The sequence below is a fragment of the Chiloscyllium punctatum genome, chromosome 9, assembly GCF_047496795.1.
Source record: "Chiloscyllium punctatum isolate Juve2018m chromosome 9, sChiPun1.3, whole genome shotgun sequence".
NCBI lineage: Eukaryota > Metazoa > Chordata > Chondrichthyes > Orectolobiformes > Hemiscylliidae > Chiloscyllium > Chiloscyllium punctatum.
This window is the reverse complement of record NC_092747.1, coordinates 120,648,256-121,801,688: the sequence shown is the minus strand read 5'-3', so window position 1 is coordinate 121,801,688 and position 1,153,433 is coordinate 120,648,256. Positions and strand designations below refer to the sequence as shown.

Here is a 1,153,433-nt window from a genome sequence, read left to right as displayed (position 1 = left end):
TCTTATCGGATTTCTTAGCTGGGTTTGGTAGTTGCTAAGTCACAGAGTCAGAGGCCAGATTTAGCAGAAGCTTGGAAATGGCTACAGTTCACAGTATTCTTAAAATTACACTGTACTAAATGTGCAATTTTACTGAATTGTTAACGTTTTATTTAAGTGTTCAATCTACCTTATGATTAATACTTGATAGAGCTGGTAATGGACTATCTCAAAAAAAATTACATACTGCAGGTTTGCACTGCATCTGATGTTGCTGTTATAACAATGTTTATGATACATTACTTTTAATAGTTCTGTAAAAAAATTAATGGCTGACACTTTCGCATGGTCTTTAATTATTAAGAAAAATACTCATCTCAACCTTAGGATATGAAAGTCAAAAGCTGGGTTTAAGAGCTTAGTGTTTAACCTGAGACTTTCTCCTTGATTCTTCCTAATTTTCTGCCTGGACATAAAGCTAAATGTGAAGCATTCAACGTCAAAGAATTTTATTGTTCTAGTCCATGAAATTTTAATTATTTGTTGGTCTTTCTAAGTTTACTAGAGAGATTCATCTTCTGATTTAAGGGAAATTGTAAGTATCTGATATTTTGAAATGACATCCCACTGAATTTTCCTTTTTCACAGATTACTTGAAGGCTAGTTTCTACACTGATGGGAAAAACCATTTTAAGTATAGGGCACCAAAATGTTTATCTTACAGAGCTATTAATTCAGAAACCACAACTGAGCAATTGGTCAAGGCCACTGAGAAGGTCAACGAAATTTAATCTTGTCAGCTTCAGGTTAAAAAGGTACTGATGTAGCCTTACAGAGTTCTGATCCACAAACAGATGAAATATATGTGCACTTCAGTATTTGTAATGTAAAACTTGTGCATTTTAATTTCAATACATACTTAATTCAATTTTACACTCCTATTCTCCTAATCAACATTTCTGTATTACCTTGTCAGATTTGTTTGTCTATTTTTATTATTTCATGACTGTTTCATGTTTTTATTTATATGTTTACTTAACCTTTATATGAACTTTTCAGTGAAGGTTGCACTGCAATTCTGCCTGAAGGCTGGAAGCATGTCTTTTGAGTAAAATGCCCTTATTATTATTTAATTTTCTTAATGATCTGGAGCCACAAGTTCAAATCTGACCTCAGCAGCTGAAGAACCTAAGTTAACTTGATGTAGAATACAAAGCCATTATCAGCAATCCTGATTATGACATTGTTATAGAATCCCTACAGTGTGGACGCAGGACATTTGGCCCATCAAGTCCACACCAACTCTTCAAAGATCATCCCTTCCTTCCCTGTAACTCTGCATTCCCCATGGCTAATTCACCTAGCCTGCATATCCCTGGACACTATGGCCTATTTAGCATGGCCAACCCACCTAACCCTTTCTGGATTAGTGGTGCTGGAAGAGCACAGCAGTTCAGGCAGCATCCAAGTAGCTTCGAAATCGACGTTTTGGGCAAAAGCCCACCAACCTAACCCACACACATTTGGACTTGAGGAGTAAACCCACACAGACACAGGGAGATGAGTAAGCTCCACATGGAGTGGATAGTTAACTGAGGGTGGAATTGAATCCAAGTCCCTGGCGCTGTAAGGCAGCAGTGCTAACCATTGAGCCACCATGTCACCCTGTTGGAATACCATGAACACCCATCTCTTTAAGGAAGCAAGTTTATCATCTCTATTCATTCCAGCTGAGATGTGACCAGAACATACAGTAGTGACTTAACTGCATTCTGGAATGGCCTAGCAAGTCACTCTGTTGAATTAGGAAAGGCAGTTCACCACCACTTCTCACAAGCGATCAGGAATGGATTATAAATGCTCATTGATGCCTGAATCCCATAAATAGATTTTTTTTTTAAAAAGTTCACGCTCAGGTAGTGAGAGCAACAGTACCGTTTCTTTGTGCAAGTGCTGTTAAGTCAGGGTGTACAGGTTTACTGAATTTACTGAGTCCTGTTACTTGTTCAAGAAAGGGAAACCTTCATGGCACTCAGACAACCTGCTATGGGTTAGATAGTTCCATGAGAAGGGAATAGTTCAGTCATCCGTTCTTTACAGGCATCATTTGCTCATCAGACACAGTCCCAAATGTCTGTCCCACCCATGTTCATGTCAAAATGATTCTTCAATTTTAATAGGAGTGAACAAGACACTTCAAAAACATAAAATCTCATTGAACAATTGCTGGTCCCCATTGTTAGCAGTTGCATTCAAAGTTTTAGCACTAAAACAATTACATTTGAACAAAGTGCAAAAAAACTTGAAATCCAACATGACATTTAAACCGATAAAGTTTAAGGCAGATCTATGTTGAACTGCCTGAAATAGTTGGCACCAATTAGCAATATTGTTGCAACCAGCTTCTATGATAATAGTTGGCACCATTTTCCTGAAGTTGGTGGTGGTCTGCAATTAAACTGTAAATGATGAATAATATAGTAACAATATAACATCTGCTGATACTACGCGACACAATCTCCTCAAAACCATAAGTTATCATCCTCATCCGAAATGGTAATGGAGTCTTCATCCTGAGATCCAGTCACTAGCTGAAATATAGCTAAGAAATATGCTGAGAGAACCATTGTGGACTGATGTGTTATTTGAGAAATACATTAACATTTCATCCCTTTTAAAGAAACATTTCAGATCAGATTTTTGGCAATGCTTTAGGTTCTAAAAAGCCTCAGAAATGGGAAAGATAGGATCTTGACCGACACTACCAGTTAAACTTGAGTTCAGTGCAAGACTTACGTCTTTGATTTTATTTATTTATTGTTACAGGCAATTTCTTACAAAATATAGTGTAAAATGTTGCATAATGTTGCTACTCCCCAGCGCCATCTTAAAACACAGAAAAATAAACAAATCTATAGAATATAAAATGGCAGAAAAATAAAGAAATAAAGCTCAACTTAATAGTCAAAGTGAAGTGCATGCTGGGAATGGTTGCCTGGAGACTTGTTAGATGGCTGATGAAAATTCAAAATGCTTCCTCATGTTCATTCAAAATGCTGACACAAAATTGTTGAGAAAAGAACATAACTGCATTTAAGAAATAGACGGATATGTTCATTGAGTTAGCTGAAACAGAGTATGGGATGATGAGTGTGGAGCATAAATGCTGACATACGTCAGTTGGGCAGAATGGTCTCTTGCTGTGCTTTACTTTGAATGGAACTCAGTGGAACCTACGTGATTAAATTACTAGTTTCTCTCAGAATGATAAAAATGAACAGCATGTCCACACCTCTGTCATGCTTCAAGTTCTCTCTATCTCTTATTTCCCCTTTATACCATCTCTCATCCATTCATGGTGCAAAGCACTCACATCCAATATTTGCCTTACTTTTCTGAAACGTACTGTCACTCACGCCTTTCAGCATTACATAATCCTCAGTGCCTCTGGTACTAGCAGTCATTTTGTTTATTTTTGGTCATGCTTGTCTAATCATTTCAATATCCAGAATTTGTTGCTATGTTGTCCTTCTTTATAAACTGACTTAATGTGTACAGGCTTTCTCTGAGTAATATATAATTCTTTCCAGTTACTGAGAGTTTGGATATGACTTTTGCTTAATTGTCTGCCTGCTTTAAGCTAAACGCATTAAAAAGGTCAAATGACTCATTAAGAGCTATTAAAATAGTAAGTTAATACAGCTTCATTTAACTTAATTGGAAGCTTAACTTACCAGCAGTAAATTACCATGCCAGGATATGGACAATGTTGAACTTGTCTGGACCCTTTTGTGGAGTTTCTTCAGACATTTCTTTTTTATTCAATACTTATTTAAAAATCCAATAAACTGACTTCAAATTAAAGACATAGGGCACAAAATACACAGTCTCCCAGTGTTATGAATTGCATTATGATCATAAAATGGCAGCCATGGTGCATGTGCACAGTATGGGAGCTAAATCGATAACACACTCTATTCCTCGTGGTGGAACAGGAAGCGAACATTATTTTCTTCTGCTTCTCACATGACCATAACTAAAATTAAATGTGGTAACCCTATGTGATTGTGCTTTTCATTGGTGAAACTGGCCATCAGCTGATAGTGCAGCAGCTATGAGGAACCAACAACATCTTGGATAAATAGGGACACTCTTTATCATGCTGTTAACGTTCCTGTTCAAATTCATTGCTTTTAACAAAACTTATCGAGAATCCACAGATGACATGGGTGTTTTAAATTTCACTTTAAGTATTTCACATTACTTGGGAGTTCAAGGAAAAGTGTGATACACACTAAAGATACTCTGATTTTACCAATTTTGTATTAACCACCTGCACCAGGACAGGGCTTCAGTCGTGTGAATCTCCTTGGAGCAATTTATATTTGGGGAATAAGCAGACAGAAAGCAGAAGTATCTATCAGAAAAAGGAGTGTCAATATAAGACCATATCCATCCAGAGTGTTCAAGGGACAATTCTGTTTGCTGAACCACAAGGACAGACAATGTATCAGACATTTTCACTCCACAAAGAACATTCTTGATGAAATTTGACACTTACTGCAGCTGTTCCCGACTGTGTATTGAGCAGGTCAGTGTCCACAATCAATGCAGCAGAGTCGGTCCATATTGGTAGACCTCTGTGTCACCTGCACTTGAACCATTAAATAAATTCAAAGGTGGTTCCTGGGTGACAAGCATTAAAGAAAGGAAATAAATGAATGCTTGCATTTCTGTGGCATTTTTTTATGACCATGAGATGTCTCAAAGTGTTTTACAAATAATTAAGAACTTTTTGACATTTTGTCACTCAGTCAATATTGTGATGTAGGAAACATGGCAATTTGTAAGCACTTAACAGGCTTCCACAAACAGAAATGTGATGTCAAATGATATAGGATTGCTACAATGTTGATTCAGAATCATTAAAGTGCAAAAGGAGGCCATTGGGTGGGTGATCTCTGTATCATCTCTGAATGAAACATTCATTTTACGCCATTTCTCTTCCTGTTCCTATATATCTTCACATGTTTCCTTTCAAAACTGTACTTTTCTGAAAGCCTCAATTGAACCTGTCTGCACAGTATTGTCTCATAGTCCAACTCGTCCATACCAAACATAATCCCAAACTAAACTAATCACACCTGCCTGTTCTAGGCCCATATCCCTCCAAACCTTTCCTATTCATGTACTTATCAAAATGTCTTTTAAATGTCGTAATTTAAAACTCATTTAAAACCATAACCACCCACTGTGTGAAAAAGTCCTTTCTCATGTTGCTTTTTAAAAGTTCATTCACAGGATGTGGGCATCGCTGACTAGGCCAACATTTATTGCCCATCCTTAGTTGTTAAGAGTCGACCTTACTATAATTCTGTTCCCCCTTCTTTACAAGTGGGAACAGTTTCTCCATATCTACTCTGGCTAGACCCTTCATGGTTTTAAGCACTTCTGAAGTGGGAGTTGACATGGGGAACACAGACACAAGATGGCCGCTGAGCCATAAGTTGGTCACTTAGCACACAAGATGGCCGCTGAGCCAATACATAGAAAAATACAGCGAAGCATATGCAGATACTGCCTAAGGCCAACAGAAGACATAGAGCATAGACACTTCAGCTGGCAGTAGATATCACTGATGTGTAATCTCTTCCCCATCCTTCTTAAACTAATTATCTGAGTCCTGCCACCTACCTTCAATAGAATTGTTAACTATCTGCGACTTCTATCAGAAAGATGTTGTGAAACTTGAAAGGGTTCAGAAAAGATTCACAAGGATATTGCCAGGGTTGGAGGATTTGAGCTATAGGGAGATGCTGAACAGGCTGGAGGTGTTTTCCCTGGAGCATCGGAGGCTGAGGGGTGACCTTATAGAGGTTTACAAAATTATGAGGGGCATGGATAGGATAAATAGACAAAGTCTTTTCCCGGGGTCAGGGAATCCAGAACTAGAGGGCATAGGTTTAGGGTGAGAGGGGAAAGATATAAAAGAGACCTACGGGGCAATTTTTCACACAGAGGGTGGTACGGGTATGGAATGAGCTGCCAGAGGAAGTGGTGGAGGTTGGTACAATTGCAACATTTAAGAGGTATTTGGATGGGTATATGAATAGGAAGGGTTTGGAGGGATATGGGCTGGGTGCTGGCAGGTGGGACTAGATTGGGTTGGGATATCTGGTCGGCGTGGACAGGTTAGACCGAAGGGTCTGTTTCCATGCTGTACATCACTATGACTCTATAAGTGTTAATACCTTAGATTTGCAGTAATAGAAAACGATCTTCCTTCTCGGGAAGCACCATCACGACCAATTACTGCAGCAATGGACTTCTGTGTAGCTGCTGAAACTGACAATGACTCTGTAATGTTTTCTGTAAACAAACCATGCTGCACAAAGACTCAATATCTGGACAATCATTACATGAAATGTATAAAATATTGTGACATGTGCTCCGAGGGTGAGAGAAGGCTTGCAGCTCACAGCCGTGCTGCCTGGACGTCTCTCTCTTCATACACCCCCACCCCACCCCACCCCCGGGGGCTCCAGTTTCTTTGTACAATAAACTCTGTCGTTGAATCCTGATTCTGACTGGTGAGTTGCCCCACAATAACTTGTAACAAATCTCCTGTCATCCTTCTTTTCTTCAAGTAGAGCAGCCTTAATTTCTCCACTCTATCTTTCTAAGTGAAGTGAAGTTTATCATCCCAAGAATCTTTTCTGCTTTCTGTTGAAAGTCTTTTCACCCTTGCTGAAGTATGACACCCAGAACTGGATGCAATACTCCAGCTGAGAGCAAACTACTCCGTTATACAAGTTAACATGACTTCTATAATTCTGTGCTCTATGTACAATATTAATAAAGCCTAAAATGCTATACACTTTGTTAACAATTTCTCAATGTGTCCTGCCCCTTCAATGACTTAGGCACATATATACTCAGAAATAAATATTGACCTGGGTGCTGGAGATAATTCACCTGCTCTTTCAAATGCTACTGTGGGATCTACCTAATCAGGCAGATAGACCCTTGATCTAAAATTTCATTGAATGACAGCATCTCTATCAGTACAATGCTCCCTTGACAGTGCAGTACTAGCCTTGATTTTTGTGGTTACACCCCGGAGGGAGACTTGAACCCAAATCTTATCATTCAGATGTAAATGTAGTATCAATTGAGAAAAAGCTAACAGTTTGACAGTTTCCTCTTAATGACATGACTCACAATTCCAGTGCACAACCAACAAATGCACAGACCAATTTCATCGCAACAGTCATTACATATATTTATTATCTTCCTTTCTCCACTTGGTGCAGTTTCCAGCTTAAATTCTACACAACGTTGCACTGACTTACTAGTGACTGAGGATTTCACCATGATGAAACCGTCAAATGGTTTCATGCATATATTTACATTTAATTACAAATAGTGAATGGAAATAAAGTTGCGTGGGGAGTGCTCCTTTCATACACACCTGAATCATTACATCATTTGTAGATCTGCACCATACTATTGTGGCTGAACTGAATACTGTGTATTTTTGCTCTTTTTGGTCTGATGCAAATGAATTTTACACTGAAATTGCTACGCTAATGTTTTTAATGCAAAAGTGTACTACGATTAATCGTGATTTCAACAATGCACATTAGAATGAATTTTATCTTGGCAATAATATAAAAGGGCCAAAGATTGTTTTTGTACCTATTTGGAAAATGGAAAAGAAAATTGAGCAGTCTAAATAGGTTGTCATTCATTAATTCATTAATCACTATCATTGAAGACCAAAGTTAAAAATCACACAACACCAGGTTATAGTCCAACAGGTTTAATTGGAAGCACACTAGCTTTCGGAGCGACGGTCCTTCATCAGGTGACAATCACCTGATGAAGGAGTGTCGCTCTGAAAGCTAGTGTGCTTCCAATTAAACCTGTTGGACTACAGCCTGGTGTTGTGTGATTTTAACTTTGTACACCCCAGTCCAACACCGGCATCTCCAAATCATAGAAGACCAACGTCACCTCCATTTTATGGCCTTAAGAACAGCGTATTTACCAAAGATAGGTAGAAGGTGGACACATGAATAGTTAATATAGGTTTTTGAATTCCCTGCTACCAGCATTCTGGATTTACTATTGGCCAGAAACTGAAATGGACTTGTCATATCAATACTGTGGCATCAAGATAAGGCCATAGCATGGGAATTCTGCAGTGAGCAACTAACCTCCTGTCTCTCCAATGGATATCTACAGGGTACAAATCAGTACTGGAAGGAATACTCCCCACTTCCCTGGATAGGTGCAGCTCCAACAGCACTCAAGAATATTGACATCATCCAAGACAAAGCTGTGTGCTTTATTGACACCACATCCACAGCCTTCAACATTCACTCCCTTCAGCATCATTATGCAGTAACTGCTGTGTATATCATGTATGCAGCAACTGCTCTGCAGGGTCTTTTAACAACACCTTCTCAACATGCAAATGTTACTAACCAGAAAGACAATTAAAGTTGCAGATGCAAGGCAATGCGACCACTTGCTCTATTCTCTCCAAGGCACACGCCATCCTGACTTCGAACTATATCAACAATCCCTCGTTGTTCCTGGGTCAACATGCTGGAACAGTTTTTCTAATGTCACCGAGGATGTACCATTACCTACAAAAATTGCAACAGTTGAAGAAGACAGCTCTCCGTCATTTTGTCAATAGTAATTCACGTTTGCCACCGATGTGCATTTCGCATGAATATTTTTTAGTGTTATTTTCCAAAAAGAGACATTTGCCTTAAAGGACTGGCAGGCAGAAATAAACAGTAGGATCTATACTAGTTACCTTTCACTCGGATGCTTCCAAATCCATATCAAGGTCAGCTTGAAGCTCTAACTCTCATTGAAATGAATGGAACTGCTTCAAGATACATGGAGCTGTCCTGTAATATAAATCACTAGAATAAGTCAGAATATAAGCAGAAGCCCAAAGTATGAGATCTCCAGGGGATAGAAAATATGCTAATGAAACTAAGACATTTCCCAACAGATAAGAGATAAATTCATTAAAAAATACAAATAAGGGAACACTTTGTATAGCAAGTTCTGCTGTTATCTTTCTGCTTTCCTTCAGGGAATGCCATTATGGATGTGTGTGCCAATTACTGCAGTTTGAGTAATGACTCATTCACAATGACAGTTTCTGGCCGAGGTAGGTGGTTTCAAGAAATAGAAGTGGTTGGTGTTGGCTGCTAGGTAGATATCTATTCTAGGCTGCCTCTCTAATTCTGTCTATATTCCTTGCAATTAATACTAGTTACTAATATAAAGCCAAGGTTTATAATTTCAGTGCTATGCCCATCAATTTGAGTTGCAAAGGGAGAGAGAGAGAGAGAGAGAGAAAGAGAGAGAGAGAGAAAGAGAGATGAGGGCAAACCAACCTGCTTGAAAAGGAACAGCCTTGCACTTGTGATTCTTTAAGTGTATTTTTGTTTTTAAATTTACAGGGGAAAGATTACAGTGCAACCTTCACAGGATTTGTGGATTTTTACAATTCATCATAACAGCTCTCTGCTTTACTGACATTCTAAACATTCGAAAAAAAATTAGCATTCCTGGCATACCGCTTTCCTGTTGTGTACGGGCAACAGGGAGATCATTGCTCCTTCAACTCTTTCTGCAACTTTCTCATTTTAAGGTGCATTTAAATTCTTGTAATAGTTACAATGCCAAGAGTCACAAAGCTAGAATTTTAAATTATCCCCATGACAAATTATTAAAAGGTACCACTTTTGCAGGACTGACTAAGATAGGTCTAGAAACTGAATAAGGAAGGGCAAGAAATTCAATTACTACAATTTAATAAGTAACAATAGTTCAATAACAACAATAAAAACTTCAAAAATCTTCTCTATCCATTTGTGTCAGGGAAAGCTGCTGTGTTTATATAATGGTGAAAGCATAATGATTCTGTAAAGCTGTCAATATAGAACTATGAATGTTTTGTAATAAAGTGGAATGTGTTATTAATTTGGTGTAAGTGCTCATGATGCATCACATCATACCACATTTAGTGTCTACCATGCATCTAAAAATGCTTTATTTATCCCAAACTCTATAATGCTTGTTCAATGTACCAAGTTTACTGCATCTTTGGACATTAAAATTAAATTCCTTGAATATTAATGTATGTGTACATGACTGAGATGACATTAAATTTGTTTGTGTGAGTGGGTGTGTTAAACTATGCAAAATGAAAAAGGTTAAAAACTCTATAAAAAGTGACAGGAAAGAAATTCCACATTTACATTCAAAGTGGTCCAGTTCAAGACATTGGCATCATTATATTACGTTCTCCAACACTGCATTGACATCAATGACTTGCATTTATTTCACTTCTTGATATCTTGATGGAAAGAACATCCCAGGGTAATCCAGTGACAGGAATGAATAAAAGAAAAGACTTAGCAAGGAAGATGGAGATTGGGAAAACCAGTCAACAGTTTGAAACAATTTTTAAAGGATGAAATTGAGCTGAAAGGATTTTATCGAAAAATGTGGTGCTGGAAAGGCATAGCCAGTCAGGCAGCATCCGAGGAGCAGGAGAGTTGATGTTTCAAGAATAAGCTCTTCGTCAGGAATTAGGGGTGGGCCCAAGGGGGCTGAGAGATAAATGGGAGGAGACTGGGGGCGAGGGCAAGGTAGCTGGGAATGCGATAGGTAGATGGAGGTGAGGGTGATGGTGACAGGTTGGAGAGGAGGGTGGAGCGGATAGGTGGGAATGGAGATGGAGAGGTAGGACAGGTCAAGAGATGCCGAGTTGAAAGGTTGGATCTGGGATAAGGTGAGGGCAGGGGAAATGAGAAAACTGATGAAATCAACATTGATCCATTGTGGTCAGAGGGTCCAAAGGCGGAGGATGAGGTGTTCTTCCTCCAGCATTCGACGACAGCATGGTGGGGTAGGCCCCAAAGGACCCTTCCACATCCGACAGAGATTTACCTCTACTTCCACACACGTCATCTACTGTGCCTGTGGCTCTCGATGTGGTCTCTCTACATGGGGGTAGACAGGGCGCCAACTTGCAGAACTTTTCAGAGAACATCTCTGGGACACACACACCAATCAACCCCATTTCCTGGTGGCTGGACACTTTCATTCCCCCTCCCACTCCACCAAGGACATCCAGATCCTGGGTCACCTCCACCGCCACACCCAAACCACCCTACGCCTGGAGGAAGAATGCCTCATCTTCCTCCTTAGGACCTTCCACCTTGGGACCTTCCAACCACATGGGATCAATGTTGATTTCACCAGTTTCCTCATTTCCCCTCCCTCCACCTTATCCCAGATCCAACCCTCTAAAGAAGAGAAAATGCTGGAAAATCTCAGCAGGTCTGGCAGCATCTGTAAGGAGAGAAAAGAGCTGACATTTCGAGTCTAACTGACCCTTTGTCAAAGTTAAGAAATAGAGAAATAGGGAGGTATTTATACTAGGCTGAGAGAAGGTGAGTCATGGCTCCAGAAGCAAAGGTAGCAATAAAGAGGTGATAATGACAATGCATAGAGAGATTATAGGGAGATTAGGACTGTGAATGACTAAGGCTGAAGCCAGTGCTATGTGACAAAATATGTGGGGGATGGTAGGGGGATGGGTGAAGCAGAGGCAAAATGAAAAACAGGGGAGAAGGGTAGCAAAGAGGGAAGAGGAGAGGAAAAAGGTGATGAGAGAGTGGGGAGCGGAAGAAAGAGAGAAAATCAAGAAATAAGAGGTACAGAACAGTGAAAAAAAAATTAGAAAAGGGATAAATAAAATAAAATTACGGAGCAGAATGAAAACAGACGGGTCGAGATGGGATAATCATCTGAAGTTGTTGATTTCAATGTTGAGACCGGCAGGCTGTAATATGCCTAGTTGGAAGATGAGATGCTGTTCCTCCAGCTTGCGTTGAGCTTCACTGGAACATTGCAGCAGGCCAAGGACAGAATTGTGGGCATGGGAGCAGGATTGTGTGTTGAAGTGGCAAGCCAAGGGAAGGTCCGGGACCTGATTGCGTACAGACCGAAGGTGCTCAGCAAAGCGATCACCCAGTCGGCGTTTTGTCTCTCTAGTATAGAGGAGACCACATTGGGAGCAACGAATGCAATAGACCAAATTGAAAGAGGTACAAGTGAAACGCTGCTTAATCTGAAATGAGTGTTTGGGGCCTTGGATGGTGAGCATGGAAGAGGGAAAAGGGCAGGTGTTGCACCTTCTGTGATTGCATGGGAAGGTGCCGTGTGTGATGGGAGAGGTGTTAGGTGTGATGGAGGAGTGGACTAGGTTGTCCTGGAGGGAACGATCTCTGTGGAATGCAGACAGGGGGAGAGAAGGGAAGATATGTTTCGTGGTGGTGCCGTGTTGGAGTTAGTGAAAATGGCGGAGGATTATTCTTTGCATGTGAAGGCTGGTGGCGTGAAAGGTGAGAACAAGAGGGACCGTATCCTTGTTCTGGGAGGGGAGGGAGGGGGTCAGGGTCGTGGCGCGGGAGATGGACCGCATGCTGTCAAGAGCCCTGTCAACAACTGTAGGTGGGAAGTCACGGTTGGAGAAGAAGGAGCACATATTAAGAGCACCACTTTGGAAAGTGGCCTCATCGGAACAAATGCAGCGGAGGGGAAGGAGCTGAGAGAAAGGGATAGAGTCCTTACAGGACGTAGGGTGGGAAGAGCTGTAGTCCAGATAGCTGTGGGAGTCAGTGGGCTTGTAATGGATATAGTGTGTATAGACTATTGCTGGAAATGGAGACAGAAAGGTCAAGGAAAGGAAGGCAAGTGTCGGAGATGGACCAGGTGAAAGTGATGGAGGGATGGAAACTGGAAGCGAAGTTTATGAAATTTTCCGGGGCAGGACGAGAGCATGAAGATGCACTGAAATAGTCACGGATGTACCGATAAAGCAGTTGTGGGAGGGGACCCGGTAAATATCTCGTCTAACACTGAGAGAGAAAAGGAAAGCAGTGAAGGTGGACAGAGAGAGAGAGAGACAAATGAAAATCCTGTCAGAAAGAAGAGCAGTACTTCTTCAGGGTAGGCATTCCTGGAAGAGACGTGGCAGTGAGTTAAACACTGGATAAAATCATGGATTATCCCATCTCGACCCCGCTGTTTTCATTCTGCTCCGTAATTTTATTTTATTTATCCCTTTGTTTAATATTTTTTACTGTTCTGTACCTCTTATTTCTTGAGTGTCTCTCTTTCTCTCACTCCCCACTCTCTCATCACCTTTTTACTCTCCCCTTCCCTCTTTGCTACCCTTCTCCCCTGTTTTCCATTTTGCCTCTGCTTCACCCATCCCCCTCCCATCCCCCACATATTTTGTCACATAGCACTGGCTTCAGCCTTTGTTATTCACAGTCCTAATCTCCCTATAATCTCTCTATGCACTGTCATTATCACCTCTTTATTGCTACCTTTGCTTCTGAAGCCATGTCTCACCTTCTCTCAGCCGAGTATAAATAGGATGCTGCCTGAACTGCTGTGCTCTTCCAGCACCACTAATTCAGAATCTGGTTTCCAGCATCTGCAGTCATTGTTTTTACCTAGTATAAATACCTCCCTATTTCTCCATTTCTTAACTTTGACAAAGGGTCAGTTAGATTCGAAACGTCAGCTCTTTTTTCTCCTTGTAGATGCTGCCAGACTTGCTGAAATTTTCCAGCATTTTCTCTTTTCTGGTTTCAGATTCCAGCATTCGCAGTAATTTGCTTTTATCCAACCCTCTAACTTGGCACCACCATCTTAACCTATCCTACCTGTCCATCTCCCTTCAAACCTATCTGTTCCACCCTCCTCTCTAACCTCTCACCATCAGCCCCCACCCACATCTACCTATTGCATTCCCAGCTACCTTTTCCCTAGCCCCAACCCCCTCCCCCACCCCGCTAATGAAGAGCTTTTCCTCGAAATGTCAACTCTTCTGATCCTTGGATGCTGCCTGACCTGCTGTGCTTTTCCAACACCACACTTTTCGAATCTGATCTCCACCATCTGCAGTCCTCACTTTCTCCTGGAAGGATTTAGGGAGGGTAAACCAGAGAATTGCACTGAAATAGCGAATAGCTCTGTCATCACTGAGGTGAAGGGAAGAGCTGAAGCAGGATGCACCAGTTTAGACCAGGTGGCACGGTGGCTCAGTGGTTAGCACTGCTGTCTCACAGCACCAGAGACCCAGGTTCGATTCCAGCCTCGGTTGACTGTCTGTGTGGTATCTGTATATTTTCCCTGTGTCTGTGTGGGTTTCCTCCCACAATCCAAAGATGTGCAGGTTAGATAAATTGACCATGCTAACTTGTCCTGTAAGTTCAGGGATATGTAGATTAGGTGCATTAGTCAGGGATAAATATAGGGTGGGGAAATGGGTCTGGGTGGGTTAGTCTTCAGAAGGTCAGTGTGGACTTGTTGGGCTGAAGGGCCTGTTTCCACACTGTAGGGATTCTAATTCTAAAGAAAAAAAGTACTGAGTCTTTATCAGGTGATAGCTGAGTTGAATACCAGAAGAAGCATTTGAGCAGGTAAACCCTCTACCACATGGAAGTGGCAGGAGCAGACATTTCAGGGATACAGAGAAGCTTAAGCCTGAGGAATTTTCCAACACTGTCTGATCCAGGCTAACTGAAAAATTAGCAGGGGCTGTATGGACATCTACTCTCTTCATACAAAGGGAAAACAGTGGCTCAGTGGTTAGCACTGCTGCCTCACAGCAGTAGGGACCCAGGTTTAATTACACTCTCAGGCGAATGTCTGTGTGGAGTTTGTATATTCTTCCCGTGTCCATGTGGGTTTCCTCTGGGTGCTCCAGTTTCCTCCCACAGTGCAAAGATGTGCAGGTTAGGTGGATTGTCCATGCTAAATTGCCCATAGAGTCCATAGATTTGCAGGCTGGGTGAGTTAGCCATGGGATATACAGGGTAGCTGGTGCAATGCTCTTCAGAGGATTGAGTGAGGACTGCAGATACTGGAGATCAGATCTGAAAATGTGTTGCTGGAAAAGCGCAGCAGGTCAGGCAGCATCCAAGGAGCAGGAGAATCGACGATTCGGGCATGAGCCCTTCTTCAGGAATGAGGAAAGTGTGCCCAGCAGGCTAAGATAAAAGGTAGGGAGGACAGACTTGGGGGAGGGGTGCTGGAAATGCGATAGGTGGAAGGAAGTTCAGGTGAGGGTGATAGGCCAGAGTGGGGGTGGGGGGAGTGAGGTCAGGAAGAAGATTGCAGATTAGGAAGGTGGTGCTGAGTTTGAGGGTTGGGACTGAGACAAGGTGGGGGGAAGGGAAATGAGGAAACTGGAGAAATCTGAGTTCATCCCTTGTGGTTGGAGGGTTCTTAGGCGGAAGATGAGGCGCTCTTCCTCCAGCCATCGTGTTGCTATGGTCTGGCGATGGAGGAGTCCAAGGACCTGCATGTCCTTGGTGGAGTGGGAGGGGGAGTTGAAGTGTTGAGCCACGGGATGGTTGGGTTGGTTGTTCCGGGTGTCCCAGAGGTGTTCTCTGAAACGTTCCACAAGTAGGCGGCCTGTCTCCCCAGTATAGAGGAGGCCTCGTCGGGTCCAGCAGATGCAGTAAATGATGTGTGTGGAGGTGCAGGTGAATTTGTGATGGATATGGAAGGATCCCTTGGGGCATTGGATGGAAGTAAGGAGGGGGGGGATGTGGGCGCAAGTTTTGCATTTCTTGCGGTTGCAGGTAAAGGTGCCGGGAGTGGAGGTTGGGTTGGTGGGGGGTGTGGACCTGATGAGGGAGTCACGGAGGGAGTGGTCTTTTTGGAACGCTGATAGGGGAAGGAGGGAAATATATCCCTGGTGGTGGGGTCCGTTTGGAGGTGGCGGAAATGATGACGCATGATACGATGTATATGTAGGATGGTGGGGTGGTAGGTGAGGACCAGTGAGGTTCTGTCCTGGTGGCCATTGGAGGGGCGGGGCTCAAGGGCGGAGGAGCGGGAAGTGGAGGAGATGCAGCGGAGAGCATCGTCGACCACATCTGGGGGGAATTGCGGTCTTTGAAGAAGGAGGCCATCTGGGTTGTTCGGTATTGGAACTAGTCCTCCTGGGAGCAGATGCGGCGGAGACGAAGGAATTGAGAATATGGGATGGCGTTTTTACAGGGGGCAGCATGGAAGCAGGTGTAGTCTAGGTTGCTGTGGAAGTTGGTCGGTTTATAGTAAATGTCCATGTTGATTCGGTCGCCCGAGATAGAAATGGAGAGGTCTAGGAAGGGGAGGGAGGAGTCTGAGATGGTCCACGTAAATTTGAGGGCAGAGTGGAAGGTATTGGTAAAGTGGATGAACCGTTCAACCTCCTTGTGGGAGCACGAGGCAGCACCGATACAGTCATCGATGTAGCAGAAGAAAAGGTGGGGGGTGGTGCCAGTGTAGCTGCGGAAGATGGACTGTTCCACATATCCTACCAAGAAGCAGGCATAGCTGGGGCCCATGCGGGTGCCCATGGTTACTCCTTTGGTTTGGAAGAAGTGAGAGGATTGGAATGAGAAGTTGTTCAGTGTGAGGACCAGTTCAGTCAGTTGAAGAAGGGTGCCAGTGGAAGGGTACTGGTTGGTACAGCGGGAAAGGAAGAAGCAGAGGGATTTGAGTCCTTTGTGATGGGGGAATGGAGGTGTATGGGGACTGGATGTCCATGGTGAAGATAAGGCGTTGGGGACCGGGGAAGCGAAAATCATGGAGGACGTGGAGGGCGTGGGTGGTGTCTCGAACGTAGATGGGGAGTTAACCTCCTTCCACCTATCACCCTCACCTTAACCTCCTTCCACCTATTGCATTTCCAACGCCCCTCCCCCAAGTCCCTCCTCCCTACCGTTTATCTTGGCCTGCTTGGCACACTTTCCTCATTCCTGAAGAAGGGCTCAGGCCCGAAATGTCGATTCTCCTGCTCCTTGGATGCTGCCTGACCTGCTGCGCTTTTCCAGCAACACATTTTCAGCTCTTCAGAGGATTGGTATGGACTCGATGGGCTGAATGACCTGCCTCTACACTGCAGGATTTCTATGATTCCATGATATTCCATTGATGCAAAACTAATTAAAGTATTTTAAAAGAAAGGTAATTAGCATGTAAAGGGTGGGAATTTGAATACAGTGAGGAACTGTTTCATCAAAGCAGTTTGGTCTTCTCATTTTGTCAATAGTAAATGGTGATAGAATATGATAATGCTTTTCCTTAGAAACCTAACGATAGGCAAGGTAGTGAAGAGTGTCTGTATTGTGCAACACAACGCGCAACAGGGTACCACAGTCTGAATGAACGGAAACGTCTTTTCCTGTCTGTCATGTGTTACTGTTTGGAATGAGCAGATAAACACCATTGCACTTCTCTGCCTCAATGATCTAATGCTGTAGCATTTAGTGTAGTGAAAGATGATGTTCCCAATTTTCAGGTTTTCTTTTTGAATCACTTCTACACTGTTGACCTCCATGACCCAATAACTCTATATCAGCTTGTATTTTTACAGACACGGTCTCAAACTTTCACAGCCTTCTTTGTGTTTTTGAAGGTGGCTGCCAGTAAGTTTGGGACTGAAACCAAACTGTCTCTTCCCTTTAAGAAAAATCTGCTCATTATGCACTGGTGAAAGCTTCAACATCCTATTCAGTTGTTAGACAGCTTTGCTTCTTGGGCATTTTACTGTTTGCCAGTCTCTTTCTTCACAAAGTAGCTGAAATACAATGGTGCTTCTCTTAATTCTGAATCAGAAGGTCATGGTTTCAAACTCCACCATAGAGATAGGCCCACATCTTTCCTGAAGAAGGGCTTATGCCCGAAGCATTGATTCTCCTGCTTCTTTGATGCTGCCTGACCTGCTGCGCTTTTCCAGCAACACATTTTTAAGCCCACATCTTCCAGTGGAAAGATAGATGTTGCAATGGTGTAGACAGGGGCTATGGGGAGAGAACATGCAGAAGATAACAATCTCTCGCTCGATGTCAGCAAAATAAAGGAGCTGGTCGCCAGCTTCGGGAAGTGGAGTACAGGACATGCCCCTGTCTGTGTCAGTGGTGCTGAGGTGGAGGTGGTCAAAAGCTTCAAGTTCCTCAAAGTAAGTATCACAACAATCAGTCCTGGCCCATCCACATTGATGCTACAAGTCAAGAAAGCACACTAATGCCTCTACTTCCCCACAAGGCTAAGGAAATTCGGCCTGTCCACAGTGACTCTTAAAAATATTTATAGGTGCACCATAGAAAGCATCCTATCTGGAATAATTGCAGCTTGATTTGGCAACTACTCTGCCCAAGACCATAAGAAATTACAAAGAGTTGTGAATACATTCCAGTCCATCATGAAAACCAGCCTTCCATCTACCCTTCCCGCTGCCTTGGGAAAGCAACCAACATAATGAAAGACCCCCTCCCAGCCTGGTTATACTCTCTCCCACCCTCTTCCATTAGGCAGAAGATAAAAACAAAGTTTGAAAACATGTACCAACAGATTTAAGAACAGCTTTTCATCAGACCTCTCAATATATTAGAATTGATTTTTCTGTCACCCTTTTTGTTGCTGTAACACTATATTCTGCCCTGATTTACTTGTGTAAGGTGTGATTTGTCTGGTTAGCACGCAATACATTGCTTTGCACCTTATCTCTGTTCATTACACAACAATAAATCAACTCACATCAAATCAAAGACACAAAACAGCTGCCTCGGCAGGATAGCCCTGAAAGTCAGACAATTAACTGACATCTGGAACCTTCCAAAAAAAAGATTCCTAATTTGATTTGGAGTTGGAGATTGTAGACAGTTATTTTTAATGGATGCAAATAGTTAGCCAGGAGAACTTAGAGAGATTAAAATCTGTTTTAACTCCTGGATAACTGCATAACTGGTGGCTACTGACTCATCATTGAAACCCTGCTCTCCCTTCACTACTCCACCAGCTGCAAACGGACATCAGAACCCCCTAATGGACTCAAACTCCCCCTTCCCTCCACACGTAACCTCAATGGCCAATCTCTCGGGACCTAACCATCTTTCCAGCCTGACTCCCAACCCTTCACTCTGGCCTGGAACTAACACGCACCAAAGCGTAAACAGCATCTCCACCCAACCCCCATGGACACAATTCTAATTCAACACAATCCCTGAAAATCTTGGACCTAACAATCCCAATCCCTGATACCTTGAATCAGATAACCCCCCTCAACCCTCCAATCCACAACACTTCCTAAAAGAATAAAGGAATCCAGTTTTCAAATTTTCAGTTTGACGGAGATATCAATATTAACAAAATAGCAATGTTCTTGAAATATTTCTTTCTTTTCAGTAAAATTTGAAAATCAAGAGTGGAAAAATGAAAATTTAAATACACAATAAGTTCCTGCATAGTGAGTATATGCTTCTGGCATATACAGTAAACTCCAAATTTAAGGATCATTCCCTTAAAAGACAAGTTAGCAAGATGCCTATAGTTAATAGTTGGTCAAGAGGAATTTCCTCACATTTGTTCTTTTGATTTAAAATACTATCTATTTTGTATAATAGGGTAATTCATTGCAGTTGACTTGGTTTGCAAATTGCAATTTTTATCTTGACTAACTCACAGTGCATCGTGAGACTCATAGTTGCATTTTTAAAAGTGTTAGCACATTAATAGCACATTTCCAGTCATAATAGAATGATGCAGCTGCCTTAATGGTATTACATTGCTTCCTCTTTACAGCTGTACAGTTTTTTTCTGTTATATATGGGTTTGCAGTTCCTGGCAAAAATGTGTGATGATGTCACATGGCTGCACATCTCTGATTGTAAATTCTGATTGTAAAGTGTGGGCAGAGTTACAACTCGAGAAGAATAGACAAGGTTTCTATACTAGATTGGAACTTCAGAAATTCTGAAAACACATGGACATTAACACACAAAAATGATTGATTAGTCCTTACCTAAAGTAACTCTAAAATCAGAGCTGGTATTTTTTACTAGCAATATGTAGCAGTATTTAATTAAAATATAACAAGTAGTGTTATTTTGAAGTCTACACCTACAGAGATGTTATCTTTGTCTTCTTATTGATTAGTTTGTTTTGATCCTAGACAGTAATGGGATACACTGCTTAGAAAATCATGGTAATAAAGATCAAGAAACAGATATAAAGCCAAAAAACAGAAATTACTTGGGAAACTCAACAGTCTTGGCAGCATCTATGGAGAGAAAGCTGCCAGACTTGCTGAGTTTCTCCAGCAATTTCTGTTTTTGTTTCAGATTTCCAGCACTTGCTGGAAGGAAGAACAAAAAGTCATTTTTACCACAAAACTGTTGGTGCAGCTTCAAGACCGACTAACAACCAGAAAAGTTGTAACACTGAAGTGCTGCTGTGAAAAAAAAACATGCCTGAAGGGAAAGCTCCTCCAGAGAAATTACCTGATTTTGCTAAGTCTTGAAAAGTCTTTTGTAACATATAATAGAGAAGACAAGATGCTTTTCTTACAAAAAAAAGTGACAGCAGTTAAGGGGAGAAATCCAAATTGAATTCCCAAGGAAAGAAACCAAATACTAATCACTAAAAGCAGATTCAGTCGCTTCAAGGACATGAACAAAACAGCCTATTTCCTGAGTTAAGGAGCAAAGTTAAAACTTTTAACAGTGAGTTAACAAATTCATGAATTATTTACTTGATAATAAAGTAAACAGCAGCAAGTTAAGATAATTCTTCAGGTACAAACTTAAAAGTATATCGACTAAAAAAGTTAAAAAGAAATTGGGACTAAGAATCATCATTACATTTTGAAGTATCAATCTAACAATGATGCTAATAATTCTTCCAATGGGTTAATAGATAAATGTGAAAGTTTATTTGGCAATGAAGAAGTTTTATTGTTTTTATGTATTAAAGTACATAAAGTAATATAAAGAAAAGGGAACAATAGCTAATGCAATCTTCAAACAGAAACACTCTGATTGAGCCAGAGGGAAGCTCTGGACCCAATTAGTGACATCAGTTGTTACCAGGAGACAGGAGCTTACCTGCAGAATGTGTGCAACAAAGGCTGACATGAAGGGCCTGTCACTGAATTGCAGAGAGGAGCACAAAAGTGCTGCAGTAGCCAAATTTAAGTAATGTGCATAGTCCAGCACTAGAAGCCCAGATCCCAAATGTTTTCAGAATAAATTAAAACATTTGCCTTCTGTTTGCATTAAACCGAATAGCTGTTCATGAGTGTGGACTAGAGTGTTTCGGTTCAGTAATTTACAAACTGAAAATCATCTTTTTTTATCTCTTGTGGCTGATTAATGTGTTTCTCAAGGATTAATTAAAGATGAGTTGGTTCCTGACTCTTCTGCTCTGCCCTCACTTTGGAAACACCAAGCCCCCAAAAGTGTCAGGAGACTAGGTAAAAGCAATGACTGCAGATGCTGGAAACCAGATTCTGGATTAGCAGTGCTGGAAGAGCACAGCAGTTCAGGCAGCATTTGAGGAGCAGTAAAATCGACGTTTCGGGCAAAAGCCCTTCATCAGGAATAAAAGCAGAGAGCCTGAAGTGTGGAGAGATAAGCTGGAGGAGGGTGGGGGTGGGGAGAAAGTAGCATAGAGTACAATGGGTGAGTAGGGCAGGGGATGAAGGTGATAGGTCAAGGAGGAGGGTGGAGTGGATAGGTGGAAAAGAAGATAGGCAGGCAGGACAAGTCACGGGGACAGTGCTGAGCTGGAAGTTTGGAACTAGAGTGAGGTGGGGGAAGGGGAAATGAGGAAACTGTTGAAGTCCACATTGATGCCCTGGGGTTGAAGGGTTCTGAGGGGGAAGATGAGGCGTTTTTCCTCCAGGCGTCTGGTGATGAGGGAGCGGCGGTGAAGGAGGCCCAGGACCTCCATGTCCTCAGCAGAGTGAGAGGGAGAGTTGAAATGAGGGCAATGTGGTTGATTGGTGTGGGTGTCCCGGAGATGTTCCCTAAAGCGCTCTGCCAGGAGGCGTCCAGTCTCCCCAATGTAGAGGAAACCACATCCGGAGCAACGGATACAATAAATGATATTGGTGGATGTGCAGGTAAAACTTTGATGGATGTGGAAGGCTCCTTTAGGGCCTTGGATGGAGGTGAGGGAGGAGATGAGGGTGCAGGTTTTGCAATTCCTGCAGTGGCAGGGGAAGGTGCCAGGATGGGAGGGTGGGTTGAAGGGGGGGGGGCGTGGACCTGACCAGGTAGTCATGGAGGGAACAGTCCTTGCAGAAGGTGAAAAGGAGTGGGGAGGGAAATATATCCCTGTTGGTGGGTTCTGTTTGGAGGTGGCAGAAATGTTGGCGGATGATTTGGTTTATGCGAAGGTTGGTAGGATGGAAGGTGAGCACCAGGGGAGATGTTTTATTTTCAAAGCACATTCATTCCTGTTTCAGTTGCCATGGACAATCTGGCACAGGTCTCAATGTCTCCAGATAAGAGGTCAGACATTAAGGATTGAGCTAAACGCCTTCAATCAGAATTTTGTGAATCATTCAAATCCTTTACCCAAGAGGAAAGTTGAGGCTCATTCAGAACTGCGGTCAATACAATTTTCTTGAGCTAAGGGAAATAAGTGATGTGGAATAGGATGGGAAATTAAGTTGATGTAAAAGTTTAGCCTGGATCCTATTTGAAGAACAGGCTTGATGGATATATGGTTCTTATTCCCACTTCTAATCCTTACGTTCTTGATAGGCTTTTGGACAACTGGAAATGGTGCTATATAATTGTGAATGCATTCTTTTAAGTTAGCAGTTGACAAATCTATTCATTCTGTAGCATAAGTGAACTAGCTTACCAAGAACTTTCCTTCTGCTAGTGTTGCTTAGCAACAGACAACTCCTTCTTTAATAATGTAACATTTACACCTCCATTATCATCTGTAACTTCAAAAATCGCACAAGCCATCTGCTATTTGGGTTGTACAATACCAAAACTTTTTTTTATTGGAAACCAGTAGCATTGGTAATTTACAAATTATTTCAAAGGTGCAACACAGAATATTGTCGCACAATTTGGAGTTGGGAACATTGAATAACAGCAATATTTTCTTTGAAGTACTTCATTATATTTTCAAAGAAGACCTATTTTTCTGTGTTGTTAGCTACAATTTCACAAGCTTTCCTGTATCATTTATATAAAAAAAAATTAAGAAGCATCTGGATGAGGACTTAAAATGCTAGGGCAAAATAGGCTAGGGATCAAGTGCAGGGAAATGTGATTAATGTAGTTTGATGTTTCATGATCGGCATAGACATAGTGGGCTGAAGGGCCTGTTTCTCTGCTGTTTGACTAATTCGTTTCAGAAATTCTGCTGCTACAATGTGGTTAACACTGCTGTCTTATAGTGCCAGCGACCAGGGTTCAATTCCACCCTCAGGCATCTGTTTGTGTGGCGTTTGTACATTCTCCCCGAGTCTGCATGGATTTCCTCTGGATGCTCTGGCCTCCCCCCACAGTCCAAAAATGTGCAGGTGAGGTGGATTGGCCACGCTAAAGTGCCCAGGGATGTGCAGGCTAGATGGATTAACCCTGGGAAGTACAGAGAATGGGTGGGATGCTCTTTGGAGGATTGGTGTGGACTTAATGGGCTGCATGTTTCCACACCATAGAGATTCTACTATGCTGGCTCATCCAGCTAACTGTTGATTACATGTTTTATGTACAGCAATTAGTTTTCTGCTAAATTAGAGCACTCTGCTTGGAATACATCAGGCTGTTTAAGCACTGACAATATTTTGGAGTTTTAAAAGAACTGCATGCCCAATATAATTATCAAATTCTTCTGTGATTACAAGGGAATGCATTAGACAACACAAAAATGGTGCATCAAAGCAGTGATTATTTCATTCATTTATCTGTCACCAATCATCAAAAAATGTTATGTGTCCAGGTGCTAGCTATTATACACCAGCTTTGAGAAGGTATATTTAAAATATGGAAACTAACCATGAGTGATTTGGGAAAATACAAGTATGATGGGGCCCACTTGTGGCACAGTGGTAAAAAAAACAGAATAGCGTGAGAGTGGGCCCTCTTATGGTGCAAACAACTGGCTCCTACATGGCTCTTGTGGCACAATCGTAGTGGTAGTGTCTTTTCCTTTGAACCAGGAGGGGAGTTGAAAAGTGTGGTGCTGGAAAAACACAGCAGGCCAGGCAGCATCCAAGGAGCAGGAGAATCGACATTTCGGGCATAAGCCCTTCTTCAGGAATGAACCAGGAGGCGCAGGTTCAAGTCCCACTTGCTCCAGGGGTGAATCATAAGATCCTTGAACAGCCTGATTTAAAAAAAAACTACACAGCAAAGTGAAAAAAGTTACATTTTTAAGGGTTACTGTGACACAGTGGGTATTGGCCCTACCTCTGAATTAGGAAGCCTGGGTTCAAGTTGGCACGGTGGCTCAGTGGTTAGCACTGCTGCCTCACAGCACTAGGGACCTGAGTTCAATTCCTGCCTCGGGCGACTGACTGTCCGCCTAACTTTGTATCATCAGCAAACTTTGCCAGAATGCCTCCTGTCCCTTCATTCAGATCATTAATATATAAAGTGAACAGCTGCAGCCTCAACACTGAACCGTGCAGGACATCACTTGTCACCGGCTGTCATTCTGAAAAAGAACCTTTTATCCCAACACTCTGCCTTCTGTTAGACAGCCAATCCTCAATCCACGCCAGTATCTCACTTCGAACACCATGGACCCTCACCTTACTTTGCAGCCTCCTGTGAGGCACCTTATCGAAGGCCTTTTGGAAGTCTAGATAGATAACATCCACTGGGTTTCCCTGGTCTAACCTACTTGCTACCTCTTCAAAGAATTCTAACAGGTTTGTCAGGCACGACCTCCCCTTAATAAATCCATGCTGACTTGTTCTAATCTTACCCTGCCATTCCAAGAATATAGAAATCTTGGAATAGCAGCAGAATGCACTGGCATCTGGGTAAGTCCAGTTCCTCAGAGTTCTCAGAGGATGGAGGATGGCCAACAGGAACAAAGTAGGCTATGGCCAACCATGACCCACTTTTGCTTATTGTGCAGTTGTTAAGAGCAGTGCTCTTCCGAGCACCAAACTTTAATAAGAGAAAGCCTTTTGTGCTGTGGCCTCCTATGGTTCTATTAAAATTGGTGTCATTGCTTGGATCTATTTATTTTCTCTCAAATTGACACAGAAATTGCTGGCTGGCACAGTAAGAACACTAAGAAAAGAGGTATGCTTATAACTCCCAGCAAGATGGAGTAAAGCTCCTGAGCTTGGGGCTTGTCCACTGTCTGCTTTTCTTTTTGTCTCTTTTATTTACCGTTTGGGAAGAACTCGGTCGCGGGGACGGCAACCATTGGCAGCAGTGAGTGGACCCAGCAGCAGCTCCAGAGAGACGTTTGGGTTCCTCAGGAGGCAGTCCCAGTGCCGACTCATTGCTGCTGCAGCAGAAGTGGGTTTGGGCTCCCGGCTGTGCCTGTGTCCAGCGCAGATTCGTGGAGGTGAGTTTGGGCCCAGCACGAGACCTAAGAGTATCAGCAGTGGTATCATTGACGCGGTGGGCCTGATATAGACTTATGGTGGCGGAATGGAGTGTGGGTCAGGGCGGTACTCAGAGGCAACGGTGGTGTCTATATTGGCAAGGTCCAGTGAGGTAGTGGCGAGAGGGCATGATGGCAGCGAAGAGTGGCAACTTACGTTCCAACAGTGGCATGTTGAAGAGGACTCATGCCTGATGACCAGGCCCCTGGCCCATGATGGAGCAGTTAACAAGAAGGACACTTTCTTCATTTATCAGCCTTTATATTCTATATTTCAATTTACTTTTATGTATAGATTAGATTAGTTACAGCGTGGAAACAGGCCCTTCGGCCCAACAAGTCCACACCGCCCCGCCGAAGCGTAACCCAACCATACCCCTACATCTACATCTACATCTACATCTACATCTACCCCTTACCTAACACTACGGGTTACATTTTTAACACTATGTGTTTTTAGAAGGGGGCAAAGAGTGGCAATGCTTTACGACACTTATCACTGTTTTTTAACAAAATCCATGTGACAATAAATAAGTCAAGTCAAATAAAATTGGAGTGCCCAATCTTTATCTTCACAAGGCCTTATTTCCACTTTATTCCCACTCTCACGGCTGGTGACACATTGACCAGGAGGATTTCCTAGATGGTGTGATTGGGAGGGGGTCAGCTGGAACAGAGTGGGTGGGGGGGGGGGTGTGGTGCAGATGTAGTCTATTGCTCAACAATGAAGTTGGCGTGCGGAATAATGGAGAAGAGAGAATGTTGGACAGAGGAGAGTTTGTAACTAACCACAAGAGAGTTGTAGGTGAACAGTAGGGGTGGGCAGTGATGTTGGACAATTGTGGGAATAGGTGTTATTATTAAATAAGGTGGAGGAGGTGACAGTTGGAGTCACAGAGTCATACAGCATAGAAACTGGCCCTTTATCCCATCAAGTCACAGCCAACCAACAAACATCAATCTATAGTAATCCCATTAACCTCCACTTTGTCCATAGCCTACTGTGCCCTGGCACTTTCGGTGCTTGTCTACATGCTTCTTAAATACTAAGTGTTGTGTTATGTACCTTGCCTCTAAGAGATTTCACATTTCAGGACTCCATAGACTCTGTGTATACATTGTTGCAACTCTGCCTGTCAACGTGGCTGTTGTGGGTTTGAAAGCTGCACATTTGGAATCCACTTGCTTTGTAATGTCTGCTTTATAATTTATACTCTTTGGCTGTTTTAATTAAACTAACCCTTAGATTTAATCAATCCTTGCCAAATTTTCAGACCTTCAATCCATCCCAGAAAAAGTCCTCCCCAGAACCGACACCACATTGACCTGACCTTATATGACCAGGTGGCTCAGTTGTTAACACTGCTGCCTTACAGCGCCAAGGACACAGATTCGATTCCAGCCTTGGGGGACTGTCTCTGCAGAGTTTTTACATTCCCCCGTGTTAGTGTAAGTTTCCTCTGACATTCCAAAGATGGGCAGTTTAGGTAGATGGGCCACGGAAATTGCAGAGTTACAGGGATTGGGTGGAGGGGGGTTAGGGGTTTGGGTGGGATGCTCTTTGGAGGGTTGAGCTCCCCCATTAATGATCCTGATATTCCCACCTTCTGGTCTGGTAACCCTGATTCAACTCCACTCCTACCCCTACTCGACACCCCCCCACCCACCTACTATCCTAACCATTGATTAAATACTTAACAGCAATCTAGGTTTGTTCAATACATCACATCAGTTGTATGACACCTTGATCTTTTGTTCTAACTTCTGTGTCCTAAGATCCTGCTCCACACCTACCTGATGAAGGAGCAGCACTCCGAAAGCTTGTATTTCCAAATAAACCTGTTGGACTATGACCTGGTGTTGTGTGATTTTTTTAACATCTTACAAACTTATTCTTTCACAGGATCTTTCAAAGTGGTTGGCTATGCTGCTGGACATGACTGTATACAACATTTAAAAGGCATCTGGATGGGTATATGAGTACGAAAGGTTTAGTGGGATATAGGCCAACTGTTGGCAAATGGGACAACATTAATGTAGGATATCTGGTTGCCATGGAAGAGTCAGAACGAAGGGTCCGTTTCTGTGCGATAGAGCTGAATATCTTTATGTAAATCACAGTGTACAGCACACTAACTGCTGTAAAAGGGAACATGGATTTTACAAGGTCATCTCAAGATAAGTGAATGTTTTAAGGTCAGAAATATTATCGATCAGCTTTAACTGTCTTGAAGGCATTGGTTCAGGGTCAAGTGAGACCATGTCAAGGAGAAAGCTCTCCTTCTCAGAAAATGGATCCTTAAAATCCATTGAAACAGAGAGAGAGAGATCATTGTGGTCTGATGCTGGTTATAGGCAAAGTGATCAACTTCCTTTTGTTTTCTCCATTCCAAAAATTCTGAAAAGCAAATTATAACACGTCTGTATCCATATAACTATGAGACAAACAGGAGAGCAGAGTGACTTTGACATGCACTAACTTGCACGCAATGGGAACACATATTTCATTCGCAGGCCAGAATTGACAAGGGAATTTCAGGATCTAATCACCTTAAGTACAACATGAATTTCCTGCTGTCCAGAATTGTTATTTGTTGAAATTAACACATGAAAAATTCACACAGCATTTGCCTGGCAAATCATCCAAGGTATATCCAATAAAAACATCATTGAATCATGGATTTGGTTCCACAACTGAATCCCTGCAGTCAGTTCTTACACGCATGAAGTGCCCACAGTCTCAGGCCAACATCTCAATCAATAACCCGTTAGTATGCTTCTCCTTTGTTTCGCAATTCAATGATCCACTGTAACAATTTTTAAAGGCCCAGAGCCAATTGAAATTCTTTTCCTCATCGTTGTTCAAAATGTTTTAAACCTCCCTGCATTATGCTGCAATGTTTCCTTTTCGATACAGAGTATGGTATAACTCATTGAGTGTTTTGTAGGCATCATAGCAGAAGGTTCAACTTCTCTGCCACTCCAGAGACAATCAGCACTGGGGATGCCCTCGCTAGATTAGATACGGGGGATGAGAGGGCCTTGTCCAGCGTTCACATCATGGACATTGACCCACAGTTGATGGAGGAAATATATCACCCAAGGTCTTAGGCACTCCAAGGACTGCCAGGGACAAGGCTCCTGCGCAGCCTCAGGCAGAGGAAGTATCCTGTCCTGAACCACCTGAGCTGGCCAATCTGCAGAGAGAGGCAGGGGAACATCAGACAGGTCTATCAACCTTCAGCAGGTTGGACTATGGGATGGAGAAATCCATCCACACCCCTGCTACTATGGTGGTTCCAGTGTGAGAGTTCTTGGCTGTCTTTTTGCAAAGATTGGTGGATCCCTTGGAGACACAGGTCTACAGAACACACAGTGGTTCTGAGTACATACTTGAACTTGCACTCCATCGCTCCAGCCATGGGTGCTCAGCACCAATGGTAAGGGGACGCGAGAAGGAGATACCTCAACTACATATCAGGTTGCCCTTCTTCTCAAAGGGACAGACTGCTGCCAACAGAAATTCAGCTTTTATGGTCAGAAAAGCAGATGCGATGGAAAGACACCTAGATTACATCACATAAGAGGTGTCTATTCCCTCCACCTTCTTCCTGCCAGTGACCCCACTGCATCCAGCAACTCAGACCAAGGAAGGAGAGCCTGCACTTGTGAAGGGGAATCTCCGGAGTCAGGATTACCTTTGTCCAGAGCTCTGGGCGATGAGTGCCAATGTCTTCCAAGACTCCAGGGAATTGCTATAAAGCTCGAACACCTAGAAGTGATGGTACAGGAGGGAATAAATAAACCTTCTTGGGTCACATTGATGGAATGGGTGTTCACTCACTGTATATAATTTGTACTTTGATTAATATATATTAAATTTCACCGTCCTAACACTGTTTGTAGGCTTTATTCTGCCATCAGGATATAAGGAAGTTCACCAAAGTGAAAGATGTGGAACAGCTTCAACTAGCATAGCCAGATGCTCAACCAAACCTTGAAATTTATCTTGTAATCTGCAACCTTAAAAAACACTCAGCACCAGGTTACAGTCCAACAAGTTGATTTCCAAATAAATAACCTGGTGTTGTGTGTTTTGTTAACTTTGTCCACCCCAATCCAACACCGGCACCTACACATCACTGCAATCAGCAAAGTGTGAGACTGAAGATCGCCTTATTCTTCAGAGTACCACACACCTACAAGTTGAGGAACACAATCAGGGTGCTGCAGATTTACTCTTAAGGAAATTAAAAATAACAGTAAGATCCGGGGGGAGGCAGGGCCTGGGATGTCCAGTTGATAAACCTCACACATGCTACCTGTGGTAGCAATGGTGGAATCCAGGTCACGTATTTACATTCCTCAAGGGAGAGAGAGGTATGTCCCATGTCTGCAGTTTTCAAAGCCACACTATCACATTTAAGGGTATGAGGTAGGTAATGACCAAACACAATTCGCTATGACTATGGATCTGAATGAAAGGAACAGATCCTAATTTTGTTAGCCATAGTATTAGAGGAATTGTCAGTGAGAATGTTCAAGCATTGCAAGGATTCTGTGAAGTCTCGTTATATTCTGTAGTAACACAGTGATAGTGAGCATGGAAGGTGCATGTGGAGCAATATAAGGATCTGAGACAATTCAGTAGTATCTATCAGGGAGTGGCATTTCTAATATGACAAATGTATTTTGACACAAGTACCATTTTATGATAAGTATCAAGGAGAATAAGGTAATGGGAATACTCAGTATATCACATCGGTTTTAGCACTAACTCTGGCTGAGGACAAGGTCTGTACATGCACATTTTCAGCATTCACAAAGCTAAGGAGATCAAAAGCACAATTGAAAGAAAAAAGTTTGCAGAGATAAATCAAATTGAAAACCAACTCAGTCCTTGAGGAATATGGCAAATAACAAGCAGACAACTCACAGTCAACTGTGCAGGCGAAATACTGATGAGAACAGAAAACATGGTCACTACAAGATTACCTCTGGTCTCTCTGTCTCAATACAACATTGCTCTGTCTTCATTTCTTTGGCAGTTATCCTGGCCCATCTCATAACTGGAACAAAATCTTCCTGCTCAGAAGTTTCCTCTTAATCCTGAATCTTCTTTCTTCAGTAGGCGTGACTAAATATGATTTATTTCCTGCAAACAATCTGCATACATTTGATACTATCATCTTAAGTTCATGTCAGTTCACTAAACCCTTAAACAAAATGCAAATACAACTCACTTACTCTTTAATCTGTGCTCTTTAAACTCATGCATTCAACAGCTTTGTAGAATGTCTTCCTCTCTGACACCTTAAAACCTTCTGTTACTGGAGCGTTTCTCTTACTAACCGTTTTGGAAACCATAGTACTACTGATACAAACGTTCTCTCTCTGACTGACCCGCTTCTCTTTCTGAAAGAAATATGCTCATTTACTAACTTACTATATGGTTTTATTTTTTCTAAATGCACCTTACATGCTGTATCACAGATGACTTTCCCAATTGTATTTTGCTTTTTACTTCTCTTGTTGAAAAGGCACTAAATTAATCATCTCGAGATTTTTATAAGCTTTATTTAGATACATGCAAACACATCTTCACACAACCCAACATGACACAGAGAACATAAAAATTAACTCATAATTAGGTCTTTATCTTCTTAATCTGCAAACTATAGAAACACAAATCAAAGTTAAAGCTATACATGGTTCTGTCCATTTCAGAACTCAAGTTTCCAAAGAGTAATTATCTATCATAATTACGGGTGGCACGGTGGTTCAGTGGTTAGCACTGCTGCCTCACAGCGCCAGGGACCCAGGTTCAATTCCAGCCTTGGGCGACTGTTTGGAGTTTGCACATTCTCCTCATGTCTGCGTGGGTTCCCTCTGGCTGCTCCGGTTTCCTCCCACAGTCCAAATGATGTGCCAATTAGGTGAATCGACCATTCTAAATTGTCCATAGTGTTAGGTGCATTAGTTAGAGGGAAATGGGTCTGGGTGGCTTACTCTTCAGAGGGTCGGTGTGGATTGGTTAGGCTGAAGGGCCTGTTTCCATACTGTAGGGAATCTAATCTAATCTAAAAAAAAACATGAATCTTCATTGCAGCAGGAAAGCCTAACTTGACCTCAATTCTCTTGAAATGGCAGAATAAGGTCATTAGTGCCAAGGAACAATCAAGTAACAATTGGCTGAAGAGCAACTTGATAAAAGCCAATGAATTACAGATTCCATAGGACTCCCTATATTCTTGGCAGAATTTAACCACAAAGAATGAATCTAATGTTGATATAATTAATTTATTTAATACAATCAATAAGAAGGGAACATGTGACTATCTGGATTGACAGAAAAAATTTACAGTATTAACTTCACTGAAGACAACTCAGTTTGCAAAGAGTTAATAGAGTTTCTGAGGCAAACCAAACAAAAGAGTCATCGAATCATCCAGCTGTAACCACAGAAACAGACTCTTCAGTCCATCTCGTCCATGCTGACCAGATATCCTATATAAGTCTAGTCCCATTGGCCAGCACTTGGCCCATATCCCTCCAAACCCTTCATATTCATATACCCATCCAGATGCCTTTAAAATGCTGCAATTGTACCAGCCTCCACCACTGGCAGCTCATTCCATACATGCACCACCCTCTGTGTGAAAAGGTTGCCCCTTAGATCCCTTTTATATCTTTCCACTCTCATATTAAACCTATGCCCTTGAGTTTTGGAAGCTCCCACTCCTATTTATCCTATCCATACTCCTCATGATTTTATAAACCTTATAAGGTCACCCTCCAAGGAAAACAGCCCCAGCCTATTCAGCCACTCTCTATATCTCAAACCCTCCAACCCTGGCAGCATCCTCATAAATCTTTTGATGTTTCACAACATCCTTCCTATAGGAGGGAGACCACAATTACATGCAATGCTCTATAGACGGCCGAACCAAAATCCTGTACAGCTGCAACATGACCTCCCAACTCCTATACTCAAGACACTGACCATAAAAGAAGGCATACTTCTTCACTATCCTTTCTACCTGCGCCTCTACTTTCAAGGAGCTATGAACCCGCACTCCAGGGTGTCTTTGTTCAGCAACACACTCTTGGACCTTACCATTAAGTGTAATATAATCAATTAATATCGTTCCCACTCAAGTGGGAATTTACAAGTTTGTTACCGACTTAACACTGAGATAAATCTAATATCAATAGCTAAGGTGACTTGGAAGAGAAAGTTCAAGTAGGGTAGTTGACTTTCTAACTGGGTGGAGCCAAATGCCCATCTCCAATAGTAACTTTACCAAACTATTATCTTATACAATATTAACCCCAAGCTTTTTCCTGGCTGTTTGTTTTTGTACGTTCTTTTTTTTATGTTTACCACTACCCCATTTCCATGCACGTCTCTGATTTCACAAATTTAAATAATCTGAAGTTCTCACACTATGTCCAAAACATTTTGTGTTCGGACTTGGAGGATTGGTAGGTCTTTATCTTTGCTGTTGATCTTGAAGCTGATCTTCTATGTAAATCATTTCTCAACCAACAGATCTGTGACATTTTGGATATCGTTCACAGAGGATGCTGTTACAGATAAGGTTGGTCCACTACCTTATGTGGAAAGCAGTTAATATCCTGAATTCCATGCATATGTGAATGGTTTGTTGCTAACTCAGTTAGTTGTCCCATAACATCGTAAAAACAATGACTGCAGATGCTGAAAACCAAATACTGGATTAGTGGTGCTGGAAGAGCACAGCAGTTCAGGCAGCATCCAACGAGCAGCGAAATTGACGTTTCGGGCAAAAGCCTGATGAAGGGCTTTTGCCCGAAACGTCGATTTCGCTGCTCGTTGGATGCTGCCTGAACTGCTGTGCTCTTCCAGCACCACTAATCCAGTGTCCCATAACATCACCTGGTGGACTTTTAATCTTGTGAATATCTATTCAAAGATTGCAGCTAACTGACTGACTATCCTTAAAGTGGTAGTGTCTTTAAAGTTATAAACTCACTAGCCTTTTAACAATCTCTCTGTCCTGTGTCGAATTCACTCTTTTAAAACAATGTTATTTCCTTGACCTACTTCTTCGTTACTCATCATATTACACATGTGGCAGAACCAACAGCTGCCAGCAGATAGCTGAGTAAGATCACTGCTAAGATCCTCTTTCTGCTTGATTTAAAATGGACAAGAATGAGCTACCAGTGAGTCTTAACAATAGATATCTTCTTCACAACAAGCTGAAGTTTATTGCATTATAGCAATATACACAAGCTACATTGGCTACTCAGATATAAGTATTTGTCTATCATGAGCCACGTCTGAAATGATCAGGATGTCAAGCTAAACTCAATTCTCCACCCAAAACTGCATGGTCTCATCAGATATCATATTATGTTGCATATCACTGTCCCACTTTTTAACTCCTGACTTCATTTAGCTACTGATTGGCAGTGCAAAGGTAATGACGCATTCCAGTCAATAGACCTATACTTCCAATGCTTCTTCCCTGAACAAGTTCCATAGAACTCTCATCTCTGAATGGACTCTGTTACCACTTCCAATCCTTGTTAAAGAACACTGAAACCAATTCATAAAGTTCATTTATTTGTCCATTTAAGTACTGACAATACAAACTCATGATCTGCTATGAAAATACACTGCAATACAAAACATCAATTGTGAGAAGGCTGCTAAATTTAATGCCAAATGTGATAATTGCCTTGAATGTGTCTCTCATTTAATTGTCAACCCAATCTGTTTTTCTTAAAAGCATTATTAACTCTATTACTCCGATAGTGCACTGAGAGTCCAAAACTGTGCTTATTGATTCCCTTATGACCTTGTGACTTTTGAGCACTGCCAGGGAACAGTCTGCCTCAGCTGGTTTGCTGGCACCATGACAGGTAATGGTTGGGAGGTAGAGGAGAGAGCAGATATGCTGACAGCACACTAGAAGGCAACAAATGCAGCTCCTGTTGCACTACTGATGTTCCCATAGAGCTGCTGCTCTTCAGTCACATTGATCTGCAAGAGAACAGACTGCACAAGCTATTAGAAGGCAGAATTTGGATGCAGCTGTTTGATATTGCCCTAAAGTTACAAAATTCTGTGATCATACACCGTGTTGGCAGAGTCCAATTACAGCAAACTTGAAGCTGGTTCCACCCTTCAGAGTGGATTGAAGAATGCTGTTGACATGGCCCAAGTTAGAAACAGGATCCTACTTCCAGCTTTATGATGACCATAACAATCCCTGTATAACCACTTATGCTGAGTGATCCATTACATGCAGTCCCCCTTACCTCAAAAGTCAATCTCTGTGTTACTGTTTAAAGGAGCTGAGGGTGTGACAGTGCCACCTCAAAAAAATGCCTCCTCAGAATCCTACAACTGTGAAGAGAACAGAGGGATGATTTTTTTAAAAGGGCAAAGAGTTATCTGGGCATTGACAAGCTTCACAGTGCTTGATATTGTTTAGATGGCTGCACATGGATTTTTCTGAGGTTCACAAGTGGATACAGACAGACAGACAGAGACCAGCTGAGGAAAGCCTAAAGATTCAAAGTTGTTGCTTCAATCAACTCCAGAGGAGCTATTGATCTCTGGGACATGACACTTACCTCAGAGAAGGTCTGGCTGTTACTCACTCTGGTATGGGAGTCACATTTATCACCAGGAAGAGTTGGCAAGACTTAGTGAGTGTCAACTGCAAAGAAGAATGCTCGTGTGATGAGCCTCTGGCTGAGGAATATATGCTGAGAATTAGAAAACGTAAAGTCAGAGGTATGCGTGTTTGTTCAAAGCAAAGTAAGCAGCTAAAATCTGACGGAAGGAAGCAGACAATAGAGAAATTCACGATTGTGCAAAGGCTATTGCGTGAGAAGGAAACGTAGCATTTGGCTGCTGTGAAGGGAACAGAAAGAACCAAATGTGTATTTGGTATCAGGTTGGGGCCATGTGATGGATGCTGAAAGGCATGATGTACAGGAGAAATGCCTTCCGTATGCTTGACAAATTATAAAAAGTCAGCCTACGTGAAGGTGCGTCTCTCTTCATTGTATCTCACAAAATCATAGAATCAATTTTTTCCAAAGCTAGCAATGATTTCACCAGAAATAGAACAGAGAGGAAATCTTCCTGCAATGTTTATATTGTCACTAATAACAACAACATTATATCTATATATAACTAATATAATTTGTAAAGTAATATAACATCATAATGTTATATTATTATAATAAAGACACAATAATTAATATTGTTATAAATAATATAATATATCACTATATTACATTGGAGTTAGAGTAGAATTAGCCTTTTTTGTCACATGAGTACAGTGAAATGTCTATAGGTCACCATTTACACCACTGATTCAGGAGCAAGAAACCTAGATACAGCTTCATTAGCTACAAGATCTTAGACAATAGAGAAATAAAATGTCCAGCAATGAAGAAATAAAAGTTCCAAACAACAGAACATGCCGGCATATAATGAGGAGGAACAAATTACTACAGATGCTGGAATCTGTATGAAAACATCAAATGCTGGAGATATATTCATGTGTAGCATTTTTAATGTAATAGAGTATCACAAGATGCTTCTCAGGACTATTATAATAGAATATGTGACACAAAACAACTTAAGATGTTGTCAGGTGACCAAGGTTTTGATCAAAGAGGTAGGTTTTAAGGACTGTCTTAAAAGGTGGATGTGAGGTTGATAGGCAACTTAGTGTCAGGAGAAGAGGGGTGTTACTACAGAGGTTAGGAACCAGGTAACTGAAGGTTGGAATTGCAAGAGGCCAGAAACCGAAGAGTGCAGATATCTCAGAATGTTATAGGAATGGAGGAAGTAGCATAGACAGGGAGTGACAAGATCATTGAAGATTTGAAATCAAGGGTAAGAGTTTTAAAATCAACGGATTCCTTGACTCTGGGACAATAGACATCAGTGAGCGCAGGGATGATAAGTAAATGGGATTTGGTGCGAGGTAAACGAATGGATTGGTTTTGGATAACTTGAAATTGATAGAAGGGTTTTTTTTGGCCAATGCTCTTCATCCTTTTTCCTAGCCTCAAAACTATTTGAAACAATCAGCTTTTGTATAACATCACCCAGTTTTTAGTAGTTATCCATCACTGTTTAGTGACCATTCTTTACATACACAGCAGACAGTATTTTACCTCATTATTATTGAATCATGAAGGACATCATTACCATGCCTAATCTTCACCTCATGCAATGCCATGGGCATGTACATTAAACTGCTATGTGCCTGAGATCAGATAATTGCAACATTTTAAACATTTCTAATTGAACACACATTCCCAATGGTATCTGAAAATAAGATAAAAATTCACCTAAAGCTGCTCAAATTGGCCTGAATTACATTATATGGGTTTCCGATTTTTATTGAATAATAGATGTTATCATTCTCTAAATTTCATCATTTTAAGGTGAACATCACATTTTTTATTTAAAGACTGAATTCCAGAGGTTGGATCGTAATTATGAGATGGATAGGTAGAAATGCTGTTGCAGACATTTCAGGTAATATTTCAGATTGCTTGGTGTAAATATCTTCCTGCTATGGAGAAAAATTCCAAGATGATGACTTAGGATGACAATCTGTGGTTGACTAACAAAGTTGGGACAAAGGTCAGAAGTCACGTGACACAGGTTATAGTGCAACAGGTTTTTTTTGAAATCACAAGCTTTTGGAGTGCTCTCCTTTGTCAGATGTAGGATTCCTGACCTCTGACTTGCTCTATTAGCCGCAATATTTATATGGCTGGTCCAGTTTAGTTTCTAGTCATCACTGATAAACCCCAGGATGTTGATAATTGTGGATTCAGTGATGGTAACACCATTGAATGTCAGGGAGAGATGGCTATTTTCCTTGTTATAAGTGATCATTGCCTGCCAATTAATGATACTTGTCATTTGTTATCCCAAGCTGAAAATGTGTTGCTGGAAAAGCGCAGCAGGTCAGGCAGCATCCAAGGAGCAGGAGAATCGACATTTCGGGCATGAGCCCTTCTTCAGGAATGAGGAGAGTGTGCCAAGCAGGCTAAGCTAAAAGGTAGGGAGGAGGGACTTGGGGGAGGAGCATTGGAACCTATCGCATTTCCAATGCCCCTCCCCCAAGTCCCTCCTCCCTACCATTTATCTTAGCCTGCGTGGCACACTCTCCTCATTCCTGAAGAAGAGCTCATGCCCGAACCGTCGATTCTCCTGCTCCTTGGATGCTGCCTGACCTGCTGCGCTTTTCCAGCAACACATTTTCAGCTCTGATCTCCAGCATCTGCAGTCCTCGCTTTCTCCATTTGTTATCCCAAGGCTAGATACTCTTCAGATCTTGCTGCTTTTGGACATGGACTGCTTCAGTGTCTGAGGAGACACAAATTGTGCTAAACATTGTGCAATCGCTGATGAACATCTCCATTTCTGATCTTATGATGGAGGGAAGGTTATTGATGGAGCTGCTGAAGGGTTAGGCTTAGGACACTACCTCAAGATATTCCTGGATCTGACTGACCTCCAAAATCCCCAGTAATCTTCCTTTCTGCCTGGTATGACTCCAAACAGTGGAGAGTTTTCCCTTGATTCCTGTTTTGCCTGGGCTCTTTGATGCTCAAATATGGTCAAATCTGGCCACGATGTCAAGGGCAGTTACTTTTACCCCACCTCTAGACTTCAAATCTTTTGTACATGATTAAACCAAGGTTGTAATGAGATCAGGAGCTGCATGACCCTGGCAGAAAGTAAACTGAGTATCTGTGAGCAGGTTATTGTTAAGCAGGTTTTGACACTTGATGACACCTTCCATCATTTCCTGATGAGGGGCTCAGTTGTATCTGTCCTAGTCTTTTGCGTACAGGACTTACCTGGACTAATTCTCTTCATTGTCATTTAAATGTCAATGTTGATGGTAATGGTAGAATGTGAGGTATGCCGAGCCATGTTTGTAGAATCCAGTTTTGCTCATGCTAATGCTGCAGTGTGCTTCATGGATGCTCGACTTGTTTGACATCTAACCCAGTTGGCTCCATGACACTGTCACATGACATGATGGGGGGCATTCTCAATGTGAAATTGGGACATCTTCACAAGGACTGTGCAGTGGTCACTTCTATCGAGGCTCTCATGGGTAGATGCACCTGCAGCTGGCAGATTAGTGAGGATGAGGTCAAGCATGTTTTCCGCTCAAGTTGGTTCGCTCACCGCCTGCCGCAGACTCGGTCGGGCTGCAATCTCTTTTAAAAACCAGCCAGGTCACTGCTGCAGATGGTGATGCAAGTTGAAGTCCCCCACCTTGAATAAATTCTGCACCTTTGCCATCCTCAGTCCCATCTCCAAGTGGTAACCAACACAGAGGAGCACAGATTCATCAGCTGATTGTTTGGAAGAGTGGGGTGATGATGGTTATCATTAGGAAGTTTCTCTACCACTGTTTGAACTGATGTCATGGCTCTTACCACTACACCATTGCCTTCCCTTCATTTTAATATTGCAATAATGTTGTGGTTATAAGAGGTTTTTTTGAACTGGTATCTTTTAAGAAAGAGATTGAACAAGAGATGATGAACTTGCTAGTGAAGACAACTTGAGTAAACAATTTGTTTTTTTTTAACAGCTTGAATGGATGTGGCCAGCTCTCGCAGATCAGGATATCTGGGTTTTTGTTTTTCAGTATCATCTGAAGCAGTTGGGATCTCAACAACATTGCAAGCTTGAGCAAATGTCTCCTGGCTGCTGTTCTCTCTGAATTTTCTCATGATGTTTCTTCCTCCTGGATTGAAGAACTGCATGTGAGAATCTGTGTCTAAATTTGCCTTTTGCCAAGGGATGCATTTATGAAATGTTGGCATGACACTTGAGATGCTAACAGCATCTCTATTATATCTTACAATCTCTTTTTTTGCACTTCTCCACCTCATTCATAAACTAAAAATTGACAGTCCTACTACCTCAGAATCCCTACAGTGCAGAAGGAGGCTATTCTGTCCATCCAATGAGCAACCCACCCAGACCATTTACCCAATGCCTATAATCCTGGGTTTCCCATGTCTAATCCACCTAGCCTGCACACTATGAACAATTTCAGTATGAAGGGCTTTTGCCCAAAGGGTCAATTACCCTGCTTCTCAGATGCTGCCTGACCTGCTGTGTTTTTCCAGCACCACACTCTCGACTCTAACCTCCAGCATCTGCAGTCCTCACTTTCACCTAATTTCAGTATGGCCAATCCACCTAGCCCATGCATCTTTGGACTGTCAGAGGAAACAGAGCACTCAGAGGAAGCCCACACAGTCACCTGAGGCAGGAATCAAACCTGGATCCCTGGTGCTGTGAGGTAGCAGTGCTACCAATGAGCCACCACATCTCTCCATTTAGCACAGGCACAAAACCAGGCAGTGCACTGGGATTGTCAGAAGTAATCAGTCAAGGAGGTGGACATGTCATTGTACAGTAGTACATCAGTGTCACACCTAACCATGTGCCAGAAAATTACATGGGAAACACACAGCGTGGGCTTCAACCATATGGCCACCTTTCAAAGTCTGGGGGGAGTGGTCCTCAGTCAAGTCAAGAGAGACTGTTATCCATCCGGGGGAACTATCATAGTCAGTCAAGGGCAGCATCGGTTCTCAGTGCAGGAACTTGGGTCTAGTCAGTCAGCTGCTTGGGGTGGTCAGGGTCAGGGGTTCTGTAATACTACAGTCCAAGGAATGGACCATTGCCAGTCCTGCAGATGCCATGCAACATGTCCAGGGAGTCATGTAAGTCATTCAGGGAGTTACGTAGAGCTCACTCAACAATACAGAAGCACTGAAAGCTAAGTGCCATCCTTCTTATATGTCTTCTGGGTCAAGTAAAGCTGTAGGAGGTGAACTGTTCATCAATTGTATTATAATAAAAGCAACATACTGTGGATGCTGGAAATCTGAAATAAAACCAGAAAGTGTTGAAACTATCCAGCCAGTCAGATAGCATCTGTGGAGAGAAACTGAGTTAATATTTTGAATCAAATGTGACTCTACTCCAGAACTGAAAGAGCGTAGAAATGTGTCTTTTCAAATCTTATTACCCAAAAAGCATTGGATAACATTTAAAAACAGTGTTAATTGCTGCACCAACTGACAAAATATTTTAATAAGATGTTATTTTTCAAGTAGTCATCTGGTTAATCACAAGCAACCTTCTGAAAAGGATTTTTATTTTTGGCTATGCTCCCAATTTTAGTTATTCTGGATAATTATTCATAATATTCAAGCAGCTGTCCTTGATGTGCTTGTCTCCCTCCAACTGTTTCCTATTACCTATTAAGCAGCTTGATCAGTGATCATGAGTAATAAGAATCTTTGAAAAATACCACAAATGGAGCAGCCTGATACAAAATGTCATTTTGTCAAATGGTGAGTTTCTGATGAAGTTCTGAAATCTAAATTCGATCTAAAAAGCAAAAGATTATTCAGAGGCTGAAAATATGCTCCATTGCCAAAATTGGATCAATGCTAAAGTTACCAGGACTGTCCTCATTTCGATAAAGTTCACAAGTTTGGACTGAGAAAGATTAAAAATTTTATACAAATCAAAACAGACTAAGATTAGAAAAATGCGTATGTAAACTATGTCCAATTAACAGGGATGAATGTGTGAACCTTGATAGCATAACAATTATACTCTTCAAGACAGGAATCATACTTTGAATTATGGGAAGTTCTATTTTTAATTAACGTAATGTGCAGACTTAATTTCTACCTTAATCAGTATAATTCATTAATCTGTTTTTCCTAATGGCATAATAATCCTGTTTTGGAAGTGACATAAAGATAGAATTTAGAAGATTTTCAGTTTTAGCACAAACAATTTCCTCATTTATCTAATTTGCATGTGAAAATTGGATTTAATGAACATAATCAATGTGTTAATTATCCCTAATACCATCGCACTTTATCCTTGAAGTTGTGCAATGATCTGAATTGATAGTTACTGGCATAAAAAATATACGATTTTACAAGATTAGATTCGCACCTTACCCAATGTTCATTGGAAGACTTTAACATTTATAAAAATAAACGGCTTTTCTTAAATCTTCCTGTTGTAACTCCAACAACTAATGAGATAGGAATGTTTCTACATTGAAGCAGGAGCCCTCTTCCGTGAGTGGCCCACTATCTCATAAAAAAACGAATTTTTAAAATCCATTACAAGTTGCCAAATTCCCTCCATGAGCATTAGTCGTAAGGGCACAGAATGGAGGCATTCCAAAAAAAGTTTCAAAAGAATCGAATCCCGACAAGTTATATGTTTCAGTGAGAATTCGATGCATGACCTCCTCCGTGTTATTTGTGAACACAAAGAGATACTCGATGAGCCTCAATAGAACTGTGAGATACTTGGGGATTAAGGGAGTCCCTTCAACAACACTGCAAGGCTTACTTGCTCTTCATTTGTGCTTGCTGGTCAGCACTGGAGAAGATGGGTTAAATGCAGGGGTAGTGCCAAAGATTCATATGCTAACAGAGCCTGAACTGGTACTGGAAATGGCCGGAGACCACAGTGCTCAGTAAATTCCAGACTCTGAGTCTGGTCTGGATAAATTGCACTTGCCATTACCTCTGCTGGCAGTGGAAGTCTGCTGTATTCTTGAATGGTAGCAGACACACCATCACTCTAGTAATTGTTTTTATGCTTCATCTGCAGGTTCCATTGCCATAAAATCCATCTTCCTTGTGCTGGGGAGTCCAGCACATCAAACCTACATATCAGGTTGGAGTATTTACAACAATCTGCAGCTGAGTGAATGATCCACATCGGGCTCCTCGAGAGATCCTCAGCAACACAGTTGTCAGTCTTCGGTCAATTCAATTCACTCCACGTGATGTCAAGAAGCAGCTAAATGCAAAAGGTTATGGGCTTTGATAACATTTCAGTAAGGTACTGAAAACATACTGCTCCCATAGCCAAGTTGTTTCAATACAGCCATCCACACTGGGGAAATAAAGTGCAGACTAGGTGACCATTTTATGGATAACCCATATTCTGACCACAAACATGACCCGAACTGCCAGTCATTTGCCACGAGTGCACACCACCATGTTCCCTGGTCAACACCTCTGTCTCTGGCTTACTGCAATGCTCCAGTGGGGCTCGACACAATCTGGGAGAACAGCATCTTATCTTTGGCTTGTAGCCTTCAGGACTCAGTATCAAGTTGAATAATTTTGGAACCTGAACACCTCCTTTCATGTCCTCTAAGCACCGCCACATCGCAGGCCCTGTCATGAACATAGCCAACCCATTTTCACCTACTCATTGTCTCCATTATCAGATTTTCTTCTTCTGTGATCTATCATCACAATCCTTTTGTCTGCCTAACTTTCTTTCTTTTGCTCTGGGCTCCTTCACCACTTATCCGCTCACTTCTTCACCTTCCACTGCCATCAACACAAATGCCACTTTTTCTGAGCCACTGACTGAAGAAGAGTCACTGGACTCAAAACATTGGCTCTGTTTTCTCTCTCCATAGATGCTTCCAGATCCGCTGAAATTCTCCAGCAATTTCTCTTTTTGTTGCAGTCTACTTTTGATCATCAGTGAGGTTTGGAAGGGGATCTTCAATTGTACCAGCAAGCAGTACCTACTCAGCAATAACCTGCAGACTGATCCCAGTTAGGGTTCTGCCCAGGGTCACCAATAACCTCATTACAGCCTTAGTCCAAACATGGACATGATAACTAAACTCCAGAGTTGAGGATTTGACCAAGTGTAGCATTAAGAAACGCTGGAAAAACTTGAGGCAGTGAAAATCATAAAGAAAATTCTCCGCTGGTCGGAGCCATACCTGGCACACAGGAAGGTGGTTGCATTTGTTGGATCAGAATCATCTCAGCTTCAGTACACCTCTACAGGAGTTCCACAGGGCAGTGTCCTCAGCACAACCATCTTCAGTAGCTTCATTAATGACCTTCTGCAACTTAAGATCAGAAGTGGGAATGATCACTGACAATTGTACAGTATTTAGTGCCTTTCCTTTGTCCTCAGATACTGAAGCATTCCATGTCAGAATGAATCAAGATCTGGACAAAATTCAGGCTTGGGTTGACATGGGGCAAGTAATATTCTCACTACACAAAGTAATTAGTAACTCCAGCAAAAGAAAAACTAACTATTCAGTGGCATTACTTTTGTTGAATTCCGCACTATCAATCTCTTGAAGGTTATCGTTGACCAGAAAGTGAAATGAACTAGCCAAATAAATACCAAGACTACAAGAATAGATAAGATGCTAGAAACTCTGCAGTGCATAACTCACATCCTGACTCCCCAAAGCCTGTCCACCTTCTACAAGGCAGGAGTCTGATGGACTACTCCCCATTTGCCTGGATGGGTGCAGCTCCAAAAACAATTAAGAAGCTTGATACCATCCAGGGCATGGAGAAAGTGAGGACTGTAGATGCTGGAGATCAGAGTCAAAAAGTGTGGTGCTAGAAAAGCACAGCTGGTCAGGCAGCATCCGAGGAGCAGGAGAGTTGACATTTCAAGCATAAGCTCTTTATTCCTGATTCCTTAACTCTGACTATCCAGGACAAAGCAGCCTGCTTGATTGGCATTGCATCCACAAACATCTACTCAGTCCACCACTGACGCTCAGTAACAGCAGTGCATACCAACTGTAAATGCATGGCTGAAGATCACCAAAGCTCTTTAGATGATACCTTTCAACTCCACCACTATCTAGAAGCCCAAGAGCAGCAAGTATGTTGGAACTACTATCTACAGCTTTGCCTTCAAGCCACTCACTAGCCTAACTTGGAAACATATTATTTTTAGTTCAGGAGCTCATTCCCTAATGGCATTATTAATGTACCTCCAGCAAATGGACTGCAACGGTTCAAGAAGGCAGCTCACCACCTTATTCTAAAAGGGCAACGATGGATGGGCAAAAAAACCTTGACCCAGCCAACAAAGCCCACATGCCATGAATAAATCCTCTGTGACCTTGTTAGGTTATTGAATCCAATGCAGTGAACGTTCTAGCAGTGATCAATATTATATAGTACCAACTGTTCATATGAAGCACTGGCTAAATCTACCAGAACTAGTTCTAACTCTTGCTTTCACGATCAGTGTTCACCACAGAAATCATGACGTGGAGGTGCTGGTGTTGGACTGGGGTGGACAAAGTCAAAAGCCAGGTAAAGATGAAAGGACAGTGCTTCAAAAGTTTGTGATTTCAAATAAACCTGTTAGACTGTAACCTGGGGTCATTTAACTTCTGACTTTGACCACAGAAACCAGCAGCCTATTCCTGAGGTCCAAGATTTCGTAGAAAAAGTAGAATCTTCTAAAATCTTGCTGAGATCAGGAGATTAGCCCACCTGGTTCACCTTAACAAATTTAGTTAAACCGATTAAATAAATATGTTGAAGGACTAGAACTGAAATAACTCCATAGTAGCTGGTATCCTGTCACCAGGTCAACCTTTATTTACATGTAGTAAATCCTTGACACTGATCCAGCTCCCACAGAGCCAGCTCTCAGAGTGAATAGAGCCTCGGTAAATAAATTCTGTTTATATCTGTCAGCCAGGGCTCCCTGATTGAACCAGGTTAACAGCGCCAATCAGGGAACTCATATTCTGGGAGGACCACCGAGCTAAGCTCATCACAATCACTACAGAATCCATGCCTTTAATTCCTAGGAATTTTCATCCAGTGAAGGCTTAGGAATGTGTAATGCCTGACTTCACTTGTAACTGAACTCCATGTGTATGGACATCCTTAAATAGCTTACAGGATATTTTCCTTGTGAGTCAAGCTGGTTAACATAATTCTGTCTCTATACATCATAATCCTGTTTGATCATTTCTGAGTATGTTTCTAAGGGCACTGTCATTTCAATGTAACATTAAACTGAGACCTGTAAGTTAATTCAGAAAGATTTAGGTATTGCATTTTAGAAAAACAAACAAGAACATGACTTATGCAATTAATGGTAGTGTTGTAGAACAGAGAGACCTAGGAGTTCAGGTTTAAAATTTGCATCATAGGTAGACAGGATAGTTAAGAAGGCATTTAACACACTTGTCTTCATTGCTCAGACCTTTGAGTATTGGAGTTGGGACATCATGCTGAGGTTTTGCAGGGATATTGGTGAGGCCTCTTTTGGAATATAATGTGCAATCCTGCACCCTGTTATAGGAAGGATATAAAATATATATTAAACTAGGGGGGGGGGTTCAGAAAAGATTTACCCAGGATGTTGCTGAGATTGTAGGCTTTGACATATAAAGATAGACCGGAAAGACTGGGACTTTTTCACTGGAGCATGGGAGGTTCAGGGGTGACTTATAGAGATTTATAAAATCATGTGGGGCATGGATAATGTGAATAGCAAGGGTTATTTTTCCCTCAGGTGCAGGCATATTTTTAAAGTGAGAGGAGAAAGATTTCAAAAGAACTTTAAATGAGGGGCAACCTTTTTTACACAGAGAGTAGTTCTTATGTGAAATGAATGCCTGGAGGAAGTGGTGGATTCAGGTACAGTTACAAATTTTTAAGAGTTTTTGGATAAATACATGAAAGGGAAAGGTTTGGAGGGATATGGGCCAAGCACAGGCAGATGGAACTAGTTTACTTTGGGAACATGGTCAGTGAGAGCTGGTTTCACCAAAGGGTCTGTTTCCATGCTGTATGATTCTATATCCAGTCCATTCTATCCTTACTAACTACAAAAAAAGTCTGCCAGATGCTATAAAATCCATATAGCTACTGAATACTCTGCATTGTACTGAAAATGATCTCATGAACAATCTGAAGTGCCAGATGCAGTACTACATGGTTGATCCCAATATGTCTATATTTATACAGTCGTTACGCGCACACAAAAGGTAATTTTGACTCTGGGTAATATAAAAGGAGGGAGAGTGAATCAGTATGTCACATTACATCTCTTTCAATTTTCAATTCAAATGACTTCTATTCTCCAGAACTCCTGTTACATTATCAGACAAAGTAAAATGTACCCCCATGAAGTATTGTTTTAATTAGGTTTGATCCTCACCACTGGCATTCATTTTTCGATTATTCATGGATTTCTTCCCCTTATGCATATGAAAAGCCATGTTCTTTATTTCAAATGTAATTTGTAATTGTGTGAGCAGACCTCCTGTATTGTGTGCTGTATTCATAACAGATCCAACAGATTCATTCAGTCAAACAATACCAATTATTTTATATACACTGCATTGTTCTGCTGTCATTATAGAAGTCCCTCAAAAGCTGCAAAGTCCAAGTGTTACTAAGTCAAATTTTGGATTGATCAGAATTTCATTGCAGTTTAGTGAAGGAATTATACAAATAAGAATATTTTTCTATTGCTTCAGATAAAAAAAACAGTGATAGTTCTGGTTCTCATTTTTAAAATATTGGCTACAGTCCATCATCGCAATTTAATTCTTTCAAATAGTGACAGAAAATGACAATGTGGAGAAGTGAGATGCCCAACTGTGACAAACAACAGAAGCGATAAATAATGGATGGAATAAATAAATTAGAATTCTCAACAAAATAATGTGAGCATATATCTAGAGTTCTGTTAAAGATGTTAATGCCCTTTGTGTAATTTCCCATTCATAAATGAATGGATGAATTCTCTACCTCAGACATGAGGGTCTGCAATGGAAGCTGTAATTGGTTGAATTTGCCTCAGAATAAATAGTTAATTTGCCTTTCTGTGCATTAATCAAACTATTTGTAAGAAACGAGAGTGGACATAAATGAACTTTGAGTCTCTGCCCAAGGTGTAATTGACCACCTAATGGTTTGAGGTATTAACAGCATCTCAATTATTTTATATCAGAAAAGATTAAACCTCTCAGCTGTGGAGTGAATTGCATATAGGTTTTCTGAATTTGGTTTGAATTCTGATTTCCTTTAATTGTATTCCAAGTGGTTTTGAGACTTAGCTGTTGTGATAATAGGTGGTGCAGTAGACAGCGAAGAAGCTTACCTCAGAGTACATCAGAGGACCTTGATCAGATGGGCCAATGGACCAAGGAGTGACAGATGGAGTTTAATTTAGATAAATGTGAGGTGCTGCATTTTGGAAAGGCAAACCAGGGCAGGACTTATACACTTAATGGTAGAGCCCTGGAAGTGGTGCCGAACAAAGAGAGCGAGGTGTGCAGGTGCATAATTCCTTGAAAGTGGAATCACAGATAGTGAACAAGGCATTTGGCACAGTTGCCTTTATTGGTCAGAACATTGAGTATAGGAGTTGGGATGTCATGTTGTGGTTGCACGGGACATTGGGTGAGGCCACTTTTGGAATATTGTGCACAATTCTGGTCACCCTTTTATGGAAAGGATGTTGCTAAACTTGAGAGGGCACAGAAATGATTTACAAGCATATTGCTGGGACTGGAGGGTTTGAGCTACAAGGAGGCGAAATAGGTTGTGACTATTTTCCCTGGAGCATCAGGGATTGAGGGCTGACCTGATAGGAGTATATAAAATCTTTGAAGGGCACAGATAGGGTGAATAGCCAAGATCATTTTCCAAAGGCAAGGGTTGTCCTAAATGAGAGAACATAGGTTTAAGGTGAGAAAGGAAAGATTTAAAAAGGACCTGAGGGGTAACTTTTTCACACACAGGGTAGTGCATGTATAGAATGGGCTGTCAGAGGAAGTGGTGATAGCTGGCACGATTAAAAGGCATCTGGATGGGTATATGATTGGACAGCTTTCAAGGGATATGGGCCAAATGCTGGCAAATGGGACTAAGTCAGATTGGAACGTCTGGTCAGCATAGATGAATTGGACCAAAGGGCCTGTTTCTGTGCTGTACAACCCCATGACTTTATGATTATAACAGCAAGAGCCCTGAGTGCTCATGTACACACTCATCAACAAATTTAAGAATCAGAGCTTTCTTCTTAGGTTCTCAACATGCACAGGGTTCATGTTGAGAAACTTGGATTTGTGAAAAAAGAGCAATTGAACCTATTGGAGGGATTTGAGGCTGTTGGCATCAATGGCAGATGAGAAGTTGACAGAAGAAAACCTGACAAATGAAATGATACCAGTTGAGGGAGTCGAGATGGGATTAGGCTTCCCTTGTCATTTGACCAAGTGACAAGGAGGAGCATCAGTAAATATATATTTCCGAGTCATAGGAGGCCAGAGGAACACAGAGAGGAACTGCAAATGGATAAAAAGCAAGACATCAGTTATATTGTACCAGAATTTCTAAAGCAAAGACTGACAGGATACTGGACCTATACAGGGGGTATTTGGTTTTTGAAACTCATATCCTGTTCATACTGACTGAGGTCTCGGACCCCTATAGTAATTCCCTGTCTGCAGCCATCAAGGTCATTGCGGTACTGAAGATTTATGCAACTGTGTCTTTCCAAGGATCATTTGCAAATTTGTGTGGTTTATCATAGTTGGCAGCTCACCACACTATTGTGCAGGTCAGGTATGCTATTGAGTCAGATAGGACAGCGTAAAACTATTAGAAGTAGGAACAGGAGTAAGCCATTCAGCCCCTTGAGTCAGTTCCACCATTTAATCGGATCGCAGCTGATGTGACATCCCTCACATCCACTTTCCTGCCTTTTCTCCTAACCTTTGATTACCTTATGGATCAAGAATTTATCTGCCTCAGTCTTAAGTATACATGAGGACTCTGCTACCACAGCTCTTTGTTGCAAAGGGTTCCAAAGATTCTCAACCCTCTGAGAGAGAGAAAATAATTCCTCATCATCTCAGTTCTAAATTAGTGCCTCTCTATTCTGAGACAATGCCTGCTGGTCCTAGACTCTCAAGGTCAAAAATGCTCATAGCATTTACCCAATCAAACGCCTTAAGAATTCTGCATGTTTTCATGAAATCACCTCTCATTCTTCAAAGCACCAATGGGTAGAGTCCCACCTCCTTTAGCTTCTACTCACAAGTCAATCCCTCCACACTAGGAATCATCCGAGTGAACATTGTCTGAAGTGCCTCGAATGAAATAACATCTTTCCTTAAATAATGGGTCCAAAACTCCTCACAGTATTACAGATATGGTCGCTCCAGCAACTTGCACAGTTGCAGTAAGCCATCCCCACTCTTATACTACAACCCACTTGAAATCAGGGCTGATACTCCATTAACCTTTCCAATTACCTGCTGCCCCTGTGTGCTAGCTTTCTGTGTTTTGTGCACAAGTCCCTCCAATTCCCTTTGTGCTGCAGCCTTCTGCAGTTTCTCTCCATGTAAATAATATGCTGCTTTTTTGTTCTCCATTCTCATATGAGCAATTACACATTTTTCCATTATGTACCACTTATTTAACCTATCATTATCTCTGTAAGCTGTTTGTATCTCTCTCCCAACTTGCTTTACAACCGTTTTCATGTTGACTGTAAATTTGGCTACAGTACATTCACTTGCCTCCTCCAAGTTATGAATATATATTGTAAATAGTTGTGGCTTCAGCAATGATTTCTATAGAACCCAACAGGTTCCAGGTGGTCAACCTGAGAAAGAACTCCTTATCCCCACTCACTGTTTCCTGCCCATGATCCAGTTCTCCAGCCACACCAATATATTACCTCCAACGGGCTCTTATCTTGTGACCTAAACTTTAATGAAGGACCTTGTTGGATGACTTCTGGAAGTCCAAACACAACACATGAATGGTTCCTCCCAGCATTCCAAGGTAGCGGCAGTAGCAAAGCTCTTCCCAGCAATTGGTGGCATTGTCAGTGGCAACATGGACACAGCCATTCCGGTGATCAATGTGAGACTGGCAGGCTGACCTAGACTCCTCATTCCTTATGAAGGGCTTTTGCCGGAAACGTCGATTTTCCTACTCGAATAATGCCTGACCTGCTGTGCTTTTCCAGTACTATTCTAATCTTGACTCTAGACACAGGTCTTGTGTTAATGGTTCCAAACACCTTTTTGGAAGATATTGTGAAACTTGAAAGGGTTCAGAAATGCTTTATAAGGATGTTGCTAGGGTTGGAGGATTTGAGCTATCGGGAGAGGCTAAACAGGCTGGGGCTGTTTTCCCTGGAGCTTTGGAGGCTGAGGGGTGACCTTATAGAGGTTTATAAAATTATGAGGGGCATGGATAGGATAAATAGGCAACGTCTTTTCCCTGGGTAGTGGAGTCCAGAAATTATGGACACAGGTTTAGGGTGAAAGGGGAAAGATATAAAAGACATCTAAGGGGCAACTTTTTCACACAGAGAGTAGTACGTGTATGGAATGAGCTGCCAGAGGAAGTGGTAGAGGCTGGTACAATTGCAACATTAAAGAGGCATTTGGATGGGCATATGAATAGGAAGGGTTTAGAGGGATATGGGCCCGGTGCTGGCCAGTGGGACTGGATTGGGTTGGGATATCTAGTTGGATCGAAGGGTCTGTTTCCATGCTGTACATCTCTATGACTCTATGTTTCTTTTCTTAAATTCTGGTTTTGTAACCAAGGTGATGCCAGAGAGTAGTGACTTTGTCCACTTTGCACTCTACTCATATGTTTGAGTACACATGATAATAGAATTTAATTCCAATTCTAGTTCCTATTTCTTATGGTCTCCTGCATCTCTTTCCCGTTTGTTTTGATTTCATTATCTGTGTTTTACAAATGTAGGGTATTCATCAAATGGCTGTGGGACTAAAGATATTTCAGTGGGCGAAGTTCAAATTCTGGTGTATCTTGCATTTTTAAAAACTGAGACAAAATATTCTCTGGAAGCTAAATGAATCTTGACAATGCTGTGTACAATGGCCTGCAAGTGATCATGATGGCAGTCAGAGTGAAGTTTCATATTTAGTTATTGTTGGCTAGCTGAGGCTTTGTTGTAAAAAAACCTGAGACTTTGTCATCTGACAGAACATATGAGTGTCATGTTTGGAGACATCAAGTACTGAGTCTCATTCCTTGTCATTTTAAGAAGGCATTATCTAGTTTATTTATTTGTTCGCTGCTAGTTGTTTGCAACAAACAATTATGCATGAGAGCCTGAGGTATTTCATTCTCCAAGTTTGCTGATTTGTTCAATTTTCAGGCAGTTTTATTTCTTTTGTGCAGATTCATGAAGGACTGAGCCTCATTCATCCTTGAAATTCAGTGAAGTATCACTGGGAAATCATAAAACATGATTGTTTATTCTATTCTTTAAAAACGGGATCCACATTCACCTTAATACCTTTATTTATTGCATGAAGAGGATAGAATCATGGAATGATAAGACAGAAAGAGATCATGTGATCCTTTGTGCCTCTTTGAAAGATTATCCAGTTAGTCCCCCTCCCTGAATTTCACATAGCCCTAAAATGTACCCCCCCCCCCTTTTAGTAGCAATCCAATTCCCTTTTGAAAGTTATTGTTGTCTCTGCTTCACTAGCCTTGCCAGCAATACACTTCATGACAACGTGATCCACTAAACTAAGTTCTCTTCCTGTGACCTAGTTAGTAATTTTGTAGGATAAATTTTACTACATTATTTTGCATTATAAGTGTTAGTGGATGATTTTTTTTTCAGTACAGCTCATCATGAGGTCAGTTCCATCTGGTAGATTTGTTGCCATCATCTTTTTTCTTGGTAGGGATCCACAGAGTATGAGCTGTTTAGCATGGTAGAGCAAAAGGACTTCATCGCCTAATGAGAGAAGGCACCTATCTTAAACAAGATGTAGATTAGTTTCCCTACAGTATGGAAACAGGCCCTTCGGCCCAACAAGTCCACACCAACCTTCTAAGGAGTATCCCACCCAGACCCATTCCCCTACATTTACCCCTGACTAATGCACCTAACCTTTACATCCCTGAGCACTATAGGCATGGCCAATTCACCTTACCTGCACAACTTTGGATTGTCGGAAGAAACTGGAGTACCTGAAGGAAACCCATGCAGAAACAGGGAGAATGTGCAAACTCCACAACAGACAGTCACCCAAGGTGGGATTCAAGCCTGGCTCCCTGGCGCTGTGTGGCAGCAGTGCTAACCACTGAGCGACCGTGCTGCCGTGCTGCAGTTTATTGAACAATAGTAAACAGTTTCAAATTACATTGAGATGACTAATATTGACATTCTACTAATCAACCAGAGATCTGAGACCTCTTAGATTTCATCTGTGCTGCTTTTAGACTTTTACTTCACTCGCCACTTGAATGGCATTTTCTAAAATCAAATCTTCTTTAAATTGTAATATATCTGACAAACATTCATCAGCAATTCCAACAACAAATCTGTTTCTCTTGAATTATGACTTTAAATTCCATTGTCAAATATTTCCAATAATCTGTGGAGATCATTAGTGAAAATGTATAAGGAGTCCCCCCCACATGCTGGCCTTTTCTGTTAGATATTGCTCTTTCAAGAATTCTCTTTGTTTTGCAATTAACATAATTTTCAACAGCATGTAGAATTTCATCAAAAATGGCTGTAGCTTCATTCACACTGTGGTAAGCTAAACCAATATCAGCTACAAACCCAATTGAATACAAAAGTGTGTTTTCTTGTTCAGCTTCTGGTTTAGTATTTTGTTTACAATCAATTGCATATCTTAAAATTATTTCCTCCTTCAAGTCCAATTCTGTACTTTATTCGGCCCATCTTCAAATTTAAATCTCCTAGTAATATTATTTCCTCTACCAAGTTTGCCTGGTATAATTTATTTCCACCACTGAAAGACTTTTAATTCTGAAGTATTTCAATGCTGCTGGACTGGATTCTTTTTATTTGCTTTTGCAGTCAAAATGGAGAATGCTCAGCTTCTGTAAATAAAATGGAGGACACTCACCTTCTGATCCTTTATTTTACTAGAAATCTTCCTGTTATAGCTTTGTTAGAAATATCAGTTTTATCTTGTAACAGGCACCAAAAAGTCTTTCCTTCATATACTTGGTAAAGTTTAAAATCACACAACACTAAGTTATAGTCCAACAGGTATATTTGGAAGTTCAAGCTTTCAGTGCACTGCTTCTTCATCAGGTGAAGTGGCAGCAGTTGGAAAGCTTGTTTTTCCAATTAAACCTGTTGGACTACAACCTGGTGTTGTGTGATTTTTAACTTTGTACACCTCAGTCCAACACCCATACCTCCACATCATGTATTTGATAGCCATTTATGTCACTGCATGAGGTATTTGCTTCGTAAAATACTACCAGTAGTCATTAATTGAATCATTAAAGACTGACTGTAAATTAAATTGAATTGAAAGATTTATTGTCACTTGTATTTTGGGGAAAACACAAACATTAGATTATGTGTATTCTACGGAACAAATCTAACTCTTGTTGTCTTGTTTCTTTCTTGGTGTCAAACATTTTGCTTTTACCTAGGTTGGTGTAAAATTTTAAACTGAGTCTTATGTATTTATTTTTGCAACAACTGCAATTTGTTTTTATATAATTAACAATGCATTTATCAAAACTGCGGTGAAGATGGTTTCTGAAGTGTGCAGTTTCTGATGTGGAGACCATTTCATTCTAATAAAAGACAGGAATCCTTTGGTTATTTGTCAAAAGAACAATGTCTGGTTTATCTACATAAATACATTGGACCACCTTTGGTCTCTTACATTGTACAGAGTTTCATATTCAGTGTTTGTCGTATTTCTTTTTTCTCAATTCTGACCTCCAACCTTCACCTCAGCATCTCATTCCATGTACCTCAATCACTCTCGCAATCATGCAACAAATTATTGCAGATCCTGCAATCTGTATTGAAAACACGAAATGCTGGAGAATCACAGCAAGTCAGGCAGCATCCATGGAGAGAAAGAGCGAGCTAACATTTTGAGTCCAGATGGCTTTTCATCAGAAGATTCATCTAGACTCGAAACATTAGCTTGCTCTCTCGCTCTCTCTCTCTCTCTCTGTGTGGATGCTGCTTGACCCCTTGTGATCTCCAGCATTTTTTGTTTTCAGTACAGATTGCAGGCATAGTCTATCAGATTATCTCGCATTTGTCCATGTTGTGTCTGTTGAATAGTTTCATGTCAACAAATGTAATATGCTTTGGAAGCTTCATCCAAGATTCACTTTAATGTAAAAATGTTATCCCAGGTTGACAGCTTAGCTCGCTCTTTAGATCTCTTTGTTAGCGCGGATGAAATGATATCATCATTTGGCACGGTGGCACAGTGGTTAGCACTGCTGCCTCACAGCGCCAGAGACCCAGGTTCAATTCCCGCCTCAGGCGACTAACTGTGTGGAGTTTGCCCATTCTCCCCGTGTCTGCGTGGGTTTCCTCCAGGTGCTCCGGTTTCCTCCCACAGTCCAAAGATGTGCAGGTCAGGTGAATTGGCCATGCTAAATTGCCCATAGTGTTAGGTAAGGGGTAAATGGGTGGGTTGCGCTTCGGCGGGGCGGTGTGGACTTGTTGGGCTGAAGGGCCTGTTTCCACACTGTAACTAATCTAATCTAATCTAATCAGTCCGAGCCGAGTGCGGTTCAACAATCGGTAACGTTTATTGATACAGTAACACCGGCGGAGACCAACCGAGGTCCGAATCTCGGCTGTTCTGCTGTTCCCACGCGCTGCTACACAATATGGGTGTGTTTCAGTCAGTCTCTTGATTTGATTAGGAGATGGGTCTCCATATTAATTAGCTCCGGAGTTTCGGTCTATGAGTCATGGTTAGTGTCTGGCCTAGTGTGGATTTGATCTGTCCTCTGGCTCCCATCTCCCGGTCACATGGGGGTGGACCGGCAGCTGCTGAGTTCTGTGGGTTTAAACTGCGGCTGCCGTTTAAAACACAAAATGAATTCCTATAGATTTACCGATGTAGGCATAGTCCCGTGGCAAATGCGGGGTGGCTCTGATGCCCGCTTGAATCTTCAAATCTCACATTCTTCACAAAGCTATCTCAACTGAACATCCATCTCTTTTTGTATTATTCTTCCATTCCTCTTGGCATTATTCTGTTGACTCATTCTTCTCTCTGGAGTTGAATTATGTTCTTAATTTGTGCACCAGTTTGTGTTCTAATGCAGTAAGACATATGTTCCTTCAAGGCACTGTTTAACCCATTTTTATCAAATATTGATTCATCTAATTAACTGGATTTATTTTGCTGTAGTTCTGTATCAAGTCGTTAGACAGTCATATAATCATGCGGGTGGAACTGTTTGAAATGAAGCAATTTTGAAGTTTGCTTCCATTTGGAATGGGACTCCTCCATCGCCAGACCATAGCAACATGACGGTTGGAGGAAGAGCGCCTCATCTTCCGCCTAGGAACCCTCCAACCACAAGGGATGAACTCAGATTTCTCCAGTTTCCTCATTTCCCCTCCCCCCACCTTGTCTCAGTCAACTCCCTCAAACTCAGCACCGCCTTCCTAACCTGCAATCTTCTTCCTGACCTCTCCGCCCCCACCCCACTCCGGCCTATCACCCTCATCTTGACCTCCTTCCACCTATCGCATTTCCAACACCCCTCCCCCAAGTCCCTCCTCCCTACCTTTTATCTTAGCCTGCTGGACACACTTTCCTCATTCCTGAAGAAGGGCTTATGCCCGAAATGTCGATTCTCCTGTTCCTTGGATGCTGCCTGACCTGCTGCGCTTTTCCAGCAACACATTTTCAGCTTCCATTTGGAATGAAAAATTAAAGGAAACACTTCATAAGCCAGTAAGGCCTCTTGAATCCCATGTCAAAGTGATGGAAAAAGTGTTCTTGTCCAGTGTTAATTTTTCTCATATTTTCTTGAAGATGAAGGATGCTGGAATCTTCAAAGCTGCCCCTTTTTCTCCCCACCATTATACCACCTCTTCCACCTAACTCCCATTAATTATAAACCTTCCTACAACTGGGAGCCCAGCGGGAAGCAATTCAGGGAAGGTTCACTAGATTAATTCCAGACATGAAAGACTTGCCTGATGAGGTGAAATTAATCAGTTTAAACCTACTGGAGTTTTTAAGGATACAATGAAATCTAACTGAGTTGTTTAGGATACTCAAGGGCATTTGGAAAGCCAATGTAGAAAGGATATTTCCTCTAGTGAGGTAATCTAGAATAAGAAGTCAGTTTTTAGACAAAGGGTGACAGATTTAAAACAAATAAGGAGAAATCACTTCCCTCAAAGGGTCACGAATCTGTGGAATTCATTATCCCGGAGTGTGGTGGATACTGGAACAGTGAATAAATTTGAATAGATGGACAGATATTTAATTGATAATTGGTTGCAGGACAGTGGAGATGGGGCCAAGATGAGGTCAGCCATGATTGCAGATTTAAGGGGGTGAATTGCCTCCTCCTGCTCCTGCGATCCTTATAAAGGTACTCACAAAACACAGAAGCCCACAGACATCATCTAATAATATGGCACCATTTTCAGTCTTCACTTTGATTCTAAAGGAACCTCAATACCACTGAATATTTTCGGTAAACTCTTTCACTGTAGCCTGGATGCTGCTACTTGCTGTGGCATGTTGAATACTGTCCCCCCCCAATGCCACCTCCCCCCCCCCCCCCTCCGTCTCTGAGGGGGAACAACACGTAGTTATTAATGAGACCTTTAAAAATGTAGCATTTCAGATTTGTAATGGCAGCTCTAGCATTCCCAATTGTCTACATGACAACACCAAAACAGAAGCAGGCTATTTCAGGAAACAAGTGAGTCTGAGAAAACTCTTTAGCGCAGAGGCTGCTCTCTCTCTTGACATAAGCCAAAAAAAAATGAGTAAATGGGGGAGGGACAAAATAGGAGCTCAGAACTGCACTGCACCAAAATGTATTTGTGATTGTGAAATAGAGGACAAATTAAATTTTGCTTTGACACAGATTGAATTTTTTTCCTTTTCCTCATCTATCTCAGAGCATAGAAAAGTCATTATCATCCCCGCTCCACAAATCTGGTGTGAAATGAATTTGAATTGAGGCCATACATTTATAAAAAAACATAATTCCAAGGATGCTTTATTTTGAGCTATCATTTCTTTTTGTTTGTTGAGTCTGTTCCATTGATTTTTAAAAAAAAATTCTATTTCTTTGCTGGTGAAATTCCCTTTGCCCCTTACTCTTTGCTGTCCCGAGTGACTACCTATTGATCCATCTTCTCACGCTTTATTCAAGAAAAGCAACTTTGAAAATATTAGAAAATTAACAACCACATTCCACACCAGTTAAATATAGCAATTGAAAACAGAGTAGGCTGCAGTCTTAAGTATGCATAAAGCATCTACTTTCTTACTAACACGTTTTGATTAAACATTTATTTTACTCTGCAATAAACAGCAGTTTGCCCAATAAATAATACAATTTATTTAGCCTCATTTAAACAGGAGTAACACATTTGATTCTGTTAAAAAAAGGCAATTGCACATGCTAAGCTGAGAAGTATTTCCGATATTCAATCTATTTTTCCAGAAAACAAATGATGCTAGATTAAATAGTTTCTGTAGGCTATTTGGTTTGTTAGAAAATATCTTACTGGTGTTCGTGTAATTTAACAATTTCATTGCAATAGATGCTAACTTTGTGTGAAACTGTAAAACAGTTGAAAGTGAATCTGTAGTTCATTTCACACCATTGCATATAGCTAAAGCCAATCCCTGTTGAATTTCAAGATGCATATGTTGCTCATGTATGTTTACTTTACGACAAATTCTAGAACATCATGAACTCTATTGAATTCATTCAAACGACCAAAAAATTTTGATTGTGCTTCAAATGGTCGTATGGCCAAGAAAATTCATCACCATCCAACAACTGTTTCATGGTAACATGACTACAAACTTCATGTGTGAGAGATTTTGAAAGAGTCACCTTCAAAATCCAGACTGGGCTGTGTGATAGCATCAAAACTATTCACCGACATTCACTCTTCACCTTTTCGATGTTCAACTGCCCTCTGGTGGCAGGATTAAGTACCATCTAGATGAAAAGCAATTTAATCTCAGAAGCTTCTGTACCAGAACTAAGCTGTATTCCATCGATAGAGGTGATGTGCAGTTTGCACATGACTGCAATGGCATTGCCTAGGGTATACCAAATTTGCAAACCAGTCCTGCAGTGAGAGACTTGGTCTATTCTTCAAAGTTGTCAAAATGAAACTGACACATCAACCCACACTGGGTCTGCCAAAAGGTTCTCCCCCTTGATGAAGGAAAGAGTCTGGAATATGTTGAGGACTTCCGCTATCATGATTGCCAACTCTCTCAAAGGGTCACTATTAACAAGGAGTTCTAACAGCAGATTAATTGTTCCAGCCCAGCTATCTATACAGCAATGAGTACTTAGCAATCCTATCATAAGATCAGATCTACACTCGGCATCATTGAATATGACCATAGGCAAGCGATAGTAAGAGAGGACATACCTGTACTGCACAAACTCAGATCCTGGTTGCATTTTGACCCAACATCATGATATAGCTCCTCACACAAATGTCCAGTAGCTATTCTTAGAATGAGTAAACAATTAACTATTCAATTCACATCCTCTACCAAGTTTGCACTTGTCAGTTCTGTTAACGTCATAAACAATTTGCAGTTTTCATTCAACTCTTTCTTCCCCCTTTGTCCATCTCCCTCATCTCTTTCACTTGAGTATATCAGCTCCAACAGTGTTTTCTCATTGGAAAGCATCTCACCAGTATCCATGGTTGAATTGGAGAGTAGCTTCTCACAGCATCTTGCTTCTGGATTTTTGACACTAATAATTCCTCAATGTAGCAGCATTGAAGGTTGATCAATGAAAAATAGGTTCAAGAGAAATCTCTGCAGGAAATGAATAATGAAAATGTGAGAGAACCATGGAAGACTTACTGCGTGGAAACAGGCCAAGTGGTCCATCAAGTCCACACCAACCCTCCAAAGAGCATCCAACCAAACTCTACATTTCCCACTGACATTCAACCCAACCTACACATCTTTGGACCGTGGGAGGAAACCCAGAAGAGCATGCATATTCCACACAGACAGTCACTCGTGGATGGAATTGAACGTGGGTCACTGCCACTGTGAGGTAGCAGTGCTAACCACTGAACCACCCAGCTGCCAATGAAAACAACAAACTGAAATTCTACTTCTCAATTCCTTCAAGTTTTCATCTTCATTGCCAGGGATGCAACTGTGTGACTTCCAATGTGTTCTCGGTCTTGTAGCCTCAAGTACTAACTGGCTTGCTACTGGTTTGTATTCAACCTATTACCTGTAGAATTGCAACAGATTCAATACTATATCAAATCCGCTTCAATTTTCTGCAAACAAATAGTAAATGTAACATTTAAAACAGAAGCTATTGTAAAATATGAAGGGCATAAATATACTGCTTTACTTTTTTTCCTTGTCGTATTCTAATCTGACTGGGAATATTCACAAACTAACTCTGGCACAAACACAGCAAAGGCATAGTACGATTCAGATCTTGAAAATCTTGGTTTTGTGACCGGAGTGTAGTGTATCACATCAATGTACACGTCTGGTGGAGTAAATATCATTCATTAATCTGTGACCATTTGGTGAGCAAGTATAAGGATGTTAAAAAAAAACATGTTCATTACAAGCTATTTCTGGAAAGGAAAGGGAATGAAGAAAAATCTAAAGGACTAACTATGACCTTCACACAATTGATTTGAAAATGAAGTTTAGAAAAAAGCATCCTCTCATTTGATTTCCCAGATAATATTGTGCAACACAAGGGTAAAATAACCACAAAATATGACACAACATTGGCAACAAAATGCGAAATGCAGGTGTGCATACAATACGTTCAAAGCCTCCCTCGTTCCTTGTTATACTTATTCAGACAATGTAATGAAAGCAAAATAGCTTTTGCTTTATCTTTTCCCTTTATGGTAAATAGAACATTGATTTATATGATTTGACGTATAATTTTTCCATTTTTTTGTCTTGTTCTCTGCTGAGTTTTCAAGGTAAATGCATATGCGATATAATGATCTGTATTCACCAGTGAAAGTCTGCCATCTACAGACCAAAATGGATGGAACGTGTACCACATACTTTCAGATTAATGCAGTTTATGTATTTTTTTAGCAATGGAGAATATTCAAAGAAGCAGTAAAATGTGTAGATGCACTATAGGAACTTCCAGAAAGGTAATCACATCATGCAGATCTTAACATCAATTGGAAAGTAGCATAAATCTGGCCAATATTACTTTTCCAAGATTAGAATCACAGAAAGGAAATTGGATAGTGCCTGAGTATTACAATGTGTAATTAAACTGCAGCCATTGCTTTGGATTTTATTTCGAGTGACCTCTTTAATGCAACACAGCCGCCTCTTAAAGCTAGCCTACATTACCCAAAGCCAGCCTGCACCTTATAAAGGGGAGGGGCATACTGATAGGAGCAGATGTTGAAACCGGTTTTAGAAGAGAGAATGAACAAGAAAAGCATTAAATGATGGTGCAACAGTGCAGAGACTACGGTCTGTTCGCCAGGTCACACACCGAGACAAACATCGCCCACACCTGGGGGACCATCAACTCGGTGAAAGATGCCCTTTGCTCTGCCCGAAACTTGTTGGTCTTCCAGAATGAGGAGTTGACTTCGACTGAGTATCACAGACTGGAACATTCCAAGGCCCAGGGCTACGAGCTGCAGGACGCACTAAAGCTTGGGGCAGCTGCTGCCTAGGCGCAGTGAGGAAAGACCACCATCTTTCTGCCAAAGTTAAATGTGGGTCTATTCAGTTATCTGACCCTCCTAATGCATATAAATATAGCCTTGTTCACATAAGAGATGCTTTTGATTTCTTTGGATAGAGTCAAACTCCAATTTTTGTTTGGTTCCTTGATATGCTACTGCACTAAATCAAACTGGGTTTGTGACTATGTATGTATAAAGATTTTTTTAATGAATAAAGTATATTTTGAAATTTTAATAAAAGTGGCAAGACTGTATTGCAGGATTCTTAGACACTGCGATTGGTGCTTCAGGGTAGAGGTGGACAGCAGAGGGGTATGCATCCTCTTCATACATACCTGACCAGGAGATGCTTCAGGCAATGCCAGTAAGGAGGAGCTCTCACCCATTGGTTGGTCCATCTCTGACACCTCCCTCCCCTTCCTGGACATCTCCATTTCCATTAATGACGACCGACTTGACACTGACATTTTTTATAAACCCACCGACTCCCACAGCTACCTGGATTACACCTCTTCCCACCCTACCTCCTGCAAAAATGCCATCCCGTATTCCCAATTTCTCCGCCTCCGCCGTATCTGCTCCCAGGAGGACCAGTTCCACCACAGAACACACCAGATGGCCTCCTTCTTTAGAGACCGCAATTTCCCTTCCCACGTGGTTAAAGATGCCCTCCAAAGTATCTTGTCCACATCCCACACCTCCGCCCTCAGACCCCACCCCTCCAACCGTAACAAGGACAGAACGCCCCTGGTGCTCACCTTCCACCCTACCAACCTTCGCATAAACCAAATCATCCGCCAACATTTCCACCACCTCCAAAAAGACCCCACCACCAGGGATATATTTCCCTCCCCACCCCTTTCTACCTTCCACAAAGATTGTTCCCTCCGTGACTACCTGGTCAGGTCCACGCCCCCCCTACAACCCACCCTCCCATCCTGGCACCTTCCCCTGCCACCGCAGGAATTGCAAAACCTGCGCCCACACCTCCTCCCTCACCTCCATCCAAGGCCCTAAAGGAGCCTTCCACATCCATCAAAGTTTTACCTGCACATCCACCAATATCATTTTTTGTATCCGTTGCTCCTGATGTGGTCTCCTCTACATTGGGGAGACTGGACGCCTCCTAGCAGAGCGCTTTAGGGAACATCTCTGGGACATCCACACCAATCAACCACACCGCCCCATGGCCCAACATTTCAACTCCCCCTCCCACTCTGCCGAGGACATGGAGGTCCTGGGCCTCCTTCACCACCGCTCCCTCACCACCAGACACCTGGAGGAAGAACACCTCATCTTCTGCCTCGGAACACTTCAACCCCAGGGCATCAATGTGGACTTCAACAGTTTCCTCATTTCCCCTTCCCCCACCTCACCCTAGTTCCAAACTTCCAGCTCAGCACTGTCCCCATGACTTGTCCTACCTGCCTATCTTCCTTTCCACCTATCCACTCTACCCTCCTCCTTGACCTATCACCTTCATCCCCTCCCCTACTCACCTATTTTACTCTATGCTACTTTCTCCCCACCCCCACCCTCCTCTAGCTTATTTCTCCACCCTTCAGGCTCTCTGCTTTTATCCTGATGAAGGGCTTTTGCCCGAAACGTTGATTTCGCTGCTCGTTGGATGCTGCCTGAACTGCTGTGCTCTTCCAGCACCACTAATCCAGAATCTGGTTTCCAGCATCTGCAGTCATTGTTTTTACCGAGGTGACAAAGCCCCAGGCCATCTCCTTTCAGTGAGGATTGCCAAATTAGTTGTCAGCCCAAACAATTTATCTGGGTCCCCCAGGATCAAAGATGTCAGGACACAGCATCCTGCCTGTGGAGAACTGCTGAGCCAATCAGAGGTCAATGGTCTTCATTGTTCAACAGCACTGGATGGGAGAAGGTGGTCGCTGCTGGTAATGCCCAACTTCAAGATCTAGGATCACCATAGCCACAGGCCACAGGTGAGCGCTGGTGGAAAGGTGATCACAGCAAGAGCTTCATTTGGCTGCAAGGGCCAGGAAGTGGCTTTCAGTGCGATCCTCTTCCAAAAGTCTGGTGTCTTATAAGACACAGGACACAAGAGCAAAAGTAGGCCATTCAGACCATCGAGCCTGCTCTGTCCATTCAATAAAACGAAAGCTGATCTGATAATCCTCAACTTCACTTTCTTGCCTATCCCCATAATCCCTGATTCCCTTACTGATTAACAACCTAGAAAATTCAGCAGGTCTGGCATCATCTGTGGAGAAAAAGCAGAGTTAAATTTTCTGTTCCAGTACTTCAGAACAGTGGACCTGAAATGTTCACTCTCTTTCGCTCTCCACGGATGCTGCGAGACCTGGTGAGCTTTGGCAACAAATCCTGTTTTTGTTTCACAGATTCATTACCCACTGAGAGAGGAACTTCTTCCTCATCTCTGTCCGAAGTGACAACCCCTTATTCTGAGACTATGTTTTCAGGTCTGAGACTGTCCCACACGGGGAAACATCCTCTCAGTCTTGAGAGTGTGGTGCACAGCAGGTCAGGCAGCATCCGAGGAGCTGGAGAGTTGATGTTTCAGGCTAAAACCCTCTCAGGCTGTCCAAGAAGCTTGTGTGTTTCAAGACGTTGCCTCTGATTCATCTAAACTCTAATGAGTGCCAACCTAACCTACCCAACCTCTCCTCATTAGAAAATCCCTCCATACCTGGAATCAACCCAGTGAACTTTCCCTGAACTGTCTCTAAAGAGGGCATATCTTTCCTAACATAATGAGAGAGAAACCATTAATAGTATTCCAGCATAGTCCAGCTGGGTCAGTTCCAGTTGCATGTCTTCACCTCACATTGGTGTGTTTTTTTAGTTTATTCATGGAACATGGACAGCACCTGCTGAGTCAACATTTAATGACTGTCCCTAATTGCTCAGGGGGTATTTGGTAGTCAACCACATTGCTGTAGGTCAAGAGTCACGTGGATTAGTGAGCTAATTCCTTCCCTAAAGGACAATAGTGATCGAGTTGGGTTTTTATGGCAATTGATAGTGGTTACATGGCCAGCAGTGTTTTAGTGAATTCGTTTCACAGTCTGGCATGGTACAATTTGAACTTATGTCTGCAGAACGTTAGCCTCAGGTTCTTAATTTCTAGTCTAGTGACATTACCAGGAGGCCATCACCTTCCCATCACTGACATCATTAGAGTGGTCATGGCTAAGTTGTGGCCAGAGGCCAGGCTTAAACGATTTAAAGCTAACAGTATGATCATATTTGAACCTCCCTCTCACACGACCCTCTCCTGTAATTCCACAACCCCTTCTAATTCTCAAACTGCAAGTGGGCTAAGCATGGACCTCTTGCTTTCCTCACCAGCCTCTGCCCCTCACGGTAACTCCATCCTTGCTAAGGTCTAAAGACTGCAACCTACACATGTGGTAATGGAAGAGAGAGGAATCAACGGGGAGGCAGTGGTGAAAAAGAAACACCATTCCCTACTGAGAAACCTAACACAGTGCATATTTCATTGGAAAGCTTACAAAGGCAGAGTCTGCATGTGGTGATACAATGGGTCTGATAAGTGACCTGCAATGAGGGCACAGATCAAGTGAAGCTCAGCAGTCCCTTTTCCAAAGTCATACATGATTTCTGCAGGAGGGGACCCGGATGTGGACTTTAGAGTCAAAGAGTTGTACAGCACTGAAACAGATCCTTCAGTCCAACTCGTCCATGCTGACCAGATATCCTAAATTAATCTAGCACCATTTGCCAGCATTTGGCCCATATCCCTCTAAACCCTTCCTATTCATGTGCCCATCCAGATGTCTTTTAAATATTGCAATTCTACCAGCCTCCACCACTTCCTCTGGCAGCTCATTCCATACACGTCCCACCCTCTATGTGAAAATAATGTCCCTTTTAAATCTTTCCCCTCTCACCCTAAATCTATTCCCTCGAGTCCTAGACTCCCCCACCCCAGGAAAAAGACTTATCTATTTACCCTAACTATGCCCCTCTTGATTTTATAAACCTATATAAGGTCACCCCTCAAGCCTCAGACGCTCCAGGGAAGACAGCCCTAGCCTATTCAGCCTCTCCCTATAGTTTAAACCCTCCAACCCTGGCAACATCCTTGAAAATCTTTTTCAAGTTTCACAACATCCTTCCAATAGCAAGACCAGAATTGCACACAATATTTCCCCACTTTGAAGATATTGTCTTTAGAAATTGAATGATAGGTATGTGCATAAAAATACTTGTTGTGTTGGAAGGTTTATCAATGTCATACAGGATAAGGCATGGTCTGACATATGATGTTTGGGAGTTAGATTTGTGTTTGTTCATCAAATGTGATATGCATGATCTTGATGCAGATGCCAATCATCATATAGTTATACATTTCCAATACAGTGTTAAAACTGAAAGAACTGCAGATGCTGGAAATAAAAAAAAATCAGAAATTGCTGGAAAAACTCATTTCAGGTCCAGTGACCCTTCCTCAAAACTATGATCCAAGGAACCTAACATGGTATTCCTTGGATCTTATACGTTCCAACCAAGGGATTAGATCCCAGGGATGAGGGGTTTGTCATTTGAGGAGTGGTTGACGAATTTGTGTCTGTATTCGAAGAAGTACAGAAAGGTGAGGGGGTATCTGATCGAGACTCACAGAACGCTGGAGGCCTGGATAGATTGGACATGGAGAAAATGTTTCCACAAGTAGGAAAGATTAAGACCCAAGGGCACAGCCTCAGAATGAAGAGACAGCCCTTTCGAACTGAGATGAGGAGGAATTCTTCAGCCAGAGGGTGGTTAATCTGTGGAACTCATTTCCAAAAGGGGTTGTGGAGGTCAGGTTATTGACTGTTTTTAAGTGAGAGATAGATAGGTTCTTGATTGGTACGGGGATCAAAGATTGCAGGGAGAAAGGGGTTGAAAAACATATCAGATGTGATTAAATGGCAGAGGAGGCCTAATTGTACTCTTTTATCTTATTGTCTTATGGTTCTCCTAATAAGGGAGTAACACTCACAAAAAACACAAATTGCAGAAATTCTGTGATGTTAGTTGTCCTTAAAATGAATGGCAGTAAAATCTATTGGCTGTATTACTCTGCTGGTAGAACTCTCAACCCAGTCAAGTTCTATAGTTCTATTGTGTGCTATCCCTAACACGAAGAAGAGAGGCTTTACATGTGTTTGAAAGAAACATCTTCTATCCTTCTGTGGATAAGGTTCATAAGGACATTGGAAGAGTCATGAACTGTACAGAAGATATTAATAGCATCTCTGTTGCTGTTACAAGATGCTGAAAAATTGTCATAATGAGGTACCCTACAGATCGAGAGTAGCAAGTTGAGAAATTTCCTCTGAGATTGTTGACTGATTCCCACAGGCTTGCCAGCAGGTGCTACTGACATCAAAGCTGAGCTCTTCCTGAGCGCCAGTCAGGATTTATCAGAGACACACACACACACACAGTCTCCTTAATACTCTTAAAAGGGTTGTGCTCAGAAATTCTTCTGGAATTAGCATTATTGATCTACATTTTACAGTCCAGTAACAGGCAAGTGAACCCATAAAATAGGGCATTGTGTCACTATCATGAAAGCCTACCCAAATCCTATCGCAGGCCGTGCAGTCTACAGCTAATTTATGACCAGCATGAGAGGTATCTCTTAGAATAAAGAGAAGACCTTTTAGAATAGAGACTTTTTCCCAGGACAGAAATGGCTGTCATTAGAGGGCATAATTTTAAGGTGGTTGAAGGAAGGTATTGGGGAGATGTCAGAGGTAGGTTCTTTATGCAGACAATGGCCGGTGAGTGAAATGGACTGCCAGTGGTGGTAGTAGAGTCAGAGACATTAGGGACACTTAAGTGACTGCTAGACAAGCACATATACAGCAGTAAATTGAGTGGTGTGTAGGTTAGGTTGATCTTAGATTAAGATAAATGCTCAGCACAACATTGTGGGCCGAAGGGCCTGTACTATGCTGTACTGTTCTATGTTCTTCAGTCAGAGATTGGTGAATCTATGGAAATCACTGCCACAGAAGGCTGAGGAGTATATTTAAGACAGAGATAAATAGGTTCTTGATTGTCAAGGGGATCATGGGTTATGGGAGAAAGCTGGAGAATTGGGTTGAGAAACTTACCCAGCGCGATTGAATGGCGGGACAGACCTGATGGAGTGAATGGCCTAAATTCTGCTCCTATGTCTCATGGTCTTATGTATCACAGAGTCTGCAGGCCTGTGGATAAATTGAAGTCCCTAGGTTCCAAGGAAGGGTCTCTCGACCCAAAACGTTAACTCTGACTTCTCTCCACAGATGCTGCCAGACCTGCTGAGCTTTTCCAGCAATTTCTGTTTTTGCATCCACTTAATGGTTTCAGCCAACCACCACTTTAATAAGCAGAAGGAGAGGACCTTGCTGAACTGGGAGCCTGACAGACTTGACCCTCTGGGCTGCAGGCCACTGCAAAGGGGCAGCAGCTGGTGGAATGTCTTCTTTCTGAGTCCCCATTGTCAATTGTAAGCCTCACACAGATTTTCCTCTTGTTCACCACCTTACACCTCTGTCTCCCATCCCCTACTCCCACCACTTCAATCCTGCACCTCTTTCTGCCTAATAGGTGTCTTTCAGCACAGTCTCAATAAGATCCTGGACTGACCCTTACTGAGAAGTGCTACAATGTCCTTAGTGCAGAGGCCACCAGTCAGGTGGGCACTACTGGTACAATACATCTGTCAGTCTCTGATTGGCCAACAGCTCTGTAGACTTTCTTCTATGATAGTTGTGGAAACCTTGCTGCAAAATAATTAAAGGTATATTAGCTGAGAAATTAAATATTAAGGAGCAGAAACATGGTGGCATGCTTACTCCGTATCTTGCTCCGAGTCTGACCTGAGTGCTGTCCAATTCAGTTATTTTCCCTATATATGTCAGTGGCTTGATGAAAGTTCCTGTGGAATCTGATTCTAACCCCCCTGTCTGGTGGTGAATTCCAGATTCTAACAACCCACTGCGTGAAAACATTCTTTGGTAATTCTTTTGACAATTAGTTTAGAATCTATGATTTCTAGTTACTGACCCTTTTCTCAAAGAAGATAGTTTCTCCATCCTTTCTCTTTCAAGACCTGAGTTTTAAACCCTTCCATTCAGGCTGCCCTTAGTCTTCGCTGCTGAGAAACAAACAATGCCACTTTTGCAAACTCACTATGTAACTCCCTCCTACCTGGTTTCACCCTGTAAACCTCTCTGAGACCTTGGCTTTCAACCTAAAATACTGTGTCGAGTAACGTTGTTAGGGCATCCAATAGTAGAGCTGCAGCCACACTGGTGATTTGTAAAGATTTAGTATGATTTTCTTTTTGTTTTCAATCTTCTGCATGTGATAGAATTTCATAACTACCTTATCAGCTTGCATTACCACTTCCAAGGATTTGTTTGAATATGCACTCCAGGGTGTCTTTGCTTCTGCATACCCCATTAAAATAATGCCATTAAGCTTATGCTGCCTTGTTATGCTATTTCGCTCAAAGTGCATGGTTTTACATGTATCCATATTAAATTGCATTTTTTGTCTGTCTGCCCGTGGCAAAATTGCTGTAAATGTTGCTGTTGTGTTTAATTCTATTTCCTTGCTGATGAAATTATCTTTGCTTTTTCAGTGTAATGATAACACATTCACTTTTTGCGTTTGTGTGGTTTTCTCAGACTTCAATGATTATTTTAAGAGTTAGAGAAAGCTTAGAGAAATAACCTGAGTGGGGGCTAGGCAAAAGCTACAGAGGCTTGATATGTACATATACATCAAAGGCAGGGATTTCCAAGCAGCTTGTTTTTCTAAGCTGTTGTGTGTATTACATACAGCTTCCTCAATCTTAAAAGATTGAATCATTTTCTCACTAAAATACCTATATTCCAACTTATTGACACCAACAGATCTTAATGCTTGATTGCAAAATCATTACATAATTAACAAGTTTAGATAATTAGGAGAAAGGAAGGACTGCAGATGCTGGAGACCAGAGTTGAAAGGTGCGGTGCTGGAAAGGTGCAGCAGGCCAGGCAGCATCTGAGGAGCTGGAGAATCGACGTTTCGGGCATAAGCCCTTCTTCAGGAATGAGGCTGGATAACCACTGGAACATCCGCACCAACCAACCCAACCGCCCCGTGGCTGAACACTGTAACTCCCCCTCCCACTCTGCCAAGGACATGTAGGTCCTTGGACTCCTCTGTTCCCAGACTCTGGCCACACAATGCCTGGAGGAAGAGCACCTCATCTTCCGCCTGGGAACCCTCCAACCACACGGGACGAATGTAGATTTCTCCAGCTTCCTCATTTCCCCTCCACCCACTTTATCTCGTCCCAACCCCCGGATTTAGCACCACCCTCTTGACCTGCAATCCTCTTCCCAACTTCTCCGCCCCCACTCCCTCTCGGGCCTATCATCCTCACCCTCACCTCCTTCCACCTAGCGTATTCCCAGCGCCCCTCCCCCAAATTTCCCCCCCCCCCCACCTTTTATCCTCCTTCGACTGACTGAACTGGTCCTCACTCTTAACAACTTCTCCTTCCAATCCTCCCACTTCCTCCAAACCAAAGGAGTAGCCATGGGCACCCGCATGGGCCCCAGCTATGCCGACCTCTTCGTCGGATATGTGGAACAGCCCATCTTCCGCAGCTACACTGGCACCAACCCCCATCTTTTGCTCCGCTACATCGATGATTGTATTGGCACTACCTTGTGCTCCCATGAGGAGGTTGAACAGTTCATCCACTTTATGAACACCTTCTACCCTGACCTCAAATTTACCTGGACCGTCTCAGACTCCTCCCTCCCCTTCCTAGACCTCTCCATTTCTATCTTGGACGGCCGACTCAACACAGACATTTACTACAAACCGACCGACTCCCACAGCTACCTAGCTTACACCTCCTCCCACCCTGCCCCCTGTAAAAACACCATCCCCTATTCCCAATTCCTTCGTCTCCGCCGCATCTGCTCCCAGGAGGATCAATTCCACTACCGAACAGCCCAGGTGGCCTCCTTCTTCAAAGACCGCAATTTCCCCTCCAACGTGGTTGACAATGCTCTCCACTGCATCTCCTCCGCTTCCTGCACCTCCACCCTTGAACCCCACCCCTCCAATCGCCACCAGGACAGAACCCCACTGGTCCTTACCTTCCACCCCACTAACCTCCGGATACATCGTATCAACCTCTGTCATTTCTGCCACCTCCAAACGGACCCCACCACCAGGGATATATTTCCCTCCCCTCCCCTATCAGCGTTCCGGAGAGATTACTCCCTCCGCGACTCCCTTGTCTGGTCCACACCCCCCACCAACCCAACCTCCACTCCCAGCAGCTTCCCCTGCAACCACAAGAAATGCAAAACTTACGCTCACACCTCCCCCCTCACCTCCCTCCAAGGCCCCAATGGATCCTTCCATATCCGTCGCAAATTCACCTGCACCTCCACACACATCATTTACTGTATCCGCTGCACCCGATTTGGTCTCCTCTGCATTGGGGAGACAGGCCGCCTACTTGCGGAACGTTTCAGGGAACACTTCTGCGACATCCGCACCAACCAACCCAACCGCCCTGTGGTTGAACACTTTAACTCCCCCTCCCACTCCGCCAAGGACATGCAGGTCCTTGGCCTCCTCCATCGCCAGGCCCTGACCACACGACACCTGGAGGAAGAGCGCCTCATCTTCCGCCTAGGAACCCTCCAACCACACGAGATGAATGTAGATTTCTCCAGCTTCCTCATTTCCCCTCCCCCCACCTTATCTCAATCCCAACCCCCCGGATTCCGCACCGCCCTCTTGACCTGCAATGTCCACCGCCCTCACCGGCCTATCACCCTCACCTCCTTCCACCAATCGTATTCCCAGCACCCCTCCCCCAAACTCCCCCCCCCCCCCCCGACCTTTTATCTCAGCCTGCTTGGCACACCAGCCCATTCCTGAAGAAGGGCTTATGTCCGAAATGTCGATTCTCCTGCTCCTCGGATGCTGCCTGGCCTGCTGCACCTTTCCAGCACCACACTTTTCAAGTCTAGATAACTAACCATAAAATGAATATTCACCAGTTTTCCCTTCCCCAATTTTCATAAGGACAACTGCAAAACAGTTCCTATTGATTAGACCATGTTGGAGGATTATTTTCAGTTCTTCACTTTATTCCAGGTAAAATCTCAAGTGAAAGATGTTGTGAACCTTGAATCCTGCTTTTAGTGTGGATCTTGGTCATCAGCAGTAACACATTACAGCTTGTCGGAGTTAGGACTTTGATGTTTAGTGTTTTAATCTCCCACCTAAATTGTTCTTGCCTGTCATGAGGTGGGGAATAGTGTTAAGGGAGGTTGAAGCATTAAGACCAAAACCCTGTGTGTGTAAACCATAGAGGTGCTAGACCCATGACACTGTCGATTAACTATTAATACAGGTAAGCACACCATTTTCTGGGACACCTGGTTGAAATCCTGCCATGTCAAATGGTGAAATTTGCATTCAATAAAAAAAATCTCAAATGAAGTGTCTAACCAAGATGACCATAAAACTGTTGTTGTGAAAACCCACCAAAAGGTGACATGCTGAGGTTGTGGCTCATTCTTGACAAAAAAGATGTCACCCATCTTTGTCTACACCGTGACCCAAGTACTTTAGAGTTTCAAATCATCATATTTGTGTGCCTTCACATAAACGTCTTGTTTTACTAAACATTGGGGAAGCACCTCTCTCAACTATCATTCAAAAGGTTAATAAGTATTTCATCCAAATAATACACTAATCCATCATTTCCTTGCAGAGCTTGGTTTGGTTCAAATAAACACTAAATGGTACTTGTGAACTATTGCTGCTGCTACTGCCTGGGCCTCCCCAGACCCGCTTGTACGGACTGGGCCTCCCCAGACCCGCTGCTACGGACTGGGCCTCCCCAGACCCGCTGCTACGGACTGGGCCTCCCCAGACCCGCTGCTACGGACTGGGCCTCCCCAGACCCGCTGCTACGGACTGGGCCTCCCCAGACCCGCTGCTATGGACTGGGCCTCCCCAGACCCGCTGCTACGGACTGGGCCTCCCCAGACCCGCTGCTACTGCCTGGGCCTCCCCAGACCCGCTGCTACTGCCTGGGCCTCCCCAGACCTGCTGCTATGGACTGGGCCTCCCCAGACCTGCTGCTATGGACTGGGCCTCCCCAGACCCGCTGCTACTGCCTGGGCCTCCCCAGACCTGCTGCTATGGACTGGGCCTCCCCAGACCTGCTGCTATGGACTGGGCCTCCCCAGACCCGCTGCTACTGCCTGGGCCTCCCCAGACCCGCTGCTATGGACTGGGCCTCCCCAGACCCGCTGCTACTGCCTGGGCCTCCCCAGACCTGCTGCTATGGACTGGGCCTCCCCAGACCCGCTGCTACGGACTGGGCCTCCCCAGACCCGCTGCTACTGCCTGGGCCTCCCCAGACCTGCTGCTATGGACTGGGCCTCCCCAGACCCGCTGCTATGGACTGGGCCTCCCCAGACCCGCTGCTACTGCCTGGGCCTCCCCAGACCTGCTGCTATGGACTGGGCCTCCCCAGACCCGCTGCTATGGACTGGGCCTCCCCAGACCCGCTGCTACTGCCTGGGCCTCCCCAGACCTGCTGCTATGGACTGGGCCTCCCCAGACCCGCTGCTATGGACTGGGCCTACTTCCACTACTGAAAAAAATACACAAAATGGCAGGTTATGAAGTTGTAATAGGAACTTATGTCTAATTACAGTGAGGTACAGCTTACATTTAATCATCTGACTCAATTTGCAGATTGATATTTCTTTGATCTAAATTTGAAAAAAAAATTAATCTGACCTCCTGACAATATTGTGAGAGAATCATATTTAGCAAATAGTGGCAGATTAAACTCCTGTGTCTGATCTATAGTTACCTCATAAATCAGGAGATAATCACTATATTTGAGGGCTGTTGAGGCACGGTGCCAACTGCCAGAAGACCCAGGTTCAAGTCTCACCTATGCCAGGAGGTGAGTCAGAACATTTCCAGAATAGGTTTGCTAGAAATCATTATGATCACCACATACCCTTTCACTGCCAGCTAACTTTGCATATATTGTAAACCAGAATAATAGGCCTCTTCCATAGCAGTAGTATCAATTTAAGATACACAAGCTACAAAAGAGAAAATTATTATGCTAAACCAACAAAATAGTTCAATATCTATCTCTCCTCAGTTCCATTGCTTGCTGAGCTATTTGTCTGCAGCATGCTGCCTCCCAACCTGTTATTAATCATATTTCTAATGTTATCACGGGATCTGGATTTGCAAATTGATAAGAGCCAATTGGCTGAAAGTAAGAACTTTGAACATCCATCTGTTCCCCTCTTCCGGGGTTACGTTAGAGCCCGGGTGTCCTTGGAGAAGGAGCACGCGGTGTCCACCAACACCCTGGAGTCGTTCAGGGAGAGGTGGGCACTGCAGGGAGTGGAGTGTATTATTTCCCCCTCCAACTCTATTTTGATTTAGTCCCTACCCTCCCCTTCACTGTTTTGATCACACAGCATTGCCCTTTGATGTGAAGGGCAGTGCTTGTCACTGGCCACTCGGGTGTTTTTCATATCTTCCTGGTGGTGGAAATTGAATAAAGATTGGTACACTTTGTGTCTTTCACTGTGTCTCACACCTGCGCACACACACACACACACCATGGGTGCTGGGGAAAAAATAAGCACTACCGCACTTAGGCGGTAGTGTGGGAGTTGGAAAAAAAAAGTAAAAAAAGGGAAAAAAATAAACAAAAAAAAAACTGGAGTGTTCCAAAAAAAATTGAGAATGTTTTCCCCCTCCAACTCTATTTTGATTTAGTCCCTACCCTCCCCTTGTAAAAAAAAGAACAGGAGTGTTTTGCCCTTTGATGTGAAGGGCAGTGCTTGTAACTGGCCACTCGGGTGTTTAAAAAAAAGAAAAACATCCATCTGTAGTCTACTTTCAAATTGGAGTTGACCACATAACAACATTAACAGGATGGTATGAAGCTGTTGCCATTCTGTCATCTCCAGATGAAGGCAATTAAAAATTGACTCCACTTGTTAACAATGTTAACAGGTTGGTGTCATAACCAATCCAGTTTTGAGGCTGTTGCTGTTCTGATGAAGGCATTAAAAGTCAAAGGCATTTGTTGAGGACATGATTGATTTTGATGGCCCTATAGTAGAACAGTTTGACTACATTGTATAGCTTTACTCATTTGTGATTAATAGCCACAGGTGTGGGGTAGTAGGGAAGTATTTAAAGGCAACTACCACCTGTGTAATTGTATCTCATCAAGGAGTTAAGCAAAACAGGCAGAAGATCAAGCCCTATTTGCTTTTAAATTATTGTGTTTTTGGATTATTTGTGCAATTTGCCTCCCACTATGTTTTCCTTTATTTGTCCACTTTACCTATATTATTGAAAATCATCAATTTCATTATATTCTTTGCATTTTTCTCTGCTTGGTTGGGCATTTTGTTATATATCTTCTTGCCTAGTGTTGACTGCTGATAGCAGTGACCAATTATTACATGTCATTACTTACTTCAATACAAATGTTTTTAATAATCTTCCCACTGTTGATATTTCCAGTCTTTTGATAGCTGTTCTATGGGCACATATCAATTATGCCACTCCTTTCTCACTTAATAGCTCTACCTTTGATTGTATTGTGTAGCCTCATAGCTGCAGGTCTATTTTTAGGTTGCAGCCATTGTTCTGATGTGACTAATGTCAATAATTTAATGAGCTGTGTAAACTTTAACTGCAGATAAATTATTTCAAATGTCTTGCATTAATATAAAAGTGCATTCATCTTTTCCCTTTGAATCTTTTGTTACATTTGCATACTTTTCTGTGCCTTCAAATTTGGTATTGTGACCTCTTCATTATCAGTAACTAATGAGTTCATCAAAGCTGAATTACCTTTCTGCAAAATTTAGTTGAGGTGAGCATTGATTCTCATTTATACCTTTTATTTGAACAACTTATCTTCCAACAGGCTCCATAAAAGCTTTTGTTCCTGAAAAAGACAACATTTCCTCGACTATTCCCAGATTCCTTAACCTGGACATTTCACTCCCTGATTGGAAGGAATTGAGGAATAGCATTTGGCCTTGGAATACCTGGGCTAAGAAAGGAGGACACTTTGACCAGGGTGTTTCTTTTTCTCAGTCTGAACTTACTTATGGCAGAGGTAACATGATTACAACAGGTCATAGTGCACGCGTACTTATAATTGTATTTCTCCAAACATCTTACTTTTTGACAAAAAGCACCAGCAAAACGTATGCATTATTATTTGCAGCTACAGTTCACCAACTGTCCATGGTCCTGAAAGAAAATGATCATTCCTGATTAAAAATTATTTATTCATTCTGGTACATTTCACCTTCAGCATATGTTTTTCTTACATAATCTTTGAAGCTTTCAGGTCTTTTAATGGCAAACAAGAGTTGTTGTTAACAGAAATTGCTGGAAACTCTCAGCAGGTCAGGCAGCCTCTGTGGAGAGAAATCAGAGTTACCAGTGATCCAGTAACCCAGACCTCAGCAACAGTTCCTCATCTAACATCTATTTATTGCTAGGATATTGTTCCTCCTCCAGGGAATGTCAGTCATGTCATGTACTTTGAGAAGATTTGTAGCTCAATTTGAGGATTTGGATGTAGGTTTTCTCTCTGAGCTGTAAGGTTCATTTCCAGATGTTTCGTCACCCTACTAGGTAACATCTTCAGTGAGCCTCAGGTGAAGCACTGCTGAAAATTCCTGCTTTCTATTTATATGTTTGGGTTTCTTTGGGTTAGTGATGTAATTTCCTGTGGTGATGTTATTTCCTGTGGTGAAGTCACTTCCTGTTCCTTTTCTCAGGGGATGGTAGATGGAGTCTAAGTCGATGTGTTTGTTGATAGAGTTCTGGCTGGAATGCCATGCTTCTAGAAAGTCTCATGCATGTCTTTGTTTGGCTTGTCCTAGGATGGATGTATTGTCCCAGTCGAAGTGGTGTCCTTCCTCATCCAGATATGCGGATACTAGTGAGAGAGGGTCATGTCTTTTTGTGGCTAGTTGGTGTTCATGTATCATGGTCGCTAGTTTTCTGCCTGTTTGTCCAATGTAGTGTTTGTTACAGTCCTTGTAAGGTATTTTGTAAATGATACTAGTTTTGCTAATGTTTGTATAGGGTCTTTCAAATTCATCAAATGCTGTTTTAGTGTGTTGGTGGGTTTGTGGGCTAACATTGTTGCCAAGGGATCTGACAGTCATTTCTGAGATATCTTTGATGTAGGGGAGAGTGGCTGGGTTTCTGGACATGTTTTGTTGTCTTGTTTTGGGTTTGCTGCTGAGATATCGGCGGACTATGTTCATTCGTACCAATTCTTTTTGAATACACAGTGTGGGTGATCTTCCTCCGTTCTGCGTAAAACAACAGCTAATGAACTTGAAAGACCCTTTTCAGATAACAAGCAAAACAAATGTCATTTACAAAATACTGTGCAAGGACTGTAACAAAACCTACTTGGACAAACAGGCAGAAAACTAGCCACCACGATACATGAGCACCAACTAACCAAAAAAACACATGGCCCTCTCTCACTAATATCCTCACAGAGAGATGAGGAAGGACAGTACTTCAATTGGGACAACACATCCATCCTAGGACAAGTCAAACAAAGACATGCACGAGAATTCCTAGAAGCATGGCATTCCAACTGGAACCCTATCAACAAACACATTGAATTAGAACGTAGAACATAGAACAATACAGCACAGAACAGGCCCTTCGGCCCACGATGTTGTGCCAAACTTCTAACCTAGATTAAGCACCCATCCATGTATCTATCCAAATGCCGCTTATAGGTCGCCAATGATTCTGACTCTACCACTCCCACGGGCAGCGCATTCCATGCCCCCACAACTCTCTGGGTAAAGAACCCACCCCTGACATCTCCCCTATACCTTCCACCCTTCACCTTAAATTTATGTCCCGAATTAGACCTCCTCTACCACCCTCTGAGAAAAGGAACAGGAAGTGACTTCACCAAAGGAAATAACATCACCACAGAAAATGACATCACCAACCCAAAGAAACCCAAACATATAAATAAAAAGCAGGAATTTTTAGCAGTGTTTCACCTGAGGCCCACTGAAGATGTTACCTAGTAGGGTGACGAAACGTCTGGAAATGAACCTTCCAGCTCAGTGAGCAAACCTACCTCCAAAATCATGTCATGAGTGTATGAACTGAGTGAGGCACTTAATCTTTCAGTTTCAATGGCCTAGGCATTACATTGCCTCAGCTGGATGTGTTTTTTTTTAGCAGAGAAGCATGTAATAATGCTTGAGTAGTTAGCTCACCATCTTCCCACCACTCATAAGTTCACCTCTATAATGCAGAGAGTGTGTGCACCACATGTAAATAAATCAGTTAGGCTTTTTGGAACAGCTTGTCATGGAGCCCACAAGAGAGCAGGCTATTCTGGACCTAGTGCTTTGCAATGAACCAGACTCTATAAAAGATCTTAAAGTAAGGGAACCCTTAGGAAGTAGCGACCATAATATGGTAGAGTTCAATCTGGAGTTTGAAAGGGAGAAGGCAAAATCTGATGTAATGGTGTTACAGTTGAATAAAGGTAATTATGAAGGCATGAGAGAGGAACTGACTAAAATAGACTGGAAGCAGAGGCTAACCGGGAAGACACTAGAGCAAAAATGGCAGGAGTTTGTAGGTATAATTGAGGACACTGTACAGAGGTTCATTCCCAAGAAAAGAAAGATTAACCGGGGAGGGATTAGACAACCTTGGCTGACAAAGGAAGTCAGGAAATGTATTAAAGAAAAAGAGAGATCCTATAAAGTGGCTAAGAACAGTGGGAAATCAGAAGATTGGGAAGGATACAAAAGCAAACAGAGGATAACAAAGAGTGTAATAAGAAATGAGAGGATCAAATATGAAGGTAGGCTAGCCAGTAATATTAGAAATAATAGTAAAAGTTTCTTTCAGTACATAAGAAACAAACGACAGGCAAAAGTAGACATTGGGCCACTTCAAACTGATGCAGGGAGCCTAGTGATGGGAGATAAGGAAATAGCAGGAGAACTTAACAAGTACTTTGCGTCAGTTTTCACAGTGGAAGACATGAGTAATATCCCAAAAATTAAAGGGTGTCACAGGGCTGAGTTGAGTATGTTTGCCATTATGAAAGAGATAGTGCTAGAAAAGTTAAAAAGTCTTAAAATTGATAAATCTCCTGGCCCCGATGGGATACACCCTAGAGTTCTGAGAGAGGTTGCTGAGGAAATAGCAGAGGCATTGGTTGAGATCTTTCAAGAGTCACTGGAGTCAGGAAAGGTCCCGGATGATTGGAAGATGGCTGTAGTAACCCCCTTGTTCAAGAAAGGATCAAGGCAAAAGATGGAAAATTATAGGCCAATCAGCTTAACCTCGGTTGTTGGTAAAATTCTAGAATCCATCATTAAGGATGAGGTTTCTAAATTCTTGGAAGAGCAGAGTCTGATTAGAACAAGTCAACATGGATTTAGTAAAGGGAGGTCATGCCTGACAAACCTGTTGGAATTTTTTGAAGAGGTAACAAGTAGGTTAGACCAGGGAAACCCAGTGGATGTGGTCTATCTAGACTTTCAAAAGGCCTTTGATAAGGTGCCACACGGGAGGCTGCTGAGCAAGGTGAGGGCCCACGGTGTTCGAGGTGAGCTGCTGGGATGGATTGAGGATTGGCTGTCTAACAGAAGGCAGAGAGTTGGGATAAAAGGTTCTTTTTCAGAATGGCAGCCGGTGACGAGCGGTGTCCCGCAGGGTTCGGTGCTGGGGCCACAGCTGTTCGCATTATATATTAATGATTTGGATGAGGGAACCGGGGGCATTCTAGCGAAGTTTGCCGATGATACGAAGTTAGGTGGACAGGCAGGTAGTACTGAGGAAGTGGGGAGGCTACAGAAGGATCTAGACAGGTTGGGAGAGTGGTCCAGGAAATGGCTGATGGAATTTAACGTGTGCAAGTGCGAGGTCTTGCACTTTGGCAAAAAGAATAAAAGCATGGACTACTTTCTAAATGGTGAGAAAATTAATAAAGCCAAAGCACAAAGGGATCTGGGAGTGCTAGTCGAGGATTCTCTCAAGGTAAACATGCAGGTTGAGTCTGTGATTAAGAAAGCGAATGCAATGTTGTCTCTTATCTCAAGAGGGTTGGAATATAAAAGCAGAGATGTACTACTAAGACTTTATAAAGCTCTGGTTAGGCCCCATTTGGAGTACTGTGTCCAGTTTTGGTCCCCACACCTCAGGAAGGACATACTGGCACTGGAACGTGTCCAGCGGAGATTCACACGGATGATCCCTGGAATGACAGGTCTAGCATATGAGGAACGGCTGAGGATACTGGGATTGTATTCGTTGGAGTTTAGAAGATTAAGGGGAGATCTAATAGAGACGTACAAAATAATACATGGCTTGGAAAAGGTGGATGCTAGGAAATTGTTTCTGTTAGGCGAGGAGACTAGGACCCGTGGACACAGCCTTAGAATTAGAAGGGGTCATTTCAGAACAGAAATGCGGCGACATTTCTTCAGCCAGAGAGTGGTGGGCCTGTGCAATTCATTGCCACGGAGTGCAGTGGAAGCCGGGACGCTAAATGTCTTCAAGGCCGAGATTGATAGGTTCTTGTTGTCTAGAGGAATTAAGGGCTACGGGGAGAACGCTGGTAAGTGGAGCTGAAATGCGCATCAGCCATGATTGAATGGCGGAGTGGACTCGATGGGCCGAATGGCCTTACTTCCACTCCTATGTCTTATGGTCTTATGGTCTTATGAAGAGAGCATGTCAAGTTATTGTTTCTTCAGAATTGAGAAGATTTCATGTCACGTATTTGTCTCCATAATTTTCTCCATTCGGTGTACTGCTTTTGACAGCAGCAGCGCATTGAATTGTATAGTTGCTGCTCTTGCTTGTGCATCACTTCCAAATAACTTTGCAAATGAAGCAACACCCTTTACAGATGCTTTGGAACAGATAAAAGCAGTTTGAGAAAGAGGCTTTAGAGCGATTTATGGTCAGACTTTATTTTCACTTTGACCCACCCACACATCGTTGGATGAACAAGGAAATGGCAGACCAGTGAGTTAAACTAAAAGAACCTTTTTCAGGATGGCAGCCTGTGACTAGTGGGGTTCCACAGGGGTCCATGTTGGGACTACAAATATGTACATTATATATTAACAATCTGGATGAAAAAACTGAAGGCATTGTGAGCTAAGTTTGCAGACGACACCAAGATAGATTGAGGGACAGGTTGTGTTGAGGAAGCAAGGAGGCTGCAGAAGGACTTGGACAGGCTAGGAAAGTGGATAAAGAAGTGGCAGATGGAATACGATGTGGGAAAGCTTGAAGTTATACACTTGGGTAAGAAGAATTGAGGTATAGGCTATTTTCTAAATGGAGAAAGACTTCAGAAATCTGAGGCACAAAAGGACTTGGGAGTCCTAGTTCAGGATTCCCTTAAGGTTAACGTGCAGGTTCAATTGGCAGTTAGGAAGGCAAATGTAATTATTAGCATTAATTTGAAAAGGGCAAGAATATAAGAACAGAGATGTACCACTGAGACTGTATAAGACTCTAGTCAGACTACATTTGGATTATTGTGAGCTGTTTTAGGCTCTGTATCTAAGGAAGGATGTACTGACCGTGGAGGGTGTCAAGAGGAGAGTTACAAGAGTGATCCTGGGGATGAAGGATTTGTCATATGCAGAGTATTTGATAACTCCGGGTCTGTAATCAATAAAGATTAGAAGGATGTGGGTTGGAATATGATTAAAATTTACAGAATACTGAGTAGCTTGGATAAAGTGGATGTGAAGAAGATGTTTCCATTTATAGGAGAGACTCTGACCCACAGGTACAGCGTCAGAGTAAAGTGCAGTCATAAAACTGCTCCTTCCATGGGGCGACTTTGACCAGAAACCATTCCTTTGCACATCAGGTAATAAAGAACTTGCCTTGACAAATTGCAGCAAAATGTCTTCATTGTTGGCAGAATAGTGGGATTGCTTCAAAGCTTAATTGAGATCCTTTGAATCTATGCATAATGTCTACTTTCCACACTTGTTTTCACTTCTACCATGTTACTAAATCAGTTGCAATTTTTATTCTTTCGAACTGAAACAAGGCAGAATTTCTTCAGCAAGAGGTTGATGAATCAGGGGAGCTTATGTTGCAGAAGGCTGTGGAGGCCAAGTCATTGAGCATATTTAAGACAGACATAGATAGATTCTTGATTACAGGGAATAGGTAGGAGAATAAGGTTGAGAAACATTTCAGCCATGATCAAATAGTGGGCTAAATCAATGGGTTGAATGGCCTAATTCTGCTCCTAATGACTTATTTTATTATAGATGTGAATTTTGAATGTATGATAAATATGTTCATGGATGACATGCAAGTTGTTGATGAGGTGAGCAGTGAGGATGAAAACCTTATACACAGGCTGGTCTGGTGGGCAAACAGTGGCAAATGGAATTTAATTCTGAGAAGTGTGAGGTGATGCATTTTGGAGGACTACCAGGCAAGGGAATATGTGTTAAAAGCAAATTACTGCGGATGCTGGAATCTGAAACCAAAAGAGAAAATGCTGGAAAATCTCAGCAGGTCTGGCAGCATCTGTAAGGAGAGAAAAAAGAGAATATGTGTTGAATGATCCAAGGAGGGTCAGAAGGTCATTAGGGCACATTGCATAGATTGTTGAAGCCAGCAAGGCAGGTAATGTGGTTAAGTCAACAAATGAGATACTTGCCTTTATTACTCCAGGTATTGAACACACAAGCAAGAAGATAGAGCTATTTATAATGTTAGTTAGGCCACAGTTAGAATACTGTGTGCAGTTCTGGTTGCCACCCTGTAGGAAAGAATAGATTGCAATAGAGAGAATGCAGAGAAGAGTCATCAAGATGTTACCGGGGGTGATTATGCAATGATTCTATGAACCCCATAGACTAGGTAGGCTGGGGTTATTTTCCTTAGAGCAGAGAATGCTATGGGGAGATCAAATTGAGGTGTTCAAAGTTAGGTCAGGCATAGAGTAGATAGGGAGAAACCTTTCATCTTAGTCCAGGAGTTAATATCCAGGAGACACAGTTTTAGTGTAAGAAGCAGGAGGGAATTCAAAGAAAGCTTTCTTTCACACAGAGGATTGTGGAACTCACTGCATAAGTGGATGATAGAGGTATGAACCCTCAAGATATTTAAATAATATCTAGCTGACCACCTGAAATGCCACATCATACTTGACTACAAGCCAAATGCAGAAAAGGAGTGATTAAAATAGATGGATGTTTGATGGCCAGTACAGGTATGATAGTTCCAGTGATTCTCTATATCCATTATCGATAAACCATAGTAGATCCATGAATGATCACTTGCACATTGGAAAAATCAAAATCTATCTCACAATTATTTCATTGGTGCAGTAGAAATGCCAAACAAGATACACAACAATCTATACCCCCAAACATGTATATACAGAGTGTAGTCATAAAGCTGCTCCTTCCATGGGACTTCTTTGGCCAGAAGCCATTCCTTTGCACATCAGGTAATAAAGAACTTGCCTTGACAAATTGCAGCAACATTTCTTCATTGTTGGCAGTATAGTGGGATCACTTCAAAGCTTAATTGAGATCTTTTGAATCTATGCATTATCTCTATTTTCCACATTTGTGTTCATTTCTACCATGCTACTAAATCAGTTGCAATTTGATCCTTTCCTCCATTCCTTCCATTCTACTATTTTATCTTTCAGGCTGGACTCAAGGGCAGCTGGAACTCTCCTTGATAGACAGTGTGTTGATTTCACACTCAAAACTATTTCAAGATGATAGTAACAGAAAAAACCTTGAAGACCAGTGAAAACAGTTTTGATTTTCTATAGCGGTCCAATGCCTTAATGCCCTATGAAATCCTGAAAATCTCTTCTGCACCATCGACGATTACCAGTTGAAGCTTCAGACTTGCTTCAACTCAGATGTATGGATTTTATCAGGAGATGCAGGAATTCCTTCTTCCTGTTGCAACGTGCTGTCTGTTTTATTTATCATGTTGGGGTGAGCACAGTTCCATTGAGTAACCTTCAGCTTTACCTTCGTTAGCTTCATTTTGGGGTCACCACCTTGAATCACTTCACACAGTTTATGCTGTTACACAAAGCACTATCTGTCACTTCATTTACATGTTCTCTCCTTCGGCAGTTATCGTTCTGACAGTGACAAATTTGGTGAAGGTTTATAATTATTATTGTGATTCAGGCACTTGGGTTAGAAGTGAGAAGAACCATGGATTTTAATTTTCAGCTCTATGAAGGTCTGGCTTCTCAATAACAAGGGTCAGAAAGTAACCTTGACAACGAGTTGAGGGAAGGCACTGGTGAGCGTCATTGTGATTTTATTCCTAGCATGTTCCCCATCTCCATAGTCACACAGAGATTGTGGGTATTTGGAACTCACTGCCTAAGTGGACAGTAGAGGCAGAAGCCCATAAGACATTTAAGTAATATTTAGCTGAGTACTTGAAATGCCACAGCATACTTGACTACATGCAACAGGGCAACAAAGATTCGATGCCATCAATATGGACCTGTGACCACTCTCCCTTGATTCCTCACTCATTTTTACATATGCTGATAGATTTTCGCCAGTGCATGTCACACATGTAGTGAAGATATACATATGGAGGCTACATTTAACATTTCATAAAATTGTTTCTTCAGCACTTGAATGGTAAATGTTTGATTATTGCATAATTAGCTCCTCTATGAAGGTGTAATAGCTAATTGGCCCTAAAATTGCAGACTGAAGTCAGAGATTTTACCAGGTATTAATAGCGCAGCACTCACCTGTTTTATCCATTCCCCCAAAACCTGGTGATTAGCCTTATTTCTTTTCTGGGACCTTGCAACGTGAAAATCAAATGCCACTTTATCCTACATTTCAAGAATAAGTACTCTGTAAAATCAGCTTGTTGGTTCTGAAAACTGTGGAATGTTTTGAATTTATGGAAGACTGATATCAATTCAAACTGGTTCATTTTGTTTTCAGTTTCATCTTGCATTCAATTCATGAATCCAAGTTATTTATATAAAGGTTTTTTTTATTTTAGCTACAATATGTATTGATTTATGTTTTCATTGTCATGCAACACCATTTTCCCTCAGTTCAATCTGCACCATTTCTGCATCCACTTGCCCTTAACTTTATCAAGGAAAATAAAAGCCTTAACATTAACCTCTTGCACTGCTCAATATCCACATATTATTTTTGAATTTCCTATAATTATGTTCTATCTATGTCCTGCCTTCCATCATCAGTTATTGAAAGTTAGGTTTTGTCAGGTCTCCCGCTTCATAATGTAACACACTTGGGTCCTCATTCAATCTTATTGCACTTTATCTTGGCCAACTTGTCTTTCTAGAGCATTACAAAATATATTAGTTCTATTATTTCACTGGAATTTTACCTTCTGAAACTATATTCAAAGACTATGCAAGTTTGGGTGAGCAAGGACTTTCAGCCAATGTCATGTTTCTGCCCTGAATCTTAAAATGTTCCAGTTATGATTTTTACCAGTTTCTTAAATGGATTCAGAATCCCTACCTTCTAACTGCCCCTCCTGACAACCCCGAACACTTGTATAAAGAAATTTAGGCCTGGATATTCATCATTGGAGTGGTACAGACTAAGTACGCAACATAACTACACAGAACCATCACTATTACAGCTGAGTTTGTGTGAAGGCTTATTAAATTAGAGGTGACACAAGAGGTGACTCACAGGAACCCAGAACCTTCCAAAAAGGTCCCTTAAAAGGCAGATAATTTGGAGAGTTCCAACTCACTTAAGTTCAATATCTATCCAGGAAATGTTAGTGGATTAAAAGTTCCTCTCACTCCCAGGTAACTGTGAACCCTCTACTCACCACTGACCCTCCAAACATCACCCTTCACCCTGATGTGCCTCATTTCCTGACCTGACTACCCTGGGCATGACAGCAGTCTACTCCAACCCTTCCTGACCACACCTCAGCAATGCTCCCCTCGCTAGACTCAGGACCCTTCCACCAACCTAACTCTGGCTCTATGAGCATACCTGAAAATGCCCAACTTTCCACTTGAACACTCATCCACTTTCCTGATACCCTGGCATCTGACTCACCTCACTAGCATCCACCCTCCCTACCTGTCACCTGAGTGCTCTCACTTACCTTATCTTTTAAGAATAGATCTCAAAGTGTCTGCTGGGCGTTTAAACTACAGGATCCAGCATTCAGTGCAGTAAAAGGGGGTCTGGTTTATGAGAGGATGTGCTTTACTACTGGAAGAGTAGCTTTCCGGTCAGGTCATTTACAGTCAGCTCCTGACCAGAAGGAGCAGTGAATTTGTCTGATGGTTGGTGGATAATTTTCAGTCTGATCAGAGTCAGAAATACATTCCAATCTTGATTTGAATTTGCATGAGTCATTAATTCCTGGTCGTGATCAGGCACAGTCTGCCTTATGTCTGTAACTCCAGACCATTGGGTGGAATGTAATGGAGCTCCCTGGATGGATAGACTTGTGATAGGGATCTGGGAGAATGTAGCAGATATATCCACACTGGAAAATCCTCTGCAGTTGAATTCAGGGTTGAATAAGGCCCAATGCAAAAACATCAATTGATGCTAACAGAATTAGGCTTACTACTTGATGCCAATTATCTCTGACCCCACCAAATGGCTCAAGAATTTAATTAAACTTCCTCATCTCCCAAAGGCCACTCAGTAAACCCTGTTGGATATTGTAGTGGGCTTGTAGGGATAATCACCCACCATTGGGCACTCAGGGTGCATAAAGGAACCCCCAGCATCTGGAAGCTGGGTGCTGCTGAAAAGCAGATAGCTATCTTTGTCTCCAAGTCCCATAACTTCCTAACAGTGATCCCCTCTCCGAAAACCTACATTCTGCTCATTCTCTTGCTTCCTGGGATGCAGCAGCGTGTTATCAGTCATAGGCACTGCACCCAGAGGCGTGGCCAGTAATGGAGATTCCATGATGGTGATGGCTGGCCACTCTCTCAGGATGTGAATTTTGCTTCTGGGATCCTAAATCCTTTGCATAGGCCAGTTAAATATCAAAGGCCAGTGTAGTGATTGGAAGGATGGTCAGGTGGATCTTATTGAAGTGAGAGCCTTGATTGGTGCTGTTAACGTGGGACAATTAGGAAGTCATGGCTGACAGATACAAACAAAGATACAGAGAATCTCTTCACTCTAGTGACTGGCTCGGAGTTGGCTGGTCAGAGCCCATATACTGTGTATATGCAAATGAAGAGTGATTTGGTGATGGGATAGCAACCCCTGTGCAGTTACTTCAGTCACTTAAATTACTATGGGCTGACCCTACAAAAGGAACATAGGACTCCCTCCTGTTCTCCAACAGGTCTGTCGCAAGAACAAAATCCCATCATTATCTTTCCTTGTCTCCTTGATCTTTTCAGTTAGACTTGTTAATGGGCAATTTGATACAAATTATTCTGGAGCCTCCTGGAATTCAGTATTGGCTCCAGGAGTTTATGGGACTTGTACAATTCTCCAAATCAGTAAACTAATTTATTCCCCATCACTACCTGCGTTCCAAAATATCCTACAATTCTATCACATGCCCACTTCAGTGTGCCATCTAACACTGTCTGTAAGTATGTGCTGCATATCCAGCAGGCCACACCTCACTTTATTAATATCCAATAATTGCTCCTGTGGAAGATTATTTTTAAATATGGAACAATGACATAATTTGGAAAACTTGCAAAATAATCCCTGATGCATGCATAGTTTAGTGCATAATATTGTGTGTAGGCTCAATCACAGATGCAAAAATCAGAATTATGCTAAGTACAAGACCTGTTAGCAAGTTCAGAGGGAAGGAAAAGAAGATTTTTTAAAAACTGACATTGATACAGCATCTTTCTTAATCTCTAAATGTTATACATCTGTGTACAGAAAAGTGAGATTTTTTTGGACATGTAGTCATTATCGTAATGTAAAAAAACCCAAAACAATTTCCCAGGAATTTCCAGGTGATCTGCTTTTTTAATGATGCTTACGAAAAGATACAGTTGACTCTACTGATAACAAAACCTAGGGTCAAATTAATTTCTTACCTACGTAGATTTCATTCAAGATCTCAGTTAAGCTTATTGTAAATTTAATCCAAGCAGGTATTTATCCATTTTCCTGTTAATTCAAGCAAATTGATTGATTTATTGCTGTGACATGTACTGAGATACAGTGAAAAGCGTTTTTTGCCTGTAATATGGGCAGATTGTACCATACAAAGTGCATCAGGATAGCAGAACAGAGTACAGTGTTAGAGCCATAGAAAAGGCACAGAGAGAGAGATAAACATTAACATTTGAGGTCCTTTCAAAAGTCTGATAACAGCGGGAAAGAAGCTGTTCTTGAATCTGTTTGTGTGTGTATTTAAACTTTTATACTTTCTGCCTGACAGAAGAGGATGGAAGAGAGTATAACCAAGGTGAGGTGGGTCTTTGATTATGTTGGTTGCTTTCCTGAGGCAATGGACAGTATAGACGGAGTCAATGAATGGGAGGCTGATTTGTGTAATGGAGTGGGCTATGTTCACAACTCTCTGTAGTTTCTCACAGTCTTGGGAAGAGCAATGCTGTGATGCACCCAGAGGATACTCTCTATGGTGTATTAATAAAAATTGGTAAGTGTTCCTCTCGGCATGCTGAATTTCCTTAGCCTCTTGAGGAAGTACTGTGTGTTTTCTTTGGCCATAGCATTGACGTGGATGGACCAGGACAGATTATTGGTGATTGTTGCTCCCAGAAACTTGATGCTATCGACCAGCTCCACCTCAGCACCATTGATACAGACAGGGACAGGCCCTGCACTCCACTTCCTGAAGTCAATGACCATCTCCTCAACAACCATTAAAATGCTCATTGTCGGTATTTAACCCAAACAGGATCATTTGAATTGCCAACAGAATGAAATTTCCATGTCCATCTGGTAGGAATTTTAATCAACCTGTTCAAAACTTAATTGCAGGAGGAGCAGGAGGGACTTGAACACACACCTCCTGTGATTGTCTTGCCACAAAAACACTCAAAAATCCATCTGGTATATTTCTACTATCGTCATAGTTGTAATGATAGTTGACTTCTTACCGCATTAAATCTCTATCAATTTGTCTACAACAGATGCAGATGAGGTGAGATAAATAAAAACCGGTTGAAATCTTTGGGAATGAAGTCTTAGTGAGTTCATCTGGGTCTGATGTCACTAGTTCTTCATGCTAAACTTATCAGTTGACAATTTGCAAATGATTCAGAAATTCTGAAAATATTATTAGATAAAAATACTCTGCAAGAGAAAGTATGAATGAATCAGCACTAATGACCTCCACCATGTGAGTTTGTCCCATAGCTAGACCTCATACATTGGATATTGGCCTTAATAAGAGCTGTATTTGGAGCAAAAAGAGTTGGGATGGAAAGAAATTGTCGGAAAATCCAAAAGTCATTTTTCTGCATATATCAGGAGTATTTCAATTCTTACACTGTTGCTAGTGATTGAAATATATCTCCTATTTGGGGCAGCACAGTGGCTCAGTGGAAGTACTGCTGCCTCATAGTGCCAGTCACTGGTTTGATTCCAGTCATGGGTGACTATCTGTGTGGAGTTAGCATGTTCTCCCCGTGTCTGCGTGGGTTTTCTCCACTTGGTCCGGTTTCCTCCCACAGTCTAAGGATGTGCAGGTTAGGTGGATTCACCATGCTAAAAAGAATGCCCCTTAGTGTCTACAGATCCACAGGTTAGGTGTAGTATCCATGGTAAAAACTGCATGCAAGATTAAAGAGAAGGTGTGGAGTGGTGGATCTGAGTGGCATGCCCTTCAGAGGGTCAGTGCAGACCCAACAGGCTGAATGGTCTCTTTCTGCACTGTATGGTTTCTATAATTCTATGATTAATCCAAGTTCCAATTTAAGGCAGGCACTCTGCCAGTCATGTTTAGGTGATGGTCTGATTTCCATCAGTTCTATCAGCTTCCTCAATTTCCATTTTATTTTCATCAAAATGTCAAATTTTCAGAAAGCCAGCAAGTTAAAATAATTGAACTATCATAAATTTGCCTTTTCTGAGGAGGTTCTGCATAACCAACATCACACATTTCAGCTAAATCTGGATTTTTAAATCCAGCCAAACCTGTGCATTTTCCAGATTTAAAAAAAAATATTTCTGCACTTTGACACATAGGCAGCCAATATTTGCAGTCTGATAATTTCAGTAGGAACACATTAATCTATTTTTGTCAGGTACTGCAGATTGATTTAGGAGGAGGATTCTTTAGTTATAATCATCCTGCCAGTTACCATGACAGTGACAGCAGCAATCATCACCAATAACATCTTCTCATTCCTAATTTCAGGAGGAGACATCATAGGTATCGACCAGTCAGCAATGTCAAATTGTATGAAGACAATCATATCAATTGTCCAAGTGAAAAGTTGTTGTCTTACATATAAATCAGGAACACTCAGGAGCATCAAGCATAATTTAATGCTCTTTATTTTTGTTCTTGTGGAGAAATTCGTTGTCTCTCTTTTGATAGCATGTGCATGGATTAAGAGGGTCAAGGATCATTAAGAATTGATCCTTGAACCTTAACTACATATTTGAGGTACATTGCCATCAGCAGCAGTTCTAAGCTAGGTTCCCGGAGGAGAGGGATCAATCATTTCACGGTTCAATTTGGACTGTGCACCTGCTCTTCCCAGTCCACTTCCAAGTATAGGCCATGAGCCCAGATTCCACTGATTCTTGATGAGATAAAATAGCGTTCACTTTACACTGAGGAACTTAATGCACAAGACAGTCATCCTTGCATGTAGATGCCTTTCTTTTCTTTTTATTTTGTAGTCTTTATTTCTTGGCATTACAACTACTGGATTAAATATTTGACAGGTTCCAATTCAGTGGATTTTGAGTTAAGAATTATTAGTTACACTTAAACGAGTTAAACTATGTAGGATTTATATTACCTTTCACTAAACCATGTGGGCTCTGCCTAATTACCTTGAGTTTTTTTTTAAGTGCTCCACTCTTGTATCTTTAATATGCCTGTGACAGACATTACGCCAACTTTCTGTCTCCCTAATAGAGGAGTTACATTTGCTATTTCCAACCCTAATGGAACCTTCCTGTCAGAGAAATTTGCCCAATAGGTTAGAGATCACAAAACACAGCTCGAAGTGAAATTGACAAACAGTTTATTGCAAGCAATATCGCTGGGAGAGAAATTGACTAGGCTGACATAGAACTGGCAGTCTGCACAGGTAGATCAGATTTCTCTTCCCAGAGCTGAGGAGGGGACCAGTTTTATGTAATACTGCACAATGACACTGATTAAGAAATGGGAAACTACAGTGTATCTGGAAATGGAGTGATCTAGTTACAAGGATGCTAATTGGAAAACAGTTATCGGATGAATGTCCTGTTCCTTCACACAATGCAACATCCTGACAGTATCGATGGTTCTATTCACCTTCACAGGTAGGTGTTAATGTGTCTTCTGAAGTGGTGAGGTGCTTCCATTGTCCTGTCCCTGGAGCATGTCCTTGCTGGTGCCTGTCTGTCCTGTCTTTGTGTGGATTTGGTATTGCGGGGTTGTGAAACTGTCCTTAGGGCTTTGAGATATCTGTGCTGCTCTGTCATGTCCATGGGAGCTTAAAGTATGTTGTGGTTCTGTTCGCCGAGCTGAGAATTTGTGTTGCAGACGTTTCGTCCCCTGTCTAGGTGACATCCTCAGTGCTTGGGAGCCTCCTGTGAAGCGCTTCTGTGATCTTTCCTCCGGCATTTATAGTGGTTTGAATCTGCCGCTTCCAGTTGTCAGTTCCAGCTGTCCATTGCAGTGGTCAGTATATTGGGTCCAGGTCGATGTGCTTATTGATTGAATCTGTGGATGAGTGCCATGCCTCTTGGAATTCCCTGGCTGTTCTCTGTTTGGCTTGTCCTATAATAGCAGTGTTGTCCCAGTCGAATTCATGTTGATTGTCATCTGCGTGTGTGGCTACTAAGGATAGCTGGTCGTGTCGTTTCGTAGCTAGTTGGTGATCATGGATGCTGATCGTTAGCTGTCTTCCTGTTTGTCCTATGTAGTGTTTTGTACAGTCCTTGCATGGGATTTTGTACACTACATTGGTTTTGTTCATGCTCATATCGGGCCCTTCGTTCTGGTGAGTTGTTGTCTGAGAGTGGCTGTTGGGTTGTGTGCTGTTATGAGTCCTAGTAGTCGCAGTAGTCTGGCTGCCAGTTCAGAAATGCTCTTGATGTATGGTAGTGTGGCTAGTCCTTTGGGTTGCGGCATGTCCTTGTTCCGTTGTCTTTCTCTTAGGCATCTGTTGATGAAATTGCGAGGGTATCTGTTTTTGGCGAATACATTGTTCTTCTTCCTCTTTTTGCAGTTCTGGTGTACTGCAGTGTGTTGTGGCCCTTTTGAATAGTATCTTGATGCAACTTCTTTTGTGTATGTTGGGGTGGTTGTTTTCATAGTTCAGGACTTGGTCTGTGTGTGTGGCTTTCCTGTAAACCTTTTGTGGTGAATTCTCCGTTAGGTGTTCTCTGTACCATCACGTCTAGGAATGGGAGTTGGTTGTCCTTTTCTTCCTCTGTAGTGAATCGGATTCCTGTGAGTGTGGCGTTGATGATCTGGTGTGTGTTCTCTATTTTTGTGTTTTTAATGATTACAAAGGTGTCATCCATATATCTGACCCAGAGTTTGGATTGAATTTGCGGTAAGATTGTTTGTTCTAATCTTTGCATTATCGCTTCTGCTATGAGTTCAGAGATGGGTGAGCCCATGGGTGTGCTGTTGATTTGTTCATATAATTGGTTGTTGAATGTGAAGTGTGTTGTGAGGCACAGGTCCAGTAGTTTGAGAATGCCGTCTTTGTTGATAGGTTCAACATCCTGTTGTCTGTTCTGTATGTCCAGCAGGTTGGCTATTGTTTCTCTGGCTAGGGTTTTGTTGATAGAGGTGAACAGTGCCGTTATATCGAAAGAGGCCATGGTTCTTCCTTGTCTTTGTGTATATTTCTGATGATGTCCAAGAATTTCTGTGTTGACTGTATAGAGTGTCTGGATCCGCTGATCAGGTGTTTCAGTTTCTGCTGTAGTTCTTTAGCCAGTTTGTGTGATGGTGTCCCTGGTAGTGATACTATGGGTCTGAGTGGGATGTCTGGTTTGTGCACTTTAGGTAGTCCATAGAATCTGGGGGTGTTGTTGCTTTCAGGTTTCATTCTTTGTAGGTCAAACCTAGTTATCTGTCCATTTTTTTGTAGGTTACTCGCTGTGTTGTTTATCCTATTGGTGAGCTGTGGGGTGGGGTCAAACTCCCTTTGTTGGTAGGCGCAACTTCATCAACAGATGCCTAAGGGAAAGACAATGGAACGAGGACATGCCGCAACCCAAAGGACTAGCCACACTACCATACATCAAGAGCATTTCCAAACTGACAGCCAGACTACTGCGTCCACTAGGACTCATAACAGCACACAACCCAACAGCCACTCTCAGACAACAACTCACCAGAACGAAGGACCCGATACCCAGCATGAGCAAAACCAATGTAGTGTACAAAATCCCATGCAAGGACTGCACAAAACACTACATAGGACAAACAAGAAGACAGCTAACGATCCGCATCCACGAACACCAACTCGCCACGAAACGACACGACCAGCTATCCTTAGTAGCCACACACGCAGATGACAAGCAACATGAATTCGACTGGGACAACACTACTATTATAGGACAAGCCAAACAGAGAACAGCCAGGGAATTCCTTGAGGCATGGCACTCATCTACAGATTCAATCAATAAGCACATCGACCTGGACCCAATATACCGGCCACTGCAACGGACAGCTGGAACTGACAACCGGAAGCGGCAGATTCAAACCACTACAAATGCCGGAGGAAAGATCACAGAAGCGCTTCACAGGAGGCTCCCAAGCACTGAGGATGTCACCTAGACAGGGGACGAAACGTCTGCAACACAAATTCCCAGCTCGGCGAACAGAATCACAACAACGAGCACCCGAGCTACAAATCTTCGCACAAACTTTGAGCTTAAAGTATATTCCTTTGTCTGTGTGCTGTCTGATTCAGCTTGTGAGCTGCTTCAGAATTCTGGGTGTTCTAGTATAGTTTGGCCAATTTTGCCTTTGTGGGCCTAGCGTGGGTTAGCAAATCTTTTTCCACACTTCCCAAAGCCAGGAATGTTTGAGAAATTAAAATCAACACATGAACGAGCCGATTCATCACTTTTTTTAAGATCCTAGGATAAAGGCCATTTGGACATAAGAATTAATTAGCCTGCAAATTCAACCATTTGTTCAGAACGAATTCTCTGGTATTTGTAATTTTCTTGAGTTGTTCTATCCCTTCCATTTTCTAAGTGACTGCTACTTCTGGGATGTTTTTTTAATCTTGTATAGTGAAGACCAATGCAAAATGCTATATGAGATTGTTGTGCCCATTGGAACTATCTGAGGGTTGGTTAACTGTCAATAATCTTTCTTATTGGTATTACTTTAAGTTACCAATACCAATTAGGAAAGGATACCTCCACGCAGTCTTCAGCAAAAGGATGTAAGGTCAGGTTGAACAGAATTGTTTTGTTAGAAAGTACTTAATAATTATTTTTAATTCATATATGGATTGTGGCATTGCTCGCCAGCATTTATTGTCTGTCCCTACTTGCCCTTTAAGAGACTTTGTAGAGGTTGGTAACTGAGAGGCTTGTTAAGCCACTTCAAAGGGCAATTGAGAGTCAACCACATTGCTGTGGGTCTGAAGTCACATGTGGGCCAGACCAGGGGACGATGGCAGATTTCCTTCCCGGAAGGACATAGTGAACCAGATGGGTTTTTCCCAACAGTTGTTTCATGGTATGAGTAGACTTTTAATTCCAGATTTTCTTTATTATTAAATTCACATTCCACCATCTTCCGTGACAGGACTCAAACCCATGTCCCCAAAACATTTGCTGAGTTTTTGGAGTAATAGTCCAGCAATAATACAATCGCTGAACTATCGCCTCCCCTAAATTGTTACATTACATCTAAGTTACATGATAGTGTCTTCTGTGACCTCAAGTTAGAGTCAGTTCACATGGTCACTGATGCCACTCGAAAAAGGCCTGTTCTTTGTCTCCTATCTGTGAACCAATTTTCTATCTGCATCAGTACACTGCCCCAATTGCTTGTACTTAAGTTTTACATGCCAATCTCTAACATGAGACTTTTTTGAAAGCTATAGGGAGACACTGAATAGGCTGGCGCTGTTTTCTCTGGAGCTTTGGAGATTGAGGGGTAGCGTTATAGAGGTTTACAAAATCATGAGGGGCATGGGTAGGATAAACAGAAAAGGTCTTTTCCCTGAGGTGGAAGAGAAAGATTTGAAAGTTTTGAGTTATGAAGAAAGAGCAGAAAAAATGTGATGCTGGAAAAGCGCAGCAGGTCAGGCAGCATCCAAGGAGCAGGAGAATCGACGTTTCGGGCATAAGCCCTTCTTCAGGAAGAAAGTTATGAAGGAAGTCTGGATAGGCTGGGACTTCTTAACTAGAGAGTAGAAAGGTGAGAGGAAATCTGATAGAAGTTTACAAAATAGTGATGTGTATAGATAGAGTTAATGGTGGTTGTCTTTTCCCTAGGATGGAGGATTTCAAGACTAGGGGCACATTTTAAGATGAGAGGAGAGAGATTTAAAAAAGACATAAAAGGTTTTTTTTTACAGAGAGGGTCGTTCATGTGTGGAATGAATTTCCTGAGAAAGTGGTAGATGTGGGTTCAATTACAACAATTTGGATAAGTACAAGAATAGGAAATGTTTGAATGGATATGGGCCAGGAGCAAGCAGGTGGGACTAGTTTAGTTTGGGATTATGTTCGGCGTGGACTAGTTGGACCGAAGGGTCTGTTTTCATGCTGCATGATTCGATGACTTTATTCTGACATCACTTTATTTTCCCTTACTAATTTCTCAGAATTATTTTCGAGAAGATTAACAATCACTTTGTTGACGCTTTTCATTGTAAAATATCTATAAGAACACTTCTGTGTCTACCTAACATTTTCTTATTCTGTACTTTTTCTCTCTTTTTAATGTTCTAGTCAAGCTTCACCATGTTTTTTTAAATATCCTGTCCAAACTTCTGAACTTCTGTCCAACTGTGCATGATTGTGTTTTTTTCTTTAAGTTTGGTACTACCTTTAGAAATAGAATAAAGTTAAAAATCACACAACACCAACTTATAGTCCAACAGGTTTATTTGGAAGCACAAGCTTTCAAAGTACTGTTTCTTCATCAGGTGGTCATGGAGCAGAATCATAAGACACAGAATTTATAGCAACAGGATTGCAGTGTCATGGAATGTAATATTAAACAAACTTAGCTTCAGTCTTTCATCTTTTAGAATGATCATGTTACTTTTCGTTCCTTCATATGTCAATCCCAGAACTTTTTAATGTTATATTCTCAAGATAGCTTTTAACAATAGGTGCCATCTCAGCTCAGATAATGCATTGAAGATATAAACGTAAAGTCTGTCTGTGTCCCAATGTTAGGTCAGACTGATTCTATTTCTAAAGTGGGACTTAAAGAAGCTTACATGGAGTTATGTAGTTTTTGAGCAAATTAAAATGTAATTCTGCAAGTACAAGTTCACTCCGCAAACCTATATGTGTGTGCAGGGGAGACAAGTGAGTGTGTGCATGTGGGTCTGTGTATAGGGGTGTGAGTGTCTGTGAAAGATTGTGTGTTTGTGTGTATGTGTGTGAGAGGGTGCTTGTGTGAGTGTGAATGTTGGGGGTGTATGTGTGAGCGTGTGAGAGAGCTTGTGCATGAGAGAGGGTCTGTGTGGGTGTGTGTGGTCCTGAACATTCGGCCTCGCACCTTTGGGTGACCATTCTCTAAGGTGGACTTTGGAACAGGTGACAAAACAAAGTGGCTGAGCAGAGGCTGATAGCCAAGTTCAGTACCCATATGGATGGCCTCAACCGGGACTTTGGATTCATGTCACATTACAGGTGACCACTATTGCACTATACCCACACACACTCATGCAGACCCTCTATCATGCACAAGTTCTGAGTAGATTAGTGGAGACCAAAGTCTTGGATATAAAGCACGGATAAAGCTACAATGAGGAGTTTTAGGGATATTCTGGTTTGGTGAGCTATGATAGATCAAATGACCTTCCTTATCGATATGATTATGGGATCTTGTAAATTGTAAATGATCTACTATCATATTCAAATCATGCTGACAGAGTTGATAACAAAATTTAACACCTAAGAGCATGATAAATCCCTTAACAACCACATTGAAATTAATGTTATAGAAAGTTAGATTCAATATGCCAAAGTACAAGTCTATAAAGATTTTGTATTTTGTCTGAAGAGTTGCTGCAAATACCAATTAATTGGAATCACTAGGTTTACTTGGAAGGATCAAGCAGACTGAGCTGAAGTCTTTCATTATGTTTTGTAGAATTTTGAAAATGTTCTTAGGGTGAATTTGGATTGGCAAATCAATGTGACAAGTGATGTTATTACATTTCTCTGCTGATGGACATTAGGAAAATTAAAATCAATGAAGGGAATAATTGAATGCAATCCAATGATGATGACTCCAAAATCTTATGAAGCACATGGACAGATAAAAATTTACAATATCATCTGCTCTACCAAGATTTGCAATTTTCACTTTTCCACTCTTTCCTTACAACAACCCAAAACCCATGTCCTCCACCATCTTTAAATGTCAAGGGCAATAGGTTCTTTGAAACACTCATGATCTCATCTCAAATATCCAATGCACCATCCTGAGTTAGACTTGCATTGCTGTATTGAGCATCTGAAAACCTAAACTTCATACTACTGTTGGACTATCTTTACCACATCAACTAAGGAGTTTATAAAAATATCCCTGAGCCACCAGCTTCTCAAGAGCAGTTCAAACTGGAGAAATACACTAACTTTCCCAGAAATGTCTACATTCACAAAATTAATCAAGTTAAAATGATAGAGACAAAATTCTCAATTAATGTGTTAAGCTTATTTCAATCAGAATTCCGTGGAATAAAGAAGGTTCTTTAAAACAGTTACCAATTATTATATTATTTCTCAACATACCATAAGTCAATTGAATAATCCAACTGTTAATCAATACCAGCAAGAATACGAGTGAACCCGTGTCTGAATGCAGGAATGTGTGACTATGATTACTATTTAAAAATTGATACTCTTGGAACTAGTCCTTAGCTAATCAAATAATGATTTTTTTCCCCCAAAATTTCTCTCAGAACCTCTAAAAGAATGCTGGGAACATAATGTAGAAGAAAACAAATTGCCAATTTTCACTGTTAACATCTCCACAATGTTGCTGATTGGCTTTTTTAGAAGGGAACTAAAAACACTAAAAGGCTGCAGTTCCAGGACTTAAGAGGCAATTTTTGAAAAGAATGTATGTATTCATTTTGTGGGGTGTAGATATTGCTGACTGGTCCAGCATTTATTGCCCATCCCTAGTTGCTCCCCGAGAAGGTGGTGGTGAGCTGCCCTCTTGAACCGCTGCAGTCTATGTGCTGTGAGTTGACCCACAATGCCCTCAAGGAGGGCATTCCAGGATTTTGACCCAGCGACACTGAAGGAACGGCAATATATTTCCAAGTCAGGATAGTGATTGGCCTGGAGGGGTGGTCTTCCCATATATCTGCTGCCCTTGTCCTTCCAAATGGAAGTGGTCATTGATTTGGAAGGTGCTGTCTGAGAATCTTTGGTGAATTTCTGTAGTGCATCTTGTAGATAAGTACACACTGCTTCTACTGAGCGTCAGCAGTAGAGGGAGTGGATGCTTGTGGATGTTGTGCCAATCAATTAGCAATTCTTATCAATGACCAGGATAGGAAAACTGGCAGCTACAGTTAACATAGCTTCAGGAGTATCCCTCCTCATGTGGAGCACCACGTAGGAGCACTTATAAAATAATTTCAATGATAACCAAATGTCCCATGTGGGTAAAGTGAACACATCACTGTCCATGTCAGATTATATCTTTAATAAAAGGTGTTATCTGTTTACTTTACATTTCTCTATGTTTGATAGCATTCTGTTAGTGCAGAAGTGGCACAGCTCAACCGAAGACCATGGTTTGTGCAGTCAGTGTTTGGACCAATCAAAAACGCCAGATGATGGTCGGAGAAGAAGCCTGGGTTTATACCAGAGCAAATAGCAATAGTGGATGTTGAATATTGAATTTTATTTGCTTGGTTGGTTGCATTGGGAATGTTCATATGAACGAATGCTTCCTGTGTCTGCCTTGCACCTACATCTTGGAGTCTGCCATTTGGTTCTATTTAAATCAGGACATAGTGGTAGGTCATCAGCTCCCTCCTCTCCTGGGGATGTCATGCACTTCATTAATTCCTCAGTGGCCATGGTCTCTCCCCTCTGCAGTGATAGGTTGTTTTATGCACAGTAAATCAGCATCATCCAGGGGACCATCACTCGACTATATTGAATTGACCAATTGGTGTGATCCAAATACTACACCGCAGTAAAGATATTAGAGTATTGGAGGAGGAGTTGAGAACCCAGGGAGGGATGCAGCCACTCCCCTGCAGTAAAGACATGAGTAGTATTCTGCACAATCTGCCATCAAACTAAAAGACATTCAGCGTCATGCAGTACATGAGTTTAAGTGTCAGTATGATGCCACTTAAGTAGGATTTATGTCTTAAAAACAAGTAAACCATACCAAATAACAATCCCTCTGACTACAGTGGACAGCATATCAACTCTTGAAATTTATTTTTTTTTAACATTGCCCATCCCACTCTTCTCTCAGGCCCCTTTCAACAGATCTCTGTGCCACAAGATGGGAGGTCCCTGCGTTCTCAACCCCTCCTTCTCTACCCTAACCGCTCTGGCCATGTTACACCAGTTTCTGAGGGTGTAAGTTGTCTGGTCTCACAGCTGCCAAATGCAGTGGTGACCTCAGGTGCTGTCCCCTCCTGATATACCTACAACACGAACATATTTCACATCACTCACTCTCCTCAACAAAATTTGAATGGACCTCTAAGATGCTGTTTAATTAGTCTTTTGATTGGTAGTTTTGAAATAACATACTATGGTCTCACTAGACTTGCTATTCCACCATTGGTAAGATGTAGAGCCAATGCAGCGAAGTTAGAGGTCCATCCTGACATTAAATCATGATGCTCACATGGAGACATTTACAGACACAACGGGCCAAATTGCCTCCTTCTGTGTCAGAATATATCAGTGATTCTGTGACACAACCTTCTTGTATAAAGATATTTAAGGGACTGGGAAGAATAAGAATGAGGAATGAATTAAGTACCAAATGGCATCATGTAGACTTCTGAGATCTCAGAAGAGTGAGAGTTAAGATCCAGGTCCTGCTCATAAAGTCTGTAACAATGTCTATCAAACCAGTGTAACTTCGACTGAATTGCTATCATGAAATAACTTTCATTTTGTTTAAGATAAGATGCTCTTCTCATTGGATTGTGAAGTATCTTCCCTCTGTCACATTGAGGAAAGTCAGCATGGCTTTGTGAAGGGGAAATCATACCTGATAAATTTATTTCAGTTCATGAGGAGGTAACTAGCAAGACAGATAAAGTGGAACCACATCGAACATATTTGGATTTCCAAAATGTAAATCATAAAATACAGCCCAAAAATCAACTTAACAGGGTAAGAGTCCATGGTGTTGAGGGTAGTATATCAGTATGGGTAGAGGATTGGCTAAATAATAGAAAACAGACAGTTTGAGAAAAAGGGGGCATTTTCAGGAAGGATAGAGTGACACATGATCAGCTCTGAGACCATAATTATTTATAATAACTATTAATAACTTGGACGAGGGAAGGGAAGGTACAACTGCCAAGTTTACCAATGACACAAAAATAGGTGGGAAGGTAGTTTATGAGGAGGATACAAAGAATCTACAGTGGGAAGATACAGACTAAGCGCAAAGAATATAACATGGGAAAATGTGGTTACGTGCTTTGGCAGCAAGATTAGAAGAGCCAAATATTACTTAAACAGGAAAAGACTGCAGCAAAGAAGCCTTCATGTAGCTAAATCACAACAAGTTATCATCCAAGCTCATTGGGTAATAGAAGGCAAATGGACTGTTAGGCTTTATTTCATAGGGAATGGAATATAATCATAGGGAGATCTTGATAAAATTGTGCAAGACACCAGCCAGACCACACCAGGAATAATGTGAACAGTTTGTGACTCCTTCTCTAAGGAAAGGTATATTGGCATTGGAGGCAGTTCAGAGAAGGGTCACTAGATTGATTCTGGGTCCAGAGAGATTGTCTTGAGGAGGGGTCAAGTAGACTAGGCCCGTACTCATTAGAGTTTAGAAAAATGACAGGCAGCCTTATGGAAACATACAACTTTCTTAGGGAGCTCGACAGAGTAGATACTGAGAGATTGTTTCCCAGGTGAGGGAATCTAGGACCAGAGCACATAAACCTAGAATGAAAGATTGCCAATTTAAGACAGAGGAGACCTGGAATTATTTTCTGTCACAGGGTAGTTAATCAGTGGAATTGTTTACTACAGAAGGGAATTGAGGCTGGGTCATTGAGTATGTTTAAGACTGATAGATTTTTAACCAGCAAAAAGTTTGAGGTTATGGTTGTAATTCAGGAACGTGGATTTGAGAATCATTTGACCAGGTTCAATGTCATGGAATGGCGGAGTAGACTCGATGGGTCGAATGTCCTGTTTCTGCTCCTAGATCTCAAGATCAGTACAACAATCGAACGGACACCAACACAGAAAGCTCACAGGGACCTGCATTCTTCAGTCACCGAAAAATAATGTGTTTTCTGTAAAACAGTTAATCATTTTCAGAAACCGTGCTGCATTGGGACATGGTCAAAGAGTAGCAAAATGTCAAGCAACAGCTCGCACAAAGAATTCCACAAAGTAGCACAGTCTACCAATGGAAGAAAATCCAATTGGATTCTTAGGCGAAATAGATGATCCAGACCTAACTTTCTGGCAATAATATGTTTTTGTTGATGGACATCTTACCAGTTTTAAGTATGGTACAGGATGAGGGTCACATTGTTATCTGAAAGTGGGCCATGGTGAAGTAAAACAACATACAGTTGACAGCATTGCAACTATTTTGCCCACAGGCTTAGCTATTAAATTGAAGGTAGGCTACAAACAATTGTCCACCACAAGGGTGTCAGATAGTTGAGAAGTTACACTTAGGTCACAATCAAGTGTTCTTCCTCATGTGTGCATGATATCTTGGCCTAATGTTTTTCAAATGGCTGAAGGAGTCAAATGAGTTAAGTTACCCTCAGTATCAGGGCCAGGGATTATGCCAAGCAGGAAGTAGTGTTCAAATTGTGTGACTGATTCAGTGAACATGTTGGTTTAACCAATAAGGCAATCACTGAGGACAAATGAAAGTATCCAAGATGAAGTAAAACGTTTACACAGACCACCACAGGTTTAGCAGCAGATGAAGAATAAAAATCTGTTGATACAGGTTAGCAGATATAACACGTCCAACTCCATGAAAGCTATCACTGAGAGTGAATGATCAGTTCTCAAAGATTCAGAACACAGCCAAGAAGGAATTGGGAGATCTGATGATCCAGAATATATCAACAAAGTAAGAGTGCAACTGTGCTCCACAAAAAGATTTCATGAAATTAAATTACCTCCAGATTCTGTACCAGAGTGTATTTCATGATGTCCTCCAAGAAGGAAATCCACGAGATGAAATATTTTAACACATTTCCAGCCCTCACACATTTAGGAACTGAATCAAGTCAAAGATCTGCCAACCTTCCAAGTTCAATGAGAGAGTGTTTTGGGAGTACAATGAACACTTGAATGTGTGAAGTCAAAGACTTGATGGGTTGCCAACTGGTGAATGTAATAACATAAGCAATGTGTAAATATGAACTAGAAGCAGAAATATCGGGGTGGGGGAGGAAGAGATGTTGCAGTGTTAAGGTCTCAAAGAGTCAAAACTAAATATACCACCATGAGATGAGCATATGAGCTTGTTGGGAGCAGAGCTCAGTAGGTGAAAGAAGTAAGACCTCCCAACAGGTTGTCACTTATAGTTTAAATGTAACAATGTCTGCCAGATTAGTGTAACTGTTTATGGTTGTTATCATGCAACAAATTATGTCTTGTTTAAGACAGAACTTCTTCTCATTAGAGTACAAAAACAGATAGGCCCTGTGTATGACCAAGCTGGAAAGGGATGGTAGCAGAAAATCAAACATCCAGTGAGCAATAGTATGGAGAACTCATCTATGATGAGCAATGGTATGCTCATGCAACACATCCACACTGTTTTGCGTCTTTCTTCAGAGCTTCAAACTCCCTGTCAGTCTCCTGCCTCATTTATAGCAAATGAAGCAAGAGTAACTCAGGAAATTCCCATTATGGTGAGCAAGTCAAAAACAGGCAAAATTTATCAATCTAGAGAGACCAAAGTTTCCTTGGATTAGTAAATGGAACATTTTCTGACTGGAACCAAGTCTCACTATTTTCCTTAGTCATTTGGTATCATCACTTGCCCTAGCAGCTCATGTTGTATTACAAAACCTTCTCTCATTAACGAGAATCTCCATAAACCCAGGTTTTTTGGCCAAGCCTTTGGCTGCTCCCAAGTACCATCCTTCTTTTGTTCGTGGTTGTATTTCTGTGAAAAGACTGGGTTTTGGCCTGTTGCATATTAATTCAGGCTAAGTATATCTCAGACCGCCTGATGAAAATGGAATGATAGCAAGTTAAGACTCTGTCCATTCTATGTTGCTATAATTATCAATACTTTCTTTTAACATATGTCTTGATCTATTTACTAGAAACTTTCTTCCTCAGTAATTCCTCTCATAAGTTCAGTACATCGAATTTCCTTTGGATAAATGTGAGGTGTTAGATTTTGGTAAGGCAAACCAGGGCAGGACATGAACAGTTAATTGGCAGGGCCCTCAGGAGTGTTGATGAACAAAGGGACATGAGGATACAGGTGCATAATTCCTTGAAAGTGGAGTCACAGGTAGACAAGGTGATGAAGATGGTGTTTTGCATACTTGTCTTCATTGGTCAGAACATTGAGTATAAGAGTTGGGTTATCATGTTACGGCTGTACAGGACATTGATGAGGTCACTTTTAGAATGCTGCCTACAATTCTGGCCACACTTTTAAAGAAAGAAAGTTGTTAAATTTAAGAGGGTTCAGAAAAGATTTACAAGGATGTTGCTGGGACTGGAGGGTGAGGCTGAATAGCTTGGGGCTATTTTCCCTGGAGCGTCGGAGGCTGAGGGGTGATCTTATAGAGGTTTATAAAATCATGAGGAGCATGGATAGGGTAAATAGACAAAGTCTTTTCCCTGGGGTGTGGGAGTCCAGAACTAGAGGGCATAGGTTTAGCGTGACAGGAGAAAGATATAAAAGAGACCTAAGGGGTAACTTTTTCATGCAGAGGGTGGTAGGTGTATGGAATGAGCTGCCGGAGGAAGTGGTGGAGGCTGGTACAATTATAACATTTAAAAGGCATCTGGATGGGTGTACAAATAGGAAGGATTTGGAGGGATATGTGCCAAGTGCTGGCAAATGGTGCTACATTAGGTTAGGGTATCTGGTCGGCCTGGACGAGTTGGACCGAAGGGTCTGTTTCCATGTTGTACATATCTTTGACTCTATGACTCTATAATGCATTCAAGTTCACTTAACTATTTTTATCTTAAGTGCTTTTCCAATGACTCAGGCACATAATCCAGACTGGCACTTCAGTGTAATAGTAAGGTAGGGCTGCACTTTTGGAAATATTGTCTTTCAGACAAAGGAAGGCTAAGTGGCCTGCAGATCTATCCTCCTAATCACCTGCTCCACAACCACATGATAAAGAAGTAGCACTTCAAAAGCTAGTGCTTCCAAATAAACCTGTTGGACTACAGGCTGGTGTTGTGTGATTTATAATGTTGTCCATCCCAGTCCAACATTGGCATCTCCACATTATATCTTCTTAACAGTGGTGTTTTAACTTATGCTTTAAATCAATACTGCTACCTGCACATGACTATACTGTCTGGAGTATCTCAGGCTATGGGTGTCAACACATACATTGTCCCTGAGGCTGTTTAGTCCTTATCTCTAAGACTGATTCTTCAACTCCTTACGTACAGTAAATAAAGGAGTTTGACATCAATACATGATAGGCTATCACATACACTTCTCTAGTGCAATGTTTGAGGATGTCTCTCTTCACTAGCTCTTACTAGGCTGGTTCTTCCCTCTTACTGTTGTCAAAGTCATGTGCTGAGTTCCATCATTATGATTTTCATGAATCATAATGAACCCACCTTGCCTCTGCTTTCCCATGGCACATATAAGTTAGTGAAAGGAAGGAATGAAGCCTTATGGCTATGTAAGGGTTACAAATAGGCCTTAGGGTGGGTGACTTCTTTTTATTTTAAAAATAGATTTTATTCATTAAAAAAAAGTCTTTATAAATATAGTCACTGAAGCAGTTTGGTTCTGTGCAGTAGCATATGAGGAAACATGCAAACATTGGAGTTTGACTCTATCCAATGAACAAAGCAAAGGCATCTATTACCATACAAGATTATGTTTACATGTATTTGAGGCACTGGGAGGGCCTAATAACTGAATGGATTCCATTTAACTTCCTGGGAGAACCTCTTTTTTTATTTCAAAAATATACTTAATTCATAATAAATGTAACAAAGTAACTAAAACAGTTCAATTTTGGACAGTAATGCCTTCCTGGTCAACTGTAACAAGGGAGACAGATTTGGGGTGAGGTGTAGATTGGCAAGTGGTGGCAAGGCTGCCCACTTTGCCTTATGAGCCCCTGCACCTTCAAATAGAGCATAAAATCCTGTCCCATTCCGAATGTGCAAGTGCCTACTATGAGTACTCAAGAGCTACTTAAGCATTGTGCAACCAAATTATTATGTATGCACATCACAACAAACAGGCAAATTAAATACCAGTCAAACTGCCTGAAACAAGTACCAGTTAATCTGTTTTGTGACTCCTGTTTCACCTTTATCAATGGCAGACATCTCTGGTCTTTTTCACAAATTGCTTTATTTATTCTGACACCATAGCAATATTAAAAAGGCCAATTAATTTGCGGTTGTAAGCAAGGACTGTAATAACATTCAACCCCAAATAAATCTGTTTACTTGTATTGATGATGAATTCATTGTCTGATGGTTTGGGTGTCAGAAGTCTTACTCACCTCTTTGTGATGCTTATTTCAGCATATTAAAGAGCAGCTCCTCTGTAAATAAATTAAGTTGGCTCTGTTTCTGCCCTGCAAGATTTTCAGTGAATAAAACTAATTATCCAATTTTCCCATGCTCATTGCTGAGATAAACAATTCACCTGCAAATTTTATAATACCAGTTAACATTCTGCAATCCCTTCACTTCATTTCACTTGAGCTAAAGAATTCCTGATTGATGTAAGAAACAACCTATTTTTCTTCTCTGTTAAGCCAATATTGTCTAGGTTAAAGATTAATAATGGTCACTTGGATATTTTAACATTAAAAAGAATTAGTTTTGGATGTGTGTTGGAACATGCAGTCACTTTAGAATTCTCTGTCTCTCCAGCAACGTGTTTAATACACAATATGTAATTTGTGATTATACTTCAGCTATAAGGATCGATAGAGGAATTTGGGACTGTTCTTCTTGGAGAGAACGTTGTTGAGAGGAGATTTGTTGAGGCTTTAAAAATCATGAGTGTGCTGGATTGGGAGAAGCTGTTCCCACTCGTAAAAGAAAAAAAAGCATGAGGGTTTGGATTTACAGTGATGTCAGAAAAAGAAAGTTTCACGTAGGGAGTAGTTAAAGTATGGAATATATTGCCTGAATGTGTGGTGGAGGCAGGTTCTACTGAGGCATTCAAGAGGACATTGGACAGAATAATGGGTAAGGATATGGGGAAAAGACAAGAGACTACGACTAGGTAATAGAACTGACACAGACACAATAGGTATAATGGATTCCTTTTGCATCACAACAATTCTATGATTCTGCTTAACTGTTGCAAATGGTGGAAAACAAGTGTAATCAAATTGCTTGCCCATTATACACTGTCCCAAATTGGAAAAGGTATATTTCAGGTAACTAATCAAATATAGCCTGCTTCATTGGAAGACATCAGTTGTCTTTTCTTTTGACTTAGCTTATGAGTCAGGCTGAACTATGTAACTAAGATACCTTTGCTTACAAGGCCATCATTGGGCCAGCATTGATTGCTTGCCCAAGTCAGCTCCGACCACAGAAGTCCACTCAAGCATTTTCTTGTTCCTCAAAACAAGGTAGACATCAGGAAGTGGCATCTAGAGGATCCTTTAAAAGGCTCAGGTATCCATCTTGCAGGGAAGGGGACTTGGACAAAATTATGCTATTGCTGTTTTTGCAAGTATTGTGTTGAGTTTTGCATTTGGCAGGGAGTATTGCTGCATCCAGACAAGGAGTGTAGACGTGTAGATGACTGGTCCACTCAAAGTCTACCGTGGGGTTGGAGGCTGCAGTTGCAGTATCTCCAGATCTATAACACAACAGGGAAATGGAGCAGAGATAGCAGACAGGGGAATTTCCGTGTCATGCCTTGAGGACAAGATAGTTTTCGTTTAAAACAAATGATATTATCTTTGTTTTCAAATGCACACATTGCAGGACTAATAGAACAGCTACCACTGATTACATGATACTGATTAAACACAATTTTTGGAAAATTTTGATAAATAATATATGAATACATAGATTTGTAGATTTACATAAATACATACTTATACCAACATATATATATAGTTTATGAAATAATGAGGGGTTTTGATAAGGTGAATGCAGGTGTCTCCTCCCTGGATTTCAAGAGCTGGGGACATATTTTTAAGAGGAGAGCAGAACTTCCAGAGAAAATGGTGGATGCAGATACAGTTACATTTAAATGACATTTAGGTAAGTACATGAGTAGGAAATGTTTGGAGAGATATGGGCCAAGCACAGGCAGGTGGGAATAGTTTAGTTTGGGATTATGGTTGGCCTGGACTGGTTGAACTGAAGGATCTGTTTCCGTGCTGTCTGACTCCATGACTCTAGTAACTAGAGGAAAAAATTCACATCATCTTGGTGAAATGTCACAGTCCTTGCTTTGCAAATACATTTCAGCCAGGGCAGCATAAAGCAATCACAAACAACATTTCTACACCAGCCAGTCAGAACAAAGGGAAATATTGAAACATGTTAGAGATGGCAATAGTGTATCCACAATTCTCTGTTATGATACACAATGCATTTTGATGAAGAGCATCAAATTCACTTTTGGCAGCATTTGGGTTTCTCCAGAATTACTCTCTCTTTGAGATTTTGCTTTTATCAAATTCACTTCATTAGCTCAGTGTGCCTCAACCCAAAACCCCAGCTAGGTATCTCAAATTGTTGGGTTTTGAACAGCTTTCATAATACAGCTTTGACTGTGTTTTTGTCACTCTGCTTGTACCACTCAGGGAAAAAAAACACATCATCAAGCACTTCCAGGATTAGTTAATACCTGTGTCTGGTCTGAATCTCTCACAGAAGAAGAATGCTATATTTCATCTTATTTTATAAATTCCTACTTTAGAAATAGAACCAGTCTGGCTCAAGATTGGGATATAGACAGACTCTTACCTCACACCTTTAATATGTTGTCTGAGATGAGATGTCACTCTTTAAAATAAAACCTTAAGTTATCTCAAAAATGTAACTTAAAAGAAGTTCTAGGATTTACATATTAATGAACTGAAACTTGCAAACTACTCTAAAAGATGAAACACTTAACAGCAATCTAGGTTTGTTCAATATATCGTTTCAGTTGCATGACACTGTGATCTTTTGCTATACATTTTGTGTCCTATGATCCTGCTCCGCAGCTACCTGATGAAGGAACAGTGCTCCGAAAGCTTGTGCTTCTGAATAAACCCATTGGACGATAATTTAGTGTCGTGTGATTTTTAACTTTGTCCACCCAGTCCAACACCAGCACCTCCACAACATATTTCGTCTGCAAAGTGAAACCAATCCTAGTTTACAATTACTTACCTTCACCTTAAATTTGACTGCATCTGAGCTTCTGTGAAAGGAACTTATATACACAAACAACAAAAACAACATGAACCAGATATCAATACTCTTGGTACCCAAATTTGCTTGAACTAGTACCAATATCTTCAATTTTAAGGAATTTATTTTTTTTTCTTTTTGGTCTCTTTGCTTTCTTTCTTGGATGCATTTGTGCATGAATGAAGCAGTATAACAGTGCCTCTTCTTCCTCAGGAAGCTACGGAAATTCAGTATGTCCATAAGGACGATCACCAAAATTTCCAGAAGCACCATGGAAAGCTTTCTGTTTGGGTACATCATGGATTGGTACAGCAACTGCTTTGCTAGGACTGTAAGAAATTACAGAAGGTTGTGAGCACAGCTCAGACCATCACACAAGCCAACCTTCCATCCAGTGACTCCACCTACACTTCTTGCTGCCTTGGAAAGACAGCCAATATCATGAAAGACCCCTCCCATCCAACCTCATCAATCATGCAGAAGATACAAAAACTGAAACACATGGACCAATAGGTTCAAGAATGACTTCTTCCCTGCTATTATTAGACTTCTGAGTGGACCTCTCTAATTTCAAATCTAATGTTGATCTTGTTTTTTGTGCACCTTCTTCCCAGATATAACTTTGTATTCCTTCCTCTGTTCAATCACCTTATCATCTTTGTGTTTTTGTATGTTATAACCTGCCTGTACTGCATGCAAAAAAAAACTTTTCACTGTGCTTAGGTACATGTGACAACAAAAAAAATCAAGTATTTCAAACCATTTCTCTGTATTGATTGAATTAATAAACTCTACTTCATTTTAACCCTACAGAATTTGTTATGAAGAATTTTAAAACCAATCTTAAAAATGTTGTGCCTACCTCAGGTTATCCTTGAAGGGCAAGTTACCTCTACTACTCTCCTGCTCCCTGACAATTTTTTTGTATCTGTCAGCTGATCTTAGTCTGGAAGGGACAGCTGGAAGAGACACCAAGCGCCATATATCCATATCCCCTCCCTACCTTGTTCTCTCAAGGTCAGGGCCCAGGTAAAGCTATTCTGTGGTGGAAGCATGAGTGGTGCTTTCCACTAACTAGATGCTGTTAATGGGCAAAACATTCTGCATATCACACAAATCAGTAATGTGGTTCAAAACCAATGCAGGTAGTTCTTCTACAATGTAATGGTTACATTCTTGTGCAACCCCAGATTAGAGAAAAATCAGGCTTTAGAGACAGCGCTTAAAGTGTTGGTGATGTAATCGCGTTACAGCCAACACATGTTTTAAAAGTTTGCGCTTTAGAAACAGCGTCCCCAATTCATCAGTCACATTATAGCGAATTCACATTAACAAAGTGCCTGTCATGGCAGAATGACTTTGTACACACAAGCTCTGTAAGCCAATGTATTATGTACTCCTGTATCATATTAATCACTTTGAATTATTCTTATTCACTCATGGGATGTTACACCAGCATTTATGGGCCTTCCCTAAATTCCCAGAGGGCAGGTAAGAATCAACTACATTTGGGACTGGAGTCACATGTAAGTCAGACATGATAAGGATGGCAGATTTCCTTTCCTAAAAGGATATTGTAGTTATTTTTCCAATAATGATTTCATGATCATCTATAGACCCTTACTTCCAGATTCTTTGTTGCGCTGAAAATCTGCCATCTGCCTTGGACATGAGCTGAATTTCTGAATTAACAACATAGCAATGATACAACTGGGCCACTGAATCATATAATTGTGCTTTTATTTCTTTCCCATTAATGAATGTAATCTGGTTGTGGTGAAGTTTCATATGCTGGCTTTATCTCATAATGCTGGAATGGAACACAGAATAAATGGAACCCTGAATATTGTGGATGTGAAAACAGAAAGGCAGGAGGAGGGGATTTTTGTCAAGACTCAGACAATTGCTCAAAGTCTGAAACTGTATTTGAGTTGTGCTCTGTTCTTTCTGTGACTATAACGATAAGGGAGTTGAAGATAATATCCCAGACAACCACTTGCATTTCTCCAAACATTACCCTGAAGGAAGACCACAGAAAATACGTCTAGTGATGGCTTCAGACAGGACAGTGATGTAATTAAAAACCACTTAAATGGGCCAAAGTCAAAGTTGGCTTTATATGGCACACAGTCATAGCAAGGAAAAAGGTAGAAACTAGGATTTGGACACCAACTCCTGAGGATCTGCTGACAGATCGAGACAGATCTTGTTTTGCATGATTTCAATCAACCAGCATCACTGAGTGTGTGCTAGTGCTTCACAATGTAATAAAGATGCACCAGATTACCTGGAATAGAATCCAAGTTGTTGTGTGCTATTGATACCTGGGCCAGACACTTTAGATCCAGTCAGCGGATTTTAAATTAGTAATATAGTGGATGAATTCTCATGCTGGTGTAACACGAAGTATTTAGACAACACACCACAACAATTTGTGGATTGTATCATACAGCAAAATAGCTGTTCACAAAATGCAGCTGCTGAATGTATGTAATCAGCGTGCCCTTGAAAAGCTCAAGTGCAGGTCCAATATAAGATCAGATTCTGCATTTGTTAAATAATCCTCAACCACATGAAGAATTGTGCTGACAATGAATTTAGAGTCTTGGTGTAGTGCACTGGAGTGTACTAGAAGTTATTTGAATGAATACCAAGGCCCCTGCTCTTTACAGACAGAAAAGCCCATGTATGTACATTATGCCTATGTCAACTCAACAAATAGGTGATAACCTGATTCATTTTACAAGGCAATCCCTTGACCAAGGTGAATCTGCTTTGTTTAAACTTTCAACACAATTTTGCAGTTAACTGTCAGTCATCATTAACTAGTACAATCTACATAACTTCACTTCTACTCAAGTCCATTTCCCAACCAATCAACACTCTCCTCTTATATAGGGTATAAATATTGTCACCCCCTTTCCTTTGGTATTTCATGAGAATTCTCTCGATGGGTGCAAATGTTTTGCCAAAAAAAATGTCTTTTTTTGGCAGTAATCAGTCAGCTATTCAGCCACCAAAGTCTGTTGTGTCATCCAAACAGATCATGGATGGCCTGTACCATTTACTTATCTTTGCACCATATCCATTGACGCCCTTACCTAACATCACATTCAAAAATGTACTAATTAAATCCAACTTCCTTTAACAGCTCTAAAGTAGACAAAAAGTATCTCCATGAAGAACATATTTGCTCGAAATTGAATAAGAATGAGTAAGAGCATGCAAACTAATTTGCAGCAGGCAAATAATAAATTGTGACAGCTTCACAAAATCATCCATGAAGCGCATTAGAAATGTTATTATTTTAATTTTAAAACCACAGACAAAATGCATCAGAGAGGAACTGGGAATGAGACCGAATCAACATGCCTGATGGATCATTCACATTTGGTAAGCCAGGGGCGATGCACTGATAATAAGATCCAGAAATCTGTAATTGTATTTTCTGTTTGGCAATGAAGGAGAGATGTTGTGTTAACGAGGTGGTGAAAGTTAAAAACAAAACCCAATGGGAGGAAAGCAAACTAGTAGCTTTACAGAAGTTCACAGGTGGGGCAAACTTACATACGATTTGTCGATATACTACTGGGATTCACTCGCATCTGTATTTGCATGAGTGATTATGCATAAGCAAAACCAGTCTGCTCGGATTTGCCTATCTCTAATTGACATAGACAATAAGATCTCTTCCCCTCCTCCCTTGGTCGACATGAATTTATTATATTTTCACAATTAAATATTCCAAATCTAAAATCATACTGTTACCATCTCTGTTGCTTCTGCAATGCTCAATTGATGAGCATGCAAGCCATGGTCTACAGATTCCAACCTTGCACTGAATGGACACTAATTGAGTCTGTGATGTTCGTAAATATGAATTTAACACTCATCAAAATAATAGTTCCAACTTAGTTGAGAATCTTCACTGTTGTAAACACTCATGAAACCCACATCCATCTTAAATTCCTCACAAGTCATCACAAGTGGTGTCCACCTTCCCCTGCTAGCTGTGGTGGAGAAAGGCTGTGATCTTGATGTCCTTATAGCCTGAGAGATTTTTATGATCCTCCTTCCACTCCCCAAAGTCCAGTGAGGACCAACATATTGAGAGGAGTCCTGCACTGGAACTGGAGCCTTCCCTTAGTACCTTAAGTAGTGGTGATGAGGAGGCACTATCCATATCAAAACATTCTCCCAGATGCAAAAAGGTTCACCTCTCCTGCTCCCTCACAATGCTTTTTTGTATCTGCCAGCTGATCTCAGGTCCAACAGCTGGAGGAGACACCAAGCACCAGATATCTGCATCCTCTCCCTACCTTGCTGTCTTGAGGTCAGGGCCAAGCTTGCATACAGCTCTGATCTGCTGGATCCAATGACAGTCCACAATCTCTCCAATGAGTATGCCAGGCATGCAGACCAGAATAACTCAAAGCCTTCCTTGTTGTCCAAGTCAGGATGAAGATATGTTCAGAATGCTCTGCCAGAACTGGACCAGAACTCAGCAGATCAGAAGAGTGATATTGGACTCAAGATGATAACATTGTTTTCCTCTCTCCACAAATGCTTCCAGACCTGTTGAGTTTGTCCAGCAATTTCTTTTTTTATTTTTGATTTTCAGTATTTCCAGTTTTTAAAAAAATCTTTGACTCGAAGACTAAGGTTTCTTTCCTCTTCTAGGAGGAGATAGAAAACTTAAAGTCCTTACAGTGTGGAAGCAGGCCATTAAGCCCATCAAGTCTACACCAACCTTCCAAAGAGCATCATTCCTAGACCTACTACCCCCAGGCTGCAACTCTGCATTTCCCATGGCCAATCCACCTTTGGGTTGGGAGGAAACCAAAGCACTTGATGGGAATCCATGCAGAATGTGCAAACTCCACCCAGACAGTTGCACCAGGGTAGAATCGATCCAGGATTCCTGGTACTGTGAGGCAGCAGTGCTAACCACTGAGTTACCATGCCACTCAACTTTTGTTTCAACTTTTCTCCACAGGACACCTGGACTTACACAGCAGCAATTGCTTTTAGCTTTTTAAGATTTAAATTACATTTAAAAGATTTTTTACTGAATATCCAACCTAATTGTGCGTTTCCAAAGGAAACTGATCATTATTATTTCAGAAGCTGAAATTACTCTATTCATTTTGAGGCCTGTTCCGTCAGGATTAATTGTACTGACGTATATTTAGTCACTATGGTGCTAAACATGAAGCTTTTCAGAGTTCTGTGCATTTTTTTAAGTACCTTTGAGGATTCATTAAATTCAGGAAAATCTGGGCTCACTGCATCAGCTATTTATTTTTCATGTTTTCACCTTTAACATTTTAAAGCTAAAACCAGCCTGAATATTATTGTTACGTCAAATATGCAATGACTGAGCTACATCATTAAAGCTACATTTGCAATAATAGGGCTACGTGAGATATTATCACCTGACGATTGAGAGTTCAGGCTTCATATCAGAGGATGGGGTGGGATTTTTACCATCAAGACAGGCAGCTCAAGTCATAAATTTCCCAAATTGGCAGACCCACCTCAGCTTAAAGAGGACTAAATTGTAAGATTTTCCTTCTGGTAAGTTGGGTAGCAGATAGAATCAGGTCTACTGACACTGGAAGCAGATTCTAAGTGACCATGGAGGTGCATGGGAGCCGGGTTGGGTGCAATAAGGCCCTTTATCCCTCACTTTGGCTCACCACCCCCCTACTCCCTCTGACCCCTCATAGCCTTCCATGTTCATACACCAACTATTCGTTATGTATGAAGTCATAGAGTCATAGAGATGTACAGCATGGAAAAAGACCCTTCGGTCCAACCCATCCATGCCGACCAGATATCCCAACTGAATCTAGTCCCACCTGCCAGCACCCTGCCCAGATCCCTTCAAACCCTTTCTATTCATATACCTAGCTGAAAAATGTGTTGCTGGAAAAGCGCAGCAGGTCAGGCAGCATCCAAGGAGCAGGAGAATCGATGTTTCGGGCATAAGCCCTTCTTCAGGACCTATTCATATACCGATCCAAATGCCTTTTAAATGTTGCAGTTTCTTTCTCTCTCTCTCTCCTGCACTGACTTCACCATGTGCTTCTTTTGTCTGTTCTTCTCCCTTTTAAAACTACTGCTGTTTTGACTTTTTTTTCCCCAAAGTTCCAAAACAATGCAACAGCATATAAAACAGTAATTGCTGTTCCTGGAATTCAAGGAAATCACCTCCAACACCTAAAATACTTCAAAAAAGGAGCAGGTGATACAGCCAGAAATTTTTGCCATTCTCCATCGTGAATTACCCAGAATGTATGTACCAATGACAGTTGTGAAACTGCTGAGAAATAAAATATATAGTCAGAAATATTCTTTGAGAAACAAAGCTACTATTTCTACAACCTTTTGAAAGTGAGATAGACAGTTAAAGTTATCAATAACAGTGCTTCAAATACTTCTTAATTGTGTCCAAATAAACATTGCGACTTTGAAGAAAGGGAAAGGACAACATATCATCACCAATTAACTATCTAAAGTTGTCAATCAAGCAAAGTCAACAACTTACTTTTCTTGTCAAAACAGAATGCTTACAGAGCTCTTGCTTGTACTGGGTCTGGGCTTTGAGCCAAGCCACACAAAAAAAGGTAAGGAGAATAAACAGATGGCCTTGTCCTCAATTGGTTATATACCTGTTGGATACTCAGTGAATGGACGTGGAATGGGTATGAATTGCGATTGGGTTGATGTGGAAAGGTGTGTGAAGTAGCTACGGCACTTAATTTGTCACTTAGTTGGCATTAAAGTTTAAAAGACCAAAGGGAATGACTGATGAACATGGGTTGGCAAACGGAGTAGGAGGATTCATGGGAAATGCCTGGAGATGTGAGTCAGTATGCAATACATAAGGAAGAGATTAGGAGACATGGCTAAGAACTTTTGAAATTTACCTTTCAATAGATTACCAAATTCAGAGTCTGACTTATGATTACTATTGTACAATCAATGATCATGCACACAAGTGCCAGGCAATGACTAAAGAAAGACAGAGAGAAACACACACACAGATAAACAAAAAGACTGACTGCTAACTTAAACCAAAACAATTATTTTCTATTTTCAAAGGATGCTAATGCTGTTGCTATCATTTCTTCGAGTATTTAGGCATTCAAGTATTTATTTTCGAATAACTTGATGGGATTTTCTTATAGATGTTGGCAGATGAAAGCAAGTGACATAAAATAATCCCACTGTCTTCCTCTCAGCTAAAATATATTATTGTTGTTGAACACATAAGCAAGCACTTTGGCCTTTTTCAAAGTTCAGAGATCTGGTTTGTCATTTTGGATAATCAAATATATTTAAAACAAGACATGTGAAAATGTTTCCCAATAACCTGGAGAATTCAATCATATATGCTTTATATTCTCAGGCCAATTGTGTAAACTGTGGTTCCATGTAATGACATCCCATTTCAATGGCTGAATGTAATGACCACAGCAGCAATCCTGGGCACTGGCTGGACATCATGGCGGGGAGGCATATACTCTACATTTCATCAGGGTATCTGAAAATGGACAAGGTCAATCGAGCTTGTAAACTACCTGCCATTAACACTTGTGCACCTTGTGAAAGGAAGGTCCTGCCTCTAAGAGCTGCTGACACACCACTAACCTGCCTCATTACCCCTTAAAATTCTATGCCCTACAGCTATACACACTGCTCCACATCTGCTTCTTTGGGAGGCAGGAACTAATTTCTACTCCGAGAGTACAGAATTTACCTTTAAGCCTCCATGTCTATGCTGCATCAATCAGAACAATGCGATGGCCTCATGTCATTTAGGTATAGAATGTGCTCTGCTAACTTTCTTTGCTGTATCCTGGTTCAGGGCATAATCTTGTTAGTTTGTCTTCAGTACCATTACTACCAAAAGCTGGGTGTTGGTAGGTCGGGTTTTCTCTCCTGTCCTTTTCCACAGATCTACTTTGATCTTTTCTACTTCTCCCTTGATGATACAAATTACCTGACACAGGTTTGCTGTTATTCAGAGACTTGTAGTCACTGTAACTGCTTGATGTTGGTTATTCTTTGACCCTCAGTGTATTTTTAGGGATGTTGCAAGTAAAATTTTAACAATATGAATTGCTTTATCCCTTTGCAGCTACATACTATTATCATGTGTGGACACACTGGTCAAAAGCAATTTGTTTTAATCTTTCAAACTCCAAATATGTCTCTACGGATTTTCTTTTAAAATAGGAATTTGGGAATTGCAGATAACCCTTCTCGGACTCTGTAATTGTGTTTGTGACAGATTTGGTCTGTTTGCCCTTGACCATTATTCACAGGTTACACTTGAGAATAGAGTCCCTGGACCTTTCTGGTCAATTGACCCGGTATCATCAGCATCTGCAATTCTGAAGCAAATATAATGTTTTTGAACCTTCTCAAAAGAGACAAAGACAGACTCCACTCTTCAAACCTGGCCACAAATTGATCATTTTAAGAGCTTTGAAACCCACTACTGGTTTCCCACTAGGCAACGTAATTCTTGTGGCTGAAACTCCATCTGCAGCTTTTGTCACTGCACTAAACATTCTTCTCCAACATTTTGGGTTTCCGTCTTTTTCCGGAAACAATAGTTCCATTCGCTTTTGAAGCCCTATTTTGTCTCAAGGTAACCTGGTCTAGATTCAATTCAGCTTTTCAAACTGTTCCAAATCTAGGTCATTTCAAGCACTCAGCCAGCATTTTGAGAAACTCTTATCTCTTTGTCTTACTCTGTATTTTAAGTGACAACTGCTTTATGATTTTATGATTTCTTTTTGCCAAGCTCTCCAGTTCAATATAAACTTCTGCACATCAAAACATAGCTATAATAACTTCTATCCTTGGTACTTACAAAAGATTGCTGATGAAGCATTTCAATGGGTTTCAACCATTTTGGTTCGATTTTATTTTCCCTTTCACTTCCAATTTATTTAAAAATTAAGCCTGGCATGGATTTATTGCCATATGCAGCCCGTAACTGTCTGGCATGAACAATTTCAAGGTGTTTTCTCAAAGTCAGACATGATCAATGCATTTGTATGCAGATGCGTATATTTCGTACTATTGGAATAAGTGAAACAATAGAGTCATACAGTCCAACCTTCAGTCCAACTCTTCCGGACTGACTAGGCATCCCAATCTGACCGTGTGCCACTTGCTAGCATTTGGCCCATATCCCTCTAAACCCTTCCTATTCATATACCCATCCAAATGCCTTTGAACTGTTGTAATTGTACCCATCCCAACCACCTCTTCTGATAGCTCATTCTATACACGCACCATCCTTTGTGTGATAAGGTTACCCCTCAGGTGCTTTTTAAATCTTTCCCCTCTCAATGTTAAACAGCTCAGCAGCAAAGCTTTTTATATTTAAAATATAGTTTTCTTAAAAAATTCTTCCTTTGGAGGTTACTAAAGAAACTAAACTACTCACACACTAAAGATGATAAAAGCAATACTTTGGATTAAAATTAAGTTCAGACTCTTGTTCTGTGCAGACCTAATAGTTCAAATTCACATGGTTATCTGAAGTGAAAGTTTGGAACTGGCTGGTATGCTTCAAACATCTGTGATAATTTCAAATTCAATTTCCAGAGATTTATTTCACACCAACTTTGTAAGTGGAACAAGATAAGGGAGAGAGAGTGCTATTTGTTCTCTGGTTCTAAGCAAGCCACTTTCAGCTGCCCAGCTGATTATAGCAGACAATGAGTTGTTCCTGAATGTCTGTGCGTTTATCTCTCAGCTCATTCCTTTCACTGAAGATGCCTCACTTGTGATGTCCCTGCGTTTTTGGCAGCTTTCCCTATTTTTTCTACATTCTTGACAGGGAGGCAAAAAAAAAAGGCCACTGTTATGAACTAGACTAACTACTAAATCATAGAGAAAGTGAAGACTGCAGACCCTGGAGATCAGAATCTGACAGAGTGGCGCTGGAAAAGCACAGCAGGTCAGGCAGCATCTGAGGAGCAGGAGAGTCGAGTTTTCCTGCACATCCACCCACCTCATCTACTGCATCTGTTGCTCTCAATGTGGTTCCTCTGCACTGGGGAGACAGGACACCAACTCGTGGAGCATTTTGGGGAACATCTCTGGGACACATGCACCAAATAACCTCACCGCCCATGGCCTACAACCTCAAGTCCCCCTCCCACTCCACCAAGAACATATAAGTCCTGGGCCTCTTCCACTGCCAAATCCAAGCCATCTGACAAATGGAGGAAAAAAATGCCTCATCTTCTGCCTTGGGACCCTTGGGCATTAGCATAGACTTCACTAGTTTCCAACTTTTCCCTTTCCCCACGTCAGCCAAAATCCAACCCTCCAACTCAACTTTGCCCTCTTGACCTGTCCTACCTGTCCATCTCCCTTCCCACCAATCGTTCACCCTCCCTGATGACCTATCACAATAACCCCCCCACCTGCATGCACCTATCACCTTCCCACCTACCTTTCCCCTAGCCATAACAACCCACCCTCTATATATCTCTCAGGGCCCTTCCCCTGCATATTCCCGAGGAAGGGCTTATGCCTGAATTATTGACTCTCCTGCTGCTCAGATGCTGCCTGTCCTGCTGCGTTTTTCCAGCACCCCACATTTTGACTCTAACTACTAAATCACTTCTCTACCCACCAGTGCCCCCTGCAGGCATTAAATACTGATGGATATTTCCATCAATTATGTTCAGCTTTTGAGGAACTCAAAGTAAATTGATTCCTTCGAATGAAAAGTTTTTTTAAGAAAAACCTATGAATGCAATTTGCTTTAATTTTTAAAGAATCTTAATACTACTATAAATTGTTCTATGTGTTTTCTAAAGAGATTTACAACTTAAACATGGGTTAATCAGAAACAAATTGAGATCTAATATTTAAGCAATTCACTTTATAAAAATGTAATTCAAACTTCAAGTTACCATAAATAATTTCCTTTATATTTAGGAAAACAGCTTCTCATAAAAATGCAGTTTAAATTCAGAGCAGGTATGTGTTCAAACCAGGGTGGAACGCTGTGAGGTTGTTTCCGTCAGGCAGGGAGACTTGGATCCATGGGCACAGCTTTTAAAATTAGAGGGGGTCAATTTACAATGGAAATGAGGAAACATTTCTTCAGCCAGAGAGTGGTGGGACTGTGGAATTTATTGCCACGGGGCGCAGTGGAGCCAGGATGTTGGGTGTCTTCAAGTCAGAGATTGATAAATTCTTGATCTTGCAAGAAATTAAGGGATACAGGGAGAGTGCGGGTAAGTGGAGTGGAATGCCCATCAGCCATGATTAAGTGGCGACGTTGACTCGATGTGCTGAATGGCCTTGCTTCCACTCCTATGTCTTGTGGTGTTATGGTCTTATCATGATCATCTGAGGAAGGCAGACAGATACTTTTCAAAACTGGATCAGCTTTGAAGATGTTCCGATGTAGAGTCACCTGACCTGGAAAGGCTAACTCTGATTTCTTCCCACAGATACTTGTGGACCTGCTGGGTTTCGCCATCAATTTGTTTTTGTTTCAGATCTCCAGCCTCAGCAGTTCTCTGTTTTATTAAGATAAAATATAAACATTTAGTTTTTAAAATTCCAACTGTTTTTAGATTAGATTACTTACAGTGTGGAAACAGGCCCTTCGGCCCAACAAGTCCACACCGCCCCGCCGAAGCGTAACCCACCCATACCCCTACATCTACATTTACCCCTTACCTAACACTATGGGCAATTTAGCATGGCCAATTCACCTGACCTGCACATCTTTGTGACTGTGGGAGGAAACCGGAGCACCCGGAGGAAACCCACGCAGACACGGGGAGAACGTGCAAACTCCACACAGTCAGTCGCCTGAGGCGGGAATTGAACCCGGGTCTCAGGCGCTGTGAGGCAGCAGTGCTAACCACTGTGCCACCATGCCGCCCACAAATGAAACAAATATTAGATCTCAATTTGTTCATTGTCTGAAAGCTTGAGGTTCCACATTTTAATAGTTCACTTTAGGAGTCAGAAGTGTTGATTGGCAATTATTAACAAAATTATTCATGTCATCAAGAGTCCGTTTGTGAATCAAAAATACATGTCAAAACAGCGAGACTGTCGGGACATACTGTTATTGATACACGAGACCTGGAGTAACTTCAGGCCAAGGGAGAAGCCAGATCAAGTGTGGGAATCAAGCGAGGTCAGAGCTGTGTCACTCTACTGTTAACTGCAATTCCAATTGCATCTGACTAATCATTCAAATTCATTGAGTGCCATGGAATTTCTGTATTTGCACTGTAGGTATGAAAATTCACCAGGTATTAAAGACTATTTGGCCTTTTAACAAGTGTTAATGATTACCAGAGGTCAGTTGGCCACAAAACAAAATGTTGTCTTATTCCTTCAAGTTTAAATTGTTGTGAGAGGTTTCTCTTTTCTCCCTCTCTTCATCAAAACTTTAATTTTCTTCTTATTTCTCAATATTGTATGAGATTGAATCCATTGTGCCAACTTACATTTCCTTCTTCAGAATCTGAGCAGTTCATTTCACAATTCTGTAATTTCATTAAGGAAGGAGTTCCACAAATTAACTTTGATCCAAGGTGCCCTGTTATACATTATTTCCACATCCCATTCACATCGACGTAGAAGATTACCTACCTTTAAACAAGGGGATGTCTTATTAACACAGAGTTGTCCTGTTGCGGCACAGTTTTGGATCATTGGTAAGTATGTGGTAAGTTTAAAGGACAATTATTTTGTGAATGCAGAAGTCTCATGAAAATTAAAGGGACCATAATTGTGTGATGCTGTTGGAAGCTAATGGGAAAACAGCCAAAAATGAGCTGTAGCATATGCCCATTAATCGCATACTTTCTTTTCACATTTCATTTGTTTTATAAACAAATTCCAGCTCAAAATATTTTAGCCTCTACTGCTCTTTAATTGCAGACTAAGCCCTTAACAGGTACAGAGTAACTGTGGTGGACAGTTGCCAACAGTGCTCACACATTTCTACAGTGAAGATTAAGACAAATAGACTAAAAACCAAACAATATGTTGTGGATATTCCAGGCACAGGTTGAAAAGATCAAACATCTTTAGTGTCTGGTTAGCTCAGACTAGTTACTTTCTGATCAACTTGTTCAGATGTGTTATGACACGCCTTGAGTGGATGGAACTTGAAACTGGGCCTCCTGGACCAAAGGTAGAGACATTACCACTGTGCCACAAGAGTCCTACAACTTGACTCTGCTCAAGAAATGCAGACAGATTATAAACAACGTTCAACATGGTCCTTATGATGGATTGTGAACACAGCAAGATAACTGCTTCAACAGCAATCACTCTATTGTTTGTTTTAATCAATCTGATGGAGGTTTTCCTCCACAACTCTAGATCAGATGAAAATTGAAACTAGGATACTACCGCTATCTCACAAAAATGCTTGGTTTCATTTTATTTTACACCATTTTTGGATGTTGTTTGAGATGCAATCACTCAGCAGGACTGGGTGGGAAGGTATTTTACCTTCCACAAGTAGTGTTATGAGTTCTTTTATAATGACCTAAGAAAAGATAATTCCTCAGTCTAATGTCTCCTCTGAAAGACAGTGTCTCTGACTCTCCTGCATTTCCACAGTACTGTACTCCGTTGAACCGTCATTTGCGATGATATGCTCAAAGATCTGAAATCGATCTTGAACTTACAACTTCCTGGTTTGGGGTGAATGTATCACAAATAAGTTCCAGTTAACAAGGTGTTTTTAACTCCTGTGCACCAAATGGATTTTGCTTTTAATCTGTTTATACTTTCAAATCTCAACAAATACACAGATAAAGGAAGATATACAATTAAATCATCATCAAGGTCAAATCTCTACAGCTGAAAATTGGTAAAATATTGGTTAACCAGATCAATGTTCAGTTTTCATTGACAGTTGTGTCACAGACCAATAATCTGTCTAGTTTAAATATAGCTAGAAACAAAAGTAATTTGATAAAAAACAAAATGTTGTTACAGAGAATTCTTCTAGTGAATGAATGGGTATATGAACCAACGGTTGTGACTGTAACCAAGATGGCCCAGGAGAATGATGACTTTGTACACTTTTCACTGTACTCATGTATTCCTATACTTGACTACATGTGACAATAAAATCTAACTGTAATTAAGAAACTATACAGACTGGGAAGCTTTGCAAACCAAGGAGTAGAGTAGAATTATTTCATCGAGGTAAAAACAATGACTGCAGATGCTGGAAACCAGATTCTGGATTAGTGGTGCTGGAAGAGCACAGCAGTTAATGTCGATTTCGAAGCTACTTGGATGCTGCCTGAACTGCTGTGCTCTTCCAGCACCACTAATCCAGAATAGAATTATTTCATGTTGTTTGGTTTCAAACTGTTGTTACCCGAAGGAAGGAAACTTTCAATTGCTTTGACGCTCCTGATGCCTCTGCTGGAGAATGCACATGTGTAGACTTTGGGTGAAAGAAATACTAGAATGAGCTGTGCTACTTCTTCTGCTTACACCCAATGGCAGGCTGGCACAAGTGGCTGATTTGATACGAAGAATTGGATGCCACAGCAGCACGAAAAGAAATTTTGATGTGCAGGTGCCAGAGTTGGACTGGGCTGGACAGGGTCAGAAATCACATAATGCCAGGTTATAGTCCAATCGGTATATTTGAAACCACAAGCTTTCAGAGCATTGGTCCTTGGTCAGGTGAAGCCACCTCATCTGAGGAAGAAATAGCACTTTGAAAGCTTGTGATTTCAAATAAACCGGTTGGACTCTAACCTGGTATCAGCTGACATCTAACCTAAAGAAAGAGAGATTGGAAATAGGAGTGTTCTCACAAATAAATGTCAAGTTGAACTAAATTGCCACCTCCTGTAAAGTAATGGGTGGAATGAATACTCAAAATCACTTCATTCAATGTAACTGCTGTTCACTTTCTTTCCTGGAACTAATGAGATACTGTGATTCTGTTGGTGCAAAATAACTTTTATTTTAAATATTGAGGTATGGGGTCTTTTTTAACTGAAGTGTATTAAGCCTTGCACTTGCAGGAGTAACAGAGTTACTCTTCAAATTCTTAAATAAGTGAATTGTTCTTGAAGGAAATGACGCGAGGTGGTGAGTGAGGTGTGTGTGTTCTATGTGGGAGCAGTGGGGGAACGGCTGGGATTATAAGTATTCAGAGCACGTTGTTGCCTAGTGTAAGGAGACTGAACTTTTACACAGAGGGTCAGTGCGGAGCTGACACCATGGTAGAAACATCAGAAAAAGTGCCCATAGCTCTGGCAGGGCCAGCCGACCTGGAGCAGTGCCTCCCGCCTGTAAGTCTTTTCATGCTCAATTTACTGGCACTTTAAACTAACCTCGATGCACACTTAGTCCAAACTTTCTAAAAACCTTTTAGAAATGTCCATACATTATCACGAGAAAATGGATTGATTAGCAATTGAAAAGCATCGGTTTTGGTCGTTTTTTTTTAATTGCAGAAAAAAAGTGCTTATTTTCAAAAGGCCAGGGATTTTAAAATTCTGGGATCAGTACAAGCAGTAATGAAATAATAACCAGTTATAAAAATCTATTTTCTAATCAACTTCTGGAAGGAATGGGACGTGAACCCGGGTCTCTAGGCTCGGAAGCCGTTTTATCCGGCAGTCTTTGTTCAGTTGCATCGGATTGGGTCCAATAAAATTTGTCTGGAGGAATTTTTTAAATAAAATGAACTTTTTTCTAATGATCAATTTATAATGCAATCTGCTTTCCAAAGGTCATGGTCTCAGGAAGGGGCTGTGGCGTTTCTTTGCTAGTTGTATAGTGTGTCTATTGTAATTGTTTTGAGGTGCCCGCTTTGTAAAGTGTTGCTGTGTGTGTGTGTTGAAGGCGTACGCGGTGGCTGTGACACCCCCCGGGAGCAGCAGCAGGAGTGGGCGCCTGCTCAAGGTCGGAGCCGTGATCCTCATCACCGGAGCTGCCTTGCTAGTCCTCGGAGCGATTGGAGCTTTCTACTTTTGGAAGGTCAATGACAAAAACGTAAGCAACTCGCGCCCCGAATGCATTATCTGATTTGTGCCTGCGAATGGAAAACGTGAAAGCGGTCAGAGGCTCTTGGTTGGGTTTTGAGGCAACAAGCTGTCTGTCTGGAAGACTGTTGTGGTCTCTTGGCTGCATAGGACCGGCTGGTGTGCATCACCTTTTTTGTTTATTTCTATTCACAGAATCTCCTCCCAGTGCATCCCCACTAGCACCAGTTAACTGTGCAGTCTCCTGCCCAAATCCCCATACCAGCTGCTTCATTGATTTTGCAAATTTAGAAACTTTTGGGTGGATCCACATTGCTGCAGTGACCCGAGATGTGGTCCTTTTTAAATTTGATTTGATTTATTGTAGTCACATGTACCCCGGGGAAAGTGAGGACTGGAGATCAGCGTCAGAAACTGTGGTGTTGGAAAGCAGAGCCGGTCAGGTAGCATCCTAATGAAGGGCTTATGTTCCAGAGATCGACACTCTCCTGCTCCTCGGATGCTGCCTGACTGGCTGTGCTTTTCCAGCATCACATTTCCTGACTCACATGCACCTAGGGACAGTAAAAAGTTCTGTTTTGCCACCAGTACAGGCAAGATCATAGCAGACAAGGACACACCGATCACAGGGTGCTCAGAGCAAGGCATGCAGTTTACAAAACAAGATCAACACTTTTTGAAGTTAGAGAACTCCAATAAGCAGGAAAGAAACTGTTTTTGAACCCGTTGGTGTGTATATAAAGAATGTCAGTCCAGGTTTTGTTCAGTGGGGTTCGAAGTGAGAAGGGGATGAGAGGTTTTAGAAAATGCTGGTGACCAAGCTGTTCAGAATTTCAGGAAAGTATCATCGAACAGTACAAGCCCTTCAGTCCTCTATGCTGTGCCAACCTTTAATCCTACCCTAAGATTAACCCTAAGTATGCACTGCTACTTGTTCCGTAACATTTTGTAGCATTTCCCACTTCCAAAACACAGCCACATATGATGGTCATTTTGCAATAAAAGTAATACTGAGCTAGGAAGACTCCCAATGTTTGTATTTGGTTTATTCAAGGTAAATGTGGATTTTCAGAAGCTAGTAAAATAAACTGTTTTGAGCCAAGGCTCCTGCAGAAGAATTTAGGAATCCAGGCTAAGACAAGGCTGTTCTTTTATAGTGCGAAATTCCATCAATATAAGAGTTTGCTCTGTGGGCCGTCTGTGCAGAATGTGAACACAAGATTTTCTGCTGGGCCAGAAATGAATACTTATATTTTCTCGAGGACAGACACTTTCTGCTCTTGACAAAGGCATATTAATTGAGGAGGCTGGCAGCTTGTGGCAATGTCACTAGTAATTTAAAAGCCCCAAGCTAAAGTTCTGGCCTAATGTCAATTGTAATTTCAAATAAATATTGTTCACTGCTGTTCTTAAGCCAGGAAAGCCCGCCAGCCTTACCTCCTCTGATTCTGGAGGTTGGCAGAGCTGGCGTGTGAAGGGATTCTACAATTATATTCACTGGAGTTTAGAAACAAAAAGTGAGAATCCTGTAAAAGACCTAACAGGACTAGACAGAGTAAATGCAGGAAGGATGTTCCCAGTGAGCGAGGAGGCCAGAACCAGGGATCGCAATCTAAGGATATGGGATAGGCCATTTCAGATTTGATATAAGGAAAATTTTCTTCCCCAGGAACTGGTGCGCCTGGGGAATTCTCCAGCAGAGAAAGTGGTTAAGGCCAAAACATTGAATGTTTTCAAGAAACTGAGTTGGACCATGATCATATTGAATGGCAGAGTGGCTGAATGGTCTACTCTGGCTCCAGTTTTCTATGGTCTTGCTCAGTTCAGTGATGGCTGACGCAGTTCAGCAATGTAGGCGAATGTGAGGACTGCAGACGCTGGAGATCAGAATCTAGATCAGAGTGGTGCTGGAAAAGCACAGAAGGTCAGGCAGCATCCGAGGAGCAGGAAAATCAACGTTTTGGGCAGGGCTTTTGCCCGAAATGTCTATTTTACTGCTCCTTGGATGTTGTCTGGCCTGCTGTGCTTTTCCAGCATCGCTCTAATCTAGACTCAGTTCAGCAATGTGGTTAGCTCTTAACTGTCATCTGGACAATAAATGCTAACCGTAATCTTGTCCTGTGTGTGAACTTTTATCAAAATCAACATGTTTCCTCCTGGTTTTGGGGTAGCACTGTCTGAAACCACAAGGAAGTGGACATTGGTTGTCGTCACAAACAGGAGGAGGGTTTTCAGTTGCTCCTAGGAGGCAATGAAATCAGCAACAGTAAACCTGAACACACCCCTTTTGGACTTTTATTCACACAAAGCTTGTGCACTCACCAAAAACAGGTAACCTTATGAGCATGGTTAAAGCAGAATCCTATCCACAGCAATAGAATCAATAAGATTTGCAAAAGGAAATTGGGCTCAAGAAAAATAAGTGTGTAGGCTTTCAGGATAGCTTGGAGGAATGGTTCTGACATTGGTGCAAAGGCCAAGGATTCTATAATTACCCTAAATGTGAGAATGGGTGTCTTCTGTGGCACTTATCTCTGAAAGTTGCCACCCAGGTAAATAGTGCTGTGAAGAAGGCATATGGCGTACTGGCTTTTATTGATAGGGGAATTGAGTTCCGAAGTCCTGAGGTCATGTTGCAGTTGTATAAGACTCTGGTGCAGCTGCATCTGGAGTATTGTGTGCAGTTTTGGTCGCCATACCATAGGAAGGATGTGGAGGCACTGGAACGGGTACAGAGGAGGTTTACCAGGATGTTGCCTGGTATGGTAGGAAGATCGTATGAGGAAAGGCTGAGACACTTGGAGCTGTTTTCATTGGAGAAAAGAAGGTTTAGGGGTGACTTGATAGAGATGTACAAGATGATTAGGGGTTTAGATAGGGTTGACCATGAGAATTATTTTCCACGTATGGAGTCAGCTATTATGAGGGAGCATAGCTTTAAACTAAGGGGTGGTAGGTATAGGACAGATGATAGGGGTAGATTCTTTACTCAGTGAGTTGAGAGTTCATGGAATGCCCTGCCAGTAGCAGTGGTGGACTCTCCCTCTTTATGGGCATTTAAACGGGCATTGGATAGGCATATGCAGGATAGTGGGCTAGCGTAGGTTAGGTGGGCTTGGATCGGCGCAACATCGAGGGCCAAAGGGCCTATACTGCGCTGTATTTTTCTATGTTCTATGTAACTCCATTGCTGGAGTGCGATTTGACGAGCTCTCTCCATCAGTTTAAGAGCTAACTGGTGAGCCTCAGAGTATCACAGGTCTTGCTGCTGAAGTCCCACCTTCCCAGAAGCTGCTAACCAATTAGACTTCCTGTGTTGTTGGAAGCTTGGTCTGCAGGAAATCAGCAGCAAGAAGCTGAATCATTTCTTTGCCTTTATGTGCTGCAGGGTGAGAGTTGTGGGAAGAGGGAAGCTCAGTGGCAAGAGCAGAGAGGTATGACTCTCAGTCATCACCTCCCATTCCTGCCATGTGACTGATTGGCCTCAGATTGGAGCAAATGGAAGCCCCTGACCCAAACAGTAGGCCTGGTATTCCAGTTGGTATACCAACCACATGCCTCACCTCCTGGGAAGGTGAATAATTAGGTCAGTGAGGTGAGACACTTCGGTAGCCCTCAATTAATCATCTAATGGCCTGTAGTTGTGAGCAACTTGAGGAAATTGCCTATGGCTGTTCTTGCCCAGTGCTTTATTGCGAAGGTGGCAAGGAGAAGATGACTCACTCTGCAGGGTCAACTCGCTCGATTATTTGCCCATCTTGCCATCTTCCTCATCTTCAGGAAGGGGGAAAATTACACTGAGTCAATAACTCTGAACCTCTAAAATGTTATAGTGTGAGCTGAAGTCAGTTGTTCTGTACCAATTGGTAGCAAGGGTTGAGTAGCCTGACGTGATGCTTGATGGGAGTTTCAGGGGCCAAGTTACAGCCTGTCACTGAAAACCATCAGGACCACGACAAGGAAGGGACTGGCATAGTGTCTGTCTTGTCCATTGCCCACTCAGTGTGAATCCCAGTTACAAACCATCCTCAAAACATTTGTCCTTGGCATGGTTTGAGTTTCTTTATTTCTAGATTGATTGAACTAATAATTATCCATTCATCTTCTCTAACTTCAATAAATGTAATAATGCAATTCTTGTGGCAGGATTTCACCCTCATCCAAGACTAGGAATGCCAAGAAATCTATTGGGCAGGTTCGAGCAGGGCTGTAAAATCGGGCACCCTGATATGGCGCTCTTCCTCTTGCTTAGCTCCCTCTCCCCATCTTCATTGCAATTTTATCAGCAGTGTGGCAGGGGTTCTGGGTTCAAGTGAGAAATCATTTTAATCTCTAATGGGAGGAGCAATCAGCCTTATGACTCACTTCTGTGTCTTGTCCACCCTGAAGACTGAAGCTTCTGATCATGGCATGTGCCAAATTAAACTCTTAAAGGTCGAGCTGCAATGGTCCCTTCTCTGGGTGGATCTGCTGGAACCAGAGAATTGCTCGTTACAAGATTGGCTGACAGCTCATACAGCCATTTAACAACTGCTGGAAATCAAAGTATGCAATGTCCACAGGTTCCCTCTTACCCAAATTTCTTGTTAATTCCACAAGGAGTCCTAATGAATTAATCAAACAGTCCCACTTTAACTTCACTTAAGCATATTGAGATTTTTCAATGCCTCACAATATCCTCCTCAATAATAGACCCCAGCATTTTCCTTATGGCAGATGTTAAACTATCTGGTCTGTAGTTTCCTACTTTCTGTATTTCTCCTTTTCCTGACTGGAGGAGTTAAATTTACTATTTTACAATCCGATGGAACCTTTCCAGAATCTGCAAATTCTGGAAATTTTGAATCTAATGAATCTATTACATTAAAAGCCATTTCTTTTAGCACTACAAGGTGAAGACTTGGAGGCTTATCAGTGTTTTGTTCTAATAACTTGCTGACTATCCTTTCACTGACGATTGTCATTATTTAAAGTTCCTCCCTCAATTCTTTTCTTGCTACACAACAACTTGTGTTATTTGTATTCTCCACAGATACAAAATGTCTGTTCACTTTATCCCCTGTTTCCCTAATTTTTTTTCATCAGTAATTCATCAGATGGTTCTCTGGAGAATAAATGTTTGCTTCTCATTTTCCTTTCCAGCTGGCTTTTCTTCCTGCTTGAATGGCTCTTTTCATTAATATGGTCGTCCTTTACTGTTTCCAATCTCATGACCTGCTCATATCTTCATGAAATTGTTTTATTCTTTCAATGGCAATTTGAAAGTTTAAATTCCTTTCCAAAAAATCTAGAATTAAAACGTGGAATTGATAAACTGACCATGATACAATTGTAAAAACACAACTGCTTCACTAATATCCTTTTAAAAACAAAACCTACCATCTTACTGTGGCCTATATATGCCTGAGTACCCATCCTAACATAACTAATCATTTGTGCCCTGCCTTCCAAAAGAAGGCCACTGAAATCTAGTGACAAATAAGGAAGGCAATAATTGCAGACTTTGATGCAAATCTTAATTCTTAAGACCAGCTTACTTTACATTATTCTTCATACAGATGGTAATAAGGAATTTTGGAATATCAAAAATTATCGGAGCAATTTTTTTTTGGATCTAACAATTCAGTGTCCTTTGTAGAGATTTGTTCCCAGTTCTTTATGTCTATACAAACACATGCAGTGTTCACTTGTAACCTCTTTATATAGTCATACAGCGTGGAAACAGACCCTTTGGTCCAACCAGTCCATGCTGAACATAATTCCAAATTCATCTAGTTTTTTTTAAATCTTAAAATCTACCTCTTTTGGTCATCTGCCTAACGTGGTTCAGTGTCAAATCTTTTCTGTACTCATAAGCACAATTACGATGTTTTCTCACAAATAAGAATTATCACAATAATCTATTGCTGTTAACCGGAACTAGAATTTTAATTTGGTAACAATGCCTTCAGCAAGAGTACTACTGAACAAAATTTTTGAATTATTTCTAATAACTATACTTTCTGACTATGATAACTTGATCTAGGTTGCTCATGCTTAAATTGCATTTTGCATCTTAGTGCAAATTACCTCATGAAATAATTCAGTTCACATCTTGAACCCTTGCAAATTCACTTTATTAAATTAGGGTTCTAGCCTCCGATTTACCTCTTGTTTGAATAATTATGCTCCAATTAAATAAAAGCTAAACACAAGTATAATGTGATTGGAACCAGTTGGATCTTATTGACAATGAGATCTTGTATTAAGGTTGTTAACCTGGGCCGATTGGGACATCCTGGGTGATTTAGATATAACCAGGAGATTCATAGCCTTCTCAATGTAGGGGACTGACTCTGTGCTGGCTGGGCCACAGTCAGGGTGTTGGTTTCTGCTTTTTTCTGTGGGGGTGGGGGGGAGAAATAAACCTGATCCCTGATCCTGCTGAATTATTTAGCCAGTTTGTTAACTGGTATCCTTTTAGTGAGGACTGATTTCTAAACTCCTGATGTGCACAATGTGTTTCAGTGTAACTCAGTTCTCATTAGGGGATTGTTGTTTCACTGATTGGTGTGTTACTCTTTTCTCTTTCACTTTTGAGAAAAGGACAATGTTGATTTTTGTGGCAGGACTTACCCCTCGGACTCTAGTTTTCTTTGTTTCTTTTTGTATGTGTCTTCACTGTTTTTTGGTGTTTGGGCTGAGCCCTTGTGAAGAAATACATATAAATAGGAGATTCAGAATCTCTTCCTTATGGGGACTGATTGGCCAAGCTGGTTGGCCATAGCTAATGTACAGTGTACAAAGGGTTTTGTGGTGACTGGTTACTGGTCTCTGTGCAGTTATTTCAGTTCTGTGTGTGTGTGTATACTAAAGATTATTTATTTATCACTATTACAATGACTATGTATCACCCTTTTTAATCTCTGTCCAAACTAAACAAAAAGGAAAGGAGATATGTTATTTCCATAATAGATCTGCCACCCTCAGCTGCACCAGTTTCAGCTGTTTATTACTGAAATTCACAAGTTGTTTTGATTCTTTTGCTCTAGTTTGTTGTTAGAGTTGACCTCAGAGGTTTTTTGGGGGGGGGAGAGAAGAGAAGAGAAACATTCATTGAATAAAATGAGACAACAAAGCAAATAGTTGGAGGGAATTTATTTCAATGTCAACATAATTGGCTATGCAGGATAAATACATCCCCAACTGAAATAACCACATATGTCCCTCTCATTATCAGCAACAAGTTAAAAATGAGTAAGAGGGAAATTGATAAGTACAACTGCCAAAGGGAGAAAGAAGGGTTTCCTGAGGATGGTTACACAAATTGCAGTGAAGGTGATTAGAAAAAAACAAGTGTTTGGGCTGGAGAATGATGATGGGTGTCATAGCTGAAGCTAAGCAGAAGAATTTTCAAATGTATATTTCTGCATCATGACAGGAGGGTGTGAAAATCACAAAAGATGCAGTGTGCCTCAAACTCCTCCTGAGTATGAAGTACTAAATGTTCCAAATGGCTACTTTCTCTAAATATGCACAAAGTGAATCATGAAGAACATGTGCTCCCCCAAACCAATATATCTGAAGTAAAATCAGACTGTGTTACAAATAAAAATGGGAATCCAGTTAATTGGGTTTAAAGCAAATTCCTACGGCTGAATCTGACCTCTTTTTTTTGTCTTAATCAGAGTTGTCAAGTCTTTTGGAAAATGTCACTACAAGACCCAGTGAGCTCTCTTGCCCGATCATACCCAACCTGTCTTGTTAATTACCTATCACATCCCCCTTTGATGTGTCTCAGCCGATTTTCACTCCATCTTGCTGCCTGCTGTTCCTGGAAGAACTCCCCATTCTATGTATATCCTGGAATTGGCTCACATCTCTTGAGTTCATGCCACCTTTTTTTGTTAAAGTCCTCCTTCTCACCCAAATAAGCACTTAGTCTGGAGCTACCCCACAGAGTTGCTGACATTTGTTTGAGATATGGCAAATACGGGGTAGGGATGGTTAGGGGTACATGGATTTTGGCAACCTGCTGTTTGGCACAGACCTGCTGGACACAGGCCAATGAAGGACTTCCTTCTCCAGGACCAGCAGTGGAAGCCACAACACCAAACCATGCCAGCTTGGTCTGAGGTTGCCATCCAGTCAGTGCGCCCTCTGCTGTCTGGAAGAATGTGCAACACTCTATGGTGAAGGTCAATGGTCTCCACTCCACCATCCGCCACATTAAGTTCCAGCACATTCTTTACGGTGCCTCAGGCTCACTCTATCTCTGCTACAGTACCCACCTCCTATCAAAGTTCGCACTCACTTCCATCACTTCCATCTGCAACATCTCCCCCCACTCACTGCCACCTCCCCCAGTTTCCAACTAACCTTGCGCGCATGTCCTCTCTGACTTCTCTCTCTGTCTGTCTCTCTCTCTCTCTCTCTCTCTCTCTGTCTCTCTCTCTCTCTCGCCACCATCCCACCAGCATTAAAAGTAACAGTTGTGTCACCCACTTTCATCTCGCTTGAACACTCGTCTCTCTCATATTCCAGAAGGTAAACTGCACACTGTAGGGCAGAAAGGGTCCAGACCGATGGTTGGCTGCCCACCATTTGGTTCCACATCCCTTATGAGAAGAGGATCCTGACTCTGTCCAGCCCGAGCAGGGCCTGCACTAGGATCAGATTACCGAACCCCTGAGCAAAGGCTATCCTCCTTGACTTGGCTGAGTCCTGCCAATAGTAATGACAAGCTTCCTGACTTTGTGTCTGCACTTACTACTGTCTTGCCATGTTGTTAATATCAGCCTAATATCTATAGCTGAAGAAGCAAAGCACAAAAAGGGATCTGCAGGGAGGGATACATTCTAGGTGTTATGGACTAGGCCAGACCCTCTCAAAACCTTTCAGGAAGGTAGCCCAGACCCTAACTTTGCTGGTTGTTTTAAGCAGGTGTGCAGTGGATATTCCAGGAGAGATGCAGCAAGTCCAACCACTTAGTTTTAAACAAAACACATTATTTACAAATGAAACACAAACAAAAGAGAAAGGTTAAGTTATTCTGTCTTCCAATCTGAAAACCCAGCAGGTCATACCAACCAAATGATGTTGTTGCTAATACTTGCAACAATCCCCATAAACACCCCTTGGCACAAAAGGTAAAATCAAACACAGAGTCTTACAGGAGAGAAACCAGAGAGAGAGAGGGTCAGCATGGACTTGCTTCTCTTGGGTCCAGCAGCTTCACAACAGACTGCCAAAGCCAAATCAAACCAAATTAGGGTAAAGCTAAGCTGGCAGGACTAGCCACCCCCCCTTTCACTGCACAAGAGTTTTTTTTAAAATCCTTAAAAGCCTTTTTCCTGAGGGCAGTATCTGTTAGCTATAATCAAACTGGCCCTAAAACCCTTCAAATGTAGACTTTTTGGAGTCTGTGTCTTTTACAACCTCTTGGAAGAAAAAGCCAAGGACAATTTAACCTTGTTAAAGGAGCAGCATCATCACAAAGGTCAGCAGTATGAAAACAAGTGGACAGCATGAAGATGCAGCCTGGTCCCAGTCCTGTGTACATTGTAACTAATTCCACAGTTTCCCTGCTGCAATACAGTAATCACCATTGCCCATGCAGCATTGAAGCGCAGAGGCATCCAGTAATTAGATCAAAGATATACCATGAGGGTTATTAGAAGCTTGTACATATTGGATGCCAATGTCCATGGCTATGGGGTGCATATGTCCAGTGTCCATGGAGCATCCCTGAGATGTTGGTGTCTGGTTCCCAACACTAAGGTAATTCACACAAGCTTCGAGATGAATCTCTTGGGTATCCGCTCTGACTTCCAATTGGGGTTTCCCCCATATCTAGCTCATTTGGTTAGCTTGATAAGATGGGAGGATATATATTAATGAAGCGAGTGGTCATTAACAAGGTACTTAACAAGTATTAGTTTGCGATTTTTGAGAAGATTTGTAGCCCAAGTTGAGGTTCAGGTTGTAAGTTTGCTTGCTGAGCTGGAAGGTTTGTTCTCAAATGTTTTGTTGCGATGTTAGGTAACATCATCAGTGAGCGCCCAGTGAAGCACTGGTGTTCAGTCCTGCTTTCTATTTGTGTGTCTTGGTCTGCTAAGGTGGATGGTATCATTTCCGGTTCTTTTTCTCAGAGGTTGGTAAATGGGGTCCAAATCGATATGTTTATTGATGGAGTTCCAGTTTGAATGCCAGGCTTCTAGGAATTCCTACTTGTGTCTCTGTTCAGCCTGTCCTAGGATGGGTGTATTGTCCCAGTCATAGTGCTGTCCTTCTTTGTCTGTATGTAAGGATACTAATGATAGTGGGTCATGTCTTTTGTGGCTATTTGGTGTTCGTGTATCCCAGTGGCCAGTTTCCTGTCTGACAGTCCGATATAGTGTTTGTTACAGTCCCCACATGATATTTTGTAAATGACATTTGTTTTGCTGGTTGTTGCTATCGGATCCTTTAGGTTCATCAGTAGCTCTTTCATAGGTTAACATGATGCCAAGGGGTCGGAGTCGTCCGGTAGTCATCTCCGAGATATATGATAGTGTGGTTAGGCTTTCTGGGTGTGTTGTATCTACTTGTTTCAGTTTGTTGTTTAACAGTCGATGGGCTATGTTTATTGGGGACCGTTGTTCTTGAATACGCTGTATATATTTTTCTGCTGCCGCTTATAGTTCCTGGGTGTTGCAGTGTGTTGTGACCCATTTAAATAATGTTCTGATGCAGCTCTGTTTGTGGGTGCTTGCATGATTGCTTCTCTAGTTAAGTATCTGATCTATGTGTGTTGTATTCCTGTAGGTGCTGGTCTGCAGTTCTCCATTAATTGTTCATTCCAGGAAGGGGTGTCTGTTGTCATTCTCCTCCTCTTGTGAAATTTATACCAACAGCCAGCTAATTGAATGTCATTTACTAAATACCCTTCAAGGACTATAATAAACATTACATTGGACAGACAGGCAGAAAACTAGCCACCAGGATACACTAATACCAACTAGCCACCAAAAGACATGATCCACTATTACTAGTATCCTTACGTACTTTGACTGGAACAACACATCCATTCCTAGGACAGGCTGAACAGAGACACAAACAGGAATTCCTAGAAGCCTGGCATTCAAACTGGAATTCCATCAATAAACACATAGATTTGGACCCCATTTACCAACCTCTGAGAAAAAGAACTGGAAATGATATCATCTACCTTAGCAGACCAAGACACGCAATAGAAAGCAGGACTGAACACCAGTGCTTCACCTGAGGCTCATTGATGATGTTACCTAGTATGGTGATGATATGTCTGAAAACAAACCTTCCAGCTCGGCGAGCAAACTTACAACTTGAACAAGTATTAGTCCTTGTCAGTTGACATCTTGCTACTTACTAGGAAGAATCTGGTTGCTTGGAGTAACCATAAAAGATGGAACAAGACATTCTTGACATTGAAATAGGCCTTGCCTCATTCGTCACCCAGTTCTGCCATGCATATCTCCATAACCCCTGCTGTTCAGGCCCCTATAAGATTCAATTCATAACTTGAGTAGATTGTATTTCGCACAGAATAGATAAAGAAGCTAGCGAAGAGATTTTGAAGATTAATAATCACGGAGAGAGTGACTGGACGGTGAATGCATAAGAAAATTGGAAGTAAGTTATGTTACCATGTTCAAAATGGGCATCAAATATTTACAGGCAGTCACACATTTGTCTTCAATTTTTTGTTACATAGTGGAGCTGTTTACCTTGTTCCTTGAGTATCATCTGTACACAATTAGTTATGTAATTGTAGCCAGTGTGAATTCAGAAGTGAAGATTCAGTCTGATGGATCTCTCTAACTTCTTTGAGAATGTCTACTTGAATAGATATGAAGTAGGTTCAATGAATGGTGCACTGTGACCTTCAAAATGTGATTTTAATAATTGAATTCAAAGGTATGCACAATTTTAGAGTATGGATATGGAACAGGTTAAATTAATGAATACAGTAGTTATGTTGAACTGAATTGGCATGGGGAGTGGGCTGATGGTATTCAAAGTTGGTGAAGAGAATTGTCATTTTTGTATCGAGTACCTGAGTCAGAAACTTATGCAAAGTCAGCAGATGTTTAAAACGGTACAGGTGGGGAGAGGCATTCAGAAGTTGAGATAAATTAGTCAATGTACTGTTAATAGACAGCTCAAATAAGACAAAATTTGATGCAAGCAAAGTAAGTGTCTGTACAGGAAGGAAAATATAGCTAAACTTACTCACAAGTGGTGATAAAATGGTTAAGAATTAAGTTGAAAAAGATTTGGGTACTCTTAGTTAATTCAGTACAGTAATCAAAAGCTAATAAGATATTGAACTATATAGCTAAATGGTCATCAATTGGGTAGAATAATGGTCAAGTTTTAATACTGCTTTTGTCAGGATGCATGTTGATTACAGTGTTTAGTTCTTATCACCAAGAAAGGAAAATATGTTCGGGTGCTGGAGGTAATACAGCATAAGGCTGATTCCCAGAGTAAGGGGCTAGGCTCTGAGCAATAATTGAAGAATGTTGAACTTATCATTCGAAAAGAAATATTATCTGAGAGGTGATGTTACTGAGGGAAAGAAGATTGTTAACTGTATTGGAAAAAGTGAAGTCAAAACATTAATTCAAGGAGAAAATTATAGAAAATATTTCATATGAATGCTAAGTTTTAAGACAGAAATCAAAAAGTTTTTTCAGGATACAAAAAGGTTTGCTTCCACTTTGTGATGAGGAATCGGCAAATATTAATGCATGGAAATACAAGTTGAAACAGATGTAGAAGGAGTTGCAAGTTTGCACGTATTATTTTACATTATTGGACAAAGTCAAAATCTGTCTCAATAAATGATTAACATGGTATAAACTTCCAGATAAGAGTCAAGGCTTACTGCTTGCACCATTCAAAGAACAATCGGATGGTCCGGTGACATTAGGATCAATCTGAATGTATGAAATGAGCTGAAGGTGAACGGCCTTGCTCTCACGATGAATTGGATGAATGCCACACTAAATGTTCTCGATTCCTTTCAAAGGAATTTTACGACTACAGTGGTAAAACTAACATCTTTAATTTAATGTTGTGAAATATAAATGGAGCCCGGTGCTGATTACTTAATCTGGATAATGGTGTTGAGAACAGTGGTGAATCTGAAACCTTGTTCAGCATTAACCTTTTTGATGTGAGAAATGATTGATTTCTGTTAACTGATGTAATTCACTTCAATTTCTGAATGCGCAACAATCTGTTCTGGTTTATGTGACTCTTTCTTCTATGAAGACGTCATGTTAGTGCTCTGAAGTAAAAGAAATGCTTTTCCAAGGACATTGCATTATCCCTGCCTCCCCCCCCCCCCCCCCCCCCCACCCCCTTTCATTTCAGTGTGAATAGACCTTCCTGGTTGGCTGTGTTTAGATAAATGGAAGTGGGCAGCCTTGCCAACATCTACAATTTATCTGAGAAACTGCTCAATTCTCAAAAAGCCATTTGGACATATGATGGCTTCAGATGAACTGCGAAGAATCAAAACCATTGTACAGTATACCGCACAGAAAAATGAATTAATTGCTTTTAATATTTGTTCCATCAACATTGCTGTTATGTTAACCTGAGGTTATTTAGTCAACAGCTTAACAAGTGGTAAAAACAATTCAAGTATGCTAACCTAGCAATCTAATGAATGATACCTTCATATAATGCATTGACCACAAAGTATACCTTTCTCTTTATTAAGGTAACAATTCAGTGGTTCACCTTTACCCACATTGCATTGAAAGATACTTCATAATTTTTAATCCTCCCTAATTAGTTTAGCAAGTTCCAATTTCTATTTATTTACTAAAGAAAACCAACTGACGTGGGTTTGTGTATACCATTTGCCCACACTGATGATGTTTGATTTTTGACTGCAACCAAACAGGAGCTGTGCAATGGATTGTAGCTTTCTTATGGCATTAATGACAGAGACTATAAAGGAGCTGTCTGTATGAGTATCTGCTGTATGTTGCATAGGAGCTGGTTTAAAAGCCTTTTGGGAGAAGTCTGAGAGCAAGTTTCACTCAGTAAATTATGGAGATTTTCTTCTTTAGCACTTGGATTTGGCTTAATGCCTAACTGAAATATATACAGCGAAATCAGACAGCACACTGCAGCGGTGACTGGAACCAAATTGGCCAAATGGGAAATTAGGCAATTTCCTGAAAGCCCCAATGAATGGTTTCAAAGTGCTTTATTATCTGCATCCTCCTTGATCCATGAGAGTGCCAGGGAATTCCAATGCTTTTTGGGGGCAGCAGAAGTCCATCTCTATTAGGCCAAAGTCAGTCCCATCTGACATCCGTTTGTGCTTTCTCAACTAAAAACAAATATCCCTCTTTCTCTCTTCTTTTCAAATGTAGCAGCATTGTACAGAATGTTCTGCACTTTGTATTTAACCATTTCCTCATAGTAATAATGTTGGTTTACAGATATACAATATGCATTATAGCATGAGCGTCAATGGAAAGATAAAAGATGGATCTCTGGAAATTGACACTGAGAACAACCTTGAAACATTCAGGACTGGAAGTGGCAGTGAAGAGGCAGTGGAGATTCATGATTTTCAGACTGTAAGTCAAATACTGTGTCTTCAATCTTGAGAACCCATTTTTTTTTGGCTTATCCATAAGTATACTGTCGTAATAATCTGGTACATTAAGCATCATGAATTACATTTTATTTGCTTTTGATTGAAACCATTTGTAACAATAGGCCTCATTAGATATTATTCGCTATAAGATCAGTGCCCAAGACAATTCACTGATCAGGTGTTTGGACTTGTAACCTTCCAACTGAGGGGTCATTGAGCTCTGGTTACTTAGCTAATGATGACTTGAGAACAAAATTAACAATGTGTGAATGTAATTTTTGATTTGTACCATGTTTCAGTGGAACTTGATAGAAAGTGTGGATGTGCTTGCGAGCTGTTTAATTGTAACTCATTGCTGTGTTACAGGGAATTACAGGAATTCACTTTGCTGGAGGAGGGAAGTGTTACATCAAAGCCCAAGCTAAAGCACACCTGCCTGATATTGAGAACATGAAAACTGAAGCAATTGCACTTGAACTTGTAGGTGTTATGTGATTTTAATGTTTATGGTTTTAGAAGACTAACACCCAGGTAACATAATCTTTAAATGGAGAAAGCAAGCATTTTGATGCCATTTTGAGTTAGCGCTTGTAGAAACTTTCATTCGAATTGATGCATAATTTGCAGGTTCTCGTTCAAGACCTCATTGCCACGTCAATCAAGTGGAAACGCAGTTTGCTGCAGGGCAGATTTTTTTTTCCCCTTGAGTATGACATTCTGATTCAGAAGAGAATCTGGCCTAGTTGCCCAGATACTGTGAAATTCATACAGTTGGACAGCTGAGAAAAACCATCTGAAGTCTACTCACCTACCGTCCCAGTGGGAAAGCAGGGGAATGAAAAAACAAGATCTGTGTGCAGGTATAAAATGTAGAAGATGCATTGCACAAATTAAACAAATGAATAGCTTAATCAGCCAGATAAAATAGCACATAAAGTAATTACTGAAAGCAGGGAGCAAATTCAACTTGGAAGTCTTTAATATTTGTCTCACCCATTATTATATTATATTATTTGCATATGCCAGCCCTGAGCTAAGTCTATTTTACCTGAATAGCTATGATATATTATACTTTTGTTCCTGTTTATTATCAGTGGGCCTGGTCCACTTGGGGTAATTAGTGGAATTACTGATGTGCAAATTAGGTTCAGATGAGGCAAACAGTCCCTTTTAAATAATATGTATCAAGATAAATTGAGAACTGCAGACATGTTTTAATCTCGTATGTAGTGTTTAATTAGACTTTATTTTTTGACCATACATGTAATATTTGACAGTTAAGTTCTTTGGACAAAAATGGAATTTGAGGGACTATGTTCAATTACAATTTTTAATGGAAAATTTAACGTGCTTTTTAAAAACCTGACAAGGTTTAAAGAGTTCCTGATTGTGGTTGCAAATGCTGTTTAGAAGCTGATCCAAGTCCACATGCAGCATTATAACTTAACACAGGTAGTATTCTAGTTTGCTCGATTAATGTACGACAAGAATAATCAGCTTTAGTACCTTTGTACAGCATAAAACTGGTGTCTAACCCCTTTTTAATTCACCAGAGAGAAGTTGCTTCAAACTGTTACCACTATCACAGAAAGGGTCAAAGCTCTAATTGTGATGGTGCCAGTGGCCAAGAGGATGTCCCTATTGGTCTGTGACCCCACACACACACAGCCCATGTATCAAAGGCATCAGAAAGAATTTATGTTGATCTTCGAGAAATAGGATGAATGTGGCTGCAAGTGAAGAAGTGACTTTCACAACAAAGGACATAAAGTAAATTGAATTGCATTTAGCCCACCAGACAAGAACAGCAACAGAAGGGACTCCTGGCAGTTTAAAAATGCCATTAGAAATAGAGATGAATGTGTCAAATGTCTCCTGCCTTGAATTAATAGAAGTATAAAAGGCTGAGGATGTGGGCTTCTGCAACATGCACGGTAAGGGTCTTTTTTTCTTACCCTCCAATAATGCACCTCATTTTCTGATTTTAATGATTAGCCAATGATATCAATGCTGAGTTCATATTAAAAGCAGTTCAGCATTTGTTCACCTCCTATATTAGCTGTCCTGCAATGATACTGAAAAGGTAGTTAATATGGATCATTGTTAATATGGATCTTCTCTCTCTGTGCAGATTAACCTGGGTTGTCTGAAGTCCAAGGACATGCACCACATGCACTGTCACAGCAAATGCAAGTGCTATTTTATACAGCCTCAAATGAAATTGAGGCACTCAAACTAATAATGATGACTGTATGATACATCTTCAGTGATCAGTGTACTAATGTAATACAGCCACTAGTCAAGGGCAAATTGAAATGACTGTTTCAAAGTCACAGGTAGTGCAAGATGGAGATGCTGACGTAAAAGTAGCTGAGTATGGAGCTGAGAAGGTTGGTTTTCATAACATTTGAGCAAACACATCCCTCGTTAGTTTTGTTGCACAAACAGGGAGTTAAAGATAAGTCTTCCTACCTAACGGATAGTTTTTGATTTGCCAATTCCTATGTTGGTAGTGTTTTGAAAAATTCTCTGATTCTCATTGTATTTGACCTGGAATCAAATCTTAATGTTCCACTAAGACTGATAAGTTTACTTATAAGATATCCAGTAGTATAGCTTTTGTGGAAAATTAAGTAAGCCTAGAACACATGCAGAACTTTTGGAAATATGGCCCTGTGCATAAAGCCCCCTTTTGGTCAGAATTCCGTGGGCCATATCCGAGAAAAGCTGGAGAAACCTTTTTGAGGGGATGTGCAAAAGACACTATCCAGTTCAAGAGCTTGATATTACTATATCCTTGTATTATGATTCAGTAGAGTTATATATTGGATAATACTGACACATCTCTAACTGCAAGACTTCTTATTAGAAGGAGCAATGCAGCAAAATTAGCGAAATGGATATTTGGGTATAATTGGGAATTCCCGTAAATTTCAAGAACAAAAATTAATTCAGTGATGGACGAGGAGCTATCTTTTGTCAGGAGCTATCTGTAAATCAGTCAAGGAGATATACTTAATTGAAGTGAGTGCTCAGAAGACATTTGTAAAAGTTCTAGCAGGATACAGTTTCACCCTCTAGTATAATGTTTGAGCACTGAGGAAACAATTCACCAATATTGAGTTTGATGCCACTCTTTCTACTGATATTAACTGATGTTAAAACAGGACCATGATTTCTGTTGTCTGGAAAGCTTTCTCAGCTATTAGATTATGTTATGTATTAGTCCACATGTGATTTACACCTGGAGTAAAGTACACCAAACAACCAGGTGGAATTACATGGTAAAATAATTTAAAATGTTACTCTCCTCCCCCCGACTTAGAACAAAGACAATTTACAGCCCAGGAACAGGCCCTTCGGCCCTCCAAGCCTGAGCCGATCCAAATCTACTGTTTAAACCTGTCGGTCAATCCCTAAGCATCTGTATCCCTCTGCTCCCCACCTACTCACGCATCCGTCCAGACACATCTTAAACTAATCTTAAATGCCTGCCTCTACCACCTCTACTGGAAACTCATTCCAAACGCCCACCACCCTCTGTGTGAAGTATTTGCCTCGTGTATCCCCGTTAAACTTTCCACCTCTCACCTTGAAAGCGTGAGATCTCGTTATTGAATCCTTCACCCTGGGAAAAAGCTTGTCTCTATCCACCCTGTCTATACCCTTCATAATTTTGTAAACCTCAATCAGGTCCCCCCTCAATCTCCTTTTTCTAATGAAAATAAACCTAACCTAGTCAACTTATCTTCATAGCTAGCACCTTCCATACCAGGCAACATCCTCGTAAACCTTCTCTGCACCCTCTCCAAAGCATCCACATCCTTTTGGTAATGCGGCTACCAGAACTGTACACAGTATTCTTAATGTGGCCGAACCAATGTCTTGTACAATTTTAACATGACTTGCCAGCTGTTATACTCAATACCCCATCCAATGAAGGCAAGCATACTATATGCCTTCTTGACCACTCTATCCACCTGTGCAGCAACCTTCAATGTACAATGGACCTGCACTCCCAGATCTCTCTGCCCATCAACTTTTCCCAAGGCTCTTCATTGTATAATTCACTCTAGAATTAGACTTGCCTAAATGCATCACCTCACATTTGGCTGGATTGAAAGCCATCTGCCACTTTTCTGCCCAACTCTCTAGTCTATCTATATCCTCCTGTATTCTCTGACAGTCCCTTATGCTTTCTGCTACTCCTCCACTCCATTTTGTAATAGTCCCACCTTCCCCAGAACCGGTCCCAATGTCCAACAAATCTGAACCCCTCCCTCCTACACCATCTCTCAAGCCACATGTTCATCCTGCCTATTTTTTTTATTTCTACGCTGGTTAGCATGTGATACTGGTAGTAATCCCGAGATCATTACCTTTGAGGTCCTCCTCTTTAACATCTCTCCTAGCTCCCTGAATTCTTCTTTCAGGACTTCATCTCGTTTTCTATTTATATCGTTGGTGCCTATATGCACCAAGACAACGACTGTTCACCCTTCCCTTTTAGAATGCTCTGCAGCCGATCTGTGACATCCCTAACTCGAGCACTTGGGAGGCAACATATCATCCGGGAGTCCCATTTTTGGCCACAGACCCGCCTATCTACTCCCCTCACAATAAAATCCCTTATGACTATGGCCCTACGAGTCTTTTTTCTGCTCTTCTAAACAGCAGTGCCCACCACAGTGTCATGAACCTGGCAACTGCAGCCCTCCCTGGTGAGCCATCTCCCCCAACACTATCCAAAATAGTATACCTGTTTTGGAGAGAGATGACACCTGCACTGCCTTCCTACTCTTTTTTTTCTGTCTTTTGGTCACCCATTCACTGTCTCCCTCAACAATTCTAACCTGTGGTGCTATCCACGACCTCCTCAGCATTGCGGATGCTCCACAGTGAATCCATCCGCAGCTCTAGAGCCGTCATGTAGTCAAACAAGTCAGACACGTTCCTGAGTTCCCACATCAAGCAAGAGGCACATGCCACGGGTCTGAGGTCCCCTGCCATTGTAAGCTTAGCTTTATATGAACTAACTAAAACCAAACTATGCACTTAAATCTATGAAAATGAAAGATAAAGAAAAAATAAAAGCCTTAGTTTACAGAATCTGTCTCTTCCAGTTAGAGGAGGGGGGTGGGAGGGAGATACTACACGTGTAGTATCTCAGGTTCAGCCACTGCCCAAATATAAATTAAGCCCTTACCTTCCCGGCAGCCCTCGCTTCATTCCACCTTCTCTCCTCACCGCTCTGTCAAAATGGAGGCCCAACTCCCAAAGTAAATGTCTTTTTAAATGGGAAAACATACCCTTTGCGGCAGCCCTCGCTTCACTCCACCTTCTCTCCTCGCCACTCTGTCAAAATGGAGCTTGGTGATTATCAGAATTTCAGGAAACATTATTGGATTTGAAATATAATAAGTGTTTGTTGACAGTGTTCGCATCTACATTCACTGCTTCCTGGGATGTAATTTCACAGCAAGCTCCCTTAAATAGTTCACCAAAGAAGACATGATCCATCTTTGCAGTGTCCACAACACATGCCACAGGGAATGTTCAAAATGATTTTCAATGTTACAGACCTGAGGAAAAAATATTTGCAATGAACTAAACCTGCAAAAAAAAGAGGATCATGCAGCTCAACTTAAAGTTATGAAGGATTAAAAGGAATCAGGTCTTGTTGGTTGAGTGTAAAATGAAGTCTACTGTTCATAAGGATAAGATTAAGTATACATAAAAAAATTTAAGCAGGAAACATTTAAGATCCAGAAGCCATGAAAAACCTATCAACAAACTGGAACTGAAAAAAATACATGTATGGTTCAGATTAACAAAACTAATTTAAAATTTCAGTAATACAGACAAAATTCAATTTAGACAAATGTAACATGCATTCCAAATCAAACATGTGTAATTTATTTGTGACTTCAGTGTTAAACAAATCCATGTATGAAATTCATTTAGAGTCACATGGAATCAGAGATGTTCTTTTCAAGTGATTTTTCTTCCTAAAACAACAAATTGCAGCTTTTTAAAACATATGGATAAATTGTATGATTTATGGGTTTGTTATCCACTTTGAATAGCAAGTGTAAATGTGTTATCATTCAAGGTCTTCCTTTCTAATGTTGAGAGGCAGAACCTAACTTGTAGAGAATCCAGACATGAACTTGGAGGTTAATACAATACTGAGAAAAGCAAGAAACTTTTTCTAATTGATATGGAGTTTTCATAACCCTCAAATTTAACAGTCTAAAATGAGGCCTCCACTCTCCCTTCAATGGATCGAGAAGCGAAGACAAAACAATAATATTGTGCACAACAAGCATGTGCTGCAGAAAGTCTTCGCAGATAAATATTTCATTTAGTCATTCTCTAAGTTACTGTGTTATATTGGCGCAGCTAGCCTGAGTCATGAGGACAGCCTTCTGACTCCATTAACCCCTTCCACCTCCCCAGAACTCTGCTCAATTTCACTTCCTGCACCACCAGAAACCAACAGCCACTCCCTGCCTACAGTTTGAACCTTAGGATCTAACCTACCCACCTCCACTACTGGACATGACAAACCCCAAATGACATCTTCCCCTCCCTCTCTTGGCACCCAACCTGACGATTCACCTTCACAATGCCTAAGACTAACTTACACAAGACCAGAATCCTTAACCACTCCATTCATCTGGCACTCTATCCACCTGGCACCATAATTCCTTAAGCAAATGACCCCATAACCCCACACTTACCTTTTGTCAGCTCCTGTGGATAGGTTAGTATCCTAAACATCTAGCAGTGCTGCTGGACATTGAGATTTAAGCATGGCTTTCTGGCTGCTAGCTAAAGGAGTGTAATTGTCCTGTGCTTTCAGGGAGCTGTTTGATTTCAGTGCATTCCTTATTTCTGAAGGAGATGGGATTTGAACTCCAGGCAGGAAATGCAGACCTCTGCCCTAATAGGGAAAGAAAATGGAAGCAGAGTGGCAATTGGATTGCCAATCCTTGGAATATCCAGATCAATCACAATCAGTCATTCAGATTCGCACAGAACCAACTCAGGGAAGACTTTGTGCAGGCAGACAGACTTTGTTATGTTGTGCTTCAAATTGCTGAATACTCTGGGGAAGCAATGCATTCAGCAGTAGTTCATAAAGGGGTTCCAGGGCAGGAGTGTTCAACATAAGGTTCGAGCATAGTTTGCACCTGAGAATAAGCAGTTGTTTGATGCTATTATAACTCAATTTCTCTTATACTGTTATACTGGCCTCGTGGACAAAATGGTACAAGATCATAAAGAGCAGAATTTCACATACAATATCACAAATACCTTGAGCCCGTCACATTAAGGTTAAGCTTAAAAAGAGTAAATGTGTAAGGCACAGTGATACTGAGCCCCTCACAGACTCCTATCAAGTACTGTATTATAATGTTCACATTCTGCAGTGCTGTACTGTGAGAATGTCATTAAGGCACATTCTGACTTCAATAACTAGACAGAAAACATTAGGTCAATTGAAGAATTGCTTGAAAATGTTCTTTGCAAAATAAATTTTGAGCTTTTAGAAAGGAAGAATAGACTTCTTTCACGTACAGTTTCCTTAAGCATGTTAGTACCTCACAGTAATCTTACCACACAATCACACCTTTGCTAAAGCAAAGGAGTAAATGAACTTGTATTTATAATATGCCTATTATATCCTCACAACATGTTAGAACATGATAAATTATTTTTGAAATGCAGACACAGTTATACAGGCAAACACAGCAACTAATTTGTAAGGTTCCACTAACAAGGAAAGAGTGAATGACAATATAATCTATTTTTCATGGTTTTACTTAAAGCAGAATTATCTCTATGAATCACTTATTTCCTGACACAATACTTTGCAAAGCAGGATTAGTATGAAGGTGTGCAATAACAGATATGAGGACAAACAATTGTTACTCTGAAATCTGTCATGGTACACAGTTCCTTTGTCACAGCTCATAATAACAATGAGAGTGTCTTATGTCATAAAGCATACTGCTGCTGCAAGAGTCAGGTGTGTAAATCAAAGATGGTCTGTAAGCAGAACCAACATGCTAGTTAAATGACAACTGATGTCCTTGCAGTAGAGATTCACAGATCTCAGTGTCCAAAGTTCAGTTCTGACACAGAAGTCAAGAAGAGGTGGTGCTCAGCAAAGTAGGAAAGGATTGTGTTTCTATCCCTCAAGACAACAAAGTTTCCAATCCATCTCAACTCACATGTCAGTAGGTATGGCAGAGAGAGAGAGCAGGACCTAAAAGTGACAACAAGTTTTTGAATGAGCAATAGATAAGTGTGAGTCTTGCATTTTGGAAAGTCAAATCAATGTAGGAGTTTCAGGGTGAATGGTAGTGCCATGTAGTGGAACAGAGGGATCTTGGAGATCAGGTTCACATTTCTCTGAAAATGAAGAAAGATTTTGGCACACCGGCCTTCATTAGTCAGAACACTGAGTATAGAAGTTGGGAAGTTATGTTGCAGTTATGCAGAGTGTTGGTGAGGCCGGACTTGGAGTATTTTGTTCAGTTTTGGTCCACTTGTTATAGGATGGATTTTATTAAACTAGAAAGGGTGTCCAAGAAATTTATAAGGATGTTGCCTGGACTCGATGGTCTGAGTTATAGGGAGGGATTGGACAAGCTAGAACTTTTTCTTTAGAATGTAGGAGACTGAGGGGGGACTTTATCGAGGTGTATTAGATCATGAGTGTCATGCATAGGGTGAATACACTCATCCTTGATTCCCCAACCCTGGGGAAAAAGGACTAAGAGGGCATCATTTTAAGGTGAGAGGGGAAAGAATAAAAGGGAAATGAGGGACATGGTTTTTACACAGAGGGTGATAGGCAGAAGTGGTTGAGGCAGGTACATTAGCAACACTTAAAAGACATTTGGGCAAATACATGGATAGGAAAGGATCAGAGCCAAGTTTAGGGAATTGAGGTTAGTGTGGATGGACATTTTGGTTGGCATGGACCAGTTTGGGCCAAAGGGCCTGTCTCCGTAATGTATAACTCTATGAGCAGGATCAAACAACTGGTAGACCACCAGAAATTGTGGAGGATGCATAGAGTACAAGGGGGTACAGTGGAGCAAGTGCTACTGAAGTCAATATAGTCACTGGGTGGCTTTCCTGCATGATTCCTGTCTCTGTTACAGAAACTAAGGATTCAGCACTCAGTGACTAACTGACATTCCTTTAAAATCCCCTGTACATGGTAGTCTATGATTATCAGTATCTAAGAGAGACACCAGTGAAACCTTCCAGCTGGCCAGCAATTTTACTCTCTTCATAATATAATCAGTTTGGTGAAGTAAAGTATTTAGTATTTAGTAAAGGGAGGTCATGCCTGACAAACCTGTTGGAATTTTTTGAAGAGGTAACAAGTAGGTTAGACCAGGGAAACCCAGTGGATGTGGTCTATCTAGACTTTCAAAAGGCCTTTGATAAGGTGCCACACGGCAGGCTGCTGAGCAAGGTGAGGGCCCATGGTGTTCGCGGTGAGCTGCTGGGATGAGTTGAGGATTGGCTGTCTAACAGAAGGCAGAGAGTTGGGATAAAAGGTTCTTTTTCAGAATGGCAGCCGGTGACGAGCGGTGTCCCGCAGGGTTCGGTGCTGGGGCCACAGCTGTTCGCATTATATATTAATGATTTGGATGAGGGAACCAGGGGCATTCTAGCGAAGTTTGCCGATGATACGAAGTTAGGTGGACAGGCAGGTAGTACTGAGGAAGTGGGGAGGCTACAGAAGGATCTAGACAGGTTGGGAGAGTGGTCCAGGAAATGGCTGATGGAATTTAACGTGTGCAAGTGCGAGGTCTTGCACTTTGGCAAAAAGAATAAAAGCATGGACTACTTTCTAAATGGTGAGAAAATTAATAAAGCCAAAGCACAAAGGGATCTGGGAGTGCTAGTCGAGGATTCTCTCAAGGTAAACATGCAGGTTGAGTCTGTGATTAAGAAAGCGAATGCAATGTTGTCTCTTATCTCAAGAGGGTTGGAATATAAAAGCAGAGATGTACTACTAAAACTTTATAAAGCTCTGGTTAGGCCCCATTTGGAGTACTGTGTCCAGTTTTGGTCCCCACACCTCAGGAAGGACATACTGGCACTGGAACGTGTCCAGCGGAGATTCACACGATGATCCCTGGAATGACAGGTCTAGCATATGAGGAACGGCTGAGGATACTGGGATTGTATTCGTTGGAGTTTAGAAGATTAAGGGGAGATCTAATAGAGACGTACAAAATAATACATGGCTTGGAAAAGGTGGATGCTAGGAAATTGTTTCTGTTAGGCGAGGAGACTAGGACCCGTGGACACAGCCTTAGAATTAGAGGGGGTCATTTCATAACAGAAATGCGGAGACATTTCTTCAGCCAGAGAGTGGTGGGCCTGTGGAATTCATTGCCACGGAGTGCAGTGGAAGCCGGGACGCTAAATGTCTTCAAGGCCGAGATTGATAGGTTCTTGTTGTCTAGAGGAATTAAGGGCTACGGGGAGAACGCTGGTAAGTGGAGCTGAAATGCGCATCAGCCATGATTAAATGGCGGAGTGGACTCGATGGGCCGAATGGCCTTACTTCCACTCCTATGTCTTATGGTCTTATGGTCTTAAGTAGTTGAATGTTGTATATTATCCACAATGTAGCAACACAAAGGAGAGAGGTATTTGCAGAGCCTACAACGATTTGATGAAATGTCTTATATTTAATTAATCTGTTGCTGGGAGGATTCATCTGTAATTATTTCAAGAGCTGTGAGAGCACCATGGATTTCTGCTGATGGTTATAGAGGAAGTGTGAAGAGAAGAAAATGATTTAAGCAATTTTTTTTTGTCCAAGTAGTTTAAGAATAAGTGCCTAAGCTTCCCAATTTAAGTATCTGATGACGTGATATTTGAAATGTTATGTCAATGTTTCACCTATTCCTCCTTCATGGAATGCTGCTTTTACCTTCCTATTCTGGCACGATACTGCTTTGGTTGCTACTCGGGACAGTGAGATTTTGCAGAGCAAGTTTATACAGTGACTGACAGTGGCTTTGGTCTGTATTGTCATGTGCTTTCTGAAACATTAAGAAACATGCATCAGAAACCATCCCATCACTACTAAAACAGGGGTGTAACAGATAAAAGTATCATTAGAATTCACAGAAGAGGAATTAATGCACGATTGAGAGGGACCTTGACATTTGTGAGAACAGCATGAAACAGACATGCTCAAACAGGTTGATGTTAAGAAGGAGGATGTGCTGAAAATCTTGAAAAACATAAGGATAGATCAGTCTCCTGGGTCAGTCAGGATATACCGAATGATACTATAGGAAGCGAGGGAAGACATTGCTGCGCCTTTGGCAATGATCTTTGTGTCCTCACTGTCCACTGGAGTAGTGCCAGATGATTTGAGGGTGGCAAATGTTATTCCCTTGTTCAAGAAAGGGAATAGGAAAGATCCTGGGAAATACAGACCAGTCAGTCTCACGTCTGTGGTGGGCAAATTATTGGAGAGGATTCTGAGAGACAGGATTTATGATTACTTGGAAAACTGTAGTTTGGTTAGAGATAGTCAGCATGGCTTTGTGAGGGGCAGGTCATGCCTCACAAACCTTACTGAATTCTTTGAGGATGTGACAAAACACATTGATGAAGGTAGAGCAGTGGATGTGGTGTATATGGATTTTAGCAAGGTGTTTGATAAAGTTCCCCATGGTGGGCTTATTCAGAAGGTAAGAGGCATGGGATATAGGGAAATCTAGCTGTCTGGATACAGAATTGGCTGGCCTATAGAAGACAGAGGGTGGTGGTAGATGGAAATTATTCAGCCTGGAGCTCGGTGACCATTGGTGTTCCACAGGGATCAGTCTAGGACCTCTGCTGTCTGTGATTTTTATTAATTTCTTGCTTGAGGAAGTGGAAGGGTGAGTTTGTAAATTTGCTGATGACATGAAGGTTGATGGAGTTGTGGATTGTGTGGAGGGCTGTTTTACGTTGCAATGGGACATTGACAGGATGCAGAGCTGGGCTGATAAGTGGCGGGTGGAGTCCAACCTGAAAAGGTGTGAAGTGATTCATTTTGGAAAGTTGAATTTGAATACAGAATACAACTTTAAAGGCAGGATTCTTGGCAGTGTTGAGAAACACAGGGATCTTGGGAACCATGTTCATAGCTCCCTCACAGTTGTCACCCAAGTTGATAGGATTGTTAAGAAGGCGTTTGGTGTGTTGTTGGCTTTCATTAGCAGGGAAGTTGAGTTTAAGTGCCGCAAGGTTATGTTGCAGCTCAATACAGCCCGAGTTAAACCTCACTTGGAATATTGTATTCAGTTCTGGTCGCCTCATTATAGGAAGGATGTGGGAGCTTTAGATAGGGTGCAGAGGAGATTTACCATGATGCTGCCTGGATTGAAGGGCGTGCCTAATGACAAGAAGTTGAGGGAGCTAATGCTTTTCTTATTGGAGCAAAGTAGGATGAGAGGTGACTGGATAGAGGTGTATAAGGTGAGAGGTGTAGGCAGAGAATTTTTCCCAGGATGGAAATGGCAATCACTAGGGGGCATAATTTTAAGGTGATTGGAGGAAGGTTTAGGGGCGATGTCAGAGGTAAGTTCTTTACTCAGAGTGGTGGGTGCATGGAATGCACTGCCAGTGGTGGCAGTAGAGTCAGAGACATTAGGGACATTTAAGCGGCTCTTGGATAGGCGCAAGGAAGTTAGTACAATGAAAGGTATGTAGGTTTGTCTTAGAGTAGGATAAAAGATTGGCACAACATCGAGGGCCTAAGGACCTGTACTGTGCGCTATGTTCTATGATTCTAGGATAAGTGCCTCACACCAGTTGCACAGAGTTTAAAAAGAAAAACTCAATTTCATTGCGCAAGATCCAAATGGCTGCAATTAACAACCCTCCATGACCAAGACCACAGCATTCTGATGGAATTGACCATCCTCTTAGTTCAGTGAGAAAGATAGCTGTACTGACTCTGACAGCCCTGAACCCCCAGATCACTTTGTCATATGTTGCACTGAGAGCCTGTGGTTGTGGGCAGTGCTGCCTCAGTTTAAGGGGCTGTCCAATTAGCACTTGTGGAGGAAAAACCGATATTGAGCTTTAACGAGGTGTCACTTATTGCATTGATCGCAAACCAGTACCAGTTACATTGACTTGGTTGGCATGATTATAAGGCTGGCAATGACACACCTGCCTTCATTGGCACCTTGTGCTGAATTAACTTTACTCAAACATTGTATGACATCATTAGGTTGGATGGACCTTTAATGCAGCTTCAACATCAACTCTGTCAGAACCATTATCTTAAACAATACCCATACTGAGAAAAATGGTTTATGTTAGTATTCGTTTGGAATGAGTTAGTTGCTTAAAGGTTGAAGCTGTGGAAATTTTGACACTGGCAGCTGGCACTCTTCCCTGTTAAATCTTCCCCTCCTGAGGCACAGCCCTTGAGTCAATGCTCCTGTGATAGTATAGTTGCTGTGGAGAATAGCAATAAGATAGTACTGTACAAATTATATACCACCAGACATCTTTGGAAGCTGCTTTGCTGTCATTTTTACTGGTATTCCTTAACTAAGTTCCATTCTGTGGAGGCATGAAATATATGCGTTTTAAGCAAAGATCAGTATCATGAAACTCTACTATTTATTCCAGTTGTCATGACAAACCGGCAGAGTGCTGCTTATGCAATGTCTATATCTTGAAAATATTTCTGTTCATTTAGAAAAACAATAATAACAGCTTACTGTCCAGAATGACGTTAGAATCCCCAACTCTCAACTATTTGAACACTCTGGTCTGGAGTAATGCTTCCTTGAGTAAAGTATATACAGGTAGTTCGTCGATAACGTGATGTGTTGCGTTCTTGTGCAAGCCCGCATTATAGAAAAATTGCGCTTTAGAAACAGCACTTAAAGTATTGACGATGTAATCGGATCACAGCCAACATGTTTTAAAAGTTCATGCGGTAGAAACACTGACCCTAGTTCGTCAATCACCTTACAGCAAATTTGCATTAACGAAACATGCGTTATCACAGAAAGACTTGTTTATGTGCGAATATTTTAATGCAACAGGCCAGAGAAAATCACTTGGAATCCTGGAATACATATAATAATCTAAGAAAGAGGGAGGTAAAATTATTCATAATGCTGTCTCTACAAATCCATGTAGGATGTCATCAAACAATTGTGCTCTGCAGTAACCTGACAGGAAGCAAGGATTTAATGGGTGATGACGGGAACTTTTCTCCGAGGCAGTGGCCCTATCCCCCAAATTAACAAGTCAGTGAGGCCCCAGCTCCACTGGTTCAGGAAACCAACATCTAATTTTACAGTCATCAAGCTGTATAGTCGTTCAAGCTGTGTCTTCCAGCTCATCTAAGTGAATGCCCTGCCTCGAACAGTTGCTAATCAATCAGATGTTTAGCTGCTATTCAGAGCCAGCGGTGTCCTCGAGCATAGTAACCAGGACTGATAGTGGTACGTTTCACCTGTGTCACTGAGTGAAGCTTTGGAGGCAGCAGTTTGGGGGACGGGGAGGAGAATGGGGATGAAATGGGGCAGTGATTGGCAGTGGCAAGATACCCATTGGGCACAGAGTATCTGAACACATGCCGCCTGAATTGCTGAGTATTTCTCTTTTAATTTTCAGCCTTTATTTCAGATTTTCAGCATCTGTGGTTTTTTGTTTTGCTTTTGTCCCGTTGGAGGTTTCATGACAGGAGATAGAATTTTATATTCGTGACAATTACAACACAATGAATAAGCTATAAAAAATGAGCTCATGAGCATCACCGACCAGAGGTGCAATGGTCAGCTATCAAGCAGAGGTACCCCTGAATAAATCTGGGAAATCAAACCTAACATTCAGCCAAGTGCTACTGCGAAACACTGTATTTAATTAAAGTACTTGGAGATGCAATATATATGCTAACACCTCTCTCGAAGGAAAGAGAGAGTGGATTGTATGTGTGTATTCTAAAGTGTACTATTAAAATCAATTGATGCGAAATTAAGATCGTTTTATGAACTGTCCTCTCAAACTTCAAGAGCTTGCAGTTTTTTTTTAGTGTAGGCTGCTGTAAGAGATTTTACAATATGGTTAATGACCATTCATTAATAAAGTATCAGCAAAATAAAAGCTGATTCCTTTGTGGCAGCATTAACCTTTTTCAGTAGTCCCAGAAACATTCATTTCAATATGCTGTTTTTCATATGATTAATTATCTAGATTCTTTTGTCATTTTAATTGAATTATTTCAGTTTATAATCATTCAAGTATGTTAAAACTTGAAACCTATCACTGAATCATAATAATTGACATAGGTTACATTTGTACATAAATATATAGAGAGCTTCCATACTAAAACACCTAACATTTATTGTGTGTGAAATATATTTGAGAAATCTTGTGAAAAATATATTCGGATAGTTGCTACCTTAACTTGAATTTTGTTTACATGAGATTGCCAAATAAATTGCCAACAGCTGACAATTGTACTTTTGGATATATGAGTGCAAGACCTTTAAGCAATAGCAAAGCATGCTTGTATGCCTGTCTGAGCAATACAAGGTGCCCTTTTCACAAGATGTTCTACCAAATCCCTTTTCAGAGATGCCTAAAGGGAAACACTTGGAAACCTCTCATCAATCAATTAGATTAGAGAATTTTCCTTGAAGAAGTGGCTTAGCGAGAGGTGGAAGTTTGCTCTTTCTGCACAATAGATGTACATTTGTGTAACCGTGAAGGAATGATATCCGCGATAACTTCAGCATGAGCTTGTCTCTGAAGTACAGCAGGGAGTTTGTCAGAGTTTGATGATGATTCCACCATGTTCACATCGACGAGTGAATCCATGCAGAAGCACTTTTGTGCCAACAGTGCCATCATGTGGTAATGTTCATATAAATGCCAGTAATTCTCAGAGCCATTTTAAGAGGGGGAAAAGCACATTAAGCTGCCCACCTGCTTTTGGATTGTCTGACGGGGTTGGGGGGGGGGTACAGTTGCTTTGTCTCTGGCATTTATGAAATGTAAGTCTTGATTGGAATATTGTAAAAAAAACTGGAGTCTCTATCTGAAGCAATGAACTCCCTGCCATTACTAGCTGTAATAGTCCAGTGATGTAATATCACTAAATACAAGCATAGCACAATACAACTGGTTTTATTAAAACTCAGTAAATGTTCCTGTTTGGTGATTTTGAGTTACATTTAAAGGAATAGGATTTCAAGAACAATTGCATTAGTCTTTGGAAATTAATATAATCAATAAAAGACATAAAAGGCTCAGAACATTGTTCCAACGAGCCATCACACACTGCAGCACAGACGAACTTCAGAAAACAGAGGAGAACCAACTATACAACGTATTCAAGAAGAATGGATACTCAAAAAATACAGTCCACAGATTCCTCAGAAACAAACCACGACAAGCAGACCAAACACAGCCAGAAACCCTAACCACCTTACCATACATCAAAAAAGTTTCAGAAATGACAGCCAGACTACTAAGACCCCTCAGAATCCTGGTAGCACACAAACCCACCAACACTCTCAAGCAAAACCTAACAAACTTAAAAGACCCAGTACAACCCATGGACAAAACCAACGTCATGTACAAAATTCCATGCAAGGACTGCCACAAACACTATGTAGGACAAACAGGAAGAAAGTTAGCCACCAGGATACATGAACACCAGCTAGTCACAAAAAGACACGACCCTCTCTCCTTTGTAGCCCTACACACAGATGAAAAAAAACACCAATTCGACTGGGACAACACATCTATCCTGGGACAGGATAAGCAAAGACATGCCAGAGAATTCCTAGAGGCCTGGCACTCCAACCACAACGTCATAAACAAACACATAGATCTAGATATCATCTATCAACCCCTCCGAAAACGAACAGGAAATGACATCACCACAAACCCCAGGAACCCCATCCAGGACAAACATATAAATAGAAAGCAGGAGACAACAGCTTTGCTTCACTTGGAGGTCGCCACTGATGATGTTACCTAACCAGGTAATGAAACATCTGGATATCAAACCTACAGCTCAGCGAGCAAACCTACACCCTAAACCTCGACCTGAGCTACGAACCTTCACAACCCTTGCAGGTTCCACATATTTAAGTGATTACTTAAGTATTTGCAGTGAATAAAATTTGAATAAATATAGTTACTTTTCTGGGAAGACTGAACCTTCCATCCATAAGGAAGGATTAAAAAAAACAGGTCTCTGCTTTCAACAAATGTTTGAATTATTTTGGACAGTAATAGCAAAACTCCCTCTAGGCTTTCTGTTGTATAACAGATGGTTGATGGCTGCACAATTGTTTGAATAATTGATGAGCAATCTGTGATGCATTATCTACTATTCTCTTCTTTAAGGAAGATGAAATCATGCCTGCGAAGTTTGAAGAAGAATCTCTCATCTGGGTTGCTGCAAAACAGCCAGTCAAAGATCATGGCTTCTTGAGTCCTAAGATTTTGGAATTGTGTGGTGCTCTGCCTATATACTGGCTGCGTCCAATGTATACAAAAGGTAACCAGTGATGTTGATGTTTATTTGCAAAGTCTAGATAGCAAGATGTTTAGATGAAACAAAGCCCCGAATTTCCATTCTGAAGTTGGGAGGTCAGAGTCCAGGACAATTATCAACTTTGCAAATCCAACCCAGGAGAAAGTGCTGTGGAGGTTCAGGTTTTTATTCTGGAAGGGAGTATTTATTAGCAGAAGTTGAGCACGATTTCTGCAGAATGTAAGTTCAGAGGCAACAACAAGGGCTACACACACTCCTTACACCTCATCCTGGCAAACCCATGGCACATCATGTTCCACACCCACTTGCCATGGCCCCTTTTACATCCGATGATAACCTATGTCCCTGTGTGTATTGAGGATCTAATAACACAACCAAACTTGGCAGTGTTTGGGAAACCATTACAAAATCTGATTCATCCACATGTTTATGTTTATCTATTATGTCCCCATGCCACTTTATAGCACCTGTGTCAATTAATGTCAACCCATGCCCACTACCTTCCAGCCATCGTCCTCCCATATTCCATGACAGCAATGTTTCCTGCTACTTGGCCAATCTTGTATCCATCCTGCTCCTAACCCTTTTATTCCTTGAGCTCTAACACAGCTGGCAGGCCTGGTATGCAGCAGTTTATGAAATGACTTTTGGAAGCCTACATGCATTACTTCAACCACATTATCTTCATCCACCCTCGCTGTGACATCATCAAAAAGCTGAAGAAAGTTAATTAAGCATGAACAGCCTTATTTTTATTTCGGTATAAGGCCGGTGAGTGCAGAACGCATTTGTCCCATTAATTTGAGCTGGATTCAACCCAAGTGCGATAAATGGGTAACATTGTTTTAGCATTTAAAAATAAAATTTGCTTGAGGGTAGTCAAATTGCCCTGTAATCGCTGCTTTGTTTACAGAAGGTCAAAGGAAGAGACGATCGGTGGATGATGAGAGACCTCGAATATTTGAACCTTACTACAATGAGTATGACTATGGCATTGGTGCTGTAGACGAATATGGCCAAGTTGTGGGTGCAGCTGCTGAAGTTGACGTTGACACAGCTGATGTCCAAGCTCAGGATGCAAGAGCAGAACAAAGAGTAAATGACACAGCTCCAGAAGAAGGGGTTCCATCTACTTTCAATGCAGAAAACCCCTATCATGTAAGTATTGATTACCCTTGAGGCATTCAGGATTATTTTACAAGGCTTGTATGTGGCAGTGAATGAAATAGCAGAGCCTTGATAAGCATGGGTTACTGTGCCAGAAACTAATTTAACATTTTAAATAATGCATAAAAGAACTACAAGCATCCAGGAGATTTTCAGTTTCACACTAAAATATAGGTACTTTACTATCAGGTTCAGATATTATGATCAGAGTCGAGAATGTAGTACTGGAAAAGCACAGCCAGGTAAAAACAATGACTGCAGATGCTAGAAACCAGATTTTGGATTAGTGATGCTGGAAGAGCACAGCCGGTCAGGCAGCATCCGAGGAGCAGAAGAATCAACGTTTCCAGCATAAGCTCTTCATTAGGAATCACCTTCTCCTCAGATGTCTGGAGGGGCTGTTGATTGCCTGCAGTCGTTGGTGGAATTCTTTCTGTTCTGTCTGTTCTTTCTGTGTATATTAAGGATCTTGTATCACAACCGAACTGGGCGATGGTTGGGAAACTGTTACAAAACCTGATTCATCCACAGTAGCATGACAAATCTATTATACACCTAAGCTGGGATTTGTGCTGTGAGAAAGATGGACAGTGTTTTCAAAAGGATTTATACAGGCTTAGTGATTGTGAAAGAGTATGTCGGATGGAATGTAATGTGAGAAGATGTGAGGCTATCTGCTTTGTTTGGAAGAACACGTGCAGGTTATTACTTAAATGATGAGAGGTTGGAAAGTATAGATATGCATACGGACTTGTGTGTTTTTGTCAATAAGTCACTGAAGGCTAACACACAAGTGCGGAAAACTATTAGAATGGCTAATGAAATGTTAGCTGTTAACAAAAGAGAATGTTAGTACAGGAGTAGTGAAGTTTTGCTCTAAATCTGTAATAGCTTTGTTAGGACACACCTGGAGCACTGGGCATCTCAGTAAAGATATAATCGTTGAGGGAGTGCAAAAATGGTTCACCAGACTTGTTCCTGGGATGGGAGGATTGCACTATAAGGAGGCATGAGTCAAACTGGACCTGATCAGCCATGATCATAATGAATGGTGGTGCTGGCTCTAAGGGCTGAATGGCCTACTCCTGCACTTATTGTCTATTGTATTCTTTTGAGTTTGGAAGATGAGACATGATTCCATTGAAACCTTCAAACTACTAAAAGGTAGATGCAGGTGAGATGTTTCCCTGTTGGAGAATCCCGAACCAGGGACACTATTTAAAAATAATGGGATGCCATTTAGGACCAAGGTAAAGGGATTTTTTTTTCCACTCATAGAGTGGTGAATCTTTGGAATTCTCTACCTTATAAAGCTGTGAAAGCTTAATCTCTAAGTATACTTAATGTAGAGATTAATACATATTTAATTATCAATGGCAGAAAGGGTTATGGTAATGTGGGCAAAAGGCATTGAAATGTTTGATCAGCTGTGATCGTACAGTGCAGGCTCGATGGGTTGATTGTTTTCTTTGCTCCTATGTTTAGTCTCACTATTGTGCCACCACATGGATGGATCTCACTGGATCTCTGTTCTGAGCACATTCTTGCCGCTTCTCCCAATAGCCATGTAACTTCTATGGGGTCCTGAATGCCCCATTTGTAATTTTGACAGTTCTGTATCTTTTTGTTGCGCATTGTGGTCACTTTCTCTTGCAGGTTTACAAGCTACTCTCAAATTCTAAAAGGAGTGCTTTGGTTTGGAATTGTTAAATTAATGTGCAATGATCTACCAAACAAGAGTTCCGTTGAATTGGAATGATAACACGCAGGGGTGTTTCTCTCAATGCAGTGTGCAAATGTGTCAATCTTGCTTAGATTGCCAACCTCTGAGCATTAGATTTTTGAATCTGTGCATCATGAGTTCAGTTAGATTTTTGGACCCAGGACAACATAGAGAAAACATAATGTGATTGATCCGCTCTTTCTCCCATATGTCCTGTCCTTAATTATCTCTTTAGCAATGCTGAATGAATTAAAAATGAGTTCAGAGTATCTGCAACAGTTGTGTTTGTAATATAATGAAATTGATGAATGAGGAAGGACATGGTAAGGTAGTTAATGATGAGGATATAGTCACTTCCATGGACCTGATAAAGGCCAAGTATGATTTTAGACAAAGATTGGGCATGGACTTTGCAGTATGCATGGTACTTTGGTGCTGTCGTATACAATCTTCACATACAACATGGCTTATAACAAGGATTTCGATGTCACTGGCTAATACATGATTTTCTAGTGAGTTCCTTCTTACAGTCACTGACATTTACATGGTCTGAAATATAACAGTGCAAGTTGGAAAACATCTTCAAGTTCAGTGTCAATGAAGTCGTCTTGAAGATGTAAGTGTGTGTCTTTTATTTTCACTGGGTTGAGTCACCTGCAAAGTGACCTGTTTTTGTACCTAATTGCATTGTTATTGGATCTCTATGAGGAGATGCTGCAAGCTTGGAGCTGCATTTATCAATGATTTTTCACCAAATCTTCTGCAATGATTTGTGGTCAACCTCTGCTACAAACCATTTTCCTGAATGGGTTTTTCTGAAAACACATGACTCCAAAAACTAAAGCTAATGTCTCCCATTCAGCACTTGAGTAGTTGAACTATGGTCACATCAGTTTGCCTTTTTGTAGGATGCATACTCCCGATCCTTTCTGTGAGGCATCAATTTCCAAGGTATTGATTTCCTAAGTTAATGTCATTGTAAGTTTGATGTTTCCAATAATGACTGATTCAGTGCTTCAAAGAGGCACTGGTGATTCTCATTCCACAGGAAAGGCACATTCATGCTTCATCATTCCCTTGGTGTTAATGACTTTTGAGTAATAATTGGGAACGTATGGTAGCAAGAATTAAAGAGAACCAGGCATCTACAAAGACTGTACTTGTGTTAATGAGTTGCCTTGGTTTTGAGTCCTCTAGTTTAATTGGATCGAGACATATGGCCATCCTGGAATAAATGCGAGTATAAGCATTGATCCGAAATGCTGATGTGAAATTTTTGACTGGTGAAAACAATCTTCCATGTGCAGCAATAAGTGCAGATTATGGTTCTGCTCTTGCTTTGTTTTTCCTATTTCAACAATGCCATCAGCGATACAGATGCTTCATGGTTCATTGGATGTGACCAGGTTGATGTGAGCTTGAAAATCCCAGTGCAGCACAAAGCCCGAAGGGGAGTAATTGAAAATGGTATTGTTTCAATGGGGAGTGCACTATAGTGAGCTGTTAGGACTCCACTGGAAATGTACTGACCAGTAACCATGCTTAAGCATCAAGCTTCAAAAAGAATTTCATACCTGAAAAGCTTGGATCTAGCTTTTCTAATGACAGTATATTTAAAGGGCATTGTTTCAGAGAGGCATTTAGGTGTTGTGGATTGAGGTCCAATCTCAATAATCCGTCCTTCTGATTGAGCTACATTAGTCTACATGCATCTGTACTCTTTTGATGACTATCTCGTCTAACAATCTTCAATTTGTCTTCTAAATGGACATCACACTTAGCAGAGGAGGTTTGCCTCCTTCTTCAAGTTCAATGCTGCAGTTCCCTTGAAACTGCCAATTTTATCTAAACATTCTGGATATTTCGATGTTAGATCTTGAATTGTTGTATGATGTCTGATAGATTCCTTGGATTATGCCTGGTTTTCGGTCACAGGATGCTGGTGGACCACTGGCTCTGCAGTGTCTACAATCTAGAGTAATTGCAGTGTCTAAGCAGAGTACACTTGAGTTGCAGCATGACTGATCCTGCACACTGAGGTTGATGATATGTTGCATGCTGAAGGTTTTACATTTGTAGATTTTATCGTGGCTTCCCCTCTCTGTGGGGTTGAGTTTTTAAATTAAATTCCCAGAAGCTGTATATTGATACCTGCGTTAATCTTAGCCAACTACAAAGTTTTCTGAGGACAGATCGTTTGAATTTTTGCAAACATTTCACATGGTGTGAAGACATTGACATTTTCAACAAGGTTAAAGGGGTGAAATGAGTTCACTGCTTTGTGTCTCGTCATGTATGTCGTCAGATTCTGGCTTTTCAATCAGTTCATGTCTACGGGTGTTGGCAGGATAAGAGGTTTCCTTTATTGGAGTTGGAACAGATGCTTTCTGTGCGGTATGTTTGGGTCACAGATCTTTGTAGCTGCATCAGCCTTTGCTTTGGTACACTGCTCCTGCCAAATGGCCTTTTTTAGCAAATGGCTTTTTTTCTGCCACATGCCACACGAAATTAATTGAAAGCTGTACATTTTCTTGGTGAATGCAGAAGGCTGTTCTAATTATTGTGTTAGCTATTGAATTTGTACTTTGTACCTGTAAGCTCCATCACCCCGCAAAAACCATTTCATTTTTAGGTACATAGAAGCTCTTTGCTGCTGTAATTCTTGGATTGTCGAACAAATCTCTCTTGAAAGTTTCCATACACAGATGCAAACACCAATTCAAGAATTCTGTTTGCTAACTTCTCACAGGAAAATCACATAATGCCCCCATTTCTTTTCTGAATCTGCTCACAAAGTAGTCTATGGCTCCTATCTAAATTATATCAGTTCTAGTCGATTAAAATGGAAATTTAATCTGACTCTAAATTGATCTCCTAAAGTGCTTTGTATCTTTTCAGGGATCTTTTAGCTGTTCAGCTGTTAATCCTGATGTATTGTGTCTGTGTAGACATAGTTGATCACTTGTCTTTTTCAAATGAATTAAATTAGCCTCTTGATAGGGATTTGTCTGCTTACCAGGAAACTGTTTTCAACACTCTCCAACATCGTGAAGAACAATGGTATTGAAGCTTGTCTCATGCACTTGAGCATTTTATTAATGTCAACCATGTTTTTCACCTGAACATTTCCTTGCTTGCTGACTGTTCAAGTGCAACATTTTCCACAGCTGTTAATCATGTCCTTTCAATGATAATGATAAATAGTCAATTGTTTATCAGGTTTTGATTAACTCTGTGGGTTAGTTTATTTTAACAGTGAAACACCATTATAGCTTTAGCAGGCATTTCATAACATGATCTGATTTCTGGTTGTGCAGCTTGCAAGCCCCAAAGCAGACTAACCCACCAGCCAGAGTCATCAAAGCAGAACTGTATAAACACACCCAAAGGAACCCTTTGATGTGAACTACCTTAAAGGAAAGCCACATAACAGAACATAGAGCATTGCAGGATCATTGGCCCTCGATGTTGTGCTGACCTTTTATCCTATTCTAAGATCAAACAAACCTACATACCCATTCGTTTTACTATCATCCATGTCCAAGAGTCATATAAATGTCCCTAATGTCTCTGACTCTACTACCACCATGGCATTGCATCCCATGCACCCACCACTCTCTGGATAAAGAACTGACCTCTGACATCCCCCCTAAACCTTCCTCCAATCACCTTAAAATTATGCCCCCTTGTGAAGTCATTTCCACTCTGAGAAAACATACTCTGGCTATCCACTCTGTCTACACCTCTCATCATCTTGTACACCTCTATCAAGTCAACTGTCATCCTTCTTCACTCCAGTGAGAAAGCTCTAGCTCCCTCCACTTTTCTTCATAAGACATGCCCTCCAGCACAGGCAGCATCCTGGTAACTCTCCTCTATACTCTCTCGAAAGCTTCCACATCCTTCCTATAATGAGGTGACCAGAAATGAACACAATATTCTCAGTGTGGTCTAACCAGGGCTCTACAGAGCTGCAGCATAACCTCACAGCTCTTAAACTCAGTCCCCCTGTTAATGAAAGCCAACACACCATATGCCTTCTTAACAACCCTATCAACTTGGATGGCAACTTGGGATTTATGAACATGGACGCCAAGATCCCTCTATATATCAGTTAGCAGAAAAACTAGAGCCTATATGAATAAAGAAAAGTACCAAAATTGAAGACTTGGATTGAACTGCATGCACGATTAGTGAAAGAAAAGTCAATAATGACTTTCAAAGTGAAACTGGATAAATATTTGGACAGGAAAAGTTTGCAGTTTGTGATGATGAAAGAATGTGATTATTTGGATGACTCATGCAAAATGCCAGCAAATGGTCAAATGCCCTTCTTCTGTGCTGAATCATTTAATGATTCTTTCCTTCTAAACATGGAATTCTTTGTGCTGGTTGAGTTTATATATCCCATAATCCAGTTTCTGCACTTTCTCCACAAACTTCATTGTTACAGTAAATATTCATAAGTCACTACATTGCTTGAAATTATAAAGTGCTAAGTTACATTCTTGTGCAAACTGCGTGGAATTCAGATATTAGCTATAGATTCTGGGGAACAATAATATGTGCATTTGACAATCAGCCACCTCAACCTGAATTCCAAGCAAAATTAGAGCAAATCGTGAGGGCCTTCCCCCAGAAGGTGGCTACAAAGATAATAATAGAGCTACAACCAAATTAATAGCTGTCAGGGTCAGCACCTGTAATGTTTATAAAAGGGTGGCATGGTGGCTCAGTGGTTCGCACTGCTGCCTCTCTGTGCTTGGGACCATGGTTCGATTCCAGCCTCGGGCAACCATCTGTGTGAAGCTTGCACATTCACCCCATGTCTGCGTGGGTTTCCTCCTGTTACCTCCCACAGTCCAAAGATGTTCAGGTCAGGTGAATTGGCCATGCTGAATTCCCCGTAGCATTAGGTACATTAGCCAGGGGTAAATGTAGGGACGTGGGTCAGGGTGGGTTACTCTTCAAAAGGGTTGGTGTGGACTTGTTGGGCCAAATGGCCTGTCTCCACACTGTAGGGAATCGAATCTAATTTAAAGAATGTTGCATCTCCAATAAAACATGTAGTAGCCAACATCAAATGGGTAGAAATTAAGTAAACATTGTTCTGATGAACAATAGCAAATCATTAGAATGTTTGGTTTCAGTATAAAAATGGAAGATTCGAGTCAGTAATAATGGGCCATTCTTTCAGTGTTAAAGGTGGCAAAACTAGGGTGTGTATTCATTTTTCACAACCCCTTTTTTCATGGAGTCAGAGTTTCTCAAATGAATAGGACTTAAAAACAATCAAAAGCAGCAGAATTGTGAGTCAAAAGAAGCATTATATAGGATCTGGCTGACAAATAGTGCAAAAATTCAAATTGGTAACATTTGTTAGAGATCAATTTCTAATCTTCCATCATGGATTCCTGACTCCATAGTGAGATGCTCACAGATAAGCTCGAAAGTTGGAAAACACGGAACTGAAAACAAATTGAAGCTAATACATGCTTCTTCTCCAACTCCCACACCCTCATAATGCTAAGCTTTTGGAAAAGAGCGTGTTTTTTGATATACAATAACTGACATACCCGCTGTTATCATATTTCAAGTTGACTTTTATCAATGGTGACAGTCCAAGAGTTTGTTCATCCTGGAGATTACCGTCAGTAATTCACAGCAGTCAGGTGAACTTCTCTGATATAGGAAATAGTTAAAATAACAATGGATAAAACGATTGCAAAAAGTAAAAAGAGATCTACGAGGAGGAAATGTGTCAAAAAAGCAGGGATTGATTTTAACATTACACTCAATCAAATGATACAAATCGTTCTTACAAATCACTTTACACAACAAACAACAAACAATATCTGAAATGCTCAAAATTTTACTTACAAAAATATTTGAACTGTTTATCTGGAAGCTAAATGCACACAATATCAGTAAGTCTACAATGCAAATCATTCTTAGTAACATTTCCAGAGGCAATATCAACACTCATAAACATCAAACCCTTACCGTGGCTCAGAATCAAAATATAGGAGAAGCAATATTGTAATTGAACCAGCCTCCAATGCTCAGTCAAACGCACTGAGAATGTTATTAGCATCTTGTGCAAAAGTTTACAAACAACTACTTTATCATAATTCCTAATGTGAGAGTATCACTGATGTTACATTGATGTACAAAGGCATGATGGACAGAGGAGAATGGCACTAAGTCATGATTCTCATTCAGAGAGTCAGTGCGGATGCGATGGACTGAATGGCCACCATAACATATATGTGATTCTGTGATCAGAAAATGTTTAACTATAAACAAAGCAATTGGTGTCTTTGGGTCAGCGTGGACAAGCTGAGCCAAATAGCCCCCTTCACCCTGTATCATTTCTGTGCTTCTGTGGGTGCATTAATACAACTCATTATTTTTTCACTTTTGAGAACTTGCTGTGATCTTCCATTAATCCCACAACCAATGGATCAGATCTAAGCTTGGCAGTCCTTCCATGTTTAGTCTTGAATAGTGGTGGACAATTCAACAGCTCACTGGAGGAGGAAGCCCCACAAATATCCCCATCCTCAATAATGAAAGAGCCCAATGGAAAAGCATTTTGCACATACCTGAAGCATTTATGGGTGTCTTCAGCCAGACATGCCGAGTGGATGATCTATCATGGATGCCCACATCAAAAATAGACATTACTGGAGAAACTCAGCAAGTCTGGCGCCATCCATGGAGAGAAAGCAAAGTTAACATCACTGGACCTGAAGTATTAACTCTACTTCCTCTCCACAGATGCTGCCAGGTCTGCTGTGCTTCTCCAGCAATTTCTGTTTTGGTTTTAGATTTCAAGCATCCGCAGTCCTTTGTTTTTATATTATCATCGTGGATACCTCCTGAGGTGCCTGGTACCACAGATGTGAGCATTCAGCCAATATGATTCACTCCATGTGATATCAAGAAATAACTGAAGGCATTTAATACTGCAAAGGCTATGAGCCTTGACAATATCCCAGCAAAGTTAAAAGTCACATAACACTAAGTTATAGTCCCCAGTCTGGCACCTCCACATCAATATTCCAGCAATAATACTGAGAACTGGTGCTCCAGGACTGGCTGCTCCCCTAGCGAAGTGTGCCAGTATGGTTAGACCACTTGCATCTGTCTGGCCATATGGAAAATGACTGAGGTACGTCTTGTCCATAAAAGATAGGACTAATTAACACTCCGTCAGTCTACTCTGAATTGTCCATAAAGTGATGAAACTTGTCATTGATAGTGATGTCAATTGTTACTTGTTCAGCAATAATTTGGTTACTGATGTACAGTTTGAGTTCTGACAGGTCCATAAGCTCCTAACCTCACGCCAAACATGGACAAAAGAACTGAACTTAAGAAGGTAAGTGAGGGTGACTGCCTTCGCCATGAAGGCAGCATTTGATTGAGTGTAGCATGAAAGAGCCTTAGCAAAGCTGGATGGGAATCAAGGGAAAACCCTCCACTGTGTGGAAGTTAGTCATCTCAGCCACAGGACATCTCCTCAGGAGTTCATTAGGGTACTGCCAAAGGCCCAATCGTCTTTGGCTGCTTCATCCATGACCTTCGCCCCCATCATTAGGTCAGAAGTGGGAATGTTCATTGCGATTGCAAACTGTGCAGCCCCTTTTGTAACTCCTCAGATACTGTGGACTGGACCAGTTAGAATTCTGTGGCAAGTAACTCATCTCCCTTCTCCTCAAAGTTTATCCCCTATTTATAATGTGGATGTGCCAGTGTCGGACTGGGGTGGACAAAGTCAGAAGTCATGCAACATCAGATTGTAGTCCAGCAGGTTTATTTGAAATCACAAGCTTTTTCAGCACTGCCCATTCGTCAGGTGACATCAGTTCAACTGATGAAGGTGCAGTGCTATGAAAGCTTGTGATTTCAAGTAAACTTGTTGGACTATAATCTGTTCTTGTGTGATTTCTGATTTTGTCCACTATCTCCAAAGCAGTGTTGGAATGTGACAGAAATTTCCCCAGTTGCCTGAATGAGTGCAGCTCCAACAACACTCATTTTGTTTGATGAACTTTACAACTTCATGGAGATGCACAGACAGTAGAATCTACCTGGTAGGATCATGAACAGCTGGTTATCCTTACTTTGTTGGAGGAGATGGTGCTGACTATTATTGGAGCAGCTGTAACTGAGACCATGGACAACAGCAGGGGTGAAATCTAAAGGTGACGTAAACCATCTCCTGTTCCAACTTCCCATTCTTTGCACAAGTTACTCTAATTTACAAATGGCAAATGCTTGCAGCTCCTCTTCCCCCATCGCCGACTCTACAGCCACAACCAAACCCTTGCGTCATTCATCTCAGGTAACCAGTAACTGCAATGTTACCATACAGGTGGAAGAGCAGAAAGCATGACAATGAAGGAATTCTCTTGTTTATGGTCACCAACTGTGTATGAGGTAAGGATAGTTTAGAGGCAGTGTCAGCATATGGTGAAACACTTAGCATGAGTGTCCAAGGCAGGAGAAAACATAACGCATGTGCCAACCTCCATCAGAGAGCACAGTTGAGCTGCAGATGAAGACTTGCTTGAGACAGCCTGCTCCTGATGCGGTTCTCCTCTACATTGGGGAGACTGGACGCCTCCTAGCAGACCGCTTTCGGGAACATCGCCGGGATACCTGCACCAATCAACCACACTGCCCTGTGGCCCAATATTTCAACTCCCCCCCCCCCCCCCCCCCCCCCACTCTGCCGAGGAACATGGAGGTCCTGGGCCTCCTTTGCCGCTCCCTCATCACTAGACGCCTGGAGGAAGAATGCCTCATCTTCCGCCTTGGAACATTTCAACCCCAGGGCATCAATGCGGACTTCAACAGTTTCCTCATTTCATCTTCCCCCACCTCACCCTAGTTCCAAACTTCCAGCTCAGCACTGTCCCCATGACTTGCCCGAACTTGTCCTACCTGCCTATCTTCTTTTCCACCTATCTACTCCACCCTCCCCTCCCTGACCTCGCACCTTCATCCCCTCCCCCACTCACCTATTGTACTCTATGCTACTTTCTCCCCACCCCCACCCTCCTCTATATTATCTCTCCACCCTTCAGGCTCTCTGCCTTTATGAAGGGCTTTTGCCCGAAACGTCGATTTTACTGCTCCTCAGATGCTGCCTGAACTGCTGTGCTCTTCCAGCACCACTAATCCAGAATGCAGAAAATGGCAGGCAGATATGGACACAGGAATGCTCTCTGCATTGGCAGGCCTGTCAGAGTTAAGATCAAGGATTATCGAGGAGTCTGACAATAGCATATTTAACGTAGAGCTTCCAGTACATCCTTTTTGCATGGGCTTGACAGATTTCAGCAAACCTTTGTTCGCAGCTCACTAAGATTACTGGGGCACTGGCCCAAGAGAATGATGTGAATTTGTGGAGAACAAACCTGTTGTGCTTTCTTATGTTGACAGTGTTCACCCAACAATCACTGCAGTTCTGCCAGTGCCCTGGATTTGTGATTATCACCTTTACCATGGTGATGTAATCCAAACCCAGAAGCTGTAGTGCCAGAGCTGTTTGAAGTTGTGCTTGTGTAAGGTCAGCTGTGATCTCACTTCCTGAGAATCACCCCCCACCCCCCTTCCCCAGCTAGCTCACAAAGGTATCCCTGCAGGACAGCTGTAGCCAGGCAAAGGAACCAGGAAGGCTGGTATTAAAGAATTGCAGAAAATGATTAATTGACTTGTTGGAGGGAATCCTGAGGGACAGGATGTACATGTATTTGGAAAGGCAAGGACTGAATAGGGATAGTCAACATGGCTTTGTTTAGATTAGATTAGATTCCCTACAGTGTGGAAACAGGCCCTCCAGCCCAACCAGTCCACACTGACCCTCTGAAGAGTTACCTACCCAGACCCATTTCACTCTAACCAATGCACCTAACACTATGGGCAATTTAGCATAGCCAATTCACCTGGCCTGTGGGAGGATACCGGAGCACCTGGAGGAAACCCACGCAAACACGGGGAGAATGTGCAAACTCCACACAGACAGTCACCCGAGGCCAGAATCGAACCTGGGACCCTGCTGCTGTGAGGCTACAGTGCTAACCACTGAGCCACCGTGCTGCCCCTTTGTGCATGGGAAATCATGTCTCACAAACTTGATTGAGTTTTTTGAAGAAGTAACAAAGAAGATTGATGAGGGCAGAGCAGTAGATGTGATCTAAATGGACTTCAGTCAGGCGTTTGATAAGGTTCCCCATGGGAAACTGATTAGCAAGGTTAGATCTCATGGAGATACAGGGAGAACTAGCTATTTGGATACAGAACTGGCTCAAAGATAGAACCAGAGTGTGGTGGTGGAGGGTTGTTTTTCAGACTGGAGGCCTGTGACCAGTGGAGTGCCACAAGGATCAGTGCTGGGTCCTCTACTTTTTGTCATTTACTTAAATGATTTGGATGCGAGCATAAGAGGTACAGTTAGTAAGTTTGCAGATGACACCAAAATTGGAGGGGTAGTGGACAGCAAAGAGGGTTACCTCAGATTACAACAGGATCTGGACCAGATGGGCCAATGAGCTGAGAAGTGGCAGATGGAGTTTAATTCAGATAAATGCGAGGTGCTGCATTTTGGGAAAGTAAATCTTAGCAGGACTTATACACTTAATGGTAAGGACCTATGGAGTGTTGCTGAACAAAGAGACCTTGGAGTGCAGGTTCATAGCTCCTTGAAAGTGGTGTCGCAGGTAGATAGGATAGTGAAGAAGGTGTTTGGTATGCTTTCCTTTATTGGTCAGAGTATTGAGTACAGGAGTTGGGAGGTCATGTTGCAGCTGTACAGGACATTGGTTAGGCCACTGTTGGAATATTGCGTGCAATTCTGGTCTCCTTCCTATCGGAAAGATGTTGTGAAACTTGAAAGGGTTCAGAAAAGATATACAAGGATGTTGCCAGGCTTGGAGGATCTGAGCTACAGGGAGAGGCTGAATTGAGTGGGGCTGTTTTCCCTGAGTGTCGGAGGCTGAGGGGTGACCTTATAGAGGTTTACAAAATTATGAGGGGCATGGATAGGGTAAATAGACAAAGTCTTTTCCCTGGGGTCGGGGAGTCCAGAACTAGAGGGCATAGGTTTAGGGTGAGAGGGGAAAGATATAAAAGAGACCTAAGAGGCAACTTTTTCACACACAGGGTGGTATGTGTATGGAATGAGCTGCCAGATGATGTGGTGGAGGCTGGTACAATTGCAACATTTAAGGCATTTGAATGGGTATATGAATAGGAAGGGTTTGGAGGGATATGGGCCGGGTGCTGACAAGTGGGACTAGATTGGGTTGGGATATCTGGTCGGCGTGGACAGGTTGGACCGAAGGGTCTGTTACCATGCTGTACATCTCTATGACTCTATGACTTCATTATGGAATATTTAGATGTTTGATTTATAAAGTCAGTTTGGAATGTTCTGTAGTGACTTTTTTTGTATGATCACGGTCCAGCTGTGATGGTGACAAGAGAAAGGGTACAGAATGGGACTATTGGTGAATGGTAAAAACAAGGACTGCAGATGCTGAAAACCAGAGTCTAGATTAGAGTGGTGCTGGAAAAGCACAGCAGGTCAGGCAGCATCCAAGGAGCAGGAAAATCAACGTTTCGGCCAAAGCCCTTCATCAGGAATAGAGGCAAGGTGTCTCCAGAGTGGAGAGATAAATGAGAGGGGGTTGGGGCTGGGGAGAAAGTAGCATAGAGTACAATAGGTGAATGGGGGAGGGGATGGAGGTGATAGGTCAGAGAGGAGGGTGGGGGAAGGTAGCAAAGAGTACAATGGATGAATGCGGGTGGGGATGAAGGTGATAGGTCAGAGAGGTGGGTGGAAAAGAAGATAGGTAGGTAGGACAGGTCATGAGGGCGGTGCTGAGCTAGAAGGTTGGAGCTGGGGTAAGGTGGTGGAAGGGGAAATGAGGAAGCTGGTGAAATCCAAATTGATGCCTTGGGGTTGAAGTGTTCTGAGGCGGAAGATGAGGAATTCATCCTCCAGGCGTCTGGTGGTGAGGGAGCAGCGGTGGAGGAGGCCCAGCACCTGCATGTCCTTGGCAGATTGGGAGGAGGAATTGAAATGTTAGGCCACAGGGCAATGTGGTTGATTGGTGCGGGTGTCCCGGAGATGTTCCCTAAAGTGCTCTGTTAGGGCACGTCCAGTCTCCCCAATGGAGAGGAGACCGCATCGGGAACAACGGATACAATAAATGATATTGATGGATGTGCAGGTAAAACTTTGATGGATGTGGAAGGTTTCTTTGGGGCCTTGGATGGAGGGAGGGAGGAAGTGTGGGCGCAGGTTTTACAATTCCTGCGGTGGCAGGGGAGGGTGCCAGGAAGGGAGGGTGGGTTCTTGGGGAGGCATGGACCTGACGAGGTAGTCACTGAGGGAATGGTCTTTGTGGAAAGTGGAAATGGGTGGGGAGGGAAATATATCCCTGATGATGGGGTCCCTTTGGAGATGGCGGAAATGTCGGTGGATGATTTGGTTTATGCGAAGGTTGGTAGGATGGAAGGTGAGCACCAGGGGGTTCTGTCCTTGTTACGGTTGGAGGGGTGGGGTCTGAGGGCGGAGGTGCGGGATGTGGACAAGATGCGTTGGAGGGCATCTTTAACCACGTGGGAAGGGAAATTGCAGTCTCTAAAGAAGGAGGCCATCTGGTGTGTTCTGTGATGGAACTGGTCCTCCTGGGAGCAGATACAGTGGAGGCAGAGGAATTGGGAATGCGGGATGGCATTTTTGCAGGAGGTAGGGTGGGAAGAGGTGTAATCAGATAGCTGTGGGAGTCGGTGAGTTTGTAAAAAAAATGTCAGTGTCAAGTCGGTCATTATTAATAGAGATGGAGAGGTCCAGGAAGGGGAGGGAGGTGTTGGAGATGGTCCAGGTGAATTTAAAGTCAGGGTGGAATGTGTTGGTGAAGTTGATGGATTGCTCAACCTCCTCGCGGGAGCACGAGGTGGCGCCAATGCAGTCATCAATGTAGCGGAGGAAGAGGTGGGAAGTGGTGCCACAGATGATGGACTGTTCTACATAGCCAACAAAGAGACCGGCTTTGCTGGGGTCCATATGGGTGTCCATGGCTACCCCTTTGGTCTGGAAGAAGTGGGAGGATTCAAAGGAAAAATCATTAAGGGTGAGGACCATTTCAGCCAAACAAATGAGAGTGTCAGTGGAAGGGTACTGTTGGGGACATCGGGAGAGGAAGAAACGGAGGACTTGGAGTCCCTGGTCATGGCAGATGGAGGTGAAGAGGGATTGGATATTCATGGTGAAGATGAGGCGTTGGGGGCCGGGGAAAGGGAAGTCTTGGAGGAGGTGGAGGGCGTGGGTGGTGTCTTGAACGTATGTGGGGAGTTCCTGGACTAGGGGGGATAGGATAGTGTCGCTGTAGGTGGAGATGAGTTTGATGGGGCAGGAGCATGCTGAGACAATGGGTCGGCCAGGGTGGTCAGGCTTGTGGAACTTGGGAAGGTGGTAGAACCGGGCAGTGCAAGGTATCCAGACTATGAGGTTGGAAGCTGTGGATGGGAGATCTCTTGAGGTGATGAGGTTCTGTATGGTCTGGGAGATAATGGTTTGGTGATAGGGGATGGGGCCATGGTCGAGGGGGCGGTAGAAGGAGGTGACTTTGAGTTAGCATCTGGCTTCAGCGGTGTAGAGGTCAGTGTGCCAAACTACCACTGCACCCCCTATGATGGTGAGGTTGGGATTGGAGCAGAGGGAATGGAGGGCTGCACGTTGTGAGGGTGAGAGGTTGGAGTGGGGGAGAGGGGTAGACAGGTTGAGGCGGTTAATGTCCCGGCGGCAGTTGGAAATGAAGAGATTGAGGGTGGGTAATAGGCCAGCATGGGGTGTCCAGGTGGATGGGGTGTGTTAGAGGCAGATGGAGGGGTCTTAGGAAGTTGGGCGGGAGTCCTGACTGTAAGAGTAAGCACTGAGGCAGCGGAAGAAGTGTTCGACATCACAGCGTGTATTAAATTCATCGATGCATGGGCGGAGGGGGATAAAGGTAAGGCCTTTGCTGAGGACTGATTGTTCGTCCTCAGTGAGGGGGAGGTCAGGGGGAATGGTGATGGGCCAGTGGGGTTGTATTCACTAGTATCATTGTTGGATGATGCCATGTCTAAGAATGGGTGGCATGGTGGCTCAGTGGTTAGCACTGCTGCCTCACAGCACCAAGGACCCAGCTTCAATTCCCACCTCGGGCGACTGCGTGGAGTTTGCACATTCTCTCTGTGTCTGCGTGGGTTTCCTCCGGGTGCTGCGGTTTCCTCCCACAATCCAAAGATGTACAGGTCAGGTGAATTGGCCAGCGTAAATTGCCTATAGTTTTAGCTGCATTAGTCAGGAGTAAATATATGGTAGGGGAATAGGATCTGAGTGGGTTACCCTTCAGAGGGTTGGTGTGGACTTGTTGGGCCGAAGTGCCTGTTTCCACACTGTAGGGAATCTAATCTAAAAACAAAGAACAAGAATTGATCATTTCGCTGCTTGAGCTTGTACCACTGCTCAATAAGATCACAGCTGATTTATAACTTAACTCCACATATTTGGTGTTTTCTTCCTATATTTCGTCATAGTGCTGGAGAAGAAAGATCTATCAGTCGCAAATTTCAAATTGATGTATCCATTCTAGAATCAATTGTCATTGCAGAAGGATGCCCTAAGTTCCTTCTACACTTGGTGTATAGAAATATTCCCCAATTTTACTCCTGAAGTGCCTGACTCTAATTTTAATGTGTTCCTTATTCCCAGACTCTCTAGGAATGGAAACAATACCATTCTATATAACTCATTTATTCCCTTCTATCTTTTGGAAGTGTGTTCAGATTACCCATTAATTTTCTAAATTAGAGATCACAACCCTAGTTTATGTAATTCCTCCTTGAAATGGAAATGTTACAGTTCAGATGTCATTCTGCTGGATATATCTTACACTTCCTTTAAGTTCAAAATATCTTTTCTCAGACATTATGCCCAGAATAATTGTACTCTTTGTACTTCTAATGAAGACTCATTATGAGCTTTGGAGAAGTTAAGCATGACCTAAGGGCCGACCCTTTCACACAGAAAGTGGTGCCAGTATGGAATGAGCTGCCAGAGAAAGTGATGGAGGCTGGTACTATTGCAACATTAAAAGGGAATTTGGATGGATATGTGAATAAGGAGGGTTTAGATGGGTAAGGGCAAATGCTGGCAAATGGGACGAGATTTGTCTGGGATATCTAGCATAGACAACTTGGACTGAAGGATCTGTTTCTGAGCTGTACAGCTTTGTGACCCCATGATTTCTACTACCTTGAATTTTGTTTCTCTCGGTATAAAGTGAATATTCAATTAGCCTTTATATTAGTTTCTAATATGTTTTTGAGTTGTGAAAAATCACAGCTCCATGATTACTACTGTCTGGGTTGGGTGGGGTTGGAAGGAGGCTGCCAATTCTCTCGGTGGCCTGCCCTGGGGCTGTTGTACCTTGTTCTAAGTTTAAACATAGGAATTAAAACAGAAAACACACTTTCTGCTGTAATCTCCTAACCCCACTCACTCTCCATACCTCAGTCACCCTATTTCCTCTATCTATTCCCATGATCCATCATGCTCCCATGTCAATCTCTGCTCCTGTAGCTATCTCCCATGGCCCTTCACATCCCCAAGTAAATCCACTACTTGATCTCCTGTATCTCGTATGTCCCATATCATTCTCATAGACGTTTAGAACCCAATTCTAACTTAGTGCCAACTCATACTCTATCAACAACATTCCTTGTCTCTTTCCTCTTCCTGCCAATTCACCCTTATCCAACATGGTCAGTGATCAAGGAATCCTGACAAAAAAAAGTCACCGGTTAATTGATTATGACACTAATGAAAAAAATACTGTCATTGACACAAAGAAGCATCTAATATTGAAATCACTTTAACAAATCCCTTTTGTAAACATATCTGCCAGTCAAGTGCTTTATCTCTCATATCACCAAGCATTTTGATTCAACAAGCTGTTGGATCTATCTAACTGGGACCATACCTGAAGTACCTCAGCTCTCCAAAAGGGTACCTTGTCTATCCAAAAGATATGCATTGAGAATAGACCTGCTCTTACCTGGTCTAACCTCCACACTCCATATTCCAGGCTTCACAGAGTATCAAACCTGATTGCAGTTGGGGAAAGAATGGCAGCCCCATAAATTCTGGGTTTGAGATGGGACTTATGATCCATAATAACTTTTCCAGCAACAGAGACACCTTCTGCAACAGTGAAAATCAGAGCCTAACTTTTCATATCAGCTTTTTGTTTAAACAAGTGGGGAGTATTCCATCACACTCCTGCCTTGTCCTTGGCAGATGATGGATAAGCTTTAAAGAGTAGGAGGTGAGTTCCTTGCTGTGAAATTCCTAGCCTCTAACCTACTCCTGTAAGCACAATCTGTATATGGCTAGTCCAGTTCAGTTTCTGGTCAATGGTAACCCCAAGGAATTGATAGTGGGGAATTCATTATGATAATGCCATTGAAAATCAAGGAGCAGTGGTTAGATTCTCTCAGTTGGTGATAACCAATTGTGTGTCGTGAATGTTACTTGTGACTTATCAGCCTAAACCTGAATGTTGTCGAGGTTTTGCTGCATTTGGATCTAGACTGCACCAGTATCTGAGGAGCTGTGAATGGCATTGAATATTTTGCAGTTATCAGTGAACATCCCACTTCTGACCTTACGGTGGATGGAAGGTCATTTCTGAAGCCGTTGAAGATGGTTGAAACTTGGATACTGCCTGAGACCTCATGCAGAAATATTGTGTGGTTGAGGTGATTGATATTCAATAAGCATAACCATCTTCTTTTGTGCTGGGTGTGACTGAAAACAGTAGACAGTTTTTCCTGAGTCTCATTTACTGGATTTGAGAGTGTGGTGCTGGAAAAGCATAGCAGGTCAGGCAATATCTGAGGTGCAGGAGAATCGACTTTCTGGGCTTTTGCCCGATTCTCCTGCTCCTCAGATGCTGCCTGACCTGTGCTTTTCCAGTACCACACACACACTCGCCTCTAATTTCCAGCATCTGCAGTCTTCACTTTCTCATTTACTGGAGTTTGGCTGGTGCTGCTTGATACTACAATCAGTCAAATGTTGCCTTCCTGTCGAGGGAGTCATTCTCACTTCACTCTGGGATTTAGCTCTTTTGTTCCTATTGAGCTAATTCCATAATGAGTTCACAAGCCGAGTGGTCTTGTTGAAACCCAAACTGAACGTCAGTGATCAGATTATTCCTTTGCAAGTGCCTCTTGCCTGAACAATCAACAATACCTTCCATCACTCTTCAATCGAACTGCATCAGCCAAGACAAAGACTAAATAGTCTGAGCAGAATCTTCAAAGTCAGTATCTTATCATTTACTTCACAACTTATATTGCTCCCTTAGGAAGTTTAGATAGTTGCACAATCTTCCACACTTATGAGCTCAGCAGGCTCCATGAATACATGTTTATATATGTGATGAAAATAAAACATTAGTTGAAATGTTGAATCTAAAATTGTCTGCATGAAATCCTTGTGCATGCTGACAGACACCACAATCTGCCACGTCATACCTCTGCTGCTCCCAGCTCCCACAGTAGTGACCTGTCTCAAATGGAATTTGATAGGGGTCTCATTAACAGTAAGTACAGACAGTGAGGATCCTATTTCAACACCACGAGACCATCCATAGCCCTGAAAATGTGGGTGCAATGTAACTATAAATATTTTTGATAGTGATCAAAAAAATATTTTTTACAAGTATTGGCATGGCCCTGGAGTCATACAGCATAGAAACAGACCCTATGACCCAAATTGTCCATGCCGGCCACGGTTTCTAAACTGGACTAGTCCCATTTGCCTGTGTTTGGCCCATTTCTCTCTTAAATCTTTGCTATCCAAGTACCTGTCCAAATGCCTTTTCAATTGTAATTGTACTCACCTCTACCACTTCCTCTGCCAGCTTGTTCCGTATACATACCACCCTCTGCCTGAAAAAGCTGCTCCTCAAGTCCCTTTGTAAATCTTTCCTCTCTCACCTTAAACCTATGCCCTCTAGTTTTGCAATCCCCTACCCTGAGGAAAGGACGTTGGCTGTTTACTTTATCTCTGCTTCTCATGATTTTATAAACTTCTACAAGGTCACCCCTCAACCCCCTATGCTTCAGGAAAACAGTCCCAGCTATCCAAACTCTCCTCATTACTCGAACCCTCCAGTCTTGGTAACATCTCTGGAAATCTTTTTTGCACCCTCCCTGGTTTATTCCAACAAGCAGGCTGACCAGAATTGTATGCGGTATTCCAAATGTGGACCAACCAATGTCTTGTACAGCCATAACATGATGTCCCAACTCCTGTAGTCAATGCTCTGACCAATAGGAACTTAGGAATTAGGAGCGGGATTTGGCAATTCAACCCTTTGAACCATCTCCACCATTTAACATGATCATGACTGATCTTATTCTAGTCTCAACAGCTCTTACCTCCCTGCTTCCTATAGCTCTTTATCCATTTTACATTGGAAACATATCTATTTCTTTCTTGAATCTATTATATGATTCTACCTCCACGACATTCCAAGGTAGTGCGTTCCACAGATTCATAGCCCTCTGAGAGAAGTCATTTCTCCTCCTCCCAGTTTTGAACCTACCTTCTCTCACTCTATACCTATGCTCTCTTATTCAAGATTGTTCCATGTCTACCTTATCCATCCCTTTAGCACTTCATGTACCTCAATCAGATCCCTCCAACATTCTTCTGAACTCCAGTGAGTATAAGCCCAAGCTATTCAACCGCTCCTCATACAACAGCTCTTTATCCCTGCGAGCAGCCTTGTGAACTTCCTCTGAACTGCTTACAGTGCCACTGCATACTTTATCAAGTAAGGAGACCAGAACTGGACACAGTATTCCACATGGGGTCTTCCATTTGCCTGCCTTATTGTATGTTAAACTTGCTTACCTATTTTCTGCATTTCATGTAAAAGATTCCCAAATCCCTCTGCACTGAGATACTTTGAATCTGCTTCCCATTTAAATAATAACTTGTCTTGTTGTTTTTCCAGCCAAAATGGACAACCTCACACTTACTCACATTAACTCCACTTGCCAGATTCTGCATCCCCCTAGCTTATCAATATCCATTTGTAAACTCTTCATCTCCTCATCACTGCCTGCTTTCCCATCTATTTTAATATCACCAGTGAATTTTGCTGTGTTACACTCTGTCCCTCTTTGCAGATCATTTATATACATATTGTAATTAGTTAGTTTCCAAGAATTGAACCTTGCGACACCCCACTAGTTATAGTTTGCCACATTTATTCCGACCCTCTGCTTGCTATCAGTCAACCCATCCTCTAACCAAGCCAATGCTCTACCTTAATCCCCTGGGATCTAACCTTCTGGATCAATCTTTTGTGTAGCACCTTATCAAATGTCTTCTGGAAGTCTAGATGTACCACATCCATTGGATCCCCATTATCAACCTTGCTGATTACATCTTTAAAGAACTCCAGTAAGTTTGAAACTGTGCTGACAGTGGGGAATTGAGCTTTGTTTTTCCAAATGTTCAGTTATCTCCTCTGTTATGATTGACTCCAGCAATGCCCCCCTCTGTAGAGATCAAGATAATTGGTCTATAGATTTCCACTTTTTTCCTGTCTCCTTTTTTGAATATGGGTGCCACATTAGCATGTTTCCAATCCACTGGTACCTTTCCAGAATCCATGGAATTTTGGAAAATCAACAACTGATGAAAGCAAATGTTCCAAACGCCGCTTTCACCACCACTTTCAAGGTACAATATATCTGCACCCAAAGCCTTTGTTAGGGTTTCTGTCAGTCGTGAATTTGTTTTAGATGTTGGTGCAGGTGTGTGGGAGATCATGTGGCCCAGTGAGTAGCATCCCTGCCTTTGCAGTAGTAATTCCAGAAGTGTAAATGCTGTTAACACGCATTAACAATTGTAGCAAAAATGAGAGGAAATAATAATGGTAAGACAATAGACAATAGGTGCAGGAGTAGGCCATTCTGCCCTTTGAGCCTGCACCACCATTCAATATGATCATGGCTGATCATCCTTAATCAGTATCTGGATTAATGGTGCTGGAAGAGCACAGCAGTTCAGGCAGCATCCAAGGAGCAGCGAAATCAACATTTCGGGCAAAATGAAGGGCTTTTGCCCGAAATGTCGATTTCGCTGCTCCTTGGATGCTGCCTGAACTGCTGTGCTCTTCCACACCACTAATCCAGAATCTGGTGTCCAGCATCTACAGTCATTGTTTTTACCTCATCCTTAATCAGTATCCTGTTCTTGCCTTATCTCCATAACCCTTGATTCCACTATCCTTGAGAGCTCTATTCAACTCTTTCTTAAATGAATCCAGAGACTGGGCCTACACTGCCCTCTGGGGCAGAGCATTCCACACAGCCACCACTCTCTGGGTGAAGACGTTTCTCCTCATCTCTGTCCTAAATGGTCTACCCCATATTTTTAAGCTGTGTCCTCTGGTTCGGCACTCACCCATCATGTTTCTTGCCTGCGGAAACATGTTTCTTGCCTCCAAAGTGTCCAATCATTTAGTAATCTTATATGTCTCAATTAGATCCCCTCTCAGTCTTCTAAACTCAAGGGTATACAAGCCCAGTCACTCCAGTCTTTCAGCATAAGGTAGTCCCGCCATTCCAGGAATTGACCTCGTGAACCTACGCTGCACTCCCTCAATAGCCAGAATATCTTTCCTCAAATTTGGAGACCAGAACTGCACACATACTCCAGGTGTGGTCTCACCAGGGCCCTGTACAGCTGCAGAAGAACCTCTTTGCTTCTATACTCAATCCCTCTTGTTATGAAGGCCAGCATGCTATTAGCCTTCTTCACTACCTGCTGTACCTACATGCTTACCTTCATTGACTGGTGTACAAGAACACCCAGATCTCTTTGTACTGCCCATTTACCTAAATTGATTCCATTTAGGTAGTAATCTGCCTTCCTGTCCTTGCCACCAAAGTGGATAACCATACATTTATCCACATTAAACTGCATCTGCCATGCATCTGACCACTCACCTAACCTGTCCAAGTCACCCTGTAATCTCCTAACACCCGCATCACATTTCACCCTGCCACCCAGCTTAGTATCATCAGCAAATTTGTTAATGTTATTACTAATACCATCTTCTATATCATTAATATATACTGTAAAAAGCTGTGGTCCCAGCACTGATCCCTGCGGTACCCCACTGGTCACTGCCTGCCATTCCGAAATGGAGCTGTTTATCACTACTCTTTGTTCCCTGTCAGCCAACCAAATTTCAATCCAAGTTAGTACTTTGCCCCCAATACCATGTGCCCTAATTTTGCTCACTAACCTCCTATGTGGGACTTTATCAAAATCTTTCTGAAAGTCCAGGTACACTACATCTACTGGATCTCCCTCGTCCATCTTCAGAGTTACATTCTCAAAAAATTCCAGAAGATTAGTCAAGCATGATTTCCCCTTCATAAATCCATGCTAACTTTGACCTAACACTTTACTACTACCCAGATGTGTCGTAATTTCATCCTTTATAATATACTCCAGCATCTTTCCCACCACTGAGGTCAGACTAACTGGTCTATAATTTCTGCTTTCTCTCTCTCACCTTTCTTAAAAAGTGGTACAACATTAGCCTCCCTTCAATCCACAGGAACTGATCCCGAATCTATCGAACTCTGGAAAATAATCACCAATGCATCCATGATTTCTCGAGCCACCTCCTTCAGTACCCTGGGATGTAAACCATCAGGCCTCGGGGACTTGTCAACCTTCAGACCTAACATTCTCTCCAACACCAATTCCTGGCAAATATAAATTCCCTTCAGTTCAGGTCCTTCAGCCACTGTTACCTCAGGGAGATTGCTTGAGTCTTCCCCAGTGAACACAGATCTGAAGTACCAATTCAATTCTTCTGCCATTTCTTTGTTCCCCATAATATATTCCCCTGTTTCTGTCTTCAAGGGCCCAATTTTAATCTTAACCATTTTTTTGCCTTTCACATGCCTAAAAAAGCTTTTACTATCCTCCTTTATATTTTTGGCCAGTTTACCTTCGTACCTCATTTTTTTCTCTGCGTATTTCCTTCTTAGTAATCCTCTGTTGTTCTTTAAAAGCTTCCCAGTCCTCCGTTTTCCCACTTATCTTTGCTATGTTATAATTTTTCTCTATTGGCGTTATCTGTTTCTTAACTTACCTCGTCAGCCACGGCCACCCATGCCTCCTCCTGGGATCTTTCTTCCTTTTTGGAATGAACTGATCCTGCATCTTCTGCATTATACACAGAAATATCTGCCATTGTTCCTCCACTATCATCCCTGCTAAGGTATTGCACCATTGAACTTTGGCCAGCTCCTCCCTCATAGCTCCATAGTTCCCTTTATTCAACTGAAATATTGTCACTTCCGATTATACCCTCTCGCTCTCAAATTGCAGATTGAAGCTTATTGTATTATGGTCACTACTTCCTAATGGCTCCTTCACTTCGAGGTCCCTGATCAATTCTGATTCGTTGCACATGACCAGATCCAGAATTGCCTTCTCCCTGGTAGGCTCCAGCACCAGCTGTTCTAAGAATCCATCTCGGAGGCACTCCACAAAATCTCTTTCTTGAGGTCCAATACCATCCTGATTCTCACAGTCCATCTGCATATTGAAATCCCCCATAACAACTGTAGTAACATCTTTGCAACAGGCCAATTTCAGTTCCTGAGTCAACTTCCATCCGACATCCAGACTACTGTTTGGGGGCCTGTAGATAACTCCCAAGAGGGTCTTTTTACTCTTAGAATTTCTCAGCTGTATCCATACTGACTCTACATCTCCTGATTCTAGGTTCCCCGCGCAAGGGACTGACTATCATCCCTTACCAACAAGGCCACCCCACCCCCTCTGCCCGTCAGTCTGTCCTTATGATAGCACGTGTAGCCTTGAATATTCATTTCCCAGGCCCTGTCCACTTGAAGCCACGTCTCAGTTATCCCCCAATATCGTATCTGCCAATTTCCAAAAGAGCCTCAAGCTCATCCATCTTATTTCTAATACTTTGTGCATTCATGTATAGTGTTTTTAATTTGTCACTGCCCTCACCCTTCCCATCAATTCCTATTTCACTCAACCTTACAGCATGGTCCCTTTTTGAGTTTTCTGCTTTGTTGATACAGTTGTCTTTCTTCCCTTGTTCTAATTTTCCCTTCAATTTCCTTCTTAAACTTCCAGTTTGTCCCCTCTCCCCCGCCACTTAGTTTAAACGCAGCTGTGTTGCAGTAGCAAACCTGCCTACCAGAATGCTGGTCCCCAACCTATTAAGGTGCAAACCGTCTGTCTTGTATAATTTATGCTTACCACAAAACATACCCCAGTGATCCAAGAATTTAAATCCTTGCTTCCTGCACCAGTTCCCCAGTCACACATACAAGTCCATTATCTCCCTGTTTCTGGCCTCTCCAGCCCGAGGAACTGGAAGCAAACCGGAGATAACCACCTTGGACGTCCTGCTTTTCAGCGTTCTTCCTAGTTCTCCGAAGTCCCGCTGTGGTATGTTCCTCCTCTTCTTCCCGACATCATTTGTGCCGTCATGTACCACCACCTCTGGCTCTTCACCTTCACCCTTGAGGATTTCCTGCACTCTGTCTGTGATGTCTTTAACCCTGGCACCAGGAAGGCAACACACCATCCTTAAGTCCTGTCTGCTGCCACAAAAACCCCGGTCAGTTCCTCTCACTATGGACTCCCCTATTACCACGGCTCTGTGCGATGTCCGACTCTTCCGCTCTGTCTCCACATCAACTCTTGATTGACAGACCTGGCCGTCTCACGGACTGGCAGTGTCATCTGTCTCTACTGTTTCCAAAAGATTCAACTTGTTCCTGACAGGTACTTCCCCTGGGGTCTCTTGCACCTGTCTCCTCTCTACCTTCCTCATCGTCTGCTCTCTTCTGCTCTCTTCTGGTATGGTCGGTGTAATAACCTCGCTGAAGGTCCTGTCCAGAAAGATCTCGTTCTCTCGGATGAGCCTAAGGTCCTCGAGTTCTTTCATCAGCGCTGCAATATGATCTGTCAGTAGCTGAACGTGCACACACTTTCCACACTTATATGAGCCAGACACACCAGAAGAATGGAACCTCTCACATCATTATCATTTCCCCTGATTTGTTAGGTGAATTTGACTGCACAGATGAATTGCTCTGTGATAATGAGGAACAATGTGGGTGAAATATCATTTATGATATGCTAATACTGCAGTGCTCGGCTTCCACACTAATTCAGGGTCATATCTCTAATTAATCTTGACTATTCTTTCTAAATACTAGATATTACTTTTTAGTTTACATGTATTACTCTATTTCCTGACTAAAGTCCCACTGCAAAATTCTCATAAAGGATGACTTTTACTTCTGTCTGTCTGGATGCCTGAGGAATGAAAGGAAAATTGACAGAAGACTGGGCCTTCCTACAAAGTTTAAAGATACCTGTGGAGGAAGATTTTTGACTTATGCTCTGCATCATAAAATTATACATCTGTTCACAAAAAGCCAACAACAGATCCACTCACAACAGATGTTTTGAGAAAGCGGTCACTAGACCCGAAACGTTAACTCTGATATCTCTCTACAAGATGGTGCCAGATCTGCTGAGCTTTTCCAGCAATTTCTGTTTTTGTTTCTGATTCCTAGCATCCACAGTTCTATCATTACTTATCTACTTCTAAAGGTTTGATGAACGCATTATTACCCACAGTATGTTGAAGAAAACCTCCTGGGTCAATTAATTAAGGAGTGGAATGATGACACTCATTGGCATTGGTGCCACTGACCACATCCCATTCTTTTAAAAAAAAAGACCTGAAGAAGGATGCAGCAGGAAAAGGACAAAAAATTCAAGCATTTTTAAAACACTGTATTATGCTACTCTCAATGCATTCCTGATGATGAAGGGCATATGCTCAAAACATTGACTCTCCTGCTCCTCGGAGGCTGCCTGACTGGCTTTACTTTTTCAGCACCACACTCTTCGACCACACTCAGTACTGTCCATCTTAAATGTGTCATGCATTAGAATTGATTGATTCAATTGAAAATACTTTAATCTGGCAAATCTAGAGTCAGATAGTTATTATCAGGAGTTAATACAGATGACAGAAAAATTACTTTTTGGTGGAATAGAGCACATTTAGTATGATAACTTAAAATAAAGTTTCAGATAAAACGATGAATATTCATGTCGACGTAGCATGCATTCCTTATGTCAGTTAAAGTTTCTCTCTATATTTTATCTATTATTTAAATTAACTGAGGATGTTTTTATTACCTTGGACTGTTTATCTATGCTTGGAACTGAATATCCTAATTATAATAATCATAACTAAACTAGTAAAAAGGCTTGACTGGTCAAGCAATATCATAATTCTATTCATTGCTAATCTGGTAGCAATATTTGTTTAAATTGAAATATATATTAATACACAGGGCCTTCTTTGCAAAGGGAAAGAACACATACAAATCCTGCTCTTATTTTAATGCAAGAAATGAGGTAACAGTTATTCTTTGAATCATTTCTCAGAGCAATGGCTTGACCAAACAAAGTCTTGGTTAAAATTTAAATAAATTCTGGCAGTTAATTATCAGTGATTGTTACTCAGTGCATTCTCCAAGGTAATGCCTCTATCAATCGGAGCACATTTGCTAGTCAATCATCGGTTTCCTCTAGTACAGTATAAATGAAATTATTTTGATGAGTAAAAGATCAAAAGATGTGCCTTTTGCAGCAATACTGGCATTGACACTTGTTGGGCTTTTGAATATACTTTGTTGAAGTAAACCATTAGCCATTAAGAAGAATTAATGAACCCATTCATAGTACTCCAGTTCAGGCAGACTTCGAGCTGGAAGCAAATCTCAGATAATCTAACACTTTACGTCCAAAACTGATTTTCTTTTATAAGTGTTTGTACATAGACCATTTATGGGACAATTTATTGGTATGAAGTATAGTTATTCGTCAATCAATTTCAGGTTGTGAACAATCTGCAATATATTATCCGTTTCTGCTTACTCAGAGAAGATGGTTGTGGAGTGCAGCCTGTATTCTTTGTAATAGTTTTATACAAATTTGTGGGCCACCTCAGAGTCAGCCTTATTTGTCCCACAGGCCAGATCTATCTGACAATCTCTTCATCACTTATGCTGACCCTAGCGTTCATTCCAGAGCATCATGGTGGAGTTTGAACTAATGATCCACTAAATTAATTGCCAAGCACCATAATTCATTATTCACCATACTAAAGTAGTGACACTGGATAGCAATTATAAATCACCATGTTTTAGAGGGCAGAAATGTTTAAATATCTCACAATGGTCATATATATTTTAGCACTTTTAATGCAATGAACTACTTCAAGGTGCCCCACAGGATTGTTATAAATCAAATTATGATACTAAGGCATGTAAGGAGATACAAAGTCAGCTTAATCAAAGAGATACATTTAAAGAATGGTCATAAAGGTGGAAAGCAACGTAGTGGAGAACCAGAGAGGTGTAGGAAGGTTAGCCTGATCAGCTGGATGCAAAACCACTCCCAGTTGAGTAATTAATATTGGAGTTGCATAAGATGCTAGAATTAATGGTGTGCACATATTTCAGGAAGATTACAGAGATGGGGTTTGGGCATGGTCATGGAGGAGTTTAGACCAGGACCCATTGCAAGTCTGTGAACTCAGGGGCAGTCGTGAAATCGGGGGAATTAATGTCTGTTGAGATAACAGAATGATCCCAATTTTAAGAATTAATAATACAAATTTTCTGGTCATTTCAAAAGGCTTATTATTTAGTAGATCTCTTCATGTTCAAGTATTCATTTGACATGTGATTTTAATGTAAAATATGAATTTGGAATTTTTTGGAATATTGCATGCAATTCTGGTCTCCTTCCTATCGAAAGGATGTTGTGAAACTTGAGAAGGTTCAGAAAAAAATTACAAGGATGTTGCCAAGGTTGGAGGATTTGAGCTATAGAGAGAGGAAGACTGGCCTGGGGTTGTTTTCCCTTGAGCGTTAGAGGCTGAGAGGTGACCTTATAGAGGTTTATAAAATCATGAGGGGCATGGATAGGGTAAATAAGCAAAGTCTTTTCCCTGGGGTGGGGGAGTCCAGAACTAGAGGTCATCAATTTAGGGTGAGAGGGGAAAAATATAAAAGAGACCTAAGGGGCAACTTTTTCACACAGGGTGGTATGTGTGTGGAATGAACTGCCAGATGATGTGGTGGAGGCTGGTATAATTACAACATTTAAAAGGCATCTGGATGGGTACATGAATAGGAAGGGTTTGGAGGGATATGGGCCAGATGCTGGCAAGTGGGACTACATTGGGTTGGGATATCTGGTTGGCTATGACAATTTGGACCAAAGGGTCTGTTTCTGTGCTGTACATCTCTATGACTCGATCAATGCAGAGAAATGTGAGGTAATGCACTTTGGTAGATGAAACACGGGGAAACGATACAGGTTCAATGATACAACTGTGAAGAGAGTACAGAAGCAGAGGGACTTCAAAAGTTCAAGTGCACAATTCTCTGAAGGTGGCCAAGAAAATTGAAACATGCTAAGCAGACTTTTAGGATCCTTTATAACTAGAGGCATAAGAGTATAAAAACGAGGAAGTGATGCTACACCTCTACAAATCTTTGGTGAGAATACAGTTGCATGTCAATTATCCAAATGAGATGGGCGGGGAGTTTTTTTTTCAGATAATTGATTGAACAGGTAACCGATCTGATCGTAAACAAGCGGTAATTTAATGAGTGTCAGTGAGCCGAACATTTCTTGGTTATCCGGCAGTGCACGCCAAATGCCTTTTAACTGATAAGTGAATGCTGAGTTACCTAATGCCGTTTTTATAGGACCTTGAGATCTTTTTCAGATCATCCAAAATTCGGATAATTGATGTTAGGACAACCGAGGTTGTACTGTATTGTGTTCAGTTCTTTATTTATTTAATTGAAGGAAGGATGTTTAAAATCCTGGAGAGAGTGCAAAGGAGATTTACTAGAATGATATCTGAAGTGAGTGATCTTAGACATAAGAAAAGGTTCAAGGAATTAGGCTTACTTTTGGTCGAGCAGAGAAGATTACAAGGTGACCTTAGATTGGTTTTGACAGGATAAAGCCAAATAATTTGTTTGCAGTAGTTCGTATGACAGTAACTGGAGTTCATAATTTCAATATTATCAACAAGACAGCTCGGAGTGTGATGAGGGGAAACTTCTTTACTCAGTGTTGTTAGGGTTTGAAATGTCGTGCCTGGGAAAGTGGTGGAGCTGCATTCCATGAGAGGTTTCGGGAGAGAGATGGATATGCGTTTGAAAGTGATGAGTTTAGATGACTACAGAGATAGGGCTGGAGAATGGGACTAGCTGGATAGCTCTTTCAGGAGCTAGTACTGACATGATCAGTAAAATAACCTCCTTCTGTTCTATGAAATTTTATAATTATAAAATATAAGCCATGCTAGTATATTAGGAAATCAGATATTCTGCCTCTTTGAAAGGCTACATTAATAAACCTGTTTCTCTGCTTGACGATGTTAGCTCATTGAAGCAGTGTGAACCACACTGTAGACAGCACTACTGTCCACTGAGGCAAAGTATATGTTCACAGATTGACGCTCTGCTCAGTACCATCCATACATGTGTGGTATCACGTGACATGTTGGCTACAGAATAAGAATTAAGCACTTGAGGAAATGTTTCTGAACCTATAAATCACCAGATCAGATTATTATTATTATTGTCTTGTACTTGGTATGAAATCCCAGTAGCAGGAGTTGCAAGATAGCCACATGTTGTTCCCTCAAGTTTTATTGTCACTGCATGCTGGTCACAAATTCAAGATCAAAGAATATTATAACATCGATAAAGGAGTCATTAACTCAGCTCTTTGAAAGAGTTATTTGCTAAGTCTCTCTTTTCTACTCGATAGTGCTGCAAGTTATTTTTTTCTTTTCAAATATTTAGCAATATTTGTTTGGAAATTTACCAATGAATTTGCTTCCACCACCCTGTTAGACAATGTCTCACGTCCAATTTGCCATTTGTCTTAAACCTGTATGACTTGCCTACTGACCCTCATAATCACTAGAAGCTTTTTTCTGCCTATCTACTCCATCAAAGCTCTTTGTAATTTTAAAAGATTTCATTCTTTTGCCCATAAAAGTTTATATCTCAGAATATTGTAACAATTCTGAACATGCCCTTCAACTTTGTTGATCTTGACATTTTGCGAACCTTTTATGAGGAGTTAATGGGGTGCATGTTAGCATGCTGGTGCAGTGATTGATTTAAGTTTTCAGCTGAATGAACTGTAATCTCAATCTCAGGAGACATACCACGAAGACTTGCCAACGATTACATTTTTCATAACCCTTTCAATAAAATCTTTTGGGACCACCACTATGAAAGCAGCTTCTGTGGAGAGAACTGTAAATGTTCACCTTCTAATGCTAACAGTATTGGAATTACAACTGTCATGCAATGCTGGGAAAGTAACAAAGAAGACACTGTTCATAAGTAGAGCACAGTCGAGCCACAGAGGTGAATGTAGTAGATATTCTCCCCAAGACATTTTTTCTCTGAAAGCTAATTAGTAGCTTTCTAAAAACAATTATGTAAATCTTACACCCTAGCTGCCAATCAAACAAATGCCTTTTCTTCCATTAAATACAATTAATACACGAGGGTAGAAATTACTCATGGGAATGTTAATATATGGAGATTTAATCATCTGCTACCTCTGTCTAAGTAGCAGCATAAGGAATTTAATACCAATGCTTTAAAAATTGACATAACACCATCATCATAAATTTCCTCATGGTGTTAAGTGAATTTTCTTAGACAGTCTCTGATTCATTCATCAGAATTGGCAAATAAGTAGTCAGAAATTATGAGACAAATACCCCAAAACTGTGAAGGATGAATGGGAGAAACTCCCACGCAAGTTTGCTTCATCAGAATTTTACAAGTACACTAATCAAAGTGTAACACAAGCTTCACATGAAAGCTATTAATTGTAATAATTACTGAAATTCCACTCAGTTATTATTTTGATTTGATTTTGTACTCCACTTTGGAACAGATGAAGTATTTTTCCGAAACTGGGTGGGTTTTGGTCAGGTTGGGGGTTGAAGTGTTAGAAATCTGAAATACAGGTCCATAATATCCAAACCAGATTTCATTGGAAGATGGGTTAGGGGCTAAGAGCAACCAACCTGCTTGAGACAAACAAGTTGCTAATTTCGACATTAGAATGAGACTGGGAGACTCACACTTATCCATCATTTCAATGTTAGCTTTTCCCAATCAGTTTTCTCAGTTTTCGGAAAACCATAGGCTCCAGAATGCCCAGGAATGCTGGTTCCAAGAGATTTTTAAAAATAACTGAACCTATTTGCTGCATTCAGCATTCCTCCCTTGATAGTTTCCCACAAGTGACACTCAGCTGGCTGTTCCAAGCAGCCTACCCTCTCACCCTTAAGGCACCTACTCTCTTCCACGTGGTTCAGAGATTCCTCAGGCCTTCAATCCACAATCCTTTCCCCACATCTCCCAGCCTCCAGTTCTCCACTCAACCACAGTCTGTGATCCTTCAGAATCTGAGCCCCACACTATTATCTCTAATCCTTGACTACCTGCCTGGCCTCTGATTTATAACCATGATCCCTTGCCTCCACTCTTACAGGCCTCTGATCCCCATCCACCCTCTGCCAAGGTAAGATTGCTATTGGAATCAGATTAGGGCTCTGATCTACGTGAAGCAACATTTCACTACCTACCAGAGGCCAAGCCTGTTAATCAGGCAGCTTCAATGCAGGCAACTTGTCAGTGATATCATTTGCAAATACATTTTCAGAATGCTGTAGGTCATGTTCTGCCCTGGCAGGTTGCAAAGGTAAAACTCCCTGATCATCTTCATGTCCCAGTTTGGATCACAATCTGTTCTGTCACACAGTTTATTTGGTATAGTTTGGCAGTCACTATATTTTGTTTCAATTCTATCATTTAGAAAGTGGAGTTGTGTTGTAACAAGATGAAACTTATGAGAAATGAAGTCAAAGGGTTAATTGCACAGTTTGCTGAATTCCCAACCTCAGTGTATCGCTGCTGAATGCCCAAAACCAAGGGAAGGCCTTGTTTCATGATGGGGAATATTGCAGAGGTTGGCACATATTACAGATGTTGGGGGAGATTGCAGCGGTTGGCACATATTGCAGATGTTGGGGGTTATTGCAGATGTTGCCACATATTGCAGATGGGGGATATTACAGATGTTGGCACATATTGCAGATGTTGGGGCATATTGCAGATGTTGGCACATATTGCAGATGTTGGGGGCTTTTGCAGATGTAGAGGGATATTGCAAATGTTGGCACATATTGCAGATGTTTGAGGTTATTGCAGATGTTGGGGAGATTGCAGATGTTTGGATTAGAATTGGGTGGTGGTGGTCAGAATCAGGAAAGAATGAATTAACCTACTCTCAAATCACTTTCCCCATAAAGAAGACTTGGAGGCCAATCAGCTTTATCCCCTCCTATTGCAATTTGACAGGAGGCTTGGTGAGGACACTGGGATTAAATCAAGGATTTCCAAACTTTTTGTTTGAGGGCCAATTGTGTTTTAATCAGTTGAGGTAGGTGACGTTTTGACCAGGGGTCAGGAGAGAGTTGCTGAGACTGTAGATCTAAGGGAAGAGGGACAAGAGTCTGTTGATGAGTCAAGATGAGTGAAAAGTCACATGGATGAGAGTGACATTCATTCTCTTCTCTTTGACGATGTCTCTTCTCTCATCCCTCCCTAACTCTCTACCCCACACAGCTCTTTCTTTCTCAGCCCAACCCTCTCTTCCCTCTCTTTCCCATCTATCTCTTCATAGCTCTCTCAATTCCTGCACATGCTCTCTCCCCAGCCTGCATCTCTCACCCTTCCATACCTCCTTTTCCTCACTTCTCCTTCTCACTCTGTCCCTGTCTCCTTGTCTCTCTCTCTCTCACGCTTCATCTCCCCACCCATATCCCCCCTCCCTCGGTCTCTCCATAATCTCCCTTTCTCTCTACTGATTGTACCCTTCTCTCTACCCCTCCCCTTCCTTGGTTTCCTCCCTCCCACTCTCTAACACTCACTGCTTTCTTCATGGTGACAGCCACATTCTGGACATTTCCACTCCCCAGTTCCTGTTGGGGTTACAGACTGTGCTAGGCCATGAGACAATTCTCAGATGCTCACAGAAATTCACATTTGACAATATGGTACTTCTCATTTTCAAAGGGCTCACCAGGCAACTGATGGGCTGATACAAACCTTTGGCAGGTCAGACTGTACCCGACAGAACATATGTTGGACAATCCAGATTTCAAAAGTTGTAGAACAAAGGATCAGGCTGATTAAAGATCCTACACATGAAGCTCAGAAGAAAACATTTTTAAATGAGCATAGGCTAAACAGGTTATGACTTAACTCACTGGAGTTCAGAAGAATGAGAGGTGATCTCATTGAAACATATGTGAATCTTAAAGGGTTCAACTGGGTACATGCTAAGATGATGTTTTTCTTCATGGGAAAGTCTAGAACCAGAAAGCATAATCTCAGATTAAAGGAGCACCAATTTAAGACTGAAGTGAGGAGGCATTACTTCTCTCAGAGGATTGAGTGTCTTTGGAACATGTGGGCAGAATTCTTGTGTATACTTAAGGCTGAAATAGATAGATCCTTGATCAGTTGGGGAATCATGGCTTATGGGAAAGTTCAGAAAGTGAACGTGAAGAATTTCGGCTCAGCCAGTCCTATGGAATGGCAGAGCAGGCTTGAGGGACCGAATGGCCTGCACTTGTTCCTATTTCTTATGGTCTTATTTTGTTATGGTGTTAAGCTGCATTGGCGAAGCTTTGCACCCAATGACTTTCCTGACCATACTCAACAGACTTTGTAATTTTTTAAGTGCAGTCAACTTATGAGACATGGGCTAACAGACCAACAAATTTGGTGCCTGTTTGTGTACATTGATTTTGTTTTATAATGATACAATTCTGAAATCAGATGCAATGGGCAGAATCTTCCATTATTTGTTGTAAGTGTGGTGATCCATGTGAAAATGAGTGAGATGTCTTTCACCAGAATCCACCGGACCATGTGTCTGTCAGGCATGTACATGGTCACCCAATGGTCTTTCTGTGAGATATACTTCATGGGACATTGATGTACTCTCCCTCCTGAGCCAATCACAGACTTGCTGCCAGCGTGAGAGATGGAGCACTGAATAAGAAGTCATGGCTGCTCATGGTACAGTGACCCGGACGTTCAGGGGCAACAGGCAGAGCTAGATTCAGGGGATGGGGATGGGAGATTGGATGAAGCTCACATGGAGAGGGTGGGGAGTCAGAAAGATTAGCTTTTAACTGCTAGCTTCCTGCTCCTGCATTTGCCTCTTATCATCCCAAAATTAGAATAGATCAAGGTTCTCCCTCACCAAACCTGAAGGACAGGTCTCTTAATTGTACCAACCAAGAAGGCTGCCAGTGTTCTTGCATGTTGGGAATAAAGTTAATCAGAGTGGTGGCACGAAGAGATCTTTAATTGGTTATAGTCCACTTAAGAGTCTCAATTGATAGCAAGGCATTAAAACCTTTGCACTTTGAACATAAATGTTTGTGATACACAGGGGTGCCATGGATTTCCCCAGCACTAATCACTGTATGACCTTCCTCTTCTGGCACTTTCTCCATTGTTTTTAGGAAGGGGAGGTTTCTGCACAGTATCTTTCCTCATGTTTACCCTTTTGAAAATGTTAATATGTGGTTGTTGCTGTGATGTCTTGCTTTACCAAAAGCTCTAGTTTAGAAGGAAAAAGGATTCTGAACACAAGCAATACTAAAATGTCTTTCTTGCTTTTTCAGCGAATCTTAGAGGGTGAGAGTGGCACCATGACCTTTGACCCTATGCTGGATCACAACGGAATCTGTTGCGCTGAGTGCAGACGCAGTTATTCACATTGCCAGCGTATATGTGAACCCTTGCGTGGCTACATCCCCTGGCCTTATAATTATCGAGGGTGTCGTGTTGTTTGTAGATTAATCATGCCATGCTCCTGGTGGGTAGGACGCATACTTGGTTTGGTATAAGCTGCTGAAGGAGCCCCATTTTTGAAAGTGGAACCCAATGGATAATAATTATTGGCTATGAATTTTCATACATGATTATTGTTGGAAGGAATTTCCAAGAAGAGTTGCAATTTAAAGTGCCTTTGTTAAAAACTATCCATTAATGCACCTCAGTGTCTGACCACATATTTTCTGCAGATGTAATGTTTATAGAGTTTGGTTTAAAAATTGAAATACTCCAAACCAATCTAAATTGTGTAAAGCTACATGTGGTTAGACCAAAAGTAGAATTACTTAAAATGATCCTGTTTATTTAGAACATTGTACAGACATTAGAAATTGTGCAATAAAGCATGCAGCAACATGTATGTGTGCTTAGATTCTTATTTGTACAGATAATATGATCCATTGGTGGTGTATATGTAACTCTAAGATTAAAAAGGCCAATGAATACAATAGAACTAGCTGACTAGGACTGTTAAATGCTTTTTGTTATTAAGTTTCTAAAATTTTCAATTCCAATTATTAAAGAATGTCATGCATTGTCGTGTGTTGGTTTTCAGTTAAATTCAACTTTCTCCACTATGTGCAGCGTAAATATTCAAAAGAAAAAAGAATCAACACTTGGTTGTTTTTGGGAAATAAATCAAAATGTAAAGTTTTTCACTTTGACTGTTGGTAACAAAAAGAAAGTGTTTATTGAAGTGTGCAGTGATGGTGAGCTTTGTTTTCTCTGGGGTGCTCAGCTCTTGATATCAGCTGCCTTGCTTTATATTAATAAAAGAAAATGGTTGAGTCCAGAAAGGAAAATGAACCTTTGGAGACACAAAAGGTTGCCCTTTGAAATAACTTCACAGAGGCTGATATGGATCACCAAGTCCCCCTTTATTTACACGTGGAGAGTCCTTAACACTGATCCAACTCCCTCAGAATCAGCTCTCGGAGTAAACAGAACCCAGGACACTCCTGTTCTCTTTATCCTTTTCTCTTCCCACCCCTCCCCCCCGCACTACCACTGTGCAACAATAGTGCTTATATTTCCACACAACACCCATGTTTGAGTGTGCATGGTGACCCAGTATGCAAGAACTTTATTCAATATTTCCACCACCAGGAAAAACACCCGTTTGGATAGTGAACCATTAATAAGCAAGACCTGATAAAATTAAAATACACTTTATTATGTTTGTGATTGGAAGTCTGCAGACTTGGTTAGTATGGTGATTGAACCCATGACCTTGGTATTATTAATGCCACACTCTAACCATCTGAACTAATAGACCAATATGCAGGCACTCTTGTTTTTATCTGTAATCCAGATTAACAGTTCCAATCAGGGAACTCTGTGAGGTCCACATGGCTGACCTCACTACAATTACTACACCCTTAAGCTCCTTTCAGCATCAAGCTTTACTGACTGTGGTTGACTGTGAGTATATGTTATCAGCCAATTTCCTACTCAGCCACATGAATGGATGGTTCTCACTGTGGAGGGAAGTATCTGAGTTATAACTGTCAAGTAGTCCCAAAGCTAAAAATGAAATCAAAACATGTTGTGATGGATTATAACATCTCAGGGTCTACTTCATTCTATTGAAAAGGCAGAAGAAAAGCACAGATTTTGTCAGGGACAAAAGAGAAAAAAGATGAACAAATAATTGATAAAAGAAATAACACAAATAGGCGTTATAAAAAAAATTCTTAGGTCGGAACGTTAGCCCCTGCTAGCCACTGGAATGGAAGTAAGTGGCACAGAAGTTTGCAGTACCAGCCTGCATGCCAGTTCCTCAGCCCCATCATACCCTGGGTCATTATCCAAAAGATGAGATGGTTGGAGCAGCAGGAATACCCGCAGCAAATGCCAGGTCGCCAATTGATCCCTTAAATAATTTTAAGGTTTCAAATTCGGTGGTTATTTCAGAGAAGGCTGACGGTGATTCAAGTGATTGGATAACTCCATAAAACACCTACATGCAATACATAGCCTGCTCCTATTTCTTCTCCTGAAAAAATTGGTAATGCATTTTTGGGCAACACATACATTTTTGGCTACTATTGCTATTTTTGGCCTGACAGTGCAGCTGTTATCCTGGTGAAACTCTGTGCTTAGGATTTTCCAGTTGAGCTTCCCAGGTCCCTGAGCACAGTGGAAAATAGTTCAGCTTCCCCAGTGCATCCAATCAGCAGCAGGCAAAGGGATAGGGGGCTAGTTCCAGGGTGCCAGTTGGCAGAGGTTCAACACACTGGGCATTGATTATACAGCACCCAGCTCACCATCCAACGTGAATGTGCACTCATAATAATCACTATGAGCTAAAGCCTGCCAATATAATTAATCAGAGTGAGCACAAAGCAACGCTGTTGCAACTGCATGAGCCATTTTCATAGAATCTCTACAATGTGGAAGCAGGCCATTCAGTCCATTGGGCCCACACCAGCTCTCTGAAGATCATCCCACCCAGACACTCCATCCTGGAGCTAATCATCCACATGCTATTTCCTGTAACTAATCCATTTATCCTGCACATCCCTGGGCACTATGGGGCAATTTAGCAAGGCCAATCCACCTAACCTGCACATCTTTGGACTGTCAGAGGAAACCAGAGCACCTGAAGGAAACCTATGCAGACACAGGGAGAATGTGCAAACTCCACACAGACAGTCACCCAAGGGTGGAATCGAACCCAGGTCCCTGACGCTGTGAGGCTGCAGCACTAACAACTGAGCCACCTGCTGCCCATTTTTTTTTTGGCAGCTGCTCTGCTACTAATGAAACCCGAGGCCAAAATTTTCTTGATGATGTTTAAGTAATGATTACAAATAATAACTGTACTAACTAACATATAAGATATAACTAATATATACTATAACAATGTCAACAACTGAAGCTAAAGTACTGACCATTGCATGGGATGACTAGTGGTTATACTTTTGTCTATCCTGAGTGGCAGTCAGAAGTTTTCTGTTCCATGACAACACATTGTACATAACCTTTAGTTCTTCTGATTATATTGGTGTGGGTCTGAGCTCTGGTTTCACATTGCCTGTTTCGCTCATTTCTCTAACTGGCAATCACTTGAAGAAAATGCATTCTGTACAAGCATTGCAGCAAGGGATGGAGACTAGCGAAGGGCTGGTTTTCTTTGCACTTGTAATTTTTATTTTCATGAGCTTTGCGGAAGGTTTTCAGGCACCTCTCCTCACTGGTCTAACAGTGATTCATCTCAGGGGAGGATATAACACTTTACACAATGTCAGTTTCTTCACACAACCCATCCATGTCAAACTCTTTAAAATTCCACACTTGAATACCACTGCAAAACTTTTCAAAGGGCACAGTATTTGCAAGGCTAATTTGGACCTTCAGCTGTGAAAACTGTTTTCAGGCAGTTCATATCTGTCACTCAAATACTTCATGAGTTTTGTGACAAGTCGAAAAGTCTCACTCACATCTTCCTGACATAGCTGGTATTAATTTTTAGTCTGTCGGTTATTATGAATCAAAGTAGCATAGTCTATATCAAATCCCTAATCATGATGCTTACAAAACAGCCACAGTGTATAGAGTATCCTTAAATAATTATATGTCACAAGGTGTTTCCTAGGATTGTTATTGGGTATGACACAAAAGAAGACATTAGGGTTGATGGGAAAAACTTAATTGAAGAGGTAGATTTTAAGGACTGTCTAAATGAAAAGGTGAGCAAGGTAGAGAGGCAGGAAAATGATTAGAAACTTCAGAACTTGGAGTGTATGCTAAGAATACTGAGTGACTTTGCCTCCAAAGCTTAAGTATAGTCCAAGAGTGTTGTTGCAAAAAATAAAGCTCAGGCGCTAGATTGGCAACCCTATCCTCCCTCCCCACCCCCCGCCCCACCTTTCTCCAAAATGCTTCTCTGGTGTATTGGTGCACTGTTCTCACTTACAGAAGAAAGTGAGGACTGCAGTTGCTGGAAAAGCAGAGCAGATCAGGCAGCATCCAACGAGCAGGAGAATCGATGCTTCGGGCGTAATCCCTTCATCAGGAATGAGGCTTTTGGGCCAAGGGACTGAGAGATAAATGGGAGGGAGTGGGGCTGAGAGAAGGTAGGCTGGGAATGCAATAGGTAGGTGGAGGTGGGGGGTAAGGTGAAAGGACGGAGCTAAGGAGCGGATAGATGGGAAATCCACATTAATCCCGTGTGGTTTCAGGGTCCCAAGGTGGAAGATGATGCGTTCTTCCTCCAGGCTTTGGGTGGTTAGGGTTTTGAAATACAGAAGGCCCAGGACCTGTATGTCCTTGTTGGAGTGGGAGGGAGAGTTGAAGTGTTCAGCCATGGAGCAGTGGGGTTGGTTGGTGCGGGTGTCCCAGAGATGACTTGAAGGTCATTTCAGAGAACATCTATGGGAAACCTGCACCAATCAACCCCACCGCCCCGTAGCTGAACACTTCAACTCTCCCTCCCACTTCACCAAGGACATGCAGGTCCTGGGCCTCCTCCATCACCAAACCGACACCTGGAGGAAGAATGCCTCATCTTCCATATTGGGACCCTGCAACCACACAGGATTAATGTGGATTTCACCACTTTCCCTTTCCCCCACATTATCCCAGTCCCAAACCTCCAACTCAGCACCGCCCTCTTGATCTGTCCACCGTCTTTCCCACCTATCCGCTCCACCCACCTGTCCAACCTATCACCTTCACCCCCACCTTCATCGACCTATCACTTTCCCAGCTACCTTTTCCCCAGCCCCACCCCCCCTCCCATTTATCTCTCAGTCTCCTGGCACACAAGCCTCATTCCTGACGAAGGGTTTATGCCCAAATCATCGATTCTCCTGCTCCTCAAATGCTGCCTACCCTGTCATACTTTTCCATTCTGTTCTCACTTACATTGCTTGTCATGGGTTTTCAGCTTTTCATCAATCTGACAATAGCTGACATGGAGAAAGTCACCTGATCATATTGTGTCTTAATACAATATATTCCTTCCTTTCAATTAAGTCAGAGAATTCCTTCAATTACTGTGGCTTGAATTTTCTACATCTATAAAATTATCTTGTTGCATTTGCAAAATATGAGACAAACAGTTGCCTGCAGCCTGTGATATGTTTGGCAAACTCTTGTATTTTCCATAATTAACACTTTTGATGTTATCTGAATATTTAGAATGTTTCTCTGTATAGAGTTCAAAGGCACAGAGTTTGGGTAATATTTTTATTCTAATTACTTCTGAGGTTGCCTAGCTATGACTGTGGAAATCCAACAGCAAATGCTGGAAGACTTCCTCACGTATTAGTAGCCAAAGAAAAATAACAATTTGTTTTAATGTAATTTGAGCATTCCTGTGCAAAATATAAACATATGTCTGGAAAATGTAGGAGCAGAAAAGGGCCAATCAGCCAAATGAGTCTTCTCTACCATTCAATAGGATTATGGCTGATCTGAAAATCCTTCAGTCTACTTTCTTGCCATTTCCTCATACTGTTGATTCCTTTATTGATTACATTTCTATGTAACTCAACCTCAACAGTTCTCTCTGGGACATAATTCCGCAGATTCACTACCCTCTGAAAGAGGAAATATCTCCTCATCCCTGTCCTAACTGGGTGACCTCTTACTCTGAGATTATAGCCTTCTGGTCTTATGTTCTCTCACAAGGTGAAATACTGTCTATGCATCTCCTCTCCCCCTATCAATCTTACATCCTTCAATAACGTTTCATTTCACTCTTCTAATCGCAATGACAACATGCTCAACTTACTCAAGCTCTCATAAAACAATCCCTCCATACCTGCAGTCAGTGTTTTGAACCTTCTCTGGACTGCTTCCAATGCTAGTCTATGTATCCTGAGAAAAAAACCGTGCACAGTATGCCAGCTGTGGTGTGACTAGTGCCTGGTATAGTTTTAGCAAGTCCTCCCTATTTTTATACTCCATTCCCTTTGAAATAAAGGCCGACATTCCTGACTATTTTTGTGTTACCTACAACCTTATTGATAATACATTTGCTTCTGTTATCCATGGCATTAACATATATTGGAAATAATTGTGTTTCTTTTTCTTATTTGCTATTCCTAGATAATTTCCCTAGTCCACAGTTTTTGAACAATGCATGTTGTCTTGCAAATTTAGTAAAGATTTGGGTTTGCTTTAACAGGTTCGCTGGATTGATCACAGCTTTGCAGTCTTAATAAGTTTTTCCCACCTTAACTCCCAGCTCAGAGCTGTTGCAGCACCAATAGTCTGCCTGCTTTCTACTTCCCTTGACTTATCAGGCATCAACTTAGGTACTAGAAGTGATAACATTGAACCTAGTTGGTCAATCACGCAGAGTCCTCCTTACTAACATCTGGGCTCTTGTGCCAGAATTGGGAAAGCTGTCCCATAAATTAGAATAGAATCCGCATAGATAATGTGAAAACAGGCCATTTGGCCCATCAAGTCCACACTGACTCTCCAAAGAACATCCTAGACTTAACTCCCTACTCTATGGCTCATCCACCCAACCCACACATCCACGTAAACTGTAGTATAGCCAGTCCACCTAACCTGCACATGTTTGGATTGTGGGAGGAAACCAACACAGACACAGGGAAAATGTTCAAACTTCACTTCAAGAATGGAATCGAACCTGGGTACCTGGGTCTGTGAGGCAGCAGCGTTAACCTTTGAGCCACCATGCTCTCCCCTTTTTATTTTTAAACATTCACTATCCTCTGGCTGAGTAAATTCCTCATAGAATTAATCAACCACAGCCTGACATACTCATGGAATCATGCCTTAGAGACAATGTCGCATACAACAACATCACCATCTCTGGTTGGGCCCTGTTACACCAGCAGGACAGATCCACCAGAAATGGAAGCACAGTCATACACAGTCAGGAGGGAGATATAGGAGTCTTCATCATCATTTCCAATTCTATGAGGTCCCATGGTATAAGGTCTAGCATGAAATTTCCTGATGCCTATCGCCAGCCACATCCCCCAGCAGTTAATGAAACAGTACTCCTCCATGTTGAACACGCCTTGATGGATGCACTGAGGATGGAAAGGGCACAGAATGTATTCCAAGTTGAAGATTTCAATCCATCCTCAAAACTGGCTTGGCATCACTACTACCGAAAAAAAAGTCAAATGTGAAAGGTCATGAATGTTAGACTGAGTCTGCAGCAGATGGCGAGGGAATGAGTAGAGAAAACGTCCTTTACTTTGCTCTCAAAAATCTATTTGTCACAGACATGTATGTCCATGATGGTACAGTCATTGTGGGGATGAATTCTTATCTTCACATTGATGATATCTTTTATTGTACTGTGTATTACGAGCACTGTACTAAAATGGACAGACTTTGAACAAATCTAGGAAGTCAAACCTATGTCCTTATAAAGTGCAGAAACAGCAGAATTATGTTCAACCATAATCTATATAATTATGGCCTGTCATATCCTCCACTCTGGTATTTTCATCAAGCCAAGAGATCAACATTGGTTCAATGAAAAGTGCAGGAGGGTGGGCCAGGCACAACGAAGGTGTTGATCAGGCGAAGAAGCTCCAAAATAGGATTACTATATTCCAAACAGTGAAAACAACATCAGAGCTAAAAGAACCCACAAGAAATGGATCACATCTAGATTCTGTTGTTTTGCCACATTCTGTCAAACAATTAAACAATTAACAGAAGGAGCAAACTCCATAATTATCCCTATCCTCATCTAAGTTTCAACCAAAACATTGAAAATATCATAGCATCTTTTAAAACATTTATTAGATCAGATTCCCTCCTGTGTGGAAACAGGCCCTTCGGCCCAACAAGTCCACACCGACCCTTCGAAGAGTGACCCATCCAGACTCATTTCCCTCTGACTATTGCACCTAACACTATGTACAATTTAGCATGGCCAATTCACCTGACCTGCATGTCTTTGGACTGTGGGAGGAAACCGGAGCACCCGGAGGAAACCCACGCAGACAAGAGGAGAATGTGCAAACTCCACACAAACTGTCGCCCAAGGCTGGAATCGAAGGCAGCAGTGAGGCAGCAATAGACAATAGATGCAGGAGTAGGCCATTCAGCCCTTCGAGCCTGCACCGCCATTCAATATGATCATGGCTGATCATTCCCAATCAGTATCCTGTTCCAGCCTTATCTCCATAACCCTTGACTCCACTATCTTTAAGAGCTCTATCCAATTCTTTCTTAAATGAATCCAGAGACTGGGCCTCCACTGCCCTCTGGGGCAGAGCATTCCACACAGTGCTAACCACTGAGCCAAAGTGCTGCCCCAAAATATATGGGATTTATAATTGGGATATAACTGCCATTGGTTGAGCCAGCACTCATGTCCACACCTACTTAGAACATAGAACATAGAAGAATACAGTGCAGATCAGGCCCTTCGACCCTCGATGTTGCGCCAACCTGTGAACTATTCTCAGCTCGACCCCTACACTATCCCAAAATCATCCAGGATTGTTTAAATCTCCCTAATGTGGCTGAGTTGACTACATTAGCAGGTAGATTAGATTCCCTACAGTGTGGAAACAGGCCCTTTGGCCCAATCAGTCCAACTGACCCTCCAAAGAGTAACCCACCCAGACCCATTTCTGTTTGACTGATGCTCCTAACACTATGGACAATTTAGCATGGCCAATTCACCTGACCTGCACATCTTTGGACTGTGGGAGGAAACCAGGGCACCCGGAGGAAACCCACGCAGACAAGGGGAGAATGTGCAAGCTCCACACAGACAGTCACCCGAGATTCAGGTCGAACCTGGGACCCTGTTGCTGTGAGGCAGCAGTGCTAACCACTGAGCCACCGTGCCACCCATTAAATGCAAAGAGATAGGGCATTCCACGCCCTTACCACTCTCTGTGTAAAGAACCTATCACTCCTCAATTTGTAGTTATGCCCCCTTGTACACGTTGACGTCATCATCCTGGAAAAAGACTTTCACTGTTTACCCTACCTAATCCTCTGATGATTTGGAGATGCCGGTGTTGGACTGGGATGTACAACGTTAAAAATCACACAACACCTGGTTATAGTCCAACAGGTTTAATTGGAAGCACACTAGCTTTCGGAGCGATACTCCTTCATCAGGTTTATCTTCCTTATCTGCTTAGCTTCCCAGAGAATCCTTGGATAAATCCCATCCGGCCCAGAGGACTTGTCTACTTTCACTCCTTCCAGAATTGATAACACCTGTTCATAACTAACCTCATTCCTTACTAGTCTAATATCTCATACCTCATTCATCTCCTCTACAATATTGTCCTTTTCCAGAGTTAAAACCAATGAGAAATGTTCATTTAGCGCCTCTCCGATCTCCACAGGGTCCATACTCAACTTCTCACTTCTGTCTTTGACTGCCCCTATTCCTACCCTAGTTATCCTTTTATTCCTTACATACCTATAGAAAGCTTTAGGGTTTTCCTTCATTCTATTTGCTAAAGACTGCTCATGTCCTCTCTCTGCTCTTCTTAACTCTGTCGTTAAATCCTTCCTAGCTGATCTGTAACTCTCCATCGCCTCATCTGAACCATCTTGCTTCATCAACATATAAGCCTCCTTCTTCTTCTTAACGAGAGATGCAATTTCTGTGGTAAACCATGGTTCCCTTACCTTATCACTTCCTCCCTGCCTGACAGGGACATACCTATCAAGGACACGCAATATCTGTTCCTTAAACCAGCTCCACATTTCCATTGTCGGCATCCCCTGCATTTTGCTCCCCCATTCTATGCATCCTAATTCCTGCTTAATCGCATTATAATTGCCCTTGCCTCATCGATAACTCTTGACGTGTGGCATGTACCTATCCCTTTCCATTGCTCAACTAAACATAACTGAATTATGGTCACTCTCTCCAAAGTGCTCACCTACAACTAAATCAAACACCTGGCCTGGTTCATTACCCCAAGCACCAGATCCAATGTGGCCTCCCCTCTTGTCGGCCCTTCAACATACTGTGTCAGGAAACCCTCCTGTACACATTGGACAAAGATTGATCCATCTGACGTACTAGAACTATACTTGTTTTTGTAAAACTTGTGGTGAGTTGTCTTGTTGAATCACTGCTCTCCATTGGGTGTCCATTGACCCACTTGCTATTAGGGAAAGTGATCCATGATGTTAACCCAGTGTCACTGAAGAACCTGTGATATTTTTCCAAGACTGGATGCGAGGTGGCTTGGAGCGAACTTGTAGGTGGTGTTGTTCCTAAGTACCTATTGCCCTTGGCCTTCTGGATGTAAATGGAACTGGATTTGGAAGGTGGGAGAAAGTGAGGACTACAGATGCTGGAGATCAGAGTCAAAAAGTGTGGCGCTGGAAAAGCGCAGCAGGTCAGGCAGCATCCGAGGAGCAGGAGAATTGACATTTCAGGCAAAAGCCTTTAATCAGGAATGGAAGGTGCTGTACAAGATGCCTTAGTGAATTTCTGCAGAGCTTCTTGTAGATGGAGCACAAATAATGCTGTTAAACATTGAAGACAGAGAGAGTGAATGTTTGTGGATCTGGACAATATCCAGACCTGGCTTGATAAGGTGCAAATAACATTCATACCACACAAATGCTAAGCAATGCCCATCCCCAACAAAAGGGACTATAACCATTGCTCATTGATGTTCAGTGGTGTTGTCATCAATGAATTCCCCCATTGTCATTATCCTGACCATTTACCAGGAATTGAACTGGACCAGTGCTATAAATACAGTCTATAAGAGCAAGTCAGAGCTAGGAATTTCCAATACCTGTCTATCATCCACAAGATGAAAGTCAGAAAATGTGAAGGGATACCCTTTAATTGCCAAGGTGACTTATGCTCCAACAGCACACAAGAAGCTTGAATCCATCCAAAACAAAGCATCCCTTCGAATTGGAAACACTCCACCCACCAACACATTAAACATTCACTCTCTCCATCACTGATGCACATTGACAGCAATGTATGTTATCTGTGAGAAACACTGCTGTAACTCACCTTCCAAGCCTCTGACATCTACCATCCAGAAGAACAAGGGACCAGGGTTTGGAGGCTAATGCTCTGTGATCATGGACAAAAGCAGCTGGCCAAACTTAGCATAATTAACCAATCCACAAATGTGGAATTGAAAACTAATCTCACTAATGGTGACCATGATGCTACTGTTGATTATTGTAAATTTCATCAATGTCCTTCAGCAAAGGAAATATGCTGCCCTAATGACCTACATGACCCATATGTCCTCCAGACCCAAAACAATGGCTCTGAACTGCACTCTGAAATGGTCAGTCAGTCCAGGAACAATTAGAGATTGTCAACAAATGTTGCCCTTATCAATGAGGCTTTGATCCCAAGACAATAATAATGGAAGGAAGAAATTCACAGTGTGACTGCTCCCTAGCCTTTTCATTGAACAAATCACAAATGCTTGACTATTTCCACACAATAGGGTTCTCCAACTTGGACTAAACCCTGATGGCAGCCTGTAGAAAATTTCTGCCTCCTGCTGTAGCTATTTTAATCAACCCGTTCTGACATGTTATCAAATATGTTCTGAAAGATTCTCCTGCAAGATTTGAGCACAGACCTTCTGGACTCAAGGTAGACACTCCGCAAGGCTGTCTGTATTACTATAAAGAACTGCAAGTGAAGGGTTCCACTTCATTGAACTCACAAGGTTTGGTAAGAGGCAGTTTAGTGATTCCTAGAATGTATACTATTAAATTAACAAGTCGGTATCTGCAGACAGCTTGCAGCGATTCTTTTTGAAGTGACTCCAAAGTCTAACAAGAGTAAATAAGCGATGCCTGGTGAAAAATCTAATCAAGCATTTGTTACTGATTTCAGTGACAGGAATGTTCATGGATGCATGGGCAGATGGGAAGTGTTGAATTGCAAATCACACTATTTCTCATGAAATGTTCAGAACATCAGACATGATTAACTGTGAATTTAAGATTAACAAGGTGCAGAGTTTGGATTTTCTGCATTTGAATGTTAAGATTCAATAGGGTGATCCCATGGTTGGTTAGATAAAATGTTTATTTTCTCTTACATATTAACATACATAATAGGCCCATAAAATTCTACAAGGGGTTAGTGTATGCCTGCCAGGCATCAGTGTAGGATGAAAACAAAATTTACTGGAAAAACTCAGCAGGTTCTGGCAGTATCTGTAGTGAGAAAGCAGAGATAAGGTCTTGGGTCCTATGACCCTTCTTCAGAGCTCTGCTTTCTCTCCACAGATGCTGCCAGACCTGCTGAGTTTTTCCAGCAATTTTTGTTGCTGTTTCTGCTTTCCATCGTCCACAGTTCTTTAGATTTTTGTTCACTGCAGGAGAATTGCTGTATGATCAGAAACTAGATTTCTTTTCTCAGTTGTACCTCTAAAATGAACAACAAGATAGAGAATAGTAATATAAGGAAAATGGAATTTTGCAACTGATGTTTGAGTGCTTCTTTCATTTCAATTGTTCAAGATCAGTGAATGTTCCGTTTGCCTATCCTAATCTTAATAAAAGTAATATTAACTCCAGGGGTTATGTTGTTCATGTAGTTTATGTGTGGCCACATAGAATGAAGAAAAGATGTTCTTTTGTTTATCATTGACTGTGCAAACAGAATCCCCTGAGGTAAAATGAGATCAATGGCAGGAAAATGTTTTTGCTGACCTTAAAGTAATTCAATGTTTGGATTTTTTCATGGTAAATATTTTCAACATGATATTAACCTGAGTGAAGATATTTAAGTTGAAGTTAGAGACATTTGGTTGAAGTCATACCTGTCACATAGGACAATGGTTGTGGTTTTTAGAGGTCAGTCATCTCAGCTCAAGGATATCTCTGTAGGAAATTGTCAGGCTAGTGTCCTAGGCCCCAAGCATCTTCAGTTGCCTCAGCAATTACTTTCCCTCCAACATAAGATCAAAAGTGGGGATGTTTGCTGATATTTTTACAATGTTCAACATCATTCACAACTCCATACTGCTCCATACTGAAGCAGTCCATGTCCAATTGCAGCGCCACCTGGACAATATTCAGGCTTCAAAGTGTCAAGTAACAATCATGCCACACAAGTGTCAGGCAATGGCCAGCTACAATAACAGACATCTAACCAATACTCCTTGACAATCAATGGTATTACCATCTCCGAATCCCCCAACAACATCAACATCCTGGGGTGACCATTGAACAAAAAGTGAACTGGTCTCACCGTATTAATAAAGTGGCTACATGAGCAGGTCAGAGGCTAGGAATATTGCAGTGAGTAATCACCTCCTGGCTCCCAAAAGCATGTCTACCATCTACAAGGCACAAATCAGGATTGTGATAGAACAATCTCTGCTCGTGTGAATGGGTGCAGCTCTAACAATGAGCTAAGCTCAAAAGCTTAGCACCATCCCAGAGTAACTTGCCTGATTGGCACCAGACCCACAAACATTCACTCTCACCACTGCTGGACACACAGTAGCAGCAACGTGTCCCACCTAAAGATTCACTGCAGAAATTCACCAAGGCTTCTTAGTCAGCACCCTTCAAACGCAAAACAACTCCCATCTAGAAGGGCAAGGACCTCACCATCAGAATGTTACCCTCCAAACACACCATCCTGACATGGGAATATGTTATTGTTCCCTCATTGTCACTGGACCAGCTCAGCACCACCTTCTCAAGGACAAGATCCTGTTTCAATCTGAGGTAACCCTCTTCACTGTCCACTACACCTCCAATTTTGGTATCATCAGCAAACTTACTAACTGTACCTCTTATGCTCACATTCAAATCATTTGTGTAAATGACAAAAAGTAGAAGACCCAGCACTGATCCTTGTGGCACAGAGCCTGGGTTTAGGGTGAGAGGGGAAAGATATAAATGAGACCTACGGGGCAATTTTTTCACACAGAGGATGGTACGTGTAAGGAATGAGTTGCCAGAGGATGTGGTGAGGCTGGTACAAATGCAACATTTAAGAGGCATTTGGATGGGTATATGAATAGGAAGGGTTTGGAGGGATATGGGCTGGATGCTGGCAGATTGGTTGAGATATCTGGTCAGCATGGACAGGTTGGACCGAAGGGTCTGTTTCCGTGCTGTACATCTCTATGACTCTATGACAGATAGTAATGGGCAATAAATGCTGCTCCAGTCAGCAAGGTCCAACGTGAATATAAGAAATGTACTTCAGCAAACAATGAGCTCTGCTCGACATAGAGCTGAACAAATTTCATTGTAATTCAGACTCTATGAGTGATTCATTCTCTGAACACAAGCTAACAACCAGAGGGTTGTTAATCTATGGAATTCCTTGCCCAGGGAACTCATTGACGCTACTTAAGTAATCGCTTTTAAAGCTAAGGTAGATACTTTTTCAAAAAGTAAAGGAATTAAGGGATACGTTGAGAGCACAGGTAAGTGGATCTGAGTCCATGAAAAGATCAGCCATGATCGTATTGAATGGCGGAGGAGGCTTAAAGGACCTACTCCTGCTCCCAGTTCTTATGGTCTTATGTTAGACAATAGATAATAGGTGCAGGAGTAGGCCATTCTGCCCTTCAAGCCAGCACCACCATTCATTATGATCATGGCTGATCATCGTCAATCAGTATCCTGTTCCTGCCTTATCCCCACTATCCTTAAGAGCTCTATCCAACTCTCTCTTGAAAGTATCCAGAGAACTTGGCCTCCACAGCCATCTGGGCAGAGCATTCCACACACTCACCACTCTCTGGGTGAAGAAGTTTCTCCTCAACTCTGTTCTAAATGGCCTACCCCGTATTTTTAAACTGTGTCCTCTGGTTCGGGATCCACCCATCAACGGAAACTTGCTTCCTGCCTCCAGAGTGTCCAATCCTTTAATAATCTCATACACCTCAATCAGATCCCCTCTCAGCCTTCTAAACTCAAGGATATACAAGCCCAGTCACTCCAATCTTTCAACGTAAGATAGTCCCGCCATTCTATGTAAATGGAACTCTACTCGCACAGAACCTCATAGCACCTCTTAGTCTTTAATGTTGCCCTCATAACGGATATCCAATCGTAATTTCCAAAGACAAATAAAGCTATCATTGTAGAAAAGTTTGTAATGATAAATCAGCATCAGTGAGGCTGGATTAATGAAGGTGTAGTCACAGAGTAAGACCCTTACAAACTGTGAGAACCTTTCATTGCATCAAGTAAGAAATGCTTGATAGATGTGGTCAGCAGGCCCTGGATTTTCAGAAACCTAATTCTAGCTTCTCTATTGCTACATGAAATACATAATGCTAGAATGTTTTACTCTAACTGGCCTCATGAAACAAATTAGGACTTTGCATCTATCAACGTTGGCCTACCATCTTCTGCCTAGCAGTAAAGACAAGCGAATTGCCCCTGTGCTTGTCAATTTTCCTGACTTGCCTTGCTTGCTGCATATTTCTTATGGGATCTGACCTTCATAGCAATATGCAATGGAACATAAGAGCAGGAATAGGCCATTCAGCCTTCGCGCCTGCTGCACCATTCAGTATGACCATGGCTGATTGAACACTTCAATGGGTTTTCATCACCCAATCCTCATATCCTTGTATGGCACCAGTAATCAAAAATATCTCAATATCTACCTTAAGTATCCTCTCTAAGTTTTCACAGCCCTTTGGGATAGAGAATTCCAAACGTCCACAGCTCGCTGAGTTTACTTAGTCTCCTTACTTTGGACCCCAGCAGAATCCCCTTTAATTTGAAATTAATTTCCCAAACAGAGAAAACATTTTACCTGCATACATCCTATGTATTTCCCTTTAAGTATTTTGTAAGTTTTAGTGACATCCCAATGCAGGCACAACATGACTAATTCCTTTTTATCTGACAATCCTGCTGAGCTTGCGTTGCATTTCCTCTCTAGCATCTTATCACGTCTAAAACAGAGACCAAAAGTGCATACAGTATTCCAGATACAGTCTAACCAAGCTCCTATACAATTGTGGCAAGACCACCCTTTTGCATTAAAGACTAATATTCCTTTAGCCATTCTAATAACTTGTTGCACCTGCATGTTAGCCCTTGGTGACTTATTGACAAGGACCTAGATCCCTTGAGACAATTACACTTTCCAACATCTTACCATTTACAAAGTACTCTCCTACTAAAGTAGTAATCTTACTTTTTGCTACATTATATTCCATTTGCCTTTGTTTTGCCCATTCACCTTGCAGCGTCTATTTGGGAATGCCATTACAGTAGTGTTGTGTTTGAGGGGAGATTAGACATGCATTCTTTTTACAGCAGCAACTTCCAAATGGTAAGTTCAAAGGTCCAGTTTTTCATGAATGGATGAATGAATGGGGTGAGAGAGTGAATGGATAGGTGTGAGGGTAGGGATGTGCATGAGATCAGGAGTGGGATTGTGGGTAGGGTGGAGTTTCATAAATGAGTGGGTGAGATGGGTAATGCGTTGGGTAGAAGCAGTAGTTAAGGTAGGTGAGATCAGTAGGACAGTATTTAGTAAGACAGGTTTAGAGGACTAATCAGGTCAGGCCAGTGATTAGACAGATTGTGTTGGGGAGGATAGTCAGGTCAGATGTGGAGGGTAGTCAGGTTGGGGGAGATTTGGGAGTCAGTTAGGTTAGGGAGTATTCAGTGCATCAGAGGTTAGTGGGAGGGTCAGAGTAAGTACGAGGAGAAAGTGAGGACTGCAGATGCTGGAGATCAGAGTCAAGAGTGTGGTGCTGGAAAAGCGCAGCAGGTCAGGCAGCATCCAAGGTACAGGAGAATCAACGTTTCGGGCATAAGCCCTTCGTCAGGAATGAGTAAGTACAGCTGATCTGTCCAAACTCTCCAAAACTAACTCAGAGTCGGGGACATGCACCGAGTGTCCCAAGGAATAAGGGGTTGCACATCAAAATTTAAAATTTGCCAGATTTCCTCCATGTAATACTGTCAAAACTGCTATAGCATTGTGACACCAATTTTCCTCTGATCCAGAGATTGGACGATTTGAGTCAATTATGTTTGAAAGTTCAAATTCTTTTTTCATTTTAGCAGAGCTGCATCTTCGTTATCTTTGTTGCATTACTTCCCACTATTGAACACAGCTGTGTTTTGTCAATGCAAGTACTTGATCTTCTACTCATATAGGTAACATCAATCTCACATGTTTCGAGTACCTGTAACTTTAACTTTTGATCAAAAGACATTTGACATAGTGCTGCACAACAAACATCTGAGCAAAGTGAATAGATAATAGACAAAAGACAATAGACAATAGGTGCAAGAATAGGCCATTCTGCCCTTCGAGCCTGCACCACCATTCAATATGATCATGGCTGACCATCCTTAATCAGTATCCTGTTCCTGCCTTATCTCCATAACCCTTGATTCCACTATCCTTGAGAGCTCTATTTAACTCTTTCTTAAATGAATCCAGAGACTGGGCCTCCACTGCCCTCTGGGGCAGAGCATTCCACACAGCCACCACTCCCTGGGTGAAGAAGTTTCTCCTCATCTCAGTCCTAAATGGCCTATCCCTTATTTTTAAGCTGTGTCCTCTGGTTCGGCACTCACCCATCAGCGGAAACATGTGTCCTGCCTCCAGAGTGTCCAATCCTTTAATAAACTTATATGTCTCAATCAGATCCCCTCTCAGTCTTCTAAACTCAAGGGTATACAAGCCCAGTCGCTCCAGTCTTTCAGATTAAGGTAGTCTCGCCATTCCAGGAATTGACCTCGTAAACCTACGCTGCACTCCCTCAATAGCCAGAATGGCTTTCCTCAAATTTGGAGACCAGAACTGCACACAATACTCCAGGTGTGGTCTCACCAGGGCCCTGTACAGCTGCAGAAGAACCTCTTTGCTTCTATACTCAATCCTTCTTGTTATGAAGGCCAGCATGCTATTAGCCTTCTTCACGACCTGCTGAACCTGCATGCTTACCTTCATTGACTGGTGTACAAGAACACCCAGATCTCTTTGTACTGCCCATTTACCTAAATTGATTCCATTTAGGTAATCTGCTTTCCTTTTCTTGCCACCAAAGTGGATAACCATACATTTATCCACATTAAACTGCATCTGCCATGCATCTGACCACTCATCTAACCTGTCCAGGTCACCCTGTAATCTCCTAACATCCTCATCACATTTCACCCTGCCACCCAGCTTAGTATCATCAGCAAATTTGTTAATGTTATTACTAATACCATCTTCTATATCATTAATATATATTGTAAAAAGCTGCGGTCCCAGCACTGATCCCTGCGGTACCCCACTGGTCACTGCCTGCCATTCCGAAATGGAGCCATTTATCACTACTCTTTGTTTCCTGTCAGCCAACCAACTTTCAATCCAAGTTAGTACTTTGCCCCCAATACCATGCACCCTAATTTTGCTCACTAACCACCTATGTGGGACTTTATCAAAAGCTTTCTGAAAGTCCAGGTACACTACATCTACTGGATCTCCCTTGTTCATCTTCAGAGTTACATCGTCAAAAATGTCGATAAGATTAGTCAAGCATGATTTCCCCTTCATAAATCCATGCTGACTCTGACCTATCCTGTTACTACTATCCAGATGTATCTTAATTTCATCCTTTATAATATACTCCAGCATCTTTCCCACCACGGAGGTCAGACTAACTGGTCTATAATTTCCTGCTTTCTCTCCCACCTTTCTTAAAAAGTGGTACAACATTAGCCACCCTCCAATCCACAGGAACTGATCCCAAATCTATCGAACTCTGGAAAATAATCACCAACGCATCCATGATTTCTCGAGCCACCTCCTTCAGTACCCTGGGATGTAGACCATCAGGCTCCGGGGACTTATCAACCTTCAGACCTAACATTCTCTCCAGCACCAATTCCTGGCAAATATAAATTCCCTTCAGTTCAGGTCCTTCAGCCACTGTTACCTCAGGGAGATTGCTTGTGTCTTCCTCAGTGAACACAGATCTGAAGTACCAATTCAATTCTTCTGCCATTTCTTTGTTCCCCATAATATATTCCCCTATTTCTGTCTTCAAGGGCCCAATTTTAGTCTTAACCATTTTTTTGCCTTTCACATACCTAAAAAAACTTTTACTATCCTCCTTTATATTTTTGGCCAGTTTACCTTTGTACGTCATTTTTTCTCTGCGTATTTTCTTCTTAGTAATCCTCTGTTGTTCTTTAAAAGCTTCCCAGTCCTCCATTTTCCCACTTATCTTTGCTATGTTATACATTTTCTCTTTTAACTTTATATGTTTCTTAACTTCCCTCGTCAGTCACAGCCACCCATGCCTCCTCCTAGGATCTTTCTTCCTTTTTGGAATGAACTGATCCTGCATCTTCTTCATTATACACAGAAATATCTGCCATTGTTCCTCCACTGTCATCCCTGCTAAGGTATTGCACCATTGAACTTTGGCCAGCTGCTCCCTCATAGCTCCATAGTTCCCTTTAGATACTTTTTCAAGTTGGCAACAGGTTTGTAGTGGAGTTCCCAGGCGTCAGTTGTAGGATGTTTGCTTTTCCTCATTGTCTTGGGGTACAGGATACAATTTCAAAATTTGCAGACATACAAAATTTGGAAATATCGTATGAAGCATAGTTGTAGAGTCATAGAGTCATACAGCACTGAAACACATCTTTTGGTGCAACCAGTCCATGCTGTTCATAATCCCAAACTAAACTATTCCCACTTGCCTCCATCTGGCCCAGAACTCCCCAAACATTTCTTATTCATGTACTTACTCAAATGTCTTTTGAATATTTTGAATGTACCCACATCCATCGCTTCCCCTGAAAGTTCATTCCATACACTAACCACTGTCTGTAAAAGAAGTTACTCCTCATGTATTTTTTAAACCTTTCTCCTCTTATCTTAAAATTATGCCCCCTACTCTTGAAATCCCTATAGGGAAAAGACACCTGTCATTAATCTTATCCAAACCCCTCACAATTTTATAAACCTCTGTGAGGACACCTCTCAACATCCTACACTCCAATGAGAAAAGTCCCAGCCTCCCCTTTTAACTTAAACCGGGAACATCCTGGTAAATCTTTTCTGAACCCTCTCAAACTTGATTAGATCCCTCCTATAACAGAATAAAATACCCTTAATATGGCGACCAGAACTGTGCACTGTAGAACTTCAGAAGAATATAAGCAAGTGGGTGGAGAGGTGTCAGATCAAGTTCAATGGAGAGGTGTGTGGGATAGGACATGTATGACCTGTAGAATTCAAAGCAAACCAATGAACTGAGCGTGCACAGAGGTATGGCTGCTGGATTTGAACATGAATCTTAAAGGGTACAGGACATTTAGTTATGGAAGGAAACTAAGAAATGTAGACGGGCGGTTCTCCTCGTTCCTGATGGTGTTATCGTAACAGAGAAGGTGAAGTTCAGGAAACCAAGATGTGGAAACAAGTTGAGTAGAAATGATAAAGGTACAACACTTTGTGGGAGTGGTGTACAGGTTCCTAACCCAAACCAGATGAGAGGGTGGAGTATAATAAATAATGACAGCTTGCCAGAAAAGCACAGAGATAATTGTAAAAGGTTTTAATCTTGTCGTGACCCACTGGAGTCACGTACTGGAACAAGCCTCACTATTCCCAGTCACAACAAAAGTTAAAATTTAATGAAACTGAAATGAATCCCAAATTCATGCTGCACTGTGATCAAGGATTAAAAAGGAAACCACATCAGGGTTCTTTAGGAACAAATAAATATAACCAGTTGTTGAAATGGTCTTAACTATTAATGCTTCTTAATAAGAACAGTAAAAGAACAGGATTTCTACTTTATGTATCTGAATTTGACTCCCTTTCATACTCCCATATATTCATCCAGACACACCAAAGAGAAAGATAAAGACACAAAACATAAATATTGTAAGTGGAAGGGAAAAAAAAGGTGTCAGAGGAACAACAGTGTTGAATCACTCAACCAAGATCACAAAACTAGATGGATTCATTCCACAATCCTTTTCCTTTCTTCACTGATACCTTGAAGTTATTTGCAGTGATGATCAGTGTTTAGTTCACTGCTTGCTTGCTTGGTCATCTGGTCTTTCTTTGTTCTGTGTGCTTGAATATTATTCCTTTCAGCAATACTGAATGTGGTTTTTTTAGATTAGATTCCCTACAGTGTGGAAACAGGCCCTTTGGCCCAACAAGTCCACACCGACCCTCCGAAGAGTAACCCACCCCCCTCTGACTAATGCACCTCATACTACGGGCAATTTAGCATGGCCAATTCACCTAACTTGCACATTTTTGGACTGTGGGAGGAAACCGGAGCAAACCCACGCAGACACAGGGAGAATGTGTAAACTCCACACAGACAGTCGCCCGAGGCTGGAATCGAACCTAGGACCCTAGTGCTGTGAGGCATCAGTGCTAACCACTGAGCCACCGTGCCATTTCTTTATTTCTACTTTGATGGAAAGCTGGAGAAGGCAATTTTCCAGAGAAAGGGAACAGGCTTGATTTGATTAAAACATACGATTCTGAGAAGTCTTGACAGGGCTGATTTGGGGAGGATCGTTCCTCGTGGGAGATTTTAGTATTAGGTATCATTGTTTAAAAATCGGGAGTTGCCGATTTTTTCTCAGAGGGTCATGAATTTTTGGAATTCTCTCTCTCTGAAAAGGTGATGGAAGCAGAGCCCTCGAATATTTTAAAGGCACAGGTAGTTGAATTCTCATCATGCACGGGGTGTAAGGTTATCAGGATAGATGGGAATGCAGTTTTGAGGTTACATTCAAATCAGCCATGACTTTATTCATAGAATCATAGAGTCATAGAGTCATAGAGATGTACAGAATGAAAACAGACCTTTCAGTCCAACCAATCCATGCTGACCAGATATCCCAACCCAATCTAGTCCCACCTGCCAGCACCCGGCCCATATCCTTCCAAATCCTTCCGATTCACATACCCATCCAGATGCCTTTTAAATGTTGCAATTGTACCAGCCTCCACCATCTGGCATCTCATTCCATACCCATAACACCCTCTGCATGAAAAAGTTGCCCTGTAGGTCTCTTTTATATCTTTCCTCTCTCACTCTAAACCTATGCCCTCTAGTTCTGGACTCCCCCACCCCAGGGGAAAGACTTTGTCTATTTATCCTCTCCATGCCCCTCATGATTTTACAAATCTCTATAAGGTCACCCCTCAATAAGGTCAGCCTCCAATGCTCCAGGGAAAACAGCCCTAGACTATTCAATCTCTCCCTATCACTCAAATTCTTCAACCCTGGCAACACCCTTGTAAATCTTATTTGAACACTTTCAAGTTTCACAACATCTTTCTGATAGAAAGGAGACCAGAATTCCACACAATATTCCAACCAATGTCCTGTACAGCCGCAACATGACCTCCTAACTCCTGTACTCAATACTCTGACCAATAAAAGAAAGCATACAAATGCCTTCTTCACTATCTGATCTACCTGCGACTCCACTTACAAGGAGCTATGAACCTGCACTCCAAGGTCTCTTTGTTCAGCAACACTCCCTAGGACCTTACCATTAAGTGTATAAGTCCTGCTAAGATTTGCTTTCCCAAAATGCAGCGTCTCAAATTTATCTGAATTAAACTCCATCTGCCACTTTCAACCCATTGGCCCATCTGATCAAGATCTCATTGTAATCTGTCCACTACACCTCCAATTTTGGTGTCATCTGCAAACTTATTAACTGTACCTCTTATGCTCGCATCCAAATCATTTAAGTAAATGACAAAAAGTAGAGGACCCAGCACTAATCCTTGTGGCACTCCACTGGTCATAAGCCTCCAGTCTGAAAAAGAACCCTCCACCACCACCCTCTGCCTTCTACCTTTGAACCAGGTCTGTGTCCAAATGGCTAGTTCTTCATGTATTCCATGAGATCTAACCTTGGTAATCAGTCTCCCATGGGGAACCTTGTCAAACGCCTTACTGAAGTCCATATAGATCATGTTTACTGCTCTGCCCTAATAAATCCTCTTTATTACTTCTTCAAAAAACTCAATCAAGCTTGTGAAACATGATTTCCCACACACAGAGCCATGTTGATTATCCCTAATCAGTCCTTGCCTTTCCAAATACATATACATCTTGTCTCTCAGGATTCCCTCCAACAACTTGCCCACAATCCACGTCAGGTTCCCTGGCTTGTCCTTACCACCTTTCTTAAACAGTGGCACCACGTCAGCCAACCTCCAGTCTTCTGGTACTTCACCTGTGACTATCGATGATACAAATATCAGCAAGAGGCCCAGCAATCACTTCTCTAGCTTCCCACAGAGTGATGAGGTCCTGCGGATTTATCCATTTTAATGCATTTCAAGACATCCAGCACTTCCTCTTCTGTAATATGGACATTTTTCAAGATGTCACCATCTACTTCCCTACAGTCTATATCTTATATATCCTTTTCCACAGTAAATACTGATGCAAAATACTCATTTAGTATCTCACCCATCTCCTGCGGCTCCACACAAAGGCCGCCTTGCTGATCTTTTAGGGTCCCTATTCTCTCCCTAGTTACCCTTTGTCCTTAATGTATTTGTAAAAACCCTTTGGATTCTCCTTAACTCTATTTGCCTATTCTATCACATGTCCCCTTTTTGTCCTCCTGATTTCTCTCTTAAGTATATTTCTATTTTATACCTTTATACTCTTCTAAGGATTCACTCGATCTATCCTGTCTATACCTGACATATGCTTCCTTCTTTTCCTTAACGTAACCCTCAATTTCTCTAGTCATCTAGCATTCCCTGTAACTACCAGCCTTTCCTTTCACCCTGACAGGAATATACTATGCCTGACGCTCATTTCTGAAGGCTTCCCATTTTCCAGCCGTCCCTTTACCTGCAAAATATAGAAATATACCTGCAAACATCAGTCCCCAATCAGCTTTTGAAAGTTCTTGCTAAATACTGTCAAAATTGGCCTTTCTCCATTTAGAAGCTCAACTTTTAGATCTGGTCTATTCTTTTCCATCACTATAGTAGAACAGCTTGAGGGGGTGAATTGCCTAATTCTGCCTCTAATTCATTTATTTGTACATACGCATCCAAAATCTTAAATTAAATGTAATCATCACAGCCTATCCTTTTCACCAAATTGCATTTCCTGCTTCTTCCCTGCTTTTATCAGACTTATATACAGACCTCTCATGCATTAACGTTGATCTTTCTCTCCATCTTCGCTGTAGCTGTAATACTATATTCTGCATTCTGTTCTATTACTCTGATGTACTTAAGTAATCATGATTTGGAGATGCCGGTGTTGGACTGGGGTGCACAAAGTAAAATATCACACAACACCAGGTTATAGTCCAACAGGTTTAATTGGAAGCACACTAGCTTTCGGAGCGACGCTCCTTCATCAGGTGGTAGTGGAGGCCCTCCACTATCACCTGATGAAGGAGAGTCGCTCTGAAAGCTAGAGCGCTTCCAATTAAACCTGTTGGATTATAACCTGGTGTTGTGTGATTTTTAACTTTGTACTTAATTAAGGTATGTTTTGTCTGGATAGTACGCAAAATAATTTCACTGTATCTCATTATATGTAACAGTAATTAACCAAATCAAATCAAATCTATTACCGATTATCAAAGGATCAGTGTAATACTCTCCACTGTGCTGAGTGCATGCTTTACAGCATTGACTTAATTTGAGGTAGAAAACCACTAATGACTGATAGCATCAAATTGCACAGCCACCTCTGGAATGGTACATGAAGAGTTAACTCCTATGTTTAATCTCTGTAGCCTTCTCTCAGCAGAGCTTTCAAACTGCAGAGCACAAGTTGAATACTTCATTGTCATGTGCCCTTGATGGTTTTATACTGCTGCTGTTCAATGCAATCAAAGCCATCAGCTAAAATAAAATAAACTATCAGCCACTTATGAAATACTTCACTCGACCATTCTTCTCCCTTCTAACCACAGTGTGCCTGAATTCATAGCAAATGTTCAGGAAACACATTGAAAATGTTACAACCAGCAACTTCACTAAATGAGAATAGATGCTTCTTTTTTTCTCACATGCTGAATTAGGAATTGAAGATTGAAAGATTATGAGATAATGAGCTTGATTTTAATCCGCCCCCTCCCCATGCAGAATTGCTTAATTATATTGAATCAACACTTGCTTTGAGAAGATTGTAACACAAAGTCGAGTACATATCACAGCAAGATTTGCCTGCTCAGAGGCAATCAGCTTAGTCAGCCCTGACCTTCCTCTTTTCAGGCTTTTTCTCTCCCTCAATAAACTGTGCAGCACTCTGATGTTCGCTGTGGCCCAGTCTTCAAAGGAGCTTTATGTCTGAGCGAAACGAAAAGCTGAAAGAACTGTGGATGCTGAAAATCAGAAACGAAAACAGAAATTGCTGGAAAAGCTCAGCACATCTGTCTGACCAGTGACCCTGTGTCCAGGTCCACTGACCCTTCTTCAGAAATGAATCTTCTGTTATGAAGAAGGATTTCCAGTTCCCTGGTAAGCCCACCATGAAGACATTGTGCTCCTCTCTCCAACAGGATTTTAGTTCTAATCCTTTCTCTTGCTTACCATCATTAATTTTGCTGTCGCTCCTGGTGTTTTACATGGCATTTTCAAAACACATTTCCACAGCCACGTCACCAGTTCTGAAGAAGGGTCACTGGACTGAAACATTAACTCTGAATTCCCTTCACAGGTGCTGTCCAAACTGCTGGTTTTTTCCAGCAATTTCTGTTTTTGTTTTTTATCTGTGCGCTATCTGTTACTCTTAGCAGTAGATGTACTCAATGTAGAGTCCTCAAGACCAAGAATGAGGGTGTTGCTTTGGTCGGCACCTTTTCTGTGCCCTCCCCCTGTTCTTGAGGCAGCGCATATTCAGTTCTGCACTCTCTAAGAAAAATGCTTTGAAAGGATTTGCACCTGCTCCTCCCTCACCAGGTTTTCTGGGTTCCCATAGCCTGTGTCTCCTGTGCTGATGAAGGGCTTTTGCCTGAAACATCGATTTTCCTGCACCTCGGATGCTGCCTGACCTGCTGTGCTTTTCCAGCAACGCACTTTCTCTCCTCAGACGCTGCCAGACCGACTGAGCTATTCCAACAATTTCCACTTTAATGTTGCCATGTTAATGGAATCTGTAATCTCATTCAACATTAGGATATTTGGTTTAGCAGCATTTCTGGTGTGACCTGTGGTGCCTCCCTCGATTTCCAGACTCTCTATTTGTGGACTTCCCTCTTTTCCAATCTCTGATTCGCAGTCTCTCCCCATTCCAAACTTCTGGCTGCTGACTACTTTCCGCCCTGTCTGTGACTTACCCACATGCCTTTTCCTCTCCTGAATTTGTGCTTCCATTCAAAATCCAGATTTAATCTGAAGCTGGAGCTCTGATGTGGAGTCTCAATGCTACTGAAGGCTTTCACAATCCCTGTTTTTTTAAAATGATGTTCAAAGCTGCTCCTGCCTCACTCTCCTTCTCTGAAGCCCTTAGTACAATGAGGGTTCTGAAGAGGGAAGCAGCAAGTCATAGAATCATGGCATCATAGAATCCTTATAATATAGAAGCAGGCCATTTGGTCGTTCGAGCCCACACAGACCCTCCAAAGGGCATCCCACCCAGACTCAACCCTCTGCCCTATCCCAGTGACCCCACCTTCACCATTGCTAATGCACCTAGCCCGCACAATGGAAACATTTTAAAAATATGTACTGTAATAGTCCCAGTCCTTCCAAACCTCCAGGATTGATGCCTTCACAACATTGGAGCTGCGGCTTTGGCCTAGATCTGGATCTTGAATGAAAACACAAGTTCAGAAAAAGGATACAGCAAGAGGGTGGGCCCTGCAAAAGGAGGAAGCCACAACTTGGAGGTGACAGATGGAAAAAGGAGACATCTCAGAGGAGCGGGGAATAATGCAAGTTCACAACCCTGCGGATCAAGGAACTTGGAAGATCCACAGCAACCAGAAGGATCGGGAAGCAGGACGTTCAGGAAGCAAGATTGCCAGCCAAAAAGGGGATATTTTATACAGCTAGCTACGTTCTCCTTTCATACTTTAAACTTATTTTATTCTAGAGGGTATTACATTTCCAAAGTAAAGACTCAGCAAAGTTGTCACATTTTCTCAAGCAAAGATTGAGCAATATAAAATATTTCAACTTAGAGAGTATAACTTTATGTTATTTGTCATTTTTTCTCATAATGAAGATCCTACAGAAGCAAAATACAGTTTTAATATTGGTTTATTTGGGAACTAATGCTTCACCTAAAGTCATTCAATTTTAAAGTGGTAATTTTCAGGAATGCAAACAACTTTAATTGAGAACTGTGGATATTTCTCTTCTAGTGATACAGAGGTCAATTTTACAGCCATACCACAATCCATTGAACACAGCAGTTAACTTAAGATTACTTTTAGATATTAACTTTTCCTGACTGTTATCTGAATTATCAATGTATTTCCCTTATATATGTAAACAGATAAAAGGATTCAAACCAGTTGTGCAAAAGGGAAGAACACCAAAGTAAAAGTTCTAATCTTTGCAATTTTTCAATCGTGTATGCTTTATTTATCCAGTGGGGTCAATTTTAAACCCTCCCAGAATGGAACGGGGCTAAATGTAGTGAAGGGTTAAAATTTCAGAGGTCAGTAACCAGACCACTAACCCCCTTTTTTGAATTTTGATGAAGACTGTTAGAGAATGGTGTTCCCTGCTAGATTTCCAGGATCTGGAAGGAGACAGAAGTAGTTGGATTCAGCCGTAAAAGGCCTGTGAGCCAAAAGGAAACAGAAATATTTCCCGTGGCCTGCCAAACTACTCTGCATCTCACCATGTAATTGAATTGCTCTTGTCTTGATCAGTCTGCAGCATCGCACCCCCCACAACCTTTGCTGATATGCTATGACCTTTAAACATTAAAACCTTAAATTATACCTTAAAAATGGCACCTTTGACTGTGCAGTACTCCCTCATCACTGTGTTGTTAAGACATAAGTAGAGAGCTAATATTAAAGTGTATAAGACCTTAAAATTTTGAAGCACTGTACATTATTTTTGGTCATACATCACATAAAGGATTTAAAAGCAATGAGATAGATGGAATATAGACTCACAGGGGTATTTCAGGAATTCAATACTAGCGTTATGAAAAGATATTATCTTTCACTGATGCTGAGCAGGTTAAGAGATCACCTGATAAACACTTCTAAATTATGGCAGATTATGCAAGTATAAGTGGTGACAGATTTTTTTTTCCATTGGTCAGTAAGACAGTAAGAAAAGTATGCAAATTTAAGATAAAATGAGATGAAGTGCAGATAAGAAAAATTCTTTACACGGGATAATTACAATACACAATTCACTGCTACAGACAATTGCTAAAGCAGAGTGAATAAATCTCCTTAATGGGAATTAGAAAGGGAAAATGAAATATTTAAGGGCATGGGGCAAATAACAGAATAAAACTGAACTGGATAACACAGAAAGGAGTAACCACTGATACAGGCTAAATGATCTTAAACTCTGGGGTAATTTTGCCCCAGTCAATAAATCTTCGAGTCAATTCTTAAGATTTCCACATTTTCTAAATCCTCAAAATCCTCTGAAAATTGAGTCATAGAATCATACAACATGGAAAATGACCACATCCATTATGTTCCCAAACTATAATCATCCCACCCGCTTGTGCTTGGCCCATCTCCCTTTTCTATTCATATCCTTATCTAAATGTCTTTTAAACATTGTAGCTGTACCTGCATTCATGATTTCCTCTGGTGGTTCATTCCCCACTTTAACTACTCTCTGTGTAAAAACGTTGTCCCTCGTCCTTTTTAAGTCCTTCTCCTCTCACCTAAAAAAATGCCCCCTCGTTTTGAACTTTCACATAGGTTCATTCAATATTTTTGAAGGTTGAATGCCTTATCCAAACAACCAGAAAATTTTTTAAATTGCTAAAGAGAAACTTATATAGTGCCTTTCAGCAACACGGGATGCTTTAATGCACTTTCCAGCCAAATAATTACTTTTAAAGTTATGCAGTGTGGGAATTGTGGCAGTCAATTGCAGCAAACTCTCTCAAATAGAAATGTAATAATGACCAGAGAATCTATTTTTATGACGCTGACTCAGGGTAAATGTTGTCTCAGACAGCAGGTGTAACTCATTGAAATAGTGCAATAAGTCCATCTTAAAGGGCAGATGTAGCCTTCATTAAACATTTCAGCTAAAAGACAGTACCTTCAACAATACGGCACACCCTCAATACCACAGTGGAGTGTCAGTTTTGCTTTCTCGAGTCTTGATGCAGATACTTGAGGCCACACAGTTCTGAGACAGAGGTAAGAGTACGCTAGAGGCTGGCATGTACACACACAGGGTTATTGCTCAACTAATTTCTGTCAACTTAATTTTCAGAAATGAATTAGTAAGGGTACAGTATTGTTCGAATTATGTACACCGTGGAAATATTACTGTGAATGAACACAAAGAAATATAGTATAAATCATAAAAAGGTAAAGTTCATACAGTTGATATGCTGCCTAAAGGCAAGAAAATATAAATGTGTGAATAAATGAATTACAGATCATAAAGCTTTGGTATATGACATTAAACTTGCAATGAAACACTGATGATACTGTGCAAGTGTACTGGCTAGGGCTGCATAAACAAAACAAGTGAAGTGGGAAAGGGGCTTAACGTTTTGAGTTTAGAGTAGTTTTGGCTGTATTGTGGCTGTCTGAACAGCATTCCAATCAATTTTCTGAAACATAGCCAATTAAGTCAGTCGCCTCTTGATTTGTTGCCCACTTAGGGACGCTTTGAAGTTGAAAAAGAAGAGGCTCAATCAATTCACCAGCATCCTTCATAGCACTTTAGCATGAGCATGCAGCTGAGTCAAATACTTCAAAAGAGGAAAAGGTGAAATAGCTGCTGGAAAAGTCTGAGTAAACAGTAACCATCACTACCTCCTGAGCACCATCTGTGAGAATAGTCTCCAGAAGCTGCTTTTGCAATAGCTAGCCTCTGCCTGTGGATACCTCAGGTTCGGATTATTAAACAGGAAGATTACATTTTATGTGCACACTGCTTCAAATTCCCACTGGTGCAATCACCTTTTCTGAACTTCAATTAGAACATTCTGATGGTATCAAAATTACATCATATATTTGTTGATAGTTGCCCAGTTAACAAATGCTTTCCCTTGTGGCATAGAGGCACTGTATAGCACTGATACATAGAAATAGGAGCAGGCCATTCAGCCCCTCAAGTGGAACCACCATTCAAGAGAACATGGTTGATCATTGACCTTACTTTCCTGTGCTAACCTCTGATCCCTTGATGTCAGTAGCAATTAGAAATGTATCCATCTCTATCACTGGCGTAGAGAATTCCAAAAATTCACTACCCTCTGAGTGAAGAAACTCTTGCTCACCTCAGTTCTAAATAGTTTTTCATTTAATCTTTGACTGTGTTCCCTCATTCCAAACTCCCTAACCTGGGTCAATACCCTTTCTGCATTCACCTTGTCTAGCCCTTTAAGAATTGCATAAGTTTCAACGAGATGGTCTCTGTAGTGATTGTAACAAAGTCTGCCAAGTGGATCTCATAATGTATGAGTTCCCTGATTGGGGCTGTTAATCTGGTCCAAGCAGAGACCCCTGGCTGATTGGTTAGAACTAGGATGTCTTTGCCACCGGGCGGTGGAGATCCCAGTGGAGGGCTCTCTACGCGGGAGTCCTCCCCCTTTCTCTCGGGGATCTGGGGTGGAGGGTGCTGCACGCAGCAGTCCCCTGCAACCGCAGATTGCGGTGGTTCACAGACTCCCAGCCCAACTGCTTGTTCTGTGGCGCTGTGGAGTCCGTGGACCAAGTATATATTGGGTGTGGGCGTTTGCACTCCCTTTTGGATTTTCTTAAAAACCTTCTCCTCTGCTTTTGGCTGCACTTCAGTCCCACGCTCCTGATCTTCGGGCACCCGGTACAGAGGAGGGAGGGCAGATCCGAAGACCTCCTCGTGGTTCTGCTCCTGGGCCTGGCCAAACTGGCCATCAACAGGTCCAGGCAGCGGGCCGTGGAGGGGGTCGTTAGGACCGACTGCCTGCCCCTCTTCCGCGGTTACGTTAGAGCCCGGGTGTCCTTGGAGAAGGAGCACGCGGTGTCCACCAACACCCTGGAGTTGTTCAGGGAGAGGTGGGCGCCGCAGGGAGTGGAGTGTATTATTTCTCCCTCCAACTCTATTTTGATTTAGTCCCTACCCTCCCCTTCACTGTTTTGATAACACAGCATTGCCCTTTGATGTGAAGGGCAGTGCTTGTCACTTGCCACTGGGGCGTTTTTCATATCTTCCTGGTGGTGGAAATTGAATAAAGATTCGTGCACTTTGTGTCTTTTCACTGTGTCTCACACCTGCACACACACACCATGGGTGCTGGGGAAAAATAAGCATTACCGCAGTTAGGCGGTAGTGTGGGGGTTAAAAAAAAAGGAGGAAAAAAAAAGAAAAAGAAAAAGAAGAGAAAAAAAATAGAACTAGGATGTCAGATACCCTGACAGCTGGCTCTGAGGGAGTTGGATCAGTGTCATGGACTGTCCACATGTAAATAAAAGGTGACTTGGCGAACAGATACCAGCCTCTGTGGAGCTACTTCAGTCTCATTCTCCTCAACTCCAGACAATAGAGGCCCCCATGTTTCAAATTGTCTTCATTGGGCAGAGCAGCATTCTGGGAATTGGTTTAGTGAACCTCCACTACAGCGAATATGGAAAGTCCATTCTTCCTGAGATGGATTAAAGTTACTCCAGGAAGCCACCTCTGGAAAAAGCATTAGAAGGACAACAAAATGTTCAGACATTGACATAACGTATTTTTTGCCAATGTTACAATCCCCCACGTTCCAATAGGTCTCGTCTATTTCAATTATCAGGAGAATAAGAACAATTGTTTTGTATCAGTTAGAAGCACCATGGAATAAAGTCCATTTATAACCAATCACATTGAAACAGATAATATTAAGCTATGTTTTAATATAGTGGAAGTGTTGGTAATAAACTGAATTTTATCCTCAATATTTGAAGTAGCAGTAGTAATGACATTATGTGACAATTTAAAATTGATGACAGCAACTTAGCAGATATTTCACACTCGCCCACTGGATTTAAAATGGACTTCTGATTCACTATTTTGAACTATCACTTAAAACCAAAACATACATCTTCCCAACATGGATCACTGCCTGACTTATTTAATGAAATAAACAAAAATTTAACATTTTTATTATTTAACTATTATTGCAATGGTGAAACAGTATTCAACACAAATAAACAGCAACTCCAACAGAAAATTATGAGGCTAATTTAGTTTACAGGTTTTGAGAATGAACAAGGGAAAGGAGGGTCAGTGGTGTAATAATAAATTGCAGTTGCTTTTGGAAGATAGGTGCATTACTTGGTTGGTGAGACTATATTGAATTCTCCGTCAAGGATCACACACTAAACCTCTATGCATCATAAGGAAATAGATAATTACATGAACAAATTTGGACAATCCATTTTAGATCCTAAACCTTCTGAAAATAGCTGTCCCATTTCTTGCTCCCTTACTTGTAGTGACTCATACACAACATGATAGAGTCATAGAGATGTACAGCATGGAAACAGACCCTTCGGTCCAACCCATCCATGCTGATCAGATATCCCAACCCAATCTAGTCGCAACTGCCAGCACTCGGCCCATATCCCTCCAAACCCTTCCTATTCATATACCTATCCAAATGCCTCTTAAATGTTGTAATTGTACCAGCCTCCACCACTTCCTCTGGCAGCTCATTCTATACCCGTACCACCCTCTGTGTGAAAAGTTTCCCCTTAGGTTTCTTTTATATCTTTCCCCTCTCACCCTAAACCTATGACCTCTAGTTCTGGACTACCTGACCCCAGGAAAAAGATTTTGCTAATTTACCCTATCCATGCCCCTCATAATTTTGTAAACTTCTATAAGGTCACCCCTCAGCCTCCGACGCTCCAGGAAAAACAGCCCCAGGCTATTCAGCCTCCCCCTATAGCTCTACAAAACAAAAACTTGCTAACTCCACTATAAAAAGGTTGTTATAAAACAGAAATAGGTATTTGTTGCAAAGATGCTGCCAGGGTTGGAGGGTTTGTGATAGAGGGAGAGGCTGACTAGACTGGAGCTGCTTTCCCTGGAGTAACAGAGGCTGAAAGGTGACCTTATAGAGGTATATAGGATAGGATAAATCGGCAAGTTCTTTTCCCTGGTGTGGAGGACTCTAGAACTAGAGGGCATAGGTTTAGGGTGAGAGGAGAAAAATTTAAAGGGACATAAGGGGCAACCTTTTCATGCAGAAGATGGTGCATGTATGGTTTGAGCTGCCAGAGGAAGTGGTGGAAGTTGGTATACAACTACAACATGTAAGATGCATCTGGATAGGTATATGAATAGGAAGGGTTTAGAGGGATATGGATCAAGTTCTTCCAAATGGGATTAGGCTAATTTAGGATATCTGGTCAGCATGGACAAATTGGACTGAAGGGTCTGTTTCCATGTTGCACATCTCCATGACTCTATCTAGGATGAAATTCCAGTGCAGAATTAAGCAGGTGCTGTACTGTCCCAGGTGTCATTTGTTGAACACTATGTTGAACAAAAGCCCTATCTGACACCTTGGGCAAATGGAAAAGATTCCATGGCACTATTCAAAGAGGAGCCAGGGAGTTTTCCCAGTTTCTTGGTGTATATTTTATCCTTCAATTCCCACTAAAGCTGGCCATTGCTCCACGTGGGACAATGGTGTGGAAATTGACGACCATGTTTTCTACAATGCACAGTTGACTGCAGTTCAAAACTACTTCAATAACTGGATAGTTATTTTAGAGTATCTCTAAGTTGTAGAAGATGGCATAAATCCAAATTTGCACCGATTCCCTATTCAGTGGTTTGCACACAACTCATGGGGAGCAGAAGTAGAACCCAGGATTTTCAGGAGCTTTGTCATTTAGGAAACCCATCTCTACAATATTCCCTTCCTCATTTATTGTTTAAATTGTGGATTCCACAACTTGATGTAGCTATTGCCTGGAGTAACATGTGTTTCCTTCTATCCCTCAGACAAATATATCAAGCATTCAGGTAGAGCAGGTAGCTATGCAGTAAGCTTTCCTATTTGAAGATTACAGTAGGTTACACAGGTTCTGGAGATCTCTTGCATGACTTTCTGAAATTTGCTTAGAACTCATATCTTTAATGCCACTGATCAGCATACAGGTCTTTACTCCAATCACACCCACAGTGTTGTTGTTTCTTCATTGTCTTGGTTTCCACAACTGAATAGAATAAACAAGGCTAGGTCTGACAAAAGCAACCGCTTCTGCAAAATTTAGTTCTAGAGTCCCCCACACCAGGGTAAGTTTTCTAAAATTGAGAAGATAAGTTACCAGCAGGAATTTATTTTGGAATATCTCTTACATATTTTCAGTAGTATAAAAATCCAAATTGTTTTTTTAATAAGATGTGTTGAAAATAAGGTCAGTATGTGTTGACATGTATGTTCTAAATAAAAATTCTGTCCCATTCATTAAATATCACTCTTAATTAGTGTCCAACCTGTTGGTGTATTTCAAAGAATTATTGATAAGATTGACTGGAAAAGTGAGTGTTATATTTTGATAAGATTTCAAACCTGTGACTGATACAACAGGTGAGAAATAAAGGAACGGGAGATAATGTATAGCACTGGATGCACAGTTCTCTACAAACAAAACACAACATATGTAGTCATAAGTTAAAAGCTCCAATCTCATTCACAACAGTGGTTGTGAATGAGATAACCCAGTTAAAGCATGAAGCAACTTTCAGGGAAAGCAGGCAAATCATTTCATGGTTACAAAACAAAAACTAAGTTTGAGAAAAAAGTTGCAGTACAAAAACATAAACAAAAAGAAAATTGAGCTGAGAATATGAAACTTGTGAAGAATGTGAATTGAATTAACTTTCTTAAATAACATTATGAAAGGTAAGATAAAATTTTTACAATCTATATCGCCAATAAAAACTGAACATTATTTATTCCTTCAGGAGACAGGCTGAGAAGAGAGAGAGAAAATGAAGTTAATGATTCTTTTCAAAATATCATTTCTAACTTGTAATGTAGCAAATGTTCATCTTAGTTGGTATTTAAGATATTTAAATCTGTGCAATTATCCACAATGCATGCAATTTATGTGAGAATTACAGTCATGAAAATTGTAACTGCTGCGCACAGTGTGTGGTTACGATACTGTCTGAAATAAATGGATTTTCAAGAGCTTTGTCATTTGAAAAAGAGTTCATGTCTGGAATTTTCCTTTCCTCGTATAAAAGGGCAATTAAATTTAAGCCTGTGGGTTCCACAGTATAATGCAACTACCTTCGCAGCCGCACATGCAGAGCTGCAGTTCTGCAGTTGGTAACTAAAATGTCAATCCAGAGAGCTGATAGACTGAACTGATAGCACCAGGGATCAGGCACATAGATGACAGTTTTGAGTAAAGGATTACTGCCTGTCGAAGATCTTGTCAGTTAGAGTATAAAATGGAACACTGAGCAAAATCTTATTGTGTATGTAGAAGCCTGGGAAAGTAAAGGGAAAAGAAACAAAAAGCAAAAAGTTCTGTTCAACAGTCAAAGTTTTGTGGTGGGACTGGACATAAGAGCCACTTTTACTTGTAGGCAGGTCACAATTATGGAGATGAGCGAATTCGATCTACACATGTGCTGAGCATGATGAATCTAGCTGCAGAGCCAGAAGTCAAAGTCTCCACTGATATCTGACAGGGTCGAAAATCTGGGAGCCACATGTAAAGATAACCTGGATGGGTGTTCGTTCCTGGAAAGTCAAGACCTTCAATGAACATCTGGCATGTTTGATTCCATTGTGACTGATGCATGCTCTTCACCTGCTCATCTTTTGGATTTCCGCATCTATTGTCAGCTCCCCTCTCCAGCAGATCGTCACACACTGCAGTAGGAGTGTGACCCCATAATTAACAATGTTTGACCCTGATGAAGGGCTTATGCCTGAAATGTCGATTCTCCCACTCTGCGGATGCTGCCTGACCTACTGTGCTTTTCCAGCACCACATGGTTCAACTCTGATCTCCAGCATCTGCAGTCCTCAATTTTCCCTAAAGTTTGACCACAGTTGTTCTGAAGAGGCAGCAGGTCCTGATTACCAGAGAAGGCATCTGAGACCCTCCCCATCTGATTAAGGTAGCACCATATATTTGAATAAAGGCTGGAGGGGTATGTCCACATGATGAATACCAACATGGTTCCCACATGCACAAACTTGCCTCCCTTCATGTCCCTGAACGTGGTGGGCTTTTCCGGCACCACACTCTCGACTCTCTTCATGGAAAGTGTGGTAACTGTCTTGGAGGACATAGTCAGCTCAAACTTCAGAGATCTGACCCAAACTAATGTTTTCCAGCACTTTAGGCACGATGAGAGGGAGATGAGGTACATCAGTCTCCCTGATGCCCTTTCTCCTCAAAGAATCATCACATGTGGAGGAGGAAAGAAGGATTAGAAAGGCAGTCAGAGGATTTCACCCCAGAACTTCCCCAAGGGTACTCTGCTTCTCCAGCTCTCCTCTGTTAATACCTCTATCACTTCTAGCATGGGAGAACTATAATGAAGGCTTCTAGACCTCAGACCACCAGGTCCTCTCAGGTAGTTGGAAGTATCAGTCAGCAAATAGCCTTTATATCAGCTGTGAGCATTAGGGCTGCAGGTTGTCTTATGGGAATGCCATTTCATATGTCAATTCATGATCATCAATTGCATTAATCTCTGTGCACTCTGACATGTGGAGGGTTGAAGGGTTAGACATCATTTGTACATTTCCAACATCAGGCAACCCATGAGGTCACACCAGTTGGTTATCATCCCCCTGAGGCTGCGATCGGAGCAGTTTCTACAACCAGGGCATTGCTGGTCATTGCCCCATTTGGAGAATTTGTCAGTAACATATAATTGGATCGCTGCTAAACGCAGAGTATGTGTAACTTTCAATCTTGCATATAGGTCAGCTGTATGTGCTGAGACTAAAGATGTGCAAGTTAGGTGGATTGGCAATGCTAAATTACGCATAGTGTTCAGGGATATGTAGATACGCTGTGTTAGTCACGGGAAATGCAGGGATAGGGTCGGGGATGGATCTGAGTGAGATGCTTTTCAATGGGATAATGTGGACGTGCTGGGCTGAATGGTCTGTTTCTATGCTGTGGGAATTCTATGAAATCAGTCTAATTACCCTGCAACATTGTTCCTTTCCAATGCTAGAGATAGGATATCTGTGGTCTTGCGATTTATTTTTCAGAGTCACTTTTCTGATGTTCCCTGTTTTTTGCAAATGTTATCAATGTTTAAGGAATTTACAGTCATTAGTGTATAAGGCTACACCATGTGGAAATTCAGCAGTGCAGCTGCCGTACTATATTAGCTGCTTTTTAAATTTGTCCCTCTGCTGCTCTGGCTGTGACTGAAGCCTTTTATTCAGCATACTTTTTTTTATGTACAGAGTTGGAGCTCAAAGTTGTCTCAATGGCTCTGCAGTTTCTACAGCCCAAATTGGAACTGAGTCATCATCCACATGGACCACTAATCTGGCCAGCTGACAAATCAAGTACTCACCATTTAACCAGCAGAGCTTGTACAGTAGCTTTCTCTCCCTCTGGGGTATTGACAGAATGTAACTCCTGCACTGCTTCAGAACTTATCTGAGACCTTTGCCTCTGGTTGTAAAGTTCAGATTACTGCCTTTATTTATTTTTAAGCAAAATCACCACTGACCGCTGTGTTATATCTTGTGCTGTGTTACATAAAACCATACGAACTTCAAGCAGGAGTAAAAACAATGACTGCAGATGCTGAAAACCAAATACTGGATTAGTGGTGCTGGAAGAGCACAGCAGTTCAGGCAGCATCGTGGATGCTGCCTGAACTGCTGTGCTCTTCCAGCACCACTAATCCAGTATTCAAGCAGGAGTAGGCCGTCCAGCCCTTCGAGCCTGCTCCGCCATTCAATAAGATCATGGCTGATCTTTTCATGGACTCAGCTTCTCTCAATCGCCCACTCACCTTAACCATTAAACACCTTATTGTTCAAAAATCTCTCTCTCTTTGCCTTAAAAACATTCAACAAGTTAGCCTCAACTGCTTTGCTGGGCACTATCCCTAAACACAACACTGGGTTAATCGCATACTAAATTAGGAAATGGATTACTCAACAGACTAACTGATAACTTGCAGTTGCAGAACAATTTAGGGACACATCCCTAGTCTAGCTTGATCCCCTCGTGGCTGCTGGTTATGTGTCATCAGCCTGGGTCCTCCCTCAGTCACATTCTCACATCTTGAAGCAGTAACATGCCTCCCACCGTCTGGAAATCTTCTTTCGACCCATATACAGGACCCGAAACCACAGACACAAGGTACTACCCTTTCTTCCACATCACTGGAACTGGCCTTCCTTCCTGTCCAAGACTCCCTGCTTCCTGAACACCATGAGCAAATCTCCTCAGGTTCTATTTACTATTGGAGCAGCTTCCTACAGGACAGCTTTAAAATATGCTGAAATGAAATAGAGGCTGTGAAATTGAGATTATGATTGATAGCATCATTAACTGTGCCAGTATATCATGATTAAGCTGTGAGTTTCCTTGTGACAGACTCTGAAGAAGGGTCACTGGATCTGAAATATTAATTCTACTTTCCCTTCACAGTTCTGCTGAGTTTCTCCAGCAATTTTTGCTTTTGCTTATCATAGTCTGGTTGGTAATTTAAGACATGTGCAAACATTTCCCAGATGACTGATTCTGCTTATGAACGTGAAGTAGAGTGATTTGGAGATGCCGGTGTTGGATTGGGGTGTACAGAGTTAAAAATCACACAACACCAGGATATAGTCCAACCGGTTTAATTGGAAGCACTAGCTTTGAGAGCGCTGCACAGATGAAGGAGCAGAGCTCCAAAAGTTAGTGCTTCCAATTAAACTGGTTGCTCTAGGACCTGGGGTTGTGTGATTTTTAATTTAATGAAGTAGGGCGTACACTATCTGCCTCTGGCACAGTCATGATCTGGTGAGCATCTATCTATTATTGCTCCTCATTGCCTTACTTCACATGTGTCAGTAGATTCTAAGACAGCAGGGTCTTCTAATCTTGTGGATAGCCCAAATAATAACCGCTCTTTTCAAACTCACGGCACGGCATCTCCTTAATAATGAAGATCCAACAGGGAGAAGAGGAAATTTAAATCAAAAAAGTCTATAGGAAAATAAACTATAGTAAAATGCAGGTATAAGTCTTTTCTGGATGCTTTTATTCCAGTCTAACAATAACGAATGTTTATTTTATATTGATGACTGGATTCATTTGTCAGCTGCAAATTGCCTGGAACTTAGAGTACATAACTAGTCTTTACTCATGTTTTCAAACTATCCTGACCCATTCTAGCTAAACCAATTTTAAAGAATAAGTTAATTGTTCTGTTCTCATACTGTTCCAACCACTATTGTTTCTCAATCATCAAAACTCCAAAATCTTAAATGTTCAGATTTCATTGTGTTGACCCAAACTCATGCAATGGGTCTTAAACAAATTTTTGGGTTTTGTTTTCTGCAAATGTAAATTCCTGAAAACATAATGATGACATTTTAGAGCTTTGTTCTTCAGCTGTAGGCATCTCTAACTGTGGTGATTGGAACCAGGTGGGTCTTATTGACTATGAGATCACTGATTGGGGTTGTTAATCTGGTACAATCAGGGAGCCCTGGCTGACAGTTATAAACAGGAGAGTCAGAATCTCACTGCAGGGATTGACTCCAAGCTGGCCACAGCCAGCGTACTGTGCACATGTAAACAAAGGGTGACTTGCTGACAGGATATGGGCCTCTGTGCAGGTATTTCATTGGCATAATCAGCATTTATTACAGACGGCAATTTGACTGTATGTGTGAAGGCTAAATCAGACTCCTACTGCCCAAGATGATAGAGTTCCTTCCTTAAAACAAAAACAAAATTTTTGAGCTTTTATGTTAATCTGACAACACTGTGCTCTTTTTAATGATGCTAGCTTTTTTTTAAATGTTCAATTTTGTCTCTAATTCAGAAATTCATCTTCCTAAACTGCTATATTAGCATTTGGATTCCGTGGATTGTTAATTCAAGCCTCTTGATTATAATGCACACAACATTAATCTGGTTGTTAGTCTAGAAATGTAACATCATTTGTTTGTTTATATGCATTTAGTTTTGATAATTATAAAATATACCACTGACCTTAATGCAACCGTTTCATGCAATCATTCTCTTTGCTAGCTCTTCCAAGTTTTCTCCTCCTGTGTTTTCCATCTACTCCTTTTATTTCTCTGTACTATTCATCTATCCACATCTTCCACGCTTCAATACACTTAATGGAACAAAGCAGACATCAAAGTTAAGTAGGCAGAATACAGAGAATGCTTAATACAATTTCCAAGCAAAAGATAAATATTCCAGATGAGGTAACAAGATCAGAAAATCACTACATCAGAAGTTAATCATTAGAATGTACATGCTGCAAGGAAATACTGTAGAGACTGTGTCATGAGAGAGATGCTTCAGAATAATGAGATACTGATGTATAGAAAGCGACCCTCACTCTGTAGGATCGATCGATACCTCAGGAATCCTATCCACTGATGCTGGAAGATCTGATTTCACAACAAAAAAAGAGTCAAAGAGCACAGATTGGGGAGAGCTGTGAATTATTGGTCTCTTGAGCCATGTGTAAAGAATCAAAGAATGTCTTGTAAAGAATCAAATAATTTAAAAAGTTGCTGGAATGGGAACTGGGCATGGTCCTTGAAATGAAGAGAGCATGCAAAGGAATACTTAATTTGAGAAACTTCCAGTAGGTAATAAAATAGAAAGAGAAGTGGACTGTTCTTTATTACAAGATGCTTGCACATTGAAATATGGAAAGATAAATAAGTGTTCTGGGTGAGTTTGAATTGATGGGATATTAAAAATACTTACCACAAACAAGGTTAATATATAAACTGTTAACATTACCAATCCATGAGGTTTTTACTGTATAAATCAATTGGTGATACAATAACTTCTATCCTCTGGGGTGATCCAACTTATCTCTTTTCAGTGTAAACAATAGTGCAAAATTACTTCTCCCTTTACCTGGGACATTGAGAACTGAAGCAACGGGTCGATTAATCAAATCTTCCAGCCTGAATCTCCCACCATCAACACCTTTATAGATCATCATTGATCAAAAAACATAAATATTGTGTTTGTAAGAGCAGAGCAGAGACTGGGGACTCTGGAAGTAACCTATTCTTACTTCCCAAAGTTTACACACCGTCAACAAAGCAAAAGTCAGGACAGTGTTAGAATGTTCCTCTCTTGTTTGGATGAACACAGCTTCAAAACTCTTGGGGCCGCCCAGGAAAAGATTTCTCAACCTACAGCTTCAAGTAAATTCAAAGCAAAAGCAGAAATTGCTGGAGAAATTCAGCAGGTCTGGCAGCACCTGTGTAGAAGAAGCAGGGTTGAAGTTTAAGTCCAGGGACCTTTCTTCAGAACTGATTGGAGCTTGGAAAAGGTTGGTACATGTTCTGAAGATGGGGTGGGAGGAGGGGAGGAGGATTAAAAGATAGATAGTGATGGAGCCCAGCGAGAGAAAAAAGCAGCTGTGTGACAAAGAAATGGGTAATGGTCAGCCTGGGAGAATGAATAGCTGCTGATGGGGATTGACAGTGGATTGTTTGTGATGGAAATGAATATTGTCAAAGTTGGAAATATGAACGAGAAAGGGAATTACACAGCAAATGAAGCAGCATGCATAAGATGAAATAAGGCATTATAATTTCAGATTGCAGATCCTTTGTGTGATGTATGTATTAAAGCTCATGAATAGTTAATGCAGTCAGCTCTCATAAAAGACCATCAACATTAACAATTAAATGGGTTGGATTTGACTGACCATCTGCAGGTAAACAAGCAGGCAAGTGGACCTGTATAATCGTTCACTGTGCCATTGGCACCATGCCTGCTATTGATTTTACAAGTAGTGGGGGAAGTATCCAGTAGACTGCTTGCCCATAACCCATTTGAGACTTGTATGTGGGCAATGAAAACCATTGCTGCTCTGATAACCAATGAAAGTGGATGGAGGTGTAATTCCTCTCTGGGTCCCCAGGACTAATCAGAGGTCCTCTTCCACACCTCCCCAACCCCATGTCCACCCTAAACCTGCCCTGTCCAACATGTCCCTTTTGAACCCTGACTGTGCTGGACCCTGTCAGGTAGTGTCAGTGAGATCCCAGACTTACTGGAGAGTCATTCCGTTGCTGAATGCTTCCTCAATGCTCTTGGTGCTGTGTTGGCAGTACCCTGTTTCTTGTGGTGCTGCAGGTTCTGTACTTCTGCACCTCTGTGGGGCAAAACCTTCTCTCAGATGGTGTTGTAAGTCTTGCTTCATAATAATTAAGACCTATGGCTTGCAAAATAAAAGCAGGACATGCGAACTATGCAGAGGTGGGCTTTGACTCAACACTTACTCAATGAACTCTGTTTCTCTTGCCACAGACGCTGTTGGATCTTCTGAGTATTTTCAGCATTTTCTGCTGATTTAACTGTTAGATATATAAATAATGCAGCATAAGGCAGTTGATTTAGCTCAGTTGGCTAGAGAGCTGGTTTGCAATGTAACAGCCTGGATTCAATTCCCACGCTAAATGAGGTTGCCATAAAGAATTCGCCTTCATAACCTCTCTCCTCACCTGAGGCATAGTAACCCTTAGGTTAAACCACCACCTGCCGTTTCTCTCTAACAAGCGAGCAGCGTCCGTTCCAGTAAGACCCATGTTAACTTTACCTTGCTACTGAGGGAGAGAACTGAAAGAAATTTAGGTTATTAGCACCTCTGCAGACGAGGCAAGATGGCTGACTCACCCCACTGGAACTCTGGAGTTTATCATTGTGAAGCTGAAGCAACAGACAGAAAGCCAATTGTAAAGGGTCACAGGCGGCTCTGTGCTTTCAGGCATTATGCTTGTCACAACCTGTTTACAAACTCAGAACTAAAATCATCAAGGACATCATTTGCATCCCTGAGAAGGTTATGGGACTTAAATCCAGACATAAACCAAGAAAATTAAAATATTAATGTCTGATGATTCCTGCAGTTGCACATCTTGGTTTGAGGAATGTTTTGTCTCTGATACTGGAATCTAGATTAGAGTGGGACTGGAAAAGTCCTGATGAAGGGCTTTTGCCCGAAGCGTCGATTTTCCTGCTCCTCGGATGCTGCCTGACCAGCTGTGTTTTTCCAGCACCACTCTAATCTAGACTCTGATTTCCAGCATCTGCAGTCCTCACTTTTGCCTTGTCTCTGATATTGTCAGGCTAACGGCTTTAAGGTTAGAACATAGAACTTTACATCACATCAAAGGCCCTTTGGCCCTTGATGTTGCACCGACCTGTGAAACCTATCTGAAGGCCATCTATCCTACACTACACCTTATCATCCATATGCTTATCCAATGACTGTTTAAATGCCCTTAAAGTTGGCGAGTCCACTATTGTTGCAGGCAGTGCGTTCTACGCCACTACTACTCTCGGAGTAAAGAAATTACCTCTGATATCTGTCCTATATCTATCACCCCTCAATTTCAAGCTATGTCCCTTGCACTAGCCATCACCATCTGATGAAAAAGGCGCTCACTGTCCAACCTACCTAACCCTCTGATTATCTTATATGTCTCAATTAAGTCACCTCTCAACCTTCTTCTCTCTAACGAAAACAGCTTCAAGTCCCACAGCCTTTCCTTGTAAGATCTTCCCTCCATACCAGGCAATATCTTAATACATCTCCTCTGAACTCTTTCCAAAGCTTCCACATCCTTCCTATAATGTTCTGACCAGAACTGTATGTAATACTCCAAATGTGGCCACACCAGAGTTTTGTACAGCTGCAGCATGATCTCATGGTTCCAAAATACAATCCCTCTACCAATAAAAGCTCACACATCGTATGCCTTCTTAAAACCCTATCAACCTGGGTGGCAACTTTCAAGGATCTATGTACCTCGACATGAAGATCACTCTGCTCATCTACGTTACCAAGGATCTTACTATTAGCCCAGTACTCTGTATTTCTGTTACTCCTTCCAAAGTGAATCACATCACACTTTTCTACATTAAGCTCCATTTCCACCTCTCAAGCAAGCTCTGCAGCTTATCTATGTCCCTCTGTAACCTACAACAGTCTTTGTTGCTATCCACAACTCTACCGACCTTAGTGTCATTCACAAATTTACTAACCCCCTCATCCAGGTCATTTATATAAATGACAAACAACAGTGGACCCAAAACAGATCCTTGCACTACCCCACTAGTAGAACTCCAGGATGAATATTTCCCATCAACCACCACCCTCTGTCTTCTTTCAGCTAGCCAATTTCTGATCCAAACCACTAAATGGGCGGCACGGTGGCACAGTGGTTAGCACTGCTGCCTCGCAGCGCCGGAGACCCGGGTTCAATTCCTGCCTCAGGCGACTGACTGTGTGGAGTTTGCACGTTCTCCCCGTGTCTGCGTGGGTTTCCTCCGGGTGCTCCGGTTTCCTCCCACAGTCCAAAGATGTGCAGGTCAGGTGAATTGGCCATGCTAAATTGCCCGTAGTGTTAGGTAAGGGGTAGATGTAGATGTAGATGTAGGGGTATGGGTGGGTTACGCTTCGGCGGGGCGGTGTGGACTTGTTGGGCCGAAGGGCCTGTTTCCACATTGTAAGTAATCTAATCTAATCTAATCTAATCTAATCTAAATCACACTCAATCCCATGCCTCCATATTTTGCACAATAGCCTACTGTGGGTAACCTTATCAAATGCCTGACTGAAATCCATATATACTACATCAACCACTTTGCCGTCATCTACCTATTTGGTCACCTTCTCAAAGAACTCAGTAAGGCTTGTGAGGCATGACCTACCCTTCACAAACCATGTTGACTATCCCTAATCAACTTATTCATCTCTAGATGATTATAACTCCTATCTTTTATAACATTGTCCAACACTTTACCCACAACTGAAGTAAGGCTCTCTGCTCTATAATTCCCAGGGTTGTCTTTAGTCCCCTTCCTGAAAAAGGGAACATTTACTATCCTCCAGTCTTCTGGCACTATTCCTGTAGACAATGAAAACATAAAGATCAAAGCCAAAGGCTCAGCAATCTCCTCCTTGGCTTCCCCAAGAATCCGAGGATAAATCCAATCCGGCCCAGGGGACTTATCCATTTTTACACTCTTCAGAATTGCTACCACCACCTCCTTGTGAATCTCAATCCCATCTAGTCTGGTAGCCTGTATCCCAGTATTCTCCTCGACAACATTGTATTTTTCTAGTGTGAATACTGACGAAAAGTATTCATTTAGTGCTTCCCCTATCTCCTCTGCCTCCATGCAAAACTTCCCACTATTATGCTTCCCACTACTATACCTAATCATACTCTAGTCATTCTTTTATTCCTGATATACCTATAGAAAACCTTAGGGTTTTCCTTAATCCTATCCACCAATGACATCTCATGTTCCCTCCTCACTCCTCCTAGCTCTCTCATTAGGTCTTTCCTGGCTAACTTTTAACTCTCAAGCACCATAACTGAGCCACCACATCTCATCCTAACATAAGCCTTCTTCTTTCTCTTGACAAAACATTCAACTTCCTTAGTAAACCACAGCTCCCACGCTTGGCAACTTCCTCCCAGCCTGACAGGTACATACTTGTCAAGGACCCGCAGTAGCTGTTCCTTGAATAAGCTCCACATTTCAATTGTGCCCGTCCCCTGCAGTTTCCTTCCCTATCCTATGCATCCTAAATCTTGCCTCATCGCATTGTAATTGCCTTTCCCCCAGCTATAACTCTTACCCTGTGGTATATACCTATCCCTTTCCATCACTAACGTAACCATAACCGAATTGTGGTCACTATCACCAAAGTGCTGACCTACCTCCAGATCTAACATCTGGCCGGGTTCATTACCCAGTACCAAATCTAACGTTCCCACTCCCCTTGTTAGCCTGTCTACATGCTGTGTCAAGAAACCCTTCTGCACACACTGGACAAAAACTGACCCATCTAAAGCACTTGAATTATAAGTCAATGTTTGGAAAGTTAGAAAACTCCCAACAGTGTAACCTCTCTTTCCTGTTTCTAATCTCAGTCCATACTACCTCAATACGGCAGTCCTTTCTGCAACTGTAATTTTAAAGTTTAGCTGTAAAGTTAATTTTTATGTTTACTTACAGTCCTGGAAAAGACAGTATACTGCACTATTCTACCATTTTGCATGACATTGTGGGCCGGAAGGCCTGTTCCCATGCTGTACTGTTCTATGTTCTATCCTGAAATGAAGCAAATGTCATTTGCAGTGAGGCCAGGAGCAGAATGGTAATGTGTCAATCTTTGATTCCAAGTCAGCAACATTTTTACTTCATTGGACCCTATGACCTGCTTGAACCTTTCCAATGATGACAGATTTTTATGTACTTATTGTTTGGCGTGCTGCCACTATATAACATTCTTCATCTGATTGTACTCCCAAAAATTACTTACTGAATCTGCTGAGGTAAAGAAACTATTAACTTTATTCAAGAAACCTCTTTCCTAATGTCCTTCATGGAAGGAAATCTGCCAACTGGTGCTCAGTGGTTAGCCCTGCTGCCTCACAGCACCAGGGACCCGGGTTCAACTCCAGCCTCGAGCGACTGTGTGGAGTTTGCACATTCTCCCCTTGTCTGCTTGGGTTTCCTCCAGGTGCTCCGGTTTCCTCTCACAGTCCAAAGATGTGCAAGTTAGGTGGATTGGCCATGCTAATTTCCTATAGTGTCCAGGGATGTGCATTGATGGTGGGTCTGGGGGGGGGGGATGCTCTTTGGAGGGTCAGTGTGGACTCAATGGGCTGAATGGCCTGCTTCTACACTGTAGGGATTCTATGATCTTCAAGTGATCTGGCTTATATATGACTCCAGACTCACAGCAATGTGTATGACTCTTAATTGCCTGTGAAATAGCCCAGCAAACCACTCAGTTTAGGAATGGGAAATAACTGCTGGCCAACTAGCAATACCCATGTCCCCACAAGTAAATAAATTACTGTGGCTTCATGTTGCCACAATACTGTGCAAGAGAGGACATGATCGTCAATTTCCTACACTGCATACTCTCTCTCCTTATATATCACACAACCAGACTTTTCTAAGCTCCCAAACCATCAAGCAACAGTATTGTCAAAGTAAACATGGCAACATTGACATGCCAACTCAAAATTCTGCTGTCTTCTACTCCAGATGCCAAGGCCACAGTCCTGACAGCTGTTTCATCAGGATTGATGAATTTGCCAGTGATGAATCTGAAGCAATTTTCCTCATAAGTCAATCTCAATATCTTAATTTGTTTGTTCATTAAATAGATGATCAATTAAAGCTGTATTCATTTCAAAACAAGCCAGAGAGGAAGAGGAATCCATTTCGTGAACTTGTTTAGGAATTGAATTCCAAAGATGGCTTGTCTGTGAGTGGCTGCAATGAGACAAAGTCTTGTCATATCTTTACGTATACATTAATGTCAAAGACACTTGCAGTGATCCTTTTGGTGGGTTCCAGATCCCAACAGATATTCTCTAGAGTGTAATAGGGGATTTAAGTACAAGAATCATCGACAAACTATGAGCAGGCATCAAGTCTTTACAAAGGTCAAGGGAAATTAAGGCTACAAGTAGGAATAAAGAGTATGAATGTTGCACTAAGCCTGTGGTTACAGCCTGTGGCTGATCTGAGGGATGCTGTGTACCTGGCTGGCAGACTCTCTCCAAGTCAATAAAGTGTGGCACTGGAAAAAGTGCAGCAGGTCGGGCAGCATCTGAGGAGCAAGGGAGTCAGTGTTTTGGGCATAACCCATCTTCAGGACTGGGGAGGGGGAGGGGGGCTGAGTAATAAATTGGGAGGTAGTTGAGGCTAGAGGAAAGGTAGGTGGGATGGCCTCTCCAGCATCTGCAGTCCTCACTATCTCTTTTCCCAAAGCCTTCTGCTCTAAGTCTGACAAAGGCACCCTTTCCTTGATGGAGGTTCCACAGAGACATTCTAGATTCCTTCCTTTCTCGATCCTGTCCTTTCTAGATCCCTTCCTTTCTAGATCCCCTCCTTTCTGGATCCCTTCCAAGATGCCCTCCTTCAATTTCACCTCCTGCCCCAGCTGAAAGAAGTTTCAAGGTCCTGGACAATTTCAGTGAAGTCAATCTTATCGAGATTTCCTCGTGGTCCTCTATGCAATTTCAGTTTTCACTTCAATAACGATGATTATCCAATAATAAAATCTGAGCCATTACAGTATGAGCATTGGCAAGGCAAGGTTAATTCATTAAAAGCCGTTGGCTCTGGGTAGATGTAGATCCTAGGCCCACAAGCATCTGGTTCTCAAAATAGTGTGAGTGTTTCACAGTGTCATGTTAGAGATTTTTAATTTGATTCTTCATTTAAACAATACTGGCTGTGTATCTCAGGAAGCTTGTACTAGTTTGTCTAAGGCCAAGAAAACATAGGTTTCAGGGAAATGTAGCAATGGATTTCATGTCAATAACTTGCTAGAGGATACTCACTTTTCTGAGATTATTGGCACAAGATTATATCTGTGCATTAAAATCTATACTCATGAAGCATTAGATATATTCTGTGTATTACTGTAAATCTGATTTTGTCTTTATCAAAATCAGCTGGAAAAACTCAGCAGGTCTGGCAGAATTTGTAGAGGAAAAGCAGAGTTAACATTTTTGGTCCAGTGACCATTCTACAGATTTTAATTTTTCACTAAGCATACAACTTCAACACTGAAAAGCAAATAAGTTGAGCTTCATAATAAAGAACAGTTGGTGCGATTGAAGTTGACATTTTAGGGTAGAATTTCTTTCTCATTGTGGAGGCAGGAATATGGTGAGGAATGATAAAAACGCTCCCTTGCCTGCTCTGATTTGGAATTTCCTGAGTCTTCCTGATGTTCATTTTGCAGATCAGCTCCAGCTAAGGCTGTGGCTTTGCAGATGTACCTGCAGAACAGGGGGCTGCCGTTGTATGAGGCAGAGTAAATATGTATTACCTCCTCTCCCTGTCCATGTTATTTTCCTCTGTTTATGTGCATTTTGGAAGTTTCTAAAACCATATACCTTCCATTGTGTTGGGAATACCTCTGGCAGGCTAGCAAGGAAATTCATTGTTAGGGAGGGAAAAGGAGAGGTGTCTGTAGAGGCTACACTCAGTCTACCTCCTCATCTGTCAGCAACAAGGCTTCACTGCTCAAGGCCTGTAGCAATTAACTACTCCCTTTAAAATGACCCCATTATCCATAATACTTCACCAAGGCACCTACAAGCACCATCATTGATGCTCTGATTCACCATCTGCAACGTGCAGGGGAACATAGGCAGCAGGGATCTCAATGCCAGAGAGTGAGCACGAATCATCCGGCAATGTTTATGACAACAGGGTCACTTACTTGCCATGTGCAAGAAACAATGCAGCAAGAGACTGCAGTTCTCCAGAGAAATCTCAACGAATTGTGAGCTCTAGTCATAGAGTCATAGAGATGTACAGCATGGAAACAGACCCTTCTGTCCAATCTGTCCACGCCAACCAGATATCCCAACCCAATCTGGTCCCACCTGCCAGCACCAGGCCCATATCCCTCCAAACCCTTCCTATTCATATATCCATCCAAATGCCTCTTAAATGTTGCAATTGTACCAGCCTCCACCATATACTCTGGCAGTTCATTCCATTCACGTACTACCCTCTGCGTGAAAAAGTTGTCCCTCAGGTCTCTTTTATATTTTTCCCCTCTCACCCTAAACCTATGCCCTCTAGTTCTGGACTCCCCAACCCCAAGGAAAAGACTTTGTCTACTTATCCTATCCATGCCCCTCATAATTTTGTATACCTCTATAAGGTCACCCCTCAGCCTCCGACACTCCAGGGAAAACAGCCCCAGCCTGTTCAGCCTCTCCCTATAGTTCAAATCCTCCAAGCCTGGCAATACCCTTGTAAATCTTTTCTGAACCCTTTCATGAACCCTTTCAAGTTTCACAACATCTTTCCAATAGGAAGGAAACCAGAATTGCACGCAATATTCCAACAGTGGCCTAATCAATGTCCTGTACAGCCGCAACATGACCTCCCAACTCCTGTACTCAATACTCTGACCAATAAAGGAAAGCATACCAAACGCCTTCTTCCTATCTACCTGCGATTCCACTTTCAAGGAGCTATAAACCTGCACTCCAAGGTCTCTTTGTTCAGCAACACTCCCTAGGACCTTACCATTAAGTTTATAAGCCCTGCTAAGATTTGCTTTCCCAAAATGCAGCACCTCGCATTTATCTGAATTAAACTCCATCTGCCACTTCTCAGCTCATTGGCCCATCTGGTCCAGATCCTGTTGTAATCTGAGGTAACCCTCTTCGCTGTCCACTACACCTCCAACAAGCTGCAGGGAAGAGAGCATCTAAGACACACTGTGCCAGGTGCCCTGAGGATTGCCACAGCCGTGAACCATTCCAAGGTTCTGCAGGCTGACTTGTATAGCATCTCACAAGCAGCTGCACAGAGGTGAATACACGCAGTGACCAGGGTGGCCAACTTCACCTCTCTCATCACCAACACATGATCGATAGGCTTTGCATCATAGTCAGCTTTCTATAAGTGCAAGGTGTGTTTGAGTATGGGTATATTCTCCTACACAGAATGCAAATCAGTACATAAGCAGGAAAAACTTCCTGCCTTTGAATGTATACGCCATTATGTCCTTATTTTATAGAAGTCTGCCTCGATTGTTTCATCCATCTGCACATGAATTGATACTTGGGGATAAGGGTATCCCTTGAGGAGGTGCCTGTTCATAGTCCATGACAACAGCCCATCGAAGAAATAAGAAGCTAGCAACACACATGGAGTCTGACTGAGCTGGTCATCTGACTAGTCAGATGCTACATCATTCAGGGTGAGGCGTTATAGTACGCACCTGTCCTATGTAATTTTAGCTTGGCCCATGCACTGAGAAGGGGTCTGGCACTGGAACCTGAAGACAGCGAGGAAGACTGGAGAAGGAATTAAGTGAGGAAGAAGACCCACATTAGGTACCCTGGAGAAAAGATGCACAACTGGTTAGTGAGGGATTGAGGAGGCTGACATTGTGGTCTGAGTAATTGCTCATCCAACGTTGCATTACATGATGCAAAGGAAACTTGCAAGAAAGCAAACCAAGTCTGGCAAAGCAGACCAGGGAGTTGGCGATAGAAAATAACAGAAAATATTGTACTTCCCATTCAGCATGTAAGGTTTGAGAGGTGACAAATGGAGGCTGTACACAGATCATCACTGAGAAGATATGTGACCGTACACTGAAATGAACATTTTGTACAGGGATACATTTGTAAATGGTTAGAGGAGCTCACACTGAGCAGCTTCAGCAGGCAGCCAATCTTCTCCAGAGCTGAAATAGATTTCCTATTTTATAAGGTCGGATGCTGTAGAGACAACACTGAATGCAGGGATATGGAGGTCTTCTTTGTTCACAGCACCTTGAAGCTGTCAAACTGAAAAGGTCGTGTCAATTGTAGGTTTGAAACTGCATTGGGAAAACAGTAATAACAAGTTACTAAGCCACTATCACAAACGCTCCTTTAGCTAAACCCTGCCTACTTTAGATTTGTTGGAAGCCTTAACATTATGAACAGAATGGAGCGTCCCCAATATTCTAAATACCATCTCCATACGAAAAGCAATCTTCAACTTTAAGATTTTGTATGTTCAGTAACTTTGATTAGATTTTTTTGTCACATTCCATACACAAATTTGTCTCATAATGCATGTTGCAGGAATACACCAAAGTTGTAATGCAATGATAAGTTCTTCATTGCACAGTACACACAGAAACCATTTTGCTGGGTTCTTGTTCCAAATTTGTAGCTTTCTACCATCTCTAGTGGTTTAGGGCTGAAATGTTCCTCCAACTTGGTAATGGTTATTTTGAATGACGCACATATTGGGGGTGAGATGATTTGGTAGCATGCCATACACTTCCAACCATTCGCCAATAGCATTATTACTCTTTTATGGAAAAAAACAAAAGAATAAAGAACATTACAGCACAGGAACAGGCCCTATGGCCCTTCACCCTGTACTGATCCAGATCCTCTGTCTAAACCTGCCACATATTTTCTAAGGATCTGTATCCCTTTGCTCCCTGCCCATTCATGTATCTGCCTAGATACATCTTAAATGACGCTATCATTCCTGCCCCTACTACCTCTGCTGGCAACACATTCCAAGCACCCACCACCCTCTGCGTGATGAACTTTCCAGGTATATCTCCCTTAAATCTTTCCCATTTCACTTTGAACTCATGACCCAACTTTGAACTCAATTACTAAATTGAGTCCTCCGCTCTGGTAAAGAGTTTCTAGCTATCCACCCTGTATATACCTCTCATGATTTTGTAGGCCTCAATCATGTGCCCCCTCAACCTCCTTAACCTCCAAATAAGAGTTACCTTATTTTGAGTCTGTACCTTCTCATTGTCACCTTTGACTTCTACCAAATGATTAGCTTTGAAAAACATGTTCCTTCCTTCAACTTAGAAATTATACAGTTCTTGAGCACTCTTTAAGCCATGAGAGATGGTAGAAAGCTACAGATTTGGAACCAGAACCCAGCAAAATGGTGGAACAGTTGGTGAGCACACTGTGGCCAGCAGCCATTCAGGTCTCCTATCTCCCACAGCTGAGCCACATTACACTTTTTCCAAATTCCACACTGAGACAGTAAACACTTCACTGAGTTCTGAAGAAGAGCCATTGGACTCGAATCATTAATGCTGTTTCTCTCTCCACAGATAACAACAGGCCTGCTGGGTTCCTGCAGCACTTTGTTTCTAGTTTAGATTTCCAGCATCCACAATGCTTTGCATTTATTTAACATTTAACTGTAGCTGTCCATAACAGTGATACAGAGTCTACATCAGCCTAGGCCAGACCAACCAACCCAAAACCAGTCTATTCAGTGGTGGAATCATATACTTGTACCCTGCGACAACTCACTCAGCTCAATATAGCTACATGCTGAGGGGAATAGAAAGGCTCAGCACAGTCCAGTCTGCTATCATCACAAATGATGGCAATCCAAAGATGTACAGGTCAGGTGAATTGGCCATGCTAGGTGCATTAGTGTTAGGTGCGTTAGTCAGTGGTAGGATCGGGGAATGAGTCTGCGTAGGTTACTCTTCGGATGGTCAGTGTGGACTTGTTGGGCTGAAGGGCCTGTTTCCACACTGTAGGGAATCTAATCTAATCAAATCACCAGGAGCCCACTGACCTTATTCATCATAATCCCTGGCGTTATTTGCTGCCAATATGCTGTTTTCATTTTGATTCCACTTTGCCCAGTCTGTTACATATTGAGGAGCACTTGCAAAGAAAGGCAGATACCAAGATAAACAGTTCATGTGTTTAATGGTATATGGTTACAACAGATTGCAATATGTATTAATTTTGAGTGACATTTCATGCATGTGTTTGCAAAACAACTTTATAATCTGTCTAGAAGCAGCAACCATGAAGACAGATTAATGCATCTTCCATGATTGATATTATACTGTAACTGAAGCAAATCAATTTAAAGTTGATTAAGATGCTATCAAGTACATACTTACAATACACACACATACCGTTGTGTATCTATGAACAAACTATTAACAAACTGAATAATGACAGTTGAAGACAATATCATTTGACAAATGTATGCCAACCCAAATTTTAAAAATCTACGCCAAGTTCAAATGGAAATATCCAGGAGCAGTATCTGCTGAACAATATGTGCCAAGCTTGGTTGCTATACCTTTGTGACAAATATAGTATGTTTTTTCATTAAATATATTCCTTATTGCTTGTAATAACCTGAGGAAAATTCTCAAGTGAAGAGCCATAAATTGGTACCTTGCTCAGAATATGTTAAGTGTTAAGGAAAACACATTAAGAAATTGAAAAGGCTAATTGTGTTAAACAGCTCAGACTACATGTTGCATAACAAGCATCGTATATTGCTTTTAAAAAATCAAAAACGAAAGCATAGGCTCCTCTGGAATTAAGTTATTATTTGAATCGTTGCTCTGAGTGAAGTCTGTGTTTCACAAACATGAGGGAACTTGCTGCCTACTGGTCAGATCATTGATTTGTTCAAGGGGTACTGAACATTTGCTTAGCTTCAAGAAACAGCAAGAATCCAAAGTACAACAGAAAGACAGTCGATGTTTCAATCCGAAAGCAGTCTGACTAAACAGAAGGATTCAAATACAGCACACAGTTAATCCAGAAGATTTTCACATTTCCAACTCATTTTCAGAATAGTGTAATTAATTAAATGTCCAAACTTCTGGTTTAAATAACATCACCACCAGGACTGCATCAACAAAAATGTTGCAGAGAGATGTGGCCTCCTGGAACAAAAACAATTGTCTGACAGAAAAGCTCAAGGTTGCAAATCAAGAAGACAATATTCCAACAACTCAAGACTGACATCCAAAGACAAACCAGGAAAAATAAAACACAAGTGGTGGGAAGGAAAAAAATAGATTCAATAATATACTGACCATCATTACCAGGGATTTTTTTTTGATGCTGTCTTAAAACCAAAGTCAAACAGATAAACTCAACTTCATTCACAGGATGGTGTTTCCCATTGTTAGACTAATCAAAGAAAAATATTAAGAACAACTGTTCATTGAATTCATCGACCCGATCAAACATTTGATTCAGTAAATCATGAGGCTCTGCGGATTGTGGTTTGGGGATTTGCATGACCAAAAAACTTCATCATAATTATGCAAATGATTCACGATGATATGATTGTAACTGTCTTTGAGTAGGAGATCGGAAAAAGTTGCTTTCATAATCTGAACTTGTGTCAAGCAAAGCTGTGTGATAGTCCCTGTACTATTTACAATCTGACAGTAGCTATTTACCTCATAAAACATCAATTCACCTACAGTGTAAGTATTAAAAACTGCTTAGACAGAAACCTTTTTAATCTCAGTCAGCTGTATTCCAAAACTGACTACAATGAATATACAGGATTAACAGGTACTGCTCCTTGTTGGAATTACTCTGTTGGAATCCTTCCATCCACTGTCTGCACCTTCAAGAGTCACAACATGTGTTTGGCATAGCCTCAAAATAAGGGGGAGCAGATTTAGGACTGAGTTGAGGAGGAACTTCTTCAGCCAAGGGGTTGTGAATCTGTGGAAGCAGTTGAGGCTATCTTGTTGAATGTTTTTAAGGCAAAACTCGATAGATTTTTGAGCAATAAAGGAACCAAGGGTAATGGTGAGCGGGCAGATCAGTGGAGCTGAGTCCTTAAAAAGATCAGCCATGATCATGTTGAATGGCAGAGCAGACTTGAAGGGCCAGATGGCCTACTATTGGTCACATTCGTTATGTTCCTATTAAGGATGAAACAGATTGTGACCATTCAATAGAACCTGGCAGGTGGTTATCAGAAAGGTACCACCCAAGTAGTTTAGACAGCAAAAGCACATCTATAGGAGGGCTGAGGGTACTAATCATCAAGCCTTCTCAGATAGCAGCTTCCAAACTAATGACCATCACCACCTGGAAGCACAGGGAAGAAAGAATCATAGGAACACCCCTCACCTGCAAATTCCCCTCCGAACCACTCACCATTCTGACTTGAAATACTATCGTCATTCCTCCACAGTCTCTAAGTCAAAATCTTGGGATTCCCTCACCACGGGCATTGTGGGTTTCTCAACAGGACAGAGTCAGCAGCAGTTCAAGAAGGTAGCTTATCACCACCTTCTCAAGGACAGCCCTGCCAGCAACACCCACAGCGCATGAATAAATAAAAACAAAACCTCTGAGGTTTTGTTTGTCTTGCTGTTGGAAGTAACCTGCTCCAACGGTAAAATTAGAGATTGTGGAGGAACTCTGCAAACTGAGTAGCAACTGGAGAAAGAGGAACAGATGTTATCATTTTGCATCAATGACTCTTCTTCAGAAAATATTTCTTCCAAATTCGTTTATTGGATTTCTAGGTTTACCATCTTGTATTGAAGATTCCTAGCTATGTATTTTCTCACAAGTTGAATTTTTTTTTACATTTGATCAGTTTATTCAATATAACTCTATCTCTTTGCTTGCATCATTACTCAATGTCACATCTTTGTGTTCTATTTTTCTGACAAACACCAAAACAAATAATTGTTTATTATTTCTGCTTGTGGTATTGTTACCTGTAATATTATGTCAATCCTGTCAATTGTGTAATGGTTCTATTCCCATCATGATAAGTTTGTTTTATTGATTACCCTGTGGAATATTTCTTTATTTTCTTTAACATTCCTTAATAATTTAACTTCGTCATTCCTCTTTGTCTTCGTTATTGTTTTCTAGTTTCTCACCTAATTTTATCTTATCCTTTTTCATTTTATGCTGTCTATTTACTTTATGTCTGCCTCTTTCCTAATCATCATCATTCATCCATGGAGTTCCAGTTATGATAAGTTTCCTCTTCCTTTCTAATCTAATAGTTCCAACCATCCTATAGCTGATTCCATGGAAATTGTCTGGGAAGTTTAAATTTTCTTAGGGCGATTGGCCACCATTTGGAATACTCTGACAACGTTCTTAACTCTAAGCTAGAGTCAGGGGCTTTGGAGGGGTCCCAGCTGACTTTGCTTAATAGTTACTCCGTAACTAAAGGTTATGGAGTAACGTAAGGTTAGATTAATTAAAAGTTGTTCTACTCCAGGATGGCTTTTAAATTGACTTCCAAATGCACCACTGATAACTGCTACTGATAATCCTGGTTCTAACACCTTACCCAACTGCCCCTCTATGTCATCAGACTCTTTATTGATTCTGTCCCCACCCCTTCCAAATCCCCCAAAAGCAAATGGCCAGCTAACACACCTCCCCAACATTGGACTTAACACTCCAATACCCTCAAAGACCCATGACACCCCCACCACTATCTCCAACCCAATGCCATCTCTCCTTTGATACTGCTCCCCAGATCTAACCACGTCCTTCTTCCTTGCAGAAGTTCTGTTCCAAGATAGTTTTCCTGAACTCAGCTGAATATCATTTTAAATGTTTTCTCTGACCCTTATATTGAGGCTTCATTCAGGTATTGGACAACAGTAATTGATAATGTAATTATCAACCTGGGCTTAGTGACAAGGTCAAACTGTAATCCATAGATGGCAACTGGGAAGCCTCAGTAAAATACCTCACTGACAGGGCAGTGAGGGTAACTGTTTGTGTGCAGGCACCCAGATGACAGTGACCTCCCACATCAGGAATCTCAGTTGCCTGTACACTACTGTTCATGTGCAATCAGTTCACATTATATAACTGAGCAGAGCAGTTGTTTTGTGTAACTCACAGGTCTGTTTGTGTCCTTGGCCACTTTCCCATGCATCATTGATGAATGTATCCCATGGGATAGAGTACATGATGAGACCAAACACAACTGACATTGAGTTGTGTGAATAATAATACATTCTAGAATCTGACATTTAATTACCTGGTAAAGGAACATTTTCAAATGAACCCTCTGCATATTAATTATCCCCGAGATGTGGTTCAGACATTTTCTGCCTTGCCTTTGAAAGATGGTTATATGAGTAAAAGCAGCTGCACAGGAACTACTGGGGTGTTGTTGTTACTTAGAGCATGGAGGGAATTAGTCGTTGTCATGTATTTGGATTTTCACAAAGCATTAAACAGAAGTTATCACACAGAATTAGGGCCCATAAAATTAAGGGCAATGCATTACGATGAACTGAGGACTGATTATCGGAGATGGGAACAGGAATAGATTAGCTATTTTTAATTTAGCAGCTGTACTTTGCAGTGTTGCAAAGATCAGTGTTTACGTCTCAGTTATTTGAGACTTTGTCCAACACCTTTCCAAGAAATATGTTCCAACCATAACAATGTGCTGTGTATGAAAACCTCTCTGCATTTCATAGTGATCTTAAAGTGTGTGTTCCCTGTATACGTCATTGTTAAAGATGCTCACTGACACCTATCAAGAATCAAGAATCTCAGTTGCTGTTATGCCCCTGTGCAAGTGCAATGACATCATGGACAATCAAGAATGAGCTGAGATTCTAAATTAATGTTCACTGGCTCAGTATGGCCCATACACATTTCTAACTCCAAGGCATCTGACTAGTATACTAAAACATGGTATAGTTAACTATCAGAAACTTAAAATAACAAAGTTCTTGGGCAGCTAGGGGTATATCTTGCATGGGTGATTTATTTGAGGGAGATGTAATGATGTCCTTCGATCAGTTAGTACAGAAGTACGAGTACCTAATAGAGACCTCTTTTGTTTTTTTCAAGTTAGGGATTTTATTCAAAAAAGGACCACACTTTTGACTGATCCCTACAAATCGGACATAGAAAGAGGGGTACTAAGGGCTAAGAGTACACTCTCTGTCAGTACTCGATATCACCAATTGGGGGGTGCGACCTCAGATGAGTCTGATCGACTCTGCAAGATGTGGGAAAGAGAGCTGGGTGTTGAAGTTTCTTCAGAGGCATGGGAGGATATTTGGGAGAATGCAAGGAAGATATCAATTTGCAATAGGACCCATGCTTTACAGTTGAAGATTCTCCACAGGGTCCATTTAGCCCCAGACCATTTGTCAAAATTTAAACCAGGGGTATCTTCAGCATGCCCCAAGTGCAAGGTCTGTACGGGTACTCTTACCCATTGTCTTTGGTCTTGTGCCAGGCTTCAAACATATTGGAGCGTTGTGGTGGGTGCAATGGAAAGGATTTTAGGTGTAGGGGTGGAGAAGGACCCTATTTCGCTCCTTTTGGGCCTACCCATTGTATTTCCTGCAGACTCACATAAGGCAAAACTTTTCAATATTCTTACATTCTGTGCAAGGAAGAATATCTTGCTAGGTTGGATATCAGAAAACCTCCCAGGCCCATTGGGTTGGCGGAAGATTGTTATGGAGCATATTCCCCTGGATTTTCTCACAAATATGGTACACCACAAAACTGAGAATTTTTACAAGACATGGCAACCCTTTTTGAAATATCTGGACACAGATTTATCTGCCACACTAACAAGGGCTTTTATATAGCCGTAATGATTGTGTTTCACGAGTCCAATATCCAGGGAGGAGGAACTGTGAATGTATGAGTGTTTTATTTGGCTGGGCTGAGTTATTACTATTTATTTGTTTGTTGTTAGGTATTTATTTAGTTAGTTAAATAGCTAGTTTAGTTTTTTAAAAATTTTATACTTTGTATATGTTTATACATTCGTATAGGAGGGTGGGTTGGGGAATGTTTTTTATTATTTGGGTTTAGTTTTGTACTATTTTGAATTGCATTGTTTTGTATTTGTTGAAATATTTAAAAATCTTTTTTCTTAATAAAAATATATTATTAAAAAAAAACAAATTTCTTTAGACTGGCATTAATACTCCGTCATGGTACAAAACCATTTCTGGCTTAGTTCAATCTGACACCATATCTTGATCAGATGGGCCAATGGGCTGAGAAGTGGCAGATAGAGTATAATTTAGATAAATGCGAGGTGCTGCATTTTAGGAAAGCAAATCTTACCAGGACTTATACACTTAATGGTAATGTCCTAGGGAATGTTGTTGAATAAAGAGACCTTGGAGTGCAGGTTCCTGGCTCCTTGAAAGTGGAGTCACAGGTAGACAGGATAGTGAAGAAGGTGTTTGGTACGTTTTCCTTTATTGGTCAAAGTATTAAGGACAGGAGTTGGGAGATCATGTTGCGGCTGTACAGGACATTGGCTAGGCCACTATTGGAATATTGTGTGTAATTCTGGTCTCCTTCCTATCGGAAAGATGTTGTGAAACTTGAAAGGGTTCAAAAAAGATTTACAAGGATGTTGCCAGGGTTGGAGGATTTGAGCTATAGGGAGTGGTTGAATAGGCTGGAGCCATTTTCCCTGGACCGTCGGAGGCTGAGGGGTAACCTTATAAAGGTTTATAAAATCATGAGGGGCATGGATAGGATAAAAAGACAAAGTGTCTTCCCTGGGATGAGGGAGTCCAGAACTAGAGGACATAGGTTTAGGGTGAGAGGGGAAAGATACAAAAGAGACCGAAGGGGCAACTTTTTCCACACAGAGGATGGCATGTGTACAGAATGAGCTGCCAGAGGAAGAGGTGGAGGCACAATTGCAACATTTAAGAGGCATTTGGATGGGTACATGAATAGGAAGGGTTTGGAGGGATATGGGCCAGGTGCTGGCAGGTGGGACTAGATTGGGTTGGGATATCTGGTCGGCATGGACGGGTTGGACCGAAGGGTCTGTTACCGTGCTGTACATCTCTATGACTTTATGACTAAACTTTATTTATTGATCTTCCTACCAGCCTGGTAGTGGCAGTTGAGTGAAACTTTAATATTTGTGTTCGCATGATACAATATTCACTACCATGATAGCTGATGGACTCCATACTCACTTTCCAGAGGATTAACTTTTTAAATCAGGATCTTTAAAATTGCCAAAGGCACTCTGGACCTTTTGCCCTGTAAACATATGGGCAGCACCATCTTTATTTACACTGTAGCACGGTAGTGGTATAACTCTGCAATGTTCTAATTCTGTACAGGCACAGACAATGCTCCACTTGGTGGCAACTTTGTTTGCCAACACAACTGGCAAATGGAAATAGATCAGTTTCGGATACCCTTTTGGCATGGAGCAAAGGGTCTGTTTTCTGTGCTGTATAACTCTATGACTCTCTGACACTAAAACCTACAACTTCAAGTCGCTGGCCTCACAAATGCAGGTAAGTCTGTATGTTTCAGTTATCTCAGAATATTCTTTCTTTGGACATGGATGAATAATTGGTCAACTGATTAAGAACTGTTGACCTTAGTTCTAATCTGTGGATGACCTCTTCATTGGAGAATCTTTTTTGTTTCGCATACCTTTTGTGGAGGATGTTGTTCCTTGAATATGTTGTTGTAGACTCATACAGCATGGAAACTGACCCTTTGGTCCAACAAGACATCCCAATCTAACCTAATCCCATTTGCCAGCATTTGGTCCACATCCATCTAACCCTTCTTACTTGTATATTGATTCAGATGCCTTTTAAATGCTGTAATTGTACTAGCCTTCACAAATTCCTCTTGCAGCTGATTCCACACACGCACCGCCCTCTGTGTGAAAAAGCTACTCCTGGAGTCCTTTTTAAATCTTTCCGCTCTCACTTTAAACCTACGCCCTCTAGTTTTGTACTCCCCTACCCTGGGAAAAAGACCTTGGCTATTCATCCTGTCCATGCCTGTCATGATTTTATAAATCTCTATAAGGTCACCCCTCAGCCTCAGAGTTCTTAGGAAAAAGCCCCAGCTGTACAGCTTCTCCTATAGCTCAAATCCTCCAATCCCAGCAACACCCTTGTAAATCTTTTCTGAAGTCTTATGAGTTTAACAACATCCTTCAGATAGGAGGGAGACCAAAATTGAAAGCAGTATTCCAAAAGTGGCCTCATCAATGTGCTATGCAGATGCAGTATGATAACCCAACTCCAATATTCAATGCAGCGCCCAATGAAGTCAAGTGAACCAAATGCTTTCATTACGACCCTGCCTACCTGTGACTCCATTTCAAGGAACCATGCACCTACAACACTCCCCAGGACCTACCATTAAGTGTATAATTCCTGCCCTGATTTACCTTTCCAAAATGCAGCACCTCACATTTATCTAAATTAAACTCCATCCACCACTCCTCAGCCCATTGGCCCATCTGTTCAAGGCCTTGTTGTACTCAGGGATCAACTTCTTCACTGTCCACAACACCACTCATTTTAGTGTCATCTATAAACTTACTAACCATACCTCCTAAATTTACAACCAAATCATTTCTATAAATAATGAAAAGCAGTTGTGTCAGCATCAATCCATGTGGCACATTGTTGGACACAAGCCTCAAGTCCCAAAAGCAACTTTCTACCATCACCCTCGGTCTCCAACCTTCAAGCCAATTTTGTATTCAGTTAGCTAGTTTCCCATGAATCCCATGTGATCTAATCTTACCACTAGGTCTACCATGTGGAACCTTGTTGAACACTTTGCTGAAGTCCATATAGACAACACCTACTGCTCTGCATTCATCCATCTTCTTTGTCACCTCTTCAAAAAACTTAATGAAGTTAATGAGATACAATCCCCCATGCACAAAGCCATGTTAACTGTCCCTAATCAATCCTTGACTTTCCAAATGCATGTAAATGTTATCCCTCAGAAGTCCTTCTCACAGCTTACCCACCACTGATGTAAGACTAACTGGTCTATAGATCTCAATGCTTCCTTACCACCCTTCTTAAATAAAGGCACCATGTCAGCCAACCTCTAGTCTTTCTGCACCTCACCCACGACTATCAATGATACAATTATCTCAGCAGGGACCCAGCAATCTCTTCCCGAGCATCCAACAGAATTCTGGAATACACCTGACCAGGTCCTAGGGATTTAATTACCTTTACCTGTTTTAAGACCTCCAGCACCTCTTCCTCTATATCATGTACTGTTTTTAAAACATTATTTACTTCCTCAAATTCCCTAGCTTCCATGTCTTTCTCCTCAGTAGATCAGAATTGCATGCAGTGTTCCAAAGTAGCCTAACCAATGTCTTGTACGTTACTATAGGAAGGACGTTTTTAAACTTGAAAGGGTTCAGAAAAGTCAAAGTGTTATACAGCACGGAAACAGACCCTTTGGTTCAACTCCTCCATGCCATTCACCCTCCTCTCTTCCCTCCCTTTCTATCCTTCCTATAGCATCTATACACTGGAACATTAAGCTGCCAGTCCTGTCTATCCCCTAAGCCATGTTTCTGTAATAGCTATGACATTCCAGTCCCACACTCTTTTAAGTTCATCTTCCTTACCTGTCAGGCCTCATGTATTGAAGTAAATGCAGTTTATCAGTCTCACCTTGTCCTCTACCAAATTTTTAATCTGTTTTGACTATTTGACTTGCTGCCCTTCTCTACTGTGCCAGCCTCAGCCTTTTCTGTTTTCTCACTATTGCTTTGGTCCCCACCTTAACATTGATCCATCACCTTATTTGGAGGCTATTAAGTCTCAATTTGCTCCCTGGAAATTAGGTCATGTTTTGCAGTAACGATGGTCTTCCATGTAGTGTCCTGGATTTCTAAATCAAGGAATTACTTTTAATTGGAAGTGGTTTATCTTTATGACAATAATCTAGGCTCTTCGACTATTTTGTGGATTTGTGGACATTGGTCTGGTTTCCATATGCAGTTCATTTCCCTTCAGTTGTCAATAAGACTGGAGGCCTTTGGTTGCTCATTGTGGTCCATTGACTGGTGAAGTAATCTTTTTCAGACTCTCAGTCCCAGTTTTTAAATGGTGACACACAGCTTTTCTGTTGCATCAGAAATATCAGATGAAGGTAGGAAACCAAAGTCCCACCTCCAACCTGGGATCTCACGTTTTTGCAGGAGCAAAATTGGGGGCAAGCCATTTTCCTTGAATGCAGCAGTCAGTTAAATCATTAGTTGCCTCCAGTGAAGTGGGATTTCTGCACCATGGAATGTGGAATATGTACATTAGACCAGGAATAGGGTGGAACAGTGGCTCAGTGATTAGCACTGCTGCTTCACAACACCAGGGACCTGGATTTGACTTCAGCCTCAGGTGACTGTGTAGTTTGCACATTCTCCCTGTATCTGCGTTGGTTTCTTCTGGGTGCTCTGGATTCCCCCCACAGTCTAAAGATATACAGATTAAATGAATTGACTATGCTAAATCATCCATAGCATTCAGGGATTAGGTGTATTAGTCATGGGAAATGTAGACGGATAGGGGAATGGGTCTGGGTGGGAGGCTCTTCAGAGGGTTGGTGTGGACTTGTTGGGTCAAATGGCCTGTTTCCACACTGTAGGGATTCATCTTCTAATCTGTTCTCACTGCATTTTTGTTTTGAATAATCAAGTACTTCTTTGAAGAAGGTAAAGTATCCTTTAGTTCTATTTCTGCAACATCTTTGTCCTTTGAAGTAAATAGATTATGAAGGTAGGCACTCTTGTACACAGAATATGGATGATTTTTTCAAAATCCTTACTGCATTGGAGGCAGTAACTCACCAAAGTCCCTTTCAAAACACTTTCTAAATCTGTGACCACATTTATTGTCCATCTCTAATTAACTTGGAGAAAGTGGCAATAAGCGGTTTACTTGAACAACTGTAATCATCAGTGCATCGAACACCTGGGAGCAGTTAGGAAGGGCATGCAGGGTTTTGATCCAATGACAGTGAAGAAACAGCAAAGTGCTTCCAATTCAAGATGGTGTATAATTTGGACGGCAACTTGCAGGTGCTGGTGGTGTCATACATCCTTGATTTTTATCCTCTTAAATGGTAGCAGTCAGATTTAGGTGGTGCTTGGAAAGAAGCCTTGGTGAGTTACTGCAGTGCACTTTGCAGATGGTACACACTGGTACCACTATGCATAAAAAAATGAAGAAACTGAATTCCAACCTGTGACCAGCTGTTATGTCTACTGTATATATTTGGCTAACCTAGGCAACTCCTGATCAAGCATAAGCCTTAGATTATTAACAGTAAAGGGCTCAGCAAAAATAATGTCATTAAAATTCAAGAGGAAGTGGTTAGATTCTCTCTTATTGGAAATAGTCACTGCCTGGCACCTCTGTTGTGATAAGTGTTACTTGCCAAAAATTAGTCCAAGCCACTATGTTATTTAGATTTCTTTGCATATGGATATGGATTTCTTCAGTATTTGAGATGACATTGAATATTTTATCATCAGCAGCAAACATATCTACTTCCGACCGTATGGATGGAGGGAGGGCTATTGATAAAACAATAAAAGATGCTTGGACCAGACCTAGGCACTATCCTAAGGAACTTCTGCAGTGATATACCAAGACTGAGATGATTGATATCCAATTACCACAACCATCTGTGTTTATGCGATATATAACACCAAACAGAAGGTTTTCCACTTGATTCCCACTGACTTCAGTTTTGGTCAGGGCTCCTTGAATGCTGCATGCTGCCTTGATGTTAAGGGCAGTTATTCTCAACTCAGGAGTTCAGTTCTTAAGACTTTTATAAAGGGTAGGAGTTGAAAGTGACTTGCAGAATCCAGTCTGGAAAGGAAAAATTCATAGGTGGTAACTGGGATTAGTATGAGTTATCATGAGTTGGCATAAGGCCATAAAAAGACAGAGGGAAGATTGGTGATTAGATGTGTGAAGGGCCATAGGAGAGTGAGAGTGTGTATTAGTGCCATAGGTTGAATGAGGAGACATGCAGAAAAGGTTGTTAATGGGGGCAGAAGGGCCAGGAAGGACAGTACAGTGTATTGATTATCATGGACTGACATGGATGGGGCATCAAGAATTACAGATTGAGAGCAGGAGGAATGTTTTAATGTTCAATTTTTATTTTCAATCTTTCAGCACGGTGCTGGATTTCCTATGAAGGCTTCCACGTAGGCTGCCTCAGGAACCAGAAGACTCCTCTGCTCTCAAACAAAAAACAGAAATTGCTGTCAAAACTTAGCAGGTCTGGCAGTATCTTTAGGAAGAAAATAGAGTTACTGTTTTGAGCCAGGTGACTCTCCATCAGAACATTTACACATTCAATGTTTAACTTCACAGTCAGAGAGGTTAGAAGAAACTGCTTAGAGCAACCAGTGAAAGAGAATACCTGACTATCTCCAGGCTTCAGTATTTTGCTACAGATGTAGAGACAGAACCTGCTTCTTCTGCTTTAGAGATGTTCTACACACACACACACACACACACACACACACACAGAGTGCTGTGGCATCTTAACAAGAAGTGAAGGAATGGAGGTAAGTTTAAACAACTTTAATGAGTTCTAATTAATGGTCTCTTTTTTAAAAAAGTCCAGTAATTTCTTCCAAATCCCTTGGTTTTCGAAACTTTTTTTTCTCATTTTAGTCCAGAATCAAAAATAAAAAAGGTAAAAAAAATATGATCGACCCACATTACCTTCAGTGTAGAACTGCAAAATCATAATTGCATGTAACTAATTTATCTCTTAACAACTAGCAACTGCAAATCAAAGTCACTTTAGCACAATGGTGAACTGCATTTTTTTTTTAAGATGTACTCATGCACATTTTGAAAACTTGACAGATAATTTTGTGTAGTAAAAATGAGCACTGGTAACACAACTTAAAATATAGTACTTGATAGAAGATGTAAAGACCATGTAGAGAAAGACAATTACTGTATTATTATTTTCTGTATCAAGAATGCCCAACACATTACCCAAGAGTTGTTTGTGTATTGGAGCTGCTTGAAGAGATAGGAATGGATAATGTCATCAGCAAATCCTAAAGCTTGCATGTGATCACAATTTCTTGACTGCAATTTGTGCCCTATTTTTGCTGACTAGGACATTGGGTAGAAAGAGCTACACTCAGATCATAGATGTGAGGGGTCCCATCGCAGGAGCGTATGGCTGTACAGAACCTAAGAAAATACCTTGGGTAAAAATCTAAAAGGATTACAACCCTTTTTGAAATAAATCAGAAGTGATACAAATCAAAACTCCTACCTTCACACATTTTCTAGCCTGAAGGGAAAGATGCATCTTTGCTTTGTGAAGCATGCTCAAGCTGGAGGGTAACGAAGCAGAACAACACAGCACATTCAAAATGTTGTCCAAAATAGTATTAATAATTGTCTCATGTAACAGAATATCCTCAGACATCTGAGGCCACTGGAATACTCTAATGAGATCTGCAAAACATTTGTGTTGATCACAAAGAATCTCCTTCCTTACTGATCAGTTTTTCAGCAAAACTAACCGAAATATATAGGTTAACAGTTGTAGATACCCTCTTGTGTTTTGTAGCTGTCAATATGTCTGCCTTGTAAATGAAGCACAAATGTTGTCAGATTTCTACTTTAAGCGGCAACATTGTTGAAATTGTTGTTTAATCCATAATTAAAAAGTTCTTTAAAACCAGATAGGAGCAAAGGATGACTTCCCATTAAGACATTTTACAATAGAAGAATACAGCACAGTACAGGCCCTTTGGCCCTCGATGTTGCGCCGACCTGTCATACCAACCTGAAGCCCATCCAACCTACACTATTCCATGTACGTCCATATGCTTGTCCAGTGATGACTTAAATGTACAATTTTACAATGTTTGAGATATATTAAGATATTAAAGATTTACGCAAGACAATATGAAAGTTGCAGATCTCTTCATGCTTTTAATACTAACTCCCTAGTTTAGAATTCCTTCCAAGTATAGAAGCAGAAAAGTGATAATAGTACTAGCAGGACTAGCTGGATTTAATGTCCCCCATTCCTTCTTTGTTCTGGGTGCACATTAAACAAAGTGATCAGATCCCTCTTAACCATGTTTCTGACCACTTCTGAACATTCTCCTGTATGGTAGTGGGCAGGAAAGGTGTCTGAAAACCCACCTGTCCTGTTGCATTTTGAGTCCCTTGTTTGTCCCATTAACAGCCAGTTAACACCTCAACCCACGACTGCCACTATTTTAAGTGTGACAGGTGAAGACTGCAATAAATGTAGCTAGCTTTAGCAGCCTTAACCAAAAACTGCTGTTGGACAGGAAAGGGAGGACCATTAGTATCCTCTAAGCCTATGTGAGGCACCCCACCATGATCAAAGCTCCATAACACACATCCGTTCTGGTTGTATCAGCAAGGTTTATCCAAAATCCAGGCCTTTCATGGTGGTCTGAGCTTTATTCAGGACTGACTATACGCCCAGAAATGGTCATTGTTCAATTCTGGCACAGCTGCAAGTGCAGGGCTTTCAGCTACTCATTTAGTGTACACACTTTTTGAAGAACAGAATCCTGCATTACTGCATGTAACTTCAAGTACACACAACTGCATGATATTGCAAACCTGACTGGCGATCTTAAGCTAGTTGCCAGTTTAATCCCTTTTCAAAATTATCCATCAAGTTTCATCCATTTCTAGAATCATTATGTATTCAGCATTAGATAGGTTTTGCAAGTGGGAGCTGGTTGGGTGGCTGCTTGTTGCAAACAGCCATGTGGATATACTATTTGATAACTATCTATGGTATGGTGTGGATATGTGGAATTAGACTAGTGCTGAAATTCAAATGTTACATTATTTAGTAAACACAATAGTCAGAACACTTTTTGGTTTCAAGGCAGCATCCTGTTTATAGTAAACACCTTTTGTGGGAGTATACAACAGCATTGCTTAAAACTTTTAGATGCCTTACTCTCCCAAGGTAATTTGGACTCTTCAAGACCAGCAGTGATTGCAAACTCATAATTGACCCCCAAGGCAATGACATTACAGGCCTTGAGCCCTGCTTCAATACTCCATTTGTACAGGTAATATTTGAGGCCTTCTTAGAAGGTTGCCAATGAGGCCCACCTTATCATATGTGCAACTGTAGGAGCTCCAAAAGGTAGTACTGCTGCCTCACAACACCAAGGACATGGGTTCAATTCCAGCCTTTGATGACTGTGGAATTTGACATCCTGTGGCTTATGCGGGTTTCCTCTGGGTGCTCCAGTTTCATCCTGCAGTCATGCTAAAATACCCAGTGTTAGGTGCATTTGTCAGGGGTAAATGTAGGGATATGGGTGTGGGTGGATTACTCTCTGAAGGGTTGGTGTGGACTTGTTGGGCCAAATGGCCTGCTCCCACACTGTAGGGAATCAAATTTAAATCAGTGAAGGTCAACTTGTAGCAGACCACAGTGGAGAATCTGAGGTAATTTCTCAACAAGGGCATCAAGTAATTTCTGATGAAGGGTTTATGTCCCCAAAGCGACGATTCTCCTGCCCCTTGAATACTACCTGATCTGTGCTGTTCCAGCACCCCACTCTCAACTGATCTCCAGCCTTCACTTTCTTCCATCAATTAAAGTGCACTCGTTTATCTGTTCAATCTTAAACACAAAACTAAAAACATTAAACATGAAAAATGCTTGCTGGACTTTTAACAGCAGCAAAATGTTGGATAATAAACAAGATTTCATCCTATGCTCAAGACACAGAAAATGATGCCCCTCCACAAAAACTTATTTATAACCTGTTCTACACACAGGAATTAGTCCAAAGCTAGGTGAATTGTTATGACTGCTTTTGGACACATTTTCCCACTTGCACAGTGAATAATACAATCACATTTGCAAAGACCATACAGAGCCTGTGGGTTGAAAGCAATGCATTGCCCTGTACTCATTGAGAATGCTTGCCTATTCAGCACTGTACTACTGAAGGAAACAGATCACTCAATTGCAGCAGTTCATACATCACAGTCTAGGTGCATGTGTGTACATATATGTACAGACCCAACACCAGTACATGAATCAGTATTTAGTGACCTTAATAATTAGAACATTTATGTTCTTTTACTGGCACTACATATGCCCTGGAATGCCTGCTACACCCAACTCTTGGAAACATTTTCATTGAATCTATGAGAAATCAATTTTTGATAGAAGACCAACCTAAGTATTGTGAAATCATGTTATTTGACTCCATGAGAGAAAGCACCATCTTGCCAGGATGGAAAAAACATTTCTTGCCTAGTAGCGGTGTTTGAACTTTAAATTTCCTTTTAAATAATCTCTACAGAATTTTATAGAAGGCATAAAAGGTTTGCTTAAAAATTCAGGAACTGGCCTGGGATTTTGCCACAGCTTTCAGTTTACCTAGTTTCAACTTTAAAATGTTCCAAATACTTGGGTGAGGATTTAATCATGCTGAGGTAGACATGCCTCTCTAACAGGTGTGCAGTAAAACTTAAATCTCATGTGGGTTTTGAGACTTACGTTTTTGTTCTAAGAATAGGCTTTTTATGGTCTTACAGCAAGATTCTATTGAGTTATCATAGCCAAGATGGGATGTTGTTAGAACTCTTGCTGATTTTTCAATATTTTTATTGTTTTATCAATTTTGGTTGTGACTTAAAGATGACTTCGTAGTTTTTGAAACAGCTTGTAGTAAAAGGAGAACAGACCAAACAAGCAATTTTTGTTAGTGGGTCAGGCTGGCAGGCTACTTCCAAACTGGGTCTTCCTGCAGACCCAGTGACCCTGGGAAGAGCATTGTTTAAACAGATACCAAAAGAGGACTTATTAAAGCCAGTAACCTGAGAATTCGTTCTGAGAGTCTGAAAGGAACCCGTTCTGAGAGTCTGAAAGGAACCATATGTAGTGGCTGTGAAACAACACCATGAAACCATTTCAGTGTGTTTCATTATTTTCTTTTATTGATCCTTAACTGTACTTGTCTGTCTTTCATGTGAATCAGGGCTAAAAACAGATGCTTTAGGTTTAAAGTATAGGCAAATTTAATACATCATTAACTCTTTTGTTTAAGATACAAAACCAGCACGAGAACTATTCAGTCTGGGGCTGGTCAACGTCTGGTTAGGAACAATTGGAGTAATTATGAGGGACCTTCAGTTTAATTTTACAGGGGTAGAAAGACTCATTTGGTTCAACTGTCTTTGTGCTAACAATATAAAGGGACTTGGGTTCAACAATTTGTTGATAGAGCCCTGTTGTCTGGTGCCCCCACAAACCTTGATTTCTCAAACAGAGTTAAGATGATCCTTCACATTTCAAGTCCTATTTTTTAACAAATCTCAAAGGCAAGCAGCTTATATCTCCTTGCCTAATAAAAATGCATACTTGATGACTATTAAATTGACCCTTGCTCGCAGTTAACTTCATAGCATCCAAGGAATTTTGCTAAACACCCTCTCCCTCACAAGCCATTGAATAGACAGTTAGACCTGAATAAATAGCTAAGTAATTTGCAGTATTTTAAAATCAGACAGAATGCAGTATTTCTTAACATTTTCTTATTTCAGAAGATTCCTTTTCTTCAAATTCCCATGCTCTTCTTCTGACTGACATCACAATCTATGGCAAACAGTAATATTAAATGACTATTTTATTACATGAATAAAACCCAAGGGTTGCTGGGTGCAGTGTTCTGGGTCCTTAAGCCAGAAGGACTGGGTTCAAATCCCACTTGCTCCCACCTACATTTTGCAGAGGATGTTGTGTAGCTGACCTGAGGGGCTGTTAAGGCATAGTCATAATGTCCTACTACTGGGCCACAGACCTGAGTACAGAGGTACATCACAAGATCTGAACAGATTGATTAAGAGATATCTATATCTTGAACCTACTGTAAAGATCTCAAACTTTGTCACAAGTACATACTTGAAAAATAGTCCAAAACAATGTTGAATAAATAAAGATTGCACTTACAACTGTTCGAAGTTCAAACATGAAACCGAAGGAACATGAGCAGCTAAAACAAAAAACGTTTAATGTAACAAAACTCAATAGGAAAACAAATATTTACTTGCAGGGAGAAAAAAAAAATCTTGTTCCGACATTTTATGCTGTTTAATTGCCCTTCATTAGTTCAGAAAGCATTCCTCAAAAAAATGGTACCAAATATTTCATGCTAATGTCATTTCAATATATGATATAGTGTGCTTCATGACTAGAAATAAAAGCACATTAGATGTTGCATGTTTGTATGATACTTTTTAAAAATCAACATAACAGCAAATAATTAAGAGGGCTGAATCAATGGAAAGGCAAACAAGGATTGATATCAAACTACTCACACATGAAACACCACCATAAAAGGTATGGATACCCAATTTATTTCATGGGTGGAAACTGCTGACACTTGAAAATTAAGATATGTTAAATTGGGGAAAAAAATCTGAATATTAATGCCAGACAAAAGAATGCATCAAATCCATGCAAAAGGTTATCCAAGACTAAGGCATAGTCTAGTACATAATCAGTTGGAACAGAAGAAAAAAGTTCATAAGCTGCTTGTACAGTTGAATGTGATGAAAACAGTACTAAAATGATATATCAAAGTTTCTTCCATTCCATGTCATCTGGAGGATTCACAGCCACTGTTTTTTTGCCCACCTCAGACCAATTTGTGCTCAGAACCGTGCCTCCAGATTCAGTCTGCAAAAAAAAAATTAAACGCATGAATCTTAATTGCTAGCCCAAAATAATAATCACTTGTCATGATCCAAATTTTTGTTGATAATTTGGATGTATATGGTATAATCAGAGTATATTTTGTATAGTTGAAGAGTGTGGTGCTGGAAAAGCACAGCCAATCAGGCAGCATCCAAGGAGCAGCGGAATCAACATTGAGCATAAGCCCTTCATCAAGAATGCTTATGCTCGAAATGTCGATTCTCCTGCTCCTCTGATGCTGCTTGACTGGCTGTGCTTTGGCAGCACCATACTCTACTTTGATCTCTAGCACCTGCAGTTCTTATTCTCGACTTTGTATAGTAAAAGTTAACAGAAATGCAAAACAGTTACAATGTGTATTGTCCAGATGTTGCTGCATGGCAGGGTTCCTGGATTGTAAGAGTTCCCAAATCAAAGAAAAACCGAGCAAATACTCTGGCTACTTTCAGTCACAACTCAAATTTGCTGAATTGAATAACATTAGTTGATATGCCTCCATTTCTTGGGATCTCCCATTTATCAACTTCTGACTTACAAATGTGAACTCAGACAGAGATCAATTTTACAAACTTGACATATGAACACTCCCTGTCTTACGAAAGGCTCTTCGACAGTGACATGCAAGGTGTTCCAACTTGCGTTCAAATCAACTCATGAATGGATTCCAGAACGAAACCCATGCACAATGCAGGAATTGCTTGTACATGGTCAAGAAACAATTTTGGAAAATGGAAGGTAAACATTATAAATTGATTAATGCCATGTTGATGGCAGGAAGAAAAGGAAATTAAGATGCTGAGGCTATTACTGCTACAAACATTTACTCCAAAGTACACCAAAATAACTTTAAGGAGCTCTCTGTTAGTGGAGTGTGAAGACAGAGTAAAAAAAAATTCAGTGATGGTGGCAAAATAAATAATTGAAAAAAGTAATTGATTGTTTCTGAATGCAAATATCAGTGCTCATAACACATGGGATCGACAGGTGACTGGCCTTCAGAATTCCCAAAAAGCCTACTTAACACCAGAGAAACAATCTTTGAGCAGTTGCTTTTCCAATCTCAGGCTGTTTCCAGCAATGCTTTCTGACAGGCTCAACTGCATATTACTAACGAGCCAATCTGCAGAAACCATGCAGCATTCGGTTTGGACTTTCTATGCCATTATGCCAAGGTCGTCCATTCAGCTCAAGCACGTTCCACGACTCAACGAGATGCGGCTGATTTGTGGCCTTAACTCCATAAAGCTGCCTTTGGTCCAAATCCCTTCATGCCAAATTTAAAAAACTTCATGCCAAATTTAAAAATAGTCCAGCATCCTCTACCATTTGTGGAAGAGTGTTCCAAACATCTATCACTTTGTGGGTAGAAGTGTTTCTTAGCATTTCTCTAACAGTCTGGTCCCAATTCTCAGATAATATCCTCTAGTTCTAGTGGGTATTAGACAGTGGACAGTTATCTTTATTTAGTAAGATTTTTTTCCTGTTAATATTGAGAAGGCTTCCATCAGCTCATCATTCAACATTCTAAATTCCAGAGAAAACTGGCTTAACTGGTGAATTATTTTCTCATGACTTAACACCCAACATCCAGGTATTATTCTTGTTACAAAGCCAAAAGATCCTTCCTAAAATGTGGTACCTTGATCTGCTCTGAGTACTCCAAGTGGTGACTAACTAGGGTTTTGTCAGCATACTGTTTGCATCCTTGCACTCCAGTCCTTTAGATATTAAGGACAACATTCCATTAGCTTTCCTGATTTTTTTCAAGCACCTATTTGTGATATTTTGAAGAACTAGCCACCTCAATCCCCACTTAGCTAATGCACGGAATTTAACTTCATATCCCAATCTATCCTTTCTGGGTCCAAAATGGATAACCTCACTCTTGTTTACATTAAATTCCATCTACCAGTTTTGCCCATTCACTTAGTCTGCCAGAGTCAGAGACGTACAGCATGGAAACAGACCCTTCGGTCCAACCAGCCCATGCCAACCAGATATCCCAACCCTCTAAACCTTTCCGATTCATATACCCATCCAAATGCCTCTTAAATGTCGCAATTGTACCAGCCTCCATCACATCCTCTGGCAGCTCATTCCATACACGTGCCACCCTGTGCATGAAAAAGTTGCCCCTTAGGTCTGTTTTATGTCTTTCCCTTCTCACCCTAAACCTATGCCCTCTAGCTCTAGACTCCAACGCCAGGGAAAAGACTTTGTCTATTTTTCCTATCCATGCCCCTCCATTTTGTAAACCTCTAAAGGTCACCCCTCAGCCTCAGACGCTCCAGGGAAAACAGCCCCAGCTTGTTCAGCCTCTCCCTGTAGCTAAAATCCTCCAACCCTGGCAACATCCTTGTAAATCTTTTCTGAATCCTTTCAAGTTTCACAACATCTTTCCGATAGGAAGGAGACCGGAACTGTGCACAATATTCCAACAGTGGCCTAACCAATGTCCTGTACAGCCGCAACTGACTTCCCAACTCCTGTACTCAATACTCTGACCAATAAAGGAAAGCATACCAAACACCACCTTCACTATCCTGTCTACCTGCAACTCCACTTTCAAGGAGCTATGAACCTGCACTCCAAGGTCTCTTTGTTCAGCAACACTCCCTAGGACCTTACCATTAAGTGTATAAGTCCTGCTAAGATTTGCTTTCCCAAAATGCAGCACCTCACATTTATCTGAATTAAATTCCATCTGCCACTTCTCAGCTCATTGGCCCATCTGGTCCAGATCCTGTTGTAATTTTATACTGTCTGCAATGCCTCCTACCTAGGTGTCAGTGAATTTGGATATTTGACTTTATGCCATTATCCAAGTTTTTAATAAATAATGTGAATAATTAAGGGTCTAAAACAGATCCTTGTGGCACACCATTAGTCATATTCTGCCAATGAACATCCATTATCCATATTTTGTCACCTGCCACTCAACCCACTTCCCAGGATGCAGACAGTAGTTCAAATCATGACCATGGGGACCAGCTAGCAAAACACAATCTCACCCTCAGGGAACCCATTCTGAACCAGAGGCAGAATGACTGGACTGAGGGGAACGGTTACATTGTGTACTTTCAGTTTTAGAACGGTTTAGGCACAAAGGAACAGTGCTCAAGTTCAGAGAACCTTTAGCAAGCATTACAGATTTACAGCTTATTTATTGCCCCATGAGGTTTAAGCTTAGCTCTGGGCTTAATCATGTAATTCTAACATCATTTATGCTTCTGTCAATCCCATTGCTCTCTAGGAATGGCAGCTAGACTCCCCCATATCTCTTCATTGATTTCTGATCCTCTGTTGTCCAGACCTAGCCATAAGTTTCCATTGGGGCTGGGAGTCAGCCATGAAGTGGATTGAGAGAGAATTTGAAGCCTAAGGTAAAAGGCATGCAAATGGTTGGGAAGAGGAGTTTCTGAGAGTGGGTGGGGGGGGGGGGGGTGGGAGTGCGCAGGTGGGGAATTAGCAGTATCTGCCTTCCACTGTTATAGATTAAATAAAACCTAGGCCTATGTCATTTTTCAAAGTTTATATAAAATTCAACTGGCTCTGAATTGACACTCCCTTTAAAATTTTCAAAACCTTTCTCAGTCAATTTACATTTATTGGGTCATTATTTGTAATGCAATTTACATTATTTGGGTCAGGTGGAGGAACAGAGGGATCTTGGGGTCTATGTACATAGATCTTTGAAGGTTGCCACTCAGGTGGATAGAGTTTGTAAGAAGGCCTATGGAGTATTATCGTTCATTAGCAGAGGGATTGAATTCAAGAGTCGTGAGGTGATGTTGCAGCTGTACAGGACTTTGGTTAGGCCACAGTTGGAGTACTGTGTGCAGTTCTGGTCGCCTCACTTTAGGAAAGATGTGGAAGCTTTGGAGAGGGTGCAGAGAAGATTTACCAGGATGTTGCCTGGAATGGAGAGTAGGTCGTACGAGGATAGGTTGAGAGTTCTCGGCCTTTTCTCGTTGGAACGGCGAAGGATGAGGGGTGACTTGATAGAGGTTTATAAGATGATCAGAGGAATAGATAGAGTAGACAGTCAGAAACTTTTTCCCCGGGTACAACAGAGTGTTACAAGGGGACATAAATTTAAGGTGAAGGGTGGAAGGTATAGGGGAGATGTCAGGGGTGGGTTCTTTACCCAGAGAGTGGTGGGGGCATGGAATGCGCTGCCCGAGGGAGTGGTAGAGTCAGATTCATTGGCGACCTTTAAGTGGCATTTGGATAGGTACATGGATGGGTGCTTAATCTAGGATAGAAGTGCGGCACAACATCGTGGGCCGAAGGGCCTGTTCTGTGCTGTATTGTTCTATGTTCTATGTTCTATGTTGCAATAGAGTGGTCTCTGTGAAGCTACTTTATAATGGTGAGTTCATTAGCTCTTTCAAAAAGTTAGACTTGATATATCTGGGACCTTGTGTATTGTCAGCGTCCTAATACACTAAGGATAGTAACAACTTTGTGCATGAGATGAAACAAATTAAATGTCATAGAGTCTGTGGGGGAAAAAAAAACAAAAAGAGGAACCCTGAACCTAACAATAGAGCCTTCAAGATAAATTGCAAGTACCCCTGAAAAGAATATTTTTACCCTTAGCTACACATTAAGCAAGGGTATGTAGCATCATGGGTGTCAAGAATGATCATAAACTTGTAGGTGCATAAGCACTTGGCAAGTAAGATCAAATCAACCAAATATGCATGGTTATCAGAAGCAATCATGCAGGAAACAGCATGATCTGTATCCTAAAAAACACAATTACAGATGCTGTTAATCAAGCAAACATAGAAATTGCTGGAAAAGCTAGAAGTCTGGCAGCATCTGTGGAGAGAAATCAGAGTCGACATTTCAAGTTGATTGGCCTTTCTTCAAAGCCAATCTATATCCTGTCAGTATCTGCACTGTCAGATGGATGAAAATGTGGTTCAAAACATCATCCATGATACAGTACTCAAAGGCTGAGGGTCTAAAAGGAGCAGCAAGCTATAAACAAAATGAGACAAAATCAACATACGTGCAAAGTAGGCAAGCTTGAAGGGCAAGTAACCTTTGGTAGTTATGCAGAATAAAAGAGGTTAAGCAGCAAATGATAGCAAAACACATTAGAATGGAGTATGATAAAAATGTGGACATTCAAACTGAAAAATATAGATATTAATGTATTAGATGCATGAAATAAAACAAAGAAACCAGACACATTAACTGAACACAATGATAACGGCAACCAAGAGATGGCTGCAGCCAGTTTAAGACTTGCAAATGCATCTTCCTAGGTATGAATACTTCAGGAAGGGAGAGAGTGGGAGAAATAGCAAGTTGAAGAGAGCAGATGCACTAAATTAGAAAAAAGTGACCTAATTTGAAAACCCATTGGATTGGGCTGATGAATTGAAAGTACAGGACAACCTCGATTATCTCAACATGTGTGGGGTGTATTTTGATCGGATAAAATCGGTTTATAATGTACTTCCAGTAATATAAGCAAACAATATAATCAGATACTGGACGAGGAATGTAGTAAAACATCTAAAACAGGCAAGCATTAAAATATCAGATAATTTAATTCAGAAGTTAAATGCTGTATGGAAAATGTTTCTTGTGTCAAGACAGTATATTCAGAATTGTTATGCATCCCAAGTAAATAGCCAGAATTTGACCTAATTCTGGGTAACAAAATAAACAAAAGGAATAGAAGCAAAAAGGACAATTTGCCTTTGGGAAATAATTATAAAACAAATTTTAGCACAAGAATTACAAAGAGCTTTAAAATGCAGCATCTGTGGGGTGAGAAAGAATGTATACTTTGAGTCTGGCATGTAGACCTATCATTACTTGTGATAAGGCAGTATCACCAAGCCAAACTTACACATACACAATTATTTTTGCAGGGTCCAATGACTCTAAAGAAGGATAAAGCAAAGTAGAAAATCTTTTATTTTGCTTGACAAGGTTTACTTTATTTACTGACATATACTGTCACACAAATACATTAGAAATAAACACCCAAGAAAAATAATACTTACAAATGACTTGTTCATAGCACGCTTCACTTCATCAGACCCATCAGCATAGATTTTCTGAAAGAGTTGGTTTAGAGCAGCATCTCCCTCAGGTTTTTCATCATTTTCCTCTTGTTTAATTTCCATTACTAGTTTATCCCAATTCTTCGTGCAGTGAGATGAGGATGGATACCGCTGCGGCTGTACTAAAATTATACAAAATAAAGGGACATTAGCAAGAACATCCAGCCATCTGAATAATCAAAACACTACCACCTTCAATAAATGCATTCAAAAGAAAAAGTACATTAAGGATCAATATTACAGAAATCTCCAGAAGCAGCTTCAGTTAAATATACCAACACTAACTGAAAATTGCCAGTAACTTCAACAAGCTGTACTGCCGATTTCATCACTTGTTTCCAAATAGTGCACAGGAACACAAAATCCAAATTATTTTAATGAAGCTACATAAATTCATTACTGCTCCAAAATCCTAAACAAGTTCATGTAAAAATGCTATCCAAAAATCAGTCATTTCCTAATCTGTTTAAACTCAAAACTTCAAAGCTAACTTTCTTCAGTTATTGTACACAAGAATTCAAACATTTCTCTCAAATCTATATTTTGGAATTTGACCATCCTTTCATTATATTCCCTTTTTCTGCTTCCTGTGTTAACGTAGGATGGCAAAAGGTTAGTTTGGAATTGTCATGTTTGGTTGAAAAGAACAACTAGAGCTTCTGTTAATCATATACTAAAGATCAGATGATTGATAGTGAAAAATTTGCAATACTTATGCATTATTAAACAAAGCACAACATCGAGCCACAGGGGAAGTAACCAGTTTTTTAAAAAAAACTCTTTCACCAAGTAAGATTATTATTGTAAAGTCTAGTATTTGTTGTTTGTCCTTAACTGCATTTGAGATGATGGCGTGGCCATCTACTTTAACTGCTGCAATCCTGGGAGTTTATCCCACCTAAAATGAAGGAACAGCAATATAGTCTCAAGCCTGCATTGTTGGTGGTTATTTAGAGAAAAAAAAATCATTTGTGGGACATAGGAGACACTGGCTGGATACAGTGTCTTTGAGAAGGTGTGAACTGCCTTCTTGAACTGATGCAGTCCACATCCTGTAGATAGATCCACAATTCTGTGTAAGAAGGGATTCCAGCATGTCGATCCAGTCAGAATAGAACACTATCAATATATTTGCAAGTTTGAAAGCGGAGTGGCTTGCAGGGAAACTTGGAGGTGGTGATGTTGTAACGTATCTGCTGCCCTTCTTCTGGATGGAAGTGGTTAGGTATGTGGTAGGTACTCTCAAAAGGTTTTCTGGTGAGTATCTGCAATGCAATGTAGAAAGTACAAGATAGTAGTTAGTCTTGGAGAAGAATTTACAGGAAGAGGTGTTCCCATAACTGGCTGCAATCATCCTCCTCTGTGGTAGAGTCCATGGTTGAGAGGGTACTTTCACAGAAGGCAAGATGCTATAGTACATCTTGCTGATGGCACAATGTTGCCACTTAAGGGGTGCACAGGATGCTAATTAAGCTTTGTCCTGGATGGCACTGAGCTTCTGGAGTGCTGTTGGAGTTACATTCATCCAAGCAAGTTGACAGCATTTCAACACACTCCTGCCACATCGCGCTCATGATATGGACAATTTTTGGGCAGTTGTGTTCAGTTAATTTGTACAGAATTCCTTGTTCCTGACGTGTTCTTGTATTCACAGTATTTGTGTGGTTGATCAAGTTCAGCTTCTGGATTAGAGTGGTGTTGGAAAAGCACAGCAGTTCAGGTATTCCTGATGAAGGGCTTTTGCCCGAAACGTCCATTCTCCTGCTCCTCGGATGCTGCGCTTTTCCAGCACTATTAGTCCAGAATCTGGTTTCCAGCATCTGCAGTCATTGTTTTAACCTAGTTGATTTTAATCCTACTGCATATGGATTTGATATGCTCATTATCTGAAGAGTTGCAAATGGCACTGTATGCGACAAAATCATGAACTAACATTCTACTTTTGACCAAATAACAAAGGGAAAGGAAATGGCAAAGCAAGATAAGATGGTTGAGCCTGGAGGCCCATGAGGTACATATGCAGTGATGCTCTGGGCCCAAGATGATTGGCCTACAAAAAGCTTAATGATATTACATGCTAGGTATGACTTTAAGCCAGTGGAGTTTCCCAATTCTCACCAATTCCAGTTTCGCTTGGGCTCCTTAATGCTAAATTCAATCAAATGCTGCTGTGATATCAAACATACTCTCACCTCACCTCTTGGGTTGAGCTTTTTGGTCCATGTTTGCACCACGGCTGTAATTAAGTCAGAAGCCGAATGGCACTGGCAAAACCAAAACTGAGCATCAGCGAGAAGATTCTGACAGATAGTATTGTTGTGACACTATATAACTTCCATCTAAAATTACATCTGCCAACTGTTGACAATTGTAATAGCCTTAGGGTTGTAGGGGATTTTAATTATCCCAATAATAAACAGGACATTTTAGATCTAAGTAGTCAGAGGGAACAGAATTCTTGAGATGCACCAAGAACTTAATTTGGCTTTTACATAGCAAGTCCAACAAAGGGATATGGTTCTGGTCTTGTGTTTAGGAAATAACGCTGGACAGGTAGATGGTGGGGCACTGGCATTTTGATGCTATTGATTACAATTCAATTAGTGTTAATTGAATTATGGAAAAGACCAAGAGTGAGCAGAGTTAAGACTTTTAAACTGAGCAAAGGTTAGTTTTGTTAAGTGGATTTAAGAAAAGGTGCATTGGGAAAAGCTACTTGAAGATAAATCTCATGTTGGAGCAGTAGGAAGCATTCATAGGAGAAGCTTCGGGGAGTTGAGTAAATATGTACCTAAAAACAAAAAAGGTTGGTATATATTAGGAGCAGCCTGCAAGCTTCTTGACATTAAGGAGAGATGTGGCAACAGAAAAAAAGAGCTTTTATCCGACATCACAAATGCAAAACTACAGAAAGCGAAGAGAATTATAACAAGGGCAGTGTGATACAAACAAAAATTAGGAAAACAAAGAGGTCAACAAATTGATTCACAGTAGTACAGTATGGAAAACAGATCCTTTGGTCCAACTCGTCTGCGTTGACCAGATATCCCAAATTGATCTAGCCCCATTTACCAGTATGTGATCCATATCCCTCTAAACCCTTCCTACTCACAAACCCATCCAGATGCCTTTTAAATGTCACAATTGTACCTGCCTCCACCACCTCCTCTGGCAGTTTTTTTCCAAACATCACTCTGAAAACGCCCCCCTCAGGTCTCTTAAATCCTTTCCCTCACCTTAACCCTATACCTTCTAATTTTGGATTAGATATAGTGCTGGAGGACTGCAGGATGGCTAACATTGAACTTTGTTTTAAAAAGGTAGTGAGGGATAACCTGAATAACTACGGATCAGTCAATCTAACCTTGATGAACATGAGTTGGAGGTGCCGATGTTGGACTGGGATGGACAAAGTTAAAAATCACAACACCAGATTATAGTCCAACAGGTTTACTTGCAAGCACTTGCTTTCAGAGCACCACTCCTTCACCAGGTGATTGTGAAGATCATTATCGCAATTTATCGCCAACTGAGTCCAGTGTCACAGAGATATCATACATCAAAAAGATTTAAGTCTTGCTAGTCTGGTTTCTGTTCTTTGATACATAAATCCCAGAACAACTTTTAAATTACATCCTCAAGATAGGTCTACTTTTCTAACAATAGGTGTGCAGACTGTGTCCCAATGTTTAGCCAAACCGACAAGTCCTCTGCTTAAGTCCACAGAGTTTTACATGGATTCATGCAGTTTGAGCAAAATAAAATGCAATTCTGCAAAAACAAATTCACCCCATAAACTTATAGGAGCAACACAGTGCGAGAGAGTGAGATGAGGTATACGTCTGTGAGAGGGTTCATGTGTGGGTGTGTCTATGCGTGCATATAAGAGAAACAACCTGCATGGGTGTGTGTATGCATGCATGCAGGACTGTGCATGACAGAGTGAGAGAATCATGCAGAAGGGTCACCTGTAGTGTGACATGAACCCAAGGTCCCAATGGAGGCCATTCCCATGGGTACCAAACTTTGTTATCAGCTTCTGCTCAACCACACTGCATTGTTGCTCATCCCAAAGTCTGTCTTGGAGGGTGGTCACCCAAAGGTTTTGGTACCACCAAACCTTAAACAGATCATTATGCACAGAGAACTGCCCAGCCTTCAGGACAACAACACAGTACAACCCTGTTGTGACAGCCGCTGCAAGGCATGTCAAAGTATCGACAACACGGATAACACCATTTCATGTGTGGGCACCTCCCACTACGTAGACGGTGAGTACTCATATGACTTGGCCAATGAGGTCTCTCAAACGCTGCAGGCAAAGATGCCCTAATGCATGGTACATTGTCGTAATGTCTGCTTGGTCTTGCCAAAGGATGAATGGACACCACACAACAGTCACCAGGCAGGACCGTTTCCTCCCAGTCGGGGTACACTTCAGTGGTCTGGGACATTCGACCTTGGACCTTTGGGTGACCATCCTCCAAGGCAGACTTTGGGACAAGCAACAGAGTGGCTGAGCAGAAGCGAATAGCAAAGTTCGGTACCAATGGGAATGGGCTCAACCAGGACCTTGGGTTCTTGTCACACTACAGGTGTCCTCACTGCACGAGACACTTCTACATACACATCCTCGCAGACAAACATTCTCTCATACACAAGCCCTCGCTCACTCATATGCACAGGCAAACTTCACACCTGTTGTTAGAAAAGCTATTTTGAGAATGTAATTTAAAAGTAGTTCTGGGATTTACATGTCAAAGAACCCAGAAACCAGTATAATCAATTTTAAAAGATAGATAGATTTAATCTAAAATTGTTTCATGTGTCACACCTCCAGGACACTGGACTCCTTTGTCTAGAAATTCTGTGATCATGATCTTATTCGCCACAACCACCTGATGAAGGAATAGCATTCCGAAAGCTAGTGCTTCCAAATAAATCTTTGGACTATAACCTGGGGTTGAGAGGTTTTTTAATTTAACCTTGATAATGGCATTGGAATCAATTCTTAAAGACAGGGTAATCTGCTGCTTCTGTACTCAAGGACAGTCAGCTTGAATGCAGTAATGTTTGACTAACCATGGTTTTGACCTTTTGAGCTTGTAACAAGATGAATTGAGGAGGATACTGCAGTTGATGTGATATACTTGGGTTTTTGCAAAGCTTTCGATAAGGTCATATGGAATTAAAAAAGGACTGAACAATCCTGAAAAATGTCACATTTTGGATAAAAAAATTGTCAGTATCAGGGAACAAAAGGTAATGCTGATAACTTTTTTTTTTACAATTGGAAAGGTGTTTCTTGTGAAGGTCTGTAGTGGACAGTACCTGGTCCCCTAAATTCACTGCTAGATATTTAAGTCCAAATCATTAATATTAAAGAGCATACTCAAGAAGCTTCAAGGTGAGAAATATTTCTTACATGCTTGATAGTGAGGCTAGAAGCTGTCAGATACAGGGAGATATTAACAGACTTGTCAGCATTACAGACAAATGTCAAATAGAATTCAACCTAGAGAGGTGGTGCATTTGGGAAGGTGAAATGAGTAAAGGTATATCCAACAAATGAGAAGATACACAGACACTTAGAAAAGGTTGCGTGCTCACAGATCATTGAAGGTAGTAAAACAGTTCATAGATTGCATTAATCATCCTATTTTCTTTTATTAGCCAAGGCGCATAATGCAAAGGTAGAGGGGAAATACTGGAGTTAAATGAATCAGAACTACTATTATAGGACAAGCCAAACAGCAAAACAGCCAGGGAATTCCTAGAGGCATGGCACTCATCCACAGATTCAATCAACAAGCACATCGACCTGGACCCAATATACCGGCCACTGCAGCGGACAGCTGGAACTGACAACCGGAAGCGGCAGATTCAAACCACTATAAATGCCGGAGAAAAGATCACAGAAGCGCTTCACAGGAGGCTCCCAAGCACTAAGGACGTCACCTAGACAGGGGACAAAACGTCTGCAACACAAATTCCCAGCTCGGTGAACACAACCATAACAACGAGCACCCGAGCTACAAACCTTCGCACAAACTTTGAGTATTAGTGTGCAGTTCTGGTCAACGTTTTACTGAAAGGATGCAAATGGATTAGGGAATATACAGAGAAGATTACTTAACAACACCCTCAGACTACAAATTAAAACTACAAAAGGAAAGACTGAATATGCTGAGCTCATTTCTTTGGAACAGAGGCAGCGGAGGGAAGATTTGATTGAAGTGTAGATGGTTGAAAAGGAGCCTGGACAGAAAGGATAGGGGAACTTATTTTCAGTAGCAGAGAGATCAGTGACTAGACCGATTTAAATTGACCAACAGAAGAATTAGAGGGAAGGTAAAGATCATATCATAATCTATTTACATTTGGCACATTTTGAGCTCAGGACCTAGCTGCTGATTTGGCAATATTAATGTTATACTAAGTTAAAAATCACAACACCAGGTTATAGTCCAACAGGTTTAATTGGAAGCACACTAGCTTTCGGAGCGATACTCCATCAGGTGATTGTGGAGGGCTCAATCGTAACAGAATTTATAGCAAAAATTTGCAGTGTGATGTAACTGAAATTATACATTGAAAAATTGATTGCCTGTTAAGCCTTTCATCTGTTAGAATACAGTGATACTTTCACTTCTTTCATGGGTAAATCACAAAACCCTTTTTTTAAACCCATGGGGTGACATGGTGGCTCAGTGGTTAGCACTGCTACCTCTCAGCGTCAGGTACCCAGGTTCGATTCCAGCCTCTGGCAATTGTGTGAAGTCTGCACATTCTCCCCGTGTTGACATGGGTGCTCCAGTTTCCTCCCACAATCCAAAGATGTGCAGGTTAGGAGAACTAACCATGCTAAATTCCCCAGAGTATTCAGGAATGTGTAGGTTACCTGCATTAGTCAGAGGTAAAGGTAGAGTAATGTGTTTGGGTGGAATATTCTTTTAGAGGGCCAGTGTGGACTTGTTGGGCCAAAGGGCTTGATCCCACACTGTAGAGATTCTATGGATTCCATGGAAATAAACCTGTGCTTATCTTGCAATGTTGGAGGTAAATGTGTAAAAATTTAATACTGGATGACCACTCCCAGCTTGTTAAAAGCCAGGTGGTCTCAATTTCAATAAAATATGTAAATTGTATGAGTAGTTCTTAGGTAATAAAGAAAGATAGCTGATCAACAAGAGAGTAAAAAGAGTGTTCCTTGCTGTGTGCCTGGAGTAAGAGTAACATTCTATTAGGGATATAAATTCTTCACAAGGGTTACAGAATCAAAGTTGTCTTGAAGACAAAATAATTATCTTCTGCTTTTGAGAACCGCCTGATGTTGTCATGGCTCACGCATTTGAGAAACCAAAGGAAATAAGTATTAGTCACACCTGCACTTAAACAGGCGTGACTAATTGGAGGAGTTCAAGCTCAGTTTGAATTCAGTGAGGAGGAAAGAATCTGGAAGATTTGTTTATCTTATAATTATTAGATCGACATCATCAGTGAGCCTCCAGTGAAGCAGTGGTGTTAGTGGTCCACTTTCTATTTATGCATTTATAAACACAAATAGAAAGCGGGCCACTAACACCAGTGCTTCACTGGAGACTCACTAATGTTATCTAGTATGGTGACGCAATGTCTGAAAATGAACCTCCCAGCTGAGCGAGCAAACTTACATCTAGAAATTCAACCTAAGCTACAAATCTTCTCAAAACTCACTATTAGATCAAATCTACAGTACTCAAAGATTGTTATGATAAAATGTGTCAGACTTCACTGAATCGTCTAAACTACATTGATTGAAGTAGTCTTCAGGTTTGAGAAGAACTTATTTACGTCTTGAGGATTATCAAGGGCTAATGGAAAGAAACACATGAAATTTCAAACCTCTGCGAGTAGCTGGAAAACTGAGAAGTTGAAGTGAACTCTGGAGGCCGATAGCATCACTATGGTTTGGTCTCAAGAAGATGAACGAACTTTCAAATTTTTGATTAAAAACATAAGGGAACAACTGGGGGAAGGTATATTTGTTTTTATAAAAATGGTAGTGTGTTAAGTAGTTGTGTTTACTTTATTTAACTTTTTATATACCAAAATTCTGTTTTAGCTCAAAACTGTAAAATATTGGAATAATTTATTTCAGGTCATTAGTGGTTGCCTCAATCTTTCTATAAATGAGAACATTTCTACTGGGACCATAACAATAAAGAAAAACTGGAGTGCACAGTATAAACAGAATTGCAAAAATGGAGAGCATTTTGCTACATATGGTATGTGTGCGTAAAACAAGAGACAGTACCCTCAGGCAATTTTCTTCAACAATGACTTAATTATACAGGGCAAACAAAAAACAAACCATTGGTCTTCTGACTAGTAAATCTCTCAATTTAAGAATAGAAAGCAGCACTCACTATGATCTGAAATGATTTCTATTCTAACTGAGTGTAAATTGAAAAGATTGACTGCAGACAAAAGGTCAAGTTGCGATTTCCCAGTAGTTTTTTTTATTATTCCATGGAATCAAAGTAACTGTTAAATAGTTTGCAAATTAGGTAGAAATGAAATAGGTTATTGGAAGAACATGACCGATATTTTCTTATTCTTAGAAGGACACTTTAAATATATTAACCTGACGTGCTTCCTCAGTGGAACAACTGATCATATTTATGTTTAAAAAGAACACCATAAAACTACTTCAGTCAATTCTCACCTGGCACAAAGTGCTTGACATCTGGTAGAGAGCCTTCCAGCTTTTCCCAACGAATGGCTTCAGTTTTCTTCAGCTTTATTTCAATCTACAAAAACAAACAATTGATTTTGTTTTCTTAATACAAGTAATACTTCGGCTCAATGATTTGAAGTTTGGATTGACACTGAATTCATAACTGAAGCTCAATTCAGAACTGAGCAACGTGTTATCTGCACTGGGAAAAAATCAGTCACTGCCATGTCCCTGCAAGAAATTGTCTTTGAAGTGCAGTGCTACAATGATCCCTGAATCCCTGGAGTGCAGAGAGGCCATTCATCCCATCAAATCACAACAACCCTCCAAGTAGCACCCAACTCAGACACACTCCCAACCTACCCCCATATTTACCATAGCTAATCCACATAACCTACACAACTCTCAACATTGAGGCAGTTTAGCATGGCCAATCTACTTAACGTGCACATCGCTCATCTGATATTTTTATACATTCAGTTCTTTTGCTGGAAACAGTAGTCTGAGACCAAAGAAGAAGCAACCTTAACTTATTAATACAAGGTTTTAAAAACGGTCACTTCTGGAAGAAAATCAGTAACTACAAAATGATCAACCAAAAAGAACATGGATAAAAGTAATCATTTCTTGACATTCAAATAGCAGACAAACCGGAACAATTTGACAATGGATTGGACGGTCCCAGTCTTCTCCGGTCAGACTGGACACTGGTGTCACAGCCCACACACTGACAATTAAAGATCAGAATCTATAGTATGATCTACCATTTCGTTTACAAGAAAATCTTTCCTTAAGAAAAGGCTACAACTTCTCTCTGCTGGGTTTAATAATAGCAAGAATTAAATCAGTCATAAATCACTACACTGTCTGGTTCAGATTTTATTCCTAAAAAACAAATGCCTGGATTAATCAACATGTCCAACTAAGGAAATTGTTTCAGTGAAATACAAGTTGCCAGTTGAAATTTTGGTATCTCAATTTTCTGAGAAAATGTGTTCACATTTACTTTAGAAAAAGCAGTGTTCAACATATATGATTTTCTGACATGAAAAAGAAACAAAGAACTGTGGAAATCAGAAGCTGACAAGAGCAGTTGGAAATACTCTACAGTTTTGGCAGCATCTATGGAGAGAAAACAGGGTTAATGTTTCAGGCTTTCAGAACTACTTTTCTTCCATAAATGCTGACAGATCTTTGAGTTTCTTCTTAAGCAATTTGATTTGTTTTCAAACTTTTGATATCACTGACAGAAAATGTTCCAAATAAGGAGCATGAATTAGCAAAATTTGTTCCATTTTTCATCTGACAAGAAGCTGCCCATTAACAATTTGCAGTTTCCATAATTCCATATTTAAAATCAGTAACAAAATTTACATAACTCTTAGCTAGCAATATCTTGGACCTTTGTGGAGTTAGCTTTTTTTGGCTATCCCTGCCACAAACTTCATCTAGTACTCCTGCTGGGTAATAATTTTGCCCAGCGAGTCTGTTAGCAATCAAATTGAATGTTAAAATTATCTTATGAAAAGTATTGCTCTTCTCAGCATAACTTTGTTTACAGCAGCATTTTTGACATGGAGAGGGCTCAAGTGATTAAACTTAACAGTAAAGCAGAAATGACCAATAAATCTGGTTGGAAAGCAGAAAGTGCTGGAGAAACTCAGTTGGTTTGGTAGCATCTGCAGAGAGAAAGCGTTAACATTTCATCTTCAATGACTCAGCATTTGTTTTTAATTCAGATCTCCAGCATGAACAGTATAGAGGAACCTCAATTATCCCAATATCAATTATCTGAAAATTGGATTATCAGAAGGTTTGAGGTCCCAATGGAAACATTACAAAGAAGTGTTTCTAACAGTGATCGTGCCTTTTTTTTTAAAAGAGTGATTAAACAGGCACCATCTCAAAAATGACTGTCTGCCTGCCTTCTCTCTCTCTCTCCACATTTTCCCTGGAGTTCGACACAGGGGCAATACCCTAAACCCTCCTTCCCCAGATAATCGCTACAACGTGTCCTGTACAGGGCAAAAAGTTGCAGTAAAAAGTTGTGTGCCTGCGGCTGTGCGCCCGCGTGTGCACATTATTTGGAGATTTACTGCACAAATGTAGCTGCAGCAGTCTTGCTGTTGGTGTCAGTCCAGTTGCCCTGGAGGGGGGAGGGGTGTGTACACAAGGTTGGGGGGGTGGCAGGGCGGTGCTCGATGGGGCTGGGGGCAGGATGTTGGCCAGGGGCGGGGTGGGGGCGCAGTATTGGCCGGGGTTGGGGATATGGGTGGTGGTGTGGTGTTGGACACATGTTCTCACGTGCTGTGCTGCTGCCATCTCCTCAACAGGGAGCAGACTTTAAAAACCCCGAGCCCCAGAGGAAAGGCATTTAAATTGATTAACCGAATAAATGATTATCCAAAATGAAATAGTGCCCGTCCATTACGTTCGGATAATTTAAGTTACCCTGTACCTAGCTTTGAGGGAATAATTTTTGCCTTTTCAGCTAGCAAGATTTAACTTCCCAATTCCATAAAGCTGTGTTGCTAAGCAACTGTTCTCAACATCTGCACCTTTTGAAGTTATGATTGGAGATCTTTAGATGATTATCTGAGAAATATTTAATTTAGATAAGATGCATCCAGAACTCAAATTTTCTGTCTGTCTGAAACCACAGTATAGAACAAAACAGAACATAAGAATAGGAGAAGTAGCCCATCCTTCGAGCCTGCTCTACCATTCAAGATCATAGCTGATCTGTTCATGGACTCCGCTCCACTTAACTGCCCTTTCACCATAATCTTTAATCCCTTTACTGTTCAAAAAATCTTAGCTTTAAAATAGTTTACTGAAGTTGCGTCAACCAATGCTCTGGGTGAAGACGTTCCTTCTCAATTCCAGTTTTAAATCTGCTCTCCCTAATTTTGAAGCGATGTCCTCTTGTCCTAGTTTCACCTGCCAGTGGAAACATCCTCTCCGTCTATCTTATCTATTCCCTTTATGTATTTCTATTAAATCCCCCCATTCTAAAGCCCAATGAATATAATTCCAATCTACTTTGTCAGCCCTCGTAAGCTAACTCCTTCAACTCCAGAATCAACCTAGTGAACTTCCTCTGCATCCACTCTGATGCCAGTACACCCTCTAAGTAAGGAGACCAAAACTGCATGCATTACTCCAAGTGTGGCCTCACCGGCACCCTATATAGCTGCAACATAACCTCCCTGCTTTTAGTAATGATGAAGGACAAAACGCCATTTGCCTTCCTAATTACTTGCACCGGCAGACCAACCTTCTGTGATTCATGCACAAGGACACCCAGGCCCCTCTGCATTGCAGCATGCTGCAATTTTTAAATCATTCAAGTAATAATCTTTTTCACTGTTACTCTGACCAAAATTAATATTGTATTCCAACTGCCAGACCTTTGCCCAAAGTATCTATGTTTCTCTGCAAAGTTTCACAGTCCTCTGCACACTTTGCTCTGCCACTCTCATCTGCTAACTAACCAACCACACATGGTCCACAATTCCAAGCCATCTATATAAATTGTGAATAATTGTGGTCCCAACACTAATCCCTGAGACACACCACTAATTAGTGATTGCCAAGCAGAACACTCCTTTATCCCCAATCTTTCCTGTTAGTCAACCAATCTTCTATCCATGCTAATATTTTACCCGTAACATCATAGATAAGCGTAAGGTGCTATGTTCTAGTGTTACTCGATTGGTCACAGTACTCTGCTTTAGGCAAAGCACACCATTTTAAATGGGGGTTAAAATATAAAGAAAGAAAGAAAACATAGTATAACTTTAACTCTATTGGAAAACTTAAATTAATAGCTACTAAATAGCAACTGTTCCAACAACAAAAATCACAAATATATCCTTGGCAAAGTCAGTAAAACAGGTGGTCGCACATGTGACTCTGGCAGCAGAAAGAGAACCCATATCCTAAATTCTCAGTCGTGTCCATTGCATCTGCCCATGCTGACTCCCAAATTAGACATTCTACTTTCTGCACTTCTTTCTTACCCATTTCCCTCAAATCACAGGAGGATGTTCCCACATCCTTACCTTTCACTCAGTCTCCACATTACCTTTTGCAATTTTCACAGCACCATTCAGCATTCTGATGGTTGCCATTGTGCTTTAGCACTCTGATTCACTCCTCTGTCACTTCAAATCTTCCCAATTTTCACTGTGACTTCCTATGCAAGTGCAGGAAGTGCAACAACTGCCCCACAATTCCTCTCCATTCTTAACATCCAGTAGCCAAACATTCTCTCCTTGTGAATTATTTACTATATTGTACATATTGCCAATAAGGCTATTACCTTTATACTTTGGGGGAAACTAAATAATGGCAGAGTGCAGATCCACTGAGATTCAGGGCCAATGTCACCTGCGATGCTAGTGCTTGCTAACTGTCGTTTAAATTCACATTAACAGTAACCACTTTGAAATAATAATGCTCAGCTCTGGGAAACTGAGGAATAAGGAATGATGCTTCAATAAAAAAAAAAGTATGTTCCTTCCAGAACACAGGTATTTTCAGGACCTGTGATAACATGAACTAGCAAATGACAATCTCAAAAGTGAGCAATCAAATCCCATTGTGCTGTAATTTAATTTCAGCTGAAATTACTGTAGAATGTAACAATAATGCCAGGTTCAAGGCAGAACTGAAAATAGTCAGATTTGTAGGTTTGCAGATTCTGTGAAGGAACACTTAAGTATCCCATGAAGCTCTGCACACACCAAGTAACAGTCAAAATTCAGTCTCTGTTTGTGAAGAAACACTGTGACTAATGTATTGTAGAGCTATTGGCTTATATTAAAAAAACTTAATGAATCATTCCTTCAGGCAAGGAGGGAGCCCCCCCCCGCCTCAAGAAAAAGATAATGAATAAAATGTGGTTTTGTACCTGTAAAGTAGACCTATACTGGAGAATGAAATCAAAAGGGTGGGGAGGAAAATCAAACAAAGTAGGGACAGAACAGTGCATTCCATTATTCAACTTAAATTTGCAACCCAACATTACCCCAAAAGGAAAAATGCATTTAAACAAAAACATGGATAGATTTTCAATTTAAGGAAGATTTATGGTGACCTTGGTATACATTAATCTATATTGTATGCATAAATACTTCACGTTATGACATGTCACCAGTACTTTCCAGCCTAACCTAGGGAACCATTTAGACCTTTGAACAGATAAACCTTTGTGTAAGCTGCCTTTAGACAGGCAACCAGCAGGAAAAGCTGCAGCATTACACAAAATCTCAATCTGACACTGAATGTGAACAACCTTGCACTCGAGCTATGCGGTCTAATCTAATTATTCACAGAACGGTATAAATGTCAATAATAATTCTTCCTAATTGGCTATCATCCAATGTGTTCCTTTATAAGAGCTTCTGCAAATTTGATTTAAACACAGTATGTGGAACAGGGAGACACTTCTAAATCATGGGAGTAGTTTTTTTTGAAAAAAGGTAACTAAACAAATTTCAGCCAGCAAAACTTTAATCTTGAAAATGCATTTCATCTTGATTCTACTTTAGAACAAACGACAAATTTGCAAAAAATCACAGAAAAATTACAAAGAGTGAAAACGTTTAGAAAGGATTTTTGTGCTAAAATTGTTAAGTATTTTGCCAACCTGCCATTATTTTGACCCCTCATTCTTGGTGAAGATTTCCCACCAGCTGAAAGAGCAATCTCTAGACAAGAAATGTTCTCTTTACTTGTACGTGCAACACAGATGCTGGCAATCTTGAACAAGAACAGCAAATGGTGGAATTACTCTACTAGTCATGCAACATCTGTGAAACAAAGTTAATGACCGTTCATCAGGGATGGAAATACTGTAAATGTAATCTGTTTTAAGTAAGGAAGAGGAAGAGTGAAGACCAAGTCCTAAAAAAAAGGGTAAAATGTAGACACACTTATGACCCAAACTAATGGTAATACCAGACAGGTTAGAATCAACTTCGAAGTCAGTCAGAACTTCTTTCTAGCCCTAGCTACATTGAGACTGCTAACAACAGTACCAATGATACTGAAGACTATTTCGTTTGGAATGAACTTGACTCTGCTCATCCACTCACCCCTGCACGTGGACAGCACGGTGGTTAGCACTACTGCCTCAGTCCCAGGGACCTAGGTTCGATCCCAACCTCAGGTGTCTGGCTGTGTAGAGTTTGCACATTCCCCCCTGCCTGCATGGGTTTCTGCCAGGTACTCCGGTTTCCTCCCAGATTCTAAAGATGTACAAGTAGTTTGGCATGCTGAATTACCCACCGTGTTCAGGGACATGTCAGTTAAGTACATAAGCCACAGAAGATGCAGAGTTTAGGGATAGGATAGGGTAGGGTAGGGGGATAGGTCTAGGTGGGTGGCTCTTTGGAGGGTCAGTGTGGACTTGTTGGGCCAAATGGCCTGCTTCCAGACTGTAGGGATTCTATGATTTCAAAAGATCACCACCTCTCTAGAGGTTATAAATGTTAGTCTATAAACACCTTAACCATCTCACCAAGGTTCATTTTGCTGAAATCACACTACTTTTGTTTTGAACTCAATATTCAAAATGACTTTGATCTTAAATATGCTAAGCTAGTTACAATTAATTATAAATTAAACTTTGCATCCACCTTAGAACAAAAGGTTCCCAAACACAAATTAGAACAAATCATGAATCTTCATAAGACACCACTGTTTTGCGACCCCATCCCACACACCCCTGCAACATCAGTGGGTGGCACGGTGGCACAGTGGTTAGCACTGCTGCCTCACAGCGCCAGAGACCCGGGTTCAATTCCCGCCTTAGGCGACTGACTGTGTGGAGTTTGCATATTCTCCCCGTGTCTGCGTGGGTTTCCTCCGGGTGCTCCGGTTTCCTCCCACAGTCCAAAGATGTGCGGGTCAGGTGAATTGGCCATGCTAAATTGCCCGTAGTGTTAGGTAAGGGGTAGATGTAGATGTAGGGGTATGGGTGGGTTGCGCTTCGGCGGGGCGGTGTGGACTTGTTGGGCCGAAGGGCCTGTTTCCACACTAAGTAATCTAATCTAATCTAATCCTTTTCCTATCACTGCCTTTTTCATTCAGGGGAGGTTGGCTTTGTTTGCAACCTCAACATTTTACTCATTACTAAATGCTCTCAAAGTAGTGATGCAGCTGCCTTTTGAACCACTTGTTTTATTCATTTGGGCACAATGCTGTTAAGCAAATTTGACTCAGCAACAGCAATGGAATGGCAATATATTTCCAAGTCTGTGGCTTCGAGAGGAAGTTGCAGGTTGTGGCGCTTCCAAGTATCTGCTGCTCTTGCCCTTCCAGACTTTAGTATCTGTATGACTTGAAGGTGCTGCCTAAGGAGCCTCAAATGAATTTCTCACAGCACTACATTCAGATGAACAGCACCAATCAATTGGGTTACTTTGTTCTGAATGGCTTCAGGCTTCGATTTTTGTTGTTGGAAATGCACTCATCAGGTAAGTGGGAAGGTTTCCATCATATTTCAAATTGCTGTTTGTAGATGGTAGACAGGCAGTGAGTCAGAGTTCCCAGCCTCTGACCTGTTTTTGTAATCTCAATACTTAAATAACTAGTCCAGTTCAGTTTCTGATCAATGATAAGCCCCAGGTAGTTGATCATGGGCAATTCGGTCACAGTGATGTCAAAGGATATCAATGGATATGGTTAAATCACTTAGTGAATGAGTCACTGCCTGGCACAAAATCTTGTTATCTGCCTAGATGTTGTCCACGTCTTGCCGCATTTGAATTCAGGCTGATTCAGTATCTGAGTCATGAGTAGTGCTAAGTATTGCATAATTACCAGAGAACATCTTCCATTTCTGACTTCCTTATCGTGGGAAGGTGTCTGATGAAGTAGTTGATGACAGCTGCACTTAGAACACCATCCACTGGAGCTCCTCTTTAAACGTGAGTAGCTACAGCATTTCCTATTTTGTCATTTTACATTTATACTGTGCCGGGAACTTTGTGTGGCGTTTACTAATCCGTTTAAAACAGTCAGGACGAGATCATATCTGGAGTGAGAAACAGCCCAAGTGAGTATAAAGTTCAGGGAATATGGAGGCAACGCAGCAATTCAGTGCACAAGGGGAAAAGTGTTTTTTGCTTTGTTTTATGGACTATCCTTTGAAAGGTTTGTTTTAAACAGGATAAATCAAAGCCCAGAATCAGGGCCCAACAACAAAAAAGTGTCATCACAGCTAAACCAAATGTTCACTGCTTAGTGACAGCTACTAAGTTAACTACTTAATACGGGTTACTTTCAGATTGAAGTTAATACAGAAATATTTATAGGCTACAAACTAAAAATCCAGTCATAAGTTTTTAAAAATCAAATTAAAAACTAAGCAACAGAGATGATGGGCCAGGCGATTTGTGGTTACTGCAAGGTGTGGGAGCTGGTGAACATCATTTATGATTCAGAATGACAATATCTGCAGCAAGTGCTGAGTTACTTGAGGAACTATGGCTCAGAATTGATGAACTAGAGTCTGAACTTTGAACAATATGATACATTGTGGATAGGGAGAATTAACTGGATGCCACTTCAGGAAGCACTCAGATTAATGACCTCAAACTCTGAGAGACAAGTGAGGGAAGATGGTTTAATCCAGGAGGTAGCACTGAAGGAGCCTCAGCCCTCTAGTTTGTTTAATAGGTTGAGATTTTTGCTTTATATATGGTTGAAAGTGGGGGTTGTAGAGAGTATGAGAAAACTGACCATAGTATAGAACATTACAGCGCAGTACAGGCCCTTCAGCCCTCTATGTTGCACTGATCTGTGAAACCAATCTGAAGCCCATCTAACCTACACTATTTCACTCTCACCCATATGCCTGTCCAATGACCGCTTAAATGCCCTTAAAGTTGGCAAGTCTACTGCTGTTGCAGGCAGTGCATTCCATGCCCCTACTACTGAGTAAAGAAACGATCACTGACATCTGTCCTATATCTATCACCCCTCCACTTAAAGCTACGGCCCCTATTGCTAGCCATCGCCAGAGGAAAAAGGTTCTCACTGTCCACCCGATTAACGCTCTGATTATCTTATGTCTCAATTATGTCACCTCTCAATCATCATCTCTCTAACGAAAAGAGCCTCAAGTCCGTCAACCATTTTCTTGTAAGACCTTCCCTGCAAGCCAAGCAACATCCTAGTAAATCTCTTCTGAACCCTTTCCAAAGCTTCCACATCCTTCCTATAATGAGAACAGAACTGTACACAATACTGCAAGTGCTGCCGTACCAGAGTTTTGTGCAGCTACAGCAGGACCTCATGGTTCTGAAATTCGATCCCTCTATTAAAAGCTAACACACTGTATATGCCTTCTTAACAACCCTATCAACCTGCGTCAAAACTTTCAAGGATCTACGTACTTGGACTCATATCCCTCTGCCTATTTACACTACCAAGAATCTTACCATTAGCCCAGTACTCTGCATTCTTGTTACTCCTTCCGAAGTGAATCCCCTCACACCTCTCATTAAGCTCCATTTCCACCTCTGCAGCTTATCTATGTCCCTCCTTCGTCACAACCCACAACTCTACTGACCTTCGTGTCATCCGCAAATTTACTAGCCCACCCTTCTATGTCCTCATCCAGGAGGAGAAAGGGAGGACTGCGGATGCTGGAGATCAGAGCTGAAAATGTGTTGCTGGAAAAGCACAGCAGGTCAGGCAGCATCCAAGGAACAGGAGAATCAATGTTTCGGGCATGAGCCCTTCTTCCTGAAGAAGGGCTCATGCCCGAAACGTCGATTCTCCTGTTCCTTGGATGCTGCCGGACCTGCTGTGCTTTTCCAGCAACACATTTTCAGCTATGTCCTCATCCAGGTCATTTATAAAAATGCCAAACAGTGGACCCAAAACAGATCCTTGTAGTACCCCACCAGTAACTGAACTCCAGGATGAATATTTCCCATCAACCGCCACCCTCTGTCTTCATTCTGCTAGCCAATTTCTGATCCAAACCACTAAAATCACCCTCAATCCCACAACTCCATATTTTATGCAACAGTCTACTGTGGTGACCCTTATCAAAGGCCTTACTGAAATCCATATACACCACAACCACCTGTTTGGTCATCCTTTCAAAGAACTCTAAGGTTTGAGAGGTACAACCTACCTTTGACAAAACCATGCTGACTATCCCTAATCAACGCATTCTTTTCTAAGTGACTGTAAATCCTCTCGTCAACCTTTCCAACACTTTACCCACAACTGAAGGAAAGCTCACTGGTCTATAATTACCAGGGTTGTCTATTCCTCTTCTTGAAGAAGGGAACATTTGCTATCCTCCAGTCTTCTGGCACTATTCCTGTAGACAATGACAGCAAAGGTCAAAGCAAGAGGCTCAGCAATCTCCTCCCTGACTTCCCAGAAAATCCAAGGATAAATCCCAACTGGTTTCGGGGACTTAGATATTTACACTTTCCAGAATTGCTAACACCTCCTCGTGAGCCTCAATGCCACCTGGTCGAGTAGCCGGTATCTCAGTATTCTCCTCTGCAATAGTGTCTTTTTCTAGTGTAAATACTGACGGAAAATATTCATTAAGCGCTTCCCCCATCTCCTATCTCCACGCACAATTTCCTACGACTATCCTTGGTTGGTCCCAATCTTACTCTACTCATTCTTTTATTCTTGATATACCGAAAGAAAGCCTTAGGGTTTTACTTGATCCTACCTGCCAATGACTTCTCATGTCCCCCACCTGACTCTTCTTAGCTCTATCCAAGTCTTTCTTGGCTAACTTTAACTCTTAAGTGCCCTAACTAAGCAATCACATCTCACCCTAACAAGCTGCCTTCTTCCTCATCAAGAGATTCAACCTCTTCAGTAAACCACAGCTCCCGCACTCGACAACTTCCTCCCTGCCCAACAGGTACATACTTGTCAAGGATCCACAATAGCTGTTCCTGGAATAAGCTCTACATTTCAATTGTACCTATCCCCTACAGTTTCCTTCCCCACCCTATGTATCCCAAATCTTGCCTAATCACACTGCAATTGCCTTTCTCCCAGTTATAACTCTTGCCCTGCAGTATACACCTATCACTTTCCATCACTAAAGTAAACATAACCAAACTGTGGTCACTATCCCTAACTTGCTCATCTACCTCCAAATCTAACACCTGGCTGGGTTCATTACCCAGTACCAACTCTAATGGGCCTCGTCCCTTGTTGGCCTGTCTACATATGTCAGGAAGCACCTCGTGTACACATTGGACAAAAACTGACCCACCTAAAATACTTGAACTATAGTATTCCCAGTCAACATTTGGAAAGATAAAACTTCCATAACAAGTATCCTGTCACTTACGATCACACTAAGGATCATCTTTGATATCCTATGCTCCACATCTCTGGAACTATTTGCAGGCCTATAGAAAACTCCCAACAGGGTGACCTCTCTTTTTCTATTTCTAACCTCAGTCCATACTATCTCAGTAGACAAGTCCTCAAACATCCTTTCTGCAACTATAATACTGCCCTTGACTAACAGTGGCATCCCACCTTCTCTTTTACCAGTTTCTCTGTTCTTACTGAAACATCTAAATCCCAGAACCTACAGTTCACAGGTTCAAAAGACTGAAGTAAACAAATGGCTCAAAAGATTGGTGTGGGGCAAACAGGTTCTAAATCATGGGACACTGGCACCAGTACTGGGGAAGGAGAGAGCTGTTCCAATAGGATAGGGTCCTCCTGAATCATGGTACAACCAGAGTCCTGTGGAATTACAGAAATGATACTTGATTTCTGGAGAAAAAAAAACAACTAAGGGGAGAGAGAAGACTAAGCAGAGGTTACTAAAGTTTCCAGAACAAATAGTAGGACAGAGAATGGTAAGAGTCAAGAATCTAACCTCAGGCAGAGAAGGGACAATGAGAAGAGGTCACTCAACATAGGACTGAGAACATTGTACTTAAATGCACTCAGTATACAAAAACAAGGTAAATAAACTTGTAGCTAAGACTGAAATTGACAGGTATGATGCTGTGGGTATCACAAATATGGCTGCAAGAGGATCAGGGCTGGGAACTAAATATCCAAGAAAACACACCCTACCAAAAGGGCAAGATTGGTGTGGGCATTTGACAAAGTGCTGCAGAGAAGGCTGCTTATGAAGAAAGAGTTCATGGTTTTAGGGGCAAGGTATTGGAATGGAAAGATGATTGGATGACTGGCAAAAGGGAAAGAGTCGGGGCAAAAGGGTCTTTTTTAGGATTGCAGTCAATGACAAGAGGGAGCCACAGGGGATGGTGATGGGACTACAGCTATTCACATTATCCATTAATTACCTGGATGAAGGAACTGACAGCATTGTTGCTATGTTTGTAGGTGACACAAAGGGACAGGTAGTGTTCAGGAAATAGGGGTGGTGCAGAAGAACTTGAACAAAGAATGGGCAAAAAGCAGACGCCTGAAATACAATGTGAGAAAGCGGGGTTATGCACTTTGGTATGGAGAGGGGCTATTTTCTAAATGGGGTGAGGATTCAGAAATCTGAAGCACAAAGAGACTTCGTAGTCCTAGTTCAGGATTATCTTCAGGTTAACAGGCTCAGTTGACAGTTAGGAAGACAAATATAATGTCAACTTCATTTCAACAGGGCGAGAATACAGAAGCGGAGATGTACTGTTCAGGCTATGTATGATTCTGGCTTGGAATAATTCAAGCAGATTCGGGCCCAGTAACAATGAAGAATGTCCTGGCGTAAGATAAGGTCTAGAGAAGGTTTACAAGAACAATCTTGGGGTGAAGGGTTTTTCAAAAGAGTAGTTGAGGATCTTCGTCTACTCCAGGAGCTGAGAAGGATGATGGGCAGTCACTTTGAAACTTACAGGATACAGAGAGGCCTATCCATATTGGATGTGGAAAACATGTTTCCATTAGGACAGACTCAAGGACACAGCCTCAGAATAAAGGGTCGACCCTTTAGAACCGACATGAGGAGGAAGCTCTTCAGCCAAATCGTGGTTGATCTCTGGAACATACTGTCACAGAGGGCTGTGAATGCCTGGTCATTGAGTGTATTTAAGACTGACAGAGGTTCTTGAAATGGGGGTTGAGAACAAATGACCAAATTATGGAGCAGACTGGGCTTTTCTACTCCAATATGGTCTTGAGCAAAAGCTAGTGGTTGGGACTCTACTCACTGGAGTTTAGGAAAATGAGAGGCCTTGCCTGCAACAATAGTAGACTCGCCAATTTTAAGGGCATTTAAAATGGTCACTGGATAAACATTTGGATAATAATGGAATAGTGTAGGTTAGAAGCGCTTCAGGTTGGTTTCACAGGTCAGTGCAACATCGAGGACTGAAGGGCCTGTACTGCGCTGTAATGTTCAACGTTCTATCTCACTGAAACATATAGGATTCTTAAGGGGCTTGACCAGGTAAATGCTGAGAGGATGTTTACCCTAAGTGAGGAATATAGGACCAGAGGGCACAGTCTCAGAATAAAGGAGTGCCAAATTTAAGACCAAGGTGAGGAGGAATTTCTTCTCTCAAGACAATTGACTGTCTTTGAGCTGGAAGGCAGAGTCCTTGTGCATATTTAAAGCGAAGATAGATTCTTGATGAGGAAGGAAATCAAATGTTACAGGGAATCGCAGGAAAATGGACACAAGGAATGTTGAATTAAGCTGTAATCGTTCATTTACTCAAGAATCAAATTTTATTCATTTCAGAATATTAAAAGCTACTATGGCTGTAAAAAATGGTTTTTATTTAAAATGCTGTTGAAACTCAAAGAAAGCAGCATCTGTTGAGGAGGAATACAAATATCATTTCAAGTCCAGTGTGACAGTGTGACACTGTCCCATAACGTTATACTGGATTTGAAATATTAACTCAGCTTCTTTCTCTTTTGATAATACCAGACCCTAGCTTCTCCAGTGCTTTGTTTTGATTGTTGACTTCCAGTGTCTGCAGTAGAAGTCAGCAATCATTGAAGAATATGAACTAAGCTAATGAGACCACTTTTAAATGATTATCATCAAGTAGCATACTTAATTAGGAGCTTCATAATAAGTTTCATAACTGACCTGTTTCTTTAACCCGAATATCTCTGACATTCACTGCTTGGAATACAGCCCTTATTAATTGAAAGAGAATTTAATACTGAAATGTCACATGTATGTTGAAACTAAACATATAAAAACTAAGTACTTAATATTTAGAACAAAGCACATTAGTCATTCATTTGACTTTTAAAACTTTCTAAAATTACATAAGCTGCTTATTTTTAAAGACTTTGGCATTAAAACTTTACAGCATTTGGCTAAGTTATAGGGGCACTGAAAAACAGCAAATCCATTCATAACATACCAATAGACAAAATGTATACATGATTCAATTTTGAACAATTACAAAAGCTATTGAGAAGATGGTTCTTCTGATTGCTTGCTGAATGGAGCAGCAACTGCAGCCACACACGAATAGCATTTCAGTGACCAAAAGAATATCCAAGAAATGTATAGTTTCATATCAGTTTACATAATAAAGGAAACTATTTCAACTAAAGATAGAAATTCCCATCACCATATTCTCAAAGGATGTTACATTTATCACGCACTGAACTATGGAGATCAAGTTGACATGTGTTGGCACTGAGTTCACAAAAAGCAAACCCCATGTTTAAGAGAACTATGATAAGTGCGAAAGACTCTTCATGCGTCACCATGAACTAAAAGGGTCCGAAGGCAGACAAGTTACCAGGACCAGATGGTGTATATACAGAGGTTTTAATGGAAGTGATGTGATTTCAGGATTGCTGCAGTAGATTGGAAAACCACAAATGTGGTACATCTGTTCAAGTACAAGGAGATGAAAAGTATCTTGTTGTAGATAGACCCCAACATTGGTAGTAATGTTAAGGAAGTCATTAAACAGAAAATCCGATGCAAACAAAAAGGATATAGGTGTAATAATGCACTGTCTGCATACAGATTGGACATATCAAATCTATAACAACGGTGCATGAGGAGAGAATTCTGAGAATGTACACAAGATGGTTTTCTGGATCAACATCTTGAGGAACCAACTAGAGAACAGGCCGATTATTATGTAATGAGAAATGAACAATTGACAATCCAGCTGTGCAAGGCTCATCGGGGTAGAGTCACCATAATAAAGTAGAATTTTTCATTAATAAGAATGATATGGATGCAAGTTTGTTCACTGAGCTGGAAAGTTTGTTTTCCAGAATCATCAGTATGTCTCTGGTGAAACGCTGGTTGTATGTCACACCTGTATTTATAGGTCTTGGTTTTTTTTTACAAAAAGGTGGGTGATGTCATTTTCAGTACTTTCTTTCAAGGCTGTTTTACAGATGGCCCATTAACTGATATAGAAAAAGGCAGTCCTAGTCAGAAGATTAAACTACAATGACAAAGATGTGAACAAAAAAAAAAGGATCTCCTCGCAGCATTTGAAATCAACATTAAAAAAAGGAAGTGCCTCAGGAAGAAACACAGCAGACCATCAGACAAACAGTTCCAAGATCATGCACAGAAAAAAAAGAAAGAAACAATACACCAGAAAGTCTTAAAAAGACTTGAAAGACAAAACCATTGTAATCCTACCTACAGACAAAAGGACTCATGACTTATTCTAAATAAGTCAGGCTATATTAAAAAAAGGTAAATACTCTGCTTGCAGACACCTTACTTACCAGCAGGTGGCAATAGATCAGATACCACAACTGGAATATCTAATTTCATCCTTGCTAATAAGATTTCAAATATTAGGAGAATTAAATAGGGCAGACTTCCAAAACATGAAACCAGATGGATCCAACACACCACGCTTCTACGGAATACCAAAAATACAAAACCTGGAGCTGCCCTCAGACTCAGTCTCTCTACCTGATACAATCCATTCACTCCACCCAAGAATTCCTGAACACCAAAGATACCAAGGTAAAATAGGATGAAATAATGGTCTCCTTTGACGTTACAGCCCTTTCCACATCGATTAACATCGACCTGGCCAAAGAAACAGACGTCACACCGAGGAAAACCAAGACCACACATATCAGACAGCACCAACTCCATCTGCAAAGAAAACACCCTCAAGCTGGTGGGCCTGTGCCTCACCACCCACTTTACATTCAATAATGGGATCATGAATATCAGAGCTCATAATGGAAGCAGAATACAGACTAGAACAAGCAGCCCTCCCATCTATCCAACCCAAACTTTGGGTCCGCTAGGTGGATGACAAAAAACAGAACAAATGAGGGGAAACCTACAACACCATCAACAATATCCTGACAGGCATAAAATTCACAAGAGGAGGAGAACGACAACAGACTACTATTTGTAGATGTTATAGCTAAACGTACAGTAAACAGAGCACTTCAAATCAGCGTCTAGAGAAAAACAAAAACACAGACCAAATACCGACATAACATTTTCAATTAATGGCTACCCAACAAACACAATCCACCGATTCCTCAGAAGCAAACCCAAACAGGTAGACACAACCCAACAACAAAAAAAACATTATAGTCACATTACCTTACAAAGGCATTATCAGGAATGACTTCCAGACTACTCAGACCCTTTGGAGTCACAGTAGCACAAAAATCTACCCACACACTTAAACAGTGGCTAATGAACCTGAAGGATCCATTAGATACTACCAGGAAAACTATTTACAAACTACCATGCAAGAACTGTTAAAAACAAACACTACATCCAACAAACAAGCAGGAAACTTGCCACCAGGACATGAACACGAAATAGCCACCAAAAGACAACCCACTACCATTAGTTTGCATACATACAAAGGACACCACTTTGACTGGAACAACACACATATCCTTGGACAAGCAAAACAAAGACACGCATGCGAATTCGTAGAGGCCTAGTATTCTAACCAGAATGCCATCAGTAAACATATCAATTGAGATCTCATCTACCTGCCTTGAAAAAAAACCAGAAATGACACCCCCCCACCGTAAAAAGCCAAAACCAATACAGAGGCGGGACGTGGCACCGGAGGCTCTCACTTAGGTTACCTAGCCATGGTGACGAAACATCTGAAAACAAGCCTTTCAGCTCAGTGAGCAAACTTACATCCATACTCTCAACCTGAGCTACAAAATGTTCTCAAAGATCACTAAGATGAAGAGTGACTTAGCTGATTCTGATACTACGGTTCTGACTCTAACTCGTTAGAGAGAAGAAGGTTGAGAGGCACGAGAAGAAGATTGAGATTGAGACATAAGATAATCAGAGGGTTAGATAGATTGGACAGAGAGCCTTTTTCCTCAGATGGCGATGGCTATCACGAGGGGACATAGAATCAAAGATGTACAGCATGGAAACAGACCCTTCGGTCCAACTTGTCCATGTAGACAATCGATCCCACCTGCCAGCACCCAGCCAATATCCCTCCAAACCCTTCTTACTCATATACCCATCAAAATGCCTCTTAAATGTTGCAATTGTACACAGCTTTAAATCGAGGGGTGATTGATATCAGAGAAATGTCAGAGATAGTTTCTTTACTCAGTATGTGGGGCATGGAACACATTGCCTGGAACAGTAGTAGACTCGTCAACTTTAAGGGAATTTAAATGGTCATTGGATAGGCACATGGATGAGAATAGAATAGTGTAGGTTATATGGGCTTCAGATTGGTTCCACAGGTCGGCGCAACATCAAGGGCTGAAGGGCCTGTACTGTGCTGAAATGTTCTATGTTCTAAATAAAGGAAACCATGATAGTATGAGGTATGGGCTGGATGTGATGAATTGGAAAATGCTATTTCACATACAGAAAAATGTTTAAAAAATCACAACACCAGGTTATGGTCCAACACGTTTATTTGGAAGCACTTGCTTTCTTGAAAGCTAGTGCTTCCAAATAAACTTGGACTATAACCTGGTGTTGTGCGATTTTTAAACTTTGTACACCCCAGTCCAACACCAGCTTCTCCAATTCATAGAAAACAAAGCCCGGATTAATACCTCCTTTTTTCAGGTGGAAAGGCATAACTAAGTCCTGTATCTCAAATATTTACTCTATATAGGAGTGATATTGAGGAAGGGACAAAGAGTAATGCATTCATATTTTATGATACAAAAATAAGTTAGATGGCACATAGTGTTAAGGACACTAGTGTCAAGGGATAAATATAGGTTAACAGTGGACAAAAACTTGGCAGATCGAATTTAGTAAGGAAATTAATAGAGGTCATGCATCTCAATAAGAATTAAAAGCACAGGTAAATATTTAAGTGGAGAAAGACTCCAAAACTATGTAGCACAGAAGGATTACACTCAAAAACAGTTACAATACAGGTGCAGCAAGCAATTAAGGTGACAAATGGAATTTTGGACTTTTATTGTTCAAGGACTGAAATTTAAAACTAGCAAAAATATTTATAACTGTACAAGCTGTTTGAGAGCTCACACCTAGAGTAGTATGTGGAATTTTGATACCTGTGTTTAAGAAAGGATATGCTGACATTGCAGCCAGTTCAAAAAAAATTATTCACTGATCCAATTCCTAGGATGGAGGGGCTAACTTATGCAGAATGGCAAAACAGCTCCTTCCGCTATAACGTGCGTTTCGTTAACATGAATTAGGAACATGTTTCTAAAGCATGAACTTTTAAAATGAGAGTCAGCTATAACACTATTGCGTTGCTAACACTAAGCACTGCTGCTAAAGCACCATCGTTCTCAAATGTGGGGTTGCACAAGAACCTGTGCAGTTGGGCCTTAATTCATTCAAGTTCAGAAGAGAGAGGAATGGTCTTATTGAAAAATAAGAGATTCTGAGGTGGCTTGACAGGGTAGATGTGGAGATGATTCCACTAGCGGGAGACTCTCAAAGTGGGGAACAGTTAGCCTGAATTCCTGGAATTCTCACCCTCATGAGATGTGGAGGGTCGATCACAAAGTATTTAAAGAAGAGACAGACATTTTTGAATTACTGAAGAAGAGTTGACTTTAAAGTGGTCTAAAAGCAATAAGCTTTCAGTGGGTTGAGGCAGAAACTTGCAACATCCACGCTTTGCACATGTGGAAAACAAAATAAGATCGCAACTACGCCCAGAGTCAAGAGTAGCCAAAGATGAGAAGGTCTGACATTTTTTGGTGACAAGAAAACATAATTACAGCTCTTTGTTATGAGCTGTTTCTGGGCCATTTAAAATGGTTCAAATTAATAGACTTCAAAAGGATAACAATTTTTTAAAAAAACCTTATTTTACTATCAGGACTACGGATCAACGCAACTGTGTAAAATCACCAACATGGATCTTCAATGCAGTGAGTGTACATACAGAATGAATTCCATACTAACAACAAAACATAATCGAACTGCACACAAAGCGAAGCAAAGGACATCAATGCCATTATTTCCAACAAAGCCCCATTTTAACACTTTCTCAAGGGGAATTAGGGATGAGCAAAGACTGGCCTTGCAAGTAGTACCTACATCCCATGAACAATTTTGCTCAGAACATTTAAAAAGCCAACTTGAATGTTAGTATGACCCAAGACAACAGCAAAAGCAATCAGTAATACAATAGCATATGAATTTTTTTTTTGAAGCTACAAGTGCCAGCTTTTGTCAATCTTGCTGACCACACATCCACAAAGTTGCCCGAAGGTAAGAACCAGTTTACTTCATGTAACTGACTGGTGATACAAATTTGTGTTCAAAAGCTTGTCCAGATGGCGAATTCCTCGATCATAATGGAAATCCTTCACAAACATTTTATCTATTTTTGTGGCGAACTGGGTCTACCTGGCCAGCACCTTCAAAATGAAACCAAGTGCCAAAGATAAAGCAGCAAACCCTATAAAATCTCTCAGTGAATCCCACAGAGTAGATGGTGATTCCCTGAAGAGCTTTGACAACTCCTGAAAATTATCAAGTCCCAGGCACATTAGCACCTTTCCTGCGATCGCAGGTTGAGAGGAGGTATGGCATTATAGCTTCTATCCAAATGAGCTAAATTACAGACGAAAGCAACTGCCCTTGATATAAAAGGAGAATTAACAATGTGGCATGAAATAGCCTGAGCAAAATTAAGTAACATGAACTGGGGGAGGGATTAACTTTCCAATGGCTAGGAGTTATATGGGGGGTTATGAACACAATCTTATACAGGGGTGGGTGCAATTTTAAAGACCAGATATACAAACATTTCCTATACTTACGAACGTCTCCTCAATACTGACCTGCACTGTGTGCTGACTTGCGTACAAATCGACTTGCGAATGGACTCCAGAATGGAACCCGTTCGCAACCAGGGTCTTCCTGTAACTGGAATAAAGCAAGATAGTTGTTTTTGTTGGAGGCCAATCATCTCAGCCCCAGACAGACACTGCTGCAGTCTCAGATTAGTGACATAGGCTCAATCATTTTTAGTTGCTTCAGTGGCCTTCCTTCTATCACAAGGTCTACCATATTTAGTTTTCCTCCATGTCACATACCAGTTTGTATCTCAAATTCTTCAATGTTGCTGGTTCAAAAACCTGAAATTTCCTTCCTGAGAGTATGGTGGATGCGACAGCACCATCAAGGCATAAATGATACAAGACAACATATCATCACATGGAGTGATGTGAGCAATGATTTAAAATTCAACTGACCAATTATCAGTCCAAATCAGAGTAATGGATTGAGTTAGCAGAAGTGAATATCACATGGTACTTACTCACAGACTAAAAGTCAGTTTGAATTTCACCAGAACCACTCAGCTCAGGACAACATTAAAGCCTTGAACTGAACAAGCACAAAATGGCTGAATTCCTGGCAAACTACAAAGTGTCAGCCATAACATGACAGCAGAATTCAAAACTGCAATGCCAAAGGGCCCAAATAAAACTGAAGTATGTGGTGATCAGGGGAAAAGTCTTCTGTGGCTGGAGTCATATTTTGCATAAAAAGATAGTTATGATTACTAAATGCCAATCATCTCATCCCTCATATCACTGCCAGGACACTTTGCATGCATCAAAATCTTATCGCATTGGCTGTTGACAAGTAACATTTGCACCATGTAAGTGCCAAGCAATGAACACCTCCAATAAGACAGTTTAAAAATCAGACCCCCTCCCACGTGGAACCAGGCACTTGGGCCCATCAGGTCCACCTTCAAAGAGTATCTCACCCAGAAATACCCCATTCACTAGCCATAGGAAATGCAGGGTTACAGGGATAATCTGCCTAGCCTACACATCCTTGGACATTACGGGCAACTAAGCATGGCCATTCCACCCAACAGGCACATCTTTGGATTGTGGGAAGAAACCGGAGCACCTGGAGGAAAACCAGGCAAACATGGGGAGTACGCCCAAACTCCACACAGACTGGGTTCCTGGTGCTGAGAGGCAGCAGTGCTAACCTCTGAGCCACCATGCTATTGTTTTCTGTTTGGTACCATCAGCAAACCTCCAATCAATACTTCAAGTCATATCACTGACTGTAATCCTACGGGGCTAATTACAAAAACACCAAGTCTGTTACAGAATAGGTCACAAGTTTGGTGAACAGCTCATGTCCAGATTTTTGAACCAAATCAGGGAGTGCAAGGAAACGTTCTACTTGCATGGATAGGTACAATTACAGCAATATACAAAGCTCTCGAGTTGTCAAGACAAAGTACTGACCACTGCTTCATTCAACACCACAGCTAAGCCATTCCCTACTCCAAAAGGCACACCGGATGCTCACCAACACTTAACGGTCGGTCTCAAACTCTTGACCTCTTTAGCAGCAATAGATCCATGTAAATACCACTGGTTCTTAACTCTCTCTCATGACAGTGTTACTATGCTGACATGGACATAGTAATTTCTTAATTTTTGCTGGGATATAATCCTATAACTCCCTACCTAACAGTACTGTGGGAACATGTTCACAACATGGATATAGCAGTTAAGAAGAAATGATTTCCTCAAGGGCAACAAGAGATCATCAATAAACAGTTTTGTTAGTGACAGTCAGAATTTTTTTTTTTAAAAATAGCTCTTTTCGTGCTGTACATCTACCATTAGGTAGAGGTACAAGTTCCTTCATCTGAACATCCAAAAACCGAAAAGCTCCAAAATCTGAAGGTTTTTTCTCATTAACAAGGTTGTTTGGTGAACAGTTAACCCAAGTCACACCCCTCTATGTCTGTCATTCAGGTGTGCATGTGCGAGAGAGAGAGAAGCCCATTCTTAGTTAGAATTTTACCAGAGACGCAGTCCTCTAACAAATTTCACCATTAAGCGGTCACATTCTGAAAACTTAAAATTTCCAAATCCTGTAAAACAGCTGGTCCTGAGCATTTTGGATAAACGATCATGTGCCTGTACTTTATTTACCATGAACCATTTCAGATATTCAGTGGTTGTGGAAGACACTAATTTTAAGTCTGACTTCCTTTTTATAGCTGAACTAAGATACATCCACAGAAAACTGAAATCATAAATATTTGCCTATGCATTAGCAATCTAAAGTTTAAATTATTTACTTAAAGTAATCTGGATTCTTCCATTTATCAGCAATGCTTAGAATAGGCATTAAAGTTCTGAACGTATCCAAACTATACTATTTGCTTTTAAAATGAAATTTAAAGACACTTAGGAGGGAGCCTTCCAAAAGCTTCAAGTACAAACTTCTCATACGTGAGATGATAAAATAGATCAAACATAAACTACTCAACACTCCTTGGCATCTATCGTAATGAAGAAACTAAATCAAGAATGACGCCTGGAGCTACAGGTATCTGCAATAAATGTGATTTGAGAATACTTTGAGAAATGTTTTCTTTAGTGACCACAATTTGACTTAGTAAAGCTTAATCTATCACTGCACTAAACAAAGATTTCCTGGGAAACCACAAGCCAACTAAGTCTAGTTTCATAACAGTCAAAGTTATCATGCAGGGACCAAAGAGATGGTGCTAGATTTGAAATGCAAACACAGTTTAACTACCAAGATAGATAAACTTCAGTAACAGAAACGTGAAAGGTATAATTGGTACTTGCAGTTGTAACAATGAGAATTAAACATCATGAAGGTTCTGCATACAGCTGAGTGATTTACTTCCACAAATGCGGTCTAATACAGCCCAGTGTGCTGAGTCAATTTAGACAGCGCGGGGAGGGGGAGGGGGAGGGGGAGGGGGAGGGGGAGGGGGAGGGGGAGGGGGAGGGGGAGGGGGAGGGGGAGGGGGAGGGGGAGGGGGAGGGGGAGGGGGAGGGGGAGGGGGAGGGGGAGGGGGAGGGGGAGGGGGAGGGGGAGGGGGAGGGGGAGGGGGAGGGGGAGGGGGAGGGGGAGGGGGAGGGGGAGGGGGAGGGGGAGGGGGAGGGGGAGGGGGAGGGGGAGGGCAGAATGATTGAGAGAAAACAGAATGGGGGAATAAAAAAGAAAGAGGGGGAGACTTCTGAAAATTTGATTCATGCAAAAGCACATTTAAAACAATTCACGTTTACAATTGGCAGGATTTCCATATCGATTGCCATAGTAATTGTAGAAATCATCTGTTAGTCACCTGCTTAGGATTTTTCAAAGTCATACCAAGAAAGGCATTAAGTGACTAATAAATTGAGACAAGCAAAGACACATTGAATGAAAGAAAACCCATTTTCAAAGTCTCGATTAATTTCCTGATCCTATGTCTGTCTTGCTCTCCTACTTTGTTACAAAAAAATTCACAGGTGGCAATCAGACCAGAAATTTGCTGGATGGCAACTAGAAGATTGTATTTCCATAAAACAAGGTAAAAATCTTAGCAAGACAACTCACACCCAGAATCTACATCAGATTTCAGCGAAGGACTTTCTGACAGCTGGAAAAACATGTCCACAAAATGAACAGAAACACAAAGAGCTTGCTGCAAAGTCCTTGAAAGTGCATGATAAAATTGGGCTGAGTCAGCACAGCTTCAATCAAGAGGCAGCCATGCCTCTCAAACCTGTTAGAATTTTTTGAAGAGGTAATGAACAAGCTAAATAAAGGAGAGCCATTGGACATGACCTATTCGAATTTCCAGAAGGCATTGGACTACGTGCCTCACAGGAGGCTGTTAAGTAAAAGGTTTGAGCCCATGGTGTTAGGGGCAAGGCGCCTGCATGGACATAGAACTGGATGGGTGGTAGAAGGGAGTGAGCAGGGATAAAGGGCCTTTCTTCAGGCCAGCAGTCAGTGACCAGTGGAGTTCCTCAGAGGTCAGTGTTGGGACCACTAGTATTCAGGTTATACTGTAATAACCTGGACATAGGAACTGATGGCATTCTTGTTAAGCTTGAAAATAATACAAGAGATAGGTGGAAGACAGGAAGTGTTCAGGAGGCAGGGAGGCTGTAGAGGACTTGAACAGACTAGGAGGGGGGACAAAGGAGCAGGAGATGAAATACATGTGGGGCAAGTGAGAGATTACACACTTGGGTGCAAAGAATAAAGGTTTAGATTATTTTCTAAATTAAGAAAGGCATCCGAAATCTGAAGCACAAAGGGATATGCAAGTCCTGGGTCAGAATTCTCAAGGTTAACATGCAGGTTCATGTGACAATTAGGAAAGCAAATGCAACGTAGCATTAATTTCATGAGGGTTAGAATACAAAAACAGAGACGAACTACTGAGGCTTTATAAGAACCTGATCAGACCACATTTGGAACATTGAGAGCAATTTTGGGCCCCGTATTTAATAAAGACTACTTAGAAGAATGAGGGAGCACCTGTTTGAAACTTAAGAGTATTGAGACACCTGGATTGAGTGGACATGGAGAAGATGCTTCCACTAGTAGGGCCCAAGGGTACAGTCTCAATGAAGGGATGACTCTTTAGAATGGAGATGAGGTGGTAGTTCTTCAGCCTAAGGGTGGCAAATCTCATGGCTTCCACAGCCTTCTGCGGCAAAGTCATGAAGTGCATTTAAAACAGAAATAGACAGGTTATTAATTAATTAATAAGGGGATCAAGTGTAATGGAGTGGAACCAAGATTAGAGCGGTGCTTGAAAAGCACAGCAGGTCAGGCAGCATCCTGAAGAGCTTTTGCCCAAACTATTGATTTCCCTGCTCCTCGGATGCTGCATGACCTGCTGTGCTTTTGCAGTACCAGTCTAATCTTGACTCTCATCTCCAGCATCTGCAGTAGTCACTTCTGCCCTATAATGGAGAAAAGGCAAGTGAATGAGGATGAAAAGCATATCAACCATGATGGAATGTAGAGTTGACCCAATAGTCCAAAAGACTCATTCTGCTCCAAATCTTGTGCTGATTCTCAAAAGTGCGTCGTCTCCAAACTTGCTGGCCTTAAATGAACTGTACTTGGAAATAGTCTCTTATAAAAGGCAGCACAACAGTTCAGTTTTATATATATTGATCCTAAACAGTATAAAATTTTTAGAATTACCCACTGGCGCCCTTGGTTTTTAACCTAATGATTGTGAAATCAAAGCAAAGTTGAACCATCACATTGACTGTTGACAGTTTTAATTGAAGAATAACATTGAAATAGCAGTAGCTTCCATATTAAAATCAATACCAAGTGAGGAAGAATGTCATTCACCTGTTTACCACCTGGAGATACATATAATGGAAGAGGCAACTTGGTACAATGAGTCTGCACCAATCCGGTGAAGAGCACCCCATAAAGCCTCAACTTCTGTAACCCTGCATGGTTTTTAACTACTGTTTAACCCATCTAACCCACACATCTATGAACACTACGTGCAATTTAGCATCGCCAATCCACCTAACCTGCACATCTTTGGATTGTGGGAGGAAACTCACAAGAAATGCGTAAACTGCACAGTCACTAGAGGTAGGAGTCGAACCCTCTCTGGCACTGTGCTAACCATCTTACCACTGTTGCCCATGAGGAAACAAGCTCTTTCCATTTAATTACTGATCCAATGTTCAATGTTGCTCTTAATACACTTATTTGAAAGTGATAAAGGATCATCTACTTCAAGCTCCTGCATTATTCATACTGATACACAAGCATGGCAAAAGTATAATTACATACTAGTTAAGAAGCAAAAATCCTCCAGAAAATTTAACAGAACATTATAAATTATTAAAGAGCCATTCTACTGGTTTAACACAATTTCAAACAGTTTTCAAAATATATCCACCAATTCAATTTCTGTTGGATCATACCTTTGTTCCAAGTACTTTGACTCCACAATGCTGAGGTACTACAGGATGCAGAAGACAGAGTTTCAAACTATAATCATTTTCTGGTGAAAGCTTCACTGTTGCACTCACCTACAAAAATAAGTGACAAATCACTCACTCAAATTAATCCTATTTGTTTTTGCTTTGGAAGCAATTTAGGAAGCATGCATTTTGTGCATTATTTCTATAATTACCAGACTTTAGACCTTTATTGTTTTGCAATGCACAAGTTTTAAAGTGGTTTGCAAGTAAGCTTATCTCATGACACCACCAGTTCAGCTCCCCTTTCAATTTGTTAAAAATTAATTACAATGAGTCAGACTGGGACAGCAGAGAAATGGTTTTATGCAAAGGAATAATACTGCTCAGCGGGTTATGAATCGATCTAAACACCATTTATTGAAGCTTCAACTGGCTTTCACAATTTGTGGCATTTAGAAAGTCCTGGGTTATGAAAGTCAAAAGAATACTTTGGAAGGCTTGCAAATTGATGTCTCTTTCATGCTCCAGGAAGAGTTCTAAGATTTGCCTTTTAGTGATTTTATTTCCAGTGTTAGGTTTCATTAAATGAAGTGCTTGCCTTGCTCAGGTGGAAGTTAATATTCCAGCGGAGTCCTAAAGAAACTCAATCCTTAATTTCAACAAATTGATGAGACTGCTGGGTGATTCAAAAAGGCACCCTGGTAGCTTTAAATTCAGGGAACTGAAGCAGGAGCGGGTGAAAATGCAACGTGAATAGGGCAATGTGCTTTAGCAACTATTTCAACTGTGAAACCAGCTAGCTTCTCTTGAATCGAGAGAATGTAGAGTTTAAAAGAAACAGTACAAGGCCTGGTGAAATTTATAACTTTTCAAACAATTTTTAGACAGAGCACAGCAAATCTTACTGTATTTTTAAGAGTGAAATAAGCAATTCGCTGATGAAAATGGAGCAATTTGATGCAACCAGCATAACTGGAGAGGCCCAAGGCTGAAGGTAACATTAAATGGCCAACTGTGGATTTTAGCAAACACAAGGCGGCTGAACAGTCAAACATAGCAGTTTCCAGTCAGAATAATGGTCTTCATGCTCATGGCAACCGGATAAGTCAGTCAGACAGCCAGCTTTGGATGCAGAGACTGGCTCTGCGAAGAATCCAAAGAATAAATCATGAGTACAAATTTCTCCTAATATTTAAGCAGCTATAGATACTGCTACTAACAGAAAAATAAATCTAACTGCACTGATTTTTCTCAAATACAGAACACTTCTACCTACTTTGAGCAGGGAGAACACAATGTTGGGAGATAATTAAGAGTTCAGTTTATTCTGTTTCATTTACCTTCCAGATCATTGTAATAAATGCAAATTAGCTTTATGTTCCATTTGTATTAACAGATTTAATCAAAACAGATCAAAAGCATCTGTCAAAAGCACATCCACAAGCAATTTAGAAAGCTCTTCTGTTGTTTCAAGATTGATTGCAATGTGTTAATGGCTCTAGATGTAAAAGCCACAAAATTTTAAATACTGAAAGAATTCTTGCACAATACTGTACTTGTTAGAAATTATAAATACAAAAAAGATTTAAGTATAATATTCTGTGTCGTGACAAAGCAAAAACAATTTGTCATACCATTATTTAAAATGTCTAAGTTGGAATATATCCCTGAGTTCACACGATAACATTTGTTGATTCAGAGTGCAACATTTGCCAATAAGACACTTACATTTCTTTCTGCAAACTCAACATTCACAGTATCCTTGCTTGCATTCTTGATCATTATTGTGACGATAACATGAGAATCTGTCTGATACCAATCATGTCTAAAATAAAAATATGTTTTAATCAACTTCAAAATAAATTAACAATTTATATTTAACAATTAAAAGAGATTAAGTAGCCTCTTTGTTTCTATTTAAATTCTCTGCCAATGACAGTTACCCTATTGACAATCAAGATATGACAGCTTTGTTACACATCACCATTTAACTGGCAGGGTTGATCAAGTAAAAGATGAGTTTTGATTAACTATATAACAGTTAACAACAAATTCACCCAGCATTTCACAAAAAAAAAAGCAGCTTTGAATTGCAATAATCAAATGTCTCCAGGCTTCAACCTGGGAATGTCCAGGTTTTTTGCTGAGCAGAATACCCAGAAAAGTTGTAATAAACAGTTAAAGATAAACTCTCATTTTTGAAAACTATTCCATTTACAGAGATTTAATTAAAAAAACTTTAAACGGCAACTGCTGAAAAAGAATAAATGTTGCTATGTACCAGATCCTCAATATTGACAATGAAGTTTCATTCTCCTTGTGCAATCAGTGTAAATATTCAGATGTGAATGTGTAAATAGATGCCAACATTCAGGACACAATTATTTATATTCAAATTGAAGCACCAGAAATATTTCACACAATAGAATATAAACCACTTTGGAATCTATGCTAATCTGACATTCATGAAAAACAGCTCTTCAGTTTGCCATTACTAACATAAACAGCAATAGTTTATAAATGGGTTGCATTGTTTCTTGAAATACCAAGAAACCTGATCAAACTTTTAGCTTTTTGTATAGGGTTAATTGCAAAAAGGTTTGCAATGAATGCTGTTAAAAGTTTTTGAACTGCTCCACACATTTAATGGGAGACTTGACAGGATGGATGCTGAAGGGATGTTTTCTTTTGTGGAAGAAATAACTAGGGACTGCAGCTTAAAAATCAATGTCTTACATTAAAAACTGAGTCCCCCCTCAGTGAGTGACTGCCTTTGGAATTCTTTTCCATCAAGAGCAATGGAGGCATGGGTGTCTGAATTTTTTTAATAAGGCAGAGGTAGACAGATTCTTGACTAACAATGGAGTCAATGGTTATTGGGAATAGGTGTAAAATGTAGAGTTGAAGCCATAATAAAATTTGCCATGATCCTGTTGAATGGAACAGCAGGCTGGAGACACTAAAACCGCACCTCTGCTCCTGATTCATGCAAATATGTGCATTTCAAAATAAAATGGTTACTTGTAGGAACATATAGAAGTGACAATACTAGCAACAGAGAAAAGCTCGTATTGACTGAAGACAGACATGCAAATTACAGCACATAACTATTATTTGGTATGAAAATCATTAAAGATTATGGTTGCAGTTGCTTACAATTGTTCAAATATATATTGATTCAAAAACCAGTGAAATTGCACAACCACATCCATCTTGTTTTCTCTTTATTCAATCACTAGCCTTGAATATCACTCTTACTAGGAGACAGTGATCTCCAGCATCTGCAGTCCTCAGAGTCAAAAAAGTGCGGCGCTGGAAAAGCACAGGAAGTTAGGCAACATTCAAGCAGCAGGAGAATCAGCGTTTTGGGCATAAACCCTTCACCATTGTCACAAAAATAATCTAGCTCACTAATTCCCCTTAATGACAAACTATAATCCTTACTCTGGTCAGGCCCAAGTGTAACCCCACACTTTTTAAAAAAAAAAACTGTTCCCAGGACAATTAGAGATGGATAAAAAATGCTGACCGAGCCTGTGATGCCCACATCCTGTGAAAAAGTAAACAAAATTCTGATGACCAGGCCAAAGGAAGGATGGAACTGCACTGGAGGTAGAGGGGGAAGATGCAAAGGAGATTCACCAGGATGGTGCCTGGGATGAACATTGTCAGCAATGAAGACAGGCTGGATAAGCTTGTGTCGTCTTTGGGGCAGAGGAAGTTAAGTGGGGATGTGACGGAGGCATATAAAATTATGAAGGGCATGGTCAGGACAAATAGAAAACAGGTGCTCTCCTCTGGGCTGAAGGGTCAATAACAATTGGGCATAATTTTAAAATGAAAGGCAGGCGTTTTGGAGATTAGAGGAAAACTATTTTTCACTGAGACAGTGATAGGGGCCTGGAAGGCAATTGCAGCAGAAACCTTTGAAGGGCCTAGAATAGAAAAGTAGCATGAGTGCTGGCAGTAGTGTACTTTGAGCAATACAGACTCAATGAGCCAAAAGGCATCTTCTGTACTGTACAATTCTACGATCATATGAACATGGTCCAAGAAAAAGTGAAAGCTGCACTGCAACACCAATCCAAACGGCACCTTCCAAATTGATGACCTCTACATTCTAGAAGAGCAAGGAAAACAGATGGATGGGAAGACAACTTCCAGGTTCCAATCAAAGCCACGTATCATCCTAAAGTCAAAACTACAGAGGAACCTCGATTACCCGAAAATCGGATTATCCGAAGGAGATTTTGAGGTACAGATGGAAACATTACATCAAGGAAGTGTTTCCAACAGTGATCACACCTTTTACTCACTGATTAAACAGGCATGATCTCCAAATTACTGACTGCCTGTCCTCTCTCTCTCCCCCCCACACTTTCTATGGAGTTCTACAAGGGGTGCATCCTAAACCCTCCTTTCCCCACATAATCTCTCCAACATTATCCTGCACAGGGCAAAGGTGGAACCAGTCAAAAAGTTGTGTGGGGCCACGTGTGTGCACACTATTAAACACTTACCCCACAAAAGCAACTGCAGCAGTCTTGCTGTGGGATGTCCAGTCCGGCTACCCTGGAAGGGGAGGGTGGGGGGTGGGGGCAGTGTTGCACAGGATTGAGGATGGGGAGGGGTATATTAGGGGCAGGGGTCGGTGTTGAGTGCGGGGATGGTTTTGGGGGGAGGTGTGGCATGGGGTTAGGTGCAAAGGGGGGGTGCAGTGTTGGGGGTGGGGCAAGGTGTTGCATGGGGTTGGGGGACGGGACAGTTTTGCAGGTTGGGGGAGGTGTGGCACGAGGTAGGGGACGAGGGAATGGTTTTAGGGGTGGGGGAGGTGTGGTACAGCGTTGGGGCGGGGCGAAGTGCTGCGTAGGGTTGGGAATGGTTTTGGGGGCAAGGGAGGTGCAGCACGGGGTGGGGCGAGGTGTTGCATGGAGTTGGGGTGGGGAGGTGTTGCACAGGGTTGGGGACGGGGGAGGTGTTGCACAGGGTTGGGGACGGGGGTAGGAGTTGGGGGAACAAAAAAGGAGAGGTGTTGCTCAGGGTTGTTGGGGGGGGGGGAAAGCAGTGTCAGGCAGCATCCGGGGCAGTGTTGGGGGCTGGTCCCTGTGCGCTGCTTTCAGTGTCCTGAACGGGGAGCAGATTTTAAAAACTCAGATGCAGAGGAAAGGCATTTTAAATCGATTATCTGAACGAAACAGTGCCCACCCATCACATTTGGATAATCGAGGTTCCCTTGATTAAAGCTATTCCTCCACTGTTACCAAGTCCAAATACGTATCTTAAAAGCACTATGCATGTACCAAGTGAACTTCATTGTTTCAACAAGGAATTTCACCAACACATGCTGAAGGCAATTATGGATATCAGGATACTGGATTAGTGGTGCTGGAAGAGCACAGCAGTTCAGGCAGCATCCAACGAGCAGCGAAATCGACATTTCGGGCAAAAGCCCTTCATCAGGAATAAAGGCAGTGAGCCTGAAGCATGGAGAGATAAGCTAGAGGAGGGTGGGGATGGGGAGAAAGTAGCATAGAGTACAATGGGTGAGTGGGGGAGGAGATGAAGGCGATAGGTCAAGGAGGAAAGGGTGGAGTGGATAGGTGAAAAAGAAGATAGGCAGGTCGGACAAGTCAAAGAGATAGTAACTGAGCTGAAAGTTTGAAACGAGGATGTGGGGGGGGGGGGGAGAGAAGGGGAAATGAGGAAGCTTGATGCCCTGGGGTTGAAGTGTTCCGAGGCGGAAGATGAGGCGTTCTTCCTCCAGGCGTCTGATAGTGAGGGAGCGGCGGTGAAGGAGGCCCAGGACCTCCATGTCCTCGGCAGAGTGGGAGGGGGAGTTGAAATGTTGGGCCACGGGGTGGTTTGGTTGATTGGTGCGGGTGTCTTGGAGATGTTCCCAAAGCGCTCTGCTAGGAGGCGCCCAGTCTCCCCAATGTAGAGGAGACCACATCGGGAGCAACGGATACAATAAATGATATTGGTGGATATCACCCAAGTTTAGTGAGTAATTTTATTCATTCATAGGATGAGGGTGCCGTTGGCTAGGCCATCCCTAATTACCCAGAAAGCAGTTAAGAGTCAAGCACACTGCAAGGATCTGGAGTCACACATTGGTCAGACCAGGTAAGGATGGCAGTTTCCTTCCCTAAAGGACATTAGTCAATTTCTGCTGGTCCGTCTGCTGAGGCCTACATTCTGTGGATGAATAAATGAAAAATAAGTACCTTTCTATAGGCTTTTCATTGTCCACTCTCCATAAACATGCTCATCTATAGGTCTCCAATTCATATTCCACACTGCCCCAATATTCTTCTGACACATCAGCTGTCAGTAACTTATAATGGCAACTGTTCACCAATTTCTCAAATTTACAAGTCTGACTTTTGTGTTCAAATCCCTCAATTTTCAACCCTACTTTTCAACTTCTTGTACAACTTCAAGAACTTGATTCTTGGTTAGGGCCTCCTATAAAAGGTGTCACCAAGTTAGGGCAGCATGGTGGCTCAGTGGTTAGCACTGCTGCCTCACAGCACCAGGGTTCTGGGTTCGATTCCTGCCGGTCTGTGTGGAGTTTGCATATTCTACCTGTGTCTGTGTGGGTTTCCTCCGGGTGCTCCGGTTTCCTCCCACAATCCAAAGATGTGCAGGTCAGGTGAATTGACCATGCTAAATTGCCCACAGGTGTTAGGTGTATTAGTCAGGGGTAAGTGTAGGGAAATGGGTCTGGGTGGGTTTCTCTTCGGAGGGGCAGTGGAAACTTGTTGGGCCGAAGGGCCTGTTTCCACACTGTAGAGAATCTAATCTAATCTAAATCTAAAAAAAAAGCTCTATTTTCTAATGCAGTCTTACTTCTTGGCAATGTACGCCAGAAGATGGAAGTCGGTGACTTAAATTTCACACAGCTTCTCCTTCATTGACTCCCCTTGTCCTATCATCCCATTCAACCACCATTAAAGGTTGTCATCACCTCTCGCAATTGCCCTTCTAGCTCATTGCCTGATATTTTGCAGCAAAACGGCACAATACAAATGTCAGATGCTGCTGCACCAGAAATATCTTCAATGGATCAGCAAAGTATCCATGTCTTAAACAAAAATCATTTAAAATAAAACAACTGTGTAGTCAACAGGGCCCATCAGCCTATGGTCATCAACTGTAGAATTAAGTCTGTGTACAAGTATAATCTGTATTCCATACAAACCCCAAGAAAACATTATCGATTTAATCTGTCACTTTTGACAGCTGAAATGGGATCTTCAAAAAAGTATAATCACCCAAGGGGTTAGCTGGTATACACTCACTCTTTCAAAATCAAGTTGAATAGATCAGATAACAAAGATTAACTGCATTAGCACAACTTCAAGCAGCATCGGATATGAAATTTCAATTTTGTGCACAACAAAAAAAAACTTGAGAATACTGCACACTTCTTCTGAAAACACAATAAATCCATCAACTACTACAGACTAATCAAACACAAATGTAAGCTATTCAGCAATAATTCAGGTAACTTGTTGAAACTAATATTTGGTTTATATTGTGCTTAATATAACAAATCAATATTTTTCAACCAAATTTAAATGCATTGCTACTACACTGAACTGTAAATAAACTCTATTATCCCTGTTAAGGGAACAAAGAGTACCTTCAACATTTCCCACAAAATATCTAAACAATCGTTTCACAACAATTGGCTGTGAGAAAGCAGTGTACAAATATTAACAGTTTAGTTTACCAGAGTGCTGCAAATGAATTGAAGAGAAACAGCTCCATCAACAGGCAATAGAGAACAACCTAAACATTGCAGAATGGCAAGAATTCCTTCAATATTTTGTCAGTGAAGTCAGTTTGCAAATACGATTTCTGTGCATTTACCTATGAACTCTCTGCTGCCCACAAAGAATACATATTTAGAACAAATTACATATTTCTTTCTCCAAATTAAATAGAGGAGTCGCCATTATCTGAAGGACACAGGCGGGGAATATTTTGTTTGGTTAATCAAATACTGGATAATCAAGGTTCCTCTGTAAACCGGTAATTTATCTTAGATTAGAAACTACAAAAGGTAGACATTTGAACACAAGTGCATCTTGGTGCTCAATCACTAACTTTTTTTTGTCATTAATCACTTGTTATTGCCAGCTACTGAGCAGTTAGCCATTTCTTCAATCAGCTGTAACAGTCAAAATGTAAATTTAATGCAATGTCATTTTGCATTTCTGAGGAGGATAATTTATTTGTTGCTTGCGTTGAAGTTGTAAATATATTTTGTGTACGTACATACAGCAGAATCTCGATTATCCAAATGAGATGAGCGGGGAGTATTTTGTTTGGATAACTGAATGCCTGATAATCAAGGTTCCTCTGTAAATAGCATGATGCTTTTGCTCAAAATAGCATATACCAGTTAAGAATTTTACAGATCTACAAATGGTCCTGCAACTGCAAATGTAACAGCATGAAAACACATATGTAGCATACTTACCAAGAGTTCACCATTAAATCTAAAATGCAGCTCAACATTTTTTAAAACAGAAAAATCAATTTCCAAGTTTACAGTAATTTTCAAAATTAAGAAAAACTCCAAAATACCTCGTAGATATATTTTAGGAAATTGATTAGATTAGATTACTTAGTGTGGAAACAAGCCCTTCGGCCCAACAAGTCCACACCGACCCACTGAAATGCAACCCACCCAGACCCATTCCCCTACATTTACCCCTTTACCGAACACTACGGGCAATTTAGCATGGCCAGTTCACCTAACCTGCACATTTTTGAACTGTGGGAGGAAACCGGAGCACCCGGAGGAAACCCACACAGACACGGGGAGAAGGTGCAAACTCCACACAGACAGTCGAGCCACTGTGCCAAAATCAGAAGTAGAATGAAAACCTGGTGTGACAACGATGCATATCAACTATAAAATCCCTCATCAAAAGGGAAAAATGTTGTAGGAGTATAAAACTGCATTGTATGCTTCAGTTCAAGCATCATGAAAATTGAATTAGAAGACAATTAGGAAGACAACTTTGTGGACAACTGCATTCAGTATTCCTTTGCTAATGTATGTTTCAAGAGTTGAAAAGAGTTAAAAGAGCGGCACATTAATGTGGCAAAATAAATTCATTTGAAAAATAAAAGCTGTATATGCACAATAGTATACATTTAATTTGTAATAATACTGGATTTCAATATGTACAGTCCTTTAATAAATAGGGACTCAACTCATGATGCAGAATCAATTATTTGATTCAGACTGTAACAGCTACTCAACACAAGCAGCTAATGGTTGGATGCTGCCTGAACTGCTGTGCTCTTCCAGCACCACTAATCCAGTATTTGATTTTCAGCATCTGCAGTCATTGTTTTTACCTTAATGGTTCACTGTCAACTCAATTATAAATACTGAATATCCATGTGAAATAACCCATACCAAGTAGCTATTTTAGAACAAAATACTATGTACCTCTATAAACTTTGCTGGGGCTCAGACATAATTAAACAATACTTGTTTTTGTTACATTTCTGGCAGGCTCACCTGACTTAACAGGTTGACCTTTCAGTTTTGTGGAAGTGGTACACTTGTAGGTTTCTGACTCGACACGAAGAGCATTCCAGTGGAGGTCATGACAATCTACCCAAGAACCTCTCAAGCAGTTCAATCTTACTTTTGCCTCCCAGATAATACACTGGGATCGTCAGAGATCTACAGAGACCAGTCAACCAGAAATAATCTGAATGTCCCCCTCTATTGTTGCAAGGTTAAGTAGAAATTGCTGAAAAAACAGGATATTCGGCCGCTGTAAAGAGGAAAAGTAAACTTGTGACATAAATTCGCTTCTTTCAACAAGTACTGTGTACAGTGTGGTCGTCCTGCTATAGGAAGGATATTATTAAATTGGGGAGGGTACAGAAAGGTTTTACGAGGATGTTACCAGAACTGGACAGTTTGAGTTATAAGGACAGGTTAAATAGGCTGCATTGAAAAGTCCAGCCTAAGAGACTGAGGGATGACCTTCAGAAGTTCAAGGAATCAAGGTGGGGGGGGGGGTCAATAAGGCAAAGAGCTGAAGTCCTTTCCTTAGGGTGGGGGAGTTCAAAGAGAGTATATTTTTAAGGATTTGGGGGGGGGGGGGGGGGGGGGGGGGAGGAGAGAAGAGAGAAAAAAAAGGAAGAGATTAAAAAAGGGACCCAAGGGCAACTTTTTCCACACAGAGGGTAGCTTGTGTGTGGAATAAAATGCCAGTAGAAGTGGCTGATGCAGGTAGAATTACCATAGTTAAAAGATGTTTGGACAAGTACATAAATAGGAAAGGTTTAGAGGAATATGGGTCATATGCAAGGAAATGGGACTAGTTTGGCTTAAGGGGTCTGTTTCTGATGTGTTCCTTATAGAATCATACACAAGTCCTAAACATTAAACTGACTTCTCTTCACATTAGAATTACTTACAGCATTTAGACCAGTTTTACTTTTGTTCCATGCTGCAAGTTTATTTTTACAGTTAAAATTGGGATGAATTTCTACAGTGACACTTCAGCTCAAAACATTTGATTAGAATCATACGAGATGACTACCAAATGGAGTAACAAATGCATCCTACCTAAATTATGAAAGTTCTTGTAAATGTGGTAGCTTCCTACAGATATACCCCATTTCCCAAAGTTCTCCGACACCAAACTAGACACTTGGGAGCTCAGGGCCAATTGACAAATCAAGGTTTAAAATTGAGCTGAGGCTGGGGTTGCAGCACGGAGATAAAAATTGACTACAGTGAATTGCAGCAAAGCTACCATTGAACTGTAAAGTGGTTTAGTGAAATATTTAGTAACAAACCCGCACATAACCACAAAAGAGTAAGAACTTGTGGCAGCGTCCAGCTTTGGTCAAATGAGATATGCTATAAAACCAAATTAAATAAAACACAAAAACGTGAAGTTGAGAGGCAGCAACATGAACTAGGACGGAAATAAGATGAAGTAGCAAGGATGACAAGAAAAAAAAACGAGCGCAAGAAATTGCAAAGAACATCAAGGATTGCATTAAAGGTTTTTACAAATATATCAAAAGAAAAAGCTGAAGCAGCATGAAGGCTCAACTTCAATCTGCTGAACAACAGATTCAGGTCACTGATACAATTTCAACACATCATGTATCAGAACTTACATTAAGCACATTAACATTTTCAAAATTAACTGTTTATTCAATGGATGTTCCTATTTCCAAAAACCATTAGAAAAGCTTGTTGTAGTGACATATACTGGCATACTTACTTTACTTTTGGTACTGCCTTCTGTTGTGTACATATCTGCTTGCAGGCCCCCAGAAATGTTGCAATGGAGAGAAAAATCAAAACAGCACATTATTTCAAGTAATTAAGTCCTAAATTATAATTTAGCAACATCAGTTCTCCTAATTGAGGCCCATCACAAGAAATAACAGCATACCAAAGACAGCACAGAAATCTAATCTGGCTCATTAATGCAGACTGCACTCACATATGATGTCTGTATCAGAAAAAACAGAAGACTTGGAAAAAAAAAACAAAATTCTGAAATGTAAACCTTGAACCAAGAAAGCTAACTTTTGCGGAAAGGGTATCTTTAATTCTTTGCTACCAAAACACGCTAAAGGGCAAACTATATGGATCTTAGGCTTATCAAAATTGAACTACTGCACAAATCACACGAGCAGGGTGCAGGAGCACTAATAGGTAATGCCAAATTTGAAAATAATTCTGGGATTTAGAGAATTGCAGAGTTTGTTTGGAACATTAACACTTGCTTGAATGTGAAATTAAGTATTACACAGAACACAGAATCTCAGCGCTGCTTTGAAATTTTAAGAAACATTCTGCATCAGGAGGGAGTATGCAACTCTGTGCCATATTCGTTGTCACATTAATAAAAGGTTTTTTTGCACTTTGACACAATGGAGACAACTGCAACCAAGAGAAGATGAACATCAGGAAAACAACTTATTAGAAAAAGAACCATATAATAGTTTGATGACATTAGATTCCCTAAAGTGTGGAATCAGGCCCTTCGGCCCAACCAGTCCACACCGACCCTCAAGAGTAACCTACTCAGACCCATCTCCCTCTGACTAATGCACCTAACACTATAGACAATTCATCATGGCCAATTCACCTGACCTGCACATCTTTGGACTGTGGGATGAAACTGGAGCACCCGGAGGAATAAACTGTCTATTTTAATCTTGTTTCCCAACACCAGACCCCTCAGCTTAAAATATTACAGCACTTCAGGTGCAGATCCATATCCTTGAGAGTGTTCAGGGTTTCTGTCTCAATTACCAAACGGGGCAACAAATTAAAGACACTCATCACCAAGTGTTAAATTTTATTTCTCTTTCGAACCTTCAACTAATTACCTCAACTGTGCCACCTGGTAAATGACATCCACACTGAAATAAACAGGTATTCCCTGCACACCTCTATCCACGTCCCTCAGTATTTAATGCACTTGTATGGTCACCCCATAGCTACCTCTGTTCAGAGAAGAAAACCTCAGCTTGAGTCATACTTGCAACTTATAAGCCGCCACGTTTTTTTTTAAAATCTCTTCTGTGCTCTTTCAAGAGCAATTTTGCCTTTCCAGTAATGTGGCCACCAGAAAGGTATACAAGCATTACATTTCTGCTTTTATATTCAGTGTCCAACCTATATGAAGGAAAGCATCCCATTTGCCTTCTATGCCACTTTATCTACCTGATCCTTATGGTTATTTTTCTGCTTCATCTTTCCCAGGATAAAGAGGGGGCACTAGATTTGGCAATACACAGGGATCCATGACATTTTTTGAAAGTCAGAAATTCGCCGACTGGTGTAAAATTCTCAAAGCTGTAATGTTTATCTCTTTCGGGTTGCTGTCTGACATACGCATTTCTAGCGTTGCTGTTTTTACTGCAGATTTTTGGCAGCCATAGTATTTTGTCTTTGTAAATTAATCAGGATTCAAGCAAACAAGAGAAGCCAGCATTCACAGAAAAACATTGCAACACGTCGAAATGAAGGGAGTCCAGCAAACAATGTATGGATGATTCCACTTCCAGGGGCAAAGAGCTGGGAATTTAAAGAATGTAAAAGACAAAAATTAATATTAATCTTTTGTAGTTTAATTTTGAGAAACTTATAGCTGCCAAATGTTTGGAACGCATGTCTCAGTTAAACTATTTTGGGTATACCTCTTCAGCTTTTCCATCCTGCTGGCTCGCTGCTGAAATAAAAATTAAGATATTTGTTAGACAGCGACACCAAATAATCAACTCCACTGCGTATCAATTTTGCAATCATGTATTGTTTACTGTGCCCAAATTAGAAAAAAATACAATGAAAGGCCGATCAGCATACTAATTTCCAGCAGTTTACATGTTTTAACTGCTATCTTCAACTTTGATCTCTTTGGTCAATTTAAATGTATTTAGTCACCAAAACACTATCCAAATACTTTATTTATTCCAGACCTCCTTTAAACATCATTGGGGATATCTGCACTAGGCAAAGAACAGCTATGATATTTGCAGCAAAATGACCTTTAACAGGAAAAAAAAGTGAGGAGACAGCATTAAGAAAAAGTAAACTGTTACCATTTTAATAGATTATTTTCACTTTAAATTATGAAGACAATCTGGGACTGAACTCCAAATCACATGAATTACATTTTTCCAAAGGTTATAGGTCCTGTCTCTTAAAAAAACTCAAGCAGCATTGAAGCAAAGTATCTGTGGAACAGTGACTGAATAACTGATCTAATACAACACTGGACCACACAAGTAATGTTAGCTCAAAATACCAAAGTTTATCGCTACGGTAACTTGGGTTTTCAGAGGATAGGTGCAATAACAAAACAATTATTTTGAACAAAAAGGATATTTAAAGCAGACAAGTAAATTATACTAAAACAAATAAAACTTGAACTGTGCATGCTAGAGATCAAAACCCAAAACAGAAATTGCTAAGAAAACAATCTATCTGCCAACATCTGTGGAGAGGAAGCAGAGTTTATGTTTCAAGTCTGGTGACACCATCAAAAGTCAAAGCAGCTAAGAAAAAAAGTATATATGCCTAGTACCTTAACAATTTTTTCTCTCGCTGCTAACATCTCTCATAAAAGGTGTCACCAGACTCTAAACAAACTCTGCTTTCTCCCCACAGATGCTGCCAGACTTGTTGAATTTCTATTTTTGAAGTAAATTAAACTTACATTTCAGACTTTCTTCACAAGTTTTGATCCAAGTGCTAAAACTGGGATTGTCACCTACAAAATAGAAGATAGGCTATGAAGAATTACAAAGAAATGAAAACTTCACAGCATGTCACATTGAAATGGACTTCACACAAATGATTTACTTAGGAGATTGGAATTCAAACCCAAAAAGTGAACAGAAGCATTTTATTCCAATATCTGAGCTTATGAAATGAATTTTGGCACTCTTTAGTTATCCCAATTTGCAAAGTTCACAGAACTAAAATTAACAGCACTACGTGCTAAAAGCTGTACTATGAAAGATAAAATATTTTTTGAGTGGACTAAGCACGTGAGGGGTAGTGTGGGATAGTGTGTTATAGGCTATTAACTCATTCACTCACTATATTCATTAATACCAGGTTCTCATTCATTCATAAACTTTAACAAATCAGTTATTTACTATAACACTTTCTTTCATTCACAAAACCGCAGTTCTGAGGCATCCAAATTTAAAAACCCTTTCAAGTCATTCACTACATTCCCAAACTTTATCAGATCCTGCTACAAGCAATACTTACATCAGCATACGGAACAAAACCATTGCCACCAAGTCTCCACAAAACATTTTAATATTAAATCAGCCCAAGAAAGCTTGTAGCCTTACATGCAACACATCTGCTAAGGAAATGCAGCAAAGCGCCAGGGAATGTTAAGAATTTATTTTGCATTCTGGGAATCTAAGATGATTTTAAAAGAAAAAGCCAATTTTGTAGGATGATGATACTGGACATGTTAGCTGAGCAAGGTTACCTCATGACTTTTTCTACAGTTTAGAAAAGTCCCTCATTATGATGTACTGTTAAAACGGAAGGTTATTAGATTAGATTAGATTACTTACAGTGTGGAAACAGGCCCTTCGGCCCAACAAGTCCACACCGCCCCGCCGAAGCGTAACCCACCCATACCCCTACATCTACATCTACCCCTTACCTAACACTACGGGCAATTTAGCATGGCCAATTCACCTAACCTGCACATCTTTGGACTGTGGGAGGAAACCGGAGCACCCGGAGGAAACCCACGCAGACACGGGGAGAACGTGCAAACTCCACACAGTCAGTCGCCTGAGGCGGGAACCAAAGCCATTTGGGGCCTGGCTTGATCAAGGTTTCCCACTTTGATGTGCATGTCGCTTAATTAGTCAAGCATACTCAAATCTGCCAATGAGTTTCTCTTCCTCTGCAAACTTTTGCCACTTTATTGCTGTTTATTTGATTAAGGACATATGGTGTTTTTGTAATTTAATACCAAATTTTGTGTAAAGACAGCTGGTTTGCAGCAATAAGGGAAGTAGCCCAAGAGCATTATTAGGGGTAAGAGCTGGCGCTGCTACTCTAATGGTTTTAGAACCTTTGCTCAAGCCTGGCTTGTAGGTCTCTATGTTATAGTGTAACATTAATGCCACTGGTAAATAAAGGTAATAATTTAAACTAAACTATCTGGAAGAATTTTATATTCTAGACTACCAGAGTACCATCTCCAGGGCTAACCAAGAGAGGCTTACAGGTAGAGTCGATCAGGGATTCCCTGAGCTTCTTGAATAGGTAACTTAAACCATCTCCTGGACCTGAACAGATTCAGTACCTGTTAAATACCTTTTAACTGAGCCATTATCCCTTAAAGAAACGTACAAAACAGTACTTGCATGAAATTGTATGCATGAAAGAAACTCATACTGACAAATAGAAGATAAACAAGTCTTTTGCATCAGTATTTACTGTGGAAAGGACATGGAAGATACAGAATGTAGGGAAATAGATGGTGACACCTTGCAAAACGTCCAGGTTACAGAGGAGGAAGTGCTGGATATCTTGAAATGCATAAAAGTGGATAAATCCCCAGGACCTGATCAGGTGTACCGGAGGCCTCCTGCTGAAGGGCTTTTGCCCGAAACATCGATTTTACTGCTCCTCGGATGCTGCCTGAACTGCTGTGCTTTTCTAGCACCACTCTAATCTAGGCCCATAGAACTCTGCGGGAAGCTAGGGAAGCAATTGCTGGGCCTCTTACTGAGATATTTGTCTCAATAGTCACAGGTGAGGTGCTGGAAGTTGGCTAACGTGGTGCCACGGTTTAAGAAGGGTGGTAAGGACAAGCCAGAGAACTACAGACCAGTGAGCCTGACGTCGGTGGTGGGCAAGTTGTTGGAGGGAATCCTGAGGGACAGGATGTACATGTATTTGGAAAAGCAAGAATTGATTAGGGATATTCAACATGGCTTAGTGTGGGGGAATCATGTCTCACAAACCTGATTGAGTTGTTTGAAGTAGTAACAAAGAGGATTTATTAGGGCAGAATGGCAGATGTGGTCTATATGGACTTCAGTGAGGCATTCAACAAGGTTCCCTATGAGAGACTGGTTAGCAAGGTTAGATCTCTCAGAATAAAGGGAGAACTAGCCATTTGGATACAGAACTCGCTCAAAAGGTAGAAGGCAGTGTGGTAGTGGAAGGGTTGTTTTCCAGACTGGAGGCCTGTGGCCAGTGGAGTGCCACAAGGATCGGTACTGGTTCCACCACTTTTCATCTTTTGTATATATGATTTGGATGTGAGCATAAGAGGTATAGTTAGTAAGTTTGCAGATGACACCAAAATTGGAGGTGTCAGCGACAGCGAAGAAGGCTGTCTCAGAATACAACAGGATCTTGATCAGATGGGTCAATGGGCTGAGAAGTGGCAGATGGAGTTTAATTCAGATAAATGTGAGGTGCTGCATTTTGGGAAAGCAAATCTTACCAGGACTTATACACTTAATCATAAGGTCCGAGGGGGTGTTGCTGAACAAAGAGACCTTGGAGTGCAGGTTCATAGCTCCTTGAAAGTGGAGTCGCAGGTAGATAGGATAGTGAAGGCAGCGTTTGGTACGCTTTCCTTTATCGGTCAGAGTATGGAGTACAGGTGTTGGGAGGTCATGTTGCGGCTGTACAGGACATTAGTTAGGCCCCTGTTCGAATATTGCATGCAATTCTGGTCTCCTTCCTATCAGAAAGATGTTGTGAAACTTGAAAGTGTTCAAAAAATATTTACAAGGATGTTGCCAGGGTTGGAAGATTTGAGCTACAGAGAGGTTAAATGGCTGGGGCTGTTTTCCCTGGAGCGTCAGAGGCGAAGGGGTGAACTGATAGAGGTTTATAAAATAATGAGGGGCATGGATAGGATAAGTAGACAAAAGTCTTTTCCCTGGGGTGGGAGAGTCCAGAACTAGAGGGCATAGGTTTAGGGTGAGGGGGGGAAAGATGCAAGAGACCTAGATGGCAAAATTTTCACGCACAGGGTGGTATGTATATGGAATGAGCTGCTAGAGGAAGTGGTGGAGGATGGTATAATTGCAACATTTAAAAGGCATCTGGATGGATATATGAATAAGAGGGGTTTAGAGGGATATGTGCAGGGTGCTGGCAGGTGGGACTAGATTGGGTTGGGATATCTGGTCAGCATGGACAAGTTGATTCCGTGCTGTATATCTCTGACTTTATGACTCTAAATCTCACAATCTAGCCACAGTAAGTCAGTTTAATATCCTTTATCCTTTTATTACAAGTTTTAGCTTGAGCATATAGGCCCAGCATTTTTACTAATTTAAAAGACAAAAGTGCCAACACATCCCAATTATGCGAGCAAACCAGACAGACATTCCATCAGAAGCAGCCGCCAGCATTTAGCATGTTTTAACCCATTCCTTGTCTCCTACGACAGGAGCCCTTTAAACGGAATTTTAATATGAAAACTGTGCATAAAGGGGCTCTTGTAAGAACTGCATGTCGGGATTCTATTGCTGCCTCAAACTTGTGCTGTGACTTCTAAATAAACAGGCTAACTTTGCCCCGCACTGATTTTGGTTATTATTTGAACACGATCCTACATATGGTAAATGGAGCAAACATTAGCAGCGCAAAAAGCAAGATAGCAAGCAATATCACACAAAGACAGAATTAACCTGCAAGCCTTGAAGTAATAACCCTGATAGCAATATCTCAACCAAGGCTAACAAAGGAGTCAACCAAAGCTAACATTAAGTTTCAATCATTCAAAACTCCTTATGGAATTTTGATTCACATACAATGAGGAAGGCCATTTTCCCCATTTTAGTTCATGCACATCTGCTGCCCCCTTCATTACTGAACCACAGATGTGCTACTGTTATGAGGGGGGTAGAGGGCATTCAACTTGTCATGCCTGTACCAACTTGTTAAACAAGCATCATTACCTAGTAACAAACTAATTTTCTTTCTCTATTCTCTTGCACATTGTATTTGATTATTTTCATTCAAACAGTTTGTTTTGCTATAATGCGCATTCACTATAACAAGATTGACAAATTGGGGACACTGTCAGCACAAAAGATATGGCTGAGGCTTTCGCAGCAATCTTTAGTCAAAGGTGCCGAGTGGATGATCCATTTCAGCCTCCTGTAGTGGTCTACTTCTGGGTATTTAAAAAAAGCTGACCCAGCATTAATGCTCGATGTGAAAAGAGATGGGCATTGCAAAATCACCATGACCTTTTTTTTGAGAAACCATTAACCACCAACAAAACACTAGTGTACTCAATTAACAGGGGCATCCAGTTGGCTCAGTGAAGGTGGCTACTGGTTGGAAATCGGTGGAGACCAGTCAGATCACATGGAAGCCCTTATCAAAAGGCCAAAATGTAAATCTTTCTAAGCTTTATTTCTTGTTTTCTTAACTTAAACATACTATATTCGTAATGTGGTGTAACTTTATTTTCTCTATCTTTTGTGCCTAGGTACTCTGAGCCTCAAGTGACACCATGTGTTGGTGATTTTACACTTTTCACTGTATTCCTGTTCTGTTGTAACTGAATACACATGACAAACCAAATTCCAAATTCAAGGTGTTCACAAGCAAAGTTCATTACGGGAAATGCTGGATCCGCTTTTTATCTTTTCTATCCAGAAGAGTGTCACACAACTGAGCAACATTGGTGATTTTAGTAGCGGCACTTTTTTTTTTGCCTTTTCTTAAACCATGACTACCTACCACCAGTCGAGCCAATTCAATATTTATAAGCAAAGCCCATTAAGGGTAATGCTAACCTTCAAACATATGAGAGGGGGAGGGGAAGGGATGAAATCAAAACTGAGTTGGCAGGGTAAATAAAACACTGCATCCCCTGCAGTGCCCACCTCTTTCGCAAGGCACCGAGAGCTACATGTGCCTTAAAAAGGGCTTGGGTGAGGAGTTCCAACTCATCCTTGGTCACTGCTTTTTACCAGTGGAATTTAGTCCAAGTTCCAAAAGGAGATTAATTTGAGATTCCCCATCCCCGCTTCAAAAAGTGGTTATCACAGATGCTATCTTTAACAGAGTTGGCCACTTAGCATCCCTCAAATGGAATGCATCCCCAAAAGCAAGCTATGAACTGTCTCAAACGTTTGCCACTATTGAAGTGGATTGGGAAACTGGGCAAACAACAATATCTTCATACACTACTGCAAATGCCTTTATTTAAGGCACTAGATTTAGGTCTACATTTCTCACCTAACACCATCACTTCAGGATGGGAGGGAATTTACCTTGCTTTCTATTAGCTTGCATCCACCTACAATACTGCATTCCAGAAGCCAGTCATTTGCAGGTCACCAATTGTCCTTCCTCAATTGTCAAATTATTTGAACACCATCCTACCAAAGCTAAAGTGAATTCAATTCTCACTATTCATCCCTCAATAGAAACACAATATTAGGAGACATCACAATGTTATGAAAAGTAGGAACCATAGCCAAGTTTCAAACTACAGTGGTAGTTGTAATGGGGATACATAAATGGATAAAACTAAATGTTCAAAAATTTTCTGGCATTAAAGCTTGTAATGAGAATCGATCAACAATCACTGGCTCGTGACAAAAAAAAACTGTACAAAGCCAGGTATTATGATGCAAAGATGCAATTACTTGCAAACAAATATAGGATGACCTCAAAGTTGTGATTGGAAATCATGATTTTTTTTTGATGAATTATAGCTTAGCACTGGAGGCAAGATTAAACTTTGACATTTTCTGCCCAGAAAAATTCAAATTTAAATACAGGAATAGTCAAATGCAAAAAACTGTACCTTTCTAGCTAAAATAGTAGGCAAAATAAAAATGTATCACTAAACAAAAGAAATACAATTGGCAAGGTTGATGGGCAAGTTTTGCAGCAGCATAAACAGCAAACAGAAGTGCCATAGAAATGTACAGCATGGAAACATACTCTTTGGTCCAACCAGACATCCCAAACCAATCTAGTCCCATTTGCCAGTATTTGGCCCATATCTCTCTAAACTCTTCTTTTCCACAAACCCATCCAAATGCCTCTTAAATGTTGCAATTGTACCAGCCTCCGCCACTTCCTCTGGCAGCTCATTCCATACACATACCATCCTCTGCATGAAAAGTTGCCCCTCAGGTTCATTTTATATCTTTTGCCTCTCACCCTCAACCTATGCCTTCTAGTTCTGGACTCCCTGGCGCCAGGGAAAATGACTGTCTAATTATCCTATCCATGCCCTTCATGATTTTATAAACTTTTATAAGGTTGGCCCTCAGCCTTCAACACTCCCGGGAAAACTGCCCCAGGCTATTCAGGCTCTCCCTATAGCTCAAATCCTCCAACCCTGGCAACATCCTCATAAATCTTTTCTGAACTCTTTCAAGTTTCATAACATCTTTCAGATAGGAAGGAGACCAAAATGGCATGCAATACTCTAAAAGTGGCCTAACCAATGTCCTGTACAGCCACATGATGATCCCTGAACTCCTATACTCAATACTCTGACCAAGGAAAACATACCAAATGTCTTCTTCACTATCCTATCTTCCTGTGACTTTACTTTCAAGGAGCTGTGAACCTGCACTCCAAGGTCTCAGCAACACTCCCTCGGACTTTACCATTAAGTGTATAAACCTTTGCTTTCCCAAAATACATTTGTCCAACAAACTCCACGTGCCACTCCCTCAGCCCATTGGCCCATCTGATCAAGACCCCATTGTAATCGGAGGTAACCTTCTTTGCTGTCCATTACATTCCAATTTGCAGCATCAGCAAATTTACTAACTATACTTATGTTCATATCCATAAATGACAAAAAGTAGTGGACCCAGTAACAATCCTCTGGCACACCAGTGGTCATAGGCCTCCAGGCTGAAAAACAACCCTCCACCCTCTGCAGGAAGGTTCTGTGCGCAGGAGAGGCCATAGAAGTGGTGGTTTGTGGTCAACGATGTTAAAGTAAAACTGGCAATCGTAAATGGATACATTGATAGGAGTTCATTAGCATTGACTCATTAATGATGTTTTATTTTAAGCAGGGATTTACTGAACAATTAGATATTTCCATAACCAGTTTAAGTTAAAATTCAGTTTCCAGTTTAAAAAAGAAATTAAGAACACTTACTATCTAACTCCTGCCCTCTTGTAAAGGATTCCATTGATGACTGATACATTTTTAAGTGATACTCTGCAATTCTAAAAGAAGTAATACATTAAAACAACTTTTAATGAAAATGAATTAGCTCCATATAATTACTGAACTTTTTACTGTTTTTAGTAATCATTTTGAAACAAAAGTTTAGAAATACTAAAAGCTCCTGTAAAGATTTCACTTCCTGTCCAATTATATACTTTTTCTGTTGTAAAAGAAGTTAAGTGAAGTTGAATGCCCATTGCCCACCAGAAACTTAAAATAATTGCAAAATATAGAGGTTTGACATTATTAACAATAACTATGCTGGGAAAAATGCTCTCAAATAATCAAAACATTTTCAAAGGATATCTTCCTTTTCACATGCACATTTATTATCTACTCTCAGCCTGTTAACTATCAAACAAGGCAGAAGCCAGAATTGAGAGTGAATGCTTCCCACTTGTCTGGATAAGAGCAGCTCTAACAATATTCTACAAGTTGACACAAAGGATAAGAAGCTCACTTGATCAGTAACACTGACAAATATTCAATCCCACCACTAGTGACATGTTAGCAGTAGTGCATATCTACACAGTGTACTGGAGAAATCCATCAAAATACTTAAATGGCAATGACCAAATCCATAAGTACCATGATGGAGAAGGACCAGGACCGCAAATATATGGGCACACCTCCATCTGCAAGCTGACCTCAAAGACACGCTCCATCTGACTATGAAATATGTAGCCGTACCTTTAGTGCCACTGGGTCAAAAAACCTGAAATTTCCTCCCTAGCAGCATCCATAGCAGCTCACCATCAACTTCTCAAAGGCAATTAGGATGGGCAATAATTCCTAATTCAGCCAGCAATCATAGAATCCCTAGCGTGGGAAGAGACCCTTGGGTCCATCGAGTCCACATGGACCCTCCAAAGAGCATCCTGCCCAAATCCACCCCATCCCTGTAACCCTACATTTCCCTTGAATAATCCACCTGGTTGGCACATCCCTAAACACCATGGGTAATTTAGCATGACCAATCCACCTCACTTGCATATCTTTGGACCATGGGAGGAAACTAGAGGACTCAAGAAACCCATGCAGACACGGCAAGAATGTCTGTGTGAAGTTTGCACAAACCCAGGGAACCCAGATCCCTGGCGCTGTGAGGGAGAAGTGTAACCACTGAGCCATTGTGCCACCCAAGAAGAAAAATTGAGTTGTTGGCCATACACCTTTGAGTTCAAGAAAAAGGTCATTCACTGTTCAAATATTTTGCATCTCAACCTTTAATCTTGCTAGATAAACACTGGTTACCTCTTCACTCTTAAGTAATTCAAAAACTTTAGAATTTGTGTTTCGGTTTCTCAATTGGATGCATCCAATCATCTCATTCAACAATTTAATTCTTGCAACTAGAAGTTATAATTTAAAACATGAGTTATGAAACTAGGTTTGGAACAACTGCCATAATCTTTTAGGCAGAGCATTGGTGAGACCACAATTCAAATACTATACATAGATTTGATTTCCTTATTTAAGGAAGATTGTAAATGCATTTTAAGTGATTCAGAGGTGGTTTATTATATTGATACCTGTGGTGATTGGGATAACGAGGATGGGTTGTCAAGATGGGCTTGTTTCTACTCTAGTTTAGAAAAAGGGGTGCCTTCATTGACCTGTTTAAACAATCTTGATAAAGTGAACGTGGAAGTTTCCTCCTGGGTCTGCTCAGGATTAGGAATTGTTTTTTCTGATAAGATGAAATGAAGTTTCTTTAGGATGTTTGTGCAACTTTGAAACACAGCATAGGAGGGGTCATTTACCTCTCCTGAACCATCACTAAATAGACTATGACCCAACTGTCTCTACCCTATCCATTCATACAATGTTTCCAAATCTGCAAACTCATGTTAGGAATACATGGAACAAAAGACATTAGATCGATAGTGTGGAAGCCACTTTATCATACCTGGTCTTATGCTTTTAAATGTTTTATTAACAGTAATTGGAAAGAGAAGATCACATTGACTTAATCAAGTATTAATGAATGCCTCAAAAGTCCACCGCCTACTCTTCAGATTTGTCTCTAAAATCCTCTTAACAGAACCAAATGCTTAAAAATGCAAGAAAGGAAAATTAATTTTAGTTCATGAAAATTTTAAAGCAAAAATCATGAAGTAGATTATGTAATAATTAAAAGGAAAGATGTGCTTTCACCACTGTTCCCAGGGTTTGGTGTTTTCTAACCAACTTTAGTTTTTTTTTGCTCAGCTCATTACAGGTTGGACATCCAAAATCTGGTGGTTTGGAAACTGGAATTGACCAACACAAGACATTTTTGATAATGGTACAACCAGACTGTACCATATTCAGGCATTAAACAGAATGCAGATCCAAAATCCAAAGTCTCACACTCCCAAAGGTCAGGATTCTGGATGACTTCAGATTTATTGTGCAAGTTTAAATGGCAACATCAATTTCTTTCTCAAACAAACAGTAACAATTCTGATTCTTGGATCAAATTTTCTGATTTCTACATCTCATGTGTACTTAGAGAAGTTAATCCTGAGCATGAAATCACCGCTATTATTATTTCTTGAAAAAAAAAGACATGTTTCCAGCTCATTGCATGTAAACAGAGGACAAATAGGCACTAATCAATCACAAATAAGCAAACAATAAATATACTCACCCTTTTCTGAGATAAGCTAAAGCACAGTGGGGTTTCAACTTGAGGGCTTTGTTGGCATCTTCTACAACCTCTATAAGCAAGAGAGCAATATTTAATCAAATTAAAAACATGTTTTTCATTTTATAATTGACTTCATCGGCTAAATCTATGATTTAATAATGAGCAACTTCACTATTATCCATGGTCATTAAGGTACATAAGAGATGGTCCTGATTTAGAAATGAACTTATGCTTCATATTCATTTTCTTCTTGCAACAGCCCTTTCAAGATTCCTACACTTTGTCTTAAGTTTGTAAAGGAAATAAGCTGATGGTTTAAAATGACACAGTATGGCACATTATGATATCAAAAGCAACAACACTGCTTGATGTGCAACTAATATCAGACCAGGATCTTCAAGAGGATTAGCAGGAACATTTCTCGATGAACATTCCAGATAACCAAACAAACCAAGCACATAATGCCTCACAAATAGCAAAGAATGAATTCATCTTACCCTTTAATGATTTCATGGGATGTGGGTGCCACCAGGAAGACATGCACTTGTTGCCCATCCCTAATGCTCTTGAAGTAGCTTGCTAGGCCATTTCAGAGGGCAGTTAAAGGATAAACTATACTGTAGTAGATTTGAAGTAACATATAAACCATGCAAAGCCTTTCAAAAAGGATAGGAGTGAACCAGATAGTTTTTTCCTCCAATGGTCAATGCTGAATTATCAAGCTCACTTTTACCAAGTCTAGGTTTATAATCATGATTTATTAAATTAATTTAAATCCCTCCAACTGCCTTCATGATGAATGATAGATATCTAAAAAAGTTCTTCATCCTGGATTTCCCCCCATCAAATTTGACATTACTGGATAGGATTTGTGGACTGCTGACATTTTCCCCGAAGCAAATTAGGACAAGATCAACAAACAAAACATGTCGACCTTCATACCAAGAAGAATATCAGAAATTATAGCTTAAGCAACTAAATGGCAATTTTAAACCAGTTTAAAGACTGGTAAAGTTGAAGCTGTGGGGATTCAAATAGAGTCCAGTAGCATCAATTACTGGGCAAATGTAAAAGCCAAATGAACATTCATCACCATGGTTCAAGATGTCCTAAAGAGAAAACCTGGTTAGGGTACAAGATACAGCTGCTGCGAGAAAACTTGCCATCAAAACAAAACTGTCAGGCTGTGAAAGAAACCGAAACAGTTAGAGGAATTCTGAAAAGACAAACATGTATCTGGAGGAGTGACAGATTAGAAGCAAGGGAACAAGTGATTGGAGATGCTGCTGCAGACAGTATGGGAGAGATAGAAACAAGGTATGAGATGTGACTGCCACTGGTGAGGCCAACATTTAGAGACCAATCTTAGAGATTAGATTAGATTACTTACAGTGTGGAAACAGGCCCTTCGGCCCAACAAGTCCACACCGCCCCGCCGAAGCGTAACCCACCCATACCCCTACATCTACATTTACCCCTTACCTAACACTATGGGCAATTTAGCATGGCCAATTCACCTGGCCTGCACATCTTTGGACTGTGGGAGGAAACCAACTGACAAAAGGTGGTGGTGCAGGGCCTTCCTGAAGCATTGCAGCATTACCCACAGTTGTCACGAAGGCAGTTCCAGAATTTTTACTCAGCAACAGTAAAGGCACAAAATCGTTTCAACCCACACATTTCCCAGCCTTGCTCCTCTAGGAGTTGAAGGTTGTAGATTTGGAAGATGCTGTCGCAGGAGCTTTGCTAAGTTCTTGCAGTGCATCTTTTAGATGGTACACAATGCCATCACTTTGCATTGTGAAGAAAAAAAAAGAGTAAATGGTGAACGCTGGGCAAATCAAGCTGGTTGCTTTATACTTGAGGGTGTCAAGTTTAAAGGGCTGTGTGAGCTGCAATCACCCAGGAATGTGCTGAGTATTCCATCACACTCTTGTCTTGTGCCCCATTTTGTGGCAGCCAATAGAGAATCAAGAGGTCAGTTAAACACTACAACATCTATATTCCTGGTCTTTGACCTGCTGTTATGGTAAGATTTTATATGACTGCTCTGATTCAATTTCAGGTCTGTGTTGACACGAAGGATTCAGTGACAGTAATGCCAATGAATGTCAAGGATCAATAGTTAGATTCTCTCGTCTGAGATGGTCATTGCCTGGCATTTCTGCAGAAATGTTATTTGCCACTCATCAACCCAGGTCTGGACGTTGCCCACAAATTCCTACGCATTCCCGGTATCTCTAGTGTCACAATTGCTAACACCATGCAATCATTAGTGACTATCCTCATGACTGACATGATGGAGGGAAGATCAATGAACCACCTAAAGAAAATTGGGCCTAGGGCATTACTCGGAGGAAGCCTTGCAGAGATGTTCTGATATTGCTAATAGTTAACCTGTGACAGCCACAACCATCTTGTTATGTGTTAAGATAGGTCTCCAACCAGGGAGGACTGGTCCACCCAGATCCATTCCTCACTCTATCCCTTTAACCCTGTATGGGGTTTTACCCCATGGCTAAACCACGTAACTTGCCCATCTTTGGACTTTGGGAGGAAACCAGAGCATCCAGTGGAAACCCACACAAGGGAAGAACATGCAAGCTCCACAGTCACCCAAGCTCAGAATCGAACCCAGGTCCCTGGTGCTGTAAGGCAGCAGTGCTAACCACTGTGCCACCATAAAAGCTGTTCAAGTTGAGATGATCCTCCATTCGTTATGTCTCAGTTTTAAATTTTCAACTAAACCAGCATCAATTGTCTCTTGCAGAAGAGAATTCCAAACTTCTACCTAATGTTTGTGTGCAGTATTTCCTCATTTCACTCTTAAAATGCCTAGAACTGACTTTCAGATTACGGCCTCAATGCTAGAATACAGCTTTCGTAGAAAGAAAAAAAGTTTCTTTCTTTCTGCCCTGCCCATTCCCTCAATATTTTGATAGCTTTCATCAAATCATGCTTTGGTTGTCAAAACTCCATGGAGTATGATACTAGTTTGTCCAACTTCCATTTAATTTGACCCTTGAATTCAGATATAATTCTAGTAAACCTGGATTACACATCCTCTAAGACCAATGGATCTATCTTAAGCTTTGGGACAGAACTGCTCGCATCACGCTCCTCTTTCCTGTCTCTAAACATTTGGCTCAACAAATATTTTTGCCACCCCATCAAATCTCTTTTGCAAGTCCATAAAAGTACCAGTTGCATTACCTTTTTCAAATCTCACCATGATTACATTAAAGAACTCAACTTTACATACAAAGTATGATTTTAAACCCACAAGCAATGTTACAATTTTTCCAGGTTTGCAGCCCTCAGAACTTCATCACTGACATGACACTGACTGGCTATTTCTATTGCACGAAAGAAATCTAAGGAAATAATATTCCTATTTGCACAGAGAAACAGGAAACAGGGAAAGAAGCAGAATGCCAAAACGTCTAGTGTCCATCCACTTGACACTGCTCCAAATCTTTGCTTTCCCAGGAAAAAAAAAGGGTGGAATGTCTGGTCATAAATTAGGCCAAAGATATTCAAGACAACAAAGCAGGATTTAATAAGACAGTATCTTAATGTGATCACTGGGAACAAACAGCCATAAAATCTCACTAAAATTACTAACTGAAAAGGCAAAGGCAGTCAGGATGCAAAATACAGACCCTAAAACGAATACATATCAGTGTCTTTTATTAATTAAAGAAAAATCTGCCAAAACCCTGGCAAAAGGAGTACAATCAAAATCTTACAGTGCCGTTGAACTTACCTTCGTAATTCTTAAGTAATATGTGTGCATAGGCTCTTTGGCAGTAATATTCTGCTTTGTCCAAATCCTGTTCTACTATAGCAGTGAGCTCCTGGAAGAATAAAAAGAATGGTCATAAACAGTGTAACTTAGCAACCCTACTGAAACAATACTGCAAAGGATTTAATTCTAAAATGGCATATTCCAAGTTTGATGAACAAAAAAAAAAATTCACAAAACTGTAAAGTTTAGAAAAATGATTACTGGCAATGTTATTCCTATTAACATTAATAGGCAAAATTAATTTTCCTTTTTCCAAGTTAGCATTTAACACCAACTCATTTGTTATAGCTGTGGGCCTTGCAGATATACATATTACAGCAGCAGCTGCTCAGTAAAAATGTTCCTGGAAAGTTGTTATGTTTAAAAGCATGGAACAAACATAAGCAACCCATTGGTCGGGTTAAAATATAAAGCATGCAGCACTTTTTGAAATAAAGACTAATTTATATATCCTTAATATTTAATAGTAATATGACTACATTCTATTGAAGAATAAATGCAAAATTTTCTTAAAATGTGTTTTAAAACACATTGTCCTTATTTTTCAATAATGCTGTTAAATGAATGATTAATAGTGGTCTTTTGATTCCACAACAAAAGTAAAATCTAGCCAATTACAAATCATACGTAATAATGATTTGCATTTTTTGCCATGACATACAAACTCAGCAAGACAGATTGCAAATAGTTTGCTTCAATCAAAGCTGTATATGAATTTCATTACCAGATTCTGGATATGGGGAATTTGCTGTAGTACAGTACCTAGTAAATAACTTTAGATGAACTGAGGAAGAACTTGTTTTGAAATTTATTTGGGGGTGGAGGCATGAATGTTTAACAAGGGAGTGTGCAAAATATTACATGGAGAAGTGAACACCTTCAGAAGTTGAGCATACACAATCAAATATTCAGGTTGTGTGTGTTATTGTGTGTTCAGGATGGGCATTACAAGTCGAATTGAAGCCAAAATTTCCTCAAATGTTAAAGTCTATTCTTCTTAATAGTGCTAGCATTCTACAAATTTTCTAAACTTCATGCACCTTTGACCTTAAATTGCATCTTACTGCTGCAGTTATCACTTCAGCAACAAGTGAAAAAGCATAATTTCCCAAAATCCTAAAATCTATATTGTACTATCTAACCACTTACCACTATTTCTACTGCTTCTTCAAAAACCTGGTATCGCCCTCCACCTAAACACCAAAAAACCATGCTCAATAATCTAAATATCCAACTCATTCCCTTTATATGAACTCTAACTAATTCTTCCACTTCTTTAGTCTGAATGAGAAATATAACTCAAGGCTGCATTTCCAGAACACTGTCTATCAATTATATCCCACCATGGAACATTTGTCCTTCTAAAAGAGTCCACTATTGTGACCATCTGTCTCATCTTGCCATACCCTTTTCATGGGATAGATCGTTACTCCAGAAACTATTGCATTGACTTGGAAAATAAAATTACAATAACAATACTTATTAGTTAGGAGAAAGTGAGGTCTGCAGATGCTGGAGATCAGTCATTCCTGATGAAGGGCTTATGACCGAAATGTCGATTCGCCTGCTCCTTAGATGCTGCCTGATCTGTTGTGCTTTTCTTGTGCCAAACTTTTCGAATTTATCAGTTATCCAGCACTAGAAGAGACAACTTCATTTGCATGGAATTTTCAGCTAAATCTTCCTTTCCTCACTCTTGCCAATTCTTTTACCCTAATTCACTATTCTTTCCTGTTGTAGAGGCTTTGGTCAGCCTGAGAACCCTTTTTCAGTGTATATATTGCAATGTGGCCACAGTTAAGAAACTAAAATGAAATTAATCCATATGAAGAAATTCCTGGACTCTTCACTGAACCAGTGTGTACACTTGGCTTGATGATGAAGCAGAATCAAAAATTGTGGCGCTGGAAAAGAACAGCTGGTCAGGTAGCATCCGAAGAGCAGGAGAATCGACATTTCGAGTTTAAGGTCTTCATCAGAAATATGGTGGGCCCCAAGAAGGAACATAGCTTGGAATACGATAGGCGGATGAAGATTGGGGGGAGGTGATGGTGATAGGTCGGAGTGGAGGGTGCAGTGGATAGGTGGGAAGGAAGATGGACAGGTTAGACAGTTCAAGAGGGTGGTGCAGAGTTGGAGGATTGGATATGGGATAAGGTGGGGGAGGGGAGATGAGAAAACTGATGAAATCAACATTGACCCAGTGTGGTTGGAGGGTCCCACAGCAGAAGATGATATGTTCTTCTCCCAGTCATCGGGTGGTTAGGATTTGGCAGCAGAGGTGCCCCAGGATTTGCACATCGTCAGAGTGGGAGGGGGAATTGGAGTAATCAGCCACAGGGCAGTGGGTTGTTTCATCTGTGTCCTAGAGATGTTCTCTGAAATGTTCCTCAATTTGGCATCCTGCAAACTCTAGCCCTGGGGCAGGTATTTGACATTGGAGAAGTCTACCGCGACTCCTCCGGGCTGTAGGCTGCCCAGGTGGAAGATGAGGCATTGTTCCTCCAATTTGGAGTTTGGTTCATTGTTGGCAATGGAGGTGGCCAAGGATGGTCATGTCGGAAAGAGAGGGAAGGGAAATTAAAATGGGCGATGACTGGGAGGTGTGGTCGACCCCTGCAGGCCAGGTTGAGATGCACAGCGAAACATTCCCTTGGTGTATGGTTGGTCTTGCCAATGTAGAGAAGACCACATCGGGAGCACTCGATACAGTAAACTAGGTTGAAGAACTGGGGAAAGATATTCCAAAACTGCAGACATTAATTTTCAAATGCTCTCTGGCCACAGAAGTAGCAAAGAGCTGGAAGACAGGTGGCTTACTACCATTATTCAAGAGGATTCTCAAGTATAAACAGGGAACTACAGACCAGCAAATCTATAGTGGAATAAAAACATTTCACAGAATCATACAAATGAAAGCAGGGCATTCGGCCCATTGAGTCCACACTAACTCTCTAAAGAGCATCCCACCCAGACTCACCCTCCTGCCCCAATCCCTCTAAGCTAGGGTTTTCCATGGTTAATCAACAGAGCCTGCACATCTTTAGAAAAGATTAAAGAACAGAATTAACCTCAACATGTAAGCACCAGAATTAATCAAGTCAGATAGGCAGGGTGACTTTGTCAGAGGGGGAACCATGCCAAACAAACTGGATTGAATTAACATTGTTTAGGTGTGCAGGTGAGGGTACAGTCGCAATTCAAGAAAACAGCCACCTTCTCCAAGGTAATTCAGAACAGGCAAGACTGTAAGAGCTAGCATAGCCAGAGATGCCTTCAAGTCCACGAACGAAGAAAGAAAATGCTCCTAAAACTTGGAAGCTTTACGAATGGCAACATAAACAGAAATGCTAATTCATCCGGAGCCCCAGCCCAGTGTGATATGAGTACAGACAGCCCAGAAACTTGGTCCGGGGATCACCCATTTAAAATTACTACTGAGGAAGAGCACCGTGGGTGTACCTAAACCACATGGGACTGCCGCAGTTCCTGGGAGGCAGCAGCTCACCATCAGCTTCCACAAAGGGACACAGGTCCTGCAGACTAACCCCCGTGAGCAGGACTACTACCTGCATTGCAAGGACAGCACGGGCGCGACGGGCCGAACGGCTGCAAGTTTCCACAGGTCTCACATTCGTGCATTTCGGTCCAGTCTAAACCCCCCACCCCACCCCGTAACCGTGCTGCAGCCGAGCCTCCCGTATGCTCAAGGACCGGGAGGCCCACACGAGGAAACTTCACGGGGCCGCAAGCATCTGGGAACCGCTTTACCCCCCGCCCGCCCCCCGACCACAGCAAGTACCCACCTCCAGTGCTTTTTCCGGGCACTCCTCTATGAACTGGTCTGTAAAGACGCTGTCAAAAATAAAACAAAAATATATATTTTTTAAAATTAAATACGGGAACTACGTCTGCGAGCGGACTTTAAACGGCGGGCACACGACTCACCCGTCGGCCGCCATGTCTCCGTCGCCGCTGCTGCTTCGGAAACTTCTGGAAGAAGAAGCCGAGAGGGTGCGCCACCGCTAAAGAGCCGGCGCCAGGGCGCAAGAGGGAACCGCCGCGCTTGCGCACACGTCGGGACGGCGCCATATTTGTAAAGGACAGTCTTGACCACTGAAGGATTGCCAACCCCTGCCTGACAGTGGCTGTAAGGGGCCTTTTAATCATTTGTCTCAGGGCTGCTGAATCAGGTGGCGAAAGGAGAAGCAAATGAAAAGCAAAGGGAAGTGGTTAGTAAATAAAAATGGAAAGATGCTGTGAATCAGTTCTGAGGAGGGGAATGTTAACTCAGATTTCTGTCCACAGATCCTGCCAGACCTGCTGAGCCTTTCCAGCAATTTCTGTTTTTGTTTTTGAAAATGGCCAGTAAGTTTGTACAGGACACCAGAATTGGAGGTGTAGCGGACAGCGAAGAAATTTACCTCGGAACTTTAGAATTTATTTCATATGTACTTTTACAAGACAAATGCAATGAAAAGTATTAGCAGTGGTAGACTCTCCCTCTTTATGAGCATTTAAACGGGCATTGGATAGGCATATGGAGGATAGTGGGCTAGTGTAGGCTAGGTGGGCTTGGATCGGCACAACATCAAGGGCCAAAGGGCCTGTACTGCGCTGTATTCTTCTATGTTCTATGTATTATAGGTCACCCTTGATCAGATGGGCCAATGAGCCCATCTGACCAATGAGGAGTGGCATATGGAGTTTAATTTAGATAAATATGAGGTGCAGCCTTTTGGAAAGGCAAATCAGACCAGGACTTATATACTTCATGATAAGGTCCTGGGAAGTGTTGCTGAACAAAGAGAACTTGGATTGCTGGTTCATAGTTCCTTGAAAGTGGAGTCCCAGGTAGATAGGATAGTGAAAAAGGTGTATGTTTGCCTTTATTGGTCAGTGCACTGAGTATAGGGATTATTGCATTCAATACTGGTATCCTTGCTATAGGAAAGAGTTTAGAAAATACTTACATGGATGTTACCAGGGTTGGAGGGTTTAAGCTTTAGGGAGAGTCTGAATAGGCTGGGGCTATTTTCCTTGGAATGTACGAGGCGGAGGGATGACCTTATAGAGATTTATATCATGAAGGCATGAATAGCATAAGTAGCTAAGGTCTTTTTTTCTAGGTTAGGTGAGTCCAAAACTAGAGGGCATAGTTTAAGGCAAGAGGGGAAATTTTAAAAAGGACTTGAGGGGCAACCTTTTCAGAGGGTTGTGCATGTATGGAATGAGCTAGTAGCTGGTACAATTATAATATTTAAAAGGTATCTCGATGGATACATACATAGATTTAGATCAAAATTTTATTGTCATGTTTGCTCAAGTATAGGAGTACAGAGAAAAGTATATAATGTCGCAGCACAATACCCATTTTGATATCCAGGTACAAAAAGCTAAGGTACAAAATAGTAAGGAAAACAGAGTTAAAAAGTTAAGCATTTAAGAATAAGTCAAAAAATAAAGAAATAAGGTAATAGTTAATATTAAAGTATTTCTTAACTTATTCCATTATTTTCTTTGTTTAAATTATCAGTCCATAGGATGAGTTTAGAGGGATATGGGAAATAGGACTAAATCAGCTTAGGATATCTGGTTGGTGAGGTGGACCAAAGCATCTGTTTCCGTGCTGTATAACTCTATGACTCTATCAGGATTAACATTTTTTCTTCTGAAAGAAGGGTCACTGGATGTACTATATAGTTTGTGTCGAGGGATATGGGCTAAGTGCAGGCAGATGTGATTAGATTAGAAAGCAGAGTTAACTTTCCTTCTTCTTTAAGAGGGCTCTTGGATCTGAAATGTTAATTCTGCTTTCTCTCCACAGATGCAACCAGACCTATTGAGTTTCTCCAGCAATTTATATTTTTGGCACAAGTAAACTGTTGTGGTGTCAACAATTGACATGGAATTTCATGGTTCACAGCATGGGAGCATCTTAAATGTCTAATCTGATCAAGTTTAATTGTGTTCTTTTCTTTTGAGCAGGTGTTGGTCAGCTGTCTTCTTAAATGTTTTAGTGCAGCATCTGGAAAGCGTCACACATATTCTATATTTTGAAAGAGGTATGAACTGACAATCCCTGCACCAATGATTTAACATGGTTTCAAATAAAGAAAATGCAACAAAAGAGAATACACTGCAAATAATTCTTGTCAAACTTACAAACTACTGATAGGTAATGTGAATGAAGTTTTGTCATTGGCTACTAGTCTACTCAGTTTTATACCATGATGTGGAAGTGATGGTGTTGAACTGGGGTGAACAAGGTCAGAAGTCACACAACACCAGGTTATAGTCCAAATCAGTTGTCATGTGACTTCTGATCGGTTTTGTTCTGCAAATGGATCCGATTTCAAAATAAGAAAGTGGAGCTTATGAAAGCCAGTCATTGAAGCATTATTTCAAAGCCAATGTTAACCACCAACGTTTTTGATTCTCTTTAAAGCATTGGCAGTTAGAAACAAATGAGGAAAATGTTTAGATATTGGAGGACTGTGCAGGTATATTTTCAGCTGCAGGAAGAGTGCACAATTTCCATCTGATCATGAAGACAAAACAAAATTCAGGACTCAGGGGAGAAAAGGGATATAGGATGAGCTGGCCATCTTTTATAGAAAGCCAGCACAGACACAATAGCTGAATGGCCTCCTGCATAGTAAAATGTACACAATCTGACATGAGATCAGGATCCAGAGAGAGAGGAATGGGAGGTCAGTACTGGAATACCTAGATATGCCAGAGTGATATTAGATCCGGAGGCAGTTAATGCTTTAAATAAGCCATAAAAGATCTATTGCAAGTTGGACTACAGAACATTGAGTTTGAATTCTCTTCCTCGAGTATAACTGTGACACAAGTTGATCACTTTTGTTGAGGTGGTATCAACTTGCTCCTGTGAAATGTCTTACAATGCTTTCCTCTGTTCAAAAGTGCTATAGAAGTGCCAGTTCTTCACTAGGTAATGACTAAGAGTTTTAATTGTGATAGTTCAGCATTATTTAATACAAATTGACCACAATTACCTTTCTGAAATCTGCAAAGAGTCAAGTAGTTTTCCAACATGTACTTAATCTCTGTTTCTACTGATAGGGATGCTCTTTTACCAGTAGACTCTTCTATGTCTACATTATGTTTCACTAATTATATTCAGGTATATCTCTACAGATTACCTTATACTTTCTCAGTAGTTTTCCAAGATACTTTCATTGTCCTTTCTCTGGCTAGACAGAACCAAAAGAGGCTCACTTCAAGAGTTGTCCACCTCTCCTTATTTTCTCCATCATTTTCCATTACTCATACCACCTGATGCATATGTTCTTCCTTATCCTCTTTCCTGTAATGATACTTCTTCGACTTATTTATGTTTCTGTAAATGATTCTTCTTCCTATTATAAGGATATTTATCAGATAAGTTGCTTTAATAACCCTCTTACTTTAAATGAATCACTGAATGTCACTTGGGCAAATTCTGCTCCTGGATCTTATGAAATTTTAAAAAAAATTAGTTTTTTTTAAAAATCTCTAAATTTTTCCAATACTGTCTGAGCTCAAATTGTCCTTAAAGGAATAGCTCTGGGAATCAGCTGATCATGTCTCTAATGGTAAGGATGTACTAATGACCAGCTTTCTTTTCTAGTAATAGTTCTACACAATCTACTAACCAGGATTTTGTAGCAAAAACATAAATTGCTGGACAAGCTCAGCAAGTCTGGCAGCATCTGTGGAGAGAAATTAGAATTAATGTTTTGAGTCAAGTGACCGTTCATTGTAGGATATTGTAGTGCAGGGCTTAAAAATGATTTCTTCAAACCAGACCATTAGGATTATTTGTTAAGAGCTAATTGGACATGACAATGAGCAATTGAAGTAAAATAGAAAAGTATTTGAGAATCAGGTCTAATGCAAAAACAGCCTGTTTTGACTTGGGGGGCCTGCCTAACCTTGCTGGTCAGTGGGAACTTTCACTAGCTGGACTTATTTTTCACCTATTTGAGAGCTGGAAAAGTACTGAAGTTACAACAAGATGGGGATTCAGATTGTAACCTTAGATTCAGAGTAGTCTTAATATCACGGACTTCGCCCCACTCATTCAACTTTTCACTATAGGGCTGGGGTTGATGAGACCAATGCCATGGAATCTAAGATAAACTTCCGAGTCTGCCATCACCCAAGTCCCCAACAGATAGAAGGCAGTGTGTACAGGCACTCTTTAAGGCTCCCACCTCTTCAGAGATGGTCATCTAACACTTGATCTCTCAAACTAAACAGGGAACTATTTCTGCAGTCAAGGACCATCTGGGATTTTCTGTCTTGGTTGCTGCATATAGAGGGGAACGTAGGCCAGTCAGGTAGAACTCCTTCAAACAGGTTCTCTTCTCAACCAGTCAGCTGTGAGTGCTGCGCTGACAGACCTTTTACCACAGGCACTTTGTTTCACATCTGCACTCATTATTTGATTTGGTTTAATTACTCTTACATTAGATTACTTAGTGTGGAAACAGGCCCTTTGGCCCAACAAGTCCACACCGACCTGCCAAAGTGCAAACCACCCAGACCCATTCCCCTACATTTACCCCTGCACCTAACACTACGGGCAATTTAGCATAGCCAATTCACCTTACCTGCACATTTTGGATTAGATTACTTACAGTGTGGAAACAGGCCCTTTGGCCCAACAAGTCCACACCACCCCGCCAAAGCGCAACCCACCCATACCCCTACATTTACCCCTTACCTAACACTACAGGCAATTTAGCATAGCCAATTCACCTGACCTGCACATCTTTGGACTGTGGGAGGAAACCGGAGCACCCGGAGGAAACCCACGCAGACACGGGGAGAATGTGCAAACTCCACACAGTCAGTCGCCTGAGGCAGGTATTGAACCCGGGTCTCTGGCACTGTGAGGCAGCAGTGCTAACCACTGTGCTACCGTGCCGCCCACTAATGCATCGAGATACAGTGAAAAGTGTTATTCTGTGTGCTACCAGACAAAACGCACCTTACATAAGTACATCAGGGTAATAGAACAGAATGCAGAATATAATGTTACAGTGACAGAATGGTGCAGGGAAAGATCAACTCTAATATACTGAGAGGTCCATTCAAAAGCCTGAGAAGAAGCTGTTCTTGAATCCGTTGCTATGTGTTTTCAACTTTTGTGGCTTCTGCCGAATGGAAGAGAGTATAACAGCAGTGGGAGAGGTTTTTGATTATATTGGTTGTTTTTCCGAGGCAGCTGTAAATGTAGAGCTTTCATGGCTGGTTTTCATGATGACTAGGCTGCATTCACAACTCTCTATAATTTCTTATGGTTTTCATGTGATCATGTTCAGCTGACTTATCAGTACCATTCCAGCCTAATCATGAAATTCAGTCCATTGTGGAACTCAATCTTCTATTCTATCATTCTGAAGCAACAGCAATAAAATAGCTGACACAACAATGACCGCTGTGGTAAGTCTAAATTGCAGAGTTTAAACTGCACTTGAGCTGGCTTGTCCCAGTTTATACCACATGACCAGAATGGTGAGTCACTGATTTAAAACCTCATGCAGCGGCAGCACCTCGGAGAGCAGAGGTTTCTGGGCAAGGAGGGACTTTTTATTCCCCCCTCATCTGTATAAGTGAGTGTTTCCAAATCCAAGACCCTAACCTTGAAGGGCCTCCCATTCATTCACCTCCTCTAACCCTATATATCAAGGACGCATCAGGTAATCTCTTCTTTTCGTACATTCTGATAAAATGACTGGTAAGGATGGCAGTGAAGGGAGAGGAATGTTCCTCCTGCATGATGTTTGAAGTGAGGGACACTATTAGTGTCCCATCCAAGTACATCTGCAGGAAGTGCACCCAACTCTTGCTCCTCCAAGACAGTGTTAGGGAACTGGAGCAGGAGCTGGATGAACTTCGGATCATTCGGGAGGCAGAGGCTGTGACAGATGAGAGTTACAGGTAAGTAGTTACTCTGAGGCATGAAGAAAGCTGGGTAACTGTTAGAAGGGGGAGAGACAGTCAGTGCAGGGATCCCCTGTGGTACTTCCCTGAAAAACAAGTATACCATTTTGGATACTGTTGGGGGCGGGGGGGAGGGGTTGACTTACCAGGGGCATGCACTGGGGTGCAGGTCTCTGGCACTGAGTCTGTCACTGTTGCACAGAAGGGAAGGGGGAAAAAGAGGAGAGTATTAGTCATTGGAAACTCAATAATGAGAGGGTCAGATAGAGGTTTATTGGGAACGAAAGAGACTCCCCATTGGTGTGTTGCCTCCCAGGTGCCAGGGTCTGTGATGTCTCGGATCATTCTTTGGGGCCCTGAAGGGAGGGGGTGACCAGCCCCAGTTTTGGTTACATAGATACCAAAGACATTGGTAGAAAGAGGGCTAGGGATATAAGGCAGGATTTCAGGGAGCTAGGGTGGAAGCTGAGTGCAAGAACAAACAGTTGTTATCTCTGGATTGTTACCCGTGCCACATGATAGTGAGGCAAAGAACAGGGAGAGATATCAGCTGAACACGTGGCTGCAGGGATGGTGCAGGAGGGAGGGTTTCAGGTTTATGGATAATTTGGGCTCATTCTGGAGAAGGTGGGACCTATACAAACAGGATGGTTTTCACTTGAAACCAGAGGGGTACTAATATCCTGGGTGGGAAATTTGCTAGTGCTATTCGGGTGGGTTTAAATGAGCTCAGCAGGGGGATGGGAACCTGACGTGTAGTTCCTACACACAGGTGGATGAGAGTAGGGAGGACATGGACAGGATTTCATGGTCACAAGAGTGCTGGCAGACAGCAAGCTGGTTTGAAGTGTGTCTACTTCAACGCCAGAAGTATCTGGAATAAGGTAGGTGAGCTTGCAGCATGGATAGGAATCTGGGACTTTGATGTTGTGGCCATTACTGAGACATGGTTGGAGCAAGGTCAGAAATGGATGTTGCAGGTTACAGGGTTTAGATCTTTCATTAAGATCAGGGAAGGTGGTAAAAGGGAGGAGGTGTGGCTTTGTTCATCAAGGACGGTATAACAGTGGCTGAAAGAACATTTGAGGAGGATTCGTCTACTGAGCTGGTATGGGCTGAGTTTAGAAACAGGAGAGGAGAGGTCATACTGCTGGGAGCTTTTTTATAGGCTTCTGCAAACTTCCAGGGATGTGGAAGGGAGGATTATCAAAACGATTCTGGGTAGGAGTGAAAAGGAACAAGGTGGTCATTATGGGGGACTTTAACGTCTCCAACATTTACTGGGAATGCTATAACTCTAGTACATTGGATGGATTAGTTTTTGTCCAATGTGCACAGGAGGGTTTCCTGACACAGTATGTCGAAGGGCCGACAAGAGGAAAGGTCACACTGGATCTGGTGGTAATGAACCAGACCAGGTGTTTGATTTAGTTGGAGGTGAGCACTTTGGAGAGAGTGACCATAATTCAGTTACATTTAGTTTACCAATAGAAATGGATAGGTACATGCCACAGGGCAAGAGTTATAGATAGGGAAGGGCAATTATAATGCGATTAAGCAAGACATACGTATAGAATGAGGCAGCAAAATGCAAGGGATGGGAACAATTGAAAAGTGGAGCTGGTTTAAAGAACAGGTATTGCATTTCTTTTATAGGTATGTCCCTGTCAGGCAAGGAGGAAGTGATAAGGTAAGGGAACCATGATTTACAAAATAAATTGTATCTCTTGCTAAGCGGAAGAGGGAGGCTAATGTGACAGTGAGGCATGATTATGCAGATGAGGTGATGGAGAGTTAGAGGTCAGCTAGTAGGATTTATAGAGAGAGTTAAAAAGAGCAAGGATGGGACATGAGCAGTCTTTAGCAGGTAGAATAAAGAAGAACCCTAAAGCTTTCTATAGGTGTGTGAGGAATAAAAAGATGACGAGGGTAGGAATAGGACCAGTCAAAGACAGAAGTCGGAAGTTGTGTGTGAACCCTGTGGCAATCGGAGAGGTGCTAAATGAATATTTCTCATCTGTTTTCACTCAGGACCAGGAGAATATTGCAGAGGAGAGGACTGAGATATGGGCTATTAGATATGAAAGGTTTGAGGTCAGTAAGGAGGAGGTGTTATTAATTCTAGAAGGTGTGAAAGTAGATAAGTGCTCTGGGCCTGACAGGATTTTTCCAAGAATTTTCTGGGAAGCCAGGGAGGAGATGACCGAGCCTTTGGCCTTGATCTTTGAGTCATCATTGTCTACAAGTTTAGTACCACAGGACTGGAGGATTGCAAATGTTGTGACCTTATTCAAGAAGGGCAGTAGAGATAACCTAGATAATTATAGACCTGTGAGGCTTAGTTCTGTCAAAGGGAAAGTTTTGGAAAGGATTATAAGAGATAGGATTTATAATCATCTAGCAATCAACAATTTAATTGGAAATAGTCAACATGGATTCGTCAAGGGCAGGTCGTGTCTCACAAACCTTATTGAGTTTTTTGAGAAGGTGACCAAGCATGTAGATGAGGGTAGGGTAGTTGACGTGGTATACATGGACTTCAGCAAAGCCTTTTATAAGGTTCCACACGGCAGGCTACTGGAGAAAATGCGGAGGCATAGGATTGAAGGTGATTTAGCAGTTTGGATTAGAAACTGGCTTTCTGTAAGAAGGCAACAAGTGATGGTTGATGGAAAATATTCAGCCTGGAGTCCGGTTACTAGTGGTGTACCACAAAGATCTGTTTTGGAACCATTGCTGTTTGTCATTTTTATAAACAACTTGGACACAGGCATAATTGGATGTTAGTAAGTTCGCAGATGATACTAAAGTGATGGACAGTGTGGAAGAATGTTGCAGGTTGCAGGAAGACTTAGATAAACTGCAGGACTGGGCTGAGAGGTGACAAATGGAGTTCAATACAGATAAATGTGAGGTGATTCATTTGAGAAGAATAACAGGAAGGCAGAATACTAGGTCAATGGAAAGATTCTTGGTAGTGTGGATGTGCAGAAGGATCTTGGTGACCATGTAATAGATCCTTGAAAGTTGCCACTCAGATTCATAGTGCTGTTAAGAAAGCATACAGTATGTTAGGTTTTATTGGTAGAGGGATTGAGTTCCGGAGCCGTAATGTTATGCTGCAACTGTACAAAATGTTAGTGTGGCCTCACTTGGAGTATTTTGTTCAGTTCTGGTCGGCCTATTACAGGAAGGATGTGGAAGCATTGGAAAAGGTGCAGAGGAGATTTAGTAAATAACACAAAAAATACCAGGTTCTACTGCATTTAAAACAAGCAAATAATTTTCTGCAGGTGACAGAGTCATCCCTTAAGGGAACGTGTAAATTTTTTAAAAAAGCTTTATTTGACCTTTTCTTTGAATCAACGATTCCAGCCTTGGATGACTGTCTGTGTGGATTCTCCCCGTGTCTGCATGGGTTCCTCTGGGTGCTCCAGTTTCCTCCCATAATCCAAAGATGTGCAAGTCAAGTGAATTGGCCATGCTAAATTGCCCATAGTGTTAGGTGCATTAGTCAGAGGGAAGTGGGTCTGCGTGGGTTACTCTTTGGAGGGTCAGTGTGGACTTGTTGGGCTGAAGGGCTTGTTTCCACACAGTAGGGAATCTAATCTATTTAATCTAACAGAATGTTGCCTAGTCTGGAGGGAAGGTTTTATGAGGAAAGGCTGAGGGACTTGGGTCTGTTCTCATTGGAGAGAAGAAGGCTAAGTGGCAATTTAATAGAGACATACAAGATGATCAGAGAATTAGATAGAGTGGACACTGAGAATTTTTTTCCAAGGATGATGACACCTCCTAGTTTAAGGGGCCATAGCTGCAAATTGAGGGGTGATTGATTTAAGACAGATGTTCGAGGCAGGTTCTTCACTCAGAGTGGTAAGGGCATGGAATGCCCTACCAGTCAATGTAGTTAACTCAGCCACATTAGGGAGACTTAAACAGTCCTCAGATAAGCATATGGATAATGATGAGATAGTGTAGGGTGATGGACTTAGATTAGTTCACAGGTCAGCATAACATCAAGGGCCAAAGGACCTGTTCTGAGCTGTATTGTTCTATGCTCTATAACCTGGTCTCATTTATTTCCAGTCGATGCAAGTGCCATACTTGTGCCAAAATTATCCCTCCAACCTAACTGTTTTACACAATACTGCCTCCAGTTTACCCATCAAATCAATCAACAAGATCTTTATAAGTTCTCTTAGGGGGTTGTCTTGTGGCACAGTGATAGTGTCACTGGACCAAGAGATCAGGGTTCAAGTTCAACCCCTGCTCTAGAGGTGTCTAATGACATCTCTGAACAGGTTGATTCAAAGAACAGATCAAATAAAGAATTTTTAAAAAAATTACAAGTTCCCTTAAGGCATAGGGATGACTCTGTCACCTGCAGGAAATTATTTGCTTGTTTTAAATGCAGTAGAAACTGGTATTTACTAATATCAACCTCAAATCCTCATTGCCTGAGTCTACCAAATCAATGTCCATTGTACTTATGGGTTTGCTGCTTTGAAGCTCATAGGTTCTTTTATAGCTTTTTTTCCCTCCTCCACTTTCACTGGGGTGGGTTCAGGACTCCTCATGAGCCTAATTTCTCATGCTATGTAACTCCAGCTTATAACATTTACTACTAGGCTGTTAACTAAACCTGACTTTTTATTCCACACTGAAAACTAATATGCAAGTGAATTTTTATTTTGATGAGATGATGATAAGTTTAAATATCCTTGAATGCTTCTCAAACTCATGCACTTCCATAGTCAGATTTCTAAACCTCAGGATTCTGTGTTACACAAGTTAAATTTGGAATTGGGTTATAAACTGTTTGTAAATACCTCATTAAAGTCTCTGAGGGATGTTAATTGCACCAATGATTACTCACCCTCTTACAATAATTAAAATGCTGTAGCTTCCTCACTCGCATTCAAATGTGTTTCCTCTTAAAGATGGAAAACTGTACTTTGCAGCTGGGTTTTCATTCATTCATGGGATGTGGGCATCACTGGCTGGGCCAGCATTTATTGCCCTTCCCTAATTGCCCAATCACAGGATTCCAGATTAATAATCTAACAATAATAAAAACACTCAGGCATTACGTCCCCACTTGGAAAGTTAAAACATTCAACTCACCTTGGGTTGCATGCCTAGTTGAAAAATTATTCAACTCATCTCCTCTGTCCTTGACTTATGCATTAAATATCCAATTACATTATGAAACAATTAGGCTACTTTATTGTCTGTTCACGATAGAGTGCTGATGTGAACCTGCTAAAAGATTAAATCTACTCAACAGTTTGAGGATTTCACCCAGATTAGACAGCAAAGAATTAAACAATGATGAGAAACTGGTGCTCAATACAAACGCTCCCTCAGAAACCATAAACTTCCCATACTCATGTATAAGTCGCCCCCATTATTCTTAACTATTAAGAAAAAAGACTTAATTACCCATACCTTTAATAAACATCGGCAAAACACTACAAAAAAGTTTAAAGAGAGCTCTTTACAAAACAATAAATAACATAAAATGTTGTAGACAAACATTATAAATTTTGATAATGAAACAAAGGGTGTAACTTCAAACTAGCAAACTATAATTAGGAATGATGTCAGATGGACGTTATCTACATTGATAAACATTAGGATAGGAGGCAAAAGTTCCATCTTTCACAAGTTTGTAAAGTGCTATGAATGCTTCATGTTTTCCCCTGTGTAATTTGTTTTTCTGTATAATAGTCAGTTCTGCTGTAACGCGTTAGTACCGTTCTTGTGCAATCCCATGTTACGAAAATCACTAAGAAGCAGTACCATGTAAACTAATCGGGTTGGAATTGCATTATGACCAATACGTGCTTTAAAACTTTACACTTTAGAAACAGTGTCCCCAATTCGGCAATTGTGTTATAGCAAATTTGTGTTCATGAAATGTGCATTATAGCAGAACGACCTGTATAAATAATAACAGCAAAGTATTTCACTTTTCATACTTTAAGGTGAAAGAACTGGAAACAAATAGAAGATTGGTGTGAAAGAAAGAGTTCCCCATTACATTTTAGTTTGGTTGTCATGGCATTGTACATGTAAAATGTTGCTGTATTTTAGTGCAATAGAAAAATAAAATCCCTACAGTGGGGAAGAAGGCCACTAAGTCCACACCAAAATTCCAAAGAGTATCCCACCCAGGTCCAACCCACCTATCCTAACACCCTGCATTTCCCATGTCTCATCCACCTAGCCTGCACATCTCTGAACACTAAGGGCATTATATTTCATAGAATCTCTACAGTGTGGAAGTGGCCATTGCATCCAACAAATCTATACTGACCCTCCAAAGAGTAACCCACCCAGACCCATTCCCCACCCTACATTTCCCCTGACTAATGCCCCCAACCAACACACCCCTGGACACTGTGGGCAATTTAGCATGGCCAATTCACCTAATCTGCACAACTTTGGACTGTGGGTGGAAACCGACGCAGACACTGGAAGAACAGGCAAACTCCACACAGACAGTCACCCAAGGCTTGAGTTGAACCTGGGACCCTAACCACTGAGCCACCATCGCACCCATTTAATCCACCTAACCTGCACAGCGAGTCGTACAGCATGGAAGCAGACCCTTTGGTCCAACCACTCCAAGCAGAACATAATCCCAAACTAAACGAGTCCCACCTACCTGTTCCTGGCCCATATTCCTCCAAACCGTTCCTATTCATGTACTTATCCAAATGTCTTTTAATTGTTGTAATTGTACCCACATCCACCTCTTCTTCAAGAAGTTCATTCCACACACAAACAACCCTCAATGTAAAATAAAAATGCCTCTCGTGTCTTTTTAAATCTCTTTTTTTTTCACCTTAAAAATGTGTCCCTAGTCTTGAAATCCACAATCCTAAGGAAAAGACAACCACTATTAACTCTATTAATACCCCTCATTATTTTTTAAACTTCTATAAGGTCACCTCTCAACCTCCTATGCACCAATGAAAAAAGTCCCAGCCTTTATAACTCAAACCTCCCAAATCCAGCCACATCCAGGTAAATCACTTCTAAACCCTCTCCAGCCTAATAATGCCTTTCCTATAGCTGGGCAAGCCCAACTGGACACAGTACTCCAGAAGCGGCCTCACCAATGTCCTGTACAATTTCAACACGACTTCTGTACTCAAAAGGACTGAGCAATGAAGGCACATGTGCTAAACACCTTTTTCACCACCCTGTTTAAATGTGACACAAACTTCAAAGAATTGTGCACTTGAACCCCTCGGCCCCCTTTTTTTACAACACTATCCAAATCCCTACCATTTATTCTGTAAGACCTTCCCTTGTTTGTCCTACCAAAATGCAATGCCTTACATGTATCCAGATTGAACTCCATCTGCCATTTTTCAGCCCATTGACCCATTTGATCAAGATCCCTTTGTAATTTTAGAAATCCTTCTTCACTGTCTACTATACTGTCAATTTTGGTGTTGTCTATAAACTTACTGATGATGCTCTCTATATTCTCAACCAAATAATTTATATAAATGACAAACAAAAGAGGACCCAGAACTGATGCCTGTGCAGTACTGCTGGTGACAGGTGGAAAAGCAACTCACCATCACCGTTACTCTGTCTCCTGCCATTGCATATTCAATTGGCAAGCTCACCTTGACTCCCATGTGACCTAACTTTACTAATTAGTGTACTATCTGGAATCTTGCAAAACGCTTTACTAAAGTCCAAGTAAACGATATCCACTGCTCTGCCCTCAATCCTTCTGGTAACTTCCTCAAGCAACTCAAATCAAATTTGAGAAACATGATTTTCCTCGCACAAACCCATGCTGACAATCCTTAATCAATTTTTGCCTCTTCAAATATATATAAATCCTATCTTTTATAATCGCCTCCAACAATTTACCCACAACTGAAGTCCATAATTCCCTGGTTTCTCCTCACAATTAGCCACCCTCCAATCATCAGGCACCTCACCCATCATTATAGATGATACAAGAAAAAAGAAAAAAAAAGAAGAAAAAAAAAATATAGATGATACAAATACCTCAGCAAGGGCTCTTACAATTTCCTCCCTTACTTCCCACAACATATTAGATCAGGTTCCAGAGATTTATCCACCTTTATATTCTCTAAGACCTCTCAAACTCACTCTTCTGTTATGTGAACTCTTTTTTTTAAAACATCAAAATTTATTTCACTGTGTTCTCGAGCCTCCATTTCTGTCTCCACAGTCAAAACTGATGCAAAATATTCTTTTAGTAAATCTCCCTCTCCTGGGGTTCAACACAATGACAACCTCCTTATCTTTACCTTCTCCCTAATTACCCTCTTGCTCTTCAATGTACTTGTCAAATTTCTTTTGATTATTCTTAACTGCTCTCTCATATCCCCTTTTTGCCTCCGTGATTTCTTTCTGAAGATTGCCCCTACACTCTTCATATTGGGAGATTCAATTGAAGCGGGTGGAAACCAGAGCACCTGTAAGAAACCCACACAAACATGGCGATAATGGGTAAACTCCACACAGACAGTTCAGGATAGAATTGAACCCAGGTCCCTGGCACAGTGAGGCAGCACTGCTAACTACTGAGTCACCATGCTGCCTTAGCAGCACAGTAAAATATCACACCAGTTATGCTGACTGTCACCACCAAATTGAACATTGGTAAACCTTCCTGATGTGCAAATTCATAATTCAACTAAACTTAAGAATTTTGAAATTTAAATGTTCAGTCTCCTTGCAAAAAACAATTCTCTCATGTCACATTTCAGGATCTTTTGGTGATTGCTTTGCAGAATAAATTGGACAAAGAATTACCACTAAGTTAAGTATGTAAAGGCATTGCTTGTTCTCCCAAGTTTAAAAGAAGGGCTTTGATAGAATGTGAGTCAGCGTAGTTGCTTTTGCCCATTAACTCTAGAACGTTATGATGAAAATATTTTGACATCTATTCTTTCTGAAGAAGGAGACGTAATACATAAACAATGTCAGAGATCTTAAAGCTGAAGCTTGCAAGGCAGATCAATCATCAAAGACTGCAAAATGTTTGGTTGGAATTCAAGGAAGGAAGAACTTGCATTCCTTCTTCACAACCTCGACACTCTGCAGAGCTTCACCATGAAGTCCCATTTCAAATCGCTTGTCTTTTTCCCCAACTATTAACCATTACCAGTAAATCACCCATACTTACTATTGAATAATTAATGTGCAAAGCCTGTTAAGTGAACCCTGCTCTCAAATACAAACTCCACTAAGCATCATCTCTTCATCTGCTCTGGAGCTGTTGTGTTTGACCCTAAAGTGATCTGTATTTCTAACTGACATTCAGAATACATTTGTTTACACAGAATTAAAGTCGGCTTAAGTGCCCATTGATAGTGGGCACCTTTGATAGTGTTGCATTGTGTTGACATATCACATGGATTATGTAGGTTGTCTATTGGAATAGCAAGTGAACACACTTGGCATGCTACCAACAAAGCCAAGTCTGACATCTTGTAAGGAGCAGAAGATAATATCTCAAATCATGCTAAGTCAAGTAAGATGACTTGCTGTGGAGAAGAATAGCATATTCTTTATCACATTACCTGAAGATATTGATTAAATTCTCCAAGTCTGATCACAATTGTTTTTCATGTTCTTGTAATGCAAAGTAGCTAATTGATTTTTAACATGCCCTGTTTCCTGAATGTTTGCTCAGTTCACCTACAGACAGATGAATGAAGTACACTTTCAAAAGCTGTGCATATCTCATCAGGTCATAAGACAGTGGTATTGTTAGGCCATTGGATCACATCATCACACTAATAGATATAGACTGGTGTGGGCAATTTTCATAAAGATAACATTACTTACATGTGAGGTGTGTTTTACTAATGTAGGTTTGATACGGAGGTGCCAGTGTTGCACCAGGGTGAACCGAGTTAAAAATCACACGACACCAGGTTATAGTCCAAAAGGTTCACTATAACCTGGTGTCTTGTAATGTAGGTTTGCCATTGTGACAAACTTTTACAAAATCTTGTTTAAGCAGATCCACATATTTGCAATATTTACCGATATCTGTAAATGGAGTAGTATTGTGAAAGGATTAACATCTTTAATTTTGAAATAGCATGGAACAGACCTTATAGTTAAAATACCAAATTGCTGTTACATGAAATGTGCAGGGTTTTTATACTCATGTAAATTCTTTGAAGACGTACAAATTATTAACACACAGCACATCAATTATGCCATACCTGTGGTCTGTTGACATCTGAATCAAATAAAGCAGTTTTCATGACCCTTTGTCAAAGGGTCAGTTAGACTCGAAACATCAGCTCTTTTCTCTCCTTACAGATGCTGCCAGACCTGCTGAGATTTTCCAGCATTTTTTCTTTTGGTTTCAGATTCCAGCATCCGCAGTAATTTGCTTTTATTAAAGCAGTCTTCATAATCGTCTTCGATGTATGTTTCTAACGCTATGCTCACTTTAAACAGCTTTGCAGTCAAAATATTTTGCGATTAAGATGTTTACTTTCAATCAACATTTCTTCAGACATCTCTCTTAAACCTGTACATGACTTTTATATGAATATGATTTCTATTTTAACAAAAGCTTCCATGCTAATTTGTAATTTTCAAAAAGCATAAAAAAGTCTTATTTTTAAATCCCAAATAGCTTTGGCTCAAAAGGGTTTTTAAAACTAATTTAATTCAAAAATGTCAGCAAAATATTACTGAGGCGGACATGAATTCCAGTTTTTCAATTTGTTATTTGATTAGTGTCCCTATGTTAAGAGTATGTTGTAAGCTACTTCCAATAAATTGTATAATGAACATTGCAATAATAAGTAGGTTTGCTTTTTGCCCAAAATTTCATAGTTTAAGTATTTTTGTTTCATTTAAATTGTCTATCACAGATGCTAGCTGCAGTTCTTAGATGATGGGACCCTTAGAACATAGAAGATAGAACATAGAAAAGTACACCACAGAAGAGGCCCTTCAGCCTACAATGTTGTGCCGAGGATTATTCCTAATCTAAAGTAAAATAAACTAATCTATGCTCCCCTCAATTCACTGCTGTCCATGTGCATGTCCCTAATGACTCTGCTCCCTAATGACCACCACCACTGGCAATGCATTCCATGCATTCACAACTCTGTGTAAAGAACTTACTCTGACGTCCCCTCTATACCTTACTCCTAACACATTAAAACTCTGAGCCCTCGTGCCAGTCACTCCTGCCCTGGGCAAAAGTCTCTGGTTATCAACTCTATCCACACCTCTCATTACCTTGTATACCTTGATCAGGTCACTTCTCTTCCTCCTCTCCAGAGAGAAAGGTCCAAGCTTACTCAACCTCTCTTCGTAAGACAAACCTTCCAGTCCAGGCAGCATCTTGGTAAACCTTCTTTGCACCCTCTCCAAAGCCTCTGTATCTTTCCTATAGTAGGGCAACCAGAACTGGACACAATATTCCAAGTGTGGTCTCACCAGGGTTTTGTAGAGCTGCAGCAAAACCTCGTGGCTCTCAAACTTTATCCCCCCGTTAAAGAAAGCCAAAACACCATATGCTTTCTTAACAACCCAATCCAGTTGGGTGGCAGCTTTGAGGGATCTATGTATTTGAATACCAAGATCGCACTGTTCCTCCACAGTGCCAAGAACCTTGTCTTTAATCCTATATTCAACATTCAAGTTCGAACTTTCAAAATGCCTCACTTTGCATTTATCCAGGTTGACCTCCATCTGCCATTTCTCAGCCTGCAAATAGCCCTTGATACTATCAATGGTAACTCCAACCTTTGTGTCATCAGCAAATTTACTAACCCACCCCTCAACCTCCTCATCCAAGTCATTTACAGAAACTACAAAGAACAGAGGCCCAAGAACAGAGTCCTGCGGGACACCACTGACCTCTAGGCAGAATATTTTCCATCTACAACCACGCTCTGCCTTCTGTCAGCCAACCAATTCTGAACCCAGACAGCCAACTCCCCCTGTATCCCATACCTCCTGACTGTATGAATGAGCCTACCATGGACAACCTTATCAAATGCCTTGCTGAAGTCCATATATGCCACATCCCCTGCTTGACCTTCATTGACCTATCCCGTCACCTCCTCAAAGAACTCAATAAGATTGGTGAGGCGTGACCTGCCCCTCACAAAGCCATGCTCACTGCCTTAATCACTCTATGCTTTTCTAAATAGTCATAAATCCTATCCCACAGAACTCTATCCAAAACCTTGCTGACCTCAGATGTAAGACTCACTGGTATGTAATTGCAAGGGATTTCCCTATTCCCCTTCTTGAATAAAGGAACAACATCCACATCCCTCCAATCCTCCAGTACAACTCCCATGGAGAGTAGGAAGCAAAGATCTTCGCCAGCAGCTTAGCAACCTCCTTTCTCACTTCCCAGAGCAACCTAGGATAAATCTGGTCTGACCCTGGGGACTTATCAACCTTAATGTTTGCCAAAATTTCCAGCACATCAACTTCATCAACCTTGATCTGTTCAAGCCTGTTTTCCAGCTCCTCAAAGTTTTCATTCACAACAAGGTCCCTTTCCTTAGTGAAAACCGAACCAAAAAACTCATTTAGGGCTCCCCCTATTTGCTCAGACTCCACGCATAAGTTTCCTATGCTATCCCTGACCGGCCCTACCTTCTCCCTGATCATTCTCTTATTCCTTACGTATGAGTAAAATGTCTTTGGGTTCTCCCTAATCCTTCTTTCCAAGCCCTTATCATGCCCTTTCCTATCTTTCCTCAGTCCATTTCTGAGCTCCTTTCTAGCAAGTCTGTAATCCGCTAAAGCTGTGCTAGATCCATGCTTCCTCCACCTTACGTAAGCTGCCTTTTTCCTTTTGTTGAGAAGTTCCTCTTTCTTGTCATCCAAGGCTCCTTAGTTTTACCTCTTCTTACCTGTCACAGAGGAACAAAATTATGCATCACTCGCAACAACTGCTCTTTAAACAGTCTCCACATGTCTGTTGTGCCCTTTCTGTGGAACAATTGCTCCCAATCTGTACTTCACAACTCCTGTCTGATAGTGTCATAATTTCCTTTTCCCCACTTAAATATTTTCCTATGGTAACTGCTCCTTTCCCTCTCCATTGCTATGGCAAATGTGAGGCAGTTATGGTCACTGTCACCAAAGTGCTCTCCCACCGCGAGATCTGAAACCTGTTTGGGCTCATTGTCAAGCATGAAATCCAAAATGGGCTCTCCCCTCATCGGCCTATCTACATACTGAGTAAGGAAACCCTTCTGAACACACTGGACAAAAATGGCTTCATACACCAAACCATCTGCACTAAGGAGTCAATATTGGGAAAATTGAAGTCACCCATAACAACCCTGCTACATCTGCATTTTTTTCGAAGTCTGCCAGCCTACAAGTTCTTCAATCTCCTTATTGCTATTAGAGGGTCTGTAGAAAACCCCCAATGAGGTGGCTGTTGCCTTGCTGTTCCTAACTTAATAGACAAACCTTCCTGGACAACCTTCATTTGTGTAGCTGTTATGCACTCTCTAATTAGCAATGCTACACCCCGTCCTCTTTTTCTACCTATACTGTTCTTTTTAAACGTTCTAAATCCTGAAACCTCTGGCAACCATTCCCACTCCTGTGAAACCCACGTCTCCCTTATGGCCACAACATCATAGTCCCAAGTACTGATCCATGCTCTAAGTTCATCACTCTTATTTCTGAAAGCAGACACACTTTGTTTTATCACATGAATAACCTTCCCGATAGATTCACTACATCCTGTCACTGCCCCATCTACAACTACCCTCCTCACAGATGTGTAGCTCCCACTCCCTTGCCAAACTAGTTTAAACTCTCCTGAACCACATGAGCAAATCTCCCACTCAGGACATTTGTGCACTTCCAGTACAGGTGCAACCCATCCTTCATGTACAGGTCCCACCTTCCCCAGAAGGCATCCCAATGGTCTAGGTATCTGAAGCCCTCCCTTCTGCACCAGCTGTGCAGCCATGTATTAAGCTGCATTCGCTGACTGTTCCTCACTTTACTATCTCATGGCACCGGTAGCAAACCTGAGAACACTACTCTACTCGTCCTGCTCTTCAGCTTCCAACCTAGCACTCTGTAGTCACTCTTCAGATCCGCAATCCCTTTCCTGACTATACCATTGGTGCCAATATGTACCACAATTTCTGGCTGCTCACCCTCCCCTTTCAGAATCCTGTAAACCCAATCGGTGACATCCTGGATCCTGGCACCAGGGAGGCAACATACCTTCCGGGAGTCCTGTTCCCAACCACAAAATCTCCTGTCAATCCATCTAACTATTGAGTCCCTACCATTAGTGCTTTTCTATTCTCCCCCCTTCGCTTCTGAACCTCAGTGCCAGAGATCTGACAACTATGGCTTTCCCCTGGTAGGCTGTCCCCACCAACAGTATCCAAAACAGTATACTTATTGCTGAGGGGAAGGGCCACAGGGGATTCTTGCTCTGTTTGTCAGTTCCCTTTCTTCCCCTGACAATCACTTACCCTTCCCAACAGCCCTCACTTCTCTCTGTCCTCTCTCCTCACTGCTCTTTTCAAAATGGAGGCCCGACTCCCGAGAAGTCCCATTTTAAGTGGGAAAAACTTACCCTTCCCGGTAGCCTTCGCTTCTCTCCACCCTCTCTCCTTGCTGCTCTGTTCAAAATGGAACAGTTCTGTTCAAACAGCTCTGTTCAAATTGTCAGTTAAGATTGTGGATTTCATGCTCTACCACATAAATTGGAGTACATAATTTCATTTCACACTCCCACTGCAGTATGAATTCAAGGGCTGAACTATCTTTTGGTTACATTAAATTTTTAAACTGCGGTGTGACTGCATTTCTTGAGAGATCCCATGGTGCTATTCAAAGAGGAGTAGCTCAACATCTCTTGATGCTTTGGATAATGTTTATGCTATAACCAAAACCTCCAATTAATTGATCACTTATCTCATTACTATCTGTGTAATCTAGTGCAGAAATTGATTGACATGTTTTCCAATCTTAAAACAGTGATTCTATTTCAAAAATAATTCATTGTCTGAGAACCTGTTTGGGTGTCTTGAGATCATGAAAGACACCATTTAAATCCATGTTTTTCTTCTTTTGTACCTTGCATTATTTTATAAAGTTTAAATTCGAATTCCTTTACATGTGAATTTTGAAACCATCTTGAGTTTCACTTATTTGCACCTAATAAGTATAAATTTTATATTCAGAATAGTTGACATATATGTTAATGAGATTATTTTAACACAAGCTGAGGGGCAGAAGAGAAGCTTGAAGCAAGAATGCACGCAAATGAGCTGAAATCAAGAAAAGAAAAATCAGAGTGGGCAGTGATCCCACAATAGTCAGTAACATTGAAGGTGCTGCAAATATGACCAGGTGCTCTTTATTATTTTGCCATCACCACAGTCACAGACAGAATATAATAGATTTAACTCGATATACCAGGGGTTGCAGTGTCCAATTTGTTCTCTTGTGTCACCATAGTCTTACCAGACTGTGGAGCTGCTCTCTTATTAGAAAGAAGTGACTGATGGTGATTTAACCTGAGGGCCACCAGACCACAGACAGCCCAATGTAGATTAAATAATGGAAATCAGTACAAAATGTTTTGGAAAATCTTACAAATGATTACTGTGTTATCTTAATTAATTCAATGCATGCAAAACAACTTACCATGTTAGGATATAATGCGCAGAACTAGATTTAATGAAAAAAAATTATGTCCTATCAGCTTCTGGCAACATGCCCATGACTTATGAAGGTTCTCTCACATCAGGATTACATCCAAAAGATGTCCAAATATTGATGCATAGATTTTGCAGGAGAACAGATTGAAAATGAGTTAATTAAAAAATAAATTATTTTTGGTACATAACTCTGCTGAAGAAGATTTGCATTTATATGTCCATATGTATATAAACTTTTACAACCTCTGGACATCCCAAAGCCCTTTACAAACACTTTTGAAGTATAAACATTATTGTGATTTAAGACAATCAATAATGTATACAGTAGTAACCTCTCAGAAACAGCAGTAAGATACTGGCTAGATGTAAAATTCTTAGACTTAACAACAGCTTTTGGTTGCAAATTATCTTTATTTAGTTCAACTGTATTTTGGTATTCTTAAACATTTATCATGCATAGAAATTCACAATATTGCCCTGTTTAGAAAGAGGGAAAATGATTGGGGTAGGAAGAAGAGGGAGGGGAAAAAAGGAACCTTTCAGCAAATCTTTCATTTGACAAAACAGAGGAAGGACATTGGAGATTTCCATATAGCCTTAGCCATGTACCGGTCTTGCAGCCACGATGATTCATAATATATTTGTGTAAATTTATATTCATTTCAAAAATTGTTTTCATTTATCCTAAGCCACCTGTTGATCATTATCTTGTTTGTGATGTAGTCTGTCTTCCGAGAGTCTTGTGGCACAGTGATGGCATCCCTACTCTGAGCTACTGGGTTCAAGTCCCTACCTGCTCCCGAAGTGTGTATTGATATCTCCAAACAGGCTCAGTAGAAAATATTGCTAGGCTGTCTCGCCAGAGACTCTTGTGGCACAGTAATAATGGCCCTATCTCTGAGCTAGGAGTCCCAGGTTCCATCTGCCCCAGAGGTATGTTACAGCACATCTGGTCAGGTTGATTAAAATAATTCTAGGCTTCTTGCTTGACTCGAAGACCATCAATGTAGTACAAAAGCAAAATGTTGCAGATGCTGAGAGTCTGAAACAAAAGCAGAAAATATTGGAAATATTCAACGAGTGAGATAGCATGCGAGAAGAGAAATGACGTTAATGTTTCAAGGCTATGATAAGGGGTTTAAGATTTATATTTTATGTGTATAATCTGTTTTCCTGGTGTGGGTTGAAGGATAATATTGACCTGGTTACAGGGGAGGATGTGTTTACTCTTTTCCGTATTGTGACATTGGTGCCTCAAAGCTAGTTGTGTAACCAGTATTTCAAGCAGTGTGGATTTAATTGTGGATCCATAGTGGCCAATTGCAGTGCCCTGGATATCATTTTAATAAAATGTGCATATGTTGCAGGGAATGTGTGCCAGAGTAGGCAGATCAGTATGTACTATTACTTTCACAGAAACTGTATCATTTTCAACCTGTGCAAAGAGTGCAGAATATTTTTCAATCTCTTTGGAGAGAGAATCAACTAAGAATGCATATAAGTTCACTAGGATCACAATCTTTCCCATGATGCTAGCTACCATTGATGGCTGACACATCACTTTGCTTGTGCTGCACGTATATTCTGAGATACAGTGCAACCAGCCGGAATGTTATTGCCTCAGCGACTGGTTAGTATGTGACCATATTCCATGCATCATATGGGCAGGTACCCAGTATTATGGCAATAGTTATCAACTCTTCATTCTTAACAGTCACTGCACCATTTACATCAGAACCAACCAGTGTGGCTAGTGAATGACAAGTCTGCTGACTATCTGATTCATAACTCCAATGTGCAAACTCCAGATGTGAATTCAAAAGCTAAATCTATCCTGCCAGATGAAGTGTGATCAGATTATATGGATGCTTAAACAACATTTCCTTTGCTTGAACTGCTCTGGAATAGCCCTGCGGTACGTGCCATCATCACGATTCATCAGCTTTTACACGCTGCACAATTTTGGTAACAAGCTGCTGCAGCCAGGTATTTGGCTGTTCTGTTTGCAATCGAGTCATCGGACTGTGATATCAGAGATTGCAACTTCAATTTCTCATTCACCACAAGCAACACATCTTACTTTTCCACTGCTACTGACCAGCATAGTATTGCCTTGGCCACAAAGCTGAATAAAAGCCACAATAAAACAAACATTTAGAATGAACAGGATTTACATTGGTCATTTTGCAGTCCTCTGGCACACTCCCTGACTTACCATCTTATTTCATCTTCAAGATCTTCCTTGGAAATTAAAATGTAGAAGTACTCATGACTGAGAAAAGGAAGGTCTGATCACCTAATTACCCTTCAAGTCTCCCTGTTTGACCAAACTCCAGTTACGCTCTAATACAACAAAGCAACACTCTAGAGCAGACTATAGATCAGGTCACTTTATTGTCAGTAAAATTCTGGGGGCAGATAATGATAGACAATTTCCCCACATCTAATTTCACCAGCAGGACACAATAACATGTAGGAGAGCCATCATCACCTGGTCCTCCAGTAGTTTACCTGCAACCCCCTGATGTAAACCCATACCCTTCGGACTCAGAGGTACTGGTGCTGTCCTTGAGCCAAGGCACCTAATAAGTATAAATTTTATATTCAGAATAGTTGACATATATGCTAATGAGATTAGGGCCTTGAAATATTTTACTGAATGCAAATTCATAGGCGTTGAATTGTAAGCTTTCTTCACATTTAACATTCAAAAGCTGTCTTTTTTTTTATTTTAGTTGGAAGATGTTTCCGTCATCCAAAGAAAAGGTTTGTGCCACTGTGCAGCTTGCATATTCATTCAAAAGGTTAAAGTATAATGATAGTGAAGACTGCAGATGCTGGAGAAGTCAAAGTTGATAATGTGTGGCACTGAAAAAAGCACAGAAAGCTCAGGCAGCATCTGAGAAGCAAGAGTCAGCATTTCGGGCTTAACCCTTCATCAGGGCCTGATGTCCTGATGAAAGTTTAAGCCCAACATGTCCACTCTCTTGCTTCAGAAATGCTACCTGACCCGCTGTGCTTTTTGCAGTGCCACACTTTATCAACTCTAAAATATAATGATCTCGATCTATAAATTAAGATTTAGGTTGTGTGTATTGAATTTATGCACAAATGTAGAGGGTGGTAGGGAGATGCAGTGTGTTCAGTTTTGGTAATCTTACCTGAGCAAGGATGTATTAACCTTGGAGAAAATCCAATTGTGATTCATTAGGGTTGTATGTGGTGTAACTGAAGGGAGATGTGATTGTGGTATTTAAAGCATTGAAGTACTGTGTCTTTGTGTTTTGGGTTAGATAATTTATCTGGGGACATGAATTTAAATGACACAAGCTTACAATTAGATTAGTTGACAAAAAAATTTTTGTGTTTTTATTGGAATCGGTTGCCAGCTTTCTCAGTGAATATATCAATGCTGCAAACCCTCTGAGAGGTGTTGATGTAAAGGGGAACGGGATGTTTGACGTGCCTCACGGACTGGAATTTAATGTTCTCCCTCAAAATGAGAAAACAACCTTTGATTGAAGGAAAGATTTTCAATGGTAATTTAGGGAAACATTTCTAAAAGGAAAGTTTTCTTCTGACCCCTGAATGAATGTGTACCCAGGGCTCCAGAAATTGATTCCGATACTGAATCGGAATTAAATAAATCTCAACCCACATTTTGATCATCAAATTTAACACAGGTTCATAAACTGAGGAACGTTAAATGCTACTGCACTTTTAATAACATTGCAAAATTTACAAATAACTTCCAACAGAAGTCCATAAATCTTGACACTATACGTTCCAAACCATTGACCCACAAAGTTAAAAATCACACAACACCAGGTTATAGTCCAACAGGTTTAATTGGAAGCACACCAGCTTTCGGAGCGCCATTCCTTCATCAGGTGATAGTGGAGGACACAATTCTAAGGCACAGAATTTATAGCAAAGATTTACAGTGTGATGTAATTGAAATTATACATTGAAAAATACCTTGATTGTCTGTTGAGTCTTTCATCTGTTCAAATACCATGATAGTTTCACTTCTTTCATGTGTAAATCACAAAACCTTTTTTTAAAAGTTGCATTCTCGGGTTAGCTGTAACAATGGGCGTTAGCTATAGTTCTCTATCTATGCCATAATGTTTAGATTGATTCTAATCTAAAAAGTGAGAAAACAAGGTTTTACATGAATTCGTGCAGTTTTTGAGCAAAGTAAAATGTAACTCTGCAAGTACAAATTCACCCCACAAAATATATGTGTGCAAGTGGGTCTTTGTCTATCTGTATGTGCGTGTCTGGGGTGGGGTATTGTGAGTGTCTGTGAGAGAAAGTGTATATGTGTGTGCATGAGTGTAGAGTGGTCTAAGTCTCTGAGAGGATGCCTGTGTGAGTGTGGGAATGTGTGTGTCTGTAAGGGTGTGTGTGAGTGTCTGTGTATATGTGTGTCCGTGTGTATAGGTGTGTGTGTGTGTGTAGGAGTGTCTATGTGTGTATAGTGCAATGGTGGTTACTGGATTAGTAGTGCTGGAAGAGCACAGCAGTTCAGGCAGCATCCAATGAGTAGCGAAATCAATGGTGATCCCCTGTAGTGTGACATGAACCCAAGGTCCCGGTTGAGGCCCTCCCTATGGGTACCGAACTTAGCTATCAGCCTCTGCTCAGCCACCTTTCGCTGCTGCCTGTCCCGAAGTCCACCTTGGAGGATGGTGACCCGAAGGTCAGAGGTCGAATGTCCTGGACCACTGAAGTGTTCCCCAACTGGGAGGGAACACTCCTGTCTGTTGATTGTTGTGTGGTGCCTATTCATCCGTTATCATAGCCTTTGCTTGATTTCCCCAATATGCCTCAGGGCATCCTTGCCTGCAACGTATAAGATAGACAACATTGGCTGAGTCACACGAGTACCTGCCACGTACAAGGTGGGAGGTGTCCCCACATGTAATGGTGGTATCCATGTCCACACTCTGACACGTCTTGCAACGCCTATCATGACCCCACTGGAGGGCCGCTGCGCTGGGCTTGACAAGTATGCTCAAACTGTCAGGAAATATATAAATGCCAGATTCATCAGCTGTACCCACAAGGTAGAGCAAAACATCACCCGTTCACAGTGCAATGCCATCTAGGCTCTTAAAACCAATCACAACATTGTCATCAAACCAGCAGATAAAGGAGGAGCCATCATCATTCAGAATAGAACAGATTACTGCAAGGAAGTGTACCAACAACTGAACAACCAGGAACACTACAGGCAACTACCAGCTGATCCGACCAAAGAACACACTCGTGAATTAAACACATTGATCAGGACTTTGGATCCAGTCCTTCAGATTTCCCCACGTGCCCTCATCCCACGTGCTTCTCGTGTAGGTGACTTCTACTGCCTTCCGAAGGTACACAAAGCCAACACACCAGGACATCCCATCGTATTGGGCAATGGGACCCTGTGTGAGAATCTCTCCGGCTACGTTGAAGGCATCTTGAAACCTATTGTACAAGGGATCCCCAGCTTCTGTCACAACACTAGGGATTTCTTACAGAAACTCAGCACCCACAGACCAGTCGAATCGGGAACATTTCCTCGTCACAATTGATGTTTCAGCACTCTACAACAGCATCCCCCACAATGATGGCATCACGGCAACAGCCTCAGTACTCAACACCAACAACTGCCAATCTCCAAGCACTGTCCTACAACACATCTGCTTTAGCCTTGATCACATTGTCTTCACCTTTGACAACCAATTCTTCATCCAGACACATGGAACAGTCATGGGGACCAAATTTTCACCCAAATATGCCAACATTTTTATGCACAGGTTCGAACAAGACTTCTTCTCTATGCAGGATTTTCCTCTGGACCCACGGCGAGGAGTCACTGCTAAAACTACACAGTGACATCAACAAGTTTCATCCCACCATCAAACTCACCATGGACTACTCTCGACTATCTGTCTAATTCTTGGACACATGCATCTCCATCAAGGATGGACACCTCAGCACTACACTCTACTGCAAACCCACAGACAACCTCACAATGCTACACTTCTCCAGCTTCCACCCAAAGCATATTAAAACAGCTATCCCCTATGGACAAGCCCTACGCGTACAGCAGATCTGCTCAGATGAGGAGGAACGTGACGGACATCTGGAAATACTCAATGATACCCTCACAAGAACAAGGTATGATGCTCAACTCATCGACCACCAGTTCTGACGTGCCACAGCAAGGAACCTCCTCAGGAGACAGACACCTGCTGCAACCGACAGGGTACCCTTCGTTGTTCAGTATTTCCCAGGAATTGAAAAACTACACCATGTTCTTTGTGACCTGCAATACATTATCAATAAGGATGAGCACCTCGCTAAGACCTTCCCCCTCCTCCACTGCTTGCCTTTAAAAACCACCAAACCTCAAACAAGTCATTGTTCGGAGCAAGCTCTCAGGACAACTCCATACAACACTGTCACGGTAGGCACTGCAAGATGTGTCAGAGTGTGAACATGGATACCACCATTACTTGTGGGGACACCTCCCACCTTGTACGTGGCAGGTACTCATGTGACTCAGCCAATGTTGTCTATCTTATACGTTGCAAGCAAAGATGCCCTGAGGCATGATACATTGGGGAAACCGAGCAAAGGCTATGATAACGGATGAATGGGCACCGCACAACAATCAACAGACAGGAGGGTTCCCTCCCAGTTAGGGAACACTTCAGTGGTCCAGGACATTCGACTTTGGACCTTCGAGTGACCATCCTGCAAGGCGGACTTCGGGACAGGCAGCAGCGAAAAGTGGCCGAGCAGAGGCTGATAGCTAAATTCGGTCCCCATAGGGAGGGCCTCAACAGGGACCTTGGGTTCATGTCACATTACAGGTGACCACCATTGCACTATTCACACACACAGACACTCCTACACACACACACACACACACACACACACACACACACACAGGCACTCCTAAACACACATACACATGGACACACATATACACAGACACGCACACAGACACTCACACACACCCTTACAGACACACACACTCCCAAGCCCACACAGGCCGCCTCTCAGAGACTTAGTCCACTCTATACTCATGCACACACATACACACACTCTCTTACAGACACTCACAACCCCCCACCCCAGACACGCACACACAGACAGACAAAGAACCACATGCACACACATAGTTTGTGGGCTGAATTTGTACTTGCAGAGTTACATTGTACTTTGCTCAAAAACTGCATGAATTCATGTAAAACCCTGCATTCTCACTTTATAGATTAGAATCAATCTAAACATCATGGCATAGACAGAGAACACAGGGGGCTAACACCTTCAACATATTGTCTAGCTATCACCATTGTTAACAGCTAACCTGAGAATGCAACTTTTAAAAACAGGTTTTGTGATTTACACATGAAAGAAGTAAAACTATATGGTTTTTGAACAGATGAAAGACTCAACAGACAATCAAGGTATTTTTCAATGTATAATTTCAGTTACATCACACTGTAAATTTTTGCCATAAATTCTGTGTGTTAGGATTGAGTCTTCCACTACCACCTGATGAAGGAGCATCGCTCCGAAAGCTAGTGTGTTTCCGATTAAACCTGTTGGACTATAACCTGGTGTTGTGTGATTTTTAACTTTGTACACCCCAGTCCAACACCGGCATCTACAAATCATTGACCAACAAGACGCTATTAGTTGTGCTGATTACAACACAGTGGTAATAACAATCAACCAATTCAGTTTCCAGTAAGTTTTTAAAATTAATTTGTGGGCCTTGGGCTTTGCTTCCTGGCCAGCATTGATAGACAGTAAGTCAGTCTGGGTTCCATTATAAACTAAATGATCTGTGATGAATGTTAAAAGTTATGATTACAGGAAATTCAAGGCCAAAGTGGGAGAACATGCTGTATTTATGAAAGTAGAATATTCGTCTACCCCACATCCTGTTAGGCCCAATTAGAAGTAACATATTATCCATTCCAAAGTGATAATATATAGATTGGGGATCAATTTAGTTCAGTTAGACAGCTGGTCCCTGATGCAGAGCAATGCCAATAGTGTGGGTTAAATTCCCTCATTGGCTGAGGTTACCATTGAAGGACTCTCCTTCTCTACCTCTCCAGTCACCTGAGGCATGGTGATCCTCAGGTAAATAGCCATTAGTCACCTCTCTGTAATGAGAGAGCAACCCTATGGTCTGGAAAGACTATGGTGACTTTACCTTTTTTATATGCAGGTTTAAATACTTGTGATGCATTGCCTGGTAATTATTGAGAATCTCTTCACTGTCCTAATTTGACAACAACCATACAAATTAAATAACACCACTATACAACTCAGCATTTGGGTTACAATCGGGTTATTTTGTTTCTTTAGTCTTTAACTTATCTGAAATGATGATCAGATCCTACCAAATGCTGAAAGCTTTCACTAACACTTTTAGTATCCTGATGTGGAAATAGAATCATAATGTTTAATGGAAAACTCCTAACTGCCCCCCACCCTCCAGTGACCCTGGAGAGAATCAAGAGTAAGAAATCTACACGTACTGATTTTAAGGTGAAGAACTGGTGTCTATTGTAATTGTGCCACCCAACAACATTCCTGTCTAGGTACAGATATAAATAATTAACATTTTCTTGAGGTTTCGGAGAACTATTTATTTTTTTTAGATTAGATTACTTACAGTGTGGAAACAGGCCCTTTGGCCCAACAAGTCCACACTGCCCCGCCGAAGCGCAACCCACCCATACCCCTACATTTACCCCTTACCTAACACTACGGGCAATTTAGCATGGCCAATTCACCTGACCTGCACATCTTTGGACTGTGGGAGGAAACTGGAGCACCCGGAGGAAACCCACGCAGACACGGGGAGAACGTGCAAACTCCACACAGTCAGTCGCCTGAGGCGGGATTAAATTAAATGGATCCCAAACAAATAGGTTCATGAGATGATGAGACAAAATTGGGCAGTGGAAAAGTTAGTTAATGCCTGAAAGCGAACACAAGTAGAATTTCCTCTGTAATTCATTTTCATTGATATTTCATAGTAAGTAACTTGTGTCACAAAGCTAGTCCCTTTTTTTACTAAAATCTGTTCCTTGGCTCAAGGAGACACTGTCCTTGATTTTTTTCAGTGGGATAATAAACCGAGCCGGGCTCCGATCAGTCTGGTTTGGTACAGAGATGAAAAGGATTGTGAGAGGCCTTTTGTTCATATGTAAACAGATGAGACCTCAGGCCAAAATGGTCAAGTTTGAGAAAGGTACTGTATAATGAAAGGGGAGTGGTCAGCTCTCTAGTTAGCTGAGCTGAGCAGTTTAGTTCAGTCTTGAACTGGGAAGTTCAACAGGGAGCTGTGTGAAAATTCTTTCTTTCTTTTCTGCCCTTCAACTTCAACCTGTAAGCACGTGTTCCATTTATACTGGTTTTTAAAGGGAATTTGCTTATTGGGACTGTTGTGTGTATTCGGAACAGCATAATTAAGTCTAGTTTGGATAGACTGGGTTCTGTAGGGGCTCTTTATTCTGTTCTTTGTGTTTCATTGTGTAATCTTGTGAATAATTTTTGTCTGTTTTAAAATTTAGTAGTCAACTTAGCTATCTTACTCCGGGTAATTTTCACTATACACTTACCGAAACAAATTGCTAAGTTATGGTCTGGAGCTGCCTCCTTAAGAATGTTTTGAGCGGTCTGGCCTAGTCCATAACATTTGACCAATAGAGAGGGGCTGAATAGGCTGGGGCTATTTTCCCTGGGGCTTTGGAGGCTGGGGAGTAATCTTATAGAGCTTGATAAAATCATGAGGGGCATGGATAGGGTAAATAGACAAGGCCTTTTTCTTAGGGTGGGGGATTTCAAAACTAAGGGGCATAGGTTTTAAGGAAGAGGGGCAAGATTTAAAAGGACCTGAGGGGTAACCTTTTCATGCAGCATGTTTATGGAATGAGCTGCCAGAGGAGATGTTGAGGCTGGTACAATTACAACATTTAAAAGACATTTGGATGGGTTTATAAATAGGAAGGGGTTAGAGGGATATGGGCCAAATGCGAACAAATGGGACTACATTAGGTTAGGATATCTGATCAGCATAGGTGAGCTGTGACACCTCTCTGACATTGTATAACCCATGGTTTCTTATTTCACAGACTTGAGAAATTAGTACTGATTCCAAGATCCCTTGAAGTCCACCTGTTCCAAATTACATTATTTATTTAGTGCAAATAATATTATGCTCTATCTATTCTATAATACATGCTTCTTTTTAAATGAATTGTCAAAAAGTAGTAATTTGTGTAAGCTTATAGCAAATATTTGCTTTAAAAGACTCTGAAATGGTAGAAATATTTAGAAATCTAGAACATATATTGGAGTAAGGTTGGATGAGGCATGCAACACACCCATTTGTTGTGACACATGCAGCATTACCATTTCATGTTGCTTGCAAATTTGAGTGACTGTAACACACAATCCAGTGCTATTACACTTGAGTGGCTACGCACTTCCACAAGGGGTCCCAATTGTCAGTTAAAGCTAGCCTGTATATGATATAACAAAAGCTAGCCTGTACCTCAGGAAGAGAAGGTGCATTCTGGCTACAATATGTACTGAAAGTGGTTGAGGAAGAATGTACAACCTGCAGGAAGAGTCAATACAACGCAACAAGGAGAAGGATTTGCTCCAATATTCCTCTGATGCAGCACTGGAAATCTTGGTGTTGTCAGTGAACAGGAGAGTTATCCTCTGTCCACGATTAATTGGTTGGCCTTCAGACAGAACTAGACAGCAGTGGGAGGAGTAACCTTGAAGGTCAATACTTGACATTGAGTAATCGAATATTAGAAAGGACCTGAATGTAATACTACAAGATTAGAAACAGGCCCTTTGGCCCAACTAGTCCACACCGACCCTGCGAAGAGTAACCCACCCAGACCCATTTCCCTCTGACGAATATACCTAACACTATGAGCAACTTAGCATGGCCAATTCACCTGACCTACAAATCTTTGGATTTGTTTAACTATTTTTTGTGATTAGTCAAAGTCGGTGCATGTATCTTCAAATGCTACATTCTAGCAAATGAACCACTAACCTCTGACATTCCATTATCTACCATCAGCTGCCCTCACTCATCTGTCAACATTATCAGTCATTACTCCAAATTCACATTAATAGCTTCAACTGATCCCCATACTAAATAGCATTAATAGCTTCAAGTGATCCCCATACTAAGCAAGCCACACACCTACATTGTTGAATTTGTATATCTTTTCAGCTACTAAACCATGACATGCACATAATACAAGTACAATGCAGAATACTCAGTGAGCAGTTGCAGCATAAGGAGGTGCACAAATGCCACAATAGCACCTACCCATGAAATGATACGTAGCTTACTTACAGCCAATTCAGATCGGGATCATTTTCCAAATAACTTCTGTCCTCTAAATTCAACCCAGTCAATTCCACAGATGCTTGGTCTTCAGTCCATAGAGTTCATAAATCCATCCCACAGGCGAAGAAGCTGACCAAGAATCTTATCTCCCTTCAAGTAGCCTGCTTCATCCCAGATATTTTAAAGGCCTGGGATTTCTCTCTTCAGAATATTTATTTCCCCAATTAAGGAGTAAATAGGGAGTAGGACATGTCTTCTGTCAGACAGAAGATACAGAAGCTTGAACACAAGCACTAACAAATTCAAGAATGGTTTCTTCCCTGTTGTTATTAGGCTACTGAATGAACCTCTCCAGTTTCAAATCCAGTATTGACCTTGCTTTTGTGTACCTCCTGTGCAGTTGTAACCTTGAATGTCTGGCTCTGTCTGAACACCCTATGATTTGTGTGTCCTTTTATGTTATAATTTGCATGTACTGCTCACAAAACAAAACTTTTCACTGTACTTAGATACATGTGACAACAATGAATCAAATCAAATCAATAAATGAAATCAAACAGAAAAAACTGAAATAAATAAACAATGCACTTCATGTAGCTAAGTACTGTATACTGATATTCACAAACTATCAAAAGAGGTAATAAATAATCTAAGGGAAACTGGTGTGATGTTATTTATTTCAAGAATAGGAATATTTATTTCAAGAATAGGAATAGCTAACAATAGAATGTCAAAGAATTGAATATCCATCAACATTTACAGTAATGTTTTACATTCAATTCCTGAGCAAGTAAAATCTATTCTAGAAATTTGAATAGCTGTCAGCATAACCCCATTAATACGTAACTACTTTCCACAAATCATTTTCACACTGGGCAGTTGAAAGATCACAGTTTAATTGACAGTTTGAAGAGGTTATTTAAGGATTAGCTGTCTTTGATATGGGATTATAAATACATATGTTTGTTTTTCTTTAATTGGAATAAGCACTTGATGGAATTTAAATATGTTGGATAGGGTTTCAAATGGTATTGCTTAAATTGAAATCTGTAATTGCTGTTTAGAAATTTATTTCAGAATTGATACTTCAAAGGTATAAATGGAATACACAAAATAGTACAAAGGGCGAAGCATGAAGAATCATAGGATCCCTTCAGAAAGACGCCATTTAGCCTCTCAAGTCTGCATCAACCCTCCAAAGAACTTCCAACACAGAACCACCAACCTATCCCATGCCCTGAATGAGGTTTTTTACCATGGCTAACCCACCTAAACTGCATTTCTCTGGACTCTACAGGGCATTCTTTTTTTGAAGCATAGCCAATCTACCAACTGTGAAACCTGCCTACTGTGAGAGGAAACCAGAGCACCTGGAAGAAATTCATGCGGACATGGAGAACATGCAAACTCCACACAACAGTCACCCGAGGCTGGAATTGAACCCGAGTCCCTGGCGCTAAAAAACTGAAAATGTTTGCAGTGATCCGGGAACACAGCTGTTGACTGAAATAACAAGAAAAAGTGCTGGAGAAACTCGGAAGATCTGAGAACATCTGTGGAGGGAGAAATACAGAGTTAACGTGACTCTTCTTTGGATATTGGACTCGAAATGTTAACTCTCTGTCTCTCACTGCAGATCCTTCCAGACCTGATGAGTTTCTTCAGTATTTTGTGCTTTATTTCAGGTTTTCAGTATCTGGAATATTTTGTTTTCATTTGATTGATATTGACTGACTCGCTGAGTGCTCCAGGATTTTCTGCTTTGATTTCAGATTTCCAGTATTCACAGTAACTCATTTGAGGAATAAAAAAACCATGTTTATACATGAATCAGTTGGCTGGCACACCAAATTGTAAAAATGGGCAGGATGAAAGAGTTGTACTTCATAAAGAAATTAATTCTCAAGATCTTAAACACCGGGAATAACGGAATAATGTTTGTTGGTTTTCAGCATATATATCATTTCATTAAGAATCATATCTATGGGAGAAGAAAAAGAGTGAGATAATTTTTCAGAGATTTTTAAGCACTGTTGGCCAGTAATCCATCATATTAATACATGTGCTCAAGGAATGTGTTTGGGCCATCAATAATTCACTGCCATGAAATTATATTTCTGTCAAATATTAAGAAGAGTGGAATTCTTTGTGTATGCTATAAGGAAGGAGTCAGAAAAGTGCAGATTGTTTGAAGGAGACAGTTTTAATAATGAATTCCTGTTTGGATGTCTAAGCAGAATACAACTATTAAAATTCCATTAATGTCTGAGAAGAAAGATAAGTGTTAGTGCCTGGGTCAAGGTGGAAGTAGCATCTCTGAAAGGAAAACAAAAGATTTCTGTGTTGGTAATGCCACGTTGAATACTGACAGATGAAAATACTGATTTAAAGTTGGCAGTAATGATGGACTGTCAGCAACTGAGGCTTTTCAATTTTGTGAGGAGAACAGTTCTAGTTCAGGGATTTCAGTGTTTGTCTTGTGTGATCCTAACCAATGGATAGGTTAAGGAAATGTAATGTCTTTCATGATACTCACAGACATCTCAAAGTGTTTCATCACATTTGCAGGACTATGGGGGAAAAAAAAACAGTGCACTGGGACTAATTGGAAAGCTTTCTCAAAGACCTGTCATGATGAGCTGAAAGAATCATAAAGGAGGTGATAGAATGATGAGCATTTCTATGTTTACCTTTAATATTTGGAATTTGAACTATGTTTAACAAAAACAGATGATTTCAACATGGATTTAGTAAAGGGAGGTCATGCCTGACAAACCTGTTGGAATTTTTTGAAGAGGTAACAAGTAGGTTAGACCAGGGGAACCCAGTGGATGTGGTCTATCTGGACTTTCAAAAGGCCTTTGATAAGGTGCCACACGGGAGACTGCTGAGCAAGGTGAGGGCCCATGGTGTTCGAGGTGAGCTGCTGGGTTGGATTGAGGATTGGCTATCTAACAGAAGGCAGAGAGTTGGGATAAAAGGTTCTTTTTCAGAATGGCAGCCGGTGACGAGCGGTGTCCCGCAGGGTTCGGTGCTGGGGCCACAGCTGTTCGCATTATATATTAATGATTTGGATGAGGGAACCGGGGGCATTCTAGCGAAGTTTGCCGATGATACAAAGTTAGGTAGACAGGCAGGTAGTACTGAGGAAGTGGGGAGGCTACAGAAGGATCTAGACAGGTTGGGAGAGTGGTCCAGGAAATGGCTGATGGAATTTAACGTGAGCAAGTGCGAGGTCTTGCACTTTGGCAAAAAGAATATAGGAATGGACTACTTTCTAAATGGTGAGAAACTTAATAAAGCCAAAGCACAAAGGGATCTGGGAGTGCGAGTCGAGGATTCTCTAAAGGTAAACATGCAGGTTGAGTCTGTGATTAAGAAAGCGAATGCAATGTTGTCTCTTATCTCAAGAGGGTTGGAATATAAAAGCAGAGATGTACTACTAAGACTTTATAAAGCTCTGGTTAGGCCCCATTTGGAGTACTGTGTCCAGTTTTGGTCCCCACACCTCAGGAAGGACATACTGGCACTGGAACGTGTCCAGCGGAGATTCACACGGATGATCCCTGGAATGACAGGTCTAGCATATGAGGAACGGCTGAGGATACTGGGATTGTATTCGTTGGAGTTTAGAAGATTAAGGGGAGATCTAATAGAGACGTACAAAATAATACATGGCTTTGAAAAGGTGGATGCTAGAAAATTGTTTCTGTTAGGCGAGGAGACTAGGACCCGTGGACACAGCCTTAGAATTAGAGGGGGTCATTTCAGAACGGAAATGCGGAGACATTTCTTCAGCCAGAGAGTGGTGGGCCTGTGGAATTCATTGCCACGGAGTGCAGTGGAAGCCGGGACGCTAAATGTCTTCAAGGCCGAGATTGATAGGTTCTTGTTGTCTAGAGGAATTAAGGGCTACGGGGAGAACGCTGGCAAGTGGAGCTGAAATGCGCATCAGCCATGATTGAATGGCGGAGTGGACTCGATGGGCCGAATGGCCTTACTTCCACTCCTATGTCTTATGGTCTTATGAGATGGAAGAAATTGCGGATTGCACACTAATTGGCAGGAAATCTTCTACAAATTTTGTGATAATTGGTAAATTTTGTGAGATTGGTACTGCTCATATGACATAACCACTTTCCATAATAGTGATTGAATGAATTATCTACTCCAAATAAGCTCTCACCTTTGCAAATGTTGGCCAGAGAGAATTCCCATATACAGTATTCAATAAAGTTAACAGGAATTTGAAGGGGTTCAAGTGTAATTCAAAGCACTGCATTTATACCTAAAAAGGTAAAGGAGGGACAAGTCAGGCTGCTAAATCCCCGGAGGATTCTTATAGATACATACCCAGAATCTGACATGCTGTTTTCCAAGTTATGGTCCCTTTCATTGCAGAAGATAGGGCAGGATGGTGGCTCAGTGGTTAGCACTGCTGCCTCACAGCACCAGGGTCCCAGTTCGATTCCACCCTCAGGCGACTGTCTGTGTGGAGTTTGTACATTCTCCCTATGTCTGCATGGGTTTCCTCCCACATTCCAAAGATGTGCAGGTTAGGTGAATTGGCCATGCTAAATTGTCCATAGTGTTAGGTGCATTAGACAAGACAAAAGGGGTTTGGGTGGGTTACTCTTCACAGGGTTGGTGTGGACTTGTTGGGCCGAAGGGCCTGGTTCCACACTGTAGGGAATCTAATCTAAAAAAGATTGTCATCCAGGAAACTTAGAGATAATTGAAGGGATGAATACTGTTCACGAGATCACAGGATGAAAATACACATATAAAAGAAAACAACAGAACACTGCCTAGCTAAGGATATTGAGGAGTTTCTTGCTTCAGAAATTGCTGTTTCAATTATATTTGCCACAAAGTACTTCCTCAATCATATGGATGTTTTATCTTATCCAAAACACTCAGCTCATTGTGTTAAGCTTCGTTTGAACCAGACTGTGATCAATAACCTGGTGAACCATGCAACCAAGGGCTGCAGATAGGGCTTTAACCTGAAAAGGCAGGAAGACCAATCACACAAAGGGAGATTCTGAAACCTAAAGAGAAATGTGGAGAAAGAGAAAGCAGAAGAGTACTGTTGCAATTTATGCAAGGATAGACTAACTAGGACAGAAATGGACAACTAATGTCGCTATTACAGTGCATCAATAAAAAAAGCCTTCATGCAAAAAATAGTAGTTAAAAAATAAAAGCTTCACTATAAATTCTTTGTGTATTCAGATAATAAGAATCGATGAATTAGCAGCACAAATAGAGCTAAATACTTTAGACCTAATTGTCGTTACAGTAACATTGTTACAAGGTCACCAAGATGGGAATAAATATTCTCAGGTACTTAACATTTGGAAAAGACAGACAGAAATTAAAAGGAATCGTAGCCTGGATAGTAAAACATAACATAAGGAATTTATGGGATTTTCCTGGTTATCTACCTGAATGTTTACAGACAGGGAGTCCATGGATGCATCAAATGAACAGAACTAATAACCATTTTCTGCTGAAACCTTTTTGGAATTTTAAGGAAAGTTCCTAGGAAAGATGATCAATATTGTTGGTAGTTTACAGACTTTTCATTGTCACTGGGAACTTGTCAAACAATGTTCCATAGTTCTTAAAAAGGTGAACAATTCAGTGTCACTTATCCCTGTTTACAACCACTGTATAGTAATACGTGAGTATATATCAAGCATTGTGTATTGCATGTGGTTGATAGATTGCACTTTTGTTTCTAAAATTATTGTTCATGGGATGTGGACTTCATGTTTTTTGTCTCACCAGCCCTTCAGACAGCGAGTCCTGATCCCTATCACCCTCTGGATGCAAAATATTCTCAACTCTTCTGAATCCTTCTGTCAATTACTCTTAACCTACAATCCATGGTTATTAACTTTTCTTTAAAGGAAAATATGTCCTTCCAATTCCTGTTAGACCCTTTCTATTTTGATGCACCTCAACTATCTCTCCCTTTAGTCTTGTCATGGAGATAGAAAGATGATTGAGACTGGCAGTGTATTTTTATCTCGGATGTACTCCATGAGTGTAGCATTTGCATGGACACCCCGCCCCACAAATGCTGGGTGAATCTGCCAAAAGCAGTTCACTCACACTTTACCAGTCTTCCTCCCTGTTGCCCCACCCTCAGTCCTACCACCAAAATCTTATCCCAAATCTTGTATACTATTGCATTAGATCTTACAGTCAGCAAATGAGACAATATTCCTATATTTCTTTAAGAGTCATGTTCATGATATAGTCACTATTATAATGCACTACCTGCATCACTTGAAGTTTGACATGTTAGTAGAAGCCTCTCTTTGGCTCTCATTATAAAGGAAAGCATTAACTTGGCTAGATAAAGGTACCAGGTAGAAGCAAAACCCACATCATGGTAAGCAGAAGTGGCTATCCCCTGTAAAGTACTCCAAGATCTCAATGGTAGATATCTGGACACCTACTGAAGATAACAGCTCTGGGCAGCAGGCAATTCAGACAATCAGCAGTATTAATTTCTGAGAGTAGAAACAGTCTTGTAAATCGAGCATTAGCTTTCAATGAAAAGCTAAAGCTGGAAGAAGTTTCTCATGGTGCCTTTTTAAAAATAAAGTCGAGACATTACAATGCAATCAAAATCAAACACTACAAACCTTTCCCTATGAATACTCTGTTGCTTCTTTTTAAAAGTAAACTTCAAAAGCCCGCAGTTCCTAATTTAAGAAAAGATGTTTAGTAGTCCTGTCAGCACACTTATGAGGTCTCCTAAAACAGAATATAATGTTCAAAACACACAAACCTGGTATTCTTCATTAAGGCTGTTTACCTCTGTTCATGTCTTTTGTTTTAATTAGTTTCTTTCTTCAAACCAGCAGCAAAATATAAAAAGCCTGTAATGCTCTAACTCATTATTAGTGCTAACATTACCTAAAGGCTGACACTGCAACAACAAACCTATAGTTTTAAATGTCAAGTCTCCACTTCTTACAGGATGTTGTGAAAAAGCGAGAGCCAGTAAAAGAACAGTAGCTGGCAGAAATAAAGAGAAACAGTAGAAATAAAAGGAATAATACAAAGGAAAGAGTAGAAAACTCAATTAAAAAAGGAAAAAAAATGCAAAGAGAAATGGAAGGCAAGATCTCTACAGATTGGGCAGCCAATGATATCTTTACTGAATTACAATTTTGCAAACAAAAGGTGCAGCTTATTTAACTGGTCAAGTAATAGATGATCTTGAGAAGTCAGCTTTGAAAATCTAGTTTGCCATCAGTAAGGAGGAACTTTACAGAAGTATGATATCTGGACTTCCCAATCACAATTTAAAAGATCCAAAGAAAACTGGAAAGTTCTCAAAGACCAGCTAAAACTAAATTGATTTCAAGATTAACAGACTCTAACTCATGTCACACAGACAGCAATTATAGTGCATCAATAAAAATACCGCTCTTATAGTGCATCAATAAAAAAACCTTCATGCAAAAAAAGTGTATTGGGCGGCACGGTGGCTCAGTGGTTAGCACTGCTGCTTCATAGCACCAGGGTCCCAGGTTCGATTTCAGCCTTGGTTGACTGTCTGTGTGGAGTTTGCACATTCTCCCTGTGCCTGCATGGGTTTCCTCCAGATGTTCCTGTTTCCTCCCACAATCCAAAGATGTGCAGGCCAGGTGAATTAGCCACGCTAAATTGCCCATAGTGTTAGGTGCATTAGTCAGAGGAAAATGGGTCTGGGTGGGTTACTCTTCGGAGGATCAGTGTGGACTGGTTGGGCTGAAGGGCCTGTTTCCACACTGTAGACAATCTAATCTAATCTAATCAAGTTGTCAGAAGAAAAGCACGAGTGTTATCTCTCTAAAGAGGAGAAAGTGAAGATAGCGGATGCTGGAGATCAGAGTCAAAACGTCTGGTGATTGAAAAGCACAGCTGGTCAGGCAGCATCCAAGAAGCAGGAGAGTCAACGTTTCTAGCATAAGCCCTTCATCAAGAATGTGTGATGAAAAGCTTATGCTCAAAATGTCGACTCTCCTAATCCTTGGATGTTGCCTGACTAGCTGTGCTTATCCAGCGCCACACTTTTCTCTCTGAAGATGAACTGGCCAAGGGGTTAATTTAATTAGTCATCATCTTTACACCAACAAAAGCCTTCAAGAAAGATTGTCTGGGCATGGAAAAAAGGTCATATAATTGATGCATTACTTAAGGATAAGTGCAAGAATGAAGCCATAGTGACAGTTCAACACTACTGCTATGTTACCAAAGCACATAACATTAGTAAAAAATGTGGTTTATTGCACTTATCCAAAAGCAGTCCAGTCTTTCATTACATCTGTGAATCATGTGATACCAAGGGACACTGGACATAGACGTGCAGGAAATCTCGATCCAAAGGCCATGCCAGACCCCAGAACAAAATACAAGTGACAAAGAAGATGGTACAACATCACAATACTGGCAGAAACAAAAGTATTAAGAAGATTTATAAATGTAAATATGTCAATGAAGCTTAGAAAGTTTAGAAGATGAGCAAGCTTTTCATATTTAAACCTCAAGCACCATGTTGACTGTATATGAGCTATCACTTTTACGACCATTCATATTATATGTCCTGAAAAGGCAGGTGGACAAACATCAAATGCTAAAATTGACACAGACTTAGTGCCAACATATTACTACAATACATCCTGAAATAAATATATCTCAGCCAGAGGCACTCCATGGCAAAACCTCAAAAAGATTGTTACACAGTATCTAACATGTCACCATCCTTTACATTGGCACAGCAATGTCAATACACAAGCTCATCCTGATTTCTCCAAATCTTCAACCAGGTAGAAATTAATGCTCCAACAGTGGTAGGCCTAACAGTATACACAGATCTCAGTACGCCACAATTCACCAGATTTAAACTATGGTGAAATAGACTACACCTAACAAAACATTGTTAAAACATGCCCCTGGAGTGATTTGACTTGATGAGCAACTTTAAAGGTGATGCAATATTGCAATATTGAACAGAGAGGACAGCTAACATGTGAATCTATGAAGTGACTAGAGATGTCTGAGACTATTTTCAACATAACTTGCTACTTTCCTTGGATTCCATGAGTTTTAAATTTTCTGACCAATTTACTTAATGGGACCTTATAAAAAGCTTTGCTGCAATCTGTGTAGAATATATTAAGTACATGATCCTTGTCAGTCATAAAAAACAAAAAGAAAAAGCTGGAAATACTCAGGCAGGAGAAGTTGGAATTGGAACTCCTGCTTCTGTGAGGGAAGTAGAGATAATTACAGCAGTAGCTCAGCATTTAAATTTGCTGGACAAACCATCATAATCTATAGAGATGGCAAGGATTCAATTGCAAATGAAGCAGCTTAAATTAGGGGTGAGTGATAAGGAAAGGGCAGCAGAAATGAAACAATTTGAGTTATGATTAAAAGCAAAAGAGAGGGAAAAAGACAGAGCAGTAGAAGAGAGGGGGAAAGAGAGAGCAAAGAAAGAAAAAGAGTGTTTGAACTTCAAAAACTGACACTTAAACTCAGCTTAAAAGGCTGGAGATAAAGGCTGAGGGTGGGCTTTAGTGAGGAAGAGAGTGAGGAGGAGCAGGCCCCGGTGGTCAGAAGCCTAGTCAGAAACTGTTTAAGTATGTTCAAGCATTGCCTAAGTTTGATGAGAAGGATGTTGAAGCCTTTTTCATCTCATTTGAAAAGATGCAGTGGCTAGAGGCAATGTGGGTTTTGTTGATCTAAACAAAACTTGTATGTAGGGCTAGTGAGGCATCACTATCAGAGGAGGCATCTGGGGGGTATGAGAAGGTGAAAAAAGCCATTTTAAGTGCATATGAGCCTGTACCAGAAGCCCATAGACAACGTTTCAGGAATCTAAGGAGGGACCCAGCTCAAACCTATCTTGAATTTGAAAGGATCAAACAGTGTAATTTCGATAGATAGGTAAGAACTCTAAAAATTGAGCAAACCTATGATGCCCTTCGAGAGATCATTATTTTGGAGGAACTCAAAAATTCACTGCCTGAAGTAGTGTGAACTCATGTGGAAGAGCAGAGAGTTAGAACAGCAAGGTTAGCAGCTGAAGGGGCTGATAATTATGAGCTGGTCCATTAAACTCAGTTTGGCTTCCAGAATCAATTTCAGTCCATGAGGGATAGAAACTGGGGCAAAGAGAAATCCGCACGTGGAAAGGGAAAGGTAGAGCTCAGTGAAGATCATAAGGAGAACTTACCACAGGGTAAAAAAGAACCCCTTGAGGGGGACAAAGAAGTTAAAAAGCTTCAGTGTTTTCATTGCAATAAAGTGGGCCACACGAAATCATAGTGTTGGTGGGCTAGGATAAAGCCAGATGTAGGAAAACCAGACAAGCCTGGGAGTTTTGTTGGACTAGTAACAAAAAGCACAAGGGAAGTTAGACAACTGCCTCAGAGGTGTACAAGATGTTCAGAGGCTAGTTAAGGAGGTAGTATTAAAAAATCTGCTTAAAAAATATACATGCAAGGGTAAAGTTTATTCATGTAGGCCAGGAGTAGCAGGCAAGGAGGTTTTCATCTTAAGGGACACAGGATCCTCTCAGTCTGTGATGCTGAAGGATGAGGAGATATGCACTCCTGAGAGACTATTGCCAGAAAAGGTATGGTAACAGGAATTCATGGTGAGACAAAAAGTGCTCCATTATGTAAAGTGAGGCTAGAGAGTCCAGAGAAGAGTGGAGAATTTGTGGTAGGAGTACTGGACAAACTTTCAGCTCCAGGAATACAATTTGTCAGTGTACATGATATCGCTCACTCACTGGTAGGCGTGCTGCCTACTCTAGTTGAGAAGCTAGTGATGACTCAGGCAACTGAAGCTCTGGAGAATGTTTATCCAGGAATTTTCCCTGATTGTGTGATTATAAGATCACAGAGGCACAAGCTGAAGCAGGAGAGATCAAAAGGCACAGATAAGGAAGCTGACATAGCTTTATTCGAAACGTCCTTTGATCAGATAAGTGGGACAGAGAAGGAGCAAATAGGTACACATACAAGTATCTTTAGCTCTGCTAAACTGATTGATTTACAGCAGAATGATGGGTTAGAACAGTTACATCAAAAAGTATTCACTGAGAAAGAAAGTGAATGCATTCCTGTGTGTGATTACTTAACAAATGATGTCTTAATGAGGAAATGGAGACCATCACACATTCAAGCAGATGAGAAATGGGCAGAGATTCATCAAATTGTTTTGCCTATGGGATATAGAAAGGAGGTGCTGGGAGTGGCACATGAGCTACCACTTGGAGGTCATTTCGGGGTGAGAAAAACACAGGCTAAAATACAAAGACATTTTTACTGGCCTGGACTGTACAAAGATGTGGTTGAATTTTGTCAGACATGTCCTACATGTCAGCTAATTGGAAAACCACAGGCAGTAATAAAACCTGCACCTTTAATACCTATTCCAGCATTTGAGGAACCTTTCACAAGAGTCTTGATTGATTGCGTAGGTCCCCTATCTCAAACAAGAAGTGGGAATAAGTGTTCATTAATAATAACAGATGTGTCGACTAGATTTCCAGAGGCAATCCCATTACACAACATCACAGCTAAAAGGGTTGTAGAAAAATTACTTAATTTTTTACTAGATATAGACTGTCAATAGAGATCTAGTCAGATCAAGAATAAAACTTCACATCCGAACTATTTAAGGAGGTTATGGATAACTTGGGAATAATGTAATTCAAATTTACTGCATACCACCCAGAATCACAGGGAGCGCTAGAGAGATGGCATCAAACACGGAAAACCATGTGAAGGGTTTATAGTCAGGATTATCCAGATGATTGGGATAAGGGAATTCCATTTGTATTTTTTTGTGATCAGAGATGCACCAAATGAATCGACCAAATTCAGTCCATTTGAATTAATGTTTGGGCATGAATTAAGAGGACTGCTAAAATTGATTAAGGAGAAATTAATAAGTCAGAACTCTGAGACCACTCATTTGGACGATGTGTCAAATTTTAGAGAATATTTAAATAGAGCTGGAGAGTTGGCTAGGCAGCATTTGAAAGTATCACAGTATACAATGAAACAAGAAGAAGGTAAGAAATCACAAATTCACAATTCTGCAATTGTGGATAAGGTATTGGTGTTACTTCCAGTCACAGGTCAGCCTTTAAATCAAGGTTTAGTGGACCTTATCATATTGTGAAGAAATTGAGTGAACTACTTGACCAGGACTCCAGAAAGTAAGAAATCTCACAGAGTGTGTCATGCTCAAAAGGTATTTTGATATGGAAGGAAAGCAAGAGGAGAAGGTGTTAATGATTACAGCAAGGAAGGAAGAAACAAGTTCCGACATGATATTCCAAGTGTGGTCTCACCAGGGACTTGTAGAGCTGTAGCAAAACCTCGCAGCTCTTAACCTCGATCCCCCTGTTAATAAAAGTCAAAACACCATATGCTTTCTCAACAACCCAATCCACTTGGGTGGCAACTTTGAGGGATCTATGCACTTGAACACCAAGATCTCTATGTTCCTCCACACTGCCAAGAATCCTGTCTTTCCTCCTATATTCAGCATTCAAGTTCAACCTTCCATAATGCATAACTTCGCATTTATGCAGGTTGAATTCCATCTCAGCTCAGCTCTGCATCCTATCAATGTTGCGCTACAGCCTGCAATAGCCCTCGATACTATCAAAGGCACCTCCAACTTTTGTGTCATCGGCAAATTTACTAACCTGCCCCTCAACCTCCTCATCCAAGCCATTTATAAAAACTACAAAGAGCAGAGGCCCAAAAACAGAGCCCTGCGGGACGCCACTCACCACTGACCTCCAGGCAGAATACTTTCCACGTACTACAACTTTCTACCTTCTGTCAGCCAACCAATTCTGAATCCAGACAGCCAAACCTCCCTGTATCCCATACCTCCTGACTGTATGAATGAGCCTACCATGGGGAACCTTATCAAATGCCTTCCTGAAGTCCATATACACCACATCCACTGCTCGACCTTTGTCGACCTGTCTCGTCACCTCCTCAAAGAATTCAATAAGATTTGTGAGGCACGACTTGCCCCTCACAAGGCAGTCAGATGGTTTTTAATCACTGTATGCTTTTCCAAATAGTCATAAATCCTATCCCTCAGAATTCTTTCCAAAACCTTGCTGACCACAGACGTAAGACTGACTGGTCTGTAATTGCCAAGTATTTCCTTATTCCTCTTCTTGAAAAGAGGAACAACTTCCTCCAATCCTCCGGTATGACTCCTGTGGAGAGTGAGGAAGCAAAGATCTTCGCCAGGGGCTTAGCAACCTCCTTTCTCACTTCCCGGAGCAGCCTGGGATAAATCTGGCCTGGCCCTGAGGACTTATCAATCTTAATGTTTGCCAGACTTTCCAGCACATCAACTTCATCAACCTTGATCTGTTCAAGCCTGTTTCCCAGCTCCTCGAAGTTCTCATTTCCTTAGTGAAAACCGAAGGAAAAAACTCATTTAGGGCTTCCCTTATCTGCTCAGTCTCCACACACAAGTTCCCTCCGCTATCTCTGATTGGTCTGACCTTGCCCCTGATCATTTTCTTATTCCTCACGTATGAGTAAAATGCTTTTGGTTCTCCCTAATGCTTCCTGTCAAGCCTTTTTCACACCCCCTCCTGGCTATCCTCAGTCCATTTCTGAGCTCCTTTCCAGTAAGCCTGTAACCCTCTAAAGCTGTGCTTGATCCTTGCTTCCTCCACCTTACGTAAGCTGCCTTCTTCCTTTTGATGAGAAGCTCCTCTGTTCTTGTCATCCAAAGCTCCTTAACCTTATCCCTTATTGCCAATTAGCACTGACGAAACACACACATTATAGCAGAACGACCTCTACTGGGAGAGAAAACCTACTCTTTGTGAAGTAGTAAAACTGACTGGCACCCAGCAAGCTTGACGAGAAAATCATGGTTAAACACAACGTGTGCAGGGCCACCTTACTGGCAGGACATGAGCAAGTGTCTGAATGATGGACAGAAAGAAAGCTGAAGAGAACATCTGATGAATGTGTCAGGTTAACAGAGAATCTGGAGGAAGACCTTGTAATCTCAATTGCCTGATCCTTATTTCGAAGTGCTCAGCCGAACCATTTCTTTGTAACTGGTGCTAGCAGAGAGCACTGCAAGTGCTGGTGTCATTCATTTATAGTTGTAGCATAAAACAGCTGGTTGCAAAATAGTCGACAACACATATTCACCAGCTCTATACGTGCATGGAATCAAATGTCTTGCATCACATCGTGCCAGAAATGGTACTCTCTGGAGTTATACAATATTTCCATGGTTCAAATGATTGGCAGACAACAAGATGGATGGAATATGTTATCTAGTTAGATGGCTGACTGTTTTCCTATTGTGATAACATCATTAACAGAGACTGCTGCTCTCAATCCTGAATGTAAAGGACAATGAGCTCACTGGAAAGAAATTGTCCTAAATGTGGCTATTCAACTGTAATAACGCCCCAACAGAACTCATTACATTTGGAGCAGGGAGTTCTCCTCCAGACAGTGGAGTCTTCATGTTCTATTCTGTAGACTGGAACAAGAGATGACTACGATTCTGGATTAGTGGTGCTGGAAAAGCACAGCAGTTCAGGGAGCATTCGAGGAGTATTGCGCCTTGGATGTTGCCTGAACTGCTGTGCTTTTCCAGTGCCACTAATTCAGAATCTGATTTCCAGCATCTGTAGTCATTGTTTTTACCTAAGAGATGACTATGAGCCAATCCACAGGATGGGCCCAGGTAATGGATGAATTAATAATGCAACATAACTGACTAGTTGAATTCCAGTGCATGGTAAGAAAGGACATTAGGAAGGCTTACAACTGGTTAAGGCAGCAGGACCCAGAGAGACAGAGAGAGAGTGAGAGTGTGGGAGAGAGTGGGAGAGAGAGTGTGTGGGACAGAGAGAGGGGAAGAGAGAGAGGGGAAGAGAGAGAGAGAGAGGGAGAGAGAGTGGGAGAGAGCAGGGGAGAGAGAGAGGGTGAGTGGGAGTGAGGGAGGGATAGCGAGATAGAAAGAAGGATACTCTCAAGACCCCAGTCTTTCAGAAGGAGAACATCATGGAAAGACCGGGACTCATTCTGGAGAAGACAACTCAAAACTGGGAGTTGGAAAGCAGTCCCCCTGCACCAAGTCTGATCAGCCTGGGAACAGACGAGTAATCTCACACACAGTTTTTGTTTAGTTTGTGTCGCTATGGTATTTCACAAGTACATTGCTGTCAGTGTATAAAGTATTATGATTGTTCAAACTGTAATTTGTATCTCAGAGTTGTGACTCAATATAACTGGCAAACACCTCAGACAGAAACCAGAGAGAAAGGTCAACACTATTTCAATGATGTGACCTGCGGATACGACAAGTAATGTGATATCTGAGAGTGCTTCACTTGCTCTGATCAGTTGAAAATGAAAGTTTTGTTCTTCCTATTGTTGATCTCAAGACTAAAAACTGGACAAGCAGCCTGACATTCAACTGGATTAAGAGAAAATGGTAGAGACGTTAATCTGGGTATTGTTCAGTGTCCGTGTAGAAACTAACCCCACCATCTGGAAATTATCCTACCAAGGGTAGTTTATGGACAAAATGAAGCAAGTGTAAGGTTTTTGGGTGCTGCAATAATGGGATGCTGAAGACCTGAAGCTTGAGTGAGAGGGTCGAATGAAGGAATGTCATTGTTCTCACCCTGAATATGTAAGAAGAAAAAACAAAAATAATGAAATGTTTATGCGTCGACTTGTGTAAATGAATATGTTAATGTCACAGTTTGTTTAATATCTATATAAATCATCATGGAGTGTACGCGAAGGACAATTTTATTATTTGGTAAAGAGCACCATCTACTGGATTGTAATGTATTCTCTATTGAACTTCCTGATCTGTTTCAGGAAATGTGAGGCCATTTGTAGCATAAAATAAAATTCAGAAATTACCAATGGTTTGATCTATAATATTAAAATTCTTACCGTAAATTCTTATGTAAACATTTCCAATTGAAATTGCATTGTTAAAATGTCAGCACGTACCTCTTTCCTGTAATGCCATTTAAATTGCACTCCAAATTGAATTCCAAAGTTAATGTGCTGAGGGTTTAAAAGTTATTTTGTAGTGCACTATCTTCTCCAAAGCAATTGATTTTCATCAGTTCCACTCAGCCTCATTGCAACATCTGTCCCTTTGAGATTTCCACCTGTAGTTTTGTACTTCAAGGTTTGTGCTAATGAATATTGATGATTCCTTGTTCAAACTGACTTATTCCCTCTGCTCCATACATGCTTTTGCCAAAGGCACAGGTCGAAGACAACCACAGCCTGGAGATTTCCCATGGTATTGCTACAATTTGCCATCTATTAGTGACTAGCAAAATCTAAGCTGTCAGTGTAAGTGATTTAGAAGGAAGAGTTTGCATTTAAAAACCTTGAACATGTACAGCACAGAAGGAAATTTTCAGCCCAGAAAATAAGCTATCCAGCTTAATCCCACTTGTTAGTTCTTGATTCTTCATCCTACAGGTTATGGCACATACACTGCACATCCAACTACCTGTTTTAAAAGGCCAGAAAGGTTAATCCCCTAGCACTCTTTTGGGCAATCGGTATTTGGATGAAAAGTCTCAATTTCCCTTTAACCTTTATGTTAATTTCCTTATATCTATTCTCCTGATTACTGTCGTCTATGCTTTTGGAAAATACATTCTTCCCATCCACCCTCTCATCAATGAGAAGTATAAAAATACATCTCTCCTCAGCCTCTTTTCCTCCAAAAAAAACAACCTTAAATGTTTCAAACTTGTCTCATAAATAAGATTCTCCATTCCTAGTAACACATACATAAATATTCTCTACAATATTCATCCTATTATCTATCCTATTATCCTTCTCACTGTGTTCTTACCAATGTTTAATACAGTTTTACCTTGTCTCCTCATATACTCTATGCCTCAATCAATAAAGAGAAGCATTCCAGCTGCCTTCATAAATGTATGTGGATTCTAGTGTTCCCTTTGTTAGTTCACTTATCTCATCATCCTACCATTTCTTGAGAACAGCTAACTAGGAAAGAACAGAGTGTTTTAAACTAAAACCTTCTAACCCTTATACTGAAAAGAAACTGTTACCTTAAGGGGGAATGGGAGAAAGAGATCGGGACAAAGAATATGAATGAGAGCAAGAAAATAAATGATTATGAATATAAATGCAGTGAAAACTCAGCTTAAGGTAAGTCATCCATAGAATTTGAGAAAAGTTGAAGGACTGCTTCATCAAAAGCTATTCAAAAGATCGTCATGAAATCTCATGCCTTGGAGAACAGCTGGAACATGGAGATGAACCTAAAGTGAATCACAGGGAGCTATGGCATATTTAGATTGAACTCCAAACTGCGAAGTGAATGATCTCTATGGATCTCAATTAATACTTCTGGTAGAATTAGGAAATAAAACAAAGCACAAAGCTTTTACATGCCAAATCTTGACAAACTATACTGTTAAATTAGTTTATTTAATTTGTTTTATGCACCCACAGTATGTGGTATCTCTGGCCAGGTCAGCATCTATTGCCCATCCATAATAGTCCAAAGAACAGTTAAAAAGTATATGGAATTCACTATAACAGGATTTAATTGAAATAAATGCAATAGATGTACTTAAAGATAGATTGGATATGTGTATGATGGATAAATTAGAAAGGATTATTTTAATACTGTTAGATGTTAAAGGACAGCAGGAAGCTCAACTGGACCATAAAGACTAGATGTGGATAGGTTGCACAGAATGTCTGATCATGTATATTTCTTTGCAATAAGAGAACATGCTTTCAAATAGCCTCATGCCTAAGTGACATAGTGAACTTTATGAAAGGTATTCCTTAGATTAAAAATATTTCCTGGTATTGCATTGTGCAAATGCTGTAAAGTTTCTTTAAAATTTCCAATGAATCCTTGGGGTGTAAGTGTTGATTGTACCAGTCTGATGGATATTGAATATAATGGCATGTTGTATGTGTCTATGAATAAAGGTTATTAATCAGGTGACTCTCTAAATCTTGGGTCCTCATGTGTCTCTATGGCAGCAAATGAACAGGAGCAGACAATTTAGCTGGTCATGCACACCCCACCATTCAATGGTCTAATTGAACATGGCCTTTTACCCAACCCATTCCCATAACCCTGAATGCATTGGGAATCAGAAATCAGAAATCAGAAATCAATGTCTATCTTAAACATACTCAAAGACTGAGCTTCCATAGCCCTTTGTGATGCAGAATTCTAAAGGATTACAACCAGAGTATAGCAACAGCTAATAGCACGTGTGGCTTGTAAAGAGGAGAACACTTGTTTGATGTTGTTAATGTGCACGGACAGTTGGCTCACCCACAATCGTCATCATCAAATGAATACTCTGGCATCGGATTATCAGAACTGAAACATCCTTCTCACAACAGGAGCTGTGTGATAGGATTCCATCAGCTCATCAGCAGCTGCTACTGTCAGGTGTCCAAACACATCAAGCTTCCTCTCCGACTCACTGGTGAACCACATATCTTGATTACCCAAGTGGCATATTGGAATAAGTGCATTGCACTATTGTGGTGAGTAATTAATCAGTGGTGGTTGGGTCAGAGCTACTGTATTTCAATGGTATGTGATTAACTTCCTCAGTCTTCTTAGAAATGAATTATTTTTGAGTTGTTACCTTCATCTGATTTGATTATAATTTCAGAATCAATATACAGTGCTCACTTCCAACTAGCCTTCATTGACTCCCCATAAAACTGTAGGAGGATAAAACAATACTCTGTTCAAAGTTCAAAAGTTTATTTCTGGCGAGTTTGGCTGTAGGTCAGGGGAAGTATTGGTATAGTTGTAAGATCACTGGGAATCTTGAACCCCAGGCTTATGTTGTGGGGACATGGATTCAAATCCTGCTATGGCTGTAAAAAAATGGCAGATGGTGACATTTAAATTCAGTGAAAACCTCGAATAAAAGAAAGCCAGTCTATCGGTGGCCATGTAGCCATAGTCAATTGTTGTAAAAGCTCATCTAGTTCATTAATATCCTTCAGGGAAGGAGGTCTGCCATCCTTACCTGGTCTGGCCTCCACATGACTTGACATCCACAGCAATGAGGTTGATTGTTATCTCCCTCTGGGCCATTAGGGATGGACCACCATTGCCCACAACATGAACAAATTAGAAAAAGGTGACTGTGTCCAAACACATCAAGCTTCCTCTGCGACTCACTGGTGAACCACATATCTTGATTACCCAAGTGGCATATTGGAATAAGTGCATTGTACCATTGTTGTGAGTAATTAATTAGTGGCTGATGGGACAGAGCTACTGCAATACCATTATTGTTGCTCATCACCCTCTGTTCTTTGAATCTGCAGATGGCAACAGCCAAGAGGAAAGTCAGCCATGACTAGTTGTAAATGGTCATGAACGTGAGGAGGATGATTCACAGACATCAGGGACATGGATGGCCTAAGGTAATGGATGGACACACAGAAGATGAGGATAGTAAACACTGTCAATCCCACAATACAAACCTGCCACACCGACTTGAATACATCACTGCTCCTTCACATTAATAAGCTGTCAGGCTAGAAATGGAAGTTGAACTCAATATGTTCAGCATTGAAATGAAATGCTGAACATATTCTTGCTCTACATGATAGCTCAGAGACACAGCTGATATCCCTGGCTCCTTCACATGCAGGAAGTGTGTCTAGTTGCAGCTCTTGTTAGACCACATGATGGCTCTGGAGCTGCAGATGGACTCACTTTGGAGCATACGCGATGCTGAGGGGGCAGTGGCTAGCACATTTAGTGAATCACAGATTATGATTGCAGAGAGAGAAAGGGAGTGGGTGGCTGAAAGGCAGAGAAAGAGCAGGAAGGCAGTGCAGGTGTCACCTGCGGTCATCTCCCTCCAAAACAGGTACACCATTTTGGATACTGTTGGGGGAAGGCAGCAGTAGCCAGATTGCACCATGCCTGGCTCTGCTGTTCAAAAGGGCGGGAAAAATAGAGTGAAAAGGCTATAGTCATAGGGGATTCAATTGTAATGGGAGTAGCCAGGCGGTTCTGTGGTTGAAAATGGTATGTTGCCTCCAGGTGTATGGGTCAGGGAGGTCTCAGTTCGGCTGCAGAACATTCTCAAGGGAGAGGGTGAACAGCTAGTTGTCATGGTGCACATAGGCACAAACAATATAGGTAAAAATCGGGATGAGGTCCTACAAGCAGAATTTAGGGAGTTAGGAGCCAGGTTAAAAAGTAGGACCTCAGAGGTAGTAGTCTCAGGATTGCTACCAGTGCCACGTGCTAGTCAGAGTAGGAATGATAGAATAGGGAGGATGAATGCATGGCTTGGGAGATGGTGCAGGAGGGAGGGGTTCAGATTTTGGTACATCGGGACTGGTTCTGGGGGAGGTGGGATGATTACAAATTGGATGATCTCCATCTGGGCTGAACTGGAACCAATGGGGACACTTTTGCTAATGCTGTTGGGAACAGTTTAAACTAATGTGGCAGGGGGTTGGGAACCAAATGGTGTTAGAGGACAGTAAAGAAGCAGTAACTAAAGCTTGCAAGGAAGGCTTTAGTTACTGAATAATGACTTCATACTAAATAATGATGTCAGCATGCCTATGGGGAAGAGGGGGCAGGGAGCAGATGATGAATGCAAAGGGACTGGTGGTCTGAGGTATTTGCTTTAATACAAGAAGTATAGTAGGTAAGGCAGATGAACTTAGGACATGGATTAGTACCTGGGAGTCTGTGTTATTGCTATTACTGAGACTTGGTTGAGGGAAGGGTGCAGTTGGCAGCTAAACATCCCAGGATATCGATGCTTCAGGCAGGATAGAGAGGGAGGTAAAAGGGGTGGAGGAGTTGCATTACTGGTCAAAGAAAATATCACAGGTGTGCTGAAGGAGGGCACTCGGGAGGACTCGAGCATTATGGGGAGAGCTCAGAAACAGGAAGGGTGCGGTAACAATGTTGGGGCTGTACTACAGGCCTCCCAAGAGCAAGCATGACATAGAGGTACAAATATGTAAACAGATCATGGAAAGATGTAGGAGCAACAGAGTAGTAGTGATAGGAGATATTAATTTTCCCAACATTGACTGGGATTCACTTAGTCTTAGATGGAGCAGAATTTGTAAGGAGCATCCAGGAGGGTTTTCTAGAGCAGTTTGTAAATAGTCCAACTCGGGAAGGGGGCCATACTGAACCTGGTGTTGGGGGATGAGCCCGGCCAGGTGGTTGATGTTTCTATGGGGGATTACTTTATGAATAGTGATCATAATTCTGTATGTTTTAGAATACTCCTGAACAAAAACGAGAGTGGTCCTAAAGGAAGAACGCTAAATTGGGGGAAGTCCAACTATACCAAAATTCAGCAGTTTCTGGGGAATATAGATTGGAAGCAGCTGTTTGAAGGTAAATCCACATTTGATATGTGGGAGGCTTTTAAAGAGAAATTGATTAGAGTTCAGAAGAGGTATGTTCCTGTGAAAATGAGGGATCAAAATGACAAGGTTAGGGAACCATGGATGACAGGTGAAATTGTGAGACAAGCTAAGAGGAAAAAGGATGCATACATAAGGTCTAGGCTACTAAAGACAGACAAAACTTTGGAAGAATGTCCGGAATGTAGGACCAATCTGAAATGAGGAATTAAGAGGGCTAAAAGTGGTCATGAAATATCTTGAGCAAACAGGGTTAAGGAAAATCCCAAAGCCTTTTCTTTCATATATAAGGGGCAAGAGGGTGACTGGACAAAGGAGGAAAGTTATGTGTGGAGTTAGAGAACATGAGTGAGATTCTTAATGAGTACTCTGCATTGATATTCACAGTGGAGAAGACATGACGGATGTTGAGGTTAGGGAAAGATCTTTGAGTACTCTAGATCAAGTTGGCATTAGGAAGGAGGAGGGTTTGGGTATTTTAAAAGGCATTAAGGTAGTCAAGTCCCCAGGTTACTAAGGGAAGCGAGAGAGGAAATAGTTAGAGCTTGAACAGATATCTTTGCAGCATCCTTGAACACAGGTGAGGTCCTGGAGGTCTGGAGAATTGCTAATGTTGTCCCCTTGTTTAAGAAGGGTAGCAGGAATAATCTAGGTAATTATAGACCGGTGAGCCTGACATCAGCGGTAGGAAAGCTGCTGGAGAAGATACTGAAAGACAGGATCTATTCCCATTTGGAAGAAAATGGGCTTATCACTGATGGGCAGCATGGTTTTGTGCGGGGAAGGTCATGTCTTACAAACCTAATAGAATTCTTTGAGGAGGTGACAAAGTTGATTGATGAGGGAAGGGATGTAGATGTCATACACATGTATTTGATAAGGTTGTCCATGGTAGGCTGATGGAGAAGGTGAAGTTACATGGGGTCCAGGGTGTTCTAGCTAAATGGATAGAGATCTGGCTGAGCAACAGGAGACAGAGAGTAGTAGTGGAAGGGAGTTTCTCAAAATGGAGACCTGTGACCAGTGGTGTTCCACAGGGATCTGTTGTCTGTTGTTTGTGATATATATAAATGATTTGGAGGAAGGTGTAGGTTGCCTCATTAGCAAGTTTGCAGATGATACTAAGATTGGTGGAGTAGCAGAAAGTGAAGGGGACTACCAGAGGATACAGCAGAATATAGATAGATTGGAGGGATGGGTTGAGAAATAGCAGATGGAGTTCAATACGCGCAAATGCAAGGTGGTGCATTTTGGAAGATCCAATTCAAGAGCGAACTATACAGTTAATTGAAAAGTCCTGGGGAAAATTGACATACGGGGGATCTGGGTGTTCAGGTCCATTGTTCCCTGAAGGTGGAAATGCAGATCAGTAGAGTGGTCTAGAAGGCATACGCCATGCTTTTCTTCATCAGTGTTGAGTACAAGAATTAGCAGGTCATGTTACAGTTGTATAGGACTTTGTTTCGGTCGCATTTGGAATCCTGCCACTTTACCAAAAGGACGTGGATGCTTGGGAGAAGGTGTAGAGGAGGTTCACCAGGATATTGCCTGGTATGGAGGGCAAAGCTATGAAGAGAGGTTCAGTAGCTTAAGATTATTTTCATTAGAAAGATGGAGGTTGGGGGACCTGATTGAGGTCTACAAAATCATGAGAGGTATAGACAGGGTGGATAGCTAGAAACTTATTCCCAGAGTGGGGGTCTCAATTACTAGGGGTCACGAGTTCAAAGTGAGAGGGAAAAGATTTGGAGAGACATTTGTGGGAAGTTGTTTATGCAGAGGGTGATGGATGCCTGCAATGTGTTGCTAGTGGAGGTGGTAGGGGTGGGAACGATAGTGTCATTTAAGATATATCTAGATAGATACCTGAATGGGCAGGGAGCAGAGGGATGCAGATCCTTAGAAAATAGGTGGCAGGTTTAGATAGAGGATCTGGATCAGCGCAGGCTTGGAGGGCCGAAGGGCCTGTTCCTGTGCAGAAATTTTCTTTGTTCTTTGAAATACAAGAAAGTACAAGTATGTTCATTATACTTAAGTACAGGAATAATCAGTTTATTCAGTTTATATTCAATTCCCATGAACAGACTTTTCTCGAAGTTTTTAACACAGTCATCAATATGAGTGGATTGAAGACTTGCATGTGATGATGCCTATTAAGTACAGCTGTTCAGAATTATAAAGCTTTACTAGACCAAAACAAATCATAATCAAATATTTTGCAACAGACTTCCTTTCAGCACCTGTGCATATATTGAGAGCTAATTATGAGAATTGCCTCACAAAGTCCTACGCTAGCCACTTCCAAGAGAACATAGCATTACCTAATTTAACCCTTAATATATATACAAGTGTATTTAATATTGTTATTGAATGATGACTAGATACTTGAGAATTCTTCCTGGATCCTAAAACTTATGAATTTATAATGTAGAGCACAGCTGGCCAAGTTGTATGAGTGTTTATGTACTGAATGCTTTAGCAACAAAAACAAATGTGGAGAAAGAACCAGCTCCCAATTTGAATCAAATGTGACATTTCTTTGGAACTCATCAGATTTGACTTGAAACATGAACTCACTTTATCCCTCTGCCTTTGCTGTCAGTACTGAAGAGTTTTTCCAGAACATTGTTTATAATGTCAATAACATAAACCTTTCCTACAATACATGGTCAAACTGTTGTACGTAAGAGTCCAGATATCTTGATTAGCCACTATAAGGAAAAAGCTTCAGGAGAAATAGCTTCAGCACATCTAAAGGGATAAAATAGCCATGTATAAATTGAAGCAAAGACAGCAAACATGTCAAAATGGTGATAGGCCACTTGAGAAAGTCTCAGAGTTATCAGAACCAAGTTACACTAACCACCGTCGAACAAAAGTCAATACTCAGTGAGGCAGGATTCCAGGCTTATCTCCTGAGGTAATGCTGGAATAATTAATTATAGTCCATGCCATATGCTGGAATGCATAATGAAGATAAGAGCAGAGCACTCAAAATTTCAACGCAATCAGGCAGAGTTCACTAGATTTTGTGAAAGGAAAATTATGCTTTCAAAATCTGTAATTGCTGATGATGGCAGCTCATCGTGAAGGGAATGTTTGTAGTTCTATTTATCTGGTTTGTGGGATCTAGCCCAGCTTTGGCAAAGTCAGAGATGTACAACACGCCCACTCCTTAAACCAGAGACAACCTTTAGACTTTTTTTTGAAAGTTCATTAACAACATACATATAAAATTATTTTAATAAAGCTTCATCATTCAGTCTTAAAGTGTTTGAGTCAAACAATTATAGCAGAAATTTGTATCCTACTGGGGTGTAACCTAAGGAAGAGGACAATTCAAGAAGCCAATGCATCATGAAAGCTAACAAACTAATTTTAATTGGATCCAAAATTCTATCACAATCCAAATGTTCCAAGTTTGAGCATGAAACACTGGCTGTGGTAAACAGTATCAGAGGAGTTAATGTATACACAGAATTGTTCTGCAAAACAGAACATAAATCACTTCAAATGATTAACAATTCCTGGATGGCAATTGCTTCTGGGATGTTTCTTCTAGGTGCTCCAGTTTCCTCCCACTGTCCAAAGTTGTGCAGGTTAGGTGAACTGACCATGCTAAATTGCTCATAGTGCTCAGGGATGAGTCGGTTAGGTGCATTAGTCAGGGGAAACAAAGTAAGAGGGTAAGGAAATGGGTCAATGTGGACTGGTTGGGCCAAATGGCCTGTTTGCACACTGTCGGTTTTCTATTATTCTATGATTCTAGACAGTACAGACATTAAGGTGAGAATTGTGGGGACAGTTGATTTGATGAATCTTGATCAACACAAACGTGACCAAGTTCACAAAGAATCAATTATCCATGACAAAAGGCATTTGAGAACGTCATTTTAAGAATAGTCTGACACAACATCAGAGGGGGCAAACATTCTGATGCTTTTGGGCATATAAAGATTAACACAACATCTCTTTTAAACCGGTGTGCTCTCAGGCTGACAGCGTCATTCTGACTACATACATTTTGTCTTTTATCTTTTCTTATCACCTTCAGAGCAGGTGTATTGACGGGACTGTGGCTACAGCATTGGCGGTGTGGATCGGGACACCTGGCGGTGGTGGCAGTGCCCAGAGTAGAGCATTCTGACAGCAGTAGGCCTGAAGCCTGGACTCTTGACAGCGTCTGCGAGGCAGCAGCAGCACAGCTGGGGTCTCTTGGGACATCGGTATCATCCTTACTGCTCCCCGAGCAGGACGCCTCGAGGACCAAGACACTTTGCAGAAGCTCCAAAGCCGTGCTTGAGACCTAATTTGAATGGAAGATGTACTTTTATTTGAGTAATTTCTTCTTCTCCTCATTGTAATTCAAAATGGCACCAGGTGACAAAACACTTTTCACTGTATCCTGAAGATATGTGCGACAATAAATTGTCTGTAAATCACTGTGCCACCGTGGGCGGCACAGTGGTTAGCACTGCTGCCTCACAGCGCCGGAGACCCGGGTTCAATTCCCGCCTCAGGCGACTGACTGTGGAGTTTGCACGTTCTCCCCGTGTCTGCGTGGGTTTCCTCCGGGTGCTCCGGTTTCCTCCCACAGGTCAGGTGAATTGGCCATGCTAAATTGCCCGTAGTGTTAGGTAAGGGGTAGATGTAGGGGTATGGGTGGGTTTCGCTTCGGCGGGGTGGTGTGGACTTGTTGGGCCGAAGGGCCTGTTTCCACACAGTAAGTAATCTAATCTAATCTAAAGTAATCTAATCTATCCATACATCCATCGGGAACTGAGTGCTTATGTGGAAAGATTTCTATTTGGACATGTCATCACAGCCACGTCAGGAACATATTGGGATAGAGTGAATACCACACCTAGTACAGGATACTGTACATTGACCAGGGATCAATGGCACTGAGAAGTCAGCATGATGAGAATCCTGGGCAAGAATTGTCAATTTGTTATGCTTCTTGATGGAATACCCCCAAATGGTTAAACTGCTAGGTGAAGACGGACGCACTATTTCCCTTCTTTATTCAATCTCTCCCTCATTGTTTGCAGCAAAGCTAAATTTAAAAAGGGTCCCTTCCCTTGGCGATACCATTTCCAATTCAAATATATTTATAGTTTACAAAAAGCCAAGTCAAAGGACAAGTCAGCTGATTAGCTTCCAAAACACAACTAAAGATAATAAAACATATATATTCAGGTTAGGAAGAAAATGTGACAGCCCAATAAGTAATAATAGAAGCTAATTTGCAAATTAGAGTTTGCTTTGCCTGTGATGGATAAATTATGAAATGTTGTAACTGTTAATATGGTCACATCCGGTAGTGCTACCTTTGAGTAGTTGTTTGGGTGTTCTTGGTTCTTCAGTTATCTAGTTTCATTCAGCAGTAGCTTTGTTGACTTGCTTTCAGCAGAGAGAAACTTTATTTTGTTTTATCTGCACACCCAGATGTGTCTTGTAGATATTCTCTTCACAGCACACTTTAGCCCAATGGAATGCTCACCTGAGCTAGTACCTTGTCACAAGTCACAGGACACCAGGTTATAATCCAACAGGTTTATTTGAAATCACAAGCTTTTGGAGCACTGATCCTTCATCCTGGACTATAACCTGGAGTAATGTGATTTCTGACTTTGTCCACCCCAGTCAAACATTGGCACCTCCACATTAAAGCTAATACATTGGTATGCCAGCACTTTAGCACACAGAAACCAGGTGTTGTAATTCAGCTTTTAAACCCTGGGTTTGCTGTATTCCTGAATGGGTAAACATTTATGTCTTTGACCTAGAATCACATTTCTTTTAACTCATATAATCTTATTGCACAGCCCAGCAGATGGATTTCTGTTGACAGCAGGCAATCAGCTTTGCATTTTCTGTGGCCACAGGAGATAACAGTGGTTTTTTGATGGTATCTCTCCCACTGAAGTGTTGCTATCTGACATTTCCTTGGCACTCTTCAGATGCAACATCAAGTATAAACCACATGGTGGTCTTCCAGACAGCCACTGAAGTTATATACCTAAATATGGTAAGGAATACGAGTCCTTCTTTCTTTGGGGTGTCATGGTGGCTCAGTGGTAAGCAATGCTTCCTCACAATGCCAGGGACCTGGGTTCGATTCCAGCCTCGGGTGAGTGTCTGTGTGGAGTATGCATATTCTCCCTGTGTCTCTGTGTGTTTCCTCCAGGTGCTCTGGTTTCCTCCCACAATCCAAAGATGTGCAAGTTTGGTGAATTGGCTGTGCCAAATTGAACTTTAGGTGTTCAGGGATTGTAGGTTAGGTGCATTAATCAGGGGAAATTTAAAGTAATAGGGTAGGGGAATGGGTCTGGGTGGGTTACTCTCCGCAGGGTTGGTGTGGACTTGTTGGGCTTATTTCCACACTGTAGGGATTCTATTCTATTCTAAAACACATGTCCTATTATAATGTTTAACATATTGGAGTGTTATTTGGGGTTTTAATCTATTGCCATGATACACTGAGGATGTGCAGTGTCCTCACATGAGGCTACAGCCTCAGTTTAATCAGTCCCTTCATCCAAAATTCAAACAGTTTTATTCCCTTATGCTCTCCTAGTCACTTCCAAATTTTCAGTTGTCACAGTGAAAAAACACTTCAAATGTGTTTCTGGCAAACATAGGAAAACAGTAGTGGTTGATGGAGCTCAGTCAGCTTCAGGATATCTCTGCAGGAATTCCTCAGGGTAGTGTCCTAGGCCCAACCATCTTCAGATGCTTCATCAATAACCTTCCCTCCATCATAAGGGGATGTTTGCCAATAATTGTACAACATTCAGCACCATTTGTGACTCCCCAGATACATTTAAACATGAACTGCTTCAGTAACAAGATTTGGACAATATCCAGGCTTGGATTGAAAAGTGGCAAATAGCACTTGTATTTTGCAAATGCCAAGCAATGACTACCTCCCATAATCAAACCATAATCCCTTAACATTCAGTGGCATAACCATCACTGAATCTCCAACTATCAACATCCTGGGGTTTTTACCAGAACCATTTAGCAGAAACTGATCTCACCATATAAATACAGTGGCTACAACAGCTGACTCAAAAAGTGTGGTGCTGGAAAAGCATAGCAGGTTAGGCAGCATCTGAGGAGGAAGAGATTGATGTTTCGGGTATAAGCCCTTCATCAAGTTGTGATGGAATATTTCCTGCTTGCCTGGATGGGTGAAGCTCCAACAACACTCAGGAGGATTCCTGATGAAGGGGGTTTGGCCAGAATAGAACATAGAACATAGAACATAGAACAATACAGCACAGAACAGGCCCTTCGGCCCACGATGTTGTGCCGAACTTCTATCCTAGATTAAGCACCCATCCATGTACCTATCCAAATGCCGCTTAAAGGTCGCCAATGAATCTGACCCTACCACTCCCACGGGCAGCGCATTCCATGCCCCCACCACTCTCTGGGTGAAGAACCCACCCCTGACATCTCCCCTATACCTTCCACCCTTCACCTTAAATTTATGTCCCCTTGTAACACTCTGTTGTACCCGGGGAAAAAGTTTCTGACTGTCTACTCTATCTATTCCTCTGATCATCTTATAAACCTCTATCAAGTCACCCCTCATCCTTCGCCGTTCCAACGAGAAAAGGCCGAGAACTCTCAACCTATCCTCGTATGACCTACTCTCCATTCCAGGCAACATCCTGGTAAATCTTCTCTGCACCCTCTCCAAAGCTTCCACATCTTTCCTAAAGTGAGGCGACCAGAACTGCACACAGTACTCCAAATGTGGCCTAACCAAAGTCCTGTACAGTTGCAACATCACCTCACGACTCTTGAATTCAATCCCTCTGCTAATGAACGATAATACTCCATAGGCCTTCTTACAAACTCTATCCACCTGAGTGGCAACCTTCAAAGATCTATGTACATAGACCCCAAGATCCCTCTGTTCCTCCACCTGACCAAGAACCCTACCATTAACCCTGTATTCCGCATTCTTATTTGTTCTTCCAAAATGGACAACTTCACACTTGGCAGGGTTGAACTCCATCTGCCACTCCTCAGCCCAGCTCTGCATCATATCTAAGTCCCTCTGCAGCCGACAACAGCCCTCCTCACTGTCCACAACTCCACCTATCTTTGTATCATCTGCAAATTTACTGACCCACCCTTCGACTCCCTCATCTAAGTCATTAATAAAAATTACAAACAGCAGAGGACCCAGAACTGATCCCTGCGGAACTCCACTTGTAACTGGACTCCATGCTGAATATTTACCATCTACTACCACTCTCTGACTTCGACCGGTTAGCCAGTTTTCTATCCAATTGGCCAAATTTCCCTCTATCCCATGCCTCCTGACTTTCCGCATAAGCCTACCATGGGGAACCTTATCAAATGCCTTACTAAAATCCATGTACACTACATCCACTGCTCTACCCTCATCCACATGCTTGGTCACCTCCTCGAAGAATTCAATAAGACTCTCTTGCTCCTCGGGTGTTGCCTGACCTGCTGTGCTTTTCAATGCCATATTTTTTGACTCTGACTCTCCAGCATCTGCAGTCCTCACTTTGTACAAGAGCAGGTCAGAGGCTAGGAATATGACAGTGAGTAACTCACTTTCTGACTCCCCAAAGCCTGTCCACTATTGACAAGAGACAAGGAGTGTGATGGAATACTCCCCACATGCCTGGAAGATCTATCTCCAGCAACACTTAAGAAGCCTGAGATAATTACTGAAAACCTGCCCTGCCTTCTGTTAGTCAGCCAATCCTCTATCCATGCCAGCACCTTGTCCCTAACACCAGATTATCTTACTTAGCAGCCTCCTGTGCAGCAACTTGTCAAAGGCCTTCTGGAAATCCAAGTATCCTTTGTCAAATTTGCTTGTTACCTCCTGAAAGAATTCCAACAGATTTGTCAAGCATGAGCGCCCATAGATGAAGCTGACGTCTCCATTAGAATAAGCATTAATTGTTATCAAAAAAGTCTAATATATTGAAATTGCTTCAACTAATCCCTGATGTAAACAAATGCGTCCATTCTAACTGCAGTTGGAGCTATCCATCAAAATGCTCACTTGACAACCACGCCATTGAGAATCTGATAGCTTGCAAAATCAGCACAAAGGCTAAAATGGCTTCCAACAACTGGAATGCTGAAATACTGAGCACTGGTTTTTCTAATTTCACATAAATCTTGGACAGTTCCTCAGTAGTTTTGTCCATCCAATCGTCAGTGCCAGCATCAGCATGGTGAGGGAAGGGGTTATCGAAAAGTCGCTTCAGGAGGCATTGCTGAGCAACTAGTGCTGAGTTTGGGTTTGCTCCACAGCCATATGGCTCCTGATCTCATTGTAACCACGATTCAAAAGTGGACTGAAGAGCTGAACTCCAAAAATAAGGTGAGATCGATTCCCCTTGACATTTGACAGAGTACGACATCAAGAAGCCTGAGCAAAAATGGTGTCAATGGGTATTGGAGAAAACTCTCAAGTGGTTTCAATCGGATTTGATACAAAGGAACCTAGTGTGGGTTGTTGGAAACTAAGCATCTCAGCTCAGGACATCTCTGCAGGACTGACTCAGAGTAGTGTCCTAGGCTCAGTGCATCACCAATAACTTTCCCCCTATCATAAGGTCAGAAGTGGGGATGTTTGCTGATAATTGCACAATGTTCAGCACCATTCGCAATGCCTCAGATAGTGAAGTAGCCTGCATTCATACAGAGCAAGACCTGGACACATGTTGGCTTCAACTGACAAGTGGCAAATAATATTTGAACTACACAGGATCCAGGTAATGATCATCTCCAACAAGAGAGAAGCTAATCATCACCTCTTGATATTCAATGGCATTACAATTTCTAAATTCCCCATAATCAATATCCTGGGAGTTAACATTGACCAGAAACTGATTAGAAACAGTTATATAAATACTGTGGCTACAAGAGCAGATCAGAAGTTAGAAATTCTGTGCCATGTCACTTTTCTCTCATTTCCCTAAAGTGTGTCCATCATCTATAGAACACTCCAGGAGTGGTGGAGCACTGGGCAAGTGCAGCTACAACAACTCAAGATGCTGGACGAAGCATTCCAATTGATTGGCACTCCAACTCCCATCTTCTGTACCCATTCCTTTCACCATAGTGACTCCCTGGCAGCACTGTGTGTGCACCTACACCCAATGTACTGCAGGAGTTCAGGTATACAACCAAATTCCGCAACACACTTAGAGATCAGCAGGAAATGTTGAACCACCTGGTAACACCCAGGTCCATGAAAGAATAAGAGATTTCTGCACATCATACCATCTTGCCTAATTTTTAAAATCCCCAAGTGTCTTATCTCCAAAGATGTCCTGGGATCAAAGTCTACCTTGCCTCTTCGCAAGTGTCCTCTGGCAATTGAAAAGAAATGCTCTGCGAATGGATCTAGTATTGTATGGTCTAATCGCCACACTCTATGGACTCTCAAAATCTGATTTCAGTGGAGGAAGCTGATCAGTTAAATGGCCAGCTTCCACCAATAACTGCGCGCACACAAATTATGGACCACTCCCTATCCTGCTTCTGCTAAATGTGGGCAATGCTAGATTCAGGAGCAAGGCTTGGGTTTCCTGGCTTCTGGCAGCATTCTCACCATGGCATGGAGGCTCTCCATTCCAGTGAATACCTGGATCTTGACAACAAGCACAAATCCCAGGGAATTACAATCTGCTAACATGACATATTGTTGTAGTAACCTCCAACATGCCCTTGCTAAAATAACATTTGGTACAATTAACTGGAACACCTCTGTAACAGGCCTGGTTGGCATTTTAGAGAAACCAAGTGTTAAGAAGTTGGAATTTGTGGCAAAGATTTCCTACAATCAACCAACAGCTGCACTTCAAAGAGTGTTTTATTGCCTGAGGTCATAAAAATGTTACGCCAATGCAAGTTTTTTTTCTCATGCATAGCCCCAGATTTGGGTACATAGCCTTTAATATTTATCAAAATAATTGTAAGGAATCAAGAGGTATGTCTCAAGATTGTAAATAATTCATGAAAGTGGAAGCTGACAATCCATTTGCTCAATTGTCCTCATTCTTGAAATTAGGACTTAGCCAAATAACAACAAAATAAAGTAATACATTGTCAGCACAATGAATGATAATAATGTCTGCATTGCTCTCCCCCAAGTTATTGAAAGTTGGAGTAAGTATGAGTGGGTAAATAGCCTCCTCCTTGTTCTGTTTTAAGATGTTTGGTTATAGCAAAGCATGGTATGAAAGGAAAATATGATTTAAGCTTTAAAGTTAAAATATTGAACAGAGGCTTTTCTCTCAAGTATTTCTCTCAACCTTACCTGATGATAGGTGCCACTGAGTTTGAAATATGACTTTTGGATTTCTAAACTATTTCGAGCTCACTCCTCACCCCTTATCTGCTTATTTTTGACAATAGGTTTTTGAATAGACTGAACATTGTTGGCAGAGGTCCAATGTACTATTCGCATTGACAGCTTTTGTCTGATTAACTTCATATCTGGAAGGCTACAACTCTCAATGTCCAGAACAAATTTCATTGATCACAAAGACAATTGAGTGACACCAAGATAGCAAGACAATGTGTGCCTCAGGTAAAGTACTCACCATCAGTAAAGTTGCTAAGGCAGCTTTTACAGTAATTTCCAACAGAAAAGACTTCTAATATTTACCAGAAACAATGGAGCTTAATAACACTTCTTTCCATGGAAATGAAATAAAAAAGATCAACTTGATCTTTACTAAAAGCATTATTGAAAATGGATAACAGAATATTTGGAAAGTGATCGTTCCGTATGTTAGTTAAAAATCGCACAACACCAGGTTATAGTCCAACAAGTTTAATTGGAAGCACTAGCTTTTGGAGTGCTGCGTCTTCATCAGGAGCGGCGCTCCAAAAGCTAGTGCTTCCAATTAAACCTCTTGGACTATAACCTGGTGTTGTGTAATTTTTAACTTTGTCCAGCCCAGTCCAACAGCGGCATCTCTAAATCATTCCATATGTTAGTGAGAGTTTCTTGACTTTGGTTCCAACTTTTCCTTTCATTAGTTTGAAACTGTTCAATATTCAAGTTAATTCACAGATTGCCTGGATTTCCCTTTTGTGTTTCTTTAACAACCGTGTACACTTATATATAAATCCTCTCCCAGGTTTCCTTTCCAAAGTAAGAACAACCATCTCAGTTTTTTCACTAACTCAGGTTACTGGCATGACGAATCAGGCTCAAGATGTCTCCCTGTACATTTTGTTTTGCTTATACGTTAATAATTTTAATTGGGCACAGCATTCAAGACTTTGCTTTATTTGAACACTGCACAATCCAAAGATGTGCAATATAGGTGAATTGGCCATGCTAAGTTGCCCATTGCGTTCAGGGATGTGTCGGTTAGGTGCATTAGTCAGAAGTAAATATAAGGTAGGGGAAAGGATCTGGTTGGGTTACTCTTCATGGGTTGGTGTGGACTTGTTGGGCCAAAGGGCCTGTTTCCACACTGAAGGGATTCTGTAGGGATACTAAGATTAAACGGTAACACAACTTCCTCACATTCTATTCGCTTCTACGGTTATTAGGTCTATTAGTGGTTAATCTACCAAGACTGATTTTTGCCTGATGATCCATCTGTAGTTATTTTAATAGCATACACAGGAGGATATGTCACTTCCCTTTCGTGAAACCCATTGCCTGTAAATATACTTGGATACTGACCTGGTGACACAGTTACATCTGGTACAACATGATGAGCCAAAGAGCTTCCTGCTGTGTGATAAATCTTTGTCTTTGACTTGAGCAGGGATGTTCTGGTCAATATTTCTCTCTCAAAAAAACAAATCAGGTCATTATCACATTGGATGCCAACAGCATGGGTTTAATTTCCGCACTGGTTGAGGTTATCATGATGTTCCTACCTCCTCAACCTCGTCTCTGGTCTGGTTAAACCATCACCAGTTCATTTCTGACTCTAATGAGAGAGCAACCCGATGGTCCTCTGGGACTATGGTGACTTCAACTTTATCAAAGCACGTGGTGGATGGCATAGTGGCTCAGTGGTATGCACTACTGCCTCCAAGCAGATTCGATTCCACCCTCGTGTCTGCATAGGTTTCTGCTGGGTGCTCCCGTTTCCTCCCACAGTCCAAAGGGTTGTAGGTTAGGCAGCTTAGCTGTGCTAAATTGCCTCAGTATCCATGGATGAGTAGGCTAGGTGGATTATATCAGGATAAATGCAGAGTTACAAGGATAGAATGGGGCGGAGCTGTGTCTGGGTGGATGCTCTTCAGAAGGTCAGTGCAGATTTGATGGGCTGCATGACCTCTTTCTCCACTGTAAGGATTCTATGAATACTCAAGCACACACTCCTGTTGGGAGAGTTCACCAGGCCAGGACAGTCTGTTTGAGATCGATACTGTTATCCATTGGTGTGAGGTATTCAAACATATGTACTAGAAAGGACTTGAGTCCTTTCTCAAACACAAAACAAATATTAGACCCAAGTTAATCATTTTTATGTAACTAACTAGCCCATTCAAATCATGAGAATTACACGAAGTGCAAAAATATGTACTTATTTTTCCAAAATATTGAAGACAGTTTTTATTAAAAAATATCATTTGTTGTCCATTTATCTCAGCAGAGTCATTAGGGACATTTAAACAACTGCTGGACATGCACATGGATAGCAGTGAGTTGAAGGGTGCTTAGGATAAAGTTATTATATTTTACAGTAGGATTAAACCTCGACACAACACCGTGGGGCAAAGGGCCTGTTCTGTGCTGTACTTTTCTATGTTCTAATGTTTTTGTTAATTCATACTAAAAAAGATTTACATAACTATGATCTTCGCACTCATGTGAAATTAAGTAGTTCAAGATAGATAGCTACTTGAAGAGCTAACATCGCCAAAACAGATCCGGTCCTCCACCACATTCATATATAAATGGTGTTTCTAATAAGAATCTAGCTATTTATTGGATAAGTTCATTATATCATCAGTTGAAGCAATGGGATTTCTTGATGAAGCTTTAAGCAGAAGCCTGTTCGACAGGCATCAACACAAATAAGTAACATTAATGCACAATGACCAAAGAGAGCCAGGGAATTAAATGAACAAGTGAATCATTCATTGAAGGCCTTTCTGAACAATACATACATCACTTTCCATTTGTTTTTTCCACTAACATCCTCTTTTCAAACAGCGTCCATTCAGACTTGGCTACATCCTTTCAGGTATCAGCTGCTTGATCCCCAAAATGGCCATCGAAACGAGAGGCTAATCACAGATCATCAACAAACTATACATTTCAAGAAAGCATTGTGGCAGAGTCAATTCTGTTGGTATTAAATAACCACACACTAATTTCTAGCTGGGGGTCACTGGACAGGAAACATCAGTAGTTCACCCACCTTCTTTGACCTTATTAGCGATTAATTATTTGGTAGGGACAAACATTGATAATTTGTCCTTCTTTTACAGTATTAATTAGTAAATAGGGGCATAGACCCATTGAAATAATTATTTATGCCAAATGCGCCATATTGGTAGCACTCCCCTCCTTGAGACGTTAGCATCATGGCTGGCCCAGCATTTGTTGCTCATCCCTCATTATCCATAAGGTGGTGATAAGCTGTTCTTTTGAATCACGCTAGTCTGCCTGGTATACCCAGTGCTCTTAGGGAGTGAGCTCCAGGATTGTTTGAGTGATAGGGAAGGAACAGCAATATTACTTCACGTCAGATGTGGAAAAGTCTTGGAGGGAAACTCGCAGAAGCTGCTGTTCCCTTTCGACTGCTGACCCTGTTCTTCAGGGGGTACCTATGGGTGTGGAAGGCAGCTTTACATGATCCTGCAATACACCTTGTACATGGGACCCATTACTACAGCTTTGTCTTGGTGGTGGAACCAGTGAATCTTTAAGATACGAGGCAGTGTCCCAATCAAAGACCCTGCATTTAACCTGGATGGTGTAGAGTTTGTTGGAACCATACCCTTCAGGGAGCTCTTCCTTTACAATTCTGACTTGTGCCCTGGGGCTGGTGAGCAGAATTGATGGATACAGGTGGTGAGTTACCCACTACAATATTTCCAGTCTCTGGCTTACTCTTGTAGAGACAATATTTATAAAGGCTGATCCGATTCAGTCTCTGGTCAATGGTAATCCCCACAATGTTAACAGTGGGCGTTTCAGTGATGGGCAATAGCTAGATTCCTACCTTATGAAGGATCATTATTCGTGGGGGGTCAAATGTTATTTGCCATTGGTCAGGCCAAGCCTGAATGCTGTCCAGCACTCGCTGCAAATGGACATGGCTGCTTCAGTATGTCAGGAGTTGCAAATGGTACTGAATAATGTGTAACCATCAGCGAACATCCCCACTTATGAGTTTATGATAGCGAGAAGCTCACTGCTGATCAGTTGAAGATGGTTGAGCGAAGAACACTACTCAGAAGTACTCATGCACAGATGTCTGGGGACTGAGATAACTAACTTCCAACAACTACAACCATCTTTTTTTATGCCAGAAATGATCCAATCAATAGTGAACTACCCTCCCTGTCCCCCACCTGATTCTCGTTGACTTTGGTTTTGTTAAGGCTCTTTGATGTCACAAGTAGTCACTCTCACCTTACCTCTTCAGGTATTCATATCCTCCATCCATGTTTGAACCAAATCTGCAGTGAGTTTCAGGGGCTATGACCCTGGCAGAACCCAAACTGAATGTCAGTGAACAAGCTATTGGTCAGCAAGTGTTTGCTTGACAGCTCCTTCTATGACGCCTTTCAACATTTTTCCGATGATTGAGAGGACACTGATATGGTCCAGCTTCAATTTATCCTGCTTCTTCGACACAGGACATATCCAGACCATTACTGGATAGCTGCCAATATTGTAGCTGTACTGGAACCAGGTTGGCTAGAGGTATGGCTAGTTCAGGAGCATTGCTAGGAGCCATAGCTTTGCAGTATCCAATGCCTTCAGCCATTTCTTATTATAATGACATGTACCTGAGTGGAGTGAAAAGTTCTGTTTTGCATGAAGGCAGATCGTAACATACAAAGGTCGAAGGGTGATTGAACACCTGCAAGGAAGGTGTACAAAAAGCAAGATCAACATTAGATTTGAAATGAGAGGTCCATTCAGAAACCTAATAACAGCGGGGAAGAAGCTATTCTTGAACCTTATGGTATGTGTATTTAGAGCTGAAAATGTGTTGCTGGAAAAGCGCAGCCGGTCAGGCAGCATCCAAGGAGCAGGAGAATCAACGTTTCGGGCATAAGCCCTTCTTCAGTATGTGTATTTATGCTTCTGTACCCTCTACTGGATGGAAGAGGTCAGAAGAGGTTGTAATGAGAGTGGGTGGGGGGTTCTCTAACAATGTTGGCTGCCTTTCCAAAGCAGCGAGAAGTGCGATGGAGTCAATAGGTAGAAGGCCGGTTTTGCATGATGGACTGGAATGTGTTCACAACTCTCTAATTTCTTATTGTCCTGTGCAGAGCAGTTGCCATACCAAGCTGTGATGCATCCGTATAGAATGCTGACTATGATGCATCTGTAAAATTTGAAGAGAGTTGCTATCACATGGAGTGAACAAAATTTACTGAAGACTGGCACTTGAAATGCTGGGCACCTCAACAGGAAGACAGGATGGGTCATCTGCACAGCATTCTGGCTGAAGTTGGATGCAAATACTTTGGCCTTATCTGAAGTAACTCATAGCTGGTTCAGTGCTGTCTCTGGTCAATGGCAAATCCACTGAATATTGGTAGTGGGGGAATTCAATGTTAACAGTGTCTAATGTCAAGGAGAGGTAGTTAGATTTTCATATTGGAAATGGCCATTGACTGACACTCATGTGGTTTGTATGCATGGTTGTGCAGTCAGGAGGTTGTGGAGCTTGATTCCCATGTCAGAGGTTTAAACTCTTCTCTGTAAATCTGAGGGGGAAGCTGCTTGTCATTGGAGCTGTCATTCAAATGGTACATGATAGTGCTCTAGGCTGCCTTCTTGATGAAATTCAGGAGACCCTACGACACAGTGTTCTAATCAATACTTAGCCCTTAAGTATCCACAAAACAAATTACTTGTCATTATCAGTTTGCTGTTTTGTATGCTGTTGCTGTGTTTATACGTGAAAGACACTTGGCTGTGAATTAGCTTATCTTAAGGTCACAAACCTGTACATACCTGACTTCCTGTTCTGAAATGCAGTGTTGATCCAGCAGTCATCAAGCAACAAAAAGGGATTAAACTTTGGACTTTGCTAATCAATCTAGTTCGGCAATACACAAGCTGCATCTTTCTAGAAGAACCTACACTGGATTTTATCATGGTTTGACAGAATTGTGCAACAAAAATAATTTAGACAGCGAAGGATTTCATTTGGAGCAGAAGCAAAGTATTGGCAATTGTGTTCCATTATTAAAGTTAAAAATCACACAACACCAGGTTATAGTCCAACAGGTTTATTTGGAAGCTCTAGCTTTCAGAGCATTCCTCCTTCATCAAGTGGTTGTGGAGTGTAAGATTGTAGGACACAGAATTTACAGCAAACATTTACAGTGTGATATAACTGAAATGATATATTGAAACAGACCTGGATTGTTTGGTAAGTCTCTCATTTTTAGAATGGGCATGTTGGTTTCCGTTCTTTCATATGCAAATGCCAGAACTTTCTTAAAGTTACATTCTCAAGTGAACTTTAACAATCGGTGCCATGTTGGCCCAGATAATGCATTGAAGGTGTGAGGCCGTATGTGCGCCAATGTCCAGACTGATTCTAATCTAAAAACGTGTTTTACAGAATTTTACGTGGATTCCTGCAGTTTTTGAGCAAAATAAAATGTAATTCAGCAAGTTCAAATTCACTCCACAAACTTGAGTGGCTGTGTGCGCGTATGCACGCTGTGTTGGGGGTGGTGGGGGGGGCAGGGTTATGAGTGTCTATGAGAGAGGGTGTGCCTGTGAGTGTGTGTGAAGAGGTATAAGTCTGTGAGAGGATGCATGTGAGAGTGTGGGAGTGTATGTGTGAGCCTATGAGAGACAGTATCCATGAGTTTATGGGTCTGTAGAAGTGTGCGCATGTGTGCGCGCACGTGTGTGTGTGTCTTTGTAGGAGTGTCTGTCGGTGTGTGTGTGTGCGTGTGTGTGTGGTGCAGTGGGGTCACCTGTAGTGTGACATGAATCCAAGGGCCTGGTTGAGGCCCTCCCCATGGTACCAGACTTGGCCATCAGCCTCTGCTCAGCCACTTTGCGTTGTTGCCTGTCCCGAAGTCTGCTTGGAGATGGTCACCTGAAGGTCCGAAGTCAAATGTCCCTGACTGCTGAAGTGTTTTTTTCCGGGTAGATTAGATTAGATTACTTACAGTGTGGAAACAGGCCCTTTGGCCCAACAAGTCCACACCGACCCTCCGAACAGCAACCCACCCAGACCCATTCCCCTACATTTACCCCTTCACCTAACAACACTGTGGACAATTTAGCATGGCCAATTCACCTAACCTGCACATTTTTGGATTGTGGGAGGAAACCGGAGCACCCGAAGGAAACCCATGCAGACACTGGGAGAATGTGCAAGACTCCACACAGACAATTGCCTAAAGTGGGAATTGAACCCGGGTCTCTGGCGCTGTGAGGCAGCAGTGCTGCCCACCGTGTTCTCCATTTGGGAGGGAACTCTCCTGTCTGTTGATTTTTGTGCAATGCTCATTCATCCGTTGCCGTAGCCTCTGCTCAGTCTCACCAATGTACTATGCCTAAAGGTATCCTTGCCTGCAGTGTATAAGATAGACACCATTGGCTGAGTCACATGATTACCTGCCACGTACATGGTGGGAGATGTCCCCACGCGTAATGGTGGTATCTGTGTCAACACTGAGAGACATCTTGCAGCATCTACCGTGACAAGGTTGTATGGTGTAGAACTGAAACCAACATGCCCATTCTACAAGATGAGACACTTAAACAATTCAGAACTTTTTCAATATATAATTTCAGTTACATCATACTGTAAACTTTTGCTATAAATTCTGTGCCCTACGATCTTATGTTCCACAACCACCTCATGAAGGAGCAACACTCCGAAAGCTAGTGCTTCCAAATAAACCTGTTAGACTATAACCTGGTGTTGTGAGATTTTTAACTTTGTACACCCCAGTCCAACACTGGCTCCTCCAAATCATGTGTTCCATTGTAACAACCAAGCTTGGAATAGCAAATAATTAGTTAGTTAGTACACCTTTGAATAGGATTTAGAATTCAATGAAAAAGGCCCTTGATTTGGCATAAGTCAATCACACACAAACTGAAATTATAAACACACTAATATGTAGCAACTAAAATGGTTTATTTTTTTACTTTTGAACTTGGAGCTAGTGGAAATGTCAGTGGTTTTCTTTAATCAAATCAAAAACAATATAAAATGTACCTCAATTTGTTTTTTAAAAAGCTGGCAGAGTTTTCAAATATTGTTTCAACCTCAAAAATAGAACACGATATACATTATTTACAAAAGCAAAGAAATAAAATGTTTCCTAATATTTACACAATTGAGCTGAAGGTTTCTGCTACAAAAAGAAAACAAAAGCCCTTTAAGAATGAAGTAGGAATAAATGCTTCTCTAAGTAAATACTATCTCCTTCAATTACCCATTAGACTCCCAGTGAAGACTGTAAAACAAACAATGAAGAATGAAGATCACAACAAAACAACTTCAGTCTTCTAGTACTTCAGTTTCATTTTAAATTCATCAGGTTAACAAAACGTTATTTTGACTTTGTTTAAAATTGAGCAAAAACGAAGCTTATTCATCAGTATCAAGGTACGTAACAGTGATAACTTTTAAGTTTCATTGAAGCTCTCTTGAGCCTTACCGACAGACCCCATATTTACAATGCAATAAAATTTAACACAAACAATTCCAGTGCGAACAAAGTGGAACTTCCCAAACAAAGGCCATGCTGTGGCAATGCAGAATGGCTACAGACATACAGTTAAAGTTTGGCAGGATCAAATTATAGCCTAGATGCAGGGTAGTGTGCTTGATAAGTGTAAGAAATTCAGTTTTTACCACTCCAAACTTCCCTAATTAGAAATTCATACAAAACAGGTAACCAAAACATTGAACGGTTGTCCTAAGATAATGTTTCTCACGTCATCCACTGCCACCTCCTCCAGTTTAGTAGCACCTTTTACCTGCAAACCCTTTATTTACAACGTTAAACTACACACGTTGAGTTGAATCTAGTCAACCAACCTGAAATTACATTTTTCTAGATCTAGCTTTACTTTAAAGAAAAAAGGTGGGAATGGGGCACGAGAAAGGGAAGCCTAACAAAGTCACTGGGTGTCCACCACTCTGTTCTCACCTGCCCTAAACACCATGTGGCTGGGAAGCATACCCGCATTTGTGAGCACTATGACATGGGACTGCTGGGTTCCATGCTCGACTTGCTGGCTGGTTGCTTCCTGGCTCTCCTGCCTGGTCGAAACTTGTTTCGTCTCTGGTGCTTTGATGACAGATGCAAAGACAGTGCCTTGTGGTTGGCTCACCACGTGTTGACTGGTAGCTGCAAAGGTCACGACTGGAGTGGCAGTGCTCAGTGCACCAGGTGATGGCAGAGCTTGTGTCCCATTATTTGATACCTGTGAACTGGTTGGAAGAACTTGCTGATCACTGGTACTACCCAGAGCGAGAGATGTCGGAGTAACTATCTTGGCAGAGACCGAACTCCCTTGCAAAGCAATGTTTTCTTTCAGCACAGTGACCGGATGAGACGATGGAACTGTTTGGAAAACAAATTTGGGTGAGGACATGGCTAAATCAGTGCTCGTGATCACAGTTGTTAGGGGGACAGTTTGTAATGTGACTGTACCAACTCGCTGAGTTCCTGGTGACACAACCACGGGAACCTGTGATGACAGCTTTATTGTTCTGGGGAAAGAAGAAAGTTAACAGATCAGGATGATATTCAGTATCTTGTGCAACTATACTTTTATCTTAAAGGAATACTTTTGGCATTTTGGACCATTTAAAGCAGCCTGTCAAAAAGACATTATCCTCCTTCTCATTTATTTGTTACGATTTGTGGTAATCTGTGCACATGTGTGCGCGCAACAAATGGATCTAATCTGCTGTCATTTCCCCCCCCCAAAAAAAAACTACTGCTACAAGTCATCTTGTAGCATCAGATGCTCAGTGGCCAAAGTCATCACTTCATGTGTGACTTTATCTAATAAAATAAACTTCTTTTAAAATACACTGTATCTGGAAATTTTTCTCTTGCTTCTCCCTGGTTTCCAAATGGCTATTTTTCAAATACTTCTAGTTTGAACCTTTGTAGACTTGCTAACCTCAGACCAGGAACTCTAGCACCTTCTGACAGTGTTTAAGTGTTAGAAATTCAGCACTAAAGGGGCAGTGGAACTTAGTACCATTTCGGTGTCTACATTGTTTTTAAAAAATCATAAAACAAGATCATTATATTGTGTCAAACAACTTTTTTGCATAGTTCCATTTCCCTTGAATATGTGGTCCAGAGCATGAAACAACTTGCATACTCTCCTTCGATATCCTGATCACTTCATTTGCAGAATGAATTGTTTCTCTATGAGAAAAATCAAAAAATCCAAAATAGACCTTAATTTCTGGTGGCCCAATCCCAGCTAATGCGCAGTTAGGACACAACATTCAGCCTTTGTTATATCTGGACGTTTGCAGCCTGATTGTTCAGAACCAACAGAGGCTAATTTGTGGATTCTCCTGCCCTGCTTCCAGAAAGCTCAATGTAACGAAGTATCATATGGAAGGCTAGTGAAAATACTCTCTCTCTTAACTGCTTCAGAACAAATCAATCTCATGGAGGTATTTTATTCTCATGATTAACTCATGTCTGCACACGTCAATACCATCCACATTTCTAAAAAGACTCTGCAACTAACAAGTGAGAAACTCAGGGCGAGCTTTATCTCATTGCAATACACAGTCAAATCACAATAACGCTGCCCACAAAGTTGGAGATAGTGAGGGCTGCAGATGCTGGAGAGTCAGCTTTGATAAAGTGCGGAGCTGGAAAAAGCCCAGCAGGTTAAGCTGCTCCTGGGGAAGGGTCCAGATCCGAAACCCCGACTCCCCTGCTCGACCTGCTGTGCTTCTCCAGCTCTGCACTTTTTATTGACCCTGCCCATTAACTTAAAAAAAATGCTGGCAATAAATACTCAAGAGATTTCAATCATGTAGGGACACTGCTAACTTTAGAAAAAAATCGTGGAATCAAATTGATATGCATTTTGACCACATTAACTACCAATACACTGGCATATTGGGATATATATAAAAGTGAGAGAAGCACCAGTCACTAGTGAAGATCTACATTTCTGGATCCACTAATGGGTAAGGTTGGTTGGTTAACTGTCACTATTCTGAAGTAGAATATAGGAGCTAATTACTGCAGTGCTGGAGATCTCAACGGGCTGGACAACGTTTAAGGAGAGAAAGCAAGTTAATGTTTCAAATCTAGCTGACTTTGTATAAGAACTCTAATAAATCAATCACAGGGGAAGAATTATATTTTGATCGCATTCGAAGAATTCAGTAAAACCTACACAACCAATTCTCCTTTTTAAGTACAATTAGTTGCGATGCAATTTAGCATGGCCAATTCACCTAACCGATACATCTTTTGACTGTGGGAGGAAACCGGAGCACCTGGAGGAACTCCATGCAGACATGGGGAGAATGTGCAAACTCCACACAGACAGTCACCCAAGGCTGGAATTCAGGTTTCACGAGTTCAATTTAGTCCAGAAATCGTTTTAAAGAATCAAAGAATCACATAATTTCTATGATGTGGAAACAATCCATTTGGCTCATCAGGTCCACAGCGACACTCCAAAGCGCATCCCACCCAGACCCATCCCCATACACTATCACTGAATTTTGTGGATAATCCACATAGTGTTGAGGAATGTGCAGACTACGGGCAATTTAGCATAACCAATCCACCTAACCTACACATCTATGGACTATGGGAGGAAACCAGAGCACCCAGAGGAAACCCATGCAGATACAGGAGAATGTGCGAACTCCATACAGACAGACAGTTATCCGAGGCTGGAATCGAACTCAGGTCCCTGGCACTGTGCGGCAGCATTGCTAAACACTGAGCCACCTGACATTCCTATTAGCCTTTGCAAGTTTGAAGTGATGGATAGCAACACTAATATACGGACAGCAGGCCATTCATCTCCTCGAGCCTGATCCATCATTCTGTTCGATCTTTATGTATTCAGCTTTGCCCATATCCGGCAATAACTTTATCAATCTCAACCTCGAACTAATTGGCTGAGCACCCAGAGACGTTTGGGAGAGGTGTTCAAAATTTCATCAAACATTGTGTGAAACATGAGCTTCATAACTTTTCTAAGTGAAAAGCATTTAGATGTTGAAAAACTGAAAGAAAAGCAGGGGAACCTTAGAAGTGGTCAGGTCAGGCAGCGTGTGTGGACAGAGTTTGGAGTTTCAATTCACTGACCTGCCTTTCAGAATGGGGAAATGTGAGGTGTAACGTGGGACGGGACTAAGGGAAGCTCTGCAGAAGACAGGACAAACTAAGTGACATCTCTCCACCCTGCAGGCACCCTGCCTCTGTTCCTGATGAAGGGCTTTTGCCCGAAACATCAATTTTCCTGTCTCCTCGGATGCAGCCTGAGCTGCTGTGCTTTTCCAGCACCACTCTAATCTAGACTCTGGTTTCCAGCATCTGCAGTCCTTGTTTTTACCTAGTTGAAACTAAATGACAGAAGAGTCACGTCTTACAGGGCAACGAGGTGATAAGGAAAGAAAAGAAACAAAAGATATATTTCGAGCAGCAATGCTGCTGTCTGAAAAATTAAAGTAAGGGAAAAATTATAACGTGCAAAGAAAAAGAAACAAAATGTGAGGAATGAATTTATGATCTGAAAAAGAACTCAGTATTATGTTTTCATTCTCATTTTCTCCAGGATACTCTGTTTCTAATTTTAAGCTTCTGCCTCTTGGTTTGGAATATGCCCCGCCAGATGACCTTACGATTTCTTTGTTATTTCATCTAATCAAGAAATGGTGTTCGACCTTTTGTTCTCTTTAGGAACTCAGTTTTAGAGCAATGACTTGGCTTTACCTCACTGACTGAGGAGCTGACACATTCATTGGTGCGGAGACGGGTACATTTCTGGTGATGACCTTTTGGCCTTCGTGGCGAGGCGATGCTGACTGTACAACCGGTACGGTCTTGAGGACGCTGGTTGGCTGCAGCTTCTGAGTGGGTTGTACACCCTTCACCATTTCCGGCGGCAGGTGGTGTGCTGGCCTCTCCTCAACTACTGCCTTCACAGGCGTGACCACGGGAGTGGGCTGCGGAAAAGCTTTCTTAACACCTGACATCACACACGAAGTAGCCCTGGGTTGCTGGGTTTGGACACTACTCATGACGACGGAGGACAGGACAGTTGGAGATGAACAGGATGCTGAAGCTGATGGAAGCACATAGGCTGCAAGATTAGGAGGATTCTCTTGGGTTTCCGAAGTGAAGCTGGGGTCATCATCATCAATGTTTACCAGATTCTTGGGCATCTCCTTGAACTGGTAGACCAACCGCTGTCCCTCCACCTTGGCAAGGATTCCTCGTTGATAATAATACCTGCAAAGAAAGCACAGAAGTATTCACATTTGGAAATATATGCAAATACATCATACTTAAAATGATTCTAAACTAAGACAGGATTTCTAGAGCTTCTGAACTAAACAGTAAAGGTGACGAAGATACTTAGAGCCATACAGCTTGGAAACAGATCCTTTCGTCCAACATGATCATGCCAACCAAGTTTCCCAAATGAACCTAGCCCCACTTGGTGTTTGGCCCATTTCCCTCTAACCCTTTTCTCTTCATGTATTTGTTGAAATGTCTTTTAAATGTACCTGCACCCATCACTTCTTCTGGCAGTTCATTCCACATACGAACACCCCTCTGTGTGAAAGCGTTGGCTCTATCGCAGGTCCCTTTTATATCTCTCTCCTCTCACCTTAAAACTATGCACCCTAGTTATAAACTCCCCTCCCGAATGAAACGATCTTTGCTCTCTATGACTATTCATCCTATCGATGCCCCTCATGATTATATAGAGTCATAGAGAGGTACAGCATGGAAACAGACCCTTCGGACCAACCCGTCCATGGTGTCCCAGATATTCCAACCCAATCTAGTCTCACCTTCCAGCACCCGGCCCATATCCCTCCAAACCCTTCCTATTCATATACCCATCCAAATGCCTCTTAAATGTTGCAATTGTACCAGCCTCCACCACTTCCTCTGGCAGCTCATTCCATACACGTACCACTCTCTGCGTGAAACTGTTGCCCCGCAGGTCTCTTTTGTATCTTTCCCCTCTCACCCTAAACCTCTGCCCTCTCATTCTGGACTCCCAACCCCAGGGAAAAGACTTTGTCTACTTACCCTCTCCATGCCCCTCATAATTTTGTAAACTATATAAACCTCTAAGGTCACCCCTCAACCTCCTACGCTCTAGTGAACAAACTCCCAGCCCTATCCAGTTTATCCTATTAACTCAAACTTCTAACTTTTTCCACCATAATCATTCTGTCAATCATTCAAAAATGTAACGCAAATAAAATCCATAAGATACAGAACACAAATTACACCGCAGTGAGAAAAATCCTCAAACTCCAAAACTTATTCACAGAGCAGATCCTGCCCTCTAATCTACACATTATGCTACAGCACAGACGACCATTTAGCGTGTCACATCCTTGCTAGCTCCAGGCAAGCGCAACTTAGCTAGCCCCATGACTGTCTCCTTCCTCACAGATACGCAATGTTATCCAATGGTACTTGGATAAACATCCAGTTCTTGTTTGAAAGTCAGATTGAATCGGCCTCTGTTACACTCAAGCAGAGCATCTCAGATCCTAACCCTTTATCGTTAAACATTTCCTCTTGCTGCCTCTGCTTTTTTTGCCCATCACCTCTTTTACCATGAACAGTTACTCCTGATCTACTCTATCCAGTCCTATCATGATTTTAACACCTCCATAGAAATTTTCTCTATGGAGACCAACACCAACTTTCCCAAGCTATCCACAACGACAAAAATACATGAACAGAAATTAAAGAATGGATTAATTCTGGTTTAGAAGAAATGCAGATGAGTATGGTGTAGTAAGAAAAGTACCGTTGAAGCTGACAAGAAATGGACAAGAAAATGGTGAGAGCAGCCTTGTAATACAGTGTAGGGACTTACAACATCGAGAAGAGAGGGGAACAGCGACTGGCGAATGCTCATTGACGAAGATTCTGAGATGGATGTGTGGAGTAATAAGAAAGCTCAAAGTCAGGATCTGGTACATACCTATGAAGACTACGGAAGTAATCAACCAAGTAACCAAGAAGGGAGAAGGGACTAAAATGGTATAAGCATCTGGTGCAAACAGAGGCCAAGTGATGAGATGAGTACTGGAGATGGGACAGCCAGCCGAAAAGAAAAAGGCTTTAACTCCAGATAGATAGATACTGCCATGACAGTAAAACACAGATGGGTTGGAAGAAGGTGTAATCGGCAGGAAGAGATAAAGGAGGAGAATTAACCAAAAGAATTTACTGTACCTGGAATGAGAAACTAGTCTTAGTAACTAACCATAAACTGCCAGATTATCATAAAAGCCTGCCAGCTTTACCATGTCCTTCAGGGAAGTAGGTCTACCATCCCTATCCTGTCTGAGGCTTAATGAGACCCATATCACCCACTGAAATGGCTGAGCAAACCACTCAAGTTGGATTAAACTGCTCTAAAAATGTCAAAATGTAAAGCTAGGTGGAACATCCAGCATTGAAAACCCAGCTTACACTTGAGGACTTGTGCAGAAACTGGGAGAGCCATCACATCAACAAGACAAGCAACAGCCTGAAGGTTACCCCATACTCAGAATCATATCATTCATCCAACATCCTAGACTCCGCTTCCATCAACATCTCTGAGGCGATGACACATCAGCAGCCCTGACAGTACTATATACAATAGAGTCCAGTGAAGTCTCACAGCATCAGATTAAGAAATATGTTGGTTACCACCTTTATAACGATCAGCTACCCACGACGATGCATACCAATGGAATAAACCATTAAATGTGCAATGAGCACAGAAAACACTCGGAATGGAGGACTTAACTGTTCATCACCGAAAGTAGTTTGTAACATAATTGACTGACCGAGCCGACAGAGTAATAGCCTGGGCCTACATCCAGCTGGTTCCATTGAGGAAATGTGCTGCTAGAGGCTTGGAGAGGCAGGTTCTCCAGGCTCAGAACAGGAAGCCCTCAGGAGCAACAGGGCATTTGGTCCATCGTCTAAAAAGCTAGGTCTTGCACTTCCTCCTGAGTTTTGGGAGAACCAAGTACATTTTGTTTCATGAAAACCTTTTTCTTAAATGCTTCATGATTTCTCAAATTTTCTCTTCCAGCCTTAATTTTCAAAACCAGCACAGCAGTTGGTTTTCGGAATACATATGGCTGCATTGCCCGCTTTGGGTGTAAAGACAACTTCTCAAAATTTCAGAATGATGCCCCTTCTGAACTTTGCAGGTCAAATTCAGGAGAAGTAAAAATCTAAAATGGTTGCTGGCTACATTCCTCCTGTATACCTACCAGTAACAGACTTGACCCTTCCCTGATATGTGCTGGATTATCACACTCTATCAATACAACAGAGTAACTTACCGGAGAGCTCGACCCATCGTCTCGTAGTTCATGTCTGGCTTATTTTTGTGTTTTCCCCAAAGTCTGGACACAGCTTTTGAGTCAACCAGCTTGAAGATGCCCTTTTCTCTCTGAGTCCATTTGATGTATCGCGGACATGTACTCTTGTCCTGAAGCAATGCCAGCAAGAATTCCCAGAGGTAGATTGTGTTTCCTGCAATTTTATAATAATGCTGTTAGAGGTTGAGATTGAAGGTGAATGTACATTTGATGAAGGACAGCCAAGAGTAGCAAATGTGGCAATTATTATATACAAAAGACCAAACCGTAAAGCAAAGACAGAGCTGCTTTTTGATGAAAAGGTTAATAAAAGGCTTGACCTGTTCACAATCTCACGATTGCCCTAAAATGCTTTACAACCAATGAAATAGAGCAACCATGGTAGCCAATTTGTGCACGGCAGACACCCAACCAAGCAATAATATAACAACTTGATTACCAAAACAGATTATGTTGATCGGGAACAAAATACCAGTCAACACATTGAGGAGAGCTGTTTTCTTCTTTGAATAGCATCTTTGACATCCATTTCAGAGGAAGTCAGGGTATCAGATTAACATCTCATCTGAAAAGAAGCATCATTGACACTGAGGCATACCCTGAGTAATGCACAGGAGGGTCAGTCTGCTCCAGAGTAGGACTTGCCTCTATGTCTTCCTGACTCAGAGAGAACAGTGCTATCACTGGGCCAAGACTGATGATATTGACAGAGGGATAAATGCTGGTAGATGAGAAGAACTGTAGATAGTTCGACATGATGTTGCCCAAAGGTAGGCCATCGGTTTCAAAGAGGATGCCTGTGGCTATGCAACGTTCCTCCCGCCCCAATGCACGTGTGCAAAGTATAGGACTGAACATACAATCCTTCAGTTTCCTATGAAACATTAGTTTTTTAGGACCAAAAACATTTTTGGAATACATAAGAAGAACTGAAGCCACAACCACACTATTGGCCTTTGCAAAAGGCTGGACATCTTACAATTTTCACTGATGGAGAGTTAAAGGGAATGAGAGCAACGGGGCATGTACATTATCCAAGGGCAGTACTACCGCCTCCAGCAAATCCTCAAAACCTTCTGCAGTAACCTAATGACCCTCCATACTGTTATGGCCAGGGAAGGAAGGTCAATTAACTCTCCTCTTTAAAATCCTTGGTTGCAATAAATATTTCTATTTTTTAACATGCAGTATAATACTCAAATGACAAACCCTGCCAACTAGGTCACATGAAAACCAATTACAAGGTTTTGAGTAAAGCAAAGAAGAATTTTATTACCTGCTCACTCAGAGGAAAAACAAATAATAAAAACACATCAAACACAGACACAAACAAATACAGGTAATATGTTTATCTGCTTGGAGTGTGTATGGTACAGACAGGAAGGATGGAGGCTGCCCAGGTTAAAAGGCTTTGAATACCTTGGAGAGGTTAGTTTTCTTTTAACACTCCAGTCAGATATTTAATTATTGGCTGCGATCCTCAGTAGTGGCAAAGTTTGAGCGACTGGGTGAACAGTTGTTTATTTTAATTTACATTTCCACTGGCTGCTGTGGGGGGTTGAAATAGGGAGAATGAATGACTTCACATCCTTGCTGTTATCAATCCATGTTTTCCCAGCGTGTGCTGCTGCTCAAAAAGCAGTTGCTGAAAGATAGTGGTGTCCGTATTGCCGTGTCTGATACTAGTGTCCTTCCAAGCTCGCTAGCTCACAAGGCATGCCTTTCATTTCCCCTTATGTGAAAATCACACATATGTGACTCAACACAAATGCTGAGGAATTCTTGACACTGACTCAGTTGTGCAGTTTAACTGTCTTCAGATAAAAATGGTAATTTACGTGCGGACAGTTTCCTTCGTTGCATAGTAATCTCCAGGAGCTTGTCCCAATCTGTGGTCAAATGATCACTGGAGCCATCCTAAGCTCATGTATCATCCTTTTTAAAAAAAAGTTTCATCAATGAAAGCTATTGGGTGAAACAGTGATATAATTAAAGTTAAATTTGACCATCTATATTTACCACGTTAAAAATCACAACACCAGGTTATAGTCCAACAGGTTTAATTGGAAGCACACTAGCTCTCGGAGCACTGCTCCTTCATCAGGTGAAGGAGCGTCGCTCCGAAAACTAGTGTGCTTCCAATTAAACCTGTTGGACTATAACCTGGTGTTGTGTGATTTTTTAACTTTGTACATCCCAGTCCAACACCGGCATCTCCAAATCATGTATTTACCACCACTGTAACAATATTAATAACACTTTGATCTTCTTTTAGTACTAGGGTGTACTTGAGGGCACTTACAGATTGAGTTCTATAACAGAGGAAGCTGTCACCTCCAATCCGGAGGAAAATAAAGAAAAAAAAGGCCATGAAAAATGAGAAAGATGTACATTCTGAGTTGCATCTGTATGGGAAGAAACTTAATTCAGTATCAATCTTCCCAAGACTCACGTTTAATTCTTTCTTGCAGGCCAGTTGAGCCACCAATTTTGAACAATCAGACATTCCCCACCAACCCTGGTGGGGACAACTTCAGAACCAAATATGTTCCAAATACTTTGGTCAACACTGAAAACAAGCATTTCAAACACCTCGCTCGATGTGTGGCTCCCTGTTATTGGATTCCAGTAAAGCATATCCATTTGTGCAAGCCATTAATGAGAAGTGCATTGGTTGAACTAAGCATTAAAAAGGTTATGAAACACAGCCCAATCTTCATCATAAGAATTTCCCCTCGAGTCAGCTTTCATATTTGGTATTGCAGCCAGGTGTTTGAGGAGCAGGGAGCATGCTAACCTTCCCAGGAATTGGTCGAAAACAAAAACGAGGTCCGACTAATTTGCAAGAAGCACAGGGTGTGTCAACCATAAGAGTCACCTTTCTTCTCATTTCAATGCTTAAGCCAAAAAAAAGCCTGAAACTGTGAAAATAAATCACGAGTTCTACTCAGGTACTACAAAATAAAGCAATGTCAGTGATTCTACGGATGAAGAATACATGAGTTATTATTGTTTCAGATTGACATCTATGCTATAAGTTCGGTGTCTTCGATCATTATTACCATTGTCATGTACATGTAAAAACATCATTGCAATGCTCTCCTCAATGTTTAAAGTTTATGATCCATGCTGATGGCCTTTAAAAACCATGAATTAAAACAATTTCTGGGCACCAAGAACTCGCATAGAACATAGAATATTACAGCGCAGTACAGGCCCTGCAGCCCTCGATGTTGGGCCACCCAGTGGAACCAATCTGAAGCCCATCTAACCTACACTATTCCATTCTCATCCATATGTCTATCCAATGACCGTTTAAATGCCCTTAATGTTGGCAAGTCGACAACTATTGTAGGCAGGCCCTTCCACACCCCTACCACTCTCTAAGTAAAGAAACTACTTCTGTCATCTGCCCTATATCTATCATCCCTCAGTTTAAGGGAATGCCTCCTCGTGCTAGACATCGCCATCTGAGGGAAAAGGTTCTCACTGTCCACCCTATCTAACCCTCTGATTATCTTATATGTCTCAATTAAGTCACCTCTCAACCTTCTTCTCCCTAATGAAAACAGCTTCAAGTCCCTCAGCCTTTCCTTGGAAGACCTTGCTTCCATATCGGACAACATCCCAGTAAATCTCCTCTGAACGCTTTGCAAAGTTTCCACATCCTTCCTATAATGCAATGGTCAGAAGTGTACGCAATACTCAAGTGTGGCTGCACCAGAGTTTTGTACAGCTGCAGCATGACCTCATGGTTCTGAAACTCAATCCCTCTACTAATAAAAGCTAACACACCGTATGCCTTCTTAACAGCTCTATCAACCTGGTGTCAACTTTGAGGGATGTATGTACATGTACACCAAGATGTCTCTATTCATCTACACTACCAAGAATCTTACCATTCACCCAGTACTCTGCTTTCCTGTTACTCCTTCCAAAGTGAATCACCTCACACTTTTCTGCATTAAATGTCATTTGCCCCCTCTCAGCTCAGCTCTGAGCTTATTTATGTCCCTCTGTCACCGACAAAATCCTTCGTCACTTTCCACAACTCTAACGACCTTAATGTTGTTCACAACTTTACTAACCCATCCTTCTCTGCCCTCATCTAGGTCATTTATAAAGATGACAAACAGCAGTGGACCCAAAACAGATCCTGGTGCTACACTACTAGTAACTTCACTCCAGGAAGAACATTTCTCTTCAGGTAGCCAATTTTTGATCCAAACCTTTAAATCACCCTCAATCCCATGCCTCCATATTTTGTGTAGTAGCCCACGATTGGGAACCTAACCAAACACCTCACTGAAATCCATATACACCACATCAACTGCTTTACCCTCATCCACCTATTTGGTCACCTTCTCAAAGAACTCAACAAGGTTTGTGAGGCACAATCTACACTTTACAAAACCATGTTGACAATCCCTAATCAAGTTATTCCTTTCAAGATGATTATACATCTTATCTCTTATAACCTTTCCAATGCTTTACCCACAACTGAATTAAGGCTCACTGGTCTATAATTACCAGGGTTGTCTCTACTCTCCTTCTTGAACAAAGGAACATTTGCTATCCTCTAGTCTTCTGGCTATTCCTGTAGACAATGACGACATGAAGATCAAAGTCAAAGGCTCGGCAATCTCCTCCCTGGCTTCCCAGAGAATTAGAGGATAAATCCCATCTGGCCCAGGGGACTTATCTATTTGCACACTTTCCAGAATTGCTAACACCTCCTCCTTGTGAACTTCAATCCCATCTTGTCGAGTAGTCTGTTTCTCACTATTCTCCTCGACAATATTGTCTTTCCATCTGGACCCTCAACTTTGCTCAAGTGCTTACGTAAGGATCACAAGAATATTGACACTCATTCCTGATGAAGGGCTTTTGCCCGAAACGTCAATTTTCCTGCTCCTCGGATGCTACCTGACCTGCTCTGCTTTTCCAGCACCACACTAATCTTGACCCTTTTCTCCAGCAAATGCAGTCCTCACTTTCACCTTGCAAGTATATCTACGCAACGTCAATAAAACTGGGTTCCAGGTTCAATGATGTGCCATCCAGAGGCTGCTTCACAGATTCATTATCTTCAGTTGGAATCCTTGCAAACATTGACTCTATGTTTCTGAAGACTATAATGGATTACCTTTGCCATCTTTGTTTTTTCTTTTCGCAGGCAGGTCTGGATTTGTCACCGGTGAGGCTGGACGCAAAGTTTTGGGTTTCCGTCCTGGAAGCCAAGTATTGGAAGTTTCAATTAATTTTACACGCGAACAGAAATGAATTAGGAGCAGGAGCAAGAGCAATGCTACTGCAGCAAGTAAAATTTTAAGGGTTGAACAAAATTACTCCAAAAACACTTTACACATGCACAAAAGTAAAACCATATGTCACTCCGATAACCTAATGTAACCCCTTGAAATAGCCCTGGATTTGTACAGTACTAAACATGACACAATAAAAACTGAAAGACCTGTGGATGCTGTAACCAGAAACAGAAATTGCTGGAAAAGCTCAGCAGGTCTGGCAGTATCTATGGAGAGAAATCAGGGTTATATTTCAGGTCGAGTAACACTTCCCCACAAAGCAGCACCATCCTGATTTCCACTGAACAACTTGCCATACCTCATTTAAAAATAAACATATCCCACATGTTCAAATTGGCTTGCTTACTGCAATTATCTGTTACTGATACGTTCCACTCTAAACATTCCCCTAGGGTTGGAGCGATTACAACAAAGCTATCAATTCACGACCAGGCAAATGAAACAATTGTTGATTAAATTCCAACTTCAAAATGGATCAATATTTTATACTTCCATGATGATTTCAGAGAATCCTCTAATGCACCAACTCAAAAGCAAGACAATTCCATCGCGACAATTTATCGCTGGGGATTGAAGTTTGAATCCCACCATGGCAGATGGTGGAACTTGAATTCAATACAAAGAAAATCCGGAATTAGGAGTCTAATCAAATTTTTGCCAATTGTCAGAAAATTACATTTGGCTCATGAATGAAACTGAAGTCCTTACCTCGTCTGGCCTCCAGGCCGACAGCAATGTGGCTGACACACAATTACCCTCCGGGCAATTGTGGTTTGGTAATAAATGCTAGCCTAGCCAATAATACCCGCACCCCGTGAACAAATTTTAAAAATTCTCATTTTACACTTATGCTAGGAGGCAGTGTCATCATCGGCTCAGTGTATGCCCACCAACTGACCAATCCAACTCATTTGAAAATGCACGTGGAAGGTGACCTCCTCCTTGGTCTGTGCCAATGACTGACCTTTCCTTTTTTTGGTTTGCTCCAATGATTCGCTGACCACTTCCTGATGGGCAGCTTCCTGCATCAGGATAATCTCTTGTGTGTTCTCCACCACTTCAGGAACTCCATCGTCCCGCACAGAGATGTGTGTGATGGGAGCCGGGTCCACCCCACTTGTTGAAGGCATGAACACATGAGCTGAGAAAGGAGACACGGAGGGGGGGAAAAAATCAGTGGGTCTAGTTACCACAGCAAAGCCTGAGCAACAAGCAGAATTTGTTACGGTCGTGACTGGTCAGTAATTATTGGGTTATTATTTGTCAATTGCTTCAAATACTTATGAGGAAGTCAACAACTAATCTGTGGCTCAAAATGCAACTGGCATATGACTAGAAGATGCCAATAATTTGTTCCATTTTAACTCAGATGCATAGGGCACATTGTATCTGTATTTAGTTGCCCTCTCTGACAATAGGTGCCCTCCAATGTCTAAGGTTACAAAGGTTAACTTTAGTCACTGAACAGCCATAATTCCCTGCACTTTGCTTACCAAATAAACCAGACTCTCAGAATATAGACACTCAATTGTTACAAGGATCTCAACTACTTCTTTGGAATCAGGTATTTAGTTGTTTTAAGGTAATTCTGTGATGTGAATGGGAAAGAGGAGGCAAGCTTAGTGAGGATAAAACGCGACATATCGAGAATTGCAAGAGTGTTGTAACTAATAACAAAAAAATGCAAACAATTAAGAGTCGAAAGCATGACAATGAAGATTTCAAATTTCATACTTAAAAAGTTATGAAAGACCCTATTAAGTAATAGAGAGACAACTTTATTTTAAAACACAGAACTCAAAAGCCCTATTTTTGTTTTGGCACAACTGAGATAATGCACTTCAGTGTTTTTTATGTGGACATTCAACTCTCCCGACTTCCTAGCCCAATGAAACACCTGGATAAAGTAGCATTAGGGGAACATCCAGGAGAAAATGATCATAGTATTGTTTCTTTTAGATTAGTTGTGGAAAAGATCGAAGAGTGATCCAGAGTAAGAATAATTCATGAGGGGGACACCCAATTTCAACTGGGTGAGAACTCTGGCTCAGTAAAACTGCAATTAACATTTGGCAGGGAAAACTGGAACAGAGCAATGGTTGTCTTTAAAGAGGTACAGGGACAGTCAAAGTACAATCCTAAGAGAGGCACTTAACACATGTGACAAATTGGTAATGCATCTGAACACAAGCAAGAAACTTTAGAGGGGAACTGGAAAAAAGAAATATAAGTAGCAAAGACAGAAAGAATAGAACAGGAAATGGATAGCACAACAGAAAAGGGAATCCCTCATTCTTCCACAGGGACATAAACAATAAAAATATAATTAAAAAGAAGAGGAGGATCAAGCAAGGGATTTACTTTTGGAGGTACAGGTAGTTCTTCTATAACGGACAGTTCACCAGCGTAAATTGGCTATAATGCAATTGATAAATTGTGGTTGCTGTTTGCATAACACAAACCTTCTGCTAAATGAGTACATCAGGTTTTCCACAGTGCGATTTTCTAAAGCAGGAGGTAATAGGTAACTACTTTGTATTTCTGAAAACAAGAAATGCTGGAAATAACAGTGGGACAGGCAGTATCCGTGGAAAGACAGCAAGCTAATGCTTCAATGAGGAGCCATCTAGACTTGAAACAATAGCTTGTTCTCTGTTCACAGATGCTGCTGGACCCACTGTGATTTCCAGCATTTTCTTGTTTTCAGTACAGATACCAGCATCTACAGTTTCTTGCTCCTACTTCATATTTCTCACTGGCTTCAATAACACTTCACCTGAAGAAGGAGCAGCGCTTTGTCAGCTTGTGATTTCAAATAAACCTGTTGGACTATAACCTGGTGTCCTGTGACTTATGATCTTCCACCCAGTCTCCACATCATCACTTGGTTTGACGAAGGAAAAACTCAGATTTGGGATGGGTTAAAACTTGAAGAAGGAAAGGTATCAGAAAGATTAGATCCTTGAGATGAAACTTGGCATGGCCTGGAGTGCAGATTGAAGGCCAGGTGCCAGAGTGGCCTGGGTTGGAAGGATTGCTGCTCTGAACATTTTATTTCACTACTTCCTAATTTATTCCTACAATCTGTAATGCTGGACTTCTTATTTCTTTATTTCTCTAATTATTTTTCTTAACAACTTACACTGAAGAATCTGTACCTCGGTATCTTGTACCTAAGATGGCACCGTAAATGGAAACTTGTAAACTTTTCACTATATCCATTTGAATACATGTGACAAAAAAGCTATTTCGATTCAATTCAATGTAAAAGTTGACAGGTCACCAAACAGAATCAGATCAGATTCAGACAATAATGTAAGGATAAGCTCAGCATCGATAAACCAGTCAGTTTAAACTCAGTGGTGGGAATGGTCTAGGAACAACAGAATGGAACAAAACTTTACAACCACTTGGACACAGGTAGATTAATTATGGAAAACATCACTGGATTGTTAAAATCGAATGGTGTTTAAATAATTTGTGTTTTTTGACAATGTTGCAGATAGGGTTATTGAGGATAAAGTTGGACAGCAAAAGGTGCCACATGGACAACCAAAAAGTGCTTCATAGAATGCTACAAAGCAGTAAAATTAAACCCAGTGGAATAACAGCAAGCAGAGTGCTGTAAACTGGATTTGTTCCACACTAAACCGAATGTTGTACCTTTGTAATCCACAGCCTCAGAATTGGGCCATTGCCGGACAAGATAATCCGTTGAACCAAGAGAGGTCACCTGTCTAATAAACAGCGCAAGCTCACTGCCTGTGCCATACCATCACAAAATCAGACACACGGCCTGTCTGTCGACATTCCTAAAGAGAGGGAGGTCTCGTTGCTAACAACAGAAAACATTGAGGACTATTTCAGAATATTAACATCTCTTGTTCGGGGTGTGATCACGAGTGGAGGCAGGGGAATTTAACCAGGACACTAAACTAAGTAACCATGGTCCATAACTTGCAGGAAACTCTGGTAACAACACCTAATCTCTTAGGAACAAGGAGTTACTGAGTGCTGACTTTTAAAAATGGTAGTCACACCTCAGGTAAAAGAAGAAGGTAGATGGGTTACTGTGAGGGGACAGAAAGGCAGGCAATACAGGGATCCCCTGTGGCCATTCCCTTCAACAATAAGTATACTGGTTTGAATACTGTTGGGAGGGGAATGCCAGGGGTAAGCAATGGGGCACAGGTCTCTGGTAAAGAGTCTGTCCCTGTTACTCAGAAGGGAAGGGAGAAGAGGAGCAGAGCATTAGTCATTGGGGACTCCATAGTTAGGGGGACAGATAAGAGGCTGTGTGGGAATGAGAGAGACTCACAGTTGGTGTGTTATCTCCCAGGTTCTAGGGTTCGTGATGTCTCTGATTGTGTTTTTGGGACCCTTGAAGGGGAGGACACCAACACATTGGTAGGAAAAGGAAGGGAGATTTAAAGCAGAAATTCAGGGAGCCAGGGCGGAAGCTTAGAGCTAGAACAAATAGAGTTGTTATCTCTGGTTTGTTATCCATACCAGGAGTTGAACATGTGGCTACACGGATGGTGCAGGAGGGAGGGTTTTGGATTCCTTGATAATTGGGGCTCTTTCTGGGGTAGATGGGACCTCTACAAACAGGATGGTCTTCACTTGAACAGAGGGGTACCAATATCCTGGGGAGGAGGTTTGCTAATGCTCTTCAGGTGGGTTTAAACTAATTCAGCAGGGGAATGGGAACCAAAATTGTTGTTCAAGTATATGGGAGGTTGAGAGTAGTGAAGTCAGAACTAAGATTTCAAGATTGCAAGAAAGCAAGAAAGCACTGGCAAGCAAGAAGTGGTTTGAAGTGTGTCTACTTCAACACCAAGAGCATCCGGAATAAGGTGGGTGAACTTGCACCATGGGTTGGTACCCGGGATTTCAATGTTGTGGCCATTTCAGAGACAAGGGTAGAGCAGCGACGGGAATGGTTATTGCAGGTTCCGAGATTCGGATGTTTCAGTAAGAACAGGGAAGATGGTAACATAGGGGGTGCTGTGGCATTGTTTGTCAAGGTCAGTATTATAGTTGCAGAAAGGACGCTTGAGGACTTGTCTACTGAGTATGGGCTGAGATTAGAAACAGGAAAGGAGAGGTCACCCTGTAGGCCTCCAAATAGTTCCAGAGATGTAGAGGAAAGGATAGCAAAGATGATCCTTGATGCGAGCGGGAATGACAGGATAATTGTTATGGGAGACTTTACCTTTCCAAATATTGTCTGGGAATACTATAGTTCAAGTACTTCAGATGGGTCAGTTTTTGTCCAATGTGTGCAGGAGAATTTTCTGACACAGTATGTAGACAGGTCAACAAGGGGAGAGGCCATATTAGATTTGGTTCTGGGTAATTAACCCAGCCAGGTGTTAGATTTGGAGGTAAGCGAGCACTTTGCTCGTAGTGACCAGAACTTGATTATGTTTACTTTAGTGATGGAAAGTGATAGATTAAAAACCGCAGGGCAAGAGTTATAGCTGGGGAAAAGGCAATTATGATGCAATTAGGCAAGATTAAGGATGCATAGGATGGGGAAGGAAACTGCAGGGGATGGGCACAATTGAAATATGAAGCTTATTCAAGGAACAACCACTGCGTGTCCGTGATAAGTAAGTACCTGTCAGGCAGGGAGGAAGTTGTTGAGTGCGGTAGGCACGATTTTATAAGGAAGTTGAATCTCTGGTCAAGAGGAAGGCAGTGGCTTATGTTAGGATGAGATGCGATGGCTCAGATAGGGCACTTGAGAGTTACAGGTTAGCCAGGAAAGACCGAAAGAGAGAGAGAGCTAAGAAGAGCCAGGAGGGGACGTGAGAAGTTGTTGGCAGGTAGGATCAAGGAAAACCCTAAGGCTTTCTACAGGTATGTCAGGAATAAAAGAATGACGAGAGTAAGATTACAGCCAATCAAGCACATTAGTGGGAAGTTGTGCGTGGAGTCAGAGGAGATAGGGAAAGGGTGAAATGAATACTTTTCGTCAGTATTCACACTAGAAAATGACAATGTGGTCGAGGAGAATACTGAGATACAGGCTACCAGACTTGATGGGATTGCGGTTCACAAAGAGGTGGTGTTAGCAATTCTGGGAAGTGTAAAAACGGATAGGTCCCCTGGGCCAGATGGGATTTATCCTAGGATTCTCTGGGAAGCCAGGGAGAAGATTGTTGAGTCTTTGGCTTTGATCTTTATGTCGTCATTGTCTACAGGACTAGTGCCAGAAGACTGGAGGTTAGCCATTTGGATACAGAACTGGCTCAAAGGTGGAAGACAGAGGGTGGTGGCAGAGGGTTGTTGTTCAGACTGGTGGCCTGTGACCAGTGCAGTGCCACAAGGATCAGTGCTGGATCCTCTACTTTTCATCATTTATAGAAATGATTTGGATGTGGGCATAAGAAGTATAGTTAATAAGTTTGCACATGACACCAAAATTGGAGGTGTAGTGGACAGCGAAGAGGGTTACCTCAGATTACAACAGGATCTTGATCAGATGGACCAATGAGCTGATAAATGGCAGCTAGAGTTTAATTTAGATAAATGCGAGGTGCTGTATTTTGGGAAAGCAAATCTTAGCAGGACTTATACACTTAATGGTAAGGTCCGAGGGAGTGTTGCTGAACAAACAGACCTTGGAGTGCAGGTTCATACCTCCTTGAAAGTGGAGTCACAGGTAGATAGGATAGTGAAGATGGCTTTTGGTATGCTTTCCTTTACTGGTCAGAGTATTGAGTACAGGTGTTGGGAGGTCATGTTGCAGCTGTACAGGACATTGGTTAGGCCACTGTTGGAATATTATGTGCAATTCTGGTCTCCTTTGCATCAGAAGCATGTTGTAAAACTTGAAAGGGCTCAGAAAAGACTTACAAGGACGTTGCCAGGATTGGAGGATTTGAGCAATAGAGGGAGGTTGACTAGGCTGAGGCTGTTTTCCTTGGAGCGTCAGAGGCTGAGGGGTGGCCTTACAGAGGTTTATATAATCATGAGATGTATAGATAGGGTAAAGCGACAAGGTATCTTCCCTCGGATGGGGGAGTCCAGAACTAGAGGACATAGGCTTAGGGTGAGAGGGGAAAGATAATAAAAGAGAATTAAGGGGCAACTTCTTCAAATAGAGGGTGGAGCATGTGTGAAAGGGCTACCAGAGGAAGTGATGCAGGCTGGTACAATTGCAACATTTAAAAGGCACCTGGATGGGTATACGAATAGGAAGGGTTTGGAGGGATATGGGCCAAGTGCTAACAGGTGGGACTAGTTTGGGTTGGGATATCTGGTCAGCAAGGATGTGTTGGACTGAAGGGTCAGTTTCCGTGCTGTACATCTCAATGACTCTATGGCTTTAATTGTTGTTCCCTTGTTCAAGAAGGGGAGTAGAGACACCCCTAGAAATTATAAACCCGTGAGCCTTACTTCGATTGTGGGTAAAGTGTTGGAAAGGGTTATAAGAGATAGGATTTATAATAATCTAGAAAGGAATAAGCTGATTAGGGATAGTCACACGGTTTTCTGAAGGGTAGGCCATGCCTCAGAAACCTTGAGTTCTTTGAGAAGGTGACCAAACAGATGGATGAGGGAAAAGCAGTTGATGTGGTGTATGTGGGTTTCAGTAAAGTGTTTGATAAGGTTCCCCACAGTAGGATATTGCACAAAATACAGTGACATGGGATTGAGGGTGGTATAGCGGTTTGGATCAGAAAGTGGCTAGCTGAAAGACAGAGGGTGGTGATTGATGGGAAATGGGAAACAGCAAGGATTTATTTTGGGTCCACTGTTGTTTGTCATTTTTATAAATGACCTGGATAAGGACACAGAAGGATGGGTTAGTAAATTTGAGGATGACACGAAGGTCGGTAGAGTTGTGGATTATGACAAAGGATGTTGTAGGTTACAGAGAGACATGGATAAGAGACAGAGTGTGGCAAATCGGAGTTTAATGAAGAAAAGTGTGAGGTGATTCACTTTTGAAGGAGTAACAGGAATGTAAAGTACTGGGCTAATGGTAAGATTCTTGGTAGCGTGGATGAGCAGAGAGATCTTGGCGTCCAGGTACATAGATCCTTAAAAGTTGCTGCCCAGGTTGATAGGATTGTTAAGGCGGCATACAATGTGTTAGCTTTTATTAGTAGAGGCACTGAGTTTCGGAACCATGAGATCATGCAGCAGCTGCATAAAATGCCGGTGCGGCAGCATTTGGAGTATTGCATACAGATCTGGTCACCGCATCACAGGAAGGATGTGGAAGCTTTGGAAAGGGTTCAGAGGAGATTTACTGGGATGTTGTATGATATGGAGAGAAAGTCTTCCAAGGAAAGGCTGAGGGACTTGAGGTTCTTTTTGTTAGAGAGAAGAAGGTTGAGGTGTGACATAATTGAGGCATACAAGGTAATCAGAGGGTTAGATAGTGTGGACAGTGAGAGCCTTTTTCCTCAGACGGTGATGGCTAGCATGAGGGGACACAGCTTTAAATCGAGGGGTGATAGATGTCGGACAGATGTCAGAAGTTGTTTCTTTACTCTGAGAGTAATGGGGCCTGGAACACACTGCCTGCAACAATAGTAGACTCACCAATTTTAAGGGCATTTAAATGGTTCATTGGATAGGCATATGGATGAGAACGGAATAGTGAGTTAGATGGGACTCAGATTGGTACCACAGGTCAGCGCAACATCGAGGACTGAAGGGCCTGTACTGCGCTGTCATGTTCTAATGTTCTATAACCTCAAAACCACATGGCTGGGAGTGAGACAGGACAGTAGGATTCCTTAAAGTGAGAAGACTTGCCGTTTTTGGACGACCGGCAGAGATTGCTGGAATACCAAGTGTGCTGGACAGCGGGTTTGCCTAGGGCTTGGTTTTAGGACATCTGCTTCCGTCAATCTAAGTTATTCACTAGACTTGGGTGTATACAGTACAATTTTAAACCTTACCTATGACAAAAAAAAAACCCAAAAGTATTGTGAACTGCGGAGACGAATCGTGATAAGAGCTCACGAGGACACAAGCCAGCTGATGGAATGTGTGGATTCATTTCAGATCAAGTTTAATTCAGAGAATCATGAAGTGATGCATCTTGTTAGGAAAAACAGGAAAGGAAAATCATGAGGGGCATGGAGAGGGTAAATAGACATGGTCTTATCCCTGGGTTGGGGAAGTCCAGAACTCGAGGGCATAGGTTTAGGGTGAGAGTGTAAAAGATATAAAAAAGAGACCTAAGGGGCAACCTTTTCACACAGAGGGTGGTACTTGTATGGAATGAGCTGCCAGAAGAAATGGTGGAGGCTGGTACAATTACAACATGTAAAAGACATGTGGATGGTATATGAATAGGAAGGGTTTGGAGGGATATAGGACAAGTGCTGGCAAATTGGATTGGGTTAGGATATCTAATGGACCAGTTGAACTGAAGGGTCTGTTTCCATGTTGCACATCTCTCTGACAGTATCAAATAAATGGGTGTAATTCTAAAAGAAACACAAGGATCTGTTCACAAATCACTGAAGATGGGATGGCAGGTTGAACGTGTTGTTAGTGCCTTCCAGATTAGACAATAGGTGCAGGAGTAGGCCATTCAGCCCTTCGAGCCTGCACCACTATTCAATATGATCATGGCTGTTCATTCCTAATCAGTATCCTCTTCCTGCCTTATCTCCATACCCCTTGATTCCACCATCTTTGAGAGCTCTATCCAACTCTTTCTTAAATGTATCCAGAGACTGGGCCTCCACTGCCCTCTGGGGCAGAGCATTCCATACAGCCACCACTCTCTGGGTGAAGAAGTTTCTCCTCATCTCTGTCCTAAATGGTCTACCCCGTATTTTTAAGCTCTGTCCTCTGGTTCGGCACTCACCCATTAGCGGAAACATGTTTCTTGCCTCCAGAGTGTCCAATCCTTTCATAATCTTATATGTCTCAATCAGATCCCCTCTCAGTCTTCTAAACTCAAGGGTATACAAGCCCAGTCGCTTCAGTCTTTCAGTGTAAGATAGTCCCGCCATTCCAGGAATTGACCTCGTGAACCTACGCTACACTACCTCAATAGCCAGAATGTCTTTCCTCACATTTGGAGACCAGAACTGCACACAGTACTCCAGGTATGGTCTCACCAGGGCCCTGTACAGCTGCAGAAGCACCTCTTTGCTTCTATACTCAATTCCTCTTGTTATGAAGGCCAGCATGCTATTAGCCTTCTTCACTACCTGCTGTACCTGCATGCTTGCCTTCATTGACTGGTGGACAAGAACACCCAGATCTCTCTGTACGGCCCCTTTACCTAAATTGATTCCATTGAGGTAGTAATCTGCCTTCCTGTTCTTGCCACCAAAGTGGATAACCATACATTTATCCACATTAAACTGCATCTGCCATGCATCTGACCACTCACCTAACCTGTCCAGGTCACCCTGTAATCTCCTAACATCCTCCTCACAGTTCACCCTGCCATCCAACTTCGTATCATCAGCAAATTTGCTAATGTTATTGCTGATACCATCTTCTATATCATTAACATATATTGTAAAAAGCTGCGGTCCCAGCTCGGATCCCTGCGGTACCCCACTGGTCACTGCCTGCATTCCGAAATGGAGCTGTTTATCACTACCCTTTGTTTCCTATCAGCCAACCAATTTTCAATCCAAGTTAGTACTTTGCCCCCAATACCATGCGCCCTAATTTTACTCATTAACCTCCTGTGTGGGACTTTATCAAAAGCTTTCTGAAAGTCCAGGTACACTACTTCTACTGGATCTTCCTCATCCATCTTCAGAGATATATCCTCAAACAATTCCAGAAGATTAGTCAAGCATGATTTCCCCTTCAAAAATCCATGCTGACTCTATCCTATCCTGTTACTACTATCCAGATGTGCCGTAATTTCATCCTTTAAAATAGACTCCAGCATCTTTCCCACCACGGAGGTCAGACTAACTGGTCTATAATTTCCTGCTTTATCTCTCCCACCTTTCTTAAAAAGTGGTACAACATTAGCCACCCTCCAATCCTCAGGAACCGACCCCGAATCGATCAAACTCTGGAAAATAATCACCAACGCATCCACGATTTCCCGAGCCACCTCCTTCAGTACCCTGGGATGTAGATCATCAAGCCCTGGGGACTGATCAACCTTCAGACCTAACAGTCTCTCCAACACCAATTCCTGGCAAATATAAATTCCCTTCAGTTCAGGTCCTTCAGCCACTGTTACCTCTGGGAGATTGCTTGTGTCTTCCCCAGTGAACACAGATCTGAAGTACCCATTTAATTCTTCTGCCATTTCTTTGTTCCCCATAATATATTCCCCTGTTTCTGTCTTCAAGGGCCCAATTTTAGTCTTAACCATTTTTTTGCCTTGCACATACCTAAAAAAGCTTTTACTATCCTCCTTTATATTATTGGCCAGTTTATCTTCGTACCTCATTTTTCCTCTGCGTATTTCCTTCTTAGTAATCCTCTGTTGTTCTTTAAAAGCTTCCCAGTCCTCAGTTTTCCCACTTATCTTTGCTATGTTAAATTTTTTCTCTTTTAACTTTATATGTTTCTTAACTTCCCTAGTCAGCCACGGCCACCCATGCCTCCACCTAGGATCTTTCTTCCTTTTTGGAATGAACTGATCCTGCATCTTCGGCATTATATACAGAAATATCTGCCATTGTTCCTCCACGGTCATCCCTGCTAAAGTATTGCACCATTGAACTTTATCCAGCTCCTCCCTCATAGCTCCATAGTTCCCTTTATCCAACAGAAGTACTGTCACTTCCGACTGTACCCTCTCCCTCTCAAATTGCAGATTGAAGCTTAATGTATTATGGTCACTACTTCCCAATGGCTCCTTCACTTCGAGGTCTCTGACCAATTCTGGTTCGTTACACAATACCAGATCCAGAATTGCCTTCTCCCTGGTCGGCTCCAGCACCAGCTGCTCTAAGAATCCATCTCTGAGGCACTCCACAAAGTCTCTTTCTTGAGGTCCAATACCATCCTGATCCTCCCAGTCTACCTGCATATTGAAATCCCCCATAACAGCTGTAGTAACATCTTTGCAACAGGCCAATTGCAGCTCCTGATTCAACTTACATCCGACATCCAGACGACTGTTTGGGGGCCTGTAGATGACTCCCAAGAGGGTCTTTTTACCTTTAGTATTTCGCAGCTCTATCCACACTGACTCTACATCCCTTGACTCTAGGTCCCCCCCCGCGCAAGGGACTGAATATCCTCCCTTACCAACAAGACCACCCCACCCCCTCTGCCCATCAGCCTGTCCTTACGGTAGCACGTGTAGCCTTGAATATTCATTTCCCAGGCCCTGTCCCCATGAAGCCACGTCTCAGTTATCCCCACAATATCGTATCTGCCAATTTCTAAAAGAGCCTCAAGCTCATCCATCTTATTTCTAATGCTTTGTGCATTCATGTATAGTATTTTTAATTTGTTACTGCCCTCACCCTTCCCATCAACCCCTATTTCACTCAACCTTACAGCATGATCCCTTTCCGAGTTTTCTGCCTCATTGATATAGTTGTCTTTCTTGACTTCTCTTGTTCTAACTTTCCCTTCAATTTCCTTTTTAAACATCCAGTTTGTCCCCTGCCCCCCCGCTACTTAGTTTAAACGTAGTTGTGTTGCAGTAGAAAACCTGCCTGCCAGAATGCTGGTCCCTAACCTATTAAGGTGCAAATCGTCTCTCTTGTAGAATTTATGCTTACCACAAAATATACCCCAGTGATCCAAGAATTTAAATCCTTGCTTCCTGCACCAGTTCCCCAGCCACACGTTCAAGTCCATTATCTCCTTGTTCCTGGCCTCACCAGCCCGAGGAACTGGAAGCGAACCGGAGATAACCACCCTGGACGTCCTGCTTTTCAGCCTTCTTCCTAGTTCTCCGAAGTCCCACTGTAGTATGTTCCTCCTCTTCTTCCCGACATCATTTGTGCCGATATGTACCACCACCTCTGGCTCTTCACCTTCATCCTGGAGGATTTCCTGCACTCTGTCTGTGATGTCTTTAACCCTGGCACCAGGAAGGCAACACACCATCCTTAAGTCCCGCCTGCTGCCACAAAAACCCCGGTCAGTCCCTCTCACTATGGAGTCCCCTATTACCACGATTCTGTGCGATGTTCGACTCTTCTGCTCTGCCTCTGTGCCAACTTTTGATTGACAGACCTGGCCGCCTTGTGAACTGGCAGTGTCATCTGTCTCTACTGTTTCCAAAAGCTTCAACTTGTTCCTGACAGGTACTTCTCCCGGGGTCTCTTGCACCTCTCTCCTCTCTGCCTTCCTCATCGTCTGCTCTCTTCTGGCATGATTGGTGTAATAACCTCGCTGAAGGTCTTATCCAGAAAGATCTTGTTCTCTCGGATGAGCCTAAGGTCCTCGAGTTCTTTCATCAGCGCTGCAATATGCTCGGTCAGTAGCTGAATGTGCACACACTTTCCACACATATACGAGCCAGACACACCAGAGTCGTTGACCTCCCACATCAAGCACGTAGCGCACTGAACCAGCTGGGCAGTCATGTCTTCACCCTCTTCAACTGTGGCGATTATGGGCTTTATAAATAGAGGGGCAGAATGAGCACAAAAGCAGGTCTGTCATGGTCAGCCTTTCTAACATGCTTCAAGTGGATTATCATGTCCACTTCTGGGCACCACACTCTATGAAGAATTTGAAGGCTTTAAGGTAAGTTTGTAAAAGATTTAGGAGAATGATTCGAAGGATAAAACTTCAGTCACACAGATATTTTGGAGATAATGAAGTTGTTGCTTTTGGGAAGAAGGAGAAAGTTGAAAGGAGATATTCAAATTCATGTGGAGTCTAGAAAGAGTGGGAAGAAAATATTCCCATTGGCAGAAGAGACAAGAACCAGAAGGCAGCGATTTCAAGGGACTGGTTAAAAAATTCAGATGTGACAGGAGGAAACATCTTTTTAACCAGCAAATGTTTTAACTGCCTTCTTTGCCTGATCATGTGGGGTTAGACACTAATGACTTGAATACTGATGAATGCAACAAGTTCATAACATTGAGATGTTGTCTCTGCAGGTCTGGATGTTGCCTGAGTTCTATCTATACCTGCTTGGTCTTTGGGACAACCTACATATGGAAGCAGTGCACCAATGTTCTCATTCTGCCACCCAGAAAACAATCCAGATGTGTGCCTTGGTGAACCAAGCATCAGCCATGGTACAATGATGCAATGTAATGTCCCCTCTGATAGCAGGAAGGAGTTTCAGGATGGGAACAACTCAAGTCAGTGGGGAACCAGAGGGCAGATTGCAGGAAATGCCACCAACTCTGTTCCTGTTAAAACTCTGGCCTGAAAAGGCACATATCTGAAGCCATTTGAGGATGGACATAACTGTAACAGAACTGAGAAAATAATCACAGATGCAGTATATAGGAGCTCTATAAAGGGACCTCATTTGTTGCATCTCTTAAAGTAACCAGGCTCCTAGATGAATGAACAATGATTATTCTTTTTAACAGGCTGATTTTGGGGGGGGTGCGGCGTGCGGCGGAGGTGGGGGGGGGGGTGGCGGGGGGTGGAGATGAGGGCAGCAGGATGCTGCAATGGCAGAAGGGTAAGTGCAATAGGAACTATCCAGATTTAGCCATCATACACTGAGAGGACTGTTGCATTTACAAACTTCCTAGGCTGCTAATTGGAAAAGGAACACAACTAAAACACAGCTGAGGTCACCAAGCCAAGAGAGGTGGAAGATCAATAAATTCTTGAATAGGCAGGGAATTGAGGATCATTGGGAAAGGGCAGGAATGTGGATGCAAGGAATGCCAGATCAGCCACGATCTTAGTGAATGGCAGAGCAGGCTCGAGGGCCTGAATGGCCTACTCCTGGTCCTATCTCTTATGGAACACAGTAAACTATTGTCATAACACCAAGCATTGGTAATGCACGTGTTACTGATTCCAACTTGTAATATATTCCGTAATTAAACTGTTGTTAATTTTATTTTAAACATGTATAAAGAGCTTTGATGTAGTACTCACTTATCCTTTTCTCTTCAAAGGCAGGGCCAGGTGAGTCCATATTGAGCAGTGCCTCAGCAGCTTCAATTGTTTCCATCGTCTCATCCCCATTTTGACAGGAAGCCTCCACTGCAACACCAGAAACACAGAATTAATGGAGACACATCATAGCATGACGGAACGATGATACCATAATTACACAGTGGCTGAGAAAGGGAAATGAAACCCCTGCCCTCAACTCACCCCAGCTCCTTCAAGTCACACATTCCTGCACCTTCCTGACTCTAGCCTCTTATACATTTTGCTTGGCTCTGGATCAGTGTCATCTTAAGCTGCTCTGTCTGCCTACACAAAAGACACTTCGAAACCACATTTATTGACCCAGCCTTCTATCCAATTACTGCTTAACAGGTATGTACTGCAGCAAACTGAAACTGAACATCCAAAGGACACCACAGTAGCTGATATGCTTGCAGAAGTACATACGCTAAAACTAAAGAGTTAAATTGCAAGTACACCTTGGAAAAATGAACAATTTAACCACAGAATCCCTCACATTTTTCACTTAAGTATTAGAAAATATTTTCTCTCTTCAAGGGGCTGTACTAACATTCGTTGCTCTTGTGGGTTAACTGTCTTAGTTATGACCTGCCAGTGCTGCTAATTGGTGTCAGAATGACTAACATGGATTGAACAGGTCCCAACATATGGACACACAAGAGGAAGGCAAAATAGAAAAGTCCTAATGATAGTATGACAAGTAAATCAATAAGCATTAATGGGGAAATGTAGGCATGTCTGGGGAAATCTGGGGAGATGTGGGAATGCAGGAATGACAGGGGGATGCGGAAATGACAGGAGGATGCAGGAATAACAGGGGGGACATGGGAGATGGGGGATGTGGGAATGACTGGGAATGTTTGGGGAGACGTGCGAATGACCAGAGAGATGTGAGACCAGAGCCAGCAGCAAACAGAAGAGAAACCAAGTGCTTGGAAAGTGACTGATTAGACGAGATATTGACCATGAGTCTTCACAGCTCTCATCTCTCTTTGGAAATCTCTGAGGTAGTATTATCACTTGGAACACTGCACCTCAATAAATACCAATTTTCTATTACCTGAACAGTTGATGATTAAGAAAAGCTTAGATTAGATTCCCTACAGTGTGGAAACAGGCCTTTTGGCCCAACAAGTCCACACTGACCCTCCAAACAGCAACCAACTCAGACCCATTCCTCTACCCTATATTTACTCCTGTCTAATGAAGCTAACACTATGGGCAGTTTAGCATGGCCAATTCACCTGACCTGCACATCTTTGGACTGTGGGAGGACACCGGAGCACCCAGAGGAAACCCACGCAGACACGGGGAGAATGTGCAAACTCCACACAGACAATCGCCCAAGGTGGGAATTGAACCCGGGTCCCTGGTGCTGTGAGGCAGCAGTGCTAACCACTGAGCCACTGTGCCACCTCAAAATTACATATTTACTGCCCACATCAGACCTAACAACTGTTCAAGAAACCACTGCTCACAGTTTTTATTGGGGATTGGTGCTGACTGGGGAGCAGAGCTGGATTAGAGCCAGCAAGGAGATGGTGGTGGAGTTGTATCGGATTCCCAACTCTTATGGAAAGCTCTCTGTGACCTGCAATATTAAGATGAAAATAAAAAGCAAGCTTGCATTTATGGGATACTTCTGGGGTTTCCAAAATGCTTTCCAGCCAGTTCATTATTTCAAGGTAAGGTTAATGTCGTAAGAAAGAGAGAGAGAAGTCCAACAAACTGCAGTGACATCATAACCAAATATTATTTATGAAATTATTTAGTGGGCTCTTGAAGAATAACTGTTGTCTAGGGCTTAAAAGAAAACCTCTCAGTGACTCTTCAAAAAATTTACCATGAGTTCTTTTAAACAGACCAAAGTGAATTGGTTTACCAGCTCGTCTGAAAGATAAACCTCCAAAACCTCAGCATTCCCCTTCAGTACTTCACCAGAGGGTCAGAGTTGGAGGTACGTTCTTTCCATTCAGACACAACTCATACATTCAATAGTAAAGGGATCAATTTGCACTTAATCCATTTTAAAAACCAGAGGACTACAACATCTCATACCCTTTTGCTTCTTTAAAGAAGTCAAATGTTTTGCAACATCTGAACAACTATTGAAAGTTGCATGTAAACCTTTTGCAAAGCTGCAGCCAGTAGAGTAAATTACTGTAGACCACTGCAACATGTATTGAAAACAAATGCATAAATGCTGCTCCCCTCACACTTCGCATCAGCTCTGAAGTAGAGTCATCTAGACTTGAAAAATTAGCTTGATCTCTCTCCGTGGATGCTGCCTGACCCGCTGTGATCTCCAGCATTTGTTGTTTTCACTGCAGTCAATAGAGTTTTGTTGGGTAAAGACAAGGGAGCTAAGGTGAGTAAAGGGAATAGTGCACAGAACAGCCATGATTTACCCAACTGGTGTACCAACGACGGATAAAATGGATGACTGATCAGCTTTTCAATACAGCGGGTTAAATACTTAGGGCTGTTCTGAAGTCATCAGTAATTTTTAGAATGGAGTCAGTTCTGTTTTGAAGCTACTGGTTAGAATTCAATAACTCTCTGTTAGGGGTGTGCACCTCCACTATTGTTCTCCTCAGGAAGTGACACAGATACATGAAATACGTTAAACAGTTCACGTCTGTTAACCCAGTTATTTTACTGTGTTTTTTAAAAATGAGTTAGACATTTTGAATTAATAGAACTTAAGTACATTTGGTGTTCAAATACAGCAGTTAATAGTAGTTGCTTTTATTAGAATATGCAAAACCCATGAGTTGTTACCAAAAATCCATCACCAGCTGGTCAGTTTTTAAAATCCTCCCAGCAATCACCATCTGGGTAAACTTTGTGCAACATCTGTTGTTACAGATGCTCCTTACTGATTTGATATTTAATAATAAACGTCAAAGAGTGGAACTGCCAGATTCATAAGTACACAGAGCAATGTAATGATATGCCAAAGTTTTCCCCACTGCTAGGCAGACAGGAGAGAGAGAGAGAGAGAGAGAGAGAGAGAGAGAGAGAGAGAGAGAGAGAGAGAGAGAGAGAGAGAGAAAAAGAGAAAAAGAAACAGAGGAAGTGGGGGAGTGGGGGCAGTACACTTTGATACATTCCAGACGTGGATCCTGGCACAGAATAACACATGGTAGATCACAGCAACGATTCTCCTGATTTCCCAGTCAGTCATGTCATCGAACTGGAACATCAAAAGCACTGAGCGTCTCTAATCAGTCTCTCCATTCCACACTCCTGCCAAGTGTCACCCAAGACTCTGAACATTTACCTTCCATGAATACCTGTTTAACACCGCAGTCAAGTAATAATGATGAAAGAAATCAGGAGATAAAAGGACAAAATCATAGAGTCCCTACAGTGTGGAAGCAGGCCATTCGGCCCATCAAGTCACACTGACCCTCCAAAGACATTCCACCCTTACCCACCCCCTTCCCCATCCCTGTAATCCTACATTTCCCATGGCTAATCCACCTAGCCTACACATCCCTGGGCACTACGGACAATTTAGCTTTGTCAATCCACCTAACCTGCACATCTTTGAACTGTGGGAGGAAACTGGAGCACCCAGAGGAAGCCCAGGCAGACACGGGGTGAATGTGCAAACTCCACACGGACAGTCACCCGAGGGTGGAACTGAACCCAGGTCCCTGACGCTGTCAGGCAGCAGTGCTGACCACTGACCCAACATGCCACCCCACTGCTAGCAGTGCACAGCAAAACCTGAAAGCATATTCCTCAAGTGTAAATACATCTCACTCAGATAGTACTGCCTTTACTCTGAACAGAGTAGACAAGCAGGAGACTGGGAGAACACAGCAAACCAGGCACCATCAAGAGGTGGAAAAGTCGATTTTTCGGGATTCCTGAAGAAGGGTTACACCCAAAATGTCGACTTCTCCACCACTGGATGCTGCCTGTCTTGCTGTGCTCTTCCAGCTTCCTGCTTGTCTACTTTGGATTCCAGCATCTGTAATTGTTTTGTCTTTATTCTGAACAGACCTGAGAGAGCAGAATACCTCTTCACTTCTAAAGTGTAGTTACCGGTTGTAGATTTTGCTCAGCAACTGCATCTTTCAACTCCACATAGTAAACTGAATCCTCCAAAGGCTAAACTTGGTCCACACCAGGGTAGTTCAGTGACATTTGACAATACGTACATTAACACGGTGTGTGATAATACCAGATTTAGCTTTGTGGGAGAGATGGGGCTGAGTTGTGCCAAAAGGAACTGGTGAGCAGAAATAAAATGTAGAGATGCTGGAAATCAGAAGCTGCTGGGGAAACATAGCAGGTCAGACAGTATCTGTGGAGAGAAAGCAGAGTTAATATTTGGGTCTAGTGCCCTTTAATCAATACTGATTTTAGTTTGGAACATGCACACATGCCAACCTTTTCTTAGCTAAAACCAGTTATGAAAGAGGAGCCAATGAACCTGAAACATAAACTCGGCTTTCTCTCCACAGATGCTGCCAGACCTATTGAGCGTTTCCAGCGATTGGTTTTCTTTTTGATCTGTTGAGCAAATTCCTTTTTTTCCAACACTTACTCCTGCAGCTATGATCTAAAATGATTTTGACAACTGCTTGTATTTTTGGTGAGTCAGAAAGTTACGAATCTAAGCCAGCCCCATTAAGAATTTAGCATGACATTTGAGCAGTAAATGTTGGCAAACTCCCCAAGCAAGGACTACATTTGCTGTTTCTACTCGTACATGCGAGAGAAAAAAAAGTCTTGGGGAAATAAAGGGGTCATATTCTCGCCTGAAACAATCCACATGACCAGTGTTTCAAAAATGTTCCAGTTGAAGCTTTTTTCTTCTCCAGCTCTCAGAATTCCTTTTCTGTGAATGTGCTGAATTGAACTCAAAGTGGAACTAGTGGCAGAGCTTTGTTAAATCAGAGGAAAACGTGTGGGAGCACTGATGTCCTTTGTGAAGCTTAAGAACAACCATTTAATAAGAAACCTTATAAAATCCTGAGGGGCATAGATAAGGTGCATAGAAAGGGTCTTTTCTTAGAGTGGGGGAGTACAAAACTAGGGGGCATATTTTTAAAGGCAGGAGGAGAAAGATTTTAAAAGGACACGGGAGCTACCTTTTGTTTCAAACACAGAGATACTTAGTGTGTGGAATGAACTGCCAGAGGAAGTGGTGGTTGCAGATACAGTTACAACACTGAATAGACATTTGGACAGGTACATGACCATGGAAAAGGTTTGGAGGGAAAGAGGCCAAATGCAGGAAACCAGGACTAGTTTGGTTTGGGAACATGGTCAGTGTGGCTTTAATTGAACCAGGGTCTGTTTCTGTGCTTTAGGACTCTGATTCACCCTAGTGTAGAAGCAACATGTGAATACAGGTCACTTATTGCAAATAATCCAAATGTGAATTTTATTCTGCAGCTGTTCAATCCTATGGTATTGCAGGGTTCTGAAGTAGGAAACAAAAGACAATGCTTTGAATCCATTACATTCAACAAGGAAATAAATGAAAGAGATGGTGGAAGAAACATCCAAATCTATTCCACAAGCTGACAAGCTGTTTCATTTCTCTACGCCTCGAATCAGTTAACAGGAGATTGAAAATTTCCATCATTACTTCTTTAGAATAAACTAGAAGCCATCTCAATTTTGCAGCAGCATTGTTTGACACAACTGGTCACTTCAGATTCTGGCATCAACAGCATGTAATTGTTTTCCATGAGATGAGGTGGTAAGGTATGTCCACCTCAGTACAAAGATAAGATTCAACTCTTACCAGTTTATAATGACAGTTAAAAAGGTTCCAAACTACTTTGCATGCAGCTAGAAAATGCTTTTCTGAATAAATGAATAATTCATTATCGAGCCAAAGCCAGACTGACTATTTAGAGGGCAGTAGTTCCGTTCCACAGATTCAGGATTTGCGCTACCTCCCAGTTTCACAACAAGGAGCCAAACGTTTTCATTTTGAGGTGCCTGCTTAATGATCAGATGGCAGGAAAACATGCTGTGCCAAACACCGGAGCTGGCATCAATGCCATATTGAGACTGTCACATCACCTGAATGTCAGACACTCAACATGGCAAAGTGAAGCTTCTGTGGAGAGCATGGGTCTGGCATGCACTCCCATGGTGGTCAGAGGGAGCATGACACACACACCCTGAAGGCAAAACTTAGGACGAGTTCTGATAGTGACTCAAATCTATAGAGCAACCTAATTTACAAAAAATGTGATATCCTTCGAAGGCAACCACATGTGACAGCAAGGAGTGGGGACCTTACTCAGAAACCCCACTGCAAAATCTTGTCTTCTTTGCAGCAAAATCTTCCAGGTGCAGTCATCTGTGTCTCAAAAGGATGAGCAAGAAAATGCTAAACCGGGCAGCAAGTTCAATATCACAAAGATTTTCAGTAGAAATAGTGCGTACGTGTGCGCGCATACACACACAGTCAACTAGAAGTAGCAAGGACAGAACAAAGCCATTCACTGTTATGAACCAGACCAAGCCCCCTTCAAGTATATCCAGGAGATAACCTGCACCCTAACTTTTCCTATTTAAAGGCAAGTGTTCCAGATGTAATTTGATTGGTTACACTACTTGGATTTAAGCAAAACTTTATTCTTACTCTTTAAAGTTCAAAGAAAAGATTAATATAACTTTAACTCAAATGGAAAACTTGGCAGAATCATAGATTATTAAACAACAACTGCTCCAATATAGTAACATCCCATAAACACACTCTTAGCAAGGGCAAATTCAGTAAAATAGATGGTCTTGCATAGGCCGTTTCTCCAGTCCAGGAGGAAAAGAACACCAAGATAAAACACCAGTAGAGGGGGAGGTATGGTAGCTTCCATAATCAACTTCAAAATCCCAACAACTGTGAAAACTAAACTAAAACCCTAGTTCTGTGGGAGCCTGACACCACCCATTCATGCTGCTTCTATTGTTCCAACTTAAAAACACCCCAAAGGCCTCACAGGCTGGTTACTTTATTGGCCTGGAGCAGACCGCTCAGCATCTCTTTCTCAACCTCTCATCAACAAAAAACAGGCAAAATAAAGCCATTGTCGAGTCACATCACACCATTGTGACTGTATTGGTGCTCAAATGTTACCAATTGAATGTACTCCCTTGTTTTGTCACCATGGCCATACAGAAGTGTTTTTATAAACAATCGAACTTCCTTTTAAAAAGTTACTACCGAATCTGCTTCCACCACCATTACAGGCAGTTTGCTGAATTTAAAGTTCATCTTATTTAATGCCAATTATTTAACGTCCACATTCTCTGGTTATCAAGCTACCAGCTAGTGGAGAGTACTCTGCCCCCTGCCTATCTGCTCCACTTACTTTTACACAATGAATACAAATCCCCCGAGTAAAGCAATTGTCTGCTCATTTCAGTGTTTAAAGTGATTGCTGTGCTATTTAGTCTGTAGAGGTGCACTCCTCAGTAATGTGTAGGTAGGTGTGTGTGTGTGTGTGAGATCATGGCTTTGCATTGTGACTCCAGTGAGGGATGTTGGCTGTACAGGGTTCCTGGTTTGTCCTAAGACTACTTAGCAAGGACTACTTTCATCATGGTCAAAGCCTGCCAATCAGTGAATGCTTCGGGTTTCTCCCTTAATTGACCTAGAGAATATTTGCAGTGGACTTTGCTCCATACAGGGTGTACAGAGATGGAAGACAGGCAGTAGACAAATTGAACATATCATTATACGACTATCAGAAATAGGAATAGTAAGTCATTCGGCCCCTCAAACCTGCTCTGGTTCATGGCTGATCTGACATTCATGTTCACTTTACTGCCCTATCCCCATAACCCTCGATCAAGAATCTATCGCAGCCTTAAATATACACAAAGATTCTGCCCCCACAACTCTCTGTGGCAATGCGTTCCAAAGACTCTCAACCCTCTGACTCAGCGTCCAGGAAACCAGTTCAAGGAAAGAACAATGTATGATGGGTAATCACTTGGCTTCCCTCTCTCTGCCTTTGTGAACAAGGGTATAACCTTTGCAACTCTCTGTTCCTTGCACTATTCACATATCAAAGCATGCTTGAATGATTTGGACCAAAGTCCACATTAGGTCCAAACTTATCCCCTTCAGAAACCTACGATCCATTTAATCTGGACTGGATGACTTTCATATTTCAAATGCTGCTACAACTACAAATTTTACAAAACAAAAATATCACGTCCAATTGTTTGGCTTCGTTCTACATGACTGAAGAAGCATTCACGGACAAAGCACAAACAACTTCACCTTAACCTCAATAAGATTTACTTTTAGTATCTTAATCAGTCCAGTCAGTTCTTTTGACTATCCTTTTAACCTTTATTATATCAAGATTTTTCTAATTAGTGATTCTAATTTTCTTCTCATACTTTCTCTTTGCTCATTTCCTTTCTGAGTTCTCCTTTGCACTGTGAAGTTAGTTTTATTTCGTAGCTTCTTATTAACCTGATGTCGATCACGAGCTTTCTGTTCCTGTTTCGTTTAAATATCTACTTCTTCAGCTCTGCAATTGGGTGCTTGGTTTGGAGACCTTTCCTTTCTCTCCAGGAACTGAGATTTATGGGAAGGTGGAGGACAAGAAGCCGGTTAGCTGAGCATGAAACTAGTCACATCTGCAAGTGACAAAGACATGGATGAAGTGCAAACAGCAGATGGGCTCGGGAAGGTGAGGGGGTTACAGGGCGAGGTTATAGACTATCGACACATCTTCATGATGGAGAAGTACGAGGGGTAAGAAACTTAGCTCAAGGTGAAATTCTTGGCAACTCAGGTAACTTAATCCAAGCTAGGCAGCGGCTCGGAAGGGGATGGAATCAGGAGGGAGGGAGTGTGGGGTTAAGTGAGCAGTTCAATGGGAAGTGAAGGTAACATTGGTCTTCTTCTCCATGTTTAAGTGCAGGTAACAGCCATTGGATGCCAGGCAGACAGCAGGGTCAACAGCATAGAGGAAGAATAGCTGGAAGATGCCAAGGTTATTAGGGATGTTGGCACCATGTCTTCATCTGCCACAGATGAGGAATGAAGCGAATTAACAATTGACCCAGGAGGCATTCCAGGCAGGGGTTCTCGTCCCCTCGGTCTGAAAGGGTCTGCCAGAAATAACCAATTAAATGTCAGAAAAAAAGTTTGAATTCATAACAACTTTCTACCTAGAAGATAAGCATAAGTGTCGCAGGGTTAATTTGTCTACTTAGGTGTAGTTGCTGTCTAGCTTTACTCACCTTTCTCTCCAACTTTCTCTATTCCCAAGAACCTTAACATATCAGTTTTTCCTCCAAAACCAACCTATTACATTTTAATCACTCTACCATAATTAGCCAGCTGCCTAGATCCTAAGCTTGAGAGTTTCCTCTCAACATCTCTAACTTTCCTTTCTGCCTTCTTCTATAGACACTCTCTTCGAAATCATAACTTTGACCAAACATGGATGTACCTGCATTAATGTCTGAAGTGATACAATCAAGCTTTGTTTGACAATATTCCTATAAAAGCACTTTAAGATGTTCTTCTACATTTATGTTGCTATGTAAGTGCATGCTATTGTTACTGTATTTTAGAATATGACATCCAATGACTTTTACCATCAGCAGAGACCTTACTGGGATTGTCCCCTTTTCACCAATAATTCCAGTTTGTAAACTATAGTTAAATATATGCTATTGACTATCCAACTAGGAGAAAACAATTCATATACAGGGACAATACAGTCTCAGCTGGACCAGAAACAAATAATGAGAAACAATGAAGTGACATATATTAAGGCACAGAACTTTCCAGGATTTCTGGTATAATCGAAGTAAAAGTAAATAAATGCCTACGTGACATTTCTTGTGAAATCAAGTTAGCTTTGTCAAACAATCATACTACCAAAGCAATGAAGACAAAAGTAATCCACGACTGTCTGGAGTAATCAATCCTCACTTATTTACTTTGTTTAAAAAAAATGTGTTTGATTGAGGTAGTTAACAGAAACCCCACTTACAGCTGGTACTTCCTACAAATCTACAAGATAACTCACAGATGTTTGAACCATAAGTTGCTTACAGTCAAAACAACAACAGCAAATTAGAAACCCACATTAGGCTTATCAACAAGGTGCAAACATGTACTTCTTCCTGCCCCCCCAACCCCAACTGAATGATCATAGGAGAACTGAGTTGCTTTCATGGCAAACTTTAGTGCAGCTACCATTTTGCTGCAGCTCGATTCAAAGCTCAACCCTCAAAATAATTTTATTGTGAATTTCTTGCTTGTACTGAGCTTAAGAATCAAGAGACGCTTCTTACTCTGCTGGGTTCTAAGAATACAAGGTGACAGAAAGTTCCATTTCAAAGCAACAAGTGAGAGTTTTGGGTCATTGATCAGTGTTCAAAACCTCTTTGTTGAAGAGTATTATGATGAGGTGAGATGGGGTCCATTAGCTATCGTCAGTTCAACCTCCTACATTTATTAGAACAAAGGTTCAAGTTATTTTTGCATGAGGAAAAACCTCTCTCCAAATTAAATAGTTTAAATAAAAAGTTAACTATTTCCACTATGAGCAATAAGGAGTCAATTATCAATAATTCCTGAGTCAAAAAATGACAATTTATTGCTATACATTTGAGAAAAAATAAACAGAAAGTGTCTAGCATGTAACTTTCAAACAGTAACTTGAACCTTACACCACATACACAAAGTTCACAGTTAAAGGGGAGTGGGTGACCAAAATAATTTAGATATTTTTTGATGTGGACTTTTTTTTTTGAGACACAAGGTTTTAACTTGAGCCTGAAGTTGTTCATCACCGGTTTCTTGGATGGTCTCAGTTGTAGAAACGTTGCAGTTATTGAAATTTTCAGTCCCTTGATAACTTTTCTCTCTAGCTGTTTCCACAGGAACCAGGTGTTAACTTTTTTTAAAAAACAGAGTAACAATTGGAGACAGCAGTTTCTCTTCAAATATCTGCCTGAAATCCTCATGGAAGGTCCACTGAAATGCACCTCCCAGGGTACTTTTCCATGAGGATTTTTAGTTGGTGGTAGCAATCTTGTTACTAATACTCTGCATTTGTTAATATCCTTTTGAGATCACGATAGGTTTCAACGGGTGGAATCCTGGTTGTTGAACCACAAGGGTGACAATCCAGTTTTACAGAGTTTTGACAGTCAGAGTTTCAATGTTAACTGAAAATAACAAACGCTGGAGATCACAGTGGGTCAGGCAGCATCCACAGAGAGACAGCAAGCTAATGTTTTGAGTCTAGATGACTCTCCATTAGAGCCGAGGTAAGTCGGCGTTGTGGCCGGTTGCTGAGAAAGGAAACATGAGTGTGGAAGCCAGTTTTGGCAAACACCTTGTTGTACACCAGCAGTGAAATGGAAAGCAACAAAGACGCACACAGTGAAAGAGACAACCAGAATTGCTGTCAGAGGTAAGAGCAAAATATCTTCAGGATAGGCATTCCTCCAAGAGACATGGCAGTCGATTAAATCCAAAGTAGGAAAAGATTACTGCAGATGCTGGAATTTGTATTGAAAACAACAAATGCTGGAGATGACAACAGGTCAGACAGAACCCACAGAGAGAGAGCAAGCTAATGTTTCAACACGAGAGGTGAAAACAATGACTGCAGATGCTGGAAACCAGATTCTGGATTAGTGGTGCTGGAAGAGCACAGCAGTTCAGGCAGCATCCAAGGAGCTTCGAAATCGACGTTTCGGGCAAAAGCCCTTCATCAGGAATAAAGGCAGTGAGCCTGAAGCGTGGAGAGATAAGCTAGAGGAGGGTGGGGGTGGGGAGAAAGTAGCATAGAGTACAATGAGTGAGTGGGGGAGGGGATGAAGGTGATAGGTCAGGGAGGAGAGGGTGGAGTGGATAGGTGGAAAAGGAGGTAGGCAGGTAGGACAAGTCCGGACAAGTCATGAGGACAGTGCTGAGCTGGAATTTTAGAACTAGGGTGAGGTGGGGGAAGGGGAAATGAGGAAACTGTTGAAGTCCACATTGATGCCCTGGGGTTGAAGTGTTCCAAGGCGGAAGATGAGGCGTTCTTCCTCCAGGCGCCAGAAAATGTTTCAACACTAGATGACTCTTCAAAGCTGAGTTGCAATGTTAACCTCTGATTTGGACAGGATGGTAGTGGCAGGGTTGAAATCGCCTCATTATACAACAAATTTAAGGTTTAAGTCTATATTGCAGCAATCCCTATAGTTAAGAGGTCTTGTCCTATGTAGAACAGTTGAAGGTCTCATGAGCTATATATTCCAGATGATGAACGTTAATGTCCAGATAATTAGACGGGCTTTTCTGGATGTGGTAGTTGGACCCTGCTATCAGACATAGATTTCTACATTCCTGAGAGTTTGGCTACTTTCAGGTCCAATGAGTTCAATTACTGTCTTAATGTTTTCTAGCTCATTTTTACCAGTTTTTCTCTCAACCCCAAAGTCCCAGAGAAAGGATTTACAGATTCCGATCACAGCCGAATGGAATGGTGCAAGAGACTGAAATGGACAAATGGCTCCTACTCCTAAACTCAATGTTCCAATGTAACTTAGAATAAGGACTTGGATGGGATGGGTTCAATAACTGAACTAGGGAACAGAATGAATCACTACTTTAATTTGATTAATCTGATGAACACGCCACTGGATGACAGAAATGATGTGCACTTATATAACACCTTTAATATCGAAACAGAAATGTGACAAGATAGTACAGGGAGATGCAACAGTTGCGGCGGGGGGTGGGGGGTGCAGAAAGTGAGATTGAGCCAAACTTTGACGGATACAGCAAATTTTGTTTTAAATGGCACTTTATCAACCTGCACTCTTAATAAACTGGCAAAAATTCTATACTGCTGATACCATGCTGTCTGAGTATTTATGCTCAAAATAAAGTGTATACCCCCTGCATTAGATTTCTGCTACTGACTGTGTGTTTTTACATTGTGATGTGATGTTGTTGCACTGACATTTTGAGGGATGTTGACATCTCAAAGCTTCGCTTGGTCAGGGTTTCCCTGTAGTAATGCGTACCTCCTGCTTATCAAGTACGTTTGATGAAGTAGTGCTGTCCTGGCTGTATAAGGTGCTGATTAATATAAAGCTTGCTGCATTAGCAAGGGTCAATATGGCAGATTTTGAAAGAAGTCAGTGGAGACGTTCCACCTGGGAAATAAAAACACTCATCGAGCGTCGTTCATCCCGATCTTAAAGAGGATTTTCAGATCTACAAAACTTAGAGAAAATATTGAAGGTCACTGATCCATCTACAGGTCATTAAATCCAGAGAAATAGACAAAAGCAAATAAACTCCAGTGTAAATTTTCTTGAACAGCTGCAATTGGATCATTAAGTATACCAAATGCGGAGCATCACTCCCCACATTGACCACAGGCATAGTTTACTGCTTTAGCAATCAATTATGAGTTGATAAAGCCAAATGTTGGCACAAGTTAAAAATTCTTTCACTACTTAATTGATTTATCTTCATTCACTTGAATGGACTGTACGACAATAAGAATCTCGACACCTCCTACTTTTACAAGTGGTTTCAAACTTCTTCCTTTATTATTCATGATACACTCACATCTCTCTCTAAACAAATCAGCGAGAGGATTTATTGCAATGCTGGTTTATGCAATGTTGTACTGTCCCTCACAACCGGGGTAAGCACGTTGCAATCTTCCCAAACAAGGATAATCGGCCATTGCTGACCCAGTGACAATGTGCATTTAAAAAACAGACAAGAACAGGAATAGTTCCATTTGGCCCCTCGAACTGCCTGATCTTTCAAAATGATCGTGGCTGATCATCAAGCTCAAAACCTTAATCTTGCCCTCCCCCAAACCAATATGCCTTGATCTCCTTGGCCACAAGAACTATATTTACCCCATTCTTAAAAACACATTTATATTTTAGCCTCAACCACTCTGAAGCAGTGAATTCCACAGGCTCACTACTCTCTGGGTGAAGTCATTTCTCCTCATTTCAGTCCTAAAAGGTGTACCTCTTAAACTAAAACCAGAGTTCTCGACTGCCCTGCCATCAAGAACATCCTTGCTGCATCTACTTCGTTCAGTCCTTTCAGAATTTTATAGGTTTCTAAGAGAAACCCAACACCCCCCTTCATTATTCTAAACTCCAGCAAACACAACTGACTCAATCTCTTATCCCAGAAAGCAATTTGGTAAAACTTCTTGCACTCCCTGTACAGAAAGAACATCCTTCCTCAGATAAGGAGACCAAAACTGCCCTCCATATTCCAGGTGCAGCCTTACCAGTGTCCAGTATAATTGGAGCAAGACATCTTTACTAGCTTTTTATCACAAGGCATAGGTATGTAGAGAGTTAAATGGATATTAAGTTATGAGGCAAAGATGGGTTGAAGGAAACCTTAGTTAGAAATAATGCTAAATAATTAACCGTACAGCAACACATTAAAGTCTTCAGTTGCCAAAGTTTTTGAAATTGGTTTATAAAGTTAAGGGGAGTCAGTCAAAACCCAAAAGTATTTTTTCTCCCACAATCTATCACAGTTCTTTTTGGATAATGTTAGAAAATGCTAGAAATACATAGATTAGGCATCCATTTATACAGAGAGAAATAGAGAGTTAACGTTTCAACTCTTCATGCTCTTAGTTAAAATAGCTTTTAAGGCAGACAGAGCAAAGGGGACAGGGAATAAAAATAATAAAGGTACAGGAATAATAGTGTGTAGGATAAAGTTTAACAATGTTATATATAACATTGTTAATGTTATAAAAAGGTGTCCCAAAAACATCAAATGACAAAATGACCCAAAGAGCATTATGAAACAAAATATCAGACCAAGCCATGTTAGCAGATATTAGGGATTATCAGAAGCTTGGTCAATGAGGGACATTTTAAACAGCATTCTAAAGGAGAGTAATGGAGAGGTTATAGAGAAAGAATTCCAGAAATTGTGAATGCACAAGACCCCAGAATTTGAAGAGCACAGGTCTCTCAGAGAGTTGTGGTGCTGGAAGGAAACGGTGAAGCCATACAGGGATTTGAAAAAGAGGATGAGGATTCTAAAACCAAGCCCTTGCTTGACTCGGGGGTCCATGAACGTCAGTGAACATATAGTGACGAATGAAACTTGTTGAAAGATAGAGACAGAAGTTTGGATGACCTCCTCAGGTTTATGGAGGGTGAAATGCAGGAGATAAGCCAGGAGTGCATTGGTTGTAGAGGCAGCCAAGGCATGGATGAGGGATACAGAACAAAATATAGCAATGTCACAGAGGTGGAAATTGTAATGGCATGAATGTGTGGTCAGAAGCCGAGGTCAGTGTCAAATATCACACCCAAGACTGGAAACAGTCTGTTTAGGCTCAGATTGTTGTCAGGTAAGGAATATAATCAGAAGCTTGAAAATGGAGGGATAAAAACAATGGCTTTGGACTTCCCAAAAGTTAATTAAGAAAGTTTCTGCTCACTGTCAGTCCTCAACAGTCGAGGAGTCGAGAGGTGGTGGTAAGGTCGAGCTAGGAGTTGTCAGCATATCTATGAAAACTGAGCCTCTTTTTGGATAATGTCACCATGGGGTAAAATGTAGGTGAGAAATAGGAGGGGCTAAGACCAGACCATTGGGTAACGCTCAGGGGTAATGGTGCAGCAGCAAGAGGAGATGACAATGCAAGTGATACACTATCTAGGATTACGTAAAAACGGAACCAGCTAGACAGCTGGAATGTCAGCAGAAAAGCAGAGGTCCTGTGGTCAACAGGCATAGACAAGTCAAGAAATGTCAGGTATGACAGTATGCCTTTGTCACAGTCACCTTACATCTTATTTGTTATTATGATTACAGCTATTTTCATTTTTGGTCATTTTGAAAATGGGACTGAAAAGGTGATTTTTTTTTTGTTCCCCAGCTCACCCAAATGACTTCAAGTCTTTAACGGATGGCAGCAGGGACCACAGTCACATACTGGCCTCTCAAACACAGAACGAGCAGTAGATTTGTTAGACAACTGGACAGATTTCATACCCATACCGACTTGAATCAGGTCCTTACAGACTAAAACCTGTTTCTTAAAACAATGAAGAGGGACAGGTCTGAATCCAGTGTTCTACTGGGAGGGGAGTAGTCTTTAGACATCGCTGTAGTCTTGTAACTCTGTTACCATGGTACACTGTCAATGGTCCAAGAGTAGGCAGAAGAGTGGAAATAGTTTAGAAGTATACTAGATGGCTATACAGGTAGTTCTCCTATAATGTGGTAACTGTGTTCCTGACCAACACCATGTTATAGAAAATCACAATATAAATAACGTGGCCCAAGGGAAAAACAGGGTTAAGGCAAACCACCAAATACATCAGTAAACATCAAAACAACTATAGCAATTAGCCTAACACAAACGATAGCACAGACTATTATCAGCATATATATCAGTAAACATCAAAACAACTACAGTAATTAGCCTATACAAATGATAACACCGACTAAGTAAATCTTTAAATCATAGTGTAATAACACAGTAAATTTAACGATGTAACAATACAATCACTGACCACAGCACTGAACCTTTCACCAAGCTCTTCACCAGAAAGCGTGTGAACTGATTGACCATGTGATCCCAACACAGAATTCCAGCCCTCCCCAAGATTCTTCCCCCAGTTTGAAGTAAAGTTCCTTCTAAATGTAAACACCAATCCCCTGTTTCAGGCTCAGATCCAAGACTTGCTGAGCTGATTGCATTCCTGCTTTAGTTGAACACACTGAATTTGCATTTTACAGACAGAGGATCCTGAGGCTGGGTTTTGTTGTTCAGGTAAGTGCTGGAGATGGAATCGCGTAACAGCAAACAGGAGTTCACTTATATATGTCTGCAATTCACTAATTGCGTTACAGCCAAATCACATTTAATAAATGTGCTTTATAGGAAAACGATCTGTAATTTGAGGACTGTTTGCATCCAGTTGGCTTATTTGGGTAAATCTAAGAATAAATGATTTCAATGATAAATCTATGAATAAAATCAACTTTATGATGGGCAGGAAGGGTTCATTTTAATAATGAATAACAATAAATGGTTTCCCCAATACATTCTACACACTGTCACCTACCCTACCCCACTTTGATGGTTTGCCTGGATAAAGTTTCTTTCTAAACAAACAAACAAACAAACAAACAAAGATCACAGTGAAGAGTCAATAAAAATGATTGGAGATCTTATCCTTTAGAAAACAGCACCACAGCTGTTGTTGTATTTTTGAGACTCCGAATTGTAGAGAGGCTGCCCGAGTCATTTGGGTATTCAAGCTCATTAATGGCTAAAACCTTGAGCACAGTGGCAAAAATCAATGCTGTTCGTTATCTCAAGACAGCAGAAATATAAAAGAGGAGGAAGTCTTGGTCAGGCCTCATCTGGACTGTTGCATTTAGCTCTAAGCATGGCACCTCAAGATGTCTCTCTCATCTTTGAAGCCTATTAGCTAGAATTATACCAGGACTTAATTAATAAATGGGAACAATACATAAAATTGCTTTGCTTTCCCTTGAGTTTAGAAGTTGATGGGTGACCAAATGTGTTATTATGATTCGATACAGTAGACACAATAGACACTCTGTCTCTTCTTGGTCTTGAATTTACCGTCAATGTCAAAATTAGCCTTAAGGCCATTCCAAAAAAATGGCAATACATTTTGACATTGAGGGAGAGAATTTTGACAACCCTCTAACTGCTGTTGAAGCTCATACACTGGAGTTATTACAAGAATGAGGTTGCAACATTTGTGTTAAGTAGAGTTTCACGTCTCAACGTTGGGGAAAGGGTTAAATGGAGATGATACAAGAAAGAAAGAAACAGCAGAGGAAGGCCATATGCGCTCCTTGAAACTACTCCACCACTCAACAAGATCATGGCTGAACCTTTACGTCAACTCCACTTTTCTACCAGATCACCATTTCCCCCGGTTCCTTCCAATCCTTTAACCTCTTGCACATGCTCAACTATTGAGGATCCACAGCTCTTGGTGATCAAAAATTCCTAAGATTCTTTCTCTCCAACTGTGCCCTAATGACCGACTCCTTATTTTCAGACTAAGACCCTAGTTCTAGTTTCGCCAGTCAAGCAAAACCAGGTCTCTGCTCTGTTAAATCCCCTCAACTGTTTTTATTTTAATGGGAGCACCTCTCATCATTCTCAACTTCATAATAAAGACCCAATTTACTCAACATCTCATCCAGAAACCATTCCAGAAACCTTCAATCCACTGCCTCCACTGCCTCAAGTGAAGCCCAAGACACAATCGACACAGCTCACTGACCTTTGTTGTCGAAAGTTAATACATTTCTTCAAAACCAATAATAACATTTTCCTCAACGAATATTAGACTAGCTGGCTTGGTGTTTTCTTACCTTCTCCTTTTAAGTGTTACATTCAGTACCTGCTCATTCATGAAGTATACTTCAGTATCTAGCAATTTTTGAAGAGCACAATCAGTGTGTGCATTATCTCTGCAGCATATTCTCTGATGTGGATCTTCAATACCAAGAGAATTTCTTTTTAGACTTTTTCACTTCATCGATTGCTCCAGTTTTTTTAATTGAAAGGGTTCAGAAAAGATTTACAAGGATGTTGCCAGCATTGGAGGATTTGAGCTACAGGGAGAGGCTGTTTTCCCTGGAGCGTCAGAGGCCGAGGCGTGACCTTATAGAGGTTTACAAAATTATGAGGGGCATGGATAGGATAAATAGACAACATCTTTTCCCTTGGGTGGGGGTCCAGAACTAGAGGGCATAGGTTTAGGGTGAGAGGAGAAAGATATAAAAGGGACCTAAGGGGCAACTTTTCCACACAGACAGTTGTATGTGTATGGAATGAGCTGCCAGAGGAAGTGGTGGGAGGCTGGTACAATGGCAACATTTAAAAGGCATTTGGATGGATAGATGAATAGGAAAGGTTTGGAGGGATATGGGCCGGGTGCTGGCAGATGGGACTAGATTGGGTTGGGATATCTGGTTGGCATGGAAGGTTTGGACCGAAGGGTCTGTTTCCATGCTGTACATCTCGATGAATATATTAAGTACAGCACATTTCTCTCATTAGACCCATGGCTCTTCTCTATTGTTGGGTTATTTTTTTCCCTCTGATCTATCGTTGAAAGACAGATTCAACATTTCACACTTGTGCCATACACTTACTGCCTATCAGAATTTGCCTCAACATTTGGGATAATATTTACTTTCACTGCTTTTAGATTCACAGCACAGAAACAGACCCTTCAGTCCAAACAGTCCAATAACCATAATCCCAAACTAAAGTAGTCCCACCTGGCTGCACATGCCCATATCCCTCCAAACATTTCTTATTCAAGTACTTGCCGAAATGTCTTTTAAACGTTGCAACTGTACCTGCACGCACCACTTCCTCTGGAAGTTGGATAAGGATTCTGGGTAATCTAAGATGGAGGACAGGAAAAAATTCTGGCTGTAACAGCTACTCCTTTGAGGTGTTGGAAGTGATTTCCTCGAATTCCAGGAGCAGCAATTATTGTTTTAAATGCTGTTGCATTGTTTTGAAACTTTGGAAAAAAAAAGTCAAAACAACAGCAGTTTTAAAAGGGAGAAGAACAGACAAAGGAAACACATGGTGAGGTCAGTGCAGGAGAGAGAGAGAAAGAAAGAAAGAAACTGACACAGCAGGGAACCTGCACAGTTACTGCCTTTGCTGTTTGAATTCATGTATCGCTGGACATTGTTAATTTTCCCGGACGCATTCCAAACAGTGAAATTCACACTGATCTTGGAGGAACTGTTTGGACGTAGTTCACAGCACAGAAGCAGATAAGTGTATTGTTTTTAAGTGAGACCTATAGAACGTCTGCAGTAGTGAGTAGAGTGGGTTCTTTTTTGATTATATGCTTTTTGAAATATGTCTCTTGATTAAACTTAAAATATAAGCCATAACAATTAATTTAACCTGGGGCAGTGTTCTGTAGTGGAATAAGATGGTGTTATTTTCTGGGTCTGTAGATTGTGAAGGAGCAAAAATGATCTTTAGTAGAGTGATATGAGCTTCTTGTCAGATGTGGGAGTTTAAAAAGAGTTGAAGGGTTACTGCGGATTATAGCTGCAATAAATACTGTTGGTTGCGAATCTTATCACATCGAATGGATCGGTTGGAGAGACAGAAGCAATGAGGAATTTGCAACAGCAACTGTATGTGATGTGTGGCAGTTATAGGAAGGGGGGAAAAGTCTCAGATACAGTCACATAGATGGGTTAACTCCAGAAAAGGTAAGAAAGGTAGGCAGCTAGTGCAGGAGCCTTCTGTGGCTATCCCCATTTCAAGCAAGTATGCTGTTTTGGAAAATGTAGGGGGTGATGGATTCTCAGAGAAACGTAGCACAAACAACCAAGTTTCTGGTATTGAGACTGGCTCTAATGCAATGAGGGGTATGTCGGATTCCAAGAAATCAATTGCGTTAGGGGATTCTGTAGTCGGAGGTACAGACAGACGTTTCTGTGGCCAGCAGTGAAAAAGCAGAATGGTGTGTTGCTTCCCTGGTGCCAGGATCAAGGATGCCTCAGAAAGGGTGCAGAATGTTCTCACGGGGGAGAGGGGCCAGCAAGAGGTCATTGTCCACATTGGAACTAGCAACACAGGAAGTGAAAAAGTTGAGATTTTGAAGGGTGATTACAGAGAGTTAGGCAGGAATTTAAAAAGGAGGTCCTCGAGAGTAGTAATATCTGGATTACTCCTGGTGCTACAAGCTAGTGAGGGCAGGACTAGGAGGATAGAGCAGATGAATGCATGGCTGAGGAGCTGGTGTATGGGAGAAGGATTCATATTTTTGGACCATTGGAAACTCTTTTGGGATAGAAGTGACCTGTACAAGAAGGACGGATTGCATTTAAATTGGAAAGGGACTAATATAATGGCAGGAAAATTTGCAAGAGCTGCTCGGGAGGATTTAAACTAGTAAGGTGGGGGGGGGGCGGCGCAGAGAGGAATCTGAGACTGGTACATTTGAGAACAGAAACAAGTCAAACAGTCAGGGCAGGCAGGGACAAGGTAGGACAGATAAATTAAACTGCATTTATTTCAATGCAAGGGGCCTAACAGGGAAGGCAGATGAACTCAGGGCATAGTTAGGAACATGGGACTGGGATATCATAGCAGAAACATGGCTCAAGGATGGACAGGACTGGCAGCTTAATGTTCCAGGATACAAATGCTATAGGAAGGATAGAAAGGGAGGCAAGAGAGGAGGGGGAGTGGAGTTTTTGATAAGGGATAGCATCACAGCTGTGCTGAGGGAGGATATTCCTGGATATACATCCAGGGAAATTATTTGGGTGGAATAGAGAAATAAGAAAAGGGATGATCACCTTATTGGGATTGTATTATAACCCCCCCCTAATAGTCAGAGGGAAATTGAGAAACAATCTTGTAAGGAGAGCTCAGCTATCTGTAAGAATAATAGGGTAGTTATGGTCGGCGATTTTAACTTTCTGAACATAGACTGGGACTGCCATAGTGTTAAGGGCTTAGATGGAGAAAAATTTGTTAAGTGCGTACAATAAAATTTTCTGATTCAGTATGTGGATGTACCTACTAGAGAGGGCGCAAAACTTGGCCTGCTCTTGGGACCAAAGGCAGGGCAGGTGACTGAGGTGTCAGTGGGGCAGCACTTTTGGGCCAGCGACCATAATTCTATTAGATTTAAAATAATGATGGAAAAGGATAGACCAGATCTTAAAGTTGAAGTTCTAAATTGGAAAAAGGCTAATTTTGACTGTATTAGGCAAGAACTTTCGAAAGCTGATTGGAGACAGGTGTTCGCATGTAGGCTGGAAAATTGGAAGTCTTCAGAAATAAGATTATGAGAATCCAGAGAAAGTATATTCCTGTTAGGATGAAAGGAAAGGCTGGTAGGTGTAGGGAATGCTGAATGACTAAAGAAATTGAGGGTTTGGTTAAGAAAAAGAAGGAAGCATATGTAAGGTACAGACAGGATAGACCGAGTGAATCCTTAAAAGAGTATAAAGGCAGTAGGAGTATACTTAAGAGGAAAATCAGGAGGGCAAAAAGGGGACATGAAATAGCTTTGGCAAATAGAGTTAATGAGAATCCAAAGAGTTTTTTACAAATATATTAAGGACAAAAGGGTAAGTAGGGAGAGAATAGGGCCCCTCAGAGATCAGCAAGGCGGCTTTTGTGTGGAGCCACAGAAAATGGGGGAGATACTAAACAAGTACTTTGCATCAGTATTTACTGTGGAAAAGGATATGGAAGATATAGAAAGTAGAGAAATAGATGGTGACACCTTGCCAAATGTCCATATTACAGGGGAGGAAGTGCTGGATGTCTTGAAACGCATAAGGGTGGATAAATCCCCAGGACCTGATCAGGCATAACCTAGAACTCTCTTGGAAGCTGGAGAAGTGATTGCTGGGCCTCTTGCTGAGATATTTATATCATTGATAGTCACAGGTGAGGTGCCGGAAGACTGGAGGTTGGTAAACGTGGTGCCACTGTTAAAGAAGGGCAGTAAGGACAAGCCAGAGAACTATAGACCGGTGAGCCTGATGAAGGTGGTGGGCAAGTTGTTGGAGGGAATCCTGAGGGACAGGATGTGCATGTATTTGGAAAGGCAAGGACTGATTAGAGATAGTCAACATGGCTTTGTGTGTGGGAAATCATGTCTCACAAACTGGTTGAGTTTTTTTGCAGAAGTAACAAAGGATTGATGAGGGCAGAACAGAAGATGTGATCTATATGGACTTCAGTAAGGTGTCTGACAAGGTTCCCCATGGGAGACTGATTAGTAAGGTTATATCTCATGGAATACAGGGAAAACTAGCCATTTGGATACTGAACTGGCTCAAAAGGTAGAAGACAGAGGGTAGTGGTGGAGGGTTGTTTCTCCAACTGGAGGCCTGTGATCAGTGGAGTGCCACAAGGATCGGTGCTGGGTCCTCTACTTTTTGTCATTTACATAAATGATTTGGATGCGAGCATAAGAGGTACAGTTAGTAAGTTTGCAGATGACACCAAAATTGGAGGTGTACTGGACAGCGAAGAGGGTTACCTCAGATTACAACAGGACCTTGACCAGATGGGCCAATGGGCTGAGAAGTGGCAGATGGAGTTCAATTCAGATAAATGCGAGGTGCAGCATTTTGGGAAAGCAAATCTTAGCAGGACTTATATATTTAATTGTAAGGTCCTAGAGAGTGTTGCTGAACGAAGAGACCTTGGAGTGCAGGTTCATAGCTCCTTGAAAGTGGAGTCGTGGGTAGATAGGATAGTGAAGAAGGCGTTTGGTATGCTTTCCTTTATTGGTCAGAGTATTGAGTACAGGAGTTGGGAGGTCATGTTGCGGCTGTACAGGACATTGGTTAGGCCACTGTTGGAACATTGCATGCAATTCTGATCTCCCTCCTATCAGAAAGATGTTGTGAAACTTGAACGGGTTCAGAAAAGATTTACAAGGATGTTGCCAGGGTTGGAGGATTTGAGCTACAGGGGAGGCTGAACAGGCTGGGGCTGTTTTCCCTGGAGCGTCGGAGGCTGAGGGGTGACCTTATAGAAGTTTACAAAATTATGAGGGGCATGGATAGGATAAATACACAAAGTATCTTCCCTGATGTGGGGGAGTCCAGAACTAGATCGCATAGGTTTAGGGTGAGAGGGGAAAGATATAAAAAGGACCTAAGGAGCAACCTTTTTACGCAGAGGGTGGTACATGTATGGAATGAGTTGCCAGAGGAAGTGGTGGAGGCTGGTACAATTGCAACATTTAAGAGGCATTTGGATGGGTATATGAATAGGAAGGTTTTGGAGGGATATGGGCCAGGTGTTGGCAGGTGGTACTAGATTGGGTTGGGATATCTGATCGGTGTGGACAGGTTGGACTGCAGCATCTGTTTCCATGCTGTACATCTCTATGACTCTAAGTTCATTCCACACTCTCTGTAAAGTAATTGCCCCCATGTCCTTTTTAAATCTTTCCCCTCTCAACTTAAAAATACGGCCCCAGTCTCGAGATCCTTCATCCTCGGGGGAAAAAAAACATCTGCCGTTCACTTTATCTAAACCCCTTTGATTTATAAACCTCTGTTAGGTCACCTCTCAAACTCCGATGCTCCAATCATAAAAGTCCCAGCCTATCCAGCCTCTCCCTATAACTGAAAACCTCAATTTCCTGCAACATCCTGGTAAATCTCTTTTGAACCCTTTCTGACTTAATAATACCCTTTCTAATAACACAACTGAAGAAGCTTCCCACTTTAAAATCTTCTTGCTAATTCGATGTCATACTTTATTAGACCGATTTTCTATCTGGTTTTCCGTCTCCTTTGACTGTTTAGCTCAGTCAGCTGGATCCAGGACACTGCAGAATGTGAGGTGTGCAGATGCTGGAGAAATCAGAGTCGATACAGTATCGTGCTGGAAAATGCACAGCTGGTCAGGCAGCATCTGAGGAGGGGGAGAGTCGACGTTTCGGGCTTAACCCTCCATCAGCACTATTTTCTATCAATTTTTTGGCAAACCTTTAAAAACCTCAATCTTCAGGCTCACTACCCATCATGACAACATTATAATCCTTTTTTTAAAACCTCACATTAACATTGAGTTAATCACTGATGGATGGATGGATCACTTTTCCTGTTGATTTTTTCTTTCATGCCGGAACATAGTCTATATTTGTTGTGAATAATGAAATGTTTCTTTAATTTGTTCTTAAAACCAAGATCAGCAATGATTTGATTGAATGGCAGAACAATTTTTTAGGTATGAATGGCTTTTTCCTGTTTCTGCACCAAAATTTTGTTTACTTCTTTAAAAGACAAGACAAATTGGAAAGAAATATTGTTTTCTAAATGCTTGTTCACACTTTACCAACCAAAGCTACTCTGATCTTGGTAACAGAACATTCCACCCCACCCTGTCAGATGATTTCTGAGGAATTTACTTAATAAACCAATAATGCGACATGTATCGAAGAATGAATATTTGCTCACTGAGTCATGAATGTCCTGGAAACATGAAGCCATTTCTCAACAATTCTGTTGCAAGTCTTTCAATTTTGTTCAGAATAGATGAGCTGTGTTTACACAGTCCCCATAATTCCAGAGGAATTATTTAAAACTGACTGATTCTCAGGTCTCGATTATAACAGACCATTATTAGAGTTTAGGGCTTTATGAGTCTGCCAGTAATGAGCAAATATCAGAGTTGTTCTTTGGAACTAATGCCAAATGCACAGCTGAGCAAAAGAAGCATAAAAAATTTTGAGCTAAAATTAGCTGCAAATAAGCAAGTTGGATTAACTATACTTTCTCTGAATAGTTATCTGCATGGTTCTAATAAATTGAGCTGCCAAACATTCACTAGGTGCTAAAGAGCTGAAAGGCATTTATTTTCTCTCTTTCTCACCAACCTCTGCCCCTCCCCAGCTCTCATTAATCCTTTAGACGTTACAGTTGGTCAAACACAACACTGATTTCGTTGGTTGTACCAAACAGTACGCAGATCATTGGGTCATAGTCCAGTATTGCGCCAACTGCATGTGAAAAACACAATGCTCTTGCCATGAGTTAAGTTTAACCTAAGATCCAGTATGATTGTATTAGTAGGATCAAAGTATGAAGGAAAAATAAGCTTCCAATCTCACTCACACATTTGCATTCCCTTTCCTGCCCCAGAAGCCATGGTTTCACTGGCCATAAGTTCTGCATCACCAATAATTAAAATCACACCCTCCAGCTGTTCTGACAATCTGACAGTTTCCAATTTTGCATAATCTTTAACCTCCAGTTGAGCTACCAACTGCTTATCTGTGCCAAGTTACTCACCGCAAATACCCAAACCTCCTCTTGTCTGATGCTGAAACCGCCAGCATTAACTTTATTATTAATGCTCTCGAGATAGCTTTCCATCCTGAAATTTAGCTCATCCAAAGCTCTACTGCCCAGGTCTTATCCCGACACCAAGTTTCACTCACCTACCACACTTCTGTCCTTATTAATACCAACTCAATGTCCAACAATCAGACCAATTTCAACCTGTGTTTAAATCCTCTCAAGGCTTTGCCTCATCATATTTCAGCAGCTTCCTGCTATTGATCGGAAACTAAACTGAACCAGTTATATGAACAGTTATGCTACAAGAGCAGGTCAGAGGCTATGATTTATAGGTGGTGAGTAACTCACCTCAACTCCTCACTGCCTGCACCCCATAAATATGGGGCACAAGTCAGGAGTTTATAAAACATTCTCCACTTGCCTGGATGTGCATCTCCAACAACACTCAAGAAGCTTGACACCATCCAGCACAAAGCAGGGCATTTGATTAAAAACCAAAAGAATTGCAGATGCTGTAAAATCAGAGACAAAAGCAGAAATTGCTGGAAAAGCTCAGCAGGTCTAGCAGCATCTGTGAAGAGAAGTCAGAGTTAATGTTTTGGGTCGAGTGACCCCTCCTCAGAGCCCATTTGACTGGTATCCCAGCCACTCCCTGCATCTGTCAATACACAGTAACAACAGTGTCCCAGCTAAAAAGATGCATTGCACCATCATCCTCTACAGGCGTGTGATGAAACAATCTCCCCATTTGCCAGAACACTCAAGAAACTCAATACAATCCATGAAAATTTCATTGGTAGCCCATCCAGCACCATAAATTTTCCCTCCTTCTATCCCTGATGTACAGAGGCAGCAGGGAGTAGCAACTGTAAGATGCACAGCAGCAGTTTTCCAAAAATCCTTCAACAGCACTTTTCAAACTCATGATCACTACCTGGAAGAACAAAGGGAGCAGGTGCATAGGAACACCTCCAGCTACATGGTCCGCTCCAAGCAACCCAAATCCTAACTTGGAAATACATCACTGTCCATCCTAACAACACTGTGGGTGTACCTACCTACACTGTATGGACAGCTGTTGTTATGAAACACATGTCACCAGCATGTACCATTCAAGGAACTCTCTTCTTAATAGCATTATAGGTGCCCCTCCAACACAGACTACAGCATTTCACCGCTATCTTCTCCAGGACAATTAAGGATCGACAATAAAAGGTAGCCCAGCTCGCAATGTCTATGTCATGAGTGAATAAAATAAAACCCTGTACCACCCCCTACCCCACCATTCCCAAATGACCTCTCCTCTAAACTGACTGTGTGTCATTATTGTTCAACCAACACGCCCCATCCATCCTCTGGAATTCTTTGAACTGCTCCCCCTCCTCTAACATCCTACTTAAATGCTACATCTTTGACCAAGCCTTTTGTCACATGCCATAATAACATCTCCTTCAACTCTGCTAGTCTTAAAAGAAGTACACCCTATGAAAGCAGCCTGGGACATAACGTTATCTAAACACAGGTTTCTGTTCAATAATCAAAAACATTTATGGACAAAAATAAATGCTAAGTTCTCATTTCCTGTAAGCAATATTTTCATGCTGCGTTACTTCAATATTAATGATGACTTATTTAAATTTGAAATGGAGATCAGTAGCTGAGGCGACCAGTAGTGGAAATATTGCTGAATTAACACGGAGTATATCATGACCCTTTAAAATTACAAATTTCACAATTCCTCCAAGTTGGTTACCTTTAGTATCAACACCGCTGATTAGGTTTTGATAAGTTATAAGTCACAATGTAAATTTAAAAACAATGTTAATGACTGGGTTGTCTCTCTAAAAATTGCAGTGCATTGAAATTCTGTCAATATCTGAGGTACCAGCAACGAAAGGTGCTTACTTCAAAACATCCATTCTGCATATTTACAAGGGGTTGAGAAAACAAGGCTTGCTTTTGCTGAATTCAATCTGCTTTCCCAACTCAAAACAAGTCTGCATGTAAACGGTAGCACTCTCTGCTTTGATCAACTGCCCGTTATTTTGGCAGACTGCAGCCACTCTGCTGCCTGTGCTAAGTTTGGAAACTGTCATGTTGACATTAGTTCAGTGTACATAAATGGATATGGGCTACCGGAGGAACTTAGCAGAAATGCCAGCACATCATTATCGTTCTCCTCCATAGGGAAGTCAAAAAAAATTCCCTGACCCCTCAACTCAGGTCAACATTTAGAAAAGCACAGTATATTAATGGGAGCAGCTCTTATATATTGGTTGTTGAAGGGATAAGAATTCAGCTCTCACCTGCAATGGGTGGGAATTTTATTTTCCCTTTAAAAGTGCACATTTTTTTGCAGTGAACTTGAGCTCCAATCCAGATTTATAAAAACTTGAATTGATATTGCACCTTCCAGGATTCCCCAAACTGATTTACAACCAACGGAGTCATTCTGAAGCATTGCTGTAATGTAGGAAATGTGTCAGCCACCTTGTACAGAGCAAACGCCCACAAATAGTGTGATGATGACCAGATACCCTGCTTGTGCAAGTGCCACAGCAAACGCTCCTCTTTTTCTCTGAAATAACTGGAAATCTTTTTCACCCACCCAACAAGGTCCATCGGCCTCAGTTTAACAGTTCATTCAAACACCTTCACAACTGCAGTTCTTGCTCAGTGCTGCACTGTCAGCTTATATTTTGTGTCCAAGTCTATGCAGTGGGAACTAACTATACAGCCTTCTGACTTGAAAGGAAAAATACAATCACTGAGCCACAGCTGGGAAAAAAAATTACTTAATTTAAAATCTCACTCTCCATACTGTGAGAGAGAGAGAGAGAGAGAGAGAGAGAGAGTGCATGTCTGGGCTGGTAAGATCTATTATTAGAAGCTTGAGAGAAACTTGGGTAACTTGAACATAGGATATATATGTAACAAGCATAGAACATGTAAATCCACACCCCTTCTAATAAAAGTCCAACCATTAAACAAAGATTTAATATACATAGGTTGATGAAATAATTCAAGAATAAAACAGGAATAATTAAATAATATTCAGCACACACTGCAGATGATCGTTTGACAAACCATTTGCAAAAATAATTATTAACCACTGAAAGGCATGAAGCCTACAAATCTGGCCTTGGATTTTGCAATAGTGCTGTCCACATCAACAGGTCACAGACTGAATAATGATATCTAGTGCATCAAACTCAAGCTAAAATTTACTAGAAAATTTAATTTTGGCTATCATAAATTCTACTGGACTGTTCAGTTTCTACAGTTAAAATAGCTTCCACCAGCATCCCATACACTCACTCGTTTCAAAAACAGAAGTAATCTGTTATTTTTTTTCCACCTGTTACAATGTGTCTTCAATATAAAACTTATTGCGAGACATCATTTTGTTTTAAAAAAGTAAAACCAATAACTTGCATTTATATAGCGCCCTTAACTTTATAATATTTCCCAAGGTACCTCACACTAAATGTAATCTGATCAAGTTGGGCACCATTCCACATAAACAGAATTCAGGAGAGTACCATAAGGAATTTGAGGAGGAAGATTACAAAGTGCAGGAGATTTCGAGAAAGAATTCACGAGTTTAGGCTAAATAGGACATAAAAGCAGTATGCCAATAATATTTGATTAAATTAAATATTGATTTTTCTAGATGTGGAACTGAAAGCAAATTAAGTACAACAAAATCCAATAAAAAAATCAGAAAGCAATGGCATAGAGTAACTGTCCAACACACTAGACAGAATGCGTCCTCGTAATGAACTACATATGCAACACTTGAAAATAGCACTGAATGGGGGAATTCACAAGTCAAAACTCTTGCTAACTGAGAGAAGGACTAAATCTGCAAATGTACTGCACTGAATTTAGTCTTACCCATCACACACCAAGTCATGCAGATACAGAAATCAATTTATACTCTCATGTCTTCCTGTCTGAATCCTGCAGTGACATTACATGTTCACGCAAACGTGTCTCAAATCCCATTTCCCTTTAACTTCCTGATCTCAAAATTCCCAGCTGGCCTCCCCAAACCCTTACCCCCCCCCCCGCCAAATCCTCCCAACCTTGTGCACAGTTTCAAACTGCATTTCAGCCCCATCCCCACACTTTAAGTTCTTACCTGCTTTTATTAACAGATCCAGCTGGTTCCGTCCCTCATAAAGGGCTGTGGCCATTTTATTGCCAGCTCTCCCACCTCACCCCCCCCCCCCCCCCCAGCCTCCAAAACAAAACCTAACAGGAACGTAGAGAATTTTTTTTATTGCCAGGCTCCAGATATTTTGTTTTTGCAGTCTTCCTCGGTCGAAGTAAGAATTAGAAGAGGGCGGAGTTTGGGGGGGGGGGGGGGTGAAAGAGAAGAGAAGAGAAACAATCCGGAAATTAACTGCACTCCGAAGCTTTGGAACAAGGAGGAAGGGGTAGGGGAAGAGAGGAATAGGCTTTAACTCGCCCTGAAAGAGCGTGTGTAGCCTCAGGAGGAGCAGATACCCCTATTCTGCTGGGATCCGATTGCAGCTTCATAGCTGCATTGATAAGCCGGACCGTCCGCTTGCAGCAGCTCAAGTACAGGCTCAAAGTGGAGAACACCTCCAGCGCTTGGTGCAATGGTTGAAGCCAATGTTTTGCTAGACTTCCTGGATAAAAGGTCGATCCATGTGCAGAAACAGTCGGTACATCGGCACTTCCTGGAGAGGCGGGGTCTGGCAACACTTCCATAGGCTGCCACAACACCCCCCGACTTCAAATAAAAACTTGCCTCTCTGAGCTGCTGTATATTCCACCTTGATGATCCCTGCAGCGACAAGAATGAATTAAAACGAGACGCCCCAAATGAGTGAGAGCTAAGCCGGCGCTTGCAATCTCACCAATGTACAGGAGAAAGCAGCACTTTCCCCCACCCCTCCCCCGTTTGCAGTGTTCCATCATCCCACAAATGGTGTGTGGCTGGAGGAGAGCCTCCTCACATGACTGTAGCACTGTGCCTGGTTAATCTGAGAATTATTTCAAGACGCCGCGACCACATTTTTCATCATTTGAGCCATTTTCTCCCCCCTACAAAAAGGGATGCTTACTGGGAAAAAAAATCTCGCCCATAAATAGTTGTAACACGCTACACTGACCAAGCGGGAGATTTATTTTGCTCCGTGCGTTATTTAAACAACACCTATCCTGACCTTCAGATGCTCCAGATTTGTCTTTTGGGTTACTTTTGGAGACCTGTTTTTATAATGCAGGCAAATACCAAATTCAACATAGCACATTCCTGATGAAAGAGACTCTCCTGCTCCTCGGATGCTGCCTGACCTGCTGTGCTTTTCCAGGACCACATTTCCCGACTCAACATAGCAAAAACCTCACCCAAAGATGTGGCAAAGACCAGGCAGTTTATTTTATTGATGCAGATAGACGTTCTGATCACCACGGAAACCTCTCCTGAGTTTCTTTTTAGGTATTTTTATATCTATCTAATGTGAAAACGTAGTCAATGTTTCCTTTAAGTTCTCCTCTGAAAGAATTCTCCTTCAGAGTTACACTGAAGTGTTAGCTTAGATTATGTGCTCAAATTAGATTTGTCTTCCTTCAAGCAAGATGTTAAACTGTGGTCTCCGCTTCCTAAATTCGATGCAAAGTATAGACTCATGGAGTTGTACAGCACAGAAACAAACTCTTTGGTCCATACTGACCAGTTATCCTGAATTAATCTAACCCCATTTGTTAGCATTTGGCTCGTATCCCTCCAAACTATTCCTATAGTCTAAGTTTTGGACTTACACCAAAGAATTAGAAGGCTGACTGCCTATACACAAGGAGCATGGATGGACAGTTGTCAAAGACATTCATCCTTTGGAGTGCAAAGGTAGGGTTCCCAGATCGAATGCGATGTTGAATCTCCACATCAATGTCAGCCTTAGATGAAGGGTAGCTCTCCAGATAGGGGAAACGTAGAGAAAGCAGAGTTAATATTTTATGTCCAGTGAGGCTTCTTCAGAACTGATGAAGAGTCTCAGGACTGGAAATGTTAATTCTGTTTTCTCCCCACATATGCTGACAGATCTGCTGAAATTCTTCAGCAATTCTTAGTTTTGTTTCAGATCTTCAGCATCCACAGTCCATTGTTTCATTTTATCACAATATATCCTGTGGTTGCATGGAAACATGAAAAGCAGGAGATTTCACTTCAGTCTTTGGTCAATTTAATCCTCAGCCTACATCATCAAAAAAAAGAGTATTTAGCCACTAACGTTGCTGTTTGCTTTATGAAATTTCATCACCATGGACTCTGCAGTACAGCAATGACTTCACTCAAACTGTATTGCTGGTGGCAAGGGGTTTTTGGAATCCTACAGTTGTGAAAGGCATGAGATAAATGCATGTTTTTTACCTTTCTTAGTTATTTTTTCTCACCAGATTGCTTTTTCCCCATTTTCACTATTAAATTGTTTCATACTTAACACCAATTTAAACTTAAGATTTTAAATAGACAAAAAAATATTAATCTTCCTTACAGTGACTCCACAAATCTGACTAGTTTACCTCAGCTGGTCCATACTTTTTAAAAAAGATAGTATCTGCTCCAAAGTCCCTTATTTCTAGCCAATTAAATGCCATAGCACGAACAATAGCCTTCTCATCAAACTGAAGCCAAGCTTATGAGAAAATATTTTTAACATGCTTATATCATATATTCCAATTCCCAATGAGCCGTCTCACTGAAATTCGGGGGAGCAAGGACTTTGTATTATTTACACCTTAGCTATATATCATCTATCCATTTGTAACACCAGAAGGCAGCACTGTTAAATTGTACCAAGTATTGTCATACCCTGATACAAATATAATTTATTTAGTCAGAGGTGGTGAATATTTGGAATGCTGCAAATAGTCAGTGCTCGAGTATATTCAACACTAGTATCAACAGATTCCCCCATAAAAGCATCAATCAACGGACTTACAAATAGGGCAAAAAAAAGCAGAGTTGATACAGATAATCATTTTGCTTGAGCTTTATTTGAGTTTTGAGTGACAGAGTAGACTCAAAGAGTTAAATGGCCCATTCCTGTTTTATTTCTCATCTCCCTATGATCTGTTTCCAATTGCAGCTTCAACTATTAGAACCTAGAACAGTACAGCACAGGAACAGGCCCTTCAGCTCATGACGTTGTGCCGAACATGACACCAAATTAAACTAATCCCTTCTGCCTGCCCTTGGTCCATATCCCTCAATGAGAAAGTGAGGATTGCAGATGCTGGAGACCAGAGCTGAAAATGTGTTGCTGGAAAAGTGCAGCAGGTCAGGCAGCATCCAAGGAGCAGGAGAATCGACGTTTCGGGCACGAGCCCATCTTCAGGAGTGAGGAAAGACTCATTCCTGAAGAAGGCCTCGTGCCCGAAACGTCGATTCTCCTGCTCCTTGGATGCTGCCTGACCTGCTGTGCTTTTCCAGCAACACATTTTCAGTCATATCCCTCTATCCCTTGCATATTCACGTGCTTATCTAAAAGACTCTTAAACACCCCTATCATATCTGCCTTCACCACCCTTAGGAGCTCATCCCACACTCCTACCATTCTCTGTGTAAAACAAAAGGTCCCTGACATCTCCTTTGAAATTTCTCCCTCTCATCTGAAATGCATGTCTCCTAGTTTTAGACATTTCAGCTATGGGAAGAATGCGACCATCAACCCAATCTATGCATCTCAATTTTATAAACTTATAGCAGGTCTCCCCTCAGCGTCTGTCGCTTCAGAGAAAATAACCCAAGTTTTTTCTAGCCTCTCTTTATAGTTCATACTCTTTAATTCAGGGCAGCATCCTACTTAATCTCTTCTGCACCCTCTCCACAGCTTCCACATCCTTCCTGTAATGTGGTGATCAGAATTGAACGCAATACGCTAAGTGTGGTCTCACCAAAGTCTTATAAAGCTGTTAAAAAACTGTCTCATTTGCAAGTGTTGCTTTACCTCTGCTCTATGTACCTACAACTGTGGTGACACAGAGGTTTAAATGTGAAATGCTTAATAAATGATTCGAATCGATGTCAAATTTAAGCCCGTGTGCCTAATGCTTTCTAGGAAAAGCTTTTGGGATTGTTATCACGTCAATATGTTGCCAGAGAAGAAGATTCAGACCATGTAGGTTTTCCACATTTTTCAATGTTTCAATGTTAGGAATTTCCTAAACCAGTGATCCAAAACGCACTTATTAAAAATAAGAGGAGATAAATGTTGAAGTGCTCTTGTAACTCAGTGGTATTGTCTCTATCTCTGGACCAGTAGGCCTAAGTGCAAGCCCCATCTGTTTCAGAATATGTCACAACATAAAACAAAAAAAAACCTGAAAAAACTGCAGATTTTGGAAATCAGGAACAAATTCAGAAATTGCTGATAAAACACAGCAGGTCTGGCAGCATATGTGGACAGAAATCAGAGTTAACATTTCGAATCCAGTGACCTTTCTTCAGAACTGATGGTGGCTAGGAATACGTTGGTATTTGTGCATAGGTTTGGGGAGGGAGTGGGGGTGCAGTGAGAATAAACAATGAGGAGATGAAGCCTAAAGAGAGAGTCAACAAAAAAAATTTGGGCAATCAAAGGAATAGGGAAAGGTCAACCTGGGACAATCAATAGCTGTTAATGGAGGCTGTTACTGGCTAACACTGAGTTGTGTGTGGCAGCAGCCCATATGATGCCAAGGCCTGGCATGTGGGGTTGGGGTAAGGACATGGGAGAACATGCTTTGGCCCTAAAATTGTTGAACTCGTAACTGGATTCAGAAGGTTGCAGGGTGCCCAAATAGATGTCGAGGTGCTATTCTTCCAGCTTGCACTAAGCTTCATGGTGTTCCCTGAGACATAGATGTTGGAGCTGAAAATGTGTTGCTAGAAAAGCGCAGCAGGTCAGGCAGCATCCAAGGAGCAGGAGAATCGACGTTTTGGGCATAAGCCCTTCTTCAGGAATGAGGAAAGTGTGTCTAACAGGCTAAGATAAAAGGTAGGGAGGAGGGACTTGGGGGAGGGGCGTTGGAAATGCGATAGGTGAAAGGAGGTCAAGGTGAGGGTGATAGGCCGGAGTGGGGGTGGAGGCGGAGAGGTTAGGAAGGTGGTTCTGAGTTCAAGGGATTTGATGTTGGAAACTGGTAACTTAGGCATTCTGTAAAGCCTTCACCCAAGTCTGTGCTTCATTTTCCCAATGTCAAAAAGGCCACATTGTGAGAAATAGGAATGAAGTTCTATAAATGACTAACTTATGAGAAAATTAAATTTCAGCTCTGAGTAACCAACATCATAGAACCAAGGAAGGACACCATTTGGCTACTCTAACTATGCTGGTTCTTCGAAAGATTTCTCCAATTTAGAATCCAATTATCCTACTCCCCTGTTCTTTCCCTATCTCTCTGAAATCTAAACTACGTTATGACATTCGAAGGACAGTTAATTTGAGGAACAAAAATGTTTGCACCTCTCGCTTCTTTTAGCTCACATTCCTTCCTCCATAAATTTGAGTCTTCCAAAACTACATCCAAACTTGCACCTGAACCTCTCCCTTGTCCTGCTTGGTGTACACTGGCCGGTGGTCAAGCAAGACCTTCATTTTTAAATTCTCATCCTGGTGTTTAAATCACTCCCTATTCTGTTGCCGCCTATAGTCTAACAATCTCTGAGCTCACGGCATTTCTCTGACTTTCACCTCTTATGAAAGTCTTGCTTCTCTTAGACCACTATTGACTGCCTTCAGTTCACAAGCCCTCAAGCAGGGAAACGCGCTGCTACAATCTTGTGGTTTCTGAATCCATTTCTCCTCCTGTAAGACACTCATTAATACCGACCTCTTTGATCAAAATATTTAATCATTTGTCTTAATATCACCTCCTTTGCTTCAATGAGAAACTTTGCTTTTCTTATTATCCCATAAAATACCTTGAAATATTTTACTACATCTAAAGCTCTGTATATAAATACAAGTTGCTATTGTTTTTAAAAATAGGTCATTTCTAAACAACACAAAATTGTGTGCTCCGTGATAATTGGGTAGTTGCATTAATAAAAAATGATGCTGGGCTCTTCATTCTTCACAATCAAATAATTCTTTGGGGATGTGTAACTTTCCCTTAATGCAGTATGTTCAAAATTACTCAAAGCATCTTTTAACTTCTCTGGGTTATCACCCAGATTGCATTACAATCCAATTCTCCCACTTTTAGTGATGCATAGCAAATGAGAAACAGAGGTTCAAATTCAGAACCATTCTTGAAATTCCTCACAATTACACATCTGAAAGATACACATGAGCCTTCAATGTGCACCTCTGATTACCTTTCTTTCAATACCATTTTACTGTCCAGCTGCAGGCTACTAAAAGTTCAATACATAGATCATGTTACCTGCAACAAAAGATTCTGAGTCAGTCTAATAGCTACAAATGTCTGCAATCCTTTGATGCACAATGGGAAAATAGCTAACTAATGCACTCACCTGACAGGCATTGTAGTGCACCAGCTATAAATCCTACCTATTACCAAGATGCTCGATTAATTGGAAATGCTTAGGGATGGAGCACAGCATTAAGGAAACTAGACTATTATATCATCTGATACTCTCTGGCTTTCACTGATACCCCACAGTCTCAAATTGCAGCACCAACTGACTAACATCAGGCAAATCTCTCATAAGGTAGAACAGAAAGAGAGCACAATGGATCACTAACAATTCAATTCAAGAGCACCATCAAGGTTCAAGAAGAATGGTTCACAGGTGGAGAGTGCAAAGCTTAGGAAGCTGACACCACCAACTCGCGACCGGTTATTGTTATGGATTAAAGTGTGTTGCTGGAAAAGCGCAGCAGGTCAGGTAGCATCCAAGGAGCAGGAGAATCGATGTTTCGGGCATGAGCCCTTCTTCAGGATTCCTGAAGGGCTCATGCCCGAAACGTCAATTCTCCTGCCCCTTGGATGCTGCCTGACCTGCTGTGTTTTTCCAGCAACACATTTTCAGCTCTGATCTCCAGCATCTGCAGTCCTCACTTTCTCCCAGAAGGTTATTTTATTACTACCTTATTAAAAGCGAGCTTAGGAGGTTGCCTGGGATCTTGCTGTTTCTGAATGTACAGGGGACCAGACAAAGTGGCTGCAGACAGACACCTAGCAGCAGGGCAGGATGGCAGCATACCTGCCAGGCCTACTATAACAGGCTACCCTGTACATGGACTCCTACCACCTCCCTCCAAGTTATTGGTCTAGCTGCACAAAGTCACCAAGTCCCCCTTTATTTACACATGAAGAGTCCTTAACACTGATCCAGCTCCCTCAGAGCCAGCTCTCAGAATGAACAGAAACTCTGACACTCCTGTTTATATCTGTCAGACACGACTCCCTGATTGGGGCTGTTAACCTGATTCAACCAGGGAACTCTTTCTGAGAAATCCTCCCGGCTGACCTCATTACAATCACTATGCCCCAATGCTCAAGTCTGAGGACATAGGCTGGTTCTTTCTTTTGTAGCTCCTCTTGGAGGTATTTTAGCAACGGGTTGCATTGGCGATTATTTTCCAGAGTTCGATAGAGTCGGGATCAGTTCCTGCAGATTGGAGGGTGGCTAATGTTGTATCACTTTTTAAGAAAGGTGGGAGAGAGAAAGCAGGAAATTATAGACCAGTTAGTCTGACCTCAGTGGTGGGAAAGATGCTGGAGTCTATTATAAAGGATGAAATTATGACACATCTGGATAGTAGTAACAGGATAGGTCAGAGTCAGCATGGATTTATGAAGGAGAAATCATGCTTGACTAATCTTCTGGAATTTTTTGAGGATGTAACTCTGAAGATGGACACGGGAGATCCAGTAGATGTGGTGTACCTGGACTTTCAGAAAGCTTTTGATAAAGTCCCACATAGGAGGTTAGTGAGCACAATTAGGGCGCATGATATTGGGGGCAAAGTACTAACTTGGATTGAAAGTTGGTTGGCTGACAGGGAACAAAGTAGTGATAAACGGCTCCATTTCAGAATGGCAGACAGTGACCAGTGGGGTACTGCAGGGATCAGTGCTGGGACCGCAGCTTTTTACAATATATATTAATGATATAGAAGATGGTATTTGTAATAACATTAGCAAATTTGCTGATGATACTAAGCTGGGTGGCAGGGTGAAATGTGATGAGGATGTTAGGAGATTACAGAGTGACCTGGACAAGTTAGGTGAGTGGTCAGATACATGGCAGATGCAGTTTAATGTGGATAACTGTATGGTTATCCACTTTTGTGGCAAGAAAAGGAAAGCAGATTACTACCTAAATTGATTCCATTTAGGTAAAGGGGCCGTACAGAGAGATCTGGGTGTTCTTGTACACCAGTCAATGAAGGCAAGCATGCAGGTACAGCAGGTAGTGAAGAAGGCTAATAGCATGCTAGCCTTCATAACAAGAGGGATTGAGTATAGAAGCAAAGAGGTTCTTCTGCAATTTCAAAGTCTGTGAGAAGATTTGTAGCTCGGGTGCTCGTTGTTGTGGTTCTGTTCGCCGAGCTGGGAATTTGTGTTGCAGATGTTTCATCCCCTGTCTAGGTGACATCCTCAGTGCTTGGGAGCCTCCTGTGAAGAGGCGCCTTCACAGGAGGCTCCCAAGCACTGAGGATGTCACCTAGACAGGGGACGAAACGTCTGCAACACAAATTCCCAGCCCGGCGAACAGAACCACAACAGGTTCTTCTACAGCTGTACAGGGCCCTGGTGAGACCACACCTGGAGTACTGTGTGCAGTTCTGGTCTCCAAATTTGAGGAAAGACATTCTGGCTATTGAGGGAGTGCAGCGTAGGTTCACGAGGTCAATTCCTGGAATGGCGGGACTATCTTATGTTGAAAGATTGAAGTGACTGGGCTTGTATATCCTTGAGTTTAGAAGACTGAGAGGGGATCTGATTGAGACATAAGATTATTAAAGGATTGGACACTCTGGAGGCAGGAAATATGTTTCTGCTGATGGGCGAGTGCCAAACCAGAGGACACAGCTTAAAAATACGGGGTAGACCATTTAGGACAGAGATGAGGAGAAACTTCTTCACCCAGAGAGTGGTGGCTGTGTGGAATGCTCTGCCCCAGAGGGCAGTGGAGGCCCAATCTCTGGATTCATTTAAGAAAGAGTTAGATAGAGCTCTCAAGGAATCAAGGGTTATGGAGATAAGGCAGGAACAGGATACTGATTAAGGATGATCAGCCATGATCATAATGAATGGTGGTGCAGGCTCGAAGGGCAGAATGGACTACTCCTGCGTCTATTGTCTATTGTTAGGTTCATCCAGCTCTGCCTCTAATACAGGCATAGTGTGTAATATTTGGTAGCTCACCTCGTGCCTGGAGGGTCTCGGAAGAAATTCATTCTCCTCTTCAAGTGACAAAGGCATCAACATCTGCCTTGCCCATCTCAGATTCCGAGGCATTTTCAATACTTGACAGTTAGGGAGAACCTATGGGTTCTGGAAGAGTCGGAAAGGCTGTTGAGGATCTGGGCATGATTTGCTCCCGCACCATTTGTGAGCTTGTAGCTTTCATATGGTCCACGTGCCTGGTCAGGTCATCGCACCGACCCGAACTTCATACATCACTGGGCATGACCTCACACTAACCATTCTCTTATCCATGGTTGCTACACCAAACATCATCCCCTGAAGTAAATTGTCTGAGTTAGAGGAGTCTTGTGTCCAACATTGGTGTTCCAGATGCCATTTCACCTCCCCCCGCCAGGTCTGGGAAGATCAGATCTAGCCTGGTGTGGAGTCTTCTCCCCATTAGCGTGAGCTATTCCTGTCGTTGCAGGAGGGATAGTCCTATAATCAAACAGGAACTAGTACAGTTTGGTGTCCAGTGAAGCTGTTGGCTGTTTAAGCCTGCCTTTAAGTTTGGACTGCTCTTTCTGCCACACCATTCTTTGATGGATACTACAGGGCTCTTCTTGGAGCTCTGACGAAAGGTCATTAGACTCAAAATGTTAGCGTGTGCTCTCTGACCTGCTGTGATCGCCAGCATTTGTTGTTTTCAGTAGATTCTAGCCTCTGCAATAATTTGCTCATATACAGTATGGAGCTGTTCTTCTATATGGAATGCCATTTAACTTTGGGAAAGACTAATTCCCTGCTGATAAATGATGGCCCGTTTCCTGTGACTAAAATGTCTGGAGCCTGTGTATTGCAAAACACGCTCACAGCTTTTCCATCATCATCCCCATGTTTGACAAATGAACTCTATGCATGTCCAGCCACTTTGAGCGAATGTTCACATCATTAAGAATATATAGCCCATGAAATGACCTGCACAGTCGACGTTTAACCGAGTCCAAGGTTCACCTGGCCATTCCCACAAACACGAGGAAGCTGCTGAAGGTAATGTCTGTCCATATTGGCACTCTGGGTACTGCTCCACCTACGCGGCTATGTCTGTTTCCAATCCTGGCCACCAGTCATAACTTCTCACCAACATCTCCATTTTGGAGACTCTTGGATGTTGCTGGTGCAGTTCAACCAGTATCTGGGTGGCAACATTTGCTCAGGCCAATCACTCTTGCTCCCCAAAATAATACGCCATCCTCTACTGTGATCTGGTTTCTCCGGGTCCAAAAAGCTTTCAATTCTGGTTATGACGGCCCTTTGGGTTCCCCCATTACCACCAGCTGTCTCAGTTTTATCAGGGTTGGATCGTTTTGTGTGCAAAGTCTGATATTGTCAGCTTTGATTGGACGGATGTCCGGGAAATTTAAAACCATTATGGACTCTTCCAGTTGTGGTACCACCAGTGGTGTATCTGCCAGGGGGAGGCGGCTCAATGCATCTACATTAGCTGGTTGGCCTCTTGGATGGTGTTCCAATGTGTAGTCAAACACCATTAGTAAGAGACCACTGCTGAATTCAGTATTCCAATGTGTAGTCAAACACAGTTAGTATTAGAGCCCACTGCTGAATTCGGCCTGAAACTATGGGCAGCACTGCCTTGTCCGCTTGAAGTAGATCCAATAGGGGTTTATGGTCCGTTATTACTACAAATTTGCCCTTAAAGGCTGTGGTGGAACTTCCTGACTTCAGCCAAGCCTTCCTTCTCTATTTGGGTATATTACGCTCTGCATTAGCCAAACTCCTGGATGCATATGCTACTGACTGTCCCTCTCCGTTGGGCCACCTACCCTGATGCTGTACAGGGAGGCATTGCCCTGCCAATGCCAAGTCTCGCTTGGGATTATTGTGTGTCAACACCTCACTATTTGATTTGATTCATTGTTGTCACATGTAAGTACAGGAAGGGTTTTGTTTTGTGAGCAGTGCAAGTAGACCATAACAAACAAGGACATGCAGATCATAGGGTGCTTGGACAGAGCGAGGCATACAAGGTTATGGCTGCACAGGAGGTGCACACAAGGTTAGCATCACATTTGAAATTAGAGAGTCCGTTCAACAGGGAAGAAGCTGTTCTTGAACCCGTTGGAACAGGTGTGCAGGATTCTGTATCTTCTGCCTGATGGAAGAGTTGGAAGAGTGTATAACCAGAGTGGGAGGGGTTTCTGATGATGTTGGCAGCCATTCCATGGCAACAAGTAGTATAGATGGAGTCCATGTCTGGAAGGTTGGCTTCTGTGATGGTCTGGGCTGTAGTTTCTTAGGGTCCTGGGCAGAACAGTTGCCATATCAGGGCATGATGCACCCAGATAGAATGCTGTCTGTGGTGTACCTTAAAAATTGGCAAGGGTCCTCATGGACATGCCGAATTTCCTTAGCCTCCTGAGGAAGAGGAGGCATTGTTGTGGCTTCTTGACTGTCGCTGTATGCAGGAAGTCTAGGATATATTGTTGGTGATCGTCACTCTCAGAAACTTGACGCTCTCAACCCTCACCACCCCAGCTACATTGAGTGGGGCATCTTCTCCTCCTCCTTTCTTCCTGAAGCCAAATGATTAATTTTTTCTTTCGCTGAAATTGAGAGAGAGATCATCATTGCACTATGACACCAAGCCCTCTGTCCCCTTCCTGTGTTCTGACTCATCTTGGTTTGATATCCAGCCTACAACATATTGTCATAGCGATCATATGAAATTTGGCCACACAGTCACGGGTGAAAGTGAGGACTGCAGATGCTGGAGATCAGAGTAGAGTGTGTGGAGCTGGAAAAGCACAGGTCAGGCAGCATCCGAGGAGCAGGCGAATTGACATTTCAGGTATAAGCCCTTCATCAGGAATGATGTCATGGGTGTACAAGAGGAAGCTGAGTATGCATCCTTGAGGGGCACCAGTGTTGAGGATTACCTTAGAGGATAAGAGCTGTTTCTTCTCTTCCCTGAAAGCTACGGCTTGGTTATGTGACCATTTCCAAATCTGACCCCTCCTTTTTTTAAAAAAAAGTTGATGAACAGGTGTCAGGACGGAGGCCAGGTTATGTATGAACTTTCTGTAATAATTGACCAGCCCAAGCAAAGACCTACGCTCAGACTGTGCACCTTTGATTGCCCTCACTTTATCTTCCAATGGTTGTAATGCAGACTTGTCAACTCTTTAGCCAAGTAGGTCACTTGAAACACAAATTTTCCCCTCCAAAGCATATACCCTGCCTGGGAGATTTGTCTAAGGACTATGTCCAAGATCTCCAAGTGCTCATCATTGGTCTCCTTTGATAGTCCCTAGACCTTCCTGAAAAACGTCTGAGTGTTAAATGAGGACTTCGCTCAGGCAGCCATTTTCTTATCGAAAAATGTTGAGCCAATCAAGGTGAATCTTTCTCAATCAATTTCGGTCCCATCAAGTTTGGGCTCGAGCCTTTTACAACAAATCGGTGGAACTGAGCCAACTGTTTCTCATAAGCGACCAGAACTGAAATTGTATCCTTAATTCAAAAAGGTTCCTTGATATAGGTGCTCAGTCTAGCTGAGGTCTTGTGCAAACTTAAGGGTTGAAATTCAGAGTGAAGTATGTTAAAAACTGGTCGTATGATCACTGAAATAGCCGCACCAATATCAACCTCCATTAGAACGAGGTGATCATTTAACCAGACATTTATTTTGATTGGTTCGGATTTGAATGTTGCTAAGCTATTGGACGTTCCAATCCAGACATAAGTGGACTTTCCAGGGTGTGCCCTCTTCCGGATACTGGCCTCTGGGTTCTCTTAATGAAAATGTGTTGCTGGAAAAGCACAGCAGGTCAGGCAGCATCCAAGGAGCAGGAGAATCGACGTTTCGGGCATAAGCCATAAAGAATCTGAGTTCTCTTACTCAATTAAGGTCCAGTGGGACTCTTTTCAGACTCGAGTCCAATACCAGCAGCAGCTACAATAGCTTACCAGCTCAAAACCTAAGAAAATGTTAATCATTTGACCGAACCTTGGCTTTGTTTTGGGGTTTTACTGCAGGCTGACTGAGCGTCCCTCCGTTCAGGATGTGACTGAGTGAGACTATGCAATTGCCTTCACTCCAGTGGTTTCCCCAAAGCTCAGTCGATCTGGTGAGGGGGTCCAGTTCCATCAGAATACCCTGCAACTCACATGCTCCACTTGCTGCACTTTCCAATGATAAAGCCAGTTGAAACGTCTGAGTGAAGTCCAGTTGGGCTTCAGCTAGTAGGTACTTTTCCAAGATTACACCATTAATTCCACATACCAAATAGTCCCTCAGCATCTCATTAAGGATTAAACCAAAGTCACATGCCTTTGCCAATCGTCTTAACCTGGTCAAAAGTCCCAATATGGATTCCCCTGGTTATTGAATTGCAGAGTAAAACCTGATGGAATCTCAGAATTAGAGGCAGCTTGGGGGTCACAATATTCCTTTGTAAAATCCCTCAACTCTTGAAAGGTTTTAGTGTCTGGTGCTGTGGGTCCACAAGCTGTCGGAAGAATTACTCATTGCTTTTCATCTGCTCTGGTGTCATTTTCCCAGAAAAAGTTAAAAATCACACAACACCAGGTTATAGAGTCATAGAGATGTACAGCACAGAAACAGACCCTTCGGTCCAACCCGTCCATGCCGCCCAGATATCCCAACCCAATCTAGTCCCACCTGCCAGCACCCAGCCCATATCCCTTCAAACCCTTCCTATTCATATACCCATCCAGGTACCTTTTAAATGTTGCAATTGTACCAGCCCCCACCACTTCCTCTGACAGCTCATTCCATACTCGTACCACCCTCTGAGTGGAGAAGTTGCCCCTTAATTCTCTTTTATATCTTTCCCCTCTCACCCTAAACCTATGCCGTCTAGTTCTGGACTCCCCCACCCCAGGGAAAAGACTTTGCCTATTTATCCTATCCATGCTCCTCATGATTTTATAAACCTAGATAAGGTCATCCCTTAGCCTCCGACACTCCAGGGAAAACAGCCCCAGCCTGTTCAGCCTCTCCCTATAGCTCAAATCCTCCAAACCTGGCTACACCCGTGTAAATCTTTTCTGAACCCGTTCAAGTTTCACAACATGTTTTCCGACAGGAAGGAGACAAGAATTGCATTCAGTATTCCAACAGTGGCCTAACCAATGTCCTGTACAGCCACAACATGACCTCCCAATTCTTGTACTCAATACTCTGACCAATAAAAGAAAGTATACCAAACACCTTCTTCAATATCCTATCTACCTGCGACTCCACTTTCAAGGAGCTATGAACCTGCACTCCAAGGTCTCTTTGATCAGCAACACTCCCTCGGATTTAACCATTAAGTGTATAAGTCCTGCTAAGATTTGATTTCCCAAAATGCAGAACCTCGCATTTATCTTAATTGAACTCCACCTGCCACTTCTCAGCCCATTGGCCCATCTGGTCCAGATCCTGTTGTAACCTCTTTGCTGTCCACTACCCCTCCAATTTTGGTGTCATCTGCAAATTTACTAATTATACCTCTTATGCTCACATCCAAATCATTTATGTAAATGACAAAAAGTAGAGGACCCAGCACTGATCCTTGTGGCACTCCACTGGTCACAGGCCTCCAGTCTGAAAAACAACCCTCCACCACCACCCTTTGTAAACAAATGGCTGGTTCTCCCTTTCTTCCGTGAGATCTAACCTTGCTAATCAGTCTCCCATGGGGAACCTTACTGAAGTCCATATAGATCACATCTACCGTTCTGCCCTCATCAATCTTCTTTGTTACTTCTTCAAAAAACTCAATCAAGTTTGTGAGACATAATTCCCCACGCACAAAGCCATGTTGACTATCCCGAATCAGTCCTTGCCTTTCCAAATACATGTACATCTTGTCCCTCAGGATTCCCTCCAACAACTTGCCCACCACCGACGTCAGGCTCACTGGTCTATAGTTCCCTGGCTTGTCCTTAACACCTTGCTTAGACAGTGGCACCATGTTAGCCAACCTCCAGTCTTTCGGCACCTCACCTGTGACTATCGATGTTACAAATATCTCAGCAAGAGGCCCAGCAATCATTTCTCTAGCCTCCCACAGAGTTCTAGGGTACACCTGATCAGGTCCTGGGGATTTATCCACCTTTAACCATTTCAAGACATTCAGCACTTCCTACTCTGTAATATGGACATTTTGCAAGGTATCACCATCTATTTCCTAACAGGATATGTCTTCCATATCCTTTTCCACAGTAAATACTGATGAAAAATGCACGTTTAGTGTCTGCCCCACCTCCTGCGGCTCCACACAAGTGCCACTTTGCTGATGTTTGAGGAGCCCTATTCTCTCCCTAGTTACTCTTTTGTCCTTAATGTGTTTGTAAAAACCCTTTGGATTTTCCTTAATTCTATTTGCCAAAGCTATCTCATGTCCCCTTTTTGCCCTCATGATTTCCATCTTAAGTATATTCCTACTGCCTTTATACCCTAGGAATTCACTTGATCTAGCTTGTCTGTTCCTTACATACGTTTCCTTCTTTTTCTTAACCAAACCCTCAATCTATTTAGTCATCCAGCATTCCCTACACCTACCAGCCTTTCCTTTCACCCTGACAGGAATATACTTTCTCTGGATTCTCATTATCTCATTATCCAATTTCCAGCTGTCCTTTTACCTGCGCACATCTGCCCCCAGTCAGATTTTGAAAGTTCTTGCCTAACACCATCAAAATTGGCCTTTCTCCAATTTAGAACTTCAACCTTTAGATCTGGTCTATTCTTTTCCATCACTATTTTAAGTATTTATAGTCCAACAGGTTTGATTGAAAACACTAGCTTTGGGAGCACTGCTCCTTCATCAACCACCTGATGAAGAGCGACACTCCAAAATCTAGACACTCAAAATCTGGTGGTGTGTGATCTTTAACTTTGTACACCCCAGTCCAACACTGGCAACTCCATATCATGACCAGAAAAATAACACATTCTTTCCACATACCGGGCCCAGTTTTCAATGGCAGGATCGAATGAGTCAAGCATGATGCCAGAAATGCTGACCCCAACGCAACGACTGTTGACAGTGAATTTCTTCAGGAGTGTGCTTTTTTCTCATCGCCACCGAAATATTTGCACAGAGGCTGACATCCCATCACCGAGTCACCCTGTATTTACCGATGGAGAGTTATTAACACTGATCCAGCTCCCTCAGAGCTAGTTCTCAGAGTGAACAGAACCCCTGACACTCCTGTTTATATTTTTCAGCCAGGGCTCCCTAATTGCCCCAGTCCAAATCAGGGAACTCATTTTCTGAGGTCCATCTGGCTGACATCATGACAATCACGACACTATGATTTTTCTTAAAATATTTAAGAAAACACATATTTAAGTTGTGTCTGAAAAATGTTGACACATTCAACCTTGTACTGTCCTTGGGTGCTCTTCTGAAACTGGGCAATCTCTGATCCTCCAGCTTTCACTGGAAGCTACTGACTGGCCTTAATTAGAGACACAAACTGTCTCAATGCTAATTAAGGGGTCACCTCACTTGAAAATTATAACTTTAATTAATTTCCCAGGGAGTATGTTTCTGACAACTCATATTCCTGTTGCTGTCGAGAAAATTCAGCATCTCTCTCCTCCGTTTGGCATGCCGCACTTCCCCCCCCCCAACCCTATCACATTTGAAAGAGCTGCCAAGAAGAAGAAAACTACAATGCCTTCACAGTAAATCTGGCAAACAAAGTGGTCACTGTCTCTGGCAGCACTCTTCATATGGCTGTCTGTGATGATCCTGTTAATGTTCCTGCCTTGTATAAAGAAATAACTTTTGGCACTTTTTTTGTCAGTCCAGACAGCTGGCCAGCCTATTAATAAAGTATGTTGTGAAGTGTAGACAGTACAGCATTGAAAACATGGTAGCCAATTCTCAGAGCTAGATTTTATAAACTGCAATGTTATGATCCATGTAGAGACCTACAAAAAGGAAAGGTACCCTCACTGTACCAATGGAAGTAATGCCGCTGGACAAGATTTCACTTATGAAAACTTTCACTGCAATAAACAAACTAAAATCAATATTTTTCAATTACTAATGAACAGATGAAGTGTACTTTAAAAAAGGATACATATAATTCTAAATAGTTTATATAACAAGGTACACTTGACATAGTTACAAGCATTCACTGTTTTCTGTATGAATTTAACATCATCGGTATTCTCTATATTTTTCCAAACTGGTTTTAATTTTGTTGAATTTTTCATTTTCCATGGAACCATTCCAGCTTAAGTTGCATTAATCAACAAAATGTTCCATCTAAACTCCCATGTAATGGCTACCAACAAGATGCACATCTAATGAACAGTCTCTCATTGGATCATGACAGTCCTTATGGAACAGAATCTCAAGAGACTCACTTCTATGAGCCCTTTGATTGGTTTGGTGTGCTTAGGCACTCCTTCAACATTTATAATAATCTTTATAAAGACTGAAACTTGAAAAAAATTATTTCAAAATTCCATGTAATAGGTGAATGCATGTCAAAAGGGATCATGCCTTAAGGCCTTTAATGTCACAAAGATGAAAAACATCAGTTTTAAATCAGGTAACAAACACAATCCTCCTTTTCTTTTGCACAATTAAAACAAAACTTCACCAGATAAACTCTACATTGTCCACTAAAGAAATATGAAAATGTTTCCAGAGTCTATCCAAGGTAGACTTACTGTTTTCTTCTTTTGTATTTCCTTTTCAGCCTGGAAACTCAATGTCAGAACTGTCACAGAGCATAGAAACAGGCCCTTCAGCCTACCATGTCTATGCTGACCAACAAACTCCAACTACATCAATTGCATTTTACCTACCCTTAGCCCACAGCCTACTATGCCCTAGCATTTTAAGCATTCATCCACATATTTTAAGACGTTGTAAGCGAACTACCACAACCACCTTCTCAGGCAGCACATTCCATATTTCTACAATCGTCTAGATGAAAATATTCCCTCATTTCCACTCTAAACCACCTCCTCCGCATATCAAAATTAAGCTGTCTGGTCTTAGACATGCCTGCTATGGGGAAGACATTCTCCCGATCTACTTTGTCGAGACCTCTCATAATTTTAAATACCTCAATCAGATGCCTCCTCAGCTTCCTAGGTTCCACAGCAAACAAACCCAAACTCTCTTCATATTTGAGGCTTTTCATTCGTGGCACCATCCTGGTAAATCTCCTCTGCACCGTCTCCAGTTCAATCACATCCTCCCAACAGTAAGGCAACCAGTTCTTGATTCTAGTCAATAGGCTTCTACCCTGTTTAAGATCTTGACATCATTTCTCATGTAAGATGCCAGAAATTATCACAATTTTTCAGCTTGGCCTCAGCAATTGATTCATAAAACTTTAGTTTAATCTTTTTTATACTACGTGCCTTTATTGATAAAGCTCTGACTTCTATATTTTTCTTCAACAGGTTTATGAACTTGACAGAACTGTTTTATTCCTGAAAGCCAATTAGTGAAGGATATAACTGGAATCAATATTTTCACAGTTATGTTTATTTACAGAAGTACATCTTACAAGCATAGGATTCCAGTCCAAGATGGCAGTAGGGTAGAATGCTCCAGCTGGAACCGTTCTTTTGTTGCTTTCTTTCCATCTTCCAACTGTCTACTTACTCGGAGAGGAATGGAGGAAGTGATTCCTGGATCAGAGGTTGGTACAGGAGGCAAGGCCCAGAGCAGAGTCACGGACCGGAGGGAGTAGCGGGGAGGGGAGTCCCTGCCCAGACGGCGTAGTGGGGAGGGCGTCCCAGCCGGAGGGCGTGGCGGGGAAGGCGTCGGGGGGAAGGGGAGCCCCTTACAGACTGGAGGTGAGGCCTCGAGTTTTGAAGCCCAGTGCGGTCTGGAGGCTCAGTCCTGGCATGGACGAGGGCGAAAGGACTGTCAATAGAGTACTTTCTTTTCCCCTCTATGTTGTACTTTTATTTATTACTCTTTCAATTCTGTACCAATTACTTAACTACCTGTACCTAGGTATCTTGTACCTCAGATGACACAATAAGCGGTGATATTGCAAACTTTTCACTGCACACATTCAAGTCTGTGACAACGAAGCTAACTCTAACCTCTGTACCTAATGACCAAAGTTCAGTATTTACCTACCTATCAGCAGGGACTCAAGTCAATCACCAGTTAATGCCCACCATCTGCATATTGTTAAATATAATTAATATGCAACTGACAATGGCATATTCAAAGTTCTGTGCATGCACCCCATAAGCCTCTTTAATTCCAAACTCTTTAACATTGTACTGTTTATTTGATATCATCTCTGCTCATTCTTGCTCAGACGAAGGGGACTATTTATTTTGTCTTGTCACGTTTTTCATTGAAGTAACTTCATTCATTTTCCTTGTATTCCAAGGTTGCCTTTTCAACTTCTTATTTTTGTTACCTTTCTTACTATTGGTGCAGGACGTCTTGCTGTTGATTGCAATGGTATGAAAGAGAATGAGTACAAAAAGAGAACAAACCAACCTGAAAGTGTGATGTCCGTTCCAATAACTTGCTCTTCAGCAACATCCAGTGAGCTGTCATTAATCATTCCATTAGTTTCCTCATCACAAGCAAGACCAGAATAGTCTTGCAGCAGGTTTGCATTGGGTACTTGCTCCACAATGACAGCAGGGAAAATACAAGAACCACCAAGCTGCAGGGAAGAAAATTACAAATGAGTTGTATGGTTAGAAGTTTAAATCCATCCTTATAATTATGGAAAAGACTGTAGGAATGCACAGGCTGCCTAAAAATAGTTCCAATAAAAATTGCTCATAGTGGGTTGGCAGGGTCAGCCAGTGTAACACAATCCTACCAATACTATAGCTCCAGTAAGAGGTCATTTGTCCTCGGATTTATGGTTCTGCTGTCTCCACAATAGAAAATCCAGGCACCAAAGATCCCTTCTACTAAAAAGTTAAACAGTTACAGTCTGAAATATAGTGCACACTCGAAACACTGTGCTGTAATACGAGTCACTGTTACCACGTGAACATCAATGTCAAATGACTATATCTATGAAGCCAACTGTTAAGATAAGAAACGTTCCTACTTTAGAGCCAATGGGGACTCAACCACCCATTCAGTCTTAGTTAAGAGGTCAGAAATATATTCCTGTTTCAGAACCATTCCTTCTCCTTATGTATCATATTAGGTCTTAAAACAAATTGCTTTCTAACTTGTAAGGCTGAACTGAAGAGTCATTTTTTAAACCTTTTGCAGTGGAAATAAATAATTATGCTCCTCTGTAAAAATGTTTTAGTCTATTGCACTCACACTCTAAATTTGATAACTAACTAACATCTCATCTCTGTAATGAAATCAACATCTATTTAAGAATATGTGTACACAGTAATAAAATGTCAAAGAGGAGACATATCCTGAAGTCAGAGATAAAATTCAGACTAAAGTTCCATTTAATGAATGGTCAGAAAAATAGACAACAATACTTTGGGAGAAATAAGATTTCAGGAGAGGGGGCAGGTGCACTTCAGCTTCTCTTGTTTATGGTTTGAAACAAGAGAGCTTAATGAAGTTGTTTCAACTGTGGCACATGTCAGAAGGGAGAGCATTTATTTCCCACTCCAGAGATTTGAGTGCCAAGTCTAGGCTTACATTCCTTGATACTAGACTGGAGTGTCAGCCCAGATTACATCTTCAACTTGCTGCATCAAAAGGTTGTTATAACATTGGAATTGCTGTGTTTTGGATGAGGTCTAAACCAGGATTCCATCTCAACGGGATACAACAGATCCTATGAACACTCCAGCTGACATCACTGAACAGATATTCGGGTCATTATCTGACTCTTGTTTCTGGGAGTTTCCTGTCCACGAATTGGTGAATGTTACACAGACAATTAAAGCTTAAAAGTAATTCTGTGGCTGTAAAACATTTGAGGCATCTTGGAGATTATGAAAGGGCCAATATAAATGCAATAAAAATGAAAAAAGGCTGGAAAAACTCAACATTTGCAGCGAGAAACAGAGGAAGTGTTTCAGGTCAATAACCTTTCATCAGGACTGCAAGTCTTTGATTTAGAAAATTGTCCCAACAACATTGTCATGTCAACTGTTTGTGTTCAGTAAAAGAAATACTGCTGACTTGGCATTCTGTTTGTGGCCATTGCTTTCACATTGCTTACTACCAACTTGGTACTAAAATTGCCAGAAATCATGGCATACAAAGTTTTTTTTTCTAAACAATGCACAAACTATAATACTTCCACAAGAACACCAATACAACCTGAATGCACACTCACTTGAACAAAGGCTTCTGCAATACATCAACAAAGGATATTTGTATTCATTAAAAACTCTTTAAAATTGAAGTTCAAGAACATTCCCAGTTCCGTCATTCCAATAGTGACATCAAAAATGGGTATATTCGCAGGAAGAATGTGATTCTTCATCAAATTTTGTTTGGATGACAAAAATATCATCTCCCAAATCGTACTTTACTTTCTAAAATCTATATTTTACTCTGTGTTTGGAAGAGTTTTCCAAAAAGCTGCTGTTTAAAAAATATATTGTAGTTACCTGTGACTATACAAATACAAACATTATGTGGACTTACCGGTGTTGAATTGGGATGGACAAGGTCAGAAGTCACACAACACCAGGTTATAATCCAATGGGTTTATTTGAAATCACAAGATTTCGGAGTGCTATTCCTTAATCAGATGGAGTGCTGACTTGTGATTTCAAATAAGCCCGTTGGACTATAACTAGTGTCATATGACTTTTGACCAAATGCAAAAATGATGACTACAAAAACAAAGACAAATTTAAAAACAAATTTAAGGAAAAATAATACCGGTTGAAGAGATTTGACGTTAACATTGCTAAACATACTCTTCATAGCTTACTGAAGATGAATAAAGAATAATTTAGAACACCAAACTATTACAATACTACAAGTGTCAGCAAATGAAGTCGCCTTTGAAACACTGAAAATCTCCCCCCCCCCCCCCACCCCAAGAACAGCGGTCAACTTATATACATGGTATAAAATGAAACGTCAGAATGACGGTGGGTGAAAAGTCACCTACATCTAATGTTAAAAAAATGGGCATAGCTTAATCCATGTAATATTACCTCTAATACCTGGATTGATTCTTAACATTCAGTTATAATGTAGCGCAAAAGCTGCATTAGTGAGGCTGCCTTCTCCTGTATGTTTAGCATATCAAGGCTGACAAAGGGTCCAGTTGTAAGCTTGGTATATCCAAAAACATGACTTTGGGGCCAGAGAAATCTTAGATGTGGCAATTTAAAATCAATACCCATAAGAAATGTATAATACAGTGCCTTTATAACAGTTAATTTCTCCATTAGCTTACAAATAAAGCTGTCAAGATTCATTTCAATTCTTTGAAAGTTCAGTTGTGCCCAAAAACTACTGCAGGGATTGCAATGTACAATTATTGTCCATCTGTTCAAAGCATTCCAAGCAGAACACAAATTTTGTACTGCCTGCTCATTTATATTATATCTCTATGTAGCACAGTGTTAAGCACAACACTGAGTGACTGCATACCTGCCACCACTTACAGCTAGTGTGCACCACTTAAATCAGCTTGTACCTGGTCAAGTTTGCATGGAGCAACCACTGGAAGTAGCTGGGGATGATTCACTTACAAAAGAGTACAAACAGCACCTCAAAGCAAATTCTGATACAGCACAGAAGGGGGAAAAACAGGATGTGTTAGGTCATCTTATCAGAAGGCTCTCCAGCAATAAGTACAAGAGAACAGAAAGCCATGGAGATTAACACTAACCGTATCACCTGAAGGACCTTTTTGAATGCATTATCAACAGAAGGTCAATAACTTAATCAGTCATCACGTTCAGCGAATAAGTCTTCAAATGGCATTATCTTACAATTAAGCCATTGGTTTCACACACTGTTTGACGATCTTGACCAATCATAACCCCTTATTTAACACTCATTGCTTTTGTGGGAAATGAGAGATGGGCAGTTAGTCACATTGGTAATGCTCACTTCCCACGAAAACAAATCTTATCCAGTTGGCACTGTTTCTAGCCTCATGCATGAACACAGTCAGTTATTTGACCATCACAGCGAGACCACCCAAACAAGTTGCACACCACTCAATGACACATTCCAGCTCTTTCACAGGACCATGGGGCACATAACCAGAGGTAGTATGAGTGGCTTACTGGTGGGAAATGAGCTTGCCAGCATGCCTTCACTCTCCAATAGAAGACAGCGTAGTCACCACAATTAGTGAAGCCATTGCTGATGTTAGCATTGGAAGTTTGATGTGTTACGTCCCTGCCCAACCCAACTTCCTACATTCCACTTTCCTCTCATCCCAAAGTTGTTGATGATGTAACAATGCAAATTATGTCAGCACGCAACTCTTATTTGCACCAGCCTGTCACACTTTGTTCACCATCAGCCTCCCCTTGGCATTTCTCCTTTCAGTTATCAAAAATCTCCCATCGGGTCAGGTGGTGATGCAGCAGAGTGAACACCAAGAGGACACTGTCACTCCATTTCACACTTTGCAGTAATCAGCTCACCTACAGACATTCCACATACTTCACAATTTGGTGCAGAAACAGAATCCAAATGTGCAGATATCAGTACCCCCCGAACAAAGCAGGAGGAAAGGATGGGTTTCCTCCCATAATCCAAAGATGTGCAGGTTATGTGAATTGGCCATGCTAAATTGCCCATAGTGTTTAGGGATGTGTAGATTAGGTGCATTATGCAGGGGTACATGTAGAGTAACAGGGTAGGGGAATGGGTTTGGGTGGGATACTCTTGTTGGGCTGAAGGGCATGTTTCCACACTGTAGGGATTCTATGGATTCCGGTGAATATGTCAGCTCCCTAGAGAGTGAGGCTATCTGTGATGTTAGATGCAGAGGACTGAGATGGGGATGTAGTGGTATGGTGTTCAGAAGAATGTTGATGAGCACGCACACACAGAAATATTTGACGTGTTGAACAAACAAAGCCCAAAAAATCGCAGATGCTGGAAATCAGAAATAAAGACAGAAGCAATTGCTGGGAAAACTCAGCAGATTTGGCAGTACCTGTGTAGAGAAAGCAAAGTTAACATTTCAGTTCCAGTGATCCTTCTTCAGAAACATTCAGAGTCAGATGTGAGACTTTTCTTTAAGAGGGGTCTAGAGTGGGGTACATAGAAATTGGAGTCTAATGAGATGCTTACAAACTGTCTGGCTGGATCCTTACTGTACCATGCTGCCACAATTGTTGAGATTTTCCAGTAATTGCTGTTTTTGTTTCAGATTTAGGGCAGCCCAGTGGCTCAGGTGGTGAGCACTGCTGCCTCACAGCACTAAGGACCTGGGTTCAATTCCAGCCTCGGGCAACTGTCTGTGTGGATTTTGCATATTCTCCCAGTGTCTGCGTGGGTTTCCTCCCACAGTCCAGAGATGTGCAGGTTAGGTGAACTGGCCATGCGAAATTGGCTGCAGTGCTCACGGATGTGTCGGTTTGGGGCATTAGTCAAGGATAAATACACGTGATAGGGTAGGGAATTGGGACTGGGTGGGTTATTCTCCAGAGGATCGATATGGACTTATTGGTCCGAAGGACCTGTGTCCACACTGTAGGGATACTAATTCTAATTTCCAGTAACTACAGTTCTCTCAGATGCTTTTCCTTACTTCCCATCCCTTCTTCATAATCCATTCCACCCCTTCTCCTTTTCCTAAGGTTATAACCAAATTTATCATGAAACTGCATGATGGCCAGGTTGTGGAGGATGTGACAGGTCAGCGTGAAGAGAGGCACATACTCCAGCGACTATAGGAGAATTCATTCAGAAAGACTGTAGCTTCAGCATTCTAGTCACATTCTAAACAACATTTCTCAGAACAACATGGCTCTCATTGTCTCAAAGCTAGAAGCAGAAGTAGACCAATTGGCTTTTTGAGTCGATCCTGCCATTCAATATGATCACGATTGAGGCTGTGTGTCAACACCATATTCTCGCTTTCTCTCCATATCCCTTGGTGCCTTTTATATCTAAAAATTTCTTAATTTCTTGAATGTATTCAGTGACTTGGCCTTCACAGCCTTCTGTGATGGAAAATTCCACAGGTTCATCATCTTCTGAGTGAATAAAGGATTCCTCTTCTCAGTCCTAAATGGCCTACCTCATATCCTGAGACTGTGACAGTTGGCTCTAGATTCCCTCTTTTTGGGAAAAAAATCCTTCCTGCATCTCGTCTGTCTAATCCTGTTTGAAACATAGAATATTCTATCAGCTCTCCTCTCGTTCTTCTAAACCTAAGACTCAGTCAAACTAAATCTCTTCTCAAAGCTGGGTTAGAAGGACTGGAGTAACCAGCCTTTTGAACCACTGCTGCACTCCTTCGATGGCAAGCAGAATCTTTCTTGCATCGGGAAGCCAAAACTGCACACAATACTCCAGATGTGTTCTGACCAAGGCTCTGTATAATTCCAGCAAGGAATCCCTACTGTAAACTCAAGTCCTCCTGCAATGAAGGTCAGTATACCATGTGCTTTCCTAATTACTTGCTGCACCTGTTTACATTCACTGACTGGGATACAAGGACATTCCTGATGAAGGGCTTATGCCCAAAACGTCGACTCTCCTATTCCTCGGATGCTGCCTGACTTGCTGTGCTTTTCCAGCGCCACTTGCTTCGACTCTGATCTCCAGCATCTGCAGTCCTCACTTTCTCCTGGTACACAATGACATCCGGGTCACATTGTAATCACCAGTTCAGTAATACTGTCTTGTTGTTTTCCCAGACCCTTAGTGTATAACTTCATATTTATCCACATTATACTTTATCTGTAAAAAAAGTCACACAACACCAGGTTACAGTCCAACAGGTTTATTTGGAAGCACTAACTTTCAAAGCATGCAAGCTGCTGCCTCCAAAAAACCTATTGGACTATAACCTGGTGATGTGTGATTTTTAACTTTGTCCACCCAAGTCCAACACTGGCTCCTCCAAATCATACTTCATCCACCATGTGGTTGCCCACCCTGAAACTGCCTCACAACCTCATTTAATTTTGTGTTGTCAGAAAATTTGGAAATGTTACCTTTGGTGCATCATGAACAGCTAGGGCCCAACAAGCAATCTCTGCAGTATATTATTAATTGCAAAAGCAGAAATTGCCGGAGAAATTCAGCAGGTTTGGCAGCATTTTTGGAGAGAAAGCAGAGTTAATGTTTCAGGTCCGGTGACCTTTTGTTCAGAACAATTTGTAGTGAGGAGAAGGTTGGTACTTATGCAGAAGATAGGGAGGGGCAGATAGGAGGAGATGAAGCTGAGAGAGTGAGAAACAGCCGGGCAAACAAAGGAATGGGTGAAGGTCAGCCAGGGAGAATCAGTGGCGGCTAATGGCGACCATTATTAGCTGAGAATGGGTTGTGTGTGGTAGCTGCCCATGTCAAGGCCTGGTGTGTGGGGTTGGGTTAAGGACATGGGAGAAGGTGCTCAGATCCTGAAGTTATTGAACTCGATATTGAGTCCAGAAGGTTGCAGGGTCCCCAAGTGGCAAATGAGGAAGCTGTTCTTCTTGCAGAAAGCTTTGCTGCAGCACTGTAACGTGCCTGAGACAGGAGATGTTGGCCAGGAAACAGGGTGAGGTGTTAAAGTGGCAGGCAACTGGAAGCTCAGGGTTATTTTTGCGGGCATTGCGGAGATGTTCTGAAGTGGTCACCCAGTCTACGCTTCATTTCCCCAGTGCAGAGGAGACCACATTGTGAGCAGCGAATGCAATAGCCTAGATTGTATGAAGTGCAGTAAAGTGCTGCTTCACCTGGAAGGTATGTTTGAGCCCTTTGGATTCTGAGGAGGGAGGAGGGAAATGGGCAAGTGTTGCACCTTTGGCAGTTGTAGGGGATGGTGGCATGGGGCTATTGAGGGGGTGTTGGGATGAAGGAGGAGTGGACCAGAGTGTCCCAAAAGGAATAAACACTACAGATATACAGGTATTTGTGGCTGGTGTTGGCATCCTTCTGGAGATGGCAGTAACAGTGGTTAATGCTCCATTAGATATGGATGTTTGTGGGGTGGAAAGTGAAAACTAGGGGGTCCCTATTGCTGTTATGGAAGGGAAAGAGGGGTGAGGGCTGAAGTGTGGGCCATGGAGAGGACATGAGGGCTCTGTCAACCATTGTGGGGAATCCTCAGTTGAGGAAGAAGGTGGACATTTCAGAGAGGGCATCACCAGAATACAGATGTGATAGATATGGAGGAACTGAGAGGATGGAACAGAGTCTTTACAGGAAGCAGAGTGAGGATGTATAGTCAAGGTAACTGTAGGAGTCAGGTTTGTAGTGGATAGTGGTGGCCAGCCTATCCCTAGAAATAGAAACGGAGATGTTGAGGAAGGGAAGGGAGGAGTCAAAAGACGGACCAGACAAAAGGTGAGAGCAGGGTGGAAATTGGAAGTGAAAATCAATAAACCTTTCCAATTACAGATGAGAGAGGGAAGCACCACTGATCACACCATCAATATACCAGACACAGAATTATGGGTGGGGGCCAGAAGAGCACTGGAACAAGGAATGTTGCATGTACTCCACAAAGAGACAAGCACAATGGGGACCGATGTTGGTACCCATGGCCAACCCTTTGACCTGAAGAAAGTGAGAGAAGTTAAAAGAGAAGTTGTTCAGAGGGAGGACAACTTGGACCAGGCGGAGGAGGGTAATGGTGGGTGGGGACTGCGTGACCCTGAACTGAGTTCTGAGGAAGGGTCACCCGAAATGTTAAGTCTGATTTCTCTTCACAGATGCTGCCAGACCTGCTGAGCTTTTCCAGCAATTTCTGTTTTTGGATTATGATTTACAGCATCCACAGTTCTTTCAGTTTACACTTATTCTCACATTCTGCTGCCTATCTGCCAACCAATTCTCATTCCATGTATGTATTACCCCCTATAGTGTGTGCTTTAATTGCACCCACTAGTTTCTTCTGGCACCAAGAAACACGGTCACCCCTTTGAGGTAGAAATCAACTGGGCTAAGTTACATACAGCACCTGCTCCAGCTGGGAAAGGTCCTAACACACAGAATTTCAAGGTCTTTCACCTGCACTGACGCTGTGCATCTGTATTTGAGGTGACAGAGTGCTTCCTTCCGAAAATGCAGGTCATGATGTATACAGTGCTCAGGTCTTAGAAGGAACTAACAGCAGTGTTCCCAAAAAACACACCTTCAGGCAAAGTCTTGTTCAGAGTTTTTTTTCTCTCTTCTCCTCCTCCTCCTCCTCCCTCTGCAAGCAACTTGGTCGCTTCTCTGCAGCCCACGTTCCATCTGCCTCTCAATCCAATTGCAACTGCGAATGTGCTGACAGAAAACAAGTACAACGCAAACAACCAGTCACAACTGGGACATGGTTCAGGTTCAGCATGACTCCCTCACCTTCACGATCTTTAAAGCAGTCAGCGCTACCACAAGCTCAAAACACAGCCAGTGGAGAATAATTCCTCACTAACCTGGGAGTTGTTCATGGGGAGTCCTCCCTGCTTTTTTTTTCAGAGCAGAAAAGTAGCTCTGTTGATATCTTTACACTCATGAACAGTAAGCCTGTCCAGTCAAGGTTGTCAGCTGAAAGCCTCAACTAAGGGTCTCCTGTGGGACAGTAGTAATGTCCCTATCCCTGGGATAGGAGGCCTTGGTTCAAGTCCCACCTGCTCCAGAAGTGAGTCATAACATGCCTGAACAGGTTGATTATAAATAGGTAAAGCCTCCACCAAGGGAACATTTAGGAAGATTAATTAAAGTATTTAGTCAGCTACTTTGGAATGGGTTTTGTAATGAAATGTCCTTTCCCCCCAGTATGTTTTAAACCAGCAAAAGTCTTCTCAGCAGATAGCATCTATGATAGCAGATCCAACTTTGTTTTAAAGAAAAGTTTACCAATATCAGCACTCCAAATATTAACTTAAAAATTTTACAATATAGTTAACTTGGTGCAGTCTATTGAGGACAAAGTTAGAAGATTATACCTTTTTAAAATTGTTCCTGAATATTTTATTGAAATAAACAATTCATAATTACGTATAGATCATGCTGTTATAGAACAAGAACAGTTATTACATGAATAGCCACTTTAAGTATATACGCAATGTTTAAAATCCACCTTAAAACAATAGTTATTTAATAAAACAGGTTCAAAGAAAGCTATATTCACAACCAAGTATAAATTTGTGTGTGTGTGAGTGAGTGAGTGAGTGAGTGAGTGAGTGAGTGAGTGAGTGAGTGAGTGAGTGAGTGAGAGAGAGATGTCCATTAAACCTTCTGATTTTTCCTTAGTCTTGCCCTTTTTTACAAACTTAATTTTATTAGTTTCTTAACAGGTATGCACAATTTGAATAAACGTGCCTTCATTGTCATTAAAAGGTGTTAATTAAGTTAATATGAATGAATCTTTTCACGAAATTGATCTCTTCCTATGCAGCTGCAGCATCAAGGTTCAAACAAAATGAATGAATCTCAGTGTTACACATGAACGTTATAATCTATCCACGCTGCATACTTTCAGCATGTGATCCTCAAGTAAATATGAACACCACCTCCCCCCCCCACCCCCCCCAAGATGACATTTGGTGCAAGCCACGATGGGAGGAAATGTCGAGCAAAGGACACTTACAGCACCAAAACAGTGAGTACTGCGGAGATCAATTTTACAATTATACTTTATGACATTTGTTGAATGGCTGGCTTTGGTATTCTTCCATTAACTTTAGGCAGCATGGTGGCTCAGTGATCAGCACTGCTACCTCATAATGCCAGGGACCCGGGTTCAATTCCAGCCTCGGGCGACTATCTGTGTGGAGTTTGCACATACTCCCCATGTCTGCATGGGTTTCCTCCGGGTATTCTGCTTTCCTCCCACAATCCAAAGATGTGCAGGTTAGATGAATTGGCCATGCTAAAATGCCTACAGTGTTCAGAGGTGAGTAGGTTAGGTGCATTAGTCAGGGGTAAATATAGGATAATAGGGTAATGGAATGGGTCTGCGCGAGTTATTCTTTGGAGGGTCGGTGTGGACTTGTTGAGCCGAAGGGCCTGTTTCCACACTGTAGGGATTCTATGATTCTAAATGGAACTCTCTCTCCCAGCAGCACTACTTAATGAAATCAACCCTTAGAAAAAGTGAACTGAAATAATCTTAAGATATTATAATAGAGCTATGAAATCTAAAATTTGCTTAACATTATTTTCCCTTCTCCAAATTGCAAGTTTCAAAGTACCCAGGAGGAAGTGAGGACTGCAGATACTGGAAATCAGAGCTGAAAAATGTGTTGCTGGAAAAGCGCAGCAGGTAAGGCAGCATCAAAGGAACAGGAGAATCGACATTTCGGGCATAAGCCCTCCTTCAGGATTCCTGAAGGGCTTATGTCCAAAACGTTGATTCTCGTGCTCCTTTGATGCTGCCTGACCTGTTGCTCTTTTCCAGCAACACATTTTTCAGCTCAAAAGTACCCAGCACCATATTAACCTTCATATCAAGATAAAACAAAAAAGTTCACATATTACAAGTAATGAATCCAATTAATTTTGATGTATCAAAGTTCATTCTATCTTTTGAGAATTTTTTCCACCAAGTGCATATACAACATCTTAGAGTAGCGATTTGACTAATATTATTTAACACCACAAACATATCCTTGTTGATCTCACTCACAGGGGTAGAAGGGCACCGCAACTTGACTTCGGAAAACCCCTTAGGCAGAGAAATTCCCCAGAACCATTTGAAAGATAACGGCCAGTTATGTGCAGAATATCTGTAATTACTTTCCTTACAGAAAAGAAGCTTCAAGGGCAATTAACTGAGGTGTTCAAACTTCTGAAGAGGTTTGGTGGAAAAGTGAAGGTTTGGGAGGGGATGTTGGTAATACTAACAGAGTCATAGAAATGTACAGCACGGAAACCGATCCTTTGATCCTACTCGACTATGCCGATCAGATATCCCAAACCAATCTAGTCCCATCTGCCAGCACCCAGCCCCTATCCCTCCAAACCCTTCCTATTCATATACCCATCCAAATGCCTCTTAAATGTTGCAATTGTACCAGTCTCCACCACATCCTCTGGCAGCTCATTCCATACAGTTACCACTCTGTGTGAAAAAGTTGCCCCGTAGGTCCCTTTAAATCTTTCCCACTCATCCTAAACCTATGCCCTCTAGCTCTGGACTCCCCGAACCCAGGGAAAAGATTTTGCCGATTTACCCTATCCATGCCCCTCATAATTTTGTAAGCCTCTATAAGGTCACCCCTCAGCCTCTGAAGCTCCAGGGAAGACAGCCCCAGCCTGTTCAGCCACTCCCTATAGCTCAAATCCTCCAACCCTGGCAACATCCTTGTAAGTCTTTTCTGAACCCTTTCAAGTTTCACAACATCTTTCCGATAGGAAGACGACCAGAATTGCACGCAATATTCCAACAGTGGCCTAACCGATGTCCTGTACAGCTGCAACATGACCTCCCAACTCCTGTACTCAATACTCTGACCGATAAAGGAAAGCATACCAAACGTCTTCTTCACTATCCTATCTACCTGTGACTCCACTTTCAAGGATCTATGAACCTGCACTCCAAGGTCTCTCTGTTCAGCAACACTCCCTAGGACCTTACCATTAAGTGTATAAAAGTCCTGCTCAGATTTGCTTTCCCAAAATGCAGCACCTCGCATTTCATCATTGGCAGAGAAGCAGACAGTTGGTGATACAGAAAACTTGGCTATGGGGAGAGAATGAAGGAAAGGAATATCTTGTTAGCAGTTTGAAGGGCTGGCATGTGCATGATTGGCTGAATGGTCTCCTGCTAGACTGCACGATTCCACTCCTAATGTGTCAGTTAAATCTTGCTTAATGCCTCCTCCACTGCTTCACAATTAAAAAGAAAAGGATAGTTATTAGCTGGTGAAAGATCAGCTAGCAACTTCTGTGTAAGTTATTTCAAGCCAGCTGTTCTGGAATGATATGTCATATCTCTTGGGAGATGGACTATGGCCCAGAGTTAGGAACACTACCACTGCACCACAAAAGCCCTCAGCAGCTCGCTGTCATGCTGTATACGTTTCTGCTTTCGAATCACAGAATCCCCACAGTGTAGAAGCAGGCCATTCAGCCAATCAGTCCACAACAAGCCTCCAAACAGCATCTTAAACAGAGCAATCATATTTTTCATGTCAAATAATGTCAAAATTACTTCTTGCCTACAGTCTCTCAGATAATGAGCTAAATGCTCACAACTGTTATACTGCAAGAAAACAAGCAAAAATAAAATAAAGGAAAAACATAAGGTGATATTGGATCTGCATATGATGATATACACCCACACATCACACAGAATAATATTGTCTAGGATAAGGTCCAAAAACAATGAAACATCTATGGTTATGATGACACTGACAGATCAGCTAAACCTCCACTAACAGTTTGCGAGGTCAGCACAGTTTATCAATATATTCCAGACTAATGTTAAAAAAGTCCAAGACAATATCAAACACAAAAGTACCATTTATTACCACAAGATTATTTCTTGAACAATGGCATACAATCCAGTCTATCACAGGAATGCTTGGAAATTTAAACTCCAAGCTGAAATTTTTGCATTAATTAGCCTTGTCCCCAATTAAAAGCAGGATTAACAATTCTGAATCAGCACTATTAATCCCTAGCTGGGTGTCCTCTGCATTTTACAAAATTCTCTTTTTATGGTAGGCTAGTTGAGCATCATTTTATTATTGTTAACCAGTTCACACACATTAGGACACACCTCTGGGGCAGGTGAGACTTAAACATGGATCATCTGGTAAGAACGTATAAAGGGTATGAGCAGGTAGGGAAAGAGTTAAATTTTGAATTTTGTGAAACAAGAGGTTCAGCTGAGCATGACTCAGATCAGATAAGAACTTAGTTAACAGTGGGGTGCTGGAGGCAAGGGTAATGGGTTAACAAGGGTGGAAAAGCATTCATTATGTAGAGCCATTTAACAATATTAGAAGTGATCAGTATATAAGGTCAGTTTAACAAGGTGAAAGTATTCATTATGTGAAGCCAGTTAAGGTTAAGAACATTCATAGTATAACAGCAGATGGCTTAATCTTTGCTATTGACACACTCTGATTGTAACGGTCAATCAATCAATATGTATATTGCCTTCTATGTTCCTCCCTGTAAAATGACTAAAACAAATCATTAAGTAACTGCTATTCCAGAGAAGACAGAGAACTCATGTCTCGGAGCATATGGCCGATCATTCTCTCTCCCTCCAGGGCCCGGAATAAAGATGAAGGAGGTAAAACTAGAATGTGTTTCTGAGCATTTTGTTTCAACTGAGGGGGGAAATGGGATGACACTGGTTCAGAGATAGGGACATGGCCAGTATGTCAAAAGCCCCTGTTTGAGTGCTGTTTGTACATAATATGGTCTAGTCAATTGCTAGGAAAAGATTAATTATTTAACAGTAGCTATTGATTTAAATTAACACAACACTTACATTTATTTAGTGTTACATCATCAGGTATTGAACATTAATAGGAAACAATAGATGGATATTGCATTGGCTGTATCTACATATTAATCCTAGATTACAGAGATTAGTTAATAACTTCTACTTAACCATGTATGGCTTTATCAGTATTACACAAGACTTAGTATTCATTTTTTGGTACATGAAAGTTGAACCCTATGGATTAAGTTTACAAAACATTAGCATGCTTGAGCAAAAAAAAAATAACATATGACTGCCAGGAACTAATTTATACCTAATATGTTGTACAGTCTGTTACTCTCACTAAATTATACACCTGATTAATTTCAACAGCTTGTTAATCAGGAGTTATGAGCTGCTGAAATTAATGTGCTACTGACACTGGTGTTGTGCAAGAGCTTTCAAGTGAAAAATTCAAATCTTGTCAAGTCTTCTAGACTGAACAGTTTTATGGGCATAACGGATAGGAGGTACTTTGTACACCAGCAGTTTGTCAGGATGTAGAATGCAGAGTTTATTACAGTAGTCACAGCTTGACCACTACTCTGTTGATGATGGGGTTTTCTGCTCTGCCAGCCAGAGAATCCTCATGGAACTCAACCTCCTATTTTTCCCTCAACCACCTAACACACTGAGGAGCACTGGCAAGACAGCAATAAGAAATTTCACCAGTCACTGGTGAGGAACTTCCACTTCAGAGCCTGCCAGACATATGGAATGGCAGCTCTCAGAGTCCCAATGGTGCTCCTGAGGGTGGTAACTATACAAGGCCTACACACAGTCCTCTGGCTTGGAGTTACGATGGAACTAAGCATGGGCTCACGTGGGAGAGGCCAAAACGGAGACCGAGAAGTGGTATGGAATGGTGGATGGGAGTCATAAATGTAAGGCCAGGCCGATGCGTGCAGACCTTGGGGACACGGAGATTTGGGTGGGCACTGGAAACAAGGCGGCACGGTGGCACAGTGGTTAGCACTGCTGCCTCACAGCGCCAGAGACCCGGGTTCAATTCCCGCCTCAGATGACTGACTGTGTGGAGTATGCACATTCTCCCCGTGTCTGCGTGGGTTTCCTCCGGGTGCTCCAGTTTCCTCCCACAGTCCAAAGATGTGCAATTCAGGTGAATTGGCCATGCTAAATTGCCCGTAGTGTTAGGTAAGGGGTAGATGTAGGGGTATGGGTGGGTTGCGCTTCGGCGGGGCGGTGTGGACTTGTTGGGCCGAAGGGCCTGTTTCCACACTGTAAGTAATCTAACCTAATCTAAGGAAAATAATTTAGATGTGGCCAATCTGGGATAGGAAGCTAGGAATGAAGGTGCCTCCCACTTCTGATCAGATACCTGAACAATTTGATCAGCTGGGCATCTCCCCCATCCGCACTCTGGCTCCAAAATTACATCTGGATAGAAAGTTGCCTTTAAGTGCCAATAACAGACTATTTAAGGGCCTCAAGTGGAATGTGAAGGTTTCCAGGTGGTCTTTGGCATCACCTGCTGCCATAAAATTGAGAACCGGGGAGGTCAACTCCCACCCCCTCCTCCACAAACTTGCAAATGGAGGCGGGGGAAGGGGGAAGAGACAGTAAATCTCTATCCCAAGAATCAGTGGTTGCTTACACCTGGCTAATATGATTTGTGTTTCTAAAGGAACACAGGAGCAAATGATCTGACTTCGTATGCCAAGTCCATCTCTGTTTAGCAAAAAGTGAACAAAGTATTCAAGCAGTACCTAGGTTATCAGGCCATTCCTAGATAATGATCTTATGCAATTGCAATTGGTAACTGCCGAAGACGATCAACAATTCACACTGGCTCAGGCCAAAGTGTCATACAGTAACCTGGAGAATTGTAGTAGAGAGCATCAATGTGCAGATCAAGTGAAACATCCTGATTTTTGTTTGGGTTGGTCAATCTACTGAGCATCTCAGACAATCATCCTAGGAGGAGAAAGTGAGGACTACAGAAACTGGAGATCAGAGTTGAAGAGTGTGGTGCTGGAAAAGCACAGCTGGTCAGGCAGCATCTGAGGAGCAGTAGAATCGACATTTTAGGCAAGTGCCCTTCATCAGGAATGAAGCTTGTGGGACAAGGGGGCTGAGAGATAAATAGGTGTGGTGGGGCTGGGTGGAGGGGGAGTGGGGGGGGGAAAGAGGAGGAGATTAGGCTGAGAATGCAATGTGAACATGTGGTGAAAGTGGTGGTAGGTCGGAGATTTGGAGAGGAGGGTGGAGCAGATAGTTTGCCTTTCCTTTTGTTTACTCTGACCTTCATTAATGCGTTCAAGTTTGTGCATCCTCTTAAGACTTTGCTTGTTTCCTGTGTTGTGGTGATGTATAGCTTTGTTGGTCATTTATGTTTTGTTTTGTGTTCGCTGTTGACCTTTGGAACCGGGACTACCTGCACATGCAAATCCAATGTCTCCCGGTACCACATGCTTTATCATGAAAAGATGGGCATCAATTGGGTAGGTATGACCAATCTTGTTAAAGATTTTGTTGATTTGGTGTACTATGCTGTCCGTAACTTTCGTGTTGGCACTACCCAAGGCATCCAATTGTTGGTCAAGCTGTCACTATGGCTTTATACGTATGCCTTTCCTCAAGTAATGCCCTCTCTCTTGCCCAAAAGATTCTTCCAAAAGGCTTTAATTGCAACAACTAACTTAATGACCCTCTCTTACAGTTCCTCTTCAGAAAAGTTGCACTCTTGACCTTTTGCTGCATCATCTTTTAATAATTTAGTCAAACATTCTTAGAATTACAAGTTAGAGTCTGGTGATCCTGAGTTAGTTGTAACTTTGGGTTGGTTTTTGAACACCTTCCAAATCTTTTCTGGATTTCTCTCATCCATAGAAAAACCGGATGCATTATGTTTCTAAAAACCCTCCTTACTAATGGCAAGTAAGATTTTTTTAGATTAGATTCGATTCCCTACAGCATGGAAACAGGCCCTGTGGCCCAACAAGTCCACACTGACCCTCTGAAGAGTAACCCACTCAGACCTCATTTCCCTTATTTACCCCTGACTAATGCACCTAACACTATGGGCAATTTAGCGTGGCCAATTCACCAACCTGCACATCTTTTGGAATGTGGGAAGCACCCAGAGGAAACCCACACAGCCATGGGGAGAATATGCAAACTATATTGAGGTTTCTGCTGTGCTTGAATCTACCATAAAGATTCTGCATTGTACCACTATAAGCCACGTGTAAACTAAAACTGCTATTCCACTTGGCCCCTTTAAAAGACTCCTTTTTTTTAAACTATTGTAGGCTTGTCATTTATGAATTGCCTCTGGCAGTAACAGGTTTCTGCCTGTAGTTGGTATTCACACTAAAGATGAAATGATGACATCATATAGGTCTGGACACAATTTTTTTTAAATGTACAAAACCAATTTTTTTGTGTATATAAGCTGTATTATCTTTTTGAAAGATTTTGGAGCTGTGTTTACAGAATCATATAGCTGCTGTTTTTATTTTAACTTCGATTAGCAGACGCTCAGGTGAATTTTTTCAAAGAGAGAGAGCAAGGTAGAGTATTTACTGTGCTTCAGTGCAGATCTGAAACCTTTAGGTTTGATTGCATTTGTGACTTCAGGCTTTTTATTTTAAAGTAAAGCATTCTTAATAATTTCTGTTATCTTTAAATAAACTGATACTGTAACAAAAATAAAATTAAGTTCTGTTTTCTTGGTGTTTAATGGTCTATCTGCACATTTGTACAGTCATCTGTATTCAGAGAAACTGCCACTGCTGATTGTTCAAATTCTCTGATCCTAAGGCTACTGTTTCATTGGCCTTTGATTAGTTTTCCAACTATCAACCATCCAGTTTTGAAGGTCAAATAAATATGGCTGTTACTAATCATCATGTAAGTTTACCACCATTGGGGGGTCTTATTAATTAAGGCTTAGAAAACTTTGACTAATGAAACGGGGCATGTATATCATGATATTGAAAAATCCAGATGTTTGTTTCAGCTAGATATTCTATACAAAAATTACAACCACAGGTACATAGGTCTCTGAGCTAATATTAAGGCATTAGATTATAACTGAGCAGAATACTTCAAGTAGCATGTAATGCATCTCCGAACCAATGCCATCTACAAGTTTGCTGATGACACCACCATGAGAGGACTGATGTCAAACAAAGATGAGTCAGAATACAGGAAGGAGATCAAGGGCTTAGTGTCATGGTACAGTGATAATAATCCCTCTCAATGTCAGCAAAACAAAAGAAATGGTCACTGAGTTCAGGAAGGAGGAGGGCATGCCCCTACTTACATCAATAGAGCTGAGGTAGGGAGGTTCCAAAGGGTCAAATTCCCAGAAGTGGCAATAACTGACAATCTGCCCTGGGCTTCCCAAGTAGATGTAATCGTCAGGAAGGCACAACAACGCTTCTTCTTCCTCAGGCAGCTCAGCAAATTTGGCATGTCTATAAGGACCCTCACCACCCTTTACAGGTGCACCACTGAAAACATACTGTCCGGGTGCATAACGGCCTGGTATGGCAACTGCTCTACCCAGGACCATAGGAAACTACAGAAAGTTGTGCACAGCCCAAACCATCGTGAAAGCCAACTTTCCATCCATGGACTCCATTTACACTTCCCATTGCCATGGAAAGGCTGCCATCAAAGACCTTTTCCACCCTGGGAATACTCTCTTACAACCTCTTCCATCAGACACAAGACACAGAAGACTGAACGTGCACACCAATGGTTCAAGAACAGCTTCTTTCCTGCTGTTATTAGACTACTGAATGGACAGGGAGGAAGTAAGGGCTGCAGATGCTGGAGATCACTATTCACTTCACCTCCTCTCCAACCTATCACCTTCACCACTCACTTTCATCTATCTAACGCATTCCCAGCTACGTTCCCCCCATCCTCACACCCCCCACCACCCAAAGGGCTAATGCTTGAAACATCAATTCTCCTGTTCCTTGGATGCTGCCTGACCAGCTGTGCTTTTCCAGCTCTGAACGAACCTCTCTAACTTCAAAGATTGTTGATCTTGCTTTGTGCACATCCTGTACAGCTGTAGCCTGCATGCTTTGCTCTGTCTAAGCACCCTATATCTGTATGCCCTTATTTGTTATGGTCTGCTTGTACTGCTCACAGAGGAAACAAAACTTTTCACTGTACTTCATACATGTGACCACAATAAATCAAATTAAATTGATCCAGATGCAAAATGGAGTATGATCCATTTATCCCCTCAGGTCAGATATTCTGATACACAGTGATGACTTCAGACAATGTCCCTTAAAGATACACTAGTACGCTCATAATGAGGCAGAATTTAACAGACTCAACAGTCTTGAAATAATTTAATCTAGAGGTCATAAATACATCTATGATGATTTCAGCAGCAGTTGAACTAAGGCAAGGTCGGATTCTCAGCACCACCAGTGGGCGGCACGGTGGCACAGTGGTTAGCACTGCTGCCTCACAGCGCCAGAGACCCGGGTTCAATTCCCGCCTCAGGCGACTGTGTGGAGTTTGCACGTTCTCCCCATGTCCGCGTGGGTTTCCTCCCACATCCCAAAGATGTGCAGGTCAGGTTAATTGGCCATGCTAATTGCCCATGCTAATTGCCCGTAGTGTTAGGTAAGGGGTAAATGTAGGGGTCTGGGTGGGTTGCACTTCGGCGGGGCAGTGTGGACTTGTTGGGTCGAAGGGCCTGTTTCCACACTGTAATGTAATCTAATCTAAAAATCTAATCTAATCTCAATATGGATCAAATATATATTGTAGCTTTAGCCATTCAGAAGCTGTAGCAACCTGGTCAGTTTCAAAACATAATTCAATCCAGAAACTTGATCTAATCTAAGCTGACACTCCTCGTACAGTACCATGGCAATGTTGATCACAGGGTTTGACCACGATAACAATGTAAGTCATGTTCAATTTGCATCTTAAACTAGTTCAGCATCAAAAGACATTTTTTTTTTTAAGTTCAGGCACTAAAGGAATTTACTATGAGCCAGGGAGGAAACATTATGATAGTGAGCAAAAATTTATTCAAAGAGGGAAGCTTTAAGGGGCACCTTGAAAAGGAATAGTAAGAGATGGGGAGGTTAAGTGAATTCCAGAGCCTTGGCTCGAGTCTTGAAAGTAGATGTTCTAGCAGAAACATAATGCAAAAAGATTAACCAAACATATTTCAATTATTGACAACTTCTTGTACACCAAACACAAGACCTTTAAGTAGCTCTGGACTCAATTAAGGCTCACTCAGTCTGGTGCAGCCAAAGTAAATGCTGTGCACACTTTCACAGCTCTGACCCGCATGTGACTTTACAGGGATTTCTGCTTTTTCACGTGGTCTCATGTTCACAGTGCAATGTGCAAACTGCAATTGAGTCAGAGAGGAGTGAAGTCAGGCCAGTTAAGGGAGTGTTGTTGCTCTGACATACCCCCAGCTCCCAACAGTGTCTAAAGGTCCCATAAACTTCACTCAACTCACTCCTTCACACCCCACCACACCCCTCCCCACCCCACCATTATTTCACATCCTCAACAAGTCCACTTCTGTGAGCCCCATATATCCTCTATGACCACTCACCCAGTAGGTACAATCTCCAGAGCCATGAAACATAATGGTAATTACTGCAAAGTAGTGGGAATAGGATTCGTGCACTGAAACACACCTCTGCATGGAGATAAGGGAAAAAACAAAATGCAGTAGCTCTCAGAAGCCTGGATAGGCTGGGACGTTTTCACTGGAGTGTAGGAGGTTGAGGGGCGACCTGGTAGCAGTTTATAAAATAATGAGGGGAATAGATATGGTTGCTGTTTTTTTTCCCTTGGATGGGGATTTCAAGACTAGGGGTCACATTTTTAAAGATGAGAGGAGAGAAATTTTAAAAAGATGTAAGAGGTTTTTTTTATTTTTACAGAGGGGGTGGTTCGTGTGTGAAATAAACTTCCTGAAAAAGTAGTGAATGTGAGTACAATTACGTTTAAAAGATATTTGAACAGCTACTTTAGGAAATATTTGGAGGAATAGGGGCCAGGAACAGGCAGGTGGGACTAGTTTAGTTTTGGATTATGTTCGGCATAGATTGGATGGACTGAAGGGTCTATTTCCATGATGTATCACTCTATGATTCTATAAACCATAAAACCTTAGACATGACATATCACAGAAGAGGGCCATTTAGCCCATCTTGTCCATGCTGACCAAAGACATCTGGATGTCCTTTCTAATCCCATTTTCCTGTCCTTAGCTTTGCAGCTTAAAGCATTTAAGGTGCAGATCCAGGTCCTTTGTGAAAAAAAGAGTTTAGAGTCTCTCCCTCCACAGGCAGCAAATTCCAGACATCTGCCAGCTTCTGCATCGAAAGAGTCTTTCCTCATGACCCCTCTAATCCTTCTGCCAATTAGGTTGAATGTATACACCTAGTTTTTGAAGTCCTTACCGAGGAAAACTCCTGTCTACTCTATCTCTGCCCCACAGTTTTGTAACTTCAATCACGTTACCTTTCAGCCTTCTCTGTTCCAAGGAAAACAACTCCAACTTCTGCATCTCTCCTCGAAGTTACAATTCTCCAGCCCTCGCCACATTCTAGTAACTCTGCTCTGCACTCTCTCCAGAGTGATTACCTTCTTCCTTTAATAGGGTGACCAGAACTGCCCACAATATTTCAGTTGTAGCCTTACCGTTGTCTTACAAATTTAATATATAAATAATACATAGCACATGTTAGTAAATTTAAGACCAGGATTTTTTTCTATGCTGAATAGATATAGCTCTGGCTGTGCTCTATGGTGCCCTGCCCCCTGAGGAAACTGGCAAACCAACACTGAAGTCAGCACGTTAGACTGTTCTGGTTGAGAAGTACAAGCATACAGCCACACAAAAACTGACAGAGCAAGAAACTGCTCAGGGAACTACAAGCAGCCAACGTTATTTTCAGGTACTTCAGATTTCAGAATTCACTGAAATAAAATGAGATTCAATGCAAGGGTTGGGAACCATTGAAAATCGTTGGTATTTCAAGACTCAGTAGAACATTGACACAAACTGACTCATTAAAATGAAGTTTGCTTCACATCGGCTTTCTACCAGGATTCCGGCCCTCAGGTGCTGCTTCATCCTTCCTTGTAAATTTCGGACATAGAGCACAAATAAAATTTTACACAGCTGCGCTCACTCTCCTTTATGAATAACCAACAATTTTAATGTCGCTCAAAGAGTCGCTGAGAAAATCTTTGCTACGAGTGTGAAATGATCATCTTACCTCGTGTGTGTCTCCCATGCCATTATTTGTAAATTCAAATACAACTTCATTTTGCCCAACTGCAGTCGCCATGGCAGTGCATTCCTTGTGCTTTAGCAAGTGAGGTGGTCCACTTAATACTGGACGAAATGCAAGGGAGGTCTTTCTCCTCAAAAGGTGTCAGCTTCCATCATAATTAAAACATTTCAGTTCATTGCTACTTTGGAAGAGGTGGCGGACAAATGGAAGCCTTTGGGTTCAATACAAGATCCAAAGAAATGGGGGATTCCCACAATGGCAAACGGACCGTCAAACTTCAGGATGAGGGAGCAGCAAATCCTTACCCTGGATCGAATTTCCGCATTTAACCTTTGTTCTGAAGGCCAAGTTGTCCTGAAAATAAAATGTATCACTTAAAACAAAATTTCAAACGGAGGAAAGCTTAATAAGAGTCAAATGAATCATGTCGATCTGGTAGTTTCCTTCGTTTCTTGTAAATCAGCAGTGACATGTCGCATGGCTAGAGTTTGAAGACCACTACTTGTTCCAAGTTGAACTAACACAACCAAAACAAAGACAATAATCACATTGTTTTTACACTAAGCAGTGAGAGTTGCCTTGCTCATCAAATGCTGTCAGGGTAACTTTATAAACGTTGTTTTACTAACCTTCTCAGAAGAGTCTTGGTGAGTTTTGTTTGTGCAAAGCAAGCTTGAGCTGTTGTTTCCTTATCTCTGTTCCAACCTTGCAAGAAGCAGGAAGGAAGCAGCACTAACTACGTCATGGCAAAGCCGAAACTGCAAACAAATTCTCTCTGTGGGCCCATGTGAGAAATATAAAGCTGCACTTCAGGCAGAGTGGAAAATAAGTCATTGGCTAGTTTAACGTTCAACATTTCATAATTTTCCTCTGGGCAGAAGCATGTGGTTAGGTTTGACCAGAATTATTCTCTGCAAAGAGAGGTCCAACTGTTAACCTCTCTGGTATCAGCAGTTATTTTTGTAAATTGGCCATGATGTACCACACAGTATGATAAATCCGTAACTAAAATAATTTATTTAAAAATTTATTCAATCGTGGGATGTTGGCATCACTGGGGTGGCCAGCATTTATTCCCTATCCCCCAGCTGCTCGAGAAAATGTGATAGATTGTCCTAAACCAACTCAGTTCATTTGTATAGATACTCCCAAAATGTTGTTATTATGGAGGGAGTCCACAATTTTGAACCTGCAGGAACAGCGATATATTTCCAAATCAGGATGGTATACAAGGTTTGGAGAGGCGGGGTGAATGAGGAGATGAGTTACTCACTGCCGTATTCTGAGCCTCTGATCTTGCAGCCACGGTATTGTTATAACTAGTCCAGTTCAGTTTATAGTTACTGGTAACCTGCAGCATATTATCAGTGGGGGAATTTAGCATTTATGTTACCATTGAATATCAAGAGAAAATGGTTATATTCTTTGTTGGAAATGGTCATTGCCTCACACTTGTAGAACACAGAAAAGTACAGCACAGAACAGGGCCTTCAGCCCACAATGCTGTGCCGAGATTACTCCTAATCTAAGGTAAAATAACCTAACCTACGCACCCCTCAATTCACTGTTGTCCACATGCATGTCCAGCAGTATCTTAAATATCCATGATGACTCTGCTTCCACCACCACATTCTATGCATTCACAACTCCCTGCATAAAGAACCTACCTCTGATGTCTTCTCTATACATTCCTCCTAACTCCTTAAAACTATGACCCCTTGTCGCAGTCAATCCTGTCCTGGGGAAAAATCTCTGGCTATTGACTCAATTCATGCCTCTCATTACCTTGTACACCTCGATCAGGTCACCTCTCTTCCTCCTCCTCTCCAGAGAGAAAAGTCTTAGTCAACCTCTTTTCATAAGACAAATCCTCCAGTCCAAGCAGCATCCTGGTGAACCTTCTTTGCACCCTCTCTAAAGCCTCCACATCTTTCTTATAATAGGGTGACTAGAACTGGACTAATATTCCAAGTATGGTCTCACCAGGGACTTGCAGAGTTGTAGCAAAACCTCGTGGCTCTTAAACCCGATCCCCCTGTTAATGAAAGCCAAAAAACACCATATGCTTTCTTGATAACCCTATCCACTTGGGTGGCAACTTTGAGGGATCTATGCACTTGAACATCAAGATCCTGCTGTTCCTCCACACTGCCAAGAATCCTGTCTTTAATCCTATATTCAGCATTCAAGTTCTACCTTCCAGAATGCATCACTTTGTATTTATCTAGGTTGAACTCCATCTGCTATTTCTCAGCCCAGGTCTGCATTCTATGTTGCGCTGCAGCCTGCAGTAGCCCTCTATACTATCGACAACACCACCAACCTTTGTGTCATCTGCAATTTTACTAACCCACCCCTCAACCTCCTCATCCAAGTCACCTGTAAAAAACTACAAAGAGCAGAGGCCAAAGGACAGAGCCCTGCAGGACCCCATTCACCACTGACCTCCAGGCAGAATACTTCCCATCTCCAACCACTCTCTGACTTCTGTCAGCCAAACAATTCTGAATCCAGATAGCCAAATCTCTCTGTATCTCAATCCTCCTGAATTTATGAATGAGCCTACCATGGGAACCTTATCAAATGCCATGCTGAAGTCCATGTACACCACATTTACTGTCCAACCTTTGTTAACCTGTCTCTTCACCTCCTCAAACAAATCAATAAGATTTGTGAGGCATGACCTCCCCCTCACAAAGCCATGCTGACTGCCTTTAATCATGCTATGCTTTTCCAAACAGTCATAAATCCTTTCCCTCAGAATTCTTTCCAAAACCTTGTGTGCTGTATGTGTTGCTTGCCACTTGTCAGCTAAACATGGATATTGTCCAGATCTTGCTGCATTTGGACATGAATGGCCTTGATAGCTGACAAGTTGTAAATTGCTCATTGGATGCTGCCTGAACTGCTGTGCTCTTCCAGCACCACTAATCCAGTATTTGGTTTTCAGCATCTGCAGTCATTGTTTTTACCAAGTTGTAAATGGTGCTGAACATTGACTGTACAATGAATTTTGCCACTTCTGACCTGATGATAGAAGGTCATTAATGAAGCAGCTGAAAATAGTTGGGACACTACCCTCAGGCACTCCTATAGAGATGTCCTGGAGCTGAGATGACTGACTTCCAACAATCATCTTCACATGTGCCTGGTATGAATCCAAACAGTGGAGAGTTTTACCTCACTGATTCACACTGAGTCCAGTTTTGCTCGAACTTCATTATGCCACACTCAACAAAACACTGACAAGGGCATTGATGTCAAGAGCTGTCACTCTCCTCTCCCCTCCCCTATGAGATTCAGCTCTTTGGTCTATGTTTGAACTAAGGCTGTAATGAGGTCTGGAACTAAGTGACTTTGGTGGAACCCAAACTGGGTATCACTGAGCAGGCTATTGCTGAACAGGTGCTGCTTGATAGTACTGTTACTGACACCTTCCATTACCTTACTGATGGAGAGGTAACTGGCCGGATTGGATTTGGTCTGCTTTGTGTGTACCAGACATAACTGGACAATTTTACATATTGCTGGGTAGTTAGAACTATGCTGTTAGTGTTAGAACTATGAGAACAGCTTGGCTAGACCGTTCAATACTATTGCCGAAATGTTGACAGTATTCCCTTGAAGTTGCATAAATAGTTAATAAACGTTCATTAGTATTCACTACTATGGTTTTTGTAGTAGTAATGATTATACACCAATTCCTGATCAACCCATTGCATCAGTCTCTCCCTGCTCAGTCTGGCAAGTCCCACCATATTAAAAAAAACCCACCATAGCTCTCTGCCAGTTGGCAATTAGCACACAGTTTGAATGCAGTGCCCCTCATCAGAACTCAAAACCCTCCACCCTTTACCAGCAACCGAGATTTGAATGCAATCTGCCTCAAGGAGACAGCATACTGAACACTCCTGTACTTACACTGAACTGCACCTCCTCACAGCCCTCTGGCTCCACCAACATTGCCAATGTGGGACATTGCTAGCCACCCTGCCACATGGCATGTAATCCTCAGGTCACCAATCCAGGTCCAAAGCAAACCCTCACCATTTAACACACCATCCCCTTGATAACATTCCACCCAACAAAAGCTAATGAGACAAGGGACAGCAATTGCTCAGATATGAAACTGACTAAGAGAGAGCAGAAAGTAGTTGTCTTTTCCAGACAGGATAAAATTGTAACAGTGTCAGACCACACCTCTGAGATAAATGAATAGGACTGGGATACAGAATGCTCATATTCAGAGGTCACAATGACTTATGCATAGAAACAGTGAGAAGGATAATACTGGACAGCACCTGGTGAAATTAGCAGACACATGGGCAGATGAAAAATGATGTAATGAAGTGATGTACTTTGGAAGAGAAAATAAGGAATAGTAATATTAATGAAATGGTGAAAACAAAATGCAGGGACTCAGACACTCAAGGGCTCACATTGACAATGTTTGAGGTGGAAGAGGAAGTGAATAATGATGTTATATATAAGGATCCTTGTTTTATTTTTCAAAGTAGAGATATCAATTGGAAATGCTTCAAAGTTACAGCAAGCTCTTACAAATCACCATCCAGACCTCAGCCAAAGGACTGCAGCCAACTTTTGAGCACTGCATTTTGGGAAGAACATCCTGAACTGGAAAATGTGCAGCATTGTATGAGGCACAAATTTACATAGGTGAAAGTGAGGACTGCAATGCTGGAGATCAGAGTTGAGAGTGTGGTGCTGGAAAAGCACAGCAGGTCAGGCAGCATTTGAAGAGCAGGAGAATCGACGTTTTGGGCAAAAGCACTTCATCAGGGAATGTCGATTCTCCTGTTCCTCGGATGCTGCCTGACCTGCTGGGCTTTTCCAGCACAAATTTACATGGCCAGCTCTACTGAGAGTTCAAATGTTTAGAGAAAATTTAACACAGATGCTGAGAATGATCAGGTTTTTCACAGGTAGCAGGATGGTCAATAAACAGAGGACACAGGTTTATGATTATTAGCCAACGTACTCGGGGTTCAGGAGTAGATTCTTTTTCATAAGAGATGTATTATATTGTTAAATGCAATGCCTGGAAGCAGATTAAATAGTGAATACATCTTTGAAAAAGAAAAAATAGGCAATAGCTCCAGGGAAAAAAGGATAGGGGAATGGAATTAGGTTGATATATTTTTCAAAGGTACAGCAGAGGGATAATGGATCAAAAGGCCTCGTCAGTGCCATATGACTCCACAATTCTCTAAATGTGCAAAGATATTGTCCAATAAAACTGCTTCTGCAAAAGAGTAGTCTGTTTCTTGGCGTATCTTAGAGAATGAACCAATGCCTCATAAGCATGTTAATTTCTAGATTCTGCAACACTGTTCTCTGCATGTAATAGATTAAGCAATTAGGTCAGCGACAATAGGTTGTATGTAATGAAAGCAAATAATCATTATTAGAGAAGCTCACTGGTGTGTTGTCAATGGATTAATGGGTGTAACATCCCCTGAGGTGATCTGTGACAGATTCACATCTACTTTTAATACTAGTAAATCCACTTGACTTCAAAACTAAACATTTAACCCTTAATGGGGGAAGTGCAAAATTAAATATGGTTATTCTGTAAACTCTTATATAAAAGAGAGAATAAGTTTACACTGTGGCTCAAGTCTGGGCATTGGGCAAGGGGGTGGAAGGGTTCCCGGTTGATATCAGAATTAAGACTGTTCATTCTCTACTTTCAGATACAATTCAGAGCTTATTTTCATTCGGTCAAGTCATCCTAAAACAGAATGACGATGACAATACCATGGGATCAACAGATTTTCCAAAATTTCATGCTGGCATAGACTGCTGCCATTTTAAAATTTTGCATGGTATACTGCCTGACCTTTTAGGTAGTAGGCTTCTACACATGTAAATCACGGTTTTAATAGGACATTCAAAAGCTTCAATTTCAAGGACACATGCGTGGATCTCAGGTCTTGTTAAAAGAGGCTGCTGTTGGCCACAAGAAAAATGATCTCAAAATTTCTCTGGAATACATTCTTGTGAAGCGAAGAGCGGCAATGAGTCCGGGTTTCACCTTCTCGGAATTTGCATCATCTCATTTTGCTAAGGTTTTAGTGTCCACTGTGACGATGCTATGGCTTTAAAAGGTGTGTTTTGTCTTGGTTTATTTTAGTGAGGTTGGGGAACAGGTGCTCAGCAGTCTGTGAGAAGACAAGCAACTAGGGTGTGATCAGGCTCTCACTCTCAGAACCAGGGATTTAGAGTTTTTAGCTTTCAGCACCAATTGCTGTTGGGGTCGTGAAGTGAAAGCTATTTTTCCCCCTCTCTCAATTAGAGCCAAAAGTTGGTAGTCTCTTCCTCGGCTGTTGGATTGCATGCCTGACAAATCTGTTTTCTGAATTTGCATTTTGCTCAGGGTATTTATGTGAAGTTACTATAATGGAACAGTTAATTAGTTAATAGTTACTGTATTCTGTTACGTTTTCCAATAGATTAAGTTCCTCTTTCTTTTGTTGTACTTTAACTCTAGTGTTTGAACAAAACATGTAGTGCTTATCGTCAAGTAAGTTAACAAATTGCATTGCATTTGGAACACAGCACCTAAAATGTGTCTTTAAAATATGAAAAAGTTAGGGTCTAGACTACCTTAATAATATTTTGAAGGGGTCTGGTCTGGCCTATAATAATACTCTTTAACAAATCCACCAGTGAACAGATCATTGTTGACTATTAATTGAACACCAATGGAGAAATTGTTTATTGATAACTCAGATGAGCACAAATACTTCTGAAAGTTTTGACAGCAGCAAACCAATCAATAGAATTGGATGTTATACTTTTCCCGAACAAGAGAGAGTCACATGAGAAATTTCTAAAATCAGAATAATTAATTGTTAAATGATTGACAAACCAATATAAATATAATGGTGAATAATATACTCTTACTACCTGTGAAATTTAAATATAGGCTTAAACATAGCAAGGCAAAAAATTTGACATTTCTCATTTTTAAATTACAATTGAAGTCCATGAACCCACCATACACCATTGCACAATATTAAGGTATGATCCCAAAGATTGGAAAGCCTGATATTAGACCATAAGACAATAAGATATAGAGCAGGAGTAGGCCAATCAGCCCAATGGGTCTGCTCTATCATTGACTGAAATCATGACTGATCTGATAATCCTCAGATCCACGTTCCTACCCTTACCTCCTCACTATTGATCACCTTACCGATCCGAAATCAACCTCTCTGCCATGACTATAGTTAATATGATTAAAATCTGTCGCAACTTTTAATATGATGACCCATCCGTGACAGCACCCCTGATAGAGAATGCCACAGATCGACCATACTCAGAAAAGAGAAATTTCTCCTCGTAGCACGGTGGCAGAGTGGTTAGCACTGCTGCCTCGCAGCGCCAGAGATCTGGGTTCAATTCCCGCCTCAAGCAACTGTCTGTGTGGAGTTTGCACATTCTCCCGGTGTCTGTGGGTTTCCTCTGGGTGCTCTGGTTTCCTCCCACAGTACAAAAATGTGCATATTAGGTGAATTGGCCATTTTAAATTGTCCATAGCATTAGGTGTAGGGAAATGAGTCTGGGTGGGTTGCTCTTTGGAGGGTCGGTGTGGACTTGTTGGGCCAAAGGGCCTGGTTCCACACTGTAGGGAATCTAATCTAATCTAAATTCATAATCTGTACTGACTGGAAGGTCCCTAACTCTGAGAATAAGCCATCTGGTCCTAGTCTCTGCCCACAAGGGAAACAATCCTTACACATCCTTTCAAGTCTCCTAAGCAGCTGATAGCCTAGGAAAGTCTCCAATCAGTACAGACCCATTCTACTCAACCTCTCATTGGAGGGCCTCCATTTAGATTGGCAGTAAAGGGAGGCTGCTGAGCCTGGGCACGACCACATTTCTGTTTGTTTTTTTCTTTTTGTTTTTTTCTTTTTCTACCCCGCCCTCTCTCTTTTCTCACTTCTTTTTCCCTCTTCCATTTTATTTTACTGATGTGCTGGGGAAGAGCTTGGTCAGGGTGGCAACGAGAGGGCTCCAGGGTGATCCAGCTGGACGGGAGGTGGGGTCTCCCGAGCGGCCCAGTGGGGGTGGGGAGTGGCTCGGCGGTTGTGGAGGAGATGGGTTTAGCTTCCCCAGAGTCTGCACCCAGTGCAGATTCACAAAGATGACATGAGTACCTGGCAGAAATCAGCAGCTGCTGCATCAGTGAGGTTGGCATGGAATGGACTCATGGCGGGTTCGGTGTGGTACCCAGTGGTGTCTGCATTGATGAGGTCTAACGATGTTTCACTGGAGATGGCACTGATGGAGGCAAGATGGCACAGAAGTGTGGGCAACTTCTATTCCAGTGTTGGCAACACAATGAGGGGGAGTCGTGCCTGCCCACCAAGCCCATGACAGAGCACTTCACAAGATGGACTATAATGATGGAGAATTACTTCACTTTTCTCCCTTTACATTCTGTGCTTTGGTTTATTTTTCTGTGCTTTAAGATGGCACCAGAGAGGGGCGACATTACACAACACTTCACTGTATTTTGTAATAAAATACACGTGACAATAAATAAATCAAATAAATCATAAGACCATCCCTCCATATCTGGTATCAGCCCAATGAATATTTTCTAGACTGTCTCCAATACCAGTCTAGATTTCCTTTGGTAAGGTATCTGAAACTGTTCACAGTATTCCAGCTGTGGTCTGACCAGTGCTTGGTATAGTTTTAGCAAAACCTCACTCCTTTTATTCTCCATTCCCTTTGAAATAAAGGCCAAGATCCCATTTCCCTATTACCTGCTGAACCTGGATGATATCTTTGCTAGAGTTGATCAGTTTGGTAACTTTGAAGCAAGTGCAACAAGGCAGCGAGATATGAATTACTCGAAGCTACAGCCTGGAACAAAAATGGTGCATGTGTGTGAAAGGGCATAGATCATCACCAGTACAATTAGAGTAAACAGTTAACTAGTGATTATCGAAATGTTGTGGTCTAACATAATAATGGCATTGAATCATTTTGCCAGCAGGTAACAAAGGCAGTAATTATAACATTTTATTGCTTCAGCTGCCATCAACAATAGATCAGGTTGGCAGACAATAAGCGATGGTTAATTCTGCAAACTAAAAGTCTGAAAATGAATAGAGCTCCAGACAACAGCCCAAATGGAAGGAAGGAAGGAAGTTTAAGAGGAAGAAGACCTTTGCAGACAATAACCTGGTCAGTCTGACAATGAAGAATTGGATTTACAATAATTTAAGGCCATTTGGCATCTTGTGCTGTGAAAACTGGGCGTGGACCAGAGGCCTACATTCTGCTAGCAATGAACAGTGGCACCCCTCACCTGTGCACAGACTCTACTCTCGGTATATTCACGTTTTGACTTGAATGCAAGGAAGATGGCTACAGTCAAATTACAACGATGCCAATATTTTCAAAGCCCACTATTTTCTGTTAAATACTTTGGGACATGCTGAACTTGTAAAAAGAGGTGCTACCTAAGTGCGAACTACTACTATGTACTTTTCTTTTTGGATTTAAAAATAAAAACATAGCCTACAGTTTACTGATTGGCTGTCCAAATTTAATTCCAATGATTCAGTTCCGGTTCTTGTTGAGTCTCGGTTACGCTCTGAGTGAACCCTTCAGCTGGAAGGTTGGGAACTGGGACACAGTCTCCAAGAATAGTAAACAGGAACTCCTGACGGCAGTGTGATTTTAAACTTGAGATCACTCACTGGAAAATATCTCAAACCGGAAATGAATAAAGTACGCACCATTTCTTTGCAGTTCCTCTGTTGAATTCCAGAGCAAAGACAACATTCCCTTAGCAGTTTCTTCCATTCCACTTAACTATTTCATCTCAATTAATGTTGCTTTGTTTTGAGCATTAACTGAAATTTCAAAAAAACCACTTCCCATTGCAGGCAGTGCCCATATGATGTAATTTTGTAGTAGCTGAAACACATCAATAGGAGAAATTCTTCCTCATCTATGATGCATAGACAGAAAGGCTTGCATTTTCACACACACCTTTCCTGACCTCTGGTTATCATGAATTATGGGGTGCACAATGAAATTATTTCAAAGTGTAGTCAATGTAGGAATTGCAATATTCCATAAACAGCATTGAGATAAATGACCAGATCATCTACATTCCTGATGTTGGTCAAAGAGTAACTATTGGTCAAGACCCTTGCTGATGTTTTTGTAGAGTGCTGTGGGACAGTTTGTGTTGAAATGTGAGAGAACAGAGAGATCAATCACCTTCATGATGTTCCCATTCGTAAATCAGATGGCTTATTCAAATCAAACTATAGAATACTAGAATACTAACAGCACAAGGGGCTCTCTTTCGGCCTATTATATCCAGAATAACTCTTTGCAAGAGCAACTCAACTGACCCCACTTCCTAGATCTTTCCCCTTAGCCCTGAAATCAGTTTCTCTTCAGATAATTATCCAATGCTGTATTGAATTCACTGCCACAGATGGCTGTGGAGGCCAGGTCATTGAGTATATTTAAGACGGAGATAGATAGGTTCTTGATTGTCAATGGGGTCAAGGGTTATGTGGAGAAAGCAGGAGAATGGAATTGAGAAACTTATCAGTCATGATTGAATGGCAGGGCAGACTGGATGGGCCGAATGGCCTAATTTCTGATATGTCTTATGAAAGTCACGTGGCATGAAACTGTCCCCAACCTGCTCCCAGGTGGTGCATTCAAGACCAAACTTCTCTCAGAGTCAAAAGATTTTCTCCCAAGTCAGTATTTGTCCAATTGTCACCATCTGAGTCCTCCGGTTCTTGACTCTTTCCCTCACGCTAAAAAAGTACTCTGTTCACATCACTATTTAGACCCCTTATGATCTTGAACATTTCTAGGAATTCCCAGAGTTATACAACTTTCCTCTCACCCTTCCTCCTGAGGAAAATCATGATTGTTTCTCCTTTCTATCCACATAATAGTCCCTTGTCCCTGAAAATTATTTTTCTCAAGTCTCCTCTGGAACCTCTAAAAATGTCACATCCTGCCACAACAGAAGTAGTGCCCAGAGTTCGACACAATACTTCAAGTTGAGGCCTAACCAGTGTTTTTTTTTTAAAAAAGATTCACCACAGCTTCCTAGCATTTATATTCCATGCACTGAATAGTAGGTTTTTTTGGTGACTTATGGATTGCACTGAGTTTTTTTGGAGGGATTGCTGCTACGAGGCCTTAAGTTTTCTTGCCATGCCTTAAAACGTGACTCATTAACAACCTCTCTCATCCCATGGTATCCCTCATGTCCCATTCTATTCCCATTTTGTCTTCACCATTCCTGGAACAACTCATCACATAGGAGATATCTTCTAAAAGACCAGCATCTTCAAACTGCTATTCTGCATCCAGACTAGCTCCATCAGCGTGCATCGGATCTGCACGGCTCCTCGGATTTACACTGGACATGGGAAAAACTGATACCCTGCTCTGCAGGCAAGGTCCTAGTAGATTGGGTGGGGCAGGCACAGAACATCTACTTCACCTCCACTATACCAGCCTTGCCCCCATACCAGTGCAGTCTCAGCTATCTGGGGATTGACCTTCCTCCATACTGCTGGATAACGATCTTCACTACACCAGCACTCACTTCGCTCAGGAATCTTATACTTTAACATTAACCACTGCACCCAGGTTTATGCTCTACCACTCTTGCTGTTACATACATTATCTCTCCAACTTCTCCTCGCCTCAACACCATTTGCTCGCACGCCTTCTGCTGACTCACTTGGAACTCCTTTTGCACCTCCACTATAAGTAACAATGGAACCAACATTCTTTTCCTGTAATACCTTCCTCGCTCTCATTCCAGGTGAGAACCAATCCCTAATAGGGCGGGAAGAGTTTTAAAAGATGGAGGGGCTACCTGACATTCAGCACCAAACTCCATACATGGACAAGATCCCAACCCAGATGGTCCTGAGTTCCTGACTGACTATGTCCAAGTCTCTGGACTGATATCAAAGGCTGTTATTGATTTACTGTGATTTACTCCCTGACTGAAGGCTATATCCCTTGACTTGAAAGAGGGTTGCTGACAACCACGTCCAGTTTTGTACCTGCCCTAAACAGCAAGGCGTCTCTGTCAGAGGAGTCAAGATCCAAAAAGATATGCAAAGTAATGCAAGATGGGGATACTGTGAACTTTCAGGTATGCTCAGAATGAGCGAGTGTGCACTATGATAGTGAGTGCAGAGGGGATGCAGCCTGATCTAGTCCCTTAGCTGGCTGTATGACCGTCCCCCATCCCTCAGTGTGAAAGGTGTCCTTGCAGCAGCATGACAATGATGGTACAGCCAGAAGTGCAGCATTCAAGTGCAGAAGCAAATTGTAAATGAATCAAAGATGCAAGGAGACACTTCAGCCAGGCAGCGGAGAATCAATGGAATTCACTGTCACAGAAGATGGTCATGGAGGCCAGGTCGTTGAGTATAATTAAAACAGAGATAGATATGTTCTTGATTGTCAAAGGGACAAGAGTTACGGGAAGAAAGCAGGAGAATGGGGTTGAGAAATTTATCCACCATAGTGAGCTGAAGTCACCAGGTACCTGCTCCAACTTCCACATCGAGAATTATTGACATTGCAAACACACCACAGAAGTTCAAAGAGTGGACAGTGAATATTAATGAGGCAGGGTATGGCATTAATAAAGTGTTAACAAGCAATACTGCCCTTGACTGTGTACTCACCACTGCTAAGTAGGAAACTCTCCTCGCTGCTTAGCACGTGCAGGAAGATGCTCCTGACATCAAGAGAAGACTTGCTGGATGTCCTGCCCCATTCTGCCACAAATCCCACTATAGACCACATCGTAACACCTTGGCATTTGAAGCTGAGAATCCCATCAGCCTTTGTACCGCATTCAGCAGTTTTGGATATATTCCCTCAAGTTGCTTGTCTAGTGCCTGGCTGACAGCTATCACGTTCTGTCTACCCCACATCCCTCAGACACCTGCTTGCGATATCTGTGCTCAGACTCAGATGGTGTTGGTATAAGATGCTACTTTGTGCCTAACCCAGTCTCCTTTGAGCTGGACCTAACAGTGCTACAGAGCCACATTTTGAACTCATGCTTATATTTTACACCTTCACGTTTGTGATTTTTAACTAGCCCCTGGTCTGGGTTCAGTGCAATCGTGATGGTATAAATGATAACCTTTTCTTTCAAGTTGTCTTAGATCCTTACCTACACATAACAGTGCCCTTGACAGACAAACAGGGATGTTTGTAGTGTCCTCCAAAGTGTATGGCGGCTGTTTGCAATTAATGCTTTAGGCGTAAAACTTATTTTGAATGAGGCATCTATCAATTAACCTGAATGAAATAATGCTCCTTTCTTTTGCCAGTAATTTTTAAAAATTCATTGACAAGATCAGGGCATCACTGGTGAGGCCAGCATTTATCGTCCATCCCACAGGGCAGATAAGAGTCAACCAAGTTATTTTGGGTATGCAGTCAAGTGTTGCCCTGGCCAGGTAAGGATGGCAGGTTCCTTCCCCAAAAGAACAATTTTGTTTTGAACAAAAGTCAAGATTGCATGAACGTGACCATTGCCTGAGAGTAGAATCTTGTTTGTACATCTGAGGCAGCAATGTTTGTATCAGAAGCAGGCAAATCTCATTGACTGAAATAGGGGAAAAAAAGCGGGCCAAAAGTTTCCACTCAGCATTGCTGCTTTGTGCATTGCCATTCCCGGTGAAGATTTCAGCAGCTAACCTGTTTGCAATTTTTCAGCCAAGAGTCCAATGGCAGTAACCATCTCAGTCAGTGCAGCCATTTCCTTTGTTGGGGGGAGGCGGGGAGAAAGACACACCTGTTTTTTCAATCATCAACCTCTATATTCAAGTATGATTTTAAAAGACAAATCTTTTCATCTTGCACTTATTGGGACAATTAGCAAGAAAGGAAAAGGCCATTTTGTACTGTTTGGTATAGGAACAGGCCATTTAGCCCCATGAGCCTGTTCCACCATTCAATGAGATCCTGGTTGATCCATGGTCTACCTTCATAGCTCTGCCTTTGGCCCATACCCTTGAGTGCCTCTCATTGGTACAGATGCTGTCATGGAGAATGCACCAGCCAGAGGAGAGGTGCCAAACAAAACCCTTCAAGAAACTCTGCCTTTTATCAGCAAGTTATCCTCATGTGATGGCACAAACCTTACATTTAATGGGCTTCGGGTCCTTCGGTGCATTGGAGTGGATGAGTGGGTGAGGACGTAGAGCAGTGCGTGAGGGAACAGTGGTTAAATAGTTGGAGACTATTGGATGGTTCAAGGTGGGTATGATGCATGAGTAAGAGAGAGACAGACAGACAGAGGCAGGCAGAGGGGGGTATCAGGAAAGTGGATGGCTTGGGGATGTCACTCAGGTTGGGATGGAGTTAATATCAAAACCAGTCACATTGCAAACTCATTAAAAAAAAAAGTGATGAAACTTTTAATTGGTGAGACTTGACATGTCATGCCTAGATTGAATACCACACATAAATCTGGGACGACCCAGGTGTCATTATTGTGGTTAAAACAATATTACAACATGATAGCAATGTGTCTGCAGATCTCCACCGAATAAAGACACTCCCTGAAGGACGAGGCAAGGGAAGGAGCGAGGTGGTTTAACTCTGCAATCTCGTGGATAAAAAGAATGGTGAGGTCATGCAGGTGAGAATTCAAAAGTGGGAGAGTTGGACAAGGGATGCAAATTAAGTACAGGAAGAAGAAATAAAGAAATTGTGATGATAATAAGAAGAAAAATATATAGTTGCAAGCTCTGCTCAGTGCTTTAAATGACTTGTCTTCCTGCTCAGAGGGTGAATGCACAGAATTTACTGAGTTTGGTCACTGCTCAATTCAAAAGCTGAGCTGTCTTGTGGATCAAAGAGAAAAGAAAAATGCAAACAACAGCATCAGGAAAGAATAAATAAAGCAAGGTTCAGGATCACATATCAAATCAAACTAAAGCTTGATTAAAATTGCTCTTTGACACTGTAACCTTAACAGTATAGTTTGCAACGTGCAAGGTTGTGAAATTTTCTGCTTCTTTATTTCCAAATGCTGCTGTTACCCTCTTGTCGATCCCAGTCATTCGCTGCCAATACAATATGACATATGGCAAACATTAATCCAAAAACTACTCCACAAGATAATTTAGAACATGAAGTTGTTGTTATCTTGACTCCATTCCTATTACACTATTTAAATATGTATTTGATTTGTACTGACATGCTACTACCTGACACAGCCCTAGGCTACAGACTAACATTGGTATCAAACACCTAACTCTCAACAGAAACAAAATGCTTGCTCCCAAGTGAACAGGAAAATTCTCTAGTGGCGCCAGTATATCTTACCTTCGCAGTGCTAATATACTTCCCAGCAAGTATTCAAGAAGTTGTTACGGGATTTAGCACATCTTGCTTATGTTGCCATCTTGTACTTGCAGGTGACGGTTTGAACCTAAGGAACAACAAGCAGTTGTTTGACAGGACTGGAAAATCCAGTTCTCTCACATTGCTTTCTTACCTCCCCCTCATTAGCTTACCATTCTGTAGGGGATCCAATTACAGTGCAAGCACAATGCCAGTTTGCCAAACATATCACATACCAACAGCACCTATATCTGTTTGTGCCTGTCTGCTGGACGACTCAGCCCTCATAGCCTGATCTCCTTTACAACTGCATCTTAAATATGACGATTCACTCAGCTAGCTCTTCAAATACTGCATGATAAAAGTATGATATCTAAAAGTATCAAATACAAAGGCTTTAGACTTATACTCCAGGTTTCTTACAGATTTGGGTGCCACATTTTTAGAAATGCTCGTTTTACTTTCTCAGTTTAATTGTTCAGATGGGGGGGGGGGGAGATTATGGAAAGGAAAAAGTGAGGACTGCAGATGCTGGAAATCAGAGTTGAGAGTGTGGTGCTGGAAAAGCACAGCAGGTCAGGCAGCACCTGAGGAGCAGGAGAATCAGCATTTCGGGCAAAAGCCCTTCATCAGGAAATTATTGAATATTGTGCAAGCACAACACCAGTTTGCCAACATATCCCATGTCAGCAGCATTTATATTGGTTTGTGCCTGTCTGTTGGACAGCTCAGCCTTCATAACAAGATCTCCATTACCACTGCACCTTAATGTGAATTATTGAATTGCTCCTCAATATTATTGAAAGGGCCCAGCAATGAGGTGGTGGTTTCATCAAGGGAAACTAGGGATGAGATTGTGTTTTGCTAATTGTAGGAACAAATTACTGCAGATGCGGAAATCTGTACTGCAAACAACAAATGCTGGAGATCACAGCAGGTTATGCAGTATCCATGGAGAGAGTGCACACTAATGTTTCGAGTCTAGATTTCATCACAACCTGTTTTCAGGACGGGCCAGACTGACCCCAGTTGGAAAGGCGTGTCATATCAAAACCAGCCTTTTCCAGTCAGCTACAACCGTGAAATAAATTTATTCCTCAGTCACCTGTTCACACAAGGATTTTGCTGACTTGCTCTTCACTGTTCGTGCCTTTAGTAAACGATTAAATGTTAGTCAGCACTTGTGCTTAATCTTCTCAAATGTTTCAAGAACATCAATAACATTCCAATTTGTTCTGTAGCTGTGTATTCATTGCTGTGTCAGTCAAGGCTTCATTTATTTGCTTTTAGAAAATTCACTCCATTTTCCTTAGGCATTAACACAACTCAATTTTCCCAAATTTGAAAAAAAAACAAAAAGTGAACAATATTGGAGGTTCATTCACACTTGCTGCTATGTCTTCCCGTACACAGGCGTTTGAAATCATCACTTTTTAAAACATTTATTCATTTGTGGGATCTGCGTGTCACTGGCTGGCCAGCGTTTTATGGCCCGTCCCTAGTTGCCCCTTGAGAAGGTGGGGGTGAGCTACCTTCTTGAACCTCTGTAATCCACCTGCTGTGGGTTGACCCACAATGCCCTGAGGGAGGGAGCGCCAGGATTTTGACACAGTGACGGTGAAGGAACGGCGATATAATTCCAAGTCAGGATGATAAGAGGCTGGGAGGGGAACTTGCAGTTGGCGGTGTTTCTACATCTGCTGCCCTTGTGCTTCTAGATGGAAGTGGTTGTGGGTTTGGAAGATGCTGTCTGAGGATCTTTGGTGAATTTCTGCGGTGCATCTTGTAGATAGTAAACGCTGCTGCTACTGTGCGTCAGTGGTAGAGGGAGTGGATGTTTGTGGATGTAGTGCCAATCAAGTAGGCTGCTTTGTCCTGGATAGTGTCAAGCTTCTTGAGTTTTTGAGGCTGCAACCATCCAGGCAAGTGGGGAGCATCTCATCACTACCACCATGACAGAAAGTGAGGACTGCAGATGCTGGAGAGTCAGAGTCGAGAGTGTGGTGTTGCAAAAGCACAATAGGTCAGGCAGCTCAAGGGCAACTAGGGATGCACAATAAATGCTGGCCAACCAGCGACACCCACATCTCAGGAGTTAAAGCAAAAAGACTGATGATTTCAATGGAGCCTCAAATGTGGCTCATTAGAAATCTTCCAGGTAACAATCAGTTCCAAGCTCTTTAGACATAATACAACAATATATAACACTTACCAATATAATTTGAGGACAAACAGCACTACACAAGTATCACGGAGCTATCCAAGGTCTTGTTATTGAAATCAATAACTTGATTCTTGCCAGAAGATGAAACCTCTCTGGTGTTCTTGACACTTCCACCTCCTACAGCACAGATTGCGATCCTGACCACTTTGCTCTCAGCAGCAGAATAAAGGGGCAAACATTACAGCTCCAAACATAATGTCCAATCATACATCAAGATCCCTGGTATAAACAACTATGTCTAATAGTAGCATTCCTGCCTGGTCCATCCACGTGAATGTAAGAGTCAGGAAAGCACAACACCTCTACTTTCTCAGGCAGCTAAGAAAATTTGGAATGTCCATAAAGACTGTTATCAATTTCTTTAGATGCATCATAGAAAGAATTCTATCTGGATGCATCGCGGCTTGGTATGGCAACTGCTCTGCCTACGACTGTAAGGAACCACATGCAACTTCCGTTCACTGACTCCATTTACCTTTCTCACTGCCTCGTAAAAGGCAGCCAAAATCACCAAAGACCCTCCCACCCCGGTTAGAATCTATTCTAACCTCTTCCATCGGGTAGGAGATACATAAACTTAAACACGCATACCAACAGGTTGAAGAACAGCTTTTTAACCACTGTCATTAGGCTCCTGAATGGCCCTCTCAAATTTAATGTTGATCTCGCTCTCTGTGCACCTTCTCTGTAGCTGTATTCATCATTCTGTTCTATTATCCTAATGCACTGTGCGTGGTATGATCTACCTGTACTGTGTACAAAATAAAAAACGTTTCACTGTACCTAATCACTTCATATTAGTCTGAACCAATTGTTTCAGCAAACACTTACTAAGAAATGACAGAAAGTGAGGACAGCAGATGCTGGACAGTCAGAGTCAAAAAGTGTGGCATTGGAAAGGCACGGCAGGTCAGGCAGCATTCTTAATGAAAGGCTTATGCCTGAAACGTTGACTCTCCTGTTCTTCGGATGCTACCTGACCTTTTCCAGTACCACATTTTTCAACGCTTACCAAGGAATACCAATATTATTATTGATGATAGGAAGATGCTGTTTCACAATCAATCAATAGCATTATGACATGACAAACTTGACATCTTTTCATCAGTGACGACATCTGTTTCTGAAGCAAAACACAAAGCCTCCCTGCTGCATAATATGTCCAACCACTAGAACACTATGATCTGAAAATAGCCAAGACAATTGTGAAAATAGAAAAAGAGGTATTGCACAAAATCAATCTTGGACTGACCTGACACCATGAAATTGAAACTGCCCGTGACAATGGAAATCTACTTGCTATTGATCATGGGATCAAGTATGGGTTCTACCATCAGAAAAGGTTGTTCTCCGCCAGGAGGTTAACAGATGACACAGCACTTACTGACAGAAGTAAACAGAGGGCACATAAGGTTAAATACCAACTTGTAAAGAGTTAATTGTAGCAATTCTTTCACAATTGCTACTGAGCATATGTATAAGGAGCTGTCATGACCACCTCCAGTCATAATACTCTGTGATCTAATGGAAGAGGCACGAGCAAAGACCTGGTCTCTCATACCTCTATCATTTTTATTTATTTTTGAATATCCTAGTCCAGAGGTAGGAACATTACCACCATCCAATAACAGCCCATCTGTACAGTTGTTGCAGCCAGGAAGTGTCAGTGGTTCTCATCTGGCTTTGCCTCCATGAAGCTCTACTCCAACACAGTGACAAGCAATGACAAGAGAGAGTGTCGGAAAAACAGCAATGGGCAACAAGGAAAGGTCTGAAGAGGACTTCAGCAACAGCACCAGCAGACAATAGTGGTTGAATGAGTCTCTGTCTGACCCAGCGTGTGAATTGTTGAGGAAAACCACAAGCACTACAATAACCAGCAACAGGCACAGACAGCACCACAGGAGATATGAACTTCAACTTGGGCAATGAACTCCAGGCTCCCACAGCCTGGACTATTAAAGATACTGACCGTCAATGTCTTCATGGCGCCATGGAGAAGATCCACAGGCCAGAAGGCAGCCCTGCCCAAAGTGCCAACAGCTACGGCTGCAGCAATGTTATAAACCAGTGGCTTGCTAACAAACGTGGGTGTGTTTATGAAGCACAGAACAAGAGCATTCAAAAGGAAGCCCTACACAGGAAATCACTTTTCTTGAAGAAATCGCAGACATGATTCACCAACATGTGTTAGCTAACATTGCAGTTGTTGGATGTCACACAGACTTCAAATTAAACACCAGATCTCGAGCCAATGCTCTGTCTCCTGCACTTAAAGATTACTCTGTAGCTCTCATTTGATAGACTGTATCTTCTTATTTTATTTTTTAATTGAACTGAACTGTAAAAGGACTCCAAAAAGGACTAGGAAAAGGAACTGCTATACTTCTACGAAGCAAGTTACTGAAATTGCATGTGCTGTTTATACCACTGCTTTCTTGAAGTTGTTGGGGAAGATTGGTTTCGACAGGCGGCTCCAGGGCTTTGTCTAACAAGGTGAGATTTGGCTGGCAACAGGTTGCTGATTGGTTTGTGGATTAGTGTCCAGTTCTGGATGCCAAACACCATCAACCTGACAACGACTCTGTGATTGACTCCTGGGTAATTGAAGAACTTGTTGGTGTGAACAATACTGGCAGATACCATCGGCCTTTTCAAATGCCCCAAAAGGTATCTCTGTCTCGCTCTTTCTCCAGGAGATTACCTAAAGCCTGAAAAGAACCAGTTTATTTTGTTCCCTCCTTCCCATTAGTTGCTCCTAGCTGGTGCTTTTAGTCACTAAGCCAGAGATTGTACCATTTGTGAATCAGTCACTCTGCACCTCCAGTGAAGAAGTGAGAGAACCTGATGGAGAACATTAGAAAACTGAAGGACTTGTGAAACCAAAAAGAACACTCCACTGAATCCTGAGATACTACAGAACTGTTTACCCAGATCTCGTTCTTCCCCTCCATGCACAAGATCATTTTCTTATGTCCGTCTCTCTCTGGATGTATGCAGAGGAGTTTTTGAAGGGGGTGAGAGTTTTAACTAGTAGAATTACTTGTCAACAGTTCAAGTTGTTTACCTATGATTAAAATTATGTAAAATAAATAACAGCTTTGTTAAGTAGAGAGATCTGGTCCATGTTTCCATTTAACCTAGGCCCCTTTAATAGGAAAATAGGGATTAGGTGTACTTCCAATATAAACAATTTTTAAATTCTCTGATGACTCAATTTCAAGTGAGGATTGAGCACCAGCTTGCTAACCCCAGTGAGGCGTGACCAAACACATGGGACATTTTGAAAAAGTGGGAGATTTGGGTGTGGTAGAACACAAGTGAAGAAAACCACCAGGTTCTGTACCACAGTTAGGAAACGGCACTGGAAATGCAAAGGATTTCCTGCAGATGGCAGAGTTGTGGCAGATAGTCTGAAGTGAGCTTTCAAAACCCAAGCTGATTAAATTGGCAGGTAAACTTGAGGTAATGTTGCCTGACAGAGCTTGGAAGAATGAACCAACTAAACTTAACTGGTACTTGGGTTTAGTACAAACATAAGAAGTAGTAACGTAATGAAATTAAGTAGGACTGGGTTACAGTTTACACAACTTGAGCATGAAGAAAAGATAAAACTGATAAAATGGTCGAGTATCGAGACACAGGAAAAAAAAGAGAAGGAAGGAATTCCAAGCAACCAAAAGAGACAAAAGAAAAGGAAAGAGCATTGAGGAAATGAGAATCAGAATCGCAAAGGGAAGAAAGAGTGAGGAAACATGAATGTAGGCTTAAAATAATACAGTTTGAAAAAAATCTTGATACAGGTTCCGCTGGGGAGAATTTGAAACTTAAAGTCCAATAACGAAATGTTTACATTTATACAGGCACAAAATTTGAGGAAAAGATCCCAGAGGCATTCTGCAGATTCTTTGTGAAAACAATGAGACAAAAGAAACACAAACAGAAATCACTGGAGAAACTCAGCAGATCTGGCAGTAGCTGTGGTAAGAAAGCAGAGTTAGTGGTTTGAATTGGTGACTCTTCCTCAGATGCCGAGTTTCTCCTGCGATTTCTGGTTTGTTTCAGATCTCCAGCATCTGCAGTGCTTTGCTTTACTGAGACAAGTGAATGAGGTAAAAGGCAGTGGCTAGACAAACACATCCAGAGTAACTTGGGTAAAGCACAGTAAATTTACATTTCATTGTCAACAGACTTGCCTCGGGAGAATGGCTTAAAAATAAACTACACTAGCTGCATAGAAGTGAGTGCCAAGGCATATTGGCAAAGGTTCAGAAACATAAGGAAACAGGCTGGGCAAACCTATGTAGAATTTGAAGAGGTAATTTCGACAGAGTGGATGATTTTCAGAAGCTGAAAATACACATGAAGCTCTTAAAAGGGATTATTCTTCGGTGACTCCACGTTGAAGTCCAAAGGCACGCAGGGTTGATGGTTTTGAACTGATCCATAAAACTAAACCCTTTTTTTATATCACCATCACAAAGTTAATGAAAAATGGGAGTGTGAAAGGAAATCAAGAAACCAGGGTAAGAAGTGTATAGTTGGGAATTCCCCAAGATCCCCTCCTTAGAACAGGGAAGGAAACAAGGAGGGGAAATAAAAAAAAAATCAGAATGTAACAAGGCGAGATGGATTCATTCAGAACGACGGAAGATTTGAAGGAAACCGATGGGACTTAGTGGAGCTTTTAAGGAGGAGTCTGAAAAGGGAACTCAACAAAGAACATGCCAAGGACCACATTGTCATCAAGCACCTTGAATCATCCTCAACAAAAAGAGAAGCTCTTTCTCCCTGCATTCCAAATCAACTTTCATCCCTCCATCAATACCATCAAAAAATAATTAGCTAACAATTTTCATCATTTGGAAGAATTTAGCATTGCCAAGTTGCTGTGTTTGCCTAGCATCTGCTTTTCTTTTCCCCTTTTTTCTCTCTCTCTTTTTCATCCTGTACTTACCTCCTGTGAACAGCTCAATTGCAGCAATGGCACCCAGCACTGACTCGTGATGGCAGATTTCAGTAAGGTGGCAGAAGGGTGAGCACAGGACCTGGCATTGGCAGTGGCACTGTCGCTGAGGTAGGCCCAGTGGTGAAAGATGGGGCATGAGGATTGGTGACTTAAACATTGGTTGGGTCCAGCGTCGGTGGCTGTGAAGTAGTGGTAGAATGGGCATCTCAGTGAGGTGGGCAGAGAAGGCAGCATCTACAGTCGGGATTGGAAATATTGGGCTTCAGCTGTGGCGATGTATTGGTGTACCAATGCGGAATTGGTATTCGTGGAACGGACTGTGGAGGCACTGGTGAGTCTGGGCCCACTGGGCAGACCCCTCTGTTTTTGCTTACATTTAAGTCTTATATCTTAATTAAAATCTCATACCTTAATATCTTCTATAAATAAAATTGTGCACGAGCATGATGATATATGACACTTTTCACTGCAATTATTTGTTAATTGCAAGTGACAATAAAACCATTCAATTCAATATACAGTTGCAGGGGTTACAGTTTAAAACCACCCAGTGGCCGTGAATGGCTTTGGAATTTCATAAGAACAAGACAAATGACAATAAAAGTTAGTCCTTTCTGCTGGAATTTAATGAGAACATTTCCAATACAGATTTTTTTTAAAAAGGGCAACATTGCCATGATAAAGAATGTTACTGCATATAACAGTACCACATTGCTGAAATTTCCCCAACATGCATTAGAAGAAAATATTGAATTGTATGGCTACTTACACATAGTAATTTATACAGAGTACTTGTGTACAAACTTGATATAGTTGCCATTACGATGGACCGTACCACGTTGTCAGGTAGCAACAGGGCCAACGCTGTTCTCGGATTAGTAAAAGCTATAGCTTACAATATGATCTTCAGCTGCTATCAACAGTAGGAGTTTAACAGCGCCTAAATATAGCAAGTTGCATTTCCAAAAGTGTAAATGCTGGGAGTACATGTTTGTCACTCATATTACCTCTCTGCTTTCACTTCCTGTCAGTTAGACCACCAACAGTATCTGTGCTGCTTTTGGTGAAGAACAGTTTTCACAGCTTCTGTATTCACCACAAGAAACAATTTGACATTTTCAGGCTCTGTACATGCTCAAGTAAATAAACCTCTAATCAGGAAATCTTGCCAGATACTAATTACCCTCCACACTGTTTTGCAAAAAGCCTAGAAATCAAAGTAAATCTTCACGTACTTCCGGCGTAGTTTTCAAACAGTAATTTATTGACAGTTACATGTGTACCCCTTTCAGCAGCTGCAGATGTAATCGGGTGTGAAAAAACAATTTTAAATATTCAGTCTTAAGCACCTCTTAAAAACTTATATATTATTCCCCTCTTAAATTCCCTTGCGAGAAGTAACCTGGGCAACTGGAAACAAGAAGGATAGCTAATAAGTCACAGAGGTTGCTCTTGTTTACTCATTAAACATATTTGAATGATTAATGAGTTGTACACAATAAGTTAAAAGGACTTCCTCGAATGCTGTACAGAAGTATAGCACCTTCAGCTTTAGATTTCTTCCTCGGAATTTATATGCCGTGCAAAAAGCAAGGGAGGCTAAAAAAAACTCTGCTGTGGTAACACAACCAAAATTATAACCGGGAAACTCCCAGGGGAGATGGGGTAGACGGGCATCCCTTCTTTGTTCACCCACCCCCTTGGGTAGTCACAGTAAAGTTCATGTGGAACAGGATTCCTTCCCCTCAGGCCAGATTCAATTATATTTTAAAAGAAATCAATTAAATCAGGATTTCTTGAGCCAAGAGAGTTCATTTAATATTGAACACAAAATTAATAATGAACGCAACACACATACACACAGGATAGGACTAAGAAATGCTAAACATTAATAGATATATAGACCAGTCTCTGTGACTAGTGTGAAGAGTAGGTGGTGGAACATTGATCATTGCTGTTGGGATTCTTGGCTTGAGTTAATCAAAATCATTCTGCCCTCTTTATGGTGGATGGCTCAAAGCATTTGGAGTGAGACAGTTTTTCTGTTGTCCTGTTTGCTGTTAGTTATTGTCCTGTTAGTTTGCTGGCTCCGAGCACTCAATGAGAATCCTTTTATTGATAGCAAAATGGATGACTCATCTTCGATTGTGACCTTCCCTGCTCCAGGGAGCATTTGTTAAATTTGAAAGGGTGCAGAAAAGATTTGCAAGGATGTTGCCAAGACTGGAGAGGTTGAGCTATAGAGAAAGGTTGAACAGGCTGAGACTTTTATCCCTGGACCGTCAGAGGCTGAAGGGTGACCTTATAGAGCTTTATAAAATCATGAGGTGCATACACAGAATGAATAGCCAAGGTCTTTTCCCCAGGGTGGGGCTGTCCAAAACTAGACAGCATAGGTTTGAAGAGAGAGTGAGAAGATTTAAAAGGGACCAGAGAGGCAATTTTTCCACGCAGAAGGTGGTGCTTGTATGGAATGAGCCGCCAGAGGAAGTGGTGGAGGCTGGTACAATTATAATGTTTAAAAGGCAGCTGAATGAGTACTTGAATAGCAAGAATTTAGAGGGGTATGGGCCAAATGCAGGCAAATGGAACTAGTTCAGTTAAGGATACCTGGTCAGCACAGACAGCTCTGTGTCCATGCCATATAACTCCATAATACATTTACACCTTATTCTCTTAGCAAGATTTGAGAGGATTTGTGGCTCAGGTTGAGGTTCTGGATATAGGTTTGCTCACTGAGCAGGAAGGTTCATGAAATGAACAAATCTACATCCAGACCCTTATTCTCTTCACTATGATGACATGGTTTTATGATGCTCATGACAGAAGCAATTCTTTTTCCGGTGATCAGAGAAGTCACTTTACAGTCCAACAATGTGCCACTGAATCTCACTTCCAAGTCATCAGCCTGCAAAGCCAATATTTCCTCAGCCACTTAAAACATTCTTGCTACGTTCCTTGCTCCCAAGAGTCTTCTTAGAAAGATGGATATGTCCTCCAGCATGGAGGATTCACATATTTTTGTGTTCAGAAGGTTTTCCTCAGTTGATTTGAATGGATCTCTTATCTCAAGACTGCAAGTTAATTTAACTGGAGTATACCCAGGCAGCAAGTACTCAGAAATCTAATCTTTGGTCCCAATGATACAAAGTTAGGTGGACAGGCAGGTAGTACTGAGGAAGTGGGGAGGCTGCAGAAGGATCTAGACTGTTTGGGAGAGTGGTCCAGGAAATGGCTGATGAAATTCAACGTGAGCAAATGTGAGGTCATGCATTTTAGAAAAAAGAATACAAGCATGGATTACTTTCTAAACGGTGAGAAAATTCATAAAGCCAAAGTACAAAGGGATCTGGGAGTGCTAGTCGAGGATTCTCTAAAGGTAAACATGCAGATTGAATCCGTGATTAAGAATGCGAATGCAATGTTGTCATTTATCTTAAGAGGATTGGAATATAAAAGCAGTGATGTGCTACTGGAGACTTTATAAAGCTCTGGTTAGGCCCCATTTGGAGTACTGTGTCCAGTTTTGGGCCCCACACCTCAGGAGGGACATACTGGCACTGGAGCGTGTCCAGCGGAGATTCACACGGATGATCCCTGGAATGGTAGGTCTAACATATGAGGAACAGCTGAGGATCCTGGGATTGTATTCATTGGAGTTTAGAAGGTTAAGGGGAGATCTGATAGAAACTTACAAGATAATACATGGCTTGGAAAGGATGGATGATAATGTCTTGAAAAACATGAAGTTAGAATCTGGTCAAGATTCTATTTCAATTGGTAGGCCATAAATGGGCAATAAAAACAACTAGTTATTGTTACTGCTGCTACCTTAGCTAAAATAGTCATTAAAAAAGGTATAGTTTCTGAAAATCATATGGTTATATCCACAATTGTAAGGATTTGCTGATGTCCTGCTTTCCCTCTCAGTAATAATCTGACAAAATCTACTAATGCTGAGCTGAATAATTCTTCCAAATGTGATATGGGTGTCAAAGGTGTCAGTTTAATTAAGTCAATACTTTCTTACTACCTAACATGCTTTACAGAATTGCACTTCACAAAATTTTAGTTCCGTAAAATACCTATTTATCAATGCCTGTGTTTTCCATATTCCTACAATGTCCCACTGTAGGAATTGACATGCCAAACACAAATGTCTCCTTACAATACCTGGGTGGTGCCATTATTCAGTGAACAATCATCCATTCTTCATCTGCTGATCCTTGGGAATCTCCAATTCCTTATTAGTTTTTAAATGTAATGACATTCTGGGCTCACTGAGCCTGAACTTCAGAGTGAGCAGTCTGTGCTAACATACATAAATCTGGTTCTGCTTCTTCAGCCTCAATTAAGAAAACCATTCCAAATATTTCTTTTGCATTATTCTCATTCATAAAGAGGGCTTTGGCCACGCTAACATCTACTTGTGATATTATTGTAATGTCCCTCTGGTGGTAGACAGCTTGTTCCTGTCACCACACAATGGAAAAATAACTGCTACCCAAGTTTACAAATGGTTTGGTATCTTTACCCAGAGTTGGACTTTGTTGTTGTGGTTCTGTTCGCCGAGCTGGGAATTTGTGTTGGACTTTGTAATTACAGATTAAGCTATAAACTTTCAATCCAGTCAGAACATTCTCCTGAAATAAAATCAACTCTGTCCACAGCTAAGTTCTTAACTACTCTGGCTACCGCTAGTCCAGACAAGATGTACCTCTTCAGTTTGACTTTAATCCAACAGAACTGCAATATACTCCCCATTTATCAACACCTTGGTTTTCAATGTGGAGGGAAAGTTAAATTCTTCTTCAGCAAAGTAGCTTTGGAGTAGCCTCTGAGTATTTTTGTATAGTTATGGGTTTGGTTGCACCAGTGGAAACAAAGGTTATCATTAATTTAGACAAAAACCTTAATCCCTCTCACCTAACCGACTGCACCTACACTTACAGCAGCGTTCACCTTCAGTTTCTCTTACAGACAAAGCTACCATTTCATCCATGGTATTTCATTTTCATGTTCCCTTTTCAGATTCATTCTTCCAAATCCCAATACATTCCATGGGCTTACTTCACAACTTGCAGCATGTGTTTCACTTAGGTTTCCATGAAAACATTTAGGTCTTCGATTCTCACCTCCACCTTCAGGACTTTTCCTTCCAAACAGAGGGGCATTCTCAGCTGCACGAGTCACTTACTTTCACTTTCGAATTATCACGGTGAGAGAAGAATGGTTCAATTTTCTGAATCAGTTCACAATCACCAGCCATTACTTCTGCACATCTAGTAGTTGCAACACTTTGCTATTCAACCTTGGCTCTCATTGCAGAAATGCTTCCAAGGTAGTCAGTGTTCGTTATCTCAGCAAAGCTGGAGTAATCACAGGCAGATAATCTTGAATTATGTCACCCGTGGGCCACAATTCCCAAAGACAATCCAAGACTCCGAGGCTAAACAAGGGGGTGGAGCGGATTTCCAATCACCTTGAGCTGTAAATATTTTCAAACACACAAAGTGATGCTACCTGTGTTTGATGATATGGTAGGGGGAGGCATGCTTTTAGTAATCCTGTATCACTTACAATCTCCACTATATTTGAGCAGCATGATTGATGCAAATTCCCTTGAACAACATCAACAATGGCAAAGGTCCATGTAAAAGGCATTCCAAGTCCTTCCTGCTCAGACTACATATTCCACCATATTAAGAACCACACTAAACTCTTAGTGGTGTGCCTTGCAGATTCTGAAAGGTCACATTACTGAAGGGATCATTTTGTTTTCTGATGATATTTCCCACACAGGTTCATTGAAAACCGTAACTAATGGCTCAAGCCACAGCAGGGGTTATTGTCACTGTGGCCAGGATGCAAGGAAGGCCTAAAGAAATCGTTGAAGATCAAGTACAATCAGCAACCCCAGGAGCAGCATGAACAGCCTCAACATGAAGAAATCTGATGATCCGTTCATGAAGTGGTGGCAGAGGAGGCCTAGTATAGATGAGTGAAGTGCATTGTGACCACAGCCTGAAGAATTCCTGGGACATTGTTACAAAGCTGTCATCTGCTGCAGCAAGGCATGCTGGGTTACCACACGTTCCCATTGCTATCAAAGGTGAGAGCTGTGCTGTAACTATAACTATAGGTAATGGCTGCTTCCAAGGACACACTGGGCACGTGTATCAGCTCTCTCAAACATCAAGTCCCAGACATGTCAGATCACATTGTTGTATCTTGTTTCCCCAGGACAACTGCAGTACTGTAGCCCAGGAGCAAGCTGGCTTCTCCCAGAGCAAAGCTTAGAAAGTACTATTTTATAACCTGCCTGAAGAGAGGTTCAGTCGATCACTTTACATCACTACCACGTCATAGGTCTGCAGCATACAGCTTGGAACCCACCCTGATGCCAATATCCTTAAGTGTCATGAACACAGCTCAGTCCATCACACAAACCAGCCTCCCATCCACTGATTCCATCTACACTTCCCACTGCCTCAGGAAAGCAGCCAATATCATCAAAGACCCCTCCCAGCTTATACTCTCTTTCACCCTCTTCCGTCAGGCTGAAGATACAAAACTTTGTACACACATATGAATAAATTCAAGAACAGCTTCCTTCCTGCTGTTATCAGACTTTTGAAGAGACCTCTCAAATTTTAATGTTGATCTCTCTCTCTCTCTCTATATATATGCACCATTTCTGCAGGTGAAAGACTATATTCTGCACTCTGTTCTGCTACGCTGATGTACTTTTTATCATTTGATCTGCCTGTATAGCACACATACAACACTTTTCATTGTATTTCAGTACATGTGACAATGATGAATCAAATCATTTTAAGGGCGGGATGTCTTACAAGGTCAGTTGCTGGGACACCAGGGCTACTCTCTGCAACCATGGTCGATGACTCCAATACACAACCACCCCCCCCCCCCCCAACAATGGATTGAGGCCAAGTGTAGGTACAACACAGCCTAGTCTTCCACCAGGCCCACTATGGAGAAGTTGATATGCTACACGTTGAGAATATGCTGATGTTTGGATCAGCCTCAGTGGGTGGAAGGGAAACTCGCATTAAAGTCCAGGAGAGTGCGTGTCACATAATCCTTTTATTTGTGCACAACTGGAGTAAGCAAAGGAGAGGGTGTGATGGATGCTGAAGTGCTGGGAGAACAGCTTCCAAGGAGGAAGATGAGGACATTGATCAGGAAGAACATCACCTTCACCATGACAGTGTGGTGCAGAGCAATGCATCAAAACCAGGTAGGACTTCACTGATGCCTGGTTCCTATTGATCAGAATTAAATGATCAGTTATTGACTGTAAGTTATGGCATCAAAAAGCAAGTAGCCCCTGTTCATTCCAACAAACAAATGAAGGTTTTTTTTTCCCTGTTGTTAATAGAAGTTAACACTTTCAGCTTTTGAAGGCTTTGAAAGACAATGCTCTCACATTGAACAACTAGGCCTTACATAATAGTCATGATGTGAAGGAGCTGGTGTTGGACTGGAGTGGACAAAAGCTAAAAATCACAACACCAGGTTATAGTCCAACAGGTTTAATTGGGAGTACTAGCTTTCAGAGCGCTGTTTCTTCATCAGGTAACTAGGGGGCAGCATCATAAGTCACAGAATTTATAGTAAAAGATTTATAGTGTTTTGGATGTACTAGCTTTCGGAGTGCTATGATCTTTTGCTATAAATTCTGTGTCTTATGATCCTGCCCCACTAGTTACCTGATAAAGGAGCAGCGCTCCAAAGGCTAGTACTCCCAAATAAACCTGTTGGACAATAACCTGGTGTTGTGTGATTTTTAACTTACATTATCGTGGGTGTGAAGGAAAGAGTAGCATTCTCTTAGACAAGGTTCGAATATAGTTTGGCAAGGAGGACAGCGTAGCTGGATCTTGTAGCTGTAATTATGACAGTCAGAAAACCAGGTGATAAATGTAAGGTAATAAAAATACATTTACAAGTGTGAACTTCTGTTTGTAATAAAGTGCCACTTGGGCCGTCAGTAGGTTTTCTTATCTGTTACACTCCGACCATTTGCACTGGGAAAGGCTGCTTGTGGTTGTCAGCTTGTGCTGGTGCATAGCTGGGGTTTAAATCAGTGACGGAAGCCCAGGAAGTCCCTGCAGTGGTGAGTAATACTGGCTAGCACAAGATAGAGCAAATGCAGCACTATAGACATGCAGTGAATACATAATGAGGTGAGCAGCAGAGAACTAAGATAACATGCTGCAGCTCATGGAGAAAAACCCTCCACGAAACTCCCACAGATGGATACCTGTTGATTTTTGGTAAAATTCAGCTCATTATGCTTAATCCTTCTTCATAAACAATCAGTATTGATGAGATGATAATGCACCCATAAATTAATGAAAGCATTATTAATGGAGATGCTTAAGAATTTCCCGTTACATTTATAAAAGAATAACTGGAATGGGATATGGTGCATAAATTAATTTACTCAACCACTGCTCCATCCTGACAGCGAATCATTAATCTTATCCCTTACTAATCAATGAATCTAATTTAAGACTTTACCAGATGATACCATAAAGCATTGCTCAGGGAACTTGCTGATTCACTTGTACTTTAGGTTAAAGCCCAACTCTAAACAAATTACATAATCCTGAAAGGAAGACAAATAGAGCAGTATTCCAGCTCAAACAAGAACATTAATCAAGAGCAGTAGCCCATTCAGTCATTCAAGTTTGTTCTACCATTTAAACAGCTCATATCTTACCTGCACTCAAGTCATTCTTCCTTGTTATAGTTTTGAAATTGCTTCAGAATTCACATTTCACAGAATCTACAATGTGGAAGCAAAGCGCATCCCACCTCCCCCACCCTATCCCTGCATTTCCCATGGCTAATCCACCTAGCCTACACATCCCTGAACACTACAGGCAATTTAGCATGGCCAATTTGCCTAACCTGCATGTCTTTAGACTGCGGGAGGAAACCGGAGCACCTGGAGGAAACCCATGCAGCCAAAGAGGAAAATGTTTTTGTTCAGTTTGCACAGTCACGCAAGGGTAGGATTGAACTCTAGTCCCTGGTGCTGTGAGGCAGCAGAGCTGCTATTTGGGGGAAAAGAGAATTCTTAATTTCTGATAGACTCTTTGCTATTAAAAAAAATTCCTGATTTTGTTTACTTGATAAGTTTACACCCAAGCTCTGCCACCAAGGGAAATAATTTCTGCCTACTTTAACATTCTAAACCGAGCAATGTGCCCTGAAGAGGTTACCCCTGACATCAGTGGGATCCAAAAAAAAAATCAGGTCATATCCCTGCAGCTAAAAGCACTAATGGCAAATGACTCTGGGTTACAGAGACCAAGGTGGCCACTGGCCCCTGCAAATTGTGAAATTCTGTAGCAAGCTAAAATTTACCCCAAAACCTTGGAATTGTTGTCAATACAAGTGGAAGGATCACAGGGCTTGTGAAGCACCAACTAGTAGTGGAGGCATGCAATAATAGGTTTCTCTCATAATAGGGAGAAAGTGAGGACTGCAGATGCTGGAAATTAGAGTCAAATAGTGTGGTGCTGGAAAAGCACAGCCAGTCAGGCAGCATCCAAGCAGCGGGAGAATCAATGTTTCAGTCATGAGCTCTTTGTCAGGAAGATGAAGAGCTTATGCTTGAAACGTCAACTCTCCTGCTCCTCGGATGCTGCCTGACCGGCTGTGCTTTTACCACACTCTTCCACTCTGTCCCACAACAGCATGGTTCAAATAAGAGAAAGGATAACATTGATCTTGTGCATCGCCATCACAATAACAAAATCTAGCAAGTGCAAAGAAACACTCTGCCTACTCATACAACATTCCCTTGTCTGTTACTTTAGACAAGTTATTAAACCATTTAAAAATCAGTGGATGTGGATACCTACAATAAAATTGCAGATTGACATTGGTCTCAGAAATTGGACCTGAAAAATTGCAGAAGCATAGTAATTTGGCAATGGAATAGCTGATTTGTGCAGGCACTGGTTGCGCTGCTAAATTAGTGGGGTTCTTTATTGTTGTGTCTGGGTCAGGTGGAGGGTAGAACATAGAACATAGAACATAGAACAATACAGCACAGAACAGGCCCTTCGGCCCACGATGTTGTGCCGAACTTCTATCCTAGATTAAGCACCCATCCATGTACCTATCCAAATGCCGCTTAAAGGTCGCCAATGAATCTGACTCTACCACTCCCTCGGGCAGCGCATTCCATGCCCCCACCACTCTCTGGGTAAAGAACCCACCCCTGACATCTCCCCTATACCTTCCACCCTTCACCTTAAATTTATGTCCCCTTGTAACACTCTGTTGTACCCGGGGAAAAAGTTTCTGACTGTCTACTCTATCTATTCCTCTGATCATCTTATAAACCTCGATCAATTCACCCCTCATCCTTCGCCGTTCCAACGAGAAAAGGCCGAGAACTCTCAACCTATCCTCGTACGACCTACTCTCCATTCCAGGCAACATCCTGGTAAATCTTCTCTGCACCCTCTCCAAAGCTTCCACATCTTTCCTAAAGTGAGGCGACCAGAACTGCACACAGTACTCCAAATGTGGCCTAACCAAAGTCCTGTACAGCTGCAACATCACCTCACGACTCTTGAATTCAATCCCTCTGCTAATGAATGATAATACTCCATAGGCCTTCTTACAAACTCTATCCACCTGAGTGGCAACCTTCAAAGATCTATGTACATAGACCCCAAGATCCCTCTGTTCCTCCACCTGACCAAGAACCCTACCATTAACCCTGTATTCCGCATTCTGATTTGTTCTTCCAAAATGGACAACCTCACACTTGGCAGGGTTGAACTCCATCTGCCACTCCTCAGCCCAGCTCTGCATTCTATCTAAGTCCCTCTGCAGCCGACAACAGCCCTCCTCACTGTCCACAACTCCACCTATCTTTGTATCATCTGCAAATTTACTGACCCACCCTTCGACTCCCTCCTCTAAGTCATTAATAAAAATTACAAACAGCAGAGGACCCAGAACTGATCCCTGCGGAACTCCACTTGTAACTGGACTCCATGCTGAATATTTACCATCTACCACCACTCTCTGACTTCTACCGGTTAGCCAGTTTTCTATCCAATTGGCCAAATTTCCCTCTATCCCATGCCTCCTGACTTTCCGCATAACCCTACCATGGGGAACCTTATCAAATGCCTTACTAAAATCCATGTACACTACATCCACTGCTCTACCCTCATCCACATGCTTGGTCACCTCCTCGAAGAATTCAATAAGACTTGTAAGGCAAGACCTACCCTTCACAAATCCGTGCTGGCTGTCCCTAATCAAGCAGTGTCTTTCCAGATACTCGTAAATCCTATCCCTCAGTACCCTTTCCATTACTTTGCCTGCCACAGAAGTAAGACTAACTGGCCTGTAATTCCCGGGGTTATCCCTATTCCCTTTTTTGAACAGGGGCACAACATTCGCTACTCTCCAGTCCCCTGGTACCACCCCAGTTGCCAGTGAAGACGAGGTAGGTCCCTTCAGTATGAAAATGAGATGCCTATTCGAAGGAGTGTATCTAGATATTATGTGGGTGTTGATTCTTTGGCAGCAGCTGCCCATTAGGGAAAAAGAAAGTCCCTGCTGTGGAGCAGGAGTTCTGTGACTTCACAATTATATACTTTTGGTTAAGCATGCCCCAACCTCCCCAAATTAATCCACATTTGTCCCTGGAGGTGTGCCCAGTTCCCCAGCACTGTGCTGACATATTACTCAAGGTGCAATGTCCAGAAGTGTGCATGTGTCTGTGTGTAGTGAGAGTGTAATGGGGGTATGAGGTGGGGTTGGGGGCGGGGGCGGGGGCAAGCTCGTCATGTTGATATCATTGGAGAAGCCATCCAGAATCCAGGCTAATGTTGTGGGTGCATGGATGCAAGTCTCGGCACGGGAGATGAATACACTTAAATTGAATAAAAAAACTGGAATAATAGCCTGATCTAATGGTGACTGTATAAGTACTTAACAAGTTTTGAGAAGATTTGTAGCTCAGGTTGATTCGAAGCCTGTAAGTTAGCTCGCTGAGCTGCAAGGTTTGTTTTCAGACATTTTGTCACAATGACGAGGTAACATCATCAGTGAGAGTCTCCGGTGAAGGTCTGGTGGTATGTCCCACCTTATAACTCTTGGTTTCTTTAGGTGGGTGATGTCATTTCCGTTTTTTCCCCCCCAAGGGAAGGTAGATGAGATCCAAGTTGATGTGTTTTTTGGAGTTTTGATTAGAATGCCATGCCTCTAAGAATTCTCGTGCATGTCTCTGTTTTGCCTGTCCTAGGTTGTGTGTGTTGTCCCAATCAAAGCGGTGTCCTTCTTTGTCTGTATGTGTGGAAACTAGTATTAGTGTGTAACCACTATAGATTTAGCAGATATGTTTTTAACAGCAATGTCTTTTAGGGAAAGAAATCAGTAGCCTGTAACTAGAAATGGGCAATAAAATGGACTCAACCAGCAATGTACATATCCCATGAGTGAATAAAAAATATGATTGAGCCAGCATTTGTCAAGCTGAAACCAGATATCATCTCTTTTATGTTAGTCCTATAGATAATAAAGCCTAGTGCCTCCTCATAACATTTGAATGATCTTAGTTGTCATCATTTAGAAAGTTTTATCATTTTCTGTCCAAAGTGGTGATCTTACATTTGATATATTGATTTCAATTTGCCATCATTTTACCCATTCATTTAATCCACAATAATCAGTTTGTAACCTTGTGTTCCCAAGAATCCCGCTTATAATACCACCTTTGTGTCATCAGCAAATGTGCATTTTACAGCTTTATATTGCATCTTTTAATTCATTAATGAATAACTAATATTGGAGAACAAAATCAGGTATTTTGAGGGACACCACGTGAAATTTTATCAATTGGAGTCGCTGCCCATTATTCAGTTCTACTTCCTATTGTTAAACCAGTTTTCTAAACAGTTCAATTATCTATCTTCAATTCCAGGAGCTTCAATCTTATCCAACAGTCTCTGATCAAATTTCTCCCAGAGGTCCATGTAAATAGCATCCATTGACATTCCCTATCTGCTACTTCAGTCAGCTTTTCAAAACCTTCACAACACATGACGTGCCCGTTACAAATCCACACTGGCTCTTTTGGATTACTGTTCTTTTCATGGATTCCTAGAATGTGGGGGTCACTAACAAGTTCTCTGACATTATTCACCCAGGCTGTGGTGAGCCACGTTCTTGAACTGCTGCTGTGCATGCAGCCCATTTGGTACCCAGGCTGCTGTTAGGAACAAGGCCCAGGACTTTGAGCCAGCAACAATGAAGTAGCAATGAGATATTTCCAAATTAGATAGTTTATGATAGGGAGGGAAATATTCAGGACAGCAGAGTTCCTCAGTACCTGCCACTCTGTTCTTAAATGTGTTCAATCACCCCACCCTTCATTACAAACTTCAGCAATTCTGCAAATAATACATTTTAAGTTAACCAATCTATAATTCCTTAGTTACTCACTGTCACCTTTGTAAAATTCCACATATCACTGTGCTACTAAAGAAAGCTTCTAAATTAAGAGAATTTTGGAAGATTATAGTCAGGGCACTACAATGTTCTCATCTACCGCCATTAAAACTACAAAGCCATCCTGCCCTCTGTATTTTGACACTCTTAAGGATTATTACTTTTATTCATTAGGATAATTTTGCTTACAATCAGTTTGGAACATTTCTGTTCTGATGTAATATTATTTTTCTTATGATATTGAACATACTAAATGCTTCCTCCCCTCTAAATATTAACACTAAGTAATTATTCAGCAGGCGGAATCTTATAGTGAGGCCCACCTTGACAGTTGAAGCATCTTTCTAACAAGTGGTATGGTGAGTTTCTCCCACAGCAGTGAGCTGCCATTTAAGGGGGATTGTTGCGTGTTAAATATCTCGTTAGCGACCCATCTTGCTTCATCAATGTTCAGCCTTCTGTCTTACTTTCCAAACAAGCTAAAGGCCAAGACAAGTCACTATAGAACCCAGAGTGCGTACCTGGTGAATTCAGCTCACTGTTCGCTCCAAGGGACTTCCATTTTGGATACCAGACACCAACAGCTCAGGACACATTCCATGGGCACTAGCCGCACAAACCCACAGCAACAGACAATGGCATTCGACACGTGGCAACCTCTAAGAACCTTCATGACAGATCTCTTTCCCACTTTCAGGGTACTTTGAATCATACTGCACAGAAACAGACCACTTGGTCTAACTCATCTGCACTAATCATACAGCCCAATCTGATATAGCCCCATTTGCCAGCACTTGTTCCAAATTCCTCTCAACCCTTCCTAATCATGTACCCACCCAGGTGCCTTTTAAACGTTGTATTTGTACCAGCCCCTTCCTCTGCCAGCTCGTACACGCACCGCCCTCTGCGAAGTCGCTGCCTCTCAGGTCCCTTTTTAAATCTTTCCCCTCTCACCTGAAACCTACGCCCTCTCGGTTTGGACTCCCCCACCCTAGGAAAAAGATCTTGGCTATTCATCCATCCGGTCCACTCATGATTTTATAAACCTGTACAAAGGTCACACTGCAGCCTCCAATGTTCCAGGGAAAATAGCCCCACCCTATTCAGCCTCATTCTATAGCTCAAACCCTCCAATCCCTGTAAACGTTTTCTGCCCTCTTCAGCAAATATTTTTGTAATCTCTACAGCAAGGATCCAGTTCGGTCAGACAGATATGTCCAGTTTACGGATTGGACTAGCCTGCATTTCCAGGCTCTTCATCTCTCACTCTCACACACACTCACACACACACACACACACACTCAGGGGTTCGGGATTAGGATAGCCATGATCATACTAAATGATGGAGCAGGCCTGAGGTGGTTGAATGGCCTGCTCCTGAAGTCTACATTGCTATAAGTGCCCTTGATGGTCCCAAACCTTCATGTAAGCTGCCATTCTCTTGCTCAATTACTTTGACAACTGCTACACGCCACCTTTAAATCAATCTGAATTCTTTGCCACTGCTGACTTTAACCTTAAAGATACAATACAATGAAACAAAAAGTATTGTGTTACTGAGTGTTCATGGTGTGTAAAGAACTGTGATCCTACACAGGACCATTGAGAGACAGGAAACAGTAAGGACAAGCTGCTGATCTAACCTCGATGTCTCGATTGCAGGAAACTGAAACTTGGACTTCTGCCCGATTCGGGTATAATTTTGCATGTTGCTCTTGCAGGCTCCATAAGATTTATCCCAGAATTACCATTTCAAGTCAACGTCCCATCATCCAGAACTGGAAATGATGGAAATGTAACAATATGAAGGCAGCCAGCAGGAGAGAAATTAGGAACAGTCCACGATAGGATGGAAGATGGGAGCAGTTAAATCACAAAAGGGTTGATGGTGTAATGTAAAAAGGGAATGGTAATAGAACAGGTAAAGAAACAAAAGATGGGTCTAAGTGGGTGGAAATTGTGGTAACAGAATCATTATCAAACAGGAACAAAAAATGGACTAATAAGTTATTGCATTCAGTAATGAGTCTAGAAAGCAGTAAAGCTTCTAAATGAAATATCAGGTATGATTCCATGAGCTTTTCAGTTCCATTCAAATGAGTGTAGGATGCTGTGGATACACATCTCAGAATGGATAGGGAATTAGAAATACAGCTGATTGGAAGCTCAGGGTCTTGTTAGTAGTATGAATGTAAATGCTTCACTAAGCAATCATCCTACTCGCCTTTGGCCTCTCTGGTATAGTTCAGAGTAAATCATGAACAAACAATACAATCTCACTGAAAGAAGAGCAAATAAATTGCTGTTTCACCTGGAGGGACTGTCTGGACCCGTGGGAGATGGGAAGGGTGGAGGCTTAAAGGTTTGTGTAGAGAAGGTGTTCCCACAAGAAAGGAAGGTGAAGGCAGAATTGCAGAAATATGATTCACAATATTGCTGACAGTGTGGGTGAATCTTCACAGGAGAATAATGGAAGCACATCAGAAACAATACAACAGAAACATGGGAACAGATTAGACCAATCAGCCTTTTGAGGCTGCCCTGCCAACAATAAGATTGTCGGATAAATTAATCAGATTGTAGTCTCAACTCCATTTTTATGTCCACCCACCCATAATCCATCAGTCTCTTATTTATCAAAAAATTAAACTAATTCAGCCTTGAACAAATTCATTCACCTAGCATTCACTACTTTCGATGGAAATGAATTCTGCAGAGCCATGGTCCTTGGGGAAAAAAAAATCTCCTTAATCTCGAAGTTGGAAAAAGAGGGACCGCATTCTTAAACTAGCTCATCTTCACCACAAGAGGAAACTTTGTATTCTCCCCTTCAAGTTCCCTCACAATCTTACATGTTTCAAATAAGATTATGTCTCATTGTTATAAACTTGAATAGTGGGGGTTTAATCAGACAAATGTTAGATTACTTCCAGTGTGGAAACAGGCCCTTCAGCCCAACAGGTCCACACCAACCCTCTGAAGAGCAACCCACCCAGACTAACACTACGGGCAATTTAGCACGGCCAATTCACCTAACCTGCACATTTTTGGACTGTGGGAGGAAACCCACACAGACACGGGGAGAATGTGCAAACTCCACACAGACCGTTGCCTGAGGCGGGAATTGAACCCAGGTCTCTGGCACTGTGAGGCAGCAGTGTTAACTGCTGTGCAACCGTGCCGCCCATGTTCTTCACAAGATCAGCCCTTCATCCCAGTAATGAGCCGAATAAACTTTCTCTGAACTGCTTCTAACACAATTAAATAAGGAGATTGATGCGTTCATATAATAGTAGCAATATTTCTCTACTTTTATATGCCATTCCCTAGCAAGAAAGTCAACATCCCATTCATCTTCGCATCACTTGCTGTGTCTGCACACTGACCTATTCTGATTCATGAGGGTTTGAAATATGAAAGAGTGTGTGTGTGTGTGCGCGTGCACACACACGTGTGCGTGTGTATTGAGTGGAGAGGGAAAAAAAAAAAGAGTGCTTTTCAGAAAGATGTGGAGGTGCCGGTGTCAGACTAGGGTGGGAAAAGTTAACAATCACACAACACCAGGATGATAACCTGCTGTTGTGTGATTTTCTAAAATATTTTCAGGAAGAGACATAGATGTAGGTAGGCAGGTAGATAGAAAATTAGACAAATGAGAGCAAAAATAAAGCCATAAGATTGAAGGGCGAGTTGCATGAGACAAGAAAAGACTGAAACATGTTTGTGGATATTTGGAAGGAAGCAGAAATGGACTGAGATTTTCGGGAACTACGAGTAGGAGACCATGGTTGGAAGATCTCCAGAGAAGATGACATTATTGACAGTCTATGTCCATGGGCAGCAGAAGGTGTTGTCTGAGCACTGACATTCAGTATCTGCATCACAAGAGGTCCATTCATTCAGTAAAAACAAGTCCAATGATAATACTTACATTGGACTCAAAAGAATGGAGTGTGGCAGGTTAGGCTTGGCTCAGTATCAAGATTTTCTGACAGTATGGGACTGTTTTTAAACAGAAAGACTCCAGCACCAATCTCTAATTTACCTTGAATACATTTTTAAGCTCAAAGTGAAACTCTGTGACAACTAGTCAATTAATTCAATTTCCCAGCTCTTCCATCACAGCCCTGTAAATTTTTCCTTTAAGTACAGATCGAATTTCTTTCTGAAAATTGCTGTCAAATCCGTTTCCATCATTCTTTCAGGCAGTGCCCACCCAGCTCATCACAACTCACTATGTAACAAAACGAAATCCACATTTCCCCTACAGTTCTTCGCTAATTATCTTAATTCTTTGCCCTCTGTTACTGACTACCCATCATTGTGTTTTGGGTCTTTGTGAGATCTATTCTAATGCTTACAGCTTCTTGCTTCAATATAATATCTTGTTCTCTCTGCAAATCCATTCAGGCTTGACTAATAGCACAAAATAATTAAATAACTGTAGAACAACTGAAAACTCCACATTGCAAACTGATTGTCCTTACTTATACCATTAGAAGGGCTCATGAGATTTTGTTCATCTCAGCTAGGGTAGTAACAAAGGCATCACAATTTGCCTCAGCAAATAGCTAAGAGGGAGAATTCTTACATACCTCTGATTACTGTCCTCTGTGGAATGAAAAAACAAATATATCACAGATTCCGAAGAACATTGGAAATACGCAGGAGACTGGTCATATTGTGGCAAAGACAAGGTACAAAGTAAGCTGAAAGCATGAAATATGCAAATATAGAGAAGCAACTAAAGATCATACCACGAATGCAGAAAGAAAAATCTCAAGGATCCTTCACAAGAGTAAACTCAGGCCAACTAGGACAGACACACAGATATCCTGCTGATGAAGACCTTGGGTATCTGTGGTATGGAGTCCAGCACCTTAAAAGAAATGCTTTATCTAGAATATAGCTGCATTTTCTGAAAATGACCCAAGTAGAACACAGTTACAGAAAAAGCAAGAGCGCAACAAACAGCTACTCACACAAGAGGCTACAAGGTAAAACAGTCTTTAATTTAATAAGTTAAAAATCCCACAACACCAGGTTATAGTCCAACAGGTGTATTTGGAAGCACTAGCTTTCTTAGCACTGCCCCTTAATCAGGTGGTTGTGCAATTTTGTTTTTAAATTTTAAATAAAGTGGAAGGTGTTCCCAGGGGGAAAACCAAGCGTTTCTGAAGTAGCCTTTTGGTGACAGAATACAGAAACGATCATTTTAAAATTGCAGCCAGCTTTTCCGGACCTAGACATTGCTTTATGGGAGAGGTCTTTTCTACATCTACATGATGGTGGTCCAGCCTGTCTTATCTCTGCACAATTAGTACCAGGAGTTGTCTTGTTAAATCTGCTTGCTGCTTTGCACAGACGTAACTTCCTATCCTGGACTTTCTCCTCTTCCTCTTGCTGCTCTTTGCTGGCACTCACTTCACTGCTTTCTTAGTGCCCTTCTCAGGAACTTGTCCTTTCTTTTCCTCAACTGTGGTGACAGTCCACTTCAGGCTATCTTTGTTGTCAAAAGAAGTCACAGGCTGGTCTGTTTTGACTTACCTCATCCTGCGTTAAGGGTTTTTCCTTGTAGCTCTCTTCCTATTTCTCGATGTAGCATTCTATGGGTCTGTCTCCCTCTCCAAACAGCCACTTAATTTACATTTGCAACCATTTTATGGGCGGCAGTGGCGCAGTGGTTAGCACTGCTGCCTCACAGCGCCAGAGACCCGGGTTCAATTCCCACCTCAGGCAACTGTATGTGTGGAGTTTACACATTCTCCCCGTGTCTGCGTGGGTTTCCTCCCACAGTCCAAAAATGTGCAGGTTAGGTGAATTGACCATACTAAATTGCCCGTAGTTTTAGATGTATGGGGAAATGGGTCTGGGTGGGTTGCTCTTCAGAGGGTCGGTGTTGACTTGTTGGGCCGAAGGGCCTGGTTCCACACTGTAGGGAATCTAATCTAATCATTTTTGATTGTATCAGCCCTCTTTTGAAAACAGATTTTTGAGTTATACTTTGGGGTTCTCACCCCTGGTCAGAGCACTAGACTATTCAACACACTGTCTATAGTCAACAGTACAAATACATGGTCCAGGACTTAAGATAAAAGATATGCTGCAAGTAACTCTCCAACTCAAGGAGAGTCAGAACCTATATTTGTACTCCTAAATCATAAAATTCCCACTTTGAGTATGAATGACGTCCTTAATCCCAATCTTAATTTTGAAGGACTCAAATTAATTAAATTCAACAAAAAAAGCAGCCCTGGAACAATTACTTATGGATCAGCAAACCAAAGGAACATTCCGTTAAGGAACAGCCAGTTGTGAAATGTCCCAAAGACAGGCATGCTGGCACAATGGTTAGCACTGTTGGTTCACAGTGCCAGGGACCTGTTCGATTTCAGCCTCAGCTGGCTGACTGTGTGGAGCTTGCATATTCTCCCCGTGTCTGCATATATCTCCATGGAAACCACAGGTGAGAAGGGATGGTCAATATCCAAAGAGCCAGGATACATCTAAACAAATTTACCTGATTCTGACATAGAGGAAAAAAAAAACAGGACAGCGGTTGTCTACAAACAGAAGTTCAAAAGCCTTCCAGGTGGAGCAACTGCCACCATCTTCTAACGTTAATAATTCTAATGGGATGGGAAAAGAAGCTTGAGGAAGATGTCGTATAAGAGTGTAATGCTTTGGGAAGGTCGATATTGTGGAATACCTCAAATATCACCAATAATGTAGTCACACACATTTATTAGAGAACAGATTAGGATCTCAAGACAATACGGACCACCATCGAGTCCCCCTCTGCAACAGCGTCTATCATTTCAGTGTAATTTGTACTTAGTTTCTAACATGTAATTAATTACAGTTTCTTGAAGACCGTCAAATGGATGACCTCTACCACCTCGGACGACCTGGCTCTTGTAGATCTCTGCTGAAAAAGAAGATGGTGACAACAAAACTAACCACATGGCCAGCAATAATGTAGCCAGCCTTAGATAACAACATGCGGATCGCTTAGAAATAAACTGGAGAATTCAAAAGATGAACCTCCAAATTAAAGCTTCAGAATGATGTTAGGAAGCACTTTTAGGAAGGCCAGGATAAAGCTAGAGCGCTGTCTGCTTATACCAGCTGAAAGAATGGAAAACAAAGACAGACTGATGGATTTCTGAAAGCAAGAGTGTGAAGGGTCACAGAGTTAATAATGGAAAATGAAGGTAAGACACCGATCAGCTATGATCAAATGAAATGCTACAGTAGGCAAAAGGGGCTGGTTAGTGTGTTCCTGTGGTTATGCTCCTAAATTCTTGCAATTTTTTTTAACTCATTCACAGGATGTGGGCGTCACTAGCTAGGTCAGCATTTATTGCCCATCCCTAATCGCCCAGAAGGCAATTAAGAGTCAAACACATTACTGTGGTTCTGTAGTCACATGGAGGCCAGACCAGGTAAGGATGGCAGATTTCCTTTACTGAAGGACATTAGTGGACAAGATTTATTTTTCCAAACAATCAAGAAAGGTTTTATGGTCATCATTAGACTCTTCATCCAGATTTATAATCAAATTCAAATCCAACCATCTGTCAAGGTGGAATGTGAAGGGGTGAATCTAGCATTTGCCCACGAGGGACACAGACTCTCCAAATAAAAAATAACTCAGTGACTCTTTGCAGGTGGTACAATTGAACAGGATGAAATCCATTCACAAATGGCAGAGGTAAATACAGACAGAGAAGTAGCTGCCTTTCTGTGCAGTATGTTGGTTCATCGACAGTGAAATTCTAGTAGGACAATAATGTGGAATGTTGTGTTGATGAAATATCAGAGCAATCACATCTACTTGACTATGCCACTGGGCTACATCCACCATCTAGGAGATACTTTAACTAAAAAAGCAAAAACCCAAGACACAACAAAACAAAAATAAAGTTCTGTGAGAGCAATCCTTCTCAAGCCAGAAACATTCAACAATGATTCGAGTGCCAAGATTAACTTTTGGTCCCAGTTAGTGATTAAAGCAAACATTAAATTATTCAGGCAATGTTTTACTGCCACACCCTTCATTTTCAAGTCCAACCTCTCTCACAATTATTTGAAATAGAAAGATTCACTGCCAACATTTCCACACAGAACCAGCAGCACACAGTATTGAAAACTTTGATTTCTGCAACAGTACTTAATTCCCAAATACATTCATAGATTGCACAAATGAATGCCCAATGATGTCAGTTACCTGAGAGGTTACTCCTTCTTGTCATGTTTTAGTATCGTTTCTCTTTTCACTTTGTACTGCCTCCCATAACTGCATATGATTTCGATAAGCAACAACAAATCTGAAACTTGATACCATATACTTTTCTCTGACAACTGATAATCACAGACTAACATGGAACAACGATGTTCATTAGAGAGCAAGGTGTGTTAAACTCACCCAGTTCATATTGCCATTTGCACAATAGGTATAGAGCAGCCCCCTCAATATTTCCACCTCTGAATCAGCTAATTTAATGCAATGTTACTTACTTTAATCTCTACATATATCAACTTGTAAAAATCCAAACAAAAATATGAATTTTCTTGCTGTAAAATATGGCCACTGGAGATTAGGGAAGTACTGATTATGAGTCACAATCTGTACCAAAGTGTTTCTGGGAGTGTCACACCCTTGTTGCTGCAGGCCAATGATTGCACCCAATTGCACACATGCAAATTTTGTAGGTGAGCAATTGGTTTCATGAAACTGCAAATAGGTAAGAGAACAGCAGAGAGCATATCCTCAAAGCAAGGAGCAAAAGGCTGGAGCAAGCCAGACAATTCCAGTTACTGACAGCCTGCTGCGACAGATGTTCCTGTCTGGACATGCAGAAGGTCTGAAAGCTGCCTGATCAGGACACTTTTCAACACTATAAAAAAGCAAAGGAGCATGGAACAGACTGGACTCAGAGGTCTCAATGCCTTCTTGAGTTATGAAGTAATAAGTGCCCCAAAACATTTTTCACTTTCAGTTTCCTTCGGTCGCAATAACTGTCATGTGAAAGCCTTTTTTTTAAGTAAATGTAGTAAATCATAAATTAGAAAAAAAAAACATGGTTTCCTGTTATTAAAATATATAATTATGATTAGGTAGCACCTTTCATAATTTTAGAACCACCCAAACTGCTTCACAGCTGATAAATAGCTTTTGAAGGGTACTGTGTTGCAATTTCAGAAACATTACAAACAGTAAGATCCCACAAATGCCAACTGAATAATGTCTGGGCACTTTTCAGTGTCTAGGTGCATCTTGATTCCAAACTCCTGTTGACTTCAAGATGAAGGTGTTGTTTTGAGCCACTGTTGACATTGATTTATAGATAAATGGTTAGAAAGTGTAATTTTAGAATTGATATTTATAATCCATTTGCTCAGTGACAGACATCACAAAGTCTGTGTTATATAAGGACACAGCTCTGTGATCTGTGGGGAACTAGGCCTTGGATCATTGCCATGTGATTAGATCTGGGCCAGTGGAGCAGAAACCTGAACTCACTGGATTAGAATAATGTATTTGTGCTCTACGCTGTAATATTTGAGAAAACTGTCTTCCATCATGGAGTAATCAATAACGTCCTGAACGCCTTCAGAACCTGACTGGAGACAGAGAGCTAAAGCACTGATGCAGTAAAAGCAGAAACCTGGGTGAAAAAAACCACAGGCCTGAGGGAGAAACAGAGTTCATGCTGAATTTTCATCTGGGAGGTGGGAATCCAGAGTTGGGGAATCTCCACTCTGGCAGTGCTGGGCAAGAGTGGTGACATGGACAAGACCAAACTCTCTCAAAATATTCTAAGAAGGTAGCCTAGATCCTAACTTATTCTTATTTTGAAGGCAAATGTAAAATGCCATGTTCCAGATGCAGCACAACTGGTCAAACTACTCGACGTTAAGCAAAACACAATTTATATTAACACTGTCATTAAAAAATACAAGCAAAGAAAGAGGAATTTAGAATAACCTAACTGTTGGAAAACTTAACAGATTATTAGATACATTATCTATTACTATTTAACTGTCCCATTTTAGTAACATCTCAAAAACCCACCCCTTGGCAAAAAGGAAATTTCAGACACAGATTCTCACATGCAGTTCTCCAATCCAGGAGGAATAAAATCAAGAGAAAATTCAGCGAGAGTAGCAGCCTGGAGACATTCACTGAAGCTTCCAACTCTGTTGAGACTCCAACAGCTTCTGAAGCTCCTGAGAAAAAGCCAAAACCCAGAAATCATGATCTGTGGGAGCTAGCCACACCCACTAATAAACAAAAACCCAAGCTGTTTACTCAAGTGGTCTTCTGTAGACAGCTCAGTACCTCTACCTTACAACCTCTCATCAAACTAAAACCAGGACAAAATACACCTCTTAAAATGGTAACATCATCACAATAGACTGCAATGGAATTGGTGCCTCCCATGCTAAAACAGAGATAAAAATTATTGCATTACCAAAGGTGGATCAAACCATCTTTGGGAGTCATGACAGATAAAATATCCACTTCTGCTACCATCTTTGTGTCTCAAGAAATACAAGGTTTCCAGTGAAGGAAAGACAACTCTGTACAATGTAGAAGCAGGCCATTCAGCCCATTGAGTCTACACTGCCCCTCTGAAGAGCATCCCACCCAGATCCCTATAACTCTGCATTTCCCATGGCTAATCCATCTAACTTATGTATCCATGGACACTATGCACCTATGGACACAGCATGGCCAACACACCTAACCTGCACATCTTTGGACCACAGGAGAAAACTGGAACACCTGGGGAAAACCCACGCAGACACGGGGAGTACATGTAAACTCCATACAGAGAGTTGGCTGAGGGTTGGACCGAACCTGGGTCCCTGGCGCTGTGAGGTTGGAAGTGTTGGCTGAACATCAAACCTGAAGTGGTTCGTGAAATAACTCCACGAAGTCCTGTATCTCATGGGCTTTATTCACACATGCAGAGCCAGCTTTTGGGGGGGGGGGGGGGGTGAACAGGACATCTGACACACCTATCTAAATCTGTCAGCCAGGACTCCCTGATTGGACAATATTCTTTGAGGTCCACTTGGCTGACTGTGTTAAAATCAGTATAGTTAGTCTATCATTTTTGTCATCAGCTTAATGTTGCTGCGTAAGTCGGCACAGTGTGACCTCACACTCCATTGCATGTCACTTGACTATATGTTCTGATGCCTGAGGAAACACAATTCTGAGTGACTGAACTTGCTTCTGCACTCCCTTGCAAGGGGCTGAACACTCCCATCTGAACTTGTAGCAGTTCACAGCACCTCCAAATGTGCATGATAATTCAGGCAGCTGCCCACTTTTTGCCCTCAACTGAACTGCCCTTCCCACCCGCCCTACAGAGGTGGCCAGTCACTGAGCGCTTCCATCACCAGCACCAATTCATCCCAGGATATGTGTGTCCCCTCAAGGAGTTCTGCCCCCTTAGAACATTAAGATACAATATCGAAATATGCCACCTTACACAGTGGCTCATTACAGTGACTCAGTGGTTAGCACCTCTGCCTCACAGTGCCAGGGACCCAGGTTCGATTTCAGCCTCGGGTGACTGTCTGTGTGGAGATTGCACATTCTCCCCACGTCTACGTGGATTTCCTCCCTCAGTCCAAAGGTGTGCAGGTTAGGTGATTTGGCCATGCTAAATTGCCTATAGTGTTCAGGGGTGTGTAAATTAGGTGGATTAGTCAGGGGGTAAACGTAGAGGAATGGGTTTGGTTGGGATATTCTTCGGTGGGTCAGTGTGGACTTGTTAGGCTGAAAGGCCTGTTTCCACACTGTACAAATGTTAGTTAAGCTGAGGCCACCATGCTCGGAAGTTGTGAACACTTGTAACTGGATGGTAAGTTGCTACCCTCTCTCTATCATATAAGGATGTCAAACAAATGGTGCAACATTAAAGATTCATTGAGTAACTTTGAATGTCTCCAGGGCAATCTCTTAAGGTCTTCTCTGGTGTCTCAGTTAAGTCCTTGTAAGATACGTCTATCATTAGGAGCTAAGGAATCACTCATTTATCAGGAGGAGGAGGGCAAAAACTACATGGAGTTCAGAGACAGTGGGCGGTAGTCATTAAGGCACAGTGCATGTGCTTTCTTAGGTACAGGGATGATGGTGGTCATCTTGAAGCAGGTGAAGACTTTGGATTGTAGGGGTTTATAAAATTCCTTAGGATGGGGGATTTCAAGACTGGGGGCACATTTTTTAAGGTGGGAGGAGAGAGATGTGGGCAAATCTTTTACACAGAGGTCTGGTTGCGTATAGAATGAACTTCCTGAGAAAGCGGATGATATGGGTACAATTACAGCATTTAAAATACATTTGGATAAATACATGCATAGGAAAGAAATATGGGCCAGGAGCAGGCAGGTGGAACTAATTTAGTTTGGGATTATGTTCGGCCTGGACTGATTGGACTGAAGGATCTGTTTCCGTGCTGTATAACACTATGACTGATGACTTTCTGTGGGAGAGAAAACAAAATCTCCTTTTGTCTGTCTTAAATGGATGACCACTGAATTTTGGATAATGGTGCCTGGTTCTAGAAGAATGGACCTCCTTCCCACATCCACTCTGCCAATGGCCCCCAGAACCTTATATGTTTCAATCAGGTCACCCAAGACTCTTCTAAACTCCAAAGGTCTGAGCCATTTTGGGGACACAGTGTTTCAGGTTTAAATAGAACTGGAAAAGGTGAGAGGTTTTACAGATTTTAGTCAAGATTAGAGAGAGGGAAATGTGACAGAGAAAAAAATGAACTTGGAATGGATAGATTAGGTTAGGGAGAACAAAATACAAATCTGGCTCCTAATGGAGAACAAAACTGGATGAAATATTTACTTCAGGAATTCATAGATTTAATCTCAGAGGATACAAAGACATAAAAAGTGTTCAGTCCTGGTGATGATATGGATAAGTGGCTGAACTTACTGATGGCAAACACAGAGCCAAAGTTGTGACCATTCGTTTGAATCTCAAATGGTGGCAAGAGAGAGTACTAGGTTTAGTAACTGGAAATTGGAGTTCTGGGAGAGGTCTAAAGAAAATGGCTTTGCTCTTCTGAGCAGTTAGTTGAAGGAAATTGTTGCTCAATTGTTTTTGAATCAATAGTCTACCCTGGCTCTTGGCCATGCAGGCTAGACGACACTTGGTCTACTCTTGGTTTGTGCCCCAATTTAAAAGTCCGAAGAATTTAATAAATTCTTGTCAATTTCTTCATCAATCCTCAGGCTAGTCCGAACTGGTTGGGTACAGGATACACTCACTTGATTCCTTGTTTGACTTCTGAGCAAGTCTGAAGTGGACTGGAACCTGTCGTCATGGTGACACCAGTTCATCTGGTGTATGCGGTGTGGTTGAGGTTCTTTGTGTGGTCCAAAGGGTCAGGAAGTGGGTAAGGTTTTTTTATCACTTTGCTTATGTCTTGGGACTCCAGTCATGATTAGTTGCTTCAGTTATTTGCTGCGGCATTTTCGCGTGTGTACTCTGCTGTAGAATCAGCTTTTCACACACCCAACTTTGTTCAGGCTCAGGTAGGATCCTTGGGGTAAATGCTGATAATCTGCTGTTGCCAAGAATTAAGATTACATCCAAGTCTTGGATGATTTTGACAGATGAGGACTGAAACCCATTCTAGTGCAAACTAATGACGATTTATTAACTATTTACTTAATGATAGCAATATGGTTTTGCAAGTCTCCATCAGAAGCATCTTCACTCAGTTCCATGTGATGTAACACAATCTGACACCACGAACAAGGCACTCTAGATATTAATGTAACAGTTATTACAATTCACAAGCAGGCGATTGCTGAATTGGACTATCTCCTTCAAAAGAACCAACTGTCTCACAGCACAATGGGGATGTTGCCACCAGTGAATGTCAAAGCGACTGTCATTCTCAGCTTTGATTATGGTTCGAGCCTTCAGACTAGCAGAAGCTAACATTGCTGACAAATCCCCCAACCTGCTGTGGACACTATCGCATCAGGGAGGTGATGCAGGGCCTGTGTGTGAGGAGAGGAGAGCTCTAACCTGATACTAGCTATTATTCATTTCAGATGTATTTACTAAGTTAACATAGATTCTATAGCATTTGAACTAATGTCTCCTATCATTATTCCAATTATGCAATTCCTTGGCATCTGGAACCTTCTGATAGAATCCATAAAATGCCCAGTCCAAAGATATGGATTGACCATGCTAAATTGCCCATCGTGTGCGAGTTAGGTGGATTGTGCAGAAGTGCAGAGTTATTGAGAGCGCTCTTTGGAGGGTTGGTGTGAACTTGATGGGCCGAATGACCTGCTTCCACATTCAAGGGGTTCTATGATTCTATGAAATGTAGATAATTCAATCAGTTCTGCTGCTGAAATAGTTGCCCAGAAAATTCAGATGATAAAACAAAACTTTGTCTAACTCCAAGATAAATGTTAAGTTGACCCCATAATTCACTACACATCTCCCCTGCCCTCTAACTACACGTCTCCCTCATCTACACCATGCCCCCATCTACACCTCCTCCCCCAACTACATTCACCCCCAATGATGTCCCCCCAACGACATCTGTTCCCCAACTACAATTCCCCCAAACCCTTACATGCCCCAGAACCTGAAAACTATTCCATGCTCCCCTCCACCATCTCCTCACCTCCCCCTACTCCCCCAGTTTACAGCAGGCACCAACTCCCGCACACAACTCAACATGATTCCAAAATGAATGGGATCCGATATCTATCCCTTGCTACTGGCCAAACATTTCCCCAATGCCCACCAGCTTTAACCCGCCATCAGTGGTCCTGATGCCATCAGCACCCATTAACCGGACACACTAACTCCTTCCCCACACTATGTCTGGCACCTGGCAGACCAAGCACGCTATTTATTACTCTTTACCTTGTATTATCCCCAACTGGCATCCTACTTCCTGAAGCAACTGCCATGCTTACCTCATGACTACCTTCAGCAGCTGTCAAAATGTCTGGATGTGTTGCTGAACATTTAAATCTCAGAACACACAAACTGGCTGCTGCCAGAGGGGTTGTGGTTTGACTTCCCCTGACTATCCTGTACCATCATGTTGGTTTCAGCTCTGCTCCCTATTTCAGAAGCAGTCAGCATCAGAATTCCTGGCTCAAAAGGCAGAACTCAGCTACAGAAAGGAAAGGAAAGTGAATGAAAAGAAAGAAAGGACTAACAGGGAAATGCAAGAAAGACATTTAAAAAAAAATTAAAAAGTTTTAAAACTTTGAGGAACAATTTATTATTGTTTTGATTTGATTTGATTTGTTGTTGTCACATGTCCCAAGATACAGTGAAAAGTGTTGTTTCATTGAATCTATTTATAAATGTATTCAAGCTTTTATATCTTTTACCTGATGGAAAAGGGTGGAAGAGAGTATAACCAGTATGGGAGGGGAATTTGAATATGTTAGTTGCTTTCCCAAGGTAGTTGGACATATAAATGAAGTTAATAGATGGAAGGCTGGTTTGCATGATGGACTGAGCTGTGTTCATGACTCTAAATAGTTTCTTGTGGTTTTGGGAAAATCAGTTGAGATACCATGCTGTGATGCATCCAGATAGGATGCTTTCTATGGTGAATTTGTAAAACCTGGTGCAAGTCTTTGAGGACATGCCGAATTTCCTTAGCCTGCTGAGGAGGTAGAGGTGTGCTTTCTTGACCATTGCTTTGATGTGGATGGACCAGTAGAGATTGTTGGTGATCATCTGTCCCAAGAAATTGATGCTGTCAACCATCTCCACCCCGGCACCATTGATGCAGTCAGGGATGGGCTATTCACTTTACTTCCTGAAGTTGATGATCAGCTTCTTCATTTTGCTGCTGTTAATGGAGAGATTGTTGTCTTCACACCACGCCGCGAAGCACTTAATCTCTTACCTGTACTCTGTTTCATCATTGTTTGTGATCCGACTTAGAACAATGGTGTCATCAGCAAACTTGTAAATGGAGTTGGGACAGAATTCGGCCACACAGTCATGAGTGAGTAAGGAGTATAGTGGGGGCTGAGTACACAGCCTTGCTGGACACCAGCATTAATGATTATTGTGGAGGAGGTGTTGTCGCCTACTTTTACTGATAGCAGCATGTGGATCAGGAAGTTGCGAATCCAGTTACCGAATGGGAAGCAGAATTGGAATTTAGAGATGAGTTTGTTTGGAAAGATGGTGTTGAAGGCTGAGCTGTACTCAATAGGTATGAACCTGATGTAGGCATCCTTGTCGTCTAGATGATCGAGGGATGAATGTAGTGCCAGGAAGATGGCATCTACTGGTTGGTCAATTGCAAGGGAACATGGCAGGCTGTGGGACTGGAGCTGATGTGAGCCATTATTAACCTCTCGAAGCACTTCATAATTATGGGGATCAGAGCCATCAGGTAGTAGTCATTGAGGCATGCTGCATGATTTTTCTTTGGCACTGGGATGATAATGGTCTTCTTGAAGCAGGTGGGGACTTCAGATCAAAATAAGGAGAGGTTAATGATGTCAGTGAATACTCTCACCCGCTGCTCCACACAGGGTCTGAACTCCCACCTGCTGCTCCACACAGGGTCTGAACTCCCACCCGCTGCTCCACACAGGGTCTGAACTCCCACCTGCTGCTCCACACAGGGTCTGAACTCCCACCCGCTGCTCCACACAGGGTCTGAACTCCCACCCGCTGCTCCACACAGGGTCTGAACTCCCACCCGCTGCTCCACACAGGGTCTGAACTCCCACCCGCTGCTCCACACAGGGTCTGAACTCCCACCTGCTGCTCCACACAGGGTCTGAACTCCCACCCGCTGCTCCACACAGGGTCTGAACTCCCACCCGCTGCTCCACACAGGGTCTGAACTCCCACCCGCTGCTCCACACAGGGTCTGAACTCCCACCCGCTGCTCCACACAGGGTCTGAACTCCCACCCGCTGCTCCACACAGGGTCTGAACTCCCACCCTCTGCTCCACACAGGGTCTGAACTCCCACCCGCTGCTCCACACAGGGTCTGAATGCTTTGCCATCTGGGCCAGTCACTTTCTGTTGGTTCACTCTCAAGAGGGACGATCTGATGTCTGCGATGGTAACCATGTGCACAGGCACATCCAAGGCTGTTGGGATAGGTGACATGGTATCACTGACCTCCTGTTCAAAGTGACTATAGAATATTTTCAGCTTGATGGGGAAGGATGTACTTTTGCCTGCGATTCTGTTTTGTAGTCCATTATGTGATGTCACTGTGCCACAAACAATGGGCATCCATGTGGTTAGTCTGGGTCTCTAACATAGCTTGGTATTGCCTCTTGACATCTTGAATGGCTTTGTGAAGGTTGTACTTGGATTTCCTGTAGAGGTCAGTGTTACCTGACTTGAACACCTCAGACCAGGACTTCAGTAGGAAGTGGATCTCCCAGTTCATCCATGGTTTCCAGTTGGGGAATATTCGGATTAAATTATTTGACCTGCAGTCTTCTACATACTTAATAATGAAATCTGTAACAGTATTGGAATACTCATTTAGATTGGTCGCTGATTTCTTGAATATGTACCAGTCCATTGACGTGAAGCAGTGCCATAGAATCCCTTCCATTGCCTCAGACCAACACTGAAATTCTTTCTGAACTGGGTCCTCATGCTTCAATCTCTGCTCGTAAACTAGGAGGAGGAACACACAGATCTGATTTTTCAAAATTGTGAGATTACATAGTTTAATTGTTCTCCTGTTTAATTCCAAAGTGGACTGTCACATCCACAGAATAGATTCTGTCATTAACCAGTTGGCGAAAAATAATTTGTACTCATAGTGTAAAATCTCATAACTTGTGAGATGTCATTTTGAAAATAATTTGTGATGTTAACAGTAGCCTGGGAGCAAAGTGTTCAGTGATTTGTGGTGAACCTGAATTCGTAGCTTCCTTTTCCTTTGCTGGAACCTGCCTTTTTTTTTAGCACATTAGTAATATTGTGCACTGTTACAATGTGACTCACAACATTCCCAGAAGTTTCTGGGAGATAATACTGTATAATAATGTTGCCTTTGCCAGTTATGTACACTTTATTTTCTCAAGTAATCCCCTCCTTTTAACATGTTTATGAATTAATAATAGCCGAGGACTTTTCCCCCGGATAGGGGAGTCCAAAAGTAGAGGGCATAAGTTTAAGGTGAGGGGGGAAAGATTCAAAAGGGACTTAAAGGGCAAAATTTTCATGCAGAGAGTATGCATGTATGGAACAAGCTACCAGGGGATGTGCTGGAGGCCAATACAATTACAATATTTAAAAGACATCTGCATGGGTACATGAATGGGAAGGGTTTAGAGCAATTTGGCTGACTGCTGGCAAATGGGACTAGATTAATTTGGGACATCTGGTTGGCATGGATGAGTTGGACTGAAGGGTCTGTTTCTGTGCTGAACATCTCCATGACTCTATGACTCTAAAACATATTAAGGAATTGACGGACTGTTTAAAGGATTTATTTTGGACATAAAAATATAAGTGGTTATGATTGCAGGAGATATATTTAAATTATGATACACAGGAACAAAAAAGGTGGTAGTTCATCTGAAATCACTCTCAGAGGACAGTTTTGATTTGGCTTGATTTTTCTGAAATGCAGAAAATGACATCTTAGTGGTTGTCAGTTAATTAACTAAATCTCAACATTCCAAAATTATTTGATTTTCTGAAAAAAATAGGCATGTACTCCATAACATACTACAGATATTTTAAGAAAAAAAATGGAGAAACAAAATTGAGTAGAAAAGGAAGGAAAAGTGAGAGGCAGAGACAGACAGTGTTATTAACACAGAATTATTCATTTCTCAAATATCTGAAAATGCTTCACATTTCAAATTATTTTGAAATCTCATCATAAACACATTTGACAAAATGTGTACAACACGCTTCTATGAGAAGTACTGAGTTTCATGTTTGGTTAAATTTGTTTGTTGCTAATGGATAAATGTCAGTTACAACATTTGAAGACCTCACTTCCCTGCCAATAGCACCACCTAAAGAGTCAGAAAAGGCCTTTGTTTAGTCTCTCATCCAATAGGCAGTAGCTCTGACAATCCAGTGTTCTTACAACAGTGCATTAATGTTAAGGTTTGTTGATTCTGTGACTTGAACAAAGTCTGGAATGGCCCAAATTTGAACTTGTATTTGTGATACAGGGGCAAAAAGAAGGTTTTCATTGCAATGTCAGCAATTTCAACCCCTTTCAGATTTCAACCCTCATTTACAAATTCAAAGGTTGAATTTCCTGGAAGCTCGTTAGGGTGAGGATATGTCTAGTGATGGGGAAGGGGACTTTGGGAAGCATAAGGATGATATGGGAAATACAAATGAATGGACCTTGACGCTAAGGCAAGACCCAAAACAGCGGACTAACCCAGGTCAGAGGAGAGATGATAGAGAGCTTCTCCAGAGGGTGTGGGATTATTGGTGAGTGACACTATTTGTGTTTTGCTTTCGTAACACATTTCCTCACCACAAGCTGTTTGTTATTTACACATTAAAAACAATGTGTTCTGCAGATTTGCAAATCCTACATCAACCTTATACTGCAGCCTGTACCATTATAATAACAGGTCATATTACAATTCGGGATTGGTACAACTCAAACTACAGCCCTTAGCAGTTACCTTTTAATGATGAGTGATCATGGGTTCTATCAACATTTAACATTAGAATAAAGTCACATTCAAACATTACTAAAGAATACATGATTTTGTGAAAACTGTTTATTACTGTATTAGTCAGAACAAAATGCAAAACCTTTGCTGCATTGTTATGGGGCAGGAAGGCAATTCCTTTTAAAATATACAAAATCTTATTTCATCTTTATCGAATAGCTTAAAAAAAACAATATTGTGTTTTCCTGCCCCCTTGTCATATTTTCTTATCTAATAGTTTTCATTCATAACCTCTTGAAATTTCAACTTAATTTTGGTACACACAAAACACCAGCTTTCGACAAGTTTACAGAATGTTCCCCAAACCCAGAAAAACAAATTACCAGGACAGTGATCATTCTGCTTTGCGTCCAACAAGGTCCAGTAATGACATTTACAAAAATAACAACAGAGACTGCATTTGGTAATCTCTTGATTTGATCAGAGGTTCATTCAGTCTGATATAAAACCCTAAAAAAAGGACTCTCTATCTCTGAGCTCTTACCACAACATGCCTTGATGATGTCTCATTATTTATTTTCAGTGTTAGCTGAGGAGTACATTCCTTGCTTTATAAAGGATGTCACCATTTTGTTTACACCATACAGAATAAACTTGATTTTTTTATTGATAGTTGTCACAGACTCTGTAAAAGATTTTGTTCTAGCTTACATCATTCTTAGGACAAGAAATCGAATAGAACACTATTCTAATAAATTCTAAGGACAAGTGACCTGTCTGCATATTTAGGGTACAAATTTTCAATGCAACATTTATGTTATTGTTTATGTGTTTTGTTCTAACTTGAAATAAATATATATCTACATTTGTTTTTTGCAAACATTGTACTTATCTGCAACATTTCTAGTGGATTTAACATTTTCACATGTAGATAATTTAACTTCATGCAAAGAAAAATAGGTTTCAAGGAAATCAAATGAACCATGACCATGAATGACAATCCTGCCCTGGTCTGATCAAATGCTGGGCAACTTTAAAGGAGTAGGTTATATGATACAATTGTATAGCACAGAAAGAGTCCTTTCAGTACTGTGTGTTTGTGCCATCTATTGGAAAAACCTCTCCAGTAAGACACACCCCTGCCCTTTCCCTTTATTTTGCCAGTATATAACCAATTCCTTTTACAAAGTTGTTGTTGAATTTGCATGTACTTTTTCAGTCAGTGCATTGCAGATCATACTACTGGCTACTTAAAAAATGCCTGCTCTTCTCCCCTTTGGTTATTTTTCCAATTATTTTAAATCTCTGCCTTCTTTTTATCGAGAATTGGAAACAGTTTCTGGTGGAACTGAATCATCCTTAATTGATTGAGTGTAAACAAGATGTCTAATTTGTCCCTCATGTGACATGGCAAGAGAGGCAATATTCATGAAATGTGGTTGTTCATATTTTGGAAAATAGCCCTTGATTGTGTTCTTTGTCAAAGTACATTATCACAAATAGATCAAGTGATTGACACAAAAGGGAGAATAAAAGACAAACAGCCCCAATATATTTAGCACAGTGCAATAGCTGATGAAAACAAGGTAACAAACTGGTTAAAGGCTTTCTTTATAGCAAAAATTTGCAAACACTACAGAATAAATCAATGTCCATTGCTGCAAACAGATGGGATCATCTCTGAGAGGAAATGACAAGGAATTGAAAACTCCATCATAGACTGTGAATATCACAGACCATGTAAAAAATACATATTTGTTGCACAGATTGAGTAGTTGTCAATCTATCTTTTGAAGTTTCTTTTTATTTGATTACCAAGCGTGCTTCGTTACTTTTCAATCAGCTTCTTCTTCCTTTTAAATAACAAATAAATTTGTAATTGCAAGTTTTGCAAAGTCCTTTCCATTCATTAAAAAAGATTGGGAATAGGAACAGACCATGTCTATTGTTTAGTTTTGGTCCTTCACCCACTATAATTTAGTGCTTTTTATTGATAGTTCTCATGGATGTTCACAGTCATTTAATAAAAATAATTGAGTGAAATTGTGTACAATGTTTCCATATTGTTGCAGATCATATAGTGCCATTGTGTTAGTTTACTTCATTTTAAATTGACATTATCTTTCTTGTGTACTTATACGAATTGACTTCGGAAGGTGTCACATCACAACAATAACTCACACCCTTGCCTGGTAATGTCATATATAGATTACAAGTAGTTGTGAACTGTCTTACAAGCCTATTTAAGAAGATGGTATGATGTTACAAACAAGGAAGCTTTGTTTATTAGTAACAACTTGCATCTCAGGTTGTATTGGGTTGGTTTGCATCTTTACCCATTCAGCATTAAACATGAACTGCTTGGGGCCCAAAGGGACCTTATGTCTGAAGGATTGTATACTGTTCATTGATAGTGCCTTATTTTCTCTCTGTTGAAATTGAACAGGTTCTGTTATCACTGGAATTCTCTGAGCATATTCTTTTTTACTGATCTGTTATTGACTGATTAAACCAAAGTTGTGGAAAGACCAACAAATGGATTTATTTCCATTTACTCCACATTCTTGATTATATTTCCCATCTGGGGCCAAGCACAGCCTCACAAGGCAATGAAGAAATTCCAAGAAGGAAAGATCTGTCATTATCTTTGGTGGGTGAGTGGCTCAGGGAAAGAAAATTGCGCTGGTGCTGAACATTGTTCTGTTCTGAGACATACGCAATCCCGACTGATTTTGATCTTCATGACTAATCTAAGGCATTGGAGGGAAGCGATGTTTGTTGCCAATTTACAATTCAATTTATACTTGCTAATGAAAAAGAAATGTCACTTCCTTAACTATCTTGGACTTCATTGACTAACCAACATCAGTTAATATTCCTGAAATTCTGACGGAGCCAGTGCTGCTGGATACAAGACAAATTACTTTATAAAAAAAAAGGGCATCCTCAATAGGAATGATATTTAGTGACTTTCTCTGTTAAAATCATTAATGATTTCACCGTTATTGCACATTCTACAAATTCATTTCCAATAAAGCAATCTACGAGAAAAATCAATAAAAAATTCCTATTGGGGTAATTTGCAGTTGTTTAAAATTAGTTGACATGAAAAGAATCTCTCAGTATTATGATTAATGTATCTGAACTTCTGTTTAGTCACATCAAATGTCCAGTATCCACTTGGATTGAGTGGGTCAATGATACTTAGTCCTGAGATTTAGTTTAGTTTAGGAGATAGCTCTGGAATAATATTTTATCATTGGATGTATTTGCTTTCCTTGTTCTGCTCATGTGCACTGGGTGCTTAACGTCAATTGCAAATGGCTGTGCACTGTTTTCCATGTGCAATGTTTAATGCCACTGTTCAGTGCCAACTCTGGGGGAACATTATGTGTAAGCAACGTTGTTTTAGAGAAAAAGCATGGATAGGAAACAAAGAGATCAAGACATCCATCATCACTGGTATCTATAGTAAGAAATCAGAACACATGGAAAATTAGCATTTTAGTTAACCATCAAGAACCGGAAGAGTACTGACTTAACAATAGTTTCATTTCATCTGTTTGTATTGCAAGTGTTTATGTAACTTAACACTCATTTATCTATGACTTTTCATCCATTTGAAATCGTGAATGGGAAGATCGGAAAAACATCCCTGCCTTGAGTCACCATGTCTACATAACAGCAAGGAACGAAGATAAAGGGATAATAAAGCTACTGTCTTTTATTGTGCCCTAAAGATGTTCAGTCTCGACATTAATCAGTGATAATTTAAGTTATTTCTAATGAATCAGAATTAGGATCTAAAAATTGAATTAAATGATAATTGGACTGAAACCTGTAAGTCAATTTTCTTGATCAGGATAACACAAAATTGTAACATTTATTTGTGAAAAGAGTCAAATTACAGACAACTCAAGTAAGACATGGACACCCCCACCCTAACCAGAGAAAAGAAACTGGCTAGTATTTGAATACAAAATTTAAAGTTGCTCAATTTAAATATTCAAGCCTAAAATCTGTGTGCTTGAGGCAAGCGAGATACATTTTGAATTTGGTGTCAGCACAAGAAGTTTAATCACTCCAGAAATACTGAAATCTACTTCCATTCCACAGTGTATGCACAGTGTCAATCTCAATCCATAATGACTTGTGTTGTATCACTCCTCTTCTTTACACAGCAGTTACCTAGTGGACTGGAAAACAACTGAACATCTTTGTAACCAAGGTCAACCATTACTTTATAAGTGGTGCCTCAACGGAAGTGAGGTTAAAGAACTGCATGGAAAATTCTCGAGCTTTTGAACATAAACACCTGTTTAGCTGGTCATAAGATTATAGAAAACATAAATATTAGTTAATTAACTTTTATTTTAATTGATAATTGAATTTCTAAAGAATGATACAAAATAATACTTTGTATTCTTCATTTGATATTTTGCAAAGTGAAACAAGTTTGTCAAAATGAGACTGATGTATGCATAGGATAACTTTTTGGCTTCTGAGGTTAACTGCCTATAGTGACTAAATTTGTGTACTCAACTCAGAATGAAAAGGTACTGGCTTTTTAAAAAAGTTTAATTGTTCAAAATGTCATTTAACCTTCTTGTCTTGATTAGGATGTCTATTGAGGTCCTCAGCATTCCATCTTCAGTTGTAACAAAATGATTCCCAGAAGGTCTAGAATGGTCAATTTGCCTTCGATTGAGAGAATTGTCTATCATATAAACGTAAACAAAATCCAATTAAATTAAGTTTGATTTGTGCAGTAAGGTCAAAATTCTCAACTGGTCAAGGAAAGTAAATTGGATATATCTGGATTGGGGATTTGGGTTAAAGATTTAAATATTCTCTGAAAATTCAAGAAGCTGTTAAATGTCCAAAATCATCTTCTCACGGCAGCTGTGTCCTTCTGCCTGATGGATTTAGGAGGAGGCCAAATGTCCCTCGGCTTACCTTTGTTCATTCAGTTTGTTTGTGCAACAGTTGTGCGTAGCATGGGGCCTCAGTACATGCTTGTATGCTTTTTGTTCTTAATATTGGCTGCAGCCAACCACGTCCCTTCCTCATATAAAATGGTAACAATAAACTGGGAACAATAAACTTTTCCATGGAGAGAAAGGACAGTTAACATTCAGCTCTACCATGATGCAGTTTTTTTTGCCTTACTGCAAACCCACAGGATGTAACAGCTGAAAAGAAAAAGGAATGGGTGGGGGTACACTCTGACTAAAAATACAGAAAGTACAGACAATGTAACAACTTATTTAGTGTTGAGAAACTGTTCCAGGAAACAAAAGTTCTGCAGCAACTAGTGCAAAAAGCAAAAGTCTAAACATTAAAACACAGTGTATAAAATAGCATGAGAAATCAGTCTTGTCTTGCAAAGTCTTTCAATCAGTAAAAGTTGTATCTTTGTTGATTTGAGGCTGGCTCCCAACTTATGTTGTTTCATAACCTAGATGACCTGGTAAGCTGTGATTTGGAAGCTAGTACAACCAGTTCTGATCAGATGTGACCGTCATCCTTGAATAGTAAGCCTGTAGTGTGCAAATCAAACAACGGCATAAGTCTTACTCATCACTGGTTGAGTTATCTTCCCAAGTTGCAAGCCCTCCAAAGTCCAATCCAGTACTAGTCTGTGTTGCAGAGACTGTCACTACAGTATGCAACAGGATGAGTACCAGGACACATAACTTGAGTCTACTATTACACAGTCTTGACGCCACAGATGAGGCAAGTGAGGACCTGTGACACAGCGGTGGATTGGTTGTTTCTCTTGTCCCTTTGGATTGTTTATTTGAAACTGAACTATGCAACTCCCACCTGACATCACAACACTCTTGTTCAGGAGTGGTTGGGTGACTGTTGGGCAGCTCTGTGTGATAAAGAAATCAAACAATTAAACATGCAAATATTCATACACTTTCTTGTAATAACACATAAGACTATTTCACACATTTTTAGATTAACCTTTTGTATTCACACAGTTTAGATGTACAAATATCACATGAACTTAGTATTTTTTCGAAGTTCTCAACATACGCATTTCAAAGGTAATGCCAGGCAGAAGAGAAAAGGCAAATAAATAATTACATGTTTGTTACGTAGTACTGTTTGCACTGGCAGTCAAAGACAGTTTAACTGGTGCATGGAGAGATATTCTTAAATTATGTCCCATGTTCCCACTAAGATGATCTGTGATGCTGATCAGATTGAGGATGTATTGATATCCACTTCTAGAAGTTGCTGCTGTACATGGACCTCCGAGGTTCCCTGTAACAGCAGGAAAGATTAGACGGAACAAGGAGAGGAACATATGAGTTAGGAGGAGGCCACTCAGCCCCTTGAGCCTTCTCCACCATTCTGAACAATAATAGTGGATCTAGTTGTGCTTTCTACTACAAGGACAGTGTCCTTTTCATTTTTGTGTTTTCATAAAGTGTGCGCCATGATAAGAAAAAATTGTTTCTACATATGGTGATTTACCAGGATGTCTGCATAATTACCCAACAAGGAATTTGATCCCTATTCTGAACTCTGTTGGTGTGGGGTTCCCACAGAATGCAGATGATCAGGAGCCAAGAAGGATTTTACAAGAGAAGCTGACTGGTTCTCAGCTAACTAACTGAGGAAATTGGAACTGGAAACAAATCACAGAAAGAGTCAAAAAGAGGCACATAGGTGTTTGCAGTTGTTCTGCCCAGCAGAAGCTGCCAGTTCTCTGCAGTAAAAAAAATTCAGTTTGAGCCATTACCTTTCCTGCAGAAGTTGTTATGAGACGTAACTTTTGAATTGATAAATCAGAGATATTTTACAAGTGAACCCTTCACTCTGTTTCTCTTGTAATCCAGTGGAAGTATTTAGAATCAGGCAACTGAACACCAGGGGTCTGGGTAACCAAATAAGTGTCATCTCAACATCAGAACCAGGAAGCACAGAGCACAGAGCTCACTTTCCACTTTTTCTGCCTCCACCAATAATTTATATTCCCTATTTGTTTTTCTGTGCATGTAAAGGGAATTATATAAGAGGATTAAAACTTCAATTAGTAGTCTTACATGCCAGTGGTTTATATCTATGTAGTGGCACAGTGGCTCAGTGGTTAGCACTGTTGCCTCACAGCACCAGAGTCCTGGGTTCGATTCCAATCTTGGGTGATTGTCTGTGTGGAGTTTGCACATTCTCCCTGTGTCTGCATGGGTTGCTCCGGTTTCCTCCCATAGTCCAAAGATGTGCAGGTCAGGTAAATTGTCAATTAGGTGCATTAGGCAGAGGGAAAGTGGGTTAGTCTTCAGAGGGTCGGTGTGGACCTGCTGGGCCAAAGGGCCTATTTCCACACTGTAGGGAATCTAATTTACTTATAATAAATAATTATTATTATTCACTCCAGAACCCTATTCCCACTTTCTGTCAACCTTGGTCTGAAAGTCTGATAAATTGGGTATATTGTATACTGTAAACATGACTCTGGAAATATTGGCTTGAATTATAGAAGCCCTACAATGTGGAAGCAGGCCATTCAGTCCACTTGATCCTCTGAGGAATATGCCACCCAGGCCTAAATACCCTTCCTTATCCCTACAATTCTTCATTTCCCGTGGCTAATCCAGCTAACTTACACATCCCTGGACGGTATGAGCAATTCACCTAGCCTGCACACATTTGGATTGTGGGAGGAAACTGGATCACCCAGAGGAAACTCACACAGACACGGGGAGAATATGCAAACTCCACACAGGCAGTCACCCGATGGTAGAATCAAACCCGGGTCCCTGGCGCTGTGATGCGGCAGTGCTAACCACTGAGTCACTATGCCGCCCACTTATGGCAAACTGCCTCAGTAAGGGTGACACAACTCTGTTTGATGTTGTCCTTTAAGCCAATACTGCTTTCTGCACATTGAGATACCGGTCCAGAGTGACCATGAATACACCGTTCTGGGGGCTGCTTGCTCCTTCTCACTCATGGTCTTCAATTTCTCATGTACTGTCACATTTCTTTATTTAACATCTGTACACAGTAAGTTCTTAAATGTTGTTCTGTAGTTTTATGTTGAAGACCGCTCACCACATGCTCATTATTGATGGGTATTTTCTCTCTTATTGATGTCAGAGTCCATCTGATCAGTTTCATCAGCATAATTTACATGAAATCTATTTCACCACAAATTCCATTTTCCCAAGCCCACCCTGCCCATAACTCTTGACCCCCTTGTTTGTCCAGGAATTCAATCTAACCCAACTTTGAATCAATAACCCAGTCATCTTTGCCTCCTGGAGAAGAGAATTTGAACCAAGGTCAGCCCTATCCTCATGTTCTTGATTGGCAATTGTGTTAACATCTACCATTTGTGGAACTATCCATCTTCCAGAAAACAATTGACTTAATTCCAACTGTTTCACAACTCAATCAGTAAGCTGTTTGCAAACAAGCCATTTTTTTATACAGCTAAATCCTTAATTACCACATTTAATTTCACTAACTCAAGACTTAACAGATTGCATGATGTGTGTGATACATTATCTGTCTTCTCCGCTCTGATAAATAGCCATCAACAACTGTCTTTGAATGAGGCACAAGTGAGGAATTTGGTTTTGGTTATCTGGTAAAAGCATTTATCTGATGTTTAGGGGCAAGTGCAGATAGCGTGGAGCTAGGGTAAGGAATGGCTGCAAGTTAGCAGTTGGGAAACCTGGAAATATGAATTTAAAATCAGGATGTGATCACCATATTTGGAATCCCACTGATAGGCTGGTAGCCTTTTGGGAAGACAGACCCAGTGCCATAACCAGGAGGTGGAGGGAAATCTTTAGAAAGGTCAGTGAGGTTGAAATAACTCCAGAGAGCCTGGCATCTCATCACCAAGTCCCCTTTTATTTACATGTGGAGTGTCTTTGAAACCGATCCAGCTCCCTTAGAGCCTGCTGTCAGAGTGAACAGAACCACTGACACTCCTGTTTATATCTGTCAGCCAGGGCTCCCTGATTGGACCAGATTAACAGCCCCAATCAGAGAACTCATATCCTGTGAGGTCCAACTGGGTGACTTTGTCACAAGCACAACAGAGGCCAGAGACGAAGAGTAATCATAGTCATATTTATGTTGCTGAGAGCAGACTTGGCAACAGCCTGAAAGGATTTGAGCAAGGAGTTGTAAGAATGCTAAACCTATACCTTGGAGGAAATGTCAGATACAGGAACTGAAACAATAAAGGGAGAATAGAGACACAGAGAAGGAAAACATTGAGCAAATCCTTGTGAAAATTAAACATTGCATCAATCAGTTAGATTCGTTGATTTAAACAGCAGCCAGGATAATGATACATCATGAGATTTATAGCTTGCTTTGTGTCAAATTCAGTTTTCTTGACTCCTGGCTTCACACTGTGCTGTTGTTTTTGAATCAGCCAACAAAAATCAACAAATTTGTTTTTGACTCATTGCCAATTAATGGTGAAGAGGATAGAATAATGATTTATTCCATTCGTTGTCGCAATTCAATTCAATCAGTCAAAATACTGATACTTCATTAAATTAAGCAGTGGACATCACCATTATATGTTTATATCCCTTGATATACCAATCTTTTTCCCCTTTAACTTTATCTTCTGAGCCTAAGCAGACACAAACCCAAAGTGGCCTTACACTCCAAGAGGTGCTTATTTGTGAGAGGCCTTGTCAGCTTGTAGAGCAAGACAGTTGAGGTCAGAAGTAATAGAATATTTGCCAAATGTATCCAACCCTCTTTAACAGTCAACTAAAAAAAACAAGTTGAAGGACAAGTCATACACTTAACACCATTCTCCTCATTTCATTCAATTGTCCTACCACAGTTTGGCACAGCATCTAAAACCTGAGCAACTAATGGTGTTCCTCTGCCAATGACATAATTATTGGACTGTTTAGAATTCATTTCAGCAAACTATTGATAAAAAGGTATGAATTTGATCAGACATTTTGCACAGCCAATATTAAACAGTCATAGAGAAATAGAGATGTATAGCATGGAAACAAACCCTTTGGTCCCAACTCGTCCATGCCAATCAGATATCCATAAGACCATAAGACATAGGAGTGGAAGTAAGGCCATTCGGCCCATCGAGTCCACTCCGCCATTCAATCATGGCTGATGCGCATTTCAGCTCCACTTGCCAGCATTCTCCCCGTAGCCCTTAATTCCTCTCGACAACAAGAACCTATCAATCTCGGCCTTGAAGACATTTAGCGTCCCGGCTTCCACTGCACTCCGTGGCAATGAATTCCACAGGCCCACCACTCTCTGGCTGAAGAAATGTCTCCGCATTTCCGTTCTGAAATGACCCCCTCTAATTCTAAGGCTGTGTCCACGGGTCCTAGTCTCCTCGCCTAACAGAAACAATTTTCTAGCATCCACCTTTTCAAAGCCATGTATTATTTTGTACGTCTCTATTAGATCTCCCCTTAATCTTCTAAACTCCAACGAATACAATCCCAGTATCCTCAGCCGTTCCTCATATGCTAGACCTGTCATTCCAGGGATCATCCGTGTGAATCTCCGCTGGACACGTTCCAGTGCCAGTATGTCCTTCCTGAGGTGTGGGGACCAAAACTGGACACAGTACTCCAAATGGGGCCTAACCAGAGCTTTATAAAGTCTTAGTAGTATCCTAACCTCATTTCGTCTCATTTGCCAGCACTTGGCCCATATCTCTCTAAATGATTTCTAATCATCTACCCATCCAGATGCCTTTTAAATACTGTAATTGTACCAGCCTCCACCACTTCCTCTGGCAGCTCATTCCATACACGCACCATCCTCTGTGTGAAAAAGTTACCCCTTAGGTCTCTTTTATATCTTTCCCTGCTCACCCTAAACCTATACCCTCTAGTTCTGGACTCCCCACCCCAGGGGAAAGATCTTACCTGTTTACCCTATCCATGCCCCTCATGATTTTATAAACCTCTATAAGGTCACCTGTCAGCCTCCAATGCTCCAGTGAAAACAGCCTCAGCCTATTCAGCATCTCCCTGTAGCTCAAATCCTCCAACCCTTGCAACATCCTTGTAAATCTTTTCTGAACCCTTTCAAACTTCACTACATCCTTCTGATGGGAAGGAGACCACAATTGCATGCAATATTCCAAAAGTGGCCTAATCAATGCCTTGTACAGTCGCGTCATGACCTCCCAATTCCTGTACTCAATACTCTGACCAATAAAGGAAAACATATCAAACACCTTCTTCACTATCCCTTTCTACCTCAACTCTTGTTTTAAGGAACTATAAACCTGACTCCAAGGTCTCTTTGTTCAGCAACACTCGCCAGGACCTTTCCACTAAATGTATAAGTCCTGCTCTGATTTGCTTTTCCAAAATACAGCACCTCACGTTTCTCTAAATTAAACTTCATCTGCCACTCCTCAGCCCATTGGCCCATCTGATCAAGATCCCGAGGTAACCTTCTTCGCTGTCCACTGTATCTCCAATTTTGGCGTCAACTGCAAACTTACTAACTATACCTCCTATGTTCACATCCAATTCATTTATATAAATGACAAATAAATGGAGAATATTCTTTTCTAGTTGTAATAGGGTGACAAGCATCAAAGAAAAACTCACTGAAATATTTCACCATTAGATGTAATGTTTCACGTACAAAAGCTCACCTGTACAAAGGAAACTTGGCAGTCCACCATAGACAAGATCCTCATTGTCTGGTAAAACAAATGGACATCTGGTCTGGACCTCCAAACAGTATTGCTTGCAAGGAATTCTGGAACTACAGTGAAACTGTGTGGCCTCGAAATACTGGGAACAGAGCCAGGCTTTGTAGACAGCCTATAAAGAAAATACATGGAGTGAGTATGTGTGGGATTTGAGTTCAATAATTGAAGTAAATTTGAAGGGGTAAAACAGGTTACATATGACAGTAAAGTGGCTTTAAATGCTAAATAAATCAGGTTAAAGTTTCCATGTATGTCAAGATTTGCTGATACTGACATTGCAACCGCAGCACTTGTGTGATTGAGCTTACTTTGCACAGGTATTGCTGTTAAACTGTCAGTGCAAGCCTTAAAATAATGAGCTGAACCCAGTCTGGTATGAGAGAAAAGCAGATTGAGACTTCTGGGAGGACAGAGTTTTACATCGTTTAATTCTGACCTGTTTAATATCCAAATTACACTGTGAGGTAAGTGTTGGCAGGATAATAACTGTGTTTTGAGAGTATTTTCAGGTCTGTCTCACACTATAAGTGTAGCACTGCTGGGGTTCTCATTATCGATAGGAGCTGTTTGTGAATAATCTTTGAATGACTTTTCAAACAATTTCCCTGCATTTGTTATAAAATGAAATGAATTTCAAATTCATCTTATGTCCCAATAGCAAATTAAGTTGAAGAAAGAGAACAATGAGCGCACGTGTTTAAACAGTACAGAAATGTTACAATTTACCTCTGTCCACTCCACTTCACTGTAAAGCACCCCATTTCATCAACATAGCTTATTATTTGTGTTAAGTTAAAAATCGCACAACACCAGGTTTTTTAACTTTGTACACCCCAGTCCAACACCAGCATCTCCAAATCATTATTACTTGTGTGAAGCTCAATGTCTTCTCATTATTTGTTCATTATTGTATCATCCATTTTCTCAGTTACCATTCACTCTGTTTGACCTCTGAAGGTGTTGATCCCTTATTAGAGTATAGTTGCCCTAAATCTGATAGAACCTTGAGTATGTCATCCATGTGAGCCATTATTGGTTTATGAACCATAACAGTGAGTGTTGTTAGTAAACTATTCCATCACAGGCAACATCATATCAGAGCCTGATGTGATCTTTAAGTGATATCCTGTACATGTTTATGATCAACAGAAGACACTTGATTGTGACTTCGAGAATGTCGCTGAATTGCCCCCTTCTCGCTACTGGCTGCTGAAGGAACTTTTGCTGCTCCAGTTCATTGATGGAGCATAACCTAGGACCTTCTTTCTATAGACCTCAAATATTCTTTTGATGAATTAACCAAGGCACCATTCAGGTATTATTCTTTTTCATATTTTAAACAGACATTTGCCCCAATCTTAACTGGAGTGGGTTTATCCTGCATGGGAAGGAGAGTCTAAAACGCCAGCAAGACTGAATTAGCTTCCTCACTGCAGAGTGTTCACTTCACCACATGTGTGATTACAAGGAAGCCTACTTGATAGAGTGGAATAGCTCTGGATTGGGTGGGGAATGCTGTCGGAGGCTTCCATTCAACAACAGATTAGGAGTTTACTGTTGGGGTAGTTATAACCATGGCTGTGTTTTGCGACATCCCTGGCAGCGGCTGGTGAGGGCAGAAATCCTAGTCTTCAGGAGTCTACAATCCTGAAGTATTGCCTGCAATTGATCCAGCATGAGAAGTAAGTAGGGGGAAAAGATCCTGCAAGCACTCTTACAAAATCACCTCACTTTCCCATGCTGACACCTATCAAAACATATTATTTGTCAAATTTCCAAAATCCAGAGAATTCAGCCCCCCAGGTAAAACATGGAAGTAGATATGTGGGAGATAGATCTCACTTGAAGGTTTTACAATTTTTGCATCCCATCTAATCCAAACTCACTTGTTTTTCTGAGATTAAAAGTCCCCCAAACACTTTTGGTGAAACCCTGAAGCAAATGGCTGAGGAAAAGTCATCTCAACTCGAACTGTGAGCGTGGTCTCTCTCCATGGATGCTGTCTGACCTGTTGTGATAACCAGCATTTGCTGTTTTCAGAAACTTGCTCCTACACTTTCATCTCACCTCTGAAATTCAGCTCTTTGCTCGATTTTTGAATGTTTTGATCAATTTAGTAATGAGAATTGGAGTCAAAGGTCCATGGCAGAGTTCAGACTAATCATTGATGAATAGACTGTAACTCTGTAAGGTTTGCTTCATAGTACTGTTGCAAGACCAACTATTACCTTGTGGATGATTGAGAGCAGAAGAAAAGGGGGAACACTGGATTTTTCTAAATTTTGTACAAACTTGGGTATTGGCAGGTGGATGAAAGTGATGACTAAGTGATATTATCGCTAGACTGGCCTACATGTGACTCCAGACCCACAACAATGTGGGGCAACCACCTGACGAAGGAGCAATGATTTGAAAGCCAGTACTTCCAAATAAACCTGTTGGACTATAACCTGGTGTTGTGTGATTTTTAACTTAACACAGCAATGTGGTTAGCCGGTGAGGGCAGAATCCAGTAGGTTATTCTCTTTGTCATTTCTCTCACCAGCAACTGTAAGCCCAGTCAAGTAAATCTGACTCAATTAGCAGTGGCATCATTGTGACAGTGACAGACATTGAAGCCACCTGCCCACCCCAGTTGTACACTTTGTGCTGCTCTTACTCTCGATGCTTCTTCCAAGTTGTGTTGCGGACTGGTTTATCAGCTGAGTGGGGACAGACAACAGTAATGAGTTTACTTGGAAGGTTTGCTTCTCCATTTTTGAACTGATGCATGAAACATCAGCTGGTCATGACGATGGATGGGTTTGTGACAAGGACTGTAAGGTGTATTTTGGTGCACACGACTTTGTCAAGTTTGTCTAATCTGTAGATGGACTTTTCCAGAGAAGGGCTTTTGCCTGAAACGTCGAATTTCCTGCTCTTCGGATGCTGCCTGACCTGCTCTGCTTTTCCAGCAACACTAATCTAAACTCTGATTTCCAGCATCTGCAGTCCTCACTTTTGCCAGACTTTTCCAGATGTTAGTGACGAGGATATTGTGGGGTTGTCTCGGCAGAACGTGCATTTGTCATTTCCAATGCCTTTATGACGCTGGCTGCTCCATCTGGCTTTATCCTTATTCAACTCTTTTGTAGCATTTTGACTCAATAACTTCAGTAACCTGTTAGACTATTTCAGGGACCATTTAAGGGACCAACATTATTGTTTCAGGGATGAACATTAGTGTTGATCTGGAGTTATTCTTAGGCTGGACTGAGTTAAAACAGTAGATTTGCTCTCATAAAAGATATCTGTGAACCAGAGGGATTTTTACAACAATTCTATGAACAATTGCTGATAGCTAGCTTTTTCGGTTCCATTTCCTCATAAATTAAATTTAAATTCAAGCTGCTGTGTTAACCTCTCTGGAACCATTCACGCTGGGTATTGGATTTCTAGCCCAGTAACATCACCACTGTGCTAACAATCCCCACAAAAGCTACATAATGCACTGTAACACCCAGCAAAGGTCAGTCGACAACAACTTCCAATTCCCAAATCTCTAGCTTCTTGAACATCAATGCAACATACATCATTAAAATCTCCTTCTGAGGATGTACCTAAGCACATGGACTGCATGATAATGAAGCCAGCTCGCCACTATATCTTCAAAGGTAATTAAGAAGAGTAACAAATGTTAGCTTTATCAGTGTTGCTTACACCCATTGAACAAGGGTGTGATGATGTGATGGGGTTGTTAGCCCAATAGACGGTCAACTAGAATGCCAAAGTCAGAACAGCCTGCTCTAACCTGAAAGAATGACCAGTGAGGGCAACAGAAAAGCCTACAATTTATGAATCTAGGGCTGTGTCCAGCAAATGTGAAATGAGTTCCATTTCACTTTTCCTTTGTCTGCATCAAATATTAATAATAGTTCAGGCAATCATCTGAGATGCAGTGTTTTTCATGTAATATGGTGAATATAAGGTCAGGCTGAAGACCATTTCCTGTTAGATTTTGTAGGAATGTCTTTGAGCCCAAAATTAAGTCATCTTTCTGTGCTAAAATAAGATGCAATACATTTATTCACCATTAGATGGTGGCATATATCCTCCATATGCCCCATCACACTCCAAAATAAAGCTAAATGTAACAAGACAGATACTGAACTCTCTGCCTAACAATACAACTGCTGAGAAATCAGTTCAAATTAAGCTGCTATTAAAGACATTAAGATGCTAAGTTAATGGAGCAATATGGACTGTCATGTCAAGACTATTCATTTGGAAACTTAACAATGACATGTATACTGTTGGTTATGAATACGCAAAAACAAAACAGCAATGTGATTGTCCAATTTGGAGAAAACACTGCATCTTACTTTCAAACTTAGAGTTCCACAAAACTACCATCTACCCACACCATTTCTAACACTGTGAATATGAAATAAATGTGGGTGCGTGTTAATTGTGGCTCAGCCTTGTAGTAATTTTACTTCAGAGTTGCAAAAAGTTGCTAATGGCAAAGATCAAGATTTACATTCCAGCAGTGTATTGAGAAATTGATGCGCTTTTGGTCGTGACATCTTTCAGATGAGATTTTAAACTAAGACTCCATCTCCTCTCTGATGGATGCCAAATATTGCACAGTGCCTTCTTGAAGAAGGGAGGTTATTCCCAGAGCACTGGCCCTGCATGAGAGTCAATTATTTTTTCCTTAAACTGAAACTAATTTAAGGACCACGACTTTAGAATGCTGGAGTTTCACTTCCCATTCACTCAAAGGATTGCTGGCAAATGCATCACCACCAAAAGGAATTTTCCTGCAGCTGTTTGCATGCCAACATAACAATGATTGGCTGGAGGTGACATGTCACTAGCCCTCACTCAGCAAGATAGCCTCCTTCAGAGAACCACCAGCCAACCTGATTGGTAGTTGGCACGTTGTAGCATTGCCAGAAGGTGCGGTGTACAGGAATGGCCTTTCAACCCACTGTGTCTGCACCAGCTGTTTGAAAGAGCACCATTCTCCTGCCATTTCCCATAATCCTCAACACTGTCACTCTTTAAATAATCATTGAAAGCCCTTTTGAATGTCTCAGATGAGTAGCCTCCTACATACATTCAGGCAGTGCATTCCAGACCCTGACCACCTGCTGAGAAAATGTTTTTTTTCTCACATCACATTCTTTTGCAAATGACCTATCCCTGTGCCCTCTCATTCTTGATCGTTTTATGAGTTGGAATAGTTTCTACCTATCTACTTTGTTCAATCCCCTTATGATATTGAAAACTTCTATCAAAGCTACTCTTCACCTTCTTCTCTTTAGGAACACATTCCTAACTTCTCCAATTTGTCTTCATACTGAAGTTTATTATCTCTGAAAACATTCTCATAGACTTGCAATCTCTCCAAGGTGCTTAGATTGTTCCTAAAGTGTGGTGTACACAGCAGGCCAGCTGAGATCTAACTCATACTTTTTACAAGTTTAACTTAAATTCCTTGCTCTATGGCCCTATGAAGAAAGCCTATAGTTCTGTATATTTTAATAACTGCTTGATCTACCTGTCCTGCCACCTTTAGTATTTATGCACGTGTTCATCCAGGTCTCTTTGCTCCTGTACACACTCCTACATCTCCATTGTTTTCTAACCAAATTCTGTCATGTCACCATTCTCTGCATTAACTTCATCTGCCCACGTCACCAACTTGTCAAAGCCCCTTTATGGTTTTCCACTGTTTCACGGTTTACAATGTTTCCAAGTTTTTTTACCATCTGCAAACTTGGACATTGTCTCGACACACTAAGATTGAAATTAATGCATATCAGGAAAAGTAGGGGTCCCATTACAAACCTTCCTCCAGCTTAAAATATCCATTGTCTTTTACTCTTTATTTCCAATCCCTCAGCCAACTATGTAGCCATATTGTACTGTCCTGTAAATTCTATGAGCTATAACTGTTCTTACCAGTCTGTTTGGTGTCACTGCATCAATTTGCTTTTGTAAGTCCATGAAGACAGTACATGAACAGCATTCTAATGATCATTTCCCTGTTACCTCTTCAAAAATCAAGTACGTTAGTTAAACATGATTGCCTTTGAGAAATCTGTATTGGGGATCTGAATTAACCCACATTTTTCATATGACTATCCTGGATTATTATTTCAAAGAGGTTCAGGCCAATTGATTGGGCAAAAATTGCTGAGTTTTTCTTCACGAGTTTTTTTTCAAACAATGGTGTTATTTTTGTAGTTCTCATCTGGCACCAGTCCTGAATCGAGAGAACAGTGGAAGGATATTGCCAGTGGCTCTACAATTTCCGTCTCATATCCTCCAATATTCTTGGATTTATCTCATCCAGTCCTGGCACTTTATCAGTTTTAAGTATTGACAACCTTCCAGTGCCTCTTCTTTATTAATTTTTAACTCTTCTGGTGACAAAGTTTCCTCCTCTGTATCCTCCGATGTATCCTCTCTCACTAGCTGCCTGCCTTCCAAAAGCTTATGGTTTCAAATAAACCTGTTGGACTATAACTTGGTGTCGTGTGATTTTTGACTTTGTCCACCCCAGTCCAGCACCAGCATCTCCACATCCTCTTTGCTAAAGAGGGAGATGCTGCCCAGGCAAAGACATTTAATACCTGAGCCATGCTCTCTGTCTCCACCTGTAAACCTCTTGTTTGTTCTATAATCAACTCTACCCTTTCCCTTACCATTATATTACGGTTTAAATGCCTATCGAAGACTTTGAATTCCCTTTTAAGTTTGCTGCTGGACTTTTTTCCTACTCCTTCTTTGCTTTTCTTATTGGCTTTCTTGCCTTCCTTCTGAACTTCCTGTGTTCAGCCTCAAATGTAGTTTCCACCTGAAACTTGTCATAAACACACTTTATTTTTCTGTAATTTGAATTCTGTCTGCTTTTGCCTGGAGAGTTCATTGCCCCACCTTCCCTTCCCTCAACTGTGCTTGGACTATCTCTTCTTTGAAGGTAGACCATTGTCCAGTGACAGCTTTTCCTAGCGAGCCTTGGTCCAACTCTATGGAGCCCAGCTCTGAGCTTTTCTGAATGAAGTCAGCTCTCCCCAGTTACATATTCCTATTTGCGTTGTTCTTTGTCCTTTTTCAACAGTATCCTAAATCTTAGTATATAATTATTGCCATGTCTTAAATGCTCCCCGATTGACATGTCCTGTACTCGACCTGCCTAGTTCACAAGACCCAGGTCTAGTTTGGACTCCTTTCTTATTGGACTGGACATGGCTTGCTTTAAAAAAATTCTTCTGAACACAATCAAGGAAGCATTTCCTCTTTCTGTCCCTTACACTACAACTATCACAGGTTATATTTGGATAATTAATGATCCCCCATTATAGCCACTGTATGTCTCTGGAACTATATGTAATTTCCTTGCAGATTTCCCTTGCAGGCCTGGGATTACAAGCTATTCCCAGAACCGAAGTCAGGGGAGTCCTGGTCAAGGGAAGTGTTGGGGTCTCAGCCTGGGAGAGGAGATGAGGCCAAGAGGATGGAGGCAAAATGGCTTGAAGTGGGAGAGATGGGGATGAGGATATTTGTGGAAAGGCCAGGGACAAAGGCAAATCTTTTAGGACCATGTAAAGGCAAATAAGAAAGGAGTCCAAACTAGACCTGGGTCTTGTGAACTAGGCAGGTCGAGTACAGGACATGTCAATTGGGGAGCATTTAAGACATGGCAATAATTATATACTAAGATTTAGGATACTGTTGAAAAAGGACAAAGAACAACGCAAATAGGAATATGTAACTGGGGAGAGCTGACTTCATTCAGAAAAGGCAAATCTTTTAGGTCGGCTGCTCAATGTTGAAGGAAGCTCATTGATGGAAGTACTCACTCCTTTACTTACCGGCCAAGGTCTGAGTAAGGTTGTATTTCTGGCTCCCATCCCAGAGTAAGATGTACTCCACACTCGGGGGAATAAGCATTCACAGGCTATATTGAATGTATGCATTATAACAAAGGACACTCAAAAGACTCAAGTCCTCATGTGATCTGATGTACATGCTCAGTCGCTATTATTAAAAATAAAGTTAACTCTTTATTCTATGCCACTGTTCTTGAACTCCTCGTGCCAGACTGAAGATTAGGGGAATTAGTGGGAAGGGAGCCAGCGATTAATGGTCATTAATTGACCTCAACTGGTGCAAATGCAGGCTGCTGTAGGCCTTGTGGGTCCCATATAATTAACTGGGCATTTCAGGGGCAAGTTGGGAGTTAACTGTATTGGCATGGCTTGTATTTCCCTGTTTGGTTGGATCTTGAGGAGGCAACCTTTGCCTTGTCTTAGTTGGAGACTCCTCATCACCTCTTTATTGCAAAGGCCCACTTCACCTTGTGCCTTTCCAGTATACTATAATATTGTTATTATTTATTACTATATTTTGAAAAATGAAAGGTGACCTCATTGAAATGCACAAAATAATTAGGTTTCCCAGTTGCAGAGTCCAGAATCAAGGTTCTAATTTAAAAAAAACGTGGATGCCAAGATGAGGAGCAATTCTTTTATTCTCAGGATTGTGACCATGTAAAGCTTTGAATGTCTCTGCCACTGACAGCTGTAGATTAATGGATCTCAGTTTACCAATGGCTTATAGGGTTTTGGTGATGGGATCGATAAAGGGCAATAAAGTGTTCGATCAGCCACGATAGTATTGATTGATGGAGTAGGCTCAGTGGGCTGAATGGCCTGTTCTTGTTCCTATTCAACAATGTCACTGGTGGACCATTAGATTACGAGAAACAGGAACAGAATTTGGCCATTCTGCCCATTGAATCTGCTCCAACATTCGATTGTTACTGAGCCCCATTCTTCTGTCTTCTCCTTGCTCTCCTTGATCTGATGCATTAGCCAGACTGCTGTCAGTCTGATGTCTCCCTGATGCCTAGGATCAAGGAGGGAGGCAGGGGCTGGAGGGGCTTGGTGGGAAACGGTTGAACAGCAAGGACAGGGTGGGGGCTCTGAGCAGCTCCCTCTGGGAGACTAGGCAATGAGGACCTTTGAACGAGGGACATCTCCCACCCACTTTGCCCACACAGGGTCCCATAAGTAAATACACTAGAATTTGATGGTTATGTTTCCTCATGACAAAAGCCTATCTGCCACTCAAGTAATAACAGCGAGAATAAGATGAAACCCTTAGGTGGACATCAAGGAGCTTAGTTTCTGGCAAAGTGAAAAAAGCATCCACTTCTTTTCACCTGAACCTTGTTGGGGTATAGGTAGGAAGATGGCAAAGCCTTTTCCAACTCGCCTCCCACCTGATTGAATGTGCCCGGCTTCCAAACCCTCCTGAGGCAAGCTTCTACCCAGTGTTAGCACAAAAATAATGTGTGTGCTTGTATCGGGAAAAACCAAATGTCAGCCAGGATTTTCAAATTCTTATACTGAACCTAGGCCCAGAATCTTGTATTTATACTATGGAAGATACAACACAATTTATAACCACTCTATTGGTTGACAATCCCTGCTATTTGTCTGAAGAGGTTGAGGGTGAACTGGGTGAACTTATAGAGGTTTATATAATCATGAGGGGTAAAGATTAAGTGAATGGCAGGCATCTTGTCCAGCGGGGGTGGGGTGGGGCGTGGGGGTGGCGGGGTGTGGATTTCAATACTAGGGGACATTTTTTAAGGTGAGAAGAGAAAGATTTTAATAAAGACGAGGGCCAAGTTTTTCACACAGCGTGGTTCGTCTGTGGAATGAACTTCCAGAGGAAGTAATGGATGTGGGCACAGTCACAACGTTCAAAAGACATTGGGATAAGTGCATGAATAGGAAATGTTTGGAAGGATATAGGCCAGGCGCAGGATGGTGGGACTAGTTTAGTTTGGGACTAAGGTCGGCATGGACTAATTGGACCAAAATGCCTGTTTCTGTGCTGTATGACTCTATGACTCAAAGGACATCATGTTTTCTCACTCCAAGGCTTGAGAGCAACACATAAACACCAGAATCACCAGTGGGAGTGAAAGAGTTAAATTAAGAAGGCAGATTGTAGAGAACTGGCTTGTAGGAGCTCTTGTGGTACTAAGGTAGTGCCCTGACTTTTGAACCAGAACGCCCAGTTTCAAGTCCTATCTGTTCCAGCGAAGTAAAATAATATTTCTGAACAGGTTGATTGGAAATATAGAACTAGCCCCTGTATTGAAAATTAAACCATGATTGAATCCATGTGCTTAGGATAATTAAGAGAGTGAATAGAATAGACAGAGAAATAGATTCTCTCTGCTGGGTGTAAAAGGTTCAGAGAGGAGTAAGGGTATGGAATGCTTTGCCTGCAATGGTAGTAGTTTAAGTGCATTTAAGTCGTCATTGGACAGGCATATGGACGTACATGGAATAGTGTAGGTGGGATGGGCTTCAGATTAGTATGACAGGGCGGTGCAACATTGAGGGCCGAAGTGCCTGTACTGGGCTGTAATGTTCTATGTTCTGTGTTCACTTGTTTGCACAAAGTGTGGTGGAAATCTGGAACTGTCTTCCACAGAAAGCTGGTGACATTCAGCAAATTGAAAACTGAGGCTGACAAGATTTTTATTAGGCAAGAATAGTAAGGTTTATGAAACCAAGGTGGGTACAAGCACATGGAGCTGTGGTAGAGATCAATGTTGATTTAATTAAGTGATAACATGGAAAACTTCTTCCTGTTATGTTCCAGAGGGTTGTATCACATTGTTAATTAATTTGAAGACATCATGTGGCAAGGGCAGACCAACACTAGAAGAGAATTTCATGAATAATCAGTAACAAGGTCTCCAAAAAAAAAATACTAAATGCTGGAAAAATTGACTATTTATCAATTTGGCACTGACATGTCCAATTTGCAACCAACACAAGTCTGCTATCATTTAGTCTGGAGCATAAAATCCAACAGCAAAGATGATATGAGAAGTAAAACAACACTGAATAGAACAATTACAGGGTCATTACAGGTTTGACAGGAAGGATACAAACATAATATAAACTCAATAATAGTAAAATGGAGAAAAGTTCACTTTCATTGTAAGGGATCAAAGATAAGGGTGCAAGTTTCTTCACTAAAGGGATAAAACAAGGACACATTTCTCTTCAAAAGGGAATTAGATATCGACTTTAAAAGGGTGAAAAAAAAATGGAGGGTTACAGGAATAGATCTAAGCCGGGAAACTAATTAGGTAGCAGTTTTGAAAGTGCTGGAACAGGCATGATGAGTCAAATAGTCTCTTTCTGTGATTTAAGATTTAATGATCACCACATAGCATAGAGCAGGCATTAAAGTCCCAAGTTACAAATTATTTCATGCATAATTTGTGCTGCTGTTGTCATTATAGCATAGAGTTTTGAGAAAAAGCATGAATATTCCATGGATTTACTTTGAATCTCAAATCAGGAAAGGGCACAGAATATGAGTAATGCCAATTGGGATGTGTTGGCTTTGGGTAAATCATTTGGTGGTTGGAACTGAATCTTATATTCATTTGGTTAGGTGGGAGTTGCATTGATTTTTCGGAGGGATTCTCAACATGAGGCCTCGCAAGATTTCTTGCTATACCATTCCAAATGCACTTCATTGTGCCGCCGTATGAGATTCTTCACACCTATCTCCATCTTACCATATGCTGTTCCTGAAACAACTGAACTTTAATGCGCCAAAAGGCCAGCATCCCTGAACTACAGCATTATATTTAAAAGGTCACTGTGCACATGGCCAGGAACTGGCATTCCAAAGCTGCCTGGTTAGTGACAGAATCTGAGCAGTTGGGGAAGGGGAAGATGATGCTATGTTTCTCCAACAGGGTCCTGGAGATCCTAGTGAGGGGGTGGTACAAAAATGAGCTGTTCTTTTCTTGGAGGACTGTCAGTGGAGGCCTGGACACTTGAACTGGCAGCCTGGTCTGAGGTAGCCACCTGAGTCAATGCCCTTTCAGTGGTGTAGAGGAATGGCCAGCAGTGTCACAATAAGGTCAATGATCTTCCCTGCTTTGCCAGGAAAGATCCCACTTGTCTCTCTCTGCAATTCTCACACTCACTTGTATCTCCGCTACTGCACCCATCTCCTACCAAGGTTCAGGATTTACAACTCTCATTATTGCCTGTTACATCTTCTCTCACTCACTGTCATTACCATCCTCAACCCTCTCACAAACTGCATGCCAGCTAACTCAAATACCCAGGGAACCTCACTGCTTCCTGACCAGCCGTACCAGCACTAACCACCATTCTCACTTCATTCAATATCTCTCTTTCTCTCATCCTACAGTTGTACAGAGAGGAGCTGGACTGGTAGAGGTGTGCTTTGCCATATGACATGCCTGTAAATACTGCTGCCCCCTGTCCTTCACAATTGCAATCCACCCATCTCCCCAGCCTGCCAGCTCCCAGTCCCAAAGAATAAGCAAGTAAGTCAGCACAAAGTGTGCAAGCAGTCAGAAAGCAGTGAGTTGCCTTGAAATACAGCTTGGTGCAATTCATGAGCTGAATGCCTGTCCCTGTACACAATGTCCTTGCAGCAGCCTGATAGTGCTCATGGCTGATGTGCCCTGCAATGTGAATCAGTGCTTCCTTAAGTAGAATAGAAACAGTTTCCATTCTTATTTCAACCCCATATAAGGAGCTGCTGCCTTAAGCAAAGTTATTGGAGATTGAAGCTTCAGATACCTTCAACAGTGAACGTTTTGTGATTTTGCTTTATTTTGAGATATAATTAATCCTAAACTGTGGTTGCTAGGCAACAAGATGAAAACAGTGTCATCTTCACAAAAAGTCTGCTCATTGTTCCTGAAGATAAACTTAAGCTATTGTCCTATTTTCATTCATAATGTCAGTCATCAAATTGCTATCAAAGAAAACTGATCTGTGAGATTGATAATGCAGAAAAGGGATAAGAAGGATCCTTGTGTGGTATTATTCTCTGGACTTGAATATTTATACAGGTAGGAAATAATTTCTTATCAGTTTACTTTCAAAGTCTATTCACAACTGACGAGTCAATCACAATTGAAACCTACAACTATTTGCAATTACATACCACTTATAATGTAAAAAATATCCCCACGCAATGAATAGAGATGAACTCAGATGAAAAATGTACACTGAGTCAAAGACGGAGGTGTGACCTTCAGTCACAGATGGATTTTGAAACAGAGGAGAGGGAAGGTGAGGCTTCGAGAGACTATTGGAGATGGTCAGAGTTAAAGTATACCTCAAGTTTTTTCATCAGTCTGATATAGCAGCCAGAGAAAGTTCAGAAACCATTGTTAAGTTGTGGCAGGGATGAAAGACGTTAGCATCAAGGTTCACCTGTAAACATTTCTCATTTGTGACGAACTACCAGACACAATTTGACAGCACCGGGTCAGTGGAGAGATTGAGAAGGCTTTTACCTGTAGAAGCTGATGTCATCTTGTAAGGAAGATAAGGTGACCAAGGATAAATCCATGAGGAATTTCAGGAGTAAACTGAGATGGAAAGATAGGCTACTGCTGGAGATGCTTTGGTTCTGATTTAGAGAGGCACAATATGAAAATATCCAAACTGAGTTGGACTATGAGCAGCATTGAAATGGTTAGTAGACATGGAGTTGTTTAGGAATGAGCTGATGTTGGTTTTGCAAGGAAAAGATCAATAATTGAGGTGAGGGAGCAATTTACAATGTCAGTTGCAGAGGAGATAAGGAAGGGAAACTGAATGGTCCATGCTTCAGAATGGGATTTTGTTTCAAATTACTCGTGGGATGTGAGAATCACTGGCTGGGCCAACATTTATTGCCTGTCCCTAGTTGCCCTTGAGAAGGTGGTGGTGAGCTACCTTCATGAACCGCTGCTGAGGCTGAAGGAGTTAGGACATAAGAACTGGGTCACCAGAAAGGATGAGCTCAATGGGGTTAACAGAAAAGACACTACAGGAAAATGCCTGAGCAGTAAAGACCAGACCTGAGAAAAGGTTGGCCTGATGGACTTGGAGTAGCAGAGCCTCCTGACAAATTAGCAAAACTGTAATGAGTAGTTAAATAGCAGCAACTGTTAAATACTTGGAGTTATAAAAGATAGGACCTGGATCTATTACAAATCAAAAAGAAAATCTGCTTCTAAAGGAGAGGGCATGGCTGAAGTACTAGATATATCTGTCATTACTGGAAGAGAGTCGAGACTGTGATGCTGGAAAAGCACAGCAGGTCAGGTATCATCTGAGGAGCAGGAGAATTGACGTTTCAAGCAAAAGCCCTTCATCAGGAATAAGCAGTGCCCCACCCCCTCCCATTTATCTCTCCAACCCCACGATCTCAGCCTCATTTTTGATGAAGGGCTTTTTCCCGAAACGTCGACTCTCCTGCTCCTTGGATGCTGCCTGACCTGCTGTGCTTTTCCAGCACCATCCTCTCGACTCTCATCTCCCCAGCATCTGCAGTCCTCACTTGTGCTGAGTTCCTGGAATCTGACCCAGTGATGATGAAAGAATGATATGAAAAACATGTTTCCAAATCAGGGTGGTGTGAGATTTGGAGGGGAAATCGGAGATGAAGTGCCTGCTTCCTGCATTCTTCCCGGCTGCTGACCTTGTAGATTTAGGACAAACCTGAGACAGTTGCTTCATGCGCTTTGTAGATGGTACATATGGCTGCCAAATTGCACAATGAAGTGAGTGACTGTTTAAAGATAACGGTTGGTGCCAGTCAAGCAGACTGCTTTAATGAGATGAGTGCTGAGCTTATCTGAATGTTGTCAGAGTTGCACTCTCCAAGGCAGATGCACGATCATCACCTATTGACCAATGCTGGCATTTTACCAAGGGCAAAGGAGATGTTGGGTAGCTCATCCACCCATGTACCAATTCAGCCTCTTAAATATCCATTTATTGGAGGCCACCCCAGCCAGAGTACTACCTGATCTCACATGTTGGCCCTCCTGATCCTGACCATTTACAATGCTCACTGGGGCCTGCCAAACCGCACATTGTCAAAGTACCCTACCTCCATGGACCCTCTAATCCGGCTTCAGTGTACATCATCACTGGGGAATAGGACAGTCCCAGCATTTGGCAGCATTCACCATTTGATTGGCCATCAATCTTGCAGGCAGCACCTCCTCCAGATGAGGAAGAGGTTTCACCCTGACCTGATCAGTATCTCAATGGCCGTGGAATGGGGTCTGGTCTTCCCAGCCAGACGGGGGTTGGACTGCAGCTGACTTTGAAGAAAGGTCATTGCATCCGTGCAAAGGCTCCACCCACAGCTTTCCCCGATGACTGACATCCTGCAGTATGTTGATGGATATAACTTCTTAACTTAATTCTGGTCGTCCTTCTCCATTATCACAGAAAATGTAGGTTGTGATGCAACAAGGAAGTGAAAAGCAGCATGAACAGTCCTTATGTATTTTGCATGATCTTTCTGAATCCATTATTGTGACAGCTACAACTGTGAGAAGTAACACAAAACAGCCTCCCACATTCCAGATGGGATGACAGGGTTGTTCCTATCTTCTGAATAATACTCTAATCTGATTTACATTAGAGGAGAGGTAAGGTTTGAGCTGAGTCATATCAAGACCTTGCAGACAGTATTTTCAAATTTCCGAGATAATATGGGTGGGAGGCTTTTATCACAGAAACTATTCTCGCAAGCAGCTTCATTTGCTGGGGTTTGATATTTGATGTGTGAAACACACTGTCATCAGTGACTGGAAAGTGAATGTTATTACCCAGAAAATCTTATGTGCAGGAAAATTCTGTTTCTACTTTATGAAGGCAATAAAAAATACATTTTTTTTAAAATGGAGGAAGTCTGTTAAAAATAATGGGCGGTACAGTGTGTCAGGGATCCAGGTTCAATTCCACCCTTGAGTCAATGTCTGTGTGGAGTCTGCACATTCTGCCCACATGTGTTTCCTCAGGGTGCTCCAGTTTCCTCCCACAGTACAAAGATGTGCAGACTAGGTGAATTAGCCATGCTAAGTTGGCTTGTAGTGTCCAAGGATATGCAGGTGAAGTGAATTGTCTATGCTCAATTGCCCCATAGTATTCAGGGATATGCAGGGTAGATGGGTTAGCCATAGGAAATGCAGGGCTACAGGGTTGCAGTAAGGACGTGGGTCTGGGTGGCATGCTGTATGAAGAGGTTGGTATGGACTCGATGGGCCAAATGGCCTGTTCCCCCACTGTAGGGATTCCATTATTCTATGAAAATGAATGAAGCCAGATTTGCGTTAATGGATGATCACTTCTATCAATACTCTCATGCTACATGTCGGAGGAAGATATAAATGGATGTGTTTTGGATGATCCGTGCACTTGACTATCTTCCAATCATTCATTTTCTGGACCCACGTACATCAAAATACAATGACTACTACTCCTACTTCTAACTTTCACCAAATTTTGATATAAGTCAATGAGACAGTTAAGTTATGATCTAATTGAAGAGTTGAAGATGATTGAAACAGTGAGTTTAAAATGGTTGCCTTTGATATCACAAAAAAAATCACTGAGTTTGACACCAAAGAAATGTAGAATAATTGAAGAGGTCAGGAATCAAGAGGTTAACTCTCCAGAAGGTGCAGTTTTTTAGCACAAAGGAAAATAGTTGGGCTGTTGAAGACCTTTCCATTATAAGGGATTGTTTGCTGATAATTGCTCCAAGTTCAACTCCACTTACGAATCCTTAAATACACAACCTGCATCCATATGCAGCAAGACCAGGTCAAAATTCAGGCTTGTGCTGGTAAATCATAGTATTGTTATCATACAAATGCACAAATGCCACAAAAAGTTCTCCCTAACCAGAGTGAATCTAATTATCTCCACTTGACATTCATGGTGTACTATTGCTGAATCCCCCACTTTTAACATTCTGAATGTTCCAATAACATGGGAGTTTAACTGGCCCAGCCATATAACTACCTTCCCTAGATGCATTCAATTGGCCTGCTGTCTCCCTAACACTGTCCTCAATCTGCCGTGCACAAGTCAGCAGTGAGATAGAATTCACTCTATTTGACTGGATAGCAGCACGTCAACAACTTTTGTGTAAGCTGACATCATTCTGAGTGGCAGCCCATCTATCACCTCAAATATTCAGTCTCTCCACGAATGATGTACAGTGGTAACAGTGCATACTACATACAAGATGCAGTACAGCAACTCAACCTTCCTCCCAGGATGGCATGCAGGGTGAGCAGGAAGTAGTGAGTGGCATGGCAAACACCCAGAAATGTGATGATAGACATCTTATGAATAAGATGGGATTTGACAATAGACAATAGACAATAGACAATAGGTACAGGAGTAGGCCATTCTGCCCTTCGAGCCTGCACCATCATTCAATATGATCATGGCTGATCATCCTTAATCAGTATTCTGTTCCTGCCTTATCTCCATTTGTGTCCATGTCCCAGAGAATTATCCTGGATTACCAATCCAATGACAACATCAATGTGCCAGCACCTCTCCATAAAATAAGAGGAAACTAATCCTGCTTTTTATTCAGGCATGAATTAATACAACATTTATTCAATAAAGTATAATTATGAAAGAATTATGAACATGGATTGTAATAGAAAATCTTAAAATTGGCACCAATTTAATTATTTCAGAATTGAATTTGTTCATTTAGAACAAATCCTAAATGTTTTGTTCAGCAAGAAAACTAAAAATGAGCAATTGAGAGAGGATTATCAAACATAATAGGACAATCCATTTCTTTTACCTGGATGGAAAATGATCCTCAAAGCCACAGTAAGTAAAGTCAACCATAGATGGTCAAAGATCGAAATGAAATGTTGTCAATTTTGAGATGAAACTGACAATGAAAACACCTTGAGAAACTATTGTCTAAAAGCTGGTCTGTGTTTTCTAAAAGCTGTTCCTTTTCTCAAAGATACTGTGTCCTTGATTTTTTTCAGGGGAGTCATAAAACTCTCCTGGTTCCAATTAGACTGGTTTGGTTACAGAGATTAAAGGGTATTGAGAGTCCTTTTTGTTTATATGTAAACAGGTGAGACTTCGGGCCAAAGTGGTCATGTTTTAGAAGTGACCTGTACAACAAAAGGGGAGTGGTCAGCTCTTTAACTGAGCAATTCAGTCCAGAACTAGTCAGAAGTTCAGCAATGGACTGTGTGAACAGGCTGCAAAAACTCTCTCTCCTTCTGCCCTTCCAACTTCAATCTGTAAGCATCTGTTCCATTTTCTTTTACTGTTTTTTAAGGGAGTTTGCTTATTGGGACTTTTGGGTATATTTGGAACAGCATAATTAATTCTAGTTTGGTTCTTTATTCTGCTCTTTCTGTTTCATTGTGTAATTTTGTGAATAATTTTTGTCTGTTTTAAAACCTAGTAGTCAACCTAGCTAACTTACTCCGGGTAATTCTCACGGTACACTTACCAAAACAAATTGCAAAGTTATAGTCTGGGCTGCCTGCTTAAGAATGTTCTGGGTGGTCCGGCCTAGTTCATAACATTATCCCATCTCATCTTTCTGGATTTTGTACATCTGAAGAGGTGTTAATAATGCTGGCAGCACTCCGGGTGGAGAAGTCCATAGAAATTCGACAATGGACCAGATGGGATGCATCCCACATTGCTGAGAGAGTCAAGGGAACAAATCACTGAGCCACACACAGAAATTTTCCAAGTCCCTCCAAACATAATCCAATCATCTCTGAGGGAATTAGTGTGGGAGGACTGGAGGATTGCAAATATAACATTGTTGTTTAAGATAGGAGCAAAGGATAACCCAGGAAACTACTCACTTGTCAGCTTGACATCAGTAGTGGGAAAACTGATGGAGGCCATAATGCATGACAAGGTAAACATGCACTTCAAGAAAAATAAATTAGATAGTCAACATGGCTTTGTCAATGTCAGGCCAGGTCTGACAAATTCATTTGAGTGCTTTGACCAGGTGACACAGGCAGTGAATGAAGGCTGTGCTGTGGATGTTGTATATTTGGACTTTCAGAAAGCATTTGATAGGGTGCCACATGGCAGGTTGGTTAACAAATGAGAAAGGCTTGGGATTGATTGGTCGCTGGCAGCATGGATTAGAAGTTGGCTAAAGGATTAGAAACAGAGGGTAGGTATAGATGAGCATTTCTTACATTAGTGATGAGCTGAAAGTGGTGTTCTCCAGTGTTGGGACCCTTGCTTTTTATGACTTATGTAAATGATTTGGAGATGGGTGTTGGAGATAAAATCTCCAAATTTGCAGATGACACTAAGCTAGGGAGAATAGTGAATTGTGACCAAAAAGATTGATGAGGGCAGAACAGTAAATGTTGTCGACATGGAGTTCAGTAAAGCCTTTGACAAGATTGTGCATAGAGGCTAATTAATAAACTTAGATCACATGGGATTCAGGGACAGCTTGACAACTGGAAACAAAATTGGCCTGACGTTAGGAGACAGAGAGTACTAATACATAAACGCTGCCCCTCTATATTTCACTTCAACTCTGATGAAGAGTCATCTAAACTCGAAATGTTAAAGTGCTCTCTCTCCATGGATGCTGTCTGACCTGCTGTGAATTCCAGTATTTTTCGTTTTCAGTGCATCAATATAAGTTGTATTGTAGATAAAGTCAAGATTTCAAGAAGTTCAAAATACATTCAAATAGCAATAGAGGTTGGTGCAAACAAAGGAGATTGTGGATGTTCAAGTTACAGGAAAAATAGTTCCAACAATGCTCTGCATTCAATAATATTGTCAAAAGTAAAGTTCTCCAAGCTACCTGATGATACAAAGTAAATGGCTACATTTCTATGTTACAATTGGTTTGGAACGCCACATGTTAAAAGAGTTGAGGCATGCAGACCACTGGAAAACGTGAATGTGCTGCCAAAATCGAGCAAGCAACCTAGGTATCCAATGGGGGGAGCAGCGTGCCAGATGGACTGAATTGTGGACCTGACTAACTCCAAGGGTTGGCTGCTCTAGCGTTCAGCGCCAAATTTGTATTATTCAAATTGATACAAAACAAGACACAAAAGGTGATAACAAATGTTTCTTTTCAAAAAGCTGACACACTTCTATACATAAAAAGACAACATCTTAGGCATATTTTCTGCGAACTGTCGTTTTTATTATTAAATGGTTGAGTGTTATTTCTAACACAATCACTGTAAGATGTTTTGAGCTGTGATAATATATAAATACAAATCTAAACAAAATAAAATTGTTCAGTCGTAAAAAAATGCAACTGATACAAGAGCATCCATTACATTTTCTTTCCGTATTGTAGTTCTTTATATTTACCATCACTTCAATAACTTCAAATTTTCCTAGTTCACACTTAGATGATATTCCATTGCTCAAAGTGTTAAAACTGCTTTCTCTGCCCCCTTTATGGACTCACTCCTCCCTTTGCAACCCCTGTTCCTTCTTTGCAGCTCCTCACTTTTCCTTCCTGCCACTGTCCCACTCTGCGACACCTTTGCAGCTACTTTTCTCCCATCACCATCCTCTTCTGTCCATACTGCAGCTCCAATTTCCTGTTGCAGATCCTCTTCTCTGTTTTGCAGCCTCACCTCTTCATTTCAATGTCCATTCACGGCAAGTTGCAAATTCTCAGCTTTCTTCGGGTTAAAGACATTTCTTTTAGATTCCGACAGAGATATTTGGTGACCAACATGCACCTATGTCCTCTTGTGCTCTTTTCCTCCACAAGAGGGAACATTCCTTCTGTTCCATTTTGCCAAGGCCTTTCATAAGTCTTGAATACTTTTTTTTAGTTCACCTTTTACCCTTCCCTTTCCACGAGAAAAGAGATCCTGAATTGCAAAACCTTTCTGATTTATATTTATGGGATTATCCTTGTAAATCTTCCCGACACCCTTTCCAGATATAGAGTCATAAAGTCATAGAGATGTACAGCATGGAAACAGACCCTTTGGTCCAACCCATCCATGCCGACCAGATATCCCAACCCAATCAAGTCCCACCTGCCAGCACTCAGCCCATATCCCTCCAAACCCTTCCTATTCATATACCCATCCAAATGCCTCTTAAATGTTGCAATTGTACCAGCCTCCACCACATCCTTTGGCAGCTCATTCCATACACGTACCACCCTCTGTGTGAAAAAGTTGACCCTTAGGACTCTTTTGTATCTTTCCCCCCCTCACCCGAAACCTATACCCTCTAGTTCTGGACTCCCCCACCCCAGGGAAAAGACTTTGTCTATTTATCCTATCCATGTCCCTCATAATTTTGTAAATCTCTATAAGGTCACCCCTCAGCCTCCAACACTCCAGGGAAAACAGCCCCAGCTTGTTCAGTCTCTCCCTGTAGCTCAAATCCTCCAAGCCTGGCAACATCCTTGTAAATCTTTTCTGAACCCCTTCAAGTTTCACAACATCTTTCCGATAGAAAGGAGACCAGAATTGCATGCAATATTCCAACAGTGGCCTAACCAATGTCCTGTACAGCCGCAACATGACCTCCCAACTCCTGTACTCAACACTCTGACCAATAAAGGAAAGCATACCAACGCCTTCTTCACAATCCTATCTACCTGCAACTCCACTTTCAAGGAGCTATGAACCTGCACTCCAAGGTCACTTTGTTCAGCAACACTCCCTAGGACCTAACCATTAAGCGTATAAGTCCTGCTAAGATTTGCTTTCCCAAAATGCAGCACCTCGCATTTATCTGAATTAAACTCCATCTGCCACTTTCGACCCATTGGTCCATCTGGTCCAGATCCTATTGTAATCTGAGGTAACCCTCTTTGCTGTCCACTACCCCTCCAATTTTGGTGTCATCTGCAAACTTACTAACTGTACCTCTTATGCTCACATCCAAATCATTTATGTAAAAGACAAAAAGTAGAGGACTCAGCACCAACCCTTGTGGCACTCCACTGGTCACAGGCCTCCAGTCTGAAAAAAACCCTCCACCACCACCCTCTGTCTTCTACCTTTGAGCCAGTTCTGTATCCAAATGGCTAATTCTCCCTGTATTCCATGAGATCTAACCTTGCTAATCAGTCTCCCATAGGGAACCTTGTCGAATGCCTTACTGAAGTCCATATAGATCACATCTATTGCTCTGCCCTCATCAATCCTCTTTGTTACTTCTTCAAAAAACTCAATCAAGTTTGTGAGACATGATTTCCCACGCACAAAGCGATGTTGACTATCCCTAATCAGTCCTTGCCTTTCCAAATACATGTACATCCTGTCCCTCAGGATTCCCTCCAACAACTTTCCCACCACTGAGCTCAGGCTCACTGGTCTACAGTTCCCTGGTTTGTCTTTACCACCCTTTTTAAACAGTGGCACCATGTTTGCCAACCTCCAGTCTTCTTGCACCTCCCCTGTGACTACCGATGATACAAATATCTCAGCAAGAGGCCCAGCAATCATTTCTCTAGCTTCCCACAGAGTTCTCAGGTACACCTGATCAGGTCTTGGGGATTTATCCAGCTTTAACTGTTTCAAGACATCCAGCACTTCCTCCTCTGTAATCTGGACATTTTGCAAGATGTCACCATCTATTTCCCTACAGTCTATATCTTCCATATCCTTTTCCACAGTAAATACTGATGCAAAATATTCATTTAGTATCACCCCATATTCTGTGGCTCCACACAAAGGCCGCCTTGCTGATCTTTGAGGGGCCCTATTCTCTCCCTAGTTACCCTTTTGTCCTTAATATATTTGTAAAGACCCTTTAGATTCCCATTAATTCTATTTGCCAAAATTATCTCATGTCCCCGTTTTGCCCTACTGATTTCCCTCTTAAGTATACTCCTACTTCCTTTATACTCTTCTAAGGATTCACTCGAGCTATCCTGTCTATACCTGACATATGCTTCCTTCTTTTTCTTAACCAAACCCTCAATTTCTTTAGTTATCCAGCATTCCCTATACCTACCAGCCTTCCCTTTCACCCTGACAGGAATATATTTTCTCTGGATTCTTGTTATCTCATTTCTGAAGGCTTCCCATTTTCCAGCCGTCCCTTTACCTGTGAACATCTGCCTCCAATCAGCTTTCGAAAGTTCTTGCCTAATACCATTAAAATTGGCCTTTCTCCAATTTAGAACTTCAACTTTTAGATTTGGTCTATCCTTTTCCATCACTATTTTAAAACAAATAGAATTATGGTCACGGTGGCACAGTGGTTAGCACTGCTGCCTCACAGCGCCAGAGACCCGGGTTCAATTCCCACCTCAGGCGACTGACTGTGTGGAGTTTGCACGTTCTCCCCGTGTCTGCGTGGGTTTCCTCCGGGTGCTCCGGTTTCCTCCCACAGTCCAAAGATGTGCAGGTCAGGTGAATTGGCCATGCTAAATTGCCCATAGTGTTAGGTAAGGGGTAGATGTAGGGGTATGGGTGGGTTGCGCTTCGGCGGGGCGGTGTGGACTTGTTGGGCCGAAGGGCCTGTTTCCACACTGTAAGTAATCTAATCTAATCTAATCTAATGGTCGCTGGCCCCAAAGTGCTCCCCCACTTACACCTCAGTCACCTGCCCTGCCTTATTTCCCAAGAGTAGGTCACGTTTTGCACCTTCTCTAGTAGGTACATTCACATACTGAATCAGAAAATTGTCTTGTACGCACTTAAGAAATTCCTCTCCATCTAAACTTTTAACACTATGGCAGTCCCAGTTGATGTTTGGAAAGTTAAAATCCCCTACCATAACTATCCTATTATTCTTACAGATAGCTGAGATTTCCTGATAAGTTTGTTTCTCAATTTCTCTCTGACTATTGGGGGGTCTATCATGCAATCCCAATAAGGTGATCATCCCTTTGTTATTTCTCAGTTCCACCCAAATAACCTGCCAGGATATATCCTCCCTCGGCACAGCTGTACCACTATCCCTTATCAAAAACTCCAATCCCCCTCTTCTCTTGCCTCCCTTTCTATCCTTCCTATAGCATTTGTATCCTGCTGCTCCTTGGATGCTGCCTGAACTGCTGTGCTCTTCCACCACCACTAATCCTGGAACATTAAGCTGCCAGTCCTGCCCATCCCTGAGACATGTTTCTGTAATTGCTAAGATATCCCAGTCCCATGTTCCTAACCATGCCCTGAGTTCATCTGCCTTCCTTGTTAGGCCCCCTGCATTGCAATAAATGCAGTTTAATTTATTAGTCCCACCTTGTCCCTGCCTGCCCTGACTGTTTGACTCACTTGTGCTCTCAGCTGTACCCGTCTTAGATTGATCTCTTTCCTCACTATCTCCCTGGCTCCCAACTCCCCCCCCCCACCCCCACCCTTTACTAGTTTAAATCCTCCCAAGCAGTTCTAGCAAATCTCCCTACCAGTCTATTAGTCCCCTTCCAATTTAGGTGCAATCTGTCCTTCTTGTACAGGTCACTTCTGTCCCAAAAGAGATTTCAATGATTCAAAAATGTGAATCCTTCTCCCATATACCAGCTCCTCAGCCATGCATTCATCTGTTCTATCCTCCTATTCCTGCCCTCACTAGCTCGTAGCACTGGGAGTAATCCAGATATTACTACCCTTGAGGACCTCCTTTTTAAATTTCTGCCTAACTTTCTGTAATCTCCCTTCAGAATCTCAACCTTTTCCTTTCCAATGTCGCTTCTACTTTTTTGGATAATAAAATGCCTGTGAACTGCATGGTCTATTCAATACAGATTCCTGAAGAAGGGCTCATTCCCGAAACGTTGATTCTCCTGCTCCTTATACTGCCTGACCTGCTGCGCTTTTCCAGCAACATATTTTCACTTCTCAATACAAATTAAGCAGAAGTTCCCTACTTATCAACAATATCCCTCCAGAAACAGTGTTTGGTTGGTTTTCTCTTTGCCCTTGCGAAACTCTGTTGCAGCGCTCAGTGATTGTTGTATTTGTACTGTCGATCTCTTTGCTCTTCTACCCCATCTGGACTTTCACCTTCCAAATAATAAGTGACGTCCCTATTTTTACAATCAAAATGTAATACATTGCATTTATCTGTTGAACTTAATTAGCTAAATATTTGCCCATTCTAGTAAGTTTATTAATGTTTATCAGCAATATATTAATTTAAGCAAAGCACAATTAGCATAATTATGGAAGCTTCTCCTTCCAATGTAGCAAATTCTGATACTATAAAAATATTCAACAACATAAAAAGTGCATCACCTACATTGAGAAGAATATATATTTTTTTAAATCGCTATGTTTGGGATCATGTTTGGCATGGTCTGGTTGGGCTGAAGGGTTTATTTCCATGCTGTATGACTGTATGACTCTATCACTATGAAATAGCAGAAGTATTGATTTTGACTCCTGCTATACTAAAATGTAAATTTACACCAGTTCAGAAGTGTCTATACAAGAAACTTGTATTATTTAATGCTTTACATGAGGAACAAAGCTATTTCAATGAGATAGGTAAGTGTTCAGCAGACTTGGCATGAAATTGACACAAAGTTAGCATGAAGTAACATTCTGGTGTGAAAACAGTGCAGTCTGGTAAAGTGGAAATTTAAGTGGAAAGAGCAAAACAATAATCTTACAATGTAGCAAACAGAAAATTTTCACAAAATCCCTGTTATGTTCTGACTGGAGTTGATGCTTTAGTCATGTGTAACAAGGAACTAAGTTACCTCACCTTGCACAAACTCAAAGAATTATAAATTTACAGCATTTTACAATTATGGGTCATGTTGAGAATTAGTAGATCATTGGAATAGAAGAATTTTGTGGTAATGTGCTGAAATCCTTTGGTCAAATTGCAACCTGGTCTGTGATATGTGCAGTCTGCAGTCTATAAAATGTGCCTGAATTTCACACATGAGAAGTATCTAGTTGAATACGTTATAGTGTAAGGTATTTTATCAAAATTTAGTGATGAAGGTGAAAGAAATGTAGTGCAAGAAGAACCATCATCAGGGTGTCTCAGAGCTTTACAAATGGTGAATTAGTTTTGAAATATAATTATTGTTGACATAAAGGAGAATACAGCAAATAATTTCAATAAAGCAAGAAAAGAGCCCTATTTTTTCAGTTCCATTGTTTAAGGGGTGAGTGTTGGCCAGGAAAATAGGGAGAAATCTCCTGATCTTCTATGAATGATAGGAAGGGATCTTTTGTGTCCACCCGAGAGGTCAGACAGAATTTTAGTTTAAGGTCTGTTCTGAAATATAATATCGATAGAGGTGCAGCACACTGTATTAAAGTGCTGGTTTTGATTATGTGCTTCAACTCTTTACATCATGACTCAGTGGTGAAAATGTTGTTACCATTAAGCCTTTTCTCATGGCTCCTCTTTAAACTAATCTGACCATAGCTACATCCATCTCAATTCAATTTAAGATTACCACCAAAGTACAGCTTTGATGTGGTCATGAAAAAAATCAAAGTACTTTCAGAGGAATTCTTATTGCATTTAGAATTTCCTGAAATGTAGCAAAAAATACATGAGAGCTGCAGCACCTGTTGGAAATGGTTTACAAAGCGATCTGGCTTGTATTTCTTGAAACAATAAGCCTCATATAAACAAAAGAGAAGTTAGCAAATTATTGACTGAAATATCTCCATTAAGGAAAGTAAACAATGTGTTATCTGCAAATCAGTCTGTGATACATACATTGTTAAGGATTAGGAAGAGTTAAGAAGTCAGTTTCCAGGCAAAAAAATATTTTTTGTCAAGTTTAATTTTCTATTCTATGGTTAAGTAACCACAGTAAATGCTACTTAACATGTCAGGAGCGCAAGTTGTTTCAGTATTTTAAAATGTACACAGTACACATCACATTAAATGCCTGAAGAAGTATCTGTTAAAATCATAGAACTCCTATAGTGCAGAAAGAGGCCATTCGGCCCATCAAGAGTGCAGCAACCCTCTGAAGAGTATTCCACTCAGACCCAGCCCCCTATCCCCATAACCGCACATTTCCCAATGGCTAACCCACATAGCCTACACACTACAGTTCAACTTAGCATGGACAACCCACCTGACTTGCATTTCTTTGGACTGTGGGAGGAAACCAGAGCACATGGTGGAAACCCAAACAGACAATTGCCCAAGGCTGGAATCGAACTCAGCTCCCTAACATTGTGAGGCAGCAATGCTTAGATTAGATTAGATTACAGTGTGGAAACAGGCCCTTCGGCCCAACAAGCCCACACCGACCCGACAAAGTGCAACCCACCCACACCCCTACATTTACCCCTTACCTAACACTACGGGCAATTTAGCATGGCCAATTCACCTGGCCTGCACATCTTTGTGACTGTGGGAGGAAACCGGAGCACCCGGAGGAAACCCACGCAGACACGGGGAGAACGTGCAAACTCCACACAGACAGTCGCCTGAGGCAGGAATTGAACCCGGGTCTCTGGCGCTGTGAGGCTGCAGTGCTAACCACTGTGCCACCGTGCTTCCCTCAACCATTGATCCACTGTACCACCCTTGGAATAAAGGCCAAGTACCGGAAAACGGGACTAAAATCCTACAACAAGCTGAAAAGGTTGCTGTTCAATTTTAACTAGTACACATCCACAACTAATAAAATTGGAAGAAGAAATCAAACCATCATCTCCTGCCTACTCAGAGCAGAGAGAGACCCCCATCACCTCCCCATCAAAAATATATACTTTATTTATAAAAGAAAATATTTATTTCTCTCTCTCTATCTGTTTATAATGTATATATATGTCTGGTCACAATTGCTGGTTCTGTACAATCGCATGTGAAGAAAACAAGCAAACATTGGAGTTTGACTCTATCCAATCAAACCAAAGGCATCTCTTACTTGAACCAGACTATATTTATATGCATTTGAGGCACTAGGAGGGTCTGTTAACTGAACTTACCTCCATTTAACTTCCACAGGCAGACCACAGACAGTGGTCTTTGCCCACTGCATCTTGGCAGCAGCTGCCTCACTTTTCTTTATTTCAAAAATATCCTTTATTCATAATGGATTAAGTAGCAGGAGTTATCTTTGCCATGGATTAGGATTTTAAATGGCCAAAGTCCATATCATTTAATATCAATGTCATAGTTCGACATGACTTGAACTGGATGTCATACAGACCCAGCAACTAGCAAAATTCATCTCACCTTGACGTGTATATGGGGGAATAGGGTACAGTCATTCATGATGATAAAGTTAGATGAAGAAAGATGGGAAAAATCTTGAACAAAGTATAATCACTGGCATGTACAGATTGGTCTGTTTCTGTGCATATACCCTTTCCAATCCTATATAATTCTCAGAATTAAATGCTACAATGAATAGCACAATATGTGTACAAAAAACATTCTTGGGGGCAAATTGCAGATGTTTACATTTAGATTCATTGTCTCATTTCTAAACTGGTGACTAATAATGATTGTTTTAATGGGTGAGTCCTTTGTTGGCCTGACTTTATAAAACAATACTTTTGTTCAATTCAACACTATAAGACACTAAAATAGAGATTGTGTAAAGTATAAAGTCATGAAATTCAGGTATATATATAGAACATGTTGAGCAAATGGATTATAATTGTGACCATAGGCTGTGAGGTAAAAAAGTGGGATATCTGAAGTGTTGAGTAATAACATGTCTATCTTCTAGTGAAATATCCTGGTAACAGAGATGTTGGTTCTCAACATGTGCAATATTAACTATTGAAGAATCTAACAGTGTAGCACACTGGGATGCAAACATGACACCAGTTGAAGCCATAATCCTGCACTCTGTAGGAAAATCTTTTACCAGTCTACAATCACTTGATGAAGGAGCTGCACTCCGAAAGTTAGGGCTTCCAAATAAACCTGTTGGACTATAATCTGGTGTTGTGTGATTTTTAACTTACTCATGATTGTCCTTGAATTGGCCAATGGCCAAAGGGTTGGCTCACTATCCAATTCAGGATGGTATGGGGGTTCTATCTGGAGTCCTTCAGCCTAGAAGTTGCAGCCTGTAGTTCAGGTAAGAAAGAATGTGCCTCCATCTCAAGGTCCCAAATTTTTAACCTGATAAACCTTTAGGGGTTCAGCAGCCAGCAGACAGGAAGGGGCTTGAAACCTATTATTTCTGCTGGCCCGAGTTTGCTCCTTCTAGGAGGCTACAACTGGCCAGCTGGCCAATCCTATTCAGCCCCTGACAATAGGCCTCTGATTCCCTTCAATAGGCTACTTTCATCTTGCAGGCTGCTTTATTTTCTGATCTCCTATTCTGCCTCTGGGAAAATGGCTTGGGACTGGGTGGTGTCAGCAAATTAGCAAATACTAGTGTCCACCTTCCCACTTTGCTCATCTAAGGGTGACATTTCAGTTTCCAATGTTTGAATGCATATTGAATTTATCCTTGGTATACCATAATCATATGGACAATTCTCCATCATCTCTGCATATATAATTTTCCGTCAACAAAGACTTATCAGAGGTGGTGGAAGAGTGGTATGCTGTGAGATGGAGTTGCCCTGGGAGTCCTGAACTTTGACTCTGAACCCTATAAAGTCTCACAGCATCAAGTCAAACATGGGTAAGGAAACCTCTTACTGATTGTTACCAAGCTCTATCCTCCTCTACTGATGATTAAGTTCTCTTGTATAATGAGATTGGAAAGGGCACAGATGCATTCTGGGTGACGGAACTACAGTATCCATGAGTGGTCTTGACTGAGGGACTGAGTCCAAAATGGAATGAACAAGAGGGAAAAAATGTACAAGACCATAACCTCACCAAAACACCTGTAACATGTGCATTACCCAAAATAGTATCAGTAGGAATGACCACCACTTTGTTCTTGCAAAGATAAAACTCTGCCTTCCCATTAAAGATACATTTCACTGTGTTGTACAACACCATCTGCTGAATAGGATAGATTTCAAATAGATTGAGCAACTCAAGAAGGACATCTAGCAGTGTCAGCAATAGACATTGCATTCAATTGCAGCTTGCAAACACATAGTCCAGCATGCACATTATTTTATCAGTAGCAGCAAACTAGTGGATCAGACCTGGGTCAATGGAAACCTTGGGAGGGTATATCAGGATCAGAACCAGACAGAACCAGCCTCATCCAGTGGAGCGCCAACACAGGACAGCAGTGTGCAGCAGAGTAAGCAGCATGTGATAGACAAAGGGAAGCTATCCCACAGCCAACACTGATCACATCTAACTTCCAGTGCCCTTTCACACCTAGTTGCAAATGGTGGGAGACAATTAAAATACTTATTGGAAGAGGAGTCTCAAGAAAATGACACTGGGCCTCATAATGTGTTCCTTTTAGCCCTGGTGAACCAATATGGGTGTATCTGCTTTGTATCCCATTAAAGCCAATAAATTAATCCTGAGGTGTTATGCCCAGAACTCAGCCTGATATGATCTGTCCCAGGCACTATGCAACTGCAGTATAATTTCCTTCCATATACATCCCAAACAATTTAATAGCCTGACATTTGTGATGCAACATCTTTTGTACCCTTACTTTGCATTATTTCACTCAAGGTATAATCTAAAATAATATCAATCACATTGAATGACCAGATACAACCCTAATAAGATTCTGACCTTCACTTTTGACAACTCAGATATTTTCCCTGAAATCCTCATTTTAGATTTTGGCACTTTCTGCATATAATTAAGAAGGATGACGTCCGAATTTTCATCAGAGTCTGAGTACATAGGAAGCACTTTCAAGTTACAGGTCATAGAGTCATAGAGTCATAGTGGTGTACAGCATGGAAACAGACCCTTCGGTCCAACCTGTCCATGCCTACCAGCTATCCCAACCCAATCTAATCCCACCTGCCAGCACTTGGCCCATATTCCTCCAAATCCTTCCTATTCACATACCCATCCAAATGCCTCTTAAATGTTGCAATTGTCCCAGCCTCCACCACATCCTCTGGCAGCTCATTCCATACACGTACCACCCTTTGTGTGAAAAAGTTGCCCCTTAGGTCTCTTTTATATCTTTCCCCTCTCACCCTAAATCTATGCCCTCTAGTTCTGGATTCCCCGACCCCAGGGAAAAGACTTTGTCTATTTATCCAATCCATGCCCCTCATAATTTTGTAAACCTCTATAAGGTCACCCCTCAAGGTTGATGCTCCATTTCTGGAGTCTGGAGAACTGGGGGAGGCATGTTACTGTGCCTATGTTACAGTACTCCAGATGCTCTAGTCATGCCTCTCTGGAATATATTCTGTATTTCCTATGTCTCTCATAAACAAATCGATTAACCTTGAAATGTTTTGTGCTTTGCCTTCCAACACAATCAATGGAAATAATTTACTCCTTTCTAGAAATGTTGAAAGAGTTGGTGAAAAGGGGAAATAATGGGTTGTGTTGACCCTGGATAGAAACTCACTATGAGATGATTGCTGGATAGAAGATCTATTGATAACCATCTTGACACAGCAGAAATTCAAGTCCTGAAGAGGCTAATTAACAATCAATCCACCACCTATCCTATCACCTCATCCTTGGCAGGCAAGAAAACATTGTTCGTTTCCTGACTGGGAAATTGCAGTGAGCTGCTTCTTGGGTGAGGGTAGAAAGCCTCCAATGAAGGGCCATTAGAGATGTAGATTAGATTCCCTACAGTGTGGAAACAGGTCTTCAGCCCAACCAGTCCACACTGACCCTCCGAAGAGCAACAACCCAGACCCATTTCCCTCTGACTAATGCACCTGACACTATGGGCAATTTATCATGGCCAATTCACCTGGCCTGTACATCTTTGGATTGTGGGAGGAAACCCACACAGACACGAGGAGAATGTTCAAACTCCACACAGACAGTCGCCCAAAGCCAGAATCAAACCTGGGACCCTGGTGCTGTGAGGCAACGGTGCTAACCACTGAGCCACCGTGCTGCCCAGATGATCAAATTTTCTCAAAGCATATTCAGGTTATTTTTCAAACATCACTGAATTATGTCAATGTATTGCCAAACATGCATGTTGTCTTTTCTTGTAGTACTGGGTGAACAATGCACAGTTCACAAAAACATTTGCAAACTCTGCACTTATTGTATTTCTTGTGTAGGCAAAAGTCTGGACAAGATCCAACCTGTGGATGAATGCGTTAGCTTTCCCAAAAGATTTCCCCTGTTTGCCTGAAACAATAAATATTCTCATTAAAAAATGACAAGTTGTTATAAATCTGATTTAGAAGTAATACTAATAACTGTTGTCAACTGAATATTGATGCAAATATTATTTTATGTTTTACTGAATGATCTGTCTAGTTCCCAACACATCTACATTTGCTGATTTTTTTTCATTAATATTGCTGATATCTCAAAAATGTTGCCATGATTAGCTATTAAATATCTATTTTATAATCTGTGTCACAGTGTTCATCTATCAATCAGGTCACTAATTGCTCAGTCTCACTGCTGCAGCCTCCATACATTCCCCAGTCAGGTCGCTTTAGTTTGATAATATCCTGTGACCATCTGCCCCACATAAGGTGAAACCACTGTCTCAGCACTTCAGGAGGTTTATTTTCAATTCATCTCTATCTGGATGATGTCCTGTGCTGTGCTTTGAATCTGACAGATATTTTACATGAAGAAAGGAGAGTCCTGTGTGAGCTCTGAGGAGAGTGCTTGGGCCCGTACGACAGATTCTGTCAGGGCTAAGTCACCTGTGATTTTAATTCAATGGAGCACTTTGTAACTTGTGTGTTGTACAGAATGTCATTCTGTATTTTTGCAATGGAACATGCATCTCAGGATGACTTCAGGGTCGTGAGCCATTACAATTGGCAACCTAATCTTTGACTGAGAATTAACTGCAGTTGCATTCTTGCTGCATTCACATCTGTGCATGATGATGCTTCCTGGACACTGTTAACAGAAGTGAATGAAAATGTGAATATGAACAGTTAAGGTTTTTTTTCTACTGGGTAATGTGACCTCTTTTTCTTCATTCACTCATGGAATGTGGGCATTGCTGGCTGGCCAGCATTTATTGCCTGTCCCTAGCTGCCCTTGGGAAGGTGGTGGTGAGCTGTCTTTCTGAACCACTCCACTCCATGTGCTGCAAGTAGACTTAAGGATGGAATCCCAGGATTTTGAGTCTAGATTAGAGTGGTGCTGGAAAAGCACAGCAGGTCAGGCAGCATCTGAGGAGCAGGAAAATCGACATTTCAGGCAAAAGCCCTTCATCAGGGATAGAGGCAGGAAGCCTCCAAGGTGGAGAGATAAATGAGAGGGGGGTTAGGGTTGAGGAGAAGGTAGCATAGAGTACAATAGGTGAATTGGGGTGGGGATGGAGGTGATAGGTCAGACAGGAGGGTGGGGGAAAGTAGCAAAGAGTATAATAGGTGAATGGGGTGGGGATGGAGGTGATAGGATTTGGACTTTGATTTATGAGGAGGCAATGGCTTAGTGGTGTGTGTCTAGACTATTAATCTAGAAACTCAGTCCTATGTTCAAATCCCATCATAGCAGATGGTAGAATTTAAATTCAATTTAAAAAATTTGGAATTAAGAATCCACAGATGACCATGAAACCATTGTCAGTTGTTGGAAAACCCCATCTGGTTCATGAATGATCTTCAGTGAAGAAAATCTGCCACTCTCACCTGGTCTGACCTATATGTGACTCCACACCCATAGAATCGAATTTATACAATCCATTATAACATTTTTGAGTTTATAAAATCCATTAAGATGTTGGATTGCTGGCCCATTGTATCCATACCGTCCCTCCAAAGAACATCTCACCATCCCCACCCTATCCGGTCCCAGAGTAACATAATTTAGGGAATGAATGATCAATATATTCAGATACACAGAACAGCTGATTGGATCGATCATGTCCCACCAAGCCTGAGCTAACAAGAAGGAAGGAACTTAGGGAACTTATCAGCCCTGTATGATAAATACTGGAAATATGACTAATTAAGGCCAGTAACATTCATACTCTTCCATGTTGTCGTTGAGTTTGTGCTGTACATTGATATTTTATACTGGTGTTCATAAAAAAACATGGCTTTCCCGTAACAAGCTGCTCCCACTGAATCTTCTACTGCTGTGTTACAGTGGTCATAAATGAAATAAAAAAGAAAATCAAGTATTTAAGTATTTAAAAATGCATTTGTCCCTTGACAATTGCAGATATTGATGCCCAAAGCACAAATAATGTAGTATATTAATTTATAGAGAAAGTGCACGCGAGCCATGAAGTCTCCCTTACAAGTGAAATAAATTCAATAAACCAGCCTAATGTTGCAACATGTTATATATTTTCAATTACTGAGTGTTGGGCCGAGTATCCCAGCTGATTTCTCAATGTGAATCATAGAAACATTGGTAAATTTTTCAGCATGATAGCACCACAACAAAAGAAGGGAAAGAAATGATTATTCCTCACTAGTACAATTTTTTACACCAAATTTACAGTTATTTGAAACTTACTTTCACAGAACATAAAGGCATCGTCTTGTACTTCTTATCTGGCATTAGCTTTAAGCTCTTGAAAATTATGATTTGGTAATGCTGGAAGTATGAATTGCAACAGAGTGTGTGAAATTGAGTGTGAGAATATAATAAAAAAAGAGTCCACTTCATCTGACAAAGGGGCAATGCTCCAAAAGCTTTTGATTTCAAATCAACCTGTTAAAACCTAAATTTTAATCATAGAAAAAGCTTGGCTGCAAGATTTATATCTAAATTATGTTTTACAATGCTTTCAGATTTCCTTTGGATCTGTGATATTTATTCAGAAAATACAATAATTTAAAATCTTGTGAGAGTAAAGAATGAGACCAGTGAACAATCTTTAAGCAGTTCTTCTGCCCAACCATTCACACCATTACCTCACTCACCTCAACTGACCCTTTTCTCTCTTGGTCTACCTTCCTAATTCATCAGAACACTTTGTCTGGGAAGCCCTGGCTCATCTAACCACAAAGAGATAAACACAGTGGTAGTTTAAGTGGTTATGAACAATGACTCATTGAAAAATAATGAATTCTTACCCACATACACGAGAAGCCAGGAGGGAGGATAAAGTTGGGGCATGATTTGGGGGCGTGTGTGCCTACAATTGGTTCAGACTTGTACCTAAAGTTCCTAGACATCCCAACTGCCATGACTACTCTCCCTCTGTTTGAACAGTACCTGAAGCATCAGGATGCAGCATTTTTATGGTGCTCAGGGATTAACCTGTTGGCTTCTATATGCCTCCCCATCCCCTATTAATTGCAATGGGAACAGGGGTGCATTGCTAAGTGGCAAGCATTGTGCTCACTGAATTGAACACGCCTCCACCTTCAAATCCATCAATGGGGAGCGTATAATCCAACCTGATGAACTTCATATTCTTCTTCTCCAGGAAGTGTTGACTTGCACTGGAGTACAGTTCCATAGGCATTGGAATGGTATTGACAATTTTATTGTCTATTTGATTGCTTTCAGAAGATCCATCTTCAATCCCATGTTATTACTCGTGTGATTAGTGATTAATAAACCCAGTCAGGATTTCAGAAGAAATTTGGATATTCAGAGAGTGGTAAGGTTATGGAGCATGCTCCCTGAAATAACTCCATGAAGGCTGGCATCCCATCACCAAGTTACCCTTTATTTACATGTACACAGTACAAGTCAGTGCCAGCTCCGAGAGTGAGCGGAACTCCTGATATTCTTGTTTATATCTGTCATCCAGGGCTCCCTTATTGGATCAGGTTAACAGCCCCCAGTAGACATCCGCCTGGCTGACCTCATTCCAATCACTACATCCCTTCCCCTCTTGGTTCTAGGACCTAGGCCCGTTTCTTTTCCCATAGCTTCACCAGATCAAGTTCCTCTGACTCTGCCTCAGATTTGGCGCCGTGTACTCTGCCTCTTGTGCCCAGACCATCTTGGCCAAAACTCATCCTCTTTTTCAGGTGCTAATAACGTTGAGGTGGTGACATCTGCTGTGTCTGTCTCATCCTCAGAGGTTTCTTCAATGCTAGGCAGAGGGGGAGAAGCCCTAGGTTCTGACAGTCTTGTCAGATGTTCTGAAGGGCTGGATATATTTTGCTGTTGTCCCGTTTGTAAGGTTGATGTTTTCATGTGGTCCGCATGTTTGTTCAAGACTGTCTCACCTACCTGATCTTTGTAGGCCAAAGGACCTGACCTCACCTTGTACTCATGCAGGGCCATTTCCGTGGTTTTGAGACTAAACCTCATCCGTTGAAGTGAACTGTCTCTCTTGCTTAGAGGAGTCTTGTGTCTGGCATTTAGCAACAGTGATGTCATTTCACACCCCCCACCCCTGACCCAGGTCTGGGAAGATCAGATTGAACCTGGTGTGGAGTCTTCTTCCCACTGGCAACTCTGCTGGAGCTGTCTCAGTGATTATGTGAGGGATGATCCTCAGTTTGGTATCAAGTGAAGCTGTAGGCTGTTTCTTTAAGCCTGCCTTCAAGTTTGGACTGTTCTTTTCACCCGATCATTGGACAATGGATGATATGGAATTGTACTTCCATGCCATTCAATTTGAGGAAATAGTCAAATTCTCTACCAGTAAATGATGGCTCATTGTCTGTGACCAATACCTCTGGGAGTCCAAAAGATGTTCACAACTTTTCAATCGTTGTGCCCATATTTGATGAATGGACTCTATGCACATCCAACCACTTTGAATGGGGGTCTACAATGACTAATAACATACAGTCCATGAAAGGTCTGGCATAGTCAATGTCTAATTGAGTCCAGGGTTTATCCAGCCATTCCCACGCATGTGGGGAGCTGCTGGTGGTAACTTTTGTCCTTGTTGACACATTGGGCACTGGCCCACCAATGTGGTTCTGTCAGCATCCAATCCTGGCCACCAGACATGACTTCTCGCCAACCACCTTCACTCTACAACACCATCTGGGAGGTCAAGTAACAAATGCAGATGCCTTGCGTTACCTCCCGCTGGCAGATTCTCCACCGGTGGTGCCACCACTGGGAAGGCCTGTTCTGATTTTAAACTGTCTGAACACTCTTCCAGTTACCGCTGACAATATCCGGCTGTGGACTCAAAAAGATTCCGTCCTGGCAAAACTGAAAGAGCTGATGGTGCTGGGGGAAACCGAAGAGCCATCACAACCAGAATTGAAACCTTTTTGGATGTGGTGAGGCTAGATCATCATAGACGACAGCGTTTTATTACAGGGAGCAAGAGTGATTGCTCCTAAGTCAAAGTTGCCACCAGATACTGGCTGAACTCCATGAAGGCTCGTATCCCATCATAAAGTCAGCCTTTATTACATTCTGCATTGCACATGACACTACTAATGAAAAAAAGAATTATTTTCAGTCATTGCTATTACCTAGAAATAAAAATCATAAACTACTGGATTTAACTATTCGTAAATGTAAAGTCCTTTGTTACCAGGATATATTTATTTTTGAAGCAATACTATTAGGTTAATACTGTATTATATGGTATAGTTTCAGTTGTTAGAACTGCTGCCTCAGTGCCAGAGACCCAGGTGACTGTCCGTGTGGTGTTTGCATGTTCTCCTCATGTCTGTGTGGGTTTCCTCCAGGTGCTCCAGTTTCCTCCCACAATCCAAAGATGTGCAGGTTAGGGGGATTGGTCATGCTAAATTACCCATGGTGTCCAGGGATGTATAGGTTAGGTGTGTTACCCATGGGAGATACAGGGTTACTGGGATAGGGTGGGGGGATGAGTGGGATGCTCTTCAGAGGGTCAGTGTGAACTCGTTGGGTTGAATGGACTGTTTCCGCACTGTAGGGATCTATTCTGTTCTATTATAATGAAAGCAACTCAATTATGTTGCATTAAATGTGGCCACTAATATATGCCAAAACATTAGATTTTCAATGGCAAATCATCATATCCTAGGTATAAAACATGATTATAAGTTGTGTACTGTGTGTGTTTCAGGGGCTGTAGAGGGATAGTTAATTTGGATATTAAGCTGAATTTGATGTCACTGATGTTTTGCTTGGAATTGACTTTTAGTAGCGTTGTGCACTTTTAAGCAGATGTCACTGAGCAGTCATTCATTCATGTCGAAACCAACCTAACTGGATTGTAGGAAAGCCAAGGGCATATAGTCCTCATGTACATCTCTATTAAAAGCACAATAAGTAGCTGCTGGTGCATGCAAAAATTCAAATATTACATTTTCTTTTTTTCTCTTGATCTTCCTCTTCTATTTGTCCAGCACTATTCAAATGGCCACAAAGATTACACTTTTATAAACATCTCTTTAAAATTTCCGCTTCCATTAAAATTGGAAGTGAGTAGCCTTGGGCATATTGGTTTCCTGTGTCAGATACATAGTCTCCCATGTAATGTAATACTATCAGTTTCTGCTGGATAAAATTACCCCAACACAGGACAGCAACAATCGTGAATGAGAAAATAAACAAAAAGTGCAGAAGAAAGGAAATCACAGAAATAACTTTCTAGTTTTCAGTTGACCAGCTGATGTTATCTGTCAACAGATCATATCTTCAGTTTGGAAAAATGAACCACATATGGTGCCCAAATGTGAGACATCTTGCAAACTAAGAGCTTCACGTGTTTAATGGAGTCAAGACATGGCAAATATTTAAGATTTGACACTTTTGTCTTTATGCCCATCCTAAGACCTGTGAACACATTTGGAAAACTTGACTGAGAAATAAACAGCAAGAGGGTGATGAATCTAAAAAGTGATTCTTTTTAGATTAGAATCAAGCTAAACATCATGGCATAATCAGAGAACACAGGGGACTAACACCTTCAACATATTGTCTAGCTATCACCATGTTAACAGCTAACCCGAGAATGCAACTTTTAAAAAAAGGGTTTTCTGATTTACACATGAAAGAAGTGAAACTATCACTGTATTCTAACAGATGAAAGGCTTAACAGACAATCAATTTTTCAATGTATAATTTCAGTTACATCACACTGTAAATTTTGCTATAAATTCTGTGTTACGATCGAGCCCTCCACTATCCACTATCACCTGATGAAGGAGCGTCGCTCCGAAAGCTAGTGTGCTTCCAATTAAACCTGTTGGACTATAACCTGGTGTTGTGTAATTTTTAACTTTGTACACCCTAGTCCATCACCAGCATCTCCAAATAAAGAAAAGCACGGCTGGGAAAACAGAAATGTCTGCATTGATGTTCTTGATGTTGGAAAAGAGAATTGAGATATTGATTAAATGCAGGCAAGGGGGACTACTTTAGTTTGGGAATGTGGTGAGCCGACCAGTTGGGCTATTTCCGTGTTGAATGATTCTCTGTCTCTAATAATGGCTGTGCCCATTAGGTCCTGTCCTGCCCAGGTTGGGCAGGTCTCAGTGTGTTGGGGGTGGGGGGGAGGGTTTCTGCCTTAGCCAACTGTAGACACGTGCCAGTGACCTTCTCACCAGAATGGGCTCATGAACGTAATCTGATAAAAATACCCACCAAAGGCGTCAGCCTTTGAGCTGGTCAGAGACAGTCTTCTAAGTGCTGCCTCTGAGGGAACTGGGAATATTCCCTTTCAGGTAGAGGAGGAGTTGATGTTTGGAGGGGTTAACCTTTGTGGGAAGAAGCTGTGTGCAGCTGCAGATGACAGGAAATGGTGGAAACATTACAAGCTGGAAGCTTAGGTATTGTGGGTAGAATGTGGTGGCAGTGAGGGATCAGTGCAACAGCACATTGAATCGCACTTAGAAGTTACAGGCCCACAGCAGGCCTCTCCGTGAGCAAGGTCTTTCTCCTAGCTCCTGATAAGCCAACAAATGTTGGCCAGCTGGTGGCCCTTAAGCTCTATTGCAGACTTTTTTTTCTGGTGGGAGATAAAGAGAGGAACTGAATGCAAGAGAAGTGCCTGAAAGAGTTGTCAGTGTTGTTGACACATTGCAGAAAAGGTGTTGAGGTGTTCCGGACATAGAAGTACAAGTCACAAAAGGCATGAAGAGTTCATTGTTTGAGGGTTAGGGTGAATGAGAACCATTGAAGGAGAGTGCTGCATGCAACATGAAAGTGATAGACCACAGGCCTTTGTGGGACATGGATGAATTTTGAGCAGAGTGAGATAGCAGAGAGACGATGGTGGCACTAATCCTTGTGGGCCTGAGAAGATCATTACCTTCTTGCAGCATTGCAGCATGTTTTGCCATGCCATGGACAGTGCATTGACCTGAGAAGTTACGTTGTACCAAGGTACCAAGCTGTGGCCTCTTCTCCTAAGCCTGGGGGAAGAAGATGTCTTCCCTCTCCATCACCATGCCCACCAAGACCTCTAGGTTCTTGTCAATGAAGTGGGGTCTCAGCTTGCCTCTGACAACCGTGTCATTTGTAGTTGAGCATGGACACATCAGGTCATTTCCTGGCCTGGAATTGAATCCATTGCCAATAGTAGAATTCCTTGAGAAAGAAAACAGGAAAAGGAATTACAAATGTCACGAATGAAGGTGGTAATCTCTCCATGTCTGTGTGGGTTTCCTCTGGGTGGTGCAGTTTCCTCCCACAGTCCAAAAGATGTGCAGGTCAGGTGAATTGGCCATGCTAAATTGCCCATTGTGTTTGGTGCATTAGTCAGAGGGAAATGGGTCTGGGTGGGTTTCTCTTTAGAGGGTCGGTATGGACTTGTTGGGCTGAAGGGTCTGTTTCCACACTGTCGGGAATCTAATCTAATCTAAAAAAAAAGCGACTTAAATGAAGGCATTCCAAAAAATGTGGTCTTTATATTCCTCATTGCTGCAAGACACTGAGGTTCAGAAGAAACATTCTTCAGTGACAGATTTGAGGCCCAATCTAAAGTTTATTTTTCTACACTTTTTAATTCATTAATTTCCCATTGTGTGTAAAATATAGTTGGGAGACTTTATGGTCAATACTTGCTCTGTCTTATGTTTTCCTGGAAGTAATGTGTCCCAAGGGAGAATTGCCCCCAACTCCCTGATAAAATAACCATGAATAGGTCAAATTGTCCACCTATCTCCAGTTGACCATCAGCTGAGACCTGCCTTTGGAAATAACCCAGGGAGAGGAGATGTTGCGCTGCTACATTTTACCACCATCACTGACCAATGGGCTGGTAAAATCCATCCCACAGAGACAGAACCTCCGTATAGCATTTAACACTCCATTAAGAAATGTATCATTTGCACCATATGTCATCATGATGATTTCAGAATATGACGTAGAATTGCCTTGATAAAGAATGTCATGTTGATTTGTGTGCAGCCAGAATAATGAGCTGAATAGAAAATTCAAAACAAAAGTCTGCTTTCTTAACGTACCATCAATGTAAAGAAAATTGTTATTAGCAACTTCACAAAAATAAATTGGCATGAAAAATGATGCAGGCTGGGTCAGACCAACCCTCTTCAAATATGTCCAGGAGATAGCTTCTACCTGAACTTTTCTTATTTAAAAGCAAATGGAAAGTGCTGTGGTCCAGATGTAATTCGATTGGTTACACTACTCAGCCTTCAGCAAGATATACTTTATTCTTAACCTATATTTAAAAACATACAAAAGAAATAAGAATTTATGTAAGTTTAACTCTCTTCGATAACTTTACAAAATATTACATTATTTAATGACTAAACTGCAACATCCCCAAAACACATCCTTGGCAAAGGTAAATTCAGTAAAATAGATTGTCTCACATATAATACTAACAGTAGGAAGAGAATCCCAGCTTTTAGCTGTAACAGAGAGAGGAATAAGAGCTTCCACATAGAGCTTCAAGATCCCAGCAACTACTGAAAGCTAAACTAAAACCCTGCTTCTATGGGAGCCTGACCCCCACCTATTCAGGCTGCTTCTGTTGTTCCAATGTTTCGAAAAAAAACTTTATTAGACAATAGACAATAGACAATAGATGCAGGAGTAGGCCATTCTGCCCTTCGAGCCTGCACCGCCATTCAATATGATCATGGCTGATCATTCCTAATCAGTATCCTGTTCCAGCCTTATCTCCATACCCCTTGACTCCACTATCTTTAAGAGCTCTATCCAATTCTTTCTTAAATGAATCCAGAGACTGGGCCTCCACTGCCCTCTGGGGCAGAGCATTCCACACAGCCACCACTCTCTGGGTGAAGTAGTTTCTCCTCATCTCTGTCCTAAATGGTCTACCCCGTATTTTTAAGTTGTGTCCTCTGGTTCGGCACTCCCCCATCAACGGAAATATGTTCCCTCCTGCCAGAGTGTCCAGTCCTTTCATAATCCTATACGTTTCAATCAGATCCCCTCTCAGTCTTCTAAACTCAAGGGTATACAAGCCCAATCGCTTCAGTCTTTCCGTGTAAGGCAATCCTGCCATTCCAGGAATTGACCTCGTGAACCTACGCTGCACTCCCTCAATAGCCAGAATGTCTTTCCTCAAATTTGGAGACCAGAACTGTACACAGTACTCCAGGTGTGGTCTCACCAGGGCCCTGTACAGCTGCAGAAGCACCTCTTTGCTTCTATACTCAATCCCTCTTGTTATGAAGGCCAGCATGCTATTAGCCTTCTTCACGACCTGCTGTACCTGCATGCTTGCCTTCATTGACTGGTGGACAAGAACACCCAGATCTCTCTGAACAGCCCCTTTACCTAATTTGATACCATTGAGGTAGTAATCTGCCTTCCTGTTCTTGCCACCAAAGTGGATAACCAGACATTTATCCACATTAAACTGCATCTGCCATGCATCTGCCCACTCACCTAACTTGTCCAGGTCACCCTGTAATCCCCTAACATCCTCATCACATTTCACCCTACCACCTAGCTTTGTGACATCAGCAAATTTGCTAATGTTATTGCTGATACCATCTTCTATATCATTTACATATATTGTAAAAAGCTGTGGTCCCAGCACGGATCCCTGCGGTACCCCACTGGTCACTGCCTGCCATTTCGAAATGGAGCCGTTAATCACTACCCTTTGTTTCCTATTAGCCAACCAATTCTCTATCCAATCTAGTACTTTGCCCCCAATCCCGTGCGCCCTAATTTTACTCACTAACCTCTTGTGTGGGACTTTATCAAAAGCTTTCTGAAAGTCCAGGTACACTACATCCACTGGATCTCCCTCGTCCATCTTCCGAGTTACATCCTCAAAAAATTCAAGAAGATTAGTCAAGCATGATTTCCCCTTCATAAATCCATGCTGACTCTGACCTATCCTGTTACTACTATCCAGATGTGCCGTAATTTCATCCTTTATAATAGACTCCAGCATCTTTCCCACCTCGGAGGTCAGACTAACTGGTCTATAATTTCCTGCTTTCTCCCGCCCACCCTTCTTAAAAAGTGGCACAACATTAGCCGCCCTCCAATCCTCAGGAACCGACCCCGATTCTATTGAACTCTGGAAAATAATCACCAGCGCATCCACGATTTCCCGAGCCACCTCCTTCAGTACCCTGGGATGCAGGCCATCACGTCCCGGAGACTTATCAACCTTCAGACCTAACAGTCTCTCCAACACCAAATCCTGGCAAATAGAAATTCCCTTAAGTTCAGATCCTTCAGCCATTGTTACCTCAGGGAGATTGCTTGTGTCTTCCCCAGTGAACACAGATCTGAAGTACCCATTTAATTCCTCTGCAATTTCTTCGTTCCCAGTAATATATTCCCCCGCTTCTGTCTTCAAGGGCCCAATTTTTGTCCTAACCATTTTTTTGCCTTGGACATACCTAAAAAAGCTTTTACTATCCTCCTTTATATTCTTGGCCAGTTTACCTTCGTACCTCATTTTTTCTCTGCGTATTTCCTTCTTACTAATCCTCTGTTGTTCTTTAAAAGCTTCCCAGTCCTCCGTTTTCCCGCTTATCTTCGCTAAGTTATACTTTTTCTCTTTTAACCTTATATGTTTCTTTACTTCCCTCGTCAGCCACAGCCGCCCATGTCTCCTCCTGGGATCTTTCTTCCTTTTAGGAATGAACTGATCCAGCATCTTCTGCATTATACACAGAAATATCCGCCATTGTTCCTCCACGGTCTTCCCTGTTAAGGTATTGAACCATTGAACTTTGGCCAGTTGCTCCCTCATAGCTCCATATTTCCCTTTATTCAACTGAAATATTGTCACTTCAGATTGTACCCACTCCCTCTCAAATTGCAGATTGAAGCTTATTGTATTAGCTTGGAGCAGACTGCTTGCTACCTCTAACTCAATGTTTCTTCATTAAAAAAAAGGACAAAATACACCTCTTAAACTCATAGTTTCGTCACAAGAGAACGATTAGTCATTTTTCGCCAAATTGTAATAAATAAAACTGTTGTATTCAGCGGATTGCACATTCTTTGCAGCCATAGACTCTTTCTGGTTCATACCCTGTCTGACTTACTTGCATGTAATTTATCGTAAGAGAAAGGTTACTGTCATTCAGCCATAAAAACCTTACAGTGTGCCACTGGTGCATTACGTAAACCTGTTTTGCAATTTAATTAGAATATACCTAACCTGTACAGAATCATAGACGTATTGAAATTACAGTACAGAAGGCAATTCAGCCAATCAGGTTAATACAATTAGTCTAATTATACTTACTAGCTGTTGGTACTTGGCCTTGTAGGTTATGACTTTATAAATTGGTTCATAGGATTTGGACAATCATGAACAAAGCCAGCATTTTTATTTTTGTAAACGGTGGCATGGTGGTTCAGTGGTTAGCAATGCTGCCTCACAGCACCGGGGATCCGGGTTCGATTCCATCCTCGGGCAATTGTCTGTGTAGAGTTTGCACATTCTCCCCATGTCTGCGCACATTTCCTCTGGGTGCTCTGATTTCCTCCCACTGTCCAAAGATGTGCAGGTTAGGTGGATTAGCTATGGGAATTGTGGAGTTATAGGGAGGGGGGAGGTGGGTCTAGATGTGATGGGATGCTCTGCAGAGAGTCAACGTGGACTCAATGGGCTGAATGGCCTGTTTCCAAAATGTAGGGAGTCTATGAATGTGGTGGTAAGCTTCCTCCTTGAATGTGTGGTGTAACTTAGTGAGTTGCATGACTTTGACACATCAGTGACGGAAAAGTGATCTACAGGCTAGGGTTGTGTGTGGCTTGGAGACAAATTTGCAAGTACATTCCTTGTTTTTCCAGATGATACCTGTCATGGATTTGGAAGGTGCTGTCAAAGGACCATTGGTGTATTACTCTAGTGAATATAATGTATGATACATACTACTGAAACTGTGCATCAATGCTGGAGGGAATTAATGTTTAAAGTGTGGATAAACTATTAACAAAATACATGCTTGTAACTGGGTGGTGTGAAGCTTCTTAAGCAAGTGGAGGGATTTCACCACTGGCTTTTGCCTTGCAGGTGGGAGACAGGCTTTCAGGTTCACGAGGTGAGTTATTCACCCAGAATTATTCACCTCTGACCAGATCTTGTAACCACAGTATTTACATGGCAGGTTAGTTCAGATTCTGGTTAATGGTAATGTCTGAAATGTTGATAGTGGGGGAATCAATGACAGTAATTCCATTGAATGTCAAGGGGCGATGGTTAACCTTTCTCTTGTTGGAGATAATCATTGCCTTCCACTTGTGTGGCATGAAGGCTACTTGACACTTACTGACATGTGTCTGAATGTTGTCTAGATCTTGCTGTGTATGGACATGGACTGGCTCAGCATCTGAGGATTTGTAAATATCAACTTCGTCCAATTGTTTAACCGACAAACTGGACCTGAATCTGTTTTCATCACTGTGTTGACTTATTCCTTAATCTATGAAGAATATTGCTAGCCAATTAAATTTAAGAACAAATACCACTGGAGAACTCCAAGTGCTTTGATAAGGTTGAGTCAAGTGATTTTCTAACATGCATTGAACCTCTATCTTTATCTGTTTCTCCAGATGTAAGCAATACAGAGATGGTTTTATTGGTGCAGGCTACCCTATATCTGCATCATGCCTGGGTAAAGTCATACACCCTGCTTTATCTCTACAGATATCCTTGAGTACAAGAAAATAAAAAATGTTGGAGTTCACAGAGGGTCAGGCAGTAACCATGGCGAGACACAGCAAGCTAATGTTTTCAGTGCAGATGACTCTTCATCAGAACTCTGACTGATCAGAGTCATCTCGACTTGAAACGTTAGTTTGCTTTCTCTCCATGGGTGCTGCCTGACCCACTATGATCTCCAGCATTTTTTGTTCTCAATACAGATTCCAACATCTGCAGTAATTTGTTCCTTCCTCGAGTATAAGTAACCATTATATTTCTTCCGATTATCTTTGCTTAGACTAAAATATGGTGACTAACTGTAGACAGTATTGGCTAAATGAATGGTCTCCCTCATTTTCACTGTCTCTGTTGCCCTCCACTATTCTTACCACCTGGTATATTTACTCCTTCTTAATTTTCTTTCTATGATGATATTACTTCCACAAGTAAATATGATAACCAATTTTTCTTCCCGCAATCTGGAGTGTCTACCAGTTAATTCATTTCATTTATCTTTCTAATTACCTTGTACAGAACACAAAACCTTGCTTTTCAAGGTTCTATCAGGAGAGATAACAATATTAACACATTATCTCCTGTTTGAAATGTCCTGCTTATAGTATGCATATTTGCTCATTCGTTCTTTTCCTATGTAGTTTTTAAATATTCCTGCGCTACTTTGCATGCTCCGGTGAGTCTCTCTAGGAACAAGGTCTTACAACGTAACATATCTTTATGTCTTGAAGAGTTTTGTCTGATCAAGTTTAAAAGATCTCATTCAAGACCATTGCTTGCTCAAATGCCTAAACCCAATAGATTCATATGACGCAGCCTCCATGCTACAGAATAGAAAATCCAAATCTTTGTCCCAACCTTGTAATGTTATTCTTAGCAAGTTGCTTTATTTGTTATCTTAAGTGTGTGATAGTATTCCTCCAAATTTCTCAATGGTGTAGACTTCAACTGTCTTTGGTCCAACTTACAATTGATGGTATTTCAGTTGGTAGTCCAGAACAAATAAAAAGAATTGAGTTATTTTTTTCCTACTTTACTTCCTACTTTAGCTATGGTTGTTCTAAAAGAAATGACCTCTTCAAACCAAGTTGCCCTACATTTAATAGAGTCATGTTTATGCTGGAGGTAAATTTGGGGGAGAGGACCATTTATCTACCTTGTCTTCAGCATAAATACCATTTTTCTTTGGCACTGCTATCACGTCTGGTAAGCGGACTCGAAACATTAACTCTGTTTTTCCCTCCCAGATGCTGCCAGACCTGCTGTGTTCTGCCAGCAATTCCTGTTCGTAATCACTCTCTTGAGGAAAATTGCTCTCTCTGATCCATTCTATCTAGGCTTCAGTATCCTCTCTTCAAACAAAAATGACCCCAATCTATCAAATCATTCTCCATTGCTAAAATTCTCTGGTCATTGCAACACCAGCACAAATCTCTGTAATTTCTCTCCTGAAATAACCTGCTTTGTGCACTATGGTGACAAGGTTAACAAACACACAGCACCAGGTTATAATCCAACAGGTTTAATTGGAAGCGCTAGCTTTTGGAGCGCCACTCCTTCATCAGGTTGTTGTGTCAAGGAATGTATGAAGCACTTTAGCTGTGACTTAACTCAAGTTTTATACAGCTTTTTTATAACTTTGTTGCTGTTGTATTCTAAGTTTCTGCTATTAAAGCATTGTGGTTGTTCAGTGATTTTAAAAAAAAGGTCCTTGACAATGTTTGTAAATAAACAAAATCCAAAATTTAAAACTAGTGAATGCATCTGGGTGTTAGACCCCAACTAAGCAGGCTGGTGATCTTAAACCATGTTTCAAAATGTCTTTTTTTAAAGAAAAGCTTTCAGCTATCGTTTCATCGCTTCTGATCCCATCTCTCTCCATCTTTGTCGCTTTCTTTACAGAAGCTGTACAGTTACCAAAAGCTGCCTTCGACAAAATTTGGGAGTTTGTCCATTTCCTAACCCTGATTCCATCACATCACTAACCTTTGTCATGCCTACAATTGACTTGTACCTCGGCTTTGTAATTCTCTTCCATAACTCTTGAATCTTTCTCCTTTTTAAGACATTCCTTAAAGTACACATATTTGATCATGCTTTTAGCCACTTGTCACAATATGGTATTCTGAGGTTTGTTGTTCATTTTGGGTTGATTACATGCCTTGATCTATCTTACTGTCTTAAAAGGTATTAAATAAATTCAGATCCAAAATTTCTTTTACCTTAGAAATATTCACAAGCAACAGCAGGAAACTGCAAAATTCTCCAGATAGTGCCATATCCTGCAATGTTATAGAAGCTTGCTGTTCTCCTGCTGGGTGCAACACATTGCTAGCTACTTTCTGCATGACCCATTTTACCCCTTTCTGGGTTAGTGGTGCTGGAAGAGCACAGCAGTTCAGGCAGCATCCAAGGAGCTTCGAAATCGACGTTTCGGGCAAAAGCCCTTCATCAGGAATAAAGGCAGTGAGCCTGAAGCGTGGAGAGATAAGCTAGAGGAGGGTGGGGGTGGGGAGAAAGTAGCATAGAGTACAATAGGTGAGTGGGGGAGGGGATGAAGGTGATAGGTCAGGGAGGAGATGGGGGGGGGGGGGTGGATAGGTGGAAAAGGAAATAGGCAGGTAGGACAAGTCCGGACAAGTCAAGGAGACAGTGCTGAGCTGGAAGTTTAGATCTAGGGTGAAGTGGGGAAAGGGGAAATGGGGAAACTGTTGAAGTCCACATTGATGCCCTGGGGTTGAAGTGTTCCGAGGCGGAAGATGAGGCGTTCTTCCTCCAGGCGTCTGGTGGTGAGGGAGCGGCGGTGAAGGAGACCCAGGACCTCCATGTCCTCGGCAGAGTGGGAGGGGGAGTTGAAATGTTGGGCCACAGGGCGATGTGGTTGATTGGTGCGGGTGTTCCGGAGATGTTCCCTAAAGCGCTCTGCTAGGAGGCGCCCTGTCTCCCCAATGTAGAGGAGACCAAATTGGGAGCAATGGATACAATAAATAATATTAGTGGATGTGCAGGTAAAACTTTGATGGATGTGGAAGGCTCCTTTAGGGCTTTGGATAGATGTGAGGGAGGTGGTGTGGGCGCAGGTTTTACAGTTTCTGCGGTGGCAGGGGAAGGTGCCAGGATGATAGGGTGGGTTGTAGGGGGGCGTGGACCTGACCAGGTAGTCACGGAGGGAACGGTCTTTGCAGAAAGTGGAAAGGGGTGGGGAGGGGAATATATCCCTGGTGGTGGGGTCTTTTTGGAGGTGGCGGAAATGTCGGTGGATGATTTGGTTGATGCGAAGGTTTGTAGGGTGGAAGGTGAGCACCAGGGGCGTTCTGTCCTTGTTACGGTTGGAGGGGTGGGGTCTGAGGGCGGAGGTATGGGATGTGGATGAGATGCGTTGGAGGGCATCTTTAACCATGTGGGAAGGGAAATAGCGGTCTCTAAAGAAGGAGGCCATCTGGTGTGTTCTGTGGTGGAACTGGTCCTCCTGGGAGCAGATACGGTGGAGGCGGAGGAATTGGGAATACGGGATGGCATTTTTGCAAGAGGTAGGGTGGGAAGAGGTGTAATCCAGGTAGCTGTGGGAGTCGGTGGGTTGGAAAAAATGTCAGTGTCAAGTCGGTCGTCATTAATGGAGATGGAGAGGTCCAGGAAGGGGAGGGAGGTGTCAGGGATGGTCCAGGTAAATTTAAGGTCAGGGTGGAATGTGTTGGTGAAGTTGATGAATTGCTCAACCTCCTCACGGGAGCACGGGGTGGCACCAATGCAGTCATCAATGTAGCGGAGGAAGAGGTGGGGACTGGTGCTGGTATAATTATGGAAGATCAACTGTTCTACATGGCCAACAAAGAGACAGGCATAGCTGGGGCCCATATGTGTGCCCATGGCTACACCTTTGGTCTGGAGGAAGTGGGAGGATTCGAAGGAGAAATTGTAAAGGGTGAGGACCAGTTCGGCCAAATGAATGAGAGTGTTGGTGGAAGGGTACTGTTGGGGACGTCTGGAGAGGAAAAAAACGGAGGGCTTGGAGGCCCTGGTCATGGCGAATGGAGGTGTAGAGGGATTGGATATCCATGGTGAAGATGAGGCGTTGGGGGCCAGGGAAACGGAAGTCTTGGAGGAGGTGGAGGGTGGTGTCTCGAACGTATATGTGGAGTTCCTGCACTGGGGGGGATAGGACAGTGTCGAGGTAGGTAGAGATGAGTTCAGTGGGGCAGGAGCATGCTGAAACAGTGGGTCGGCCAGGGTGGTCAGGCTTGTGGATCTTGGGAAGGAGGTAGAACCGGGCAGTGCGGGGTTCCTGGACTATGAGGTTGGTAGCTGTGGGTGGGAGATCTCCTGAGGTGTTGAGGTTCTGTATGGTCTGGGAGATGATGGTTTGGTGATGGGGGATGGGGTCATGGTCGAGGGGGCAGTAGGAAGAGGTGTCCTCAAGTTGGCGTTTGTCTTCAGCGGTGTAGAGGTCAGTGTGCCAGACTACCACTGCGCCCCCTTTATCCGCTGGCTTGATGGTAAGGTTGGGATTGGAGCAGAGGGATTGGAGGGCTGCGCGTTGTGAGGGTGAGAGGTTGGAGTGGGGGACGAGGGTAGACAGGTTGAGGCAGTTAATGTCCCAGCGGCAGTTGGAAATGAAGAGGTCGAGGGCAGGTAATAGGCCAGCGCGGGGTGTCCAGGTGGATGCAGTGTGTTGGAGGTGGGCGAAGGGGTCCTCGGAAGGTGGGCGGGAGTCCTGATTGTGAAAGTATGCTCGGAGGCAGAGGCGACGGAAGAATTGTTCGACGTCACAGCGTGTATTAAATTCATTGATGCGTGGAAGGGGGGGATGAAGGTGAGTCCTTTGCTGAGGATTGATCATTCGTCCTCAGTGAGGGGAAGGTCTGGAGGGATGGTGAAAACTCGGCAGGGCCGGGAGCTGGGATCTGGTGTCAGTGTGGAGCTGGGAGTGGGGGCGGAACCTGTAACTGGAGTGGGTGTGGTGATGGGGGAATGGGGGTGGAGTCATGAGCAGGGGTGGTGTTCCATTCAGGGTTCTGGGGGGGGGGGGGGGGGGGGATGGTGACACTGGGTTCTCTGGGAGGCGTGTCAGCAGAATGCAGGTGAGTGGCGCTGGTGGGGGTGGAAGTGGTGGTGACCACGGCAGTAGGGGTGGCGGAAGTCACTGAGCGTGTGGCATCAGCGATGATGCAAGGGGCGGAAGTGATGTCACATGTGATGCATGAGGAATTGTGAGGGGTGGAAGTGGTTGTGGGAGTGGCCATGATGGGGGCGGAAGTGACATCATCAATCAGCGTGGGGGTGGCAGCTGCACCAGCTGCGTGGCTAATAGCGTCTGAGTAGTTTCCGAGGCCAGGGGAATCTTCTGGAAAGTTTGAGGAGCGCTGGTTATGGAGGTGGGTAGATAAAGTTTGTTGTACTTACTATTTTTGATGTTTGAGATGGAATTGAAATACTGTTTGTTGAGAGTCTGAATTCTCCTCAGGATGTAGTACAGCGCGTTATTGTCACATGCACTCACATCAGTCCAATAAAAAGTTTACAAGTTGTTACTAATGGCACCATCTTAGGTACCAAGGTATAGATACAGGATTACAAATTCCTAAGCGGAAAAGTAAACCGAAAAATATAAAAAGCCCACCATTACAGATCTTCAAAATAACAAAATCAGAGCAATAAATTAGAAAAATAAAGAAATAAAAAGTTCAGAGCAACAGTTCTTCTACAATAATACAATAAGGAAAGAAAATAAATTAAAAAGAAAGAAAATTTAAGACAAAGTTTCCTTAGTCCGTTTCATGGCTCTGGGCTTGAGGATTTGGAATCCATTTGGAATCCCGGGCTGGGCTTCCCAAGGCGTCAGATGGAGTCACAGACTGACTGAAGCTGCTCCGAGGAGACCCAGACCGATACCACAAAGCTGCCAGTAGGAGTCCCAGGTGGGGCCATGTTAACCATGCTGCTGGAAAGATACTGCAGAAGCCTGAAGGAAAACACAGACCATTGGAGTCTCAGGCCTGGATCCACCTCATCTTCAGCCACCCCTGAAACAGCCTAGCCGAAGGACGCACCAGGACATAGCCATGAGGAATGGCCAGATCCACACAGAATCTTTGCTGCAGCAGCTTCTCTGAACCTCCTCCCCACCCTGAATTTCTCCTTTGCCATCATTGATACTCCTTTGGTCTTTTGTTCTGGGCAACCTCCCCATCTGCTCCATTTTCTCTTCCTCCCCCTCTATCCGCAGTGTTAAAACCATTACCTTCCAACCTCATTCAGTTCTGAAGAACTCCTGCCAGAATCAAAACTGCAGACATACTGCCAGACCTGCTGAGTTTCTCCAGCACTTTCACTTTCTAATTTAGAAACCGCAGGAAATCGGGAGAGATGGTGCAATACCATACTGTTAATAGAACAATATTTTAATCTAGTTTTACTAAATTAAGTCAGGAATATCTGTAAGACACCTGTGCCATTCGCTTGTGCAGATGATGTGAATTATACCATGTTCTCGTGAACACAGCATGCTCCTGTTGGAAATGTTAGCAAGTAGAACATGTGACTTTAACACCAGCCAGAATCCCATACAAGTGAGAGGAGACAGACAGTGACACTTCACACATACTTTGCTTAAAATGGGTAGCATGACTGAAGCAGTAATGTCATCTAAGTTTAGTGATAGACAGGGATACTTAGATCGTAATGAACAATATTATCAAATGTCATCTTCAAACTGTTTACGTTTTCAGACTAGTAATCCCCATTTCTGGACAGAAAGTCTAGAAAGAGAGTTCAAATCCTGTCATGTAATTTGAGAATCTGAATTCAGTTGAATTGGGACAGACAAATGTTTCAAAAGCAGCCACCCCGAAAAAGTATAGGCATTACTGAATACAAGAGCATTTAATATTGCAAAGGCCTCTCAGTTTGTACCTTAACTTTTCTCAAATAATGGGAGTGAAGGAAGAACAATGCTGTAATCCCAATGCAGCTGAAACAGGGAATGGTTACATCTCTATGGTGATGGTGTCCCAAGACATCCGTATTCGGTGACCCACTATCCTTCACTCACCTGGAGGAGGTCCCATTGAATACAAATGACTGTGCGCCTCTTGCACTTTCTCTGCATGATGAGGGCAAATAGCTTTTCTTTTCCAATTTGTTCATACGATTTGGGCATTGCTGGTAAGGCCAGGATGTGATGCCCATCCTTAACTGGCCAATCAGCTGCAGGAAAAGCAGGCAGGTTTGTCGGGCAAAGTTGATACAAAGACAGCAAGGTTACAATCATGTGGTTGGGATCCTGCTGGTTCCAGCATGTGCGTTTCTGGTTGGTTTCTATCTTGGAGACTGAAGTCCAGCAGATTTAGTGTCTGCTGTATATATGCACAACCTGTAGTCCATCACTTCCCCCACTGGTGCAAGGGGACAGGAGAACATGGGATCATAATCTCACCGCAGGTGCCCTTCTTCACAAGGTCAGAGGGTGGTGCTAGTGAGCACCCAGCCAGAGAAGGGACCACAGACTGGGCTACTGTGATAGGATTAAGGTTAACTCTAACCTCTCTTCGGACATTTCAGAGGTACCTGGCACCTATACCTCCACCCCGCCCGCAGTCCCCATCCCTGTTGGAGTTCAACCTAAAGCAAGTCATCCTGCATCCAGGCAGGATGGAGACAGCATGTCTGTACCTTCTCGACACAAACATCCCCTGGGTCATATGCCCTAAAACCCCATTGTCATCAGGCCCCATTATAGGATAAAATTCTAGTGAATCATTGAATCACTACAGTGTGGAAGCAGGCCATTCAGCCCAAAAATCCACACCGGCCCTCCCTTCTGTACCCCCACATTTCTCATGGCTAATCCATCAAACCTGTGTGTCTTTGGACACTATGAGCAATTTAGCATGGTTGATCCACCCTAACCTGTACATCTTTGGACCGTGGGAGGAAATTGGAGCACCTGGAGGAAGCCCACACAGACACAGGGAGAATGTGCAAAGTTCACAGAGATAGGTGCCCGAGGCTGGAATCAAACCCAGGTACCTGGCACTGTGAAGCAGCAGTACTGACCAATGAGCCATTGTGATGCCCAAGGGGCAGTGTCAGGATGATAGACAGTAGGAAGACCATTCACTGGATGTAATGCGCTTCCAGACTTCAGCTTGCAGGCATCAAATTAAGACCAAAATCAACTTTTCAAGTCAATAATCTTTCAAAGATTGATATGCTGCCTGTTTCTCTGAGCATTTGCATTACTTTTGCTTTTATTTCAAAAGCTAAATTTGTCTTTTTGTGCTTTTGGTGCTTGAGTTAGAATTGCTGACCCCACTGCCTCCATTTTTCCCTTACCTTTCAGGAATTGGCCTCACATTTTGTAGTGGTCTCCTTTGATACCTCAACTTTAAACTGAGGAATAAAGTCAGGGAGAATCGAAATGATCTGATTTCAAAGTCGTGAAGAACCGAGAGACAGAGGAAAAAATTAAATGATGGCCAGGCTACTGACTCTGTAGCATTAAAAGAACAGAATAAACAAAATAATTTTAAAAGAGATCATGTTGAAGTTAGAAGACATATTAAGGGGTGAACTGGACAGTCTGAAATAAAAAAAATAATGGAAACAGAACTCGCAAACTCAAAGCAGGAAAGTATTGGAAGGATTGAGGAACTACTCTATCATCCAATTAAAATTGAAAAAGGATAAGATTAATCAAAGGCTTTATGGACTCTTTAAATTTACTTACTTGGAAAATGAGTTGAAGCTGAAATATTTCCATTGAACTTATCACAATTAATTAAGTTCTGCAAGGATTGATGTTCTTTATGGAAGCTATGGTTTATCATAGCCTCAATTGTACTTAAATTTGATTTTCTCATTGTGTTCAGCAATTAGTGTAATCTTAGGAGAGAAGTTAATAGTGTTAATTTATTAGAAAATTAACACTGGGAAATAAATGAATGAGTTTGATGGTAAACAATTGAGTGTCGACTAAATGCATTTTATTAATGCATTTCAATTCACTTGGATAGATTTCTCAATATGATGTTTTAGTGCTGCTCATTTTAGTTAATTTTCTTTTAGCATTTACAGTCTAAAAAGAAAAATTACAATTTTATTTTATAAATCCCATAAGAAAAATTCACTTTAAGATATAGGCCAACAATACTCAGTAAGCTCACAAGGAGAAGAGGTTAGAAGAATAGACTAATTGAATTTTAACAAAATTTGTGAAGTGGGAATTGGAAATACAATTGAATTGAATTGTATTTATTATCACATGCACCGAGGCACAGTGAAAAGCTTTGTCTTGCGAGTGCATCTTCAGATCTGAAGGCCTCACACCTGGTTTTTAGCAAGTTCTATATGTCCTGCTGCATCCAGGGTTTCCTGTTGGGGAACATCCAGATTGACTTCCTCGGTATGCAGTCCTCCACACACTTACTGATAAAGTTTGTGACGGTGGTGGCATACTCATCCAAAATACCTACAACAATGACATCTATAATAACATTCATTGTCCTGAAATGGGAGGGTGGCACAATGGCTCAGTAATTAGCACTGCTCCCTCACAATGCCAGGGCCCTGAGGTCAATTCCAACCTCGCACAACTATCTGTGTGGAGTTTGCACATTCCCCCTGTGTCTGGGCAGGTTTCCTTTGGGCACTTTCTCTGGTTTCCTTATACAATCCAAAGATGTTCAGGGAGCTGAATTGGCCATGCTAAATTGCCCATAATGTTTAGGGATGTGTAGGTTATATGCATTAGCCAGGGGTAAATATAAGATATAAGTGTAGGGGAATGTGCCTGGGTGGGTTACTCTTCGGAGGATCGGTGTGAACTTTTGGGCTGAAAGGCCTATTTCCACACTGAAGGGATGCAATGTAAAATATCTTTACCATGAGTCAGTCATGCGATACATTGCCCCACCAGTAACACATATTACACATTGATCCTATACATACCTATTTATATTAGATAAATCTTACTAACCATCTGCATTAATAAATGAATCAATTTCAAAGGGTGCTGCTTATAACTAGTCATAATTTCAGGTATTTCAGTAGAATTTCTGCATCTTGTTTTTATGGTTGTCTTGAAATTGCTTCAGTTGCAGTTTATTTATTTGGGAACTTGTAATATTGGAAAATCTTTGACTTAAATTCAAGAACAAACCGTCTGTCCAAATTTTTACAAAAATCTGTAACCACGGGTACATAACTGGAATACTGTCAAACGTTTGTTTCCTTCCCTGTCCCTGCTCTGACTTGGTTTCTTGGTTTGTACTCAGAAACTCAGCTGACTGCAATCTGGAATTAACCTGCTGTGGGCTGGAAAAACTCAATAAATAGTTGTTGCAAACTGTGGCAAGTTTATTTGTCAATTGTAGCTGCTGCACAATAGCTAGGTGTTAAAAGTTGAGGTACAGTGGACACACACAGCATGTAGTTCTACAATTTAATAAGTGCCACATATTTATGTTTCATTTTTCTGATGGGGGTCTATGCATGGACAAACTTAATATACCTACACAGGCTTTCTTTATGGTGAACTTTGCCATAGAAGTGGAGGCAGGAGAAAACAACATAGTCAAATATTGTGTGGCTCCCTGATGCTAACCAAGGACTGGGAAGTTTCCCCATTCGAAGACTTCCACAAATTGTACAACTAAGGTCTCACTTAGATCTCCAGAATCTGTCAATATTGTGCTTTATATAGAGATTGCTCTCTCACCAAGTTCTTTGTGATCAAGGCTACATTACAAATGTCTTTTCAAAATTGTGTCTTGTCACAAGTTTCCTGTCAACTTCTCTTCTTGTCATCATACTCACAGGTTTGATTAATAGCACAGAAAACTGTTAACAGACATGCATAATCACACAATTCAACACAACCTCTTCTTGTTTTTGAAAATAGCAAAAATGCTTTGGGTTGAGTTTTTAATTGATCTCTTCTCTGGAGTGATCTATTGACAACCACCAGACTGGACCACAACACTGTTATTTTATCTCAACACCACTTGGATGTGTAGATGGGTAAGATATCATTTTCTAAAGTGCCTTTGGGGTAATCGCTTGAGTTCTATTTACATATTCTGTAAAACAGAACCATTCTTCCATAGTTTTCATAAGGCCACTCAGATTTTAAATATTGGCTTACTATCTGCTGTGCACCATCTCCAATTCAGTTTTCAATTCCGCTACATAACAGGATTTGCAGATGTGGATGAAATTACCATAATCATGTAGCCTTCAATGTCACAAGCAGCTTTGCTGTCATTAATGTTGTCTCCAGTACTAATGCAGCTAAACGCATCATTTAGTTTGTTGCCTGAACGAGTGAGATAAATGATGTTGAAGCTGTACTGACAAGTACATTCTAACCATTTGTAGAATTGCAGAGGTAAAGGGGCAGAACTTGACAAGGCTGAACAGCATTTGCTGATCAGTGTGGAGAAAAACCTTTTGACCCAAAAATACATATGCCAATGTTCACAAGTGAGGATACAGATTCGTGATTCCTGCTGTCCAGTGAAGTATATGTCTTCAATTTCTAGTAATGGATATGACATGTAAATAATTGCTCATTTATTTTTTTCATTGTGTAGAGAGTGCAACTCCAATCACATTTCCTGAAGAATGGATATTTATCACAACTTTTTTTAATTGACTGATTAAAGGTAGATGCATGGTTTCAGTTCATTATTACTTTGATATGTCATATGGTCAGTATACCTTTAAGAGACGTGGTCACAGAGTCATAGCTGTACAGTCACAGAGTCATACAACACAGAAACAGACTCTTCACGTACAATCAGTCCATGCCAAATATAATACCAGACTAAATTAATTCTACTTGCTTGTTCTAGGCCCATATCCCTCTGAACCTTTCCTATTCATGTATCTATCCTAATGTCTTTTAAATGTTAACTCCTCAGGAAGTTCATTCCAGTTTACCCAATCCACACAAAGCCCAAGATATTAGAACAAAGAAGAACAAAGAACAATACTGCACAAGGACAGGCCTTTCGGCCCTCTAACCCTGCGGCAACACATTTTGCCATTCCATACTAAAACTGTCTTCACTTATAGGATCCTCATGCCTCATTAATGATCATTAACTGCCGATCAACAAAGTGAGATCTTTGCATTGTACTTCTGCATTCTTCTGCAACAGCAGCAGAGAAGGGCTTACCATCCCCTGAACAAATTTTACTCAGAGGTAAGTGCAAATTACCTTTACCAGCAACTGACTTTCCAACCATCGTGAAACACAGAATATTCTCCTTCAAAAACAGAGTGAAAGAGATGAACAAGGAGTGAGCAGGTAGAGAATTATTGAAACTGGATTGTGGACACATTGTGAGAGTTAGAAATACAAACACAAAACTTGGATACCAACAAAGGTTCTGAAAATTTGCCAGGAGTCCAGATCATATGAAGACCTAACAGACCATGGTTTCATCTGCAAAGGAGCAGAACCAGCTAACTCCAACATAAGACACACCAATCATGCACAAAAACACTCAGGAAGAATATTATAAGGATGTTGAAATGTTAATCTTGTAAACTCTGTTTTAACTGTTTGTATAATTATCAGATTGACAAGAAGTGCAGATGTACAACCATGTATCTCCATTTGAGTTTTTAAAAATCTTTTGATAAAGAGTTGTTATCTAATACCCACGGTCTGTATACCTTTCATTGTATGAGAAGATACCTTTAAAAGACTCACTCAGCATATCACTGTATTAAAGCATATCACTGTATAAAAGCATGTGACTTAAATACATAAAGGTTTCCAACATTTTACTGGGGATCACTTGAAGCATGACACATTATTGGAAGCAAATTAGGCTTTGTAACTAAATACTGGATTAGTGGTGCTGGAAGAGCACAGTAGTTCAGCCAGCATCCAACGAGCAGCGAAATCGACGTTTCGGGCAAAAGCCCTTCATCAGGAAAAAGGTTTCCTGATGAAGGGCTTTTGCCCGAAACGTCGATTTCGCTGCTCGTTGGATGCTGCCTGAACTGCTGTGCTCTTCCAGCACCACTAACCCAGTATTTGCTTTCCAGCATCTGCAGTCATTGTTTTTACCTGTTTGTAACTAAATAGTTTAGTGTGAGTCCAGATATCGATGAGGATGTGAATGTAATATTTATTACAACTAATTAATATATGTCTGTTGGATCCTGCATTTCCATATTATCAATAGCTAGTTTCTTATGCTACAAAGAATAAAATTAAAAATCACACAACATCAGGTTATAGTCCAATGGGTTTATTTGGAAGCACTAGCTTTCGGAGCACTGCTCCTTCATCAGGTTGTTGTCCATACAGCCAGACTCTAACCTCACATCTTTAATACAATGTCTGAGCTGATATGTCACCTTTTTATTATAAAACCTTAAGTTATCTGGAGAAAGTGACTTAAAAGAAGTTCTGGGATTTACATATTAATGAGCCAAAACATTCTAAAACATGAAAGACTTAACAACAATCCAAGTTTGTTCAATGCATCATTTCAGTTGTATGACACTCTAATCTTTTGCTATAAATTCTGTGTCTTATGGTCTTATTCTCCATAACCACCTGGTGAAGGAGCAGTGCTCTGAAAGTTGTTGGACTATAACCTGGTGTTGTGTGATTTTTAATATTGTCCATCCCTACACGGGCTCCTACACAACAGAGAATAAAATAAGTATTGCTGCATCAGGTAAAATACCCTGCTGCAGACAAATCAGCCATTTTTGAGTCTCACATTGGGTAGACTTGACATACTAGAGGATGGAAAGATTTACTGAATGATACAGCGTGCTTTATAACATTTTAGTTCCTCTGACACTCTTGTTTACAAACTACAACCAAAACTGATGACTTTGACACGTTGATATGCGGAGCACAACAATATCAATTAATCTTCCCAAATCTAGTAAATAATGAAGGGTACCATTGTGCAGTCTGTGCCATCAATCTCAGTAATATCAGTGCCAGAGGTCTTCATGTTTGAAGACAAGTTTCTTGAACATGTTTACCTGCATATGATTTCTGCCTTTGGCTCTGTGTAGCATGATCCTTTCTTGGTTGACATTTTTTATTAGGTACTGAAATGGTGATCATTACCGAACACCAGAAGCATAGAGTAATCAAAAGCTTGAAGGTTGTTGCAGGAGAGGGAGAAATTTGCAAAAAGTTACATTTGTCTCTCAATATACCTTTGCACCAACATCAATGAGGAGTTACATTGAGATGCCTGCAATAAAAATGGAACAATCCTAAAAATGATTCAGTGCTTTTCTGTTGTGATGATATACACAGGTTGCATTTCACTTTTGGGAATACCATGTGTTGAACTAGGGTAATCTCTGATGACCTGAATACCTTTGTACAGCAATTTTCAAGGGCACTAACCATGATGGGGCAAGTGTTGATGACACTGCTAAGATGTCTTTTTGTGAAATAGTTTGTACTTGAGCTATTTTGCAAGCTATGTCTGCTACTCTGAGTTTGTATATAACCTCAATGAAGCTGAAAAATGTGTTGCTGGAAAAGGGCAGCAGGTCTGGCAGCATCCAAGGAGCAGGAGAATCGACACTTCAAAGAAGGGCTTATGCCCGAAACGTCGATTCTCCTGTTCCTTGGATGCTGCCTGACCTGTTGCGCTTTTCCAACAACACATTTTTCACCTCTGATCTCCAGCATCTGCAGTCCTCACTTTCTCCTATAACCTGGTGCATTTGATTCTGACTGTCGAACTCACAGCTTTCTTCAATGTTAAATCAACTTCCTTTATAACTTGGTGTTCCCTAATTTCATTGTATTAAGGTTTTTGTGATCAGCTAGTTACTAAATAAAGTGGTTTGTTCATTTGGGTACCAAACTTACATATAGAAGCCAATTGGAGGGCTTTCATGATACACTGGTAGTGTCCCTACCTCTGAGCCAAGTGGTCTGGGTTCAAGTTTCACCTGCTCCAGAGGTGTGTCATTACATCTCTGAATAGACTGATTGAAAGATATTTACACATTGAAGCCAAATGTTGCAAAGTTGTCTTGTGGTATTCGATTAGATTCACTACAGTGTGCAAGCAGGCCCTTCAGCCCAACAAGTCCATATTGACCCACCGAAGAGCAACCCACCCAGACCCATTCCCCTACATTCACCCCTGACTAATACACCTAACACTATGGGCAATTTAGCACGGCCAATTCACCTAACCTGCACATCTTTGGATTGTGGGAGGAAACTGGAGCACCCGGAGGAAACCCACGCAGAAGCGGGGAGAATGTGCAAACTCCACACAGACAGTTGCTTGAAGTGGGAATTGAACCTGAGTCCCAGGCGCCATGAGGCAGCAGTGCTAACCACCGAGCCACCGTGCCAATCCAATCTTATAGGGCTTACCATTTCACTCGAAACTCAGTTGTATGTATACCATTCAATTAAAAGGCTTACCTTTGGGTCAATCAAAAGGCTTACCTTTTGAAAAGCACTCTCCATTCTGCCAAATATAGCTGTGGCTTCTGTGATTTGCTTACATACTTGTCTTCCCCAAGGCAGTGCAAAAGTATTCCCTCTCATGAAGATTTCAGCTACTTCAGGGCTAGCTGTACCCATGGAGAACAAACAGATCAAAATCCATTAATCCCACGATAGGTTCCATCTCCCGTGAAGAAAGAAAATGTGTTGAAGTGGTCAGTGTGCAGGAGACTTTAGCAGATTGAGACTCAGGCTGAGTGAGTATACTGTCGGAAATTTGTTCAAGGAAGAAATTCAGTTCAAAGAGGGAAAGTAGTACTTTAACTAGCGTTAAGTCCAAGAACTGAACTGTCTGGAGAGAAAGGTCAGTGAATGAGGATAAAAGGTGTGGATCAAAAGGCCGACAAGCAGTAAGACCAATTGCTGAGTGATATCTCAAACCACAGTATAACATGAGTGTAAGGATAGAAGCTGATTTGTGAATAGGATTAGTGAATATTTGTAGTCTTTAAAGTAGAAGTCAGGTCTTCAGTTGTGGTTGTTTAGATCAGTGTGGTGTTGGAAAAGCACAGCAGCTCAGGCAGGAGCAGGAAAATCAATGTTTCGGGCAAAAACCCTTCATCAGGAATTCCTGATGAAGGGCTTTTGCCCAAAACATCAATTTTACTGCTCCTTGGATGCTGCCTGACCTGCTGTGCTTTTCCAACACCACACTGATCTAAACTCTGGTTTCCAGCATCTGCAGTCCTCACTTTTGCCTACTTTAGTTGTGATTGTGTCTCCGGTGTTTATCTTCTCCCTTTTCTTAAAAATAGTTGGTTAAGTACATGATTGATGCTGCAGATTTTGTTTTAATAAAAAAGAAATATCATTCCAATAAAGTGTAACAAGCAGGAAATCTAAAACAAAACTAATTGATAAATTAAAATCAATGTGATAGTGATGGCAGGATGGGCATTGTGCTGCTACTACAACATATGGAAGCTGCTGGACACCAATGTTATCCAGAGAGAACAGATCTACAGTGAATGCTTGCAGCTTGAGGAACTTTGGATCAGAGTTGAAAAGCCGAAATCTAAGCCGCAGACCGTGGGCTACATCAGGGAAGGGCTAAGTTATCTAGACACTTTGGTTCAGAGGTGGTCATTCCAAATTTGTCAGTGATCATGGACAGGAGGGTGTAGTTGCAGACGAGACAAGCATGAGGGTTCTGGGGAAGGGGGCTTGCAATTGAGGACTGTTGGCCACAGTAACTTCCAAAACTTTATAAAGCTCTTGTCAGCTCTGTGGCAGAGAGTAGGGGCTGTAGGGAAGATGAATGAACTGGCGCCATGTCCACTTAGTTCATGGAGCCATTTGAGTGGAGGGAGGAAAGAGGAATATAACTGTGGTAGGGAACAGGTGATAAATATATTCTCTGCAGCTATGGGGGAGACTCCTGACAGTTCTGTTTCCTGCTAGGTCTCAGGGTTAAGGACATCTCTTTGGAGCGGGATGAGAATTATGGAGTGGGAGGGGAGGAATCCAGTTGTCATCCTCCATGTTGGCACCAATGATATTGATTGGTCAAGAAAGGAGATTTTACTGAAAGATTTTGAACAGTTAAGGTAAAAAAGCAGAATCTCCAAGATAATACTCACACCCTCAGTCATTGAAAAACTGGCAAATGATAAATAAAGTAAATGTGTGGGTAGATTGGGTTTCAGCTCATTGGGTACTGAGACTAGTACTGGGGTAATAGGGAATATTTCAGTAGGACAGCCTTCACTTTACCCATGCTGGGTCTAGTGTCCGAGTAAATCAACTAACTGCAGCTATAGAGAGAGCTTTAAATTATGGGTGAGGGGACAGAGAAGGAAGGGTTTGGGAGAGTCTGTTGGTAATAGGCCAGAGGTCATGGAGAGAATAAAGCAATGAGTTACAAAGGTTTCCTACTGTGTTAACAAAAATTATAACTGCTGGACAGTTTGATGTCAGTTTGGCAAAGTCATCTTTATTCACTTGTGTTCATCAACCCGAATGCAATTTTTAACATTTAGAAATTTAGTCGATCAACTGGATGGATATGGGTTTACCAGTGGTGCAAATAACTATCCTGTTCTTTCTGAAGCATTCTCATTTTCATTGGCGGTCTGATCTTGCATAATTCGAACAATTGCTCCTCCCACTGAATTGAAAACCATTACAGAGAGAAAGTTTGATTATCCAAATATTGGATTATCCAAAAGCGATCTCGAGGTCCCGATTGAAACATTACGTCAAAGAGCTGTTTCATCCTTGATCATGCCTTTTGATTACAAGTACAATGATTAAAAACAAACTCGGCTGACTGAAATGTTGCCGAGAACAGTCCTGGACAGTCCAGGCACCATCTCTAAATGACTGATAACACACCCTCTCTCTTAACCCCCAGCCCCAACCCTCCACATTCCCTGGGGTTCTACACATGGGTGAACTTTAAATCGCCCTTCCCCAGATAATCTCTCCAACATTGTCATGTACAGGATTAGTGGTGCTGGAAGAGCACAGCAGTTCAGGCAGCATCCAACGAGCAGCGAAATCGACGTTTCGGGCAAAAGCCCTTCATGAGGAATAATTGTCATGTAAAGGGCAAACGTGGAATCTGTCAAAACGTTGCAGCGTAAAGTTGTGTGTGTGAGCAGCCGCAGTTTTACTGTTGGTGTACAGTCCGGCTGCCTCCTGGGGAGGCGGGGGGTGTGGGGTCAGCCAGGGGTACTGACAGTGTTTGGATGGAGGGTGGGGGTGGACGGTAGGGTGGTGTTGGGGGCAGACAAGGGGGGGGCAGGGTTGGATGGTATTGGGGGCAGGTGGAAGTAGGTGTGGTTGGGGGGTCGTGTGGGATTGAATGGAATTGGGGGGCGGGTTGGTGGCAGTTGTGGTTTGGGGTGGGGTGTGGGCAGACAGGGTTTGTGGGGTGGGCGGGGTGCAGGGTGAGTACGGCGGGTTGGGATTGGATGGTGTTTGGGGACGGGGTGTGAGCGGACGAGGTTGGGGACCGGAGTGGGGGGAGGATGAGGTCTGGGGGGGGCAGGCAGGAGGTGGGGATGGACAGGGTTGGGGCGGGTGGGGTTGGGGGTAGATGCAGTTGGAGGAGGTGGGAGCGGATGGAATTGGGGGCGGGTTAGGGGCAGACATGGTTGGAGGTGGGGTGATGGCAGATGGGGTTGGGGTTGGGCGGGGTTTGGGGAGGGGGTGGGGGCGGATGAGGTTGGGGACCGGAGTGGGGGGTGAATGAGGTTTGGGGGGGTCAGGGAGGGGGTGGGGTCTCACACGCAGTGTGCTGCTGCCTCGTCTCCTGAACAGGGAGCAGACTTCACAGTAAACTCTGAGCCCCAGAGCAAATCAATTAACAGAATAATCAAGTATCTGAACGAAATAGTGTCCGCCCATCTCATTCGGATAATTGAGGTTCCTCTGTAATCAACTTAGAAAACTGCGGATGCTGGAAATCAGAAACCAAAACAGAAATTGTTGGAAAAGCTCAGCAGGTCTGGCAGCATTCGTGGAGAGAAATCAGTGTTAATGTTTTAGGTCCAGAGGCCCTTCTGCAGAAGCATAACTTTTGCATCCTTGCTTTCTAGTATTCTAGATATAAAGGCCAACACTCCATTAGCTTTCTGATTATTTGCTACATGTATTTGTGACATTTTCCAGCAATTTCTGGTTTTGCAATCAAGTTAGTAATGTGCCTCATCCCTATCACATGACAATATGTGACAAGAATGACACCTGGACTCCAGGGGTTAAGTTATGAGGTGAGATCATCCAAATTAGGCCCATTTTCTCTCTAACTTAGAAGGTAAGGGTTGACCTGATCAATGTCTTTAAGGTATTAACAGGAAAAGACAGGATTGATAAAAATATACATGACAATAAAATCCAATGCTAATTCTAAATTCTAATTCCATTTTTTTTGGTGTGATAGTATATGACTTATACAGCAAAATGTATTAAACAATTAATAAATATGATGATGAACCTTTATAAAGACCCCTCCTTAATTTTCCTTGGGCCCTTCATATACTTACATCACTTAATAGAATGGAAATTCTGCTCTTGAGACCAGTTATTTGAAAATATCTACCATAAATGAGGATAGTGTAACTTTGTAGAAATGTGCTTTCTGTGGCTTGTACAATTTATTATTATATTCTTAAACCATCTGGGAAGAGGAATTGACCTTTCAGTCCCTCAAGCCTGTCCCACCATTCAATGAGTTCATGGCTGACCTATGGTCTAACTCTATCCACTTGCCTTTGACCCATATCCCTTAATAACTTTTCTTAACATTTATATCTAAGGTTTAAAATGAACAACTGATCCAGCATCCACTTCCTTTGTGATGAGAGTTCCACACCTCTACCATGTTTTGTGTGGAGTTGTTTCCTAACATCCCTCCGGAAAGGTCTGGCCCTAATTCGCAGGCTGTACCCCCAGTTCTAGCATCCACAAATAGTGGAAATAGTTTGTTTTTATCTATTCTGTCTTTTCCTATGAATATCCTGAAGACTTTGATCAGGTCACCTCTTAACCTTCTAAATTCTGGTGTTATCAGACTTAATTTGTATAATCTCTCTTCATAACCCAATCCCTGAATTCCAGTTTTATTCTTGTATACCCACATTTAACAAGTCTAAGGCAATTTTAAAAAATTTACTCATGGGATGTGCACATCACCAGTTCGGCCAGCATTTATTGCCCATCCAGAGGGCAGTTAAGAGTCAACCACATTGGTGTGTGTCTGGAGTCACATGTGGGCCAGATCAGGTAAGGATGGCAGAAACTCTTAATTCCAGACTTTTATTGAATTCAAATTCCACCAGGTCCCCAGAATATTCATGGCTTTCTGGATTAATAGCCTAACGAAAAGATCACGAGGCCTTGGCCTGCCCCCCTACAGATCTTTCCTAAAGTGTGGTGCCCCGATCTGTTCACATTGGGATCTAACCAGGGTTTTGTATAACTGTAGCATAACTTCTGCATCTTGTACTCCAGTCCTTAGATATAAAGGCCAGCATTCTATTAGCTTTCTTGATTATTTCTGCACCCAGGTGTGATTTTTTAAAAGATCTATACACCTGGATCTCCCAAGTCTCTTTGGATATCCACTGTATTTAACTTCATACCATCTAGTGAGTACTCTGTTTTGGTCCAAAATGGATAAGCTCACACTTGCTTACATTGAATTCTGTCTGCCACAGTTTTTCCCACTCACTTTGTCTGTCAATATCCCTTTGTAATTTTAGGCTATCATCCACACTGTCGACAATGCCGCCTAACATTGTGACATCAGTAAATTTGGACCTTTGACTTTCTATGCCATTGTCCAAGTCTTTAATCGAGGCCATCACGCACAACTTCGTGGGACCCAACTGGTCAGATCCGGTCAGTTTGAGTACCAATTCAATATCCCCATTTTCCATCACCTGTCACTTAAACAGTTTTCCAGCCATGTCCTGGGGATTGGTCACCCTTTAATTCCATTAATTTCCTCATTACCAATGTTTTATTTACATTAATTTTGAGAAAGAATGAATGAAAGAACAAACAAAAGAAATAAAGTTGAAGTATTGAACTATTGTCATTGTTACAATGTATGAAATGAGACAGCTAATTTACCTGTTGCAACCTCCCACAGTTCAATATGATAATGATCTGATGGCATTTTCAATGACCCTGCTTGAGGAATGAACATTGACCAGCCAAGCTGGTGGTCTGCTTTGAATTGTGCAATGAGATGTTTTTCATCCATCTGAGACCAGATTAGGGTCTCTGCTTATTTTAGATTAGATTAGATTAGATTACTTACAGTGTGAAACAGGCCCTTTGGCCCAACAAGTCCACACCGACCCGCTGAAGCGTAACCCACCTAGACCTATTCTCCTACATTTACCCCTTCACCTAACACTACAGGCAATTTAGCATGGCCAATTCACCTAACCTGCATATTTTTGGATTGTGGGAGGAAACCGGAGCACCCAGAGGAAACCCACGCAGACACGGGGAGAATGTGCAAACTCCACACAGAGAGTCGCCTGAGGCAGGAATTGAACCCGGTCTCGTTGAAAGGCTGGTAACTCCAACAACATAGCCCTTCCTCAACATTGCACTGAACTGCTTGCTTAGAATTGGTGCTCGATTAAAGTCTATTGAGTTATACTTAAAACCACAATCTTCAAAATAATCTGTTTGATGATGTAATTGCAAAAAAAAGAGGATTGTCAAAATCAGTTTGTCACGGTAGTCACACTGACAGGTTTTAGGTCAATATATGCAACTCTGTTCTCATCTGCAAAATGTAGTATTCTGACATTTACGACGCAGCAGTTTGACAACTGCCATTTTGTCTGTTGCTGCTTTGATTTTCCCAGCAAGTGCAACATTTGAGAATTCCAGTTAAGACTAGTACCACTTAAAAGGGAAACCTTGTTTTTTTGACTCACAAGTTTACCCAAAAAGGTCTTGATGTAATGAGAAATCCCAAGAGACTACATAGAATGACAAGAAGCTCAATGCCTTTTTCACAAAAGAGAAAATTCTTGCCTCTGTCCTATTAAACAAGGGTGACAGAAATTAGTAGCAATTTGTTGAATATATTCAGATTTACAGGTTTATGGTTTATTAAATGATTTGGACTTGATAGGTCACCATGGTGCTCAGGAATCTATCGTTGTAATGAGTAGGCCACAGAATGAGTCCCTCCGTTCTGTTTTATATGCTGATAAATGCTCTGCCACTTATTAAAAATTCTAGAATAAGTTCCCACAATCATTTTATCATTGCATTTAATTTGCCTTACCCTTGCTTTTTTTGTGATAATTTATGACCTATTCAGAAAGCATCTTGTGAAATGCCATCTTTTCATTGCCAGATTCCTGACTGAAATTCTTCATTTCCTATGGTATATAAACTGGATGGTCACAGTAGTTGTGTTCTCAACAAACAGGCTTGTTAACTAGATGAGAGTGGTGCTGGAAAAGCACAGCAGGTCAGGCAGCATCCGAGCAGCAGGAAAATCAACGTTTTGGACCATTCCTGATGAAGGGCTTTTGCCCGAAATGTCGATTTTCCTGCTCCTCGGATGCTGTCTGACCTGCTGTGCTTTTCCAGCGTCACTCTAATGTAGACTCTGGTTTCCAGCATCTGCAGTCCTCACTTTTGCCTAGGTTTGTTAACTACCTGAGAATCCTTCCAATGTATTTATGGCACATGCTTAGTGCAGAAAAGTCTCCTGGTCATCTAGAACTAGGTGTAGTGTAATGGCTTCTTTGCAATAAAAGACACATCTCACCGAGCTTCTAACTATGGGCTGTTCTCCTCATCTCAGGCCTAATTGCAATCGCTAAATTGAATCTATGATTCATAATTCCAGATTTATGTCAGAAGAAAAACAGGTCAGCATTAGCTGCATGTCAAAGAATTAAAACATTTTGATAGCATTATTCATTTAAACTCCAGAATACATTGATCTGTTTTTCTCCTCATTGATTCCTGCATTGAAAGCCTGCCAATCAAGTAAACTTGCTTGTACACTCCTTTAATCTATTTCCTTATGGAAATAGACCAATGTGTACATGGTGCTCTGGGTGTGAAGCCTTTATAATTGTCGTAAGTCTTCCATAGCCTAATACTCCAAACACCTTGAATTAAGCTAATATATTAACCTCCAGAGAGTGGAAAATCCCACTTCTAGTCCGACCTATATTGCTAATTCCAGACGATGGGATCCTCAGCTTTTCTGTCCAGCTGGGAACTTTGATGTCCTTAAACCTAGCACTGGCAAGGCAGCTGAGAATGTGGGACTCCATGAGTTTTATTTCATGGGGTTTGACCTGGCATTTGTTGCCTCTTTCTCATTTCTTTTGAAATGAGTTGTTTGTTCAGCCATTTCAGGGTGCAGTTAAGAGTCAACCAGTTTTTGCCAGTTCAGTTGTAATTTCTATCTGCATTACTCATTACATCATCAATCTTTATAACATTAGAAAATTATGGCTCTCTATTTCTTTATCTAAGTCAATACTTTTTAAAAAAGGTACCTTAAATCTCAGCGCGGAACATCTCAACTCATTTCCCTTTCAATTTGTGAGCATATCCATTTACCTCAACTCTGCAATTCACCGCCTAACCAGATTAATAAGTTACGTTCAGTTCCATGGTGATTGAATTAACATAAAACTCAAAATACAACTTTGACCAAAGGTTAAGGGGGTGGGAAAGTTTAGACATGAAATTCCGGGAGATGAGATCTAAGTGATTGAAAATACAGCCATTAATATTGGGAAAAAATTGTGGAATTGCATTGTTGACTGGAGTGAGAGGTACAAAGAATTTGGTGTTGGGTAGTTGATAAGGAATTTAACATAAAAGTCCACCACAGGTCAAATTTTGTCCTGAAGCCATATGATCCTTGGAGGTTTTACCCTCGATACAACAGCTTTCGAGCCATACTATCAGATGTGTGGCACTTGATGCAAGACTTTTAATTATATAAATCAACAAAAAGCACACATAATCAGCATCAATTAACAATAATTGAGCTAATAAGAATAAGTGTTTTGCTAATAAGTATATTTAGTAGAATTGGGTTTAATTATAACAATTATTAGAGGAAGGAATCCTGCTCTCTGTCATAGTTAAACTGGATTGAGAATCAAGTTTTATTTTCAAACATGCAGTGTTGGAAGTTTTATTCAACTGTCTTTTAGTGCCATGTGTTTCTTTAGTCTTTGTCATCTGGATTGCAATGATATATTACGTTGTCTTTCAGTATTACTTCTTTTCAGGTCTATTTGAGATTAGAAAGAAACGGTGAAAGGAACTGCTGCCATAAACTTGCATTCTACCACTCCATAATGCATTGTGTTAATTCAACACACATCTTCCATGGCTCATGGTTATGTATGATGAAGCATAAAATTAGAAAGAGAAAAAAACATTTCAATGTATCAAATTTATTCTTTCAGTATGGAAACTCTACACGATAGATCCTGAACTAGAAATCTAAAGGGAAGCTTGACAAAACTTCTCAACCTCCTGTTTACGGAAGGATTTTATTAAACTGGAGAGGTTCAGAAGAGATTGACCAGGATGTTGCCAGGAATGGAGGATTTGAGTTATAACGAGAAGCTGGATAGGCTGGGACTCTTTTCACTGGAACATAGCAGGTTCAAAGGTGACCTTATAGAAGTTTATAATATAATGAGGGGTATGGATAAGGTAAATAGCAAGTTCTTTTCCCTAGGATGGCTAGGGGACACATTTTTAGGGTAAGAGGAGAAAGATTAAAAAAAAAGATATGAGAGGAAATCGTTTTGCACAGAGTTGTTCATGTGTGGAATGAACTTCTTGAAGAATTAGTGAATGTGACTGCATTTACATTTAAAGGACATTTGGATAAGTATATGAATAAGAAAAGTTTGGAGGGATGTGGGTCAAGCACAGGCAAGTGGGACTTGTTTAGTTTGGGATTATGGTCAGCATGGATTAGTTGGACTGAAGGGTCTGCTTCTGTGCTGTATGATTCTATCCTCTAATGATATTGAGTAAAGTTCATTTATCCTTACATTTTTACTGGTTGAGCATAGTGTTATGAGCATAGTGTCTTGAGGCCAGACCCCCTCAAGACAGTTCAAGAAGGAAGCCAGGACCCTAAGATTGCTAGTTGTTTTAAGCAGGTGTAAAGTGGATATTCCAGGAGAGAATGTAGCTGGTCAAACTAGTTGGTTTTAAACAAAACAGAATTTATTTACAAGATTACTGAATGAACCACAAAGAACAGGAAACAGAATACCAAATAACTTATCCTTTCTGAACACTCTACAGCCTAACCCAACTTAAAGATGCTGTTCCACAAATACTTGCAACAATCCCCATTAACATCCCTTGGCACATAAGGAAAAATTAAACAAGTTCTTACAGGAGAGAAGTGAGAGCGACAGCCTTTCTTTACACATGCCCTGCTGCATAAAAACCCAAACCAAAGACAAAACTGAACTGGGAGAACCGGTCACTCCCCTTTCCTTATAAAAGTGTTTTTTTTTAAGCTTGAAAGTCTTCTGCCTGAGGCAGTATCTGTTAGCTGTAAATAAATTCCTCAAAAGCCATCCAAGCTCAGACTTTATGGAACCTGTGTCATTTACAAACTCTTTGAAAAAAAAACCAAGGACTGCATAACCTTGTTAGAGGAACTGCTTTGTCACACCTCCCCCCTTGAAAAAAAACAATCAATATCCAAAATAGCTTCATTTTAAACCCCTTAAAAATTGGTTAGTACTCTGTAACACACATACACATTACATTGACTATAAACACGCAAACATGTGCAACCACATTCTGTCTCAGTCTGTTGTATTCCCTTCATCAAACGCCTCTGTTTCTCATTCAAGTATCAACAATGCATCGGCAATCACATTTTCTTACCCTGCCACATGCACAATTTTTAAATTGAATGGCTGCAACAACAAGCTCCACCTAAACAGTTTTGCAATTTTGTCCTTAAATTTCTCCACAAGCTTCAATGGGTTATGATCAGTGTATACAATTGTCTCAGATGCGTTACTGGTTACATAAACATTGAAATGTTGTAATGCCAACACCAAGCTCAAAGTCTCCTTATCAACCATTGAATACTTCTGCTGATAAATGTTCAAATTCCAGGAGAAATACCCAATAGGTCTTTCTATCTTTTTGCCATCTTCTTGCAAGAGCACAGCACCGACACCTACATCACTTGTGTCGATACCCACCTTGAATGGCTTTGAGTAATTAGGTGTGGCTAATACTGGGACAGGAGTTAACACCGTTTTCAGGCTGTCAAATGCCTTCTGACAGTCCGCTGCTCATTGAAACTTCTTGCCTTTCTCAGTGAGTAGAGCAGCCACGCTGCTAAAGTTTGGTATAAATTTTCGATAAAATCCGCTCAATCCTAGGAACTGTAATACTGCTCTTTTTGTCAATGGTATGGGAAACTCCCTAATTACCTTTGTTTTTGCATCCTGTGGGGCCATTTGTCAGTGTCCAATAACATGACCCAGGAAGGTGACTTGGGCTTTGGCAAATTCACTTTTAAGCCTGCCTTCTGAAGTCAATCAAAACATACCTGATAAATGTTGTGAACGTTCCATGTGTGATTAAAATTCACCAGGTCATCTATAGAAACGAGAGTTGGGTAATCCAGCAATGACTTTATTGGTTAGTCTCTGAAATGTGGCTGAAGCCTATTTCATGCCAAATGGCATGACTTTAAACAGATACAGTCCATTTGGCATTATCACGCCCGAAATTACCTTTGCTCTTTCTGACATAGGTTTCTGACATAGGTACTTGCCGGTATCCTGTGAGCAAGTCCAACTCAGAAATATAAGTTGCTTGTCCCACCTTTTCAACAGTCTTCCAAATATGGAATTGGATATGCATCATCTTTGTAATGACATTTACTTTACGATAGTCCACACATAACCGTTGGGTGCCATCTGGCTTTGGCACCATGACTATGGGTGAGCTCCAGTCACTGTAACTCACTTCGATTATGCCATCTTTGAGCATGCGCTCTATCTCCTTTTGAACCTGTGCCAAATTTAGAGGTTTACGCCAATAAGGGTGTTGCTTATTCGGAACAGCATCTCCGAAATCTACATCATGCACAATTAGGTTAGTACTCCCCAGGTTATTTCTACATAACTCCCCATGTGATAACAATATCTCTTTCAGGTCATTTTGATTTTCTTCGGGAAGGTAACTCAATAATTTATCCCAATTTTTGACAACTTCCTCATTGTCCAATTTGATTTGAGGAATATCCAATTCAGAATCCTCTGATCTTGGTTCTTCCTTCTCTGCTGTAATCATTCACACCTTCTCCTCTTGCTTTCCTTCCCAATCAAAATACCTTTTGAGTATATTCACATGACACACTCTGTGAGATGTCTTGCTGTCTTGAGTCCCTATCAAATAATTCACATCACTCAATTTCCTTTCAAAAGATAAGGTCCACTAAACCTTGCTTTTGAAGGTTCACTTGCTACTGGAAGTAATACTAATGCCTTATCCCCAAAAGCAAAATTGTGAATTTGTGATTTCTTGTCTGCTTCCTGTTTCATTGTTTGCTGCAATACTTTTAAATGCAGTCTCGCCAACTCCCCAGTTCCATTTAATCATTCCTTAAAATTTGACACATTGTCCAAATATGTGATCTCTGACTAATTTCTCCTTAATCAATTTTAATGGTCGTCTCACTCCATGCCCAAACACTAATTCAAATGGGCTGAATTTGGTTGATTCATTTGGTGCATCTCTGATTATAAAAATCACAAACAGAATTCCCTTATCCCAATCATCTGGACAGTCTTGACTATAAGCCCTCAACATGGTCATTAATGTCTGATGCCACCTTTCTAGCATTCCCTGCGATTCTGGATGGTTAACAGTAGATTCGAATTGTTTTATTCCTAAGCTGTCCATAACTAACTTGAGTAATTTTGATGTGAAGTTTGACCCTTGATCTGATTGTATCTCTGTGGGTAGTCTGTATCTATTGAAAAATTTGAATAATTCCTTGCTAACCCTTTTATCTGTGATATTGCGTAAATGGACGTCCTCTGGAAATCTAGTTGATACATCCATTATTGTTAACAAATACCGATTCCCATTTTTTGTTTGAGGTAGCTGACCTACGCAATCAATTAAGACTCTTGTAAAAGGTTTCTCAAATGGAGAGATAGGTATTAATGATGTGGGTTTTATTACCACTTGTGGTTTTCCAATTATCTGACATGCATGACATATCTAGAAAAATTCAACTACATCCTTGTGCAGTCCAGGTCAGTAAAAAAGTCTTTGTATTTTAGCCTGTGTTTTACTCGCTCCTAAATGACCTCCAAGTGGTAGCTTATGTGCCACTTGCAACACCTCCTTTCTATACTCCACAGGCAAGACAATTTGATGAATTTCTGCCCATTTCTCATCTGCCTGAATATTTGAGGATCTCCATTTCCTCATTAAGACTTCAATTTTAAGGTAATAACATTCAGGGATATATTCGGATCTTTTACTGTGTATGCCTTTTAAATTTTCATTTTTCTGCTGTAACTCAGTTAATTTATCTGAGCTAAGGATGTCTGCACTGCCAGCTATTTGCTCCTGGCAAATAGGGTCTCTGCTAATTTCACTTCAACTTTCTTATCTGTACTTTTCAATCTCTCCTGTTTCAACTGGTGACTTTGTGACCTCATTAGCGCACAGTCAGGAAAAGTCCCAGGATGTGTGTGTTACAATTATTCAGTTGCCTGATTTTCCATTGGCTTTTCATCCACAGTAGGCAGCACTCCTAATGGTGAATCAGCTATATCATTAGCGAGGACAAATTGTATTTCTGGAGCTGAGAGTTTGTCCAGTATTCCTACCACAAATTCTCCACTCTTTTCTGGACAGTCTAATCTCATTTTACATAATTGAGCATGTTTGTCTCGCTGTAAATTCTCATTCCGAGTACCTTCTCTGGCAATAGTCCTTCAGAAGTACATATCTCCTCATCCTTCAGCATCACAGACTGACAGGATCCTGTGTCTCTCAAAATTGTAACCTCTCTACCTGCTGCTCCCGGCCTATTTGAATAAACTTTACTTGTGCAGATATATGGTTTAAGAAGATCTGGCACTTCCTCTTTACCAATTTCTGACCAGCTCATACATTCTGGTGCAGCTTTCTAGCCTCCACTGTGCTTTCTGTTATTACTCCAACAAAATTCACTGGCTCACCCTGTTTTCCTACATCTGGCTTCCCAGTGCTTCTCCTAAACCACCAATACTGATATCATGTGGCTTATTTTATTGCAATGAAAACACTAGAGCTTTTTATCTGTTCTGTACCCTTCAAGGGTTTCCGTTTTACCCTGTGGTATGTTATCCTTATGATCTTCACCGAGGTCTACCTTTCCCTTTCCACGCGAGCATTTCTCTTTTCCCATTTTCTATCTCTCATGGATTGAAATTGAGGTTGGAAGCCAAACTTTGCTTTCTGGACCAACTCACTTCAGCCATTTCAGCAGCTAATCATGCTGTTTTAACTCGCTGCTCTTCCACATGCGTTCTCATTACTTCAGGGGGTAAATTTTTGAACTCCTCCAAAATAATTGTCTAAGAGTGTTATAGGTAAAAACAATGACTGCAGATGCTGGAAACCAGATTCTGGATTAGTGGTGCTGGAAGAGCACAGCAGTTCAGGCAGCATCCGAAGAGCAGTAAATCGATGTTTCGGACAAAAGCCCTTCATCAGGAATAAAGGTAGAGAGCCTGAAGCGTGCTGAGATAAACTAGGGTGGGGGTGGGGAGAAAGTAGCATAGAGTACAATAGGTGAGTGGGGGAGGGGATGAAGGTGATAGGTCGGGGGCGGGGGGATGGTGGAGTGGATAGGTGGAAAAGAAGATAGGCAGATACGACAAGTCATGGGGACAGTGCTGAGCTGGAAGTTTGTAACTAGGGTGAGGTGGGGGAAGAGGAAATGAGGAAACTGTTGAAGTCCACATTGATGCCCTGGGGTTGAAGTGTTCTGAGGCGGAAGATGAGGCGTTCTTCCTCCAGGCGTCTGGTGGTGAGGGAGCAACGGTGAAGGAGGCCCAGGACTTCCATGTCCTTGGCAGAGTGGGAGGGGGAATTGAAATTTTGGGCCACAGGACGGTGTGATTGATTGGTGCAGATGTCCAGGAGATGTTCCCTAAAGCGCTCTGCTAGGAGGTGCCCAGTCTCCCCAGTGTAGAGGAGACCGCATCGGGAGCATTGGATATAAAAAGTGATTTTAGTGGACGTGCAGGTAAAACTTTGGATGTGGAAGGCTCCTTTAGGGCCTTGGATGGAGGTGAGGGCGCAGGCTTTGCTGTTCCTGCAGTGGCAGGGGAAGGTGCCAGGATGGGAGGGGAAGGTGCCAGGACGCCAGGACGGAGGGAACGGTCTTTGCGGAAGGCTGAAAGGGGTGGGGAGGGAAATATATCCCTGGTGGTGCGGTCTTTTTGGAGATGGCGGAAATGTCGGCAGATGATGTGGTTTATGCGAAGGTTGGTAGGGTGGAAGGTGAGCACCAGGGGGGTTCTGTCTTTGTTATGGTTGGAGGGGTGGGGTCTGAGGGCGGAGGTGCGGGATGTGGATGAGATGTGTTGGAGGGCATCTTTAACCACGTGGGAATGGAAATTGCGGTCTCTGAAGAAGGAGGCCATCTGGTGTGTTCTGTGGTGGAACTGGTCCTCCTGGGAGCAGATACAGCGGAAGCGGAGGAATTGGGAATACGGGATGGCATTTATGCAAGAGGTAGGGTAGGAAGAGGTGTAATCCAGGTAGCTGTGGGAGTCGGTGGGTTTGTAAAAAATGTCAGTGTTATAGGTGTTGTAGTGTTATAGTGTTAGAGTGTTATAGGTTTGCTCTATTCTTAACGCTCTTATCCACCTATCAAAATTACTCTGATTCTTTCAAACTCAGTGTAGATTTGACCAGGGTACCTCTTTAGATTCATTGACTGTAGACTCTGGCACAAGCTCATATGCACTTAAGATGGCTTTCTTCACCTCCTCATATGCCCCACATACCTTCTCTCATAGTGATGCAAAGACATCACCAGCTCTACCTATAAGTTTTTTGTTTGGATCAACAAAACCCACATGGTCACTGGTCACAGCATTTGTTTCGCCACTTTTTCAAATGAGATGGAAAAAGGCTTCCACATCCATCTCATCAAATTTAGGCAGTGCTTGAATATATTTAAACAGATCTCCACCAGGCCTTCGGCTACCGCGGGTTTGCTCAGCCTCACTCTTCTCCTTACTCAGCTTACCTTCAGTCTTCATCTCCAACCTCTTAAGTTGACTTTCCTTTCTAAGTGCCAATTTCTGAAGTCCAAACACTCTTTTTCTCTTTCCTCTGCTTTTAATTGTAATTCAAACTGTTTCATTTCTGTTGCCCCCTCCTTGTCTTTTGCCTCTAACCCAAACTGCTTCATTTTCAATTCACCTTCATCCATCTCTAAAGATTCTGATGGTGTTTCCAGCAAATGTAAATGCTGAGCTGCTGCTGTAATTATCTCTCCTTTCCACACGGAAGGAGGCAGCTTCAGCTCCAGCTTGTCTGCTAATTCCCACAGCCTGGCCTTAATCACCTTTTGCAAAACCCCCAAAGTCACTTCATCCACCCTCAGAAAACTACTGGTGACTGAAAGAGCCATTGCTATCCCAAGCACTGTTTAAACCAACCAAATCAACACCCAGAACAAAAGACACTAACACTTACCACCCACTGCCTTTGATTCCACTTTGGAACTACAAAACAAATCCTGCAAAGAGCCCCTGATCTGTTACGGACCAGACCAGACCCCTCAAAACATTTCAAGAAGGTAGCCCAGACTCTAACATCCGAACCAGAGGACACGGCTTAAAAATACAGGGTAGACCATTTAGAACAGAGATGAGGAGAAACTCCTTCACCCAGAGTGTGGTGGCTGTGTGGAATGCTCTGCCCCAGAGGGCAGTGGAGGCCCAGTCTCTGGATTCATTTAAGAAAGAGTTGGATAGAACTCTCAAGGATTGTGGAATCAAGGGTTATGGAGATAAGGCAGGAACAGGATACTGATTAAGGATGATCAGCCATGATCATATTGAATGGTGGTGCAGGGTTGAAGGACAGAATGGCCTACTCCTGCACCTATTGTCTATTGTCTATTGCTAGTCGTTTTAAGCAGGTGTAAAGTAGATAGTCCAGAAGAGAATCAACTGGTCAAACGACTTAGTTTTAAACAAAACAGAATTTATTTACAAGACTACTGAATGAAACACAAAGAATAGAAAACAGAATACCAAATAACTTATCCTTTCTGAAAACCCTACAGACTATCCCAACTTAATGATGCTGTTCCAAAAATACTTGCAACAATCCCTATAAACATCCCTTGGCACATATTGAAAAATTAAACAAGTTCTTATTGAGCGAAGTCAGAGAGTGAGGGTACAGCAGCCTTTCTTCACACACACACACACACACCCTGCTGCAATAAAACCCAAGCCAAAGAAAAAAAACTAAGCTGGGAGAACCAGCCACTCCCCTTTCGTTATTCAAGAGTTTTATTTTAAAGCTTGAAAATCTTCTGCCTGAGGCAGTACCTGTTAGCTGTAAACAAGATGGCTCTAAACTCCATCCAAACTCAGACTTTACAGGACCTGTGTTGTTTACAATATCTCCAAAAAAGCCAAGGACAGCAGAACTTTGTGAAAGGAGCAGCTTTGTTGAAATAACCTTTCAAGGATAAATGAAGGAGATACGCTAAATTCAGGAGGTGATCTCAACTGGAGTGTAATCCTCTATGAGTACCACATTTAGGGGAAGGATATCAAAGCCTTGGAGAGGGTACAGAAGAAATTTATCAGAACGGTATCTGTCGTGATTGGAACCAGGGCCAGGTGGATCTCATTGACCATGAGGTCCTTGATTAGGGTCATTAACCTGGGCCACTCAGGGAACCCTGACTGATAGATATAAACAGAAGATTCAGATAGGTAAAAACAATGACTGCAGATGCTGAAAATCAAATACTGGATTAGTGGTGCTGGAAGAGCACAGCAGTTCAGGCAGCATCCAACGAGCAGCGAAATCAATGTTTCGGGCAAAAGCCCTTCATCAGGAATAAAGGCAGTGAGCCTGAAGCATGGAGAGATAAGCTAGAGGAGGGTGGGGGTGGGGAGAGAGTAGCATAGAGTACAATGGGTGAGTGGGGGAGGAGATGAAGGTGATAGTTGCAGTGGGAGAGGGACTCCCTGAGATTCTTGTAGAGAGAGGAGGAAAACTTCTTCAAGGCAGGCATCCTTGCAAGAGGATTCGCAGTAGGGTTAAAATCAACAAGGTAAAAACAATGACTGCAGATGCTGAAAATCAAATACTGGATTAGTGGTGCTGGAAGAGCACAGCAGTTCAGGCAGCATCCAACGAGCGATGCTGCCTGAACTGCTGTGCTCTTCCAGCACCACTAATCCAGTAGAAGATTCAGATAGTCTCCTCAGTCTAGGGACTGGCTCTGAGCTGGTTGGTCAAAGCCCATGTACTATGCATATATAAATAAATGTCATGATTTGGAGATGCGGTGTTGGACTGGGGTGTACAAAGTTAAACATCACACAACACCAGGTTATAGTCCAACAGGTTTAATTGGAAGCACACTAGATTTCGGAATGATCGCTCCAAAAGCTAGTATGCTTCCAATTAAACCTGTTGGACTATAACCTGGTGTTGTGTGATTTTTAACTGTATAAATAAAGGGTGACTTGGTGATAGGATACCAGTCTCTCTGCAGTTATTACAGTATCCAAGTGAAGGAATGCAATTGTCCGGACACACACGAAACATCAGATTACTTTCCTTAATACTCTACTAAACATCACCTGTTTCAACATTGTTAAAGTAATATTTTAATAGAATGGTAAAGAAATATATTATTCCACTGTCAGGAAGAATAATATATCCTGAGGATACAGATTTATGATAAACAGTAAAAGAACCAGAGTGGGGAGATGAGAAATAAATTAGTCCGTGAATTGTTATGATCTGCAAAGCAGTGTCTGAAAGCTTAGTGGAAGCTACTCTAAAAGTAACTTGCAAAAAGCATTCAGATAGATAATTGAAAAGGAAGGAGAAATGGAAAGACTATGGTGCAGGAGGTTTGATGGCCTGAAGAGCCTGTTGTTTCCATAACGATTACATATTTCTGACAGCATGGGAATTCATGGAATCCCCTCTACCACATGATTCCTAATCCGATGGTTAACCATTTTTTAATGTGGTTATCAGATATAATTAACACAGCACTTCCTACTCTCTAGCTTTGCTAAAGGCTGATTAATTTTATAATTAATTTATCTAGTTCAGCAACATTTTCACGCAGAGGGTGGTACGTGTATGGAATGAGCTGCCGGAAGAAGTGGCGGAGGCTGGTACAATTGCAACATTTAAAAGGCATTTGGATGCGTATGTGAATAAGAAGGGTTTGGAAGGATTTGGGCTGGGTGCTGAGAGGTGGGACTAGATTGGGTTGGGATATCTGGTCAGCATGGACTGGTTGGACTGAAGGGTCTGTTTCCATGCTGTACATCTCTATGACTCTATGACTCTATTTCCAATACTTCAGAAACCTGAATGAACTCTGCTTTCAATTTATTCCTCACCTATCAGTCAAAGCAGCTCAGATCCCTGGTTGATTGAGAACAATATATGGGTGGAAAATACTGAGAGTGAAGCAATACAGAGAGAGAAAAATCATGACAATAACATTTCTACTTTTAAAGCTTCTTGTTATTAAAAACATATTTATGATGTACTTGTGGGCACTGCATCATATTCTGATCAATACACCACAATCCCATTCCTCAACTGAGAACAATCTCTTCTACTACGATTGAGACCTGACTCCAGCATGTTCAACACTATGGCAAGACTCAAACCCATATATTTTCAACCCTAAGTTACATTACCCAAACACATTGCACCACACTCACAGATACACATTATCGTCTCTTGCTAGACAAGGCGGCATACAAGTAGCGTTAGTCGGAGCAAACTGTAAGGACACAGACATATACTGGAATACTGTGTCCAGTTCTGGTTGGCCTGTTGTAGGAAAGATATTATTAAGATAGAGAGGGTTTAGAAAAGATTTACCGGAATGTTGCTGAGTACTGAAGATTTGAGAAAACTTCGATAGGCTGAATTTTTATCACTGGAGTGTAGGAGTTTGAGAGGCAATTTTATACAAATTTATAAGATAATGAGGGGCATAAATAGAGTTACTGATAGTTGTCTTTTCCCTGGGATGGGGAGTTTCAAGACAAAAGGCACCTTTTTAAGATGAGAGGAGAGAAATTTAAAAAAGACGGGGGGGCAAATATTTACATGGTTGTTCGCTGGTGGAGTGAACTTTCTGAGGAAGTGGTGGATGTGGGTACAATTACAACATTTAAAGTACACTTGGATAAATACATGAATAGGATGGGTTTGGGAGGATATGGGCCAGGAGTGGGCAGATGCGACTAGTTTAGTTTGGGATTATGGTCAGCATGGACTGGTTGGACCGAAGGGTCCACTTCCGTGCTGTATAACTCCATTACTCCATATGTGCGTGTCCTCACCCTGATGAAGTAATTAATGATTGCCATCTTTGGTTGACTTTATGACTAATAGGCAAGCAGAGTCCATTGAATCTATGTGGCTTCCTCACAGTCTTCCTTAACTTTAGATGTTTGTTGGGAGTTCTTGCTTTCCCCTAGCATGTTACTCACTCCCCACCCACAAATTATTCACTGCATTCCTGCTGTTGTGCTTTTTTTCTATCTTTCAGATATCTACTCACCATGCAGTAGGAAGGGAACAATGAAGGAGAAACACTGTTAATCACTCTCACTGTGCATACTTGAGAGAGAATTTGAAAGGCAGAATTTGCTTGTGTTGAAACACTAGGCACGAATCATCTGCAACAAGGCTAAGCAACAAGGGTAGTGCAGCTTATTACGGGATGAGCACACAGAAGTCCTTTTCCAGAGGATTCAGATGGCGACTTCAAAAGAACTCCGATACAGAAGAAAACTCATGAGTATGTCCAAGAAACGCTTGAGGCACTGCAGGATGTCTGCCCTTCAACACTTTACCAGGATGGGAGAGGAATGTCAGTGGCTCCCATGGGGCCTTCAAATGTCACAGGACATCTACAATCACCCCAACCTTCCATCAGTCATGCCACAACCACAGGGTAACTCTTTGCAAGAACACTAGGAAAGGAAAAAAGCACAAAAAAAGCAGGTGCATAGGGAATGCAGAAAGCAGATCAGTTGCTATTTCGTTTCATTGAGACATGGATGATTTATAACTTGAATCTGGAATGGCTATTTTGTGTTTTTTTAGATACTTTGACCAAGTTGACAATGTGATAATCAATAGCAGACCAAAAGTGAAGCGGGAGACAATTGGGTGAGTATGGAGTTGGCTTGTGTTTCCTGGTACCTTACTGACTGAATCAGAAATGGACAGCCTGATCTAAAAGGGGCTGCACTAAGTGCTTTCTCTTTCTTTCTACTCCTCTTCCTCAGTTGATAGCTGTGGTAAGAGCTGTTGAGTCTTGTTGGCAATTTTTTATGGCAGTCAACAGATCACAATAATTGCTTTTCCTTAATATATTTTATCATAGGATATGGGCAGTGCTAGTTAGGCCAGTATTTAATACAACTCCTTAATTGCTCTGGAGATGTGATGGTGAGCTGCCTTTTTGAACAACTATAATCGTTTGGTGATGGTATATCCACAGTGTTGTTAAAGAGGCAGCTGTGGAGTTTTGATCCAGCAATAGTGAAGGAACAGAGATATAGTTCCAGATTAGGATGGCATGTGTGGCTTATCAGGAACTGAAGTAAACCAACCCCTGTAAGTGGTCAGTCAAAGAGAACAGGCTGCAGATGGGGCATTCTGTGGTGAGTAATTCACCTCCTGACTCCACAGAACCTGTCCACGGCCCACACGGTGCAAAGTTAAAAATCACACAACACCAGGTTATAGTCCAACAGGTTTCTTTGGAAGCACTAGCTTTCAGAGCACTGCGACAACTACCTAATGAAGGGGCGGGGTTGGTTTACTTCAGTTCCTGATAATCTCCAGGATATTGATCATTGGAGCTCAGTGATGGTAAAACCAATATATGTCAAGAGGAAATGGCTGCATTCATGCCTGTAGGAGATGTCATTGTCTGTTTCTTGTGTGAGGGTAATGTTACTTGCCACTTGTCAGCCAAAATCTGGATGTTATCCAGGTTTTGCTGCATAGGGACATGGACCATATCAGTATCGAGAGAGACGACTGAACTTTGTGCAATCATCGGCACCCATCCCTATTTCCAACCTTATTTTGGATACAAGATCATTGTTGAAGCAGCTGAAAATGATTTGGTCTCAAACATGATGCTGATGGATTCCTCTGAGCCAGGAGGTCAGGGTTTACTCCCACCCTGCTCCAAAGATATATCATAACAATCCTGAACAAGTTGATTAGAAAATGCTTCTGTTGATGAACTTCTACAGTGATGTCCTGGGGCTGAACTGCTGACCTCCAACAATCACAACCTTTTTCTTCTAGGCTGGGTGTGAACAGTGGAAAATTTTCTTCCAGATTTTCTTTGACTCCAGTTTTACAGGATACCTTTATGCCATGCTGAGCCAAATGTTGCCTTGGTATCAAGGACAATAATTCTCATCTCACTTTATACGTTCATCTCTTTCATCCATATTTAAATCAAATCTGTAATGAGATCAGGAGCCAAGTGGTCCTGGCAGAATAACAATTGAGCATCGGTAATTAGGTTATTGCAAAGTAAGTGCCATTTGATCGTATTGCTGACAGAACCCTAACCACTTTGCTGTTTATCACACATAGATTGATGGGGCAACAGTTGGCTGGGTTGGATTTGCCCTGCTTTTGTGGACAGGACATACCTTGGCATTTTTAACGTTATCAGGTAAATACTAGTGTTCTAACTGCACTGGAACAGTTTGCTTAAAAGTACTTTTGGCTAGTTCTGGAGAACAAATCTGCAGTCATATTGCCAGAATGTTGACATCCTTTGCAATATCCATTGCCTTTAGCTGAATTTTGATATCACAGTGATAAGTTGAATTGGCTGAAGACTGGTAGCTGCGATGCTGGAGATCTCTGGAAGAAGCTGAGATGGATTTTTTTCCCCCATATGTCTAGCTGAAGGTGTTTATGAATGTTTCAGCCCTGCCTTTTGCACTGATGTGCTGGAATCCACGATCATTGGTGACTGTGGAGCCTCCTCCTCCAGTTAATGTTTTAATTATTCCTCACTATTATAAGTGGATGTTGCATGTCTGAGGAGCTTAAGTCTCATCTAATGATAGTGCTACTGATTTTCACCATCTATTACATGCTGCTTCCATCATTTGGCTTTATTAGATTGATACCGAATATTTAGATATGCTCAGTGCTGTGCCTGACACACCCACCTACATTTTTCATTGACCAAGGGTTGATAAGGTTGCAAATTGCGTACAATTCAGCTGCTGTCAATTGCCCACAACACCTCATGGTTGCCCAGTTTGGAAGGTTAGATCTGTCCCTCAGCATCTTGGGATGGACATGTCCTACCGCTAACTGCTCTCCCCCCCACCTTTTTTCTCCTCATCCTTTGAGCAGTAACTTGTTGGCTCTGGTCATTCTCTCTGCCAGGTTGTACTGCATGGTGTGAGGGCTAGGGTGTGGTCACAGAAATTCAAATTATTGCACCAATGCGCGGTAGCAAATTGAATAGAATCCATAGATTCAGGACAAGGGCCTTCAACATCAGCCACATCAAAACTTATAATAACCCACGAATCACGAAATGATTCTTTAATTGTAATAAGTGCTGGAGAAGGTAATGAACAACTGCTCTGACAGTAAATGATGATTCTTTATAAATAATGCTGATGATGCAGCCCTTCCTTCTGCTAAACACATGTTCAGCCCGGTGGGATTAAGAATCGTTGATAGCATTGCGTTCCAAAATGGCAGTGCTTGTGGAAAACTGCATTATTTTCGATGTGTCCCGCATTTGTGCAAATGTAGTGACTATAACAAGACTGGCCAGTGGATCTCATTGAGTATGAAATGCCTGATTGGGACTGTTAACCTGTGGCCATCAGGGACCCCTAGCTGACAGGACAGTCAGAGTCTTATGACAGTCAGGACTGGCTGGTCAAAGTCCATGCCCTGTGCTCATGTAACTAAAGGGTGACTTGTTGACAGGATATCAGCCTCTGTGCAGTTGTTTCAGTTCTCACAAAACAACATCTATGTGTATGCTACCAATGCTATTTTAGATGCAAACACTTGCAGCACTGAGAAACCAGCAGATAAGGAGCTGAATCTGATGGCCTGCCTTCATTTGTATCTCATCTTTTTTTTCTGGCAAAACCGGTTTGAGTCACACCTTATGACGTTGATTCACTATCCAATATTAAGGAGCAAACAAGCCGGTCAATTACTGGACTTTTTTTTATCAAGGGTATTAAAATGAACAGCTGTCCCAGTATTAAACTGGCAGAGGTAATACCTTGGAGCAAATGAATAAATATTTACAGGTGTTACACTAAGTTTTCATTTACGAATCAATTGCACAAAAATGGGTTTCCCATCACCAAGTTACCCTTTATTTATAGTGCACAGGACATGGGCTCTGTCCAGCCAGCTCAGAGCTAGTCCCTAGACTGAGGAGACCTTTTGACTCTCCTATTTATATCCGTCAGCCAGGGCTCCCTAATTGGCCCAGGTTAACAACCCCATCAAGGAATTCAAAGTTAATGAGACCTACATTCTGATCACTACTATGTACCACACAAAAAGAGCTTTGTTCTATAAAATAACAAGCGTTTGAGGACCGACGAACAATAAGCTATTCATCCAATCAGGTCAAGGTCAATATGTACTGCTACATCAATAACTTGCTTTTGATCATTTAGGTCCTTGCCAAAAGGGCGGCACGGTGGCTCAGTGGTAAGCACTTAAGCCTCTCGGTCCCAGGTTCGATTCCAGCCTTGGGTAATGGTCTGTGTGGAGTTTGCACATTCTCCCCATGTCTGCGTCGGTTTCCTCCAGGTGTTCCGGTTTCATCCCACAGTCCAAGCTGTGCAGGTCAGGTTAATTTGTCCATGTTAAATTGCCCATAGTGTTAGGTGCATTAGTCAGAGGGAAATGGTTCTGGGTGGGGTACTCTTCAGAGGGTCAGGGTGGACTTGTTGGGCCGTTGGGCCTGTTTCCACACTGTAGGGAATCTAATCCAAAAACAACAAGTCTAATTTCAGACTTGATAGTTCCAATTGTCCCAGTATCCATTACCTTTTGGAGAGATGGGGATAGGCAAGTTCCAAGCTTTAATGTTCTTTGCCTGGTAAGGTACTTTCAAATTTTGTACCTGAATTGGCTGGCTCTGACATTAATATTACATATTCTTCAGTGACATATCTACAGAGTCTTGGGTTTGTATTTTTATTGTGCGATGGAATTAGTTACTTTTTATTGGACGTGATTTGTGCTGAAAGGCAACACCCTGGGGCCATTTTAACATCAGGGCACATTCGGTTTCAAGGGTTAGCATGTTTAGTCCAATCTAGCAATAGGGCTGGTGTATGTTGCAATGTTTTCAATAGGTCACTTAAAAACAGTTCAATGGTCACTTAGAGCAGTTCAATGCTTGCAGGCAGTTAGAGTAGGAACAGATAGAGGCAACAGCAAGATCCATGTTAGAAACTAAGCATTTGGCTGAACTCCTGAAAATGCAACTGAACTACACTGAAGTCAAAAGCAGTTGGAAATCTTTGTTTTATTAGAACACGTGTTCTAGGCCTTAGTAGGCAGCTAAGAATTGGAATCAAGGCTTTAAAGAGGCCTATGACAAATGGCAGCTCAGAAGACACAGTTTGAGTACATCAGAAAGGAAGCTGAAAAACAGTATTTGTTTTATATAATTGAAAAAGATCAGAGCTTAGAGAAATGTTGGAGCAGTACCTGCTTAATGAATCTAAATGCTAGACATCAAAAATTTTTTTTCTATGTTATACAAAATATTTAAGTATGTGTACCTCAGATGATGCTGTAAGTGGTGACTCGTCACTTTTCACTATACTCATTCGAGTACATGTGATAATAAAGCTAATTCTAATTCTAAACTGAAATTATGTCTAAATAGGTTCTGCAGTGCAATTTCCAGCATCCAGGGAGTTGGAGTCTATCATTGAGGTAGCCCATGACAGAGCAGTTTTTGAATGGGTTGTAAAAGATAGGAAATTGGAATCCCTTGTTAAGTTTAATGAGATATGATGATTCCAAGTGTCTCTAATGTATGGGGTATTGCTGAGAAATTCACGGGAGCTGTCTTGACGGTGTTTGTTGCTTGATGTTCTCCACAGGACAGTGTGTCTGTTAGCATATTACTTCAAATTAATTCTGGATGTTAGAACACAAGTTGTGTATTTTAAATTGTCTTACTGCTCTAACCTTGGAGAGTAATGCTCAAAGTTATTTGTTCAAAACCATCAAATCTTGTGGATTTATGCTGAGTGCAGAGGGCTCCAATCTTTCAAATGCTAGATCATGGTTTGAACTGAAGTGCATCCCATAATCTACCCAGAAGAAAATGTAAAATGGACAGTTTAGTTTCAGTGCTATATAAATCTAAAATCAAGTATACATAATTATTACTTATTTTAACCTCTCCTCACCAAGTCTCAGTATGACACTTTTGACTGCACATTATCTGCACAATGAAGTTTGGAACTGCCAGTTATATACAGTCCATCAAATGGCTGTGTATGAGATGGGTGTGCTACATGGATTTGCTTATCTTCATTTTGGCAAAAAGCTCACACACTGAGGTATGAGCAGTCTAAATAGGATTTCATTTTGAATTCACAAAATTAAAGAAGTGATTTTTTTTTCTGTTTATAAGACCCCTGCGATATAAAATCACTGTCCCTTGATCTGACTTCCAGCTCCATGCCATTTTTCACAGTAATTATCTCCAAATCAACTCCACCGCTTTGTAAATCAAATGGCTAACGGAATTTCATAGCCAATACACCAATATCTACCTGAAGAAATGGATTTGAGACAAGCATGTTCAGAATGGGTTTCTGAATAGGCAGGGTTTAGAGGGATGTTGGCCAAGTGATGGCAAATGGGACTAGATTAATTTAGGATATTTGGTTGGCATGGATGAGTTGGATGGAAAGGTCTTTTTCCGTGCTGTACATCTCTATGACTCTATGACTCTATAATTCCTGTAACTGCCTATTGAATTGCTTTGCTAACACCCCCGGGATATTTATTTTCTGGGTTAAACCACTTTTCTTTGTCTTTTATTTCTTTTTTCTCACACTTTCTCCAGACTCAGGAAATGTTGTAGTATTTTACTTTTTAATTGGAAGGGCCACAGACCAGGTTTCAACTTGAATGCATTCACAGCATGGATTGCATGCACTAAGTCTCTGTCTTTTCCTTGCAGTTCACAAATCAGCCTTTCAGTTTTGATGTTATGTCTGGAAGGATCCCAAAGTTGAGCAACTATGCACGGTCTGACAGTTCAATGCACACTTCATTTTTTGATTTATGGAAAGTGACAATTTTAGACACTAGAGAAAATAACTTTTGCAAGACCTTCCCCAGGATCTTCCCTCAACTTAACCACCTGACATCTGCATGAAGGATTAGCTCATTGTAGGCAACAACAAGTTTGTTGTGTTAGGATTTAAACAAACAATGCTGAAGATCTCTTGTTTGAATCAGGGTTACAATCTTAAACAACTTTACATGAGAAAAGTCCATAACTTTACTTATTAATGCTTTCTCATGGAATATACAGAAAGGATTGACAAAGAGAGGGGAATTCAGGATCATTACTGCAGAATGTAACCAGGCTAGTATTTGCACCATCAGTGTGATGGAAACCAGTTTCTTAATTGAAATATTTTTCTCAAGCATGTGCCTTTTGAATTTGTTGTCACTCCTTGTTCTCTCTTGAAGGGGCAAAGAGTTGAGAAGATCCTCTTTAGTTCTTATGTCCTTAAGAACCATGCATACAAAACCTAATCAGCTGGGTCGCGTTGGTCTTGTTGATGGAGTTATTGAACTGCAGTGAAAAGGATTCACAATCCTCCTTCAACTCCTGCCATCGTTGTTGTAGGATGTCTTCAGTCAAAGATTCCTCTTGTTTTGTTAATGTCGAAGCTGCAAGTGACACGCTCAGGCATGCTGTTTGTCCTGTTTTCTGAAAATCTTTGAATAATTAGTGAATGGCCACAGTCATTGCTCCTTGAATTATTTCACCATCTTGTGCTTTGCCGGGAAATAGCAACTGTGAGCTAGTGCTCTAGTGCAGGCCTTAGTTTTTACTGCTGGTTGAGAGGTAAAAATACTTTCAAATTGACCTTCAACTCACCAAGTTTCTTTATCTAGAGCGTGCTGTTTTTGGGAAAATTATGCTTGAATTTGCCCTGCATCATTGTGTGGTGCTTTTCCTAATTCTCCTTTCTAGTTATCAATTGACTTTGGTAACATATAAGGGGGAAGCTCTTATCTTATACAGCTGTGAACAGAATTTTATTTTTCCATTTCACATAGAAGTTGTACATTTTGTTTTTTCTTTAAGATGGTCAAGGCTTTATCACTCATTATGCTTGCCTTCGCTTGGAGTTCAGGATATCACTCTGCCACTGGTCACACTGCTGTTTGGCCTCAGGATCAGTGCCTCTGGAACATCTAGAATGTTGCTGGCTGCTTTTGAGTGTCAGGCATTGGCAAGAAGGGGGTCACCGCTGAGGCAGTAATTTGATCTGCAGAGACTCTGGTCAGTTTGTGTTGCTCGGATATTGGATGTGGGTGTGGCAGAGTTCTCTGTCATTTTTCTTCATCTTACATGGACCTATTGGACAAGCAACTGAAGAAGAAGAAAACCTCCTGCTCTACAGAGGAGTGGGACAGGCTGAGCTGCTCTTGCAAGGAGTCCACAGGGTCATGATGAGTTGAATAGCCTGCTATATTTCTTATACTGAAATATCCTGGCTTCACACTCCAGTTCCTGGTATATTCCTCATTCATTTGTTGGCATTGCCAACACAAAACTCTGCCATGATTGTCCATCTTGACCAACGCGAAACACCATGTAACAAGCTGGTAAAGCCTGTTGAGAACATTGAGCACTTTTCACTAGTCAGATGACTTCCAGAAGGAGATGGCATGCAGCTTCACATGGTGATAGAATGACGGCAGGCAGTCAGATCAACGTTCAGAGACTCTGTGATCGACCGTCAATCTGATCTACATGTTCGAGATCGCGGTGTTAATCAGAACATGGATGTCAAACCTTTATCTGTCTTTTAAAAAAAATAGTGGCCCCTAGCCAGATTGTAATATAAATTTAATGGTCCAATCTGGGACCAGAACAGTAAATAGGTATAATTGTAGACAAGCTAATTGCTTATATTGGTCTATGCAAGCAGACTTAGACTTGAGTACAATGACTTTGTGAGTGCAGAGACAGAGAATGAAGTGCTGGAGCATCACCACTCGTGGGAGTACGTAATTCTAACATAATAAATTCAGTTATGCAGTTTTGATTAAATGTAAAGGATGGAAGAATTCTTAATGCCAAAAAAACCTTTCTATAAATGGAAGACAAAAATGTGAGGCTGCAAGTGTGTATGAAAAGATGTATAATATTTCAATAATCAGGAGATGGTATAGATGTCAACCAAAATACATTTTTACCCATTGGATCCAAACTTCAGTAATACAAGTACAGAAGGAACTTAAAAAATCAACACTTGTTAAGAAGTAAAATCACTTTCTTTAGGGCAAGAAAAATATATGTATTCTAAATTGACAGGCTGAAGCAAGTTAGAATGTTTTTCTTTCAAACATACTTTGAAATTCTGTCCTCTGGCATTATTTAAAAAATTATTAGGTTATTTCTTACAAGAAATGTATTTTCATTTATAAGAAAAGTGATCTTTTTCACCTCCATTTGCAATCCTAATTTGATTGTCACTGATGGTAAATGAGTATAATTGCTGTCATCATAGAAACACCAGTGACATCTTGTGGTCATCTTTTGTACAGACCAGGAAATGACTGAAGTGGCCATATTTTCATGGTTCCAACGAGGGTGTCCATTACGTGTCAGAGCCCCAAAGTGGGATAAATAGAGGATGGAGTTCTTTCATTTTCCTGGGTCAAAATCCCGGAATTTCATCCTTAAAGTCATAATCAGGATGCCTACACCAAATGGACTGTAGCATTTCAAGAAGGCAGCTCATCACCACCTTCAAGAGGGATTAGGGATGGTGGTGTTTGTTGTAGTACTAATTAGTTATTGTCGACTACTTTAGATAGGAATGGCTACCTCTCCTCTCTGGAGAGGACTAGTAAACCTATTAGACTTTTACATCAATCAGCCATCTTTTATAACAGTAATCTTTAGGATACCAGCTCACCAATTACTAACTTTATGCAGTTAAAAATGACACAACACCAGATTCCAGTGCAACAGATTTATTAGGAAGTACAAGCTTTCAAAGCGCTGCTCCTTTGTTAGATAGCTATTTATGTGACAAAGGAGCAGTGCTCCGAAAGATTGTACTTTCAAGTAAACCTGTTGGATTATAACCTGGTATTGTGTGATTTTTAACTTTGACCACCCTAATCTAACACTGTCACCTCCACATCATAACTTTATGTAATTTAACTTCATAACTTTGAGTTGTAACACATAAAGCAGGGTTTTTGAAGATGATGGGATTTCCTCTCCATCACAGCCACCCCATAGCCAGTCAGTGCTCTGAGAAATATTAATTGGTTGGAACCTGGATTTCCATCCCTCACTCATGAAGAATACTGGCCTCAGAGAGCTGTTGGACATCCTGAATAGCTGGCTGTTCAGTACGTTCTATTAACACAATCAACGACCAGATTAGATTAGATTAGATTACTTACAGTGTGGAAACAGGCCCTTCTGCCCAACAAGTCCATACCGACCTTCCGAAGCACAACCCACCCATACCCATTCCCCTACATTTACCCTTTCACGGGCAATTTACCATGGCCAATTCATCTAACCTGCACATTTTTTGATTGTGGGAGGAAACCGGAGCACCCGGAGGAAACCCACGCAGACACTGGGAGAATGTGCAAACTCCACACAGACAGTTGCCCGAGGCTGGAATCGAACCTGTGAACCCTGGTGCTGTGAGGCAGCAGTGCTAACCACTGAGCCACCGTGCCGCCCCAAACATTGTTCTAGTGTTAAGCTGCTGTAAGTCAACTGTAATTGTGGTGGGCTCCCGCTCACCAGTTTAACTGGGATTGGCAGCAGAAACAGCAGCAGACAGCTTGGACACAGATTTCTGACATAGTTCAAAGGAAGTCTTTCTGTTGGAGCCTTTGAGTCCTGATTCAAAGGAAACTGTTCAGACAAACAATACACATCGCATAAATTTAACCTGAATTGTAAATTTGCTGGAAGAAAAATGAAAAAGGCAAGGATACGTTAGATGTGTCTGAAAAACTGTCTTCATATTACTTTATGTTTCAGTAAGAATCCTCCAGTAAACATCAGCAGATCAGCCTGCGACTCCCTGTCTTTTGTAATTAGAATATGACACAGCACCATGAGACATCCACCATTATGTGCCATTGTTCAACGTGATACACAGAACCTACTGGATTCCCACTAAAAATTGTTAAAAGCACAAAATCATCAAAAAAGAGTTTTTTTTTGCCATTTTCAGAACAAATATTTCGAGGTAAATTAGTAGATTGATCTGTCCATTACAATATCAGTAGGAATGGCCACTGTCCACTTTGTGGAGACAAAGTTCCACCTTCAGATTTAAAATACCTTCCATTATGCTCTGTGGCATTTCCACCATGTTGAATGTGAAAGATTCAATCAAGATTGGGCATCCAAGAGACATTGTGGGCCATTAGTAACATTAACTACACAGTATTACAGACCAGCATAATAACCATTCTACCATTACCACTGAGCCAGAGGATTAATCACTGGTTCAGTGAAGAGTGCAGGATACATGCTAGGTGCAGCACTAGGAATATTAAAGAAAAATGAGGTGTTGACCTGATGAAGCTACAACTGGGGAGTACTTGCATGCTTAGCAGTGGGAGCAGCTTGCAGTCTACAGAGCTATGTAATCCAGCAACCAGCAAATAAGATTGAAGTGCTGCAGTCATTCCGCATCCAGTCACGAATGGAGGTGGATGAGTAATAATTAACACAATGAAAAGGCTTCACAAATATCCCCATCTTCAAGAACAGGGAAGCTGAGCAAAAGACCAAGGCTGAAGTGCTGAATGGAAGATCCATCTCATCCTGCTAGTCTTCAGCTCAAATTTAAGTTGCATGGTATCAAAACATGACTGAAGGCACTGAATGCTGCAAAAGCCATGGGTCCTGACACTATTCTGGAAATAGTACTGAAGTCTTGTGCTCTAGCCAAGCTGTTCCAATACAGCTACAACACAAACATCAAGTCAGCAATGTAGAAAATTGCCTGAGAATGTCCTGTCCACAAAAAGTGGTCCTATCCAACCTGGCTAATTATTGCCCATCAGTCACCCCTCAAATAACATGTAAAGAGTATTACAGTGATACCAATTGGCACTTCATGATATCCTGCTCACTGAGACTCAGTTTGGGTTCCTCCAATTAGCATTTGGCCTGAGTCCAGCCTTGGTCCAAACATGGAGAGAAGAGTTGAACTCAGGATGTGAAGTGAGCATAGCTGCCTTTGACATAAAAGTAGCTTTCGGTACGATTTGAGTACATTACAACAACACTCAAGAATCTCAACACCATTCAAGATTAAGCATTGGCTTGATTGGCACTTCATTAGACACCTTAAATATTCACTTTCTCTATGACTGATGTACAGTGGCAGCAGTATATACCATTTACAAGTTGCACTGCCAACAGTTCCAACAGTTCCTGATAAACCCTGAATTATATCATCTAGAAGGACAAGGGTGGATGATTCATGGAAACATTATCACTTGCAGGTTCCTCTCCAAGCCACATTCCCTCCTGATTTGGACCTATTGTTGGATAAAATAAATTGGAGTTCCCTCCTTAATAGCTGTGGGTCAGTTTACACTCCAAGGATTGCAGTAGAATCATAGAATTTTACAGTGCAGAAAGAGGCCATTCGACCCATCATGTCTGTACTGTTTAGTCTGCTTGTCGTGGTTTGTTTTTGAGGAATCTGCACACTGTTTTTTGTGGGGGTTTTTTTGACAGCCTGACTACTAAGACCCTGTCCCAGGATACACGAACACCAGCTAGCCACAAAAAGACACGACCCTCTCTCCCTCGTAGCCCTACACATGGATGAAAAAAAACACCATTTCAACTGGGACAACACATCTATCCTGGGACAGGCTAAACCAAGACATGCCAGTGAATTCCTAGAGGCCTGGCACTCCAACCACAACGCCATAAACAAACACATAGATCTAGATGCCATCTATCAACCCCTCAGAAAATGAACAGGAAATGACATCACCGCAAACCCCAGGAACCCCATCCAGGAGAAAGATATAAATAGAAAGCAGGAGACAACAGCTTTGCTTCACTTGGAGGTCGCCACCGATGATGTTACCTAACCAGGTAATGAAACGTCTGGATATCAATCCTACAGCTCAGCGAGCAAACCTACACCCTAAACCTCAACCTGAGCTACAAACCTTCACAACCCTTGCAATGGAATATCCTTCTTTACCCTATCAAAATTATTCATAATTTTGAATACCTCAACAAGGTCGTCTCTTAATCATCTCTGTTCGAAGGAGAGTAAGCCCAACTTCTCTTATTGTTCCTTGCATCTAAAATCCCACATTCCTGATATCATTCTTATTAAACTTGCAGATAGCTTTTTCTTTCACACTCTGCACAGTGCCTCAAGCCATCCTTAAGTCAGACTGTGACCCCCTAGAGGTGAGATCAGCTGATCTCATGAAATGGAGGAACAGGATGGAGGGGTAATTTGGTCAAACCAGGACCTCTGGATTGCCTCATAAGGTCTGTATTTTGTTCACTCTAAACAAGGTTTCATTGCCATAATGATAACATTTTTTAAAAATTCACTCACAGGATGAGGAAGTCACTGGCTAGGAAAGCATTTATTGCCCGTCTCTAAATGCCCAGAAGGTAGTTAAGAGTCAACCACATTGCTGTGGGTCTGGAGTCAAATGTAGTCCAGACCAGGTAAGGACGGCAGTTTCCTCCCCTAAAGGACATTAGTGAACTAGATGGGCTTTTCCAACAATTGACAATGGGTTCATGGTCATCTGTAGAGTCTTAATTCTAGATTTTTCTGAATTCACATTCCACCACCTGCCATGGTGAAATTCAAACCGAGGTCCCCAGAAACTACGTGAACCTCTGGATTAACAGTCCAGCCAATCTGAAATAAAACAAAAAAGAGTGCTTTGGTAACAACCCTGAGGATGAGACCTTTTTTTCTATTTGTCTGACCATGACTTATGCTGTTACTAACAGGAAAAACTCTGAATTAAGCATTCAAAGGCATTTCTTCAGATCATTATCAAACATAAGCAGATATTAAAACCGACCGCTAAGTAGTGCTCCTGACCTTTTTTATCTCCAGCCCCTACCCCCACGTTTCACTGAAGAATGATAGCCATTTCCCATTGTCATGTCTTGAGAATAATGGAAAATAATGGATTTTAAAGAGATTTTTAAAATTTACTCTCAGGATGTGCAAGACCATTAGAATACCAGCATTTAATATCTGCTCTGAACTACCTAGAACAGGTGGTTGTGAGTCACAGTTTTGAACTGTGGAGTCCAGTTCTTATTTATTAGAACAGTATATGTGATACTTCAGAGGACAGTTAAGAGTCAACTGCATTGAGTCAGGACTGGTGTCACTGAAAGTAGAGACTTTAACTGCATTTAATTACAATTTGGAATGTATTGCTTGAAGTAGTGGTGATTTTCAAAGGGAATTGGATATATACTTGCAAAGGGATACAATTGTGCATCTGTAAAAACTGAAGAATGGGTCCAATTGTATCACACATGCCAGTACATTGTCAAGGTGCCTTCCATACTGCAAGATATATAAGATGCTATAATAAACCTTCAATATAATCTGTCTTTCACTTTTTCCCCTAGTTGTCTATGTTACATAGTGCAATGCAACAGTGGTCCGTATTCTGTGTTTTTATTTTAATCCCATGACATAGGTAAAGAAAGTGGGATTACTGTCAAGTTAGAAGGAAAGAGGCTTTCATTTTGAAATTACTGTCTCCCTCGAGGTTAGTCAGATTTTAACTCACTGACAAGGAAGTAGTCATACCTGTCACTGTACTTCTGAATGTATGAAAAAAGCAGTGGAAACATTTCAAATGAGGCCAACACAGCCTGGATTTAGGTCATTTAGTGAAGTTCTGAAGGTTAAACCATTGCTGCTTTTAAGTGAGAATCTAACCTTGGTGGGTTGAGTTGCTCTGTCAGTCAAACGGGAAATTACAATATTCATGCAATTAAATCAAACATCCTGATTAAGTGAATAAATGTTGATAACCAATGTTAGCACACTGGTAGTTTAGAGGCATGCAAAATGCTTCACTGTAAAGATTTCTATCATTCTATTGGTGACAGCAGCATTGTATACTTTTAAAACAGAGGCTTTTCATCATCACAAGATACACCAGTGTTTTTTGCAAACTAATTAGTTGAAGGATTCTACCGAACAATTTTCAATACAACACATAACCATTGGAAGCCAGACAGTTATAATATAAAAGCAGCTTGTTCTGGTTTCCAGCAACACATTGGGAAAAGGAGGTACATAGGAATTACCAGGTGAGAAAAGACCAAGGGTCATCTGGTTGAAAAAGCAGCATCACCTTTCATTATTCTGAAAATGAGCACAGAAATTGTGTGAATAATCATATTCAAACTAGCTTTAGTACTGAGTCAAACACTGATCAGAAATAACACTTTATTATAAAGTATATTTCCCCAATGATGACAGACTTTTAAAAATACTGTCATGAGATTGGCATTATTAATTGAAATATTATTCTAATTATGACCTAATTTGCAAAGACACCTTTTCATAGTGAAAAATATTTGGTCAACTCATTTTGGAAACTGGTTTATTGAAATGTATGCGCAAGATTTATCTGTTCTCGTTTTCACTTGCTTGTCCGAGAGCAAAAACATGAAGAGACTGAATTTGTACCAGTCTACAATATTTGTTTGTCACGGTATCAGTATAGTCAGTAAAAGTAACATCAGTAACACATTTATACGTCACTTTATATTAATTAAGCATTCAAAGACATTTCTTCAGATCATTATCAAACATAAGCAGATATTAAATCAAAGAAGCAAACATTTAGTGAAAGGCGGATATTTTAAAAACAGTCTTAAAAGGATATTGCAGGATAGAGAAGTGCAGAAGTGTAGGTCGGGATTGTTTTAAGCTGGGGTCCACAGTTGAAGGCACATTATCAATGTTGGAATGATTATGATGGGGAATGGACATTAGAGAGTGCTGATATCATGGAGCGTTCTAAGGTTGGAAGAGATTACAATGATACGTAATCATAGCTGCTTACATATATGTGTGTTCTGTGAGCTATCATTCTCTTTAAATTTTCCAAATAACAGAACAAAAATATTAGCACTGTCATTCTGCCTTCTTTATACTATGAGGAAAGAAACAAAGAAAATGTTCCTGTTATTCACCTGTTTTAAAGTTCATGCTGCCATTCATTTTGAAATTGAGAGACTCTCAATATAAGTAAAAGCATGCTATAAAACACTATTTTAGAAATCTTTCAAAACTACATTAAATATTTAGACCTGGTTTATTTCCCTGATATGGGGGATCCAGAACTAGAGGGCATAGGTTTAAGGTGAGAGTGGAACGATATAAAAGGGACCTAAGGGGCACCTTTTTCATGCAGAGGGTGGTGAGCTGGAATGAGCTGCCAGAGGAAGTGGTGGAGGCTGATACAATTACAACATTTAAAAGGCATCTGGATGGGTATATGAATAGGAAGTACTAGAGGGATTTGGGCCAAATTCTGATAAATGGGACTAGATACAACATGGACATGTTGTTCGAAAGTTTTATTTCCATGATACACATCTCTATGACTCTATTTCACTAAAACATTGCACTAGATGTTTATTACTGCCAAGTTTCCTGACCTTTCCCATCCTTGTAGCACCTTTGTTCTCATGTGCACACAATGCCAGGCTGACACTCACACCTCAGTTACTCAAACATGGCACTAGCTATCCCATTTCCCCCTTCCTTGCAGGTAATAAGTAAGAAACCTAGAGAACAAGAGATGAATCCACTACCCACTCACCTTATGAATCTCCAAAGCCAGTCCAACATCTACAAGACACAAATCAGGAGTGTGATGGAATGTCCCCCCAACTTACCTGGATAAGAGGTAAGAATAATGAAATACCACAACACATGACTTTGGTCAAGCTAACACACCTCTTTATTCAGGTAAGTTTGGGGGTCATCACCCTGGACAAAATAGCCCACTTCACTGTTACTACATGCACAACCTTCATTCTGTCTACCACCAACACACAGCTGCATCGTGTACCATCTACAAGATGCACCGCAGAATTTCATCAAGGTTCCTTAGACAGCATCTTCCAATCATAATGACTGTCATCCAAAAGGACAAAGGCAGCAGACACATCAGAACACCATCATCTGCAAGTTCCCATCAAGCCATTCACCATCCTGACTTGGAAATATATTGCCGTTCCTTCACTGTTGCTAGGAAAATGTCCTGGAGTTCCCCTCAAACAGCATTGTGTGTATACCTACACCAACCAGACTACAGTGGTTCAAAATGGCAGCTCATCACTGCTTTTAAGGACAATTAGGGATAAGTAATAAATGCCAGCTGAGCCAGGGAAGCCCACAGCCCCTGAAAGAGCAAAAAAAAACATGGACTCCAGTGGAGGCTACAGCCATTGGTTCTACTGGCAAAGGAATGACACAGTGTTGGTGATGAGGAGCTAGGTGGCCATGCAAAGCAAGGTCATTGGGAATCTTCCATTGCTCTTGCTTTCTTCTCACTAACCTATTTACGCATATAAAAAGCATGAACATGAAAACTGCATTCAACCACAAGGTGGAACCTCATGGCCCAGTATATATCATACTTTACCAAGCTTCATTTAGCTTTCACCAGGGCAATGAAGTTCCTGAACTCATTGCCAACTGGTGCAAACACAGGCAAAGGAGCTGAACTCCAAATGTGAGGTGAGAGTGACTGCCTTTGACGTCAAGGCAGCATTTGACCAAGTGTGGTATCAAGGAGGCCCAGCAAAACTGGAGTCAATGGGATTCAGGAGATAGCTCTCCACTAGCTGGAGTCACACCTGGTACAAAAGAAGTTTATTGTAGATTTTGGACGTCAATCATTTCATCTCCAAGACATAGCTGCAGGAGTTCCTCAAGATAGTGTGCTAGGCCAAAGCATCTTCAACTGCTTCATCAATGGTCTTCCTTCCATCTTGAGATCAGAATCATGATGTTCGCTGAATATTATACAATGACTAGCATCATTTGCAACTCCTCAAATACTGAAGCAGTCAATGTCCATATGTAGTAAAATCTGGACAATGTCCAAACTTGGGCTGATAGGTGACAAGTAATATTTTTGCCATAAAAGTGCCAAGTAAGGACCTTTTCAGACAAGAGAGAATCCAATGTCTACTTGTATATTCAATGGCATTACCTGTGCTGAATTCACACTACCAACATCTTGGATATTGCCATTGACCATAAACTAATTTTGTCCATCCATTTCACCACGATGACAAAAAGATAGGTGCGAGTAGAGACTGGGAATTCAGTGGCAAGTATATCAGCTCGCAACTACACAAAATCTGTGTCAAAATGTGTGGCACTGGAAAAGCACTGTTGGTCAGACAGCATCCAAGGAGTAGGAGAGTCGACGGTTCGAGCATAAGCTCTTCATCAGGAATGTGTACTCAAATCTGTTGACTGCCTTCCAGGCACAAATTAGAAGTATTATGGAATAGTGTACAGGAAGACCAATTTTGGGGCTCAAAAGGGGCTCAAAAAGGGGTCCAAAATTTTGTTGTGGATGCAATACTTGTCTTAGGCACATTCCTGTTCTGTCTTAACTAATACACAGCCTGTTATATTTTTTCCAGTAGATTGTGAGTGCTTGTGCCCATGTCTATTCTTTTGGAAATTTTGATGCATATTTAATACCTAAAAAGTGACATGACTTCAACTTCTAGGTCCACATTTTTGTTAAGTTAGAAATTTCTCCAAGTCAACATTGCATTCTTTTGTGGTAGAAATGACACATTTAATGACACAATGGTATATTTCATGCAATTTATAGCTTGTTATTAAATTATATGTTTCTTTCGCATCAAAGATCTTTCAAGCCACTACAGGTACACCGGAAAGATTAGCCTAAAGGTAACTTCCTTCTGATCATTAACAATTTGTTGTGTAAAACTGCTTAAGAAACAAATGAGAACCCCACCTCTTGAAAACTGTTGGAATATTATTGTTGGTGATCTTTTTTCGTGTCCTCCTAGAAGACTGAATATGGTGAATTCGCAAATATTTGCTAATTTGGATTATCAAGTGTTGCAAAATCAAACAATACAAATGAATATTTGCCTTCTTTTGCACAAATCAACAAATCCCTTTTGCACATCACTTATTTATTCAATCTTCAGGAGATTATTCAGTACATTCTGCAGACACTGTTATCCATCAGACATATTCCAATTTGCATATGCTTAATAATTCTGCTTGACATGTTATATTAGTATCGAAATAAAAAGAGTAACTATCACAATTTTATTAATAAACAGCAAAAGCTTTGGGTGGGAGAGTAGGGGTGGTAAGGAAATAAAAACAAACCATAAGTTTCCACTGTTAAAAGATTAGTTTGTTACTATGAACCAGATAGCTACTTATGTGATTTGGAAGACGTGTGGGTCCTTCCAAATATTCAGGGGTTCATATGTATGATACTCACTTGTCATGTCCAATGCAGATAGAGCGGTATTTTAAAAAGTGAACACAAAAGCTGTTAAAACAAAGTGTCACTGAAGAAGTGTCACGAGACCCAAAACATCAACTCTGCTTTCTCTCCACAGGTACTGCTAGATCTGCTGAGCTTCCCCAGCAATTTCTGTTTTAGTTACAAAAGTTAAGTATGCTGCAAAATACTATGTGACCTTTTGCTCCTGAAGTGAGTTTGGAAATATACCTGATTGAATAGGGATCTGAGTGAAGGAACTGAATTGTCTATTTTTTTTGTCCAGAAAGACAAGCTCAACGATGTGTTAGACAAGTATGGAATGAATCCTATTGATCATTCATTGCATTGTGTTGGATCCCTCATCTAAATGCAAAGACATTGGTTGTCTCAAACTCACAATAATGAAATATCACAACACATGACATTGGTCAAGCTAACACACCTCTTTATTTGGAAAATGAAATTGGACTTGCAACAGGTCACATGGATAAAACATAAGCAGCTTTAGAGAGAGACCACAAAAACACCAGTAAACCAATTGCATTCACTTAAGCAGCCAAGGCAATAAACAGCAATGTCTAGAAAGTGGGAGAAGGATTCTATTCAATCTGTTCCCACTACAGGTTCACTTGAGAAGCAACCTCATGACCATTCAACAAAACAAAGCATCACAGCTCACTAACAATCCTTTGCGTTTCAAGACCTTTACTTTAGCCAAAGTATCAACTCATCCAAGAAAGTACAGTATTGCTATGACAGAGAACGAAATAACCACAAGTCAAATTTACTTCTTGTTTGCTTTTTCTACATCTAAGAATTTAAATCTTTTTTGCTGATTCTTTATCATGGGGAGGTGATGGTCTCATGGTATTTTCACTCCACTATTAATCCAAAGATCCAGGTAATATTCTATGGACCTCGGTGGGATTTGAATTTTCTTAAATTCTGGAATTAAGAAGCTAATAATGAACATGAAACCACTGCTGATTGCAGAAAAACCATTTGGTTCATTAATGTCCTTTAGGGAAGGAATTTGCCCTCCTTACATGGTCTAAACTAAATGTGACTCCAGACTAACAGTAATTTCATAAATCTTCACTTCCCTTTGACCATGAACATTTATGGAGAATAAATAATAGCCAGTGCATGCCCATATCCCATGAAGGAATTAAAAACAAACTGCGGGAAAAAAAACTCCACGCCAACTGTGGGATAATAAGTATACTTCATTTTAAAAAAAATCATAAGACAGCTTCCTGAAGAAATCATTTAAATTTGGGAACAATGACTCTAAGAGTAAGAAAACACTTACAAAATACATGGTTAATTTCTGTCTCTGACAAATTGGTTGCTATATTGAGGGGTGTAGGGTCTGGAGGAAGTTACAGAGCAGAAGAGCCAAATCTGATTGTAAAGTAAATGGAAGTAGAGGAAATAGCAACAAGTGCAAAACTGTTGTAATAGAAGCAAAGGGCTCACATAGTGAGCTTCTGAACACTGATAGTAGAAAATGAAATGGTTACTTATGACTTTGCAAAACAAAATAGCATCTCAAGATGTAGAGCAGCTGAAAACTGTAGCTAACCAGTGTGAAACGAAGAATGGACACTTGCGGTACTAAAGATGTTGACTAAGCATTTGGGTTTCACTCCAATTTTGGAACAAGGAATCCGAGACAGAAATTCTCACAAACTTAGAAATTTCCTCCTGGAAATGTGGAGGCCACATTTATAATGTTAGGCATGAGAGATTTCTGTTTCATGTTTATGAATCATGATGTTTGTCTGAAAACTCTGTTGCCCCTGTTCTCTTGTTTAATCGGATGGCCTCCTTTAGTAGGGCATCTTGGTAGGCCAGGTGTCATCAACATCGTTAGAGAATAGCCCTTGTCGATGATGACTGATCTGTTGTTTCAGTTTGAATAAAAAGGCAAAATAGATTCCATTGTAACAGAAATGATGTGCAAGCTAGTACAATGTACCTCAAAATCAGTGACAACACGAGAATGCTCCAGACTAAAGGTTGAAGTCAGCAGGCTCCAGTCAGACATGCTGGGAGTTTCTGATCTTGTTATCTGCCTTTTGCATGGAAACACTGCACTGAGTTAAAGCTGCCTCCGCCACCCACCACAGCCCCTTGCTATAGAATGAATCGTAGTCATATTACTCATTCCAGACCAGGCATATTATCAGAAGGCATTTGATCAGGCTTTTCATGACTGGCTTGTCAGAAGTATGAAGTGTGTGGGAGGAAATGTGGTTTCCTGGTTGGAAAGCTGGCTGCAGACCATGAAACCAAGATTTAAGAGAATTGGGTAATTGGGTATGTACAAAAATAGTTATTTGTAACTTGAAAGTTGCAACTTCAAAGAATAGAAAAGTTCTGATAAGCAATAGTTTCTAAAAGTACAGATTGTCTTTGACCCCCATCCAATTACAACTTGCCAAAAGCTCCTGTTGAAAATATGCTTCTGTCTCATCAGTGTCACAGCAAGCAGAAGACAGTGTTTTGTTCTTGCAATGGGTCACCATGACATAATTAATTGAGGGATTAGGGCAAAGCTCTATTAATCTATGGTTCATTCATGACATTGAATGTTCATTGATATACCAGGGCTAGCACATTTATCAGCTACAATGTGCAGTGCTGTGCTCACTAAAGCTTCTTCAACACCATTACAAAAAATAGTGATTATCATAGAGAAAGACCAGGGTGACAGATTTATGAGAGTGTGGCACCTATAAGATCCTGCTTCAAGTAACATAAGACACCAGCATGTACTTATATCACCATTCCTCTATCTTTCAAACTGTAGAGCTTCCTCCTTGACAGCATAGTCAAAGGGAATAATTTGAGGACTCAACTGAAGTGTACAATAACAAGCCTCACCAGTCCTATAGTCAACCATCTTCAATGGTTGGAAGATCCCTGCTGATCTTAACAGTAACATGAAAAATGAACAATCAGGAAACCAGACAATGGCCAGGGATTTTTATTTTGGCAGGGGACGAAGCGGGGGGGAGGGATTGGATTGGGTGATGTTAGGTGACAGCGGCATTGGAATTGTTTAGTGTGCTGGCAGAATTTAGGTGGAGTACGTCACCAGTGTGCTACAGTGACCTCTGGTCAGCAGAAGTGTGATACTACTACACAAACCTGTGAACCGTGTGAAAAGTCAGATAGCCAGATGACTGCAAATCCAACTTGTTAATTCGAGTCCAGTTTAGAAAGAGAAGGGAGAAGCAGAATAGATGGTCCATGGTCAGGTAGACGGGTACAACAAAGAGCGATTGTCAGGATGCTCAGTTGGAACAACTTTCAAACCTCCCTAAGAGAAGTTCCTTTTAGCCCCAGATCACTTGATGCCCTACATTTTCACAACTGGTTCTATACATATGCATCCAATACTTAATTTCAGAAGTACCTTAATGCAAACAAAATCACATTCAAACATTCCAGAGACATACAACCAAGTTGTTTTCCTTCTGCATATATACTGCTACATTAATGTCTGCTTTCCATCTGTTTCTCTGGGTAAGCAGTGCAAAATATTTGCCATATACACTGTAATCTCATGCCAACTTTCCAGGACCACTGAGATGTGCAAGAATAATTTCACACCATTGCTTCTCAATGGGTTACCTATGACTTGCCTCTGTGACTGTAAGTTTCTGCTGTGAAGTAACATTACCCTACCGCCACCCTCGATAATTTACGTCTGTACTTTTTGACTTTTTAAAAGCAAAGTCATGTTCATGTGACATGGGCATCACTAGCTAGGCCAGCATTTATCGCCCATCCCTGATAGCCCTGGAGAAGGTGGCAGTGACCTCGCTTTTTGAATTGCTGCTGTCCTTGGGATACAGAGTTTGCTCAGGGTGCTAAGGGAAAGGGAGTTCCAGAATTTTGACCCAGCTACAGTGAATAAATGGTAATATAGTTGCAAGTCAGAATGCTGCATAACTTGGAGAGAAATTTGCAGTTGGTGGCATTCCCTGAATCTGCTGTATTGTCTTTCTAGATGGAGGTCTTGTTTGGAAAGCCCTGCTGGAGGAGACTAGACATATTACTACTGTGTATTTTGCAGATGATACACACTGCTGCAACTGGGCATCAGTAGTGAAGGGAGTGAATGTTGATGGCTCTGGATGGGGTGCAAATTAAAAAGGCTGGCACCGTCCAGGACAAAAATGCCTTCTGCTGTAATTTTGGAGCTGCACTCATCTGGTCAAAAGGTTAATCCATCATACTCATAACTTATGCTCTGCAGAAGAGGCAGCATCAGGTGTATCAGGTCCTCAGGAGTCCTAACTTCAGACCTGGTTTTGTAGCCACAGTATTTGTAAGGCTGGTCCATTTCAGTTTCTCATCCCCAATAACCCCAAAGATAGGTGAAGAATTCAGTGATGATAATGCCATTGAAAGTCAAGGGTAATGGATGGGTTCTCTCTTGATGGAGTTGGTCATTGCCTGGTATTAGTGATGAAAATGTCACTCGCCACTTGTCAGTCCAAGCCTGGACGTGGTTCAGGTCTTGTTGCATATGGTCAGTGAGTACTTTAGTATCTGAGGACTCAGAAATGGTGCTGAAGATTGTACAATCCTCACTAATGATGCAGGAAAGGTCATTGATAAAACAGTTAAAGAGAACTGAGCCAAGGACACTACCCTGGGCAACTCCTGTAGAGATATACCAAGAGTGAGATGATTCACATCAAATCACCACAACTCTCATTTTTGTGTTACTTATGATTTGAAGCAAAGTAGAATTTTCCACCTGAGCCCCATTGGTTCCAGCTTTGGTAGGGATTCCTTGATGCCATATTCTGTCAAACGCTACCTTGATGTCAAGGCTAGCCGCTCTCGCTCACCTCTGGAATACAGCTGTTCATCCATGTTGGGAGCAAGGCTGTCATGAAGTCAGGAGATGAGTGGTCCTGGCAATGCCAAAAATGAGCACCAATGAGCTGACTATTCCTTTCTATAGCACTTCAGATGACCTTTCCATCACTTCACTTAACCAGTGCCTTGTCTAAATCTGAGTCGCCCTATTTGATTTCCCTTGAGTTGATGTGTCTGGTGCTGGTGTTTGTAAGATCTGCAGTGCATGATGGGTATTTGTGCCATAGGCCTGCTTCTTGCTCCTCTCTGTGGCCAGATTCCTCATCTTGGGTGGGCCCTACACGAAGAGAAAGGGAACACAGGTGAATAGATCGTATGCAGTCCATAGCTCTGCAGACATAAACAAGGTCAAGATGAAGCTGTGAAACAGGTCGGCAAATATGTCTGCTGGTTAGTTACTAACTAAGTGTTAAGTGTTACCAGAAAGACAGAATTGAGATAACACCTACCTTACAGGGTTGGCATGAAGTCACTTGGTTTTCCCTCACCCACTCTTACAGCTTTCTCCTACAAAAATAGAGCAAATAGATACTTTCAGCATTAGAATTGAGGAAGGGGTGTTAGTCTCTACTAAGTCAAAAAATTAACCTAGAGTAAAAGAAATGGAAAACATGCAAGATGTTTCAGGAACAGTCATCAATCATACAATAATTATGCAAAGGAAAGGATACCTAAATTCTCACCTGATGTCAATCTGGAGCTGCAACTTTTCTCAGAATAGTGTTATAGTGATACGATGTCAGGGGCAGTGCTAGGGTCAGTGCTGGTGCTATGTATTATTGTCCTAGTATCATGCTAAGGTTAGATTGTATGACATTTTCATACTACATTTCTTCCCATTCAGTGTTTGCACCTTATTAATCCCACCAGAGGTTTTCTCCTCGTGCTTGAGAAAGTTTGTACTTGAATACACACAATGCTTCATTCTCCCTGTTACTCTGTATGACTGCTGAGGATCTCCCAAAAAAATGGCAGTGTCCAAGTAAAATCTCTTAGAACACAATCTCTAGGCTTTCCTTGGTGAAAACGATATTAATTCTTCCACTTCCTCAAAATGTCCAACACATAACTGCTGGACTACATCAGAAACAAAGTAATGCTTCATACTTTTAGCGTGGTTGCACTTCCTTCTCCCTTCCAGGGTGAGACAGGGAGTTTGTCAAGGAGATTATATTAAACGCTTCTCAAGAATTTGGAAATCCATCAACTAGCATTGGTAGAGCTGAGAATATTACATGCAAAGTTTTGTCTCATTTGCTCAACTATCCCAACAGAACCAAACTGACTTTAAAAATAACAGCATTCACACGTCCGAACAAAATAATGGCAACTCCAAAATATTAATAGAAATATTAGAATAGAGCAACAACAGCTGCTGTAAATGAGCATTAATGTCTGGACAGTTCAGCATTACCTCCAAAATAACTGCATTGACAAGCAAAGAGAGAAAAATCAATGTAAGAATAGAGACCTTCACATGCCAACAAAATATAGCCTGTGGAGTTAACAGAATTCTCGCATCATTGGAGCAAAACCAACTCTTGGACTAAGAGTACTCATGGAGAAACAGAGCAATGGCAGCTGTGGAATATTTCACAGAGCAGTATCTATTCCAAAATATGATGTGGAGATGCCGGTGTTGGACTGGAATGGACAAAGTTAAAAATCACACAACACTAGGTTATAGTCCAACTGGTTTATTTGAAAGTACTGGCTTTTGGAGTGCTGCTCCAAAAGCTACCTGATTAAGAAGCAACGCTCAAAAAGCTAGTGCTTCCAAATAAACATGTTGGACTATAACCTGGTGTTGTGTAATTTTTAACCTTATTCCAAAATATTACAAAAATTATATTGAGGGATACTTCCTTCACACACACAATTGTACAGAGGAACGCCAACTCAAAATTAATAGCACACCCAAATAAAGAGTTACAACTTCAGAATAACAGCCCTGAAAGGCAAACAGAATAATACCAACTCCAAAGTAATGTACACAACTGACCACAGCAATATGAATTAGCTCCAGAATACTGTATATAGTCATATAAAAGTTAAATTTTTAGAGCAAAACTTTGGACCAAAGTTGAGAGTTTGATTTTCTCATGGGTAATGTTTTTGAGGAGTTGATGTGCATACTCGATTTGAGCTCAAACAGACAATAATACAGTGGAAGAAAGTTGAAAGCAATGACAAGAAAAGAACTCATATTACTTTTCCAACATACATTTACCTAATGACATTACAAGCTCTGTACTTTTATCGAACACAAATAAATATATAACATGTTGACCACAACACTTCATGTTGAAATCTTTCAAAATCATTCTGATCACCTTTTGTAGCATTTCATTCCAATAGGTTGGTTGTATAACATCAAGTCAATTTTAAATTGTATTTATGTATCACATCATCATCAGAAGAAACATAATGTAGTCATGATAATTTCAACCTTTGTAATACCGGCTGCACTTAAAATGCCACAGTTTTGGATTGCAGGTATATACCAGTATTTTTGATTGACTGAAATATTAATGTATAAATTGATGGAGAGAAAATCTAAAGATTCATGCATGAACCTTCAGAGTAATGCAGTAATTAAAAGACAGTGTATGATTCCTGCCCATTTTTACATAAAATAAAGGAGAATTTCTATTTTATAAGTCAGTCATGAAGTCAACTTTTACACAAGCATATAAAATAGCTGCATACACAGAACAAAGCAAAACAAATTCCAGAATCACATTGTTCACAACTCAACCTGATAATCTAGATTCAATAACAACCTGCTAAACCAGGTTCAATAACAACCTGATAACCTAGATTCAATAACAACCCGATAACTCAGATTCAATAACAACTGAAAATCTAGATTCAATAACAAGCTGATAACCCAGATTCAATAATAACTGATGAGCCAGATTCAGCAAAAGCTTGATGACCCAGATTCAATAACCGCCTGATGACCCAGATTCAATAACAACTGATGATCCACATTCAGTAACAACTGATAACCCAGACTCAATAACAACCTGTTGACCCAGATTCAATAACAACCTGATTACTCAGATTTGATAACAAACTGTTAAACCAGGTTCAATAACAACCTGATAACCCAGATTCAATAATAACTGATGAGCCAGATTCAACAACAGCTGATGTAGTCGTGGCCAAGTGATTAAGGCGATGGGTTAGAAATCCATTGGGGTTACCCAGTGTAGGGTCGAATCTTGCTGACTACCTTGTGTGCTGCTTTTCATGGGCAGCACGGTGGCTCAATGGGTGGCACGGTGGCTCAGTGGTTAGCACTGCAGCCTCATAGCACTGGGGTTCACAGGTTCAATTCCAGCCTCGGGCGACTGTCTATGTGGAGCTTGCACATCCTCCCCGTGTCTGCGTGGGTTTCCTCCGGGTGCTCCGGTTTCCTCCCACAGTCCAAAGATGTGCAGTTCAGGTGAATTGGCCATGCTAAATTGCCCGTAGTGTAGGTGCATTAGTCAGAGGGGGCTGGGTCTGGGTGGCTTACTCTTCAGTGGGTCGGTATGAACTTGTTGGGCCGAAGGGCCTGTTTCCACACTGTAGGAAATCTAATCTAATCTAATCTAATCTAATTGATAACCCAGATTCAATAATAACTGATGACCCAGATTCAGCAAAAGCTTGATGACCCAGATTCAATAACAACTGATAACCTAGATTCAATAACAACCTGCTAAACCAGGTTCAATAACAAACTGATAACTCAGATTTAATAACAACTGATGACCCAGATTCAATAACAACTGATAACCTGGATTGAATAACAACGGATAACTCAGATTCAATAACAACCTGCTAAACCAGGTTTAATAACAACCTGATGACCCAGATTCAATATTAACTGATGACCTGGATTGAATAACAACTGATAACCCAGACTCAATAACAACTGATGATCCTGATTCAATAATAACCTGATAACCCAGATTCTGTAACAACCTGATAATCCAGATTCTGTAACAACCTGATATCTCAGATTCAATAACAACTGCTGACCCAGATTCAATAACAACTGATGACCCAGATTCAGCAACAACTGATGTAGTCGTGGCCGAGTGGTTAAGGGGATGGGTTAGAAATCCATTGGGGTTACCCAGTGCAGGGTCGAATCCTGCTGACTACCTTGTGTGCTGCTTTTCATGGGCAGCACGGTGGCTCAATGGGTGGCACGGTGGCTCAGTGGTTAGCACTGCAGCCTCATAGCACCGGGGTTCACAGGTTCAATTCCAGCCTCGGGCGACTGGCTATGTGGAGCTTGCACATCCTCCCCGTGTCTGCGTGGGTTTCCTCCGGGTGCTCCGGTTTCCTTCCAAAGATGTGCAGGTCAGGTGAATTGGCCATGCTAAATTGCCCGTAGTGTTAGGTGTATTAGTCAGAGGGGGCTGGGTCTGGGTGGGTTACACTTCAGAGAGTCGGTGTGGACTTGTTGGGCCAAAGAGCCTGTTTTCACACTGAAGGAAATCTAATCTAATCTAATTTAATCTAATTGATGATCCAGATTCAATAACAACCTGATAACCCAGATTCAACAACAGCTTGATGACCCGGACTCAATAACAACTGATAACCCAGACTCAATAACAACCTGGTAACCCAAATTCAATAACAACTGATGATTCAGATTCAATAACAACTGGTGATCCAGATTCAATAACAACCTGTTGACCCAGATTCTGTAACAACCTGATAACCTAGACTCAAGAACAACCTGATAACCCAGACTCAATAACAACTGATGATCCAGATTCAATAATAACCTGATAACCCAGGTTCTGTAACAACCTGATAACCCAGACTCGCTAACAACCTGATAACCCAGACTCAAAAACAACCTGATATCTCAGACTCAATAACAACTGATGTCCCAGATTCAAGAACAAATGATAACCCAGATTCTGTAACAACCTGATATCGCAGACTCAGTAACAACCTGATGACCCAGATTTACTAACGACTGATGACCAAGACTCAATAACAACCTGATATCTCAGACTCAATAACAACTGATGATCCACATTCAATAACAACCTGATAATCCAGATTCAATAACAACAAACAGAGGAATCAAACAAAACCAAAAGCAATACAACCGTTTTCACAACCAAGCAGCAACTCCAACTCCAACAGAACCATGTTCTCTCTCCAGCGAAACAACACATACTCCTGATTAAATTCATTTCAAACCAATAGCAGAATGATGGTATTCGCTCCTTCATGGAAAGGAATCAAATCCTTAACTTTCAACAAAACAAATCTCTACAAACTCACGGATATCAACACACAACCCTTATGTGCAAATCATACATGATGCATGGAAACAAAGCAAGTTCAGCACATGAGGGAGAAGTAAGTAAGGAAAGATGAGGATACTTGAGCAGAACATAAATTCCAGAATGTTCTGCTGCAGTCCGATTCTGCTCTGTTTATTTTATGCAATCAAATACAACCCCAGAAAAACTCCACCCCAGAAAAACTCCAGAATAACACAAATGGTTCAACAGAGTAATAGGTCCTGCTGCAAAATAATATTCATGTTGAAATAGCAGTATCAATTCCATAATAACATACACAACTGAACATAGAATCACCTACTCCAGAACATGAAGATTCACACTTAGACAGAGCTTAATCTAGTGTTGAATCACACATACACCCCCAAACAGACCAGCAACTCCAAAATAACAGGACACCTGACTATCACAACATCACATTCAAAATGGAAGTGTTCAGTTAAAAGGTGTAAAGCAAAAGTCAACATAATATCACTCAGAAACAAAGCAACATCTACTTTGGTGTAATCTACATAACCAAAGAATGCACAATGAACTCCAGCATAACACTCTGATGAAACCAAACCAACTTCAGAATTCTGAACATCACAAAAGCAACTAAACAAAAAATATAGAATCCTTTCAGTGTGGAAGCAGGCCACTCAGCCCATCAAGACCACACTGACCCTCCTAACAGCATCCTACGCAGACCCACATCGCCTACCATATCCCAGACTAATCCACCTAGTCTGCATATCACTCGACTCTATGGGGCAATTTACCATGGCCAATTTACCTAACCTACACACATTTGGACTGTGGGAGGAGGCCACAGCACTAGAAAGGAACCCATGCGGACCAGAGGAGAATGTACAAAATCCACGCAGGCCAGTGCCTTGGCTGGAATTGAACACGGCTCCCTTGCACTGTAAGGCAGCAGTGCTAACCACTGAGCCACTTTGCTGCACATTCAATTGTACAATGTGCACACACATCCCTGAAAAAACACACCCACAATACACTCCAGAACAAAAGCACTTTGCAAGAAAAGGCTGATCGTGACTCCAGAATAATAATATCAAACTTAATTTGAACTCCAAATCAAAAACAATCATAGTTCATATAAAATCCAGGAAAAGACCACGTGAACCTGAGTGGAGAGCCAGCAACCTCCAGAAATGCTCATTCACACCTATTAACACAGCATAAACTCCAGAACAAAAAATATCAACAATGAAATAATGCAGACAATCAAACTGGGGCACACCTCTCCTGGAATAATTAACATTCTCAAACAGAACACATACTTCAGAATAATTCACACAGTCAAACAAACCTACACCTGTCTATTGCAGTATAATCAACATAATCACAGGGAGCAACACTTCAGACTAATTGTGTTGCCACCCTGGCAGAGCAATTTCTACTCAACATAACGCCAGTCACTGAAGCAGAGGTACACTGACCACTAAACATAGGATGATTCTACCAGATCAATCATAACTGCCAAAATAAAAACCTAAAGAATTGTGAATGTTGGAAATGGAACAGCACTAAGTCCACAACAACATGGAATTCAATGTTGTAAAATGCACATCAAAATAGTACCAAACAGAACAGTGTTTTTAAATAATACAGATAAGTGAACAAAGCATTTTTAGTGTAGAATAATAAATAACACCAAAGAGAACATCACCACCTTTACGATAACAGCAATCCCAATCTAAAGAGAACAAGTGCAACTTTGGAATAAAACTCTCTTTCTCTCTTACACACTGCACAACAATGGTTTCAAAATATTAGAGCCACACTGACAGCACATACAGCCAAGCCCAGGAAAGTTTTCTGAAGAAGAACAGAATTAGGTCCAACAGCAACCCCACAAAAAATGCTCACACTCTGAGGAACAAAACATCTCAGAATGAAAGGACAGACATGCAACCAGAGTAGCAGGATGTACAAGAATACAGAGTAACACTCGCTCCAGAATAAAAGCATTCAGAGCTGGAACAGTGAATCAACAACTCCAGAATAATGCTCACATTCAAATAAATCAGCAATGTCTCCTCCAGATTAAGTGCCCCTATATATCCAAGAGCTGATTCATCAATGACCTCCCCTCTTTCATAAGGTGAGATTCAGGAATGTTCGCTGAAGACTGGCACAATCTTCAGCACTGTTTGTGACTCCTCAGATGCTGAAGCAATCCATGTTCAAATACAGCAAGACAATATTCAGACTTGGGCAGAAAAGAGACAAGGAACATTCACACCATGTGAATCCCAGGTAATGACAATCTCTAATAAGGATTAATCATTCCCTGGACACTCAATGGTGTTACCATCACTGAATTCTCCACTATTAGCATTCCAGGGGTTGCCATTGACCAAAACCCCAACTGGACCCACTGAGTAAACACAATGACTGCAACAGGGTTGAGCAATATTGCGTGAATATTCTACCTTCTGATTTCCCAAAGCCTGTCCACCATCTACAAGGCACAAGTGAGGATTGTGATGGAACACTCCCCAGTTGCCTGGATCAGTGCAGTCCCAACAACTTTGAAGAAGCTCGACACATCCAGGACAAAGCAGCTTACTTTATTGGCACCACATCCAGGAACATCCACTCCCTTTACCACTGATGCACAGTAGCAGCAGAGTGCATCACCTTTAACATGCACAGAAACTGACCAAAGATCATTAGACATCACCTTCCAAGCCTTCAATCCCTTTCACTTAGAAGGATAAAGAGGACACCCAACCCCTGCAAATTCTCCTCCAAGCCACTCACCTTCCTGAATTGTAAATATATCACTGTTCCTTCACTGTCACTGGGTTTAAATCCTGGAATTCCCAAAGGACATTGTGAGTCTATCATGTTTCAAGAAGGCAGCTCACTGCCACCTTCTCAAGGGTAACCAGGAAAAGGTAATACATGCTGGCCCAGTCAGCAATGCCCACATCCCACAGGAAGATAAAAAAAACTTACTTCATGCACATAACAAGGCAATGAAATTACAGATTAGCTCACAGCCAAACACAGCAACATCTATTCCAGATCAGTATCATTCATGTTTGAACACAGAAACTCCACAAAAAAAGAACACACATTGACAAGGCAAATAGAATAAAAAGACTTGAGAATAGCACACACATGCAGGCAGGAATGATAGCATGTGCACCCCGCAGAGAGCAGTATTAATTCACTCAATCAACTGATAATACTGAGAGGAATTCAGAAATAACACCGTGCATCAAACATAACAGCACTAACTTCCCAATTACAGATTTCATACAAACTAAATGAAAAACACCAACTCTAGGAAAATAGCCTGCACATCAAAAGCTCAACAAATTCCAGGGTAACAATACATCTAAATGGAGCAAAGACTTCAGAATTACACCATGCCCATTCAGACAAAACAACACCCATACCCAGGTAATAATAATGAGAACTGTCTTTTGTCTCATACATTTAAAGGAGGAATATGCTCCAGGAGTGGAGTAATAAGAGTGAAATAAATACAAACATTTGATATTTTTGCAATAGAAGTAGAAATTAGGACAAAAGTTAAATAATCTGAACAAAGAGTCAGGTTTTAAGGTACACCTTAAAAGAGGAGATCAAGGTAGAAAGGTTTAGTGAAGGAATTGCAGAATCCAGGCAAAGGCAGCTGAAAGCATGCCTGTCAGTAATGAAGTGACTAAAATCAAGAATGTACCAAACGTTAGAGTTGGGAGAGGGAATACACATTGAAGGCTTATGTGGCTGAAAGAGGTTGCAGATATAAACAGGAGCAAAAAAACTTAGAAGTTTTGACATGCTCATGTTTTACGAATATGTTGCTAAATGGGAACTATATAAATACATTATTAACAGTAATCGATATATTAATATAAATATAAACTAGAAATGAACACATTTCTGTAAATTATGATGTTGTTTGGAGGTTTATCTTTCCTGCCAATGGACACTGAATCATTTCTACAACTGGAAAAGTCTTGACAAAGTCATTAAAAATGCAAACCAACTTTCTGGATGTTTATTGGCAAGTTATCAAATGCACATGACACTTTCTGTGGTTAATGGCTGCACTTTGCCAACTGACTAAAAGACTGATTTCAGGATGCTATTTACAGACCTTTACTAACAGCAAAATTGAAATCTTCAAAACAGATGTGAAAAGATCTGACTAGGATGGTATGTTGATGAGTTATCCCCAAATTAATAGATTATAATTCAGAATCTGTTTATGCAGACAATGGAAAGAGATGCTCTGGTTACACAACAGAAGCACAAAAATGAAAATTTGGAATAAGTCAAGATAGTGGCAGCACAGTATTTTGTACAAACAGTGGAAGATGGGATTCCAGCTGGGAAAGCACTGGAATAATCAAGCCTTGAGCTGACAAAGGCATGGATGGGTCTTTCAGTGACAGGTAAATTGGGATAGAGTGAAAGCTGAATGGTATTATGTTGGTAAAGTAGGCAATCTTGACAGTTCAGGTATGTGGTTGGAAATTTAGTTTATGGTCAACACCACACAAACGTTTGGGAAATGTTTTGCTCATATTATGACAAAGATTGAAAAAGACATCAAACAATTAGAGATTTTGGTGGAAATCAAAGACATGGGCTGCAGTCTTCCAAATATTTTGCTGTAAGATACTTCAGTTCATCAACTACTGAATGTTAAACAAGAAGTGTTGGAAATCAGAGGCCATGGAGTGAACCAAAAACTGGTGGTGAAATACCGAGTGTCATTGGCCTATATGTGGAACCTCAGGTTGTAGTTATGGATTATGTCATTGAGAGACAATGTGGGGATAGGAAATGGTTGGTTGAGAGAAAGCAAAGATAGATCACTGGGATATTCCATTTATACAGAAAAAGAGAAGTCATTGCAGCTGATTCCCAAACTATGACTAAAGAAAAAGATTCATATACACGAACACAGCTCCACCTAACTGCCTTTGTATGTTTGGTTGGGCTGGAAATCAGATTGGAAAGATCTAAGCATAGAATTGTCAAAAACATGAGTGTGGACATCAAACAAATAGCATGTTCAAGAAATGGAATGGACAAGAAATGAAAGTTGAAAATGTGGTAGTATTTCACAGATGCAGAGAGGTCAAAATCAGATTTTCTGATCAGGCACTATGATGATAGGAAAAGAATGTGCACCTGTAGAGCAGGAACCAGTCAACAAGAGTGAGCTGACATGGAACCCATGCAGTCAACTGTTTTGCTTGGAATATGGTTGAGGGAGCAAGAGGTGAACATAATGGACAAGTTAAAGTTGGAGAGAGCATTACAGAAGATGGGATAACATTTAGAGGAAAATGCAAGATCAGAACAGTTGCAGTGGGAACATCTTTGAGATATTTATTCTGGTGGACTAAGGAAAGGGAGAAAGCAGACGTAACCAATGAAATAGATGAATTTATCCTTGTGACAAAAAAGTTCATGAGCTCCTAACGTTTATAATTTGAGTTGAGGGTGATAGAAGCAGGGGAGAGTGATCCAAGAAGATGGTTTGTGGTGGAAATAAGGAGGTAAGGGTTATCTTTGCATTCTTGATAAACTTTGAATAGAGGGCAATTTTCGTGATGAAGAGTAAATTCTGATAATGCTTTAATTAGTTTAAGCAGATCTGGAAATGGATCATTAAATCAGATGTTCACCAAAGATGTGCGAACCTATTTCCATTGGACTTAAGAGAGCAGAACTGGGGATACATCACAGGTTAATTGGGAGGCGAGAGAGGAATAGTTCCAATGGAGTCTAGCTTATTCAAACAGTGTGATTTGAAAAAAAATTAGTAGCTGTAAAATTATCATGTTGGATTGCAGTCCAAATATTGAATATTTGGAAATTTGAAAATGCAATGTAGAGTGACTTGAGGAAGAGGTTTTCATGGGATGCTAAGAAATAAGGACAAGAGGAGGAGTGCAGTGAAAGAAAATGATCAGGGATTGTCAGCTAATGAAAATATATTTCAGTGAAAACAAGGGGACTGGGTAGATCATTTGGTTGGATGGCTGGTTTGTGATGCAGACTGACACCAACAGCATTGGTTCTACTCTTGTACCAGCTGAGGTTAGCAATTCGGATTGTTCTTCTTAACCTCTCTTCTCGCCTGAGGTGTGGTGACCCTCAGGGTTAAACTACTTCCTGTTATCCCTGCCTCTCATGAGAGAGCAGCCTTATGGTCTGGTCAGACTGTGGTGAATTTACTTTTACTTCAGTGAAAACCTCATGTTACATTTAAATGAACAGTTCAGTGCAAAGACATTAAATAAGAAGCATGACTAGTATTTCAAGGCAATAAACTCAAGGAAGGAAATGTTACTGGAGGGGTTGGGAAATAGATGATGTTGTGGTTTAGATAAGAGAGCAAGATGACACGATGACCACTTTGAGGAGGGGAAGTTGTAGAAGGTACTGGCAATGAGACTTCATTGAAAGAGATGTGCCCCTCGCCCCTTAGCCATATTGTTATGATTGGAATAGCAATATAATCATTTCTACTGAATTCCTGCATTATGTGAGTTTTATCCATTAGTAAATGTACATAGTTCAGGGAGAAGAAAGGACCAGTGTAGCCAATCTACTGGCAGGGTTCACAGGATCAGAACTGACAGTAGTGAGAGGATTATGAAGGAGGTTGCCAAGATTTGCTCACAACAGGAGAGAATGGCATAAAAAAGATCGGGCAATTGGGCTGGTTCTCTTGGTGATCCTTTCAGAGGATGTCCAGAGGTGCATAGATGGAAGTTGCAGGATTATTAAAGTTTGAATTAATCTTGTGTCAATCATATGAGAATAGAGGAGGCGATAACTGTGGAAGAACTTTATGATGGTAGGCTACCCAAGGAGAGTGAAAAGAAGGGAATTGTAATGATGGAGCAGGGAATCAAAATGGGCAGATGTTGTAGGGTCAGGTTTGGATCAGTTCCAAAATGCACACATAAATTAAATCATTTGAAGCCAGGATATATGCTAGATCAAGATAACATGACATTTGAAATATGTTTCCAAAGCGAGGTGAAAACACATGAATTAAAACAAGAGTTAAAATCAGAAGTTTTCAGAAAACATTTCCAAAATAAAATAAATACTTTCTGCATTAAAGATGGCTGTTGTTGAAGCCAAAAATTCCACTGATATGCACAAACGAATTCCTCAGGGATCAGGGCGGTTAGGTCTAACAGCTGAAATAACAGTCTGCTACTTCTGCAACTGTTCAATCAGAAGATTAAAATTTTGTTCAAATCACAGGTTGAATTGTGAAAATGTATCTCCTTGAGATTTGAGCAATTTTTTCAAAGTTAATTTCTTCTGCTTAACCAACACAAGACCATAAGACCATAAGAAAAAGGAAGTAAGGCTATTCAGCCCATCGAGTCCACTCCACCATTCAATCATGGCTGATGGGCATTTCAACTCCACTTACCCGCCCTCTCCCTATATTCCTTAATTCTTTGCGAGGTTAAGAATTTATCAATCTCTGCCTTGAAGACATTTAATGTCCCGGCCTCCACTGCGCCCCGTGGCAATGAATTCCACAGGCCCACCACTCTCTGGCTAAAGAAATGTCTCCTCATTTCCATTCTAAATTGACCCCCTCTAATTCTGAGGCAGTGCCCACGAGTCCGAGTATCCCTGCCTGTTGGAAACAGTTCCCAATGTCCACCCTTTCTAAGCTATGCATTATCTTGGAAGTTTCTATTACATCTCCTCTCAACCTTCTAAACTCTAATGAATACAATCTCAGCCATTCATCGTGTTAGGCCTACCATTCCAGGGATCATCCATGTGAATCGCTGCTGGACACACTCCAGTGCCAATACGTCCTTCCTGAGGTGTGGAGCCCAAAACTGGACACAGTATTCTAAATGGGGCCTAATCAGAACTTTATAAAGTCTCAGTAGCATATCACTGCTTTTATATTCCAACCCTCTTGAGAATAATGACAACATTACATTTGCTTCCTTAACCACAGACTCAAACTGCAAGTTAACCTTTACACAATCCTGTACTAGCATGCCCAGATCCCTTTGTACTTTGGCTTCATGAATTTTCTCACCATTTATAAAATGGTCCATATCAGTGTTCTTTTTTCCAAAGATGAACGATGGCAAATTCTTTGAAATTGACCGAAGCTCCAAGATATCTTTTTCAATATCATTATTTTTAAGTTCAGTTACTGTTCTGGTTGAAGTGATTAAATTATGACTGTGTTACATCTAAAGGGTAGATCTGGTCTAAAACGTTTTTGCTGGCCATGATCATTACCCTGGACAGCACCACCTCCACAATGGTGTGAGATGTGAGATTCCTGGTCTCTCTTTAACCCAGTACCCAGGATACAATTTTAATGCAAAGTTGCTGAGGAGCATCATAGTAGATCACTGCTATGGTAGCCACGTTCAAGTTGCTTTGAATCAATCCGAAAGTTCAGACTAAGAACAAACAAACCCATTGGATCAAGACCACATTCAGACAAATATCATTCCCAACAAAAGGTCCACCTGAAAAATAAGCTTTAGGAAAAAAAAGCACAGAGCACCAAACAGAACAACATCAATTATTGTTCAATAGCGTCTACATACAAAAAAGTAGAGTGAGACAAACTACTAACAAGGCTAACGTTGAAATATTAAATTTCACGTGCAACGACACCAACCTCAGAATAACAGCATTCCGACCTGAATAGAGCAATAGTTACATGAACAGATAACTTAGAAAGAGTCACATATACACTAAAACACACACACTATTGAACAGAGCAGTACCTATCCAGAAAATGATGCTATCTCCAGAGTAACAGCATGCATGTTGGACACAAAATAACATTAATTCCAGAACATTCATCCCCCAACTTCGAAACAACTGCATACATACCAAAAATAACAGTCATGGATTCCAGAAAGAGCGTTCACACACCAAAGCAGAGCAGTGCCAAATCTAAAATGACAGCAACACACATCCAATGAACAATGCCAACTCCAGACTAACATACACAGGGACTCCCACAAAAATGGAACAGAGCAACACCACCTTCAGAATAACAACACTCATTAATAAAAAACAGAAAGACAAATTCAAGGCTACACACACTCCCAAAGAACAGAGAAAGCAACCCATAATGTTGTGTAACACAGTCACACAGGACAGAACTGGACAACACACACACAAATTTCCAACTCCATAATAACTCTTACATAGAGCAGTGCAGCACCACTATGTTACTCAAAAACACATGGTCAAATGAAACAACACAGACTTCATGTTAGTCAACACATATGCTTATGAAGTTCATGAGAATAAATCATTCACAATTGATCAGAGCTAGAGAGAATTCAGATTAGCAACATTCACACCCCAGATGAAAGGAAGAAACTCCAAAGTAACAGCTTTTACATATACTAAGCAAAAACTCAACAAAAGCAGCATTCGGTCCAACTTCAACAAATTTTGACTGAACATGAACAACACCTTCAGAGTAACATCCTAATCTTGAACAGACCCATACCAATGGCAGATAATAAACATGTACCAACATGGCAAAGCTACTCCAAAGTAACATTGTTCACATCTGAACAAGACTACAACCCCCAAATAACAACATTCATGCATCATCAATCAGACAATAACATCACAATAACAGCATTAACATGAACTGAATGATAACAGCTTCAAAGTAACAATTCCTGCACCCAAACAGAGCAACACACCCACTGGACCAACTGTACTCACACCAAACAAATGAACATGCACTCCAAATTGATGCCATACACAAACCGAGAGTGACAATAACATCAGGATGAGGGTATAGAATGACTCTAGATTCACACCAGGGAAGTAAAATCAACTCCAGAAAAACAGCATTCACACCCAATGAGGCAAAACCAATTTGCTAGAGCACACCTATCCAAAAACCTGTATTCAACATCTGAACTCCAGATTTACAGCACTCTCAACCAAACAATAAAATTACCATCAAAACAGTAATCTCTGCACAACTAAATTGACCAAAACTAACTATAAGATAGCAGGAGTTATGCTGTAAATAGTGTCAAACTGCCTGTGATATAAATGACTTTAATACAGCTGTAAAACGTCAAAACATTCTCTCAAATAACAGCATTCACACCATGAAGAGTAATATAGACTTCACAATATCAGCATTCATACAATCAAATGGAGCAAAGCACACTCTAATATGACAGCACACACACACACACACACACAGACACACACACACACGAACAGAACAATCAAAAGGCCAAGTCATATACTCAGATGTACACTTGTTCCAAATTCACATCACTCACACCAAAGTGGAGCGAAACAGAATCTAAATATTGACACTCAGACTTTAATACAGCAACACCAACCCAAAATCATGTCACTCACACACCCAAGCACAACAAAATGGAAATAAAATCATAAAAAAGATAGTCAAAAATGGATTCATGAAGGGAAAGTCTTTGCAATCTAACTTACTGGTTTTCTTTGAGGATGTGACAAAAGAGCTTGATCGGGGTAAGACTGTGGTTGAAGTATACTTGGAATTCAGTAAGGCCTTGGATACTGGTCTTCTGGCCAGGCTGGTACTGAAAATAAAGAAAGCGGGTATCAGTGGAAATATTTTACAATGGATACGTAATTGGTTGACCGATAGAACCCAGAATGAACTGGTACATGGATTATAAGCAGTTTAGGAGAATTATATCAGTGCGTTCCCACAATGGTCTGTTTTGGAAACTCTTTTTAAAATATCTTCATTAAAATCTGGAGCTAGGAGCCTCAAGCACACTGGTTAAATTTGCAAATGATACAAATCTAATGGAGGTGGTAGACTCAAAAACTAAACAGGATAAACTACAGGTGGATGAAATATAGTTTGAAATTGGGCAGAAAATGTCAGATGGAATTGAACGATGAGAGATGCAAATTGTTTCATGTGGGGGTAAAATACGTAGCTGCATTACTTAAATGGGAATAAAAATTCGGGATGGAAAATGAGAAAAAGAAAACGTCTGGAAATTACTGATTCAGAACAAAGTCAAGGGATCACAACAATGCTCTGAGATAATGTATAAAATAGATGATGAAAATATTAAAAATTTAAATATGGAGCCAAAGAAGTGTCATAATTCTGCCCCTTTATAAATCATTGATGTGACTGTGCTTAGGTTACCGTGCACAGTTGATCATAGTTGAAAAAAAAATCCATACTATAGCAATTGAAAAGGACACAACCAAAATGCTGATTCAGAGGAAACAAAGTGTGCTCATATAAACTGAATGTTTTCTGATAGATAAGGAGGATTATGATAGGTGACATGCTTGCTGGTTTTTAAAAATAATTCTGAATGGTCTAGATAAGGTACATCATTGCGATAGTCCAAAACAGAAAACAAAATTGAGAAAATGGCACTTGAAGTTGTTCAAAGTTATCTGTGAAAACCTGGAGAATGAAAACCTGGAGAAACCTGTAGAGGGATGGTGGGGGCAGTTGGTAGTAATTAATTCAAAGTGAAATTAAATAGACTTCTTTCAAAAACAATTCTGTGGTACAGTGTATGAGCAAGTTGAGCCTCAACAAATGGTGAGGAAGAACAAATAGACATAGTTTCTGCTGTCTTTGTCTGCTTGGATTGTCCTGAACTCCTGTTTGGCTCTGCTGTGTATTAATGAGGGGATGGATTGTTAGAAATCATCAACAAGCCCATTATCATTGTATCATGCAACTACCAGGGTGCTGGAAGATGAGCTAGATGTTTGGTGGTCTTTCTTTCACCCATCAATCCTTGTGTACCTAACAGTAACACTGGAATAACAGAACTCCTACACCCAAACAATTCTAAAATGATTAGAAAACCTAAATAGTGCAACAGAAACTGAAAGTAGAACTTATAAATGTAAACTGAGCAATACTGACTAGAAAGAAACTTATGTGCTAAGCTAGAGTTAATGTTGACTCAAAAATACCATTACTCACTAACACTGACTCTAAACATCACACACATTGAATAAAACTGACTCTAAATTGAAACTTACACACCTTTAAGAGTAATCAGTGCCAATTCCAAAATAGTATCATTCACTGTAAAGCCACTGAACATACTCCACAACCACCTAATGAAGGAGCAGCGCTCCAAAAGCTAGTGCATCTAATTAAGCTTGTTGGATTATAACCTGGTGCTGTCTGATTTTTAACTTTGACCTATACACAGTAACATTAAAAGCACAATAGCAGAACATATTCACCAAGCAGACCAGGAATGAGTGTCAAATGATGCTCATCCAGATCAACACCAACTCTAAAGGATCATCTCTTGCACTCTAAGAAGGCAACACAGACTCTAGCAAGATTTACACATTCAAACCAAGCAAAACAATATAAAAGTAATTCATGATGTGGAAAAAGTTTACACCAACTAGTAATCACAATCCTGAATAAAACAGCAACTCTACAGTAACATCACTGACAAACACTGACACCAACTCTACAATAACAGGAATCAAACACCCAAATTCAGTGAACAATGCAAGACATCTTCTCAAACAGTAGTTCTCATGCACCTGAAGAGTGCAACATGATCCTAAAATGACACCATCCATTGGCCCAAACCATTTTTGTAACAATAGCACTCACACATCTGAAGTTACCAATACCCCCAAGTGTTAAAGTGCATCACTCACATCAAAAATAGAGGAAAATGAACTGTGAAATGTTAGTGCTGACAAACCCTAACAAAGTAACTGTGACAGCATTGAATAAACAAACCAGCAGGACAGGCTTTAATGTACCACCACAAACAACTGAACGAACAATTTCAATTCTAAAGAAAACATGCACATACCCGAACAGAGAAACACCAGTTTTATTTTATTCCTTAGTGGAGTGTGGGCTTTGCTGGCTGTTATTTATTGCCCATTCCTACTTGCCCTCAGGAAGGTGGTGGTAGCTACTCTTTTGAATTGCTGTAGTATGTGAAGGTGAACCCACAATGCTGTTAGAGCGATACAGTAGTTCCAAAACGTTGACCCAGCAAAAGAATAGTGGTATATTTTTGAGCCAGTCAAGAGCAGATTGGAGGGGATCTTGCCCTAGGTTATGGCATTCCCATGCATCTACTGCCCTTCTATTTCTAGATGGTAGTGGTTGTTGTGTTGGAATTTGCTGTTTAAAGGATCATTGGTGAATTCCTGCAGTGCATCTCGTAGATGTTAATATTGTTGCTACTGAGCATCGTAGTGAATATTTGTGGATGTGGTGCCAATCAAGTGTTCTGTTTTATCCTGGATGTTGCTGAGCTTCACTCATTCAGTCAAGTTTGGGAATTGCATCACATTCCTGACGTGAGCCTTGCAGATGATGGACAGGATTGGAGGTGTCAGGAGGCAAATTACTCATTGCAGGATTCCTAGCCTTTGACCTGCTCAAAATTTATATGTTCACTTTCCAATTAATGATAACCCTCAGCTTGCTGATAATGGAGGTTTCAGTGATGGTGACACCATTGACTGTGAAGTGGTGATGGCTAAATTCTCTTGTTAGATATGGTCATTTCCTGGTACTCATGTGGCATGAATGTTACTTGTCACTTGTCAGCCCAAGCCTGGATAATATCTAGGTCTTGCTTTATTTGGACTTGGACTGCTTCAGTACCTGAGGCGTCATGAATGGTGCTGAACATTGTGCATTCATCGGCAAATGTCCCCACTTCTGACCCTGTGTTGGAAGGAAGGTCATTGATAGAGTTGTTGATGGTTGGGCCTTGGTCACTATGCTGAGGAACTGAGCTGAGATGACTGGCCTTCAATAACGTCAACCATCTTCCTGTCAGCTTGACATGACTCCAACCAGCAGAGCTTTTTCCCCTTGTTTCCATTGACTCTAGTTTTGTTAGATCTCCTCAGTGTCACAGTTGGTCAAATGTGGCATTAATGTCAAGGGAAGTCACTCTCACTTCATCGCTGGAATTCAGCTCTTTTGTCCATGTTTGGATCAAGGCTGGAATGAGGCCAAGAGCTGAGTGGCCCTGGCAGAACCCAAACTGAGCACTAGCATGCAAGTTATTGCTAAGCAAATGTTGCTTAATGGCACTGTTGCTGATTTTTTCCATAATTTTATTGATGATCAAAGGTAGACTGATCGGACAGTAATTAGATCAGTTAAACTTATCCTGATTTTATGTATAGGACATACAAGGCAATTCTCTGCATTGTTGGGTGGATATCGGTTTTATAGCTCTACTGGAATGGATTGTCAAAAAGATTTGAGAGTGTATGTTGGTGGGGATACATTCTAATGGGAAGAATGAGGAGATTGGAAAAATATGACTAAGTTGGTAGAGAAGTACATGTTGTTTTGCTATACCACATGTTTCGATAATGCAAATTCTCTACAACATGATTGATGAATTGGAGACACTGTTTCTAAAGTGCAAACTTTAAAAGTGTGTATTGGTTATACCATGATTCCAGCCCCATTAGTTTAAATGGTGCTGCTATTATGCGATTTTCTTATAATACGGGGTTGTGCGAGAACGGAACTAATGCGTCATAGCAAAACTGACTGTAGAAGGATCTTGAGGAATTTATTCATAAATTACTGAATGTAGTCATGTAGGAAATGAGACCTTATAAAAGCAGTTTACAAAAGCACCTTTACTCATTTTATGAGGAATAGGACTGAAAGACAGTGAAATACGGTAAACATGAGATAAACTTTGGTTACATCCAATGTGCAGCACTGTGAATTTTTCAAGTCTCCTTAATATTAAAAGGGTATGGTGTCATTAGAGCAGGTGCTTAAAGTTTGATAAGAATGATCCAAAACTGAGAGATTACACATTTGAGGAAAAGCTATGGCTCGTTTCCATAGAAAAGACAAGATTACAGGAAGACTTAGAGAACAGATTCCTAATTGTGGGAGAGAACAAAATTAGGGGTCATAAATATAAGATAGCTGCCAATAAGTTGAGTAGGAAATTCCAGAGAAACTTCTTTCCTCACAGTTAACTTTTGTGTAGAACACAGCACCATAATGAAGATTTGTTAAAGGGAGATTACAAGAGATAGGAAGGAACAGAATGTGTTAGATGGATGAGGTTTGGAGGAGTGCTGTATGGAGAATAAATGCCAGCATGTTCATTTTAGAATGGATGATCAAACACACTCTCTACTCACACACCCAAACAGAGCAACACCAGCCCTAAAATAACAGCACTCACACCACTAACAAAATAAGACTCTATCTAAAATAGCAGCTCTGACATTGCCAATACATCAAGACTGAATCCAAAATAACAGAACTCCAATTCTCAAACAGCAAGACTGAATCCCAAATAATAGCATTCGCACCCAAACAGCGGAACACCAATCCTAAAGTAAAACCACTCACACAACTGAATCAAGCATACCGTTAAATAACAGCAAACAAACATCCAAATAGAGCAAACTTAGCAGTAAAATAACAGCATTAACACAATAGACTAAAGCAAAACAAACTATAAAATAGCAGCAGACACATTCCTATACAGAACCAGTGACCCGAAAAAGCAGGGGAATTATCCCCTGTGTTCTGGTAATCTGGTCATTTATCCTTCAATCAATATCACAAGGAAACAGAATAGTTGGGTAGATTTTTAATCTGATTTGAGCTGGAAGTAGCATTTCTGACCCTGGCTGGAATATTGCGGAGCCATTATCCTGCTGCTATTTGTTGAAATTTGCTGCACCCAAAGCATTTCTTATATTCCACCAGGGTCTACACTTCATACTTCATTGGTTACAAAGTGCTTTGAGAAGAGCCACTGTTGTGAATAGTTCCATATAAATGCAAGTTTCCTTTCTGAAATAATAGCACACTAGTAAGTAATCAAACAAATCCAAGGGAATTGGAAATAAAACCACTCAGGAACCTGAGCACCACCAATGCCAAAGTTAAATTATATGTTTCACGATCTCAAACAGAACATTAGCCACTTCAATGTAAGCAATGGGGAGGCTGTATAATTTGATATAAAGGATGAGGAGAAGACATTACTTTGAGGAATATTGTCTTGAATTGGGATCAGTCGGGTTGGAAGTGCCTGAAATTCAGATTCAAGCTTATGTCATAGAATTTGAACTCCACAGCACAGTGTTGCTAAAGGTCTAGGTCAAAGCATCAGGAGTAACCGGCATCAATGGACTCACTGAAGAAAACCTGCAACCAGATGGACCTGGTTGATATGTACTTCTGGGGGCTTTAAAATTGACTACCACAGTCAGATTCAACCCATGTAGGGATCTGTCAGGGTCAATGCTAGCGGTATCCAGTTCATGGTACACAAAAGTATTGGCACTGAAGACTTACTAGCTTGGTCAGGAAACTTACCTGTAAAATCACGTATCAGAATGACTTACTTCCCTTAATTGCACACTACTAGTTGCCAGATACATGTGGGAAACAAGGTATCTCCAAAATTATCCAGGAGTAATTTTTTTATTTGTTGATGGGATGTGGACGTTGGTGGCCAAGCCAGTATTTATTTCCCAACTCTGATTGCGCAGAGCACGGCTTTGGTGTCACACAAAGATCAGACCATTTACAATCAATAGATCACCTTCGCTGAAAAAGGATAATAGTGAATCAGATGGGCTTTTTCATTTGATTCCATGAAGCTTGAATTGTAATTCCAGATTTGTAAGAAAAATTATGGAATCCAAATTTCACCCCATGTGCAATGGTGGGATTCAAACCCATGCCTCCAACAAGTTGGCTGGGAGTTCTGGATGACTGGCCCATTATCATTTTGCCACATGATGTGTAAACTGCAAAGGTTTTCACTCACACAATAAGCAGCAGGTGTTTAACATTCTGCAAGCTGCAGCTGCTTTGGTCCTGCCTTAATCCAAACTCATGAAGGTCTTAAGATTAGCAAGTCAGCTTCCAGTGTGCCTGCTAAGAGTCAAAGGCATAACCATTTCAAATTTCGCTGTAACCTGCCTGATTCCTGACCATTGAAGCTGAGCAGTGCCACAGTTATAGCAACATGACCACCAGATACATGACTGAACAAACTATCAACATGCTGAAGACACGGATTGGGTGCTAGGATAACCAGAATGACCATGGTGCATTGCATTCTGCCCAACATCACACCTACTACAGCAGGAACAAGGTGCTGAGTACACATCTGAGGAAGAAGGTGTGGAGGATGATGGGGAAGAGGATGACAAAGTCAATGAAGTTCTTGTTGCTCACATTTAGCCTGGATCCTGCTTCACCTTCATTAATACATGGTTCACTTGGTAACGACACTGGGTCAGAATGACAGTCACTCCCAATGTCACTGACATAAAGCAATCCTGCAATCACCCAACCAGAAAATGCACATCTTCCATTGGTTATGTAATGTTTTCCTGTTCATCATCAGGCAAGTGAAAAGGTGAGTTATCACCCAGCAACCATGAGTGGGAAAGTGTTAATAAATGTCAAAACATTATATGCAGTTCTACTGAAGAACATCAACAACTTCACAACATAACATTTTCTCAGTGACTACGAGACAGTGAGGACTGCAGATACTGAAAGCCAGAGTCAATAGATGCGAAGCTGGAAAAGCACAGCAGGTCAGACAGTATCCGAGGAGCAGGAAAGTAAATGTTTTGGGCTGAAGAGTCCTGAAGAAGGGTTTCAGCCCGAAATTTGACTTTCGTGCTTCTCGGATGCTTTTCCAGCTTCTCATCTGATGGAATTTTCTCATGTAGCTTTCCACACCCTTCTTGCAGAAGAGGGGGAGCAGCTAATCATTGAGATGCTCTGGGAAAACAATAATTATGCCTAGGCATAAACATCCTCTGATGATCCTGCTGAGTGGTGTTAGAACTCTGACAGATTTATCTTTATTTTTATTCTTTTATCAAACTAATATACAAGGCTGGTGTCTGGAAATTAATTATTCATAAAGACTGGGATTTCTTATTCAAAGTCTGGTTAGAAACCATTGGAGTGGCCCTTTGGGGGTCTTTGATTGTTTATTTTGCCTGTGCTTCGATGACAGATGTAGAAAGACTGATTTGATTCAGTTGCCTGTTGTAACAGCTGTGACAGAATTGACCACACCCTGCTGGAAACAGATGGGGACAACCTGCGAAATGTTGAAGCACTTTGAGGGGAATCCATACTTTCACATTCCTTTTGTTATCATCTTCGTGTGCATCAACTGTGTTTCATTGGTTGGTTGTCCGTTGCACGGAGCTTTGGTGCAAAGTGATCAGAGCTGTTTATCGAGCGGAAACAGAAGGATCAGGTCTGTGATTGAGGAGCTAAAGATTCATGCTTTGATTGAGAGAGCAAAGCTGGTGAGGCTTGGGGATGGCTAAAGTTTTCCACATTCATCCAGTGATGAAAATTCCTGCTCCTTCTGGTCCTTTTGTACTAAACATGCCCAACTTCAGATTTTCTGTCAGTCACACATCCATATCTCTGTGCAACTTTGTAATGTGGTTCAAAATCAGTCAGCTCCCAAATACATAACACACATTCTCAAGTGATACTGTTAATAAAGCTTCAGATATATGTCAACATTGCACAATAAGCCATTGCCTGATTGCTATCCTAACTAAATGCACTAAATCTGTCAGTTACTCACACACTTTATAGACACTCAGAGTATTCCTGTGTCAGTTTCGATGGAGAACTCAGCACAGGGTACAAAGGACAGTTTGAACACCAGTGACTGAACTGTGTGGAATTTGCACATTTTCCCTGTCTCTGTGTGGGCTTTCTCTGAGTCCTCTTGCAGTCCAAAGATGTGCTGATTAGGTGGATTGGCCATGCTAAATTGCCCCATAGTGTCCAAGGATGTTCAGGCTAGGTGGATTAACCATGAGAGATGCAGGGTTACAGGGACAGGGTAGATAGGGTCTAGTGGGATGCACTCCAGAGGGTCGGTGTGGACTCAATGGGCTAAATGTCCTGCTTCCACACTGTAGGGATTTTATGATTCTATGACCTCCACAGATTTGTAGTTGTTCCAGCCTGACAGGAGACATTGCTAACATCTCTGCTTCCTCAAACCTTCGAGGTGACAAGATTGAGTAAGGTGTTCTTGGGTGACAGGATCTACATTTCAGACCCACTAGAAGTCAGTGTCACCATGAGTTAATGTCAGCATTTACTGAAACATCATCTTAATCATACAGCCTGTAGCATTTCTCTGCTTTATGATATTCAAAGAAGAGGTACAGCATTTGCCTCCAGGTGATGAGCATTCTACAGAGGAACTCATGACTGCTAAAGATGGCCTGTCATAGGTAACCTTGGACAGTTCACTGGATGTCACCAGGTAAACCAGACTCACAAGTGACTACAGTAGAGAGTTGTGGCAGCGACAGTGGTGTCAGAGGGCACAGTTCTCCCTAAACTCTACTCTGTTGATGTGGAACCTGGGAGAGATCATTCAAAGACAGCTGCATGATCTCATTCCTTGCCCCAGGCTGACTTTTCTTCCACTCACACGTGTGTCCCTCTTCATAGCTTCAGATGGAGCCATCCATGTTGGGCTGTCAAGTGAGAATCTCAAGTGAGAGTAAGGAATAGAGAGGGAGTTACATGGCTTACAGTGAAAGGGAAAAGAACAGGTCTTCAAAACTCACCAAGCATATGGCTGTTATTGAATATTTGTTAACTTAATTTCTTGAATCACACTACATGTACTACAACTAAATTCCACTTTCCTGCTTCTCTCACTGTTAAATGTTGAGTACCAACTCTGTTTTTCACTCATTATGTACTGAATGGGAAGAACTGAGACAAAAAGTAATTGATGGATTTGCTACAGGTGTCTGGTAATGACCAGATGACATGTCCATGTGGGTATGCAATGGCAAGGAATTTGAGACCTGCTTCAGTCTGGTTTAAACGATGAACTGAATTTTCCATCAAGCATTCCTGACCATCCTAAGCAGCTATATGACCAACTAGCCTGGAATGGGGGGGCACCAACTTCCTCATTTTCATCATTGTAATCCTGATCAGGTGAAGTGTGTTCATCCTGTACCTCTCGTCCTCACTGTACTCTATAGAGTGCAGCACATCACAATTATTCTGGAAATGTTCTCCTGTTGATGAATGAATGATCCCTCCAGAATGCAACTTGAAGAGAAAAATTATTTATTAGATTACACATTTGGTTCGCATGTGGGTTCTGATGGCCCTTCACTCCTGTTTGAAATGGGAATCTTTTTATTTCTGTTTATGTTTGGTTCTAAGGTCTGCCCACCTTGTGGATGATGAACAGATGTATTATTATGAGTGTTCCCGGGCATGTGCCGCATGAATCATTTCTTATGGTTGTCCACCAACTAAACACAGATGGAATAAATCCTCTGCAGTTAATGAACACTCCTGCTTGGTCATGTAACAATCAGATGAAATTACGGCACATCTGGATAATGGTAACAGGATAGGACAGAGTCAGCATGGATTTATGAAGGGGAAATCATGCTTGACTAATCTTCTTGAATTTTTTGAGGATGTAACTCGGAAGATGGACGAGGGAGATCCAGTGGATGTAGTGTACCTGGACTTTCAGAAAGCTTTTGATAAAGTCCCACACAAGAGGTTAGTGAGTAAAATTAGGGCGCACGGGATTGGGGGCAAAGTACTAGATTGGATAGAGAATTGGTTGGCTAATAGGAAACAAAGGGTAGTGATTAACGGCTCCATTTCGAAATGGCAGGCAGTGACCAGTGGGGTACCGCAGGGATCCGTGCTGGGACCGCAGCTTTTTACAATATATGTAAATGATATAAAAGAAGGTATCAGCAATAACATTAGCAAATTTGCTGATGACACAAAGCTAGGTGGTAGGGTGAAATGTGATGAGGATGTTAGGGGATTACAGGGTGACCTGGACAAGTTAGGTGAGTGGTCAGATGCATGGCAGATGCAGTTTAATGTGGATAAATGTCTGGTTATCCACTTTGGTGGCAAGAACAGGAAGGCAGATTACTACCTCAATGGTATCAAATTAGGTAAAGGGGCTGTTCAGAGAGATCTGGGTGTTCTTGTCCACCAGTCAATGAAGGCAAGCATGCAGGTACAGCAGGTCGTGAAGAAGGCTAATAGCATGCTGGCCTTCATAACAAGAGGGATTGAGTATAGAAGCAAAGAGGTGCTTCTGCAGCTGTACAGGGCCCTGGTGAGACCACACCTGGAGTACTGTGTACAGTTCTGGTCTCCAAATTTGAGGAAAGACATTCTGGCTATTGAGGGAGTGCAGCGTAGGTTCACGAGGTCAATTCCTGGAATGGCAGGATTGCCTTACACGGAAAGACTGAAGCGATTGGGCTTGTATACCCTTGAGTTTAGAAGACTGAGAGGGGATCTGATTGAAACGTATAGGCTTATGAAAGGACTGGACACTCTGGCAGGAGGGAACATATTTCCGTTGATGGGGGAGTGCCGAACCAGAGGACACAACTTAAAAATACGGGGTAGACCATTTAGGACAGAGATGAGGAGAAACTACTTCACCCAGAGAGTGGTGGCTGTGTGGAATGCTCTGCCCCAGAGGGCAGTGGAGGCCCAGTCTCTGGATTCATTTAAGAAAGAATTGGATAGAGCTCTTAAAGATAGTGGAGTCAAGGGGTATGGAGATAAGGCTGGAACAGGATACTGATTAGGAATGATCAGCCATGATCATATTGAATGGCGGTGCAGGCTCGAAGGGCAGAATGGCCTACTCCTGCATCTATTGTCTATTGTCTATTGTCTTATCTGTTTCCAGCCAATGGCACCCTGAATGGATGGGAAGCCATCCAGAAACAAAAGCCAAATCATTCCATCTAATATCTTCACAGGGAAATTTTATAACTTCCAGCCCTGGCAAATCTTTGGCATCATTCATTTCTATACTAACTCTGGCATCCTTGTTAGATTTCTGGTAATGGCCTGGAAGCTCAATAAAATGTATATTAATCTCACGTCAGTTACACTGCCAGTATCCCCAGCCACAGAAAACAGCAAACATTCATTGCACAAAATGGATTCTAAACAACATTACTAAACAAGCACATTAATAAGACTATAAGACCATAATACATAACAGCAGAAATTAGGCCATTCAGCCCATCGAGTCTGCTCCAACCTCTCCGCCACCTGATACTGCCTGGCTTGCTGTGTTCTTCTAGCCTCCTGCTTATCCACCTTGGACTCCAGCATCTGCAGTCTTTTTGTCTCCTGCCATTCAATCATGGTTGATAAGTTTCTCGACCCCATTCTGCTGTTGTCCCGCCATGACCATTGATTCCCTTCCTACTCAAGAACCTATCTATCTCAGTATTAAATATGTTCAATGACCTGGCCTCCACAGCCTTCTGTGGCAATGAATTCCATAGATTCACCACTCTCTGGCTGAAGAAATTTCTCCTTATCACTGTTCTAAAAGGTTTTCCCTTTAATCTAAGGCTGTGCCCTCAGGTCCCAGCCTCTCCTACCAATGGAAACATCTTCCCTACACCTACTCTGTCCAGGCTAATGAATATTCTGTATGTTTCAATTAGATATCCTCCCCCATCTTTCTAAACTCCATCGCGTATAAACCCAGAGTTCTCAAACGTTCGTCATGCATTAAGCTTTTCATTCCTGGGACCATTTTCATGAACCCCTTCTGAACACACTTTAAGACCAGTACATCCTTCCTGAGGAAAGGGGTTCAAAACTGCGCACAATACTCCAAATATGGTCTAACCAGAGCCTTATGGAGCCTCAGAAGTTATGTCCCTGCTTTTATGTTCAAGTCCTCTGAAGATAAATGCCATCATTGCATTTGCCTTCTTAACTTCTGACTCAACCTGCAAGTTTCCCTTGAGAGAATCTTGGATTAGAACTCCTAAGTCTCTTTGCACTTCAGATTTCTGAATTTTCTCTCCATTTAGAAAATAGTCTATGTCTCTATTCTTCCTATGAAAGTGCATAACCTCAGACTTTCCCACATTGTACTCCATCTGCCAACTCTTTGCCCACTCTCCAAACCTGTCTGAATCCTTCTGCAGCCTCCCTGACTCCTCAGTGCTACCTGTCCCTCTACCTCTCTTTGTATCATCTACAAGCTTAGCCAGAATGCCCTCAGTTCCTTCATCTAGAACGTTAATAAAGTCGTAGAGTCATAGAGATGTACAGCATGGAAACAGACCCTTCAGTCCATCCCATCCATGCCGACCAGATATCTCAACCCAATCTAGTCCCACCTGCCAGCACCCAGCCCATATCCCTCCCTATTCATCTACCCATCCAAATGCCTCTTAAAAGTTGCAATTGTACCAGCCTCCACCACATCCTCTGGCAGCTCATACAATACACGTACCACCCTCTGTGTGAAAACATTGCCCTTTAAGTCTCTTTTATATCTGTCCCCTCTCACCCTAAACCTATGCCCTCTAGTTCTGGACTCCCTGACCCCAGGGAAAAGACTTTGCCTATTTATCCTATCCACGCCCCTCTTAATTTTGTAAACCTCTTAAGGGTCACCCCTCAGCCTCCAACGCTCCAGGGAAAACAGCCCCAGCCTGTTCAGCCTCTCCCAATACTGACCCTTGTGGAACATCACTTACATTGGCTGCCATCCTGAGAAGGACCCTTTTATCACCACTCTTTGCTTTCTGCCAGACAGCCAAGCCTCTATCCATGCTAGCACATTGCCTGTAACATAATGGATCCTTATTTTCACTCAGAAGCTTCCTGTGCGGCACCTTGTCAAAAGGATGAGTGTCTCAGCTCCACAAGTAGATTATTTGGACAATCTAATAACCTAGACTATAAATTAGGTGGTATTCATGATAACATATGATTAAGGAATTAAATGTTTAATTAACCTTGCTTACTTCTGGACAGTTGGCAGTTGGGGAGTTGTCATAAGCCTAATATTCGTGGTTCTAACACAACAATGTCCACACACCCAAAAGAAATACAGAATGTAAATAAAATCATGCATGTTCACAAGTTAACACAAAGCTGTCAGTGAAATAAAATCACTGACACCTGCACAGCAAGACCAACTCTTTAGTAAAATCTAACATCCGCAAACCGATCAAACCTGCCAACAAGATGAAATCATTCACAGCCCTGAGCAATGCAGCTGCAAAATAACTATTTGTTTCTATTTATATTTCAGATTCCCAGCAGGGAAATATTTTGTATCTGTTTACTATTTAATACACTGCAATTTAACATCCAGGAATGTCCATCGTTAGGACATGCTGTTCTTCTTTCTGATGGTATTACTGTTTAACAACTTTCACCTTATTCACCTTTATTGATGTCTTTTACCCTTCTTTTAGTTGACTCTGTGTCCATGAAAGATTGCTTTCACAGTGATATCTCATTCCTCAGCCACTGCCTTGTACTTATCTCTGTGAGACTCAGTGTTCCTTGAATCACTGCACTCACTACATCCTGAGCTACATTCATGCTGTCAATTTCTCTCTATGGCAGTCTGATAACCCGACCAAGCTCCACGAGGAAACACAAATTAATCTCTTCATGGAATCACTGAGCTGACTTCCCTTGGTAACAGGCAATGGCTTGCCTTGCTGGAACTCATCACCTGAGCCCTTTATAAAGCAGCCCTAAGGTGTCATTGGAGAGGGAACACATGTTGTCCACCAATGTTCTTGATGTTTTTTGGGACACAGGCACCATGGGGGTGGTGAGGGGGATGCATGGATACAGTGCTTTATTTCCTGCTAGAACTCCATTTTGATTTTGTACACTCCTTCTCTCCCTACCCCCACCCCTCACTTGTTTTGTTGATGTCACCATTGCCCTCAACAGGTTTTGCTCGTGAATATACAATTGGCCAAATGGTGTTTTTCTCCCCACATGGATGATTTTGAGGGAAAAAGAAACATACAATACAAGACTGAAGGCCTCTTTTGGAGCAGCGCAAATTAAAAAATATATATCTATTGTGGGGAAAACATATAAAGCAGACCTTCTGTAGCTGAGTGGCAGTGTCCATATCTCTGAACCAGAAGACAGAGTTTTGAGAGTTACCTCCTGCAGAATTGTGATCTTACATCCCTATGTAGGTTGTTTATATATATAAAGCAGACTCACCTTTTGGCTCTCCCTACCTTGCCCTCTTCTTTCATGAATTACATTGTCCTTAACTGACATGTAATTTATTCAATTGGAAACGTAGGTGATTTACTCTTCAATAGGAAGAAAAGTGCTACTATAATTTAGTAACGGGGGGGGGGGTGGTGGGGTGGGGTGGGGGTAAGCATATCAATTGTGTCTGACAACATTTCTGGATGCAAAATATAAAGCCGACACTGGGACTGGTCTGCAGATCTGTCCGCCCCAGGTCAAGACTAGCCTTTGCGTGCCACCAGTGGTGGCTCTGTTTCTTGTTGAACAACAAAAAGCGTTTCTTTCCAACTGAGCTTCCTGAGTTATTACAGGCAACATCATGCTAATTAATAACAAAGCTATTCCGACATTAAGTTACGTTTCATTCTTCACGTCATCTGCTGCTTTAAGAAAAAAATTGTTTTCTTCCTCTCAGATGTCACAGATTCCAACTTCTCTTACTAAGATAAACAGAACATTTTGATCCTTCTTTCAATTCTCTTTCTTTGGCCCATGTCTCCTTCCAATCTGTTCCTTTGGACATTTTCACCCTACTGTTAGTCCTTGGCTTCTCAGTACCTCCCTCAGCAAAGGCTTTATTCCAGCCCAATGAACATCAAGTTCAAATATTGCCGAGCTCATCTGTCTGCCCATTTCTTTGGTCATTCAGGTTAAGTTTAGCAAATCTTGACTTTCACCATTGCTTTGAAAACATCAAAATAGATCAACATATTAAAGGTGGATTGGAGAATGGCAAATGATGAAGTCGACAAATCTGGAGAGGATAAAATGTTTGGTTTGAATGAATTGAAACTACTATGATGTTACCATGTCTTTAGGAGAGATGTGCTCTGTGTTGTTTCTCTTGCAGAATGGTTTGCAACAGTGGTGCTCGATTGCCTGCTCCAGATAGGCAGTTGGTAAACTGCTTCTTAATTCTCCCTGTGTTTTTTTTCCCAAGTATATAAAAGATACATGAGTATGTGGGATAAGGGTTCACACGGACTGTAGTGATTGGAACCAGTGCCAAATCGATCTCATTGACTATGAGATCCTTGCTTGGGGTTGTTAACTTGGGCCACTCAAGGAGTCCTGGCCGACAGATGTAAACAGGACTCTCAGAGAGTCTCCTTAGTCTAAGGACTGGCTCTGAGGTGGGTGGGCAAAACCTATGTACTATACACTTGTAAATAAAGGGTGACTTGGTAACGGTGTGCAGTTATTTCACAGACCCAGGAAGGTTTTTAGTTTTGATTTCAGTTAATGAGCATGTCTGTTGGCTGCTGAGCTAAAAGCTTGAATTCTTTTCTGGAGTGAAGTCTTTGCTAGCGAGGCTTCCTCTTGAAAACCAAAAGTTCCAGATTGTTTCTTTCTTTTGGGACTGGAGACAGTCAGCCGGGGAGAATCACAGCTGTTTTGCTGAATTGCATTTTGGCCAAAGGGTGTTTTTATGGGATACTGCCTATATTGGAAAGGTTGACAATTAGTGGTTAAATAATACATTATCTTGTTAAGCATTTCAATGGAGTTAAAATTATGTCTTTTCTTTCTATTTTATTTGTGTTGTATGAATAAAGTGTGTTTTGACGCCACAATGGTTCAGTGGTTAGCAGTTCTGTCTCAAAATGCCAGGGACCTGGGTTCGATTCCACCTTCAGGCAACTGTCTGTGTGGAGCTTGCTCATTCTCCCCGTGTCTGTGTGGGCTTCTGTTGGCTATATGGTTTCCTCCCATAGTCCAAAGATGTGTAGGTTAAGTGGATTGGCCATGCTAAATTACCCATTGTGTCCAGGGATCTGTAGGCTAGGTACATTGGCCGTGAGAAATGCAGGATTACAGGGATAGAGTAGGGGATAGGTCTGGGTGAGATGATGTTCAGAGGTTTGGTATGGACTTGTTGAGCTGAATGGCCTGTTTCCACACTGTGGGGATTCTATTCTATAAAGCTTAGTGGAGGAACAATCAAATCATATTTAGAACACAACTATCCTTGTTTTTAATACACATTAAAGTTAGGGTCTAGGCTATCTCCTTACAATATTTTGGTTAGGACTCATCTGGTTTGATCCATAACACTACAGACTTCAATAGAAAAAGGAATAGTGCCAGATAATTAATATTATTGATATATTCAAAACCAGATGTAGAATATTTATAAACCAGTAGCTTAATCTCAGTGGGAAGAATTACATGGAATACTTAATAAAGGAGGTAATAGTAAAAAATCTAAAATGTGGGAATATAATAAAGATTCCTCAGTTAAGATTTCAAAAGGGAGGCTTTGATACTTGATCAACCTTATTGAACCTCTGAAGAAATAACAGACAAAAGCTTAGAGAACATAGAACAGGACAACCCAGGAACCGGCCCTCCAGCCCACGATTTTGTGCCGAGCATGACACCAAGTTAAACTAATCCCTTCTGCTTGCCCATGTTCCATATTCCTCCCTTTCTTGCTCATTCATGTGCTTATCTGTAAGCCCCTACCTTAAATCTGCCTCCACCACTACCCCTGGAAATGCATTCCAGGCACACACTGTGTAAAAAGCTTGCCCCTCTCATTGTAAATGAATACCCCCTAGTATTAAATATTTCAACTCTGGGAAAAAGATTCTGATTATCTATCCTATCTATGCCTCTCATAATTTTATATTTTCCTATCAGGGCTCCCCTCAACCTCCAGAAAAAACAACTTTAGTTTGTGCAGCCTCTCTTTGTAGCTCATACTCTCTAATCCAGGTGGCATCCTGGTAAACATCTTCTGCACCCTGTCCAAAGCTTCCACATACTTCCCGTGGTGTGCTGACCAGAATTGAATGCAGTACTCTAAGTGTTGTGGAAACAAACTTTTATAAAGCTGTAACATCACTTCCTGACTATCAAAGAGGTAACTCTGAGAGACCAAAACAATGGCAAGACATCTATAATGTTGGTTTAGGAAAATTTGCTATCTTTACCGGTTGTCCCTTACCTCTTTTGACTTGGGAGAGCTCTTGGTGCTTAGAATCATCTGTTGGTTTTGTATCATTTTACTTTAGAATACTTCCTGCAAATCTTCTGCCATTTTACCCACTCACAGATTTCCCAATTTACTGCAGTTTTTCTCTCATCACGTTGAATTCAGCCTCACCTGTAACAAACTTTTAGCAGCTGTTTTCACAGGCCCACAGACATGTCACAGTTCAGAAGGAGGCCGATCAATTCACTGTGTCTGCACCAATTTTCTGAAAGAGCAGTTCATTTAGTGCCATTCTCAAGCATTGTTTCTGTAACTCGCTTTTGCACTTTTCTCTTACAAAGATTATATTGAATTTAACTGCACTCTGTTTACTATTGAACAAATGTCCACTGTTAACTAACTCTAATTCAATGCTTATTGCTAAATTTAATGTGGCTTGTCCTATTGTTGGAGCTTGAAAATACTACAGGAAAAATTGTAAGCATGAAGGGTGAGGAGAGGATGTTTGTATTAACGATTTATTTTAAATATGTCAGACGAATTTAGGGGTTTTAAACTTGTAAAAGTAGAAGAAATTAATGAGTTTTGAGAAGATTTGTAGCTCAGGTTGAGGATCTGGATGTAAATTTGCTCGCTGAACTGGAAGATCTGTTTTCAGATGTTTTGTCACCAAATTAGGTATCATCTTCAGCGAGCCTTCAGTGTAGGCTTCACTGGATGCTCACTGATGAGGTTACCTAACATGGTGATGAAACATCTGAAAATGGACCTTCCAGCTCAGCAAGCAAACTCACATCCAATAGGTGGAATCATGGACAAATCTCTAAACAATAAAACTGACGAACCTGAGGCAATGTTTAACAAGTCTACGTGTAATGCCATACCGATGAGAAAGTGAGGACTTCAGATACTGGAGAGTCAGAGTTGCAAAGTGTGGTGCTGGAAAAGCACAGCAAGTCAGGCAGCATCCAAGGAGCAGGAGAATTGATGGTTCAGGCATAAGCCCTTCATCGGGAATGTCAATGGGGGAAGGGGGCTGAGAGATAAATAGGAGGGTGGGGGTGGGGCTGGTGGGAATGTAGCTGGGAAAGCAATAGGTAGATACAGGTGGGGGTGATAAGTCAGAGGGGAGGGTGGAACAGATAGGTGGGAAGGAAGATGGACAGGTAGGACAGTTCAAGAGGGCAGTGCCAACTGGAGGGTTGGATCTGGGATAAGGTGTGAGGAGGGGAGATGAGGAAGCTGGCAAAATTGATGTTGATACCGTGTGGTTGGAGGGTCCCAAGGTGGTATAAGAGGCATTCTTCCTCCAGGCATTGGATGGGATATATTTGGCAGTGGAAAGTCAAACCTATGCTAATTTTAGATATAACTTGCAATCCTTTTTAAATATGAGAGAAATGGCAAGAAAACTTTTGCCAACCTACTCCTTATCAATGACAACAACAGAAATTTCTGGGGAAGCTCAGCAGGTCTGTAAGTACCTGTGGATAAAAAAACAGAGTTAACTTTTCAGGTGCAATGACCCTTCTTCAGAAGGTCTGCTTCCAGACTTCATAGTGTCATAGAGATATATAGCACAGAAGCAGACCCTTCAGTCCAACTTGTCCATGTCAACCAAATATCCCAAAGAAATCGAGTCCCATTTGTGAGCATTTGCTCCATTTTCCTCTGAACCTTTCTGATTCATGCACTCATCCAGATACCTCTGAATTTCTCCAACAACTTCTGTTTTTTTTTAGATTACTTACAGTGTGGAAACAGGCCCTTCGGCCCAACAAGTCCACACCGACCCGCCAAAGCGTAGCCCACCCAGACCCATTCTCCTACATTTACCCCTTCACCTAACACTACGGGCAATTTAGCACGGCCAATTCACCTAACCTGCACGTTTTTGGACTGTGGGAGGAAACCGGAGCACCCGGAGGAAACCCACGCAGACACGGGGAGAATGTACAAACTCCACACAGAGAGTCGCCTGAGGTGGGAATTGAACCCGGGTCTCTGGCGCTATGAGGCAGAAGTGCTAACCACTGATTTCCAGCATCCACTGTTCTTTATTAGGTTATACTCCTTACCAATATCTGGGTTTCCACTGTTTTTGGATATGGCTTTAAAATGGGTCAGCAAAAAACCTTTCTGAGACATGAAGAAACTCATTGGATGCTAAAAATTGGAACCCATGACATATATGGATTCTGATACAGTTTTGAAATACCATTATGCACTTACCATCAAAAAGTGTTTGATCATGATTGGCCAAACCAACTGCCCACAAACTTATTAGATTCCCTACAGTGTGGAAACAGGCCCTTCAGCCCAATAAGTCAACACCGACCCTCTGAAGAGTAACCCACCCAAACCCATTTCCCTCTGACTAATGCACCGAACACTACGGGCAATTTAGCATGGCCAATTCACCTGACCTGCACATCTTTGGACTGTGGGAGGAAACCGGAGCACCCGGAGGAAACCCAGGCAGACACGGGGAGAACGTGCAAACTCCACACAGACAGTCACCTGAGGCTCGAATCGAACCTGGGACCCTGGTGCTATGAGGCAGCAGTGCTAACCACTGAGCCACTGTGCCACCCCAGACTGTTCCAAAAGTATTAACAAACATATTTGCACAAGGCTCAGGATGAATTTAATAACATTGGGCTTCAGATCACTTCTATCAGACAAGTAGTGGCCTCACTTATAGCAACCCAATGGACATGGTTACCTGAAGATCCAACTCATTGTCATGTGAAAGAAGTTCATTGGAGGGAAGGAATCATGGACACTAAAAGTCTCCCAGGATACTTTGTAGCAAATTAATACTTTATCAAATGAGCATAGTGTTACAATATAGGAAAGACAGTAGTGAACTTATGCACTGTAAGATTTCATAAACAGCAAATAAATAAATGACTAGATCACTTATTTTAGTAATGTTCAATGAGAGGATTTGTATTATGCGGGCTTTGGGAAGATAAGACCATAAGATCCAAAGAAACAGAAGTGGCCTTAGGCTATTTGGCCCATCGAATCTGCTCCACTATCCTATCATAGCTGATATGTTTCTCAATCTCATTCTCCTGCCTTCTCTCCATGACCTGTGATCCCTTTATCAATCAAGCGATACCCTTTCACCTTCTTAAAGCAAGATGGGATCTTTGTCTTAAGAACTCAATAGAAAGATGGCAGCTCTAATACTACAGGACTTCCCCAAGCACTGGAACCAAAATTTCAACCTAGGTTGTGTGTTCTTGTGTTTGGAGTGTGGCTTGAAGAAGTAATCTCTTATTCAGAGATACCGCCAGGCCAAACCTGATACTCTCACTGTTCACTATGCAAGGGGACCAATCAATTAGGTCTCATTTCTGCACCCCACTATGGGTTTCTGGCATAGCAGCCAGAATCATATTCCTAGTTGGCACAAAGCCTTTGAGCACAGGCCTTGCATTTACAGTTTCAGCATCTGCAGTCCTCACTTTTGCCTAGCATTTACAGTTTGTTGGATGCACATAAGTGGATTTACAGCTCTTGAATCGATTGGGTCTGAGAGTAATAACAACAAGAAAGCGACCAGTACATCTCTCCCACTGATAACAGCTATGCACATCACATAGAAGTACTGCCCCACTCCGCCTCATATAACCAGAGAACGCAACTCCAGCTCTACAATAAGCTCACTCCAAAACAAATATTGCACATTTACCTGAACAAGTAAAACTGAGTGTAAAAGCAAAGCATTCACCATATCAAAACAGGTCAAAGTCTGAGTCTTAAAATAACATAGCAGAGAGCAATACTGGCTCTTAAACAACACTGGGAAACAAGAAGTGTAAAATAATATAGTGACACTGAATCTAAAAGTTTATAAGATAACACTCAAGCTACATAAGATATAGAAACATTGGATCAAAAGTAATACAGATGAATATGGGTCTAAAAAAATAGAGTAACACTATATATAAAATAATAGAGGATTAATGAGGTTAAAAAGTTAAAGTATTCCAGATGTAAAATAATAAGAGAAAATGCTGGAAAATCTCAGCAGGTCTGGCAGCATCTGTAAGGAGAGAAAAGAGCAGAAAAGAGTCAAAACGTCAGCTCTTTTCTCTCCTTAAAGATGCTGCCAGACCTGCTGATATTTTCCAGCATTTTCTCTTTTGGTTTCAGATTCCAGCATCTGCAGTAATTTGCTTTTATCTAAAATAATAAGACTCTGCTCTTTGGTCTGAGTTTGTTCGTGTCCTGATCCAGGTATATATTAGAATATATCACAATCCAATCCGATGCTCCAACACAATTCACCCAGGAGTCTTTACCAGTTTACCTAACTCCAAAATTCAAAGTAGCTCTGGAAGCGAGAGAATTGTTTGAGATGATGAGGCTAGAATGGATTGAGATCCTGATTTCTCCCTCGAAAAGAAGCATCCTTTGTTCTTCAAAGGGTCTTTCTGTGAACAGCCTTTGCTCGCCTTTTTGAGGATCACTAGCTAGAATGTTCAAGACTTAGAAATGCCAGTAAGTAGCCTGAAGCCTCTTAGGTGTGAAGGAAGCTTAAGAATCCCATTTGAACACGCTGTGTTAAACATTCCGTTTTGAGAAGGCTGTGTTTATTTGTGTCACCACACTAGGGGGAGCACTTTCTGCATATGCACAGATGTAGTGTGAGGAAAGTGAGAGAATCTTATAAACAGAGCTCTGCTTCCGTCATTGAACTACACATTTTTTTTTGCAAGCTGGTATCTAATAGCTGTCTCCTTTCCAACACAAAGTTAAACAAAATGTAACTAAGAGAAAATAACCATTCTGATAGTCATGTTCTTGTACTGGCAAAAATAAGTTTGTTTCAGCATCGCTTTACCTTGATATTTTGTTATTGTGATACTTTGAACAGTTGTGAGTTCCCATCCCTAGCCAAAACTGAGGCAATATATGCAGTGAACTGCTGGAAATGATAATTTACTTTTGGTGCAAGAATGTCTGTTTCCTTAGTTACTGTAAATTCTACGAATATATCTTTCTTCAATATTAAAAGTTTGACTGATGATGAGTGGAATTCTATCTGCACTGGAGAGTTTTATCTAAGGTAAAGACTTGCAAATTATTAAGTAATGCAATGTTGATTAACAAATAATTCATGTTGTGAAAACAAGCTGCCTGACAGTGACGGGTAGATATTTAACCTCTCAGATACCAACTAGTCTGGGAAAAGCCAGTCTTGGATAGCAAAACTATGTTCTTAATTGTGGCTTCTAACATTGGTTTAAAAAAATCAATTAAAAACTATTTTAAATAAAATTTTAAAGAAAAATATCACTCAGTTTAGGACTTAAAATGGCAACTGCTCTGCCCAGGACCATAATGTTGTGAGCACAGCCCAGACCATCATGCAAGCCAACCTTCTGTCCATTTACTCTACCAACACTTCTCACTTCCTCAGGAAGGCAGTCAACATAATCAAAAACCTATCCCACCCCAGCTGTAATCTCTTCCAACCTCTTCCATCAAGCAGAAGATACAAAAGCTTAAACACACATCCCAACAGTTTCAAGAACAGCTTCTTCCCGGCTGTTACTAGATTCTGAATGGTTCCCTCAAATTTCAAATCTAGTGCTGATCTTGCTTTTTAGGTACCTTCTCTGGAGCTGTAACTTTGTATTCCTTGCTGTGTTCAACCATCCTATGATCTTTGTATGGTTTGATCTGCCTGTACTGCACGCAAAACAAAACATTTCACTGTACTTAGGTACATGTGACAATAATAAATCAAATCATAACCATACTCTGGGATTACCAATTGTACTAGCCAGACTGAGCAGACATTCCCTGCACAAAAACTTTCCACCCTCTTCACTTATAAAACATACACCACTGAATCCAAAGAGAAATATTGTGAAATGGTTCAAGTATAAAATCATGAGGGGTGTGCACAGGGTAAATACTCATGGTCTTTTCCCTGGAATGGGGGAGTCCAGAACTAGAGGGCATAGGATTAGGGTGAGAGGGGAAAGATTTAAAAGAGAGCTAAGAGGCAACATTTTCACGCAGAGGGTAGTGCATATATGGAACGAGTTGCCAGAGAAAGTGCTGAAGGCTGGTACAATGCAACATTTAAAAGGTATCCGGATGGGTATATGAATAGCAAGGGTTTAGCGGGATATGGGCCAAGTACTGGCAAATGGGACAAGATTAATTTAGGATAACTGGTTGGCATGGACAAGTTGGATCAAAGGGTCTGTTTCTGTTCTGTACATCTCTCTGACTCGAACAGTCTTAAACCATCCATCTTTTGTGTTGGTAAATGGGCCAGGAGCAAAACAGCACACATCTATCATTTCGATTGGAAAATCTGTGCATGAGCTGATGGTCACAGTATGGCTGAGTGGATAGAGTGATGGTTTCTGATGCCTTTTTGTGCAACTGCAGAGTATTTTAATGGTGAACTGAGTCCTGCACTAAGTTTGTGTACAATCTGGGGAACCATGCGATAAAAGAGGCACCAGTCAATTTCAAATGGGTGCAAAGCATATGAGGATTGGATGTTAGCCTCTACACTATTGAAATCAAAATGGTTATCATTGTTTTTGGTCTTGCCAATAAAATGAATGTGACAATGTTAAATTTAGATCTCATTAACTTTCAAATAAGGGTATTTATAGAGTTTTTTTTCATTTTCACAGGTATCAACTCTTCCTAACGAGATTGTGTTTTATTACCTGGATTCAGATTCTCAAATTGCTATGATGGGTTTCAGGTTTATCAGTCCAATTTTCACAAATCCAATGGCATGACTAATGTATCATCTTTTGGAAGACTGCAGTAAGGTGGTAAGGAGAAACACAACAAATTGGCTATTGTAAGCAATTGCCAAACAGGGTTTGCTGTTGATTTTTACAGGAAATTTATCAAAGACTTTATCCTACCTTGCGACAAGATAGACAATAGCAAAGTTGGGTCCTGCCTGTGTAATGTCAGAAAGTGGGTGCTAATGGATGTAAATATGGTTAGGTTAGGGGCTCCTTCAGGATTGTTAGGGGCATAGTTGAATGGTTAGGGGGGTAATTGGGTCAGTTTGGCAGGATAGAGTTGAAAGGTGCGGTGCTGGTAAAGCACAGCCAGTCAGGCAGCATTGGAGGAGCAAGAGAGTCGACATTTCAAACATAATCTCTTCATCTTCCTGACAAAGAGTTCATGATCAAAACCTCGATTCTCCTGCTCCTCGATGCTGCAGGACTGGCTGTGCTTTTCCAGAACCACACTTTTCGACTCTCATCTCCAGCAACTGCAGTACTCACTTTCTACTAGTTTGACAGGATCGGCAAGTTGCTGGGGATTGAGCTGGTTCAGGTTGGGGGTTAGTCAGATTGGTCAAACAATAATCACCAACTCAGAGGGTGTAGTCAACATTGTTGATGGATGGTTGGGGGATGGTTCAGTGATTGTGGGGCTGGTCAGGTCAGATTGGGAGAACACTCAGTTTTGTTCAGATCTGTTTCAGGGTGAGGAATCCAGTTATTTTTTTCTTTATTCTCTCACAGGATGAGGGCATCGCTGGCTAGGCAGTATTTATTGCCCATTCTTAAATGCCAATGGGGCAGTTAAGAGTGAACCACATTTTTTTGGGGGTCTGGAGTCACATGTAGGCTGGAACAGGTAAGGATGGCAGTCTCCTTCCCAAAAGGACATTAGTCAACCAGATGGGTTTTTTTTCTGACAACCGACAATGGATTTATGGTCATCATTAGATTCTTAATTCCAGATATTTATTGAATTCAAATTCCATCTTCTGCCTTGGTGGGATTTGCATCCAGGTCCCTGTAATGCTATCTGGGTCAGTTCCCAGCGATAATACCATTCGGCCATCACCTCCCGGTGTTGGGAGAGATAGTTGGGTAGTCAGAGGACATATAGCAATTGGAGGAGTTGGTGGTGGAGTTATTTATTTCTTAGACCAGGTTTTGGACTATATACCCAGGAAAAAGTGCACAGGCGTATGTACAAATTTGGCTCATGTCCCATCCGGCGCACAGTTGGAGTCATAGGTAGAGGATCCTCCTTTCAGCAAGGAATCAGCCTATCAGAAGTTACCTTTCCCAAGCAAGTCTGAATTATGTCCATGCCTCAGGATTTCCACAGGGTCTGAATGCACATCTTCCAATGTACTCCCCCAGAGTTGACAATTCAGAAACAGGAAGGTCTGGACTCTTGTATAAACAAATTGATAACATTAATTCTGAACTGAAAGCACATGATCCAAGTCAATGAAGAATATAGCATTTGTTATTCATTTCAACACAAGTTATTCACAGGCTGCAGCTGTGCCTGTACATGTACCAACACTCTGAAGAGATATACAATAATGAAGAACTCTTCAGTCTAATTAACAGCTACTTTCTAATCATGACTCAAGCAGAGTGACATGTTTGATCATGAATCCAAAACAATCATCAACACTACTGGACTAAACCAATTACTGAGAAGGACTGGAATGAAAATTCAAAAATACAACCCGAAACTCTGGAAAAACACAAGGGATCTGGCAGCACACATGGAGAGAGGAACAGAGTTAACATTTTGAGTAAAATGTAAGTTCTTTTGAGAATGATGGACCTGAAAACTTGCCTTCCATATTTTATTCTGCAAAATGTAATTAGACAATGTTCTTCCTTTAAAAAAAATTGCAGGGCAGGACTATTTTAATCTCCCAGGTAGAAGTGGGTCCTGCAGATGCTGGGGATTAAAGTCAAGATGAGAGTGGTGCTGGAAAAGCACAGCAGGTCAGGCAACATCTGAGGAGCAGGAAAATCAATGGTTTGGGCAAAAGCCCTTCATCAGGAATCCTGATGAAGGACTTTTGCCCAAAATGTTGATTTTCCTGCTCCTTGGCTGTTACCTGACCTGCTGTGTTTTTCCAGCACACTCTAATCTTGACCCTCTTTTTTAATCTTGCAGTCACACACACTGGCTGTTGCGTGGTCCCCTGCTGAGTGGATCTTCAGAGAGGTGTGCCTCCTTTGGCTTCACTGAATTAGATACAAAACAAAACTGCAGATGCTGGAATCCAAAGTAGGCAAACAGTCCTGAAGAAGGGTTACACCCGAAAAGTTGATTTCTCCACCTCCTAATGCTGCCTGGTTTGCTGTGTTCTTCCAGCCTCCTGCTTGTCTACCTTCAGATTTACTGTCCAGTCCAAGGAAGTTTCGAGGATAGCAGTAACAGCACAAGGGATGAGCATAGTTAGAGCAGATTATGAACCACAAGAGGTGTCTCCATCTCTGGAGGTCTCTTGAAAGGTATCCACTTCAATAAGCTAAGTGGTGGATGAAGTTTCAGAGTAATCTACTCTGGAATTAAAACCCTACACTGGATGTCCAGTGATCACAGATGTGGTCAATTGCTGACTCTACAGGAGCTTTGGGAGTAAGTTAGAGCCATGGGCTCCCCAGCCAGCCATTGGCAAGGCTATTCTTTGTTTTCATTCATTCACAGGATGAGGGTATCACTGACTAGGCCAGTATCCATTATCTATCCTCCATCTAACTTGTCCACTCGCATCAGAATTTTATATGTTTCTATGAAATTACCTCTCATTTTTCTAAATTCCAGTGAGTATAGCCCAGTCGATCCAGTCTTTCCTCATATGTCAGTCCTGCCATCCCGGGAATCAGTGGTGAACCTTCGCTGGACTCCCTCAATAGCAAGAGTGTTTTTCCTCAGACTAGGAGACCAAAGCTACACAAAATACTCAAGGTGTGTCCTCACTGAGGCCCTGTATAACTGCAGCAAGATATTCCTATTCCTATACTCCAATCCTCTCATTATGAAGGCCAGCATACCATTAGCTTTCCTCACCGCCTGCTGTATCTGCATACCAACCTTCAGTGACTGTTCCACAATAGCACCCATGTCTCATTGCACCTCACCTTTTCATAAACTGCCACTATTCAGATAATAATCTGCCTTCCTGATTTTGCTACCATAGTGGATAATCTCACATTTATCCACATTATGTTGCATTTGCCAAGTATTTGTCCACTGAACCAGTCTGACCAGGTTAGGATGGCAGTTTCCTTCCCTAATTAGTGATGCAGTTGGGTTTTTTTCCAACAATCAACAAGTGTTTCATCGTCATCTTTATTCCAGACTCTTTATTCCAGATCTCTATTGAGTTCAAATTCCACTATCTGCTGTGGCGAGATTTGAACACAAGTCCCTAGAACGTTACCGGGGTGTCTGAATGAACAGTCCAGTGATAATACCACAAGATCCGCAACTCCCCATGGCAGGTGCTTACCAGGAATGTTCTTCAGTGGAAGTGGAGGGGGGAGGAGAGGCAGTTTGTCACAGAAAATATACCAGCCATGCCCTGAATGCCCATAAATGAAAAGTTAATTATGAGAAAGATCACCCATTGATTGGAGCACTGAGCTGACACTATGTTTTCTGAATTTTGTTGCTGTTCTGCCTTCAAGCTCACCTTGAAGAAGCAAGAGGCTACAACATATTGTAGGTGTATTTATCGTGTTAATGTTTCATTTTCAGCATATCAGTATCGCAGGATATTTATTACCCTTTCCCAGTCGCCTTTCAAAAGGTGGTGGTGCATCCTAAGAGTGGCTTTCTGGGCAATGTCATTAAAAGCCATTTAGAGTCAGGGGGCAAATTGGGACTGGAGTTACATATAGACCAAACAGGGAAAGAACAGCAGGATATTTTCCTTAACGGATACTCATGAACGATTTGGTATCTCATGAGAGCTTCATATTCACTTTTATTGACAGAAATTTCCGTTTCTACACTTTATAATGTCCATTGGCATGCTGGAATTTTAATTCACCATGTCAGGTCTCTAGATTAGAAACATTGGTTGATCAAATTAGTGCATTTTCATGGGAGTCCGACTGGACTGTTATAAAATTTACAACGCGTTATATGATGGAAATGAAACTTGTCAATCTTGAAAGGAGACACACAACAGGCAAGATAATTAAGTCAATAAAAATATAAATCTAGGCAATTCATCTAAAAAGAGTTGGAATGGGGCCACATTAGGTTGAAATTAGTAACGAGAAAATTCAAGACTGATATCGTGAAATTGGTGTTAATATTTATCTTTTGTTGGTTTTAATGCTTGTAATTGCAGAAAAACTGTGAATTTGACCTTCACCATGTCACAATAATGTAAGTGATTTACATGACTTAACAACTGAATGAGAAAGTGGGGTGGATTTGCTTAGATCTGTACAATATTCTTCAGGATGTCACCATAAAAAGTCTTCACTTCTTGCTCACTCTAAGATTACACATTTATATGACAACTAGATCAAAAGAAATAAAAATGGAAAGTGTTGGAGAAACTCAGCAGGTCTGGCAGTAACTGTGAGAAAGAAATGGAATTAATTTTTCAAGTCTAATGTGGCTCATTTTTGGAATTTTTCTAGAATATTAGGCACGATCACTCCTTTTATCACTGGCCAATAACTTTGTATCTTACATTTTCTAAGATTCCTACTCCATCCCTATGTTTCTCATCACCCGAGAAAGAAAGTATATAATTCCTCTTTTCTATCTAATCGGATTCTAGACATTATGTCTTTCAGTCTGATTGCATTAATACAACATGTACCCATAACCTGGATGCACTTATCAAGCTTTCTTGCCTGATATAAAATCTTCACATTATTCCACATTTTTTAGAAGCTTCCTGTTTTATTGTCTGTAATGGTCTCGGAAGCTGAGCTCAGTTATGTGTTTAGCTTAACTTTATCATTCATTTAGTGAAGAAATAAATGTAATGCACTGGGTTAATGATCCAGAATACAACATTCTGCAAAAAGAATATTACCAAAACAGAAAAGAAAGTGAGACAAGGTGTGGATAACAGATGACATACCAATAAGCATGCAATTACAAACAATGTATTAAATATCTCTATAGCTGTCCCTTCTAGGTTGTGAGACATCAGGGACAGGGGACCTCTTTGCCTGACAGCTCCATTAGTTTGTCTAATATTACTGCTGTAGTGATGGCATTTAATTCCTCCCCATACGCTTTAGTGTGAATGGGATTTTTGAAATATCTCCCATTGTAAAGACTGATGCAAAATTTCTGTTTGACTTCTGTCATTCCCTTGTTGCCCATAACTATTTCCACAGATTCATTTTCTAAGGGGTCTACGTTCACTTTGACCTCTCGCTTCCTTTTTACATATTTAAAGATGTTCTTATTGTTAGTTTTTATAATCCTTATCACTTGTCATCTGAGCTTTCTCCTTGTTACAAACTTGGACTTTCCAGTTGTTAATGTATCTTTCATCTTCACAGAATTACATTTGACTATCTTTATTCTTTTAACTTCTGCCTTATGTCTGCCATCTTTTGTTAACATTTGTCCTAAATGGACATACATCCAAACTTGTCCTGGATTGGACAATCCACTTCAATCTTCAACCTACTTAATCCTAATGTATTCCTTCTAACTCACACTGGGTTTTACTTATTTGGTGTTCACACTCAATCCAGATTTTACTTGGTCTATGATATTGAACCTGCAAATAATTCTGTGTCATCTCTTTTAGCCTGATTCTCTCATACAGGAGGTTCTGAATAAATCTCATATTTTTAATTCCCACATCACATTTTGGCGACATGTCTGTTCAACTTTGATAATAAACATGTTGTCTTTTTCATCATTTTTGAAGCTAAGCAATTTTTCTTGTTTATTTCTAAGTATTTAGCACAGTCTGTTCTTATGTTAAATTCCCACTTTTCTTCCTAATCCAGGTCTAAGTGCAGATTGTGTTTCACCAATTTATGATACAAGAGTGCTATAATTTATTTCCATTATAATTTTCAAAATCACTTTAATGAGGTAACTCACACACATTATTCTAAAATGATTGCACTTGATGGCTTTAGCTTTCTGAGGTAACTTAACCAGCTACGAATGTCTTAACCCACTTGGAATGAATCCTTTGGTATATTTGATTGCAATTTCTGTCAGCAATTCAGACTTGTATCACACTGGACTTTTAGCTGTTCTATTTGTTACTTTGTCTAAGGTTCTTTTCCAGATTAGCAACCTGTAACCAAGTTTGTGACGAGTGGGCCTCTCAAATTTTACATTTAATGTTGATCTCGCTGTTTGTGTACCTTTTCTGAAGCCTTAACATTGTATTCTTTGCTGTGTTCTATTACCCCAATGCACTTTGTATGGTATGATCTGCCTGTACTGTATGCAAAACAAAACTTTTCACTGTACCTAGGTCCATGTGACAATAATAATAAACCAACTCAAATCTATTACCAGTGTGGTTCTATAGGGATCAGTGCTGGGATTGCAAATATCTTGGAGGAATAACTTGGAGGAAGAAAGCAAATGTTCTGTAAACAAATTTGCAGATGACACAAAAGTAGGTGGAATGTCAGGTTGTGAGGGAGATACAAACATTTTACAAAGGCATATTGATCAGTTTCCCAGGTTCAATTCCCGCCTCAGGCAACTGACTGTGCGAAGTTTGCACATTCTCCACGTGACTACGTGGGTTTCCTCCGGGTGCTCTGGTTTCCTCCCACAGTGCAAAAATGTGCAGGTTAGGTGAATTGGCCATGCTAAATTGCCCGTAGTGTTAGGTGAAGGGGTAAACGTAGGGGCATGGGTCTGGGTGGGTTGCGCTGCGGCGGGTCGGTGTGGACTTATTGGACTGAAGGGCCTGTTTCCACACTGTAAGTAATCTAAAAAAAGTTACATATGTGGGCAAAAAGGTCTCAATTAGAATATAATGTGGGAAGGGACAACAAAAGAACCAAGTATTACTTATATGGAGAAAAACTGAGAAAGGTGCAACACAAAGGGACCTGTGAATGAAATACAGAAATCTAGTGCACAAGCTGAGCAGGTAATCGGAAAGACTAATGGAATATTGGTCCATATTCCATGGAGGTTGGAGTTATAGAGTACAAGATGCTGTTGAGATCACATCTGGAGAACTGTGAGCAGTTTTTTTCCCCTCATTTTAGGAAAAATATCACTTAATTGGATATTGTTTAGAAAAGGTTCACTCGGATGAACCCCAGTATGAAAGGCTTGTCTCATGAGCAAAGTCTGAGCAACATGGGAACTCTATTCACTGGAGATTAGGAGAATGTCAGATGATCTCATTGAAACACACAGTATTCTAAAGGGACTTGACAGAGTAAATGCTGAGAGGATGTTTCCCCTTATGGAAGACTCTAGGACCAGCAGGCATAGTCTCAGGATAAAGGAGCAGCAATTTATGACTGAGATGAGGTGGAATTTCTTCTCTCAGAGAGTTGACAGCCTTTGGAACTCCTTGCCATAGACAGCGGTGGGGGCAGACTCCTTGTGTATATTTATGGCTGAGATAGATAGATACTTGATCAATCGGGGAATCAAGGGTTATGGGGAAAGGGTAGGAAAGTGGATGAGATGAATGTCAGATCAGCCATGATCCTATTGAATGGGAAAGCAGGTTCAAGGAGCCGAATGGTTTACTCCTACTTCTTATGGTCTTGTTTTATCCATGTTTCAGAATGCCCCAGTAACCTATACAACAAAACGTGTGGAAAAGGAAGAAGTGGCTTTTGAAATGTGGATGATAAGGGAAATGTTGTATAGACCATAAGATAAAAAAGGGATACGTGAAATTCAAGGACATCCAGAAAAGAAGATTTCAGTATTTCACCCATTTGATGAAGAGCTGAAAGACTGGAGACATCTCTCCCAGGGGATGATGTGGAGTGTAGCAGAAAGAGGGATTGATCTAGGCGTGGTTAGATGACAGCTGCCACCAAGTGGTTGCAGATGAACTACAGTCCATGACGCAAGATGGAGAAGTGTATCTGACATACATAACAGCAGCTCTCCCAGCACAAGTTGCTCCAAACAGCAGCTGTTCAAAGCTGACAAGAATGCAATAATCAAGTAAATATGCCACTTCAGAAAAGGAGAGAAGGAATTACATATAAATAGTGATCAGCAGAATGTAAATGTTTAAATAATGTGGCATTGCTGTCAATCCTGATTTGGCCAACAACTATTTGGTTTGGATATGTTCAGTGAACTGATTGTTTATTAATGTTACACATACACAATCTTGAACTACATCAAATGCAGGTCAACGGGTTCTAGCTTGTATTAGCATTTACCTTTCATCTCTAATTTGCCTCATTACGATCTACCTCAGTGAGATAGTCCACAAATAGTTGCTGGAAGTAATTATTTGGAATTACTTATAAATGTTATCAAAAAACATTCTTCACATACAGCACTTACTAATAAGGAAAATTAAATTTTTATAACTTAGTCAGTGTCTCTAATGACTTCCCTATTTGAAAAAGACATCTACAAACAAATAGTTCGTGAACCATTGAAAGATTTGGCACAAAGAATACTGAATCAGACAGAACAGCTTAGAATTTCCTCAAAAGAATGGCAAAATTTGTTTAGATAAGCAAACATGGTTGCATGAAATAATTCTAACACCTTGAGGAGTATCACAAATGAAATTGTAATGTAAGGAGAGAGAAGATAAAGGAAGAGACCTGTGAGATCGAGCTCAATTGACTAAGTGTGTTCTTTTCTGTGGCTGCATCCTCTGTCATATCAGTGCCATGAGGATCTGTTCATTTATTTAATTCTTTAATAAGCAACAAGTGTTAGGTATGTTAGGCATATTAATGCAATTTTTTGTCTACTTTATTACACAGATTCTAACAATGTTTGGGAAAGATCTACTAAGGTGTTATGAATTCAGGCCTGCCTTCAATATCTCCTTGTATTCTATCAGATTTTATTGAATCAGCTGTTCTAAAAATTGGTATAAATACATAGCATTAACAGGAGTTGATTTTCAATGCTCCAGGTTCAACTGCAGGGTACCATGACAGAAGAATGCAAGAAAAGCATTATTTTATGGTTTGAACCAAATTTTTTTTTCTTCCACTTGCACGTTCCTTCAATCTTTCTGAAAGTGGATCAGGAAAAGGTGAGATAAACGGAAGCTGGGTATCAACAAACTGCTTTCTTTCTCATTTTGGACCATTGCCAGATTTTCCAAATCTGATCGTTACAACTTCTCTCCACATAATAACACAAAACAGGAAGAGTGACAACAGTTTGTATTAATATACAGCACCTTTAGTGTGGCAAAATGTTCCAATGTGCTTCCCAGGAGCAATATGAAACAAAATTGAACCGAGAGCCACATACAGTCTGTTAGAGAAGGGGGTCCTGACTTACAGCCTGACGTTTAACATGGCCACATTCTGTTCAGCCAGGTTCAGTGTGAGCTTTCTTAAAAGAACTGACTTGGTCTGCTTCCCGAAAACAAAACAGCTGACTGTATCTGACTCAGTTAAAACTGGAAGGAAGAGGATTGCACTGAGGTTTCAGAATTTTTTAATTTGCAAAATAGCCATCTTTTGGGTTAAAATATTCCCCAAGAGCACTGTCTCAATTACCTGATAGAATGATTAAAACTGTAGTAGCCACAATAACATGAAAAATTATGTTGTTGAATTTCTGTTAGTTTTCTCCTTATTTCCCCTAAGATTTCAAAAGATCTATCATTGACGTGATACACATACATACGAACATCCAAATTAGGATCAGGAATAGATTATATGGCTCCTGGAACTTCCTTCACTGTTCAATAAAGTCACGACTGTCAGCTCAACTTCACATTCCTGATAACTTAGCTCATCTTTGTGACTCCTTTGGTAATCAACATTCCATCTATTTCTCTCTTGAAAAGGTTCAACGACTCTTACTGTTTTGCTTTCGAGTGAAGAGAGTTCAAATCGACTCCAAAGACTCATGATAAGATGCGATTCTAAACTTTGTCTTCAGATTGTGACCAGCGGTGTGCCACAAGGATCGGTGCTGGGTCCACTGCTTTTCATCATTTATATAAATGATTTGGATGTGAACACAGGAGGTATAGTTAGTAAGTTTGCAGGTGACACCAAAATCGGAGGTGTAGTGGACAGCGAAGAAGGTTACCTTACAGTACTACGGGATCTTGATCAGATGGGCCAATGGGCTGACAAGTGGCAGATGGAGGTTAATTTAGATAAATGCAAGGTGTTGCATTTTGGGAAAGGCAGTGCAGGTTCATAGCTCCTTGAAAGTAGAGTCACAGGTAGATAGGATAGTGAAGGTATGCTTTCCTTTACTGGTCAGAGCATTGAGTATAGGAGTTGGGAGGTCATGTTGCAGCTGTACAGGACATTGGTTAGGCGATATTTGGAATATTCTGTGCAATTAGATTACATTACATTACAGTGTGGAAACAGGCCCTTCGGCCCAACAAGTCCACACCGACCCGCCGAAATGCAACCCACCCATACCCCTACATTTACCCCTCACCTAACACTACGGGCAATTTAGCATGGCCAATTCACCTTACCTACACATCTTTGGACTGTGGGAGGAAACCGGAGCACCCGGAGGAAACCCACACAGACACGGGGAGAACGTGCAAACTCTACACAGTCAGTTGCCTGAGGCGGGAATTGAACCCGGGTCTCTGGCTCTGTGAGGCAGCAGTGCTAACCACTGTGCCACCGTGCCGCCCATTCTGGTCTCCCTCCTATGGAAGGATGTTGTGAGGTTTGAAAGGGTTCAGAAAAGATTTACAAGGATTGGAGGATTTGAGCTGTAGGGAGAGGCTGAATAGGCTGGGGCTGTTTTCCCTGGAGTGTCAGAGGCTGAGGGGTGACCTTATAGAGGTTTAAAATCATGAGGGGTATGGATAGGGGAAATAGACAAGGTCTTTTCCCTGGGTTGGGGGAGTCCAGAACTAGAGGGTATAGGTTTAGGGTGAGAGGGGAAACATTTAAAAGGGACCTAAAGGGCAACGTTTTCACGCAGAGGGTGGTACATGTATGGAATGAGCTGCCAGAAGAAGTGATGGAGGCTGGTATAACTGCAACATTTAAAAGTTTTCTGGATGGGTATATGAATCGGAAGGGTTTGGAGTGATATGGGCCAAGTGCTGGCAATTGGCTCTAGATTAGGTTCGGGTATCTGATCAGCATGGACCAGGGACATGTTTCTATGCTGAACGCAATCTCTATGACTCTAACCCCACATCCTGGATGGACAACTAACAGAATCTTACATAGAGAACATTTATTACTGAAAGTTTTTATAACTTTTTAAAAGCACCAAGCAATGGGTGACAAGAACTTTGTGCTCTTAATTGAAGCATTAAATATGAAAATGTTATCCTCCCATTTGCTTTGAAAAATAATTTTTCAAATGTTCATTGCTTTCCTTGTTTTGACAGATCCTGCATTGTTCCATTTATTATTTGCTCCATATGTGGTCTCCTGTTCTAGCTTGGGCTACATAGAATTTGTAAGGAAATTTCTCTGCTAAATTGACCTTGCACATTTTAATCTGTCTATTGTTTTATCTTCCAGGAAATTGGGATAGTTCAGAGTCATGATGCAAACAGCATTACAGCAGTGTAGAATAGGCTTGATGAATCAAGTGCTTTTTTGCCTGTTCAGCATCCTCCGAGATTCATGTGTTAATTCAATATAACAAAACCTGAAAAAGTGATGCCACTTCAACTTAAATCAATATCAGTTGAACTTTACTTGGCTAATACTCAATACAAACCCATTTGCAAGTCTGTGTTAAGTGGTTTGCATTTGTCTTTCCAATTAAAGTTATTTGTATTTGAATAATGCCGAGACTGCCAAGTGGGTATAAAAATCAATAAATGACAACGTGTTGTTGACATATATCAACTGAGCAATCTGTTGCAATGAGCAAAATTTATAGTGGGTTTCACAAATACATTAGAAATGGGGATATCTTTAATCTGTAATGCTATAGATCTTCCTATCCATGACCAAATGCATTCAATTCACCTCAACTTTCTAAGCACAAATTAGCTCATGTTAAAAGGAGGAATGTTCAATTCTTCTGTCGCTACATTGCAAGGGTGGACAAATATGGTGTTTTATGACCCACTGATGACAAAAGATTAGACGCTGGAGAACCAGAAGCCTTATTACTTCTAGACACAGGGACTCAGTCACAAGTTGACTCACACATATACTTGCACAAATGCCTGTGCACGAAGTTCCCCATGCAGAGCAATCCAGAAGTATGTACAGATATACCTTGCCTGAAGAGAGTTCACTTCTAAGACTTCATGTGCTATGTTTATACAATGTTACAACTGAGACTGGCTTTGATCTTGCAAGCTGTACGTGTGTGTACACGTGTGTGTGTATACATATATATATATATATATACACACACACAGACAATTTATGATGAGTTTAATGTTTTCAATAAAATAACCAACAGAATTAATCAGTTGCTGATTATTATTGATTGTTAGATCATTGGTATGGACAGCAATGAGAAACATTATGCTGGTGAGGTCTATCATGCTTGAAATGGCAAGCAATTTAATGTCCAGGTGAAACAAAAAGGTAGTACTGAATCATGCTAAATTGACTGAAATAAACCTCAATATCTCTTTTCAATATAGAGGGTACTGAACTCATTGTTTGCCAATGAGCAAATATCTGTTTGGAAAGACCAGCATAAGTCACTTGAGAAAGGTAAATTATCAGGTACCAGATTATCATAGAATCCTTACAGTGCGAAAACAGGCCATTTGGTCCCACTCTGAAGAGTATCCCCCCAGACCCATTGCCCTACCCTATTACTCTATATTTTCCCTGACTAATGGACCTAACCTACACATCCTTGAGCACTTTCAGCAATCTAGCTTGCTCAGTTCAACTAATCCACACAGACACGGGGAGAATGTGCAAACTCCACACAGACAGTTGCCAGACACTGGAGTTAAACCTGGATCCCTGGTGCTGTGAGGCCATGAACCAGCCTGCCACCCAGCATGGGAAAGTCAAAGGTATATCAACAATGAAGGAACAGTGGTAAAGTTTCAACTCAGAAGGTTATATGACTCAGAAGAGAATTTGCAGGTGGTAGTGTTCCCATGCATTTGCTGGCCTTGTCTTTCTAGGTAGTCAAAACAATTAGATTAGATTACTTACAGTGTGGAAACAGGCCCTTCGGCTCAACAAGTCCACACCGCCCCGCCGAAGCACAACCCACCCATACCCCTACGTCTACCCCTTACCTACACTACGGACAATTTAGGATGGCTGATTCACCTGACCTGCACATCTTTGGACTGTGGGAGGAAACCCACACAGACACAGGGAGAACGTGCAAACTCCACACAGACTCAGTCAGGAATTGAACCCAGGTCTCTGGCGCTGTGAGGCAGCAGTGCTAACCACTATGCCACCGTGCTGCCCACAAAGGTCACAGCTTTGGAAGTTGCTGTTAAAAGGAGCATTAGTAACTTACTGCAGTGCAACTTGTAGACAGTAAACATTGCTGTCACTATCAAAACGTGGTGAAGGGAGTGAATGTTGAAGGTGCTGGACGGGGTGCTGATCAGCCCATGCTCATGAAAATTCATCAATGGCAAATTCTGCATTGCCTGTGACTGTCAAAGTGGCTGTGCTTATCCATGCACCTGCTTCTTTTTAATCTGCTGTTGGAGATGTCAGCGATATCCGACAGTTATGCATCACGTGGATTGATGCCTGACATTCTGGTGGTGGTGGTTAGAAGTCCTTCATTCTGTGGCAAACTATTGCACCAGCTTGACTTGACCCACCATAGCAATCTTGGGTGACAAGGGTATTCACAGATGACATGGTTCATGGTTCTGAGTCTGAAACTCTTGCGCACATGCACGGTAGGGCTACAATAAGATCTGAGCTGCCAAAAAGCACAATCTAGAACCCAGTATTGATGGTCTTCATGCATGCAATATGCATGATTGTGGAGGAGCTCTTTGTAATGCAGCTGAGTGGATCTCAAGTACACTGCAGTCCACACAACCTCACCACTCATGAGTTTAGAAGCTGAGGAGCAAGTGCATGAGGAAGTAGAACAAGAATGGAGGAACAGGAAGTGGAGAAAGGATGCAACACCATCAGTCCCTTTCTGTCCAGGTTACATGTAATGCAATATTTAAGTAGAAACATCAAGAACATTAGCTGCATCTCCACATTTATCCAAGCTCCTTATCTTTCTTCCATCACTGACTATCACATCATTCACTTTTAATCAACATAAAAATAAAAGAAATTAGAATCTGCACATTCCAATCCAATTTTAGATATTCAATTAAATGATGTTATAAAAACAAACCAATTAACCTTGCATATTCTCGTTTGAGTCTTTTATTTTCTCGAGCTCCTACAAAGTGTTGCTCTGGTCTAGGCTGCAAAATGGAGAAATGTGTTTCAGCATTACATCTTCTTGTTCCTGATCTATTCACAATAATCACTATTAGTCTCAAATGCTAGAGCTCTACTAAATATATTTCTTGCATTTTTCCATGTGACTGGTGGATTGATGCATCAGTAATGCAACAGTGATCTTGGCACTTTCTGGATTAGTGGTGCTGGAAGAGCACAGCAGTTCAGGCAGCATCCAAATAGCTTCGGAATTGAAGTTTCAGGCAAAAGCCCTTCATCAGGAATTTGCCCGAAAGGTCGTTTTCGAAGCTCCTTGGATGTTGCCTGAACTGCTGTGCTCTTCCAGCACCACTAATCCAGAATCTGGTTTCCAGCATCTGCAGTCATTGTTTTTACCTAGTGAACTTGGCACCCAGAGACATAAAATTACATAAGAATTAATTCCTAACCCTTTACAAATAATAAATGAAAATAACATTTGAATTGTAACATTTCAGCCTGGGCTGCAGGAGTGTGGAATGATGACTGACAAACAAAAGTGATGACATTTGGTCGCGTGGTATTAGTGATAGCAGGAATGGTCTCACTGCATCTTTTCTATTGCAGTGCCTCAGCAATCAACAGCAACAAAATCTCATCATCTTGCCCTTCCTTCGCTGACCTCGAAGCTTCCTTTCTCACGTTCCTGAATTAAGAAAAGACGAGGGTTCTAATTGAAGACAGCAGAGTGAAAGGAAACAAAGGATGTGTTTCCACCATTGGCACTACTAAATCATAAATGATGAGAGTAAGGGATAGGTGAGATGTGATAAAGTATGATACACTTAGATACTTTCTTGAATTTCTTCACTGCCTCTGGTAATCATGGCCTCAGCAGTGGTCTTTCCCGTCATGGTCAACTCTGCCTCCTCAATGGCAATAAAAATATTCAGTTGCATGACACTGTAATCTTTTGCTATAAATTCTGTGTCTTATGGTCCTGCACCACAACTACCTGATGAAGGAGCAGTGCTTCCGAATAAACCTGTTGTGTGGTGTGATTTTTAACTTTGTCGACCCCAGTCCAACACTGGCTCCTCCACATCAGTAAAAACATGCAAACACGCCTCTCTTCCTGCTGCTTTCTACTGTGCTTAATTTTACTCTGCAAGAGAGAGGGATACGCAATATGTTTGGGTGATGGGGCCTGTTATGGTGAACAGCTGTCATTGAGTATCAGATTTCAGATGTTGATGTAGCATATGATCGTGAGATAAGGCACATGAATGTTAGATACAAGACTGGATGCAGGGAGATTGTTGATAGGTGAGTGACCAGACTTTCATGAATTGAGCAAGGGATGACTCAAGTACTGGTGTTGCTAGAATGGGCTATTGGAGGCAATTGCAGCTACTCATGAGAGATCATTTTTAAATAAGAACACAGGATCATAGAAACAGGAGTAGGCCATTCAAAACCCCCTGTCCTGTTCCACCATTCAGTGAGCTCATTGCTGATCTGTGGCCTAACTCCATAAAACTGCCTTTGGCCCATATCCCTTAAGGTCTGTGCTTAACAAAAAAATCATCCATTTTAGATTTAAAATTAACAACTGATCGAGAATTCACTGCCATTTGTGGAAGAGAGTTCCAGATGTCTACCACCCTTTGTGTGTCGAAGTCCTTCCAAATATCTATCCTGAACAGTTGGCCTTAATTCTCAGACCATGTCCGCTAGTTCTAGAATCCCTAACCAGAGGAAACTGTTTATCTTTATCTAACATGACTTTTCCTGTTAGTAACATAAAGACTACAATCAGATCACCCCTTAACTTTCAAAGTCTAAAGAAAACAGGCCTAATTTGTATAATCTCTCCTCACAACTTAACTGTTGAAGTCTAGGGTTCATTCTTGTAAGCCTCCGTTATAGCCCTTCCAAGACATTCCTGAAGTCTGGTGTCCAGATCTGCTCAATGAACTAATCCATCTATGTTATTGGAGCAACACCCCTATCATTAATTGTTGACACAACCTCAATGTTCTGTCTGGAAGGGCAGCAATCCCTTTCTGGATACCAGTCACCCCTCCTCCTTGTTGCCGTTAAGACATTAGAGAGTCTGAAAACCTTTATACCCATGCTCTCCCATGTCACGCTATTGTCGAAAGTATCAAAGCACATGTTCAGAATTCAAATGACTCTGACTACTTCTTACAGGGAAGTAACTATCCTGACCATCTAAGCAGCATTTGACTGAAGGTGTCATCAAGGAACCACAGCAAAACTGGAATCAGTGGGAATCAGAGCTATGTCTCTGCTAGCTGAAGTCATGTTGAGCAGAAAGAATGGTTGTGCTTGTTAGAGATCAAGCATCTCAGTCATGGGATATCATTGCACGAGTTGGTTCATTTCTCTTCTGGAATTAACTAAAAAAAAGTTTACATCTGAAGTTTTGGCTAATGTTTTCCTCTTAAAGATTGAGAAATGCTGTTGACCTCATTTTCTGTATTTTAGAAACATAAAAGATAAGAACAAAATACTTTCATTCAGTATGTTATTCATGCATTGTAAAAAGAACATAAAGCTCATATCAAAAATCCTCAATCAATTTCTCAGCAAGTTCTTTTTCATACCCTTGTTAAAATTAATTAGCATTGTTTGAACTGAATTATAAATCATCACAGTCCATGCTGAGTTAACTGAGTTGAGCAGCAGAGGAAATAGGAACAGTACAATTCATAACAGAATACTTGAGTATTGTGGCAGAAAATCGACCAGCGTTAGCATGCCTGAGCATTAATGGGAATGCAGTTCAGAGTGCACAGGGTTTGTCACAATCAGATTTAGATATAAAGACCACACAGTTGAATAGATTCCCAATGCCAACTGTCAATCTCACTTAAGGCTAATTGACAGTAACAAAAGCTTCAGGTTTCATAAGAGAAAATGGAGAAATGTAATTAAGTTATCATTGCAATGTTCTTAAAGAAGGCTCTGCTGACATTAAGTGTGATCAACTACTCTATATTAATTCTTTTTAAAAACATTCTTCATAGACCCATTAAAGTCCATCATTTATGCATGAGCCCATCATAAATCAAATATCTTCATACTAGTGAACCTCTTTGCCAGAATATTTCCACCTTAATTCATCATAAAGACTGAAATGTCTCAATTGCATTAATAAGAAAGATAAAGAAATGCAGATGTGAATTCAAATACCCAAATTAGACCTCAGAAAATATTGAAATGAGCATTCTCACTTCTGATCTGTCTTAAAAGAATTTGTATAAGTGCTGCCTTGTATGAGCCTGTGCTTTCAAAGTTACTCTCATCAGGATAATGGTTATCATCTTGAGGCACTAATAAAATTCAGCATCTCATTGTCCTTCACAATGCAAAGGACAGTGAATACTCTGACTCCCTCAAGGACACATTTGAAAATGCTAACAGACATTGCAGTAACAACATTGCAGTCACAGCAGGAAACTTGCTGGTTCAAAGCTTGTTTTTAAAGCATGGATAATCAGTTGGAGCGATCCTAAGTATTTATTGACAGGCTCAGAGAGAGAGAAAAAAATAAAAGAATGGAGTATGTCAAAAAGATTAAGGATTTGACGGATGGGGTTGAGTTCTGAAATATCTTGAAAGTGCTGGTAATTTACAAAGCAAGAGAAAAAAAGCAAGGCAACTTTTTAAAATGTTGGTCTAACATTTGAGCTCCTAATTACACTTCATCTTCATTACCTCTCAGTGCCAATTGGTGCAGGTGCTTCATTTTAACAGAGGCATCACTCACAACTCATGACTTATTCAAATGAGCTGAGATTAACATTATCAAAAGATTGCAAAAGGAATTTTCGCTGATGTGGATTTTGGTGACAAGTAAGGTTCTCAATGTTGCATTTATCACACTTGGGGAGGAAATTATCTTCTTAACCCTTTTTTGACACACCTTTTCTATTTACCTCTTGAATTTGAGGAGACATAATAGTAAAGCCCTCTGCTCCATTATAAACTTTGATCATGTTCCACATTAATCAAGGTTGAGGCCATCATATATAATAGTTTACATTTCTCACACTTGTTTGTGAAAAAAAAAGCTCCTTTTAAGTCATGCAATAGCATAGCATTTCAGCATTGAAACAAGAAATCGATCAGCTTCAGAACCCATTTGGACATCAGCAGTTCAAGAAGGCACCTCACTACCATTTTCTCAAGAGAAGCTAAGGATGGGCAATAAATACTGACATAGCCATTGCAATGCATGGATTACTACAATTTATTTTGTTGCTTATTCATTCTTGAAATGTAGGCTTTGCTGGCTGGGTCAGCATTTACTGATGAAGGGCTTTTGCCTGAAATCGATTCTCCTGCTCCTTGGATGCTGCCTGACCTGCTGTGCTTTTTCAGCACCACACTCTCACCTCAGATTTACTGCCAATCTCTAATTTCCCGAGAAGATGGTGCTGAAGTCGCTTTGGTGTCGGTATATCCAGAATGCTGTGAGGGAAAGAGTTCTGGGATTTCGACCAAGTGACACTGGAAGACTGGCAATATATTTCCAAGTTAAGATGGTGAGTGGCTTGGAGAGGAACTTTTGGGTGGTGACATTCCCATGTATCTGCTGCCCTTGTCTATCTCAATGGTAGTGGTCATGCGTTGGGAAAGTGATGTCTAAGGAGCCTTGGTGAATTTCTGCCTCTTGTAGATGGTGCAGAATGTCAGTGGCGGAGAGACTGAATGCTTTTGAAGGTGGTGCCAAACAGAGTTTAATTCAGATAAATGCGAGGTGCTGCATTTTGGGAAAGCAAATCTTAGCAGAACTTATACACTTAATGGCAATGTCCTAGGGAGTGTTGCTGAATAAAGAGACCTTGGAGTGCAGGTTCATAGCTCCTTGAAAGTGGAGTGCAGGTAAATAGGATAGTGAAGGAGGCGTTTGGTATACTTTCCTTTATTGGTCAGAGTATTGAGTACAGGAGTTGGGAGGTCATGTTGCGGCTGTACAGGACATTGGTTAGCCCACTGTTGGAATATTGCGTGCAATTCTGATCTCAGTCCTATCGGAAAGATGTTGTGAAACTTGAAAGAGTTCAGAAAAGATTTACAAGGATGTTGCCAGGGTTGGAGGATTTGAGCTACAGGGAGAGGCTGAACAGGCTGGGGCTGTTTTCCCTGGAGCATCAGAGGCTGAGGGGTTACCTTAGAGAGGTTTACAAAATTATGACAGGCATGGATAGGGTAAATAGGCAAAGTCTTTTCCCTGGGGTTGGGGAGTCAGAACTAGAGGGCATAGGTTTAGAGTGAGAGGGGAAAGATGTAAAAGGGACCTAAGGGGCAACTTTTTCATGCAGAGGGTGGTACGTGTATGGAATGAGCTGCCAGAGGAAGTGGTGGAGGCTGGTACAATTGCAACATTTAAGAAGCAGTTGGATGGGTATATGAATAGGAAGGGTTTGGAGGGATATGGGTTGGGTGCTGGCAGGTGGGACTAGATTGGGTTCGGATATCTGGGCGGCACGGACAGATTGGACCGAAGGGTCTGTTTCCATGCTGTACATCTCTATGACTCTAAGTGGGCCGTTCTGTTGTGGATGGTATCAAGCTTCTTGAATGTTGTTGGAGCCGAAATCATCCAGGCAATCAGGGAATATTTCCTCACATTCCCCACTTGTGCCTTATAGATGATAGGCAGGTTTAAGGGGAGGGGAGGAGATAAGTTTCTTTCTGCAAGATTCCAAGCCTCTGACCTACTTTTGCAGCCAATGTAAATATCTGGTAATCTTGTTACCCTAAGATGTTGATAGTGCTGGATTCAGCAGCAATGATAATGCCCTTGAATGTCAAAGAGTGATGATTAGATTCTCTCTTATTGGAGATGGTCCTTGCCTGGCATTTGTGCAGCAGAAGTGCCATTTGCCACTGCTAAGCCCAAGCCTAGATACTTTTCAGGTCTTGCAGCTTTTAGACAAGGACTGCTTCAGTGTCTGAGGAGTTGCAAATGGTTCGACTCATTGCGCAAAGTACTTGCGCACTTGTGACCTTATGAAAGAAAGAAGTTCATTTATGAAGTTGTTGAAAATGTCATTTGTGCCTACAGTACTCCCCTGACTTAATATTCAGTTCCAATTGGATGCAAGGACTGCAATAGGACTCATGTCATAAGAAGTCATGAAAGATGGTGTACAATTAAAATTCCAAGAGAAGAAGGGTGCTCCACAAATATTTTCAAACTCATATCGGGGAGCCCAGCAAAAGGTTCTACAGAAAGGATACTGCAATGCACTTGGGATGTGTGACTTAATTTCTGTGGTTTCATGAGCAGCCAGAGCCTCCTGAAATTTGCTTAATGGAGACAACGAGCCCAAAATATAATAGTCCAAATTTCATATTCAGAGACAGCTGAATATTATGTGTCACTGACCACAACGAAAAATGCCCACAAGCACCCAATGATCTCTGTGGTATGGATTCCCCCTTTGCAATGTTGTTATGAATCCAGCATCAACTCAAGGGCCCTCTAGTGACCAGAGACAGTACTGCTGCCAAGTAGGTCAGCATCACATTGAATTGAATTGAATTAGCTTTATTGTCACATATGTTCAAAAGAGTGCAGTGAAAAGTTTACAATCACCACATTACAGTGCTATCTTTGGTACAAGGTTACCGAGGTACAGATACCTAACATCAAATTGTTAGGAAACAAAATAAATTAGAAGACTAAATAAATGAATAGTCCAGCATTATAGATCACAGGAATAAAATAAGAAAAGTAAAGAAGTGAGAAGTTCAGAACATCAGTCTTGCCAGCCCAGTCCCTGGCAACCCCGAGATTCAAGGGAGACCTCCACAATCTCACCATTGCCTGTGCCAGACCCACTAATTGTAGGAGTCGTCCCACTATAGGTACCATCTCTTCACCGCTAGGCCCTCTTTGCTGATGCCACTGAGCCCACACTCACACTGTAACCAAGACTTCCTGGCTCTGGGGCCTGGCCAGGCCAGCACAGAGCCATGGGTCCAACTTCAGCTGCAGATGCTGCTGTGCCAACGCCATCATCTTGAAAAGTATGTTGTCACCGATCCTTCAGCCAAGCCCCGAACACCAGGGGAACACACTCCCTGCCATTGCCCCAAGCCCCGAACACTCAGGAGAACTCACACCCCTATGACTGACTATAAGTATTGGCATGAGATACATGCTTACTTAAGAAAAATAATTTGTTTTAATCTGTGAATATTATGCAAGGTAGGTAGAAAGCAATATATATTGTGAAATTTCCACTTGTAATTACTTTCAGTTGTTATATGACTAAAAGCACAATTCAGATGCAGGGATTCTCAAGGAGGTATATGACATGTTACACTAGTACAAATTTCTTGATAGCATGAAACATGGCTGTTACCAATACATTATTCATCAAATGATCTCCTCATCCATCCAGATTTTTAGCTTGTTCAAAGTGCATTGTACTGTCCCTATTAATTATTGATAAAAAATGTATTTGTGTTATCAGATATCATGGCTTATTTTGTTTTCAAAGTGAAAATGCATGATCAGATTGTACCGGGTGCCTCTTAGATTTTCAATCCTTCAAAATTCATTTATTTTTAAAAGACTGCACTGCTGATTGGCACAAAAGGCTCAGCTAAAGCATCACTTCATTGAAAGTATATTTCAAATTTCTACAGGGCTGGCTGAAATCAAAAATATACTTTGATTTACCTTTGCAGTTTGTTTTTACTGAGTTATAATGTTTGTTTTGCTATTCTCCTGTACAATACAATGAAAATAATTGCATATATTCACCATATAAATTACAAGTCACAATAGCACCTCAGGTCCCATTATGCAACTAAACCAGACTGCTGTCACGTATTACTCATTCTGACAACTATTCCTAAATACAAAGCATTGTTCAATAAAGACTAAAACCACTCAATAAGCTACTATTGATTAAATCAAATTCATCGAGACATAACGAAGATATGCCGGTTCCTTTTTCAAAGAGGATCCATGGAATTCACCAGTAAGGAATCTTTAATACAGTATAGGTTGGCATTTAATTATAACAGGGAGAAAGTGACGACTGCGGATGCTGGGGATCAGAGTCAAGAGTGTGCTACTGGAAAAGTACAGCCAGTCAGGCAGCATCCGAGGAGCAAGAGAATCGAATGAAGAGCTTATTCCTGATGAAGAGCTTATGCTCGAAACGTTGATTCTCCTGCTTCTCAGATGCTGCCTGGCCAGCTGTGCTTTTCTAGCATCACACTCTCGACATGTAATTTTAACACTATAATATGAAAAGATTGTGCAGTGGGGAATGGGGATGAAAGGACAAAATAAATTTAAAAGATTCAGAAGCTAAGGGCCATAATGCAAACATTCAGTTCAGGATTTATTGAACCTATGAATGGATTGGCACAGAACAATCTAACTGAGACCAGTTCCTGAAACAGTTATCAGTGGCAGAGGATGGAGATTAAACACTGACACTCACTGTGCAGTCAAGGATTTTTTTGCATTTGATGCATCAACAAAGAAGATGTGTTGAAAATAATGGAAGCATAAATCAGACAAAGCAAAAAGAAATTCTACTGCTCTTCTCTACCTTTCCTGAAGAATAGTCTACCCAATAAAACTGCTGATTAATCACAATTATGACCACAAAGACACCATAAATAACATATCCAAGTCTTAATAGACTGTTTTATGTGCACCCAAGTAGGAAAATAATTACTCTTTATGCATATAGTTACTTAGCATTAGCAGTTGGTGAGCAACTAATAAAGCACTGAAATGTACATTCTGCTCTTTCTAGTACCAATATTAATGGCCAACAGCTTGATGTAGGACTGATGGCAAATTTTCCAGTCATCAACCTTCCATCACCTTTCCCTGTTTGTTGTCTCATTATTTTTAAATTTCAGCCTTTATATGCATTGTACATTTTGTATTTTAAAAAAATGATTTGTATCTATTCTTAAACAATGGCACAATTCTGTGCAACACACTTTTTTCTCACATTATTCATTTTGCATTTCCTTGTCATGGCCTCAAATCAAGAAGCAAAATATTATCTTCACCTTCATTTCTGTATAAGTCACTGTTCAATGCAAGTCAGTCAGGGAATACATTGCAAAATGATCCACTTGCACACAGCAGTTCCAATGAAAGGTTATTGACCTGGAACATTTCCCTTTTCCACTAATGCTGCCTGACCTTTTGACTGTTTCTGAATTTTTTTGAATTTATTTTAGGCTGGCAGTATTTTGCTCTGTCAGTACTGAAGGAGCACTATACTATCAGAGGTGTCAACGTTCAGATGAAATGTCAAACCAGGATCTATCTGCCTTTTTTGTTACATAAAAGCACTGTTCCAAATAAGATTGGGATAACTCTGTTGGATACCCTATTATCTTTTGGTCAACATTACTGAAACAATTTTATTGTCATTACCACATTGCTGTTATCAGATATTGTCTATGCAAATTGGCTATCCATTTCATACATTAAAACAGTCACTAATCGGGTCATTTTTCTTTCCTGTCACTGAGCTTTGATTCGACTGATAAATATTACACCACTGTGAAGAATTTTAAATGAATCGAACCTCCAAATCTTTGTATTTGTAGTGAATTCCAATAGCCATACACTGAGTAATTCATTCCTGTTTCTATTTTTCTTCTGTATATAAGTGAAAGGCAAAATTTACTCTAAACATTTGATTGTAAGAATTCATTCCATTTCCATTATTAAACCTTTAATGAGTTGTACTGAATTGTAAGATTTTTGATATTTCAAAATTTCAATAACTTCTCGAAGATCAAAATCTGCATCATAAAGTATTAATCTGAGAATGCAGCATTGGAACTTATATTGATGACTTTCTTTTTCCCAGTCCAGCTTGTTGGATAAACAATTATTTTTGAATGCTTAGCAAAATCTGAATATTCTGATTGCATAGTACTGCTAATGCTGGAAATCAGAAATAAGAACAGGACATGTTGGTTCTTACCCACAATGTTTATAGATACACCATAGAAAGCATCCTATCTGGATGCATCACAGCATGGTATGGCAACTGCTCTGCCCAAGATCGCCAAAAAGTACAGAGAGTTGTGAACACATCCCAGACCATCATGCAAATCAGCCTCCCATTCATTGACTCCATCTATAATTGCCAATGCTTTAGGAAAGCAGCCAACAAAATAAAATACCCCTCCCACTCCAGTTATACTCTCTTCCACCCTCTTCTATTGAGCAGAAGATATAAAAGTGTGCAAACACATACAAAAACAGCTGCTTCCCTGCTGTTATCAGACTTTTGAGTGGACTCCAAATATTAATGTTGGTCTCTCTCTCTCTCTCTCTCTGCACCTTTTCTGCAGCTGTAACACTGTATTATGCACTCTGTTCTGCTACCCTGATGTACTTTGTATGGCATAATCTGTCTGTGTAGTACACAAAACAACACTTTTCTCTGTATCTCAGTACACATGACAGCAATAAATCAATCAAAACCCTTTATCCACTGCGATAGAGGAAAACTTCTTATTGGCTTAACGTGAAGAGGTTTGTGTGTCAAACAAGAAGTAATTTATTGCATGAGAGGAACTAGTAACTGGTGACATTGACATGATGGCCATTGTTATCGAGTTTGTGAAAAAGATCTGAATGCTAGGTCTTATTCCTTTGAGATCCAAAGTTATTTTGTTCGCAAATCCACATGGCATCATCATAGTGGATGATAATTAAGACACTCCTCACTATTAACCCTTTCAGATGCTTATGCAATAGACTATGCCAAAACATTTAATTAAGAGAGGTCAAGCCTCCCAATCACATGGAACTGGCATTCTCATAACTGTTTCACAATAAAGAGGAAAGATTGACTAACATTGGAAGCTACCGTCTCTATATTGTGAAATGAAGGATAACAGGTTGATTGAGTTCTCAGTGACAACATATCTGTCAACCCAAGCCACCTGATGGTATGGGTGGTGAACAGCAATGGATACTTAGTGCAATGCAATATAGTGTTATCAGAGTTGGATTAAACTCTGTAATGAGAAGATGCCAGTTTCTATGAATTTGGTGGATGTATTTACTGAGGAACTGCTAGATGACAGCAGCAAAGAAGTTCCCCAATCAATATTTGGATTGAAATTTGAGCTGGTCAGTGACAGCAAATTGTTTCTACCCTCCTGCTGAAATTTACTTCTTGTCTCAGCAAAGTATTCATTGCAGAGAGTCAATTTGTGAATGTCTTCATTGATTCAGCCAAAGATGTTATGAAGTGTGAGTGAAAACGTATTGAGTATGACAAGCCTAACCACTAACTTAATGCTCAAAAGTGCCTGTAGATGTCATTACTTGTATAAGGACTACCAGAAGTATCCACCTCAGATTCTGAATGCAATCTCCTCAATTCACCTTTGAGGAGAAAGCCAGAACTCTAGGTTAAATATATTCATGTAACCATAGATGATGCAGTACAGAAGGAAAACTTCCCACTCACTTTTGATGAAAGAATCCAATTAATCCCATTTCTCTTTCCATATAGCCTGCAAGCTTTTGTTTTTCAAGTATTTCTGGCTGCATTTCACTTTGTGAAGGATGTAATTGGGCTGATTTCAAACATTAATAGCGAAGCTAAATTTCAGAAGTTCAAGCTTTTACAGAAATCTCTGGACCTACGATAATAAATAAAATTTAAAACAAGGAATTTAAGATCTGTGTTAGTCGATTCATGGAATGGGGTGGATACCTTTGACTTTTCAGAAGCTAGAATGGAGTGAGGAAACTTAAAATCGTGGAGTCTTTCACAGCAGAAGCAAGTTGCCTCTCCCTTCCCAACTCTACTCCAATTTTTTTGTGGATTTTTGATGGGTTATAAAGGATTTAGGTTGGAAACCTTTGTGCACATCTTGGGTTTCCTCCCCCAAAACTCCAAAACCACTACTTTCCTCTGGTATTACCGATTCTGGAAGACGTAAACAACCCACCTCACCAGAGAGCTTGTGATCACTGTGAAAGTCCTATTGAGGAATCAAGAATTTTGATTAGATTAGCTTCCCTACAGTATGGTAACAGGCCCTTTGGCCCAACCAGTCCACACCAACCCTCCGAAGAGTAACCCACCCAGACCCATTTCCCCCTGACTCATGCACCTAACACTATGAGCAATTTAGCATGGCCAATTCACCTGACCGGCACATCTTTGGACTGTGGGAGGAAACCGGAGCACCAGGAGGAAACCCCCATAGACACAGGGAGAATGTGCAAACTCCACATAGACAGTCACCCGAGGCTAGAATTGAACCTGGGACCATGGTGCTGTGAAGCAGCAGTGCTAACCACTGAACCACTGTGCCACCTGTTTAGGCAGACAAGTTTTGAATGTTTTGACAATTGCAAATGTAATTATTAGCTACTGATCTGTCATATAGAGGTACATTAAATGCAATAATTCATCACAGAGATCTGTCAAGAAAGGATACGTTGCTTATTACATCAACTATCTTTTTGTAACTGTTGAGATTCATTAGCGTACTTTACCCATTGAGAGAAGTCTAAATGAGTATTCACTGAGGAATGCATCACAAGATCTCTGGAAAAATAATGAGTACCTTAAATTCTCCCAAGAGTTCATTCAATTTATGAAGGGGAAATCATGCTTGACTAATCTTCTTGAATTTTTTGAGGATGTAACTCGGAAGATGGATGAGGGAGATCCAGTGGATGTAGTGTACCTGGACTTTCAGAAAGCTTTTGATAAAGTCCCACACAAGAGGTTAGTGAGTAAAATTAGGGCGCACGGGATTGGGGGCAAAGTACTAGATTGGATAGAGAATTGGTTGGCTAATAGGAAACAAAGGGTAGTGATTAACGGCTCCATTTCGGAATGGCAGGCAGTGACCAGTGGGATACCGCAGGGATCCGTGCTGGGACCGCAGCTTTTTACAATATATGTAAATGATATAGAAGATGGTATCAGCAATAACATTAGCAAATTTGCTGATGACACAAAGCTAGATGGTAGGGTGAAATGTGATGAGGATGTTAGGGGATTACAGGGTGACCTGGACAAGTTAGGTGAGTGGTCAGATGCATGGCAGATGCAGTTTAATGTGGATAAATGTCTGGTTATCCACTTTGGTGGCAAGAACAGGAAGGCAGATTACTACCTCAATGGTATCAAATTAGGTAAAGGGGCTGTTCAGAGAGATCTGGGTGTTCTTGTCCACCAGTCAATGAAGGTAAGCATGCAGGTACAGCAGGTCGTGAAGAAGGCTAATAGCATGCTGGCCTTCATAACAAGAGGGATTGGGTATAGAAGCAAAGAGGTGCTTCTGCAGCTGAACAGGACCCTGGTGAGACCACACCTGGAGTACTGTGTACAGTTCTCGTCTCCAAATTTGAGGAAAGACATTCTGGCTATTGAGGGAGTGCAGCGTAGGTTCACGAGGTCAATTCCTGGAATGGCAGGATTGCCTTACACAGAAAGACTGAAGCGACTGGGCTTGTATACCCTTGCGTTTAGAAGACTGAGAGGGGATCTGATTGAAACGTATAGGATTATGAAAGGACTGGACACTCTGGCAGGAGGGAACATATTTCCATTGATGGGGGAATGCCGAACCAGAGGACACAACTTAAAAATACGGGGTAGACCATTTAGGACAGAGATGAGGAGAAACTACTTCACCCAGAGAGTGGTGGCTGTGTGGAATGTTCTGCCCCAGAGGGCAGTGGAGGCCCAGTCTCTGGATTCATTTAAGAAAGAGTTGGATAGAGCTCTTAAAGATAGTGGAGTCAAGGGGTATGGAGATAAGGCTGGAACAGGATACTGATTAGGAATGATCAGCCATGATCATATTGAATGGCGGTGCAGGCTCGAAGGGCAGAATGGCCTACTCCTGCATCTATTGTCTATTGTCTATTGTCTAATTGAAAACAAAACCTTCAATAGTTATATTTAAGAGACAGAAAAAGTCACCACCTGCTCCTCAACTGTTTTGATTAACAGGGTATTGGCTGTAGCTGAGAAAAAAAGGACTATCTGTTTTTTTCACTTTCAATACATTCCATTATTTAATTTTCCCAGGGTCTGATTTGGCAACTGGACCTATTTTGAATGTATGGCTGACTTTCAAAAGCTATTGAATCACTGACTTCAGTTTGTTTTTATACTTTGACAACTTTAAGAGGTTATTAAAGAATTTTTTTTGTTCATATGTAAAGTAAATAGATGTTATTTTGTACGTATAACAGATTGGCCACTTTTGAAAGGTTTCAATCTTTTAATAATACCTTTGATAAATAAGAGACTTGCTTTCAGTATGAATGAGTTTGAATGACAGCTTTATTACATTAGTGGATTTAAAAAAAAATGTTCACTTCAAAGACCTTCTGAGATCTGTCCACACTGAGTGAGTGGATGTGAAGGATACATGGGAGACATACAGGTGGTATGTGAATGTATCAGGGTGTCGGACATTTAAAGGATTATGGTACATGAAGGTGAATGGGTGAAATAATGTTGAGTCATGAGGTTTAGGATGTGAAAGAACAATGCTATGAGTTGAATTACTAATGAAAAGAACTGAAGTGAGCCTGTTAATCAGTCTGCATGTGAAACCACATTCCTCATGCATTGTACCATTACCTACAAAATCTGACCCTACTCTCTTAGGAACAAAATTATGGGATGAATGATATTCAGGAGCAGGATTAGAGTTCAGAAGCTGCAAACGAGACTGAATCGTGTTTCTTTCCCAATGCTACACAATAATGCAGGCCATCCTATCCATAACTCCTATGGTATCTTATTTACCATCAGCACTATTTTAAACTTAAAACAAAAGGAATAATATTGGTTTGCTGAAACTCCTAATCAATTTCTCTCTGCTATGTATAACAAGATTACTACAAAGTTAAAAATCACACAACACTAGGTTATAGTCAACAGGTTGTTTTGGAAGTATTTCTGGCTGCATTTCACTTTGTGAAGGATGTAATTGGGCTTCATCAGATAAATTGTGGAGCAGGATCTGAAGACACAGAATTATTAGCAAAAGATCATAGTGTCATGCAACTGACATGATAAATTAAACACATCTAGATTGCTGTTAAGTCTTCCATCTTTTAGAATGGATTGCAGGTTTCACTTCATTAATATGTAAATCCCAGAATTTCATTTAAGTCACATTCCCAAGATAACATAAGGTTTTATCAACAAAGGTGATCTCAGGAATGTGACTTGAAAGAAGGCCCCAAAATTTGCTAATGCAATTGCCAGAGGGGAACTGAGCACTGGGAAAAAAAGTGGTACAGTTGGGAATTGGATTAGCTAAAGCAGAATTTGAAACAAAAAGTGCACACAGATCCATTCTTTGTTTATGAAAGTACACCAAAGTTAGAATGTAATAATGTTTCCTGAAACCCCAGAGGATCGTGAAATGAGGGTGAAACTTTGAGAGTGCAAGAAGTACAACCTCAATATGGTGAAAGTTCTCATTGATAATGTAGTTGCGGTAAAGGTAAATATATCCATGCTTTCTGTACAAGATATTCATGATCACACAATGAAATATACAGCACTTACTGCGTGCAGATGCAGCAAAACTTCATAATTGAATTTGTGGAGTGCCTTAACTTTGACATACAGAGAGAGTTCCTGAATTAAATGCACAAATCGTGCTTTTTTAAGGTTTTGATCGTTTATGAAACTGTTGTAATTTCCGTACATCAATTGATTTTGTAGATCAAGTTTTGATCAGATGCTGAATGTGTTTACTAAACATGTATTTGCAAGAATTTCAAAAATTATTGCTTGTGACAGCATCTCCATTGTGACAGTAATCAAGCAACTTCATGTTAACAGTGACCTTGACTTACAGAGGATGGTGATGTTTACAGAGCTTCTGTCACACACAGAGAGCAAAATGGAATAGCGGCAGTGTTGTGATGTGAAATCAAACTTTTGTCCAAACAGCATTATGTTGTTCACAGAAAATATCTTGGAATAGATGATGCTTGGAAGCAGGTCTCAATCATGCTAAATGATATTTAAATGCTTCAGCAGGTAAACTGTGAAGAAAGGACAATACAAAGAACTTGCCAAACTCAAAGGGTGTGACGTAGTGAAATAAAGTGAGGTGACCATCAGGACATTTTGTAGTAAATGCATTAATGTGAAACTTTGGGAAGAATTTGCACAATGATGCCAGCTCATCCAGAACACTGTTCTGAGGTATCAATGTAGCATTACATTGTAACTTAGTGGGTATTTTGAGGGAACATTTATTTATAGAATCATTGCACTTATTTATTTGCTGTGTGTTGTGGTTGATTAAGACATTGATGCTGAAAATGTTGCTGACTCTGAGCATGTATTTGGTCTAATGAACTTCACAAAATCTAAATCCCAAAATAGATTAGAAATAGATCATTTGGGCAACTTGATGTGAATTAAGTCACATATTTCATCTGGACAAGAAAACATCAATTTGGATGCAATATGCAATCATTAGGCTGCATATAAAGAAAGACATGAAAAACTGCCAAAGGACTGAAGAAATCAATCGTGTCATATGTTATACTTGGGTTATACAGTGCTACCACTAACTAGGTACCCAGCTTTGCAACCAAACAGTTTTGTTTATTTTCAAAGGTAAAATATCTGTAACTCTCAAACATAAGGGTACATTTTAGTAGTTATCAAGCCTGCTGCTGCTACAAAACAAAATGCTGGATGATTTCCACTCAATAAATGCTCTCATAGCAGGGCGGCAGGGCCCCACAAGCTGAGCTGCCTCCAAAATTTTAGTTTTGTCCCCTTCAGGGATGTATCACGGCAGGCCCTGTATCTACTGCGGCTGCACAGCATCCACCTCTTCTCCCTCATCCACCATCCGGACACGCCTCGGCCTGTTCATTCGCTACCAGGCAGTGGGGAACCTCAGTGGAGGGCTCTCTGTGCAGGAGTCTTCCCCTTTCTTCTCAGGATCTGGGGTGGAGCGGCAATCCTCTGCAACTGCAGATTGTGGTGGATCATGGACTCCCAACCCAGCTGCTTGTTCTGTGGTGCTGTGGAGTCCATGAACCATGTATATATTAGGTGTGGGTGTTTGCACTCCCTTTTTAATTTCCTTAAAGACTTTCTTTTATGTTTTTGGTTACACTTCAGCGCCATGCTCCTGATCTTTGGGCACCCTATGCAGAGGAGGGGGGAGGACGGACCAGAGGATCTCCTTATGGGCCTAGTGAGGCTGGCTATAACCAGGTCTGGGCAGAGGGCCATGGAGGGGGTCATTATAGCCGATTGCCTGCCCCTCTCCGTGGTTACATCCAGGCCCGGGTGTCCTTGGAAAAGGAGCACGTGATGTTCACTAACACCCTTGAGGTTTTCAGGGAGAGGTGGGCACTGCAGGGTGTCAAATGCTTTATTTCCCGCTCCATCTCTATTTTGAGATAATCCCTCCCCTCCCCTTTCACTGTTTGATCACGCAGCATTGGCCTTTGTTGAGAAGGGCACGCTGGTCACTGGTCACTTGTGTGATTCCTTTCTTCCTGGTAGTGGAACATGAATAAAGATTTATGCATTTGTTGTTCTTCACTGTGTCCTACACCTGCACACACACACACACACACACACACACACAACGTGGGTGCTGGGGAATAAATAAGCACTGTTTGGTGGTAGTGTAGGGACTAGAAAAGGAAGAAAAGAAAAAAAAAGCTCTCATTTAGACACCCCACCCCTGTCTACTCAGAGGTCAGTACAACATCGCAGAAATTAGATGGAACACTATAACCGCATCATAAACCTTTTGGGGAATTCACATTTACAGATTTAGGGCTCATGTGAACTCAAATAGCTCATTCTGCCTGGAAGGGAAAGCAGCATCATACATAAGGCCATAAGACAGGAAGCAGAATTAGGCCATTCGGTCCATCGAGTCTGCTCTGCTGTATGATCATGGTTGATGTGTTTCTCCACTCCATTATCCCTATAACCCTTGATTTCCTTACCAATCAAGAACCTATCTATCTCTGTCTTAAATGCTCAGCCTTCTGTAGCAATGGGTTCCATAGATTCACCACGCTCTGTATGAAGAACTTCCTCATCTTAGTTCTAAAGGGTCAGCTCTTCACTCTCAGGTTGTGCCCTGTATATTAATTATCACAGGGCAAACAGGAATGGTGTAGCAATGTCTACTCCACTGATCTTTTGTTTTAATTCTTTCAGGACACATGAACGTTCCAAATAAAACCAGCATTTATTCCAACCCTTTTAGCTCAAGAAACTGATGGTGAGCTGCCTTATTGAACTGTTGACAGTCCACTGAGTAGGTACACCCACAGGACTGTTTGTGAGGCAGTCTCAGGCTTTTCTCCCAATGACAGTGAAGAAATTACAATATAGTTCCAAGTCAGAAGGGTGCAGGAGTTCGAGTGACAACTACAAGTCGTGGTTATCCCACAGATCTACTGCTTTTCTCCTTCTAGGTGAAGGTCAAGGAGTTGGAGGAGTTGGTTGTGGTGTAGATAGTACACACACTTGCCACTATGTATTGGTGTTGGAGGGAGGTGAATGATTAAGCTGGTAATGGATTGTAGATCAGGTGGTCTGCTTTACTTGAATGATGTGAGTTTTTTGAGAGTTGTTGCAGAATGTCCCATCACAATTGTATAATTTGTAGATGGTGGAGAGGTTATAGGGAAAAAGGAGATAAGTTATTCATCAAAAGGAGTCAGCCTCTGACCAGCTCTTGAAGCCAAGTTATTTGTATGGCTACTTCACTTCACTTTCTCATCAATGGTAAATCCTAGGATCTTGATAATGGGAGATTCAGATGTTTGACATCTGGTTGGAATTCATAAATTGAAGTGTAAGATGTAATGTTCTCATCGGACAATCAGCCTTTTGTTCCAGTTCCTCGTTGACCAACACTTTAGAATTTTTGATACCTTTCCTGTACATGTCAACAAGTGCACCAAGGAATGTAAAAAAAACAAGGAATGATGAGATTGTGATGACAATTCGCCAGATCATAGATAAACAACCCATTGGTAAGTTCTAGTTATTTATTGAATGAGATCAGGTTATCACACTGCTTAATGGGTGTAAATTGGAATGCTTCCTGACATCTCAGAAACAGTAAGAAGCTATTTTATAAACTTTATTTTGAAAACAAACACTATTTATTTATTTAGTTATTTTACGATTTTATCGCTGTATAAAACTTTGCAGGTTCATTAGAGATCCAAGAATACTGTATTTTCTCATGACCAATCTATTAACAAATACAGATTCTGCTCAGTAAGTAAAGAGCAGCACGGTGGCTCAGTGGGTTAGCATTGCTGCCTCACAGTGCCATGGACTGGGGTTCAATTTCAGTGACTGTGTGGAGTTCGCACATTGCCCCCATGTCTGCGTGGGATCCTCTGGGTAGTCCTCCCACAGTCCAAAGATGTGCAGGTTAGGTGGATTACCCATGGTGAGGGGCTACGTGGGTTAGCCATGGGAAAGGTGAGGTGCAGAACCTGGGGAAGGGTCTGGGTGGAATGCTCTTCAGAGGGTCGGTGTGGACTTGATGGTTTGCGTGGCTTGCTTCCACACTGGAGGGATTCTATGACAGTTGTACATTAAATGCGTTGACCTGCACAAGCTTTGATCTTTGATCCACTTGCCTGTTCATCAAGATTACTCACTGAAAGCAGGCTCACAAAATGTACCCTCTTGTGGTAAAACTTCACTAACACATTGGCCTGTTTTACCAACTATTCTTACAGATTAAAAACAAATCTCATTTTATTTGAGGTTTGAACTTCAATTAAAGTTGAAAGCTCAAAGCACAATGTCCAGCGTGGACAACTTCTTATACCCTCCAGCCACCCACATACCCTGCATTCACCCACCCTTCCCTGCATACCCATCCCACCCCCAACATTTGATCTGGATTTAGGAGGCAGAAAGCAGCAGGTCTCACTGCAGGAAACTCTCTCAAAAACAAATATTAAGCTTATTAATCTTCACAAAACACAGCAACATGGAACATACATGAAACTAACATGATGCTGCAGTGAGTTATATGTTGATGTTAGGATGGGTATTATCCTTTATTGGCAAGGAAGGACAATATGCATTTTTTCATGCTGGTCCAGTCCTGTTACGATCACTGCTATTTCAGCAAAAGCCAAGTATCAATAGAGACAAAATTATTTGGCCCAACACCTCCAATACCAACACCACCTGAAATACAAACAGTATCAATAACAATACAAATACCTCTAACAGGAAAATTACATCTCACAGTACTAGCATTCTCTAACAATATTAGTATTTCCAACATCAATCAACTGTACCAGTATTTACAACTGCATGAAACCTTTAACAACGCCACCAATTTCAACAGTACCAGTATCATAAACAGTACCAGTTTCTCCTGTAACACCTCACTGCCAACATTGCAGATTTTCATCTGTGGAGGTATATTTTCCCTGTTACATTATTAGACTTAAATGACCACTCATGACAAACGAAGTGCCCCACACCACATTGCTTTGTGAGCATGGTTTAATTGTATGATGTTTGCCTGTGCAGATCTTCCATGATCAAGACATGAACTGCGTAGGACAATTGTGCACATTTTCTCAACTCATTGTGGTCAAAAGTCTAACTTACATTGTCAGTGAAGTGGATTCCAAAGTGGCAGGAGTCAAACTGTTTTCGTTTGAAGCAATCTGTAAAAGAATCCTCAGACCCGCAGAAGATTATTCCTGAATGCAACAGTTCATTTCTTTGGCCACTTACCTTGTGAATTTTGTTTCATTCTTGTATCATCTTTCGCTGCTGTATGGAGAAATAAAAAAAACCAAAAAACTGGCAGCTAAGGGAAATATGATTTGTAAAAACACAGAATTTCACAGCCATGTTCATATGAAGTAATGTGAGCTCTTTGGCAAATGTCTTTTACTGTGTGCAAGTCTGCACTTTGGGTTCTATTGGTGAAATCCAGTTTGGGCTTTGCTTCCAGGGACTAAGGGATGTTACTGCAAAGAGCTTCACATGTGGATTGCATTGAGACCAGGACATACCACTTCGTGATTCAGAGTCGCAACTCAACCGTCAATACTTACCTATTGTCACTTCAAATCTTAACAAGGCTCTTGAAGACCATACTTAAATGGAAGAAGTGTTAACAGTCATTCCACAATATACATTAATAAACAGTCTACTACTTAACACTCATTGACACTGAGCTAAATTTCTTTATATTGTCCAAAATTGATTTACCTGTAGAGATTCAACTTTTGCAATATTTGTAGGTATTCTTCTTTTGTGTGCTTACTGATAGTGAGAAGCATTGAGATGAGAAAAATGTACAAATTTGCAGCTTATTTTTCTTGCAAGAACCAAACTTTTTCGATAATTTATTGATGTGAAACAGGATGGCTGGTCTCCAAAGTGATTTACTATCCATAAGCTTGAAGCTCAATGGTTTACTGAGAATGAGTCATGAAGGGTCATCTTCTACCTTATTGTTGCCTTCAGTGTTATGAAGCAATTTCCACATTCCTCTGAAGAATAACGTCCATTTATTTAAAAAGGCACGACAAAGGTTGCCATCTACTTGTAAAGTAAATATTCAGGTTTTGTCATTAAAATTCAGCTTTCAGCAATAAATGAATTGCATTGAACTTTTAGTTACAATATGCTAAATATAAAATAGATCTTTTGGTATGATTTCAAACTGCAACAGGAAAATTTTCATATAGGTGTTATGGTTCAGAAAGTACATGAGACACCTCATTCCCATGGAAGTTTGTCAACATTGTAAAGTTAGAAAGTGCTTAATAGAATTGTTACCATATAGAAGGCCATTTGGCCCATCCTACCTGTGCCAGCTCTTCAGCCAAGCATCATTACTCACTGCCAACCTCCTGTTTTCTCCCCATACTCTCACACACTATTTCTATTGAATAATCATCCAGTGCTCTTCCGTATGTTTCAACTGAATCTGCCTCTATAACTTTTCTAGGCGGTGTATTCCAAACCCAAGTTATTTACTAAGTGAAAAATCTCACATCACTCTTGCTACTTTTGCAGCTCACTGTAAATCTATGTCCTTTCTATTTTGCTCATTTCATGACTGGGAACAGCTTCTCCCTATTTACTTTGTTCAGCCCACTTATGACTTTGAAAACCTCAATTGGATCTCCTCCCAGCTGCCTTCTCTCCAATGAGAACAATCCCAACTTCTTCAGTCTATCCTCATAATGGGGCTTCTCATTCCTAGATCAATTCTAGTAAATCACGTTTATACTCTCTCTCTGACCCATACACATTTTTATTTTCATATGGCTGTACTCAATACTCCAGTTGAGGTCTAAGAAGAGTCTTATACAAATGTAACACCTTCTTGCGGTATGCTCCGGACCCCTATTAACAAACCAAGGATGCTCTATGCTTTATTAATTACTCTGTTCACTTGTTCTGCCACCTTCAATTATCTGTGCGCACATCCTGGTCACTCTGCTCCTACTCCCCCTTTAGAACTGTACCTCCTTGTTTATATTGCCTTTTGTTGTTCTTCCTAACAAAATGTACCACCTCACAGTTCTCGGTATTGAATTTCATCGCCACCTATCCCCCCACTTCACCAACTTCTCAATGTCCTTTCTGAGTTTCACACTGTCCACCTCACAGTTTATATTCTTGCAAGTTTTTGTGTTAAATACAAGCTTTGACATTATCCCCTGCACACCAACATCCAGATAATTATTGTATGTCAGCAAAAGTAAGAACCCCAATACTAATCCCTGGGGAACTCCACAACAAACCTCCCCCTGGCCCAGTAAATACCAATTTATCACTGCTCTGTATTCCTTAGCTCAGACAATTTTGTATCCACATGGACTGGCCCTTTTCCAGCATAACTTATAACTTTCTTCACAGTTTGTTGTGTGGCACTATATTAAATGTCTTTGGTAATCCATGTTTACCACATCAACAGCATTTCCCTCATCGAGTCTTTCTATTACCACTTCAAACTTCAACTCCAGTAAGTTAGTTAAACACCATTTCCCCTTGAGAAACCCATCCTGACTCTTTCTAATCAACCTGTCTTTTTCAATATGACTTGGATGCTGCCTGAACTGCTATGCTCTTCCAGCACCACTAATCCAGAATCTGGTTTCCAGCATCTGCAGTCATTGTTTTTACCTTTTTCAATATGGCTACTAATTCTATCACTTGTAATTGTTTCTAGAAGCTTCCCCACCACTGAAGTTAAAGTGACTGGCCTATAATTGTTAGGATTATCCTTACAACTTTCCCTGAACAAGGCTGTCATATGTTTGCAAATCTCCAGGCTTTTGGCACCTCTCCCAACTCCAGGGAAGATTGAAAGGTAGTGCCTCTGCAATTTTTATTCTCACTTCATTCCAAATCCTTAGATGCATCTCATCTGATGCTGGAGGCTTATCAACTTTAAGTACCAACAGTCTATCTAACCCTTGTTACTTATTAATTTTGAACCTTTCTGGTGACAGAATTTCCTCCTCTGCCACTATGGCCAGAGCAGCATCCTCTTCGTTTGTAAAGACAGATGAAAAATGTTCATTTAACACCTCAGTCATGCCCCCACATTCATATAGAAATCCCCATTTTGGTACTTAATAGTCCTACTCCTTCTGTAACCACACTTCTACTATTTATTTGCCTATTGGAGATGTTAGAAATTCCCTTAATATTGGCTGAGGTTGTTGAGATATGGAGTTATACAACATTGAAACAGGCCCTTCAGCCCACCATGATGTGCTGACTAAAACACTAAACTATATTAATCCCATTTACCTGCACTTGGGCCATAGTGTACTATGATGAAGGGCTTTTGCCCGAAACGTTGATTTCGCTGCTCGTTGGATGCTGCCTGAACTGCTGTGCTCTTCCAGCACCACTAATCCAGTATTTGGTTTTCAGCATCTGCAGTCATTGTTTTTACCATAGTGTACTATGTCCTGGCAATATAAAGTCCTCATTCGAGTGCTTCTCAAATGTTGTGAGAGTATCTGCTTCCAACAATCTGACAGGCAGCAAGTTCTATGTATCTATCATCCTGTAGGTGAAAAAAATCATTCTCAGATCTCCTCTAAGCCACCTGCTCCTCACCTTAAACTTATGCCCTCTGGTCTTAGACATGTCTGCCATGGGGAAGACATTCTCATGATCTACTGTCTATATCATTAATAATTTTGTATCTCAGTCAGATTCCTCCTCAGTTTCCTCTGTTCCAAGGAAAACAAACCCAGTCTATCCAGTTTCTCCTCATAACAGCGACTTTTTACCCCAGGCAACATCCTGGTGACTCTGCACCTTCTCCAGTGCATTCCAACAGTATCATGGCCAGAACTGCACACAGTATTCCACCTGTGGCCTAACCAATATTTGATCAAGTTGTAACAAGACTTCCTAGATTGTATATTTTCCACTCTGACAAATGAAGGCAGCATCCAGTGTGCCTTTTCCACTACCCTGTCTACCTGCGCTGATACATTCAGTGATCTATGGAATTGTATACTATGGTCCCTTTGTTCCTCAGTATTCCATAGGGACCATCCATTGTTTATATCCTTCCCTTGTTAGACACCTTGTACTTATAGGGATTAAACTACATCTGCAATTGCTCTGACCAATTTGCCATGTGATCAATAGCAGACTGTAGCCTGAGACCATCCTCTTCACTATCAACAATACCACCAATTGTGGTATCATCTGCAAACTTACTTATGAAATCTTCTCTATTCATATCCAAGCCATTAAACATGCATAACAAAAAGCAAGTTTACCAGCATCAATCTCTGTGATATTTCGCTAGTTACAGGTATCTAATTACAAAAATAACTCTCCACCATCACTCTTTGCCTCCTATCTATCAGCCAATTTTGGACCAATATTGCCAACTTGCTTTGGATTCCATTGGCTCTGATCTTTTGGACCAGCTTTTCGTAAGGGACCTTGTCAAAAGCCTGACTGAAGCCTGGGTTAACCATATCACCTGCACTACCCTCAACAATATCTTGATAACTATTTCAAACACCTCCGTTAAATTGATCAGACTGGATCTCCCTCTAATAAATCCATGCTGAGTATCCTTGATCAATCCCTACTTTTCCAAGTATTGAATAATCTTGGTCTTCAGAAGTTTTTCCAATAATTTCCCTCCCACTGATGTCAGACAAACTGGTCTGTAATTACCTGACCTATCCCTACTGCCCTTCTTGAACAGAGTTTTCCTATTCTTTGATTTTCTTAATTGCTTTTTCACTTCTGTTCTGAACCTTCAGCATTCCCTTTGGTTCACAGTGGTATTTTCTGTCTTACCTTTTATTTGTAATATCAACTCCTACCTCTTTTGTCATTCAGGAACCTCTGGACTTGTTTGTTCTAACTTTCACACTTGCGGAATACACTGTGACTGTTCCTGAATCATCCTCATTCACTCTGGATTAGATTAGGTTCCCTAAAGTATGGAAACAGGCCCTTTGGCCCAACAAGTCCATACCGACACACCAAAGAGTAACTCCACCCAGAGCCATTCTCCTACCCTATATTTCCTCCTGAGGAATGCATCTAACACTATGGGCGATTTTGGCTGGCCAATTCACCTGACCTGCACATCTTTTGATTGTGAAGGAAACTGGAGCACCCAGAGGAAACCCACGCAGACATGGGGAGAACGTCAAACTCCACAGAGATGGTCACCCAAGGCGGGAATCGAACCCAGATCCCTGGCACTGTGAGGCAGCAGTGCTAATCACTGAGCCAGCATCCCTCAACTATTGCTGCACTTTATTTTCCATTACCACCCTGAAGCTTACACTATGCTGATCACTATTGCTTATATGTTCCCCATCGACTCTTTAATCAGCTGTGAAGTATTCTGGAAGATCTCAAGACATGGAAGTTATTTGATGAAGTCAATGAAATGAGTTAACATTGCATTCTTGGTCTAACAAAAACTCGGTGGATATTATACCACATAAGAGTCACGCTAACAAAAGTGAAATCCATGGAACAAAACTGGCTAAGAGATGAAAAACAGGGTAATTAGTTGCTGTTTCATTGTTTCAGAGGTCTGCAGTCATGCGTCCCATGGATTAGGCTAAGGACCACTGCTCTTTTAGGTATGTGTGAATGATCTGAAGTGGGGTTTAAAGGTAAAATTTCACCATTTGCAGCCAGCACAAAATTTAGCCAGGTAGCAAAAATGAGAAGGATAGTAACAGACTTCAGAATACATAGCCTATTAAAAGTGGCAAACACATGATGTGAAATTTCACTCAGAAAACTTGAAGTGAAGTGTATTAGATGTAAGAATGAGGAGAGGTAATATGAAGATTTTTTTTGAAAGATAATGCAGGAATTGAATATTTACCTGCTGCTTCAATGCTGGTAAGGCTCTGTACAACTCTTAACTGTGCAGGTAAAATGGGCTCTTGCCTGAAATGTCGGCTCTCCTGTTCCTCGGATGCTGCCTGACCTACTGTGCTTTTCCTGCACCACACTCTTAACTCTTAACTGTGCGTTCACCGGAGTTGAAATGCTGACCTTTCACAATTCCAACCAAAGGTTGCTCTCTTACTCAGTATTAGTACATCCAGAAGACATTTTTCCTCTGACCTCAAGTGGATTTCCAACAACTCTTCCATTGTTAAAGTTGTGCCTACTAACCTTGATCTCCTTTGCTTTTGCTGAACTCTTATTTTCCCATTCATTACCTTCAAACACATATACATCTGTTCAAACTTGCAATCTACTTGCATCTTTGGAAAAATAGGGGTTCATTCTGGTCTTGGTGCAATACAGTGATGAAACGGAATTATTGATTAGGGGCACAATCAGGCTTTATTTAATAGCAGCTTCTGCCACCTCTATACACAACCTCACTCTTTATATTGCAATAGCTTTGTATCTCCATTTTATTTACCTTACTGTAAATGCTTCCTATTTCAGACTGCAAATCCGCCATCTGCCATGTTCTTCCTTCTTTGCTGATGTTTCCATTTGTTTAGAGTGCTTTTGCTTTTATGTAAGATGTTAATCAACTGTGATATTCTGTCTTACCTCCATTTTGCTTGAACCCTTCACCACATTGACGATTTCCCATACTACAGCCCTAGCTTCTTCACCTTGATTTCTCAATTTGAAACAAGAGTACGATGTTAAATTTGTGATTAAAAATAACCTTCCAAAGTGCATGCAACTACTAGCAAGAGTAATATTTGAAATGCCACATTAAAACGTTGGTTGCATGAGATATTGTGTCATAGGTTATCTTTATTGACTCACTCACTAGCTCGCTATATTCATCAATACCGGGTTCCAGTTCATTCATTCATCACCCTTTACTAACCCGTTATTTACTATAAGATCATTTCATCCATTTATTTATAAAACTGTGGTTCTGTAGTATATTTTATTAGTACAAGATAAACTAAATTAAAACAACCCTTTCAACCATAGTTACTTTTTCACACCTTCAATGCTTATCAGCTTTTACTACAAGCAGTGTTCAGGCCTATTTACCTCTGAATAAATATAGCATAGTCAAATCAAAACCACCCCGGCCATCATGTCTCCACAAAAGATGATTAATATTAATCAGCCCTTACCAACAGTCTCTCAGCTCTGAATAGATTATAAAACACCAAACGTTTTTGCCAACTAGTACATACTTGTAAAATACCTTTTAACTGGGCTGTTATCCCTTTAAGAAACTAACTGTCCAACTAGCGCTTATGTGAAATTGCTTAAATGAATGAAACTCGCATCAGTCATTAGTAAACAAATCTCACAATCCAGCTGCAGTAATCAGTTTAACATCCTTTATTCTTTTATTAAGTACAGGTATAATTTCTAGCTTATTTAGAGCATATAGGCCTAGTAGTTTTTTTGACTAATATTTACTAACTTAAAAGCCAAAAGGACTGAGACCTCTTAATTACACAAGCAAACAGGACAGATACTCTTAATCCAATCGGGAATAGCAGCCATTACTTAGCAGACATTTTAACTCATCTCCTGTCTCCCAGGACAGAAGCCCCTCAAAACTTTGTGTACTTTCGATGAAGTTAAAAATCACACAGCACCAAGTTATAGTCCAACAGGTTTATTTGGAAGTTCTAACTCTCAGAGCATTGCTCCTTCATCAGGTAGCTGTGGAGCTAGATCATAAGACACAGAATTTATAGCAAAAGATTACACTGCAAATTGACTGCCACTTTTGCATATGTAACAGCTGTGAAACAGCAGGAAGATATTGTAGAGCTATAGTTGAAAGGCCACATGCCTTTCATTCATGTCCCATTGCATTGTGAAATGAATGCATTTGCAGTGATTCAAATTACTCAATCAATGAGGAATTACACTGAAATCATTGACACAGGAATCCTGCTGTACTTGCAGCAAAACAATGTTGGTAAAGTGGGAATTGCTCCTTTGAGCTGTATTTATAAAAGCAGGACTTGCATATATTGAGCTGGGAAAATGTGTGAAATGTATCCTAAAACACATTATTGACAGTTACTGCTGAACTGTAGTCCTTTCTGTATTTAAGGAAATATAGCGCAATTTGCACATCGCCATCTCCCATAAATAGCAAAGTGACAATCAAACTAGTTAATTTATTTAAATTGGCAGATGAACAAATATCAATAAGTACACTGCGAGGAAATCTTCTACTCTTCTGCAAAATTCTGTTATGAGATCTTGGATATCCCCATGGGAGCACAGACATGCCTTGGTTAATGAAGGAACTTTCCCTGAGGTCTATATTGCACTATCGTTTCTCTTCTATTCACTCATGGGATGTGGATTTCTCTGGCTAGACCAGTGTTTATTGCCCATCCGCAGTTGCCTAGAGGAGGGTTAGGAGTCAACCACATTGTTGCAGGTGTGGAGTCACATGTAGGCCAACCCAGGTGAGGATGGAAGGTATCCAGCACCACAGTCAAACAGTAATGGGATGCAGCAAAATCAATCATCAGCTTCTTAATATTTTAATCATCATTACTTTACACTCACGCTATCTTTTACTCTTTGTTGTAATTTCCTGTAATAATAACATCGCAATACTTATGTGACAATGCAGCTGTGATGAGTCATAACAGAGTGTATATAATCCAATGTTACATTTGATGTAACTACTGTCATGTTGTGGGAATACAGCATTTGTTTAAAGGAAACTTTAGCTTTCAAGGCAACCAGATCTCAATTACTATTCCAGTCCACCATTACTATGAAATATTACAAGGCTATATTAAAGGCACAAGACATGAAAATGGTTTGGAAATTTTTTATTATGTTGTTGCATGTACACTGGAATGACCTGTCACCACAAAATGAATAGTTAATCAACTGACTGTGATGCCAATGATATGCTGCTGTTCTCTCACAAAATAAACGTCTTGCTAAAAGAAAAATTTACAAACCTGGATTGATACAATTTAAAATATACAACAATCTAAAGAATTTCTCAGAATGGTGACTGACAACACTAAATGAGCTCTCCTTATCTTTTTTGGCCGGACTACAGTTTTTGAAACAATAGACAATAGACAATAGGTGCAGGAATAGGCCATTCTGCCCTTCGAGCCTGCACCACCATTCATTTTGATCATGGCTGATCATCCTCAATCAGTATCCTGTTCCTGTCTTATCTCCATAACCCTTGATTCCACTATCCTTGAGAGCTCTATCCAACTCTTTCTTAAACGACTCCAGAGATTGGGCCTCCACTGCCCTCTGGGGCAGAGCATTCCACACAGCCACCACTCTCTGGGTGAAGAAGTTTCTCCTCATCTCTGTCTTAAATGGCCTACCCCTTATTTTTATTCCAGGTTCGGGACTCACCATCAGCGGAAGCATGTTTCCTGCCTCCAGAGTGTCCAACCCTTTAATAATCTTATACGTCTCAATCAGATCCCCTCTCAGTCTTCTAAACTCAAGGGTATACAAGCCCAGTCACTTCAATCTTTCAACATAAGATAGTCCCACTATTCCAGGAATTGACCTCGTGAACCTACACTGCACTCCCTCAATAGCCAGAATGTCTTTCCTCAAATTTGGAGACCAGAATTGCACACAGTACTCCAGGTACGGTCTCACCAGGGCCCTGTACAGCTGCAGAAGAACTTCTTTGCTTCTATACTCAATCCCTCTTGTTATGAAGGCCAGCATACTATTAGCCTTCTTCACTACCTGCTGTACCTGCATGCTTGCTTTCATTGACTGGTCTACAAGAACACCCAGATGTCTTTGTACTGCCCCTTCACCTAAATTGATTCCATTGAGGTAGTAATCTGCCTTCCTGTTCTTGCCACCAAAGTGGATAACCATACATTTATTCACATTAAACTGCATCTGCCATGCATCTGTCCACTCACCTAACTTGTCCAGGTCACCTTGTAATCTCCTAACATCCTCCTCACAGTTCACCCTGCCACCCAGCTTTGTATCATCAGTAAATTTGCTAATGTTACTATTAATACCATCTTCTATATCAATAACATATATTGTAAATAGCTGTTGTCCCAGCACTGATCCTTGCAGTACCCCACTGGTTACTGCCTGCCATTCTGAAAGGGAGCCGTGTATCACTACGCTTTGTTTCCTGTCAGCCAACCAATTTTCAATCCAAGTCAGTACTTTGCCTCCAATACCATGCGCCCTAATTGTGCTCACTAACCACCTATGTGGGACTTTATCAAAGGCTTTCTGAAAGTCCAGGTACACTACATCCACTGGATCTCCCTTGTCCATCTTCAGCGTTACATCCTCAAAAAATTCCAGAAGATTAGTCAAGCATGATTTCCCCTTCATAAATCCATGCTGACTCTGACCTATCCTGTTACTACTGTCCAGATGTATCGTAATTTCATCCTTTATAATTGACTCCAGCATCTTTCCCACCACTGAGGTCAGACTAACTGATCTATAATTTCCTGCTTTCTCTCTCGCTCCTTTCTTAAGTAGTGGTACAACATTAGCCACCCTCCAATCCACAGGAACTGAGCCTGAATCTATCGAACTCTGGAAAATAATCACCAACGCATCCATGATTTCTCGAGCCACCTCCTTCAATACCCTGGGATGTAGACCATTAGGCCCCGCGGACTTATCAGACTTCAGACCTAACAGTCTCTCCAACACCAATTCCTTGCAAATATAAATTCCCTCCAGTTCAGGTCCTTCAGCCACTGTTACCTCTGGGAGATTGCTTGTGTCTTCCCCAGTGAACACAGATCTGAAGTACCAATTCAACTCTTCTGCCATGTCTTTGTTCCCCGTAATATATTCCCCTCTTTCTGTCTTCAAGGGCCCAATTTTAGTCTTAACCATTTTTTTGCTTTTCACATACCTAAAAAAGCTTTTACTATCCTCCTTTATGTTTTTGGCCAGTTTACCTTCGTACCTCATCTTTTCTCTGCGTATTTCCTTCATAGTAATCCCCTGTTGCTCTTTAAAAGCTTCCCAGTCCTCTGTTTTCCCACTCATCTTTGCTTTGTTATACTTTTTCTCTTTTTACTTTATACGTTTCTTAACTTCCCTCGTCAGCCATGGCCACCCCTGCCTCCTCATAGGATCTTTCTTCCTTTTTGGAATGAACTGATCCTGCATCTTCTGCATTATACCCAGAAATATCTGCCATTGTTCCTCCACTGTTATCCCTGCTAAGGTATTGCACCATTGAACTTTGGCCAGCTCCTCCCTCATAGCTCCATAGTTCCCTTTATTCAACAGAAATATTGTCACTTTCGATTGTACCCTCTCCCTTTCAAATTGCAGATTGAAGTGTATTGTACTATGATCACTACCTCCTAATGGCTCCTTCACTTTGAGGTCCCTGATCAATTCTGGTTCCTTGCACAATATCAGATCCAGAATTGCCTTCTCCCTGGTAGGCTCCAGCACCAGTTGTTCTAAGAATCCATCTCTGAGGCACTCCACAAAGTCTCTTTCTTGAGGTCCAATACCATCCTGATTCTCCCAGTCTACCTGCATGTTGAAATCCTCCATAACAACTGTAGTACCATCTTTGCGACAGGCTAATTTCAACTCCTTATTTAACTTATACCCTACATCCATACTACTGTTTGGGGGCCTGTAGCTAACTCCCAAGAGAGTCTTTTTACCCTTAGAATTTCTCAGCTCTATCCATACTGACTCTACATCCCCTGATTCTAGGTCCCCCTGTGCAAGGGACTGAATATCATCCCTTACCAACAGAGCCACCCCACCCCCTTTGCCTGTCAGCCTGTCCTTACGGTAGCACGTATAGCCTTGAATATTCATTTCCCAGGCCCTGTCCACTTGAAGCCATGTCTCTGTTATCCCCACAATATCGTAGCTGCCAATTTCCAAAAGAGCCTCAAGCTCATCCATCTTATTTCTAATACTTCGTGCATTCATATGTAGTATTTTTAATTTATTACTGCCCTCACCCTTCCTATCAACTCCTATTTCACTCAACCTTATGGCATAATCCCTTTTTGAGTTTTCTGCTTCATTGATACCGTTGTCTTTCTTGACTTCCCTTGTTCTAACTTTCTCTTCAATTTCCTCCTTAAACTTCCAGTTTGTTCCCCCCCCCCCCCCCCCCCCCAGCTACTTAGTTTAAATGCAGCTGTGTTGCAGTAGCAAACCTGCCTACCAGAATGCTGGTCCCCAACCTATTAAGGTGCAAACCGTCTCTCTTTTGTATAATTTATGCTTACCACAAAACATACCCCAGTGATCCAAGAATTTAAATCCTTCCTTCCTGCACCAGTTCCCCAGCCACACATTCAAGTCCATTATCTCCCTGTTCCTGGTCTCTCTAGCCCGAGGAACTGGAAGCGAACTGGAGATAACCACCCTGGATGTCCTGCTTTTCAGCCTTCTTCCTAGTTCTCTGAAGTCCCGACACAATTAATGAAAATGTATTCTGATGCCTGTCCTATGTTCCTCTGAGTGGGTCTGCACCTTTTTCCATTCTTACAGTTGTAAATCTGCAAAGGGTCTGTACTCAACTCCCATACAAACCTCACTGGGATTCCCCACGGTCCTCTACATGTATTAGTATGTTGATGACATAATTTAAAATTGTAATGTTGGATATTAAATTTTATTGTACATCCAAGATGAGCAGAGATTTCTACCAACTATGCATTCAGAGAATCAAAACCATTGGGCAAATATCTTACAGGGGCCTGAGAAATGTGGCTTATGGTGAGAAATGTGTCAGGAGTCCAATGAGGTCTAACTCATTGTCCAGAGTCGAGAGTATGGTGCTGGAAAAGCACAGCAGGTCAAGCAGCATCCGAGGAGCAGGAGAATCAACATTTCTGGTACAAGCCCCTCATCAGGAATGAGACTGTCCAGAACATCTCACTATATCTTTTAATTGAATTCTGGGCATCAAGGCAAATTTTAATTGGGGCAACAGTGTGTTGCTAATTAAATGGATTATTCCTTGTTAACAATCTTATTAACTGTAAATCTCACCTTATTAATATGCGGCTTCCTATTATACCACCTGCCATAAGCGAACTGGATGCTGAGAGTTCTCAACGTGGAAGTCAAAATGGGTACCCAACAGTCTCAGCTCACCGATTGCTCCAAAGGATCTCCATCATGGACATCTCAGGGAATGGTCCATAGACACTAGCCACAGGCACCCCATGGTCAAAGGCATTGGCATAGCACATGTGCCATTCAAAAAACTCTGGACAATCGCCTCTCGCTGTTTTGCAAATTGGATATTTCTAATCCCCCTTGGGATTTAAAAGTTGACAGTCTGTGCACCATCAGTAAAACTGCTTTGTTATTGCCAATAGCGGTGAACTTCTTACACTTGGTTCCTTGTCAACAGAAATAAAAATTGGTCACATGACCCTCTTCACTCAAGTTACCTTAAACAGAGACAGTCTGGAACATCAACAATCTTAGAAAACACATAATTGTAACAGTTCAAATATGAGAAAGATTTACGATACTTAGAAATTAGAATACGCGAACAGTTGTGAAATCAGACAGAAAAGCAAAACTTTACATGAAAGAAGCACCATGTCAGTGAGAAAATGGTGAATATATTTCTATTCATAAACTCGCAAAGAATTTAAATGCATTCTGTCAAAATCTAATTTTATGCTAGCAATGCACATTGACACTTAAGTGTAATGCTGAGGAGCATTCCATGGAGGGTAATGCTCTCTTAAACAAGACAGGTTAAAACTTCCCCTCTTAGCTGGGCACACTCTTGTTCTTCTACACCCAACAAGGTTAAATGCAGAACAGTTTCAGAAATTAAAAGAGGCAGCCCTGCCTCATTTCCTTTCAAATCTGTTCAGTCAGTGAGCATCTGGCTAGTACGACAGTGACAAAATGAAATAATAAACAGAGAGGTCAGAAGAAGAGCGTTCTTGTGGGAACCACAGCCTGACAGCATATTCCCAAAGCACAGCATTATATTGCATCCCTTGAATGGGAAGTGACTTGAGGAAGTACAAAGCCAAGGCTGAGTACATCACGTGTTGCTCAAACAGCAAGAAGATTCCTTGCCACTTCTGTGCACAGCTGTTCAGAACTAAACCTTGCTCCAAAAATGAAAGTTCATCTGATATGAACCAGAACCTCCTGTCTCTGGAGAGAGAGAGAGATCTTTCTGATGCACAGCTATTGTAATAGGTTTGCTTGAAGAGTAATTATTCACTGATTACGCAGATGCCTCTCCTTGTTATTTCCTTGAAAAGAAACAGTGCAGTTTTATTAGACTTTTAACGAGAGGGCATTGATCTGAAACATTAATTTTCTCTCTCTCTACATCTGTAGCAAGACCTGTTCATTATTTCCAATTGTTTCATTATTTCATTTTAGATTTCTGATAGATGTAATGTTTTGTAAGTTTACAATTGCCTTGCAAATTTCCAGAATCTCTTCTTTAGACCCAGTATCGAAATTAGAAGTTGAAATTTTTTGAGAGCATGGAAAGATAGCAATTTGCAGAATATCACTGTGAGGAGTATGTGTGACAATAAGATGATAAATGCTCTGGGATCCTGAGGTTCCTTGAGAGAGAGAAGAAGGAGGTCTGTTTTCAAAACTTGAACTAAAGGAGAAGATTGAGAAAGTTAGTGTGAGGGCTTTGCACTTAAAGGTTACTTGCCACTCATCTTTCCAGTCATACGGAGATGATTCAACTCCTCCTCCTTCTATTTCTTATGGAGGCTAACAGGATTTAAAAAAATATATAATTATTACAAAGTAAAATCTGATATCCCGACAATGTCCAAGTTATCAAAGTGATACTTATTGGTCTTCACCATTATTAGTACATCATCCAGATAAATGGCAACCTGGGGTTGACCTTGTCAAATGTTCTCAGTCTTCTGCTAAAAGTTTACACAGGCTGATGATACGCCAACTGGCATCTCATATTGGTACAAACCCTTAAGGGTATTAACTGCAGCATACCTCTGGGAATCCTCACCCAACCATAATTGCAGGTACGCATGGCTACGTTTCCCAAAGAAGCAAACCCACAAAAAAATGGCAGCTGCCAGTCAATCAACCACTGTGGCTGTCGTTGTTGCTCAACTTTTATTGTTCTCCCAGTGCTGCTTAGGGTGGCTCAGCTTCTCACTTTGTTATTGTCCTTGAATCGCGATAACCATCAGTAAAAACAAGGCTGCGTATGCAGTCTGAATTTGGAATGCTCCAACTTCGTGAAAGACAACCCCCTCAGTCAGATTGGGTATTTATCCAGCTGGGAGAAGAAGTGGTTTACTGTTTGTTTAAAATTCCCACAAAGGCAAACTGACCCGTCAAGCTTCACAATCAGTCCAACCAGTGTTGTCATTCTGCAAACTGGACTGTTTTGGTGATTCCTTCCTTTTCCAGCTTCCTAACGTCTGCCACTACTTGTGTCCATAATGCGAATGGCACTGGGCAAGCCTTGCAGAATCATGGGATTGTTTTTTGGTCAACAAGTAAGGTGGCCTTGGCTTTTATGATAGTCCCTAAATCTTCCTACAACATCCAGGTGTTTAATTATGACTTCACTCAGGCTGCCATTTTCTAAAATCGAAAAATGTTGAGTCAATCTAGGTGAATCATTCTCAACCAATTTCAGCCTCTTCAAGGTTGGGCCCGAGCCTTTTACTACAATCAGTGGGAACTGAACCACCTGCTTCTCATGCGAGATGCAACTGAAGTCGTGCCCTTAACTTGTATAGGTTTTCAGACTGGCTGACACTTTAGGCAAACCTAAAGGTCTCAGAATCCAGAGCGAAATGTATTAAAGACTGCTTCTGCGATCACTAATATGGCTGCACCAATACAACCTCCATTGGAACTGATTGACTATTTAACCAGACATTTATTTTGATTGGTTCTGATTTGGATGTTGCTAAGCAATTTAACTGTTCCAAACAAGACATAACTGGACTTTCCAGGGTGTGCATTCTCCTGGATACTGGCCCAAGAGTTTTTTAACTCAATTCAGGCCTAGTGGGACTTTTGTTGTCTCAAGCCCTCATACCGGCTTACCATCCCGGATCCTGAAGAAAATGCTAACCGGTTGGCCGAGGCTTGGCTTTGTTTTGGGGTTTTACTGTGGGCTGACCTAGAGTCCCTCGGTTCAGGGTATGTCCTGAGTGAGGCTAGGAGGGTCACTACAGGTCCTCTTTGTTCTCACTTTCTACCCCACCATTATCCATAATCAAAGGACCATCCTCCATCCTCCATCCTTTCTAACCCTTCCACGGAGAGACCACCACCAAATACATAGAGGCATAAAGATGTGCAGCACGGAAACAGATTCTGTTCCAACTCTTACATGCTGACTAGATATCCTAAACTAATCTAGTCCCATTTGCCTGCACTTGGCCTATATTCCTTTAAACCCTTCCTATTCATATACCCATTCGGATGCCCTTTAAATGTTGTAATTGTACCAGCCTCCACCACTTCTTCTGGCAGCTCATTCCATATACACACCACCCTCCACACCCTTTTTCTCCACTGTCAGCATTTCACAAGGACTATTCCCTCTGCAATTCCTGGTCTATTCTGCCATCACTCCTAACACTTTCACATCTTCTCTATGGCACTTTCGCTTACAATTGGAGAAGTTTCAGCTTTTCCCCCCTCACTGTCCAAGGGTCCATTTACCCCTTCTTGGTAAAGCAACATTTTACTTGTACTTCTTTCAATTGAATTGAATGCATTCACTTCTCATAATCCCAGCTCCTTTACATTGGAGACACCAAATACAAACTGTGCGAGTGGTTTGTAGGAAACCTTTGCTCTGATAACAAGGATGGCTCCAATATTCCAATTTCTTGCCATTTCAATGAACCATCTTGCTTCTATATTGAGATTTTTGTTCTTTGCTTCTGTGTTCCAACAAGGTTCAACACATGCTTGCAGAATACCACCTCAGTATATGCTTAGGCCTTTTACAGCCTTTTGGACTCAACATTGAGTTTGATAACTTCAGAGCATTAACTCAGTCCTCCAAATTGTTTACAAAAACAGACAAAGTAACAGAACAGATCAAAAAATGTCAAGTGCAAATTGCATTCAGTTTGAATTAGTTTTCTGCAAACGTTTGCACAGTGTTTGATGAAAATGTAATGGAAAAGGTTCTGTACCACGAATAAGTCACAGTTTCAGATTAACTAGTATTGCCACTATCTAATAAATGAGGAACTTTATAATATATTTTAAATAACACTTCATTACAACTATACCATATAAGACACAAGGAAACTTGTAAAAGAAACCATTTTCACAGAGTAATTAGGATATGCAATGTGTGGTGGAATAGGTTCAATTGAGACATTCAAGAAAGCATTGCATTACTATTTAAATAGAGACTGAACTCAGGACAATGAGAAAAAGGCAGCAGAATGGTATAAGTTTATAATAACCATTCAGAGGGATATAATGGGCTTAATGGCCTCCTTCTACACCATAACAGTTCTGTGACTCTCTAATGAACCTAATATATGCCATTTTAATTAAATATACCTTATAGTTCTCTCAAAGACAGTTTTTTTTAAGAAATTGGATTATCTGAAGACTATTGACTATGACGATTTAAATATGCTTATATATAATAAATCCATTTTCAGAAATTGCACTAGTTTTTAAGTTTGAATGTATTAAAAAATATTTTTTTTAAATTCATCGTATTGGTTGTCTTCCAAAATACTGTGCAAGTCCATTGATAATTCTACTTTGTGGCTTTGTTAAGGAGTTTGAATAGAACTTGAACATCAAATCAATTCAGGAAGGATGTACGCTTTGCTCCCAGATTGGCAGTTGGTCTAAACTGTAAACTCTACCTACCTTGCTACCTCTGACCACAGAGCACTGCACAGAAGGGTCATCCTAGATTTGGGCTTAAAACTCTGGATTCAGATTTGAATTTCCAACCATCCGAGTCAGAGATGGGGTTACTTCCACTGAGCTACAACTGATATTATGGATGTTATAAACACTTCAGCAAGACTCTGTTCTTTCTTTCAACTTCCAGAATGTAATTGAACAAAACTTTAAAAAAATTATATCATTTCAAGCTTACATTTGCTCAAATTGGAAGAATAGTAGTACAGAACAACCTCGCTTATCCGAAAGAGATAGGTAGGGAATTTTATGCTTAGATAACTGATCGTTCGGACAACTGATTGTTTGGATAACTGATAACATTTCTACGGGACCTTGAAATCTTGTTCAGATAATCAGAAGTTCAGATAACTGATGTTTCAGACAATTGAGGTTGTTCGGTGGTCGAATTGACAGTACCATTGTTTCAACAGCTTAGGGACCATCACGTTCTGCATAGTATTCGATTATCTCTGTTGTTATAACTTTCATTACCTTCAATATCATCCATGACCACATACAGATCATGTTCTCGAGGCATTAACATAACTTAATTGCTTTAGCTGAGAGCCTGGTCCTTTTCTGAGTGAATAAAAAATGGGAGAATTCTAATATTTATGTTCAATTTTTTTTTAATGCCCTTTAATTTTGTCCTTATATGTCAAGTTAAGTAAGATCTTGGGCAGTGAGAGACAGAGAAAGTTATGGTAATTGTTGTACTTTTTGTGCTGGTGCTAAAATATAGTGCTTCAGAGCCATTTGTGTCATGTGAAATAAGGAAGAAAATTTATATTCTGGCAGAGAGAGGCATGGATGATAACAAAGATTATTTGTAATGGAAATTGTTCCATAACATTTTACGCTAAAGAATTTGCTTATTATTTTGTCACTGTTTCTGTGCAGACTACCGTTTATAATAGTCAGTAAGGAATGGTTGTAAAGCCCTTTAATACTTATCTCTAATGTCCACATCAAACTAAAAACATGCCTTATGTCCTTCTCAATGGAGACTTATCCACAGAGTAAATCTTGGGACAGAAATGAATTAGAGACATACTAACAACAGCCTGGGAAGAATGACAAATCCACTGGAGACAATGTAAGTTCAGAATTCAAAATAACTTCAGAATTAACTTTCCCAGCAATTGCCTATTTACTGCAGGGTTGAGTGTACATGAAAGAGGAAATTAAAGTATAAGCTGTTGCATCTGCAACCATCAAACATGGAGATCAACATCAGAAAGGCTTAAATGTCATTAAGTGTTCTGGAGGCAAGGTGTTAAAATTAAAGTCATTTGCTAATCTTTCTGTTTTTGGCTGACCCTGAATCACTGCTGCTAAATGAGTCATGGAAGATAAGATTAAGTGCCATCACTTAGTTTCCTACCCTGCTTCGGGTCCCAATTGGAAACTGATGTAGGATACAGACACTGCTCTCATTTGGAATCATTTGGAAACCTGCATCTACTGAAGATGTAGATCTTGTTACCTTGCCTTTGGGAAAACTCCAGAACTTTTGAGGCATTATAAATACGTGGAAATTTGACCAAACATGGTTCTGATCCATTTACCTACCCTCGATATCAAGAGAAATGGAGATTCCTGTTCACAAAGATCAAAAACATTATGTCTCCATTTTTTAAAATCAAATCAAGCTGCGAAAAAGAAAAGCATTTTGGGAAAGGAGGTGTAGGAAAGTAACAATTCAAAGTACATATTTGTCAAACTATATTGCAGTGCACCATAGGCAGTGGAAATAAAAAAAAATTACTTAATTATTTAACAGAAGAGGACATTGTAGAGAACAAAATTGCTTGAGTCATAATCAAATTTTATAAATTGGTCAGTTCAACGGTTCTAAATCCATTTGTGAAATCTATATTTTTTAAAATTAATGATGTTGTTCATATATTTCTCCAGTCAATATGCTCAATTATTAAGTTGGGCAAATAATTGTCATACTTGGAGATTCGAAAGGACAGTGGCAAACTGGATAAAAAGGTAAAAACAAGGACTGCAGATGCTGAAAACCAGAGTCTAGATTAGATTGGTGCTGGAAAAGCACAGCACGCCAGGCAGCATCCGAGGAGCAGGAAAAATGGCATTTCGGGCAAAAGCCCTTCTTCAGGAATAGAGGCAGGGTGCCTGAAGGGTGGAGAGATAAGTGAGAGGGGGATGGGAGTGGGGAGAAAGTAGCATAGAGTACAATAGGTGAATGGGGGTGGGGATGGAGGGGATAGGTCAGAGAAGAGGGTGGAGTGGATAGGTAGAAAGGAAGATAGGCAGATATGACAGGTCATGAGTGCGGTACTGGGCTAGAAGGCTGGAGCTGGGGTGAGGTGGGGCAAGGGGAAAGGAGGAAACTGTTGAAATCCACATTGATGCCCTGGGGTTGAAGTGTTCCGAGGCAGAAGATGAGGCATTCTTCCTCCAGGCGTCTGGTGGTGAGGGAGCGGCGGTTAAGGAGGCCCAGGACCTCCATGTCCTCGGCAGAGTGGGAGGGGGAGTTGAAATGTTGGGCCACAGAGCGGTAGGGTTGATTGGTGTGGGTGTCCCGGTGATATTCCCTAAACCGCTCTGCTAGGAGGCGTCCAGTGTCCCCAATGTAGAGGAGACCGCATCGGAAGCAACGGATACAATAAATGATATTAGTGGATGTGCAGGTAAAACTTGGATGGATGTGGAAGGCTCCTTTGGGCCTTGGATAGAGGTGAGGGAGGAGGTGTGGGCGCAGGTTTTGCAATTTCTGCGGTGGCAGGGGAGGGTGCCAGGGCCCTACTTATTGGATAATCAGTGGAAAGCTACCAATTATCATTTAATAGTAGTCTGATGAGCTACTTGGAGAGAATTTCAATCAGAATATTTGAAGAAAAGGAGCAAAAGGCACATCTAACTTATATTTAAACACAGGCACAAGAATTGACAGCTAACTCAGTCCACATACTGCTGTAATTAGCAACCATCTCTTCCAGTACCATATTGTATTGTATTGTTGTCTTATCTTAGCTTGTATTACAGTAAACCAGCTCAGTCATATATGAAATCTGTTGTAAGACATGCCAAATAAATAAGGCACTTGAAATTTATGTAGGAATATATATCATGCCTCTCCGATCTACCTTTCGTGTGAGGTTACAAATGGAAATTGATTAGTTAAAAGTGAAACCTCCATCCCCTTTTTGCAGCATTAGACACTCCCCCTCCTCTCTTGTCTCCCTTTCTATCCTTCCTGTAGCATTTGTATCCTGGAACATTAAGCTGCCAGTCTTGCTCATCCCTGACCCATGTTTCCATAATTGCTATGATATCCCAGTCCCATGTTCCTAGCCATGCCCTGAGTTCATCTGCCTTCCCTGTTAGGCCCCTTGCATTGAAATAAATGCGGTTTAATTTATTATTCCTACCTTGTCCCTGCCTGCCCTGACTGTTTGACTCACTTCTGTTCTCAGCTGTACCCGTCTCAGATCGATCTCTTTCCTCACTATCTCCCTGGGTCCCCCCCCCCCCACCTTACTAGTTTAAATCCTCCCAAGCAGTTCCAGCAAATTTCCCTGCCAGTATATTAGTCCCCTTCCAATTTAGGTGCAATCCGTCCTTCTTGTACAGGTCACTTCTACCTCAAAAGAGATTCCAATGATCCAAAAATGTGAATCCTTCTCCCATACACCAGCTCCTCAGCCATGCATTCATCTGCTCTATCCTCCTATTCCTGCCCTCACTAGCTCATAGCACTGGGAGTAATCCAGATGTTACTACCCTTGAGGACGTCCTTTTCAAATTTCTGCCTAACTCTCTGTAATCTCCCTTCAGAGTCTCAACCTTTTCCCTCCCAATGTCGTTGGTTCGAATGTGGACAATGACCTCCTGCTGGCCCCTCTCCCCTGTGACAGCATTCTGCACCCACTCAGAGACATCTTTGATCCTAGCACCAGGGAAACAACACACCATTCTGCTTTTTCTCTGCTGGCCACACAAACGTCTGTCTGTACCTCTGACTAAAGAATCCCCTAACACAATTGATCTCTCAGAAGCCGATGTACCCCTCATTGCATTAGAGCCAGTCTCAATACCAGAAACATGGCTGTTCGTGTAATGTTCCCCTGAGAATCCATCACCTCCTACATTTTCAAAAACAGCACACCTGTTTGAAATGGGTATATCCACAAAAGACTCCTGCCCGAGGTGCCGACCTCTCTCACTTTTCCTGGAGTTAACCCATCTATGTGACTGTATCTGAGACTTTCCCCCCTTTCTATAACTGCCACACATCACATACTATTGCTGGTACAAATTGATTATCGCTTCTATCTGCCTCTCCAACCTATCCACTCAATCTGATAAGATTTGCATCCAACAGCATTTATGACAGATATAATCTGCTGTAACCCTTAAACTCTCTTTAAACTCCCACATTTGACAAGAAGTACATATCACTGCAAAGGCCATTTTTGCTCCTTCACAATCTACAGACCCAGAAAATAACACCATCTTATTCCTCTGCAAACACTGCCCCAGGTTAAGTTAATAGCTATGGCGTATATTTTAAGTTTAATCAAGAGACTTATCTCCAAAAACATAATCAAGAAAGAATCCACTATACTCACTACTGCAGCCTTTCTCTTGGACAGACTTAAAACTACAAATAACTTATCTGACTCTGTGCTGTGAACTTCGCCCAGCAGTTCCTCCAAGATTAGTTGTGAATTTCACTGTTTGTTAATTTTCCCGGATGCACTCCGATGTCCAGCGATACACGAATTCAAACAGCAAAGGCAGTAACTGTGTAGGTTCTCTCTCTCTCTCTCTCTCCCCTGCACTGTCCTCACCATGTGCTTCCATTGTCTGCTCTTCTCCCTTTTAAACTGCTGTTGTTTTGACTTTTTTTTTCCCAAAGTTCCAAAACAATGCAACAGCTTATAAAACAGTAATTGCTGAAGGGCGGTAAAGACAAGCCAGGGAACTATAGAGCGGTGAGCCTGACCTCAGTGGTTGGCAAGTTGTTGGAGGGAATCCTGAGGGATAGGATGTACATGTATTTGGAAAGGCAAGGACTGATTAGGGATAGTCAATATGGCTTTGCGCGTGGGAAATCATGTCTCACAAACTTGATTGAGTTTTTTGAAGAAGTAACAAAGAAGATTGATGAGGGCAGAGCAGTAGATGTGATCTATATGGACTTCAGTAAAGCGTTCGACAAGATCCCCATGGGTGACTGATTAGCAAGGTTAGATCTCATGGAATACAGGGAGAACTAGCCATTTGGATACAGAACTGGTTCAAAGGTAGAAGACAGAGGGTGGTGGTGGAGGGTTGTTTTTCAGATTGGAGGCCTGTGACCAGTGGAGTGCCACAAGGATTTGTGCTGGGTCCTCTACTTTTTGTCATTTACATAAATGATTTGAATGCAAGGATAAGAGGTACAGTTAGTAAGTTGCAGATGACACCAAAATTGGAGGTGTTGTGGACAGCGAAGAGGGTTACCTCAGATTACAACAGGATCTGGACCAGATGGGCCAATGGGCTGAGAAGTGGCAGGTGGAGTTTAATTCAGATAAATGTGAAGTGCTGCATTTTGGGAAAGCAAATCTTAGCAGAACTTATACACTTAATGGTAAGGACCTAGGGAGTGTTGCTGAACAAAGAGACCTTAGAGTGCAGGTTCATAGCTCCTTGAAAGTGGAATCGCAGGTAGTTAGGATAGTGAAGAAGGTGTTTGGTATGCTTTCCTTTATTGGTCAGAGTATTGAGTATAGGAGTTGGGAGGTCATGTTGCAGCTGTCCAGGACATTGGTTAGGTCACTGTTGGAATATTGCATGCAATTCTGGTCTCCTTCCTATCAGAAAGATGTTGTGAATCTTGAAAGGGTTCAAAAAGGATTTACAAGGATGTTGCCAGGGTTGGAGGATCTGAGCTACAGGGAGAGGCTGAATAGGCTGGGGCTGTTTTCCCTGGAGCGCCGGAGGCTGAGGGGTGACCTTATAGAGGTTTACAAAATTATGAGGGGCATGGATAGGATAAATAGACAAAGTCTTTTCCCTGGGGTTGGGGAGTCCAGAACTAGAGGGCATAGGTTTAGGGTGAGAGGGGAAAGATATAAAAGAGACCTAAGGGGCAACTTTTTCATGCAGAGGGTGGTACGTGTATGGAATGAGCTGCCAGAGGATGTGGTGGAGGCTGGTACAATTGCAACATTTAAGAAGCCTTTGGATGGGTATATGAATAGGAAGGGTTTGGAGGGATATGGGCTGGGTGCTGGCAGGTGGGACTAGATTGGGTTGGGATATCTGGTCGGCATGGACGGTTTGGACCGAAGGGCCTGTTTCCATGCTGTACATCTCTATGACTCTATGACTCTATAATTTTCTAGACCCCTTCAGTTTGAGGAAGAATCATATTGGACTTGATCATTAACTATTTCTATTTCCATAAATGTCACCAAGCCTTTTGAAGTATAGCTGCTCTTGTAATGGAGGAAATGTAGCGGTTAATCACTCCCAGCAAACTCCTAAAAACAGCAATGATCACAACCAGATAATCTGTTTTTGTTGTTTATTAAGTGATAGATATTGGCCAGGACCTGGGCACAAAGCCTGAGGCTAAAACTGTTATTTAATTTCAGAGAGATGCTTGCTCTGTTGGATATTGCATCTCTCAGATGAATTGTTAAATGGATGTCCCAACTTCCTTTGTGGAGGTTTTTAAACATCTCCTCGTTCCCATTCAAAAAAAGAGCAAAGGATTTTTCCCTGGATTCCTGGTCAATACAGATCAATGAATACAGACCCAATTACTCAGCCTCTTACTGTAATTAGTTCTTTCATAACTGGCATCAGCCAAGTGTATCTTCTCTGGATTATCCCCATTACCAGTGTATGTTTTATTAAGTAAGGGGTCCAAAACTGTTCACAGTATTTCAGGTGAGGTCTGATGAGTTTCTTTACAATTTTACCAAACCCTTCCTTCCTTTTATACTATTTTCCTGTTGAAATAAAGGCCGACATTTCATTTGCCTTCCTTACTATCTGCTGATCTTGGATGCTAACTTTTTGTGATTCATGGATGAGGACTCCCAAATCCCTTTGTTCTGCAGTCTTTCACCATTTAAATAATATTCAACCCGTCTACTCTTCCTGCCTAAAATGCATTATCTCACACTATATTCCATCCCTCAAGCTTTTATTCATTCACTCATGTGAGAGGCTGCATGGTGGCTCAGTGGTTAGCATGCTGTTTAGGGTGTAGGTTTGCTTGCTGAGTTATTGGTTTGATATCCAGGTTTCATTACCTGGCTAGGTAACATCATCAGTGGTGACCTCCAAGTGAAGCTGGATATCAAACCTACAGCTCAGCGAGCAAGCCTACACTCTAAACCTCAACCTGAGCTACAAACCTTCACAAACATTGCAAAAATTAGCATGCTGTCTCACAGCACCAGGGTCCCAGGTTCGTTTCCAGCATCAGTCAAGTGTTTGTGTGGAGTTTGTACATTCTCCCAGTGTCTGCGTGGGTTTCCTCCAGGTGCTCCGGTTTCCTCCTACAGTCCAAAGATGTGCAGGTCAGGTGAATTGGCCATGCTAAACTGCCCATAGTGCTAGGCGCATCAGTCAGAGGGAAATGGGTCTGGGTGGGTTACTCTTCAGAGGGCTGGTGTGGACTTGCTGGTCTGAAGGGCCTGTTTCCAAACTCTAGGGAATCTAATCTAATTTTAAAGTGCTTATAGCCTAGTGTAAACTCTTATGTTATCTCCATCACTTCCCTTCCCTGTTATTGTTATGTCATCTTCAGACATGGCTTAGCTACATTGACTTTCCTCATCCAAGTCATTAATGTATACTATAAATAATCATGGCCCCAGCACTGAGCTTGGAGGCATACCATAAGTTACAGGCTGACATCCTGAAAATGCTACCTTTATCTCCACTCTTTGCCTTCTAGTTATTAGCTAACCCTCCATCCATGCTAATATATTCCCTTCAGCATGAAGTCTTATCTTATTAAATAGCCTAACATGTGGCAACTTATAAAACATCTTCTGAAAATCCAAACATCCACTGCATCCCTTTTATCTTCTGGCCTCCTCAAAGAATTCTAATGATTTTGTCAGGTTTGATTTCCTCTTCATGAAGCCAGGCTGACTCTGTTTGTTCTTATTATGCATTTTGAAATGTTCTGTTATTACATCCTTTATAATAGACAAATATTTCCCAATGAAATACATGAGCTTCAGTAATAGAGACTGTGAATTTATTTTTTCTTGATTCAGTTTCGAAAGCAAGTAACTAACTGCTTGTCTTGCAAACTGCTTTGCAAACATCTGTCTTTTTTAATAAACATGAAGCAATTTTCTGTTGTTGGCAATTCACAATTGCTCAAACACTAGAAAAGAATGAATTCTCTCCACTAATATATGTATCGGAGGATAATATACCAAACAGGCAAAAATCAATTCAACAATATTTCTTTGTAAAATCTAAAACATATTGATGTGCAATTGTCAGTGATTGCTGATGGTGAGGATTATATGACAAATTTGGAACTCAAGTGAAGAATTCCTGGTACAGAATATTGACTTGGAGCAAATGCTTCCAATTCTATAATCCGGCTTCAAGATGTAAAAAAAATCATAACACAGATGTAGAAAATTGATTTGGTTCACAAATATATCTGAACTAACTGTCCAAGATCTAGTATCCATAAAGAACGTGTTCTTTCAGATAGATTTTAATGCTACATAATGTTTCACTTCTAAGACCAAAGTTTGTTGTTTAACGAACATTAGGTCATGCCTTTTCCAATGAAACTTTGAAATATATTGGCATTATCTGGTGTGGTTAACTTGAATAGACCTATTGTCCAATCTTTACTATGCCTACTCAACTAATTTAGTGTGAGTGATTGTTCTGCAGCTAGAATCCTTCCAAGAAATGTTGAAGGAAAGGAAGTTGTGAGGTAAACATCATTCTGAAACATCTCAACATTCAAAGGAAGTTTGCTAGCAACAATAGGAATACTAATTCCAAGTTAGCCTGGGACCATTAACTTCCAGTTAACTTAATAAACTGAACTTCTAACTTAATAACATGAAGGACATTCAATATTCCAATCTTTCATTTTGAATTAATGTAGCAGAAAGGAAGAAATCAAAACCAGGACTCCAAGTTAACGCAGGAAACATGATAAACTTCATTAAGGCCAGCTATTGTTCTGAGAGGATTTACCATATATACTCATGTATAGGTTGAATTTTGAAGACTTTTTTAAAAAGCTGAAATTAGGGTGGTGGGGCAACTTATACACGAGGTATTCTTTCGAGGGGCTGAAATTCATGCTGCAGTTCAAATACCATATTATTAGCAGAAGTTGATTTGATCGCACAACAAATCCTGGGCAAAGAAGAATCCTAAATACTTAATGAAGTCGAAACTTCTCCCGTCCATCTTCCTGCCAGGTCTAGGTCAGGAACACACTTTCCTCAGTTTATTACTTTCTCTGATACAGAATATGGAGTTCCAATCTCTGTGACATTTGGGTCAGTGAGTTAGTTCCTTACCCAAAGGCCACAGCTCTGATAAGCTTGTGACCTGCCCATCAACCAGGCAGGTGTTCTGATTGGCGGGCAGTGATGTCATTGGAGACAGGTGACTGGCGACTGGCACCCCCTCCCCACTGTACACCTACGTGTGGCCATGCTGATGGAAGGTGCTGGAGGTTCTTAGCCTAGGCACGGGGGGGAGAAGAAGAGGGGAGGGGGTAGCTACAAGGGGAGTGGGGGTGGGTGGGAAGGCTCTGTTACATAGCGGTCCGCTCAGCTGATTAATGCGTGACAGTCATCAACACTTCAGATCCTCCAGCAGGTAACATTTCAACCTGCAGAAAGGCAATGAGGTGTCTCAATCTGCCTCTCACTCTTGTTCCCCAACTCCCCCACCCCATGTGGCCGTGGGTGGGGGAGAACTGTCATTTTTCCCCCAATAATGTTCCTTTCAAATAGTTTGACATGTTTTATTCCATGAAAAGGTGGAATATAAAGTCGAATCACCATGGTTAGAGACAATCATGCACAGTTTTTCCCTTCCAGGCTCTAAACCACAATAATTATTTCCTTCTAATTTCATATGATAATGTAGTAACTTGTCATTTTTAAAGTTGATAAATACTGATAGACTTAGTTACGGTCGGAATTAATGAATCAAAATGTTCTGTAGTAAACCAAGTGCGGTAATTAGAGTTATGAATGAATGAATAGAGATGTGATATGGTAAACAAAGAGCGATAATAGAGTTACTGGTCTGAATGAATGAATGAATGAATCAAAACATGCTGTAGTAAACTAAGTGCAGTAAGTAATGTTATGAATCAATGGAGATGCGATTTCATAAAACAAAGAGCAATGAGTAGAGTTACCCGTATGGATGAATGAATGCAATTTCACTTATGTGGGTTAATGGGAACATTGACTTATTTTCTTCATTAAGCAGATATTTTCTGAAATATCTATGAAATTTTAGCAATATAAGTTAATGGGAACATTCAGTTTCCTTTGTAAGAGGTTTATAATGCGACATAGTAGGGTTGACTTATACACAAGATACATGGAAAATACAAGATGTTTTGGCCTAAAATAAGGGATCATCATTGACATGAGATCGACTTATACATGAGTATATATGGTAAATCACTAACTCGAACATTTTCTTGAAGATTTAAGAGGTTAGCTATATAATTTTGCTTTGCCTCCTGTAGCCCAGAGCGTAACATTTAAGTCATATTTCATTCACATAATTAGGTTTTGAATAAAAAACAATTTCACAATTGATAATCTCAGATGCTGTCAAGAGACAGCATAGTGATTTATTCATTTCTTAAATATGACTGCAGCAAGAGCCTTTTAAGATGTCTTGCTGGAGTGGCACAGTAGTTAACACTGCTGCCTCACAGCGACAGGGACCTGGGTTAGATTCCAGCCTTGAAGGACTGTCTGTATGGAGCTTGCACATTCTTCCTGATTCTGTGCAGGTTTCCTCCCACAGTTCAAAGATGTGCAGGTTAGGTGGATTGGTTATACTAAATTTCCCATAGTGTCCAAGGATGTGCAGACTAGGTGGCCCTGGGAAATGCAGGGTTCAAGGATTGGGTGGGTACGTGTGGGTTGATCTTTAGAGGTTTAGTGTGGACTCAATGGGCCAAATGACCTGTTTCCACACTGTAGATATTCTATGATTTGGCAATCCAATTACTCTGTTCACAAGAAATAAGAGAGTAAATGCTGTGATCTAGATAAACATTTTATAGTATCTAGATTTTCTGCCAACTAAGGAGCAACAAGTCTTTCAAGAGGCAGCTCTAAGTCAAATATTTACCTGAAGTTGTGTTTTTAATTTTCCTCTGTGGTCAGTTATTTTCCATTATTCTATGATATGTTTCTGTGCATCTTACAAACATACTCACTCTTGGGTTAGTCTTTGTTATCTCAGAGAAACAAGACATTTACTTTTAGCAAAAGAAATTTGGAATCATGAAGAACTATATTTGGGAACTGATTCAGGTGGTATTTCTAATTATACAAACTGAAATCTTAACACAATAGAATAAATTAATATCTTAGATTGTACTGAAGTCATTTCACAAAGATGTTCATGAGAAACTATGAGATAAGCTCAACAGTATTGGGATTCAGGATAAACCTAAGAAGTCATTAGCTTAAATTTACAAGAGCACAATTCCTGTCTATCCCTTCTTAGCTATTATAAGAAACAATAGAACCCACATGAATTGCAACAAATATATGATACGGTGTCATTCATTATCCAAATAGCTTTTGATACATTCCACACAAAAGGCCATTGACTAATTCAATTCAATTGAGATTTTGAATAAATCCTGGCATGTGAATACTCAATGCATATTTAAAGTATAATCAACCTCAGAGCTGTGGTGAGAGCAGAGGTAGTCCTTTGTGTTGTATATTACTCCGTAAAGATTCTAGAACAGACACAGAGGGCTGTAATGTACATGGATATGAATTACTGGAAAGAAGACGACAAGCAAGAATGTATGAACATGAGCAGGCCACACATCATTATTCCTGTTGCACTCTGGGAGAAGTTTAAAAGAAATGTCCGAGGCATGTTTTTCACACAAAGGGTGGTGAGTGACTGGAACTCGTGGTAGAAGTGGACACAATAACAATATTCAAGAAGCACCTGGATGAATACATGACTAGGGAGGGAATAGAAGGATACAGATCTTGTAAATGAAATCAGTTTTAGGGTAGAAGGACCAAATGTGGCTTCAAGGGCCATACAACCTGTTTGGTCATGTTCTATGCAACCCAAGGACTAATCCAAGATTCCCTCTTATTTCATATCTCCACTCAGCCTTTACCAAATAGAGTTAGATTTCACATGTGATGACACTCAGCACTACGTTACCACGACTTCTCTTGACATCTCCACTGCTACTACATTAGGCTGCTTATCTGACCTCCAGTGCTGAATGAACAGAAACTTTCACCATAAAATATTGGCCATTGTTTTCGATCCCCATTCCAAACTACATTCTCTAACTACACGTTCCATTCTGTTCCTGAGCAACAGTCTGTTTGAAATAACATTTGATTCCAAGATGAACTTCTGATCTAATCATTACATAGTTTTTAAACTTTCCTATTTCCATAATATCACTCAAATGTTACCCATACCTCTGCATATGTGCTGCTGAAACCCTCATCATGTCTAAATGATCTCTGTATTTAATTATTCCAACTAGTTCCTGGCTAGTCCCCGATATTCTACACTCTGTAAATGTAGAGTCATGTGACATCTGCTACCTATATCTTGTTGATAGTAAACCTTAGTTCCCTTTGTGCTTCCTGACCAATATTATCGCCTGGTCAATCAGTGTCTCATCAGAGTTGTCAAATCCCTCCCAATGCTTTTTACCCCTGACTTAATCATTACAGATTTATTTTAACCTCATCCACAGACATTTCAATATTATGGTAGAATGCTGGTGTTCCCTCCTGCTGTGCAACTGCATGTTGACATTGAATGATGACAGTTTCCCAGCATTAGGAAGTGTCATTGCATAGCCTCACCTTGTGCTCACACAACTTACACCAATACTAGGGAATAGTACTCCAGAGTGGAATATTTTGGTGGATGCTCTCATCTCTCATTCAAGGGAAACAGTGGCTAATTGCAGCAATACTGTCACAACTCTCGACAAGATCAGTGAACACAGCCCTGATCCTGACAAATGCTGCCTGTAGTGGAATAGAGCAAGGTCACTTTAGGCAATCAATGTAGTTTGTGTAGAATCCTTATGGCTCTGTATGAGTGAAGATCTCTCCCAGGATGTTTTAGGGCAATGGGCAATGCAGTCAGGTTTTATTAGCAAGAAGAAAAAGGAAAAATACATGAGGTTGGAAAGAAAAAAAAAGTGATTTCAATATTCTGAAAAAGCAGTGCCAGATTGGTGAGCAGCTGAAATGTAAAAAAAAACAAGTTTTTGGTTACTTAGAGGGATAAGCATTTACATTTTCATGTTACCAATGGTGTGTGTTCGCTAATTCTGCATCATTTGAAATAAGTTCTGTTTTACAATAAAGTCAATAATATTATATTCATTAAAGAAGCAAGTTACTCTGTTAATAATGATCATGAAGGAGTGCTAAAAGCTCTAATTCACCCTTGACTTCAACAAGGAGCAGAATAGCAGAATGTATGATAATTTGGAGGCCTTGAATACTCACTTTGAATCTTTTACTCATGCAATTTATGATGGCATGTATTTAATGGATCAATTAATTAATCAACATGTGACCATACTGAGATACTAAATTGAATCATTTGAGTTTAGACATTTGAAAACTAATTTCATGAGCAACTGGTTTGCTGAGGTACAAGAAATTCTATTGTAAGAGGTCATCTACTGAGAGAAAATATATAGACTTTCAAGAAAGCCATTGACATGTACAGAATCTCTAAGTGGCCAATCAAGTGAAGAGTATTGAAAGGAGAATCAATGAGGTTTTTCAATATGTGGAATACTGTGGAAGATACCACAAGATTGAAAGCCTATCCAGAGTGGTTGTAATAAGATATTCTAGCCCCTCAGTTGTAAGGATCAATGGCTTCTCGCTAAGATTTGACCATGTTGACCTTGAGGATTTCCCTAAAGATTGGGAAACTGACTGTTAAAGCCAGAATTCTGAGTTGAAAGACCAAATTAATTGAAAAATTGAATATTTAGGTGACGTATCCAGCATCTCCAGGTATGTTACCCATTCATCTCAAAATGCACCCTGCCAAAGCTTGGATTTGAGTGGGTTTCTGAACCACTAGCATTTATTTTGGGAAATGAACACACCTCTGACCCTTCCCAAACACATGCACCATTGCTTCCCCCCAACTTGACAAGTAAAATTCTGCACAAGCAGTGCTTATAGAGCCAACATTTGGTAAATCAACTCATAATTTGTCAATCGTTGCTTGCTATAAGGAGAGGCTGAATAGGCAAGGGCTGTTTTCCCTGGAGGATCAGAGGCGGAGGGGTAACCTTATAGAGGTTTATAAAATCATGAGGGGAATGGATAGAGTAAATAGACAAGGTTTTTTTCCCTTATCTTTCTCCCTGGTGTGTCCAAAACTAGAGGCCATAGGTTGAGGGTGAGAGGAGAAGTGACCCAAGGGGCAACTTTTTCCTCGGAGAGGTTGGTACATGTATGGAATGAGCTACCACAGGAAGTGGTGGAGGCTGGTACAATTACAGCATTTAAAAGGCATCTGGATGGGATTAAGAATAGGAAGTATTAAGAGGGATCTGGGCAAAGTGCTGACAAATGGGATTAGATTAGTTAAGGTTATCTGGTCGGCATGGACAGTTGGACCGATAGGTCTGTTTCCATGCTCTACATCTCCATAACTATGTATAAGGTCCACTAATAATACACTTGTGTTTAAAACATGCACGACACACCACATAAAACCTTAACATTTCCTATGGGTATTAGTTGTGACTGTTTTACCCATTTCAGATAAATGATATTAAAAAACCTGGTTTTGTTTTTGTTATCACCTTTAGTGGTCACACTTCCTATGAAACATGCTGAATGGGAGTTAGAGCCAAATTGTGTCTGTACTGTTCATGACTTTTCTGATTTTATCCAACCAGTAAGATATGCCTTACTATTATAGTTGTACAAACTTACTCTAACCTCAGCCCCTTCACTTGCTGATTATCTTCATCCTTACTTTCATTGACAAGGACAATAATATTCCTTGGGTAATTTTGTGGTCCTTGGGAAATTTTGTGGTCCTTTGGAAACATTTTGAAAAATTACCACCTTCTTTTGAGCCAGTAAAAAATAATTCATTCTGACATAATGCATTATTTAATGCTGTGCTGGATACAAATGAGGATAACAACATGGTTTATGAATAATTCTCAGTGGAAATAGAACTCCTAAGTGTATAGTGAATGCAATTTATAAAGAATTATCCTTTCGTTATGATTTCTAAGATTATGTCACTCAAGAATACGGAAGGACAAGTTATGTTGTGCCCTACCATCTAGAAGATTGTATTCTCCTTGTATGAATTCCAATAGTTTATTCCAACTTTATTAAAGACAAAATTTCAAAAGGAGCACTTGTACAGTCAGCTACGCAAGACGAGACCATTGTTAACCTTCACTTTGTTAAGGACAAAAGGGAGAGGCAAACTGAATTATTTTAATATCCTCCTCTTATGTTTGTAACAGAGGTGGGTTTTCCAAAAAAAAAATCTATTCCTTTTCCTTTTGAAAAATGCTGTGATATGTAATCCGAAAACTTGTGGTTTATTTTATAATGAACAGAAACAAATTCTCTACAGAATGAAAATGAAAGAAGGGTTTCTTCTTGCATTCAAAATTTGGAGAATATCATTGCCACTCCCTTGATAGGGGTGAGGCAAATCACTAACCTGATTGCAAAACCAGAAATTGCTGGAAAATGTCACAAATACATGTAGCAAATAATCAGAAAGCTAATGGAGTGTTGGCCTTTATATCTAGAATACTAGAAAGCAAGGATGCAAAAGTTATGCTTCTGAAGAAGGGCCTCTGGATCTAAAACATTAAAACGGATTTCTCTCCACGGATGCTGCCAGACCTGCTGGAGCTTTTCCAACAATTTCTGTTTTGGTTTCTGATTTCCAGCATCCGCAGTTTTCTATGTTGCTTACAGAGGAACCTCGATTATACGAATGAGATGGGCGGACACTATTTCGTTCAGGTACTTGATTATTCTGTTAATTGATTTGCTCTGGGGCTCAGAGTTTACTATGAAGTCTGCTCCCTGTTCAGTAGACGAGGCAGCAGCAAATCTCATCCACCCCCCCACTCCAGCCCCCAACCTTGTCCGCCCCCATCCCCTCTACAAACCCCGCCCAACCCTGTCCACCATCATCCCACCCCAACCACGTCTGCCCCCAACCTGCCCCCATTCAATCTGCTCTCACCTCCTCCAACCTCATCTGCCTCCACCCGCCCCCAACCCTGTCCATCCCCACCCCCGCCTGCCCCCCTAGACCTCATTCAGCCCTACTCCGGCCTCCAACCTCGTCCGCCCACACCCCGTCCCCAAACCCCATCCAACCCCAACCCTGTCCGTACCCACCCCACAAAGCCTGTCTGCCCACACCTTGCCCCCAACCACATCTGCCCCCAACCCGCTCCCCCAAATCCATCTGCTCCCATCCCGCCCCCCAACCACACCTCCCCCCAACCTTGTCTATCGCTGCCCCCAAAGCCATCCAACCCTGCTCCCCCTTGTCTGCCCCCAACACCACCCTACTGTCCACCCCCACCCTCCGTCCAAACACTGTCAGTGCCCCTGGCTGACCCCACACCCCCCGCCTCCCCCAGAGGCAGTCGGACTGTACACCAACAGTAAAACTGCGGCTGCTCACACACACAACTTTACGCTGCAACCTTTTGACAGATTCCACGTTTGCCCTGTACATGACAATGTTGGAGAGATTATCCGGGGAAGGGCGATTTAAAGTTCACCCATGTGTAGAACCCCAGGGAAAGTGGAGGGTTGGGGCTGGGGGTTAAGAGAGAGGGTGTGTGATCAGTCATTTAGAGATGGTGCCTGGACTGTCCAGGACTGTTCTTGGCAACATTTCAGTCAGCCGAGTTTGTTTTTAATCATTGTACTTGTAATCAAAAGGCATGGTCAAGGATGAAACAGCTCTTTGACGTAATGTTTCAATCGGGACCTCGAGATCGCTTTTGGATAATCCAATATTCGGATAATCAAACTTCCTCTCTATAATGGTTTTCAATTCAGTGGGAGGAGTAATTGTTCTAATTATGCAAGATCAGACTGCCAGTGAAAATTATAATGCTTCAGAAAGAACAGGATAGTTATTTGCACCACTGGTAAACCCATATCCATCCAGTTGATTGACTAAATTTCTAAATGTTAAAAATTGCATTCGGGTTGATGAACACAAGTGAATAAAGATTACTTTGCCAAACTGACATCAAACTGTCCAGCAGTTATAATTTTTGTTAACACAGTAGGAAACCTTTGTATCTCATTGCTTTATTCTCTCCATGACCTCTGGCCTATTACCAACAGACTCTCCCAAACCCTTCCTTCTCTGTCCCCTCACCCATAATTTAAAGCTCTCTCTATAGCTGCAGTTAGTTGATTTACTCGGACACTAGACCCCGCATGGGTAAAGTGAAGGCTGTCCTACTGAAATATTCCCTATTACCCCAGTACTAGTCTCAGTACCCAATGAGCTGAAACACAATCTACCCACACATTTACTTTATTTATCATTTGCCAGTTTTTCAATGACTGAGGGTGTGAGTATTATCTTGGAGATTCTGCTTTTTTACTTTAACTGTTCAAAATCTTTAAGTAAAATCTCCTTTCTTGACGAATCAATATCATTGGTGCCAACATGGAGGACGACAACTGGATTCCTCCCCTCCAACTCCATAATTCTCATCCCACTCTAAAGAGATGTCCTTAACCCTGAGACCTAGCAGGAAACAGAACTTTCAGGAGTCTCCCCCATAGCTGCAGAGAATATATTTATCACCTGTTCCCTACCACAGTTATATTCCTCTTTCCTCCCTCCACTCAAATGGCTCCATGAACTAAGTGGACATGGCGTCAGTTCACTCATCTTCCCTACAGCCCCTACTCTCCGCCACAGAGCTGACAAGAGCTTTATAAAGTGTTGGAAGTTACTGTGGCCAACACTCCTCAATTGCAAGCGCCCTTCCTGTCCATGATCACTGACCAATTTGGAATGACCACCTCTGAAACAAAGTGTCTAGATAACTTAGCCCTTCCCTGATGTAGCCCACGGTCTGCAGCTTAGATTTCGGCTTTTCAACTCTGATCCAAAGTTCCTCAAGCTGCAAGCATTCACTGTAGATCTGTTCTCTCTGGATAATATTGGTGTCCAGCAGGTTCCATATGTTGTAGTAGCAGCACAATGTCCATCCTGCCATCACTATCACATTGATTTTAATTTATCAATTAGTTTTGTTTTAGATTTCCTGCTCATTACACTTTATTGGAATGATATTTCTTTTTTATTAAAACAAAATCTGCAGCATCAATCATGTACTTAATCCACTATTTTTAAGAAAAAGGGAGAAGATAAACACAGCAGACACAATCACAATTAAAGTAGGCAAAAGTGAGGGCTGCAGATGCTGGAAACCAGAGTTTAGATCAGTGTGGTGCTGGAAAAGCACAGCAGGTCAGGCAGCATCCAAGGAGCAGGAAAATTGATGTTTCGGGCAAAAGCCCTTCATCAGAAATTCCTGATTCCTAATGAAGGGCTTTTGCCCGAAACATTGATCTAAACAATCACAACTGAAGATCTGACTTCTACTTTAAAGACTAGAAATATTCACTAATCCTATTCACAAATCAGCTTCTATCCTTACACTCGTGTCATACTGTGGTTTGAGATGTCACTCAGCAATTGGTCTTACTGCTTGTCGGCCTTTTGATCCACACCTTTTATCCTCTTTCACTGACCTTTCTCTCCAGACAGTTCAGGTCTTGGACTTAACGCTAGTTAAAGTATTACTTTCCTCTTTGAACTGAATTTCTACCTTGAATAAATTTCCAACAGTATACTCGCTCAGCTTGAGTCTCAATCTGCTAAAGTCTCCTGCACACTGACCACTTCAACACATTTTCTTTCTTCACGGGAGATGGAACCTATCGTGGGATTAATGGATTTTGATCTGTTTGTTCTCCATGGGTACAGCTAGCCCTGAAGTAGCTGAAATCTTCATGAGGGGGAATACTTTTGCACTGCCTTGGGGAAGATGGTCTGCAAGTATGTAAGCAAATCACAGAAGCCGCAGCTACATTTGACAGAATGGACAGTGCTTTTCAAAAAGTTCTTTGGCCCAAAAGGTAAGTCTTTTGATTGAATGGTATACATACACCTGAGTTTCGAGTGAAATGGTGAGCCCCGTAAGATTGGGGCAGCATGGTGGCACAGTGGTTAGCACTGCTGCCTCACAGCGCCAGAGACCTGGGCTCAATTTCCACCTCAGGCGACTGACTATGTGGAATTTGCACGTTCTGCCCGTGTCTGCGTGGGTTTCCTCCGGGTGCTCCGGTTTCCTCCCACAGTCCAAAAATGTGCAGCTTAGGTGAATTGGCCATGCTACATTGCTCGTAGTGTTAAGTACAGGGGTGAATGTAGGGGAATGGGTCTGGGTGGGTGCGCTTTGATGGGTCGGTGTGGACTTACACACACACACACACACACACACACACACATCCATGGCAGAAAGAAGAAAAAAAGGAAGTAAAGAAAACAGGTTAAAATTAGGAATACTTTAAAACTCAAAAGTATGAGCATAATTCCAATTATTTCAGGGTCCAGTGTGTCAATGTCCAGTGAAGGTCCTTCCTGTTGGATGCTCCAGCAGGTTTCCTTTGCATAGCAGATCGATGCAATTGAAGGTTTAACAAGGTAATTCTTGTAGACTGGGAATTAGTTCACTTTTCAGATGAATGGAAGATATCTTACTGGAAATCAGATTTCAACCCTCCCTCTGCTATCAGTTCAGGTTCAGATACAGAAAGTCTGTAATTAATGTTTATTATTGTGTTTGCAGTGCCCTTGCAATTATAGGCTTGAAATCCTACAAGAGTGATGAGTTAGCTCGGTTGACTGGAAGGTTCTAGAAATTTATAGACCTTGGTCAATTTGCATATTCCATCATCAGTAACAGCCATTCTCAGTCTAGCAAGATTGAATTTTCAACATGAAAAGGAAAGTTTACATTGCTGAAAGAAAAACAAATTTAGGATCTCCTTTCATGCTTTGTGGGCATGACAAAATCTTCAAGTACACAAAAAATGGACTAAACCTTGTTGGGATCATTATGACACATTTACGCTGACAACCAATATTAATTCATTATTACTTAACAAATTGCTTTTATTAAAGATATGCCATGATTCAGAACTTCTGATCAGTGCTTGACGATTGTACCATTTGTTATGCTAAAGCAGATAGAAGACCACTCTGCCAAAGGCTCCCCACAAAATTGAAAGACCTATGACATTTTGATGAATTATTCCTGCCAGAACCATACAGTTGGTCAAAAGAATGCCCTCATGGGCTCTGTTACTGATGGGACTTGTAATCCTTAGATAATAGCGAAACTTAGAGGAACAGAAGTTCTGCAGATTTCATTGTAATAAGTCATGAGCTCTTCCTAGAGACTCTACATTTTATTATTTACTGGTACAAAAAAGATTGGTGGCAATCTTGTAGTCCACTTTCATACCAGAGTCAAATGTAACAATTTCCAAGACGCAAAACTGTTTCAATAACAATTGTTATGTTTCTACGAAAACAATACAATGGTATGCCATCCATTGGGTACTTTGCTGTATTGATGGACAGATTAGCTGGTTTATACTTAAATGAATCAAGAATCTTCAGACATGTTTTACACCTACTCTTTTGTTCATATATTAATATCACAAAGGATCACAAACACAACTGGGGATACAATGTTCCTTTCTTCTGTGCATTCCTTTTAATTTGTTTTGTATATCTCCTTGCTATCATCTTTTACTCTCTCTCAATTTGCTTTCTTCCTATCTGTTCATTTATCTAAGTTTTGTTCAATTCCTTTCTCCATTCTTTAATCTTTCTCTAGGCCTTTCCTTCATATGGATAAACCATTGGAGCAGAATGTTTGCAAAGTTGTTGATGTGACTACAATGATTTGTTAATGATTCGGTATTGCAGCAATTTGTAGCACAAACATAATGTATTGTCAATGATAAGCATTACAGTCCAACCATCCAACAACAAGGCGGCTATTTCTAAAGTACAGTTGGTATTCTTCTTGCAATAATGTCCCAATTTTCCGAATACAGAAACTAGTTTATATTTTTTTCCTCGACAGACAATTGTAAAAATGTGTAAGAAACACAAATTACCTTAAGTCGACTTTACTTTGGTTTCAATCCTTTTGTAGAATGCACAAGGCGAATATTGTAAATTGTGGAACTGGACTAGTTAACATCTTGGATATTGTTTGCTTTCCTTAATTATCGGAAAATACTCGAGTGTTATATCTTAAAATTAACGGGGTTGTTGGTGACTTATAAAACTTCAACTTTGCACAGTTTGTCAGAAGGAACCAGTTCAATGAGCCACGTGATGATTTTTATTAATTGTTTCGTGTCTTTCTGGGGCACATTTTTCAGAGTTATAATTAAATCATTTCAGCACTTTATCATTTTTCTACCTTCTCCAACTCTAACATTAGTCCCCATTTAAAACTATAAGCAGCTAACTGACTCCAGGGCATCAACAACATTAGTTGGGAATAGTTTGATCAGATTCCACTGGAAACTTTTACTCCACCTTCAAATTTTTATATTTTCTTCTCTTCCTACACTTCATACCTGACAGATGAGACTAAATATCAGTGGTTCCACTTTAATGATGTCACTTGCATCTTTATCTTCAACATTAATTTGTACCTTCTACCAGCAAATACCTACAGTCTGTTTGCTACAAAACTAATTTTGTAAGGATTCCTTCTGATTGTTTTTAATGGTTGTTCTTCCAGCCTTAATTTCAGTGCTGCTTAGTTCTGTATGATCAAAAGTGCCCTGTGTCATATAAGGTCTGAAAATTAAGATGATGGGCTCAGACCCCAGTTTTTCATTTCCATGCAGAGATATTAAAATTTAATGATTTTAGTATGAGATTTCAGAAAGAATTCAATATCATATCTGAAGGTGTGTATCTGAAATACATAAAAACAATGGCAATGTCCTCTGTTTGGTCCAGAAAGGATGTGTTTTAATTGCAACCTGCCACCTTGTTATCACTAATTTTCTTCAGTTCATAGCAGAATGACTGAAGAAATGACATTGAGACTTCAATGGATAACAGTCGGCTAACGTATTTCAGTGTGCAAAACTCTACCTTCCTTAGCATTGCCATGATGTAAGTAAACTGTGAAGATAATTTGTATTACAATGAAATTTGGTCTAACACTATATCTTTTGGCTGGTTGCAAATATAATTCTCTTGTTTTCTTGTTACTTTTTTGGGGGCAATTTTTTTCTCATGCTTTGAATGATATGGTAACAAAAAAGTGGGAGAATGCAGCAAAAATGGGAAAATCTGATTCTTAATGTCAAGAAAATATGCTATATTTCCCCTCTCAAGTTTTCAACTGCAAGATTAGAGGCTATGATTTGTCCATTCTTATACAGACGGTTGCACTTTTTATTAACACATTGGGCCCCCAGAAATGGTGAGGAAGGAGGAGTACAGTCACTTTGCCAAGAGTATTCCTGTCCATGTGCACCTAAGACCTGCCACATTGGGGATGAGGAGAGCAGGCAGGGTGGTGTGGCCTGAAGGCTTAATACCTTTATGTCTTATTGATCAACTTTCCAGAGAACAAAACAAGAACACAATTCAATCATCCACTTCAGATGTTACAGATAAACAGAGTAATAATGTCATGCAGGATAATCTATATTTTAGACAAATTGTTCTAAAAATGCTGTTGCCTGATTTCATACTGACTGTTCTATCAGGCCTTTCATTACAATTCTGGGTTGCAGTTGCCACAACATTGGCCCCCAGCTTTGGAGAAGTTAGATTAATGATTCCGGTTGGGAATAGAATGGAGAAGTTGGAGATAATATGGGAGGTCTGGCATAGGAACAGGGTAAATTTGTGAAACCCTGCAGGAGCAATCCTGCTCTTCTCTACGCTGTGAAAACACAAAAGAGGCAGGTTTTCAGTCAGGCTTTCAGATGATTCTTAGCCTCCATAGGGAATATTGGTGCAGCCAAAACTAATGTAGAGATTTTCTTTCTGTTAAAAACAATTGTTTCTCTAGTTAATAACACATTCTTTAAATTTAGAAAAGAAGTAATGGCTTGCTTTACTCTGAACAAGGCAGGAACAATCTGAAACACCCATTCATTGATTTTTATTCTTGCTATGGACTAGACTAAACCCCCTCAAGATATTCAGAAGGTAGTTTCAGCCCTAACGTTTTCTTCTTTTCAAGGTAAGTGTAAGGTATGGCAGTCCAAATGCAATTCAATTGGTTATACTACTGGATTTAAAGCAAAATACACTTGATTAATCCACCATCGTTAAAAAACAAAAGAAAGGAATCGGAATAAATTTACTCTATTGGAAAGCTTAACAGAACAATAGCTACAGTACCTGTCACTAATTAACTCTTCTGATGTAGTAAAATCTCATTAACATGTCCTTGGCAAAAGGTAAATTCTGAAAATAGATTGTCTTACAACAGCTCCCATAGCAAGAAGAGAGCCCTCAGCTTTTGGCTGTTACCGACAGAGGTAATAATAGCTCCCACTTCTTCAAGTAGCAACTGCGGAAAGCCAAAACTAACAATCCCTGGTTCTATGGGTGGGAGCTTGACTACACCCATTCAAACTGTTTCTATCATGTTAGCTTTGAAAAAACAAACACCAAAGGCTTCACAAGTTGTTTATGTTCTCACAGACTACTCAGTACCTGTCTCCCAATCTCCCTTTAAAAGAAAGTAGAACAAGATGGAGGTGTCGGTGTTGTACTGGAGTGGACAAAGTTAAAAATCACACACCAGATTATAGGCCAACAGGTCTATTTGGAAGTACAAGCTTTCAACTACCTTTGTCAGGTAGTTATTGGGACAGGATCATAGGACACAGAGTTTATAGTAAAAGATCAAAGTGTCATACATTGCATCAGTTTTATGACTATGATCTTTTGCTATAAATTCTGTGTGCTATGATCCTACTCCACTAGCTACCTGATGAAGGAGCAGCACTTCTAAATCTAGTGTTTCCAAGAAAACCTGTTGGACTATAACCTGCATTGTGATTTTTAACTTAAACCATGCCAAAACACATCTCGTAAAGTCAAAGCATCATCATGATACTCAAGACCGTACAATGGAAATAAGAGGCTCTGTTACAAATTGTAGTATTTTTTGGGAATGTTTGTCTTTTCACTGTGCAATGAGTTGACCCAAGACACCCTCAAGTTGCATTTCTTTCAGAGTCAGTTCCCACAGTCACACACTCCAGAGGATTGTCAGTGACCCTATTCATTCAAAATCTGTCTGTTGTATTTGAAATTAAAGAAAACAATTACCATCCTATTTAACTAAAGTTCAAACACTCACCTGACTCTACAAAACCAAAGATTATTAAAAGGTAATAGAGTCCCCAACACTTGCAATGTGTGCATAAGTGTCACCACTGACACCATAACCAAGACATCCGAAAATTAATGAGTAGATATATTAAGTCAACTCTTGATTCATAGAGGATAATGAAGAAGATTAAATTTAACATTGCAAGTTAAACCAGTTCGATTAGTCAAATATTGAAGTCCTAGAGAAAACATTAGGGCAGGAGTCAAGGTTCTTTGAAAGACAAAAGGAGTTCAACAAACTACAATGATGAGCTTGCTGCATATTTTAGTAGTATGAGTAGTTCAGGGTGAGCTAAATGGGCTTTTCCTATCTTTGAGTGGTGAAGAGTCACCATTTTGGATTCAATACATTAATAATGGCTTTGTGCATGGGAAATCATGTCTCATGAACTTGATCGAGATTTTTGAAGAAGTAAAGAAGAGTATTGATGAAGGCAGAGCAGTGGATGTGATCTGTACAGACTTCAGTAAGGCATTCGACAAAGTTCCTCATGGGAGACAGGTTAGCAAGGTTGGATCTCATGGAATACAGGAGAACTAGCCATTTAGATACAGAACTAGCTCAAAGGCAGAAGAGAGAGGGTGGTGGTGGTGGAGGGTTGCTTTTCAGACTGGAGGCCTGTGACCAGTGGAGTATCATAACGATTGGTGTTGGGTCCACTGCTTTTTGTTACTTATATATGTGATTTGGATGTGACAAAATCTAAAGTCAGTTGGCAGATGACACCAAAATTGGAGGACGTGTAGTGGACAGCAAAGAAGGTTACCTCAGAGTACAACAGGATCTTGACCAGATGGGCCAATGGGCTGAGGAGTGGCAGATGGTGTTTAATTTAGATAAATCTGAGGTGCTGAGTTTTGGAAAAGCAAATATTAGCAGGACTTAGACACTTAATGGTAAGGTCCTGGGGAGTGTTGCTGAACAAGGAGACCTTGGAGTGCAGATTCATAGCTCCTTGAAAGTGGGGTCGCAGGTAGATAGGATAGTGAAGAAGGCATTTCGTATGCTTTCCTTTGTTGATCAGAGTATTAAGTATAGGAGTTGGGAGGTCATGTTCTGGCTGAACAGGACATGGATTAGGCGACTTTTGTAATACAGTGTGCAATTCTGGTATCCTTATCGGAAGGATGACGCCAAAATTGGAGGTGTAGTGGACAGCAAAGAAAGTTACCTCAAGAGTACAAAGGGATCTTGATCAGATGGGCCAAAGGGTGATGTTGTGAAACTGAGGAGTGACCTTATAGAAGTTCATAAAATCATGAGGGGCACAGATAGGATAAATAGACAAGGTCTTTTCTCTGGGGTATGGGTGTCCACGACTAGTGGGGGCATAGCTTTAGGGTCAGAGGGAAAACATTTAAAAAGGGACCTTAGGGGCAACCTTTTCACACAGAGCGTGGTGCATGTCATAAATGAGCTGCCAGAGGAAGTGGTGGAGGCTGGTACAATTACAACATTTAAAAGACATCTGGATAGGTATATGAATAAGAAGGGTTTAGCGGGATATGGGCCAAGGGCTAGCAAATGGGATGAGATTAGGTTAGGAGTTGGACCAAGGGTCTGTTTCCATGCTGTACACCTCGATGACTCTATAATTCTGTTTGTCCTTCCACAGACGCTGCCAAACTGCTGAGCTTTTCCAGCACTGTTTTTATTTTGAGCTCATTTTTTTCATATTTTCCTCTTAAAACGTGTGTAATATATTAATTCCTCAGAGATTCTGTGACTGCTGTCTGAAATCACTGGGGACCCAACATGGTTTCAACAACACCTTCGAAATTGAAGCCTTTGGTAAAGGCAAATGGTTATTGATAGGTGCTATCTTGTATAAGGGGGCAGATGGTATAAATGATAAGGTTAGTAAAATTACATAAATCATATCTGCAACAAGCAATGTCTTATTAATTATCGTTTTCAGTAACTTCCTCTACAGTTATTAATAAATTGCACAAATTGTTCATAAATCATTTCAAGTTCAGCCTATTTAATTGGTAAGTGGAAAGTTACTTAATCATCCATCAGCTTTCGGAAGTTTCAAACACTTCCTGGACTAAAAAAATGTGCATCATCCATTAAGACTCCTTTGAGGTATGAAGCCAACTTAATCATTTTAAGATTTATTATACAATTCAAACCAGCCATCACTGTCTCTGCAGACCAACTCACATCACAAGTTTTTCAAGTATTTATAATGGACAACCAATGAGCATGTTCAGAATGAGTACAGCTCCTAAATATAACACCATAATCATTAGCAGTTCTACATTTAATCAGCCAACTTGCTCTGATAAAGCTGGATTCACACAATGACTATGTTATTGGAACATGAGATTTTCCTCACAAAAATGTAGCCACACTGTAAATACTACCACAATCCCTTGTCAAGACTCGATCAAGATTTGGAATTTGGTGCTTTGAGGATCCCTGGCCTCTTCAAGTTAGTTCAGGCCTTCACTCCAATTTACACTGCATGCTAAGTACCACTATAATGAACGTGCTAACTTCGCATTCAAAGCTGAACATGAGCAACGGGAATGCACTATTACATTATTTTGGCCCACTGCATTAATGGGTCATTGTAGGGTGATGCCATGTTTAAAAAGGGCAGTTACTAAGTGATTGTTGTATCCATAAGTTAGCTCAGTCAAAACATTGCTGCATCAGTACCAAGTGGTTTCTGACCTCATTGAGTCCTGATACCTAACAACTACTAGTTTAAAGTTTCAGCCCTTCAACTTAAAATCCATGACTCTTCTCAGTCTCTGTAACGCCCATCACCTGATATTCGCACTCATATTCTCCACTGCTTTGACACCAGCCTGTGATCTATCTCACCTTTCCCATCCTCATGTCCATCAATATTATGTAAAGGAAGAGTCCGAAACTTAAGTAATAAAGCCAGGAGATAAAGAATATTCAAAAGGAAAGAAGAGGCTGACAACATGGAGGATATGGGAAATTAGAAAAGGTAGAGTTTTAATAAAAAGTATTATTTCAGTGGGGTAATTTTTGTGGTTCAGCAATCTTCATGTAATAGGAGCCCACACTTGTGCATTTACGATTTACATGACTTTCCGTTCATTAGTTGATAGATTTGTTGTGCTAATCTCAGTGTTTAAATTACTGATTGCTTACTCTTGCCATTCAAACTTGCTATAGTGTTACTGCTGAGTGCTACAATATAAATTTACTTTAATCCAATTATAATACAAAAGGAGTAAAGTTGCATGATGTAATTGCAGCAATGCAACAAATATTTATGTTTACGTTATAAAGGAGGAAGTAAGTAGACAATGTTTTCTTTAAAACTGCTGATTGCAATGGTACAATTCATTCCAGCGCTGATGGGTGCAGTTTTAATTCTTAGTCTACCTGAACAACCACTGGTAGTGTATACCTACCATGTTCAATAGGAAGAATGTCATGTTCCAGGGAGCTGCGGGAGGGTATCAGCAACACTCTTCCACAAAAACCTAATCTGACACACTGATCCTTCATTGGATATTTCACCTCCTTGGATCGGAGTGTTCATTCCTTCTACCTGCAGAGGGGCATCCACCTGAGGAGTTGGTGTCATCGGTCTGCTTAATGCTGGAGGTTTTGTTGATGTTGCTGCTACATTTGCTGTTCCCCCATGCTGTAGTGCCTTCTCCCCCTCCTGCTGCTGTCTGTCATGATGTTCTTCCAGCCTACTGCCTGTCCACTCTAGTGAAAGCTGACAGCAGGGAATTGCAACCTATGGTGAGTGAAGTCAACTTAACTCTGGGGAACTGACTTCAAAAGAAGCTAGGAATTGTCTGTCATGCAGTGCAAGCACCATTTCAGGAGTAGTGCCGTGAACACCTAATACCCAAGCTTTTCAGTTTCACTGTTTAAAACTTTCACAACCTGTCGATTCACTGAGAAAAACATGAGTGACAGCTGACAGCTTGGGAAATGCTGCTTTGACTTTAATAACCAAAATGGTTGGCCCAAATCATAGTTAATTGTAATCTCATTGTCATATACCAAATCATCATCATGTACCCTTCCTCAGGCTTATGCCCGAAACGTCGATTCTCCTGCTCCTCGGATGCTGCCTGGCATGCTGTGTTTTTCCAGCACCACATATTTCAACTCTGGTACTCCAGCATCTGCAGTCTTCACTTTCTCCAATGACACCAGAGACCACCATTTGGGTTCCCTACCAACCTGAAACCTTCCTGGGTGTAACTCTGAACTGGGCAGGGATCCTGAACTAATCTCACTATTAGGGGGTCTGAATGCCCCTCACACATTTAAGCCCACCTCTCCATGTTTGATAAAAGTGTCAAGTTTCTCCATTATTTTAGCCTTTCTGCTGATTTATTTTGACCAAACATTTTTAAAATTTCTAATAAAGTTTAATTGTTGAGGTGTAAATTGTTCATAACATGTAAACTTTTCATGGTTTGCACAATCCAGTAACAATAATCATATTAGATCAGGTCTTAGTGGTTTAAAGAAAGTGCAGATTAAGGCACACCACAGCAAGCTGTATGACAGAAATGATTTATAAAATACAGGACAAACATGAAAGCTGCTCAATTCCCATAAACCCCCCACTAAACTTCTTCAGGAAGCTTCTCCACTCAGTTTATTTAAACATGACTCCAATTGCACACAACGTACCTAACTCATTTAACATCTATTGATGTGAAAAGGTAATAAATATTGACTTTTTAAAATGCTGAGCACTGCCATCTGTGACAAGTTGTATTGTTGAAACATTTTTTAAAATTACATTGTTTTTTGTGAAATACCAAAATTGAGAAAATTTTCCTTCCAATACTGTGATGCAATAATATTAAAATTACAAAAAATGTAAAAAGAACCCCCAGAATAAATTTTGGTTGAGCAGATTTCCAATGAATTATTTCAACCATTGTAGCTTTCAACATGTTTTGTGGCTGCCAATTCATTAACTCAAATAATCTTTTATGCAGATTTGCTGAACACAGGACCCAGTGTCGTAAGATTGCACTTCAGTTACATATATTTCTTTCCACACTAGTGAGAAGAATGCTTTAGGCAGATGGCTAGGAATTTTTAAATTAGTGCAAGGTTTTGATTGGAGTTAGGGAGGTGTGCAGTTTGCCAACATTCATAGCCACTGCTTCTCAGTCAGTTTTAATGAAACATGGATCAACTGACTGCCACTTTGCGGTGTTCAGTCAAGTTGAGACCACTGACTGAAATTTATGGAGTCCATTGACAGGCCATTCCCATAAGTACTCAGATGTTCAGTCAATAATATGAGGAGCGCATGTTGACCTGGACCAAGTACCAACAGATCCCTTTGGCTCATAACAGCTGCATTGTCACTGATACAATCAATGGCCATCCCAGAGAGGAGCAGTCCTTTTAATATCATGGCCAAGCACTTCTGACTTTTCTAAACAGTTCAACATATTTGTGCAGCTCCCACTTCAGATGATGGAACTTCTTATTTTAAAGTGTTTTATCTCCTACCTGAAGCCCCCCAGCATTCACACCCTGCTCAACATCCCTGACTTCACCTCCTGATGCTGCCTGGCTTGTTGTGTTCTTTCAGCCTCCCGCTTGTCTACTTTGGATTCCAGCATCTGCAGTTTTTTTCCTCTAACTTGGTGCAGCTGGCCTTTAACACGTTGAAAATGTCTATGGCCTGCGAGAGGTAGTGGGAGCGGAGTGGACTCGATGGGCCGAATGGCCTTACTTCCACTCCTATGTCTTAAATCTCAGAGTGAAGGGTTGGGAGTATGTAGCAAATAGATGGAGTTGAAGATGAAAGGAAATCAGCTCCACACTCTTGTGCAGCACGTGAGACCTGAGATTGTCTTTGTGAACGGTGGTCTGCAGGTGAGACATTTATAGTTGCCTATCATTAATCTGTTTCACAGAGGTGAATGTGTATGATTTGTAAAGACCTGTGAATGGCTGGTCAATATGACTGTGTGGGATACAAATCTTAGTCAGAAGAAATCTCGGATTCATGGTCATCGTTAGGGTCTTCAATTGCACGTTTATTAAATCCAAATTTCACCAGCTGCCGTGGCAGGGTTCAAATCCAAGTCCCCAGGACAATACGGAGGAGTCGGGATTAATAGCTTGATGATAATAGCACAAGGCCAGTGCCTCCTCGATAGACACAATGGTACAATTCCTAAGATGACCAGCATGTACTATTCTTCTTTGCAGAGGGATATAAGGTTGTCCAGGTGAGTCCCTCTGTCAAATTATCAGAAGTAACGAATTCTTAACATAACAGTTATTCCCCAGCACTATTTTCCAGCTATTTATTGAAGTGGATAATTTCTTACTAATTTACTGGTTGCAAGACAAGCTGATACTTAGATAAGTCTAAAGAAGCAAGTGTCACTTATAACTGTAAATTAATCTTTGCCAGAGAAGTACAGTTAGTTATTCATTGAGAGAAAGAACAAACAGTTCTTCCGTTGTTTCATTTCATTCCGTAGAAGCTTTCAATGTTCTCTCAAGCCCACGTGGCCAAGACCCCCATCAGAAAAGGACTGAAATCCATCTTCTTGATCCAGATTTCATAATTGCTTTGTCCCTTATCAATTCATTCTGGGCATGGGCTGCTATTAAACAAGAAGTGAAGGCAAAATTGACGTCTGCTATCCTGTTACATAGTGAACAAGAACTCTCTCACTGGAACCAAATAATTACCATGATGTTTTCAAATTTGTCGTTAATTAGATGTAGAAATCGCTGAGTGCAGAATCTTAGATCTTTTATATCACGATTTGTTATAATACCCCAGCGATGGAAAAGTATGTTATAAACAGTATGAGTTGAAATTTAATTTTTGAAAGCTCAACTTCAGCATTTGAATCATTCATTTTTATGGTATACACCAATAAATATATTTTTGTCAATTATAGATACACAAGTTTTAGAATTATGAATGCATTGAAATCAAACATTGAGGTGAAACAGGAGTGGTCGATGTGGTGAAGATGACATTGGTATGGTTAAAGGGCAGAGAAAAAAAATTAGAAAATGTCAAAATAAAAGGAGGACAGGAGAAAAAGAAGCATCTTACTCCTCTATTTCTTCATCTTTGTTTCTATCCCCAGCATTAATTCCCTATTCTTGATCTGTCATTATAATCTCCATCTAACTTCTAAGTAGTTCATCATTGCTTGTAAAATCTGCAGAACTGTTTCATTAAAAGCTGCTTTTTTTGTGGTCCAGCAGCATGAGACCCTGAATATCAAAACTGGTACCAGTAATCTTGAAACCCATAAACTAATGTTTACTTGGTTGATGCATTAAAGGGAAACAATGACAGTGAAAGGCCATAATTAGTAATGAATTAGTAGGAGGCAAAATAAACTGTGACAGTCCACCAATACCCTGGAGTTGTTCAGGGAGAGGTGGGCACCGCAGGGAGTGGAGTGTATTATTTCCCCGTCCAACTCTATTTTGATTTAATCCCTACCCTCCCCTTCACCTTTTTGATCACACAGCATTGCCATTCGGTTTGAAGGGCAGTGCTTGTCACTGGCCACTGGGGTGTTTTTCCTATCTTCCTGGTGGTGGAAATTGAATAAAGATTCGTGCACTTTGTGTCTTTCACTGTGTCTCACACCTGCACATACACACCATGGGTGCTGGGGAAAAAATAAGCACTACTGCAGTTAGGCGGTACTGTGGGGGGTTAAAAAAAAACTGTGACAGATGTTTGGGATGGAATGTTAAATTACAAGGGCAAGTTGTGTGTGTTCTTTTCAGTATGGAAGATTTGGAGGTAAGCTGATTGAAATGTATCAATGTTAAAGCGGCTGTATAAGTTAGAAAAGAGCAAGGCATGAAGGAACAAAAGCAGAATGTTTTGTTTTATTCTTCCATGGGATGTGGGCATTAGTAATGCCATCATTTATTGCCTATCCTAACATCCCTTCCTGGAGGCACTTTCCAAGCCATTGCAAAGGGCAGGATGGAGTCATAGCTCCTCCCAAAACAAATGGTAACAGAAATTTAGGAACTTCTCCTCCAAAAATGGTGATGCATGCTGAGACAAATGAAACTTTCAAGACTGAAATAGATTTAAGTTGAGGAAATTCAGTTAGCTGTGTTGTCTAACCAGTGTATGGGTACAAAGTATTACAAAAAAAAAGCATGATATTCAATCGCTGATCTGGCTGTAGTAAACTTGGTGACCTGTCTTCTCTCTCTTATAGTAAAAGTTCTCGCATAAGTGTGAGCCATGCAATCCTGGAACAATTGAAAATGTTACCTGAAGAAGGGACTTGAACCATATAGAAAAACAGTCAAAGAATGGAGTTGGAGTAAAGTTCAGCTAAAGTTGAAAAGAATGGTATTGCAGACTCAAGGGACTAAATGGCTGATTCTTGTTCTCAATTTGTCATTTTTTCTCTTCCTCAGTTAAGGTACAAACTATAATCCCAGTTGAAGTGTCTAAAGAACAGCCAAAAGCAGTTCAATTTCATGACTGTAAGTCAGCTCAAACCACTCCAGTTCAGCTTAGTAAAGCACTGTAGTGAGCTGGGACCTGGTTCATACATGCTGACAATCCATTTTTTAATGTCAGAGGATTTTTGAGAATAAGTCATCGAATGAACTTTGTTGAATTTGTAAATTTTTGAACAAATTTATCTGAATTGCATCAAAGTGATGGGAGAAACATTTCACTTTGACATTCTAAGAATGGATCGTACATATAATTCAGCAAATTATGCATGAAGGCATTAGGAGTAGAAATTAAAATCAAAAGCTGAGAATTCCAGAATCTCAACTGATGTCAGTGCTGAAGGAGAAAATCTCTCCTATTAATGGAGAGCCACTGTTTGTAGTTCAGCATTTTCTTTTTGGTTAGGCAAAGATATTAAATAGTATGCAGTCAACTTAAGTGTTAAGAACTGGTTAGAATGCACCTCTTGTTCTACGATGAATTAATTGAATGGCTGAAGAGGCCAGAGGTATTGAATGATCTACTGTTGTTCCAACATTCCCATTAGCTGTTAAAGGAACAAGATGCTTGTGCATACTATGTCACAAGCTCTTTGAAAGGGGAATGGTAATTTTCCCTTGCTTCTACTGAAAGAGACAAAATATTCTCATACAATAATTGATTATACAATATCATTATATGCATAAAACAATAAAATACAGTAAAAAAAAGCTTTTGTCAGCACAAAACAGCACTGTTTTGAATAATTTAAAAGGAAAAGATAGAGCTTGAAGAGAATCTCAGTCCTGAGCCAGTTCGTCACCAATGACTCCCACACTGTCATCCCTCCTCTACTGCTTCACCACCATCTACACTGGACCTAACCAACATCAGAGTCGTGTTTCTCATTCCTGGGCCCAACTAATCAATATTGCCATGATGCCCTTCCGCAAGCACTGGACCCAAGTAACGAAGTCTCTGATCCTCGGGCACCATCATTTGCTGCTAGGCCTCCCTCACCGATGCCACCTTGGTCGATGTAGCAGCAATCAATTCTAGGTCCTGTACTTGCTCCAAAAAAAAAGTAACTGGGGCTCACTCACCTCCATGCTGAGCCTACTCTACTTCCGTGGTAGGCCTGCCCTAGGTCTGCATTCTGGATCTGGCTTGAGACTGCTTGAGGTCATCGTGCTAGGCTCTCTCTACTGATGATGGCATCCAAGCGCAGGATAAAAAAAATTTAAAAAAGAAAGGGAGGAAAAATGGCAGTCAGAACAGGAGACCTACTCCACTGCCATCTTATATCCACTTTCACAATGTTACTTACAAAATCGAGAAATAGTGCATAATAGAGAAACAGGTTGGAGTATACTTGCTGCTTGATTGCCTGTCATACATTCAAAAAGGTCTACAATGACAACTTTGAGCACTTAGAATGTGAATAGTGAGGGGGTATGAAATCTGGTTCAGGTAATAAGACTCAACTCATGTGACTGTGCCCAAGCATGGCAACCAATATTGGATCAAGTGATCATGTGACAGATGAACACAACATTTTCCATCTAATACAGATAGAAATAAATGTACATAATTTTGATTGGTTGAAAGAAAAAGTACCAAGAAAAGTAATGTGCTTGCTGCAATATGCTTTCTCTGTCATGTATAGATACCCAAAAAGAGGTTGCAACCATCAGATTAGTTTGCAAATAATTTCACAAAGGAACATTTTTAATGCAAAATGCGTCCACCACATGCTGGATGGGGGTGTTGGAGGCAATGAAGATAACACTGAAATATTGGAATGCACTCTTACAACAAAAGAAATGAAACTGTAGGCAAGAAATATTGATTATTTAAGCACGTGAAAGAAAATACAAAATAGATCGGTTGTCACTCAATCAAGGATCAACAACTACAGCCTATGTGTATGCAATACATTTTGCATAATCAACTAACAGAAGGCACCTTTTTAAAAAAAAGCAAATTTGACAGCAAGCCATATTAGGAAGTATCAGAGTAGCTGAACCATTGACTCAGATGATTAGGCTTTAAGAAACATCTTAAAAAGGGAAGGATAGAGAGGTTCAAGTGTTTAGGTCAAGGTATTGTACTATAAGCCAGTTACAATGTGAAAGGATACCTGACATTGAGAGAGAGGTTTGGCCTAACAGGATGTAAAGGACTATTACTGGGAGGAGTGCTGTTATTGGAGTTCTAAGCTTGCTATCAATACAAATGTAAAATATTTTAGTAGCTATAACGTGACTGATATCTCAATAACGAATCATGCATCTTAAATGCAATGTATCTAATGATTATGTAATATATTATTAATCTATTTGTTGTTCTGGATTGAGATCACATTCTGCCTGAGACATTGCATGGGCAATGATAGCACAGGATATCAGGAGCCAAGACTAGTACAAACCAGAAGGATTGGTGGTACCAATCCACTCATGAAATCCTATGCTTCAGAAGACAGTCTGTAACATGAGACAATGCTCAAAGACAGGTTTCGGATTCATCATATACAAGACCCAAAGGATGCCAAAGGTAAATAGGAATCAGTATGAAAAAAAAATGTTGCCATAATGAGGAGTTTCAAGAGAAAAATACTTATTTTCCTATAAATAAGAACTTAAAAGAATTAAAAGATCTTAAAAAAAGACTGTGTAGTTAGGCACTGAGAAAAAAAACAAGATCTGATGTACAGATTGGAGTATTTTACAGTGGTAAAAGACACATGGCCAAACTCTGCACACCAACATATTCGGTTGGGTACTTTCAGGATAACAACATCAGACTTAAAATTAGTTGATACTGATAATCCTAGACCACAACTGTAAACATTTTCTAACCTTAAAACTAATGACTTTTGTTGAATGTAAATGAGCCATTATGAGAATTTGCAAGTTTAGGTTTTCTTAGAGAGAAAGAAAGAGATCTGGATCTTACATAGAATTCAGGATCTTACATAGAATTTGACAGCTGAGTGAATGTCTTTATAGTCAAAATGAGCTGTCTCTAAGCAAAACTCCATATTGATCAAAACCAAAGTTGAAACAAAAATAAACAGGATTCTAACTAAAACCCTGTATAGAAGAAATTAGTTATGCAACCTCAAAGAGATATCATAAACATTGAAGAGCAAGTAGGAGGACAGAAACAAAAACAGAACTGGTTGGAAAAGCAGAACAGACCTGGCAGCATCCGTGGAGAGAAATCAAAGTTAACATTTTGGATCCAGTGACCCTTCCTCAGAGCACCTTCAGGAGGTGAGATTTGTTTCACTGGTTTAGGCACAACTAATGAGAGATACAAGGAAAATAATGGCTCAGACATTCCAAAAGTAGGTTATCATAATCAGATTGCTAATCCACTCCTATCTTTTTCCATGTGGGCTGAGCTCTGCAATTCTAACCAGGAATTCTGATCCTGACTCTTTAAGTGATGGCCCACATTTCTGAAGTCAAATAGTTCCCTTGTAATACAGGATACTTGAGGAATGTCAAACCTAGACTCCTTTGCAGCAGAGTGTCACATTCTGAGACTTAAATAACCAGCAACATGGTCAGTTACTTTGACAGTTCTTGTGAAAGGGTAAGAACATAAGGTAAGTGTAGCATTCCGGTTGCAGTTGGTTCAGGGGCTAAATGGGTGTCAGGTGGTTAGGATTCTAGGTATGCAGAGGGCCAGATAGATACCATCTCAGGGTTTCAGGTAATTGATGGTGTGTACGTCAGTGTTGGGAAGGATTGGATATTTCTGCTCTGGCTGTGGAAAGAGTTAAGGGAGGTGGGGGGGGGGGGGAGGAATAGAGAGAGAGGGGGCAGGGTCACTGCAACATCCAGCAGCAAGTGATAGAAGGATGTTGAGTCCAATGGCTAGGAAAGCCAGGAATTGGGTCCAGATGCAAGTATGCTTGGGTCCAATGGCTGGGGGTGGGTTGTGTTGTTCAGTGTGGTGTCAGTCTGGCAGGGAGGATTCTATTGGGTCCAGTGACAGGGGAAGGGTGGGGGTATCAAGTCTGGTGGCTTTGATCCATCTCACTAAGTTCTAAATGAGATGTGACCGGTTTGTGTCAAAAAATAAATTTTGAACATTACCATGTCGAAAAGACATGGATCAACACTAGAATTCTCCTGTCCCTTCAATGCAGTTGAGTTAAAATCCTGGAATTTCCTCTCCAACGGCATTGTGGTTTACGTACAGCACATGATGTACTCCAAAATAGCAGTGCATCATCACCTTCTCAAGGCCAACTTGGGATGGGCAATAAATGCTGGTCCAGGGATGTGCTGAGCTTCAGATGACCAACCTCCAATAACTACAACCATATTCTTTTGTTGTAGGTTTGATTGCAACTAGTAGAGAGCGTTTCCCCCTAAATTTTCATTGACTCCTGCTTTGTAAGTGTCACAAAGCTAGTCCTCTTTTTTTTCCTAAAAGCTGTTCCTTGGCTCAAGGAGACTCTGTCCTTGATTTTCTTTTTCAGAGGGGTAATAAACCAGGCCTATCTCTGATCTCCTATATTCTTGACGAAGGGCTTTTGCCTGAAATGTTGATTTTACTGCTCCTCGAATGCTGCCTGAACTGCTGTGCTTTTCCAGCACCACTAATCCGTCCTCCGATCAGTCTGGTTTGGTAGGGAGATGAAAAGGATTTTGAGAGGCCTTTTGTTTATAAGTAAACAGATGAGACTTCAGGCCAAAGTGGTCATGCTTTAGAAGTGACCTGTATAATGAGGGGGGGAATGGTTAGCTCTCTAGCTGAGCTGGACAGTGTTAGTTCAGTCTTGAATTGGAAAGTTCAACAGGGATCTGTGTGGAAACATTCTTTTCTGCCCTGCAGCTTCAACCTGTAAGCATGTGTTCCATTTATACTGGTTTAAAGGGAGTTTACTTATTGGGACTGTTGTGTGAATTCAGAACAGAACAATTACGTCTAGTTGGATAGGTCGAGTTCTGGAGGGATTCTTTATTCTATTCTTTGCGTTTCATTGTGTAATTTTGTGAATAAATATTTTGTCTGTTTTAAAACTAGTAGTCTACCAATTTATCTTACTCCAGTTAACAATCACACAACATCAGGTTATAGTCCAACTAAACCTGTTGGACTATAACTTGGTGTTGAGAGATTTTTAATTTTGTACACCCCATTCCAACACCTCCATCTCCAAGTCATATCTTACTCTGGGTAATTTTTACTATACACTTACCGAAACAAATTGCAAAGTTATGGTCTGGGGCTGCCTGCTTAAGAATGTTGAGTGGTCTGGCATAATCCACTACAGCAAGGGCCTTTTGAAATCATTTTTGGTAAAATGCTGCTTCAATATCAAGTATAGTCACTCTCACCTCACCTCCAGACTTCAGCTCTTTTGTCTGTGTTTTGCCCAAAATATAGTGAGATCAAGAGGTGAATGGCCCTGACCAAACTGAAACAGAGCATCAGTGGGTAGGTTATTGTTCAGCAAGTGCTCCTTCATAGCACTGTTGTTGACCCCTTCATCGCTTTCCTGATGCTTGAGAGCGGACTGACGAGTCAAAGACCAAGTTGAATTTATATTTGCTCATCTCTTTAGCTTGTGCTGGGCTTTATCACCTTCATTATAATTTGAAGGTACTCAAAAGTTGTCTGCATCCTATTGGAAATTACAAGCTTGAAATCTAAAGTTGCTTAATTCTCCTTTATTACATACAGGTACTGTAAGCTTTTAGTTGTCATCTTCACTGTGACTTTCAGTGATGAGATTATAGCAATAAAAAAAGTGCAAAAACTGAGGTCCCTATTACATTTACCTTTTCCTGCTGTATGCCATGGTTCAAGAATAGGAATGTAAACTTTGGCTCTGGGTGGTAACGTAAAACAGTCAATATCGATTTAGCCACCCATTATATACTAGAGTGAGAGTCAAAGTCAATCTTTTGTAAAAGTTGTCCTTAGATATTCATAGATAACAGATCCACATTGACTGTCAAGATATTATCATGTCCATAAAAGTTACATTGAACAGTACAGCACAGTACAGGCCCTTCAGGCCTCAATATTGTGCCGACCTGAGGAACCAATCTGAAACCCATCTAGCCTACACTATTCCATTCTCATCCAAATGTTTATCCAATGACCGTTTGAATGCCCTTAACGTTGGCGAGACTACTACTGTTGCAGGTAATGCGTTCCACGCCCCCACCACACTCTGAATAAAGAAACAACTCTGACATCTGTCACCCCTCAATTTAAAGCTATGTCCCCCCATGCTAGCCATTGCCATCCGAGGAAAAAGGCTCTCCCTGTCCAACCTATCTAACCCTCTGATTATCTTGTATGCCTCAAGTTACAATGAGGAAATAAAATGTTTTTTTCATGCTATTATTCATTTGAAGTACAATTCACACCAATTTGGTGCAAAAGTTTAAGATTCAACAGGTCAGAGTCAGGTGACAACCTTCCTCAGCCCCCCTGTAGCACTCGTGTCATATTATCATAATTCATTGTTGTTTTTGCTTTTTTCATTTAGAGATCAATTGGGCTTCTGTTAATGATATGGCATTTTAAACTGTAGCATGAATTTCGGTCCCTCAGAAGTAGTATTCATGTAATTAAAAACCCCATAAATCTTAACCTTAAAATCTTTTAAAAAAAAATCACTTTTTACATGAGTATATATAGAATCTCAATTTTCATTCAAAATCTGGAAATGACCAGAGAGTTCTATAAGGAACAGTTGAATTGATATCTCCCATTTTACCAAAGTTACGATTACTCTAACTGTAACCACAAGATCCTAAATTATCTCAATCTGTAGGAAACATATTTGCCACAAATTCCAGGTTTTGTTTTAATTGGACAGGTAATCTGTCCTAATGCCAATTAAGGCAGCAGCTCTGAAAAGTCAAGGTCAGTAGCTGTTTCTACTCAGATGGGTTTGGGATTTGGGAATAGTCCTGGTTCCTGTTTCCCGGCTCTAAATTCAACCCTCAATACACAGAAGACTGGAAATGTAGGTTTCAAATGAAAAATACAATGTACCACACATCAAGCAATTGTGTGACTATCTTAAATGGGTTATTGCTTTCAGAACTGTCTGACCACCTCTAAATTTATTTAGCTGATTATCTGATAACACTAAGTTTAAGTTTTCTTGGAGCAACGTTCCCGATCTAACAGCTATCCCTATTTTGAAAGTTATCAATTGGGTCCCTCAAAAATCCTGAGACAATGATTAATTGTCTGCACTGTTTAATTTCCAGTGGCATGATATCTGGCACCTGAAACCCTCTGAAAATGTCCCCAGTTCTAGTTTAGTCAAGGACTGGAGATTTCTGACTTACATGGTTTAACAGTTAGCCAGGAAATATTAAAGTAAGTAGAACCTGTAGTGATTCCTGATTAACTTGATTAACCTGATTCCTGATCCCAATCACTTCGACTGACCCTCCCTGAACACCTGAATCCTTGTTACACAGCACACACTTACCTGATGCCTAGCTGCCACAGTATCCTCACACCTATCCAGCTGCCACCCATCCCCTTTAATCCACAACCTTACCCCTTAACCCAGTTGCCAAACACCTTTCTCCCTTATCTAACTACCTGCCATCTTTCGTCCTCATGCACTTACCTGCCATTTTACCATCTCTCAGTCATTTATCAAAAAAAAATTGCTTTGGGACCTTTAAACATTTTACTGATTGGAATACAGCAGCTAATGCTGTAAAAAGGAGACGTGGCTTCTGCAAAAGGTTCATTTAAAAGCCATCTGCAACGTTTGCTAGTACATATTTGGATGGATTCCACTTTAAATGTCAGACTGGAAAAGACCTGGGAATGCAAGTTAACTTTTGCCTGATCGGTCTTGGAAATAGGGACTTCAATACAGATTAATTTATTTGGCACATTGTTGCATTTTGGCCAATTTTATAAAAAGTATTTGAAGCTGAAACAATTTTCTGTAGTTGCACTGTTAAACAACAGTGAGAGATGGATGGAAATAATTATGATAAACAAATTCAATTAATTAGAGCTTAACAAAAGAGCATGTCAGGAGTAATCAGCTGAAGTTTAGCAACATTTACTAAAGTCATGCAGACTCAATCAGGTACTAATTTACTATGTAGAAACATCATAAAAAATTGATTTTACATTTTAAATACTAACAATCACCTCCCTCCTCTTTCCCTAAAAGAAAGCTATTTTGGGCTTTTGCTGGTGCTGCTACAAGGACATAGGAAGGCTGGTGTTGAAAGGACATAAGACAATGCCAACTGAGGCAAGCTCTCCAAAGCAGGAAGGAAGGCTGTTCAAGGAATTCTGGGAGTCAGTCTTACAGTTGCACAGCATGGAAACAGACCTTTTGGTTCAATCAGTCCACACCAACCATGCTGTCTAACTAAACTAGTCCCACCTTCCTGCATTTGGCCCATATTCCTCCAAAGCTTTCCTACTCATGTCCCTGTCCAGGTGTCTTTTAAATATTGTAACTGTACCTGCATACACTTCATCTGGCAGTTCATTCCATACATGAAACACACACAAAAAAGTTGTTTCTTGTAACATTTTAAAATTTTTCTCCTCACCTTAAAAATATACTGTCTAGTTTTGATTTCCTCCACCCTAAGGGGAGGACCCTTATCCATGCCCCTCATGCTTATAAGCCTCAATAAGACCATAAGACATAGGAGTAGAAGTAAGGCCATTCGGCCCATCGAGTCCACTCCACCATTCAATCATGGCTGATGCAACCTCCTATGCTTCAGTGAGAACATTCCAACCAATAGAAGCTGAGGCAGGAAGGAAAGAGTGAAGAGAAGAGCATAGCTATGAGGTGAAGGGGCCTCTGGGCAGTGTTAGTCAGACAGATACAATCCAAAAGAGTGGAGACAGTTCTGCCAGTGGTAAGTTCAAGCCAGTTGAATTGAGGGTACTTGGCAGTGGAAGGAACAATCATGGGCAGAGGGAGGCCTTGCAGATGTTATAGGATGAACATCCCAGGGTCACAGAGATAGTCACAAGGTGAGGGGAAGAGTCTCAGAATCCGAACAAACGGGTGATGCAGATGATGGGAAGGGTCAGAATCAGGGTGGGCATGAAGACAGTGAAGGGTTGGCTCAGAGAGGAGAGAAGGCATTTTGAGAGTGATGGCTGTAAGCTCATAGGTATATAATGGACTAGACCAAACACCCTCCAAATATTTTAAGAAACCATTAGGGCCTAGGCTATCATATTTTAAAGAGTAAGTGCCTAGTGTTGCATTCTAAATGCAGTTTGATAGATCAAACTACCAATCGTGAAGCAAAAGACTTTATTCATACACTGTAGATAAAATACAATAAAAGAAAGAGAAAATTGGACTAAGTTAACTCTATAGAGAGAACAAAAGAAAGATGTGCTGTAACTTTCAAGCCCAGAAACTGCTACTGAAAATTAAGACCAAGAAAATGATTCTGTGGGAGCTTGACCCCACCCATTCAGGCTGTTTATATTGCTTTGAATTTAGGAAAAGAAAATCCCAAAAGTCACAAGCTGTTTAATTTATGGGCTCTGAAGCAAAACACCCATCACCTCTATCTCAACTTTGTTATTTAAAAAAATCCAGGAAAACAATACACCTCTTAATGCCATACTATGATAGAAGTTCAAGGGTAACAGGGGAGAGAAGAATGGCATCAAGTGATTTCTTGTTTTGCTACATTCTTTGCTCAACTATGCAAAACTAATTGGCTGGCTCCCATATGCTTACAAGTGATCAACTGTCCTTCCCACAAGTGGCTGTGTCACTCACTTCCTATCTTACTGCTACCAGAATATTCCACTACACATTCCAGTCTTTTCTAGCAATGCTGTCAAGAGTGATTAAGAAACCACCCTATTAAGAGACAATCTAAGATGGTTGGCTGATTGTCCGCTCTTCCTTGAGAGATGACAGAGAAAATAAAAAGGCAAAAAAAAAGGAGAAAGAAAGTAACTCAGAAAGACATACACAAGCAGCAGGACTAGCGCAGGCCATATCTCTGATATGATATAGATGTTTAATCCCATTCCTTAGTATCTTTAACTGACAAAATTTAATAATTATAATGTTGAAAATTTCAGTTAACTAAATATCCACAGCATTTTGTCATAGATATAACAAATTTCTCCTTATCTTCTGAAGAAATATATTCTTATTTTATTTTGGACAGCTCAGCTTTAAAATGAAAACTTCCCTTATTCTGTTTCCTTTACAAGAGAAACTAATTCTTCTGTATCTACCCTTTTGAATGTTTTTTTACAGTATTAAAACATCTGGATTTGATCAGCTCCTATCCCTTCTGTACTTGGAGTGTTGTAATATTCATGACACAGGAGTGGTCTCTGGTCTCAGAGCCAGGGGGCCAGGGTTCAAGTCCCAGCTGCTCCAAAGAGGTGGAATAAAATGTATGAACAGGCTGATTAGAAAATATCACTGTCCTTGAAAGAATAAGCACTGAGCTATACAAAGAAAACAAACTCCAATTCTGCTCATATAGAATATGATCTGAACTCTCCCTTATATACTAGCCTTCAAATCTGTCAGTCAGATTAATGGTAATAAAATACACAGGAAGCCACCTGTAATCCCTGACATGGTTGAATAGGCAGACCCATAGTTTATCAATGGCTTAACAGGATGAATAAACTTGAGTAATTAATAGAACTCAGAGGGTAAAGTTTGCTTTAAATTAGTACTTTTGAATCAGTCGTATAGCAGTGAGGTCACCTGTCTTCAATAAGTGACAATGATAATCAGTTTAAACATGCGCACCATTTACAAGCACTGCAAATCAAACTTTCCAATGAATGAATGATTTAACACTTGCAATTACAATGAGTTTGCCACTGTTAAATAATTGGTACAGCTTTCTTTGCAGAAAGAAAAAGGAAAGTCTAACAAAAAAAAACTCAACAATACCCTCAGCACAGTAAGGGTTGCACAAACTTTAATAATTGAATAGTTTTCTAACCTTGTTAGAATATGTGCAAATGAGTAGTCAGTCACGTACTAAGATTTAGATTTTGAAGCTTTCACAGCATAGGATAATTTTCAGACATGCTGAAATTTATTTCAAGTCTATGTGTATTATTTCTGACTGCTATGAATAAATTGATTGCACTGGAATTATACTAACATCAAAGGACCTTACCAGGATCTTGACAAGGTGACAGCGATACAGGAGAAAACAAAATGCGAAAGCTGTGCAAGGATTATGTGAACTTTTTAGCAAAATTTCTGTCCAATTCCTCTCATTGGGGTTTGACCTTCTGCCCACAGCTTCACTGGAAAGGATGAGACCTAGATCTTAGCTCTACCCTCTCAACCGGATCCTCAGCTTCCTGACCCAGAGACAGGCAACCAATGAAGATAGACAACTGCACCTTCTCCACGATCATCTTCAACACTGGCACCGTGCAAGGATGAGTACTCAGCCTTTTACTGTATTCTATGTGCACCCACAACAATGTGGCCAAATTGTGTATAAAACGCCATCCACAGGGTTCGCCAATATGGAGTTCATTATGGGTAAGTGTGAGGTGATTCACTTTGGTATGAGTAACAAAAAGATGGGGTACGGGGCTAATAGTCGGATACTTGGTAGTGTGGATGAGCAGAGGGATCTTGGTGTCCATGTACATAGATCTCTGAAAGTTGCCACCCAGGTAAATAGTGCGGTGAAGAAGGCATATAGCGTACTGGCTTTTATTGGTAGAGGAATTGAGTTCCGGAGTCCTGAGGTCATGTTGCAGTTGTATAAGACTCTGGTGCGGTCGCATCTGGAGTATTGTGTCAGTTTTGGTCGCCATACTATAGGAAGGATGTGGAGGCACTGGAACGGGTGCAGAGGAGGTTTACCAGGATGTTGCCTGGTATGGTAGGAAGATCGTATGAGGAAAGGCTGAGGCACTTGGGGCTGTTTTCATTGGGGAAAAGAAGGTTTAGGGGAGATTTGATAGAGGTGTACAAGATGATTAGGGGTTTAGATAGGGTTGACCATGAGAACCTTTTTCCGCGTATGGAGTCAGCTATTACGAGGGGGCATAGCTTTAAATTAAGGGGTGGTAGGTATAGGACAGATGTTAGGGGTAGATTCTTTACTCAGCGAGTCGTGAGTTCATGGTATGCCCTGCCAGTAGCAGTGGTGGACTCTCCCTCTTTATGGGCATCTAAATGGGCATTGGATAGGCATATGGAGGATAGTGGGCTAGTGTAGGTTAGGTGGGCTTGGATCGGCGCAACATCAAGGGCCAAAGGGCCTGTACTGCGCTGTATTGTTCTATGTTCTACCATTGTAGGCTGGATCTCAAACAATGATGAGTCAGAATAGAGAAAGAAGATAGAGACCTTGGTGCCATGGTACAGTGATAATAATCTCTCTCTTATTGTCAGCAAAAGAAAAGAACTGATCATTGACTTCAGGAAGAAAGGAGAATGACACACCCCTATCAACATTGATGGAGCTGAGGTGGAGACTTAGGGTGTAGGTTTGCTCACTGAGCTGTAGGTTTGATATCCAGACGTTTCATTACCTGGCTAGGTAACATCATCAGTGGCGACCTCCAAGTGAAGCAAAGCTGTTGTCTCCTGCTTTCTATTTATATCTTTTTCCTGGATGGGGTTCCTGGGGTTTGTGGTGATGTCATTTCCTGTTTGTTTTCTGAAGGGTTGATAGATGGCATCTAGATCTATGTGTTTGTTTATGGCGTTGTGGTTGGAGTGCTAGCCCTCTAGGAATTCTCTGGCATGTCTTGGTTTAGCCTGTCCCAGGATAGATGTGTTGTCCCAGTCGAAGTGGTTTTTTTTTCATCCGTGTATAGGGCTACGAGGGAGACAGGGTCGTGTCTTTTTGTGGCTAGCTGGTGTTCATGTATCCTGATGGCTAACTTTCTTCCTGTTTGTCCTACGCAATGTTTGTGGCAGTCAATTGCATGGAACTTTGTAGATGACATTGGTTTTGTCCATGGGTTGTACTGGATCTCTTAAGTTTGTTAGTTTTTGGTGTGTTTGCGTGCTACTAGGATTCTGAGGGGTCTTAGTAGTCTGGCTATCACTTCTGAAACTTCTTTGAAGTATGGTAAGGTGGTTAGGGTTTCTGGCTGTGTTTGGTCTGCTTGTTCTTAAGGAATCTGCGCAGTGTTTTTTTTTTGACAGCCAGACTACTAAGACCATCAAGTTTCTAGGATTGACGATAACCAACAATCTGCCCTGGACTTCCCACATACAGCAACAGTCAAGAAGGCACAACAACATCTCTTCTTCCTCAGGTGGCTCAGGAAATTCGGCATGGCCATAAGGCCCTCACCAACTTTGACAGATGCACCACAGAAAGCATTCTATCTGGGTGCATAATGGTCTGGTATGGCAATTGCTCTGTCCAGGACCCTAAGAAATGACAGAAAGTTGTGGGCACAGCCCAGACCATCACAAAAGCTACCCTCTCATCCATACATTCAAATTTGACTTCTCATTGCTGCAGCAAGGCTGCCAACATCATCAAAGATGCCTCCCTCTCCAATAATACTCTCTTCCACCTTCTTCTATCAGGCAGGAGATACAGAAGCTTGAACACCTGTACCCCATGGTTCAAGAACAGCTTCTTCCTCGCTGTTATCCGACTGCTGAACAGACCTCTCTAATTACAAATGTAATGTTGACCTTGCTTTTGTTCACCTCCTGTCTAGCTGTAACCTTGCATGCCTTGCTCTGACGAAACACACTATCTGTATGCCTTTGTTTGTTGTGATCTGCCTGTACTGCTTGCAAAACAAAATTTTTCACTGTACTCAGGTACACGTGATAACAACAAATCAAAATAAAATCAAATGTACAGTGGAATTGGGAGATAAGACAAAAAGCTGTTTTCACTAGAATCAAACAACTTGGTATGATAATACTATGGTGAGCACTTTGATGTTACTGCTGATCTTATCTTGCAGTAAAGAACCAGTGGGATAACACATTGACAGGGCTTTTACACATCAAGGTCAAGCAGTTATAGTTGCATTCAGGGTATTAACGCAAATCGAATGAGGTTACATACAGATAGAGAGAATTCCTGTAATTGTTCTTTTAATCAATTCTTGTTTGGGAGAGACAAAATGATGGTGTAGTCTAACTACAAGTCACTTCAAAGTATTACCTTCCAGCCATGTCTACCTGCTCTGAAGATTGTGTCTGCAAAGAGTTATCATCTTGATGTCAGATATAAAAAATGAAAATAGATGTAGCCTCTGACATGCTGTCAAGAGCAGCACTCTTCCTGAAGAAAGTTAAGGATAGCAAGATAGTGTGCGAGATCTTCCAGGTTCAATGAAAAAGCAAATTTTTTTTGAGCAAATTATTCAATGAACGGAAGAGCCTTGGGAAAAGTTGATGGGCAAAGAGATCTGGGAGTGCAGGTCCATTGTACCCTGAAGGTTGCTGCACAGGTGGATAGAGTGGTCAAGAAGGCATATAATATGCTTGCCTTCATTGGACTGGGTATTGAGTGTAAGAGCTGGCAGGTCATGTTAACATTGTACAAGGCATTGGTTTGGCCCCATATAGAATACTGTGTACAGTTCTGGTCGCCACATTACCAAAAGGATGTGGATGCTTTGGAGAGAGGGCAGAGATGGTTTACAAGGATCTTGCCTGGTATGGAAGGTGCTAGTTATGAAGAAAGGTTGAGTAGGTTAGGTTATTTTCATTAGAAAAAAGGAGATTGAAGGGGCACCTCATTGAGGTTTATAAAATCATGAAGGGTATAGACAAGGTGGATCAAGTCAAGCTATTTCCCAGGGTGAAGGATTCAATACCAAGAGGTCACACTTTCAAGTTGAGAGGTGGAAAGTTTAAGGGGGATACACACGGCAAGTACTTCACACAGAGGGTAGTGGGCATTTGGAATGCGTTGCCAGCAGAGGTGGTAGAGGCAGGCACGGAGGATTCATTTAAGATGCATCTGGATAAATGCATGAGTAGGGGGGGAGCAGAGGGATACAGATGCTTAGAAATTGACCGACAGGTTTAGACAGTACATTTGGATTGGCTCAGGCTTGGAGGGCCGGAGGGCCTCTTCCTGGGCTATAAATTTTCTTTGTTCTTTGTTCTAAAAACAATAGCTTGACATACTCTGGAAGTCATCAGTCCTGTGATAGTATTGAAATCGAAAGAAGTGCCTTGTTCAAATCCAGGAAATTATGCAATACAAGACCATAAGGTGTAGAAGTAGTAATAGGCCTGTTGGCCCATTAGGAAAAAGTGAGGACTGCAAATGTTGGAGAACAGAGCTGAAAATGTGTTGCTGGAAAAGTGCAGCAGGTCAGGCAGCATCAAAGAAACAGGAGAATCGACGTTTCGGGCATAAACCCTTCTTCAGTTTCCTGAAGAAGGGCTTATGCCCAAAACGTCGATTCTCCTGCTCCTTTGATGCTGCCTGACCTGCTGCACTTTTCCAGCAACACATTTTTCAGCTCTGTTGTTCCATTAGGTCTGCTCTGCCATTTGATTATGCATCATTTGTCAACCACATTCTCCCCATAATCCTTGATCCCCTTATTAATTAAGAACCTAACTCTGTCTGAAAAGCACTCAATGATTTGGCCAGAGAAGGCTGGTGGAAGCCATGAGTAACAATCAACATCCCTGGAGAAATTGGCAACTGACTGGACAGCTGGTATAGGTGTCAGCTCTCTCAGCCCATTGTTAATACTCTGCAGTAAAATTCAAACTAAAATTGATATTGTAGTTCTCTGTGAGCCATCCTGTAATCTAATGCAAGCACTGGTTTTCAACATAAAAGCCTGACTTAGAGTCATAGAGATGTACAGAATGGAAACAGACCCTTCGGTCCAACCCATCCAAGCCGACCAGATATCCCAACCCAATCTAGTCCCAACTGCCGGCACCCAGCCCATATCCCTCCAAACCCTTCCTATTCATATACCCATCCAAATGCCTTTTAAATATTGCAATTGTACCAGCCTCCACCACTTCCTCTGGCAGCTCATTTGCCTGGAAAGAAAACCTAGCCACTTTTCAATAGGTTAACACATAAGGACAGAAAGAATGTGAACAACATATTCTCATTAACATTACAATATTTTTCAACTTGGTTTCCATCCCCACCTTGCACCACTCAACCTGTACTGCCACAGACTAAAGGAAGTGAAAATTGAATTTGAAGTTAAGTAGCTGACCCAATTCAATCAACTGCAAAGCAAGTTCCTGCAGCTAGATAGATTTTCATGGTCACATGGAGCATCTGCACTTGAATTGTTAATCCATTTAGGTTTGGCCTTCTGCCTTAACTAAATGTCAGAAATAAGCCAGATTAAATGCAATTTTGATAGCCTTTAAAGTAAGGATTAAAAAATGTTCCATTTGCAGCCATTATCTTGCTTGGGTTACATTAGCACATTGGATGAGCAATTGCGGGTAATGAATGTGCAATTTTAGACACAGTCATGGAATACCACCATTAAATATTGATACAGAAAAGACAGGGAAAATTTCCTCACATACTGGCTATATTGAAACACAGTTTGAAAAAAACAATGTTCATCTCTAATATTTGTTGACTCTGGTGAAAGATCATTTGTCTTGCAGCATTTTCTATTTTTGTCCCTGCACATGTTGCCTTTTGCTATTCTACTGTGCATTTGGCTTTCTATTAAATTTCATATCACAGAAACCCTACCATGTGGAAGCAGCCCATTGAGTCTGGACCGACCCTCCGAAGACCATCCCACCCAGACCCACCCCACTATCTTCTCCCTGTAACTCTGCATTTCCCATACACCTAGCCTTCACATCCCTGCACAGTGGAAGGTAAACAACACAGACGTCAGGAGAATCTGTCAGTCAGAACAAAGCAAAAAGTCACCCGAGGCTGCAATTGAACCCAGATCCCTGGTGCTGTGAGGCAGCAGTGCTAACCACTGAGCCACTTTAACTGGTTGATAATTTATTATAAAACATATGTGCAGGGACAATTAGTGAAAGACTTTGAAGGACCAATCATGAATCACAGTGCCGGAAAAGATTAAGAAATCAGCTGAACGAAGAGAAATGTTTCCCCAAGAACCATGTGTAATGACACTGCAGAACTGATAGAAGTATTTAAAGACATCCTTTTACAATTCTAACCAGAGAAAATAAAATGAAAAAAAAACCCTACATATCTAAAAGCCTGATATCTGTGCTACAAATTGAACCAGAATTTTTTGATTCAATTTTAACATTTTATCATTAAGGAAAGATGATGGCCTGATGATATTGTCAGTTACCTGTACTGTAGATCCAGGTAACGTTCTGGGGGACCCGGGTTCAAATCCCACCATGGCAGATGGCGGAATTTGAATTCAATAAAAATCTGGAATTAAGAATCTAAGGATGATCATGTGTCAATTATCAGGGAAAAGAAAACTCATCTGGTTCATTAATGTCTTTTAGGGAAGGAAAGTGCCATCCTTACCTGGTTTGGTGCATATTTGACTGCAGACCCATGTCAATGTGATTGACTCAAATGCCCTCTGGGCAATTAGGGATGGGTAATGAAAGCTGTCCCAGCCAGTGACACCTTCATCCCATTAATAAACTTTGAAAAAGCAGAAAAAAGTGTTGAGTAACTTTCTGGCTGGTTGATGATTATTACCACTGTTTTAGAAACATTAGGGGCTCGATTTGTCCCTTTGAGATGGGATAGAAAAATAATGGTATTCAGAAACAAGCTTTCTGATGGGAACTGGACTGAAGTTCAGATTTTCATAGGTTTGAGTGCTTAATTAAATGGAGCTGAGCTTCTTGCAACTAAACTGATGGTTCAGGAGAAGAAGTGGTCAGCTGAAGTATTCAGCCACCATGGCAACCATTACGAAGGCTGCAGATTGTGGCTCAGGGAGAACCTTCATGCCGAAGACCTTCACTGCACCATGCAGAGTTAAGATATCACAAGTCTGGTATCCATTGGCAAAGGATGCCAAGATGAGGCTGTCTTATTATGCAGCAGGGCACTATTCTGTTCAAAATCATCACTGTCTTACTCTGTTAACTCCTCCACGCTTAGCTTCTGCTGCTTCTATCCGCCAATTTTATAGCAACTTGAACTAAGCTTTCTACTTTAGTACTGAGTGGGTGTTCAGATAAGTTGGGTATGGATGCTAGGGCAGTTGCTTGCTCCTCCTGCAGATTGTGGCAGGTGGGAGACATGGCACACGTCTCCGCTGACTACATCTGTAGGAAGTGCACCCAACTCCAGCTCCTTGAAAACCGTGTTAGGGAATTGGAGCTGGAGCTGGATGAACTACGGATCATTTGGGAGGCTGAGGGGGAAATTGAGAGGAGTTACCGGGAGTTGGTCACTCCTAAGGCTCAGGACAAGGATAGATGGGTTACAGTTAGGGGGAGGAAAGGGGACAGTCAGACAGTGCAGAGATCCCTGTGGACATTCCCCTCAGCAATAAGTACACTGTTTTGGATACTGCTGGGGGGATGACCTACCAGAGGAAAGCTATAGTAGTCAGTTCTCTGGCACTGAGCCTGACACTGTGGCAAAGAAGGGAAGGGGGCAGAATAGAAAAGTACTCGTGGTAGGGGACTTGATAGTTAGGGGAATCGACAGGAGATTTTGTGGTCAGGATCGGGATTCCCGGAAGGTATGTTGCCTCCCTGGTGCCAGGGTCAGGGACATCTCCGGGACATATAAGATTCTAAAAGGGGAGGGCGAACAGCCAGAAATCGTGTTACATATTGGCACTAATGATATAGCCAGGAAAAGGATCGAGGATATAAAAAGTGATTTCAGGGAGTTAGGATGGAAGCTGCAAAGCAGGACGAACAGATAATGTTCTCTAGTTTACTACCGGTACCACGAGATAGTGAGGCGAGGAACAGGGAGCGGGCGCAGTTTAACACGTGGCTGCGCAGTTGGTGTAGGAGGGAGGGCTTCAGATATGTAGATAATTGGGATGCCTTCTGGGGAAGGTGAGACCTGTACAAGAAGGATGGATTGCATCTGAACTGGAAGGGGACCAATGTCCTGGGTGGAAGGTTTGCTCGAGTAGTTTGAGAGGGTTTAAACTAGTATGGCAGGGGGGTGGGAACCTGAGCTGTATACCGGAGGTGAGAGTTGATACAGATGAGGCAATAGCAAGAGGTAGACCAGCTAGTGGGAAGGATTTTCCTGGCAAGGAACCAAGGTATCAGTTAAAGTGTGTTTGCTTTAACGCGAGGAGTATCAGGAATAAAAGTGATGAACTTAGAGCATGGATCAGTACCTGGTGCTATGATGTTGTGGCCATAACAGAGACATGGGTTTCTCAGTGGCAGGAATGGTTGCTGGATGTTCCAGGGTTTAGAGCATTTAAAAAGAATAAGGAAGAGGTAAAAAGAGGAGGGGGTGTAGCACTACTAATCAGAGACGGTATCCCAGCTCCAGAAGCTTCCATTGTCGAGGAAGATCTGCCTACCGAGTCAGTTTGGGTGAAAATTAGGAACAGCAAGGGAGCAGTCACCTCGTTAGGGGTTTACTACAGGCCCCCCGATAGCAGCAGGGAGATTGAAAAAAGCATAGGTCGACAGATTTTGGAAAAGTGTGGATGTAGTAGGGTTGTTGTAATGGGTGACTTTAACTTTCCCAATATTGATTGGAACCTCCTTCGAGCAGAAGATTTGAATGGAGCTGTTTTTGTAAGGTGTGTTCAGGAGGGTTTCCTCACTCAGTACGTTGACAGGTCGATGAGTGGAGAGGCCATTCCAGACCAGCCAGGGGCAGGTATCAGATCTCATGGTGGGAGAGCATTTTGGTGATAGTGACCACAACTGTCTCACATTCTACATAGCTATGGAGAAGGAGAGGATTAAGCAAAATGGGAGGATATTTAATTGGGGAAGAGGAAACTATGATGCGATGAGACATGAGTTAGAAAGCATGGACTGGGAGCAATTGTTCCATGGTAAAGGCACTATAGACATGTGGAGACTGTCTAAGGAACAGTGTTGTGAGTGATGAATAAATATGTTCCTCTGAGACAGGGAAGAAGGGGTAAGATAAAGAAACCTTGGATGACGAGAGCGGTGGAGCTTCTCGTCAAAAGGAAGAAGGTAGCTTACATAAGGTGGAGGAAGCTAGGGTCAAGCTCAGCTCTAGAGGATTACAGGCAGGCGAGGAAGGAGCTCAAAAATGGTCTGAGGAGAGCCAGGAGGGGGCATGAGAAAGGCTTGGCAGAACGGATTAGGGAGAATACAAAGGCATTTTACACTTATGTGAGGAATAAGAGAATGGTCAAAGAAAGAGTAGGGCCGATCAGGGATAGCAAAGGGAACTTGTGTGTGGAGTCTGGGGAGGTAGGGGAAGCCCTAAATGAGTTTTTTGCTTCTGTCTTTACGAAAGAAACAAACTTTGTAGTGAATGAAACCTTTGAAGAGCAGTTGTGCATGCTGGAATGGATAGAGATAGAGGAAGATGATGTGCTGAAAATTTTGTCAAACAGGAAGATTGACAAGTCACCAGGCCTGGACCAGATTTGTCCTCGGCTACTTTGGGAAACGAGAAATGCAATTGCTTCGCCACTTGCAAAGATCTTTGCATCCTCGGTCTCCACTGGAGTCGCACCTGAGGACTGGAAAGAGGCAAATGTAATTCCTCTTTTCAAGAAAGGGAATAGGGAAATCCCCAGCAATTAGAGACCAGTAAGTCTCACATCTGTCATCTGCAAGGTGTTAGAAAGGATTCTGAGGGATGGGATTTATGACCATCTGGAAGAGCATGGCTTGATTAAATGCAGTCAACACGGTTTGTGAGGGGCAGGTCATGCCTCACAAACCTTATTGAGTTCTTTGAGGATGTGACTAGAAACGTTGATGAGGGTCAAGCTGTGGATGTGGTGTATATGGACTTCAGCAAGGCATTTGATAAGGTTCCCCATGGTAGGCTCATTCAGAAGGTTAGAAGGAATGGGATACAGGAGAACATAGCTGTCTGGATACAGAATTGGCTGGCCAACAGAAGACAGCGAGTGGTAGTAGAAGGAAAATATTCTGCCTGGAAGTCAGTGGTAAGTGGTGTTCCACAGGGCTCTGTCCTTGGGCCTCTACTGTTTGTAATTTTTATTAATGACTTGGATGAGGGTTTGAAGGATGGGTCAGCAAGTTTGCAGATGACACAAAGGTTGGAAGTATCATTGACAGTATAGAGGGCTGTTGTAGGCTGCAGCGGGACATTGACAGGATGCAGAGATGGGCTGAGAGGTGGCAGATGGAGTTCAACCTGGATAAATGCAAGGTGATGCATTTTGGAAGGTCGAATTTGAAAGCTGAGTACAGGATTAAGGAGAGGATTCTTGGCAGTGTGGAGGAACAGAGGGATCTTGGTGTGCAGGTACATAGATCCGTTAAAATGGCCACCCAAGTGGACAGGGTTGTTAAGAAAGCATATGGTGTTTTGGCTTTCATTGACAGGGGGATTGAGTTTAAGAGCCATGAGATCTTGTTGCAGTTCTATAAAACTTTGGTTAGACCACACTTGGAAAACTGCATCCAGTTCTGGTTGCCTTATTATAGGAAAGATGTGGATCCTTTGGAGAGGGTTCAGAGGAGGTTTACCTGGACTGGAGGGCTTATCTTATGAAAAGAGGTTGACTGAGCTCAGTCTTTTTTCATTGGAGAAAGAGGAGGAGGAGAGGGGACATAATTGAGGTACACAAGATAATGAGAGGCATAGATAGAATCGATAGCCAGAGATTATTTCCCAGGGCAGAAATGGCTAACACGAGGGGTTATAGTTTTAAGCTGGTTAGAGGAAAGTATAGAGGGGGTGTCAGAGGCGGGTTCTTTACACAGAGAGTTGTAAGATCATGGAATGCGTTGCCAGCAGCAGTTGTGGAAGCAAGGTCATTGGGGACATTTAAGAGACTCCTGGACATGCATATGGTCACAGAAATTTGAGGGTGCATACATGAGGATCAATGGTCGGCACAACATCGGGGGCTGTAGGGCCTGTTCTGTGCTGTACTGTTCTATGTTCTATGTTCTGTAATGAGCTGTTCTCTTTCAGGCTCTCACTGTCCACTCCATCCACGTGGAAGGCCATGTTATGAAGAGTGGAGTATATCACTATAATAACTAAGGCCTATGTAATAGGACATTTCAGGGCACTATTTTACTTTTCCTACCATTGGATCCAGTGCCCTTTGAACTTGCAATGTCCCAAAAGGTATGTTGTCTAGGTTTGGCCAAGAGATCATCATCACGTACATCAACACTATGGTCAAGAAAGCTCAACAATGCCTCTAATTTCCTCAGAGTGCTCAGGAAATTTGGTCTGTCCATAAAGACTCTTACCAATTTTTTTATAAATGCACCATAGAAGGCACTATAGGTTTGTATGGCAACTGCTCTGCCCAAGACTGCAAGAAATAATAGAAAATCATGAACACAGCTCAGTCTATCAAGCAACTCAGCCTTCTATCCATTGACTCCATCTATATATCCCACTGCCTTAGGAAAGCAACCAAAATAATCAAAGACAACTCTCATCTCAGTTATACTCTCTTCCACCCTCTTCCATTGGTTAGAATATAAAGAAGTTTGAATACACAGACTAACAGATTCAAGAACAGCTTCTTCCCTGCTATATCAGACATTTGAACAAACCTCTTAGAAGTTGATTGTTTCTGAATACCATTATGTTTTGTATCCCATCTCAAAGGGACAAATCCAGCGCCTAACATTTCTGATCAATGGGTCTGGTGAAGCACTGCTGAAAATTCCTGCTTTCTATTTATATGTTTGGGTTTCTTTGGGTTAGTGATGTCATTTCCTGTGGTGATGTTATTTTCTGTGGTGAAGTCACAAATCTTCTCAAAACCCGCAGTATGTAAGGATATTAGTGAGAGAGGGTCATGTCATTTTGTGGCTAGTTGATGTTCATGTATCCTGGTGACTAGTTTTCTGCCTGTCTGTCCAATGTCGTGTTTGTTACAGTCCTCGCACGGTATTTTGTAAATGACGTTAATTTTGCTTGTTGTCTGTATAGGGTCTTTCAAGTTCATTAGCTGCTGTTTTAGTGTGTTGGTGGGTTTGTGGGCTACCATGATGCCAAGGAGTCTGAATAGTCTGGCAGTCATTTCTAAGATGTCTTTGATGCAGGGGAGAGTGGCTAGGGTTTCTGGACGTGTTCCTAGAAGTATGGCATTCTGACCGGAACTCTATCAACAAACACATTGACTTGGGCCCAATTTATCACCCTCCTGAGAAAAGGCACAGGAAATGACATCACCAACCCAAAGAAACCCAAACATATAAATAGAAAGCAGGAATCATCAGCAATGCTTCGTCCGGAAGCTCACTGAAGATGCTACCTAGTAGGGTGACAAAACGTCTGAACATGATCCTTCCAGCTCAGCGAGCAAACCTACATTCAGAATGAAAAAGGATTTTGAGAGGCCTTTTGTTTATATGTAAACAGATGAGACTTCAGGCCAAAGTGGTCACGTTTTAGAAGTGCCCTGTATAATGAAAGGGCAGTGATCACCTCTCTAACTGAGCAGTTCAGTCCAGAACTAGTTAGGATTTCAGCTGCATGGAAACAGGCTCTCTCTTTCCTTCTGCCCTTCAAACTTCAACCTGTAAGCATTTGTTCCATTTTTATTTTTCTTAAGGGGGTTTGCCTATTGGGACTGTGGTTTATAATCGGAACAGCATATTTAAGTCTAGTTTGGGTAGGCTGAGTTCTGTAGGGGTTCTTTATTCTGTTCTTTGTGTTTCATTGTGTAATTTTGTGAATTATTTTTGTCTGCTTTAAAATCTGGTAGTCAACCTAGTTAATTTATTCTGGGTAATTTCACTGTACACTTACCGAAACAAATTGCAAAGTTATGATTTGGTTTGCCTGCTTGAGAATGTTTTGAGCAGTTTGGTCTAGTCCATAACAGGTGCAATAAAAATACAAACGCTTTATTTTCATTTAATACATTTCTTCTTGCAGTCTGTTGCCGATGTAAACACTGAGAAAGTAAAGAAACCATTGTTATTAGAAAAATGGAGGACGGGGTGGGGGGGGGATGGTGGGGGTAGGTGGGGAGCGATAAAATGTGGATCTGGAAAAAGCAAAAGAGGTCAAGCAGTATCAGAGGAACAGGAGAGTCGATGGGTAAGACCATCTTAAATTAGAAAAATGGTCATTTTTGTTTCCTCCCAATTGCCTAAAGTTTTACTGAAATCTTGACCCACAAGTCTCACATTTCTCTAAACGCTTTTTCATGAACAATCAACAAAAAGGAGCAGATTAAGCATGGGATACAGGAATGCCACAGTTCATTTCAATCCAGCAAGAGCCATTGGTTTGTGACCAAGTGTAGGATTTGAGGCTGAGTTTTGCAATTCCAAAAAACATGAGCTACTAAAAATCGTATTGAGAATCCCTGGGCAAATTTAAGAGAGCTCTGTGGTCTTTCTCGATTTGTAATTCTCAGAGTGAGCTGATATTTTTTGAGAGAACAATAGAAGTGAAACCAAACAATTCCTGTTTGGCTTTTGTCTCCATGATGCGGAATCTAGAAAGTAACAAAAATTAGTAAAATATTGCAATGATAAATGCATCAATAATGTTATAAGCTAACTCATTATGACCATTTAGCTTGCATAGAATTGTCTGAGGATCAAACAAGCTAACAAGACTTACAATATACCTACAATAAACGACAATCTCCAAGTCATTATGTTATAAAGTTAATAAAATGTGCATTTACCATGACTACCTAATTAATTAGCGTAATTCAATTCAAATAATGCTGACAACTGAATGGTTAACAATTTAGGAATTTATTAATTTCATCTCCAATAACTCACTAGGTTGTGTATTTATTAAGAAGGCCTGCAATGAAAAGGGATCTCAATATTTCGTGTTGAAGAGGCCACATCATCCTGTCAAAAATAAGCATCTTCAGTGATACTGGAAGACTGTCAGTCCCCGCAGAATCAAACTTCCATTTACAGATTCAATTTAGCACAATTTCATCACATCCAAATCATTTATACAAATGACGAAAAGCAGTGGACTCAGCACCGACCCTTGTGGCACTCCACTAGTCACAGGCCTCCAGTCTGAAATGCAACCCTCCACCACCATCCTCTGTCTTCTACCTTTGAGCCAGTTCTGTATCCAAATCTCTAGCTCTCCCTGTATGCCAGGTGAATTAACTTTGATAACCAGTCTCTTGTGAGAAACCTTGTCGAACACCTTCCTAAAGTCCATGTAGATCACGTCTACTACTCTGCCCTTATCAATCCTCTTTGTTACTTCTTCAAAAAACTCAATTAAGTTTGTTAGCCATGATTTTCCATGCACAGAGCCATGTTGGTTATTCCTAATCAGTCCTAGCCTTTCCACGTAAATCCTGTCCCTCAGGATTCCCTCCAACAACTTGCCCACCACCGACATCAGGCTCACTGGTCTATAGTTCCCTGGCTTGACCTTAACACCTTTCTTAAATAGTGGCACCACGTTAGCCAGCCTCCAGTCTTCCAATACCTCACCTGTGTATATTGATTTTACAAATATCTCAGCAAGGGGCCAAACAATCACTTCCCTAGCTTCCCACAGAGTTCTAGGGTACATCTGATCATTCCTGGGGATTTATCCACTTTTATGTGTTTCATAAATCCAACACTTACTCCTCTGTAATATGAATACTTTTCAAGATGCCACCATCTATTTCCCCACATTCTATTTCTTCTATGTCCTTTCCCACAGTAAACACTGATGCAAAATATTCATTTAGTATCTACCCCATCTCCTGCAGCTCCACACATAGGCTGCCTTGCTGATCTTTGAGGGTCCCTATTCTCTCCCAAGTTACCCTTCTGTCCTTATTGTATTTGTAAAAACCCTTTAGATTCTCCTTAATCCCAATTGCCAAAGTTCAAAATTACATATTACCAGGCTTTAATTCAACAGATTTATTTGGAAACACTAGCTTTCGAAGCACTGCTCCTTCATCAGGTGTCCAAAGCTATCTCATGTCCTTCTGATTTTTGCGCTCCTGATTTCCCTCTTAAGTATACTCCTACAGCCTTTATACTCTTTTAAGGACTCATTCGATCTCTCCTGGCTACACTTGACATATGTTACGTTCTTTTTCTTAACCAATATCTCAATTCTTGAGTCATCCAGCTTTCCCTAAACCTAACAGCCTTTTCTTTCACCCTATCAGGTATATACTGTCTCTGGACTCCTGTTATCTCATTTTTGAAGGCTTCCCATTTTCCAGCCATCCAAATATCTGCCACAATCAGCTTTTGAAAGTTCTTGCCCAATACTGTCAAAATTAGCCTTCCTCCAATTTAGAACTTCAACTTTTGGATCCAGTCACTGGCCCCAAAGTGCTCCCGCACTGACACCTCAGTCACCTGCCCTGCCTTATTTCCCAAGAGTAGGTCAAGCTTTGCTGATTCACATACTGAATCAGAAAATTTTCTTATACACACTTAACAAATTCCTCTTCGTCTAAACCCTTAACACTATGGTAGTGTCAGTCTATGTTTGGAAAGTTAAAACCCCTTACCATAACCACCCTATTATTCTTAGAGATAACTGAGATTTCCTCACAAATTTGTTTCTCATTTTCCCGCTGACCATCAGGGGATCTGTAATTCAATCTCAAAAAGGTGATCAATCCTTTCTTATTTCTCAGTTTCGCCCAAATAATTTCCCTGGATGTATTCCCAGGAATATCCTCCTTCAGTACAGCAGTAATGCTATCCCTTATCAAAAACACAACTCCCCCTCCTCTCTTATCCCTCTTTCTATCCTTCCTGTAGCATTTGTGTCTCGGAACATTAAGCCAGTTTTGTCCATCTCTGAGCCACATTTCTGTAATTGCTATGATATCCTAGTTCCATGTTTCCAACCATGGCCTGAATTCATCTGCCTTCCCTGTTAGGGCTCGTGCATTGAAGTAAATGCAGATTAGTTTATCAGTCCTATCTTGTTCTCTGCTTTATTCCTGCCTGCCCTGAATGTTTGACTCGCTCCTTTTCCCAACTTTAGTCTCAGTTTAATCTATTTCCCTGGTCTCACTCCACCACTTTACTAGTTTTTACCCTCTCCAGCATGGCTAGCAAATCTCCCTGCAAGTATTTTAGTCCCCTTGCAATTCAGGTGCAATCTGTCCTTCTTGTACAGGTCACTTCTACCTCAGAAGAGATTATAATGATTCAAAAATGTGAACCCTTCTCCCCTTCCTATGTCATTAGTTCCAATGTGTACAATGACCTCTGGCTGGGCCTTCTCCCCCTTGAGAACATTCTGCACCCTCTCCAAGATGAACTTGATCCTGACACCAGGGAAGCAGTATACCATTCTGATTTTTTGCTACTTGCTGCAGAAATGTCTGTTGTGCCTCTGACTAGAGAGTCCCCAATCACAATCGATCGTTTGTGGAACCTGACGTACTCTTCATTGCATTAGAGTCAGTCTCGATACCAGAAACTTGGCTGTTTGTGCTACTTTCCCCTAAGAGTCCATCACCCCTACATTTTCCAAAACAGCCTAGTTGTTTGAAATGGGGATAGCCACAGAAGTCTCCTGCACTAACTGCCTACCTCTCTTACTTTTCTTGGAGCTAACCCATCTACCTGACTGTATCTGCAGCTTTTCTCCCTTCCTATAACTGCTATCCATCACACCTCGTAGCTCTTGTAACTTCCTTATTGCCTCTACCTGTCGCTCCAACTGATCTATGTCATATGATAGGATTCACAACCAAAGACACTTAATGCAGACATAATCATGTTAACTCTATTACTTCATACAAATGAAGCCTAATCTGCTGAGTCAAACATTTTTTTTGTTCTATTTCAGATTGCCAATAATTAATCTTATTATTTTCCAGTCTTCTCTCAGAAAAGTGTGATAAATTTTGGCAAAACTATTTTATTTGAATGTTAATGAATTAACCTGATTACACACAGAACACGGCTCACTTATAATGAATGATCAGAGCGACTGTTTGTGACAGGCTACAGAAACCTATCTGGAAAATAGAATTATGTGCTTTGTTTTATCGTAATTTCCTTTAGAATGGATTAATAATCGCTTTTGGAAAAATGTCAAGATGAGAAAATAAAAGCTTTTGTAATGTAAGTTATTTGTATACTTTAAACATTTTTCTAAAACTAAAAGCCCCCTCCAATTGTTACCCCTCATTTTAACCCTAAAAGATATTTTAAATGCCTCTTGATAAATTTGATATGTGACCATACAAAAACTACAGGTAGGAAATAACCAGTGGGCTTGTCAAACCTGCCCCACAATATGCAGGCTGGACCATCATTGTTAAAAATTTTGGTAAAAACAATGACTGCAGATGCTGAAAATCAAATACTGGATTAGTGGTGCTGGAAGAGCACAGCAGTTCAGGCAGCATCCAACGAGCAGCGAAATCAATGTTTCGGGCAAAAGCCCTTCATCAGGAATAAAGGCAGTGAGCCTGAAGCATGGAGAGATAAGCTAGAGGAGGGTGGGGGTGGGGAGAGAGTAGCATAGAGTACAATGGGTGAGTGGGGGAGGAGATGAAGGTGATAGGTCAAGGAGGAGAGGGTGGAGTGGATAGGTGGAAAAGAAGATAGGCAGGTCGGACAAGTCAAGGAGACAGTAACTGAGCTGGAAGTTTGAAACTAGGATGAGGTGGGGGAAGGGGAAATGAGGAAGCTGTTGAAGTCCACATTGATGCCCTGGGGTTGAAGTGTTCCGAGGCAGAAGATGAGGCGTTCTTCCTCAAGGCGTCTGGTGGTGAGGGAACGGCGGTGAAGGAGGCCCAGGACCTCCATGTCCTCGGCAGAGTGGGAGGGGGAGTTGAAATGTTGGGCCACGGGGCGGTTTGGTTGATTGGTGCGGGTGTCTCGGAGATGTTCCCTAAAGCGCTCTGCTAGGAGGCGCCCAGTCTCCCCAATGTAGAGGAGACCACATCGGGAGCAACGGATACAATAAATGATATTGGTGGATGTGCAGGTGAAACTTTGATGGATGTGGAAGGCTCCTTTAGGGCCTTGGATAGAGGTGAGGGAGGAGGTGTGGGCACAGGTTTTACAGTTCCTGCGGTGGCAGGGGAAAGTGCCAGAATGGGAGGGTGGGTCGTAGGGGGGTGTGGACCTGACCAGGTAGTCACGGAGGGAACGGTCTTTGCGGAAGGCGGAAAGGGGTGGGGAGGGAAATATATCCCTGGTGGTGGGGTCTTTTTGGAGGTGGCGGAAATGTCGGTGGATGATTTGGTTGATGCAAAGGTTTGTAGGGTGGAAGGTGAGCACCAGGGGCGTTCTGTCCTTGTTACGGTTGGAGGGGTGGGGTCTGAGGGCGGAGGTGCGGGATGTGGACGAGATGCGTTGGAGGGCATCTTTAACCACGTGGGAAGGGAAATTGCAATCTCTAAAGAAGGAGGCCATCTGGTGTGTCCTATGGTGGAACTGGTCCTCCTGGGAGCAGATACGGTGGAGGCGGAGAAATTGGGAATACGGGATGGCATTTTTGCAAGAGATAGGGTGGGAAGAGGTGTAATCCTGGTAGCTATGGGAGTCAGTGGGTTTGTAAAAAATGTCAGTGTCAAGTCGGTTGTCACTAATGGAGATGGAGAGGTCCAGGAAGGGGAGCGAGGTGTCAGAGATAGTCCAGGTAAATTTAAGGTCAGGGTGGAATGTGTTGGTGAAGATGATGAATTGCTCAACCTCCTCGCGGGAGCACGAGGTGGTGCCAATGCAGTCATCAATGTAGCGGAGGAAGAGGTGGGGAGTGGTGCCGGTGTAATTACGGAAGATCAACTGTTCTACATACCCAACAAAGAGACAGGCATAGCTGGGGCCCATACGTGTGCCCATGGCTACGCCTTTGGTCTGGAGGAAGTGGGAGGATTCGAAGGAGAAATTGTTAAGGGTGAGGACCAGTTCGGCCAAACGAATGAGAGTGTCAGTGGAAGGGTACTGTTGGGGACGTCTGGAGAGGAAAAAACTGAGGGCTTGGAGGCCCTGGTCATGGCAAATGGAGGTGTAGAGGGATTGGATATCCATGGTGAAGATAAAGCGTTGGGGGCCAGGGAAACGGAAGTCTTGGAGGAGGTGGAGGGCGTGGGTGGTGTCTCGAACGTATGTGGGGAGTTCCTGGACTAGGGGGGATAGGACAGTGTCAAGGGAGGTAGAGATGAGTTCAGTGGGGCAGGAGCATGCTGAGACAATGGGTCAGCCAGGGTGGTCAGGCTTGTGGATCTTGGTCAGTTGTTAAACATTTTGCCCATCCTGTTTCTTGGCCCTTTTCTATCCAACCTTCAGCCACCCCACCCGCAGATAATTTTCTGGAAAAGGTCAAAAAGAAATAAGTAATAACAAGGATCAACACAAAAAAAGATAAACAGTAAAACTCCTTACTAACCAAAGGTGATTGTTATCAGTCCAGGAGATCACACAGATCGTTTGTTTTCTAAAAAGACACCAAAGGAAAATTTTTTGTTGTGGAGGAGAAAATCTCCTCACTCAGCAGACTTTTCACCATGGAAATGACCACCTTATGCAAATTCTTTGAGGGTGTGGGGTTGTGATCAGGTTAGGTCTCTCTAGAGGTAACTATGGAGGTAACTATGGAGATAGGTGAATCCTGTGGCTGGCAGGTTAGAAGGCCCACCTCAGGTCTCTTAAACTTTGCCCCAGTTTTACTCCCCATGCCCCCTCATATCCTCACCTTCACATGCTACTGGAAGTTTGAAGAAGAATTTTGAACTCACTGGGAAGCCTTCTGAGACATTATCAAGACTTCACCAAGAATGTATCAATATTTATTCTGTAAATTCACTGATGACTTCACCAAAAAAGAGTAAGTGCTATAAATTATTGCATACAGGACTTACTGAAGACATTTACATAAGACATTTACAAAGAAGGAAGCATATGTGAGGTATAGACAGGACAAATCGAGTGAATCCTTAGAAGAGTATAAAGGAAGTGGGAGTATACTTAAGAGAGAAATCAGGAGGGCAAAAAGGGGACATGAGGTAGCTTTGGCAAATAGAGTTAAGGAGAATCCAAAGGGTTTTTACAAATACATTAAGGACAAAAGGGTAACTAGGGAGAGAATAGGACCCAATAGGATTCCTGAAGAAGGGCTTATGCCCGAAACGTCGATTCTCCTGCTCCTTGGATGCTGTCTGACCTGCTGCACTTTTCCAGCAACACATTTTTCAGAGAATAGGATCCATCAAAGATCAACAAGGCGGCCTTTGTGTGGACCCGCAGGAGATGGAGTAGATACTAAACGAGAATTTTTCATCAGTATTTACTGTGGTAAAGGACATGGAAGATATAGAATGTAGGGAAATAGATGGTGACACCTTGAAAAATGTTAATATCACAAAGGAGGAAGTGTTGGATGTTTTGAAATGTATAAAAGTGGATAAATTCCCTGGACCAGATCAGGTGTACCCTAAAACTCTGTGGGAGGCTAGAGAAGTGATTGCTGGCCTCTTACTAAGATATTTGTATCATCAATAGTCACAGGTGAGGTGCCAGAAGATTGGAGGTTGACTAACATGGTGCCATTGTTTAAGAAAGGTGGTAAGGACAAGCCAGAGAACTATAGACTAGTGAGCCTGATGTCGGTGGTGGGCAAGTTGTTGGAGGGAATCCTGAGGAACAGCATGTACATGTATTTGGAAAGGCAAGGACTGACTAGGGATAGTCAACATGGCTTCATGCATGGGAAATCATGTCTCATGAACTTGATTGAGTTTTTTGAAGAAGTAACAAAGAGGATTGATGAGGGCAGAGTGGTAGTTGTGATCTATATGGACTTCAGTAAGGCATTCAACAAGGTTCCCCATGGGAGACTGGTGAGCAAGGTTAGATCTCATGGAATACAGGGAGAACTCATCATTTGGATACAGAACTGGCTCAAAGGTGGAAGACTGAGGGTAGTGGTGGAGGGTTGTTTTTCAGACTGGAGGCCTGTGACCAGTGGAGTACCAGAAGGATCGATGCTGGGTCCACTACTTTTCATTATTTATATAAATGATTTGGATGTGAGCATAAGAGAAATAGTTAGTAAGTTTGCTGATGACGTCAAAATTGGAGATATAGTGGACAGTGAAGAAGGTTACCTCAGATTACAATGGGTTCTTGATTGGATGGGTCAATGGCTGAGAAGTGGCAGATGAAGTCTAATTTAGATAAATGTGAAGTGCTGCATTTTGGGAAAGCAAACCTTAGCAGGACTTAAACACTTAATGGTAAGGTCTGAGGGTTGTTGCTGAACAAAGAGACCTTGGAATGCAGGTTCATAGCTCCTTGAAAGTGGAATCGCAAGTAGATAGGATAGTGAAGGAGGCACTTGGCATGTTTTCCTTTATTGGTCAGAGTATTGAGTACAGGAGTTCGGAGGTCATGTTGCGGCTGTACAGGACATTAGTTAGCCCACTGTTGGAATATAGCGTGCAATTCTGGTCTCCTTCCTATCGGAAAGATGTTGTGAAACTTGAAAGAGTTCAGAAAGATTTGCAAGTATGTTGCCAGGGTTGGAAGGTTTGAGCTATAGGGAGAGGCTGAACAGGCTGGGGCTGTTTTCCCTGGAGCGTCAGAAGCTGAGGGGTGACATTATAGAGGTTGATAAGATCACAAGGGACATGGATAGGATAAATAGACAAAGTCTTTCCCCTGGGGTGGGGGAGGCCAGAACTAGAAGGCATAGGTTAAGGATGAGAGGGAAAAGATATAAAAGAGACCTAAGGGGCAACATTTTCACTCAGCGGGATGTATGTGCATAGAATGAGTTGCCAGAGGATGCGGTGGAGGCTGGTACAATTACAACATTTAAAAGGTATCTGGATGGGTATATGAATGGGAAGGGTTTGGAGGGGTATGGGTCAGGTGTTGGCAGGTGGCTCTAGATTGGGTTGGGATATCTGGTCGGCATGGACAAGTTGGACTAAGGGGTCTGTTTCTCTGCTGTACATCTCTATGACTCTATAAGTCTTTCCATGCTTTTGTGTGTTAAGATACACAAATTATATTGATATCTAGTAACTTCCAATTTATTTTTATGCTTTTCAGTGGTTTCTCAGATAAGAGACCAGAAAGATAAATTTGACACTTTACAGTTTAAGTCAAATTTTCCAGTTCAGGCTAAGTGAAGTCAGAGTAGCTACCACTTGTGAAATCATAGCCAAAAGATAGCAAGGTCTTAACTAACCTTTGATTCCTTCTTTTCTATTTTGTTCATAGATATGCTTCTGTAGGGATGACAATAATTGGATATAGTATTATAGAATCATACAGAAAGCAGAGGGCATCTTATTTAACCCAGCAGGCCTGGATGGAAGTGGTCAAGGAAATCAACATCAATGTGGCTCATAGCCTGGAGACCATGCACCAAGGAATACAGGATCTCCGGAAGCCAAGACAGGTGAGTAGTGCCAAGTCCCACCCTTTAGCCTGTACAATGTTCTTCTACACAGAACCTCTCTGGTCAAGACTTTTTGCAGCTCCACTCATTTCTCTCTCCATAGACACTTCCTATTCCCACCTGATGAAGGAGCATTGCTCCGAAAGCTAGTGCTTCCAAATAAACCTGTTTGCCAATATCCTGGTGTTGTGAGATTTTTAACACTGTATTCCCATCTGAGCAGCCAACATTCACAATGACCATAGCTTGGCGCCCTATTACACACAGACCTCACAGTAACCAAAATTGTCCTCAATATCTTACAAACCAGTTCTAACATGCTGACCTCCTCACTTTCTTGGTTTGTCTCCTTGCAGGAGAAAAGATAACGTAAGTTGTCAAGAGTCAGAATTGTATTGTTGTGGGATGCATGGTGCTCATGGAACATTAGTGCTGTACAAGTTGCGATACCTGGTCCTCCCCACCATGGACCCTATCTTTCCACTTGCTTCCTGTCTGCCCTGTTGTGAGACATATGGCTGCAAAGGTAATTGAGCCTTAACAAGATGGGATGACAGAGTTAGTAACTCTCAGACTGACCATTTCTGTCATGCTACAGTGTAATTAATCAATACCTTCACATCTAGTCAATTTCACTGGTCTAGTCACACCTGCTTCTTCAACTTGCTGGTTTGAAGACAACATGAAGCTCCTTACTATTGAGAGAGTGTAGTTTGATCGTAAAATCCATTTTAACTATGTCCTTAAATGGCATTAATTACCTTTCTACATCATCCACAGAGATGTCTGACTTTTCCACCACCCAGAAAAGAGGCTGGAGTTGGAAATAGGAGAAAGTGAGGACTGCAGATGCTGGAGATCAGAGTCGAGAGAGTGGCGCTGGAAAAGCATAGCAGATCAGGCAGGTACTGATAAAGGGCTTATGCTCAAAGCTTTGATTCCCCTGCTCCTCGGTTCCTGATGAAGGGCTTATGCCTGAAATGTAGATTCTCCTCCTCCTTGGATGCTGTCTGACCTGCAGTGCTTTTCCAGCACTACACACTGGAGTTGGACATTTGCTGGCAGATCAACACAAAAGTCTTTTCTTTCTAATTTCCTCAAGATAGTCCAGAGACCATGAGATTTGGCAATATAACTGAGTGAAATATGTAGAAATTACTAAATAGTTCATTATTTATTTTGTCTAAGACTAAAACAGATGGCATGAAAAGATCTCCTTATGAGTTTACAGGCTATAATTGAATGCTGATTTTAAGAAAGAGCTTAACAATTGCAGGAAATACAGTTATGAGGATTCATTAACCAGATCCATAAATGTACAAGTCATGTTTGACAGCTGAATCAAGGGACAATTACCTAATTGGAGCGCAAATACTGGATATTGGTATATGAATAAAACAGTGGAATATAAGCCTGATGCAGAGTTTGATGGGGACAGCAATAAAAATCACTCATTTCGCGCACTTGGCTTATTGTCCTTTTCATAAATGACCAATCATTATTGTGCTGCTTCTATGAGTCTATTGCAAGATGATTTATCAGTGGTGATCGAATAAATAGTGTTGCACAACTACATCTGCTCATTATATGTACAATATTGGATAAAAATCAGCAAGATGCATCTTCAAGAAAACAAAATATGCAGAACAATACTGCATTGTTTCTTAAGCTTTGCTAGCTCTTCAGTAAGTAATCATCAAATAATATACCATTGACTGAGTACAACAAGAATGAAGTTCAAATAATCACATTTCTGGACCAACAGTTCTTGCAACAAGGTCAGATTGCTCCAGTAAATGAAGAAACTACACTTCTATCTGATATGATTCTGTGCTATGACTCCATCTTCTTGGTTTTTTAAAATCTAACTGAAGTCCTTAGATGCTTTAACTCATTACTGAAAATAATACTGAAAATACTGTTTCAGAAACAGAAAATACTTCTTTATTATTTAAATCTGAAGATTGTAAATAGAGTAGTGGTTACTCCTTCACAAATACCACAAGTATAGTTGTTAATTGATTTGTAAATTGGATGAATCTTTACTCTGCCATCTGATTTTGATGCCATTCTTGATAATGGTGGGTTGAACTAGACTGTGTCATCCAGTGGATCACCCCTGATTCACAAAGTTTGTGGTTTCAATCCTTCCTCCTGAGATTTGATCAGCTAAATCTCAGCTGGCTCGTTGGTGCACTAGTGAGGGAGTGTTGCATTGTCCAAATGTGATCATTCAAGTTAAATACTCAACTGAGGGATTGATATGAAAAGATCACATGAAACCTCAAGTACAGTGGTAGAGCTCTCCCCAGTGTCCTGGCCAATATTTGTCCTTCAACCAACATCATTCTTTAAAAAATGCTGTTGAGGTCCCCTCTTTGCTATTTTGCACAATTAGGTTGTTATTTGTCCTACATTGTAGGAATACAGAATACTTGAATGCTGCCTCACTAGCTGTAAGCACTATCATGAAAGGCAGTCTGCAAACGTGCATGCTATTGGAACTTTGCCTCATTATTGTGCACCAGCAGAATTCAAAGGGCAAAAAATACCAACTCAACTCAATGGTGGCCAACTGCAGACGGTCTTTCTTTGGTTGAACCACAGTTTCTCAAAGTGGGCTCTCCAAGATAATCTAAAATTTTGGAAGTGAGGCTTCTTGCAGTTGACAGGCTGCATCCAAAACATAATTACTCTTTACTGAAAGGTTTAACTCTTCGCCAGTATTATATGCTCCTTTGTCAAATTAGTTGCCATGGCAGGTTTTACATGGGGGTAAGTACATCACAAGGTCACATGCATTGAAGACCAGTATGAGAGAGGTGCAATTTTTAAGGAATCAAATATTGCCACACCCTTTCCATTTAAGTTTGTTTTATTTACCCCGGTCAACTTCTTCCATGCATTTAGCTCACAACACCAGTACCTGTTCTATCACAAATAGTAGGCATTATCAAAATAAAAATTACTTTTCTCCTGCTTCCACTACTTTTTATTTCAAACAGTGAGCATCAAATTTCATGGCAATTGAAATAAAAACCGCTTACATTTTCGAAAAAGTTCCAGTTAATGAAAGGTTAGACATCACACTTAAGAACGGAAGAAATTTTAAAATAGCTTGACAATAATATGAAAACAGGATTGAAAAATGTCACTGTACCTGCACCATATGTGCATGAAATAAAACAGACAAGTTAATTTTGCTTAGAATATTTTGAGGTATCAACTTGGTAACTTAAGGATTTAGACGGGAGAACTGTGAACAAAGTAATTTCAATTTGCATAGCGTGCTTGATATCCTTTGGATATACAAAGTATTTCATGCCTATTCTATGTCTTTTCTATTGCACTAACTTGCATTTTGCACACAAATACAGCAACCAATTTGCACAGAGTAAGTGTCATACACAAATAAGATTATTGACCAGCTAGTCTAGTTTTGAGCATGTCACTTGTCATGGAGACCAGAGCTATATGACATAAATGTACAAGAATCATTCATAAACTCAATAAAACATTTAGGAGAAATCTCTTTATCTTGGGAATGGATAGAATGTAGAATTCATTACCAGAAGGGGTATTTGAGATGAATAGACTTGAAGCATTTAAAGGGATAAGCTGGAAAAAGAAATAGAATGATATATCAATGAGGTAAGGATGAATGAAGAATCATGTGTAGTAAAAATGTGGCATGGACCTGCTGAGTTATACCACCTATTACTATACCCCAGATACTTCCTGAATTTTTGAGGGAAAGAAGAGGTCCAAGACTCAACTGAAATGGTGCTGGTGTTCTGACACCATAAGTTCCACATCAAATCTGGCACCCAACATTTTCTCTAGGTCTTGGGGGGAGGACGATGGGAAAAATCAAAGGCAGTTTGTAGTTGCATAACCTTGGTTTAAGTAGACAGGTTGAAGGCAGTTAGGAAGGTAGTAGAAAGGCCTACTGGGGATTTTTATGAGCCACCAGCTGGACTGTAAAATTCTGTCCGTGTTCCATAACATGCAATGCAGTTTGAATTTCCTCAGCACAAATATGAGCATACAGGTTGATAAAAGCCTGGTGGTTCATTTATTCAGCTAGTTAATGGAAAGTAGCAACAAGCAATCTTAAAACTGGACAGCTGACCTGACTGTATTCATTTCCCACCAATGCTTTAGGACAACGTTATACCTCTAGTGTATGAGTTAATTTATTTCATATCTGCATTGAACCTTTTTTGAATTATTACTTTTTCAGATGTATAATATAAAAATTAACTTGATAGCCTTGAATTTCTAACTTTGTTTCAACAAAACAAGTTAAAGCAGTATGGGAACTTATATGGGGCTTATGTCAATGAGGATGCAGTAAGTGGTCAGATTACACAACTGTCGATAATTACTAGTCACTTATCATCATGCAATTCTTGTATCTAGGTCCAGAATAATCTTGTTAAGGTCTTACCATCTGTTCATCTCATTTAGTCAAACAGAATAAAACTCCACTCAACACCTCTCCCACTGTCTTCTGTGAACCTTGTCTGCTTTTTATTAGCAAATGTTTCACCAATCAATTATTTGGACATCAACTCTTCAACAATGCTTTCTCCCCTCATAAAAGTCCCATTACATGATACACGTCTGTCTGCAGATTGTCAGGAGAATGGGTTTCTTTGCCTTCTCCCTCCGTATTCACAAAGCCACATTGCTCACTTGTTGCCATTTAAATTACACTGTTCTAGGCTGGTGGGAAAGAAACAAATCTCTGTGAGCTATAGCTACTTACTATTACAACATTTACCAGCTTACAGGCTATAGGACTCAAAATTTATTTTCTTATTCAGGGCATCTCTGTCCCACATTTCTAATTTATATGAGAGATGAGGGCAATTTGCTTCAAAAAGTATGCTACTCTCCAGCACACTAGTGCTACAGTTTTGATACTTACAGGAGAAGGAAGTTATTGATTTAGAGTGCTGTAAAATAGGATAAGGCAGCAGCTATTGATTGGATAAGTTATGATATAATTTGAGATAATGATCCTGTGACATGCAGTGTATTGAAGGGCTTAGTCGTTAGGACAGCTGTTCTGAACTTATTATTTTTCTATTTTCCAATTTATTCCGACAACCTGCAAATCTGGACTTTTTATTTCTTTATTTTCTAATCTTTTTCCTAAGAACCTCTACTGAAGCATCTGTAACTAGGTACCGTTGTACCTAAGATGGTGCCATAATTAGCTATTTGTAAACTTCTCACGTACTCATGTGGGTACATGTGACAATAAAGATAATTCAATTCAATTCAATTACTGGGTAGTCATGAAGGTATTTCTCCCTGTGGCAGCATTGGACTGGCCTGGAAGCAGAGCCAGGGACTGCTGATTGTAGTAGGCCCAGGGAGTGGAATCCTGGTGTCATCGAGGTGACAAATGAGCCAGTGACTCCTGGTGGTGGCAGTGTGGTAGGCCCGGAGCAAGGACTCTAGGTTATCGAGGACACAGGTCCTGGTTTTGATAGGCCCACAGCCAGGGACTCCTGGTTATCAGTGGGATGTTGGTGCCAGTGGAGCCGGGGACTCCTTGTTGTAGGGCAGCAGGGGACTGAGCATTGGTATCAGATGTGGCATCAGCAAGGTGGGCCCAGCAGTGGAGAGATGGTGTCTGAAAAGTGGTAGCTGCTATATTGAAGGGTCTGGCACAGGTGGAGAAGAGATGGCAGTGTACGTATTGTTGGTGAGCCAGCACAGGGATCAGAACGGATGTGGCAAAATGAAGATTGACTCTGTTTCAGTTATATCTTTTAATTCTTAAAATATTCAAAATGGTGCTGGATTGTGGTGACAGTTGAAGCTTTTCACTGTATTCCACTGCGTTATTCATTGTAAAATACCTGAGTGACAATAAACCATTCAAATCAAACCATTCTTGACACAATGGCACAGATTGTCTACTAGTTAGATAATCATTTCTGAATCATAGAGGTCTCCAAAATGAAGATGATGGTAAGAAGCTATGTCTGGTGACCAGGATGGGACCTAGACATAGACAGTGCCCAGCGCGCTAACAAGGACAAAGATGACCACAAGCAGCTCCTCTATATTCATGGGACTGGCTGGGTAAACCCTGGACTCAGTTAAACATGGACTTTGCTGGCCCTTTCATGGGCTCAATGTTCTTAGACATTATGGACGCCCACTCAAAATGGTTAGATGTGCACAGAGCTCATTCGTCAAACACAGCAACAATGATAGAAAAATTGAGGCACCTTTTGCAATACACTGACTCCTGAAAGTGCTGTTCACAGATAATGGGCTACCATTTACCAGGAGGGAATTCAAGTACTTCCTAAATGGGAATCGACATATAAGGATAGCTCCATAACACCCATAATCCAATGGTCAGGCAGAAGGAGCTGTCCAAACTTTGAAGGCAGTCTTGAAGAAACAGCTTACAGTCTTGCTAGCCACCAAACTGTCCCAGTTCCTATTCGATTAGAGAACCATCCCTCATGCAATTACAGGGATAGCTCCAGTGGAGTGGCTAATGGAGAGGAGACTCTGCACCAAGTTAAATTTGACCTTTCCTGACCTGGGGGGTGTGAGTAGTGAAACAGCATCAGGAACGGCGATGCTGGACACAAGACTCCACTGAGTGAGAGAGATCATTTACTTCAAAGGACAAAGTCTGGTGCAGCAATTGCAGGAATGGCCCTGCATGGATAAGAGGTTGGTTGAAGCCAGGTCAGTATCAGTGACGTATGAAGTTCAGGTTGGTGTGATGGTCCTGAACAAGCACATGGACCGTATGAAAGCCACAAACCCATAAACGCTGTGAGAGAAAAACACACCCTGTCCCTCGGAACAGTCAAAAAGTCTGTCGGAACACATAGTTTGTTCCTCTTCATCAAACATTGACAAGACTTCTGAATCTGAGATGGACATAGCTAATCTCGCTGCAATGATACCTTTGTGCTAGAAAAAATTTCTCCCAAGACTCTCTGGGTGCAAGAGGTGCACTCCTCAGGTAATATGGCCCAGGAGCTATTACAAGAAAAAGAACTGGCCTGTGTCCTCAGTCTCAGAGCGGGTGGGATGTAGTGATTGTAACAAGGTCAGCCAGGGTGGATCTCATAGAATATGAATTCTTTGATTGGGGCAGTTAATCTGGTCCAATCATGGAGTCCTGGATAACAGATATAAACAGAAGTTCTAGGGCAGGTCCGAAGACCTCCGCGTGGGTCTACTCCTGGGCCTGGCCAAACTGGCCATCAACAGGTCGAGGCAGCGGGCCGTGGAGGGAGTGGTTAGGGCCGACTGCTGGCCCCTCTTCCGCGGTTACATTAGAGCCCGGGTGTCCTTGGAGAAGGAGCACGTGGTGCCCACCAACACCCTGGAATCGTTCAGGGAGAGGTGGGCGCCGCAGGGAGTGGAGTGCATTATTTCCTCCTCCAACTCTATTTTGATTTAGTCCCTACCCTCCCCTTCACTGTTTTGATCACACAGCACTGCCCTTTGGTGTGAAGGGCAGTGCTTGTCACTGGCCACTTGGGTGTTTTCCTATCTTCCTGGTGGTAGAAATTGAATAAAGATTCATGCACCTTGTGTTTCTCACTGTGTCTCACACCTACACAAACACACACACCATGGGTAGAGAAAAAAAAGAGAAAAAAAAAGAAACAGGAATGTTTTCACAAAAAAAAACAGGACTGTTGGGGTTAAAAAAAAATAAACAGGAGAAAAGGGCACTGCTTGTCACTGGCCACTTGGGTGTTTGCTTATCTTGAGAGTTGAAAGAAAAAAGAAAAGTAAAAAAAAAGAAAAAAGAAAAGAAAAAAATAAACAGAAGTTCTGGAGTGGAGTGCATTATTTCCCCCTCCAACTCTATTTTGATTTAGTCCCTGCCCTCCCCTTTACTGTTTGATCATGCAGCATTGCCCTTTGATGTGAAGGGCACTGCTTGTCACTGGCCACTCGGGTGTTTCCTTTCTTCCTGGTGGTGGAAATCGAATAAAGATTTGTGCACCTTGTGTCTCTCACTGTGTCCCACACCTGCACACACACAACATGGGTGCTGGGGAAAGAAATAAGCACTACCACAGTTAGGCGGTAGTGTGGGGGTTAAAAATAAAAGAAAAAAAAATAAACAGGAGGGTCAGGGATTCTGAAATAAAAAAAACAGAAGTTCTGTTCACTCTGAGAGCTGGCTCTGAGGAAGCTGGGTCAGTGTTAAAGACTCTCCACATGTAAATAAAGGGTGACTTGGTGACAGGATACCGACCTCTGTGTAGTTATTTCAGGTTAGACAAAGAAATCCATCTCAATTGAACGCAGAACACTGTACGAGGGATAATCACATACACTGCCTAATATAAACAAAATATCCAGTAGTCTGTGCTACTAAGGGTCGGACAGACATTCTTGCCATTAAAATATGTGGGAAAATAATTTTTAAAAAACAATTAAAATGGCACTAATTTTGATGAGTCACAACTGAGTCAGTGTACGCTGAAATCAATCTCAGACAAACAATCCCTGCACTTTTACTGATATGACTTGATAAGAAAGATTTTGTAATACATTTCAACAAGAAACACAGACTATTCACATTTTGAAGATATAGGCAAATAACAGCTTGGATACTACAATAATCATTGAGATGATGGTGCTGTCCATGTAACTATCACATCAGACAAGGCTGCACAGTCTAGACATCAGGACCACAGGACATTTAAATGTCAGGAAATCAAAAATGATATACATTATCTAATGCGAGGTACAATCAAAGGTAGCCTTGAGTGACCTTTAAAGCCAGGTGAAAGTGAGGACTGCAGATGCTGGAGATCTGAGCTGAAAATGAGCAGGAAGAAGGGCTCATGCCCGAAATGTCGATTCTCCTGCTGCCTGGATGCTGCCTGACCTGCTGTGCTTTTCCAGCAACACATTTTGACCTTGAAAGCCAAACAACAATCTTTCTGCAGTGATCTGATCATTATTCAGAACATGACATAAAGGAGGGTATCATTTTAATAGCAAATTCAAAGTGATGACCTACTCAAATGGGTACTCCATAAGTTACTTTCATCTCCCTTATGCTTCCAAACACTGACCCACATATTCTATTTTAAATGCATTTCTCTTTGCTATGGTTTACCCCCCAACCCCTTTACCCAATTGTGGATCATTTCTAGCTGATACTGAATCAATGCTAAATATTAAAACTACTCTCCAGTGTACCTATGAACAAAAGCAAATAAATCTGTGAGACCTTCATTTCCACAGTAGAATCTATCACCTTAAGTCCATCCTGTAAATTATTTTCAGCATTGTCTGATTAAATTATAGATTCTCAGTTTTCACTATATCTTTATACCTAAACTTATACCTCTGGTTAACAATTTGATTAAAAAAATCAAATCCATAATATCGGATGTTGATTTATTGGATCCAGCAGATTAATTTCCCACAAAAATGGAACCATTATGTTATATCTTCTTTATTATAAATGGGACTATTTCACGAAAAAGGTACAATCAGATATTCACCCATTTAAATTGAGGATTATTGTAATAATTAACATCGCATAAGACTGTCAAGTAATCTGACAGGAATAAAAGGCTTTCTGAATCTACTTTAATCTTCCAGTTTTGTTCTGGTGCCATTTTCTGATCCAGCTGTAATTTAATTTAAAAGTTGGGTGATAAGCACATTATCCACATCTTTCAGCCTTACAAGATGTGAATCATGCGATTAGCTGCGTCACTGTTTTATGACAGACCTTAACCTTTTCACTTTAAAGCAATTATTCATTGAAGTACTAGACTCTTATTCAAAAATACTATTTGCAATCCTTTCAAAATAATTCTTTTGAAGCAAATCTGTATTTAAGTTATTCTGAGCCACATGATTAATACTTATCAGTTTAATTTGCAAAATAATTGAAAATGAATGTTTGTGCTTTCCCTACCAATTCCTGCCCCCATAAATGTAGGCCATCAATGTAATTTCATTGCTCAAGGATAATCTTGATAACAAGGTAACTCTAAGTTATGATCAGAAGTATTATTCAGCCATTTTGCAATAGTCTGCAGTGTCAAAACACTTGTGACTTTTCCCTTTGAACAGCAATAATAACTGTTACTCTGGCATACAGCTCAGTTCTTTCAGTCATAAGGTGTGTATCACCATTAATCAGACAGACTGTCCCCTCTAATTTATGATCTTTGCTGGAAAGACATCCAAATATGCTCTCAATTATATCAGAAATGACTTACCTATCCAATGATATTTTGTTTTAGTTTGTTTGTTCTCACCTTTTCAGATAACACTGACAGAGCAGAATGTGATGCACGAACAGCATGGTGTATCATTGATTAGCACTGCTGCCTCACAGCACCAGGGACCCAGGTTCGATTCCAGCCTTGGACGATTGTCTGTGTGGAGTTTACACGTTCTCCCCATGTCTACGTGGGTTTCCTCTGAGTGCTCCGGTTTCCTCCCACATTCCAAAAGGTGTGAAGGTCAGGTGAATTGGCCATGTTAAATTACTCATAATGTTAAGTGCATTAGTCATAGGGAAATGAATTTGGGTGGGTTACTCTTCGGAGGGTTGCTGTGGACCTGTTGGGCCGAAGGACCTGTTTCCATGCTGTAGGGAATCTAATCATACAAGTTTTGCTCGGAATTATAAAGAAATAACAATGAGACTAAAGTTGAATAAATTAGAGGGAGATTTAATGAACCAGTGCAATTTTTGTGACAATTCAGCAGTTTCCATAATCTCTGATTTTTGTTGTCAGAGCACGAATTGCCCGATCCATTGAAGTAATTTTTGCAGCACGCCATAACGATGGAGCAAATCCTTGGTTTAGACAGAGCATTCCTACCTCTGAGTGAAATGATTTATCATGCTGCAGCCAATCCTAGTGAGTGGAGATTGGTGCTCTGAGCTTAAATATTGGGTTGGATATGGGTGGCCTTATCCTGGTGGATGTGGGTGCGATTACAATGTTTAAAAGATATTTGGATAAGTACATGAAAAAGAAAGGTTTGAAGGGATATGGGCCAAACGCAGGCAGGTGGAACTTGTTTGGTTTGGGATTATTATCAGCATGGACTGGATGGACCGAAGGGTCTGTTTCCATGTTGTATGAATCTATGACTCTATCTGTGTTGTAGGAGCGGTATAAAGCCAACAAAACAATTTGCAAAGAGGAATTTTGATGTCATGAATATCAATTCATTAATCAATCAATGAGTGCTTCCACACACCACATTTCAGGAAAACAATGTGAAGAGGAAAACACAGCAACCATGACTGGTTTTGAATTCATAATTACAGTAGTTTATCTAATAGATCATGTAATGCTGTTGATCATAGAAATATGATTTGGAGACTTGGGTGTTAAACAGCTAAGGAAGAATCATGAATGTGCATTCAAATTGGTGCAATGTCAAAGGTTGAAGGGCCTGCATTGCTTATTGTTCTGTGTTCTAATAGAAGACATCTGAATCTGTGGATTGTTTAGACTTTACGTTGAATTAAGAAAACTGTCTCTCTAGTACACACACTCTATGGGAACCAGGTTAGACAATAACCTGGAGGCAATGTAAGCATAAATAAGTTGTAAATTTTAAAACAATTATTAAGCTTTTTTAGTGGTGAGCACTGCTGCCTCGAAGCACCAGGGACCCAGGTTCAATTCCAACCTCGGGTGACTGTGTGGAGTTTGCACATTCTCCCTGTGTCTGCGTGGGTTTGCTCCAGGTGTTCTGGTTTTCTCGCACAGTCCAAAGATATGCAGGTTAAGTGGATTGGTCATGCAAAAATTGCCCATAGTGTCCTTGGGATGTGTAGTTTAGGTGGATTAGCCATGGGAAATGCAGGGATAGGGTAGGGAGGGTGAGTCAGAGAATTGGTGTGGACTTGGGCCAATTGGCCTATTTCTACACCGCAGGGATTCTATGATGATAACCCTGGATGTTTAATTCCCATCTCTAGTCACCCTGCAGTCCTATGTCCAGGATCCCAACTATATCATACACATTTACATTTATTTGCATAATTAATTCAAACACTTTATTTTGAATGCACCATGCATTGAGGCACAAAGCCTTAAGTCGTCATGATTTGGAGATGCCAGTGTTGGACTGGGGTGTACAAAGTTAAAAATTACACAACACCAGATTATAGTCCAACAGGTTTAATTGGAAGCACACTTTCCTCTGACTCCTTACTCAGGTCCTACTTTCCAACATTCCCTACTCCCTATATTCTGCTTTTAGGACTAATTCTAGTCTTAAATCTTTTGTGTTGTGGCTTTCCATACTTGACCAATTGGATCAATGGGAGCACATTGCTGTGTCTCAACCACACCCTTCTCTCCAACCAAAATATTGTAACCATCTCTTCACTAAATTTAGTCTCCAGCCACTTCTTCTAACTTTGTATTTGAACACTCCCAGTCTGGTACTAGAGTTACAAATGACCACTCTGCAGCCTCCCTCAGTCACCTTTCAGCTTCCCTCCATCGCCCTTGACCCTCCCTCCATCCATCTAGTCCTACCTGTCACCGTTGAGCCATCCACCGTCACCTTTGTGTTAACCTAGAGCAGGTCCCTGATAATCTAGCCGTACACCCCTCACACCCCTGATGCCTGAACCTACCCCTCAATACCCTCAACTTGTCAATCGTCAACCTGATCACTCTTGACTTGCTCTCAGCTGTCCCAACCTCACAATCGACCTGCCTTTCATCACCTATCTTCGTGCTTGAGCTACCTATGGCAAAGATTGACCTTTCCTCTGTTGTGCAGCTCTCTCTCCCTCTGTCCCACACAACGTTTCTTCAGGCCACCATGACCCACTCACCCTCCCATGAACAGCAATGCCCCAGCTTCCTAGCTAAGCAAAAATGCCTTCTCTTCCTGGTCCAAAGTCGCCCCATCTGAGGAAAGTGGTTCCTGCTCAATTCAAAACCACCCGAAAAACTACTTCACCTGCTTCACTAGTTGAGAACCTGAAGTCAAATGTTTCTTGCATGCTGTGACTTAATTACAAAGTTATAATTCAATCTGGCAAGAGTATCTTTTAATGAATATGCACAACATGTACAAAAGTAGCCTTTTGGGAACCACAATCCATCACCAACTTACTTCCCAACTTTCACCCTGTCACCATTTTGCCTCCCTCAAAATTAAATGTGTCCAACCTGTGCTTCTCCCTGCCCACTCCAATCTAGCCCCTAACTTTCCAATTCAGGAACATTCATTGGATTCTATTCCATTACTACATTTTTCTCTTTCTACAGATTCTTCCTGACCTCCTGAGAACTTCCAGCATATTTTTTTTTCAGATTTCCAATGTCTCCTGTATTTTGCTTTTGTATTAGTCAGCACCAAGTCACCCAACTTCACACAGCTATCTCTCAATGACTGAAACAAATCACTTCTTCCATCTTGGCAGAAATCCCAGTTGCAGAGTCAAGATCATCTGCAGCTAATTTGCAACATGATCATCTTTAAAGATCAAACTGCCCTCAACTGTTATACCTCTGGTGCATTTTGGGCCAGAACTGTCGTATCAGCTAATTTGTTGTTCATGCAGCAGGCAACTGATGTTATAGTCAGAAAATCACTGGTATTCATTTCTTCCGAACTCCACAGAATAATGTCCAAAAATATCGCTGATGTTTTGAGGCATTTAAATACTCCTGCACTCTCAGTTTGAAGTCCACACAGAGGGAAAGATGTTTACAATTTGCTGCAAAGATTTCACTTGTGAAGCCTTTTTAAAAAAATTTCTTTAAGGGTTGTGAGGATTATTGGCAAGGCTCAATATTACCAACCCCTAATTTCCCTTGAGTCATGTTCTTGCGGTCCATGTGAAAGATACATTCACAGCACTGCTAAGGAGAGAGTTCCAGGATTTTGTACTGACTATCAAGGAGCAGTGATATAGTTCCAGGTCAGGATGGAATGTGGACTCGGGTGAGACTTGCAGTTCGTGGAGTTCCAATGCATCTGCTGCTTTTGATCTTCTGGGTGGTTGAGGATGCATGTTTATACTTGGCAATTCTGTTTCAGTACATTTTTTACTCAGCTGGTTGTGAGTTCATGGAATGCCCTGCCAGTAGCAGTGGTGGACTCTCCCTCTTTATGGTCATTTAAGCGGGCATTGGATAAGCATATGGAGGTTTTTGGGCTAGTGTAGGTTAGGTAGGCTTTGGTCGGCACAACATCGAGGGCTGAAGGGCCTGTACTGCGCTGTATTTTTCTATGTTCTATGTTCTATTTTGCAGATGGGACATTCAATAGCCTTGGTGTGCCGAAGTGGACAAAGTGAATGTATAAGGTGATGGATGGGAAGGTATCTGGAAGCTATAAATGTAAGTAAGTGTTTGCATGGGATATTACAAGGTATACAATGTAAGAGCTGTAATGAGAGAAAGTCTGCTAGGGGTGAACTATAAATTCAGAACAGGGTGCTGAACAACACAATTTTGACATCTGAAACAATAGGCTGTATTTTTACCACTGTGACAGATAGCTCAAGTCAGGAAATTTCTGAACTCAGAAGATCAACTTCAGTGTAAAATGCTCTGTCAGACGCTAATTTTGTTCCATGGAGGTTGTGGGAGGTCATCCCCAGGAGCAAACTGTCCTCTAGCCCTTATCCCTCATTCACTCCCCAGGAAGCCATATTCCCCATTCACTCCCCAGGTACACTTAGCCCTCATTGACTCCCCAGGAACTCTTATCCCTCATTCACTTCCCAGGAAACTTTATCACTCACTTCCCAGGAACCCTTATCCATCATTCACTCCTCAGGAACCCTTACCCCTCATTCACTTCCCAGGAAACTTTATCCCTCATTCACTTCCCAGGAACCCTTCTCCCCCATTCACTCCCCAGGAACCCTTATCCTCATTCACTCCTCAGGAACCCTTATCCCTCAATCACTTCCCAGGAAACTTTATTGCTCATTCACTTCCCAGGAACCCTTCTCCCTCATCCACTCCGCAGGAATCCTTATCCCTTAGTTACTCCCCAGGAACCCTTATTCCCCATTCACTCCCCAGGAACACTTATTCCCCATTCACTCCCCAGGAACCCTTATTCCCCATTCACTCCCCAGGAACACTTATTCCCCATTCACTCCCCAGGAACTCTAATCCCGCATTCACTCCCCAGGGAACTTTATCCCTCATTCACTCTGCAGGAACCCTTATCCCTCATTCACTCCCCAGACACCCTAATCCCTCATTCACTCTGCAGGAACCCTTATCCCTCATTCACTCCCCAGGAACCCTTATCCCTCATTCACTCTGCAGGAACCCTTATCCCTCATTCACTCCCCAGGAACCCTTATCCCTCATTCACTCCCTAGGAATCCTTATCCCTCATTCACTCCCCAGGAACCCTTATCCCTCATTCACTCACTAGAAACATTTATACCCCATTCACTCCCCAGGAACACTTATCCCTCATTCACTCCCCAGGAACACTTATCCCTCATTCACTCCCCAGGAACTCTTATCCCTTATTCTCTCCCTAGGAACCCTTATCCCTCATTCACTCCCCAGGAACCCTTATCCCTCATTCACTCCCCCGGAACACTTATCCCTCATTCACTCCCCAGGAACCCTTATCCCTCATTCATTCCCCAGGAACTCTTATCCCTCATTCAGTCCCCAGGTCCCTTATCCCTCATTCACTCTCCAGGAACACTTATTCCCCATTCACTGCCCAGGAACCCTTATTCCCCATAGATTCCTGATGAAGGCCTTTTGCCCAAAATGTCAATTTTCCTGCTCCTCGGATGCTGTCTGACCTGCTGTGCTTTTCCAGCACCACTCTGATCTAGACCTTTATTCCCCATTCACTCCCTAGGAACACTTATCCCTCATTCACTCCTCAGGAACCCTTATCCCACATTCACTCCTCAGGAACCCTTATCCCACATTCACTCCTCAGGAACCCTTATCCCCATTCACTCCTCAGGAACCCTTATCCCACATTCACTCCTCAGGAACCCTTATCCCCATTCACTCCTCAGGAACCCTTATTCCACATTCACTCCTCAGGAACCCTTATCCCACATTCACTCCTCAGGAATCCTTATTCCACATTCACTCCTCAGGAACCCTTATCCCCATTCACTCCTCAGGAACCCTTATTCCACATTCACTCCTCAGGAACCCTTATCCCACATTCACTCCTCAGGAATCCTTATTCCACATTCACTCCTCAGGAATTCTTATTCCCCATTCACTCCTCAGGAACCCTTATTCCACATTCACTCCTCAGGAACCCTTATCCCACATTCACTCCTCAGGAACCCTTATCCCACATTCACTCCTCAGGAATTCTTATTCCCCATTCACTCCCCAGGAACCCTTATTCCACATTCACTCCTCAGGAACCCTTATGCCCCATTCACTCCCTAGGAACCCTTATCCCTCATTCACTCCCCAGGAACCCTTACCCCTCCCTCATTCACTCCCCAGACACCCTTATTCCTCATTCACTCCTCAGGAACCCTTATTCCTCATTCACTCCCCAGGAACCCTTATCCCCCATTTACACCCCAGGAACACTTATACCCCATTCACTCCCCAGGAATACTTACACCGTATTCACTCCCCAGGAACCCTTACCCCTCCCTCATTCACTCCCCAGACACCCTTATTCCTCATTCACTCCTTAGGAATCCTTACCACTCATTCACTTCCCAGGAACACTTATACCTCATTCACTCTCCAGGAATGCTTATCCCCCATTCACTTCCTAGGAACCATTATTCACTATTCACTCCTCAGGAACCCTTATTCCCTGTTCACTCCTCAGGAACCCTTATCCCTCATTCACTCCCCAGGAACCCTTATCCCCCATTTACACCCCAGGAACACTTATACCCCATTCACTCCCCAGGAATACTTACACCGTATTCACTCCCCAGGAATCCTTATCCTTCATTTGTTCCCCAGGAGCACTTATCCCTCAACCACTCCCCAGGAACCCTTATCACTCATTCACTCCCCAGGAACCCTCATTCCCTATTCACTCTCCAGGCTGCTGATATCCTCATTACACTTCCATTTCTACTCATCCTGTTCAGAACACATGGACCCTATAGTTACAATAGCATGTGCAGCTGCTTTAAAACACCCATTCAATATTTTCTTGGGGAAATAAAAAATTGCAGTTGCTAACACCTAATATACCCAGATGTTTAAAGTATCAAGAAAAGAAGCCATAAGCACATAACAGCTCTTCATTTTGTGCAAACACTGAATCATTGACAAACATGATCGCTACAAATATTGTCACATTATAAAGCTGGTTCCCAAAATTTTCACTGTACCCCAGGTGGGTCTGTCACATTCTTCCTTTTGAGGGTGTCTGAATTCTCAATACAGCATGCACAATTTCAATCAGAACATGTGAGTGTGTCCCACTCTCATTCTTGGGTTTTATGTTCCTCTCCTTTGCTTGACTATACTCCATGAAAAGTGTTGAAGTACTTAATAATGCTAAAAGTGCTGAATGAATAAATGTCATTACTTGGATATGTTGGACATATGTAAACTAATAATCACAGAACTGTTAAGGCACAAAAGCAGCTCATTCAACTCATCATGCTTGCACCAGCTCTGTGATCGTTCTGGCCTGGTGCCAATCTCGATAACCCTGCACAGCATTTCCATATAAATAGTAAGGGTTTATCTTGGTAGACTGGGGCAAGATCCACTAGTGACAAGGACAACTGAATGCTTAATCTCAATCTTGTTATTAAAGAGGAATTCTTGCTTGGAATTGGGGTTTGAGGATGGAGGGGAATAGGGTTGAAGGGTTTAAGTTGTTGTGGTGTGTATTCTTTGGTTCGTATGGAGAAGACTGAACAAATACTTAATTCAGTGTGCAAAGACATATTTGATATTTAAATGTATTCAGATAGAAATAATGGAATTAATCTGTTTTGCAATTTGGGGAACCTGCTGGGGTACTGTTAATTTTGCTGAAGGTGAAAACTAATTACTGAATTTTAAGAGCCATAATCGTGAAATCAGGCAGTGCACAGGGTGGACTCCTGGAGACACATGGGTGGTACAACTGTGATTAAACAGATTTTCACAAGACATTTATTAAAAAAAGGCAACTGCTGAAAAACTAAATAATTCAGTTCATGTCCTCAGAACTTTCCATTTAACTTCATGAAACAACTCCCAGAGGAGCCTCATGCAGAATTCTACATCTTAATAATTTAGAATGCAATCTATTCAGTAATTCAAAACTTTTAAGTCATCATTCGTTCTTGTCTATTATTAAGCAGCAACTTATTTGATATATTTCCTACTTCAATATTTAATGGTTACAGAACTGTTTGTTCAGCTCGTATCCAGAGGATTGACCCCTCAATGGGACTTCAACCAATAGGAGGTGTTCAATAGCTCCTTGTAATAAATAAAGTTTATTCTCCTGAAATTTCTTTGAAGCCAAGAATTAGTAACAAATCAATCTGAGAGCTGCATTCCTAAGGATTCATGGTTCTCTTGTAGGAATTGCAACACTCAATTTGGAGTATTGCTCATCAACTTCACCTTCCAGCTGGGTTGCTTCTCTCCAAATTATTCAGAGATTATTAGAATAGATAATAGATAATTTTGGCTGTTGAATCATTTTAATGAAAGCCAGAACTACCTATACCATTGTACTTGCTGCACAAGATGGCTGGAAAGGTTAAATTATTTTTATTTAACTCATACCTTATAGCATCTTTAGGAGTGATGCAATCAACTGTCAAGACTCTAAGATATGGAATGCCTTTCCTACCCCACATTTCTCTCTTTATTTCTTTCCTTCTGGTAATGGCCCTTAAACAGGTGGGATGGTGGTGCAGTGGTTAGCACTGCTGCTTCACGGTCCCAGGTTCAATTCCAGCCTCAGGCAACTGTCTGTGTGGAATTTGCACATTCTCCCCATGTCTGCATGGGTTTCTTCCCACAGTCCAAAGATGTGCAGGTCAGGTGAATTGGCCATGCTAAATTGCCCGTAGCGTGAGGGGCATTGGTCTGGGGGGTTACTCTTCAGAGGGTCAGGTTGGACTGAAGGGCCTGTTTCCACATTGTACGGAGTTGAAAAAAAAATTCAGTTGCCTTATCCTGGTTTTGATTAGCTGTCTTTGTGTTTCCTTCTTTGGCTCAGTGTCATTTTCTCGTTTATCTGATTATGCTCCTGTGAAGTATCCTGATATGTTTTACTGTAATAAAAACTGTACACCATTACCAGCTATGGTGGCTGAATTCCTGTCTGTCTTGAGTGCTACACGAAAACAGTGGATGACTGATACCTCACAGATTGCAGCTCTTGGCCTCCATGCATTTTAAAGCAGGAGGCTTGTTCAACTTGTATCCAAGGAATGTCAGATAATTCAAACAGCATAGGTTAAACAAAAGATTTAAATGATTTGGAACAATCTCCAATATCTTTGTTTCCAAAATTGTCGGAGGCGGGTTAACATTTTCCAAAAAGTACTGGCTGCGTGGATATTCCATTGATGGCACGAGGTTGAGAAAATTCAAAATTTTAAATCCTGGGAAAAGCTCCAGAAATAATGCTGCTCCTCTGGGGAGTGGAACTGACTTAACAGATCAGCTTGATGACTGTTCATCAGAACAGAGTAATAGTTCACAACACAATAGGTTTTAAGCAACTAAAACAGGGGAGGTTGTAAAATGAATATAGACTGAGCTCTGTGTTAAAGGGGGAGAGGCAAGAGGGATTATACAACACAAGACTAAGTCATGGAATCGATAACCAGACAGGTAAAGAAACAAAAGATGAGTCGACAGGAGATGTGAATGACAGATTGAAGAATAGTTGCCATCAAAAAAATTTAAAAATGAGAATATTCAAGAAATAAAAATTCAATAGATGCAAAGGGAAATGGAGTAAAGTTGTGGTAGAGACTGCAGTCTGAATCTGCTGAACACAGCATTCAATAGTGAAGACTAAAAATTAAGTCCCATTGTAGAAACTTCCATTGACCTTCCTTTGATGACTGCGAGAGATCAAGTAAAAGCTACTTCTGAAGAAAATTTATATCGGACTTTGCTTTTCTCGTCCAAACCCTTCCTATTCATATAACAACCAAATGCCTTTCAAAAGTTGCAACTGTACCAGCCTCCACCACTTCCTCTGACAGTTCATTCCATACATGTACCACACTCTGCATGAAAAAGTTGCCCCTTAGGTCTCTTTTATATCTTTCCCCTCTCACCCTAAACCAATGCCCTCTAGTTCTGGACTCCCCGGCCCCAGGGAAAAGACTTTGTCTATTTACCCTATCCATGCCCCTCATAATTTTGTAAACCTCTATAAGGTCATCCCTCAACCTCCAATGCTCCAGGGAAAACAGCCCCAGCCTGTTCAGCCTCTCCCTATAGCTGAAATCCTCCAATCCTGCCAACATCCTTGTAAATCTTTTCTGAACCCTTTCAAGTTTCATAACACCTTTCTGATAGGAAGGAGACCAAAATTGCATGCAATATTCCAACAGAGGCCGAACCAATGTCCTGTACAGCCACAACATGGCCTCCCAACTTCTGTACTCAATACTCTGACCAATAAAGGAAAGCATACCAAACGCCTTCTTCACTATCCTATCTACCCACGACTCCACTTTCAAGGAGCTATGAACCTGCATTCCAAGGTCTCTTTGTTCAGCAACACTCCCTATGACCTTACCATTAAGTGTATAAGTCCTGCTAAGATTTGCTTTCCCAAAATGCAGCACCTTGCATTTATTGGAATTAAACTCCATCTGCCACTTCTCAGCCCATTGGCCCATCTGGTCCAGATCCTGTTGTAATCTGAGTTAACCCTCTTTGCTGTCCACTACACCTCCAATTTTGGGTATCATCTGCAAACTTACTAACTGTATCTCTTATGCTAGCATTCAAATCATTTATGTAAATTACAAAAAGTAGAGGACCCAGCACCGATCCTTGTGGCACTCCACTGGTCATAGGCCTCCAGTCTGAAAAACAACCCTCCACCACCACCCTCTGTCTTCTACCTTTGAGCCAGTTCTATATCCAAATGGCTGGTTCTCCCTGTATTCCTTGAGTTCTAACCTTGCTAATCAGTCTCCCATGGGGAACTTGTGGAATGCCTTACTGGTCCATATACATCACATCTACTGCTCTGCCCTGAGCAATCCTCTTTGTTACTTCTTCAAAAAACCCAATCAAGTTTGTGAGACATGATTTCCCACGCACAAAGCCATGTTGACTATCCCAAATCAGTCCTTGCCTTTCCAAATACATGTACATCCTGTCCCTCAGGATTCCCTCCAACAACTTGCCCACTACCAAGGTCAGGCTCACCGGTCTATAGTTCCCTGGCTTGTCCTTACTGCCTTTCTTAAACAGTGGCACCACGTTTGCCAACCTCCAGTCTTCCGGCACCTCCCCTGTGACTATCGATGATACAAATATCTCAGCAAGAGGCCCAACAATCACTTCTCTGGCTTCCCACAGAGTTCTCAGGTACACCTGATCAGGTCCTTGGGATTTATCCACCTTTACCCGTTTCAAGACATCCAGCACTTCCTCCTCTGTAATCTGGATATTTTGCAAGATGTCACCATCTTTTTCCCTACAGTCTATATCTTCCATGTCATTTTCCAAAGTAAATACTCATTTAGTATCTCCCCCATCTATGTTTGGAAAGTTAAAATCCCCTATTATTCTTACAGATCGCTGAGATCTTACAAATTTGTTTCTCGGTTTCCCCCTGACTATTAGAGGGTCTATAATACAACCCCAATAAGGTGATCATCCCTTTCTTATTTCTCAGTTCCGCCCAAATAACTTCCCTGGGTGTATTTCTGAGAACATCCTCCCTCAGCACAGCTGTGATGCTATCCCTTATCAAAAATGCTACTCCCCTTCCTCTCTTGCCTCCCTTTCTATCCTTCCTGTAGCATTTGTGTCCTGGAACATTAAGCTGCCTGTCCTGCCCATCCCTGAGCCATGTTTCTGTAATTGCTATGATATCCCAGTCTGTTGTTGAAAGGGGTGAAAATGTTTCAGATGACAAAGGTTTACATGAGGATATTACAAATGGGACGGTCCTTTTGAAATGCTGAAAGGGAGAGGAGGAAATTTGTCCAGTGGTAGCATCATGCTCAAGATGTTGGCCTTAGGGGAGAATGATCCATTGAATATGGAAGTTGGCGACGTGCAAGGTGAAGGTAAGGGAAACCTTCAAGTTTTTCAGGGTGGGAGAGGAAGGAAAAAAAAGTAGAAATATGGGACCTGGATCATGAACAATAAAGATCATTGTTTATCATTGCAAGGTTAAGGGGAAAATCCTCCACTGAGTGTTAAGGAAGACATCAAAAGCACTGGTGTAGCAGATCACATCATTTGCAAAAATGCAACATAGATGGAGAAACTGGGAGAATGGAATGGAATCCTTACAGGAAGATGAGTATGAAGAAATGTAGGTGAGGTAGCTGTCCAAGTTAGTAATTACAGTAAATATTCACAAATAACTTATGCTCAGAATTGAAGACCAAGAAATCAATGGGATGCAGGGAAAACTTTGCAAAGAATCATGAGGAAATAAAGAAATTGGAAGCCAATTCTTTGACATTTTCCAAATCAGTACATAAGGAAAACACAGGTAGGGGTTGGAGAGGAGTCTGGATGGGAGACAGCAGGGAGAAGCGAAATATTGGAGAGGGTTGTTTTGGTGTTTGTTGGTCAGCATAGCCTGAAGGGCCAGTTTCTATGCTCTATGACTCTAAATGTTCCTATTAATGGATTGTTAAGGGCATCCCCTCAAATACCATGCTTATACATCAAAGTAATGTGGAAACCTTATGTTGTGAAATAAAACCTGCTGTCTACAGTGTGAATCCTCAGCAAATATATTGCTTCAGGGTGAATCATGATTTGATCAATGTGGCATACTGTCAGCTTAAACAGAACTCCTGCCTTTCTTCCAGAGATTTAAGCTCATGAAAAAGTAATATTAAATCACTGCATAGAGAAATAACATTTGTGGTAGTGTGTTTAAACCAATAAATGTCCTTGAGAGTTTGATTGAGAATTCTGAGTTTTAATGTAACATCTTGGCTCCCCATTGTGACAATACCTACATCAAACTGTACATTATTCTTCATGAGAAGAAGATTTTGTGAGTCATCGATAATCAGACACTGTTTTGAAAGATATACATGAGATTTGATTCTGTGTGCATCAAAGAGGGATCTGTGTGCTCCAGAGTTTAGTTAGCATCACACCACTGTTGGCTCAAATTTACAATGACACAGTTTCCTTTGATACACTCCAGTGCCTGCTCCAGTGACATTTAACCTTGTGTTATGGTACTAGGCGTGCAAACAGGCATGAGTACAAGCACATAGGGACCATCAGTCTATACGTAAAATTGACTTCAAATGTTGACTTTAATGTAGTAGGTTGGCTAAGGTAGAAGATTTGCTTTCAACTCTTTATACCAGTATGTACCCTTTCGGAGGAAAAGCTATTGGCTCTAATTGGCCTCAGCACCCATATATTGGGGAGGCGTAAGAAACATTCAGGTAGTTTTTTATGTTCCTGATGATTGTTAAGAGACCTATTGAGAGAATACCATAAAGAGAGTCAACTGAAATTCCTCCAACATTCGACTGTTCTTCCTGCCGTCAGCATCAGGGCTCTGATCTAACAAATGGGTACTGAGGGAAGTCAGTGGAAGGAGAAAACACATGAGAGATTTGAATAGTGAATAAGCTGTTCGACTGCAGAAAGCATTGCAATCACAACTGTGATATCCTTAAAGGTGACTGGACTGAGGTCAGCTATCTTGGCATAGAGCAGAAATTCAACCGGGGTCTGATTTGATCCATGTGACCAAGCTGCATGAAGCCAGGAGGGTGATTTCTTTTGATAATATTTTGAAAAAAATTGAAGAAAGAATACAAAGCTTATTAGTCCAAATATTCTGATGGCCAGATAGTCTTTGGAACAGTGTCAACAGGGGTTGTGCTTTGGAACCATGAGGAACCCCCAACACAGCAGCCTCCCTGGAAATTGCTTGGGAAATTGAAATTCCCAATGGGCAATTCCTCTATAATCTCCATGGCAGCTATTATGTTGGGGATCCTGCATGGTTCCGATGTACAACCCCAGTTTAAGCTGTCCCTGTATAATATCTGTAGATGAACAGTTTACTCACTATTCAAATCTCACATGTGCTTTCTCCTTCCACTGACTTGCCTCAGTCAACATTTGACAGACCAGAGCCATGATGCTGAAAGCAGGAAGAATATTTGAATGTCAGAGAAATTCCAATTGATACTGTTTGTGGTCTTCTCTCTCTGGGTCTCTTAACAATCATCGAGAATATAAAAAGTGAACATTTGAAGTCAATTTTATGTATATACTGATGGTCCCTATGTGCTTGTATTCATGTCTGTCTGCATGCCTAGTACCATAACCTGAGGTTAAAAGTCACTGGAACAGGCACTGGAGTGCATCAAAGGGAACTGTATCATTGTAAATTTGAGCCAACAGTGGTGTAATGCTAATTAAACTCTGGACCACACAGATCCCTGTTTGTGCTCTCAGCCACACACAGAATCAAAACTCATGTACATTTTTCAAAACAGTGTATGATGGAGATGATTCACAAAATCTTCTTCACATGAAGAATAATGTACAGTTTGATGTAGGTACTGTCATATTGGGGAGCCGAGATGTTATATTAAAACTCAGAATTCATCAATTGAATTCTCAAGGGCATTTATTGGTTTAAACACACTACCACAAATTTTATTTCTCTATGCAGTGATTTAATAATTACTGTTTCATGAGCTTAAATCTTTGGAAGAAAGGAAGGAGTTCTGTTTAAGCTGACAGCATGCTACATTGATCAAATCATGATTCACCCTGAAGCAGTATACTTGCTGAGGATTCACACTGTAGACAGCAGGTTTTATTTCACAACATAAGGTTTCCACATTACTTTGATGTATAAGCATGGTATTTGAGGGGATGCTCTTAACGATCCTTTAAACAGGAACATTTAGAGTCATAGAGTCATACTGCATAGAAACCGGCCCTTGGGCTCACTGTGTCTATACTGACCAACAAAGACCAAGCTACACTAATTCTATTTACCTGCACTTGGTCCATAGCCTCCTAAGCCCTGGCATTTTAAGTGCTCACCCAATTATCTATTCTTCAGGTGTACTGAGTTATCGATTAATCCCCACAAAGTTCAAATGGTAGAATGGCTGAAGGGAGAGAACTTTCAAAGCCTCAGGAATGTTCAAAATGCTCTAGAGTCAATAAAATACTTCTGAAGAAGAGTCATTGTTGTAACGTAAATACAAGAATTAAGAATAAAGAAGCCAGGCAGTTGATTTACCCAAAGAATGATCCTACAAATACATGGTGCTAATGTCCAGATAATCTGTTTTTAACAAAGGTGGTTAAGATATTGATTAGGGCACCAGGGAAAGTTGTATTACTTTAGACTGGAGTTGATGCTTTGGGTATCATCCATAATTCACATTCTAGCCCTGTTTAGAATGAAATGACAGACAGAGCAACTTCAAAATTCATACAAGTACTTTAATCTCGTAAAATAGTGAATTAAACTGAAAATTTTCATAAATAAATTGGGGAGGAAGCAGAATATTCATGAAACCTCCTCCTCTCAGTTTCAATTAAGCCTAGCTCAAAGGAGCTGAGAGTTAATTTTGTCTTAGCATAATGAGAATATGGTTCAGAAAATCCATTGACGCGGGCTGCAGATTGCTCACCTCCCACTCCCAGATCGGGGTGAGGAGGATAGGCTTGGAAGTATGGGCAGGTAGGATGTAAGGGAGAGGAGAGTACTGTCACCTGGGAGATCCTTGATCAGTAAATTGTACTGTCCAAAAATACCACCTGATCCATCTCTTACTGCCTTTTTACAACTACTTAAAAGAAAATGGATAGCCAACTTAAACTGTTTTACAGGGTTTAGGAATAGTGGAGTTAACTGAGCTTTTAATAAACCTCAATTAACCTTTAATTGCTTACTTACACATGGTGTTGGGGATGGTGATGGGTTTGAGTCATAGAGTCACAGAGTCATAGCATGGAAACAGACCCTTCAGTCCAACCAGTCCATGCTGAACATAATCCCAAACTAAACTAGTTCCACCTGCCTGCTTCTGGCCCATATTCCTCCAAGCCCTTCCTATTCATGTACTTATCCTAGGTGTTTTAAACATTGTAACTGTACCTGCATCCATCACTTCCTCAGGATGTCATTCCACAAGTGATCCACCCTCTGTGTAAAACATTTGTCTTTCATGTTTTTTTTAAATCTCTCTCCTCTCACCCTAAAAATATGCCCCCTAGTCTTGATCTTCCTTATCTTAAGGAAAAGACAATTACCACCAGCTCATCTATACCCCAATGAACCTCAATAAGCTCACCTCTCAACCTCGTATGCTCCAGTGAAAAGTCACAGCCTATCCAGCCTTTCTTTATAACTCAAACTTTCCATAACCAGCAACATCCTGGTAACTCTCTTTGGAACCCTCTATAGCATTATAATATCCTTCTTATAACTTGAGAATGGGTTGGAAACTGGTAGGTTAATGAGCTGACCTATCTTGTATGTTCCAATATTGAAAACATACCTAGAGGATGCATATAATACCCAGCTCATATGTGTGCAGATAGAGTTTAATCATTTGAAATCTTGTCTATATCTTTCTTTACCTGCTAAGGTTGGTGCACTTGGGTATCATTGTACCAAGTGAAAAGAAACAATTGGATGAATAGAACATTTCCATAAATGTATTCCCACTCAGGCAGTAATCACTATGTAATAAAGCTGCATACATATTTCAGACCTAATTTGACATAGGTGTGGGAGCCAGGAGGTAATTTTAGACAGGAGAACAAGAAAGGATTTTGAGAAATAGATAACACTGGAGTTGGAAATTATAAGTTATTAAGTAGAATCAGAGTACAACTACATGTAATATATCTCAATTAGGATTACTGCGCATTTAAATGAATGCACCAAGAATGAACCAAATAAGCTTCACAAGTTGAGGGTATAGGTGGCCTTGTGGGACAATAACAGTGATGAGATTGCAGACTTGGCTTATTAAAAATATTCCTGGATACAAGGAATTTACAAAAGGTATGGAAGGAAAATTAGGAGAGGGTAGCCCTATTGATTAACGACTTAATAGCGTTAGGACATGTTAACATAGAAACAAAGATAATGGGTGCAGGAGTATGTCATTCAGCCCTTTGAGCCTGCACTACCATTCAGGACCGTCATGGCTGATCATGCAATCTCAGTTTCCCATTCCCACCCTCTCCCACACCCCTCATCCCTTCAGCTGTAAGGGCCAGTTCCAGCTCGCTCTCGCATACATCTAATGAACTGGCCCCACCAGCTTTCTGTGGAAGAGAATTCCACAGGTTCCAATCTCTCTGACTGAAGAAATTCTTCCTCACCTTAGTCCTGAATAGCTTACCCCTTATTGCTCGAGAGAGTTCAAGGACAGTGTCTATTTGATTGGAGCCTAGAAAAATAAAAAATTGCATTATTCCATAACAGAGTGTATTCGATAGGGCATCAACAAGTGGGAAGATATAGAGGAGCAAATTTGTAAGGTAATTGAAGAGACATGAAATAATTATGGAGTGGATATAATGAGGGGCATTAATTTGCTGATTGGAGATTGGGATACAGTAAAGAATAGAGGGGGCAAAAGCTTCTACAGTGTTTTCAGGTGAATGTTTTCACATATTTCCAGTCTTGTGAAGAAGACAGTTTTGCTGGATCTCATCCTGGAGACTGATTATGGGAATCAAGCATGAGTAAATACTTAAGGGGTCAGTGATCATGGATTGCCTATAGAAATGGATAGCCTATAGAAATGGATAAGGAGCAACTCAGATTAAAAATAATACTTTTTTAAGAAGGATTCATTATTCATTCTCAGGGTGTAGGTGAGCTCACGGGTCCAGCATTTATTGCCCATCCCGAGATGGGATTGAGGAGGTGCTAGTGGGCTACCAAGCATCCCCACAAGGACTAAGACAGGTGGATAATAAATGCTGGACCAGTCAGCAATGCTCACATCTTGTGAGTGATCAAAAAAAACAATGTAGGTCAACCTTAAAGACATGAGAACGAATTGGGCCCTGGTAAATTAGCAGGTAAAACTGTTGTGCAATAATGGGTTGCTTTTGAAAAGGGACATTTCAGTGGGGAAGGGTGGGGCAAACAACTACAGAGCTCCACACTTGATGAGAAATGGTAGTGTAACATAAAGTAGAAAAAGTGTACATATTAGCTGTGTGAGGTGGATAATATAACTGAGTACGAGAGAGAGGTGGTATGAGAAGAGATGGCGATGAACATAAAATGAGTCTGAAAGTCTCACATAAAGATATAAATAGTAAAGAGATTTTAAAGGAGGTATCATCTTCATAAAGAATGAAGAGAGATTGTAATTTTTTTTCGAGAAAAATATCACACTTTATTGATTACTCTTTAAACTGAATGTCACCAAACACATATTGATTACATGATTCTAGTTAACCACAGTTTCTGAAGTTTCAGTCAGCAGTGCTGGAGTGGAGCTCAGTTCTCAGTCTCACATTAATCAATCTTTCACTTCCCATTGTGTGAGCTTTGTAGTTAAAGATGAGCAGGAGACACAATGAACAAAGTGGAATAATGTTGATTAGGAATAACTGGTCTTTTTTTGGATTAATGGGATCTCCACTGATCCCCAAAGGGATCAGTTCTTGGGTCCCAGCTATTCTTGAAAAAAAGTATTGATCTGAATAAGAAAATGAAATGTAATATTTAAAGTTCACCGATGACACAAAATTAGTTGGATTAAAATAACAAGGGGGAACCTATTCAAAATTAAGTGTAGATGTTAAAAATGCAAATTATTCGTATCACAAATTTCATGTATAAATTAATTGATCTTCAGTGTGTACCGTGGCCCTGCACATCATGTCAGTAAAGCGTGGGAATTTGGAGATGACAATATTATCACAAATCAAATCGGCAAAGCTTTTGTCATTTGGATTAAAAAAAAGTAAATGACAGAAATTAGGAATGCAACTGCATATGCTCTGCTTGATAGTTTCCACGAAATCCTGATTTCAGAACTTTATTTATATTCTGACAGGACAGAAATCTTCCCATGGTCAAAATATCAGAAAGAAATGTATAGGGTCAAACTACTTCAATGTATGAATGGCTGAAATTACATTTTGTTAAAATCACAGTTCCTCACAAGCAGCAAGAGGATATTTATGAAATTGAAATTTTCCTCAATGCTTCAAATTTTAGTGCTTGTAAATTCAATATGGAATGCACTACAGCTTTCACATAAACATTAGTTTACAATTATTAACATTGACACAAATGTCAAGTTGTGGTGTGATATCTGCGATCTGGGACTTATTTCTTTATAAATAGCCACCACAACTAACCCAGAATTGTTCTGCTGTAACATAATGCAATCGATTCAGTGATGGGTTTATGCGTTTAACATGATATTTGTTTTTCATGAAGTGGCACTTATGTTAGCTCTCATCACATAAGAATTAAACATAAGTAATGCAGTATTGAAACATTCAATAAGCTTTCATTACTGCATCTAGCATTTACCCCTGTACTTACATACATCTCAATCATAGATGCCTTTGTATCTGGGGTGAGGCCAAGCAATTTGGCTGGTAAATCTATCACAGTTGCATCAGTATATCGTGTTGTAAGAAAGCGGACGCAGTCGATGGAGGCCAAGACTATTATACAATCAGCACTCACACCACAAAACCATGATGCCGACATGAGCATATCTCTGAAAGTAATATTGCATGCTAGATGTGAGGAGTAAAATGTTGGGACTGGGGGAGAACTCAAATGAAAACATGAACTTGCTCAAATCCAAGTTCACATGAGCCTTGTAGTCAAAGTTCACGAGGATGAAATGTCCCTTTAAATGCACATGATTTGCTTGATCAAGCTTTCTTCCCTCCTGCTGCCCTTAATTGGACAAGGAAACAGTCTCCATATCAATTAATGCACCGCCATGAGAGTCCCAAAGAATGACTACTTTCCCTCAAGGGTTATGGATCAGACCAAACCCCCCAAAACTATATCAAGGAGAAAACCTAGATACGAGCTTTTTCTCTTGTTTAAAGGCAAGTGTAAAGTACTGCATTTCAGATGGGATTTGACTGGTCCACCACTAGGCTTTAAGCAAAATATACTTTATCCCTCCAACACAGTGAAAACACAAAAAGAGAAGAATTGGCATAACTTTATTGAAATGTTTCATAAAAAAAATGTTATTTAAGTATTAATCATCATTTTTCCTATAAAGCAGCATCCAATAAACATAACCTTGGTAAAGGCAAATTCAGCAAATTCAGACTTCCCTCACATGCTGGCTCCTTCAGTTTAGGAGAAGGGAACATCAAATGAAACAACTGAACAGCAGAGAGAGGTGTATCTATCAGCTTCAACAGCCAATTCCAAACCCCAACTGAAAGCAAAACTAAAACACAGGGTATTTTGGAAGCATAACTATGTTAGAATTGCTGTGTTTTTGCCAAAACATGGTACTGTGCCACTGGATCTGTGGGAACCTGATTCCACCCACTCATACTTCTTTTGACTAATTTTTTTAAAAAGCACTGAGGCTGCTCAAAGTTCAAAGAGTGAGAGGGGATAAATTTAAAAGGGACCTAAGGGGCAACATTTTCACACAATGAGCTGGAATGAGCTGTCAGAGGAAGTGGTAGAGACTGGTACAATTACAATATTTAAAAGGCATCTGGATGGGTATATGGATAGGAAGGGTTAAAGGGATATGAGCCAAGTGCTGGCAAATGGAACAAGATTAGGTTGGGATATCTGGTCGGCATGGATGAGTTGGATCGAAGGGTCTGTTTCCGTGCTGTACATCTCTATGACTCTATAATGTGTGCAGAAGACTGCAGAAAACATGAAGAGGACATCAATTTGTGAAGCTAAGTGCATATTAAATCATGATGTAGTTAAACCAGTTTTCTTATTGAGTTGGAGATGCAGCAAATGTCCTCCTTTGGATTCACTGGAAAGGTACCTTCTCCATCCAGCAGTTCCTCTCTCCTTTCAACTGCTGTACTTCCTGAAGCTCAGGAAATCCAGGTGACCATTTTTGATGCTGGAAGTGAGACAAAATCTCATGCATGTTGCCTCAATAGAATACATACCCAAGAGGCCCATCTTTTGCCAAATAGTTTGAGGTAGGTTGAGTTCACGTTTGCAATTTTTTAATAAACATTTTATCTTAGCACCTGACTCCCAGGTCGAATTTTCTGGTTAAACTTAAAATTTAGTAATCATCACTATGTATTTCAATCAAGCAAAGGGTGCCTCAGTTTCACAATATTTAAATATTTTTAAAATGTGTAAAATCTTGTGTCCCTTCCAACTTTAAGTATGCAATACATCAAAAATAAATAATTCTGGGACTGTCGCAAAATATTGCACTAAAATATCCCTGGGGAATTGGATACTGAGGAGTGATGTTATAGAGATCTATAGAATCGGAACAGGCATACATATGGTAGGTAGCCAACAGATTCTCCCCATGGTAGGGGAGTCTAAAACTAGAAGGCATAGGTTTATGGTGAGGGGGGGGGGGGAATACAAAAGGTTCTAGGGGGACAATTTTTTTTCACACAGCAGGTAGTGAGTGTCTAGAATGGGCTGCCAAAGGTAATGGTAGAGATGGGTATACATTCATCATTTGAGATGTTTAGACAGGTACATGTATGGGATAGGTGTGGAGGGATATGGGCCAAACACAGGCAAGTGGGACTAGATTAATTATGAAAACTGGACAAGTTGGGCCAAAGGTCCTGGTTCCATCCTGTAAACTTCTATGCCTCTATGACTCCTAGTCAAAACAGCTGCAGCAGTTATTATCAGAAACCAGGCAGATTTTCACAATAGAACCTTGTTTGAATGATACTAGTCAGCTGCTTGCTTCAAATTAAATATATTGGTGAGATTGTCAGATGAGCAAATTGCTTTTGCCATTTTGTATTGCCTCCCAAGACTAATTTACATCCCAGGGATCACATGAGCTATTTAGAAATCTGCAGAAATCTTTAAGTGCACAACCTTTCATTGATTCAAACTAAAACCTAATGTGAAATGTAGATTAAAATATTTTTGAAATGAGTAGCAAAGGAGTAATAGGATTATGTATCTTGTGTTACACATTTTTAAAAAAAAATCACTCTACTAAATAATGTAAATGAAGAACAGAAGCTGTAATAGGTGATTAGGAATTCTTATGTCCTTATGAAAATTTTAATTGACCCAGCATCAAAACTGTTTTGGAAGAGTAGCAGAATTGGCCAAAGAGACAAGGTTTATGTAATGTCCTAAAGGAGGGGAGAGAGGCAACAAGATAGATAGGTTAGGAAGGGAATTAGAGTTTTTGACTCTGGTTCCTAGGGATTTGAAAGTATGGCCATCACTGGGGAACAATGAAAATCTTAACTGGGCAAGAGGCTGGAATTGGAAAAGTGTTCTTGGATTATTTCAGAATTACTGGAGTTTACAGAATGAAGGAGCTATCAGGCATCTATGAAATGCAAAGATTTGATGAAAAAATGTGCAAGTCAAACCAACTTGAGTATGGAAGAGCAAATTACTGCAGATGCTGGAATCTATATTGAAAAAAAAAGCTGGAGATCACAGCGGGTCAGGCAGCATCCATGGAGACAGAGAGAGCAAGCTAATGTTTCATGTCTAGATGACTCTTTATCACAGCTTCATTAGGAAGAAACTTGAGTATGGTGTTGATGGCAGTAGTAAGTGGAGAATGTATAGGGAATTAATGGTGTAACAGTATGGTAGGGAAAGTGAAACAAGGTTGATAAATAGTGTTAATGAGATAGGAAGGACAAGAGGCAGTGGAAAGAGATCTTTGATAGGTGATGGGAAAAGAAAGATGTGTTGCAACCTTTCCTTACCTCATCAGAGCTTTGAAATACTTCCAGCTCTGAGTTGAGGTCTTTGATATCATGTTCCTGGCTTGTTTGCTCAGCCACCAGAATTTGATGGGGATTGGCAGCAGATTTCTTCTCCCCTCTTGTCAGGAAAACATATCCCTCCATCATGTGTCATTGCTGACATGGACACATCAAAGAAAACATGTGCCATTCGTATTAGCAATTGGCAACAATCCTTCATAGTCATTGCGCGACTGAATGCAGCCTTCCTTCAGGACTTTGATTCAGTCTTTTGTTACGACATGGGGCAAACCCTCCTGCTTAATTTAAAACCAGCAGCTCAGAAAAGATTTATCCCATACAGTGATCTGTAAAAATTCGAGTGGCCAAGAACTATTTAAAGTAAATATTAATAACTTTATTTCTTAAAGTATAACAGAGAATAATTATCTCACAACTATGTATAAGCCCTTATTCTAACCTATCCTTTACTTTCCCTTCTATAATACTCGTCTGATAAACCCCTCAGTTAAGATTTACAAAACAACACTTCTTATCTAAAAAACAGGCAGCTTTTGGTATTTCTATTTGGATCTTCCTGTGTCTTCTTTTCTTCTTAGGAATTTTTGCATCACATGTTACTGATCAAAACAGGTACTTTAAAAGAGCTATTTTTCAGGCAGTCTTTTACCGGCTGACACTTGGCAGTTCTCCTCCCAACGCAGATGAGGTCTTTTACCCCCAAAGCATCAGATTGTATCATTGGCTTTTAAGATTGTCAATATACTCAATTCAAACTAGATTGGAATTTGGTATTTCCAGAGGCGTAACTTAAACTGAATGGCTAAATTCAAATTTGTTTTTATCTCAAGGCAATGAGCTAATCAAGTTGTTCAATCAAATATTATATTGTTACCTTATTGAGAACTCTTGGCGCTGTGTCCGGTAGTTCTGCTGCTTTTAACTCTCTTAAAATACTACCACATTTTCATAACACTTTAAATTGTGTCGGGACTCAGACTGAAATTATGAATAAATTAGGTGAATGGACGGGCTGTACTGTAGCTTGATTTGCTGATGATACAAAGACAGATAGGAAAGCTGTAAGGTGGATACAAAAAAAATCAGCAAAAGGCGAGATTAACAGAGTGAGAAAAATGGAGAGGTTGCATATAATGGGACAAACGTAAGACTCTTCCTTTTGACAGACTAGAAAAGCAGAATATTATTTAAGTGGTAACAGATTGCAGAGTGCAAGGATCTGGGTGTTCTTGTACATTAGAATATTAGCATATAGTCATAGTAATTAGGAAGTCAAGCAAAACTTTTTTTTATTGCAAAAGAGATGATGTATAAAATGGTCAAGTTCCATACAACTGTAAAGAGCATTGATGAAACCATACCTGGAATACTGTGTATAGTTCTGGTCTTAAGTAAGGAACCACTTGCATTGAAAGCCATTCACAGAATGTTCATTAAACTAATTCCTTGAATGAATGTGAGTATTCCAAGGAAAGGTCAAACATTTTGTGCTTGTACTCATTGGGGCTGAAGCATGTATGATTTTGAGGAGGTTTGGCGGGAGAAATGCTGACAGGGTGTTTCCTGTCATGGGGGAATCTAGAAATAGGGGCACAATTTCAAAATATGTTATCTCCTATTTAAAATAGAGATGAGGAACTGATTTTCATAGAACAGAATCTTAGAATCTTATAGTGTGGAAGCATGCCATTTGGCCCTGCACTGATCCTCAGAAGAGCATCCCATGCAGACCCACACCCTTACCCTATCCCTATAGCCCTGCATTTCCCATGGTTAACCCTCATAACTTATACATCCCTGGACACAATGGGAAATTTAGCATGGCCAATCCACCTAAGCTGCACATCTTTGGACTGTGGAAGGAAACCACAGTGCTTGGTGGAAACCAACGCAGATGAGGCAGTAATGTGCAAATTCCACCCAGACAATTCCCCAAGGCTGGAATCAAGCCCAGGTCCCTGGCACTGTGAGGCAATAGTGCTAATTTTCTAAGAGGGTAATCAGGCTTTGAATTTTGGAATTCCCTTTCACAGACGGCAATAAAGGTTGTACCATTGAGTATATTAAAGAATGTATTAGACAGATTTTGACCAACAGTTAAGAGTGATGGGGGGGGGGGGGGGGGGGGGGGGGGTGAAGAGAGGAAAGTGGAATTAACAGCAAAATAGATCATTCATGATCTTATCAAATAATGGAGAAAGCATGATTGGCTGAATGACCTGTTCTTACTATGATCTTTGTTAAGACCTGATGATCTTATGAAAATCTTGCCTTGTGAGTAGGCAGCGTATCCAAGGAGGTAAAAACAATGACTGCAGATGCTGGAAACCAGATTCTGGATTAGTGGTGCTGGAAGAGCACAGCAGTTCAGGCAGCATCCGAGGAGCTTCGAAATCGATGTTTCAGGCAAAAGCCCTTCATCAGGAATAAAAGGATACAAAGATATGCTGAGAAACCCAAAAGCAAGATGTAATTGGACATTGTGGAAATGAGATCAGGTTGCTGCATTTCTCATGAAATTGTGAGTTTGTCACCACCTCTCACTCTCTCTATTCTGTTCCCAATCCCTGATTAAAATCACGGTCTTCCTATCTGCATGGACTATGCTGTAGTTAGAACCTTGCCTCACTGGTGTAACAGAAGCAGCTCCAAATTCTCAGCCTGTGCTCCAGTGAAACATTTATGTCCCAACCAATTTTATTTTTATAGGTTTCTATTTTATTTCTATAGTTTTAATTAGTTAGAACATAGATCAGTACAGCACAGTAAAGGCCCTTCGGCCCTTGATGTTGTGCCAACCGTGTATCCTACTCTAAGATTACGTGAAAGTAGCAGCATTAGATCAAATGTTATATAAAAGTAAGCAGAAAATGAAAAATAGTGACTGAATTATATTTTCACAAACTGATCCAATTGTCACTAGCTTCACTTGGGTGATACTTTTGATCTTGATTCCAGGAATCTAGTGCAGTTTTAATATTCAGTCATTCATGAATTACAATGCCAAGAAGTGGAACTATTTGAACTTTACAAGATCAACATAAATTATCAAGTCATACCAAACTGGAATAAAGGGCATATTTTATGTTATCAGCATAATTGCTTAACTTTGACACTGAAAAATAATTGGAAATCCCATAAATTTATAATAAGTTGTCCAATGTTCCAATTCCTGTAATTGGCAATGATAAGGAGAATTACAGGATTTTAAATGTACATCAAGACACATTAGTATTTGAGAAGAAACTTCTGAATGATATTATCATCATCTTCTTTGGTTCTGTTGTCACTTCCCAGGGTTTAGAGAAATGGTGGATAAGTAACTTTAATAACATACTGATGAGGTGCTGGTGTTGGATTGGGGTGGACAAAGTTAAAAAATCACACAACACCAGGTTATAGTCCAACAGGTTTATTTGGAAGTACACGCTTTCAGAGTGCTGCTCCTTCATCACTTGATGAAGGAGCAGCACTCCAAAAGCTTGAACTACCAAATAAATCTATTTAGTATAACCTGGTGTTGTATGATTTTTAACTTTAATAACACGGCCATTGATGGTCAAAAAAGCCAATCTGGTTCACCAGCATCCTGAAAAGAAACAAAACAAAACATTATGACATGCTGTCATAATGTCTAGCCTTCATGAGAACCCAGACCCACAGCAATGTGGCTGATTCTTAACTGCTTTCTGAAATGGTCTAATCAAACCACTCAGCTCAAGGGCAATTAGGGATAGACAACAGACTTTCCAGAGTGCCACCACATCCCAGGAAAAAGAACAAAGAAAGGAAAAGAAAAACAGTGCTTGGTTTTATGTCACATCTGAGAAACAACACCTTGCCTGAGGAGGCTCATGGTTGAAGTTCTCAACTATCACTCATTCCTGTTTTAATATGTTGGCTTGCTTGCTAATATTCTTGTTGTCTGGAAACAAAAATAAGTAGGTGGATATTTGAGGTCTATCTCATATCAAAGCTGATATGTATGTTTAAAAAGCCTAATATTGAACTGCTATTTATATAACAAACGAATCACTGCCATTTAACCATTTACATTAAAAATATATATCACACAATGCATTCTTATTCAGATAGCCCCATTTTTCAGGATTAAAACATAAATCTCTCTAGCTGCCATTTAATATTGTATGTGGCTATGACTAAGTGATATTAAAATCTTTACTTGAAATTAATAAGTATAAAGTTTATAGCAGACCCAAAGCTGTTGAATTAGTTATGAACTAATTACATCCAGCAACAATAATAAACATTTTTTGCAAGTTGTATGGTTTTAAGTATACAGAAAAGAGCGAGGCTTAGAGGAAATAGTGGAGGAATACTTTGCATTAGTTTTCCAGGGGGGGAAAGACATTCTAAAAATACTAAATAATTACAAGCAAAAAAAAGGGGAAAAGGAATACATACAATAATTTTCACTATGGAACATATACTAGGGAAATGGGGCTAAATTCCCCTGAATACAAAGGGATGCACCATAGGATGTTAAAAGTAGCAGCTGTAGATATAGAGGATGTTCAGATAGATATCTTTCAAGAATCCTTAGAGTTTTGAAAACTGCTAGTAGCTTGGAAAATCACCAATGCAATATTTGTTCAAGAAGGGAAGGGGACAAGAAAAATACAGAGATACAGGACAGTTAGCTTAAATTTTGTTTTTTGAGAAGTGTTAGAGTCTTTTATAAAGAATGTAATAGCAAAGCATTTAGAATTATATAAAGCAGAGCTAACACAGCTTCATGCAGAGATTTACGTTTTAATCCTGAAAAATGGGGCTTTCTGAATAAGAATGCATTGTGTGATATATATTTTTAGTGTTAACAAATTTATTAGAATCCTTTGAGATAACAAGCTGGATAATTAAAGGGGAAGCTGGAATGTTCTATATTTGAATTTCCAGAAGGTATTCGATAAGGTTCTGCAAGTTAGGTACTTTGTAAGAAAACATGCTGTTGGAGATAACATATTAGTATGGATTCAGCATGGATAAATAATAGAAGGCAGGGCTGAATTTTCAGGATGGCAAGCTGTAATCAAAGGATTTCCATAGGAATTAGTACCGAGGTCACAATTATTTCCAATATAGATTCACGATTTGGATGAGGAAAGTAACTATAGCCAAGTTTGCAGATAATATAAGTAAGTGGAATGCGATTGATAAAAATTATCCAAAGAGTCTATAGAGGATAAGACAGATAAAGTGAGTGGGTAAAAACTTGGCACACGGAACGTAATGTGAGAAAAACGTGAAGGTTATGCATTTTGCAGGAGGAATAGTTGAGCTGAAAATCATAATAGAAGAAAGGCTATAGAAGGTTGTAGCACAGATGGATTTGAGAGTCTTTGTGCACAATACACAAAAAAGTTAATATAGAAATTTAACAGGTAAGAGGGAAGGCAAATAGAATGCTGGCTTTTAATTTAAAACAAATAGAATATACAAATAGGGAGGTCTCACTAAATCAAAACAAAGCATGAGTTAGATCATACCCAGAAAACTTTTTGACCCACTTGTCCAAGGTAAGATATGCTGGATTGGAGGCAGTTGGATGGCACAGTGGCTCAGTGCTTAGCATTGTTGCCTCACAGCGCTTGGCACCCGGGTTCAACTCCAGCCTTGGGCAATTGTCTGCGTGGAGTTTGCACATTCTCCCAGTGTGTGCATGGGTTTCCACCAGATGCTCCGGTTTCCTCCTACAGTCCAAACAATGTGCAGGTTAGGTGAATTGGCCATACTAAATTGCTCATGGTGTTCAAGGAAGTGTAGGTTAGGTGCATTAGTCAGTGGTAGATGTAGGAGGGTGGGTCTGGGTGGGTTACTCGTTGATGGGTCAGTATGGACCTGTTGGGCCAAATGGCCTGTTTCCACACTGTAGGGATTCTATGGTTCTAAGTGTGTTTGAAAAGACAAACATAGAGCTGCTACTAATGAAGCAAATTCTGATACTCACATTAAAACAAAATTACAAAATATTAATTATCATTCAGCAAGTCCCATTTTTGAGGATTAAAGCATTAATCTCTCTAGGCTGATGCCAGGTATGGAGGAACAGTCTTATGAAGAGATATTAAGTAGGCTGGGCCTTCATTTATAGAGTCATAGAGTCATAGGGATGTACAGCATGGAAACAGACCCTTCGGTCCAACCCGCCCATGCCGACCAGATAGCCCAACCCAATCTAGTCCCACCTGCCTGCACCCGGCCCATATCCCTCCAAACCCTTCCTATACATATACCCAGCCTTCAGAAGAATGAGAAGTGACCTTACTGAAACTTGCAAGATTCTCAGGACACTTAACAGGGTAGATGCAGAGAGGTTGTTTCCACTTGTGGGAATGTTGAATAACAGGGTGCATAACATCAGAAGGGGTTACTCATATAAAGCAGAGATGAGAAGGAATTTCTTCTCTCAGAGGCTAATGAATTTGTTGCAGGTGAAAATAGTACCAAAATATGAATTTAGCAATGAATCAGACTAAGTTTTGTTTAACAAAAGCTTTTGGGAGAAGCAAGGCACCTAAACACAGTTCCAACAGCCTTCTCTTTCGACACAGATTACTGTAGTCTTTTATACCGTTGATTGCATGTTGTGTCATGTTCGTCTTCCTCTGGAAGGACCACAGAGCATTCCGGGCAATTGCCTGGCATAAGATGTTTCCGTTGTTTCTGGATGTGTTGCTTCATTTGGTAGCATACCACACTTACACTTTGCACAATAACAGGAACAGCCTTTCTGCAGTTGCTTGCAGAATCTAGTTTTGCCCAGTAACAAACAGCCTTTCTGCAGTTGTTTGCAAAATCTAAAGGTCACTCTGCAGTTAGCATAGCATATGTTCATTTAACCCTTTAATTTCATGCCTTCAGGTGTGTGGAATTCTTTACCACCAAAGGCTGTAGAGGCCTGCTCATTAAGTATATTTAAGGTTGAAATTGAAAGATTTTTCGTCAGCTCGGGAATCAAAAGTTATGCAGTCATAGAATCATGCAGCACGGACACAGACCCTTCGGTATAACCAGTCCATGCTGATCATAATCCCAAACTAAACTAGTGCCACCTGCCTGATACAGGTCCATACCTCTCCAAACCCTTCCTATTCATGTATCTATCCAAATGTCTTTTAAATAGTGTAATTGTACCCACATCCACCACTTCTCAGGAAGTTCATTCCACACACAAAATACACTCTCTGTAAAAAAATTACCTCATGTCTTCTTTAAACTTCTCTCCTCTTACCTTAAAGATGTGCCCCCGAATCTTGAAAGTCTCCATCTTGGGAGAAAGACAGCTGCCATCAACTCTATCTGCACTTCTCATTATTTTATAAAACTTCTATCAGGTCACCTCCTGTGCTCCAGTGAAATGAGTCCCAGCCTGTCCCAGCCTTTCTTTATAACTCAAACCTGCCGCAACATCCTGGTAAATCTCTTCTGAAGAAAAGGCAGGAAAGTGGAGTTAAAGATAATCAGTTCAGTCATGGTCTCATTGAATAGCAGACCCAACAGGCTGAATGACCATTCTGGTCCTACATCTTCTAAAATCTGAATGGATTTAAAATTTTAAGGATTAAATAATCAATTTGTTAATAGTCAGCATTATTCAGGTACACAAGCACAGGGTCAGAGAATCAGAGAGGTCTCCAGCACAGAAAAAAAAGGCTCTATGGCCTATTGGGTCTGCACTGGTCAAAGACCCCCAACTAACTATTCTAATCTTACTTTCCAGCACTTGGCCCATAGCCTATACACCTTGGCATTACAAGTGCATATTTAAATTCTTCTTAAACATAATGAGGATTTTTAACTCAACCATCCTTACAGACAGTGACTTCCAGATTCCCTCACCCTCTGGGTGAAAATCTTTTCCTCATATCATCTCTAATCCTCCAGCCCCTGATCTTAAATTTATTCTCTCTGGTCATTGATTCCTTCATCAAGGGAAAGTTCCTTCTGCATACCCAGCGACGCCCTTCATAGTTTTACACGGCTCAATCGTTCTCTACTCGATCTCTTCTGCTCCAAGGAAGACAATCCCAGTTGTTTCAATAAAAAAACAAACATTATGGATTCTGAAAATTAGAAACAAAATTGTTGGAAAAACTCAACAGGTCAGGCAGTACCTACGAAGAGAAAGCAAAGTTAATGTTTTGGGTCTAGTGAATATTCTTTTGAACTCATTGCAGTGAGGAAGAGGGTGTACAAATCCTGTTTGACCTCAGTGCAGTCTACTCACTTACTTGGGACACTTTCCTACATGTATCAACTGTGATAGCAGTGCTACCTACTTTCATCTCCCAATATATCTGCCTCCCTCTCATTCCATGAGGAAAACAGCCCACTGTGGGATCAAATACATCAAGGTGGGGGTGAGGTGCTGCCTGTTATCATCAAACTTGTTGTTAATGCATTCATTTCCATCATCCAGGTCAATATATATTATAAATAGCTGTGACCCCAGGATCGATCCCTGTGGCACACCGCTAGTTACTGTTGTTACCCTGAACATATCCTCTTTATCCTAATCCTTTTGGCTACTCGTTCACTAATCCTCTAACCGTCCTAATACACCAGCCTGAACAACATAGGCTCTTGCCTTATTAAGTAGCCTTATGTGCAGTATCTTATTGAATGCATTTTGGAAATCCAAATATATTATATCAACTGGTTCTTCTTCATGTATTCCTCTTACTACCTCCTCAGAGAATTCTAATAAAGTTATCAGGTATGATCTCCCTTCATGAAACTATGCTCACTCTGCTTGATCATATGATCACAAAATACCGGGTTATAGTCCAATTCTAATGTAATGTGATGTAATTCTAAATACTCTACTTTTAACACTACATTCACACATCTCTTCATCTATATCATTTCACTATAACAATTAACACTCCTTTTATCTTTTGTTTAGGGACGTTTTACCACTTATTCCACTTGGTGATCCTCTTTTGAAGACTGCATAAACCATTACTTTTCTATATAGAATAGGATATATAGAATCCCTACAGTGTGGGAAACAAGCCCTTTGGTCCAGCAAGTCCACACCGACCCGCCAAAGAATAACCCACCCAGACCCTATTGCTCTACATTTACCCCTGACTAATGCACCTAACCTACACATCCCCTCAACACTACGGGCAATTTAGCACAGCCAATTCACCTAACCTGCACATCTTTGGATTTGGGAGGAAATCAGAGGACCCAGAGGAAACTCAAGCAGACATGTGGAGAATGTGTAAACTCCACACAGACAGTCACCCAAAGCTGGAATTGAACCCGGGTCCCTAGCGCTGTGACTGTGCCGCCACAATGCAGCCACTTTCATTTCCAAAGAAGAATCATACTGGACTTGAAGTGTGTACTCTGTTTTTCTCTCCACAGATGCTGCCAGACCTGTTGAGTTTCTCCAGCAACTTTCTGGTTTCAATTCATTTCTTAGGTGTGCATGGTACTGCTCCTGATATGCCCTCCTGAGCACTTCATTGAACCAATAATGATCTCACTGCTTGATGGTCATGGTAGATTGAGGGATATTCAAGGCCATGAGAGTTCAGACTATGGTGGAATGTAATTCTGCTGCTGATGGTCATTGACTATATCTCAGGGATGTACAGTTGAGTTGCTTGAACTGTTGAAAGTCTGTCACATTTGGGTATGCCACACAACACAATGGAATGCATCTCAATGGGATGATGGAATTTTGAGTCCAAAAGGAATGCGCGATGGTCACTCCTACCAATACTGTTATGGATGGTTGCATCTCTGACAGATAGATTGGTGAGAATGAATGAGGTCAAGTAGATGTTTTCCCACTTGTTGGAACTCTCACCATTTTCTGCAGACCCAGTCCTTTAGGACTGACTCGTTCCGTCAATATTGATGGCGTTACTGAACCACTCCTGGTGATAGACATTGAAGTCTCCTGCAAGGAGTATGTTCTGTCCTTTTGCCACCTTCAGTACTTCCTTCAAATGAAATTCAAAATGTAGGAAAACTGGTATGTCAGGTGAAAGGGTGCAGTATATGGTCATCAATGGGAGTTTTTCTTGCTATGTTTGACCTGATGCTAAGAGATTTCATGGGGTAAGGAGTCAAGTTTGAAGACTCACAGGGCAACTCCTTCTCAATGACTGCATGCCAGTTTGCCACCACCTGCCAGTGGGACAGGACATACCCAAGAACGCTATTGGTGGTGTTAACCATTATTTAGCAACTCAACTATCACACATTATAAAACCTAGAATCAAAATCAGATATTGAAATGAAATTTTAAAATAAGAAACAACCAAACTCGAAAGCTATTTTTTCCCTCTCAATTCACTATTTTTAGTGAAAAAAGTTGATGGAGATTCAATGTAGGAAACATTACTTCATAATCCTGTCTGACTTTTGACTAAAGTAGTAAAAAGAAGAAAAATTAGCTGTTGTTCTTCACAATTACTTCATCATTAAACACTGTCTGTACCTGAGAAAGTATTTTTAGTGTCACATGGTTTCTTCATATAGAGAAGGCTAAAGCAGACTAAAATCCCTTTTCCTGTACAAATGCCACATAACTGATGCAGACAAACATGCTTTACATTAATTATAGCAAGATAACTTGAAGATAATGTGATTAATGATGAGAGTTTGTAAGAATTGGTCAATGGTAGACAGTTTATATCAGAGTGACAGTTTTATCATTGGTACATCTTCAGCCCTTGCTCAACAAAGCAAAAAGAAACTTCTTTATTTCCAACAAAAACTTCTTACACATTTAACTACTGCTTTGAGAGCATTTTTTTCTAATGGTATCCAACTATCAAATGCAATTATTGCAGAATTATTGCTTGTTTGCATCCCACATGATACATGGTGATATTTTCACAAATACCAATATACACATTCTACTTACAGGGGGGAAGAAGACACTTTGCTGCACCATTAGACAATATTTCAAGAAATCATCCTCTGATTAATTGGAGAAATTAACACTTTAAAATGATACAAACCTTCCAAATAGTCTCAGACAGTATAACCTGGATTTTACTTTCCCAACCATTGGAGAGTGAGGTTGGATAGGAGACAAAGTCATATAGGGACCAAAAAAATTAGGATTCACCTACAAGTTGTGGGATTTCAATTCCACTGTGTGTGCTTGATGGCACTGATTGGTCTGCTTTCTAAAAGAGTGGCTTCCAAGGACCAGGTGAATGGATGCAGCAAAGAAAGGTAGATCCACACCAGGTTGGATGAGTGAGGTTATTTCAACACAATTGGGATGGCAATCAATCACTTGATAGAGGTGCAACAAATCTCAGGATGGCCCCCATTCTCTCTAAATAAAGAATAGCAACATATTCCCACAAAACAGTCAAGACGTTGGAAATACTAATCTCGTTTAAAGACACAGGTCCAGAGTTGGATAGAATAACAGAATAACGGCACGGTGGCTCAGTGGTTAGCACTGCTGCCTCACAGCACCAAGGTCCTGGGTTCAATTCCCACTTTGGGCAGCTGTCTGTGTAGAGTTTGCACATTCTCCCTGAGTCTGCGTGGGTTTCCTCCAGGTGCTCCGGTTTCCTCCCACAGTCCAAAAATGTGCAGGTTAGCTGAATTGACCATGCTAAATTGCCTGTAGTGTTAGGTGAAGGGGTAAATGTAAGGGAATGGGTCTGGGTGGGTTGCTCTTCGGAGGGTCGGTGTGGACTTGTTGGGCTGAAGGGCCTGTTTCCACACTGTAGGGAATCTAAGTAAAGATGAGTTCTGACAAAGCCAAACCATGGTAAACAGGATACAGATAAGAACTAAGCAGGTCATTCAGCCCATTGAGTCTGCTCTGCCATTCAATGAGATCACAGCTGATCTAATAATTCTCAAGTCCACTTCCCGGCCTTTTCCCATGACTCTCAATTCTTTTACAGTTTTAAAATCTGTCTCTCTCAGCCATGAATAAGCTTAATGACCCAGCTTCACCACCCTCTACAATAAAGAATTCCATAGATCCACTGCCCTGTGGGAGAAGAAACTCCTCATCTATCTGAAACGTGTAACCCCTTATTCTGAGATGATGCCTTCAAGTCCAGGACTGTCCCACTAAGGGAAAGCAATCTTTCTACTTCTAACCTCTCAGATCCTTTAAGAATCTCACAAAAGAACATAATTATTTTCACACTAACTATGCCAAAAGTAAAGTTTATTTTACTCATTCACAGGATGAGGGTGTCACTAACCAGGCCAACATTTATTGCCCATCTCTAATTGCCCAGAGGACAGTTCAAAATCAACCATATTGCTGGGGGTCTGGAGTCACACATAGGTCAGACCAGGTGAGGGTGACAGTTTCTTTTACAATTTGTGTGCATTTCTACTTTCTGCAAATTATTTTAAATGGAAAGCATTACAATTACATCATGTACTGTTGTCTTGATGCTGTGTATTTTAGGCTGCTCTATCCTTTTGCCTGCCTCTTAGTGTCAGTAGAGACTTTTAATCTTTTGTGTCCATTCTTGCATGTTTAAGGCTGTTAGTGTTTAGTGTGTGAAATTTCTTTGTATAAAGTGTCGAAACACTTGGTCTAAAAATAATTAATGATAAAATGCATGTTTTATTATTCAAAAACAATTGCTTTGATGGATGTGAATGACATTTTTAGGAGTTTCCTTCTGGCATCAGATCAACACTCAAGGGACAGAAACAACGTGAGGCCTATCAATGAAAACCTGAAGACCCTTTTCGCTCATGGATAGTTGTTGGTTAGCAATTTTTATTAAAAAAAACTTTCTTTGAAGCAAAACAAATTTACTAAATTGAATGAATGTAATGGAGATTTGTACACAAGTGTGAGGAAGCTTCCAATAGTGATATACAGTCAGTTCTGCTATGACGCAGTAGTTCCATTCTCATGCAATCAAATGTTATAAGCGTATTAGCAGCACCATTTAAACGAATGAGGCCAGAATCACACTATAATCAACACATGCTTTAAATGTTTGCGCTACAGAAACAGTGTCCCCAATTCGTCAATTGTGTTACAGCAAATTGGTATTAACAAAATATGTGTTATAGCAGAATGACCTGTATGAGTTTGATTGAACTCAGTTTAATATTATTGAAAGTTAAATTATAGATCTGTTAGATTTTCTGTTGAAGTTTACAAGCTTTCTTTAATTTGAGTCAAATAGGTTAAGAATCCTCTTGGGAGTTAACCTGAAGCCTTTCAGAAGTTTGAAGAATAGATAATAAGTAGGAAGGCTAAACTTTCCAGAGAGTAGCAATCTCATGCAGATTTATACTTTGAAAGAAGGGAACTCCATCATTCTGAAAGGAGGTTCTACTGTGGAGCCACACTTCCATTCTGACAGTTCTTTCATGGCACAGAAACATAGCATAGCCACTAAGAACATCCCATACCCATCTTTCATTGATGCAGGTTGCAAAGCCATCTTCAGACTCCCCACCCCTCTGTCCTCCTCTGCAGGGTCTGAAATCACCTTGACTTCCTCCAGTAGTGCTACCAGCATCATCACCAGGCTTCTCCACACCACCCTCACTGCTGCTAGATGGTCCTGACATGCCCCTCACCTAGCACAGCCATTAGTCCCACTACCCCTACTCCCCTCTCTCTGACAGATTAAATACTCTATCACTTACTAGGCACCCTCTACTACTTCACAGCAGCTGGCAGAGAGTCTAGCTGCAATACTGAGTCTTTTAAATCATACCATACTGACCACTGCAAACATGGTCATAGTTTTACTTCTCCTGCACTCTGAGTGAAATTGTAGATTTCTTTTCTGCTCTTTGCTTCTGAAGCAGCTGGAATTGGACTTGCCACTTGCAGTCTTAACAAAAAAAGGAAGACTAACTGTGAGCACCACTTCTCAGAATACCTAGGACAACAAGATCATGAAAAACAAATAAAATCAAATAGAAATGTTTGATTTTACTTTTTAAAGGTATTATTTTGACAACTATCTGCAGAGCATCCAAGACCATTACGCACAGGAACAGAAGGAGGCTATTTAGCCCATCAAGACTGCACCATCATTCAACGAAATTATGACTGATCGGGTAACCCTCAACCCGACTTCCCTGCCATTTCCCCCTTGCCCTAGATTTCCCTTACTAATTAAAAGTCTCTCTCTCCGAGCCTGGAATATTTTTAGTAACCTAATCTAAACAGCCCTTCACAACAAATAATTCAACTGATTCACTGCCCTTTGAGAAGATATTTCTCCTCATCTATGTCTTAATTGTATGGATCCCTTATTCTGACATTATAGCATCTTGTCCTAGACTCTCGACAAGGGTGAATAGCCTTTCTGCATCTGCCCTGTCAAATCCTCTAAGAAACTTGTGTATTTTAATATGCTTCTCATTTCCTATATTCCAACAAGTGTACCCCAGACCCTATCTACTCAACCTCTTTGCAAATGACAGACCCTCCATTGTTAGTGAACCTTCTCTGGACTGCCTCTAAAGCCAGTGCATCTTTCCTCAGATAAAGGACCCAAAACTGTTCACAGCATTCCAACTGTCATTTAATAAGTCCTTTCTACAGTTTTATCAAAACCTTTCTATTTGTATACTCCATTTCCTTTGAAATAAAGAAAAACACTCCATTTTCCTTCACTATTGTGCACTGAACCTGGATGCTAATTTGTCTCTATTCACAGATCAGGTCTCCCAAATTCCTCTGTTCCATATCCTTTGGCAATCTTTCCCCATTTAAGTAATGTCTAGCTCATCTGCCCTCTGCCAAAATACATGACCTCATATTTCCTCACATTATATTCTATCTGCCAAGTTTTTTCCCTACTTGATTTTGATTTGATTGCATTTTTTTTTGTTATTGTCACAAGTACCGAGATACAGTGAAAAGTATTGTTTTGTGTTTTAACAAGACAAATTGGCCTTACAAATATATTAGGGCAATAGAACAGAATGCAATTACAGTGAAGGTGCAGAGAAAGATCAACCCTGATACATGAGAGGTCTGTTTGTGAGTCTGATTTACCCATCTATATCCTTCTACAGACTCTATGTCATCCTCCCACTTGTGTTATCTGTGAACTGGGTCATGGTATATTCATTTTCTTTATCCAAGTCATTAATATATATTGTAGATAATTGTGCCCCCAGCACTGATCCCTGTGGCAGCCCACTGGTTACTGGTTGCTACATGCCACCATATTCCCTCAACTCTCTGCCTTCTATTAGTTAACCAAAGCTTTCTGAAAATCCCAAAACTGATATTTGCTGCTCCCCCTTTATCTATCCTGCTCATTACTTCCTCAAAGTTCGAGTAAATTTGTCCAACATGATTTCCCCTTTATGAAGCTATGATGGCTCTCCTTGATCAGATTAGGTATTTCTAAATACTCAGCTTGTACATCATTTATGACAGACTATATTATACAATTACAAAAGAACATTTTCCCAATAACAGACGAGTCTAAACATACCTTTTCTTTATCTGTTACCCTTCCGAAAACAAAGGATTACATTGGCAGTTTTCCAATCCTCTGAGACTTTTCCAGAATTAAAGGTTTCCTGGATGATTATTCACTATCTCTGCAACTACTTTGTTGAATATCCTAGGATGCATCCCATTGGGTCCAGGGGATGTATTTGTCCCTTTCCCCATTACCTAGCAGATATTTAGAGCAATGTTATTTGTAAACAGAAAGCAAACAGCTCTCAATCATGCAGTAACCTGAAACATTTTCATATCTATTTTAATGGAAACAAATTTGAAGTCATCATTGATCATAGACAACTATTACTTTTGTCCAAAAATTCACTTAGAAACTCAAATATGAGTGGCACATTGGATATTTGAACTGCAATGAAATGAATTCAAAGTTGAGCATCAGCCAGGCAACCTCAATGCAACATTTTGTTTTCCTTATTATCCATTTACTGGTCACAAGGGAAAGATTATCAAATGAGTGAACTGCATAAGAATATATGGTGACTCAGTTTGGTAAAACTGATAACATCAAAATCACAGCAAAAAAGATGAGGCACTACAAATATAGAAACGGAAAGAGGAATGATGTGATCAAATGAGTGTGAACAAACAAATTCACTCACTTTATAAAATCTTTCACAAGGTTTGAAATGAGCTCACCATTCCAACTGCATCTGATATTGTGTTACACAACTTCATTATCATTCCATAGTCATAGAGTTGTACAGTACGGAAGCAGAACCGTGGGCGGCACGGTGGCACAGTGGTTAGCACTGCTGCCTCACAGCGCCTGAGACCCGGGTTCATTTCCCGCCTCAGGCGACTGACTGTGTGGAGTTTGCACGTTCTCCCCGTGTCTGCGTGGGTTTCCTCCGGGTGCTCCGGTTTCCTCCCACAGTCCAAAGATGTGCAGGCCAGGTGAATTAGCCATGCTAAATTGCCCATAGTGTTAGGTAAGGGGTAAATGTAGATGTAGGGGTATGGGTGGGTTACGCTTCGGCGGGGCGGTGTGGACTTGTTGGGCCGAAGGGCCTGTTTCCACACTGTAAGTAATCTAATCTAATCTAAACCTTACTGGCCCGATATTTTTATGAAGATTTGTGTCAGAGAAACAGAAAAGTGCAGTAGAGGTAGAAAAACTGAAATTACAGTTGAGGAAAATGGAGTTAGAAGATAAACAAAGGGACAGAGAAAGGGAAAGAAAGAGAGAAGAGAGAGAGAGGAAAAAAGAGAGAGAGAGAAGGTTCTTGGCTGAGCAAAGAGCGAGAGAGAAAGAGAGAGAGGATTTGAACTTGAGAAGTTGCAACTTAGTCAGCAAAGTCAAGTTAACAGCATGGAGATTAAAAGAGAAGATAGTGATATATATAAATATGTCAAAATTCTGCCACATTTTGATGGGAAAGATGTTGAAGCTTTCTTTATTTCATTTGAAAAATTGGCTGGGCATATGGAGTGGTCCGAGGATTTATGGGTAATGCTAGTTTAGACTAAACTGATAGGCAGAGCTAGTGAGGAACATGCCGCGCTGTCAGATGAGGTGTTAAGAGATTATGAACAGGTTAAACAGGCTATTTTAAGTGCTTATGAATTGGTACCAGAAGCATATAGACAGCGGTTCAGAAACACAAAAAAGGAACCAGGGGGTCAGACTTAAGTTGAGTTTGAAAGAATGAAACATTATCATTTTGATCGATGGGTGCGTGTTTTGAAAATAGATAGGACGTTTGAAGCTATCAAAGAGATTATTCTGCAGGAGGAGTTTAAAAAGGTACTTCCAGAGATGGTAAGAATTCAAGTGGAGGAACAGAAAGTCCAGGAAGTGAGAAGGGCAGCAGAATTAGGAGATGAGTACATGTTGGTGCATAAGACAAGCTTCTGGCCAAAAATTCATCCTGTGAGGGATAGACGTAGGGAGAAGGGGAGATCCTACACTACTCAACCAAGAGTCGAACACACTGGTAAGATTTCACCACAGGATTAAAAAAAAGCCCAAGAGGGTGGAAAGAAGGTGAAAGGGCTCAGGCGTTTTCACTGTAATGGAGTGGGACACAGAAAATTACAGTGCTGGTGGTTTCAGAAGGGTACTGGGCAAAAGGTGTTTTCACTGCCAGAAGGTGGGACATGAAAAGACACAGTGCTGATTGTGAAAGAAAGGTGTTGTGGGAAAAGATGTGGTAAAAGAAGCTAAGCCAGTGGCATTAGTGAAGGTAATAAAGGAGAGCCCAAGAATAGCCAAGGAGCTGCAGGAGAGTGGACAGCCTAGGCAGGGGCTAGGTATGGAGATAGAACCTGATCTCTACAAAAAAAATTGCCTCTGTGGATAAAGTTTACTCAGAAAGAAACATGGGGAGAAGCACAAGAAGTTATGATTTTGAGAGATACAGGGATATAAAAAGTCACTGATGGTAAGGGATGAGCGAATATGCACTCTTTCTGATCTGTTACCCAAGAGTGTGGTAATTTGTGGGATAGATGGACGGAAATTTAGCGTTCCCCTATGTAAGATCAGGTTGGAATGCCAACTCAAGACTGGGGAAGTTACAGTGGGTGTGATTGACAGAGTGTCAGTTCCAGGAATTCAGTTTGTTCTTAGGAATGATTTAGCAGGATCCAAGGTGGGAGTGACATCCCTTGTTATGGAGAAGCCCAAGGAAGACCAAGAAACTGAGGATTTAAAACAGAAATATCCTGATATTTTCCCAGACTGTGTGGTAACCAGATCCCACCATCACAAGTCACAGCATGAAGCAAAAAGTAAAGAGAAAGATGAAGGAGTTGAGGTTCAGTTAGCAGATACCCTGCTTGATGTAATGGTGCAGGAAAAACTTGAACAAGCAGAGGATTAGCCAGAAGTGTTTAGTCCTAAAAAGCCAAGAGACTTGCAACAGCAAGAGAAGACAATAAATATATGTGGATGCGTACTTTGAAAAGGAGGCAGAGTATATTCCGAAGGATTATTATCTTAAAGATTAAATTCTCAGACAGAAATGGAGACCATGGCAGGTTAGTGCAGATGAAAAATGGGTCGATATTCACCAGATTGTGTTGCCGGTAGCATACAGACATGAAGTGTTACGGGTAGCACATGAACTACCTGTAGGAGGTCATCTAGAGGTATGAAAGACTCAGGCTAAGGTAGAAAAACATTTTTATTGGCCTGAATGCACAACATACAAGCCAAATGGTAGGTAGGCCACAGGTGGTAATAAAACCAGTATCTTTGTTGCCAATTCCCACAATGAAGAACCTTTCACACGGGTTATAATGGATTGTGTAGGTCCCCTCCTGAGAACTAAAAGTGGGAACCAGTACTTGTTAACCATAATGGATGTGTCTACCTGATTTCTGGAAGCAATTCCATTACGGAGTATCAAGGCAAAAAAGGTGGTAGAGGATTTAGTAGCTTTCTTCAGACAGTATGGGCTACCCAGAGAGATTCAGTTGGACCAAGGGTCACATTTTACTGCTAGGCTGTTTAGGGAGGTTATGAACAGCTTAGGTATTTAGCACTTTAAATCCAGAGCGTATCATCCTGAATCCCAGGGAGCTTTGGAAAGGTGGCATCAGACCTTGAAGACCATGTTAAGAGCATGCTGTCAGGATTACCCGAATGATTGTGATAAAAGTATCCCATTTGTAGTCCTTGCCATTAGAGATGCCCCAAATGAATCTACTCAGTTTACTCCCTTTGAGTTAATATTCGGTCCTGAAGTGAGAGGCCCTTTGCAATTAATTAAAGAAAAATTGACAGGACCAAAATCGGAGATCTCACAATTAGATTATGCATTGGAGGTGAGGGAATAGACTAAATTGAGTCGGTGGGTTAGCTAAACAGCACCTAAAGAGGGCACAGTATAGAATGAAGCAGGTGGCAGATAAAAGCTCTGAGACTTGGGCATTTTCCCAAAGGGATAACGTGTTAGTACTGTTACCAGTAATAAGAGATTGCTTCAAAGCCAGGTTTAGTGGTCATCATCAAATTGAGAAAAAGTTGAGTCAGGTGAACTATTTAGTAAAGATGCCAGATAGTAAAAAAAAGGTATTGGGTATGTCATATGAACATGTTGAAACCGTATTATACTGGAGAGAAAGAACTGGAGAAACGGGTGTTACTTACTGCCTGCAGAGTGAGAAATCAAATCCAGATGATATGGATTTTGAGGTGTCTCAAAATGGATTAAAAAATGAAGAAGTCCTTGAGGAGTGGGATAAATTAGTAAGCTATGTCTCAGGAGCAGAGAATAGAGTTGAACATTTATTGCTACAGTACAAGGACATATGTAAGGATCAGATGGGGAGGACTAATGCTGATAAAACAACACCCCTATTGGCTTAATCCTTTCAAAGCCAGACAGATCCAGATGGTGGTGGGGGCCATGCCCAATTAGGACATAATCAAACCAAGCCAGAGTTAGTGGAGTTCACCAATCTTCTTAGTTCCCAAACCCGACAGGAATCAATTACTCTGTGGGACTAGCGGAAGGTCAACGCCACTACAAAATTCTAAATTGGAAGACTGTATTGAGAAAGTTGGACAAGCCAGTTACATCTCCAAGTTCGACTTAATGCCTGGTAACTGGAATTATTAGAAACGGCAAAAGAAAGTTTTGGGTTTGCACCCCCAAATGGGCTATATCAGTTTAAAGGGATGTCATTTGGAATGAAGAATGAACCCGCCCCATTCTTCAGACTCATGAACAGAGTTGTGGCTGGGTTAACAAATTGTGCAGTCTATTTAGATGATATAGTGACCTTTAGTAAGTCCTGGAAAGATCACATGGTACAATTGGCAGAGCTCTTTTAACAACTATGAGAAGCAAAATTGGTGATAAACTTAAATGAAAGAGAATTTGCAAAAGCAGAGATGATGTTTTTGGGACATAACATCGGTCATGGAAGGTTGACCCCACGGAATGCAAAGACACAGGCTATCAAGGAATTTCCACAGCCAACCTCGAAGAAAGAGGTGCTTCAATTCTTAGGAGTCAGTGGATTCTATCAGAAGTTTGTTCCAAACTTCAGCAGTATCATAGCACTGTTAACCAATTTGCTGAAGAGGAACAGAGTTTCAGTGGACAGAACAATATCAGGAGGCATTCAGCCATTTGAAATCCATATTAACCATCAAACCAGTTTTAGCTACACCAAACTTTTCAAAACCTTTTAAAGTCGTCATTGATGCTAGTGATATAGGAGTTGTACTCCTACAGGAAGATGAAGATGGGATTGAAATGCCAATTGGTTACTTTTCGAACAAGATCAACATCCACCAGAGGAAATACTCCACAATCGAAAAGGAACCATTGAGTTTGGTCCTGGCCTTACAGCATTTTAATGTGTATGTCATGAACAATGTGTCGGAGATGATTGTGAACAGTGACCACAATCTGCTTACATTCTTAGAATATTTTAAAGATAAGAATGAGAGTATTTCATTGGAGTCTTACGTTAGACTTTTAATTTGAAAAATCATACATGTTGCGGGTCGAGAGAATGTAATCACAGATGCGTTATCGTGGATTTAACTGGTAGAGTTTAGATGAGATTTGTCCTTATTTAATGTTATATGTATATATAGGTATATGGAAAGAAGTTAAGGTGAACCTATATGAAAGTTATCGGTATGTTAGGGTAATGTGTTTAAAAGGTAGAAAAAAAAAGTCATCTTTTCATTATGTTGGTTCATTTTTTCTTAATGGGGGAAGGTGTTATGAAGATGTGGATATACTTTAGGAGAGTTAAGAGCAGCAGAACTACTGGATACAGCACCAAGTGTTCTCAATAAGGCAACAATTTATGTAACACTTGGTCGAACAACTTGATTAGCTCGTTGTCTAGAGACAAACGCAAATTTGAATTTGGCCAATCAGTTTAAATTATATCCCCCCAAAAAATACCAATTTCCAATCAAGTTTGAATTGAGGATATTGACAATCTTAAAAGCCAATGACACAATCCGATACGCTGGGGTATATGGCTAGGGGAAACTTGAACAGTTGAGAGGAGAACTGCCAAGTCCTAGCATGTAATAGACTGCTTGGAAAAAAAATCTCTCTTAAAAAGGCACCTTTTCGATCAGCAGCCTGTGATGCAGAAATTCCTAACAAGGAGAAAAGAAGACACAGGAAAAGCTGAAGACAAGAATCTACAGCTGCCTGGTTTTGAGATAAGAAGTCTTGTTTGGTAAATCTTAATTGGGAGTTTTATCGGACTAGTGTTATAGAAGGGAAGGTAAAAGACAGGTTAGAGAAAGAAATTGTAAACAGTGGTTAGTTAATTATTCTCTGTTATACTTGAAGAAATAAAGTTGTTAATTTTTACTCTATATAGTTCTTGGCCACTCGAAATTTTACAGATTACCGCATGGGATATATCTTTTCAGTTGCTGGTTTTAAATTAGGCAGGAGAGTTTAACCCATGATTGTAACAATATCCTCGATTAATCTAGTGCCATTTGCCAGCACATGACCCATATCCCTCTAAACCCTTCTTATTCATATACCCATCCAGATGTCTTTTACATGTTGTAATTGTACCAATCTTTACTACTTCCTCTGGCAGCTCATTCCATACACACACCACCCTTTGCATGAAAATGTTGCCCCTTAGTTCCCTTTTAAACCTTTCCCTTCTCACCCTAAACATATGCTCTCTAGTTTTGGACTCTCTCCATCCCAGGGAAAATACCTTACTCTATCCATACCCCTCATGATTTTATAAACCTCTATAAGGTCACCCTTCAACCTCCGACATTCCAGAGAAACCTGCCCCAGCCTAATTCAGCCTCTTCCTGTAGCTCAAACCCTCCAATCCTAGCAACATCCTTGTAAATCTTTGAGGGAGTATGTTATTGATGTTATATATGAAGGTCATCAGGGAAGTATCAAACCAAATAACCTTTTAGACAAAAGGTATTGTTCTCAGATTTTTCATAGTGTGACATAAAATCATGATTATTTCCCATGTCAAACAACACAATGCTAACTTTTGGTGATCCTCTCGATGTCTGGATCACTTCCAGGACTTTGGATTGTGGTCAGCATTAATTTTGCAGATAAGCATACTGGTGAATACCTGCTCATCATTAATGACAACAGGAAATTTAAAGATATTGCATATACTTCAATAGGATTAATCATCTTAAAACGTTACCACTTGCTTAGATTCTCTCAAATAGTGAAGAGTAACCATTCAATAGCAATTAATTTAGTTAGCTCATGAACTACCCAAGGTTTCATTTGTCAAAGAATCACACCCTGTTACAGAGAACATTGAACAGTACAGCTGCAATATGACTTTTCTGCTCAGTGCCTAAACCAATGAAGGCAAGTGTGACTTCTTGACCACCTTATCCACTTGTACTGTCACTTCCAGGGAGCTATGGATTGTATCCCAACATCCCTCTGTATATCAATGCTCCTTAGGGTCTGCCATTTACTGAATACTTTCTACTTGCATTTGACCTCCCAAAATGCATCAGCTCACACTTGCCCAGATTAAACTCCACCTGCCATTTCTCCACTCAACTTTCCACTGGTCTATAACCTGCCATGTCGTTTGATAACCTTCCTCACTATCCACAGCGCTACCAATTTTCATGTCATCTGCAAACTTACTCATCAGACCACCTACGCTTCCATCCAAATCATATTCACACAAATCATTTCCCTGCCTCCAAGTCCATAGATATCCCAGTACTCATTCCACCTTTGTTAAAGTAAAGTTGGTGAGTTTGAGGAATCTTAGATTTTTCTTCCGGATGTTTTGTAGTTTAGTGTCCAAATTGACTGCAAAGCATACATTTTTGAGAGTTAAAGCTCCTCTTTATAGTTCAATGAAGCCATTTAGAATCTTGAGGAGGTCATTCAGTCAATCATTCCTCGTTAAAACTGATATCGATTAATCTCACATCCACTTTTCCTGAGAAATTGTTCCTCACCAATTAAATATTGAATTCCCAAATTTACTTTTGAATCTGCTCAATCACCTTTTTATCATCAGCTCTTGTGAACAATGATCTTCTTCTACTGAGCCCTGCCTGTGGAAACACTTCTGATTTATTTACTTTGCCAAGCCCCAGATGAATTTGTTTGCCTCTATTAACTGATCCACTTAAAAATCCAGCGCTTCCAATGACTAGTCCCTTCATTAGCAGTCAATTCTAAATTACCTTGAATTGCCTTTATTCAATTATTTTCTTTGACAGCTGCAGCAAAGTGACAACAACAGGAGCAAAAAGGTAAAGCATTTAGATAAACAATACAAAAGCCTCCTTAATATATTTCCTTAAAGGCAAACTGTTGCAACCTTTTCACAGTAAATCAAAATCTTAATTTAGTGAAGCAACCTGACACCTATGTACAAAACAACATCTTGTGAATAACAGAATGATAGAATCAAACAGGCCAGCTGCAAGGTTAACACTGTCACTCAATCTAAGATCATTTTCTTATCTGCAACATATTCTACTTAACCAGTAATTTTACAATGTCACCTTTTCCTGTCAAAAGTCATAGGCGAGAATTGTTAGCTAAGTTTTCTGTTTACAACATTTCACTCTGGTTAAACTGTATGACTGCTTTTCACATCATCAATCAAAATTGTGAAATACAGCCAGCGGGAGTCTGTGTAGTGGCTTTGAAATGCTTCTGACATAGGCAGCACTGTGTTTATAATGGTCACAATTGAAACGTAACACCAGACTTGTCCTTGCAGTTGAGATCTAAAGAACACTCCATGAGAATGATGGTCCCAACATCAAAAAAAAGCAAGAACTCTGGATGCTGGATATCAGAAATAACAATAAAAATCAGAAAATGCTGGAAAACCTCAGTAGGTCTGGCAGCTGATCTGTGGAGAGAAATCAGTTAATGTTTTGCGTCCAGTGACTCTTTTGCAGAGCCAGTATCAGGTTTATTCAGCTTGTGACCTTGTTACTAGATGATGGTATTCACAACATTGATAGAGATTTACTGTTTTTTAATGTCAGTGGAGGGAAGCTTTACTCAGCTGCTTTGGAACACTGGCTTAATGCAAAATGGTGGTGTTCCCATCTGAATTGATATTATTCAGCCTATGACCTCAGTCATATGTATGTATTTGATGTGATTTAAAAGGTGACCATGTTCATGTGTTTATAAATATAAGGTGTGACCAATGAATTCATGTTACCCATTTCATCACAAATATCCCTTTATTTTAACATTAAAAAAAACTGTTTTCCCCCTCTGTCCCTCCAAGCTACAGTTTACCTCCAACAATACAGTATTCTACCTGCGTGGGGATTGTTTGATTGTGGGGATAATGGGAAGCTGGAAGCTGTCTTTTTGACAGTAGAGGGCATCATAGCCATGTCTGATTCTGCATTTATCTAACATTCCAGTGCAGTTGGGAATGCTGCATTGTCAGCGGCTACACTTGCCCATTTGGGCAAAGACATAAGAAGATCCAATGACCCTATTTGAAGTGGCGTTGGGAGATTATCCTCATCATCCCAGCCAATATTTATCTCACAATCAACATTAGAAAAAAATGTACTTTCTGTCTATTATCCCATTAGCAAGTTAGCTGTAGCATTTCCTACAATTGTTGCTGTACATGAAAAAGTACTTTGGAAACTATAAAACATTTTGAAAGCTCCATTGGACACAAACCGTGCAAAAAAGTCTTCCATTTCTCTCTTTTTTAAAATGTCTTTTCTCATCTAGTGTGCACACTGGTGTATCTGACTGGTTATATGCACTCTGGCATGGCAACTTTGTCTGATTTTCCTTCTCCCTTATCCAGGTGAGCAGAGATCTCCCAGTGATACTGCCTGGACTAAAATTAATTATTTCAGTGTTAACCAGTTACAGAATATGAGATAGGCAAAAGTGAGGACTGCAGATGCTGGAGATCAGAGTCGAGAGTGTGATGCTGGAAAAGTACAGCAGGTCAGGCAGATCAGAAGAGTCGACGTTTAGGGCAAAAGCCCTTCACCAGGAATCTTTTCCAGCACCACACTCTCGACACAATATGAGATATTCAACTCTAGAATACTCTGAAAAAGTTTCCATTTTGGACACAACTACCAGTTCCAGAGCAAACTGGGAAGTTCAAAACTAGAGGGCCTATTTTCTAAGGTGAGAGGAGAAAGATTTAAAAGGGACAACATTTTCACACAAAGTACGCTTCGTGTGTGGAATGAACTGCTAGAGGAAGTGGCAGATGCAGGTACAGTTACAGCGTTTAAAAGCCATTTTGGATAGGTACATGAATAGGAACAATTTAGAGGGAAATAAGCCAAACGTAGGCAAATGGAACTCGTTTAGTTTGGGGAACGTGGTCGTATGGACAAATTGGATTGAAGAGTCTGTTTCCGTGCTGTAATATTCTATTTTGAAAACATTGTTTCTTCTCCCAGAGTTTACTTTCAAACAAATTTGTATGTCATCAAATACAAAATCTGCCATGGCTCGTTACAAATAGATTCACTAAATTTTTGTGAAGAAATTCCTTCCCCCATCTCAATCCTAAATGGCCTACCCCCTTAGACTGTGATCCCTAGTTTTAGAATACCCCTTCCAACATTCCTATTGCATGTCCCCTGTACAAACATTAAGCTGTAAAGAATACAGTGTTAGACTCCACACTGTTTACTCAATACCATCCAGGACAAAATAGACGTCTTATTGGCAGCTCATACACCACCTTCAACGTTTATTCCCTCCATTGTGCTATGGTTTAAATGCACTGCAGGATTTTATATGACTCCTTTGACAGCATCTTCCAAGCCTATGGTGACACCAGTTCGAAGGCCAGGGGTAGCAGATGCATAGAAACATCAGCATTTGCAAGATTCCTTCCAAGCCTGGATTATCTTAACTTGGAACTATATCACTGGTCCTTCCAGGTCTCTGGATCAAAGCCCTAGAGATCTTTTCCAACAGCATTGTCAACATACCTGCTTCCCATGGACTGCAATGGTTCAAGGAAGTAACTCACAACCAGCTTCTCACAGACAACAAGGAATAGACAATAAATGCTATACCTGCATTGCATGACCACGCACAAAAGAAAGCAACTCAAGAAGTTCAACAATATTCAGGACAAAGTAGGCCACTTGATTGTGTACAATCTGCCATCTTAAATATTCACTCACTCCACAACAAGTGCACTGCTGGAGAAGTGTGCACCATCTAAATGTGTACTGAGAAGCTTGTCAAGGGTCCTTTAACAGCATCTTCTAAATTCATCACCTTTATCACCTAGGAGACAGATAAGGTGCAGGGGTGTACCACCATATGCAGGTCTCCCTTCAATCCACATACCAAATTGGCTTGGAACCCTATCATTGTTCCTTCTTTGCTGCTAGCCTCACTTTAACAATTTGCCTCTGCAAGGCTCTGATGTCTTAAAGTGAGGTGTCCCAGTTGAGACATTACCTTGAGTGTACATTGATAAGGACAGAGAATTACTACAAACAAAACTTATTAACTTGATCAGCTGCCTTGAAAAATTTGTGTACATAAGATCCCAGATCTTATTTCTTGTATCCTTTAAAAAATAGATATAGGCTGGAATTCACATGTTAGTGCACTGGAAATTTGTGGAATCCTGATAGTTTAAAGGCAATATCAACCTTGGAGGAATAGCTGCCAGAATAAAATGACCACCACCTCTCATGCAACATGACAAAAAGAAAATCAACTATAAAACAAATGATTCAACAATATTCTCATTTGCATCAGTTCCAGACAGGTTTGTAGAAGCCCTGTATGTTTTGTCACAGAGACGAATTATACAATGAATGGGACTAATTTCTAAATTATAGCTACTGAGCTGTGTAGGGCTTGGCAAATCCCGAGTCTGTCACCAGCTCTGAAGTGTGATTAAGTCAGAAGATGCAGTACCAGCCAGAGCCTTCTAAATTAAATCTTTTACTCACACCTCTAAAGTGTGTATTCAAACCTTTCAACTCAAGGAATTGAGATCCTCTCCTGAAGTTTAACAACTGAGCAACAGATTGAGGTCTAGGATCCCTACAATGTAGAAGCAGGCCATTCAGCCCATGGAGTCCACACTGACTCTTCAAAGAGCATTCCACCCAGACCCACCCTTCCTACCCTCTATCTGCATCTCCCTCCAAATCCACCAGGCCTACACTTCCCTGGACATAATGGACACTTTAGCACAGCCAATCCACCTAATCTCCACATCTTTGGACTGTAGGCGGGAAAATCGGAGCATCTGGAGGAAACCCATGGAGACACAGGGAAAATGTGCAAACTCCACACAGATAGCCACCCAGTGCTGGATTTGCAGCCAGGTCCCTGGTGCTCTGAGGCAGCAATGGTAATCACTGAGCCACTGTGCCACCCTTACTGAATCACTGTGCTGTCCATTCTGAAACAGAAAAATTGACAACTATTCAATCCAAACCGTTAACCAAATTATGCAATTTCTAAGATAAAATCATTGAATATGCTTTACATTGAATGATGTTTTAATTTCAAGTTAACAATTTTACATTTATAACTGCAATTACAATTTTACCATTGCAATTTTAACTTCTCCTCCAGACCCAAATCAGTTAGCTACACATTCTAACATTTCCATTGTCCTCCAGGCTTTTGCAAAGTGATGTGGGTATTTCACCAATCAGGTTCCATTGGATTTTTCAGTATCTGTTCTTGGTATTCACATCTCTTAATACATTTGAATAATTAGGCAATCTTCTAACACCAGGAATCAATCTACTGAGGATTCAGTGCACTTCTCTTGAGGCAAGTCCTGAGGTAGTGGAGAGAAACTGGACTCCACTTGTAGTTTCAACAATCCATGTGCAATTTTAACAAACACTTGCATCCCAATCTTGTTATATTAAAGGCCAACACATAATTTGGCTTTTTAAATGATCTTGCATCTTGTTGTTAACTTTGTGCTTCTTGTAGGACAGATTAATTCCTCTAAACACTGATACTTAGTAGTTTCTCACTACTTAAATAACATTCCACTAGTAACAGCTCATAAGTTTGAAACTGATTTATCTACTGTGCATTTATTGATCTTTTCTCCATTTCAATATATTTTTTCTAACACCATGAACTTTTATCACACACAACAACCTTTCATGTGGCATTTTATGAAATACCTTTTGAAAATCCAAATTTATTACCTAGCTTTTCTCTAAGCTGCTGGGGTTAAATCCTCAAATGTCTTAATACATTTGTCAAACACTTTTTTTTTCATGTTTTTGCCTAAGCAAACAATGATTTTCTAGGTGCTCTGTTACTGTTCAATTAGTAATAAATCACAGCATTTTTACAATGATTTATGTTTGGTTGACTGGTATATCATTCCCTTCTTTCTTGACTAATGCAGTTACTTTTATTACTGTCCAATTTACTGAGATTATTCCAAAATCTAAAGGAGTTTGGTAAATCACATTTGATACATCCGCTATCTCGGTGGCTTCCCATTTTAAGCAATGCAATGAAAGCCGTCATGTCCAGGGAATTTGTTGACTTTGTGTCCCATTAACTCCTCGAGTAGATTTTTAAATGTAATATTGTATACTGTTAGTCCCTTACTCTCATTAGCCCTGTGATTACCTTATTGCTCTGATATTGTTTCTACGTCTTCTACTTCGAAAACAGACAAAATATTTGGTTAATAACTGTGCTTTCACTCTGCCATTAAAATGTCTCCTCATCTCAGCCCCTAATGGACCTACCTTTATTTTGCTACTCTCTCCTTTTGTACATATATGTTTGATTTGATTTATTGTTGACACATGTACCTAAGTCCAGTGAAAAGTTTTGTTTTGCCAGCAGTACAGGCAGATCACAACAAATAAGGACGTACAGAACAGAGTGTACTTAGACAGAGCATTAAATTTATACTGCACAGGAGCGTTACAAAAGTAAGATCAACATTAGAGTTAAAATTTGAGAGGTCCATTCAGCAGTGTAATAACAGCAGGGAAGAAGCTGTTCTTGAATCTGTTGGTGTGTGCATGTGTTCAAACTTCTGTAACTTCTACCTGATGGAAGAGGTTGGGAGAGCATACCGAGCTGGCAGTCTTGCTGCGGCAATGAAGATTGTAAACAGAGTCCACGGGTGGAAGGTTGGCTTCCGTGATGGTCTGGGCTGTGCATACCACCTTCTCTAGTTTCTTATGGTCCTGGTCAGAGCATTTGCTGTACCGAGCCTTTAAGCATCCAGATAGAAACCTTTGCAATATATGTTTATTTCTTCTTGTGCAAGTTTACTCAGATATTCTGTTTTCACCACTGTATCAATTTAAATGTCATTCGATTGTAGTACTTAAAACTCTCCAAATTGACAAGTATTGCTGATATTTTCAGTAAAACTGTAAGCCACCCCTTTAAATCCAACACTGCCCTTCACCATGTAGTTAACATGAATGGATCACTTTTCCCAGTATAATATTTATTTGCTCATGTAAAATTGGGAATTACACAAAGCTCTGATAGTTTCTTTTTCTTTATTAGTTCACGGGATGAGGGTATCATTGGCTAGGGCAACGTTTATTGCCCATTACAAATTACCCAGAGCGCAGTTAAGAGTCAACCACATTGCTGTGAGTTTGGAGTTACATGTAGGCCAGACCAGGTAAGGATGGCAGTTTCCTTCCCTAAAAAAGACATTAGTGAACCAGATGGGTTTTCCCAGACAATTGACAATGATTCATGGTCATCAATTAGACTCTTAATTCCCAATATTTATTGAATTCATATTTGCCCATCTGCCATGGCAGGGTTCAAACCCAGGTTCCCAGAACATTATCTGGGTTTGTGGTTTAACAGTCCAGCGATAATACCACTAGGCTATTACTGCCTCTGATAGTTGTAGTAGTTAGTATGCCAAGTTGTCCTTGAAAGTCCCTAAAGAGGCACTCTGCCATGGATTTCCCAAGTTCTGGTAGATCACCTTCCTTTCCTGGGATGAGAATTGCATGGATTCAGAGAAACTTCACTTGAGCATTTACAAGCACAACTCCAGTTTCTAACAAGCAGCAAGATTCACCAACTTAGGTTTGCCCTGTTTCCTGTGCTTTAATCTGGCCAAAGCAAGTACTTCTTGTGGCTTCCCTTCACACTCCAGTCACAGCTGCACAGAATTATTAATAGCACACTGCTTCTTCTGGAGCTCCTACAGCTCCCGGGACTTTTAGTGAGTCCCGACTAAGACTTGTTTATCTCCCAATTAGGAAAGAGGTACTTCCCAAGTTCTAACAGCAGCAAATCCACACTTTCTCACAATTTCCAAATATACACTGGAGTGCAGTTCCATTTTCAGCAGTTCAGCTAAAAAATTCATACTCTACATGGATCTTGCTTCTGATTCTCTCTGCTTTCTTGTCCAATGATCTCCGAACCTGGGACTATTTTCAGTGACCTATTAAAAGCCTTGCACCAAGCCTTGTCCTTGTTCCAGGGCACTACCGAATGTAAGTAATAGTCTTGAATATTGAAATCTAGCATTCAGTAGTGGGACTCACATGTAACAATCCCTTGAATTCTACAAATGTTTACCAAATGTGGGAGAGATCAAGAGAAGCAAAATAAGAAGAGATGTAGAATTCCAAAATAAAATTTGAATTCTGCAGCAAGAATTTTTAAGCCACCATGATGATGCTAGTTCTTTGAGAACATAGAAGCTGTAATGAAGTGGTCAGAGATAATTACAACTTTTACAGTGACCCTAAACTGGAATTGCATAGCAACAGGGGAAACAGAATAACTATAGCTATCAGACAAACACTGAGCAGTTTGAAGCCACTTTGGTATCAGGATTAAATTCTACCCCCTTAACAACATGGTATAATGCTATACTTGTGACTAAGACAACAGACTGCATTGAAGCCCAAATAAACATGAACCCATTCAAGTCTGCACAACAGATTATAGTGCAGAAATTGGAAAAGTTCAAATGTACACCTCTTGAGTTACTAACTTAGAACCAATGACGAATAAATCCCAATCTTTCACAATAACTTTGTGTTGCTACCACCAAGCCCATCCAGCATGTGGTCGGTAAACTGTAGATTAAAATAGCTCTGCAGACTGCTTTTAGTTTGTTATGCTTCGAATTAAAGCAAACCAACAAAGAAAATGTCTGATTTGAAGAGCTGAAAGTTTAATTCATTACAAAATAATTACTGAAGGTCCTACAGGAATAGAGAGGTGAACGTATTCACAAAATTTTTAGGTACCCCGATTGAAACTAGTGCAGATAAAACAAAAAAAAACTTAAGAAGGAAATTGCAACTCGGTATACTGTTGATGCTGTCATTTGAAACCAGCAGCTCTGATGACTTCTACGGTTGAAGAGATTGTGTTTTCTTGTAATGGTAGGCTTCTCTGAACAACAGATTTTGGGATGGAGAAAAATAGTTTTGGACTTGGTGCTTAACTTTCCCTCCACAGAACAGTGTTTGGTTCCTGTATTGTTGTTCCTCTTTGCCCACCATTCATCAAAACTCACCTCTGATGGTGGATCTCCTTGAAGTTCTGCACATGAGGAATAATTGGCCAGATTCCTTTATTGAGTTTAAAACCTCAAAATGGTGGTATACATGAGCAATCAAGGTTTCCACTGAGCAAAGTCAATACGTTGAGCCACTGAGAAGTTATTTCTTGAATCTGTTACATATCTTTCTCACAATTCTATGATTTTCAAACTGTTCATGTGTCAAGAGTATTTATTTGCTTGACATATCCCTCTGATCCACTTCAAACTTTCAGTTGTACAAGTAATGTTCTCTTAACCTCATGTTTGTTTGGAGTCAGATTAGTCTTTGTTTACAATAAAAGCTGTAATGTCTTAACTTATTTGTTCATTACACCAGCTAATGCATCTTCTCATGACTAAAGGATCTTGGAAGTTGTCTTACATTGAATCTCTTCCAGAATTCCAGGATTTTGTTATCCTGCTTGGGCCTTACAATCCGCAAAATGAAACAATTCTGAATGATTCAGTGGTAATTCCACGATTTATTTTTTAAGTATAATCATGCACTATTTGTTATATCTCTATCTCATTGGGTGTTTGTATGGAAGCAGCAACCCTAGATGTTCAAAAGTAGGCATCGATGACAACAGAAGAAAGTTACTACACTGATGAAGAGTCATCTGGACTTGAAACATGAGCTTGCTTTGTCTCCATGGATGCTGCCTGACCCGTTGTGATCTCCAGCATTTGTTGTTTTCAGTACCAATGAAGACAGGAGTAAGCAGGACATCAGAGGACCAGCAGTGTCACGGTGCATACACGCGACCATGCACTTAGGTGCTAGAGTCTCTGTTTGAATATGCAAACTTTTCCATTACCTTCATTCATCAGTTACACTATTCCGCTCCACCTAGCTACTGAGAGCTGAGTCTTTTATGTGAATCAGATGTTTGGCTTTTCTCAGTCTCTGCTTTGAAAATCTCATTCTGGCCCTTCCCAGCCAATTAACAAGCTCTTAAAGCCATTGCTTGGAGGTGATGCCATCGCTCGCTCATACCACCCACCTCATCCTTACTTCAAAATTATCGTGCCAGATATTCACAGAGATTGCCCCCTGGCCATTCTCATTTTACAAAAGGAGGGAGCTTCGTATTTCTGAGAGAGATTCTGCTCAGGTCTCACTCAGAAATTTGAAGCAGAATCTCCGTCATTTTATGGCGCAGAACTGCTGGAGGAAGGAAAACCCTTAGCCCCTTTTCCTAGCAATCAGCTGGTGTATTCTGACATTTCAATATCCTGAAAATTATGCTGAGTGCTACTAAATGGTCAGTATAAATGGTAAGTGTGGTGTTCAGGGGCTGGGAGGGAGAGTGCCAGATGGGTATGGATAGGTGACAGGTAGAATGCCAGATTGCATAATTAGAGTGCTTTCGGAGCAGGGTACCAAATAGGGTGTAGATAGGGTGAATGCCAAGAAAGTAGGGTGCCAGGTTGGAACGTGGGAAGGCCAGTGATGCGGTCTTTAGACTCGGTCAGGGTGAGTGGGAGAGATTGGGTCCTTTGTGGGTGGGGAAAAGGCATTCAGAATTGTTCCAGTCTGGCCAGTGGAGGGCACTGGGTGGCTGCTCCTACCAGTAGGTGGGGGTTAGGTCTGATGGTAGGGGTGGAGTGAGGGGTCAGGGATTGGGTCCAGAGGGTGGAGAGATTGTCAGGTCAGGATATGGATTTTTTTAAAATGGTCTGGCATAGGTGTAGTGAGGATGTGTGGAGTAAATACAGAGTTAGTTGAATAGATACTCAGGAATTGGACGATGTATTTAAATATTCCAAATTTTCCTGACTTAATTTTAATCTCTGATTTAAATGGAGCCTTTGAGGCTTCCAGGTGTAAGGATTTGCCCTGCAGAATATGTAATATCCCAGGAAATTCCTTGAGAGTGCACTATGATGGGCATTCTGCAGGGTTCCCATATGCACTTCGGATCTACGCTGAAATAACAACTATCTGACTAGCAGTAAATCTGGGCCAAAGGTGCATTGCAGAGGCATCAGAAGACCGACATCCAGAATTACTTTTTCAAAATTTACCTGCACTCAACCTTGTCTTCACAAGGTTTGCAAATCAAATCGTAGGTATCTGTCCCAGTACAGGATCCTTTCCAGCCAAATTGTAGATAGCAGCAGGAAATAATGAGGCTGCTCATCAATTAACTTGAAGAATTTTTCTTGAAAGGCACACAATCCAAACCATGAAAGATAGAGCAGGAAATATAAGTTAGACTTAAATTATGTATGAAGCGGTAAATAATGATTGATGGCAATGAGGTTGCAAATATATAAACTGTAATCTTTTCAGGTGACTCTAGAGTGAAACTAATGGGGAAATACCCAGTTCATGTCTTTATTATGATTTTAATTGTGTCTCTTTTGGCAAGGACATCAACAACAGACCATCTAGAAAAGCAGGGTATCTCGCAAAGCAATTACTGCATTTCCATTACTGCATTAAACAGCGCAAACTATCAGATTTATAATGGTAAGCAATGATATTAATGGTAAGCAATGATAGCTTCAGAACTTTATTCTGGGGAGACTTGTGCATATTTCTCTAAACGTGGCATACTTCTCTATCTATACATTTATTTATGCATTTTATCTGCCTGGATAAAAAATTACCCATTTTGTATGCCATTGATTTAATGTGGCAAGATCAGTTGTATAGGAAAAGGAAAGCTTATATATTTTGTAATAAGAATGTATTGAATTGTTAGTGGCAGGAGGACATAATCAATATAAAACAATGCATTTTGACATATTGAAGTAAATGGAAGTCTATCATGTTCAGATGTAAATATGAGTTATAAATTCATATCAATAAAAATTGATTTTAAAAAATATAACACTTGCAGGAGTATGGTACACTTTTGCTATATTGTATAAAAGCATGCAGAATGATCATATGCAGCAAACCAAGATTTAATTTTGCCAGGACATGGTTTCTCATGAAGAATCACTTCATCTCCGGAAATCTATTGCATCAATAAGAAGATTCCTTCAGCCCAAGTGTGCTCCAATCCCTTGACAAACTTGAAATGTGACATATGTTGTATGGGTGTTAATTATATATTTATCAGTCTGTTCTTTCCTCTGTTTGCTCAATCAAGAAATAAACCAGAGAAATATACCCATTGGGAGTTATGCACGCTACCCAGCTTAGGAGCTGAATTTAGAAATTTCACAGATCAGAATTTTTCTTGGAAGTACGAAGAGAGTCAGATTGCTCAATCAGTGCCTTTGAACAGCACTTACTAAATATCAGACAATTCAAACATGCAGGGTTGCACCTCCCAATTTCACTCCTATTACTTTAAATTCAGATTATACTGGGATACCTCATCCCCAGTGGAAGACAATGAAATCATTTAGAATATTCAAAACATATTTCACTTTTGAAAGCTAAACACACTGCAGTGAAATGTTACTCCCAAAATGAATCGGGCTTAGTGAAATGTTCACCTTTAAAACTTTACAACACATGCAATCCTGGGTTTTTTTCAGGCAGGACAGTTTAATGATTGAAAATTTAGTTCTGTTTCTTCAAAGATGCTGTCTGAACTGTAAAGGATTTCCAGTATTGTTAGTACTTGTTTAATATTTCCACAACACTTTACATTTGTCCCCAAAAAAATCTGACATTCTCATGTTGCAGTTTGCAGACATTTGCCAAGCACATTTTAAAAAATGCAGTATTGTAACAGTGCCTGTTCTTCTTAATGAATTCATTGGATGTAAAACATTTACCAATGTCTCAAGATCATGGAAGGCACTGTATAAGTTGCAAGTCTTTCTTTACCATTCAAGACCGGAGATGGTTTCAGAGAGTGGTGAACTCAGCCCAGACAATCACTAAGGCCAATCTCCCATCTATAGAATCCATCTACCAGGCCCGCTGTCAACGAAAGGCCACCAGCGTTCTCAAAGATCCATCTCACCCTGGAAATGTTTTTCTATAACGTCTACCATCAGGGAGAAGGTACAGAAGCCCGAATACGCACAAGCCAGTTTCAAAACTTTTTCTACTCTACTGTTTTGGAATATTGAATGGACTCACAAACACTTAGTACTTGTCTGTACCCGTGTTTTTGTTTTGCCGCTGTTTACCTATTGTTTACTTGTCTATGCTACTTAACTATGTGATCTGCCTGTAGTGCTCGCAAGACAGTACAGTTAGGTAAGTTTGCAGATGACACCAAAATTGGAGGTGTAGTAGATAATGAAGAGGGTTACCTCCAGACTACAACAGGATCTTGATCAGATGGGCCAATGGGCTGAGAAGTGGCAGATGGAGTTTAATTCAGATAAATGCAAAGTGATGCTGCATTTTGGGAAAACAAATCTTAGCAGGACTTATATACTTAATGGTAGGGTCCTAGGGAGTGTTGCTAAACAAAGAGACCTTGAAGTGCAGGTTCATAGTTCCTTGAAAGTGGAGTCGCAGGTAGATAGGATAGTGAAGAAGGCATTTGGTTTGCTTTCCTTTATTGGTCAGAGTATTGAGTATAGGAGTTGGGTGCCTTTATTCTTGATGAAGGGCTTTTGCCCGAAACGTCGATTTCGAAGCTACTTGGATGCTGCCTGAACTGCTGTGCTCTTCCAGCACCACTAATCCAGAATCTGGTTTCCAGCATCTGCAGTCATTGTTTTTACCTTATAGGAGTTGGGAGGTCATGTTGTGGCTGTACAGGACATTGGTTAGGCCACTGTTGGAATATTGCGTGCAATTCTGGTCTCCTTCCTATAGGAAAGATGTTGTGAAACTTGAAAGGGTTCAGAAAAGATTTACAAGGATGTTGCCAGGTTGGAGGATTTGACCTATAGGGAAAGGCTGAACAGACTAGGTCTGTTTTCCCTGGAGCATCGGAGGCTGAGGGGTGACCTTATAGAGATTCACAAAAGTATGAGGGGCATGGATAGGATAAATAGACAAAGTCATTTCCCTAGGGTCAGGGAGTCCAGAACTAGAGGGCATAGGTTTAGGGTGAGAGGGGAAAGATACAAAAGAGACCTAAGGGGCAACCTTTTCACACAGAGGGTGGTATGTCTGTAGAATGAGCTGCCAGAGGAAGTGGTGGAGGCTGGTATAATTGCAACATTTAAGAGGCATTTGGATGGGCATATGAATAGGAAGGGTTTGGAGGAATATGGGCGGGGTGCTGGCAGGTGGAGCTTGATTGAGTTGGGATATCCTGTCAGCATGGATGGGTTGGACCGAAGGGTCTGTTTCCATGCTGTACATCTCTATGACTCCATGACTCTAGGTTAATCTTGCAATGGACTGAATTCTAAAGGCACTGTATTCCTTGTACTCCCTTGCAAAAAGGTTTAGAGGTGGGGTGGGGGTAGCAGGGTAAGTATGAATCCCAAAGGAAATACCTGCTGCCCTTTAGCTATTTGCTGAATATAATGAACCTTCCACTACATCCCTGTCTTTGATCCACTTGACAAGGTCCCTAAAATCCAGGTCAATATCTCTAATTTACAAAGGCATCATAACATTTGAGAGTGAAGCACAATATTTCTTTATAATTTCTCTTCCAGCTAATCTCCTGGTCAAATAGCCAAAAATGACTGCTATTACGAATGATAGAGTCATTCTGTTCTCATATTGGTTAACTGCTGGCTGTACTCCATGTGAATTATGAAGAAGAATACCTCTATCCTCTTAGACATCAACACTTTCCAAATCTCTCAACATTTACAAAATATTTTGCTCCTTTGTTTCTCTTATCAAAGTAGATAGCCTCATATTTATCCATTAGCTTTCCTCTTGTCAATTCATTCAGCATAGCTAAATCCCCCAGAAGCCTCTTTTCATAATTCTCACAAAGTATACTCCCATGAAGTGTTTGATCCTTTTACACTTGAAAATATTTCGATTCGCCCACAATTACAAATCATTGATAAAGGTTGTGAACAACTGGGGCCGAAACTCTGATTCTTGTGACGTTCCAATGATCACAGCCTTCCAGCCTGAAAATGACTTATTTATTCCTCTAATTTCTTGTTAATGACTGTTTACTTTAGCTTGTTATAGGCCAGATACAACTAGAAGAATGCCACATGGTAGAGTCTGAAATGTTATCATCTTTGGCTGCTTCATCAATAGTCTCCCCACTATTGTGAGTTCAGAGTCAGGGTGTTGCTGATGAGAGAACTTTCGTCTGTATCATTCAGATACCAAGGTATTCTATGTTCATATTCAGCAAGACCTGGACAATGTGGAGACTTGCATCACGCATCAAGCAACATGGACTTGGCAATGACTAGCTCCATCTGGAGAAAATCCAATTATCTTCCCTTGACATTCCAAGATATTACTCTTGGTGAATTTCCCACCATCTAGCTCCTAGGAGGCCTCCTATTGCATAGAAACTACATTGCACTAGCCACATAAATTCTATGGCCACTTGAGCAGATCAGAGGCTGGGAATTCTTAGCTATGACTTCCTAAACTCTGTGTAAAGAAAGTGTTATTTTGTTTTGGTTCTGTAGTTTTAATTAGAGACTGAAATGAAAAAAAAGAGCTTCACAAACCTTGCAGCTGTTTTAATATCAAGGATTACTATAGGATCATTACATGCTTTAGAATAAAGTATCCTGGTATTCACGGTAACCATTGTTTACATAGCTGTTTCTTCAAGTAGAGGTTAAAGTGTGGCTACAGATGCAAGGGTTTGTGTAAAGCTGGAGCCTTGGTTGGTAAAAGTCATTGATTGGTTGGTGGATGAGTGATTAGATGTCAATGACAAAAGCCTTCCACTTGGAGAAAGTGAGGACTGCAGATGCTGGAGATCAGAGCTGAAAATGTGTTGCTGGAAAAGCGCAGCAGGTCAGGCAGCATCCAAGGAACAGGAGAATCGATGTTTCGGGCATCAGCCCTTCTTCTTCCTGAAGAAGGGCTGATGCCCGAAACATCGATTCTCCTGTTCCTTGGATGCTGCCTGACCTGCTGCGCTTTTCCAGCAACACATTTTCAGCAAAGGCCTTCCACTTGCCAACTCTTGTGATTGGTTCTCCAATAGTCAAACAGTTTGAGATTATGATCTACAGCAGCTCAGAAGCTATCTGTTATCTGCAGACAAAGCCGCTTTAAGCCTGAAGGACATTGTTGTCGATATGAATACTGAGGCACGAATAAGTAGAATGGATGACTTTGAGATATGTAGAGAAGAGGTGTTGGAAATCCTGGCAAGGGTGAAAATAGATAAGTCCCCTGGGCCTGATGGCATTTATCCTAGGATTCTCTGGGAAGCAAGGGAGGAGATTGCAGAGCCATTGGCCTTGACTTTTGTGTCCTCTTTGTCTACAGGAGTAGTGCCAGAGGACTGGAGGCTAGCAAACGTGGTTCCCTTGTTCAAAAAGGGGAGTAGGGATAATCCTAGTAACTATAGGCCAGTGAGTCTCACTTCTGTTGTGGGCAAAGTCTTAGAGAGAATTGTAAGGGATAGGATTTATGCACATCTGGATAAGAATGATGTGATCAAGGATAGTCAGCATGGTTTTGTGAAGGGCAGGTCGTGCCTCACAAACCTTATTGAATTCTTTGAGAAGGTGACTAAGGAGGTAGATGAGGGGAAAGCGGTAGATGTGGTATATATGGATTTTAGTAAGGCGTTTGATAAGGTCCCCCATGGTAGGCTACTGCAGAAAATACAGAGATATGGCATTGAGGGTGAGTTGGAGGTTTGGATTAGGAATTGGCTGGCTGGAAGAAGACAAAGGGTAGTAGTTGATGGCAAAGGTTCATCTTGGAGTGCTGTCACTAGCGGTGTTCCGCAAGGATCTGTTTTGGGACCATTGCTGTTTGTCATTTTTATAAATGACCTGGAGGAAGGGTTAGAAGGTTGGGTGAGCAAGTTTGCGGATGATACGAAAGTCGGAGGAGTTGTAGACAGTGAGGAAGGATATGGCAGGTTACAGCGGGATATAGAGAAGCTGCAGAGCTGGGCAGAAAGGTGGCAAATGGAATTCAATGTAGCTAAGTGTGAGGTGATTCACTTTGGTAAGAGTAATAAAAAGATGGATTACTGGGCTAATGGTAGACTACTTGGTAGTGTGGAAGAGCAGAGGGATCTTGGTGTCCATGTACACAGATCTCTGAAAGTTGCCACCCAGGTAAATAGTGCAGTGAAGAAGGCATATGGCGTACTGGCTTTTATTGGTAGAGGAATTGAGTTCCGGAGTCCTGAGGTCATGCTGCAGTTGTATAAGACTCTGGTGCGGCTCATCTGGAATATTGTGTGCAGTTTTGGTCGCCATACTATAGGAAGGATGTGGAGGCACTGGAACGGGTGCAGAGGAAGTTTACCAGGATGTTGTCTGGTATGGTAGGAAGATCCTATGAGGAAAGGCTGAGGCACTTGGGGTTGTTTTCATTGGAGAAAAGAAGGTTTAGGGGTGACTTGATAGAGGTGTACAAGATGATTAGGGGGTTAGATAGGGTTGACAGTGAGAACCTTTTTCCACGTATGGAGTCAGCGATTACAAGGGGGCATAGCTTTAAATTAAGGGGGGGTAGATATAGGACTGATGTTAGGGGTAGGTTCTTCACTCAGCGAGTTGTAAGTTCATGGAATGCCCTGCCAGTAGCAGTAGTGGACTCTCCCTCTTTATGGGTATTTAAGCGGGCATTGGATAGGTATATGGAGGATAGTGGGTTAGTGTAGGTTAGGTGGGCTTTGATCGGCGCAACATCGAGGGCCGAAGGGCCTGTACTGCGCTGTATTCTTCTATGTTCTATGTTCTATGTTCTATGTTCTAAAACCAATTCCTTCAGCAGTTGCTGAAAGTTGTAACTTTTAAATTGACAAGCCATCCATTCTGTGTGTCTTATAAACCAGTGGAACTATACAGAGAAGGACAACTAGGAAATTGTGTTCTGAGCAGCACAATACATAGGTGTGCAGGTCGGGTGAATTGACCATGCTAAATTGCCCGTAGTGTTAGGTGCATTAGTCAGGGGTGAATGTAGGGGAATGAGTCTGGGTGGGTTGCTCTTTGGAAGGTCAGTGTGGACTTGTTGGACCGAAGGGCCTCTTTCCACACTGTAGGGAATCTAATCTAATCTAATCTAATCTAATCTGAATAACCCTTGTGAACTGTAATCACTGAACTTCCTTCCCAGTCTTTCCCGCTGCCATTTTACTTCCATTTGCATGTGTGTATGGGGGCATTTATAAGAGGATTAGAGTTCTAAATTGAAGGGAATTATTTGCTCATGGTCCATAGCTGTTTCATTGTAGTTAGATGTTAATTACTAAAAAATAATAACTTTTGTTAAGTACAGAAACCCATTCTGTGCTTTTTTGTCAACCTAGGTCAACAAAACAATTAAATTATGGAATTTTGCATATTTTTAAAACCTTTAATTTTCACATGATTCAAGGAATAGTAGAGACTGATTTCCCATGCTCTACCTCAATGAAGCATAACATCAGTTCACCTTGTCCCTGCAAATCACAAGTTAAAACTGTATTAAAATATACTTGACATTCCTGAGTGAGTGTTACTTCAACATAATTTTAGCTGCTCTACACAGTCCAGAACAAAGCAGGCAATTTCTTTCACAGCCTATCTGTCCTTCAAAATTCATTCTCTCCACTGCAATGTTAGTGTGTCAATGTACACCAAGTACAAGATGCATTGCAAGAATTTGCCAAGGAGCTTTGATAGCATCTGCTAAATCCACAATCTCTCGAATGACAAAGGCAAAGACAGTTGCACTGATACACAATCATCTACATGTGCTTCTCATAGCCACGTGCAAACCTGACTTGGAACTACTTTACCATTCCTTCACTGTTGTTGGATCAATGCCTGAAACTCTGTTGCCAACAGCATTATGAATTTACTGAGACCAGATGAATTGTCGAGGTTCAAGAAGGCAGTTCACCTGTACCTTGTCAAGGATAATCAGGGATGAGTGACAAACACTGATCTTACCAGTGACACTCACACAGCAAGAAAGAATAAAAAAAGTTGCAGACATTGCTTTGCCAAAGCTGACATTTGGGTCTAAGCAATAAAATTACCCAATTCTTTATGTGCAAATGTGCTGTGTTTATAACTGGGGAATAAATGTTCTTTGTTACCCAACCAACCTTCTGGCTTTTCTGGTTCCATCAATTATAGGTCATAATTACATTAGTAAGTCATTTGATACTACACGTTCAGACAATGTGTGACTGATATTGAAAAAGGGAATTTCTTTAAATGGGACACTGGCTCCTGGGTCTAGAGCAATATGTATTGATATATTAGGGTACATCAGAATTAGAATGGTTCTTGTGTTTCAGTAGTTGGGAAAATTAAAGAGCTGGAGAAAGTTTTAAACTCAGGAGTGATGGTGGGAGGTTTGTTTTTTTGCAATAATTGCAATGAATCTAAATATAAATGAGGAGGACAGAGGTGCTGAAGGGCATAAATAACCAGGGAATATATTAAATTGTAGAACAGGAGTGAAAAATGATTAAAAATAAAGTGAGAATAACTGCTGTTAAAAACTGTCTGTGCAGGGACATGTAACCTGCTCATAATATGCTGCAAGAAACCAGATATAATCAAAATGACTGAGAAAAGTGCCAAAACTAATGAATGATCAGTGGGACCTCCTGACCTGTGCAAAATCCCTACTTGGAATGGTATCTTCCTCCCTGGAGCTGCATGCTCATTAGATCTTTCCAGAACTATTAGCAATGCATACCATTGCTGGGCCAGTAGTTGAGACAGCAATTTTGAATGCGGTTCAGCTACCAGTCACATCGAGAAAGAAGCCACTTTACATCATTATGAGTTACCATTATCTCCCAGATTAGGGGCGATTTTGCAACTTCAGCTGTTACTTTGTCAGCAGCAATACAACAATACCACCCTTAGCTTCACATGTTGAATAGGATGTAGAAAGGATCAAGGTACCTTGGTGTGTATGACACAGATCTTTGAGTGCAGTAGATAATGTGATGAGGAAGACATATGGGATACATGCCTTTATTAGTCAAGGCATGAAATACAAGAGGAAGGAGGTTATTATGGAGCTGTATATAGCATTCATTAGCTCACAGATGGATCATTGTGCACTGTTCTGATTGCCACACTATAGAACAGATATGATTATACTAGAGAAGGTGCAGAAGATTCACCAGGGTATTGTTTGGGCTGGAGCAACTCTGTATTGAAGAGACACTAAACAGTCTGGAGTTATTTTGCCTACAGCAGAGAAGGCTGAAGGGGCTCCTGATTGAGGTGTACAATATTGTAAGGGGTAAAAGGACGTAGGACCAGGAGTAGACAATTCAACCCCTCAAGCTTGCTCCACCACTGAATGTAATCATGGCTGATCTCATCTCAGCCTCAACTTCACTTTCCTGCCCACTCCCCATTTCTAATTAAAAATCAACCTATCTCCTCAAATTTATTCAGTGTTCTACATTCACTGCATTCTGGGGGAGTGAATCCTGTAGGTTCACAACCCTTTGAGAGAAGCAATTTATCCCCACCTCTGTTTTAAATCTGCCACCACTAGCCTAAAACTGTGACCTCTCGTTCTAGATTGCCTCATGTGAAGAAACGTTCTTTCTATGTCTACTTTTTCAATTCCCTTTAGTATCCTATATACCTCAATTAGATTTCCACTCATTCTTTTAAACTCCAGAGAATGTAGGCCTCAACTGCACAATTTCTCCTGAGACAAGCCTTTCATTTCTGGAATTAATCAGAATTAGTCTTCTCTGAACTGTTTGCAATGCAATTATATCCTTCCTCATGTAAGGGGAGCAGAACTGTGTGCAGTACACCAGATGCAGCCTTACCAATACCTTGTACAGGTGTTCCACCACTTTCTTACTGTTATATTCATTCCTTTAGCATTAAATGCCAAAATTCCATGTGCCTTCCTTATTGCCTGCTGTACCTGCATATAGAGGAACCTCGATTATCCGAATGACACGGGCGGGGTGTATTTTGTTCGGATAATTGAATACGAATAACACAGTTTAAAAAGCATCGGGACGTTGCAATCTTGTTCAGATAATCAAATGGTGGGATAATTGAGGTTCCTGTGTACTCGTTTACTGTGACTGATGCACTAAGACACCCAGATCCTTCTGCACCAAAGTCTTTCGAAGCTTCTCTCTATTTAAGTAACAAAGTTGCCTTGTTATTCATTTGACTAAAATAGATAATTTCATACTTAAAAACATAACCTCCAACTGCCAAAATTTGGCCTACTTAACCTATCTCTATCCATTTATGCATTTCTTACTTCTTTATTCCAACTTACTTGCCCACCTCCTTTTGTATCATCTGCAAATTTGACTAGAGTACATTCCATGCCTAGATCCAAGTTATTAATATACATTTTAATTGGCTTTGGCACAAAGATCCATTCCTGTGACATACCACTAGTTACAGCTTGCCAACCAGAAAGACAGCCTATTATTCAAAGTCTCTGCTTTCTGTTGGTGAGTCAATCCTGTATCCAGCTATGTGATCTTGCCTTGTGTAGTACCTATTTATATGGCACCTTGTTAAATTCTTTCTTGAAGCCTAGGTACGAACTACATCTATAGGATTCCAATTTCAATTGTGCATGTTATTATGGATCAGACCAAACCACCAACAAATATACCAAGGAACTAGCTTCGAACCTAACATTTTACCTTTTTGAAAGGCAAGTGTAAGATGCTGTGTTCCTGACGTAATTTGATTGTTTACACTACTCAGCTTTAAGCAAAATACACTTTATTTTTACCCTCAATGAAGATTTAAACAAAAGAAAGAAGAATTTGGATAACTTTAACTTGACTGGAAAAACTTACAGAATAATAGATTTTTTAAACTACTAAACAACAACTATTCCAATATAGCAACATCCCATTAACACCCTCTTGACACAGGAAAATTCTGTAAAATAAATTGTCTCACATGCAATGTTGCTCCAATCCAGGAGGAAAGAACACCAAGAGAAACCTCGGGTAGAGAGGGAGAACTCCAGCTCTTTTGCTGTCACAAGGAAAGATGTATAACAGCTTCCACACCCAATTTCAAAACGCCAACTACTGAAACCCTGGGACCCTGACTCCACCCATTCATGCTGCTTCAGATGGGACTAGTTTAAAATGTGAAAACTGGATGGCATGGGCAAGTTGGGCCGAAGGATCTGTTTTCAGGCTGTAGACTTCTATGACTCTATGAACAGATCTAGGAATTTCTATAAATAGTTAAAAATGAATTAACAAGGTAATTGTGCATCCTGCAGTGAAAGGAAATTGAGAATGGAAAATAAAGTGTTGGTCGACAAATTGATTAAATATTTTCAATCAGCCTTGACTACATAGGATATAAATAACATCCCAGAATCAGCTATTTAATCAGGAAATGGAAGAGGGAGCAATTCAGGAAAATTACAATTGTCAGAAAAATGGTACTGAGTAAATTGTTGCAGCTGTCGTGCATCCAGATCCTGCAGAATTGGAGTCAATATCATAAAAGAAGAAATAGTTGATGCATTGATTTTAATTTTATAAAACCCACTGGATTCAGTAAATTTCCAATTCAATTTGGAGATAGCAAATGTAACTCTTTATTCAAAAAAATATAGGGAGACAGAAAACAAAAATACATAGGCCAATCTGCTTAACATATAGAAAATACTAAACATTATCAGGTCAGCATACTCACATCTCAGCCATATATCTCTGCCCTTGTATTCTAGCCCTTTTGAAATGAATGGGAACATTGAATTTGGCTTTCTAACTCCCAACTGAACCTACATGTTAACCTTGAGAATCCTAAACTAAGACACTTACGCCCCTTTGTGCTACAGATTTCCAAAGTCTTTACTCTTTTTTAAAATAGTCCATGGCTCTATTCTTCCTACCAAAGTGCATAACTCACACTTTCCCATATTGTATTCCATGTGCCACTTCTCCCAGCCTGTCAAAGTCCTGCAGCTTCCCCAAATCCTCAACAGCACCTGCCCCTCTACTCATCTTGCGTTATCTGTGAACATAGCAATAATGCCCTCAGCTCCTTCATCCAGATCATGAATGTATAATGTGAATAGTTGTGGTCCCAACATGAACTCATGCAGAACTCCACTAGTCACTGGCTGCCATCCTGAAAAAGACCTCTTTCTCCCCACTCTGCCACATTTTCAATCCTCTATCCATGCCAATACCTTGCTCCTGATACCATGGGCTCTTATCTCATCTAATAGCCTCCTGTGCAACGCATTGTCAAAGACCTTCTGGAAATTTAAATAAATCATTTCCACTGCCTCTCCTTTAACTTGCTCATTATGTCTTGAAAGAATTCTAACAAATTTGTCAGGCATGATCTTCCCTGGATTAAACTGAACTGACTCAACCAAACTTTACCATGCAGACCCAAGTACTAAGTAATCTTATCCCTAATAAAGAACTCTATAACTTTACCAATGACTGATTTAGCTGCCTCCCGCTGCTACTGCACAGAGAGATTGCTAATATGGCCAAAGTACAAGGGATTCTGGGTACATTGGGCAAGTAAAACTCTGAAATCACAAAACCCACATACCAGACACAATGCAAACACAGCAGCCAAGTGGTAATTACATTAGCGTAATGTGAAAGGCACCAGTTATCCTGGACAGACATACCCCAAAGCGTTTCCACTAAACAGAGGGCCCAGATAGAAAAACACTGGGTCCTGCTACACAAAGAAACTAACAGTAGCATGCTATCTAAATGATTAACTCTGTTACAAACTATTATATCGAGATATTATATTATCTCTCTGATTGGCCAGAGAACATCTAAAAGGAGTCATCTGCAGACTGCTGTCTTGGAATCTCTTGGAATTTCTCTTGAATTGTCTGAGACCTCCCGAAGAGACCAGCGTGTTAAGATACAGAGACCAGATGACCATCCAGAGAGAGAGAGAGAGAGAGAAAGCAGCTTCACAGACCCAGAGACAGAGTCAGAGAGGCAGCAAGCAATGGTATAAATCTACAAGAGACTCAGGAAGTATTGTAACCTTAAGGAACCGAATAGAATTAGAGATAATATGTTTTGTATTAAAGATTATTGAAACTTTGTTTTGAATAAAGGTGGGAATGTTTTGATTGACTTGATAGCTTTGGCATTGTGGGACATTCCTCATTTCCCCTTCCCCCACCTCGCCCTAGTTCTAAACTTCCAGCTCAGTAACTGTCCCCATGACTTGTCCGGACTTGTCCTACCTGCCTATCTTCTTTTCCACCTATCCACTCCACCCTCTTCTCCTTGACCTATCACCTTCATCCCCTCCCCCACTCACCCATTGTACTCTATGCTACTTTCTCCCCACCCCCACTCTCCTCTAGCTTGTCTTTCCATGCTTCAGGCTCACTGCCTTTATTCCTGTTGAAGGGCTTTTGCCCGAAACGTCGATTTCAAAGCTACTTGGATGCTGCCTGAACTGCTGTGCTCTTCCAGCACCACTAATCCAGAATCTGGTTTCTAGCATCCGCAGTCATTGTTTTTACCTCCTAAATTGTTTTAAGGAGAAACTAGACAATATTTGGCATGCCTGAGTGGCCTTCAATAGAGCTGACTGCCAATTCCTCTGAAATCAAACCCTCCAGCCCAGCATCCTCAGAATTCAGCCTGAGTTGTAATTATGAGGGTAAATGGCTCACATGAAAGCCAGGATTCAAGTTAGTAACTGAGGAAGGACGAGCCCATCAGCCAGATGTTCCACAGCCAGAGTGAACAAAACATGAGCTGGAAAAGGATAGTAAGGTACAGAGGGATTTTGAGGAAATCAGCCAAGAGGGGGACAGGTGTTTTCCTTTTGTGTAGAAATCCTAGGGACATGTTGGACTCCTTGAACAAACCAAGGGAGCTTCTAATTTACCCCAGAAGTGGGGTCAGTGAGAGGGGAGTTTTATTTTGTTTATTTTCAGTTCCAACGAGCAGAAGGAATTTTCCCATGTATTTTAAGCCTTTGTCCTGGGAGTGTTTGATGGACTTCTTATAGTTCCTTCCAAATTGTAGGAATGAAAGAAGGGGCAAGAATACACCAAAGAGTCCTAGACAGATGCCCCCTCCATGTAAGTCCCCTCCCCCAGGTAAAGGGAAAACAAATGAATCCTAAACCCAATCTGTGCTATAACTGTGGCCAAACCAATCATTACATTTGGGACTACCAGGCACCTAAAATTCCAACCTGGTAGCAGGAAGTTTGGAAAGTGGAGCCAATACCCAGGGTACCATCCTGGCAGCAACAGCTGGAGCAAAAACAGGTTGTGGCTTATAGATTGACAATGACAAGTGTTACAAAACACCAGTGAACCCTTCTGTTAATTAAACCAAACACCCAGAAAACTCACCTTGCTTCATAATCTGTTAAAGGTTGATTGCCAGAGAATTCTCAAATTCCACTATTTAAAGAAAATAACATCAATTTACTCTTTAACTCTATAAATGAACATTAAACAACTATTCACAACTTTAAGCCACCCTTTCTCTTAACTGCTTATTATTGGCCTCCATAACAATATACTGCTCCAATAAAACACTTATTAAAATTACATCGACTTAATTTCAAAACCAGACAGCAAACAGAATTTTCAACGTTGGTGCCTTTCTTGTTCTGGCTGAAGATCTCCCTGGGTCATCATCTTTCTTTTACTGCAAGTATGTTTCATGTGAAAAGGTACCTTTGATAGCAAGTGTTCCAATCTTTTGGGTCTCTCTCTCTCTCTCTCTCTCTCTCTCTCTCTCTCTCTCTCTCTCTCTCTCTCTCAGTGGCAGTTAGTCTGCCTGACTTTCAAACTGCCTGCTTTTTTTTATACCCCCAACATCAGATCGTCTCATTGGTTTGATGTTGGCAAAACAATAAATTTAAACTTGATTGGGTTTATTATCCTGAGGCAAAATTTAAACTGATTGGTTAAATTCAAATTTTATCAAAACAGCAACCAACTCAGATGCCCATTTCACATATTTTCAATTTTCCAATATACTCTGAGACTGCTAGCTCGTGATATAGCAGGTGCTTGTAAGCTCTCAGTGCAAAACAGCATTCATTTTCTCTTAAAGGTACAGTGCATACCTTAAACAGCATAACACGGGGCAACCCTGTAATGGAAATAGCTTTAATGGTTCCCAGCTATGTGAGTGCACAATCTGCCATCCACATGCCGGGCACACTTATTCTGTTGCCCTTTTTGTTTTCTTAATAATTGGGAGCCCAGGAATGGGTGACAATTGGACAATTTGATAATTTTATAATGTTATGTAGAACACAGTGTCACATATTAACAAAATATATTTTCAGAAATTACTCTTGTTCTCCTTTCAGGAAGCACACCAGAGCAGCTAATCGAAGACAGTAATGCAATCCTTACAGAATGTTTATTGTCCATTACGTATAACTATTACAATGACTATCCAAAAATGAAGAATGCACACAGGGAAAACAATGTACCCAGGATACCTGTGATATGACCCACTGGATGCTGCAGAGTGTGCAGACAGGACCCTCTCAGTCTACGCTTTGAAATTAGTAGTATTTTGTTGTAAGAATCAGTTTATGGTATACAGGCGACCCAATTGGAACTTCATGTTGTGTTTTGTGAACATAAAGATCATTGATGAATGGTTTCTCTGATGCATTGTAATGGAATGCTGAGTACATAGTTCTGTACTCATACCAATCATAATAGATGTATCAGGGATATAGTTACTTGAATGGTATCCTACCCCATTGTAATCCCATTTGAGCTGCAGAATAATGGGGCAAGGGACATGGAAAGAGGAGGGAAAACTCAAACAGCACATAGAAGAAAAAGTGAGTTCCTTAGTGATCTAGCCACAGCATACATGGTGGGGGTGTCAATGGTCAAAACCCTTGCTTTGGCTAATTTAGAAATTAAACTCAGGATCTAGACCCAACAAGTCAAACAAGCCCTGGAAGGATTGAATACAGTCAATCAATAGGAGACCATGGGACAACTAATGGAGAATCAGGCCAGTCGCCACTTTTTGACCATATAAAGGGTCACACCAAGACAATTAACTCAGATCATTGAGCACCAACTCAGGGATGATGGTGAGCAGCAAAGCTGTACCCTGTGCAGTATCTATGGTAAGTAGATGCTTGAACAGCTGAGGAAGAACCTCAGGCAGGCTAACCATGGGCAAATCTCTTCCTTGGTCAGTGATGAACAACTCAAACATTTTTCCAGAAGAGCACCGACACTATCTGCAGCTGTCAGTTGCAGGGGCTCACCAAGAATAGCATTACAGCTGCAAGGACACTTTCGGCAAGGTGCTGGGCGTGGTGCTAGGGATTCCAATTATTCCTAATGACAAAGTTAGGTTGAGGACCTTTGAAGTTAAGAATATTGGAGCTATTAAAAAAAAGGGGATTTGGATTGGTAACCATGACACCCTCCCATTTGCTGTGGAGAGACAGGGAACAATTGATAGGGACAACTCACACCAACCGACCTTACCATCGTGCCCATATGCTGCCAACCATGAAGTCAGCTCTTCTCATATCGAGCTGTGGACCCAGTTGCAGTCCCCTTGATATATCTCAGGAAATGGGTGGTTAAGATTGCTGGCTGGGAAAGACAGATATCCCAAGAGATTGGCACACCAACAATGTCTCTTCTTCCTCAGGCAGCTGAGGAAATTTGGCATGACAGCGAATATCCTTGCCAATTCTTATAGGTGCACCATCAAGAGCATTCTGTCTGGATGTATCATTACCTGGTATGGCAATTGTACCATTCAAGGTTGGAGACAGTTACAGAGAGTGGCTAACTCAGCCCAGACAATCACAAAGACCAACGTCCCATCTATAGAATCCACCTACTAGGCCCGCTGTCAAAGAAAGGCTGCCAACATTCTTAAAGATCAATGCCATCCTAGCAATGTTTTTCTACAACCTCAACCATCAGGTAGAAGGTACAGAAACCTGAACACACGCACCAGCCAATTTTGTAACAGTTTCTACTCTAGTGTTGTCAGAATACTGAATGGACTCACAAACTCTTAAAATTCTCCTGTACCTGTGCTTTTGTTTTTGACACTGTTTACCTATTATTTACTTACCTATGCTACTTAAAAATCACACAACACCAGGTTATAGTCCAATAGGTTTAATTGGAAGCACTAGCTTTCAGATCACTGCTCCTTCATCAGGTGGTTGATGAAGGAGCGTCGCTCCGAAAGCTAGTGTGCTTCCAATTAAACCTGTTGGACTATAACCTGGTGTTGTGTGATTTTTAACTTTGTACACCCCAGTCCAACACCGACACTTTCAAATTATGTTACTTATCTATGTGATCTGCATATATTGCTTGCGAGACAAAGCTTGCCTCGGTACACATGACAATAAATTCAATTCAATTAAATTCAATTCACTCTGAATAATACTGTACACACACACAGGGGCTTTAAAGTGGATGAAACTCCCGGGATTAGCACTGTTGTCACTTCTATTTATTCTGATAACTGAATGTTGTCTATCTACTACAATCCTGTATGGATCATCATGATGGGAATTTTCATTATTTTGTACATATAATTGTATGAAAGACTTGATGAATGGTTTTCAGACAATGATGTAGGCTTCCCTGAAAACAAACATAATCAATTTTTACAATTAGATTTGAACTTCATTTGCATAAGCTTCTATCCGAATTGAATACACAAATAGGAAGGTTATATTTCAATTCTAAAGGTGAGACCACATTTGGAGTCTTGCCTACAGAGTTGGTCATTTTATTAAAGGAAGGATTTAAATGTTTTTGAAACAGTTGAGAGCAGGTCAACGAATCAAACAAAAGGTTTACCTAAGAAACAAAAACAAGATATTGTGAACGTTGGAGATCTGAGATAAAAACTGAAAGTTCCTCAGCAGCCAGTTCTGAAGAAGAGTTCTGTGGCTTGAAATGTTAACCCTGTTTCTCATTTTCACAAATGCTGCCAGACAGGCTGAACTTCTCCGCACATTCAGGTTTTATTTACTAAACTAATAGCCATAATGAACAACTTGTCTTATGAGGAATGTTGGTTATTCGAGCTTAGAAGAGCAATGTGAAATGATTCCAAAAGGGGCTGGGTATCCCATCACCGATTCACCCTGGTAAATTCTTAACAGTGATCTGGCTCCCTCAGAGCCAGCTCTCAGAGTAAGAAAGTCTGACACTGTTGTTTTTATCTGTCAGCCAGGGCTCTCTGATTGGACCACACTAACAGCCCCAATCAGGGAACTCATGTTCTATGCTGTCCACCTAACTGATCTCATTACAAACAATATGTCCCTCCCAATTTGAATCCTAGGACATAGGCTAGTTCTTTTTCTTGTAGATCCCATAGTCATGAGGTCCGTGTTTAGCAGTACAATCAATCTTTACTCTGAGTTCTGTTACCATACATGTGGGAGAGGCCAGAGACTGTTCTGATTCTAGCTTTCACATCGGGCCCAGTTGTCCTCTTAGTTAGGGCTCAGATTGGTGGAGGCATCAATGACAACCTGATTGCCTTAGTTGAATATCACATTTTTATACAATTTACATTACAATAATTACATGCATCATGCATGCATTGATGTCATTATTCCTTCCCACCTCTCTACCCCCCATCTATACATCCAATCCTGTAAACACACGATCAATGATGGACATTTGTATGGAGATCCCTAGGTTCCCAATGATCTCATGATGTTTAGCAGCCATCATTATCATGAGGCCATGGAATCTTATAACGTACCCCATTAATTTACACTCCAATATTAACAGTTATACTCATTCTCAGACATGGTAAGACCAGCTGTGGTTCAGTTCCTGCGGTTGAGGCCTCAGGAGGGAAAATGTCCAAGGCTGGTCCAGGATCCCAGCCTGGATTAGTAACTGAGGCTAGTTCTGGATCAGGATTGGGAATTTGGATCTTGGATCTGGATCTGTTTTCCCTGGAGCATCGGAGGCTGAGAGGTGACCTTATAGAGGTTTACAAAATCATGAGGGGCTTGGATAGGATAAATAGGCAAAGTCTTTTCTCTGGGGTTCGGGAGTTCAGAACTAGAGGGCATAGGTTTAGGGTGAGAGGGGGAAGATATAAAAGAGACCTAAGGGGCAACTTTTTCACACAGAGGGTGGTACGTATATGGAATGAGCTGCCAGAGAATGTGGTGGAGGCTGGTATAATTGCAACATTTAAGAGGCATTTGGATGGGTATATGAATAGGAAGGGTTTGGAGGGATATGGGCCGGGTGCTGGCAGGTGGGACTAGATTGGGTTGGGATATCTGGTCAGCATGGACAGGTTGGACTGAAGGGTCTGTTTCCAAGATGTACATCTCTATGATTCTGTGATTTGCATATCTCTAAGGATTGTTCAAATTCAGTTATCATTGTATTCATTGTTATCCCTATCAAATTCTTTTATTTATCTTATATTTCCCACCATCTTAATCACAGGAGATACAAAAAGAATTTAATTCCTAATAATTGCTGCAAAATTCATAGTATCAGTTCTAATATAAGGTTAGTATTAAATAAAAGTATATAGTTACACCGTATGCTAATATTCTTCAGCCAACATGCTCTGGGCAGGTTCTGTCACACATGGCCTTGGAAGATTAGGTAAATCCTGCCCCTATAACTGCTGTGGCTATGACTCCTTCTATTTACATGCTGCCTGTAAGTATATTTTACATAGGAAATTACCTCTAATGTAAAATGTACTGTCCCTATTCTAAAGCATTTCTATACTAACTTTTTTACCTAACCAGACAACATCTATGTAAATTCCATTAATAAGGCTAGAACTCAATCACTTTCACAGCTCAATAAGCTTGTCTGAACGCTTTACCATTTGTCTCTGCCCTTGGATGAATTCATTTGAGCTGTCCTCTATCATTATTAATTAGGGTCGCTTCTTTAGGTTGTGAAAGTGCCATTGTTTATTTTCTGGAAGTCAAGTTGGTACCCTTTAGAGGTTACCTGTTTTCCTTATTTGTTGTTCAATCCCTGTCACTGATGGGATGGGGACTTCCCTCCACTATGAATAGCCCTTTGTTTAAAGGAATTCAGCCAGGATTAGATTAGATTAGATTACTTACAGTGTGGAAACAGGCCCTTCGGCCCAACAAATCCACACCGCCCCGCCGAAGCACAACCCACCCATACCCCTACATCTACCCCTTACCTAACACTACGGGCAATTTAGCATGGCCAATTCACCTGACCTGCACATTTTTGGACTGTGGGAGGAAACCGGAGCACCCAGAGGAAACCCACGCAGACACGGGGAGAATGTGCAAACTCCACACAGTCAGTCGCCTGAGGCGGGAATTGAACCCGGGTCTCTGGTGCTGTGAGGCAGCAGTGCTAACCACTGTGCCACCGTGCCGCCCAAAATATTTACAGAGGAAGCTGATGTGAGTAATATTTGTGGCCAGATGGGAAATGATAACGATAATGGACTTGAATGTGCTCTTGAAACAAATAGGCACCTCCTTCATTCCTGCTACTTCTCAGCAGTTGTGCTAAAACATCTGCCAGCCTGCTAGTTGCATTAAGGTACCTCTGCATGATATTTGCAAGAGTTGGCTCATTAAAAGTTCAATTGGCCATTTTTGACTCAATGACCCTTACCAATTTCTGTAGATGCACCATTGAAAGTATCCAATCTGGATGCATCACAGCCTGGTATGGCATCTGCTCTGCTCAAGACCACAAGAAATTACAGACAGATGTGAATATAGCCCAGTCCATCAGGAAAGGCAATCTTCCTCCATCTATACTTCCCACTGCATCCAAAAAGAGGCCAACATAATCAAAGACTGTCCTACCTTATTATACTCTCTTTCACTCCCATCCATCAGTCAGAAGATACAAAAGTTTAAAAACATGTATGAATGGACTTAAGAACAGCTTATTCCCCATTGGGATTGGACATCTGAAGGACCTCTCATATATTAGAGTTGATCTTTCTCTGTACCTTCTTTGTAGCTGTCACTCAATATCCTGTATTCTGTTCTATTATTCTAATGAATTTATATAAGGTCTGATTTTTCTGAATAGCACACAAAACAATACTTTTCACTCTACCTCGATACATGAGACCATCATAAATCAAATTAAATCAGATCTAATCTTGGTCCCATCTACAAGCTCATACAGCACATCCTTGTCAATGGAGGGATCTTCAATTCTATGCATAAGCCTTCTTTGCTTGATGAATGCTTCTCCTATCAACATTCAGGGCTTCTCTAATCAGGAAATGTCACACTTCTGTCTAAGTTTTCATTCTTGTTTGGTTGAGATGTTTCCTACCTGATAATACATGGAAGAACACTCCTTCAAGGAAAAGCATAGCTAAAGAGAGTGAAAAAGTGCAGAACTGAGCAGGGGGCTAGGAAGCAGCCCTTACCCCTCCATTCTTTATCTCAGAATTAAAACCATCAAACTGAACAGTGCCACATATAACATCATGGAAGGACAGCATCAGTTCACTGAGGTAAGTGTTATGAAGATGTGGGTGTACTGTCCCTTTAAGAGAATTAAAAGCTAGCAGTGACAGCACCAAGTGTTCTCAATAAGATACAATGTAAACAGGTGATCCTGCTGCTGGTGTAGTTAGGGTAGTTGGTTGCATGGATACAAAAAAAATTAAATTCAGCTAATCAGTTTAAATTACAGCCCCCTAAAATACACCAAACTCCAATCCAGTTTGGATTGCGTATATTGACAATCTTAAAAGCCAATGACACAATCTGATACTTTGGGGGTATAAGACCGGGGAAAATTGAATGGTTGGGAGGAGAACTGCCAAACTAGCATGCAGAGACTGCCTGAAAAATAGCTCTCTTAAAGGTACCTTTATTGATCAGTAATCCGTGAAGCAGAATCCCCAAGATGAAGAAAAGAAGACAGGAGTATAGAGAAGGACCGAATGCTGCCTGGTTTTGAGATAGGAAATTTTGTTTTGTAAATTATAATTGGGATTTCTATTGGACTAGCATTGTAAAGGGAAAAGTAAAAAATAGGTGAGAGGAAGGAGTTGTAAATAGTAGTTAGTTAATTATTCTCTGTTATACTTTAAGAAATAAAGTTGTTAATTTTTACTTTAGATAGCTCTTGACCTATCAGATTTTCACAGATTACTGCATGGGATAAATCTTTTCTGTGTTGCTGGCTTAAATTAAGCTGGACAGTTTACCCCATGTCATAATAGTAAGGAACAGCATATGGAAAATAGTTGGGAAAAAGCTTATCACCTACACGTAACTTTATTTTGGAAGAATTTACCCAGATTTCCCTTCAATAAAAGGATATCCCTACGCAAAATGGCCTCTTTCACTTGAGGTTCCCATGGAAGGATTGCATATGTGCTGCAAATCAAAAGGACAATAATTTGAGTACTTTTGAAATGTATTTTTATTCTTATTCTGGACTTTGAGTAAGTTGAGTATTTTTTAAAACTTTGCATTCCTATGCCAATTTCTTTTTACTTGTTCAATTCTGTAACAAACACTGTATCAGTATCTGGGTAACTTGTACATAACATGGTACCAAAGCAGTGATATGACAAACTTTTCACTGCATTCATTCCTGTGCACATGACAATAAAGGCTATTCTATTCTATGTGATAAATACAAAAAGGATTGGATGCCTATCAAAAACAGGCCTCAATTTCTGTTCCGCTCTCACATTACTAGAACATAATTATGTTGAGCCAGACAAAAAAAGAAGACGTTGATAGTGTTGTGCTGGAAAGGTACAGCAGATCTGCAGCATCCAAGGAACAGGAGAATTGACGTTTCAGGCATGAGCCCTTCATCAGGAATGAGGCTTGTGGGCCGGGGGCTGAGAGATAAATGTGAGGGGGGCAGGCTTGGATTAGATTATTTTACAGTGTGGAAACAGGCCCTTCGGCCCAACAAGTCCACACCGACCCGCCGAAGCACAACCCACCCATACCCCTAACCTAACACTACGGGCAATTTAGCATGGCCAATTCACCTGACCTGCACATCTTGGACTGTGGGAGGAAACCGGAGCACCCGGAGGAAACCCACGCAGACACGGGGAGAATGTGCAAACTCCACACAGTCAGTCACCTGAGGCGGGAATTGAACCCGGGTCTCTGGCGCTGTGAGGCAGCAGCGCTAACCACTGTGCCACCGTGCCGCTGAGTGGAGCTGAGAATGCGATAGGTAGATGAAGTTGAGGGGGAAGATGATAGGCTGGAAAGAAGGGTAGAGGAGATAGATGGGAAAGGTGATTGACAAGTCAGGAGGAGGGTAAATGAAGAAACTGGTGAAATCAACATTGATCCCCTGCGATTGCAGGGCCCCAGGATGGAATATGAGGCGTTCTTCCTCCAGGCATCAGATGGTTTGGCCAAGGAAGGTGCCCAGGACCTGCATGTCCTTGGCAGAGTGGGAGGGGGAGTTGAAGTTCAGCCATGGGGTGATGGGGTTGGTTGGTGCAGGTGTTTCAGATATGTTCTATAAAACGATCCGCAAGTAGGCGTCTTGTCTCCCCAATGTAGAGGAGATCACATCGGAAGCAATGGATACAGTAGGTGACATGGGCGGAGGTACAGGTAAATTTCTGTCCGACGTGGAAGGATCCTTTGGGGCCTTGGACAAAGATGAGGGGAATGGTGTGGGGTGCAGATTTTGTACTTTCTGTGGTGGCAGGGAAAGGTGCCAGGGTTGGGGTGTAGGCTGGTGGGTGGGGGTGCATGGATCTGACAAGTCAGTTGCGGAGGGAATGGTCTCTCCGGAATGCTGATAGGGATGGGAAGGGAAAAATATCTTTGGTGGTGGGGTCCGTTTGTAGGTGGCGGAAGTGGCGGAGGATGATGTGACGTATGCGGAGGATGGTGTGGTGGGAGGGGTGAAAAAATGAAGAATTTTGGTTTTGCAGTTATTGATACAATTAATTGCGCAAAGTTATATTTATAATGCCAAAAATAGTTTTATCAGAAAGAGGACACCAGAATCCAACAGTATTCCAGACAGTTTGATGACACGATTACAGCTTCTCTTTTCAGTAGATTGTAAGAAAAATCAGTTCTTCTGTAATAGTGAAACAGATTGCTCTCTATGCATCAAATAAAAATGTAATAAATTGATTAATTTGCTTCTCTAATCAAAAGCCAGTGAAAGAACACCTTGTAATGCAGAGAGGCAAATTTCTTGACATATTCACATATTGTGCTTAATTTTAATGCTTTATAAAAGTTGATTAATGGCACACTCAGTAGTTTACACTTCTCGTGGTGCTAATGGATTTGAGCAGCCAGCTCTTGTTCAACCTTTATTAATACTGACAGCTCAACTACATTAGGGAAAAAAATCCAAAATATATTGAAGATTCAACATTGGTTCAGTTACCTTTTGGTTTGTTTCCTTGTTTACTATGTAGTCATATTCAACAATATTTAGATTAATTCTCTCACCTTAATTACCAATTTTCCTTTCTTGTGGATTTGATGTTATACCTACTCCAATCTTCCCTTCTGCTATTTATTATTGAGTCTCTTGTTAGCAGTACAAGTAGTTTATATCTGACTCATGCACCTTTGCATTCTGTTCCTGCAAATGGTAACGGAAAATATTTTGTTCAATATGCATTACCAACTTTTTACTTTTGTGATTTTGTTTTAGTCTTACACGGAAGTAGATCTAATCTGTAATTTAAAAATAGAGTCTTAGAGTCATAGAGATGTACAGCATGGAAACAGTCCAACCCGTCCACGCCGACCAGATATCCCAACCCAATCTAGTCCCACCTGCCAGCACCCGGCCCATATCCCTCCAAACCCTGCCTATTCATATACACATCCAAATACCTCTTAAATGTTGCAATTATACCAGCCTCCACCACATCCTCTGGTAGCTCATTCCATATACGTAACACTCTCTATGTGAAAAAGTTATCCCTTTAGGTCTCTTTTATATCTTTCCCCCTCACCCTAAACCTATGCCCTCTAGTTCTGGACTCCCCGACCAAAGGGAAAGGACTTTGTCTATTTACCCTATCCATGCCCCTCATAATTTTGTAAACCTCTATAAGGTCACCCCTCAGCCTCTGACGCTCCAGGGAAAACAGCCCCAGCCTGTTCAGCCTCTCCCTATAGCTCAAATCCTCCAACCCTGGCAACATCCTTGTAAAACTTTACTGAACCCTTTCAAGTTTCACAACATCTTTCCGATAGGAAGGATGCCAGAATTGCATGCAATATTCCAACAGTGGTCTAACAAATGTCCTGTACAGCTGCAAAATGACCTCCCAACTCCTGTACTCAATACTCTGACCAATAAAGGAAAGCATATCATACACCACCTTCACTATTCTATCTACCTGCGACTCCACTTTCAAGGAGCTCTGAACCTGCACTCCAAGGTCTCTTTGTTCAGCAACACTCCCTAGGACCTTACCATTAAGTGTTTCAGTCCTGTTAAAATTTGCTTTCCCAAAATGCAGCACCTCGCATTTGTCTGAGTTAAACTCTATCTGCCACTTCTCGGCCCATTGGCCTAACTGGTCAAGATCCTGTTGTAAGATCTGAGGTAACCTTCTTTGCTGTCCACTACACCTCCAATTTTGGTGTAATCTGCAAACTTACTAACTGTACCTCTTATGCTCGCATCCAAGTCATTCATGTAAAGTACAAAAAGTAGAGGGCCAGCACCGATCCTTGTTGCACTCCATTGGTCACAGGCCTCCAGTGTGAAAAACAACCCTCCACCATCACCCTCTGTCTTCTACATTTGAGCCAGTTGTGTATCCAAATGGCTAGTTTTCCCTGTATTCCATGAGATCTAACCTTGCTAACCAGGCTTCCATGGGGAACCTTGTCGAACACCTTACTGAAGTCCATATAGATCACATCTACGGCTCTGCCCTCATCGATCTTCTTTGTTACTTCTTCAAAAACTCAAGTTTGTGAGACATGATTTCCCATGCACAAAGCCATGTTGACTATCCCAAATCAGTCCTTCCCTTTCCAAATACATGTACATCCTGTCCCTCAGGATTCCCTCCAACAACTTGCCCACCACCGAAGTCAGGCTTAATGGTCTAGAGTTCCCTGGCTTGTCCTTACTACCCTTCTTAAAGAGTGGCACCACGTTGCCAACCTCCAGTCTTCTAGCAACTCACCTGTGACTATCGATGATACAAATATCTCAGCAAGTGGCCCAGCAATCATTTCTCTAGCTTCCCACATAGTTCTAGCGTACACCTGATCAGGTCATGGGGAGTTATCCTCCTTTATGCATTTCAAGACATCCAGCACTTCCTCCTCTATAATATGGGCATTTTGCAAGAATGAAAGCTATGACAAAAGATGTTTTTTTCCCTGGGGCAAGAAGACCAGCAAGTAAAGAGTAAAGTGTTAATATTTGGAATCAAGTGACCCTTCTTCAGAATTGAACTGAGGAAGGGTTACTGGAGCTGAAATGGTAACTCTGATTTCTCTCCACAGATGCTGCCAGACCTGCTAAGCTTTTCCATCAATTTCTGTTTTTGTTCCTGATTTACAGCATCTGCAGTTCTTTCAGGTTTCATTTAGGAAATTATGTGCACCCAGCAGATTTCAGAAACGTTAATTTTAATGGCACTAATAATGTTTTTAATTAATAGCTCCAATTTCATTAGAATGAAGTTAACAGTTATAAAAATATATTATTTTCATCTTCTATGTTTTCAAGAATATATTAGATTGAACAAATACATTTCTATTGTAATTCATTATATTTGCTGTAGAGGACAACTTTTAAAACAATTTCAAACATCCAGTTGACAGCAGTAAGAATTACATGTCAAGACTTTGAATGCCTTCTAGCTACCTTTTAATCCCCCTCTCCCTCAACTTTGCATTGCCCTTAACCAACTTTGCTCGTAAATTACTCAATTGGAAACACAGTTGATTTACTAGCAGTGGTTGTTAAATGAAAAAAAAAACATGATTTGGTGATGGGATAAAGAAGGTTCAGTTGTACATAAGAGTACTTCTGGATGTAGAAGAAAAAAACAAATTAGGCAAATATTCTAGCTTCTTCTAAAGCTTCAAGTGCTCTCTTCAATCTGAGACTGAGCTTTCACACTCATGCTGCATCTAATCATTCCAGTTAGTATTTTCTCTGCTTAGCACGCAGACCTTACTGCTTCTATTTCTTCTCCTTGACCCCTCATGTGGCTACCAAACATATAAAACAAAACTGCAAACATGTTTTCATCTGTGGTATTCATGGGTCTCATGAGAGGTCTGTAATCTAATCTCAAAGACAGCTCGTTCAACCTTTCTGTCTATAGAAATTGGAAACACATTAGGTTTGAATTTAGTTATCGTTGACTCCAGCCCCATTTGATCATATAAGTAATCTGATGGTTTACAACACCACTGTAATGATGAGGATGAATTTCTTCAGCCAGAGGGTAGTGAATCTGTGGAGTTCATTGCCGCAGGACGCTGTGGAGGCCAAGTCACACAGTCATAGAAACACACAGCTCAGAAACAGATCCTTTAGTCCAACTCATCTGCACCGACCAGATATCCCAATCTGATCTAGTCCCATTTGGCCGATATCGCTCTGAACCCTTGTTATTTATATACCCATCCAGATGCCTTTTAAATGTTGTAATTGTACCAGCCTCCAACACTTCCTCTGGTAGCTCATTCCATACATGCGACACCCTCTATCCCTCAGGTACTTTGAAACCTTTCTCCTCTCACCTCAAACCATTACCCTCTCATTCTGGACTCCCTTATCCGAGGAAAAAGGCCTTAGTTATTCACCCTATCCATGCCCCTTATGATTTCATAAATTTCAATAAGGAGATGGCAGGAGAAAGACGTTGAGAACCATATCAACCATGATGAAATGGCTGAGCAGACTCCAGGGGTTGAATGGTCCAATTCTGTGCCAATACCTTTTGGTCTTATGGTCAATACTCTTTTAAAGATGGTGCCGGCACCCCACTCTTTGCCCAATAGACTGTTCTATCCCAGTCTGGATTAGGATAATTTAAGTTCCTCACTACAACTACTCTGTCGTTCCTTAACCTCTTTGCAAATTTAATCCTCTGCATACTTTGCAAATATTAGTGCACATGGAAGGTTCCCCGTAATGCACTGGTACCTCAATTCAATTCTCAATCTAACTAAGTAAATTCTACCCTTGGCTCCACTAGGACCTCCCTTTTCTCTATCACTGGAATGTTGTCTTTAATCCGTACTGCCACTCTTCCCTGAAAACCTTGTGTTCTGATTAGGTGCTTCATAAAAACTTGCTAATGCCTCATGAGGATTTGTAAAATAGATACATGTTCAATTTGTTTCAAGATATATTACAAGAATGTTCAGTAGACAGATTCATGATAAATGTTCAGAAATCAGTGTTACAGGAATGTAGTTCGAACTCTGCCACACTACAAATTGCAAAGTGGAGTGTGCAATAATAACAAGTCACGTGCTCTAAATCTGAATTAGTTGCTTATTAGCATGTTGTTTTTTTCTGAACAACATTTCCCTTCCCATTTTTGCATTAAATTCTTGAAGTGCAAAACACATTGGGGTAGTTTTGAAAATTGCTTGCACAAAGTGTTTCAGAATTTAGGATTTGAAGAAATTAAATAGTTAAAGAGTCTATATAACAAATAGTTGATATTGTTAGTAATCCTCATGTAGAGTCATGTTGAATTCCTGATATGCCCGTAACCCTGTTATTGATGCTCTGCTTGTTTTACAAGGTAGAGTACTTGTAGAAACCATGCAACATGCTGTAACTCAATATCAATGTGGAGGGCAAGGAAATGATTGTCTGTTAATATAAGCATTTAATTTGACTGTTGAAGTTTGTATCGTTGTCTTCATTGATCAATTATAAATCCTCCAGAATTCTGACAGGTAACATGGTTGTGCTCACTCCAGTGTTCACTTTGTGAATGCGCTGTTTTTCTTTGGGTATATGAAGTCAATACCAGTAAAAACATTCAACTATTTGATTTCATTCATTCATTGTTTCAAATTCATAATGTGGAAAGCCTGTTTGAATTCCAGTTGAAGACATTTCCACTTTGAGTTTGCGGCACGGTGGCACAGTGGTTAGCACTGCTGCCTCACAGCGCCGGAGACCCGGGTTCAATTCCCGCCTCAGGCGACTGACTGTGTGGAGTTTGCACGTTCTCCCTGTGTCTGCGTGGGTTTCCTCCCACAGTCCAAAGATGTGCAGGTCAGGTGAATTGGCCATGCTAAATTGCCCGTAGTGTTAGGTAAGGGGTAGATGTAAATGTAGGGGTATGGGTGGCTTACTCTTCGGCGGGGCGGTGTGGACTTGTTGGGCCGAAGGGCCTGTTTCCACACTGTAAGTAATCTAATCTAATCTTGATCTGTCTGGACACTAACCTTGCATACAAATCTGTGCCTATGCCAGTCTCTGGTGCACTTACTCAGCTGACAATATGCTGTGCAGACATTTTATTGGTTGAGAGTTATTGTGGCTTTTGGTTCTATTCTCATATTTTCAGGTAGGTGAGTCCAAAGTCCTTTCCTACTGCATGTCTTATAAAGATCTTGGTGCACAGGACATTATTTCAGTGAATATTTCAGCGGACTGCACTTCTCACATAATTGGCTTGCTTTCTATATCCTGGTTACTATATCAATAAATAGTAATAATAACTGCACATTATGCTGCCAGATGTTGCTGGCCAGCTACAACATTTCACATTTTATGCAATTTTTCAGCCGTGTGTTGTCATCAAGAGCCTTTTCTTTCTCCAAAAGGATTTGTTTGGAATGTTTTGATCGGTGCTGCAGTTTTAACCAAGTCCCCTCAATCAACTCAGATTCTGAGAAGTCACAGTCCTTGGCTTTGTCTTGTCACCTGCTGACAAACTGATCAATTGATTCTTGTGAGTGTATCCAAATGGCAAATTCTCAAGTTCACATTGACATGAAGCTGCTCCTCAGCGGGTTCCTTTGTTGAACAAGGTATTTCTGATTCCTCTCAGATAGCCTTGAATTGTTGACTCTGAGCAATTCCTTAATTGCCAACAGCGATCTTTATTTTCAGAGCTTGTTTGCCTAGCTCTGTGACAGATAAATCTGAAAAGCCCATCTCCATCCTTTGTTTACAAAGTTTAAATCGAATAGGACATCAAATTATCCTGGGGAATTTGATGGTCATTTTCTTGTTGATCCTTGTATTTTATGAACAGTTCTGATGTGCAGGAAATTTGTAACCTTGAGACTTGATTGCAAGATTTAGTCCATGTTCATTTGCTTTTCAACTTTGTATGCTTTTTATCTTTTTGTACACGAAAGGCAGCTCCCACAGCCTAACGTAAAGCTCATTTGCTGCTCCTCATACTCACTGTTCAACCAGCAATCTTGCTCGAGGAATGCTATTTCTTGGAATTTCAATATATAAACCGCTTCTGCAGTGTTTAAAATATCCTTCTGTGGCCTTCAACCTCACATCACTGCCTAACTTGAGAAAGGATTTACTGGCACTGGAAGGGGGTGAAGAGGAGGTTCACTAGGTTGATTCTGGAGTTGAGAGGGTTGGCTCATAAGGAGGGATTGAGTAGACTGGGACTATGCTCATTGGAATTTAGAAGAATGAGGGGGAATCTTATAGAAACATGTACAATTTTTGAAGAGAATAGATAAGATAGAAGCAGGGAGGTTGTTTCCACTGGCGGGAGAAACTAGACTAGAGGGCATAGCCTCAAAATGGTGTGTGTGTGTGTGTGTGTGTGTGTGTGTGTGTGTGTGTGTGTGTGTGTGTGTGTGTGTGTGTGTGTGTGTATGTGTGTGTGGTGTGGGGTGGGGGGGAGGTGCAGATTTAGGACTGAGTTCAGGAGGAACTTCTTCACCCAAAGGGTTGTGAATCTGTGGAATTCCCTGCTCAGTGAAGCAGTTGAGGCCACCTCATTAAATGTCTTTAAGACAAAGGGGTAGAAAGATCTGCCATGATCTTACTGAATGGTGGAGCAGGCTCCATGGCCTATTCCTGCTCCTCTTTCTTATGCTCTTATCATGTTGTCTAGGAGAAAACACCACCTGTCACGATGTTGTGGTTCTATGTTTATTTAACACAAATATACCAATCTCACGTCAGGACAAGTGAGGTCTGCAGATACTGGAGATCAGAGTTGAAGAGTGTGGTGCTGGAAAAGCACAGCAGGTCAGGCAGCAACCGAGAGGCAGGAGGATTGTGTTTTGGGCAAAAGCCTGATGAAGGTCTAATGTCTAAACTGTCGATACTCCTGCTCCTTGGATGGTGCCTGACCTGCTGTGTTTTTCTAGCACCACATTTTTTAACTTCAATCTCACACCAGGTCTGGTAAACTAGATTTGGTTTAGTTTACTTGAAGATGTTTGCTCAGTGGATAGATTCACTATAAAGATTAAGCAACCATTATTACAGATTATACAGCTGCAACCAATTCACACTTTAAGCACCAAACTGTTCAATGGCTCCTGGTCACATGATCTACATCCTTGTTATTCAGTATCATGATTTCTTCAGTCATTATCACAGTATCCAGGAACACTTAGTACCCAGAGCTGCCCTTTATCAACCTACTCTTTAACTTTCTTTTATTGCTACAGCACCATCATGTTACCTGACGGCTATCTTTGCCTGAAGCTCACCAAATACACTCAGCAGATTTGGATACGTATATGCACTGTAAACCTGAGAGATAATCTACCTATTTCCTCTTGACACTCAATGGTTGCAGCACCGTTGATTTTCCCAACCTCAACATCCTCTGTATCAGACAAAAAACTGAAAGAACAGCAGATGCTGGAAACCTGAAACAAAGACAGAAATTGCTGGAAAAGCTTAGCAGGTCTAGCAGCATCTGTGGAGAGAAATCAGAGCTAATATTTCGGGTCCAGTCACTGTTCTTCAGAACTGATGTATTGTGTCACCATTGATCAGAAATTTAACTGGACTAGGCCTATAAGTATCTGGATTAGTGGTGCTAGAAGAGCACAGCAGTTCAGGCAGCATCCGAGGAGCAGTAGTGTGGCCACAATAAAAGGCTGGATGCTGGGAACTCTGTGGTGAGTGATTAATCTCCTTTTCAATATGTTTAATCTCCTGCAGTGGGTGGTGGCAGAAGTAACCACATTAGGTGAAAGTCATTGGCAATGTTTTATGAGCAGTTGTCTCTTTCTGAATGTGTACCTCCAGGCCATCAGTGGACTATGCAGATCAAGCAGCAGCTCGGACCCCTTCACCTCTGTGGGACCAGTAAGTTAGATAGTTGGGTTTTTACTGAACAACTCAATTTTACAAGTGAACAAAATCAAATGGTGATTGCAGAAACAGCAGTGGTGAGTCCACACTGGGATGGGTTGGAAGTCTCCACTTAACTCAACAGGAATACTTGGGGCCTGTAAATGAAATGGAGAATCATTGAGCTGTAATAGACAATGAGCTATGGGTTGCCATGACATTGCCATGAATATAACTTATATAATTGGAATAAAACAGTGTTTGGAAGGATATTATTAAACTAGATAGAGTTCAGAAAAGATTTACCAGGATGATGCTGGAGATAGAGCATTTGAGTTATAAAAATAGGCTGGCTATGATGGGAATTTTTTCACTGGAGTTTAGGAGGTTGAAGGAGAACATTATAGAAATTTATAAAATCATAAGGGACACAGTAAGGTGAATAGCAAGGATCTTTTTCTGAGGGTGGGTAAGTTCAAAACTGGGGTGCTTATTTTTAAAGTAAGAGAAGAAAGAGTTAAAAAGGACATGAGGGGTAACTTTTTTTACACAGTGAGTGGTTAATGTGTGGAATGAACTTCCAGATGGAATGCTGGATGCAGGTGCAGTTACATTTAAAAGACATTTGGTTAAGTACATGAATAGGAAAGACTTTGGGAGGAATATAGGTCAAATGCAGGCAAGTTGTAGTAGTTTAGTTTGGGAATAGTTTAGAATGGACTAGTTGGACTGAAGGGTCTGTTTCCATGCTGAATGATTCTATGACTTGAAACCAAATGGAAGTATTGAATATTCATCGGTATCTTTTCTTGATAGTGACTTAACTGCAGCTATGCTTTCACCTTGGTTCCTCTGGCAAGCTTTAGAAAGCCAAGGAAACATGTGGACTCAATATAAATGGAAAACAATGTGACAGTATCACTGCAATTGATGGCTGAGTCTAAAGAAGTTGACCCCTGTCTGTTTAGAGGGATTGTATGCACACAGCCAATACAGGCTCCAGCAAAATGCAGATGTTGGAGAGTTTGAGTCTCCTTCCTAACATGCTGTGATAAACAGTGCCCCACAATCATCACATCCAAATCTACATGATTATCAACATTAATATGCAAGAGTAAGGATCTGGAAGAGGTAGCTACACCATAGAAAGTTCATGTGGGTTACAAATATTTGTGTCAACCAATTGGTCTAAATCTGTTTGAAGTAACATGCAAATAAGTGACCTAAAGAATTATTATTTCAATGTATGTTGGAGATCACAAATGAAGTTTAGTGGAAAATAATTGAACAAACACCACAACTGATCATTTTACTTATGAAGTGATAAATGGGCTAATCAATCAAGCAAATCAACAGCAAGAAAATCTTAACATAAAATTAGATGAAATAATTAGCATAAGGATAAGTTTTGTTGTATTAGATATGCTCATTGCTAATACCTTAAATTTTAATTGGTATTAGACTTTTCCTGCTAAATTGCAATGAACAAAACTAGAAAATACTCTGTTTAAAATTATGGTGTCAGCCTCTGCACAACTACTTCAGATCGATATCCAACGCATCACACCCAGATTTCCTGAGCTGAGGAATTTTCTTAGTCCACCTGCCTTCTTTGCTGCCAATGTAAACTTTAAAAAGCAATACATTATATTTTAATGTTAAAACAGTGCAGGTTGTTGTAGGTCACCGTTGACAATCTTGTTACCGTCGATAATATTTGTACCTGTGATTCGGAAGGCTGTGGATTCAAGTGTCACTGTAACATATGATCACAGATCAAGACTATTACTCCAGTTCAAAACTGGGAGAGTGCTGCTTTGTCAGAAGTGCTGCCATTGGATAATAATACAGAGGATTTAAAGATTCTGTTCTACTATGTAAAGAGAACATTATTCATCCCTCAATCAATATCAGAAACCTGTTTCTCCCATTTCATTAATTTGTTGTTTGTGTGAACCTGCTGTGTGGAAATTCATTGATTCTTGTCTTATATTTCAGCTGTATAAGACAAGTAGTCGTCCATTAGCTGCAAAACATTTCGGGATTTCCTCTGTTCAATCAATGAATTACAGAATCCCTACAGTGTGGAAACAGGCCATTTGACCCAACAAGTCTACACTGCCCCTCCAAGGAATATCCCACCCAGACCAATTCTCTTAGATTTACCCCTGACTAATGCACCTAACCTACACATCCCTGAACACTATGGGCAATTTCGCACAGCTAATTTACCTGACCTGCACATCTTTGAACTGTGGAAGGAAGTCCATGCAGACACAGGAAGAATGTGCAAACCCCACACAGGCAGTCACCCAAGGCTGGAATCAAACCTGGGTCCTTGGTGCTGTGAGGCAGCAGTGCTAACCACTGAGCCACCATGCCACCTGTTTGTGATAGGCTAGATTATAAAATGTAGAAAAACCTCACTCATTGTGTCTATCTTGGTGATGAAATCTGATTTATGGGGTTTTCAGAAAGAAAATAGATAAAAGATTCAGAATATTTTATTTCCAATTTTCAGGTGTGTCAACTGATGCTGAGTTCACTAGGAACATAGACGCTAAGATGCATCAGGCTGAAAGACCAAACTAGGACATCTCTCAGAAAACCTCTCCTATCCCAGGCTTCCCATTTTCCCAATTAACATCCCATGTGTCCTTTTACCCTGAACCGGAGCGTTTTCACAAGACCATCTGAATTTTCCAATGCATAATCACAGACAACTTTATCCGATATAGAAAGAAAGAACTTACACATTTATGATCACAATGACCAGTGTTTGAAACTAAACAGAGAAATCCTGTCATTCCAAGAAGCACAGATTATACAAAGTGAGATACAATTAGGTATATCCCTGCAGTGAAACGAGGTAAAACAACACAAAAAACAACTGGTCTTCATGGCTTTCTGAAAATTCTGTCTGAAAGATTTAGCAATTTCAATGATCCTTTAGTGTTAGCCATAAAAAAGGTTCATCAGGCATAATTGCATCTATTTATCATCCTACAATAGAAGAATATCAATGGGCTTGCAATAGGTTTAAAGACTGTCTTGGGTATTCTCTTGAGTACAGGGAGATTAAATTTTTGATGAAGGGCTCTTGCCCGAAACATCGATTCTCCTGCTCCTCGGATGCTGCCTGACATGCTGAGCTTTTCAACACCACACTCTTGACCCTGCCCCACATTAAAATTTCTGTTATCGCGGTGAATTAGAGCAACAAACTGGAATTTCAAATAAATGAGCAGATCTCCAAGAGGGCAAGAAGAATATCGCGGGGTGGGGGGTTGTTGCTGGTGGTGGTGTGTGTGGCTGTGTGGTTGGAATTGCAGGGAGGTGTTAGGAAGTAACAGAGGAATCATGGAATGAGCTGAGGGGTAGCAATACTGAAGTTCAAGGATATTTATAGGTCAGTAGATACCATGGAGGAGGTTGGCACAGAGAGGTTGTGGAATTGATAAAGGAATTTTGGACTGGAAACATCCAAGATTCAAAGAGCAGGTTTACAGAGTTGCAGTTCGACCTGGCAAAACATTCTTGCCCCTCCTGGACTACAACTTATATAGTAAACACACTTTAATTTTCTTATTTATTCACTGAATGCAGGTATCCCTGACAAGGCTACATTTATTGCTCATCTTTAAATGCCCTTGAGAAGATGGTGTTGAACTGTCTTCTTGAACTGTTGTGAGACTTGTTTTTTAATCCACATATGAGATGGGGGTGTCACTGGCTAGGACAGTAGTTATTATCCATCCCTAATTACGCAGAGGACAATGGAGTGTCAACCACATTGCTGTGGGTCTGGGGTCAGTGGATCTGTGGGTCTGGTCCTCCAGGCCTAAGGGGGCACAGGAAGAATGAAAGAAAAAGGGCAGGCGAAGGAGAGGAGCTCCTGCAGGACTGTCTTATTCTGCGACCATCTTGCATAAATTCTGCCGCCATCTTACATAAAGCCCAGGCAAGATCACATCCACTGTTCCTTGTCATTTCTCGGCTGCACACCTTAGAAACTAAACTTGACCTTCGAGTAATTGCACCACAGAATTATTTTAATAATATGGGGATTGCAAGTTTAAAGTTGTTGGGATAGGTCCTACAAGCTGCTGTATATTCTGAAGTTAGAAACTTAAAGTGTGAATTAGTTGAAGTTTACAAGACATTAAGGAGATTATAAACCATTAAAAATAAATGGTTATTTCTGAAGAAGGGTGTCTGACTTGAATCGTTAACTCTATTTTCTCTCCACAGATAGAGCTAATGCATTTTGGTACAAGAAACATGGAGACAGAATAGAGCCTCAATAGCATAACGTTGAGTGGTGGTGGTGGTGGGGAGGGGGGGGTGTGGGTGTACAGGAACAGAGGATCTTGAGGTTCAGGTACATTATTCTCTGAAGATAGCCAGGTGAATTGAAACTGTTGTTAAGAAGTGGGATCCTTGGGTTTATAACTAGAGGTATAGAATTTAAAAGCAAGGAAGCGATGCTACACCTCTCCAGATCATTGGTCAGCCCACATTTCAAATATTGTATTCAGTTCTGGGCAAGATGTTAAAGCCATTGAGAGAGTGCAAAAGAGAATTACTACAATGATACCAGGAATGAGGGATTGCAGATACAAGGAAAGATTTTTTAAAATGGGCTTATTCTCCTTGGAGCAGAAAAATTACACGGTGATCTTATTGAGTTGTTCTAATTTCTGAACAATTTTGATGGGGTAATGTGTCCATTAGTTATTATGCCAGTAAGTAGAGGTCACAATTTCACGAGTGTCAGCAAGAGAGCTAGGGGTGAGATGAAGGGAAGCTTCTTTAGTTGTAGTTGGAATACACTGCCTGGGAAAATGGTGGAGGCAGATTCCATAGGAGGTTACAAAACAGAGCTGGATATATATTTGAAAGCAATGAATTTCGAGGGCATATAGAGATAGGGTTGGAAAATGGGACTAACTGGGTAGCTCTTTGGGAGCTGGTACAGAGACAATGGGTCAAATGGACTCAAAAATTCTATGACTCTATGTTGCCAGACTGATTAAATTTCTGTTTTTGTGTGTTTCTGGTCTCTGACATTGCAGTTCTTTGTTTTATATTAGAAAGAAATAGTTTCTACGAGGTTTAGTCTTTACCAGGGAATTAATCTAAATATTGGAGCCAGGAATCAAATAGGGAAGTAATGTTACACACAAAGGATAGCACAAGTTTCTACAAGTGGTAGTTGCTGCTACATGAACTGTAAATGTTAAGGCTAAGATTGATAAGATTTTTATTATTCACAGGTATTAAGGGACATGGGGCAAAGGCAGTTTGCAGATCAATCATGATCTCATTGAATGATAGAACTGGCTTAAGAGCAAATTCCTGTTCCTAAGTGCAAATTTGAGAAGCAGACGACCTGGGTATACTCTGCAATCAATTCACAGAAAGCAGCATCTATGATTAAGTTCCATTTTATTGCATTCTAATACACAATCTGAATGTTCCACATACAAAAACTATAGATATATATTGGGAGGTATGGACATAAACTTGCAGTGTCACCAAACTTTAAATGTTGCATAAGACATGAACTTACAATATAAACAAATTGGCACTGTTAGCCTCCTACGCTCAAATCATTAATTGTTGCATATATTATAATAAACCTCTTCAATTACCTGTTGCAATGTGTGAGCATTGCAAAGGCTGAAAGATGACAAAAAGAAACAAATAAAATCTCTGGTAAACTGAAATACAGATGCAGTTGAATGCACATTGTTATTAAGAACTAAACAGGTATCTTTTTTGACATTGATCATAACTCTCACATTAATTCTAGTGAAAGCAGTATTGTTTTAAATTCAAATTAAGATTACCCTGATATATTTAATCTAGGTGATACCAGGTAATCAGGAAATGTGGATTTCTAATTCATTTACTGATAGTGTCCTTTCTCTCTTGAGATATTTTGGAGAGAATCATTAGCATACTGAAGGCAAAGCCAAGATACAAAGACAAAATCAGGAAACAAAATCAAAAGATATAACTGTATTGGTGAAGATATATTTAAGGTGGTTTTTTTACTGTTTAAGGGAGTCATAGAATTTTCACCCAAAATTTCAATTATGGAAAAAACAAAAGTACGTATTTTGATTTTTGGAGTGGTGGAGGGAGTAGACAGGGTGCTGGGATCCTTTAAAATATCGAGTGACTTTAGGGAGTGGAGGCTATGGTAATCTAAAGGATAAGGATTCATTTGGAATGAATAGGTGCACAGCTCTGTTGAACATCAGATTACTTGATTACCTGGCTGGTTGGCTGAGTGAGATTCTGATTGTTTCCAGGCTTCTTGACAAGAGGATTAGGCACAGATTTCCTCTTTTTCAGAGTATATGGCACAGAGATACAGTAGGGGTGAAGGTTTAATGGGGATATAGTCTGAGATATTGCATTATATTGCACATTATGCCCAACTGTAGCATCTCTACTGGCTTTTTGAAAGATTTATCAATTTCATTCAATCCTGTATTCTTTCCTCATAGCTCCACTTTATTTTTACCTAGTTTCATTTTAAAAATTACTATTAAATCTGTTTTGACCACACTTTTAGAATGAGAGAAACTTACTGTTACCTGCATGTATTGAGTTAAATAATTAGAATGGTACAGCACAAGGATGGGTTCTTCGGCCTATTATGTTGTGTTGAACATGACACCAAATTAAACTAATCCCTTCTGCCTGCCCTTGGTCCATATCCCTCCATTCTTTACATATTTATGTCCTTATCTAAAAGTCTTTTAAACACCTTTATTGTATCTGTCTCCACCACTATCCCTGGCAGCGTGTTCCAAGCACCTCCCACTCTCTGTGTAAAAAATCTTGCCCTTCACATTTCCTTTAAACTGTCACCTTAAATGCATGGTCCCCTAGTATTAGGCATTTCAAGTTTGGGAGGAAGATTCTGTCCATCAACCCTATCTATTCATCGCATAATGTTATTGTACAGAATGAGAAGTACCTTATGCCAAAAAGGTACTTCTCATTGGATGGTGAATTACACTAATTTGTTAACGAACCTGTGGATGGTAGCTATGCAGGACCTTCGTGTCAATTATAGTTTAGATGTTAATTTCCTTATTAACAACAGTATACTTCAACTTTATGAGGAAGGTCCAGAAATTTTCTTATCTGCAGAGAAAATGCCAGGCTATCTCACCTGCCTCTATTCCTGATGAAAGGCTTTTGCCCGAAACGTCGATTTTCCTGCTCCTCGGATGCTGCCTGACCTGCTGTGCTTTTCCAACACCACTCTGATCTAAACTCTTATTTCTGACTGTGTACAGTATTCAGGAGGAAAGGTTAGATCTAATCAATTCAGACGCTGTTATCATGTTAGCCCATAACGGGAGAAAAAAATGCCTGTTTTTCATAATTTCCATGGTATGAGGAGTGATACAAAATCAATATAACTGAGTGGTTATATGCACTTTTGTATATTTGTATTTATTTGTGAAAAAGAAATAGTTTGAAAGTTGAAATATCAAGCTATTCACTTGAATATTTTCTGTAAGCTCTGTCAAGGTAAGATCAGATGGAGCACAAAATAAGTTAACAGCAGTGACTGGGAGGTAAAATATAACTGTATCTCATTCAGACTTGTGCATTTGTTACATGAGTTCAATGCTTAAGTAATGATGGTCACACAATGTGCTATGCATCCTCTATTTAATATGTAATGTAAATAATGAAATCAATATTCAAGAAATAACGATCTGAGGTAATCGCACTTCTTTTCAAATTGAAAGCTGTTTTAACATAAAATCTAGAATTATATCCTGTTTTGTTGGTGTCTCTTTATTCTTAAGCTATATCAAGTTCATATAGTACATACAATGGTAGTCATTTTATTCCACAAATTAGAATTTTTTTTACAGCTAGCTTTTTAGCAATGTAAATTCCCACAGTAACCCACTTTGAAATCTACTTATTAAACAGGACCACATTATTCTATGCAACTCCAATCGAACAGTTTTACACTTAGTTTAATTGGATGGTCACAGTGCTGTACAATACATTACTCATATGTGCCAAATTGGAAATCCAAATGTAGCTAACCACATCTCTAATTAGTGAATGAGAGAAGAGAGAAGAGGAAAAGGGAAAAGGGAAATTTGAGCATTTGATCACAGAGTTCGTAATTTGCACCATTATGCAGAAGTACTTTAAACTTCCTGAATGTTTGTTGGAAAAATGAATAAAATCAAGCGATATAAAAGCAAATTAAAAGCAAAATACATGACCACACAATTTTAATTATTGATATATTTTTCTTTAGGACATTTTTTTAAAGAAGCAAATACACACATTGGATGCATGTATCTTATTGTTGAGAGTTTGAGAGTCTTTTATGACTAAAATGAGTGTATGGTGAGGTCCTATTATGGGCAGTACCTGTTAGCCATTTATATTAGACACTCAGATGTTTATCATAGGAATAAAGGGTTGAGCCCTTACCAAGCTGTTAATCAGAAGTTTTTCTCATACTGCATTGTACTAAGGATCAGGAGCAAGAACAAATATATATGTAGCCTGAATTCTGCATCAATTCATTTCAAGCAATGTGATACATCCCCAACAGTATAACTACAGCTTGTCAGAGTCTTGTTGATCTTAAATAATTAATTAGATCAGTGGATATTTTCCCTCCAAGACATTGGCAATCTTTGCAAACATTTGTAATACCACAGGCATTTTTATGAGGTACCCTGACCTGATAGCTAACTAATTCTGCTTGGTAGAGTAGGATCGATGATTTTTATGAAGCAAATGAAGTCTTATAGATTGCTCAGAGCTTGATGACTTCTGAAGTTGTAATGGTTCAACATTTATACTTAGTCACTGAGTCAGCCTGAGTAGACGATTCCCTTAAGAGCACTTCAATGATCTTCTCTACTTCCTCCTTAATGTGCAGTTATTTGAGTAGAAGTTTAAATTCAATTGACCTAGTTCTGAAGCAGCAAATGAAGTTCTTTGTAACTTTGAAACAGAAATGTTCAAGATGATCTAAAAAAAAGTGATTTACTGATTGCATTGTAGGAAGACAGCAAAAAAGGCTGTCTGCAAGGAGAATGGATCAGCATTGGGAATGAGTGAAAACAAAAAACAATGTTTAAACATTTAATTATTAATATTAATGGTGGAGTTTTTCAGCTAATGATCTCCCAGAAAAATAAGGACTTTTTTTGCAAAGGATCCCTTATGCAAAAACTAATGTAAGAGAAGGGACATGAGATGTAGGCATGTCGCAACATACTATGTTGAAAGCATCATTGGTGAGTGAATAATTGAAGCTCTCTACATAACAATATTATTTTAGAATTTAGAATTAGCTTTATTGTCACATACTCATATGAGTAGAGTGAGAAGTTTACAAGTCGCCATTACTATTATCTTAGGTACAAAGGTACAGATCATTAAGTGTAAATGTTTAGAAAAAACAATGAGAAATTAAAGAAAATCAGAAGTCCAGTATTACAGGTCACAGGGATAAATTAGAAAAGTAAAAAAAAAGTCCTTCCAACCCAGTCCAAGCTGTCACTTTGTCTCTAGTCCATGCCAGACCTCAAAGCTGAGGCCGGGAGTCAGAGTCTGCGCTGAGGTCAGGACATCACTGGTGTCACCCAAGGTTGAGAAGCAAGAACAAAGAAAGGAAAAAAAAACATTTACCTGACGAAGGGGCAGTGCTCAAAAAGCTTGTGATTTCAAATAAACCTGTTGGACCATAACCTGGTGTCATGTGACTTTTGGCTTCCCGCTACAGTGTCATTGCATGGAGAAGGTACAAACTCAAAGCATGAAATGGGTGAGTGAAAATTTGAGATAATAGAGATAAAATTAGTCTTCAGCAAAATTACAAAAGGGATGAAAGTAAATTGATGACTCGTCTGCATCCTACACAATTTACTTTTCATCAAGTTTAGTAGAGAACCAATGAAGTGAGACTTGAAATGGATAGCTGAGTCACTCTTGTCTTTTCATCATTTCCAGCCAAGATGGATTTAATTGCCAAATTAGTGAACATAGTTACAAACAGATTAATATCAGGATCAAAATGTGGTGAAGAAACCAGATCGCAAACTGACTAAATTTTCATTTCTAACATGTTAAATATGCAAGTTCCAAAACAAAAAAAAATGTTTATTAGTTTCTGGAGGTACTTGTCACTTTTAAATTAACAAATACAAACTAGGCATTGTATGCCTACACACAGGAGGCCGGGACGTTAAATGTCTTCAAGGCAGAGATTGATAAATTCTTAATCTTGCTAGGAATTAAGGGATATGGGGAGAGTGCGGGTAAGTGGTGTTGAAATGCCCATCAGCCATGATTGAATGGTGGAGTGGACTTAATGGGTCAAATGGCCTCACTTCTACTCCAATGTCTTATGGTCTTACAGTTTTTAATAGATACCAAATTAGACTATTATTTGACATTGGTAAGAACTGATATAAACAATGTAATTATGCAAGAGAGTAATGGAAACAAAATTATGATAATATGGGCGCCACGGTGGCACAGTGGTTAGCACTGCTGCCTCGCAGCGCCAGAGAACCGGGTTCAATTCCTGCCCCTTTGTGGAGTTTGCACATTCTCCCCATGTCTGCGTGGGTTTCCTCCGGGTGCTCCGGTTTCCTCCCACAATCCAAAAATGTGCAGGTTAGGTGAATTAGCCATGCTAAATTGCCCGTAGTGTTAGGTGAAGGGGTAAATGTAGGAAAATGGGTCTGGGTGCGTTACGCTTCGGCGGGTCGGTGTGGATTTGTTGGGCCGAAGGGCCTGTTTCCACACTGTAAGTAATCTAATCTAAGCCGCAGTAAGTAATCTAATCTAATATTATTTACAATATACTATAGTGTTTCTGGTTAACTGTGATGAAAGTTGTTTCTCTTTATTTCAAATGAATAAATAGTTTCAAACTTATGTGAATTTGATATAATGTTTTCCTAGTGTACCATATAATTCAGAAACAAATGGATATCTTGTTGGCATTGAAATTGTATTTGACAGGCATCTAAATCAGTGGCAATTGATACTCAAATGAATATGGATCAATGTCAGTAGGGCAGCAATAATTAAACTACATTCAGCCACTGATCAAATTCTTCCTCACATGTTGAACAGTCCCCAAGCACTTTCCCTGGAGGGCTTTCCATTCTCCAATAATAAAATGTCTGCTTCAATGGAGGAAATGTGTCTCATTAGCTGAAGGTGCTTAGCCTCTGTGACCCTGGTAAACTCACATTTCAGGCTGCATAAACCAGACAGACTGTTCAAATGGTGAGAGGTCAGCCTCATCCACCACTCAAACAAAACTCATAAGAGAATGAACAAAAATGTACAGAGAATCAAATGATATTAAAGGTGAATTAAAATGATGATATTCAACTCCATTGTAAGAATATTGGTGGCTAAAATGTGGCCTTTGAGGAACATGAACATCAGGCAGTAGAATTATAAGAAAGGACAGATCAATATCAATTGCATTTAGCCTGATATGGAAGGTATCTCTGAACAACAGAGGTGGAAAAAACATTTGCATTTTTATAGAGCAAAGCAGAAAAAAATAAACTTGAATGTATACAATTTTAACATTGGAGAAAGAAACCTATTAATTTGAGGAGGAATATTCAAATAAAAATTGATAGTACACCAAAGGAAGGGATAGATGGGATTCATTTCTGGTCTACTTCATCTAGGTATCAAAGTAATGAGAAAATGATTTTCACAAGTTGACCTATTTTTGATTATGTAGATCAACAAACTACTCTAGTGAAGGAGAAAGCCCATCTCCTCTTTGTAAATAACTCAGTGTTGAAGGCCTCCCACTTTCCAACCATCCCTTTACCTGCAAATATCCACCTCCCCTCAACTTTGGAAAATTCTTGCCTAATAGCTTCAAAATTGGCCTTACTTCAATTTCAAACTTTTCCTTTTAGATCGGGTCTATCTTTTTCCATAACTGTTTTAAAACTAATATGATTATGATCACTTGCTGCAAAGTTTTCCCTCCTGACACTTCAGTCACTTGCCCTGCCTTATTTCCTATCAGAAGGTCACAGTTTGCTTCTTCTCTAACAGGTACATCCACATATTGAATGAGAAAGTTTTCTTGTATACAATTAAATTTCTCTTCATCCATGGCAATTCCAGTTCTATACATTGTATTTTGAAAGTTAAAATCCTTTACCATTACAATCCTATTATTATCTGAGATCTCCTTACATATTTGCTTGTTAATTCCTCTCACTCGGCCCCGTGCTCCTCTACATTTTTGGGTGTTGTGTCCTGCATTGTGAAGACAGAAGCAAAATATTATTTATTTGTTCTGCCATATGTCAGAAACAGAATGTTCCTCTTATTGCAAAAGGCAAGGTTGGCAGGTGAAAGGAATGCTGGATGACTACAAAGCTCTGGTCAAGAAAAAGAAATAGGCATACATCATATATAGGAGACAGTGAGATCTGCAGATGCTGGAGATCAGAGTTGAGAGTGTTTTGCTGGAAAAGCACAGCAGGTCAGGCAGTATCCAAGGAGCCCCTCGGATGCTGCCAGCCCTGCTGTGCTTTTCCAGGAACACACATACATCATATACAGACAGTTGGGATTGATTGAATCCTTTGAGGAGTGTAAAGGCAATAGGAATCCACTTAACAGGGAAATCAGGAGGGCAAAAAGAGAGCATGAGATATCTTTGGCAATTAGGGTTAAAGCGAATCCAAGAGATTCTACAAATATATAAAGGACAAAAAAGTAACTAATAAGAGAACAGGACCTCTTAAAAATCAACAAGACTGTCGAATTGTGGAACCATAGGAGTTAGTGGAGATATTAAACATCAGTATTTAACTGGGGAAATAAATAGTGATGTCTTGAAAAGTATCTATATTCCAGAAGAGGAGGTGTTGAAGGTCTTAAAGTACATAAACGTAGATAAATTACCAGGACCTGATCAGGTGTATCCCTGAACTTTGCGGAAAGCTAGGGAAAAGATTGCTGAGCCTCTTGCTGAGATATTTGTACCATTGATAGCCACAGTGAGGAATAATGGAGAGTGGCTCATGTGTTGTCATTATTTAAGATAGGAGGTAAGAAAAAGCCAGACAATATAGCCAGGGTGAGCTTAATGTCAGTGGTGGGTAAGTTGTTGGAGGGGATGCTGAGAGACAGGATTGACATGCAATTGGAGAGGCAAAGACTGATGAAGAATAGTCAATATTGCTTTGTGTTTCAGAAATCATGTCTCACGAAATTGATTGAGTTTTTTGATGAGGTGACAAGGAAGATTGATGAAGGCCGAACAGTATATGGTTCGAGACACCACCCACACCCTCCACCTCCTCCAAGACTTCCATTTCCCTGCCCCCCAATGCCTCATCTTCACCATGGATATCCAATCCCTCTACACCTCCATCTGCCATGACCAGGGCCTCCAAGCCCTCCGTTTTTTCCTCTCCAGACGTCCCCAACAGTACCCTTCAATAGACACACTCATTCGTTTGGCCGAACTGGTCCTCACCCTTAACAATTTCTCCTTTGAATCCTCCCACTTCCTCCAGACCAAAGGGGTAGCCATGGGCACACATATGGGCCCCAGCAATGCCTGTCTCTTTGTTGGCTATGTAGAGCAGTTGATCTTCCGTAATTACACCGGCACCACTCCCCACCTCTTCCTCCGCTACATTAAGGACTGCATTGGTGCCACCTCGTGTTCCCGCGAGGAGGTTGAGCAATTCATCAACTTCACCAACACATTCCACCCTGACCTTAAATTTACCTGGACTATCTCTGACACCTCGCTCCCCTTCCTGGACCTCTCCATCTCCATCAATGACGACTGACTTGACACTGACATTTTTTACAAACCCACCGACTCCCACAGCTACCTGGATTACACCTCTTCCCACCCTACCTCTTGCAAAAATGCCATCCCGTATTCCCAATTCCTCTGCCTCTGCCGGATCTGCTCCCAGGAGGACCAGTTCCACCACAGAACACACCAGATGGCCTCCTTCTTTAGAGACCGCAATTTCCCTTCCCACGTGGTTAAAAATGCCCTCCAAAGCATCTTGTCTACATCCTGCACCTCGGCCCTCAGACCCCACCCCTCCAACCGTAACAAGGACAGAACGCCCCTGGTGCTCACCTTCTACCCCACCAACCTTCGCATAAACCAAATCATCCGCCGACATTTCTGCCACCTCCAAACAGACCCCACCACCAGGGATATATTTCCCTCCCCACCCCTTTCCGCCTTCCGCAAAGACCGTTCCCTCCGCGACTACCTGGTCAGGTCCACGCCCCCAAACAACCCACCCTCCCATCCTGGCACTTTCCCCTGCCACCGCAGGAACTGTAATGCCTGCGCCCACACCTCCTCCCTCACCTCTATCCAAGGCCCTAAAGGAGCCTCCCACATCCATCAAAATTTTACTTGCACATCCACTAATATCATTTATTGTATCCGTTGCTCCCGATGCGGTCTTCTCTAAATTGGGGAGACTGGGCGCCTCCTAGCAGAGTGCTTTAGGGAACATCTCCAGGACACCCGCACCAATCAACCACACCACTCCGTGGCCCAACATTTCAACTCCCCCTCCCACTCTGCCAAGGACATGGAGGTCCTGTGCCTCCTTCACCGCCGCTCCCTCACCACCAAACGCCTGGAGGAAGAACGCCTCATCTTCCCCCTCGGAACACTTCAACCCCAGGGCATCAATGTGGACTTCAACAGTTTCCTCATTTCCCCTTCCCCCACCTCACCCTAGTTCTAAACTTCCAGCTCAGCACTGTCCCCATGACTTGCCCGGACTTGTCCTACCTGCCTATCTTCTTTTCCACCTATCCACTCCACCTTCTCCCCTGACCTATCACCTTCATCTCCTCCCCCACTCACCCATTGTACTCTATGCTACTTTCTGCCCACCCCCACCCTCCTCTAGCTTATCTCTCCACGCTTCAGGCTCACTGCCTTTATTCCTGATGAAGGGCTTTTGTCCGAAACGTTGACTTCGAAGCTACTTGGATGCTGCCTGAACTGCTGTGCTCTTCCAGCACCACTAATCCAGTATATGGACTTCAGCAAGTACGTCAGAGAGAGCTAGCCAACTGGATACAAAATTGGCTTGGAGACAGAGGGTGGTCGTAGAAGTTTGGTTTTCTGGCTGGAGGCCTGTGACCACCAGTGTGATGCAAGGATCGATGCTGAGTCCACTGCTTTTCATCATTAATATAAGTGATTTGGATGCGAATATAGGAGGTACAGTTAATAAGTTTGCAGATGACACCAAAATTGGTGGTGTAATGCACAGTAAAGAAGGTTATCACAGAGTACAACATGACCTTGATCAGATGGGCCAATGGGCTGCAAAATGGCAGATAGAATTCAATTTAAATAAGTGTGTGAAATGTTGCATTTTAGTAAAGCAAACCAGGGCAGACTTACACAGTTAAATGGTAGTGCCCTGGGGATTGTGGCTGAACAAAGAGATCTATAGGTGCAGGTTTATACTTGCAAGGAAGCAGAGTCAAGGGTAGACAGGGTGGTGAAAAAGGTGTTTGGTATGCTTGCCTTCTTTGGTCAGTGCATTGATTAAAGGAGTTGGGATATAACATTGTTGCTGTGCAACAATTGGTGAGGCCACGTTTACAATGTTGTGTTCAATTCTGGCCTCTCTGCTACAAAATAAAATGTTAACCTTGAAAGGGTTGAGAAAAGATTTACAAGGATTTTGTATTGGAGGGCTTATGCTATAGGGAGAGGCTAAATAGGCTGGGGCTGTATTCCTTGGAGTGTCAGAGGCTGAGGGGTGATCTCTATAGAGGTTTATAAAATCATGAGGTGCATGGATAGTTGAATAGGCAGGGTCTTTTTCCTCAGGGCAGGAGAGTCCAAAACTAGAGGGCATAGGTTTAGGGTGAGAGAGGACGGATTCAAAAGGACCTGAGGGGTAACCTTTTCATGTACAAGGTGATGATGTATAAAATGAGCTGCCAGAGGAAGTGATGGAGGCTGGTACAGGTACAACATTTAAAAAGCATGAATGAGTACATGAATAGGAAGGATTTAGAGGGATATTGGCCAAATGTGGGCAAATGGGACTGGATTAATTTAGGATATCAGGTCAGCATGGACGAGTTGGACTGAAGGGTTTGTTTCCATGCTGTATAACTCTATAACTAAATATACACAGATCAGTCTTTCCATGCAGAGTAATCAGTGAATCATTCTCAAATATGCTGAGATATGTTTTTCTGGTGGTGTTGGTTCTGGCAGCTGAACAATTGGTTTGTAGTGACAGAGTTAATGCAGAGGAGAAATGGGCCGAAGTGCACCAGATTGTGTTACCGGTAGCATACAGACAGGAAGTGTTGCAGGTAGCACATGAACTACCTGTAGGAGGTCACCTAGAGGTATGAAAGACTCAGCTAAGGTACAAAAACATTTTTATTGACCTGGACTGCACAAGGATGTGGTTAACATTTACCGTATGTGTCATACAGGTGGTAATAAAACGAGCACCTTTGTTACCAATTCCCGCAATGAAGAACCTTTGACATGGGTTATAATTGATTGTGTAGGTCCCCTCCTGAGAACTAAAAGTGGGAACCAGTACTTGTTAGCCATACTGGATGTGTCTACCTGATTTCTGGAAGCAATTCCATTATGGAGTATCAAGGCAAAAAAGGTGGGAGAGGAGTTAGTAGCTTTCTTCACATGGTATGGGCTACCCAGAGAGATTCAGTTGGACCAAGGGTCACATTTTACTGCTAGGCAGTTGAAGGAGGTTATGGAGAGCTTAGGTATACAGCACTTTAAATCCAGTGCATGTCATCCTGAATCCCAGGGAGCTTTAGAAATGTGGCATCAGATGTTAAAGACCATGTAGAGAGCATACTGACAGGATTACCCGAATGATAAAAGTATCCCATTCGTAGTCCTTGCCATTAGAGATGCCCTAAATGAATCCACTCAGTTTACTCCCTTTGAGTTAACATTTGGTCATGACCAAAATTGGAGATTTCACACTTAGATTATGTATCGGAGGTGAGGGAAACACTAAGTTGAGTAGGTGAGTTAGCTAAACAGCACCTAAAGAGGGCACAGTTTAGAATGAAACAGGTGGCAAATAAAAGCTCTGGCAGATAAACGTTTAGATGAAATTTCTCTTTATTTAGTGTTTTATATATGTGAGTGTGTGTGTGTGTGTGTATGGGAAGAAGTTAAGGTGAACATATATGAAAGTTATCAGTATATTAGGGTAATTTGTTTAAAAAGTAGAAAAAAATGAAACCATCTTTTCATTAAGATGGTTCATTTTTTTCTTAAGGGGGGAGTTGTTATGAAGATGTGTGGGTGTACTTTAAGAGAGTTAAAAGCAGCAGAATGACCGGACACAGCACCAAATGTACTCAAAAATGTAACAATGTAACACTTAGTCAAACAACTCATTTAATTCATTGCTTGGAGACAAAAACAAATTCAAAATCAGCCAATCAGTTTAAATTATACCCGAAACATATTAAACTCCAATCAAGTTTGAATTGAGTATTTTGCCAATCTTAAGGGTCAATGACACAATCCGATGCTCTGGAGTATTAGACCTGGGAAAATTGAACAGTTGAGAGGAGAACTGCCACCGCCTAACATGTAAACAGACTGCCTGAAGAATAGCTCTGTTTTTGATCCGTAGCCTGTAAAGCAGAAATTCCTAACCAGAAGAAAAAAGATACAGGAAGATCTGACGACAAGAACCAAAAATTGTCTAGTTTTGAGATAAGAAGTGTTGTTTTCAAGTCTTAAATGGGAGTTCTTTCAGACTCGTGTTATAGAAAGGAAGGTAATAGATAGATTAGAATAAGGAATGGTAAATAGTTGTTAGTTAATTATTCCCTGCTATATGGAGGCATGGTGGCTCAGTGGTTAACACTGCTGCCTCACAGCACCAGGGTCCCAGGTTTGATTCCAGACTTGGGCAACTGTCTGTGTGGAGTTTGCACATTCTCCCCGTGTCTGTGTGTGTTTTCTCTGGGTACTCTGGTTTCCTCCCACATTCCAAAGATGTGCAGGCCAGGTGAGTTGGCCATGCTAAATTGTCCATAATTATTAGGTGCATTAGTCAGAGTGGGGTGGGTTACTCTTCGGAGGGTTGGTATGGACTTGTTGGGCCTGTTTCAACATTGTAGGAGATCTAATCTAAAAAAAAGTTATTAATTTTTACTTTAAATAGTTCTTGGCCATTTAAACTTTTACAGATTGCCGCATGAGATAAATCTGTTCTGTGTTGCTGGATTTAAATTTTGCAGGACGGTTTACGCCATGTCATAACACAGTCAGATACTTAGAATCACAAATGAGAGTATTCCTTCCAGCCTCTGATTTCTCCATGAAGTATGCTGTGCTGGACTGCTAAGATTTCCAGTGAGTACCATTCTCCTGATTTCTTCATAAATTTCAGAAAATGTTCTTTTTAAGAGTTACAGTTTGAATTTGTTCTCACCATTCTTTCAGTCAATGCATTTCATTGCAACTTGTGATAGTCAATGAAATACTGCTGGACTGCCTTCATGGTTATAATGTAGGAACTGCAACAATCATTTACACACGGCTCACACCCACAAATAACATTGTGAAAATCACCAGATAATTTGTTTCTTAGTAATATTGTTTCTGAGATAAATATGGGCCAGGAAAATGAAGAAAATCTTTTTTAAAAAATTGCCATGGAATTTCTTACGTCCACCTGGAAGGCAAGCAGGTTCTTTGTGTGGCATATTGTTAGAAGGATGGAACATGAAACTTTGTTTGAACCTGAGTGTACATTGACTTAAAGGGATTGTTGAAATATTGAAAGAGAAATTGGCTATAGGAGGAAAGATGGGAGGAGCTGGATGTGGGATGTGCTGGTGGTGGGAGGGTGGGGATGGCAGGTTTCTGGGAGGGAAGCAGTTGGATTGGGTCAAGGCAGGTGGGTGGATTGTTGGAGTTGAGTGGAGAGTAGGGCCAGTGTATCAGGCAGCAGTGATATGAGCAAGAGTATTGTATTGGGTCCTGTGGTGGAAGAAAGGGGGCATGAGACAGTCCCATTTTCCAGCAGAACCTTCTATGATGGAGATCCAACAGAGTCCCCTTGTGCATCTGTCATCTGCACTGAATAACTGTTGTCTGACCATCAGAAAATCGGAGTCAATGTGAGGTGCAGGAAAGCAGTCCTGGTGAAAGACATTTTCCCCTTGAAAGGAATATACAAGGGAAGGGGTTAAACAAAGAACTATACTTCTGATGTGCGTGAGCTGGTCTCATGTTCGAATGATACTGGGCTCGAAAGTATTGAGAAGGTTACACCTGAGAACACCTTTTTTGACACCTCTGCACTTGAAAGTTAAAAAGGAAGAATCTGTGTCTCTCTCCAGTTGCTGGAAGCAAATTGCTAGACAAAAGCTACAATCATACAGGAAACGTGAGAGCTCATTTCAGCTCATTTGAAGAACTCTGTCACTACAAACCAATTGTTCAGCTGCCAGAACCAACACCACCAGAAAAACATATCTCAGCATATTTGAGAATGATTCACTGATTACTCTGCATGGAAAGACTGATCTGTGTATATTTAGTTATAGAGTTATACAGCATGGAAACAAACCCTTCAGTCCAACTCGTCCATGCTGACCTGATATCCTAAATTAATCCAGTCCCATTTGCCCACATTTGGCCAATATCCCTCTAAATCCTTCCGGAATAACCCTCCGGAATATTCTCTGCCTCCTTTTCAGAGTAAGCATCCACATATATATCTTTTATTATCTTGTCTTGCTGTCGCAGGTCTCTTAGCCTTTCAGGACTAAACACTTCTGTCTGACTCTCTCCCTGTTCAGGTTTTTCCTGCACCATTATGTCAAACAGGGTTTCCACTAACTGAACCTCAACTCCTTCATCTTTCTCTTTACTTTTTGCTTCGTGCTGTGACTTGTGATGGTGGGATCTGGTTACCACACAGTCTGGGAAAATACCAGGATATTTGTTTTCACTTCTCAGTTTCTTGGTCTTCCTTGGGCTTCTCCATAACAAGGGGTGTCACTCCCACCTTGGATCCTACAAAATCATTTCCAAGAATTGAATTCCTGGAACTAACACTCTGTCAATCACTCCTAGTGTAACTTCCCCAGTCTTAAGTTGGCACACCAACCTTATCTTACATATGGGAATGCTAAATTTCTCTCCATTTTTCCCACCAATTACCACACTCTCAGGTAACAGATCAGAAAGAGTCCATATTCGCTCATCCCTTATTATCAGCAACTAGTTATATCCCTGTATCTCTCAAAATTATAACTTCTTGTCCTTCTCTCCCTGTTTTTTCTGAGTAAACTTTACCCACAGAGGCGAATTCCTTGTTGGGATCAGGTACTATCTCCAGACCTAGCCCCTGCCTAGGCTGTGCACTCTCCTGCAGCTCCTTGGCTCTTCTTGGGCTCTCCTTTATTACCTTCACTAATGCCACTGGCTTAGCTTCTTTTACCACATCTTTTCCCACAAATCTTTATTTAACAACCATCACTGTGTCTTTACGTGTCCCACCTTCTGGCAGTTAAAACACCTTTTCTCAGTGCCCCTCTGAAACCACTGGCACTGTAATTTTCTGTGTCCCACTCCAGTGAAATCACCTGAGGCCTTTCACCTCCTTTCCACCCTCCTGGGCTTATTTTTCATCCTGTGGTAAAATCTTACCAATATGCTCAACTCATGGTTTAGGAGTGTAGGATCTCCCTTACTCCCAATTTCTATCCCTCGCAGGATGAAATTCTGGCCAGAAGCTTGTCTTATGCACTCATCTCCTAATTCTGCTGCCCTTCTCACTTCCTGAACTTTCTGTTCCTCCACGTTAATTCTTACCATCTCTGGAAATGAGTTTTTAAACTCTTCCAGTTGAAAAATCTCTCTTCGATCCTCAAATGTGTTACCTATTTTCAAAACACGCACACATCGATCAAAATGACTATGTCTAATTCTTTCAAACTCAACATTACTCTGACCTGCTTCCTTCTTTGTGTTTCTGAACCACTGCCTATATACTTCTGGTACCAATTGATACTTCACTAGCTCTGCCTACCAATTTAGTCTGAACTACCATTATCCATAAATCCTCAGACTACTCCATCTGCCTAGCCAATGTTTCAAATGAAATAAAGAAGGCTCCAACATCTTTCTCATCAAAATGTGGCAGATATATATCACTACCTTCTGTTTTAATTTCCATCCTGTTAACTTGGCTTTGTTGACTAAGTTGCAACTTCTTAAGTTCAAATGATCTCTTTCTCTCTCTTCTGTCTATTTCTCTCTCCCTTCTTCTCTGTATCTTTGTTGAGCAAAGAGCCGTCTCTCTTTTTCCTCTCTCCCTCTCTTCTCTCTCTCCTTCCCTTTCTCTCCCTCTTTCCTCTCTTTCTCTATCTTCTAAGTGAGTTATCCTCAACTGTAATTTAAGTTTTTCTGCCTCTACTGCACTTGTCTGTTTCTCTGACACACCTATGTATTTGAGTAACCCCTTTACAATTTCAGCTTTACTTTTGTCTTTTGTTAAACCCAAATCTAACTTATTTGCTAATTCTAAAAGTATGGACATTTTCTTTCCTTATAAACTTTCTTGGAAAATTTGAGAATCATGTTCGAATCCCAGAACCTCTTTTGCAATTTTAAGAGTCATTTTTTTCTCACTTTTAATTTAATCAACCACAAGTCACCAAAATTAAACAAATTGTCTCATCTGCATTTTATTTAAAGAACTAGGACACTAACTTGCAAGTGTTTAAATCTGCTGGTATCTATTCAAATCTGTCTAAACCAATTCAAATCATGGACCCGAGCCCCAGAACTATTACGGCACAGGGTAACCCCTCCTGCTAAATTTAAAACCAGCAACACAGAAAAGATTTAACCCACGCAGTAATCTGTAAAAAATAGAGAGGCCAAGAACTATTGAAAGTAAACATTAATAACAATGTTTCTTAAAGTATAACAGAGAATAACTAACTAACAATTATTCACCATTCCTTACTCTAACCTATCTGTTACATTCCCTTCTGTAATACTAGTCTGATAAATCTCTCAATTAAGATTTAGAAAACAAGACTGTGGGCGGCACGGTGGCACAGTGGTTAGCACTGCTGCCTCACAGCGCCGGAGACCCGGGTTCAATTCCCGCCTCAGGCGACTGACTGTGTGGAGTTTGCACGTTCTCCCCGTGTCTGTGTGGGTTTCCTCCGGGTGCTCCGGTTTCCTCCCACAGTCCAAAGATGTGCAGGTCAGGTGAATTGGCCATGCTAAATTGTCCGTAGTGTTAGGTAAGGGGTAGATGTAGATGTAGGGGTATGGGTGGGTAACGCTTCGGCGGGGCGGTGTGGACTTGTTGGGCCGAAGGGCCTGTTTCCACACTGTAGGTAATCTAATCTAAAAAAAAAGACTTCTTATCTCAAAACTAGACAGCTTTTGGTTTGTGTCTTCAGATCTTCCTGTGTCATCTTTTCTTCTGGTTAAGAATTTCTGCTTTACAGGTTATTGATTGAAAAGGTGCCTTTTGAAGAGAATTATTTTTCAGGCAGTCTGTTTACATGCTAGGTCACTGCAGTTCTCCTCTCAACTGTTCAATTTTCCCTGTCTTATACTCCAGAGCATCAGATTGTGTCATTGGCCGTCAAGATTGTCAATATACTCAACTCAAACTTGATTGGAGTTTGATATGTTTCGGGTATAATTTAAACTGATTGGCCAAATTTGAATTTGTTTTTGTCTCCAAGCAACAAACTAATTGAGTTGTTTGACCAAGTGTTACATTGTCACCTTTTTGAGTACACTTAGTGTTGTGCCCAGTAGTTCTCTCCTTTTAACTCTCTTAAAGTACACCCACATCTTCATAACAACTACCACTGAGCCAAGGCTGGTTGCTAAAGCTTGGTATTGTATTGGCTCCTATCCAGATCATGCAAGTATTTTGCCTGTTTTATCTCACTAGTGATAAAATATAGAACACTGATTTTCAAGTTCCTTCATCTAATTTTAATACCTGGGTCTTTCTTGGACTGAAAAGGCATCAAAAAGGGAAAAAAAAGACTTTAAAAAAGTCGCAATAATTGCCTAACCACAGGCTGAGCAAAGCTTCATGAAACATCAATAAACAAGATCCAGTCTGACACAGGAGGCTAACAAAAGATATGGATAGGTTAAGTGTATAAGCAAAGATCTGAAAAATATAGTATAAATGGGAAAATATGAAATTGTCCATTTCAAGACTGAAAAAAACTTGAAATGATAAGAGATTGTAGAATTGTGTAATACAGAGAGATCTGGGTATGCTAAACAAAAGTGGGCGGCACGGTGGCACAGTGGCTAGCACTGCTGCCTCACAGCACCAGAGACCCGGGTTCAATTCCCGCCTCAGGCGACTGACTGTGGAGTTTGCACATTCTCCCCGTGTCTTCGTGGGTTTCCTCCGGGTGCTCCGGTTTCCTCCCACAGTCCAAAGATGTGCAGGTCAGGTGAATTGGCCATGCTAAATTACCAATAGTGTTAGGTAAGGGATAAATGTAGGGGTATGGGTGGGTTGCGCTTTGGCAGGTCAGTGTGGACTTGTTGGGCCAAAGGGCCTGTTTCCACACTGTAAGTAATCTAAAAGGCTTGTTATAGAATCCCTACTGTGTGGTAACAGGCCATTTAGCCCCTCAAGTCCACACTGATCCTGTGAACAGCATTCCACCCAGACTCACCTCCCTATCCTATAACGCCGCATTTGCTATGGCCAATCCACCCGAGGCTGCACATCCTCAGACTGTGAGAGTAAACTAGGGCACCCAGAGTAAACCCACTCAGATACAAGGAAAATGTACAAACTCCACACAGACTGTCACCTGAGGGTGGGATTGAACCCAGGTCTCTGAGGCAGCAGTGCTAACCACTGAGCCACCAGTGTGCAGACTCAGCAAGCAATTAAGAAAGCTAAGAGAATGTTGTTATTGAAATGGAATACAGAACTAGGGAGGTTAATTTTAAGCTTTACAGTGTGATGGTGGATACTGTATTCAGTAATTGTCAACTTATTTAAGGAAGTTGAAAGTGTTTTGCAATCAGATCAATGAAAGTTTACTAAGGTAATGCCTGGAATGGGTGAGTTGTCTTATGAGGAAAGATTGGACAGGGCTAGGCTTGTATCCCTTGAGGTTCAGAAGAGTAAGATGATTTGATTAAAACATATAAGATCCTGAGGTGTCTTGTCAGGGTAGATGTGAAAGAGGATGTTTCTTCTGAAGGAATAGCGTGAAACATCTCAGTGGAAATCCTGAGTTTAGGTTACATTCGAATCAGCAATGTTCTTATTAAATAGCAGATCAAGGTGAAGGAGTTGAAAGATTTAGTCTTGCTCTATTTTCATATATAAATTAGTCAGGTCTGAAGAAATCTGTATCAATGGTTTGATTTACACCTTTGTGAGAAATCTCACATAGTGGAATTTAAAAAAGAACACATGTAAATGTCCAACTTGAAGACAATAACACAGGTACAGAAGTACATGAAAGCTGCATTTCAAGCAATAGCTTTGGTAGAGCTGAGGAGATGGATTTGTGCCTGGGACAGGAGAAGGTTCTCACTCACCTCTCTAACAGGAAGGACAACATCTGGTGACAAAACAAATAGGACAACTATCTGAAAACTGAGAACTCAATGATAACTGTAATATTCACAAACTGCCACTGATGCATGGTCTCAGGTTAAAAACCTAACACTGAGGATTTTAGATTGCAAAGTCTTTTATTGCAAATATTTTCTCTTTTAACAATAGTATCTTAAAAGATGTTGATCTGAAAACAGGTTGATAAGTTTCCTGCAGTCCTCCTTCGACTAAATTACTTTTGAACCAAATAAATCTAACTCCAATTGCCCATTGATCAACCTTAGCTCTATGCACTCTGAAGGGCAGAGACTGCACTGATTAGGCAGAATCTTTTCAATGTCGAAAAGCACTTTTTACAATAGAAAAATGCCAAAGATATTTTTGTATTTTATTTTGACAAAGACTACTGTTTGATAAAACTCATTATGTACTGAGGGTAGTTCATTGGACAATATTACTAACCAATGATGCGTGCCATGACATTTCCTTGCACTGTTGAAAACAATTAGGAAAGACTCTTTTCCAGCTCCAATAATGTGCAGTTTATGACAAATTAATATGTACAATCCCTAATCTTTGGAATATGACAACTATTTATTAACCTTCAGGGTGAATATCCACAAAAGCATAATGACTACAGTTAATTACAGCTATTCTTTCAGTTAACTATTATTTTAATGAGAGAAGAAAATATAAATTTGGTGGAATTGTCACACCATTCAAACATATTTCTAAACTGAGTTCATGATTTATGGCTAACAATCTTTTATTCTCAAGTAATTATAGTGGAGTTTCTAATCAACAATGAGATGCCTAAAAAATGACACTGAGCTCAATAGAGACAATGGCCTGAATTTAATGGTGGTGACAGTCACCCCAGTAGTGAACCTGAATGCTAGAGGCAATTTCCAGGAGAACAACAAATCTATATCCATTGGCCAATTAATTACCTGGTATCAGGTCTTCTGTCCATTTAAGAGTGAACACCCTTGTTGATAACAAGGGTATATTTCAGCAGAATGGCTCCCATTGCTACCAATGACCTCTGTGGGCAACATGGTACTCAATCAGGAGCCCACCCTGAGGCCTTGAGCCAGCCATTAGCTATTATTGAGTGATCTTTCCACATGGCATAACCATTCTGCCAATGCCAGTAAAATATGAATTATATTAATTATCATGTTTTTACAATCCATGGCAAGCTGGCAGCCAGGTAAGACACTCCAGTTAGAGCTCCTCTGCTTGCTTGTTCCTTTTCCTTCCTTTTTGTCTCCTCCTCTCTGCAGCAATTCTTTTCCTCTTGTTTCTTCTTCTGCCCCTCCCCAACTTTTAACAATCCCTGCGACTAGAGACTAGGTGTGAGTGTGTCCCTCAGCAGCAACAGAACGAACACGGGCCAAACCGTGGACCGAAACCCGAAGCAATGGCAGCAGGGGAATCCCGAATCCTGGAGCGGCTCATGGGGAATCCCGAGTCCTGCAGCGGCGTGTGGGGAATCCTGAGTCCCGGAGCAACGGTACATGGCGTATCCCGAGTCCCAGAGCAACACATGGGAAATTCCGAGTCTCGGAGCGGCACGAGGTGATTCCCGAGTCCCAGAGTGGAACTGGGGGAATCCTGAATCCTGGAGTAACACTTGGGGAATCCTGACTCCCAGAGCAGCATGTGGGGAATCCTGACTCCTGGAGTGGCACGTGGGGAATTCTGAGTCCCGGAGCAGCACGTGAAGAATCCCGAGTCCCGGAGTAACACTTGGGGAATACCGAATCCTGGAGCGGCATTGGGGGATTCCTGAATCCTGGAGTGGCACGTGGGGAATCCTGACTCCCAGAGCAGCACATGAAGAATCCCGAGTCCCGGAGCAGCAGATGTTGAAGCGAATCCCAGTACATCGTGACTTACCTTGTTGCTGCTGCGTACCGATGAGGAGTGGGCTGGAGGCTGGAGCAACGGGGGACAGTTGTTGGACTTGGACCTGGCGCCATCTGCAGAGCTGCTGCCGTTTGGAACTCTTTACTGGACTGTCACATAAATCTTCTTCAGTAATGATATAACTACTCTATTTTAACTCATTCTCAGACATTGTATGTAATATTACTGCTCTCCATTGAATCCTCTTTTGTATATTAACTCCTTTTTTATCATTCTGTAAGATTTGTACCTAGGTACTTGTCCTAAGATGGGAAACACAGTGGCTCAGTGGTTAGCACTGCTGCCCCACAGTGCCAGGGACCCTAGTTCGCTTCCAGCCTCAGGGGACTGCCTGTGTGGAGTTTGCACATTCTCCTTGTGTCTGCTTGGGTTTGCTCCTGTTTCCTCCCACAATCCAAAGATGTACAGGTTAGGTGAATTTGCCATGTTAAATTGTCCATAGTGTTCAGGGACGTGTAGGCCAGGTACATTAGCCAGGGGAAATTTAGAGTATTAGGGTAGGGAAATGGGTCTGAGTGGGATATTCTTCACACCCAGTCATTGGTGTGGGCTTGTTGGACCAAATGGCCTGTTTCCACACCGTAGGCATTCTATGAGATGAGATTAAAATGCAGCCATTGTAAAAACTTTTCACTGTACTTCTGTACTGGATTACATGCAACAATAAAGGATATTCTATTCTATTCTATATGAAAGGAGTCAGGCTAAATCCTTTAAACAGCCCACTATTAGGTAGATAAAGACCTCAATAGGCCACTGGGTGATAAAGCTGTTCTTGAACTTCCCCAACCCTAACCAAATCTGAGAAATTATTTCTTTCCCCATCTACTTCTCAACCTAAGGATTTGTAACTGTGTGTTACCGAACACTGTGCAAACAGCCTCACTTCTCACCTAGAGTTTAGTGAAAGGTCATTGATGAAGCAGCTGGAGATGGTTGAACCTAAATCACTATCCTGAGGGACTGCTGTCCTGGGGCAATGACAGCTACTTGTGTCAGGTACAACTCCAACCTGTGGTGAGTTTCTTCCTAATAAATGTTGCTCAGGCTTCTTAACACCATATTCAGCTAAATGCTGCCTTGATAACAAAGTCATGCTCACTACATCTCTGGAAGTCAGCTCATATGTTCATGCTTGAACCAGCCCTGTAATGAGGTCTGAGGCCAATTGGCCTTGATGGAACCCAAAGTGAGCATCAAAGAAAAGCTATTGCTGAGTCAGTGTCATTCATTAGCTGCATTGAGAAAGCCTCCCATCACTTTGCTTATGATTGGGACAGTCATTGGCCGGATCAGATTTGTTCTGCTTTTTTGGGGATAGAACATAACCAGACAATTTTTCATTTTGTTGGGTGAGTGTCGAATGACGTATTTGTACCTGAAATGCTTTACCATGCATAGCACAATTCTGCAGGACATGTGTTAAGGACTACAGTCAGGATATTGCTCAGGCCATTGTGTTCAGTGCTTTCAGCAATCTCATGGCATTATGTGGAGTGAATTGTATTGTCTGAGGAGGAACATTTATGAAGCTTGGGGCCTCAGGAAGATAGCTGGATAGGTCAGTCACTTCACACTTCCTTGCTAAAATGGTGGCCTTTATCCAATGTCTTGGCTTGTTCAAATAAACACAACCCTTTACTAAACCAGAAACGATGACACTGGATCTGATGACAGCTCCAGACAGGACCCCTCTTAAATATTTCGGTAGAAGTGAGAGTGATGTTAAGATTTCTATAGAATGCTTGACAAGCCAGTTTCAATGAAAATCCTTACGATTACTGTAACTTGTGCTGCCTGCCGACCAGAAAGTGTGAGGAATAATCGTGCAAATGCTAGCAGCCACAGTGTGAGACACGTGTACAACTGTTCTGATGCCTTTCTAGTCTGCTGCAAGAGTTATAACTGGGATATATTTGGAGCCACCTCCTACAGATAAGTGTTTAATTATCCACTGTAACTGGTGACTGGAGGTGGCAGGACTGCAAAACTTTAATCTTTTATGGCGACAGTAGCATTGCTTACCAAATCTGTAGCATGCTGTTCCTGCTGTTTAGTATACATACCATTGCTGGCATTCTCTCTTGCACTTTGTATTGAAGCAGGGTTGCTTTCTTGGCTTAATGGTTAGGGTAGAATGAGGAACAGCTTCGGTTATGGATTCAATACTGCTGCCTCTGAGAGGCCATAATGCGTCACAGATTTACTAGTTTTGAGCAGTAAGATCTGCCGAAGTCTCTTCCATTTCACCACTGTAGGAGTGTTCTTAGTATCAAAATATGTCACTGTTGACAATGCTGTCATGGAGAGAATATTTGTAAAACATAGAATCGTAGGAACAGTGCCATCTAGATTTCCCTCTCTTATTGATTCTCTCAGCACCTCTCTAAGCCTTATTTCACTGAAGTGTCCTTCATACCTCTGTTAACAGTGGAATTACTAAACTACTCCTCGCAACTGACAATAAAGTCCCCGAATTGGAGAATATTCTGTGCTCTTATTACCCTCAGTGTTTCTTTCAACAGAGTTCCACGTTATTGTCCGCATCTTGTCACATTTGAAAATGAATTGCCTCAGCATCTGGGGAATTATTGAGTATTCTGCAGACATCAGCAAATATCCCAAATTCTGATTGTATGATGGAGGGAGAGTCATTGATAAAGCGGCTAGAGATGGTTAAGATTACGACATTACACCAAGGAATTCCTGCAGAGATGTCCTGGAAATGAGCTGTCTGACAACCACAAGCATCTTCCTTTATGACAGGCATGACTCCAACAATGACTGTAGTCTTGTAAGGAATTCTTGATACCACACTCGATCGAATGTCGCCTTTGTGTCAAGGACAGTCACTGTCAATTAACTTCTTGAATTCACTACTTGTCCATGTTTGAACAAAAGCTGTAATAAAGTCAGGAGCTGAGTGGCCCTGGTGAAACCCAAATGGAGAGTCAGCCAGCAGATTATTGTTACCCAATGCTACTTAAGAGCACTATTGATGACCCCTTTGCTGATGATCAAGAATAGATTGATGAGGCAGTAATTGACTGGGTTGGAGTTATCGCGGTTTTGGTGTACAGGACACATATTGGCCATCGTTCTAGCTGTACTAGAATGGCTTGGTTAAGGGCACTATAAGTTTTGGAACACAAGTGTTCAGTACTCTTGCCGGAATATTGCCAGGGCTCCTAGCTTTTGCAATATCTAATTGCTCCAGCCGTTATTTGATATCACGTAGAGTGCATCAACTTGGATGACAATGGCATCTTTGATGCTGGGGACCTCTGAAAAAGTTTAAGTTGGATCATCCACTTACCTCCTCTGACTGAAGATTGTTGGAAATGCTTCAGACATATCATTTGCCTTGATTTGCTGGTGTCCTTGGTCATTGGGGAAAGGGATATTTGTACAGCATTCTCCTCTAGTGAGAATAAGGATATTGGGACCTTAAAAGCCTATCTATAAACATTTCACATTTTAGGTAGGAATTGTTTGAACCATGTGATCCTTGAAAATTTGATCAGTTCCATGGGCAGTGAAAGAGAAGAAGTCCTCTCAAGATGTATGAAATTATTGTTATAGTCTCCGGAGAAGCATGGTAGAATTCACAGCCTCTGGCATGGTGACGTTCCCAAAGTAACTTCCCTCTCAGGTGTGGCATCATTCTTCAAACTGGTGAGCTACATCAGGATGCCTGTTCAGGACCTGGACACTCATGTAGCGAACACAAACAAAAATGGAGCCCTAATATCGCAAGGACCTCTTTGTTGTCAAAATGAGTGCAATCATCTAACTTATTGGACAAATATCAAATTTTTACTTTGATCTGTTTGTTACTTAGTCCTGGTTTCAATTAAGACCTCACTAACCAGTACTATTTGCATTGGTTGTAAACCAATCTGGAATGTACTTTGTCAGCTCAATATCTCGCAAATCCCTTGTTGCTAATATGGGAAAACTATGAATTCAGCAAGTGTCACAATGGCATAAACATTCACTTGTCTCTTCCATAGCAGAGTAAACGATGGAGTATGAGCCAACAAATCAGTTTATTTTACTTGAAAGATAAGAAATGGCAGAATATCATTTATATAATCTTGGAATCCCCACAGCATGGAAACAAGCCATTTGGCCCAACAAGTCCACACAGACCCTCTGAGAGTAACCCATGTTGAGTTATTTCCCTATTATTCTACATTTACCCCCTGACTAATTTACCTAACCTACACATCCCTGAACACTATGGTCAATTTAACATGGCTAATGCATCGAACCTACCCATCTTTGGATTGTGGGAGGAAACTCATACAAATCCAAGGAGAATGTGCAAACTCCACTCAGACAGTCACCCAAGGCTGGAATCAAACCCGGGTCCCTGGTGCTGTGAGACAGTAGTGCTAACCACTGAGCCACAGTGCCACCCCATATGAGCCACTGTGCTACCCCCATAACAGTTCAAATAATAACAACTTCAGGACACTTTTCGAAAGAAAAGGACATAATGTTGTCTTTCTAATGTCTTAACATTTGGGCCTCAACCAACATCATCAAACAATCTTGTAATTTATTTAATTACTGTTTATGGGATTGATAGATCCACAGATTAGCCATCAAATCTCCAACAAACAAGACTATCTGCACATCAACGTAACCAATTAGCCAAGTGGAACTTTGCCCTAGTCCAAGATGTGAAAGTGGCTGAATATATGTAAGTTCTTGCCTATAATTGACTATACAGTGATGTCATGCATTTTAAATCAGGTGGAAATATTTTTGCACATTACATATGATATAGTGCTCGTACTCAGATTACTTATTATTGATGTTATGAGAAGTAATAAGCTGTACTTGACATTTTTGGAGTTACAATAAAATATGCCTTCATTTCATCCTTTACTTCATAGAACAAAGGTTCAACCTGTTGACATTCCAAGTAATTAGTTCTTCAGATCTGATCTGATTTAAAACATTTACAATAATTGTAAATAATTTGTTTTTGCACAGCCAAGTTGGATGTTAATAGTACAATTTCTATTTTGATGCATTAAAGACACCAGAAGACGTGTAGTAGAAAATTACTCAACATTATGCAACAAGATATGATAGCTATTAAGAAGGCTGTTTAAACTTTCTTTATCTAACCAATGTTTAACTTACGGTTGCAAGAATGAAGAAATATCTCCTCATCTTAATCCTGAATCCTCAACCTCTTGGTCCAAAACTGACCTCATATTCTAGATTTCCAAGGGAAACCTACCCTGTTAATGCCCCTTTTTGTTTCAAATACATGTCTGCATTTTTTTTAATCTAGGGAAAATAGACCCTGCCTACTCAATTGCTCCTCATAGACCAAGCTCTCATCCTCGGAACTAACCCAGTAAAACTCTATTGCACTTCCTTAAAGAACAAATATATCCTTTCTCAGGTAATATGATCGAAAATGAAGACAGTGCTTCACTTGCAGTTTCACTGATTAGTACAATTTTAATATGTCTTTGTTACTCTAAAATATACAAACCTCTTTGTAACAAACACTAACATAACTTCTTAACTGCTTGCTTTATCTGCATGATGACTTACTCTAATTTATGTGGAGAGTATCTAGGCCCCCATAGCATAATGGAATTGGATTGTGTAAGGATGATATTATATTGACATAACATGGAGAGATCTAAGCAGAAGGCGAAGAAGTCATTTAAAGAGAGGTCTTAGGGAATATACCAGTGAGCTGTATTCAGTAACCTGTAATATATAAATGTAAAATAAAGGGTGCTTCGGTAGTGAAAACAGTGAGAGAACATTATTCTAAGGACAAACCAGAAATGCTAACAACCAAATAAGAGGTAACCTATTAAAAGGAAGCAGACTATAATATATGTGTAGACACACACAGTGCAGAGAAAATAAAGAGAAAAACTAAAAATGCTAGCAGAGGAGTTTATATCAAACATTGTATAAAGCATAAATATTTCCCTGTTTTTCACTATTTGGCAATGGGGAACTATTCAGAAATGGAGACAAGGAAAGAACAGCCAGAAGTTAATCATCTTGCACTCTAATCACAACTGTTAAAAAATGTGGTGCTGGAAAAACACAGCAGGCCAGGCAGCATCCGAGGAGTAGGAGAATCGACATTTCTGGCATAAGCCCTTCTTCAGGAATTCCTAAACAAGGACTTATGCCCAAAACGTCGATCCTCCTGCTCCTCGGATGCTGCCTGGCCTGCTGTGTTTATCCAGCACCACATTTTTCAGCTCTGGTCTCCAGCATCTGCAGTCCTCACTTTCTCCTACTCCTCTAATCACAACTTGCTACAGCCTACAAAGACTTTGGAGCATGATGCCCTGTCAATGGTGCTGCAAGAGGATTAATTTGATTGTTGGTAATTAAATATCTAAATTGAGTCTTATTAGTGCAGTACTTGTTAATTTATATCCTCCGAAATGGTGTCAGATCCAGGCTTAATTAAGCCATTTATTTTGTTCACAAACTAATTTTGGATACTTTTTGGCCACATCTATTAATCAGCACAAGCAACAAAAACATTGTGATTCAACATTAAAAAAGAAACCTGGAAATGCTAGAAGTCTCAAACTGAAAGCAAAGTAATGGAATGCATCTGTTAAAATGGTAAACATGAGTTAACATGAGGGCACAGATGTGGAACGCATCAAGTCAGAAAGAGTATGGTTGCAGCTAGATGAGGTGGTAATTGGTTATGATGGTGGGTGGGTGAGGTGTCCAGTTGGCAGGGTGATAGCTGGGTGAAGTGGGTAGGCTCAGGGGCTAGTCCCACCTTGCTGTGGTCATGGTTGGGAAAGGTAGTCAGGTCAGTTTAGAAGGTGTGGGATAGTTGGGAGATAGGTATGGGAGGATGAAAGAGGTCATTGGCAGTGTGTACTCAAGATATCGGGGGAGTTGTTGGGATTCAGGAATGTAGTCTGGGTGGCTCAAGTGGACATTCATGCAGTTCAGTGTGAGTGATTGGCAGGTCAGTCTGTAGGAGGTAGACAAGATTTTTATGACTAATATTTCCTGTGTAACTCTCAGTCTTAGATTACTTACAGTGTGAAAACAGGCCCTTCGGCCCAACAAGTTCACATGGACCCTTGGAAGAGCAACCCACCCAGACCCATTCCCTTACATTTACCCTTCACTTAACACTAGAGGCAATTTAGCATGGCCAATTCACCTAACCTGCACATTTTTTGGACTGTGGAAGGAAACCGGGGAAACACAGGGAGAATGTACAAACTCCACACAGACAGTCGCTTGAGGCAGGAATTGAACCCGGGTCTCTGGTGCTGTGAGGCAGCAGTGCCAATCACTGTGCCACCGTGCCGCCCATAACGTACCTCTTCAGGTACATTATTTGAAACCTTACAAAGAATCCAACTCGAACTTAAAGTTGGAGAGATTTTGGAGGCTGCTGGGAACAGGGAATTGTCCGTCGGAAGTTCAGACATCCTGGGAAAGCCCTATGAAAGTCAACATGTCAGGACTTCTGTGGGGTCCTAAAACATACATTGTGTCACTTGTATGGTTTCCAATGACCCAGAGGCAAAAAGATCTGGGCCTCGGTCACAATTGCATCATAATTGCAATTGTTCTCTTCCTGGATCTTTGAGGTTGGTGCTGCTACAACCTGGTGAAAGCAGTAGCCAATTGTGGCTTATTTCACCATCTACTATTCTATCTTCATCAGAAACATGGTCTCTGGCTGCACTCCTACTTCTTGATGAGGACGTAAATACAGTGTGTGATTAGCTGAAGATTCCAATCCGGATGTTAGCCATGGTTTTAACATACAAGAACATTAGATCTTTGTTGCTCTTCAGTCCAGCATTGTTGGAGCACATAGCAGCAGTTGTCTGTAATGATCATGATATTCCTTTGCTTTCATTGGTATGTTTTACCTGTTTTACTGGTTCATACCTCAAAGATGCTGAAGGTTAACCAGGTGGTTTTGTTAGACATAATGGTTTCTTGAAATGTGTTCTGCTTGATTTTTGCTATCACTAGAAATGGCAGCTTCTCAGTATCATACATGCTGGTATAGATCATAAAGCTGGCACATTCCCTGTTCCAATTCCAACCAATATATACTTTATCTTCAAACATCAAAGATAAGTTCAGTGAAAGACAACAAAACCAGACTGGTTCTATCTTTTTGGAGTATACTCTTCCAGAGTTATTTCATTTGAGGCAGTTCAGAGAAGGTACACAGGATGATCACTGGTGTGGAAGGATTGCCTTGTGAGCAAAAGTTAGACAGGTTAGTAGGGGTGTGGAACGCACTGCCTGCAACAGTAGTAGACTTGCCAACTTTAAGGTTGTTTCAATGGTCATCGGATAGGCATATGGATGAGAATGGAATAGTAGGTTGGATGGGCTTCAGGTTGGTTCCACAGGTCAGCGCAATATCGAGGGCCAAAGGGCCTGTATTGCATTATAATGTTCGATGTTATATGTTCTAGGTTGTGACTCTACTCACCAGAGTTTAGAAGAATAAGAGGTGATGTTATTGAAACCTATCGGATTCTTCAGGGGCTGAACAGGGAAAATGCTAAGGGAATGTTTCCCTTCATGGGAGAGTCTAGGACCAGAGGTGACAATCTTAAAATTAACGGGTGCCAGTTCAAGACTAAGATGAGGAGGAATTTCTTCTTTCAGAGCATTGTGAGTCTTTGGACACCTTGCCACTAAGAACAATTGGACAGAGCCCTTCCCTGTGTATATTTAAAGTTGTGATAGCTAGCTTTGTGATCAGTAGGGGAATCAAGGGTTATGGGCAGAGGGCAGGAAAGTGGACATGAGGGGTGTGAGATCAGCCATAATCCTTTTGAATAGTAGATCATGATTGAGGGGCTGAACAGCCTATACCTGTTCCTATTTCTTATGGTTTAATGGTCCTTTAGAATATGGTCAAGACTATTGTGGAGCTAAACATCAATTATTGCTGTGATAACTACTGCACCTTCACTGCTTATACTGTGTAAGACATTGCCATGTCTTGTCTTGAATTGATCCAGCCATCTGTCGCTACAGGTGAACTCCCTGTAGCGCAACTTCTTTTCTAGGCAACTCACCTTTCCTGCAGGATTGGACTGGAGATAGAAACATTCTCTCTTGAAGTACATTACTGGAGCTTCTTCAACATGGGGATAGGCAAATGTTCTCATTCTCTTCCATGCTGGAGTAAGTGCCTACTTGTTGAATTGTTCCAAAGTGTTTCATTTGTGGGAAAAAGCTCAATGTCAGAATTTCCTAATCCTTCAGAATGTCTGTTCTCCACATCAACTCATGGTGTTCCATTTTCCACATCAACATGACTACCTTTCCAATTGTCAATATTTAAGTAGCATTATTCACAGTCCTAGGATGCCCCAGTGCATTGCAGTCAATAGACTATATTTGAATTTTAATCACTTGACAATGCAGTGAATGAGTCAAACCTAGATGACACAAAATTCCAGTCACAGCATTTCTCATGGGTGTAGCCATCATTGCAGGCTTTGGCCATTCTTTACAGGGCGATCCCGGTGTCAAGTGACGGCTTGCCCAGCATTTCATGATCTTGTGGCCTAATTCTGTTCGTATTGGTTATATTGTAAATTTGGAGATTTCCAGCAAATATTGACTTATTAATGTGGAACTTCAATTTATCACAGACTTTGTTCTGTGTAATTTGATATCCTGTTGGTGGGAATGCTGCGACTGGAATTTTGTGTCATCTAGGTTTGACTCATTCACTGCATTGTCAGTGATTAAAATTCAAATATAGTCTATTGACTGCAATGCACAGGGGCATCCTAGGACTGTGAATAATGCTATTTAAAGGCAAGGCTTTCCTCTTTCATAATTGACATAATTTTGCTTACACCAATTAGTAAGTCTTAATTCTTCCTAGTTTACTAGCAAAGTGTGCTCCAATGCACAGTGCTCTTTGATTCATAGTCTGATTAATCCAGACTTTATCAGCCAAAACATGGAAAGGATCAAAGTGACTAGATACAACAGGAAACCAAGTGACATAGTTTCTTCTTAAACAAATAAATATTCCATTGTCAAGGAACACTGCAAGTCAGGAACAGAGGGGTCTTCTGGAACAATACTAATTCATCAAGAAAGCTTACTTACACTTCAGGTGGTGAGGGGGTGCGTGGGGAGGGGGGGAGATGTTCAGAGGTCTGTAAAACATGAATCTATCCCTTTGGCTGATTGGTCTTCTTGGGTATGAAGTTCTATGTAGGAGATCATCAGAAGAAAGCAATCATTTCTGCCTTACACTGATTTTCTTTTTCCCATTTTGAAGGCCCCTGGCTGAACAAAAATAGCTCAGAAAATGTTACTGCCTCAATAGAAGAGCAGATAATTGATAATTTAGCACATTAAGAATTTTGCACAAAGGGTACAGATTGTCAGCAAAGACACAAACTCTCTGGAAACGCCAGTCTCAGCGATATATATATCCTGTACAAACGATCAATAACTGGATAGGACACTGTCCCGGACTTGCTACATCTTTGATTCCCATGTACAAATATAAGCTAGATGAATTGCAATTTACAAATTAAACAAACAGCCTGTTGTTTAGTTCATGTAACAAGACAGGAGAGTTATTATCTTATTTAGTTGCTGGTTGCACTGCAATTTTAGCTTACAAGCAATTTAAATTTTGATAAGAAATAATAAATTACCATTTCAAATTTCAAGATTTACCATGTTAAAATCTAAGGTAAAAAGGCTTCTTCTAGTGTTAGATTTTACATTTGTATGCTTGTGTTTTACTTCAGCATTATTTCAGTTTGACTCAGATTGAGTCTGTAGGTCTTATTGGCAGCAGAATCAATAATAGTAATTAAATGGATACATTCATTATAAAAGCCATTTGGAAAGGTAGTTGTTGGTAAGAAATAATGAGGAGAGGCAATATAAAATAAAGGCTGCAATTCTAAAGTAGGTGCAGGAACAACAAAAGGAATTTGTGCACAAATCATGGAAGTATGGCAGTCGAGTCAAGAAAGTGGTCCAAAAGGCATATAGGATCCCAGTATTTTATAAATAGAGACACAAAGTACAAAAATAAGGAAGTTATTACAAATAGTTATAAGACACGTGTTCACTCTTAATCAGAACATTATGTTGAATTCGACGTAGTACACTTGAGGAAGATTGTGAAAGCTTTGGAATCAGTTCAGAACAGATTCATGAGAAATGTTGCAGGGATGATTGACTTCAGTTTCATGGATAGACTGGGGAAGCTGGGATTGTTCTCCTTCAGGAAGTGAAGGTCGTGAGGACATGTGGCATGTCTTCAAAATTATGAGGGGACTAGACTGGGTAGATTGGGGAAAAATTCCTATCTTAGGAAAAATTGAGAACAAAAGGACATTGGCAGAAGATCCTATGGCAGCAGAAGGAAATATATTTTAACACAGTTTGTGGATAGGCTTTGGAATGTATTGCCAAAGAATGTTGTGTTGTCATATTCACTTGACCTTTTAAAAGGGAATTGGTGCAGCATCTGATGATGCTACAGGGAGAGGGTGTGGGAGTGGAATGAACCTAAATGATTTTGCAGAGAACAGGTATGGGAGGACAGGCTGCAAGGCCTTCTGTGCTGTAACCATTTCACAATTCTGTAGGCTAGCTTAATCGGGTGGTGGGGTTTCTAACTGTGCTGTTGAAAATGTCGGCAGGAACTACAGCTCCACTGCTGATGCCTCTGTGGAGCAGAACTTACATCCTGATCTGGGAGAAAGTCCTGCCTTGCTGAGTTGCAGGTTAATCAGATTATGATGTAATCTAGTTTTAAGTGGAGCACAATAGGGTTATGGACAAGGCCAGAACCCTTCAAAATATTTCAAGAAGGTAGCCCAGACGCCATCTTTTCCAGTTGTTTTAAGCAGGTGTAGAGTGGATATTCCAAGAGTGATGTAGCTGCCCCTACTACTCAGTTTTAAACAAAGTTAAAAATCACACAACACCAGGTTATAGTCCAACAGGTTCAATTGGAAGCACTAGCTTTCGGAGCACCGCTCCTTCATCAGGTGGTTGTCAACCTGGTGTTGTAAGGTTTATAACTTTGTACACCCCAATCCAACACCGGCATCTCCAAATCAGTTTTAAACAAAACAGGGTTTCATTATACAAGAACAAAACAGAACCACACCTAGAATGACATATCTGAAAACCCAGTCGACTCCATTGCAACTTAATGGTGCCATTCCAAATACTTGCAACACCCTTGGGGAACACACCCTTGGGGGAAAAAAGGTTCTTACAGGAGACGTGTCAGAGAGACAGAGGATCAGCATTGATCTATTTATTTGACCAGCAGCCTCAACAAAATGACTGCTTTCAAAAACCAAATCAAATACTGAACTGGGAGAACTGGCCACTCCCCTTTCATTGCACAAGTGTTTTAAAAGAAAGATGATCTTGAGTAGATATATACAGACATTTTGGAACCTCTGACTTTATAACCACTCTGAGAAAAATCCAAGGACAACATAACCTCGGTAAAGGAGCAGCATTGTCACAATAGATTTATGTACTTCTATCATTATACGATCCCTGCCAAGAGGTTCAGCTCTTCAGCAACATACTTAGTGCTGGAGGCAACACATTGACTTCAGAAACTTTAGACATGGGTCAATTATACATGTAATCCCATGGCTCATTTTTAAAGGGGTTATTGAATTTTATCTTCAAGGACCACTTTTGTTTGGTCAACAAACAGCTCTTTTCAAATGTCTACAGATATTTTATTAATAAATGTTCAGAATTCTTTGAGGAGGAAACAACATACAGTATCACAAAAGTACAATGATACTGCCATCACTGACTACACCGTTCACATTTGGAATGTTTTTTTCCCTAAGCTGCCCTTGAGAAGGTGGTGATGAGCTACCTTCTTGAATCGCTGCAGTCCACCAGCTGTAGGTGGTCCCACAGTACCCTTAGAGAGGGAATTCCAGGAGTTTGAACCTAGCAACAGTGCAGTAATGGTGATATATTTCCAAGTCAGGATGGTGAGTGGCTTGGAAGGGAGTTTGCAGGTGGTACTGTTCCCATGTATCTGCTGCCTTTCTCCTTTTAGGTGAAAGTGGTTGTGCGATTGGAAGATGCTGTCTAAGGATCATTGGTGAATTTCTGCAGTGAATCTTGTAGATACTACACACTGCTGCTTTTGAATGTTGGTGGTGGAAGCAGCGAGTACTTGTCGAGGTAGTGCCAATCGAGCGGGCTGCTTTGTCCTGAATGGCGCCTGCACTCATCCAGGCAAGTGGGGAGTATTCCATTGCACTCCTGACTTGTTCCTTGTAGATGGTGTATTGGTTTTGGGGAGTCAGGAGGTAAGTTGTTTGCCATAATATTTCTTGCTTCTGACCTGCTCTTCAAGCCAGTGTTTATGTAACATATCCAGTTGAGTTTCTAGTCAATAGTAATCCCCAGGATATTGATACTGGGGGATTCAGTGATGGTAACACCATTGAATGTCAAGGGGTAATGATTAGATTGTCTAGACCCAGCTAATGTTCCAGGGGCCTGAATGGAATCCTGCCATGGCAGACAGTGGAATTCTAATTCAATGAAGATCTGGAATTAAGAGTCTAATGATGAACATGAAACCACTGTCATATTATTGTACAAACCTATCTGCTTCAATAATGCCCTTTATGTAAAAAAAGTGCTGTCCCTATCTGGTCTGGTCTACATGTGACTCCAAACCCACAGCAATGTGGTTCACTCCAAATTAACCTCTGAGCGATTAAGATTGGGTATTAGATATTGGCCTAACCAGTAAGTCCCACATTTCATGAATGAGTTAAAAAAATCAAAACAAACTCTAATTTTTACAACAGGAGAAGAGGGTGCTGATGAGTTCATAGAGAGATATAACTGTTAGCTGTCATTCTTAATTTTCAAATCAGGCAGATAGACTCTGATTGGGCAGGGTGTTGTCACAGATATGCAACAGAGATCGGCAGTCCCCAAGACTGCTTTTTTACCTAACGAAAAATGTACAATTGTGTGTATGAATATCTTTTGTCAACATAAAAGTTAGCTTCTTCCATGCTTAAATACATCACACCATGAGTCTGCCTGATAATCTTAAATTAGATTCTGGTATAATTCTTAGCACAATATTTAATAAATGTTGTACAATAACAGAACCACGTTAAAACTGTTCTGAGTTTACCAGCACAGGTAGAGTAGGCTCAATCACCTGTCTACTTACTGCAAATAGTCAATGGGATGATCTGTTTGATATGGCCGTTCATTTGTTGGAATGTATGGCCGACACTTGACATCACACTGACACTGAGATTTATATATCACATCACTCAGAAAAGCATGTGTCTGGATTGATAGTAACATCCTATCAGTAAAAGGAAAGAAACACAACTGGGAACCTGAGGAAGGAAAATGGCTCTTGCAATCCTTGTTTAAACCAGTTCAGGTGTTTTACTTAATAATATGCTGCTATCTTCTTGATTCCCTGCAGTTACAATGTAGAATAAAAACAGAAATTACTGGAAATACTCAGCAGGGCAGGCAGCATCAGAAAGATCGAAATAGAGTCACTCGACACAATATTTAAATAGCATTAGAAGTATGTTATATCTCACTGTGGTAGCACACTGGAAAATAAACCTGATTATTCCTGGAGTTGTAAAACCAAAGGTTTTATAAAATTTCCTGATTTGTGTGTCTTTTATAGTCAGGTTGATAGAAAAATATGGAATGGGTTTCTGTACTGAATAAGAGTTACTATTTATTGCAAACAAATAGATTCTAACTACAGACAAACAATTCTGGGTCATTTAAATATTTACTTCCACTGGATAAAACTCTAATCCTGTTATAAATCTTCCCCAATAGACACATACAGAGTGATTCTGACAAACACACAAAAAAAAAGGCTATCATGGGGGCGAAGGGAGGACTGGGAAGGCAGTGCAATAGTCTTTCTCCAGAGTTCACAGAGATGATCATGTTTGCTTGTTAGGAACTTGCTTCGCCCTGTACTTTCACTTCTTACAATTGGGTGTAATGCAACTGGTTCTCACTTATACCACTTCTGACATATTGTGAAAGAACCCCAGCTTTTAGCAACTGATGAGGGAAATATACTGGCTTTCTTCAGGCCGGAGATGGGTTACATTGCAGTGAAAGGACTTCACCTTCCTTTCCAGAGCTTCTGACCCAAAATACACATCCACAAGCCGTTCAGCTACCTGGGAGCCAATCACATTGCTGTTAACATTTGATGACATTTTCGGCATCAAAAACTAGTCACTATTTCCCAGACCAATCAGCTACCTGTAGCCAGTTGCATCTCCATCCAAGTATCTCTTCATCCTAGTTCATTTGCAACTAGAAATGCCAGCCTCCACAACAAATAGCAGTGTAAACATTATTTACAATCTGTGTCAGATAATTTGCTTTTTAAAAAATGCAGCAATCCTTTCCACAATCCTTGGCTTTTAAAATAGTCCTTTACCCATTTCAGTCCATAATAAAAAATAATAAGAAATAAAAAGATGCAGTAGGACTAGAAGCTACAGGTATAAACACTACCTTCCTTGCCATTCTCTATAGTTACCCATTCTACATTCTAACCCTCTCTAGTTAAACAGGTTTCTCATGAATTTCCTATTAGATTTATCAGTGACTATATGATGTTTATAGCCCTTCATTTTGAAAGCCTTACAAGCTGAAATATCTTTTCTTCATCGACCCTGTTGAGCATCTTCATCCTTTTAAAGACTTCTGTCAAGCCACCTCTGAATATTTTCATGCAAAGGCTAATCCATTAGCTACAACTCTGTTGTTTGAATTTCTTCCTTAACATAGAACATAGAACATAGAAAAATACAGCGCAGTACAGGCCCTTTGGCCCTCGATGTTGCGCCGATCCAAGCCCACCTAACCTACACTAGCCCACTCTCCTCCATATGCCTATCCAATGCCTGTTTAAATGCCCATAAAGAGGGAGAGTCCAACACTGCTACTGGCAGGGCATTCCATGAACTCATGACTCGCTGAGTAAAGAATCTACCCCTAACATCTGTCATATACCTACCACCCCTTAATTTAAAGGTATGCCCCCCGTAATAGCTGACTCCATACGTGGAAAAAGGTTCTCATGGTCAACCCTATCTAAACCCCTAATCATCTTGTACACCTCTATCAAGTCACCCCTAAACCTTCTTTTCTCCAATGAAAACAGCCCCAAGTGCCTCAGCCTTTCCTTGTACGATCTTCCTACCATACCAGACAACATCCTGGTAAACCTCTTCTGCATCCGTTCCAGTGCCTCCACATCCTTCCTATAGTATGGCGACCAAAACTGCACACAATACTCCAGATGCGGCTGCACCAGAGTCTTATACAACTGCAACATGACCTCAGGACTCCAGAACTCAATTCCTCTACCAAGAAAAGCCAGTACGCCATATGTCTTCTTCACCGCACTCTTTACCTGGGTGGCAACTTTCAGAGACATGTGTACATGGACAACAAGATCCACACTACCAAGTATCCGACCATGAGCCCAGTACCCCATCTTTTTGTTACTCATACCAAAGTGAATCACCTCACACTTACCCACATTGAACTCCATTTGCCACCTTTCTGCCCAGCTCTGCAGCTTATCTATATCCCGCTGTAACCTGACACATCCTTCCTCACTGTCAACAACTCCACCGACTTTTGTATCATCTGCAAACTTGCTCACCCAACCTTCTAGCCCCTCCTCCAGGTCATTTATAAAAATGACAAACAGCAACAGTCCCAAAACAGATCCTTGTGGAACACCGCTAGTAACTGCACTCCAAGATGAACCTTTACCATCAACTACTACCCTCTGTCTTCTTCCAGCCAGCCAATTCCTAATCCAAACCTCCAACTCACCCTCAATGCCATACCTCCGTATTTTTTGCAGTAGCCTACCATGGGGAACCTTATCAAACACCTTACTAAAATCCATATACACCACATCTACCGCTTTACCCTCATCCACCTCCTTAGTCACCTTCTCAAAGAATTCAATAAGGTTTGTGAGGGACGATCTGCCCTTCACAAAACCATGCTGACTATCCTTGATCACATTATTCCTATCCAGATATTCATAAAGCCTATCCCTTACAGTTCTCTCTAAGACTTTGCCCACAACAGAATTGAGGCTCACCGGGCTATAGTTACTAGGCTATAGTTACTAGGCTATAGTTATCCCTACTCCCCTTCTTGAACAAGGAAACCACATTTGCTATCCTCCAGTCTTCTGGCACTATTCCTGTAGACAACGACGACATAAAAATCAAGGCCAATGGCTCCGCAATCTCCTCCCTTGCTTCCCAGAGAATCCTAGGATAAATGCCATCAGGCCCAGGGGACTTATCTATTTTCACCCTTACCAGAATTTCCAACACCTCTTCCCTACATACCTCAAAGCCGTCCATTCTACTTAATTGTGACTCAGTATTCAAATCGGCAACAATGTCCTGTTCCTGAGTGAATACTGACGAAAAGTATTCATTCAGTGTCTCCCCAATCTCTTCAGCCGCCTGACCGGACCTATTCCTACCCTAGTCATTCTTTTATTCCTGACATACCTATAGAAAGCCTTTGGGTTTTCCCTAATCCTACCAACTAAGGATTTTTATGTCCCCTCCTTGCTGCTCTTAGCTCTCTCTTCAGATCCTTCCTGGCTATCTTATAACACTCAATCGTCCCAATTGAATCTTCACACCTCACCTTTACATCGGCCGCCCTCTTCCCTTTAACAAGGGATTCCAATTCCTTATTAAACCACGGCTCCTTCACACAACCCTTTCTTCCCTGCCTGACAGGTACATACTTATCAAGGACACTCAATAGTTGCTCCTTGAACAAGCTCCACATGTCAATTGCGCCCTTGCCTTGAAGCCTACTTTTCCAAGGCATGCATCCTAAGTCATGCCTCACCGCATCATAATTTCCCTGCCCCCAGCTATAACTCTTGCCCTGCAATGCACACTTATCCCTCTTTCACTAGAGTAAAAGTCACCGAATTGTGGTCACTGTTCCCAAAGTGCTCACCTACCTCCAATTCTAACACCTGGCCTGGTTCGTTTCCCAGAACCAAATCCAGTATGGCCTCTTGTTGGCCTGTCTACATATTGTGTCAGGAAACCCTCCTGCACACATTGGACAAACACCGGCCCACCTAACGAACTCGCGCTATAGCTTTCCCAGTCAATATCAGGAAAGTTAAAGTTCCCCAAAACAACCACCCTATTACTTTCACTCTTCTCCTGAATCATCCTCGCAATCCTTTCTTCTCCATCTCTAGGACTATTAGGAGGCCTGTAGAAAACTCCTAACAGGGTGACCTCACCTTTCCTATTCCTAACCTCAGCCCAAACTACCTCAGATGGCGAGTCTTCCTCCATTGTCCTTTCCACCGCTGCAATACTATCTTTGACAAGCAATGCCACACCTCCCCCTCTTTTACCCCCACCTCTGACCCTACTAAAACATTTAAGCCCTGGAACCTGCAACAGCCAATCCTGTCCCTGTTCTACCCATGTCTCCGTAATAGCCACAACATCGAAATCCCAGGTACCAACCCACGCTGCAAGTTCACCTACCTTATTTCGTATACTTCTTGCATTGAAGTATACACACTTCAAGCCATTTTTCTGTTTACGGCACCCTCCTTTGAGATTGATGCCATGTTCCTAACTTCCCTACCCTCCAGGTCCTGCACCCTAAAGTTACAGTCTAGGTTCCCATGCCCCGGCAGAATTAGTTTAAACCCCCCCCCCCCCACCCCAAGAGCACTAGCAAACATCCACCCAAGGATACTGGTGCCCCTCAGGTTCAGGTGTAGACCATCCTGTTTATAGAGGTCCCACCTTCCCCAGAAAGAATCCCAGTTATCCAGATACCGGAATCCCTCCCTCCTGCACCATCCCTGTAGCCACGCATTTAACTGTTCTCTCTCCCTATTCCTCAACTCTCTATCACATGGCACGGGTAACAAACCAGAGACAACAACTCTGTTTGTTCTAACTCTGAGCTTCCAACCTAGCTCCCTGAAAGCCTGCCTAACATCCTCAGCCTTCTTCCTACCTATGTCATTGGTGCCAATGTGGACCACGACTTCGGGCTGCTCCCCCTCCCCCTTAAGGACCCGGAAAACACGATCAGAAACATCACGTACCCTTGCACCTGGGAGGCAACAAACCAAACGTGAGTCTCTGTCGCCCCCGCAATACCGCCTATCTGTGCCCCGAACTATCGAGTCCCCAATAACTATTGGTCTGCTCTTCTCCACCCTTCCCTTCTGAGTAACGGGGACAGGCTCCGTGCCAGAGGCCTGAACCTCGTTGCTTACCCCTGGTAAGTCGTCCCCCCCACAAGTATCCAAAATGGTATACTTGTTCTTGAGGGGAACAACTGCAGGGGGTCCCTGCACTGGCTACTTCCTCCCAGTCCCCCTCACTGTCACCCATCTGTCTGCAATCTTTGGAGTTACTACTTCCCTAAAGCTCTGACCTATGACCCCCTCTGCCTCCCGAATGATCCTAAGTTCATCCAACTCCAGCTCCAGTTCCCAAACATGATCTATCACATGCCTCCCTTTCATTTATGCCTCTTCCTGACTCAAACATTATTTTAACCTTGTCTTTCTTCTTCCTCCAGCTTTGCAGCACTGAATGCACTCCAATCCATTGTAAATGCCTGGAGAAGTCTTTCTACGTGAGAGATTCCACTGATAAACACTAGTTGCATCTTTTGAAAACGCAAAGTTTTTTTTCAAAACTTATCTGTGTTAGCTATTTTCCACACCTAATTAAAAAAGTTGATGATGTGCATCCAAGCAGCTAGATCTGCATAACATTACAGATAACCTTTAACCAGGAAAGTCACATTGCACCTACATTGTCGAGTGAAATAGGGTAAGGCTTCAATGACAAGTCTCTATAACAACAGTCTTTGTAAAAATTAATTAATGGGATGCACATGTTGCTCACTGGGCTTTCATTTATTGTCCATTTCTTGTTGCATTTGAGAAAGTGGTGGTGAGCTACCTTCTCAAACTGTTGTCGTCCATGTTTTGCCATTAAAGAGGGAGTTCCAGGATTTTTCAATGCAACACTGAAGAAATGACAATGTGGATGGTGAGTGGCTTGGAGGCAATCTTGCAAGTATGGGTTTCCCATCAATCTACTGCCCTTGTAATTCTAGGTGGTCATGGCCATGGGTTTGAAAGGTGATGACAAAGGAACATTGATGATTTTCTGTAGTGCATCTTATAGATGGTACACTCTACTGCTGCTGAGCATCGGTAGAGGAGGGAGTGAATATCTGTGAATGTGATGCCAATCAAGCTTCTTGAGTGTTGTTGGAGCTGCACCATCCAGGTAAGTGGGGAATATCCCTTCACATTCCTGACTTCTGCCTTGTAAATGGTGATCAGATTTTGCAAAGTAAGGAGACGAGTAATGTTTTGCAGGATTTCTAGCCTCTGACCTATTCTTGTAGCCACTGCATTTATATGGCTAGTGCAGTTCAGTTTCTGGTCAATGGCAACTCCAATGATGTTGGTAATGAGGGATTTCACTGAAAGTCAAGCTACACTATTTAGAGGCCCTCCTGTTGGAGATTATCATTAATGAGTTTTGAGAAGATTTGTAGCTTAGGTTGAGGTTCTGGATGTAGGCTTGTTCACTGAGCTGGAAGATTTATTTCCAGATGTTTCATCACCCTACAAGGTAACATCTTCAGTGGGCCTCAGAAAAAGCACTGTACATGATTCCTGCTTTCTATTTATATGTTTGGGTTTCTTTGGGTTGGTGATGTCATTTCCTGTTTCCTGGGGAGGAGGCTCCACACCCCTCCCATTTTTCTCTCCACCCCGGAGGGTCCCTGCCTTCATTCCTGTCGAAGGGCTTTTGCCTGAAACATTGATTTTCCTGCTTCTCATATGCTGCCTGAGTTGCTGTGCTTTTCCAGCACTACTCTAATCTAGAGAAGGAGATAGGAGAACATACCAGAGCCTGGAGTTTAAGCAACTGAAAGCCAACAGTGGGGGAATAATTTAAACTGGGCACCTGAAAGAAAGGCGAGGTTTAGAAGAATGTGGACACCTTAGAGCATTGTAAAGCTGGAGGAGATGGGGAGCCTTAAGGCCAGAGAGGACTTTGAAAATACGATGTAGAATCTTGCTGTGGCATTGTAGGTCTTTCCCACTGGCTGGAGACCTGGCCAGAGACCCACAGTGGAAAGGTCAAATCAGGCATCAGTGAGGTCATGAGCAGGTCATCCTCAGATATCTAGAGTCTGTAACAGAAGTTCCACCTAGCGAGAAGTGCTGGTCAATCAGAAGTTGGCAGGTCTAGTAAAATCCAAGGTAGCTAAGGAGGCTGTGGCAGCTGCTGGAAAGACATCATTTCCTCTAGTGAAGTCCCAGGGTGGTGGAGGATCCTGATCACAGGGAAATGTGCAAGGGTCAGGGAAATTTCAAGGAGTGGGATTTGTGGGGAGGGAGCAGCAAGTAGTGAACTGCAAAGGAGAAGAGTGACTCTCCTTCACCACTCCCTTTCCCATTACCAAGTCCTCAATCAGCTACTGATTGCCTTTTATCAAGGCACATCCCCTGAGCTGAGAGGTATTCTATCCAAGTTGATTTGCTCTCCATGCCTCATGGTGACAAGTCCATTTCCACCGGGGTTAATCCTAGTGGCAGCTGACGCTCTTTAGTGGTCCTTAATTGGCAACCTAATTCCCAGATATGGTGCAGGAAAAGTCAACCATGGATTTAATTCACATGAAGGTGGGGTTCAGGTATGACACCACCCCATCTATTTAAATGCACTTTACACCCATATAAACAACACTAGTGAGAGCAGAAAGATCCACCCAAAAGGTGAGATTTTGCCAATTATGACTTTGCTTGACTGCAAACCAATGTAGGTCAGAGAGCACGGGGTGGAGTGGGGGTGGGGGAGTTGAGAAATGGAACTTGGAGTGTGTTAAATCAGACAGCAGGATTTGGATGATCTCAAAATTACAGAAGACTGTATATCAGCTTAGGATGCTTTGCAATAGTCAAGTCTAAAAGTAAATGGCAGGTATAAATGTTTCAGCAGCAAAAAAGATGATATATGGCTTACATTAGTAAATTTACAGAAGTGGACATATGTGGTCTTAGTGATAGCATAAACATGAGGTCAGAAACTTATCTCAGGGTTATGTCTGCCATCAAAATTGTGAACTGACTGACTAATCTCAAGCATTTGGCCATGGAAAGTGATGTACTCTGTCATGAGGGAATGGAGTTTAACACGTGCATAACCTAAAACTGAATGACCAAATCAAAACAGAAGTAAATCAGGAAAGGAAAGTATTTTAATATTGCAATTCATTTCCATGAGGTTTGAAACATAGTTCTGTTTTTGAAATGGTATCAAGGATTAATTCATATTTTGATTGGTTAATTAATTCCTTTTTTGAAATATCTTTTCTTTTTATCAGCAAAGACTAAAAGAGCTGGGATTCGAGATTTGAAAGCAACATAGACTTAGGAGTGATTCAATTATGATATACACGTTCTCCCCGTGTCTGCGTGGGTTTCCTCCGGGTGCTCCGGTTTCCTCCCACAGTCCAAAGATGTGCAGGCCAGGTGAATTGGCCATGCTAAATTGCCCGTAGTGTTAGGTAAGGGGTAAATGTAGATGTAGATGTAGGGGTATGGGTGGGTTACGCTTCGGCGGGGCGGTGTGGACTTGTTGGGCCGAAGGGCCTGTTTCCACACTGTAAGTAATCTAATCAAGATATTGAAAATAATTTACTACATTCAAGTTTATTCAGAGTGTATAGTAAAGGGTTATCAATTTTATGACTTTATTGCTTCAGAAATATGACATTTCATTTTGGGAATTGAGTTTTTAAATGTAAGATAAATGGACTTGAGAAACTGGTAAAAATCCCAGACTGTTAAAATACAAGTAATGGTCCATGATTACAGGAAATTGAGCTAGAGACATGTTAGTAATAGCAGGAAGTCCCAGCTTGGTTTTGTAATGGAGCCAGATTGCAGGCTGGGATAATTGGTTGCTGTTGTCCCCAGTGGGACATATAGTGGAACCTTCTCAGACCCGAAATGATGTGGCTATGGAGAGAAATTTGAGAGAATCCTTTGTGAAGGCCTTTCTTTATGTTTGGAGCAACTAGTTGCATTTTCCAACTAAATTCCAGACATCAAGAATACATTACCACTATTGAGAACTGAGAGACCTATTAACAGGGATTGTTGCTCACTATCACCCTCAATACTATCTAATTTCACCTCAATAAGGTGCCGTCTCCTATCCTATCACCTACCAGTTAAAAACTCAAAGCCACGAATGACAAACATAAAAGTCAGAGTGGGTACTTGCTGAGTCCAACTTACCACTTGCTCCTCCACCTTTGCCATCCAGCACCAGTTTACCCATGGTAGGACAGTCAAAACCACATAAAACTAGAGGGTGTTCTTTAAGTAAGATTAGATTACTTACAGTGTGAAAACGGGCCCTTCGGCCCAACAAGTCCACACCGACCCGCCGAAGTGCAACCCACCCATACCCCTACATGTACCCCATTTCACCTAACATTACTGGCAATTTAGCATGGCCAATTCACCTGGCCTGCACATCTTTGGACTGTGGGAGGAAACCCACGCAGACTTGGGGAGAATGTGCAAACTCCACACAGTCAGTCACCTGAGTCGGGAATTGAACCCAGGTCTCTGGCGCTGTGAGGCAGCAGTGCTAACTACTGTGCCGCCCACAAATTAAGACAGAGGATAGGAGGAATTTCTTCTCTCATTAGGTCATGAAGCTGTGGAATTCTTTATTGCAGAGGGCTATTGATGTAGTGTTGTTAATTGTATTCAAGACTGCGATAGGCAGCTTTTTAATCAGTAACGGAATCAAGGGTTATGGAGAAATGTGGAGTTGAGGATTATCAGATCAGCCATGATCTCATTGAATGGCACAGTAGATTTAATGGACTAAATGATCTATGTCTGCTCCAATGGTCTTATGAGTGTGAAGTAGCAGCAAAAAGGTAGTGGCACTTTCGCGGACAGAGCACTGCAGGTTATTGACCTGCTCCCTACATTGCTGGGCATTCCTTCAGAAAGCTGAAGGCATCTTCATATCAGGCTGTCAGGGCCTAGTGTCACGGCCTTCTATGTCAGTCCTGTGGAAAGAGGGATCTTCTTTGTCAGCACTACCCCATCCAGCAGAATCTATAGGCTAGGGTCAGGATTAGATCTTTAGGTCCCTGTCCACAAAGTTGGGCAACAATTTCAATGATCTGCCATTCCTGGGGCAGATGTCATGAACAATGGTCTGAACTGACATTGTTTGACCAAGTTGCAAAACACCTACTTAAATATGGCACCAGGAATGCCTGCAGTGCTGAATACATCCGGCTATGGTGAGTGCGAGAATGGGGTTGGCATCCGACAAGAGGGGTGCCATGGGGATTTCAGTTGTGTTTGGGATAATACTGCGTGAAAACTCACTTCCCCTCTCATAGAGAAACCGCCCCCCCCCCCCACCATGAAACTTGCTGAAAATGACTATTTACTAAAATATGCTAAGATTCAACCTGTAAGTTACTCATGTGGGTCCCTGAACCAAATAAATGTTTCAAAGGTAAAGGTTAATTATTGCGATGCATTACTGGGACAGTCTGGGTTGCTATGGGGATAGAATATAAAGAGATCATTTTTGTTTCTTTCTTCTTTCTGAACAGGCAATTGAAATCAAGGCAGTCAGCTTTGACACAGGCAGAAAAAAATGGGTTCTCTGACTTGGTGTCAGTGGCGATGAGTGCAGTGAGATCCATGCTTGAATAGGGGTAGCCATATTCATAATGTAGTGAAGGAGATTCAGAAGGTTCACCAGCTCGATTCTGCTGGAAGAAACCCAAAACAACCTCGTAGCTCAGAAAATCGTGGGACCACTGAGGAGAATCAAAATGAATTCTTAGAGCCCTGTCACACCTGCGAGAGAAATGAAGAAAAGCACAATATCCTGTTACCCACAGGCAAATACATGGTCAGAAAGTGGAACAGGAGGTGCTCTGTTAAAAGTTTTGTGTTTAAAATCCAAGTATTTATGAAATGCAGTGTTACATTAGTCATACAGCCTTGTTTAATTCTTGTACAGTCATTTTTTTTAAACAATGTGATATCTTGTGGTCATGATGTGGAGGTGCCAGTGTTGGACTGGGGTGAACAAAATTAAAAGTCACACAACACCAGGTTATAGTCCAACAGGTTTGGAAGTACCAGCTTTCAGAGCACTGCTCTTTCATCAGGTATCTGTGGAGCAGGATCATAAGACACAGAATTTATAGCAAAAGATCACAGTGTCATGTAACTGAAACAATACATTGAATAAACTTAGATTGCTATTAAGTCTCATCTTTTAGGATGAGTTGCAGGTTTCAGCTCATTAACGTAAATTCGAGATCATCTTTGAAATCACATTCTCGAGATAACTTAAGCTTTTATTAAAAAAAGGGTGACATCTCAGCTCAAGTAAAGCATTAAAGGTGTGAGGAGAAACTAAGCCATGTTCTTTGCAGCCTGCATTACATTATCAATGAAGATGAGCACCTTACCAAGATCTTCTAGTGGCAAGCTGGTTTGTTCAATATATATAGCATCAGTTGCATATGCAACACTGTGATCTTTTGCTATAAATGCTGTGTCTTATGATCCTGCTCCACAGCTACCTGATGAAGGAGCAGCACTCCAAAAGCTAGTGCTTCCAAATAAACCTGTTGGACTATAACCTGGTGTTGTGTATTTTTTTATATCTTGTGTAATCATTTCAGTGAATAACTAGGAATTCAAATTTCATTTTAAAATTGCTAGTCTCCAAGTAATGGTCTTCCAGGTTAGTTTTAATTACTGAAGTGGGCTAAGGAGGATGTTCCCAGATCCACTACCTCCCAGGTTGATTCAGATTTTTACCTGCGTTCTTCACCTGGCAATGATTTGGTGCCTTGGTGGATTAGAAGGTGTACGCATGTCTTGCACAAGACATCCCATCATTCTGTGGGGCAGGAGATGGATTAGAGCACCATGCCTTGCCCATCATCTTTCTTATGTTTGTTTGTACTTACATAATACTGATAACCGAATGTGCACAGGTTCTGATATTAAAGAACTCAAGCAACAACTGAGTGCCAAGTGGCTCTCCAGAGATTCATATTTACATAGCAAAACCTGATGACAGAAAACAAAACAGTGAAGACAGATTAGCTCAATGTTCAAGTGACAAGCTCCTGTTGTACAGTGTAGGGCAATTTGTTTTTAACAAGTAGTCTTGACAAACTACTAAATGAAATATCAGCACAAATCAAAGGAGTGTGAAATTGCAAGTGATCTTGCATCTGTAGGAAAAATTAGGCATTGCTCCCAGTTGAGCCTTCTGTGAAGAAACTGGTATTTTAATTTGACAGTGACAAAAGACAAGCTGTCAATGAATGTACAAACCATATTCCATCTGCACCTATTCCCTCTTTTCCAATGTCTGTTTTATAGACAATGCAACATGCTGATATATAGCAAATCTGATCATTGCCTGATCTGAACATCTTTCAGCTTGTTGAAAGTGAAAGCAGTGCCAATTTCTGAGTAACTATCACACTTGCCAAATCAATAATAGTTGAGTATGCAATGCGCTGTCAGTGATGACACAGTTTCTACTCCACCTGATAAATACATTTCAGGACAGTGTTCAGGAATTCAAAGCCATCAAATACTATCTGGACTAAGAATGTATCCTTCAATGCTCAGACAGAGGGTAAATTGATTTGATACAGAACAGTGCACAGTTAATCTGTACCCATTGGATATAATGCATGCAGCATGCTATCTTTGTGCTGTCTACTCACTGATGTGATTTTTACATGCAGCCATATGAACCATGTTGTTGATCTGCTGCATACATCTGAAAATAGCTACAGAGGCCAACAACAGGAACTTTGTCCCAGGAATTCAGATCCTGTGCTTCAATAATCTTAGTCAGAATTCACTCGACACCAGGTTATAGTCCAACAGGTTTGTTTTAAAACCACAAGCTTTCAGTGTGCTGCTCCTTCATCAGGAGGACCTCCTGATTTTTCATGGATGTCAGCTTACTTACTTTGGTCCATATTTCCGATTGGGTCGGTCCTATGAAGATATATAATGAATTGTTCCCTCTAACAGAGAATGCAGCTCTCTATTGTTTTTTAAATATAGCTAATTATCTTTCAACTTCAAGCCGGTGGCTTTTTGGGAGACAAAGTCAATTCATTAGATAAACAGTGAGCAAGTTTGCAGATCGCCCACTCTATGGTAAGGCCCAAAATGTACAATTTATCAAGATGCGGCTTCAAGTTAATCAATCATGACTGAACTGCACCTCAATTACATTTCTTTGCCTGTTCTCCAAATTCTTTCACACCTTAAACCAAAGAAAAAAATCCCATACTCATTTGAACACCTCCATTAACCCAGCATTCACAGCCATTTTATTACAGATTACTTCTGTTTAAAAGAATGACTGCTCATTTTATTCCAATTTGATCTTCCTCCAATTTTCAAAACATCCACGTTCCCCGCAACACCACACCCCCCCCAACCCCCACCACCCACCTTTTCTATTCTGGATTCTTCCAATAGTGGCAAGAGATTTTCTAAATCCAACCTATTAAATTCCTTTATTATTTTAAATGCACCAATGTGATCACCTGTCACCCTGCTAAACTGAAGAGAATGAAAAGTTATCATATTTTAAGCCCTGACAGAGTTTTAGTGAATCTTCACTGTATCCAGTCCAGGGACAATATCTTATTCCTGAAAGGGGCGTGATGATGCTGTGGCTTTAAGATTTTATTTTGTCCTGTCTTTGTTTGAAGAGAGGCTTTAAGGCAGAGGTGTTGAGCAATCTGCCAGAATCACTAGAGTAAACAGCTTGTGAAGATTTGGGTTTATTCTTAAGCTGGAACAGTAGAGGCTACCTGAATGGGTGTGGTCAAACTCCCACAGAATCAGGATCGTTAGTTTAGAAGCTGCAGGGTTTGTGAAAAAGTTTCCACATCTCTCTTTACTCCATCTGAAAGCTGGAATTCTCTCTCTCTCTCTCTCTCTCTTTCTCTCTCTCTCTCTCTCAGAATTATCTTTCAAAGTCTTTTGTCTTTTTTTCATCTGGGATTGGAGAATTACATGTGAGACAATCTGTTTTCTTAATTTGCCTTTTACCATGGATGTGTTTGTGGGATGTTACTATATTAGAACAGTTAATTAGTAATAGTTACTGCATCTATTGTTCAGTTAAATTTTAAGTCGAGTTAAGTCCTTCCATTTCCTTCTTTCGTTTGTTACATTTTAACTGTAGTGGATGAGTAAGCTTTGTTATGCTTTAAAACCAGTCATTTAACCAACTGAATTGCATCTGGAATGCAACATCCTACATTTACATTTAAAATAAAAATAATTAAGAGTCTAAACAATCTTCTGAAAAGTTTGAGGGGATTTTGTTCTGGTCCCTAACAGGGGTATATTAACTTGATGGTTATAGTGTGATGCAGAATAACACCAAGAATGTATGTTCAATCCCCATACTTACTGTGGCAATTCTTAGAGACCTTGTCATCCTGCCTTGCCCCTTGTCGATTAATGCTTCTTAAAGTAGAAGTAGCCAAATTGATCTTCTCTAACAGGAGGAGACAACAATGGTGATTTGGGACTATGGTTAAATAATGATGATATTATTTCTGAGATGCAGTGTCAACACTGAAAGCAATGCTCTAAATGACTCTTTATAACTGAAGCATTAACTCTTCACTTTGTATTCCACACCCCTTGTAATAAAGGTCACCATTCCATTAGTCTATTGATTAATTTTTCCAAGTTGAGACAAATAATGTCGTGGTTCTGCATCACCATCATGCTTTTCGATGCTGAGATTCACCTGTGGCAAAAGATTTAATTTTGCTATGATTCTGCTGAATGAAAGTATTAAAGCCATTCATTTGTTCTGAATTCAAAACAGAAGAGTCAATTTTCTCACTTCACTTTAGAATAAATTAGAATTGAGTTCAGAAGCAAGTTTTGATTTTCTTCTAGATGGTGAACAGAGATTTTCAGGGCAGTTGGAGGAACCAGTCACCTCAGCAGAGGTCTATGGAATCTCCAAGTGAGGAGAGCTTGTGTAGAAACCTTCAGGTTGTCAGAACTGTGAAACTTTAGGCCGTCAGAATTGTGAAAGGTTTAAACTCTTAGATCCAGCAAGGAATCATAACAGTGTATGTACTGTCCATGGAAACAAAACTGGAAGGCATCACTGAAGTCAAAACTTAAAGCATTGAGATAGGAGGATAAGTTCTCAAACCTGAGATTCTGTGAAGCTTTGTTAAAACTTTGTTTTTATGTCTGTATTATTATTTCTACACCATCTTCGATATCTACACTGGCGGGTTTAGCTTTTCTTCCTTTCTGCTTTTGTATTTAAGAACAGCTCCAGTCTCATGTGAAGTTGTGGCTATTCACTGTGACAACATCGTCAAAAACAAGCAAATTACATGTATGGTCTACCAAGCCAAGTTTCATTCTAGGATGTGATTTGTGCAGTATTACCATTAAAACAGTGTGTGGTTAAAAGCAAACATAACATTTTAAAAGTACTTCCATGGTTGGAAATTGCTTAAGATATCTTAAGATATAGAAAGGAACTATATAATTTCATGGGATGGATTAGAATGATCATAGAGGTCGCAGGAAGCCAATCCAAAGATAATGGGCATGCCCATCTGTACTTGGCTGGTCATTAAACAACCATCAAAGCCTTTAATTAGCTTTAGGTGGGACTTCCAGCCCTATCTGAGAGAAAGCCGTGCCTCAGAGCTGGTAGAAATCTCATCCTATGAGATGCTTGCAATCGTGTTACAATATCCCAACCCCTTCCACAATAAGTAGGCTACCAGCTTTTAATGGGCAGCTGGTCTTCTGGCATTATCTCTCCTCTCCCCTGGAAAAGAGAATTAAAGCAGCCAGAGGAGAAGGTGCATAAATGATCATCAACTGGTCAATCAAAGGCCTTAATTGACCTGTGGGTAAGTGCACTGCCTGACATCTCCTGCACTGTTGGGGTTTGGAACTCACAAGTGAAGAATTAATGCCTCAGTTGTAAAAAGCCATTTAGAGCAGTACTTTTAGTGTTGACACTGCATCCCAGAAATAATATCATCATCATTTAGCCATAGTCCCAAAGCAGAGTCCCAAAGAGTGTTATCTTTTCCTGCTTGAGAGGATCAATTTGGCTACTCCTATTTTGAGAAGCATTAATCAACAGGTGCGGGGCAAGGCAAGATGGCAAGAATTACCAATGCAAGCCTGATGATTGAAGCCAAACTCTTGGTGTTATTCTGCGTCAGAGGGCACTGTGATGCTGAATAACACTGTCATGGTGTCCAATGTCAGACATTCCCGGTTGCCTTCCCCCATTGGTGGAAAGTTTGGCCAAACATTTCTCATTCTCTCCCATATGGTAATCCAATAATGCTGACAGAGAAGCATGAACGAAACATGATGAAGCCTTACACTTTACTATTCTTCTCACAAGCCAAATTAGGGCTTTATTCTCTTCCTGGGAATTGAATCATCTAATAACAGTGAATTGGAAAATAAACTGACAGAAGGGTCAGTTTATTTCTCAGATTATCTCTTGACTGAGTTGCTATTTTTTCAATTGACACCAAACCTAGTATTTATGAATTTAATACAAAACAACCAACATCACTGAGTGGCCTTAAACTTTCTAACCAAGTTTTTTTTTCCCTGAGATGACATCAATGAGTTGACCCATTCCCACAGAAAACAGTAATTCTAAATTTTATCATAGCTGATTAAATTAGGGCAGAATTTTCTGTTACACTCTGCAGAGCAAATGTTATAGGACTTAAGATTGACAGAAATCGTTTTATTAAACATCGCAATAATTTAGAGGTTTACAAAATTATGAGGGGCACAGATAGGATAAATAGACAAAGCCTTTTCCCTGGGGTTGGGAGTCCAGAACTAGAGGCCATAGGTTTAGGGTGAGAGGGGAAAGATATAAAAGAGACCTAAGGTGCAACTTTTTCATGCAGAGGGTGGTACGTGTATGGAATGAGCTGCCAGAGGAAGTTGTGGAGCTGGTACAATTGCAACATTTAAAAGGCATTTGGATGGATGTATGAATAGGAATGGTTTGGAGGGATATGGGCCGGGTGCTGGCAGGTGGGACTAGATTGGGTTGGGATATCTGGTCGGCATGGACAAATTGGACCGAAGGGTCTGTTTCTATGCTGTACATCTCTATGACTCTATGACTCTATAAAAAAGAATTCGAAAATTGCTGCAATGTTTGGATTTAGAGCATCAGCAGAGCATAGAATTCATATTCTGATTGCAGCCAATAATCTTGGTGATTAAACTCTTCGTTTTGCCAGGATTGTAGAATGTTAAGCTAATTCTAAAAAAAAATCTAGAGCAGAGCAGTAGTGGTGAAGCTGTATGATGAGTGGTTGAAGATGCTGAGTCTGTACTCCATGGAGTTTGGAAGGATGAGAAGGGGATCTGATTGAAACTGACAGAATACGGAGAGGTCTATACAGAGTGGATGTGGAGAAGATGTATCCACTGGTGCACAAAACTCAGACCCAAGGGCACAGCCTCAGAGTGAAGGGACAGTCCTTGAGAACTGAGATGTGGAGGAATTTCTTCAGAGGGTGGTGAATCTATGGAACTCATTGCTACAGAAGGCTGTGAAGGTCAAGTCATTGAGTGTGTGTTCTTGATTAGTAAGGGGATCAAGGGTGAAAGGGAGAAGGCAGAAGAATGAGGTTGAGAAACTTAGCAGCTGTGATAGAATGGCAGAGCATACTCAATGGGCTGAATGGCCTAATTTTGTTCCTGTGTGTTATGGCCTTACAACACAAGGTTCCATTCCAACAATGCTGGTATCCCATACAAATACAATGAATACAATTGTCACATTCCTCACATTTGGAAATCTCATCATGTAAAATAGATTTTGACTGAATTAATGAAGTTTCAAAATGGAGTTATTGCAGATTCACCAGAGCAATGTCAAGGCTTTAGAGTTAAAACATGATGAGGGGATGCATACGTTATTTTTCATATTTCATTGAGTTTAGAAGGGTGAGGAATGATCAAATCAGTGCATTTCAATTAATATAGGATTTTGATAGTGCAAAGCCCCACATAGTGCTGCACTAAGTGGTAGTAAACAGAGTAATCCTCAAAAGAATCTGAAAAAGGAAATGTTGATGTAGGAAATGGGAAAATCACACAGCTGTACTAGATCCTATTACTTTGACGCTAGCAACAGATGTACTAGGAAAAGTGTGAAGCAGATGATATATTGAATATCCATCATCTGCTATCCTTGTACTGGACACACTTGATCTTCCAACTACCTTGAAAGAAAATTGGAATTGTTCCCCCACAAGGGACTCCACCACCTTGATCAAGACTGAAAAAAGAAATAATTATCAATATATCTTTTTCTAGGTGTAGAACAGTGAATATTTTGCAGGGTGTCTCACAAAGCAATAATACATCAATTCCCCTCGTTCACATCAAATCCTTTCATGTCAGTAGTGTGATGTCATCCTGTTAAATGCATTAAGGCTGCACCATGAACAATTTCCTGGAGAATTCGTTAAATCCAACTTTAATTGCCACTTTAACTCCTTGGTTGTTTTTCTTCTCTAAAACAGTGATCAATGTCAACTCAGTTCACCCAGGCAAAGGCAGCAATATTTCTAACTCAGCTTTCTACTCCTTGGCTGTCCAGAAGCTAGTGTATCTGTTTAGGCAGGGAGCTTACAAATCTTCATGCTGTTTCACCAGCAGCCCAGAATCATCTCTCAGAAAACATAGTTAAAAAAAAAACTTCAATTCTGGTTCCATCCTGAGAGACTAATCAACTCTTCCTTAATCCTCATTCAACATCTGCCATCTGCCTCTTCCAGGTCTCTTCCAGACTTGAAAGAACCTATTTCCAGGTACTGACCTCATAAGAATATCATACAAATAATGAAAAATCAACAAGGGTCCTAACATTATGGGCATCTCATTAGTGTTGCTTTGGTTTGGCTGAGCACAGGTGAGAGGAGATGTGGCCAGGCAGATCAACATCATCTGTTGCAGGACAGAGGGAAAGGAGCAGCCTGCACTCAGCTCACCTTTAGAAGGAAATGCCTTTCCCTCTAAAGATGAGCTGAGTGCAGGCTGCTTACTTATAGGACATGTCTGTGGAAGACATTCACTCAAGATTAGAGCCTGTGAAGAATTCAGTAAACATTGCCCACCTGCAAACACAAAGAGGTAGACTGCTCATCAAGTTGGAGGCAGCATGCATAGCTTTGTTTGAAGTGGGGACCAAGGATGAGAGTCGGAGTAGCTTGAGAAGAGAACACATGCCCTTTCTCCACTTTCTATTTCAGAAACCAACAGCAAAGAAGTGGAGAATCTTGGTTGCTTGTCAATAAGGAATTGATGGAGTCATCAATCCAAGAGTTTGCTCTGTCCTGTGTAAAGTAGCAGCTAGAGAATTCAGAGCACTGGTCTGAACAAGCATGTACTCAGTGGACAGCTGTGTTTGATTATCCAAGCAGGTAACTACATCAAGGTGGTTGTCAGCACTAATAATCGAGACATCATGACACACATACCAGCAGTAGATTCCCAAATTTCTCTTTCTATATGCGCGCACTACATATGGAAACATTAACTAAAGCACAAAAGCTTCTGATTACATCTCCCCAAGCTCCCTTTTTGGAGGATGGTTCCCTCTGACCAGCTGAGCAGAATTCGAGAGGATTCTGCACCATCAGGCAGTGACAGTCACTGCTGTCTCTGTACCCAGCACTTGGCCCTGCTCAGATCTGAAATGTTGCTCACCTTGCGGTAGGGTAGCTACCAATAATTCAATAACTACTGAGACCTGTGCTTTTGCCCTGGTGGATGGTGTGTATGAGTACACTCAGACAGTGTTCTTCCACCTTTGAAAACTCCTTTGACTGGTTTAACAGCAGCTGTTTATTGAAGGTTCTGTGTAAGATGAAAAACATAGGCTTGAGCTGACATTGGGAAAAGCTACAAACCTCACCTCACACAAATCAGGATGGTTCAGTTGTTGGATACATCAGTTCAACATAACTACCTCCTGATTACTTGGTCCTAGAGATGGTGGTTGACTGATAAATATTGGCCAGGACATAGTGAAGACCTTGAAGAAGGGCTGATGCCCGAAATGTCGATTCTCCTGTTCCTTGGATGCTGCCTGACCTGCTGCGCTTTTCCAGCAACACATTTTTAGCTCTGATCTCCAGCATCTGCAGTCCTCACTTTCTCCCCATAGTGAAGACCTTGCCTATTCTTCTCTCTTTGTGCCATATAAGATCTTGTACATTCGCCAAGAGACAGGCAGGGCCTAGATTTAATATTTTATCTGAAAGTCAGCAATTCCAAGGCTGAAACTTCATTCAGTATCGTTCTGGAATCATAATGTGCTCAAGTCTTGGGAAAGGGATCTGCCTTCTGAAGGTTTGACAAATTAATGACAGTGCTGACAACTGACACCATATTCTATCAGTTAATAGAATCCCTACCATGTGGAAACAGGCCATTTGGCCCAATAAGTTCACACTGACCCTCTGAAGAGTAATCCACCCAGACCCATTCTCCTACATTTACTCTTGACTAATGCACCTAACTGACACATCCTTGAATATATGGGCTATTTAGCATAGTTAATTCACCTATCCTGCACATCTTTGGATTGTGGAAGGAAACTGGAGCATCCGGATAACCCACGTAGACACGGGGAAAATGTGCAAAATCCACACAATTGCCTGAGGCAGGAATAGAACCTGGGTCCCTGACGCTGTGAGGCAGCTGTGCTAACCACTGGGCGACCGCGCTGCCCTATTATGTAATTAAAATAATAGAGAAAGGGATTTCTCATCCAATTCTGCAAATTTGTAGATGAATCCATGTCTGAGAGACATAGATTCATACAGTTTGGAAATGTGGCCTTTGGCTAAACTCATTCATGTCAACCAGTTTTCTAACCTGAACTAGTCCCATTTGCCTGCATTTGGTCCATATCAATCTAAACCTTTCCTATCCAAGTGCCTGTCTAAATGTCTTTTAGGCATTTTGATTGGACCTGCCTCTATCACTTGCTTTGGCAATTTGTTCCATATAGTAATGGAGTGGCATTGTGGCTCAGTGGTTAGCACTGCTGCCTCATGGCACTAGGGACCCGGGTACAATCCCGCCCTCAGGTAACTGTCTGCGTGGAGTTTACACATTCTCCCCATGTCTGTGTGGGTTTCCTTCTGGTGCTCTGGTTTCATCCCATAGTCCAAAGGTGTGCAGGTTAAGTGAATTGGCCATTCTTAATTGCCCATAGTATCCAGGGATATGCAGGCTAGGTGGGTTAGCCATGGGAAATGCAGGGTTACGGGATAGGACTGGGAGGTTGGTCTGGGTTGGATGCTCTTTGGAGGGTCAGTGTGGATTTGATGGGCTGAATGGCCTACTTCCATACTGTAGGGATTCTGTGATATATGGACCACCTTCTGGGTGAAAAGGTTGCCCCTCAGGTCCCTGTTAAATCTTTCACCTTTCATTTGTCTATTCCCTATAAGATTCCAACCTCCCTTCAGATAAGGGATTGTGGATATTCCGCAGTTAATTCTTTCTCTTCTCAACTTTAGCTACTTAGTGGCCAGAATACCAGAAGAAAATGATAAGGCATCAGTTCCCAAGATTCTCCACAGAGTTGTTCTCAGTCCCAAGTTTTGCCACTACAGAATTCTGAGGGTGAAGTATCACCTCAAACGATGCACCCTCTCAGTATTGACCTGCACCCTCCACCAGCATAGAGACATTTACCTTAATAGGGGCACTTTCTAGCTTTGGCTCAGGGTCACAAACGAGTGAGCTCCCTGGCACAGTTCCCTCATTGGCAGATGAAGTGACGCCAAAGGTCTCTAACATTTGAAGGCCCGCAGGAGACCATTCCCCTGACAACCATCATGAGTGCCTCAACCCATCTTTAAATGTTGACTTGTCAATTAAATTGGTGTTCTTGCAGATTGTCCTGCTGAGTCCAAGACAAAAAGCATTGCCAAAATGTGTATTTTATTTAATTCCTTTTAATGTTTCTGCAGGGTCACAGTATCTGCAATGTTAAAATAAAAGGAGACGCTTTATTTAATGGAACAGAGAACAATGTAACTTAAATAGCTCAATGTTAATTATCTAAAATAGGAAGCAGCAGGTTCCCAGTGAACAAGTTTTAAAAAGCATAATGGAAGGCCCAGTTATTTGAAACTTATTCAGACCAGAATCTGTTCACAATAAGGGCCTGTCAGCCGTATTTGATCAGATCCCTGACTTTTTCCCATCCCTAAGCAAAATCACAGATATCACCTCCTCCTTCTCAGAGAAAACCTCTAGGTCCTTCCTCTACTGTTCTTCTTTTTCACTGATTTGAGGTTATGATGATGCAGGGCACTCTTTATTCCGGGTATAATATTGCAGTGCATGGCTCGAATGGTCCAGAAGGCTGATTCTCATTTTAGATTAGATTTCCTACAGTGTGGAAACAGGCCCTTCAGCCCAACAAGTCCACACCAACCCTCCAAAGAGTAACCCACCCAGACCCATTCCCTATATTTACCCTTGACTAATGCGCCTAACGCTGTGGGCAACTTAGCACAGCCAATTCACCTAACACTGTGGGCAACTTAGCATGGCCAATTCACTTAACATGGTGGGCAACTTAGCATGGCCAATTCACCGACCAGCACATCTTTGGATTGTGGGAGAAAACTGGAGTACCGGGAAGAAACTCACAGGGAGATCGCGCAAACTCCACACAGACAGTCGTCCGAGGCAGGCACCGAACCCAAGTCTCTGGTGCTGTGAGTCAATATTCATTAGTCTTTCTCTACATATACATTGAAAAGTCCAAAGCTTGTTGGTTTGTTCACATCTGTTGCATGGACAACATTTGGTATCTCCTTTCTGAACTGACTCATCTGCCAATGTTTCCTTCCTGTGTCAGTGCTTAGTGTATGAGCAGAAACAGGAATCTGAAAGATTTCACAACTGTGATGTACTTCCCAGAAGTTCATTGACTAATCATCCTACAAGATTAATGAGAAATAAGGCAGCCAATACATCATAAAATGATTAAGATGTATTCTTCATCTGTGAATGAATGTGATAATGTTTCATATCTCGTATATAATCATGCATGATTATTTGAGGACAGCACATTCATATCACTAACACATTCTGCCAATGATGAGAAGCTCTAGTTAGGATATCTCTCATTCAAAAACCTCAATGTAACTTGTTCAAGCAAAAAGCATGTGTGAGTTATAGAACTTTCACAGTTATGAAGGAATCACACAAGTCACCAACACCTAGTGATATTCTTCATTGTGAACTCCTCAGCAATATCATTGCTAAGGAGACTTGTTTCAACCTGAGGCATTTGTCAACTTTAATAAAGTACTCATGCAAAATACATATTTTTAACACTTATTTCATTGCTAAAGAGGCATTAAAGTGCAGCCTGATATCCATTTACATCTTCATTTTTATGGTGATATTATAAATTTTTGAATATCTTATAATCTGGCTATATAATACATTTCTGATTAATTAAAAATTCTAAATATTATAGAATATAATGATATGACATATAAAACAATTGAAACTTATAAAGCATGGTTAGCTAGTTAGCGAACAAATGTTTACTGTACTTTTTTCACAGGATGTGGGAATTGCTGGCTAGGATAACATTTATTGCCCTGGACAAAGTCCCACCTCATGAATCTTGGAGAGTCCTTGGAAATGTTGGGATATTCACAGTGTTGTGAGGAAAGGAGTTCCTAATGTATTCAGGTGAGCTCGGATTAAAGAGGATCTTGCCTTACAATGCATTTGAGAAATTCTGATATGTGCAAGTGAAGTTCAGTCTTGGATTACAGAGCTCTTTCATTTACAGAACAAACATAGTATGCATAAAAATACAAGTAAAATATCATAGATTATGGAAATCTCAAACAATAGCAGCAAGTGCTGAAAATATTCAGCTTAATGCTGTCAGACCTGCTGAGTATTTTCAGCACTTTGTTTTCACATTCAAGAGGTTCCTTCGGGAATTTTCCATTCAGCAGATGTAGGCGTGGTTACTCTACCAACTTCTCTATGAAGTGTCCAAGCAACACTCTTTACCTGCTTTGCTCTTTCTTTTCGTTGGTGTAGAATTTGATATTCATGGAAATAAAAATTAACAACAAACGAATAAAACTGAAGCTAAATAAAATAAAATTGTGGATCAGTGGTTAGCACTGCTGCCTCACAATGACAGGGGCCTGGGTTTGATTCCACCCTCAGGCTGGAATTGTGTCTGTGTAGAGTTTGCACACTCACCTGTTGTCTGTGTGGGGTTCCTCCGGGTACTCTGGTTTCTTCCCACAATCCAAAGATGTGCAGGTTAGGTGAATTGGCCATACTAAATTGCTCATAGTGTTCAGGGATGTGTAGGTTAAGTACATTAGTCAAGAGAAGGGGAATTGGTCTGGGTGGGTTACTCCTTTAAAGGGTCGGTGTGGACTTATTGGGCTGAAGGGCCTGTTTCCACACTGAAGGGATTCTAATTCTAAAAATAAAGTGAGAAGTAAAACTTACTAAATTGATTGGTCACAGAGACAAATGCTTTAGGAATCAACAAGCAAAGTGTGATGCTATAATTCAAGCACGCTGTAGTCTGGTTTTGATTTTCCTAATGGTCATACTATTGCAATAAGCTTTAGAACATAGAAAAGTACAGCACAGAACAGGCCCTTAGGCCCACAATGTTGTGCTGAGACTTAATCCAAATGTGAAATATAGTAACTTAACCTACGCACCCCTCAACTCAGTGTTATCCATATAGATGTCCAGCAGTCGCTTAAATGTTTTTTACTCCAGGTTTAGGTAAAGTTAGGAATCAAAATTGTGATTTACCATGTATAGATGGAAATGTTATGTATTTTTCACTTCTAGTTTTGAAGTAATGAGCAAGGATCTTCCTTGTATATAATTTATCCTTGTGAATGCTGTTGTTGCAAAAAGTCTGACACTAAACCTGTATTGAAAAGATCTGATGCTGTCAGTATACCTTGGGAATTATTGATCAGGAAAGGACATCAGTCCCTGGAGATGTGATTGGTGACCCTGGAGTTGGAAAAGGGGAAGTCTATTAATTGTACTATCTAAAGATATACAAGCCTTCTGCTTGTTCTGATTTGGGGTTATGTCACAGCTTGGGGGGTAAATATTGTTCTTTTTCTTTGTTCATTCTTGGGATGCTAACATTAATGTCATCGTTATTGTCCATTCCCAGTTGCTGGAAGTATCTTAGGCACATCCTACATTCGTTGTTGGAAGGCAGGAAAGAGGCTAAGGCTGGAATAAGGAAGGCTGAGAGGAAGCATGAGGAAGGAATGGCAGGCTGCAGTATGAGACAGAGTAAAATGTTTTTAAAACATCTTACTTGCAAAGGATTAGTGACGGACAGAGAGGGACAAAGAAGGAACAAGCATGGTAAGCTGCTCACTGAAGCAAAAAGGTGTGAATACTTTGCTTCTGTCTTTACCAAATTAGAAGATGGTGATAACGACGTCGTTGAAAATGTGGATGTTGAGCAACTGAGTAATACAGTGATAGATAAAGAAGAGGTGCTAAAAAGGCTGGCAGCACTCCAGGTAGAGAAGTTACTAGGCTCAGGTGGGATACATCCCGGATTACTGAGGAAGGGAAAGAAGCAAATCGCGGACTCCTTGAATTAAAAACTAAAGTTTACAGATAAAACCAAAATTTCAAAACAAATCAAATTCCTTCCATATTTTGTGTAAATCATATCACTGTAGTGCTTAATGCCAACATCTCAACACTACATTCTGGATTGGTTTGGGGGTACAACCAATTCAACTGAGCAGCCAAGCTTCACACTAGCTCTGGCTCAGCTTTAGATTTAACATCATCCTTTTGTGATGACCTAGTACAATTAACCAGGATTGAGGTAACAACATTTAACTAAGACGGGTGATTGAAGGTTATTTCAGACCTTTGTTACTTATTATCGAAACTAATGTATTAATGGATTCCACAAGTCTCACCCTCCATTTAAATCTTTTTCAATCTCATTAATAATACATTTATGAAATTCCACTTGATTAAAAAGATGCAAAGTTTTCCTTTATGACACCAATAAAACAGAGTCTGACCTGTTTTCAAGCATTAGTGAGGCCACAGATTCAGTTGTTTAGTTTCCATGGCTTTCCTTCTACAGTTACTGTCTCTCTGGCAGTTTCAGGTACTTTCTTTCTGAAAAGTGTCACCCTGCAGCTATTCAGTTGATTTATATGCACTCCCATGAATCTATATCACTCACTCTTCAAAAACCCCCTAGCAGTCAGTCTCAGTGCAGCATTATGAATCTCATTTGAATCCCTATTGTGTGGAAGCAGGCCATTTAGCCCATTCAGTCCACGCCAACCCTCCGAACAGCATCCCATCCAGATCCTCCCTGACCCTTTCCCTGCATTTCCCATGGCTAATCCACCTTTGCACATCTTTGGACCTGGGAGCACCAGGAAGAAACCCACACAGGGGAGAATGTGTAAACTCCACACAGACAATTGCCTAAGGGTGGAACCAAACTCAGGTCCCTGGCACTGTGAGGCAGCAGTGCTAACCACTGAGCCACCATGCCACCCCAAGGCCTTTCGTTATAAACATACCAATATGACAAAGCTGACTGCCCCTTAATTTAGTACCTCTGCATAAAATGCTAACTTTCTCCATCTAACTCCCTTTGTTTTGTTTCTTATTTATTGTATCTTTGGGTCATCTGCAGTCCTCACTTTCTCCTCTTTATTGTCAGAGACCAAAACATTTTGATGATGAAGACTTCTAATTCATCCTCTGTTAAGAGGAACTATCCACTGTCCTTTACATCATTGTTGAATACATTCCAGCTCCAGCTTCTACTTCCACTTCTATGCTGTAACTAATATCAGAAGATCTTCTCCTCAAGTTACAAAGAGTTATTGTCAGGTGTACAATCCTTTCTGAGGTAAGAGTCACTTCTTGATTGACTATCAGTACTTTTACTGTTCTTTCATACCTGCAGTTCTTTCACAAGATTCTGGAAATTTATGAGTTCTTGTTGATTGCTTTGAACATTCAACCGATATTTTCATCAAACAAGTATCACATCCCTCCATCACGACACAAACCTACACTTTGACCCCCTCCCCCCCCTCTGCTGTACAATAGAGCTATCATGATGCCACTGATATGGCTGCTGGTGCTGCTTTCTCCTGAAAGGCCACCCCATTCCCCACCAAAAGCATACAATACCTGTTTGACAGGGAATAGCCACGAGGGACTCCTACACTTCCTACCCATGCTTACTAGTCTTCCTAATGGTTACCCAGCTCTTTTCCATGTAGGCCTTACAGATGGGCATGAAGAGCTTGCTAAACGTGCTATCCACGATGCTCATGAATGCTCTATGGCGAGTCCTCCTGCAGCCCCGTGAGTCCATGTGGTAAGTCAGGAACTGCAGCTAAACACTCTTCCCACATACATAGTCACCAGTGTCCATGGTTTCTCACATATCGCAAGAGTCTCAAATCCTGAACCATCCACAGAGTACAGGCATGGTAGAACAAATGACCAAATATGAAAAATGGCTAAAGCAGAGATCCTATACAGACAGGGTGAGGATAGGTGAATGTTCTCTCCAATATACTCACGTAACTAAGAGCAAGCCAAAAGCAGACAAGTAGACTAACACCATTTGAATTGAGGACTGGAATGACTATGTGGCTCCTGGAGGGAACTGAAGAAGCAAATGAAGCACTGGCATTATGTGTGAACAATTAACAGAGTTAAGATCTTAGGTAAGGAAGCAGCAGGAGGTAGCTGAGCAAGGGCTGGCTCACTCATATTGTGACAAGAGGAGAAGAGAAGACTATGGTGAAGAGGTCTCCCGACAGCACTGAGTCTGCCGATAGATGGCAGCAGCTGTATGAGCTGATAATGATGAGTGATACGTATGTGTCTGGATATAACAGAGAAAGGAAGATAGAAGCATAGGCTGCAGGTGAAGCATAGATCCCACAATCTGTTTCTGTCAGCAGAAAAGCAACTAGAGGTTTACTTAAAGTCTCTGTTTCAGATAATTCATCAGAATTACGGGAGTCTGAAGGAGAGCAGTGGCAGCAATCATTTTCCTGACCACTGCAACAGTACAGGAGGTACCCACTGTGCACATCAATAACGGTAGCTGTCTGCATCCCACCCACATGCAACCACCAAAAGCAGCAGGCACAGAATGGATAAAGAAGTCAAATGAATGATTTTGTGAGGAATAGTGTACAGATGTAGTTGATCATTTTGACTTTACCAGCAAACAAAGCATAGTATCAAAAACCCACAAAGTCACCCCCCCCCCCCCTCCCCCTCACCCCCCTCCACCCCATGAAGGTATTTATCAAGCACAACCGTCAGGTAATGATGAGGGATTGGGTAGCGGTGGTCTTAGCCCCAATGGTGTAGGTAGGGTAATAGAGAACACAGCTAGTAATCAATCCAAAATGGCAGAAATATAGTTTAACTGGTGGGAAGGCTGGCAGTGGCTGTTGGATCCACTGTGATCTTGTTGGTCAGACTCTGCATTTTGTGCTTCCAGAGACTGATGGCATCCCAAGCCGTGTACATAATAATATGCAACAGGACTAAAGGAGAGCAGACTGCTTCATGCTGATGTTGGTTTCCGATTCAGGGTGAAAGAGCTTGGATCCAAGCCCATACCTAAGCACTTAACAAGAAGGTCTGTAAAGTTGAACTCAACTTTATTTCCTTATTTTCTACATTTTATTCTATGACTTGGTTTATTTCCTGTGTTATAAAGTGGCGCTGGAGAGCGGTGACATTATACGTTTCACTGTTTGTGTAAGAAGTACGTGTAACAAGTGCACATGACAATAAACAAATCACCTTGGTGGGAACACCAAAGGAATATTGTGAACAGTTTGGTGGCCATTTTCTGAGAAAGGATGTACTGATTTTGGAAGCAGCCCAGAGAAGATTCACTCCATTAATCCTGGAAATGGAGAAATTCTTGTGTGGGGAGATGTTGAGTTGGTTGGACTTGTACTTAATTTTTTTAAAAGTTTACAATACTGAGAGGAGACCTTACTGGCACATGGGAAACATTAGAGAACCTGAGGAGGTCGATGCAAAGAGATGTTTTCCCCGGGAGAGTCTAGGATCAGAGAGCATAATTTTAGAGTCGGTGGTCAACCATTTAAGTTAGCAATGTGGAAGAACATTTCCCCCCAGAGGTAGTTAAGTTGGGAATAACATCTTCACCCAGAGAGTGGTGGCTGTGTGGAATGCTCTTCCCCAGAGGGGAGTGGAGGCCCAGTCTCTGGATTAATTTAAGAAAGAGTTGGATAGAGTTCTCAAGGATAGTGGAATCAAGGGTTATGGAAATAAGGCAGGAACAGGATACTGATTAAGGATGATCAGCCATGATCATATTGAATGGTGGTGCAGGCTCGAAGGGCTGAATGGCCTACTCCTGCACCTATTGTCTATTTTCTGTTGAATTCTTTACTGCAGAGAACTGTTGGAGGTTGCTTGTTTGGAATATTCAAGGTGGAGATAACTTATTTTAAATGGTAAGGGAGTAATAGGTTAAGGTAGGAAAGTGAATTGCGGATTACTAGAATGGCCAAGATCTCATTGAGAGATCGTGCAGCAGAGTGAATGCACTGAATGACATACTTCTGCTTCTACGTCTTCTCGTCTTTTGGACTGTTCCAGCTGAGATCTTTAAGACTTTTGCGAAACTGTAAAACTGTGGATTTGAAGATCTGAAGTCCATTGAGGGCCCATGGAACAATTGATGAGTAGAGGATCATGTCGTACTTGACGACAAGGTGCTAAAGTAAGGTAATGAAGTAGAAACAAAGTAGTTAACATTGGTACGGTTAAAGAGTCTTGAAATAAGTGATGTAGTTATTCTCGATTTCTTCCTTGCTGGGTCAATAACTAACTAAGTCACCATATAATTAATTGCTACACAAAGCAAGAAGATATTGGAACTGAAGGCCAGGCAGGATGATTGTATTACCATGGAAGCTATCAGATTCAAATCTGATGATAAGATCACAGGGCTTGCATGATGTTGCCCTAGCTATTATCGGAATAATAAGCACGTACTAAAAACTCTGATTTAAGAAGTTCTTTGGGAAGTGCTCCCTTGATTAAAATATTTGCTTGCCTCATTCATGCAATGGCCATTTTGCACCACAACAGAATTTATAGAACTAGGGAGTGTCAATGTCATGGCTAAAATGGAGCACAAGAATGAGCATTTTAAAATCGAGGCATTGCTGTGCTTGGAGGCAACACAGGTCAGCACGTAGAGGGATGATGTGTGAGACAGTAAGTGATAAGTTGGATGTCAAAGACATTCTGTAAATCAAATTAGTAGAATACGGTGCACAGTATTATTTCATGCTTCGAAACTGAAAGGAGAAATTAAATGTTAGTCTCGCAAGTAACGCAATAATTTAACATGTACATTCCAAATAATGAAATGCGCAAGAATACTTTTTAAACATTGGCAGAGGAACAATTTACTCTTGATGACAAGATATTGACCTTGTGACAGCTCAATCTCATGCTTGAAGCTTAATTCACAGAATGTCATCATATTATTATTTATGTAGTGGCACCAATTTTAATAGAATCAGACAGATAGCTCTGAATCATATTATTAGGCTGAAATAAGCCAAATGAAATGAATGTTATCTGATCTTCAGTCTACTTAGTTATTTTCAAAATGCTCAAGAACAGCACCAAAGGAAACAGTAGATTTGACAGCACTGTATACTACAACTTTAATAAGCAGATTTAAATTCCAGTCTTGCTCACAGTGACAAATCATGTAAAGGGTACTTATACTCCTCAAGCTTTATAAATTACTTCTGAAAGAGGTCAGCTTGCCTTTACTGATCTGCAAGGCAATTGAAATGCCAACTCTGGGTCACGGACACTTCGAACAAACAACATAAAGAATGTAATTCCACTGTGATAGGTCAGCAAGGAGGAGAGGTTACTGGTGTTGTGACGTTCATTCATTATCCTTCTAAAAGCCTTCTCATAGAATCATACTGTACAGAAGGAGGTCCCTCATTTCATTCTGCCTATGGTGGCTCTTTGAAAGGCTTATCCATTGAATTCCACTCACCTGTTCTTTCTACATAAGCCTGTGTGCTATGCTTTTTGAAATGTTTCTGGATATATTTCTGAAATCCGCTGTAAAGAATTAGGCAGGGCTTCCCGACATATGGGCCATTTCTCCCTTCAGAGTTACCAGCTGAGATGTTATCATTGTGAGATCCAACAGGGTGGCACGGTGACCCAGTGGCTAGCACTGCTGCCTCACAGCGCCAGGAACCTGGGTTTGATTCCACCCTCAGGTGACTATCTGTGTGGAGTTTGCACATTTCCTCTGTGTCTGTGTGGGTTACCTTCAGGTGCTATGGTTTCATCCCACAGTCAGCGATGTGCAGGTTAGGTGGATTGGCCTTGCTAGATTTCCCACAGTGTCCAGGGAATGTGCAGATTAGGGGGATAAACCATGGGAAGTGCAGGGTTATAAGGTGTAGGTGGGATGCTCTTCAATGGGCTGAATTGCCTGCTTCCACATTTGAGGGATTCTCACAGACATGTGGCCTTCTTAAATCCTCATTTCTTTTAAACAGGACATGGCTAAACTGGTTAATCCCTGAAGTCTGAGAGCTGTCTTGAAAAATCTCATAGAGAAATATCAGGTAAAATATAAATAATAAACTAACTTTTACATAAAATCTCTGTATTATACTGCTCCCCCAACCTTTCAGAAGACCCTTACTCCCTCCCCAATTGCAACTTCATCCCTACTGGCACATGCCACTACTGCCTCCCTATATAACATCCCAGCCCTTCCCCCGACCCCGATTCATAGCATTAATCATAACATAAAATCATAAAACTGTGACTGATTGTTTCATAAATCCATTGAGTTTATTAGTGGCCTAGACGAAAGGAAGGAAGGAAATCTGACATCCTAACCTGGTCTGGCCTATGTATGAAACCAGATGCTCAACAATGTACTTGACTGTTAAATGTTCTCTGCAATGGCCCAGCAAGCCACTCAATTGAAGGGTAATTTTAGGCAGGCAATAAAGGTGGGCCTTGCCGACAACATTTATATTCCACGATAGTGAAAATAAACTTTTACAAACTTCATTACTTGACTCTTTGTTGTCTCTTTTCTATCAGAGTTTAAACTTCATTTTCTTTCAGTCCAAAAACCTTGGAATTGGCTCCCCTTCATTTTTGATCTGGTTTAATTGAAGCGCAATAGCTACATGCTAAAATAAATTTAAAATATTTGTGGTGGCTGACCAAGAGAGGGTGAAAATAAAGGGGAGCAACGATCTTCCTCACTCGGTTTAACAGGTCTCTCTGAAAGGACAGGTTGTTTTTTTTTAATTTTAACGCTAGAAAGTTCGGATCCTGATCTTTTGAGAAGTTGCACTTTTTCAAAGCAAAGCCAGAGCCACACGGGAGACTATTACCTCTGAGAGTCAAAGAGCAACCATGAAGAATGCCCCCTGCTAGAAATGCAGTGTGATGGTGCCATGATCTACCTGGTGACACCTACTCCTGTTGGTACATGTAAAATGCTGTATGGGATAAAGGATGGTCAAAGTTGCCTAACTAAGTGGTGACTTTGGCTGAACACCTCCAAACGGACCCAACCACCAGGAATATATTTCCCTCCCCACCCCTATCAGCGTTCCAGAGAGACCACTCCCTACGCAACTCCCTCGTCAGGTCCACACCCCCCACCAACCCAACCTCCACTCCCGGCACCTTCCCCTGCAACTGCAAGAAGTGTAAAACTTGCGCCCACACCACCCTCCCTCCTCACCTCCCTCCAAGGCCCCAACGGATCCTTCCATATCCATCGCAATTTCACTTGCACTTCCACACACATCATTTACTGTATCCGATGCACCCAATGTGGTCTCCTCTACATTGGGGAGACAGGCCGCCTACTTGCGGAACGTTTCAGGGAACACCTCTGGGACACCCGCACCAACCAACCCAACCACCCCATGGCTGAACACTTTAACTCCCCCTCCCACTCCACCAAGGACATGCAGGTCCTTGGCCTCCTCCATCGCCAGACCCTGACCACACGACACCTGGAGGAAGAGCGCCTCATCTTCCGCCTAGGAACTCTCCAACCACACGGGATGAATGTAGATTTCTCCAGCTTCCTCATTTCCCCTCCCCCCACCTTATCTCAGTCCCAACCCCTGGATTCAGCACCGCCCTCTTGACCTGCAATCTTCTTCCCAATCTCTCCGCCCCCACCCCCTCTCCGGCCTATCACCCTCACCCTCACCTCCTTCCACCTGTCATATTCCCAGCACCCCTCCCCCAAATTCCCTCCCCCATACCTTTTATCTCAGCCCGCTTGGCACACCAGCCTCATTCCTGAAGAAGGGCTTATGCCCGAAACGTCGATTCTCCTGCTCCTCGGATGCTGCCTGGCCTGCTGTGTTTTTCCAGCACTACATTTTTCAACTCCAGCATCTGCACCTCACTTTCTCCTTTGGCTGAACACCCTCAGACAGCAGGGACCCATGCTGCTGAGTTTCCTATCTGTTATGATGGAAACTTTCTAATCAACACGTTTAGAGATATTACTACATACCTTTAGACCAGGAGAGACCTGAACCTAGGCCTCCAGGCTCAGAGTTAGGGACACTACCATCGAGGCACAAGAAACTTTAAGCCATTAGGTTGGGTGTTCTGTGTTGCCGGTCCATGATATTACAGCTGCATGGGCTTTTTGTGGTGTGGTGGTAATGTCTTTACCTCTGAACCAGGAGGTCTGACCTTAGGTCCCACCTGTTCCCGAGCTGCATAATAACATCTCTGAGCAAGATGATGCAGAAGATCTCTATTTCTGCTGAGCTGTTAGCTCCCCACAAATATTTTAAAAGAAGTTTCTTGGCCGCCTTATGATATGTTGGGCATAGGTGGGACTTGAACCAAGATTCCCCAACCAGTTCGGAGATCCTGTAGTGTGGAAAGACATCAGGATCCCCTGCATTCTGCCACCATTTTGGCGTTGCAACTGTACCCAAGAGAGGAGACAAAACCCAGGTTTATGTCATACCTACACCAGAGGTATGTCATAACATCTCTGAAAATAGTTATGTTAAGCTTTATTTCTTTCAGTCATTGATTTCATCATCCCATTAAAACAAACAACAGCTCATTAAATAAATCTATTTGAAAAGTTAAATAAAGCCTGAAGTACTTTTAAATTGTTTTAAAAAAGTGAATTTTAAATGCAATAATTTTGTTGGTGTCCGAATGATGTGGGCCATGGCAAAATTTGTGTCAGAATTGGCCAAGAATTCTGTGTCGATGTCAAGACCATCTTTTCCGCTTTTCCGAAGTGCCGAGATACGATTATTAGCAGGCAGCAGCTAGTTGCTAAAGGACAGTGATTAGCACTTGGTAAAGTCCTTGTTGATGTACAAATTGCCTCAGTGACATTCCAGTTGCGATCTTACCAAACCCCTCATACAAACGAGCTGTCAGGAAAACCCAACATGGAATCCAGGTCAGGTGCTCGACAGGTTGAGGTTGCTGGTTGCTCTGAACAACACTGCGTACCACAATTCCAGGGCACGCCCCACTGGCAGCAGCCACATGCACCCCATATCCATGGACACTGGCACCCAAAACGTACCAGACTGTATGAACACTCCTGGCACATCAGAAGGGGTGACACAGTGGCTCAGTGGTTAGCACTGCTGCCTCACAGCGTCAGGGACCTGGGTTCAATTCCCACCTCGGGTGACTGTTTATGTGGCCTGTTTCCATGTTGTAGGGAATCTAATCTCTGATTTACTTAGGCCATGCTTCTGCACATTGGAGCTGCATACTTTCATTGTAATGCTGCAGCAAGTCTACTGTGCACTCAGGAACACACAACCAGCACATGGACCAGATTGAGCTGCATCCCTGGGATCTTTGCTTACTGTCATGGGGGCTCACTCAATCTGAGCCTGCCTGGGATGCCTTTAGTATCTGTGCGCTGCCTTCGAACATAGAACATTACAGCGCAGCACAGGCTCTTCACCCCTCAATGTTGCGCCAACTTGTGGAACCAATCTGAAGCTTGTCTATCCTACACTATTCCATTCTCAACCATATGCCGATCCAGTGACCATTTAAATGCCCTTAAGGTTGACAAGGTGACTACTGTTGCAGGCAGGGCACTCCACGTCCCTAATACTCTGAGTAAAGGAATTACCTCTGACACTATCCTATATCTATCACCCCTCAATTTAAAGCGAAATCCCCTTGTGCTAGCCGTCACCATTTAGGAAAAAAGGGTCTCACTGTCCACCCTATCTAACACACTAATTATCTTATATGTCTCAATTAAGTCACCTTTCAACCTTCCTTTCTAATGAAAACAGCCTCAAGTCCCTTCAGTCTTTCCTCATAACATGTCCCACCATACCAGGCAACATCCTAGTAAACCTCCTCTGAACTCTCTCCAAAGCTTCCACATATTACCTACAATGCGGTGACCAGAACTGTACGCAATACTCCAAGTGCAACTGCACCAGAGTTTTGTACAATCCTATCAACCTGGGTGCCAACTTTAAAGGATCTATGTACCTGGACACTGAGATCTCTCTGTTCATCTACACTGCCTAGAATCTTACCATTAGCCCAGTATTCTCTTTATTCCTGTTGCTCCTTCCAAAGTGAATTGCCTCACACTTTTCTGCATTAAACTCCATCTGTCACCTCTCAGCTCAGCTCTGCAGCTTATTTATGTCCTTCTGTAACCTGCAACATCTTTCAGCACTAGCCACAATTCCACCAACCTTCGTATCACCTGCAAATTTACAAACCAATCCTTCCATGCCCACATCCAGGTCATTTATAAAAATGACAAACAGCAGTGGACCTTGTATTGTCTTTTTTTTCTTTGACCCTCAGCCAAAGATACCAGGCTCGTATGACTACCATCTCACTTGTCACTGAGCCACTGACACAAAGCAACAAAGTTTGTCATATTGGTCAACAGGTCAACATCAGGTCAAGGGGGCAATAGCCTTCCCTCAGGGCTTCCGAGCACAATAATGCAAGGGTCCAGGCCTGTTTGGCACAGGCAAATTCAGAATGGTCTTTTCCCAGGGAGTGAGGGACCTGGATGACAAACAACACATCAACCGTTTTGACCCTTTGTGCCTTATTGTTGGCTGCTTCCTTTCTGGAATGAGAGAGGGGACAGATATTGAGGGAAATGAAAGTGGGAGGCACAGCTGTCACTGTTGGTGCAGGTGGGAGGTGTGCTGAATAAGTGGACAGCAGCTCAGAGAGATTGCAGGATCAGTGGTGTCAGGGATTGTGGCAGATGAGAGCGAGTGAGGGAAAATGTTACAGGCAACAGTGACAGTGATACAGCATTAGCCTTGGCTGAGTGAGGAAGCTGTCTGACCTGCTTTTCAAAGGATTGGTCATTCAAATGGACAGCTGAGGCTTCTTTCACCTGGATGGCAACCTTGGACCAGGCTGGCATGGTCTGGTCTCATGGTTTCTCCTGCTGGTCCTGGAGGAAGAGGAAATCCAGCCTGTGCATCAACCTAAGCTCCAAAACTCTTTCTGCAAAGTTAGATTCCCCCTGTCTTGCACATCGGGGTGGGGGAGGGGTGGGGGGGAGGGAGGTGTGGGAATACTGTATACTGACTGTGTATGTTTGAGTGAATAACAAGTCTTTAAAATGATGCCTGTGCCACAGGTATCCAGTGTGTGGGGAGTTCCTAACCTGATTGGTGTGCAGCAAGGGGAGTAGAAATTGGACATGATACATATTGTTTTGGCAGAAGCAGCAATTAAAATGACAAGTTTGGTAAGATAGAGTGAGACAACGTGACCTACCCTTCAACAAAAGGTTCAGTCATCTAGTTGATTTTTTGGGGATCTCCCTGCAAGATTTATGTATTGTTCTGAAGCTATAAACGACATCTGATTAATCAACAGATGCTGTTTCTCCATCTGCCAATCCACATATCATACAATAATCTTTGGTTGAGAAAAGTCATGTTGCACTTATTCTTTAGACCAGAAAAGCTTCAATATACCAACTACAAGCATGTTCATAGGAAGGCTACATAAATTAACTATCATGTTGACACAACCAAAGTAGATGTAAAAGCAGAATGTTTTATATCAAAGAATCTAAAGAGATCAAAATGGAATCAGAATGCTACTCAAAGAATACAATGCTTGGTTGCATTGTGGTAAATGTCCATGTTTTAACAATGATTAAACTTCATTGTCTGCAGATTATTTGTAAGTCTGAGCTAAGGGCATGGAATTGTAATGTAATACTATGTGATTTATTTCATTCTCTTGATCTTCAAACACTATTGGCAGAATCTTCTAACTGCCTGAACTAAGTCAGCTATGATGAAATTTGTGGCAAAATCGCACAAGGAGTCTAATGATGTCTGCCTTGATGTTCAGAACAACTCATTATATCTTTATGTGTCTGCCAGGTGGCAAGGCCAGTTACTGACAAGGCAGCAGTGGTGAACGATCAATTAAAGCTATAAGTCTCCTCATTAACAGAGTCACAGAGTCAGAGATGTACAGCACAGAAACAGATTTTTCAGTCCAACTCATCCATGCTGACAAGATAACCAAACCTAAATCTGGTCCATTTAGAGTCATAGAGTCATAGAGATGTACAGCATGGAAACAGGCCCTTTGTGCCAACCAGTCCATGCCAACCAGATATCCCAACCCTAGTTAGTCCCACCCGCCAGCACTTGGCCCATATCCCTCCAAACCCTTCCTATTCATATTGCCATCCAGATGTCTTTTAAATGTTGTCATTGTACCAGCCTCCACCACGTCCTCTGGCAGATCATTCCATACACGCACCACCCTCTGCATGAAAAAGTTGCCCCTTGGGTCCCTTTTTAAATCTTACCCCTCTCACCTTAAACCTATACCCTCTAGCTTTGGACTTCCCCACCCTGGGGAAAGGACCTTGTCTATTTACCCTACCCTATGGATAAATAAGGTCTACCACTATAAGGTCACCCCTCAGCCTCCAATGCTCCAAAGAAATCATTTCCAGCCTATTCAGCCTCTTCCTATAGCTCAAAACCTTTAACCCCGGCAACATCCTTGTAAACCTTTTTATAACTCTTTCAAGTTTCACAACATCTTTCCTATAGCAGGGAGACCAAGAATTAAATTCAGTTTTCCAGAAGTGGCCTAACTAATGTTCTGTACAGCTACAACATGACCTTTCAACTCCTATACTCAATGCAATGACCAATTAAGACAAGTATACCAAATGCCTTCTTCACTTTCCTACCTACCTGTGACTCCAATGAACTATTAACCTGCATTCCAGGGTCTCTTTGTTCTACAACACTCCCCAGGACCCTACTGTTAAATGTATATGTCCTGCCCTGATTTGCTTTCCCAAAATGCAGCACCTTGCATTTATCTAAATTAAACTCCATCTGCCACTCCTTGGCCATTGGCCTATTTTGTCAAGATCCTGTTGTAATCTGAGGTAACCTTCTTCACTGTCCACTGCACGTCCTCCAATTTTGGTGTAATCTGCAAACTTACTAACTATACCTCCTATGTTCACAACCAAATGACTTATATAAATGACGAAAAGCAGCCAATCTAGCACAGATCCTTGTGGCACTCCACTGGTCACAGGCCTCCAGTCTGAAAAACAATCCTCCACCACCACCCTCTGCCTTCTACCTTCGAGGCAGTTCTGTATCCAAGTGGCTAGATCTCCCTGTATTCCATGCGATCTAACCTTGCTAACTAGACTACCGTGAGGAACCTTGTCGAACACTTTACTGAAGACCATATAGATCATATCCACTGCTCTGTCCTCATCAATCCTCTTTGTTACTTCTTCAAAAACTTCACTCAAGTTTGTGAGATGTAAAATTCCCATACACAAAGCCATGTTGCCTATCCCTAATCAGTCCTTGCCTTTCCAAATACATGTAAATCCTGTCCCTCAGGATTCCCTCCAACAACTTGCCCACCATTGATGTCAGGCTGACCAGTCTATAGTTCTTTGACTTTTCCTGACCATCTTTCTTAAATAGTGGCACCACGTTAGCCAACCTCCAGTCTTCCAGCACCTCATCTGTGGCTATCGATGATACAAATATCTCAGCAGGAGACCCAGCAATCACTTCTCTAGCTTCCCACAGAGTTCTAGGGTACACCTAATCAGGTCCTGCGAATTTATCCGCCTTTATACGTTTTAAGATGGCCAGTACCTCCTCCTCCTGTAATATGGACATTTTTCAAGATGCTGTTATTTATTTCCACATGTTCTCTATCTTCCATGTCCTTCTCCACAGTAAACACTGATGCGAAATGCCATTTAATATCTCCCCCATCTCCTGTGGTTCCATGCATGGGTGGCCTTGCTGATTTTGACATGATAACTAAACAGCATCAAGGGTGAGAGAATGGGGTTATACATACAAGGAAGTTTTATCCATGATGGGTATGTATTGTGAGCAGAGTTGCTTAGTGGCTACACAGAGCCATTACATTGCTGGTGAGGGGCAAAGCCAGACTGTCAATGATTATCTGGGAGCACTGCAAACTTTTAAAGATGATGTGACCACAAGTTTTACTGGCCTTTTATAGAATGTTACTGCATGGTGTGATAAGTTGAGAATAGAACCAGGTGAGTAGGAGTCTTGAGTGGGTGAGGTGACTATGAAACAATACGGTAAAAAATATCATTGCGTCATGCAAGGAAAATCTTTCAAAAACTTGCAATTGGCATTAAGCCAAAAAAGTAAGCTTCTGCATTGTCAGTTTTATGCTTTCAGGTATTCTATGGTGTTTTCTCATCATTTGATGCTGAATCACAACAGTTGACACACCAGTGTTCCCATGTATTGATTCTGGAAATGTCAATTCCAGCACCGATCACAGTGGATAAAGCATGAATTTGAGTATTTCATCTGGTGAATTAAGCACACAATATTCTTAGGAGTGACAGATTCACAATGCATGAGGTCTAACAGCTAATGGGTTCTGTCCAATGTCAGTGCTGTATTGTATTTTGCAAGCTGCACTGAATTTAAAGACATTTCCCTGACCTCACGCTCTCCATGCTATTGCACTGGAGTTTATGTATTGAATTTAGGCTGCGGCTTTGTGGCCATTGTTCAATTAAGGTTGGAATAAAACAGAGCAGAACTGTTGTTCCATTTTTCAGCAGCTTGCGACCTACTGAATCTTAGTCAAATACTCTCCCAAGGATCTCTAAGAATTTATGTGATGAATGTATATTGTTATGGAAAGACCCGAGCTGAGATTCCCCAAGTTATTACAGTTTCAGTTGGGATGCCTATAAACTGGTAGCTCTTCTTCATTCACCTAACCCCTCAGTTGGTCACAACATGGTTAACTTGCAAATGACCCACTCCCTTTCTCCCTAAGAAAATGGATTAATGTTTGAAAAGAAACCAATTTAACTAGGTTCTCAGAGAATTTATTAGTGACTAAACTCAAGAAAAAACAATAATGCATAACATTTGCACATATTAGAAATGAGAATTGAATTAAAAATAAAGATAGAAGATGGCTGAATTAGTTGGTAGCAAAGTTGAACATTCAATTGTGGGGTTCTTGAAGAGTAGTAGATATCCCTTTGTCCTATTTCCTTTTGACTGCCTTGCTAGCTAATTAATCTCTAGCACCCAGAGTGAGAGAATCCTTTACCTGCAACATGGGGGTGACAGTGGGTTGCTCTTTGACTGTCATCCTCACAACACTCTAGTACTTGAATCCAGGCTAGTACACACAAATATCTCTGCCTATTGGAACATCTGGGACCTTCAGTTAACCAACATGCCTTCTTCCACTAGCTCACATGGACCAGAGCTGAACTGGACCCAAAGTGTGCTCCCACAAGGGGTAGGCACAAACATTCACCCAGATTTTCCACCCTAAGATGCCCATCTTCTGAAACAACCTCCAGGACATCAAAGACTAAACTGTTGTGAACCTCACCCAGTGCCATGTGTCCCCTTGAAATCTCCTTGACACTCACCAGGCATGACTCTCCAGGGTCTTTACCCCTTCAAACATCTACTGAATCCACATCCACACCCATCTCTTCATGTATTCCCCCCTTTAAAACAAAAGCACATGATGTAATCAAAAATTCAACCTACTATTAAATACTTTAGATTCCTTCATTGCCATTAGCTATTTTAAACATTATACTCAGACTATTAATTGGAGAGATGATTCTCCTAATCAGTTACTGTAAAAAATATGGTTAGACATCTAAATGGTGTTTCTGCTGATTCAGGAACCCCTTACCTCCACCCTCCTCTCTGAGATGTATATTCTTATTTATTTAAGATAACAAGTGAGGTACAGATTACAAGGGCTAAATAGTATTCAATCTGACTGAAATTTGCTAACAAAAATGCTGACTTTTTCACTTTTTAGACAATGATTGACTAAATACTCTCTTATACAACAGACCCATGCATGCAAATTCACCCACAGACACCTGAGCTTCAATGAGCCATGTCTGCCCCTTTGCATGTACCAGCTTACAAACATATTATTCTGATGCAGATATAGTTAATTGATACTGACATAATTCTGGGCGAACAGCAGATGACAAAAATATTCTTTTTACTCTCGGCCTATAAAACCCTTTAGTAGATACAGCACTATCTACTAACCTTAGTGTCTAATCTTTAATTAAAATGTAATGAGCAGAACACAAAGAAAGGAGCTTGGTGCTTGAGCAGAATTCTCCTTTTGTCCTCAGATGGCCAAGTCCACTGCAGAGAGTCTAATCATAATTCAGTCAGGCCTGCAGGACACTGAATAAGTTTCAGCTCTACAGCTAAGAGAGCTCCATTCATCAATCCCAATGAAAGTAATAACATAAAGAATACGTTTTAGATTAAGATATGGTAACTTTAAGAAACACTGCTGTCAAAGATATTTTATCATGTGTTGAACATAAAAATGCACAACAGGACTCTATAATGTCTTTCGAATCAAATGTAATTACATCAGTTCTTAGTTTATCATCTATTGTTGATGATAGTGAGCCTCTACCAGGCATTTGCTCCCAGCAGGATTTCTGTGCTGTAAATGAAAAGCCAGGTAAGTACTATAACTTGTTCAATGGAAAGATAAATTGAGCTTCTGCAGATAGGAGGCATGATTGCACATAGAACAAGATGGACATGTAGAACACAAGTAAAACATGTGCCTGTAATTCATTTTTCTCCCCAATTCAGGCTTTCATTTTCCAACTCCATTTTCAGTTTTCTAATCAATAATTCTAATCTTGGGTCAATTCATTGGGCTACAAGAACAGAGGAAAGGAGTGGGACTAATTGTATAGTCCTTTCAACAAGCTAAACCTCGCAAATAGCCTCTTTTTGTATTGCAAGATAAGAGGACATCTTATTGTCTTTCCAAACTCAGTGTGATCAATTATGATTGAACTTGTACCCTGGGCACCTCGCAATTAGATCAACATAAAAGCAGCAAGAATACTTTATTCCTTCTTGACCTTTCGCTATTAATTTTCCTTTCACTTCCAGTCATTTTCTTTTATTGTTGTTTGCAGTCTCTCATTTCTTCAGTTAACACGTTTCACTTGTTATTTATATCCACCCTCGTCAACTATTGTTTCATTTAGCATCCTGATTCCACATTTTTTTAACTTCTTTCTCCGTTATAGGTCACAACTGCTGCTTGAGAGAGCTGAACCAAGATTCTGAATTCTCTACCTAACATGTTTGGTAGGAACATCAGCATTGCAAGGATTAATGCACTTCAAGATAAAAGCCCCAATTCTACCTTCTCAAGACAACTATGGGTGGGACAACAAATATATTCCATGTCTCAAAATCAAGTGAATTGGACATCAATATCTGTGATGCTGATGTTTTTTTCCCTCATGCTTTCCTTTAAAATGAAGGCGATTGACAATCATGGAACTAATTGGAAAAATAAAAGAAATTGACTGATTTGAGAACTGGTAGAAGCCAAAGCAAAAATATATATAATAGAAGAGCTGAGAGAATAGAGAAACAAAAAGAGGTCAAAGAAAATCTACAGCAGCAAGCATTCCTACTGCAATAGTGGCTTTAAGGGGTGGCACAGTGGTGAGTACTGCTACCTCACAGCACCAGGGACCTGGGTTCAGTTCCACCCTCAGATGCTTGTCCCTGTGGAATTTGCACACTCTCCCTGGTTTTCTTCCTCAGTCCAAAGATATACAGGCTAGGTGGATTGCCCATGGGAAGTGGAGGATTGGTGTGGACTCATTGGGCTGAATGGTCTGCTTCTATACTGTAGGGATTCCATGTCTGCAGTTTGTGATGTTATTCACAATGAGTGGCTTGATATTGAGCAGAGGGCATCAACTCCTTATTTGGGAACATTTTAGAGAATTCCAGGCCATAGAGCTAACCCTCATTGCCTTGCCATTGAATGATGCACGATGAAAAGGAAGGTTTAATAGTAAATTATTTGGGGTGTTACAAAAAAATTACATATCGATGCAAGCATAAAACAGTAACTTATTGTGAATTAAAATAAAATCTTTTGTTATGTTGCTTAAAATAATTCACAATCTAAAATTTGCCTTTCCTTTTGGATATACACATTCACATGCACCTCACAGATAGTACAGCTTGTGTCACTCCCTTATAGTGGTGTGCATTATCTAGTGATCTGTTCAAACCATGGCACAGCTTATGCCAAAGTAGTTTGGGCCATGAATTATTAACATTTGGTTGTGATGTTAAGACCATTTTGAGGTTATGTGGAATATTCTGTCCAAAACTTAGCTCTTGAGATTTCCTTTATTAATTCATGGGCTATGGATAACACTGACTAGGCCAACATTTATTGCCTATCACTTGTTGCCCTTGAGAAGGTGAATAAAGTTAATCATTCAATCCCCTCAATGTGGAATGAGACTGTTTGGCCCATCAAGTCTGCACCAATTTTCTAAAGAGCACCTCACACAAACCCAGCCCCCATCTTATTCTCGTAACCCTGCATTTTTCCATGGCTAACCCGCCTAACCTGCATACTATGGGCAATCTAGCTTGGCCAAATCACCTAACCTACACATCTTTGGACTGTTGGAGGAAACTTACATAGCCATGGGGAAAATGTGCAAATTCCACACAGACAATCACCTGAAGCTGGGATCAAATCCAGATCCTTGGCTCTGTGAGGTCCCCACTGGATTGGATATAGTGGCAACACGTTTGCATGTTACAGTAAAATTCAACCAATCATTTTCCTAATCTTGTGTTCTTCTTATTACCTGATACTTTCAGACGGATTTGCATTTATAAAGATCTTTATCATGTCTTCCAGCAATACCCTCAAAACAATACAGCAAATGAGATACTTTGAACAAGCCATGATCACTTGGATTTGCAAACACAGCCATGTTTCTCAAAGTCAAGACAGAAATAAGAAGAATGATCAGTAAATTGGATCTTGCTCTTGTTAAAGGATGGATGTCAGGGCCATTTGTTATCATAGCACATAACAACATGCCTAGGCTAACTCATTTGAACTAAAAATTGGGAACTGTCAGGCTTGCAAGTATTTTCAATCATAAGTTTTTTTTTGCTGAAGTGTTTAGTGAGGGATGGGAAATGGGCTCTGAATGGGATCAATTTGTAACATAGTTCATTGAATTCTGGAGTGCTGACTAGCTGCTTCCATTTCACAATCCCCGAAACAGGCATTGCAACCCGTAAGAGCCCAGCAATGCCAGGAGATATGAGCCAGAGGACAGATATTTTACAGCAAACAGAGAAACACTGGAGAAAATGGACTAATGTTAGACTGACCTGTAAATGGCTACTTCTCTCATGCTCTGCTGTTCGCTATATTGCTGTTGTGTTCAGCTCTGCGCAAAAGTATCAATCCTTCCAGACTTACTAGTCAGTCTTCTTCTCTTCCTCAATTCATCAGATTCCAGCAAATCACTTGTCAAACCTCTCAATCCCATTCAGTCCCCCAAAACTTCCCAGTTGTCGTCTCTTCTGCCAAATCCCCATTCACAGTCTCCCTCTTTTGCCAGTGCACAGCCATTTCCAATCTCTCCAAATCCCATCTGTTCAATTTCTTTCATTATTGCAACTCTCCCCATCCCCTCCAAAGATGGAGGACCCCAGTTCCCATAACAAATTTAATCCATTTAAGTACACAGCTCTCTGAGGGCAAAACAAAACAATGTACCACCTTTTATCTTTGTCATAACAGTGCTACAGTCATAAAATGTGAATTCAGTTTTGAAACTTGATATTCCATTTGTGTGAAACAGCTTAAGTATTAATTATTTCAAACTATTACTAGCTCTTCCATATAAGTTGAATTGTAGGACAATTGGTAAACCCAAGTTTGGCAGACACAATCTTCCCAAAATGATGTTGAACATGTTCAACCAAGTGGAATATCAACCTCTGCCTCTTTCTGATGTCTCTAGTTTCACAGATGTCAGTCTTCAGCCAGCTTAATTCACTTCACATGTTGTTATCAAAAAATGGAAGAAGGCACTACATACTATGGGTTCAAACAACATTGTATTAATTGGATTAAGCACTTGTGCTCCAATCTCCCAGCCAAGTTATTCCAGCCTAACCACAAAATTGGCATCTATCCTGCAAGATGAAAAATTGTCCACATATCTCCTGTCTGTTTGAGTACACATTCTTTATGCCAACACAGGCTATAATTTTCCATTTAAAACAATTATGTTTATTAATAATACTGGCATGATATGCCATCATGATGTGTTATGCAAGTTGCCATACTGAGGATCTTAACCATCATGCTGTGATACTTATGTCAACTTCTGTAAGATAAGGTTCAGATGTGCACCACGTAATACTGAAGAATGCAGGAAACCTCAACTTTAGCATTTGATACCTACAGATGTAGATTACAGTCACAGGTACTTGCAAGTCTGAGCTCAAGCTCAACAATTTGGCATCCAGTTACAATTACTTCTCTCTGTGTGTCATGCTGCAATAAGCCAGAGCTCACTAAGGTGAAGACTGCAAGCGTAATGTCATTGAGTGACATGCCACGATATGGTGAAAACCTCATGATCATATCATTTAAAAAGGTATACTGCACATCAACTACAATGACACAACATCTCCCTTTTTTGAAAAAGAAAGTCCAAAAGGGTAGGCAAATATCGTCAATGTAACAATTATACATTGATATTAAAACAGAGCAAACAAGGTGAATAGTTCTATCTTCAATATAATGTTTGACAAGTCAACTATATCTGATGCAAGAAAAAAAATTCACAAGAATGATTTCAAGCTGTCAGTCACATGGTTAGATTAGAGTTTTGGGGGCTCTTCTCTCTAGAAAGGTTTTAAAAACAGATTTGATAGTGATCTTCAAAATCATTAGGATGTTGACAAAGCAGGGAGGGAATATAAACACCACTGTCTTTGGAAAGATAAACATGGTGCAGTGGTTCTGTGCTTAGCACTGCTGCCTCGCAGTACTAGGAACCCAGGTTCAATTCCAGTTGAGATCCAGAAAATGTTAATTGGAGGAGAATATGTAACAGCAAAAGGCTTGGGACTTCAGCAGGAGGCCAAGTTGGAATATTTCCTCAGTACTTTTAGCTGAAGATAAATGGAAATGCTTTAATCTTGTTTCCAGCACATCAGCACAAGGCTACCCCACAGTTAAAAATGGGGATTTGTGAAGCCTCCTTCTCTTATTAGTTTTTTTTAACTGTCCACCAGCATTTAGGACTGGATGTGATAATACTGCAGAGCTTAAAGTCTGCACTGGATTGTGGAATTCATAAAACACAGAGGGTGTCTGGTCACCTCATCCAGATCTAAGTCTAACCATCTCAACAGATTTGCCATTGGATTAAAAAATAGATCACGTCTCGAGAGTGAAACTTGTGATGTGCGCTACTCCCTTTATACAATCCAATTCATGTGCGAGTCTAATACTTCCAATCATCTGTCATCCATCATCTGTCTGTCACTAGTCCCATGGCATTGAATAAGTGATGAAATGACAGGTGGATTTCACATTGGAGATGCATGGGCTCCTCATTCCTAGTATTCATCTTGCCGTAATGACGTTTGCTTATTATTAGCACACTCAGCCCTTAAAAGTAATAACAACAAAAAGGGAATTGGAGAAACACCTGAAGAGATAAGATTTGCAGACCTATGGGGAAGTGGTGGGAAAGTGGGCTAAGGGAATGGTTCATGCAGAAAACCAAACAGACACAACAAGTTCCTGATGAAGGGCTTTTGCCCGAAAAGTCGATTCTCCTGCTCCTCAGATGCTGCCTGACCTGCTGTGCTTTTCTAGCACCACACTCTCGACAACAAGTCAATGGCCTATATATAATATCCTATTACATTGCTATCACTTACTATAATTTAATCAAGTTCCATTGTTTTAATCATACTCAGTTCCGCATTTCTACTTGATATTCTGGTCATGGTTTCCCTTAGAGTCACTTTTACTTTTAAAGTTCACCTATTTTTCCATCCCTTGATGCTGTTCTGAGTCATGAAGTCTTCCCTACCTTGTAGCAATATAAAACTCCTCCTCTTAGAGACACACTCATTACAGATGCATTGCACACTAGATATTATTTTCAAGTGGTTGACCCTCTGTGACAATAGCTTTCCTGTTAATATAGCTGGAATGAAGCTAATTTTGAAGAAACAGTGCCTTTGGGAATCCAAAACTCCAAGAAGCTGCAAACAGGTTAAGGGTTGGCAGAAAAGCAGAAAAGTCGTCTAAGTTTTTAAACTAAGAATAGAATTTGTCTAAATTGCAAATCCCAAGTTAATCTCTATAATATCTGCATGATAGCATGTTTATTTGCTCACAGGTTGCCAAGTTTCATTTCTGCTTCATTCGAGTGAAAAAGGCCTCAGTGTCCTGAGCTGCCTGAATTCAGGCTCATGGCTCCAGCTCCCTCAGAATCACACCTGTCACTTCATCACTCGTTCAATGCCATGGGACTAGTGACAGACAGATAATGGATGGCAGATGATATGAAATATTAGACTCGCACATGAATTGGATTGTATAAAGGGAGTAGCGCACATCACAAGTCTCACTCTCAAGACGTGATCTACTTTTTAATCCAATGGCAAGATCTGTTGAGATGGTTAGACTTAGATCTGGATGAGGTGACCAGACACCCTCTGTGTGTTGTGTATTCCACAATGCAGTGCAGACTTGATGTCAAAATTCTTGGGCAATAAATTGAAACAACTCTACAGAGGCTAGTATCCAATCACCAAGTCAATATTTACACATGAACAGTCCTTGACTATAGTACTGCCTCATATACAGTTAGGCACTGGAGTGTCAGTATCCTCAATACTCAATGTTTTTCTGTCAGCCAAGACTCCCTGACTGCAGCTATTAACCTGGTCCAGAGAATTCATATTCTGAAGTGCAGCTGACTGACCTCATTACAATAACTACAAAATTGTTTTTATCTCCCTAAACCTCTGCCTCTTTACCTTGCTTTTCTTGTTTAAAATGCGCTTTAAAACTAATATCTAGCTAAACCTTTGTTTATCTGTCCTAATATCTCCCTGTATAGTTTTATGTCACATTTTGATTCATAATGCCCCAAAAGGTACCTCAATACATTTTATATTTAAAATACCATAATAAATATTAACAGCAGTAACTTTTGAAAGCTGAATTTCAAGGTTCTTACACTAAAAAATGAAGATTAAGATGCTTTGAAGGGCCATAAACAGGTGTTGCGAGTAGAAGTGCATTGTGGTAGACCATTCCATTTGGGGTGTGACCAGTTTGAGAATGAGTCCAATCTTCAGCGTTATTCACAGAACAGGGACAAATTACAATTGATCAATCAACAGCCTCTTTCTGTACTGAATATCTGTAGTTCAAACCTTCCACGGACACATGTAAACCTATGGCTCAATCACCACAGTGGTCTGGTATCCCTGAAGTAGATTAGAAAACAGAGGACTGAAAGAAAAAATCATAAACCATTGAAGAAACTGAATGATTTATTAGAATATAGAGTTCACGTTGCCATTGCTGTCTCCTGAAAGGAATGGATCAATGATTATTACTCCACCTCTCTCCAATTCGCTTTTTGTTAAGTTGGCATTTATTTGAAAATGATCCACCACTATTATTATGTTTCAGTTAGATGTATCTTGAAAGATGACAAAAACAGGCTTTGCAAAAAGATGTAAATAAATCAGTTTTATATACTCCTGAAGACAATTTGTTTAGTGCAAATATCCAGCTAGATTTATTCCATTGCTTAGTGAGGTTGCTATGACATGACCATGGTTTATTAAGCAGACTAATGATCCAGCCTTTGTAATGGCCATCTGCACCTGTTGGGATGCCTCAAATTTATTCACAGTAGAGTGACAACTAGTCATCCTTACAAATCAATTTACAAAACCTGATTAAACTTCAGTTCTTTTACTGTGTTCATCATCCCTGGAGGAATGTGCTCATCCTTAAAACACAGACTTGCATATATTATAGGTTCATGGTAAGAATCCTCAGAGTGACTGGACATGGCATATGGAAATGTATGCAGGTTACACGATAGATCATTGCTACAATGCAAGCAACACATTTGCAATATGAATAAAGATGCAGAAACATCTTCGCAGTTGGCACTATCACTTAGTCAGACTCTATGCATCATGATACCATTGTCCAAAGTTGTGTTAATTATTAATAATTTATCTGTATTTTCTTTCCCCAGTGCACAAAATCAGAAAGGTACATAAGGAAATGCTGTGAGAGACCTGACATTCTTGTTTTCATACCTGACTTATATCTTCCCCAATCAGTCCATTTGTTTTGGATTATTTTGCTCTCCACTCATTTCCTCTACTGTCACTTTTCAAAGAACCTGATTGTCCCCTCATTATCCTTTCCAACTGCACCTCAATTTATTTTCTGTGTCTCCCACACTACAAATTAATTTTATTTTTTGGTAGGTTCTTTATATAAGGAGAAAACATTGGCTGTCTAAACCATGCTTATATTTAAACAACTTCTTCCCACCTTAGTTTTTGAAGTACAGTATAGGAGTAAAGTTTCCAAAACTTCCTTAGATCCTTGAGGGAGCTGCAGCTATTTAAACCAGAAGTCATAGCAAAGATATTCAGTGAATCTCATGCTCATATTTCAAAATATAGTCATATCTGGTAAGACCTTTTTAGCTGGAAGACTGGAGTCAGTGATGGAAGAAGACCCCAACAGGAAGTGAAAGCCAGAGCACAAAGGGATCAGCGTACACAAGTATGTCTGAGTGGCAATGAATGAACAGTGTAGTAGAAGTACCGAACAACCTCTATTATCCATAACAGATGAGCGAGGAGTAGAATATTTTGTTCGGTTAACTGATTTTTCGGATAACTGATCTGATCGTAAACAAAGGAAGCCATACTGAACATTCAAGCTGAACTTTCTGTCCACTCAGTAGTTCTGTGCCAACTCCTGAGCAGCGACTGATGTCAGATGTCTTTAATCTCACAACATTTTGGATTGGGACAAGAGTGAACTAAAGGTTCATTAAAGTTGTGTGCGTGTGTGTGCGCGCGCGCCCAGAGGTAGAGGACAAGGTGAGTGGGTTCCTTTAGCGAGGATAAAACAACTTCTGTTCAGTTGCAATAAGCGATTTTCAGCCCCGGCCCCACTCTCCAGGTGAAAGTCACCAGCAGAGAGAGAGAAAGTGGGAGAGAGTGTGGTAGAGGGAGAGGAAGAGAGAGAGGAAGAGAGAGAGAGAGTGGGAGAGAGTGGGAGAGTATGTGTGTGTGTGTGTGAGAGAGAGAGAGAGGGAGAGACAGGACAGACAACCCAGGGGGAAAAAATCCAACATTAGTCGGTGTGGCATTGCAGTTCTGGACGGGTACTTAAGATTCTAGAAGAACTGGAAATTCAGATTGCAGCCCAGATTTTTTTGTGTGTTGTTTGTTGATATTGTTAATGTGCAATTACAAAAGAATTGTTTTCGTCCTGGTGGATGTCCTGTGTGTGATTGTGGGTGAGTGTCTCTCTCATAGGGTATGTTTTTATATAGAGCTCATAACACTTTACTGGATATTGAGATCTTGTTTGGATAATACAAAATTCAGATAATTGATGTTTGGATAACAAAGGTTGTTCTGTATGCAGATCATTTCGCAAATTATTTTGAAACACTGAGCATATTTTGTTTTGATTATGCTGTGGATAGACAAGCATCAACTAGAGACATGAAATCTATCATTACATGATGTCAGATAACAGTGACGTATGTCATTATATCATAAATTTTGGGATGCTTGCTTTCATAGAATTGATTTTACATACTGTAAAGCAAGAAATGTGAGAAGTGAAATAATATCATGACCACAAGTCTGAAAAATAATGAGCAATATTTGTATATTTATCTGAACATATCTCAACAAATTTAATGGGATTCAAGTAACTGAATACTGGTCTCTTGCTGAAAAAGATCAAGAATATCTTGCATCAATATGACAATCTCAATGAATCAACATTAAAAAAAGGAACAGTTGTGTTAAAAGACAAGGACTTAACATTTTATTAATATTTATATGTCAAAAATTCTCCACCAGGCACTTCTTTAGTAAATGTGATTGTTGAGTTTTTTTGCCCTATGTGTATTACAAACCAGACCAAACCCCCTCAAAATATATAAAGAAGATAGCCTAGACCTTAAACTTTCCTTACTTTAAAGACAAGTACCAGGTGTTGCATTCCAGATGCAATTTGATTGTTACCAGTCTTGACGCAAAACACACTTTATTTATACATTATCGTTAAAACACAGAAAGGAAAGAAGAAATTGGGATAACGTAACTCTACTGGAAAAGTTAACAGAATAATAAACAGTAACTGTTCCAATATAGTAGCATCCCATAAACACACCCTTGGCAAAGGCAAATTCAGTAAAATAGATTGACTGACAAGCAATTCTCTAGCCCAGGAGGAAAACATCAAGAGAAAAGAGAGGAAGTTGCAGGGAGAGATTGCTACAGCATCTAAATTCAGCTTCAAGACCCTAGCAGCAACTGCTACTGAAAACTAAATCTAACAATCCTGGTTCTGTACAACCTTGACCTCACCCATTCAGGCTGCTCCTGTTATCCCAACTTTTAAGAAAACCCAAGACCTATTTACAAACTATTTACTTTAATGGCTCTGAGTAGACTGATCAGCACCTCTGCCTCAACTTTCCTTCGTAAAAGATATAAACCAGAATAAAATGCACCTCTTAAAGCCATAGTATCATCACAGATGGGGAGTTTTTGCATTGTAAATTCCTAAGGCTACATTTAAAATGAAAAGTTCCTTCTTAAAATTGTCACCCTGTAATTAAACCCTCTTCTCCATACTGGTGTGTGTAGCTTCTTAGTTTTGAATCATGTTGACCATTCTGCTGCCCATGAATCCTAAACTGCTTTAATTTTTGCAATTCAGTTCAAAGCCAGTAACTCTAATCTTAAAATGCTCAATCTGATTTTCAAATCTTTCCATGTCTGTGGTCCCTCTGTAAGTCTACAAGTTCCTGTACTAGTACATACTCAGTGATATCTGCACTCATCCAATCACTGCCAGACATGCTTTAGACCTTATGGTCCAAAATTCCTTCTCAAAATCTTTCCACCTTGTATGATATAATGTGTGATTAAAATGAATGATATTAAAGCTTCAAAAAGGGTTTGGAATTTTCACTTGTGACATGAGATTTCTGGTTGATGTGCATGGTTGAGTTTAATGATTAACTTGTCAATATTTCTGGAGCTATGACTGTTAAATGAAACAGTATGAGAAACAAAGCTCCTGGAGAGATCATTCACAGGATGAAGGCATCACTGCCCATACATTGCCCAATCTAGAATGACCCAGAGGGCAGTTAAGAGTCAATCACATTGCTGTGGGTCTGGAGTCACGTGTAGGCTGGATCAGGTAAGGATGGCAGTTTCCTTCCCTGAAGGATGCCAGTGAACCAAATGGGTTTTTCTGACAATTGAAAATGAATCATCATTGGACCAATTTATATTAAATTGACCTCAAATTTCACCATCTACCACGGTGGGATTCAAACCCAGGTCATCAGAATATTACCTGGGTCTTTGGGTTAACAGTCCAGCGATAATACCACTTGGCCATTGTCTCTCCTAAGATAATAGACAATAGACAATAGACAATAGATGCAGGAGTAGGCCATTCAGCCCTTTGAGCCTGCACCGCCATTCAATATGATCATGGCTGATCATTCCCAATCAGTATCCTGTTCCAGCCTTATCTCCATAACCCTTGACTCCACTATCTTTAAGAGCTCTATCCAATTCTTTCTTAAATGAATCCAGAGACTGGGCCTCCACTGCCCTCTGGGGCAGAGCATTCCACACAGCCACCACTCTCTGGGTGAAGTAGTTTCTCCTCATCTCTGTCCTAAATGGTCCACCCCGTATTTTTAAGTTGTGTCCTCTGGTTCGGCACTCCCCCATCAGCGGAAAAATGTTTCCTCCTGTCAGAGAGTCCAATCCTTTCATAATCCTATACGTTTCAATCAGATCCCCTCTCAGTCTTCTAAACTCAAGGGTATACAAGCCCAGTCGCTTCAGTCTTTCCGTGTAAGGCAATCCTGCCATTCCAGGAATTGACCTCATGAACCTACGCTGCACTCCCTCAATAGCCAGAATGTCTTTCCTCAAATTTGGAGACCAGAACTGTACACAGTACTCCAGGTGTGGTCTCACCAGGGCCCTGTACAGCTGCAGAAGCACCTCTTTGCTTCTATACTCAATTCCTGTTGTTATGAAGGCCAGCATGCTATTAGCCTTCTTCACGACCTGCTGTACCTGCATGCTTGCCTTCATTGACTGGTGGACAAGAACACCCAGATCTCTCTGAACAGCCCCTTTACCTAATTTGATACCATTGAGGTAGTAATCTGCCTTCCTGTTCTTGCCACCAAAGTGGATAACCAGACATTTATCCACATTAAACTGCATCTGCCATGCATCTGCCCACTCACCTAACAAATAAAAGTATTTGTTGCATTGAGAGACTTTTACAAGGGGCTAGAGTAAACTTGAAGTGTATTACCTTGCTTTCAGTGAAAAAAACTCAGCTTTTTTGGGTTTGGGGGAAGAAATCCTTGGCTTGGAAAGCGTTTGGTTAGCAGTTTATAAAAATATATTACCTCAGTTTAACAATTTTAGTTTGAAAATACCAGAGCAAAAATGTTGATTAGAACTCTGAGGGGCTTATTTGAAATAAAGAAAAGACTTCACTCACTTGCATGAATATTCAAGAAAGAACCTGCCAAACTCAAGACCAGAATTTAAAAGGAACAGTTTAATGAGAACAACAGAGAAGAGAACTCTCTCTGATATTGAGGTATTGTAAAAGGTGCACAGATAAGTGATTATATTTTACCATGTGTTGCAAAATCTTTCAAATTAGGTTATATGCAAATAGTTTGGCTTATTCTATTTTATCTTAATTTCCATTGCACAATACACTTATGTATTACTGAAACAAATATGCAATGCTGCAGATTTGTCATTTCAGTGAAAGATCACCATAAGCAACAAAGTCTGATCTGTCAGGCCCGTTTTCAGTCTGAGATCAAACTCACTTGGGAGTAAGATCAACTGAGATCAGCTGCCATTTCTGAGATGCTCTTTAAAACTTATGTTTTTTCTTATTGTAAGTAAAATACAATCGAGATGGCTCACAAATATCCACAATCTGAATGATGGTGTATCCAGCACATCAGTGCAAATGCTGAGGCTGAAACATTCATAAGCATCTCAGTCCAGTGTACCAATTTCCCTCTCAAGTAAGGTGATCATTTCAATAATACATTACAGTCCCCTTTTTTACCACAGCATCTTCACTGAAACACTGTATGACAAGGTAATTACAATTTTTAAATTCATTTATATATCTATATAATATTTCATCCATAGTTAAGGTAATAATAAAGATAAAGATTAAAACATAAATTGTAAAGCACTTTTTAAACAGGAGAAGATTATTGTAACGCTTCGACTTATGATGGCTACTCCTGTTTCAAATGCCTTCTGGTCAGAATCTACTTGGACTGGAAAACTGAGAAAATATCCAAAGTTGTAAGAGCTGACCTTCAGATAAGACACTAAACGGACAATGCATCAGAAGAGCAGCAAGAATCAGAGATACAATTTGAAATGGAATTAATGGATAAATGAATACAATGGCATTGTCTTGAGTAATAGTCCCCTTTCAATTATTATGATAAAATAGATTACTCGATCTTCCACCACATTTCTGTCTGCAAAAACCTACAATGGACTGTGCTTGTCTAGACAACAACTACACCATCCAAATGAGTTGGCTGTGCTGTATTTAGGTACCAAATGAATGAAATGTGTACTTTCTTACAAATGCAAGTCCTTCTTTTCCATTTGATTTCTCTTCCAGTGTCCTGCATCACCACCACCACCCCCATCATGCCCTCACCACCACCTCCACCCATTGTAGTTTGATTTTCTGTTTTTATTTTCATTTCATTTCTCTCTTCCATTCTGCTTCCTGGTTTCAGAGCCAGAATTAGAAAAAGCAACACTTCAAATTGGGGCTACACAATAATGCAAATCTGATTGGCATATCGTTGACTAGTTACGCAAATAGGGAATTGACATATGTTGGATCAGTCTCATCAACACAACTATGTTCCTCAGGTTTTGCAGAAATGTCTCAGAGAGCTAGTATTAGTTTAGGATAATTTATTTAAAATCTATTCATTCACAGTACATGGACATTATTGGCCAAGTTAGCATTTATTGCCCATCCCTAATAACCCAGAAGGCAGTTAAGATTGAAGCACATTTCTGTGGGTTTGAAGTCACCTCTGGGCCAGACCAGCTAAGGATGGTTATTATCTTCCCTAAAGGACATTAGGGAACCAGATTATTTTTCCCTGACAATTGGCAATGTTTTCGTGGTCATCATTAACCTCTTAAGACCAGATTTGTTTTTATTATTAAAACCAAATTCCACCATCTGCCATGGTAGGATTTGAACCCAGGCCCCCAGAACATTACTGGGATCTCTTGGTCAATAATTAAGAAGTAAGGCACTGGAAACGCACAGCAAGTCAGGCAGCATCCGAGGAGCAGGAGAGTTGACATTTCGGGCTTCAGCCCTTCATCAGGAACGTTGAGGTGGTGAGGGGTGTATGTGGCAAGGGGGTTGAGAGATAAATAGGAAAGGGGTGGGGGGATAATGGTGGTAGTCAGAGTGGAGGGTGGACTGGATAGGCAGGAAGGAAGATGGACAGGTAGGACAGTTCAAGAAGGCGGTGCCAAGTTGGAGGGTTGGATCTGGCATAAGGTGGGAGGAGGGGAGTTTAGGAAATTGGTGAATTAGTTGCTGTTGCCATGTGATTGGAGATGAGGCAGAGGATGAGGTGTTCTTCCCCTAAGTGTCAGGTGGCTAGCATTTGGCAGTGGAGGAGGCCCAGGACTTGCATGTCCTTGGTGGAGTGGGAGGGAGAGTTGAAGTGGTTGGCCAAAGGGTGGTGAGGTTGTTTGGTGCATGTGTCCTAGAGATGTGATCCAACTCAGCCCACATCATGACCTGTCCTACCTGTCCATCTTCCTTCCCACCTATTCGCTCCACTTTCCACTTAGACCTATCACCATCACCCCTCCACTTGCATCCACTTATTACCTTCCTAGCTATATCCCACCCCACCCCACCAATGCCAATGCTAACCCCGATGTATTTATCTCTCAGCATCCTTGGGGCCCATCCCCTACATTCCTGATGAAGGGCTGATATCTGAAATGTCGATTCTCCTGCTCCTCGGATGCTGCCTGACCTGCTGTGCTTTTCCAGCATCGTGACTCTGATCTCCAGCATCAGCAATCCTCACTTTCTCTTGATCACTAGTCTAACAATAATACCACTAGGCCATTGCCTACTCTAAGTTGATTTTTTAAACAGATCCTTGCAATCATATTAAAGACTTTGAAAGCAGTGCAGGATCTCATCAGCCCAGTTTCATTTCCATGAATTTTATATTGATTTAAATAGAACAGTACTTTAAATCTGGGAAAGAGAGAGACAAGATTCCCTCGATCGTGATCATCCAGCCACTAAAATTTAACATGAAACTGTGAAAAATGATAACACAGAACCAGAACCACAGCATTGTTTCAATTTGAGATATGTCACTCTTCACTTTGAAACTGACAGATTTGGTCAGCTTTTGCTGGAAGAGTACTAACATGTCACTAATGCTTGCCATCATTAAAACGCAAATCAGCAAACAAGTTCAGAAGATCAAGAGCTATGAAGAGATATGAATTGTTAAACTTGGATGACTTACACTATTTCATTATATAATTCAGAAAAAAAAAACAGCATGTTGTCCTCAGCCTCCATATTTTTAACAACTTGTTAGATTTCACATCAGTCATTCATTAACTACAGAATGTTATGTATTGCGATGAAGAGCATAATTAACTGTTTAAGAATATGATTGTTATTAATACAACGCTGGCCAAATTCTCAGGTTCAAAGTGGGAACAATTTACTTCCAGCTTGTAGTTAATTGCTACTAGAGATTTAAAAACTGATAGGTTTTACTTTTATCATTCCTTTTCTGATCTCTCTTTTGCTCAGGTTTCCATCTCTTCCTGTCCAGGAATGGAGTCTAATTCACATTTCTATTCCATTGTTCCTCTATTCAAACCCACTACACCCCACCCCCACCAACCCCCCACCCGCCAACCCCAATTATTACAATTTGATCCTTATTCATTAATTAAGTGGAAATCAACACTGGTCTTAATCACCAAAGGTCCTATGATTTGTCCTAATTTCAACTCCTGCAAATCAGCAATCCATGGCATAGAAAGATAGTGTAAAAAAGAAGGAAATTATATGCCATAAGGTACAATACAATACAATACAGGAACAGGATCTTTAGTCCACCAAGTCTTCATTGATTCCAATTCGTACTCCCCATATACCCTCTGTTCAGATTAGATTACTTACAGTGTGGAAACAGGCCCTTCGGCCCAACAAGTCCACACCGCACCCGCCGAAGCGCAACCCACCCATACCCCTACATCTACCCCTTACCTAACACTACGGGCAATTTAGCATGGCCAATTCACCTGACCTGCACATCTTTGGAGTGTGGGAGGAAACCGGAGTACCCGGAGGAAACCCACGCAGACATGAGGAGAACGTGCAAATTCCACACAGAGAGTCGCCTGAGGCGGGAATTGAACCCAGATCTCTGGCGCTGTGAGGCAGCAGTGCTAACCACTGTGCCACCACCTCCCGTTCATGCATCTGTCAAGATATACCTTAAAATGTTGCTAATGTACCCACTTCTACCACCTCTGGCAGTGCGTTTCAGGCACCCACCACCCTCTCACCTTGACCTTTCCACCCTGGGAAAAAGCATCTAACTATCCACCCTAACTATGCCTCTCAGTTTTGTCGACCTCCATCAGGTCACCCCTCAGCCTCCGTCTTTTCACTGAAAACAATAAAAGTTTATCCAGATGCTCCTCATAACTAAAACCCTCCAGACTAGGCAATATGCCGGTAAACCTTTTCTGCACCCTCTCCAAAGCATCCATGTCGTTCTAGTAGTTTGGTGATCAGAACTGCACGCAATATTCCAAATGTAACCTAACTAAAGTTTTGTACAACAAAAATGCTCCAGTCCAGCAAAACATGGCTCATTATACACAAAAGAAAAATCAAAAGTCTGGTGCACTGTTGATTAAATTTGCTTATGGTTTCTTCTATTATTGCTAATGTAATTTCAGACTATAAATGTAAGTAATGTCATTTACTTTGGAACTTCTGTTGAACTTATGTAATCCAGATGTTCACAAGGAATTAGCCCTTAGACCAAATTGCAACTTCCCAGGGTAGTGGATTTCAATCTAGACAGCATAGATGTAAGGTGAGGGGAAAGATTTAAAAGGGACTCAAGTGGCAACTTTTTCATGCAAAAGGTAGTACATGCATGGAATGAGCTGCCAGAGGAAGTGGTGGCGACTGGTACAATTACAACATTTAAAAGGCATCCGAATAGGTTTATATGAATAGGTTCGGTTTAGAGGGTTATGGGCCAAATGCTGGCAAATGGGACTAGATTAATGGGCAGCATGGACAAGTTGGACCACAGTGTCCAACTTTATTTTTATCTTTACATAAAAATAAAGAAAGCAAGAGTTAATAATAAATACTATGGTCCATAACCACAGATACAAGGAATCTAATTGCACTTTTACTTTGCTCACAAGTTTTTGTAGAATTAGAATCCCTACAGTCTGGAAACAGGCCCTTCGGCCCAACAAGTCCACACTGACCCTCCAAAGTGCAACCCACCCAAAACCATTCCCCCACTTCATATTTATCCCTGACTAATGCACCTAGCCTCTGCATCTCTGAACACTATGGGCAATTTAGCATGGCCAGTTCATCTAATCTGCACAGTTTTGGATTGTGGGAGGAAACCAGAGCACCTGGAGGAAACCCACACAGACACATGGAGAATGGTGCAGACTTCACACACAGTCACCTAGTTCGCTGGTGCTGTGAGGCAGCAGTGCTAACCACTGAGCCACCATGTCACCTTTACCTTAGGAAATCTTGAAGGTTCATACAGTTTTTCATGTACTACCTTGAGCCATTCATTCAGGTTTCTCCTAAGTTTCCCAGTTTGGCATTTAGATTTGCTAGAGCTCTTTCTTCTGTAATGATTCTGCTGCCTTCTTGTCCAGACTTTGGACAAATGGAATGCTTTCTCCCTGTCTTCTCCCATAACTTACAAAAATCAGTGAAGTAGCTAACGGTTCAAGCTGACTACTTTCTGTAACACAGGGTAAAGAATGGTTCCTTATTTTCTGGAACTGGCTGGCAATTTTCTAATTTGACCCATGTCCTACACGTCTACAGGCAATAACTTCATTAGCTGCTGCCTGAATATCTTTGGGGTCTGTACAGATACACCGTCCTGCTGTGTAATCACAGCACATTTAGGCCACTCATCCATGACAACCAGGAAAACACTAGACAGCCCTCTCTGAGAAAGTTAAAGAAAACAAAGGAAGCAGAACTGTTTCAGTCACCAGTCTTGATATGTTAACTCTGCTTTCTCCCCAGAGATGTTGCCAGACTTGCTGAGGCCCTCTCTGAAATTTGACCGGTTCAGTTGATGGTTGTTTGGACACATTCTAGGATCTTCTGACATGTCCACCTTGGGCAGGGAAAATCCTAGAGGTGCACTGCCCTCCAGCCTCAAAGATTGAATGAGTAAATAGGAGACAGTTGTTTCTTTTTCTTCCAATCAGAAAAGTATTGGCGGTCATCATCGTTGGGTTGGTTTAAGTCTAGGAGAAGCAAAGTGACCCATGAGTTGCTCCTGGCACTCTGCACTTGGGCAGCATCGACAGCTGGTTCAAGTTCAGTGGTGAGTTGAAGCACTATGAGAACCAAGATGTAGCAATGGTGCGGTGTCTGGCATCAGTGTTGCCAGTAGACCTGAGATGGGCTACAGTGTGTAAAAACATTGCCCCTTATGTCCTTTTCAAAACTTTCACCTCTCACCTTAAAACTAAGTCTCTTAATTTTGAACTCCCCTACACCAGGGAAAAGACCCTTGCTATTCATCATGTCTATGCCCCTCATGATTCTATTAACCTCAATAATGTCACCCCTCGAACTTCTGCGCTCCAGTTAAAAAAAGTCGTTATAACTCAAACCTTCCATTCCCAGCAACATCCTGAGAAATCTTTTCTGAACCCTCTCTAATTTAATACTATCTTTCCTATAGCAGGCCGACCCCTACAGGATGAGGTTGTGGAGAAAGACCTCTTAGCATATTTTTCAAAAAGGCAAGTTGGGTAGAAAAGTGTACAGTATCAACAGGGTAAACAAGGTAAACTCTAAGGACTTTTGCATTTGGACAACTCTTCTGGGCCTCAGTAATGTCGACTCTGCACATTGCTCCCAACACTGCCTTAATTCCCCACCATTCTCTTTTTAAACAATCTCACTGACACCCCTCCCACAAATCCCATCCCTGAGTAGAAATGAAAGCACAAGGGGATAGTTCAGAACTGTTCGCCCTGCTGCCTTTCACTGTAAGGGTGATGAGTCAGGTTTTCCTAGGAGCTCCCAGGTAGGCAAATTATCCGGCTTCCCTTTCCAAATGAGCTGCGATCTACACCTAGAGCAAATCTAACGGCACACTCTACGAGAAACACCAAGATAAAATTAGCCAAAAGAATCTCCGGGCCCCCATCCTCATGGCCATGTGCCATGCTTGGACATATTTCAAACAGAAATGTAGACTAATTACCTTCAGAACCATCACTTTGATACCGTGACCTACGTGAACGATACATATTTCTAATGGAGTGTATAACCCTCTTTCCCAGAACTGCTGATCCAACCAGAGAATGACCTTACTTACCAACTGTCTTTAGCTTGTTTTCATCTAGAAACTACATAAATAATTTAAATAGTCTATTGAGATGTGTGAAAATATCCTGATCCTATTACAAATCTAAAGATGGGTCACGCATTGAATAACAGTTCTCTCACTAACTCTGACCTAACAATAATAAACAAGTTACGCTTTAGCTGTAATTAATCCTAGATTTTTTGATTTGCATTTACAGTGTTATTTATAGTTTTTTAATTAGGTTTTTCCATTGACCTATACCGAAAATAAAACTTCTTAAAATGAAAATGCTATTTCTCAAGGCAAAAAAGAATTATGAAATAGGCATTGGTAACAGGATGGAAATTAAAGTTCACTCATTTAAATATTCTGATTAATACAATAGCCACAAAGTTGCAACGTTTTGCCGAAAGCACTTTAAGACATAAGACCAAAAGACATAGGGACAGGCATAGGCCATTTAACAGATCGAGTCTACACTGCCGTTAAGTGTGATCGTGTTTACAAGGATGTTGCCAGGGTTGGATGATTTGAGCTATAGGGAGAAGCCGAATAGGCTGGGGCTGTTTTTCCTGAAGAATATTTTGTTGTAAATTCCTGAGAACGCCAAGCCCTAAAGAGAGTATAGGTGACAACAGAGAGCAATTGCAACTGAATGTGGTAATGAACAAGAAGAATAGGAGGGTAGATGAAGGGGTAGCCCTGTTAATAAAGGATAGTATTTACACAATGATTAGAGATGACTTTGTTTCAGGAACAGGATGTAGAATCAGTTTGTGAGGATATGAGAAATAATAGAGGAAAGAAGGCTGAATAGGCTTGGGCTGTTTTCCCTGGAACATCGGAGGCTGAGGGGTGATGTTATAGAGGTTTATAAAATCATGAGGGGCGTGGATAGGATAAATTGACAAAGTCTTTTCCCTAGCATGGGGAGTCCAGAACTAGAGGGCATAGGTTTAGGGTGAGAGGGAAAAATATAAAAGAGACATTGGGGCAACTTTTTTTTGTAGAGGATTGTACATATATGGAATGAGTTGCCAGACGAAGTGGTGGAGGCTGGTACAATTGCAGCATTTAAAAGGTATCTGGATAGCTACATGAATAGGAAGGATTTGGAGGGATATGGGCTGGGTGCTGGCAGGTGGGACTAGATTGGGTTGGGATATCTGGTCAGCATGAACAGGTTGGACCGTAGGGTCTGTTTCCATGTTGTACATCTCTATGACTATGACTGATATGAATAATTCTCAACTCCACCTTCCTGCCTTATCCCCATAATCACCAATTCCTTTCCTGATTAAGCCAAGTTCATTACCCATGAGGATCCTCAACGGGGATCCTATCATACTATAATTGACCCCACTTCACCACACACATACAGGCTCTCTCTCTCTCTCTCTCACACACACACACACACACTCCCTCTCACAGGCTTATTCTCCAACACACTCACACACACTATCAAGCATGCAAACACACAGTCTTCACATGCACTCATGCTCACACACGCTAACATGCACACTCTCTCTCCCTCTCTCTCTCTCTCTCTCTCTCTCTCTGGCATGCACATTCACATATAAGTCTATGGGGTGAATTTGTAATTGCAGAATTGTATTTGCAGATAAATTTTATTTTGCTCGAAAACACACAATCTGCAGGTAGTCAATGCAGGCAGTCAGTCCATGTAACATTTTGTAAATTCCTACTTTGGAAATAGAAGCCGTTTGACTCAAGATTGGGATACAGACAGACTTGAGCCTCACATCTTCTAACACATTGTCTGAGCTGAGATTTAACTTTATTTTAAAATCAAACTGTAAGTTATCTTGAGAATGTGACTTAACATATGTTCTGGGATTTGCATATTAATGAACTGAAACCTGAAACCCATTCTGGAATATGAAAGACTTAACAGCAATCTAGGTTTGTTCGATATATCGATTCAGTTGTATGACACTGTAATCTTTTGTTATAAATTCATTGTTCTATGATCCTGCCCCACTTGCGATCTGATAAAAGAGCAGCACTCTGAAAGCTTGTCCTTCCAAATAAACCTGTCGGACTAGAAGCTGGTGTCTTGTGATTTTTAATTTCCTGATTAAGGTATTGTTCTATGTCAGCTTTAAATATACTCAACGACACAACCTTGACAGTTCTCCATGGTAAAGAATTCCCCAAAAAATAAATTCCTCATCTTCCTTAAATGGGTGATCCTTTATTTTGAGATTACTCATCCAGGTCTGAGACTCTCCCACAAGGAGAAACAACCTTTCCACAGCTATTCTGTCAAGCCTCATAAGAATCCTGTAAATGTCAATAAAGTCATTTTTCTCAACTCTGACAAGTACAGCCTTAACATACTTAACCTCTCCTCACAGGAGTGCCCCTCCACACCTGAGATCAGCTGAATGAAACATTTCCTTAGAAAAACAAGCCAAAAACTATTCACAGGATCCCAGCTGTGGTCGGACTAGTGCCTTACTTAGTGAGCACAAAAACTCCATATGCTTACACACTATTCCCTTTAAAATAAAGGTCAATCTTTCCATTGGTCTTCCTTGTTACTCACTGAACTTGAAGCTGGCCTTTTTGCTGCTTCATGCACGAGATTTCCCAAATCCTTGTGTTATAGCTTTCTGTAGCCTTTTCCATTTTAATACAATTCAGTTCCTCTATTCTACCTACCAAAAGGAATTCATATTTTAACTCATTATGTTTCATCTGCCAAGTTTTTGCCCACTTGTTTGATCTGCTTTTATCCTTCACCTCCTATCAGTATTATCTGCATCATAGTATCATCTGCAAACTTTGCAATATTCAAGTCATAAATTTGCATTATAAATAATTGTAGCTCAGCACTGACCCCTGTGGCACTTCACTAGATACAGGTTGCCATCCGGAAAATGACCCCCTCTTATCCCAACTCTGTCTTCCACTAGTCAATCCTTTACCATGTTAATAAAGTATCTCCAACACCTTGGACTTGTATCTTAAGTAACCTAACATGTGGTACTTTATCAAACACCTGCTGAAAATCCAAATATAGTCCATCCACTGATTTTTCTTTATCTGTTCTGCTTATCACCTTGAATTCTGGTAAATTTGTCAATGTCCTTGAATGCAGTCCATCACATCCTGGGGATCCATCAGTCTATGACTTGTTTAGTTTTCCTTTTTGTCTATCCATAATTATTTTGGATATTTCCTCTCCACCTTGATTTTCCAATTTTGGAATGCTATTTGTGTCTTCAGCTGTGAAGACTGATGCAAAATCATTATTAAACTCTTCTGCCATTATTATTTCCCCAGCCTTATTCTCTAAGGGCACCTAGATTCATTTTTACCTTTTTAAAATATATTGAAGAAACCCTTGCTGTCTAACTTGATATTTCATACAAATTTATCAAAGGTTTATCTTCTTTGTTTATGTTTTCTTTTTGGTTGTCTTTTTAAAATCTTTTCCAATCCTTTGGCTTACCATTAATCTTTACCATATTGTGTGCCTTTTTTCTTTCAATGTGATACTATTGTTAACTTCCTTTATAAACCATAGTTGGAAAATCCCCATCCTAGACTCCTTCTTCCTCACTAGAAACAATTCTTTGTTGTGAGCTATGAACTACTTTGTTAAAACACCTGCCATTGTCTCACAATCTTTGCTGCTCAACCCATTCCACAGACCATTCCAGCTTGCTCAGCCCTCATTCCGTTGTAATTATCCTTATTTAAGCTTAACACTCACTGGTTTCTGACCCAAGTTTCAACCCTCTCACTGTAGTCAGCCTCTTAAAGTGGCCATTTATCGCCTTAAAAAAAAGCAAGTTCCACCTTTTGGTAAGAAAATTAAGGAGCATTGCAGCCAAGATGCTCTGTTGAATAAAGGACCTACAAATATTTTTTAATCTCAGTCGACATATATTGTGGATCAAAAGAAATTAGTTTGTCAATACACAGTTTCAAAATATTGATGGTTCTTATATTTGGTTCTATTTGCTCTGCCACAAACCCACACAGCCGGAATTAATTAACTCTTTGCCTGATCGGAAACTTGTTGAGTTGCTAAGGAACAAAAAGTTGACCAAGTTCAGACAGATGGCCAGATTGAACCACAGATTGTGCTAACAGGAAATAATTGCACATCTCAAAGACTAGTCTCTGATTCTGATCTTTAATCACAGGCGTCTGATCTAAACATGGCTTTCCAGGAGCAGAGCAGTAAAAAGCTACTTGGCAACCTGTGATAAAGCAGTGTTTCGTTGCTATTCTACATCAAATCGCCTGAAGTCTTGCATATAATTTTATTTAATTTGCTGAAATTCCAAGCTACTAAAACTGCACATTCTGAACATAGAATAATATTTCTATCATGGAACATTACGAGGACAAAAGTCCTTATGTGGAGTAACATCAAGTGAGTAAATATCTGAATGATCATATTATTCTTCCAGATTGGAGTTGGCCACAGAAATACTGAGAGTAAAGTTGAAAGGTGGAAGCTCAGAGGGTGATGTTGGTTGAATTTAACTGAGAAACTTGGCTCAGTGCCAAACATTTATGAGGATGGAATGGAAAAGGTAATTTATGTAATTTGAGAAGGTAGCTGGAGAAACAATGCAGTCAAGAGTGTTTTCGTCTTTTAATGACAGAGAGAGTTTTGACAGGTACAACTATGACTGTGTATGCTCGTTTATCTGAAGAATCAAGCTGTCATTCTATGAAACTATCAAAGCAACAGGACGCAATGTTTATCAGCTTGTGCCTAAAGTCTATCTGCAGATGGCAGAGTTCCTCGTTTTAGAGGTCAGACAAAAGGATGCGAAAGAAATGTCCTAAAGGGGTCAGCCCCAAGTTTTTTAAACAATGCCCTTCACCCACAAGAGCAAATATCCTTCCCACATCCAGCTGTTGTAAGACTGGGTCACAATGTTATATAGTACAATCATGGCATCCTCATTTTCTAAACTCCAATGGAAACAAGCCCAGCCTAACAAACCAATCCACTTAAGATACCCAATCATTCTAGGTATCAACCCAATAAACCACCTCTGGACTCCCTCCAAAGCTTTTACAGCTTTTCTTAAGATGACCAATACTGGGTGCAGTTTGAGATATGATCTGACTAATACTTTACAAACTGAAGCATGGTATTGTTGTTTGTATGTTCATTGAATAGAATCCCTACAGTGTGGAAACAGGCCCCTCGGCCCAACAGGTCCACACCAACCCCCCAAAGAGTAACCCATCCAGACGTATTCCCCTACTACTCTACATTTTACCCCAAACTAATGCACCTAACCTACACATTAATTTCCTATCTGGTTTAACTTGTGATTTTACCTACCATGCTATTGCTCCCTTTATCTAAGTCATGGATGTAATATTGTGAAATGTTGAGGCAGGCTCAAGCTCTTGTGGGACTCTGCTCATCACATCCTGCCCCAGCCAGAAAAGGTCGCACTTATGCAAAGACCATTCTGTACCAAACAACTAGTCATTCATCTGTGTTAGTATGTTACTCCTGAGACCACTGTCATGACAATGGATCAAAACATGTGCTCAGAATAATATCAAATTTTTAATTTCAAAACAGTGTAATATTTGAACGGGTGACAACTACAGCTTAAAACAAAGCTGACAGTTATAAATTCAGTGCTGTCTGGAAATGTCCTGTGTGATAAGAAGAGGGTGCTAATTATCTGCTCCATTTTGCTCAGCAGAAAACCATCTCGAGCAGACATTTATTTTGCCCTCCCAGACATACAGAAAAAATAAGAAAGCTTTAAAACTGACTGGTGCCCCAGTCTGTGTGCACCAGGAGAAGTAGGCATGCTAGTGGATGAACGTGTGCTAGCCAGGATTCAAGCATTAATGTGCTTTGAAGGTCATAGTAGAAGAACCATGTAGTAGTTACCCAGTATTATGAGTTGAAAGGGCTCTCTTGCTTCAAGTGCTGGAAACCAATCATTGACAAAAGGAAGCAGGATGGAAGGATTTGTTATGAAATTGAAGATGGGTACTGTACCTTTAAGAGAGTGTGAATGCTGTTTTGCACTGAGAGCTTGCAGGCACCTGACATATGACTGACTGGCAGTCTCAGAGTGTACTGGCAGACTGAAAATATGTAACATTTAGCTGTGAAACAATTACCTGAGTTTTTTGGTTGCTGTTTTCACAACAATTCAAATTTAACCAATTTGTTTAAATTATGCCCCATGATACTAAAATCAAACTGAGTTTGATTTTATTGTCTTTGCCAACCTCAAACCAATGAGACAATCCAATGTTAAGGGTATAAAGAAGCAGACATTTTGAAAGTTAGCCAGAGAGTAATAGCCATCTAGAGAGAGACTGCCATTCCAAAATACTCTCCATCAAAGGTACCTTTTCATATGAAACAACTTTGCAGCAAAAGACTGAAGACAATCTAGGGAAATCTTCAGCCAGAGGAAGACAGACACCAATGACAAGGGCCACTGTATGGTTTTGAAATTAAGTTATTGTAATTTTAATTTTTTTAATGGGAACAGCATATTGTCATAGAATTAGAGGCAGATAACGAACATTTAAGAGAAAGGAGGTGTAGAGCCTTAAATAGTTGTTGTTTAATGTTCACTTTTACAGATAAAGAATAAATTGACATTTTTTCTTTCAATAATAGAATTTGGGGAGTTCTTTGTCACTCATACTTTAACAGATAACGAGGTGAGGTGAGCTTTTCAGGGTGTCTGGATTAATTAACAGAAGGGTTCACCACTATGTCTTAACAAATCTCAATAACCTACATAAGCTCTAAATCCCAAAAATCAATTGTTTCGCTAACAATGTTCCATACCGCTAGAACAGACTTCCATATAGGATTTCACTGTTTTTGGACTTACTTCTTCTGCCTGCTCTATGTGTATATGTTTTGCATTATTAATTCTTATGGCATTTACTAAACTAATAAAATTGATCTTTTATTATCTCAAGAAAACCTGGTGAAATTGGATCCTTTTAAAACAAATTCTTGCCATCTGGGAGAAAGGCTCACGAAAGGAGGGGGTATTTTAAATTAATCCTGTTATTACCAACTGAGTGGATGGGTTAACAACAAGAGAATTCAGTTCATCTCACATTAGAATTTAGTGTATCCATCGCAAAATGCAATAGTTTGAGGAGCCTTTGTCAATCGCAACCTCTTTTCAGACCATAGGCTGAAGACAGTCAGTACCCAGAGATTTGGAAGCCTGAAATTATCATTCTGCTTTGTATCATTTTTCTTGTGATTATAATATCCCTCATTTCCTCTCTTCTTTTACTTCCTGATTTACAGCTATTGTTGGAATGTTTTCTCCACACACTCTGTAGTCAAGCCAAAAGCAAAATGCCATTTTTCAGCCACCATTTCCTTATTGCTAATACTGTCTAAATCTCCATTCTCACTGTCCAGGGCATCAATTCTCGTGTCATTTTTTTTTTCCTTTTTAAATAATTATGGAAACTCTTCCGATCCATCTTTACATCCTTAAGTAGTTTCTTGCCATACTCTAATTTCTTCTTTGTGTTCAACCTTTAAGTCATTCTCTGCTTTTCTTTATGTTTTGAACAATCATGATCTGTCACTCATCTTTCGACAGCTCACTCCAACCTATATGCCCATACAGCTGCCCTTAATTAACATACTAACGGGAGACTCTTTTCTTCCTTTTGAACTGAATGTAAAATTCAATCATATTATGGTTGCTGCTACTGAGGAGTGTCTGTACTTTGAAATAATTAAATTAATCCTGTCACATTACGTAACACCACAAGTAATGTGACCTGATATTTGTTTGGTTCCATAATACATTGCTGTAAGAAACCATTTCAAAAGCATTCTATGAACTCATCACTAAGGCTACAACTACCATTTTTTCCCCCCAGTTTATGCTTAAATTAAAGCTCTATATCATTATTGCCATCCTTTATCACAAGCACCCAATATTTCTTCATGTATACTTTGTTCCATATTGTGCTCACCTTTTGGAGGCCTGCAGACCATTCCAACTCTGGTCTTAGAGTCATAGAGATGTACAATATGAAAACAGATACTTCAGCCCAACTTGTCCATACCGACCAGATATCCTAAATTAACTTAGTCCCACTTCCGAGCATTTGGCCCATATCCCTCCAAGCCCTTCCTATTGATGTACCCATCCAGATGCTTTTTAAAAGTTGTAATGTACCAGCCTGCACCACTTCCTCTGGCAGCTCATTCCATACATGCACTATCCTCCGCATGGCAAAACTGCCTTAAGGTCCTTTTTAAATCTTTCCCCTCTCACGTTAAACCTATGCCATCTAGTTTTGGAGTTCCCCGCCCAGGGGAACAGTCTTTGTCAATTAATCTATCCATGCCCTTCATAATTTTACAAACCTCTATAACGTCACCCCTCAGCCTCCGATGCTCCAGGGAAAACAGCCCAAGCCTATTCAGCCTTCTTTCCTCTATTATTTCTCATATCCTCACAAACTGATTCTACATCCTGTTCCTGAACCAAAGTCATCTCTAATCATTGTGTAAAAACCATCCTTTATTAACAGGGCTACACCTTCATCTACCTTCCTATTCTTCTTGTTCATTACCACATTCAGTTCCATTTGTTCTCTGTTGTTACCTGTACTCTTTTTAGCTCTTGGCGTTCTCAGGAATTTACAACAAAATATTCTTCAGGGCTTATTACAGTTAATAGCTTAAACTTTCCATTTGGTCAGGGATTGTGGATGATACTGGTAAGGCCAGACTTATTACTCAGCTTTGGTTGCATTGAAATATTTTGGTTATTTTCTCCTTGATCTGCAGTATCTTTGCTGATGGTGCTCCAAACATGGTATTATACATGGACTTACAGGATCTTATAAGATGGCAGGTGATGGCCTAGTGGTATTATCTGGACTGTTAATCCAGAGACCCAGTCAATGATCTGGGGACCTGAACAGGCTTCAATTCTATTGAATTGAATTCAATTTTTAAAAAAATCCAGAATTGAGAGTCTAATGATGACCATGAATCCATTGTTTGAGAAACGCATCTTGTTCACTAATGTCCTTGAGGGAAGGAAACTGCCATCCTTACCTGGTCTGGCCTACATGTGACTCCAGGTCCACAGCAATGTGGTTGATTCTTAACTGCCCTCTGGGCAATTAGGGATGGGCAATTAATGCTGCCTGGCCAGCGCCACCCACATCCCCTGATTGAATAAAAAAAACTGACATGATATCAACGTACAAAACGTTGAATGTTGAGACAATTTTGAAATATATTGTTACAGTCTAATTTATAATCTATCAGAGTCTAAATCAAACATGTTTCAAGATGGAAAGATTACAAGATGACTTTTATGGTATATTTTAAGTTCATTTTATGTTGATCTTGTCCTGCTCTGTGGTTTAGCCTTTGCACCTTTTGTTCTCTCCAACACCTTCTCATTTTGCTCGACAGTCTGCTTAATTGATTGACAGACTCAGTTACTGACTTTCTAACTCAGTTAATCTTCCCAGAAACCAACATAATAACAGCCACTCATACCAACCACCATACAGTGATATATATTTAACACTTTGTAAAACGGTAAGTGCAGTCAATAAAATGGTCAGGGTATGTTGCATTAGCATGCTAGATATACACTACAAAATGCAGAAGGTCTCCAAGATTTACATGGAACACCCGAAATCACTAGACTAGATTCACAAATCTCAGTTAATCCAGTGTCACGTCAATTTGTACTTGATGTCACTTTGTGTTTCAATTTTCATTAGACTCCACTCTGCTCATGTAATCTATCTGCCAATAATGATTATTATGGCTATTTAAGAGAAAATTGCACTACACAGATTTTAACTGAAAAGTGCCTTTGTTTTTCAGTCAATTAAGCTGCATTTCATAAATGAAGAGTGACAGTAACTGGGCCCATTGGGTTATTCTGAGCAAAGGTTGAAAACAGGCACTAAATGGATAATGAGTTTATAAGGCTCACGAGTTTGAAAGTCTAAATTTAATCACAATTTTCGGGTTAGTTTATGACAATTATATTTGAAAATGCCAATAGATGTTAACCAAGTAGCTTGATAGTTAAACACTGAAGTGCTCATGAGACTCAGATTTCCAAGCGCAGTGTTTGCGACTATCTCACACCTTCTAACAAAAATGTGCAGTGCTCTGGCTATTAGACAATGATGGGTTTCAGGTTCTGGTTCAGACATCAAAAGGACAGACCACACAGCTCCTTATATGTGATCGAGGAGGATCTTATAGATGGGGAAGTGAAACTTCAGAGAAGAACAGTGTCTTTAACTCAAGTGGGGTAAAAACTCCACCTAGACATCGTTAATTTTCTGCCCCTGTTGTAGCATTAGGTGTTGTCCTGCTTGGCCTCATATCCTCTTCTTGCACTTTAAACAGAAAGTGACCCCCGTCATGAACAAACAATCCCTTTGTACTGATGACCCTTATATAGTCAAAAGGGCAGCATTTACTCTCTTTAGCTGAGCTTTTCAGTTACTTTCTGCTACAACTGCTGGTCAATCCTTGGCAGAGTGTACCTAAAAGCCCTCTGACATTTTTTAGTGATTTTCCTCACAAAACCACCAATCATGAATGCTCTTGTGTTACCGTGGTAGCATGGAGCCATGAGGCTTAGGTTCAAATCCTAGTAGATCCAAAGGTGTATAATCACATCTCTGAACAAGTTGATGAGAAAGTATCTGACATTGGACATATAGTATTTCTTTAAATACTGAATATCCCTTTAAGTTACACTTCAAATTAGCTGGTATCAACTGTGGCTCATTGATTACATTCTGGCTTTCAATACTGAAGTGTGTGGGTTCAAGCCTTCCTCCAACACTTGCAAATATCAAGGCTGATACTCTAATACAGTACTGGGGGAAGGTGCTGTCTTTCAGCTGAAATGATGAACCAAAGCACTGTCAGGTGAATGTAAGAAATTGTTCTATTTTCTTTTTAAATCAGCCTGTTAGAGATGTTAAAACAAGCACCTGGAGCATGTTGGGGCTTGAATCCAGGTATTCTGGCTCAGAGATAGAGGCATTACCACTGTGCCACAAGAGCCCCTGAAAAATTATTTTACATAACTTCAAAAAAGCTGCTCCCGATGTTCATCTTAATAAGTATCCTTCAATTAACATCATAAATAGAACAGATTATCTGGGGCTGATAATATTGTTGCTTGTTAGATGTTGCTGTGTGGAAACAGAAGCTCAAACACATGCACCATAAGACCATAAGGCATAGGAGCAGAAATTAGGCCATTCAACCCATTAAGTCTGTTCCACCATTCAATCATGACTGGTAAGTTTTTCAACCCCATTTTCCTACTTTCTCACCATAACCCTTGATCCCCTTGAAACTCAAGAACCTATCTCTCTCAGTCTTAAATAAACTCAATGACCTGGCCTCCACAGCCTTCTGTGGCAATGAATTCCATGGATTCCCGACTCTCTGGCTCAAGACGTTTCTCCTTATCTCCATTCTAAAAGATCTTCCATTTACTCTAAGGCTGTGCCCTCAGGTCTTTGTCTCTCCTACCAATGGAAACATCTTCCCAACATCCACATTCCAGGCCATTCAGTATTCTGTATATTTCAATTAGATGCCCCCTCATCCTTCTAAACTCCATCGAGTATAAACCCAGAATCCTCAAATATTCCTCATATGTTAAGCTTTTCATTCCTGGAACCATTCTCATGAACTTCCTCTGAACCTGCTCCAGGATCAGTACATCCTTTCTGAGATATGGGGCTCAAAACGGCATACAATACTTCAAATGTGGTCTGACCAGAATCTTATAGAGCCTCAGAAGGACGTCCCTGCTTTTATATTCAGGTCCTCTCAAAATAAATACCATCATTGTATTTGCCTTCCTAACTTCTGGCTTGACCTGCAAGTCTACCTTGAGCGAATCCTGGACTAAGGATTAGACAGTTATGGCTGACAAAGGAAGTCAGGAAATGTATCAAAGAAACAGAGAGACCTGATAAAATGACCAAGAGCACTGGAAAATCAGAAGATTGGGAAGGCTACAAAAACAAACAGTGGGTGGCACGGTGGCACAGTGGTTAGCACTGCTGCCTCACAGCGCCAGAGATCCGGGTTCAATTCCCACCTCAGGTGACTGTCTGTGTGGAGTTTGCACATTCTCCCCGTGTTGGTGTGAGTTTCCTCCGGGTGCTCTGGTTTCCTCCCACAGTCCAAAAATGTGCAGGTTAGGTGAATTGCCCTTAGTGTTAGGTGAAGGGGTAAATGTAGAGTAATGGGTCTGGGTGTGTTGCGCTTCGGCAGGTCGGTATGGACTTGTTGGGCTGAAGGGCCTGTTCTCACACTGTAAGTAGTCTAAATCTAAATAACAAAGAGAGAAATAGGGAAGGAGAGGATCAAATGTGAAGGTAAGCTAGCCAGTAATATTAGAAATGAAAGTAAAAGATTATTTCAATACATAAGAAACAACGGGACACAAAAGTAGAAATTGGGCTGTTCCAAGTTGATGCAGGAAGGCTAGTGATGGGAGATAAAGAAATAGCTGAAGATGTTAATAAGTACTTTGCATTAGTCTTCATTGTGGAAGACATGAGTAATATCCCAACAATTAAGGAGAGTCGGGGCAGAGTCAAGTTTGGTAGCCATGACAAAAAAGAAAGTGCTAGAAAAGCTGAAATGTCTAAAAATTGATACATCTCCTGGTCCCAGTGGGCTACATCCTAGAGTTCTGAGGGAGGTGGCTGAAGAAATAGTTGAGGTATTCTTTGTGATCTTTCAAAAATCACTGGAGTCAGGGAAAGTCCTAGATGATTGGAAAATCACTATTGTAACCCCTTGTTCAAGAAAGGATCAAGACAAAAGATAGAAAATTGTAGGCTGATTAGCCTAACCTCAGTTGTAGGCAAAATTCTAGAATCCATCGTCATGGATGAGATTTCTGAATTCTTGAAAGTGCCAGGTCGAATTAGAACAAGACAACATGGATTTAATAAGGGGACGGCGTGTCTGACAAGCCTGTTAGAATTCTTTGAAGAGGTAACAAATAGGTTAGACCAGGGCAACCCAGTGGATGTTATCTATCTGGATTTCCAAAAGGCCTTTGATAAGGTGCCACACGGGAGACCACTGAGTAAGGTGAGGGCCCATGGTGTTCGAGGTGAGCTACTGGGATGGATTGAACATTGACTGTCTGACAGAAGGCAGAGAGTTGGGAGGAAAGGTTCTTTTTTGGAAAGGCAGCTGGTGACAAGTAGTGTCCCGCAGGGTTCAGTATTGGGGCCACAGCTGTTCACTTTATATATTAATGATCTGGGTGTAGGGACTGGGAGCATTCTTGCAAAGTTTACCGATGATATGAAGTTAGGCGGACAGGCAGGTAGTCCTGAGGAGGTGGGGAGACTGCAGAAAGATTTAGACAGTTTAGGAGAGTGGTCCAAGAAATGGCTGATTAAGTTCAATGTGAGCAAATGTGAGGTCTTGCACTTTGGAAAAAAGAATACAGGCATAGATTACTTTCTAAACAGTGAGAAAATTCATAAAGCCAAAGTACAAAGGGATCTGGGAATGCTAGTCCAGGATTCTCTAAAGGTTGACTTGCAGGTTGAGTCCATGGTTAAGAAAACAAATGTAATGTTATCACTTATCTCAAGAGGGTTGGATTATAAAAGCAGTGATGTGCTACTGAGACATTATAAAGCTCTAGTTAGGACCCATTTAGAATGCTGCGTCCAATCTTGGGCCCCACACCTCAGGAAGGACATACCGGCAAAGGAGCGTGTCCAGCAGAGATTCACATGGGTGATCCCTGGAATGGTAAACTTAACATACGATGAATGGCTGACAATCCTGGGATTGCATTCATTAGTGTTTAGAAGGTTGAGGGGAGAACTAATAGAAACTTACAAGATAATGCATGGCTTACAAAGGGTGGATGCTGGGAATTTGTTTCCATTATCTGGGGAGGCTAGTCCCATGGGCACAGCCTTAGAATTAGAGGGGGTCAAATTAGAATGGAAATGAGGAGACATTTCTTCAGCCAGAGAGAGAGAAGTGGGCCTGTGGAATTCATTGCCACGGAGCGCAGTGGAGGCTGGGATGTTGAATGTCTTCAAGGCAGAGATTGATAAATTCTTATTCTCGCAAGGGTTTAAGGGATATGGGGAGAGTGCGAGTAAGTGGAGTTGAAATACCCATCAGCCATGATTGAATGACGGAGTGGACATGATGGGCTGAATGGCCTTACTTCCATTCCTATGTCTTATAGTCTTAAATATATTGTGATAGTTACAATTTTCTTTTGCCTTTTATAATACATTTGGTGTTTGTTTAATTTTTGAATTGCAGAACTCATTATCTTAACTTTGTATTTTTGGTTGGTTTCAAGATTGAGTTTTTTTTTAGACTGGGCCATTCTTCTATTTTAAATAAAAAGGTGTCATGAGGACAACTATAGAGTCAGACTTTGAAGGCAATGTGAATGGTTCAATTGGTCATGCCTCATTGAGTGTACATCTTGGATGGGAGCTCCTTCATTGTGACCCTAAATGATGTTTCAGGCAACCTATCTTATTAAGTGCCACATTGACTTGAGGGCTGCAGTCACAATTCAGGTATAAAATATTCAACTGACTTGAATCTGAAAACAATACCAAGTAAATCTGCTGACAAAGTTCTCCTTTGACAAAAAGATGTAGGTCCGTCTTAATCTGACAAGATGTGGAGGTGTTGGACTGGAGTGGACAAAGTCCAAGGTCACATGACATCAGGTTATAGTCCATCAGGTTTGTTTGAAATCACAAGCTTTTGGAGCTGTGCACTCACCATTTTTATGATCTTTTGATCTCTCTGCCTATAAATTCTATATCTGCGCTTCTCTTCACCTCTTTATCTCTCAGTTCACCTGACAAAGGTGTTATGCTCTGAAAGTTTGTGATTTCAAATAAATCCATTGGACTATAATCTGGCAGTGTGATTTCTAACTTAATCTGATAAATAACTCTCCTCCACAGTTACCATTTGCATGTCTCGTTTACTCAGGAATTGCACAACTTGTCCTCTCTCGTTCTACAGACACTCCCCAATTTACCAACATCTGACTTACAAATGACTGTATCTATGACTGCACTCTCACTCAGTGATGTGATTTTTATTTTCAGATCCATAGGATCTTTACATCCTTGTTTGTTTAGATCTGCCTGTACTACTCGCAAAACAAAACTTTTCACAGCACTTAGGTACATGTGACTATAATAAATCAAATCAAATTGAAAAAATCAAGTAAAGACCTGATATCGGAACATTCCCTGTATTTACAAACATAGCCCTGAATTGTGTTCTGACTTGTATACAAATTGACCTGAGAACAGACTCCAAAGTGGAACCTGTTCACAACCTTTATTCATTGCTCAACAATGAAAACAAAAATTAGTAAAAATAAATTTAACACCTTTCCTACTAGAAGAAGATGATATCCCCTAGCCTTTCCCTAGTTTCCTAATTCCTGTCCAGGGTCAGCAAACTCTGAGCTAGTTGGCTGATGATTTTAACAGGAGTTTAGGGCTTTGACGTGATACATTCTTGTCTTTAAAATGCTAATCATTTCTCCTTTAAGAACAATGTAAAGAGAATGGAGACATTCTGCATGTCATTCTATGCAATTTAGCCCTTGTAACAGAAGACATTCTTTGGTAAGGGTGAGAACAGGTGGTGGAAATGAAATGTTGATCATGTGAGTCTTCTGATTTCCTCTGTGTTCATCTGTGAATAAAGGAACATTTGTAGGAAGGGGAAGTGGTTCTGAAGGGTGTTATGGAACTTGCCGTATGTAGCTGGTAGTTGTTGAGCACATTGGGAGGACCAGGTGGCTGCGATGAGGTAACATGTTTAATAAACAGCAAAGGTTTAAGGTCTGATCAGCTTTGGTGGCATGCAGAGGTCAGTGAATTTGTCACAGTATTAAATACACGTTCTAAAACATAGGGTTTTGTCCCAAAGCGAATTCTGTCTATAGACCTCAATACAAACAGTAATAAGTCATTTGAACTTCAGCACATAGCCAATGGTCCCTTAGATAACCATATTGTTCCAGATACAAAATGGTTCTCATGGCCCTATCAGCTACAGGGGAGATTTCCACTCTGCCCACTGACATGTTTATTTATTCAAAGGCCGGCGAATATAGAGAAACATGTTAAGAATGTTGAAACAGGAGTAATCTATTTACCTCCCTCTTACCTGTTTCACCATTGAATGAGATCTTAGCTAACACTGTGTCCTGACTTTACCTGGATCCCTTAATATTTTCTAGACTTTCATTCGGGCAGTAAAAACTATTTTATATTTTCCCTAATACCTTGAATGTTTTAATTACGATCACCTCTTCTAAATACTGAAGAATACACTGTTTGATTTTTCTTATTAATTTAACTTTGATTTCAGCACCATTGCAGTAAATATATGCTACTGTCCTTCAAATGCAGGTGCATCTATCCAATTTATTTAGCAGGAACATAACATCGGTCATTTTCATAGATATCGTGGGAGTAAGTATCATCTTGGGAGTCCTTAATGTTGACCATGAATGCAATGAATTATCATGGCATTAGTTCAAACATGGACAAGGAAGCCTCCTGCCCAGGTTCACCTGCTGCACCTCATTTCCTTGGCCTAGGCTCATGCTTTAGTTTATCTCCATGTTTAACATCAAGAAGCACCAAGGATGGCAAGGGCCCAGAATATATTGTGGGATGGGGTTTCAATGTTTATCATGACAGTGGCTCAGTAGCAGTACTACAGACTGGGCTATCCAGGCCCCAAAGGACTTTGTTTCTAAGTTGGGTCTGCAGCAGACAAGAGAAAACCAATAAAGGACAAACAAGTACATGTCTTCACCATCACCAATCTAACAAGTCCAGATGCATCTGCACTTGGCATTATAGGAAAGTGATCACTGCAGACAAAGTTGTGTCAATACAAGGAGGATACCCTCCACTGTGTTGGGTAGTATTGCCACTGTGCTAAATAGGACAGATTGGGAAAGAATTTAGTAATTCAAAACTGAACATCCATCAGGCACTGTGTGCACCTGCAGCAGAGTTGTATTTAAACATAATCCACAACCTCCTGACCCAGCATCTGCCCCACTTTACCATTACCATTAGCTGGGAGATCAACCCTAGTTCCATGAACAATGTAGGAGGGCATGCCAAGAGCAGAATAGGCATACCTAAAAACCATGGCAAAGCCACAAAACAAGACTACTTCTGTGGCAAACAGCAGAAGCAGCAAGCCATGGATGCAGCTAAATAATCAAGCGACCAATGGATTAAACCTAAGCTCTGCAGTCTTTCTACATCCAGTTGTGAATGATGATATATAATTAAACAAATAACAGATGAAGGAGATTTCACAAATATTTCCATCTTCAATGATGGGAGAGCCCAGAACATCGCTGAAAAAGACATGGCTGAAGTATTTGCAGCCATCTTTATCCAGAAGTACTGAATGGATGATCCATCTCTGCTTCTCCTGAGGACCCTATGACAGCATGGACTGCTGGTCAAAATGAAGTTAATGGGAATCTGAAAGAAACTTTTCCATTGGTTGGAGTCATATTGATAACTGATTTTACTGATATCAATTTTAAAAATCACAATGCTTTACAGTTTTGGTTGAAGGCCACTTGTCTCAATATTAGGATAACACATGCAGAAATTCCTCAGGGTCAATCATCTTCAACTTCAGTTATGAACAACCTATTCTCTAAAATAAGGTCAGAAGTGTTTATGCTTGCTTGCAAAGGGTTCAGTGTCAATTGGAAGTCCTGAGATAATGGGAATGCCTATAACCTCAGCAAAAGCTGGGCAGATTCAGGCATGAAAATATATCAACCAATAGGGAATTTAACTATGTCTCCCCATGACATTAAGTGGTATCACCAATGCTGAATCCTCCACTATTAACACCTATAGGTTAGCATCGACTAGAAATCAATCTAAACCTCCTGCAGGTACAGAAATTCAGTCATGAATAATTTTTCTCCTGACTTCCGAAGGTCTGTTCTATGGGGCACAAGTCAGGAGTGTGATGGAATACTTTATGCAAGCTTGGGTGAGTGAAGCTCCACGACTTGAGACAAGACCAAAGTCTACTTCCTCGGAATTCCATCCACAACTTTAAACATTCACTGTATTCACCAAAATACAGTGATAGCATTGAGCATCACCCACAAGATGCATTGCAGCAACTTGCCAAGTCTCCCTTAGCAATTTTCAAGTCCCTGACCTTTATCACTTGGAAGAAAAAAGCAGCAGTTGCAGGGAAAAGCAAGGCACCTTCCATGTTACACATTATTCTGATATGGTATTATTTTGCCACTCCCTGCCAGGACAATTCAATTCTAGAAAGGTTCTTAAAATTTAAACTGCATTTGATACATCTTTCTTATAATGTTGACCTAAATTGACTTGACAGAAGGACATTGATTGCAGCAATCTGCTTGGATCTTGATCGATTTTCTGACTGACAGTGGAACTAGTAATGAATTTGTGGATTTACTGAATGCTTATAGTCATGTTGAATACATCTATACTGTATATTCAAAAACAATTACTTAAGTGTTCTCCCCTGACAGCACAAGGCAAAACATCAGCAATGCAATAAAGCCACAGCTAAAGACATTGAGGGCTGCAATACTGAATCGCCTACATGTCCAGGCAGGTTCTTTTTTCACAAGATTGCTTTCTTTATGTTGAAACTTTACATCAACTAAATTCCTTTCTCATCTGTATACAAAAACTCAACTTTCTTTTTCGGGAACAGTGAAATAAACTTTTATGAAGACCTACTACACAAGAAAATCAGAATTAGTTTCTATCAAGCAGTGCTATCATAAAGTCGTAGAGATATACAGCATGGAAATAGACCTTTCAGTCCCACTTGTCTATGCTGACTAGATGTCCTAAATTAATTAGTCCCATTCTAAACTTTTCCTATTGATATAGCTAACCTGATGCCTTTTAAATGTTGTAATTATACCAGCCTCCCCCACTTTCTCTGGCAGCTCATTCCATATAAGCGCCACCCGCTGCATGAAACTTTGCCCCTTAGGTCCCTTTTAAATCTTTCCCCTCCCATTTTAAAACTAGTTAAAAACCACACAACACCAGGTTATAGTCCAAGAGGTTTAATTGAAAGCATTAGCTTTCAGAGCGCCGCTCCTTCATCAGGTTTTTGTGATCTATGTCCTCTTGTTTTGGACTCTCCTACCATGGGGAAAAGACATTGATAATTCACCCTATCCATGCCCCTCATGATTTTATAAACCTCTAATAAGGTCACCCCTCAGCCTCTGGCACTCCAGGGAAAATAGCCCAGCTTACTCAGCCTCTTCCATTAGCCCAAATCCTCCAATCCCGGCAACATCCTTGTAAATTTTTCTGAACCATTTCATGAACAAGTTTTCTTTTTCCAGTCAACCTGACAAAGCGCCGACATAACTTGTGTAGCTGCAGGCTTACAAAGAACTCCATAATCACACAAAATAGCTATTCAATTATTAAGAATCAAGCAGCCTATTGCTGTGCATTTTACAGTATTTAATCTGAGCAGTAGCCCAATTTTATTAATGTTCTTGCTTTGCTGCAATGAAATTATCAAGATTAGATTTGGTTTGATTTGGTTTGATTAATTGTAGTCACATGTACCTAAGTACAGTGAAAAGCTTTGACTGCAAGCAGAACAGGTAGATCATAGAAAGCAAGGACATATGGATCATAGGGTGTTGAGACAGAATGAGGCATACAGGTTGCACAGCACAGGAAGTGTGCTAAGCAAGATCAACATTAACAAGATAGAATTTAGGTTTAAAATTGTGCAATGGTTATCGGAAATGCTAGAGTAAGATCTGCTGTAGAGTGCTTCTAAGGAATTGCCCAGTGTCAATGCCATCTTGAATAGTGACCCATTCCAATTGATTACAGCAGTTTTCAGTAGCTGATTAACTGGTGAATCAAGCAACATACTTGAGTAGAAGTTACACTAATGCACAATCTTTATTTTGCTGCCATTTTAGCCACTGTGGTGTTCCCCGAGAAATAGAACATAATGGTAGCCAGACCCTCGAGGCAACGTGAAGAAACAATGACAGATTGTGGGGACCAATCATTATGGCCTCAAGTTTTCAGGTCTCCACATATCTAACTTAAATTGTATAACCAACAAATGTTTTTTTTTTGAAAATTCTTCTATTCGCATCTATCTGTGAAAGACGAAATTTGAGAAAATTCATATCAAATTATCTCTGTACCAAAGTGGCAAAATTCTGTTGCAGTCAGGTTGTAATGCTAATTAATGACTGAAGTATCTTCGCACTCAGTAAACATTTTTTCACCACTATGTGAAAATTAACTTTGAATTTCAGTGAGCGATTGCTGCACAATCACTGCCTGATTCTGGGTTACAGTGCGTGATAGATTTTCAGGGTTGAAAGAACTCCAAGAAGGGATGGAAATTGCAACTAGGCCTCAATTTCTGGATTTCTAACCTCATTCTTCAGTTTCTCATTTGCATGAGGGCTGTTACAAGAGTCTAGGTAACAAAACTGTAACTCGCACTGCTCTAATGGTGGGAACCACAGCTGCATGTCCTGAACATCCAGAATTTTCATGCAGCCAAATGAACTTCTAAAGGCTTTGCCCTTCTAAAGGACTCAAACACTTCAGAGGTGTCATAAATCATAATCTGGGTGATGGAATCATTTTTGGAAAGTAATTCAAAAGATCATACTCATAACTGACATGCAAAGCTATGGCATCTCATGGGTAAAGGTGAAGTTACCACAGCCTGCAAGGACCTCAGGGCTGCTCTCTCATTGGAGAGGGAGATACGACTGATCTAAGGGCCACCAAACCTCAGGTGAGGGGTAAGGTTGCACAGAAGAGTTCTTCACAGGAATCTCAGCCAGTGCAGGGATTTACTTCACGATGCTACTATCACAATGCAGTGTAAGCCAGTTATCCAGCCAACTGACCTAATTGACCCCTTTAAACCCCATCTTCCCCCCGAGACTGTCCAACTCAAGTTCTGTCACTTTGATGACCATTCACTCCGTATAGAGAAAAGTGAACCATACATCAATAATAAGATGTGTTCTTTTTAATACTTTTAAAAAGTTATTCACTCACACCATTCTAATTCTGTCAATTGCACACTAACCTTAACCCATTTATAGACAATACAATAGAGATGGCAGGTTGGGTGATGTGCTGCAGCATTTGGGAGCTGTCGGACACCAAAATGATCCAGAATGATCACATCTACAGTAAGGCTTTGTAGTTCAAGAAACTTTCAATCCAAGTTGAGGAGCTGGAATCTGAGCTGCAGACATTGCACCATGTTAGAGAGGGTAAGGTTACTGGAACATTTTATTCCAGGAGGCAGTTCCATCCCTTAAACTATGATCAAGGAAATGAAGTTGTGATTGTAGGTGAAGCAGGAATAGGTCCCAAAGGACTGCCCTCACAAAGCCTGTGTCCCTTGCAAACGGTATGGATGAGTGTAGGGACTGCAGGGAAGATCTGCAACGGTTAGGAACGAAATGAAAAAGCACAACCTTAAAAGGTAATCATCTCAGGACTACCATCTGAGCCACAGGCTCTCTATCATTAAATGCAGTCAAGGAGTAAATGAGGTCAAGGTAAATTAAGTCAAAGAATTAAACAAGTGGCTGAAAGATTAATGTTAGTGGAATGAGTTCCACTTCCTGGGCACTGGCCCAATTTCCTGTGGTAGAAGGGTGCTGTTCCAGTCAGAGAGACTGGAATGGTTGGTCAATGGTTCCAGCAAACTGAATAACCAGGGCTACAAAGAGGGCTTCAAGCTAATTGGTTGGGGGGAGGGGAATAGAGGGGAGGATTTGGGAAGTGATACAGTTGGGTTTATGAATGATATGGTGGCACTGCAGGGAAGCTATTTTGGTGATACCTAGGGTGGGTAAGGATTGGACAGGATGTACAAGCCTAAAAGAAAGCAAGAAATAGGGTCAAAGGGGACATGTTTGGCAAGAAGGCAAAATTATTTTTTACTTAAATGCATGCTGTAACCAGAACAATAAAAGAATTAATGGTGAGGGAGTCCAAACCTAGAAGGCATAGGTTTAAGGTGTGAGGGGAAAGATTTAAAAGAGACCTGAGGGGAAACTTTTAATGATTAAGGAAATCAAAGGCTTTGGGGAAAAGATAGGAAAATGGTGTGAGGGGTTATTGGATCAGCCATGATCTTACTGAATGGGTGATTAGACTTCATGTCAGAAAGAGCTGTCAATGTTATTTTTTTCCAAATGGAGTTCAACAGTTTCAGTATTCTAATGGATGTCTTGGTTCTTAAACAAAAGTGGATAATTGGCCTGTGAAGAGGTAAATGGTGTCTCATCCATTGTTTGGTGAAATGGCAATATCCTTTTGCCGATTCAAGTGCAGGAGCCCAGATCGGTTTCTTCCAAGTATCTCATGCAGAAGAGATACACGATTCCTATGCATGACACGGCATATAATATTTAGTTTCTTAATATGGTAAAGTGAAAAGTAAAAGTGAAACAAGTGAAAATATGTGATTGAGAGCAGAGGGGAAATTTAATGCCCTAATCAGATCTAATGCTCTATTTAGACTTCTTTCAGAAATCTTACATATCAAAATTTAATAAACTATGTAAATGATTGGTCAATTTTCATCCTCAGAGGTCCATGTAAAGCCATACACCAGAGCATAATGTAATGACAGCATTAACCTGACAACAACATTCAATCTTATCAGTTAATAACAGATGAATACCTAACTTTATAATCTTCGCATACTTCTAACATACTGACATTATCATTAAATCTAAAGTAAATCAATCTTGAAAACTGCAGTTATCTTTCAACATTATTACAAAACACACTTCATTGTGGTTCATCTGCAGTAATTCAATTTTACAAATGATCAATTAAATAAATATGCCACACTTCCAACAGGAGAAAGTATTTTCAAAACTACAATTTTATTCCAAAATTACCTTATATGGACAACTGACTACCTAACGTTCTCAAATTTAACAGCAAGTACTTCCAATGCCCTCCCATGTACTTTCACATGTGAATACTCCTTACATTTGCTCAATATAGATATCATTACATGTTTTTAACAAGTAACTACCAACAGTTAGTATTTCAGAAAGTTGTATGCCACAAGGATGTAAAAAATTATGTATACTCTATAGTTGGTCTCAGCAATAAAATTTTAAAAACTCAAATATTAAGATCACACATTGTACAACAGTGTGTATTAGCTGTCATTTATTCAGAAAGGCAGATATGGATCGTTAATATGCCACATGTAGCTAATCAAGTAATGCTAGACACCCAGTATTAGGGTGTTATAGTGTCCTAGAGTCACAGAGTCATACAGCATGGAAACAAACCCTTCATTGCATGCTGACCAGTTATCCCAAACTTAATTAGTCCCATTTGCCTACATTTGGTCCATATCCCTCTGTAACCCAGGTCCTATTCATGCACCTATCCAAATGCTCTTTAAATGTTGTAATTGTATCCACTTCCATACTGATGGAGTATTCCATCAGACTCCTGATTTGTGCCTTGTAGAGGTGAACATTCTGATGAAAGTTTACCTGAAACGATTTTTGTCCTTCTCTTTCTCTCTTTCTCTCTAATGTTGTCTGATCCATTGAATATTTCCACTTCTTTTTTTTCAATTCCAAATGTCTCTATGGCATTTTTCTTTTGTCGTATGAATCTTTTTGTGAGCTTGTATGGCAGTAGGTTCCTTGTGGATGAAATGGAAACTCAGTAGTGGAACAAAGCAGTTAGTAGCACATTGGTTATCCTTGATCAACTGTGTGTCTGTATGTGTGTGTATGCACCTGAACCCATGGTCACCACTGCAGATGGTAGATCTGCCTTCATATTATATTACATTACAGTGTGGAAACAGGCCCTTCGGCCCAACAAGTCCACACCGACCCACGACCCATACCCCTACCCCTACATTTACCCCTTACCTCACACTACGGGCAATTTAGCATGGCCAATTCACCTAAACCTGCACATCTTTGGATTGTGGGAGGAAACCGGAGCACCCGGAGGAAACCCACACAGACACGGGGAGAAGGTGCAAACTCCACACAGACAGTCGCCTGAGGCGGGAATTGAACCCAGGTCTCTGGCGCTGTGAGGCAGCAGTGCTAACCACTGTGCCACCGTGCCACCATGACGGTGAACCCACAGAAAGTGACTGGTCTGAATGGAGTCCCCAGCCATGCACTCAGATCCTGCGGGTGCCAGCTGGTGAGAGTATTCACTAACATCTTTAACCTCTCCTGACTTGGATCCAAAGTCCCCACCTGTTTCAAGAAGACCATTATCATCCCAGTGTCCAAGAAAAATCATGCAGCATGCGTCAATGACTTCTCCCCAATGGCTCTGATCCCCATAATTATGAAGTGCTTCAAGAGGTTAATAATGGCTCATATCAGCTCTAGGCCCACAGCCTGCCTTGATTTTTGCAATTCACCCACCAGTGCAACAGGTCCACAACAGATACCATCTACCGAGCCCTACATTCATCACTGGAACATCTGGATAACAAGGATACCTACATAAAGATCCTACTTATTGATGACCGCTCCATCTTCAACACTTTAATCCCAAACAAACTGATCTCCAAACTCTGAGATCTAGGTTTGGACGTCTCCTCTGTAACTGGATCCTTGACCTCCTAACCTATAGATTGCAATACCTCCTCTACAATAATCCTCATGATGCCCCACAAGGCTGCTTAATCAACGCCCTACTATACTCTTTGTACACTCAAGGTAAAAACAATGACTGCAGATGCTGAAAACCAAATACTGGATTAGTGATGCTGGAAGAGCACAGCAGTTCAGGCAGCATCCAACGAGCAGCAAAATCGATGTTTCGGGCAAGGGCTTTTGCCCGAAACATCGATTTTGCAGCTCGTTGGATGCTGCCTGAACTGCTGTGCTCTTCCAGCATCACTAATCCAGTCTTTGTACACTCACAACTGTGTGGCCAACTTCTGCCCCAACTCCATTTACAAGTTTACTGGTGACACCTTAGCGGTGAGGTAAAGATAATTACCTCGCCATCAATGTCAGCAAAATGAAGGAGCTGGTCATTGACATCAGGAAGCAGAGTGGAGGGTATGCCCCTGTCTGCATCAATGGTGCTCAGCTGGAGCTTGTCCAGCGTGTCAAGTTACTGGGAGTGATGTTCACCAACACCTGTGCTGCTTCACCCATGACAAAGCTATGGTCAATAAAACACAAAAAAGAACTCTGTAACAACAATAAATCAAATCAAATCATATCAAATCAAACAGAAGATTTGCTTACTTGCACAAGTGTGTATAAGGTTGGTAGTTGGTTCTGTGACTTTGAAAATATGTGCAGTTCAAAAAAGGTTAATTGATAAAAAGAATGAGAAGGTAGACAATTTGCTTTAATTTTGCATTTTGAGATCCTGAGAAAAGATTGGTGAGATTGAGGAAGTTAACTGAACAAGCAATTGTCCTCACCAGGAAAAGCTAATTCAGAGCTCCATTCAGTTTTACCTCATTTACACAAGCAATGACAGCACAATAGCCTGCTATTTGTTGGGTCTGTGTGCTGTCATTCATTGATATCACTAATAAATCTGTTTGGGATTGGCACATATCACTTATAATTGCACTGGACTCAAGAATAAGTAATAAATTGTACATGTTAAAAACAAAGTTAATTTTAGCATTGCACAGAATAAGTGTATTTCAATTAGGTGTCAGTGTCTGGAGTTTGATTTTAGGTCAACTATGTCTACTCAACTTGTCAACCAAGAGCCCTTTAATTGTTATGGGACAATAATCCACCATTCTCCAGAAAGAAGTCCTGCCTCTGAGTAGCTTTGCAATCAGTAGCTCTTCAGCACTAGCAGCATCACCAGACAAAGCTGTGAGATTGACTGTGCAGGAACTGAAATGAAGATTGGCTATTCTGAAAGTAATCTGAGATCTTCCAGATCTCAGACTGATTGACTCTAGCAGGAGTGAGGCATGTTAGGCAGGAAAGAAGGATGGTTAGAAAAATATGGTGCTGGAAAAACACAGCAGGCCAGGCAGCATCTGAGGAGCTGGAGAATTGACGTTTCGGGCATAAGCCCTTCTTCAGGCTTTCGGGCTTATGCCCAAAATGTCGATTCTCCTGCTCCTCAAATGCTGCCTGGCCTGCTGTGTTTTTCCAGCACCATATTTTTCAACTCTGGTACTCCAGCATCTGCAGTTCTCACTTTCTCCAAGAAGGATGGTTAATCAGGGAGCGAAAGGAAATGGGAAGGGAACAGGGGAAGGGAAACATTGTAAACTGAGGCTGTATGCAGGTGGCTTGGAAACTCTAATCTCCCTTTCCCATGCAACCACCACCACCCCAAACAATATGGCTGCATTCCTGAAGGTTTCATCACATGACCATCCACCCTGCACTGTCACCCCGCCTACACAATCCTGTCCCTGGTCCTTTTGTTTTCCCACATGCATTGCCTTCCCAAGACAATTGGAAAGCTACAGACTTCTTGTTACCTGATTTAATATTATTTTAAAAATGACAATAATAACAAGCTATCTAATCCTCCCACAATGTGCCTCCTGCATTGCTCATTGTTGTGATCCAAGGATTAGTCTTTGATTGCGAAGATGATTCAGGAGAAGAGTGACAGTAATAGGGTGATTGTTATGGGAGACTTTAACTTTCCTGATATTGATTGGGAAAGCTATAGCTCAAGTTCGTTAGATGGGTCAGTGTTTGTGCAATGTGTGCAGGAGAGTTTCCTGACACAATATGTAGATAAGCCAACAAGAGGTGAGGCCATACTGGATTTGGTTCTGGGTAACGAACCAGGCCAGGTATTAGAACTAGAGGTAGGTGAGCACTTTGGGGACAGTGACCACAATTCGGTGATTTTTACTCTAGTGATGGAGAGGGATAAGTGTGTACTACAGGGCAAGAGTTATAGCTGGGGGCAGGGAAATTATGATGCGTTGAGGCATGACTTAGGATGTGTGGATTGGAAAAGTAGATTCCAAGGCAAGAGCGTAATTGATATGTGGAACTTGTTCAAGGAGCAACTATTGAGTGTCCTTGATAAGTACGTACCTATCAGGCAGGGAGGAAAGGGTCATGTGAGGGAGCCGTGGTTTAATAAGGAGTTGGAATCCCTGGTTAAATGGAAGAGGGCGGCCTTTGTAAAGATGAGGCGTGAAGGTTCAATAGGGGCAATTGAGAGTTATAAGGTAGCCCGGAAGGACCTGAAGAGAGAGCTAAGAGCAGCAAGGAGGGGACATGAAAGGTCCTTAGTTGGTAGGATTAGGGAAAACCCAAAGGCTTTCTATAGGTATGTTAGGAATAAAAGAATGACTAGGGAAGGAATAGGTCCAATCAAGGATAGTAATGGGAAGTTGCGTGTGGAGGCTGAAGAGATTGGGGAGGCGCTGAATGAATACTTTTCGTCAGTATTCACTCAGGAACAGGACATTGTTGTCGATATAAATACTGAGGCACGAATAAGTAGAATGGATGACTTTGAGATATGTAGAGAAGAGGTGTTGGAAATTCTGGCAAGGGTGAAAATAGATAAGTCCCCTGGGCCTGATGGCATTTATCCTAGGATTCTCTGGGAAGCAAGGGAGGAGATTGCAGAGCCATTGGCCTTGATTTTTGTGTCCTCTTTGTCGACAGGAGTAGTGCCAGAGGACTGGAGGCTAGCAAACGTGGTTCCCTTGTTCAAGAAGGGGAGTAGGGATAATCCTAGTAACTATAGGCCAGTGAGTCTCACTTCTGTTGTGGGCAAAGTCTTAGAGAGAATTGTAAGGGATAGGATTTATGCACATCTGGATAAGAATGATGTGATCAAGGATAGTCAGCATGGTTTTGTGAAGGGCAGGTCGTGCCTCACAAACCTTATTGAATTCTTTGAGAAGGTGACTAAGGAGGTAGATGAGGGGAAAGCGGTAGATGTGGTATATATGGATTTTAGTAAGGCATTTGATAAGGTCCCCCATGGTAGGCTACTGCAGAAAATACAGAGATATGGCATTGAGGGTGAGTTGGAGGTTTGGGTTAGGAATTGGCTCTCTGGAAGAAGACAGAGGGTAGTAGTTGATGGCAAAGGTTCATCTTGGAGTGCCGTCACTAGCGGTGTTCCGCAAGGATCTGTTTTGGGACCATTGCTGTTTGTCATTTTTATAAATGACCTGGGGAAGGGTTAGAAGGTTGGGTGAGCAAGTTTGCGGATGATACGAAAGTCGGAGGAGTTGTAGACAGTGAGGAAGGATATGGCAGGTTACAGCGGGATATAGAGAAGCTGCAGAGCTGGGCAGAAAGGTGGCAAATGGAGTTCAATGTAGCTAAGTGTGAAGTGATTCACTTTGGTAAGAGTAATAAAAAGATGGATTACTGGGCTAATGGTAGACTACTTGGTAGTGTGGAAGAGCAGAGGGATCTTGGTGTCCATGTACACAGATCTCTGAAAGTTGCCACCCAGGTAAATAGTGCAGTTAAGAAGGCATATGGCGTACTGGCTTTTATTGGTAGAGGAATTGAGTTCCGGAGTCCTGAGGTCATGCTGCAGTTGTATAAGACTCTGGTGCGGCCGCATCTGGAATATTGTGTGCAGTTTTGGTCGCCATACTATAGGAAGGATGTGGAGGCACTGGAACGGGTGCAGAGGAAGTTTACCAGGATGTTGCCAGGTATGGTAGGAAAATCCTATGAGGAAAGGCTGAGGCACTTGGGGTTGTTTTCATTGGAGAAAAGAAGGTTTAGGGGTGATTTGATAGAGGTGTACAAGATGATTAGGGGGTTAGATCGGGTTGACAGTGAGAACCTTTTTCCACGTCAGCTATTACAAGGGGGCATAGCTTTAAATTAAGGGGGGGTAGATATAGGACTGATGTTAGGGGTAGGTTCTTCACTCAGCGAGTCGTAAGTTCATGGAATGCCCTGCCAGTAGCAGTAGTGGACTCTCCCTCTTTATGGGTATTTAAGCGGGCATTGGATAGGTATATGGAGGATAGTGGGTTAGTGTAGGTTAGGTGGGCTTTGATCGGCGCAACATCGAGGGCTGAAGGGCCTGTACTGCGCTGTATTCTTCTATGTTCTATGTTCTATTCCTGTAAATTTCGTGATAGTACTGGAGAGTTGAAAACACAAATTGGAGGTCCCATAGCCAAAATTTCTGAATTTCTCATGTGAAGTTCAGCAGGATGTGCTTCAGTATAACTCATTTCTTTCCTAATTTTAATTTGATGCAGAAATTCAAGGGGATATTTAAATTCATTCTTCAGCAATACACTTTTATACAATTTTGTGGCAGTTTGAGCAATGGACAGAGATGATATTTTTTATTAAAAATACACAATGTGCACATGCATCAAGCTGATGACTATCTTTTGGAATGAAATAAATTAATGGAACAAAGTCGAAGAGATAAAGCCTGGGCAAGAATTTGAAATGGCAACAAATGCACCAATTAAGATGTGATCTTGTTATCATCCGAGTTTGGGCACTCAGGAGGGAAATTAGGAAACATTTTTCATACATGAAGTATTGGAAAATGTATGGCCTTCCCTTTGAAAGAAAGACTGTGGGTGCTGGCTTAATCAGAGTTGTTAAGACACAATTTTTTATAAGATAAGTGTTTCAAGATCCAAATTTCAAAGGCTAGAGAACAAAGGCAAGCAATATTGTTGAGGTATAGATTGGCCAGTTTCTCCTGTGCCAATGTTTGATCATCTGATTTACAAATTGTTTGCAAGTACAAATGTTTATTACTGAACAATGAAGCTAATTGAGATGCTGGAGCATATCTACCATGCAAAAAGAATGCAGATGTATCATTTAATGTCTTGTTATCACTCCAGGAATTACAGCCAATATTTTCATCTTAGGGCCTTCAGGACCTATGAGAGGGAAGGATGGTCACCAAAGAGGACAAAGCAGTCTGTTTGATTTGCAGCCCATCCTCTAAGCATCAGTTAAGAATTCACTCCCTTCATCTTGAGATGGTTGTGCTCTGCAGTATCCATAGAATGAACTGCACCATTCACCAAAGCATCTTTGGCAGCACTACTTAAATGTGTGTCGTCAACCTCTTAGAAGAACAAGAGCAGCAAGTGGCCGGGAAGGCTATCATTTCTAAGTTCTCCCTCAGATCAGACCATTCTGACTTTGAATATATCACCACTGCTTCAGTATTGTGGCTTCACCAGATTGACAGTAATAGTTCAACAAGAAGGTTCAACAAGAAGGAAGTGAGGATGTGTAATGAATGTTCTTTGCTATCTATCCTTGAAAATCCTTACTGACAATGTCCATATCTTGATAATTAAAAGAATGGGATAATTAATAGTATTGAAGAAATGTTTACCTTGAGGAATAGAATCATATAGAGTAATATTCCAACAATATTGACTCACAATTCTTTTCAGAAAATAGTTCACAAAAGGAAAAAGTAAAACAGGTTTCACATTTTTGGACCTGTTTAATATCCTACTTACAATTAATTTTCAACAGATATATGCAATACTGCAAACAGATGAAGAAACCTATGTACCTAAGTTAAAGTTCTTCTGTTTGCAATCTTCATGCTAGCTATTCCATCGATCAGAAAAAAGTGAAGCCTTCACAGTAAAGAATTCAGCTAAGCAGTAGCAACTGAAATATTATAATTCCATAAGAATTGTGAAATTAAATTTATAATGAAACATTAAACAAAACAGTAAAATATTTTGCAGGTGCATCAATTTTAAAAAAAATGACAGGGATAGGACTAGTTCCACTAAGGATAGAAATCAACCACCACAGATAACAATGGAGAGACGGCTGAGCAATTAAATAATTATTCCACTTTACCAAATACAAATATTACTCTATATGATTCTATTCCTCAAGGTAAACATTTGTTCAATACTATTAATTTTACAATGAGATGAGTTCTAAGTTAAATATAGTTTAAATTAAACTGGGATACATTAAATAAACTTTCAGTAGAACTCTGAAAGGGCAAAAGCTTGGACTGGATGAATTGTATCTACCCATTTCAAAATAATATAGTAAATAAATGATATTACTAAACATACAAAATTGTTCATCAGAAAAAAGTGCAATGCCAGATAGGCAATTGGTACCTACAGTAATATCTCTGTTTAAGAGGGGGGAATAAGACATGTGCAGGTAATTACAGACCAGTTAGCTAACATTCATGATAGGAAAAAGTAATGGAATCCCTTCTAAAGGAGAGAACAGATGAGAATATAGAAACCAAAAATATAATACTTCATAAATCTGTGTATTTCAAAACAAATAAAATTTGCTTATTGAATGTTTTGAGGATGTCAATGAAATGGTAGAAAATGGCTAAGGAGTATACATAATATCTCTGAATTTTTCAAAAATACCCCATTATAAATTTATGGATAATGTCAAAGAATGTGGAGTCAAGAACCCATTTGCTTCTGTTTGTTGGTGAAGGTTTCTGGGGCTTTTTTAATGCTTTTCAGCAGAAGTCCATGCTATAGTTGTGTAAGCTGATCCTATGCTGAAATAAAGATTGACTGCAGGGAAGTTCAGATCAAAAATGTAGTTCAGTCTGAGGTGGATGAGCTTAGTCACTGGTAAAGAAGTGAAATTTGGCTCTCACAACAAGTGCTGCTAGCATAACCTTTTCATAAAGACAGGCAAACAAAATGCAATTTCACTGCATAGTTGCTTTCAAGCCTGTCAGTTTCATCAGTCAATTAATTATCACTATGCTCTCTACTTTTGATCACTGTGCTGTCTATTGTGAGCGCTACATATCACCTCCCCCTCCCAGAGAATCAACAAAAATATAAATATGTTCTAAATTCTAATAAAATTAACAAAAGACTTGCATTTATTTGCATCTTTCACAATCTCAAGTTACCCCAAACCACTTTACTGTCAATGATGTATTTTTGAAATATAATCATTGTTGAAATTCAGAAAACTTAGCAGCTATTATGTGCACAGCAAGATCTCACACAGCAATACGATAATTACACAATTATCTCTTCTTTGATCATTTTGATTGAGGGATAAATTATGCCAAGTCATCAGCAATAGCTCAACTTTTCATATTTAAAATGATGCTATGGAATTTTTTACACATACCTTGGACAGCAGACAGAACCTGATTTGAACTTAAATTTGAACCATTAGTACAAAACTCCACTTGAGTGCCAGACTTCATTTTTTGTAATAATCTCTGGTTCCTCTGAAATAATCGTGCTACCAACCAAGCTCCAGCTAACAAGGTTTAATAATAGCTTTCCTGTTACCACTGCATCTTTGCAGGATAATTATTCTAATGTTTAATAGCATGTTTATTACTGATCTTAGTTACTCTGAATTGTTTGTTTTACTCATTCTCTAGTCAATGATTATCTGGTATGTAATACTTGGATATTGTCTGAATGGTATTAACACATTCTGATGGTAATCTTCAAGTAGTTAATGGGTCACACTCTTGAACACACATCATCCATTACATTAGCCCACTCACTGTAAATCTGGATGTAATCAAGGTCTGTGTCAGCAAAGCTGCAGTTCCCCCACCTAATGAATATATCAAACACAATTGCACTTCCAACATGATGAACTTTTCACTTCATTGTGATGAAAGCTTTGTCATGGTGTCTGTTGTTAGTCAATGCTAATAAAAGACTCAGGGATGAATGAAAAAGAGTCTGTCATAAAGTCAGCAGACTAATTAAATCTCTTGATTTTTATGTTAACTTGGACAAATGCATTCAATGGTCTTGAGATCATAATTCTTTACTGGAAGCAAACAATCAATTGTTAATATGGTATTTCAATACATTCAATCAATCAGATCCATACAGCCTTATCACGTTGAGCTTACTTATAGATCATTTAAACAAATGCTTTCTTTTAATATTTCAGGAAAGAAATATCTAGTTAATGTAAAGTTACCATAGTCTTACCAGGCCATTGGGCTGCTGCTCTGTGATTGGTGAGAGATGGTGTTTTAACCTGACGGAATGGCTTCAAGCAAGGGATGAGGCTGAGAAGGAGAATCCTTCATGGTAATCACAGCTGGTGGGGGAATCGAACCCACACTGTTGGCATAACTCTGTATCTGAAACCAGCTGCCAACCAAATGATGCTGCTAGTTAACATATTGTTACATGGAGTAATTTCTGAAGCCAGTAAATTTTCTGTAACACACTGCTATTAAATAGAGTTATACCACAGATTTTGATGTTAGACTTTGTATACTTGGTTTACACGCCATGATTTGGAGGTACTGGTGCTGGACTGGGATGGACAAAGTCAGAAGTCACACCAAAGCAGGTTATAGTCCAATAGATTTCTTTGAAATCACAAGCTTTCAGAGCACTGCTACTTCATCAAGATGAGGGAACAGTGCTCCAAATGCTTGTGATTTCAAATAAACCTGTTGGACTATAACCTGGTGTCATGTGACTTCTGACTTACTTTATATAAAAATTTGACAGTTAAGAATTTTCCTGCTTTTAGAAACAGAAACTCTCAAAGATCTTTCACAGAAGAAACATCCAAAAATTAATGCCATTTTGGCTGAATAACATTTGCAATTTGAATGGTTGGTACATAACATTATTTCTTCCTGAAATTGACAGTAGCTAGTAGAACAAATGTTTCCATTCAGATTGCTAGATGTCAGTTTATTTATGTACTTCCGCTTGAAAACATAATTATTACAATTTGCTGGCCTTGGAATCATGTAATTATATTTTACATTGTTTTGATTAAAGAATGAATGCAACCAAATTGTAATGAAATATAACTAGAAATAAATACAACAATTAAAGAGTCAAATAGAATCATTAATGAAAAAGAATGGATCACAATTCCGATATAATCTAAATGCTCATTTCCTTTTAAACATCACTTGAGAAAATCATCCCAGAATAAAATGCCAGTATGTCTAACTATCAACAGTTGATATGCAGATTGAAAAGTGGAATTGACAACTGCAAAGAGGTCTCACTTTCAGGAACACTCAGGACAGAATGTTTGCAAGGACCATTTGTATCTGTTGTTTGAAATGGAGATGAGTTTCACTCAAATGATAGTGGCAAAATTCCTCCCTGCAGCCATCTCTCATTCTCTGACAGATTTTCTGTTTTGAATACTGCTAGGAGACTTGGTTTCTCAGAGGATTGCAGTTACAACCAAGTCTGTAGCACCGGGAGTTGCTTCCTACATGGGGTGAGAGAAAACAAAGAATCAAAATCGTAACAGGAGATTTTGCTACAAGGGGAACAAAAACATTTCTGTGGCATCAGGATGGTGTGTTGCCTCCCTGGTGCCAGGGTCAAGAGCAGGGTCAGCAGCTGTAGGACATACTGAAGGGACAGGTTGTGGTTGTGGTTCATGTTGGTGCCAACAACATAGGTAAAAACATAAATGTGGAATATGAGCTAGGAAATAAATTAGAAAGCAGGACCTCAAAGGAAGTAATTTCCAGATTACTCTCACTGCTACATGTTAGAATGGACTAAATGAATGTGTGGCTGGAGGAATGGTGTAGGAGGGAGGAACTTAGATTCTTAAAGCATTGGGACCAGTTCTGGGGAAGATGTAATCTGTCTGTGTTGGGTGGGTTATACCCTAGGATCAGAACCAATACTCCTCACAGGAGTATTCATGTCTACATTGGAACAGCAGTTCAAACTCGAATTGCAGGGGAATGGGAATGGGAAGGGAGTGTAAAGAAAGGAGTGAGGGAAACAAAGATGTAAATAGAAAAAAAAAGCGGGGGATAGAGGAATCAAGGGCTGAGCAGCAAATAAGGCTGATGTACAAAAAAAGTGTAAAAATGTCAAAAAGATAAGTCTAAAAGGTATAATATCTGAATGCACAAAGCATTTGCAATAACTTAAATTAATTAAAAAGTGAAAACAGGTGCTCAGGCACAACATATTTGCAAATATTAAGACATATCTACAAAAGGACTGAAGCTAGTAACTGAAAATCCAAGAGCTTTCAATCTTTATGAAGGAAAAGCAAAACTGAAAAAAAGGTGAGGTGGAGGTATTAATAAAAGATGAAACCAGTGCAGTTGTGGGAAAGGACATAGATAGTGAAAATCGAAAAAGTGCAACCATTCTGAGTGCAGCTAAGAAACAATGGGAGATAGAAAATATTATTGTGAGCTGTCTAAAGGTCTACAAATAATAATAGTAAAATACAGGATAACATTAAACAGGAAATTAAATAGGGGTGTTATAATAATCACTGCTGATTTTAATACTCATAGAGACTGGGAAAGTCAGCAATAACCAGAATTGCAATAATACTGTGGCAGCTGGGATGAGGACATTTGTTTTGCGACCAGGATGATGAGGAGTCAAATATTGAACAGATTATCCTAGAATTTTGATTGTGCAATGAGAATGAGATGCCCTTTAGGAAAAAGTGACCATAATACAATTGAATCTTCTATCGGGATAGAAAGCAAAGTAGGATCCAAGATCCAAACAAAGGAACTTTGAAGGTATGAGATGTGGGTTAGCTATGATAAACTGGGTAACATCATTAAAGGGTAAGACAGAGTATATTTGAGAAAGTAATGCATGCAATGCAGCAGTTATAGATTCTGTTTTGGTGAAATAGATATTGGCTAAGAATACTGCAGTGAATAACTCATCTCCTAACTCCCCAAAGCCTACCCATGATCTACAAGCCACAAGTCAGGAGTGTGATGGAATACTGCCCACTTGACTGGATATGTGTAGCTCCATAAACACTCAAGAAGGTTGACATAATCCAGGACAAATCAGCGCACTTGACTGGCACCACATCCACTCCCTCCACCACTGATGCCCAGGAGCAACAAGATGCATTGCCAAATTCAAAGATTCTCAGACAACACCTTCCAAGCCCATGACCCCTTCCATCTTGAAGGACAGGGGCAGCAGATACAAGGGAATGCAACAATTGTAAGTTGCCCACTAAGCCATCCACCATCCTGACTTGGAAATATATCACCATTCCTTCGCTGTCACTGGATCAGAATCGTGGAAATCCCCCCAATACGGATCTACCTCCAGCTCATGGACTGCAGCTGTGCAAGAAGGCAGCTCACCCTTACCTTCTCAATGGCAATCAGGAAGGCCTAGCCAGCAACACCCACATCCCACGAGTAAACAAAGATAACTGGAAAAGTGACCCAAAAACAGATTATGAAAGGAAAATGATAGCATTAGAAGTAAAGTGAACTCATACAAAGTTCCTAAAAAATGTAGCAAGCTGGAGGACTGAGAACAATTTAGAATTCAGTAAAGGAAGGTGAGGAGTTTGTTTAATTTGGGGAAAAGTAGAATATGAAAGTAAACTCGCATGGGACACAGAAAAGGACTATAAGAGCTTCTACAAGGATGTGATAAGAATAAAAAGACCTATGAGAAATTTACCAAAAGCCCCTCAAACAACTTCCTCATTGCTGCTGTTTCTTCAATGAAGCACAAGGTATATTCCCATGCCAATTCTTCGCTTTTGTAATCTTCTACTCAGTGTTACGAGCAATGTTCTTCTCCAAGAAATTGAGAGATCATTAGGAAATATGGCTGTCATGGTTGAATATCTGCCATTTTGTGCCCAAGAGGTGAATTGCATACAGGAACTTTTATTAATGCTAAGTGTTTGAGGATGAAGGAAGGAATAACGTGAAACGTAATGTGATGATTAGAGTGGTGAATGAATTGGGGGGTGCTGGTCTGATTATTGCCATGAATGTAATTGATGCAATTGTTGATGATACGGAATTTGAGAAGTGATCTCGCTTCACAATTCTAGCTAAATCATTGAACTTCCAACAGCACTGCATCTACAAGCTGGGAGCAATACTCCTGGCATTTACCTCAGTGACAATTTCCTCATTACAACCTGGAGGGAGGGCTGATAGCTGGAGGTATATTAAATCCATGCTTCTCTCTGGTTTTTTGTATCAAGGTCCTTATTGCAGCCTCTCAATCATTGGTGGCTACACTTCCCCAATTTCATCCATTTCAGTCTTTCTTAGGGCAGCACTTCTTGCAGCCACAGTACACAAACACACTTCCTCTTTAAGAGATATCACACATTTTCTTCACCAACTACAGACAGTAACCTCTTTACCATCCCAAACAGTTGCGCAGTTAATTGAAAATGTGGATCGTACAGAGTGGGTGCACTGGTCATGAAGATTAGTGTTCAGCATATATTTCAGATTGGGGTGAGGGGGGGGGTGGTGGGGGTTGAGGGCAATACACTTGTTAATCATATTATTGTACCAATGAATTTATTGGACACTGGTGTCAAATAAAGATAACCTTCATAAAAGAGTCAACACTTAAAGCTTCTAAAAACTGTCATCATCATGCAAAGGCAATTTGCTTTTGGGCACAAAATAAAACTATTTTAACTTGGAGTGATGGTCACTTTAAAAAACAGGTTTCTGTCAGATTTTATTGCTGATCTAAAAAAAAGGTGGTTTCCAGTAAATAATTGTGTGATCAGATTGTCTGATAGAACATACAACAATAGAGTACAGGAACAGGCCCTTTGGTCCACCATGTCTGTGCTGACCATGATGCCATTTGAAACTAGCCCCATCACCTGCCAGATTGTCCATATCTATCTATTTCCAGTCTGTTCATGTGTCAATGTAAATTCCTCTTAAATGTTGCTATCATATTTGCTTCTATCACCTCCCTGGCAGTGCCTTCCAGGCATTTACCACCCTCTGGGTAAAAAGATCTTGACATGCATATCTGCTTTACACTTTCCCCCCTCTCACCTTGAGCCTATTTCCCTTTAATCTGTCATGATGTGGAGGTGCCAGTGTTGGACTGGGGTGTGCATCAGGTACCTGATGACGGAGCAGAGCTCCAAAAGCCAGTACTTCCAAATAACCCTTAGTATGTGACAGTTCCATCCCAGGTGAGATAGACTCTGACTATCCGCCCTATCTATTTCTCAGATAACTTCATATTCTCCTATCAGGTAGTCCCTCAGCCGCCAACATTCTCATGGAAATAATCTAAGATTATCCAACCTCTTCTTATAGCTAATACACACCAATCCAGGCAACACCCTGGTCAACCTCTTTGCACCTTCTTGAAAGCTTCCACATATTTCCTATAGTGTGGTGACCAATATTCTAAACAATACTCCACATGTGGCCTCACTAAAGTTTTCTACATCGGCAACATGACATATCTCAGTGCCTTGACCAACGACAGCAAGCATGCTGTATGCCTTCTTAACCACCTCTTTCAGGGTGCTATGGCCTTGCACACCAAGATCAATATGAAGACAGTTTGTTAGTAATATTCATGATCATCGATTTTGCTTGCTTTTTAAAAATTAAATGGTGAACCTTGCCCTGTGATTATTTAAGCAAATATCTAGATTTCTAAACAAGACAAAGCAAAACCAGTTCTCATCTCTTTTAAGTTCATAACAATGGGAAGCATTCAAGATAAGCATTCTAGTCATTCATGAACTGAAAAAAGTCCAAGAAGTCATTGGAGCGTAACTTCAAATGCCGTTGTAATAAGTTTTTATTTGTTTTAATTATCCAGTAAGCAGACACAAATTCTATATAATTGTCAGTCTTCAATTGAAGAATCCGATGAAGGCAATGGAATAAATTTAAATCTTTGATGTATTTGCCTCTATTACCATAGCTTTTCTTTGGGACTTAATAGGCTAGCAGCAGATATATTTCCCAAATTCAACAAAACTGATGAGCTGCACATGTAAATTTATCTTGAATTTTAATTGCTTTAAACAAGCAATAAAACATAAATAAATTGGAAGGAGTTTCAAACCATACTGGTTTAATGCAAACATTCTTGATCAATCTTGCACCAATTGAAATTTCCACAGGCATTGTACCAACGTATTGTTCGTACTAACATTTCCGCTGAGCCAAAGAAGGAGATCGGAAGGAGGGCATGCAGACAGGCTTAATGAAAGAAGGCAACAGAACTGGCAATAGGTTGTTTTGGCAAGGCAGAAACAGAATGAAGGGTCTCAGAAAGGAACTGCTCCATTGTCTCCAGTGGTTCAAGAAGGTGGCTCAGTAACAGCTTCTCAAAGACAATGAACGATAGGTGATCAGTTTTGGCCCTGCCAGTGATGCACATATCCTGTGAATGCAGAACCATTTATAAATGACATGTTTCCACATCAGGATGGTGAGTAGTTTGGATGGAAAACTCGCAGGCGGTGATGTCCCATATGTCTGCTGCCCTTGTCCTTCTAAATAGTGAGTGATCATGGATTTGGAAGGTGCTGTGGAAGGAGCCTTGGTGAATTTCTACAGTGCTTTCTACAAATGGTACACACTGCAGCTACTGAGAGTCATTGGTAGAGGGAGTGAATGTGTTTGTGGATCTCATGCTGGTCAAGTAGACTGCTTTGACCTTGATGGTCCCAACTTTCTTGAGTGTTTTTGGAGCTGCACACAGATAGGCAAATCTGAGTTAATAAAGGAAAGTCAGTACAAATCTATGAAGGGCTTATCATGTCCCACTAACTCACTTGAGATCTTCAATAAGGTTACATAGACAATTAGTGAAAATGATGATGTTGATGGGGGTACGTGGATTTCAAAAAGACATTTGATAAAGTGCTGTACAACGCTTTATTGTGCAAATAGATTGCTCATTGAGTAAGGTGAGTACATGGTGTTCTGGAATAACACATGTTTCTTCAATGTAAATTGGTAATAACATGATTGATGACTCTCTACTGAACAGGTATCATGATTTTCTATAGCCATCTTCTACAGTGTGACTTTCTACAGTGACTTTCCATAGCGAGATTTTTTATAGCACAGGGTTGCAGAGAAACACAACTGCCACCTTATAGCAGAACGACCTGTATGAAATTGTCTGAGTGAGGAGAAACATGAGCAGTTAATTGATAGTTTTAGACCGGAGGGAGGTTTATGTGATTTTATTAATATTGCTCTAATAATCAAACACTCATTAGGGATTAACACCATGGTTTATTTTATTGAAACAGTAAAATGCATTAGTTATGAAGACAGCAGAGAAAACCAATTGACTTCTGTGTGTGCAGCTTGCAAACACACAGCAGACTGAATTGCAGGCAGAGTCTCAACATTGTCTATTTGCAACCAATCAAATCTTGCAATGTGAACTTTCTTAAAGATAAGAAACAGATACAATGTTTTATAGAGCACTTTAAAATTTGTTGGTGCTAGGACTCCTCCAATTCCTGATATAAGTAAATGACCTATGCATGGTAATAAAAACATAATTTCAAAATTTGTGGATAATACCATACTTTGATGAAATCTGAACTGTATAAGGATAATGTTGAACTTCAAAAATGATATGAGCAGGGTGTTGTAATGGGTGGACAAATAGCATATGAAATTTAATGTGGAGAATTGTGAAGTGAATCATTTTGGTAGAAAAATTCCTGACAAGTTATATAAAAAGAGTATAATTCCAAATAGGGTTCAGAAGGAGCACCTGGATTTATTTGTACATAAAGACATGTTGAGAAATGAGTTAATAAAGCAGCACCCTTGGCTTTATTACAGTATAGAACATTGGCATAGAGTTAAGAAGCAAGGAAATTGTGCCAAACTTGTACAAACTAATGGCTTGGTCCCAACTGGTATGTCTTCAATTGTGGGCACCACACTTAGGAATGATGTGCAGAAAGGATTCATAGGAATGAGCAGCTTCAGTTACATAGATACATTAGAGAAGCTGACAAGAAGAAACACAGAAAAGAAAATGTACAAGAGGATTTGATGTTGGGGTTCAAAGTCACGAGATGTTTGGGCAGAATATGTAAAAAGGAACAGCAAGATGGATCAAGAACTAGAGAACACCTGCAGACTTTGGCAAATGATGTTGAGGAAAATCCTTTCTCTTATTGCAGCTGGTTAAGATCTGGAATGCTCTGCCTGTGAGCTTAGTGAAGGCAGGTTCAACAGAGACCTTCAAAAGGACCTTGGATTATTATATGGAGAGGAAGAATGCACAGGGTACAAGGAGAGGGTGAGCGAATGATATTAAACCTGCAGCCCTTTCAACAAACCAGCATGATATGCCAAATGGCTTCCTTCTGAGTTGTTATCAATTCTGACAATCCCATGCTGTTATAAGGGAATGCTGCGAGGTTGCAACTACAGTCTTTCAAATGAGATGTTAAAGTAAACTTAGCTTTCCAGGTAGATTTTAAATATCCTGTGTGTGATTATGTCAAAGAAGAACAGTCGAGTTCTTTGTGAAGTCTTGATCTACATTTACCCACAAACCAATGATTAAAACTGATAGTCTAATATGACTACACAGCTGTTTGTGCAATGTTGTTTAGTACAATTTGGCATCTGACTTTCTTATATAACAATAACAAACTTCAAAATGTTCATAACTGGTTGTACCAAATGCTTTGATATGTTCTGAGATCCTTAAAGGCAGAACATAAACATAGGTATGTCTTTCTTTCCTAGATTTTCCTGGCATTTAATATATATTCTTACCCATTGTCTAAGAGAACTGTCCCACAGCAGATAACCGAGAACTAATCTGAAACAGCTTTGTGTATGACGAAGGGTCACTGGACGCAAAATGTTAACTCTGCTCTCTGTCCACAGATGGTATCAGATCAGCTGAGTTTCTCCAGCAATTTCTGTTTTTATTTCACATTCTCAGCATCTGTATTTCTTTATTTTATTTTTATGTATAACTTGTTCAGGAGTGGGAACAGTTTCTGACACTTTAAATTACCAAAGCAGCAAGACTTCTACTATTCTTGACATGATAACTCAGCACAGGTCTCACAAAGCTCCTAAAGTCAATTAGTTGATTGACATTACAGAAACCTAATTATCCTGCTATATGAAGGATCTTATTAAATTAGAAATGGTGCCGAAAAAGATTTGCAAGGATGTTACTGAAACTAGTGAGTTTGATATAGAAGGAGAGGCTGGGACGTTTTTAAATGGAGCATAGGATGTTGACCTTACAAAGGTTTATAAAATCATGAAGGGCACAAATAAAATGAATAACAAAGATGCTTTTTCCTGACTGGGGAAAATCAAAACTAGAGGGCATGGGTTTAAGGTGAAAGGGGAAAGATTTAAAAAGGACCAGCGGGCAAGTTTTTCACACAGTAGTGTGTATATGGAATGAATTGCCAGAGAAAATTGTAGGTGCAGGAATAGTTACAACATTTAAAAGACATTTGGAGAGGATTAGAGGGGTATGGGCCAAATACAGGCAAATGGGACTAGTTTAGTTTGAGAAAGGTGATCAGCAATGACAAGTCAGACCAAAGGGTCTGTTTCTGTGCTGTAAGACACTATAATTCCATTAAGGTCAGTTAGAAGTACTAAGCCTGATTATGAAATAGAAAACAATGGTTACATTCTCTAATTTTAAAGTATGAGACAAGACCAAAGAAAATTAATAATAGGAACATTAATCCAGCATTTAATAAATTAGATATATTGCAAGATTAGTTTTCTGTATTCAGTATTCATGATTGCATTTAATACATAAATTACAATAATTAAACAAAATGAAACCTGATAAAGGGCTTTTGCCCGAAAGGTCAATTTTCCTGCTCCTCGGATGCTGCCTGACCTACTGTGCTTTTGCAGCACCACTCTAATCTTGACTCTAATCTCCAGTCTGCAGTACCCACTTCCACCCTGTATTTACATATATTTGAGGCATTGGGAATGTCCAATAACTGAATGGACACCTATATAACTTCAGCAGAAATATCTTAGATAGTGGTCTTTCCCCACTGCACCTTGGTGGCAGCTGCTCCAAGCTTTATTCTCAGCAATTACAATTCTATGGGGGTTCCTTAATATTTCACCCTATCAAATGCAAAGGGCAATTGTCATCACCTAAACTCTGGGATTCAGCTCTTTTGTCATGTCCATGTTTGGATCAAGGCTGTATTGAGTCTTGGAGCAAAGTAATCACTGGCATGTGAATACTGTCTTTTTTCCTGCATTATTTAGTATTTGTATCATAATGTTAGTGTGAAACAGAACCATGATAAATTGGCATCCTTACTGCTTTGCTGAATAATAATGCACTGACCATTTAAAATCAATGTTCCTCAGTGTAGACGCTTATCTTAGGAATGATGTTTGCCAACAACATTCATCAATGGAAAATCAGATCAACAGATGTTTATATATTTCCCTCATCAACATCTTATAATTGGGAATAAAAGGGAAAATCTCATTGAATGGGTGGTTCAAATGATGGCTATTCCCCGTTGCAAAGTTGCTGTCATGACCTCTGTTTAATGAGCTCAGCGCTTTGTAATCGCTCATTGTCTTGTGTAATATTCACAAAGACAAATTATTTTCTTTTCCCATTAGATTCTATACTGGTGGAATCATAGGCTGTTGATTTGGACTTTTGGGCACCGAGCAGGTAGGGTGCACTGATAGTCTGCCTGTTCAACCAATGAAGAAGTAAAAGTCATTTTTAGGTCTGTGCTCCTAAAACCTGCTCATCATAAAAAAGCTATGATGCATTTCCATATTCAGGCTAGGGGAGTTGTAACTCCAAATGTGGGAAGGGAGAAAATCAGGACTGCTGAGGAGTCAACGGTCCGGTGATGCAATTTAATGTAAAAATGGACCTACCACCCAAAGCTAAACAATAGCTCCATTATCCCCCTACCCCAACAACTCCATGGCACCTTCCCCTGCAACAGCAGAGAGCACAACACCTGTCCATTTACTTCCTCCCTCCTCAGTATCCAAAAATCCAAACGCTCCTTCCATGTGATGCAGCACTTTCCTGCACTTCATGCAATCTATTGCATTCGCTGCTCACAATGTGGTCTCATAGAAACACAGAAGATAGGAGCAGGAGGATGCCATTCAGCCCTTTGAGCCTGCTCTGCCATTCATCACAATAATTGCCAATCATCCAACTCAGAAGCTTGCTTTCTCCTCATAACTTGTGATCCCATTTGCCCCAAGTTCAGTATCTAGTGGCGTCTTGAATACATTCAATGTTTTGGCACCAACTACTTCCTGTGGTAATGAATTCCACCAGCTCACCACTCTTATGGTGAAGAGATGTCTCCTCATCTCCATCCTAAATGGTCTACCCCACATCCTCAGACTGTGACCATTCATTCAGGATGTATCCACCATTGGGAACATCCTCCCTGCATCTACTCTGTCTAGTAGTGTTAGAATTTTAAAAGTCTCTATTAGATCCCCCTCACTCTGAACTCCACTGCAGAAATGAAGTGTAGACTGGATGACAGCTTTGCAGAATATCTACCTTCTGTCTGCAAAAAAAGACCCTGAGCTTCTAGTTGCCTGCCACCTCAACATACCACCGTGCTACCTGGCCAACATCTCTGTCTCACACTTGCTACAGTACTCCAGAGGAACTCAGTGCAAGCTGGAAGAACAGCACCTCATTTTTCATTTGGAAAATCTACAGTTTCTGGCAACAATTTTAGGATTTGAGGTGCTTTCTCCCATATCCTTATCCCAAACCCCACACCAGGCATATTCAATAGATGAATCCTGTTTTTTTGTGACAAATACAGCATTAGAACTTCCACATAACTGCATTAATAAATGTTGTGAATGCTTTTTAAAAGGCTTTTTAAAAACCCAATCTGTTACTACTATATTTTTACAATATATATCTATAATCTATTACCTATTGCTTAGGCTACATCTCATCAATGAACCATCATGAAATCTAGTCTGTAGTTAAGTATGGGATCAGTAAGGTTTCTTACATAACTTCCATGAGGTGGTTGATTGAGTATGAAGCACAAATGTGCAGGTTAGGTGAATTGGCCAGGCTAAATTGCCCGTAGTGTTAGGTGAAGGGGTAAATGTAGGGGAATGGGTCTGGGTGGGTTGCGGGTCGGTGTGGACTTGTTGGGCCGAAGGGCCTGTTTCCACACTGTAAGTAATCTAATCTAAAATATACCCAATTAACATGATTATGACTTCAAGTGCCAAGAATCTATTTCAGCAACTTTCAAACTAACAATCAATAATTTATTGTTATTGTAATTTATCCCGTGTGGTCTGCTATTACACACAACCCATTGTTAGCCTCTAATTATCCCTATTAGTTGCTGTTCATTCTTCCAGGCTGATATCATCCATTCCTTTTTCTGTTCAACTGCTCTTCTCTCTCTTTGGGTTCTATTTCCACTTATCATTTACTCCTTACCACCCCCCTTCCCCACCGCCCCCCCCCCCCCCCCCAACCACCACCACCCCCACTGACCCTAGCTTCTGCATAAAGAATATCTTTTTCTTCGCTAGCATCAGTTCCGAGGAAGGGTCACTGGACCTAAAACATTAACTCTGATTTTTCTCCACAGGTGCTGCCAGAGCTGCTGAGCATCTCCAGCAATTTCTGTTTTGGCTCTATTACTCAAAATAGGTTCATTTAACTAGAGGGTAATGCATTGCACTGGCATTAACAAGATGATATATCCACCATCAATTTAAGATTATCAATAACTGCTCCATAAGTACAAACAGTCAGTTAGCCAAAGTATGGTTTGATGCCTCACATTTGATTAATGTTTCATTTCTAGTCAACACAATATGGATGAATAATGCATGGCCTAAGAAAAACTAATGAAATAGCACTGTAGTGGTTGAAACAAGGTCAGCCAGATGGACCTCCGAGAATGTGAGTTCCCTTATTGGGGCAGTTAATCTGGTTCAATCAAGGAGTCCTGGCTGACAGACATAAACAGTGTGTCAAAGGTTGTCTTCTCTCTGGGAGCTGGCTCTGTGTTAATGGGATCAGTGTCATATATGATGCACGTGTAAATAAAGGGTGTCTTGGTGACAGGTTACCAGCCTTTGTGGACCCATCTCTACCTTTATGTTGTGATTCATCAGATACAGATAAGTAAATCAAGTGGATTTACTATCAGCGACAACTTTCCATGGAGATTACTTTCTAATTAAGGTTATTCTGAATAAATTATTATTTGTTTGTTTAAAAGTTGCTGAAAAAGATTCTTGGCACTTGAAGTCATAATCATGTTAATTGGATACATCTGTGATTCATACACAATCAACCACCTCATGGCAGTTATGTAAGAAATCTTACTGATTCCATACTTAACTACAGACTAAATTTCACGATAGTTCATTAATGATTTGTAGCCTAAGCAATAGGTAATAGATTGTTGATAGATATTGAAGAAAGATAGTAGCTACAGATTGGGCTTTAAAAAAAAGTCTTTAAAGGTGTTTTCATGATATTTGTTAATGCAGGTCCATGGAAGTTTTGTTATACCTGTCCAAACAAATAGGGTACATCTATTGAATATGCTAATTGATACTGTATTAACATTCCCATTCTGTATTAATATAAAATAGTTTTCAGTGTTTGAGCAACAATAACCAAATAATACAAGTGTTAAGAATGCAAAAGAAAAAAAATGCAAATGTTTGTGCTGATTGCAACCACCCAAAGTGTTTCACACCCAAAACTACAATTTCAATTGTAGTTACTGCTGTAATCTTGGAAAACATTGCAGCCAAATGACATTCAATCAAGTCCCACAAACAGCTATGAGACATGAACTAGGTAATCTAGGGGATAAATATTAGCCAGAAGTCTTCTGGTCTTCAAAGAGTGAACTGCACCCTTACACCCATTTGAGAGGAAAGCTAAGGTCTTGATTTAATGCCACTTCCAAAATGCAACACTTCATCCACACTACACAAGAATGTCAGCCTAGATTTGTTGCTCAATGCTCTGAAATGGAATTGAACCCAGAACCAGAGGCATGACCATTATCAGCTGTATGATGGTTGAGTGCCTAGTCTAACTGCCTAGGTGTATAATACTCTTACCCAGTAGTTTAACCAGTGTCTGTTTCAGGATTTCACATGTTGAATATTTTGTGTGCGTAATTGAATTAATATTGAATCCTTTTTAGATTAAGAAAATAACCTTACTGCTTAATGTTTTCAAAATGACACTTTTAGATACTTTGAAAGCAATATGTGTTGTACATGTGCAAAGCTCTCTCCTGGGAGCCAAGTTCAAATGGCAATCTGCAATACCACTCAGATCATGTCAGTTACATTTCACATTGTACTCATTGATGTGTGCCTGAATAGTATCAATTGGAGTTAACCTTACGACCACTGAGCATTTTAAGAACATAATGACAAATTTACTCATCAGTCAGATGATTCCCAATTTAATATCTATGTTGTACATTTAGGTAGTTTAAAAAATATCCTTTATTGCAGGTTGTTAAAGGCATATCAGTTGCCCCTCTTCAGATATTGCTCAGTACTTTTCTGAAAATTTACAAGAGTATTAAATTTATTTTCTCATTTCTAATTTTTTATTTCAATCTGGAACACATTCTAATGTGAGTATGGACTGCGGGTTTCAAGATGTTAGAAACAGATATTTTTAAATAGTTCATCAATAGACACCTACCTGCATCAGACAAAGACTTAGCATCTCATTTTAAATAGTAACCCAGGTGTACAGGTATAAAGTGAAAGAGAGAAGAAGAGTTCTCATTACTGTATCAGCTAATTTCAGCCAAGTTAAAGGGTGATATTTTCCAAAATAAAAGCACTTATTATGCATCTCAGCAGGAGACTGGAATATGATTGTCAGCTAATGAAAATTGAACACTGCACAACTTAGATAATTAAAAAAAGATATCCTTACAAAGTGTACAAAATAATGTTTAAGATGATAAGATTAAGATTTAGATATATAAGATAATTAAAAAGTAAGATTTCAATAAAACTTTTTAAAATCAAATGCATTTAATTGTATTCAATAATAACCTTTATGATAGGATCTGACCCTCAAATTTCCCCTCCAGAGTTAGCTTTCAACATTGTTCTATGAGAGTTAATAAAAGTTACATTATTTAACCTGGTATTGTACTAAGAATTATGTTTTACAGTTGTCACAAGGCTAGCTCCATGATCAAATAGGATTTAGTAAATATAGTCAACAAATAGTTTTTCATGAAATCTTCAGAGGTGTTATGAGCTGCAGGATAAGGAGGTTTGGAGGTGAGTAAAATCATTACTCTGTTCTTATCTGCAATTAAAATTGAAATTAGCATAATTAAAATGAAATATATTTTCTCTTCAAATGTTCTGCACAAAACTAGTTAACCTTGAGGATAAAAAACAAAGTTATGAGAGGAGCAATGCAGAATATACCAGAATAAAGATAAAAAAATCTAAGTACATATGGAGAATAATCACTTCTGAATCCAATTTATTAGGGATAATCAGCTATTATTTTAGTCATAAAAACATGGATTCATTTATGCTGATTTATGACACTAACAAAATAGATTTTTATTTACTTTTAAGGTAAAATAAAAGGCAGCACTTAAGTTGAGAGCAAACATAACATCAAATATCTGCATAAAATTCAACTTTACACAAAATAGAAGCATATATTTTTAACCTGTCCACGGCAGTTCATTGACAAAACTTCACAAGTACATAATGGGGGTGTAATTGAACACTTAGTGGGGTCACAACATATAATTAATGACTGTTCTATGATAAGTCACTGAAAACTTATTTCTATTTGATACCAGAAATCACAGGTCAACAAATCAGCCAATTAGGTGAATAAAGGAAACAATGCCACTTGATGTATTTCAAAAGTGAATAGAATTATGTACTGTATCAATTACATTCCAATAAAGAAACCATACAAAATAAATTCCACAATTCAAAGCAAACTCTCAAGCATGAACTTTTCTTTTGAACAATCATCAGTTAGCTGGCCAGTGAAGTGGACAATGAATACAATTGTTGAAAGACCCTGGTGTATCTTAAAGTTAGTGTGTTATTTGTAGGACCGTTGCCTGGAGTAGGAATTATGCTTGGCCTCCAAAATTCAACTATCCTAATCCAATGCAGTTATGAAGAATATAAATCCATTGAGTCATTGGGAGAATGTAATTGCTAGATATATGAAGCAGCATTGACCAAGATTGCATTTATAGAGCCTGGAGCCTGAAATTCTGAAATTCTGGATTTCAGAATTTCATTCCACTAACCTGGCAATTGATATATATTCTGCAAAATTCAGTTTTAAATCACGGTTCTACTGGCAACAGGAAGACAATTTCTAATTTAAATGAGACTATTACCTAATTTGAGGGCTGTTGTACCAAGAAGCTTTATATCCTAATGAATATTGTCTTGCCACTAGCGTTAGGTTGAATGGTTGCAAATCCACCCTTTGTTTTCCTTCTCTAAATTGCTAAGAATTTTTCTTTCCATTGTCTTGAATACTGCCTTGTATTCAAGAGCAGAGAAAAATCAAGATTCAACAAAAAAATAAATAATGAAAAATTGAAATAAAAGAGAAAATGTTGGAAGCAGGTCAAGTTAACGTTTTAGTCCAATGACCTTTCAACTGAAGAAGTTGGAGATTGATAGTTTAATAGCAATCACAAGTTTAAGGATATGGGATCAGAAAAAGGACAAAATTGAGAGAAATGCGATAAGGTACAGTGCAGATGTGATTAAGTAACATCAGTGATTATGGCCCATGCTAAAGAAAGTGGTAATGAGAAAATCATTGAAATAAAAATGGTCCATAAATATAGTTTGCTGTAGTGTATGAATGGAGAAGGTTGGGGGAGAGGGGAAGAGGGGGCAGGCAACAATGAAAAATGTGTCAAAAAGGCACCCACACCAAAATCTGTGATGTAGGAAAGCCAGATCATTACAGATCATTACTGCTAAATATGTTCCAATAGTTCTCTTTCAATGCCCCTCTTGGAGTTCTAAGTGTTATGAATCATTTCTATATTACAATGGAACTGTGTGTGTAGAGAGTGCTGAAAACTTCTTCAACCTTTTTATTTGTTCCTGTCACTTTTAAAAGTATTTGAACTGATGCTGGAATATACAAGCATAGGTCCTAAATTCCATAATCAATTGGTAATTCTTCCTGCATGATGTAATTGACAATGAATGACAACATATATATTTTGACTATGGGAGATCAATACATGAAGTATCATCCTGTAAATACCCTTAGTTCATATATCCATTAAAAAAAGTTTAAGATCGTGTAAAAATAATTCTAAGTTTGTAGGAATAGACACACAGGGCTACAATTATTTGTTTTTACATTAGAAAAAGTCATGTAATATGTTATCTTGGCAGAAAATTAAATGGACATATTTGTACAAGAAACAAAAATGAAAATTCACTTTCAAGTCTGAAATCCATAAATGATGCATACATGTTGCCACTTCTACTGATCATTTGTGTTGCATGTGCACAAAATATTGATCAAGTGCTCAGTTATATATTTATATATAATATATTTTAAATATGAAAGAGGCAAAAAAAATAAGCATTGTTCTGGATTACCCAAATGTGATTGTTAAATCACATCCTACTGTTGATATGTAGATGGAACTGACCTCCATGAAAATCGAGGGAACTGAGTCAAATAATAGCCAGTAGATAAAGGGAATCTTGATTCATTGCTGAAATGCATTTTACCATTAGCAACCAATGGCCGCAAAATTGTGATTGTAACCAATGAAACTATAAACAAGATGAAACTATAAACAAGGTGTGCCTCCCTGATGATTCTACCCTTCCACCTCCACTGTCCTGGTCCTCAAAGTGTGTACTGCTCCACTGCAAAAGGCTGAAGACATTTTCAAGGTCTGAAGCTTCAAACCATGAGATAACCTCAAGTATACTCAAAACCATACCTTAGATGTTTAATTTATATGATGTTTTCTTTGATAATGATATAAATTTTAAGAGTGAAAAAGATTCCTTGTTTTTCTTTTTAGAATAATCTTAAACGTCTTACACTTCCTTAACTCCTAATTCGATTTGGTTATTTTAAGGTCAATATTTTTATAGCACATAATGAACAATCTTTTATTATTACAAAAGTTATATTTAAAGTCTGGATCTTCTTATTTGGAAAAAGAGCCACAAATGTAATTGCATTTTTTAATTGTATGTAGATAACAATTTATTTTTCTCAAATTAAAGAATAAAAGCACATTATGTATTTCATCTCTACATCATTTTTATCAACTACTTTCATTTTACACCTCACTGATTCAACCAACTATAAAGAGCTTTCTATGCTGAATCCAAATCTCTCCAATAATAATCATTGGTGAAATGAGTTTACTTGACTATATTGCTGATCTTGAAATGATTCATACTGAATATTTCTGCAAGCAAATCATTATTGTGTTGAAATAAGACCTTGGTAGTGATTTATATTAATTGGCATTTTAACTCTCAAACATTGAGAAAACAAAGAACCTTGTATATACATAGACTACTAAGTACTTCCCAGTTTCCTGAAGACAAATATTGTTGCTTTTTTTTGCTGTCAATTGATGCAGCTATCATGGCAGCATGCAAATGTCATATCACTTTATTGTTAATGGATTATCAAAAATCTCTTCGCCAACTGTGACAAAACAGCAGCTGAGAAGATGAAAACAGCAAAACAAATATATAATAAAACCACTTAAGAAATAATTCTAAAACATCTAGTCTACACATACTTAGAATCTTCTATGTACATAAATGGCAATCCTATGGCTACTGACCTTAGAAATACACTGAGTTCCCATTCCAATGTAAATAAACAGTAATTTTTCAAAGGTTTGATATTTCACAGACTGTTACTCAGCACCAAGCATAAAATGAACTTGTTGATTTGAAGTGTGTATGTAATTCTACCTTTTCACAGAAGCCATAATCCATTCATCTATTGACATATACTTTCCAATTGACACATTTTGAAATCTTTTGAAAGCAAATAAATGAAGACAGTAAAATCTGCAGTAAAATAATGCGAACATAAAATGCACTTTTTTTGTTTCAAATTTCTATAACATAGATGTCACGAAATGCACAATATGGATCTAACATTCTTTGAACTACAACAATATCTTCTCTAGAAAACCTATTTAATATACCATTCAACACCACAAAACCATTCTAGATTATTATGAAAAATAATTGAACATATTGAAGAATCAAATTCGCAATAAAAGTAATTATCTCCAGAAAATAGATTATCGCTAGAAAATAGCGCGATAGTATCCAATCTAGATACTTAACAGGAAAATGTCCAACATTCCCATGATCATCTGCTCCTCGATCGCCTTGTGCTTTCAGCACCCTGGAGAGCAACTAATGTTGATCGGCTGTGGGGCCACTTCAAGCTTAGAATTTACGCCAAATGCTTTGTTTCATTTCACAAAACGGATGGAAATATGACTTTAGACCGTCCCGGTTTCTCTTCTGCCTTTCATTGGCACTGACCCATATCCCTATTCCATTCACTTCCAGCGCTTTACCCTCAACATCTCTGAAAATGCACTGCCTCTCGCAGCTCTTAGTGTTTGAACATTAGTTTTTAATTGTAGACAGCAATTTCTTCAATGGTGAAGGCTGATGCGCAATCAATATTAATGTGGCCAAGGGATTTGTTGAGTGAATGCTAAGTGGAAATTGGGTGTGTGGTATATCCCGTTCCCTGAGCACCCGCCGAGTGTGCTGGGAAAGTTTCTGACTGCTTGCTGCTCAATAGCGCTGTGAATACAGCTGGAATCTAACAGTTAGGATTCCTCTGTGTTGCATGTGAGGATGTGCAAGGAATAACGATGAGCCTAATTGAAATTCTGCCACGATGGTTAGACTGCTGAGGCTCCTTGCATGTGGGCCATCATTCTTATTGTTCTTAAATTATCCAACAGTGTGTTCGCATCTAGACTCTTCAAGCACAACTCAAGCAAAATAGGAAGAAACGTACAATGGCCATTGGCTATTTCCCCAATGCGAGTTTCGGGAATTCACACACACACATACACACACACATTGCTGAGAGAAGGCAACAAGTAACCCAACCGAAGCATTGAAACACAAGGTTTGCAACACGTTGAGACCTGAGAGTTGTTTTATATAAACTCCACTTTGAGAAGCTGCCTGAGTTGTAGTTCAGGTTTTGTTTTGTATTCAACTAAAAAGGGCACGCTTTCATTGTGGTTCCTTAGTGCATTGCTGAGATCTATAACCTGCAAGTCGGTTCCATGGCAAACAGCTGAGAAGCATGTGCTAATCTTTTGGAAAAAAAACATATGAGCGCCGCAGTACTAAATCTCCACTTTCCCGCTATACTCTCCCTATCAGTAAAGAGAAACAGTCCCACGGTCATTTACTTGCGCCGCTTGTCCGCACTTTATCACTGCGCAAAATCGCCAGCACTTCACTCCGCCCCAGTTGGCTAAGAGACAATATTTTGGGAAGCAACGTTCTGCCTTTCTTTTTGGCACCTCACCAACAATTCCCAACAACAGTTCCCGAGGAACCCCGGGGCATCACTTGCCAGCAACAAACTGCCGTCGCCATGCCAACAGCAAGACTCTCCAACCCTCCAGGACTCAGCAAACAGGAATAAAGTCAACGCTCTTACCTTACAGTCTTGGATGCAACTTTTCACCGAGTACTCTCCCGAATGCAAATACTTCTGAAACAAGACCTGGAACTCTTCGTACTTCTCCTGGGCGTGCTGGTCTAACCGCTGGTAAGTCTCCACACACTGAACGCAAACGCTAGCATCTCCGTCCATCACTACATTGAGATGGCAATTCGAGCCTTCTGGCGTAGGCATCCCAGCGAACAATTCCAAAAGGGTATAAGACTCACAAAAGGCAAGGTGGAAATTGCTAAAAGACGGCGACCAGGCGCCCCTGCTTAATCGCTCACTCACGCGTCCACAGATAGACTCAGCATCTTCAACAATAAAACACTGGTCAGTTCGACAATGTGGGTAACAAGTTTCTAATTGCCAGCTCGGTCTGGCTGTGATATTACCTATAAAAATAGTATGTTTGCCACTGCTGCTGCTGGCTTCCCTTGGCTGCTCAGGTCTAAGGGAGACGGGGAAAGGTAAGTGATCTGTCCGGTCCCCGCCCATCTTTGCCAAGGTGCCCTGCTCCTGGTCTCTGATCCCGGTCAGATTCGCCTCTGCACACAGCCACAAGTGATCAGAGAGCAGGACGGTGAAAAACAAGAGAGACGCGAGAGACAGTCGCCATTTCTGGGCTCGTTCGGAATCTGTGCAGGGTTTGTCGCTCTGGCGGGGTACATACCAAATTTGTAAAGCGTCCCCTTGCTGCCGACACATCCAGGCGCCTCTGGTCATCTTGTAAGCAAGAGCAGCGCCGGCCGGTTGCACAATGAATGCTCGCTCGCCCCAATAGACATTGACCGGGATTGTCTGCCTGGTGAGATTCGCCTGTTATTCCCCCGGACGGTGTATCCTCTTCAATCTGGCTCCTACCCTCAGCAGACGGTCAACTGCTGCCATCCAATCTCTGGGAGCAAGCACAGGAGGACTGTCGCATCAGAGTCCCCCCAAACCCCGGCCCCCTCCTCCCAATGACTCCCCGGGGGGAAGCCTACTTCTCTGGTGACTGCATCCTGTTCAGGCCACGAGCTCTTGCTGTGCTCTCCTGCTCTCTCCTCAACACACTCTGCAAGATTCACAGCCTGCCACATTCCAGCCTCTCGCATCCAAACCCCATTAACCACCGAGCATAAGCTCCAACTAAATGCGCGCAGAAGAGAGAGAGAGAAAAAAGTTCAACTGTTTCTCCTGATCCAGGCAAAATGTCGCTGGCTCTAACGCTGGGATTGTCACCGATCTCTTCGCTGGATGTCAAGTTGCGGCCATCTTCGCCTCGAATCACCCATTATTATTTTGGGGGATGGGGAGGGGGGTGAAGGAGACGATGGTTTGCGTCATCTCTAGCTCTGAGATATCTTCATTCGTGAGACACAGCTGTCTGGTCTTCCCAGAGGGAGAGAGTGGGACTCAGCCAGACAGAACCCCACAAACTCAATCCTGTTTTACATCAACAGCCCCCCCGTCCACTCATCATAGTCCACACCAACGCGAAACGAGCGACGATTTGGTATTTTCAATCCCTGAAGTTTCCCTGAAGATAACACCGAAAAGTACACGTTTCCAAAAGATGTCAACAAAAAAAAAGGTGCAGGGTGTGTGGGGGGACTCGACGGGGCGTTGGAACCGAGGGTCCTGTCCGATGGCACTGAGTCCCCCAGCGTTACTCTGCGCAATTGACGGGAGGCAGGATTCCGGATGGTGAATGGGCGAGAGAACACGAGCCAAACTCAACCTTTCTCAGAGGCTGCGGGTTGCTGTCGGGAACCGTGCTGCAGTACATGGTCCTGCTGCAATCTGGAGCTGGGAAATCGCCCGGCTGATCCGTCCGGGCTGTGCTCTCCTGACAGGGCAGGCGCTCGCTTCATTGAGTTGACCAAATGTCCTCAACCCCAAAGCAATAATTCTTGCAAAATGCCATCTGACAGCGGGCCAACTTTGCGAAGGGGCTGGGTGGGTGGGTGAGCTACATTCCAACGTCTTGGTGTTTCTTACTGAAAGCCGAGCGCTCTGACAGAACTGCTCAATGTTGGGTTACAACTTGAAACTGGCACCGTGGGCTGATTTGTATTCCTCGCCAGTCTGAGAGGCAGTGACGAGCGCATGCGAAAGCAAAAAAAAAATAAATAAACGATCATTTCGCTTCTTGCCCTACGACCCCCGAAGCTGCACCGCACACACCAGCTTTATCTTTGAGAGAGATGACAGGAACGGCGTGACATTGAGGAACGCTGTTCCCTGAACGCTGTTCCCACTTCATCAGCGGCAGGAAAACGCGGGGGAATCCTGAGCAATTAGACCACAGTCATGTGCAATTGGAAACGTTAGTGATTACAACCGGGTGAGACTTAAAAAAAAACACGAGCTGTTGCATTTATGTAGCACCGTTCACAGCGCAGGAAATACTTCCAAACAGAATTTTGAAGCTGGTTTGAAGGTCATTTACAATATGCGCCCTTTAATTAACCCACAAGAGAGCACCGAAAGCAACAGTGAGATAGAAGTAATTTTAGATTTGCTGTTTGTGGAATAAGTGTTGTACAGGATACCAAGAACCATACTAGAATCTTTTTCCTTCCACCCGAGAGAGGAGATTGGACCTTCGTTCACCCTCTGGATCCAGAGACAGCATCTTCACCGCTCCATCAATACTCTTGCTGAAGAGTCAGCCTGCATGTTGAGATGGAAGCTCGAGAGTAGCATTTTAACCTCACCACCCTCGAACTTCAACACCAGGGGGACTGCAATCAAACTGGACTGAGCTGCTGGAGGAAGTGGGTACTGCAGATGCTGGAGATTAAAGTCAAGATTGGAGTGATACTGGAAGGTCAGGCAGCATCCGAGGAGCAGGAGAATCGACGTTTCGGGCAAAAGTTCTTCATCAGGAATGAGGCTGATGAAGGGATATAGCCCGAAACGTCGATTCTCCTGCCCCTCGGATGCTGCCTGACCTGCTGTGCTTTTCCAGCGCCACTCGAACCTTGACAGTTGGAAGAATGAAATCAGTGATGAATGTAAGACCTGCTTTATTTACAACCCATACATAAATACCACAAACAGGCCATTACATTCCAGGCATAGTTGCGCCGTAATAGCACACTAACCACCATTTTAATTCGATACAAACAGCTTGTAATAAATAAACGCACAGGATTTATGGCACACAAGTAATTTGACATAAGTACATATGGACTTCATTTAAACACGCTCTCATAATTTCTAAACAAAATAAGTTTTCTTTTCTTTCCGCCCCTTAAAAGTTTAAAAATCTCGGGAGTGCAGGAGAGCCTTGAATGCAGGCCTCCTGGTCTAGAGGCAGGGCTCTTACCACTGTCAAGAGCATTAGGCTCGGTCCTTACATTCTGGTCTGCTTTCCCCACAAATGCATCTTTACTATTTTCTACCAAACCTTGTGGTAGCAAGTTCTACGTTCTTAACACCCAATACCTGATGCGGTATCTCAATTGTTTGTTGGATTTCTCTGTGACTATATGACACATTGAGGGCCTGGTACACTCTTCCAGAAATCATCGCTCTGTTTCAACTCCACTAAAACATTTCAGATTTTTAAAGGTCCCTACTAGGTTAAATCTCCACCTTTTCTATCTCGTGCTGGTAATTCATTATTATATTTCTAATTTCTAGACATTCTTCAGTTCGATCATTAAGTCATTTTGACTTTTGAGTTAAAGGAGCAAACGATTCTGGTCACCCTGCTACAGGTAGGATGTTGTGAAACTTGAAAGAGTTCAGAAAAAAACTTACAAGGATGTTGTCAGGGTTGGAGGATTTGAACTATCCCGAGAGGTTGAATTGGCTGGGGCTGTTTTCCTTGGAGCTTCGGAGGCTGAGGAGTGACCTCATAGAGGTTTTTACATTATGAGGGGCATAGATTGGGTAAATAAACAAAGTCTTTACCCAGGGGTGGGGAAGTCCATAGCTAGAGGGCATAGGTTTAAGGTAAGAGGGGAAAGATATAGATGGGACCTAAGGGGCAATCTTTTCACACAGAGGGTGGTGTGTGTATGGAATGAGCTGCCAGAGGAAGTGGTGGAGGCTGATACAATTACAACCTTTAAAAGGCATTTGGATGGGTATACGAATAGGAAGGGTTTGGAGGGATATGGGCCAAAGCTTGCAAATCGGATTGGATTGATATAGGATATTTGGTTGGCATGGACGAATTGTATTGAAAGGTCTATTTCCATGCTGTACATCTCTATGACTCTATGAGTTCTGAATTTGCAGATAACATCAAACTGGGCTACTGGAGACGGATTTGATGATCAATACTTAAGATTGCTGTGATAAATTACAGAAAGATATTACTAAATTTACTGAATGGAAAATAATTGACTAATGGAGTACAGCCCACAGATATATTATCTTTCAGTTGGAAAGAAAAACACCAATTTGTCAGTTAAGTCGAGGTGGGGTAATGGAACAAAGATACCGTGGAGTACAATTCTTTTTAATAAATTCATTGCTTTTCTTACCTCAGACTTTCAGCTGCCTGCATTATAATTTGCTACACACGTTCTGCTCCCTCTGTCACACGTACAATAGCTGTACTTCTCTTGTAACATTTTAAAAAACGTGGGGGTTTACAGCACTCACTCGCAAAGCGTCAGGTAACTGAAAGACATAGAACATATCCCAGAGAAACAGAGCGCCGCTGTGTACTTCAGGGAGGAAGACAGCAGAAAATGAGTTATTTATACAAACCAATGAGTCGTAAATTAAAACAATTGGTAAGGGGAGTCAGGGTGAATCAGTCGCACAACAGTTCAATATTCTAGAAACGTCTTATGCACAGTATTGAAGCTATTTTCAAATATCTTGAAATCTTGGAACTTTGTCACTGCGTTCACCATGAAGAGACATTAAGATCCTCAGTCCAGTTTCGGAACTACTGATAATGCCAGTGTTGAGTTTACAGTCAGTATTATTATGGTTATGAGGTCAACAATAAACATAGGACAACTAACATCCAGAACGAGGATGTATAGTACATAGTCTACCAAATAACTTGGCTCCTAACGTACTGATCATTGAGAAACGATGAAGTCGCTGTCGGCTGAAGAACGAAGAGAATTTTCATTTTTGAATATTTTGATTCAAACAGGGTTCCGGTGGGTTCCGGTTAAAACTGAATTCAACAGTCAATTATCCACAAAGGCGTAGGGAAACCAGAATGTGGATACTACAAAGGTATTAAATACGTTTTCGAAATTGAATAAGAATCAGGCGATCAAACAATTTGCGGCTCGTGTACGAGACAAATGAAAAGTTTCCCAGAAAAAAAGTTTGCTTAACATCACCCTCTAGTGGTTACAATCCGATAGAGAACAATTAGTGAACATAAGTCATTACATATTTTGTGACTTATTCCGAAAAAATGACATTCAAAGAATGTGATAAAGATTAATTTTTTTTTTCAGGCATTTGTACGTTGCAGTTGTGTGGTAAAATAAATAATCAGTAAAGAAATCTTGTCTTGCAGAAATAAAACGTAGTTAAAAAAATCAAATGAGCACAGTCTTCATCAAAGTGTCTGACTTTTGCCTCAAGGTGAAAGGTGTTTTGAAGAGTTAAGATCTAATCCACTGATTTACAGAAGGTTTTCAACAACATCCACATGCAAAAGTTGTGGCTAAAATTAATTTTAACTTAAAATTAACTTTCTGCTATTGACCATGTTAGTTTGTTTATGAAGAGACAGAAGGCAGAGAATAAGAACAGCAGCTATTTAATTTACTTGGAATAAGGTGATACATGATGTCCCACAAGGATTGGAATTAGTTATCTCAATTGTAATTTATTCATAACTTTGATAAGAATGGAGAGCCATATATTCATTTTTGTCAACATTCCTAAGGTTCGGCATAATGAGTCATGTAAACAGGACTGTAAAATTATGAACTGAGATTGAGTGATTAAGCAAGTTGTAAAAATGTGCAATGTGGAGTTCAATACAGGAAGATGCAGTACACCCATTTTGTTTGAAGAAGGGATAGAGATAAGTATTATTTAAATTGTGAGAAGTTATGGACAAGAGAGAACCAAAGAGATTTAGGGGTCCAAATGTCACTAAAATGTTGTATTCTAAACTTTAACAGAAAGGCAACCTTCATAATTAGAAAGTTAGAATGAAAGGGGATAATGGTTCAATGATATGTCCAGAAAAAACATTGATCTGACCTCATCGGGAGAACTGTTTAAAATTCTTGCACCATACGTGTAAGCAATTTTTTTTCCTTGGAAGGAGTTCTTTGGAAATTTAACACAATGGTAACAGAGTCTTAATGCTTAGATTATAAGGAATGTTACCTAGACATGTGTTCTATTGTTGGTTATTTTACTGACATTGGTTACATTTTGAAATAAGTTGAAAGGGTCAATAAAGTGAAATAGCTTCTGCTGGTGGAGAGTCTAGGACAAGGGCACAAAATGTAGATGTGCTGTTTCATTCATATAATTCTGATTCTATAAGTTTTTGCTTTAAATTGGGTTTCACTGTTGATGTTTACTAAACATGGATTTCCCAGACGTCATCAAGAATCATTAAGTAGGTGATAGAAACCAAATAAGGTACTAACGTTTCCTCATTTCCTTCTGCCCAGAGTTGGAGAGAGGATACACAGTTTGAAGTGAGCTATAGAAGCACAGAATGGTTACAGCACAGCATGACTGGATTTAATCTGTTGGGTCTGTACCAGCTCAGAAATGTAGACATTTGCAGTTCCCCAAGTTCCACAATAGTTCCACAATAAATTTCTTTCTCTTCAGATAATTATCCTATTACCTTTTGAAAGCCATAATTAAATCTGCACTACCACAGTCTCAGGGATTGCATTTCATGTCTTGCCCACTCTCAGTGTAAAATCATTTTTCTTCTTCTTTCCTCTGGTTTTTCATCAATTAGCTTAACACAACATCCTGCTAATGTGAAAAGTTTCACTCCATCTACCCTACACAAACCTCTTGTGACTTTGAATCTCTCTGTTAAATTTCTTTTGAACCTCCTAGTAAAGGATAGCAGACTCAGCTCTGCCAATCTATCCATATATCTGATTTCCCTCTTCCCCAAGAACATTCTTCTAAGTTTATGTGCACCATCTTAATAGTTTCACAACCTTCTTAAAATGTGTTACCCTGAATTCCATCTAACACTGTACTACAGTTGAAACTGAGCTAGAGTTTTATAATGATTTATCATAGTTTTCTTGATTTTGCACTTTATGCTTCTAATTACTAAGTCCAGGATACTTTATGCTCAATTAACTGCTTACTCAACCTTCTTTGCCACCTTTAATGCCTTGTGCATCTGTACACCCAGACTCCTCTGTTCCTGCACCTATTTTGAATCATGTCCTTTTTTATAGTTTTCCTAATTGCTCACCAATATTCATCACTTCATACTTCTTGGCATTGAGTATCATCTGCTACTTGCCCACCTATTTCATCAACGTTCATAGATTCTCTTGAAGTCCATCATTATCCACCTCATGATTCACAATAAGACCACAAGGCACATGGGCAGAGAGGTAAGTCATTCAACCAATACACTGCCATTCGATGAGATCATAGCTGATCTGAAAACCTTCCCTCCATATTCCTGCCTTTTCATCTTAACTCTTCACTTTTGCTGACTAAAAATCAGCCTATCTCAGCCTTGAATGTATTTAATGGCGCAGTAACAGCAGCCCTCTGCTGTAAAGAATTTCACAGATTCACTATCCTCTAAGAGAAAAAAAATCCTCCTTAACTCTGTCTTACACGTACAACCCATGGGTGGCATGGTGGTTCAATGGTTAGCACTGCTGCTTCACAATGCCAGGATGTTGTCCAGGTCTTGTTGTATTTGAGCACGGACTGCTTCAGTGTCTGAGGAATCCTGTTTCGATTCTATCCTTGGTGACTGTCTGTGTGGAGTTTGCATATTTTCCCTGTCTATGCATGGGTTTCTTTCGGGGTGCTCTGTTTCCTCACACAGTCCACAGATGTGCAGGTCAGGTGAATTGGTCATGCTAAATTGCCCATAGTGTTAGGTGCATTTGTCAGAGGAAAATGTGTCTGGATGGGTTACTCTTTGGAGAGTCGATGTTGACTTGGGCTGAATGGTCTGTTTCCACTCTGTAGGGAGTCTAATCTAATCTAAAAAAACCTTATTATGAGTTTACATACTGGGGTCTTTGACTCTTCCACAAGAGGAAACAACCTTTCTCTCTCTGCTCTATTTCAATAAGGTTGCGTCTCATTCTATATTCTCATGAGTACAGGCCCAATCTACTCAACCTTTCCTTATGTGACTGACTTTCCATATCTGCTATTAGTCTAGTGAATCTTGTCTGGACTGCCTCTAATGCAATATATTTTGTTATGGACCAGGTCAGATCCCCTCAAAACATTTTAAGATGATAGCCCAGATCTTAACTTTTCTAGTTGTTTCAGGCAGGTATAAGGTGGACATCACAGGAGTGATGCAGCTGGTCAAAGTAAAACAATTTATTTACACACCACCAAAGGAAACACAAACAAAAGAAAACAGAATTTAAAATAACAATGATTTAGAAACCCAACCCAAATGAACAAAGGAGCTGTTCTGATTCCCTGCAACATCCCATAAACACACCCCTTGGCAACAAAAGGTAAATTCAAACATATGCTCTTACAGGACAATCATCAGAGAGAGAGAGGATCAGCCAGGGATCATTTGCTGAAGCATGGAGTCTATTTTCACTACAGCTGCATCTCTGTCCCCAGCAGTTTCTCTGGGTCCCCAGCTAAAATTAAACCAAACTAGAAATACCCTTGAACTGGGAGAACTGGCCACTCCCTTTTCATTGTACAGGTGTCTTAAAAAGAACTAAAAACCTTTTTACCTGATTGTTGCCTTAGGCAGTGTCGGTTAGCCATAATCAAAATGACCTAAGCTCAGACAACTAGGAACCTCTGCCTTTCACAACCCCCTTTGGAAAAATCCAAGGACAACAGGAGCAGCGTCATCACAATATTTCCTTACGTCAGGGATCTAAAACTATTTGGAGTATTCTTGCTGTGATTTGACTTGTGTCTTATACATTTTAACAAGTCCTCTATACTTTTCTACTCTACATCCTTTTAAAAAAAGACCTGACATTCACTTTACCTTCTTTATTTCCCACTTGGGTGCTACCTTTATTCTGAGATTCATGTATGAGGACAGCAAAATTCCTCTGCTCAGCTGCTTTTCATATAAATAATATTCACCTCCTCTGTCTTTCCTGTCAAAGTGCCCTTGCTCCTATCATGCCTCTATGAAACAATTATTTAAAAAATTCTGACATATTTCAGTTCTGAAGAAAAATCATACTGTGACTTGAAATGTTTCATATGTGTCTCTCTCCATCAATTATCCACATTTACTAAGTTTCTCTAGTGTTCTTCCATGTTTGTCACATAAAAGATTCACCATTCACAATGCACTCTCCTCTACATTGTGGAGGCCAAACACATATTGGATGATTGCTTTACAGAATTCATTTCCTCAATCCCCAAGTTTCCATTTTAATGCTCCATCTTACTCTCATACTGACATCACTGTCCTTGACATATTTGCACTGTACTAGTTAAGCTTAATGCAAACTTAAGAAGCAACATGGTGACTTTCGATTGGGTATGTTACAGCTTCTGTACATGGCATTGAGTTAAGCAATGGGGTCATAAGGTCAGAAGTGGGGATGTTTGTTGATGATTGCACAGTGTTCAGCACCATTTGCGACTCCTCAGACACTGAAGCAGTCCATGCTCAAATGCAACAAGATCTGAACAACATCCAGACTGGGCTGACAAATGACAAGTAACATTCACACCACACAAATGCTAGAAAATGACCATCACCAATAAGCGACAAGCTAACTACCGCCCCTTGACATTCAATGGTATTACCATCACTGAATCATCCACTGTCAACATCCTTGGGGTTACTATTGACCAGAAACTCAACTGGAATCACCACACAAACACATTGGCTACAAGACCAGGTCAGAGGCTAGGGATACAGTGGTGGGTAACTTGTCCTGACACCTCAAAGTGTATCCACCATCTACAAGACACATGTCAGGAGTGTTATGAAATACTCCACACTTGCCTAGGTGGATGCAGCTCCAACAACACTCAAGAAGCTTGACACCTTCCAGGACAAAGCAACCCGCTTCATTGGCACCACGTCTATAAACATTCAATCCTGCCACCACCAGCACTCAGTAGTAGTAGTGTATACTATCTACAAGATGCACTGCAGAAATTCACCAAAGATCCTTAGACAGCACTTTCCAAACCCACAATCATTTCCACCTAGAAGGACAAGGGCAGCAGGTACTTGGAAAGACCACCACCTCCAAGTTCCCCTCCAAACCACTAACCACCCTCAAAATATACCGCTGTTCCTTCACTGTCGTTGGGTCAAAGTCCTGGAATTCCATCCCTCCTGGTATTGTGGGTCAACCCACAGCAAGTGGACTGCAGCGATTCAAGGAAGCAGCTCACCACCACCTTCTTAAGGGCAAATAGGGATGGGCTATCAATACTGGCCAGTCAGCGATACCCAAATCCTACAAATGAGTAAAAAAAACTATCATAACTGAATCTCTGATACCAAATTTATCCCAGGAGAAAGTGAGAACTGCAGGTGCTAGAGATCAGAGTTGAAATTGTGGTGCTGAGAAAGCAAAGCAGGTCAAGCAGCATCGGAGGAGCAGGAGAATCAACGTTTTGGGCTAAAGCCCTTCATCAGGAATGAGGCTTGTGGGCTGAGAGATAAATGGAAGGAGGGTGGGGCTGGGGGAAGGTAGCTGAGAGTGTGATAGGTAGATGAAGGTGGTGGTGAAGGTGATTGGTCAGAGAGGAGTTGGAGCAGGTAGGTGGGAAGGAAGATCGACACGTAGGACAGTTCAAGAGCGCAGTGCCAAGTTGGAAGGTGGGGGGGGGAAATGAGGAAGCTGGTGAAATCCACATTGATCCCATATGGTTGGAGTGCCCCAAGGCAGAACCTGAAGCATTCTTCATCCAGGCGGTGGGTGGTTTGGGTTTGGCAATGGAGGAGGCCCAGGACCTGCAGCATGTCCTTGAGAATGGGAGGGGAAGTTAAAATGTTTGGCCACAGGGTGATGGGGTTGTTTAGTGTGTGCATCCTGGAGATGTTCTGGCTTGTGTAACAAATTTACCAAAGTCTCCAACCCCAGTCCCCTCATATTTGTGTAATCATTTTCTCTAGTTTTCAACTTTAATCTCCCTTTGACTATTCTCAATAAACCTTTTTGGAATGCAGTCTCTGTTTTCTGCTCTGTCAGAGGCCATTATCTCATTTTTCATCATTCATCTCCTTAAAATTATTACATTTCTAACTAGAATCTGTTCTGATGAAAGGTCATGACTTGAGATATTAACTTGTTCTTTCTCCACAGAAGCTATCACACCTGTTCAATATTTCCAGCATTTTCTGTTTCAATGGCAGGAATAGCAGGTGAGTCTTAGCACCACCAATAGATATTGAAGTAGAACATTTTGTATATTCACACCAAGAGACTAATGTAATAGGGGCATGAAGGGATTAATCTATTAAAAAAAACAGTTGTGCAAACTTGGCCACAAATGGTTATACAACCTCACATTTCTTGAATCTGTCAGACCTATTTATTAGTTGTTGTTGACTGAATGCACCTCAACTTAATAAAAACATGAGAACATAAGAACTAGGAGCAGGAGTAGGCCATCTGGCCCTTTGAGCCTGCTACACCATTCAATACGATCATGGCTGATCTTTTCATGGACTCAGCTCCACTTATCCACCCGCTCACCGTCACCCTTAGTTCCTTTACTGATCAAGAACCTATCCATCTTCACTTTAAAAACATCCAACAAGGTAGCCTCAACTGCTTCACTGGGCAGGGAATTCCACAGATTCACAACCCTTTGGGTGAGGAAGGTCCTCCTCAACTCAGTCCTAAATCTCCTCCCCCTTATTTTGAGGCTATGTCTTCTAGTTCTAGTTTCTCCTGCCAGTGGAGACAACCTCCCTGCTTTTATCTTACCTATTCCCTTCATAAGTTTATGTGTTTCTGTAACAGCTTAATTGCTAGACTAAATCTGTGTTCACCTAGATTTGACACCTTGAGCAACACAATTTTGTTTCACTATTCGTAGCTGTGCTTCAGATTGTCTAAGGCATTAAGCTCTGAATTTCCTTCTCAAATCCTTTCTCCATTTCTACTGCATATTCCTCTTCTAAAGGAACCAATAAAACCTACCAGTTTGAGCAAATCCCAACATCAGCGTTTATGTTTGTAATGTTCCTGTGCAGCATTTTGGGAATGTTACATAACATGATAGGGGCTATACGAACTAATGTTATTATTCTAATTTGGGTACAACTTTCTGAATACTGTCACAGAAAATTCCACCCTTTAATTTTGTTTTGCATAGGTTATTTGTTATAATTAAGTGAGTGGAATTTTATTAAACTCCATTACAGGCAGAGAGAATGGCCCCAAACATATTCAAGAAATGAAAAGAATTTAAGAAGGAAACAGATAATTAGCAGTTATAGCTACATTTTATTGCACCCAGCTATCCATATTTCAAAAAATAGACATTGTAATCCATTCCAAAAATCAGCACATCTGATTGACATAACAACTTCAATTTTTGAGAAGATTTGTAACTCAGTATGTAAGTTAGCTCGCTGAGCATGAAGGTTTGTTTTCACATGTTTCATCACCATGACTAGATAACGTCATCAGTGAGAGTTTCTGCTGAAGTGCTGGTGGTATGTCCCGCCTCTTTATTTATAGGTCTTGGTTTCTTAAGGTGGGTGATGTCATTTCTGGTTCTTTTTTTCAAGGGAAGGTAGATGGGATCTAAATCGATGTGTTTATTGATGGAGTTCTGGTTAGAATGCTATGCCTCTAAGAATTCTCATGTGTGTCTTTATTTTACCTCTCCTAGGATGTGTCCCAGTCAAAGTGGTGTTCTTCTTTGTCTGTATGTATGGAAACAAGTGAGAGCAGGTCATGTCATTTGGTGGCCAATTGGTGTTCATGTATCCTGGTGGCAAGTGTCTTGATGTAGTGTTTTTTTACAGTTGTTGCATGGTATTGTGTCAATGGTGTTAGTTTTGTTGATAGCATTGAATGGATCCTTTTCATTCATTGGTTGCTGTTTAACTGTGTTGGTAGATTTGTGGGCTACCATGATATTAAGGGGTCTGTGTGGTCTGGAAATCATTTCTGACATATTTCTTTGTTGATATGTTTGGGTTTGTTTCTGAGGAATCAGCGGATTGTGTTTATTGGGCACCAATTTTTCTTGAAAACATTGTATAGGTTTTTTCTTCTGCTTTTTGTAGTTCTTCGGAGCTGCAGTGTAATGTATTTCATTGAAATAATGTTTAGGTGCAGCTCCTTTTGTGTGAATCTGCCAATTCCTCAGAAACAAACCCAAACAAGCAGACACAATGCAACCAAAAACTATAGCCACATTACCTTACATCAAAGGCATATCAGAAATGATGTCCAGACTACTCAGACCCCTTGGCATCATGGTAGCCACAAACCTACCAACAAACTTAAACAGCGACTAATGAACCTAAAGGAACCATTAGATACCACCAGCAAAACTAACATCTTTTAAAAGATACCATGCAAGAACTGTAATAACACTACATAAGACAAACTAGCAAGCAACTTGTCACCAGGATATATGAACACCAACTGGCCACCAAAGGATATGACCCATTCTCGCTAGTTTCCATACATATAGACAAAGAAAGACACCACTTTGACTGGGACAACACACATACCCTAGGACAGGGGAAATAAAGACATGCATGAGAATTCTTAGAGGCATGGCATTCTAAGCAGAACTCCATCAATAAACACATCAATTTAGATCCTATCTACCTCCCCTTGAAAAAAAAGAACCAGAAATGACATCACCCACTTTAAGAAACCAAGACCTATAAATAGAGAGGTGGATAATACCACCAGCGCTTCACCGGAGACTCTCACTGATGACGTTACCTAGTATGGTGACAAAACATCTGAAAACAAACCTCCAAGCTCAGTGAGATAACTTACAGACTTATAATAACCTCAAATGCATAAGAAAACCTAACTGCATTGTTATACTGTGTATTGGACATAGTACTCCTGAGCCTTCATAGCTAAAAGACTTCATGGAAAATTAAATTTTGTTCCTAAAAACCTTCATTAGCAGAGATTTGGATGCAATTTGTTTTCCAACAATTAGAATTAATTGCTTTTGATCGAAGTTTTATTACTTGCTCCATGCTATAAGCCCATAATGTCTTTAGTATGTGTATATTGGTGACAGGCAGGCAGGTAATATATTCATTTAAAAGCTAAGTGGATTTTTGACATAAATTTCAGCGTGTGCATTCTGCAGAAATTCTGGCACTCATTATCAAACAAGAAAATAATTGCTTATGGAGGAATAAAATATACACTTGTGCTGGAGTATGTGTGGTGTTGACAGGGCAGAAGTAGAGAGGATAATCCTTCTTAAGGCAGAGTCATGTGCGACGAGATTGCTGTTTAAGAAATCAGTATTTGCCTATTTAAAACATAAGGATAAACATATTCTCTCATACATCAGAATCTTAAAAGAGTGGGTGCAAGCAGAGTTCTTGGGTATTTTTAAGGTAAGTTATATAGATTCTTGATTAGACAGGAGGTGGAAGTTTAGTTGGGGTGAGTGGGAATGCAAATCTGACATTACAATCAAATAAGCCATGACCTTCTGAAATGTCGAGCTGGCTCAAGGAGCTGAATGGTCAATTCCCACTCCTGGATTGTAGGCTCTTGCAGTTGACACCCATGACATTAATGATAGTGTCTCATTTTTCTGGTTACATGACCTGGTGGTATTATGAAATTCATCTATCTATAGATTCTTCAGTTTTATAAACTTGTGTAAGAGCTGGATGCATTATGGTTGTAAATACTCAAGAGAACCAATATACAGTTTAAAGTAACTAACATTGGGAAGTCCAAACAATTAGCAGAAAAGAGTCAATTTCATAGTTTCAATATTATTAGACTTTAATGGACTTCCCATATCTAGTGATGTATGAGGCAAATAAAGGATGTGCTTTTGTCTCTTTCCAAGACTAACATTTCCTGAAGCAAGTTACCGGAGACTATGAGCTGTACGATGCATTATTCTTAGTTAACTAAGAATTATTCTTAGTCATCTGCTGTATATTCAAGGGATTTACAAGCTGTTATTCAATCAGTTTTGGCCATATTATGAACATACTGGTCCTAGACATTGAACCCTGGAGAAGGACATGAACCCAGAGTTTCTGGCTGGAAGTAATGTCACAAAGCTGGTCCTTTTACAAGGTTACTGTACCCTTGAGAGATTTTCAGAGAGGAGATAATTGGCCAGGCTCCAAATAGGCTGGGTTTGAAAGGTTTATTGGGGCCCTTTTTGTTAACCCTGAACAGATAATGCCTCTGGCCAAAGGCTTTCATGTCTTTAAAAAATGTATAATCAAAGGGGAATGGCCAGCTAGCTATGCAGCTATCCTTCGTTTAGACTAGAGTTAATTCAGCAGCAGTGTGTGAGAAGAAAGGCTGCTAGTAGTCTCTCTCTTTCTGTCCTTCTGACTTCGTAACCTGGAAGCTTTTTGTGTCGTTTTTACTCTTCGGGCTAAGATTAGATTAGATTACTTACAGTGTGGAAACAGGCCCTTCGGCCCAACAAGTCCACACCGCCCCGCCAAAGCGCAACCCACCCATACCCCTACATTTACCCCTTGCGTAACACTACAGGCAATTTAGCATGGCCAATTCACCTGACCTGCACATCTTTGGACTGTGGGAGGAAACCGGAGCACCCGGAGGAAACCCACGCAGACATGGGGAGAACGTGCAAACTCCACACAGTTAGTCGCCTGAGGCGGGAATTGAACCCAGATCTCTGGCGCTGTGAGGCAGCAGTGCTAACCACTGTGCCACCGTGCCGCCCACAAAGGGTCTGTTTATTGGGACTGTTGCAAGTATTTTGAAACAGCATCATTAAGTTGGGACAACCTGTCGGGATCGGGTAGGATACATTATTTGGGTCTTCTATTTTCAGTTTGTTGTGTTTCCTTCTGTAATTTTGTGACTATATTCTGTTTGCTTGAAACTCAGCAGTCTGTCCAACTAATTCACTCCAGGAATCTTCACTGTACACTTACTTTAAACAAATAGCAAAGTTACAGTCTGTGCTACCTGTTTGAAAACGTTTTGAGGGTTTGGGCCTGGTCCATAACAGTAGGGCACTACCCATAGCACCGCAAGATCTCCCACTACAAGAAAAGCAGAGCAATATTAACAGAACAACTGGAACTGCTGTTTGAAATGTAGCTATAGTAACCCACCCCAATGATTGAGGGCAAAAGCTCAATAAGAGATTGAAAATATGGATGGTTTGAACGTTGTTGTTGATTTTAAATCTGAGATAGATCATTTTTTTCTTAAACAAAGATATTAAGGAATATGGACAATATGTGGTACATGGAGTTAGGCCACAGACCAACTATGATCCTGTTAAATGGTGGAACAGGCTCGAAGAGATGAATGGCCTATACATGTTTCAAATGGTGCATCTGGAAACAAATATTTTAAGGTTGTAATTCATCAAATTCTGTTTAACATAAACGCATGCATAAGTTTAATTTCTGAAGCCTGTATGTATAAAAAGCTGTTCTACAAATTCACTTTCGCATTATTGGAATCAGTAGCAAGGCCAGCATTTCTTACCCAATGTAGTAAGTAAATTTAGGTGCCATCAATTTTGCAACTGTCAGTAAACATAACAACTTATAAAAGACCTATGATACGGAAGATCCTTTTTTTTGAAAGGATGGTATAGTGAGGATGGAATATTGGCCTGGATAACAGGAGAGTGTACTTGGTTCTTAGGTAGTGCAAAAAGATTTTTGACATAGAATTAATCAGGTGGTTGAGGTCTTTGCTTAATCTAAAACAGAGGCAGTCAGCTCAAAAGAGGAAGAGATAGTGAGAGGTATAAAATCAAACGATGGGGAGGGATGGATGGGAAGATGCAGAGAAGGCAGGTAAAGATCAGATGGCCTCACAGCCTTGTATTCTCAGGCATCTTGATGACAGCTGTCAATCCATGCCCACCCGGACCATATGGAGTGAAAACTTGTAGATGTTAGCAGTATCCAACCAAAAAGTATGATCCTCCAGAAGTATTAGTGCTTACACATGTTGAGATCTGCTCATCTGCCCAAACCCCATGACCTATTGTACCTCCTATGCCAACCACTACCCCTACAACCACCCCTCAAGGCCCCTCGTTTATACATGTCAGCCTAGGTTTATCCTCCCATGCCCCAAACTATCTCATAGCCAATTACCAACCTGTGCCCATATTTCAAGATCCCTTATACCCATATGCCACAATGTTGGATGTTTGTTCTGTCAGAAAAAAATCCTCATTAAAACAAACTTTTCATAACCTGATTTTAAAAAATGGTTTGTAATGAAGGTATAAATAAATGTCTACCTCAAGTAGTCAAAGGTATCCTGTTATGAAATTGGTAGTTTTGGAAGTGAGGTAAGAAGCACTCATAGCCAAGCACTCTCAAGTGTTTTTTCTATATATTATTTTAGGACAATTTCCTGGCAGCTCTGCAATTCCCAATAAGCTTATACACAAGCATGCCTTTGTACAATCCCAAAGCTCAATTTATCTTCATCAATGATGTTCAATACCCAGATCCAAGGGATAACATCATTCTGGAAAAAGTGAGGAATCTAAAAGATGTTTCCTGCATTCACTTCTTGCACTCACTCACCCACACATTTTGCATGCCGAAGCATGCCATCTCATACAATCTAATTCCCTCTGACCATCTCCCATGGTCCTTTATACTCTTATGCCAACTTAATGACAACTTCCACCCATCGCCCTTTCCCCTTCAACTACCATGCCAACTCAGTGACAAACCTGGAAAAGTCTGGCACCCACAACACTTAAGCCAAATGCCATCCAGGATAAGCAGCTTGCTTGAGAGGCATCCTATCCAACACTCCTTAGCCACTGACATACTGTGGTAGCAGTGCATATTACCTGCAAGATGCCCTACAACAATTCACTAATGCTCACTAATCATCAGTATGTCCCAAAGCCGTGACCTCTACCACTTAGAAAGACAAGAACAGCAGATGCATGGAAACCACCATGTGCACATTACCCACCAAACCAGGCACTATGCTGATGAGGAACTATGTCACTGCTCCAGACTTTGAGAGTACAATGAGGACTCCCTCCCTGACAGTACTGTGGATGTCACTCCACAGCAGGTCAAGAAAGCATTTCACTATCACCTTCTCAAGGCATTTAATGTTGACCTAGCCAGTGATGCTTATATTCCATGAATGAACTTTTCAAAAATCTACACAAGTATCCATGCACACAAGAGAAAAAGAAAATATTGATTAAATTTCTGTATTGCAGACTGCATTCTATTGAGAAAAGCATTGGTTTTTATTCATTCACCGAATAGGTCGCTAAAACAGTCCTACACACACAGACACACACCCACACACACTATATATATATTTATATAGACATTGACATTTTTGAAATATTCACGACTCATTACTATTGAAAGCAACTCGCATTTCTGAAACATTGGGGAAAAATTCCAAGGCATTTCTTTTTTATTCATACATGGAGTGTAGCTCGGTGAACATTTATTGCTCAACTCTAGTGGACCAGGAAGTGATGAAAGTGAACTGTCTTTTTGAACTGAAGTCATTTGGATGTAGATACACCCACAATGTTATTAATAAAAGAACACCAGGATTTTGCCTGACAATAATGAAAGAGCAGCAACGTAGCTCCAACTCAACATGACTTGAAGGTATTGATGTTCCTTTCAAAGTTTTTTAAAATTAATTCACAGGATGAGGGCAATTAAGAAGTCACATGTAAGGACCCAGATTTTTTTTCCTGACAATCAGCAAGGCATTTATGTTCACCATTCAATTCTTAATTCCAGATATTTGTTGAATTCAAATTCCACCATCTACTATGGAATGATTTGAACCCAGGTCCCAGGAACATTATCGAGGTCTCTAGATTATCCTCATTCCTGATGAAGGGCTTATGCACGAAATGTCGATTCTTCTGCTCCTCTGATGCTGCCTGACCCGCTATGCTTTTCCAGCACTACACTTTCAACTCTAGATTAGCAGTCTAGTGACAATGCCACTAGTCCATCGTCGCTGCTTAAGTGGTTGAGGTTGTTGGCTAGAAGGTGCGGTCAGAGGAGCCTGGATGGGTTGTTACAATTCATCTTTTATATGCTGCCACTGTGCTTCAGTTTTGGCAGTGAATGCTGAAGGTGGGGGAATGGCGATCTAATTAAGCAGACAGCTTTATTCTAGTTAGTGTCAAGCTTCTTGGATCTTTGGGGAACTGAATTATGGTAAATAAATGGATGCCAATTCAGTGAAGATGATATTAGTTGATGACCAAAAAAAAAATTATTTGAAGAGATTAACTTTAAGGGGATGCCTAATGCTGCTGATGAGCATGGAAAGGAAATAGGGGAGAGAGGGACGACAAATGAAGAGGTTGGTGGGAGGGCAAAGAGGGTGGGTTTGGCTGGTGGAAGTCAATGAGTAAAGCACAAGTAGCCAGAATTGGAGAAGACAATTTTTTGTTTGACAGTGGAAATTGTTGTAGAAGTGGAGGGGGTTATAGCTGGGAGGAAATGGGATCGTAAGGAATGTTGAGTCTGAGACTATCAATGGACTTGGACCGAATGAAAAGATTTTTTTAAAATAAAAGTGATTGTGTATTCGGAACCAAGGTGAATCAGTGAAAACATTAGCATGATGAGTGAATATGACAAACGACAGCTGATACAATACGGACATAACGTCTTGGATGATCTGTAGTTTATGGTGACAGAATGTGGTTTTATTTTTGTTTTATTCATTCACAAGATATGAGCATCGCCACCTGGTGTGAAGTCCTGTACCAAGTCCATGCTTCTCGACAGCAACAATAAGCTCTGTGGCAGCCCTGCCAATGCACTTAGAACCTCCTCATGCACATGTGAGTGTTACTGTTTAGTGAATGATGGAGGTAGTGCACTGAGCACTGTGTGAAATTTGAGTTACAGCGGGAGTGACATTGTAGCTACATTCAATGATCACAGCCAGCTATGTGAGATCATTCAATGCTCTTTTGAGCATTTGGTCCATGCAGTTTGGTCCATGGGCTGACTTCATGAATTGACATCTGTGCTTATTTGCAAGTCCTTTGCATCCCTTTTGTGTTGTATTCCTGAAGTCCCTCCTGGTCCCCTGCTGAAACATTCTCTTCTCCTTTTCACCACTGGTGCACCATAGCAGAGAACCTGTGAGCCATCTCACTAGCTGCTAGTCTATTGGTAGTTTTATCCCTTTTCTAAACTTGCTTGGAGATGTTGCACTTGCTGTTGCACTATTAATTAATTTTGTCTTCAGTTAATGCAAGGAATCTTTAAGAAGTATATGTTAGCTGTGACTCATGCTAAAACATGAGCTTTCTACTGATCAAGAGCCAATTAGAAAAAAATCACAATCAGTGCCTGACTGCATGCAGCACCTATTTATGATAGTTTAGCTCAGTTGGCTGGATGGTTCATTCATGAAGCAGTAGGATGCTAACAGTATGGTTTTATTCTTGCACTGGCTGAGTTTACCATAAAGGATTCTCCTTCTCACTCTCTCCCCATAGCTATGGTGTTTGCTGTCAGGTTAAATCCCCATCAGTTGTCTCTCTTGAATGAGAGAGCAGACCTAGGGTCTGGTAAAATGATGGGATGTACATGGAGTACTGATTGAGATGTGTAGTTGTCATCACCTCGATCAAGACCAGAGTATTTGCTAGAAATGTCACAGAATCTTATTATATTTTTAGCTTTAGTGGTATCTGATGTGTCACTTATAAATTTATGCTAGTTTTCTCTTTTTGCAAATTTTAGAATTCTTTAAATGTTCTTCATATCTCTCCTACCCCACATCATCTTCACAATATGCTGGGCCCCACCACCTTTGGTGACTGAAGTTGTTTAATTGCTCTTCAGGGGTATGTAAAGTCTTGATTTTTACATCTTGATAACATTTCCCATTGTTCATCTATTGATTTCTCCATTTATTGCTTCTCCCCAGTTTAGCATGAATAATTTTAATTCCATCTCTTCAAAGACAACTTGAACTCAATTTAAAGTATTGTCTAGTGATTCAATCTTCTTTTCCCTCCCAACCTTAATATTCAATAAAATTATGTTTGATCACGGTCACCAATTGTTTCTTTCATACTTATGGTTATTACACATTATTACATCACCCTCCTACCCATAATCTACTTACATCTTGAAAAATGCACACAACCTCTTAGAAACGACTGGAGCATGTGTTCGTAAAACGCTCATGGATGTACAAACTCCTGTTAACTGTGAAAAATATTTGCAACCAGTTTTAACAGCTCCACATACAATTATTTTCTTTGTCTATCATGTTCAAAGAAAAATATTACATGTACCATCTGTACTGCTAGAGATAAATAATTTATTATAACCTTAAGACAAGCAAGTTCACCCTCTTCATTGAATACTATCCGAAGGCCCACTGATTGTTTTTTAAACTGTATTTTCAGTAATATGGAATTGGAATGTCTCACTAGAGAAAGCAGTAAGGTAATAAAGAGTCAGTGTGCATCCTTGAGCAGCTCCAATGATTAATAGAATCTGAAGCATTGAGCCAGCCAGGAGGTTTTGTTATCATTAGAGAAACCATTCCTTACTGAGAATACAACAGTCATCACATAATAATGACTTGTGTCAGCTGAGATGCCTCCAAGCTGATCTAGCGCCAGCTCTAATTACAGTCAATACCATGGTGGATTCTGCTCCAAATTTCTGGCTAGAAATTATTGGTCTTGAGATGGAAAATATACTGGGCAGAAAGACATCCAACCAAGTCCAACCTCTAAAGCCTCTGTCAAATTTCTGTATCCGTACTACTATGAGTAAGAGCAGTTTATAGCTCAGTGCACAGAGTTCAGAGGTCAGTGTACAGCAACGTTTCAAAGAGGTTAAGAAGTTTACTCTGTAATCGAAGAAAAGGCCAGAAGGAAAGAGGTGGTGTGCTAGGAAGCAAGATTGTAAGTGTAGTGATTGTAACAAGGTCAACCAGGTGGACCTCAGAGAATATGAGTTCTCTAATTGGGGCTTTTAATCTGGGAGTGCTGGCTGATGGGTAAGAACAGGAGTGCCAGCGGTTATGGTCACTCTGAGAGCTGGCTTTGAAGAAGCTGGATCAACATCAATGTCAAGGTCTCTCCACGTGTAAAACAGGCTGACTTGATAATGGGATACTGACCTCTGTGGAGTTATTTCAGCAAAAACCCACATTTCGATAGAACGTTTTATGATCTCAGTATGTGTGAATTCACCAAATCTTCTAACAATTGTAAGAATACTTCCACATTCTTGTATTTCAGCACCCTTGCAATAAATACCAGCTTCCTTATTTGCACCTGTATGTTAATTTACTGTGTTTTATGTACAAAGGCACCCAAATCACTCACACTAATGTTTAATAGTTTCTCACTATTTCAATAATATTCTGTTTTATTTTTCTAGAAAATGGATAGCTTTATATTCCCTATCATTTTAATCCATCTGTTACTTTCATGTCCACTTACTTAACATAACTGTATCCCTTTGCAGACACTGACTAAATCTTTCCCATTGGATGTTGTGTTATTATCAATTTAACCAAACCTTACATTCAGTCCTTTCATTTAAGTGATGTGTATGGTTTGTAAGTCATAGAGAATCCTGCACTGATTGTACCACTGGTAACAGCTAGCCAACCTGGAAATTATCTTTTATATTCCAAGAAACCCCTTATGCTGTACAATAAGCTTTTGAGTGAAAGCTTGGCAAATGTTTTTCAAAAATCTAAATATATTACATCTATGAATTCTTCTTTCATCTACCTGCTAGTTACATACTCAATGAATTCCGAAAGGTTTGTCAAATACAGCTTTCCTCTGCTGAATCTGTCTAATTATATATTTTTTTCAAAAGTTGTCTATTGCCACTTTTTCAATAATGGATTCCAGCATTTTCCAAATGACTGATATCAGACTGTCATTAGTTCCTTGTTTTCTCTCACCTACGTCCCTTGAGCAGTGGTACGACATTCAGATGTGTCAATCTGTTAGGTCATTTCAGAATCTAAAGACACATAACAAATGCATCCATTAGAACTGCAGCCACTTTCAGAAGTGTAGCTTGCAGGCTCTCTCACCAGGAGATTAGTTGGCTTTTTGATAATTTAGATCATTAATATCTCCAGTACATCTTCCTTTATAATAATGGTTAAGTTTTGCATTTTCATTAGGAGCTTGAATCTCTATATTCCTGATATGCTTATTATTTTCTCTAATTTTAAGGCAAGCATATAAAAAATATCTAATTTCTCTGCCCTTTCCTTATTCTCCATGATAATGTCACCTGACACGTCCTCTAAAGAATCCAGTTTTACATTCATAGTTCTCTTACAGGTTCTATTCTTTTGAAGTTCATAGAGTAGAATGCCTACAGTGTGGCAACAAACCATCTTGGCCCAACAAGTTCACACTGACCCTCCGAGGATACATTCCCCAATGCTATTATTCTACATTTACCCCGACTAATGCACCCAACATGACAGGCAATTTCACATGGCCAATTAACATAACGTGCACATCCTTGGGCTGTGTGAGGAAACCAGAGCACCCAGAGGAAACCCCACAGACACAGGGAGAATGTGCAAACTCCACATAGACAGTCACCTGAGGCGGGAATCTAACCCAGGTCCCTGGCGCTGTGAGGCAGCAGTGCTAACCATTGAGTCACCTACACTGTTCTCAAAGTTTCTTTTTATAATCCTGACTAGTTTACAATGTCATAACATTTTCCATTTATTCCCTCAATTTTTGGCCATCATTTACTGGTACCTAAAATTTGTTACATCTTCAAGGTCATAACTCTTTAGCAACATGATGAGTCTCTATAATGATATCCTTAACCTCTTTGTTAGCCAAAGATGAATGAGCTTTTCTGTTAAAATTTTCTCTCTCATAGAAATCTATATTTATTGGGAAGTACAAAAATTGAATTATGCTCATCCAAAATCATTATTTTTAATCTAATTTCCCAATTTACCTTGGCCAACTTTTCCCTTGTATGCATGTAATTCTCATTATTCAAGTTCAGTGCTCTAGTTTCTGACTTATGTATGTCACTCTGCAACCCAGTGCAGAATTCTTTCATATTGTGTTCAGTCTTTCCCAGAGGATGTTTTACTGTGAGATTGCTAATTACTATCTCATTACACAAAGCAAGATCTAAAATAGCTTCTGCTCTGATAATTTACAATGTGGAACCAGTCTTGAGCACTATCCACAAAACAGTTGACTAAAGCACTTTTACTGATTTGATTTGTTGAGTTTATGGAAGATTAAAGTCCCTCACTGTTGCCTTTGTTACAAGTCCCTCTTGTTTATTAATAAATACTCTGCCCAATGATAAAGCTAATTCATTGGGGCCTATTAATTAATCCCATCACTGCTTTTGACCTTTCTTCTCAGTGTAAACTAATTCTACTTCATTCTCTTCCAAGTAAATCTTCTTCCTCAGCTTCACTATGAAGGCCACTCTGCCCATTCTCTTCTGAAGGACCTTTCTTTCAAAACTTCAAACATTCTGGAATATTTAATTTCCAACCTTGATCACCTGTCCAATCAGGGCAAGAACTGCCCCTGCCACCAGCCAGCTCTTCAGCTAGTGAGAGCCCACATTGCTACATTTTGACAAGGTTAGTAACCCGATTGAATGACAGTGCCACTGGGAAATCAGCCACCCTTGGTCTAGAATTGGCACTAGTTCCCAGGCTACATGTCAGTAATGACAAGAATAGAGTCATGGGGTGAGTAAAGGGATTTGCTGAGTGGCAAGATGGTGAGGAGGAGGGAAGGGTCAAGACAGGGGCAGAAGGTGGCTTTCAGAAGGGAATCCCTTCACCTTGTCATAATCGTTTCATGTTTGATGTACAATTCTGAACCAAGGTATAGAAGTCTATGGGCCAAGTGCTGTGAAATGGGATCAGGATATTAAGGTGGCAGTTTTTGACTGATGCCTAATGGGCTGATGGTGCCTTTTTTGAGTTGTAGACCACTATGACTCTCTGCTGAACCTTCCATCTAGGGAATGGAAAGACGAAGCCCTTTAATTGGGCAAAAAATGCCATGGATCTAATCAGGTTAGAGGGTGGGAAGGTGGTGAGGTCCTCAACTACTACCGCCCTTCCTGATTAAATGCCTTCCCCCCTCCCCCCTCCCCACCCCCAAACCAAACACACCACAGAATGTTGGGACAGAGAGATACAATATTCCATTCCCCGTCTCTCTAATAGATGCAAGACAATCCCATTTATCCCAATCTTATTAATTCAGTTATTTTGTTCTGTTATCATTTCAAATAAATTGCTTTTGTTTTCATTATGAGCATTTTATTTCCTGATTTGACCTTGCTCACTTGACAAGCTTTCAGAGTACTGCCCCTTCCCTTCGTCAGGTGCAGTCTGGCTGACGAAGAAGCAGAGCTCCGAAAGTTTATGATTTCAAATAAACCTGTTGGACTATAACCTGGTGTCATGTGACTTCTGACCTAGTTTTACTTATAATACTGACTCCTACATGGTCTATATCTAGATCTAATTCCTCTCAAGTTATCCTTACAGCTGCAAGGAGATGTCCTCAACCTTAATCCTGGGCAAGCAACAAACCCCCAAGAATTCCCAGCCTACATTGCAGGCAATCGTATCCATTTTCCTGACTGTTTCCTACTATTATCTCATTGTTCCTCACTGCTCCGTTCGAATAGGTTCTTATACTGCGGTCCTTTGGTCAGTTTATTCTTCCACTCTGCAGTCTTTTCTGCTTCGAGAGGCAACAAGAAACTCACATGCCTTTGATAAAGACACTGCAGTCATTGAATCCTTGTCAGCTTAACTCACAGCCTCACCTCCTATCCATGGCCACTAATACAAGTAGTACCAGTTCCGAATAAAAGGGGAGTAACTACGTCTTGGATCAAAGTGTCCTGATAACTCTCCCACCTCTAGGTGCTCCATACATTTACAATTGGGGTCCTGTTCAATATCTCAGAGCTAAAGTTCCTTGAGGTGCAGATGTCAGTTTTGGTTGTCCAGGATTGCAGTATTTTTCACAATCGCCCACATGCTGCAAATGCAGCACTGCAGCTGCAATGTTATCCCTTTATAAATTAACTATTCACCAGTAAGATGAAATGTTACATATTAGAGGCAACAGCATTAATCTTTTGCCTTCTGTATTGAATTCTCACTGTCATCAAACTCATTGTATGCACTTTGCCTGCAGTGTGCTTTGTTGATAAACAACTACAACCTGTACAGTTTTTTTTGTTCTGTGTCATGGGTTTAGAGAACATGCTGAATTCGTCTTTCTATGTCTGAAAGCTTTTGACAGAGTCTGACAACATTAAACAAATTAGTTCCAATGGCCAATCACTGAAGCTAATTTTATGTTTACCTAATTTCCTCTCAACTATCGGAACCATCTCACTTCCATCAATTGATTATCCTCTGACCTTTCTAAATCAAAGTGCTCAGTGGCTTAAAGGCACTACCATTATTCAATCTTGAAATCTGTATACACTATTAATCTCCTTGTTTCATCATAGATTTAAAATAATTGATGAAAGAATCAGAGATTAGCAGAGTTGCTTTTCCACAATTTTGGGCGGCACGGTAGCACAGTGGTTAGCACTGCTGCCCCACAGCGCCAGAAACCCGGGTTCAATTCCCGCCTCGGGCGACTCTCTGTGTGGAGTTTGCACATTCGCCCCGTGTCTGCATGGGTTTCCTCCGGGTGCTCTGGTTTCCTCCCACAATCCAAAAATTTGCAGATTAAGTGAATTGACCATGCTAAATTGCCCGTAGTGTTAGGTGAAGGGGTAAATGTAGGAGAGTGGGTTACGCTTCGGCGGGTCGGTGTGGGCTTGTTGGGCCGAAGGGCCTGTTTCCACACTGTAAGTATTCTAATCAATCAATTGGCAATATCATATAGATTTTGTACACACACTTGAAAAGATCAGCCAACAAAGGAATGGGGCTCGGGGATGGGTTTTATGTTTCATGATGATTTGAAGAGATGAAACCTGAAATGTAGGCCTGCTTGCTCTAGCCATTGTCATTTCAGCACATTGAATGAGATGGCCAATCACTGGTGGGCCAGCAGGTGTGGCTGCCAGTTGGCATTGTGAAGGGGACTCTGTCCATCTGGCATCCAGGGTGGCTGCCTTGTAGCAGAATGGTTAGAGTCGAAGAGCATGGTGCTGGAAAAGCACAGCTGGTCAGGCAGCATCCAAGGAGCAGGAGGATCGAGCATAAGCCCTTCATCAGGAATGTCCTCACTTTCTCCTAGAAGAGGGGTTAGGATATGATCTGAAAGTAAGTCACCTCTTATCAATTTAAGGACCTGTTTCCCTCTCAACTCTCTTTTAGCTTTTAAAGGTTGCCATAAAAATTAGATAAAATCCCCCAGTAGCCAAATGATGCTATTTTAGCAGACTGTTCCATGATGCCTTTACTGGTCTTTTCACTCATCTGTGTGCTGCCTCCTCATCCCTCAGGTAACTCAGATACAACCTCCATTCTTGTGACTAACCAATCTACAAATTGCAGTTGATGTTCTTTTTCAAACAGCACATAAACTGCAAATGTTTGTGCCCACTCACTTTCCATCAGAGAATGGTGAGATAAAGACAGAATACTCCCAAAATGTTGTCATACTGTAGTTGAGGTAAGATTGGGATTGGGGGTCAAGCTGCCTAATTCCTGACTGTAAAATCCAGCATTTGACATCCCAAGAATCTGCAGCTAGTGTCAGATCTCACATCAATTTACAGAGGCAGGAAATGGAACAGTATCCAGGAATAGTCAGGGCTAGAAATAATGGTTCAGATAAGGAGGTTGTTGTTTGATGTAATGGTCAGGAAAAGAGTAATAGATAGTTTATGCTGAAGTACCACCTAGTCTGCTATTCAGCACAGCCACAGATGGTGATGGCATTTGAGACCAGATGGCCTCCAGATGAGATATATGTGACATACCTACCTCTAGTTAGTAATCGGGTAATAAATAATAATAAGGTATATATTTACTGTTGTGTAATAATCTAAAAGTTGGTATCAGAGACAAGAAGGTTATTTATGGCTCTCCACATTTCTGTTGTGTCTATATCTCCTCAGATACTGCAGCCATCTGTTTCCATGTAGCAAGACCTGACCAACAGCTAGGCTTGGGCTTACATGGAGAAAGCAAATTCTCCCCCATGCTAGTGCCACGCAATGACCAGCTAATAAAAGAGCATCTAGCTATCACTCCTTGATGTTGAATGGAATGATCATCACTGAACTTCCATTATCAACATCTGGGAGTTTCCATTGAACAGAAGTGACACTAGACCAGCCATACAAGTATAGTGGTCACAAGGGTGGATCATAGTCATAGAGTCTTAGAGTCATGCAGTATGGAAACTGACTCTGCAGTGTAAGTCATCCACGCCAATCATTTCTCCCAAACTAAAGTAGTCCCACTTGCATGCCCACATCCCTCCAAACACTTCATATTCGTGTACCTGTCCAAATGTCTTTTAAAAGTTGTAACTGTACCTGCATTTACCATTTCCTCTTGCTGTTCATTCCACATACAAATCACCCACGATGTGAAAAAGTTATCCAGCAGGTCCCTTTTCAAACTTTCTCCTCTCATCTTAAAAATGTGTCCTCTCGTTTTGAAGTCAACCATCCCAGGGAAAAGACCTTTGCTATTCACCTTATTTATGCCCCTATGATTTTATAAACATCTATAAGGTCACCCTTCAATCTCTTATGCTTCTGTGAAAAACATCCCACCTGTTCAGCCTCCTTATAACTCAAACCCTCTAGTCCCAGCAACATCCTGGTAAGTATTTTCTGAACCATCTCCAATTTCATAATATTCTTTCTGTATTAGAGTAACCAGAACTGTGCACAGTGCTTCAAAAGTTGCCTCACCAATGCCTTGTACAACCTCAACATGACGTCTCAACTCGTATACACAATGGTTGAGCATTGAAGGCAAATGTGCTTAATGTCTTCTTAATAATGCAATTTTCAAAGAACTTTGTACTGAATCCTTACATCTCTCTATTCAGTAATACTACCCAGGGAGAAAATGAGGATTGTAGATGCTGGAGATCAGAGTTGAAACGCATAGCACTAGAAAAGCACAGCAGGTCAAACAGCATCCGAGGAGCAAGAGATTCGGTGTTTTGGCATAGGCCGTTCATCAGGAAAGCTTATGCCCAACCCGTCGACTCTCCTGCTCCTCGGATGGAGCTTGACCTGCTGTGCTTTTCCAGTGCCACACTTTTTGACACTACCCAGGGACCTACCATTAACTGTATAAATTCTGCCCTTGTTCATTTTACCAACATGCAGCACCTCACATTTATCCAAACTAAGCTCCATCTGCCATTCGTCAACCCATTGGCCCAACTGAGCAAGCTCCATTTGAAATTTTAGATAACCTTCTTCACTGTCAACTATACCACCAATTTTTGTGCCATCTCTAAACTTGCTAACCATGCCTCCTAAGTACTCATCCATATCTCTTATATGAATGACAAACCCCAGTGGACCCAGCACCGATCCCTGCAGAATATTGCTGGTCACAGGCCACCAGAGAATCAACCCTCCACCACCACCCTCTGTCTCCTACTATAAAGCCAATTTTATATCCACTTGACAAACTCTCCCTGAATACTATGTGATCTAACTTTACTAATCAGTCTACCATGTGGAACCTTGTCAAAGGCAGTATTAAAGTCCATGTAGACAACGTCTACCACTCTGCCCTCATCAATCTTTTTGATTACATACTCAAAACAACTCAATCAAGTTCATGAGACACAATTTCCCATCAACAAAGCCTTACTGACAATTCCAAATCAGTCCTTGTCTCTCCAAATGCATGTAAATCCTAACTCTCGGAATCCCCTCCAACAACTTATTCACCATTGACATCAGACTCACTGATCAATAGTTCCCAGGCTTCTCCTTCGAGCCTTTTTAAAATAAAGACACACCATTAGCCACCCTCCAGTCCTTCGGCCCCTCAAGTGTGGCTATAGCTGATGCAAATATATCTGCTAGGGGCCACGCAGTTTCTTCCCCAACTTTCCACAATGTCCTGGGATACACTTGATCAGGTCCCAGAGATTTATCCACCTTTATCTTTTTTTAAGACCTCCAGTACCTCCTCTTCTGTGATGTTGTCTGTTTTCAAGATATCAATACTGATTTCTCTGAGTTGCCTAGCCTCCCGATCTTTCTCCACATTAAAAACTGATGTGAAATATTTATTTTGTATTTCTCCCATCTTTTGTTGTTCCACACATTGATGACCTCATTGATTTAAAGGGGCTCTATTCTCTTCCCAGTTGCTCTTTGCTGTTTTGGATTCTCCTTAATCTAATCTGCCAAGACCATCTCAAACTCCATTTTTTGCCCTCCTGATTTCCCTCTTAAGAATGTCCTTACTCCCCTTATACACTGCAAGAGAATCACTTGATCTCAGTTGTCTATACCTAACATACCTCCTTCCTATTTTTGGCCAGAGTCTTAATATTTTTATCCATTGTTCCTGACTCTTACTAGCCTTACCCTTTCCTCTAAGTCAGACATATAATGTAACGCCTCTGAACTCTTATCATCTCACTTTTGAAAGCCTCCCACTTACCAGCCATTCTTTTACCTGCAAAAGACTATCTGTGTCGTGCCTTCAAGATTTGCCTTAATCCAGTTAAGAAATTTAATTTTTATATAAGGCCTATCCTTTTCCATAACTATTTTAAAACTAATAGAATTATGATTATTAGTCCCAAAGAGCTTCCCCAATAACACTCCAATTTGCCTTATTTCTCAAGAGGTCAGGTTTACTCCTTGTCTAGTATGACGACTTCATATTGATAAAGAAAACTTTCTTGAACATATTTAACAAGTTCCTCACTATCCAAGCTCTTAACACTATGGCAGTCCCGGTCTATGTTTGGGGAATTAAAATCCCCTACCATTACAACTATATGATTTTTACACATATGTGAGCTCGCTTTACACATTTGTTCCTCAGTTTCCTGCTGACTATTGGGGGACTATAGTCCAATCTCATCAAGTTGATCATCTCCTTCTTATTTAAGAGCTCCACCCACATAGCTTCATTGGATGATCCCTCAGAAATATCTCTCTAAGTACCACAGTAATATTTTCCTTGATCAAAAATGCCATGTCACTTCCTCCCTTGCCTCACTTCCTACCCTTCCTATAATATCTAAATGGGCGACATGGTGGCTCAGTGTTAGCACTGCTGCCTCACAGCACCAGGAATCCAGTTTCAATTCCCACCTCGAGCAACTGTCTATGTGGAGTTTGCACATTCTCCCAGTGTCTGTGTGGGTTTCCTTCGGCTGCTCCAGTTTCCTCCCACAATCCAACGATGTGTGGCTCAGGTGAATTGGCCATGCTAAATTGCCCATAGTGTTAGGTACATTAATCAGGAGTAAATATAGGGTAGGGGAATGGGTCTGGGTGAGTTGCTCTTCAGGAGGTAGGTGTGGACATGCCAAAGGGCCTGTTTCCATACTGTAGGGAGTCTAACCTAATCTAATCTAAACCCCAGACATTGAGCTGCCAGTCCTGTCCCTCCCTCAGCCATGTTTCTGTAATAGCTATATATCTCTTCCCAGGTTCCCAAAACATGCCCTAAGATCATCTGCTTTACCAGTAAGACTACTTGTATTGAAATAAATGCATTTTAATTCTTCAGAGTTACCTTATTCTTTTCTAATTAACTTGTTCTCTTTAACTTCAGGACCATCCTTGCTTGTCTCTCTATTTTCACTGCTACTTAAGATGCCCCCATGTCCTCCCTCCCTACTAGTTTAAAGGCTTCCAAATATCATTAGCAAATCTCCCTGTGGGGATATTTGTCCCCCCGCAGTTCAGGTGAAACTCATCCCTTTTGAATAGATATCTTCTGCCCCAGAAGAGATCCTATTGATCCAAATATTTGACTCCCCGCCCCCTGCATCAGTTCCTCAGCCATGCCTATCCTCCTATTCCTACTCTCACTAGCATGTGGCACTTGGAGTAATCCAGAGATGATTACTTTTGAAGTTCTGCTTTTTAGCCTCCAACCCAACTTCCCATATTCACTCAGCAAAGCCTTTTCCAAACTGTGTTGTTCTGAGCAATGTGTACGATAAGTTCTGACTTCTGACTCCCCACTATGACGATATGGTGCAACTGCTTTGAGATATCCTTGAGCCTGGCACCTGGGAGGTGACAGATCATCTTGAATTCTCACTCATGGCTACAGAATCTGTCTCTGCCCCTGACTGGAGATTTCCCTGTAACATTACACTTTTGAACCTTGACAAACCCCGCTTAACTGAAGATTCATTTTTGGTGCCCAAGATGTCGCTGTCACTTTTATGTTTCTCTCAGAGGCTATCCCCTCAATGATGCCCAAAATAGTATGTCTGTTGGAGAGAGGAATGGCCACAAGAGACTCCTGCACTACCTTCCTACCTCTCCTGACAGCCACCTACCTACCTGACTGTTCTTGTGATGTGACCACCTCTCTAAGTCAACAAATTATCACACTTTTTGCAGGCTGATTGTTGCTGACACACTCTGTATAGGACTAGAATGGGCTCTTCGGCCTATGATGTTGTGCCAAACATGACACCAAATTAAACTAATCCTTTCTGACTGCCCTTGGTCCATATCCCTCCATTCCTTGCATGTTCATGTGCTTATCTAAAAGTCCTATCATATCTGCCCCCACTACCACCCCTGCCAGACTCCTACCACTCTATGTGCAAACAATTTGCCTTTCACATCTCCTTTGCACTTACCCCCCCTCACCTTAAATTCATGCCCCTAGTTTTAGACATGTCAAATCTGGGAAAAAATACTCTGACCATCAACCCTATCTATGTATCTCATAATTTTATAAACCTCTATCAAGTCTCCTCTCAGCCTCCACTGCTCCAGAGAAAACAACTCGGGTTTTTCAAGCCTCTCCTTATATCTCATACTCTCTAATTCAGGCAGTATTTTGGTAAGCCTCTTCTGCACCCTCTCCAAAACCCCCACGGAATGGCAGGGCTCCTGCTCCTAATTCAGATAGCCAAATGAATATAAAGTAACATATGATATCAAATTTCAGGAGCACCTGACTGAAAATGGTCCTCATCAACTGCAGCAAGACATGGGGCTAGCAGAATAAGCAGTCATGTGGCAAATTGTATTTGTGTGACACAAGGCACCTTTGACAGAAGGTACAGAAAAATGATTTTTATATTAAATGGTGCATTTTAACCAGTATGCAAGGACAGAGGGGTTTCATGATGAAGGGCTCTAACTTAAGAACGCCAAAGGATGCACTGAACTTTTAATTAAAGTGTATGTTTTTTCACAGAGAGGACATACAGCCAAATAAAAATGACAGTGTTAATCTGTCTGGAAGATGTGTCCTCAGCTTTGAGGAAGTACCTGGAAAGTTACACATGTCAAGAAACCTTAAAAGAGAAGAATTTCAATGGGAGAAATGTGCTATAAACCGAACTGCAATCTCCCAGGAATTATTTCAGACTTTGAACATGATGGGAGCAAAGAGAAGAGTCTGGCCAAGAGGCATGGTTATGTTTTTCCCTTTTCAAGAGGAAGTGGAATAGATCAAATGCTGCTTTTGACCCTGATCTGTTTGTGCTAGTGAGTGAAAGTGTGAGCTGTGAGGGTTGTGGCAGGGAATAACCTGAGATGCGGGCTAAAAAAAAATCAAAGTCTCTCTTTGCTGGAAATCAGTGACAGCAAAGGGAAGCTGAAGTGCAGCCTTTTAGCTGCCCTGCAGAATCTAGATTAGAGTGGTGCTGGAACCTTCCCCTGCCAACTCGCAGGAATTGCAAAACCTGTGCCCACACCTCCTCTCTCACCTCCATCCAAGGCCCCAAAGGAGGCTTCCACATCCATCAAAGTTTCACCTGCACATCCACCAATGTCATTTATTGTATCTGTTGCTCCCGATGCGGTCTCCTCTACATTGGGGAGACTGGATGCCTCCTCGCAGAGCGCTTTAGGGAACATCACCAGGACACCTGCACCAATCAACCCTACCCCCCCATGGCATAACATTTCAATTCCCCCTCCCACTCTGCCGAGGATATGCAGGTCCTGGGCCTCTTCCACCGCCGCTCCAACACCACCTGACACCTGGAGGAAGAGCGTCTCATCTTCCGCCTCGGAACACTTCAACCCCAGGGCATCAACGTGGACTTCACCAGTTTCCTCATTTCCCCTCCCCCCCACCTTACTCAAGTTCCAACCTTCCAGCTCAGCACTGTCCTCATGACCTGTCCCACCTGCCAATCTCACTTCCCACCTATCCACTCCACCCTCCCCTCTGACCTATCACCTTCATCCCCACCCCCATTCACCGATTGTACTCTTTTCTACTTTCCCCCACCCTCCTCTCTGATCATTCACCTCCATCCCCAGTCCCAACACCCCCTCCCACCCACCCCCTTTTATCTCTCCACCCTGGAGGCTCCCTGCCTCCATTCCTGATGAAGGGTTTTAGCCCAAAACATTGATTTTCCTGCTCCTCTGATGCTGCCTGACCTGCTGTGCTTTTCCAGCACCACTCTAATCTAGACTCTGATTTCCAGCATCTGCAGTCTTCACTTTTGCCTAGCTGTCCTGCAGAGCCAAATATCCTAATCAACTGCTCACTACCAACAACATTGGTGTTACCCTGTATCACCCAATATAATGGCTATAGTCTCCTATCATCTCCTCTTTGTGCAATAGAGAAGGATTTAGGACAACTTGTTTTTGGACTCTTTTCTCATTTATAATCGTATGTGTGTGTTGCATTGTAATTGTTTACTGCATTTACTATCCAGCAAACTTAACGTTTGGTTAACTCAAAGCCTGGTTAAATTGACTCCTTTCAAAACGTAATTAAATTGGTACATGAGAAAGGCATCCACAAGGTGTGAACAACCAAGGGCTGGGGTAAGGTGAGTCAGTTCATTCTTCCCCACCCAGCACATTGAAAATTAGCACCTCTCACATACAGCTATAATACATCGGGAACATCAGGCAATGACTGGTTACAACAGGATCTTATGTATTTAGAGGGGAGAGGTTGAGAAGGCAAGTCTCTCTTGGCAGGAATTGAACCCACACTGTTGGCATCCTTCAGAATGAGCTAAACAATCCCACACAGTTATGTTAATATACAATCATAGAATTGCTACAGTATGGAAACAGGCCGTTCGGCTCAACACGTCTACACCGGCTCTCTGAAGAGTATCCCATCCAAAACCATTCTCCTACCCTATGACTCTACATTTACCCCTGAAAAAGCACCTAACCTACGCACCCCTGAACATTATGGGCAATTTAGCATGGTTGATTCACCTAACCTGCACATGTTTGAGTTGTGGGAGGAAACCGGAGTACCCAGAGGAAACCCATACAGACACAAGGAGAATGTGCAAACTCCACACAGACAGTCACCCAAGGCTGGCATCAAACCCGGGTCTCTGGTGCTGTGAGGCAGCAGTGCTAGCTACTGAGCTACCATACCAACCGTAATAAGCTACTTTTCCATCATTTTAAGGTTCTTTAGGTTACCCATTATTCCCTTCTCCTAATAATGTTTCTCCTAAGACTGTGTTGTCGCAGTCATTTTGAAGGTGGAGAATTACTTCAGTTTAGTCAGTTTGTGTCAATTCCTAAATATTTCTTATTAATCACGGAAAGTCTGGTGTATCCCATGAGCAAGTGTAATTCAGTGCAAAGAAGACTGGCAAAGGGTGAAATGGAAAAGACAGGGACGCTTATGGTGGAGTAGGCTTGGGGATAAAAGAGAAATGTGCTTGTTTATAACCATAGAATCTTACAGCGTTTTTTTCTTTTAGCAGCTGGGATTTCTAATCTCACCTACTTTAGTAAAAATGTTACTGGCCCCTATAAACAGATCATAACAGAAAAGAATATTTGAAGGAACACCGGCTAGCCTTTCAGTTTCAGCCCTCTATAAATCTGAAGTCATCCCAAACTCTGCTGATTATGTCCTAACTAGCACCAATTGCTCTTCATCTTTCACCCTGTGCTTGATGATCTACTTTGGCCTTTAGTTGAACAATGTCTTCATTCAAAGACTCTCTGCCTTGTTTCAAATTCCTGTATGGCTCACCACTCCTTAACTCTATATCCACCTCCACACCACCACCCACTGAGATATGTGCACCCCTTAAGTTTCAACTCTTGAACTCTGAACTACCCCAATCTTTGGCTAGTGGCTGTATTATGTATAGCAGACTGGGTGGAGCTTCAGCATAGCCCACGTATTTACTGTTTATAGCTATTACCTTATACAATACTTCTTTCCCCTCCTCAAACCCACTCCCAAGCTTTTGCCTTTTGTTCACACATTATATCTCCTTTGTAAAAATATGTTCATGTTTATTGTATTTACCATTACCACTTCTCCTTATTATTCTCTTACTTAGCAAACTCAATTGTTCTGAAGATTTACCAACTGGCTTAGAGTGTAATTGTTTTGGTCTTGGGCGATTGGCTGCATCGTGCCTTGAGAATAGCTGTTTACTTGGCTTTACTCTTTTTTTCCACACTGAAAGATCCTCTTCACTTCATAACTGAACTTAACATAAGATTCTATAGATTAATAATGCCTCCATCAGTCTATTCACTTATCCAGAGAACTTTGATCTCAGAAAGAAGTGTTTCTTTGTTTTTGTCTTTGTAGTAAATGTATGACATCTTTGTTTCAATTCTTGTGGCTGACATTATTTGATCACTTTGTTGTTTGATTGTTTTATCAATGTGTTCCATTAAAGGCTCACCAATAAGATAGATACATTGCAATTTTTAATTTTGATTCTTGCATTCGATTGTTCCACCAAGCTGTGTTGATGATGGTCTTCTGATGATGATTCAATAGTTGGTTAGAGACAAAAAAAAGCTGCAGATGCTGAAGTCCAAGGTAGACAAACAGGAGGCTGGAAGAACACAGCAAGCCAGATGGGGTGGGGCTGTCAGCATTTCAGGTGTAACCCCTTAAGCAGGGTCTACCAACAATACTTCAATAGTAACAGAGATAGGAAACATTTTCTGTAAAATCTGCAATTTCTTCTGAGCTGGTAATGTAAAACAAGTTTTGAATATTAATAAACTGTATTCATCAAATGCAGTCAACATTTTAGATCCAGACATTATTCTTGGAAAACTGACATTGTTTTCCACTGGCTGACTTCTTTCCTATTACCCATATATTTTTCTTCAAATTTGGTTGAATTTCATTAACAAATTTCACAGTTTTAAAGACAGAAAAAAACACAGCTTTGCTCACGAGTGACATTTGTTAATTATGGATATCATTTGCATTCTCTAGCATGCAGTATTGGTTAGTGTCACATTTATCATCTCTTTAACTTTGGGAGTCATTCTCCCTACTCTAGACATTTCTGTGAATGCAGTTTTTATGTTCTTCAAACACCAAATTTTGTCAGGTAACACAGTGACAATTGCTCCTGATTCAAACTTGAGGTAAGTTCATACAATTCATAGAATCCTTACAATGTGGAGGCAGGCCATTTGGCCCATCGAATCTACATCGATCCTCCAAAGAGCAACCCCCCAGACCCAACCCCCTACCCTATTACCCTGCATTTCCCATGGCTAACCCATCTAGCTTGCACAACCCTGGGCACTATGGGCAATTTAGCATAGCCAATCCACCTACCTTGCACATCTTTGGACTATGGGAGGAAACCGGAGGAAACCACAAGACCATAAGACCACAAAACATGTGGAGCCTATTTAAGGAGCAGTTGTTGTGAGGGATGTATGAATTTGTTCCTCTGAGACAGGTAAGAAGGGATAAGATTAAGGAACCTTGGATGACGAGAACAGAGGAACTTCTCGACAAAAGGAAAAAGGCAGCTTACATAAGGTGGAGGAAGCAAGGATCGAGCACAGCTTTAGATGCTTACAGCCTTGCGAGAAAGGAGCTCAGAAATGGACTGAGGAGAGCCAGGAGGGGGTGTGAAAAAGGCGTGGCAAGAAGGATTAGGGAGAACCCAAAGGCATTTTACTAATACATGAGGAATGAGAGAATGATCAGGGAGAAGGTAGGACCGAGCAGGAGTAGCGGAGGGAAGTTGTGCGTGGACTCTGAGCAGATAGGGGAAGCTCCAAAATGAGTTTTTTGCTTTGGTTTTCACCAAGGAAAGGGAACTTGTAAATGAAAACTTAGTGGAGCTGGGATACAGTCTTGACCAGATCAAAATTGATGAAGTTGATGTGCTAGAAATTTTGAAAAACATTAAGATTGATAAATCCCCAGGGCCAGATTTATCCTGGGTTGCTCCAGAAAGTGAGAAAGGAGGTTGCTAAGCCCCTGGTGAGGATATTTACCTCCTCACTCTCCATGGGAGCTATACCGGAGGATTGGAAAGAAGCGAATGTTTTTCTTCTTTTCAAGAAGGGTAATAGGGAAATCCCTGGCAATTACAGACCAGTCAGTCTTACGTCTGTGGTCAGCAAAGTTTTGGAAAGAATTATGAGGGATAGGATTTATTACTATCTGGCAAAGCATACTGTGATTAAAGGCAGTCAGCATGGCTTTGTGAGGGGCAGGTCATGCCTCACAAATCTTATCTTTGAGGAGGTGTCAAGACAGATTGACGACGGTCGAGCAGTGGATGTGGTGTATGTGGACTTCAGCAAGGCACTTGATAAGATTCCCCATGGTAGGTTCATTCATAAAGTCAGGAAGTATGGGATACAGGGAAATTTGACTATCTGGATTCAGAATTGACTGGCTGACAGAAGGCAGAGAGTGGTTGTAGATGGACAGGGCTCTGTTCTTGGGCCTCTGCCCTTTTTAGTTTTTATAAATGACTTGGATGTGGAGGTTGAGGGGTGGATTAGTAAATTTGCAGAGGACACAAAGGTTGAAGGTGTCATCAATAGTATAGAGGGCTATTGCAGGCTGCAGCGCAACATAGACAGAATGAAGAGCTGGGCTGAGAAATGGCAGGTGGAGTTCAACCTGGATAAATGCGAAATGATGCATTTTGGAAGGTCGAACTCAAATGTTGAATATAGGATTAAAGACAGGATTCTTGGCAGCATGGAGGAACAGAGGGATCTGGGTGTGCAAGTACATAGATCCCTCAAAGTTGCTACCCAAGTGGATAGGGTTGGCTTTCATTAACAGGGGGATTGAGTTTAAGAGCTGTGAGGTTTTGCTGCAGATCTACAAATCCCTGGTGAGAACACACTTGGAATATCATGTCCAGTTCTGGTCACCCTACTATAGGAAAAATACAGAGGCTTTGGAGATAAAGCAAGGAAGGCTTACCAGGATGCTGCCTGGACTGGAGGGCTTGCCTTATGATGAAAGGTTGAATAAGCTCGGACTTTTCTCTCTGGAGAGAAGGAGGAAGAGAGGACACCTGATCAAGGTGTACAAGATAATGAGAGAGTCAATAGCCAGAGACTTTTCCCCAGGGCAGGATTGACTGGTATGAGGAGTCACAGTTTGAAGATATTAGGAGGAAAGTATAAAGGAGATGTCAGAGGTAGTTTCTTTACACAGAGAGTTGTGAATGCATGGAATGCGTTGCCAGCTGTGGTGGTGGAAGCGAAGGTATTGGGGACATTTAAGTGACTGCTGGACGTGCACATGGATAGCAGTGAGTTGAGGGGTGCGTAGGTTAAGTTACTATATTTTACATTAGGATTAAACCTTGGCACAACATCGTGGGCCAAAGGGCCTGTTCTGTGCTGTACTTTTCTATGTTCTATGCTCTAAAACCATAAAAAATTAGTCCAATCACCCCATCGATTCTGCTCTGCCATTCAATCATAGGTGATCAGTTGCTCAACCCCATTCTCCTGCTTTCTCACTGTAATCTTTGATCCCCTCTACAATCAAGAACCTATCTATCTCAGCGTTAAATATACTCAATAAATTGGCCTCCACAGACTTTTGTGGCAATGAGTTCCACTGATTCACCACTCTCTGGCTGAAGAATTTCTCCATATCTCAGTTCTAAAAGAAATTTTCCTTTACTCTAAGGCTGTACCCTCTTGTCCTAGTCTCTCCCACCAACAGAAACATCTTCCCAACGTCCAGTCAGTCCAGGCCATTCAGTATTCTGTACCATTCAGTTAGGTCCCTCTTCATGCTTCTAAACTCCATCGAGTATAGACCCAGAATCTTCAAACGTTCCTCATATGTAAAGCTGTTCATTCCTGGGGTCATTCTTGTGAATCTCCTCTGAACACCTTCCAGGGCCAGTACATCCTTCCTGAGATATAGGGCCCAGAAGTATGCACAATATTCCAAATGTGGTCTGACCAGAGCCTTATAGAGCCTCAGAAGTACATCCCTGCTTTTATATTCAAGTCCTCTCAAAATAACTTTTTGCATTTCATCATTGCATTTGCCTTCCTGACTACTGGCTCAACCTGCAAGTTTGCCTTGAGACAATCTTAGATTAGAACTCCCAAATCTCTTTGCATTTCAGATTTCTGAATTTTCTCTCCATTTAGAAAATAGTCCATGCCTCTATTCTTCCTACCGAAGTGCATGACCTCACACTTTCCCACATTGTACTCCATCTGCCACTTCTTTGACCATTCTCCTAACCTGTCCAAATCCTTCTGCAGCCTCCTCGCCTCCTTAATGCTACCTGTCCCTCTGCCTATCTTTGTATCATCTTGAAACTTAGCCAAAATGTCCTCAGTTCCTTAATCTAGATCATTAATGTATAGAGTGAAAAGTTGTGGTTACAACACTGAGCGTTGCAAAATATCACTTGTCACCAGCTGCCATCTTGAGAAGAACCCTATTATCTGCACTCTCTGCTTTCTGCCAGACAGCTAATCTTCTATCCATGGTAGCCTCGAACATCATTGGCCCTTAACTTACTCAACAGCCTCCTGTGTGGCACCTTGTCAAAGGCGTTCTTGAATTCCAGGTAGACAAACTATGCAGACATGGGGAGAATGTGCAAACTCCGCACAGACAGTCGCCCAAGGGTGGAATCATATCTGGGTCCCTGACACTGTGAGGTAGCAGTGCTAACTGCTTCATCAACAAGCAACCCAAACTTATGTCTATTGATATAATAAATTCAGTCATTATTGTTAAGAAGGTGTAGAAGTGTACTGCACCTTTAAGAGAGTGAAGGACTTGGCAAGCACACTGAGTGCTAGAGAATTTACAAAATATCATTTAGTTCAGAACAGATAGCACTGGCTGAGTTGCTATGACACCAGAACAAATTCAACTTTTACCAATCAGTTTAAATTATACCCTGAAAATGCCAAATTCTAATCAAGTTTAAATTTAGTATATTGACAATCTTAAAAGCCACTTACACAATACAATGCTTTGGGGAGTAAAAGACTAGGGAAAATTGAACAGTTGAGAGGAGAACTGCCAAGCAACCAACATGTAAAAATTGCCTGGAAAAAAATAGCTCTCTTAAAGGTATCTTTATCAATCAGCAACCTGGGAAACAGAATCCCCAAGAAGAAGGAAAGAAGACCGGAACACAGAGAAGTTGTCTGGTCTTGAGATAATAAGTTTTGTTTTGTAAATCTTAATTTGAGGTTTTATCGGGCTAGTATTATAGAAGGGAAGGTAAAAGATAGATTAGAGGAAGGAGTTGTAAATAATTGTTATTTAATTATTCTCTGTTATACTTTAAGAAATAAAGTTATTAATTTTTACTTTAAATAGTTCATGACATCGAATTTTCATAAATTACTGCACGGGATAAATCTTTTCTAAGTAGCTGGTTCAAATTAGCAGAGGGGTTTGCGTCATGTTGTAACAATTTGGGATCTTGTTATTGGAATTTGAACTGGTTTAGACAGATTTGAATAGATTTGGGATTATGAAAAATCCCAGCAGGTTTAAACACTTGCAGGTTAGTGTCCCAGATCATTAAATAAAACATAGGTGAGACAATTTGTTTAAATTCAGTGACTTGTGGTTGATTAAATTAAACGTCAGAGAAATGGCTCTTAAAATTGCTGAAGAAGTTCTAGGATTTGAAGACAATTCTCAAATTTGCCAAGAAAGTTTATAAGTAAAGAAAAAGGTCATAGTTATAGAATTAGCAAACAAGTTAGATTTGGGTTTAACCAAGGACATTGTAAGGGAGTTACTCAAAAATTTAGGTGTGTAAGAGAAATGGATAAGTGCAATAGAGGTAAAAAAACTGAAATTACCATTGAAGAAAATGGAGTTAGATGATAAACAAAGGGAGAGAGAAAGGGAAAGAGAGAGAGAGAAGAGAGAGAGGAAATAGAGAGAGAGAGAAGGTTCTTCGCTGAGCAAAGAGAGAGAGAGAAGAAAGGGAGAGAGAAAGTGAGAGAGAATTGGAACTTGAAAAGTTGCGACTTAGTCAGCAAAGTCAAGTTAACAGGATGGAGATTAAAAGAGAAGGTAGTGATATATACTTCAAATCTCTGCCACATTTTGTTGAGAGAGATGTTAAAGCATCCTTCATTTCATTTGAAAAAAATGTCTAGGCAGATGGAGTGGCCTGAAGATTTATGGGTAATGCTAGTTCAGACTAAATTGCTAGGCAGAGCTAGTGAGGTATTTGTTGCGCTGTCAGATGAGGGGTCAAGTGACTATGAAGAGGTTAAACAAGTTATTTTAAGTGCTTATGAATTGGTACCAGAAGCATATAGACAGTGGTTTAGAAAAACAAAGAAGGAACCAGGTCAGACTTATGTTGAGTTTGAAAGAATTGAACATAGTCATGTTGATCGATGGATGCCTGTTTTGAAAATGGATAAGACATTTGATGCTCTAAGAGAGATTATTCCACTGGAGGAGTTTAAAAACTCATTTCCAGAGATGGTAAGAATTCACGTGGAGAAACAGAAAGTCCAGGAAGTGAGAAGGGCAGCAGAATTAGGAGATGAGTACATGTTGGTGCATAAGACAAGCTTCTGGCCAGAATTTATCCTGTGAGGGATAAAAGTTGGGAGACAGGGAAATCCTACACTACGAAACCAAGAATCGAGAGCACCAGTATGAATTTACTGTATATTAAAGAAGCCCAAGAGGGTAGACAGAGGTGAAAGGCCTCAGGTGATTTCACTGTAATGGAGTGGGACACAGAAAATTACAGTGCCGGTGGTTTCAGAAGGGCACTGGGAAAAGGTGTTTTCACTGCCAGAAGGTGGGACATGTAAAGTCACATTGCTGGTCATTAAAGAAAGGCATTGTGGGAAAAGATGTGGTAAAAGAAGCTAAGCCAGTGTCATTAGTGAAGGTAATAAAGGAGAGCCCAAGAAGAGCCAAGGAGCTGCAGGAGACTGCTCAGCCTAGGCAGGGGCTGGGTATGGAGTTGGTACCTGATCCCTACAAAGGACTTGCCTCTATGGGTAAAGTTTACTCAGAAAGAGCAAGGGGAGAAGGACAAGAAGTTAAAATTTTGAGAGATACAGGATCTAACCAGCCACTGATAGTAAGGGCTAAGCAAACACAAACTCTTTCTGATCTGTTACCCATGAGTATGGTAATTTGTGGGATAGCTGGACAAAAAATTACCATTTTCCTATGTAAGATCAGGTTGGAGTGCCAACTCAAGATGTGAGAAATTACAGTGGGAGTGATTGAAAGAGTGTCAGTTCCAGAAATTCAGTTTGTTCTTGGGAATGATTTGGCAGTATCGAAGGTGGGAGTGACACCCCTGGTTTTTGAGAAGCCCAAGGAAGATGAAGAAACTGAGGATTTAAAGCAGAAATATCCTGGTATTTTCCCAGACTGTATGGTAACCAGATTCCATGATCATAATTCACAGCATGAAGCGAGAAGTAAAGAGGAAAATGAATGAGTTGAGGTTCAGTTAGTGGATACCCTGTTTAACGTAATGGTGCAGGAAAAACCTGAACAGGCAGAGGATCAGACAAAAGTGTTTAGTCCTGAAAGGCTCAGGGACTTGCAACAGCAAGGCAAGATAATAAAAGATATAACTGTGGATGCCTACTCTGAAAAGGAGGCAGAGAATATTCCGGAGGGTTATTATCTGAAATGTAGAATCCTCAGGCAGAAATACAGACCACGGCAGGTTAGTGCAGAGGAGAAATGGGCTGAAGTGCACGAGGTTGTGTTACCAGTAGCATACAGACAAGAGGTGTTATGGGTAGCACATGAACTACCTGTAGGAGGTCACTGAGGCATATGAAAGACTCAACAAAACATTTTTATTGGCCTGGAATGCACAAGGATGTGGTTAACTTTTATCGTACGTGTCATACATGCCAAATGGTAGGTAGGCCACAGGCGGTAATAAAACCAGCATCTTTGTTACCAATTCCCGCAATGAAGAATCTTTCATGCGAGTTATAACTGATTGTGTAGGTCCCCTCCTGAGAAGTAAAAGTGGGAACCAGTACTTGTTAACCACAATGGATGTGTCTACCTGATGTCTGGAGGCAATTCCATGACGGAGTATCAAGGCAAAAAGGGTGGTAGAGGAGTTAGTAGCTTTCTTCACTTGGTATGGGCTACCCAGAGAGACTCAGTCGGTCCAAGGGTCAAATTTTACTGCTAGGCTGTTTAATGAGGTTATGGAGAGCTTAGGAATACAGCACTTTAAATCCAATGCATATCATCCTGAATCCTAGGGAGCTTGAGAAAGGTAGCATCAGACCTTGAAGACCACGTTGAGAGCATACTGTCAGGGTTACCCAAATGATTGGGATAAAGGTATCCCATTCGTATTGTTTGCCAAAAGAGATGCCAAACATGAATCTACTCAGTTAACTCCCTTTGAGTTAATATTCAGTCATGAAGTGAGAGGCCCTTTGAAATCAATTAAACAAAAATTGACAGGACCAAAGTCAGAGATCTCACAGTTAGATTATGTATCAGAGATGAGGGAGAGACTAAATCGAGTAGATGAGTTAGCTATACAGCACCTACAGAGTGCACAGTGGAAAATGAAGGGGATAAAAGCTCTAAGACGCTGACATTTTCCCAAGGGGATAACATGTTACACTGTTACCAGAGACAGGAGATTGCTTCAAAGCCAAGTTTAGTGGTCTCTATCAAACTGAGAAAAAGTTGAGTCAAATGAACTATTTAGTAAAAATGCCAGATAGGAGATAAAGGTATTGGGTATGTCATGTGAACATGTTAAAACCGTATGATACTAGAGAGAAAGAACTGGAGACACAGGTGTTAGTTACTGGCCCGCAGAATGAGAAATCAACTCCAGATGACGTAGATTTTGAGTTGCCTCAAAATAGATTAAAAATGAAGAAGTCCTTGAGGAGTGGTTATGTTAGCAAGCTATCTGTCTCAGGAGCATAGAACACAGTTAAAAGATTGTTACTGCAGTATAAGGACATTTGTCAGAATCAGATGGAGATGATTAATGCTATTTTACATGAAGTAGACATAAGGAATACTGCTCCGATAAGACAATACCCCTAGCAGCTTAATCCTCTCAAAGCCAGACAAGTCCAGATTGAGGTGGAGGCCATGCCCAACGAGGATATCATTGAACCAAGCCAGAGTGAGTGGAGTTCGCTGATTGTCTTAGTTCCCAAACTGGATGGGACTCAACGATTCTGCGTGGATTATCGGAAGGTCAAAGCCCTTACAAAATCACAGTCATATCCAATCCCTAGATTGGAGGAATGTATCAAAAAAGTCAGACAAGCCAGTTACATCTCCAAGTTGGACTTAATGCATGGTTACTGGCAGATACCTTTATCAGAGACGGTGAAAGAAATGTCTGCATTTGTAACTCCAAATGGATAATATCAGTTTAAAGTGAAGCCATTTGGAATGAAGAACAAACCTGCCCCATTCCAAAGACTCATGAACAGAGTTGTGGCTGGGTTAACAAACTGTGCAGTCTATTTGGATCTTGTGATCTTTAGTAAGCACTGGAAAGATCACATGGTACAGTTGGCAGAGCTCTTTGAATGATTACGAGAAGCAAAACTGGTGATAAAATTAAATAAAACTAAATTCATGAAAGCAGAGATGACATTCTTGAGACATAATATCGGTCACAGGTGGTTGACCCCATGGAATGCAAAGATGAAGGCTATTGAGGAATTTCCATGACCAACCTTGAAGAAAGAGATGCTTTGATTCTTTGTCTCAGCAGATTCTATTGGAGGGTGGTTCCAAATGTCAGCAGTGTAGTGGCAGCATTAGCCCACTTGCTGAAGAAGAACACAGAATAATGCCAGGAGGTGTTCGACCATTTGAAATCCATATTAATCACCAAACCAGTTTTAGCTACACCAAACTTTGCAAAATCTTTTAAAGTCACCATCGATGTTAGTGATATAGGAGTTGGAGCTGTACTCCTACAGGAAGATGAGGATGGGATTGAACTGCCAGTTGGTTACTTTTTGAAGAAGATCAATATTCACTAGAGGAAATACTCTACAATCGAAAAAGAACCAATGAGTTTGGTCCTGGCCTTACAACATTTTAATGTGTATGTCACGAACAATGTGTCAGAGATGGTTGTGTACACAGATCACAATCTGCTTACATTCTTAGAACGCTTTAAAGACAAGAATATTAGATTATTTTGTTAGTGTCTTGAAGAAGGAAAGAAGACCAGAATACAGAGAAGAACAGAAAGCTGCCTGGTCTTGAGATAAGAAGTTTTGTTTTGTAAATCTTAATCTGAGGTTTTATTGGGCTAGTAGTATAGAAAGGAAGGTAAAAGATAGGTTGGAGGAAGGAGTTGTAAATAGTTGTCAGTTAATTATTCTCTGTTATACTTTAAGTATAAAGTTACTAATTTTTAGTTTAAATAATTCATGACCTATCGAATTTTCATAAATTACTGCACGGGATAAATCTTTTCTATGTTGCTGGTTCAAATTAGCAGAGGGGTTTGCGTCATGTTGTAACAATTTTACTTCAAATTTTCACCGATTACTACACGGGATGAATCTTTTCTGTGTTGCTGCTTTTAAGTTAGCAGAAAGGTTTGCCCCGTGTCATAACATTATTTTTTGCAATGGATCTCCTACTTCCCCTCTGAACATCTTGGGTATCTCCTCCTAAAGATGAATACCTTGAAACACAGGCATGTCTTCCAGTGAAGGTGGGTTATCTATTGTGTAGAGTTTTTGGTAGCTACCAGTATTTCCACTATTATAGAATTGCTCTGTCCTTTGCATATCTTTTGGAAGTAGCTAATCGTTTTACAAAAATATATTTTCATGACATTGCTGGGCACTCACTTTGCCTGTGAAGCTTTTTTGTTCCACAGCGTTGATACTGACTCTTAGTATCTGATAATTTGTTTATGTTTCGTGCTGGTTTGTCAGGTATCTGTTCAGTGTGCATGTACTTGTGAAGTTAATGGGTTCTATTAGTCTTCTGTAGTAAGGCTGTTCATTGTGCAGGATTTCACTATCACTGTCCCAACACAAGTTGGATAAGTTTTTTCTAATGTTAACTCTTCCTTGGACTGTGAAAACTCTCATAGGTACTGATAAGTAATGTCTACAATTCCATATGTTATGAATGCTGATTGCATAGCTCAATCTTCACAGGCTTCAACTAATCTGTTGAATTTATTAAAGAGAATCAAAAATAGAAGTTGCTGGAAAAGCTCAGCAGGTCCGGCAACAGTCCCACAGTTCTGAGGAAGGGTCACTAGACCTGAAACATTAACTCTTATATTTCTTCACAGATGCTGCCAGACCTGCTGAGCTTTGCCAGTAGCTTCTGTTTTTGTTTCTGAGTTACAGCATCTGCAGTTCTTTCGGTTTTCATTAAAGGGAACATTCACAGATTCGCCTGGAAAATAAGTTCTTCTGTTAAATGTGGTCGATACAAAATTGTATTTGTTTTTAATTTAAAGTAATTGTCAAAAACTTTTGCAACATCATTGCAAGTATCTGTATGTATTGTTTTTTGGTAATTTAGGATATCAGCTCTAACACCTATTGAATCTAAAAGCATTTGAATTTGTTCTGCTTCCACATTCTGTTTTATAACAGTTCCAAATCTTTGAAACTGTGTTTTCCATGAGATCCAATCTTGCCTTTTGTTCAAACTGTCTCTGATTTTGAATCTACTAGGAAGCATAATGTCTTTTTCCATTTCTTCTTTAATGCACTGATCAATCTTACTGCAGGCAAGTATTTTAAATATGTATAATTTCATGCTTGTTTTAAATCTGGTGTTCTACAAACTTGTCATTTCACATTCAGGAACATAGTTTTGTTATAAAATCTGTGAAGTTTGCTAGTGTCTTTTTAACTTTTTCTTTTAATTATGCATCACTATTGAAATGAATCAAATTTTTCTCATAAAGATTTAAATAATTCATTCAAGTGAATTGTTCATGTGAAATGAGCATCACTGGCTTTCAGTATTTAATGGCTATCAATAATTCCCTTGGAAAAGGTGGTGGTGAGCTGCCTTTTTGAACTGTGCAAGAACACCCAGAATGCTGTTGGGAAGAGATTTTCTGGATTTTGATGCAATGCAGTGAAGGAATGATGATATAGTTTTGAGGCGGGATGGTTTGTGGCCTGGAGGGGAACTTGCAGATAATATGTTTTCATTCACCTTCCACCCTTGTCTTTCTAGGTAACAAAGGGTGTGGATTTAGAACGTGCTATTGGAGGATGCTTGGTGAGTGACTGCAGTGCATCTTGTTGGTGGTGTACATTGCTGAGTGGATGTTGAATGTAAATGAGTGCATGTTGAATGTGGTGGATGAAGTGGGTTGCTTTGCTTGGATGTCGCCAAGCTATGAGTGTCATTAGAGCTGTACTCATCCAGGAAATGAAGCGTATTCCATCACTCTCCTGACCTGGACCTTGTTCAAAGGGGCCAAGTGCTGGGAAGGCAGGAGGTGGATTACTTACCACAGCATACTTTTAGGCTTTATGATCTAGAATATAGGTGTTAAATAGGAGAAAGGAATAATCCAGGTAGCTGGAGACTGGTGAGTCTCATATCGGTGGTTGGAAAGCTATTGGAGAAAATTCTTAGGGATAGGATTTATGTGCATTTTGAGAAACATGGCATAACAGTCAGCATGGCATTTTGCAGGGTAGGTCATGTCATACTAACTTGATTGAATTTTTCAAGGAGGTGACCGAGGTGATTGATGAGAGTAGAGCAGTGGATGTTGTCTACATGGATTTTAGTAAGGCTTTCAATAAGGTCCATCATGGTAAGCTCATCTAGAAGATTAAGATGGATGGAATCAACAGTGACTTGGCCTTGTGGTATCAGAATTGGATTGCCCATTGAAAGCAGAGGGTAGTGGTGAAATGATGTTTCTCAGCCTGGAGGTTGTAACTGGTGATGTTCTGCAGGGATCCATACTGGGATCTCTGCTGTTTGCGATATACATAAATGACCTGGATAAATATGTAGATATTGAGGAAGCTTGCAGATAATACAAAGATCATAGAGTTGTGGATAGTGTGGAAGGTTGTCAAAGCATACAGCAGGATATAGATCTGTTGCAGATAGGGGTGGAAAAAAAGCAGATAGAGTTTCATCCAGATAAGTTTGAGGTGCTGCACTTTGGGAGATCAAATGTTAAGAAAAATTATATAGTTAATGGCAGGACCCTGAACAACATTGATGTACAGAGGAATCTTGGGGTTCAAGTTCATAGCTCCCTGAAAGTGGCTACACAGGTAAAGAGTGGTAAAGAATGTGTTTGGCATGCTTGCCTTTATTGGTTGGGGAATTGAGAACTAAAGTCAGGGTGTCATGTTGCACCTTTATACAACTTTGGTTGGGCCACACTTCGAGTAGTGTATTCAATTCTGCTTGACACATGCAGGAAGTAATTTCCATAAGATCCTGCCTTACTAGATTGTCACCTGTATGCTACTGTCCTGCCTAATGGTGATACATTATTAGATTATCACCTGTATTCTGCATTCCTGCCTAATGGTGATATCTTATTAGATTAATGCCTGTATTCTACCTTCTTGGCTAATGGTGATATCTTTTGACACCCCTCTTAGTGGAGAATCTATCTGCCTCTGCCTTAAAAATATTCAATGATTCTGTTTCCTGTTTTCTCTGGAGGAAGGAGTGTCAAAGATTTAACTTCTTCATATTCCTATCTTATTGTGAAACTAAATTGTTTTAAATCATGTCTTCTTGTTCTAGTCACTTCCACAGGGGAAGTATCTTTTCTGAATTCACCCTGACAAGTCACCTCAGGATTTTACTTTTCCATTCTTCTAAATTCCAATGGATACAGGATCAAACTTTCCAAAATTCCTTAAAACACTCTACGCCAGACATCAGTCCAATTCATTTTCTCTGAACTGCTTCTAATGTAATTATATCCTTTCTTAAATAAGTAGGTCAACATTACATATAATACAATGTGGTTTAATCAATTCCTGTATAAATGCCGCAAAACCTTCTTACTGTTACTGGCATTCCATAAAAAAGAATACTCTATTTCCCTTCTTTATCACTTGCTTTCTGTCATCATGCCAACTTCTTGTGATTCATGCACCAAAACATGTTAATCTCTGTACCTCAGAGTTCTGTAATATCGCTCCATTTAAATAATGTGATCTCCCACACTCCCCATCGCCCCCCCCCCATTCCTTCTGTTCTAAAATCCTAATCATTTGTACATAGAAAACAAAAGA

The 1,153,433-nt window shown here is 41.0% G+C and overlaps 4 protein-coding genes across 13 annotated transcripts; 1 reads left to right on the top strand and 3 right to left on the bottom strand.

Moving 5' to 3' along the window:
- The first annotated feature begins 123,573 nt into the window (after window positions 1–123,573).
- On the top strand, window positions 123,574–194,283 carry cnmd (chondromodulin). Its single transcript, XM_072578176.1, has 7 exons — window positions 123,574–123,740; window positions 124,297–124,446; window positions 138,902–139,042; window positions 139,429–139,542; window positions 156,493–156,646; window positions 157,557–157,801; window positions 193,538–194,283. Exons 1-7 carry the CDS (start codon window positions 123,669–123,671, stop codon window positions 193,760–193,762), a joined length of 1,101 nt encoding a protein of 366 aa, XP_072434277.1. The 5' UTR covers window positions 123,574–123,668; the 3' UTR covers window positions 193,763–194,283.
- A 70,914-nt stretch (window positions 194,284–265,197) lies between these two features.
- Window positions 265,198–339,090, bottom strand: sugt1 (SGT1 homolog, MIS12 kinetochore complex assembly cochaperone). 2 transcript variants are annotated; one of them, XM_072578174.1, is made up of 13 exons: window positions 339,000–339,090; window positions 338,858–338,906; window positions 335,010–335,100; window positions 331,244–331,313; window positions 328,540–328,610; window positions 321,097–321,150; window positions 320,078–320,109; window positions 318,145–318,179; window positions 308,594–308,690; window positions 306,866–306,973; window positions 280,697–280,781; window positions 271,930–272,111; window positions 265,198–265,882 (listed from the first exon to the last, which is right to left on the bottom strand). In XM_072578174.1, the coding sequence occupies exons 1-13, from the start codon at window positions 339,011–339,013 to the stop codon at window positions 265,781–265,783; spliced, it is 990 nt and encodes a 329-aa protein (XP_072434275.1). In that variant the 5' UTR covers window positions 339,014–339,090; the 3' UTR covers window positions 265,198–265,780. The 2 variants fall into 2 exon arrangements, with proteins under 2 accessions (XP_072434275.1, XP_072434276.1); XM_072578175.1 differs by having other exon boundaries at window positions 320,078–320,106.
- A 73,872-nt stretch (window positions 339,091–412,962) lies between these two features.
- On the bottom strand, window positions 412,963–558,559 carry LOC140481647 (ETS-related transcription factor Elf-1-like). 8 transcript variants are annotated; one of them, XM_072578166.1, is made up of 10 exons: window positions 558,458–558,559; window positions 513,798–514,169; window positions 491,532–491,703; window positions 472,439–472,474; window positions 441,774–441,881; window positions 427,735–427,911; window positions 426,590–426,673; window positions 421,405–421,597; window positions 417,797–418,315; window positions 412,963–414,570 (listed from the first exon to the last, which is right to left on the bottom strand). In XM_072578166.1, the coding sequence occupies exons 2-10, from the start codon at window positions 513,867–513,869 to the stop codon at window positions 413,976–413,978; spliced, it is 1,956 nt and encodes a 651-aa protein (XP_072434267.1). In that variant the 5' UTR covers window positions 513,870–514,169; window positions 558,458–558,559; the 3' UTR covers window positions 412,963–413,975. The 8 variants fall into 8 exon arrangements, with proteins under 8 accessions (XP_072434267.1, XP_072434269.1, XP_072434271.1 ...); XM_072578168.1 differs by lacking the exon at window positions 558,458–558,559 and adding an exon at window positions 558,366–558,457; XM_072578170.1 differs by lacking the exon at window positions 558,458–558,559 and adding an exon at window positions 537,192–537,209.
- Window positions 558,560–569,767: 11,208 nt separating this feature from the next.
- LOC140481646 (NALCN channel auxiliary factor 1-like) lies at window positions 569,768–1,103,384 on the bottom strand. 2 transcript variants are annotated; one of them, XM_072578163.1, is made up of 4 exons: window positions 1,102,463–1,103,384; window positions 703,003–703,112; window positions 581,263–581,434; window positions 569,768–575,493 (listed from the first exon to the last, which is right to left on the bottom strand). In XM_072578163.1, the coding sequence occupies exons 1-4, from the start codon at window positions 1,103,192–1,103,194 to the stop codon at window positions 575,275–575,277; spliced, it is 1,233 nt and encodes a 410-aa protein (XP_072434264.1). In that variant the 5' UTR covers window positions 1,103,195–1,103,384; the 3' UTR covers window positions 569,768–575,274. The 2 variants fall into 2 exon arrangements, with proteins under 2 accessions (XP_072434264.1, XP_072434265.1); XM_072578164.1 differs by lacking the exons at window positions 569,768–575,493; window positions 581,263–581,434 and adding exons at window positions 687,027–687,458; window positions 687,631–687,688.
- Window positions 1,103,385–1,153,433: the final 50,049 nt, after the last annotated feature.

Bases quoted from the DNA above. Each gene is read 5' to 3' on its own strand.
- sugt1 (XM_072578174.1), bottom strand. The intron at 331,314-335,009 runs GTAAGTTCAACG...TCTTGCTTATAG, and splicing joins ATTACTTAAGAATTACGAAG to AGGTTGTAGAAGATGCCAAC. The intron at 328,611-331,243 runs GTGAGTATATTT...TACTTCTTTTAG, and splicing joins TTAGCTTATCTCAGAAAAGG to AATTGCAGAGTATCACTTAA.
- cnmd (XM_072578176.1), top strand. From the start codon at position 123,669: ATGGTAGAAACATCAGAAAAAGTGCCCATAGCTCTGGCAGGGCCAGCC. The intron at 139,543-156,492 runs GTAGGTGTTATG...CTCTTCTTTAAG, and splicing joins AAGCAATTGCACTTGAACTT to GAAGATGAAATCATGCCTGC. The intron at 156,647-157,556 runs GTAACCAGTGAT...CTTTGTTTACAG, and splicing joins GCGTCCAATGTATACAAAAG to AAGGTCAAAGGAAGAGACGA.
- LOC140481647 (XM_072578166.1), bottom strand. From the start codon at position 513,869: ATGGCGACTGCAGTTGGGCAAAATGAAGTTGTATTTGAATTTACAAAT. The intron at 421,598-426,589 runs GTAATCCATTAT...ATAAAATTGCAG, and splicing joins AAAAAACAAAGATGGCAAAG to GAAACACAATCTACCTCTGG. The intron at 414,571-417,796 runs GTAAAGCCAAGT...TTCTTTCCCCAG, and splicing joins TCAGCTCCTCAGTCAGTGAG to AACAATAAAGCTGTCATCAC.
- LOC140481646 (XM_072578163.1), bottom strand. From the start codon at position 1,103,194: ATGACCAGAGGCGCCTGGATGTGTCGGCAGCAAGGGGACGCTTTACAA. The intron at 703,113-1,102,462 runs GTAAGAGCGTTG...CTTTATTTTCAG, and splicing joins GTTGCATCCAAGACTGTAAG to TACCAGCCTGGCCAGAAGAC. The intron at 575,494-581,262 runs GTGAGCTTTTGT...TTTATCACACAG, and splicing joins GCCAAGTTTCCTTTGTACAG to AGCTGCCCAACAGTCACCCA.